General features: G+C 38.8%; 3 protein-coding genes across 19 annotated transcripts in view; all 3 read right to left on the bottom strand.

Moving 5' to 3' along the window:
- Positions 1-108,250, bottom strand: part of NPAS3 (neuronal PAS domain protein 3) — a gene marked incomplete at its 5' end in the record, with an annotated part of 875,991 nt that extends 767,741 nt beyond the window's left edge. For 6 of the 12 annotated variants that reach the window (XM_082619883.1, XM_082619879.1, XM_082619884.1 and 3 more), the window contains one exon: positions 108,093-108,250. In XM_082619883.1, coding sequence (XP_082476009.1) covers positions 108,093-108,250 — 158 coding nt within the window. Of the gene's footprint in view, positions 1-103,549; positions 103,616-108,092 lie in introns of those variants that run through there. The other 6 variants (XM_082619889.1, XM_082619890.1, XM_082619880.1 and 3 more) reach the window with 2 other exon arrangements.
- Positions 108,251-242,271: 134,021 nt separating this feature from the next.
- Positions 242,272-849,972, bottom strand: AKAP6 (A-kinase anchoring protein 6). Of its 4 annotated transcripts, XM_082617945.1 has the most exons (17): positions 849,677-849,972; positions 788,464-788,564; positions 746,809-746,928; positions 744,858-745,069; positions 631,132-631,489; positions 532,467-532,718; positions 521,190-522,953; positions 492,008-492,130; positions 470,329-470,425; positions 469,048-469,214; positions 384,215-384,363; positions 369,519-369,639; positions 335,002-335,148; positions 331,726-331,950; positions 299,132-299,347; positions 248,491-251,981; positions 242,272-243,559 (listed from the first exon to the last, which is right to left on the bottom strand). In XM_082617945.1, exons 5-16 carry the CDS (start codon positions 631,453-631,455, stop codon positions 248,532-248,534), a joined length of 7,035 nt encoding a protein of 2,344 aa, XP_082474071.1. In that variant the 5' UTR covers positions 631,456-631,489; positions 744,858-745,069; positions 746,809-746,928; positions 788,464-788,564; positions 849,677-849,972; the 3' UTR covers positions 242,272-243,559; positions 248,491-248,531. The 4 variants fall into 4 exon arrangements, with proteins under 4 accessions (XP_082474071.1, XP_082474070.1, XP_082474073.1 ...); XM_082617944.1 differs by lacking the exon at positions 746,809-746,928; XM_082617947.1 differs by lacking the exon at positions 746,809-746,928 and having other exon boundaries at positions 469,048-469,211.
- A 28,525-nt stretch (positions 849,973-878,497) lies between these two features.
- On the bottom strand, positions 878,498-949,193 carry ARHGAP5 (Rho GTPase activating protein 5). Of its 3 annotated transcripts, none has more exons than XM_082617616.1 (7): positions 949,106-949,193; positions 932,206-936,093; positions 914,839-914,986; positions 891,126-891,203; positions 888,148-888,279; positions 886,245-886,350; positions 878,498-881,171 (listed from the first exon to the last, which is right to left on the bottom strand). In XM_082617616.1, exons 2-7 carry the CDS (start codon positions 935,923-935,925, stop codon positions 880,844-880,846), a joined length of 4,512 nt encoding a protein of 1,503 aa, XP_082473742.1. In that variant the 5' UTR covers positions 935,926-936,093; positions 949,106-949,193; the 3' UTR covers positions 878,498-880,843. The 3 variants fall into 3 exon arrangements, with proteins under 3 accessions (XP_082473742.1, XP_082473741.1, XP_082473743.1); XM_082617615.1 differs by lacking the exon at positions 949,106-949,193 and adding an exon at positions 948,732-948,897; XM_082617617.1 differs by lacking the exon at positions 949,106-949,193 and adding an exon at positions 948,732-948,897 and having other exon boundaries at positions 914,839-914,983.
- Between the last annotated feature and the right edge of the window lie 112,953 nt (positions 949,194-1,062,146).

Below are 1,062,146 nucleotides of genomic sequence, written 5' to 3'. Positions count from 1 at the left end.
TGCTTAATAAATGAATTTTTTATCATTAGCAGTAATATGTTAAATTCTAGGCCTTCCCTTTCAGAAGGTGTGTAGATAAGTCAGAGCAGAATTAGAGGAGAGGACGCACATGGTGGGAGAGCAGGAGCCTGGGAAGATGGTAAGCCACTGAGGGGACCAGATCCGCCAGAGAGAAGACCCAGGGGAAGAGCACTTCCAACATTTGAAATGTTAGACTGGAATGTTAAGAGCCCACAGAGAGGGCTCGGGTCCAACGGACTGAAGACATAAGGAGACAAATTCCAGTGTAATATAAGAAAAAATTCATGATGGCCAAATCTAGTCAGGGACGAAATCAGCTGTGTTCAGACTGGTCAGCTCCCTGTCACAGGCAGTGTTCTGAACCAGGGAAGATACCCACTCGGCCAAGTTCTGGCCCAAAGGGCTCAAACACCAAACTGAAGATTGGAATACCTGACTTTTAACAAAACCTGAGAGTCTGTGTCTCCAATTAGACTTTTCCCCCTAGATCATAACATATCACAGAACTCTCTCAGTGCTAACTAACTCAGCGCTAATACAGAAGTATTCCTGTAGTTCCTATTAATTCTGGAAATCTAACAAGCTTTTACCTCAGTGTAAAAACAAACAAAAAACCTAAGAGGATAACTTGGAAAGTATTGAACATCCAGTGCAATTATACTCCAGTGGATCAGACACAAGGGAAGTAATTAGATGGGCCCCTCTCTCTATTCCTCTGTCCTCTTACCTCCCTGATGTTTGAGGATTCCTGCATTCGTCCATATGTTGGGAGACATGTCTAAACATGCTTAGCAGCCCAAGCTTTGAAACCAGGCAGACCTGAATGCAAATTTCAGCTCTGCCACATACTAGCTATGTGACATTGAAAAAGGAGTGTTGTCTCTCTGAGCCTCACTTTCCTCACCCATAATTAATATACATTTTATTTCATGCAAATTAGAGATGATGATATAAAGCATTTAACACAATGCCTGGAATAAAATACAGTAACCATCATAATTATGACTTCACTCATTCAACATTTACTGAGAGTTATCCATGTCAGGCATTGTACATCAAGAGGTGCTATCAACACTCTACAGGAGTTTGACACCCATGAAGCCCACAGACAACACTGCTGATTGGGACCATAAACGGTAACTTCAGTGGACCTGGGAGATGTGTAATCACAAAAAGGTAAACTCTAGAACAGCTCTGATCTACATTTTGTAGGTCAGTGCCTTGAAAGGAGCTGAAATCCTTCTTCCATCAAAAGCCTTCCTCCCCAGATATGTATAACACATCATCTTCTTTCACACTGAATGCTATATACCCTCTTGGCAAATAAAAGCAAGGGTACCAGCTGTATTTGGAACTCTCATTCAGTAAGTGTTAGAATGCCACACTGCAGAACCTCTCAGCCAGCAGCATTCTCAGTCCCATGCAGAGAGGAGTAGGCTCCGCAGAATGGGCTATTTACCACTATGACCTCTCCTTCTCCATTAGTTTTCAGATCTGGGAAATAGTTTTGAACTACAATGGCTGAAAACATTATGCCAGTGCTATACCTGGAACTAGACAAAGAAACAAAAGACATTAAAATGCAAGTTCTACATGGCTTGAGGCACTGTCATGTTAATGGTGGTGAAAGGGTAGGTAGAGATCTGAAGGCACAGTGAGATTGGTGGGAATCCTCCCAAGGTCAAGGCAGCTCAGGAGGCTGGACCAACAACTTCAGAAGCAATGACTGTGGAAAGAAGCTATGCCTGAAGGCATGGCCCAACATCAGGGATGTGAAGAGAAGGGAAGAGCAATTTCCAATATAAAATGCTTGTCATTTGTCCTCAAGGGCTATGCCATCCACGGTGGGCCCCTACAGTGCTGATCCCGCTAGGAGCCCATTTCCAAGAACCAGTCTCCAGCACTAAAGGAATCACGTGTATACATATTAGGTTAGGATAACTGTCTTCTTTGAGTGAGAATAACTTACATTTATGTGCCTTACAGCCTTCAAAATGATCTGTACAGTAGCCAGGTGTTTTTATTAGTATTTTAATTTTAAAATAAGGAAACTGAGACAAAGCTTTTAAGTCATACAACTAATGAAGAGTACAGCCTGTCTCAGAGCAGCTCTTTTGACCCCAAGCCCAATACTTCTTTCAACAGACAACAGCCAATTTTCTAAAATGTACTATCCCACCAGCAAATTCTGTTATAAATAGGACAATCCAACAGCAATGCAAATAATAATCTCTAAATTATTATGATTCCATAAACCCCTTTTTTTCCCCATTAACAAAGAGTACCCTATGCACTGAATCCCAGGTGGATAGCTTTCAGACCTAGAAGAAACACCTAGCAGAAACCTGAATGTTCATTGAGGAAACTGAGACTCAGAAAGGTCAAGGGGCATGCCAGAGAGAAGTACTAACAGAGTAACAGAGCTGGAGACTCAGATACTCTATGAGTTCCAGAGCAATATTCTTTACTTTTTTTTTTTTTGCGGTACGCGGGCCTCTCACTGTTGTGGCCTCTCCCGTTGCGGAGCACAGGCTCTGGACGCACAGGCTCAGCGGCCATGGCTCACGGGCCCAGCCGCTCTGCGGCATGTGGGATCTTCCCGGACCGGGACACGAACCCGTGTCCCCTGCATCGGCAGGCAGACTCTCAACCACTGCGCCACCAGGGAAGCCCAATATTCTTTACTTTTGATGACAGTGCCAAAAAGCCTTCAACAAACATTTATTTATTTATTTATTTATTTATTTAGGGGGCTGTGTTGGGTCTTCATTGTTGTGCTCGGGCTTTCTCTAGTTGCGGCGAGCGGGGGATACTCTTCGTTGTGGTGCACAGGCTTCTCATTGCGGTGGCTTCTTTTGTTGTGGAGCACGGGCTCGAGGCGTGCAGGCTTCAGTAGCTGTGCCACGTGGGCTCAGTAGTTGTGGCTTGCGGGCTCTAGAGTGCAGGCTCAATAGTTGTGGTGCACGGGCTTCATGGCTCTGGGGCAAGTGGGATCCTCCCAGTCCAGGGCTCGAACCCGTGTTCCCTGCACTGGCAGGCAGATTCTTAACCACTGCGCCAACAGGGAAGTCCAACAAACATTTAAAAAAATTTTTTGTGCTTGGGCTTCCCTGGTGGCGCAGTGGTTGAGAGTCTGCCTGCCGATGCAGGGGACACGGGTTCGTGCCCCCGTCTGGGAAGATCCCACATGCCGTGGAGCGGCTGGGCCCATGAGCCATGGCTGCTGAGCCTGCGCGAACGGAGCCTGTGCTCCACAATGGGAGAGGCCAGAACAGTGAGAGGTCCGTGTACCGCAAAAAAAAAAAAAAAAAAAAAAAAAAAATTTGTGCTTAAGAAACCTCAGCATTCATGTTGCAAGGTTTTTCTGATCACCCTCTATTGGACCTGTTTACATTCTTCAGGATCTGTCTTGAAGCGGTTGGAGGCTTATATTGTCACCTACCAGCATTGTACTTTCCACTTTTCACCTTGTTTTCAGAACAGTCATGTGTCCAAGACTCACTAGAAATAGGTGCACATTGTTAAACAGTTCCAAATGCATTAGTTAAGGTTCACCTAAATTCTATTCCCTGTTATGAGAGCCTCTGGTTTCCACCTGATTTCTTTACGGCTCTTGGCTTGGGTGGGAGAGGACAGCAGCATGCACAGTGGGGATATGGGTTTCATGAGAGTGGTTGCCACATTTCAATTCTCTTATTGATTACCAAGCAACTTCACCATTGCTGATTAACCTTACACATGCTTTAAGAAATATTTTAGTCAATGAAATTGTTTGGCTTTGGGGAATTACTGAAGTATCGATGGAAAGACAGTATGTTATAAGAGTTCTTTAAGAGTTGTTTTAACTAATAACCACTATACTTGTTCTCAGGCTGATTTTAACCACATACAACATTTGGCTTTGACTTTTACCTATATGCTAATGACTCCCAGTTCTCTATCCTCAGTTCTCTTCTTAATCCCAAACCTAAGGCCTGTATATGCATCTATCTGTTGGACAATTCTACTTAGAGTTTCCACTCATCTTTTTAAAACAGAACCATCATCTTCCCTAACTGGCTCTTTTATCCCCTGTTGGAATTACCTCAGGGATCAGCCCCGCACGGTCGCCCAGGTGCCACATACTGGCCCTTTACTCTTTCCTCCTCTCACCCTCCATTTGCAGGAGTCACCAAGCCCTTTCTCATTTTTCTCCTACATTTCTCTGCAAAGTCACTTCTCCATTCACAGTGCTCTATTCTTAGCTCAGGTAGGTCACCTCATCTGGATAAATATCCTCCTCCAAGATCTGCTGGCTTAGACTCACCATCCTTCACTCCATCCACCACACAGAAACAGGCTTTCTAAATGCAAGTCTGATTGGGTCACTGCCCTGTAGTGTCTCTCCAGCATCACAGCTTGGCAAACAAGGCTCATGTTGGTCTGACCCCAGCCCTACCTCTGCAGCTTCACCTATCACCATCCCCCCACATCTCTCCTCTGCTTATGACTAGCCCATACCACTTCCACTTTCTACATGTGGCTACATGCCTCTGCAGGTGCCCTTTTCTCTTCTCCAGTGACCTTACCTCTTACTTCTCTGGCTGACTTCCATGTATCTTTCAGGACTTACCTACTTCATGACTTTAACTTGACCAGCATCAGAAAGCAGGGCACATCTTTCAAAATCTCCTCTATGGAAGCTTTCGTTGTTCTGTTTTGTTTTGTTAAAATAGGTACTCTAGTTGAGAACATGCTTTACATTTTAGAATTCCAATTCTAAAAACTGTTGTAAAACCAAAGAGCCCAGTGAATATGTACAGGGCAGTAGTTCTATATCCTCCATATCTAAAACCACCTCAGGAAAGACTCACAAGAGGATTAAGACAAAACATGTCTATAGTCTATGAATATCCACCCCCAACTCAGCCCAGATTCCCTCTTGTGTAGTCTAAAGGCTCTAGAAATAAATGTTGCTTCTTTATAAGGCAATTACTCTAATCTTTTCCCACAAAGCCTTAAGACCTAATTAGAGGCTCTTTGTTAAGCCTTACCCTAAAATATTTTTAGCTCCACCCAGAAAAGAAGGCTCTCTGCAGCCTTCTTGCCCAACTGAACTAAGCTTAACAATGATCTTGACTAAAACAAAAATGAAAACCTTAGAATAGAATGGATCAGTCTCATCTCTACAAGATGTGAACACAACCTGGGGTAAAGGTATATAGCCTACCATTAGCAGGATTATTTGCTAACTAGCATGGTTAAGAGAGAGATAGTATCTAGAATTTCAGTCACCTGCAAAATGAATTAAATCAATTTGTCCTACTGACCAAAAATAAAATCAGAAATGTAAAGTCCTCTGAGATTAACATAAAGGAAAACACTTCGTGGCAAATTACAATTTAGAGGTTAAGATTTTAAAGGTGAAAAGGGGGCTGCAAAATACTAACATTTCTCCAGAAAATCTCAGAAATAAAGACTCACATGGAAAAAAAGCAACTTAAGTCTTTTTCCTAGTTCAGGATGACATATGGGGCCCCTGGTGATCTGGCCTCTGTCCACTGAAGGTCACTGTAATAGCACTGTAACTAGGTACTCAGCCTCCCTTGTGGCTGGGTATGGCCCTATGACTATATTCTCACCAGCAGAACAGAAGAGGAAGCGATGAGGACCACTCCCAGGTCTGGGCCGTAAGATACTAGGTATGTGCTCCTCCATACCTTTTTCTTCCCTTGAACTGTATCAAAGTAACAAAAATCCAGCTTTGACCATGCAGACAAGAATAAGGCTGATGGCAGAGCAACAAAAGAGAAGGACCCTGGGGCCCGGAATGGCCCTGTGGAGCAGAGCCACCTCTTCAACTGGGTCCCTCACCTTGAACTATTAAATGAAAGAGAGGCATGGACATATATACAGTACCAAACGTAAGGTAGATAGATAGTGGGAAGCAGCCGCAGAGCACAGGGAGATCAGCTCGGTGCTTTGTGACTGCCTGGAGGGGTGGGATGGGGAGGGTGGGAGGGAGGGAGATGCATGAGGGAAGGGATGTGGGAACAGATGTATATGTATGACTGATTCACTTTGTTATAAAGCAGAAACTAATAAAAAAAATTGTCAAAAAAATAAATAAATAAAAGAGAAATAAACCTCAACGTTCTTTCAGCTTCTGTATTTTACAGTCTGTTTGTTACACCCTCTTAGCTTTTACCTAACTAATAACACCTATCCAAGTTTTTCCATTCCTCTTCAAAAAAGTCTCTCCTGTGGAATCTTTCTGAGACAACTATGGCATATATATCCCTCTTCCCAGTCACCACAGTCCTCTGTGCTCATCTCTGCTACAGCTGTCATCACAGTTTTTTGCAATGGTTTGTCTACCCTTCTGCCTCCCCTAAAGAACTAACTCTTAGAATTCTGGAGGCAAGAAGTTATCATATGCTATGTTTTGCACAATGCTTGGCACAAGTTTGTGGCTTAATGAATCCTAAATGAATAAATCAAGTTGGAAACCATACAGACTCTCCTGTATCGATTGAAAGTAAATAATAGTTGTTGATATACACATTTGTCAGCTCACACAACAGTAATCATGCTGCTAAGCATTAGAAGAAATGTTCAAGTCTTCCGAGGGGCACAGTTTTTCTCTCTAATAGAAATATTAGTAAAATGTAGTGGTTGCCTCATCTAAAAACCACAGTTCAAATATATGAGTAATAACGATTTTAAAATAACTACAATTAAACAAAGGAAAGAAATGGCAAAAAAAGAACCTTTGATAAATTACTCTACATTAGCAACATATACTTAATGTTGATTATTTTTGTTATTAAAATTAATATGATTAACCATGGTAATGAGGTATAGATGCTTTGGCCTTCTCCCCAATCAATTACCTTTCCAGTTTTTAAAATACGTTGCAAAAAGAAGTAACATGAACTTTACCTCTGTATGACTTCTGGCATGAATGCCAGCAATACTAATACTGGTTTGATTCAAGTGTAACACTGGATTTCATTGTGTATGAAAAAATATTGCACAAAAGTCAAATATAAGAAATATATCATGTTTGCAGGCATATGAAAGAAAAGAAATTGAAGATGAGGCAATGTGACTAACTACTATGAAGTGGAGTAGTAGAAGATGCTCTTTGCATATGCAAATATTTTTATCTGAATATTTTGTGCCTTACAGACAAATATTTGTGGAAGGTTTTTAACTTCCATCAATCTATTTTACTGTGGCATAACAATAGATTTTTAAATTTAACTGTTCTTAAATTAACTGGAATTGAACCTTTAAAATTAGTTTAAGTTTAATGATCATGTGCTATATTAAGTACTTTTTAAAATTAATTAATTTATTTATCTATTTAATTTTTGGCTACGTTGGATCTTCATTGCTACGTGTGAGTTTTCTCTAGTTGCGGCGAGCGGGGGCTATTCTTTGTTGCGGTGCACGGGCTTCTCATTGCAGTGGCTTCTCTTGTGTCAGATCACCGGCTCTAGGCATGCAGCCTTCAGTAGTTGCAGCGCATGGGCTCAGTAGTTGTGGCTCACAGGCTCTAGAGTGCAGGCTCAGTAGTTGTGGTGCACAGGCTTAGTTGCTCCGCATCATGTGGGATCTTCCTGGACCAGGGCTCCAACCCATGTCCCCTGCACTGGCAGTCAGATTCTTAACCACTGCCCCACCAGGGAGGTCCCAGTACTTTTTTTTTTTTTAACTTCAGTAAGAGTTAACAGCCTTTGCCATGTTGCTCTTTCTGTTTTAGGAAGAGAAGTAAACAGGTAATATCACAAGTAATCTTGACACATGTATTCTAGTCATTATAACAATTAAATTTACAGAGTTAGGGAAATACTCTGGAGAATCTGCTTCCTCGAGTTTGATTTGGGTTGAAGCCAAAACATTTCAGCTTTAGTACTCAGGAGTATTATTTAGAAGATAAATTGCCTGATATCAGATTTTGGAAAAGGTAGAATTACCATCAAGTCTTGTTACACAACAATTCATTGGAGAGAACATACCCTGCATTATTCAGTTTTGCTTATCATAAAAAAGGATTACTACTAAGGAGAATTTAATTGGAATAAAATATCACTGAATTATGGTTTAGTGTAGCATTTCAATAATAAATAGACCACCTCTTTCTCCTGAAAAAAAACAAAAAAGAGTTTTACTGTACCACTGGTATGTAATATATATTTAGAAATGTTTTCTTATCATAAATCTTTGAACACTAAAGTAGACTATACCAACTAATAGGAGAGCTTCAGTATTGATCTTCCACTTCTTTTGAATGACAAAAATGGTTTCAACTTTCAGTGTGGCAATTTCTCAAAAAGAAATTTGAGTGGAAGAGATTACATTCAACTAAAACTACATTATGAAGCAGCAGCAGCAAGGTTATATAAAGTACTTTTCGTGGGTATATCTGAGATCTGTACATATTTTTCAGTTTCTTTCAAGGTCTTGATTCAATAAGATTTATTAGCACTGTCTTCTTTAAATGAAAAAAAAAAGGCTCTGCATAAAAGTTTGTACTTTTGTCTCTAGAACCCACATTTCTGTACTCAGCTGTCTCAAAATAACTACTGTGAAAAAAAGGCTTTTCCTAACTTGGTTAAGCTTAATTACCACTGAATTTTAGCTAAGATTAACTCTTTTCATGGAAGAACTCTTAATAGGGATAGCAGACCTTCAAATGGGGACTTTAAAATTGAAATGCTAAAGTGTGATCAAGGATAATATCAATGCTTAGAGCAGGTTCACAATGGCTGAGTGAAGTGGCATGTTAAAGAATAGCGATAATAATGCATATAGTTAAACAGAATGGGGCGGAAAACAAGAAAAATGTCTCAATTCTTCCAATATTTTGGCAAATGATGGTTTTATTTTGGCAGGGATTTTCTACATCACTTTGAGTAGACAGCTTTATGTTAGTAAGATTTTCACAAAATGACCTGAAAACTCCTTATATGCCTGGTGTGTGGGGAGGTTCTTGTTGAATACATTTGTCCTTCTCATCATGGAACATATTCACGCATGGTCAGCAAAGGTGCTTCTAAGTAGAGAATTCTACACCCAGGGTACAAACATCCATTTCATCACACTCTCTTTTCCTCACCGTGTGTGATTTCTAATTACTTAGGCAATCCATCTAGTCGTAATAGCCCCACAGGTGCCATGAAGAAGTCTCACTACAACAGGAACTGTCTTGCATGGAGGAATAATGGGAAGTTCCCATAGTCAAATGTTTCCTAGGACATAGGACCCACACTTCTCCCTTCAAAGATGGGGAAATATATGATAGTACATGTTCTAATTTTGGTATTTCCTTCTTTTTGGCTTAGATATATAGCCTCAGGTATCCCACCATTTTTATTTATACTTTAAAAAGCACTTTTTAATGTGCCCACAAGGAGAAAATATGACACATTTGGAAAGAGAACATAACACTTTGTCGGGAACTTTCCATTTGCTAACTCAAATGATTCAAGTTACATCCCATTGTGAAGAAATCATCATCATCACAAGACCACTGGGTCTTAGAAGAATCTTAGTCATGCTTCGGCTGTATGTCACTACATTCATAAATATCTCCCTGTGTTCAGTACCAGTGCATTGAAGTATATATTCTCATGTGTTTATACACATAATTTGTCTTGTAAGTAACTGACCTGGAGCTGGTCCCAAGACAGCACATTATTGTCATTAGACATTTAGTTAGAACAATGAACACCACTGGAGATTGTTTTGTTAGTATGTACTATGTTTTAAAGGAATTACTTCATTTGAGCAGAAAATAGGGAGAGTTTATAAGTCTCTACCTTTCAAGCTCTGATATTAATAATGCATCCTCACCCTCTCTCTTCCATCCCAATAAGCTCTGGACTAGCTGTCAGCTAATTCAGTTATTGATTGATTGATTGATTGATTGATTGGCTGTGTTGGGTCTTCATTTCTGTGCTAGAGCTTTCTCCAGTTGTGGCAAGCGGGGGCCACTCTTCATCGCGGTGAGCAGGCCTCTCACTATCGCAGCCTCTCCTGTTGCGGAGCACAGGCTCCAGACGCCCAGGCTCAGCAGTTGTGGCTCCCAGACCAGGGCTCGAACCCATGTCCCCTGCATTAGTAGGCAGATTCTCAACCACTGCGTCACCAGGGAAGCCCCAGCTCTACTTTAAGTTCTACCACTTACTACCAGGGTAGCCTTGACAAACTCAAACTGTTTTGTGTCTTGGATTCCTGTTCAAGAAATTAGGAAAAATAACAAGCTCTGGCTGCCTAACAGGGTGCTGGAGAAGGGCAGATGCATGGGAAAATCACTGGAAAGTTCTGTGCAAATGTTATTGTGTTATGATTACCTAAATCTGCAACTGAGAAAAATGTTAAAGATAACTTCATTCACTAACCACATTTTACAAGTGAGAAAATCAAGTTAGAATAAAAGGCAGATTGTCTTAAGAACAGCACCCTAGGACTCTAATGTTCTTTCCATGATTCCACTCAACTCATGGAATGAAGTAATAAACAAAATCATATATGGATTAATGCCTCCTCGTATATAGGGGTGTGTGTATGTATGTGTGCTGTTAAAGTATCATTGATTATGCAATTGCCATTATATGGAATATTTTATGGAGATTAAGTCCCCTTCATTATTAAACAAATTTCATTTCATTAGCACTAACCAAATAAAAATAAGAATTATTCATTTTATATATGATTGTTTTACAAGGTACCCCCAAAGTCTCCTGTTATCCTTATCTCGCACCAAGTTATTTGGAAAAACTCCACTCCTACCCACCACTTCACTCATCCCTTTGATTTCTAGTCTGGCAAAGCCAAGTAAAGCAACTCAGTTAATTGCATAGTCATTTTCTTAGTACAAGTAAAAGTTCCTGTTGTTTCCTTGATACAATAAATTCCTCCATTCAATAGCATCCTGAAAATGGCTAAAAGACCATCATAAGATACTTCTACTTCCCCCAATTCAGTTACAAGGTGATCAAAAGGAGGAATATCCTTGCAGGTGACTGTCACTCCTGCCAGTAAGTCAGAATCCTAACAACCTAACTCTGGAATTTCTTTAGTAAAATCCACTTTATCAAAAAACACATATTTGTCAATTAGGCCTTTCTTGTGTAAGATCTTATTACGTAGTATTCAAAAATGTTTCCTTAAGTATAAAATAGAGCTTCACATGGAAAAAAATTAATGTATCACCAAACAGAACTCTATGAAGGAAATGACTGAAAGGTATAACTATACCTTATGTCTCTTCCTCCTTCTCTATCAATCCAAATATAGCCAACGAAATGTAAAGGCCTGATTCCCAGGCCCCAGGCCCTTGTGTGTAGCCTGCACATGTACTGTGCCTGCTATTGAAAATGTTTAATAATAGAGGAGCTTGCACTTTATGTAATTCATAATTAGAAGACTACTACAACCGCACTATTTAAAATCAAGCCTTTGTTATCAGCACCAGTTTTAGACAGAAGCTGAGAATCATTTGTGAGCTGTGGCAGACCCAGACTGTTCAAAGCAATTGCTGTGCAGCATGAAAGCTGCAATGGAGGTCATGGAACAGGTCAGGAGGAAAGATAGTGTATCGATTTCACACCAGGAACAGAGGCAAAGCAAGGGCCCACTGTTGCTGCATGTGATGTATTTCACTTCAGTTTAAGGCACATTTCATTCCAGTCTGAGAGGGGGTGGGGAGCAAAGGGCAGTGGATTTCACACTGAATCATGATGAATTCTGGACTCATAGATTCCAGTAAATATCTCCTTCCTGGCATTAAGTATTTCTGTAGCAGAGTGAATATAATGGAAATTAGGCTTCTGACGGTAGCAAGAAGGTACCTTAAAAAAAGGTACCCATGTTGTGGGAAGTTCATTTCCTCCACTTATTAAAATGCAACAAAAGCAGACATGAATGTAAAAGCATAAAACGTATACAAGTGATGAGCTCTGCAGAATGACCTCGCAATGAGCATCATTTATGTGGTAAGAATGACGCTACAGATTACTCGATGAAAGAAGTCGATTAATAGAAATAAACCTCTCAAAAAAAGAATTTTTGGTCATGGCCTCAAGGGTAAATATTTGAAGTCACACATGGGATACTGACGGCATCCAAAAATGTCATTTTGTGTTCCCACGTTGCACGTGGACTTTTTCTTCCTCATCATCTCTGAAAAGTCATTCATACTGAATAAGATCTAGGAATCAATTTATGTATACCAAATTTAATCCTGCTTCAAGTTGGCCTAAGATAACTGGTAAACTCTAATGTTTGTTTCCAATAAATGTCATTAATTTACAACAACAACTTTGTATTCTGCCTTGACTGTGACCGTCAGCATTTTTCCACCTTCAACATTTAGATCAGTTGGGTGAGCTTAGGAAAATAAAATAGCTGCTAGATGTTTATGATTATAAACAAATGGAAACAGGGCAGCCTGGTTATCCGTCTTCCCATTGGAAAAAATGGATTTTTCCAAGTATGCACTCACCACATTAGTCCAGCTAACCCCCAATGCCACCCAGCTAGTGTGGAAAATAATTTACAGCATTATCCCTTTAAAAAAATACTAATTTCACTATACATAGTATATATAGTTTAAATATTATTTTTGGAATGTTTGTCTTTCCTGTTTAGAAACATAAATATTTTCTCTTTTCAGAGAACCAAGATTATATTAGAAAGAACATAGAAACATCCTCCTAAATTATTTATATCATTTCTCCACCTAATCATTATTTCTCTTAAACTAATCCCAGGCATCCATGTAGGCCTTTGCATTGCCCCTTCTTCCTGCATGCCTCTTGTTTGTTATTTTATAAGTGGGGAGTATCAATTTTCTATCTGCCACAGAAATAAAAATATGGCAATTAAGGCATATATATTGATAGATTTTTTTAATCATTTCATTAGTTCCCAAGCCTCCTTTCCTAAGGAGTTTAAAAACTGAGAGGGAAATAGCACATTTCCATTTTATCCTACAAAAGAAAGCTAAAAAGCTCAGATAGGTAGAAACATTAAAATAGAGAAGAGGGAGAAAGAAATAGATTTTTCCCACAAAGAAAGCTGACAAATAAGAAGAAACTACACAGAGGTAGGGAAAAGTTAGATGGAAATCAAGTGACATGATACTTTTCTAGACCAAATTTCCTCTAATTTGACTCCAAAGTAACAACAAAGTCCAAACATCCACAGGAAGCTATAAGGCTAATCAATCCAATCAGTCATCTAGGAGGACAATCAATTTAATAGAGAAAACAACCAAAGTAGAGAGCAGTATAGAAACTTCCTGTTAAACTATTTATGAAATTTGGCTGACATGTCACCATTCCTTCAATTGGTTTCAAGGCATCAATCCAACTTCTCTAGGCAGTTCACTGAGTCTTTTGTTATTGGCCATATATCTTTAGAGAATTCTGAATATATACCATAGGTGTCATTACTTCAAGAAATATTTTGGCTAGCAGAGTAATTTTGATAAGTCTGACAAATCTCAACCACCTATCTTAATACACAATATGAATTCAGAAAGAATTAATGGTACTCCAATACACACTCAAACTCACGAATGTATTGCTAATATTCTTTAACCATTTTCTTAATTGATGCTAACACTTTTTAAACCTAATTAAGGTAGCTAGTTCTCAAATTCATTCCTGAGATGATCATTCTTGGCTTCTGTTTAGATATTATCCCCACTCCATATACACTTTCAATCCAGAGCCATGGTATCGAAGTGCATTCTAAGCAAAAGCTCAGCAGTTCAATCTCCAAACCAAAAAACTCCAAGGCTAAAAAGATGATGCTTAGTCAGAGGTACAGCTTTAAACTGCATCACCAGTTCAAAAGATGGCTATGGCTTTTCTGCAGCATAATAACTATGATCACTTGAATAAGATGCCTAGATTTGTGTGCACGTAGCCCCTTATCGGTCTAAAACAGAGCAAGTCAGTAGTATATTTCCATATAGTTTGTTCAGTTCAGGTACCTGAAAACATTTATTCTTTCTGCATCCTTCAAAGAGTCTCTTCTGGTTTCTTGATAAAGATTGATTTTGGTTTTTTTACTGTTTTTAAGCTGGAAGTAGACAAAAAGATTTCCTTCATTGCTGTATGTCCAACATTTCTTTTTTTTAATGTTAAATATTTAAACCCCTAAATGGGAAAATCTGAGAGAAAATGCAGAACTTTTAAAATAAGTTGTGACTTTTTTCTGTTTTTTAAATTTTTTTTGAAGTATAGTTGCTTTACAAATACACCCATTAGCTTTTTTTCCTTATAACTCCTAACTCCTTTAGGCGTCCAGACCCTCTTTTTGGCTGAAGGGTGTTATAGTATCAACCCTGTCATGTCTCAAGCAGTGATATTGTGATATTCCTCCTTCCTGGTGGACCTCCTCCATCACCTTGATCACAATTCTCTGTGAGCACCTTGTTCTTATCAAGCTGCTACCATTACCATATACTTTTTTTTTTTTTTTGCGGTACGTGGGCCCCTCACTGTTGTGGCCTTTCCCGTTGCGGAGGGACGCGCAGGCTCAGCGGCCATGGCTCACGGGCCCAGCTGCTCTGCGGCATGTGGGATCTTCCCGGACCGGGGCACGAACCCACGTCCCCTGCATCAGCAGGCGGACTCTCAACCACTGCGCCACCAGGGAAGCCCCATATACTTTAATAATATAACTCTCACTCTTCAGAGAACTGGCCCAGAACTTGTGGTCCTTGGGTTCCCTATCATTACTGAAGCCATTGCTAGAAACTTAAGAATGACAGCACCTTACCCTCTCCCATCCCCACCCTCATGCCCAGAATTCTGACTCCTCTGCTTTCCAGAGATCTTTGCCTTAGAAGCAGACTCCGGGAAACATGATGAATATGGCTGTGGAAGAGCACGGGGATCCTTCCTCCCAAATGCCAGGAAAGGCCAACGGAAGGACTATAGGTCTTGTATAAACTTCACAGATTAAAAAGGAAGTGGCTTCCAGGGCAGATTCAAAACAAATTAGGAAAGCATAAGGTGCTTTGACTCTTGTTATCCTATTCTCTATTCCTCCTTCAGACCAAGAAACTAGCCTCCTATATGGCAATTTTATGAAAACCGCATATACACTAAGAAGCGACCAAACAGCACTGGGGAACTTCCATAGAAGCAAAAGTGTCCCCCTTACCTGAAGCCCAGGAGTGTAGGGATGATGTTAAGGAGGCAAACACACAAATGGTGCAAAGAAAAGAGCTCATGTCAATGAAAAGTCTGTTTATCCTTAAAGCCATATTGGTAGCCCAGACAACTCTAAAACATCCCTCGGAAGTCTTTTTTGCAAAGTAATTGAAAAATGCTGCACCGACTGATTAAAAAGCATTTCAAGTTTCTGCCTAATGTCTGTTATATATATTTTCAAAGCCCTGAATGACAACAAAGATTAAAACCAGTTCTGAAATAAACAACAAATATTTATTGAGCAGCAACTAGGAAGCACTTTGCTGGGACTTCAGGGGATTTAAAGATGTATAAGACTGCGCTTACAATTTAGTTGGGGAGATCAGACATGTATACAGTAGAGGTTAAGCTCTAATACAACATGAAAATACTTGAAATGTCAAAAAATACCAGCAAGTGTTTCCATCTCGGGGTGTAAGGCTGTTATTCTCCCAAGACAAGTCCTAGCCCCATCAAAACAGACAAAAATCTGCCTTCAAGTAATAATAACACAGATAAAAATAAGTCAAAGAGATCACTGCCAATTTAGAAAATGTCCTCTAAAAGGCCCTTGATTTTTGCTTGCCCGTTTAGTGAATATTATGTATGTATTAAATAGATAGTTTGCTAGGCTTAATTTACATGCAAAATTCACTAAATACATTCAGAAAATAAGACTAACTTTTTAAATGATGCCCTTTCATTAGGTGTCTGCAAAATATCAAAATAACTGATCAGTTCAGTCATTAAGTAAAAGAAATTCATCCGATCAATGTGATTGGCATTGGTTAAACACAGTGAGCCTGACTGAATTTTTTTTTTAATTTTCTATGAAATTGGCTCCTTATAAACTGACAGATGATCTTAAAAGAAAATAATAACTTTGTCTTAGCAAAACCATTCCAAGGAATCAGAATTGTTGAGCTAGGTTCAGAAGACAAGGAGAGAAGTGTCCCAAGGTGTAGCCTATCACAAGTTGCGTGGTCTCCTTACTCAAGTCATTATCCTCTCCTCACCTTAGTTTTTTCATTTATGAAATGAGGTCAGAGTAAGATGCTTTCTGAGGGCCCCATGTGCAATTGCTCCCGGAAAGGACTACCTGGGATTACCAAATTAAATATAATTACTTTAATATTTATAGTCAAAAACTTTCTTTGAAAATATACATACCATGCCCAACACTGCTTTTAACTGTCTTTAAAAATTGTATATATATACAATTTACATAATGCATGTGTGTGTGTGCTCTGTAGGCAAATACATTTACATTTTCAATACCTAAAGCAACAGCTATACATTAACAACTCTACTAATATATAGTTTTACATATTAAAATGCCATCTTTAGTCTTATTTTCCAGCTGAGAATATACCAAGTATACCACCAAGTATAGATGAAGTTAATCATATTTAATAGAATGAGCATAAAAGACTCAAGGTTTTATTTACAATGTTATATAACCTTTTTTGCAATATTTTAAGATAAAATATTTTTAAAATTTCAAGCTGTTGATCCTACTTTAGAAACACTATTGTAATTTGACTCCTGATTTCATACAATAATGCATATTTTATAGCCTAATTCTATGATAATATCTTTAAAGTGAAGAAAAAACTCAGAAATAAACCTGAACTATTCATTCAAAATAGAAAAAAATAGCCCTTCATTCAAAATAGAAAATTCCATAAGCCTAGCACAAAAAGTACAGTGCTTAAAAAGCATTTTATTTACTTATCCTCAGAGTGACTGATTATCTGATTTATATAATCATCATTACTTCAATACATCATAAACTATCTTTGATATTTTGTTTTCAAATAAGGTCTCTAAACCTCATTAAACAAATGTAGTTGTACAGTATGCATGAAGTTTAAAGGCTAAGGGCCAGTGGACTAGTATACCTACAATGACAATTTTGTTTTTAATTTAACAATTTACTAAATGTTCTCTACACATTAAAAGTATGTCAATATACCAACTATGGGAACAAAGAAGTAAATATAAGCAAGGCTTGACATCTGGCCAATGTTAGAATGTGATTGAGAGGTAACTGCTATAGCAGTGGACTGTAAATATGGAAGACATCTTTATTCTATGATGTATGATAGCTCTTAATGGGAGAGAGTGGTCATCAGTTAAGCAAACGAACCATTGGGCAGAGAATAGATGTGACACCATGGGCACGATCTACTAATTTTCTGACAGGCGATGGACATTAACTGGTTCACAGATTTTAATGAAGATATATACAATAGGTAGTGCATATGCATGTACAAATAGCTCTATGTATTTAAGTAAAATGAAGATATCAATATACCACAACCTAAGGCTTAATTGCATTTCTATTTTCCATTAACACATTTTCAAATCTACATTCATCTGTATACACAAAGATATTGGGCCAAATCATTGCTCAGAGTTTCTATTTGATGTGATAATCTAACGTGGGTATCATGAGAAAATTATAGATACCCTGAAACTATTTTTGGATTACAAATTAAACAAATTATAATTTGTAGTCTGAACCAAAGTTTGAACTTGTGAAAGTTTCTGACTCAAAACCTCATATATTGTATTATAAAATATAAGCTCACAAGGTCAAATTGGAACTTGAGTTTGTCTTTATTTGAGATCTCCCAAAAGCAGACCATGAGATAAAGGTCTGAGTGCAAATAACTTTTTGGAGGTGAAGGAAGTACTGGCAGGGTGTTGGGGAAGTGAAACAGGGAAAAGGAAGTAGTCAATAAGAATACGAGGGCTTCCCTGTTGGCGCAGTGGTTGAGAGTCCGCCTGCCGATGCAGGGGACACGGGTTCGTGCCCCGGTCCGGGAAGATCCCACATGCCGCGGAGCGGCTGGGCCCGCGAGCCATGGCCACTGAGCCTGTGCATCCGGAGCCTGTGCTCCGCAACGGGAGAGGCCACAACAGTGAGAAGCCCGCGTACCGCCAAAAAAAAAAAAAAAAAAAAAAAAATATATATATATATATATATATATATATATATATATGAAATCAAAACTACCACTATGAGCCACTGAAGCCTATCCCACCAAGAAACTCTGGGAGTCAATGTAAACTACACCTCAGGAATTCCATCCAAGGGGCGAAGGAGCTGGTGTACTTAGACACTATTTCCATCGGTCACTGGGGACTGTGTCAATTCCCTGGCAAGGGCTTCAGCAGCCAGAGAAAGCCCTGGAGCAAAAATGCTGCCAGTTAGAAGTCAAGGTGTGGGCATTAATCATGTGTACTATGGTGTTCTAACGCGGGGCCCCCACCCCTCCCCACCCCGGGCCACACAGCAGGAGGTGAGCGGCAGGTGAGTGAGCGAAGCTTCATCTGCCGCTCCCCATCGCTCCCCATCACTTGCATTACTACCTGAAGCATCCCTCCCACCCCCCCACACCGCCACACCCCCGTCCGTGGAAAAACTGTCTTCCATGAAACCAGTCCCTGGTGCCAAAAAGTTGGGGACCGCTGTTCTAATGCATTCAGAAGCTCCATATAGAAACCCATAAACAAGCTGCCACCTTAGCTGGGGCCTTCATTTCCTTTTGCCTTGAATGTTGTAAACACCTTCTAACTGGTCTTCTCATGTACCTACTCTCTCCATTTCAGTCTCTCCTGTACTTATCTTATTCTGGTCAATAGGAGAAGTCACTATTCACCCAAATACACATTTGTTCTTGCTCACATCTTACTCTTCACCTGAGAAAATCTAGACTTTATCACAGTCTATTTCAAAGGATGCCTATAGTTGTCTAAGGAGATGAGTCTCCTTCATGTGGGCTTTCCTTACATGTGCTCCTTTCTGTACTTTCACAGCAACTGATTCCCTTCTCTATCCTGGCATTTATCAGGCTTGGATAAGGTCTGTTTATATGCAATAGTTGTCTTCACTCTCCTTCTACATTATCAGCTCTTTGAGATCAAGATCTTTATTCTACTCACTTTATTTTACCTACAGTATCTAGAACAATACTTGCCATGCAATAGATGCTCACAAAACACATGTGAATTGAAACTACGACTGTAGAAAGGTGCCATTGTGTCATAAAAAGGGAATTAAACTTGGAGTCTGACACCTAAGCTGCAGTTATAACTAGGTGTGTGACATTGGCATTCACTTAGCCATTCTGCATCTCAGTTGCCTCACCCATAAAAGTGGAAAATAAACTGCCCTCTGCTACACATTTCACATAGCTAACCCAAGAATTAAATAAATTAATATCTGTGAAGTTGCTTTTAAATGTTTAGTGACCGAACATCACAAGTTATTGGTGTTATCATAGTGAGGCACTGTCCTTCAGGTAATGATGGAGATGACACGAACCCACTGCTGCGATGCTGTGAGTAGTTTTACCAGTATCTGTTCTGACTGTGCCGTCCTCAGTTTCAGTTCTCCTTAAAATCAATGCCTGTACTGTACGTATAAGTTGACTAGCTGGGGAGAGGGATCAGCATTTGAATTTAGTTCAGAACAGGGTTAACTAGCCTCATATGGTGACTGAATGAAGGACACTGACCTCATTAACACCATGCATCAACCAACAGTCAAGCAGGCATTTGTGTGTGTGTGTTTGTACATATTTAATAAACAAAAAGGTCTATTAAAAGAAAGAAGAAATTGTGTAAGGCTCTCCTGCTTGTCCATAGTGCATACACAGATTTTCATAGGATGCACTTAAGTGTATGGATAAAACAGATGCATGTCCTCATCCTCCTCTTTTATAAATGGCACACCCCAACTTCACAGTACATTCATATACTGGCATTGGCACACCTTTTAAATATTACTAAAAGTCTGCCTTTCTACAGTATATTAAGCAGCTGCTTGCATATGAGTATCTTGTTGTCCAGAGTGACAGCTGTATTTTCGCCTGTTTTGACATTGAGTCTGATCTGGGTGAATAGCTCATATCCATTAAAGTGCTATTACAACACTGAATGACTGCCAGAATACTTCCTGATCAATTTTAAAAGCCAGCTAGCTGTCATCATCTAATCGCAACAGCAAAAAACAAATCTTTGGGGAATAAAATGAGATTTTTAAACATTTTTAAGCCAGTGTATTAAATATAATCCCTAAAAACTATTTGAATAAGAAATATAAGCTACAGAAATGGGAAGGTAGAAATAATATTTTCTGCACTTTGAAACCTCTTACACTTGCATATTGGCAGGCAATCTCAAATACTCCTTAAATTTACCATTTCAACAATCACTGAGTTTGAACTTCTGCCATTACATAACTTAATAAAGCAGCACTGAAAACAATCACCAGAGTGCGATTGTGCTCACCATTAAATTTAGTTCTATGAAATTTAAGACTGAATTCAATCATCTTTCTGTCTTTGCTTCAATGGTTGAAATCCAAGTATTCAGGTTTACTTTCTACTTTTCTCAACAGCCTATTTTAAAAGCTATAATACCAGCATTTTAGATTTGCATTTATTACGCACTGCCAAAGGGAGGTAGAACTCACTGAGACAGTTAAGACCACTTCAATCATCAGTTTAATTGGGAAAGTCTGATTCAAAGTTGTAACTCCACCACCACTACCCTGACACTATCAACAAATACATAACGTATAAACTGGCACAATCCATTTGGAGGGCAAAGAGGATGTAGGGGGGTTTGGGTAATTTAATCATCTGGGATGGTTTCTTAGTGGGCAGCATTCAGGTCTTCTCATTTTGGTTTTGGCAGTCCGTATTTTCACACCATGATTATATCAGGAACATTCAGCAGTGGAGTGGGCTTCCCCAACTACAGAAATGAAATGACCCAACTTCATCTCATCAGGAGGTTCGGTGGTCCTCACTTCCTTCCAGGACCGTAAAGTCAAGAGAGTCTGAACAAAAGGCTAGAAATGCTACCTTTCTGACTCATATTCTAGAGAGTATGATAAAGAGTGAATGATATATAATATTTTTTAAATCCTTAAATACAACTCTCCTTAATAAAAGAGAAACATTAGTGGAAATACTTGGCTGATAAACATTATTCATTTTTGGAGATTCAAGAGCTCTCCTAAGAATCTGGAACCTATGCAACAAATAGTTTTCTCTACCGTATTAGAGGATCTCCTTCACTTTCATGAAGGTCACCCTTCAGTTTTACTTCAAAAGACTCTCTTCACCTTCCAATTCATTTTTAAATATTAAAATCGATGTTATTCTAAGAAACTGACTCTAAATCATTAGAAAGTCAGTGTCCCCCACTGCATATCAGAGACAGTCCTAGTCACATACCTGCCTTTCAAGTGCTGCTGTGCAAAACTCACGGCTGCCCATCGGTCCTGGGGACCCTCTGTCTAGCCGCACGAATCAGTTCCATGTCGTCCTATCACTACAGGCCCTTCCTCAATTCTGCCTTTGCACATTTGTGCTATTTGGCTAAATGACTTGCTGATCACTTATACCTAGTCAAACTCTTATTTTTTCAAAATATCTCTTCCATCAGCTCCTCTGTGAAGTCTTCTTTGACCTTCCCACATAAATGTATTTACCCCTTCCTTGGTGTTCCCATAGTACCTGCACACAACAATTCCAGGCCAGAACATATAAAAGACTATCTTCGTTATTTCTCTACCTGTCTGCCTGTTAACTGCCATAGATACTAGGTTCTTATGGGAACAAAATAAATAAAATTCCACAGAGTCCAAAATACCCCAAATGATGAAAATTATCTCAAATTGAGATCCCAGCATGAAAAGAAGAAAAAAGCAGTAGCTTCCATTATCAAGTTCCCTTTTGTGTTTGCTTTGTGGTGACCTTCACTAACTTGTTCTTTTTCATTTCATCATTCCCAACATTGTTCAAGCTTTTCCCTGTAAAGCAGAACTATCGAGATCCATCTGTCACAATATACTTTGGATATAGTACTATATGGTATAGCAAAGAAGGTATAGGAAAAGGTTGAAACTGAGGTCAGCTATTTGTGCCAATCCCCATTTCCTTCATATCTAGTCCATTACTCTCAGCACAACTTGGTTCAGCCTCCCCATGTACTGTTAAAAATATGTATATTGCTTCTGGGAGATCTACTGCCCCTTGTAAATTCACATATTAAAGGGTAGCATAGAAGGGAAAGGAATCTGTAATAGAGTCATTTATAGCCAAGCACTAAATCATATAATACAGAAAACAAATGTATATGGCTTAGAGGTTGGGGGCATATATATTACCTCTTTTCTATGAACAATCATAAAATAAAATGCGATCTCCAAGCTGCCAAAATTAAGTGGAAGCTGGGCTACTAGAACATCAAAGACAAAGAAATAAAAAGAGAGAATGAGAGAGAGAGAAAGAGAGAGACCAACTTAACCTAATCTGAATATGTAGTCAACCAGGTGTTAAGTATTTGAGTGTTTAAAATAAGTTTTTAATATAAATTTATTTATTTATTTATTTTTGGCTGCGTTGGGTCTTCGTTGTTGCACATGGGCTTTCTCTAGTTGCAGCGAGCGGGGGCTACTCTTCATTGTGGTGTGTGGGCTTCTCCTTGCAGTGGCTTCTCTTGTTGCGGAGCACAGGCTCTAGGTGCAAGGGCTTCAGTAGTTGCAGCACGTGAGCTCAGTAGCTGTGGCTCACGGGCTCTAGAGAGCAGGCTCAGTAGTTGTGGTGCATGGACTTAGTCACTGCGCAGCATGTGGGATCTTCCCGGACCAGGGCTCGAACCTGTGTCCCCTGCATTGGCAGGTGGATTCTTAACCACTGCACCACCAGGGAAGCCCTTGAGAGTTTCTTAAATTAAAAAAATTTTAAACAATCTTGAAACTCACTGTGTACCAACAGATATTTCCAGAGAAGCAGGGTGGGGGCAGTGTGGCGGGGGCAGTGGAAAGGAACTTAAAAAAAAAAAAAAGAAAAGCCTGGAAAATCAGGGAAAAAAATGAATAGACTACAGATTTACCATCTTTTCCAATGATTCCTATTCCTCCTGACTCAGTGCCCAAACACATCTTTCTCTGAACTGCCTTGCTATTTCGCCAAAAGAGAAAACTTATTTTCCATCTATGTAAACTCCTAGAAAAGGAGGGAGCAGGAAGACTACTCAATTCAGCCCAAGAAAAATAGAGCCCTTGTGCATACCTCCAAGTGTCTGGCAGTGACCCAATCCCCTGCCAACGTTGGTGGTCCAGCCTGGAGGCTTTGATCTGACCTAGGAATTAGAAGCGTTTTGCTAACCTTCCTTCACTGGGTCAACTGGAGAAAATGATACACTCAACCGCAGGAAGGAAGGGCATGAAGCACATCATATTTAACACCACCCTTTCCCCTGAGCTGGCAGGTCCTAAAGAGTCCCTGGAATTTAGCTGCAAAGGATTAAGGCTTGCTAGACTCTGTAATGAGAGAAGCAGCTTCAGTGGTTGAGAGGAAAAAAAGAGGAAGAGAGTCCCAGGGAAAGGAGGGGGAACTCTGAGTTCTGGATTCAAGCAGCCAAATCTCTTTTTATTTACCCGAAATGTTAATTAACAGAATCAATCGAAAAGGTATAAGAGAGGACTTCCCTGGTGGTGCAGTGGTTAAGAATCTGCCTGCCAATGCAGGGGACACGGGTTCGAGCCCTGGTCCGGGAAGATCCCACATGCCTGCGGAGCAATTAAGCCCATGCGCCGCAACTATTGAGCCTGTGCTCTAGAGCCCACGAGCTACAACTACTGAAGCCCGCGCGCCTAGAAGCCTGTGCTCAGCAACAAGAGAAGCCACCACAATGAGAAGCCCGCGCACCGCCACGAAGAGTAGCCCCCGCTCACCGCAACTACAGAAAGCCCGCGTGCAGCAGCGAAGACCCAATGCAGCCAAAAAGTAAATAAGTAAATTAATTAATCAAAAAAAAAAGGCGTAAGAGAGACTGCAAATATATTTAAACTAGCTGACTGATGAACTAGTACACTACAGCTCAGAGGAAGATTGTAAAGTAGAAGAGAGACCTGGAAGCAACAGTAACAAGAGTGACAAATCCTTTGGGAGGAAGAGCTAAAACGGGGACAGGTAAGATTAGAGATTTAGATTCCTCCCCAGCTCTTCAGGAAAATGTGAAAAACCAGCAAGAAGAACAAGGTGAGCAGAGAAGAACCAAAAAAATGGGGAAAACATTCAGACCATTGCTGGTACATAGGCTCTGTTAACATATAAAAGTAATACATGTTCATTATAAAGAGTTTGAAACTACAGGTAAATATAAGCAAAGATCATCCATAATCCCAATATTCAGAGTTAGTCCATGTGAAAATTTTAGTATATTTCTATATACCTATGTGTGAATCAATATATGTGTGTATAATTTTTAACTAAGATCAAAATTGTGAATAATGTTTTGTAACCACTTTTATTCGTTTAACATTATATGGTAAGTACTTCCTTACAACCCCATAGTATTTAAGAACAAGGTTTTCAATGAATGAAAGGTATTCTTATCCTATAGACTTGTGCTATGCAATATGGTAGTCACTAAACACACGTGACTATTTAAGTATAAGGACTCGAATGTATATTACCATATTGTACTGTCCAAAAGACATACCAAGTGACTCTCCTTTTAAAACCATTTGAAAATATCTGTTTTCCCTGTGATTTATCCATATTATGAACATCTAAGAACAAAACCAGTGTCTTATTCATCTTTTTACCCCACTTTAGTGTCTTACATATAGTAAATGTTCAATAAATGTTTGCTGATTGATCTGAACGTATGCCTATCTGAGACTTACTGGACAATAAAGGCAAGGTTACATATGTCCATAAATATATGCACAATAAACAAACAAGTCTAACCTCTCAACTCTAATAGAAATATTGTAAATAAACAGAAAATAGTATTCAAGACAAAAGCCCATATTTGTCAATACTTTATATCAAGACCAGGAAAAAATGTTTTCCTAAAACTCCAAAACTACTGAAAAATTTAAATGTCTAATGTGAAAAGGATATTTTCTGAATACTCTTCCCATCCACTTTACCAGTGCCACATTCAGGTTATTACAAAACTACAGAATCAATCCACCTTTATAATGCATTTTTAGAATGTATTAGGGACAACAATAATTGTTAACAGCCTACAGATCTATTTCCAGCAGCAGAAAGCATCAACACATGTATGAAAAAAGGTGATTCTGACTCAAAGTCAAATTAGGAAATAAAATACATAGAAGAAATATGGAGATTAGGTCACACCTTCCAATGAAAAGAAATATTCATTCTAAAAGTGATGTCATGGGTCAGCTTTGAATCCAAGTGTAAGGTTAACATTTTGTCTCACTGGAAAAAAATGAATTTGACCTTGTAATATTTATATCACACAGAAACTACCACAGACAGATTTCTTTCTGAAAGCCTTCTGATTGCTTCTTGTCAAACCGTCTGTGTCAGAGATGTGAAATGTGATCTTAACTGGTAGCCATATTTGATAGTGACAACCAGAAGACAGGGCTGAAAAGGGTTTTAGTGTAGCTCTTTTTATTTTAAACTCGTGTTTGCCACTATTTTTGTTATGTCTGCCTGGAAGAGTACAGATGTTATTGAGGGCGGCCCTCAGACAGAACTGCTTCCTTTTCCAAAACTGTTAACAGTCTTGGATTAAAAACTTAAAGGCGGGCTTCCCTGGTGGCACAGTGGTTGAGAGTCCGCCTGCTGATGCAGGGGACACGGGTTCGCGCCCCGGTCCAGGAAGATCCCACATGCTGCGTAGCAGCTGGGCCCGTGAGCCATGGCCACTGAGCCTGCGCTCCGCAACGGGAGAGGCCACAACAGTGAGAGGCCCGCGTACCGCAAAAAAAAAAAAAAAACCTTAAAGGCAATGGATTCTGTCAGCACTCAGAAAGGCAACTTCTGACTAAAACATGGTAACTCACTGCAAACCAACTACAGAACAAAACAGTCTGAACAAATCTGTCAAATAAAATAAACTATCATAATCCTATTTTGATGAATATCAATAACAGTAAAATATATTATTTATCCCTTTAAAAAGTTACAAGGAATTAGGGGAAGGAACCATTACAAAGTTTATAGTTAGGCACTGATTAAACCGTGACTAGGGTTTTCTATACAAAAGTAATATTTTTTAAATCTCTGAAAACGTGTAATTTCTAACTTTAGTGGAAATGCCTTGCTGGGTGATACTTAAGTGGCTTGTATACACTTTTGTTTCATCTTCAAAACATATGCTCCAGTGGGTTCTTCAAATTATTTTGTATTGATTCAGAATCTCTGTCTTCAACATTTTCCTATGGACATTAGAAGGCTTATAGCTTGTATTATGTGAGCTAATGTAAATATACCTATTAAAGGCCAAAGACATGAGTCCTGTAACATGCTTTAAAATTTGGTAAGTGAGCAGGAAGGAGGCTACAGAAAAGAGGCAGCCTGGTGAACGTGGTGGAAGACGTATGGATTTGGGGTCTGGAAGACATATGGATTTGGGATCTGAAAGACCCCTGGTTTGAATGTCAGTCCAGCCTTCTGTGACTTTGGGTTTACTACCTAACCTCTGTGAGGCTCCATGTAGTACCCCCCCAACAGGGCACTGGGGACTATGATATCTACCCTGATGTGTGGTTTCATGGGTGGTCTTTATATGTGTAAAATATGTGCTTTTCACACGTCATAACAATTACGGTGCAATACCACTCCTACTACTATTGTTATATTGTCCCTTGCCACATGACACAATATATACCATTGATACTATGTATAAAATAGACAACTGATGGGAGCCTACGGTATAGCACAGGGAACTCTACTTAATGCACTGTGGTGTCCTAAATGGGAGGGAAAACCAAAAGGGAGGGGATATATGTATGTGTATGGCTGATTCATTTTGCTGTGCACTAGAAGCTAACACAGCATTGTAAAGCAGCTATACTACAATAAAAATTAATTTTAAAAAACAAGTAATAGTAAAGATAAAAAAGAACCTAAGTGAATAAAGCACGTCACACAGTCTATAGAACAAAGTATTACATATTCTATTTATTACATAATTTAATATTACATGTGTGTAAATACTAAAAGTACTGGAGGAGCTCAGGAAGGAAAAGATAACACTGGGTACAAATAATTAGGGATGACTTCAGTAAGGGATTTGACCTTTGCTTTAAAAAGAAAAAAGGTAGGATTTGGGAGGATCAGAGGGTGAGAGGGTGGGAGCACATGTGTGAAAGGCATTTTTGTGTGAAAATTCCTGGTTACTAAAATCTTGTACCTGTGTCTGTAAGCTGGTTTTGACCCTTGGGCTATCATTTGTGACTCCTGACACTCAAGAAATGTACTATTTGGAGAAAACTACTCAGACATATGTGAGGTTAAGGGTAAAAATAATCACCAAATTCTGAGCAACTGCTATGTGCCAATTACCCTCCATGTCTCAACTGCCTCTTCTGTAAAATGGGGATAATAGGGCTTCCCTAGTGGCTCAGTGGTTGAGAGTCCGCCTGCCGATGCAGGGGACACAGGTTCATGCCCCGGTCTGGGAAGATCCCACATGCCGCGGAGCGGCTGGGCCCGTGAGCCATGGCCGCTGAGCCTGCGCGTCTGGAGCCTGTGCTCCGCAACGGGAGAGGACACAACAGTGAGAGGCCCGCGTACCGCAAAAAAAAAAAAAAAAAAAAATGGGGATAATAGTCCTTAATTCAGGGAGAGCACTTGGAACATTGCTTAAAAGTAGTAAACACTCAAACCTTGGCTTCGATTTTGGTGATGACGATGATAATGATAATGACAATGACGATGATGTAGCAACAGGTCCTATGTGATGTACTTTCATAGCATCATCTATTCTTCACAATCACCCTGCAACCCGCAGGGCCACATATTGGAGATGGTAGGTGGCATAGGGGTTGAATAGGAAAATGTTGGACTTGTTATAGTAAAAGTAATCACTATGAACTGTTTTGGGTAGACCACCATTTAAAACGGATTGGTCTGGCAGAAACAGGCCAGCCAGGAAGCAAAATGGGCACTGAGATTCTTATGCAGGCAGTGACGGGCTAGGGGCACTTTCAAGGTGGTAGAAATGGTGGAATGGAGAGAAAGGAACTCGGATCCAAAAGGAAGAGAAGGGCATGATTCATTGTCCTTATAGTTCACTAACATTTATCAAGTGCTTAAAATGTGCCAAGCAATGTGTTTTTATGCTAATTACTTTATTTAATTATCCCAGTGTTACTGAGGGGTAGTTACTGTTCTCATTTGCATTTTGCAGATTAGTAAACCCGGGCTAAGGTTTAGGTCACTTGCCCAAGGTCATACAGCTGGTCAGAAGTAGGGCCAGGATTTGAACTCAAATTTATCTGACCTCTGAACCAGCACTTTTGGCCTCCAAACTATGGTAACTCTCTCATGGCTATATTTAAAATGATAAATATCCTATCTGATTGTAAGAATTCATTGATATTGATTTATTTATTCAGGATGCATCTCTTTGGTATCTGAAGTTTTAGTCTGTACTAGCTACTGTCAAGGCATATCCATTTTTAACAAAGAATGCAAATCCAATTGCCAAGCATTAATATTTTGAAAGGGGTAACACTAAAGACAAGACATTTTAAAAATCTGACAAGGTATATAAATAATATCCCTGGTGATATTCATGAAAATCAACTTATTTATGAAATAATTATTATTCATTCTTTCCATTGGGTCTAGGTTTGTAATCGCACAGAAGAAAGACTCATATAAAGGAAAAGCAAAAAGAGTTTCTATACAACAAAATCAAAAAGTTAATTTCATGAAACCAGCTGTTTTAAACAGGGTTGTTTTGAAGACATTGTTCATATCTATTCAGAAAGACCCCAGCCCAACCGAAATGTTAATGTGTCACTCCTAACTGATCCTTTACAAAGCCTTAGACCACTGCTTACAAAAGGAATGTAGTTTATTACAGCTGTTGCACTCCAAATGAATATTGATTTCAATCTCAGATACTATGAAAGGACTTGCATCAATTACACAGTACATCAGAGTCATAATGCAAGTTACCTAGTTCCAATGATGCACACAGCAAATCAATCATTCACTTTCACACACCTTTGAAGAGACATGAGCCACCATGAGCTTCCTTTATCTAAACCTCAAAATAAGCCATGCAGTGCAAAGTGGTGATAGAAAAGGAAACCATCCCCAGTTTTTAAAAAGCACAGGCTACCGTCAGAAAGCCATTATAATTACTCTTTTTCAAGTGGGCTGTGTGTTAACACAAATACAAATGAGGGGGTAAAAAAATGAAGCCTTAATGACAGCATTATGAGGGGAGGTTTCTCCTTTACATTACTTATTTATTCAATGGAAAATTATTTGGCAATTATGATAAAGCAACTAGACGACAATGACTTTCCTTTGAATCACTAATTAAAATGCTGATTGCCTGTGGAGTGAGATGTGCAGTTATGGTCAAACAAGAACTTTCATTGTGCTAAACAGCTTGGGCTGGCCTGACACCTGGGTGGGGAGGGGAGGGTATGAATCAAGCACATTTCACTACTAAAATCAGATTCATTTTTATTCAGTAAAATTCTAACAAGGTTATAAATCTGGGCAAGATAATACTGCACTCAATAATCTTAAGAGATTTAAAAAAAAAAAAGAAAGAAAATCCAGGTTCTAAAATGAATAACCTTATGAAGTCTAGTGTATATTTAATACATATCAAATGGCTTTGCATGTGAAAGTTATTTTTTACAAGTTTGCACTTCTTGTGTTCTTACATTTCTCTACAAGCTACCTTTATGTACACACAAACGTCAAAGAAATGTCACCTTCTTAACATAAATGCTCTTCAAACACAGATGATTTCTCTTCAATAATGGAAGAAATGTCTTACAATTAATAGTGAAGAGGAAATTGTCTTTCTTGTAATGAATTCAGTGCTTTGAATTTTACTAACTAAAATTATGGTTTTCCCAATAACACTGAAATAGTCATCATTTTCCAGAATGAAAAATACACTTCTTATATTTGTAATGTGTTTATGTTCTCAAAAATCAATTAAATTCATAAAGTTAAAGGAAAGTAGGTGCCTTAAACCAGTAACATGTATTTTTTTTTTTTTTTTGAGGTATGCGGGCCTCTCACTGTTGTGGCCTCCCCCGTTGCGGAGCACAGGCTCCGGATGCGCAGGCCCAGCGGCCATGGCTCACGGGCCCAGCCGCTCCGCGGCATATGGGATCCTCCCAGACCGGGGCACGAACCCGTGTCCCCTGCATCGGCAGGCGGACTCTCAACCACTGCGCCACCAGGGAGGCCCAGTAACATGTATTTTTAAGAAATGCATTATTTTGAAAGATTCAATCTCTCAGAGAACAATAAATTCTTAGATTTTGAAGAGAATAGAGAGGTCATCTACCCTCATCCAATTCGAAAATTCCCTCCACAGTATCTCTCAGAGAATCCTGCCTTTGCCACAACTTGGAGAAGATGATGTTTCCTACCTTGAAAGGCAGACCATCCCACTTCTGAATGGTTCCAAAGGTCAGCAGATATCAAAAGGTCTAACTGGCTTTCCCACAACTTCTACCGCTGGAACCCACACTGGAGTATCACAGAATAAATTGATCCCTCTTTCAAATGATCCCTTCCAAATATTTTAAGACAGCTATCATGCTTCCATCAAAGGTTCCTCTTTTCCAAACTTACTAACTCTGGTTCTTCCAGCTAGTTCCCAGGATTGCGTCCATCCTCCACAATCTGTCCCTCTTAACAAATGCTTGGAGGGGGAAATAAAACAAACATATTCCAGATGTGGTCAAATTATCCAAGTGCAATTGGACCAGTTTTTTCCCTGCTCCTAATTTTTAAGCCATGATATAACAATGGATCATATTCATCTCATAGTCAATTAAACCTCTAGGTCAATTTTACATAAGTGATTTTTTAACAAAAGTACAAATTTTATGAATTTTGATTTACTGCTCTTAGATTACATTTTCTTAGTCCATTATTAACCCTGAGGAAATTCATTCCTGTCTATTTGATGCTATTTAATCTTTCTAAGCCTTAGTTTCCTTGTGTATAAAATGCTTATTAGCACAGTAAATTCTAAACAAGCACTAGATACCATTTATGAAGTATTTGTCAAGTGCCAGGCACAGTGCTAAGGGCCCTATGTGCACCACACACAAGTAAGGTAAGTACCATTATTTCCATTTCACAAATGAAAATACTAAGGCTCAGAAAGTTTCCATAATTTGCTCAAGGTCACTCAGCTAGTCACAGGGCCTAGGTCTGAGTTCAGGCCACCCTTAGCCAATATACTATCAATGACCATTCTTCTTAATTTCCTACCTTGTAAAACATTAATAAATAGGCTTATGATAAAATTACTGAACAGAATCAGATTAAAGCAGTGTCTCTTTAAAGATCAGCCTTCCGTTTGATTAGTTTACCTTTGGGGGACCATTTACTCAAAAATCCTGAATCCCTCACCACATAATGCATATATCCACAAAAAGCCCACAACTATAACAAGATACTTTCTCAATGACCCGCACAAACTAAGACAGGCTATGTCTTAGGAGTTTCCCTAATCTACAGATTCAGTAATCATATTTTTTAAAAGGAAGTGAGGTTACCTTGGCACCCTCACTGTTATCTAATGACTATTGCTTTTTCCCAAGTGCTGTCAATTCATCCATTTACTTAATAGTTCCTATCCTAGAACAAGTCTAAATTTAGGCATTCACTTTTTTCAGAATATCAGGATGTTGGCTCATGTCTCCTCTTTCCTGGTTTCTCCAAAGATTTCCAAAAGTAGTTCCCCAACCCCACGTAATAATTTCTTTAGCTCAATGGATGAATCTGTACCAGTTTAAAGCAACTAGGAGCTGAAACTTAAGTTTTCAGGTTCTTGTAGTTATGGTTGTGCTGCCCTTTACAGTTTGAAAAATCATTATCCTTTACAGAGAAAACAGAAGTTAAATAGGATTTAGTAGTGTTTCTTTCTCTTTAGTCATCTTTTTACATTATACCATCTGTTCCAAACAATGCAAATCGGCAAATATTTATGGAGCACCTAGAATGTGCAAGTATTTTTGATGAGAACGAAGGGAACACAACAATGAGACACTGTGCTTAAAAACTGGGCAACACATTCACAGAGACAGAAAGGGTCAAGTTAACACAAAAGAAAATTGAAACGTAAGAGAACAAACAAGCTACCACCAGATGCCATAGGGGAGCAGCCAATTAAACGAGCTAGATCTCTTATTTCCCATCTTTTATGTTTCCAAACATAACTTTAAGTCTTTTCTCATAGTTCTATGGAAAACTTGTGTGTGATACGTTGGGGGCAATCACTCTTTTCTCTGTTGGGGTCATCTATTATTGTCAGATTGTTATTATCAGAGCCTCCCCACCAATGACCCATCTTTACTCAATCACCCATTTATTCATTCACTGATTCATTCATTCGTGACACAAATATTACTGTGTCTACTAAATACCAGGCAGTCTTTTAAAGTCTTAAGTCATTGAATCATACCTATAATATTTTTAGATTATCCACTCCAGACCAATTACAAGGCCACTGGGGCCCTGAATTTAAGAAACTAAAATCTTTTTTTTTCCTTGGATTTTTAGAAATCTGCTTCCTAAAGTCTCAGGCTACAGTTCTAACTATGTACAGCCTTCACTTGACCAAAAAATTCTCCCTTAATTTAGATTTCAATCAAGAGTGGCCAATTACTCCAGTGTTTCCTCAATTATTTGAGAATTTTTTTTAAGTTCATCATAAATTTTTCAGAATCTTGGCAGACCACTTGTAGAAATGAAACTCCCCAACATTTACTATGCCTACCTCATTAACAGTTTTACAATCTCAATAATTAGAGCATCATCCCTATTGTCCATTTCAAAAGGCAGCCAACAACTACTTCTAATTATTTAATCCACACCCAAATGCTTTCTACTCAAATATGTGTTATGGTATTCAAAAATATTACTTAAATACTATTTTCATTATCAAAGTAATAGATGCTTACTGCTGAAGCATTTGAAAATATAGAAAAGAAGAAGAACAACATAATTATTCAAAATCTTCCTGCCTGAAGGTAATTTCTTTAAAATTTTGGGGGCATTTCCTTCCTGAATATATGTAGATAATTGTGTGAATATGCACATATGTGTCTATGTATGCATATATATCCTGTGTGTGTATATATGTGTGTGCGCTATATGTTTTACCTATGTAATATACAGCATGTCAGTCTCTGCATGATTTTTTTAACCTGCTTCTTGCAAGGGAAAGCCCTTCCACTGCAGTCCTTCCATTGTTAGTCCTTCCCCTTAGTCCTTGAGCTAAGGCTTGCTTAGACCCCTTAAGCCATAATCAAGTTCTCTCCTTAAATCTACTTTATACCCAGCATAAACATATCTGGTCATATTCACCCCATCCCCATTATTATGCCCTGCTATGGTTTCTAGAGAACCTCCAGGGTCTTCATTCACCCTGCTTCTTCATTAGTTAAATTAAATTAAATCTACATTGTGCTCATTTTGTTCCATTTTCTTCTCTTTACTAGCTCCAAATTTCAATTGAAAGCCTTCTTGGCCCTAATAATAAGACCCCTGTCAAGCCCATTCTTCCCAGTCCTGAAAAGAGGAAAAACAGATGAAGATGCTACCTTATTTCAGGCATGTAAGTTCACATTCAGAACTCTGAAGATACCTTCTCAGCCCCTTCTAACCACCCCCCTTTATGCATTATGCATCCATCGGCCCTTAGGTTCAATGAGATTTAAAAACAGACCACCCATCAATTCTAATGTTCTCACTCCAGAAATGCGGTGTATTTCTCATTAAGCCATTTCAGGTCTACATCCAGCCCCCTTCCACTTCTCAAGAGAGACCACTGAAGCATCTGGAGTCCCTGTATGAGACTCCTCTGTAAACACTGATCATTGTCAAGCACAGAACGGAACAGTGGTTCCTCAGAAGGCTCAGCCTCATCCTCCAGGGGAATAGATCACATCTGCTGCACAGCTCTGGGGTGGCAGAACTGCCTCTTCTCTTTCCATGTGGAATCAAGTTCCTACACTCACCAACATCTTGATGTTGGTTTAAAATTGCCCTCTGATGTTTTTTTCTTGTCTGAATATTTGTTCCATTGTTTGCCCTGATCAAAAAATAATCTAAGAACGAGTATTATCACTCAGATATCTAAAACATGCAAATCTCTCTATAGTCCAATAAGTTTACTTGCTAAAAGAACGAATATGATTTTTTACTTAACACACTAAGTTTTGACTACATGTCATTTGGTCATTTGGATACATAATAGATCACATTACAGAGACTACATTAATAATGATTTTCTTATCAGTATGTGATCACCATTTTAAGAGTAGTTCAGGGCTTCCCTGGTGGCGCAGTGGTTGAGAGTCTGCCTGCTGATGCAGGGGACACGGGTTTGTGCCCTGGTCCGGAAAGATCCCACATGCCGCGGAGCGGCTGGGCCTGTGAGCCATGGCCGCTGAGCCTGAGTGTCCGGAGCCTATGCTCCTCAATGGGAGAGGCCACAACAGTGAGAGGCCCGCGTACCGCAAAAAAAAAAAAAAAAAAAAAGATTAGTTCAAAAGAATGATATATAACATTTGGTTACTATTTTGGTATTTGAGTAGTTTATTTTAAATTTAGGATATTAATTCCAAACATATGAACTTAAACAGGAACAAAAAGCAAACATATATTTCTCCACAACTATTATTTCTATCTTTTTTTAGTATTAAAATCATGATGTTATGAAATATAGTCCTTAAATGAATAATCTACTCTGGAAACAAGCAGTACAATTTCCTCTGTCCCTTATCTGTGTCTCTGCCAAAAAATGCATATTCACATCCTCCCCAAAATTACATGACACTGTATATTTTTAAATTATCCAAAAATTAACATTTTATCTCTTTGCCTATCGTAAACAAAATTATGGGGGTTATTTTTTTTTAATATTTGCTTTTTTGATTTGAGTAATGGTGTATTGGAAGTAAGCAGTAAGATCAACTCTACTGATCCTGCACTGAAGACATTTCAGATGATTTCTTTGCGTCTTCATTACTTGAATGTATGTAGAAAAGTGAAAGTGGTCTTATTTCATATTTTGGCTTATTTGTGACATCTCCATGTTATTACTAACATGAAAAAAATGACAAAAATTCTGGAGCATACTTTGACAATACTTATCAAAATTTAAATGCATATTCTATTTCTTTAAATTTATCCCAAGCAAATTTAGTAACTGAACAAATACACACACAAATGCAAAAAGATATCCACAGAATTTTTATAAAAACAAAACACTAAAATCAGTTTAAACACCCATTAATAAGGAACTGCTTACATGAAATATTATGCAATTAAATACTGTGCAACTATAGAGAGAGTTATATTATCTTGTGGAGATTTCCACAATATATTAATTTAAAAAGCCGATTATGGTCAATATGTGACAATAAGATACAATTTTTAAAAATATATACATACAGAGGGACTTCCCTGGTGGTCCAGTGGTAAAGAATCCACCTTCCAAAGCAGGGGACACGGGTCCGATCCCTGGTCGGGGAACTAAGATCCCACATGCCGCAGGACAACTTAAGTCCACGTGCCACAAACTACAGAGCCCACGTGTTCTGGACCCCGTGCGCCACAACTACAGAACCCACACGCCCTGGAGCCCGCACGCCACAACTAGAGAAGAGAAAACCCACACGCCACAACTAGAGAGAAGCCTGGCGTCATGAGAGAGCCCATGCCCCCGCAACGAAAGACCCCGCATGCTGCAACTAAGACCCAAATACAATATATAGGCAGTTAGATTTCAACAAAGTTAAGAAGGTCTCGAACAAGTTCTCTCCCCTGGTTATGACCCACATCTTTAGGGTAAATAGAAAGGTTCATGCTAACCCTGCTAAGTCTCTTTCATCCAAAGTTTAGGATGAATCTAGTAGAACAAATGCTGAAGCAATTATCTAGACTGACTGATGATTAGATGATGACAGCAATGTTCTACTTATTGGACTCTAAAATTTTATTGAGTGTGTATTATTTGCCTGACACTGTTCCATGTATCCTCTCATTGTTTTATCTGCACAGTACAATTATAGCCCCGCTTTCTGATAAGGCAACTAAATCACAGGGTGAGTGTATTGAGTCTTAGAGATTGTGTTGTCCAGTGCCTTTACTTCAGGTTGGAGGAAAATGAGTCAGGGGGTACTTAAGTGTCAGAACCAGCAGTAGAATGGTTGTCCTCTGGGTCAGCTTGGCCTTGGGTGGTCCAGGGCTTTATAGTCAGGCAGCCAAAAACTTATTGGCTTCGGCACTCACCAGCTAAATGTTCTTTGTGAAGTTATTTTACCTCTAAAAACCTTGATTCCTCACCTGTAGGATGGGGGGAAGAGTTGTACCATGGCCTTGGGCTTAGTGAGAATTGAAAAAGTTATGTGAAACAGTACCTTGCCTGGCATAAAACTCTTGGTCAAAAAAAAATGGGACCCTATTTTGTTATATTTGTTCATTTGTTTTATCTTTAGATTCCACGTATAAGTGAAATCAGACTCACAGACACAGAGAACAAATGGGTGGTTGCCAGAGGGGAGGAAGATGAGGGGATGGGTGAAATAGGTCAAGGGGATTAAGAGGTACAAATTTCCAGTTATAAAATAAGTCACAGGGAGGGCTTCCCTGGTGGCACAGTGGTTGAGAGTCCGCCTGCCGATGCAGGGGACACGGGTTCGTGCCCCGGTCCGGGAGGATCCCACATGCCGCGGAGCGGCTGGGCCCGTGAGCCATGGCCGCTGAGCCTGCGCATCCGGAGCCTGTGCTCCACAACGGGAGAGGCCGCAACAGTGAGAGGCCCGCATACCGCAAAAAATAAACATAAAAAAAAATAAGTCACAGGGATATAATGTACACATAGGGAATATAGTCAATGGTATTATAATAACTTTGTATGGTGACAGATGGTGACTTGACTTACCGTGGTGAACATTTCATGATGTGTAAAAATATTGAATCACTGTGTTGTATACCTGAAACTAATATAATATTCTAAGTCAATTATACTTCAGCTAAAAAGGTGACCCTAGTATTATACTGGTTATACTATAAATCCTACTACTGATGCTTCCATTACCAGCAGCCGCAGCGGGTCATTACTGCCACCATCATCGTCGTTACTACACCATGCTCCTCTTCAGAACAGACGCCTAAACTCGCTCTCTGACTCACCATAGTTGCCCACAAGCTCCCTCCTTCTTAAAATCTGCCTTTTCGTCTCCCCTATCTATCCAAACTTTACTTTGAGACCCAAAAGAAGACACAACTATCTTAAGAAGCTGACACTCAACAGTTCCAGCCCACGTTGGTCCCCTCATCTGCTGTATATATTCCTGGATTCTCAAGATGGCATTTTAAAATACAATATCTTTTGATGTTATCTAATTTCTCCTTATTCCCCAATGAGATGGTTTTCAGAAAAGAGGCTATTCACATTTTTTATAGACTTTTCCAAAACAGTGAGGAGTTCATAGTAGGTCTGCAACAAGTACCTGCGAAAATACAGTCTCTTCTCAGCCATAAACAAGCATGTTTTTGCTTTACATCATCCATCTTACATCTAGACTCACATACTACATTCGTTTTGGGGCTGTGCTAACTTGAGGTATACTGGCATCAAATCCGCACAGATTTCACTGGAGAAGGTAGCATGTTACTGAGTAAGTTTCCCTGTCAAAGTGTGGCACTAGCACAGGTGTCAATTCCTAAGGCCAGACTGAACATGACATTGACATACAGCTCGTAAATTGCTGACCACTGTGGTCAGTCTACTACCTTTGCAAAGTTACTGAGTTTCTCAAACTTCCTAATGTTCAAAGTATTTCTGTAGACCAAGGCCTACGCAATAAATAAATCACATGCCCTTTTCATTGGAAGTAGATTCTTACCTAACATTCATTTCCTATAGAATCCTCAAAATTATAAAGACTATAAATTTCTTGTACTATAAATTCATGTACTATAATTTTAAGCTTAAACATTAAAAGTCCTCATTTCTTATACTGTTTCAGAACGTAAATGTCTGTCTAGCAGTTTTGTGCATGTCATTCTCTAATGTCTTTTTAAAATGTGTGGTTTCACATTCTCTTTGACTAACACCCCTAAACTCAGTCCCTCCCCAGAGGTAATCACTGCTGTCAGGTTGGTATGCATTCCCCTAGAGCTTTTTTCCATAAATTTACAGTCATCTGTATCCACAGAGAATATGCAGTAGTCTTTTGTGACTTGTTCACTTGGCATAAATGGTGTCATACTGTATACATCTATAACTCTCTTTTTTATCCATCAAAATAATGGTGTTGGAGAGAAATTTCCTTGTCAGTTAAAATACTTGTATTCATTCTTTTTAACTGTGCAGATTTCCACAGTTTACTTAACCAGTTCTTTATCAATGAACATTGAGGTTGTTTCCCTTCATTGCTATTACAAATATTGTTGTAGTGATTACCCTTGCTAGTGCTCCTCTATTGTTCTCTATGCTATCTTATTAGAAATCATTTTAATTAAGCATGCATCCTAATCATATATAATCCCTCAATAAATGATATGATAAAGATTTTTTCTTTAAATAAATTTAAAATATAGCTTTAATCTATGTGAACATTAAATTGAGACCTATCATCACAAAAGGACAGGAGTCAGCAAACTATGGCCCACAGTGCCTGCTTTTATCCCATCCACTGTCTGTCTTGAAATAAAGTTTTAATGGAACACAGCCATGCTCGTTCTTTACACACTGTCTAAGACTGCTCTTGCACTCCAACAGCAGAGCTAAGTAGTTGTGACAAAGACCATATGGCCCACAAAGCCAGAAATATTTACTATCAGTCCCTTTACCAAAAACTTTGGTGAATATGAAATAGTCTTTCTCTGGCAAGCTTCTTCTATTTCTACAAAGTGCAAGTTAAAGGATCAGTATCTTTATGTTTTAATCATAAGACATTTGTAGTGGCATTTGCTACTAAAAAGCAAAGAGAAAGTCCATATCTGCTGAACACAATGATATCACTTTTGGTTGAAATCCAAAATTGAAAATATGCAATATAAAGCCATAACTTCTTCAAGTCCTTCATAACTTTTGAAGACATTGAGTGAATTAATTAAATTAGGGAGTCCACTTAAAAACAGCAGGTTGTCCTTAAGCCTTACTGGTGATTTAGGTTGCTATTTTGAAGCAAAATACAAAATTTTTAGGTGATTTACCTACTACAGCCTAGTAGTATTTACTTATATTTGAAACAAGGAACAAGATCATGGAGTGAGGCAACTAGTGATTTAAGCCAAGTGACCCCTGCACCCTTTGGCATCTCGGGTGGTTGCACTAGGTGATATCTAAGATCTGTCCTAGCTCACACATTCTCTGGCACCTACTATTCACACTTAGAAGGAGGAACTTATAACAGGAACTTCATTTATTTAAATTAATACTTAAAATTATCACAACGTTCACTGACATGCTCTATTATTTTATGTTGTTGCTGACTGTAAAATTTAGGTTTAAGTTGGAAAGTAGGTCCTAACGGATTAAAAAAAAGGTACAATTTGAATTTATTTACTCTATGCTCATGCACAATGAACTGGTATTTACAGAGTTAATTACTAATAGAACCTACCACTCATTTAAACAATATTACGAGACCCAAAGCATGTACAAATACATTTGCTTTTATTAGAAATATAAATGTTTTCATTATTTTCAACTAAATTTCCAGGTCTTGCCACATTTGTAGAAAGAGGGAACTGTGCTTCCAACCCTTATCCTGTGTTGTAAACGTTAAAGGCTTTTTCAGCATTCCTCACCATGAAACTTTATAGAGACTATAAAAAGGGTCCCAACAATTGTACAAAGGACTGAATTCCCATTGTGTTCTCCCACACAGAGAGAAAAAGAATGGAGAAATAAGTCTTATGGTTCTATTTGATCAAAAATAATAGTAATGATAATTACTTCTCAATTATTTGTAGATTGACATTTGGCAGACTTTTTAGAGACCGCTTTTGCTGGCATGATTGCTCAGTCTCTTAAATGAGCTCTGTGGTAACCCACGACTGCCCCTCCCCACAGCAACTACGTAACAACGACAACAAAAAAATCGGTGCATTCACGTGTTGGTGGTGCTGTTGTTGAATGGAAAGAATGGGGAAATAACTGCTTTCCCCACAGTCTTAGGCCCAGGGTGGGCCAAGGATCCAGTTTGCCCAGGACAACAAGGTTTATGTCAGGTTGTCCTAGTGTAATTATTAATAGTCCCCGCTTTCCCCTCAAAATATCCCAGGTTGAACCATAAATTATGTGGTTGCCCTCTTTAGGCCCAGCCCTTCCCCCTCATCTTTGCCTCCTCTGGGGTCTCTTCTCCCCCTCTTCTTCGAGAGTCCTGATTAGGCAAGTGCTGAAGGAAGAAAGGGGAAACACAGGGCTGGAAAAAGCAATGTCCAGAGTCAGAGACAAGCAGGGCTCCTGAAATCCAGAGGGCAAGAGGAAGTAAGAGAAGTGGTAAATGACAGAGTCAGAGGTCAATGTCAATGGCTTCCTGCTTTCTGGTCAGTCAACCAGGTCACAGGGAGGGAACTGCATGCTTCCAAGGTTGGCTGTCTAGGCTGGAAGGTTAAGTGTCAGGGGCAGGGTTCCTGTGGGAAGACTGTGGTCAGGGTCATAGGTCAGTATCATGAGGACAGGTCACAGGAGAAAATTGAAAGGACTTGTCCAAAGAACTGAAGTGACTGTGAAGATGCTTCAGGGCTATCATGGAAACTGATGTTTGAAAAAATGGGGGAAGCTCTATGAATCCTGAAGACTCAACAGCCAAGTAATGTCCAAGGAGCAGTTACTTTAACAATTTTGAGATGTCCACTGTCTTTAAAGCTAGGACGACTCCCTCCTTCAACTCTAGTCTGCTGATCCTCTTCTCTAGAGTAAAAGGTTCTATTTTGTGATACAGATGATTTCAGAGTGAGTTTCCTCTATAAGTTGGGAAACCTCATCTGGTGCAGGTTCCAACACTCTCAGGGGCTGGGGATCCAACTCACAAACCTATGTCTTATATAGATTGTCATAAGCTGAGCACTGGGAAGCTGAAGGACTGTGACACGACATGACTCATGCTCCTGAGAAACTGCACTAGGTGTCCTGATTGATCACAGGATAATCATACTAAAAATTATTATTATAGCCATTGCTATATAGCTAACACTTACTGAGTGCTATGTGTCAAGCTCTATTCTAAATGCTTCACTTTTTTTTTTTTTTTTTTTTGCGGTACGCGGGCCTCTCACTGTTGTGGCCTCTCCCGTTGCGGAGCATAGCCTCCGGACCCGCAAGCTCAGCGGCCATGGCTCACAGGCCCAGCTGCTCCGCGGCATGTGGGATCTTCCTGGACCGGGGCACGAACCCGTGTCCCCTGCATCAGCAGGCGGACTCTCAACCACTGCGCCACCAGGGAAGCCCCACTTTTATTAATTCACTTAATCTTCACACAACCCTAAGATTGATGGTATTATTTCCATTTTAAAGATTAGAAAACTGAGGTTAACTAATTTGCCCTAAGTCACACATTAATAGGTGGTATAACTGGGATTTGAATCAAGGTCATCAGGCTCCAGGCCCTTTCCAGTCAATGACGTCACGATAGTAACTCTCTTATACTAAATTCTTCTGAAATTCTGAGGTGGGTGGGTCAATTTTAAGAGATCACAAAATCACATGCCATAGCCCAAAGTAATTCCAGTAAATCACATATACTATTCTTGAATTTTCTTCTTAAAAATTCAAAGTTAAGGGGAAATGCTTTGTATTTCCCCATATCCCTATGAAGCAAATCACAATCTTAAATCTTTCAACTGTTACAAAGCCTACCCTGCATAAATCTTACTTGGATTTCTTCTAAAGCAAAATAACCCAGCAAAATATTCAGGAAAGAGAGCTCATGATGGTGTCATATTCCTTTCTGAAAGCTACATTTAGACATCTACCAGAGATCCCTTCATGGACACAGAAAAATCTTAAACCGTCTCTTATTTGATTGTGCTTGCCTAAGGCATTAAGTCCAATCCACCATGTCACACCTCAGTAACTCGACACAGACTAGAAAATTTTTACAGTCAGCTTCCCCAAGGGATTTGTTAAGTTTCACATGCATTTAGTTGTGCAGTTGGCCTGCTCAAATTGATAAACTTGTAGCTAAATTCTTTCTGCAGCAGTGGGCTGTTGGGCTTAGTTTTTTTCTTTTATCACCAAGAGAATAAATATTGCAAAAGAAGCTGTTACTATGTGTTAGTGTTACCCATTAGTTTTTAACATAACTGAGCTTACATTCCAATTTCTCAGTAACTGATAAGTATTTATTTTGTGGATGTGGTTAAAAGGTGAAAGGGATTTAAAAGGGCTAATACTAAAATATATTTATAGCAAAAAAAGAAAGGAAAGAAATTCTCATGTCTTAAATTGAGCAAAAAATGAAACAAATATTATGAATAAAATTATTATTTTTATTAGAATTCCCAAGTTGCTATGATACATGCCTATACAGGGGAATCCTTGCATCTATGCTCAATAAAGTCAATACCGGAATGCAAAATGGCTTGGCTTAACAAAAATATACTAAGGCTAGCTGGAACTCAAATTGTCAATTACTGACTTAGAAAAATATGGGGGGTTTCTCCCAGATTTTAATCCTCCTCTTACTGTGCTTCTCAATTCCTAGACTTGAGCATCAACTCACTTCATATCAACTTTTACCAGCATGTGATTTTCTATCACTCTTGACCAAGGCTTGCCCCACACCATCTTCTTCCTCACAGATGAATGCAGATGGGAAAAAGCCAGGGACAACTTCAGTAAAATTCACTCTCATGTCATACCTGGGACTCTGCTATTTTAGATGACATCAGTATGTGTTATAAACTCAGCAAGTTTACTTGTATTAATTTCGAAAGCCACCACATCAGTGCAGGGTCTATGTTTTTTATCTTCTATGTCCTCTAGGTCTATGTCATTTATCTTCAGTTCATTTACATATTCAACAAGTATGTGTTAAGTATTTACTATGGGCCAATTATTATTCTATACCCCTGGAATAGATAGTGATCGTATCTGTCCTCATGGAGAGAAAAAAATGAACAAATAAATATACATGCCATGAAGAAAAGAAAAATAAGACGAGAAAATGGAGAGTGAAAAAAAAATATATATATATATATTAGATAGGTTGATCAAGAAAGCCCTCATGATAAGGAGACATTAGAGCAGAAACCTAAAGGAGTTTAGTATGGGAATCATAACTTATCTAGGTAAAGAGGATTCCAGGCAAGTGCAAAGGCCCTGAGGTAGGAACATGTGGACACAGTCGAATAAGCAAGAGAAAGGGTGGTAGAAAATGTCATCAAAGTATGAGCCAGGGAGCAAACCATACAGGGCCTACTGGGCCACACTAATGTGACTGGAAGATTTTGAGCAATAGAGTGACTTGTTTTGATTTTTATTTTGAAAGAATAATTCTTATTTCTCTGCAAGGAAGAAACTGTAGATAAGCAAAAGTGAAAACAGGGAACTAGGTATCCAATGGGGGAAAACAGTAGCTTGGCACAGGGCAGTAGTGACGATGGCAAGAAATAAATGGATTTGGGATGTATTTTGAAAGTAGAATCAAAGAGATGAACAGAATGTAGAGTACAGAACAGATGATTCAAGAATGAAGATGATGGACTGGATATAGGATATAAGAAAATGTTCAAAGATGACTCCAAGGATTCAGATGTAAGCAAACTAAATTCTTTACAAGTAATAAACTCATCTATAACTTTATAGTTCATTACTACTACGCATTCCCTTTTTGACCAGCATTATACATAGTAACAATAAGAGGAGGACAGGGAGAAGGGAGAGGGAGAGGAGGAGGAAGAAGAGATGAAAACAATGATGAATGGATAAATTAATAGACAGATGGACAGATATATAACAAGCACAGTAAAATGTTCATTGTCAAATCTAAGTGACAGGTATGTAGATGCCTACTGTAAAAGTATTTTAACTATTCTGTATGCTTGAAATGTTCACTAAAATGTTGAAAAATATACAGCATTTCCAAAATGTATTGACTACAGAATCTTTTTTCAATTGCTCCACCCCATGAAAATGCCTACCCCACATTACACAGAAAGCTTGAATGACTTGCACAAGATTACAAACCCCAGTGACAATAAAGTCAGGACTAGATGATTGGTCTCCTAACTCTGCAATCAGAGTTCTTTCAAACATATCATCCTGCCGATGTCTGTAGAACACCTATCTGCATCTGAAAGCCCTTTGCAACCTGAAACTAAACTCATATTAAATCAACATATTACGTTCATTCAAACCATCACTCATTCCCAGTTTGTTACCATCAGTAGTATACTGCGGTCAGGTTTTATGGGAGCCATTTCTCTCCTTTGCTTTCTGGGTATCAATAAGTCCTATCATTTACCTTTTTTTTTCTATCATTTACTTTTATGTCTTATGTTTCAAACCAAGAAAGCCTAGCAGGAATCTTCTGTGGCTTCAGACTTACACCTTCTCCAATCCTACAGGGAACAGGGCTCCTACACTGTTTCTATGAACAAACCAGGCTCTTTGTTTTAACTCCGTCTTTAACATTTTGTATTTATCTATTTTCAACTTGAGAGGATCCTACATACAACCATAAGAATCCTCTTCCCTGAGTAACTTTTGATTCCTATTTTCAGAAGCCAAAAATGGCTCCCAAATGCCTCTTGAATCAAATGAAAACCCCCATCCAAATGATTACCTTCACACCTAAGTGCCTTTATCTCCATTCAGTACATTTATTCAGCAAGTAGCTGTTGAGTAATTACTTTGTGCCTAGTTGTATATTAGGCCCTGTGGGAAATTATAAGATATATGACATCATCCCTGCCCTTATGGATCTGAACAATCAATGTGGAAAGACAAAATGTGCACACACTAAACATTTTTACAGCAAAACGAGGCTGTATATGATTAAGCACCCACAGGAGTGAGTGGAACAGGCAAGTCAAAAATTACTAGGAGCCAATGTGTTTATGCAAGGCTTCATGAGTTATACATAACACGAGCTGGGGCTTGCTCCAAAAGGTACAGAATAGCTCGCTCTCCAGGGAAAGCTCTTGTCTCCAGGGTAAGAATTAGCATCCTCTAGATTCAGAGGCTAATATGCCCAGCCTGCCTGGAGTACAGCCTTCTTGTGCTCAGTGGTCAGCAATGAGGCTGGAAAGGAGGTAGAGGAAGGATAACAGTGATTCCTAAGTATAACTTAGGAATTTGGAATTCATCTTCACACACACAGGAGGCAAAAGGATTACTAAGAAGGATATAACAAGATGAAAGTGATTATTTATGTAGTAGCAATATTCAGGGTGGAACACTAGGTAGGAAATTATTATACCAGTGCAACTGTTAGGACATGAGGTCACTGCCAAGAGTGTACGGAAGATGGAAAAAGAAAAAAAAAAAGAATACACTGAGCAGGCATTCTGAAGGAACACTGTTAAATACATAAAGAAGAGAAAGGTTAACAGTGACCCTGAGGTATCATGCTAAAGCAATAAAAGAATGAAGAACTGTTGATTAAAAAATAATGAATAATGAAGCTAGGAAAGGAAGGACTGGCGGGTTTGAGGTGATGGCAGGGCCTCTAAGCTCAACAGGCAAATTGGAAAGAACAAAGTAAACTTCAGGTGAAAAATAAGGATGTGATCTAGATTCAGAGGATACTAGCATAAAAATGATAGAGAGACCACTACGTATCTCCCCAAACTCACGCCTTTTTCTTCCTGGGCACCCAGCTAGATTATCCTTACTAGCCTGTTGCATAGAGGTACGGCCACATGGCTGAGTGCTGGCCAGTGGGGTGTGTGCAGGGCTACTGCCAAGCTGGGCCCACATATACGTCCCACCGGCTCTCCTCCATTTCCCATCCCCTTCACCAACTGAATGAAATACTCTCAAACCCTAGAAGACTCCTTGAACTTAAAATTTAGCCAGAAGGAGCCGGGAACCCTGAATAACTGCGCAGAATAGAGACCCCCCCACACACAGATTCCCGTTGGATCTGATGTAAGAAATAGCCTTTAAGTCACTGATATTTTGGATTCTTTGTTACAGCAGTGAGCCTGCTGTAAGGTTTTCCAAACTAAATCTCTATCCTACAAAACCCCCGATGTTCAAGCAAACCTTATTGCCATCTATAAAGAACCTGCCCGCTCCCTCTGTTTTCATTCATTTTATTCATTTTCATTCATACTTCCTAGAATGATTTCCCCCACACTAATCCTTGTCCTTCCTGTCCTTAGTATTTCTGCCTAAGTTTTACGTCCTGTACTAAAACAATTCCTGACTTAACGCCAGCTGACAATAGTCGCTGCAACCATTTCCCCAGCCCCACAGCACTTGTGCAAACATCTCTATCCATCTGTAACTGGTTATAACTATGTTTTTATGTTTATTTTATCTGCTATCATGTATCCCCATTTATATTTGTCCCATTAGATTATAAACTCAATATGAACAAAGATTGCGTTTCCTGTTCCCTTTGTAATTTCCTACATGCCTCATATATTGCCCTACACTGTCAGTGCTTCATAAACTCAACTACTGAAGTTTGAACTTCTACTCGCGTACTTGCACCAGATGCATTAACAACTCACAAAATCTGCATCAATAACATAAACACACACAGTCTTGCAGTGGCACCCTCGTTTATCCAGCATCACTGGGGAAGAAGCTGGCCCACGGAGGTAATCTGAGCAATCAAATATAATGCAGCATGGAGGAAAACAGAGGCTGGACAACACAGCACATCTACCTGGCGTCTGAGCCTGAAATGCTCTCTAGTAAATCTCATTTTGGCAATGGTCATTAAAATAGGTCACTACGAGACATTTGGTAGCAAACAAGTTCAAATTGATCCAAATTGGTTTACACCTGTCTGATCTGGCAACAGCTGGTAAAAGTATTTTAAGTTAGAGGCTGTCGACACTCTCCAGGCCCCATTAGACCCTGCTGCCGCCAACTCATTCTGTAAGATTCAACTGCATAACATGGCACCTGTGCCACCTCCTCTGTTCCCCTAGCAGAGTGAGGGGCTCCCTCCTTTGTGATACTGGGTCATTTTGTATAAATGTCAATTGTACACAAGGTAGTGACTGTGGGCTTTCCTATCTACTTCACCCGAACCCACTGCAAACACCTTAGGACAAGGACTGAATCTGTTCAAAGCCCCAGAGCCAGTGTAGCATTTGTAACACACTAAGTTACATTATTCAGGGTATTTTTTTAATCACAAGCAAGAGAAACCCAATCTAAACAAGTATAAGGGGAGGAACAAAAGGAACCAAGTAACAGTAAAGATAATTGGGCCTAGGAAAATACATGATTAACAGATTTTTCCCCAAATATGCAATTTTTAGATCATCTTTACCAAAAGTAAGAAACTTAAGTTTAAGTTGTTTATTATCCAAAATATCAAAGGAAATAATTTTTAAAATGTACCTGTAATAGGTGAGTGAGATTACAAGGTACACACTTCCAATTACAAAATAAATGAGTCACAGGTATGATATGTACAGTGTGGGGAATATAGTCAATAATTATGTAATATCTTTGTATGGTGACAGATAGTAACTAGACTTATTGTGGTGATCATTTTGAAATATATAGAAATATTGAATCACTATGTTACATACCCAGAGCTAACAGAGTGTTGTGTGTCAATTATACTTCAAAAACAAACTCATAGAAAATGAGATCATATTTGTGGTTACTAGAAGTGGGGTGTGGAGGGAGGAGGCAGTGGATGAAGACAGTCAAAAGATACAAACTTCGGGGCCTCCCTGGTGGCGCAGTGGTTGAGAGTCCGCCTGCCGATGCAGGGGATACGGGTTCGTGCCCCGGTCTGGGAGGATCCCATATGCCGCGGAGCGGCTGGGCCCGTGAGCCACGGCCGCTGGGCCTGCGCATCCAGAGCCTGTGCTCCGCAACGGGAGAGGCCACAACAGTGAGAGGCCCGCATACCGCAAAAAGAATAGAAAAAAAAAAAAAAAAAAAAAAAAGATACAAACTTCGGGCTTCCCTGGTGGCACAGTGGTTGAGAGTCTACCTGCCGATGCAGGGGACACGGGTTCGTGCCCCGGTCCAGGAAGATCCCACATGCCACGGAGCGGCTGGGCCAGTGAGCCATGGCCACTGAGCCTGCGCGTCCAGAGCCTGTGCTCTGCAGCGGGAGAGGCCACAACAGTGAGAGGCCCGCGTACCGAAAAAAAAAAAAAAAAAAGGTACAAACTTCCAGTTACAATATAAATAAGTCTAGGTATATAACACAGAATATGACAAATATAATTAACATAACTGCTGTATGTTATATATGAAAGTTGTTAAGAGTAAATGCTAAGAGTTCTCATTACAAGGAAAAATTTTTTTTTCTATTTCTTTAATGTTGGATATATACGAGAGGATGGGTGTCCACTAAATGTATTGTGATAATTATTTCATGATGTATGTAAGTTAAATCATTATTCTGTACATCTTAAACTTACAGAGTGCTGTATGTCAATTATATCTCAATAAAACTGGAAGAAAAACACATTTATTAAAATAAAGTAAAAAATATATATACCTGTAATTATTAGAAATAAAAACATGCCAGGATGGAGACATACACTGGATAACCATTTACAAAATGCAACTGTGTTTGACAGAAGTAAAATATTTATAATAAGCCTCATCTAATTCCTCACGGTACTCCTATTATAAATCAAGGGATAGAAAAGAAGTTCAACTGGATTTTTTTTTTTTTTACCACAGTCAATAACTGAAATTAAAGAAGCAAAAATTACTCTTTAAAAATAAGACTTAAGGCTTCCCTGGTGGCGCAGTGGTTGAGAGTCCGCCTGCCAATGCAGGGGACACGGGTTCGTGCCCCGGTCCGGGAAGATACCACATGCCACGGAGCGGCTAAGCCCGTGAGCCACGGCCGCTAAGCCTGCGCGTCCGGAGCCTGTGCTCCGCAACGGGAGAGGCCACAACAGTGAGAGGCCTGCGTACCGCAATAAAAATAAAAAAATAAATAAGACTTAAAAGCCAACTTTGAGTACCCACTGTGGTCCTCACACTGTATGGGGCACAATGGGTACAAATATAAATCATATGAAGCGCCAGCCCTGAAGGAGCATACAGTCTAACGAAGGAAAGAGAGGACACCGCTATCCTCGATGCAGCATGACACAGGCTGTTTTCAGGGCCTAGGAAAACAAGGAAGGGGAAGGAGAATAGCTATCTCCTGGGTAAGTCACTTGAGAAGGGGATATTTTACAGAGGAGCTGGAATTTCTGCTCTTCCTCAAAGGATGCAGCTGGGCTTTACCAAGAAAGGAGACAGAGGAAACAGCATAAACCAAAGCAGAGAATGGTGAAAAAATACTAAGTGTTTAGGGAAAAGCAACCCTTCCCATGTGGGAAGGAGAGAGACTTGGAGGAAGGAATAGCAGGACAGGAATGGGAAATTTAGGTGGCAGCCAGGTTGTGTAGGGTCATATAGAGAAAGCTGGAGATCCTAGAGCTTCATTCTGTACACAAGGGGGAGCCAGTGAAAGTTTGCTGGGTTTTTTAAAGTTGAAGTAAAATGCACATAGTATAAAATTAATCATTTTACAGTGAACAATTCAATATCATTTAGTAAATGAGGCATGTAAACACCACCCTTACTAGTTCAAAAATATTTTCATCATCCCGGTAGGGAAACCTATACCTATTAAGCTGTTGCTCCTTCCCCTACAGCCTAGCAACTATCAATCTGTGTTCTGTCTCCCTGGGTGTACCTCTTTACATAAGTGTAATCATACAGTATGTGAGCTTTTGTGTCTGGCTTTTTTCACTTAGTCCAACATTTTTGAGGTTCATCCACTTTGGTACATGTATCCCTACTTCATTCATTTTAATGACTGAGTAATATTCCATTTTATGTATACCAAATTTTCCAAAATTTCCTTATTCATTTATGCGTTGATGGGCATTTGGGTTGTTTCCACCTTCTGGCTACTGTGAATAGTGCTGCTATGAACATGCGTGTACTTGGAAATGTTTGTGTACCTGTTTTCAAACCTTTCAGGTAGATACTTAGCAGTGGAATTGCTGGGTAACTTTGTGACGAACCACCAAAGTGTTTTCCATACTGGCTGATACATTCTCATCAGTGAAAGTTTTTAAACAGGCTGTGACATGGAAATAACAAAGGCAGTTAAGAGGCTATTTAGTTATCTAGGTGAAAGATGGCAATATCTAAGCTAGAACCACAGTGATTATAGAAGGTAGAAATACCACGTAAGGAAGGGTCCATTGTGACTCCTGCTTCTAGCTTGAGTAACTAGATAGATGCTTCAACCAATAACTAGGTGGTTAACTGATCATTAACAGAAGAAGGAGAAAGCCCTCAGTGAAAGGGAAGAGTTAGAAGGGCTGATTTGGAGAAACTGAGCATCCACCAAAAATGTCCAATGGATCATGAGGCGTTCTGGTCATAGGATGAGACTGAGTTTTACTGTACGTTTATCAGTGATTAACACAAAGAGGATAGCTGAAGGAGATACGCAGAACATGGAAGCTCTAGGAGAGATTTAGAACAAGAAGAGAAGAGGGCCAAGGAAAACAGTTTGGAAAATGCTCGCTTTTTTTTTTTTTTTTTTTTTTGCAGTACGCGGGTCTCTCACTGTTGTGGCCTCTCCCGTTGCGGAGCACAGGCTCCGGAAACGTAGGCTCAGCGGCCATGGCTCACGGGCCCAGCCGCTCCGCGGCATGTGGGATCCTCCCAGACCGGGGCACTAACCCGTGTCCCCTGCATCGGCAGGCGGACTCTCAACCGCTGCGCCACCAGGGAAGCCCAATGCTCACATTTGAATGCAAGGGGACCTAAGACCATGAGTGTGAAAAGGAAGCAGAGGAAGAAAAGAAACTTGAACTGTGACTGAGATTACAAGAACCAAAACTGAGATTTAAAAGTCCTTATGAGTATTTCCTCCAGAAAGATTGGTTCTTAATTCATGGTTGGTTTCTCCATAAGTAAGTACTCAGCAGGATTCCTCTTATTCAGAATCACCATATACTGACTGCCTTCTGTGTCTGCCATATTTGCACATAGCATCTTCTTTTACTTTACCAAAGCCTTGTATGGGTATTACTTCCAATTTGCAAATGATAACCTGAGGCTTAGAAGGGTTAAATAATTTTGCCCAAACCACACAACTAGTGTCTGAAACAGGGTTTGAACCTATACACCTCGTACTGTGCTGAGCTGCCCCTTGCTTCAGTTTGCTATTAAAACAGTCATTTTTCTTTCCTATAACATTTTCCCAAGGGTTATTTGCTTCTTTAGTAAAACAATGATTGGGCCAAGCAGAGAACCTTGATTTAAGGAACTCAAAGTGTTTAGATACTTAAAACATAAATATTAGAATAACTATCAATTTTTTTAAAAATTTAAGGTCCCAATAACAAAGAGTTATCTTGTAAACTTCATCAAAGATTAGTTTACTTTTATGTGAAATCATTGTTATCCATTTAAATTTAAATTTTTCATGGAGGAAAACTATTTTGTGCTCTAATTGTTCATTTGTAAGAGCTTAGTATATTTAGTTATTGTAGTTTTGGGGGGTTTTTTTTGTTTGTTTGTTTTGCGGTACAAGGGCCTCTCACTGTTGTGGCCTCTCCCGTTGCGGAGCACGGGCTCCGGACGCACAGGCTCAGCAGCCATGGCTCACGGGCCCAGCCACTCCGCGGCATGTGGGATCTTCCCGGCCCGGGGCACGAGCCCATGTCCCCTGCATCAGCAGGTGGACTCTCAACCACTGCGTCATCAGGAAAGCCCTAGTTATTGTGGTTTTGATGTACTACGTCTGTCTTTTGCTGAAGGAGAGATATGAGTAGTATTAACCACTCTTAACTCTTTGTTAACAGGATATTAATTTAATATCCTGCGAGTCAGCCTGCACGTATCTGTTTGAACAAAATATTGAAGTACGATGGCATCCTAACAGTATTTACATTTAAGCACAAATACAAGTACTTGCATATTTGTGGTATTCATAACATTGTATTTCAAACAAAATAATAACTATCCCAGTCCATCATCCATACCTCCTTCTCCTCCCTCCCCCAGAGAGCACCCAGCCTCTCTATCAGCTCTTAAGAACTCACTTGGAAAACTCAAAGGAGGCTATCTCTGAAAACTTGCTGGTTCCCTTTCCCTGGGGCAGAAGGTAATTAATTTGACTTAAAAATCTTCCTCTTCAAATTCCTTCTGGGATATGATAAGCTAAGATCCTGTTTATGTAAACAAAAGTGCTTAATTAAAAGCATATCTGATAATATCAGAAAGACTGGAAAGATTATCATGCCACCATTTTATTAATCAAAATTTTACTGGGCCTCCCTGGTGGCGCAGTGGTTGAGAGTCCGCCTGCCGATGCAGGGGATACGGGTTCGTGCCCCGGTCTGGGAGGATCCCATATGCCGCGGAGCGGCTGGGCCCGTGAGCCATGGCCGCTGGGCCTGCGCATCCGGAGCCTGTGCTCCGCAACGGGAGAGGCCACAACAGTGAGAGGCCCGCATACCACAAAAAGAAAAAAAAAAAAAAAAAAAATTTTACTATATCTATGAAGCCATGAAGATACCTCAGTCTTCAAAAAGGTAACAATATTTTAAGTTTCTAATGCTTTTATTTCTTTTTGTAATACTAACCTCATCTTCATTCAAAATTTAAATCAAGTTCTTTGAAAATTAACTGGAGAGAATGATTAATTTACAGGAGGAAATAAAGGCCACAATCTGTCAGTGAAGTCCAGCACTTCTGCCTATCAAATGGAAAATAACCCATAGTTGAATAAAAAGTACAAAATGGCTAATAAATGGATCTTTTGTCATATATGATATTATTATCAAATTCAGTGGCCATTTTCAGGTTCAGAATCTTCTTTCCCCTTTGTGTATTGGCCTATGATTTTCTCTTCCACTTCTCGCCTCCTCCATCTCCCGACCCTACACAAAGCAGGGAATTTGATTGTATTTGATTACATTTTTCTTTTAGAATTTCTTACCTCTTGCATTTCCTGACCTATTCTTTAGCCACTTCCATGAACATTTATTTTTTTAGAGTCCCTCTGTTCTTCCTACTCTCAAAGCTCTAAAACTGGTCACTCACAAACCTATATCTGCACCCCTGCCCTCTCACACAATTCATACTCAGAATAGTCCCAAGAGAATCATCAGTTTCTTTGCCAAACTAGCTCCATTTCTCAGGCCACCTATTTTGATTAATTGATATCACCATTCTTCTGGTTATGCAAAACTTTTCAGTCATCTTTGACTAATTCCTCTTGTTCATTCTGAATTAATCAGGATATTATATATATTTCATATAATTTTTTCAATAAAGATAATTCATTAATGTTTAATGCCTTCATGTAAATGTATACAATAGCTTGTGCCTTTGGGCTCAGAAAATATGTTCACTGCATTCCCTGGCTCCCTGCTTACTCCTAAAACAATAATAACCACAGCAACTTACCTGCTGACAGCGTCATGTCAGGTTCTCAGACAGGTGTGGTCCCAAGGCCAGAGACAGCCAGTGAGTTGGCCTTTGCTGGTCATCTCCCACTACCTCAGTTCTAGACACTACTTGTACCTGCAGGCTAACCAGTATCATCCTCTATATAGAAATTAAACTGACCTATGAAATGTCTACCATAACAATAAACCATAGAGCAAAAAAAGGGCAAAGTCATAATAAAGAAGCAGAATGAATTCTAAGCCACATCAAGATTTGGTTATTACCTGATGACTTAAAAAAAGAATTTGAAACTCAGAAAGGGATTACTTAACCACAGATACTACTTAGGAAATGAGAGCCACAGAGACAAATGCTGGGTGTGCCCTTCCATGTACTGTACATGGAGGAGCAGTCTCGGTTAACAGACTTTGAGGAGTCCTGCCCTATTGACCAATCTACAGCCTCTAAGCAGCACAGGGTTTTTACTGTGATTCATCTTATTCTGCTATTCTGACTCCATGCTCAACTAGGGGCTTCTGCGTGTCTGCTTTCCATGCAGGAAAAGAATGTTAGGGTCTTGCTAAGATAAGCATTCCATCTGTGTGATTGTATTTCTCATTGTAAATGAATAATTTGGCATTCTGGTTTTACTGGCCGCATGACTGTGGTTAATGTGAATCCACCTGAGAGAGATGGATCTGCCCTCTAAGTGCTGCCACCAGACTTCCAAGTTGGCTGAGTTGAGTGGCAGACCCTGTGCCAGACACAGTCAAATAACCAGGGCAATAAATGCCTTACTGTGAGGCCTAAAGGGGAATGCAATAGTAAGTATTTTGTAACCAACCCTGAATGATATTTTTTAATGTTGAATACAGGGGATAGCATTTACAGTCCAATAAAATTGTTTTGAATTAGTCATGGGATATGATCTGAATGATGCAAATTAAGAGATGGAAAGTATCACTGAAATTTTTGTCATCTAGTCATTAAATGAATAATGTGTTCTTTTAAATTAATTTTTGTTGGAGTATAGTTGCTTTACAATGTTGTGTTAGTTTCTGCTGTACAGCAAAGTGAATCAGCTATACATATACATATATCCACTCTTTTTCGGATCTCCTTCCCATTTAGGTCACCACAGAGCACTGAGTAGAGTTCCCTGTGCTATACGGTAGGTTCTCATTAGTTATCTATGTTATACATAGTACTGTGTATATGTCAATCCCAATCTCCCAATTTGTCCCACCTCCCCTTCCCCTCTTGGTATCCATAAATTTGTTCTCTACATCTGTGTCTCTATTTCTGCTTTGTAAATAAGTTCATCTGTACCATTTTTCTAGATTCCACATATAAGTGATATTATACGGTATTTGTTTTTCTCTTTCTGACTTACTTCATTCTGTATGACAGTCTCTAGGTCTATCCACGTCTCAGGCTGGAGAGGATGTTGAGAAAAGGGAACCCTCCTACACTGTTGGTGGGAATGTAAATTGGTACAGCTACTATGGAGAACAGTATGGAGGTTCCTCAAAAAACTAAAAATAGAGCTACCATATGACCCAGCAATCTCACTCCTGGTGTATACCCAGAGGAAACCATAATTCAAAAAGATACATGCACCCCAATGCTCACTGCAGCACTCTTTACAATAGCCAGGACATGGAAGCAACCTAAATGTCCATCAACAGACGAATGGATAAAGAAGATGTGGGGAGGGAAGGGATGTGGGAACAGATGTATATGTATGACTGATTCACTTTGTTATAAAGCAGAAACTAATAAAAAAAAAGAAAAAAAAAAAGAAGATGTGGAATATTACTCAGCCATAAAAGAGAACGAAATAGTGCCATTTGCTGAGACGTGGATAATGTGTGTTATTTTAATAGTTTTGGAGGGCCAGGGGGAAGAATTCTACCTACATTCAGTCTCCACTGCCCTCGCAAGGATACAAGCCAGTACCTTATACAGTCTCAAAGGAAGATGCTACTAATGCTGTTGGGGAAACTATGGCAGACAGACAGAAAGCTAGAAACCAAAGGGCCAGGTATCCCTCAACCTGAGACTCTTGATTCTTTAGAATCAAGCACTGTTTACAATAGCCAGAGGGGATATCAATAATATCATTCCTGGGCTTCCCTGGTGGCGCAGTGGTTGAGAGTCCGCCTGCCAATGCAGGGGACATGGATTCGTGCCCCGGTCCGGGAAGATCCCACATGCCACGGAGCGGCTGGGCCCGTGAGCCATGGTCACTGAGCCTGCGCGTCCAGAGCCTGTGCTCCGCAACGGGAGAGGCCACAACAGTGAGAGGCCCGTGTACCGCAAAAAAAAAAAAAAAGAGTATCATTCTTTTTCACAAAATGATCACAAATATACCTCTACAGGGCCATTTAAAACTATCCTGTACTTATCTCATTGATCCTGACAAGCCTCCAGTAATCAATCTCACCAAGAACAAACCTTGAATCCAAATGTATTAATCCCCCATTAGCTTTTAAGAAACTATACTCACTCCTAGTTTTCAAGTTTTTAATTGGTTACTTCTCTTCAAGTTTATTCCTCTATCTACTGAATTCGCCCACTAGTAGCCTTCCATTGTTATGAAGATGTTCCAAAAACTGGCCATCAGGGAAGGGGAAAATGGTAGCACTCAGACTTAATCAATTTTAAGCGCAGGGTTATGTATAGTCACATTAACCCATCTGGAAATTTTTATGCAACAGAAAGAATTGTTTCTGCTACTTATTCTTCTTTTTTTTTTTGCAGTGTTCTTAAATCTTACACTGATAGCATTGTGTACTTTACAAAATGGTCTCATATAGTTTTTCTCATCCAAGCCTCATCACAGACTTGTAAAACTAGATGGGCAGCCATTTCATTCCTGTGTTACTGATGAGAATTACACCCAGCTTCATATGATGCCCAGAGGGTTTAATTCATGTCGTATGAACGGCTTTTGTCCCCTTCCTACTACTTCATACTTTCCTAGGTGGGGGTATTGCCAGACTCATTCTATAAAAATTCCATTATTTCTTGATATTAAAGTGAATGCCCAGTATATTTCTTTTTCATTGGCATTTATTCTGTTCTCACCTATTTCTCAAAACAAGGTAAATGATGGTAGTTTTTCTCATTTTAAATCAAATCTCCTTTCCCTCGATAGGAGATTCACTTTTGAAAATAAGTGATTTTCCTAGAGCCGAAAGTCCTATAAGTAAATCAGGTACATTTTGGAAGTCAATTTATAAGCATTCATTACTTTGTAGTGTACTGAAGGAAGCTTGCTCACAAAAAATATTCCGTATTAAAGTGCTTCACAGCAACATAGTAGCTTTCTTTTTTTTATGTGCCAGGAATTATTCTGAATCCTGGAGATACAAAAATAAATAAGACATAGGATCTTCACGAAAGGAGTCCTGGTCTAATGCAGGTGGGAAGATGGATCATTATAATGCATATGATAATTGCTATTGTATATGTATGCCCAGGACCTTAAGAAAAACTTACAAGGAGTTCCTAAAGTAGAGGGTTGAGTCAGAAGCAGACACAAAGTTTTGGAAATGTGGGTGTAGCTGCTCAAGAAATTAACAGTAATTCAGAACAAGTAAGTATAGAGGGGACTGAGGAACGAAAGAGGAATGAGATTACAGATGGATGGCTTTGCATGTCAGGCTAAGGATCATAGGCTTTATTCTGAAAATGAGGAGCCACAGAAGGATTTTAAGCAAGCAAGATGTAACAAGAGATATAATACTAAAAATATGAAGATCACTCTAGCTGCTGTGGAGAGAATATAGGAACAGAGGAAAAGCGGAGTCAGAAATAAGTGAGAACATGACAATATCTACTACTTATTCTTTTGCTTTTATGGTAATTAGAATGCTTCCTATTGTGCTGTATGGTTTTAAAATAGTTACAGCAAGTCAATAATAGTCACTTAAAATGTAATGAAAAAACATAACGAAACAGAAACAGTCACAGATACTGAGGACAAACAGGTGGTTGCCAGAGGGGTGGAGGGTGGAGGAAGGAAAGAAATAGGTGAGAGAGATTAAGAGATACGAACTTCCAGTTGCAAAATAAATAAGTCACAGGTATGAGAATGTACAGTCTGGGGAATGTAGTCAATAACTATGTAATATCTTTGTACGGTGACAAATGGTAACTAGACTTATCGTAGTGAACATTTTGAAATGTATAGAAATACTGAGTCACTATGTTGTGTAACAGAAACTAACATAGTGTTGTTGGTCAGTTATACTTCAAAAACAAGCAAACAAACAAACTCATAGAAAAAGAGATCAAATTGTGGTTATCAGAGGTCGGGGATGGGGAAAGAGGGAACTGGATGAAGGTAGTTGAAAGGTACAAACTTCCAGTTATAAGATGAAGTGCTAAGGATGTAATGTGCAATATGATAAATATAGTTAACACTGCTGTATGTTATACATGCAAGTTGTAAAGAGAGTTCTAAGTTCTAAGAGTTCTCATCACAAGGAAAATATTTTTTCTGGTTTTTTTTTAGTTTTTTATCTATATGAGATGATGGATGTTCACTAAACTTATTGTTATAATCATTTCATGATGTTTGTAAGTCAAATCATTATGTTGTACACCTTAAACTTATACAGTGCTGTATTTCAATTGTATCTCAATAAAACTGGAAGAAAATTAAAATAGAATGTAATGAATTGATGGCTACTCTACACATCCATTCAATCGTTCAACAAGCATACACTTATCAAATACATTCAATTGTTTTCACATGCTGGATTAGTATGCAAATATTTGCATTTCTGCCATCTCACTTTTTAGGACGTCCTCAGCCTCAAAACATCCAAAACGGGACTCATTATCCTCTGGCACAAATCTGCTCATTTTCCTACATACCCCATTTCAGGGAATAAAAACACAATCCACTGAGTAAGAAATCTTTGCTTATCATGACTCTCTCCTTCTCCCTCACCCCTCACACCCACTCAGTTACTAATTTCTGTAGATTCTGCCTCCTACAATTTTTCAAGCCCATCCTTACTCATACTGCCTTTGACCAGCATGCCATCTCTTGCCTGGAGGACTGCACAGCCTCACTGGCATCTCCTTCCTCTAATCTCACCTCCCTCCTCTCTCCTCCACATCACCAGTGGAGTTAGCCTTCTAAAATTCAAATCTAATCGGCTCACTCCCAAGCTGATCCTTTGTAGCTCTTTCAGTTTAATTCAATTCACAGGCACTATGATAGGAAGTATAAAATAAAAGTTCAAAACCCACTGCACAAAATACAAGTTCTAATGATTTCCCAAACTATAGCTTTCCAGCCTTGTTTCCTGTCATATGACTACATGTGTCCAATAACAACAGCCTATATAGATTTCCCTATGGCTTTTCTGCCTCTGTGTATAGAACATCCTTTTCCACTTTATCTACCTGCCTAGTTCCTTCTCATCCTTCAAGATTTAAAGGGCTCCCATGCTCCTGACATTCATTCCTGAGCCTCTACAATGGGTCTGGTGTCCCAATTCTATGGCACCAGAACATTCTGCACCTGCCTCTTCCACAGCATACATCATGCTAGTTGCAATTATTGCTTTGCACATCTGTCTGTCTCCACTCCTGCCCCTCCCCACACTCGGACTGAGAGGTCCTAGATGGCAGGTACCACAGGCAGTTCATCTGTGATTTCTAGCACCCTGCTCAGTAGCAGCTATATAGTAGACAATCAATAAATACATGCTGAATGACTATAGTATGGGAAAGATTTCTATAGGATTTGGGCCATGGGTTTCACAACTGGATATATAGAAAAAATAAACTAGAGGAAAATATAAATTGAAAGATCTTCTTGAACAGTACAAATGAGGTTTGAGAGATTAAGTAAACCCTAGAAAAGTTTCAGAGAACACAAGTCAAGTGACATCAGTGGTATAACAGTGAAGACAACAAAAGTGACAGGTGTCCAATCTACTTAGTTATTGGTGGTGCTACTGTGGTTGGTGATACCCCCGAAGATGACATACCCCATTAGTGGTGTAAAACAAAATTCAACCTTCAGGGTCCTAATAAGAAAGACGTTATATAAGTATAAGATTTGTTCATTCTTTTCATGCAATAACAGACTGGTCAAAAGCTTGAATCCTAAACATGTTTCTAAAGTAGTCAGATTGTTATTCATTACTATATCTTAATCAATCACTGTCAACATATGGGATGTGTTTGTTTCTATACTATTGACATAAAACAAAAGGAATTACCTTTAGATTTTTTAAAACTGAGAATATGAAAGATTACAGAAAACTGTCCTATTGCGTCTTTTCTTTGACAGAGGTCTGCTATGGGCATGGAGAAAAACACAGTCTTACAGAATAAAAAGAAACATTTTTTCAGTTAAATGATCACCAGATTAACTATGCCAAATGCTCAACTAGGAATTTTTCCTGTTATTCCCAAAGTATTTTTGAGTGCTATAAACAGCTGTAAAACCCCCAAATGCTTTACAATGTACCTAGAAAAATGCAAGCACATACTCATTGTAGAGATATTAATTCGTAGAAAAATCTATTAGAAGAAGGAAAGTCAGAGAGGCAGCGACTGTTGAGAAGTAAATGTCTTCAACTCACAGTTCAATCGGAAAACTTATCCAGAAGTACATCAGAGTTATTTGCTTTATCTTCTGTACTTATAAACTTCTCCCTATTCCGTTCTAAATTAAGGTAGCAATGGTCTTGCCCCAAGGAAAAGCCATTAGCAAGCGTGAAGCTATGGCCAAGATACAAAGTGTACGGTGAAGGGTCATTCCAGTCCCATCACTTTCTTGTCATTTCTAAAAGCTCTATTTCCAGAAAGAACATACAAAAAGTAGACAGAAGCTGCCTTTTGCTGGCCTCTGTCAACTCTGAGACTCAAGGCCTAGTGAAGTAAGCAAACTTCTCCTCCCACAAACTCCCCTTTACTGCTCAAGAGGCATACACACTTTGAACTGCCATAGGGCACTCACTGGCCTCTCCCTGTTCAGCCTGCATGCCTCAGTTGTCGCCTTCTTCAGTTTTTCCTTCCAACTAATTAAACAAGGAGGCCATTAGACTGGGGTGGCTCTAATGCCTTGGTAGCTACATAAGCAAACAAAACCTAAGTCAGAGTCATGCGCTGGAATCCAAGAAAGTGAAACGTGAGAAGGACCAATCACAAACAGCCCACTGGCCTTTCCCAAATAAGGCAACTGCTTAAGCTACAACCATCAAACCATTTTTTGCTTTGTTTCAGTGTCTAATCTACAAAAATACTGCTCCTAGTTCCCCTCAGTGGAGCCCTCCTAACCACCTTCAGTTGGGGCTGCGAGATTCAAATCGATTCACGCTCACATTAACTCTTTAAAATTTTTAATGTGACTCAGTTTACCTTTTAACATGATTAATACTTTATGCTATCACTTAACAGAGAACTGCAACATTTAGAGATTTATAACTCTTAAATATAGAGGCAATAAACCACCAAAACAATGACTTCTCCAATCTGATTTGAATATTTTACATTTTGATACATTTTATTGAAACTGCAGTTGTTAAAATTTTTCCGGAACTTCCATTTTCTTCTATTGAACTAAGAATGGAAATTAGTAAGAATAATTAATTTTATAAGGATACTGATAGTTTTTTTTAAAAAGAAATATGCTTCTTTTGTATGCTGAACTGTGACAAAATTTTTAGTTGTTATATTAATTAATATGCAGTTTACCCAAGTATTGGGAATTTCATGAAAAATGCTCAAAATTAAGTCATGGTAATACCTAAGAAAAACAAAAAGAAATTAAAAAAAAAACTTTTTGGTGCCGAAACCCGAGTCAAACCAGAAATTAAAATTATTTTGACATACAATTATTTAGTAACTAGTCTTCTAAATTCATAAAACTATATAGTCTAAAACCAAAGTAAAAATTCAGTACTTAAAATTTACAATTTTAAGTCTGTATAATTTTTACAAAATTGACAACCTTTGCTCTCCTATTGTTATTATTGTCACTTGTTTTATAAAGAACACAGAACATCTTCTGTTTGAGAAAAAACACTATACGACTAACATTCAAAATCTAATTCCAATTTTAGTATGTCTCTGATCACTGGAAATAATAACAAAAAACTTCTGTAAAAGTCTGTGCCTAACTCCCCCCTCTCAGGGATCATCTTAATTTTTTTTAATCCATCCTGAAAAATGTAACATTTTTCAAGCAGCTGATGCTTTTAAACATGCTGGACCAGGCTGAGCATTCCTTCGTCCTGATGTCATGCACCAGCATTTGTCTCAGAAGACATCTTTTGTAGTTGTAACCAAAAGGCAAAAGAAATCAGAGCTGTGAACAAGGAGAGAGGGAGAGAGGAGGAAAACTGCTTAGACCAATTCACTGAAAAGAATTCCGACACAAACCTGTATATTTTTAGTCACTCAACATGCATACTTTAAAATAAAGCCTTCTGACTTTTATAAGGTATTTGCTTATTTTCACACTATTGGTTTTAAAAATACTCTCTGCTTTATGGTAATGTGTCACAGGGAAGTTAGCTATAGTTTCATGAAAGACGTTTTCATCCCTGACTGGCATCTTCTCAATAGCTGGGGCCCAGGCACACCGCTCTCTTCCCGGCAAGGCCCTCTGCGCTGAAACAGTGCAGCATTCATAACTTATTCTCAGCACCGCGGGGCAGCTCCACAGAAAAGCTTCTCCAACCTAATGGGTTACATCACTGCAAAGTCTTCCACTTGGCCTAGGTGAAAAACATGAATGCATGCCCCATTCATCTCTCCACCTTAAAAAAAATAAAGTAAAATCATAACCACCCTAAGCTAAAGACCTGCATTCCCACAGCCCAGCTCCATCAAAGCTACAACACTGCTCTGACTGAAGCTTAGGCAGTGTTGCTGCTAACTTTCTAAATTGCCACTAACCTTCAAACTAATGTTCACAACTTTTGCCACTATTTAAAAAGCCCAATAAGATACCAAAAATAACTTAAAATTTTAATGGAAAAGTCTTTGATTGGTGCTAACACTGCCTTTAGGTTTAGGTCACATTTTTAAAATATACTTGACATACAGTCATGGAACCTAAAACCTCACCCTCCCCACTGACATCAACACACATAAATCAAGGCACACAGAGGGCTCCCTTTCTCCTTTCTCCATACTTTCCCTGATGGCCAAAGGAAATCATATGCACCCAAATCTTCCCAGAGTGTGCAAATATCCATGATGCTTTGGAAAGTAGACACTCAGTAGTCCATCCAAAACATTTTAAGTTGAAGAAAATACACTTTTTTCCTGTCTCCTCATTAGAATATGCCTTTTAAACCTGAACCATAATGCATGGCATGAGAACATTTCCATCTTAGTCTCAAAACACAGATATATATACATATATTCACACTTGGAAAAAAAAAAACCCATTGGTCACATTCTCTTCTCTAAATCATACAAATGAGTAAGGGCAGGGTATAGCTAATGCTCCAGCCAAAATTTTTAAAATGCTGAAAAACATTCAAAACCACAGAGGCATACAGACTGCCTGGGAGGCAGGCAGTGTTCTCCTGCACACGGTTCAGAATCCTCACGGCGGTATCCACGTGGGCTCCTAGGGCTCCTGTGACAACGGCAGCAGCTCCACATCCTTACTGCCTTACTGCTGTCTGTCTGACTGACAAGGGAAAGCCATGTCAATTATGAAGAATCGCAGACCTTATAACTAAGGACTCACTCAAAGCCATTTATATCCTTGATCGTGTAAATCCATCCTCGCTCACCAACCCATGACGTGATAGAACTTTACAGCTTCTTCTAAGCTATTTCTGTGCATTATGGAGAATCAAGTTTCCATCCATGTTCAGAATCTGAATCCTAAACATCCTTGTGAAGTGCTCACAGAAATCAACTGTTTGCATTCCTATAAACCCAAGAGCTTTTCTTACACCTTCTCTTCCCCTCAATGATGTGTTCTTTCTTAGGAGTTGGCTGATTTTTTGTTTTGTTTTGTTTGCTTTTCAAACTTAATCCCTAACTTACATACATGAAAAAAAGATATCTTCCCTAGAAAGTCAACATGGAAATTTCTAAAAGAGGCTCAATTCTTTAACAAAACATAATATACATTTTAAGCATTAGATAAACACTTTACAAAAAAACAAAAAAAGCATAAACATTAATTCTTGAAATAGTAAAAGTCCCCATTTGCGCAGGAACAGCAGAACATCAACACAGTAGACTTTTTAATAACCAAAGATCCTCTCCCTGTGTTATTTGTGTGATGTATATTTTTTATGTACTGTATATTTCTGGCTTTTCAAAAATGTTCAGTAGCCTCTGGACTGTGTAGCTGTACCTCTCTCCTACAAGACAGATCACTGAAGCCCTCCATAAACTAAGTAAAAAGGAGACACTGGCATATAAAAAAACCACTGTTACCAAGCCCATCTATAGGATTCCTTTCTTTGTTTCCCATTTTCTATATCAGTATATATTATCTGCTTGTTTATCTAAGTCTTATTATAAGCATATCTTGCTGAGACAGTATTCTGGCATGTCATGCCCAGATGGCCCTAATAAATATCAAGTAATAATCATTATCATAATGTAAAGGACTCTCTTTATGAGAAAATAGATATAATTTGGCCCTCAAATTCTTTACATCTTTATGCAAATTACATCCAGAACTTAATTGGTTGGCAAGGTAGATGTTAAATCAGAAAACCTCCCCTAATGCAATCGGCCTTAACAATTAAGTCAGATACTGCATTTTTAGAACATAGGAATGACTACACTGGAACCACAGACTTGGTGGCCATTCCTCCAGAAACTCTTTTAGAAGACAGGGCAAAAATTCACAAAATATTCACATGACTAAGGATAATTAACGTCAACCATTTCCACCCTACAAAAGAAAATAGAGCTTCTGTTAAGAATGAACAATAAAGACATTATTTTGGTTCCATTGTTGTTGCTTTTTTTGAAGCAGTTCCCATCTCTAAAAAATATATGCAAACACAACAGTATTCCAGCTATCCCAATGTTACCCAATTTGCTGATAATGTTGTTGGAATAAATTTTGTAAATACTAGAAGAAAATTAAAAACTGCTTCAAATTATTTCCATTCGAAATACAGCACAAGAAAGGCTTAAAGAGAACTGAAACATAGTATTTAGGTAGTTATTCAACTTATATGCCACATCTCCAAAAACTGATGAAGACAAAATGTTGTTAAAAGAGCGCCAGATCGCTGTTATACTTCATCTCTTTCCTTTTTTATATTTACTTAACCCTTTTTAAGCATTTTCACCTTATATAATCACTAAAAAAATGGCAAGATTTACATGGATATCACCCACTCAATCCAAGTGGAAGATCTCTGAAGAGCAGAATGAGGAAGATCCTCACTTGGCTTCTAACTCCATATAAAATTCTAAAATATAGCAGGGATTAAAACCAAACGAAACTAAGACTGAGCCATTATAATCCAGGTCAGGGTTACCTCTAAACAATATTCAACTCACTTTCAGAACATGGGACAACATATATATACTGAATCTAGTCAGTCAGGCTGCATTTTAAACCACTGTGTATTAAAGTTTTTCTTCTAAATGAGTTTTCCTGTACTACACTTGATAATTCTATCTCATTCAATAAGCTTTGATGAATTACATAAATATAGCACAACATCGCTAATTTATAGCCATTATTGGAGAAGGAAACCCAAAACATACCATACCGTTTCAGCCAAAGATTTGAATTTATAGTGTTTGGCAAGGACTTTTGGAAGGAATACGGGTGTATATTATTTTTTCATTTATAAAGGGAAATATTCCATTCAAGATTATTGTTGTAAGAGTTAAGTAAAAAACCTACAATGCCAGATAAAAGTGTTCATCTCAAAAATGAATGCTTTAATATAAGTCAGTGCCCTGTTCTCTGAATATTGGGAATGTAAACAGGTTATTCTAGCAAATCATTCCACCATTATAAAGTATACACACACGCACAGTATTTGGTGGAGTAAGGAATGGGAGAAGTTCTACAGTCTAAAGACAAATACAAAATTTTGCAAAGAAAAAATTTTCAAGTTTGTAAACTCTACAAAATAAGAAAGGCAGAACTTAAGGAATTTCTTTGTCTTTGATGGAGAATAGATTCAATATAATTACTAGTTGAGGACAATGAAAATCTTCCTTCATATCTTTGTGTAATAGCAAAATGCTATTCAAACATCTATGGTTCTGTATGTTGAAAATTGTTTTTCTTTTCTAATTACACCTAAAAAACAAATTGTCCTTTCATCTTCACTTAGGAAAACTTATAATTACATACCATGCTGCAAACTACTACAAATGGCCAAACCAGACACATATCATTTCTGGTACAGCCTCAAACTTTCAAATCATTCCCGCCACCACGGGACAATAAATGAAAGCTGCAAGTTACCCAAAGCTTTAGTTTAGCCAGTAGTTTCAGCTGTGCCTCCACCATCTGAGTGATACTAGCAGGTGGGAAATTGAGTGATTTTGGTTTCACTTTCTTTTTCCCTTTATCCTACCGCTAGCAGTAAAATGCCTATTGAAGGATGCATATAACGTAGTGGACAGATGCAAGGGACCATGCAGAAGATAAGCATATAGAATTTAGGAACTAATCGGATTTGAGAAGGAGGAGTTTGTCTTAAATACTGTCAAGTATTGAGCATACATAACAGAAGTAAAAACCTGAGATGAGATGTTAATTACTTAACGAGTACATACAGAGAGAGGCGTTATTTTAAGGGGTATCTTATTTTGGAATTTGAAATGCTGGGTTGACACCTGAGGGAGGAGAAAGTTAGAAAAATAACATAGACATTGGGGAACAAAGATGCAATGTGATGGGCCATGGGCATAGAGCTGCTATTTGACACCCTAAGAATGGATGAGATCAGCTAGGGAGAAAGTACAAACAGAAGAGAAACTGGCCTGGGATTATCTGCATTTGTGCAATTAAGAGTTGAGTATGCTTTCGTTGTGCCCATCAAGACAGTATGCTGCTGAAGCTCTTACTACCGCCCTAAAGAAAATAGTGAAATAAGGTATGTGCTTCTGTAAGTATGCCTGAGAAACATCTGTGTGATACCTTAAGGGAATCCTTTATGGCTCGAAAAAAAGCTCAGCAGGATTTATTTTTAAATAGTCAATGTTCTGAGTACTTTTCTAATCAACAGAACGTACTATTTTTCAGTAAGAATAAAAATGCATGAAAATTTTAATGTAACATATAATTCATATAGTTTCTCAGCAAAACATTTACTGAATAGAGACACAACTGTGCTTAAGATGGATCCCATTAAAAATAATTAAATGGCTGCCACATTTCACCTAAGAGGTGGATTCATTTCCATACTGGACTCAAAGATCACTTTCTATAAAGTACTCTCAAGATGCATGTTCCGTTTACAAAAGCTCTTCAGATGAAAGATGTTTTTGCAAATGCAAAATATGAATTATTGTCATCATCATCATTTTTATTGTGCTAGGCATGTGAATGGATTTTGCATCTGGTGGCTCTAAGGTTTTACCACAGCAGGGGTGGCTGGGATAAAATCTAAATTCCTAAAGCAATACTGTAATACTTTGAACCAGAGTGACATCCAAGAGGGATAATGACTTTCTGATGAAGCGAGCAGCTCTTCTGTGGTAAGAAAAACGCCAAACCTGGAACCTGGTACAAACTCACTGCTAACTCCTGGCTGAAAGTGGATAGTAAATGGCTGCAGGCATTTCTTAGTTCTCCTGTGTGAACCTCTAACAGCAAGAACCACTACAGGCCACAGTGCCGAAGAGGTGAACAATTTGAAAAATATGTGTGTGTTTATGTATGTGTGTGTATATATATATATATATATATTGCTAAAAAATTAAATTGAAATACTATTTTCTAAATACCTTCCACAACATAAGTGGCCTGTATCTTCTTTCAAGACAGAGTATCAGTTTATTTCAAATTTAGAGATACTGGCCTTGATTCAAATTCATGGCAGTTATAGAAACCAATGTTCCGTGCCTTGATTCAGGTGGCAAGCATTAAATCTTTTTCCGGCTGTCATGCAACAACAACTTTAATACAAATTAGCACTGCCAAACTCAGTTTTTCTGGGCTCAGAGGTCCTTGATGCTACTCTGTGAATTTTATTCAGACTTTCACATGAACTGTGCTCTTTTGAAATGGTAGCATCTGAGAAGAAAAAGCTAAACAAAAAAAAAATACAATTTAATTATTCCCAATGTATTCTAATTTACAGCTCATTACAAAAAAAATTAATATCCCCCTTTTTATTTTGACTAATGTGAAACAATCATTGTGTCATATAGGAGAGTGTTCTTAAATGCAAATTCCGATTCTTATCACTGCAGTTCTCCCTTCAAGCTGTTTACATTGAATAGAGACCTGTCAATCAATACTAATTCAAAAATACAGTGCTTGTGTTAGTATCTCATGGTTTCTGAGTCAAACCTTTCCAAAGCTCACAACCATGGGAACAACAGACCAAAATAAAAGAGCCACCTCTTCTCACTAGATAGGAAAACCCAATTAACTCTGAACCTGACACTCCAAACAACTTTGGGATTACTTCCAGCAAGGAAAGATCTGTCCGAGAAACAATATTTCAAGCTAGGAATGGATTCTTCTTGTTTCTCAAATTGTCTTTTAATTAAGACACCCCAGGGAAAAACATAGTGATAAAGTACTTAGTCTTAGCGTCCAGGTCTCTGGATATGTGATATGTTCAAAACCATGATCCTCTGGCAAAACTTGAACACTCACAGAAACTCTATTTAGCTGCTTTAGAACGGACATAATGTCATTTCTTTTCTTAAAAAATAAGTTTCTGACAAGTCAATTGGTATGATACTAAACCTAAACTCACCTCCTGGTTTAGTAGCAGCTTTCACTTAATAACCATCTCAAAGCCCACAAATTGGGCAATGTAACACAAAAAGAACCTCATTCGAACTTTGATTATGTAGTTTTACTCTTTCTTGACCTGAGAAATTCAGGAACCGGTATTTTTAGGCTGGTGGAAAAAAAGTTTAAAAAATGAGAATTTGGGGGAAAATGTGATTCCCTCAAATGTTATATTTAAATACCTAAAACAGAGCAAATTATGTTAGGGTGCCTTTAAAACCATGATGTATTTAAATACCTAAATAGAGCAAATTATGCTAGGGTGCCTTGATATATTGCAGCCCTCAGACCCAAGGAAGGAGATGTCACAAATAATGGCCCATAGACATGTATGGTCTTTTTAAATGGCCTTAAATACTGTGAAGATGTGAAGTACAGGAGATTGTGCAGTACAGGAGAGTGGTATCAGAGAGACACTGACTCCTTACTACTCATCTGACTTTCGGCTGAAACCTTTACTCTCTGAGCCCTAGTGTTCTAAATTGTAAAATGAAAACAATAGTACCTACCTCAAGAAATTTTTGCAAGGTAATCGTTGAGAAAACGTGTCTAATTCAGTGATGCACATAATATTCACTAAATAACTGTTAGTTCTGAATCTTAACTACACAGCAAACAGTGAAGTGGGCATTAGCATCCCCATTTTACAGAATAAGAAACTGGGACTTGGACAGCGCAACTAGTTTGCTGGAGGGCACACAGGTTTTAAGTGGCAGAGCCAGATGTTTTAGAGACAAACAGCAGTAAGCAGAATAATAACTAATATTGTTATTAGCAAACATTTATTGTGTTCCTACACACTATACTAAGCTCTTTAAGATGTTATCCAGTGTAATCTCCTAAGGACCCTATGAAATTCACACTATAATCCCCAATGTTATAGATAAGGAAAAAACTGAGGCTCAGAAATATTTGAGTGACTTTAAATCACTCAGCAATTATTTATTAAGTCCTTATGATATTTCAGGCATGGGGGATACAAACACGAGAGGACAGACAGGATTCTTGACCTCTCAGCTTTCCAAAATCACACCTAAACAATTCTGAAAGGTTGTCACCTTAGAGACTGAGGAAGACATCAATCTAAAACTGAACGCTGTCATTACCTGACACTTAGGGAAAAAAAATAACCAACCATTTACAGACCTCTTCTCCTTAATCCATCCAACATTTCTCTAGTACACAAAATTATTATCATTTCCACTTTACAGTAAAGTGAAATACAGAAATATTAACAATATTGGATCGAAGGATTAAAAACAGGTTTCAAGAGTGAAAATAGAACATTTCTGAGGGATTGGAACCTAGACATCTAGTGAACCCATCCAATGCCAGAGACCCAGTTCCCTCCATGAAGAGTCTGGGGGGGCCCTCCTTCTACCCCGCATTCTATTGCCCAGATCTATACATAGCTAAGATTTATATACACAAACTCCATGACCCCTTCCAACTTCCTATATATGAGACAGAAGCTCCTGGCAGGATCACCACTTTGCACAACTCTGGGGGGGCATCATTTGCTTCAATTACAAGGGAAATCATGCTCTGTGAGCTGTACAAGGCATGGCCCTGGCCCCAGCTATGTATTTGTGCTTTTCCTTTGGAGTAGGGTAAGACATGTTTGTTTTCCCCAAAGTGGTCTGTGCCCACCTCAACTTCTAACTCCCCATCTTACAAGAGTCAAAGCAGAATATACGCACCCTGCTCAAGAACAGAGCCTTGCACAGAGCCTCTTCTTCAATGTACGAGCTGAGTGACTCTTAGCAAGTCTTATCACCTCCCCAATTCTCCATTTCCTCATCTGTAAATGCGATAATAACAATAGCACCCAACTCAAATGGTTATTGTAAAGATTAACTGATATAACAAAGTACCTAGCACAGTGCCTGGCACATGTGGCCTCAATAAATATTATTAGTGTCTAATTGTATTTATTAATACAATATTATAACTATTTTACCATTCCTCTCCAATTCACCCAGACCCGTACAATAATACTTTCGAGAAATACCAGGAAAAACAGCACTAAAAGAAGAGATACATTTTTTAAATGAGACCCCAAAATAGATTTCAGATCTCCAGACACTGCCTGTGCTGTGTGGCTACTAAAAGAATGACAATATTGACACAAACTGTTGAAGTTTTTCAAGCCAGCAATTTTGTGTGTTTTTTTCTCCTCTATTGACAATTCAGTTGACTAAATAGATTCGGGGTGTGTGTGTGTGTGTGTGTGTGTGTGTGTGTGTGTGTGTGTGTGTGTGAGAGAGAGAGAGAGAGAGAGTGTGTGTGTGTGTGTGTGTGTGTGAGAGAGAGAGAGAGAGAGAGAGAGAGTGTGTGTGTGTGTGTATCAGAGACAAAACTTATAAAAAAGTAATCATGGTCTTAAATCTAGAAATACCAACTAGAGGAACCTGAGTTAGAAAATCATGTCCATCTTTGGAGCCTACAGTCTGTTGTAAAGCACAGAAAATATGAGGAGGCAAAATCTTGATGCCTGCCCCAAATAAGGGAAATGAAAAGTTGACCTAACAGGCTATATATATAATTATGGTGATAATCGGTGTTTTTAGCTGTTGTAATCTAAAAATATCTTTAAAATAAATTTTATGCTGTGAAAACAGTGACTTTTTTTTTAAACTTGGAGAGATGTACTTGATAGAAAAGAGTCTTCTGAGAACAGAAGAGAAGGAGCTAACTCAAGGATCAAGGACAAAGAATGAGTCGTGTCTCTAGAAAATCCACATTTACACTCATCCACTCTTGAGTCTCTGAGTGTGCTGTGACTAGACAGAACTATAAATGCTTGAAGTGATGGTCATAACCTGATAGATGGAAGTTACCTTGATTCTTCTCTTTTCACTCTTCGGTGGGGGCTGTTTAAATAAAGGTGTCAGATCAGATAATTAACCATAGTACACAGATATTTCTCCCTGACATAGATTGCAAAGCCCTTTCCTCCTCTCAGTCTTCAGGTATGGTCTGTGTATATGTATATACTAACAAAAGAAGCATTGACTAATGTTGATATCTAAATGAAAAATGATTAAGGAACAATAAACTCTTGGAAAGAACAGGAAAGAGGTATGGATTTGGGCGTGGTAAATCATTTAAAGCAGCAATCTCCAAACTTCTTTGATTATGCACCACTATCAGTAAAACATTTTCTAGAATCGGCCTTTAGCATGCATGTACCATTTATAAATATGTACAACTGTACTAATATTGCATGTATATTACAAACCAGAGACAAGAAGTAAAATTTTAAAGGCAAAGTTTAAAAAGGAATATAAATCAAAGTTTCATTATTTTCTTCCTGAACCAAAATAGGTCTTTCTGCAAACCACCTGGAGTGAGCACATCCCACTGGAGACCCTGATTTCAGAGACAAGGAACAAGTGAGACACACAAAGACCTAGTGTGGGAGCTGTCTTCTCACTTGCCCCCTACCACCTCACTTACTGCCTACATGAATGTTTCTTAAAGTGGAGTCCAGGGGCCACCTACATCAGAACTGTCCGAAGTACCTGGAGATTCCCAGTCTCCATTCCTGCCTGATTTAATCAGTAGGCCTGTAAGCCTTCATGTTTATCAAGCTCTCCAAAGAAGTTTTACGCACGCTAATGTTTGAAAGCCCTGATGTGCATCAATCCCCAGGAGCTGACTGCCTTTGCTCCTTCCTGTTTGTGGTCCCCAAGGAGGTCAGAAGAAGGAAAAGCCTAAGGTTAGAGTGATTCTGGCAAAACACACACAAACAGAACCGCCACCACTACCATCACAGCCACCATAACAGCAAGAAAAAACTCCAAGAAAGAAAATCACTTTTAAGAGGTAGAAATGCTGTCAAAACTGCAGAGCTAATTTGTTGGTATCAACCCTCCATGATCTGTTGAATTTTTAGTCTTCCTTTCCTATAAAGTACTTTGCATTCCTCCACTAAAAATATTACCAAAGTTTAAAAATTAAAACTGACATGATATGAATATACTGAGATATGGTGTATATATTTTTGCTCCATCACACTGGTTCAGTGATTTAAAGACAGCAAAGATGCTCCTTTGTAAATCTCCGCTGTTGACAACAACAACAAAGGTGACCATGACCATTTGAAAGAAATAATGGAAATAAGACCCTTCTAGAAACTGAAAGAAAAAGAAACAACCATATTTTCTCAAAAGACAAGGAATCACCCAGCTGTTGATACAAGCTCTCTAGGCTGGTGATATTAAAAGACTTGGTCTGGAGGCAAAAGGTTCTTTATTTAAATACCCCCATCTGTTAGAAGTCTTTAATTTTTCAAGTGCTTGTTACAGACTTCTATGTCAAATTTTGCTAGTATGGTACAGTGGAAAACTATTCTACCAGTATCATCCTCTAACTATAGACAAATATAGAGATCATGATTGATTACCTACTAAATTCTGACATTATTTTATTGATCAAACATCCTTCTCTATTTACTCTCATTAGAAATACTTTTTAAAACTTCTTTAGTTTGTTCTTTTGTGTTATATCTGGGTTTTGTTTGGTTTTAACTTTTTAAAATACCTTCCTTCCTGTATAATTTGGATGATATTGTGATAAATAAGGGTGGCCATGTGGCACTGATCTGATCACTGAGATGGAAGCTTGGCGCTTCTGGGAAAACCTTTCTTTGCTTTTCTGATAAAAAGCATGAAGGTGGCTGTCCCTCCACAAGCCCTCACCCTTTCTGTCTTGAGTGCAGCCATGGTGGAGCTGCAGTAGCTACCTTCTAATCATGGAAAAGAAACCAAGAGGAGCAAAGGTGAAACCAGCTCTGCCTTCGTTAGGCTGTTAAACCAACACCAATAGTCACCTACCTCTGTACTTGTCATTATCTTTAAAAAAAAAATTAATCTTTGTTTAAGTCATCATTAGTCAATTTTTCTGTTGTCTTCAGTAGAAAATATCCCTTGCTCATATGTACCTTCTTTTTCTTCATTAATTTCCAAAATCGAGTACAAACATCACCAAATATCTGAATTCTTCTTACTCTTCTGAACTAGTAAAGCACTTTATCTGTATAAAGTCTCATCATGTTTTTATGTGTTATTATTATGATTTTTTTCCCACTGGAAGGTGAAGTTCTTGAGGGTGGAGGTCCTGTTTCATTCATCTTGGCTCCCCACAAAGCACTCAGCAGAGTGACTAGCAATCATATGTATTTAGTTTAATATTTATTGAATGAATTTATTGATAATGAATGATAACCTCCTTTGTCACTTAGACAACAATAATCAGACTCACAAATCTCCTTATGGAAATGGCTCCTATGTAGATTCTATTTATATACTCTATCTGTATATAACCATTCACTCATTCATTCCTCAACATTAATCTATTAATCTATGTGCAAGGCAACATATTATATTCCAAAGGAGCAGAAATCCATTTGATATAGTTTGTGACTTCAAATAAAGTAATTTATTGTAGAAAATACATGTTCACTTAAATTATGCCCTATGGCCTATTTCAGATGTCAGCACTTGAAAGGGTTACTTAATCTGGGTATCCCTGCTATAGAAATGACGTTCAAAATTCAAGATATACTTGTAGAACTAAAACAGATTTTCATTTGTAAGCAATTTCAAACTCACAAACAAATGAAATTCTAAAAGTATATTTTTATAGGAAACCTGGAATACTTTTTCAAACAGATCACTTTTTAGATTATGGTTAGATGTCTGATCAGCCTCAGATGCCTGTGTAACCTTAATGTGGCAGAATTATGGATCAAATATTCCCAGCATGAACACTAAGTCAGTGAAAAATGAAATTAAAAAAAAATTTAAATCAACCCCACGCTACCCCACTCCTCGTTTGGGTTTGGAGTTAGCTCAAGGCAAAAACTCCAAATAGATGAACGTGTTCTTAGAATCTTTCCTTCCTTTAGAGTCTTCTCTTACCTACATACCAAGCTGAAAGTGCCTTTATTCAAATCTTAATAACCACTCCCCTTCTTGTATCACAGAAGGGTCCCTAACCATCATCAAAACCAATACCTTTCCCGCTCTAACTCCCCAAGCAAAACTCTCTTTACTTCAGGTAGAATAAAGAAGGCAATGTGATCACACTAATTTGCAAGTGTGCTTTCTGGAAGTATCTGCCTTGTAAAAAGAGAGTGTGTGCTACCCTATCCCATCACCATCCCATAACCCATCAACATGAGGTGAGCATTTCAGGTAAATCAGGGCAGCAGTTTTCCATCATGTGGGGGAGGCTTTCTTGAAACAAGTCTGGAATGAGCCGACTTTGGGGGTGAGCTTCTCTATCCTAATCCTTCTATCACTTCTCTTTCCCATTCCTGGACTCACAGTTCTCAAGGCCCTTCTAAAAATGTATTTTATTCAACAAAGAAATATGAAGGATCTACTATGTGGCAAAGTGTTGCTTTTTACCCTTTTTCCTACAGTAGACACAGCAGGGAGTTTAACAAGGAAGAGAGCAATGGGTGAACAGGGGCAACCTGTTGGATTTATTATGAGTCATTTGAAATTTGGGAACCATCCATACTTAAGGGGTTTAAGACTAATTAAAACAAAAATGTGATTGTAAGGAGTTTAACTGTTCTTTCCTGCTGCAGACTTCAGCAAAGTCTATGCACGCATGCGTGTGTACGTGTGTGTGTGTGTGTGTGTGTGTTTCACTGAGTAACCATGATCTTTAGGAATCTTCTAAGGCAGTAATGGACATAAACTATTTTCAATATTTTTTTTAAATCTGAGGAAAGTCTTACATTTGTTCTTAAATACGGCTGAACAACATAACTAAAACATCAAGTTTCTTTGATTTTAACTAGTATTACACGGTCAGTGTTTACTACACAGCATATCTCAGGCTGACCAAGGGTCCCACTGGTAGACATCTATCAGTAACTAATAAAGAATGGCAAGACCTGAATACATCCTAATAAGTGCTGTTTACAAGATTAAAATATTTCTAAACGGGTCTGGAATGAACATAATACTTTGGATCCTTGGTAATGAAAAGTTTGGAAAACACGATCATAAATTTCATTACAATAGGAACAAATTGAGGAAATAAATTACATTCCAGAAAAGTTTACATGGATATTCGTCATCAATTGATGAGGCAATCTACACAAAAAAATTAAAATGTGATCCGAAATGGACCTCATTTTAATGGAGAAGTAACAGATATTATTTCTTCTATTTTTCCTGCTGAAAGTTATAACTATTATTTTTAAGTTATTTTCACCTGTAAAAGTAGGCATTTTTAACAAATATTATTTATTAAATATTTAATAAATATTGCCCCTAGGAATTGAAGATAACATTATACCTGGAAAATAATTTTCAGTCCTATTTTTTAAAACTGATCCATTTCATGAAAGATGTCTTAAAAGCCATATATTTTGTTAAAGATGTTGCACAAATGATAAGCCTATAAAGAAAAACAGAAATCATTTTCACAGAAGTCCAAATCATAATTACCACAGGGAGGAGGGGGAGTGCACACTTCTGGGTGGCCATTTCTGTGATGGTAATAGTATCTGTCTTACCCTGGGTAGGTGTTATATTCAAGTCCTAACTCCCAGTACCTCAGAATGTGACCTTATTTGGAAACAGGGTCTTTACAAATATAGCTATGGTCATTAGGATGGGCCCCAATTCAATATGACTAGTATAATTATAAAAAGGAAAAACTGGGGAGAACACCATGTGAAGATGAAGGCAGAGATGGGGGTGATACATCAACAAGCCAAGGAATGCCTAAGATTTCCAGCAAACCACCAGAAGAGGAGAGAGGTGGGAAATGCATTCTCCCGCACTATCCTCAGAAGGAACCAACCCTGCCTTCACCTTGATCTTGGACTTCTATCCTCTAGAAGGGTGAGACAATAAAGCTCTGTTGTTTAAGCCACCCAGTGTGTGGTGCTTTGTTACAACAGCCCTAGAAAACGAATACAGTAAGGTAATTATTTTTTATAATTATTTTTAAACTGTATATACATATGTTGTATGGACTATTCTGAAGGAAATTAATTTTATTTTTTTATTTTTTATTATTAATTTTAATTAACAATAAAAAGTCAAAATAAATCCCATTCCTTTTGCAAAGGTAAGAAAAAAACCATGAAACTCTACACAAGAATCAAGACAGACATATTAGGTTAGGTCTCTGGGCTGGATAATTAAAGAAGTCATGGAGCTTGAGGGTAAGAGAAGCAGCCGAAGGCAGCAACAAAACTGTGAGGACGCATATTTTGCCTTTCCTCAAAAACTGAGAACGTTTAGATGTTAATCTATTTCTAACCTAGGACAAATTGATAGAAGAGAATCAAAATCAAGTTCTGCTGTTATACCACTGATGACTTTTGATTCCTTTTAACCTGTGTTTTAAAATGTCTTTCCCAGGTTTATAAAATCATTTTTATTAATAGCCAGATATCTAAACGTCTTTCAAAATTTTAGTTCCCACTATTGCAAATGCCCTCTAAAAACAGTTTTAATTTCATGTCTCATTCAACCTACGTGCCTGTGTCTCTTTGCTCTTCTCAATTAGCCTCATTATATTAAGTTATTAGTAACATGAATTTCCTTTTACATATTTAGTTATAAGAGGCAATCCCACCTGATATTCTTTTTGAAATTATGGCAGGGCACAAGAATTAATTAATTTCTAATGCATCTTTTCTTTATAAATGTTTCTGAAAATAAACACTTTTTTGTCTACACATCTACTAATTCCACTATCTACCATTTATTTTTCATTACCAGAATATGATTTTTGCAACTAGGATCTGCAAGTTTACAAGGCTAATATTAATCTTATTTTACAGATAAGAAAGCTGCGATTCAGAAGTGGCACAGTGGGAAATGAGAAAGCAGACATCAAAATCCAACACCTATAGTTCTTCCATTATAAAAATGGTTTTTTTAGTCTGATATAACAAATTCCATCTAAACCTACACATTCAATTCAACAAAATCACCAAGGTAGGAAGAAAATTTGGTTCAGACTTTTTTGGGGACACAACATGGGCAATACCATCTCATAAAAGCTTTAAGACAAATACTATACGATATCACTTATATGTGGAACCTAAAAAATACAACAAACTAATGCACACAACAAAAAAGAAGCAGACTCACAGATATAGAGAACAAACTAGTGGTTACCAGTGGGGAGAGGGAAGTGGGACGGGCAATATAGGGGTAGGAGATTAGAGGTACAAACTATTAGGTATAAAATAAGCTACAAGGATATATTATACAACATGAGAAATTCAGCCAGTATTTTATAATAACTATAACCTTTAAAAACTGTGAATCACTATATTGTATACCTGTAACATATAATATTGTACATCAACTACACTTCAATTTAAAAAAATCTTTAGGACCTTATTGGTACTTTTTTTTCCTAATGAAATAGTTGTTGTGGAATCAGCCTCCAGGATGGTTCCCAGTAATCCCTCACCTCCTTGCATTTCACTTTGTGTAGTTAATTCCACACTGTAGCAGGGTTGGTCTCTGTGACCAAGAGAATGTGATATGACACTTCAAAGTTTAGGGTCTAAAAGACTGCAGCTTCCATTTAGGGTCTCTCCTCAGACCCTCTCTCTCTCATCACTCAATCTCATGTAAGCCAGTTGCCACTGTAAGGACACTGAGGCAGCCTAGGGAGAGGTCTAGGTGAGGAAATGAGACTTCCAGCAATATCCAGCAAGGAACTGAGATTTGCCAACAACCATGTGAGCTGAGCCACCTTGGAAGTGAGACTCTAGCCAGCATTTGACTGCAATCTCATGAGAGACCCTGAGTCAGAACCATCCAGGTAAACACTCCAAGATTCCTGTCCCTCAGAAACTGCGTTAGATAATAAACGTTGTTATATAAGTGTACTGGTTATGAAAAATAATCTGATTTAAAACTTGAAAATGTACCATTTTTATACTTTATTATTGGATTTAGGAACCGTGTAATCCATAATTATATTCCAAGTATAAAACTGGTAAATTCATTGACATAATATAGTTTAATACATATATAGGACTCCAACCTGGATCATCCTAAGAATTTTAACACCAATGATTCAAATCAAAACATTTTATATACATTTACATTATATGGCACATATATTAAAATTTTTTAAAATAGTTCGATTTTCACAACTGCCATTTCTTTATGCTTCTCTAATTACACTTTTTTTAATATAAATTTATTTATTTATTTTGGTTTTGGTTGCGTTGGGTCTTCGTTGCTGAGTGCGGGTTTTCTCTAGTTGCGGCGAGCGGGGGCTACTCTTCGTTGTGGTCCGCAGAATTCTCATTGCGGTGGCTTCTCTTGTTGTGGAGCATGAGCTCTAGGCGCGCAGGCTTCAGTAGTTTTGGCTCGTGGGCTCTAGAGTGCAGGCTCAGTAATTATGGCACACGGGCTTAGTTGCTCCACGGCATGTGGGATCTTCCCAGACCAGGGATAGAACCCGTGTCCCCTACATTGGCAGATGGATTCTTAACCGCTGTGCCACCAGGGAAGCCCTAATTACACCTTTTTAAATGTACAAATTCCTTCTCTGGCAGAATAAATAGGCTACCTGATTTACAACAGATGCTCCCATGAAATCTTCAGGATTTCCTCTACTCATATGGAATTTTAAATGTCTTCATTGAGATATTTCCTTCTCTTCTATTTACAACACAATATACATACATATGTAACAACTGCATTTTTTTTTTTTTTTTTTTTTTTTTTTTTTGCGGTACGCGGGCCTCTCACTGTTGTGGCCTCTCCCGTTGCGGAGCACAGGCTCCGGACGTGCAGGCTCAGCGGCCATGGCTCACGGGCCTAGCCGCTCCGCGGCATGTGGGATCTTCCCAGACCGGGGCACGAACCCATGTCCCCTGCATCGGCAGGTGGATTCTCAACCACTGCGCCACCAGGGAAGCCCCAACTGCATTTTTTAACTTAAATAAATGGTCAGAATAATGGGGTGCAGGGAGAAGTTCAGCACATTTACTATAAAATATCTGGTATATCAGACAGGAACCTGGGATCTGGAATCCAGGGGACCTGGGCTGGAATCCTGACTATAAAATTTACTAGCTGTGTGACCTTAGGCAATTTACTTAACCTCTCTGTACTGCTGCATCCTCATTTATAAAATGGCAACAATACACCTGTCTCATAGGGTTGAATATGAAATGAATAATGCACAGAGTCTAGAATAAATCAATGAGTGTTTGTCATTTTTTAGTGTTGAAAAAAAAGTAAAACGAAAAGCTGAAAAAAATTTTCCAGTTGGGGACAATATTGTTTTGTCCATATTCCATCATTATTTTTATAAGTGTGATCACTTTGGAACTCACATTTTAGTGAAGGCAAAATAACTATTGTTTGAACACAATTTTCAGGTATATCGAGGAAGAATATACAGTGAAAAACTGCATCTTCCATTAATGAATGGCATCTCAGACCCCCCAAACCATAGCTCCTCCCCAGTCTATTTTTCTTTTTTCTGTAACAATAACAAAAGTCCTAAATACTAGGATTTTTTATGCCATGCAATTTTCATATTACTTGGTATTTATTATACAGAACTTTATAATCTACAAAGCATTTTCCATGCATTATCTCACTGAATCATGTACTAAGTTCTAGCTACACACTGAATATTAATTTCAAACATAAAATTAATTTAAACATCAAAATGGGGAGCTCTCTTCTAACTTCAGAGTTGATCACAGCACTAATGACTGCTTCTGTCTCTTAAAAGGTTCTTCCCAGGGAAGGAGATGGGCTGGCTGGAAGCTGCGGGCCACCACATCCTTAAGTGTGCTTAGGGATTCAGTACACCCTCCTCAGTGTCAGCTATACAAGTCATACCCACTCGATGCCCTCTCCCTGCAGTCAGCACTTGAGGTAAAAGGAGACCATTCTTCAAAAAAGCTGAAGAACCCAGTTTCAAAGTTTCTCTCTTCTTTTCTTCCCCCACAAGTTGCTTTGGAACAGCCTGAACCATTATCCTTTTTAGCAGCTCATTATTTCAGTTTAACGTCCTTATCTGTTGTCTTCTCTCCGTTTGGCAAAGCTCCTCTTATCAAATGTTACTCTGTATTTAAAATCTAAAAGATAGCTAACATGGGGTTTATTACAGAAAATACAGAAAAGACCTGTTTTGCCATTATTTATTTGCATTCAGAACTGCCTGCATTTTTAAAGCAACTTCTTTAGCCCCAGAAAGTGTCATCTTTTTGTTGTTGTTGTTGTTTTGCGGTACGCGGGCCTCTCACTGTTGTGGCCTCTCCCGTTGCGGAGCACAGGCTCTGGACGCGCAGGCTCAGCGGCCATGGCTCACGGGCCCAGCCACTCCACAGCATGTGGGATCTTCCCGGACCGGGGCACGAACCCGTGTCCCCTGCATCGGCAGGCAGACTCTCAACCACTGCACCACCAGGGAAGCCCGAAAGTGTCGTTTTTATCATTAAATTCTATCTAGACTTTCTTCAGGATCATCACCTATCATCACTAACAATGAGAAAATTCACTGGATGGTACCCATTTAAACAATAAATAGTTTTCAGAAGGGAAGGAGATGAAGAAATCTTGAACTAGAAGGATATATGTACTTTAAAATTGTGATATAAATTCCTAAACTTTAGTATACTTTTAGATGTCATATAATGCTGGTAATCTATCTCTTGTTAATGCTTGCATTTAAAACAGTTCCATTTATAAATACAAACTCTTCTTAAGATAACATTTTTCATCATTTATTAATCATTTATTAAATGCTCTGTCTAGTTCTAACTTTATGCTGATGTTATTACTTGCAGTTTGAAATAAATCAGTAGCGCTTAATAATTTCAAAATTCATTTTTAACAACTTCAATAATAAACATCAGTCTTTATATGTTTCAATTCAAACCAACATTAATTAACCAACTCATTTTGGGGGACATCTTCCTTTACAGGTAGGAAGACCTTCAAAATATTTCATTACCATCCTGTCCTCTCCCTCCCTTTAACACAGTAAGGCCCTAATCTCAAATAGAGTCACACAGATTCTCAATGACATCAGGAAGCAACACACCACTGTACCAAAATATTTGTTTAAAAAAAAGCTTTCTTTTTTCTTCTAATTGCTTCTTTTGACTCCATAACTGCAAATGAAAATTATGTGAGGGGTTTCATATTTGTGTTTGATTATTTACTTAAGAGGATTTTAACTTATGTTACACTTTGATAACTGAATATCATATGCTGTTCTGTATTTGAACTTCTGAACCATTCTCTTTATTCTTTTACTTTTTATTTACCACTAAAATGTAGCTTTCTAAAAGAATTTAAATAAGACCACAGCTGATTAGCAGAGGAGACATAGTTCCTCACCCATAAAATGGGGGTATGATCTCTTCCTTAGAGGGTTTCTGTGGAAATTAAAGGAGATAATGTGTTTAATGCTCTTAACACATGGCCTGAGACACAGAAAGAGTTCAACACATGTTGCTTTCATCACGATGATGCTGAAGATGGAGGGTGTGGCCATATAAGGTATCAGACAATCCTCACACTATGAATAACCCAGGGGCATCCTCAATTTGAGACACGGAGCAATTTATCACAACATGTTATACAGATTAAGTGTGAAAGAGAGCAGAACCAACATAAAATGGCATCACTACAATCAGATATGAATTCACATTTTTCAGAGAAATGTTATTAGGTTTCAAATTACTGGTAAAATATTACTTTGGGTTTTAAGTATTTGTTTCTGTAATGGAAATAGTAACAAACAATTTCAAGTTTAAAAATGTTTATTTCAAGAACTGCCATGAAATTACCATTTATGTGGGGAATTAAGCAGCACAAACTTTCTCTAAATACTTCCAGAGTTTGGTGAGTATGTTTAAACACACTCACTAAAAACATGCTGGGGGAAACACAACAAACTGACACAAAATATACTGCTGTCGGGGTTCTTAGGATTAAATGAAACCCTCTTACTACAGGTTTTCCTCTCCTACTATTTCTTAAAGGATCGCTATTACATTTTACATAAGTCCTCTGCTTTTTCCTAATTCTACATTAAACACATAAGTATACATTTTGTATGAATAAAATTCATGGATAAGCAAAGATTATATTCTATAGTAAAGGACCAAAATAATGTTTAAAAACTCAAACAAATGTATGGCTGCTTTGACTAGCTGACAGGGTAATGAGGAAAATCATTTTATTATTTTTGAATTAATAAAAGCTATAATAGTGCATAGAATAGCTGCTTCCCCCACCCCACCCCCCAAAAAAGAAAAAGTCTATAGTTTGACATTCCACTGTGGTGTTCTTGGTGATTTGTCTGAGAAGCTGTCTCAGCCAACTACATCTGGGGCAAAGGAAGAGATATCCCTTTAGTTTCCATTTGTATTTGAACAGATTCTTTACATGTTAATGCAGGATTTTACTTTTACTTTTCTCCTGTTCCAGGAAATATTCAAGGATATAACCATATAATAAGTTATGTCTTCTCCATGGCTACTGTAATAAACATTGTCTTTCCTGCTTCTCTCCAAACTCATTACATGAGTTTGTTAATGACTGTAAAGGATATTTAAGTCAATGAAAAAAAAAAACCCTATTTAAATATAAAGAAAACATAAAAGTAAGGAAATCTTCTTGGATGATTTCCATTTTAAAGTTCTTCCATGTGTTTGATTATTATCTTATAACCAGTATCCCCTTCCCTTCCAAAGCCCCCGATACATAATTGGAAGGATAGAAAGAGCTACAGATTCTACCTAATTCAACAATTAATCATTACTCACACAAAATGCAAGTGAAAACTGACATAAAACATTAGACATGGGGTATCCCTTATGTACACGGGGTATCCTTTTCACAAGCTACCTGGCTTCAGTCAGCATATCCCCTTTTTGTGGAGTATACTTCATCCAAGAAAGACTATAGATAATAGTACTACATTCATACTTACTACTTGGTGAAGTCAGAAAATAGGGTTTTCACCTCTGTACACCTGAAGATAATCAGGGATTTCAACAAAAAGTGGTGATGCTGTTATTGAGGAAATGAAGCCTGCCCAAGGCTTCTAAACCGAGCACCATGTGCATATTCCTGGGGCTCTCACTGAACGGGTTGTCTCCTCTACTATCACAGTCATAATTAAGTCTGTGTCTGCCAGAGACTTGAACACAATTCATGCAAACTGCAGTTTTCACAAAAGAAAAGAAGTCTAAAAATGGCAAAATGACAATACAATCATGGTACATGAAGTATTTACTCCTGTAAATGAAAATATAGTTCTTCTGAAGGGTTAGCTTATTTCAATTGTCCAAACTTAACATTACTAGACTTAAGGTCATTACTCATCTTTGGAGTCTTTATTTGATTTACTGTTAAAGCAGGCAAATACATACACATACACATACACACACACACACACACACACACACACACCCTAGTAAATACCTGGCATCTCCTATCAAAAGTTGAGCCAGATCTAGAAATAAAGGATTTGTGGTTTCTGGGGAATAAGAAGTAAAGCAAAAGTTTAGGAACAGAAACATCAAGGCATAAGTAAACAAGTTTAAGAGTTGATCAAAATAAGTAGAGTGTTCAGAAACCAGGAGGTCAAAAGAAAGATCAGAAAGATAGGCCAGATTTCAATGGTCAAAGCAGACAGCAGTACATTTGCCAGTAGTGTGACAGAACAAGACAGCAGTATCACCAACAACACACTGCTGTGAGCCTGTTCTAGGACTACATTTCCTGCCCATGTATTTACTTATCACTCACTCATTTGGCATACAACTGAGCACATACTGTGTGCAAGTACTGTATAGTTAAATGTGGGGTCCCTTTGATTTTGAAGTGCCCAAGGGACATCTGAATGGCTATGGCCAATAGACAGCTGTGTATGTGGGTTTAGAGATCAGGAGAGATACTGGTCGAAAATGAACAGGTGCGGTGTTGTCAGCTTCTTTATTTGCTTTTATGAGCCATGGAAATAAGTGGTAGGCTCCTGTAGGGAGAAGAGAATGAGGTGTGTAGAAATCAGGCCAGAACCCTGAACAACAGAGAGCTGGGGGGAATACCAGAAAAGCATGGCATCATGCAAGACAAGGGAACAGAGTGTCACTGAAAGGAAGGAGTGATCAGAAGTGTCAGATGCTGCCAAGAGATTATGGAGATAAAGACTGAAAGTGTCTATAGGTAATAGGTCACCTCCAGTGTGGAGATATACAAGGAAGCTGACTATAGTTGGCTAAGAAAAACTGAAGGTCACGGTAAGTTCATGGGGTGAGAAAGAGGGTATTAACACTTCTGGAAGCATTCAGTTATTTGGGGAGAGGAGAGCTTTCATTTTAAAGAATTCATAAGAAAACAAGAAAAAAATCAAAGTAGAGAATAGGGGTCACAGGTTTTTTCAAAAAGAAAAACAAACCTTTAGGTGGCACTTGGAAAGGTCCGACTTTAAGGGAATTGATGAAGTATATTTAAGGAAACGCTGAGTGAGCTTAGAAAGAGTGGTCAAATGTGAAAGCTACACTGAAGCTTTCCTGTACTGAGTTGGGGTGGGGAGCAGGGAGTATAACAGCAACAATTCAAAAGCAAGAGTTTCTACATTTAGGCTACAAAATGTCCTAACCTATAAAACTAAGAGAAAATGAGAACTTCCACAAGCTTATAATGCTTCCTTTGATTTTACCACCAAATTCGAGATTAAGCAGCATACATTCTCCAAAGTGAGAGCCGGAAGGATAAAAGAGTGACTCAGTCAACCAAACCGAAACTTTTGCGGCTTTCATAATTTCTAAGACATGATGCACATGTAAAATAAATGCCTGGAATAGAAAATAAATGCTTATAATGATCAACACTTAAAGATATCAAAAATGAGTTACAGATTAACAAATTCAAATGCTGAGAAAGTTAATGTGCTAAAGAGCTTATCACTGTGACACAAAATAATAATGCAATAAGCAGTAATTGTTAACATATTATTATTAAAACTGTAAGACGTAGGTGTAGTTGCTCAAATTTTCCAGGTGGAAAAGCACAGTCCAGAGATGGTCCGTGTTTTTCAGAAAGAGAGCAATCTTTCTAAATAGATATTGGATATAGAAGACCACTTTTATCTGGAGTTGGGAAGCCAGAGTAGATCTGGACAAAATAAATCAAATCATCATCACACTGGGGCACCAGACCAAATAGCCATGCATGGTTATATTCGTTTCTGGAACTCAGTGCTCTCATCGGGCAAATAGAAAGCTTTTGCCCATTAGATTGAGTTTTCATTATTAACACTGAATAGAATTTCTAACTGTGTCATAGGGCAGAGCTCTGTCGCCATGTGTATCATATGTGTGTGTGTGTGTGTGTGTGTATGTGTGTGTATGGACATATTTAGGTGTAGACATCAAGTTATCAGATGTTATTTTGGTTCCAGGGAATTAGATGTGATTCTTTATGCATACATTAATAAATTTCTAGCTAAATTTTATTCCTAAAATTATTCAAGATATACATCAATATATCTGAATATGCCTGATAAGCACTGAAGACAAAATTTAGTGACTACAGATAATAAACTTTGGAGAAAGTGAGCAATGTTCAGAGTAAAGAGAGAAAGGAATAAGTATATTTGAACTACTGATCCATTCTTTCCCTAGAGTCATTAATTATTTCATTTCTTTATATATATTAAGTTCAAGCAAGTTTATCAAATTTTATCGCTCTACTGGTTTGAATGAAAGTAACAACCTTCACCACTATTAATCAATCATGGTAAAAAGCTAAATTAATCATGGTTTTTTTCACTGTATCCTTATATGTGATTTTCTGTGCAAAGATTTTTGTTATAGGTACTATGTACACATGGCCATGCGATGGATGAACTGTGCTACTAGAGAAGAGATGCCTGGAAAAATGTCAGCTCTCTTTGTAATCTGTTCTATTTTACATGATTGAATTTTTTAATTTTAGTCTAATCAACTTAAATTATTATAGGTACAATTTTGTGAAATATAGAATTAATGAAATTCAAATTTTATAGAACTATAATTGACTATGAAATAGGTTTAATATGATTCTAATTGGAAATATTCCATTGCTTCAGAATTCATCCATTTGGTGCTATCATTTGGAGGTAAAGAAACTATCAACGGCATATTTGTTTCTAATTGATTTTCTTGGTCCTCTGCTTAATAGAGAGTCCTGACACATCTTGAACCTAAGACTATTCTCTATAGAGTTACAGGGGTATACTCTTCAGGGAATCTAGAACAGATAATGTAGTAATTCAGCTCTGAAACCCAGAATGCACTAGAAATTTCTAAGCATTGGTAAAAATTGTATAATTATAGAATGTTTAATTTTCCCTAATAATTTCTTTTTTACATCAGTGGTCATGCAGTATGCAAAGGGTGTTTATAGATTTCTGACAGATAAGGAGGATTTTTGGAATGAAACACAAATACAAAATAGGCATAATTAGAACTGAAATTCATTCATTACTTCATTCCCTAGCTCTGTTCCAGGAACGTGTTTCACCACTGGGCATGCAAAATGAAGGAGAGTAATTTCTTCCCTTCCAAAGAGGTCACAATCTACATAGAAAGACAAGTACAGAAGAAACTATAACTTATTTCTTTACCATCCATTATTTTGGTTAACAGTACTCTATTCTGGTTATGAATACTTAGAATTTTAAAAATAGATTCTGATGATGAATTATGATTTGCTTGCCAACAGGTAGACAATCTCTATGTCCCACCGTCACGTCCTCAAGAGCACCTTCCAGTTTGATGTTTTAGCATGATCTCCAGATATTTGATTGGCATTTATATGGATAAAGAAGATGTGGCACATATATACAATGGAATATTACTCAGCCATAAAAAAAACGAAACTGAGTTATTTGTAGTGAGGTGGATGGACCTAGAGTCTGTCATACAGAGTGAAGTAAGTCAAAGAGAAAAACAAATACTGTATGCTAACACATATATATGGAATCTAGAAAAAAAATGGTTCTGAAGAACCTAGGGGCAGGACAGGAATAAAGACATAGATGTAGAGAATGGACTTGAGGATAGGGGGACGGGGAAGGGTAAGCTGGGACGAAGTGAGAGAGTGGCATGGACTTATATATACTACCAAATGTAAAATAGATAGCTAGTGGGAAACAGCCGCATAGCACAGGGAGATCAGCTCGGTGCTTTGTGACCACCTAGAGGGGTGGGATAGGGAGGGTGGGAGGGAGACACAAGAGGGAGGACATATGGGGATATATGTATATGTATAGCTGATTCACTTTGTTATAAAGCAGAAACTAACACACCAGTGTAAAGTAATTATATTTCAATAAAGATGTTTTAAAAAAATCCCCATTGCAGAGAATAACTAGGGAATGTATCCAATAGAGAATATTTGGATCTGAGTGGTCTCATTAGTTAGACCATGTACTGATAATGAATTTGCATTAAATTATATTAGAATGGTATTGTTAAATCCTATTGGGATAAAAACTGGGTTAAAACACTAGAAAGGGAGAAAGCAGAGCGCCAAGTCATTGGGCACTGATCGGAGCTAAACTCCTAATTTATAGCTGGATCTGAATTAACTAGAAGCCACAGGTTATTTTAAGCAAGGCTTTTAAGTGAGATACATCAACAAATTATGGTATATAGAAAAGTGCCATGCTATGCAAAGGACAGGAATATATTATGACCCATGCCACCATAACTCACAAAATGTAAATCTATTCACATTTGAATGTTACAAAAACCATGCAGGAAATAGAACTACAGATTATAACTTGCTAAACAAGATCATAATCTTCTCATAACAGTCTTTAATGTAATACCTTAGCATAATGCTAGGTATGATCTGCAAACTTTTGACTGATCTGTTTATGTTGCAATTGTAATCATTAGCTTTACAGAGATAGTTACCATGAAATCAGAAGATGAGAAAGGTTATATCTAGTATAATTTGGGGATGCAAAAAGACTCAATACCTACAAGTCAATGGAATGTATTAAAGGCGATATATAAGATGGGACCTATATCATCAGTTGGATCCATGTGGGGTGGTATAGAAAAGGGAAAAACATTATGATGAAGGAAGGTGATGTGAGAAAATGGAGAAGCCCCAGAATAAAGATTGAAAACAGAAAATAAATCCACAAGAGTCAGAAGGAAGCTAGTATGGTAAAAGGATGTCATCTCTACCATATACTAAGTCAACAGAAACTAAGGTTTGAGCCCAGTTTCAAATCCTCACTAACTGTGACCTTATCTATAAACTGGAGATATTGGCAAAGCCTATCTTATTGTGTGACAGAGAAACTTAAACGATATAATGCAAAGGCATGATGTGAACTCTCAGCAAGTTAAAATTTATGGATAAATAGAGCAAACCAGGAAGAGAGCATGCTTACAAAACAGGAGAGATATCTACTGTGATATAATATGTCATGAGAATGTGAATGTATTAACATCATAAGGATGCATCCACTACCGAATCAACTAAACCTACATAAGCTTCAGATACTGCATCATATGCAATTTTGGAAAGATTACATATTTGGAACCTCGGTCATTTTCTCTCCAAATCATTGACTTTGTTTTGCATTAAGCTCAAAGAATCTCTAAACTATAGGACTATTTCAGCACTAGATCCTCTCATCCCTTCTATAAAAATCCCCATAACAGTGATTCATATTGTTGAGAGACAAGTCTCCATGAGTTTTCTTGCATTTTCTGCACATGTTGCAGGCAAGGTACTAACCGTCCCTTGCTCCAAACTATCTATTAATGTTTGTTTGTATGGAGAACAGCCTTGGAGGATAGAGCTAGCATTCCTCCCTTCATAGGAAAGGGAAGACAGCTCTAAAAGGTTTAGGTTCCCTAAGATCGGAGCTCTTCTTATAACCCAAGCTGCTGCATGTGCAGGTATTATCTAGTCTTCTTTGTATCATCCTGTAGGAACTGGGGCTCACGGAACTAAATGCTGATACCCTGGCTATTGCTAATGCTGTATTAAACTTTTCTTCATCTCTGAATCAGGGGTTTTGCATCTTCTACCAGCATCCATTAAACTGTAGTAGGCCATTAGCTTGCAAGTAGGGTAAAGTCTCAGCATCTTCAAAATTCTTGAGACAGGTTTTCAGGGAAAATATACTCCTGTGTGTAACTGATGAAAACGTATGAATATGCCATTTCGGGAGATTCTTGGATCCTCTGAAGCCCATTCACCTACTGCTATAACGTGGACCATGGGTTAAAGATTCCTGCTTAAGTTAGGAGAGGCCACACTCAATCAGGGCCTATCAAAAGTCTTTTTGACCATGTATAGAGCAAATGCTGCTAACAAGCGAGTAACAGCAAAATATAGCTAGATGGTAATGTTTGCCCTTGGAAGAAGACTTGGTAAATGAACTTCAGAAGAAGTGGGAATGGGATGGATCTTGCTAAGTCTATTGTTGTTTGGTTCAACCCAAATCTAAACATCTGCTGCAGACTCCTTTCTACAAAGAACACTATAGCCATCTATAAATTCCACATTTAAATTCTATTTCAGCACTGAGTGGACACTTCCAACCTTGGTGTCACAAGATACCACCCAATTCTAAATCTCTTCTCTTGGCGCTAGCTCTTTATCACAGTGAGAGACTTTTAACTAGACAGAAGAAGAAAATGGTTACCAAGGAAAAATGTACAATACATGTATTTAACCCAGCTCATGACATTTATCCATGTTTACAGTCAATAATGTGAGAAAATTAACACATTATTTCTAAAACAACATCACGATGAGATGTTAAATTTTCGGAAGAGGTATTTCAAAGTGTTGACTAATATATCTCTTGGGAAGGGGTATATACGTGTGATATGGAGAGACAGGCAAGAACACACTAAAGATTCTCTGTGTTCTATTAATTAAAAATTTGTTTATTATTATTGGTTCATTTTAAAAATGAAAATAGGCTTTATTCCTAACTATAAATTGTTCTATTCAGATTATCTCCTAACAGCTAGCCAAAATCAGCTTTGAAAAAAGGGTTTTGATGAGTGAAAGGGAGAGACAGGAGTTACAGAAGTCCAGTCTACACCATACCATGCTTTTTTCTTTTCCTAAGTGTTTTCACAGTAAAAAATGGAAAATTACCTTTTGAGGAATAGAGTGTTTTCAGAGAAAATATTTTGATCAGTGGTGTTAAATTATCACTAACAAGTATAAAATAGGTTTGGGGATAAAATACTCTTAATCTACAGATAATATATAGAATACAGATTTAGATAATCTGCATATATATAGAAATTAGGAAAAAAAGTTAATTACCTCCTTGCAGTATCTATTAATATCATTAATCAAAGAAAACAATAAATAAGTGACGACACATCTATTTTAAAAGTCATTAGCCTATTAGAAGCAAGAAATCTTATCCAATCATAAATATTTAAATCTGTCTACACTACAAACACTAAATCAGTTCGACTTCACAAGTGAGGGAGAGGAATTAGAAGAAAGCTCCTTTGAAAAACAAGGTTAAAAAGAAATAAATAATTGTTGTAGTTTGGGCATATATCTCACTACAGAAATTTATTCTTTTATAAATGTTTTAGGAACACACAAAATTTTCAGAGATTAGTTATTCCCCTAAGCATTCACCTGTCCATCAAATATTACATTAACTTCCTCCTTTATGGTATATCATCTGGTTTTAAAATATTTCCCGAGTTGTTCTACTGTCTTGATTGAATTTAACCAACAAATGTATTTATCACCGAACACTTTTTGTGTTTTTCTTCAGTGTTACATTGAGTCATGTGCATAATATGTCACTTTAAAATATAACTTAATACAGCCTATTGCTTCCTCTGCAATGTCCCTCTGGACATTCCTGCAATAAGAAGTTTCCTGTCAAAGATGTTTTCATAGAAGAAAAATACTTAGGTATCCTATATTTTATTGATTGAAACCTGCTTGAAAAGCATCACATTTGATCTGAAAACTTTAATAGTTTTATAAATAAAGAATATATGTAAATGTTAATACCATCAGAAAAAAAATCCACAAATACTTCAACTCATTACTTTGTATCATATAGTCATGCAATTCAAATCATGTAGTCACATAATTTTGTAGCTGGAAGGAAATGTTAGCAACTCAATATACAAATAAAGAAACTGAGGCTGTAAACGGTTTAAGGACCTATGTAAAGTACAACTTCCTACAAAGACAATGAAAGACTGACACTGGTGACCAGGACTTATGCTATTACCTGCTGTTCTACTAGAACCCAACAGGCAAGTAGCCAATGGTAATTCATAATGTATTGCCATGACAATCTCGATATATCCACGGGCTCCTGTCTTAAGAACACATTTATTATGGAGTAATGAAACTCTTCCTGCTTTTTGCCTGCCCTTTATTGTACACAGAAACTGACAGCCCTTTGCACAGCTTGACTTTTAGGGCTCTCTACTGACTTACGTCCTAGCATATTTGAACAGCAGTTTAAATATCCTGATCCAGGGATGCTATAGCATTCTTATCACAGTTATCTTTTACAACATACAAAACCACATTAACTAGGGGACGGTGCTACTGTCATAAAAAGTGCTATGCCCCAAATCATTGAAGTTGCTCTGTAGCCATATCAATACTATGCAGAAATGGGCCTTGGGAAGTTCTTAACCTTCTGAAGATAAACACAAAGGTGTAAGACAGTTCTTTCTTTTTGCTAAGAATGTTCTATCTTGTTAGTAGTTGTTTGTATCAAATATGAAGTGACTGCTAAAAGATATATTTAACTTTTTATAGCTATAGGCTTCCCTACATTAATGGGGAAAAAAAAACATTTTATTTTTTTATTTTGGCCATCCACGTGGCTTGTGAGATCGTAGTTCCCTGACCAGGGATGGAACCCGGGCCCTCGGCAGAGAAATTGCAGAGTCCCAACCATTGGACCGCCAGGGAATTCCCCCATTTTATTTTTTAAATGATCCCAATTCCTTGTCCTAAAAACAAAATAATAATGTATGAGATTAAACCCTCGGATGAAACCATGTGCAAGAGCAGTACAGGTTATAGAAAAATATGCCTTCATAATACCTTCTGCTATCTCTGTTGCTAACTATAACTCTTGCATATATAATTCCATTATACTTTTATAATTCAGGGTCTTGAAAATGCTTTTGAACCATTAATATATTTTCCTGGTTAAAATTCTTTGAGATGTTCTTAACAAGAGTCTTAGATAATGAATTTGGGCAAACTCTGGAACAGTCTTTACAGTATTATCATTCTCATTAATTTTCAGAACTACCCACTGTGTTGAGATGATTGTCATGGGCCTAAGACTTCAATTTGGCTAAATATTTTTGCATATATTTCAACATATAAGTAACCAACAGATGTTTAAATGTTAAGTTCATATGGAAGAAATGGTTAAATGTGTTTACTCTTATCTCATGATTTCTTGGCAACACTAATTCTTATTTTACTATTTCTTTATGTATTTCACAACTTCCTCTATGCTTTGGTCTATAATGACTGGATAATTCCAAAAGATAAAACAATCCTTTTTAGAATTTAAGCCATTTATACATGTATAATACTTAACAAATGTAACATATGTAGCATCACTAATTTTTAAAAACAGAAAACCTTAAATAGTAATTCAAACATTATTTTTATAAAATATACGGAATTCATACAAAGCATAGAACTATACTTTCTTTTTTCTTTCTTTTTTTTTTTTTTTTTTACACAAAGAGAGTTTTCCATTTATATTCTTATTTGGCTTTAGCAACCTGATATATGATACTGCCCTAACCTGCCAGAAAAAAAGATGGGTAGGAGGCTAAAAACAATATTACTTTTAAGAGAGTTAATGCAGTACACAGTTCTATACTTTCATCCAGTTTATTCTTTTTTCTTTGCTTTTTTGGTTATCTCCGAAGACTGCTTCTGTTTCCATTGTCTCATCCTTTAGCATTCACATATCAGAGCAATAAGTATTTCATTACTGGTTTATCTGTCCAGAGGCTTGAGAAGCGGTAACAATTAACCCTCCCTTCACAGTGATTGATACAGGCTTTGCTTTCAATTTGTTCCACTACACAGATCATGAAATTCTGAATGCAATCATCCTCATTGACCTACACTTTCAAACACACAGCTACAATGAGACGAAAGTAATTATTAAAAGGAACACAGGACTACTAAGATCTGAAACAAAGTCTTTTAAAAATCTGTTAGATGACCTTCTGGTAAAATTGGCAAATTTTGATGTTAAGGAAAATGATAGCTTTGTGCCCCTGCCTGAAAATGCAAGCTGATCAATGTATATTGTGGTGACTGCGGTATGTACTTCCAAAATACAGAAAGCCATTTTAGAACTGTTACAAACTAGAGATAAACTGTCAGCATTGTAGCTTAATCTGCCTAAAATTTTTTTCAAGGAAACTCAACTTCCTGATTTGTGTATAAAGAGCAAACATTGACCAAAGCAGAGAATGAAGATTGGTAAAAGCAATAGCTTTACTCTATAAGAAGAGTTGCATACCTGAGTCCTACATCTTCCCTCTCCATTTTCCCTTTAGGTGAAGATTCACAGTAAGAAATGAATACATTTTTCACAAAGTCTGAAAAATAGCTTCAAATAAATATTAATCTACTGCAATCGATATATATGAGGAATGGAGAGGGGAGAGTAGGAGAGTGGTGACTGCAGAACTATATTAAAACAAGGGTTGCAGTTAAAGAAAATCAGGGCAGAAAGCAAGGCAGCAGGCCTGAGGCTCTAATCACAGAACAGAGTGATGGAGATGAACCAATACTGCATGGATTAGCAATGAATTATTTTGAACTGTAATCATATGCCTGCACAGAAGAGAGGCAAAACTAGCCATTACTCATAAACTGATCTGCTGATTTCTTGAGAGAGGTGGGGTGGGGAGTGGGGGTGGGGGTTGATGAGAATAAATTCATATGTTAAACTAATTCAGAATAATGAAAACCTAAAGATGTGGTTACACTTCAAGTTACATTCTATTTTTAATGTCTGCTACATACTACATAATATGGGATGTTTACAGTATGAACTGTAAAGTGCTTGGATTCAAGTAGGGTTAATCCAACCATTTCTTCTAAGATTAGGATGTGAGATATTTACTCCACTCTCCATTTTTTCTTGTCCAATAAAACCATTTCTGAATAACTTTAATACCCCCAAATATAAAACATCTAAGTATTTAGTTATAAAGAAGAAACAGCATTCAAGGAATTAACTTCCTTTGGATAATCTGAAAAATTCATACCAAATGAAGATTCAATTGTTAGAACTAATTTTGTTAGGAAGAAAAAAAATCAAAACTGCTGGTAGCAAGAGATTCCTGAGATTCTTATGAACAGACTGTTTAAATGAAGAGCACTTTAATCAGTAGAGGAATCCTCACGTTTCTAATGTCTTGCTGTGCATTCTGCAGGTTATAGTAGCAGCTGGTAGAGGTCATATATCTTTTGTGAGCATCCCAAAAAGGCTCACTGCCAGACTGTTAAATTATGAATAAGCAATGAACAAAAGAATGCAGATACGGTGGTGACAAGATAATCCAAGCAAATTTATCTATGACAAATTTCACAGGATTAACAAATTACATTTACACAGAACAATAAAAATCTGCAAAAAAAAAATGATGAGCCTACTTTTCCTTAAAGCATTAGGAAAACAAAAAAGTCACCAATCCACTGCATATATTTAAATTTAACTTGATCTAAAGTAAGACATTTATAATATGTTCAAGATACCTTTGTAACATTTTCCCATTTCAGGTAGATCTATACAAACATGGTATATCTGGTTTATATTTTATATATGTTACATTGTAAAGACTATATATAAATATATGTTTGGCTTATATATAAATCATGTATACAACATAAAGAAATCTCCTACAATAAATAAAAATCATCCCATTCATATATACGAATAGAATGGATATGTTTTTAAGAAATAGATTTTGAGGAATGAATTATTTTTGTAGGGAAAAATGCTCCCTCAATCAGTGCAATACATATTAGCTACTAAAAAAATCCTTATTCATTGATATCTCCTTTTTCTAGGACCAGAGAGAGAGGTTCTGCAAACAGTTTCAATCATTCCACTTGCTCCTACCAAAATACTGCAGTCTTTATGAGTAAAGTGCTTCTGAAAGAAGTTTAGAACTAGTACCCTTTTCTGCAGTGTTACAATAGCAGAAAGGAAGTCATAGTTGGGTTGGGGGGAGGATAACTGATTTCAGCTATATTCACTAAAGATGATCCTTAACCCACTATTGCACTTTTCTTTGTAATAAAATTTTTAAAATAAATCTTACAAATGAAGAAAGCCCCAGTCTATCAGAAGTAATCAGATATTAGTGAAATGACCTGTGATTCCATAAAGTGGTCTTAAAATGCTATGTGGCACTACTTTCCAAAATATGTGATAAATATTTAAGTTTTAATGTTATATACAACCTCGGTACCCAAGTCAGAGCTCTTTAATTCTGCATTAGCATACTGATGATAATAAAATACTGTAATCAGATATAATTTCTTTTAAGATGATCTGAATGCTGTTTGAAATTTTGTAGCCTATTTTTCACTTATACTTCCTATTGACTGTAGCTTTTTATCTTCCATATTTTAGCAAAACATCTCTCTAAATGAGCCCTTTCCAACATTTCACAAGGCAACCTATTCTTTATGTAAACAAGAAATTTTCTGAATGTAAAAGTGAATATTTAATTAAGTTACACAAACAAAATACTCAGCTTTCAACCACAAATACTCAAGCGCTGCTTATCTAGTCCTTTCAAGCCCTGAAATTCCTACTATACATTTTTTTTTTTAAGGAAGCTATTTGGTTGACAGTATTAGATCTAAAAACAGGAAGATAAATGCGGCATGCTTGTCTATTACCTCAAATCTAGCATATATTCTACAATGAGCAGTGATAGAGTCAGATGCTACAAAGTTTCCTGAAGTATAGCTTTTGTCAAAGAACTGTTACACACCAGACCAACCCCTGTGATCCCTGGCATTAGAGGAATTAAAATGTTACCAAGACTTTCCCTTCTTGAGGATGCGGCAAGTGTGTGAGCGTCTGGGAGGAGGGTGGGGGGAACTCAGTAACGATAACTTATCACTTGTGTACTTATTGTGGTCCATTTTTAACATGTTTTTAATTAAATGAGTTAATTAATATACGTAAAGCCCTTAGAACAGTACCTGGTACACAGTGCTATATAAACGCTTGCTGTCATTATTATAATGCCAGATAATTTGGCAAGAAGCCAACTTTTGAGATATACAAGAGTCCTTATATATCTCAGAAGACAACATCCAGAAATATGGGAACTAGAGTGTGTTATTCAGAAAGCCTATGAGGTTGTTTCTACCCATTCAGTGGCAAAACTATCCCAAAATAAAAACATCTCAACTGTAATCTTTAGATTAAACTGTGGCACACTCTGAGGCAAGAATAACACGAGCGGAAGAGGTCACTGAATACTTCACAGTCTAAGACCAAAGAGGCCTATGTACATGGCAAACTGATTCTTCTGAAACCATTCAGTAAAAAATCTGCCCCAAAGTATAGAGAGCTGTGGAGCTTGCCCACAAAACTACCGGAATGTTAAAAGGTAGAGTGAGAATAATTTCTTGATTCTTCCTCTAACTTTATAAACACGGTATTTCTGAACTTCTCCAAACATCTGAGGAAGGACTAAGAAGCAGAGATCTAGTGCACTAGTCACAGCGCACACAGTCTTTCTGCCGTAGGAACTTTCTGGCATCGGCTCAGAAATCCTCGACTCTAGAAAATTCAAAAATGTAGGGCCCTCCACACTGCAGTTAAGGTACATTTCTAGAGACAAACCTGATTTCAATCTCTAACTCTACCACGTTCTTTGGGAACAATAAGTCTCTGTTTTCTCATCCATAAATGGGGATATTAGCACTTCCCTTGTAGGGCAGTGGGGAAACCAATGAGAAAATTACTACGAAGTATTTAACACAGGGCCTGAAACATGTAATGTCCAATAAATCTTTATTATGATCATATGTGATCTATTTTCATTTTAAAATCCCACCAAAGATCTTTAAAACTTTTTGCTATAATTTCATTTACATTATATAGCATCTTTTCTTTCTTTCTCCCAAGAACCTCTAATCATTTTATAGTCATTACTTGCAATATTTTACAGGCTGAATACCTGTCCCCGCAGAACACTAAGCTAACAGAAGTCAAAGCAGATAAGGAGCCTTATTTATAGGTCTATGAATTCTGTACTTCCTACTCTTCCAGAAAAGGGTGTTTTCTGGCCCTTGATAATACTTCATATATCCAATATAAAGACAAGTCTATAACTAGAGCAACTGCTCTTACAGGGTGTATTATGCACCACTATCCCCCGCACAAGTCATGATGGTCCATTGCAGAGGTTGGATAAATAAAGCTGAATGAACAAACCAATCAATAATTATTGTCGGGGCCCACAATTTGGACAGCAGTTTGGACAACAGTAATGTGCGATTTTCATCTTGCCTCTCATGATTTTGTACACGAGATCACTAGTATTCCAATTAATTCACCAAAACATTACGCTTTAGACATGTATACAGACAACTTCAAGTGTTGCTTAATCTTGTCACTGCCCTAGTAATTTCAGATATAGTAGCAGTCACCTTCCTCTTACTAAGCCATGTCCTGCTTATGCACTGTTCTATTACTAATATTACTACAAATTATTCTATGTACAGTTCTATCAAACTTACTAGTGCAAACATCCTATTCACACTAATGGGGCTCAGTGCAGTAAAAAATACCATTCAGTTACAGTTGGTTTATTACACTGCCCAATGAGGGGAAAAAAAAAAAAAGGCACTATTTACTGTGAAAATACTAACATTAAATGCAAAGCAAACATAACTGAATTTTCCCATAAATTCAGGAAGTCCTTAGCTAATCATAGTATAGATTTAAATTTTTAAAGTTTCACATATTCCATTATGAGCAACTTTGGAAGCATTTAAAATTTTAAATTAATATTTAATCAAATGAACTAAAATTTTCAACATACTAACCCTTACACTAGGTTTCAGCCTTACCCATTGTATGCAGTTAAGAAATGTTGATAAAGCACTTGAAGTTAGATTCTAAGCCAACAGCAATGCAGAATTTTTTTAAAGTTAATTCAAGAGATGAAACGCTATAATATAGAAAAAGTAGCCATGTAAACATAACAGAGGAGGGGCTAGTTCTGCTCTCACATGTGCTTAATTTTCTTTAAATTTAGTGAGTGGCATTCTGCATAGGAAAGAGGATCACTAGAATTGCAGGAAAAAAATAGGAAAAGAAAAATAGACTATCTAAGAGTCATTAGTAATAATAATAAAGCACTTAAGGAAGTTTACAGAGAAAAACATTACCAGGAATGATTCAGAAATCTCTGTGACATATCCCCTGCAAATACCCCACAAAATTTAAAGCTCAACAGCTTAAAAAATAACTAAATAAAAGCTAAACTGCCTAAATCCTCCCCCAAAAGTTCTGCTTTACAAAAGCATATACAGTACAGATACACCATCATAGAAAACCTCACCACAGAGCAGGGGACCCTGGACATCAGGTCTAGTTTCAAACAGATGCAATTTTAACATGCCAGTGGGCCAGAGTAAAAGAGTTGAGGGGTTCATGGAAATTCTGGCATTCCCATAAAATAGATCTATTGTAGGTAGGGGCAACCATTGTGTAGAATAATTTTGGGGAAAACTCAAACTTCATATTGCCAAAAATATCAAGCTGTTACAATCTGTAGATTATATTTAAATTGCAATATAATTCTTACCAATTCATTGCTGAACAAGACATTAATTTCCCATAACTTTTAGTCAAAAAAAGTCATATTTTTAAGAATATTTTAAAGACACAGGGACTAAAACTTTACTCATAATACCACTAGGTGCTAAAAAAATAACTCAGTAACTTTTTTTTTTTAAACCAAAAGCATCAAATAATGTTGGATTCGAGTTTGCTCATTGTAACAAATCAAATCTAGTAATTGGCATATTACAGATTTGAAGTAGCTTTGTGTCTCTCAATTTATAAATCAGAAATTGGAAATACGAAAGGATGTTGTAATGTGGGAGGGTCCTACGTAACGAAGGTCATTATAACTCCTGGCTCCCGAGCTATACAATCTAATATCCTCTCTGGTGGTTCTATGATATGCCCATGCATTACAGTTCTTGTTGACAGTCTGTTGCCTTGGAAATATTTCATTATTTCAGTTTTTCCATTTGTAGACCCTTGGCCTTGTGATATGAAGGCCATCCTATTTCATATTTTCGATTATCATTTAAGCAATCTTGTGGAGCTATTTATATATAAGCAAGTGTTAGACAACGCACATCATCATTTATCACTCTGTGTTTAAGCTTACACTGTAGGAAGAAATACCTCCAAAAAAGTCTCCACCACCACCTTTACTTTTTAAACCAAAAGCCCTGTGCAAATGGAATATGCTTTGCAAACCAGCATGGGCATATCGCATGCCTGACACTTCTGTCTGTCTAATTTTCTTGGTTATACATCCACATAGTGGAAACACTCTGTGGTAGTGCTATATAATTTGCAGCCTATTGGAGTTTTGTTTTGTTGTTTTGTTTAAATGCACAAGGTTTTCAACTTGTTCTTTCAGGCTCCAAAGAGACACTTTCTGTGTGTATGAGTCAGAGAAATTTAAGGAATACTAAATAATAACGTAAGACATTATCAAGAAAAAGCTTCTCTTTCCAAAACTTACTCTGTAAACATTATTAGAAGGAAATGACTTTTGTACTGTATTATTAAACTCAGGTCAGATATGTCATAAATAAACAACAGGACAATTCAAAAGATGTATTTTTTCAAGTTTTTGATCACTGGTATATTTGAAAAGCAGTCAAGAATAGTGTCCGTAAATGCCTTTATGAAATCAATGATTTGGAAACCATTTTTTAAGTAAAAGGGAGGAGATCACTTGAAGCATGCCCACAGAAAGCCATCTTTTATAAACATATTTGTGTTCAACTGTTACAGAGAAATCATACTACTAACCAGCAAGTTCAGGCACAAAGTGCACACAAAGGTAAAATGACTACTTAGCTGAAGCAAGTAACTATGAAAAACACCCCTCCTGAACCAACCATCTGACTTCCCATTTCTCATTACAAAACCAAATCAACTAACATGTGTAATGTTTACACTTAAAGTGTTAAGAACATTTAAAACCCTGATAACAAAGTGAACCCTCGGGGCATAAAACAACTGTCTGGATAATGGGCCAAGTCTGTGGTTATTCCTGTTTGAAAACATTTAGCTTTATAAGTCCTTCCTTCCTTTCCTCTGTATGGCTCCTTCTGGCCCACCTCCTTAGTACTACTCCCTCTCCCTACAGGTTAAACCTTCTCAGATCCAACCTTTAAAATGACAGCATCCGAGCTGAACAAGAAGATGCTATTAAAGGGCATTAAATTAAATACAGTATATCCTCCTACAACTTCAATCAGAATTTCAGACCAAGTGTTATTTAGTTCAGCTCTCAAGTGGAGCAGAATAACAAATCGCGCACTTTGATTTACCTTCTTCGAATGCCAAATGGAGACAGGTGATAAAGAACGCGCTCATGCACAGGCTATGAAGTTTCCTCTAGAAATTAATTCTATCTTCAAGATTCCCATCTCAGAGAAATTCCCAAAATGGCACACAAATAGGCCTCTGCTAGAGAGATTACTGGGGCCATCCCAGTAAATACACTTACTACCAGCAGAACTGGGGATGAAGGAGGCAAAGAGGAAGGAAAGAATGGAGGAAATCAATTACAAACTTCTGATTTCAAAAAGTATTCATCCATGTTAAATAAGAAGTAATTATTAAAAGCCTTGCACGATGCTCTGAGACATAATTTTTCTACCTACAAGAGTGAAGTACTTAATATGTGAATTCTCATAAAACACTAAGACTAAATGTTCGTTTTAGCTTTGCGTTGTCAGATAGTTAATGCTACCCACTTTTAACATCTTTAAAAACTGGACTGTGTATGATTTACTCTCAGGTACATGATTTATATAGAAATTAGCTAGAGTTTAGAATGAATCACTTAAGTACCTACTTAAAATTATTTCCTTAATCCTGACAATTCTGCGGTCCCTACTGTATGGAGGAAACGAGCAACAGTGCAACTGAAGCTTTTTAAAGGAATAGCTTGTTTAATAATATCTCCCTACCGCCTCTTGATGTAAACTATAGGTTAAATGCTATGTTGTACCAAAAATAAAACTGCCCACGTAATAATAATTAAGTCTTGCTACTGCGGACTGCCCTCATCTTCTTTTCAAGTTCACTTAAGCCTGTGAGGAAAGTAAACATCGCTGCTTGGGGGCGTGGGGTGGGGGGACAGGGGGTGCACATATCTAACCGCATTTGTTTTCCTCACGATTCAATGGGTAACATTTCATACTTCCTACTGAGCATTTTCTCCTCGGAGAGAGAGAGATTCACTTTGCTCAAACCAATATGCTATATGCAATTAATGTCATTAACGCTGCCAATTAATAGCAAATAGGATTCCAAACAAAGTAGGCTGGGTGGACAGCAGGAGGGAAAACCACGTGGGGCGGAGGGGTGCTTAGTTACTCCGAAATCTAACAATGCCATCCACGTAGGACGGTTAAGGAAATTTTGAATACCAACTCCCTTTCCCTTTGGCTTTGGTTTAACTAACTTCAAACAGACATGCTCGGCTGAGCTCCTTGCCTGGCTAGGCAATTCTCACCAGGAACTTTTTTAAACACAGATCCCCAAACAGTAACTAACGGGGAAGAGATGCTCCAACTGTTGGCACATTTTGGATCTCGATGTTGGCTTGCTGATTTGGATTGGAGGGTTTTCTTCTTTCTTTTCCTTATTTTCTCTGGGGGGCAAGGGAGTGGAGAGGAGGACAGGAGAGGAGAACAGAAGGCAAAGCAGGAGACCCACAAGTTGCCGAGGATGGGGGCGCAGCCTGTGCGGCAGGGAGGCGGCGGCCGCGCTCCTCTCTCCGCCCGGCCCGGCCTAGCTGCTCCGCGCGGAGACAGCCCCTCGGCGACACCGTCCGGGCCTGGCGCGAGCTCCGCGCTCCCCGCCCCCGGCCTCCTCCTCCTCTCCTCTCCTCCTCCCCCTTCTCGCCTGCCTTCCCTCCCCCTCCCCAGCCTCATTCCTTCCTAGAGAGCAGCTGCCAAGGGACCTGCGGCGGCCCCGGGGATCCCCCGGCCCCCCCACCCGCTCCGCTGCTCCCACTCACACAGCAGCCCCTTCTTTTCTGTTTGTTTCTCTTTCTTTTTCTTTTCTTTTTTGCTTTTTCATTCTTTCTTTTTTTTTTTTTTCCTTTTTTTTTTTTTTCTGTCAGCGAGTCACTCCATTCGCCGAGCCGAGGAGGTGCGACCGCTCGGAGAGCCTGGCGCCGCCGCCGCTGCCGCAGCCGCCGCCGGCGGACAATGCGCGCGGGGACCGCGAGCGAGCGCGGAGCCGCCAGCCCGCCGACCAGGTCCCCGCGGGCTCGCGGCCCAGGAGGCGGGCTGCGGAGCGGGCCCCGCCACCTTGGCGGCGGCGGCGGAGGCGGCGGCGGCGGCGGCAGCAGCCGCCCCGGCGGCAGGTTCAATAAACAGAAAAGTGTTACCGTTCTCGCCTGGAAGGATCCTGCTGAAAGCTGGGCTTGGTGGGCGCCATCTTCCTGCTATTTTTTTTCCTCTCTTACTTTTTGCCTCTCTCCCCCCCTCCTGGGGCGGGGGGCGTGGGGAGGGCGGGGGGGTGTGCGTGTGCGTGGGGTGGCGGGAGTGAGTGCGGGCGTGCGCGGCGCTCAGCGGCGGCCAGGCGGGCGGCGGCCGTGGCCTTGGCCGTGGCGGCGGCGGCGGCGGCGGCGGCGGCGGCGGCGGCCGTGCTGCTGAGGCGGGGAGGCTACGGAAAAGTAGTGGGGCCGGAGCCTCGCCGGCGGCCGGCCGTCCCCTCGCGCCGCCGGTGCCTCTCGCCGCAGGTCGCCGCCTCCTCCGCCGCTTGCGCCTTCTCCTCCCCCTGCTCTCCGGGCGCCGCCGCCGTCCATGCGCCGCAGAGCCCCCGCGGCCCGGGCCGCTCCGGCTCCCGAGACATGCCCAGCGCGGAGACAGGCGACCGGCGGCGGCGGAGGAGGCGGGGGAGGCGGCGGCGCGGGGGGGGAGGCGGCCGCGCGGCCCCGCGGGCAGCCAGGCCCAGGGCCCCGCCGCCTCCGGGTTCTCGCCTCGCGCGCCGCCACACCCCCCGCAGTCACCCCACCACCGCCACCCAGAGCTGGCCCGGTGGCAGGTGGGGTACACACCCTCCCGGCGGGGGGCGGGGGGGACCTAGGTCGGGAGGGGCGGGGACAGGGAGGACGCGCAGGGGGTTTCCAGCTTGACCGCTGTGAAAGTATTTCTGGGCATTTTCCAGCTGCTTTGCTCCAGAGCGCTCTCTCGCACACAGACACCCCCCCTTTCTCTCTCCCTCTCTCTCTCTCTCCCCCTCTCTCCCTCCGTCTCTCTCTCTCTCTCTCTCCCTCTCCCCCCTCTCCCCCCTTTTTCCCTCTCTCTCTCTCTCTCCCCCCTCTCTCTCTCTCTCTCCCTCCGTGTCTCCCCCTCTCTCCCTCCGTCTCTCTCTCTCTGTCTCTCTCCCTCCGTCTCTCTCTCTCTCTGTTTCTCTCCCTCCGTCTCTCTCTCTCTCTCTCTGTCTCTCTCCCTCCGTCTCTCTCTCTCTCTCCCCCCCCCCTCTTTCTCGCGTTCGGGGACTGGGAAGCTCCTCTGCCGGCGCAACAACGCCACTCAGTTGCAGTTTCGAACACTTCCCTTCTCTGGAGTATCGCGGCCAGGAGGAAAGAAACAGAGAGAGGAGCTGGGAGGCCACGGGAGCGGGCTTCACAGGACGGCGTCCGGACGCGCCTCCGGGGACAGCGCGTGGGGGTGTGCGGGCGGAGCGGCCCCGAGGGCCCCGTGAGCGGATGCAGCGGCGGCACAGGCACCTTGTGGCTCGGGCGCTCTCAGCAGCGTTGCAAAGCCGGAGCAGCTGCATTATTCACGCACTTGCAAGTCTGCAGACCCCGGGGTTCACAAGTGAATCCCCAGGAGTTTAAACGCAGTTAGATGAAACGCTTCTCTCGACTTGGATCTTAGAACCTGGGACCCAACCAGACTGCGGGCCTCGGGGATCCAGCCCAGTCGCCTCCTTATTTTACAGCTCAGCGAGGCTTAGGGAAAGGGCCACTCAGTGCAGGGCCAGTGCTGGAATCCTATTGCCTGGGGAGCCCCTGATCAGAGCGTTTTCTCCACTAAACCGCTCTGCTGGGTGTGGGCAGTTTTGTAGGCAGAGACTTGGGTCAGTCATGTGTCACCCAGGAAAGTAGAAAGGACTCTTAAAGCATTCCCACTTTGAATAAATGAAAGAGCCAGACGGAAAACATCAATCCTATGAGAGGCGCTGCATTTTACTTTAAACTTAAGAAAAAAATAGACCTGCAAAGGGGTCCCATTCAGTTCTACCATTCCAGTACAGTGGGGCTGAGAGTTAGAAACTTGGAAAACATGAGTGTTTTTCGTGACAGACGTGTTTAATCTGCATGATGGTGTTTGAGTTCTCTTTGGAGTACACTCTACAGGTAGGAGAAGATGAGAGTGATTGAAAAATGAAGTGGAGAGTGTTGAGTACAAGATAGACAGGGGCTGGAAGGGAGGGGAAAAAGTTGCCTGCTGGAAGTTTTGGCTCCAGGACGGCCAGCTTAGGGCATTTCTACCCAAAGATGACAAATGAGAGAAGCTTGTGTTCTTCCAACAGGCCACTCTTTGCTTGAAAACCCCCCACCCCGTCACTCCCTCATCAGACTCCCCAAAATAAGTTAATGCAAAAACAAATTTTGGGGGGGGGAAATGATGTCGCCATTCTCTCTAATAGATCCAGGTCTTGAGGTGGAAACTAAGTCTGCCCTTCACAGCCCCTTCAGCCTAACAAGTAGGTGGCCCACATTCCCAATAAAATTCCAGAGGACAGGGGACTTGTGACTCAGACCCTGCCAATAATCTTCTTGCCCCACATGACTCGCTCCCCTGTCCCCAAATTAACTAAAATTAAAGGCAGTAACAGGTGTCATCATATCTGAGTAACGAAACCAAGAGCTACATTTTTCACAGCTAGCACCTTCTCTTCTGTCAATATGACAGAACATAAAAAGAGAAGAAGGGAACCATACATCCCAAAGACTAGAGTTTAGAGTTGATTATTTTTAAAGCTTTAGTCTTTAGAACTGCAGTGGGATTCAGACTTGATAAAGTGGCCCAAATTCAAAGATGAAGTTGGAAGCATCGGTACAGCTTTCGGCGTTTGAGTGCGGGACCATGGAGAATTACCCCTGCGTGCTCCTGACTTGCAGGGAAATTGGCCCTGGGAAGATCTTTATGATGAAAGACACCAACACTCAGAGAGTAAACATAAAGGCTGAAATTTCATGACCACCTCTTATGCCCAATTCGTATCTTAAGGGTTAGTTGAAGTTCCCTGGAGGTCCCTGAAATCATCCAAAGGCCATCTGACATTTCTGACCCTTGACTCCCTACTTCAGAGACCACACTATTGTGACTATTGCCTGCACTTCCTAGTTAAAGTGATCACTGGATTCTATTGTCATTTAAATGTTTTATAAGTGACAAAAAAAAAACCAACAACCACAAAACCATACCTGAACCATGAAAAGGAAAAATCTAATTCTTTCCTGGTCCTTTATGTTGGAAAGATTCCCAGATCTTTTGTATTAAAGGTTCTTGTAATCACTGAAGTAAAACAAGACTAGAATAATTTAAATAAAAAATCTCTTTGACAAGGAATAGCTTCTTTTTGACTTATTTTCAAGACTCTTTTTTCTAAACTTCTGACAATACTCAGAACATATAATGAAGTCTTCTACAGAATATCTGCAATACTGGCCATCAACTTGGAAAACATTCAGTGTGTTATGCAAAACCTGCTCTGGTTGCTGAGCCACTGGTTAGAAGGCACAAAATATGGCAGTGATAGATTATCTTAACCTTTTCAGTTTAAACACTGTTGGTTCAAATCAAAGGTTCTCAAATCAATGAAGTTTGAAATACAAGGTAAGAATAGGAGCTGTTATTTGAATTATGCATTGTGTATATTTTAAGTTAAATGCCATTGGCAAAGCTCTCAGATGTTTAATCATATGCAATCTGGGAAACACAAATATTTAATTTCACACTTTCATGTGTTCTTTTTCCCTCCCATCTTCTATAAAACTGAGCCCCACAAATGGGAAGCTTACCTTTCATACTACATTGTATTTCTCAGCACATTTTTGTGGATTACATTTTTGATAAAATCTTGCAACATCTCAAGTTGTCCTTAAGGAAAAACTTCAGGGTTCTAGGGCTGTTGGTGGTGGTGGTAATTTTTTTCCCCTTTCTTTCCTAACTGAATCAAAGAATGTTTACTATTTCAATGTCACAACCATATTTTTTTAATCCATAAATGTTTGGAGGAAATGCAAACAATAAATACTTTAAAACTTCCTTCTTCCCACCTAACCTAACTTTGTAAAATTTGCTTCCTAACTTGCATCTCTGAATCTTACGCATTTGCATTATAATACGTTTAAGATGAATACTTAACAGCGCCGAGGAGACTCGGATTTCATGCTGTATTTCCCTGTAGTAACAGGTGACATGATAACACTATTATGTAGAATTGCAAGTGTACGGCTACACGTGAAAACTGTTCCCATTCTGTTTGGAAACAAATGATCAATCAGGCTCAGGTGATCAATTGCCCCCCTGGCCGCCCGTCAGCGCGGGTCCGCACCCGGCAGAAGCATTGAGAAAATTCCGCTGTAAAGGGACGAGGATCCCAAACTTTGCAAAAGCACCTTGTTCTGTGCCTCAGACTTCGCTGTAACTCCTTGGCTACGCGGGGCTGAGACTCTAGATTTGGGGCCAGGCAGAAGGCAAAGGTTGATTTGACTTCGCCAGCACACTGGAGTGCCTCTCAATCCGAATTGTGAATTATTTTTTCCTGTCTTATCTGTAGAACGAGGGGCAAGCAAAGTGAGCCCTGGCGATGTGCATGTGTGTTGTAACGCATAAAACAGGAGGCAAAGTGAGTCCCACCCCAGCACCCCGGAGCGGGGGCACTATCCCAGCCCAGGCGGGACTACTCACCGCTGCTGGTAGGAGGTGATGCCCTGGACGTTCTGCGGGGTGCCGTTGGCCGCGGCGCCGGCCCTCCCCATGCCCGCGCCGGCCGGCACCCCCGCGGCCGCCCCGCCGGCTGCCGCGGCCGTCACCTGCACGCTGAAATCCGGAAAGATTCGGATCATCGCCGCGGCTTCGGCCCCCGGGCGCGGCGGCTCTGGGCTCGGGCTGGCGGGGGCTCGGGCTGGGGCTCGGGCAGCGGCGGCAGCAGCAGCAGCAGCGCGAGCAGCGGCGGCGGCAGCAGCGGAGCCAGGCACTAGCCTGCAATCCCATTAGTGAGCCGCGGCCACTGTGCGCGGCGGAGAGGCGCTTTGATGTGCGCGCAGCGGGCTGGGGGGGCCGCAAGCGCAAGGAGGAGGTGCGGGGGGGCGTGCGAGGGACTTGCAAACAGCAAAACGTGTCAGGGTGGGTCCTTTTTTCCCTTTTGGGGGGCGGTGGTGCTCCCCCCTCTTTCCAGGATGTTGCTCTCACTGGCTGCTCCGACTGCGCTGCGCGAGCCCAGCTGAGGGAAGAAGGGGAGGGGGTGGCGGAGGAAGGATGCACCGGGAGGCTTAGAGAGGACTTGGCTGGTGCAAGGGGATGACGGGCAGCGGAGGGTGCCTTTCTTTCCCGCCCCCTCAACACAAACACGCACACACACACCGCGCACTTCCGACTCCAAGTGTAAGACAGGCGCGCGCTCTTCCCTCTTTTCTCTAGAGAAATAACCACCATCCAAGCAGGCCCGCACCTCCCGCGGCTCCCTGTAACCTGGACTCCAGCCCGCGTGTGCAGGAATGGGGGCGCAGAGCCTCCCCTCCGGGCCAGGACCCCTCTCTGCCCGTGTTCTGTACACTAGGCAGCGCGAGGGTTGCCAACTGCAAGTTGGACTACTGGAGAACTTGATGCTTATCGAGGAGGGATGGTGTGCAAAGGAGAAGGGGGGGGAGGCGCTTTTGTGCAATGGAGAGTTTGTTCCCTTTATAAGAAGGGACTCTCCTAGCTTCTGGTGGGCTGGCATGTTGGTCTTGGACAAACTTGTGAGGTGGGGACTGCAGGTCCAGCTGGAGGGATTCGGGTGTGCCCCTGATGACCCATCTCTATACGCCCCTTTCGAACGATGAAACGAATAAATTAGCAGCCACAACTGGGGCGAACTCTGCAAATTCCAACCACCAGGGAAACAAAAAGAGAAAACACGTGCATTTATTTCCTCGTGTCTTCCAGTTACTTCTCCACATTGTTACATCGGTGTTTCTTTAGGGGATGAGGAGGGATGCTGTGGTTTGGGCGCGCCCTTTTACTGACAACTTGCACTCCTTCTAGCCTGCATAATGGGTGGGGCCAATGGGAGTGAATGATTACCCCTACCCCCTGCCCAGGACCCCCAGTGGCCCCACTTCCTCCCTCTTTCTTCCGGGTGGCGACACTGGACCTGAGTTGCCGGGAGGACGGCGCAGCCCTTACGCGACGCGGGGCTCGGGCTCCCCTCCTCTTGCGCGCCACCGCCCCCAACAAGCTTGGCTGGTGCTCCTGTTGGTTTCCCCATCTCGTTCTCTCGTCTCTTCCTCTCCCCGCGCGCAGAGGCCCGGGCCTGGCAGCTGGGGGACAACTGGCCGCCGCGCCCGCCGCGCGAAACCAACTTGGGTTCGGCGGAGCGTGGTGGCCGCAGCCGCGCCGCCCGACCCTCTGCCAATAGCGCCTCGCCGGGCGAGGCACCTGCTTAACCCTTTGAGCCTGGGGCGCAGCCGGCCGCTGGGACCCAGAGGGGCAGGGCCGATTGGCCAGAAGTTGCCGAGGACGAGAGCGGTAGAGACTGACCAGCCCGGCGTCCCGGCACAAGGTCTGGGGGCCAGACGCCTACCCTCGCCACAGAACTGGGTGTCCCCTTCCACCCTCGTGGCTCCCGGAAAACAGCCAAGCCGCACAAAGGCCGGTCCGCGCCCCGGCGGCGTCCCGCTCTGGCTGAGCAACCTCTGCGCTCCCCTAACCCGAGTCAGTTTCCGGAGAAGCCGCCCGCGCCCGGCAGCCGCAGGGAGCCAGAGGGAGGGAGCCCCAGCTCTGGCTGGCCGGGCCCACGGCGCAGCTGCGTTTCCATTTTCCTCTCAAAGAAAATGCTTTGGACGGCAGATAATACCAGGAGATATGAAACTGCTTCGTCCCCCACATGTTGCACGTAAAAAGAATCGTAATGAGCATCTGTGGCATGTGCTAGGGATCCCACGAGTTAGTTGAAGATCTAACTGAGGTCCTGACTGCCTCCTTCCTAGGAAGGGGTCTTTTTCTAGTTCAAAGGCATTTCATTAAGAGATATTAATACTTGTTCAGTGGCCAAACGCAAAGTCACTGAACCGGCGAGGGTAGGGGGTGTTGAGAGGGTAGGGGCACATGGGTAGGTGGAAAGCCACCGTGGAGGGGTCAGGTCACAGATGTGGCCAGGCCAGGCCTTCCGGTTTGACTCGGGTCTCAGAGCTCTCCCCTCCCCACCTCTCATCCTCAGGGCTGAGTCTGAAGAGATCTCAAATACCAACTCTTGGCTCTGCGCAAGCTTTCCTGTAGAAAGAAATGGGAGTTTGTGCTAATTATAGCCAGGTCAGGAATGCTCTAGGGGTTGGGAAAAGTTCTCCTTCTCTGACCGCATAGGTCAAGGCCAGCAGTACTGTAGGCCAAAGGAAGCCCAGTTAACGGCTGACCAATGAGGCTTAAAATGAACCTATATGCAGAGTGGATTTCTATAAAATAGCATGTCTGAATTATTGGCCCGTTGTGGGCTGGTGCCTGTGCCTGGCATTTGATATCTAGGTCAACCAGTTGGTGGAGGTTTCCAGCAAGTGGCTGCTTCTTCCATGTGTACTTTGACTCCAATATGTAATGCCATGTTTCAGGTTAGATCTGGTGGATCCAGAGGCAGTCCCTCGTGTGCTAAATGATGCCAGAGGCGGATAAAATGCTCTTTTGCCCAAAAAAGCAGGATTTTTTGAAAATTATTTTTTCCTTTTAGAGTATTTTCTGCACAATCCACCAGTTACATTTATAGACAGTATCACCCTTCTTCTTTAACTGTTTTAATATTGATTCTATGAATAGAAAAGACCAGCTATTATATTTTATTGACTACTTATTTTACAGACTAGTTGGTCTGGAAATATGTGATCCTGCTTCTCTTCTTTTTTGGAGGGCAAGTTTTTCTTGGAAGCCCAAAGGGCAAACCTAGCCCACTCGAAAGAAGATGTGAGACCTGCTGTTAGACATTTGAAACTAGATATGCTTAAGCTACTTCAATTATACTTGATACTATTAAAATAGAGTTTAATGAGCACATCCAACTTCAAAGTTCCAAGCTTTCAACTGTCCATATTTAAGAGAATTAATATGGCTCCTGCCCTCCAGAAACTTTCTTTTCTAAAATAGAAATAAACGGACTACTCAAAGAAGACTTGCACAGTAGGTTACCTTAGAATGTATGTGATAAGTCTGTTTCAGTATTTTGTCTTTACATGTAAAACTTTGGAAGTTTGGTTTGCATGCATGACAGACAAATTCCTTATTGCATCTTCTTATCTCCATGTTCATTAAGGACCTTAAGCAAAATATAAGTTTATTCCCTCATTAGTAATTCAGATTTCATTACTCTACTCTTTCAGTTAAAATCTTTACATGCTGGCAGCCGTTTTGAAATATTTTGAAAGTTGCTTTGGCACTCATCCAACCAAAAGGGCTCCAGTTAACATTAAACTGTATACTTTCTTATTGTATATCCTTCTCCCCCCACCTAAAATCTACATATTAGGTTATGTAGAGATATGGAAAAGGTTTTTATGATGTCTTAACTCTGAAAACATACATACAATACACACACAGCCACCACGATTATATATTTACATCTTTATCCTTGCTGTCATTGTACAACTGTGCCTTTTGCTCATATGATATAAATATCTATTCTCCGGAAATTCATTTCCATTGACTTAGAGTTAAATGGTTTGACTTTGAATTTTCATGATTGGCTGTCAGAAGCTGCCGATGACAGGAGAGAGGAGCTACAAAGCTTTATTGTACCTAATTTTTGCTTTACTTTGGTCAGGTGTTTAAGAGGAAAATAAATAGTACACAGAGATCAGAATAAGATAAAGCAAAACAAAATAAACAGAATGAAAATACTGTATGTAATGAATAAGGTAAGAAATGCTTTACTCTGAAAAGTTGAGTGTTTTATTGAAGGGATCATGCTTTAATGAGAGGGTTTTTTTTTTTCCATTAAGAAAAGCCCATGTGAGGACTTTCCTGGTGGCACAGTGGTTAAGAATCTGCCTGCCAATGCAGGGGACACGGGTTCGAGCACTGGTCCGGGAAGATCCCACATGCCACGGAGCAACTAAGCCTGTGCGCCACAACTACTGAGCCTGTGCTCTAGAGCCCACGAGGCACAACTACTGAGCCTGTCCTCTAGAGCCGGCGAGCCACAACTACTGAGCCCACGTGCCACAGCTACTGAAGCCCACACACTCTAGAGCCCGTGCTGCTCAACGAGAAGCCACCGCAATGAGAAGCCCGTGCACCGCAACGAAGAGTAGCCCCAGTTCGCTGCAACTAGAGAAAGCCCACGCGCAGCAACGAAAACCCAACACGGCACCCCCCCCAAAAAAAAACATGTGAGATCATTTACAATAATCTCAGAGATGAGTCTTCATTGTAGGAAAAGCCATGAGCTAAAATTAAGGTCTCTGCATATCATGGGAAGGAGATTTTACATTCTGTAGAGGGGTTTAATATTTGATTTAAACAATTTTCCATCTTTGCTCCTCAATCCAAATTGAATTCAAGCTCTTACTGCTAACTTTGCCATGCGATTAATATGTCCCCTAGTCCATTCAAAAGCAAAGCTACAATGTCAGGGGAGAAAAAAATGATGTGAACTTCACAATAATGTCTTTCTCAATATTCCAGAAGAGAAACTAAGGAATTAAGAGAGAATACCTAATAAATCATTATTTATAATATATGTATGTCCATTTATAATATATAAGGAGAGTACTGAGGATTTTTTCATATTACTACTACCTATGTCAAATACTGAATATCTCAAGCTATTATGCTAAACTAATTCTCAGAAGACTTTATAAATATATAGCTAGAAACAGAAGAGGTTTAGTTAAAAGAGAAGAAAATCCTTTAGCTATTTTCTAAAGTCAGCAGCAGGCAGCAGGAGAGGAGGAATTGTTTTTAAAAAAAATTAGTGAGTGGGGAAGGGTCTCAGATCCATACGGTTTTATTTTTTTTGATAAAATATTCACACATCGTGTAATATTATTCCAAAGCATGTGCAAATCAATAGAATCTAACTAAAGCCAAACTTAGAGTTACATGCAAAAAACCTAAATTGTCTCAACATATTTAAAAGACTAATTTGTCTTTAAACAACAATCTCAAAAATTGCTCTTGCCTATTTTTTCATGGTAGAGAATTTGATTTGGGGGTTGAAATATCTTTAATTTTTAGGAGACAATTTTAAATCTACCTGTGATGATAAAGGAGTCCCAAAATGTTGGTTCCAGTTTGCTTCTTCTATGACTGTCAGCATAATTAGAACTTGAAAAGACCCACTAAGATGTGAGTTGTGACTTGCATCTCAGATCCAGCAGCCCATGCTACTTTTTATTTCAGTGAAAATGATACCTAGTGCTAACTGGAAATTTTATTTCTGTTTGTCTGGATTCCTCCAAGTAGGCATACTTAAATAGCCAATGGAATCTTTTCTTCACTTAATTTTCTTATTAATTGCAAAGTTATTAATTCAGTGCATGCTTGATTGAAGGAGTGACATTGCTTTGGACTGATTTTTTTCAAAATGAAAACAACCATACTAGATGAGTTTTTACTTGAATTTTTCAGTTTCAATAGGATGGGATATTTTATAAACCTAATCACATAGCAAATCAAACAGTTTTATTACACTCCATGCTGTGTCAAACATTCTGTTTTTATTAAACTGTTTTGTCTTTTCACCTAGAGGAGTGATTCTCAAACTTTAGCATGCATCAGATCACAAGAAGGGCTTATTAAAGCACAAATTTCTGAGTCTTACCTTTACAAGATTTTATTCAGTAGGTCTGGGGTGGGGCTAATAATCTGCATTTCTAACAAATTGCTAGATGATACTGATGCCATTTGTCCAGGCACCATATTTGAGAACCACTGACCTGCAGTGTTTAAGATAGAGGGTTGAGTTGGGAGGTCTAGATTCAGATCCCAACTTTGCTACACACTGATTGAGTGGTCAAGGGCAAGTTCTTTAAGCTCTCTCAGCTTCCACAACCTAACCTGGTGTTAATTCAGGTCAGCAAAAATGGATTTGCCCTGCCTGATGGGGATTCAGGCACAGTTCCTTCCTTCAGGGAGTCAAGGGTTTATAAGAAGAAGTAAATATATAAAGAAATTGCAGTTGCAATTATTGCAATTGCAATAAAGTGTCCTAAGGGCAACAACAGATTTACATAAAAAGTACAAAAGTGGCATGGGAGGTTGGGGTTTGAACCAGATGAGAAGAGAAATAAACTGTGGTCGGAGCTTGGGGTAAGAATCATGTACTCTGGGTTTGACTACAGTTCTACCATTTACAAGATGGGTGACTTCAAGCAATTTGTTTATTTTCACCAAGCCTCTGTTCCTTTCTTTGTAAAACTAGTAATATATGTAGTTCTCAAAGGATTGTTGTAGGGTTTAAGTGATATGAAGTGTGTAAAGTACTTAGTACAGTGCCTGACTCATGTTAATTACTCAATGAAAGGTAGTCATCACCATGAGGACGGTCTCTTAAGTTCTCTCCCAAGTTCTCTTCCTTGGAGATGGGAAAGGTCTTGATGGTTACCCAGATAAGTCATGAAATATTTACATGCTCTATTTATGAATGTTGACAAGTCTAAAGTTATTTATTTTAAATTCTACAACAATACATTTGCAGTTCTAAGTGACTAACTTTGTTGATCAAAGTCAAGAAAGACACCAGATAAAATTACTGCAAGTGTTTCCTAAAGTCCTGTGCACTTTTCTAGAGGCTTGAAGTTCAGCTTTACACAAAGGGCAGTAAACTTCTGACATTAATCATATGCAAGATGTATATGACCTAGAGATTATCATACTAAGTGAAGTAAGTCAGACAGACAAAGACAAATATCATATGATATCACATATGTGGATTCTAAAAAATGATACAAATGAACTTAATTACAAAACAGAAACAGACTCACAGCCTTAGAAAACAAACTTATGGTTACCAAAGGGGAAAGGTGTTGGGGGAGGGAAAAATTAGGAGGTTGGTATTAATATAAACACACTGCTATATATAAAATAGATAAGCAGCAAGGACCTACTGTATAGGACAGAGAACTCTACTCAATACTCTATAATAACATATAGGAAAAGAATATGAAAAAGGAGAGGGGTATGTATATGTATAACTGAATAACTTTACTGTACACCTGAAACTAACACAACATTGTAAACCAACTATACCCCATTATAAAATTTTAAAAAAAATTTATAAAGAAAACTGAAAAAAAAGGTGTGCAATGCAGTATCCTACCCATCTTCCTTGTTACAAGAAATATATCTGGTTGGTATTGTTATCAACCTTCATATTATAAATAAACAATCTTTGATTAAAGAAAATTAAATATAGTAAAGATTTTTAAATAGACATGTAGAGGCATAAAATAAAATAGTAGATAACAGATCGACTATTGTATTGGTTATTATTGGAAACAAATATATGGGTTTTATTTCCAATCTTTTGAAGTTAATGAGGGTAAGGATAGAATCTTTTACCAGAGTATTCCTTGGCACAACGATTCACAAACATTTTTGTCTCAGGTCTCCTTTAACTCTTAAATATTTGGAGGCCATTCAAAGAGCTTTGGGTTATGTACATCACATCTATCAATATTTAATGTAGTCAAAATTAACATATATATGCAAAAATTTCTTATTAGTTCATTTAAAAAATAACAAACTCATTACATGTTAACATAATAACACTTTTTATTTTAAACACTATTTTCTAAACTATTTTAACACTATTTTTTCCAAACAAATAAGAAATAGTGATATTGTTTTATATTTTTTTGTTTTCTTTAATATCTGGCTTAATAGAAGACAACAAGATTCCCATATCTTTTCTGCATTCAGTCTGTTACAGTAAGTTGTTTTGGTGAAGAAAATCTAGGCTCACATAGATACAAGGCTAGAAAAGAGTTAAGTTAAATTTTAATAGCCTTTACATATAATTGTAGGTATTCTTCTTTGCTGTTATTATACCAACACTCGTAAGTAGTAATTTCTTAAAAGTTAGCTGTAATGTGGAATCTGGAATCAATTAAGAAAGTTTTCACACTCTAATCACTGAAATCCATTGGCCTGTAGATTTTTTTGTCCATACATGGCTTTATATCATATGCAGTGATAATTTTTAAAACATTAACTAACTGGATTACGCAGCTCTTCCAAAGGTTAACACATTTTATTATACAATATCAGTAAAAATCACAATTGCTAGTATCTCTACCACTCTGTTCAGTAAAGTCTCTACATACTGGGAAGTTGTCAAGCTCACAATGGCAGGTACAAGTTTCCTAAAATTCTAATTATCGCTTGGAATCTCAAATATTATTATTGGTAGCTAAATACCGTCAGTTGGATCTTCAAAGTGACAGACACACTTCATTCATTTTCAAGAAAATGTCTGTCAAATACTCACATCTGAATACCCATAGTTTGTCAGTTATTCTTTCAAATAGTGTTCCATGAAAAAAGTGGCTAGTTCAGCTTGCAACGAAAACAATGGCAAGAGTATTTTTTTGAGATACTTACAGATATGTAGCAAAAGTGTTTTATGAGTACTTCCCATTTCACCACAAAGGATATTTAAAGATATGTGTTCAAGGGTCCAGATGTAATAAAGTTAATCAATCTCCCTGCTTCATCAAGGCTGTTCTCAAATGAACCTGGCAGCTTTTTACTGTGAATGTGTGGCAGGGGAGAATACAGTGACTACTAGTGTAGTTTGGTGCTACTGTCTTGATTCATGCTGATGCCCGAGCAGTTTTACTCACCATTGCTTTTGTACCATCAGCATCCACAGTGAAACATCCCCAATGAAAAAGGCAAATAATGTTTTAGTATTATTATATTATTAGCATTACTATAGTATATTAAAATAGTTTTGACTTCATGGACACCCTTAAAACATCCTCAACCCACACTTTAAGAACTGCTGTCTTAAGAGTATGTGTCTGGGCTTCCCTGGTGGTGCAGTGGTTGAGAGTCCACCTGCTGATGCAGGGGACCCGGGTTCGTGCCCCGGTCCGGGAGGATCCCACGTGCCACGGAGCGGCTGGGCCCCTGAGCCATGGCCGCTGAGCCTGCACATCCGGAGCCTGTGCTCCTCAACGGGAGAGGCCACAACAGTGAGAGGCCCGCGTACCGCAACAACAACAACAGAGTATGTGTCTAAGTTATTATTATGACCAATAAGTAAGAGGAAAAGTTTAAACTTCCTTTTTGCTGTATTTTTTTAAAGAGTGAAAATACACTTTGCAATTATGTGTTGGTTTGCTATCAAATCATGAATAGATTATTACGAACGTTGTACCTGGAATTTTGATTTCATGCAGAACTCAGAAATAGATACTTTGTTTTCTTATATTGTTATCCAGGAAGTGGGTATAGCTTCTAACAAAGCAATTCCAGCACTTAATGTTGAAGACCTGGGCCCAGGAACTTAATTTTCCCTCTGTTCTCCAAGTAAAAGATGGGAATACAGAAATCAGAATGATACTTCAGAAGGATGGAAAGATGAAACTCAGAAGGAGCTAGATTAAGTTCCATAGCAGAAAGAGGTTTTCCATTGTTCAGAACCTGAAGAGGGCCACCTCTGGAGGTGCTGAGCCTCCCTAACTTGGAACAAAATGACTACCTTCTAAGAATTCAGATAAAGAGCTGTAGTCAGTGACCTTTAAGTTCATATTCTATGTAGACATAATATTTAATCATATTATCTCTATTCCATGAGCAAAATACCATAACATCATTTTCAAAGAAGTGTTGTACAATCTTTCTAACACAGCTTCACAGGCAACCACAAATATTTTCTATATCATTTATCATTATTCTTAGGCTGCAGGATTTTAAAATCTTGTTCAAAATGGAAAAACAAACTGAGTTATTGTGCAAAGCCTCTTCAGTGTCTCAAAACCCACAAACCACAAGAAAAAGGGAAAGATCTGTAATTTAACTATTTACACTAATTAATTTTGTTTAAGTACCCTGGACAGCTGCTCAAGACGCAGACCAAATAGGAGGAGAGTAACAATCTTTTGAAGTTAAATCACTACTTGTTATTAGTATTCATAATCAAAGGCATATCTCAAAGAGATGATAAACTACTGAAGAATTAATCATTTATTATGGAATTTAAAATAATCTGGCTCAAGAATTATATCTCAACTGTGAGATACATATTTGATGGAAGTTGTAGAAGAAGAAGCTTCTTGGCTGACTTATTTACAGAGACAGCTTTTCAGTGTTTTTGTCTCAGGGGAATCAAGAAAGGATTTGTATCAGAGAAATGTCATCCATGTATCTTTGCACAAAGGTAAGATACCAACATAACTCTGTTTTAATTTTACTTATTTTGACCGAGAAATGATCCCTCTTAAAAAGTGATTTGTGTAGTCATAGTCAAAGAAAACTATAAACTTGAGGAAGATTCATTGAGAATTATAAGTTATTATATATGAGGGGAAATCTAAACCAAATTTCAAAGTTTTGCCAATCTTATTTTGTTTTATTTTGGAGAATGATAAGAAGCATTTTCACTTGGAAAGTGCCTTGATGTCAAAGATCTTGGTTTATTATGACTTTTTAAATTTTATTTATTTTTATTTTTGGCTACATTGGGTCTTTGTTGCTGCACGTGGGCTTTCTCTAGTTGCCACCAGTGAGGACTTCTCTTTGTTGCGGCATGCAGGTTCAGTAGCACAGGCTCAGTAGTTGTGGTGCACGGGCTTAGTTGCTCCGCGGGATCTTCATGGACCAGGGCTCGAACCCGTGTCCCCTGCATTGGCAGGCAGATTCTTAACCACTGAGCCACCAGGGAAGTCCCTATTATGACTTTTTGTTTTTAACTTTTTCTAAAAAGAAATATTGAACTTACCAAAGTAAAGCATACCGTATATGAAATCACTTCAGCTTTGTGTAACAACAACCCAAATTAATAACTGCTGACATAAAATAGGGGTTTATTTCTCTCTTGTGTAAATGTTTGGGATATACGAGTAAAATGTGATTGCATTTTTTCTTTTTTTTTTTAAAGGAAGAAGACAAATTTTTTGGAACTTCAGTGCAATAAGAAATCTTGTATTGTGAGGTATAATTTTAAACGTATTTATAACATAGAACTAAACCCAGCGAAACCTGCAGATATTACTTACTCAATACTAATGTGGTCAACTATTGTTCCTTTGACCCATATTCAGAATATGAGGGAGAAGTATCAATAATCAAGATTGCTCATAGTGGGAACATGGACTCTAGAAAACCTCAACCACCCCTTTCACTGAAGGAATGGCTGCAGGCATTCAGCAGTTTGAGAATGAGACATTCTTCTATTGGTGATCTTGGGTGACTTAACATTTTCCATCTGGTTCTGCAGAGACAAGTTATATCCATAGAATAACTTGCTCCCTCAACCATTCTCTACCAAAGACTCTCTTACCTTCAACTTGAGCTTCTTTTAAACTTGTAACTCCAGGTTTCTTTTCAAGCACATTTCAATATTACATGCACTGTTGTTACCATTTGAAAATTATAGAGAAGCTCAGATATTTTAATAACAGTTTAGGAAACTCCTATTCTACATTGTATGTTAGGGGTCAGGAAAGGGAAAACTTGAAATCCAGTGCCTGGATTTTAACCTGGCCAGGGACTTGAGGCAAATTACTTAGCCTCTCAGGGAAGAGTTCCTTTCATTCATTTCCTTTTAATGATGCATGGATTTATTTCAACAAATACTCCTTGAACACCTATTATATGCCAAGTACTCTTTTAAGCAGCAGGGCTACAGCAGGACCTAAAACAAAGCCACTGCTCATGTGGAGGTTTCACTATAGGTAAGAGGAGATAACAATGAACTAACATCTGTAAAAGTCAGAAATGACAACTTAATAGGGTTGTTATAAGGATGAAATAAAGTAAGCAATATAAAGTGTTTAGCCTAGTACTGACATGCAAACACAATTCTAGGTGGAAGCTATTATTGATGGTGTTACATGGGTTTAGGGATAGTATGAATCAAAAAAATTGAGTTTGCATTAATACTCTAAAATAACATACCTAGTCTGCATGGGAGGAGTTATTCCTATTTTGATAACAAACAAACAAAAAAAGCCTGTAATATCTAACGGAAAATAATCCCACATTAAAATAATTTGTACCTCTCTTCTCTTATTTCTCTGATTTTTCAGGGTAGAATACATGTATTTTAAAGTACCCACAAATAATTAGTGGTGTTAAAATGGGTAAAGAAGTGAAAATTAAAAATTGATGTTTCTTGGTCATCTGTTAGTAGTCAGGTACTACGTTAGGCATTTTATACACACTCTCTTCTTTAAACCTCATAACAACCCTAAAAAGTACATATTATTAGCCCCACATTAATAGATGGGAAAAATCCATTAATTGCAACAGACTCCAGTAAATACTTGGAACAACTAAAGAAAAATAAAAATAAAGACAATGAGGGCTGCCCTGAGGGCTTCCCTGGTGGCGCAGTGGTTGAGAGTCCGCCTGCCGATGCAGGGGACATGGGTTCGTGCCCCGGTCCGGGAAGATCCCACATGCCGTGGAGGGGCTGGGCCCGTGAGCCATGGCCGCTGAGTCTGCGCGTCCGAAGCCTGTGCTCCGCAACGGGAGAGCCCACAACAGTGAGAGGCCCGCGTACCGCAAAAAAAAATAATAATAAAGACAACGAAAATAGCTTATATTTTTTAGCGGCATTATTGTTTTACAAGTATATATTATTGGCTGTATATATTTTTCACGTAAGAAACAAAGGAATGAAATACCACCAATCAGAGAAGATAACTGACAGTTTTTATATTTTAATAATTAATTGTCCTAAAATAAATCAGAATTTTTTAAACTTCCCCTTCTAAGTTCATTCAGTAATGATATAAAATGGTCACAATACTCTAGTTCAATTAGGAATGCTCACAGAAATTTTAGGGATTTTTTTTTCCTACTGGGTAATGATAGCAATGGTATAGATCAACGGTTCTCAATGTATGGTCCCCAGACCAGCATCATCATCATGGGAACGTGTTAGAAATGCAAATTTTTGATTCTCACCTATTGAATAAAAAATTCTGAGAGTGGGGCCTATGCCCCCCAGGTGACTATGATGTCCTAAAAGTTTGAGGACCACTGGCATGGATAATTATTGGTAACCAATAAACAATATTACAGATCATTATAAAGCTATCTTTTTCTGAGGCAAAAGTCTCTCTCCTTAGCATAAAAAATTTATGTCATTTGTTTCTTTATGTAAAAATAGAAAACAAAGCATTCCTTTAAAGACTCAGCAATTCCAAACATTTCCCCAAATCACCACTTTGGGGGCTGTGCAGATAGTGAAACTTGAGTAAATATTTCAAAGACAAACCAAAGTCTCATTTCCTTTCTAAGTTCTTCTACTTCTAAAAGACTAGGGAATATGTTGCAAAGACTCAAGCTCCCGAAAGTACGGAAGAGAAAACCAAAAGAAAGAGTGAATACAGAGCCCTCACAAACGCGCTTTAGAGGCTTACTATCCTACCTGGAGGGCTGGAAGGAACAGGTCCTATTCAAAATGTAGGAGGTCGGCGAGCGGGATTGGTTTGTTAAAGCTGTCATAGAGATTAGAGCTTCCCAAAGCTCCTGTCCTAACATCAAGTCAATTTCTTGCTAAACTCTTTCTCATTTTAAATGGGAAAAAGATTAGACTGTTGAGTGCTTGGGGAAAAATATAAAACTGGCTGGTAGGCAAGCTTTCCTTTTTAAAAGAAAAATTCTTGCAGCCTTCTGAACTCAAAGATAGCTTAATAAAAGTTACGGAGAAGACTAAAACCCATGGGGGAAAAATAAGAGGGTAAGAAAAAGGAAACCAGAGCCTTTCTAAGATCAGTATTCCTTAAATATCAGTGAAATAAAACATCTTCAAAGTTCTTCCAGAGGTACTGCTGAGACGGAAAAGACCAACAAATAATTCCAAATAAGTTTGGAGACTTTAACTTGAGAATAGCATGGAAAACACATGATATAAGAGTGGAAAACTATGCTTGGCATTCAAAGTATTCATATTTCTCACATGTACACATGCCCTCCTGTGGTATGGATGCCCTCCTCACCATCTAATCAAAAACTCCTTTGACAGAGACCTGTTGCAGGATATAACAGGAATGTAGCGAAGACCTAAATTTTATTTTCATTCAAATGTAAAAAGTAGTAAAGAAAGGACTCCTGAAGTTTAAATCATTACCCCAGTCTGTTGATCACAAAGCTATGGCTTGCACTATAGTTTTGAGAAATGAGGCTAAAGTGACAGTGATTGTAGCAAAATTTCTGGTGTAACAGGGCACAGGTGAACAGTTTCCATGAAATAAGTTGAAAGAAAGTTCAAGTGCTCCTGAAGCAGGTGGGCAATGTAGACTTTAGCCAAAATCAGAATCAAGTTATTTAGATATTGCAACTAGGAATGAAATGCAGAGATGAAGATACGAGTGCAAGAGGTTTTAGAAGTTGTGTGTTGGGTGGCGATGGGTCATAATGCCCAGGAAAGATAAAGAAAGAGGAAGCAGGATTTGGCAAAGTCTTCAGACTAGGATATAAATCTGAGATTTGTGAAAAGAAAGTGGGAGGAAGAATTGGGGAGGGAGTGTCTCAGATTGTGAAACCCTGGGGAGTCAGTTGTGTGTCAGAGGAATTCCACATTGGGCAGAAGAGGTCAGGTCCTGGCAGGCCTACCATGCTCAGTCACTCTGAGGACCACCAGGGAAGAGTGTGGTCTTGGCTCAAAAGCTGTGACATTCTATGTAAGCATTGCCCCTGGAGGCTGTCGGCCATCTCACAGCTGAATGGCAAGTTCTTTCCTGAAGGGAGGTCCAAGCGGCACACTTCTGTGGTGCCCACAGGCCACTCCTGTGCCATAGAGATCCATGTCTGCAATCAGGAGCAGCCCTCCAGGCCTCCAGTGGGTCTTTCTTCCTGAGAAGAACTACAGCCCTTCTTGCAGCTGGTGTGCCTCACTGCCCCTCTTCCCACTCTCCCTCTAAATTTCCCTTGCCCTCAGTCATCACCCCAACTGCTCCTCATGGTTTTTCAAAAGCGTGTTTCTCTTTGCCACAGAGAGCTTGGCCTTCTTTCGGAACCCCAGGGGCGTGCATTGAGATTCTCCAACTGGGGTATTCCATAAATTCCACTGTATCTTTTCCACACTGACATCTTCAAAATCATAAAATATGCCTGATCACATAGTCCAAGCAGCAGGGCTTGTTCATGCAGCCTGGAGCTGCCACAGAGCCCTGCCCCTGGTATTTGGGCTGAAGCAGTATTCCTAAGTGTGGAATGTGTTGCTTCCAGAACCCCAAGAAACTTACCAGGCATTGTGCTTCTTTCTTTGTTGTAAGATTTAAAAGATGCAGCAATTTGGGTTTTGGGGGGTTTTGGGGTTTTTTTCTTTTTTACTTTGGAGGGGATGTCCCAGCATGTCTATGATTCTATGATTGCTGAGTCCCTAAAATTTTACTGATATAACAGGCCCCTGAATCTTCATATGGTTTATTTCCTGTCCTCTGGAGGACATGTATCTTACCAAGGCTTTAAGTATGCTAGCCACCTCTAACTCAACCTGCCAGATTTACATAATATGATCAATGCAATGGACAAATGTGTTATTCTGAAGGATATTGAATGGTCCAGATCTCTTAGGACAATATTATGACAGTTTACATAGCCCTGGGGCAAAATCGTGAATGTATACTGTTAGCTATACCATGTGGACCAAAGAGAACTATTTCTGTTCACTTTTCTTGATTAGGATAGAAAGTAACAAACACATTTGCCAAATCAAAGGCTGCATATCATGTACTGAGGTCCTTGCCAAGGCGAAATCCTATATTCCAGAGTACCTCTAAGTCAATAAAGTCTCCTTTATCCAGTATTATGTTCTGGCCCCCTTTGTCAAGCACCTTCAAAATCTAATCCCCAGGGGCACTTCCCCAGCTTCTGCTGGAATATGCTGGCTAATTTAGGATATGATTGATTTCTCAATTCTCAGGCTCAGCACATCCCTAGCTGGGTTACACTGAGACTTGATCCTAGTTACCAACATGGCAGCCAGAAGTGGTAGAGGCAGATCTTGAGGGGAAGCCCCCATTGCCTTCCTGGGAAGAAGCCCAGGCAGTGTCTTCCCACGTAGGGATGACCAGGCGCCCTACACAGGCTCTGAACGTTCAGAGGAATCTGGGGAGCCAAAATCTTTAGGGTTATCTACTCTGATGCTTCCCTATCCCATATGTCAAACTTCCTGATTCTCCCAGTTAGTGCCCTGCTCATTAGGTCTGTCTCCACTGAGCATTCAATCATCTGAAGCTCAAGGATTCTAAGTCTGAAGTTGGTTATTGGCTTTTTCTGCTTACCTCCTGCAGAAGATAAAGACTGCTTTTGAAGCTGCTAAAGAGGTCCCCAGGACTTCTCACTTGATTTTTGATCTGTTAATTGCCATTAGCTTTTCATTGTTTTTCTCTAGTGTTTCAAGTCAATCTAATAACAGCAGCCAAATACATTGTCCTTATATACATTATTCTCCACCCATCTCCCACGCAGCACTTTTCAAAGTCCTCAATCATTGTTGCAATCAGGGTGTCCTCCTCCACAGCAACACCTGTGAAGTTTTTAGCAATGGAATCACCACCTTGTGCCAGGGACTATGTGTGCTCTGCTTACCACTAAGATGGGGGTCCTCATTGCCAGAGGAGTGCTGAATAATCTAGGCCCAAAGCCTATCTCCTCATCAGTTTGGGTCCCCCAGAAGACAGCTGCTGAGGTAGAGTTAGGAAAGCAAAAGGCCTACTGGGAGAGGTAATACCTGTGAAAGGTAAAGGGGAAGGAAGCAAGATTGGACAGAGAAAACCTTTAGACGAGTTGCAGGTCTGAAAGTATGAAAGGAAAGTGGGAGGAAGCAAACTGGAAGAACCTCAGACTGCCATACAGACCTAACAAAGCATTGGCCAACCCAGTGGGGAGCTCCAAACAAAAAACCACCCATAGAGGAGTATAGCATCGGGCAGAAATGGCCAGGCCCTAGACCCCTGCCATGTTTGGTCATTGCAAAGGGTCACCCAGTCCCAGCCTGGCCTAGGCGCAAATGCTGTGGTGGATCCTCAAGTCACTGCAACTGGAGGCTGGCTGTCAGCTCACCGCACTCTGAGTCCCACTTCTATAGCTGCCACAGTTATTTTATTAACAAACACTTCTCATTTCAAAGAACAGTGGTAGGTTTGATAGGAAATACAGAGTGAATAAATATGGTTCTTGCTATCTGAAGAGTTGGCAGTGTAGAAAAAGGGAAAGCCACGCACATCACAAAGAAGTGGGCCAAGTTGCAAAGTTGCCAGGGGACACCTGTTATTTTTGTCTGTTCAGCATCCCTTTCCTTTTTTATGCAAACTTTACACCAGTTTTCCTCTGAGGAACCACCCCTCTCTGTTGATGTGAAAATACCCCACCATCCCCATCTTCACCGACCCCCATCACTTCCAAGAGAGGGCACGACTCAGACTTGGCCACTTGGGACCTTTGTTAAAAATATGCTTTTTTTTCCCCACTGGTGTTGCTTGCTGTAAAGATGTGGTAAGTCTGGAGTTGCCAGAGAATACCTCATGAAGACAGCCTAACCAAGAGGGAAGCCAAGGCAAAGGAAAGCAGAGCTGAGAAGAAGAATTTAAGAAACTGGATTTTGACGACACATTTGGAGCCCTTGAAGCCCTCCCAGACTTTGAGACCTAGATCCACTCCTAGACTTTTCAGTTTTATGAACCAATAAATTGTCTCTTTGGCTTGAGGCTGTTTGAGATGGATTTAGTCACTTTCAACTAGATGAGTCTTAATACAAAAATGGTAGAGAAAGGACTGAACTGTGATATGTTTTAAGGCATAATCCTCTTTAATATGGGCCCAAGAAGGATCATTTAATATAAGAATTAGAAACAACCTCACACAGAGTCTGGTTCCAATCCAATCCAATGTCAGCAAAAGTTGAGTGACTCATCAGAGGTCACAGAACCACTTGGTGGCAAATCACATGTTGACTCTAAGTCTTCAGTTTCTAGGCCACAATTATTTACACTGTGACACCCTATGTCCCTTCAGAAAAGGGAGGCTACACAGTGTAATTCATAGAACTCAGAGAAAGAGAAAAAATTAATTTATAAATAATAACAGCTACTGCTAATTTAGTATTTGACGCCAGTAATCCTGGATAATGTGGCTACTGAAGAGTAGTTACTAGCGTGGGCTTCATATTATAATTTAGCACTACTTAAGTGAGAACAAAATCAAAATACACACTTTTGAACAAAGTGTGAGAAAAGTTTAATCCTTATTAATTTTTCCTTTTGTGATTGGCCTGAAAATTCTCCTTTCAGCACATTCCTGTCTTTTAAAACTTATTTACAACTTGTGAAAAATCTAGAATGTTGTAAGAGGAAAACCATTTTGGAAAATTCAAATGAACTTTTTCTACTGCATTGTTATTTACCTAATTATTGTAAATTATTATTGTAAAGAACATCATGGAGACTCTTTTGTCTTGACAGTGCCACTTCCTCGTTATCATAATGTATTCTTATAGCAGCATTTTAAAAAATCAGCATTCTTAAGTTTTAAAGGTTAAATTAAAAGCTAAATTTTTGAGTGATGATCATGTCTACATAAAATACCTTAAGGAAAAGGTGAAGCATTTCGACATTTATGAGTAACTGATTCTTTTATAATTTTTTATTTTCTAGAAAAGGGCTTATAAACAATCTGGGGCTTTCTATTTCAGAGATTTATTTGTAGGTTTTTATTTGTTTTACCTAGGCATTATATTATTTTAATTTTAAAATGTGTTTGGATTTTTTTTCATATGTTCCAGATTTTTCTAAAAGCAACATTATGCTTGATCACATGCTCACCATCATATAATTAGCTTAGTGGATCAGTTTTACACACCGCAAAATGGAAACAGAGAGGAGCAGACCACATTTGAAGAGAGTGCACTCCATTATACACACTCCACTTGGCAACTCTCTGGGCTTCTATTTTTTAAGATAAATTTGATTTCAGAAATTTCATATATAATATTCAATTTAAAGCCTCAAGGAGCCCCATGCAAATCTTCAGATTCAAGATGCCATAATTGCAAATAGATGCACTTAAAGTGTATGTAAAAGTGCCATCCTTGCAAACACCTAGTTAACAAAATATTGATGAAGAGAAAAGCAAAGAAATGAAACTCGAGCATATTAATGAGAAAGGAGGAAAGTTGTATCTTGGTATTTTGCTACTAAGGAAAGTCTGTTGTTTTGCCTCCTCAGATTCAGTAAATTCATTAGTACACTCCAGTCATATTCACTGAGCATCTATGTTCAATCAGCACTGGAGGTACAGAGATGGATGGACCCAACCCTGATGCTTGAAGATCTCCAAAAAGTAGTGAAGTTAGAGACAGAAACATGGGTACCATGTGAGAAGGGTACCATGTGAGAAGTGCTGCAGTAGAGCTTTATGATGACTGAGGTGAAAGCAGAGATGAGAAGGGCAAAGGAAAGGTAAGATAAAAGAAGCCTCACAGGCAAGAATATACAGTGGAGAAAAGACAGCCTCTTCAATAAGTGGTGCTGGGAAAACTGGGCAGGTACATGTAAAAGTATGAAATTAGAACACTCCCTAACACCATACACAATAATAAACTCAAAATGGATTAAAAACCTAAATGTAAGGCCAGACACTATCAAATTCTTAGAGGAAAACATAGGAAGAACACTCTGACATAAATCACAGCAAGATCCTTTTTGACCCACCTCCTAGAGAAATGGAAATAAAAAGAAAAATAAACAAATGGGACCTAATGAAACTTAAAAGCTTTTGCACAGCAAAGGAAACCATAAACAAGACCAAAAGACAACCCTCAGAATGGGAGAAATTATTTGCAAATGAAGCAGCTGACAAAGGATTAATCTCCAAAATTTACAAGCAGCTCATGCAGCTCAATAACAAAAAAACAAACAAACCAATCCAAAAATGGGCAGAAGACCTAAATAGACATTTCTCCAAAGAACATATACAGACTGCCAACAAACACATGAAAGGATGCTCAACATCACTAATCATTACAGAAATGCAAATCAAAACTACAATGAGGTATCACCTTACACCAGTCAGAATGGTCATCATCAAAAAATCTGCAAACAATAAATGCTGGAGAGGGTGTGGAGAAAAGGGTACCCTCTTGCACTGTTGGTGAGAATGTAAATTGATACAGCCACTATGGAGAACAGTATGGAGGTTCCTTAAAAAACTAAAAATAGAACTACCATACGACCCAGCAATTCCACTACTGGGCATATACCCTGAGAAAACCATAATTCAAAGAGTCACGTACCAAAATGTTCATTGCAGCTTTATTTACGATAGCCAGGACATGGAAGCAACCTAAGTGTCCATCAACAGATGAATGGATAAAGAAGATGTGGCACATATATACAATGGAATATTACTCAGCCATAAAAAGAAATGAAATTGAGTTATTTGTAGTGAGGTGGTTGGACCTAGAGTCTGTCATACAGAGTGAAGTAAGTCAGAAAGAGAAAAACAAATACCATATGCTAACACATATATAAGGAATCTAAGAAAAAAAAAAAGGTCATGAAGAACCTAGGGGCAAGACGGGAATAAAGACACAGACCTACTAGAGAACGGACTTGAGGATATGGGGAGGGGGAAGGGTAAGCTGTGACAAGGTGAGAGAGTGGCATGGACATATATACACTACCAAACGTAAAATAGTGGGAAGTAGTGGGAAGCAGCCACATAGCACAGGGAGATCAGCTCAGTGCTTTGTAACCACCTAGAGGGGTGGGATAGAGAGGGTGGGAGGGAGGGAGACGCAAGAGGGAAGAGATATGGGGACATATGTATATGTATAACTGATTCACTTTGTTATAAGGCAGAAACTAACACACCATTGTAAAGCAATTATACTCCAATAAAGATGTTAAAAAAAAAAAAGAAGACTTACAGATGAGGAAATCAGTAGAAATTTAACAGGTGTAGAAGGAAAGGGCACTCCAGGTCAGCAGTTTCTAGTAGATGAAGTGGAACATGCATGTTTCAGGCCAGGAATGGAGCGTGGTTAGAGAGCAGACAGGGTCTGCAGTGGGGCATGTAAGTGAAACAGCAAAGCAAAATGAGCAACAAGAAATTACATTCAGGTGTACAAAGTAGGCAGGTGCCAGATTTTAAAGACCTTGAAGGCCAAGCCATGGAATTTAGATTTTACTTCATTGTTCATAGAGAGTCACTAAAGACATTTTTATTTTATTTTAGCAAGATTATAGCATGACCATATCATAATACAGAAAGATAAAGTCTGCAAGATTGTGGAGGGTGCATTAGTGGAAAAAGATACTAACGCTATGGACCCTTTTGGAAAAACTGTTCCAATAGAAAGAGGCATGGTGATGAGCTCTTGAACTGGGGATAATGCAGTGGAGTAAAGGAGACAGGAATGTAGCTTAGATGAAAGGTGGAGGTCAGTGACATTAATTTCAAATAAAGGAGGAAACAGGGAAAAGAAACAGGTTTACAAATAGGACTGGAGACATGAGTTGGTGGAGCAGAGGCGGGGACATGTTTGGGTTGGGACATGTTAAGTTGAGGTGCCTGTAGGTATCCAGGTGGAGCTACCCAGTAAACCACTGGAATATCGATCAAAAACTGAGGGCAGCTGAGCCCAGCTGAGGAAAAGCAATCATGGCACAGAGGGAGGACAGGCTGCTTGAGGACCATTCAAGGCCATGCCAGCTGTAACCACAGAAAACTGAGGTTTTTATCATAATTGTCTTCTGGGTGGCTATAAACACACAAGAAAACATTTCTGAACATATACACACTACTATATATGAAATAGATTAACCAACAAGGACCTACTGTGTAGCACAGGAAACTCTACTCAGTATTCTGCATATGGGGCTTCCCTGGTTGTGCAGTGGTTAAGAACCCGCCTGCCAATGCAGGGAACATGGGTTCAAGCCCTGGTCCGGGAAGATCTCACATGCCACGGAGCAACTAAACCCATGCACCACAACTACTGAGCCTGTGCTCTAGAGCCTGCAAGCCACAACTACTGAGCCCACGTGTCACAGCTACTGAAGCCTGCTCGCCTAGAGCCCATGCTCCTCAACAAGAGAAGCTACCGCAATGAGAAGCCCACACACCGCAAAAAGAGCAGCCCCCACTTGCCACAATGAGAGAAAGCCCACACACAGCAACAAAGACCCAACGCAGTCAAAAATAAATAAATAAATAAAAATTTTTAAAAAGATTATTCACTAAGAAAATTTTTTTTTAATATTCTGCATATAGTTGGGAAAAGAATTTGAAAAAGAATAGATATATGTATATGTATAACTGAATCACTCTGCTGTACACCTGAAACTAACACAACATTGGAAATCAACTATAAGATAAAAATTAAATTAAAAAAAACATTTTTGAGCCCATAGAGCCCTCATTAAAGAACAGATGGAGGGGAATCAAGATGGCAGAGGAGTAGGAGGATGTGGAGCTGTTCATTTGTGGGTGTGCTCTGTTGTGTCCCCTTTTGCCCAGTGTGCGGGCTCACAAATTACACTGTTGTTGGCACTGCCCTCAGCTCCACCTTAACTGTGGGTATGCCAGCAGTTGGCCCAGGTGACTCTCAGGCGTTGTTTACACCATGCCACTAGTGTAGATCCACTGAGGTCAGGTTCCAGGATTGCAGTAATCATGGAACTGGACCCATTGTGGGCACTATGGAGGCAGCTCAGACTCTGGCCTGGCCCAGCCTCCATATGTACATGCCCACAAAGACCACAGCTGCTAAAACTAGATCCATCTCAGCTGCAGGAGCATGCACTGTCCATTCAGATGTTCTGCATGTGCTGAGTTTACAATGTTGGTCACAAGGGTGTAAATCCATGGTTTGCACAGCTGTGAGGAGAGATTTCTGCTCTTCTTCCTTAGTTGCATGGCCCCTGGGGCTCAGCTGTGGTTTCAGACCCACCTCTGCATGTGGGCCACCCACAGGTGTCTGCTCTCGAGGCTCCCCCAGAGCATATGAGCTCACCCCAGCAGGGAGGGGGCGTGGAGGAGGTGGCAGTGGCCAGGGAAGGGAGAGCCCACCCTGACGGGGATGGGGCAGGAGACATTCCTATTGCCCAGGGAGGTAGGGGCCAGTGCATGGGGAGAGAGGCTGGTGAAAACAATGCCTGAGAGACACCTGGGCCAATTGCTGGCATACCCACAGTTAAGGTGGGGCCAAGGGCAGTGCCAAAAACAGTGTAATTTGTGAGCCCACATAATGGGTGAAAGGGGACACAACAGAGCAACCCACAGATGAACAGCTCCACAGGAGGAATACTCAGTGGCTTCTCTCACAGTGGGAGTGCTCCAATCCCACATACTTCGCACGACAGATCAGAAACACAGCTAAAAACCAGAGCTGGGGGCCTCTACTCCAACAACTAGGGAACAGACACTGTCCCTGACAGGGCAGTGACAACCATGGAACAAATATCTTGCTTGGTATCCAGTGCAGGCTCTTGTCACCATAATATCAGTCACACATCCTATCAAGAGGATATCGGTCAGCATACACTGAGGAAAGAGGTGGCAGACATCTGTACTAAAAACAGCACTTGCACCAAAAGATATTAAACCCACACAGGCTACAGAGGGAAATTCCCACATAAAAATAGTCCTCCAAGACAGTCTAAGTGTCTGGCATCAGTAGGAAGAACTCCCAGAGCATTTAGCCTTGAATACCAGTGGGGCCTGAGTGCAGGAGCTCCACAGGGCTGGGAGAAACAGAGACTCCACTCTTGGAGAATGCACACAAGCTCTCATGTGCACTGGAACCCAGAAAAAAGCTGTACTTCCATAGGAACATGGGCTAGACCTACCTAGGGTTCTTGGAGGGTCTTCTGAAGAGGCAAATGTTGGGTATAGCTCACTGTGGGGGAAAAGACACCAGTAGTGGAGGCCTCAGGGAATACTGCTTAGCATGAGCTCTCCCAGAGGTCCCCATTTCAGCACCAAGACCCCGCCCCACCCAACAACCTGCAGGCTCCAGTGCTGGAAAGCCTCAGGACAAACAACCAAAAAGAAAGGAACACAGCCACACCCATCAGAAGACAGGCTGCCTAAAGTCATACAGAGCTCAGAACCACATCAATACACACCCCTTGACATGGCCCTGCCCACCAGAGGGACAAGACCCAGCTCCACCCAACAGAGGCACCAGTCCCTAATAACCAGGAAGCCTATACAAGCCCCTGTTCCAACCTCACCCACCAGGGGGCAGACACCAGAATCAAGAGGAACTATGATCCTGCAGCCTGCATAAAGGAGACCACAATACAGAAAGTTAGACAAAGTGAGATGACAGAGAAATATGTTGTAGACTAAGGAACAAGATAAAAACCCACAAGAACAACTAAATGATGAGGAAATAGGCAATCTGTTCAGAAAAGAATTCAGAGTAATGATAGTAAGGATGATTCAAAATCTCAGAAAAAGAATGGAGGCACAGACCAAGAAGATACGAGAAATGTTTAACAAAGAGGTAGAATATTTAAAGAACAAAGATGAACAACACAATAACTAAAATGAAAAATAAACTAGAAAGAATCAATAGCAGAATAACAGAGGCAGAAGAATGCAGAAGTGAGCCGAAAGACACAGTGGTGGAAATCACTGTCACATGACAGAATAAAGAAAAAGAAAAGAAATGAGGACAGTCCCAGATATCTCTGGGACAACATTAAATCCACCATCATTTGCATTATAGAGGTCCCAGAAGAAGAAGAGGAAGAGAAAGGGCCTGAGAAAATACTTCAAGAAATTATAGCTGAAAACTTCCCTAACATGGGGAAGGAAACAGTCACTCAAGTCAAGGAAGTGCAGAGTTCCAGTCATGATAAACCCAAGGAGGAACATGATGAGACATATATTAATCAAACTGACAAAAATTGAAGACAAAGAAAAAATATGAAAAGCAACAAATAACATACAAGGGAATCCCCATAAGCTTATCAGCTGATTTTTCAGCAGAAAATCTGCAGGCCAGAAGAGAGTGGCACTATATATTTAAAGTGATGAAAGGGAAAAACCTACAACCAAGAATACTCTACCCAGCAAGGCTTTCATTCAGATTTGATGGAGAAATCAAAAGCTTTACAGACAAGCAAAACCTAAGAGAATTCAGAACCAAAAAAACCACATTTACAACAAATGCTAAAGAAACTTCTCTAGACAGAGGGGGAAAAGGGCCACAACTGGAAACAAGAAAATCCCAAGTGGGAAAGCTCACTAGTAAATGCAAATATAAAGTAATAGTAGGGAGCTGGAGGAATCAGGCTCCCTGATTTCAGACTATACTACAAAGCTACAGTAAACAAGACAGTATGGTACTGACACAAAAACAGAATTATAGATCAATGGAACAGGATAGAAAGTCCAGAGATAAACCCACGCACATATGGTCACCTTATTTTTGATAAAGGAGGCAAGAATATACAATGGAGAAAAGACAGCCTCTTCAATAAGTGGTGCTGGGAAAACTGGACAGCTACATGTAAAAGAATGAAATTAGAACACTCCCTAACACCATACACAAAGATAAACTCAAAGTGGATTAAAGACCTAAATGTAAGGCCAGACACTATAAAAGTCTTAGAGGAAAACATAGGTAGAACACTCTATGACATAAATCACAGCAAGATCCTTTTTGACCCACCTCCTAGAGAAATGGAAATAAAAACAAAAATAAACAAATGGGACCTAATGAAACTTAAAAGCTTTTGCACAGCAGAGGAAACCATAAACAAGATGAAAAGACAACTCTCAGAATGGGAGAAAATATTTGCAAACAAAACAGCTGACAAAGATTAATCTCAAAAATACACAAGCAGCTCATGAAGCTCAATCTCAAAAAAACAAGCAACCCAATCCAAAAATGGGCAGAAGACCTAAATAGACATTTCTCCAAAGAAGATATACAGATTGTCAACAAACACATGAAAGGATATTCAACATCACTAATCATTAGAGAAATGCAAATCAAAACTACAATGAGGTATCACCTCACACCAGTCAGAATGCCCATAATCAAAAAATCTACAAACAATAAATGCTGGAGAGGCTATGGAGAAAAGGGAACCCTCTTGCACTGTTGGTGGGAATGAAAATTGGTACAGCCACTATGGAGAACAGTATGGAGGTTCCTTAAAAAACTAAAAATAGAACTACCATCTACCATACGACCCAGCAATCCCACTACTGGGCATATACCTAGAGAAAACCGTAATTCAAAGAGAGTCATGTACCACAATGTTCATTGCAGCTCTATTTACAATAACCAAGACATGGAATCAACGTAAGTGTCCATCGACAGATGAATGGATAAAGAAGATGTGGCACATATATACAATGGAATATTACTCAGCCATAAAAAGAAATGAAACTGAGTTATCTGTAGTGAGGTGGATGACCTAGAGTCTGTCATACAGAGTGAAGTAAGTCAGAAAGAGAAAAACAAATACCATATGCTAACACATATATATATGGAATCTAAGAAAAAAGAAAAAGGTTCTGAAGAACCTAGGGACAGGACAGGAATAAAGACACAGATGTAGAGAATGGACATGAGGACATGGGAAAGGGAAAGGGTAAGCTAAGGCAAAGTGAGAGAGTGGCATGGACATATATACACTACCAAATGTAAAATAGATAGCTAGTAGGAAGCAGCCACATAGCACAGGGAGATCAGCTTGGTACTTTGTAACCACCTAGAGGGGTGGGATAGGGAGGGTGGGAGGGAGACACAAGAGGAAGGAAATATGGGGATATATGTATATGTATAGCGGATTCACTTTGTTATAAAGCAGAAACTAACACACCATTGTAAAGCAGTTATACTCCAATAAAGATGTTTTTTTTTTATAGCTTTTTTTTTTTTTTTTTTTTTGGCTGTATGTGGGCCTCTCACTGTTGTGGCCTCTCCCGTTGTGGAGCACAGGCTCTGGACGCGCAGGCTCAGCGGCCATGGCTCACGGGCCCAGCCGCTCCGAGGCATGTGGGATCTTCCCGGACTGGGGCACGAACCCATGTCCCCTGCATCGGCAGGCGGACTGTCAACCACTGCGCCACCAGGGAAGCCCCAATAAAGATGTTTTAAAAAATTAAAAAATAAAATAATAGTAGGAAATCATCTACACATAAATATTATATCAACACCACAAACATGAAGGGAAGACAATTGCAGGAAATGTAAACTGCATTTGAAATTAAGAGACCAGCAACTTAAAACAACTTGGTACATAATACAGACCGCTATGTCAAAACATCATGGGAACTTCAAACCAAAAAATTACAATAGATACATACACATAAAAGAAAATCAACCCAAACACAACCCTAAATATAAGCAACAAATCACAAGAAAAGAGAACAAAAGAAGAATGGAAGAAATAAGCCTGACCAAAACAAATCCAAAACAATTTAAAAAATGGCAATAGGAATATACCTATCAGTAATTACCTTAAATGTAAATGGACTAAATACTCCAACCAATAGACAAAGACTGGTTGAATGGATACAAAAACAAGACCCACATAACATGCTGTCTACAAGATACCCACGTCAGACCTAGGGACATGTACAGAGTGAAAGTGAGGGGATGGAAAAAGATATTCCATGAAAATGGAAATTAAAAGAAAGCTGGAGTAGCAATACTCATATCAGAAAAAATAGACTTTAAAATAAAAACTATTATAAGTGACAAGGAAGGACAAAACATAATGATCAAGGGATCAATCCAAGAAGATATAAAAATAAATATATATAAATATAATATAACTATAATATAAATATATATGCACCTAAAATAGGAGAACCTCAATATATAAGGCAAAAGCTAACAGCCATAAAAGGGGAAATATTAACACAATAATAGTGGGGGATTTTAACTCCCCACTTACACCAATGAACAGATCATCCAGACACAAAATTAATAAGGAAACACAAGCCTTAAATGACACATTAGACCAGATGAACTTAACTGATATTTATAGGGCATCCAAAAGCATCAGAATACACTTTCTTCTCAAATGTACATGGAACATTCTCCAGGATAGATAACATCTTGGACCACAAAGCAAACCTCGGTAAATTTAAGAAAATTGAAATCAATCAAGCATCTTTTCCAACCACAACACAATGAGATTAGAAATAAATTACAGGAAAAACACTGTAAAAAAAAAAACCCACAGAGACATGGAGGCTAAACAGTAATCAAATTACCAATGGCATTTTTCACAAAATTAGAACAAAAAATTTTACAATTTGTATGGAAACACAAAGGACTCCAAATAGCCAAAGCAATCGTGAGAAAGAAAAACGAAGCTGGAGGAATAAGACTCCCTGACTTCAGACTATACTACAAAGCTAAAGTAATCAAAACAGTTTGGTACTGGCACAAAAACAGAAATATAGACCAATGGAACAGGGTAGAAAGTCTAGAGATGAGCCCACACACCCATGGTCAACTAATCTATGGCAAAGCAGGTAAGAATATACAATGGAGAAAAGACAGTCTCTTCAATAAGTGGTGCTGGGAAAACTGGACAGCTACATGTAAAAGGATGAAATTAGAACACTCTAACACCATACACAAAAATAAATTCAAACTGGATTAAAGACCTAAATGTAAGGTCGGATGCAATAAAACTCTTAGAGGAAAACATGAGCAGAACACTCTCTGACATAAATCACAGCAATACCTTTTCTGATCCACCTCCTAGAGTAATGAAAATAAACAAGTGCAACCTAATTAAACTTAAAAGCTTTTGCCCAGCAAAGGAAACCATAAACAAAATGAAAATACAAGCCACAATATGGGAGAAAATATTTGCAAATGAAGCAGCCGACAAGGGATTAATCTCCAAATTATACAAACAGCCCATTCAGTTCAATATCAAAAAAAACAAACAACCCAATCAAAAATTGGGCAGAAGTCCTAAATAGACATTTCTCCAAAGACATACAGATGGCCAAAAAGCACATGAGAAGATGCTCAACATCACTAATTATTATTAGAGAAATGCAAATCAAATCTACAATGAGGTATCACCTCACACTGGTCAGAATGGCCATCATGAAAAAACCTACAAACAATATATGTTGGTGAGGGTGTGGAGAAAGGGAACCCTCCTACAGTGTTGGTGGGAACGTAAATTGGTACAACCATTATGGAGAACAGTATGGGAGTTCCTTAAAAAACTAAAAATAGAGTTACCATATGATCTAGCAATACCACTCCTGGGCATATATCTGGAGAAAACCATAATTCAAAAGGATGCATGCACACCAGTGCTCATTGCAGCACTATTCACAATAGCCAGGACATGGAAGCAACCAAAACGTCCATCGACAGAGGAGTGAATAAAGAAGATGTGGTACATATAGACAATAGAGTATTACTCAGCTATAAAAAAGAATGAAATAATGCCATTTGCAGCAACATAGATGGACCTAGAGATTGTCATACTGAGTGACGTAAGTCAGAGAAAGAAAAATATCATATGTCTTTGCTGATATGAGGAATCTAAAAAAATGGTACAAATGAACATGTTTACAAAACAGAAATAGAGTCACATATGTAGAAAACAAACTTATGGTTACCAGGGGAGAAGTGGGGGGGGGGCGGGTAAACTGGGAGATTGGGACTGACATATACATACTAAGATATATAAAATAAATAGCTAATAAGAACCTACTGCATAGCACAGGGAACTCTACTTAATACTCTGTAATGACCTATATGAGAAAAGATTCTAAAAAAGAGTGGATATATGTATATGTATAACTGACTCTCTACTGTATACCTGAAACTAATACAACATTGTAAATCAACTTCACTCCAATAAAAATTTGAAAAAATATAGATGCCTAGAGAAAGCAGGTGACTTGTCTCAGCCACACAGCTGGTAGGTAGTGAATTGAATTCAGACCTCTAGGCCATTGTACCCCACCAGACAAAACCCCCAAATGTAATATGATCTCTGAAGTAATGAACACAGTCAACCCTCTGGACCACAATTACTTCATCTGTGAAAAACTTTTGGATAGGCTAATCTCAAAACTCCCTTCTGACTCTAAAAGTCTATTATTATGTGCTTCACTAATGAGCAAAACCTAGTGTTTTAATCCTGGTTCACCACATCCAAGCTGAGTGAACTTGAGTAAATCACAAATCTGCTGAAGCCCAGTTTCCTCATCAGTACAAATTGTTATGAGGATTTGATTATGCTGGCAAGGTACTTTTACATTTATCACAGTGGTCATCAGGAAAATGCAAATTAAAACAGTGTGATGTTACTACATATTCTCTGGAACGGTTAAAATGTAAAGGACAGGTAAGATCAGCAGCTCTGTGCAACAGCTCTCAACTGCTGCCAGTGAGATTGTAGACTGCTCAACCATGTTGGAAGACCAGCACTGTCCAAAGAACATGCGCACCCTGTGACCAAGCATCTCTTCCTCAAGCAAGTACCCGATAGAAACACATCTATTAACCAAAAGTCATGCACAAGCATGTTTATGCAGCATTATTCATATGAACCTGTGAGATAATAGAAAATATATTTATTGATCTTTGTCCCTGGTTCTTGTCACAGAGCTCCTAAAACCCTTGTAATTTCTCAAGTGATAAGAGCACTAGGTACACCTTGTGTTTTAGTGAGGCACTCAGGGTGAGCTCCTTGACGGCTTCTGGATGGGAGCTGGTCACCAGGAAGACCAAGCCATGATTAGAAGCTTGGAGTTTTCAGCCCTGTCCTCCTCTTCTCTAAAGAGGGCAGAGGGGCTGGAAATGGAGTTGATGATTGAACATTAACTGTGTGATGAAGCCTCCATAAAAATCCCAATAGTACAGGTTTTGGAGAGCTTTCAGGTGGGTGAACTTGTCTACTAACAGGGAGAGTGACGTACCCCAACTCCCTTGGGACAGAAGCTCCTGTTCTTGGGACCTTCCTAGATCTCGTCCTATATATATCTCTTCATTTGGCTTTTTATCTGTATCTTTTGTCATATCTTTTAATAAACTGGTAAGTGTTTTCCTGAGTTCTGTGAGCTATTCTAGCAAATAATCAAATCCCAGGGGAAGGAAGTGATGAGAACCTCCGATTTGCAGCCAAGTTGGACAAAAGCTATGGGTAACCTGGGGACCTAGTACTTGTGATTGGCATCTGAAGTGAGAGGCAGCATTATGGGACAGAGCCCTTCACCTGTGGGATCTCTCACTATCTCCAGGGAGATAGTGCCAGAATTGAGTTTAATTGCAGGATATCCAGCTGGTGTCATAGGGAGTTGCTTGGTGTGGAGAAAAATCCCACACATCTGGTGACCGCACGTGTCAGAAGTGAAAGAAAAAGATACAGCAGGAGAACCATAGGTTTCTCCAAAACAGAACCCTAAACTAGAAATTTCCCCAAAACCCATCAACAACAGAATGGATAAATAAATCAAGGCATATGCAAAGACAGAATGAGAATGAAAGAATTACGACTACATACAATGTGGCTAAATCTCACCAACAAAAGGCTGAGCAAAAGAAGTCAGACACAAAATAGTACATACAGAGTGTTTCCATTTATATAAAATTCCAAAGCAGGCAAAACTACTCCATGCTGTTAGAAAATAGGAAGGGGTTACCCTCAAGGTGGAAGGTGAATAGTTTAAGGAATGCTGATAATATTCTGTCCCTTGATCTGGATGTGGATTATACAAGTATCATTTGTAAAAAGTTGTAGGGGTTCTACGCCTACAGTTTTTGCATGCACACTGTACTTCAATAAGAGTTTTAAAACTCTTCCACTACCCAGCAGTTATTAACATACTCTATATGCAAATATTTATTTCTCGATATACCTATGTATTTATTTACCTTCTAAATAAATATCTGTCTACATTTCTACAACAGCATGTCTTTCTGACTAGGTCACTCTTTTCTCTACAATAAATGGTTTGCTGTGATGTGGAAGAGCATCGGGTTTTCCCCCACTGGTTGTGACCAGCAGTGTTTCCTAGTGCACAAGTGCTCAGCTCCATACAGCATTTCCAGTGAACAGTTTGAGAACACTCTGCTCAGGGCCCCGCATATGAAACTTTCTGAATAAATACCATCTAAGGGGACATGAAATATTTGTCCCTGAAAATAAAAGCATAAAAACCATAACCAACTAGGTTCTTGAATGAATTGGCAAGTAAATCATTTTTATAAAAGAGTTGATTTGAAAACACCATATAAAAATATCCCATGGTCTGATCTCCTTGTATACTTTATTCTACTTTCACCATGATGTATTACATTATAGAAAATTAATGATGATTCTTCTCTAAATGATGCTTTCTAATTATTGTAATCTGGTAAAAGTATGTCCTATTAATTAGATAGCCATGCTAAAAATAACACAGTTTTATTAATTGAAACATTGGGGCAGGAAAACCAATACTAAAAATTAGGTAATTAAAAAATGTAACAGTGTCAGAAGTTTAAATCCATGGAAAGTGTGGGGGGGGAATGTTGGAAAACTTGCGACAGTTTCAAATACTGGATATTTGTGGTGATGCAAAAAAATGTAAGCCTTTTAATTGAAATTTTCAGAGATATTTAGTATGTTTTTTTTCAACTGTGGTTTGTGTAAAATTAGAGAACTAAGATTGGAACTGTTGTTTGTCAAGCTTGAAAGAATGCTTAAAATATGTTAAGTAAATTAAACTTTGTGGATTGAATATAATAGTACCTAAATCTTCTAATTCTCTAGCCCATTTTCTTTGTCCAAATTAAAATAAAAAGAACTTAGGTTTTAAATCCCATATAATTTCTTTCCTTATACTGCTTTATATTTACAAACCATCTCTAGGTAAGGGAACCCTCCTTCAAAGCATCATTTTAAGTTTCTTTCAGGAGATAATTTAACTACAATGCATTCAAGATGATCCAGCAATCCCCCTCTTGGGCATGTATCCAGAAAAGACAAAAACTCTAATTCAAAAAGATACATGGACCCCAGTGTTCATAGCAGCACTATTTACATAGCCAAGACATGGAGGCAATCTAAACGTCCATCAACAGGTAGAGCAATAAAGAAGACATGGTATATATACAATGGAATATTACTCAGCCATCAAAAAGAATGAAATAATGCATTTGCAGCAACATGGATGGACCTAGAGATTATCATATTAAGTGAAGTAAATCAGACAAAGACAAATATCATATGATATCACTTATATGTGGAATCTAAAATATACAAATAAACTTATTTGCAAAACAGAAACAGACTCACAGACATAGAAAACAAATTTACAGTTACCAAAGGGGAAAGCGGGGACGGATAAATTAGGAGTTGGGGATTAACAGATACAAACTACTATACATAAAATAGATAAACAACAAGGGCGTACTGTATAGCACAGGGAACTATAGTCAATATCTTGTAATAACCTATAATGTAAAATAATCTGAAAAAGAATATATATGTGTGTGTGTGTTTATATGTATATATATAGCTGAATCACTTTGCTGTACACCTGAAGTATAGTTGTAAATCAATTATACTTCAATTTTTAAAATTATAACAATAAAAAAAGAACACAATTAATGATGACAGAGGTGGCTACATATTAGCCCACTGAGAGGAAAACCAGAAAAGGGTAAGAAATGTGAACACTTACTTGTTTGTCTGAAAGGGGTTTCAACATGATCACTTTATCTTAGCTGTAGGTTTTCCTCTTGAATGTGCATCATACACCTGTTGAAGGAAACATTCTGTTATTTAGCTGGGCTGGTGGTGGGGGAGGGGGGGTGGAATTTTTTAGCAACTTGGATCTCTATGCACCTGAACATGGCTTTATATTTAAACTTGAAGAAACCCTTTGGTCACCTGCTTCTGACTGGCTTCTAATTTCTGACTTGATGAGGACATTCCAGTGCTATCCCCGCTCCCTCCCATGTTTCTTCCTCTTCTTCTTCCTTCTCCGTCTCCTTTCTTCTTACTCACCCCTGTCAGAGGCCTTCAGGAGTGTTTTCATTTCAAGCTTTTACTTCACAACAACTTCACTGAAGCAGGATTCTCAAAATAAATAACACCCATCACCAGCCCTCCACCATTGTCCAATTAAAAGCAGAACACCAATTAAAAGAAGAAACAAGGTTCATGTAAAAATTATAGCTTTTATTTTAAAAGACCACTAATTTTTGGTTTTAGAAAAAACATGGAGGGAATGCAAATCTTGGTGAATAGAAAACTGCGGTGTTAAACAAGAAAATGAATAGCAGTTTAAAGCTGCAAGTCCAATAATGACCAGCACCAGAAAGCAATGGCAAAATAAAGGTTAAAAAGGAAGGTGACAGATACTCTGACTAAAAGTGATCTTAAAAATGAGCTTCCTTTGAACACTAAGTGGAAAAATCCAGAGTTTGGATTGCCAAATGTTTACAAAGGAAAGATTATTCAGAAGAACTACGTGACTTAAACAATAAAATCTTTCAGATTCTTCTGGGAAGATTGGTAGATAATATGAAATTTAAACTAACATTTGGACTTTGTCCATTTTGTGCACAGGGAAGACATTTTTGGCATGCTATTTAAAATATTTTCATATCAGTTTATCATTCCAAAATATAGTGGAAACGCACATCTGCAGTTGCACTCTGTGGTGTAAAGAAAAAAATGGAAAAGGCTGAGGCCATTTTACCTTATATAGAAATAAATCACAATTCCCTATATACATTTTGTACTTATTTCCACCCTTGAACGTATGTAAGATACAATTTTAAGAATTTCTTTGTAAGAGCAAAATCACCTTGAAAACTTGGGCAAGTTACTTAACCCCTGCTATGCTTTGATTTCCCAATCTAAACCACGGAGACAATAGTAAAGCCTATTTCCGTGGGTTATTGTAAGGATCTAAAAACTACTAAATAGCTAAAACTTCTTAGGGCAGTGTATGGAGATAGTACCAAAAATAAACAGAAGAAAAAAAGCCAAAATAAAGCAGTGAGGCAATACTTACTATTTATTAAATTACCAGCTATTAAAACATTTGTAACTGCTAGAAAAAGAATACGTGACAGAGACTGTACGTGCCCTGCACTGCCTAAAGTATTTACTATCTGGCCCTTTACAAAAGTATTCATCTATCTCTGCTTTAATAGGTAATCTTGACTACAATAGATATGTTTTATAAGTGTAAGTGAATAATATATATGGAATGCCAGAGATATTTAGATTTTCTCTGGCTTACATAGCATTTACTAAGATTAAAAATTGATTATGTGACCAAATTATAATTTCTTGTATAAGTTCAAATGTTACCAAAATATTTATCAAAGGAAAGTATACTGAAGTATGTCTGATGCCAGCAAATTGTTAATCAGGGTTTTGTAATCCTTGTTTCTGTTATTGTTTAAAGCCTGGGCCATGAACATGATTACCAAGAGCTATCATATATGCACTGATGCCACAAGGGATTTATTACCAAATTAACCTCACTAAGGGCTATGGTGGATGCACAACTCCAGGGGGCACAAGCCACATTGTGTTCTATGAGTTACGCTTAGAGTTGTCTTTTTTTTTAAATTTTATATTGGAGTATAGTTGATTAACAATGTTGTGCTAGTTTCAGGTGTACAGCAAAGTGATTTAATTATACATATACATATATCTATTCTTTTTCAGATTCTTTTCTGATATAGGTTACTACAGAATATTGAGTAGAGTTCCTTGTGTTATACAGTAGGTCCTTGTTATCTTTTTTATATATAATAGTGTGTATAGGTTAATCTCCAAACTCCTAATTTATCCCTCCCCCCAACCTTTCCCCTTTGGTAAACCATAAATTTGTTTCCTATGTCTGTGAATCTGTTTCTGTTTTGTAAATAAGTTCATTAGTATCTTTTTTTTTTATGAACAAAATCCCCTGAGTTGTGCGACACAATGGTACTGATCTAGGCTCCTTTTTAAGTGGAATTTGAGTTGGCAAATAAGGAAGATAATGTACGCAATGTATTTTAAAATTTTAACAGAATATTTGATAAACTCCACCTTGACATCTTGAAAAGGGTGGTTATATTTCCCAGAGATTTAGAGATTATTGAGTGATGTATGCCAGCTGGTTGGGGTCAGGGCAGTGGGACTAGTGGCCTATCATGGGACAGTTATCTTGGTCCAGGAAAGCTAAACTTAGTTTTAATCAATGCTCTAAATGAGGACAGAGAAGCTATGCTTATCTAATTTGCTTATGACATAAAGCTGGGAGATCTAGAGGATACCAGGCCTGGTTTACAAAGGAAATTTACCAATGGACCGAAACTAAGGAAAATAATCATAATAGAAATCAATATTTTGCATTAAGGAACCCTCTAAATCATGACTCTCTCGATAAAGATACATGTAATTTATTTTACATACCTAAATGTATTTTGGGTTCAAAAGACTCAAAGAATTTTAAAAAGACTGGGGTAAGTATAGAGAACAATAGTTGGTCTTAAATATCTGATTTACTTTTTTCTTTTTTAAAGCAAAAGAGTAGAAATTTAATACATTTTTTCCAGAGGTGAAAATGTAAGACAGGACTTAGAAGTTAAAAAACTGAAAGGCTTCAAGCCAGGTTTAGCCCACAAATATATTTTTTTAATTTACCACCCTCCTCCAGAGTATTTTATCTAACATTTTTACTTAGTTACTTGTGTTGAAAAGCCACAAGACTTCATATATATATATCTGGATTTTCAGCATCTTTTGAGTCACAGGAAGATCTGGCAGCATCGGCCCCTCACTCCTCTAGCAGCATCCAGCAAGAGCAGGGCAGTGCATTCCACTCACCACAGTCCCCACCGCTCCCTATTGACACACCTGGTCTGCCATACACATTTATGCATGTGCCTGGCCCCTAGATATCTGAACTTGTGTGACTCCTATAAAATAAAGTGATGAAGAAATTCTGAAAAAATGAAGTCTGTCTCCAAATGTAGTGGGTTGCCTTAAGAGCTGTTGAGCTTCCTATCAACCTGCACCTCCTATCATTGAAGCGTAGGTTGACATGGTTGTTAGAGAGAATTCTGGCATGGGGCTGGAGGCTGGGCTAGATCAATGTTTATCAAATGTGTTTTTAAGAGAGACTTGCAGTGTTATTTGCTTAAATTATTTTTTATTCTAATGACTCCTCAACATTCACAAACAAAACTTGTGAGTTAAATTCTTATGTTTTAGCTCTGATTTGTATAAATTCCAAACAAATATTTAAATTCCAAAATTATTGCTGTCAACATCTCTTCAAAAACATTTAAAAAGCAGTCAAACCTTTATGTTTCCAGATTTTTATATTTTCATATTTTAATGTAAGTGTTTATGATGTGTAGACACAAGCTACATTTATATTTCATCATCCACATAGTTTTAGATCAACACTTTGGCATTGTGCTTAGTTGGAACTGTAAACTGAGGGATGATTCCCACGGTCCAATATACCCATGAAGCTAGGTCATTCACAACCAGTATTCAGAGAAAAATAAAAAGATGATGCTAATTATGCCAATTCATTTTGATTATGAATTTTGAAGAGCTAGTTTATACTATTTGAGATTCAAGTGAGCACGTGTAGGTTCCTTTTTCCAGTGAAAAGCTCTGACTCACTGAAATGAAGTCCATGGGTATTTGTAGTAAGTGCTTAATGGGTGGTCACCATTGTTGGGACAATATATGTATCAGATAAAGTCCTTGCTCCTAAGGAGCATACTCCCTCGTTAAAGTCCCAAACAGAAGAGAAATAATTAAAAATAATAAAAAGAGTGTATAACCAAATATACTGCAGATAACATATACAATAGGTATCTAGAGAAAGGAAAGGGTAAGACACACCAATGTAATGTGTAGAGAATGAGTAGAATGTGGACAGTCCAAAGGAGGCAGAAAGATATTCTAAGTAACAGACTCATCCTACGTTAGGGAAACGACCGAGGCATGTGTGGGCATGTGAGAAGCTTGATTATAGAGGCCCTGAACACTTCCCAAGGTTGAAACCTCGAGCATAAGATTGCTATTTAAGCAGAGATGAAATAGTGTGAATTTGTAGCTGAGTCTGTTATCATGGCCCTGAGAATTTCCTCCAGCAAACTTTGATAAGAACCAAGGATGCAGAACCAAGAAAGGTGACAGTACGTAAAAGAGGCATAGGATTTTAAGGTGACATCTCATGTGTTATTGACAGGATTGTTCTTTTCAAGAAGTCCACCCTGGGTAAGAAAGCAAATAAAACCAGAATCGCCTGGATATGGGCTGGGAAGAAGGGAAGAATTTGAGGACACAGTGAGAACAAAGAGAAGAGCAGAAGGAATGAGGAAGTGAATAGGTTTCATATTTTTTTTAATTCCTGTATTCAATTCAAGGTGTACAAGTGTGGAGGGTCTGGGTGATAGTGTAGCCACAGATGAGGCTGTGCCGGGACCAACTGAAGTTGAGTGATGCCTGAAGATGAGGGTTTGTGAGGCCAGGGAGTTATTGGGTCATCACCATCTACACTGAAGCCAAGAAAAATGGTGACAGACACAGGTTGTAGAGGATGGTGGAGGCTTCGGTGCCACTATCATTGGGGAGATTGGGCAGCATCTGGGTGACCAGAAGCTGAGGTGAGGGAGAGAGAGGTTTGGGGAGAGGTCATGGATTCCGGAAGAGGACTGTTGACTGGGTAAAGTTAGGAGGATAATGAACTAGATGCAGCAGTGATTAAGGAATTGGTTGCCTCTTGCATAGAAAATGTCATGTGTATCTTTTCATGTCCCCTTTGGTCACTGGTTACTGCACACACAGGTGACCTGACAGCACCTCAGCTCTAGAATACACTCAGCTCTTACCTTCTATCCCAGGGCCTGACAATAAAATGTAGCCTTCACATACGTGCAATCTAAAACAGAAGGAGTTAACACCGATTCGGACAGTACTTGTCCAACACTTCGCTGGTAGATACATGCTCCCCTCTTCCATCTGTCACGCAAATAATTCTGAGGTGATTTCCAGAAGGCTCCTCAGAGCATCCCAGATGGATGGGCCTCCTGTTGTCCACAGCAGTGACAGGTCTGATAACACATCTTTGGACTGACTTTCTCTCCTTCCTGGATTCACTCCTCCAGGTTCCCCATCCTGTTTCCTGGGGTTGCTTCTTCAAATATACTAACTGAATGCAAGCCCTTGCTGCAGACCTGCTTTCCTAGGTTAACCTAAGACCCTTATCTATTAAGTGGACAGTAAGAAAGTAGAAGCCATTAAGTGGACAGTAAGAAAGGTTTCATGGTCACGTAAAGGTCAAGTTTCAGTTAGGTGAGGAGGAAGGAGCCCTGAAAGATGCAGAAGGAGTTTATTACAGGACACAAGTTTCCAAAGGATCCTCTTGGAATGGGTGGCAGATCAGAGCTAGAGCAGAGTTGATAGAGACGAAAGCATGTAAAGAAAAAAGGGAGGTGATATATGAATCATATATGTTAATTTCCTCTTTACTAGAAAATAAATATACTAATAACCACAAGGGGCATATTTTAGACAGCTGTATTTATTTCTGTAGCTTTGCATTTGTCTTCCTCTTCATTTGTTCCACTCTGGATAGAACATCAGACAGTCTAGCCTTGCTGTGTATCTCTGTTTCTTGCCAACATGCTGATGTCATCCTATATCTAGCCCTTAAAGTCACTTCAACTCACATTCATGTCTTTTGTCTCCTTCATGGTGGCTAAGTCACTATAGCTTCATTGAACTTGCTTTTCTCTAAGTAGGATACATGGTCAATTCATCTCAGAGAAAATGTCAAGAAACAAACAATTTCCATACACAATAATATCATGTACTGTCCATTAGGGAAAGTTAAAAAATCTATATGTATATATAATTGTGTAATTTTTAAAAATTACACACACAATTCTGATAGACTGCTAGATTCTTGGAGAAATTTTTTGCCATATTACCACCAAATTTTGCCATATTCCTTGAACTTTTGAAATTTGAACAAATAAATCATAAAATATTTTGTCTATTCTGAGCTGAGGTTCGTCATTTTTAGACATTTTGGGTTAAAATTCTAGGTTATAAGAGACATTGGTCATGAGTTATAACAAACAGAGAAAAGACATCTGTTGTTACTTCCTGAACCTGCTGAGTCACAAGCCATAAGGATTCACCAGCCCCATATCAGACGGCAGGCCCAGGAGAGCGGCCGACATGTTTGACTTTCAACTGAACCTCAAATTGTTATTGCTTAGAAAGAATTCACAAAGGAGACACATTTGTTTTGGAATCATAGAAAAGTGAGATCAAAAGAGACCTTTCAGGTCATGGGCTCCCCATTTCCTGCCGCTCTTTTATGTCACTGTTTTGTTTTGTTTTTTCTTTTGTGTACTGCTCACCCTAGCCTTAAATTTCTTCACAGATGACCCTTTGTGGAATTATTTCACAATGTAACATTACTGATAAAAGTGCTTACATTTGTAGGCCTCTTGCCCATAGCTATTCTAGGTCTGGTCTTTCTAATGCAGAGCCAAGTTGTGATTACCCAACTGGACCATACCTCTCCTCTTCCCTGCCCACATTTTTGCACACGAGAATCATCTCACTCTTACAGTCATGGCTACATTCGTATACACAGCTTTTAAAATTCCTCTTCTTTATCCAAGTTTTGTCAATTATTTCTGCTATTTGTTTTTTAATTCCTCCTACTTTACGTCTCACCTCTCAATGGTGAGGTAGTTTTAACAGATTTTTTCCTCAAATATAATTCTTCACCCCATCATCATAGTTAGTAATGGCAGTTTAAGTGATGGATTTCAAAGCACATTTCAAAAAACGTCATCCTAACCATCCAAGAAAGTCTAATCCACAGAAACAGTCTTGTTGGGTACCCTCCCTCCTTTCCTGAATAGTAGGCTCTTCCAAAGCTAATTGGTTATAACAATGCTGATATTAGACATGAAAATGTATCTGTTAAGCATGTATTGGCATGTGCTTACTAAGCCCCATATCAAAGAAGCTGGTTTTTGTACTCTGTCCCTAGGAGTTTAAATCTAAGATTATCTATATACACAGCTAGTCAGATAAAAATATAGTATTTTACTGGCATCTGTTTATGTGAAATGTGTAATATAGCAGACTTGGGCTGCTTTCTATAGCTGACACATTGATTTTTTGGTTGGTGAAGGAGGGAATCACCCCTACCCTACAGTCAGTTCATGGGATTTAATTGCAGCTGATCCATGCCCTCCATCTCCTAACACACAAACACGTACTTACACACACACATACACTCACTCACTTGGGAAGGTGAGGGGAGCACCTGACTCTGGCCTGGCCATTTAGAACATTCTGAATGTTTTGGAGATGGGAATGTGATAAAACTTTCCAGTGAGACTCAGTCATGGGACTTTTGTCTTTCCAATGAAGTTACTGAGATGGCGTATAAGCACAGAACTATGGGTGGCCATCTCGCCAACTTTTACAAAGGTTCTTTCTGAAGGAAGCAACAAAAGGAAAACAAATCCAAAAGATGAAGAAAGAACTCAAATTCTGATGACATCCTTTGAAAGCCAGAAGAGAGACAGATCTTTACTGAAGCCTGTTCTACTCCCACACTTTCCAATTATATGAGTCAATATACATCTGCTTTGTTTAAGTCAGTTTGATTTAGGTTCCTGTCACTTGCAACTGAAAGAGTCCTTACTAACATGTGTAGTTTGCCAAATAACCAGTCTGACCAGCCTTTTATGTCAGCCTTTTGCATTCTAGCACATGTCAAAGGAGATCTACATACCATTTGCTTCAGAATCATCTGGAATGCTTAGAAAACGCAGATTGTTAAACTGTGTACCCCAAGCTTCTTAATCAGAATCCAGAAAGGTGAGGCTTAGGAACCTCGTGTTTGTCAAGTTACCTCTGGTGATTTTATGCACATTAAATTTTGAAAAACACTACAGAAGTCATAACTTTTGATTATATCAACTCAGATCAACCAGTTTTTATCAGATTGACTTGTGAGCTCAGTCAAATTGCAATTCTTTTCAAATAATTTTTCATCAGATTTTTAAATGTCAACACTGATGTAGATAGAAAAAAGAGTAAATACTAAGGCCACATGTGAAAGAACTGTCATGGGACTTAACATGCTTAAATAACTGTGGAAGTTCCTTATCAATAGTGTTTTACCTGTAATCTAAGTGGCCATTAGAAGAAACAGATAAGTCAGGAGGGGAAAATTAAGTAACTTTATCTCAAACAGATGTGGGAATCAGGACAGACAGCAGGAGAGACATGACTATTCAGTGTTTTTGTTCTTTCAGATGTTGAAGGAACTTTCCACCTTTCCAATATGGCATTAATCTCCCACACTGGAATAATTCCTTATTTCCCACAGACTGTTGGTACAATGAAATATTCTTCCCTCTGCTTCTTTGGACCTTTTCTATTATATTTAAATGCATATATGTTTAAGTAAAGTTTTTGAAGCAGACACCTTGAAACTCAAGAAATTCACTTCCAAATCAGTTTCAGGAGAGATGGAAGATGTGAAGCAAAATCTATATGAATCTCTCAACTGGTCAATAGATAAATATAGGGACTTCCCTGGTGGCGCAGTGGTTGAGAGTCCGCCTGTCAATGCAGGGGACATGGGTTCGAGCCCTGGTCCGGGAAGATCCCACATGCCACGAAGCAACTAAGCCCATGCACCACAACTACTGAGCCTGCACTCTAGAGCCTGTGAGCCACAACTACTGAGCCCATGCACCACAACTACTGAAGCCCACGTGCCCTGGAGCCCGTGCTCTGCAACAAGAGAAGCCACTGCAATGAGACGCACATGCACCGCAACGAAGAGTAGCCCCCACTTGCTGCAACTAGAGAAAGCCCGCGCACAGCAACGAAGACCCAGTGCAGCCAAAAATAAATAAATTTATTTTTTAAAAATAGATAAATATATTGTGGTAGATACTTAGTGAAAAATTGGAAAGAAATATTAACAACATTTAGCTATACGGATCAATCTAAAAAGCATTAGGCTAAGTGAAATATTCAAACACAATAGAGTGCATACTGTGTAATTCCTATATGAAATTCTAGAAAAGACAAAACTATAATGACAGAAAGTAGTCAGTAGTTGCCTAGGGCTGGGCATAAGAAGGCCTCTCCTACAAAGAGGCACAAGAGAACTTTTTAGAGTGATGGAATTGTTCTATATCTTGGTGGAGGTTACATGACTGCATATATACCAATGCTTATCAAGCTGTACACCTCACATGAGTGAATTGTATTGTATGTAAACTATGTCTCAATAAAACTATTATTAAAAAGTGAACTTTACACGGCACAGATTTTATCAGAACAGGGGAGGTAGAACCCAAAGAACAGTTCTAAGGAGTCATGGACTGAAGTCTTGGGGAAACTGTCCACGGCCTGGAGATGCAGGCAGGTCCCAGCAAGGGAAGGACCCGGGAGTTCTAATCGGGGGGAGAGGGAATCTCATTGTAGAGTGGTAGCTTCCTCACTCGCCCTCATTTATGGTGCTTGCTGGCTTCAGTGCCACAAGTGATCAGAGCCAGATGAGGCTCAAAGCTCTACCTAAAGGTGACTAGGGGAGGAATGAGGTCTTCTGAATTATCTCACTGATAGGAACGTATCGACATAGGAGGTAGGGACCAGGAAGGGCTGTGACAGATGAGAGTTAACACACAGAGAAGCATCCCCGTGTGGGCATCTGTGGTGTGCAGCTAAGAGATGTACAGGGAAGGAAGAATACACTTCCTAGTCTAGGGAATATTTAGCTAGAGACCAATGGCCTTTTGTTGTAGGCTAGTCCTGTTGGAATTATTTTAAAGATGTCACCAGGTTATTTGCCTGAGAAACAAGTTCTAAACAGTTTTACAAATGAAAAACTAAAGGATACTAAACATCTATTGAATTAGAAAGTTATCCTCTGGGGAGGTGGGGGGGAAAGGCTTTGTAAAAGATAGGGGAAATTGCTCCTGAAAAATTGAGGGCATTTAGCAAGCAAGCTTGATTACAACTGTTTTACCCCAGACCTTCCCAGTGAGAAGATTTGTTTGTTTTTTAGGGGGAGGATGGGGTTTTGTTTGTTTGTTTTTTGTTTGTTTGTTTTGAGAGTGCTTTCCCATAAATATCCTGTCTGTATGCTGAGAGAACAAATGAGAACAATTGAATTCTGTCCACTTCACGAACCCTTAAAAATAATAGGGTGTCCCCATCAGTAGTGTTTTATGAGCCGAAGGATGGGTTTGGACTGCCAAGTGGGATAACTTTTTATTTAAACCCTAATTTTCTTTTTCACTCATTTGCTGTCATAAAGAAAATGAAATTTGGCTTTTAAAAAAGTAGTAACTCATGTAAAGAAACTATTAGGGGGATTATTAAAAATCCATAAATTATATTAAATTTATAAAAAGCTCTTAGTGTCAATAAATAAGTCATGTCCTTATCTAGACACATTTAAACTGGGCATCCATAAAAAACCACAAGGAAATGAAAAGTTCAGATGGAAGAAGAATGACTAGATGAATTACTTCATCCTAAATGTTGCAGTTGGCTTCTTTTACAGGAACAATTTTTTTTCCAGAGGTGATAAATGCAGAACCTCATCAATCTAGCTCTTTACCCTTGGCAGATACTTGTCTTTCTATATGCATTTTATTTTCCTCTTTGGCTCCAGACACAAAATAGAGTATTCTTTGTGATCCAGGATTTGTTTGAAGCAATTTCATCTGGAAAGAAGTCAAGCAGGGCACTAGCAGGGGAGCTTTTACAGATTATGACCTGTAATCTGGTTAATACTCTGAAACACAAAGATCGGAAGGCTGGGATAAGACCACTTCATATGTGGCCATGTGTGCTCTCCCTCCCCCACCTCCTCCGAAGTCATCCCAGAGACTGAGAAGAGCCCAGCCTGCCCTTGCTAGCAAGCTAAGAGGGCAGATAACAGAGATGTAATGGCATATATTCCAAGTCTAGCATGGGTTAATCACCTAATAATAGGATTCGCTCATTCTGCTATTACTGCCATACACATCAATTTCCTTCTTAGTTTAGGATATCATATCCATGGTCTTTGATCAAAAGAAGGTGTTAGGGTTGAATGTAAGGCTTTACTTTCACTCAGATATTTGGGCTGGTCCTTAAAGTTTTAGTTTTTTACTAAAAGGTTACATGAAACCAATGTTTAACTTTACATATCCATTTGGAGACCAGCAAATTTTAATTTGTCCTCTCTTAGGAACCACCTGCTGAATGTAAATCTTCATAACATCTAAGTTAAATTGTGACTATGTTTACCTTTCTTTAAATACAAAGAAGTTTCTAGAAGATACTACATGGTATAATTTTTGTATCTAAAATGAAAGAGGAAAGTTTATTTCCCAACTCAAATTTGATGCTTTTTTGATTGTATAGCTTACAAATAGCTTTTTAATGGCCATTTTAAAGTCCTAAGACATTATTTCTGTTTTGGAAATAATAACTTGATGAGGGACAAAATCACCGAGACAGGTTTTGTGCAGATGAGTCTTCAACACGTTCACTTGCACACACATGCCCTGTGTGCAAGGGGATTAGTCATCCCAGCAGTGATTCCTCAAGTAATAAATTCTAGACTTAAGAAATCTATTATACATGCAGATTGGGAGTTTGGGGTTAGCAGATTCAAACTACTATATACAGGGTGGATAAACAACAAGGTCCTACTGTAGAGCACAGGAAGCTATATTCAATATCCTATGACAAGCCATAATGGAAAAGAACATGAAAAACATATATGCAGGTATAATTGAGTCACTTTGCTATACAGTAGATATTAAACACAACATTGTAAATCAACTATACTTCAATAATTTTTTAAAGGAAATATACACGCAGGAAAAGTTTTGGAGGAAGCACAACCCAAACCCATAGTTCTTAAGGGCACCACCCCTTCGTTCCCCTGTCTGGGGAGCAATTTATTTAGAGGAATACTTTGTCCGACAAACATAGCCAAGAGAGAAGTCTCTAGACCTCAGAAATCTCCATTCACCTGTTCTGTGAAGCAGTCATCGTCCTTTGAATCTGTTTCCTCTGATTCTGATGCCACCAGGACAGGGAGATGTGTGAGAGGTGAGAGTGATTTTTGCTCCTGGAATGACACTAGAGTTCCCTGATTCACTATGGGTGAAGTTTTTGCAGACTAGCTGGGGAACCAAATTGTGTTTCAAAGAAATACTGCCAGGAAAAAAGTAAATTTCAAATTTCAAGCAATTGACTTGTGTACTAACTCTTAGTCCTAACCCACTCGTAAATTGGGAGCTTCTGGGATTATTCTTCCGTGGTCAATTTTTGCCATATTGGTTGAGAAACTGAAGTTAGGCTAAGTAATTTCCTCAAAAGGTTCAGAGACCAAAATGCCTAGAAATTTCCAGACATATCCACTTTACAGATTATTCATTTCATCCTGCACACTGTTATTTTGTTCATACATAAACTTACTTGTCAAAGAATGAGCCAAAGCATTGATCCAAGTGCATTTTTAAATATGAACATTAAAAAAAAAATCCTCCTGGGTAAGCAAGACAGTAGATTTTAACTCTCCATTCTTCCATGACTCAACGGAAAGGATCAGTTCTAACACCACCTTCACCATTCCACAGTGTTCAAATAAACCTCTATGTGTTTTGCACATTTTATGCTTGTAGAGAAGAAAAAGAAAATGGAAAGAGGGAGCTTTCAGCACGAAAATATGTGGCTGACTTAGGCACTTAGGAAGTTTCTCTGCCCTATTTTCTCTATTTATTAACCATGCTTCTCAGTGCATTTTTGCAATGAGATATTTAAAAACAGATTTATATTATTAGGGAAATGCAGAATAAAATGTAAGATACAGTTAATATAGTTCTGGGATGGAGCAAAGTGTTAATGCGAAATGAACATACATTAGAGAACATGTAACCTTTCTGAGGATGAACTTCCCACATAAATCTTCTCCTTTCTCTGGAGGCTGTGAGACAAATATCTAGGCTGTCAAAATCAGAAAGCTTTTGATTCCGAGTAAGAAGGGGCCTGGGGCAAGTGACATAACTTTTCTGTACCAGTGTCCTCATTTGTAAAATGAGGATAACAATACCTTATGACTCTACAAAACTGTGAAAACCAAAAAAAAAAAAAAAAAAAGAAAGAAAGAAAGAAAGAAAATTGAAGTTCCAGTTTTGTAGAGGTACACTCTAAAATATCAGTCTTTAAATTCAAAAACTGATGGGCCATTTGACTGTGAATTTTAAATGCCTGAGCAGGTGAATTCTAGTTCTTTTGCACATCCAAACCTTTCTTTCCCTTTCTTTTTTTTTTTTTTTTTTTTTTTTTTTGCAGTATGCGGGCCTCTCGCTGTTGTGGCCTCTCCCGTTGCGGGGCACAGGCTCCGGACGCGCAGGCTCAGCGGCCATGGCTCACGGGCCCAGCCGCTCCGCGGCATGTGGGATCTTCCCAGACCGGGGCACGAACCCGTGTCCCCTGCATCCGCAGGCGGACTCTCAACCACTGCGCCACCAGGGAAGCCCCATCTTTCCCTTTCTTTTAATCAATAAGTTTATAAGCTTGAGTATTTATGATATGATCACAAGTTTATAATACCCATCCACATACATCATTTCATTTGATCCTCACAGCAGCTCTGTGGGGCAGATGTGATGTTTCCATGGAGGAAACTGAATGCCAAAGAAGCTAATACTTTGCCTGAACCTCCCGGCCTGGAAGCAGTCGAGTTCAGCAGAGTTCAGCCTTGAACTGACATGTGGCCCTAGCAGGATCATGGCTGGACACAGACAGTTCCTCATTAAGGTGAAGAAGGCCATATTTTTCTTCATCCCTCTTGTTCTCAGAGCTCCCTTAAAACCCACCAGAAAGGGTATATGCCCAGTAGTGGGATTGCTGGGTCGAATGGTAGTTCTAATTTTAGTTTTTAAGGAACCTCCATACTGTTCTCCATAATGGCTGTATCAATTTACATTCCCACCAACAGTGCAAGAGGGTTTCCTTTTCTCCACACCCTCTCCAGCATTTATTGTTTGTAGATTCTTTGATGATGGCCATTCTGACTGGTGTGAGGTGATACCTCACCATAGTTTTGATTTGCATACCCTGAGAAAACCATAATTCAAAAAGAGGCATGTACCACAATGTTCATTGCAGCTCTATTTACAATAGCCAGGACATGGCAGCAAACTAAGCGTCCATCGACAGATGAACGGATAAAGATGTGGCACATATATACAATGGAATATTACTCAGCCATAAAAAGAAATGAAATTGAGTTATTTGTAGTGAGGTGGATGGACCTAGAGTCTGTCATACAGAGTGAAGTAAGTCAGAAAGAGGAAAACAAATACCGTATGCTAACACATATATATGGAATCTAAAAAAAAAAAAAAAAAAGGTTCTGAAGAACAGAGGGGCAGGACAGGAATAAAGATGCAGATGTAGAGAATGGACTTGAGGACAAGGGCGGGGGGAAGGGTAAGCTGGGACGAAGTGAGAGAGTGGCATGGACACATATACACTACCAAACGTAAAATAGATAGCTAGTGGGAAGCAGCCACATAGCACATGGATATCAGCTCCGTGCTTTGTGACCACTTAAAGGGGTGGGATAGGGAGGGTGGGAGGGAGACGCAAGAGGGAGGAGATATGGGGATATATGTATATGTAGAGCTGACTCACTTTGCTATAAAGCAGAAACTAACACACCATTGTAAAGCAATTAAACTCCAATAAAGATGTTAAAATAAATAAATAAATAAATAAATAAATCAGCAACATAAAAAAAAAAATCCATCAGAAAAATGGGCTGAGTTCTCAGGAAGGTATATGTATATACAACAAACAGATACAAGTTCTCTCTAGGCAACCACAGAGTTTTATACAGCTCGACTAAGAATTGCTATTTATTAGTCCTTTACCTTATTTGTTCCAAATACCTTTTTCCAAACAATCAAGCGGGGGATGGGAGCAGGAGGGAATGAGCAAGAAAGAAATGCCAGTAATCACGGTGAGTAACAGTCGTAGGGGTAAAGTGACAGCTCAAGGCTTTACTGTGGTCATAAAAGTGGTGCAGTTTTAAAGCTTTAAGATGAGCCAATCTCTGGGGTCTCTGTCCACTGTGGTTCTAATAGCATTAGAAAGGGTGAGTTGGTATAAACAATAACAAGATTTATGTGAGCGAGAACTGCTGACTATTGACTCTGATTCTGAAGAGAGAAGAAAAGAGAAAGCGAAACTAGACTGGATTCCTGTTATGTCCCTATTTATGGGAAAGCGAGGAACTTGACCAATTCTAGTGGACATTAACAATGGAAAGGCAAGCAGCTGATTCTGATGCCGTTGATAGAAATTAAATGGAAAAGAGACAATAAAAAAAAAAAAGCTGTCGTGTGGCTATTTTGTACCGCAGGTTTCTAACCAGCAAAAGAGACTGACAGAGTGAGCTGGATGGGACAACTGTATACTCAGAGGAACAAAGATTTTGAAATCCTACTTTGTGGGACAAAACATCTAACCTAAAGGGGCTGCCAGTAGAAAATAAAACTCAAACACTTTCATTCATGACTCACCTTTCAGTTGGTAAAATTTATCTGAAAAAAAAAAAAATCCAGAATTTGTTCTTCCTCTTGGACTTGACTTTTATACCATACTAGTGTATGAGGGATTCTACCTCCCCTACCTTCTTCCCTTGTTTGTCAGTAAAATACTGAATGAGCTTCTTTTCTTTTCAGTTTCTTATGAGTTAGAAGAGGTATTTTTCTACCCTGCAGAAACTTCCCATTGGCTTTATGATTATTTTTGAGCTATCACAAACATTTTGGCCTCATCTGTTTCTGTTAACAATGTCATTAACTCAGCTAGATCTTTTCAGCAACAAAAGAATGCCTCTTAGTACAGTCTCTTAGATGGCAAGTCCATCTTCTTAAAAACCACATGATTCTAAAAACAAATATGTAGGGAAGGAGTCTTTGGCCACAGGAGGGAACTTAACCAAAGTACCATTGACAGATCTTAATAAAAGAAAAATCAAGCTTAAAATAGAGAATTGCATACTTGAGCACAAGATCTGCTCCCATAATCTGGGAATTTTATGGCCTCCCTAAAGGAAAGAACATGTGGTCTGTTCAATCTGATCATGAAATATCTCCCTGAGACCTTAAAATGTAATGTGTCAGATGTTCAATCCATTCAGTTTGGACCAATTGTATAGCTAAGATGTCAGCTCCCCAGTTTCAAGACAGGCCTCTGGTGTTTTAGCCACAGTCTACAGCCTTCAGGAAAGGGTTGGAAACTATAAAGCTGAGGACATATTACAAATATTAGGATAGAAATATAGCTTTGTTATATATTTATTAAATATATTTGAATATCATATCTATACATCTACTTTTCTATAAAAGACTTGGAAGGACACAAATCAAACCCTAAGAAGCAGCCTTTACTTTTCATTTTGTACATTACTATATTTGATTTTTTTGCAATGAGAATTTAGTAATTTAGCAATTAACATAAAGTCAACACTGTTTTTTTCTAAAGTATGTTTGAGGTGATTGATACATTAAAATATATATATATATCTGGTAGTCTCAGACAAGTTCAGTGCACAGTTAAAACCAAGTGTTTTGGGGTGATCTTGGGGCTAAGACAGAAATCATGATGTGAGAAGGGTTATGTTTATATTGACTAGAGCAGCACTGTAAATTCACCAATTCACCCTAATTTTTTGTTACCCTTCAGATGCATTTAGATCAAGTAGTCAGCGATCATTTCTGCTTCAGGAGAATAAATGATTACCCCAGATAAGCAACTGATCCATTACTAAGAGTTCATCCCAACAAAAGAATATTTTAGAGTACTAATTCTAGGGATATATGTTGTACATATTCTGATGGTCTGGCATGGGGAGCTCAGGCTCAAGACGTAGAATAACAGCAAGATTTTAGCTTTGGAGCAAGATCATTGATTGACAAGCCCCTGCTACTTAGAAAGTTGAACGCTCTGGGCTTAGAACTCTGTGTCCTGACACGCGCAGCCTCACACTAACTAAAGCATGTGTTTAGACATTTTTCTGAGCGAACGGAAACTAATAACAGACTGCAGTTACGTTTGTCTACACATATTTGTAAAATATGCAATAGAAACAAAGGAACCAGTGCTGAGCTGCTCAGATGAGGAAGGAGGGGAGGGGGAGGGGACAGCACAGGGAAGGGGAGTGTGGGTCGGGGTCGGATGCTCAGAGTTGTTGCCACCAATTTCATAAATCAAGTCACTTATGAAGATATAAAAAGTAGAAGACCAAGTTCACGAAAGCCCAGACCCTGCGGATTGCAGAAGAGACATCCTCTCTAAAGCAACCGAACAAGGAGAAAAAGGGCAAGAAAGAGACACTTCATAAAGCCAGGCCTAAACTAATGCTTCCCGTCCTACACCTTCACATTTACACTTACCCCAAAAAGATTAAATATCATAATAATTCTGAGATTTCTGGCTCTCAAGATTTCTATTATGACACATCAATAAAGCAAGGCAAGGTGACTGAGAAAGAACGGCTGGCTTTCATTTCCTGCTCATTTGAAGGTCACTTTTGGAGATAAAGATTATATTTTTGCAGAACCAGAGTATACACGAACATTTCTAGAAACTTGTAACATCAGATGTTCTGAACGAGCGAAGGAAAATGAATGATCCTATTAAGATACTTCTGACCATAAATCAGAGGTGTTAAGCTCTGACTGGCTAACTTCAGCTTCCCATTTGACTCACTTGAAAATGGAACTGATGTGAATATAGATTGGGGAAACATGCTCGGTACCATTAAAGGTACCTCATAAGCTACTACCCTCGGGTGGTAGATTGAAATACAGTGTGCCTAGCACCTGGATACAAATATTTGCATCGCTTCATTGTTAAGTGACTCTGTACAAAGAGCAGAAGAATGGGTGTCATGCTTTTAATACAAAAGAACTGCTGGCGTTAAAGCTCACAGACTCACAGGGGAGGGTGGAGAGCAATTCGCTAATGTGTAGCACCTGAGAAGGGTGGTCTCATTTTCAAGCTTACCCCACTGCCATTTGCATAAGCATCTATTTCTCCCCTTGTGCTGCTGTTCCCACCTCCCTCCTATATTCTTAGTGACATCTTGCTTTGATCCTCTAATGAGCAACCCTTCAGCAAGAGAGATGTAGACCCATCTTCTGCCATTTCCACTGAGTTCTTAGTTTCCAGAGACTTTTCCCCAGTTAGCATGGTAACGTTCTGCCACTCATTCACAGGCAAGTGATTAAAACCTTGAGCCTCTGTTTTTCCATCTGAAAAATGAAGCTAAAATAACTCTTATCCCAGAGACTTGTTCTGAGGCATAGAATTGAATTGGTTAATGTATATGAAATACCTGACACTTAATGGGTGGCCAACAAACGTAATTATCTTCCTTCTATTAAAAATGGGCCATGTAGGTAAAGACAAACTCCTTGACAACAAAAATCCCAACAGTTAAATGATGCAAATAACTATTCTTTGCTGAAAACAGGATTTGTTGGATACATTTATTTACCTTTGTTTTTCCAGGGCTCCACGTGGTGTCCGGCATACAGCAGATACTCAATGACATTTGCTTCATAAATATTGCTTTTAAAGCCCTCTATAGGGGCTTCCCTGGTGGTGCAGTGGTTGAGAGTCCGCCTGCCGATGCAGGGGACACGGGTTCGTGCCCCGGTCTGGGAAGATCCCACATGCCTCGGAGTGGCTGGGCCCGTGAGCCATGGCCGCTGAGCCTGCGCCTCCGGAGCCTGTGCTCCGCAACGGGAGAGGCCACAACAGTGAGAGGACTGCATACCGCAAAAAAAAAAAAAAAAAGTCCTCTATAAATGCAAACAGGTCAACCACTTCCACAGTCAGCTGAAGGGGGAAATCGGTCATGACAGTTTAAGAAATGTTATCAAGAGCCTGCGTGATGGAGGCAAGTGTTTTGAGCTCCGTGAGAGCCTTTGCCTCCCTTCTGAACTGGGTGCCGCTAATCTACACAACTCACAGAGCAGAACATTAGAAACAGCTGCTTAAGGACTTTGTGACTATTACTTATCCTTGAATGTGAAATAGTGACATATATACTTACATCTGCACAGGATAGAGCAGAGATACCCAGACATAATCTTTAAAAGAAACCGAAGTAGTATCTTATATATTCTAATATAACCACCACAGGCATTACAATTAGGGAAGTCACATATGAAGGCAATTGTATGGCTAAAGATAAAAAAACATCCTAAGAACTAAATACTGACTCAACCTATAAATTATGATTTTATCATCTAAGCAGTTTCTTAAACTTTGAGAAGTAAAACTAAATATATTTCATACTTCGAGTTTAAATGATAAACTATAGTCCCTTAATACTAACACATTTTAAAGAAAGATGAAAAAAGTTATTGGTGTAAAATTCTATAGTTTTTTTAATCAAGAATTTTCTGGGACAACTCTATAAAATTTTAAAAGAAATGCCTCAAATTAAGCAGGACTTCACTGAAAACCCACAGTGCATCTGAACTGAGGGTTTGTTTGTTTGCTTGTTTTTGAGTAAATAAATGATCAAAACAAGATGTTATAGAAACCAGAATCTGTTTCTATCTCCTAAAAAATTCCTGGAGAGGATACTCTAATTTTGTTTTGACATGTTTTTGGTGTTGTAGAGATGACTTTTGCACCTAGCTTCAAATACTGTAGTCTGTAAGGCTTTGGAAGTTATTTGTTTCTTCATTCAGTGCCATGCCAAGATATTCTGTTTTTTTTCCACAAGACTCAGTTTTCTTTATTCAAGTTGGAAAATTAAATTAAAATAATTAAAATATCAACTATTTCTCATTAATTCTGAAACTATTCACTAATGCTGTTTGGTGTAGATGTTAAAAATCACAAACAAACTATTTTAAAACTAGGCTTGTTAACTTATCATCTCTGGAAGTATTTTCAAGATCTTCCAAACTTTATCAGAAAAAAAGAAAGAAAAAAAGGAAAAGAAAAAAGACTGTCATTTCTTGTCTTTATTATATACTATATACTTGATCATATACTCCAAGTATAATGTTCACAGATTTCTATATTAATTCATTCATTCAAGTGCTCATTCCACAAATTTTTACTTCCCTAAAATGCCCTAAGCTCTGGATAGAATTATGAAGAAATTCCACAGTATTCTCTGCCCTCATGAGTCTTACAATCTAACATGGGAGACAGACATTAATTTTTTGAAAGTCACACAAAAGAATAATTACAAACCATGATAAGTGCTCTAAAGCAAATGCATTGGGTTCAATGAGAGCATAGAACAGGAGGTCTGACCTCATTTGGTGGCTCAAGGAAGACTTCCCTGAGGAAAATAGCTGGATTGAGGTATGAAGATTACTGGCAGTCATCCATGATGGAAAAAGCTAGACATGAATGCCATTTTGCCAACCTAGTTTGAAAAATTGGGAAGAATCATTTTATTTTGCAGTAAGTAGAAAAAAGGCCACTGTAGCTAGAGAACATAGGAATGGTTCCCAGCCCTGAGTACCAACCCTGACTTGGGGAGCTTTAAAAATATACCAGAGCTTGGACACTACCTCAGAGATTTAGATACAGTCATTCTGGGATGAGAGTGACCTATGGTATATATTTTTTAAAGTTCCCCAGGTGATTCTAATGCACAGCTGGAATTCAGAACTATTGCCTTAGAGTTAGGGGGGAGTGCAGCTGGAGAAAAATCTCGGGATTAGATCATGGAGTACATTGCATGCCTTGTTAAGGTTTTTGGTCTTTACACTAAGAGCAAGAGGAAGTCTTTGAAAGATCATGGGAAAAGTAGATATGTAAATGTAATGGTGGTGGAGACAACCAACGGCTGCAATAATAGTAAACTATTAGCTTTAGCAATGATGTCACACTCATTCATTTATTTAGTCATTTCTTTTTCCCCATGGAAAAACAGTTCACTGAGATATTAATTTATGTCTTTCCCTCTTACATTTATTTCTCTCTTATCACCTTCATTATGTAACTACCCTTGCCTCAGGGAAGAATTTGAAGTGAACTCTCTTACTGTCTTTTGCAAAAGTTTCTTATCACTAAAGAAATTATTTTAGGTGTCCTAGAGTGGAAGGGAAGAGATGGCAGTGCCTGCAAACATGAGCATTGTTTGGGGCCAAAGGATGTAGAAGACCTTACATGAGAGTGGAGTGGGGCCGCAAGTGGTGACTTGGGGGTCCCAAAGCAGAGAATGCTGGTAAGCATACCCTCCCCCCATCCAACCGTCTATGTTGATTAATGTTGCATTTCCCACCATCCATGCAGGGTTTGGCCTTAAGGTTGAGTTTAATTTGATTTAAAGAGAATGAAGATATGTGACATATCTAAGACACTAAAGTTATGGTTACAGATTCACAATCTTTATATTACACTGGACCATATCCAGTGAGCACATGTATATGACAGTCATCATGCTAGAGGCTAGGAACAGAGTACTGTGCAAACTAGTTCCCGGCTAGAGCTTACAGCACAGTGAGGAAGACAGACAAGAAATGGAATGAGAACGATTCTGTAACAAAAAGAGAAGAAATGTGCAGGGATGGTGGATATGCAGAAATGGCCGCATTAAGATGACATTTAAGCTGAATGAGACAGAAGTGCCCAGAAAAGAGGGAGGCTGAGGAATCCTGAGTTGAAAAAGTATGGCCAGCCAGGCTGGCTCTGCTTTAACAAGCAAAGAGGAGAACAGCATGAGGCAGGGTGTTAGAGGTAAGAGTCTGATCATGGAAGACCTGAGATAGAGAGTCTGAATTGTATTAAGTGGCATGGGAAGCCACTGAAAAGTCTTAAGCAAGGGACTAATATGATCCAATTTTTAAATTAATTATAAAATATGTCTAATATACATAATGACACAGAGAATAAGATAATTTTACTTTATCTACCATCTTTATTTAATAAATGTTAAAAGCATCTTTTTAAAGGTCTAAACTACAGATATATTTGAATCTCCTATTCCTCCCCTTCCTTCCACAGAGGAAACCAGTATCCTGAAGATTTTAAGACTTTTACTATAAATATTATCAATAAAGTTTTTTAAATAGTTGTGTGGTTTTGAATTTAACATTGATAGCATAGTATTTGTGAATCATTATTCACTTTGCTTTTTTGATTAATATTTGGTTTGGCAATACTAAAAAGAGAGAAGAGTCAAATTACTAAATATAAGAATGAAAGAGGATACATCACTATCAAACTTATAAAAATAAAAAGAATTATAGGGAATAATATGAACAATTGTATGCCAACAAATTATGTAATACAGATGAAATGAACAAATTCCTAGAAAGATACAAACTACCAAAACTGACTCAAGAAGAAATAGAAATTTTCAATAGAACTATAGCAAGTAAAGAGATCAAATTAGTAATAATAATAAAACTTCCCACAGAGAAGGTTCAGATAGCTTCACTGTGAATTCCTCCAAATGTAGGGAAGAATTAAGACAAACCCTTCACAAAGTCTTCCAAAAAATTGAGTAGGAGGGAACACTTCCTCACTCATTCTGAGACCAGCATTACCCTGATACCAAAACTAGACAAAGACATCATAAGAAATGAAAACTGTAGACCAATATTCTTTATGGATATAAATGCAAAAATCTTCAGGAAAATACTAGCAAACTGAACTCAGCAGTGTATAAAAGGATTATACACCATAGTCAAGTGGCATTTATCCCAGAAATGCAAGGTTGCTTTAACATATAAATATCAATCAATATAATGCATCATATTAATAGAGTCATGGGCAAAAATCATAAGATCATCTCAATAAATTCAGTATCAGCATTTGACAAAATCCAACTCCCTTTCATGATAAAAAAGTCAACAAACTAAGAATAGAAGGGAGGGCCTCCCTGGTGGCGCAGTGGTTGAGAGTCCGCCTGCCGATGCAGGGGATACGGGTTCGTGCCCCGGTCTGGGAGGATCCCATATGCCGCGGAGCGGCTGGGCCCGTGAGCCATGGCCGCTGAGCCTGCGCGTCCGGAGCCTGTGCTCCGCAACGGGAGAGGCCACAACAGTGAGAGGCCCGTGTACAGAAAAAAAAAAAAAAAAAAAAAAAAAAAAAAAAAAGAATAGAAGGGAACTTCCTCAGCCTGACAAAGGCCAGCTGTTAAAAATCCACATGGGGGCTTCCCTGGTGGTGCAGTGGTTGAGAGTTCACCTGCCAATGCAGGGGACACAGGTTTGTGCCCTGGTCCAGGAAGATCCCACATGCCGCGGAACGGCTGGGCCCATGAGCTATGGCCGCTTGAGCCTGAGCGTCTGGAGCCTGTGCTCCGCAACGGGAGAGGCCACAACACTGAGAGGTCTAAGTACCGCAAAAAAAAAAAAAAAAAAAAAAATCCACATGGGACTTCCCTGGTGGCACAGTGGATAAGACTCTGCACTCCCGATGCAGGGGGACCAGGTTCGATCCCTGGTGAGGGAACTAGATCCAACATGCCTGCCACAACTAAGAGCTCTCATGCCACAACTAAGGAGCCTGTGTGCTGCAACTAAGAAGCTCACGAGTCACAACTAAGGAGCCCTGGAGCTGCAACTAAGGAGCCCTCCTGCTGCAACTAAGACCTGGCGCAACCAAATTAATTAATTAATTAAAAAAAAAAAAGAAAGTAAATGGGGACTTCCCTGGTGGTCCAGTGGTTAAGACTTCACCTTCCAGTGCAAGGGGTACAGGTTCGATCCCTGGTCAGGGAGCTGAGATTTCACATGCCTCACAGCCAAAAAACCAAAACATAAAAAGCAGAAGGAATATTGTAACAAATTTAATAAAGACTTAAAAAATGGTCCACATCAAAAAAAAAAAAATCCACAGATAACATCATACTTAATGGTGAAAGATTGAATGTTTTCCCCCAAAATCAAAAACAAGACAAGAATGTCTGCTCTTGTTACTTCTATTCAACATTTTACTGGAAGTCCTAGCCAGGAAAATTAGTCAAGAAAGAAAGGAAAGAAGGAAGGAGGGGAGGAAGGAAGGAAGGAAGGGAGGGAAGGAGAAAGGAAGAACATCCAGATTAAAAAGGAAGAAGTAAAACAAGCTCTATTCAAAGATGTCATGACCTTGCATATAGAAAATCCCAAAGAATACACACACACACAAACTGTTAGAACTAATAAAAGAATTCAGCAAAGTTGTAAAATATGAGATAAATATATAAAAATCAATATTTCTATATATTGGCAATAAAATTTGAAAACTAAATTAAGAAAACAATTCAATTTACAATAACATCAAGAAGAATAAGATATTTAGAAATTAATTTAACAGAAAAAAATGCAAGATGTATACATTGAAAACTATGAAATATTGAAAGAAAACCTAAATAAATGGAAAGACATCCATGTTCACTGATTGGAAGACAATACTCTTAAGATAGCAATATCCCCCAAATTTACCTATGGATTCAATGTAATCTCAGTCAAAATCTCAGCCACATATTACTTTTTGAGAAATTGGCAATGACATTAAAATTTGTATAAAATGCAAGACACTAATCACCAAAAACAATCTTGAAAGAGAAGAAAAATATTGGAAGTCTCACAGTGGTTTCAAACCTTACTACAAAACTACCATAATCAAAACAATACAACAATGGCATAAGGATAGATACATTGATAAATGGAATAGAATTGAGAGTACAGAAATGAACTCTTAAGTGTATGTTTAATTGATTTTTGACAAAGGTATCAAGACAATTCAATGGGGACAGAATAGTCTTTTTCAAAAATAATGCAACCATGCCATACTGTTTTTCTTCTGCAAAGCAGGCCCAATAGCCTCAGCCCACCCTATGGGGAGCTGTGAAGCTGGGATGGCCCAACGGACTTGTTTCATGTTAGACCACAGGGCCAGACATTTAATTTCTGTTTTGATTAATCATTGGTTGTGGATCATCCCCAGAAGGGAATGACCTGTGATGAGTGGGTCTCTACAGCTGAGGCAATCCTATAAAGGGCTGACAGCTGAACAATCTTCATTGACAACACTCCCAGCTGCTGAGGCAACAAGGTCAATCTTAAAGGGGCAGCATATCTCCATGTCCATCAGAAGAAAACTTCCATCATCTTGAAAAGGTTCCCTATCCCTCTTAGTACTCAATTCTGAACCTACCAGGAGCAATGGCTGTTTTAGATATTTATCACCATAAACCAGTTTTGGTTCATCTTGAACTTCACATAAATGGAATCATAAAATCAGTTCTCTTTTATATCGGATTTATTTCACTAAACATGTGTTTGAGTTTCATCATGTTGTGTGTGTGAATATTTCACTTCTTTTTAATATATACTATTTTATTGTATTACTATACAATTTGTTTTTCCATTTTCCTGTTGAATATTTAGGTTGTTTTCAGACTTGTTTATTATAAGTAAAGCTGCTAAAAACAAGTCATTTTGTGGAAAAAATATTTTCATTTATCTTGGGCAGATAATTAGAAATAGAAATATTTGGCTATAAGGTGGATGTCTATTTAAGAAATTGCCAAACATTTTATATTTTCACCAGTACTATGTGAGAGTTCCAGTTATTCTACACCTTTGCCAGTATTTGGTATTGTCAGATCTTTCAATTTTAGCAATTATAGTGATTGTGAAGTGGTATCTCACGGTCGTTTTAATTTGTATTTTCCTGATGCCTAACAAACCTTTACATGTACTTATTTGCATCTGTATATCTTCTCTTGTGAAGTATCTATTTAAGTCTTTTGCACCTTCACAACCCTCTCCTCTTTAAATTAGGTTTTCTTGTTTCTTAGTTGTCAGAAGTTCTTTATATATTCTGAATACAACTTTTTACATCAGATATATATTGCAAATATTTTCTCTTAGTCTATGACTTACCTTAATTTTATTAACTATCTTTCAAAGAGCAAAGGCTTTTAAATTTGATGAAGTTCATTTTATCAATGTTTTCTTTTATATTTCTTACTCTTTATGTCTTATTTAAGAAACCTTTGCATAAGTCAAAGCCACTAATATTTTTCTTCTGTTTTTATATAGAATTTGTGTAGTTAGTGCTTATATTTTGTTCTATGATTCATTTCAAAGTTGAAACTAGTTATGGGACCCCCCAGGCCCATCACAGGCCAGCTTGGAACCTGGCTCCACCTACCAGTGGGCTATCACAAGCCCTGGGACCCTGCAAGGCACTGAAGTCAGCCAACTTGTGACTCAGGCCTGGCCACCAGCAGCCAGCAGCCTCAATACTAGGCAGGGCCTGGCAACCAACCAGGCTAGGAACAAGCCACAATTACCAGTGTGCCCACAGTAGTCAGCCCACCACAACAGAAGGGCCCATGCAGCCCAGATAGAGGGCATGCCTAGAGCATATATAGCTCTGGTGACCAGAGGGAAGTGCACTGCTGGGCTCCATAGGATGTCCCCTACAAAAGGCCAATTCTCCAAGATCAAAAAACATAACTAACTTACCAAATATGTGGAAATAAAACCAGAAAATTGGGCAAAACAGCAGAATAAGTTCCAAACAAAAAAACAAGATAAAACTCCAGAAGAACAACTAAGTGAAGTGGAGATAAGCGATCGACCTGCTAAAGAGTTCAAGGTAACAATCATAAAGAAGCTCAACAAAGTTGGGAGAAGAATGAATGAACACAATGAGAAGCTAGAAGTTTCAAACAGAGTTAGAATATAAAGAACCAAACAGAGCTAAAAGAATATATTAACAAATGAAAAACACACTAGAAGGAATCAACAGTAAATTAGATGATAAAGAGGAAGAGATCAGCAAACTGGAAGACAGTGTAGAAGAAATCACTGAAGCTGAACAGAATAAAGAACAGGAAGAAATGAGAACAATTTAAAAGGCCTCTGGGACATCAAGTTTGCATTAGAAGTGACACAGAAGGAGAGGGAGTGGGGAGAGATCATATTTGAAGACATAATTGCTGAAAACTTCCTTAACCTGGGAAAGTAAACAGATATCCAGGTCCAGGAGGCACAAAGAGTCCCAAACAGGATCAAACCAAGGAGGTCCACACCAAGACATGTTTTAATTAAAATGGCAAAAATTAATGATAAAGAGAGAATATTAAAAGCAGCAAGGGAAAAGTAACTAGTTACATAAAAGGGAACCCCCGTAAGAGTCTCCACTGACTTTTCAGCAGAAACTCTGCAGGCCAGAAGAGAGTGGGATGATATACTTAAAGTTATGGAAGGAAACAACTTACAACTCTACGTGGCAAGGCTATAATTTAGACCTGAAGGAGATATCAAGAGTTTTACAGACAAGCAAAAGCTAAAACAATTCAGTATCATAAAATCAGCTGTACAAAGAATGTTCAAGGGACTTTTCTAAATGGAAAAGAAAAGGCCACAACTAGAAATATGAAAATTACAAAAGAAAAAGAATCTCAGTGGAGGGCTTCCCTGGTGGCGCAGTGGTTGAGAGTCTGCCTGCCTATGCAGGGGACACGGGTTTGTGCCCCGGTCCGAGAAGGTCCCACGTGCCGCAGTGCCGCTGGGCCCATGAGCCATGGCCGCTGAGCCTGCGCGTCTGGAGCCTGTGCTCCATAATGGGAGAAGCCACAGCAGTGAAAGGCCTGCATACCGCCAAAAAAAAAAAAAAAAAAGAATCTCAGTGGAAATATAAAGCAAAGGTAGTAGATCAACTACTTATAAAGCTACTAGGAATGTGAAAACACAAAAGTAGTAAAATCATCTATATAAATAGTAGTTAAGGAATACACAAAACAAAAAGATGTAAAATATGATGTCAAAAACATTAAGTGTGGGGGAAGGGAGTAAAAATGTAGAGTTGTTAAAATGCATTTGAACTTAAGAGATCAGCAACTTAAAATAATTGTGTGTGTGTCTGTGTGTGTCTGTGTGTGTATGTATGTATGTATGTATGTATCATGGTAACCACAAACCAAAAATCTATAGTAAATACACACACACAAAAGAGAAATGAATCCAAATATAACATTAAAGATAGTCATCAAATCAAAGGGAAGAGAGCAAAAGAAGAAGAAATGAACAAGAGATCTGCAAACCATTAACAAAATGGCAATAAATACACGCCTATCAACAATTACTTTAAATGTAAATGGACTAAATGCTCCCATCAAAAGACAAAGAGTGTCTGTAATGGATACTAAAACAAGACCCATATATGTGCTGCCTATATGAGATTCACTTCAGATATAAAGACACACCTAGACTGAAAGTGAGGGCCTGGAAAAAAGTATTCATTGCAAATGGAAATCAAAAGAAAGCCAAGGTAGCAATAATTATATCAGAAAAATAGACATTAAAACAAAGACTGTAATAAGAGAGAAAAAAGGACATTACAGAATTAACAAGGGATTAATCCAAGAAGAAGATATAACAATTGTAATATATATGTACACAACATAGTAGCACCTAAACATAAAGCAAATATTAACAGACATAAAGGAAGAAACTGACAGTAAAGTCTCCAATAATAGTAGGGGACTTTACCCACTTACATCAATGGGCAGACCATCCAGACAAAAATTGATGGGGAAGGACATCCCTAGTGGTGCAATGGTTAAGAATCTGCCTGCCAATGCAGGGGATATGGGTTCGAGCCTTGGTCCAGGAAGGTCCCACATGCCGCAGAGCAACTAAGCCCGTGCACCACAACTACTGAGCCTGAACTCTACAGCCTGTGAGCCACAACTACTGAGCCCAAGTGCCAGAACTATGGAAGCCTGTGCACCAAGAGCCTGTGCTCCTCAACAAGAGAAACCACCACAGTGAGAAGCCTGTGCACTGCAGTGAAGAGGAACCCCGCTTGCCACAACTAGAGAAAGCCCACACGCAGCAACAAAGACCCAACACAGCAAAAAACAAATAAATAAATAATAAATAAATTTATTTTTAAAAAATCGACAGGGGGGCCTCCCTGGTGGCGCAGTGGTTGAGAGTCCGCCTGCCGATGCAGGGGATACGGGTTCGTGCCCCGGTCTGGGAGGATCCCATATGCCGCGGAGCGGCTGGGCCCGTGAGCCATGGCCGCTGGGCCTGCGCGTCCGGAGCCTGTGCTCCGCAACGGGAGAGGCCACAACAGTGAGAGGCCCGCATACCGCAAAAAGAAAAAAAAAAAAAAAAAAAAATCGACAGGGAAACACTGGCCTTAAATGACACATTGGATCAGATTTACTTAATAGATATATATAGAACATTCCATCCAAAAAGAGCAGAACAGGGGAGACCTTCAAGATGGCAGAAGAGCAAGACGTGGAGATCAGCTTCCTCCCCATAAATACATCAGAAATACATCTACATGTGGAACAACTCCTACAGAACACCTACTGAACACTGGCAGAAGACCTCAGACCTCCCAAAAGGCGAGAAACTCCCCATGTACCTGGGTATTGCAAAAGAAAAAAGAAAAAACAGAGACAAAAGAATAGAGACGGGACCTGCACCAGTGAGAGGGAGCTGTGAAGGAGGAAAAGTTTCTACACACTAGGAAGCCCCTTCACTGGCGGAGACAGTGGGTGGCAGGGGGAAGCTTCGGAGTCATGGAGGAGAGTGCAGCAAAAGGGGTACAGAGGGCAAAGCGGAGAGATTCCTGCACAGAGGATTGGTGCCGACCAGCACTCACCAGCTTGAGAGGCTTGCCTGCTCACCTGCCGGGATGAGTGGGGGCTGGGAGCTGAGGCTCCGGCTTCAGTGGTCAGATCCCAGGGAGAGGACTGGGGTTGTCTGCGTGAACACAGCCTGAAGGGGCTAGTGCGCCACAGCTAGCTGGGAGGGAGTCCGGGAAAAAGTCTGGAACTGCCTAAGAGACAAGAGACCATTGTTTTGGGGTGCACAAGGAGAGGGGATTCAGAGCACTGCCTATTTGAGCTCCAGAGTGGGGGGGGACACCGCCATCAGCATGGACCAGAGACAGGCATGAAACGCTAATGCTGCTGCTGAAGCCACCAAGAAGTCTGTGTGCAAGCACAGGTCACTATCCACACCTCCCCTCCCAGGAGCCTGTGCAGCCCGTCACTGCCAGGGCCCCGTGATCCAGCGACGACTTCCCCGGGAGAACACACGGTGAGTCTCAGGTGGTTGCAACATCACGCCAGCCTCTGCAGCCACAGTCTCGCCCCGCATTCCATACTCCTCCATCCCCCTGGCCTGAGTGAGCCAGAGCCCCTTAATCAGCTGCTCCTTTAACCCTGTCCTGTGTGAGCGAAGAACAGATGCCCTCAGGCGACCTACATGAAGAGGCGGGGCCAAATCCAAAGCTGAACCCCAGGAGCTGTGTGAACAAAGAAGAGAAAGGGAAATCTCTCCCAGCAACCTCAAGAGCAGTGGATTAAATCTACACAATCAACTTGATGTACCCTGCATCTGTGGAATACCTAAAGAGACAACAAATCATCCCAAAATTGAGGTGGTGGACTTTGGGAGCAGTGATTTTTTTTTTTTTCCTTTTTTTCTTTTTGTGAGTGTGTGTGTGTATGCTTCTTTGTGTGATTTTCTCTGTAGAGCTTTGCTTTTACCATTTGTCCTAGAGTTCTGTCTGTCCATTTTTTGTTTTTGTTTTTTTTAGTATAGTTTTTAGAGCTTGTTATCATTGGTGGATTTGTTTTTTGGTTTGGGTGCTCTCTTCTTCCTTTCTTTCTTTTTTTAATTACTTTGTAATTTTTAATAATTATTTTTTATTTTACTTTCTTTTCTTTCTTTCTTCCTTCCTTCCTTCCTTCTTTCTTTCTTTCTTTCTTTCTTTCTTTCCTTCTTTCTTTCTTTCTTTCTTTCTTTCTTCTTTCTTTCTTTCTCCCTTTTCTTCTGAGCCATGTGGCTGACAGGGTCTTGGTGCTCTAGCTGGGTGTCAGGCCTTTGCCTCTGAGGTGGGAGAGCTAAGTTCATGACATTGGTCCAACAGAGACCTCCCAGCTCCATGTAATATCAAACAAGCAAAAGCTCTCCCAGAGAGCTCCATCTCAATGTTAAGACCCAGCTCCACTCAACGAACAGCAAGATACAGTGTTGGACACCCTATGTCAAAAAACTAGCAAGACAGGAAAACAACTGCACCCATTAGCAGAGAGGCTGCCTAAAATCATAACAAGGTCACAAACACCCCCAAACACACCACCAGACATAGACCTGCCCACCAGAAAGACAACATCCAGCCTCATCCACCAGAAAACAGGCACAAGTCCCATCCACCAGGAAGCCTACACAACCCACTAAACCATCCTTAGCGACTGGGGGCAGACACCAAAAACAAATGGAACTACAAACCTTCAGCCTGCAAAAAGGAGACCCCAAACACAGTAAGTTAAGCAAAATGCAAAGACAGAGAAACACAGCAGATGAAGGAAAAAGGTAAAAACCCAGACCAAAACAAATGAAGATGAAATAGTCAATCTACCTGAAAAAGAATTCAGAGTAATGATATTAAGGATCCAAAATCTTGGAAAGAGAATGGAGAAAATACAAGAAACGTTTAACAATGACCTTGAAGAACTAAAGAGCAAACAAACAATGATAAACAACACAATACATGAAATTAAAAATTCTCTAGAAGGAGTCAATAGCAGAATAACTGAGGCAGAAGAACTGATAAGTGACCTGGAAGATAAAATAGTGGAACTAACTACTGCAGAGAAGAATGAAGATAAAAGAATGAAAAGAATTGAGGACAGTCTCAGAGACCTCTGGGACAACATTAAACACACCAACATTCGAATTATACGGTTCCCAGAAGAAGAAGAGAAAAAGAAAGGGACTGAGAAAATATTTGAAGAGATAATAGTTGAAAACTTACCTAATATGGGAAATGAAATAATCAGTCAAGCCCTGGAAGTGCAGAGAGTCACATACAGGATAAATCCAAGGAGAAACACGCAAAGACACATATTAATCAAACTATCAAAAATTAAATACAAAGAAAAAATATTAAAAGCAGTAAGGGAAAAACAACAAATAACATACAAGGGAATCCCCATAAGGTTAACAGCTGATCTTTCAGTAGAAACTCTGCGAGCCAGAAAGGAATGGCAGGACATATTTAAAGTGAGGAAAGGGAAAAACCTACAACCAAGATTGCTCTACCCAGCAAGGATCTCATTCAGATTTGACGGAGAAATTAAAACCTTTACAGAGAAGCAAAAGCTAAGATAATTCAGCACCACTAAACCATCTTTACAACAAATGCTAAAGGAAATTCTCTAGGTAGGAAACACAGGAGAAGGAAAAGACTACAATAACAAACCAAAAACAATTAAGAAAATGGTAATAGGAACATACATATCAACAATTAACTTAAATGTAAATGGATTAAATGCTCCAACCAAAAGACATAGACTGGCTGAATGGATACAAAAACAAGACCTGTATATATGCTGTCTACAAGAGACCCACTTCAGACCTAGGGGCACATACAGACTGAAAGTGATGGAAAAAGATATTCAGTGGATACTGGTGATATGAAGAGTACACAAGCGATGTGCTTAAGTAAGTAATGACACAGATTTGCTCGATTGCCTTTGCCAACCAAGTTACCATGATGAGTTGCTAGCCAGGTTGCTCGCTTTCACATGGGATCATGTGAGGTGAAAAAAAACTCCATATGCAGAGGCTGTTGGACTTTGGGAGCTTTGTGTGAAATATGTAACCAAATATGTGAGGTTTTAATAAGTGTAAGGTTTGCAGTCCTAATTCAATGTAACTTACACAAATTTTGTTTAAACAACACATTTTTATGGCATTTATATTTTCAAAATGTTTTCTAAAATAGCTGACCCATAATAGAAAAGAAGTATTCGTAAGTATGAAAGGCAAAACAGTACAGCTGAGAAGGAAGTGTTGGCCTAGCATTTAAAACTCTAGTCCATTATCATTGCAGGGCTCTGAGAAAGGACCTCAGTTTCCCCATCTGCCAATTGAAGATGAGGAACCGGATGATTTTCAATGTCCTTACTAACTCCAGCATTTGATAATTCCATGAAATTACCAATGTTTTCCCATGTTTCCAGATGGAGATGACTTTGAGTGGCATTCTCACTTGAGCCAGCCCTGCTGTCATCTCTGGTAGCACTGGTTCTCCTGTTATCGATGGAATGTGACAAGTAAAGAAGAGATGGAGAAATGTGCTTTGAAAACCATACATGATATACATTTATATCTCAAAATATCTGCTTAAGGTTTGCATGTAATTTGTAGGATGTAAATGTCAAAGCAAAAACTTGATAAAGTTAGCACACAAGTAGTTGGGTTTAACAGAGAACTAGACATGAACCTGGACACCACTAATGAATGGGCTACCATACACAGGCTGGACCAGAGCCCTCCAGATCACAAGTGGCAGAAGACAATCTATAAGATGGGGGAGTACTGGAAATCAAGACACATTGCTGAAGACCAACCAAATGTCCGTAATGATCTGGGCTTTCTGCAGTGCAGTTTCCTGAACCGAGTGCATCCTGTTTCTAAAAGTTGCAAGAATAGCATGTTAGAATTTACTGTAAGTAGTTTAGATGCTTTAGGGTTATTAAATAATCTTAGTCCATTATGCCACAATCATCATCTTGATATTAAAGCACCCCTATATAAGATCCCACAGTGTTTGCACCATTTTGCAATTGCATCCCATGCAGTGTCCTTCCCCTTCATTAATCTTTCCCAACTCCTTTTAGTCAGTTTTGGAAACAAAGAGAAATCCCAGAGATGAAAGAACTCTTTATTAGTTTCCTTACTTTCTACACCACATCTTTCAGAGAAGGAAATCTCTTAATCTTCTCCTACAACTTCCTCTAAGGTCTAATCATTTTTGTATCAGGAAGCACTTGATATATAAGCTGATTCTGTCTTGCCATGAAAGAAAAACTTTACAAAGACCCCAAAAAGGTGCTACTGACTAAGGCATTTGGCTGGCAGTTCTTGATTTCCATGTCTCCACCATATCTCCCAGCACAATGTGCACCATGTACTCCATAAGTGTCCCTTTTACGAATCTGAGCTTTTGTATATATCCTTACTTCCAACAGGAATGCTCACCTATCTACCCACTCACCCATTCCTCTGATACATCCTTACTTACCCTATAATACCTAATTCAAATATCCCCTTCTCCTGGAAACTTTCTTTGACCAACACCACCATTCATAAATGCATATACACACATGCACACACATGCATACAGAGTTAGATGCTCTTTAACTCAGCTCCCATAGCAAACTTTACTTAATTCCTACTTATTGCCACAGCACACTGTAATTGTTGGCTTATTTCCCCCTCCAAATTTAGATAATAACTCTCTTGTGGTCAGGGACTGTCTTATTCATGTCCATATCTCTGCCACCTAGCACAGTACTTGGACTACAGAAAGTAGTCAAGAAATGTTCAGTAAATGAATAAATGCATCCATCTCAAGTACTGGTCCCTCCCACTACTTCTCTAAAGCAATCTTTTTTGCTTCCACATTAAAATTATGAAAATTTAACAAGTTCTTGATGACAATTTGGAAGCCTCACTAGGACCTCTCAGACGGTATTTCTCTTGTGCTTCAAAATGTATCTGCTTTGCATGACAGTCCAGATGTCAGGCTTTCCACATTTTCCCAGAATTACCTTGAGCTGAATATGTGCCTCCCGTGTAGCTCCAAACCTTCTATCTGGGCAGGCAGCTCTGTTGTTAGCTAACTGTCCGCGTTACACTGCTGTATTCATAAAGGATTGTCAGCATGGTGCGGTATTACTATGCGAGATCATTTGCTCATGTAAAGACACATTAAACCTAGCAGTTGCTTTGTCTCTTGTCAAGGGAATTGTGTGCTGTTACATTGAGATGAGAGTTTGCAGTGTCAACCTGCTACTGCTTTTTTGCTACCCACTTTGGAAGAATCAACAATTTGTGCATTTCCTTGTTTTTCTTCTCTGTTAACAACTTAGCCACTATCCAAACAGGAATCTTATCAGTGCCAAGAAAATAAAATCCCTTGGGGCAAGGGTCGTTTCATGCAAGTTTCTCTACCATGGGCTTGAGTCATGTTCTTTATCCTCAGGCCAGTGTCTGGGGCCCTGCCACTCCCTCCTAAAAGGCTTCCCACCATCTACCGTATGAGTTTTCCAAACTGGCATTCAGGATTTCCCATTGTCTCATTTTTACCAGGCTTCCAACAGGCTTCATACTGAATGCCCCCTCCAACACCAACTTCTTACTGGAAGTACCACCTATTTGTTGCCTAAACTTTTGGAAACCTGCTCTACTGGCCAGGCTAACTCGTTACCTACACATGCAGCAGAGTTCCCCTCCAGAACCGCACATCCCCAACGGGCAGTCTAATTCCAAAGTGTTTTTCCTCCTAGTCTGCCCCATTCTACAGACATTAACTGTGCCATATCTGCCCTATCCTGAACCATGACACATGATAGGATATGATGTACAGGATATTTCCAGTTTAAAGAAGAAGGAGAAATGATTACTGAAAGAAAAGAATCCAACTTCCTGCCTCTGTTTCCCCCAAGATTTTCTTCCCTCCTTCATCCTTGTTCCCAAAATCCCTAGCAGAAAATGAAATATCCAAACCAAGAAAAAAAAACAAGAAGAAAAAGATTAAAGAACCAGAGCCTCTTGGGGAAAATTGGAGTCTTTGCAAGTAGGAAAAGGTGTTAATGTTAGCTTAATCACTGGCCAGGACTACTTTTTTTAAACCTCACTTTGGTAACCTCTCTAACAGCACATTTTCAACACTACATCTTGCCTCAGCAGGCCCCTTTCAACACTACATTATGGCTCTGTTATAGACTCACCAAATTGCATTAATCACTTTCTTCAAGATGCAGGTTGTACTGGATAATACATTTTTAAGTTTCCTTTGCTGCAAGAGCTTTCTAGCAATGGAGTAGCCTGTAAAAAGCCAGCCCTTTCCATTCTGAGCCCAACAATGCAGTATATTCTCTTTTCCTTTAACTGTCTCCTGCTCTCTGGTGTATACCTCCCTAGTGCTTTCTGGTCATGTTCTTAATCTCAGGTTCCTTAAGGATTCAGCCAGTATAATAATCTGTCTGACTAGGCATCTTTCTGGCTATCCATATTTTTAATGAATCATATAAACAATATGATATAATTACTTTATTCCTTTTTGGTTAAACTCATGGAAAGCCTGAATTTTACAAATAAGAAACTTTTGCCTACACAAGGGTATGGCTGACAGCAGGTAGCTTTCAAAAGAAAGATATGAAGTAGGAGTCTGTTTTTCTTAATGAAGTAAAATGGAGCCTAACTTTGTCATTCCTCAAGAGTATGGTTCAACTAGAAAAATCTTAGGTAATATGTGTTCATTTCTAGAAATTAAAGTGTTTATAAGTGACTCTATGCATCTCAATCTAACACAAGCACAAATTCACTTCAAATGTCTATAGTCTATTAGTGTTATGGTTTTAATGAAATTCTAGGTACAAGTTTATATTTTCTGAAGGATTTTTTAACTGTTTATATAACAAAATAAACAAATATTTTGAACATCTATTCTTTTAAAGTTATTTTTCTTAGTTTTTCCCTTGAGCCCTCTGCTCTCTTTTAAAGATACCATGTTATTTTTTTATAAGTCATTTCTTCACTTCTCAGAACTACCATGATTTTTATGAAAAAAGTCAACTTTAAATGATCTATTCCCATTTTTCTCTTGTCAGTTTCCTTGCCAAATCCTGTGACCTTAACTGATAATTAAATTGAATAACTGGAGCTTGCAGGTAGCAGCCTGCAAAAGAATTCTGGGGAGAAACCTTCAAGATGGCAGAGGAGTAAGACGTGGAGATCACCTTCCTCCCCACAAATACATCAAAAATACATCTACATGGGCTTCCCTGGTGGCGCAGTGGTTGAGAGTCCGCCTGCCGATGCAGGGGACATGGGTTCGTGCCCCAGTCCGGGAGGATCCCACATGCCGCGGAGTGGCTAGGCCCATGAGCCATGGCCGCTGAGCCTGTGCTCCACAATGGGAGAGGCCACAATGGTGAGACCTGCGTACTGCAAAAAAAAAAAAAAAAAAAAAAAATACATCCACATGTGGAACAACTCCTACAGAACACCTACTGAATCCTGGCAGAAGACCTCAGACTTCCCAAAAGGCAAGAAAATTCCCATGTACCTATGTAGGGCAAAAGAAAAAAGGAAAAACAGAGAAAAAAGAATAGGGACAGGACCTGCATCTCTGGGAGGAAGCTGTGAAGGAGGAAAAGTCTCCACACACTAGGAAGCCCCTTCACTGGCAGAGACAGGGGGGAATCTTTGGAGCCATGGAGGAGAGTTCAGCAACAGGGGTGCAGAGGGCAAAGCGCAGAGATTTCCGGACAGAGGATTGGTGCCAACCAGCACTCACCAGCCTGAGAGGCTTGTCTGCTCACCCGCCGGGGCGGGCAGGGGCGGAGAGATGAGGCTCGGGCTTCGGAGGTCAGATCCCAGGGAGAGGACTGGGGTTGGGTGCGTGAACACAGCCTGAAGGAGGCTAGTGAGCCACAGCTAGCCGGGAGGGAGTCCAGGAAAAAGTCTGCACCTGCCTAAGAGACAAGAGACCATTGTTTTGGGGTGCTCGAGGAGAGGGGATTCCTTCCCTGCCTGCCCACAGAAGGCAGAACACCACCTAAATGAGCCCCAGAGATAGGTGTGAGCCACAGCTGCCAGCACAGACCCCAGAGATGGGCATGAAACACTAAGGCTGCTGCTGCAGACACCAAGAGTCCTGTGTGCAAGCACAGGTCGTTATCCACAACCCCCCAGGAGCCTGTGCAGCCCGCCACTGCCAGGGTCCCGTGATGCAGGGACAAGTTCCCCAGGAGAACACAGGGCACGCCTCAGGCTGTTGTAATGTCACCCCAGCCTCCACAGCCACAGGCTCACCCCACATTCCAATTATAACTACCTTATCCCCTCCGTCCCCCAAGCCTGAATGAGCAAGAGCCCACTAATCAGCCACTACTTTAACCCCCTCCTGTCTGGGCGGGAACAGATATCTGAGGGCTACCTACATGAAAAGGCAGGGCCAAAAGCAAAGCTGAACTCCAGGAGTTGTGTGAACAAACAAGAGAAAGGGAAATTTCTCTGTGCAGCCTCAGGAGCAACGGATTAAATCCCCACCATCAACTTGATGTACCCTGCATCTGTGGAATACCTGAATAGACAACGAATCATCCCAAAATTGAGGTGGTAAACTTTGGGCGCAACTGTAGTCTTGGAGTTTGCTCTCTGAGACTGATTTGTTTCTGATTTTTACGTTTATCTTAGTTTAGTTTTTAGCACTTGGTATCATTGGTGGATTTGTTTATTGCTTTGGTTGCTCTCTCTTCTTTTTTTTCTTTTAATTTTTTTACTTTAATAATTTATTTATTTATTATTACTTTTTCTTTCTTTTTTTCTCCCTTTTCTTCTGAGCCGTGTGGCTGACAGGGCCTTGGTGCTCCAGGTGGGTGTTGGGCCTGAGCCTCTAAGGTGGGAGAGTCGAGTTCAGGACATTGGACCACCAGAGACCTCCTGGTCCCACAGAATATCAATCGGAGAAAGCTCTCCCAGAGATCTCCACCTCAATGCTAAGACCCAGCTCCACCCAATGGCCAGCAAGCTCCAGTGCTGGACGCCCCATGCCAAACAACTAGCAAGACAGGAACACAACCAAACCCATTAGCAGAGTGGCTGTCTAAAATCATACTAAGTTCACAGACACCCCAAAACACACCACTGGATGCGGCCCTGCCCACCAGAAAGACAAGATCCAGTCCCACCCACCAGAACACAGGTACGAGTCACCTCCAGCAGGAAGCCTACACAAGCCAATGAACAATCCTCACCCACTGGGGGAAGACACCAAAAACAATGGGAACTACGAACCTGCAGCCTGCAAAAAGGAGACCCCAAACACAGTAAGGTAAACAAAATGAGAGGATAGAGAAGTATGCAGCAGATGAAGGAGCAAGGTAATAACCCACCAGACCAAACAAATGAAGAGGAAATAGGCAGTCTACCTGAAAATGAATTCAGAGTAATGATGGTAAAGATGATCCAAAATCTTGGAAATAGAATGGAGAAAATAACAGAAATATTTAACAAGGAACTAGAAGAACTAAAGAGCAAACAAACAATGATGAACAGCACAATAAATGAAATTTTAAAATCTCTAGAAGGAATCAAAGGCAGATTAACAGAAGCAGAAGAACAGATAAGTGACCTGGGGAATAAAATAGTGGAAATAACTGCTGCAGAGCAGAATAGAGAAAATAGAATGAAAAGAACTGAGGACAGTCTCAGAGACCTCTGGGACATTAAATGCAACAACATTCGAATTATAGGGGTTCCAGAAGAAGAAGACAAAAAGAAAGAGTCTGAGAAGACATTTAAAGAAATTACAGTTGAAAACTTCCCCAACATGAGAAGGGAAACAGTCAAGCAAGTCCAGGAAGTGCAGAGAGTCCCATACAGGATAAATCTAGGGAGAAACACACCAAGACACATATTAATCAAACTATCAAAAATTAACTACAAAAAAAATATTAAGAGCAGAAAGGGAAAAACAACAAATAACATAAAAGAGAATCCCCATAAGGTTAACAGCTGATCTTTCAGCAGAAACTCTGCAAGCCAGAAGGGAGTGGCAAGACATATTTAAAATGATGAAAGGGAAAAACAACAACCAAGATTACTCTACCCAGCAAGGATCTCATTCAGATTCGACAGAGAAATTAAAACCTTTACAGAGAAGCAAAAGCTAAGAGAATTCAGCACCACAAAACCAGCTTTACAACAAACACTAAAGGAACTTCTCTAGGCAGGAAACACAAGAGAAGGAAAACACCTACAATAACAAACCCAAAACAATTAAGAAAATGGGAATAGGAACATACATATTGATAATTACCTTAAATGTAAATGGATTAAATGCTCCAACCAAAAGACATAGACTGGCTGAATGGGTAAAAAAACAAGACCCATATATATGCTGTCTACAAGAGACCCGCTTCAGACTTAGGGACACATACAGACTGAAAGTGAGGGGATGAAAAAAGATATTCCATGCAAATGGAAATCAAAAGAAAGCTGAAGTAGCAATTCTTGTATCAGACAAAATAGACTTAAAAATAAAGACTATTACAAGAAACAAAGAAGTACACTACATTATAATCAAGAGATCAATCCAAGAAGAAGATATAACAATTGTAAATATTTATGCACCCAACATAGGAGCACCTCAATACATAAGGCAAATGCTAACAGCCATAAAAGGGGAAATCAACAGTAACACAATCATAGTAGGGAACTTTAACACCCCACTTTCACCAATGGACAGGTCATCCAAAATGAAAATTAATAAGGGAGCACAAGCTTTAAATGATACCTTAAACAAGATGGACTTAATTGATACTTATAGGACATTCCATCCAAAAACAACAGAATACACTTTCTTCTCAAGTGCTCATAGAACATTCTCCAGGATAGATCACATCTTGGGTCACAAATCAAGCCTTGGTAAATGTAAGAAAATGAAATTGTATCAAGTATCTTTTCCGACTACAATACTATGAGCCTAGATATCAATTACAGGAAGAAAACTATAAAACATACAAACACATGGAGGCTAAACTATACACTACTTAATAACCAAGAGATCGCTGAAGAAATCAAAGAGGAAATCTAAAAATATCTAGAAACAAATGACAATGAAAACACAAAACCGATGGAATTCACCAAAAGCAGTTCTAAGAGAGAAATTTATAGCAATACAATCCTACCTCAAGAAACATCTCAAAATAACAACCTAACCTTACACGTAAAGCAATTAGAGAAAGAGGAACAAAACTCCCCCAAAGTTAGCAGAAGGAATGAAATCACAAAGATCAGATCAGAAATAAATGAAAAAAATGAAGGAAACAATAGCAAAGATCAATAAAACTAAAAGCTGGTTCTTTGAGAGGATAAAAAAAATTGATAAACCAGTAGCCAGACTCATCAAGAAAGAAAGGGAGAAGACTCAAATCAATAGAATTAGAAATGAAAAAGGAGAAGTAACAACTGACACTGCAGAAATACAAAGATCATGAGAGACTACTACAATCAACTATATGCCAGTAAAATGGACAACCTGGAAGAAATGGACAAAAATCTTAGAAAAGCACAACCTTACAAGACTGAACCAGGAAGAAATAGAAAATATAAACAGACAATTCACAAACACTGAAATTGAGACTGTGATTAAAAATCTTCCAACAAACAAAAGCCCAGGACCAGATGGCTTCACAGGCGAATTCTATCACACATTTAGAGAAGAGCTAACACTTATCCTTCTCAAACTCTTCCAAAATATAGCAGAGGGAGGAGCACCCCCAAACTCATTCTACGAGGCCACCATCACCCTGATACGAAAAACAGAAAAAGATGTCACAAAGAAAGAAAACTACAGGCCAATATCACTGATGAACATAGATACAAAAATCCTTAACAAAATACTAGCAAACAGAATCCAACAGCACATTAAAAAGATCATACACCATCATCAAGTGCAGTTTATCCCAGGAATGCAAGGACTCTTCAATATACACAAATCAATCAATGTGATAACCATATTAACAAATTGAAGGATAAAAACCATATGATCATCTCAGTAGATGCAGAAAAACTTTTGACAAAATTCAACATCAATTTATGATAAAAACCCTCCAGAAAGCAGGCATAGAGGGAACTTACCTCAACATAATAAAGACCATATATGACAAACCCACAGCAAACAATGTTCTCAATGGTGAAAACTGAAACCGTTTCCACTAAGATCAGGAACAAGACAAGGTCACCCACTCTCATCACTATTATTCCACATAGTTTTGGTTGTTTTAGCCACAGCAATCAGAGAAGAAAAAAATAAAAGGAATCCAAATGGGAAAAGAAGAAGTAAAGCTGTCACTGTTTGCAGGTGACATGATACTGTATATAGAGAATCCTAAAGATGCTACCAGAAAACTACTAGAGCTAATCAATGAATTTGGTAAAGTAGCAGGATACAAATAATGCACAGAAATTTCTTGCATTCCTATACACTAATGATGAAAAATCTGAAAGAGAAATTAAGGAAACACTGACATTTAATGTTGCAAAAAAAGAATAAAATACCTGGGAGTAAACCTACCTAAGGAGACAAAAGACCTGTATGCAGAAAACTATAAGAAACTGATGAAAGAAATTAAAGATGATACACACAGATGGAGAGATATACCATGTTCTTGGATTGGAAGAATCAACATTGTGAAAAAGACTATACTATTCAAAGCGATATACAGATTCAGTGCAATCCCTATCAAACTACCAATGGCATTTTTCATAGAACTAGAACAAAAAATTTCACAATTTGTATGGAAAAACAAAAGACCCTGAATAGCCAGAGCAATCTTGTGAAAGAAAAACGGAGCTAGAGGAATCAGGCTTCCGGACTTCAGACTGTACTACAAAGCTATAGTAATCAAGACAGTATGGTATTGGCACAAAAACAGAAATATAGATCAATGGAACAGGATTGAAAGCCCAGAGATAAACCCATTCACATATGGTCACCTTAATGTGATAAAGGAGGCAAGAATATACAATGGAGAAGACAGCCTCTTCAATAAGTGGTGCTGGGAAAACTGGACAGCTACATGTAAAAGAATGATATTAGAACACTCTCTAACACCATACACAAAAGTAAACTCAAAATGGATTAAAGACCTAAATGTAAGGCCAGACACTATAAAACTCTTAGAGGAAAACATAGGCAGAATACTCCATGACATGAATCACAACAAGATCCTTTTGACCCACCTCCTAGAGAAATGGAAATAAAAACAAAAATAAACAAATGGGACCTAATGAAATGTAAATGCTTTTGCACAGCAAAAGCTTTTGCCCAGTAAAGGAAACCATAAACAAGAGGAAATGACAACCCTTAGAATGGGAGAAAATATTTGCAAATGAAGCAACTGACAAAGGATTAATCTCCAAAATATACAAGCTGCTCATGCAGCTCAATATCAAAAAAAACAAACAGAAATGGGTGGAAGACCTAAATAGACATTTCTCCAAAGAACATACAAGATGGCCAACAAATACATGAAAAGATACTCAACATCACTAATCATTAGAGAAATGCAAATCAAAACCACAGTGAGGTTTCACCTCCCACCAGTCAGAATGGACATCATCAAAAAATCTACAAACTATAAATGCTGGAGAGGGTGCGTCAAAAAGGAAACCCTCCTGCACTATGGTGGGAATGTAAATTGATACAACTACTATGGAGAACTACCATAAGACAAAAAGATCCCACTACTGGCCATATACCCTGAGAAAACCATAATTCAAAAAGTCATGTACCATAATGTTCATTGCAGCTCTATTTACAGTAGCCAGGACATGGAAGCAACCTAAGTGTCTATCAACAGATGAATGGATAAAGAAGAGGTGGCACATATATACAGTGGAACATTACTCAGCCATAAAAAGAAACGAAACTGAGTAATTTGTAGTGAGGTGGATGGACCTAGAGTCTGTCATACAGAGTGAAGTACATCAGAAAGAGAAAAATAAATACCGTATGCTAACACATATACATGGAATCTAAGAAAAAAAGAAAGTTCTGAAGAACCTAGGGGCTGGACAGGAATAAAGATGCAGACATAGGGAGCAGACTTGAGGATACGGGGAGGTGGAAGGGTAAGCTGGGATGAACTGAGAGAGTGGCATGGACTTATATATACTACCAAATGTAAAATAGATAGCTAGTGGGAAGCAGTTGCATAGCACAGGGAGATCAGCTTGGTGCTTTGTGACCACCTAGAGGGGTGGGATAGGGAGGGTGGGTGGGAGGGAGATACAAAAGGGAGGAGATATGGGGGTACATGTATATATGTATAGCTGATTCAGTTTGTTATAAAGCAGAAACTAACACACCATTGTAAAGCAATTATACTGCAATAAAGTTGTTAAAAGATAAATAAAAAATCAGAAGACAAATCATATCAATCATCTTTTCCAACTATAGTGTGATGAGAGTAGAAACAAACTAAAAGGAAAAAAAAATACAGCAAGGAAACACATGGAGGGTAAACAATATGCTACTAAACAATCAGTGGGTTACTGAAGAAATATAAAAATAATCAAGAAATACCTGGAGAAAAATGAAAATGAAACACAACTATCTAAAATCTATGGGACACAGCAAAAGGAGTTCTAATAGGAAAGTTCATAGTAATACAAGTCTACTTAAGGAAACAAGAAAAACTTAAACTAAAAACCCAACCTCGCACCTAAAAGAACTAGAAACAGAATAACAAATAAAACCTAAAATTAGTAGAAGGAAAGAAATAATAAAGATCAGAGCACATAAATAAATAAATAAATAAATAAATGAGAAACTAAAAGAAAAAAACACCTAAAAAAGAGCAATGAAACTAAGAGCTGGTTCTTTGAAAAGATATACAAAATTCATAAAATTTTAGCCAGACTCATCAAGGAAAAAATAAAAAGATAAATAAAACCAGAAATGAAAAAGTAGTTAAGAATTGACACCACAGAAATATAAAGGATTTTAAGCTATTACTATGAACAGTTATACGTCAATAAAACAGATATCCTTGAAGAAATGGACAAATAGTTAAATAGTTAGAAATGTACAATCTCCCAAGACTGAATCAGGAAGAAATAGAAAGTATGAACAGACCAATTACTAGTAATGAAATTGATCAGTTAAAAAAACAACAGGGGGCTTCCCTGGTGGCGCAGTGGTTGGGAGTCCACCTGCTGATGCGGGGGAGGCGGGTTCGTGCCCCGGTCTGGGAGGATCCCGCGTGCCGCGGAGCGGCTGGGCCCGTGGGCCATGGCCACTGGGCCTGCGCGTCCGGAGCCTGTGCTCTGCAACGGGAGAGGCCACGGCAGTGAGAGGCCCGCGTACCGCAAAAAAAAAAAACAACAACAGGGCTTCCCTGGTGGCGCAGTGGTTGAGAGTCCACCTGCCAATGTAGGGGACGTGGGTTCGTGCCCCGGTCCGGGAGGATCCCACATGCCGCAGAGCAGCTGGGCCCATGAGCCATGGCCGCTGAGCCTGCACGTCCGGAGACTGTGCTCCACAATGGGAGAGGCCACAACAGTGAGAGGCCCGCATACCGCAAAAAAAAAAAAAAAAAAAACACCACCACCACCGCCAACAACAAAAACCAAACCAACTCCCAAGAGACAAAAGCCCAGGAGCAGATGGCTTCACAGGTAAATTCTATCAAACATTTAGAGAAGAGTTAACACCTATCATTCTGAAACTATTCCAAAAAATTGCAGTGGAAAGAATACTTCCAATCTCAGTTTATGTGGCAAGCATGACTCTGATACCAAAATCAGACAAAGATATCATAAAAAAAGAAAATTATAGGCCAATATCACTAATGAATTTAGATGCAATAATCCTCAACAAAATATTAGCAAATTAAATTCAACAATACATTAACAGGATCATACACCATGATCAAGTGGGATTTATCCTGGAGAAGCAAGGATGGTTCAACATCTACAAGTTGAGCAATGTGATACTCCACATTAACACATTGAAGATAAAAGTCATATGATCATCTCAGTAGAGGCACAAAAAGCTTTTGACAGAATTCAACATCCACTTATGTTTAAAATTGTCCAAAGTGGGTATAGAGGGAACATATCTCAACATAATAAAGGTTATATATGACAAGCCCACAGCTAACATCATTCTCAACAGTGAAAATTTTAAAGCATTTCCCCTAAGATCAGGAACAAGACAGGGATGCCCACTCGTACCACTTTTATTTAACATATTATTGGAAGTCCTAGCCACAGCAATCAGACAAGGAAAAGAAATAAAAGGAAATCAAATTGGAAAGGAAGAAGTAAAACTGTCACTGTTTGCAAATGACATGATACTGTACGTAGAAAATCCTTAAGACCCCACCAAAAGTAATAGTAGAATTCATCAATGAATTTGGTAAAGTTGCTGGATACAAAATTAATATACAGAAATCTGTTGAATTTCTATACACTAACAACATACTATCAGAAAGAGAAATTCAGAAAAGAATCCCATTTATAATTGTATCAAAAAGAGTAAATATCTAGGAATAAATCTAAGGAGGGAAAACCTGTACTTAGAAAACTGTAAGACATAGGTGAAAGAAGTTGAAGATGACATAAACAAATGGAGAGACATACCATGCTCATAGATTAGAAGAATTAATATTGTTAAAATGAGCATACTACCCAAGGCAATCTATAGATTCAGTGCAATCCCTATCAAAATTCCAATGGCATTTTTCATAGGACTAGAACAAATAATTTTAAATTTTGCATGGAAAACCAAAAGACCCAGAATAGCAAAAACAACTTTGAGAAAGAGGAACACAGCTGGAGGAATCATGCTCCCTGACTTCAGACAATACTACAAAGCTACAGTAATGAAAACAGTGTGTATGGTACTGGCACAAAAACAGACACATAGATCAATGGAATAGAATAGAGCCCAGAAATGAATCCACACTTATATGGGCAAATAATCTAGGACAAAGGAGGCAAAAAACAGCCTCTTCGATAAATGGTATTGGACAGTTGGACAGCTACATGCAAAAGAATCAAATTGGATTACTTTCTCACACTATATACAAAAGTAAACTCAAAATGGCTTAGACTTAAATGCAAGACCTTAAACCATAAAACTTATAGAAGAAAACATAGTCAGTATGTTCTTTGATACTGGTCTTACCAACATTTTTTATAAGTCTCCTTGGGTACAAGGGAAACAAAGCAAAATAAAGAAAGGGTCTATGTCAAACTTAAAAGTTTTGCACCATGAAGGAAACCATAAACAAAATGGAAAGCCTGCTTACTGAATGGGACAAGATATTTGTCAACAATAAATGCAATGAAGCATCAATATCCAAAATATTTAAAGAACTCATACAACTCAACATCAAAAAAAGAAAAAAACAACCTGATTAAAACATTTTAAAATGGGCAGAGATCCTGAATAGATATTTTTCCAAAGAAGACATACAGATGACCAACAGGCACATGAAAAGATGTTCAGCATCACTAATCATCAGGGAAATGCAAACCAAATCACAATGAGGTATTACCTCACACCTGTCAGAATGGCTATCATCAAAAAGACAACAAATAACAAATGTTGGTGAGGATGTATAGAAAAGGGAACACCTGTACCTTGTTGGTGGGAATATAAATTGGTACAGCCTCTATGGAAAACAGTATGGAGCTTCGTCAAAAAACTAAAAATAGAACTACAATATGATCCAGCAGTTCCAGTCTTGGGTATTTATCTGAAGAAAATGAAAACATTAATTAGAAAACATATATGCACCCCTGTGTTCATTGCAGCATTATTTACAATAGCCAAGGTATGGAACGACATAAGTGCTCATCAACAAATGAATGGATAAAGATGTGGTACACATACACAATGGAATACTACTCAGTCATATAAAAGAATGAAATTTTGCCATTTGCAATGACATGGATCGACATAGAGGGTATTATGCTAAGTGACATAAATCAGAGGGAGATAGACAAATACCATATGATTTCACTTATATGTGTAATCTAGAAAAAAAACAAATGAATAAACATAACAAAACAAAAACAGAGTTATAGATACAGAGAACAAACAAGTGGTTGCCAGAGGGGAGGGGGTTTACAGGGAGAAGAAAAGTAGGCGAGGGAGATTTTCAGTTTTAAACTTCCAGTTACAAAATAAATGACTCAGAGGTGAAATGTTCAGTGTGGGAAATTTTGTCAATAATTATGTAATATCTTTATATGCTGACAGATGGTAACTAGACTTACTGTGGTGATCATTTTGAAATGTATAAAAATTTAAAATCACTCTGTTCTACACCAGGAACTAACATAATGCTGTCGATTATACTACAAAACCAAATAAACAAACTCATCGAAAAAGAGATCAGCTTTCTGGTTACCAGAGGAAGGGGGTGGGGAGATGCGGAATTTGATGAAAGTAGTCAAAAGTTATAAACTTCCAGTTATAAGATAAATAAATACTAGGAATATAATATACAACATGATAAATGTAATTAACACTGCTGTATGTTATATATGAAAATTGTTAAGAGGTTAAATCCTAAGAGTTCTCAACACAAGGAAAATAATTTTTCTATTTCTTTAATTTTGTATCTATATGAGATTATGGACATTCAGTAAACTTACTGTGGTAATTATTTCATGATATATGTAAGTCAAATTATTATTCTGTACACCTTAAACTTATATAGAGTGCTGATTGTCAATTATATCTCAATAAAACTGGAAGAAAGAAAAAAAACAATATATGAAGAAACTCATAAAATTCCAAAATATGGTCTTTTTTCTTGAACAGAGGTAACCTAATAAAGCACACTTGGAGAATATAAAATGTGTCTATTTATTTCTTCATCCAGTGGTATTGATTACATGCTACCTGTTGTGCTGAGTTGAGCTTGGGCACTCAAAATTCTCTGCTGACAATTCCTGCCCTCAGTGATCTTTCAGTCTTGTGGGGAAGACCATGAAAACAAAGAAAACCCCAAAAGATAATTGCTGTCTTGGAGACATATGCTAAGTGGTGTGCAAATGTATAAACCACTCAAGGGAGATACCATCTAGTTTGACAGGACCAGCAGTGGCTAACCATGGAAACCAGCAGAGCCTCTCTGTTCTAGGCAAGGGAAGAGTTATATGTGCAAAGGAAAAGATGAGAAAATTGAGAGATAGGGTGGCACGTTTGGAAAAGTACAGGGGTTCTTTCTGTGATTTAGACATCATAAGTCTGATTCAGGTATCTTTTACAGTCTACAGAGATAAGAGAGCAAATTGTTTCTGACAGATTCTGTTGCTCTTTGTTTCGAAACTTTATCCTGAGTACATCAAGGAAACTACGCCCATTCTTTTGTCCTAATAGTCAAGGACTAGAAGGAATCAGGCATCCTGCAATTACCCAATTACAAAATTCCAAAACTTTGGAATAAGGATTTACCTTATTCCAAAGAAGTTTTTTAAAACCAATTTACAGTATGCTGGTGGCTAAATGTTGGGGTAAAAAAAAAAACTTTCAAGGGAGGGTATCAAATTTACATTTACTATTGTCTACCCTGCCATTTTCCAAATATACTCCTAAAGAAATTGCTGAAATTATACAATGGTAATAGTTAAACAGTTAAACATTGCTATAGTCCTGTTTGTCAAGGGAATGTAAATCTTAATTTTTAGTTTCAGGAGGAACCTAATATCTTAAAATTTGATTTCCTTTACCATCTGCTAAATACATTTTCAAGAGCATATAAATAAAATTTACATATATTTACATATGAACAACACTAGGAAATTCTAAAGAAATATTTATGTGAATTCTATGCAATTAGAAATGACCAGAAAAGTAAATCGTGCTGGAGGTAAGCACTAAAGAAAAGACCCTGTAGCTTTCAGGAAGCATCATTTTTATACTTGAAGGAAAGGTTATGATGGAGACATTATTCTTAGCAAATAATCCTAAACTCAAAAGGGAAACCTAAATATTTTGGCTCAGTGTTTTCTTTGAAGCTACAAAAACTTTAATTTGATCCAGATTTGATAAATATTTTTCTTCTTATCAGCAAAAAAAAAAAAATGACAATCTGAGTTTCTCTTTAGGCGGTTTCCATTTTCTGAAGTTCAGGCAGAGAGGCCTCTGAGAGAAGCATCCCTTTCTGCACTACACATTCATCACTGTCACGTTGTGTGGTCACCACTTATAGTTTCAGAAATATTCCCTTTTTTCTACCCAAGCAATATAAATAACACCGAGAGTATTTTCCACTGTGAAAATGGTATTAGGGCAACGATAATAAGTTGCCACCACCAAGTGTCTGAAAGACTCAGGAGATGCCACCCACAGACATTCATGTCCATATCCATGTCCAGAAAGGGGCAGAAAAGGCAATCTCCCGAAGGCCTCAGTGGCCTGCCTGGCAGCTAAGCCTGTCAAGTTTGATGTCATAGTGGTTTCTCCTGTTGTGCATGTTTTGTTTATGGATTACTCTTTTGTTTACACAGAGTTATGCTTTCATAGCTTCAATTTACTGAATTCTGGGAAACATTATCTTGCTAAGGTGGATCAATTGGTGGAAAGAGAATAAAATTCTTCCTGCTTCATTAATTTATCCAGGTACCACTGGTTTTAAACCACCTCCCCATATGTAGGTCCAGAGATAAAAAACGTTTCAGTGCATCCAGAGATTCAGAAAGTTCAGGTTATCAGTTACAAATTAGCATTTTGAGATGCATAAAGTTTATTTTTGTTCTTGGCAGACTGTTTTTGAGCTTGCTTGTGACTGGATATATCCTATATGGTACTAGATTGAGTTACTGTCACTGGGCACCATGCCAATGTTGGATCTTATTTATTCCTAGTTAATCACTCTACATGCAAGGGGTATAACCAACACTAAACACAACAAAGCCATATTGTTAGGAAATCCAGCACCTGACCACAGTCAGGGTAAACCAGCTTCTCAGGTGTCAGTTTTCCTCTTAGAAAGTCCAGATTTTTCATAATAAAAACTCCAGGGAGAAAACAGAAAGACAAGACTTGCTCTCTATTTCCTTTATTTCTTAGTTTAAGTTCTTAATGATGTATGGGGATTACAGGAGAAAGAATCCTGGGAATTACAAATATGAGGCTTCCAGGTTAAAATCTAAGAAGTATATTTCTGGGTAAGTGGTTAGGGACACGTAGGAGAGCTATGATGGTGTAGTAAGTTCATTGGAGAGTGAGAATGAGAACTTAAAACAGAGAGCAAGGAAACCTTTCCTGATGCTTACTTCAAAAACTGTTACGTGATTTGTTTCAGGTGTCAAGTGATTGATACCAAAGAAATGTGAATATACAGGCTATGAATCAGATTAACTTAGTCTGCTTTTAGTGTGTGCAGCTAATATATACAGTTCATCAGTGAGGTGCTAATTAATGGATAGGATAGTTGACTGTAGATTATTTCAAGTTGATTTTTGCCAGCCTCCAAGATTGCCCCCTAAGATCTTTGCCTCCCAATATTCGTGCCTTTATGCATATCCTCCCATATTGAATCATGAGTGGTCTGTGTGACCAAAAGAATATGACAGAGGTGACTTCCTAGGCTAGGTCATCAAAGGCCATGTTCTTTTAGCTCATTCTTTCTAGAGGAAGCCTGTAATGATATCATGAAGACAATCAATGGGCCCTATGGAGAGGCTCCTGTGAAGAGGAACTGAATCCTCCCACCAACAGCCAGCACCAACTTGGCAGCCATGCGGGTGAGCCACCTTGGAAGTGGATCCTCCAATCCCAGCTGAGCCTGCAGATGACTATGGCCCCAATCAATTTCTGAATGAACCTCATGGGAGACCCTAAGCCAGAACTGCCTAGCCAAGTGGGGCCAGAATTCCTGATCCACAGAAACAATAAACAAATTTTACGATTATTTTAAGGCTTTGCGTTTTGTAGTAATGTGTTACAGAATAATAGATAGCTAATATTCAACTTCCACACTTGCCATCCAATTTCCCCAGGTTACTCTAGTTGCCTCAAAAACACCTAACCCTGGAAACCAATCCCCACTCAGGCCCGTCTCCTTGTAGGTTGTTAACTGTTCACCAAAACGTCCTGAGCGCTCGGCTAGACCACAGTGTCCAGCCTCCCTGAGGTTGGGTGGAGCCATGTGATTAGCTTCTGCCCAGTGAGGGTAGGAAGTAGTATAACTTAAAACCTGGATCATGACCCTCCCAAGTGTGCTTCCCTCTGCTATTTTCCTTTTCTGCCCAATTGGGATGCAACCCTCAGGGTTAGCCTTTGAAGCCACATGGTAAAGATGGCATTGCCTCTGTCAGCCCAGGACCCTGGAAGACTGTAAAACAATGTGGACTATTTTGTAAGCAAGGAATGCTCTTTGTTCTGATGCTGCTAAGCTTTGGGGGTCTATTTGTTACACCAATCTAGCCTATTCTAATCTACTCACTGCCATCTCACTTTCCAGATTTTCTGAAATTTTTATCAAATCTTTTTCCAGAAAATTTTCTTTTCCTGTATGCTATTTCTTTAGAGTTAAGTTCTCTCATAAACTGGTAAACAAATCTATTCTAATATGATCAACAAGTGGGTTTGGATTAAGGTTTGAGCACTACAATATAACACATTGCAATTTTAACAAGGTCTTCCTGCAGATCCGTATTAAACTAAAGAAGCAACCCCAGAGAATTTCAAGAAACTTAGCAAGTCAGTGAAATAGAGTTTAGAGGACAAACAGATTTTGATGACTCCAGTCACAGCATGCAGGAAGCTTCCAATATTTTTAGGGTGTTGGTACTGAACTGTAATCTATTCTCAGAGTTTTAGTTTGGCTGATTCTAATGAAGATCGAGGTTTGTCTCTAATCTTTGTGACACCACACCATTATGTTTGCTGCTTCTGGAGACTGGCACTTGGGCTCATTTGTCATATGTAGTTGGCTGAGTATTTTTAATCCTCAAATATTTTCCATGTCCTTTAGGCATCAGCAAGAAAAGAAGCCAAATATAGTGACCTGAGGATCTGTGGTTTTGTGATATCCTAAGACATTGAGAAAGATGTTACTATGTCTTAACAAAAACATTCTAGTTTTAGCTTATTTTTTGTTTGTTTTGTGAAAACAAGATAAGAAAGAAAAAAGGATTGAAGAAAATATACACACAGTGGTGGCTACACCTGAAAGGTGATGCCAACTAGGGAAAGATTATGCCAGCATCAGATTTTACCTTGATATTTTTTCTCATGCTCCCTTCTACATATTTCCCACCATTCTCCAAGTAGCCAGAGAGGGGTGACTGGAGACTATGTCAACTTCTAGCTTATTAAGATCTGCAAGTAGTAACAGAGCAGTTTAAGAATGTCTTTATATGGATAATAATAGTATGAAGACATTCTCTTTGTAATTGTGTCTTAACCTGGGTACCCCAGAAAGTAAAACCCCAGGCAGAATGCCTATGTACAAATCCTTTATTAAAAAGTACAATTCTGACTCTTGGAAAGATGGTGGAGTAGGAAGACACTGGGGTCACCTCCTCTCATGGGCCCACCAAAATTACAACTACTTCAAGAGTAATTGTTGGTGAGAAAGACTGGAATCTATTAGAAAAGCTCTTCTACAACTAAAGCTATAAAGAAGGAACCAAACGAGATGGGTAAGAGGGGCAGAATCACATGGTATAGTCAAGATATATAACTTCAGGTTGGTGACCCACAAATGGAAGAATAATTACAATTTTGGAGGTTCTCCCTGAGGAATAAGGGGTCTGAGCCCCACATTGAGCTCCTAAGCCCAGGGGACCTACACCAGGAAGACAAGCCCCCAGGGTATTTGGCTTTGAAGGCCAGCAGGGTTTACTTTCTGGAGAGCCTAAGGACTGTGTGTAATAAGGACTCCACTCTTAAAGGAAGTACACAAAATCTCACATGCTCTGGGACTCAGGGAAGAAGCAGTAATTTGAAAGGAGCCTGGGTCAGACCCACCTGCTGATCTTGGAGAGTTTCCAGTGAAGCAGGAAGCAACTGGATGTCATCCTGGGGACACAGACACTGCTGCCATTTTGGAATCCTCCCTGTACCTTACTAGCCTTGGGACCCAGCCTTGGCCCATCCCACCAGCCTGTAGACACTAGTACTGGGATCCCTTTGGCCAAGCAATTAGCCAGGCAGGGACACAACTACACTCACCAGCAGGCAGGCTGGCTTCAGACCCCTAGAGCCTGAAGTCACCCCTGGACATGGCTCCATCCACCAGAGGGCCAAGGACCCAGCCCCAAACATCAGTGCATGGGTGCCAGACCCTAGTATCCCAATGCACTACATACAGAGACCCTGGGCCCCAGACCTGCCCACCAGTGAGCAGACACCAGCCCCAGGACCACTGCAGCCCTGTAGCCTGCTGTGGCAGGACCCAGCCAACACCAGAAGCCTGGCACCAGCCATAGGACCCTCCAGGCTCTGGCCCTGACCACCAGTGGCCAATTTCATCTCTGGGAGACTTTGGGCCTGTCAGAGAGTGGACCTAGGATGCAGCCTCACCCACCAGCAGGCTGACATGAGCTTCAGAAAGAACCCCTAAGGCCATACAACCAGAGACCCCAGACCTAGCTCCATCACCAGTGAGCTGGCGCTAACCCTGGGACACACTGGGCCCTGGCCCTGCCCACTATCATACCAACACCAGCTCTAAAATATCTTGAACTCCTCAGCCAGCTGCCCTGGGATCCAACCCCCTTACCAATGGGTCAGTACCAGCTTTGGGACATCCTGGAACCCCAGCCAGCTGAGTAAGGAACCAGCTTCAACCATCAGGCCAACCTGGGAAACTGCAACCCCACAACACACCCCAGAACTTGGCTTGCCCACCAGTGAGCCAGCACAAGCCATAGGACCCTATGTGGTTCACCAGTCAGGCACACTGTGACCTGGTCCCACCAACCAGTGGCTAGCAAGATCCACACAAGGCAGGATCTGGCAATCAACTGGACCAGGGGCCAGCCACACCTACCAGACCACCCAGAGTAGTCAGCCTGCCACAACTGAAGAATCTATGCAGACCACATAGAGGGCAAGTAGCTCTAGTGATCAGAGGGAAGCATGGTGCTGGGATGCATAGGATGTCTCCTACATAAGAACACACTCCAAGGAAACATAACCAACTGACCAGCCACATAGAAATAAAAACAGAAAATTAGGAAAAATGAGGAGACAGTGGAACATTTTCCAAACAAAAGAACCAAATAAAACCCCAGAAGAACTAAGTGTAGAGATGATAGGCAACCTACCTGATAAAGAGTGCAAGGTAATGATCACAAAGATGATCAAAAAACTTGGGAAAAGAATGGATGAACAGTATGAGAAGTTAGAAGTTTTAACAAAGAGTTAGAAAATATAAAGAAGAACCAAACAGAGCTAAAGAATACAATTAGTGAAATTGAAAATACAGTAGAGGGCTTCCTTGGTGGCGCAGTGGTTGAGAGTCTGCCTGCCGATGCAGGGGACATGGGTTCGTGCCCCGGTCTGGGAAGATCCCACATGCCGCAGAGCGGCTGGGCCCGTGAGCCATGGCCACTGAGCCTGCGCGTCCGGAGCCTGTGCTCTGCAACGGGAGAGGCCACAACAGTGAGAGGCCCACATAGCACCAAAAAAAAAAAAAAAAAAAAAAAAAAAATACAGTAGAAGGAATCAACAGTAGATAAAATGATCCAGAGGAACGAATCAGTGAGCCAGAGGACAGAGTAGTGGAAACTACTGAAGATGAACAGAAAAAAGAAAACAAGAATAAAAAGAAATGAGGGCAGTTTAAGAGACCTCTGGGAAAATATTAAGTGTACTAACATTCACATTATAGGGGCCCCCGAAGGAAAAGAGGGGTCAGAAAACATATTTAAGATATAATAGCTGAAAACTTCCCTAACCTAGGAAAGGAAACAGACATCCAGGTCCAGGAAGCACAAAGAGTCCCAACTAGGATCAACCTAAAGAGGTCCACACCAAAGACACATAGTAAATAAAATGGAAAAAATTAAATATACAGAGAGAATATCAAAAGCAGAGAGGAAAAGCAACTAGTTACATACAAGGGAACCCACATAAGACTCTCAGATGAATTTTTAGCAAAAATTCTGCAGGCCAGAAGGGAGTGGCATGATATAATTAAAATTGAAAGGGAAAACCTACAACCAAGAATACTCTACCCAGCAAGGTTACCATTCAGATTTAAAGGAGAGATTAAGAGTTTTACAGACAAGCAAAAGCAAAAATAGTTCAGCACCATGAAACTGGCTTTACAAGAAATGTGAGAGGGACTTTCCTAAGTGGTAAAGAAAAGGTTACACCTATAAACATGAAAATTACAAAAAGAAAAATCTCATTGGTAAAGGCAAATATACAGTAAATGTAGTAGGTCAACCACGTATAAAGTTACTAAGAAGGTGAAAATGCAAAAGTAGTAAAATCATCCTTATCAACAATAAGTAGTTAAGGAATACACAAAACAAAAAAAGGAAAAATATGATGTCAAAAACATTAAACGTTTTTGGGATGGGGAGTAAATATGCAGTGTTGTTAAATTATATTCAGACTTAAGGGATAAACAAGGTATAATAATTATATATATATATTTATATTGCTATATATAAACCTCATGGTAACCACAAACCAAAAATCTATAATATATACATACACACAAAAAAGAAAGAAATCCAAACATAACACTAAAGATAGCAACCAAATCAAAGGGAAGAGAGCAAAAGAAGAAATGAACACAAATGAACTACAAAAACAACTGCAAAACCATTAGCAAAATGGCAATAAATACCTACCTATCAATAATTACTTTAAATGTAAATGGACTGAATGCTCCAATCAAAAGACATAGAATGGCTGAACAGACACAAAAAAAGACACATATACATGCTGCCTACAAAAGACTCACTTCAAATTTAAAGGCATACACAACTGAAAATGAGAGTATAGAAAAAAAATGTATTCCATGTGAATGGAAAAAAAAAAAAACAACAAAAAAGCCAGAGTAGTAATACTTATTATCAGACAAAAGAGACTTTAAAACAAAGACTGTTACAAGAGACAAACAAGGACACTACATAATGATCAAGGGATTAATCCAAGAAGATATAACAATTGTAAATATATATGCACTCAACACAGGAGCATCTAAATACATGAAGCAAATACTAACAGTATAAAGGGAGAAATTGACAGTACCACATAATAGTAGGGAACATTAACACTGACATACATCAATAGACAGATCATCCAGACAGAAAATAAATAAGGAAACACTGGCTATAAATGACACAGTAGACAAAATGGCCTTAATAGATATATATAGACCATCCAATCCAAAAGCAGCAGAATACACATTATTTTCAAGTGCACATGGAACAGTCTCCAAGAGAGATCACATGCTAGGCCACAAAACAAGTCTCAATAAATTTAAGAAAAATGAAATCATATCAAGCATCTTTTCTAACCACAATACTATGAGACTAGAAATCAACTACAAGGAAAAAAACTGCAGAAAACACAAACACATGGAGCCTAAACAATATATTACTAAACAACAAATGGGTCACTGAAGAAATCAAAGAAGAAACCAAGAAACACCTGGAGACAAATGAAAATGAAAACACAATGATCCAAAATCTATGGGACATAGCCAAAGCAGTTCTAAAAGGAAAATTTCTAGCAATTCAAGTCTACCTCAGGAAACAAGAAAAGTTTCAAGTAAACAATCTAATCTTATATCTAAAGTAACTAGAAAAAAGAACATACACTTTTCCTTTAGTAGAAGGAAAGAAGTAAAAAAAGATCAGAGCAGAAATAAATGAAATATAGACTAGAGAGACAATAGAAAAGATCAATGAAATTAAGAGCTGGTTCTTTGAAAAGAAAACAAAATTGAAAAACCCTTAGCCAGAATCAGCAGGATAAAAAGAGAGAGGACCCAAATCAATAAAATCAGAAATGAAAAAAGGAGAAGTTACAACCAACACCACAGAAATATAAAGTAAAGGATCATGAGAAATTACTACAAACAACTATATGCCAATAAAAGAGACAACATAGTAGAAATGTACAAATTCCTAGAAATGTACAATCTCCCAAAACTGAACAAGGAAGAAATAAAAAATATGAACAGACCAATTACCAGTAGTGAAATTGAATCAGTAATTTCAAAACATCCCAACAAACAAAAGTCCAGGACAGGATGGCTTCACAGGTGAATTCTACCAAACATTTAGAGAACAGTTAAAACCTATCCTTCTCAAACTACTCCAAAAAAATTGAAAAGGAAGTAATGCTTCTGAACTCATTCTACAAGGCCACCATCACTCTGATAACCAAACCAGACAAAGACATCACAAAAACAGAAAATTACCAGCCAATATCACTGATAAGGTAGATGTAATCATCCTCAACAAAATATTAGCAAATCAAATTCAACAATGCATTAAAAGGACCATACACCATGATCAGGTCGGATTTATCCCAGGGATGCAAAGATAGTTCAATATCCACAAATCAATCAATGTGATACTCAAGATTAACAAATTGAAAATTTTAAAAATGATATAATCATTTCAATAGATGCAGAAAAAGCTTTTGACAAAATTCAACATTCATTTATTATAAAATTATATGTTATATTATTATATTTATAATATTTATATTATTATAAAATTTGTTACAAAATTATAAAATTTATTATAAAATTTATTATAAAAGAAGATATAACAATTGTAAATATTTATGCAACCAACATAGGAGCACCTCAATATATAAGGCAAATACTAACAGCCATAAAAGGGGAAATCGACAGTAACACTATCATAGCAGGGGACTTTAACACCCCACTTTCACCAATGGACAGATCATTCAAAATGAAAATAAATAAGGAAACACAAACTTTAAATGATACATTAAACAAGGTGGACTTAATTGATATATATAGGACATTCCATCCAAAAACAACAGAATACACTTTCTTCTCAAGTCTCATGGAACATTCTCCAGGATAGATCATATCTTAGGTCACAAATCAAGACTTAGTAAATTTAAAAAAATTGAAATTGTAACAAGTATCTTTTCTGACCACAATGCTATGAGATTAGATATCAATTACAGGAAAAAATCTGTAAAAAATAGAAACACATGGAGGCTAAACAATACACTACTAGATAACCAAGAGATCACTGAAGAAATCAAAGAGGAAATCAAAATATACCTAGAAAAAAATGACAATGAAAACACGATGACCCAAAACCTATGGGATGCAGCAAAAGCAGCTCTAAGAGGGAAGTTTATAACAATACAATCCTACCTCAAGAAACATCTCAAATAAACAACCTAACCTTACATTTAAAGCAATTAGAGAAAGAAGAACAAAACCCGCCCAAAGTTAGTAGAAGGAAAGAAATCATAAAGATCAGATCAGAAATAAATGAAAAAGAAATGAAGTAAACAATAGCAAAGATCAATAAAAGTAAAAGCTGGTTCTTTGAGAAGATAAAAAAAATTGATAAACCATTAGCCAGACTCATCAAGAAATAAAGGGGTAGACTCAAGTCTAGAATTAGAAATGAAAAAGGAGGAGTAAAAACTGACACTGCAGACAGACAAAGGATCATGAGAGATTACTACAAGCAACTCTATGCCAATAAAATGGACAACCTGGAAGAAATGGACAAATTTGTAAAAAAGCAGAACCTTCTGAGACTGAACCAGGAAGAAATAGAAAATATGAACAGACCAATCACAAGCACTGAAATTGAAACTGTGATTAAAAATCTTCCAACAAACAAAAGCCCAGAAAATCAATGGAACAGAAGAGAGCCCAGAAACAAACCCAAACTCTTATGGTCAACTAATCTATGACAAAGGAGACCAGACTGTGCAATGGGGAAAACACATTCTCTTCAACAAGTGGTGCTGGGACAACTGGACAGCTACATGTAAAAGAATGAGATTAGAACATTCCCTCACACCATGTATAAAAATAAACTCAAAACGGACTAAAGGTCTAAATGTAAGACCGAGAACCATAAAAATCCTAGAAGAAAATATAGGCAGAACACTCTTTGACATAAACTGTAGTAATATTGTTTTGGGTCTATCTCCTAAGACAAAGGAAACAAAACAAAAATAAACAAATGGGAGTTAATTAAACTTAAAAGCTTTTGCACAGCAAAGGAAACCATTGACAAAATGAAAAGACAACCTACTGAATTGAAGAAAATATTTGCAAATGATATGGCTGATAAAGGGTTAATATCCAAAACATGTAAACAACTCATACAACTCAATAAAAAAAAATACAACCCAATTAAAAAATGGTCTGAAGACCCAAAAAGACATTTTTTCCATGGAAGTCATGTAGAAGGCCAACAGGAACAAGAAAAAGGTACTCAACATTGCTAATTATCAGAGAAATGCAACTCAAAACCACAATGAGATATCACCTCACACTTGTCAGAATGGCTATCATGAAAAAAAAGCACAAATAACAAATGGTGGCAAGAATATGAAGAAAAGGGAACCCTCATACACTGTTGGTCGGAATGTAAATTTGTGCAGTCACTGTGGAAAACAGTATGGAAGTTCCTGAAAAAGCTAAAAATAGAACTACCATATGACCTAGCAATTCCACTCCTGGGCATATATACAACGAAAAAAAAACACTAATGCAAAAATATACATGCACCCCAATGTTCATAGCAGCATTATTTACAACACCCAAGATATGGAAGCAACATAAGTGTACAGCAACAGAGGAATGGATAAAGAAGATATGGTACATATATATAATGGAATACTACTCAGTCATTTAAAAGAATGAAATTTTGCCATTTGTAACAACATGGATGGACCTGGAGGGTATTATGCTTAGTGAAACAAGTCAGACAAAGAAAAATACTATATATTATCACTTTTGTGTGGAAGCTAAAAATAAAACAAGTGAATGAATACAACAAAACAGAAACAGACTCACAGACAGCAAACAAACTAGTGGTTTCCAGTGGGGAGAGGGAAGTGGGTAGGGGCAAGATAGGAATAGGGGATTAAGAGGTAGAAACTACTATGTATAAAATAAATAAACTACAAGGATATATTTTACAGCACAGAGAATATAGCCATTATTTTATAATAACTTTAAATGGAGTATAATCTATAAAAATTTGAATCACTATGTTGTATGCCTGAAACTAATATAATATTATAAATCAACTATACCTCAGTAAAAAAAAGATACAATCCTTGGGAGCAGAGGTGAGGTTCGAGTGGAGTGATGCAAGATAAAAAGGAGTTGCATTTATCCAATGATTCCATCACCTGTTGGCCAAAGATTCTTTCCACAAGGTGTAAACTCCCCTGAATTTCTGTGTTGTATTACTTGGGGAGGAACATATCACTATAGGTTAGTTTGCATATTCTGTAATTTTGTAAATATAATCAAAGGATGTGCTCTCTTTTTGTCTGTTTTTTTTTCACTCGTTCACTCAGCATAATGATTTTGAGATTCATTCTTTTTTAACATGTATGAATAGTGGTGGTGGACATGCCCTAATTTGATCCCTGCACTGAGCCACACCCTTTTTGGCCCCCAGTGTGGCTGAGACCTGTGACATGCTTCTAGCCAATAGAATGTGGCAAAGGTGATGGATGCTATGTTCCTGCTTATCTCACTTTTGCCCCATTGTTAAAATTAGATCTTTACTTCACCTAGAATTTATTTTGAATTATGATGTGATATGAATTTCTAAATTTTAAAGTACAAGTAGTCCCCAAATAACTTATTGATTTCTTTTCCCCAATCATAATGTGGTGCCAGTTGTACCATATATTACATTTTTGTATCCAGAATGTATTCTGGATGATGAAGAACTTTTCAGATCTGAAAACCTGTGGGGGAAAAAAATCGCAGAAGAAATGCAATGAGAAAAATTAAAAAGATGAAAAGGTACTATGTGGGAAAAAATTTGGCAATGAAAATGGAAAAAGAAGGTTGTTCCCTGATTATAAAGTTCTTAAAATTTTGTGTGCAAAGGAATTTATAAGAGAAGAAAGGCAAGTTTCTGGTAAACACAATGATAATAAAAACTAACATGTATGAACAATAACATGCAGAGTCACTGGACTAATTGCTTTATGTGGATCTCATTTATCCCCACACAGCCTTATGAAGTAATAGAGTTTAAGTATATCTTAATCTCAGGAAAATAGCAACATATTATTTATTTTCATTTAGTAAGTTAGCAAAGTTTATTGAAAAGCTGTTTGTAAGAAAATTTCCCAAGGAATTTCCCAAGAAATTTCCCGACACAAAAAGCACGAGTCATAAAAGAAAAAAACCATAAATTAAATTTAAGTAATTAAAATACTTTTGATATTCAAAATACACTATTAAAAATGTAAGGACACAAAATGGAAGAAAATATTTGTATTAAATATATCTGATAAAAGGACTTTTATTTGGGATTTATATATAAAGTTTCAAATCTCAATGAGAAGACAACGAACAACACATTTAAAAATTAGACAAAAGATTGGAAGAGACACTTCACCAAAGAAGATATACAGATGGCAAATAAGCATATGAAAAAGCTCAATATCATGAGTCAGTAGGACGATGCAAACTAAAACCACAGTGTGATGCCACTACATACACATTAGTATGGCTAATATTAAAAAGATTGGCCATACCAAGTGTTGGCAAGGATTTGAATCAAGTGGAACACTGCTACACTGTTGGTGGGAATGTTCAGTGGGGTACCATTTTGGAAAAAGAGTTTGCATTAAAAGTTAAAAGTTAACTTTAAAAGTTTCTTTAAAAGTTAAGCATTCACTTATCATGTAACCCAGAAATCCCACACTTAGGTATTTGGTCAAGAGAAATGAAAGCATCTTCACAGGAAAACTTGAACGCAAGTGTTCATAGCAGTTTTCTTCAAAATAGGCATAATCTAAAGCAAGCCAAACATCTCAGTGGAAGAAAGAAAAACAAATTGTAGTTAATCCATACAATAGAATACTCCTCAGCAATAAAAAGCAAAGAACTTCTGTCACACAAGCAACATGGATAGATATCAAAAACATTACGCTGAGTGAAAAAAGCCAGATCTAAAAGTATACTTACTGTGTGATTCTATTTATCTGAAACTCTAGAATAGGCACAACTTATCTATAGTGACAGATCAAAGGTTGCTCAGGCCAGGGAAGTGGGGGACACAAAGGGACATTCTCTTTGAAGTATTCTATACCTTAATTGTAATACTAGTTGCACACATACATTTTTCAAAACTCCTTGACATATAAACTTTAAATGGATTATTTTATTTTAAGTACATTATACCTTAATAAAGCTAATTATCAAAAAAAGATTTTCATCCTAGTGAGTTATTTTTTTACATTCTGAAGCTGAGATACTAAAAAAAAAATCTTCAAAAAAGTTTTGCTACAAAAAAGTTTTGCTAAAGAAATAATGACATAACTTTTTGTTGAAGAATTATAAATTATACAAAATGTGAACAATATTTAATGACATATGAAAATAACCAAGTGGATTTTTAAGGGAAAAAAGTCATATAACTATATTTGAATTGTACCTTTCTTTAAAATTTTCAAATCAGCACTTACAGCATGAAATTTAATTTTTTTGTGTGCTTGCGTGCTCGCTTATTATTTTTAACTCTTGGAAAAATGCTTGTTTCATGGTGTAGCCTTTTGCAAATTACTGTGTTGCCCAAGGATACATTTTTTTTGTCCCTGACTTTCTATTCATAGTTTCGAAGAAAGAAGAACATAAGTACATAATCTGTTTCTTCAAGACCTGGGAATATACCTAGCCACATGGAAAAATAAATTTTGCATGGTTTTTGTTTTGTTTAACAGGATTGACCCAAACCAGGCACAGTGAAAATATTTCATATAAAAAAGTTGGTATAAATAATAATGTATTTAAAAACACATTTAGGTAGGGCTTATTGTGATTGTGCTATTTTCTTTCTTGAAAGTTAGAATTCATGAATTTTTGCACAGTACATGATTTTATGTCTAAAAATAATTATAAGCACTCAGAAGAAATGTTTCACTTTATTTCACATTTGGCCTAAGATTTTATCATTTTAATTGTCCTTGTGGTTATTTGTGTGTCAGAGGAGCATTTCCCATTCTAAAAGTTACCCCAATTCTCTTTAATTGAAGGAGTGGAATCAGAAATTGAGTCCTCAGGCAAAGCCTGGGAGCTAAATGGAACACCGTCTCCCTTTAGCTTTCAGAGTATTAAAAGTACGATGGTCTAGTATAATTCAGGGAATGAATACTCCTACTAATAAAATATTTTAAGATTTATTTTACTTTGCTCACAACACTTTCAGTGCCTCCCAGATGCCAATTAAATAGTCTTCTTTCTGAGAATGGAATTCAAGTCCTTCCATGACTGGCCTTTGTTCCACAATTTACCAGCTATGACTTTGGGCAAGGAAATACACAGGGAGAGTAATGTCTTGCTCATAAATTTGCTGTGGGTAATAAATGAAAAAAAAATCATTGAGCACACTATATGTGTGGCATATAGTGAATAGTTAATAGTGAGAGATATTCATTTCATGTGTTACTGTTATGTTTGTTTGTTTTTGTGTTTTTAAAATTCCCCTACTGTGTTGTAACTTAAAGGATCACTGTTATTTTTATTTTTATTTTGTCTATTTAATGGACATTAATTGAAGGCCTACCATTGCCAGGCATCATGGTGGGTGCTGTTGCTACAACGGCAAAGAAAATGAACATGGCACCAACCCTCATGTAGCTTTCAGTCCCATGCAGAAGAGAGTCAATAAACAAGAAAAGAAATTTAAGGGGGAAAATAGCTAATGGGAGATATCAGCATGAGATGGGGAGAAGGAGACCCAATTTTGGTGGTTGTTGTTAGAGAAGGCCTGAGAAAGGAGTTGCACATCATGCAAAGAGCTGAAGAAAAGGGCATCCTGGTAAGTGGAATAGCATGGGCAACAGGCCACATTTAACATAGATTGGTAGGTGGATGAGCAGAGAGAAGGGGTTTGGAAATTAATGAGCAAAGGGAATACAGTCCTGAGATCTGCCTAGAAAACTCTGCAGGGGCCAGGTCTTGGAGGCTTGGCAAGGAGTTTGGGCAGCATTCCGAATGCTGTGGAAAACCATGGCAGGATGCTAAGCAGAGTGATAGCACACAACTACATTGCAAAAAGACCATTCTGCAGGATGCTGAGGGTGGAATGAATGGGGCCTGGGAGTCGAGACAGTGGAGGAGGGAACAAAAGTGGAAGAGAACCACCAGCATCTGGCTCCTGCCTGCCTCTCTCAGTCCTCAGCTGTGCTCCTTTCCCTACTGCCTCCTGGTCTTTTTTTTTTTTTTTTTTTCTTAATTTTTATTGGAGTATAAAATGTTGTGTTTTCCCTCCTGTTCTTCAGCCACTTCTTTCTTCCTCTCTGTGTGATAAGCTGGGCTTTTGCACCATTTATTTTCTCTGCCTGGAATGCTCCTCACTCAGATCACTGTCTGAATGGCTCAGTCTTGTACTTTGGGTCACAGTGCATAGTCCCTTTCTTGGAGACGCCTTTCTTACTTCTTGCTGGATGCACACCTAATAAACTTTATGGATCAATGCTGAATTGTTAAGTGTCAAATTCAATATTTAGTTCATTATAAAAAGGATGCCTCTCCAGGATAGATCAAACCTTGGGTCACAAATCAAGCCTTGGTAAATTTAAGAAAATTGAAATTGTATCAAGTATCTTTTCCGACCATAACGCTATGAGATTAGATATCAATTACAGGAAAAGATCTGTAAAAAATACAAACACATGGAGGCTAAACAATACACTACACTACTTAATTACCAAGTGATCACTGAAGAAATCAAAGAGGAAATCAAAAAATACCTAAAAACTAATGACAATGGAGACACGACGACCCAAAACCTATGGGATGCAGCAAAAGCAGTTCTAAGAGGGAAGTTTATAGCAATACAATCCTATGTTAAGAAACAGGAAACATCTCAAATAAACAACCTAACGTTACACCTAAAGCAATTAGAGAAAGAAGAACAAAAAACCCCCAAAGTTAGCAGAAGGAAAAAAAATCATAAAGATCAGATCAGAAATAAATGAAAAAGAAATGAAGGAAACAATAGCAAAGATCAATAAAACTAAAAGCTGGTTCTTTGAGAAGTTAAACAAAACTGATAAACCATTAGCCAGACTCAACAAGAAAAAAAGGGAGAAGACTCAAATCAATAGAACTAGAAATGAAAAAGGAGAAGTAACAACTGACACTGCAGAAATACAAAGGATCATGAGAGATAACTACAAGCAACTCTATGCCAATAAAATGGACAACCTGGAAGAAATGGACAAATTCTTAGAAATGCACAACCTGCCAAGACTGAATCAGGAAGAAATAGAAAATATGAACAGACCAATCACAAGCACTGAAATTGAAACTGTGATAAAAAAAATCTTCCAACAAACAAAAGCCCAGGACCAGATGGCTTCACAGGCGAATTCTATCACACATTTAGAGAAGAGCTAACACCTATCCTTCTCAAACTCTTCCAAAATATAGCAGAGGGAGGAACACTCCCAAACTCATTCTACAAGGCCATCACCCTGATACCAAAACCAGACAAAGACGTCACAAAGAAAGAAAACTACAGGCCAATATCACTGAGGAACATAAATGCAAAAATGCTCAACAAAATACTAGCAAACAGAATCCAACAGCACATTAAAAGGATCATACACCATGATCAAGTGGGGTTTATTCCAGGAATGCAAGGGTTCTTCAATATACACAAATCAATCAATGTGATACACCATATTAACAAATTGAAGGAGAAAAACCATATGATCATCTCAATCGATGCAGAGAAATCTTTCAACAAAATTCAACACCCATTTATGATAAAAAACCCTCCAGAAAGTAGGCAAAGAGGGAACTTTGCTCAACATAATAAAGGCCATATATGACAAACCCACAGCCAACATCGTCCTTAATGGTGAAAAACTGAAAGCATTTCCACTAAGATCAGGAACAAGACAAGTTTGCCCACTCTCACCACTCTTATTCAACATAGTTTTGGAAGTTTTAGTCACAGCAATCAAAGAAGAAAAGGAAATAAAAGGAATCCAAATTGGAAAAGAAGAAGTAAAGATGTCACTGTTTGCAGATGACATGATACTATACATAGAGAATCCTAAAGATGCTACCAGAAAACTACTAGAGCTAATCAATGAATTTGGTAAAGTAGCAGGATATAAAATTAATGCACAGAAATCTCTTGCATTCCTATACAGTAATGGTGAAAAATCTGAAAGTGAAATTAACAAAACACTCCCATTTACCATTGTCACAAAATTAATAAAATATCTAGGAATAAACCTACCTAAGGAGACAAAAGACCTGTATGCAGAAAATTATTATAAGACACTGATGAAAGAAATTAAAGACGATACAAATAGATGGAGAGATATACCATTTTCTTGGATTGGAAGAATCAACATTGTGAAAATGACTCTACTACCCACAGCAATCTACAGATTCAATGCAATCCCTATCAAACTACCACTGGCATTTTTCACAGAACTAGAACAAAAATTTTCACAATTTGTATGGAAACACAGAAGACCCCGAATAGCCAAAGCAATCTTGAGAATGAAAAACAGAGCTGGAGGAATCAGGCTCCCTGACTTCAGACTATACTAGAAAGCTACAGTAATCAAGACAGTATGGTACTGGCACAAAAACAGAAATATAGATCAATGGAACAGGATAGAAAGCCCAGAGATAAACCCACGCACATCTGGTCACCTTATCTTTGATAAAGGAGGCAGGAATATACAGTGGAGAAAGGACAGCCTCTTCAATAAGTGGTGCTGGGAAAACTGGACAGGTACATGTAAAAGTATGAGATTAGAACACTCCCTAACACCATACACAAAAATAAGCTCAAAATGGATTAAAGACCTAAATGTAAGGCCAGAAACTATCAAACTCTTAGAGGAAAACATTGGCAGAACACTCTATGACATAAATCACAGTAAGATCCTTTTTGGCCCACCTCCTAGAGAAATGGAAATAAAAACAAAAATAAACAAATGGGACCTAATGAAACTTCAAAGCTTTTGCACAGCAAAGGAAACCATAAACAAGACCAAAAGACAACCCTCAGAATGGGAGAAAATATTTGCAAATGAAGCAACTGACAAAGGATTAATCTCCAAAATTTACAAGCAGCCCATGCAGCTCAATAACAAAAAAACAAATAACCCAATCCAAAAATGGGCAGAAGACCTAAACAGACATTTCTCCAAAGAAGATATACAGATTGCCAACAAACACATGAAAGAATGCTCAACATCATTAATCATTAGAGAAATGCAATTCAAAACTACAGTGAGATATCATCTCACACCGGTCAGAATGGCCATCATCAAAAAATCTAGAAACAATAAATGCTGGAGAGGGTGTGGAGAAAAGGGAACCCTCTTGCACTGCTGGTGGGAATGTGAATTGGTACAGCCACTATGGAGAACAGTATGGAGGTTCCTTAGAAAACTAAAAATAGAACTACCATACGACCCAGCAATCCCACTACTGGGCATATACCTGGAGAAAGCCATAATTCAAAAAGAGTCATGTACTAAAATGTTCATTGCAGCTCTATTTACAATAGCCAGGAGATGGAAGCAACTTTAGTGTCTATCTTCGGATGAATGGATAAAGAAGATGTGGCACATATATACAGTGGAATATTACTCAGCCATAGAAAGAAACGAAATTGAGTTATTTGCAGTGAGGTGGATGGACCTAGAGTCTGTCATACGGAGTGAAGTAAGTCAGAAAGAGAAAAACAAATACCGTATGCTAACACATATATATGGAATCTAAGAAAAAAAATTGTTATGAAGAACCTAGGGGCAAGACGGGAATAAAGACACAGACCTACTAGATAATGGACTTGAGGATATGGGGAGGGGGAAGGGTAAGCTGTGACAAAGTGAGAGTGTGGCATGGACACATATACACTACCAAACGTAAAATAGATAGCTAGTGGGAAGCAGCCACATAGCACAGGAAGATCAGGAAGATCAGTTCGGTGCTTTGTGACCACTTAGAGGGGTGGGATAGGGAGGGTGAGAGGGAGGGAGACGCAAGAGGGAAGAGATATGGGAACATATGTATATGTATAACTGATTCACTTTGTTATAAAGCAGAAACTAATATACCATTGTAAAGCAATTATACTCCAATAAAGATGTTAAGAAAAAAAATGATGCCTGATTTAAAAAATAAGTCTAATATTTGAATAAATAGATGTAATTATTTCTACAATCTTGTCATGGAAAGTTTTAGTAGTGGATTTTGAAACTTTCAAACTGAAGGACAGAAACTATTTCTCAGCACCGTCAACCACTTGACAGCTCGTGCAGTCACTGTAACCCTACTGCCTATTAACTTCAGTAGAGGAGAAGATAGTTCGGGGTTTCCTGCTTTTTCTCTGGCAGCGTCGTCTTGTTTTCATGCCCTCTGTAGTCTGCAGTATGAACAGACGCAGTGGTTTACCATGGGTGTTGTAAAACATGCTTTTTAAAGTTGCGCCTCATTAGGAAATGTTGAGGTATAAAGTTTGGCATTCTGCTTTTAATTCATCTTAACAAGATGCAAGTGATTCCCAAGGAGGATATTTTCTCAAAATTATAGCCTAAATGGAGTTTGATAACTGAAAGTTAAATATACATCTTAAAGGGTTTTGTTTGTTTATCTGCCAATCTATTTCTTTATTTATTTAACTGGTTAAAAGTTCCTCACAACTGCATTTGTACATAAGTAAAATTATCAGCTTTTGTAATCATCATATAGCGTAGCAGCTACTCTACAGTTATAGTGATAATAAATATAAATTTTTATTTCAACTGAGTCTTTGTAGAATTTAAAGCATAAAGTAGATTTCATTCCAAATTATGTCTATAATGCTTATCTATAGTTGAAAATAAATACTGAGGTATTAACAATGAATCTTAATGATATATTTTGTTTTTATTACTAATGTCACTTTCATTAGTAATGCTGGAAACCTACATGATTACCCAATCATTAATTATTGACAAGTTTAGGGATGCCAAAAATGACCTTGAAATAGGCATTTGGGTATTTTGCCATCCAAAGGCTGAGGTCAAAGACAAATAGCAGATTTTGACTGAATATGAAGACCCAAACCAAAATTGAATGCATCTCTGCTTACCACCATTGCCTCCAAAAGAGAACCCTGTTTTATTATTAGTAGTATATTAATCACTAACTGGTTTTTCCTTCTTTTTAAAAATTATCTGTATCCCTTCTTTGGAATGCTGCTCCATGAGAATAGGGACTCTGTCTTGTCCAATGGTATGTTCCCTGCACCCAAAAGTGCCTGGTGCATAGCAGGAGTCCAATGAATGCTTGTGGGGTGGATGGATGGATAATATACAGTAGTAGAGGCAAGGGATGATGGTGGCTTGACCCTTGCAAAAGAAATTTGGAAAGTAATAGATTTTTTGTACACAGAATAAATAGCACCAGCCAAAGGGTTGAATAGTAGTAGATGGGGGCAAATTATTAAGCAGGGTTGACTTCCAGGGTTCTGAATTGAGAAATTTTTGTATCTTCAGTGTTTAGCATCCAGCCTAACACATAGCAGGTGCCTGCAGAATGTTTGCTATATTAGTGAATTGACTTGAGCTTGGACTTCGATAGATTCAATGAGCAGTTATAAAATTGACAAGCACCTGTGAGCATTCTGGACATGATTTTTCCCAAATTCGTGCCCACTGCTGACACCTGATGGTCACATCACTTCCCAGTGGCTGAACTCCACAAGCAGAGGCTGATGAGGGGCAGCGTGTTGAACTTTACTGGCCCGGAGAGAGACACAGAAAAGTATGATTACCATTGCTATCATTTAACTTGTGGTTTCAGCCAGGTTGCTCTAAGGCTTTGCAGTTCCTCATCTTCTTCCCTGGAGGAAAATGCAGAACACTAATTCTGAAAAATATGGCAAATTTTCAAATTAATTATTGGAACAGTATCTGAACCATGAAAAATTCCGCTTCCAAAAGAGGATTAAAAAAGAGCATATGGCACTAATTGTCATAGAGCCCTTGCTGCATTTTATAGATTTTTCATTTTGTAAAGCAGTGATTCATTCCAAAGAAAAAAGCTGAACAGCAATTCCAGCGAAAAGTAAAATTAATACAGACATTAGCCCAGACCCTATGCGGGTGACATTGGCAGACTACATGAGGCTCTTTCTCCTGTGGACACAGAGCATGAGAAGACAACCTCCTGATTTCTTCACTGCCATAGTCATTTACTAGATTGTGAGCCCAGATGTGTCCTTCCCCCTGGAATTCATTATGTGGACTTCATGGACTTGCTGGCCCTCCAGTTAGCCAGTTTTCCTGCCTGATTTCTTAAGAAAGGGACAAAGCTATTTGAATGCAGCAGTATCCTGCACAATATGGAGTCTATCATTTTTCCCCTCTCAATGATTTCACGAATAATGATGTGTAGGGCTTCCCTGGCGGCGCAGTGGTTGAGAGTCTGCCTGCCGATGCAAGGGACACAGGTTCGTGCCCTGGTCTGGGAAGATCCCACATGCCGCGGAGCGGCTGGGCCCGTGAGCCATGGCCGCTGAGCCTGTGCTCCACAACGGGAGAGGCCACAACAGTGCGAGGCCCGCGTACAGCAAAAAAAACCCAAAAAAACAAACAAAAAATAATGATGTGTAGAGCAGAGAGAAGATAACCATTTCAGCATGTGGCCACCAATCACCTCTTATTGTTTTCAAAGAATGAGCAAATGTTCTTCTACACTTTGGGTCAAAATAATTTTTTTTTAAATGGCTAGAGTCATATATGTGCCTACGTAGAAAAGTTTCATTTTTAGAATCAACAGAATCGTAGTATCCTCTCCTCACTGACCTCACTACATCAAATCTCCATCCCCTGTAATGAGCCTGAAAGGCTGTAAGCTTGATATCCTTTCTCCACCCGCCCTGCCCCCACTCTCACTGGTTCTGTGGACTTCAGGTGACAACAGGACAGCACAGGGGACTGGGAAAACAATAGGTCTCAGAAGGGACTGGCCTGCCTTCAAATCTTGGCTCAACCCCATCGTGGCTGTTTGACCTCAGGAAAGTTGCTGATCATCTTCTGTGCAATGGGTTTCATAATAAACATCTTGCAAAGCATTAGAGACAGTGTATGCATTAGAGATATATATGAAGTTCCTGTCATGACTCATCATAGCTGTCATTGTTGCTGCCTAAACCCTCAGAGCACCCCGATTTGTTCATTTATCAATAGGATCATCTTCCCTTGAGTTCTATATTGTGAGACTGTCTCATATTCCATATATTAAACATCCCCTTGTCATTCCTCACTTATTCATTTAACAAATATGAGCTGTGAAATTATTATGTGCTGGGTCTGGCGTGAGGCCAGCTGCCTTAGAAATCTCCCTGCCTTTTGGTATTAAAAAAAAATCCAGGGTATCCTTTATTTAAATATCTATATTCATTTCAATATTAACCAACTTGTTGGGTGCTGCTATTTTGGAAAGCATGATGCTAGCATTAGAACAAGACACAGACCATTGGGAGTTTGCAATCTAATAATTGGTGCAGCTTTAGACAAAGTATTTCAAACAAGTAACCTAATAAACACATTTATAATTTAGGTAATTTAGGTCTGGAGTCTTAGAGTTCATTGTCTCTATCATGGGAAGCCATATAAAATCTGAGGGATCGTAGAGAAAAAAGATGTATATAACATATTTATATGTTAACGTATTCATATGTTAACATTTATGTAAGATTAAAACTTCCTAGACATATAAAATATACAATTTATATGTTCAGTAGAGGACCTAAAACAGTTGTGTCTAGAAATAAAAGTCCCATTTTTGTACATGTGATTTAGTTTTTTTGTTTCTCTTAATCTTTAAACTGTTGGGTCATAAATAGAGTTTCTAATCACAAATATTCTGAGAAAAGATTACAGCCTGTGCCTGATTCTCTGGGGAGTTTCCGAGACCGATAGAACATGGATAACTGGTATCTGCAAACAGTATATTAAATCTCACTTTAGTCCAAAGTTTTAGTATTTTTCCTACTGAACCTTTGGCCAGAGCTACTGACAAATAGCAAAGTAGATGGAGTCTGCTAGTGAGCATGCTAGTGAGGCTTTGAATCCAACTGCAATGAGAATTTAGGAATGTACGAGAGGATCCAATGCTTCCCTCCCCAGAGGGAAGAGAGGCGTTTGCCCAGGAGCTGGTGCGGAAGTCCGTTCACCAAGCAGGGTCATAGGGCAGCAGAGGGAGCCAGGAGAAGTCTGTAAGGCTCTGCGCTCCCAGACCCGGCCTGCTCTGTGAGGGTAATTAAAACCTCACCCTTAGAGGAATGACCCAGTCTCCTGAGCGCTCAGAATATTACATGAAAATTTTCCAGAAATGGTTATTCATTTAATCGTAATTAAGTGTCTACTGTGTGCAAAAGCTCCACGTATGCAGCTGCAATCTGGTGTTTTGCATGACCTTGCTTCTGCTTTTATTCTCCTCAAGAAAGTCCACCAGCAAAATCTTGTTGTTAGGGAGAGGAAAGTGCTCTATTTGTCATTTCTGAACTGAAATGCTTCCATCAACCTTGAATTACAGGAAGAGTCTCCTATACTTAGCTATTGTTTGCATCATCATCATCATCATTATTCCAGGCTCCTGAAGGAGAGCTGAGAGTGCTTCTTTTAATGCCAACTGTGATTTGCATGTTCATAGAAGGTTTGAAGTTTCAGAAATTAAATGTCGGGGTGTAAAATTTTCTTGAAGGAAGAAAGTATGATTGCATCAAACTTTCAGAGTACAATCAAAGTCTAAAGGAAATATAATTATTATTGTCGGTTTATCACCTCAAACATGTTGTTGTAAATGTCATTATATCAGATGAGTTTGGTAACAGGTTTTTCATTTTGCACTTTATTTGACAAGATGATTCATTGTTTAGTGCAGTTTAAGATGTCAGTCCTTCTGGAAGGAACTGAGCTGAGCTGATGTGCATAAGAATATTCTTCCATCAAAGTATATGATTAAAGAAGGGTTAGACTCCTGAAATATTGTTTCCAAACTTGCTTTGAATAAGACTAGTTTCTTTGTCGAGATATAATTTATCACAGTTTGCCGCATCTGGGAAAGTGTATGTAGACTATACATGCTGCCTGTGGCACTTTGTAGAGCTCTAAGTCTGTGCAAAATGGTCCTACTTTGAGTAAGTTTGTCTGCATCATGGAAACCTAGTTAGTAATTGAAGCTGTGTTTTTTTGTTTTTGTTTCAAATAAAGTATCTCACAATAAACCAGGGTGATAGAGCAAACATTTGGTCCAGCATCACTGCATGCAGTATGTTGGATTAGTATGTGTTGGTCACCCAATATTAGACAATTCACAACAGAGCGTCCAGGTTTTGAGCCCCCAAAAGGGAGGCAAAACCTTCTTTTTGCCATTTTTGATGATGCCAAAAGCATTTCTTTCTTCTCTTTGTTAAATTCTCATGTCAAAATTTTAAATGAGTATAGATCTTTGTAATAAAGAACATCATTTATATATATATACACATATATATATATATACATATACATATATATATATATATATATATATATATATATATATATATATATATATATATATACCTACAAAGAGCCAAGATCCAGGAACTGGGCTAATTAATACATTATCTCTCATATTCAAAGCAACCTTGCCAATTATTTACATCCTCATTATACAGTTGAGGGATCTGAAGCTCTGAAAGGATTAGTAATTTGCCTAAAGACATATAGATAGTGGGTGACAGAGTGGGGATTCGAACTGAGGCCCTGTGACTCCAAAGCCCAAAGTTCTTCCTCTACTGTGGTTGGTGTGCATCCAAAGCACATCAAACTTATCTCCTTTCTAGCAGTGTTGCCTATAGGTTTTACTGCTTGCTTATGCAATACCTATACTTGTATACAGTACCTTTTAAAATTCTAGTTGGTATCTGTTAGTGTCTTATTTCAGGTGCAATTGTACACATCAAACATAAACTATAAGAAGGGACATTCTTTCTTTTCTTTCCCCAAATTGAAATATATGCTGATTTCAACAAAGGTCAAAATGGCCCAAGTCTCTTATAGGGAAATTAGATAAAAAAGAACTCCCAAATATCTTCCAAATTACATTATTTAAAATTAACCAGGTAGAGGGTATCAGGTGATAAAATTCCTCATTTAAATCGAATTGAACAGCCTTTATGAGATATGCAATGACCAACATCTGATGATGTAAAATAATTGTGACGTATTTATGCGATGTATTTATGTCATTAAAAATTGACAGATATGTCATAGTTGAATAATATCCTCTCCAATTATAAAAGAAGAGTCAGACTTGAGGCTCACATGGGTACAAGGTACAAGGTTGAAATATTTTCGAGACTCCTCAGTTTGTCTTGAGGATGGGGACGTCCAGGATAACTGGCAGGGCTCTCAGCCCTGTCTGGGCTCTGGATCCACTGGAAACCTCGGGCATACCAAACTCGGGGAGGAATTTTGGTGACTTCTCGTTTATGTCACAGCATCAGAAGCTTTGAAACTTGAGCTTTGTGTGTGTATTTGACCATAGGTTTCTTGGACTATGTTACCAAAAATAAAGCTATCTCGAGATAAGAGGGCTTGTTTTCATTTCCATTTAGATTTTTTTAACATCTTTATTGGACTATAATTGCTTTACAATGGTGTGTTAGTTTCTGCTTTATAACAAAGTGAATCAGTTATACATATACATATGTTCCCATATCTCTTCCCTCTTGCGTCTCCCTTCCTAAAGGCATATCAGTATGCATATGATCACCTACACACACCTACCAACAAACACACACTTGATGGTTTTAAATTCAGTAATAGAGTTAAAACAGTCATCATACATCCTATAAATAACACATTGCTCAGCAAACAATAGAGAACTTAGAGTGATTCAGTGCTTGGTGCTGTGGTTCAGATCCCAGTTCTACTTCCATACTATTTCTCGGACTTTGGGCAATTATTTAACTTCTCTGTTTTCAGCTTCTCCATATTTAAAGTAGTATCTACTTCATAGACTTATATGTGTTATATTTGTAAAGCACCTAGATGAGTATTTGGACACATAGTGAGTGCTATATAACTATCTGCTTAATAAATAAGATGTTTTTTTCTTGAAGCAACATGATTATCTATTACCTCATACCTCCTAGAATGTCTATTATCAAAAAGACAAGAAATAGCAATGGGCAAGAATGTGAGGAAAGGGGAACACCTGTGCGCTGTTGATGGGAATGTAAATTGATGCAGTCACCATGGAAAATAGTATGGAGGTTCCTCAAAAAAAAAAAATTGAACTATCATTTGATCTAGCAAATCCACTTCTGCATATTTATCTGAAGAAAAACAAAAACACTAACTTGGAAAGATATCTGTACCCTCATGCTCACTGCAGCATTATTTACAATAGCCATGATATGGAAATAACCTAAGTGTCTACTGATAGATGAATAGATAAATGTGATACACACACACACTGGAATATTATTCAGCCATAAAAAAGAATGAAAGTGAAATGAAAGAGAAATAAGTCAGAGAAAGACAAATATTGTCTGATGTCACTTATATGTGGTTGTGTAATCTAAAACCAAACAAAAACAAAAACAAAAACTAGCTCATAGATACAGAAAACAGATTGGTGGTTACCAGGGGAAGCAGCAAGGGATGGGCGTGGGCAGAAAGAATAAAGGGGGTCAAAAGGTACAAAGTTTCAGTTATAAAATAAATAAGTCATGGGGATGTAATGTACAGCATAGTGACTATAGCTAATATTGTATTGCACATGTGAAAGTTGCTAAGAAAGTAGATCTTAAACATTTCATAAAGAAAAAAAATTGTACACAACTTGTATGGTATGCACAGTGACAGATTGTGGTGATCATTTCACAATATATACAAATGTTGAATCATTATTTTGCACACCTGAAACTAGTATAATGTTATATGTCAGGTGTACCTTAATAAAAAATTATCATAATGGATTAGGAAAAATATATTTAGAAGCATATTTTGAGGAGCATTAAGTCTTTTAAAGTTGTGCTTGCTCCTCCTAAGTAGGGAATTGATAAAATTTGAAGGTACAATAGAAGTCACCTTTTAGTGTGAATTGGCTTCTGCATCAGGGTAACTACAAAAGAACCAAAATAATGTACATAGGTAAAATTGGTTTGCTCATTATTATTCTAAACTACTGTTCTTAAGTGGCAGTAGTCAGACAACTAAACTGCTTGAATCCAAGACCAACCCTGGACAAGATACCTAATGTTCCTGAACCTCAGTTTTCTTCATCTATAAAATAGGAATGCTAATATATCTACTAGTTAGGTTATTGTGAGAACCAAATAAGTTAACATTTGTCAGGCACTACTAACTACAGTGCTTAACTCAATAATAGTTATGATTAATATTAATATTTAGAGTTTTATTATTTGAGTCCCTTGTCCACATTCTCTCATCTGTTTGTTAAGAACAAGTGTAAATGCTATCAGTGGACTAACTGGAATAATGCAGGAGAATGCCAGTGGACCAGAGTAAGAGGTGAGTAAGTCCATAGGCACACAGGCAGGGATGGCCAGACTTTTATAGAATAATTTGCCAAGTTTTGACTTTTGTATTTTTAAAAATATGTGGAGAAATCACAGTGAATTTAGAGAATAAAGAATAAAATAAAACATTGAGTGAGGAAATAGGAAACCAACCCTGGGATAAAAGATAGAAAGGATTGGCCTTATTTACCTGAAAAGAGACTGATAAGTTATTTGGTCAAGGTTTTGAAGGATAGCTTTTATGAGAGTGTTATTTTCATATATGAGAAGGGAGCTGACTGTAGAGAGTAGACAGCAAAGTGGACAACATAAGGACTTCTGTCCACAAACGACAGACGTTCCCACCTCAGGACAGTCTGTCAACAACCTCTAGATATCTTCAAACATAAGATAAATAATCACTATCTTGGATGTTTAGAGTAATTAAATCTAATTCCTAGGAATGAAAAGTCGGACCTGATAACCATATTCTACTCCAAGATTTAATTTTGTATACTGAAGACCAGAGCTTTCCAAACTTAGTTCTGTCCGACACCAGCCTGTGGTGTCACTGTTGTCTGAGGTTGGGCCCCCTCAGCCCCCATGGTGGCCCATCACCATGGACAACCTCCTCTATTTACTCCAGAGTAGGATGTCATCACTTCGTATGTGCCATGAGGTGAAAAATATAGGAAATAATGACTTGGTTGTGTGATGGTCTGAAAAAGAGCTGGCATCTACACACAAACGTTATCAATCAACTGAAAACCTTTTGGAGGCTAAATACAAGCTTGTGAACACATAGGAGGAGCCAGGACAGAAATGAGAAAATTAAGGAATTTACAGTCTTCATTATTCAGACTGTTTAGGTGTTCCTTGGATTTTCCTTAGGAAAAGAACATTAGAGGAATCCAACTGGAACATTACAATGACTTGGCCAATGTGACAAGATCTGTCACTTCATGACAAGTGCTGATGGAGCCCATCCATTTCCAATAATCTGTACTTTGAAAATCTGGAGTGATACAATTCCAAATTTCCTTGGCAGAAAGCCAAAACAACCTCTTGAGCTAAAGGACACAGATCACATTCATTGTGTTCTTTGATTTTTTGTCTCTTACTTCTGTGTCACCAAATTTTATGCTTGGGAACTTTGATCATAACCAGAGTAGGAAATATGACCCATTTAGTCATTCACACACCAGTCATTCATTCTTTTATTTAGCAAAGACATAGAGCATTTATAAATTTAGAGAATGACAGTTCAAAGCTTTAGATGACCCAATAAAACAGAAGGCTAATTGGGGCTATGAGACAAATGTTAAAATAACTATTATATAAGGGAGTGTATAAGAAGAGTCATGAGGGTAAGTTGGGAAAATAGTTTAGGACAACGGAAAGGGAGAGGAGAAATCAGCATGCAGCATATATTTCTGAAGGTAAAATGCAGTCTTTCAATTAGGAGTATTTTAAGACTTTTCATGGAACTTATTGATTTATCACTGGTCACTGAATCCATAAAGAGGCCTAAGTGTATGATCTCAACATAGATTCAAGGCTTATAATTCTCTCTCAGGGCCATTACTGCTGGACAGTATGGCACAAATTAACGTGGCTAGGATGAGCCTTCTTTTTGACAGATGAAATGTCCATTTTAAATGGCATAAAACAGGGCTGGATCCCAAGTGTCCTCCTTTTAATTTTATAACTGAACAAATTGGTTGTCTTTAGATGACCCGGCCACAGCAAGACAAGTACTTCTCATGTGTTGATGACATGCCTTCCTCTATGGTTACAGAAGTGGCTTTGACAAGCAATTCAGCCTACTGGCCAACTTATGTCAGGAGAAGCTTCTAAATATTAATTCTCCTAAAACCAAAATGATCAATTATGGCAGGCATGCTTTGACATCTAAATGGATAATATTAAACTAGTCTGCTCAACCGACTGCTGTACATAATTCCTAAGGATCAAATTTGTGATTTACCTGGTTAACCCTTGGTATGCAGTTGGTCTCAAAATTAAACCTTTTACAGGGGTCATGTTAAGGATCTTCTGTGGTCAAGACAGATCTTTGGTACTTCTTATGCTCAAAACCTTCTAAGACAGGCCATCTCCTTTGTGCCTTATGGTACAGAGTTCTGACGTTTCTATCAATTTGTGCAGACACTGAATTGCTTTGTGAGAATTGCCCTTGATCTGTTTGAAAGTGCTCATTTGGCTCTCTGTTGTACAGAGGTGAAGTGACTCTCCATTAAGATAAAAAAATCAGACAAGCCTTTTTACTTTCACAGGCAACAACATCTTTGTCATCTACACATCTGATCTTTTTTTCAGTCAGAAATGTGGACTATCTGTGAGTAGAACAAGATAGTAATCTCAAATTTGAATTGCGTATTATTCATCCCTGTCAAAAGCCTGGCTGAGACTATTGATACTTAGAAGGTATTGCCAAAGGGATCCACCAATCAGTCATTTTCAAGATTCTCCAAAATATAGCCATGTTGTGCCCTCAGTTTTCATCTAAGCTTATTGTAAGAAGTAACTCTTGGCAGACTTTTTTTAAAAAATAGACTTAAATTATAGTATCTATTATGTTATTCAATGGTCCCCAAATAAAGACTCATTGGGAAAATTCCTCCTCCCAAAGCTCAGGTGCAGGAAAAAAGTTACTTCCTTTTATTAGATAAGGAACACTCTCATTGGTCACATTTTCTTGTTTACTTTGATTGCTGAAAAGCTCAGAGTAAATTTTTATGCTTAGATTCAGTACTTTCCCTTAATCTGGACTTTCAAATAATTATTCCCTCACTATTTTTATTTCTTGGCTCATGTCTTTTATTATATTAATGATTTTCCACTTAATTGTGATTTTATTATAAACTGTCTCATATCACATATCACTTTTGAAAGTAGGCAGTGTATAAATACATATGAAACAGAGATTGGGTAGTGAGTTAGGGATTGTTTGGAGGAATGACTAAGAAAGTGTGGTCAATGTAATACCTGCAGAAGAATAACCTGATGCCTGTTTTATACAGACACTTAGGCTTTACCCCAGGTCTACTGGATCAGAATAAATGTGGGGACTGGGAATTTTCATTTTCACAAGCTTCTCCAGTGAGTCTTCTACAGACTAAGAATTGAGAATTACAAAGTTACTAACTTTCCTTCAGAAGAAGGATACATCTTATATTTCACAAGCATTGTCTACAGCTCTAGTAAGACACAAATTTAGATATTCATAAAAGACTTGATTAAATGAAATGTGTGAGGCAAAGTGATAAGCCCTATGCCTGAACCAAGAATGAAAAAGGAATTGAAAAATTATTGCTATGAACCATGTGTGAGTCATGGGGAGTCTTGGCAACAGGGTGGCAGTGGGAATGGAAAGTATTTAAACAAAATTTCAAAATGTGGGGGCGTTAAAGATAGATAGAGAGAGAGAGAGAGAGAGAGAGAGAGAGATCAGAGATATTCCAGAATCTGAATGTTGAACAAGTGGGAAAAGTTAATGTCATTATGTGAGATAGACAATCATATAAAAGAGTAAAAAATTACAAGTTTGGGTTTTAAAGTATGAAGTCCTAAGAAAACTATTAGGTGAAAAGACAGTTGGATAAATGGACCTAGATCTAGAATTCTTGAGAAAAGCCAAGCTCAGTGATGAAATGCTGGAATGTTACACCTAGAGGTGAGTTGAAATCATAGAAGTAGAAAATAACACAGGAACTATAGAGTGAAAAGAAAGGTAGGCTAAGAAGGACACCTGGAGAAAGACCTCCAGTGAGAAGGGAGGAAAGAGACACGTGTCAAAATGTAGGAGGTAAAAGAGAGAATTGCGGGCTTCAGAAGTCAAAAGAAAAATGGCTTTCAAGAAAGGTTTCAACTGCCAGATGCTCCTTTGCTGTCTGGTAGGATTATAATTTCCCGAGGAATTGTAGTTGAGCCACTTCAGTAGAGTGGAGGGGGCAGAAATAAGACTGCAGAGGGAGAACAAATGGGAGGGGCAGACTAGCATAAAACTAGAATTCAGATAGTGTAGGATGGAGAGATATGATGGTCACATGATCAGGAAGAAGGATGGAGGAGGAAGCTGCTGTTAGACTCTATGGTGCTTTTTGAAAAATTAGGACAATTTGACACTTGCTTTGGGTAGACATATTCCCACGTGTGTGCTGGTGTGACTTGGCCAGCAGAATACTGGATGATTTCATCCTGACTGACCCCTTTTTGTGCAGTGTACAAACAGAGGTGACACTCTTGAGAGAAAGTTTTTGATAACAGCACATATTTAAGAATGTTTCTAGGCCTTGATAAAGCCGCCATTTGCTGGTGGGGGAAAGGATGGCATGGAGTGTAACTAAGAGACAGGAGGATAAAGATAACTGCTAGAGGAAAATCAAGGGAAGCGTGAGAACATGGACTCAAACCACAGTTGCTCTTAGAAAACAATATGCCAACACCTTATTTAAAAACAATTTCTCATCATTAATCCTTTCACACAATATGGACATGGAATGGACTCCAAATCTCCTTTTGCATTTACAAAAGAGCTTCAAAAAAGTTGTGACTTCAGTGAGTGCCATATAGTTAAAAAAAAGAATGAGAAAGATCTCAAGAATTGATATGGAGTGACCTCCAAAGGATATTATTAAATGAAAAAAATCAAAGGCAAAAGACACAGGTGGTATGCCACATTTTGTGCTAGAAAGAAAGGAAAATAAAAACATATTCATATATCTGCTTATTACTACAGAAAGAAGCAGAGGAAAAATAAGCCAGAAGACACTGGAACTTTGGACTTACAAGGCCTGAGGGGAATAGAGGTTGATGAGCTAGAGGAAGTAGTGACAGTGTTTGAATACATCTTTTGTGTAGTTTTGACTTTGGAAAGCATGTTAATATTCTACATATACAAAAATACAATTAAGTTAATAAGAATTGGAGGGAAGAAGAAAATAACCTAAAACAAAGGAAATGGAAACAATGAACTTAATTTTGTTCTAAAGGAATGTCATAATGGAAGGGAAATAATAAAGAAAAAGGGAAAGAAAGAAGGAAGAAATGAAGGGAGGGAGGAAGGGAGGATGAGAAAGGAACCAATAACTTAGTAACAACATAACTTTAGAATACAGTATTTGACCATACACCCTGTCTTGAGCAGAGTTGGGGGTGTGGGAAAGAGAATGTGGGGATGGGGAAACTGCAAATGAATTCTGAACTCTTTTTAGCAGATTTATTATAATAGTTCTGATGCAATTCTGAAACCATTTTAAATGTATTATATTATTCAGCAAATGAGTAAATGTATTAATGTTGTGGGTATCCAGGGTTGTCATGGTGGAAGAAGGGAAATACGAATATGGAATGGGAGAAGTCAAGAAAGAATCTGTGGGATGGATTGAAATTGGAGGAACTGGTACAAACTCCTGATTTCTAAAATAAGTCTATGTATATGCATATGCATGTTTGTATGTGCATGTATACATCTGTACATATGAATATGCCTTTGCACATATACGTGTACATATATGTATATACACACTTGTGTATTTCCTATCTTTGTTGGCTGAAGAGTCAAAAAAGCAAAAACACCTCAGTAGCCCTAAGCACACCTAGCACTCTAGATCTTGGTCTCTAATGCCAACCCCTACTAAAAAGAACCAAGGCTCTGCAGAGAAATGGCTGATAAAGAATTTGGGCAGGTAGGTACAAGGTAAGACTGGAACACCTTGTTATACCAGAAAGTAAGGGATTGTTTAAAAGATGTCATAAGAATTGAAGAGCTAGATTGAAGAGGTTCCCACTAGCCAAACCTGGGATAATTTCTATACCAAAATAATCTGAGTATAGTAATGAATTAGAAATAATTGGGAAAAAAGAAATTCATGAATTCATACTTATGATAAATAGATAAGTAGGGGAGAAGGGAGAGATTTTATTGTGGTGAAATACCAAGGGCCACCTGGTAAGTGTGAAGAGAGTGGTAGAGTTGGAAAATCACAATTTTGCAACCATCTTGGTAAGGATTGGACCAGACAAAAATTATCAATGCATGCTAAATAAAGGGAAGTTTTTGAGGAGATGCAGGATATTTGCATGGTTTTAAAGTGTTTCTCCATAAAATGACCAAAATTAACATCACTAATGGGGGCAGATGAACACTGTGTGTCTCTACATATGATACCCTGAGAAGGACAGAAAATCACCTATGCAATATTCTTGTTGAGAATGCGTAATTTTAATCCAATCACAAGGAAAGATCAAACACAAAATGAGGAATAATCTATTTTATTTTTTTTTTAAGATTTTTTTGATGTGGACCATTTTTTAAAAAGTCTTTATTGAATTTGTTACAACATTGCTTCTGCTTTATGTTTTGGTTTTTTGGCCATGAGGCATGTGGGATCTTAGCTCCCTGACCAGGGATCAAACCTGCACCCCCTGCATTAGAAGGTGAAGTCCTAACCATTGGACTGCCAGAGAGGTCCCAGAATAATCTATTTTAAAAAGGGGGAATTTATTCTTCAAAATCTCCAATGTCATAAAAAGACAAAGAAAGGCTGGGGAAATGTTTCCAGATTGAAGGAGATTAAAGAGACATGACAACTAAATTCAAGACTTAAATTATGTACTGAAGAGGGGAAAAGTGCGATAAGGGGTATTATTAAGGAAATTTACAAAATTGGAATGTGAAAGGTAGATCAAATAGACTTCATATAGTTTATATTTATATCCATAAATATATCAATGTAAATTTATCAGGTTGACAAATGCATTATGGTTATTTAAGAGAACACACCAATATCCTTGTAAAGAAATATATAATAAAATATTTAGGGATAAAAGGCCGTGATGCATATAATTTATCTTCAAATGGCTCAGAAAAAAATCCATATGGTTGGGTAGGTAGAAAGATAAAGCAAATGGGCTGAGATATTAACCATAGATACACTATTAACAATGTAGTGTACCTATATTAACAATAGGTACACTATTGCACTATTTTTATTTTTGTAATAATTTGTAAATCTGAACTTATTTTGTAATAAAACTTTAAAAGTTGTGATTTGTTGTTATTTTAAATGTGTATAGGGGCGGAGTCAAGATGGCGGACTAGGAGACACTGAATTCGTGTCTCCGCACAACTAGGGCACCTACCAAGCATGGGTGGGGGACTGTGGGCACCTAAGGGGATGGGAGGAACCCCCAGCGACGGGGTAGGACGTGTGGGGGAGTGAAGGGGGAGGAAAAGTGGAGGTGGGACAGGACTGGCACCCCTGATGGGTGGCTGGGGGAGGGGAAGGGGTCCCACGCCATGCAGGGGGAAAGGGGGAGCCATTGGGAGGGCAGAGGATCAAAAGGGAGCATGGTCAGCATTTCCCCTGCCTACTTGGGCCACAGGGAGCCTGCTGAGATCCCGTGCCTGATCCTCTACCAATGAGGCCCCCTCCAGCTGCGTGGGTCCTGATGGAATGGGAGGGAGGGAAGGGGGAGCAAAAGTAAAGGCTGGACCTACAGGACTGGCACCCCTGAGGGGCAGCTGGGGGAGGGCAGGAGTTCCTACACCCAGCAGGACCCACCCATGGTTAGGGGTCCAGCAGTGATGAGGGAGACCCTGGGTGGGGGGGGGGTGCAGAGAAATGGAAGGGAGCATGGCCAGCACTTTCCCTGCCTTCTTGGGCACCATGAAGCCTGTTGGGATCCCCAGCCTAATCCTCTGCCCTTAGAGCCTCCCTCCTGCTGTGCAGAACCCAAGCCCCACCCCTACACCCTCACCCAGGGCCCCACCTCTACACGCGGCATTGGGAGAAGCCCTCCAACCATGCTGGGCCTAAACCCCACCCACACACCCTCATCCAGGGCCTTACCTTTAAACTCTGAACTCCACACTCTGGAGGTCCCACTCTGGACATGCTGCCTCTCCCCTTCCATGCAGATCCTAAGCCTAGGCCCCATCCCACACTAAAGCCCACCCCAGCCTAAGTTCCACCCCATGTCTAAGCTCTACCCCCCATAGCTAAGGCTTTTCTGGCCTTTTTTTTGTCTTCTTTTAGGTTGGGGTTCTGTTTTACCATGTTGTTGTTGATTCATTTATATTTTTATTTTTTCTAATAAATCTTTAATTTTTCTAATTTTATTTTATTCTTTATACTTTGTTATTGTTCTGTTCCTTTTGGCTTGTTCTCTTTTTGTTTTTCTTCTTTCTTTTTTCTGTTGTGGTTTTGTTTTACCTTGTTGCAGTTGTTTCAATTATATATATTTTTTCCTAATATATTATTTATCATTCTAATTTTATTTTTTATGCTTTGTTATTGTACTGCTACATTTTTTATTTTCTTTTGCCACATTGCACAGCTTGTGGGATCTTGGTTTCCATGCTGGGGGTCAGGCCTGAGCTCCTGTGCTGGGAGCACCAAGTCCAAACCACTGGGCTAACAGAGAACCTCAGGGAATATTCATTGGAGTGAGGCCTCTCGGAGGTCCTCATCTTGGCACCAAGACCTGGCTCTACCTAACTGCCTGCAAATTCCAGTGCTGGATGCCTCAGGCCAAACAACAAGTAAGACAGGAATACAGCCTCACCCATCAAAAAAAAAATGAAATGACAAAAAATGTTACAGACGAAGGAGCAAGGTAAAAACCTTCAAGACCAAATAAATGAAGATGAAATAGGCAACCTACCTGAAAAAGAATTCAGAGTAATGATAGTAAAGATGATCCAAAACCTCAGAAACGGAATGGAGAAAATACAAGAAACATTTAACAAGGACTAAAAGAACTAAAGAGCAAACAAACAGTGATGAACCACCAATAACTGAAATTTAAAATACTCTAGAAGGAATCAATATCAGGATAACTGAGGCAGAAGAATGGATAAGTTAGCTGGAAGATAAAATGGTGGAAATAACTACCATGGAGCAGTATAAAGAGAAAAGAATGAAAAGATTTGAGGACAGTCTCAGAGACCTCTGGGACAACATTAAATGTACCAACATTCGAAGTATAGGGCTATCAGAAGAGGAAGAGAAAAAGAAAGTGTCTGAGAAAATATTTGAAGAGATTATGGTTGAAAACTTCCCTAACACGGGAAAGGAAAGAGCCACTTAAGTCCAGGAACTGCAGAGTCCCATACAGGATAAACCCTAGAAGAGACACACCAAGACACATATTAATCAAACGAACAAAAAATAAATTCAAAGAAAAAATATTAAAAGCAGCAAGGGAAAAGCAAAAAATAACATACAAGGGAATCCCCATAAAGTTATCAGCTGATTTCTCAGCAGAAACTTTACAGGCCAGAAGGGAGTGGCAAGATATACTTAAAGTGATGAAAGGGAAGAACCTACAACCAAGATTACTCTACCCAGAAAGGATCTCATTTAGATTCCACAGAGAAATCAAAAGCTTTACAGACAAGCAAAAGCTAATAGAATTCAGTACCACCAAACCAGCTTTACAACAAATGCTAAAGGAACGTCTCTAAGCGTGAAACACAAGAGAAGAAAAAGACTCAGAAAAACAAACCCAAAACAATGAAGAAAATGGTAATAGGAACATACATATCAATAATCACCTTGAATGTGAATGGATTAAATGCTCCAACCAAAAGACACAGACTGGCTGAATGGATACAAAAACAAGACACTTATATACGCTGTCTACAGGAAGCCCACTTCAGACCTACGGACACATACAGACTGAAAGTGAGGGGATGGAAAAAGATATTCCATGCAAATGGAAATCAAAAGAAAGCTGGAGTAGCAATTCTCGTATCAGACAAAATAGACTTGAAAATAAAGACTATTACAAGAAGCAAAGAAGGACACTACATAATGATCAATGGATAAATCCAAGAAGAAAACATAACAATTATAAATATTTGTGCACTCAACATAGGAGCATCTCAATACATAAGGCAACTGCTAACAGCCATAAAGGAGAAATTTACAGTAACACAATAATAGTGGAGGACTTTAACACCCTACTTATACCAACAGACAGATCATCCAGACAGAAAATAAATAAACACAAGCTTTAAATGACACAATAGACCAGATAGACCTAATTGATATTTAGGATATTCCACCCGAAAGCGGAAGAATACACTTTCTTCTCAAGTGCACATGGAACGTTCTCCAGAATAGATCATATCTTGGGTCCCAAATCAAGCCATGTAAAATTTAAGAAAATTGAAATCTTTTCAAGCATCTTTTCCAACGAAAGCTCTATGAGATTAGAAATCAATCACAGGAAAAAAACAGTAAAAAAAGCAAATACATGGAGGCTAAAGAGTGTGCTTCTAAATAACCAAGAGATCACTGAAGAAATCAAAGAAGAAATTTTTAAAAATACCTAGAAACAATTGACAACAAAAACAAGATGATCCAAAACATATGGGATGCAGCAAAAGCAGTTCTAAGAGGGACGTTTATAGCAATTCAAACTCATATCAAGAAGCAAGAAAAATCTCAAATAAACAATCTAACCTTACACCTAAAGCAACTAGAAAAAAAACAAAACCCCAAAGTTAGTAGAAGGAAAGAAATTGTAAAGATCAGAGCAGAAATAAATGAAATAGAAACAAAGAAAACAATAGCAAAGATCAATAAAACTAAAAGCTAGTTCTGTGAGAAGATAAACAAAATCGATAAACCCTCAGACAGACACATCAAGAAAAAAAGGGAGAGGACACAAATCACTAAAATTAGAAATGAAAAAGGAGAAATCACAACTGACACTGCAGAAACACAAAGGATCATAAGAGACTACAACAAGCAACTATATGCCAATAAAATGGACAACCTGGAAGAAAGAAATGGACAAATTCTTGGAAAAGTACAACTTTCCAAGATTGAACCAGGAAGAATTAGAAAATATAAGCAGATGAATCACAGGTAATGCAATTGAAATTGTAATTAAAAATCTTCCAACAAACAAAAGTCCAGGACCAGAAGGCTTCACAGGTGAATTCTGTCAAACAATTAGAGAAGAGTTAATACCTATCATTCTCAAACTGTTCCAAAAAATTGCAGAGGGAGGAACACTCCCAAACTCATTCTATGAGGTCACCATCATCCTGATACCAAAACCAGTTAAAGGATATCACAAAGAAAGAAAATTACAGAACAATATCACTGATGAATGTAGCTGCAAAAATCCTCAACAAAATACTAGCAAGCAGAATCCAACGACACATTAAAAAGATCATACACCATGATCAACTGGTATTTATCCCAGGGATGTAAAGATTCTTCAATATATGCAAAACAATCAATGTAATATAGCATATTAACAAATTAAAGAATAGAAACCATATGATCATCTCAATAGATGCAGAAAAAGCTTTTGACAAAATTCAACACCAATTTATGATAAAAACTCTTAAGAAAATGGGCACAGAGGGAACCTACTTCAACATAATAAAAGTCATATATGACACACCCATAGCAATCATTCTCAGTGGTGAAAAACTGAAAGCATTTCCTAAAATCAGAAATAAGACAATGAGGTCCACCCTTGCCACTATTATTCAACATAGTATTGGAAGTTGTAGCCACGGCAATCAGAGAAGAAAAATAAATAAAAGGAAAACAAATTGGAAAAGAATAAGTAAAACTGTCACTGTTTGCAGATGACATGATCCTATACATAGAAAATCCTAAAGATGCCACCAGAAAACTACTAGAACTAATCAATGAATTTGGTAAGTTTGCAGGATACAAAAATCTCTTTGCACAGAAATCTCTTGCATTCCTATACACTAACAACAAAAGATCAGAAAGAGAAATTAAGGAAACAATCCCATTTACCATCGCAACAAAAAGAATAAAATACCAAGGATTAAACCTACCTAAGGAGACAAAAGACCTGTACTCAGAAAACCATAAAACACTGATGAAAGAAATCAAAGATGACATAAACAGATGGAGAGATATACCATGCTCCTGGATTAGAAGAATCAATATTATGAAAATGACTATACTACCCAAAGCAATCTACAGGTTCAATACAATCCCTATCAAACTACCAATGGCATTTTTCACAGAACTAGAACAAGAAATTTTACAATTTGTATGGAAACACAAAAGACCCCGAATAGCCAAAGCAATCTTGAGAAAGAAAAATGGAGCTGGAAGAATCAGACTCCCTGACTTCAGACTATACTAGAAAGCTACAGTAATCAAGAAAGTATGGTACTGGCACAAAAACAGAAATATAGATCAATGGAACAGGATAGAAAGCCCAGAGATAAACCCATGCACATATGGTCACCTTATCTTTGACAAAGGAGGCAAGAATATACAATGGAGAAAAGACAGCTTCTTCAATAAGTGGTGCTGGGAAAACTGGACAGCTACATGTAAAAGAATGAAATTAGAACACTCCCTAACACCATACACAGAAGTAAACTCAAAATGGATTAAAGACCTAAATGTAAGGCCAGACACTATAAAACTCTTAGGGGAAAACATAGGCAGAATACCCTATGACATAAGTCACAGCAAATCCTTTCTGACCCACCTCCTAGAGGAATGGAAATAAAAACAAAAATAAACAAATGGGACCTAATGAAACTTAAAAGCTTTGGCACAGTAAAGGAAACCATAAACAAGACCAAAAGACAACCCTCAGAATGGGAGAAAATATTTGCAAATGAAGCAACTGACAAAGAATTAATCTCCAAAACATACAAGCAACTCATGCAGCTCAATATCAAAAAAACAAACAAAAATGCATAGAAGACCTAAATAGACATTTCTCCAAAGAAGACATACAAGATGGCCAACAAATAAATGAAAGGATACTCAACATCACTAATCATTAGAAAAATGAAAATCAAAACTACAATGAGGTATCACCTCCCACCAGTTAGAATGGCCAAAATCAAAAAATCTAGAAACGATAAATGCTGGAGAGGGTGTGTAGAAAAGGGAACCCTCCTGCACTATGGTGGGAATGTAAATTGTACAGCCACTATGAAGAACAGTATGGAAGTTACTTAAAAAACTAAAAATAGAACTCCCAGTCAAGCCAGCAATCCCACTACTGGGCATATGCCCTGAGAAAACCATAATTCAAAAAGAGTCATGTAGGGCTTCCCTGGTGGCACGGTGGTTGAGAGTCCACCTGCTGATGCAGGGGACACGGGTTCATGCCCCGGTCTGGGAGGATCCCATGTGCCACGGAGCGGCTGGGCCCGTGAGCCATGGTTGCTGGGCCTGCGCGTCCGGAGCCTGTGCTCCGCAACGGGAGAGGCCACAACAGTGAGAGGCCCACGTACCGCAAAAAAAAAAAAAAAAAGAGTCATGTACCACAATGTTCATTGCAGCACTATTTACAATAGCTAGGACATGGAAGCAACCTAAGTGTCCATCAACAGATGAATGGATAAAGAAGATGTGGCACATATATACAATGGAATATTACTCAGCCATAAAAAGGAATGAAATTGAGTTATTTGTAGTGAGGTGGATGGACCTAGAGTCTGTCATACAGAGTCAAGTAAGTCAGAAAGAGAAAAACAAATACCGTATGCTAACGCATATATATAGAATCTGAAAGAGCGGTACTGATGAACCTAGTGGCAGGATAGGAATAAAGATGCAGATGTAGAGAACAGACTTGAGGACACAGTGCGGGAAGGGGAAACTGGAATGAAGTGAGAGAATAGCATTGACATATATACACCACCGAATGTAAAATGGATGGCTTGTGGGAAGCTGCTGCATAGCACAGGGAGATCAATTTGATGTTTTGTGATGACCTGGAGGGATGGGATAGGGAGGATGGGAGGGAGGCTCAAGATGGAGGGGATATCGGGATATATGTATACATATAGCTGATTCACTTTGTTGTACAGCAGAAACTAACACAATATTGTAAAGCAATTATACTCCAATAAACATGTGGGGGGAAAATGTGTATAGTTAGGTGTGTTGCCAGTGTGAAACTCAGCAAATATGATCCAAGAATTCTGCCATCTTAGAAAATATCTTTTGAAGATAATGAGAAATTTTGAGATAAATTTTTTACAAACTGAGACCTCAGTATTTACTCTTAAAACTACTACCTTTAGGGGCAAAAAGACCTAAGTGAAGAAAAATCAGATAAAAAGCCCACATTTTCATTTCATTAAATTAAAATTTAATTTATACTTATACTTTGAATTTTCTCTCTCCATCACCTCTTTCAGATATGAAACAAAATACATGAAAAGGAAATTCCATATTTTAAGTATTCTCAAGCAAAAATGTACGTTCCTACTAGAACATTAATCTCATCCTTCATAATTAACTATTGCATTTTTCTTTCATCAGGCTCTGACCTTTAAGGTGTTCCTGTTGTGTCTGTTTTTCATGCCTAACTTTTCCAAAAAATGTGCAGAGGTCATAATGAGGCATAATTATATACAGTATATAATTTTCTTTTGCCTTTTTCAAGTGCTAATTTAGCTATCATTTCTTCATATAGAATTTTTATAAGAAATACTTTTAAAAATGAAAAGTCCTTTCTTCAGTTTTGGCATGAGTCATATGTTCAATATATAATATAGACAGGAAATTTAGTAATATACGTATGGATGTTAAGTGAACTCTGTAAAATAAATCCTTATTTATCTAGATGGGAAATGAGTTTCTGAAACAGCTTTTTTCCTCCACACACTCTCTGCTTTTATGAAAAGGAAACAAGTAATAACTAGCCTGCTGTATGGTCAGGACACCCAAGTTGGCCATTCTCTTTGCTCTCTGTACATCCCCTGCTCCACCAGTCCCTGCCTCACCTATACCTTACTCACCTGACTGACCTTCCTTCTCAATCATAGAGCCTAATCAGGAAATGCCTGTGTACTTGCCATTGGCCCCAGCTAGCAATTATTCTAATTTTTAGATAAGGACTATCTCCACTATGTTGGTTTATCAAAGGGGCTGTGAGGGGTGCGCCCCTCTGGGGTTTCCCTGGCAACCGATGACCCAACTTGATGTCATTTCCCCCTATAACTGGTACTCTCCCTCTTCCCCTGGTAGCGAAGATTACTGCCATACCCTGCCCACCACCTGCTGCACGCAGTGGGATGTTGCTACAGGATTTTGCTTTAGATGTGTAAGCTCCCCCACCCATTAAACCATTTATGTCTCTCTCAATGACACCGGGCTCTTCCCTTGGTGTTGAGGCTGGGCAAGTACAGGGCTTGCAGGTCTGCGGGGTACAGCCCCTCACTTACCTCTCCAGTCCTCAATTTTCTTATTGTAAAACAGGCATAAAATTAGCACAGTGCCTGGCACATAGTGGGCACTCAAGTGATAATGATTTATTTTGTTATTATTTAGATTGATTTAAAAAATAATATCCAGAGTGTGTTTACTGACTTAGCCTGACTTCCTATAATTTATGCATTTACCATACTGGACAATAATTGGTAATCATTATGATGCTGAATCATCAAAGATCACATTTTTTAAAAAAATGTTTAAGTTGCCAGGAAGTCATACATAACTTAAGTAATCAGACCCTTTGGTTAAGAAGAAGAATATTCTGATGTTCAATCGTTCTGAACCAATCAGAATCTGTAATCTTTTATTTTTTAAATATAGCAATTAAATATTTCATTCACTTTGAAAAATGCCTCTTAGCCTTTAAATAATTAGTAATTTTACATTCTATAAAATATTTTTCCATATAGTTTGTATCATTAGTATATTATAAGAGAATAATCCTAGACTTAGAACACTGAACAAAGTACTAGAAAGAGGGGCAAATGGTATACATGTTAAAAAGGACCTGTTTCTGAAAAGTTAAGGAGTTTGCATTTTACAAAACCTTGCTGTAAGCATCATCAGTCATTTGAGATTGGCAAGGATGAGAGAACCTATATGAAGACTGATTTGATTTTCACACCATTTTAATGACAAGATAAAATTCAGCAACTTGGATTTCTATATAAAAAGACACTTTAAAATAAATAAAACATACTTGCAAGCAAGCAAACATGCACACACAGAGGGAATTATTTGTTTTGAATTGCTGACAGTATAAGTAACTTGATCAACAAATAGAACCAGACTAATTCTATAAACCTTAGAGTATTTTTTTATAAACCAGTGGTTAGGGAATATAGGGATTTAAAGAGGATCTTATGCATTTTTATGTTCCTAATGCCTTAAATCATTTTAGTCCTTGGATAAATTTTGCTGAATAATATTTGTTTTATGCCAGTAATGGCCCATTTTTTTATAGGGAGGTGGGATTTTTTTAATGGAAGGCTAAGTGCAAGGACAAATAAATTGTTTTAATAACTTTAGTATAGTTCTTATTAAATCATGGAATTAATAATACTTTTTATTAAATGAATAAAATCCATTATTATGTGTCTTGATGGTGTGGAAAAAATACCAAATTTTACATCTGGTGATACTAGTCCAAATTTCCCACATAAAATAGGTCAAGAAGGAGAAAGAACAACGCTACAGTCTATAAAGTTGATGAACACGGCAGCTTATGTGGTAGAGGCACAAAATGTTTTGTGAGCATCTGGAAAATCTTGATGTTCCATATCTTATGCCTCTGTAGTTAACAAGGAGTGAAGTTACTTAGGCTAAATCATCAAAATGAGCCATTTCACCAATGTAAGTTTGAGGCCAAGTTTTTTTGCATTTTACATCTGCTTCTCTTATATTCACATTTTTTGAAAAGCGTACTCACCAGAAAGCACAAGTTCTTTGTGGCTGCAGAGCATCTGGGGCTGTACATCCACACACAGGGGTGTTGATTCTCTGGTTCTTTGGAACTCCTTTCCCAGGTTTGGGGGCACTTCCTTTCAAGCAAGAGAGTGCAAGCCTCCGTATCAGTGGTTCTTAAACATGACGTCACAAGGGATTTGTAACCAATAATAAAGTACCAATATTTAGGAATCACTTTTTGTTTAAGTATGAATTAGATTGTCTTCAAAGAATTAGCTATACATAGATTAATGTCACCCCACTCAGCTGATTAAGATCCCCTTCATGAGTTGGGGAGAAGGGGGCACAGCCTTTCCTGACTAGAAATTGCTAATCAATGCTTGGCAAAAGTTGGAAGTGTCTCACACATGGGAACACCTTCCATGTTGTGTGTGTTGCAACAGAAAAGAGACTGAGAAAAGTTGCTTTGAAGTTGCATGCCCTGGTTTACTTCAAAACACAAGTACAAACAGTCCTCATATTTTCTGCTTTGGTGAGGGCCCATTAGTCAAGGATTAGAATGGTCTCAAGGCATTGGCCAAAAGGCCTTTGCCGCAGAAACCTTAATATTGTGGGCCTGACTTGCATCTGTCACTTGTTATTTTTACTCTGGAAATGCAAATACATGACAAGTCTCAAATTAAGAGGCTGTTGCTATATGCAAGGCAGTGGTTGCTTTTTAAGGAGGAGAAAGTGGCTAAAAGACCACTGTCTTTGAGTGTCCCCTCTCTAGGTACATGGCAGTGGGAGATGGCAGTGCTGTCAAAAGTGAATTAAGAAAAAAAGTAAAGGGACTTCCCAGGTTGCACAGTGGTTAAGAATCCACCTGCCAATGTAGGGGACACGGGTTCGAGCCCTGTTCCAGGAAGATCCCACATGCCGTGGAGCAACTAAGCCTATGCACCACAACTACCGAGCCTGTGCTCTAGGGCCCGTGAGCCACAACTACTGAGCCCATGTGCCACAACTACTGAAGCCCACGTGCCTAGAGCCTGTGCTCCACAACGAGAAGCCACTGCAATGAGAAGCCCACACAGTGCAAGAGTAGCCCTCGCTTGCCACAACTAGAGAAAGCCCGTGCGCAGCAATGAAGACCCCATGCATCCAAAAATAAATAAATAACTTTATAAAAAAATAAAAATAAAAAATGGATGTTCTTTAAAAAAAAAAAAAGTAAAGAAAGACTGTTACCTTTGAACATCTATTCAATAAGAGTGTCTACGTATGACCACAGCAGGGTCTGTGGTGAGTAATTATTTCTTTGGTAAATTCAGATTGTTATTTATGACCAGCCCTTAGGAAATGCAAGTGTATCTTAAACAGTCTTTGATCATGGTTTCACCTTTGTTTGGGTTGAAAAATAAATTTGAAAATCCTGACTCTGAAATGGATTGGTTTTAAATTTCTTCGGACGACTTCAGAAAAACATTCAGAAAAGGGATTCCAGTTTACTGGTGAATCGAAGTGAGTTTATGTTGTGTCAATTTTCCTGATGGTTTTGATTGAACTTAATGACTTAGTCTGTAATTGAGTGACCCTTTAAATCAAACCCAGCCTGTAATAAGTGAACCAAATTTAAATCCTTAAACCAACTATGGATGTAGAACAATCTTTAAGTTTATGAAGCAAAGCACACTTCATTTTACTAAGGACATATGAAACTGAAATCGAGAACTCAATAAAATCTAGAAAGCAAAAAATAACTATTGCAGGTGCTAATAACTTACATTGATTTTGCAAATGAAAATCTATCTACCTCTAAGAAAATGGTGTCAGAATTTAGGGTACTGTAGACCAGGGATGAGAAAATGTTTTCTGTTAACAGGCCAAATAGTAAATACCTTAGGCTTTGCAGGCCATATGGTCTCCATCACAACTACTTAATTCTTCAATTATAGTGCAAAAGCAGCCATAGACAATATGTAAACAAATGTGTGTGGCTGTGTTCCAATAAAACTTTATTCATGGACACTAAAATTTGAATTTCATGTAATTTTCACATTATGAAACACTTTTGATTTTTTTCAACCATTTAAAAATTTAAAAACCATTCTTAGCTCATAGGCCAAACAGGCAGTGGGCCTGATTTAGCTCACAAACTGTAGTTTGCTGACCCCTGCCTTAGTCTAATGAAGCATGAGCTGTAAGAGTAGGCAGGGAACTTCCAGACACATGAAGAATGTCAGTGGATCATTCGCCCTTCATTAAAGAGTAGCTATTGAACATAACATCACCTATGTACTCTCTTTGACAAAAAAGTTTACCCTGAGTTGAATAATGAGAAAACTGAACACATCCAGACTGTGGGTCATTCTGTAAAACTGGACTGGGCTCTTCAGAAATGTCAGTTATGAACGACCAAAGAAAGAAAGAATAAAAGCACAGGGAAACTGTTCAAGATTAAAAAGATAGGAAAACTAAAAGCAATGTGTGACCTTTGCTTGGATCCTGATTAAAGCAAAAAACAACTGTAAAAGGACACTATTAGGGCATTTGGAGAAATTCATTTGAGTATTTGTTATCAGGTATTATTGTATCAATGTTAAGTTTCTTGGGTGTGAGAATGGTGCTGTGGACTTGTAGAACAGTGCCCTGCTCTTAGGTGATACATGCTGAAGCATTTACAGATCTGCAATTTAATTTCAAATGGTTTGATCACACAAAAGTGTGTGTGTGTGGGGGGGGAAGATGAAACAAATGTGGTAAAATATCAGGAATAAATAAATCTGAGTGATGAGTATGCAAATATTACTGTACTACTCATTCAACTTTATAGGCCTGAAAATATTCAAAATAAAAATTGGACAAAGAATATATAGAAAAAAAGAGACAGTTGTAAATTTAGTTGGTTCAAGTTAGAAAAATTTGAAAGATAAGAATTATATGGTACTTGAAAAATTAAGTATTTGTTAAAATTCTAAAAATAATACTAATTCCATTTAGAAATTAAAACAATCTGACTTGTAAGAAATAGCTGGATCATTTCAGTGTGTTTTGATATTTACATCTAATTTGTTCTCAGGAAAATTACAGCATTGGTAAAACCTGAGTTGGGCTAATCAAACACAACAAAGTTATTAAACTAAGCTTCTCAAAAACCCTGAAATTAGATTGTTCTGTTGTTGCATAAGATGCATATTTATTCAGTGACCAGAAATCTGAAATATATTTTTTCTGCAATTAAAACTTACAAATACAAAAACCACTTCTAGTAGTCAAATGCAGGTAATTCTGCATATTGTTTGCTCACTAGATTTTTGAAAACGTAGGGAAACAAGATAGGAAACAAAATAAATGAGTCATCTTTTAATTTGGAGAAATTAACCTATTCAAGGACATGAAAGGTACTTTCACAAAAAAACTGTAAACCCTTTGTAGGCAGAAACCGTGTTTTAGTTGCCTTTGTATCTCTAATGCCAAACACATTGCCTCACACGAGTAGCCAGTCAATGAATAAATGTTGAATGACTGGATGAATAAATGGAGCGGGGGGACCCTGCTTTATATGGAAACAGGTTAGGTTCAGATCTGACGTAAGGAAAGGATTCAACATGACTCCAGCACTGGACTGGGCCACTGAAGGAAGTAATGAATTCTTATTTATTTACTTATTTATTTATTTATTGAAATTTACAATAATAGAATAAACATATATCTTGGATATATTTTGAGAGAAAACTTACCACTTAAATGTTCGGATATTTTTCTACACGTATGATGAGCAAGACAGTTCCTCAGTTTCAAGGATACTGCCTCTTAACATTCAGTCAGGTTTAAATGGATCTGAAAATCATGACAAATGAAGGGTGGTGGAGGGAACTGAAGAACAGAAATCACAGCAGCTGGGAGAGGATGACTGACTGGTCTCTTCAGGGTTGCCAGGAGAAAGGAGCAGAAATACTCTGAGCGGCTCATCAGGACAGGACTAGGACCACTGAGCAAAATTAAAGGCGAGGGGAAGGCAGAACTGTGCAGATTTTAGCAGCCTAAGAAATAACTTTCTAACAAAGAGACGCATCCAGCGGTGGGACAGCTTGCCTTGACGGACAATGAACCACTGTCACAAAGTGTGTAGGCAGAGTTGGTGGGACCGTTTTCAAGGCTGCCTGGAGGGGGGCAGGGGGGTCGTGCCTACCTAGAGTGAAGGATTGAGGCTATGCCATCACTTCCAGCCTGAAAAAGCACTGTTCAATAAACCGGAAAGTCATGCTACAAATTTGGTGTTAATACTAAGCAGATAATTAAAAAACACATATTTTCAATACCTCAAATGAGCACACAACAGGTAAATAGAACATCTCGGTCAGTTTGCTCTTCAAATGTTTTACCAATAGACTTAGACTTGGCATTGTTAATTACTACCCAAGGAAAATTTAGGTTGTCTCAGTATATAAAGTAATACCGTACCTCAGCGGAGATCCAGACTGCTCTTAGGTATTTCAGAGACCCCAGGATTTGTTCCTTCTCTGTGGTCTGGGCTGCTAACCCTGTGTACTCTTGTGATCATCTCGAGCTTAGCTTATTTTCTACAGCTGCCCCCTAACGAGGCATTTACCTCTAATCTCTTTCCCCTGTAATCGTTTTGAATACTGCAGCTAGATGTCTGCCTAAAACCCCTTTTGAACAAATTGCTACCCATGAAAAAGCCTAGAATGATTCATCAATTTAGAAATATGTATGGAAAAGATTAGAAGAGGCATAACAATACAAATAGTTATTAAGTGGCAGAACTATAGGCTATTATTTTTTAAATGTTCTTGGTGTGGTACTAATAAAGTTCTAATAATAAATAAAATCAGGTGCAAAACAAAGACGATACAAAGTTTCCTTACTACTTAGCATATTACATACAAAAGCTCCAACCTAACATTTTAAAAGAGCTTTCATTAAGTCTCACAATTTACTGTTTCTCCTACTATCCCTGCAATAAAGCTGCACTATCTACTGTCTAATTTCCGGCTCTCTTTTAACCCTTTTTTTCCTCCTTGTCCTTCATTGCTGTTTCTGTCTTTGCGCCTCTTTCACTGCTTTGTTCTCTTCCTCATGTACAGGACAACTACTGAATCTCACTGTGTGTTCACCTCGTCCATAATGTAGGTAAGCCTCCGGAGGGCAGGGTTTTTGTTTGTTCATCATTGCATCCCCTGCATCTAGAACAATGCCTTGCAGGTAAAAGATGTTAATGAATTATCAGTTGAATGAATGATTGTCATTACTGTGACTATCTGAATCTACAACGTTTCTTTTTGAAATTTGATATAAACTGATTATATATTGTATGGTTTTATATTGCATTGCATCATTTTTCTATTCTTAAGTGTTTTAGTGTAGGTTTCTCAAAATGAATAGATAAATGTCATCCATATTACCTACTTCAATACTTCAATTCAGCAAATTTTTATTCAGTACCTACTATGTGTCAGGCACTTTAGTAGGTATTAGGATATAAATTCAAAACTACATTTAACAAGAGCAGTAAAGACTAAATGGAATATTTCTTAGCTAATTTCTTTTACACAAAATAAATACACCTGAAATCTATAGTCTAAATCAAAAAATAGTCAACTTTTTTATACTTCTCTACCATCTTTCCATCAAACCCATTCAAAATAATTATATAAAATAAATACAAGATATACTAGGTATCCTGAAACCCAACACTAAACTATTAATGATAAGTAGAAATGAAATATCTAGGATAAATTTTTATTGGTTTAGGGGAACTGGCATTTAATCGTTTGTGTTCCAAGATCTTTAGAGTTACCAGAAATATTTTGGAACTTGTGACAGCGTCATGTGTAGTTTATGTAATTTTAAGTCTCTCATACAATATGGGTGTTTTGGAAGCTGCTACATGTCACATTTTTCCAGAACCAGATGCAATAATTCGGTAAAGAACACAGGTAGAAGAGATCACTAATTTTCCTTTTCCCCCAATAAACTATGTTTATTATGCCAATTTTAATTACCATGCAATCTAATGGATTTAAGGCTTATATTTTCCACATCACTAGACATCACAAAAATGAAAGCATTTTATACTGTCATTATACATCAGTGTTTGTACTTGGTTATACATATATACAGAAATTATTCACACATCTTAACCTTGCTATTTCCTCCTTTCAAACCAACGTAATTTTACCGTGAAAGCAGCTTTTTAATAAATGGTATAAGAAATACAGCAAGGCACACTTTTTTAAAAAACTTTTTTCTCATTGCCACCTCAAGAAGCATAAAAAACAAAAATGTTGTACATAATTTAATAGTAGAATGTCACCAGTTTATAATATACAACACCATATAGTTGTTTCCTGAAGTGCTGCATAGATTATTGTTTTTAAAAGGAAATAAATAAAATGGCGCTTTTAAAAGTTGCTTAATTTTGAAAGAAGGGCCAGTGTTTCTTCTCTATGCTGCAATCAAATCAAATGTTGGCCTTTTACGTAAACCTCTTTCCATGAACACAGGCATCATACCATAAAAAAAAATTGAGACTGAAACGTGAAATTGGTCAAGTACCAGCGGGGGGGGGGGTCATTCCAGACAGGTGAATTTAATGGACCATCAATTTGGTGAACTCCAGAATTTTAGAGAGTAGATGGGGAGGGGAGAAGGCAAACTGAAAAGTCTCTCTGGAGAGGTGGGGTCGGTAGAGGTAGCTTGGGACAGGAATCCATGGGAGAACAAGCAGCTTTGCTGAACTTCAAAGACAACCACCTAAAGAGAACCAGTGCACACATCCAGATCACAAGGCTCATGTGGACAACCGCATTCGGAAGAAAGATTCATCTTGGGAGAGGTCAATGTAACAAATGGCAGTGACACGATGGAACCAGAGACCAGCCCAGGGCGGAAATATGAGGCCACCCCTGAGTTGCAGCCAGGCTTACCTACAAGAAACACAAAAGTGACAAGAAAAGATTTCAGAAGTGTCTGTTTCATTTGCAAAACTGAGCCCCTTTGAAGAACAATGAGGGCTGCCATTTAGAACTACTTGCTAATGTTCTGGAATAAAAGGATACATAAAATATAGTGATTTTAATAGCCCAAAAGTTTCAGAATCAATGTGAAAAATATATATATATTTTAAAAAGACATGGTTTTAAAGAAAAGAAAAATCATCAAGTTTGATCTTTTCTCTGGATCTCACCTACTCTTTTGCTTGTGAACTCAGTTTTGAACACTCAAGAAGCCTCAAATCAATATGAAAACGTGAGGCTGCCAATGCCAAGTGATGCAGCAAAGTATCAACAGTGATTCACAAACTGGGAGCCTTGACCCTCGGGTTTAACCTTTCCTTCAATCACTGTATGTGTGACAGTGGAATTGAACAATTCCATTATTTTATAATGGGGAAATATTCATAACTGTGATAATCCCAAATGCTTCAGTCCCTTGCCTATAAAAGGATACAACTGGGGCTTCTAGCTCAAATAGGAATGCATTTCATTTAAAGCACAGACAGCATTGTGCAAATGAGAATGATTCAATTATTTCTGTACATCTGATGGCTCAGATAGAAATTTGTTACAAACTCAATTGGTTCTTCATATTTCTGAGTAGCTAAAAGCAACCTGTCGAGTGTGAGGAACAATTAAATTCCAGGTTTAGGCAATGCAGGGTACAATTACGTTAGGTCCTCTGACCAGCTCTCAAATATAGCAGGCTTTTGCTTGTATGGGTTTAAACTGAGTTCTGAAGTCTGATGTCTGATGTGTCAGGTTGCTTTACTGTCCTTCTAGAAGTAAATGTTCTCATTCTTTCTGTCTTGCTCTCTCTTTCTCTATAATCTTGCAACCTGTTTAGGAGCCAGAAAAACTTGAGCAAATGTGGTTTGGCTGGAGCCACAGGATGCTGGGGAGAGAAGGCAAATTATCAAGAACAGGGAGAGACAGACAGGAACAGATGGGATGAAATTTGGTACAGTAAAATAACACAGTAACTCAAGAAAGCATGGTGCATTGTTCAAATGCTGAGGACACGACTCATTTGAAATCTGGCCACTGAGTAGGGAATCCTTAGGTGAGGCAAAAACAGTCTCACTAAATGATGGTATTTAAATTCCTCTGCATAATCAAGACTTTCAACTTGGCCCACGTGGAAAGGGGCAGGACAAACTGGTTGAGACAAAGATCTGGGCTGTGTGTGTGCCTGTGTGTGTGCCTGTGTGTGTGTGTGTGTGAGAGAGAGAGAGAGATGGGTGATGCCCAACAAAATATTTGTTATTTGGCATGGCAGGGCTCGTTATTCAGAAGTGCTAGATAATTAAAAAACACTTCACATCCACCAAGACCTTGATTTATTAAAGTGATTTTAAAGGTAAATATGATAAGATTACACCTATGTTGTTTAGTGAAAAATTAATACTCTATCACCAAGAGTAGTTTCTTAAACTTGCTTGGTCAGCTTTGGGTCACATTAAACACTGAATGTCAATCAAATTAATAGAATAAGAATGTGTTGTGTACATGAGAAACGTTTGCTTTTACAGCTTTCCCAGTTTGTAAAAACTGAGCAGCAGCGCTTTTTACTGTATATGTGTATACCTGAGCATGTACGAATACAAGTGATTGCCTCAAATCTAAAATCTATAGGCCAACTCTTTGCAGACCAATAAAGTAGGAAAGGCAATACAGCTAAAAAGTTCTGAAGGAAATATATACATCCTAAGTAAATACAGTCCCCCCACACACTAAAACAAGCCCGAAGGGCAGAGCAAACCAAAAGGAAAGAAGTGTACACACTGGCTGAATGTGAGGAGTTCAATTTTTGTACCACAGGATTTATCCAGCCTGAAGTTTAGGGTTAAATCATTCACCAAAGACCAGAGGCTTATCATGAGGATTATGAAGAAATAACTATCAGAATACAGCAAAAAGATGAGTGCGAAGTACATCTCTTAGGCAGGTCCTAGGAGGCTCCCCAGAAAAACATTATATGCTTCCTCCAAATTAGGCACAAATATCTGGATCTATCCAGTTACCTTTCCTTTGATGTGATTTGCTGTAACTGACCTCTCTATTTTTGTAGAAACATGACACATATATGAAAGTGGTGAAAAGCACAGCAGTGTACCCGGAAATCAGTGCAAATGCATACTGTGTTAGATCATGTTAAAGTTTCTCAGTTTCAGTGGGTTTTTAATTAGAACACAGTAAATGAAAAACGTGTTTCAAAAATTTTGAAAAAAAAAAGTTTGTTACTGTTGCAGACTGTAACTGCTATTCTAAGTTATAGCTCTTCTAGAAGGCATTACAATAATTTCATCATCTGAGAACTTATTTCTGGGGAAAAAAAGCAAACTGAATTTGGTGAACTTTATTTTCCTGATAAAAAGAGCACCCCAACTGATGGTTTTCAAATGGCTTAAAAAAGTAAAGCTTTTTCTTATAGGAAGAACAATGACCACAGTTAAGCTTTTATAGACATGAAACCTCTTATTTACCAAATAATTTTACTATGTATTCCTGACATTTAACACAGAAGGCATGTCAACATTTTGGGATAAAATAACTTGTCCTGGTTGGTAGTATTTTAACAATATGTAAATATTTACACCAGGTGCCCAGTGTTAATGACTGGTGAAAAGTTTAGGCATCCAGATGTTTGTCTACATGATACTGAAAAAACTGAATAGGCCCAGTACATATGGCTACCTAAATGGCCTTAGGCTGATAACAAGTCACTGGGGGGCGATGTGAGTTCTGCAGAAGTAAAATCAGGCTGCTTCTCCCACTGCCTGAGATCAGCCAGGCATCGAACCACAGGGTTCCACAAAATATTGCTAACTGGAAAGTGGGCTGGCTGATAGTTTTACACTGTCCATGCCTGTAAAATGTGAGGATTACACAGATCCATCAGCATATTCCCATCCCTGAGTCTAAAGATGGAGCTGTGAGTCATTACATTTCATTCCAATTCTATATCTGTGTAGGAGAGAGAAGAAATCCCCGGAGCACCAAAAAGGGAGGAGTGCACCCCATAGGCTTCTCCAGTGCCAGAGCTTCTTGAGACCGGATCTCAGCATGACCGGTGACTAGAGGGTCACAGTCACATGATGTCGTGCTCAGAGTGGTGTTGCTTTCAAGCCTTGATCCCCTTTCAGAAAACAAAAATCAGCCAGGCTCTACCAGCCCTTTTGCGGAGGTTAGCAGAGCCGGCGGTACAATTGGTTTTAATAGAACTTGTTTTGAAGCAGCTTATGGAATCGCAGTTGCTCTTCCTTAATGGTCAGTTTTATAGCATACTGATAGAGAATGTGGACATGTTTCACAGAAAATACATTTCTCTCTCTCCTACTTTTGTTCTCCCTTGCAACCAATTGTAAATAGAGTCTGAGACACAGAAGATTAGTTGAGCTATATTAGTAAGTAGGATGCTTTTCTTCAATTTTGCATACTGAGTTTATTTTTAGGGTATATATATGGTATAGATTCCCCCCCACTCCCCATTTCTAGCAGCTCTACACAGAATCACACATTTTAATGAGCTGAGGGCACAGGTGTTGCAGGAAAAAAAGTAATGATGTTTGCCATTCATCTTTCAAATTAAATAATGTGTTTTTAAATAGTAACTTTTTTCATAATACATTATGGGAACAACATTTATCTGTCACATTTTAAAAGATGTATTTGTAATAAATGTAAATTACTTTTAGAAAATCAGTAATTAGGCTCATCAAAAAATAAACAATCTGCCACAAAAAAAGATAATCTTTAGCATAGTTAAGTGTAATAACTGTTATTTGAATAAGTTAACAAATTAGGGTAGATTGCTTCTGTAATTCATTTCCTATAGCACGAGTTTAGGTTACTGCATTAAGCTTCTGGAGTACGGGTGGAGATGGCATTCAGTACCTCACACTTCGGTGAAATACCACTCTCACATTCAGAAACTGAAATTTTCTTCTTTAAACTTGATTGAGAAAGTATATTCATCATTGGGGCTTAGAAACGGGAAATAACAGAATTTTTATGTCACTTTAAGAGCTGTATCATCATATCAGAATTATCAATCAATAGCTGTCTTATTAAACATGAAGAATAGAATGACTTTCTTAAAAAAATTGGATGGAAATCAGCCTGTCACCTTCAGGCAAAATTCAAAAATTCTGTTCTTATCAAAACACCATTAACTTGTCACGTATTCTCTCTGCATTTGCTTTCTGAGCCTGTTCTCAGTCTCTGTGTGGATAAATAAAAGCCTCTTCTTTAACATCAACTTTCCCCTCCTATTTGAATCCTCAGACTTGGTCATGATTAGGAGCTGTGACAGCACAGCCTTCCACCGGGGAAGCAAATGTGATGATAGTTACATTAGACAGAAGCGTAAAAGGAAGGCTCAGATCAGGAGATGCAGCCTTTAACCTAATCATTGTTCATCTCCAGGCACTGAAGGAAGCGGACATCTCTGTGCACAGAAGCTGAAGCGGGGAGCACTGTCACTGTGCATGCATTCTGATCAGAGGGTATAATTGCAATTTTCAGAACCTCTTTTCCTCCCTTAATGGAAGAATCTGAGACCCTACATTATTTGACTACTTCCTCAAATTTTTTATTCTTCTTGCCATAACGATGTAATAAAGGTAATGTTACTAAAAATGTCCCCCTTTTGCTTCATAGTTACTTGCATTGTTGGGAGTATTTCTTTCATCTAAATGTCTTATTCAGGTAAATATCTGCCATGACCAGCTATCCTGACTAGTCTTTTCTCCTATCATAGCTTTGTTGACTAAAATTCATATTTTAAGTATGTATATATTAAATATATGTTAAAATATATCAAATATATATATATATTAAAACATGAGGACTATACGTACCTTTCAATGAGATGATTTTCATGCTTGGAGAGGGTTACATTCTACCTATGCATATTTCTATGTCGTTCTTCATGAAGGTTCAGAAGATTTTCTTCACAGGTTAAAGTTTTGGGGTTGGGATGCAATGCAGCCATGTCTTTTGGCTGCTTTGCCTTCGAGGAGAATCCCGGAACTCTAGATTGGGCTGAAGAAGCATCATGTTCTTCTGGTCTTCCAGACTCACCTGGGTTTTCTGAACTCTCCTTTTCACCGTTCAGCCTTGAAGGAGTAGTTAACTCTGAGCTTTCTCCATAGACATTACAAGCTTGGGGTAAACCATCCACTTCCTTTCCTACATCACCTCTTTTTGGAGGGGGAGGACCTGAAAGAGCCATCATGTCTGCATCATCGACGAGGAGAGAAGCATCACTGAACTTGGAAGAGCCTGCTGCTGATTGCAGTAGCACTGGAGCTTCACTGGGAACTGCAGGTTCATTTGGAAGAGCGCTGGAGAAACAGGACTGGTATTCATCAGGGTCCTCCTCAACACAGGCCTCGAAGAAGCATTCAGTGTCTTCCTTGTCTTCTGAGCCAGAGTCAGTCATGTCTGGTGGCAGTGGAGTGCTGCTCTTCTCTTCTATGTAATTGGTGACCTCCCCGCAATCACTGTCATGAGATGAGAGAGATAAGTATGAATAAAAGTCCCCCTTTCTCAGCTGGATGGGCCGGTGAGAATGTTCCAACACCTTCTCCTTGATTTGAGTTAATGAAGTAGGAGCAGCTGCCTCATTTTCAGGTTGAGATTTACATTTTAGGGCTGTTGAAGCCATGTCAATGATTTCCTTAACAAAGTCGTGCACTGAACAATCTTCGGCATCTTTTTGATGGAAAACATCTGGGTCACAGCTGCAACAGGAAACGTTGTCACTGATAGAAACATTTTCCTCTGTTTCATTTTGTTCAAGTGCTAGGCAGCAACCAGCAGATTTTCCAGCCATATTTGGTGCATCATTGGATGAAGATTTCAGTACCTCAGAGTCCTGTCTATTGATAACACTGGTTTCTGAAGGCAGTTCTGGACAAGACTTCTCAGTGGGAGTAGAAGCAGTGCTTTGATTTTCAACATGGTGGTGATTTTGACATTTCTTTGGAACATGTCTAACCATCTGGGGAACAAATTCCTTTCCAGCAATATTTGAATCATCTGAGCTATCCATAAATGCTTTGCACTTACAATGCTCACTCTCTGAAATCCTTTTCCCAGTTGAACCAAGATTTTCTGATTCCTTTGAAATCTCATTCAGTTTGTCCTTCTGCCTTTCTGGAATACTTTCAATATTGCCATTTTCCATGTCTGCCACATATGGATCTTTATTAACTTTGAAAATATTTTTCTTATTTTCACCCTTCGTCCCTAACTCACAGGTGTGGGGTAAATTCTTACTATTTCCATTATTTTCGGAGAGATGTTTTATGGAGCCATTTAGAAGGGCCTCAATGTTCAGGGTGTCAGAGGAATTGTTCATCTCACTACTACTTACATCCTTACTGCCCTTTATTTCATCACTGAGATTACACCTTCTCTTATCTCTTGTCAAGGAAAACTTCGGTCTAATCCAGGTCTGCAGCTCATTCTTTATATAGTCCAGCCCTGACATCAAGTTGCACTCTTCATAAATTTCATCATCTGTTGCAATACTGGAGTCGTCATCCTCATCTTTGATGCATAGTTCTTCTTCTGTCAAGGTGAGCGTCGAGCTGGAGAGGAGGTCACTGTCATCTTCATCATCAGTGCAGGCAGAGGTGCAAGAGACATTCACGATCATGCTGACATTGACATCACTTTCATCGGCCACCGAACGAGGCAGGCGCTTCCTGAATGATGCATTTGATTCCGGGATCTTGTTCTTGTGTAACACAATATCCTCTGAGCAAAGAGAGAGCTCATCACTGCTGCTAAGTTCTGTAAGAGATGCTGGCGAGTCTTCATTGATAGAAGATGCTATGTCCAATGACAGCTGGCCAGGAAAAGACATCTTTTGGGAACAGCTTTGAAGAGTGATATCGGAAACACTTCGCTTTATCTTTTGCTCCGAAGGGCTCTGGATATTCTCCAAACGATTCAGGAGATCTAATGTTCTTTTACTCAGTTCACCAACTGAGCCACTGCTCACGCTTATGTCCCCAGAGCTGTGACAGCTAAAAAGATCTTCATTGCTTTTATAGGATGTCAACCAACTTTCTAAAGAAGTGCTTCGCTGGAGGTTGTCACTGCCATTTTTAAAGATGCCCAATGCAAATAAATCACCCCCTGGAGAAAGAGACTCAATAGAGGAACTATGAGATAAAAGGGAGAGCTGTTTGGCATTCTGCATGCCACTGAATGTCTTCTCTACATCACCACTTTTATATGAATTGCGATCCATTTCATGAGATGCACTTGCCAAAATCCTTTCATGGGGAGGTGCATCTGGTTGTAACTCTGTAGCCTGATGTTTAGATTTGCAGGATTTTTTATCAAAATAAAAACCATGAAGCAGGGGATCCTCCACATGTGCTTTTTCACTCTGTGACTGTTTCATTATCATTGGTAATTTGAGTTTTGAGCCTTGGAGGTATGAGTAATCATAAAATGTAAACACATCATGTTTTCCTTGTAATTCTTCTCCCAAACAATCAGGGGTGTGTTTGGTAACACTGTTTAAATCTCCAACTTTTCCATTTACACAACCGACTGGTGAAATGGATAACTGAGAGCTATTTGGAAGCTTAATTTGTTCCTCCTCATCTTTAAACTTTTGCTTTAGTGAAATGGATAACTGAGAGCTATTTGGAAGCTTAATTTGTTCCTCCTCATCTTTAAACTTTTGCTTTAACACGTTAACTGCATCTCCCATTTGTGGGTCCAGATGTTCAGTTTCAGGGTTACTTGGGGACCCATCCACCACATTGTGCAAGCACATTTCAGAGTTGGTAGTGGTTTCAGTGTCTCCTTCACTGACAATTCCACTCTCACTGCCTGAATTTTGACTCATGTCTCCTCCGTGGCATGGGCAGGGCTTCACCAAATTGGAACCCCCTAGAAGATCTGGCAAAGATTTGGCAGATGAAAATGACGAGTCTTTACTGAGACTCTTAGTTAAAACACTAGACTGTGTTGTGCTAGTGAAGTTCGGATTGTTTTTCAAGAATGGGATGTGGTTGTCTTCATAGAGCTCAACATTGTGGAGGCTGTATACTTGGTAAATGTGTGGACTGGACGGGGCAGTGATACTCGATGCACACTGAGATGCCCCGTGGTCACCTGCCTCTTCTTCATAACCAGGGTCCTCACTACCTGTCTCTTCAAGCTTTAAGGAAGGCAAGACAGGTTGGGATTCTTGATCAAGGTCATTCGATTCTTCATTCAAACTAATTAACTTGTTACTTATGTCAGTTTCATCCCATTCCAGGGCATCCTCACTTGTCCCATTTAGGTCCATCAAGCCAGGATCAATCACATTCAAAGTCTCCTGTGTAGGAGAAGGGGAAAAAAAGAAGAAGAATTAGGGAACACAAGCATGAAAATTTTATCCATTCAAGATCTCTTGGAAGAGTCAGAAAAGAAATTTGCCCCAAGCATGAATTTGAAAGGTAGCATAATTATCAGCTCTATTCCTCTCTGGAATAACATCCAAAATTATTGAAAAATGCTTTTCTATCAATAGTAATTTGTCACTGAGGGCAATAGCATAGATTAAAATGTAAGATTATTACAGTCAAATTGTAATATATGGAATTAGCCATTTCCTATTGATTCTTCTATCAATACATTTTTAACCTTGGATTGGGTGAAGATAAAACTGTCAGGTAAATAAAGGTAAAAAGAGTATTGCTTATGACATCTTTTAGGGAATATTCACTCTGATATTATCTCAGTTCTGGAGTTCATAATGGAGTACTATCTGCAGCCACATATGGTGAACCCCCTCCTGCTTCTATTTCTGGGTTCTCCACTTGAAGCAGCTTCTGCCTGGGAAAAGAGAATAGAGCTGTATCTACCTGTAGAGCCATTCACAGGCCAGAGGCTCTCACATGTCTATCTTTTCCACTGTCTTCCCTTTCAGGGTTCTTCTTCTTCAGAATTTGGCTCTGTTCCCAATCAGACCCAAGGTGAGCAACCTCCGACTGGTTTCCTTACCTAAATCTTTCTGGACCTTGCATCTCGGGCCCCAGTGCTGCAGGGCAGCTTCTTAATCACAGTTCTCTCAGTCCCTCTCTTCCCCAGTCCCTCTCTATGACAGAGATTCCACTTTGATCCTTGTTAACTTCTCTCACTATTGCCTCCTTATTTCTAACAGGCACTAACCTCCCCCTCCAGCCCACCTGCAGCCCTACAATAACAGCTATCTGAGGACTTCCTGACTCCAAGGATGAAGTAGCCCAGATTCTCTTATGCTGCTCTCTGCCTGCACAGTTGGGACCTTGATCTTTCCTTGGACTTCTTGATTTTAATCCTGCTTGGTGGAGCTTGACACATTCTGGGACATAGAAGCTGAATGGGCTCCTGGACTCTGTATTCCTCCACCATCCTCACTTGCTGGCCAGCTGTCTGGATTCATGCTAGAGCCAAGAGAGGTGATATAGGTACTGCAGGCCCTGACAGGCTCACCTACAAACAGAAACTCAAACAGGACCCTGCGGTTCAGCTTATGCTTATGCAGGGTAACCAGGTGTTTGAACGGGACCCTAGAACGATGCAGGGCGGCTGAAGTGCTGACCTGCTGCTAACTAGCTGCATGGCCTCAGGCAAGTTGCTTAACCTTTCCAAGCAGCAGTCTCCTCATGTCACTTTTTCAAGGGGGTGAGCACTATCTATCTTTGGAGATAATTCTGAGTACTAAATGGGCCATGCTTGTGAAGGGCTGAGGAAGCAGTCAGAATAAAGCAGCCATAATTCTCAGTGTACATGGAGAATTGCTCTAGAGTGGCCTTGAGTTAATTCATGAAGGGAGAACCCTTCTCATCATTCCTTTCAATTTGCTCTTAAAATCACAAGGGAGGGCTTCCCTCATGGCTCAGTGGTTCAGAATCTGCCTGCCGGTGTGGGGAACACGGGTTCGAGCCCTGGTCCAGGAAGATCCCACATGATGCGGAGCAACTAAGCCCATGCGCCACAACTATTGAGCCTGTGCTCTAGAGCCCGCAAGCCACAACTACTGAGCCCATGTGCCACAACTACTGAAGCCCACGCACCTAGAGCCTGTGCTCCGCAACAAGAGAAGCCACTGCAATGAGAAGCCCACGCACCACAACAAAGGGTAGTCCCCGCTCACCACAATTAGAGAAAGCCTGCGTAAAGCAACGAAGACCCAATGCAGCCAAAAATAAATAAATTAAATAAATAAATTTTTTTAAAATTATAAAAACCACAAGGGATTCATGACATGGTAGGTAGAGAGAGGTGTCCCACAGTATTAACAGGTGAGCATATTTGCATTACAATTCAGAATTATTTTAACAGTCTGGTTGAAAAACAGGCCATGATGCTTTTCTTCCTCAGAAGTGGGAAAAAGGCTTTACCAGCAACACATTCACAGAACTTTCCTAAGAAGTCCTCAGTCCTTCCTGAAACTAATAGTTGAAGGATACCACACAAACACATTAAGTATAAAATAACCATTAGCACTTTATTATACTGGATATGTAAGAGATTATCTGTATAGCCTACTTAAGTTTAAAAGAGTCCAGATACAAAGTAAACATTAATTAAGGGATATTCTTAAATGTTATAACAGAATCTTCCCTGCCAACGTTACAGCAGTTAATCGAGTACACTGGCCGTCACCACGCTCGCTTAGGTATGGAGTATGTTCACCGTGATGAATTTTTATTAGAATTTCTGTTTATTCTTTGCTTGCTGATAAAGGAAGTACTAATGACCAGTTAGTACGGCTAATGAATGTTAAAATCTTCAGCTGTAGAAACAATCAATCAGTCTAATCAAATAGTATATTAATTTCAAATACTATCTTGGAGACACTGTACTCTGAGAATGCTAATAACTAATTGAACTCGTCTTTCAAAGGAGTTCTCTCTGTAACTTTCTGGTTGACTTTAACATTTAGAAGCACAGATTTCCCCTGAGAGTCCCAAACCGGGGGCCTCACACTAGCTGCAGGAACCTTGCCATCTGGATGTGCGCTGGGAGCTTAGCCCAAGTGATGCCTGTAATTCGGACTTGCCTTCCACGACACAGTCATTTTCTGACGCAATGCTGCCTTTATGGCTTTACAAATGCAAGCCTACAAAAGTATAAAACTTGCAGCAACATCTAAAAGGACAAATCTTTTGCTCAATAAAGTAGTTAGAGTGGAAAATTTCCATAGGAGAAGATTAAACTTTGTATGTAATATTGTCCTTTATCCTTCTTAATTCTTTCTTCCTATAAATCTCTTAAATTTATTATAACTTCCAAAAAATTTTTATGTCAACTGCAGGGAATATCTGACAAGATCAATTAGAAAATCCTTCAATTTAGACTTCAAAGTTTACATATTAAAGAAGTGCTACTCACTCTGCTCTCATTCACTTTTTTTCTGTTGTGAATTAAATTCTGTCAATATTTTCAATAAAATCTCCATTTCTCCAAGATTTAACTTCAAACATAAAACATACCTTGGGGGCAAAAAATAGGAAAAGTTTCCAAGAGGAAGGACATTACAATATTTATATAACAAAAAAAGTTGTCTTTGGAAAAAAAAAAAAGACATATGTACAGAGTGATGTTAACTGGCTGGAAAATTATTTGGTCAAATGCTCTCTTTGATGATAGCCCAAAATAGCCAATAATCCTCAAGCCAGTTAAGCATTTTTTGTTGTTGTTTTTTCTCTAGAGGAATTGTCTGGTACTTTTTAAAAAGTCACAAATGTTCCTGTCTTTGATAAAGTGATAAATCAAGCATGGATTTAGAAAAAAATCTAAGAATATTTGCGAAGCCAAAAGGATGGTGAGTAGTACACGAGGTTTCAATAGAGAGTCTGACTTTTCAGAGATAATTCTGAATTAAATTCATTTTTGCAAAGTCCTTTCATTTACAAACTTGTTTCACTGGTGCAGAATTTTGGCCTAAACCAAGGGCTCTATATAAAGAATTAGAAACACACACACACACACACACACACACACACACACACACATCTTTACAGATCTGCTCAAGACCAAGTGGAATTAATTGGTGTTACTTTATTTTTTATTCTTGGAGGCAGGTTATTTATATTAGTGTAATATATATAGAGAAAGTAACTAAAAAGTGGCTAGAGAAATATGATGATGATGATGATGATGAAAGAACCAATATTCCAGTTGCAGCAAGTAATACATATCTAAATTAATTTCCTTCTGTACTTGTACTTGACTTTGAGTTAGGTATCCCAGGATTGCATTTCTAGTATTTTCATAATATTTTAGGTTATGGTGCGGGGTAGATTTTTATAAGCAACGAGAAACACATTATCAGCTAAAGAGTGGAGACGAAGGAACCTGACATTTTATAAAACAAAAACCCAACAGAGTTCTGATATAGCTACCTCTGAATTCCTTTAATTTCCTTTAAAAAGTTGCAACTTTTGAAAAACTAAAGTATCTCAAAAAGGCTAGGATGAACTGAATGTTCCAGTCAAACTTCTGGTACTCAGAATGGCCAAAACCATTAGGAGGTCTTGCAACTTGTGTTCCCCTGTTTATTCTAGATCCAGGAATTTATTAAGCAACGCCACTTGCAAAGCCCTGGGAGGAAAGTTTTATCTGTGGAAAAGTAGAATACAACAAAAACATACAATAAATAAAAATAACAAAAACATAAACAGCATTAACCATAATTGAATAAAGATATTTACCCTAGGGCAAAAAGCAGAACACAGGGAAGCCTGAGGCAGTGATGGAAACAGGGAGAAAATAATATATAGATCAGGGTGGGGGAATCCATTTAAATGAGGGGATATTCCACCCCTTCATATACTCACTCTGCTTTTTTGATGCAATATTTTCCCACCCCTCCAAATGCAAAAGCCAAAGTGTCTGATCATTAGATGCATAATTATTTTCCTAAGTTAGACTGAGGTAGAAACTTTTTAAAAACAACATCAACAACCATAAGAAAGAGCTAGCCCTTAATAAATAGAAAGACAGCTTTTATGAGAATTCAGAGTTTGTAGTACTTTGTCGCTTGTTGGGCAGAGAATAGATTCAGAGTTAGCAAGAAAAAAATATAGATGAAAAGCAAAATAGGATAAAAAGCAAAAATGTTCACTGTTTATCAACCATTTTGGGATTTGGGGCAAACAGATCTGGGTTTGAATCCTGGATATCCCCCCCTTCACAGGTTAGCGGTATGATCCTGGATGAGTTATTTAACATCTGTGTGCCTCAGTTCCACCATTTATCTATTCAAGATAATCAGAGCACATTGTGTCTATCTTAGAGACTGTTGGGAGCTTTAAATGATAAGATGTCTGTAAAGTCCTATGGGAAGGGCCTGACACACAGTAGTGGTACAAGGACTGCAGCTATCAGCATATACTGCCTGTAAAGAGAGAGGAAGATAGTGCAGCTGACTGTTAAATAACCTTATCAAGGTTTGCATTAAGACTGGTGGTTTGTTGCCTAAGCTCTTTAGTGCAACCACATGCATGGAATCCAATGAAATCAACATCAGTTAGGCCCCTAACTCACTCCCATTGCACTGCAAATGGGGTGTGGGTTTGTCTTTGCATGTCCTCACTGTCCTTATCCCTTAGGAATAATAGCCAGATGAGGAAAGAAGCCTGTCCAGCCCTCAGCAGGGCCCATAGCTCAAGCACTTTCTATTTCCTGAAAATAATCTTTTTTTTCAAAAGGCAGGTCCATTGTCTGTGAAATTCTATCACAACTGACACATTAGAGCAATCAAATCCTGCTCACTATCTATCAGATTGACAATAATGTTAAAGTAACTTGTCTCAGCTCAGAAAAAGCTTTGAAATTCTATCTCACACTAATGATCAAAAACTGTTCTAGTGAATGCTCTTTTTCAATAACAAAGCTGATCAGAAACTCAAAACAGACAAGTAAAACCCAAAGTCATCTCACAAATCTCACTAAAATGAGTACTGACGTGGACATATTTCCTAGTCTTGGCTACACAGATATTTCTGAATTAGCTGAAAATGAAAAATCCATTAGATGTTGTTTTAAAGTAAGTTTTACAATAGCAAAAATTGCCTTAGCTTTCAACAGTAACCAGGGACGAAAGAGAGCTCAGTGTTGAGAATCAGGGGTTTTCCTCCCAGCTGTAAACTTTATGAGGGCAAGGGCTCCTCTGTCCTGTTTCCACTAGTGCCCTGGCAACTAAAACCGTGCCTGGCAGGGAGCAGGTTCTCAAAAAATTATTTAATGAGCAAAGAAAGACTTGTCTGTGGTCTCATAAATTGTTGAAGAACTCTGGGGAAAGGTCCTGAGGTTTTTTTGCCATGACAAAACCACATGGAGAATTTTTGACTGTATAACTGGTGCTACTGCTCAGTTATAAGAGCTAGTAGCCTCAAAAACATTATGCTAGGTGAAAGAAGTCAGACACCAAAAGCCATAAATTGTATAATTCCATTTATACAAAATAGCCAGACTAGGTAAATCCATAGAGACAGAATCAAAATTGGTGGTTGCTAGGGCTTCCCTGGTGGTGCAGTGGTTGAGAGTCCCGCCTGCCGATGCAGGGGACACGGGTTCGTGCCCTGGTCTGGGAAGATCCCACATGCCGCGGAGCGGCTGGGCCCGTGAGCCATGGCCGCTTAACCTGCGCATCCGGAGCCTGTGCTCCGCAACGGGAGAGGCCACAACAGTGAGAGGCCCGCGTACCACAAAAAAAAAAAAAAAAAAAAAAAAAAATTGGTGGTTGCCAGAGACTTGTAGCGGGGGAGAATGGGGAGCGATTCCTTAATGGGTGCGGGGTTTCCTTTTGGGGCAATGAAAATGCTTTGGAATTAGAAAATGTTTTGGAATTAGATAGAGGTGACGGTTATGTAACATTGTGAATGTACTAAATGCCACTGAATTGCTCACTTTAAACGATTAATTTTGTTATGTTAATTTCACCTCAAAAAATAAAAAAAAAGCCAAAAAACAAAAAACCCAAAAAAACCCAAGCAAATAGTAGTCCTCCATCCTACTGAGTTTCTGAACCTGTAACATCATCAAACATAACAGGACATCCTCGCTCTGTTGAGGAACTTGCTTACAAAAATATTACAACAGATATTTCTGAACTCATTTACATCACTGTACATATATTATCAATAAAGATAATTTTTTATTACAGGCTTCTTTGTTTGGTCTGAATGCATGCTCATCATTCCCAGAAATGTTGAAGGAAAGACCATCCTGTGTATAATACTTCTCTTAGTTCAACTTCACTCATTTCAATGCAACAGTCTCTTGAAGAGAGAGAAAGAGTGTGATTACCAGAGCCCTTATTTGCTGAACCCTCTGGCAGGGTCAACAGTGACCTTCTGACAGCCCAGTCCAACTGATTCTCCTTTGCCCTTATTTTACTTGATTCCTCCACAGCATTTGACTCCATTTTTCTTGATATTTTCTCCTCCTTTGATTACCTTGATGCTAAGCCTCCTTGTAAAATCCACTCAAGCCGACTGTTAAATGACACTGTGTCCCACAGTTCTGTGTTGCTTCTTTTCACCCTACAGACTCTCCTACTATAGGTTTAGCCACATGAGGCCTGATTGTCTATTATTTTGAGGGTTGTATAGGCTACATTGAGGAGAAAGGCATTCAGAGAAAGGGTTGGAGGAGGGGGACACTGCAAGAAGAGGGAAGAGTAAGAAGCAAAGGCAGATGGGGCAGAGCCTTGGGGGTACCTTCAAGGGAAGGAGGAGCAACCAGCAAAAGAAACACAGGAAGAATATCCAAGTAGGACTGGTATGCAATTCTGGGAACTGAGAGAAGAATCCTTTTAAAGTAGCAGGTGGTTAAGGGTGTTATAGAAGCAGAGAAGATAAGAAGAATGGGAGGTGAGGGAAAGCCAGTGAATTAGCAAGAAGAAAGTCATTCGTTGCTTTGGAAAGGGCAGGTCCTAGAGGCTGGTGGGTGAGGAAAGGAGCACAGGATGTGCTTGAGAGTAACCTGAAGGAATCCAGGTTCCACAGTAAAGCTGCGGTTGAAATTGAGAGCCTGGTCCTACCAGGTGCTATTCACCACCTTTCTTGTCTTCTAGCACCAGTCGTGGAAGGAGAGTGCAAGTGGAGAAACCGTGGAGGCCATAGAATGTACAGGAAACTCTTCAATTGTTCTAACATCTCTTCCCTCAACTTCAGACACAGTAACCCATCCTGACTCTGTATCCATTTGAAAACAAAAAACCAAAAAAATCCTATTTAATACTTTTTAAGTTTGATTTTTTTGTGTGAAGAACAGGTTGCCAAGAAATTTAAGGTTCTATAAACAGGGTGATTGTGAGGCTGTAAGGAGGAATTCCATAGAAGAAAGAAGGAAACACAAATTATAAGCACTTCTTTCTGCCCTTTCTGTAACTTCAGTGTCACAGTACTATTTTGACTAAGAGGCAACATGTTTGTGCCAATAAATTAAAGAAATTTAATTACTGTCAAAATGTCTAAATAACTCTTAGGTGTAGTAACCTCGGTGTTGGTATATTAAAGCTAGGTGGCAAAAGATGAGTGCCTTGCATCAAGCTATTTTTTAAACAAATTAATTATTGTATAAATCATTATTCGTTAAGCATCCACTGTAGGAAAAAGTTGTTTTCCCACCCAACTCTGAATGTTTCATTAAAAGTATTATAACTAGAAAAATAATCTACTTCCACTGGAAAATAAATTATTTTATCTTAAATATTGCTTTATGTGTAAACATTGAAATTTTGTTGTATTCAGAACAGACTGAATAGGAAAATTGGCTTATTTTTCTGTTTTTAGTCAATATTCTGTTTTCCAGAAAATCTTCCCCAGAGTTGCAAGAAAGTATCTACATTTAGGATTATTTAAAAATGAATTTAAAAAAACAACAACTTGGGAAGAGATTTTTAAATAAAAGGAATTTCTTTATCTGACCTCTTCAGTACTGTGTAGAACTGAAACCAATAAAATGAAGTACAAAAGAAAAATAAACTCAATAAAGTTGTAAAAAACCCAACCGCAGTAAAATGGTGGCATTTTCTACATTCTACCACATGGTAAAACTATTTGAATGACAACAGACCCACATGCTAAGTTGCATAAACGATTTTTTCCCCTAATGATAACATCTGGCCCCATTCTTCTGTCATTATTCTGTTTGGTGTTTGCCTTTTGACTGTCAAAAGTTGACATAACATTTGAGTTTTGTGCCTTGGGATGTAATTTTTGCCTCACCTTTGCCTTAGCGAAAAGTATACTCTTGTTCCTCCCTTTATGATAAGGAGCTCCCATTAATAAAACCTACAATTTTTTAAAACCTACAAAGCATATTTGTAGTAAAGAGGAGGTGAACAGTCTTGTAAACAAGTGAAGTTTTACTGACATAGACTTAGTTTCCCAACTTTCAGACTGAATTTTAAGAACACAGATTTGTGGCATAATTCTGAGGTAGCTTCATGTACAAGGAGAGCTTTGCCAACACGCTGAAGTCTGCCTGCAAAACCAAATATCAGCTGACAAAGTTCACTCACATCCAGGATCAGTGTCCTTTGTGAAGTACATATCATTGGGTTGGCCAAAAAGTTCGTTCAGATTTTTGGTAACATTTTGTGGAAAAACCCGAACGAACTTTATGGCCAACCCAGTAGTTGAGAGAATTGTTGTGTCTTTTCACTCTCTAAAGGTCCACATTAAGAACCAACATTGTGCTATTGCTGTTTTCTTTTTTTAAATTTATTATTTATTTATTTAATTTATTTTTTTGGCTGTGTTGGGTCTTCGTTGTTGTGCGCAGGCTTTCTCTAGTTGCAGCGAGTGGGGGCTACTCTTCGTTGCAATGCGCAGTCTTACTGTGGTGGCTTCTCTTGTTGTGGAGCACGGGCTCTGAGCAGGCAGGCTTCAGTAGCTGTGGCGCGCGGGCTCAGTAGTTGTGGCTCGCAGGCTCTGGTGCGCAGGCTCAGTAGTTGTGGTGCACAGTCTTAGCTGCTCTGCAGCATGTGGGATCTTCCCAGACCAGGGCTCGAACCCATGTTCCCTGCATTGGCAGGCAGATTCTTAATCACTGTGCCACCAGAGAAGTCCCAGCTACTGCTGTTTTTAATGGTTTGCTCCTCTCAGATAAATAGGGGTATGGGATTAGTTTTGTTTGTTTCCATTCAATTCTAATAGTGTGATTACAACTCACCATTCACAGAAAATAACAAGAAAAATGTTGGAATGACCAAAAATGGTACATATTTTAATCTCTTTTCCATCTTACTTGTGCCAGTCAACCAAACTTGTTTCTTGCTTTTCTCAGTTTATTATCTGATTGGCCCAATGTTTAACATGATTAACAAGGAAGTCAGTTATGATTCGTTTTCTTAAATGGCTTAACCTTTGTTTATACATCTGACTTGATTTGATTTACATTTTTGTTTTAATAGCCTCCTTTAAAGACAACTGCTTTTAGACTTAAGGAGAACTGAAAAACCTCAGAATTGCTAGAATAGCTCCCTAGAGCTATACCGTTCCTTCCATAAAAATGACTGAAGAATATACAAGTTACACTTTAGGCTAGAAAATTTGCTTGAAATTTCAGGATGAATTTTCCTAGAAGGCAGTAAATGTATTTGAAGCAAGTTTCCAAGAGATTTTATACTTCTGATTCCTAGAGTCCTTAGACATGTTAAAAATGTAGAATCCCTGGGCTTCCCTGGTGGCACAGTGGTTGGGAGTCTGCCTGCCGGTGTGGGGGGACACGAGTTTGAGCCCTGGTCCTGGAGGATCCCACATGCCGCGGAGCAACTAAGCCTGTGCGCCACAACTACTGAGCCTGTGCTCTAGAGCCCACAAGCCACAACTACTGAGCCCGCATGCCACAACTACTGAAGCCCAAGCACCTAGAGCCCATGCTCCGCAACAAGAGCAGCCACTGCAATAAGAAGCCCATGCACCGCAAAGAAGAGTAGCCCCACTCGCCGCAACTAGAGAAAGCCCGTGCACAGCAATTAAGACACAATATAGCCAAAAATAAAAATAAATGAAATAAATAAATTTTTTTTAAAAATGTAGAATCCTTGGGGGATTTTCTTTTTTTGAGATCTCAAGGGAAAAACAGTAATGATTCTGAGCTCCGATTAGATTTTAAAACTCAGTCTTCATTGGAATAGAAGCTCTGGTCCTGGGCTGTCATGAAGGAGGCTCTTGAGAGTTTTAAATGTTGGGACCTTAATTCAAACTGTAACCCAAATCAAATGTTCCCAAATCAAAGAAATGTAAATTTCATTCTATGGGAGAAAATATTTGCAAATAAAGCAACTGATAAAGGATTAATCTCCACGATATACAAGCAGCTCATGCAGCTCAATATCAAAAAAGCAAACACTCCAATCCAAAAATGGGCAGAAGACCTAAAAAGACATTTCTCCAAAGAAGATATACAGATTACCAACAAACACATGAAAGGATGCTCAACATCATTAATCATTAGAGAAATGCAAATCAAAACCACAATGAGATAGCATCTCACACCGGTCAGAATGGCCATCATCAAAAAACCTACAAACAATAAATGCTGGAGAGGGTATGGAGAAAAAAGAACCCTCTTGCACTGTTGGTGGTAATGTAAATTGATACAGCCACTATGGAGAACAGTATGGAGGTTCCTCAAAAAACTAAAAATAGAACTACCATACCACCCAGCAATCCCACGACTGGGCATATACCCTGAGAAAACCATAATTCAAAAAGAGTCATGTACCACAATGTTCACCGCAGCTCTATTTATAATAGCCAGGAGATGGAAGCAACCTAAGTGTCCATCGACAGATGAATGGATAAAGAAGATGTGGCACATATATACAATGGAATATTACTAAGCCATAAAAAGAAATGAAATTGAGTTATTTGTAGTGAGGTGGATGGACCTAGAGTCTGTCATACAGAGTGAAGTAAGTCAGAAAGAGAAAAACAAATACTGTATGCTAACACATATATATGAATCTAAAAGTGAGAGAGTAGCATTGACATATATACACTACCAAATGTAAAACAGACAGCTAGTGGGAAGCAGCTGCATAGCACAGGGAGATCAGCTCAGTGCTTTGTGTCTACCTACAGTGGTGGGATAGGGAGGGTGGGAGGGAGACCCAAGAGGATATGGGGATATATGTATACATACAGCTGATTCACTTTGTTATACAGCAGCAACTAACACAGCAATGTAAAGGAATTATACTCCAATAAAGACGTTAAAAAAATTTCATTCTAGAGGAAAAACGATCTCAAAATGTGAATTCATTTTGTAAATTAAAAAATAAAAAAAATAATATTAGAGGCTTAGGGTCACCTTAATCCCTTGAAATCCTTTTTCAATGTAACAAATAACCAAAAATAATTTCAAACCCTGAACTCTTCAGATATGGGCCCTTGAGCTGGCAACTAAGAGAATATACTGAGCTTACAGTCCAGAGAGGCAAGACACTGATGGCCAGTGGAGCTAATGACCTGGGCCAGACCTGCTCAATTTACTACTCCAGGCACGCGACCACGGTAGCATTTGTGACATCTCTGCTTTGCTTGCAGTCAGTGCAGACTGAGGCATACTTTGACTACAGAAAGCTAGGCTACTTTTTTTTTTTTCTTAATAAATGGCAAGTAATCAGGAAAATATAAAGCCAGGTGACCTCCACCTCCTACCAAATCAACAATGTTTTTCAAAGGCCTACTCCACACAAGACATTCTCCTGGCAGGTATCATTGCTGTGATTAGGAAGAATGGGGAACACTTAGATAAACAGAGATCCCTCATGTTTATCTACGGATAGGTTCTATACTAAGGTAACAAAGAATTTGGTTTTTTTCTCCAAAATTAAAGTCCCCCCTCCCACAAAATTAACCATTTTCCCTCATTATTCAGTAAAACCACTGGATGAGCTCTGGCTCCATAAACTTTAGGAAGTCATTTATTATGTTGTCTGATCAGACCTTGCATTTATTTACACAGTGTACCCATAAAACCCAGCTTTCATTAATCCTGGGGAGGCATAGCCCTGCTTCCTTTGCTGGGGAAGGTGAAGCTGGAGAAGATAATTAACCATGAAACAATAAGGAGGCTTGCTGGGTAAGCAGTAGTGTGAAAACAGTTACTCCTCACAAAAGAGGGGAAATTAGCTTGCTGGATAAAAAAGGAAGTGTCAGATTGAAGACTGAAAGGCCTGCCAACAGAAGTAGATAGCTCTATGCATCATTAATGAAATTTTTTAACACTTAAAACGCCACAGCTGTCCACATTTAAATGCATGTAAATGCCATGTGTTTCCAGAGATTAATATGCATGTTAAAATATTTCTTTCCCCTTAAACTTCTAGATGTTGTCTCTGTCTATTTCATTTCACCTACTTCCTTTCCAAGAATAAAAATACACTAGCTTTCTCAGCATTGTGTCCTCATTCCAAAGCCCACGTACACCAGGCGTCCTGGAGATAGGCAGCGTGCTCATTATATTTTAACAAACACATTATTTTATATTCATAATACCGATATTTTAGTAAACAGAAAGTTTGTTTTGATTTTGCTTCTTCACAGAGTGAAGACTTATGATGTGCGTTTCCTTTCAAAACTTCCTCCTGGAGCATTAGTGCTCCCTGAAGCAGCCCCATTTTGGCAGGAATTCAGTTCTGTGCAGTGCCAAAAGAAATAGAATAAACAAACACTGCTCCATGCAGCTGGCGAGATAATTTACATATTACTGCACACCAAACATGAAGACCTGAATATGGATTAGAGCTACGGTGATGACACAAATGTCATATAGATAAAGAGAAACAAAATCCAACACATTGTTGTTTATTTTACCACTGCTACTGTATGAGTGTCACTCAGAAAGAAAAAAAGAAAAAAAAAAAGGAAGAATTGCTTTTTGAAAATTGGACTCCCTTCCTTATTTGAAGTGGGTTCTTTCAGACTGTAAAACAAGAAAAGAGCAGAAGGGAGTGGGTTATTTTGGATCCCCTAATATTCTGTCCTTTTGTTTTGTAACAAACCCATTTTAATGTGCATCAATTTGGATGAGGTGGGTTAGTGATCTCACAAGAACAACCTTTAATATACAAAGACACCTGAATTCCTATCTAGCCTTTTCTCCACCCTTGACAATTTCAGTTGAGCACTGTGCTCCTTAACTGACAGTTTAAGTTCCATGAATGGAACTTCAGCAGGCCATTTGGGCCCATTAAAGTTCCATCAGGAAACACTATCCAGTGGACAGGACTTGCCTAGAGTTCTCAGCTAACTTGTCTTTCTTCTTGCATGTCAGTTGACCCTTCTCATCCATATCGAGATGTACAGGTGTCCTAAGGAAGAAGGGACATCTCTCTGGATGTTTATTGCTGTAAGTCTTTTTCTAGTCCTTGGGGATGACAAGAGCTATATAAAGAGCTAAGAAAGTAACATAACAAATGATGATGGTGATACGGTGAGGAATAAAGAATAAAGAGAATGTAAAATATTTGAGCTTCCACCAAATAAAAAATGCTTTATCCTGCATTGGACAGGGTTGACTTTTCTTTACCTGCAAAAACTGCTCTTGAAATGGGATTATTTTAGGAGCGTCTAGCTCTTTAATCTTTAGAAGTAATTGTCACTACCTCTACTCTTGCCTAAGTGTAAAAACAAAGGGAGAAATCAGGGCCATGTGAGAGAATCTAGTTAGATATCATTAGAGTTTAACAGTCAAGGAATGTGTTTTAACGCTGAAGAAACAAACCACTTCAGAACAGTCAAGGGAGCTGGAGTTATTTTACCAGGTGAGGAAAAGGCTATATTGGGACTTATTTTCTATAGCATTTTGGAAGTTACTATGACTAGAACAATGAAAAAGTTCTCTATTTCCAGAACTCCAAACTCAAGAAATGGAATTACATTGCAACAGGAAAAAGTAGGTAAGATATACCAAAAGGATTTTTTATTAAAAGGGCAACAGAACATTCTCATAGACCCCCATGACAGTTTGCAAAAACTCTATCCCTAGACTTTTTTAAAAACAGAAGAAACAACAACATGTTCAGGATAATCCTACATACCACTTTCAAACCAAGCTTCCTAAAATAAATCCTTTCATTGCATTACTCCTCTCACTAAAACAAAACAAAACAAATAAACAAACAAACAACTTGCAATGGTCATTTTCTCTTCAAATTATTCTGACCCTTTTTTTTTTGGCTGCTCTGCATGGCATGCAGGATCTTAAGTCCCCAACCAGGGATCGAACCCGTGCCCCCTGCCTTGGAAACGCAGTCTTAACCACTGCACTTCCAGGGAAGTCCCCTGACTGACTTCTAACGCATTCCTTAATCTGGTCATATAAAAATGACTGAAATTTAATTTAATGTTCCTCCAAAGCTGACCTTCACTATAGTAACTGCCTCAAGAATATTCCCTGCTCATGTATGTTACCATGCCTATGTTCACAGTAGGTATTCAATAAATATTTTTTGATTGAATGAAAGAATGTGGTTTCTATTGCCCTCACCAAATATCTCAAAATTCAGTCTGAAACTCCTCTATAAAGATTCCTCTGAATACTCAGCCCTCAGTGATTTCCCTCTCATTTGATTCTTACACTAGTAATAGAACCACACGATTTAGTATTAACATTTGTTTATTTGTTCAACAAATGTTCATTAAATACTTACTACATAGTACTGCCCTAGCACTGAGCAGATATAAAAGTGAACTGAGCACAGACTCACCTCTCAAGTATCTTGTAGCTTTGCATTTAGTTTTCTAACTGGTACTGTCATTTTCAGCCCAAACACATCTTGGAATAATTATTGTCTCATCTATGTCAATATTATCTTACTATATCATTCCATATAGCTTGCAAACTCCTTGAGACTGAAGGTCATGTCCTGAACTACTTCTGTATAGACAAATCTCAGAACAATGCTGAGCACAGAGCAGGTACTCAAGGGGCACTTGATGATTATCTGCTAATAGGTTCAGTTCCCCCCAATACTATGACCCAATAGAATCAGACAACAAACCATCTTGGCAAATAGGTTAAATATTCAGAATCCAAAACTTGCATAATCAGGAGTGATACACTGATGGTATTATGGCTTGGGAAAATATTTAATCTATATTAAAACAGCTTTAGTTACTCTGACTTTAGGCCTATGGGCCTGCTCGTACTATTTTGCACTACTACACTCCTCTATGCAAAAATTAGCTTTTTCAATATTGGTGTTTCAATTTTAACCCACTGGATAACTAAACATAGAATCTTTTCTTTGATATTCAGCAAACTTAGTCATTTATACGTAAAAAAAAATCATAAGCATAATTCAAGTGAAACAACAGACCTAAACTATTAGCCCTGTATAAAAAAGAAAATTAGAGTAAATCTGATCTTTCTATAGTGGGATAAGACAATTATTTCACCCCAGTGTCATTTCCACTTAGATGTTTTCTCTTCAATCATAATTTAAATGTGACTATTGCTTCGTGATCAGCGGGTTGGTATTGAGGCTTAATACCTATTATTTCTAGACCTGGCTTCCCAATCTTTTTCAAGATATGACATAAAGAAAATGCTAATATAGACTTACATACTGGGAAGGAAGGAGAGGTTGCTCACTGCAAAAGGCAAATAAATGGCTTGGACTCCTCCCACGCCCCACCCTGCCCTCCTCCCCACACCAGGAGGGATAAGGATTTCAATATTTTAATTCATCTCTAACTGATTCAGCATACATGGGAGGGCAGTTATACATGAGGATAAATATAATTAGAGGTTTTTCTGGTTAAGAAAGCCATAAACATATGAGAAGGCAGAGTGGTAGGTAAACGAAGACTGAATTAATGGCTGACTAGTGTAGAAAGAAAAAAAATAAGCATACTAAAGCAAGTTATTATGAACTTATTCAACAACTTCATTCATTCATCCAATAAATATGTATTCAGCAAATTTAGTCAACACATATTTACTGAATGCTCAGTACTGAATCAGACAGACAAGATTTAGTTTTCAGACCTAGTGAGTGAGATCACAATCTGTGCTAAAATAGAAGAGGTGGTCTTGATCTACTCTAGGAGGTCAAGAAAAAGTTGCCTGAAGAAGTGGTTCTTGAGCTGTTTTCTGAAGGATAATACAAATTTTCTGGGAGGGAACTCCTGGTATGGGTGGTGAAGGCAGAAGGAACAAGGCACTTAGGCAGCGGGGAGCATGCTGCATTTGAGGGCCTGACGGCAGAAGGTGGGTCTGATCTACAGGGAGAGGATATGTGACTGTTCTGGAGAAGCAGGCAAGGTGGCATCAGATTAGCATTTTTAAAAGATTACACAGGCTACAGTGTAGAGAACGAACTGGAAAGGGGGCAAAAGTTGGTATGTGGAAACCAATGGTTGAGGCTACTGCAGTGATACAGGTAGAATAAGAATAATAACAACAAACACTTATTGAAAACTTTCTCTGTGCCAGGTAATAGTATCCTAAACACTTTATGAGAGAGGCTAGTAGCTTGGACTAAGGTGGTATACAGTTAGGGAAAACTGGATGGACTTCAGAGCCATTTAGAAAGAAAGACCAAGAAGCCATGAAAAAATTTCTGAAAAATCATTATTTTTTAATGGTTTTAAATATTCCATCAATTTACTAAAATGTTTACTTAAAATATATATTATTCAAAATCCCTATTGTTTCCCATTCTGTTTGGTTTTGTAAATAAAACATGATAGGCATGTTCTGATAAAGAGCTCAGATTATCTTCTGAAAGCAAATTCGAGAAGGATAAAAACTAGGCCAAAGGGCATGAACACTTTTTAGGCTATTGATAAATAGCTAAAGATTATGCCAGTTGGCAACCCATTCTCACCCCTCTACCAGTGGAATTTGTCATAAATCTTCCCTCTTTCTGACAGTGAAAAAATAACAACTGACAAACTGTGTTACTCTGCATTTCTTTCATTACTACTTAGATTGGTTATCTATTCAATGGTTTAGTAACCATTTGTATTTATTACTTTGTGAATCACTTAATCATGTCCTTTGCCCACCTTTTTTCTTTTTTGATATTTAAAACTAACTGGATGGACAATTATTGGGGCAAAGGTTTACGTAGTGTGAAAGGACTTCAATCTAAAATGGAACTGGAGGATATAAAATGGAAAATCTCATGCACAGTTCTTCAGAAGAACAGAACTTAATAACGGAGAGATTAACTTCCCTGTAAATGCCCAATTTACAGAGGATCGAGACTTACCTCCTGACCAATGAATATCCACCAAGAATTTCTCCCCGTCCTCAAGCCAATGGACTTACTGCTTGGACTCTGGCTCCCTGCACATAAATAGAGCCTGCCCCAAACCCTCAATGGACCTGCCTGTAGCTTGCTACAGCATGCCTTTCCTGAATTGCAATTTCTCTGCTATTCACAAATAAACTCAATTTCTAGTAATTCAAGCTTGCCTCAGTTTACCTCCTTATTTAGGTTGGCAGTAGTCAGAGTGGGACCAGCCTATGTAGTCTTGGAAGATTATGAACTTTGACTTACAAGCAAAATGGAGCTACAACATATCCTTATTCAGTGGAATAACATCATTATAACAGCATTTCAGTCACCAAAGCCCGACAGTGGTACATTGTGTAGAATGGAGGGGCTACTTGGAAGTAAGCACACCAGCAAGGGAGTCTACTCTAGCCCCTAGGCTGTGGCAATAGGAGTAGATTAGCATTAGGGCAGTGAGAACAGAAAAAGGAGAGTGTGTCCTTTCATCAATTTTGTCACACAAAAATTACTAAGGTAAATGGGAGTTTACATTCTAGCTCAAACCCACTTCCACCATTAACAGTTCTGTTTCTTCAGATTCTCAATTGAAAAGGTCTTCACTCCTTTGGGAATCATTCTCATTGCCCTTGGGCCCTCTCTGCTTGCAGCCCCTCTGCTTCAATCTGAGTTTCAACCTCTTGCCCAGGCCCTTTTGGATTGATGCTTTCTAAGAACTGGATTCTTAGCCCTGCTTGATCCTGATCCTGTATCTTAGATTTCTCCTGGATTTACATCCTGCAGCCTTGGATCAGGCTTTAGAGTCCTAGCTTGGACTAGAACCCTTCATTTCCACCAGTGCTGAGGACTTCTATTTTAGCTCCTACAGGTAAAGAGCTTTGGAAGTTGTCACTCCTGTCTTCAAAAGAAGGAAAAGCTGAGCAAATTGAAACTCAATGACTTTTCTTGGACCCATCAGAGAACTGAGGTTGCAGGGCAAACTGTTACCCTGAAATCTGTAGACACAGGTGAATCCAGAGAATCATAGATAAGATCTGATCATCTGGAGCTGAAGTCACTGGAGCCATAAATTGGTAGCAACTATTAAATAGTAATTTCAGTGACTTGTTGAAGGCTGCATGTGGTCAGCTTGAGAGTGAAAGACTCCTAGGGACCATAGTCTTAGGGGGTGGGGGTGGTGGGACACATTTTCATGGGTTTTACCTCCAGGAACCCCAACAGGTTCTCACAGTAATGAGCCAAGAATGATTCCCTTGTGATTCTGACAGGGGGAGCGGAAGAGTAACCATTGTGAAATATATCCAAAACATTCTCCATAACAAAGGCCTACTTTGCTGGGAAAAAGATCTTTACCAGAGCCTTATCCCAACTGAGGGAAGGGCATCTCTCTGACTTCACTCCTTGTAGCCTTCCTGTCTCACCTAAGAAGGTGAGGAAGCTAAGAAACATTTACGAAGGTCACAGCCCAAGGGCATAGGCCCACTAAAACTGAGAGATAATCTTAAAATTATAGAACACTTCTCCTCCCCCAATCATTATCACTATACAAGGGTTCCAGTACAATAATAGTAGATCAGAGCTAAAAGAGCTGCAAGATGTCTGAGGAAGAATTCATAGGAAAACTCAAAGGCAATACAGGAGACAAAAACAAGGACACCAAAGGAAGTTGAAGCTCAGCATAAAAGAATTACAGCTATGGGAAACATGAAATACACCTCAACTCCTAACGAGATTAACATAAAACCTCAACCTTACTAACTTCAATTTCTATCACCTGATATGTAATGTCTAGCTTTAACAACAACAACAAAATTACAAGGCATGCTAAAAGGAAAGAAATAGAACCAATATGAAGAGACAAAACAAGCATCAGAATCAGAAAGATATGACACATATTTGGGGGCTAATGGACAGAAAATTTTTAATAACTATGCTTAAAATATTAAGGGCTCTAATGGAAAAAGCAAACAACATGTAAGAATACATGGGTAATGTAAGCGGAGAGATAGAAGCTCTAAGAATGAATAAAAATGTAATGTTAGATATTTTAAAAAACTGTAAAAGACAAGTGAAGAATGCCTTTGATAGATTTGAAGATAAGTCAACAAAAAATTTCAAACTGAAATGCAAAGAGAAAAAGTGATAAGAATCAGACATTTAAGAATTTTGGGACAATTTCAAAGGGTACAATATATGCATAATTGGAATACCAGAAAGAGAAGACAGAGAGAATGGAGGCCAAGAATATTTGAAGTAGGCTGAGAATACTCTCAAATTAATGAGACACTAAAACAATGAGCCAGGAAGCAGGATAAACACTAAAAAATATACACCTAGGCATATCATATTCAAACTGCAGAAAAACCAAATAGAAAGAAAATCTTGAAAGAAGTCAGAGTGGGTAAAAATCTCACTTATAGGGGAACAATGACAAGAATTACAGCAGACTTCTCATCAGAAACCACGCAAGCAAGAAGAAATTTTAGTGAAATATATAAATTATCAAAAGACAAAAATCACTAACCTATAATTCTATATCCCAAAACTTCTTCAAAAGTGAAGGAGAAATAAAGACTTTCTCAGATAAACAAAAACTGAGGGATTCGCTGTCAGCAGACCTGCCCTGCAAGAAATATTGAAAGAAGTTCTTCAGGAAGAAGGACAAATATATTGGTAAGAAACTTGGATCTGTATAAAGGAAAAAGCATTGAAGAAGGAAAAATTAAAGGTAAAATAAAATCTTACATTTTTCTTACTCTTAATTGATCTAAAATATACTGTTTATTTAAAGTAGTAATAGTAACAATGTTTTGAGAAATGATTCACAGTAATGTAATAGGGATGAAAAGGAAGAATTAAGAATATCCTATTGTAAGTTATCTGTACTATATATGTAAAATGATATAGTATTATTTGAAGGCAGGCTTATATTGCAAGCTCTAGGACAATGACTAAAAATTTTTCAGGAAGAAGTATAATTGATATGCTAAAAGAGAAGACAAAGTGGAATCATAGAAAATGCTGCATTAAAATCAAAGAAAGCAGAAAAAGAGGAGGGAAAAGAAACAAAAAAACAAATGTAATGAACAGAAAATCATTACAAACATGATAGATATAGGAGGAACCAAGATGGCGGAGTAGAAGGACATGCTCTCACTCCCTCTTGTGAGAACACTAGAATCACAACTATCCGCTGGACAATCATCGACAGGAATACCCTGGAACTCACCAAAAAAGATACCCCACATCAAAAGACAAAGGAGAAGCCACAGGGCATCCCTGGTGGCGCAGTGGTGGGGAGTCCACCTGCTGATGCAGGGGACGCGGGTTCGTGCCCCGGTCCAGAAGGATCCCGTGTGCCGTGGAGCGGCTGGGCCTGTGGGTCATGGCTGCTGGGCCTGCGCATCCGGAGCCTGTGCTCCGCAGCAGGAGAGGCAACGGCAGTGAGAGGCCCGCGTACCACAAAAAAAAAAAAAAAAGAAAAGGAGAAGCCACAATGAGACGGTAGGAGGGTCGCAATCACAGTAAGATCAAATCCCATAACTGCTGGGTGGGTGACTCACAGACTGGAGAACACTTATACTACAGAAGTCCACCCACTGGAGTGAAGGTTCTGAGCCCCACATCAGGCTTCCCAACCTGGGGGTCCGGCAATGGGAGGAGGAATTCCTAGAGAATCAGACTTTGAAGCCTAGTGGGATTTGATTGCAGGACTTCAACAGGACTGGTGGAAACAGAGAATCCACTCTTGGAGGGCACACACAAAGTAGTGTGCACATCAGGACCCAGAGGAAGGAGCAGTGACCCCAGGGGAGACTGAACCAGACCTACCTGCTAGTGTTGGAGGGTCTCCTGCAGAGGCGGGGGGTAGCTGTGGCTCACCGTGGGGACAAGGACACTGGCAGCAGAAGTTCTGGGAAGTACCCCTTGGTGTGAGCCCTCCCAGAGTCTGTCAGTAGCCCCACCAAAGAGCCCAGGTAGGCTCCAGTGTTGGGTTGCCTCATGCCAAACAACCAACAGGGAGGGAACCCAGCCTCAACCATCAGCAGTCAAGCAGATTAAAGTTTTACTGAGCTCTGCCCACCAGAGCAACACTCAGCTCTACCCACCACCAGTCCCTCCCATCAGGAAACTTACACAAGCCTCATAGATAGCCTCATCCACCAGAGGGGCAGAGAGCAGAAGCAAGAAGAACTACAATATGCAGCCTGTGGAACAAAAACCACATTCACAGAAAGATAGACAAGATAAAAATGCAGAGGGCTACGTACCAGATGAAGGAACAAGATAAAACCCAAGACAAACAACTAAATGAAGTGGAGATAGGCAACCTTCCAGAAAATGAATTCAGAATAATGATAGTGAAGATGATCCAGGACCTAGGAAAAAGAATGGAGGCAAAGATCGAGAAGATGCAAGAAATGTTTAACAAAGACCTAGAAGAATTAAAGAACAAACAAACAGAGATGAACAATACAATAACTGAAATGAAAAATACACTAGAAGGAATCAATAGCAGAATAACTGAGGCAGAAGAATGGATAAGTGACCTGGAAGACAGAATGGTGGAATTCACTGCTGCGGAACAGAATAAAGAAAAAAGAATGAAAAGAAATGAAGACAGCCTAAGAGACCTCTGGGACAATATTAAACACAACATTCACATTATAGGGGGTCCCAGAAGGAGAAGAGAGAGAGAAAGGACCTGAGAAAATATCTGAAGAGATTATAGTCAAAAACTTCCCTAACATGGGGGCTTCCCTGGTGGCGCAGTGGTTGAGAGTCCGCCTGCCGATGCAGGGGACGTGGGTTCGTTCCCCTGTCCGGGAGGATCCCACATGCCACGGAGCGGCTGGGCATGTGGGTCATGGCCACTGAGCCTGCGCGTCTGGAGCCTGTGGTCTGCAGTGGGAGAGGCCACAGCAGTGAGGGGCCCACATACTGCAAAAAACCAAAACAACAACAAAAAAACTTCCCTAACATGGGAAAGGAAATAGCCACCCAAGTCCAGGAAGCGTGGCAAGTCCCATACAGGATAAAAACAAGGAGAAACATGCTGAGACACGTAATAACCAAATTGGCAAAAATTAAAGACAAATAAAAATTATTGAAAGCAGCAAGGGAAATACGACGAATTACATACAAGGGAACTCCCATAAGGTAACAGCTGATTTCTCGGCAGAAACTCTACACGCCAAAAGGGAGTGGCATGATATACTTAAAGTGATGAAAGGGAAGAACCTACAACCAAGATTACTCTACCCGGCAAGGATCTCATTCAGATTCGATGGAGAAATCAGAAGCTTTACAGACAAGCAAAAGCTAAGAGAATTCAGCAGCACCACCCAGCTCTACAACAAATGCTAAAGGAACTTCTCTAAGTGGGAAACACAAGAGAAGAAAAGGACCTACAAAAACAAACCCAAAACAATTAAGAAAATGGTAATAGGAACATACCTATCGATAATTACCTTATGGTAATTGGATTAAATGCTCCAACCAAAAGATACAAGCTTGCTGAATAGATACAAAAACAAGACCCATATATATGCTGTCTACAGGAGATCCACTTCAGACCTAGGGACACATACAGACTGAAAGAAGGGATGGAAAAAGATATTCCACACAAATGGAAATCAAAAGAAAGCTGGAGTAGCAATAGTCATATCACATAAAATAAACTTTAAAATAAATAATGTTATAAGAGACAAGGAAGGACACTACATAATGATCAAGGGATCAATCCAAGAAGTAGATATAACAATTATAAATATATATGCACCCAACATAGGAGCACCTCAATACATAAGGCAACTGCTAACAGTTATAAGAGAGGAAATCGACAGTAACACAATAATAGTGGGGGACTTTAACACCTCAGTTACACCAATGGACAGATCATTCAAAATGAAAATAACTAAGGAAACGGAAGCTTTAAATGACACAATAGACCAGATAGATTTAATTGATATTTATAGGACATTCCATCCAAAAACAGCAGATTACACTTTCTTCTCAAGTGTGCACGGAACATTCTTCAGGATACATCACATCTTGGGTCACAAATAAAGACTCAGTAAATTTAAGAAAACTGAAATCATATCATGCATCATTTCTGACCACAAGGCTAAGAGATTAGAAATGAATTACAGGGGAAAAATGCAAAAAACCCAAACATATGGAGGCTAAACAATACATTACTAAATAACCAAGAGATCACTGAAGAAATCAAAGAGGAAATCAAAAAATACCTAGAGACAAATGACAATGAAAACATGATGATCCAAAACCTATGGGATGCAGCAAAAGCAGTTCTAAGAGGGAAGTTTATAGCTATACAAGCTTACCTCAGGAAACAAGAAAAATCTCAAATAAACGATCTAACCTTACACCTAAAGGAACTAGAGAAAGAAGAACAAACAAAACCCAAAGTTAGTAGAAGGAAAGAAATCATAAAGATCAGAGCAGAAATAAATGAAATAGAAACAAAACAATAGCAAAAAACAAAAGATCAATAACAAAAAACAAAACAACAAAAAAACAAAACAAAACAAAAGATCAATAAAACTAAAAGCTGGTTCTTTGAGAAGATAAACAAAATTGATAAACCATTAGCCAGAGTCATCAAGAAAAAGAGGGAGAGGACTCAAATCAATAAAATTAGGAATGAAAAAGAAGAAGTTACAACAGACACCACAGAAATACAAAGCATCCTAAGAGAGTATTACAAGCAACTCTATGCCAATAAAATGGACAACCTGGAAGAAATGGACAAATTCTTAGAAAGGTATAACCTTTGAAGGCTGAACCAGGAAGAAACAGAAAATATGAACAGACCAAGCACAAGTAATGAAATTGAAACTGTGATTTAAAATGTTCCAACAAACAAAAGTCCAGGACCAGATGGCTTCACAGGTGAATTCTATCAAATATTTAGAGAAGAGCTAACACCCATCCTTCTCAAACTCTTCCAAAAATTGCAGAGGAAGGAACACTCCCAAACTCATTCTATGAGGCCACCATCACCCTGATACCAAAACCAGACAAAGATACTACAAAACAATAAAATTACAGACCAAAATCACTGATGAATATAGATGCAAAAATCCTCAACATAATAGTAGCAAACAGAATCCAACAACATATTAAAAGGATCATACACCATGATCACGTGGGATTTATCCCAGGGATGCAAGGATTCTTCAATATACACAAATCAATCAGTGTCATATACCATATAAACAAATTGAAGAATAAAAACCATATGATCATTTCAGTAGATGCAGAAAAAGCTTTTGACAAAATTCAACATCAATTTATGATAAAAACTCTCCAGAAAGTGGGCATAGAGGGAACCTACCTCAACATAATAAAGGCCATATACAAGAAACCCACAGCAAACAACATTCTCAACGGTGACAACCTGAAAGCATTTCCTCTAAGATCAGGAACAAGACAAGGATGTCCACTCTCACAACCATTATTCAACATAGTTTTGGAAGTCCTAGCCACAGCAATCAGAAAAGAAAAAGAAATAAAAGGAATACAAATTGGAAAAGAGCAAGTAAAATTTTCACTGTTTGCAGATGGCATGATACTATAGAGAATCCTAAAAATGCCACCAGAAAACTACTAAAGCTAATCAATGAATTAGGTAAAGTTGCAGGGTACAAAATTAATGCCCAGAAATCTCTTGCATTCCTATACGCTAATGATGAAAAATCTGAAAGAAAAATTAAGGAAACACTCCCATTTACCATTGTAACAAAAAGAATAAAATACCTAGGAATAAACCTACCTAGGGAGACAAAAGACCTGTATGCAGAAAAGTATAAGACACTGATGAAAGAAATTAAAGATGATACCAACAGATGGAGAGATATACCATGTTCTTGGATTGGAACAATCAATATTGTGAAAATGACTATACTATCCAAAGCACTCTACAGATTCAATGCAATCCCTATCAAATTACCAATGGCATTTTTTATGGAACTAGAACAAAAAATCTTAAAATTTGTATGGAGACACAAAAGACCCCGAATAGCCAAAGCAGTCTTGAGGGAAAAAAATCGAGTGGAGGGAATCAGACTCCCTGACTTCAGACTATACTACAAAGCTACAGTAATAAAGACAATATGGTACTGGTACAAAACAGAATCACAGATCAATGGAACAAGATAGGAAGCCAAGAGATAAAACCACACACCTATGGTCAACTAATCTATGACAAAGGAGGCAAGGATATACAATGGAGAAAAGACAGTCTCTTCAATAAGTGATGCTGGGAAACCTGGACAGCTACATGTAAAAGAATGAAATTAGAACACTCCCTAACACCATGCACAAAAATAAACTCAAAATGGATTCGAGACCTAAATGTAAGACCGCACAGTATAAAACTCTTAGAGGAAAACATAGGAAGAACACTCTTTGACAGAAATCACAGCAAGATCTTTTTTGATCCACCTCCTAGAGTAATGGAAATAAAAACAAAAATAAACAAATGGGACCTAATGAAACTTCAAAGCTTTTCCACAGCAAAGGAAACCATAAACAAGACGAAAAGACAATGCTCAGAATGGGAGAAAATATTTGCAAACAAATCAATAGACAAAGGATTAATCTCCAAAATATATAAACAGCTCATGCAGCTCAATATTAAAGAAACAAACTACCCAATCCAAAAATGGGCAGAAGACCTAAATAGACATTTCTCTAAAGAAGACATACAGATGGCCGAGAAGCACATGAAAAGCTGCTCAACATCACTAATTTTTAGAGAAATGCAAAACAAAACTACAATGAGGTATCACCTAACACCAGTTAGAATGGGCATCATCAGAAAATCTACAAACAACAAATGCTGAAGAGGGTGTGGAGAAAAGGGAACCCTCTTACACTGTTGGTGGGAATGTAAATTGATACAGCCACTATTGAGAACAGTATGGAAATTCCTTACAAAACTAAAAATAGAATTACCACAGGATCCAGCAATCCCACTACTGGGCATATACCCAGAGAAAACCATACTTCAAAAAGATGCATGCACCCCAGTGTTCATTGCAGCACTATTTACAATAGCCAGGTCGTGGAAGCAACCTAAATGCCCATCGACTGATGAATGGATAAAGAAGATGTGGTACATATATACAATGAAATATTACTCAGCCATAAAAAGGAATGAAATTGGGTCATTTGTAGAGACGTGGATGGATCTAGAGACTGTCATACAGAGTGAAGTAAGTCAGCAAGAGAAAAACAAATATCGTATATTAACACATATACGTGGAACCTAGAAAAATGGTACAGATGAACCGACTTGCAGGGCAGAAATAGAGACACAGGTGTAGAGAACAAACGTATGGACACCAAGGGGGGAAGTGGAGGGGGGGTGGTAGGATGAATTGGGAGATTGGGATTGACATATATACCCTAATATTTATAAAATAGATAACTAATAAGAACTTGCTGTATAAAAAAATAAATAAAAGTAAAAAAGTAAAAAAAAATCATAAAAACAACCAATACTAAACGTTCTGTGGGATATTTGTATGGAAATATGTTAATATAAATGTTTCAGACATTACATGAAATTCCTAAAAATATTATATGTTCTTGTACAATGTTATAAGTCATAATTCTAGTTGTTATTTTAAAATGTTCATCTCAGAAATAACTAAATTTCCTTGTCAATTGCATTACTATGAACGGTCATCAAATCTTTAACCGTGGTCATTTTTAAGTCTTTTGTCATTTACAGACAGTTCTGGGTGTACTCTGATGCTTTTGCAAAAATGTTCCTATAAAAAGGTTTCATCTTGGGCCTCCCTGGTGGCGCAGTGGTTGAGAGTCCGCCTGCCGATGCAGGGGATACGGGTTCGTGCCCCGGTCTGGGAGGATCCCATATGCCGCGGAGCGGCTGGGCCCGTGAGCCATGGCCGCTGAGCCTGTGCGTCCGGAGCCTGTGCTCCGCAATGGGAGAGGCCACAACAGTGAGAGGCCCGCGTACAGCAAAAAAAAAAAAAAAAAAAAGGTTTCATCTTCAAGGAATTCATGGAAAAGACTCAAGCACAGGTTTCTGGTAACTGACTTTACCTCTGAACTGAATGAATAAGCATTTTGAGAACTCTAATGGAAAACTGATGAATTCATAAAAGTGCTAACAAAAGATCAAGATGAAAAAAATATTAATTACATGGGACTGAGTGAACTGATGAGGATGATTATAATTTTTGTGACTTTCTGTTTGAATAAAAAAATATTATGACTTCTGTTAACAAATGAATTACTTCTATACTTCAACAAAATTCTTTTAGAGGGCTTCCCTGGTGGCGCAGTGGTTGAGAGTCCGCCTGCTGATGCAGGGGACACGGGTTCGTGCCCCGGTCTGGGAAGATCCCACATGCCGCGGAGCGGCTGGGCCCGTGAGCCATGGCCGCTGAGCCTGCGCGTCCGGAGCCTGTGCTCCGCAACGGGAGAGGCCACAACAGTGAGAAGCCCGCGTACCGCAAAAAAAAAAAATTCTTTTAGAATCTTTATGTTTAGCATGATACACATTTTAATTTTGTGTTCTATATTGTGTTCTATCTTTATATATGGGATACAAATAATTTATAAGCATTATTTCATTCCCATTTTTGGATAATTTACTATTCCTTAAAAGAAATGATATAAATTTATGCTGTTCTCAACCAGTCATTACCTGTAGTATTTAAGAGGACAGAAGAAAAGAAAGCCGTACAGACTTGGAAGGAGATTTTTAACAAAAGTTAGCTTATGGCTATCTTGTAAATATTTGTTGGAAATTCGAATTTTAAACACTTGTTGAATATTATCATTAATTACAGCAAAATAATATAACATATATTTGTTATATACACTATAGCATATATAACATTACACTATATAATATGTATATAACATGTAATTATATATACAATGAAATCAATACCAATAACAATTTCAATTATAGAGTTCAGGCATTTCTAGGAAAACAAAAGGAAAAAACCAAACATGATAGATATTAATCCAACTATATTAATAATCACTTTAAATGTGGATGATCTAAATAATGCAATTAAAAGCTAGAGATTTTCAGCATAGATAAAAGAATAAGCTCCAACTATATGTTGTCTATAGAACCTCACTTTAAATGCAAAGACTCAGAACAGTTAAAAGAATGGATAAAGATATACCATACTAACATTAATCAAAAGAAAGCTGGAATAAAAATTTTAAAATAAAATTTTAAAAAATTGAAATGACTTCCAACACAACAACAACAACAAAAAAGAAAGCTGGAGTAGCTATATATATTTCAGACAAAGCAGACTCAAAAAACAAGGAAAATTATCAGGGATAAAAAGGGGCAGTATAATAATAAAGGGATCAATTCTTCAAGAAGACAATAATCCCAAACATGTATGTATCCAACAAGAGGGATATCAAAATACATGAGGCAAAAACTGACAGAACTGCAAGGAGAAACAGAAAATCCATTATTATGGCTGGATTTCAACTAGTGCTGAGGACTTCTGATCTTAGCTCTTTTGGTAACTGATAGATTAATCAACATTCTTTCAGTAAGTGATATATCAATCAGGCAGAAAACTAGTAAGGAAACAGTTGACTTGAATAACACTATCAATCAACTTGATCTTTTTTTTTTAACATCTTTATTGGAGTATAATTGCTTTACAATGGTGTGTTAGTTTCTGCTTTATAACAAAGTGAATCAGCTATACATATACATATATCCCCATACCTCTTCCCTCTTGTGTCTCCCTCGCTCCCACCCTCCCTATCCCACCCCTCTAGGTGGTCACAAAGCACCGAGCTGATCTCCCTGTGCCATGCGGCTGCTTCCCACTAACTAAAGATTTTACATTTGGTAGTGTATATATGTCCATGTCACTCTCTCACTTTAATCAACTTGATCTTAACGGACATTTATAGAATATTTTATTCAACAACGGCAGAATACATATTCTTCTCAAACTCACATGGAACATTTACCAAGACAGACCACATTCTGAGCCACAAAACACACCTTAACAAATTTAAAAGAACAGAAATCACACAATGTATGTTCTCAGACCACAATGGAATTAAACTAGATCAATAACAGCTGAAAAATTCCCAAATATTTGGAGATTAAACAACAAACGTCTAAATAACACACAGTTAAAGAAGTATCAAGAGAAAGTTTAAAATATTTTTTTAATTTATTTTTTTAAAGATTTTATTTTTGATGTGGACCATTTTTTAAAGTCTTTACTGAATTTGTTACAATATTGCTTCTGTTTTATGTTTTGGCTTTTTGGCCACAAGGCATGTGGGATCTTAGCTCCACGACCAGGGGTTGAACCCACACCCCTGCATTGGAAGGTGAAGTCTTAACCACTGCACCACCAGGGAAGTCCCTTAAAATATTTTAAACTAAATAAAAATGAAAATATAATTTATCAAGATTTCTGAGATACAGCAAAAGTAGTGCTTAGAGGGAAATTTATAGCATTAAATGCCTATATTAGAAAAGAAGAAAGATCTAAAAATCAGTAACCTAAGCTCCTACTTTAGGAAACTGAGAAAAAAAGAGCAATTTAACTCTAAAACAAGCAGGAAAAAAGAGATAGTAAAAATTAGAACAAAAATCAATGAAACTGAAAACAGAATAATAGAGAAAATCAACTAAATCAACCAGTGCTAAGAGGAGTGTGGCTAATTAATTCAACTGGTTTAGCTTTGGCCAATTCTTTTTCTTTTAATTTTTATTGGAGTACAGTTGATTACATGTTGTGTTAGTTTCTGCTGTACAGCAAAGTGAATCAGTTATACACATACATATACCCACTCTTTTTTAGATTCTTTTTCCATATAGGTCATTACAGAATATTCAGTAGAGTTCCCTGTGCTATACAGTAGGTTCTTATTAGTTATCTATTTTATGTATAGTAGTGTGGATATGTCAATCCCAATCTCCCAATTTATCCCTCCCACCATTTTTCCCCTTGGTAACCATAGTTTGTTTTCTACATCTGTGACCCTATTTCTGTTTTGTAAATAGGTTCATCTGTACCATTTTTTTAGATTCCACAGATAAGTGATATCATATGATATCTGTCTTTCTGACTTACTTCACTCCGTATGACAGTCTCTAGGCCCATCCGTGTTGCTGCAAATGGCAGCATTATTTACAGTCGCCAGACATGGGAGCAACCTAAATGTCCATTGAGGGAGGAATGGATAAAGAGGATGTGGTATATATACACAATGGAATATTACTTAGCCATAAAAAGAACAAAATAATGCTTTGGCCAATTCTGAATGAAAAGGAGGAAGATAAGCATGAGTGGTTATGCCAACCATGGAATCTATCACTTAATTCAGGATTTCCTCAACTACTCACTTCTCTGTCATTTGTTCATGTGTTTATTAAGCAAAAATATATTAATTGCCTAGTATGCCACACAATGTATTAATTTCTAGATAATTAAAAGATAAATAAGACTTGGTTCCTACAATAACATAAACAATAATAGCAGCTAACATTTATTGACCCTGTGGCAGCAGTTGTTCAAAGAACTTTTCACCTATTAATTAATTTAAACCTTATCAAACCCAAGGTAGGTATTACTGTTATCTCCATCTCACGTATGAAGAAGCTGAGGCATAGAAAAGTTAAATAATTTGCCACAATCACAGAGAAACTAAGTGGCAAAGTCTGGCCCAAGCTCTTAGTCACCACATTCTATTGTAATACTCAAGGAAAGAAAATTCCTCAACTTCTCTTGAAAATTTACTCTGTCTACTGGAAATGCTCACATTAAGGACATGTTTCTTTTTTTTTTTTTTTTTGCGGTACGTGGGCCTCTCACCATTGTGGCCTCTCCCGTCGCGGAGCACAGGCTCCAGACGCGCAGGCTCAGCGGCCATGGCTCAAGGGCCCAGCCGCTCTGCAGCATATGGGATCCTCCCGGACCGGGGCATGAACCCGTGTCCCCCGCATCAGCAGGTGGACTCTCAACCACTGCGCCACCAGGGAAGCCCTAAGGACACGTTTCTTATATTTAACCTCAAGACCTTCAACTGTAATTTAAAATTGTTTCTTTCCTTCTTTCTTCCTTTCCTCCTTTCCCTTTCCACCCTCCCTCTGCCCCTCTTTCCCTGTCTTTCTTCCTTTTTTTTGGCTATTATGAGTGGAAACAGGAGAGAGGACATGTAGAGCTGTATATAATGCACTTTGATACATTGAAGAAAAATGGTATGGGATATATGAAAGAAAAATAAATCTATTGGAAACTACTTTTAAAAGAGATTTGGTATTTGAAGCTTGGCTAGAAATACTCTAAAGGAAGAAAGTTGTTTTTGACATGTATAAAGATTTTTTAACAACCATCTCTCTTGTAAGTAATTAAGTATAAGTAATTACATAATTACTTGATTATGTAGCAGCACTAAAATTTTACAGGAGGTTTTTCACTTAAACTCTACCGTTATAAAAATAATTGCCACAAGTCAAAATTATTTTCTAAATGCTGTAATTCTTTCTGCTTTTAATTTTGAGGGGGTGGAATCTAGGTCTATTTTTGTTTAGCAACCAGAGCCAGAGAAATATGTAATTTAATAATGTGTCACTGTGTTCAGACACTGACTTAAAACTTAGAATAAATCCCTAAATCATGATGGTGAGAAACACTTAGATGGGAAATGAAATTATAAGCCAAGGCATATTCTAGAGAATTTCTTTGGTCATAAATTTCTAAAATCATTAGTCATAATAGGGTGAGAATGCTATTACTTTAGTCACAAAATGGCATTTTAAAATACTTGGTATCTCAAAATGCATCACCAAATAATAAGATTGAGAGATAGAAAAAGCTTTAGAAATAAAGAAGACTCACAAAACATCATGTTATGTAACCTCTTCTTGAAAGAAACAAGCTTGGGTAACAAAATATGTGGGATTCCCCCCCCACCCCAATTTTCTTTCATTCTTTCTTTCTTTGCTTTTTTTCTTTTTAAAGTGAGCTGTCTCATCATTGCAAATTTTCTCAAGTTCTTAGAACTCTAATTAAAATGTGGTAATTGGTTATGTTACCTCAATTACCATGATGCATGGACATTGATGCAAAGCGACACCAATTGAATCCCTTGGGTGTTTTACCCTGGGGCCATCCCATTTATCGTGGCCTTATTATTTTCAATTATGTGGCTAGATGTGTTGCATACTTTCAAGGCCAATAAATATGCAGGGGTTTTCTGAACACAAGGTTCTGTTTTCAATGCTAGAGCTCTGGAGTGACATGGCAAAAGGAAAAAAATATTTTTGTGAAGAATAAAAACTTAAAACTCTAAATACACTAAGAATTCAAAGGCACCCTTGCTGAAATAAAGGTATTTCAAAGGAATCCAGGTTACTTCTTTTTAAAACACTTGTATGGAAAGCAAGAATGATTTATTTGCTATTGATAACTACTTCTTCTAGGTAAGAAAATACTGATGGGACCATTCAGAGGCCTTATATGATGAGTTAGACAGGAGATGAAACTGAGATAGAAAAGACAAAAGTTTTCTTCCTCTTTAGATAAAGGTTTGGGTTTTGAAAAGAGCTAAGCATAGCTATACTGAATACTTTACAGACATACCATATAAGCATAATAGTATTTTACAGAGAACTGTCCCCAGCATGAAGGTGATGGTAAGAGCACCCTGAAATGGTTACAGCGTATAGTGTTTCCTAATGGGACACTACTGGTGTTTGTGCGAGACAAGCCATAGATTGCTCTATGCCTAGCTGTTGTCATCCCACATCCACCCATTCAATGCTAGTGGTGTCCTCAGGTATTATGAATGACTCCTGGATATTTCTCCACAATAAATCTAGGAGTGAATTAGGACATTATTTGGGGACATCATCAATAAATACACTTTGACACTTTGTCAAACGAGTTTCATTTACTGAGAATGATCCCTATGTCTTCACCAGGTTTTCTTTTTTAAAAAAAATAATCACACTCTCAGATTTCTGAAAACCAAAGAACATCTTCTGTCCTTTCACTTATTAATTTGTCTTGATTTATTTTGAGTATTTTCAAATAGGTACAGCATCCATCCATATGCTGCAGATGATAGAAGAAACTGAGTTGGTAAAAGGAGGAGCTGTACTGTACAAAGTTTTTTTTTTTTGTGGTACGCAGGCCTCTCACTGCTGTGGCCTCTCCCGTTGCGGAGCGCAGGCTCCGGATGCGCAGGTTAAGCGGCCATGGCTCACGGGCCCAGCCGCTCCGCGGCATGTGGGATTCTCCCGGACCGGGGCACGAACCCATGTCCCCTGCATCGGCAGGCGGACTCTCAACCACTGCACCACCAGGGAAGCCCATGTACAAAGATCTTTTAAAGACTGGCAGAACAGATATATTTATGACAGAATCCCAAACTTTACTGCCAAATCAACACCCAAAGAGCCTTATATTTGCAACACTTTGAAAATACTTTTCCATCTAAGCCTCATACATGTACTAAATGTCAGACAATTTTTCCCTTCATTTTTATCTTTGGATTCAACAGCAAACTCAAAAGAGTTTTACATAAAATCATTCTAATACTTTTAGAAGTATTTTTGGAGTAAAAAGTGTTGACTATAACAAATTTATGGTTACCAAAGGGAAAGGTGGGGGGGGTGATAAATTAGGAAGTTGGGATTAACATGTACACACTACTATATATAAAACAGATAACCAACGAGCACCTACTGTATAGCACAGGGAACTCAGGGAACTGTACTCAACATTTTGTAATAACCTAACAGGGAAAAGAATCTGAAAAGGAATATAGCTGAATCACTTTGATGTACACCTGGAACTAACACAATATTGTAAATGAACTATACTTCAATAAAAAATTATATCGATAGACCCTTTAAGAGCTGAAAGGCCTAGAATCAGGTATGCATGGATCCAGATCTTCTTCCTCCACTTACTAGCTCTATGACCTTGCACAATTTACTTAATCTTTCAAAAATTTAGTTTCTTCAAGTTGTTATGAATATTAAATGAGATAATGTATGAAAAATGGTAACCCAGTGACCAGGACATGGTACACGTTCAATACAGCTAGCAAATAACAAACAGTCCTGTCCTCATAGTGAGTAATCCTTATACTACTTTGCTTTTTAGAGGGATCTTTGCCAGACAATCAAACAAACAAAATTAACACGAGAAAATAAACTGAGAAATACATTTCCTTAAGATATATAAAACTTTCTTGTGTTAGCAACTTTGTGAATTCCCCTGAGGGAACGGATCTATATTAGACTGAACCTGTCTGGTAGAGAGAAGTTTATTGAGACAGCACTTGAAAAAAGAAATTTGATTTGTGATACATACAAATCACTTCTGGAAAACTGGCTTTCTTGAGACAAATTCCATGAATGTCAGGAGTTTCTGTGAAGAATGTGTAAATTTAATAAGAAGCTCAAATACCTAGAGGAAATGCTTAAATAAGTGTTAATGAGCTATCAGTGGTCAACCAACACACATGGCAGCCCCAATTCTCTTTTCTAGTTTTTCTAGTACTTTGAATGGGAAAATGCTTATTTACTCCTCTTTTAAAGGTTCGTATTTTTAAAAAGTATCGCTTTTCTTAGCCCACTTAGATATGGTTGATTTTGCACAATGAAAACTTCTTTAGATATCACCTATGATAATGAAGAAATTTGATCCATGATTTCCTAAACTGTATTGGAAAAATGGGATTACTTAATTTCAAAATCTACTAGGCTCAATTTGTATTTATAAAAGTCCTATTACTATACTTGATTTGAAAAGAAAAGTGGTGGCATACACACCACCCTTATCATTAAAGGAGGCTTCATCTTAGAGAGAAAATTTAGGATGTTGATTCAGCACACTGACCCTGGAGTGAAAATGCCAAAATGCCTATATTTGAATGCCAGATCAGTTACAAACTAGCTGGGTTACTTTGGACAAGTTGCTGAAATCTTCTTTGCCTCAATGTGTACAATTAAGAGAATACTACTACATATATCATATGGTTATCAAAAGTTTTAAATGACTTAAAATGTAAATCACTTAGAGAAGTGCCTGACACATATTAAGTGCTGTGTTAGCTATTATAATTACTACTATTATTATTATTTTGGTTCTTCAGAAAATGATTGCTTATTTTTATTTACTTACTCCCAGGCAAGGATTCTCACTGTCAGGCTTCAAGGTAATCTATCCACCCATTTGTAATTACATGTAAAATTCTGTATCTGCCCATGTGTTTGTTTGTTTGCTTTTTTGCAGTACGTGGGCCTCTCACTGTTGTGGCCTCTCCCGTTGCAGAGCACAGGCTCCGGACGCGCAGGCTCAGCGGCCATGGCTCACGGGCCTAGCCACTCTGCAGCATGTGGGATCTTCCCGGACTGAGGCACGAACCTGTGTCCCCTGCATCAGCAGGCAGACTCTCAACCACTGCGCCACCACGGAAGCCCCGCCCATGTGTTTTTTAAACCATTTTATTGAGAAATAAGTGGCATAAAATAAACTGCATGACTTAAAATGTACAATTTTATATGTTTTGACATATGAATACACACACAAAACCATCATACTATCAAGATCATGGATATATCTATCACTCCAAAAAGCTTCCTCTTTACGTTTTATGATTCTTCCAGTGGTCAGAAAGATTTTACCCTATAATATTTTTTTCTAAATTTTTACATCTTACATTTAGGTTTATGACCCATTTGGACTCATTTTTGTATATGGTGCAATATATTGTTCAATTTCATATTTGTGCATATGGATATTCAGTTAGTCCAGGATTATTTGTTGAAAGACTATCCTTGGAATTGCCTTTGCACCTTTGTCAAAAACCAATTAACCATTTATGTGGAGCTCTAGTTCTGAAATATCTATCCTGATCTATTTCTTGGCTTTGACACTAATGCCATATTCTCTTGACTACTATAGCTTTATTGCAAGTCTTGAAATTAGGAGATGTAAGTCCTCCAACTTTATTTATCTTAAAAAAAATTTTTTTGGACTACATTTAAAATAGATAACCAACGAGGACCAAGTGTATAGCACAGGGAACTCTGCTCAGTATTCTGTAATAACCTAAATGGGAGAAGAATTTGAAAAAGAATAGATACAAGTATATGTATAACTGAATCACTTTGCTGTATACCTGAAACTAACACAACATTGTTAATCAACTATGCTCCAAAATAAAATAAAAATTTAAAATAAATTTAAATAAATTTAAATTTAAAATAAAATAAAATAAAATAAAACTGTTTTGGCTATTCCAGTTTCTTTGCATTTCCATGTGAATTTTAGAATCAGCTTATAAATTTCTACCAAAAACATAACTGGGATTTTCATTTGTATTACATTGACTTTATAGATAAATCTGGGGAGAATTGATATCTGAATAGTATTGTGCTTAAGGAAACAATTCTATTTACCATCATATCATAAAGAATAAAATACCTAGGACTAAACCTACATAAGGAGACAAAAGACCTATACTCTTATACACTGATGAAAGAAATTGAAGATGACACATACAGATGGAAAGATATACTATGTTCGTGGAGTGGAAGAATCAATATTGTCAAAATGACTATACTACCCAAGGCAATCTACAGATTCAATGCAATCCCTATCAAATTACCAGTGGCATTTTTCACAGAACTAGAGCAAAAAAAAAAAAAATTAAATCTATTTATAAATACAAAAGACCCCAAATAGCCAAAGCAATTCTGAGAAAGAAAAATGTTGCTGGAGGAATCAGATTCCCTAACTTCAGACTATACTACAAAACTACAGTAATCAGAACAGTATGGTACTGGCACAAACACAGAAACACTGATCAATGGAACAGGATAGAAAGCCCAGAAATAAACCCATGCACCTATGGTCAATTAATCTATGACAAAGAAGGCAAGCATATACAATGGAGAAAAGACAGTCTCTTCAATAAGTGGTGCTGGGAAAATGGGACAGCTACATGTAAAAAAATGAGATTAGAACATTCTCTAAAACCATACACAAAAATAAACTCAAAATGGATTAAAGACCTAAATGTAAGGCCAGACACTATAAAACTCTTAGAGGAAAACATAGGCAGAACATTCTTTGACATAAATTGCAGCAATATCTTTTTTGATCCACCTACCAGAGTAATGAAAATAAAAACAAAAATAAATAAATGGGACCTAATTAAACTTAAAAGCTTCTGCACAGCAAAGGAAACCACAAGCAAAACGAAAAGACAACCCACAGAATGGGAGAAAGTGCAAATGAAGTGACCGATAAGGGATTAATCTCCAAAATATACAAACAGCTCATGCAGTTCTATGTCAAAAAAAAAAAAAAAGCCAATCAAAAAATGGGCAGAAGACCTAAATAGACATTTCTCCAAAGAAGACATACAGATGGCCAAAGAGCACATGAAAAGATGCCCAACCTCACTAATTATCAGAGAAATGCAATCAAAACTACAATGAGGTATCATCTCAAACTGGTCAGAATGGCCATCATCAAAAAGTCTACAAACAATAAATGCTGGAGAGGGTGTGGCAAAAAGGGAACCCTCCTACACTGTTGGTGTGAATGTAAATTGGTACAACCATTATGGAGAACAGTATGGAGGCTCCTTAAAAAACTAAAAATAGAACTACCATATGATCCAGCAATCCCACTCCTGGGCATGTATCTGGAGAAAAACATAATCCAAAAAGATAATGCACCCCAGTGTTCACTGTAGCACTATTTATGATAGCAAAGACATGGAAGCAAGCTAAATGTCCACTGACAGAGGAATGGATAAAGAAGATGTGGTACATATATACAGTGGAATATTAGCCATAAAAAAGAATGAAATAATGTCATTTGCAGCAACATGGAGAGACCTAGAGATTATCATACTAAGTGAAGTAAGTCAGACAAAGATAAATATCATTATGTTATCACTCATATGTGGAATCTAATTTTAAAAATGATACAAATGAACTTATTTACAAAACAGAAACAGACTTACAGATATCGAAAACAAAGTTATGGTTACCAGAGGGGAAACGTGGTGGAGGAGGGATAAATCAGGAGGTGGGATGAACGTACATACACTACTATATATAAGATAGATAACCAAAAAGGACCTACTGTATAGCACAGGAAACTCTACTCAATATTCTGTGATAAACTGTATGAGAAAAGAATCTAAAAAAGAATGAATATATGTGTACATATAACTGAATCACTTTGCTGTACAACTGAAACTAACACAGCACTGTAAATCAACAATACTCTAGTAAAATTGAAATAAATAATAATAATAATATTGTGCTTTCTGATCTATGAACACAGTATAGCATATAGTGTATAGTATAGTGTTCATCACTCACTTATATAATTTCAGTAATATTTTGTAGCAATGTTTTGTTTTCAGCATATAGGTCTTCCATATTTTTATTAGATATATCCCTAAACATTTCATATTTTTGCTGCTATTGTAAATGATATTGTTTTTAATTTCAATTTCTGATTGTTAATTGATAGTACATAAAAATACAACTGATATTTATATATTGATCTTGTATCCTACAGCCTTGTTAAATCCTTTATTAGCTCTAGGATCTTTTTTGGAGATTCCATAGCATTTTCTATATAGATGACCATAGAGTTTATGAGTAAGATAACTGTGCTTCTTAATTTCCAAGCAGCATGTCTTTAATTCCTTTTTCTTGCTTTATTTCACTCACTAAAACTTCCAGTGCAATGCTGAATAGAAATGGTGAAAATGGACATCCTTCTTACCATGTTCCTCTTATGTTAGAAGAAAAGCGTTCAGTGTTTTACCACTAAGTATGATGTTACCTGTAGATTATTTGTATATGTCCTTTATTAAGTTGAGGAAGTTCCTACTTTATTCTTAGGTTTCTGAGCTTTTATCAGGAAGGATGTAGGATTTTGGCAAATGCTTTTTCTGCATACCCTGGAACGTAGTTTTCCTTTCTCTTTGTGGTGAATCACACTGATTTCTTTTCAAACTAATTTTGCATTTCTAGACCTCACATGGTCATAATGTGTTATCTATTTTATATACCGTTGATTATTTGATAAAATTTGGTTAAGAATCTGTTTATCTATATTCATGAGGGATACTGGTCAGTAGTTTTCTTGTAATGTCTTTGAGTAATGCTGAGTTGGGAAGAATTTCTTCCTTTTCAATTTTCTGGAAGATTTTGCATAAAATTAGTATAATTTCTTCCTTAACTATTTGGGAGACTTTACCCACAAAGCTGTCTAGGCCTGGAGTTTTCTTTGTAGGGAAATTTTAAGCTAATGATTTAATTTATTTAGCAGATATGGAGCTATTCAGGTTGTGTATTTCCTTTTGAGTAAATGTCTACTGTTTACAACTTTTAAGGAATTTGTATATTTTATTTAAATAATTGAATTTAATGGCATAAAATTATTCATAGTATTTCCTTTACATTCTTTTATATTAGTAGAATCTGTAGTGATGTCTATCTCTTACTCCTGATAATCATTATTTGTTTCTTTTCTCCTTTTTCCCTGATCGGTCTTGCTAGAGCTTTATTAGTTTCATTGATCTCAAAACAAAAAACACCCAGCTTTCTTCCTCATTAACTTTTTTCTATTGTTTTTTCTGTTTTTAATTTCAATGACTTCTGCTCTAAACTTTATTATTTACTTTCTTCTACTTACTTTGTGTTTAATTTGTCTTTCTCTAGTTGCATAAATGTGAAAACCAAGATTATTATTTTGGTGGCAAATTTGTGTTGGTACAAATTTTAATATTTTTTCTATTTCTATTCAGTTCAAAATAATCTCTAATTTCCCTTCTTCATTTCTTCTTGGTCCCAGGAGTTGTAGATAAGTGTGTTATTTAGTTTCCTTATATTTGAGGACTTTTCCAATATATTTCTAATATTTATTTCTAAACTAATTCCATTATAGTCAGAGAACAGGGTGTAATAAGAATGTTTTTTAAGTTTGAGACTTGCTCTGTGGCTCAGAAGAGAGTCAATTTTGGTAGATGTTCTGTCAACACTTGAAAAGGATGTATATTCTCCTGTTGTTGGGTGGAGTGTTTTAAATGTCAATTAGGTCAAGTTGATTTATGGTGTGATTCAAGTTTTTTATATCCTTACTGATTTTCTGTCTACTTGTACTATCGATTATTGAGAAAAGTATTGGAATCTCTGCCCCAAATTGTATATTCTTATCTTCTTGTAATTGTATCAGTATTTGATTTATGAATTTGTAAGTTTTGTTACTACAGCACAAACATTTAGTAATGGTGTGTCCTCTTGATTAATTAGCACTTTATCACTGAGAAATATTTTTCTTTATACCTTGTAATATTCTTTGCTCTGAACTCTAATTTGTTGAATATTAATATGGACACTCCAACTCTCTTTTGATTGCATTAGCTTAATATATATTTTTCCATCCTTTTACGTTTAACTTAATTTTTCTTTATAATTAAAATGGCAACGTATAGTTCAGTCTTGCTTTTTTAATGCAATCTGTTAATTACTGCCTTTTAATTGGGGTTTTTAGTCCATTTATGCTTAACAGAATTATTGATGCATGTGGTTCAGTTTCCTATCTATTACATCTGTTCTTTATTCTTATTTTTCCTCTTTTTCTGCATTGTGTGTGATATTTTAAAATGATTTCCTTTCCTTTGTTGGCCTATTTGTTATAGCTTCTTGTGTTTTTAAAGAATCATAGTATGTATTTTATCTTATTTATCTTTAAGTGATTCTATACCACTTATCCATCTTTAAGTGATTCTATATATCTTTAAGTGATACTATACTTAATATACGAACCATACAATAGTATAGTTCCATTTCCTGGCCTTTGTGATATTTTTGTCATATGTTCTACTTCTACATATGTTATAAATCCCATAATACATTGTTATTATCTTGCTTTAAACAACCTATTATCATTTACAGAGATGTAAATAAGATGAAAAAAGACAGTTCATATTGACCCACACAGTAAGTATTTCTAGTGCTTTTCATTTCTCTGTGCAGACTCAGGCTTCCACTAATAACATTTTCTTTTTTCCTATAAGGGTTTCCCTTAACATTTCTTGCAGTTCTGCTGCTGATGGTTTCTTTTAAGTTTTGATATCTGAAAACCATTTATTTTTGTTTTCCTTTTTGAATAGTATTTTCTCTGTGTATAGAATTCTGGGTTATTTTCTTCCAATACTTTAAAGATGTTGTTCCACTATATTCTGACTTGTATTATTTCTGAAAAAAAGTATGCTATAACTCTTCCTTCTTATTCTTCTGTATATAATGTATCTTTTTCCTCTAGATACTCTAAAGATACTCTTACTACTGGTTTTAATCAATTTGAACAGAATACCCCTTGGTGTAGTTTTTTCATGTTTCTTGTGCTTAAGGTTTGTTGACATTCTGGATCTGTGGGTTTATACTTTTCATCAAATTTGGAAAATTTGGGCCATTATTTCTTCAAAAATTGTTTCTCCCTCTGCCCTTTTCTCAGGGATTCCAATTACATATACATTAGGCTGCTTGAAGTTATCTCAGAGCTCACTAATGCTATGCTTTTGTTTTTGTCTTTTTTTTTTCCTCTTTGTTTCATTTTTGACAGTTTCTATCACTATGTTTTCAGGTTTATGAATTGTTGCTTCCACACTGTCTGCTTGGTTGTTAATACCATCCAGGGTATTTTTTATCTCAGTCATTATAGTTTTCATCTGTAGAAGTTTGATTTTAGACAGATATCTTCAATGTCTCTACTAAATAAGCTCAATGTACTTTCTAGTTTCTTGAACATATGCAATGCAAGAAAAAAAACTTTTAATGTTCTTGTCTATTAAATCTATAATATGTCATTTCTGGATTTGTTTCTATTAATTGAATTTTCTCCTCATTTTCAAAGATATTTTACTTCTTCTTTGCACACTGGAAGCTTTTGACTGGATGCCAGACACTATAAATTTTACCTTGCTGGATGCTGGATACTTAGATGCTTATAAGCATTCTTGAGTTTTGTCCTGGGATATAGTTAAATAACTTTGAAAGGGTTTGATCCTTTCAGGTCTTGCTTTTAAGCTTTTTGGGCAAGACTAGGGTAGCATTTAATCTAATTTTGTCCCATTACTAAGGCAACACTGTTCTTGATACTGTGTCACATGCCCTGTGAATAATAAGGATTCTACTGTGACTGATGGGAAAAGGAGCTATTCCCAGCTGTGTATGAGCTCCAGGGATTGTTCCCTCTACTTTTTCAGGTGGTTTCTTCTGCTGAAGATTTAAAAGGATCCCTCTGCATAGCTCTAGAGTCATCTCTCTGTGCAGCTCTCTCCTCTCTGGTACTAAGCCTTATAGCAACTTTAGCTGCCTTGTCCTCCTCAGACTCCCAGACCTGTCCCCTCAACCCAGGGATAATGCTAGGCTCTGCATGGATTTCCTCTTTGCACACTGTGACCTGAAAACTCTGTCTAGGCAGAAATTTGAGTAATCATAGTATCACTTCAGTCATTTCACATCTCTTCATTGCCTGGTATCCAAGGTCTTAAAATTGTGATTTTACCCAGCTTTTAAATTGTTTCAGGTAGAATGGTCCTGGTTCTTTACTCAATCCTGGCTGGAAGTGGAAGTCTGCCCATGTATTTTTAGAGGAAGAAGGTCTATAGCCTTCATCAATAAGTTACCTTCTCCTTGCTAATGATTAATCTGAGTAGATGTATAAATTATTGGTATGGATTCTTGGTGTTTCCATGGTTGTCTCATATATTTTAATTTGCATCTATTGTAGGAAGTGAGATTGAAACTTTTAATAGAAAAAATCCTGGTTCTCTATAATTAACACATCACAAATTCAGAACGCTATTTTGGCAAGTGGGACGATCTAAGGTAATTCAGGCACATGGTATTGCCAGCCAAAATGTGGAGCCTGAATCATAGAAAGAAGGCAGGAGACTAGAAATAAAAATATATGATTCACACGAAAATTAGAATTAAAGTGTAAAAAGTATAGACAGAGATCATTTTTTACAGGTAACACAAAAATAAACCAAATAAGTCTGGGAAAGGAGCTTGAATGTAGAAAGAACAAGGTGTAGTGTCAAATAATTATGCAATTTCAAATCTTGATGATAAGGGAGAAAGACGCTTTTGGGTTTTGTCTGTTTTAACCCCCAGAATTTAATATAAGATCTCTTGCTTTCTTCCAGTTAAAAAAGAGAGAGAGAGATTCATTATTTACCTAGTTAGGAGAAATAGAGAAGCTTGCTTAATTGATATTTGTACATTTATCTGAATTCCCCTGAATACTATGGAAAGAGTTTCCATATTTTTGTCAGTATTAACTGTAAGCTTGAAGCCCATAATTACCTCAATAGACCTAGCATCATAGTTATTTGCATGTTTGTATTAACTATACTTTTTGAGGAGAAGGAGGATATCTTGTTTACCTTTAAATCTCTAACACTGATTACTATAGAGCATCACTTAGAGAAAATTCACTTATTTAACAAATACTATGGAGTACCTGTTAAGTCCTGCATACTATGTAGGGCTTTTAGGAATGTAAAGGTGAGCAGAAACTGGCGTGTGGCTGCCTTCTTCAGACTAGTGAAGAAGACCAACAGTAATTAAATCATCACACAAACAGATGTAACATGAAAAATGAGGAGCACTGGATAGATGATTAGGTGACATCTCTTATACAAGCTATTTCCAAAGTGACTAAGAAAATTCTACAACACGGAGATAGAATTAGAGCTTCTAATTCTAAGTGCCAGAACCTAGCTCACACTTTCAGAATGACTTTATTCAATACCTCATAGAGAATTTCCTTCAGAAATAATTTGAAGAAAAGAGAGTATACCATGGAGGACTTCATATCATACTTTAAAACTTGGAAAAACTGACCCTACTAGGCAAGAAGAAAGGTTAAAAGGCATCTCCTTGGTGATCTCATGAAGGTGAAATATTCAAATAGGAACATAACACTCAAAGCCATTTTGTGAGAATATGAACATTGAGAATTAATATAGAAATAGTAATTCCAAATCAAATGCCAGAAAAAAAAATTTATCAATTGAAAGCTTGTATTCATTTATTTAGCAAATGTCTATTAAACATCTACTATATGCAGGAATGTCTCAGGCCCTGGAAATATAGCAGTGAGAGTCCCTGTACACAAGAAGGGGATGGCATGGGGGTGGGGACATAGGATAAAAAAGCAAACAGACCACTTAGAGGCTTCTGAGTCTCTACAAAGGCAGCTTCCCACATTGGTAAAATACTTGTTTGCCCATCAAAGCAACTTGGACTCTTTACCCAACCAACAGAGATCAGAGCAAGAAATATCTCCAACGTAATGAGGTACATGGTGTTCATTGTATTGCTGGCATTAGTGCCACTCGCTACTCTTCTATCCCTTTCTCGAGTGATTTTCAATCTTGATTAGCCCAGAGGACCTTATTTGCTACCTCCATCCCAGAAAACCTAACATTCAGCAGCCAACCTAAAGAAAAGGGGGTGCTCTGTTCATCTTCAATTTTTATCTACCTCTCTGTAGTAGCTTGAGCCTCTAAGAAGCAGCCAGGGTTTCAAAGCTAAAGCTTACCCCTTTACCACAGAAGTAGGATAAAAATGTCTACAGCTAGTCTGCAGAGATCCAGTTCTGCATCCCTCATCATATGATTTCAAATAAATCTCCGAAGAAACCCAGTTTTGTTTCCTCCAAAACAGCTTGAATGCTTCCAAAATGTTAAGAGCTTCTCCAGGTGCAGTTGGTTTTTGTGTAAATTTTATTATCACCACTACTATGCTTAGATGTTTCAAACTATAGAATAAAAAATAACCTCTTCTATGCTTTCAAACACTCAGAGAAAAAGAAAGAAAGAAAGAAAGAAAGAAAGAAAGAAAGAAAGAAAGAAAGAAAGAAAGGAAGAGAGAAAAAGAAAGAAAAGAAAGGACTCTAGCTAAATAGCTTCACAACAAATAGGTCATTTCAAGAAAAGACATCCAATTATATAGAATCTGATTACTGGTAATAACTTGGAAGTCTTAAGAAATTTAATGACTTCAGCGCAAAACAATTAAAGTGAACTACTGAGGATAAAATCACCCCCTAGACTCAACATAACTACAGATGCAAAAAGAGTGAGAAGGCTTACTGCTTCATTGTCCCTTCTGTTCCCAGTCCCCAATGCCAAACACATCAGATAACCTAAATATTTAGGTTTTGTTAAAATTAGAATTCATAGGAGAAGGCTGTTTTTCAGTGGCAGGATTATTATACTTGATTTTACAATTTTGAATCTTGAACTTTCCAAAGACATAGAACTGATAATATAAATATACAAGAAAAAATTTCCATTGTATGTATGTATGTATGTGTGTGTGTATTTCATTTATGTAAGTCAAACATGAGAATTAGGCCTTCAACTAACAGACACTAACTTCAAGGTCATTTGGGGAATGTAATCTTTTTATCAATAAATCCTCTCCCTTAAGGTTTTCTGGACAAGTGTGTATTCTACATTATAATAAAACAACTCTAGTTATATATATATATATTTCCTTCATCTAGCAACAGCTTGAATTTACAGTCAATTTGGAAAATTCTTAAACGGGGTCCCAACCTCTACCTCGAGCACTGCATTAAAACTCTCTCACTGCATTAAGGAAACTTGCTAGTTCTCAGCAATGCAACTGTATTGGAAGGAGCTCTAAGCAGGAGCAACGGAGATTGTTTTACACGTGGATGGTGTTAATTCATATCATGTAAAGAAAAGGTAAACTGTATACTTTGTTGCCTTGTCTGTAAAGCATACACATTGCTCCATATGCTCCGAGAGTGGTAAACCACCTCCTAGCAAAATCTTCATGGGGTTTTGTATGATTAATGATATTGTTGGTGATGTTTACCAAACCTTAGTTTGGTAAGGTTAAGCAAAGTCTCCATATGAATTTTTTAAAAGACAATGAGACTAAAATGCATCTTATCGGTAGGCAAATGAATCTCTGTTGTATGATAAAAGCAGTTTCTTTTAGCAGTTAGAGATTTAGTTAGCAAAACCACTTGTAAGATGAACACATTTTCCAAGCCCTGAAAGAATTTCTTTTTTCTAAGAAAAATGAGAGAGCATTATGCTTTAAAAAAGAAATCATCACTCACAGGTTCCTTTCCCATCTTCTTTTGTAGCCGAGTTTGCCACTGGACGGCTTGCATGACAATGGCTTCCCACCTTCTTTCAAGATTTACAATGATCAGCTGCATGGGCTGGTGGTCCGCGTTCAGATTGCAGGTCTCCCGGTCATCCAGAAGATGTTGGCATAATCGCAGGATGGAGGCCACTCCACGACGTCGCTGCTTTATTTCACAACAGAGGGACTGTGACAGAAAGAGGGACCAATCCATTAGTGTTTCTAGGGCAGATTTCCCTAAAACATAAAACACCTTCTTCCACCATAATTTTAAATTGTAGTGATACGCTCAGCTGCGAACAATAGGACAAGAAGGACTCTGGAGTTGCCTTTGGATTAGAGATCTCCTACAGACACCCAACTGATGCCAATGAATTTAGCTGTATCTCATTCCTCTTCCTTTTTTTTAAAAAAAAACTGATTTCTACATCTAAAATGTTGGGTCCCACTTTGATATCTAGGTGATTAACTTAATGAAATAAAGCATTTATGCCAAACAGGTTGACATGCTTTGATTCAAGGTCACAGGAAACACAAAAGACAGAAAAGTCCTCCAAAAGGAAATGGAGTATTTCCAAATTTACTCCTAGATTCTTTGGAGCCAAAAGTTTACTTTTCTAGGCTGTAAATAAGTTAAATAAGATTGCAAAAAAATTGATATATAACAGCTATTGTTTGAAAAAAACAATAAGCAACATTTCTCTTCCGAAACTTGATTAACAAAGCAATAATGTTCTGAAAACAGAAATTAGGATAATGGATTATTAATGCATTATTTGTTAGTTGCTGTGTTTCTTTTAATAGACCTTCACACTATTTAAGAAGGATATGCATGCATCAAAATAAGATTTTGCCCCCAGAAGCATCTGTATTGCTGCAGTGACCCTAAGCTGAACAATTCAAGCAAAATAGTGGGTACACATGTCTAAAAATATTATATCTCTTCTTTGCCTACGGACAGTGTGTAAGTGATACTCTAATTCAAAGCCTTTGGGAGAAACGATGATTATATCCACAAACATCACTGAATTACTAATCTCCTTCTACTGCCACAATTGGACTGTTCTAACAGTCAACAGATTGCTTATTAATCAACAAGGATAAACAAGACAATGCAATTTCATTTAGTGCTAGAGTTTTAATGCCTAAAAGTATTTGTGCTTAAAATGTTAATCTAGATAAGTCTTCATTAGAAGAAGTCTTAAAATGATTAAGTGCAGTTCATTGAAATGTGCAGAGTGGTAGTAGATCAGCAGGTGGATGTCTCATACAGATGTTCCACTTATTGATATAATACATGCTATAGCCATTTAAACAAGCCTAACTCAGTAATAGCTGGAATTCTATTATTTCTGTAATGAGAGAACCCCGTACTTTTAATTTTTTTTTTTTTTTTTTTTTTTTTGTGGTACGCGGGCTTCTCACTGCTGTGGCCTCTCCCGTTGCGGAACACAGGCTCCGGATGCGCAGGCTCAGCGGCCATGGCGCACGGACCCAGCTGCTCCGCGGCATGTGGGATCTTCCCAAACCGGGGCACGAACCCGTGTCCCCTGCATCGGCAGGCGGACTCTCAACCACTGCGCCACCAGGGAAGCCCTAATATTTTTGAATTTTAAATAAGGTGAATGACAAATTCCCATACCTCTATTTACAGCAAAATATGACTAGGAATTTTATTATTCAGTTTATACCAGTATAGCATTTTTTGTTATATTTCTTGAACCTACCCTTATTTACTTTCCTAGGGATCATTACTATTTTCCTATATAACTCCTGATAGAACCACCAGGTCTGACAAATTTCTTTACTGATGCTATTCATTAGTTCAATGCTGAATGAGAAACCCCTACACATTCAAAGATAAAACTTGAGGGTCTACCAAAGCAATAGGCATTGTTTCCATTACCTCTCCCAATCTTGCTAACTGACCCTCCCCACATGCATTCTCTCTCTCCTTCTCTCTTTCTCTCTCTCTCTCACACTCACACACACACACACACCCTTCAATAATTTGCTCTCTTGCGCTAGAACAACTGTTGAGCAAGTAAAACTATCAAGCCCACTTAATAATCTGTCATTTTTTGGCCCAATATTAAACATTTCAAGATAATAATACAGCCAACTGGGATTGATTCAAATGAGTTCTATGAATATACATGTTGAAGATTTTGGGTTTTTTGTCTGTGTTTTGTCATTAAATTGTTAAAAATAAAGGGCTAGAAAAATCAAGAGATGTTTCCATGCCACAAAACTGGATCTTGCAAAACTCCATTTTAAGTTGACTAAAATAATGACTGCATTTCTCCAGCCAACAAAAAGTCCCTATGTTTCTTAGCTAAATGAGAATTTGCCATGGATGACACTAAAGGTATGTGTGGACTTAGCACAGCCACATTAGGTGATATTCACAAAGCAGCCCAAATGGGCTTCATTCACCTCACAGGCATTTTCAAAGTTCTGAAACAGGACATGTGAGGTTGCTAGGGGAAATTTTCATAAAGGTGATTGGCCATAACTTTTTATTAGTATCTAGAATGTATCCAGTATTTAAGTATCCAAATGATCCCCACCCCACATCTTAATGACAGTCTATGGGTTTTAAAACTGTGTTAGCTGTTTTTAAAAACTGTTGACACTGTTGACACTCAATATCTGATTTTCAGATCTCCACAATTCTGCAGTTTAAAAAGTTTTAGATATTCAAAGAACTTAGTGTACACTCTAGATCAATTTATTCTATATGCACACTTCGGAAATAACACTACTTTTAAAAGGAGAGGAACATTGAGAATTTTACATGGCCAACATATTTTTCAGTACTTTTTTACATCTAAGTGATATAATTGATAACATTCTTTTACATAAATGTGTTTCCATGACAACCATTAAAATGTACATGCTTATTTATAATCACAAGCACATACTAAATAAAATCAGTGCATTTGCTGGTAATGTTTCTTAGAATCAGTAGAGTTCACATTATTTCCATGATACACTATGCATAGAGAAATGTTAAATATAACTACATAGGAACAAAATGATTATTATAACTATTTTTGGCTTACATTTTCAGAGAACAGAACAGAAACCCAAGCTAAGCAATCTAAGTAAGGCACAGAAATAAGACAGACTCATCCCTGCCTCCCAGACCTCCTCAATGTGTATTGCACCTTGCATCTGCCAGGCACTGTTTCAGGCATGGAGGCTTCAAAAAGGAGCAAGTTACTGCTCCCTCTCTCAAGAAGCTGAGAGTCTATTGTTGGTGGACTATACAGTACCAAGAATAATACAGAGAGGTAGGTGCTAACAGAAGTTTGTGCAGGTTGCTATCGGAGGAGTCGTGAAATCTTCAGGGAAACAATGTGAGCCAGATGGTCCAAGTTCAGTAGCAAGTAGCCTGGGACCCTGGGAGTACCCAGTGTGTTGGAGAAAAGAGAGAGTAAAGCAGATGGAAAAGTAAGGAACAGAAAAGTTTATAAGGTTTTTCATTTTTGCCAGTTTTGAAGCATTGTCCTTGATAGCCAATGAGATCATGTTGGTTCCCAAGCACAGTCATGTTGCCTTCCCAGAAAAGTAGAAAGAAAAGAAGTGGGAAAGAAAGTGTAAAAAGAAAGGAGAACTAATTATCAATATATCTAAGAGAAAGATATTCCAAATGCTTTTGTATTTAGTTATGTATTTATTTATCATTATTTTTGTATTTTGTTATACATTTAGTATCATTATTATTTGGTAATCTTTAGGAATTTTTTCCTACAAAGCTACCTCTGTTAGTATGTAGGTCATTGTCTTAGTATCACTTCAGAATCCAATTGTTAGAATATAGTTTGGTGTTCTACTTTTAAGTCTCTAATGACCTATATAATTTGGTTATTTTATACCTCTACTCAACTTCCTCATGTTACTAAAAAAGCATATTTGCTATAAAAGTTGAGAAGTATATAAAAGTGAAAATCAAAATTTCTAATTTGTTTTTTCCTTTACAAATCTCCAACCCTTTAAACATATCTTTTTGGACATGTTGTAAGAGAGCTGCCAACAGATGGAAGATTTTTGCTTTATACTTATAAATGATCAATCTGATTTTCAATTCACCAGTGGTGATACAAAGGGGCGTTTTTGGTTTATGTGGGGTTTTTCTCCTCTCCTGACTTGCTTTATGAACTTCTCTGACTGTTGAAACCACTCATATTATGGAGCCAAATGTGATGTAACATCATTCCTGCCACTGGCTTCAGTTTAACACCACTGAACGTAAGGCTTCCAATATTGGTAATTTATTCTTCATTATACATTAAATTTATGTATTTATGCACACATATTGCATAGAATGATTATATTTACTTGTACAGTTGACCCTTAAACAATGGCGGGGTTAGGGGTACCAACCCCCAGCACAATCAAAAATCTGATTACAATTTATGTCCAGCCCAGGGTTCCTCTGTATCCAGGGTTCCACATCTGCAAATTCAACCAACCCACTCATCACAGAGTATAGTAGTATTTACTGTTGAAAAAAACTCCGAGTATAAGTGGACCTGTACAGTTCAAACACATGTTGTTCAAGAGTCAAATGTACACCCATATTCTTGACATTAAATAATACTGTCATCTCCTATTACAAAAGGATATAAATAAGCCTACAATTAAAGAACTACAATTAGACCAAGAACCAAAATGCACAATAAATAAAATGTAAGAACTAAATAGAGAAAAAACACATGAGGAGGAAAATGAAATTCAAAAAATACCCAAACCAAGTATATGGTAAACCCAGAGAGAAAAAAATTAAATCTAGCTGAGAAACTCCAAAGAAATTTGTCTCCATATCTCTTACATAATTTTATTTAGCAGTTAATGTAACATCATTAGGTCGGTCAATAGAAACAAAGTCGTGGGACTTTAGGTAATATGTCAAAATAAAAAATTATTTATGAAGCAATTCCATTTATAAGGTCAAACATGACTTTACCTTCTAGATGAATCAATTGTTTAAACACTATCTACTGAATATGCCTTCTATGTGGCAAGCACAACAAAGAAACTTCAATCTGTATATGTATGTGATATGTACCTGCCTTCAATGTAGTTGGCGTGAGGAAATATACAGAGAGAAAAGAGAGAAGTGAAAAGATAGGCACATTCTTCTAGTTTAAATAGGATCATATAAAAGCAGACAGCTCCATCTCTTTGTTGCAAGGGTTTTCTACACTTTTTCATGTGCTTTTCTTCTTTTTTGCATTTTCTGTATTTTACCATTCTAATTTTACCATTTTACCATTCTAATTACATGAGGTGAGCAATTGTCTTCTCTTAGTCTGCTACCTGTGACCAAATTTTCTAGAGCAAAATTTCTCAGTGTGTTCCCTGGGCCAAGCAGTATTAGCATTATCTGGAAACTTGTTAGAAACAAGAATTCCCTGGTGCCACTCCATATCTTGTGAATCAGCAACTCTGGGGTGGGCCCCAATGAGTCATGGTTCAACCAGCCCTACAGGTGATTACAATGCATGTTAAAGTTTGAGAACATTGCTCTACAGAAAACAGAGAAACTTAGTTTTTCAGATAAGAAAATTAATCTAGTTGAGTAGTTTTTTAGAAGTATAAAAGTAGAAGTTGTAAGTTCTGATTCTGGAGTCACACTTGTAGCCAAGGGCCTAAAGACCACACCCATTGGTGATCAATTATTTTTTTAATTAATTTTTATTGGAATATAGTTGCTTTACAATGTTATGTTAGTTTCTACTGTACAGCAAAATGAATCAGCTATACATATACATATATCCCCTCTTTTTTGGATTTCCTTCCCAGTTAGGTCACCACAGTGCATTAAGTAGAGTTCCCTGTGCTATACAGTATGTTCTCATTAGTTACCTATTTTATACATAGTATCGATAGTGTATATGTATCAATCCCAATCTCCCAACTCCTCCCACCCCCAATTATTTTTTAATTGTTATTGAATGGCTAAAAAAATTAATGAATCAATCAATGAATAGGTCTTTTCAGCCAGTGATAACTTTATATTATTAGTATTTGTTTGATGATCTCCAGAATGTTAATATAATTAAGAATGCTGAGCTCATGCAGCTCAATATCAAAAACAAACAACCCAATAAAAAAATGGGCAGAAGACCTAAATAGACATTACTCCAAAGAAGACATACAGATGGCCGAGAAGTACATGAAAAGCTGCTCAACATCACTAATTATTAGAGAAATGCAAATCAAAACTACAATGAGGTATCACCTCACACCAGTTAGAATGGGCATCATCAGAAAATCTACAAACAACAAATGCTGGAGAGGGTGTGGAGAAAAGGGAACCCTCTTGCACTGTTGGTGGGAATGTAAATTGATACAGCCACTATGGAGAACAGTCTGGAGGTTCCTTCAAAAACTAAAAATAGAACTACCATTCGACACAGCAATCGCACTACTGGGCATATATCCAGAGAAAAACCATAATTCAAAAAGACACATGCACCCCAATGTTCCTTGCAGCACTATTTACAATAGCCAGGTCATGGAAGCAACCTAAATGCCCATTGACCGACGAATGGATAAAGAAGATGTGGTACATATATACAATGGAATATTACTCAGCCATAAAAAGGAATGAAATTGGGTCATTTGTAGAGACGTGGATGGATCTAGAGACTGTCATACAGAGTGAAGTAAGTCAGCAAGAGAAAAACAAATATTGTATATTAACGCATATATGTGGAACCTAGAAAAATGGTACAGATGAACCGACTTGCAGGGCAGAAATAGAGACACAGATGTAGAGAACAAATGTATGGACACCAAGGGGGGAAAGTGGAGGGGGGTTGGTGGTGGGATGAATTGGGAGATTGGGATTGACATATATACCCTAATATGTATAAAATAGGTAACTAATAAGAATCTGCTGTATAAAATAAATTAAATTAAATTAAAAAAAAGAATGCTGATTGAGTACTGTATTTGGGGATTTTACTCCTTTTGGTTATTTTTATCAAGTAAGTCATTTACTAATTAATGACTCTAACATATTTGGCATTGTGCTAAATTAAATAGAAGCTTTGCTCTCAGGGAGTTTACATAGTAATCAAAACCTTGATGACTGTTTGGAAGGTACAAGGCATCAGGTAATGCTACTGCCTACAGCCATGGTCTGAGAAGAATGTATAGCAGGTGGGAAAAATGAGAGGCTATACTGGTACCTCTATGATTCTCCAGAAGATGCTTTTGACTGGTTGGTTCGGAATCATAATTTGGGGGCAAGGTTGGCAAAGATCACATGAATGATATTTCTTATAGCAATAAACATTTATTGGGTATCAATTATGTGCCAAACACCATAATTTTCATTACAGGAATGGCATTGGTGGATAAGAGGCATATAATATGATGTGGTACCTGATCTTAAGGGCTTGTAATCTGGCTGTAAAGAGAAGCCTCTGGCTACTCAAAATGAGAGCTATCAATGCAAGGCAAAGGTTTTTTTTTTTTTTTTTTTTTTTTTTTTTTTTTTTTTTTGTGGTACGTGGGCCTCTCACTGTTGTGGCCCCTCCCGTTGCGGAGCGCAGGCTCCGGACGCACAGGCTCAGCGGCCATGGCTCACGGGCCCAGCCGCTCCGCGGCATGTGGGATCTTCCCAGACCGGGGCACGAACCCGCGTCCCCTGCATCGGCAGGCGGATTCTCAACCACTGCGCCACCAGGGAAGCCCAAGGCAAAGGTTTTTGATAAGACCTAACCCATCAGGTTGTTGTAGGTTTTAAATGAGGTAAGTGAGGTGAATGTGCCATGTGAATAGTGAGGCTGTGACCCAAAAGTAATGTGCAATTGATATACATGCTAAATTATGGGCATTGACATTACTAGCTGGAGTAGATAAAGATTCATAGGACTAGAATTAGGCCATAAAAGTTGCTGAAGTTTGAAAAAGTGGAGGGGAAGAAGGACAGGCATTACAGTTGGGAGATTCACATTAGAAAAGGTCAAGAAACCACAGATTTCTTTTTTTTTGGCCACGCCACTCGGCTTGCAGGATCAAACCCGTGCCCTCAGCAGTGAAAGCACACGGTCCTAACCACTGGACCACCAGGGAATGCCCAAGAAACCATAACTTTTGCAACATTTTAAAAAGCAAGGAATTTCAAGTGGAATATTATGTTAATAATAATTCAATTATCCACCTATCCATCTAAATGTACTTGAAAGTGCCTCCTATGTTCCAGGCACTGTTCTCACTGGTAGGGATATAACGGTGGGCAACAAGATTTCTGCTCTCATGGAACTTATATGCAAATTTATCTCTGTGTTGGGGGGTGGCAGTGGTGTGAGGCTGGAAATAAAACATAAATAAATATACCAGAAAATATCAATATATGTTGGCGAGGAGACAGAGAAACTGGAACCCTCATCTGTTGCTGGTGGGATTTCAAAATGATGTACTCACTTTGGAAAACAGTACATTTCCTCAAAAAGTTAAACAGAATTACCATATGGTCCAGGAGTTTCTCTCCTAGGTATATACCCAAAAGAACTGAAAACATATGACCACACAAAAACCTGTAGACAAATTCATAACCACATGATTCATGATAGCCAAAAGGTGCAAATGACCCAAACATCCATTAATAGAGAAATAGATTTAAAAAAACCAGTATATCCACACAATGGGATATTTTTTGGCAATAAAAAGGAATGAAGTACTGATACATACCACAGCGTGGATGAAAACATTATGCTAAGTGAAATAAGCTGGACACAAAGGCCACGTGTTGTATGAGTTCATTTATATGAAATGGCCAGAATAGGCAAATGCATAGAAACAGAAAGTATATTAGTAGGTGCCAGGGGTTGCAGTCGGGGGATATAGGGAGTGACTGCTGAGAGGTAAACGGTTTCTTTTCAGGGTAGTAAAAACATTTTGAAATTAGATTTTAGGGTATGTGAATTATACCTCAATAAAGTTGTTATTTTTTTAAATCTCTCAGTTAAGGGCAGGTATATATTGTCAACCACAAAACTGATGATATAATCAGATAATTTTCCATTCCTTTAGAGTGTGTTATGACAACAGACTCGATATTACCAATACCATCCAGTCAGTCACCATGGTTCTGCAACCATGGATCAATACACTGATTAATACACTTACAAATGCAAATGTAGAACTTTTATTTATTTCTTTTTAAAGTAATGGCTATAAAATTTCCTGGGATACAGTTACAACTACAGACCTATAAATCTCAGTCAACGGATAAAACATTCTGCTATATGATAAAAAAATACAGTTCCTTTTTAAATATAGCTGTCCTAACTTCTAGAGACATCATAAAACATAACAGAAAAGTATATATATAAGAGCATGCCTGGAAAAGGAGTTGAAGAAAATGTGGGAGTTGAAGAATGTTAGTTAAGTGTAATTATTGCAGTGATGAGTTTCATATATATTTAGACATAGCTTATGAAATTGTAATCTATTGTGTTGTTAGTATCTGTGCAAGAATGAGAGACCTGACATGTCAGATAGACTTCACAGACTTTACCAAAGATGATTCTGAGTTGACTATATGTATCTGAACCAAAACAAAATAAAAATAATGCTATGTTTGCTTCAAATAATCAAGATTTACTTGAATGCAAAATAATAACCAACAATCATTGAGCCATAACTTGCTAGAGCTCTTTTCTTAGTAGTATTTTCTTAGTTATTTTTCACTAATCTCCTACACTAATGACAAATGTTTTTTGTGTATTCCTGTGTGCTATGCATTTTTTAGGTACTTTATATGTATGGACTCATTTAATCCTCACAACAGCACTCTGAGACATACATTGCTGTCATCTACCTATTTTACAAATGAGATAATGGAGACACAGAGAGGTTAAGTAACAGCAAATAAGCAGCAAAGGATTTTAACCCATGCAACCTGAACCCAGAGTCAATTCATGAAAACACTATGGTACATTGCCTTTCATAAGAGAGCTGAAGAAGCTTGGAAAATTTTGACATTTTCAGACCACCTCTGCCCCTGAGTTCTAACCAGAAGTGGTCACAGCCATAAAGTTACTGTTGATCAGAGAGCCAACAACTTCTTCCATATACCTGTCAGGGGTCTATCTTATACCCATTCCTAAGCCTGCAAAAATGATAAGAATTTATAACCTATGCAATTCTTAAGCCCAGGGTAGTTAATGATAGCAGAGGTGGAAAAAATACTAATTAATTAATTGAACAAATATTTATTAAACATCTTTATAATGGGCACTGTTCTCAGTGTTGGAGATACATCAGTGAACAAAACAAAACTTTCTGCCCTCAAGGACCTCATATTCTAGCAGACAGTGGGAGATAATCTCTTTTCTGAGAAAGATGTAAATCATATAAATAATGATGAAGAGATTTAACAAAAGTAAGAAACATTCATTAGGCAAATGATTATCAAAGCTTCCAGCAAGGGATCAGCAGATTTGGTCCTGACATCTCCATTCTTGAGCCAATTATGTGTTTAACTTAACTATACCTAGTGTATAGTGTATGTTACAAATAAGAAAAAATTTTAAAAAATAAATAAATAAAAAATAAAATGACCTACCAAGATTAAAAGTTTTGATAGGAAGAGAAAAAAAAAGGAAACAGGGAAATGAAATTGGAAGTATTAAAGCAAGATACCCTTTTTCTAAATATGCACACACATATCTATATTTTCCTGAAAACCCCACTGAAAAGAATGGTGAACAACCTGTTGTGTATTGACCTGTGTGAGCCATCTTGTTCTGGTAGAGGAGGTGGTGGCCATCACAGATAAGGAATGGGCTGAGCAGGCAACTTTGGCTCTTTTGGCAAACATGAATTTAACAGACATGATGTCAGAAATAAATCTAGTCAAAAAAAAGAAAAAGAAATAAATCTAGCCCCAAACCAAAATGGAAGTGAATATCAGAAAAATGATTCTATTAAAAGTGAACTTTAGGGAATTCCCTGGTGGTCCAGTGGTTAGGACTCCATGCGTCCACTGCTGAGGGTGTGGTTCAATCTCCGGTCAGGGAACTAAGACCCCACAAGCCACACGGCATGGCCAAAAAATAAATAAATAAAATAAAAATAAAACTTTAAAAAATATGAAAAAAAAAAAGGAAAAAGAGTTTCCAACCTGGAATTGTGAAGGAGTAATTCAAAACAGCCAAAAAAATTAAAACACCTCAAGTGAGGTAGGAATGACAACTTGCATATTTTAAAGAAAATATGGACAAAAGACATCTTCATATTTTACCTGATTCCAAACTTAAAAGATGTCAGCCAATATAGGAACTCAGCTCAGTTGCAAACTCTGGGACTTAATCTATATTGGAGCTAAATATTCTATAAGCATGCAGTGAAGTGCAAAAAATAGCAATTGAAAAACGACATGATTAAATGGCACGACATGCAATCATTTGCTCTCAATTATATCAATGTATCTTCTTCATTTCTAGGAGTCAGGCAGAAATATTGTTTTTTAAATGCCTCTATCAAATTGGTCACCAATAATAAAATAGATGAGAGTCCTAATAAGCTCATTTACATACCATACATCATACAGTACAAAACTATTCTCTCCAAACAGTTTTGCTCACAGATTTGTCTCCTGGTTGTCATGAGTCTTTGCTACATTAGCAGATTTTAAAAGCGTAATACTGCCTTCAGGACCATTTGTAGAAAAACATTTATGAAACTTTTCTAGTTAACCCTTGGCAGGATCCTTATTGCTAATTATGGAAAAGGTACTGATATAATATCTTGGCTGTCACATTGTATTATGGTGACGGTAGAAGCAGAATCTAGGTCTGACATTTTGGAAATACCATCTAACTGCAAGTCAGAAACAGAGAATGACAGTTCTAAGTAGATTATAACTACTTGCAAAATAACAAACTGGTTTATTTAATGTAAAAGCTGGATTTTAAAAATAGCAGTAAAGGCCCCTGAATTGATTCACCAAGCACATCTCTATCAGCTCCTTGAAGAGGGTCTGGGATGTGTGCCAAAATACTTTTTAAATTGTACATGACAGTATAAATCTAGATTCTAACACTAAATGATTTATTTTAACCATTTAAAATCAAAATAGTTTCAGCGAACACTTTCATTTTTTAAGAAAAATCATCTACCCTCTGTTCACCTAGGCAGCAGATAAGTGAGGTGTCATCTTTACCTCCAGGCCTAATTAGCCTGACCTTTGACCTAGAAAAAGATCTTACTTGTTCTTGCAATCTAGTATCCTCACCAATCAAGTTGAATCATTAAGGGCCACCAGGACTACTAATACTACAAATTCTTGGACACTCTTCAATGAATGGTGTCATCAAGGGAAAAACTAAACATTCTTTTAATACACTCATATTTATGTTTTAATTCTTTTGTACCTTCATCTGTTCAAAAAACATTAATTATATTTGGAAAGGAGTATTTCTATTCCTCTTAGCTACTTTTTAGCTGTAGACCAAAATTAATAACCATTCTAAAAATGAAGACCCTCACTGTGTTATTCCATGAAAGCTGCTGTTAGCCCTGTGTGGCATTCTTTAATTTCTTTGTGACTTACCCTACACTAGGTTAAGTACTTTTAAACATGTTTGTTTTTAAGAATCAAGCTCAGTGGTCATGTGCTTAGTTCATATTCACATGTAATTAGTAATATGTTATATACTTCCTTTTCTAAATTAAAAACACGATTAAAATTCCAGACATACAAAACAATATGAAGACTACGATACTCTAAAGAAAACTGTAATAGCTTACAGATTGCTTGTATCATTACTAAAATGCTGGTATCTATTACAGAGTCTCCCTGGAATAAAGAATGCACTTTAAAAACATGTCCATTATTGTTAAGATGCTAAACTAGTCTGCAATTACAGAAAGGTAACTTTTAGCAATAAGGGGGAAAGGGTGCTGGATATAAATGCAACTTAGCCATTATACTATACCTTTTCTTAAAATCGCACAATCACTCTTTTCATAAGCAGATGAGGCATTAATTGCCATTTATTTTTACATTATTATATTTTGAAATCTTTTTACAATACCCACTGTGCTTTTTAACTCTTACTGATTCCATTCAAAGTAATTCTGGAGGGGACTTCCCTGGTGGTCCAGTGGTTAAGAATCAGCTTCCAGTGCAGGGGACACAGGTTCAATCCCTGCTTGGGAAACTAAGATCCCACATGCCACTGCGGGGCAACTAAGCCCACACACGGCAACTACTGAGCCCACACGCCACAACTAGAGAGAGAAGCCTGCGTGCCACAACGAAGACCACCGCACGCCACAATGAAAGATCCCACATGCCGCAGCTAAAACCCAATGCAGCCAAAAATAAATAAATATTTTTTAAAAACAAGTAATTCTGGAGAACGAATGAAGGTGATTTTCTTCTCTGGATTATTTGTGGATCCCAACTACCTGAACTCATCTGTGAGTTCAGATGAAAGAAGAACCATCATAAAGACAACACCTGGGAGATGAAATAGCATTAAGAAGAAAAGCAAGAGAACACGGGAGCCAGGATGACACAAAAGGAATTCCCAGGGATAATGTGGAACACAGAGGAGAGGACAGATTGTTGGACTAATTTGTTTCATGAATCACTCAACTCTGCTGCGTGGTGTTTTCTAACTCTCTCATCCATACACAGTTGACTATTCTTCACCCGCCTCCTCCATCAAATCGTATTTTTCCAGACTTATCTCTGGCTAACTTACTTGTTATTTCCTATGAAGCCACTCCTGGAACTCATCACAAAGCTCAGAGCGTTACTTGAAGTATAACAGCTAGGAATTGGTATTTTAGGGAAGTATTACTGTTATTCAAGAATCCTACAGATGGGAAGTAAATGAATTCAAGAACTCTAGGGACACAGCAAGAATGCAGGAAGAAAGTTAGGCTGTGGGGAATAACACCACTAAAAAAGAGGAAAATGATACTAAGGACAGAAAGTCAATATTAGAAAGACGCTTCTGTTTTTTTCATTTATTCTTCCCTGACCTGGAAGAGGCTGAGGTATAGCCAGCTCTATAAACTTCATATTTCTGATTTTATTTTCATAGCACCTAAAATAAACAGGACATTTTCCTGTGGGTCTGGACCATTGGGAATTTGCTTCTTAGCTCTTTCCTTTGCTTTTGGGGTGGAAGCCCAGGGCAATTCAACTCCTTTTTTGCTAGTTTTCAGTATTCCCAGATGTGCAGTAATACTAACCACACTCTCAGGTTAGTAAACTTCTCTTAGAAGTTTAACTAATATATAACGGCAGAACACTCTTTAACTGTTATATCAGGTAGTAGAGAGATGCTGACTAAATATTAGCCAACTGGTAAATTGCTCTGATGATTACTTAGCTCAAAGCAATATTCCACAACCTTGTGAAAAGGAAATGTAATAAGAACTTCATTCTTTAAACACTCCCATAGCTTAAACAAAGTAGAGGTCCAGGAGAAATTTTTGAGAGCAGTTTCTTGAAAAAGCTAATTTTCCTTTTAGAAGAACATGTTTTCTTTTCTTTTGAGAAAAGACGCCGCACCCCTCTCCTGCCTGTTCCCCAAAACAAGATTCAATACACTGGGGGGAAGTCCTCTCGTTAAACTCCTTCATCTGGCAGCAAGGTAGAACATAAGTCATCTAAGCATAAAGGTGTTTTAATTGAACATCTGAGAAGCAACTTGGATTGAGGAAGGGAAAGAAACACAACTTAGGGCCTTTACCTAGTTTGGCAATAATTAGTTACATGATCTCAAGTAAATGATGTAACTTTTATGTGCCCTCAATACCCCTTCTCTAAAATGCAATGATTCTTTAGCCTTTACCATCTTCTGGCATCAGATTATTACATAACTTTATTTTGTTATGAGACAGGAAAAATATCATATGGCGGTCTGAGATGGTCTTTTAAAAAATAATAAAACATGGAATATCTCTCAAATCAGTTGCAAGATGATTCTTACCCTCTCTGATAAACTTTGAGGAGTGATAGGGTACTAGTTTCACTTTATCTTTATCATTCTTATTCATTTTCCTTTTCACTGGCCTGAACTGTGGGCAACTGCTCTAACTGGACAAGTGTGTTGTTGCAATCGTTTACATGAAACAACCTTGCTTGGCCTCAGATTCTTCTCATGTCTTGGTCATGTTCTAACATCCTCAAAGTCTAACTCCAAATATCTTTATAGTGAGAACCACATGCCTAAGCAAAGCACACAAGACTGAAAATTTAACTTCTATTGCTGCTTTTGTAAAGCTTTGAAGTCTGTTGCACCAGTGTTTTATAGAGAGTTAGTATGGCATGGTTGAATGGATCCATTGGTTCTCTTGCTGGTGGTCTTGGCTTACAGATAAAGGAGTGAATTGGTCTCGAAACGTCCCTCCAAATCCTAAAAGTCACTTCTCCTGTCATGACTGAGGGGCAATAAAGGATATTTTTTAGAAAATGAGGAGAGCATATGGGGAAGGAGGAACCTATCGCCTGTCCTGTGCTTCGCAAATGAGCTTCTAACACCAGACCTGTTATTCTGGTTTCACACTTATCTTCATGACATTACATTGAAAAAGAAAGAAAAATATCCTTGGGGAAGAAAATATTATATTTTAAGTGTACAGGGTATAAGTTAGGATTTAATCAATGGTTTAGAGTATCAGTAAAATTAAGAGAGATAAGTTAGGCCATTTTTTTTCCAGATAGGAATAATAATTTATGCCTCTGCCCTACCTTAGAGAGGTTTTTGGGAGGATTAATGAGCTAATGTCTGTAAAGCTCCTTAAGCTCCTCATATGGAGGTACAACATAAACACAAGGTGAAAAATGATAGCAAATTCCATACTGAGTTGAACTCCTGAGAGTAAGACCCCTGAAATGAGAAGATGCAGGGTCAGCATGGTTAGGCTCTGAGTTCCAATGCCAAAAGAGCCTTGGTTTATTGTCATATCTATTTTTAACACTGTTTAAAATAGTACTTCATAGTATTAGTAAGCATTTCTACATTTCCTATCAATCACAATGTCCCTTGTGATGATCATTTTTAATTTCTATTCATCAAATGATAGGCTTATTATCTCTATTTTATAGAGGAAAAATCAAGATGTGAAAATTGCAAAGGCATCAGTGATGACTCACATAAAATCATCGGTTTGGTATTATTGGACTATAGCCTGGGTTAGGATTCAGGAGATATGGGCTGCCATCTGGCTCTGGTTGTATGGTCCTGGGTGAGTCACTTAATTTATCAGAGACTTGGTTTTCTCTTCTTTGGAATAAGGAGGTTGAGCTAGCCAAATGACCTCAAATACCATCTTGTGATGAAATTCTACAATCTGCTAAGTACTTCTTTAGTATCTAGCAACTCTAAGGCATTGTCCTTGTTACTGTGAAGGGCGTGCAAAAAATGACAACTTCAAGATAGTTCCTACTCCTGGATGGACCTAGAGATTATCATACTAAGTGAAGTAAGCCAGACAAAGACAAATATCATATGATATCGCTTATATGTGGAATCTAAAAAAATGATACAAATGAACTTATTTACAAAACAGAAACAGACTCACAAACATAGAAAACAATCTTATGGTTACCAAAGGGGAAATGGGGGGAGGGATAAATTAGGAGTTTGGGATTAACAGATACATACTACTATATATAAAATAGATAACCAACAAGGACCCACTGTATGGCACAGGGAACTATACTCAATATTTTGTAATAACCTATAAGGGAAAAGAATCTGAAAAAGAATATATATATACTATATATATTTTATATATTTATATATATATATATATATACATGTAACTGAATCACTTTGCTGTACACCTGAAATTAGAACAGCATTGTAAATCAACTATACTTCAATAAAAATTTTAAAAAATATATAGTTCCTAGTCTTAACAAGTTTATATACTTAAAATAACAATGAAATATCACCATGCACCTATTAGAATGGCCAAAATTTGGAACACACAACACCAAATGCTGGCAAGGTTAGGGAGAAACAGGAGGTCTCATTCATTGCTGGTAGGAATGCAAAATGGTACCAACACTTTGGGAGACAGTTTGGGAATTTCACAAAACTGAACACACTCTTACCATATAATCCAGCAATCGCACTCCTTGGTATTTACCCAAAGGAGTTGAAAAGTTATGTTCACACAAGAACCTGCATATGGATATTTATAGCAGCTTAATTCATAATTACCGAAACTTGGAGGCAACCAAGATGTCTTTTAGTAGGTGAATGAATTAGTAAACTGTGGTACCTCCAGACAGTGGAATATTACTCAGTGCTAAAAAGAAATGACTTATTAAGCCATGAAAAGATGTGGAGGAATCTTAAATGCATATTACTAAGTGATAGAAGCCAATCTGAAAGGGCTACATACTATAATTCCAGACGCATGACATTCTGGAAAAGGCAAAACTATGGGGAGTAAAAAGACCAGAAGTTGCCAGGGGTTGGGGTGGTGAGTGCGGGATGATGAATGAATAGGCAGAGTACAGAGGATTTTTAGGTCAGTGAAATACTAGGCATGATGATGGACACGTCATTATACATTTGTCCAAACCCACAGAATGTACAAACCAAGAGTGAAGGGTAACATAAACTATGGATGCTGGGTGTATGATGTGTCAATATAGGCTCATCAATACGTATTGAATAGGACTTTCAAAAGGAGGGAACTAAACATATAAAGAACTTATGATAATCAAATAGTACGAAAAACTTTCCTGATCTAAAGCAGGGTTTAAGTTCTCAAAATCAATTAGGACTCACCAAGTTCCCAGCAAAAGAAATAAAGAGACTAACACCCAGTCACACACAAATGAAAAACAAAGTTCTATGTGGCAACAAAAATTAGACTTCTTTTTTGGCATCTCCAAATGCCAAAAGAATCATTAGCAGTTTTGATGGCAAAAGGTTATACTCCCCATAACAAAGTTTTCTGTTCAGCAAGCTATTGTTTGTATGTGAGGTCAAGAAAAATACATTTTCAGACATGCAATGATTTGGAGAATATACCAGGAAAGTACTTTTTCTATAAAAATTATTAGAAGACAATCCAATAGTCAGTACTAAGAATAATTTTTTTAAATGGAAAACCATGGTATAAAAAATTATGTTGAGGAATAAAAAATATATAAAGAATTAATTCTGAATTATTTTTCATATTCTTATAAAATAAATGCAAATGTCAAAAGAAACTATTGAAAGTATGAGAAAGAATGGGATTATATTAATAAAATAATAATAATATTAGCTGCACCAATAATTAACTGGCATATTTCTTTCTACTTCTAAATCAACCAAGTCCTGATGAAACAAAACATGTTACCTGTGCCACCATCCTGACTGAAATTCATAACTAGGAAGACCTTTTCATTTACATTTTATACAACATCTCTATTCAAATTATAAAGACACTATAATGTTAGAAAGGAAATGGGTATGAAGAGAAAGCTATCATGGTGCCAAAGGCAACAACATTGCAACTTTGGTTCAAAAGATGCCTTTGTCCTTCTGAAGCATCATTTTCAATGAAGTAAACATGAATCCTGGCATATAAAGTTGATTATATACCAGAAATTTTGTGCCAAACCAAAAGTTTGTTTAGAGGAATTAAATAGCATCTACAATTGAATACATTTACTGATAGAAAAAGATGGCTAGTACAGAATCACAGAATGCTAGAGTTGAATTCTGTCAATCCAAGAGTCTAAATTTACAAATAAAAAATATCAGGCAAAGAGAAGAGAAATTATTTGCTGAGATTACACAGCTGAAAATCCTAGATCATAATGTTGCCAACTAACAGAACCTAGTGAGAGATATTCAATAAATACCATTAATTAGTTAAATATAAAAGAATGATGTGGTAAAATTACAGAAAAATGACAGACAATTCAATATGAACACTGAAAAAAAGATTTGTTTGTTTCCTTAATTTATGGTCTAATTTTGTGTGTGTGTGCATGTGTGTGTGTGTGTGTGGTATACATGTATCTGTATAGAGCAATAATCTGTGAGAAATATGATGAAGCTATAAAGGGGTGTTTACAAAAGAGAGTCAGGGAGACAGAAAGTAGGGAAGAAAATGTCCTCCAAGTGTTACCACCTTGCTCAAAAGCTGTAAAGCAGCCTAATGTGGAGACCCACTTTGATAATCTGGTACCTAGTTTTCTGCACCCCAGAAAAGCTGTCCAATCCACAGGTCAAAGGGCAAACTTAGGAGGTCTACTATCTCCTTTTTTTCTAGTCTTGAGAGGAAAACAATTCTCTTGTGGTCTGACCTAGGTAGTAATAGGCCAATGATCCAACTAACAGATAGTTCAGTTCTTAAAGATCCTACAACTAATCCTGAAGTAATTGAAACCCATGGAATTTTCCCTGATTACTATTTACCATTTACTTTATCCATTTGCCCTACTGTATTACAAATAAATGCTTTTTAAAAAGGACAAGCTTATGCTATAGTAATTATAATGCTGATAGCATTATAATGCTGAGTTCTCACTAGGTAGGCTCCATTTTAAGGAGCTGTCATATATATTATCTCATTTAATACTCATAGCCACTCTATGAGGTGTTATTACTATGCCTATTTTTATGATGAGAAACCTGGGGCTTTAAGAAAAATCATGGATTAGAAATAGGTAGAGACAGGATAAACTCAAGCGTCTTGAACCCACAGGCTTAAGCTTCTGCATTATGGTGGATCAGATTCACTGCTTCAATCTACATGAAGAGCATGGAGACATCTTTGCAATTCCGTACTCCCAGTTTCTTCCTAATTTGAGCTTATTATCAATTAAAATAACATTTAAATAACGTTAAGAAATCAAGTAAGAATAGAAATATTCATCACTGTGGTTTCAGAGCCTAAATGCAGTTCTGTCTGGTTTTTGAGGCAGCAGTGAAGTAAGGATGGGTGACCTCTCTCTGTCATCTTTCTAGATTAGCAGTGCAGCCTTTAACTTCCATGAATCTGGTTTACCTGAGAGCAGTAATACAAACGACACATATGACATGAGCATATGGCTACCTCTATGAATCCTCAATTCAGGGGCAGATTGCCCCACTTCAGGAATCATTCAGCATCTTCTAGAAAAAGGTGTACTCAGAAAGAATTAGGCCTTTGTTACTCCATTTTCTTTTACTTTAGAAGGCTTACAATGGGACTGCCTATAAAAATTTCCTGTGGGTCTTCCCACTACCCCCAGATGGTACTGTGAATAACATTTATTTAAATCTATCTTTGAATTTCAACCTTAACCCAGCCAGTTTTTTTCTTTACAAGGCAGCTCTAGATTGTATCCAATTACTCAAAATTACTTCCAAAGAAGTGTTAGGCAATGGATTTTTTTATATACAGTGGGGAAAATATCTAATAAAAGCTGATTTCAGTACTTACTTTTTGATGAACATACATGGTTAATATAATAGCTTTTTAAAAAAATGTATTTAAGACACATTGAAAGGATTAAATCCTGTCTGATATCTGTTGATTTTGAAAGCATTTTACACGCTTTTGTTACAGCCAGATTAAATTACTGTAATTCTTTGTTTGCAGCTTTGCCAACAGCATCATTACCAAGTTTGTATGGCTCCAGGACACAGCAGCAGAGATGATCCTGGACCTGTAGGAACCATGGCCTCCTCTCTCATATCTCAAAACTTCCAACATATTCTCTTCTGTCTTTCAACCTTATCTCCTTAAAAATGCGGGTTTTGAAGGACATAGGACATGTGATTATTTATGGTGCCATTTGAAATTGATTATAGTGGACATGGGAAATTCCCTCTAAATGTCTTGGCTAGATTGGTTCTATTTTTATTTCTGGAAATCACACAGTGAGACTTGGGAAAATACTTCTTAAAGCATGTGAACTGTGTTTAGCTCTTTTATTTATCTATTTTGTAAAAGTATATCAGTGATATTCCCTTTCAGAGTAATTACTTAGTAATGCTGCATACCTCATAGTTAATTTGAAATCCTGTTAAAGACCCTACTCTAAAATTTTTAATGTCCAAGGTTTAAAACATTGACTTGCTGACTTCCTCTATTGAGGGGGGTGGTGGTCATCAAGAAGACATGACTATCAGTTTGACCTTCAAGCTGAACCCGGGCAACTGGACTCCTCTTCTCCTCCCCTGTCCTTGGAATGTGTGTTCTGCTTGCCTTCCCTGCCATCAGAAGCTGCCCCAAGGATACAGCCTTGAGATAACAGTGTGGTGGTGAGACTATCTGGACTGTGTACATGACTGAACCCAGTTCAGGCCTCTATATAAACCTTTAAGATTCTGGAGGTGGGGAAATTTCTTGTCTTGTGTCTGCCCATGACAAGCCTCCTAAGTTCCCTCTCCTATTAAACCTGCCACCTACCAATCTGGAGTGGTCTGCCTCTTTCTTCAGTCTCTTCCTGCCCTCTGTTTGTGACGGTTGGTTTCAGGTTATACCTGGGAAGCTCCTGAGGAGGTTACAACCCAACATCCTCTAGATGGCTATCCAAGGAATCAGAAAAGGGATGAGGAACAATAGAGTAAGTTATGAGTTAACATCTTTTTCTCTTTCCAGAAAATAGATCTTTGACCCAAGGACTACTGAGTCTACAAAGTAGTGGCAGATTCTGAAAGACTTTCTAGACCTGACTATTGGCTCTATCACTTACTAACTGTATGAACTTCAGTAACTTCAATTTTCCCTGCCTCAGTTTTCTCATCCATAAGTAGGGGATAATAAACCAGCTGCCTCAAGATGGTGATGAGGATTAAATAAGTGAATAGAGAAACTTAGAAACTGTGACTCACATCTAATGAGCACTCAATAAACACTGGTTGTCACTATTACAATTATTAAAAGAATGTTTTCTTCCTCCTAATGCAATTCTTGCATGGCCTCCTTTCCTTAAAGGAGATGTAGATGGTACCCATTCCCATGTTTATGATAATTTTTGTAATCTAGAGCAGGGTCAGAAAACTAAGGTCTGCTAGCCACTGCCGGCTCTTGTAAATAGTTCTGTAAATTAGTTTTATTAAACACACAATATTTATTCATTTACATAGTCTCTGTGGCTGCTTTTACACTATAACAGCAGAGCTGAATAACTGCGACAGAGATTGTATTACCTGCTTTTTATAGAAAATGTTGCCAACCATTGATTTAGAGTAAAACAAGGTTTCAATGTTTACCAAAGGGTCAGCAAATGACAGAATGGGAGAATACTAAAATTTCAACCCAAAGACCATGGTTTCGCTCTGTCTCTGCTGCTGGTTGCTGTGTGAATTCAAACAAGTCACATTAACTTTCCATATCTCAAGTTCTTCATTCATGAAAATAAATAAAAACACACATAAGAAGGTGACCACAATTTTCAACTTATATAATTAGGGTAAGGTTTAAATATAATAACATGCAAAAAGTGCTTGGTCAAATTTCTTTTTTTTTTTAATTTAATTTTTTTAATACAGCAGGTACTTATTAGTTATCTATTTTATACATATTAATGTATATATGTCAACCCCAATCTCCCAATTCATCCCCACGCCCCACCCCCCGCTTTCCTCCCTTGGTGTCCATAGTTTGTCCATAGCCACATCTGTGACTCTATTTCTGCCTTGCTAAGTGGTTCATCTGTACCATTTTTCTAGATTTCACATATATGTGTTAATATATGATATTTGTTTTTCTTTTTCTGGTTTACTTCACTCTGTATAACTGTCTCTAGGTCCATCCATGTGTCTACAAATGACCCAATATCATTCCTTTTAATGGCTGAGTAATGTTCCATTGTATATATATACCACATCTTCTTTATCCATTCATCTGTCAATGGGCATTTAGGTTGTTTCCATGACCTGGCTATTGTAAATACTGCTGCAGTGAACATTGGGGTGCATGTGTCTTTTTGAATTATGGTTTTCTCTGGGTATATGCCCAGTAGTGGGATTGCTGGGTCGTATGGTAATTCTATTTTTAGTTTTTGAAGGAACCTCCATACTGTTCTCCATAGTGGCTGTATGAATTTACATTCCCACCAACAGTACAGGAGGGTTCCCTTTTCTCCACACCCTCTCTGGTATTTGTTTTTTGTAGATTTTCTGATGATGCCGATTCTGACCGGTGTGAGGTGATAACCCATTGGAGTTTTGATTTGCATTTCTCTACTAATTAGTGATGTTGAGCAGCTTTTCATGTGCCTCTTGGCCATCTGTATGTCTTCTTTGGATAAATGTCTATTTAGGTCTTCTGCCCAATTTTTGATTGGATTGTTTGTTTTTTTAATATTGAGCTGCAAGGGCTGTTTATATATTTTGGAGATGAATCCTTCGTCTATTGAATTCATTTGCAAATATTTTCTCCCATTCTGAGTGTTGTCTTTTCATCTTGTTTATGGTTTCCTTTGATGTGCAAAAGCTTTTAGTTTCATTAGGTCCCATTTGTTTATTTTTGTTTTTATTTCCATTACTCTAGGAGGTGGGTCAAAAAAGATCTTGCTGTGATTTATGTCAAAGAGTGTTTGTTCTTCCTATGTTTTCCTCTAAGAGTTTTATAGTGTTCGGTTTATATTTATGTCTTTAATCCATTTTGAGTTTATTTTTGTGTATGGTGTTAGGAAGTGTTCTAATTTCATCCTTTTACATGTAGCTGTCCAGTTTTCCCAGCACCACTTATTGAAGAGACTGTCTTCTCCATTGTCCATCCTTGCCTCCTTTGTCATCGATTAGTTGACCACAGGTGCATGGGTTTATCTCTGGGCTCTCTATCTTGTTCCACTAACGTATATTTCTGTTTTTGTGTCAGTACCATATTGTCTTGATTACTGTAGCTTTGTAGTACAGTCTGAAGTCAAGAAGTCTGATTCCTCCATCTGTTTTTTTCCCTCAAGATTGCTTTTGCTATTCAGGGTCTTTTGTGTCTCCATACAAATTTTAAGATTTCTTGTCCCAGTTCTGTAAAAAAATTTGATAGGGATTGCAATGAATCTGTAAATTGCTTTGGGTAGTATAGTCAGTTTCACAATATTGATACTTTCAATGCAAGAACATGGTGTATTTCTCCATCTGTTTCTGTCACCTTTGATTCCTTTCATCAATGTCTCATAGTTTTCTGGGCACAGGTCCTTTACCTCCTTAGGTAGGTTTATACCTAGGTATTTTATTCTTTTTGTTGTAATGGTGAGTGGGATTGTTTCCTTAATTTCTCTTTCTGATCTTTCATTGTTAGTGTATAGGAATGCAAGAGATTTCTGTGCATTAATTTTGTATCCAGCTAATTCACCGAATTCATTGATTAGCTCTAGTAGTTTTCTGGTGGCATCTTTAGCATTCTCTTTGTATAGTATCATGTCATCTGCAAACAGTGACATTTTCACTTCTTCTTTTCCAATTTGTATTCCTTTTATTTCTTTTTCTACTCTGATTGCCATGGCTAGGACTTCCAAAACTATGTTGAATCATCATGGCGAGAGTGGACACCCTTGTCTTGTTCATAGAGGAAATGTTTTCAGTTTTTCACCATTGAGAATGATGTTGACTGTGGGTGTGTCGTATATGGCCTTTATTATGCTGAGGTAGGTTCCCTCTATGCCCACTTTCTGGAGAGTTTTTCTCATAAATCGGTGTTGAATTTTGCCAAAAGCTTTTTCTGCATCTATTGAGATGATCACATGGTTTTTATTCTTCAATTTGTTAATATGGTGGATCACATTGATTGATTTGTGTATATTGAAAAATCCTTGCATCCCTGGGATAAATCTCACTTGATCATGGCGTATGATCCTTTTAATGTGTTGTTGGATTCTGTTTGCTAGTATTTTGTTGAGGACTTTTGCATCTATATTCATCAGTGATATTGGTCTGTAATTTTCTTTTTTTGTAGTATCTTTGTCTGGTTTTGGTATCAGGGTGATGGTGGCCTCATAGAATGAGTTTGGGAGTGTTCCTTCCTCTGCAATTTTTGGAAGAGTTTGAGAAGGATGGGTGTTAGCTCTTCTCTAAATGTTTGATAGAATTCACCTGTGAAGCCATCTGGTCCTGGACTTTTGTTTGTTGGAACATTTTAAATCACAGTTTCCATTTCATTACTTGTGAATGGTCTGTTCATATTTTCTATTTCTTCCTGGTTCAGTCTTGGAAAGTTATACCTTTCTAAGAATTTGTCCATTTCTTCCAGGTTGTCCATTTTATTGGCATGGAGCTGCTTGTAGTAGTCTCTTATGATGCTTTGTATTTCTGTGGTGTCCATTGTTACTTCTTCTTTTTCATTTCTAATATTATTGATTTGAGTCCTCTCCCTCCTTTTCTTGATGAGTCGGGCTAAAGGTTTATCAATTTTGTTTATCTTCTCAAAGAATCAACTTTTACTTTTATTGATCTTTGCTATCATTTTCTTTGTTTCTATTTCATTTATTTCTGCTCTGATCTTTATGATTTCTTTCCTTCTGCTAACTTTGGGTTTTGTTTGTTTTTCTTTCTCTAGTTCCTTTAGGTGTAAGGTTAGATTGTTTATTTGACAGTTTTCTTGTTTCTTGAGGTAGGACTGTATTGCTATAAACTTCCCTCTTAGAACTGCTTTTGCTGCATCCCATAGGCTTTGGATCGTCATCTTTTCATTGTTATTGGTCTCTAGGTATTTTCTGATTTCCTCTTTGTTTTCTTCAGTGATCCCTTGGTTATTTAGTAACGTATTGTTTAGCCTCCATGCATTTGTGTTTTTTATGTATTTTGCCCTGTAATTGATATCTAATCTCATAGCGTTGGGGTCAGAAAAGATGCTTGATATGACTTCAATTTTCTAAATTTACTGAGCCTTGATTTGTGACCCAAGATGTGATCTATCCTGGAGAATGTTCTGTGTGCATATGAGAAGAAAGTGTAATCTGCTGTTTTCGGATGGAATGTCCTATAAATATCAATTAAATCTATCTGGTCTATCGTGCCATTTAAAGCTTGTGTTTCCTTATTAATTTTCTGTCTGGATGATCTGTCCATTGGTGTAAGTGAGGTGTTAAAGTCCCCCACTATTATTGTGTTACTGTCGATTTCCTCTCTTATAGCTGTTAGCAGTTGCCTTATGTATTGAGGTGCTCCTATGTTGGGTGCTCCTATGTTATATATACTTATAATTGTTGTCTTCTTCTTGGATTTATCCCTTGTTAATTATGTACTGTCCTTCCTTGTCTCTTGTAACCTTCTTTATTTTAAAGTCTATTTTATCTGATATGAGTATTGCCATTCCAGCTTTCTTTTGATTTCCATTTGCATGGAATATCTTTTTCCATCCCCTCATTTTCAGTCTATATGTGTCCCTAGGTCTGAAGTGAGTCTCTTGTAGACAGCATATATATGGATCTTGTGTCTGTATCCATTTAGCGAGCCTGTGTCTTTTGGTTGGAGCATTTAATCCATTCACATTTAAGGTTAATTATCGATACGTATATTCCCATTACTGTTTTTTTAATTGTTTTGGGTTTGTTTTTGTAGGTCCTTTTCTTCTCTTGTGTTTCCCACTTAGAGAAGTTTCTTTAGCATTTGTTGTAGAGCTGGTTTGGTGGTGCTGAATTCTCTTAGCTTTTGCTTGTCTGTAAAGCTTTTGATTTCTCCGTCGAATCTGAATAAGATCCTGGCTGGGTAGAATAATCTTGGTTGTAGGTTCTTCCTTTGCATCACTTTAAATATATCATGCCACTCCTTTCTGGCTTGTAGAGTTTCTGCTGAGAAATTAGCTGTTAACCTTATGGGAGTTCCGTTGTATGCTCTTTGTCATTTTTCCCTTGTTGCTTTTAATAATTTTTCTTTGTCTTTTTTTTTCTTTGTCAATTTGATTACTATGTGTCTTGGCATGTTTGTCCTTGCGTTTATCCTGCCTGGGACTCTCTGAGTTTCCTGGACTTGGGTGGCTATTTCCTTTCACATGTTAGGGAAGTTTTTGATTATAATCTCTTCAAATATTTTCTTGGGTCCTTTTGCTCTCTTTTCTCCTTCTGGGACCCCTATAATGCGAATGTTGGTGCGTTTAATGTTGTTCCAGAGGTCTCTTAGGCTGTCTTCATTTTTTTTCATTCTTTTTTCTTTATTCTGTTCCATGGCAGTGAATTGCACCATTCTGTCTTCCAGGTCACTTATCTGTTCTTCTGCCTCAGTTATTCTGCTATTGATTCCTTCTAGTGTATTTTTCATTTCAGTTATTGTATTGTTCATCTCTGTTTGTTTTTTAATTCTTCCAGGTCTTTGTTAAACATTTCTTGCATCTTCTCAATCTTTGCCTCCATTCTTTTTCAGAGGTCCTGGATCATCTTCACTATCATTATTCTGAATTCTTTTTCTGGAAGGTTGCCTATCTCCACTTCATTTAGTTGTTTTTCTTGGGTTTTGTCTTGTTCCTTCATCTGGTACATAGTCCTCTGCCTTTTCATTTTGTCTGTCTTTCTGCAAATGTGGTTTTCATTACACAGGCTGCAGGAGTGTAGTTCTTCTTGCGTTTGCTGTCTTCTCTCTGGTGGATGAAGCTATCTAAAAAGCTTGTGCAAACTTCCTGATGGGAGGGACAATTGGTGGGTAGAGCTGGGTGTTGCTCTGGTGGGCAGAGCTCAGTAAAACTTTAATCTGCTTGTCTGCTGATGGGTGGCACTGAGTTCCCTCCCTGTTGGTTATTTGGCCTGAGGCGACCCAGCACTGGAGGCTACAGGCTCTTTGGTGAGGCTAATGGTGGACTCCAGGAGGGCTCACGCCACGGAGTACTTCCCAGAACTCCCATTGCCAGTGTCCTTGCCCCCATGGTGAGCCACAGCCTCTCCCCACCTCTGCAGGAGACCCTCCAACAGTAGCAGGTAGGTCTGGTCCCGTCTCCTGTGGGGTCGCTGCTCCTTCCCCTGGGTCCCAATGCGCATACTACTTTGTGTGTGCCCTTCAAGAGTGGAGTCTCTATTTCCCCCAGTCCTGCCGAAGCCCTGCAATCAAATTCCACTAGCCTTCAAAGTCTGATTCTCTGGGAATTCCCCCTCCTGTTGCCGGGCCCCCAAGTTGGGAAGCCTGACATGGGGCTCAGAAGCTTCACTCCTGTGGGTGGACTTCTGTGGTATAATTGTTCTCCAGTTTGTGAGTCGCCCACCTAGCGGTTACGGGATTTGATTTTATCGTGATTGCGCCACTCCTACCATCTCATTGTGACTTCTCCTTTGTCTTCAGATGTGGGGTATCTTTTTTGGTGAGTTGCAGTGTCTTCCTGTCAATGATTGTTCAACACTTAGCTGGGATTCCAGTGCTCTCACAAGAGGGAGTGAGTGCATGTCCTTCTACTCCATCATTTTGAACCAATCAGTGTTTGGTCAAATTTAAATTGGTAAGCAGATTTGGTACATTAGTCATTGTGAAGGTTACCAAATCTATCCCATTCATTCTTCTTATGATAGAGCCTCTTGGCTAGTCTAAACTTGTCCTTCCCAGGCTGGTTCTGGGCCCAGTCCAGTGTCGCAGTCTCCTTTAGCTGGTAACCGATAATTTCTCCCCAATTTGAGTCTTCAGAATAATGAATTTTGTTATGGGATACAAGGAACATATGATTAAGTAATTATTTTCTTTTCTCTCTGAAGGATCATCATTAAAAAGTAATGCTTTCCAGCCAATTGCATTGAAGCTGCCCGTACACAGCTCTAAGGGGCCCTTTGCCAGCTGGCCTCATTAAATCTCTGATGTGCTCTCTGAGTTTTGTTGTCATGGTGTGTTCACTCTTGGACACTTTTGCATTTCTGTCCCAGGGCTCTTAGGTTCACACCTTCGTGTTTCTCCCATCCTGGGCTTTAACTCTTCCTTAGGTAGAATTTTGCCTCGTCTAATCCCACATTTATCACATTACTGTCTTAGAGAAAAAGAATATTTTCCACAATTGCTTTTTCTCTTTTTCTGAAAACTTAAGATCCTGGTCCTTTCTCTCATCCCAGACCAAACTCTGAGAAGGAAACAGTTGTGTCTATAAAGTGACAGATTTTCCTTTTTATATGCAGCACCCTCCCTCCCTGTTCTCCTGGGTAGTGCACTGTGGCTTATCTATCATTACTCTGGGTGTCATCTAAAGAAATTCATTCTATGAAAAGCCTGAGATTTTAGAGAATGGAGAATCATAAAGCTAAACCCTGTGGATAAAGCCTGTCTTCTGTGTTCTGTGTGACCAATGACAGCAGAAGACATTTGGGAACCCACAAGAGGCAGAACATGGCATAGAGTTTCTGACACATAAAGGTTCTTTAATAACTCTCTTATTTCAGTGGTTTTATCACTTAGAAAGGCAGATGTTATCTGTTTTCTGGATTTGTGGCGAGTAAAAAGTTTTTATTCTGCATATGCCTATTACCAGTTATGATTTTTGACATGTTATAAACATTATATTACAATATTATTGTGTTACAAACATTTGGTTTCATTCTTCCAATGAATGTGGTAATATACAGAACACTTAACTAATCATATACTAAGCACTAAAGAGTAAACAGCTCAGAAATATTCATAATTCTGGCTAGGAAAGACGTTTACTTCAACTGACACACAGAAAGCTTTCTTTAAAAAAAAAAAAAAAAGTGCTGTCATGCTAGATCCACTTAGCTTATCCGATCAAACTCCTCAAGGCCAAAACTTTAGAAGGGACTACAGTTTCAGGTCATTCAGAAAAATCATCAGGGCTCCATATTCTCAAAAAGTTTAAAAAGTTTCAATTTAAAAAGTGACACATAACACACCACTGTAAAGCAATTATACTCCAATAAAGATGTTAAAAAAATAAAATAATAAAATAAAAAGTGACACATGGCAAAGAAATTTACACTGATATTGTACAAAAATGTAAAATGAAAAGACAAATATTTTCACCTCCCCAGATCTTTAATAGCTACAGCCATTTGCTATTCTGGCCAAATTGCTGAAGATTGTGACTAATAAACCTTCCACAAAGAAACAATGATATTTAGCTCTGTCCTGCTCTTCCCTCTGAGTCACCTGGCATGTAAGGGCATCCAGTAAATACCAATAAATACCAATTTTGCATAGTAGTTCAGAGAATGGGCTTTAGAGTCAGACAGTTCTGGATTTAAAACCTAATTCTACCACTCATTATATGTGGCCTTGGACACACAAAACTTAACCTCCATGTGCCTGTTTCCATATCTGCAAAATTGGGATCCTAATACCAACCTCATAAGTTGCTATTAGCATTATATGTATATACTCACAAAGGAATATTACACAATGTCAAAGTAAGTGAATTACAGCCATACGCAATGAGATGAATGAATCTTGGCATTATAATGTTAAATGAAAAAGAAGTCCTAAAGATAACATACAGCATGATTACCTTTTAATAAGGTTAAAAACAACTAAAATTAAAAATATTCCTTCTTCCTAGAGGAATGCAAGGAAATAAAGAACATGGGATTCAGGATCATGATTATCTTAGGTAAGGATTGCAGGGGATGGAATAGGGCTGGGAAAAACACATGATGAGGTGTACATCACCATCAAGATCCTGCCTGTTGTTTGGAGTAGGAAAGTCTCTATTTATTATCTTACTTTAAAAATAGCTAAATAAATAAGAGTCAGGCATAAATGTAGTGAGTTTAATGAATGGTGATACTGAAAACATAAACATGCTCTAAGGAAAAAATGTCTTTGAAGAAATAAAAGAGCAAAGAGCATGTGATAATCTCTGGTACTTTTGAAAGAAAAATTCTATGATTATTTTCAGGCACTAAGATGTACATGGTAAGTAATGAATTAGGGGTAGTGAATATTCCCTAGTGGCTACAAAGTATTTGTTAGCAAATGACTAGAACTCTTAGGAATTATTCAATGATTTGGAAGCCTAGAGATTTCTCTCTGTCTCTCTCTGTGTCTCTTAATCTCTTTTAAATTTGTTACAAGGACCTAGCTGAAGATAATGTTGATGACACTGTATAAGCCTAAAGCATAAAGCTAATGTCATTTGGCAGCACCCAATTATTATGTAACATCTTTGGGCTTATAATGTTGAGATTTCTATCCTTTATGAATGCACCATTACAAAAAGTAGAAATAATGATTTACATGTATGAACTCATAACTGCATAAGATAAATATTACTAGCATCCCATTTTATAGATGAAGAAACTGAGGCACCAGGGATCATACAAGAAATATGACCAAGGTCACACAACTGACTGGGGCCATTAACCAGTTCACTAGAGCTGCAATATAGATACTATAGAGAGAAAATAAATTTCACAACATCTAGCCTACTGATGACCGGGATGTTTTATATAGTACCTGTTAAGTTCAAACAACACAGAGGGAAATATCTGAAGACTCCATCTCCCTGCAATGGGGGGTTAGAGTGAAACAAGAGGAGGTCAAGTAACAAATCATCTGGATGTTAGATTTTAGATAGTGAAACCCATTTGCCTTGGCAAGAGACTTTTTAACTTCTGGTTTTAACTTCAACTCAGTGGTAGACAAGGAGTTCAAGTAAAACAATGTGTAGATGTGTAATGCAGACAGTTTACTGAGAAGTACTGTGGTCTTACCTTGGAGGGGGCCTCCTCTTGGGTTATGCAGGTGAGCAAGGGGGGCCTGTCTTGTCTGGCAGAGGGAAGGTGAACTACATGTGACTACATTCTCTGATATGTAGATTGCTGGAAGACTGCAGAGCAGAATGTGAGATGAATAAAACCTGGTCCTAGAAGGCTTTGGGAAGGAATAGTTGCTTGGTCTCAAGAAGTTCTTTCCTTCTTGATTTTCCCCTTTCTCCTCTTTCAGACCTGTTAAGCCAGCAAATTCATGTTTGCAACCCCTTAGGCTGACACCAGCCAGAGTTCAAATAATCACTGCATTTACAGGAGGGTTCAAGCAGTACAGGCTAGTGTGGCCAATGAGAACAAAGATTTCAATTTTAAACTGCTTTTGAAAAGATATTGAGTAAACCATGGGAACAAATGAGGGGAACACTTCTTCTTCATGGACATACAATGAACATGTACACAGCCATGTTGCTAAGTTTGACATTTTTCTATAGTGGAAAATACCTCTAATGTAGGAAACACTTTTATTTTATTTCTTCCTTCCATAAATAGTTGGTTCTCTCATATGTAAAAATTATGTTTCTTTTTGTTAGCATTAATGGTCTTATATTAAATCATGTGTTTTTATCATATCAATTTATGGAAGTATTTTTAGCCACATTATTTATAGAACATTTAGGTCTGCCTTTCAAAGTCCTCAGTAATCTTTAGTGTTTGCTGGTCTGCTTTTAATTTATCAAAGCCCCCTCCTTCAACAGGCATTGCACAAAACACACAAGCAGCAGAGATTTCCCCTATACAATGTGTATTTGATATGCTTAATGTTCATCTTTATACACACACAGTGGTTGGCATATAAGAAATGTGGAGGGTGCCTATAAATTCAAGGAAACATTTAAGTGCACAGTGATACATAGATACATGGGTATAATACTTTACGTACTTGATAAATATTTTATCCCTACCATAAAGAAAGCTTTTTATAAACTTTGACTGTTTTTTATTACCTTAAAGTATTGCAGTTGTTTCTCAGCATTCATTGTTCCTTCCTTTTCTTGTCTCAGACAGGAATTGAAGATGAAAAGCTCTGTATCTCTTAGCCACCCTTTCAGTTCTTTGATCCTGACCTCCAGCTGCCTTACCAGGCTTCCGCTTTCAGGAGAGAGCAGGTCACGTGCACCCGACCCACTGTGCCCTGCCATTGTGTCCTGGATCTTCTCTCCTAGGGTTTTCTAATGCATCAGATTAAAAACAAAAACAAAAACACCAACAGCAAAAAACAAAAACATTGATTAGTGTAGGTACCAAATACGTATCACAGTTTGGCTGGTGACAAGAGCCACCTGGAAGGTGTCTGCTGCACCTCCCACCTCACAACTGACATTCAGTTCAGATTAGCTCAACGTTCCATTTAGGATTCGATTCTCGAGCCATGGGTGTTGTTCTGACTACCACTGGAGGCTTACGAAGACGTCATTCACTTCTAATTTCCTCTAACAGAAAGGAGCTTTGACCCAAAAGTTCACCATGGTTACTGATAAAAACTCATTTCAATTCTCATGACAGGAGTTTACAGTAAAAATTCTCTGCATAAAATTTTCAGGAGGTAGAAGTTTGAGTTTAATCAATATACTAAGGAAGCCAAGAGTAGACTGTGCATGGAGAATTAAATTCCTTTTTTTTGTTGTTTTTTTTTTGTTTTGTGAAGTACAATTCCCTAAACCTTATGACACAGGACTGTTAAGAAGGGGTAGCCTCCTTGGTGCTGTTGATTTTACCTGACCTAGAAATTGTTCAACCCTTCAATTCTTCCCACTTTGCATTTGTGGATGCTAGACTTTCTAAAATATGTGTTAAAATAAGCCCCAATCCACTATGCTAGAAGCCTGCTTAGATGAACCACTATGGCATGAAGGTATAGTCAGGAAAGGCTTTTTTTTTTTTTGGTGGAAAACACTCTCTTTGGAGAATCAGGACGAGTTAATCTATAATGATGAATTAAAGCTACAAAAATAGGCTTTAAAACACAAATAAAATTAAGTCAACAAACATTCATCTGCTGTGTAGTGTTCTGTAAATAGTTATCTTTAGGAGAAAAATCGCCTTTCTTGGCAACACCCTTGTATTTTCATGGTGCAAATATTGATAATTTGAAGACCCTCAGTGGAATCCAGATTTAGCTATTGTTTTTATGCTGTAACAAAAGTAGCAGCAGGAGGTGAAATCAATGCCCTTGGAGGGTAGGGTCACAAAAAAGAATTTATTGCCACTTTTTTGTTCTGGAACAGTTTGCAATCATAAATTCTTCATAAACAGAATACTTCAGAGAATGGTCCATCTTCATAAATATACGACAGAGGACATCAATTTCATTTAATTCACAATTTGTGTCAGCACAGCAGATGCCAATGCCTGCCTTGATAGGGTTGTTTAATATGCAATTGAGACAGAGTAATATGCAGCACAGGGGACAAAATTTCACAGATTAAACTGTACGCACCACTGACATTTCATTCTAATGTATTTCCATTCCACACTGTTCACCTTAGATGAAAGTAATATTAAAAACCATATCCTTCTATTTTACTATTGTTAGAAGTTAAAATCCTTGTCTTTAAATTTTTTTCATGCCAATTAAAATGTAATCATGCCAATTAAAGCAGTATGCCTGGTGGTGGTAGTGTAGCACAGGTTTTGTTAAAATCTTCCCAGCAGCCTTCTCTTCCCAGAAATCATTACAAAACTCTGCATACTGCATTCGAATGATATTTTTGTTAAAATGACAACCATTTTTAAGGTATCTGGCTCATAAAGGATAGCTAAATATTCTGTTTCTTTTTTTACTGTTATCTTGATTTAAAATTTTTGTTTAGGGAGCTATATACATGACATACTTCAAACAATTTTCCAAAAAGATTATTGTTAATTATTTACCTAATTAGAAATAGATATGTGAAAATACAGCATAGGCAGACTATCGCTTTATCTATCAAGCATATAAAGTTGCTGCTCTCATCTATATAGTAAACAGTCTTTTAAAATGTCAGACACTAACCACATTTCTCCTGTATGAGATCAATGAATTCTGTAGACTTTAGTAGGTTCTGATTTAGATCACCATATTATAAAATGAAAGCCATTAATTACTATTGAAAAGTAATGTAACAATAGGTCAGAGTAAAAACTTTTAACGTTTTAAGTTACTTTGCACGATTGCAGAGTGTGGTGAATTTAAATGAGAAAGCAAGGATTTAAACTTGCAGTTTTTTAATCACCTAGATTAAGCATGGCATAAACTGAACACTGGCATTCCTCCAAGTCATCAAGGTACATGGAGAGCTTTTTATTCAAAATATTTTTGGAGTATTATTTCTTTAAAAATTAAAAGGCAGGAAAGGGAAGGCATGCAAAATCATGCTCCATAACTGACACCACCCATACTTAGCTGTTATAATTAATCATTTAAGTAATTGACAAATTTAGCTTACCCTTGATTTGAAGTGAAGGCAATTTAGGAGAGAAGTTGATGAAAAAATACAGTTTAACCTCTCTCTCTCAGCTGTCTTCCAACAAAAGGACAGTACTGTCTCCTGCACAGTGCCATCCTGGTCTCTGGGTAACAGAATCTCTATATTGCCTTTTTGCCAGATTCTTGCATCTCAGTCTTTGGCTGAGACCCAGCCCATCATTGCGTGAAATGAATTACATGAAACTTTTTTTTTTTTTTTTTGGCTTTTGTTAAAAGTGAGCTGGAAATTGAGGCACAAAACAGAGGCCGATTTAATTCTGCAATTCAGATTTGGGTCAAGTTTGCCTCCTTGTTTTTGTGGCTTTAGTGTGACTTGAAAGCTACAGTGACAACTCCACTTTTCATCTGAAGGGTACAGTAAATAGTTAAACAGTGGATGTCTCTAACATGTACCTTCAGAATAAATTCTATTAACATTCATTCAAGCATGACAGTCAGTGTATATCAGATATACTGTATTATAGTTGACTTGGTGCATACCCATAATACATGGCATATTTTACTTACTTTTTTACGTATTAAAGAACCAAAATTATTAAAAATCTGAGAGAAGACAAGTTCAGAGTAAAAAAAAAAAAAAAAAAACAGAAGAGGAAAAGCTGTGTTCTTCCCCCATAATAGCATGAATAGCTTGTTTGAAATGTAGGTAGTGAATTGAAAGAGAGAGATATTTGTGCCTCAAATTAGAAATCAGACAGGGTGCTTCACAAAAAATGTACACATAACCTACAAACAGTAATAAAAATGCAAATACCCCAAGCAGTTCCCATTTTTCATTAATTGAATCCACTTTTTCAAGGAGATCATTTGGTAGTAAAACGCCACCTTTCTTCAAAGCTTCAACCTTACTAAGCAGCTCCGTCTTTTTCAGGTCCCTGATGGACATTTCCACACTGTATCGCTAAATCGGGAAGAGAAAAAAAGATACCATTAGGGAAAGAGGTGTTCTTAGAAAATCTTTGAGCACAGAGTTAGTGAGGCTCATGGGTGTTAAAAGTTTGTGTTTACAATAAAATTAATGGGGAGGCTAAACTAAGAAATTTGAGTTGTTGAGAAAAATTGCTGAAAACAGTTAAAAATATACAAATTTCTCACATATACACAAACATCCAAGGTATTCCATTTAGTTGACTACGATTTATGTCTTTCCAAATGAAAGTTTGTACACACATTTGATCTTTATCTTAAAATACTCCAAATAGGAACATACCTGGTCTAGAGGGATTTAATATCAAAATTAGTTTTGGTCAACATTTGGCTCCAGAGTACTGCCCATCACTCATCTCTGCCTCCCAGAGGACTGGTCTCAGAGTGGTACAAATAAAATGATCCCTAAAAAGTGTGTAACTTCCTCCTTATCCTATAAGTCCCCTAAATTCTGTTAACTTTTTTTTTTCATTTTTCTTTTACTTAAAAATTCTGTGTGGGCTTGGAGAAGAGGTACATATAGAGAGGAAAAAACAAAAAAACAAAAAAACACTGTTTTGAGAATGGTTACAAATCTACGCTTCCTTATTGATTGTTGTAAAATGTCCCAAACATCACAATCGATTACAGAGCTCTCTTCCCGCAACATACATTGTATTCTAACAAACTGCCAAGTGGGTGTCTCCTAAAGGATGTTTTGCTGGTGATAATAAGTGCTATTTAATGTGACAGTTAACTAGGGTGATTCTCTTCAAATAACTCTATTTGGATAACTTCATAGTTAGAAAGTCCTATATTATGGACAACTATATATGACTATGGATGTATTTTTAAAATGTGCACCTAAAAACAACTCTGAATAGAAAAACTAGATTCTGGTTAGAGTATTAAACATATTTTACAACTTTAGCACATTTCCAAATGTATACTGGCAATCCCTAAACTTCTTTCTTCAATGCATAAAAGTTAGGTTACTGGGGTCCTTGGTAATAATACACCATTGTCCTAACTGAGCTAAGATGAGCACCTTACCAGATCTAATAAGAAATGCTTTTGTCTGGGCAAAGTAGGAAATCAGCACGTTCAAAACATGCGCAAGCACTTGGGTGATTTTATTCACCTTGAAAACATGATACTATGTAAGATCCCAAACTAAAATACAATTGGAAGCAGCTTAAAGGAAAAGAAGGTGTAAAATCCGTGTTTCGGTTAATAGGCCCTCAGCATTTTCCTGCATATGTTTGCATACTTTTAGTTTCATATTTTAATCTTTCATTTACACTAAACATGCACATCATTTGTATTATGTAAACTTCTCCAAATGTTCCTTATTTGTGGATCACAGAACAAAATGTTTTAAATGAGGTGATTTAAAGCATTTCATAGTATTAATGAATGTTGATCAGGGTGTCAGAGTATCCAAAATTACATGAATATGCATAATGAAAAGAATCAAGGGTTGCTTTAGAGCTCTTTCAGAATTTGGCCTGTGATACATGGGAATTCTGATTGTATTTTCTAATGGCAGGCAATTACCAAGACCACATTACTCCAACACTTATAAAACACACTGTCCACTCGAGTTTTCTGGACTTAACACTCAAACACGTATTCTAGAAACCTAAATAGTGTCTTATTTATCAGAGTAATGATTGGAGGAGAGGGCAATCTGCTTTATGTAATCAGAGTCCCATCTAAAGATGATATGGCTGACAAAGATTTACATAATTAATTTGGTAAGACTTCTTTGACATAATATTGGGGGAACTAGCATTTCAAGCAAGCAGAAGAATCCTATTCAAATCTTTTGCTTATGTCATGTGCGTTAATTGACAGAGTGGGTCCTCCAGCTGTGCCACCTGGGATCAGCCTCGACCAGTTACCACTTTCACTTGTAACAAGCTCACCCCCCTCGTTACCCCAACTTTGAACAGCTCCTACACAGCAGATCAGTCAAGAAAGACAACAGTTTAGATGTGTCCCATAAACATCATAGTCTTGTAATAATAAAAATATAAAAAACAATTAATTTAATTTTAGACATAATAAAATAATTTTCTCTGTGAAATCTAGTACCGGTAGTCACTGCAACAGCTATTATAAAAGGTTATTACATTAAAAAACTTGTCTTTAAGTATGCTCTCTGTCTTTGTCACCATGTAACCTACTGTATAAACAGACCGATGAAAGATGTGATTGATGGACAATGCCTTCAAACTATAAAAGCTAAGAGAATACAGCTAATTGTTAGATATATTGGTATGTGCATGAGAGGTAATAGAATGTCATGTAATTTAAGATGAAAATATTTATTTTAATTTTTGAAGCTCTCTGAAGGTTGAATCTGATATAATTTAGGGCCTCAAGCTGTATATGTCATCATGCCAGAGGGATATATTTTTGTTGATGTTAGTATGTTTTTGCTTTTCTCTCTCCAACATTTTCAGAAGCATTAGAGAGGGACAATCAACTGCCAGCTCTATTAGTTCTCGGTCATTCTATCAAGTAGGGCTACTTTAGCCTGTGGTGAGAAAATAATTTAGCCTTCATATTCATTCCGTCCACAGCAGTAAGTGAGCAGAGGTTGCCCCATTGTGCCCTGTAGTCTAGGGATGTTATGATATAGACTACTCTTCAATAGTCAAAAACGAGATTAACAAAGTTAAAGTCAGATGGCTTTTCTTGAGTGCTAAGGTAAATAAACATCCAGTATTTAATTTCCCCACAGCACCTGCTGTGGGCCTGTCTAGTCAAAAATAAAATATATTCTATTGAAAGGGCGTATTTACATTATTAAGTGTATTTGCTTGGCCAATTCAATTTTGACTAATGAAGCCTCCTAATAGATATGTGAATGATCTAAATTAAAGACACAGGCCACTCCTATTCTAAATGCCACTCCTGTGTGTATATAGAGATATATAAAGAAACCTTTAAAAACCGAATTAAAAATAACCACAAACATTAGCTCATTTTTAAAGCTAAGAATTAAAGAAGTTTTTAGAAAATTCTCATTCAGTGCTTCCTTTTTAAAAGCACAAATACTAAAATTGAATTATAAAACAAAGTTGGCCAAAACAGGACTTCTGAAGTAAATAAAATTAGAAATGCATGAAGACTTGATTGAGATAACTTTTTTGACAGTTATGCTAAAGGGATTTTTCCCCCCAAACCTTTTTTTTTCCTTTTTTTTTTTTTTTTTTTTGTTAAAAATCACACCGAAAATTCTGCCCAAATGGAGACTGGAACAATGCCTTGAAACAGTGTTAATTGTCACCATGGAAACCAGAAGAATAAGCCATTTTGAAACTGGTATAGAAGGCACACATTGAGCAACTCAAGCATTTTTCTGCCTCCCTCAATGTTAAAGAACGAGATGCCTTGTCACTGTGAGGTCAGAGAAAGAAAGCGTCATGAAAGGGATGTCGATGCTCACCGTCTAGTAAGTAAAAAAATAAAAAATAAACTACATACAGCTAATGCTACAAGACTCTACCCAGTGAATCTTTTTGAAATACAAAGATCATCAAAAGATGGCCAGGATTGGGGGATGGATTCCACCTAAGCAAAACTTCAGGGCTATATTATGTGAACCTTGCCCCCAAAGCTCCCTGGGAATTCTGCTGTTGTAATAAAACTTCAGAAGAGGAAAGAAAAAAGGCAGCATGATGGAATTCAAAATAATGCTCTAAAAAGCACACAGAGAGATTAAGACATCCATTGTAAGACTTTTGTATGGTGCTTCTGTTGGTTATGCTGAAAAGAGACCAGACATTGCTGAGCGGAGAGTGAAGTTTTGGCTATGAAAAACACAAGAATTAAACCAAAGAATTTTCTTGATTATTAGAATAGGGCTGTCAGATGCTGTATCTTCAGGGTTTGAGTATTTACATCTTACACTGTTTTTTAACTGGGCTTCATGTGATTTTATATGAGGAAGAGTAAAAGCAAGGAAAATGATCTAGTTATTATAATTACAGTTTGATTATCTTTCCCAGTGCAAAGTAATACCATAAACACCTGTATATCCAGCATAATCCCCTTTCCCATAAACACACAACAGGTAGAGAAAATACACTGAGAAAATAAAATGTATTATAGTCTATCAACAAGAAAGCTTATGCTAGGAACACACCAAAACACCAAACCACTGGTAAAATTATGCGTGAAAATATGCATTTTTGCACAAAAATGCAGGGATGTATCCGTCTATGACTCCCGTATTGTGTTTTCGGGCTAGTGTTTGCCCTCCTCATGCGAGGCTTCATGGTGGCCCCTCAGCAAGTCCATGCCTAATGCCATTCAGTGGTGAACAAAGAGTCTTTTTATATGAAAGTCCAGGGTCCACAGCTCAGCTGTACATGCTGAGTGCAGGAATCTGCTAGAGGCCAGTGTCCCCTTTGCAGCAGTTCTTGCACTGCCCCCTTTTTCAGAGCACCAGCGTCCAGCATCTCACAGTGCATGTGATGTTTCACATGGAGCCAATATCACCAACACTTAGGGAAGATGTTCAAGATTGAAGAAGAGGGTTCGAGCCCAAGACAAACAATAAGTTTGTCTTATTGTTTTGTCAAAAGTCTTTATTTCTTGCAAACTCCTTGTATTTTACCATTAGCAATTTATGGCAAATAACTGCACAGAGAAATTATAAAGACTCCTACAATTGTCCTTGTAAATTGATAATAGGCTTTCTTGATTGGGATAAATCTGCTGCTGAGCCTTCGGAAAAATTAAAAAGTGCAATGTCATCTAAAATTGCCAGAATTCACACAGCAAATTACATCTGAGGTTAAGAATTGAGTTTTCCCCCCTCTTCTAGCTTATTTCATTTGCATGATCTGGAAATCACATTACATTGGCCATGTATTGTTAATTGGATATAGATTGCATTACCTTTAATATAAATCAAACTACACATATTAAAATGAATTGCAAATTCCCTAATAGAGGATCATAAAACAATCTTTTTTAAAGTATCTCCCATTAATAATTTAATTCCAATTATATCACTCAGAAAACTTAAGTAGGAAACCTGGCAACTTATTTCTCCAATCATTCCTTTTACAAAACAAATACCTAAGGCTTTTTAAATAAATACCCAGAGCAAAATTCACTGTTATAGAACAAAAATAAAAAACAACCATGACTTAAAACTTTTCAATGCCAATTTTAAGTAAAATACTGCATAAGAACACCAAATCTGCCCGTCTTGTCCCTTCCCTACCCAGGTCTAGGGTGAGAAAAAAGTCTCCTATAGAAAAGATTTACTAAGTTTAAGAACTACTGTAATCATACTCTGAAATTATAAAATTGATTATTATTCTTCTATTTATTTCTTAAAAGGTCCTCTAGCCCCTTAGATTTTTCTATAAATTTGATGTCTTTCTGAAGTCTTTGCATGGCCTTTAATGAGTTTATATTAAATATTTAATACTGTTTAGGGCATATCCACTACTACCAAAAACAGTTATATTCCCAGCAGTCCCACTGTTTCAGGCAGAGGACTTGATTGATCCTCCTAGCCTGAATTGAGTAGAATGAAAAGAAGCAGTTGGAAAATAGCTGCAATCATTTAATGCAGATGACCTCTGACAGCCTCGCAGCTCTTCTATCTGAACAGAAATTTGCATGGGGTCTCTGTGCAGAGGAACAATGTAACCTAAATGGTAGACAATCTTTATTCTAATGAAGTGGGTGTCAAGGTCAATGTAAAACTGCAATGATAAATGGTACACCACTAGGCAAGAGAAGTTGCATAGGCATTGTAGTGCTTTCACATTAATTGAAGACTGAAATGCGCTGCGTGAAAAGCACAAGCCTCTCTTTTCACCATAATGTGTTAATGCGCCAATGCCGAAATGATTTCAAGATGTTTGCCTGTTGACATGTATCTTATTGCAAAAATAACGTAAATATGAAATTATGGCACAAAATGGATATTTTTAGAATTTAGCTTTTTCCCTGAATATAATTACAAAAATCTAAATGAAATATCTCCAAACAACGTCCTGACACCTAATGTAATTCCTTTGATCCCCCTTTCTTTTCTTTTTCTATTTAGACCTGTCTTTAATTAGTTTCAACCAGCCACCTTTTATAGACCCTTCGATGGGTACTTTCATACTGAGCTAAGTGTAAAAGAGGACCGCGTAGAGGAGAATCATTCAAATATACATATTTTCCCTCTTACTTCTAAGTTTTCTACTTGGTCTGCAGTTAAGATCTTCAGGTGTTGTCTGTCCTGAATAAAAGTGTAATGAAAAGCCCATGGTTTGCAAAAGAAAATAACTATTTTCTAGCATGAGAACTAGAAAACTATAATCTGGTTGTTTGACATTGCCAAAATGACTACACAGCAATAATTACACCACTTCTTCAGTTGATCTAGCAATTTTGTGGCAGTCAATATTTTTCTTTATATGAAAATAAGGACAGTAAGCTGCTTTTAAAAAATCCTGATCTATTTAAGCCTGTGAAGGGAACATTGTTTGCTAATACACTCATTAGCAACCAAGCATTTTAAGTTCATCAATTAAACAGGAAATGGAGTTGCACCGTTAGTCACAATTTGCTAAAATACTGATAAGAGCATATTGCTGATCATTTGAGAAACATTTCCAGGCTCAACCCATAATATGTTATAAACTGGATGCATTTTTATGGATGACATTTTTTTCTGATTCCCGTAGACTCTGTGATACAGCCACCTTTCACAACACTAAGCTTCCTGCTACAAATAGATTTTAATAATGGAATTAGAGTTATACTAGTCAAGAATGGTCTGCAGGTCTTTCGGTCTGCGGTCTCGGTGAATAGAAGGTTATTGGTATGATTTACTATAAAATAACTGATATTGCTTGTTTGAAAGTCTGATGTAAAAACAAACTGTCTCAAATAGAAATCGACATTCCTGAAATGGTAATTCAGAGAAAAAAAATCTCAACATGAATAAGGATAGTGAAAAAGGAAAAAAAGTTACTGATGAAACTGTTTAAAAAACTGTACAGCTTCATCTGCGTGTGATTTGTCAGGTCTGAAGCTTTGACGTGCCCAAGGGGCAGACCCCAGCGGGGAGTGGGCTGCCGAGCTAAATAGCTGTGAAAGAAGTCTTAATGTAGGATGGAATTCAAACTAACCTTGACATGACCTCGGGAAAAATATGCAAAAAGTAAAATGAATGCACTCTGCAAGATACATCCTAATTTTGTGGTGGAGCTGGTTAGTTTTACAAACATAACTGAGACCTTAAAAGAAAAATAGAGAGCTAGTAAAAGGGGAAAACTTTGGAATTCAGGCAAAAAAAAAAAAAGATGTAAGCAGGCATGATGTGTTACGGTGAAGGCATGTGAACCATTTGGAAAGAATCCAAATAAAAACCCACACCGAACAATATTGTTGTCAGCCTGTCTATTCAGGAAAATTGGTTTTTTTAGGTTGAATATAAATGACACAAAGCCAAGATTACATCATTGCATTACAAAGTCTGTTGTGGCTTTTAGCTGAACAAGCCCCATGGATCTATTGGTTTAGGACAGTAATTCAGTAAGGAGGTTTTAATGTGTTATTTTTCCTCCAGTGTCAATAAAAAATAGAAGAATTTAAGAAAGAAATATCGTGAATGCTCTCTAGTCTCTTCCTTGCTTTTGGTCCATATTTGATAAGCCAAACTCAAATTTTAGTTGATGCACTAAATCTTGATTTGACTTTATTGTAAATTTTGCGTGTTTTGAAGTGATCGGCTTAAGGAGGAAGGCATTTGTTCTAGCTCCCCAGCCAAGGACTGGCTAACTCATTGGATATACGGAAATTTTAATTGAGTGTCAACTTGTGCAGAAATTCAATCCTATTACCTTCTCAATGCAATTTTGGAGCAATACCAGTTATTTAGTACACTACTAACCAGACTTTAAACATAATTAAATTACTAAGAACATACACCCCAAATCTAATGACTTAAATCCCTACAGCAAGGATGTGAATTCCTGGATCAGGTATATATGCTTCTATTAGATTTTCATAAACATAAAGTGAGCAGAAGGATGCAATCACTTAGAAGTACAGAAGTACAAGGAATTTTGCTAAGAACCTGTTGAACAGCCATTTGTAAAGATCACTGCTTAATAGATATGTCATGCCATAGGGCCCTTTTTTTGGTTTAGTCTTATTCAGTATTTTTATTAGTGAACATATTTGTATATGGCATGTTGATTAGATTGCCAGATTATACTAATCTCATTTATCAATAAAGAAGAATAAATATTTTAGCTCAGATATCATAAACTCAAGCACCTACAGGTAGTGGTATACTAGTAAACTGGCTCCCTGGGGGAGTGATTTCCCTGGTGAAAATATTCCCATCATGGTGGTTTCCAAGCTACCAATGGTTGCTACTGATGGCAAAATTCCTGAATATTTGACAATCAGCTCTCAAAAGCTAGAACTAACCAGGTCCAGCACCCCACTACCTGGCATCTAATGTACAGGAGTTGAGTATAGATAAGTCATCTTCTATCTTTCATACTCTAACTATTGCTAGGGTCATAGAAAAAGAGAACTATTGATATTTTTCTCTACTAAAAGAAAATGCATAAATGTGATGATAACTAACATTTGATTCCAGTCAAGGGGAAATAAGAGGAAGTAGTGTGGATTACGGAGGATAGGAGAGCACAAGTTTCTCTACTCAGCTCTGCCAACTGTTCCTGTGTGGAAATATGGCTTCGATATGGCTTCTGTATGGCCAGGTACACATCTGAAGAGAAGACAGAATGTATATTTTTATGTGAAATCTTATAATTTTTATATGTTGAATTAAAACTTTTTAACACTGTACACGTTAACCTATGTCTCTGAGTTAGATCTGAATTTGCAGGCAACTATTTTGCAGTGTCTATTTTAGACGATGATACTAGACTCCAAAGAGAACACAACATGCTGGCATAGTAGATGAAACCGAAGAAGGAGATAGGACAAATATCAAGCCAGACAGAGTTAATAACCATCCCCTCCCCTCATACAAAAAAAACAGAAATACAGAAACTGCACAAAGAATGGAGGTGACTAGGTTTCAACTGTCTTTGGGTTCAATGAGTCAACAGACAGTGGAAGGAATGTTAAAAAAAAAAAAAGAAATATGATTCGGGACTGAACTGAGACAAATCCAGGGTCAAAAAAAAGAAAGGTAGCAGATAGGTCAGCTTGACTGTGGTTTACTAGGCCCAAACCTGTAGTTCTGGTTCTCACTGGGTTCCATGTTCCAATAGGGACCTAAGCAATGTATTAAATATCCAAAGGAGAGCACTTAAGGAAGAGAGAAGATTAAACACTTATCCAGGGAGCAAGCTGTTGAAGAAGCCGGAGATAGATATTCAGCCGAGAGGTAAATAAGAGTTGAAGATGACAGAAGAGAGGGAAGAACATGTTAGTAGATTTGGAATATTTAGAGGACTAAATAGAAAACATTAATTTGTTTCATCTGACCTCAGAGGTCAAGCCTGGGATCAAAGACTGAAGCACAAGAAGAAAGAAAGCTTGGGCGATAGTGAGTTCTCACTCACCAGAGTTATTCAGGCAGAGACCAGAAGTCTACCCATTTGGGATATTTTATGGGATAATGAGGCACTGAATGAGGATTGGTCTAGAAGATAGTCTAGAATTCCTCTCTATTTTAGAAAGTTGAGCTTCTTTGGGCCCACATTCACCAGATCAGCCATAACAATCATGTTATTATGTGCAGAAGAAATGCCAAGACTGAAAAACAGCAAGTTAAGGAGAAGCTGTCACTTGCTGGAAAGAGACTCAGATATAAGATACTCATGCAGAGAAACCCAGGAGAGCAACAGTGGAGCAAAGACACAACCACATAAAATGTAAGCTATACAATCTAAGCTCAAATACAGAGAACAAAAAGAAAAGGCAAGGTTGACTGAAAAATTCTCAAATCATCTTCAATCTGTCCTACTTTAGAGGCATATTTGATGAATTCCTTAACTTAAGGAAACCTTTTGGGTCCTTTTTTTGACTAAATATTTTTAGGATATAGGAAACTTCCACTATACAATTTATGAAGTTAGGCCCATATTTCAAGAAGTCCTTCCTGTAGATATTTTAAAGACAAACTTCACAAATACCACTCTCAAAAATTTTCTTCCATTGATATATATCAGAAATTTCTCTAGCAGATATCTAGGAAATGTGTTATAACTCTTGCTGCCAGTAGTGTGGGCATAATGGCAATTTCTCCTACATGCTATGAAACTTCATGGTTCTGCTGTATTAGGTCGAAAATCTGCACATCTCAATGGGTTTTCTTTTTTTTTTTTTTTTTCTTTTTGCGGTATGCGGGCCTCTCACTGTTGTGGCCTCTCCCGTTGCGGAGCACAGGCTCCGGATGCGCAGGCCCAGCGGCCATGGCTCACGGGCCCAGCCGCTCCGCGGCATATGGGATCCTCCCAGACCGGGGCACGAACCCGTATCCCCTGCATCGGCAGGCGGACTCTCAACCACTGCGCCACCAGGGAGGCCCCTCAATGGGTTTTCTGTTCATTCCAATGCACTTCAGTGACGATGTGGATCATTGCCATAATACATCATGACTGTTCTAATTACAGTTTCATTATGATATACCCTATCAGGGCTGTTGTAATGTCATGTCAGCACATAGTAAGAATAGTTATGCAATTATGTAATATCTGTTAGAGTATGCACTGTAGAATGGAAAAAAAAAGAAAAAAGACATGAGGAACAGCAGTTAATGTAATGAAACTCAGTTTTCTCCTTTAAAAAAGTTTCTAATTTAAAAGTACCATTTCTTTTGTTTCCCATCTCCCAACCTAAACAAACGCCTTCAAACACATTTATTTTTGTTTAATTGGATACTACTATATAATTGAATGGACTAATTTTTTTAATAAAGCAAAATAAGAAGAGAAAAGGGAAGTCCTTGACTGTAAGCTGTTCTCTGTATGTCACAAAAGAATAAGATTCACCTAATATATGCGACAAGAAATCCAGTAAAAATTTAAGTGTAATAAATTAAAGCCCACTGAGGCTTACTGTTATGCAAACTTCAAATACAACGTCACATTCTTCTGTTGCCCTTGATCTCTTGTTGCACATAGAATTTCTTGCCTCATCTCCTAAAACTCAATTGACCAGCTCTGTCTTAAAAAAAACTATGATAATGAAATGAGATAAAGCATTAGCATCCATATTTACTTCTCTAAATTATGACCATAAGTATTCACTTGCCTTTAGTCCAGCTGCCAAAATATACCCAAATATTTATAAAAATAGAAATCTTGTCATTTGTCATAAATTTGAAGAATAAACTCTCAAAGGATGAGGGCATGCCTTTTTGGTCAACCATGGAGTATCTTGAACATTTGAGGCCTTCAGAAAACACGGAGTCAATGAATAGTTTCTCAAACTAAGTGATACATGAACTGCTTTTTGTTGTTTTAATATACAATCATGGGAGAATTTATATATCAAAGCTTACCCCATATCTTTATAGCTGAATTACAGGCCCGTTCAATGCATTTATAATAGAAATGCTGACGAAGCCTAAAGCATGGATGTGTACAGTTGTGCAGCAGCAGCCATTTCAAATATAGATATATTTTTAGCATTAGGAGGGACTAAGTTTGTTTAAATCTGGACTTTTTTTTTTACAATTGCAAGTAATGTTAATAACACACTGTAAATGTTAAGGTTAAGTGTGCAATGTCAAAATAGATTGAATCTCTCTGAAAATTGGAAATTCAGGCTTTTCAAACGTAATCCAGATGTTTGGCTTTTATTCAGATTTCAAGAAAGAGGGAACTAATATGATATAAAATTCATACATGCATATTTCATTAGTGCCTTTTGTATCACTGAATTAAACATTCTGAAACGTGCTTTTCCCAAATCACATAGAGTTTTAAACCAAAGCAGTTGCCAAGATGTTGCTCACCTCAAAAATAATGCCAAATTAATCTCATAAGGAAGAAACTATATATTTCTTAGGTTAACTCTGTTGATAATGTTTCTCCAAAGAGAGTATCCTGCTTTCTCTTTGAGGATGACAAGAAAAATGAGAAGTAGAACACTGTAGGCATTGTAGTGTATCAAAAAGATATTACTGCCGAACATGGTAACTGAAAATCTGCGAAAATCAGTGGCCTAAATGGAGGCTGAAAGCACTGTCCCCCATAGTGTCATCATCAAAAACAATCTTTTCAAGTTTAGTGCAAATGGGCATTCCCTAGGGACCATGGACTCCAGCACTGAGAAGCATGTCCAGAACTCACCATGAAGGTGCTGAGACAGAGCCAATCAAAGCATTTCCAGGGTTGTCTGCTCTGAAAACACAAGAGAAACGTCATCGTACCTTTATGTATTCACATCATGACTTTTCTTTGGTTGGGCGTTTTTAACCTTTCAAAGGGTTTTAACATCTATAATCTTAATAGATCCATAATGCTGTGAGGTTTTTCTTGGTGACTGCCTGAGTCCATGTATAATAAAATATTTGATCTCTTAGGCCACTTTTTGAGAGTACTCTGGGTGCCTTCACATCAGATGAGGATGAATGTTGTTTCAGAATTAGGATATAAGCTCCTGCAATGGAGTATATAAGGTCAGGGACCATGTTTTGTTGACCCTTTATCTGCTATAACTCTAAGCATTATGGTTTAGATATAGAAGGTAGTGGGAAAATATTTATTCATTTGAATTTCTCCTAAAAGACCAGGTGAGCCTGTATCAGGCTGTTGAAATATATGCCAGGTAAAATTATATAGTACACAGAAATGGGTAGCAGGTGATTGCCTTATTTCTCTTTGACTTTAATGCTCAGTAAAACTTATTTGGTTAAAGCATCCTGTATAGAATTTTTAGAAACAGTGAACAAATTTAACTGTTTCCCATGGCCAGGAATGGTTAATATAAGAAAAGCTCCTATAAAATGTATCAAAGAAAAGAGGAAGGTGACAGCAGCTCTTTAAATATTTAAGGACACCCTTTATGAGTTCAGTGTTTTCTCACAGCAATAATATTTGATCAGAATGCAAGAGGCTGGCTCCAATTTCTAGTTCTAACACGAGACTGCTATAGACTTAAAAACCTTTCTGTTCTAGCCTCTCTTTTATGTTTCTTTGGGGTACATGTCCATATTTACCAGAGAGAGCTTTTAAGAAAATAAACTTTAAAGATTTTAGGCTTTAAGCTTTAAGTACTGTGTCTTGCTTCAGCCTCAAAAAGCTTGACTGTCATTTCAATGGATTTTTCTCTTTTTTGTTCTCCTACGTGGCAAACCCATGGGGAAAGTTAGTAATATCACTTCTGTCTTACGGGTTAAAAATTGATACACAGACGTTGAGTGACTTGCCCAAGGTCAATAAGACCATGCTAAAAGCCAGAAACAGATTTTTTTCTGGAATAATTTCAGCTTAGTTTGCTAGGCCGTTCTATTATTCTTGAAAATGCGTCTTTAGATATCAGTCCAGAAGTCTGAAGAAATTGGTGGGCCCTGGGAGTATAATGTAAATAAAGCCAAGAATGCCATCCAAAGTGACTTTAGAGTAGTCAAAACACAGTTAAGAACCCCACCCGTATAGCTTCTACAGCCAGATTCACTTTGGTGTAGGCTCGTCTTCCAAACCTCCATACATCTTCAACAGCATGAGGCTGAGGCTAAAAGGGCAGATAGGAGAGTTCTTACTGTTAGTCATACCTGTCATCCAGGAGCTCTGGGGTACAGGTAAAAATTTATTAGTATAAACTGAGACTATAAAGAGCAAACCTTGGTTGTGACAACTGCTTTTAACCATTTTTCCAACTGCTTTTAACCATTTTTCCAGTTATGTAAGGGAGTCTACCATAAACATTCAAGTAAGTTTACTAAAACAGCACATCAAAGAGAAACATACTGTGTTTGTGTGTATGTGTATGTATGTGTATCCAATCACACAAGTGATAAAAGTAAGGAAGAGGATGGAGAGAAGATTTAGAGAACAAAATGAAGGAAATGCATAGATGGATGGAGAGAAAGTAATAAGCAAATAGGGAAAATTATAAAGGTTTAAACAGATAGGGGAAACAATAACTAGTCTGCAGAGAATAAACCACAACAACTACCTAAAAATAAAAGTACTGCAGAAGAGGAAGGAAATCACAACTGGAGAGAAGGTCTTCAGTGAATGACTTCCCTGAAATAATCAGATGAAAGAATATGATAATGATGGCTTAAAAAAATTGTGTAAGGGCTGCAAAAATTCACTAAGAGGAGATGAGAACAAAAAGAGGCAGAAGTACCAGGATGTGGCCATTTAGTACAGCTTACATCCATAATAAAGGATAACTTTTCAAGAATAAATAGGTACTAAAATTTGTGATTTCGAGGATTTTATCTAAGCACCATAGATAGGGAGCCCCTTCACTGGGCACCATCTTCCCCGTGACTGTTACTTCTGCCTTTGCTATGTTGGTGGCTTGCTACATGGTCCAAGGGATGCCATTTCATATTTCTGTGTAAAATCTGTTCCATTTAAGACAGGGACAATGATATACTTGCCACTTACCCACCACAGATATATTTTAAGAAGTAAATAGGTCATGTTTCTACAAAATTTCAAATCTCTGTGGAAAATGCATCATTAAAAAAAAAGTCTCTACTTTTATTTTTATTATTATTATTATTATTATTATTTTTTTTTTTTTTTTTTGCGGTATGTGGGCCTCTCACTGTTGTGGCCTCTCCCGCTGCGGAGCACAGGCTCCGGACACGCAGGCTCAACGGCCATGGCTCATGGGCCAAGCCGCTCCGTGGCATGTGGGATCCTCCCAGACCGGGGCACGAACCCGTGTCCCCTGCATCGGCAGGCGGACTCCCAACCACTGCGCCACCAGGGAAGCCCTCTACTTTTAATAACATGACTTTTGTAATAAGATTTTTTTGGCATGTTACCCATTTGCAAGTAAGAATGCAAATTTCCCATTCATTTTTCTTATATGTCTTAGAAATAAGGTACTATAACTATTGTCTACATTAGAGAGTAAAACAAGTCACATTGGAGGGGAGTCATTGAAAAGGTACTATATATATATTTTTTCCCTGATCTTTTAGAAAATATATCAACAAAGCATTACTATTTTTCTCTACCCTTAATGAAGGGAGGAGGGAACATGTTGATATTACCCAGTAATACTACTTCTCAAAATCTGTACACACATGACCATTTAATTACCGAGTTCTATAAACATGGAAACAGAAAAGGACCCACGCCAAACATTTTAATTTGTGGACTAATGAGTTTCAAAGAGTTAGGCCAAAAAAAAAAGAAAATATATGCCTGGAATCAGATTGCCCATTTTTAAACTCTGCTTGCATTGCTTACTAGCTGTGTGACTCCCTACGCCTTAGTTGCTCATCGGGGGATAATATTAATACTTCTTTCATAAGGTTGCTCTGAGGACTGAATGTGCTAATATATGCAATGTCCTAGACAATTCCTATTAATAATAAGCACTATATTCAAGTGTTTGTTCACACTTGATCCAAATGCTGCATGCTAAAAAAAATAACCTTTGGCATAACTTTTCTCATCTCTTTTATGCCCCTAGTTTGTATAATTATGTAAAACTTCCCTTCACTAAATAAAACACTGAATCTAGGAATCAAAATTCAGTAGGAAAAAAACTTTGCCTTTTATTGACTTCCACTGGACACATGGCTGAGAGCTATTGTGATTTGCCATTGGTTTGTTACTCTTCCCCAGTGTGTCTTCCTGATTTTGGTAAAGGCCTAGGAGCATGTCAAACTAATTCCCAAATCTGAGGGGTTTTCCCATATTTCATTCTTCTGCAATGCACCTATCTCCATTCGACTTATTAAAATTCTATCTAGCAAGGTCCAGTTCAAATTTCATTTCTTCTACAAAGGTGTTCTAAGACCAGCACTTTTTTTATACCACACAAATGTGCTATCTTGGCTGTAATTTCATGTTTTTTGGTTTTATTTTTCTAAATGGATTATAAATTACTATGGAAAAGGATAACCTTCCTTTTAGTTTGTTCTCCATAGAATATAGTAATACCTAACAAATGCTTATTACCTCAACTTCATAGTTAGCATCATTCCTTACTCTTCCCTACTTTTTAAAGTAAGGGTGGAATTATTCAACCATTAATTCCTAATACATGTATTAGAACATATGGACATATGTAATTTTTAAAATATATGTGAGAACATGCCGCGGAGCGGCTGGGCCCGCGAGCCATGGCCGCGGAGCCTGTGTGTCCGGAGCCTGTGCTCCGCAACGGGAGAGGCCACAGCAGTGAGAGGCCCGCGTACAGCAAAAAAAAAATAAAAATAAAAAATAAAATATATGTGAGAAAAGAGAATTAAGGTAGGAAATATCATTGTGCGTAGGCACACAGAAAGTGATGCAAATTTCATAAATTATTAGTGGGGCTTGATACTAATTAGTACAGTTTGGAAAGTAGAAAAAACTTGAAATCAATTTTTCCCCAAGTAAATATGAATCTGCCTTTAACCAGATAGCTCTCCAGAGAAGTAGCCCCAGTAGGGAATTTGGAATTAGAGTGATCATCTGTCACTAGGTCTCTCAGGGTTGACTTTGAATTCAAATGTGAGCCTATTCTCTACCAAAATACCCTAGAGACCATTCTGGTCTTTTCGTCATAGACAGCTAAATGCCTTTAGCCATATTTGCCATGACATCCAATGTGACGAATGAAATACAAACCAGGGGTGTACATACCGTAACACAAGCAGAAGGTAAGAACAGGTTGTTCATATGATGTGAAGTGACCCATTTTCAATGGAAATATAAGTAAATATAACTATTCTACGCTGTCAAGAAATCTGAGGAACGTTTGGTAACTCTGCCTAAAGAAAACGGTAGGGAAATTAAAATATGTGGAAAATAAGATGTCAAAGAGAAAGCTGAACTTCCATGACAGATTTAGCAAAGGACACTGTTGAGAACCTGATTGAATAGTTATGTAAAAAAGAGTGGATATATGTATATGTGTAACTGATTCAATTTGCTGTAAGCAGAAACTAATGCAACATTGTAAATCAACTCTACTCCAATAAAAATTCATTTAAAAACAAATGAGGGCCTCCCTGGTGGCGCAGTGGTTGAGAGTCCGCCTGCCGATGCAGGGGATACGGGTTCGTGCCCCGGTCTGGGAGGATCCCATATGCCACGGAGCGGCTGGGCCCGTGAGCCATGGCCGCTGGGCCTGCGCGTCCGGAGCCTGTGCTCCGCAGCAGGGGAGGCCACAACAGTGAGAGGCCCGCATACCGCAAAAAGAAGAAAAAAAAAAACAAACAAAAAAAAACAAATGAAATTTTATATAAATCTGAAAAAAAGAATAGTTATCTACTACTGAATAAAAGTAAAATGGAAAGGAAAGGGTCCAAGAAGGCTCATAAAATATGTATTTATGACTACTATCTGAGATGAACTAAAAATAACATGGCATTTAGAAATTACCACTGTTGGGATACCCTAGTGGCGCAGTGGTTAAGAACCCGCCTGCTGATGCAGGGGACATAGGTTCAAGCCCTGGTTTGGGAAGATCCCACATGCCATGGAGCAACTAGGCCCGTGCACCACAACTACTGAGCCTGTGCTCTAGAGCCCGCGAGCCACAACTACTGAGCCCGTGTGCCACAACTACTGAAGCCCACGTGCCCGAGCTCCGCAACAAGAGAAGCCACCACAATGAGAAGACTGTGCACCACAACGAAGAGTAACCCCACTCACTGCAACTAGAGAAAGCCCACTCACAGCAATGAAGACCCAGTGCAGCCAAAACTAAATAAATAAAATAAATAAATTTATCTTAAAAAAATTAGAAATTACCGCTGTTATGGTAGTTTTCCAAAAAAAATTATATTAATTCAAATATGTATTGTTTCCTTAGCTTTGAAATTGTTCCTAAAATCCTGATTTTTGCCAGATTGCCTATAAGCAAAATCAATTACTAATTAGAACAATCTTTGCTTTTTAACCAAAGAGAGAATATTGAAGTTGGAATGGACCTTGGAGCTACCTAGTCCATTCCCCTCACTTTACAGATGAAGAAAATGAAACCTGAGAGCATGAGTGTCAGAGCCTAGGGAGAATCCGGCCTCCTTGTGCTTTATCACAGGATTTTCCAATCTTTTTTTCTTATCACTGGTCTTTAGTGAAGCTTAAAAATAAGATCAAAGAACACTCAAAAGAGGATCTAGATTATAAAATAACATAAAGAAACTGAGGCACTGAAATGAAGTCCATTCACATCCTCAAGAGAATTTAATACGTGGAGATCTGGGTGACAGTGGCCTTTTCCTTTTCCTGAGGAAGCCTCAAGATCAGTTAATCCTGATAGTATGCATATGAGAGTGTGACTGAGTTGTGGTAAAGCTCTTGGAGTAATAGCCAAACTTTTTAAAAAATTCCACTTTGTTGTATGTGTGTATGTGAGAGTGTGCAGCTAAATACTTTTATTTTGTTTTTACTGTTTCTAAGTCTGATTGATAATTCATTTTCTAAAAAGGTCAGTGTAAATTTCTGTTTCAGGGTCAGACACGAAATTTAGGGTTCATAGAATGATTTCAGAGCAGTCCAGCCGCCAGAGAAATACTAATAAAAGCAGAATAACAGCCAAAGTTGAAAGAAGTGTGTTAGAGCCACTCTCTGCTTTCCTTTGGGTCCCACAAGCACGCTAGAGTATAGGAGGCCACCTGGCGGTGAAATGAACCAATTAACCATTTAATATTACATTGAAAAGCAAGCAAAATAGGCAGATTTTGGGTTGTTAAAAAAGAAAAAGTAGAACCTTGGGCAAAAAGCTGATAGTCAACATGTATTATTGCAATACAACAGAGAGAAAATTGAATTGGAAAATCATTCAAGTCTGTAGAATAACGTATATTCCTAAAATGTTGCCATAATAGTTATTATTTATATCAGGGACTGGCAAACTTTTTCTGTGAAGAGCCAGATAGTAGAGGTGACCCTTGAACAACTCGGGGGTTAGGGGCACCGACCCACACACAGTCAAAATTCCAAGTTTAACTTTACAGTGGACCCTCTCACCTGAGATTCAGCAACGATGAATTCAAACAACTGTGGATCATGTAGTACTGTAGTACTTATTTACTGAAAAACATCCGCGTATAAGTAGACCCATGCAGTTCAAACCCACACTGTCCAAGGGTCAACTGTAAATAGTTTAGGCATGTGAGCATGTAAATAGTTTAGGCCTGTGAGCCATATTGTCACTGCTGAAACTACTCAATTCTGCTATTTTAGTGTAAAAACAGCCACAAACAATTCATAATGAATGTGCCTGGCTGTGTTCCAATAAAACTTTATTTGAAAAAAAACAGGCTATAGTCTGGATTTGACCTTCAGGCTGTAGTTTGTAAACCCCTGATTCTGTACTATGTATTGAGCGCATACTATTTACTATAAGCACAGGGCTGAACCCCTTACATACCTCAATGAGTCCTAACAACCTTTCAGGGTAGGTGCTATCCCCATTTCACAGGTTTAAAAACTGCAGCTTAAAAAGTTTAAATAATTTGGTGTAAAATGTACTCTGCTCCCTCTAACTTAGAAATGCTTTATGTAGCCTCCTGACCATTTTTCTCTGTGATTGCTGACACCTGTTCTGACCCTCCCTCTCATTCATCCTGCAGAGGCTGCTTTTGGTTTCCCTCCATGGTGACTTTGCTCCTGTTTCTCTACCTCACGTTCCCTTGAAATGTTGTCTCTTACCATCTCTTTCTCCATCACTTCTTTTATGTTTAAAAGCTTTATGTCAGTTTTCATAACAACAGATGCAAGCAAGCACAGAAAAAAGACAAAAGCAATGTATTAAAAATAGATAGCCACATATACAACAATAAGCCAAAGAAACTGTCATACCATATATGTTCCAAATGGAATGTGAGCCAAAAACATGATGCTCACTCTTACATAAATAATATATTACACATCCACTGGGAGAAGAAGCAGCTCTGTCCCTAAATGGCAAGAGGATTTTTGGGGTCCATTTTTATCTTATTTTCTTTTTCTTTTTAAACTCTTTTTCCCCCAGGTATACACTGTTAAGTCATACCATCTCAGACAGACCACATTCCTCTTCCAAACTAACCATGAACTATTTTATTAACTGTTAATAAGAGAAAGTTGAAAAACCTGATGCAGAAATCCACAGAGCTCATTAAAACCCCTCAAATACATGAATTTACCAGCAGTCTCTCAATATTAGCATATTTTCTCCTACAAAAGAGGACTGAAGTGGTTTCAGTTAGATGGAGTGTAGACAAAACTGAAATAAAGGATATTTAAAAGATTTTTTCACTTGAAAAGAAAACTGCAAAAGATTCAGATATGTGACGATATTAGAAAATAGAAGAGATTTAATTATGGAGCATGAATTCTGGCTGATTTGACAATTAAACCTAACAACAGAAGGGATTTACACTAGATATAAGAAGACTTTCAGGGCAGTGAGAATTGTTAAACATTTTAATGGAAGGTTGTGAATTCCCTCTGGAAAGGTCTTTAATGGAGGACAAATTCCCTCCTATCTGGAATGGATAAAAAACAATCTCTGAAAGAGAGGAAATGAAATGAAGGTCGTTTGGAGGTCACTTGCAGTCCTGAAACTCCAGGTAAAATTCTCACTTCCCATGGGTAAATAACTGTACAAAACCTCTAAGGGATTCACTTTGGAAGATTCAGGAGAAAACACTTGTTAAGTAGGTGATTCAATTCAGAAAGTATTTATTGAGTGGCAAATATTACCTAACTCTGGGGAGATGTCCACCCCAGGAGGGCACATGTCTGAGCAGCAGTGTGGACAATGGACAGGGAACACAATTATTTACTTCAGTTAATTTTTAAAAAAATCTTTGAGCTCCAGGCAGCTTTCTGTAACTATTTCCTGAACTTGGTGAGCTCAAAAATCCTGCAAGAGCTGGCTGTCACATGAAATTTCTGGCATTATTCATGGTATCCTTGGATCTTTTTGTAAACAGAAAAGGCTCTGACAGTGTTTCTATACTTTATTTCCTTTTCTAACCCAAACTTGGATGGATGGAGCCTCTTAAACTATCATCAAAACACTGGTTATAAAATACTAGCTAAATCTGAGCTCTTGTGCTATACTCCCTTGTTGTAGAGAAAAAATTCAATTAGCTCAACTCTAGAGATTCATTTATATTTGAGTCTTCAGGAACGTGAGGATTTTTGTTCGTGGCTTATAAGAAAACCAGAGATTCAAGGAATGGGTCTTTAGTATCACCAGGCTGAAGAGAGTGAAGAAGAGGAGAGAACAACCATACAGAGAGACGTGTTCCTCATGCTTATTTCAAATCTCAGCATGTCCCAGCTGAGGAAAGCTGAGGAGGAAGGACAAAGTTCAATGGGAAGACAGTAAACCCAAAAGGATGCCAAAGTAGACACAAAGAGGGGCAAGAAGTGAATTTATCACAAATCTTTATCAAATTCTAATTTTAAATGGCACATCTTTTAACCTTTTCTTTATTGCTTAAAATCATTAAAGCTTACAATTAATCACTAAAAGTATAAATGACCATATGTGAGGATTATTTTTTTAAATAATGAAGAGTATAAAATTTTTAAATCCAAGAGTGGGAGTAAGTTTCAAAATTACATTTCAGCTTTTTCTTGACATTATAGAAGTGAAATTTAGTTTTTTAAATTTCATATTCTGAATTGGCTTGCTATCGCTTTGGAAAGATGAGTCAGTCTTTTAGACTCTCTCCCCTCTTCACCCTCATCATGACAGACTTGGATTAAAGAGCCAGCCCAAGTCCAAATCTCCTATTATTTTTCTCACCCCTTCATGATTAAATTTTTAGACACACACTCATCTGAAGTCAAACCAGATTTTCTACAATGAAAGTGTCAGTAAAATCTCCTGGTAACTATGGTACAAGAACAAATTGTGCTGATATACTTCACATTTCAAATGACTGTTCATGTTTACCTATACTTATTATTCTATTATTAGGCTTCGCATTTGCACGGTTCATGTTATCCTCACATGTATAAACAATCCTACTGAGATTGTCTACATAATCAAGAATACATCAGTGAATACTACGGTTTGAAAGGTTGGAAACTAGCCATAGAATTATGGTGATTAGTTGTACATTTTTGTACCATTTGTCTCAGACATGGATGTCACTGTCCTTCCCTTCCTCCCTCCCTCTTTTTTTCCCTATCACCTTGTTTTTTCCCCTGATATCAACCTGGCCAAATCTGAGTACTCTGAGTATTAAGAACTATCCTTAATGCACATTGGTTTTTCAAGGAGAGAAATTTTTGTTTTTCTTTTTATATATAATGTAAGAGGAAGCCATGAAGTTTTAGACTCAATTACCACAGCATGAAAATAGGATTGTTTTCTTGAAAAAGTAATGAGTTGATAGCATAGCTCTGATTAATAGGATCTAATTAATAGATTATTAAATAAGCCTTATTGGAAAAATGTTTCTCACCATATAATTATTGAGTTTCTATACTGTGCCAGGTACTGTGCTAAGCACTGGAGCTATATCAATAAACAACACAGACATGAATCCTGCCCTTGGAATGTGAAATCTAACAAAAATTATAATCATTCATTCTCAAATTTAGTCCACAAAGTTTAAATCTATCATATTATTTAAAAATATGCATTTTATTAATAACAAAGTACTCATGGCTAAATTATTCTCAAGGAGGGTTCTCTCAGGGAGGCACCTGTGAGTATTGAAAGGGATAATTCTATTGTAATGAAGGTAGCAAAATCTAGTATGCCAAAATTTATAACATAGAAATGAGCTCCAGACTGAAACTTGGCAGATATGAAAGAAGTTTGTAGAGTTACTTATATATGCATGATTTAAATGTCTTGGGACAGCCAGCATGTCTGGTCCAAGGAATCTGACTTCATCCAGATTCAATCTTGATGAAAGATTCTTTTAATTCAACATGTTAATACTTTGTATATGTGTGCATATGTGTAAACACACATACATGTATGCATAAATATGTGTGTGTGTACCTCTTCCACAGACTTCCTAGTTTTCAATGGCTAAAATGAGGTGACAAGGGGAATATCACAAATCACAAAGCTTTATGCAAATGTCTATGAGCATATGGAATCAACCACTTAAGAAGCAGCTGAAGTAGTAAATTCAGACGAGTTTCAGGGGTATATAGATATCCTATTGGAGAAAGTTGTGGTCTGAGAAAGTTTGAAAGAAAAATTGAAATCAACCCCAAAAGCAATAAGGATTTTAGTCTGGTTGACTCTTTCCTAGCTTTAGAAAAAGAAAATGTGTGTGTGTGTGTATGTGTGTGTGTGTTGTGTCTTAGGTAAATGAATCAAGGTTCAGCAGCAAGACCACTCTTCCCTCTTAGCTTCCCAGTGCGCCTCATTAGGGACAGAGTGTCACAGAAGTGTCTATTTTAAGAATGTATGAGCTTCACAAATGCCCACTTTATTAAAAATATGCTTGGAATGCCCTTGTTTCTGAGAAATGCATTTGCTTCCTTGACAGGACTGGAAGGTGGTTTTTCTGTAAATGATATTCCTCTAGAGCATCTCTCCATGGGGACACTTCTTCAATGACTCCCTTTGGCAATAACAGAATCCATGAGGTTGAATCTTCCTCAGGCAATGCTGCCTTTAGTGCATCTCCCAAAATGACATAAATATTTTCAGCTTTGGCTTTTCTGAATCTGACAGAATATAACAGGAGGCTCCTGTTATGGCAACACTTCCCCAGGATGCTGAGGTGCTTAAGAAAGGCTGATGAGTGGCTAAAGAACCAGCCCAAACCCATCATGTTTTCTCTGCAGATGTACCATCTAAATATTTAGGACTTTCTTCTTTCTATCTTAGCACAAAAAGTTCATGAAGAGGGCGGAAATAATGTTCTTGCAAGAATTTTACCTGTTGTAGAGAAGAGGATATGGGGCAACACTGAGCAGGCAAGGATCAAACCCTGACTTATTTACTTATTTCTTGTGGTAGTTATTGGTGCAGCTCAACAAATATTTCTAGTTTTCTGCCTTCCAGCATATAGTAGGAATGCATTTCCCCATTCAGTTTGGAGTAAGGTGGAGCCATGTGATTCATTTGGGCCAATTATTGAGAGGAAGTGACATGTGTTTCTTCCAAGTAGAAGATTTAGTGACTAGAGTGAGACCCTCCAGAAGTCTCTTCTCTTTGCCACATTGAGGGAATCTTTAAGAGGGTGGCTGGTCCATGAGCATGATTCCTGGAGTAATAGCAATGTGAAGGATAGCTCACAGCCAACTTGTGATGGACATGTAGTATAAGTACATGAGAAATAAATCTTTGCAGGTTTAAACCTTTGAGATTTGGCGGTTGTTTGTTATCTCAGCAAACCCTAGCCTAATCTGACTGAGAAACTAGTTCTGTGTCTTTCAGGCTAGCCACTTAACTGTATTTCAGGCTCAGAGTACATGAAGTGGGGAAAATAATCCATGATCATTAAATACAATAATGTACATAGGGCACTGGCATAGTCAAATAGTAAGATTTGACCAATATTAGTTTTTTGTCCCTCTATCCTACTCCTATCTCATAACACACACACACACACACACACACACACACACACACACACACACACACTTCCCTTCTTATCAAATGGTGAAGTAGGTAACATCTGCGTCCTTGGTCCCTTTTCTGGATTTCTTCCCTCTCCCCACTCCCCACTCCATCTTCTCTTCTCAGTGTCTTTCCATTTAAACTAGATGTTAAAATTGGCATTTAATTCAATATTATTCTCCCCCTGCCTATAGATTATCTGCATCCGGTAGAGTACACTCTTTTTTTACCACAAAGAAATGAATCTTAAGGATAGGATTTAAAGTTAGACATAGTAGTAAAACAAGGACAGAAAGGAAGGAGGTTAGTGAGTTTACCTGTAAAAGCGCTATGGTTGAGCTTTGCCTGCCCCCTGCCCCACCCCCAGCCAGGGCTCACCAGCCTATTCTGAACAGGTACCTGGACTCCCTTTGAAATAACTAAAACATTATTTATGCACCCTTCTAGCCCCACCTCCCTGCTTTAGGAATATATGCATGAAATCCTAACAAACTGTAAAAACTAGAATGATAATAAAGGTGAAATATTTGGATTCAATAGCATATATATCTTATACACTTCCTTGTAGTTACAGTTATGATAACAAATGCCTTCCTGATGTAATTACATGAAATATTAAACCTAACATTTATCCTTTTATATTAAGACCCCTTTGTCAATGACAATACTTGGTTTTCATCTTTAAACTCTGGTACTTATTTTTGACAAAATAAATAACCCCCAGTTCTTATCATGGTTGTCTGTAAAGTTTAATCACACATAACTTTTTTTCTAGCTTCAAACCAGATTAGCTTACATATGAATATAACCACTACAAATAAGTAATTTAAAAATAGGAAATGCTGGGCTTCCCTGGTGGCGCAGTGGTTGAGAATCTGCCTGCTAATGCAAGGGGCACGAGTTCGAGCCCTGGTCTGGGAAGATCCCACATGCCGCGGAGCGGCTGGGCCCGTGAGCCACAACTACTGAGCCTGCGCGTCTGGAGCCTGTGCTCCGCAACAAGAGAGGCCACGGCAGTGAGAGGCCCACACACCACGATGAAGAGTGGCCCCCACTTGCCACAACTAGAGAAAGCCCTTGCACAGAAACGAAGACCCAACACAGCCAAAAAATAAAAATAAATAAATTAAAAGAAGGCTCAACATTAAAAAAAAAAAAAAAAAAGGAAATGCTAAAAAGTAGGTGAGGGACATTTCCATTAAGTCACTGATCTGAAACATATCTATATAGTGTTGAGCAGTTCAGGAGCCAAAGGTGGCAGTGAACCAAATGCCCTTTCTTGTAAAGAACTTAAATGTTCCTCTAATTTATTTTATAAAAACCAGAAAGAAATTTACAAATATGTAGAGTTAAAGCCAAATATCTCAGCTTAACACGGGGAGGAAACACTGCACATTCACATCTAATTAAGTAAAAGTCATTTTTCAAAAGCTAAAGGCTGAAATTTTCACAATTTAATCCAAATTTTTATTAGCAAACTCTAATGATTATCCTGATTGCAATTAATAAAATCTCCCAAACAGGTCAACTCATTTAAGTGCTATCTGTAATCATTTGGATTTTAACATGATGGTTATTACTTATTACCATGAAACCAAGTAGCACAATGAGATATTGATTACTTTTAACCTTTAGATCCAAGGACTCAAGAAAGGTTAGAATAGGGGAACATTCTTTCTTTCTTGGCTGGCAAATGTATAGCCTTCAGGAGAATTCAAATGATTCCCATTGGCCAAGCAGATCCAAGATTAGTTCATTCTCTGGGCTGACAAGAAATGATGATGCTTTTAAAAATAACACCCAGCACGTATCTAGTGAAGTGTTACATTTATATAACCAGTGGCCTCAAGATGTGCTTCACATCACAGCAAATCTCAGGCTGTTAACCCTTTACCAAGTTTTGTTTGTGAAAGTATCTTTGTTGGAATGAGATATTAAATGTAATAGCTTTAATTGGAATAAACTCATCTCATTAAACCAAGTTCTCTGGTAGGTTCCAAAAGGCTGAACACAATCACTGGCCACTGTTGGCCACTAGCGCTTCTTTTGGTTTTCTTTTTTCCATGACAACATTTAGAAATAATTTTCACACTTGTGCCACTGAAAAGCAGTGAGTTCTAGGTAGAGTCCAGCAAAATTATGGGCAAGGGAAACATAACAGTTATGTGTTAGATTAATTTGCAGAACACTTGGCATTATTATTGCCAAGTTGTCAAATTGCTCCAAGTTGTTCCGGAAGGTTGTTATTAATAGTATGTTTTCTGAGGAAAGTTCTGTCTACTTTTGGAACTGCATTTCTGTTGCCAAGGAAACTCCTTTAAGCACAGTTTTCTAGGAGCACACTGCTGCTTTTGTTTGCCAGTGTCCTATTCATATCATCTAAGTAAGCGTTTTACATGCTCCAGCCTTCAGTCCCAAATGTTGAAGTTTTAGCCCATTTAAGTTGCTTTTTCAAACATAGCTAATGCCTGCTATGATTTCCCTTTCCCTTTATCCCCTCTTCCCTCTCCACTCTCCACCCAAAGCCCCTCTCTCCCCCGCCTTCTTCCCACTCTCCCTCCAACATGCCCAAATCTTACTATTCAAGGTTTATTTTTTTAAAACAGTTGCATTAGGGAAGACAGTTTTCACAAGTTTTTGATGAATTAACTTCAATTTGAATAATAATTCCATAGGTTGTAGCATTAGTCCTTCAAGTGTTAATTATCTTTTCTCTCTAAAATTAATGTAGTCATTTCCTACTGACTCCTCTACCCCATTTACTGAAGTGCTGAGGAAAACATGTCATTGAGTCCTGAGCCAGCCCTGTTGTTGTGATTAAGCGTGGTCACATGGCCCATCTCTGCCAAAAGGAGGGCCCTGAGAAAAGGTGACAAAGACAGTGATTTCCTGTCAGCAAAGAGTAAGACAGGGCTGTCTAGAAGTGATGCAAATGAGGGGAACTTTCCCCACGGCTTGTTTGATCCACTCTAGGCCAGAGCAGGCCAGGCCAGGGAGAGAGGGAGCAGCACAATACAGCAGAGGCTGCCCAGAGAGCCAACGCACCTTCCGGCCAGTGGCTCACCCGCCAGAGACAAAAACTGCTGGCGGGGCTTCCCTTCCTTGCCCCTCTGCACACAGAGCCAGCTATTTCTTGGCATACTATTCTCTTAACATCCTTCTTTTTTTTTTCCTTTTAAAAAAGCAATGAAAATAGGTATTATAAGCTCCAGCATAAATAGTGTTTCATATATTGTTCAGAAACCACATCCATCTACTTTTTCTTCTAATCATTTTCAGGATAAGTTTTGCCCTTTCTCAAAAAAGAAAAGAAAAGGAAAGAAAAAAAACATACACATATATTCAAGTATTCAAAGAAAACACTGATTAATCAAAGCTCAAATTAATATGACAGCTAATCTAAGTACTTTTTGAACTTTAATAAAAATGGAACAACAAATTCACTTCTAGATAGCAGTGGAGGTGGCCTAGGTTTTTCCATTCTGATCACTTTAAAAAAGATTAGATAATGTTTTTTGAAATATTATAATGATTTTAAGCATATTCTTCTTATCTTAATGGAGTTTTAATCTGACATACAATTAAGCTCTACAAATAATCTACTGGGAAAGAGGTAAAAAATTATCATTAGGTTCTTGTGCCTGATATATCTGGTACATTTTTACCTTGACTGCTTCAATAACTAGTAATTTGCTTCATTTTGAACAATCAAGGAAGAAAATTTTGATACTGAAACTCCAATATAAGGCCTAATTAACAGAATTTAATTTTTTGACATGTACTTCTATTCTTGTAAAATTTTTTTTAAAGTTCATGGATTTTCTTCTATTTTAATCCTAGCTACTATGACCTGGACTATGGACCAGCCTAACATTACATTTTTAAGAGCTCAAGTTCAGTCATAAAGGTATCAAGTCACATTTGAAATTATTTAGATCAATGTAGTCCAGAACAAAATGAAAGAGAACTATTGTAGAGGGTTGAATTTATAAAACATAGGAATAGCATGATTAATCTGTTTTCTATGATTGGTTCATAGCTATGGCATCATTTGGCATCATTTTGGCATCAATAGTTATAAAATAACAAGTCAACTATGTCCCATTTTTCTTCTTTTACACTGTATTTCTTATTCCCCAGAATTTCTTATCCCATTCCATATACGTTTCTTTTAAAAGTCATAATGCTTGTCTTATAATACATACCCAAATTCTCTAAAGTAACATTTTCTCCTTTAAAATTTAGCCCTTTCTTGTATATGGCTTTTCTTCCTGAAACAATTCTTCTTTCAATGTTTTGGTTTTAAAAATTTGTTTGTATTTGATTTTTTAGCATTTTCTTATTTATTCATTCATCTACCCATGATTTTAATTTAATCCTTTATTCTTGTTTTCTTTGGTTAACTTTGAATTAACTAATTTCAACTGCTTTTCCATCTCTTCAATGTTTATGTTTCTTTCTCATTTTACTAATAACCTCTTCTTTTCCAATATATAATAACGATGTCCTTTCATTAATTCCATCTGGTCACACTATCATTGAAAAGAGCTACCTATGGGCGAGAGCTATGCTCAAAATCTCTAAACATTACCTGGCAATAGAATCAGAGAAAAAATAACTAACTCATTTGTCAGAAGTATTAAGTTCAGAAATCTACTTGTAAGAAATATTGTGGTTAGGCATTTCTCTACTATACCATTCTAACCCCTTATATAAAAAAATCCTAAAAGAAAATATCTTCATTTCTAAGTATCAAAATAAACAATTTCTCCAAAGGAAGTATAATGTTTTTTCTCGTGGAAAATGTAAATTTAGCATTTGACCACATTTCCCTCTTTGCTTTCACTACCAGGAAACCCAGAATAAACTTTTAGTAATTGTACAGGACCTTATAGTCTATGTGCCTACATATTAACTCTTCTCACAGAAATAGAATCCAGCTTACATATATTTGCCCAGTTCTGATCTGTACTTACATATTAAAAATATTTTTATTATTCCCCTGTGAATTCTTATAAGTTCTTACAACCTCAAACCAATAACAAAATAAAAATGCAATTAATATGTTGAGTGAGCATTGTATCATATAGAATGAATGGTTCTTTTCCTTTTTCACACAGGATATATTTTTACAGATATGCCAATGGAGAAAGATAGAGGACACTTGCATTTTACCCATAAAAGCAGAAAACATGAGTAACCAACCCTCTAAATTAAGTATAGCATCTTCAGTGTAAATTCCCTGAAAGGATACAGGTCTTGGTTGAAGTGAGTGTTAATACTGTTATTTTTTTTTTAAGCTGGAAGGGTTATTTTTAACCTCTGAGAAGTAATATAATCTAATATTTTATTGATGAGGAGGAGCTAAGCCATTCACTCGAGGAACAAATCTATAAATGTGGTGTTTTAGTGAGCCTCACACGACCTGAAAACAGCTCTTGTTTAATTATAACAATAATCACCAGCCTACAACTTCTGAATTTGGCCCTTGAACTTAACCCTTGAAACCCCACACCAATCCAGGACGGCTAGGGGCTCTGTCACCTGTGCTCTGCAGGTGGCAGAGAACAGCAGTTCCCTGTGGCAAGGAAAGAAGCCCATGACAGGGCACAGCCTCACGGCACTCCAGAACCAGCTGCGCCTGCTGCAGAGGGCAAGGCGGCAGCAACAGCCGCTGCCTGGCCTCCAGCTCTCCCATCATGGAGCTGCTTCCAGGTCACTTAGTCTATAAAATATATAGGATGGAGGAGGAGGTGTCTTGAGCTTCCCTGAACCCAAGAAAAATGCCACCTTTGATCTGCAGATGTGAAAATATGAAGCTTTTCCTTTGTAAGTGGGTTTTAAATATTTCTCCATTAATAGTTAATGCACATGCAGACAGCTCCCTGTGATTATGAATTCTGGCTTCGTAACGCTAGTCCAAATAGGAGCTGAACTTTCAAAAATCATGGTGTTACTTCTGACAAATTAAATTGTCCTACTTAGGAAGGTAGCAGGAATGAAGAGAAAGAAAATGAGAGAGTGGGAGTAAATTCTCCTTGGAGCTGATTCTCAGATTGAGGAAGAAAAAAATGAGAAAAGACTACATTTGTGTTTTCTAAGCTGATGATACTGCCAATGTTTATTAGAAAATAGCTTCAGAAGGTCCCCATTCTGAGGCTGATCCAGACCTAGAAGGGGGAAGGAAAGACACTGGCAGTATGTCTCACTGTCTCCAAACAAAGAAGAAAACATATTTAAGGGAGTGGTTACTTTTTAATAAGAATCATGTTGTTCTAATGGCCCTGCAGTTTAAAACTAATCAGAAAACGAATCTTAAATTCCTAACAATCTGAAAATAACAAGAAATGTTTTAAACAGATAATCCACTTTACAGCCCACTGTAATATTAAGGTTCTAAATTATGTGAGGTTGTATCTATGTATTCTTTGCCTGTTAAACCTAATTCTCTTCCTTTAAAAGTTCCTTGAATATTTTGTTGGTTTGGGGTAACCAAGATATCATAACAGGTGCTCCACTCAGGAGGTCTGCTGAATGAATAGTCTGGGGTCTTTATCAGAAGTTCCATATCTAGGAGTTAAGGTCACATGATTTTCTAGCAGAGACAAGAATATAAAATAAACAGGTAAGGTCAGGAAAGGTGGTGTCTAACGTTGAAAATGCTAAAAAATCTTCACACTCACTGACGACCCTCTTACTATCTTTTCTCTAACCTAACATTTCCAAAGGTGATTTTCAGGCATCAACCTAGGACTGAGTAATGCAGAATTGGGGTCGGGGCATGCCTATCCATGCCAGGAAATCAGCTGAATGACGAAACAGAGAGAGCCCCACCCCAGGGAAAGGAGAACAAAAGTTTCAGATTCTGTGATAACAGGAATAATGATTCTGTCCTGATCTACAGTTCCTGGAATTTTACCATCACTCAGTTGAAGGTCTCTCTTAAAAGTTTTTCACCCTCATTGTTTACATTAATAGCACGGATCATGAGCTTCAACCCCATCCTTAATTGTTTTAACTCAACAGCTATTAGTTCAATATCAACCATGTAAGGTGCTTTGCTTAATAACAAAGAATACAAGGGCAAAGCATTTTTCTTGCTGTTATACAAGCATTTTAAGAAATGAAGATGATGTAGATAAGTTGATATAGATTGAAAATGCTGTGAAATGAGTTGGGTGTCCAACTGAGTTGTCACAATGACTAGAGGAACATGAATAACAAATGTCCTGTAGTGGAAGGAAAGGTTGCACAAACTAATAAAAAATTGTTTTTTCCCAAATGTCAATGGTGCCCTTGGTGAAAAATGCTGATGAAGCATTGGTAATTTTTAGGGCCAACAAATTTTAAGATTAAAGATGATTAAGGTAGACTCAAATGGTATCGAAAGCCTAGAAAGGCCAGGGACCAACTGAAAAGCTTTAGTCCTTTAGGGGTCTCTGTGATCAACCGGCTCCAAACCTCCCTCTCCCAAGGCGTTAGTTTTGTTGATTCCTAGAAAAGCAGATTAGAACAGAGAAATGGGACTCTGAAAATGTTGACCTAACCTAAGAATCCCTGGGGATTCTTGGCAAAGAAGACCTGAAATTAATTTTCTTCCCTCAGGTTTTCTAATTCAGGAGCCACCCCAAGTTCTAAATGACTCCTTCATCAATATCCTCAGGATTGCTTTGGAGGTTTCTAAACCTCTGGAATAATTTGGGAGCTTATATAAAGAGAGACACTCTACAAACCTATAGCACTGTCCTTGGTTTCTAACATAATCTTCAATTTGTTTACAAGCCTAATGCAAAATCAGTGCTAGTCTAGTGAGCTTAGATATGCTGAGCATCTGAAAGAAGAAACAGAGGACATGAGTCACAAATGAAGAGCCCCAGTATAAAAATGTTTGGAAAAATACTATAATCCAGAAGTACTGACTGGGTGGAATAATGGGCTGCAATATGCCAGAATGGGAATTCTCAGGCAGAGCACTTACAAGGAAACCACAAGTAAAGGAAGACTGCACTTTTTGTTCAATGTTTTCCTATTAATTGTGATGTAAATTATATGAATGTGATTTTGACAAAGAATAGCACTGTTTCTAAAAAAAAATAGTGGTTTATGTGCAAAATACAAAATGCATCAAGAAGAAAAGAAATGTTATTTGGCATCATGGATGAAATAAAATCTAAGATAATGGCTTATGATTAGATAACTTTAGTATTTTTTTTTTCTTTTTTGGCTGGACTTTTAATGCTTAAGTCTTAGGAATGAAACAAATATTTTTGTACCATTAAATTAATATAGATTTATAGGCACTTTTCACACATAATTCTTGATCCCGGCATGAAATGCGAAATCACCTGGCTTTGGTTACATTAGGTTGAAATTGTTATTCTAACAATATGTGAGGCCAGAAGATGGTAGCTTTGTGGGTAATGTGGACAGCTATCCATATAGGAAACAGCTAGTAGTCAACAAACTTGATTAATGTTGGACAGAATTCTTTAGGGAGTAAAATATCACCATTTGCTGAGTCCCTAGGGAGCTTATATCTTCTCTTAACTAAGATGATCCCCGAGAGACACTAATTAAAGTCTACCAGACCCTTGAAAATAAATCTCTCTCTTTAGAGGAGGTAAAATTTAAAATAATATATTAAAGAAAGGTAACTTAAAATGATAAAAATTGGAGAAGAAAGAAGACAACTTTTATTTGACCTTGAATGTACTTCTTATTCTATAAGAAATTTTAAAAAGCTAGAGGGTAGTTGTTTCTTGTCATTATACTATTGCTGATTCTGTGGTTAGTTATTAATTTTATTTTTTATGATTCACAATCTGCTCTTTGAAATATGCCATATGCTCAAAGCAATTCAAGGATGACAACTGTCAGAATTACTCCAATAAAAATTGCCTAAATGAGGAAGATTTACTGCAGTCTGATATTTCAGTGGAAAGTCCCTCTACCCTCCCCAACTGCTTTTTCAGACACTGAATCTTACAACCATTTTTTTCAGTCAAAATCACATGGTTGTTTTGTAAGAACTTCTAAGACTATTTAAATAGAATTGGTAAAACACATTAAGCTAGGGGTGAATTAACAGACATGGAAAACAATATAGATAGTTATTAGATGGACTGCCTACAATCAATATGTGAGTACAAAGCCAGTTTTCTTAAATCACATGCAAATATATTGACTTAATTTGACAACGTCTGCACTACGTAACACCAATAAACATTAAATTGGACAAGGCCTGTACCCCGGAAGCAGCAAGCCAAACAGAAGGCAAATTTCTTTTATCTCTGGAAAGATCTGAGGGGTGGATAGAATCCACCTGAGTGCTCCAATCAAAACACATTTTGTTAAATGTTACCAATCCATTTATCCTTCATTTTGTTTTAGTCTACTTATTAATGCAGTTTCATTTATTGCTATTCATCTTAAAGATAAATCTTTGTCCTTCTATAGAATTACACCAAATAGAATGTGATAAAGGGGACTTTCTTGCAATTATGATGTCCATGCAGCCTGTCAGCACACAAGGGATGGAAATGAGTTTGGGGACAGGGAAGGGAATTCTAATAGACACCATGATACATACAATGAAAGCAAAAGATATCCTGAGAGAAAGACTTGTCAGGCTAATCAGATCTTCCACAGCAAGGTAAAGACAAGAAGGGTAGCTCTAACCTTGTAAAGATGCTGCTGCTGCTCCTCTGACATCATCAGGTCGTGACTGTCCATCACGAGGGACTCCATGTCAATCAGCCAATCCCAGAGCTCCTGATATTCTGAATCAAAGTCCAGAAGCCTGAAGATAAGGCACAAAATGTATTATGCATAAATACAGTGTAGTTGTTAAAATCTCATATTACAATAATATATTCTTGAAAACCTATGATGTTCCTAGGTGATACCTGTAAAAAGAGAAGGAAAAATTCTCTGTGTGGTTAAACAGAGGGCAAAACAGGAACTCAAGCTTGTGACATAGCCATTTCTTAGATTTTGAAAACGTAACATGTAATTCTGATGCTCATACCTGAGACATACCATGGCTATTTCCATTTGTTCACCCTTTCTGAGGATTTGCAGCATTTGAACAAAATGATTACTACTATGTCCTTGAAAAAGAGCATTGCCATATTTAACAGAATGAGAAATGGAGGGTCAGTGCCTTGTGAAGGTTACACAGTCAAGAACTTGGGGTAAAAACAGCACTCTCAACATTCAAACCCCTTTCTCTATGACTAGATTTTCCACAGATATTGCATCCCAATACATTCATGATTAAGAATACTAATTCAACTAATTTCTCTAAAATGATCACAATGTACTATCATATCCAAAATATTATTTTCACTGGGAAATGACTCAATCATTTATCTGTCCCTCTGCTGTCTACCTGCCTATCTCTGCAAACATATATCCTACATATATTGTCATGGATGAGTAGCCAGCATTTCAGCTTAACACTCAGGGATAGGCTTGAGTGACTCTGGTAAGCCAGTGAGAACCAGGGGCAGATACAGTATGAGACAGGTGTTCCCCACAGACATGTAGGAAACAAAGGTAAGGACAGGAAGTCAAAACAATGAATCTCTGAATAGCCAGCAATCATTAAAATTCAAAGGAGGATCACTGTGGTTTTCAACAAAATAAATCATTAGAATAAGGAGCTTAAAAGGATTAATGTGATTCTCTCTTGAAAGCTTGGTGAATAAGTAAAGCTCAGATTCTTCTAAAACACTGTGATCAGAAAATGAAAGCACAGAATGAAAAACTATGACTGTGTCCTTCCCCCCAAAATCATCCCCCTAAAAGAAATCCTAGAGTCTTGTCAAACTCTAACTGAGCAAAACCCTATCAGCACTAATGAAGCAGCAGCCTCAGGTATGAATCTGAATTTATCAAGTGAGCATTTTATTACCACCCTGTTCCTGTCTCTATACATGAAATGACTGCTTTCCAAGAAAATGAACATCCACTTTTCATAACTTACAATTTAATATTAATAGATTTGTCAAAAAAAATTAAGGTGTGTCTGGTGATGAAGGAGACGAGATCTAGAATTGTCTAGTTTATTTTAATTACTTTACCATAATTATAAAGCTTCTTGATTAGAACCATAAGTGCCCAGGACAAGGATTATCACTGGCTAACACATAGAATTAATTAATAAATGCTTACTGAATGCCAATGATGGGTATAGGTGATGTAGCCAAAACCTTTAGTAAGGCTAAGGTGGTCTAGAGCAGTGCTTTTCAAACTCTAATGTGCACACGGCATAGCTGAGGAGCTTGTTGAAATGCAGATACTGACTCAGTACTTCTAGGGTGGGGCTGAGATTCTGTGTTTCTAATGAGTGCTGGCAACTAGCAACGCTGCTGGTCCTGGGTCTCACTTGGAGTAGCAAGGACTTACAGCATACGTGTGAAATCTGAAATAGTATCCCATTTCAAAATACTAACAAACAAGCCAAAACCACTGCAACAGGGACACATAAACCATCAGGCTTTCTTTATTCACTCTATGAGTGACTAATAAGGAATGACTAATAAGCATTTGCTCACACGACGGGCACAGTCATTTAGAAATACCTCCTGAATTATGTTCATTGTTTTTCTCTCCTCGCACCCTCCCACATTTTGACCGTAAAGACAGGGGAAAGGTGGAATGCCATCCCCCAAATTAGGAGAGTATGATCCTAATACTTGCATACAGGAGATAATATCCAGGGGAATAATAAAAGCAAAGGGTAAAGGAAGGAAAAAACTCACCCCTTCCATCTCAGCGGATTTGGAGTCTAAGAACAAAATAAAGGTAAGAGGAGCAGGTGCTCAAATGTGTGTCCGCCCCTCTCTTGGCCTAAGACCTGAAGGGAAAGCCAAAAGCACCAGGATGTCAGCTCTGTTTCCTGCTAGGAAGTCTGGGAGATTGCCTTAAACAATGTCCTCACAATAACCTGAAGTGGGGATGTTGTAGTCAGAGGGCTGTGGTCAGGACTCCCTTTGCTACCCTGTTCTCTCATCCCCCATGAGGAGACTCTTCTCTCATCCTTCCATGAGGTTTCTTGGAGTTCAGCTGGTGAACTTGACAGAGGTGTTGCCATGGCAACAGAGACACAATGACCACCCCACCCCCACTGCAAGGAGAGCCAGGGGGGCCTCTGAAGCCAGACCTCAGGGAGTTGGCTGGGCCAGTGAAGGCTGAGATGAGGCTTAGTCAGCAGGAAATACCTCCTGACCAAGCCAAGAGATAACAGCACAGCCACAGCCCTCTGTGGGGAGCAACCTCATAATGTCAGGGGCAAGACCCATTTCACTGAACCCAACCAGCCTGCACCCGGGGGCCACATTAAGCCTGGGGGCCTCACCGTACCCCAGGATCACAAGGTCATGTAAGCCCACTATATGCTCAGATGTCATCCTGCACAAAAGAAGGGAGAGGGATAGGAAATCTGAAAAACAGCATTTATCCCAAGAAGTTGTTCCCTAAAGAGAAGGTTAATTTGTTAGGAGAGGCTACAAGCATTTTGTGTAAGAGCCTGAACTCTGATCTTAAAACCAGGTTTTTTTCCCTTGCTGTACCAGGGAAGTTTGTATTTAGGAAGTCTCATAAATTATCAATCAGTAAGAGATAATAAGGAAGCCTGTTTTCTTTTCTATACGTGTATGATTTAAAAAGAAACTTTGATTATGACTAAACAATTCAAGGGCAAGGTATGAATTGATCTTTGTATCCCTAATGCCCAGGATAGTACCTGGGAAATGATGATGAATGAATGTAGATAATGAAACCAAAAACTTTTAGTAGGACCAGAATGACTTCAGAAGAGCAGTATGTAATAGAGATAACATCTCATCCCCAAATGCCAATACCAACCAGTGCAATATAGACAGACTTCATTCATTCTGAAGGTGAGATTTTGCCTTCAGTGTACAATGGTACATTTGCTTACTTGAAATGATTATATGCAGTATATTCTCAATTAATGTGAGTTGCCTTCCCATTACTCTCACATCCTGCTTCTATATTAAAAATTAAAGGAGATTTATGAGTAGATTTTAAATAGATGAAAACTGCATATGGGATGATAAAATGTTCACAATCATGGAATTTTTTTACTAGCTCTTTAACATGTCTTTATATCCATTGAGCTGTTCTCTCCTATTATTCTCCCTATCAAAGAACTTAGAACAAAAGCCATTTCTTCTAGTTAAATGTACCTCAGGCTCGTTCTCGGATGGTCTACACTGGAGACCAGCGAGTGGTGAATGAACCTAACACAGATACACTTCCTCCAGTCTAGTCTATTTTCATCCTAGCTGAGAATATTTAGGCTTGAGTTTGTTAAATATGGCAAACGCTTTGGTTCTATAGTTTGTTTCATTAAGTGCAGAATCGGCGCTAGTGTTTTCTAAACAACAAATTCTCATAAGGTCCTAATACGGAAGACAAAAACATTTTTTAAGCATTTGTGCCTGATTTCAGATTCTTTGCCATGTGTTAATTCACAGCTTAGAAAAAAACCTGACAGTTTTCCAAAATTAGTGAAATCAAATACATAACTTTGTAGCAAATCAGAAATAAATTACTAGAATTTCTTTGTTGATTTTTTTGAAACCTTCTGAAATGACTATAATTTAATGTGCTCATTATATTAGGAAAATCCTTGGGTAAAGGAAGTAGCTTACTTTCTTATGTTTATTACCTGCAAAGGTGTGCTGTATACTAGTAATTTTATAAAAGATGTTTTCCAGGGAAAATGCCAGCTACTATACAGGAAAACAAAAAAGATCATAGATGAGTAAATTTATCAGGGGTAGCATAGAACTAGTTAACAGTTCTACATCCCTTTGAAGAATATGCTGATTCAATCAACTGAATTCAGAACCAGGTACTTTTTTTTGAAGTCCTGGTGACAAACGCCCTCTTTTTAAAAGGGAGAGAGAGGTGACAAATTGTGGCAAGTAGTTCAGAATCTTATAAAGGCTACAAGTACAGGAATTACTCTTTTGGAGGGATATTCCTTATAAAATTTTCTTTGTAAATGTGCTTGGGTTCATGTCAACTCATTCACTCAAATATATAATCTCCTAGATGTTAAAAGGTCTCAAAGCACACCTTTTCAGTACTCTATGAATATGTTATACTCTCTATGAAAATGTTACGAGGCAGACTTGTATAATACTCTAAGAAGATGTTATAAATCAAACACATGACCAAACTGCTATTCTTCCGGATATTTTTCCTTTAAATTGCCATATACCTGAAGGGTTCACAACTAAAGAGTTGGACATTCTATTGTAGGTATGATATAACCAGTTTCGGAGCTTTAAAAGTTTCATCATGGTATGAGGAGAAAGTCTTCTAAATCAAAGTCAGATTTTGTTAGACAAATACAGAATTATGTGTTTATTTCATGGTCAGAAATTCTAATAGAGACAGAGAAAAGGCTATGGAAAAATAAATGTACAATTTTTTCTTTAGAGTTTATTTCTAAATTTGGGCTAACTACTATGGTAATTGCTAAAAGTATTTCCCAACATCTTGTCCACCATTTTCTCTCTTTTTAAGGTTAAAAAAAGATTCCAGGGCCTTTCACCATAGAAATAAAATACTAACAAGCCTGTTCAGTATCATTTTTTTCTGCAGATTGGATAGCAATGTATTATTTGTGAGGCTGGCACAGTCTAAGAAATGATCCTTCCTCTAAACCCTGGTGGGAGTTACGTTTGACCAGCTAAGTGTTTGAATACATAAATGCATTCAGCCTTTGGTATTTAAAGTGAGCATCATTAACTCAACATTTCAACTTAAACTTTGCTTAAAAGATAAAGTTTCACCCAAGTGAAATCAATGGGAGGTGTGTGTGAATATATGAGGTTCCAGCTTGGTCCACTAAGGAATTTTGATTAAACCAGACACCAAATGAAGAAATCATCAAAATAGAGCAACTATTAGTTGAAGAAAAAATAATACTAAAAAGCCCTGGAAGTTTTCCTACCTAAGGCTGAGTAATACATATTTTGGAGCATTTAAGAATCCATCTTTTGTAAACTTAATGGTTCATTTCACACCAACACATCCAAAAACACAAGACAGGTTCCTGAGATACCAGCTTGTCTATGTTGGAACTTCTGTTAAATGATCCAATTTTCCTAGCTTCTTTAGCATATTGATTCTTTCCCCAAATATTCATTATGTGTTCACTGTTCACTTTATTTGCTCAAGGAAGTTTGCCTCTGGTTTTCAAAAATGACACTAAAGGTAATGGTAACAAAATCTTGTAAAAAAATAGTTTAAGAATATTACTGAAGTAAAATACTAATAATAGATTAGAATTTCCCATCATCCTCTATTCCATGTGTCACATAAGCACAGAAGGGAGATACAAGAGTGGCACCTAGCCCAATCATAATATCATTAAAGAATAAAATTTAGCTTTCCAGACATGAAATCTGATATGCACAGTTGCATGTAGAATCCCTTTCCACTCTAAACATATTAAAGTGTGGACACTAATTTACTATTTTGAATGAAAATTCATGAGCCACTTCCTCATGAGAAAAGCAGCCTGCCTTTGCCATTAATAAATAAAAAGGAATATGGAGTTCTTTCCAGCAGTAATTTTCTCAATTCTCATATATACCCATGTACATATGAAAATGTCTAAGAAAAATAAGATCAACCCTACAGATTTGTTAATGACTGGCCCCACTTTCTCATGGTCTCATGGACAGTCTGTCCATAAACACTTGCTATTAAAATAAAAGCCATAAAGCAAAAAAATTCTAACCTCCAGGATTAGCCATAAAATTAGAAATACTAATGTAAATTTCTAGACGTATTTAGAGGATTCTGTTAGGCTGTCAGGAAGTCAAATCTTTCTCTAAATTTTCAGATAATACACTGGACTAAGTTCTAGCCAAAAAGCTTGAAAACATTCTGAAGAATTTAGAATCAGTAGTGATTCTAACACAAATGGGAGAACCCATACATCCAAAGACAAAGCAAGAGATGATGCTGTTTAAAAAAAAAAAAAAAAAAAAAAAAAAAGATATAAACCTTCCTATGTCATTGTCTGTGTGTTAGAGGGGGCTGGATCCAGACTTGCTACTGGCACACTGGTGAGCATTGGGCAGCTCAGCCTTTGGTAAAAGGTCTACTCCACCCTAGGCCTCCCTGTTTTTCAAAGATTTAACAAGCAACAGAGAATATTTACCCTCAGGGTTAGGGTAGGAGGTAAATAACCTAGAAATAACTCTCGGCCACCCAATCCCTAACAAAAACCTGGTGGCAGACTTAATATGGAGACCTCTCCCAAAGTGACTTTGTCTATCTCCTCCATCAAGGCTGGCCCTGGCCACAGAGTGCTATGCTCAGACTAAAGGGTTCTGGTTACTTGTAGAACGGCTCTTAGTGAATTGTGCTTTGCCATCACTTCTGCAGCCTACATCAAAAAACTGCCTTGGGAATTTGTTTTCTCTTATAGGGATGTAGTCTCACAGATGCCTATCTTCTCCTTGAAGAACTACAGGAGAAATTCCTCTCAGGACTCAATGGCATAAGCAGCTGTGTTTCCCCAGCTTTATATATTATTTTTAATCTTAGGACACTATGAATTTTCTGATGGATGAGATTTCACTCTTTTCTTTGGATGTGGAAAGCTTAGAGCCAAATCATTGCCCTTCTTGAGGACATGCATAGAATATGCATTTGTTGTTTTCTTACACATATTTTACTTTTGCTTAACTTACTTCAGTCAAATATTTATTCTATTTTATTGTAAATATTTTTGTAAGTTGACTTAAATCCTTTGTGAAAGACGTGGGGGAATGCATAAAGGAATAAATTTTGAAGAAAATAATTAAGCTCTGCACATTAAAATGAGGTAGATTAGATTTGTCTTAGGTTCCCTCATACCTCTCTCCTTCTTCAACAGACCCCATAAACTCTCCAAAGCAGTACAGAAATTGTTTGAACATTATTAAGATGGAAAGGATATATATATATAATTGTTGACTTTACCATTAACTTTGTTAACTTTGAAATACTACTTCCCCAGAAATTATGCCACTACCTCTCTGGTTTACCCTTTGTTGGCTCCTGGCATGGATGGCATTAGATTACTGAAGTGGAAGACTGTCTAGGTCTAAAATTAGTTTAATATATTTGCACATTAGAAGGATATAATATCATGATCCCAAATGAATACATTTATACTGGTGAGATTTTTTTTTTCAGCCCAGAAAGACCTATTTTAATAATCACATAGTACCTAGAATATCAGTTTTTCAGAAGGTAGTCAGGCCCTTTTGGCTCCTTTGACTACAGGCTGTGTTGAGATCTTACTGTTCAATAACACCACAGCACAAGAGAAGGTGCAAAAAGAACCGGAACTGAACACTGAGCAGCTGTTCATTAGTTTAAGACAGGGGAAGAATCAGGGGAAGAAAATAGAAATGCAGGGTGGACATAAGGTCTCTTTGGGCTGTCTAGTGATATATCTGCAAAAGTGTTCTCAACATTGGCACACGTAAGAGATAGTACTTCATTTTATGGCTGGTGTGTACCAAAAAGAAAACATTTTATGTAGCAATGTTCCAAAAACACCCATTGAGCAGAAATTCCAAATTGTCATTTTGTGTGTGTGTGTGTCTTTGTGTGTGCGTGTGTGAGAGAGAGAGAATATGAGTGAGCATGAATGTTCATCCCACTGCACAGAGATATTTTTGGCCTTTTGCTTAACAGAAAACTAGAAAGTTCACCCTGCTGCAGTGAAATCCAGGGGTGATTATATCGCTTCTCAGGTAGTTACAGTCATTCAGTGTATCTTATTGCATAACTAATTTAGAGTCAAATTTGATCTTTAATCAAGCAATGTTTTAAATAGTGATATATTTGTTTTCATCTGTCAATATCATTCCTCTTTGGGAGTGTTTTTTATATATGGTGTATGTATATATATATATATATATCTGTGTATGTTTTCACACTGATCCAGGGATACTTCTCTTTCTAAAGGAAAATGGACTCATCTTTCCTGCTGAACGTTTAGCCTTTTGTCTAATTAAAGTTCACTGAGTTCAGCCTGTTGTGCTTGGAAATAACCTATATATATTGTTTGTATTTGGAAGTAAAATTTATGCTAAAACCTTACAGGGTGAATACTCCTGTATTCTTACACACAGAGCATAAACCTTAACTACATATCCATCTGTAGACATTGCCCAAATTCCCCTACAACCAGGGGAAGCCTGGCATATGACTGAGACTGAGGTATCTTCTAGAACTTTACCACAAGAACAGAAGTCTCTAAGAGCTCCCTTGGGATTCCCTCCTGTTCCCAGTAAGCAGAGTCAGGAAACATCTCCATGCCCTTCTGCTTCAAATTATTATTTATGGTAACCCTTAATATGTGCGTGCATGCACACTCACACATGCATGCACACAAACACACACACACACACACACACACACACCCCTACATACACACCTGAAATCCTCACCCTCATTCTACCCAACCTTTTCCTAATGGCTAGTATCTATGCATCTTTTAAGACAGCTCAGATGTTCCCTCCTCCCATAAACCTCCCTGACTCCTTCTAGCCAGGCTGGATTAGGCAAGCTTCCTAAGTCTCCCCATAATACTGTCTATCTGGAATTTTGACCATCATTTCATAAGGTTGTATCTGAGTGTCTCTGTCTTTCTCCCTCACTAGACAGTAGAGATTAAGTCATATGTATTTTTTCCATTCCTAGCACCTCATACAACTCCCTGCAACATAGTAGTTGCTCTGATGCATATTTCATTAACTAATTTTTCACATAGCTATTACATTCCAGGTATTTTAGACATTTTCTTATTGATTATTGTAGTTCTATGCTGCAAAAAGCATGGGAAGTAGACTGGGATAATAATCAGCCTACTTAATAATAGGAATAATAAAATAACAATAATAATAGGAATAATAAAATATTACTATTTTACAGACTGAGATATTGCATATTGAGGAGGTTAAGTGTCCCAATCAAGGTCACACAGCTAAAAAGTAGCAGAGTGCCAACTTGAATTCCAATCTTTAATTTTTAATCATGTATGCTCTCTCTCCTCCATTAAGAAATTAGACTAGAGTGAATGTATGACTATCCCTAAAAATAAATTTTATTGTGCATTTGGAAGCAATCAGAGCAGACCTAATGCATTCTAATATCTAGGATCAGGACATGTTGCCTGCAGCTTTAAGACAGAAAATAATAGTCAACTGTAGTCCTCAATTCCTGCTAATCAAGATATCACATGGAATTTTCAACGGTGTAGTTTTTATTTTAGAAGGCTTCTATAATAGAGCCTGAAAGAGTCTAACTGAAAGAAAAACGTTCCTATTAGCCATATCTTTTAAAACGAGCATTCTTAGAGATACTGTTATGTCTACCTGGGGTAGATTTTATGGGATAGACTACCACAAGGTAAGCTCCTAGCTCTTTCAGCCTCTACCACCTCACAGTTACCATACTGTCCGTGTTGATGGTTGAGGAGCCCAAGACATTCCTGAGCTCCAGACCTGCTTCCTGGGCATTTCTACTTAGATGTTACGCAGATCATAAAAAGGACTATGTCCCAAACACTCAGCTTCTCCCCGCCCCCCGGCTCCTCCCCTGCAGGGGAGGAGCTGTCTTAAATGCCCCCCATCAACTCAGTGACCAGGGCCTGTCTTCAACTTCCTTCTTTCAGTTTCCATTCCTGCTGTCTTATTAGCTCAGGCCCTAACTATTTCTCACGTGGATAACTGGAATAGCCTCTTAACAGATCGCTGTCTAGTATTGCCCATGGCAACGTGTTCTCCCAACTGCTGACAGAATACTGTTTGAAAATTGCCAGTCTGGTCTTGCTGGGATCCTTGGCTGGTTCCAGCTGTGTGTACACACTGTCTCCTTTGTGGGAGACACTCTGGCTGTCACTTCTGACCCGGGCCATCCCCCATGACACTTCTCCTAGCAGGCGTTCCTGACTGACATGCCCCTGCCACCCTTTGGGTCCCACTGTCTCTACATCCCCGGTGCCTAGTAGAGTCTGCACTTCCTAGTTGCTCAAGAGTTATTAACTGTTGAATGACACGAAAATCATTTGAATCCAAATCCTCCTAGTTTCCTTCTCCCCCTTGAGCCAGCAACTGGAGCATCAGAGTGGTTCTTTTTTCTCCCTCATTCCCCTCATCCAAGGTTTATCGACTCTTTCTGGCTTTAGCCTCCAATCCAGTCTCCACTTTTTCCATTACTGGTCTCCACCCCCAGACTTTCCAATTTTGTACATGTGGAGTGGGACCCAGAATGTGCATGTCTAACAAATTCCCAGGAGACACTAATGCTGTTGGTCCAGAGACCACACTTTGAAAACCACTAGGGCAATGGTTCTCAACTGGAAGAGGGCATCAAATACATCTTGGGCCACTCCTGCCTACTGAGTCAGAATTTTTAGGGAGGTGAGACAGGCAGGCATTTTTTGGCTTAAAAGCTGCATAGGTAATCCTGATGGACTATCCTGGTTAAGAACCATAAACTCAGTGATTAACTCTAGGATCTGGACTTCACTTTCTTCCTAAGCCTTATTTTTCACCACCCCCCTCCAACTTTCTACCCTCCTCTCCAGTCATATGGAACAGTAGGTAGTCTAATGATTCCAGACCTTTGCTCCCTCTCTCAGACCCCCAGATCTGTTTTAGTCATTCATTTATGCATCAATGCGTTCACCGAGCACCTAGCACATTCCAGGGTGCAGGGCTGAGTGTGGTGAACATGACAGGCACAACCCTGCCTCATGGAGTCCACATTGTTTGCTCTGAGCTTCCCTGGCACCCTCTGCTTCCCCTTCTTCCTCATTGCACAGGCAAATACTGGCTTAATGCTGCACTCTCTTGCTAGACTGTTTCATGAAGGTAGGGACTATGGTCTATCTTTGTAAGTGCTCAATAAATGTTTGTTCAGATTAAATTGGAAAACTCTTCCTCTGACCTAGGCGTCTTTCGAAAATCATCTCCAGAGTCCTCTCTTTCTGCTGTCTTTCCTGATCTGCTCCAGCTCCCCCTACCGCAGTCAGCACTGAGCTTCGCCTTCCTTGAGCCCTGGTCCTGACTCCAAGCAAATTTCTAACTCAGCACTTGTGATCCTTTACTACATGTTGTTTACAGATCTGGCTCCTCCTACCAAACTGTGAGTCCCTCAAGGGCAGGGACCATTTCATCTCTGCACTTCATATAGGAGGTATTTAATAATATTCATCAAATTAATGAATGAAGTCAATTTTGTTTTCACTTACCGCCTGCTTTGCAATGTTTTTGCCCAAACTTCCTTGTGGCTTTAATGAAATTGCCTTAAGACTCTTCCATTTTTCCATAGTAGGAAGATATCATAATTTAAATTTTATACAGTATGGAATATGCATAACATGTGTTTTAGGGGGAAAAATGTTTATCAAGAGTCTGAATGAAATTCTCAGAGGGAGGGCAAAGTGTGACTTTACGGGTTGTCCACTGCATCGTGACCCAGGACTCTGAGTTGAGGTGCTGGACAAGCCAGTCACCCCGCCTTTCTGCCTCCCAGTGCTATCATTTATAAGCTGAACAAAAGACATGGTTTTTAATCTACACTAAGTCTTGACACGGATGCTACTTAATGAATTAAACAAGATTTTGAAATTCATTTACAAAATTGAAATCAGATAACTCCTTGATAGAAAGAGGTGTTACAAAAAGAGATGGTTATACTTTACAAAGTACACAAATTGTAAGTGTTCTTGACAGACTCTCCTCAGAACATCATGCCATGCACTTAGTAGGTCTTCAGTGGATATTGACTGGATGAAAGAAACAAAACAATCTATAAGCTTTCATTTAAATCAGCCGGAATCAAAAGTAACAACCTGCTCCCACTGAGAATCACCAGTGATTCACGCATTTGTTATGTCCCTACAGGAAGCCATGGTTTCCCACTTTGTGATGCAGGAGCCAGTGCCCAGAGTCTCCCACAGAGGGGCACACTCTGTTACTACAGCTCACACAGGTTCACATACTTTTGGGGAAATCTTCCCACCACACATATTCAAGACTGCTAAACACACATTTCACAGCTGTATATAAGCTGTGTTAAATCACCTTGACACACACCTTTTCATCAAGCCAGAAAGGTTATAAACTCATTTCTAAACAATACTTTGGTTATGCAAAATTCTTAGAAATTTAAGATCTCCATTCAGTCTAGCAGCTGAGTCTTCCCTGGAGTAATCTTATACATTTTTCAACTACATACTCTTCTTCACATGCATGTAGGCACGGGGAGGAAATGAAAATATACAAATTGTATCACTAACTTAATGTTCTCTTTAGTAGATTGGATATCTATCTGCATATGGAATGAAGACCCTAGAAAGCCCACACTATTCCCACAATTGCTTATCAGAAACAATGCTCATTCTATGTAACAAAGTGAACGGTTAATGAAGTTTATGTATCATTGGAGCAGATAATTTTACAAGGCTGTGTTCTTAAGGCTTCAGAATTAAGGATTCAACTGTGGGAGCAAAGAGTCTTAGGGGCAGGACACCCCAGATAACCTCACCCACATACATTTCTCAAACAATGGTTTTCTGTATATATACAGAAAATAGAAAGGAGGATATGCTTTTTGTCCTTAGTATTAAATAGCTGCCTTTTCTTTAGCACACTGTTAAATTTCTGCACAATGCACAGCCTTCAGCACCCTAAGGAGCATAAACAAAGGATATCAGGCAAGTTCACGTACTCCCACTTTACAGAACAATGCTTGTTGTTAACTAAGCAATTTCCAGGGCAGATTTATGATTTGTGGAGCCCAGAGTAAGTACTCAGGTTGGGCCCTTGGAATCCGAGGTCAGAAGCACATGGTGCCTGCTCAACCCCCAGCGCTTTTAGAAAACATGAAAATGTGACCTAAAGTTTGTGGTTGTGGGTACACCAGAGACTATTTAGGCATTTAGAAAAATTAAAGCACGTTAAGGCCTCAAAACAGCTTATTGTTCATGCTCCAAGATTTAACCTTTTCTTTCTTATTTGCTGCTATGCTTGTCCTCTTGTGAATAAATGTCTTCTGAATCGTATAAGACGAATCAAATATATGTATAACATGTCTATGTATAAAAAATATCTTAATAGAGCAACAAATTATATAGATAGGTAAATTTTAAAATTTCAAAAGTCCTCTCCCATTTCCTAAAAAAGAATTATGACTCTGATTCTTTTCTTGCATTCTTAGACCTTGGGTTATATCACAAGACAGAATTTGTAACCTGTGTTCTTAATTTATCCCCCAAATTTGAATTTGGATTTTAAGTCACGTCAGAACCATAAGCACTTACTTCTTTCCTCCTGCCTTTTCAAGGAATATTTTGGTTAGAGTTACACCCCATAGATTTATACTGTGCTATTAACATCTAATAGAACTTGGGGGAACAGTTTCTCTGCCGTGTTGTCTGGCTCAAGTATAAAAGCGAAATAGGTTACTGTTTCCATTTTTATGAGTATAATTATTATCAAGTCATTAAAACTATGAAATAATTAAATTTCATTATACTCTTTTACTCTTTAATAATCACCTACTAAATATTTAAATTGAGCCAGAAAAAAATTTTTTAAATATACGTTTTTAAAAAATTCTATACGTGTATTATATATACATACATATTTATATATACACACACACAATGTTCGCATAACTTTAAAGTAATTTGGAAATATTTGAATGCATGACTTAACTATTCAATAGCATGGGTAGTTAGTACAATATAAAGACAGCCATTAGTCCATTAGTCTCAGGCTGAATGAAATTGTTGGTGGGTCATTGAAGTTGCTGGGTCTTTTCACATACCACAGACAATAAGCGCTAGTCCATTATTCCAGTTGACTTTATGTGACAAACTGGTTAGCTCATAGTCCCTAAACAATTATTAAATATCTATATTTTTCAGAAAAATTATGTTCTACCAAGTTTCCAGTGAGGTTCTGGTATTTAAAAGTTGCTTCTATAGACTTTAAAATAAACGGTGAAGTTTAAAGAGGGGGAAATACACTGAAAAAACTTACAGGCACAGTGTAGTGACAGAAATACTCATAAAATCACAAGGCTGTTTTGAAAACAATAATAACAAAGTTAGGAAGTTCTGGTTGAGATGACACACTGATAAAATCCACAGTCTTCAATTCTGAAATGAATGGAAAAGAACATAAATGCCTCGTCTATTGCGCTTCTCTTCTTAGCTAGGGACGAAATGCCTGCCTAACACCTACCAGTGGAACATCACTGAAAAAGTAGAGATTAGTGAGAATAAGACAACAAAAAGAATAGTTCCCTACCCATTGCCTCCTACTGAATGAACTTTTGACATATCAGCAAACTCTTCTTTCCTCTTGCTGCTGCTGGTATACTGCTCGCTGTACAGCTTGAGGGACATCTGCTCAACAGCATCTCTTTGTGCTTCCAGGTAGCATAGTTGAACCTCAGCCTGGAGAGAGAAAAAAAAGAGGAATTGCTGTTTTAATCCAGAAGGAATGCATTTCAAGTGAGGTGTAACAACTCAAAGAATGGGAATTGTTCACATCATTATACTGCTCCTTTTCAGGTTGGATTTAATGGGATCAGCTGGGCATATTACAGAATTATATTTTAGATTTGAATCTTATAAGTTCCTCCTTAAAATATGACCTGAATAAATGAATTCTCAGAAGACTCAGTAAATATCACAAAATATCCCTGAGATCATAATACTGTATGATGAGACTTTACATAAAAATTCTGTGAAATTCCTTAATAATATTCTTCCTCGTATTGCCACATATGTAACATTTATTTTTTTAAAGATTCCCCCTCCGACCCATACATTTGCATGGACACATACTCTGAATGCTTCTCATTATCTTCCCCGAGGAGGATAAAAAAGCCTAGTATTAATTCAATACCTTTCCAATAGTGACAACGGACTTCCTGTATTACATTTTTTTTTTGGTTCTCTGTATTTTGTCTTAATAATGTTAAAATAGAGAGAACAGTGATTTTGCTTACATGCAGGCTTGAATTGTTAAATCTTTCATAGATACTTGGGGCTCACTGTAGTACAGGGAGAGGTAGTAAGTTCACCATGCTGTTTTCTGTCAAACCAAGGCCAAAAGAATGCTGAATAATATTTGGCATGGAATGTATTGAATAGATGCTTTATTTATTGCAGCTGTTGTGATCCCTGTGGCTTTAGAGTTCCCTAGAACACCAGATGAGACGGGGAATGAAGTCTTCTTGGTGGCATGCTTGCCTATGGTGAAGGGAAAGGGCAATGATGAGTTATGTGCACTGTGGACCAAAGGAGCTCTTATTTTCTTTTGGCACGCTTCACTAAATCCAACACGTCCGTTAACATTTCTCAATAGCCTTAACACTTCTACTTCTTTATAATTTAATTATATATTCTCCTACAAAAAAACAGATCTGGGTGAGCTGTTGGGTAGTTGCCAGAATTCTACAACATGTGGGAAAAGCAAAGTCAGGCATGACCTCCTACTCTTTGTGTCCAGTGCCAACCAAGGCCTTTTGCCTGGTCTCTGGTTTTATAGACTCAACCATGGAGAAAAAGAGAGAGTGTTGCAAAGTAGCAGCTGCTTAAAAGGGCAAATCAGGACTCTGTAAAGGAAACGGATAGCTTATGAAATGTAAGATCTCAAACCACTCTAGAGTTCGTATTTTGTTGTTTTCCACAAGCAGTTAATTATGAATGTTCTAGATACTGAGGAAGAACTTTAAAAATGCTAAAATTACTATACTCATATAACTGAAGTTTCAGAAATCAATGAAGAACTGCAATCTATGTATTGGTTCATGTAAACTCTTCTTGCCCAAACTAATTGGCTTGAATAAGAATAGACTCAACTGGATTCAGAATTACGCCAAACAGTATAAACAAAGGATAATGTTACATGGAGTACATTCAGTATGGGAAGAGGGGTATGGCTGATGGAAAAGCACAAAGGAAATACTAGATTTAGTGTTATTCGGCATATTTATTAATAGATAGTGAAAGAGAAGGTATGGAGCATATTAATGGCAACACAGAAGAGTGCCAACTCAGAGGTTTGCAGATATCATAGAATTTGGAGAAATGATACCTACAGACCTAAGAATATTTTTTAACAGTTGGGGGGAGGTACATGAAACTGAATAGAGGGAGTCAATGATTAGAAAAAACCAACAGAATATATCTTTCAAAAGAGCATACAATATTCTTAGGTAACTAAATAGGAGATAACTGAGAGATACTGAACAATAGTCAAAGAATTTAATGCAACTAGAGATTATCATACTAAGTGAAGTAAGTCAGAAAGAGAAATAGAAATACCATATGATATCACTAAAATATGGCACAATGAACCTATCTACAAAACGGAAACAGACTCATAGACATAGAGAACAGACTTGTGGTTGCCGGGGGGGGGGGGGAGGGAGAGGGATGGACTGGGAGTTTGGAGTTAGTAGATGCAAACTATTACATTTAGAACTGATAAACAACAAGGTCCTACTGTATAGCACAGGGAACTATATTCAATATCCTGAACCATAATAGAAAAGAATATAAAAAAAGAACGTCTGTGTGTGCATAACTGAGTCACTTTGCTGTACAGCAGAGATTGCCACAACATGGTAAATCAACTCTACTTAAGTAAAATAACAGTAATAATAATTTTAAAAAAGAACCTAAAAACAATCTTTCCAAATGCTACCCCCCCACACCCCTCCCCTCCTCAACGCTATAGGGATACTGAGGAGGACATCCCACACAAAGTATTCTATTGGTAACCCCATTAAAATATTGAATCTACACCATCAGATGCCAAGGGGCATGTCTGATCCCTACAGGTTCCCATTAATTTTTAACCACCCTAAGGTAGCAAATTAGACCACTGCTTGTTCTGGGTAAAGATTTCACAAATGTGTGCCACTGGTCACAAAAAGCATCATCAAGAGGGAGGCCAACTTAATACAGACTCATCACTACTATAGAAGAATAATTGAAGTTCATCCCTTTGAGATCCTAGGCCATTTCTGTGCACAGAGGGAAACACCTCTCATGACAGGGATACATGGAAAGGAGCTCAGAGAACAATGCTGAGAGCAACTTGAAAAATAATTAGCCACCTTACAAAAGTGATTGAAATGTTGTTAATCTAAGACTTTTATTGCACAATATCTCAAAGGCATTTGACATAGGAAACTTCCCTGTACTAACAAGGAGATGAATTAGATGGCCCAGGTCTTTTCTTATCCATCTCTATTTCTATCTCTGCTTTCAGTGATTCATTCCTAAACGTGATGATAAAAATAGAACCAAAGTTGCTTCTTCTGCTAAGGTTGAATGACTTTGCCAGTCTAAATATCTCTGCAAACTGTCTTAACTTTTTCTCATACTGTATCTTAGTCCAAAGGTAAATTTTTAAGAAAAAGATTTGAAGAAACTATAGTTCTTAAAAAAATAGTAACACTGAATCTTTGATTAAAAGAATTTCATTTCTTAGCATCTATGACAATTGTGGATACTTTTAAAAGTGACTACATTTTACAAATGGAAACTAAGACATTAAATAATATTACTGATCCTACTAATCAATCAATGGGATTGATTGTAATCAATGGGATTTAGCAACCTATTAAGGAAAATAAAAAGGAACAAGAGGGAACAGACTCAGTGACAGATCCACCTCTCACTTTCTGGTAGGTGCCGTCAATGGGAGTAGGAATATAAAAACAGCAGTACAGGTGAATGGAACAAATGAGCTGGAATTGAGTCTTTTGGTTTGACGTACTGGTGTGATTCCCCAAATGAGATGTTCAGCAAGCAAGTGGAAATATTAAGACTGAAATATAAACCCAGAGGCTATGGTTGACATTAGGAGAGGAAATGAGAATGCCATGGGAGATGGTGTATGATGAGAAGAGAAAAAGAATCAGTTCTCACTTATTCTAATCTAGGCCTGTATTACACCTTAGCTGACCTAATGCAATGGATTCTCAAACACTCTCCCTCCCTCTTTCTCTGCCATCCCCAAATCTATTTTATAGATAGTTCATTGATCTTTTTGAATTGCATCTGGGATCACTGGTTGTTGTTATTTCAGGGCTTAATTCTGGATCTCTTTTCTTTTATACTCTCTTCCATGGTTTTCAATGCCATCTACGTAGTAATGGCCTCCTATTCTCTCCTCTGAGTGCCATAACTACCTACCCAATCAATCACCTGACATTGCTAATTGAATTTACTTTAAAACACTGTTTAAACACTGTTTAAAACACTCTCCATTCTCATCCTTATCGTGTGCCCCGAAACTTTGTTCTTAGGACTTTCCCGTTAAATAAATGGCACCATCTGTTGCTTAGGTCAGAAACTTGAGAGTCTTCCATGACTCCTCTTCTTCATTTTCCACAGCCAGTTACTCCCTAAATTCTGTTGATTCCTCTTTCAAAATGTCTCTCCAGTCTGTCTTCACAGTCTGCACTGCTGCCAGACTGGTCCAAGCCTTCATCATCTCTCCCCTGTAGTACAGCAATTATCTTCTAATATGTATCTCCCCTCACCTATTCTTGTCCCTCTAATCTCTTCCCTTACAGTACCAGAGTGGTCTCTATAAAACTGAGCTGGTTTCATACTGCAATCAGATCTAAAACACAAACTTCTTCCATGGCTCATTAGATTTGGTTCCTGCCTGTCTCAGACCTCCTTTCCTACTTGTCTCCCTCTTGATCACTATGCACCGTCATGCTTGCCTTCTCCCAGTTCTTTAAACAGCTCTTTCCTGTCTCAGGACCTTTGCATATACTGTTCCCTTTCTCTGGAACATTCTCTTGCTAACATCTTCTCATCCTTTAGCTCTCAGCTGACATGTTACTTCTCAGAGAGGCCTTCCCTCACCACCCTATCAAAGGTAGATCCACTCTATCTTTCTCCATTTCGGAAGTGTTCATTTCCTTCACAGCACATATCACAACTTAAAATTCTTACATTTGCTGGCTTACACTTTTTCTGTCTCTGCCTCCAGACTCTAAGCTCCATACAGGGACACTGTCTGTCTCTCTCCTCAGCCATTTTGTATTCCCAGCACCTTGGCAGTATCTGGAACATGATAGGGGCTCAGTAAATAATTTATTACTCATAAACTGCACCAGGGACTGTGGGTACAAAGAATAACAAAACATAGCCCCTTTTCTCAAGGGATTGCAGTGTAGTGGAGGAAAGAGCCATGCCAACAGATACCTACAAGTGTGCCAAGTGAAATGATTGTGGGGGAAGATGGGAAATAAAACAACTAATTGCCTGAAGGTGAGAAGTAGGCAGTAAAGGCTTGATAGAGGTGGCATTTGAGCCAGATCTGGGAGTATGGCTATGACTTTGTCAGGTAAAGAAGCAGATGGGTATCTTTATAGGCATAGGCAGAGCACCTCATTTTGTTCAGAGGCCCAGAGTTATGAAAGGATGTGGCATGTTCAGAGAATGGTGGCTGGAGTTTTGGGGGCATTTGGATGAAGAGGCTGAAGTAGAAGGGGATATGCTATGGAGGATGTCAGGTTAGGGAATCGGAACCCTATCCAATGACCTGCCAACAAAAGATGACATTGTTTCTGTGATGGCATTATCTTCCTCCATCTCCCTTTTTCTGTCATGGGAACATAGCTGTCTGATGGATTAGTCCAAATATGCTCATAAAGTTCCTACCTCCTGGTGTACTTTGAGAACATTGCATTGAGAAGGGAATCAACAGCTTCCAAGAGGCCAGAAGCCCAGCATCCCAAACAGGGGGAATGCCTATGAGATTCTATTAACTCATATCTCTCTAGTAAACGTTTAACATAATGTTATAGACTCAGGACACATAATGTCATAACTTTTCAATTTGTATGTTGAAGCCTTAAACCCCAGTGTGACTGTATTTGGAGACAGGGTCTTTAAATAGGTTAAATAGATCACAAGGGTGTGGCCCTAATCCAACAGGACTGGTGTCCTTATAAGAAGATGCAGAGCCATCCCACAGAGAAAAGGCCATGTGAGGACACAATGAGAAGGTAGCCAGTCATCTGCAAGCAAGGAGAGAGGCCTCACCAGAAATCCAACCTGCCAAACCTGCCAACATGTTGATCTGGGACTTCCAGCCTCCAGAACTGTAAGAAATAAATTAATTAATCTGTTGTTTAAGCCACCTAGTCTGTGGTAGTTTGTTATTGCCACCCTAGCAGACTAATACACATAATAAAGTTAGAAACAGTGCCTTCTCATCTGAGGTTTAATACAATTGCTTTGCTGCTTATCATTGTTAGTATGTTTTCCCCTTTTATTTTGTATGCACCTATAGCTTAAATCACTACAGATACTCCTTCAAATTTAGACTACAAATTAATAATTTAATCAGAACACAAGACAGTGTTCTAAAATATTTTATTTAAATTTGGCTTGGTATGTGGTGATCCAAATTCAACGGTCTTCTCCAGGGCCTGAATAATTACTCAACCATCTACCTTCCTCTGATATTGTGTCTAACGACAAAATAGTTAGCCCATGAAAAATTTGGTGGTGGGGAGGTAAGTTCCAGTTATTCTAACAGTCTTTAAGGATTAAACACATACTTACTTTTATAATCACATATAGACATATGCCTTATCCTTGCCCTAAAAAGCACTGATTTAGTTAAGAAATATGAATTATTTCATATCACTGCATGTCACAGCATCCTTTGTTGGGTTAAGTATCCTGAGAATATTAAATAATTAATTTTACTCTTTCTTAACTCATGCCATTGCAGGTCTGCCTGCTCATTCATATTGTACTTCATAGCTTCCCACCACATCTACCCACCCACTTGCATCTGGGTCCACATCCTCTGCTTTCTCTCCTGTTTCTGTGGAAACAGTCCGTATTTCTATCCAAGACCAATCCCCTCTACTTAGGCACTAGACCCCCTCTTATCTACGCAAAGATTATCACCCCAGCAGCAAACCACCCTTCTCCCCTTCATTAAGTTTTTCCTCTCTACTATAATTATTCTCATTAGCACATTACTACCCCACCCCCAGATGCTGTTTCTCCCATGGTAAAAAAAAAAAAAAAGGAAAAATAATCTCTAGAGATCAGTTGATACCAATCTATCCTCTGGCTAAAGCCCCATTTCTCTGTTCTCCATTACAGCAAAGTCACTTTTACGTGTATTATCTATACTCACTATGTCCAATCCCTCTCCTATTTTCTCTTGAATACACTCCAACTAGGCTGTTGTCCAAATTCCCCAGTTGAGTCCTCAGTCTTCAACCTATCCGGACATGCTCCAGCATGGCTTGTGGGCATGCTCTAGGGACATTTGGTCTTGTTTGCATGCTAGCTTGGTCCCTAACCTCCCTCAGGTCTTGTCTGAAAATGTCATCTTCTTATTCAGGTCTTATTTGATCTTCTACTTAATACTTCAACCGACCCCCACCCCCATCAATCCTTATCATCCTTTATACATATTCACCATGTGTAGCTAAAATATGTAACTTATTTTGTATTGTCCACCTTCCCCCAGTGGACTGGAACCCACATGAGGACAGGGACTTTCATCTATGTATTCATTGCTGCATCTCCAGCGCCCAGCACAGCACACAGTATGTGATAGGCACTCTATACAAATTAGCTGAATAGATTTTACTGAGTTTGAAAATCTAAAATCGTTTAAAGTCTACAAAGAAATAAAACATAGTTTGAAGGCTGTAGCCTCAGCTTGATTTTTAAAATAGTTGGCTTCATTTTCTCTTAGAAAGGAGACTAGTTTTTTCTTTGACAGAAAATTATTGTAATATACAACTTGTTTACTTTTATCTAGGAAAAAAAGGAAGAAGAAAAGAAAAGCTCATTTCGAGTCATTTGGTAATATTTTATTCAGCTAATAGAGTGATCCTATATGTCACATATTATATTAGAAACTAACCACGATGGTCTCACACTTATAGAATGAAAATTTCAGCTATTGTCATCATGCAGTAAGTTGTACAATCCATTTCAAAATGAAGTTTTAAGTCTTCTGGGTAAGAACTTGTTTTAGTTTAATAAAATCTGATTTCCCATTAAAAAAGAGTCATTTGAGCTTTTGGAAGAAACATTAGCAATGTCACAGTTTGGAAGAATCCACACCAATTCAGGAAGACCATGGGGATCCATCAATACAATGGAGGGGAACTGTACTTTTTCTGACAATAATTTTGTCATTTGGGAGTATCTTCCTACTTTTACTAGTTTTGTTTTGTTTTGTTTTTTTACCCTTTGATGCACTGTCTCTAATCACATGCCTTTTTCTCTTATTCCTTAGACAAATATTTACTATGCCTCCCCTCTCGCCTCCCCATAGTATCCTTCTCATGCAACTAGCCCAACTGGCTTCATCCTTCTGGAAACACCTTCAGTCTCTAGACCCCCACAGGCTCTGACAAGGACTTTCAGGGTTGATTAGAATCTACACTTGGAAATCTCCATGCTTTTGTTTGGCAGAATTCCTCATACTCACTCCAGGATTTAGCGTTGTCACCTCTACAGTGTTTTCTTCCCCCAAGATCCCAGTTATTTTGTGCGTTGTTGCTTTTGCCATCACTGTTGGAGGTTCATAGTTTCCTGAAATAACTCATCTTTGGAACTGAATTCAAAGTGCCTTTCCTTTGTCTAGAAATGAACTCTCTGAAGACATTTATCACACATCCATGATTAGCTACATTCTAACTAAGTACAAAGAATATTTGGCATTATAAAGGATGAGAGTCTCTCTTCAGCCCTGTGTGCACAACTGAATGGAGTAACAAAGCCTCCTTCTCCTACAGAGTTGGAGCAGGGAGTCATAGGACTAAGGAGCAATGTGTCTCTTTGGAGTAAAGCTGATTAAAGGTCTTCATTTCTTCATTTGACAAACATATTTTGGAAGTCTCTTATATGTAAGACATTGTACAAGATACAAATCTGGGGCCTCCCTGGTGGCGCAGTGGTTGAGAGTCCGCCTGCCGATGCAGGGGATACGGGTTCGTGCCCCGGTCTGGGAGGATCCCATGTGCCGCGGAGCGGCTGGGCCCGTGAGCCATGGCTGCTAAGCCTGTGCGTCCGGAGCCTGTGCTCCGCAACGGGAGAGGCCACAACAGTGAGAGGCCCGCGTACAGCAAAAAAAAAAAAAAAAAAAAAAAAAAAAAAAAAAAAAAAAAAAAAAAAAAGATACAAATCTGGGTCAGACATGGTGCCTGTCCTTAGGGAACCTAAACCTAGAATTACAGAAAATTATGTTGCATAATAGGAGCTACAATATTTATTCAAGGATATGACCAATATCACACTTTGAAAATGTTGTCAAAGAAACAGTAAGTTCGTTAGAATATTCTTTTTATCAATGGATAAGAAAGTTATAAAAGTATTTAAATATATAAATATTTTCCCATTTAAAGTTAAATATACATTAAAAATTTAACAAGAATCTCAAAGCTATTTCAATATTATACTTAGCAAAGATTACTGTATATACTGATCTGTACATTAGGATATAAAACTTCTCTGACCATATTGGCAGCCCCAGAAAAACTAGCCTTAGGTTCCCAAGGTTTACTTATATTTATATTCATGGATAATTAACTCAGGACAACTGCAAAAGATAACTAATTTAAGTAAAAAATATATCTTTAAAAGGTCATCTTTATTTCTATTGACTTGGTGCTATTTGCAAACCATTAAAACCATTCACTGTAATGTTTAAGAAATTCAATTTTAAAGCTATGTCCTTAATGATATTTGTTAAATGGTAAGCATTTAAACAAAGCAGAAAAATTAACATGAATGCTATTTTCATTATTTCTTCTGCATTTGTGTGTAAAGAAAAATGTTTCCTTCCTCCATGTTAATGATAGATGAGATGTTTATTAAAAACAACGACAATAACGCCTCCACCTAACAAACATAAAGAACAAATATATCACACAATCGCATTTGTGGATAGCCTTATCCACCACCACCCTCCTCCTCTTTGCAATGGAAGTAGTTAAAGTGATTAAAAATTCAGCATCTTATGTCATGAACTAGGGTGGGAAGGGAGTGTGATTACACTGTGTGGACTGGAGGGGATGATTAGAATTTCGATGTTTCTCCATTACTGTTTCCTTAGCAAATCTCTGCACGATGACACAGGCATCAAGTCTGTGTTTATATTCTTCAGCTGTATCCTTATTCCCATCTTCCAAATTCCACTACAGCAAATCCTTATGTACTTTCTGGCAGAAACTAAAAATTAAAGATGTATAATGTGAAGATACAATCTTAGTTTCTCTTGCCCTGCAGGACTGGCAGTTCCTTCCCAAGTACAATTATGTTGGCAAATGCTGCTATTAACTCTATGACTACAATGAGCACTCCAGTTCCTTTGAAATTCTATAAAATAGTTGTCCTTAGATGGTGATAGAAAGGAAGGAATGAAGCAGGAACAACAAGAATTACTTTACATACTAATAATAACAATTTAGCTATCAAAACAGAACTGAACAAGTCTGCCTTTATACTGTTCTTTTAAAAATTTAGCCTCCTAGGGTTCTAATAATCAGGGCCTATGGTTCAGGAATGCACGGTAGCACTCAGCTCAGTGCCTGTATCCTCATTTCAAAGAGAATCATTCAAACCGACATCCACCCTGTCAAGAGTCTTGACTTTGAGCTGCTAATGTAGAATAAAAATCAATATAAATTTTGATCATTTGATGCATATTTACTTCTTTCTTTAGTGTTTGGGGATTTAGAATTGAAAAGTGCTGAATCAAGTCATTTTATTTTTTTGTGTTTGTGCCAACACCAATTTACTACCCTCCAGAAAGTTCCTGAACAAGATGTCTCAGGTGGCATGCATGTTGGTTTTTCCTGTCAATCATAACAGTATGTCAGTAGGGAACCATAATCATTTCCCTTTCATACTCTTAGTGTTCCAAAAAGGAATATTTTGATTACATCCCTGGAAAAGGTAAACTTTCTCATTTAGACACACTATTGTGAGCCTGGGTGTCTGTTGATTTTGGCATTTGGTTGAGCCTCAATTGATACAATCTATTAAAAGTTAAACACTTTATCTTAGGCTATAAGGATCTTGCACAATAAATAGAGTCTCCAATTGGTTCCTCTACAAGTAATATTCAGTATCACCCCCAAGACAAAGAGCTTTTATAGAAGCTGTCATCTTTCTCGTGCATTTTCTGAAAAATAACAAGAACACATCGACTAATTGCTCTAATCAGCAGACCAACTTCACAATAAAAAAACTTTACATTTTCATTATAAATAAAAAGAAAATGCACTACAAATAAGTCTAAAAAAACGTGACAATTAAAATGTGATTCCAGGGACTTCCGCGGTGGTCCAGGGGTTAAGACTTCACCTTCCAAAGCAGGGGGTGCGGGTTCGATCCCTGGTTGGGGAGCTAAGATCCCACATGCCTCGTGGCCGAAAAACCAAAACATAAAACAGAAGCAATACTGTAACAAATTCAATAAAGACTTTAAAAATGGTCCACATAAAAAAAAATCCTAAAAATAAATAAATAATAAATAAAATGTGATTCCAATGTAAGTCTAGTTATATGAGTAGACTAGCATGTCACCATTTTTATTATGATACCTTGATATATGTAACAAAAGCTTACTATTCTTGCAGAATGTTTCCATAGTGATTTTTAAAAGAATAGTCTTTCCTAATTTGAAAAAAACTAACTGCAAACACCAAAAAGGTAAGCTATTCTCATTTTTAAAAAAATCTCACATATGACATAGTGGCAGAAGATTCAATATTAAGGAGACATTTTTGGTGGTGCCTTATAAATTAAATAAAAATGGCAGCAGCTGCTTTTCCCAAGGATGATCTAGCCCTGGACAATCACTAGATATTATGTAGACAGATGTTTTAAATAAAATAAGTATTTAGATTGCTAGATACCTTGCTAGATATGAAGGCAATTATAGGATGTCTTTGTTAAATTACATTTTTCATTTTTGCGAGGGAAAAAAAGAATTGTCCTGGAAACAGTACCGACAGGAAATGATCCTATATCTAAAACAGCTGGAGACTGTAACTAATATAAATTTACTTGAAAATAAAAATGCTGTGTGCCTCTGGAGACATGCAGTAACATGCCATAAAAACAGATGAGAATATAAAAGTATTTAAAAGGAGAGAAAACACATTTTATCTAGATATTATACTGAGATGTGATTCACTGATAAATGAGAAATATTTGAAGATGAAGAAAGGAAAGAAAACCAGAAGTCATTTAAAAACTTAGATATTTTATTTAAAACCATATTTGTAGGAAATATAAAAATAATTTTCTAGGGAAAACGCTTTGCTTTTCAATATATTGGTTATTAATCAATTTACTAAAGTCATAATAAAAATGTAAAGGCAGATAATAGTGTTTAATTAGGAAATTCTAATAAAAGCAGAGGATGCTTATCATGAGTAAGGCAAGGACCCCAAATGCTGAATAAGAACATTGGAGTAAATCTCAAAGCCATATGTAAGAGCCTCCATAAACGGAAGGGAGGAAGATGGTGGAAGAGTAAGATGTGGAGATCACCTTCCTCCTCACAAATACATCAGAAATACATCTACATGTGGAACAACTCCTACAGAACACCTACTGAACGCTGGCAGAAGACCTCAGACCCCCCAAAAGGCAAGAAACTCCCCACGTACCTGGGTAGGGCAAAAAAGGAAAAACAGAGACAAAAGAATAGGGACGGGACCTGCACCAGTGGGAGGGAGCTGTGAAGGAGGAAAGGTTTCCACACACTAGGAAGCCCCTTTGCGGGCGGAGACTGCGGGTGGCAGAGGGGGAAGCTTCAGAGCCTCGGCGGGGGAGCTTTGGAGCCTCGGAGGAGAGCGCAGCAACAGGGGTGTGGAGGGCAAGGCAGAGAGATTCCCGCACAGAGGATCGGTGCCGACCAGCACTCACCAGCCAGAGAGGCTTGTCTGCTTATCCGCCGGGGTGGGTGGGGGCTGGGAGCTGAGGCTTGGGCTTCGGTCGGATCGCAGGGAGAGGACTGGGATTGGCTGCGTGAACATGTCCTGAAGGGGGCTAGTGCGTCTCGGCTAGGCGGGAGGGAGTCCGGGAAAAAGTCAGGACCTGCTGAAGAGGCAAGAGACTTTTTCTTGCCTCTTTGTTTCCTGGTGCACGAGGAGAGGGGATTAAGAGCACTGCTTAAAGGAGCTCCAGAGACGGGCGCGAGCCGCGGCTAACAGCGCATACCCGAGACGGACATGAGATGCTAAGGCTGCTGCTGCAGCCACCAAAAAGCCTGTGTGCGAGTACAGGTCACTATCCACACCTCCCCTCCCGGGAAGCTGTGCAGCCGGCCACTGCCAGGGTCCCGTGATCCAGGGACAACTTCCCCGGGAGAACGCACAGGGTGCATCAGGCTGGTGCAACGTCATGCAGGCCTCTGCCGCTGCAGGCTCGCCCCGCACTCCATGCCCCTTCCTCCCCCGAGCCTGAGTGAGCCACAGCCCCAGAATCAGCTGCTCCTTTAAGCCCATCCTGTTTGAGCGAGGAACAGACAACCTCCGGCGACCTACACGCAGAGACGGGTCTAAATCCAAAGCTGAACCCCGGGAGCTGTGCGATCAAAGAAGAGAAAGGGAAAATTCTCCCAGCAGCCTCAGAAGCAGTGGATTAAAGCTCCACAATCAACTTGATGTACCCTGCAACTGTGGAATAACTGAATAGACAACGAATCATCCCAAATTGAGGAGGTGGACTTTGGGAGCAAGATATATTTTTTCCCCTTTTCCTCTTTTTGTGAGTGTGTATATGTATGCTTCTGTGTGAGATTTTGTCTGTATAGCTTTGCTTTCACCATTTGTCCTAGGGTTCTGTCCGTCTGTTTTTTTTTTTAACTTTAAAAAATTTTTCTTAATAATTATTTTTCATTTTAATAATGTTATTTTATTTTATCTTACTTTATTTTATTTTATCCTCTTTTTTCTTTCTTTCTATTTTTTCTCCCTTTTATTCTGAGCCATGTGGATGAAAGGCTCTTGGTGCTCCAGCCAGGAGTCAGTGCTGTGCCTCTGAGGTGGGAGAGCCAAGTTCAGGACATTGGTCCACAAGAGACCTCCCAGCTCCATGAAATACCAAATGGCGAAAATCTCCCAGAGATCTCCGTCTCAACACCAACACCCAGCTTCACTCAACGACCAGCAAGCTACAGTGCTGGACACCCTATGCCAAACAACTAGCAAGACAGGAACACAGCCCCATCCATTAGCAGAGAGGCTGCCTAAAATAACAATAAGGCCACAGACACCCCAAAACACACCACCAGACGTGGACCTGCCTACCAGAGAGAGAAGATCCAGCCTCATCCACCAAAACACAGGCACTAGTCTCCTCCACCAGGAAGCCTACACAACCCACTGAACCAACCTTAGCCACTGGGGACAGACACCAAAAACAACGGGAACTACGAACCTGCAGACTGTGAAAAGGAGACCCCAAACACAGTAAGATAAGCAAAATGAGAAGACAGAATAACACACAGCAGATGAAGGAGAGAGGTAAAAACACACCAGACCTAACAAATGAAGAGGAAATAGGCAGTCTACCTAAAAAAGAATTCAGAATAATGATAGTAAAGATGATCCAAAATCTTGGAAATAGAATAGAGAAAATACAAGAAATATTTAACAAGGACCTAGAAGAACTAAAGAGGAAACCAGCAAAGATGAACAACACAATAAATGAAATTAAAAATACTCTAGAAGGATCAATAGCAGGATAACAGAGGGAGAAGAATGGATAAGTGACCTGGAAGATAAAACAGTGGAAGTAACTACTGCAGAGCAGAATAAAGAAAAAAGAATGAAAAGAACTGAGGACAGTCTCAGAGATCGCTGGGACAACATTAAACACACCAACATTAAAATTATAGAGGCCCCAGAAGAAGAAGTGAAAAAGGGACTGAGAAAATACTTGAAGAGATTATAGTTGAAAACTTCCCTAATATGGGAAAGGAAATAGTTAATCAAGTCCTGGAAGCACAGTGAGTACCATACAGGATAAATCCAAGGAGAAACATGCCAAGACACATATTAATCAAACTATCAAAAATTAAATATAAAGAAAACATATTAAAAGCAGCAAGGGAAAAACAACAAATAATACACAAGGGAATCCCCATAAGGTTAACAGCTGATCTTTCAGCAGAAACTCTGCAAGCCAGAAGGGAGTGGCAGGACATATTTAAAGTGATGAAGGAGAAAAACCTACAACCAAGATTAATCTACCCAGCAAGGATCTCATTCAGATTTGATGGAGAAATTAAAACCTTTACAGACAAGCAAAAGCTGAGAGAGTTCAGCACCACCAAACCACCTTTACAAAAAATGCTAAAGGAACTTCTCTAGGCAAGAAACACAAGAGAAGGAAAACGCCTGCAATAACAAACCCAAAACATTTAAGAAAATGGGAATAGGAACATACATATTGATAATTACCTTAAATATAAATGGATTAAATGCTCCCACCAAAAGACATAGACTGGCTGAATGGATACAAAAACAAGACCTGTATATATGCTGTCTACAAGAGACCCACTTCAGACCTAGGGACACATACAGACTGAAAGTGAGGGGACGGAAAAAGATATTACATGCAAATGGAAATCAAAAGAAAGCTGGAGTAGCAATTCTCATATCAGACAAAATAGACTTTAAAATAAAGACTATTAGAAGAGACAAAGAAGGACACTACATAATGATCAAGGGATCGATCCAAGAAAATATAACAATTGTAAATATTTATGCACCCAACATAGGAGCACCTCAATACATAAGTCAATACTAACAGCCATAAAAGGGGAAATCAAAAGTAACAAAATCATAGTAGGGGACTTTAACACCCCACTTTCACCAATGGACAGATCATCCAAAATGAAAATAAATAAGGAAACACAAGCTTTAAATGATACATTAGGGCCTCCCTGGTGGCGCAGTGGTTGAGAGTCCGCCTGCCGATGCAGGGGATACGGGTTCGTGCCCCGGTCTGGGAGGATCCCATATGCCGCGGAGCGGCTGGGCCCGTGAGCCATGGCCGCTGGGCCTGCGCATCCGGAGCCTGTGCTCCGCAACGGGAGAGGCCACAACAGTGAGAGGCCCGCATACCGCAAAAAGAAAAAAAAAAAAAAAAAAATGATACATTAAACAAGATGGACTTAGTTGATATTTATAGGACATTCCATCCAAAAACAACAGAATACACATTTTTCTCAAGTGCTCATGGAACATTCTCCAGGCTAGATCATATCTTGGGTCACAAATCAAGCCTTGGTGAATTTAAGAAAATTGAAATCACATCAAGTATCTTTTCCAACCACAACGCTATGAGACTAGATATCAATTACAGGAAAAGATCTGTAAACAATACAAACACATGGAGGCTAAACAATACACTACTTAATAACCAAGTGATCACTGAAGAATTCAAAGAGGAAATCAAAAATACCTAGAAACAAATGACAATGGAGACACAACGACCCAAAACCTATGGGATGCAGCAAAAGCAGTTCTAAGAAGGAAGTTTATAGCAATACAATCGTACCTTAAGAAACAGGAAACATCTCGAATAAACAACCTAACCTTGCACCTAAAGCAATTAGAGAATGAAGAAGAATAAAACCCCAAAGTTAGCAGAAGGAAAGAAATCATAAAGGTCAGATCAGAAATAAGTGAAAAAGAAATGAAGGAAATGATAGCAAAGATCAGTAAAACTAAAAGCTAGTTCTTTGAGAAGATAAACAAAATTGATAAACCATTAGCCAGACTCATCAAGAAAAAAAGGGAGAAGACTCAAATCAATAGAATTAGAAATGTAAAAGGAGAAGTAACAAGTGACACTGCAGAAATACAAAACGATCATGAGAGATTACTACAAGCAACTCTATGACATAAAATGGACAACCTGGAAGAAATGGACAAATTCTTAGAAATGCACAACCTGCCGAGACTGAACCAGGAAGAAATAGAAAATATGAACAGACCAATCACAAGCACTGAAATTGAAACTGTGGTTAAAAATCTTCCAACAAACAACAGCCCAGGACCAGATGGCTTCACAGGCGAATTCTATCAAACATTTAGAGAAGAGCTAACACTTACCCTTCTCAAACTCTTCCAAAATATAGCAGAGGGAGGAACACTCCCCAACTCATTCTACGAGGCCACCATCACCCTGATACCAAAACCAGACAAAGATGTCACAAAGAAAGAAAACTACAGCCCAATATCACTGATGAACATAGATGCAAAAATCCTCAACAAAATACTAGCAAACAGAATACAACAGCACATTAAAAGAATCATACATCACGTTCAAGTGGGGTTTATTCCAGGAATGCAAGGATTCTTCAATATATGCAAATCAATCAACATGATACACCATATTAACAAATTGAAGGAGAAAAACCATATGATCATCTCAATAGATGGAGAGAAAGCTTTCAACAAAATTCAACACCCATTTATGATAAAAACCCTGCAGAAAGTAGGCATAGAGGGAACTTTCCTCAACATAATAAAGACCATATATGATAAATCCACAGCCAACATCATCCTCAATGGTGAAAAACTGAAAGCATTTCCACTAAGATCAGGAACAAGACAAGGTTGCCCACTCTCACCACTCTTATTCAACACAGTTTTCGAAGTTTTAGCCACAGCAATCAGAGAAGAAAAAAATAAAAGGAATCCAAATGGGAAAAGAAGAAGTAAAGCTGTCACTGTTTGCAGATGACATGATACTATACACAGAGAATCCTAAAGATGCTACCAGAAAACTACTAGAGCTAATCAATGAATTTGGTAAAGTAGCAGGATACAACATTAATGCACAGAAATCTCTTGCATTCCTATACACTAATGATGAAAAATCTGAAAGTTAAATTAAGAAAACACTCCCATTTACCATTGCAACAAAAAGAATAAAATATCTAGGAATAAATGTACCTAAGGAGACAAAAGACCTGTATGCAGAAAATTATAAGACAGTGATGAAAGAAATTAAAGATGATACAAATACATGGAGAGATATACCATGTTCTTGGATTTGAAGAATCAACATTGTGAAAATGACTCTACCACCCAAAGCAATCTACAGATTCAATGCAATCCCTATCAAACTACCACTGGCATTTTTCACAGAACTAGAACAAAAAATTTCACAATATGTATGGAAACACAAAAGACCCCGAATAGCCAAAGCAATCTTGAGAATGAAAAATGGAGCTGGAGGAATCAGGCTCCCTGACTTCAGACTATACTACAAAGCTACAGTAATCAAGACAGTATGGTACTGGCACGAAGTCAGAAATATAGATCAATGGAACAGGATAGAAAGCCCAGAGATAAACCCACGCACATATGGTCACCTTATCTTTGATAAAGGAGGCAAGAATGTACAGTGGAGAAAAGACAGCCTCTTCAATATGTGGTGCTGGGAAAACTGGACAGGTACATGTAAAGGTATGAAATTCGATCACTCCCTAACACCATACACAAAAATAAACTCAAAATGGATTAAAGACGTAAATGTAAGGCCAGAGACTATTAAACTCTTTGAGGAAAACATAGGCAGAACACTCTATGACATAAATCACAGCCAGATCCTTTATGATCCACCTCCTAGAGAAATGGAAATAAAAACAAAAATAAACAAATGGGACCTAATGAAACTTAAAAGCTTTTGCACAGCAAAGGAAACCATAAACAAGACCAAAAGACAACCCCCAGAATGGGAGAAAATATTTGCAAATGAAGCAACTGACAAAGGATTAATCTCCAAAATTTATAAGCAGCTCATGCAGCTCAATAACAAAAAAACAAGCAACCCAATCCAAAAATGGACAGAAAACCTAAATAGACATTTCTCCAAAGAAGATATACAGATTGCCAACAAACACATGAAAGAATGCTCAACATCATTAATCATTAGAGAAATGCAAATCAAAACCACAATGAGATAGCATCTCACACCGGTCAGAATGGCCATCATCAAAAAATCTAGAAACAATAAATGCTGGAGAGGGTGTGGAGAAAAGGGAACACTCTTGCACTGTTGGTGGGAATGTAAATTGATACAGCCACTATGGAGAGCAGTATGGAGGTTCCTTAAAAAAGTAAAAATAGAACTACCATACGACCCAGCAATCCCACTACTGGGCATATACCCTGAGAAAACCATAATTCAAAAAGAGTCATGTACCACAATGTTCACCGCAGCTCTATTTATAATAGCCAGGACATGGAAGCAACCTAGGTGTCCATCGACAGATGAATGGATAAAGAAGATGTGGCACATATATACAATGGAATATTACTCAGCCATAAAAGGAAATGAAATTGAGTTATTTGTAGTGAGGTAGATGGACCTAGAGTCTGTCATACAGAGTGAACTAAGTCAGAAAGAGAAAAAGAAATACTGTATGCTAACACATGTATATGGAATGTAAGAAAAAAAAAAAAGGTCATGAAGAACCTAGGGGTAAGATGGGAATAAAGACACAGACCCACTAGAGAATGGACTTGAGGATATGGGGAGGGGGAAGGGTAAGCTGTGACAAAGTGAGAGAGTGGCATGGAGATATATACACTACCAAACGTAAAATAGGCAGCTAGTGGGAAGCAGCCACATTGCACTGGGAGATCAGCTTGGTGGTTTTTGACCACCTAGAGGGGTGGTATAGGGAGGGTGGGAGGGAGGGAGACGCAAGAGGGAAGAGATATGGGAACATATGTATATGTATAACTGATTCACTTTGCTATAAAGCAGAAAGTAACACACCATTGTAAAACAATTATATTCCAATAAAGATGTTAAAAAAAAAAGCCTCCATAAAAAAACTCTCACTACTTTTGTCCATGATCCCCATCCCTACTCTTGTTAGCTATTGAATTAGAAAGGTATCTAATGTACTAGTACATATCAAATATTCACAGCCATTAACATGAACATAGTACGCAACTCTAAGTTCATGAATTTCAATATTCTTCACTTAAAGATTGAAATACATTGATCTACAAGATAATTTTAAGAAAGGCTACTGGATAGAAATCTATTTTCGCAGCAGCGGTGAGGAGAGCCTGCAAAAGACTCCCAAGTCTTGAGTGTCCACCTCCGTCATCTCGACCTAAGAATCATCCTGGCCCTGCTCCCAGGGGTCTGGGTATCAGGCAGGAGGAAATCACGTGAAGCTGGGTTTCCTTTGGTGCCCCAATTTGCGCAGCCAGAAAAGACCTCAGAGCCTCAGAAATTAGCTTATCTTGTCAACAGGGAAGGAGACCCAACAGGAGGAAAGTAGTATGAGGAGAATAAAGGCAAGTGGAAGAGCAAGGGAAAAAAGCAAGTGTGTATGATGAGTGTGAAGAATGGTTATTACAAACCCAAAATGGAATGTTCTTAAATAAAATCTTGACTTAAACAAAATTCTTTCATAGGCTGAAGTTGTAATATGCTTAAAAATGAAACTCTAGAATCCAAATTAAACTCAATTTGTTATAGACTAAAGTATTTGTGTCCACCCCCCAAATTCATATGTTGAAACCTAACCCTCAATGTGCTGGTGTTAGGAGGTGGGGCCTTTGGTAGGTGATTAAGTCATGAGGGTGGAGTCCTCATGAATTGGATTAGTGTCCTTATAAAAGAAACCCCAGAGAGCTCTCTCGCCCTTCTGACATGTGAGCCACGGTGAAACAGGAAGTGGGCCCTCACCAGACCCTGAATCTACCAGCACCTTGATCTTGGACTTTCCAGCCTCCAAAACTGTGAGAAATAAATTTCTGATGTTTAGAAGCCACCCAGTCTATGGCATTCTGTTACAGAAGTCCAAACAGACTAAGACAATATCCAATAATTCTTCCCTCCTTTCTACAAGTTTTAAAAAGAGCTACTGGGGCTATTTTCTGGTAAATCTGTGACAGAGCCACACACTCACATGCACACACACACACACTTGCACAAAACTTTGCAACAGTAGCTCCCATGCATTTATATCATCTTTATTACTACATAGATTGATCACCACTGCTGCTTACAGCTTATAAAGGTGGGCTTGCTGCTTAGATGTTTCTGAAAATACTCACTAGCTTATTGCTATTTTATCTGGAAGAGACTGAAAAAAATACAAATACACATCTTTATTTCCTCTTCAAAGGCTTGATTCCTACCCATCAGGCATACCGCTGTTCTAAGTAAGGGATAAATTAAGCAAAATTTTATCCTCCTTCTTTCTCCTCACTTTTGCTTAACTCTTTTTCTGATTATTAGGACCAGAGTGAAAAAAATGAACTATTGTTATCTCCTAAGCCAAAAGACTAGTTATAAAAAGGATTTCTAAACATAGCTCTGTCCACGGCTGACAAATTACAACAGACTGCTCTATTATTATTTTATATTTCCATTATTCTGCATCTCCCCCTTATCGATAACACAATAGTAGATATTAGATATTATGTTCAAAATCTATTTAAAGGAAAGATCTGACCTAGCCTCAACCAGTGTGGTGTAGACATATTTTCCCTTGGGTATCAGAGTCTTCAAGGGCCTGCTGTTTCTGGCCTTTGCTGTCCTGTCATTCCTTCCAAGCTGCTCTCACGCTCGCCCACACATTCCCGCTATACTAAGCTTCTTTCAATTCCTTGAATGAACACTAGCTCCTTCCCATGCTGTCCCCTCTCCCTAGAACTTCCCTCCTTCCTTCTTCATATGGCTATCATCTTCATATCCTTTAATTCTATTTAAATATTACTTCCTTCCCTGATCATCTCACTGCAGGTAGGTATCTCCTATTACTCTCTTTCTCAGGTCGTATTTATTTTCTTCCTAAATTTACTATATCTTACAATTATAGTTATTGGACTAAATGATTTTTTTTTTGCTTATTTACACACTTGCTTTTTCTGATCCATATCCCAGTGAAATGTAAATTCCACAAGGGCAGAGACCTTATCTTTCCTCTTCAAAATTGTATCCTCAATGTCAGAAAATTGTGTGTTGATTGAATGAATGAATGAATAAATGAATGGGTTGTTGAGTGAAGGCTCATGAACAATCCTTCAAGGAAGCTTGAAGGAGAGGCAATGTCCTGGTAGAAAGCAGAGATCCTTGGCCAGTGCTGCAAACACCTCAGGTTGCCAATCTGAGTGGTAAGATATAAGTGGTGGCATTTAAAGACTTCCTGAGCTGTGGCAGGATGAATATCCTTAAAAGTGATGCTTTGACGAAAGTCTCCTGAGATTCCTTCAGTTTAAAATAGATTGGGATTGTCCAAGAATTGCAAACAAGAAAACTTGTGGGAGCAATGAAGCCTCTGTGTTACACATTTTAATTTAAAGTGATGATGCTTAATTTTAGCAGGTCTTATGATACTTTAACCCTGAGATAAAATACTTAGTTGAACTAAGAGAAAAAAAAAAGTGTCACTACTTAAGATGACTATTACCACAAAATTGGTAAGTAAAAAGCATTTCACTTGCTTTTTAGAACAGAAACTGTAGTTCATCTGAGGTTGATATGAGGAAGCTCTACAGAAAAGAAATGCCAGTTAAAAATATGGAAGGAGGGCTTCCCTGGTGGCGCAGTGGTTGAGAGTCTGCCTGCCAATGCAGGGGACACGGGTTTGTGCCCCGGTCCAGGAAGATCTCACATGCCGTGGAGCGGCTGGGCCTGTGAGCCATGGCCACTGAGCCTGCGCGTCCGGGGCCTGTGCTCCACAATGGGAGAGGCCGCAACAGTGAGAGGCCCGCGTACCGCAAAAGAAAAAAAAAAAAAAAAAAGGAAGGAAATAACAGAATTAGAAAGCCAGCTTTTCACAATCCCCAAAGAAATCATTGATTCCAACAAGAATCATCAATGGATTCTAAAACCATTAAGCAAAGCTTTGATGGAGAACTAAATATTCACATGATGTCAAAACACTGTCCTACAGATTACCTGCTAATTATAAGGACAATTTGATGTCTATGAAGAAGGTATTTGGCTGTCACCACTTTAGCATCACAGAGAGTGGATAACACAACTTGATGAGATGCCATATGAAGTATACATGCCAAAACCATTTAACCTGAATCCAAGGAAGCCTCTGGACCAAATTTATAGGTTATAGGAAATAGGGGCTAGGGGGAAAGGTTACAAGACACCATGAGGAAGTAATCAGACAAATCTAGAACATAAAACATTTCACATAATGATTCACCTGTTCCTTCAAATTGGTATTTAAAGGCTTCTGGGACTTCAATTTGACTGGAGTTGTTTTTCCAGTTTTATTGAGAAATAATTGACTTCCATCACAGTATAAGTTTAAGGAGTATAACATGATGGTTTGATTTACATACATACTGTGAAACGATTATTGCAATAGGTTCAGCCAACATCCATCATCTCCTATAGATACAATAAAAATAAAAGAAAAGGGCTTCCCTGGTGGCACAGTGGTTGAGAGTCCGCCTGCTGATGCAGGGAACACGGGTTCGTGCCCCGGTCTGGGAAGATCCCACATGCAGCGGAGCGGTTGGGCCTGTGAGCCATGGCCGCTGAGCCTGCGCGTTCAGAGCCTGTGCTCCGCAAACGGGAGAGGCCACAACAGTGAGAGGCCCGCGTACCACAAAAAAAAAAAAAAAAAAAAGAAAAGAAAAGAAAAAAAACTTTCCTTGTGATGAGACTCTCAGGAGTCATTCTCATAACTTCTCTATATATCATACAGCTGTATTAACTACAGTCATCATGTTGTACATTATGTCTCTAGTTCTTATTTATCTTATAACTGAAAACTTGTACCTTTTTGACCACCTTCCTCCAATTCCCCCTCCCCCCACCCTGTGCCTCTGGAACCACATGTCTGATCTCTTTATGAGTTTTTTTTTTATTACATGTATAAGTAAGATAGTACAGTATTTGTCTTTCTCTCTCTGACTTATTTCCCTTAGCATAATGCCTTTAATGTCCATCCATTTTGTCACAAATGGTAGAATTTCCTCCTTTTTATGGCTGAATAATATTCTATTTTGTAGAACTTCTTTATCCATTCATCCACTGATGGACACTTAGGTTGTTTCCATGTCTTGACTATTGTAAATAATGCTGCTATGAACATGGGTGTGCAGGTACCTTTTCAGGTTGGTGTTTTCACTTCCTCTGGATATATTCCCAGAAGTGGGATTGCTAGATCATATGATAGCTATATATTTAACTTTTTGAGGCTCCTCCATACTGTTCTCCATAGTGGCTGTACCAATTTACAATCCCACCAACAGTGCACAGGGGTTCCCTTTTCTCCACATCCATGCCAGCATTTGTTATCTTGTCTTTTTTTTTTTTTTGCGGTATGCGGGCCTCTCACTGTTGTGGCCTCTCCCGTTGCGGAGCACAGGCTCTGGACGCGCAGGCTCAGTGGCCATGGCTCACGGGCCCAGCCGCTCCACGGCATGTGGGATCTTCCCAGACCGGGGCACAAACCTGTGTCCCCTGCATCGGCAGGCGGACTCTCAACCACTGCGTCACCAGGGAAGCCCTGTTATCTTGTCTTTTTGATGGCAATTCTAACAAGTGTAAGATGATATCTCATCGTTGTTTTAATTTGCATTTCTCTAATAAATGACTAGTGATGTTGACCATCTTTTCATGTACCTGCTTGCCTTTCATATATCATCTTTGGAAAAATGTCTGTCAGGTCTTTGCCCAGTTTTTAATTAGGTTATTTGTGGTTGGTCTTTCTTTTCGTTTTTGCTGTTGAGTTGTATAAGTTCCTTATATATTTTAGATATTAACCCTTTATCATATATATGGTTTTCAAATATTTTTGTGGAGTTCTGAAATAGAAAGAAACATGTTGAAATAAAAGATGACAGTGAGGAGCAAAGTCATTTTACATTAGCATTAAATGCACTGCTGTCTTTAATGTGTTACTTTGAAGCTTGAGAACCATCCCTAAGAGAGAACTGTATTTTTCTAATGATAAACATCTTGCTTTTAGTCAGAATCCTATATACATAATGAAACTTTCCACTATTTTATTGGATATTTAAAAAGAAATAGGGGGCTTCCCTGGTGGCGCGGTGGTTGGGAGTCCACCTGCTGATGCAGGGGACACGGGTTCGTGCCTCGGTCCGGGAAGATCCCACATGCCACGGAGCGGCTGGGCCCATGAGCCATGGCCGCTGAGCCTGCGCGTCCGGAGCCTGTGCTCCGCAACGGGAAAGGCCACAACAGTGAGAGGCCCGTGTACCGCAAAAAAAAAAAAAAAAAAAAAAAAAAAAAAAAAAGAAATATAAAATTTTATATTTTATATAATTAGATTATTTTAACAGTTCCATCCCAAATAATCTATTCTTCTATGAAACAAATATTGATTTTGTCCTGTTACTTGAACCAGTATGCAAATTAACAGGTTTATTACATGTGGTAAACCTGGGTTTACTATCTCTCACCTATATCAGTTCACTATTCACTGGCTATCTGGATAAATGCTTAAACCGTCATTGAGAATAATGTTGTGCTCAATCAGGAATCACTTGCTAACAGGATACTGATACACTGATAATACATTTATACTTTCATGGTTATGTGATTTCACATATATTTCTTCATTTGGCAATTATAACAATCTTGCACCATGCTCAGGTAGCTCAGGTATTATTATCCCCACTGAACAGATGCAGACGCCAGAGATCAAATAAATTAGATTGTCCAAAATCACATAGCTAACGAGAGGAAGAGCCAGGGGTTTCTGGCTCTAAGTCTAGTGTTTCTTCTACTAACCATCCCAGGTATCCTCTCTAGCCAGCAGTCCTGCAACCATGATTTCCAATCCCTAACCAGTCTCTGACTAAGGCAACTAAAACAGCTGGGGTGTGGCACAAAGGTACCTTGCGTAAGGTATGCACATCAGTAAATTTCTGCAAGGCTCAATGTAATTGAGCCTTGTAATTGAGCCTGTGATTCTTGGACTCAGTCAAAACTCTCTGCTCCTTTACCTCCAGAAATGATACTGATTATGCAACTTTAGTGGCTGTGCACCACTGCAGTGCCTACACACTCTGATTACCTGGCCCTGGTACAGCTCCCCTCTTGACCACCTTGTCACTCCTTCCCTTCACACACCCTGCATATTGTGAGCAATGCAGCCTCACTGCAAGGAATTTTTCTTGCCAATTTTGATGACTGATCCCCAACTAGTAACAACCTGTTATCATTATCATGATGTATTGATATGAAGGGTTCAGAGGGGTCCTGTGATAACTTAGAAATTTTGGGCCAGGGTTGCAGCACATGTTGAGCTCTTGACTTTCCTACATTCATTTTGTCCCCCTGCTATTCCTTTTTGGAGACATTATCCCTGTTCCCTTCTGACCTCTTGCTCCCTGCTGGTCACGGATCCCTTGGCACCTACTCAGACTTCTCTTTCTTTCCCAACACATGGAGGCTTGCACATACCAACACTGGCTTCATGGAGCAATTAAGGACTTATCTGGTAACCTATGAGATAATCTGTCCTAGTCTTGCAGCATCAGTGGCCTTTGCCTCCCCCAATTCTAGTTATCGGTCCCCTAGGGCATGTTGTCCTCACTGTTCTATTCTGTAGAAAATAATAAGTTCTCCGGATGAAACGTCAGTCTCTCTATAGTGACTTTTTTTTTAACATCTTTATTGGAGTATAATTGCTTTACAATGGTGTGTTAGTTTCTGCTTTATAACAAAGTGAATCAGCTATACTTATACATACATCGCCATATTCCCTCCCTCTTGAGCCTCCCTCCCACCTTCCCTATTCCACCCCTCTAGGTGGTCACAAAGCACCGAGCTGATCTCCCTGTGCTATGTGGCAGCTTCCCACTAGCTATCTATTTTACATTTGGTAGTGTATATATGTCCATGCCACTCTCTCCCTTCATCCTAGCTTACCCTTACCCTCCCCATGTCCTCAAGTCCATTCTCTACGTTTGTGTCTTTATTCCTGTCCTGCCCCTAGGTTCTTCAGAACCTTTTTTTTTTTTTTTTTTTTTTTTTTTAGATTCTATATATACGTGTTAGCGTACGGTATTTATTTTTCTCTTTCTGACTTACTTCACTCTGTATGACAGTCTCTAGGTCCATCCACCTCACTATAAATAACTCAATTTCATTTCTTTTTATGGCCGAGTAATATTCCATTGCATATATGTGCCACATCTTCTTTATCCATTCATCTGTTGATGGACACTTAGGTTGCTTCCATGTCCTGGCTATTATAAATAGAGTTGCAATGAACATTGTGGTACGTGACTCTTTTTGAATTATGGTTTTCTCAGGGTATATGCCCAGTAGTGGGATTGCTGGGTCGTATGGTAGTTCTATTTTTAGTTTTTTAAGGAACCTCCATACTGTTCTCCATAGTGGCTGTATCAATTTACATTCCCATCAACAGTACAATAGGGTTACCTTTTCTCCACACCCTCTTGAGCATTTATTGTTTTATGGTGAGTCTTGAAAGCTAGCAATTATGAAAAGTTAGGTGATCTTTGTGAGAAAGTGGGAGAGTGAGCATTGAGACATAGACAGTCAGGACAAATGGCTAGAGTGAAAAAAAAAAAAAGAAGAAGAAATACAGCGACAGAAATAGCCCAAATGCCTTTTTATATTTCATGTAGGTTCTAGAAAAATCGTGAGATAGTAAATTAAGAAAGATGTATGGTGAATTAGGTCATTAAATAGTTCACCTTCCTCACTACAGTTTAATTAGTGTTTCCACATTCTCTGCGAACACATAACCTTTCCATATACCCTCAAAATCGTATGTTTTAAATATTATTCACAAGGTGGTGATGAATCAACTATCTTCCTAAAGTGGATTCCAGGTTCATGTAAGCCTCACTGACACCTCTAAAAAGTATGTTCTTATTTAGTGCTTGAGGAAAAGCAGGTTTATTTTCTATAATCTTTTTTTCCCTGTAAGCTTTTTACCAGGCGCTAAAATCACTTATTTTCAGAATTCCCTCAAACCCCTGGGCTGGAAGCTAGTCTTCCAGCCAACTCTTTCTCCCACCACCAAAACATTGACATTTCTTTCCAGGCTTTTTGAGTGATCGCCTCACAATTAGGAAAAGCCCAGTATACCCTTCAGGTCGTCACTTCCTACCAGATGTTTCCCAGCTGTTCCCAATGTCTTTCTGCTAATGCTCTGCCATCTGCCACCTTAATGGTGCCACAATGGAGATTAGATGCTTTGGTGACTTTACTCTTAGACTTGTAAAGACCTGGCCCATTGCCTCATCATGAGAAATCTGATCTGCATAGTTGTCACATTTCTCCAAATAGTTGTTGTATTTATCTCAGCTGCAACTGAGCCAATTGTGACATGAAGTATGTAAGCACTCACTATCACCTCTAAGCCTGTATCACTCTTCATTAATGGACACATTCACTTCTCATTTCCAGCAATCATATGTCCTGCCATCAAGATGACACCTGACATCTTCTTGCCCAAAAAGTACTATTACTTTTCCCTTAAAAATTTTTCTTAAATCAGCAGGACGGTAAGCAGTTATGTGCCTTTTTTTCACCTTTCCGGTTATACCTTACACATGGAAATCTTATGCTCATTTGATATTCTCCACAGCTGAATGAAGACAAATCCTGGTCCTCTGAGATCGACAGTCAGTTAGAGTCAAAGTCTGCCAAGGAACAGCAGTAACTGGTGCTTATTTCCAGAGCCTGTAAATCAGTGTGGGATCTATTTGTGTATACTTCTTGAGGAGACTACTGCTCCCTTCAATTATGTAGAGTAATGGAAACTATTTTTCTGAAACCATGATTATACTAGATGTCAAAAAGGTTAGCACCATTAGCTCATAATCCTTTCCCAAGACCCAGTGGGAATGGTTGTTACTGGGACTCCAGCAAACATAACACTAAGTTTCGGATAAATGACATGCATACTAATTACAATGTACCTGTCTACAGGCATCTATCTATATCTTTAATTCATTAATTTAAAATTTCGGCCCACTACATGATAACATGTTATCTTCCAAGATAAAACAAGCCTTCTATGGCTCTCTTAAATTTATAGTTTATTTAAAGTATTCAATATTTGTGCTTATGGGGTCACAAGCCAGATCTGCATGCAAAATGGTCAGATTATAACCCTGGGACTAAAAGAGGGTGTTCACATCATCCCTGCCAGCATAAACACAAGTCCTCTGATCTCAAAACACTGACTATTTTATATTGAACAAGAAGCCTCTTCCCCATTTCAGCTCATATTTAACTGAAATTAACAAAGCCATGGATCTTTTATTTGACAAAGCAATAAGATCCCAAACAGCAACTTCATGCTTTACCTGAAGCAGTCATAAATGTAGCAACAGTGCAATTGTCTGGCTGAAAGTTAAAAATTCACTCATTTCCACTTCAGTCAATAAAGGTATTTAGTTGTTTTGCAAACACTTAAAGAGTATCTTCAACTTAGAAAACATCCTAGCATCTTATCAGGTGTGCTGAGCCTTGTAAGGGATGGAGATAAGGCCTTTAAGGAGCTTCTAGTTAGCAAAAGACACAGATTGTCACAGGTAATTATAATGCAAGGCAGGATGGCATAAAAGAAATAAGAGCAACAAAAAGGAGCTAAGAGTACATTGGAAATACATGGAAGAGATGGTATTTCCACTGGGTCTTAGTGGTTGAACAGAGTTTTGACCAGCAGACAAGAAATAAATACCGTTAGGCTAAAAAGAGCCTTCAGAAATGAACCTACCAAACTCCACTGTACTTCATATAATCACTGATATTTTGCACCCCTAAGAGTGTTATTTAAGTTTTCAATGCAGTTAATTGAAACCCTACTAGATGCAAATCAAAAGTTTCAGCCTTAATTGAGATATTTTGAAAACTGAACCCATTGCTTCAGGCAGGTGCTACATGAGATTCCATTAATATAGGTAATTAACATTAGCCTCTGCTTTAATTAACATGCACACTTTAATTAGCAAAGCATTAACTAACATGAAAAAAATCTGATCTTGGTGCATCACAAAAAACTGCAGTTATGACTACTATGTTATTTTTCTCCAAGGCTGTAAATCACAAAACAGCAATCACTTTTGAAGTACACACCAAATTTAAAATATTAAACAGGGAGATATATATAATATGAGTGAAAACTCTATCAAAATGAAAAAGAATGTTCTTTAGAAAATATAGAGCCAACAGCATTCACATTTTAAACATGAATTACATTATAATCTTTCAATGATCATTTGGAGGGCAGAAGACTTTGACTTAAAAGAATCCCCATAGACTGTTATCTGTCTTATATTAAATAAACAAATGACTATAATAGAGTTAACAATGTGACTACGTCCTAACCTCTTCTTATCCTTTCCAGGGACCAAAGAAAGCATCAGGTGCAATGTCGTCTAATACCTAAGGTTTCAAACTAGCAAAAATTTCATTTTTAAAACAACCTATCTTGCCTTGTTTTATCTTAAAGAGCCACATGCATTGGAATAGTTCTTTATTGTCAACCTACCATGTACTAAACCACCAATAATTACTTACTAAGAACATATTTTTGTAAAACACAAAATTGACGTTCGTGTTATTTCTTTACTATGATCAAGTAGATGTGCCAATTTTCAAGTACTATTAATATTCCGTTAATATTCTACATTACCTATTTTTTTATTTTAATGAAAACAGCTTCATCTTTATATGGAATAAATGGTACCCACGTGACACACCATTGTATTCTTTTGTCCCAAGACATACTAAAATTATAGTAAAAACATTACAAGCCTTTTAAAACCCACATTTACAGAAAAGGCAATCATATCCTGATTAAGCATTAAGAAAAACATGAATAATATTGCACAAAATTAAAATAACTAAGTCCCTACTGATCTCCTACTGTGTGTAAGGCAGTATTTTAGACAGAAAAGCCCAAGTGACCATGACAAAAGTGTCCCTCATGAGCTTACATTCAAATCTGAAACTGAAAATACCAGAAAGCACAGCCATTGTGGTAAAAGTTGGTGCAATGAGAAAAAAAGCAGCGGCCTCCACTATTAGATTTGTAGGCTCATCTGCTGTCTTAAGCAGTTACTAACGTTGAAATTGCTTGTTCCCAGTGACTTCAGAGAGAGTTGGGTCTGTTCCCACCATCGGCCACTTCACCACAGCCTACCACACAGTGTCAGCAGAAGTCAGTATTTTTACCCTTCACTCTCTGAGCTCCTTTTCAGCTGACAAATTGGGCAATGAATGTTTCTTGGGTTCTCCAAGCTGTTCTCCAAGCTGTTACAGTGAATTCCTTGCCCCCTTCTCCTATGGTAAATCAGGGTCTGGGCTCCCGGGAGACCATGCAGGAGCCGGGTGTCCTCCCTGGATTGGTGCTGAGGGCAGTGCCTGGAAACAGGTGCAAGGGCACCTCTCAATTCTGTTTAAGTGAATTTGAAAAGCCTTTATCAAATTCTTCCTCTGTTCTGGAGATTATGACAAAATTCCTTATACAGGGTGGCCATATATCAGTAGTACCTATGCTCTTCCCATTAAATTCACTTGGGCTTTCACGCGGGAAAGGTACAAGCAGGAGAGACATAAGCACAGAACCCTGATTTAGAAATGTGTGACAGATCTTCACAGACATCCTTCCTGGTTTTAAGTTCCGAGGTCTTTCCTAGAGAAGTCCTCCAGTGTTCCAAGAGTGGACCCATTGCATCCAGCACTGAGCCATTTGTTAACTGCATATCAACATTTAAGACAAAGGCCTAACAGTGAAAATTCACTCTCCACTGAATCGATTCTTTCTCCTCACTCTGAAGTAACGTTTCTTAGACCACCAGCTTCAAAATCAGCCTGTGGGCTCACTAAAATGCAGATTCTGAGGCCCAGTTAGGAGGAAATGAATCCTATTTTCTGGGGGTGGGTCATTTTTAACCAGCACATCCAGGTAATGCTTACTCAGAGTAAATCTGGAGAACCACTGAGAGAGAGAAACCACAGTCCCCTACTTATCATATTACAGGAGCTGGTCCTGAAAATAAGCAAAATAGTCCCATACCTAGCTGTGTAACTTCCAAATAGATTAATGTGGAAGAAAAAAATAAGTTTTTAGGGGAAAGATTTGTTAAAATTGAGTCACTTTTGACAATTTACAAAATTTGATGGGCAGATAATAAAAGTCACATAAAAATAGAAATATTTGTGTTCACTTTGAATATATTTTTATAGTCATCTCTGCTGTAGATATAGATATTGCTTCATAAACACATTTTAAGCATGGAGTTTTCAAATACATTTCTTAAAAAAAAAAAAATCAAAGTTAGCTCCACTCTACTTTTATTACGTTTACTTCACCAGTAGATGGCTGAATCTTTATCATGTTTCATATCAACCAACTCCTCATGATTTTCACAGAAATAATTAAAAGAGGTTTATCTTGAGAGAAACAGACTAATCTTAAAAGAGATAGATTTAACATACATTGACTTTCTTTAGATTTCTGATTATACTCCGTAAGACATGATCACCACAAATCTGGGAAAATAGGTTCAACTCACCCTCCTAGACAAAAAGGTTAGGAGGGCAGAAAAGGTTTTCCCCATTTTGACCCTAATCTCCTTTTTCACTCTTATCTCCCATTACCTTCTACACAATCTTCTTCCCCAGGCCATTTGTCTATTCATCATGGCTCCTAACTAGAAGCTTTCTACTCCTGAGTCTTTGCAAGCAACATTTCTCCTCCATGAAACACTTTCTTTAGTCTTCTCTCTCACTTAGATAAAACCAAAAAGTCCTCTGGGACTTCCCTGGAGGTCCCGTGGTTAAGACTTCACGTTCCAATGCAGGGGGTGCGGGTTTGATCCCTGGTCAGGGAGCTAAGATCCCACATACCTTGTGGCCAGAAAACCAAAACATAAAGCAGAAGCAGCATTGTAACAAATTTAATAAAGACTTTAAAAATGGTCCACATCAACACTAACACCTCCCCAATTCCAAATCTTGTGCCTCTATTCTTCCATTATGTATCACTGGCCACCCTGCACTGGTAAAGATCTATTTGCTCAGGTGTGTAAGTCTTCTTTTCCCAATTAAATCACAATCTTCTTATAGTCAAGGAATCTCCCAAAGCTTTTAGAACCTTGCCTCACACATCAGAGTTACCTGAAAGCTTGATATCAACATTTTAAAAGATTGAGTCCTGGAAATGTAATGTACAACATGATGGCTATGGTTAACAATACTGTACTGTATATTTGAAAGTTGCTAAAGGAGTAGATCTTTAACAATCTTATCACAAAGAAAAAAACCTTTGTAACCATGTAAGGTGATGGATGTTAACTAATATTATTGTGGTAATCATTTTGCAATATGTACATATATGAAAACATTATGTTGTACACCTTAAACTTATACAATTTTGTATGTCAATTATATCTGAATAAATCTAGAAAAATAAAGAATACCTTAAAATCAAATAAATGAATAATAAAAAGATTTACTAAAAGATACAATAATAAATTATTCAAATATGGTATAGGGTTTATCCTTCAGTTTGAGTTATAGTTAACATTTTTCACCCACAATCCACATGAGAACCAGATATAGATTCACATAGGTCACAGATGTCCCCAAGGTAGAAGAAGAAGAATAGAATGTTAGTGACTAGGTAAGTACTGAGGTGAAAGAAGTTAAATTAGCAGCATCATAGGCTGGTACAGTTGGAGTTGACTTCAACTTTTTTATAATACTCAATTTCTGAAAAATAGTTTCAGAATAATAGCTACTATTGAGGAAAACTACACAAAAGTAAAAGTGCTTTACTATCTACCCCTAACTCTGAACAGTAATGATGTGTTTATTGTGTTGGGGAGGAAAATTTTTCCCTTTTCTCTTTCTAGGTTCTTTGGTTGGCCTAATAATTAAATTGACATAAGACAGATTAACAGGAGGAAAACAAATTTAATTATGTACATACAGGAGCCCCACAAAGACGTGAGACTCAAAGGCAGTCAGGCATTGACTGCCATCCTGAGGTAAGGAGAAGGGGGTAGGGTCTTGGGGCTTCAAAGGGGAGGAAGACAATTCACAGGAAGATGAGTTCAAATGTTTGGTAAACAAATGTTTACCATGCCATGCAGACAAGTCTTTCTGATATAAAAAGTTATCTCTGGTAAGAGCTGGCTTCCTGGTACTGGCCTCCTTCTAAATTCTTTCAGGCAGATAAGGGAGAAGAAGTTTTTCTGAGTCTGTTGGGTCTTAATGGCCTTCTGCTCAAAACAATCCACATGCCAAAGTGGCACACTGGGGTGGCATATTCTGCTCTCCCACAGTTGCAATCTGTAGTATCGTACTGAGTAGAAGGTATACAGATATACAGTTGTATACAATCCTCAAAGTGTCAACTCTATCTACCATTCCTTAAAAGTAACCATGAAATATCAATATTGTCTAAACTAGAGATAAGTGAAAGACAAACAGTAAAGACACTGAAAATACAAAGTATGATTACTTCTGACATCCATCCATCCACACGGTATAAATTAACATAGCAGCATCACTCTGGCTTTTAAAACTAAATATTACTTTGTATTTATCCCCCACATATTTCTGAATGATAGACAATTACTTTAGGGAACAATTTTTAGTTTTACTGACTATTTTTCTTTTTTTCCTTTCCTTTCTGTTTCTTCTTCTCTCCCATCTTTTCCCTTTCCTCTCAAAAATGAAAATATATGAATGAATAGGCATTACCATTGAATTGAATAGTATCATCAGGGTAGAAGGTAATTGATGAGAAAAGAAAGGGTGATAATAAAGGATCTCACCCAATTATAACTGAAACAGGAGGGAAGGGAGCAGGGTACAACATTTAAAAGAATGACATAGACATAGGACATGACAAAAACTGGTTAGAACCACCTAGGTCCAAGATGGTGGAAGATTTGACTTCCAGTGGACACTGAGCCTCATTATATGCTCATTGTAATACATTAGCATGCTAAGTGACATACCCACCAGCGCCATGACAGTTCCAAGGCCAGCCATCAAAGATCAAAAAGTAGGTGGTGGCCCAATTCCTGGAAATCTCCACCCCTTCCCCAAAATAGTTGGAATAATCCTCCCACTCATTAGCCTATGAAATTACCCAGTCCATAAAAACTAACCATCCCATATTTCAGGGCCTCTCGCCTTCTGAGATGGCCCACACTGTCTGTGGAGTGTGTTTCCCTCTAAATAAATCTACTTCTTACTCAGCACTTTGTCTCTCACTGAATTCTTTCTGCCCCTAGGCATCAAGAACCTGAGCTTTATTAAGTCCTAAGACCAGCTGTGTGATCTCAAAAGACCGTGGGTTCAAGTCCCAATCTGAGTAGCTTGGTTTCATAACCACTAACTCTCTCTCTCTCCCTTTCTCTCTCCTCAGAGAACGAATAACATCATTCAGATAAAGAGTATGTGTTTCTGTGGCAAAACATGGCAGAATCAGTGAGATACTCTGTCCCTTCAAGGAATTTGTAGGGATCTCCTAAAAATCAAGAAGAATCATAGGTGAATATTTTACAGTATATAAAATGAATTAAAACTTGAATTCTGTTCTTAATTGAACATTAAAATTAAGCTTTATGGTAAAACCATAGTGGTTTTTATGCTTACCAATTTATAAAATATTTTATTACAAAAATGGACTTTATATCTTAATTCAAATTAAAGTATTCCAATAAAACTCATTTTCTGATGAGATAGAAATCTCTAACAGTTAACTGTTTCTTAATCTGCTGCATATTCATGCTTTTCCTGATAGTTATTTCTATTTCAATAATCAATTTTACCCATTGATACAGTATTTGTGTTGATGAATTTTTCTGAATTCAACTCTTTTTTTAAAATAAATAAATAAATTTATTTATTTATTTTTGGCTGAGTTGGGTCTTTGTTGCTGAACACTGGCTTTCTCTAGCTGCAGTGAGCAGGGCTACTCTTCATTGCAGTGCACAGACTTCTCATTGTGGTGGCTTCTCTTGTTGCAGAGCATGGGCTCCAGGCATGTGCAGGCTTCAGTAGTTGTGGCTCATGGGCTCTAGAGCACAGGCTCAGTAGTTGTGGCGCATGGGCTTAGTTGCTTTGTGGCACGTGGGATCTTCCTGGACCAGGGCGCGAAACTGTGTCCCCTGCATTGGCAGGTGGATTCTTAACCACTGCGCCACCAGGGAAGCCCTGAATTCAACTCTCAGTTTGCATTTTCATCATCAAAATATTTTACAACCAAAATTTAAGTAATAAATAAGATTGAGACTACAAGTCCTACATATGTTATTTTGTTAATTTATAGAAGTCCTTAGAATATGATTCTTTTGTATCCTTTTTTATTGTATAAAAATAGCTACTTAGGGCCTCCCTGGTGGCGCAGTCGTTGAGAGTCCGCCTGCCGATGCAGGGGATACGGGTTCGTGCCCCGGTCTGGGAGGATCCCATATGCCGCGGAGCGGCTGGGCCCGTGAGCCATGGCCGCTGGGCCTGCGCATCCGGAGCCTGTGCTCCGCAACGGGAGAGGCCACAACAGTGAGAGGCCCGCATACCGCAAAAAAAAAAAAAAAAAAAAAAAAAAAAAAAAAAAATAGCTACTTAATAATATTTCTAACTGTGTACAAGGCAGCTTCCTAAAATACTATAGTGTGATATGTCTCACTCTTAAGTAATAAGCCCACAAAATTGTGTGTTTTGTTTTGATTTAATTGGTTTGTTGCATTTGTGATTGGGTTCTTCCTAATTCACTTTCTCATAGAGGAGAAAATTCTCATTTTAGTCAAAGCCATTTCATTCCATAACAGAACATCCCCTAGGGGAGCCTTTAGGGTATGAAAAATATGTTGTAGGACAGTGTCAGGAAAACAGACCCAGAATGTCAGTGGTGCAGGCTTCAGAGTCCAACTTTTGTGAAACCAGAGTTTGTAATGGCCTCTCAAAGTCCCCCAGCCACTTGCAAATGACATACCAATATTAAATTGAGCATGACATTATTTAAAAGAGGAAATTACACAGCAGATATATAGCTGCTAAAAATTATGGGCATTTTATAGGGAAAAATCTGATTTTTAATAATGGTCTGAAATAATGACTTTAAGTTTGAGCAATTAGTAAGAGTTTAAGGTACAATGGTTTCCAATTAGACTTGTGCACATGGCAGAAGAACCCAAATGGCCCAAGACATGAGTCTTCTAATTTGTTACTATGAGTCTGCACAGGTTTTTAATGGTCAGAAACCTATATGTTGGCACTCATTCAACTTGCATGAACATGAAATGATAGAAATCAATTCTTGCATTTTTCTCTTGAACATATCATGACCATAAACAAAAAAATGAGGCAATCTTTCATTTGCTCTAGTTTTGCTAACACAGAGACCAGAAAGAGCAAATGAACAAATACACACCTGTTACTGACTACTCAACAATTTCATTATGTTCTTAAAGATAAATATCATCATTCCTATTACATAGATGAGGAAATTGATACACAAGCCATATTTATAGATTAACAACAGAAAGAGGAGGGGAACAAAATGGCCAAACATGGTAATTACATTTTCAATGGTAGAATACCTAAATTGAGGCCAAACATGTAACATATAGCATTTAGAAGTTAGAATAGGTCACCAGTATGTCCTTAAAAGGCAAACTACTCTAAATTGTGTTGGGCTTCTTGCACAGTACACAGCTAAGCTGCCTCAGGATGAACTACCGCAGAGTAAACTGCTTATACTTGTTTGTATTGCACACGACTTTAACATTTAGGGAGTTTCATTTGAGAAAAGAAGAATGAGACACCAATAATAAGTTATCTTTTTAAACTCTAACTCTGAAATTTATGGCTATGAGACAAACTCAGATCTACAAAATTCAAATAAAATCCCAAACCCTACATAATTAGTTCAGCATCTATGTTAAAGTAAGAGAGAACAAGAGCCCCTCTTAAGGCCTATTTTTAAAAGTGATCTATATACAATGTGAGCACTGTGTGCTGCTTAGAGAAACCCTGTGTCTCCATTAAAGACCAGGAAGTTTTCTCTACAACACATTTTCTGCCTTCTCTTCATTTGTTAAACCAGCTGAAAATCATTTACCAAACCATTCTGCAAAACTAGCTTAGTGACCAACCAGCTCTTACCTTTTTATATCATTCTTATGAAATCCAGGTCACTTCAGAAAGGTGTTGTGGGCTTCCCTGGTGGCGCAGTGGTTAAGAATCCGCCTGCCAATGCAGGGGACATGGGTTTGATGCCTGGTCCAGGAAGATCCCACAGGCCGTGGAGCAACTAAGCCTGTGCGCCACAACTACTGAGCCTGCGCTCTAGAGCCCCCAAGCCACAACTACTGAGCCCGCATGCCACAACTGCTGAAGCCCGTGTGCCTAGAGCCCATGCTCCGCAACAAGAGAAGCCACTGCAATGAGAAGCCCGCGCACCGCAATGCAGTCAAAAATAAATAAATAACTCCCTTTAAAAAGGTGTTGTATAAAATTTACCATAACTTATTTAAAGTGATTTCTTTACTATTGCATATTTGTTCTGTATTTGCATCCTAAATTTTCAGACTGCTAAAACTTATATTTAATTATTTCATATTTATAAAAAAGCAGAAATAATGCCTGACTTGCAGTAAGAAAAAAACAAATGTCTCTTTAACTGTATAAGTAGTAAGCACAAAATAAAAATAAAATTACACTGGAATCTATTGTCGCCTTTCAGTTAATGTCTTAGAAATATAAAGATATTTGTAGAAATTTAATGAAAACTTTTCAGCACAATTAAATGCAAAATAAGTTTTAACATGCATTTCTCCTGCCAATTGGCATATGTAATAGAAAAATGGTACAGAATAGGTTAAACAGTCTAAAAGGATTTTAACCTTAAATTTGGCAGAAGTTAAATGGCTGTGACATTGGGTTCTTCTGCTTTATTCCAGCTAGTAATCCACCCTCAAAGTTCCTGTCAGGTAAATGACCTTGTATTTCATTAACTGATAATTAAATGGATTTATTCCACTAACGGTTTTAATTAAAATGCTAGAAATATTGATTACCCCTCTCATCCTTATTCCCCCAGATGAAAAAAAGGTTTTAGGAATGTTTATTTAGAGAAGACAGAGAATTAAATTAGATTGAATCTCTATGAGACCCAAAGACTGGTTCTTTCATTTCTGCTGCTCAAGCAGAAAAAGGTTTCAATTTTTTGATGTTTGATTAATTATTTTGAAATCCATTTATGCTTACCTTGGTGTTTAATTAAAAATGTCATTTTTAGCATAATTAAATTGGCTATCTGTGGAAGACTAACTTCAAACTTATATTTTAAAAATGCAATGCCTTTTTTTTTGGTAAAAGAAACTTTTTAGTTATTTGCTTTTTTTTTGGTAGAGATACTGCCTCATGAATGAAAAACTAAGGAGAGCTGGAGCTTAATTGGATTTCCTACATTTGAATATTAGGCCACATATGCTTATGACTAGTCTAGGTTTATTTGGCTGTGCTCTTTAATCTATTAGTGATTCATTCATTCTAACAAATACAGAGTATGCTCTTCCAAATGTGCTGGATTTCACAGTGTTTACACTGACAAAATGTACCTCATAAAAGCTGTCTTCAGCATGCTTGGGTGCTTTTCTACAGCACTGATTCAAGTACGTTAAGATACAGTTTCTACTGTCAGTTCTGTCAAAGCACATCCAGGCAACTGGAAACCGTTTTTGCTAAACATCAGACCTGATAATGACAAAGTGGGAAGCGTAATAAACAGGAAAGGAAGGCCCAATCCTTCTTGCTTAAGGCACTTGACCAAAAGGAAATGTACTCCTATCTGTTCCTCAAAAAGGCAATTCTAAAAATGATCACCATTATTATTTATGAAACAGTGCTAAAAAACTAATTTCTACATAGGTGAATAGTAATTCATAAGAAAACCACAACCAAAGAAGTAACTAATGGAAACCAAATCTTACTCAAGACTGAGATATTTTGTTGTAGCTTTCAAACCAAAACCAGCTCAAATCAACGTATTTTCTAAAATGTCTGCCTTTTAAACAACTCTTCCTAAATTCTCCTCTAGCTAAGTTTGGGCCTTAATGCATAGTCCTAGCTTGCTGAAGTCACAGAAATGAGAACACATGAAATTCTCATGTTCATGACTGCTGAAGCTTCAAGAACTGAAGTAGCCATTTGCATTATTTTAAATGGAAAGGCAGTAAACGGAGAAATAGTGATCTAAAGACTCTAGACTAATTCCCATTTTGGCACACTTTCATATATCACTATTTTGGTGTTTTTTTAAACTTATTTTATAGCTTACAGGTATATCTTCTCAGGGCATACTGGCATAGTTTCTCTTTTGATGGAAAAAGGCAAGTATAGTCATACTGATAATATAATTCTTTGAATTCTTCAGTTAATTCCAGAAGGGCTTTTGAATATGTTTGTGCTCTGAATAAAAAGGTATATTTCATAGAGCTGGGCAGAGTAGATGGTGGTGGCTAATGCTCCACTGACATGAAGTTCAGAGCTTCAATTGCTAAAAAGAATAGTAACTTTTAGCACTCAAATACCTAAATTATACTAGTGGTGCCAACATCTATTAGCTAGACTTTAGCAGCCTAATTTAAACTGTGTGGATTTTCTCAAAGATTGTTACAAGTCATTGATATATCTTCATTCTGTCTTATTATCAGAACAAAATCTTGGCTAAAGCTTTTACCAGACAGCTTCATTCAACTTACTGAATGCGAGAAAATATTTGCAAATGATATGACAGGTAAGGGGTTAATATCCAAAATATATAAATAGCTCATACAACTCAACATAAAAAAAACAAACAACCTGATTAAAAAATGGGCAGAAGAACTGAATAGACATTTTTCCAAAGAGGAAACGCAGATGGACAACAAGCACATGAAAATATGCTCAACATTGCTAATCATCAGGGAAATGCAAATCAAAACCACAAAGAGATACCACCCCACACCTGTGAGAATGGCTATCATCAAAAAGAACACAAATAGGGCTTCCCTGGTGGCGCAGCGGTTGGGAGTCCGCCTGCCAATGCAGGGGACACGGGTTCGTGCCCTGGTCCGGGAAGATCCCACATGCCGCGGAGCGGCTGGGCCCGTGAGCCATGGCCACTGAGCCTGCGTGTCCAGAGCCTGTGCTCCGCAACGGGAGAGGCCACAACAGTGAGAGGCCCGCATACCGCAAAAAAAAAAAAAAAAAAAAAAAAAAGAAGAACACAAATAACAAGTGTTGGCGTAGATTTGGAGAAAAGGGAATCCTCATACACTATTGGTAGGAATGTAAATTGGTGCAGCCACTGTGGAAAACAGTAGGAGGTTTCTGAAAAAACTAAAAATAGAACTACCATATGGCCCAGCAATTCCACTCCTGGCTATTTATCTGAAAAACACAAAAACATTAATTCAAAAAGATACATGCACCCCAATGTTCATAGCAGCATTATTTACAATAGACAAGACATGGAAGCAACCTAAGTGTCCATCAACAGATGAATGGATAAAGAAGATATGGTATATATACAATGGAACAGTACTCAGCCATAAAAAAGAATGCCATCTGCAGCAACATGGATGGACTTGGAGCGCATTATGTGAGGTGAAATAAATCAGATAGAGAAAGATAAATACTGTATGATATCATTTACATGTGGAATCTAAAAAATAGAACTAGTGAATATAACAAAAAAGAAGCAGACTCACAGATATAGAGAACAAACTAGTGGTTACCAGTGGGGAGAGGGAAGTGGGGAGGGGCAATATAGGGGTAGGAGAGTAAGAGGTACAAGCTATTAGATATAAAATAAGCTAAAGGTATATATTGTATAACATGGGGAATATAGCAAATATTTTATAATAACTATAAATAGAGTATAACCTTTAAAAATTGTGAACCACTCTACTGCACACCTGTAACATAATATTGTACAGCAACTATACTTCAGTAAAATAATAATAATTTTTAAAAACTAAGGATGATATTTAAAGTCTGCTCAGGCTTCCTAAGCAAAAGATAAGGAAAAAGGAAAAAGGTTTATACATTTTCATTAAAAAAGAGGACTAGAAAAAGTGAAAGTAAGCAGGATTCCATGAGCCTATTTTCCTTACCAGTAAAAGGAAACATATTTGGTCTTATACCTCAGTTTTCTCTTCTAGCAAATGGGAATAATGCCTAAGGAAAAGGATTATGCCTTCATGAAAGCCCTGGCATCTGTAGATGTAAAAACCAATGAATACCACTTGTAAAATGATAACTGTATCAGTGGTTCAATTTGCATAGAAGAACAAAGACAGAGAGATAAGAGATGTTGGCCTGAGCTACTATACTTGAAAAGTGTCCTGTTTCATTTTCATAATAATAGGAGCAGGGTTTTTCATAACACCTACCACTTCCGGTATTTAAACAACAACCACTTGTCAAGATTACTGATAATCCTAGCACGTACACCTACTTTTTTGACTACTGTTTTGGGAGAGGGTGACTTGGTATGCCCTCAGACACATACAGAAATATTTTCAAGTTGCCAATATAGTTTTAGTGCCTTTCCCGTGAACTTTAAGAACTGGCCAAGATGAATAACTTTATTTGTATCACTAATATGACATATTTTAATCTGTCTACATACAAAAGTAGTGCTGTTAACAATTGCAACTTTCTTCAAGTATGCTATGAATCACTGTATTCCTTTTCCCTCTTTTCATGCACCATTGCCACTATCTTACCTTCAGCGGTTTTGCTAGATTTCAGTGAAGATGGAACTAGGGGGCACACATTAGAATTTTATATCAGTTCAAGAAGGGGAGAGAAGAAAGACATATGAAGCCAGAATGACATTCACTGAAGGTTCCCTAGGGAAGATAACACATGTTTTTGTCTCTCATCTGCTAGGCATGCTAAATCAGTGCAATGATAAGCTAATTTATGAAATGTATTTCATTGATACCTGGACATCTTTACTGTTGCTAGTTCAGCCATTAGAATTTCAGAAATAATGGTAGCCTAACTTTTAAAAAGTAGAAGACTTGAATTTTCTGAAATAATGCTTCTAGTAGATTTTGTATGCAGCTTCAGATTTCTAACAAAAATAAGTGCTACCATGCAGTTGCTTAGCCTAAACCCAGAATCTCTATCTGAATTTCTCTGGAACTTGTCATACCAGCAGTGGATGCCATCATTGACACATTACAGTGTCAAAGTGATTGGGTTTTGGGAAATCCCAATACATGTAAGTATATCTATTATATGTGTTCTCACATGTACAACTGCCACTTAGCTCTTTATGATCCTTTACAATGATTTATAACTCAAATGTCCAATCTTGGCTTTTTTTCTGCTTTTTCAAGACACATCTTGACCCATTTTTCTTTAGAACTGTGACTTTAACAAAGCTTTTAGGCCATCACAACCAGAAGAGTGTGCCTAGGGTTGATAGAGTGATTCCAAAGATGTGTGCATCAACGTTTCCAAGTGGGCACAATTAAAATACAATGCCATCGTGGTAGCCCCTGAAACCAATCCTCTTTTGTTAGCAGTAGAGCAGATAGCTTCTTGTATAATCAATGCCTTCTCCAAGGAATGAAAAATTAAATGTGGATCAAATTAAAAGCATCTAAGCATAAAATTAGAACCAAAACAGGAATTTCCCATTAAAAAAGTGTTATTGAGCCTTGTGTGATATTTTTGAAGACTCCTTTTCCCTGCCATGCTCTGATCCTCCTGCCAGGTTCCCAAGAATTATACATAAACAGTGTCTGCTTCCCTTACCATCCTCCTGCATCTCTTGCTAGATTAACTTGAATTCAGCACAGCCCTGTTTGAGGCTTGGGAGCTCATCAACACAGGAGTGAGCTTCTTTGTCACCCACACTAGACTGCCATCAAGAAGCATACAAGGTAGGAGGAGACCAGTTATAAAAAAGATTGTCTGCTTACCCACGAATATATTAGCAATCTGCAATGATGGGAAAGGAAATGCAGCAAACATTCCTGATAGCTTAATGGAATTTAAATAAAATATTCAAGGTTGAAAAATTCCTCAGTGCTACCTTGTTCTTTTAAGTATGCACCTATTAGAATGAAATAGTTTTCTCTGATACTATACATAAAAATAACTAAGTGGGATTTTATTTAATGACAATTTTTCTATGCACAGAGTCAGAATTTGAGTAGAGCCTAACCTTTTGAGATTAGGCCACTATCAAATATAAATACTATTTGTCTTTAGCTGGATAATAGCACCATCCTAAACAACATACTGAAGCATGTTTCACAGCAAAGATGATAACAAAAGATTTAGGTTTGTCACAGAAATAAACCTGTAACTGAGAGGTGGCTGGTTTGTAACTCTTGTGCATGAATGATCCACTGATTACAGTAGACTCACCTGTTAGTCAAAGACCAGAAGAATCATGACATGGCAGTTTTTCCTTTAAAAAAAGTAGCCCTCTCTTGACAAAAACAAAAGGGAATTTTATTGAGTAATTGTATGAAGAACTCCTGCACTCTTTGTGGAAGAAATTGGAGAGATTAAGTGAGGAGGCTAAAAAAGAATTTATATGTGTGGAGAAATATGAATGTTTCAGTATGTGAGAGTTGGTGAGTATAAAGAATGGAGCAAAGGAAACAGAGGCAGAGAGAAGCTATGGGATTAAAAAAATCTTGGTTCCCAAAATACTATACGGAACTTAAAAGCAATCCAAGGCTTTGTTATATAGACTTTGTGTCACTTTATAGAAAAGTAGAAAAATAGTTCAAGTATTTAAAACCCTTTTTAGCTCCTAGGCCAGTAGAACTCTTGGGAACATCCTGGAAACAAAACCCCTTGGGCAGTATTTACAGAGAGATCAAATGAATGTCTCCAGAAACCAGCCCCTTACAGTTTCTTTGCTCCAAGGTCACCAGATAAAACCCTGCCAGGTTACAAGTTACTGACAGCTTTCCTCTCTGATGTTGGCTTGGAAACACTTGATAGGAGGAAGAAATGACCCTCACAGAGAAAGCCACTTCTCTGGACATTATTTGACAGGCTTTGGAGGGTAGCAACTTCCCATCCCTACCACCTCTTCAAATTGCTGAAGTGCAATCCCAACTCCATCTGCACTAAGATCTCTGTAGATGTTGGGCTTACAATGCCTCTGTATCCTTCTGTGGCAAATAGATCACCAAACTAAATCAGACCATTTAACATCAAATGATCTGTTGGAAATGATCTACTCTAGCAAATGTCACATCCTCAAGGGTCTGCAACTGAGTACCTTTCATAAGTCAAAATTGTGTGCTCTCTCTATATGTGTACATATATGAGCATCTATTAATGTAGGGTTCATTAATATTTCAATATGTCAGGTGAGTATATCTATGAGAAATAGAGGAAAGAGGCAAATAACCAAAGTCAGCATTATGAGTATATTTAAGCCTACGTATTGAATCCTAACTGAAGATGGAGAAACATGCATTTTTCATTTCTACTTCAGATGGCTTTAGTCTGGGCAGAGAATCAAGACTAGGTACCAAGTCCATTACAGCTCAAATGTCCATTTACTTAAAGGACATGTCTCTTGCCTTTATGTTTCCCCCCCATGACACATAGTTGGCAAAAGGCAGCACTGTAACCTTTCTTCAACAGCAAAAATGTTTTAAAAAAAGGAAACATTCTCATGCTCATAAATCAGGAGGAGAAAAAGAAGCGGGGGCGGGGGGAGAAGAAAAGCAGATCAAAAGAGAATGTAGAAAGAAAATGAAGAACGAAAGAAAAACAAAAGAGTGGAGGGAGGCAAACAGGACACACCTTTCTTTACATAATATGCATCCTTGTAGGTGGGTTTCACCATTGGTTCCTACTTTCTCCTTTCAGGGTTAGAAGATTACGAACAGTCATTAGGGTAACACATTGATAAGATAGTCCCTTTCAAGAGATTCAGAGCATTAATCTTCCTTATTCTATGTGTTTCAGAGTTATACTGAAATGTACACATTGGTTCTAGTTGTACTAGCAAGTCTCGATTTATCCTCTTATATTGTCATAAAAACTTTTTTATCCTAGTGAAAAAATTCTAATACTATGTGAACTTTAATTGTATTTCCAATTTCCTCGTCATACTGTATTCCCATGGTACAGTATTAACACTGATATACTTTAACTGTGCTTCATGTATAAATTTATACACACAGAGGCATATGAATTTTTTAATGGGATTTACCTGAGTAATGCTAATAGGGAGCCACACATGTAAATCCTTGTGCATTGAAATGAAAATACATCTCTACATATTCTCAAATAAGGTTTCTTGGGGGTTCATTTAATGTTTGTGGGGAATTCATTTATATTTGTAACCAGTTCTAATCATTTGAAGGTCACAGCATTTGGAGTAATTCTTAAATGCTTCTTTCTGTGGTGAATGAATAGAATAAACTACGTTAAAGTTTGTTGCTTTCCTCAAAGCCCATTGAAAACTGAGATGCCTAATTTTAAGGACATTTTCCCCCGATTTAAAAAAATAAATCAACTTTGTGAAAGAAAACATGTATAGCTGCCAAGTATATATAAGTTCAAAAGTTTTTCTATTGCCTGAAATAGATATGCAAGAAATTACATTAAAGTTTTAAACTGAAACAGAAGTTTTCAGTCAATGCAGATAAAAATCTATTAGAGATAAAATTGTTTTGACAAAAACTGTGTAACTACAATGCCACTGGCTGCAAGCGTATTATTGAATGCAAGTGGAAAATAAGAATAGCACTCCTGAAGGGGGCATTGCTAAAGTGACACAAAATAAACACAGCCACTTCAGTATAATTTTTCACATTAATTATGTTCTCTTATCGGAGATGTATAACTAGCCAAGTATAACAGCAATAACAAGATAGCACCGAAGTTATTTTGCAAACAGGAAAAAGCAAATAAAATAATACTGATATGCTAGTTATTAGATTACTAGCTTTTTATCTTGTGGAATAGCTTCCATGAACAAAAAGACTACATTAATCATTTCTGTTCCTCTCAGTAAATGATATTTCATTTCTGGAAAAACAATGTTAACAGTCTTTCTCCTTAAAGATACCTTCATTCATTTGCTGATTTGCCATTTCCAAATCTTCAGCTACTAAGAACATTTTCAAAAACAACTTTCAGCGTAAGAACACTGGCTTTTTCTCTCTCTCTCTCTCTTGCCAGGTTAAAATGCAATACCCTAAAAACAAAATGTTCCTCGCTTTCTTTAATGGAACGCTTGCACCCTGTTATTTACAATTTTATCGAGCATGAACCTATGGATTACACCATTTTTAGTCTCCTTAAATAAATTCCCCTTTACTCAAGTTCTAATTGTAGCTCTCCGTTATTTCTCACAGAGTGAAATGTAGGGACCACACTGAATTTCACCAATCTCCATCAGGAGTCTTTGAGGTTTGTCCTGTGGAGGTCATTGTTTTTGTCCATTAATCTTAGAAATAACCCCAAAGGTAAAGTCGAGCAGGCTTGGTTAATATAAGTCCTTTAGTTTTTCACCCAGAAGACAGAAGTTCTCTTTCTCTTTGCCTGAACATCCTAGCTTTCAGATTTTCTTTATTGTAGAGTATATTATTACACCTTCCACTTCTTCCATTTATATAATTTGTATTCTTCTTTTTGCACTCAGATCTACCCTTCTATACACGGAGCATGCCAGATTTAATCAAATTATATTACCTGATTACTCATTACCGTCACAGAGAGGAGATGGGCATATTTTTCTTTATTAGTCTCAAAACATTATTTTTAGTGAAGGACAAATTCAAAAGAACCCCCCAGGGAGTGGAAGAGCAGTCATCTATTTCTCCTGCGTCCCCACTAAACATGGTATCCGCGACATGCCTTCAAAGAAAGCTGGAGATTCTCTGGGTGGAACATCCAGTGGCAATAGTTTATGGAAACATGCCACCAAAAAGTCATCAAAGGAAAATGGCAGCAGCTAATGATTCCTCGCTATTTCACATCTTTAGATTTCTGTTTGTACACTTCTGTTTGTTTCTACGTTTTTGTTTGTACATTTTTTTGTTTGTATTTTTCTGTAACAAAGAGTCCTATGCCATTACTACACAGATTCTCTGAGGTAGTGTTTCTGTGTTGTTTCTAAATCACATTCTTTGAAGCTTAGCATTCATGTTTTAGAACTCTGATCTCTTTGGGGAATGATAGGATATTAAAATATACCACTAGATGTGTTTAAGACTCTGAATCAATCAAAGGTTACCTGTGAGGGCTAATGTGAGCATAGGTAAGAGATAGTTGGTCTCTATTCACAATGTGAAGCATACAGAAAAACTCATTAATTTTAAGGATTGATTAGAACATATGCTTATGTTTGCATTTTATTTATGTAGACAATTATGAATTGTTAAAAATAAAATTATTTCTTTTCATCTCCCTAGATTAGACATGAGGATAATAAAGAAGGTATGTTGAGGAGAAAACTGGAAGGTCATGGACCCCCAAAAAGAAATAAGAGGGTTCATTCCTCCCTAAGGCCTAAATCAAAGCTCTGGAGTGATTTTAAAATGTTTTTTAAGAAATGATTTAATATAGTGAGTTGAGATACATTACATTAGATATAATTAGACCTAGACAGGAAAGGTGGTTCTGAGAAGCTAATGAAATATCATTAAGGTTGAATATAAGATTGTTGATTAGGATAAAGCTAATCCTGATTAGGATAAACAAGATAGGAGCTAGAGATCTTATTTTTCCTCTTATTTATACATTAATTTTGAGTGAAGAAAAGGTAAGCTATCTTGTCTTTACTGGAAAGAAAAAATAGACTATTACTGCCTTTACATTTTATTAAAATATTCTCTCATGACAATAATGTCTTCTCCACTTTATTCTTAGAAAAGACATTTGCCTTGAGATATATCTACATTAAGGTAAATGACATGAATAAAATTAAGTTTACTTGCTGTATCTTTTGCCTTCATAGCAAAGAAGAACTACAAGGCCTGAGCAGTCTGGCTGCTCCTTCCCTCCCAAATCCCACCCCCAGTCCCCCACCCTCACCAACATACACACACCATGGCCCTCTTTGCACTCTCTGCTCCAGCCACTATGGAGCATAATCACCAATACTCTCTCAGCCATAAAAGATTTTCAGTTTCTCACTCCACCGCACCTTTACCTATTTAGTATCTAATCATTATTTAGATCTCCATTCCATTTTGCTACCTTGGTGAACACGTGTCCGACCTCCCTGACTAGATCAAAACAACTGCAAGTTCTCCTAACACTCTAGACTTCTCCCTTGTGCTATTTTTTTCACAGGTGCAATTTTATTTTTATCTCTGCAAATATTTGACTACATCCCATCTTCCTCAAGCCTCATGAGGGGACAAATCCTATCTGGTTTTGCTATCATTTTCCCCAAAACTTAGTGTGATTTCTAGCACATGGAAGACACTCAATGAACATTTGACAAGTGAATGAATGAGTGATTTTCACTTTTCATTGGAATGATTATTGTTGTATAGAAATTAGTTCTACTCTTGAGATAAATGAAGATGGATGCAGCATCCTCTCTGTAAAAATCTGATATATACTTGAAACCTTTTCTCCAAGAGTAAATATCTCTGTTCTATGAGCACAAAAATGATTAGCCACAAGTCATAAGATCATGTATGCATATGCAAAAACAACTTAGATATTTCTGGGTCACCAACAGTCCCTTTAATCATCTTCAGGGCTTATTGGTAAGCCTCAGTGGATCATAACATTAATTTATTTTGAACCGTTCAATGGCAATAGCATTTAAATACTATTATATATTGCACGTATGTCAGTTATCCATGCTGACGGCAGAGAACCAAAGTAAATCCTATATATATGAAACCATCTAGACTGAAATTTAGACAGTGTTATTGCTGTATCAGGACCAAAATTCCCACTGAGGCACATAAATTCATAAAGCATTTCATATTCTTTATTGCTCCTTCCTCTATATTTCCATAAGGTATCATGTATTCTCTGATTTTAGTCCCTGTTTTTTGCTGGTATTATAGTTATAATTTTGTATATTATCAGTCCCTTTCCTCACCTATAATGACCTTAGGAGTAGAAACCAAGTTTTGTTCATGGTATGCCACCTCCAACACTTTATCCAACCAACAACCAAGCACAGTGCTTTCCTAGTTAAAACACAATACATATGTTTTAAATGGAGGGAGCAGAAAAACAATTAAAGAGAGAGAGAAGAGGAAAAGAGAGGGGGGAAAAGGAGATGGATACAAATGGTGGTCTTTCCATTGATGATACCATTTTGCTTGGCTCAGGCCATTAGATATAATATCAACTATTTGCAGCAGTTATTTCACAAAAAACTCAGCAATTGTTAAGGTTTCATCACAATATGCCATCATCTATGATTAGATTTTCATTCCTTCTCACTATCTCTCTCCCTCAATTATCTGGCTAAAACATTAATACACAGTGAAACAGTCAAAACGTTGGATGCAGAAGAGAAAAGGAAACAAAGCGAAGGCTATAAAACAGAGTTGAACACACTGGAGGCCACCCTCCAGTGCCTCTGCTTGTGTCAGAATGGAAGTTTGGGACAAGTGGATCCTACCATGCTTCTTATCCTTGCCATTCTTTACTCAAAGGAGAGACTCCTTTTCTGTCTCTTCACTTACTCTTACCCCAATTCTGCTCCCAACTCATTTTCCTCTTGACGTCCCCACCAGCCTTTTCCTCAGTGGGGGCTGCTCAGCTTCTCCGTTCCACTAACCACAATGTGCACAAGACAGTCTTCCTATTCCCCACAACCTTTTCCAGATCACTGCTCCTTTACCCTAATTTAAAAATGTCCCTGGAGACTCATGCTGAATCTCTCCGGGTGGCTCATTACTCCTGGATTTTTCCCACCCTTTGGGTGAGGATTGTGGCACCAGGCTCAGGATCTTTATTTCCCCACCATCTCCAGCTGCTTCGGACAATTCCAGTGTCTGTGAGGGTAGCTCTTCCCATAGTCCAGTTCCTTTGCTTTTTTGATTCTGATAACCTAACCATTATGCAATCCACTCCCATAATCATATTCTTGCCATATCTAGGATGTGAATGTAAACTGCCATGTTCCACTCTCTGACCACAATCTCTCTGATTCCCCTAGTGCTTTCTCTCTCCCCTCCCCTCTCATCCTCAACTGTTAATGCATTTACTTTTTCCAGACATGTCTTAAATAATTGTAATCCATGCCCATATATCAGCTCTCTTTCATCTTCCTGGGTTTTTTTTCCAACCTAATCATTATATCAGTCATCCCCTTACCACTATTTCCTGACTCTTGACTCAAATGGACATATTTGTACATATGTTACAAATAACTCCCCCAAAACATAAAACAACAAAAGAAATCTTTATGTAACATCTCCCTTTGGCTATGATCTTGTTTTTTTCTTTCCCCTCCCAAATATCTTGTTAGAGTAGTCTCCTCTACATTTCTTCACCTTGAATTTGTTCTTGAACCCAGTGTAATCTGGCTTCTGTCCTTCAGAATCGGTGCCTCTTCCACAATTATCTATCTCAGAATACACTGCTCTTCACACATTGCCTCATCAAAAGCCAGCAGTTGCTTATGCTCCCCCTTCTCTCCCATCAGTTACCAAATTATGCTGATGTATTATGATGTGTCATAAGCTAACATTCACTGAACTTATGCTATGTGCCAGGGCCTGTGCTAAGTGCTTTACATTTACTCCTCACAAGAATGCTATGGAGTACATAGTACTACCATTATTCCCATTTTATAGAGATGGAAACTATAACTAGAGATGATAGGCTAAGCCAACATCCTTCCACCTCCTTAACATCTCTTGGATCCATCCTTTCCTCTCTTTCCCCACTGATACTGCCTTGCTCCAGCTCATCAAGAGGCTCCCCTCCTCAGTACTTTCCCTGGCTCCATTTTGTGTCTTCCATCCATGCTCTCCATTGCTGCTAGAGACCCCTCTAAATTTTGCAGCTGATCATGTCACCCCCTGGCTTTTTTTGCTTTTAAAAAAAATCTTTATTTTATATTGGAGTATAATTGATTAACAATGTTGTGTCTTGTTGTGTACAGCAAAGTGATTCAGTTATAAATATACATGTATCTATTCTTTTTCAAATTCTTTTCCCATTTAGGTTATTACACAGTATTGAACAGAGTTCCCTGTGCTATACAGGAGGTCCTTGTTGGTTATCTGTTTTAAATATAGCAGTGATGCCCCCTTGCTTAAATACCTCCACAGCTGCCCCTTAACTGTCAGACTAAAGCTCAGGGGGCACACTTATCCCACAAGTCTGCTCACAGTCTGCCCCTGGCCGGCCTCCCTGGCACTCTACTCATGCCATTCCTCGTCCTCCCATACCCAGGTGGAATCACTTATTTTTCCCTGACAGTGTCACACTGCGGCCACTCCCTGAAGTACACTTCCATCAGATTCATTTTTATTCATTCTTTAAAACTCAGCACAGTCCACCCAAAAAGTCTTTGTGATGCCTAGTGTAGGTGCCCTGCTCCATTACCATGACTTATCGTATTGCACTCACAGCACAGTTACGTGTCACTCCCACACTCAACTATGGTCTCCTGCTGGGCTAGCAGGACTGTGATTTTCTCAACTTTGAACCACCAGTGCCACTCACAGTGCCTATCAATATAGAGGAACTCAAACATTTACTTCTCAATATCTTCTTTCTAATTTAGCCGTCCTGATCTGAACTCGCACACCGGAAGAATGTTTTTCAAAATCTGTCATACACCTAAGGAAATATTTTTTATCATTTTCCAAGTGCAACAAATGATGTTTTGATAAATTCACACTCCTAATGAAGACAGTGTCCATGAATTTAGAGTAAAACAGGTATCATTTGCTTGTTTTGATGGGCAAGTCATTTGATTGCCAGCAATTATGTTATATGTGTATAGATATTTCAGCACATGCACCATTTACTACATTTCAAAGTCCGTTATTTTTAAAGGTATATAGATTTTTGGGTTAAAATGTCTAACAGATACCAGGACACCTTTATTTTAAATAATTTTTAAAGTAAGTGCAAAGTCCTTACAAACACTAGTTATACATATATAACTGAGCTAGAAGAACACTATTTGCATGTAAATCAGTAAGCTTAGTAGTAGATTCCAGATCTCTTGAGAACTATCTAACATAAAGCAATGAATAAATTGAATGGTACCACATTGTTCTCACAAAAGCTAATAAACATGGCTTCATAACACCCTGTTTTTTGAAGTAATCTCCTCTTCTACCTTTATTTGGCTTAACATATATTTTCCTACAACCTTCACGTATGTATCCACACTTTAAAAAAATTAACTACTATAATTAATCACTAACTTTCAACATTCTTTATGTGCTTAGTAAAATATGACCAGTGAAACAAAATCATTTTCCCATAAAAACGCTTGACATTCTTTCCCCCCACTATAATTATCAATACCGTGAATGTAACCCTTGTCTATTTCTACCGGTGTCCTTCAATCCTATTCTGTTTTAATTCATTCATCTAGCTTAGCTATAACACTAGCTCCCAGCTTCAAGACAGCTTCTTAGCCAAAGCTAAATTAATAATAGAGTTGAGGGTAGTACTTTCTAAAATTACTTTCAATTTAATAATTAGAGATGGACTGAGGATGTACTTGCTTTATGTGATTTTTTTGTAGTGAATGATACAAATTAAAGTGGACAATAAAACATCCAAACACAGAGCCCCGGTTACTTATTTTTGTATATAACTTTATACATACTTTAAGCCTTACAGCAAAGACTTTTACTCTGATCACGACTCATACAGCAAGCTTTCTATAATTCCTTGTTCTTCACAGTTGTATAGAATTGGCAAGCTAGTTTTCCATGCCCCTATTCCCCCACTAAAATAAATCGACTCCTAGAGTTTCCTGGAAAGGCTGTAACTTGATTTTCCAACCTGAAAACAATTAATAAAGCACTCGGCAGTGAGTCCCAAATAATACAAGACAACTTAACCTTGGCAGACATACACTTCATTGAGCTAGAAATGATCTTCCCTTTCAAAACTCCTCTGATTAAATTCAGTAGTGTTGAGGTCACTCTTGAGCTCTGTATTGAAAACTAACCCTAGTGCCTGGGTCTCACTTCTTTTAGCTCTGAATTCTTGACATGTTTTTTTTTTTTTTTTTTTTTTTTTGCGGTACGCGGGTCTCTCACTGTTGTGGCCTCTCTCGTTGCGGAGCACAGGCTCCGGACACGCAGGCTCAGTGGCCATGGCTCACGGGCCTAGCCGCTCTGCAGCATGTGGGATCTTCCCAGACTGGGGCACGAACCTGTGTCCCCTGCATCGGCAGGCAGACTCTCAACCACTGCGCCACCAGGGAAGCCCTTGACATGTTTTTATCTCAACACCAAACCTATTGCTATGGCTACATGACTCTTTCAAGTTTGGGTGTATTTAGGAAGAGAACTGGATGATATGCCAGATGTCAACTATTTTCAGAATGGTCTGAAAGTAGTAATGCATTAAAGCTATGGCCATTGCTATACTAACTCTACCCCCCACCTCACCCCCAAATAACTAGCTGTCAAGATGAATAACCTCAAGGGAATTACTATCAATCAATTAAGTTGGACAGCCACGATGTCCTCAGCCTATAGAAGGATTCAAAGCAGGTTTAACTCATCACTATTTTCAAAAAGCTTAAAACCAGGAAGAAACAATAGTGAGCAAGTAAAAGACAGTACCAAAAAAAATCTGTCAGGGAAGACTTCATAGAGAAAGTAGGCTTTGAACTCAAACCTGAAGTTTGGTTAGAAGTGATTGAGGTAAATGAGAAGTCAGAAAAGCATTCCAGGTGAAGGAAACTACATAAAGCCAGTTAACATTTATTGGGCATTTACTATGTGACAGGGACCCCAGTGATCACTTTACAAGCTTAACATTGCTATTTCTACAGACCCATGAGTTGGGTACTTTGATTGTCCCCACTTTGTAGATAAGGAAGTTGAAACTTAAGATAGCCTGAGTATCTTGTTTAAGGTCACCCTGTCAGTTGATGGTGGGTGCCCTAAACATATGTGTGGAGGTTGGGGGACAATGAAGAAACTGACCCAACTAGTGATGGAGGCTATGTGGAGTAAATGCAGAAAATGTTGGATATATGAATTAGATTGTAGGCTGCCTTAGAAATAGAAAAGTTTGAATTTGAAACAAGGAGCCATGGAAGGTCTGTGAGCAAGACAGCAGTGCTGGCGGAAGACTTAGAGTTGCAGAGACCTGCGGACTGGTTTGATGAGGATGGAGAAACACTTGGTCAGGCCTTTGGTAATTGTACTTGGTAAGCTTTGCTTTAGTAACAACCACCAAATGTTTTGGCTTACAAAAACCAATGTTTACTTCTCACTTAAGTTACATGTCTGCTAAGGATGGCTGTGAGCGAGTTGTGAGTTTTCCCCATCTGTCTTCTTCATTCCTGGATCCAGGCTGAAAGAGCAGCCCCTACTTGGACATGCTATTCTTGTGGCAGAGGAAAAAAGCCAGAGAGCTGACGAAGATATGCAATGGCTCTTAAAACATCTGCTCACTTACCTTTGTCAAAGGCAAGTCACACAGCCAAGCTCAAGCTCAGTGTCGATGGGACAGGGGTGCATCCTCCTCCACAGGAGGCCTGCAAGTCACATGGTAGAAGGCAGGGTGTATAAGCCTCTTACAGGAAAGGGGAGTGAATCGTGGGAACAATAATGCAATCTACCAGAGGAAGCCTGTGCTCTTTACAGATGCTGTCGCTGTAAATTAAAGCAACAGACTGAAATGAGTAAACTTCGCAGAAGCGGGTGAAATCTCTTGTTCTCCCCAGATAGGGGGCTCTGTCCTAAAGAGAACAACTGCTGTTCTATTTCCATATTTGCAGATGTAAAAGTCTTATGCTGTATGATTTTATCAGCCTGTGCCTAAAATCTGTCAAAGACTGAAAAATGAATCAAAGACAGTTTATATGAATTGATGGGGTGGATATGAATCCTTTATACTCTGTCTCATTACAATTACAATTAAATTAAATTAGAAAGGTTAACAGAGAAAGGACCCAGTTAACATGTGTCTATACTGTCTTGATTCTCTATCCTAGATGGCATTATAATTAAGACGATTCTACCTACTGATTCTGAGGCTGCTGACCTAATAAACGACTCCAGTTGTGTACAAAATATATGTGATGCAAATGAGTGATAGTTAAAAATGAACTAACCTAAATACATTTTGGTGCTGTTAAAAAGGAGACAGCAGGCCCAAAATGGAGTCACTTGTGCTAAACCCCACGTCAGCAAACCAAGACTTAATACCTAACCTAGCTGCGTTTTTAACTCCCCCCAGGAACGTAACCTTTAACCAGTCAGGCAGGAATTATCCGGTCAGCACTAGTGAGGTAATTCACCCAATAGGCCTTGCTGTACCACTTAGGAGGGCAACCTTCCCTGAAGCAATGCATTCTTTGCTAATATTTTCTTTTTTTGCCCCCTTTCCACTCTTAAAGACCTTTTCTTTTCTATACCTTGGTGGAGCTCCTTTCTGTTTGCTAGATAGGATGCTGCCCAATTTATTAAATGAATCATTTAATAAACCAATTTGACCTTTAAATTTACTCAGTTGAATTTCTATTTAACAGCGCTAAACAAGTCACCCCAAATATGCAGATCATTAAATCAAATAAAAATGATGTCATGATATTCTTAGAATGAGTCATTTCCAAGCCTTTCTTTGGAATTTTTTAAACCTATAAAACTTAAGTCTGAACCTTAGCTTTACACTATTTGGTTTTCTCAGTCAAGTCTCTTGTCCCCACTGATCATTTATAGCTTCCAAGGTCATTCCAAAAGGTCACTGTTTACCTGGTTCAAAGCCTGGTTCTTTGATTCCCCTTCCTCTTACACATCAAGCTTTCCTGTTTGAATTCTTAAACAGAGATGCATGTCTCTGCAAATTCATCACTTCACCTGAGCATAAAGTTTGCTGATACCAGAACATTCCCATTAAAAATCAATTTTGCCTGACATTCCATTAGAAAATGGTCTGTCTCTCTCCTTTCTTGCAAATCCTACCAAATCTTTTAAGGGGAGCCCAAGTTTTCCCAGAACATGCAATTTGAAAGTCTAGGGAAGACAACATATTGGGATGTGCAGTAGATATTAAGTACTTAATAAATATTTGTAAATGGAAAAATAAATTGATTGATCATTCTAGCAGTTAAGCTTCTCTTATATAGCAAAATCTCCTAAACTTTTATTTAAAGGGATTTAAAGAGAATTCAATATATTTTTTGCATAAGATGCTCAATAATTATTTATCGTTGTTTACCAGGACAAGGAGGAAAAAGTATAGTCCATAGTTCATAGCAAAACAGATGTCCCATCACGTCAATTCCCATCCTCCCCCTCTTTTTTTTTTTTTTTTTTTTTTTTTGCGGTACACGGGCCTCTCACTGCTGTGGCCTCCCCCACCGCGGAGCACAGGCTCCGGACGCGCAGGCCCAGCGGCCATGGCCCACGGGCCCAGCCGCTCCGCGGCATGTGGGATCCTCCCGGACTGGGGCACGAACCCGCGTCTCCTGCATCAGCAGACGGACTCTCAACCACTGCACCACCAGGGAAGCCCATCCCCCTCTTTTTTTATTTTTTATTTTTATTTATTTTTATTTTTTATTTTTTTTGCGGTATGTGGGCCTCGCGCTGTCGTGGCCTCTCCCGTTGCGGAGCACAGGCTCCGGATGCACAGGCTCAACGGCCATGGCTCACGGGCCCAGCCGCTCTGCGGCATGTGGGATCTTCCCGGACCGGGGCACAAACCCGTGTCTCCTGCATCGGCAGGCGGGCTCTCAACCACTGTGCCACCAGGGAAGCCCCCCCCCCTCTTTTTTTAAACAAACCTTTTTAGGCCCTGGGCACGCAGGTTGGGGGGAGGGGAGGAATGAATATAACGCTGAAAATTCTAACGTTAGGAAGAGAAAGTTGTCTCACTCCCCATCGTCTAAAATGCCATTTCCTAAATACTACAGAATGTTATTAGAGTGTCATCAAGGTCTAAGAAGGCTTCTTTTGTATTATAATGATCTATTACATGTAACCATGTTTATAAAAGAACATTGACAACTCACAGCATAACCACATCTAGAGTATACTATATTTGCTTTCTAAAGACCTTTACCTAAATTGACAATCAAAATGCTGCTGTAAATTTTTAAATCATTTGAAACATCTCATTTATGTGGCAACTTCAACTGCTTATTCTAAGGTTACTTTCTATACAGTAGCTCAAATAGTCTTGAGTTGCATCTTATTGTGAAATGCTGGAGGGCTGGCTTCAATCATAGCTACAAACTTTGAAGCACTGGAAAAATATGAACAAGATCCCATCTCTTCTTGCTGCAATTACTGCTCTCAGGAGATCAATAAATGTATTTCTCCTAGTTTTGTACAACTGTACAACTGTAATATATAGTGTTTACTAACTCTGTTTTGCTACATTTGTAAAACCTATTTAAAATCTAACCAATCTCCATCTTAAAAAATCATAAACTAATCAATCATGAAATCCAATCATGAAATCATAACTATCCAAGAAGGCATTCTGAAAAGTGGAAAATTGGTAAATATAAAACCTGTCATTAAAACATCATGAGTTCATTTGCATAAGCACGGAAGTGGTGCTAATCCTAATCTTACACACAAACATAGGGTGCACAAAGAATAATTTTCTTAAAATAACATGGTAAACAATAGATGGGGTATTTCACACACAATGTGAGATTTTAGTAAAATAGATATGAGAACAAACCTCTCAAACAAAATGAAGTGCCATTTGTGGAAAATGAGTCATGGAAACCGTGTTTAAAATATCTTGATCTAATTTATTTTATTTTTAAAAATTTTTATTTATTTTATTTATTTATTTTTGGCTGTGTTGGGTCTTCATTGCTGTGTGCAGGCTTCCTCTAGTTGCAGTGAGCAGGGGTTACTCTTTGTTGTGGTGAGCAGGCTTCTCATTGCGGTGGCTTCTCTTGTTGTGGAGCATGGGCTCTAGGCACGCAGGCTTCAGTAGTTGTGGCACGAGGGCTCAGTAGTTGTGGCTCACGGGCTCTAGAGCACAGGCTCAGGAGTTGTGGTGCACAGGCTTAGTTGCTCCGTGGCATGTGGGATCTTCCCGGACCAGGGCTCGAACCCATGTCCCCTGCCTTGGCAGGCGGATTCCTAACCACTGAGCCACCAGGGAAGCCCCTCTTGATCTAATTTAAATCTCTATATAATCTGAGAATTTTAAAAAATTCACCAAAATTTCTGGAAATAGAAAAAAGACTAGAAGGAAATATTATATGTAAAAATGTTAGCCATCCTTACAATTCAGTGGTAAGGTAGTTATCACTTTATATCTTTTTTATTGTTTATTGTAGTTTCCATGTTTTCTTCAATGAACATCTATTACTATTAATATCAGAAGGAATAATAAATTGTCTAGAACATTTAAAGAAATAGCCCCTTTGAATCAAGAAAGGGTTATACTGTTAAGCAGACGTTATGCGTTCTACATAGAAGGGCTTACCTTTTACTTTAAATTTCAAAGAATATTTGAGGCGTACATTATCAGGTTATAATTTCACTTCTGTTGGTGTTATTGCTTGCATCTGAGTCCTAGCAGGTAACACATTCACTTTGATAGGAATATTTTCTCTCTGGTCCAAAACCATCTAGCCTTTTTCCCTGAACTAAATTATTACAAATATGTCTTGGAAAATAAAATCAATGCTGATACCCAACTCCATTGCATTTACAGGTTTTTCATCAAATTCTACAAGTAATGCATTATATTGCTTTTGTTTTCCATAGTAGCAACATGAGGTAATTTCCATTATATTCTTTTTAGAGTTGAAAAAAAATCTTTCATTTCCTAAATGTTGAGCAATACAATAATCTGCTTGCTTATATTCTCATCTGGAATCTTATTTCTAATTTCAGTTTAAAGATGGTTTGAAGTAAATTAAATGGGTCTATGAAACAAGATCTTCTCAAAACCCAAGCTTAAAATGAGGTGAGATCTTCAAGTAAAAAATTTACTTGTTATATTTTGACAACTTTATTTAATGGAGACATAAGGAGGCAGATGAGAACTATAGCCTTGGTTTACAGACAGGAGAAGAAAAATCCACATATTAGAATAATAAATCTCCAGGAATCACAACGAAATGGTCATAATCACCTAGCTATTGGGAAGCAGTTTTCTTTCCCTCTCACGCAGAGGTCATTCCAAACTAATACTGTGGTTGTTCAGTGTAATATGGCACAGTATTACCATTCTTAAAAAGACAATTTCAAGTCACTGAAGAAGTTTGGTTGTGTTTAAAAATCTGGGATCTAGCCCTTCCAGCTTCCTGGTAAATGAATGCTCACAGGCAACTAGCTACACTGGAACATGTCATAACCTTACATGAATGTTCTCTGATTAGAAAAAAAGCTTAAGATTGTCTTCTCATATTTACAAAAGAAGCCCACTTACACCTGGGCATCCAGAGACATGGGACTAGTTTCAGAGTTTACTTCTAGTAAGTCAGACAGAGAAAGACAAATATCACATGATACCGTTTATATGTGGAATCTAAAAAAAAATTGTACAAATAAACTTATTTACAAAACAGAAATAGAGTCACAGATGTAGAAAACAAATTTATGGTTACCAGGGGGTAAGTGGGGCTGGGGATAAACTGGGAGATTGGGATTGACATACACACACTACTATATATAAAATAGATAACTAATAAGAACCTACTGTATAGGTAGGCAAGGATTTGGTATTAAGTTCCTTGGCTGCCATTTTACAGCAAAGAAATTTGCTAAAGGAATTGATAATAGCCTTATCTTCCTTCGGAAAGGATTTAAATTACTTTACATTTTTAGTACTCTATTCAGTACTCTACTCAATACTCTGTAATGACCTATATGGGAAAAGAATCTAAAAAAGAAGGGATATATGTATATGTATAACTGATTCACTTTGCTGTACAGCAGAAACTAACACAACATTGTAAATCAACTATACTTCAATAAAAATTAATTTAAAAAATAAAAATAAAAATTTTTAAAAAGAGCTTACTTCTACTGGCTCCTGGGGAAAAATTATGCTGTATGGCTTTCACAATGAAAAAAAAATTATATATATATATATAAAATATAAAATATTACATTTATATATTATATAAACTATATAAATATATATATGCCTGCCTTTTTTCATTTCTTTCTCTCTTTTTTCTTTTTTTTTTCAAGAAACTAGCACTTCAGCAAATCACATAGTTATGCTGTGTTATGATGCATGATGCTTTCATAGTAATGTGACATGTCTAAATGACAAAACACTGGCTATCTACCAAAAATGTAAAGTAGTTTAAATCCTTTCCAAAGGAAGAAAAGGCTATTATCAATTCCTTTAGCAAATTTCTTTGCTGTAAAATGGCAGCCAACCAACTTAATACCAAATCTTCACAAAGTTTATGATAACAACGAAACAAAAGGTTTTAGGTATGGATGATTTTGTTTATGAAATTGTTCACTACCCATAGCTCTTTCCTTCTTGGCTCAAAGAGGTAAAATTATGAACCTTGAAATTGCCATCTCTCTCTTTTGTTCCTAGAGAAGGAGTAATAGCAGATTTCCTCCTCAAACTGCACATCCCTCCCATTTCTCCATGAGATCTGAACTGCAGGTAGTTGAAGTTTTTATTTAGAAGACAGCTTATTTATAAATCACGGATGGCAAAGTTCTGGTATTAATTTTCACTTTTGTTTGGCTCAACTTAAATATTTTAATAAAGTGTTTATTTTATTCTGACTTCTCACAGGTACTGCTACCCTGATAGAACCAGTGACACACAGATGTATGGAATTCTCAAGAGAGATGAGCTTTCCTTAAAATTTGCAGGAAGAAAAAACTCCGTTGGGGGCGGGTTTCTATTCCCATGTAGTTGGAGATAAAGGGAGAAATAGAAGGAATAAATAAAGAGAGGAAAGAAGGGAGATGTGTATTGTGTTTTAAAGGCTTGGCAAATACATCCAAACCTAGCCATATAAATAGACCCTTTCAATTTAAAAAAAAAAAAAGGCAAAAACAAACAAAACACTTCTTTCCTTATATCATTCCTTCCCTCCACCTTTTTTTCTTTTCAGTGGTCCAGGTCGAAATTATTTCCTGGAATCAATCAGCCAGCCCTAATTCTCACAGAAGACTTTAGAGCAGTTTGTGTCTAATAACAGCTCTGTGGAGGTCCTTGAAATTCTAATAAAGACCCATCAACCTATCAGAAGAACATGTAATTTTATGTTCATTACTTTGTGGAGCCTGGCTGTAGAATCTGGATGGTTGCACCTCAGTTAAAACTTGAAGTTAATATCATTTAACTAAAAACTTCAATAAAAAGTTAGAGTTCTATTCTTAGTAGCATTAATGTCCTCTTAATACCCACCAGATAACTGACTGCCTGATCCTTTCCTCACTGAGAAACCTCTGGTAACACAGTCAGTGACTTAGCAGTGATGAGCTCTCTTTGGGGGATTATTGGGTAACCAAGCACCTTGACTTAGCATATCTCCATTCTTTGACAAATGTTGTGTTTTTCCATTATAGATGTTTCTGTTTCTAAAAGAGAAAGCTGCTCAGGCTCCACACCAATCCGTCCACCTCCCTTTGCCCTGCAGAGGTTCACCATATAATTGGTAAAAACTTCAAATGTAATTAAAATGGTGTAAGTTAGAGGAGGTCTACTATTCGTGAGGAGTGATGGCTGCCTGTTAAGAACCTTAATCTCTACGATTTGAGATCATTCTAAAGAAGAAAAAAAATGAAGACTTAAAAAACAGTTAAATGTGGCTTTCTAAGTCTCTTTCCAACTGGGCTTTGCGAATGGTGTTAAACTGGAAAATGTGGGAGATAAAAAAGAAGAAAAGTCCAAAAGGGTGATTTAACAAGAGAGACTTCCACAAATCCTTGAAGAACTTCATTTCCTGTTTTCCTTCTTCCAGAGACTGCCATTAACCAGGGGGTAGTGCCAGAGAAGAAAGAGAAGGGACACTAACCCAATTTTCTGTTAAAATAACGTCCTAGTAGGTTCAGCTCCTGAGAACGTTGAGAAATTCTCATTCCATAATGTAGGTTATTTTAGGGGCACTGTTTAAGGAAAAATAATAAGCTCCTTATAATGCTCTGAAACTTTATACTTTAAATAAGAATGGATCAAGTTGGCAGAAAACAAATCCAATTTTTGTGGCAACTCAAACTCACAAACTAGAAAACTAAAATAGTACCAAATACAGAGTACTAAATAACTAATTTTATTCCAAGTCAAACTGGACTTCAAATTGAAGTCAAGTAGTGCTGATATATATGATACTCTTCGTTCAAAATTCAGGTATTGTGTTTCTCTGACTTTTGCATTGAGTTTTTTACTGCAGCAGGAGATTATTCAAAGAATGATGGCCGGTAATCTTTGATTCCTCAGAGGACAGAAGATGAACTAAGCATCTGATGGTACTTTCAGATGTAAGCAAAAGAATTTATCAACAAGGATTTTTCTGCTAATGTAGTGTGTCGCTCTGAGGAGATATATAATCCCTTTGTCTATAAGTCTGTCAGACTTTAGGTCTATATTCATGTCCATAAAGCCTGAACAAAGGCAGGGAAATTGAATAAAACTTCAGTTAATATCAGCCTAATAGTTCAGCGATTTCCAATTAGTTCAGGGTAAAAAAAAAAGAAAAGAAAAAAGAAATATTGTTCCTCCATTCACCAACAAAGCAGTACCTATTATATACTGTGCAAGGTATTGGTAAGAAAACAAAGATGAAAGAGGTATAGTTCCTGCCCTCAAGGAGTTTATAATCTAGTGAACAATAAGACAGAATGGAATATATGAGAAATCACACAGAAGCAACATGCTGAAGAAATGTAGCAGATGTGATTAATTTTGACTGGGGGAAAATTAGGAAGAGCCTAACAGATGAAGCAGTATTTTAGCTGAACTTTGGAGAAATAGAGTCTGAATGGACAGAAAGCAAAGAAGAACACTCCAAGGAAACAGTCTTGCACCTATGGTTGAGTGTGGTGCTGGAAAAGCAGGGCTGAGGTATGGGCTATGCAACAGAACTAAGGGCCAATGAGCCTGGAGAAGTGATTTGGTGCTGGATCAAGGACAATTCTGAATGCCTTGTTAAGGAGTTCAGATTTACACGTGGCAAGGCTTTTGAGCTGAAGTTTTATGTGATCCAACATGTATTTTCGGAAGATGACAATGGAAGTACAATGACTGGTTCACAGACATAAAATTGAGCCTCAGAGTTAATTAAAAGTCAGTGACATTACTCATCCCCAGCACTGGGCGGGGAGACTTGGGGTGGGTTGGGCACCACCAAGTTAATACCATAGAATTACAGGCAAACAAGTCAGGATATCCTTAGAACCTCATCTGTAAAATACAAATTACTTGCAATTCACTGATTCTGTCTGTGGGAAATTAGATTTCAAGATCAGTTTGGCTGGAAAACGAGGCCTAGACCAAGTATAGTGATTGGGGATAGAAAGGAGATGAGACATTAACAGAAAAGCATCTCTATGGCTCAACCGAATGTGAGTGTCTCCACTGATTTGTAAATAAAATGCTCCTTGATCCATGCTGGTGAAACAAACCAAGTTAGACACATACCTGGCATTATAACGGACTTCTCATTTCGTCCCTATTGGTCTCTGTACATATTAGACCAAAGCCAGGCCCAAGTGGAAGCAGGCCCAACTAAATAACACCTGGAATGACCCCTGAAGGGCTGGTGAAATGTCCCTTTGGTTGAAACAGTGCTTAACTCATGTCTTTCCAGCAGATACCAGGGGCAGGACAAGCAATGGTCTATGTTCTGCACACAGCTGGGGCTCAGGTATGATCACAGGTGAGGTTTCCATAGACCAAAAATAAAACCTGTCAACCAAACATTTTTATTACACTGAAAGAAAATGGAACAAGAAGGTTTTTGTTTTTTTGGGTTTTTTTGTAAAATATATTGTTCTTCCAGGCTGCAGTGAAATAGTTTCTATTTAATTGCACAGAAATCCTAAGAAGGTTACAGCAGTGAAACATTAACATTCTAAGGGCAACTAATAACATTAAAACTTTATAGCCCCAGATAGAATAATTTAGACAAAAACAACATGAACATATGTTTTGTGTAATAATAACAAACATTTATAGCTGTCAAGAGAGAAAAACACAGGTTTATGCACACCTTAATGGTGTGCATGGGTGAGCATGAGTATATTTAAAACATAATATATTACAAAAATGACAGCAGGCATGGCTCTTCTGGGTACTATGTTAAATCAATGAATAAATTACCAAAAGTGAGCTGTGGCTGTTTGGATGTGTAATTGAGCTTAACGTATGTAGTGTTATTTCAAAAGAAACTGTTCAAGGAGTTTCAAGCCCAATCCACTCTGCATCTATCCTAGGCAGTTTACAAATAGCAATAAATGAAACTGTTTCACAGTAGGAAGGAAGTTTACTTAAATGGAGGAAAAGTTAATTTTAATAAGCTTTGCAGGAATTGAAAACAAACTTATAAATAATTTGCTTATGTTCACCAAATTGGAAATTGAAATGTTAATATTTGAATTTAAATTTATTTTAATTATTCACTGTATGACTCACAAAATCACTAGAAATTACCTGTTCAACTTAAAACAAATACATATACAACCCTTCATAAATATGTTTATTATTCTACTTGTTTTAATTACACCATTTGAATGCCACCCTTTTTCAAAAAAATTATTAGGACTACAGAATATGAAATAAATTTTAAGCTTGTTTGTGCCAACAAGTTGATGGCAATTGGTAATAACTGCTGCAGATAAAGCCATTAATGTGAATTTTAGAATAAAAATAACTTCTTATAATTTTCTTTCTAATTATAAGGTTGTTTGTCTTACTTAGTACTCTACCACAGTTTTATGAAACAGAGAAAGAGGTATGTTTTCTTATTTTTCCCTGCCTATTTGTTCTGGCCTTACTCATCTCATATTTTCTGTAATATATAAAATGCTGTGACCCTTTTACATAGGAAAAGTGAACAAAATTCCCTAAGAATTAAGTCCTGAACCATTTGAATTACAGATCTTGCCAAGTAGCCAAAACGGCCACTCAATGGCTGTAATTTCTTTTTAGGAAAGACAATTTAAGCATTTTTAAATGTTAAGATGGGTTTAGGTAACAAGCATGCTGACTCCTTATTTTTCATTTCTTTTCTGTTAATGGGGTCCTTATATTATGGTAGATGCAGGATGCAGGAATGTCATGTGTTTTATGAAAAGGAGCCTATTTTTCTTGAACAGCATATTTTCATCTGTCCCATTAGTCCTGTGCTTCGTCGTCATTTATGGCCACTAACACAAGTATCTTCCAATACTCTCTGCAGTTGTATGGGGCCCTGGACTCATAAACCCAAAGACTTGCTTTTCATTCACACTAGATGAAATAGCTTCCTACTAGCCCTGAAAAGAACTAAAATAGCTTGTGCTTAAAGATCCTTTTATTCAAAATCACAAAACAATTATGTACATCAACTATACCTCAATTTCTTTTTTAAAAAAGCACAATACAATTAGGTAGGAGGCTGTCCCTCTGCACTTTCAGCACCACTTCTACTCATATTTCCAAAGTCAGCTCACTTTGCCGCTCCACTCTCTTCTCCCAAAATTTTGCACAAACTGACCAATTTACTGACTCTGCCAAGCACTAATCTCCCAGGGTTTCCATGCTTCTACGAGCAGATGATGATTAACACAGTCGGGGCAGTCAGATGCAGACAGACAGTGAAGCCCACTTACTGCTCCATGCTTGTTAGCAGACCAAGATATGAAAATGATTAGGACAGGAAATACTGCTTTATGGGCTGGAGTTTAAAGACCAGGCCACATATGCTGAAACAGGTGAAGCTACTTGGAAATAACTTCCTGATCTAACCCTCTTTTGAGTCTTCTCTGTCTGCAACTGTGGTCATAGTTCTCTCATCTCCAGGGGCTAACCCCGCTGAGGCATCACTGGTAGTTAAGCCGCAAGAGTCAAATACTTTGCAGAAAGGAATTTACTGAGGCTCCTAAGGGCAAAGCCATAAGAACCAGAGCCTCTCCCTGACTACACTCATTTAATGTAACACTTTTTCCTTTCCTGATTTAAACTGAGTCCCACAGAATTAATGGACAAAGAGTCAGGGGATGTGGGAAGCAGAAAGGGATCAGCAGCTAAATTAGTGCTCAATGCCAGTTGGCATGTTTTTTGTTTTTTGGGTTTTTTTGTACGGTACGCGGGCCTCTCACTGTTGTGGCCTCTCCTGTTGCGGGGCACAGGCTCCGGACGCGCAGGCTCAGCGGCCATGGCTCACGGGCCCAGCCACTCCACGGCATGTGGGATCTTCCCGGACCGGGGCACGAACCCGTGTCCCCTGCATCGGCAGGTGGACTCTCAACCACTGCGCCACCAGGGAAGCCCTGGTTGGCATGTTTTAAATGTTACCCTATGAATACTAGACCTACCAAGAGTAAATAATGAATATAAGTCATAGAAGCAATTTACTGTAGAGCTCTAGATACATATTAATATAATCTTAACATCAAAGACACTTGACAAGATATCATACTAATTATTTCCAATAACAAACATAAAATCATAACTCAAGAGTTCAGATCCTGTATCACTAAATCTCAGGATTTAGTCACCTAAGGGTATTATGCTAGAGTTCAAAAGTATGAAGATGTCACACACTGAATCTGTGGGGTCTATAGGGCCGGTATTTCTGCACTGAAGAGAAATTCCAGGAACCACGGGATGGTGTGTGGAAGGCATGGCCTGTGCTAGGACTGATTTTTCTGGCACCTTAACGGCTCCCACCACCACTGCCTCTGGTACCACCCAGGGTCCCTATTGTGAAGCATCTGGCTCTGAGTATTGGTGCCTCAAAGTGGCTATTTTCAGGTATGACTTCCTGTTTTCCTTTTCACATCCATTCCTTCTGACTCCACTTGTGGATTTAGTCCTTGCTTACGACTGTCTGGTTTACTTGTTCACCTCCTCCCTGATTGAGGTGACTCTCCTCCATTCCATGTCCCACTCAAAGCTCCTCACTGTAACCCAGTGAGGCCCCAGCCCCACGCACCCACCATTGCAAGAGAACAGGGAGTCAGACTCCTACCCTGGCTGCAACTATAAGAGTCTAGAAGGGTACAAAATGTCTCTGGTCTTCTTAGCTAATAGGTATGAATTAGTCAACCATCCAACTCTGACAGTACTTCCATATATGTCATCTGATCTCATCAACAAGCCTGTGAGGGAGGGAGGTAGCGTTATCACTCCTCCTTTGCAGATGATCACACAGGTGCAGAGAAGGGATTCTCTGAATTAATGATCCCTGGGGAAAGTACCTTCCATTTGTCTGTGGTTTATGGATATATGGACTTATATCAAGCCCTCAGATTTCTAATTCTGAAATATATCTATTTGTCTCCATTAGTATTTCTAGTCTCAATGTCAGTTCTTCCCCAGTTATGAAAATAATTGATAATATTAGTCTTGGGGAAAAAAACCTACTAAATTTATTTGGGCTTTTTCCTCCAAAGCATATTAATCACTATACTATCACTACTATATCATAGGACATATTCTTATTACAGTTTGTTTGAAATATCAATATAAACTTTACCAAATCAGCATACCTTTCCTTATCCCAAAACTATTAATAAAATTATGAAGCACTAAGTAACTAAAATGAAGTAATAGAAACTAAATAGTTGTACAGTGGTACATTCTCTCCTTTACCAGCTTTTGTAACTTTCATTAAACTTAATTGAATTCTCAGACATATTCTATTAAGGGATGATAATCTTATAGAACTTACAGGAAACAGAAAAGTAAATACAAAAAGATATACTTTATTGAAGTTACACATTTCATTGTCCTCCCTGGGAGCTCAATAACAATTATTTAAATGAAAATTAAAAATTATAGTGTTAGTACAGATGCCACACTTATTAATATATAACTGGTATGTCTAGGATGTCAGTGAGCTAACTAACTCATAAATAACCCTATTTAAAATGTCAAGAAAAAAAACATGTCAAGAAAAGGCAAATTTCCAAACACATAGTAGGTTGCTTTGTTTTTCCTTTTTCTTTTTATTATGAAATGAAAAGCTATAAAACATTTTGCATTAAAAAGATACTTCACTTTAGTTTTTATATAACTGGCCTAGATTCCATCATATCGATTAAATTTAATCAATTTAATCTACATAACCTCAGAGAATATAGATCAGTTTACAAAACTGGGACTAACAGACTAACAGAATAAGGGACTAACAGAAATAAATAATCTAAAGAATACCCACATAATTGAAGGACTTTGATTTCTGTTGTAAATGTTTTGTTCACTGACAAGCATTTTTGAAAGTAGACTTTAAAGGACATATGTTGAGCACTGCAGTGTACAGAACGATTAACAAGAAATAGTTCCCTACCTTCTGACAGCAAACAGCCTGAGGGACACCTTTAATAGAAAATTCAAAGACAGAATGTGATATGTGCTATAATTGAGGTACAAATGCTATAGGAACGTTGAGAAAATTGAGAGTCATTTGACTTAGATGGTATTGGGTGAGAGTGAAAAGGACTGAACAGTTAGAGATGGGCAAAGATATAAGGAGCAGAATGAGAAGAGCATAGAAAGAAGGACAAGTTGAGCAGTTCTGGAGGCTAGAAGTAGGCCCATGTTGCAAAGGAAGACAAGAGACTCAAAGGAACAACGCTCAAAGGAAGGAACTTTATAGGCAGGCAATGGAAAACCACTGAAGCATCCTGTGTAGGACAGTCACGGTGCAAATGGAAAAGAGGCACCAACAAGAAGGTCAAATTGGGAGGCTAGTTTCAGAACTTCGTCCTATGGAACCTGCGAGCTCTGCAGAGGTTGGGGACAGGGAGGGCTATAGAAGGTCCAGGTGGTAGCAAGCAGGGGACAAAGCCTCCAGGTTCTGAGTCAAGCAAGAAATTTCACTTTGGTTTGTTTTCTATATTGGGATTATGAATAACATTTATTTTGAAAAAAATTATTGGCTAATAATTTATCAATTAAAACCACTAATCAGGATCAAATGTTTTGTTTATAAATTAGGGAGCTGAGGCTCAGGGACTGTTTTATGTGATAACCAAGAAGTCATGAGTGAACACCAATGAGGATAATTTCAATAAAGTGACTGTGGCTAAAGTCATCATGTAGTCGTTGTTTGATGACTTTAATAACCATTGTTTGATGCTGCTGCTGATGATTGTATCATTAGTGTAACATCCCCAACCCACTTCCCTTTTAGGAGGAGAAGTGTGCCTATACTTCCTAATATCCAGTTTTCCCATTTACAGGAAGAGAGAGAACTATTGATTGCCCAGGAAAAGTACACACAACAGGAGTTTCCATTTCCAGGTATTCACTGAAAGAAGCTGTTGTAAGACAGCGACTGCTTAAAACGCAAGATTTCCAAAGAAATTCTATCTTCAAGCTCTTTTACCTGATTTCCTTTTTGTGCGTTAGCCAAAGGAGAATAGTCATTAAGCTTTTTGTGTACAACTGAGACCAAAAGAAATCTGCAGATAACAACAGAAGATGATATTTGTCAAAGGTCTGAAGCAGGAATACAACTGAAAACTACTTCACAATTGGATAAAATACAAAAGTAATTACAAGGGAAGAAAAAACACTCAGAACATCAAGTTTACCTTTATCCAGTGATATCTTTGTTCACATCACTGTTCTCTTTGTTCTGTATTACACAGTTAATAATTCTTAGCCTTCAACCCCCCCAAAAAAGGGGGGAAATTTTCAATTACTGATTTACAGTAACAGTTATAAAATTCTCAATTATTCGGAAATGAGATGATTTAATTTCATTCTAAAATGCAACATTATTATTAGCACTATTTAATGATAATTTGAAAAAATACATTTTGTTTTCTGTTGTCATGTTAATCTAATTTACTTGAAAGAAAAAACTCGTGACACAAGAACTTCATTAATGAGAACAGGCAGTGGGGTCCAGAAAGCTGCTATTTTATAAATATGTAATTCTCAGAAGAGTTTGCAAAGAGGAGAAACAGTGTGTGATCAGAAAAGTGGGTCAGTATAAAGTATAAAGCACTTGTTAAGTATACAACAGGCCAGGTTCTGGAACCTCTGAAGTCTTAAGTAATGGGAAAAATTCCAACACATTAAACTGGTAGGCATTGTCCTACAAGAGTCAATTTCACTGATACTATTGAGCCTGCTCAGCATTAGAATCGCAAGTTTACATCATGTGGTTATTAGTTACTTTCAGAGAGGAAATAAATAAAAGCTTTGGGGATGAGGGACTGAAAAGGAGAAAAAATCTGAGACAGAGAGAGTTTTTCAAAATTCTACATAATTCAAAAAGCATAGCCCTCAAATTATGGATGAATCTGAGAAGGTTCAGATAAGTACTGAAGGTCAAATATGCTGATGAAACTTTACTAATTTCTTTCTGGTTTCACAACTGGACCAAAAATTCCCATCAGAAAGTATTGGTTTTACCGGTTTTAGCCAGACGGAACTATCCAGTGAAATTCAATATTTCCCCCTATCTATCTAATGGCAGCCAGACAAGGCATCAAATGAATGACAGTAGGGAAATACATTTGACCAAGCTGTTTTGGAAAAACGCATGCATGTGTGTTCTATAGAGACTCTGTTCCAGAGAAGTGATCTGGGACATTTTACAAAGCAGACCTCCCCAACCTTAAAATTTCTACAAAGGTCTAGAAGAGTATAAAAGAATGTAATAAACTACATTATGTTAGCTAAACCTCATTCATCATTTACTAGAAGGATGTGTACGTACACAGATTATACTGTACCAAATATAATATGTCAAAGATTAGACTTTGTTAGAGATTCAAATATTAGTATGATTTAGTTCTGTCTTTTGAGTTTATGTCAATTTAGAAACCTTTACCTTCTCAGGTTCAATCTCACCTAATCTTGTTAGAGAGCTTTCGAGCAAAGACTATATATTTCATCAACCAGTGTGCTGGTCAGCTGCTAAGTCACATTAGATGCTTTTAATCTTTTTCAAAGCAACTCAGAATGTATTTTTTCAGCAAGTCTGTTCAAATAGAAACCAAAAAAAAAAAAAAACCCCCAAAAACTAACAGCCTATTAAAACAATTAACTAAGTGATTCAAGGAAATACAAAAAAAAAAAAAAAAAAAGTAAATAAAATCACACTTTTTTCTTCTTTATCATATAAATTACTAGTTATTTGGGGAGAAATAGGTGAAACAGCTCTTTTAAAGACTTTTATTTACAGTAAAAAGCAAGAGGCAAAGGAAATGGGAGAGAACTGTAGAGAGGAAGATCAGATGGTAAGATAGGGTTGTGCCATTATTTACACAGCTAAGATAAAAAGATGAGAAGATAAAGTGGAGTGCTGTCTTTAACTTTAATAATAATATTATATCAACCAATTAAAAATTTTAAAATATATACTTTTAGCTCAAATAAAGTTTAAAGTGAGCAAAACAAAGAAGTTTAGGATGTAGTTGCTGCCCTGAGGACTTTTTAGTCACGCAGTGTAATCACCTTAAAAGTTAACTTACAAAAGGTATAAATGAGAGCTCAAGACAAAAATGGAAATGAGTCACAAGGCTGTGTGTGATTAATCACCAAATGTATGGTACAAATAGTAAATACAATATAGTTTAGAAGGGATAGCAATCACCTAGGACTGGAAAGTTGCAGGAAATCTCTATTGAGAAGGTGGGATTTGTATCCCACTCTTGTTCTCCAGTCCCTCCTCACTCTCAACCCTCTCTCTATTCATATAATTGCCTCACTGACTAAGCACATTGACTTTGCCTTTGTTCTAAATCCTTTGGCTTCCTTCCCTCTTTACCATTGCTTACCACTCAATATTCTTTCTTTCTCTCCTATCTCATAAGACATACCCTCCCTTCCTGAAATTCACAGCTCCACCTGACTCACTTCCTCTCCAACATCTGAATCATTGTGCCAATTCATCTTCCTTCTCATCCTTCTTGCAACTATCTTCTTCAACCATCCGTTTTTAACTAGTCCTATTTTCTAACCTATAAACATGCTAAGGTCACCCCTACCCCATGAAAATTTCCTTTTAACTACACCCCTACTATCCCCTGGTTAACAGCATTCTGGGAGGCAAGAGCTGGGAGTTTCACTATTGAGCATGTATATTCTCACTTAATCCCCAGTTGTAATATGACGTCCTTGCTCTCAGTTACCCCAGACATCCCTCAAGGTTCTATCATACTTCTCCTTCATTCTCACACAATAGGCTTTTCTTGTCAATATCAACTTCCAGGGCTACAGCTATTAAATCTATGTGGACTTCCCTATCAAATTACCAGTGGCATTTTTCACAGAACATTAGAACAAAAAAAATCTTACAATATGTATGGAAACACAAAAGACCCGAAATAGCTAAAGCAATACTGAGAAAGAAAAACAGAGCTGGAGGAATCAGGCTCCCTGACTTCAGATTATACTACAAAGCTATAGTAATCAAGACAATATGGTACTGGCACAAAAACAGAAATATAGATCAATGGAACAGGATAGAAAGCCCAGAGATAAACCCACGCACCTATGGTCACCTAATCTATGACAAAGGTGGAAAGAATATACAATGGAGAAAAGACAGTCTCTTTAATAAGTGGTGCTGAGAAACCTGGACAGCTACATGTAAAAGAATGAAATTAGAACACTCCCTAATACCATACACAAAAATAAACAAAGTGGATTAAAGACCTAAATGTAAGGCTGGATACTATAAAACTCTTAGAGGAAAACATAGGCAGAACACTCTTTGACATAAATCACAGCAAGATCTTTTTTGATCCACCTCCTAGAGTAATGAAAATAAAAACAAAAATGAACAAATGGGATCTAATGAAACTTAAAAGCTTTTGCACAGCAAATGAAACCACAAACAAAATGAAAAGACAACCCTCAGAATGGGAAAATATTTGCAAATGAAGCAATTGACAAGGGATTAATCTCCAAAATATACAAACAGCTTATGCAGCTCAATATCAAAAAAACAAAAAACCCAATCAAAAAATGGGCAGAAGACCTAAATAGACATTTCTCCAAGGAAGACATAGATGGCCAAAAAGCACATGAAAAGACGGTCAACATCACTAATTATTAGAGAAATACAAATCAAAACTACAGCGAGGTATGACCTCACACCAGTCAGAATGGCCATCATCAAAAAATCTACAAACAACAAATGCTGGAGAGGATGTGGAGAAAAGGGATCCCTCTTACACTGTTGGTGGAAATGGAAATTGGTACAGCCACTACGGAGAACACTATAGAGGTTCCTTAAAAAACTAAAAATAGAACTACCATATGACCCAGCAATCCCACTCCTGGGCATATAGCCAGAGAAAACCATAATTTGAAAAGATACATGCAACCCAGTGTTCATTGCAGCACTATTTACAATAGCCAGGACATGGAAGCAACCTAAATGTCCATCAATAGAGGAATGGATAAAGAAGATGTGGTACATATATACAATGGAATATTACTCAGCCATAAAAAAGAATGAAATAATGTCATTTGCAGCAATATGGATGGACCTAGAGATTGTCATACTGAGTGAAGTCAGACAAGGAAAGACAAAAAGTCAGACAAAGAAAGACATCTATATCACCTATAGATGGAATCTAAAAAACTGGTACAAGTGAACCTATTTACAAAACAGAAATAGAGTCACAGATATGGAAAACAAACTTAAGGGGGTAAAGGCCGGGGAGGGATAAATTGGGAAATTGGGATTGGCATATACACACTACTATATATAAAATAGATAACTAATAAGAACCTACTGTGCAGCACAGGGAACTCTACTCAATACTCTGTAATGACCTACATGGGAATAGAATCTAAAAAAGAGTGGATATATGTATATGTATAACTGACTCACTTTGCTGTACACCTGAAACTAACACAACATTGTAAATCAGCTATACTCCAATAAAATTTTTTTTAAAAATCTATGTGTACTGTCAAACCTGTAACCTCAGCATTGATCCCCGCTCCAAGCTTCGGGCTTACATTTTCAACTGAGTGTTGCACATAACTATACAGATAATTTTTTGGCTTCTCCCATCTCTAAATCATTGTTCTCAAACTTGCCTGCACTTTGGAATCACCTGCAGAGGTTACAAAAATATCTCTGCCCAGGTTATACATCCAGATATCCTTATTAATTAGACATCTGTCCTACCTCAGTTAATAGTAACACCATTCTCCTAACTGTTCATGCTCAATTCCTTTGAGTCATCATTAACTATTCCCTCAGACCTCCATTCCCTCGATGCCAAATCCTAATATTTCTTCTTCTATAATATCGCTTCTATTTTTTTCTTTCTATTATCACGGCCACTGCTTGACTTTAGCTGCCTTTAGTTATTATACTAGTTTCCTAATTCATTGTCAGTCCTTCCGCTCTCATCCTACTTTTGCCATCTGTTTTCTGTGGCTAAATCCAATCATTAAAACAGGGGTCCCCAACCCCTGGGCCACAGACCGGTACCAGTCCATGGACTGTTAGGAGCCGGGCCACACAGAAGCTTCATCTGCTGCTCCCCATCACTCTCATTACCACCTGAACCCTTGCTCACATTACTGCCTGAACCATCCCCCTCCTCCCCCTGTCTGTGGAAAAATTGTCTTCCATGAAACCGGTCCCTGGTGCCAAAATGTTGGGGACCACTGATTAAAAACGCTAAAGGCATACTAAGAAAACACAAACTCTTCAGCTGATATTCAGACCTCTCCAGTACATAGCTCAAAGCTTTTCAGGCTTTATTTTCCACTAGGTCCTCATCCCTTCCCATAAACACATGGACATTCTATGTTCAAAAGATCCAAACTATTCGCTGTTCACCATTCTCTAGATGTCCCTCATATTTTCCTTTTTCCATGCTTTTTACCATGTTATTTCCTCTACCTGGAATGCTCTCCCTTCAATATCTTCCTACTAACAATTTGTCAGAATATTAGAGACCTCCACAAAAATCCATCTTTTCTTAGAGCAAAGAGCTTTCCCAGGCACCATCAGATTGAAATAATGTCCCTTCCAATTTCCCTATTTCTTACGTTCCAATCTCTTATTATAGTATTCATCACACAGTCTGCCTTAATTTAGAATTATATATATGTGTGTCTTTCTCTACTGCTGGGCAGTGAGCATGGAGGGGAACAGTGTCCTGTCCAGAGCTATGACATCACAATGTAGTTACATACTCAATATCTATTGATTTTAAGGATGGATAAGAGCAGTGTAAGTAGAGAGAATGGGAAAAAACCCTGGGCAAAAGCAAAGAGAAAAGAAAGGGAAAAGGCATTTGGAAGATGGTGAATTAACTAGAACATTAACGAAATGAAACAGTGACATGAATCTTGACTAAGCAGGTGGAGTCAAATGACAGGGTAAGGAATCTGGCCTTTACGCTGTCACATACGGATTTTAAAAAGACTTTGAATAAGCCTGAATACCTAATATGTGTTTGGAGCCTACGTTTTCTATCAGTAAAGTAAAAATGACAACAGAAGCTACAACTGCTATACTGTTGGGAAGAATGAATGAGACGATCCAGGTAAAAGGCTTGATACAAACCTAGACCATAGTAAGCCTGCTAACTATGCTAACCCCATTAATAGAATATGTTAAACACACACACACACAATGGTTAGACAATAATGTTTAAGATGTTAAAAATAAAGACAGTTTTTCTGGCTTTGAGTTCCAGAGCTAGAGAAAGGAAAGAATAAGATAGAAAGAGCAAGAGACATGAAAGCATTAATGTTCATCAAGCAACTTAGGCAGATGAGCTTCACTGGATACATACTTACTTCTTTTATCTTTCTCTTTCTGTTCCTTCTCTCTCTTTTCCTTCCCTCTCTCTTTTCCTTTGTCTTAGCCTCTTGCTTTAGGCTTCCTTTTTCCCTCTCCCCTTTCTCACACAGAAAGATCCATGGCCTTGCTTAGCCCTGCAGGGGGCAATGCTAAACCAGTGTTGGCCTCTGCAGGCCAGATAAGTACAAAGATGAGAAGTCACCACTCCCATCCAACGCAAAATGGCCTGGAAGCTGCAGTGAGATGGATCCCTGGACTCTGGCCCAGCAGGACCTCTAATCTAGTTAATGTTTCCTGAGAAACGTTAACCTTCATTTTGGCACACTGGGAGGTAAGACTGGTGATGTTCTGTGAGGCCTGGTGGCAAAGAGCACTACAGTACACTGAAAAAATATCTCTGTCTCTGTTAGCGTCAGAACCACATAAATGGCTATATTCCAAGTAATTTCCGAGGAGAAGGAAAAACCAGAATGTGGACATCTCAATGCTTTTTGACCTCACCGGATGGGAGAGATACTCTGGGTGTGAGAACAGTTAAACAAACTTTTGGAGTATTCAGGGTGTCGAGTGCAGGTGTGTGTACATTTGAAAACTGCTGTTTTATAAGAAGTCCTAGGTGACTCAATAAACACAAGAGCCAGAGCAAAGTAATCCCTTTAGCAGGCTCTCCCAGCTCAGACGCTCCCCTGCCAGAAACAACACATTCCGGGGAAAAAGTGTAAATCACACACTGAGGCAATTGTTCCACACTTCCAAATAATTTACTTATTAATTTTAAAGTGGTTTTTAGAAGCAATTCTGTATCTTGCCTTCTGTTTTGTGCTTAAATACTTATAGATTTTAAAAAAAATGTTGACCTCCACTATAGACCAAAAAGTACCCCTAATGTGTTTAACTATATTTTATCTTCAAAATAGATCAGGCTGAGTTATAAAATGTGAGTTCTGCCAATAAAAGAGTGTTGCTTTCTGTAGAATGTAACTTTGTATCTAATACCATGCATCTCTGCAACTCTAGTTGTTATGGATTCAGAGATTAGGCACTATTTGACTAAATAGGGAAAAAAAAATAGGCTACCTACTCTTGCCAATGACATTTCCCTGTGTTGATTAGAGACACCAAAGAATTTCACTCCCAGAATCATCCAGCAATGGAAACACAGTACGAAAAATCAAGATAAGCCATGGTTTTATACATCATATAGACCATAATAGGGCTGACCATTAGCTGTCCTTTGACCTAATATATGTTATATCATCTCAATCATTTTTTCAGTCACCTAGTTACAGTGGCAGACTACTAAAAAAATTCCTCATCTTGGGCCCACCCACACATCTGATAATATGCAAATTTAAGTGCCTCAAGGAGATTAGAAGAACTATCTTTTATTCGATTCCATCACAAATTTAGTAACCACAACTGATCTTCAAAAAAATAACTCACTTTTGTTTCTGTCTTTCACAAATACTTTTGAAGAAAAATTGCCCTTCTATTAAAAAAAGGACTACTGAAGAATCCACAGTAGAAGAAAGAGCTCTCCTTAGGTACTGCATTTCAGTACTGTTTATATAGTTTAGCAGGAAAGGAACTGGATACTGGCTTTTAGGAAGAATTCTGCAAGGAAGAGGTGGAATTGGTAATGCATTTACTACTCATTTGCTTGCATCAAGAACTCCATTCCATTTCAATCTGCCAACATTCTAATTAAGATAATCTAAATCTTAGGTGATCTATTATTCTAGATCTAAGATAGCCCAATCTACATTAGACAAGATGTTACACTGTGTGCTTACACTGAGATGATAAGCCCACTGAGCAGAAAAGCGTGTCTTCCCTCATGTCTGACCCGACACTGGGCAGAGCTCTCTGTCAGCACTCAATAAATAATGGCCAGGCCTTTGCCTGTTGTCTTTGTTTCTACTACTTTAGGCCCAGTTTAACCTTATGATATCATTTCTGGTTCCTTTGACAACATATACCTGTGCTCCTTTTTTTTTTGCATGAGGAAAAGAGAAAAGTATCTTAAGTAATTCTTTATATATGTCAGTGCCAAGTGTATGTGGGACTAACCATATATAAATGCAATTCCCATTCAATATCTTAAAGCTGTTTCTGAAGATCCTATATTAAACAACATGCAACTACAAAAGCATTTGAGCCAGAAAAGAAAAGAATGCAGAGACAATGCTTTGTCTCACCAATGCTTTGGAAGAATCAGGATCAAATTCCGTTCCAGGATAATAATATCCAGCTGCACTATTACCCAAGAGATACTATATAACACAGAGAAAATTATCATATAAAGTCCTCCCTAAATCAGCCTCTTTCTCCCCCTTCAGTTAAAGAAAGTTACCCATAACTCATTAGCATAAATACTAGGTTAAGACTTGGGTGTCTGGTAAACAAACAGAAAATATGTGTTAGTATTAGACTTGCCCACTCTTGACATTCAGTGAAAGGCTAGGTGGTCAGTGACATACTCAAGTTAGAGTACCCACAAACGTCCCTTCTCAGCCAATATCTGAAACTGTCATTCGTAGGCCTGAGCAAACATATTTAAGAAATGTCCTTAAGCTTGTTCTTTTTTTTTTTTTACATCTTTATTGGAGTATAATTGCTTTACAATGGTGTGTTAGTTTCTGTTTTATAACAAAGTGCATCAGTTGTTCTTGTGCTATTGTTGAATAGATAACATTGATGACCTTCACAGTCTGATATCCATTTCCAAAGGGATGATGACTTCAATCTAAGAACCTCAAAGAAGCCAGATAAAATAAGCACAACCCTAGAGTTCAAAGCAGCTAAACCCTCTATCTCCTTTCACTCAGGAAGTGAAGATCTTGGTTGGAACCCAGGCTAGGTCACCCTTCTAGTAGCTATAAAGTTCTCTGAATTTACAATCAAGTCTTCAAATATTCTTTATTTTGGAAATGTATAGATTTCCTTAAAGAGGACAAAAGAACCATTGTTGTGTGCTTTCTATGATGCAAAGTTTGAGATGTCATGTGGGGAAATCCTGGCCTTGATTCTAAGACATCTGTAATGATGGCAAGCTCTACAGGTAAAAAGTAAAAACAGAGGATAAGAACATTTTAAAGGAGGCAATGTGCAAAATTTAAGAATGCTTTTTTCCTTTCAGGATTTTTATTTTTTGCATTGAGAGGTCAAAAAAAGAATGCACCCTTTGTTAGGAGTTAGATATTCACTGTGTTTTGAAATCTGTCCAGCTATACACCATTCAGAAGTTTAACATACTGAAAAAGCCTAGTTTAAGGTGATAAACTTTCACCAATCTATCTTAAAATAAAATATATAATTACAAGCATACTTTCAATTCTTGGATATGCATACCGAAGCTCTATTTCTAGAATTGGTGAATTTTGTTTTCTATTTCCATGTATAAAAGATCTCACAATCCTGGGAAAACACTTTTTTTTTAAAATGAAATACAACAAATAAGGCATGCTGCCGAGTCCTGGGGGAGAAGTTTCCCAGAGTCTTTGAATTCCCTCCTATCCTCCTTCTTTATAAGATTTCTAAGACCAAGTCCTTTTCTGCAGTCTCTCAAACAAGGTAAAAAAGAAAAATACCCCCTAGATATATTCCTTAGATTTTCTATTATGCTTCTCAAGTTCCCAGTAGCTTCTGAAGTAAACCTAAGATGAATTCTGGAGTTATTTTTTTATTATGTTTTAATTTTAGTTCCTCTTTTAGGACTAAGATGAAATAGATGATCATAACTGCTGTGCTAGGAGATGCATTTCATGGCACAATTTGTACATGACCTGCGCAAGGTCACGTCACAGAAAAAGGGTCGACATGATAGATAAAACGTTGAATCCAGCTTTCAGTCTTGGTGAACTCCAGGGTTTACGCTTGCTCTATTTGGTGCAATATGGAAAGAAAAAATTCTGTTTAAACAGGACAGATTAGATACATTCTGTTTAGGGACCTCACTCGGCTTGGATAGTGTCAGTTAGAGACATACGAGGAATTACTGCTCACATCACTGATCATTAAGGGTCATTTTTTGTCACATCGTGAGCCTTGGGTAGATTGCAGCAAACTGGCCTAATCATGGTCCAGAAGATCCCAGATCTGTTCTCTGTGCCCATCAACTTCACCCAGGCAGAAATTCTTCCCTCCACCCTCCATTTAGAACATCAACTCCTCTGCAAGTCTCTCCTTGACACTCCCACTTGGGGGTAGTTATTTCCTTCTCCTTGTACTCATAGAACTTTGCACCTACCTCTACTAGAGTATTTGTCAGATTCTATTAGAATTATTTGTCTGTTGTCTCCACCACTAGAGTATGAAGTCTTGCATGTTTACCCTCATCTCAGACTTACTATGTGCCAAGCACTCCTTATTCTGCATCACAGTTCCTTGAGGTGGATGTTAGCATTGCCTCTGTCATACAAATGAGGGAGCTGAGGCACAGAGAAGTTAAGTCATTGCTAGGTAAGTGTCAGGAGTTGAGCTCAGACAGTCTGACTTCATAGTCTGAGCCCCTCCTGTTATTCCTCGTGCTTGCCCAAGGGACTAAGGAAGGCAGTTCATAAACATTAAGCAAATAGAAGGAATGACCATTCTGATTTCTCCTCAGTTTCCTAAGCTTAAATTTAGAAATATATTTTCTTTGTCTTAAGTTGATTTTACCTTCACCCTTGACTATGGATGAGTTCATCTGTCCTAAGAAAATTCAACCCAAACTGGGGAAGAGAGAACTAGCTGGGAGGCGAAGGCCTGGGTGTGGCCAGCTCTGTCACATCCAAGCCTTAGACTCTCACACCTCCCTCAGGTTCTACATCTGTAGACGCCCACAGAAGCCTCTCCTCGTAGCTGCTTTTAGATGCACCACACTGCACATAGTGTGACATGAAATGCTTTGGAACAGTAATACTATTAACCAGAAAAACTACTTATGCTATTCTTTGTAGACAGATGTGACTCAAGAAAGACATTTTCACTTTGGAGATGATTCAAATAGAGAGGGTTTTTGTTGCTGATGTTGTGTTGTTTTGTTTAGAACCGAGACACCCAAATCATTAAGAATCAGATGTATCTATTTTTCCTCCTAATATCTAAATTCACATCTCAAGTCCCTTCAGATCAATGGCATATATTCTACCTTTTAAATCACTTTGTAATTCTTGCATTTTATATATATTCTTTATTTTTCTGGTTAAAATAATTCTTACTCATTGTAGAGACTTAGAAAATTCAAAGATATCTTAAAATATATAATTGCATCTTATAGGTCTCTTCCAATGTTTAAAAATTCTCTTCTAAAACATTATTTTTAATGGTTATGTAACCTTTCATTACGATAAGATGTAGCATAATTTAATTAAACAGGCCCTGTTTTAAACATTTTGGTTGATACCAATTGCTTGGTATTATAAGAAACAACAAGACAGACATTCTTTCACATTGTGTGAGGATCCCCATTATGTGAGGATCGTATAGCACTGTAGGAAAAGGGCCTTCTTAGAGCCTATGACGGTGGTTTTCTGGGAGCCTGTGGAATGCAGATTCTGGGGCCCTTCCCAGGAGACTCTGATTCATTTGAGGCGGGGCCTGGGGAAGGTGGTCCTCTTTTTGAGAAATGTTGACATTGTCTCTCATTTAATAATACTTTCTCCCCATTTGGCTCAGTTATCCTCTTTACTTCATCTCAGTATCTCCCCACAAAATGAGCTCATTTAAAAGTGTCCAGTTCAAACTGGCCCTGGTGAATAGAGCCACTCGTTTTCAACACAGGCCTTCTATTAATGCAGGTGACTGCACCATCTCTGCAGCTCCACTTTGGTGCCTCCCCACCCTCACCCAGGCTCACTGCACTCACCCACCCACGCTCCACACCAAAGACAAGGACAAGTTTTTAGGCTGCAAATCAATGATGTCATTTCCCTGCTCACTCCCAAACCTTCCCCTTTGTGCCCACAGCCACTCAGGCTCCCTTGCACACTCCCCACCTCCCCTCTAGCTGCACAGCCTGCTCACAGAATGCCACTTCCTCAAAGAAGCACTCCCTGATGCCCTGATCTAAATCGCTTCTCCCAGTCCAACCTCTGGTTGCTTCCTTTTCTTTTCTTTCACAGCCCATCATGGTTTATAAAAGCATGGTTGTTAGATTTAAGTCTGTTACCCCACTTCACCACAAGCTCCGTGAGACAGGTACTGAGGCTGACTGTTCACCACCATGCCCCACCTTGAGCAGTGCCAGTAACAGGCAGTGCTCTAGGTGGTGTTGAAAATGGCCTCGGGGGCCAAAGGGCTCAGATTCAAATCCTAGCTCTGCTACCTACTACCTGTGTGACCGTAAGCCAGTTACTTAACTTCTCTGTGCCTTCATTTTTTCCATTGGAAATTAGAATAGCACTGCCTTATTTATAAGGTTTAAATAGACTGTTGTGAGAATTAAATGAGAGAATACACGGAAGTACTGTAGAACCGTGTCTGGCATGTGGAATGCATCCAATACAGGATAGCTTTTAAAAAGTAAGCACTCAGTTCATTTTTGTTAAATAAATAAAACACAATAAAGTTTTTAGTTGTGTCCTTTCTCATCATCACTGCCCACTACCCCAGCCAAAGTATTAGCCCAATCAACTTCTTCCTGCAGTCTGCTCCTTGAAAGGGCTCCACTTCTGCCCTGAGAAGTCTGCTGAAGACACTCTCCATTCCCTATGATTAGTTCCAGCTTTGATCCTTTCATCACGTCACTTCCTAAAATATGTGTGCATGTGCCAAGCCACCTCTCTTCCTTCCTTCAAGTATTTCCTGAAATGTGACCTCCTCCATGGAACCTTCTTTAAAGGGAACTGAGCTCATCATTCCACCCTCTGTTTCCAACAAATAAGTTCAAGGTTGTTGTTCGAGATTCCAAAGCTATAAACCACCTAAGTTTTTCACTGGCTGCATGGCCTCACCACTGCAGGGCAGATTGGGTTTCTCCTTGCCTGCACTTGAGAATGTGAGGCTCAGAGGGCAGAGAGTTTGTTTAACTTGCTCTGTATCCATTTAGCCCAATGCCAATCCACATGGGGACTGAATAAATGTGACTTGATGATGATTTAATTACTTTGTCCATGCCAGGAATAGAAGCCATGAACTCTTAAATCTGTTCCCCCCATGTTACAGTATGTTTCCATGCTTAGTCTATTATGAGACTGGTTTTCTGCATCAACTTTCACAAAAGAACAAATACAAAAGAAAAGAGAGATTGCAAGAAAATATCAAATTAATAAAATTATCTTCTACTTCATGAGTCCATTATCTTCCACCTCATGAGTCCAAAGATACCTTTAGAACAGTGGTGCACTGTATCAGAAGGTGCCTCATTTAAAATTTAACTGCATATGCTTTACGGATTATTTTGTAAAACTAAAGTAGATAACCAAAACATGTCAATATTCATTCTTAAAGTACATGCATTCGGTGCATGCACCATTATGGAGAACTTACACTCAGAGCAAAAAGATTTGTAGCAAAGCATATGACCTTCTTCCCACTACAATGACCATCCCCTAATTAGGCAATGCATCTGATAGTCATTAACAGGAATGAGATAATGAATCACTTTCTCTCTTCTTTGTTAATTTGCTGTAACCAAGCGGCTAATGGATGTCAGAGCTGAGTGATTGCACTGATTATAGTGATTTATAGTTGCAACAAAACAATTTAAAACCATTCTGATTATTCATGTTAAAGATGCTTTATGTTTTGTTTACTAAATGTTTTATGTCCCCCTTTCTCCTACCGCTAAAGTACTTTCCCCCTCCTACTCTGCCACTTTTCACAAAAAGACCCCTTCCTGGAAAACTTGAAAGTTGTAGGCTTTTTTATTGTTTTAAACTTAACCATTTCATTTTGTTTATACATACCTATAGAGAGAGAGATTATATAAAGTTTACACAGTAAAAACGAAAAGCCTTAGGGGTAGAAAGAAAACTTCAGTGGTGCCTAGTTCAAAAGAAGACAGAAATAAGAGGAAATAAGACAAACTTCAAGCCACTTACCTTGGGGCTTCCCGTCCCTTCCTCACCCTCCACAGACACATCAGTAGCCAGAATCGCAGCTTTGATGGTATCCAGAGCCCTGAGAATCCAGCTGTGTTGCCGTTTGATTTGCCTCTGCAGCTCCTTCCATTGACTTGCTATCATCCGCAGCATGTCCTTAAGTCCTTCTCCAAAAGGAGGAGAAAGCACAAGTTACGAACTCAACTGCATTTTTACCCATTATTGTTTTTCATTTAGCAAATTAGATGGAGATTTCTAACAATAAACATAATTTTAAGCAACCATTACCACCACCTGCCACTCAAAACAGAGGTTGGGGATTTTTGACTTGACAGAAGGCATAAGTACACAAAAATGGGATAACCACATAGATGCACGGTTTGGAATCGACTTAGATTTAATATATTGACTAAAAAAATGTATATGGAACAAAAAATCACGATACATAAAAATTATTAACACTATAGCTTCACATTCCAAATAAAAGGCCCTGTGTGTATCTGTGTGGAGACTTTATAATGATCAGAAAATGTATGGAAATAGGTAAAGTTAATTCAACCCGAACTATAGTAAATGGGCCAGATTTAAGACAGCAGTCTTTAGTATTAGCACATCAGATTAATGATGCTCTTTTCTTATTTAGCTGTGGTAAGCTCAAAACAAGTGCCAAACTGTAATTCATCCTGTCTTACGGTCTTTTACTACCAGAATAAGTATAACCAAATGACAAAACTATTTTTTATTTATAATCTGTTCCTCATAAATACATTAATACTGGAGTAAGAATTGGTCTAAGGCCAAAACTCTGCTAATGCAATGACCAGCAAAGAACATGCAAAACGTTCATGTGTGTGAACGGGCAGGGAAATAAGCAGGTATCTCTAGATTGCCTGCCTTATATCTGTAATGATATCTATAAGTACCTGAATGCATATGCATTATAACTATATGCACAATTCTCATTCATTATCTTAATGTTATTTCCAGAGCACCTCCATCAAAAAGCATGTCAGTGAAGTTTTCAGGAATGTGATTTCAATTGAAACTCAGGCGAACAGCAAGCCCCAAATGAACAGACCATTTGGAGGCAGTATTTCATCTTACAAGTATCACAGCATTGTATGCAGTATATGAAACATTTATAAATCTTGAAGGTCAATCTGATAATGTAAATATTAATAATACATAAGGAAGTGAATATATGCAGTAATTTACAGCAATGCTTCTTCATTCTTAATAGTCTGGAGACATAAAGACTTGCAATATTTCAGGAGGATTTACCTGCTTTGTGAGATGCAATAAGCTCGAGAAGTTGGAGTCCTTCCTCCTCCACAGCTTCCTTGAGAGCACAATGACTGTCTACATTCAACTTAAAACTCTGCAAGGAAAAATACGAGCATCAAAGCCTGGCAAGACAGTTAAAACATCCGTACAAAATTACTTGCTACTTTTTATCAAGAGCCACACAGTCCAATTTACCCAATAGACAAACTAATTTGCAATACTAAAAGCTATTGATATTTGCGATCTGGGCTCAGAATGTTTCCATTAGATTAGCAGAGTGCATCTGTTTGGAAACAGCTGACAAATCTAGAAATTCATTAGGTTTTTATGAAAAGTCACATCCCGTAGGCTATATCAAGAGTAGCAGTGTTCTATTGAATTCCTACCAGCACATATGAGCTCATTTCGTCACTTTTTAGAAATGTTACTGATAGCACTATTTATGAAACCATAAAAAGATTGGCAACATAAATTATATTAGCCTTATATGCACATATGTAAATCCATTAATATAGTGGGGTTTGATTCAGCTGTTTCTTAGATATCACACAAACCACAGGATATTGAGGTGGATTCAGGTGCTGTAGTGAGGAGTCCAATGTTTTTCAAATGTTTGAATTTTAAGTTTATTCCTTACAATATGACATTGAGTTATAAATGAATACATCAAGTACATGAGGGGCATTTTTCACTCATGATAGTCATCCAAAAGACAAAGACTGTTATGGATGAATTCCAGCTCAGAGCCATTTCTTTCAGGAAGCCTTCCCTAATGCCTTACACAGAATTAATTACTCCCCTCTCTCGGCTTCCTCTGCTCCTTATACCTGCTTCTATTGTAGAATTTATCATACTGAATTCTGCTTTATTCCTACACTTGCCTACCAAACTATAAGCAAGAAAGAACTACAATCGAAAGAATTGCCAGTTTCACATTTATTTCCAACTCATGTCACATACAAGGTGTTCAATAAATGTTTGCAGGAATAGTGGATATCTGCTGAACTGGATCAATAGGACTCTCTCAAGGGGAAGGTTTCCATTTAAATATTTCAAGAAACACAGATGGTTTTCCAAAGATTTTTCCGTCTCTGGAATGTTATAAGGTGTTCCAAACACAGGAGGTCCAATGGAGAGTAATCATAGTGACCAATCTGTTGAATCAATGGTTAGTCTTCAGGGTGAAAATCCATTCCTTGGCTTGACTAATTTGAAAAAGTATGGATTTTGAAAGACTGTGTGCCACATTTCAGCTTCTCCATAATAGGGCTCCAAAGTATATAATATACTTTGCTCTCGCTAAACACTCACTGAGCAATGGCTGCATGTGCTATACACTGAACTTAGTAATAAGAATATTTGACAGAAATTCAAGCTGATAGTCTCAGCTGGAATGTAATTTGGATGAAAGAGGTTAAACAACCATAAATTATGAAATTAGATATTAATTTTTCCATTCTTTCACCCATTCATTCATTCAGAAACCATGTATTATGCCTATTCTGTACACTGGACAGGGTAATAGCAATTTAAGGGGTATAAGGCATGGCCCCTGAACATCAAAGGGCATCCTCAATCACCTTGGATGTTCATTGGTGAGTCTTTTTCTTAGTGGAAAAAAGGGGTCTTTTAAAGCTCAAAAGAAAAAGCACAACAGTCAAAATAAGCTGAAAATGAAGGAGATAGGGACAGGCAGATCAGAACTTGAAGTATAAAGATAAGAATTTTGACTAAAAAAAATACTCCAAAATGATGAATCATTTTATCTTACTAGAAGCATAAGAAACAGTAAAGTTTCAGCATAATATGGCAGAAAGAGACTTACTGGTTTCCCCAAGGGTTGTTCACTATTTCTTGTATTGCCCTCTTTCAGCTACAGGTATTTGGTTAAATAAAATAAAGTATGGCAATGTATCAGAAGCCTGATGCCTTTGGTCAATTCAAACGATATAATAGCTATTAAAAATTAAATAATTATTATTTATAGCCAAAACACGACTGTTATTTACTTTTTGCCACTGCAGTGGAAATCATCAACTCTGAAGTAATGCCATGCTAATTGAGGTACATGTTTGTGTTTCAGGGAGAAGGGACATGGAAAAGAAAAATACTTGAGATCAACCCGAGAATGCCAACATTTAGGAAGAAATCTATTCTAGAGATTTCCTCATAACTGTAAAATTAGCCTAGTGTTCTCTTTGATTCTCTGTTTACTTACAACAGACTAGTGCTGAATGGTTGGTAATCATGAGCTTCCGAAGATGTGCATCAGGCCTATGTCTCAGCAAAAGAGAACCTTAGGACCTGTGGGTAGGTTGGACAATTTTACATAATTGAAGCCAATCGCATAGAATAGATGCAGCTGGATCTGGTTCTGCCTCAGGATGATGTGGAAGCATTTGATTAGGACATTGGAAAAGATGAAGTATTCATTATTACAAAAAAGATAAGCTTTATGCTATAGGAAAGAACCATTTAATATAACTATTACCCAAATGGTACAATATTGCTTAATTTTCAGGTGCATCCATTAACCATTAATAATATCAAGTAAGGAATTCACAATGGGCCTCGTGAGAAGGCAGGCAAGCAGGCACATTAACAGAATTGTCAATGAAATTTCTGGCTGCTAAAGGATTCTATAATAAACTCTCCCCATTCTGCTCCCACTTCTTCCCTAGGGAAGGAAGCTTAGGTGAAAGAGTTTTTTCTTTTCTTTTCTTTTTTTTTTTTTTTGAACTTGATACCTGGACACATTTCCATTCTTGTGCTACTAACATGTTTCCTCAGCAATGTCTTATGGCATATAGTCCCTCTGCAACATCCATAGCAGTCCCTGAAAATGCAGGGCATTCTCTGGAGATTTAATTTATGGCAACAACATGGCCATAGACAGGTACCACAGATCTACATCATTGATGATTATGTGAAATTCCATAAATATGAGTAATCTGGGACCTGTGAGACACCCCATCTTTTTTTAGTGTCTTTACAGCTGCATGAAACTGAACATCTAGATGAGAATAACTAAGGAAATGAAAAATACAGTGGCTGAGACAAAGGACTAGATTATCAAAAAGATGATACTTCACAGGTTGACCAATGGGTATTCCTAGCCTCACCAGCATCTATAGATATGGGTGCATTACTCCTTGTCAGGTAAGCACACTGATTGTACTTTAATCATGATCACACCTTACTAAGTAGATAAAAAACTACATCTTATCCTATTCCATTCAAATTTTTGAAGATCCCAGTTTGATGGAAGTATGGAGATCATGTGGATATGAAATGAAACCAAGGAAATGTACACCTTGATGCACAAAACTATGACAAACATGAAGATAGTTACTCATGAGGGATCATAAGAATTGATATGAATCTCCTGGTACAGGAAATAGTGGGAAAGACCATAATCACATTCAGAGGCTTAAAGATCCAAAATGTCTAGGTTTTAGCAGAATCACATCATGAACATAGACTTTCTGCCATCCCCATGGAATACTGTTAGTGTCTGCCAGGTCCATGGAGGTCCATGAATTTTATAATGTTTGTGAACAGAGAGGCCAAAAAGAGTTACTGCATCTTTCCCGACATAATTTATGCTTTTATAAAAAGCATAAATTAATACAACAGATATTTATTGAGCAGTCTCTGCCAGGCCTATAGATACAAAAATTAACAATACCCAATTCCAGCACACACTGCTTATAGTCTGTTGGGTAAAAGAGATCAAAAGCAAGTAGCCTTATATGACCCAGCACAGAATAAATATGTAATTGGGGTTTGATGTATAACAGAGAGTGGCAGGGCCTTAAACTGAACAGTGATATGCATGCCCAATGAGATTTAATTTTTTTAAATTAAAGTATCATGCAGGCCAAGTAAAAATAAGATTGTAGGCTATATTCCGTATGAGCGTGATAGTGCTAGATAGATGCTGTGGGAGCTCAAACTGGGAACCAGGTTCTGCAGAGGCTGGCAGGGAGCTTGTGAAGAAAGGACTGACTTGCATGTGGGGCTGGAGACACGCTTTACTGCAGCAGGAATAGAGGAGCCAGAAGCAGCTTGGTATGGCTGGGACAAGGTGGAAGCAGGGGATGTGGGAGCTGAAGCTACACATGGTATTTAACTCCAAGAGACATAAGAGTCATGGAAGAAGAGGTCAACAACATGGGAGGGTGACCGGTACAGTTCTAGAAACATCTTTCTGGCTTTTATACAGAGTTGACTTTAGAAGGGCAGACAAGGAGGCCATTTAGGAGGCTGCTATGGTAATGGAGGCCAGATGTTTCTGTATGCTCATATTTTTTTTTAATTAAAAAAAGGTATGTTTTTTCTTCTAAATGAATGGAAGAAGGAAAAATGGAGAAAATCTTCTGTCTTTTTAAGTTTTTCTCAGTGCGTGAGAACAGCATGTGCCAGATTTTAGTTCTTTGGCTGTTCTGATGATAAATACCAGAGGTTTATTAGTCAGGAGTCTCCAAATGTGAAAGACATATTGAACTGATGAACTTTTACTCCCACTGTCATTTTAAAGAGATGCTATATATGCTGATGAATAAGACACTTGATGACACTTTTTCTTCCCACAAAAGATTTTTACTACCCTAAGAAAATGAAAACTTGCTTTTTCACAAGGGCAGGAGGAGGCATATGTGTTCAGTCAGAAAAGCAGAGGCTTGAAAAGTCACCTGCTATCTGCCTTAGGCCATCTCCAGCCGGGCTCCATCTGAGCTGTGCCCAGCACCATCCTGCATTCCCAGAGGGGCTCTTGGTGGGGAAGAAAGCCACGATCGTCTGTGCACAGCCTGGCAGTTTCTCTCCTGCTCTGCCCAATGCCATCCATAGAGGATGGTCAAATGGTCCTCAAAGTATAAAATATACTTTCCAAATGCCACATGTGCCAAAAATGGAAAGATTCTCATGAGGAAACATTTTTGTTTAAGGACCTCCGAAAAACTTGATAAGACATTATACAGCCATTAAAATGAAGACTATGAAATCACATGAAAAATAGATAGAACACATTACAAGCCAAAAAATGAAAGTTCAAATTGTATCCATGATTAAACTGTAACTATGTAAATGGATAGTCCCAGTGTGTAGAAGAAGAAGACTATAGGGAAATGCAACAAAAGGTTAACACCACTTGTGCAGGGTAGGACTTAGCCTGTTCTTATGGAATGAATTCTCAGGGCTTTAGCTTTCTGAAACATAAAATGAAAAGTAATACTATCTAACTTCCAAGTTGTAAGAATTAGAGATAATGATTGTAAAGCATTGAAGCAGTGCTTGGCAATGAGTGGGGCTAAAGAAAAATCATTATAGACTTTTAAATTCATTTTCTCTATTTTCCAAATGTTCTGTGTAGCAAGTGGTACTTTATGGCATTTTTAGGTGACAAGTGGCACTTACTGTTGAGGCTCTCTGAACTCCTCAAGTACAGATACCAGGTTCTCTTTGCTTTTGGGCCACCACCCAGCCCAGGGGGGCACCCAAACACAGATGCTGCTCTCTAAGAGTCCAGGGAACAGGGGACTGAGAGACCAGTGATCTGAGTCTTCCTTTTGTGTGCCCTTGGACAAGTCATCTAACCCTTCTGGGCTTGTTTCCTTATCTACAATCCAGGCATTTGGACTCAATATTTTCCATTTCTTGGACACTTCGATTTTATCGTTAAGCCACACAGTTAAGGACAGGTGGCTCAGGAGAATTTTTATTCTAAAGCAGAAAATTTTCAAAGCGGGAAGAATCCCAAAGGCCATCTAACTATTCATCTACCCTAGGGCAGCTCTGTCCCTCCACATCCCAGGCAGATGTGTTCATTCTATTTTTAACTATCTCCAGGGAAGTTTCTTCTAACTTCTCATCCTGAGTCCGCAACGTTTCTTCTCAGGAATTTGAGAGCTTTGTGAATAGGAGCACAAGCTTCCTTCAGCTTCGGATTCTTTTGCCAAGTCATCTCTCCAGCGTAGGAGTTGGAGATCAGAAACACTGTGAGAATATGCCAACAAAATCCACACGTCCAGTCAATCACCAAGCCCTGACAATTTATTTCTCTATCCTCACCTCTCTGTATCAACTAACACTGCCTTAGATTCAGGCCCTCATCATCATCCCTTGCCAGGCTGACTTCAACAGCCTCCAGTCATGACCCCCTCAAAACTACATTTTTTTCTTTATTTGTGGCATGCCTATGAAGGTGCAGGCATCATCCTAAACTTGAGGGATGTGGCTGTGAGCAAGATAAATATAGTTCCTGGCCTCATAGAGCTCACAGTCTAGCGGCAGGGACAGGAGGTGGGGAATGTGTATCTTAAAAACAGGGGGTTGCAGTTGATTATATCAAGGGGACTAATGACATGGTGTGGGTGCTGGGGACAAGCATGGGCTCTGGAGCTGGACAAGCTGGGTTCAAATCCTGGCTCCTCCATCACCCCCTGTGTAGCTCAGGGCAATCTCTTTGTGCTCAGTTTCTTCATAGGTAAAAAGAGGGATATGTTAGTGCCTATCTCATGGGGTTGCTGTGAGGATGAAATGCCTTGATACCTGTAGAACAGAGCCTGGCATATTGCAATAGCTCAATAAAAACATTTTATTACACAGAATGTTCTGTCTACAAAACAACTCTTGTTAAATGCCTCCGATGGCTTCCCCAGGTTGCAGGATAAGGTCCAGCCTCCAGCATGACCTACAGAGCCTCTGGGATCCCACTCAAGTCTGCCTCTTGGGTCCCAGGTCTGCCTTGAAATGTACCAGCTCACACCAGTCATCTTGCTCATCTAAGATTCTGCTCTTGCTTGCACCTCTGCCTGAAACGTCCTCTTTCCCCTCCCCTGGCTCAGCCCTACTCATCCTTTAAAATTCATCTCAGGTGTCACCCTTGCTAGCAAGTTTTCCCTGACCATCTTCCAGCCTCCTGGTTTCCCCTCCTCAGCATCCACAGTAACTGCAGAGCTCGAACCTCTACTTACTACACTGTTGTGTAACTATTGATGATGGTCTGCTTCCCACCCATGAGTTGAAAGTAGAACTTCACTTTTCATCTGTGCTTGTATCTTCAATGCCTAGCACAGTGCCTGGCACACAGCACACACCTAATAAATGTTCAAGAAGCAAATGAATGAAGATTCGTACCAAAAACCTTCCACGAAGCTTTCAAAATGCTGCCTATAGTATTTTGGGCTATATTGGTGCAATCACTCTTCACTTGGAAGTGGTTGATAAATGTCCCCAAATTTTACTCATTGAACACCATGTAAATGAGCTGTCATGTTCCTTCGCTTACAAAATTACTTGCCAATTACACTTAGATGATCCCGGTGTAATTGCCATGTAAACTGTACCCTGGCTGAGATAGCCCAAATCATCAATTTAACTTTACCCTCTCATCATATGGTGCTTACCACATAATTAAATAAATGGTCAGCCACCACCACAATTATATATCTCCCCAACAAAATGAAGTGGCTACATTTGTCATTGATTTATTAGTTACGACAATATGCAACACACCACACCACCACGTATAATATCAGAAGCTTTAAAAAATGAAAAGCACTATGTACTCTTGAGAAAGATGTTCCAAGTTCATGAACAAAAAGCAAAGCATTATAAAAACATTATTTTCCTTTTTTTAAAAAAGGCACTAAGATATAAAGACAAAAATCCTTGCTCTTCCTGAGGAAACTTTTTTTTCCTGAAACCGCAGATAATAAAAACATTTCCAAGCATTCGAAAGTGAATCTAGCTCCTCAACCAAATCACAATTTCTTTCAAACAAGCAGTTGCATTTTTTTGTGGAAGGTAAATATATTTTACTAAGGCTGGCATTCTTTTTTTGATAGACATGCTACTATCTTATTCAAGGATTAGATAGATGGGAGAGAGCCTGAACGTTGATGGTGCCTCTTAGTGACCAAATTTTCATTTGCTTTTCTGGATGCTACCTCCACACCTGGCACAGGTAATCACATTGACTTCCCAGCATGGCCACATTAGGCCAAATGGATTTGCAGAGGTTCTGTCTAAAGGGACCATGTGACTTCCAGAACACACTGCTCTGAGGCCCTAATTGAAAAAGAGGTCAATGCTGGCCCAAATATCTCTCTACCCCCTGTGGTGGAATAATTGATGTGCAGCAGCCCCTACAGATGTGGAGTCACCAAGGTGATGGATGGATATAAGTATATTATTCACACGTACATCTGTTAATATACAGGTCCCAGTGCAAACACCAAGACCTAAGAATATTATGTGGATTTAGGACAATCCCTGAAGGACTCCAGTTTCATTAAAAATTTGTTTGGCAGCCTGGGGAAGATCTGTTCCAACTCCCAGATGCTTCATACATTTGAGAGGGGGAACCAAACTGCTTTAAAAATAAGTTTAATAAATTTCGTAATGTCAAGTCATTAACATCCTGTGTAGTCATACAGTCTTCATCTTTTGAAATAGTAATGTTAACCTGTGGAATTTTCTCAGCCTTTCTAATATCTGAGTTAACATTTTATTTTCTATGTGTTTTTTGCCAAAGGGGATGAATTACACCCTGAAAGCAGAAGAAACTATCCTATTTTTTCCCTCTATAGGTGTTTTTCTTTTCACAAATATACCAGACAATACCCCGAAAGCTCTGTGACCAGAGTTCATTTTGATTTGGAAACTGTAGAGGAAATAATTTACCTTGCAGACATTCTCAGTTATTGTTTGATGATTTATAATATTAGCTATAATTTGCTGCTGTAATGGTCATAACACTGCTTTTACAAGTGCTCATTTATTCATTTAACAGATTTGTTTAGTACTTATTATGCATGTGCAGGGCAGGGGTCAGAGCAGACACCAAAAAGACACAAGCAGTCCCTCAAGGAGGTGACAGTCACAGGTGAATCATTAGGGCAGGGTAGGTGGGGAGAGATTCAACCTCTCTAGGAACACCCGAGATTCTCACACCACCTGTTCTCAGGGTCTCCGAGGGGTGCACAAAACTCCTCCAAAATGAACAAAGCATCCTCACTTACAACAGGTTTATGTGATCTTCACAACAACCTTCAGTAGATACGACAGGCATTTTTCTGGCTAGAGTAAAGATCTGTTTCAGGCCTGAAACTTTTATCTTAATATCATTTATGCCAGGTGAATTGCTTCAAGATTCCAAAGTTCCATGTAACACAGTAGATAAGTAAGATCTGCACATGGGTCTACACAGGGAGACAGATAGTGGGTGACAGCATCCTGGCTCAAGTGAGTTAGGTCACACACTGGCTCTTGTCCATACATGGTGTCCTTCCATAATGCATAAACCCTCATAGGACAAGGCAGTCTGCAAACTGTCTCTTCAGTGCTTAGCATACCACCACCCTAAATAGCAAGTGCTCAATAAATCCAGTATTTCTCTGTCATTCTACTTTGAAACAGTCATCACATTCTAAAGAAAAAGAATAAAGTAATAAATCAGTAAAATGTCTGGATGACAGCAATTTTTATCTTTTTTATTTTTTTTATACAGCAGGTTCTTATTAGTTATCCATTTTATGCATATTAGTGTATACATGTCAATCCCAATCTCCCAATTCATCACACCACCACCACTTTCCCCCCTTGGTGTCCATACGTTTGTTCTCTACATCAGTGTCTATTTCTGCCCTGCAAACTGGTTCATCTGTACCATTTTTCTACGCTCCACATATGTGCATTAATATACGATATTTGTTTTTCTCTTTCTGACTTCACTCCATACAGCAGTCCCTAGATCTATCCACGTCTCTACAGATGACCCAATTTCGTTCCTTTTTATGGCTAAGTAATATTCAATTGTATGTATGTACCACATCTTCTTTATCCATTCGTCTGTTGATGGGCATTTAGGTTGCTTCCATGACCTGGCTGTTGTAAATAGTGCTGCAATGAATACTGTGGTACATGTGTCTTTTTGAATTATGGTTTTCTCAGGGTATATACCCAGGAGTGGGATTGCTGGGTCATAAGGTAAATCTACTTTTAGTTTTTTAAGGAACCTCCACACTGTTCTCTATGGTGGCTGTATCAATTTATGTTCCCACCAACAGTGCAAGAGGGTTCCCTTTTCTCCACACCCTCTCCAGCATTTGTTGTTTGTAGATTTTCTGATGATGCCCATCCTAACTGGTGTGAGCTGATATCTCACTGTAGTTTTGATTAGCATTTCTCTAATAATTAGTGATGTTGAACACGTTTTCATGTGCTTCTTGGCTACCTGTATGTCTTCTTTGAAGAAATGTCTACTTATGTCTTCTGCCCATTTTTTCATTGGGTTATTTGTTTTTTTAATATTGAGCTGCATGGACTGTTTATATATTTTGGAGATTAAACCTCTGTCAGTTGATACATTTGCAAATATTTTCTCCCATTCTGAGGGTTGTCTTTTTGTCTTGTTTGTAGTTTCCTTTGCTTTGCAAAAGCTTTTAAGTTTCATTAGGTCTCATTTGTTTATTTTTGTTTTTATTCCCATTACTCTAGGAGGTGGATTGAAAAAGATCTTGCTGTGATTTATGTCAAAGAGTGTTCTTACTGTGTTTTCCTCTAAGTATTTTATAGTGTCCAGTCTTACATTTTGTTCTCAAATCCATTTTGAGCTTACTTTTGTGTATGGTGTTAGGGAGTGTTCTAATTTCATTCTTTTATATGTAGCTGTCCAGTTTTCCAAGCACCACTTATTGAAGAGACTGTCTTTTCTCCATTGTATTTCCTTGCCTCTTTTGTCATAGATTAGGTGACGAGATACGTGGGTTTATATCTGGACTTTTTATCCTCTTCCATTGACCCATATTTCTGTTTTTGTGCCAGTACCATATTGTCTGGATTACTGTAGCTTTGTAGTATAGTCTTAAGTCAGGGAGTCTGATTCCTCCAGCTCCGTTTTTTTCCCTAAAGACAGCTTTGGCTATTCGGGGTATTTTGTGTCTCCATACAAATTTTAAGATTTTTTTCTTCTAGTTCTGTGAAAAATGCCATTGGTAATTTGATAGGGATTGCATTGAATCTGTAGATTGCTGTGGGTAATATAGTCATTTTCACAATATTGATTCTTCCAATCCAAGAACATGGTATACCTCTCAATCTGTTTCTATCATCTTTAATTTCTTTCACCAGTGTCTTATAGTTTTCTGCATACAGGTCTTTTGTCTCCTTAGGTAGGTTTATTCCTAGGTATTTTATTCTTTTTGTTGAAACAGTAAATGGCAGTGTTTCCTTAATTTCTCTTTCATATTTTTCATCATTAGTGTATAGGAATGCAAGAGATTTCTGTGCATTAATTTTGTATCCTGCTAGTTCACCAAATTCATTGATTAGCTCTAGTAGTTTTCTGGTAGCATCTTTAGGATTCTCTATGTATAGTATCATGTCATCTGCAAACAGTGACAGTTTTACTTCTTCTTTTCCAATTTGTATACTTTTATTTCTTTTTCTTCTCTGATTGCCGTGGCTAGGAATTCCAAAATTATGTTGCATAACAGTGGTGAGAGTAGACATCCTTGTCTTGTTCCTGATCTTAGAGAAAATGGTTTCAGTTTTTCACCATTGAGAATGATATTTGCTGTGAGTTTGTCATATATGGCCTTTATTACATAGAGGTAGGTCCCCTCTATGCCCACTTTCTGGAGAGTTTTAATCATAAATGGGTGTTGAATTTTGTCAGCAGTTCTTTCTGCATCGATTGAGATGATCAAATTGTTAATATGGTGTATCACATTAATTGATTTGTGTATATTGAAGAATCCTCGCATCCCTGGGATAAATCCCACTTGATCATGGTGTATGATCCTTTTAATGTGTTATTGGATTCTGTTTGCTACTATTTTGTTGAGGATTTTTGCATCTACGTTCATCAGTGATATTGGTCTTTAATTTTCTTTTTTTGTAGTATCTTTGTCTGGTTTTGGTATCAGGGTGATGGTGGCCTCATAGAATGAGTTTGGGAGTGTTCCTTCCTCTACAATTTTTTGGAAGAGTTTGAGAAGGATGGGTGTTAGCTCTTCTCTAATGTTTGATAGAATTCACCTGTGAAGCCATCTGGTCCTGGGCTTTTGTTTGTTGGAAGATTTTTAATCACAGTCTCAATTTCATTACTTGTGATTGGTCTGTTCATATTTTCTATTTCTTCCTGGTTCAGTCTTGGAAGGTTACCCATTTCTAAGAATTTGTCCATTTCACCCAGGTTGTCCATTTTATTGGCATAGAGTTGCCTGTAGTAGTCTCTTAGGATGCTTTGTATTTCTGCTGTGTCTGTTGTAACGTCTCCTTTTTCATTCCTAATTTTATTGATTTGAGTCCTCTCCCTCTTTTTCTTGATGAGTCTGGCTAATGGTTTATCGATTTTGTTTATCTTCTCAAAGAACCAGCTTTTTGTTTTATTGTTCTTTGCTATTGTTTTCTTTGTTTATATTTCATTTATTTCCCCTCTGATCTTTATGATTTCATTCCTTCTACTAACTTTGGGTTTTCTTTGTTCTTCTTTCTCTAGTTCCTTTAGGTGTAAGTTTAGATTGTTTATTTTAGATTTTTCTTTTTTCCTGAGGTAGGCTTGTATAGCTATAAACTTCCCTCTTAGAACTGCTTTTGCTGCATCCTGTAGGTTTTGGATCGTCATGTTTTCATTGTCATTTGTCTCTAGACATTTTTTAATTTACTCTTTGATTTCTTCAGCTATCTCTTGGTTATGTGGTAACACATTGTTTAGCCTCCATGTGTTTGTGCTTTTTACGTTTTTTTCCTTGTAATTGATTTCTAATCTCATAGTGTTGTGGTCAGAAAAGATGCTTGATATGATTTCAATGTTCTTAAATTTACTAGGGCTTGCTTTGTGACCCAAGATGTGATCTATCCTGGAGAATGTTCCGTTTGCACTTGAGAAGAAAGATTAATCTGCTGTTTTTAGATGGAATGTCCTATAAATATCAATAAAGTCCATCTTGTTTAATGTGCCATTTAAAGCTTCTGTTTCCTTATTTTCTTTCTGGATGATCTGTCTATTGGTGTAAGTGAGGTGTTAAAGTCCTCCACTATTACTGTGCTACTGTCGATTTCCTCTTTTATAGCTGTTAGCAGTTGCCTTATGTATTGAGGTGTTCCTATGTTGGGTGCATATATATTTATAATTGTTATATCTTCTTCTTGGATTGATTCTTTGATCATTATGTAGTGTCCTTCCTTGTCTCTTGTAACATTTTTTATTTTAAAGTCTATTTTATCTGATATGAGTATTGCTACTCCAGCTTTCCTTTGATTTCCATTTGCATGGAATAACTTTTTCCATCCCCTCACTTTCAGTCTGTATGTGTCCCTAGGTCTGAAGTGCGTCTCTTGTAGACAGCACATATATGGGTCTTGTTTTTGTATCCATTCAGCGACCCTGTGTCTTTTGGTTGGAGCATTTAATCCATTCATGTTTAAGGTAATTATCAATATGTATGTTCCTATTACCATTTTCTTAATTGTTTTGGGTTTGTTTTTGTAGGTCCTTTTCTTCTCTTGAGTTTCCCACTCAGAGAAGTTCCTTCAGCATTTGTTGTAGAGCTGGTTTGGTGTTGCTGAAATCTCTTAGCTTTTGCTTGTCTGTAAAGCTTTTGATTTCTCCATCAAATCTGAATGAGATCCTTACTGGGTAGAGTAATCTTGGTTGTAGGTTCTTCCCTTTCATCACTTCAAATATATCATGCCACTCCCTTCTGGCTTGTAGAGTTTCTGCTGAGAAATCAGCTGTTAACCTTATGGGAGTTCCCTTGTATGTTGTCATTTTTCCCTTGTTGCTTTCAATAATTTTTCTTTGTCTTTAATTTTTGTCAATTTGATTATTATGTGCCTCGGCATGTTTCTCCTTGGATTTATCCTGCCTGGGACTCTCTGCGCTTCCTGGACTTGGGTGGCTATTTCCTTTCCCTTGTTTGGGAAGTTTTCGACTAAAATCTCTTCAAATATTTTCTCGGTTCCTTTCTCTCTCTCTTCTCCTTCTGGGACCCCCTATAATGTGGATGTTGTGTTTAATATTGTCCCAGAGGTCTCTTAGGCTGTCGTCATTTATTTTCATTCTTTTTTCTTTATTCTGTTCTGTGGCAGAAATTCCACCATTCTGTCTTCCAGGTCACTTATCCGTTCTTCTGCCTCAGTTATTCTGCTATTAATTCTTTCTAGTGTATTTTTCATTTCAGTTACTGTACTGTTCACCTCTGTTTGTTTGTTCTTTAATTCTTCTAGTGTTTCTTTTTTAATTCTTCTAGGTCTGTGTTAAACATTTCTTGCATCTTCTCAATCTTTGCCTCCATTCTTTTTCCGAGGTCCTGGATCATTTTCACTATCATTATTCTGAAGTCTTTTTCTGGAAGGTTGCCTATCTCCACTTCATTTAGTTGTTTTTCTGGGGTTTTATCTTGTTCCTTCATCTGGTACGTAGCCCTCTGCCTTTTCATCTTGTCTATCTTTCTGTGAATGTGTTTTTTGTTCCACAGGTTGCAGGATTGTAGTTCTTCTTGCTTCTGCTGTCTGCCCTCTGGTGGATGAGGCTATCTAAGAGGCTTGTGTAAGTTTCCTGATGGAAGGGACTGGTGGTGGGCAGAGCTGGGTGTTGCTCTGGTGGGCAGAGCTCAGTAAAACTTTAATCTGCTTCTCTGCTGATGGGTGGGGCTGGGTTCCCTCCATGTTAGTTGTTTGGACTGAGGCGACCCAATGCTGGAGGCTACCCAGCTCTTTGGTGGGGCTAATGGCAGACTCTGGGAGGGCTCATGCCAAGGAGTACTTCCCAGAACTTCGGTTGCCAGTGTCCTTGTCCTCACAGTGAGCCACAGCCGCCCTCGCCTCTGCAGGAGACCCTCCAGCACTAGCAGGTAGGGCTGGTTCAGTCTCCCCTGGGGTCACTGCTCCTTCCCCTGGATCCTGATGCACACACCACTTGGTGTGTGCCCTCCAAGAGTGGAGTCTCTGTTTCCCCCGGTCCTGTAGAAGTCCTGCAATCAAATCCCACTATCCTTCAAAGTCTGATTCTCTAGGAATTCTTCCTCCCGTTGCCAGACCCCCAGGTTGGGAAGTCTGATGTGGGGCTCAGAATCTTCACTCCAGTGGGTGGACTTCTGTGGTATAAGTGTTCTCCAGTTTGTGAGTCACTCATCCAGCAGTTATGGGATTTTATTTTATTGTGATTGCGCCCCTTCTACCGTCTCATTGTGGCTTCTCCTTTGTCTCTGGATGTGGGGTATCTTTTTTGGTGAGTTCCAGTGTCTTCCTGTCGATGATTGTTCAGCTGTTAGTTGTGATTCCAGTGCTCTCGCAAGAGGGAGTTAGCGCACATCCTTCTACTCCGCCACCTTGAACCAATCTCCGACAGCAATTTTTAAAATGATGGGAACAAGAGTCCCTAAACTGAGTCAGGCAAAAAGTACGTTCCCAGGTGCTTGGAACAGTTCAGGGATCCTTTTTAACTGAAAAGGAAGACAACACTATTTGTCTCCTCGATGCATAGAATAAGTTATATGAGCAAAAGAATGTGGTCCAGGACTTTCACATGTCCAAAATGAGTCTCCTGTCCCCAGGCATCAACCTCAAAATGCTTAAGTGCTATAAATTTCCAGCAGATCTTTCCATCCACAAGATCCACAAGCTACCAAAGTAAGTAACTCAAGGCTGGGAGTCGAGTATCTCAAATCCCTCAAACAGAAGTAATGCTTCTGCCTGCTAAACTCTCAGCTACTCACTTTAAACTGACAGGAATCAAGGGGGACAAGCAAATGGAACTTCAAAGCTTCTATGAGGTCACCAGCCCTACTCAGCAAGGCTGAGGGGAGGTGGCAGCCAAACTGAGACAGCTCAGGCTTTTGAAGCGTAATCAAGTGTCTGTTGTTAACTGAAGAGTACAGGCATGTGGTAGCTGCTCGTGTTGTGAAGCTCAGCTTTCTTGGACCAGAGCTGCCTGTCCTCTCAGCAGAGGAGGGTAGGCAGGGAGAGCTGGGCACCAGGAAGTGGGAAAACAGAGAGCCTGTCATCTCTTCACTTCAATCAATGAGAAATGGAACACAGGTAGACACAGAAGGGCAAGCAAAAGAAACACAGCTGAATGTATTTTGGGAAATTTTCTGGTATGACTAAAAACTTTGTGAGAAGTATATTGTTTTTCTTATGATACAAATGAAAGCTATTTTTAAAAAATGATACAAATACCTAAATATAGATGGTAAAGGCAGGAAAACATCTGTACTGAGCTTTTGTTAGCCAGTCATATTATTAGTTTAGTTCAGTCTGTTTTTATAAGTACTTAGAGTAATGACACAATAAGGAATGAGGAAAAAATTTCAGACCCTTCAAGGGCAGATTGTTTTACTCATATCCATTTTCCATTATGCCCATTGTTATTCTCTCATGTAAGCCATGGACTTATCCAGTTAATCTATGGCAAGCTGACCCTTCCCCCATGGGATTTAGTTGATTCTTGTCACTCTCCCGTTTTAAAATAAAATCAAACCTTCAATGAGTCCCCATTGCCCCCAGAGAAAAGTTCAATCCATTAAAAGGACATTCAATCTCTTTTACCACCCAGCCCTAACCTGCAGGACACAACTTAGCCTCAGCCACACCAGATGGCTCACCCCACCTCCCTTACTTGCCCATAAAATGTCCTCCCATCTCCTCTCCTTCCCTCTTTATCCAACAAATCATATATGGCTTGTGAGGTCTACGTCAAATTACCTCTCTGAGCCTTCCCTACTCTGAGGAAGAACCAATAAAACTTTGCTCTGTGCTCCAAACAGTACTTTGCTTCTCCTACAAGAAATTTACTGCTCAAAATTTTATTACATTCATCATTTATGGGTCCACAGATGACTACATTTAATCTATGGTCATCTCCCTTAGATTGCAAATCCCTAGAAGAAAGAAGCGAAACTCATTCATCATGTATTCCTAACACATAAACAACTGCCTGGCACTCGCAGGTGCTTAACATATATGAATTCATCATCACCATTACCCCCATTTTCTCATTTATCAAATTGAATTAAGAATATTGTTTTTCCAAGGCTATTTCTATGTGGTTGGTTAATGTTTGCCCAACATGACATGGTGCTACCTATGCAAATTTATCTCCCAAGTTTAAGCCAGGCCTTTATGCTTGACTCTTTTTCCTAATTATTGCACAGATGTCTGGTGTCAATTTAACTTTGCTTTCTCCTACTAGATACTCTGATTGGCTACAGATTTTAAAAAAAACTTCTGCTTTGTTTTCCTGCAATTGATTGCATATGATGTGGTACCACTTTGTGAATTAGGCATGTATAAAAACTATTTGGGAGATGACAGTTATCTTTTCAGAAGCAAACGGACATGAAATGTAATCTCTTGAGGGAGAAGTTGCTGTCATGCTCTGCTGCTTTACTCTTCAGCAGTCTAACTCTGAAGATAATATAAATTCTTTCAAAGGAAAAAAATCTAAATAGCCCACAAAGAACTATTTATGATGCTTCTACTTACATGTATCTTTTGGTGACTTTTGCTTCTTTAGCCAATAAAAATGGTGGTGAGAGAAACAACCTTAGTGTCCACCATCGGTTGAATGGGTAAACAAATTGTGTTATAACTATGCAATGGAATACTATTCAGCAATAAAAATGAATGAACAATTGGAACATACAACATCAAAATAAGTATGCTGGGTGAAAGAAACCAGACCAAAAAAGAAAAAAAAAAGAGAGAGAAAGAGAACATGTTGTTTGATTCCATTTATGCAAAATTCTAGAAAGTACAATCTAACAGTGACAGAAAGTAGACCCTTGATTACTTAGGGATGAAGGAAAGGCTGAGAGGGAAGGGAGGGAGCAATTACAAAGGGTCATGAAGAGGCTTTTGGAGGTGATGGATATGTTCACCACCTTGACTGTGGTGACTATTTCATGGGTGTATACATTTGTCATTTGTCAAAACTTGCAAAATTGTTTATATTAAGTATATACAATTTAGTATGCCAATTATACCTCAATGAAGCTGTTAAAAAAGTGGACAGAAGTGAAGAAGAAGGGAATCCATTCAAGAAGATATGTATACAATGCTATTTTAAAAGTGGTTTTCAAAGAGCAATGTCCAATATGCTCAATACTTGCAAAATTCAAACATTTTCCTGCAAATGTCATTTTCTAAAAAGATAGGAATTGTATTTTTGAAGGAGCAGCCAGGTTGCAAGCAGATGATTAATTATCATGGAAAATCATTGATGTATCATTGCAATTTCACAGTATTTCTTACAGTTAGAATAAAGCTCCTTCATATCTCTCATAAAGGTATTGTGAAGGTTTAATTGATTTGTGTTGGTGAAAACCCTTGGTTACTGTTATGGAAAAGAATTGAATTAAGTATCAAAATATAAATGTACAACTTTTGTTATTGTTTATTTGCTTTTGTTTATAATAAATATTGCAGGGTGCCAACTATTCTAACACATTATTAACTCAGGGGAGACACTGGACTCAGAGGCTTGTACATCTGTTGGTTTAATGTTTAAATTATAGACTCTATAGAGATGTTTAATGAAACTCATGTAGCTAAGTCTACATACTAGATAATCTTGCAAATAAATACCTCTTGCCCACTCATTAAGGAGCAGTAATGACTTATACAGTGTGAACTAAGAAATATAAATCTCTAGACTTAGTTGTATACTTTCTTTATGGAAAGGTAGATATTTTTTGCCTTCCTTTTTTTTTTTTTTTTTTTTTTTTTTTTGCTGTACGCTGGCCTCTCACTGTTGTGTCCTCTCCCGTTGTGGAGCACAGGCTCCGGACGCGCAGGCTCAGTGGCCATGGCTCACGCACCCAGCCGCTCTGCGGCATGTGGGATCCTCCTGGACCGGGGCACGAACCCGTGTCCCCTGCATCGGCAGGCGGACTCTCAACCACTGCGCCACCAGGGAAGCCCTTTATGCCTTCTTTTGAGAAGAATAACCTAATATTAACTCAGCACCACAGTAAGGCAATACAATAAAAAATATAAATGACAATATTGCTCAGGAGATATGTAGATAGACATTGTGCTCATATAGACAGTAACTCAGAGTTTGAAAGATGTTTAAACAACAGGCTGTATCTAGACTAGCAGACACAGCATGCAGTAAAAGAGTGACTCAATAATTGTCTTTAAGTATCATTCAATGGTAATCCACACCCAGTAGGTCTTCAGTAACTGTTAAACAGTATTATTCATAATTTCAGCCCCTGAAATTATCTGGAGATTACAGGGCTTCCCTGGTGGCACAGTGGTTGAGAGCCCGCCTGCCGATGCAGAGGACACGGGTTCATGCCCCGGTCTGGGAAGATCCCACATGCCACGGAGCGGCTGGGCCCGTGAGCCATGGCCGCTGAGCCTGTGCATCCAGAGCCTGTGCTCCGCAACGGGAGAGGCCACAACAGTGAGAGGCCCACGTACCGCAAAAAAAAAAAAAAAAAATCTGGAGATTACAGTCCCTCACTATTCGCAAAGCAGGGGTAAAGATGTTCCCATGTTATCTCTAGCCCAACTAATACAGACATGATGGTGGAGAAAATTCATTCAAGAAAGTGTTGACCATTAGGCGGGAATAAGGTTATTCTTTAAGAGATAAACATTTCAAGAAGGGCTGTTTGTTGTGGATCTGAGGTAGAGATCCACAGCAAAGGGGATAATGATTTTCACATTTTGAATGAGAATGTCATTATGAGGCAGGTACTGGATACTTGCCATTCATTACTTCTGTAAAGAGTTCCACAATTTACAGGACTAGAATACAGTCGTCACAAGCCACATGTGGCAATTTAAATGCAAACATAAGTTAATCAGAGTTAGAAATTCATTTCCTCAGTTACTCTAGCCACATTTCAAGTGCTCAGTAGATAGGTGTGGTTAGTTATTGCACATTGGATGTGCAATATAGAATATTCCATCATCACAGAAAGCTCTAGTGGATAGTGTTGGGCTAGAATGAGACAGAGGCCAACACAGGGATGCTAAGTAAAGAATTCTGTAGTACGGATTTGAGACCAGGAGTGCACGTTGGTTACAAAGAGGTTGTGTCACTCAACTCCCAAAGAGAGGAGAGACCTTGGTTCATATTCTCCTAGCTGGCTTTCATTTCAATAAATAGTCTAGCGTTAAAGTGCCCTTTGTGTCCCCATGCCCTCTGGGACCTCAAAAACTAAATGTGTGTTTTCCATAAAATATTAAACCAAGAGAAATTAAGACAGCACACTTAATGTGAAATAAAGTTCATATACTCCTGTTTAAACACAGATTAGAATTTCTGTCAGAACAATGCCAGTGAAAAGTTGACATTCTAATTAATACAATTTACATTATAAAGCACTGAATATCTTTATCTTGCTATTATGAAATGCCCTCTTTAAAAAAAAAATCAAGGCTCTACTCAACAGGGAATTGAATACTAAGGGCAGTATTTAAAAACCCACGTACAAGAGAGGTGGTTAGGGTCACTGGCATATTTACACACCATCAACCCAGGTCTCTAAAAACAGAAGCATCCTCTACCAGTTTTGTGATTTTCTTTTTTAATCTTTCACAAGACTATTTGCATTCAGCAATAGGATTTTGAGGCTGTTTTTCTTGCAATGATATAAAATACACTGCAAAATGCAAACAGCAAAAAACTAAAACATCCTCTCTGTCTTCCCCCTCTTCTCTCCTTCTCTCTTCTCCCTCTCTCTCCTTCTCTCACTTAATATCACAGGGAACAGTTCTGGAACCCTGTGAACTAACATACATGCAGGACTCCCACACACTGTTTACTCAATCCAAATTCTGAGTATGTAAGAGGGGCAGAAAATCAGCCCCACAGTCGGGTACCCAAGGATTCGTGTTCATTGCCTTTGTCGATTTTATGCTATCAGTGAAAGGAATAAAGATGAGATCCTTAAAGCTTGAATTTTCATTTCCTATGACAACGTGCTTTTTCTTCACGCTTTATCACACTCCACTACTTGGTTTCCACCCCTTCATAATTGATATCGGCCATTTGAAGCATTCAGTAAAAACCTCATGAGGTTCATCAAATGTCCCCCAGTCTATAATTCTTGCTTCTAACATATTCAGAAGCATATTCATCCAAGTGTTTTCTACTTCCTCTCCATGGATTTCCCTGTGCACAGGGACCAGTGTAATGACAGTTGTATTAATTATATGCTGAAAAACCCACATAGCAGCAAAAATGATGGAGATCATCGTTTTAAATATTTTATTAAAATAACCCAATGTAGAACAGATAAAGTAGACTCTCTTGATAATGAGAGGTTCATTAATTTTACAAGAATTCTAGAAAACTTAGAATGGTCATCAAAATTACCTCTTTTTTTTTTTTAAGAAGAGGAAAACCTTCAATTGTCACTTTAGAGAGCAAAGGTCTAGTAAAATTTTCTAAGGTATTTTTAAAAATAATTACTTACCTTTCTGGAAAAAGTTTTGAAAAAATAGCTTGAAATATGGAGGATTTAGATTTCATAGTATTACTTGAAATGCCTGTTAATTTTCAGCTTCTGCAGTTTACCCCATTAAAACTTGGTTTATTAGCATATAATGACTTCTGATAAGTAAAACTGATATTCTCCATAAACAAACAAGTAGCACATTAAAATCCTTCCCTAACTAACAGCAAGAGCAGCACAATCTTGCCTACCAAGTGCGTCTCCAGGTACAATTTAAGGCCATCCGTCTCTGCTTTGGGAGGTGTCCAATTCTCAGTGGTTTCCATGGCTTCGTTTAACCATTGAATAAATTCATCCAGCTTGTTTACAAACCCCTTGTGACAGAAAAGAGGAAAAAAGGACAAGAAAAGCATGTTAACTGGTTATTTTTTTAAAGCCAATCTTAAAAATTCCAAACCTTGTCGATGGTAAAATTGATACCATTGCACTCCCATCCTATGTCCACGTTGTACAACAAAATTCCCACCATTCTTGCCACTGAAATCTATTAAAATGGAAAGAAACTGTCCATGACTCCCTCTTAGTTCTTTCCTAGGAACACTTTTTTTGAGGAACTTGGATTGGACTGCAGGGTGTCATTGGAAAGGTGACCTCAAATCATCAAAACATTTCTGGGTGTCTGGCAAGCGCCCCCTCACCAAAAAATCAGGTCAGGTCTGCTAGGAACACTCATTGGCTTTGGGGGATAAAAGTACTCCTATAAAGATGGTGTTCTTTACTCAGAAGCCCATGGAGTTGAGGTGCCTTAACTGAACTAGAAATCTATTTTTAAATTACAAAAGTGTTTAAAGGGACTTGGATGAGTGATGAGTTCTACTAACAGCCCAAATGTCTGTGACTGAATCTGGGTTCTAAGAAGCAAGGAAAGGTAGAGGACCAATGAACAAATGTAAACGCCTAACTCTGGGTGTGTCCTGGACATAAAAAAAAATATTCTTGGCTAAGAAGCACAATTCACAAAAATCTTGCAAGTTTTCAAATAGTGGTTATAAAAATTTATTGACCATTTAAGAGAACACATCTGTGGAAACTGAAAATATTTTGAAAAAATGAAAGCCCAGCTGTGAACCTTAGGGGAAGGAAACGGGGCTGGGCACCTGCTTGCCATGGCTGGGTAAACAGCACCACCTGGAGGTCGAAAGGAGAAAGGACAGGCTTCTACATTTGAACTCATTGAGATGGCTTGAGAGCTATTTCCCTATTGAACTTAACCCATTTTTCAGATTTACCTTTTGATTAATTTTGGTTAATATTTTAATGCTCAACTTGTGAGTCAACTTGTAATAAAAAGCTAAACACTCCTCCCTATCAGGGGGAATCTTAGCTTTCCACCTCCCCTCCTGCTTACATGTGTAGCCACAAAAATATAAACAGAAATCATGAAAGCAAGTGAAACGGTAGTCCATCTGATTCTTGATACCTTTGTCACCTGCTATTTCTCCACCTCTCCCAGCCCCCTTCTGTGTGTACTGTCACCAGTGTTCTGTGTAGTGGACAGTGTACTGACTACTATCCCCATATCATGAGACAGCTATTCCTAGAGAAACCAAGTAGTCTCCACTCTATATACCGAACCATGCAATGTGCAGAATTCACATTTGGATGCAGACAATGAATATTTGATGCTCATTTTCAGAAGCTCTGCTAGAGGCTTTGTGGTGTGAATGAAGGAAAATGAGGCTGACATAAGGAACAACATAGGAAAATGAGAAAAAAATACAAAATTTTACTTATTTTGTAATATAAATCAAATCCTACCTAGTACAAGAGATATACTGGTCACTCATTCATTCTTTTAACAAATATTTATTAAGCACTTACTCTGTGTAAAGCACACTGTTGGACATAACTGGGAATAAAATGATAAATATCACTGAAGTAAAAATTTCAGCTGAACATAAAGCATGTCTAAGCACTGGTCTACTGAATTCAGGTAATTTTAATCATTAGAAAAAGTTTTATAAGCAATAAAGAGTTGGGACACGCTCCCGGATTTTCCTGTGAAATGTACTCTGTCCGTATCAGAATTCTGTCTATACCCAAATTTGTTTCTGTTTTTAGTATTTGACCTGTCTGTTTGTTTCTCTAATATTTTGAGTTCACACGTACTTACCTGAAGAGTCAAAGACAACTATAAAAATCACATTTTCTTCACGGCACAATTCAATGCTGTACTACATAAAAAGCACATTTTACACACGTTCGACTCACTGCTACAGGCTGAATTACAAACCTTTGAAAGGCCACATTTTAGCCTTCGTCATTCAGACTCCCGTATCTCATCTGTTCAGTCTCTCTCCTGTCACTTTCTACCACTGGTGTCCTTCTCGTCGCTTTTTGCACCTCTTCCATTACCTTTCTCTGACTCCCTGCCGAGCTCTCCAGGGGCACACTGAGGGTGACCAGTCCACAGGTCCCAGTCCTCTTGGGCTACCCCCTTAATTGTTTCCTCCTCGGTGGGCCCCTTGCCATACTCATATTTGATACATGTTCTGAGAGCCTGATGATTGGAGCCAAGCCAGGATTCAACCCCTGGAAGAAACCTTGGTCATCCAACTTGGGAGAAAATGGAACAGCCGTTAGCCTGTTACTACCATCAGTTGACAGCACACTTCCCACTTCTAAATCATTTGCTGGAGGAATCAAATCATTTGCATTTTGAAAGTTCCTTAATGAGGTGCTTTTAAAGAATCTTACTCTTAAACTTTCTAAAGCATCAGTCTCTTTAAAGACTAAGAAGCACAGTGCAAGCGTATGTAAAGGTACACTTTCAGGTTTGTGAAAAATAATTTGCTAGAGCCCTCAGCTGGTTAACATACATTTGAAGATTATATTTGCAAGGAAAATATAAAGTTAGTCTTGCAAACAGCTACACTCTCATAACAGGTTAAGTACCCATTATTGAACCCTCCTGCACTATCAGTGGGAATGTAAACTGGCACAGCCATTATGGAAAACAGTAGGGAGGTTCCTTTAAAAACTAAAAAAAGAGCTAAAAAATACCAATATGATCCAGCAATTCCACTCCTGGGCATATATCCAAAAAAGAAAAAAAAAGAGAGAACTCTAATTCGAAAAGATGTATGCACCCCAATGTTCATAGCAGCACTATTTACAAAGACATGGAAGCAACCTAAGCGTCCAACAACAGATGAATGGATAAGGAAGTGGTACACACACACACACACACACACACACACACACACACACACACACACACACACACACAATGGAATACTACTCAGCCATGAAAAAGAATGAAATATTGCCATTTGCAGCAACATGGGTAGACCTAGAGATAATCATAGTAAGTGAAGTAAACCAGACAAGGACAAATATTATATCACTTATATATGGAATCTAAAAAATAGCACAAATGAATCTATGTACAAAACAGAAACAGATTCACAGACAAAGGAAACAAACTTATAGTTACCAAAGGGGAAAGGGGGGGAGGCATAAATTGGGGGGCAGGGATAACTTAGGAGTACAGGATTAACAGATGCACACTACCATATATAAAATAAACAATAAGGATTTACTGTATAGCACAGGGAACTATATTCAATATCCTGTAATATCCTATAATGGAAAATAATCTGAAAAAATATATATATATGTATCTGAATCACTTTGTTGTACACCTGAAACTAACACAATGTTGTAAATCAACTATGCTTCAATTTAAAGAAGAATACTCATTATTTCTTTTATTTTCCTAACTATTTCTCTTCTATGACAAACCTAGTCTGATTAACTAGAAACTGTGTGGGTGATTACTGTTGCCCTTTGCAAAGCTGTCATGTGCAGCTGGGACAAAAAGGAGGGCCTTCCTTGTATCAGACATGGGACCAGGAAACAGTGACATAGTAGGAAACAAGACATGGTCCCTGCCTTATGGAGTTAAAAGCCCAGGGGTAATTTTTTATAGAATTACATGATTTTTAGAACAAATTGAAATAGAAAACTATTCCTCTAAAAGGGGAAGTATACAACAGGAAGTAGACACTTGTCAACACAATTCTGTGAAGTGGTGCTGATTATGGTCATTTTACAGATGAGAAAACTGAGGGTCAAAGAAGGTGACTAGCTCACTGGCAGCGTTGGGATCTGAACCCATATCTCATTCCAAAGTCTATTCCTCTCATGGTACCACGGTGTCCTCTAGAAACAGCTCTCCTAGAGACACATTATCTGACCCAGATGAGGGCGAAGAAACATTTCTTGCCACTCCCACATTCTTACCGCTGAGATAAAACTCTCTATGTTCTAAGTCCTTCCCCCTTCACATTCACTATTTTCTGTTAATTTTTCTGAAAGGGGATGGGTGATGAGGTTAGACACAACAAAAACTTTTTTTTTAAAGCAAGCAAAAATCTCTGTAAATTTCATTTCTAATTTATAGAAAATTTAAACCAAAACTTTAAGGCAGTTACATGCTTAAGCAAGCCCATTCTAACAGTGCCTTAATTACAGATGAGTTTGACTCAGTTTAATCACAGAGGAGATGGCCCCTGGTTCTCAGGAGATAGTTTAGCCAATGGGCTCAACTGCTAATGTCCTCTCAGTATTTGTTGTTTGGCTGTGTGTGTGAACATGTGTGTGTTCAGCCCCAGAAGGATGTACATTTCTCAGTGGACAGAGAAATCAAATGTGAAATCTGACCTAGTCCAGATCAAGTCAGCTGCCTTCAGAGAGGGACCTGCTGAATATCATCAAGAAGTGAACTATTTTCACTGTATTTTTGAAAATAAAAAAGGGCAGCCTCTGCTGTTGAACTTTTTAAACCATTCAAAAAAAGTATTTACCCCTTTCTTAGTATTCCAAGATTAAAGGATTCAGTGAATGACCTCATCTGAACAATGCTAGATGAAACAATAAGTAATCCTCATACAACATTCACTATGTGCCAGGTATTGGGCACATGGCACTGGGCATGTCTCCTTACTTCTCAGGGCCTCAGTCTTCTCATCTGTAAAATGGGGTGACAGTAGTACCCACCTCACAGGGTCTTTATGAGACTCAAATGATCTAGTTGGGCCAGCTGATCTAACAATTTGTCTAAGTCCCTGGCAGAAATTAGAACTTGAAAAACATTTAAATGAGGAATAACTGTGGCAGCAGGAGAGGGTATAGTAAAAGAGAAAAAAACATGCTTATCATCAACCAGTGTGGATAATGATAAGAGAATAGCTGCTACAACCAGATGAAACTGAATTTGATTCCAGGCTCCATCCACCTCTTACTAACAGTATAAACTAAATGAGCTACTTGATGTCTCTGAACTTCAGTTTCTTCATCTATAAGACAGGGACAGGGATATCCATTTGGGGTTTATGTGAGGATTTCAAGAGAAATTATATTTTAAAGACCGGCTTGATAAATGATTTTTAAAAACCATTCCTAATTAACAGGTTCCAATTTGATCTTTTATGTCATTCACTCAAAACTTTTGGTTACTCACTAAGCATACAGCACTCTGCTAGGTGTCCAGGGAAAATGGAGAGAAAAGTCTTCTCACAGCCACAATATGAGAGGTGGCACCAACCACTCTGGGGGTGCAGAGGAGGGAGTCATGACTTCTGTCTCAGATCATCACATGAGGCGGTGTGGCAGGGGCAGCATCTGAACCTGCAGGTTAGCAAAGATTTCCCTACCTCCTTATTCCACCAGCAAGTCCGAAGGGGATCACATTTCTCTATTAAACAGCTACAAGTTTAAGAATAATCTGGCTTAATTTTTCGAAACAGGACACATGCTTTGGAGCCAGCCTTTACATTAGTAATGGTTACCAATGAGTAATTGCAATCCTCTTACCCTACCCACAAGGAAGCTTAATTTAGGCTCTGACAGCTGGTAAAATTAGAACTCCCCTTAGAAGCAAACTTATGCATTGAGATTTTATGTACATCTACCAACATATATATTTAATCTTCCATTTTTGCTTAATTCTTATACACCTAATTCCTATATGAAACGACTAATTAAGCTTTTTACACAATAGCACTCAAATGTAATTTACCTTTCCTAACCACACATCAGTGTACTTAATGTGCCACCAAGACAGAGGCTCAAGATAAAATCAAAGCGAGTTAAAAGTGGTACTTTGGACTCAACCAACTCACACATTTACCCACATCCTTACCTATAAAATGCAACGCAGTACAAGTAATTGACAGAAGGGAGGGTATGGCGTGTACTCTTAGAAGAAAGACTGAAGAGAAAATGAAATGGTTTAAGGCAGTTTTAACTCTGTTGCCACAAGAAAACTCAAATACTGAAATGTCTTATGAAATATTTAGCTTCTCTTCTAAAGGTTGAATGGAATGTCTTTAGAATTTTAAAATATTTCTGATAAAATTATCCCAGAATACAGGCTGTCAGTTGGAAAGAGAGAATAAAAAGGGCATCGAATGGTATTATCTAAAACTGACCAGGCAGGAAGTTCTATTCTGAACTCAGTATCATGTGGAAGGGATAAATTGAGCTGAATCCCCAATTTCTTCAAACACTAATGATAGTGGTTTCAACTGGGAAAAGAAGAGCCCAGAAAGATCCCTGACTCTCATAATGGGAAAGGATTTCCTCCAACAAATCCAGAGGCTTTGACTTCAGTTGCTCCCTATTGATTTCTAAGAAGAAATAATCGACAATTTTAAGGGAAAAACAAGTTTGGAATGCATATCATCAAAGTCTAATAAAAATAGGAATGAATAAAAGAATTGGGAATAAACTGGAACTAATAATAATATTAACTGAGTACCAATGATATGTCAGGCACTTATTTAATACTTACAACTACTCTATGCTGTAAGATTCCCACACTCTCCATTTTACAGAGGAGAAAACTGAAGCACAGACAAGCTCAAATACTCAACGGCTGTCAGCAGTGAAGCTGGGGATTCTCCCACATAGCTTTGCTCACTGGCTCTGTGTAAGACCTTGTTTCAAGCACCCCCAATGCTCCAGAGGCACTGGATGAGCATATCAGATCATCTTCATCTCCCTCTAAATCCCAAACAAGGACCTAAGATGCTCACACTTTAGAATTTAGGATGATGATCATTTAATAGTTTACTTATAGGTATTTTATATCCAGTATTGTAAATAACAGTACTAAACATTTGGGTGCTGACTATCTACCAACTATTCTTCTGATAATTTATGTAGTCCTTTAATCTTCACAAATTTCTCTACTGTACAGAGGAAGAGGCTGAAGCATAGAAGAGTTATACAATTTATTCAAGGTCATAAAGCCATTAAATAGCTATTAAGTAGTTTTGTTCCAGGGCTCAAGCTCTGAACTGCTACACCACACCGTCTTTCTAAGCAGACTCACCCTGAGGTTCACAGAGAAAAACAAAGGACAGAAACATGCACTGTTGTCCATTCTTACTTCCCAAGCCTCTGTGAGAAGCCCAGCCTGTGCCACACGACTTCCACGTTCCCATCACAGCCGCCTGTGTTCTAGGTAATTCTCCCTACTCTGCGCTCTTTTCCGTCTTCCTTTTCTCCTTTCTTTCTTGACTACTGTTCTGTTTTGCCTTTTCCTTCTCTTTCGTCTCCCCCTAGTCCCTTCACTCCCTTGTTCTTCACTCCTCTCTTTCTTTCACTCCCCTCCCTTCCTCTCCTCTCCTCTTCCTTCTCTCTTTTTTCTATAGCTCAAAATCTCCCCCAACAATTGATTGTTGGAGCTAATCAATCACTTTTTAACAAATAACATTTCCTCACATGTCCATACAGTTTTAATGAAAAGGGCTGTCTCCTTGACACTGAAGTACAGAGCTGAAATGTTGTTATAATCTTGTGTTTAGATATAAATACTTTCCTGATTAGTAAAACCTCCTTGTAAATCTAATAACTGGAACAAGAATGCATGTAGCAAGATGGGAGTGTTTGTAGATACTGAAAGTATTAAAAACATTACTTGTGATTGTTGAGTCTTATTTATCTAAATATTCTAAATTTTTTTCTAGGGGACATACAGTTCTTCAGTAATAACAAAGTTATACTTTTAGGAAAAAAATGGAATTCAATGCGGAGAGTTTATCACATTGAATGAGCAAGAAAATAACCAACTTTCTACCAGAGAAGTTCAGGGCCGTGAGTCAGTAAAGGGTAACAGCTCAGCCACTGCACTATCATTGGAGCCAAGAAGATAGAAAACAGCATTTACTAAATACATCTGCTTTAAAAGGAGAAGCATTCCCATGCAGATTAGAAGCACAGACCTGATTTTCAAAAGGCCCTTACATCCCATCTAGTTCAATGCCCCCATCTTACAGGTGAGGAAACCGAGGCTCAGAAAGGTTAACTACTTGATTGGTAACAGGCAGCCAGTTGGTAGCTAAGGCAGAAGAACTCAGGTGCTGTGTCCTTAAGTATAGAACTCTAATTGTTCACTTTAAAGTTTTCGTGGACATCTTTTTTTTTTTTTTTTTTTTTTTTTTGCGGTATGCGGGCCTCTCACTGCTGTGGCCTCTCCCATTGCGGAGCACAGGCTCCGGACGCGCAGGCTCAGCGGCCATGGCTCATGGGCCTAGCCACTCCGCGGCATGTGGGATCTTCCCAGACCGGGGCACAAACCCGTGTCCCCTGCATCGGCAGGTGGACTCTCAACCACTGCGCCACCAGGGAAGCCCCATGGACATCTTTTGAACAAAATTTCTAGAGTTCAAAAAAAAGGACAGAATTAGAGTTTTAAAGAATAATGTAAAATTCCTGAGTACTGTTGGTTTACCTAATTGGGTATAGTATCTAGATTGGGTGGCATTGGACCAGCTGAAAAAGAATAGAGGGCACTGAAAGGAACAGAGAACATTCTTGGCAGATAAAATCCAGTAGAGAACAGTTCATTCTGAGAAATCTAAGTAGCCGATGGCTAACACTCTGGAGGCAAATAGGGAAACTGAGAAATGAGGTTGGAGAGTCTGGCCAAGAGCCAGGCACATACACCTCGCTCCAGAGTTAGGACTTTATCCTAAGAACGAGGGGGGTGGTCACTGAAGGTCTGAAGCAGAAGAGAAGGAGAATCTGATTAGCATCTAAGAAGACTTGCTCTGACTGCAGTGTGGAGAGTGGATTGCCAGGTGTCAGGCTGAGATCAGAAAAGCCAGTAAAGAGGCTGCTACACTACTCCATGAAAAAGTCGATGAGGGCTAGACTGAGTAGCAGCAGTGGACATGGAGGGAACATGCAAGACTGCAGAGAGAGACAGAAGTTAAAATGGACAGGACCAGTTGAATGTGATGCATTAAAAAATTTGAGAAATCTGTTACAATCTGAGATGACTGCCAGCTTTCAATTTTCATTGGAGGTACTATTCTCTGAAAGAAGCAATAAGATATTCAGAAGGAAGAAGTAATTTGCAGGTGTATAATAAACATGGTATTAGATAGCATGAGTTTGGCTTCTGAGGTGTGGAGCAAGATCTAGGTTGGAGAAAGCAACATACAGGTGGTACTGGAGACCATGGGCATGGAGAGAACCTAGGAACAGTGTGTAGGGGCATATCCACTGGGTCTTCTACAGATTGAGGCCCCACAGTGCAAAGCACTCAATTTTATTCACCTCAGTCCCTCATCCTGTGTCTGTCTCAGTGGTTCTCGACACCGGCTGTGTCCCTAAATTAAACTGTGAAACATACACCAAATTCAGAGAAGGGAAATCTGCTTCAAAGTCCATCAGGGCAACAAAGATAAAAAGCCAACAGCTGAGGGGCACTAGGAACATATTCATGTTGATCTTGAAAAAAAAAAAAAAAAAAGTACTTGCTGCCCCTTTGTGACAAGCTCGCAAAATCTGGTATAACCAGAAAATAGGATGTGCTAATAGGAAGCACTCCTGAGAGAGGCATGTTCTAGTTGTAAACTGAGGGAATTAAGTTGGACAATTTCTCATGCCTTTCTTACTGTTACCATCTGTGGTTCTTGCATATAGAGCCTCCTTCAAAGCCAGAGATGTTCAGATGATTTACCTGTTGTCTCTTAGTTACACAGGGAACTGATCTTTGGTGACTTCCATATACCTTCCCAATGTCTTCTATCCTCTCACCATATCTATCCTTCAGAACCCAGCTTCAGGGCTCCTCTCCCAGCAAATGATCGCAACCTAGTGCTACCTTTTCAACACACTTGCTTAATTTTTCCATCTTTAGCAGTCAGGGGTCTCAGGGGCAATTGTAAACTTATTGTAGTCCCTTCCTTTTTCTTCCCATAATACGTTGTAATGAGATTCCTCTGGTTAGAGTGCTGTGGGAACTACTATTTATAAGTACATAATTATAAATATGTATTATAAATATGTATAAATACAAATTATACACAAATAAGTACATATTATTTATAAGTTGTTGTGTGACAATATTATAAACTAGAAGGTTGTTTGTGTTTATCTGAACACACATTCATAGCATAAATTCCCCTACATAAACTTTCTAAGACGTCAGAGAAGTGCATTAACTAAAATTATTGGGCCAGTTAGAGAAGAATTACCTCTAACACAACATAAGAATCATCTGTCAAGGCAGAAGGCCCAGAGTCTCACAGGGAAGAGGGGTGCAGGAGTCTAGGGCGACTATCACAGGTCCCAGGAAGGAGGACAGGCGGCCTTAACCATTGTGGGTTGGGGGTGAGTAGGAGGTTGAAGCTTCATAATGACCAAGATGCCTGAAGGTAGGAGGAGAAAATAGGGTGGTAGCATTTGATCCCAAAAGGCCAGAGCCATCTACATACAAAGAGCTGCGGAGGCCTCACCCCTCCCCTCCCATAATAGTAATAATAATAACAACCACAAGAGCTAACATTTATTGAACGCTTACTACATGCCAGGTACTATTATGAGCTCTTTACACATTTTAACACATTTAATGGTCCAAAAACAAACAAACAAAAAAAAATAAAACTCTATGTGGAAGATACACTTTTAACCCTATTTTGCAAGGGAGGAAACTGGGGCAAGAGAGATCAAGTCACTTGCTCAAGATAACATAGGGGATAATACACAGAACCTCATCTACCTGAAAGATGGAAAGCACCTGGGCCTCAGCATACAGGCAGCACCTTTCCTGGGTAAAGTTGCTTATTCACCATGCAAATCTCACGCCAATCATCTTTATAGAATGAGATCAAGAGCCTCGGACATGATCTGACATCATGAGTGAGCCGGACACAGAATCCACGCTCTTGGAATGATCTGCCCCCATATTGTCAGAACAGAGCACAAACAGCAGTGCCGGCAGTTAATTTTAAGACATCACAACGGCAAATCTGCCAAGATGAATGTTTCCAATCTGCTCCATTTAGCTGACCTTAATCCATATCTAATTCTTACTGGGTTACTCACTTGTTTGCCGTTCACCATTGTCCATGGTCTCTTGGCATCTAGCAAACACTAGCCAGGCCCCAAATTCCTCTAGGATGTCTGGTTCTTCTCACATTACAGTGCTGGGAATGCAGCATGAATAGCTGCATACCTCCAGGCTCACTAATGCCATAGCCTCACACTCACTTACCAGTGCAGTCTTCTAAGGGAGATTCACCCAGAATTCCATGCAACAGAAAGAAATTCCATGTTGAAGTGACATATTCCAGTGAATAATTTTTTTTTCCTTTTTTTTTTAATTTTTTGCTTTATAACAAATTTAATCAGTTATACATATACATATGTTTCCATATCCCCTCCCTTTTGCGTCTCCCTCCCACCCTCCCTATCCCACCCCTCCAGGCGGTCACAAAGCATCGAGCTGATCTCCCTGTGCTATGCGGCTGCTTCCCACTAGCTATCTACCTTACGTTTGGTAGTGTATATATGTCCATGCCGCTCTTTCACTTTGTCACAGCTTACCCTTCCCCCTCCCCATATCCTCAAGTCCATTCTCTAGTAGGTCTGTGTCTTTATTCCTGTCTTACCCCTATGTTCTTCATGACATTTTTTTTCTTAAATTCCATATATATGTGTTAGCATACAGTATTTGTCTTTCTCTTTCTGACTTACTTCACTCTGTATGACAGACTCTAGGTCTATCCACCTCATTACAAATAGCTCAATTTCATTTCTTTTTATGGCTGAGTAATATTCCATTGTATATATGTGCCACATCTTCTTTATCCATTCATCCGATGATGGACACTTAGGTTGTTTCCATCTCCGGGCTATTGTAAATAGGGCTGCTATGAACATTTTGGTACATGTCTCTTTTTGAATTATGGTTTTCTCAGGGTATATGCCTAGTAGTGGGATTGCTGGGTCATATGGTAGTTCTATTTGTAGTTTTTTAAGGAACCTCCATAGCGTTCTCCATAGTGGCTGTACCAATTCACATTCCCACCAACAGTGCAAGAGTGTTCCCTTTTCTCCACACCCTCTCCAGCATTTATTGTTTCTAGATTTTTTGATGATGGCCATTCTGACTGGTGTGAGATGATATCTCATTGTAGTTTTGATTTGCATTTCTCTAATGAGTAAAGATGTTGAGCATCCTTTCATGTGTTTGTTGGCAGTCTGTATATCTTCTTTGGAGAAATGTCTATTTAGGTCTTCTGCCCATTTTTGGATTGGGTTGTTTGTTTTTTTGCTATTGAGCTGCATGAGCTGCTTATAAATTTTGGAGATTAATCCTTTGTCAGTTGCTTCATTTGCAAATATTTTCTCCCATTCTGAGGGTTGTCTTTTGGTCTTGTTTATGGTTTCCTTTGCTGTGCAAAAGCTTTGAAGTTTCATTAGGTCCCATGTGTTTATTTTTGTCTTTATTTCCATTTCTCTAGGAGGTGGGTCAAAAAGGATCTTGCTGTGATTTATGTCATAGAGTGTTCTGCCTATGTTTTCCTCTAAGAGTTTGATAGTGTCTGGCCTTACATTTAGGTCTTTAATCCATTTTGAGCTTATTTTTGTGTATGGTGTTAGGGAGTGATCTAATCTCATACTTTTACATGTCCCTATCCAGTTTTCCCAGCACCACTTATTGAAGAGACTGTCCTTTCTCCACTGTACATTCCTGCCTCCTTTATCAAAGATAAGGTGACCATATGTCCATGGGTTTATCTCTGGGCTTTCTATCCTGTTCCATTGATCTATCTTTCTGTTTTTGTGCCAGTACCATACTGTCTTGATGACTGTAGCTTTGTAGTATAGCCTGAAGTCAGGGAGCCTGATTCCTCCAGCTCCATTTTTCGTTCTCAAGATTGCTTTGGCTATTCGGGGTCTTTTGTGTTTCCATACAAATTGTGAAATTTTTTGTTCTAGTTCTGTGAAAAATGCCAGTGGTAGTTTGATAGGGATTGCATTGAATCTGTAGATTGCTTTGGGTAGTAGAGTCATTTTCACAATGTTGATTCTTCCAATCCAAGAACATGGTACATCTCTCCATCTATTTGTATCATCTTTAATTTCTTTCATCAGTGTCTTATAATTTTCTGCATACAGGTCTTTTGTCTCCTTAGGTAGGTTTATTCCTAGATATTTTATTCTCTTTGTTGCAATGGTAAATGGGAGTGTTTCCTTGATTTCACTTTCAGATTTTTCATCATTAGTATATAGGAATGCCAGAGATTTCTGTGCATTAATTTTGTATCCTGCAACTTTACTAAATTCATTGATTAGCTCTAGTAGTTTTCTGGTAGCATCTTTAGGATTCTCTATGTATAGTATCATGTCATCTGCAAACAGTGACAGCTTTACTTCTTCTTTTCCAATTTGGATTCCTTTTATTTCCTTTTCTTCTCTGATTGCTGTGGCTAAAACTTCCAAAACTAGGTTGAATAAGAGTGGTGAGAGTGGGCAACCTTGTCTTGTTCCTGATCTTAGTGGAAATGGTTTCAGTTTTTCACCATTGAGGACGATGCTGGCTGTGGGTTTGTCATATATGGCCTTTATTATGTTGAGGAAAGTTCCCTCTATGCCTACTTTCTGCAGGGTTTTTATCATAAATGGGTGTTGAATTTTGTCAAAAGCTTTCTCTGCATCTATTGAGATGATCATATGGTTTTTCTCCTTCAACTTGTTAATATGGTGTATCACATTGATTGATTTGCGTATATTGAAGAATCCTTGCATTCCTGGAATAAACCCCACTTGATCATGGTGTATGATCCTTTTAATGTGCTCTTGGATTCTGTTTGCTAGTATTTTGTTGAGGATTTTTGCATCTATGTTCATCAGTGATATTGGCCTGTAGTTTTCTTTCTTTGTGACATCCTTGTCTGGTTTTGGTATCAAGGTGATGGTGGCCTCGTAGAATGAGTTTGGGAGTGTTCCTCCCTCTGCTATATTTTGGAAGAGTTTCAGAAGGATAGGTGTTAGCTCTTCTCTAAATGCTTGATAGAATTCGCCTGTGAAGCCATCTGGTCCTGGGCTTTTGTTTGTTGGAAGATTTTTTATCACAGTTTCAATTTCAGTGCTTGTGATTGGTCTGTTCATATTTTCTATTTCTTCCTGGTTCAGTCTCGGCAGGTTGTGCATTTCTAAGAATTTGTCCATTTCTTCCAGGTTGTCCATTTTATTGGCATAGAGTTGCTTATAGTAATCTCTCATGATCTTTTGTATTTCTGCAGTGTCAGTTGTTACTTCTCCTTTTTCATTTCTAATTCTATTGATTTGAGTCTTCTCCCTTTTTTTCTTGATGAGTCTGGCTAATGGTTTATCAATTTTGTTTATCTTCTCAAAGAACCAGCTTTTAGTTTTATTGATCTTTGCTATCGTTTCCTTCATTTCTTTTTCATTTATTTCTGATCTGATTTTTATGATTTCTTTCCTTCTGCTAACTTTGGGATGTTTTTGTTCTTCTTTCTCTAATTGCTTTAGGTGCAAGGTTAGGTTGTTTATTCGAGATGTTTCCTGTTTCTTAAGGTGGGATTGTATTGCTATAAACTTCCCTCTTAGAACTGCTTTTGCTGCATCCCATAGGTTTTGGGTCGTCGTGTCTCCATTGTCATTTGTTTCTAGGTATTTTTTAATTTCCTCTTTGATTTCTTCAGTGATCACTTCGTTATTAAGTAGTGTATTGTTTAGCCTCCATGTGTTTGTATTTTTTACAGCTCTTTTCCTGTAATTGATATCTAGTCTCATAGCATTGTGGTCGGAAAAGATACTTGATACAATTTCAATTTTCTTAAATTTACCAAGGCTTGATTTGTGACCCAAGATATGATCTATCCTGGAGAATGTTCCATGAGCACTTGAGAAAAATGTGTATTCTGTTGTTTTTGGATGGAATGTCCTATAAATATCAATTAAGTCCATCTTGTTTAATGTATCATTTAAAGCTTGTGTTTCCTTATTTATTTTCATTTTGGATGATCTGTCCATTGGTGAAAGTGGGGTGTTAAAGTCCCCTACTATGATTGTGTTACTGTCGATTTCTCCTTTTATGGCTGTTAGTATTTGCCTTATGTATTGAGGTGCTCTTATGTTGGGTGCATAAATATTTACAATTGTTATATCTTCTTCTTGGATCGATCCCTTGATCATTATGTAGTGTCCTTCTTTGTCTCTTCTAGTAGTCTTTATTTTAAAGTCTATTTTGTCTGATATGAGAATTGCTACTCCAGCTTTCTTTTGATTTCCATTTGCATGGAATATCTTTTTCCATCCCCTTACTTTCAGTCTGTATGTGTCTCTAGGTCTGAAGTGGGTCTCTTGTAGACAGCATATATATGGGTCTTGTTTTTGTATCCATTCAGTCAATCTGTATCTTTTGGTGGGAGCATTTAGTCCATTTACATTTAAGGTAATTATCGATATGTATGTTCCTATTCCCATTTTCTTAATTGTTTTGGGTTCGTTATTGTAGGTCTTTTACTTCTGTTGTGTTTCTTGCCTAGAGAAGTTCCTTTAGCATTTGTTGTAAAGCTGGTTTGGTGGTGCTGAACTCTCTCAGCTTTTGCTTGTCTGTAAACGTTTTAATTTCTCCATCAAATCTGAATGAGATCCTTGCTGGGTAGAGTAATCTTGGTTGCAGGTTTTTCTCCTTCATCACTTTAATTATGTCCTGCCACTCCCTTCTGGCTTGTAGAGTTTCTGCTGAGAGATCAGCTGTTATCCTGATGGGGATTCCCTTGTGTGTTATTTGTTGTTTTTGCCTTGCTGCTTTTAATATGATTTCTTTGTGTTTAATTTTTGACAGTTTGATTAATATGTGTCTTGGCGTATTTCTCCTTGGATTTATTCTGTATGGGACTCTCTGTGCCTCCTGGACTTGATTAACTATTTCCTTTCCCATATTAGGGAAGTTTTCAACTATAATCTCTTCAAATATTTTCTCAGTCCCTTTCTTTTTCTCTTCTTCTTCTGGAACCCCTATAATTCGAATGTTGGTGCGTTTAATGTTGTCCCAGAGGTCTCTGAGACTGTCCTCTGTTCTTTTCATTCTTTTTTCTTTATTTTGCTCTGCAGCAGTTATTTCCACTATTTTATCTTCCACCTCACTTATCCGTTCTTCTGCCTCAGTTATTCTGCTATTGATCCCATCTAGAGTATTTTTTATTTCATGTATTGTGTTTTTAATCGATGCTTGATTCATCTTTAGTTCTTCTAGGTCCTTGTTAACTGTTTCTTGCATTTTGTCTATTCTATTTCCAAGATTTTGGATCTGGGAAATAGAATCTTGGATCATCTTTACCATCATTATTCTGAATTCTTTTTCAGGTAGACTGCCTATTACCTCTTCATTTGTTAGGTCTGGTGGGTTTTTATCTTGCTCCTTCTCCTGCTGTGTGTTTTTCTGTCTTCTCATTTTGCTTATGTTACTGTGTTTGGGGTCTCCTTTTTGCAGGCTGCCGGTTCGTAGTTCCCGTTGTTTTTGGTGTCTGTCCCCAGTGGCTAAGGTTGGTCTAGTGGGTTGTGTAGGCTTCCTGGTGGAGGGGACTAGTGCCTGTGTTCTGGTGGATGAGGCTGGATCTTGTCTTTCTGGTGGGCAGGTCCACGTCTGGTGGTGTGTTTTGGGGTGTCTGCGGACTTTTTATGATTTTAGGCCACCTCTCTGCTAATGGGTGGCGTTGTGTTCCTGTCTTGCTAGTTGTTTGGCATAGGGTGTCCAGCACTGTAGCTTGCTGGTCGTTGAGTGAAGCTGGGTGCTGCTGTTGAGATGGAGATCTCTGGAAGATTTTTGCCGTTTGATATTATGTGGAGCTGGGAGGTCTCTTGTGGACCAGTGTCCTGAAGTTGGCTCTCCCACCTCAGAGGCACAGCACTGACTCCAGGCTCCTCAATTTGGGATGATGTGTTGTCTATTCATGTATTCCACAGATGCAGGGTACATCAAGTTGATTGTGGAGCTTTAATCCGCTGCTTCTGAGGCTGCTGGGAGAGGTTTCCCTTTCTCTTCTTTGTTCTCACAGCTCCTGGGTCTCAGCTTTGGATTTGGCCCCGCCTCTGCGTGTAGGTCGCCGGAGGGCGTCTGTTCTTCGCTCAGACAGGACAGGGTTAAAGGAGCAGCCGCTTCGGGGACTCTTGCTCACTCAGGCCAGGCGGGAGGGAGGGGCATGGAGTGCGGGGCGAGCCTGCAGCGGCAGAGGTCGGCGTGACGTTGCACCAGCCCGAGGCGCGCCGTGCGTTCTCCCAGGGAAGCCGCCCCTGGATCCCGGGACCCCGGCAGTGGCGGGCTGCACAGGCTCCCGGAAGGGCGGTGTGGGCAGTGACCTGCGCTCGCACACAGGCTTGTTGGCGGCGGCAGCAGCAGCAGCCCCAGCGTCCCACGCCCGTCACTGGGCTCCGCGCTTTCAGTCGCGACTCGCGCCCGTCTGTGGAGCCCCTTTAAGCAGCGCTCTTAATCCCCTCTCCTCGCGCACCAGGAAACCAAGAGGGAAGAAAAAGTCTCTTGCCTCTTCGGCAGCTCCAGAGTTTTCCCGGACTCCCTGCCGGCTAGCTGTGGCACATTAGCCCCCTTCACGCTGAGTTCTCGCCGCCAGCCCCAGTCCTCTCCCTGCGCTCTGACCGAAGCCCGAGCCTCAGCTTCCAGCGCTGCGCGCCCCGGCGGGCGAGCAGACAAGCCTCTCGGGCTGGTGAGTGCCGCTCGGCACCGATCCTCTGTGTGGGGATCTCTCCGCTTTGCCCTACCCAGGTATGTGGGGAGTTTCTTGCCTTTTGGGAGGTCTGGGGTCTTCTGCCAGCGTTCAGTAGGTGTTCTGTAGGAGTTGTTCCACGTGTAGCTGTATTTCTGGTGTATCCGTGGGGAGGAAGGTGATCTCCGCGTCTTACTCTTCCGCCATCTTACCCGGAAGTCTCCAGTGAATATTTTGCAGAGAACTGGCTGCATCTCTTAGTTATGCCTCTTAGTCTCTTATAAAATTTCAGAACTGAGATGTATCTTAAGAGGTCAGCCAATTCAATTTCTTTACTAATGTTTATTTTTCGAAACTGAGGCTTGGGGGTTAAGTTTCCAAGGTCACAATGCTACACAGGGGCAGGATTAAGATTCTTATTCTAGTTCTTTCTATTATTGTTGATGCTATTCCCTGAATTCATAGGAAAAGTCACAATAGTGATAAGACTAGTATGTATGTAGCCTTTAGAGTTTACAATGAACTGCTGCTCTTTGTAATTTCATACAATAATCTGTGTAATGGCGTAACAAACATAATTAATATCCCATTTTAAAGACTAGGAGATTTAAACAGTAAACTTTCAGCAACTTATTCTAGTTTTCATAATTAAACAGTAGGGGGCTGTGAATTGAGCCCAAAGTTCCTGCTTTTAAGTCTTGTACCTTTAAGTAAATAACTAACTTCTCTATGTATAATATCTCTGTCCTCATTGGTAAAATGAGGATATAATAAAAGTGTCTTCATCAAAGAAGGATTTTTTTTCTTGAGAATTAAATGTGTTAAGTGAATAAAACTCTTTTAGCATCTTTTGCCTGACATGTTATAAGTAGGCAATATATGTCAAGGTTTTGTTTGTTTTTTTAATTGCTACCTTTCTAAAACATCCTACAGCTAATACAGAGTCATTACTCTAGGCTTAAGGATAAAGAAGAATTCACTAATATCCTAATAATAATTTTAGTTGAATTTAAAAATACAACACTAAGTTTATTCCTCTTTTGATTTTCATCATCATAGAAATATTTGCTGTCAAATGCAGTTAGAAACTTTCATCATCTTGACACAGCAAAATGTAATTTAATCATAGCTTTTTCACACCAAGAAAATAACAAAGAACTATTTTCATCTTAATGTTTAAAACTGCAAACAAAAAACTGCACCTTCCGCATACATTTCAGAAGGTAAAAACGAGACGCACTGACTGGATGCAGCCTCACGGTGGTGCTAAATCACCATTGATAAAGGCTCGAGACCCAGCTAAAGCTCTGCAGAAACCAAACTGACGCAGGATTGAAACATTCCTACTGGGTTAACCAGGAAGGTATTTGCTTTGGATCCCTATGGTTCTTCTCCAGCAACCTTGAGCAATGACCTTGACAACTGTCCCAACAAATCCATTAGTAATGTTAATTCAGTTTTCTTCCTGGCATTGCAACAAATAAATTATACACAAATATATATAATATTACCCTTAAAAAGAACTGTGTAGCTTTATTTTTTAATGTTATTGAGAATTCTCAACTTGGATTTGGCCACAGCATTTGCATATAAGATAACATTTACCTTTGCCCTGTTCATCAACTGTGTATCTTAATTTCTTATGTCCCTTGGAACCATTTATTAAAGTCCTTACATCTCCCTGCCCCAAACCTCAGCTTGAAATCTCAACTCTTTTGACCCCCTTCCTCCACTATCTCATTTTTTTAAAGCCACAAAATTGTACTGATTTGTCTTTTATAACATCTCCCACCTCTGTTTCTTTTTTTTTTTCTTTTTTTTCTTTTTTTTTTTTTTGCAGTACGCGGGCCTCTCACTGTTGTGGCCTCTCCCGTTGCGGAGCACAGGCTCCCGACGCGCAGGCTCAACGGCCATGGCTCACGGGCCCAGCGACTCCGTGGCATGTGGGATCTTCCCAGACCGGGACACGAACCCGAATCCCCTGCATCGGCAGGCGGACTCTCAACCACTGTGCCACCAGGGAAGCCCACCTCTGTTTCTTTATTTTCCTTAGTTGGCTTCCAAAACCACAGTTCAGACCCTTTTAGCAATAACCTTCAAAATTAGTCTTAGAGCATTAGCTACCAACCTTGACTGTACATCAGAAATGCATGAAGGAGCTTTAAAAAATACCTATCCCTCAAGAGTCTGATTTAATAGCTCTGGGTGGAGGCTGAAGTTGGATTTTTTTTTCAAAGTACCCCAGTGATTATACTGTGCAGCCACAATCAAGAACCACTTCGCTAGAGCTGTATCCAGCACACCATGGCCAGATTAACCTTAAACTACCAACCACCTGAGCCAAAAATTTTAAGTAATGTCTCCTCTTCAGAAAGATTGCAAATTAGTGACTTGAAGGCTAAACCTATCCTATGGATGTGTTTTATTTGGCCCGTTTTTAAATGTTCAGACCAAAAATTAACAAATTGGGAGATGTCACATACAACCCAGATTTGCTATTTCTTTTTTTTTTTTTTTTTTGCGGTACGCGGGCCTCTCACTGTTGTGGCCTCTCCCGTTGCGGAGCACAGGCTCTGGACGCGCAGGCCCAGCCGCTCCGCGGCATGCAGGATCCTCCCGGACCGGGGCACAAACCCGTGTCCCCTGCATCGGCAGGCGGACTCCCAACCACTGCGCCACCAGGGAAGCCCCAGATTTGCTATTTCTTTTTAAAAATTGCAAGATCTTGCCACACAGCACCCACACTCCCGTGCAACAATCACTTGGAACTGAGCAGTTGGCTGCCCTCTAGACCTGGCACTTACCCTCCGTTACTCAGTCTCTTTCACTCCCCACTTCCACCCGACTGTATGACTCATTTATATTATCTGTCTGCCCCTCTTAGAGTCATTTTAGTTTGTAACTCCTGGTCTAAAGGAAAAAGTTCAATCTGAATAATACATTCACTCACTCACTTATTCATTTATTCATGCATTCATTAGACAGGTATTTATTTTGTGTCTGTGCTATGTAAACACTTGGAATTCAAAGTTCATATTTTGGTCCTTTCTTTCTAACTTTATATTCCCCTTCCCTTCAACTAACTCTATTCTAACCAGCAACTGGTTTAAGAGAACATCTCCCTCCTAAAGTTCATAGCCTAGAGGCTAATTTCCCAGACTCCTTTGCAGTTAGGTGATGCCATATGACAAAGTCTGGACCAATGGGATGTGAACAGAAGAAATGTGTACAACTTCCAAGTCCTGTCTGTGAGAAGAAAGCTGGGTGCTCTCCACGTTCCCCTTCTGGTGAGATGGAACACAGATACAGCATTGGTGCACCATAGTACAAGAGCAACAGGGAGAAAGCACCTGAATCCCTAGATGGCCTCTACCTTCCCTGGATTGTCTGCCTACCTCTTGTTATGTGAGAGAGAAAAAGCCTTCTATCTTATTGTATTTGGGGATCTCTTTGTTTTTGTTTTTGTTTTTGGCGATATGTGGGCCTCTCACTGTTGTGGCCTCTCCCATTGCGGAGCACAGGCTCCGGACGCACAGGCTAAGCAGCCATGGCTCACGGGCCCAGCCGCTCCGCGGCATGTGGGATCCTCCCGGACCGGGGCACGAACCCATGTCCCCTGCATCGGCAGGCGGACTTCCAACCACTGCGCCACCAGGGAAGCCCGATCTCTTTGTTTATAGCAGTTTAGCCTACACCCTTTACTATTTCCCAAATATACCTTAAACATTCTTGCCCTCAACCTTAGCTTATACCAAAGCTTCTGTCACTAACATTCTGCCTTCTCATCTCTTCTAAATTCTACTCATTATTCAAGGTCCAGCTCAAGTAGTCCACCTTCTGTGATGCTTGGTCTAGGTACACTTGTTATCTTCCTTCCTCGCTCTCCCATTGTGTAACTTTCCACTTGAGACTTATCAAATATTATCTTCTTTAATAAACAGAGCCTAGAATTATGTTGTCCTACCTCTTTCAAATTCTAAGTCCAGAATTTAAAACAAAATTTTAGATTGTTCATAGCATAAAGAAGAATATTCAGATTCCTACAGCATTCTGCTACTAACACCACTTGTTGAATAATGATCTGTACTATCAATTCATGTTCAATTTGTGATCTTTTAGGACTCCTGAATCTTCCAATTTTAATTACAAAGCTGAGCCTTCCCAACTCTTTAAAAATGTGGCTTCTTCCTTGATATTTAAACTGAATTGTTTATTCTTGCATCTAAACAGTTCCTCAACCCTCTGGATACATATTTCTAAGACTAAGAAATGTACTGAGAAGATCAAGGGTTCAAGCTCAAATGGTGATGAAGAGCCAACTCATAGTCCTCTCATATTTGGAATCTGAGAATCTCTAGGACAACATCAGGGGAAGAAAGTAGAAGATACTCTTGGGGAAGGAAATTAAAAGGGAAAATAGGTGCCAGAGAGTGAAAACTATATATTCCAGAAGAATAGTAAAGAAAAAGAATAGGAGAGAAGATATAAGGAAGAGAGAGAATTCAGATATAGGAGGAAGACTAGCAACTGTGAGGGAAAAGGTTAGCATAAGGGAAAGGCGCATACAAAACGAAATGCCAGTGAAGAACAGTAGAATCCAATAACCTTAAAATGCTTCCTATCTGATAGGATGCTCTTAAGAGATCATTATAAACACCAAAGTGCAGACTACCACTCCACCAACTCTAGGAAAACTGCTATGTGGTTGGTATAAAAGAAACATCAAAGGCAGGTGAAAATTAAATTTACAGCAGATCTTGATTATAAGTTACTCTGGGGACAAATAAAGAAAAATACAGCTGTGTTTCAAATCAAGTAAAGAATGGCAGACAGGACTTTTTAAAAAGAGTGACTCCCAAGTGTCTTCCTAAAGACGAATCTTGTCTCTTGAAGTTGTGTCCTACCACACGAAAAAGCTAGGGGTGAGATCTTTAAAGCACAAGAGGTAATCACACTGAGATAAAATAAAAAATAACTCAAAGACTTAAACCTAAGACTTGAACTGTAAAACTCCTAAAAGAAAACATAAAATAAAAGCCTCATGACATGGGTCTTGGCAATGATTTCTTGGATATGACACCAAAAGCACAGCCAACAAAAGCAAAAATAGACAAATGGGGCCACATCATCCTTTAAAAATTTTGTGCATCAAAGGGCCCAATCAACAGAGTGAAAAGGAATGGGAGAAAACGTTTGCAAATCAAATATATAATAAAAGGTTAAGATCCAGAATATAAAGAACTCCTACAACTCAACAACAAAAAATCAAATAACCCAATTTAAAAAGTGGACAACATACTTGAATAGACATTCTTCCAAAGAGGATCTACAAATGGCCAACAAGCATATGTAAAGATGTTCAACATCACTAATCATCAGAGAAACGCAAATCAAAATCATAATGAGATAATTCAAAAGAGTGATGTGCCACAATGTTCACTGCAGCTCTATTGACAATAGCCAGGACATGGAAGCAACCTAAGTGTCCCTCGACAGATGAATGGTTAAAGAAGATATGGCAAATATATACAATGGAATAGTACTCAGCCATAAAAAGAAACGAAATTGAGTTATTTGTAGTGAGGTGGATGGACCTAGAGACTGTCATACAGAGTGAAGTAAGTCAGAAAGAGAAAAACAAATACCGTATGCTAACACATATATATGGAATCTAAAAAAGAAAGTGGTTCTGAAGAACCTAGGAGCAGGACAGGAATAAAGACGCAGACGTAGAGAATGTACTTGAGGACATGGAGAGGGGAAAGGGTAAGCTGGGACAAAGTGAGAGAGTAGCATTGACATATGTACACTACCAAATCCAAATGTAAAATAGATAGCTAGTGGGAAGCAGCCGCATATCACAGGGAAATCAGCTCCGTGCTCTGTGACCCCCTAGAGGGGTGGGATAGGGAGGGTGGGAGGGAAATGCAAGAGGGAGGGGATATGGGTATATATGTATACGTATAGCTGATTCACTTTGTTATACAGCAGAAACTAACACACCATTGTAAAGCAATTATACTCCAATAAAGCATAATGAGATATTACCTCACACCCATTAGGATGGTTACTATCTTAAAAAAAAAAAAAAACCCAGAAAATAACAATTGCTGATGAGGATATGGAGAAACTGAAACTCTTGTGCACTGTTGTTGGGATTGTAAAATGGAGCAACCATGACGGAAAATGGTATGGTGATTTCTCAAAAAATTAAAAGTACAACTACCATATGGTCCAGCAGCAATCCTATCCAATTTCTGGGTATATACCCACAGAATTGAAAGCAGGGTCTTGAAGAGGTATTTGCACACCTATGTTCATAACAGCATTATTCACAATAGCCAAGAAGTGGAAGCAAGTCAAATATCCCTCCACAGATGAATGGGTAAACAAAATGTGGTATATACATACAGTGGAATTATTCACCCTTAAAAAGGAAGGAAATCCTGTCATATGTTACAACATGGATGAATCTTGAGGACATTATGCTAAGTGAAACAAACCAATCACAAAAAGACAAATACTATATGATTCCAATTATATGATGCATCTAAAGTAGTCAAATTCATAGAAACAAAAAGTAGAATTGTGCCTAACAGGGGCTGGAGGAGAGGGGAAAAGGGCAGTTGTTTAATTGGTATGGAGTTTCAGATTTGCAAGATGAAAAAGTTCTGGAGATCTGTTTCACAACAATATGAATACACTTACTACTGAACTGTACACTTAAAAATGGTTAGGAGGCAAATTTTATGTTATGTTTTTTTACCACAATGGAAGAAGAAGGAAAAGAGAACACAGGACAACATGATATTTCTTTAATGACTGCCATCATCAGTGTGGTATCATTGATGTGTCAACATATGGTCGAAATGAGGGTGAAAGATAGGATGGATCCTATCTGGACCATTTTACCTCTTGGAAAAAGAAATGCAGAAATCAGTGCCAAGCTAATCCCAGGACCAAACCTCTTCTACATTCCCATTAACCTGGTATTACTGACCACATCCCAGCTCTACCTCTAGGCAGCAGCAAGGGTGACTGTATTTGTGCTGCTACCACAGACTGGACTGCAATTTTACATAGCCTAGTTACAAAGATCAAGCACTCAGACAAATATTTGCTGCAATGAATCTGAAATAATTTATGTGCAAGGACATTCTTAGCTGGCACCAAAGAAGTTTTTAAATTGGGTTATAGATGTCTCTGAGATAAAATGCTAACAAACAGCTGAGTCACTGAACTATAGCTGGGACACCATAATCTAGCATTTGAAGACATTTATATCTCTGGGGAGAAAAGGAATCAGCTACGTCATGCATCCATTAACTTGGTACCAATGAGTCCAACCTAATGGAGCCATGTCTTCCAGGATGAGTTCTAAGGTCCTCACTGACTCTTTAAAACAAATCTAAAGGTTATTTTTTTTCTTTATCCTTATTCTTCTTGATCTCCATTTTGCAAAGAATGAAGCTAGTGTTCATCATACTAAACATCTCTTCTCCCTTCATTTACTTAATACCTGAGAATCCTGTTCTTTCCTGGTCCCCACAACTAGGCCTCTTCCTTACTCCTGCCTCGTAACTGGGCTAAAACTTGAAAGTCAGTTGTCCTCCTCTTCTCTTCTCCATCTATCCTCAGTCTCTCAGGGAATTCTTCTATTCCCAAGACTTTATCTAGTGGGAAGAGCAAAGCAGATAGGGCTTGAAGCATGGCTCTATGACTTATTAGCTGTGCAGCTTAGGAGAGGTGATTTCATCTCCCTGAACTCCTCTCCTCCACTCCAAAATGGGGACTCATTCATTCTTTCATTCAACAACCTTTACTGAGCACCTACTACGTAGCTGGCAATGTTCTAGGTACATGAGATTCATTAGCAAGCTAAACAGATAAAAATGTCTGCCTTCACAGATCTCCCAGTCTAGCAAGGGGAGACAAAAATTAATAATAATACACATGCTAAATAAGAGAATTATATAAAATTACAGAATATGGTGAAAGCCATAGAAGAAAAGAAAAAGAAGTTAGGTCACACTTTTTAAAAGGTGGTCAAGGTAACCTTCTCTAAGAAATTATTATTTGACCAAGTCTCAGAAGAGGTGGAGGAATTAGAAAAAAAATGCATCTGACAGAGAATGTGCAGCCAGAGGGAGCTGACAAAGGTCTGAAAGGCAGGGGTGTACCCAGCTTGTTCCAGGAACGGCAAAGGGTCCAGGGGGAATGGAGTGAAGTGAGCATGGGGAAGAGCAGTTGGAAATGAGTCAGAGAGGAAATCAGGGGACCAGTCCATGTAGGACCTCTGAATGCCATGGGAGCTGTTGCAGAGTTTTGAGCAGAGGGGTGACATGATCTGATTTATGTTTTTGTTTTTTTTGGCTGTGTTGGGTCTTAGTTGTGGCGCACGGGCTCCAGAATGTGTGGGCTCTGTAGTTTGCAGCTCGCGGGCCCTCTAATCGAAGCACGCGGGCTCAGTAGTTGTGGCGTGCAGGCTTAGCTGCCCCGCGGCATGTGGGATCTTAGTCGCCCCCCACAGCCGAACAGAGATCGAACCTGCATTCCCTGCATTGGAAGGTGGATTCTTAACCACTGGACCACCAGGGAAATCCCTGATTTATGTTTTAAAAGGATCACTCTGGCTGCTTTGTTGGGAATAGACTGTAAGGAGAGCAGAACGGAAGCAGGGAAACCAGTTAGGAGACTACCTCAGTAATCCAGGCAGGAAGTGATGGTGGCTAGGACCAGAGCGGGAGCACTGGAGAGGGAGAGAAGTGGTCAATGTAAGATAATAAAACCTACCTTGTAGGGTTGTTTTGAGAATCTTATGAGAGCACTACTTCAGGTAAAGTGCCAAGTATTTGCCTGATACAAGGAAGATGTTAAATAATACCCTCTCTTATTATGTTATATTTTCCTGGTTGAATACGTTTTCTGGGTCACTATATGGAGGAGGTCAAAGCTAGAATGTGATACCCAAGGTCAACTGACATGGGGATTTGTATTCACCCCTGCCTGAAGCATTGAAAGGAAGTTGGGCTGAGGAAGGGGCTTAATCCCTTTTTAGGTTTCATTTCATATCCCAACTCTAAGACAGTATTTCCAATGGCCTACATTTCCTCTTAAAAGTTTCATCGTATACTCAATATCAGTGCACGCATTTTTAAAAATTACCTGCCTCACCTCCACCTCAAGCAGCTACCCATCCAAATGTTTCCTTCTATTAAAACTACAGGGCTTCCCCGGTGGCGCAGTGGTTGAGAGTCCACCTGCCGATGCAGGGGACACAGGTTCGTGCCCCGGTCTGGGAAGATCCCACATGCCGTGGAGCAGCTGGGCCTGTGAGCCATGGCCACTGAGCCTGCGCATCCGGAGCCTGTGCTCTGCAACGGGAGAGGCCACAGCAGTGTGAGGCCCGTGTACCACAAAAAAAAAAAAAAAAAAAAAAAAAAAACTACACCAGTCCCTAGAGACTGAAAACTTAGCTTCATCTTTGTACAACTGTGGAATAAAAGGATGCTTCCATTGGAAGTTGGTATAATAGCCATCATCTGCTTAAAACATCTCTATTTACAAAAAAGAAACAAAGCCCAGAATGGAGCAGCATTAGCTGTGGGCCACTCCTGGCTTTAATGACTGAGCAAGGGCTGGAACCAGTTTCCTGGATCCCATTCACTTTATCAACAGCGCCCCCCATTCGCCCATCCCCCATCACAGCAGCCCCTAACACTGGCTGCCACAGGCATCTCTGCACTGGTCACCGCCATGGCTGCCATGACCGTCTTTCCTGTTATTGCCAATTAGGGCTTCCAGAAAGGCTATTGGAGGCCATGGCACACACTGCTTTAAGTGTGCCGGCTCTGGGTTCAAATTCTGGCTCTGCACTCACTAGCTGTGAGGCCTTGAGCATGTTTCCTAACCACAGTCTGCCTTAGCATCTTCATCTGAAAAGTTCTTACCTCCCAGGACTTAAGTAGAATAAGGCATGTAAAGCCCTTAGCACAGAACCAGCACAAAATAAGAGCCCAAGGAACATGAGTTATTGTTAGTTGTATAACTATTCTCAGTCCCTTTCAGAGAAGTTACCATGGATGCCTGGTAAACAAATCCTAACTGCCTTGGTCTGGCCATCAGGGCCTTGCAGCTACCAGGTCTATTAAATTTATGGAAACCTTTATTGCTCTCTGCTCACTGACCTTCCAGTCAAGACAGCTGTGGACCCCAATACCATGCTCATTCCCAATACCCACCTCTGCGTTTTGGTTTTTGCTCCTTCTACCTGAAAGGCCCACCTTCCTTCTCTCTACATCCTGGCACATCCTTCAAAGCCCCAGTGAAGGTTTATTATTTCACAAGAACTTCCCAGGCAAATCCTAGCTCTACTGATATTATTTCTTCTCTACAATACTACAGTATTTACATGTAGTACGTACTAGTCACTTCCTAATGGAGAGGCATGGGAGCATTTAGTTAATAGTATGGGTTGTAGAGCAGACTGCCTGGTCTCTCTCAGCCTCAGTCTCCTCTACGTAAAATGGGGTTAATATTAGGGTTGTTGTGAGGGTTGGACACATAAATACTTAGTAAACAATTATTAATATATGTTACGATTATTATATATTGCTGTTAGCTTTACCCTCTTTGTTTTATGTACCTTCATTTTCTTCCTCCAGGTCATTCTGTCCATATGTACTATACTTTTATCCAGTATCTTAAATCACAGCTTACATTAAGGAGCTGAATTCTGAGAATTTTGATGTCTGTCCTTAAAGATTTCATCACATAACAATTTGTTCTAAAAGTACAGATTTACCTAAAATATCAACTCCCCAATCTCAGAGCCCATAGATGGTACACAGTATAGGTAGCATGGTTATTAGCCAGAGGAGGAAGACTGAAGAAAAAAATTCCTGATAAATTAGAAATATCTGGTCTTTTTCTACAAGAAGTTAATATTGGAGATGTGAGAGCTATTCTGGGGTTAGAACCAACAAATCAAAAAAGCACTGAGGGTAACTGGAACTTTCCATCCATGTATTCCTGAGGTACTGGCGTGTGCACAGCTACTGTTCTACCTTATTTTGTATTCTGTTCAAGGGGGTCCACCACTCATCAGGAGCCATGTTAGGTTTGAGCAATATCAACAGAGAGATGTATACCAGCAGGGACACATCAAGCTAATGCACGGACAAGGGCAGTTCCTAGTGATGCCACTGTTACAACTCAGTGATCATCGTGTGTTTTTTCTTCTTTCTTTAGGGAATCGGTTATGTTTATCAAAAATAGCAACACATTTTATCATGGGGTGGGGAAGAGTTCACCTTTTCCCAGCAATACTTCCAAAAATCAGGTAAGAAATCATTCAGATTAAGAAGACCACCCTTACCTCTATTTTTTCCCATATGGCTTCATAGTTGTCTTGGTGTTGAATATCTTGCATCAGTTTCTGAATTAAAGCAGACTTTGTAGTGGAATGGCTCTCATTTTTCTCAGAGGATGAAGCTCTCTCTGACTTCTCATCAATGTATTTTTTCATGCCAGAGAGAGGCACGCACAACTCCTCGTCGGAAGGAAGGTCACTGAGGGGGCCAGATTCAATGCTCTCCCCGAGCGAAGAGGCTATATCACTGGATGAGCTTGGAGACACCCTGCCTAGCCTTGTATGCTTCTTCTTGACATGGTATGTTGGATAGATCTCAGAATCTGAATTCATTTCAGACAGTTCCCAGTCATCAATATTCTGAATGGTTTCCCCCCTGGGTTTCTGAGGCAGAAGCTTTGTTAGGTTTTCCAACTTCAAAGCTAATACTTCTGTCTGCTTAAGGTGAGAGGGCAGTGCTAGGTACTCATCAGAGCCATACCAGGCCTCCACAACCTGACCGTTCCTGGTGACGTGACTTGGGGAGGAGGTGTAGCTTTTTTTGCTTTTGTGTTCTGAAAGAAGGGGTACCGGAGACGTGACGTTGTCTGAGCCAGCAGAGGACTCACTGCTTTGACTAAAAGGTGGTGAACTGGATGTTTCTGACTGCACTGGCAATTTGGCATTCCAACTACTCTGGTTATATGGCTCAAGTGAGGACATGGAAGCAGAATCTGTTTCTGGCCCCTCTATGGCCTTGGAAGTGCTAGAAGGAATTCCATTCGGCACTGCTGAGCCCTTAGTGGTTTTGGCTTGCTTGCCTGAACTGGGGTCCCGTTTAGGTGTCTGGCATGAAGGCACCTCTTCTACGGTCTTGTGAGGCTTTTTAAGTCGAAGTTTCTCTTTATGGTCATTCAGCCTCCCCAGGCTGGAGGAGATCTCCTTAATGTGACTTGTGACTGTGTTTTCAAGATTCCCATCCCCCACCTTGTGCAAACACTCATATGAGCAGCTGGCAGTAGAAGGTCCGTTGGGGTAAGAAGACTGTAACACCAGGCAAAGTTTAGCTCTGTCACGAGGGTCTGCCAGGGAAGGGGTGCTCCTGCTCATCTCAGGCTTGAGATCAACCACCTGCTTCTTTCCACTAGTGCCTTTCAGATTATTCTTAAAAGTCTCCTCTTTAAGGAAAAGCCCTCTTTTGGGCAACGTGGGCTGTGTGGGAGAGTCCTCGTTATAATTAAAGCAATCTCTGATGGATCGCTTGGGGGTTGCATTTTCACAAGGAAGAGGCTGTTGATTCTTTGCCCCAAGTTGGGAAGAGGAATCAGATGCTTGCTTCACAGTCTCCAGAGAGGGTTGTCCAGCATTTGTCAGAGCTTCCCCTGAAGATGACGGCCCCTGCGTTAAGCCTGGCTGCTCCTCCGCTGTGGCCGCACTGTTTTCCTCACATCCACCTCTGTCATCTGCTGAAAGAGACACCTGAGACACCTCCTCACTAACTGCTTTGCTGCAGTTGGAAGGGACCGCATCAGGAGCCACCGTAAGTAACCCAACACTTCGGATAAGCTCAGGGAACTCCTTTTCCATTTCACTGTAGCTCCAAGAGTCAAAGGGTTTGGTTTTGACCTGGCTAGAGGTCATATCACCCAGGCCACTGAGCAAATCCTCACTTGGACTGTAGTCAGACAGTTCGAAAGCAGTAATGCCACAATCCAGAGACAAGTAATTCTGAGAGCATTTGATAGTTAACTGTCCTGAGTCATCCACTTCTGTTAGAGCATCAAGCCGGTCCTGAAACAGACAACGGAAATGGTTTCAGTAAATGCAACATTATATTCAACTGCTGCTCACATGAAATCTCAGCAGAGGCCACTATAAAGGTCAAAAATGCATCAATCTCAATTGCTTCTGGTTTGAGATACAGAAAGGCATATTCAATTAATTATCATATTGCTTTATATAGTATCCTGTTCTTAAATATTTAAGGATTTTTCTTTAATCTGGAGAACAGAGCCTTGATAGAAATGGTCAAGGCCAAGCCAAAAATAACCATTCTTACCCTAACTTTCTATTTTAAAATGGTATATTTTTCATTTAGTAAGCATTTCTTAAGTGATGCCTTAAGTAATAACATTTCTGAAAACAAAATAATATGAGAGTAAAATCTCCATGGATGTCTCTTTTGCTTATCACTCCATCACCTACCACAGTGGTGGGCTCATAGTAGATGCTCAGTAAATATTTTAAAGTAGAATAATTAATTATAGTAAGTCTGTTGTGTTAAATATATATTCACAAATCACAAGAAGATGAACTATTGAATTTGCATACATAACAAAAATAGTTCAAGGCCAACTTCTGTTTGTCGCCACCTTTTAAAGGTAAACAGAGGAAATCCTGGAGAAAATTAATGAGTCAAAAGTGTATCATCTTAGCCCCCATCCCCGCCCTCTGTGTGCACTCTCCCCTACCCTCCACCCCCACCCCCATTTCCATTTGTGTGTGCTAGATGCCAAGTGCCCACCTTCCTTCAAGGTAGGCTGATTTGAAATTCCCCTATGCTAAAAAATAGTATTATAAGTAAGTGTTTTTAATTTTTTAATCTTTAGTTGTATAATTCAGGTTCTTTTCTCATTACTAATGCAGGTGCTGGTATCACACAACAAATGGGGAGACTTTTACTTGATGATCTGTTCGGGGCAGAAGGGCCCCTGGAATCCTTCATGCCTACCAGGCTGAAGGATAGCTGGTCTAATTGAGGCCCTCAGGAGATGAAGGAAGAAAACTGAAATGTAAAGGGTGGCTATATCCCCTGATCTCTGCTCTCCTGGAGGAGGAATGGGGTGAGCAGGACACTGTATCATTTCAACCAGGTTATCCCAAGATCTGGCCTTTCCAGGACCTTACATCAAGTTTTGGGGGTCAATTGTTTGTTTTGCTTTGTTCTCTCCCTTCAGACCTTTACCTTGCCTTTACCTCCTACTCTCTTCACTCTTATTCCACAACATCCAGATAAATAATAATGATGAAAAACCTCATTTTACCTTTCTAGGCCTCAATGTCCTCATCTTATAAATGGGGGTGGTTGATTACCACTACTACTTTTTCATTTAATCCTCAAAACAATTTTCTTCTGGGGTCTGTATGATTGTCCCTGTTTTACGTAAGTGGAGCCTGAGCCAAAAGAAGGTGCATAACTAGGACATAGCCTCGGGACTAAGGCTGAGCTAAGCCTTAAACAAAGGCTGTCTGACCCATAATTTGACCCCTGTGCCATAATTTTCTCTGATTCACTGGATGTTATTTTAAACGGACATACCCTCTCCTCCAGTTTGTCCTGCACATTGCCACCAGAGTAACCTTTACAAATTTCAAGTCTTGATGCTATTACTTCTCTGCTTAAAATCCTTTATTAACTTCCTGCTGCTAGGTTAAAACCCAAACCCTTTAAGAACAGATATGAAGAGGCCTCTCTCAAGCCACTCTCCCCTCCCTGGCTGCACCCGGCTACGGTATCATCCTTCCAGTTTTTGAATGTGTTCCTCCTGCCCCAGAGCCTTTGCACATGCTATTTCCACTGCCAAGAAAGCTTCCCACCTGTAAAACCCTTAACTAGTTAATTTTTACTCACCCCTCAGACCTCAGATCAAGCTTCACTTCTGCAAGATTCCAAACACCCACCTAAGTCAGAATCTTTTCTTATAAGTGCTCATAAAACTATGCTGTTTTGGGCTTCCCTGGTGGCACAGTGGTTGAGAGTCCGCCTGCCAATGCAGGCGACACAGGTTTGTGCCCCGGTCCGGGAAGATCCCACATGCCGTGGAGCGGCTGGGCCCGTGAGCCATGGTCGCTGAGCCTGCGCGTCTGGAGCTTGTGCTCCGCAACGGGAGAGGCCACAACAGGGAGAGACCCGTGTATAGCAAAAAAAAACCAAAACTATGTTTTTTTCCTTTAAATATTTATCTAAAGCTTTAAATATATATTATTGTGATTATTTGATTAATCTGTTTATCCCAATAGTTTGTAAGCACCACAAGAGTATAAATCACATAGAAAATGGCTGACTTTCCAGGATACCTGCAACACTTAGCATAGTGAGCTACACAGAATTCAAAAATACATCTGTTGAATGAATGAATGAATGAATGAAGACATTTTGGAATGTATCTCTATGCCTTCATGAAGTTTATTCCTCTGATTATGTAGTTTTCATTGATTCCAGTAATTAAAAGCCCAAACCTCAGAGTTAAATTCTAGCTCAAGCACTAATTATTCATGTGATCAGGAACCAGTAGCTTGATATCACTAAGCCTCATTTCCCTCATCTGTAAAAATGAAACAATAAGCCATGCCATAGGGCTGTTGTGAGGCTTAAAGAAGACAGAATATGTAAGACACAAGTCTGGCACATGGATGGGTACTCAATGAATGCTTACTCTTATGACTTATTATGTATTTTTTTACTAATCAAATATATCAAGGGGGGAAGTTTCATCAAAATGAGAGGTGTCCCTATGCTAAATTATACTGCACAAAGTAAGAAACCAATATTAACTGCCAATATCAACAAAAAATGGTCTAACTAGAATTGTTTGGCTTTTATGCTTCATATCTGGAACAGGATCTTTAAAGAAAACAGTCAGAAGCCCAAAACACCAAGGAATGAGCCAGTCAAACAAAAGTCACAGTTCATGCAATTTTCAAGAGGATAATAGAGGAAATTCCAATTTAAAAGCAGGTTGTATTTACTAAAATTTTTTTTATTTGGTTGTTCAATGTTCAGAACTTATTCCTTTACAAAAATAGTACTATAAATAGCGATTAAGCTCCAAAGCTATCCCATAAGTTAGTATTTAAGTTATTAACTATTTGAAATTTACATTATTTTTAATCATTTTTATCACAAATTTACAGCACTGTACCTACTTAAGTGAGGTCAAAGAGGCATTAAGGAAAAATGTTCCTATGATGAATAGAAAAAAAGAGATGTGAGAGTTCAGGTAAAAATTAGACCCATGAAAATGTCAGCTACCTGCTTCTGGACAGGCAAGGAATACCATAACCGTGGGAAAGTATTTGATCCCAATTTTGGTGGTCACAGAACGTTAAGACCAGGGGATACTGTCTTGTTCAAAAATAACAGGTACTCAATAAATGATGTTAGCTGAACATATGGCATAAGACATCTAGATAATAGGGTATGGATGCCTTTTCCTAATTAAGTCTTCCCCTGAAGATCCCTTCCCTAGCCAGTCCTTCGTTTGGAAAAGAAAATACCATACTCAAAAACACTTAATGCTCCAAAGGGAGCCCTCTCCCGTTCTGTTCCCAATAAGGCCAACTACTGCTGTGCATGGCTGACTGTCATTCAAGGGTAACTAGTTTTAATTCATACTGCATTTTTTAATGTGAAAAAAAAATCCCTCCCTGAAAAACAAAAAACAGCACATAGCATATGCATTTCATATCCTAAAGACCAAGTGGCAAGCATCTACCCATATATTTTAACACAGTTGGCTATTATTTAAGAGCACTCCTCAAAAGTATTTTTCTACATTTCACAGTGCAGAGGCAATTTAAAAAAAATAAAGTTCTCTGAAGTTTCTCAGAGCCGATAAATAATGAGTTTCATTTCTTAAAATATTGCTTAGTAATACTAATATTTTAGTCCCACTGCTTTCTACTGGACCACCTTCCCAGATAGTTTTCTAATGCATGTAAGTAATAAAGTCACAGGTGGATATGGAGGTGGGGGAAGAGTGCATGTTGTTTTTACTGGCCTTTTTATTTTAGAAATACCACATTTTATTTTGTAGTGCTTTTAGCTGTGTCATGGCAGCCTAGCAATGTCCAAACTCAGACAGGCCCCCATTTAATATGTTATGAAGCAGTTTCTCAGATGAAGGTTATGTTTTATGGAGATGGTAACTTATTCACTTTATTGGTGAGCAATTTATTCACTTTACTGCTGGCTTCAATATTGTCTCAGACATCAAGGAAACCCTTTTTCCTCCCTAATTTGAAACAAGAAATTTTGCTTTGCTCCTTGCCCATAAATAAGTTAAGTTCTAATTCCAAATGCCTTCTCAGATCTTTCTTTGTTTAACAGTGAATTCTGTCACCAGCTGAACATGAGATTTGATACTTCTAATTTAGAGATTTGAAGATCTCCCTACTGAAATGCCCCCAAGGTTTATATTAGTGTCCACTGCCATTTCAGAGTTGACTTTATGCCCTGATTTAGTGACCTCACTCAGAAGAGTTGAAAACAGAATTTCACTGTTTTAATTATGGTTACGGCAAAAAATTTTGTATGCCCCTCTCTTCCCTTCCTCCCCTAATTTCACTACATGGTGTTTGTTATGCTTCAATTACTAACATATAAATTCATAGACCTTGTACAAGAAGGCTACAGCCCCCCAGAGTCCTCAGACCACAAGGTCGAGGCCCTTGCTCAGATTCCTTTCAGCACTCCCATGTTGGTGCTCTGATTCTGACTGCCTTCCAGACAGCAGCAGTGGACTAAGAGGAACAAGCAATGATAGGGAAGTGGGAAGCAAGGCAAAGTTTAGTTTCTCATGGGAAAAGGGAAAATAGACAAAGTCTTTCAATATTTTTATTTATACTATAGTAATAATTCTTGACAATTTCCATTTTCTACAGGCTGAAATTATGAGTCAAATAACTAAACTCCATGATCAATCCCAGTCAACCAACCTACAGTGATATCTCCCTCTTCCACACTTAAAGCAGTTATTATCTGCATTATTTACTTCAGTTCAAGTCATCGACTTTTATACACAGCGATACGAACTAGGTGCTGTGGGAGATACAGAGATGATTATAATCTGGTGTCAACAATCACGAAGTTCAAATCTAGCACACACTTTGTCGTAATATAAATTGCCCTGTGATAAGTGCTCATGGAAGAACACACAAAGTGCAATGATGTGAGTACTCTGGAAGGACCAATGTGCTCCCACTGAGAGGGTGAGTATCATTTAGGTAAAGTGCTTACCACACCATCTGGCATATGGTAAGTTCTTAATCAATGTTCGCTATTGTGTTACTACTATTAACAGTTATCACTACCTGTGTGACTACCTCTCTCAGCCTCAGTCTTCTTATCTGTAAGATAGATACAATAATATCATCTGTAAAATAAGGATAACAGCACTTGCCCTGCCAACCTCCCAGAACTGTTTGAGGATCTAACAAAATTATGACAGTGATTCCTAACATTTAATAGCATGTGTTATTCATCTTTGAATGCCTAGTGCCTTATAAAGAGTAAGAAATCAATAAATATTTAGGGGAGGTAGAAAGGAAAGTAGGAAGGAAAGGAAGAAGGAAATAATTATTATTATTTTTACCAAAGAGATCAGTTAAGGGCTGGTTTTGCTTGTTTTATTTAATTATTCTTAGGTTTATGCCCTTAAGCATTCGCTTGGCCTCTCTTAAATTCAGTTTTTCTATCTATAAAATTGAACTTTTAAAAATTTATTTATTTTATTTATTTTTGGCTAAGTTGGGTCTTCGTTGCTGCGCTCGGGCTTTCTCTGGTTGTGGCGAGCAGGGGCTACTATTCATGGCGGTGCACGGGCTTCTCATTGCGGTGGCTTCTCTTGCTGCGGAGCACAGGCTCTAGGCGCGTGGACTCAGGAGCTGTGGCTCACGGGCTCTAGAGAGCAGGCTCAGTAGTTGTGGTGCACGGGCTTAGCTGCTCCGCGGCATGTGGGATCTTCCTGGACCAGGGCTCGAACCCGTGTCCCCTACATTGGCAGGCGGATTCTTAACCATTGCACCACCAGGGAAGCCCGGAACTATTTTTTTTAAATTGACGTATAGCTGATTTACAATATTGTGTTATTTTCAGGTGTACAGCAAAGTGATTCAGTTACATATATATTTTTTCAGTCTCTTTTCCATTATAGATTATTACAAGATACTGAATATACTTCCCCGTGCTATATAGTAAATCCTTATTTTATCTAATTTATATACAGTGGTTTGTATCTGTTAATCCCATACTCCTAATTCATCCCTCCTCCCTCCCTTTCCCCTTTGGTAACCATAAGTTTGTTTTCTATGTCTCTGAGTCTGTTTCTGTTTTGTGAATAAATTCATTTATATTATTTTTTATATTCCACATATAAGTGATAATCATATAGTATTTGTCCTTCTCTGTCTGACTTACTTTTCATTAGTATGATAATCTCTAGGTCCATCCATGTTGCTGCAAATGGCAATCTTTCATTCTTTTTTATGGATGAGTAATATCGAAATGGAACTACTTTTAATACCCATTACTCTCCTTACTAAATAAAACAATAAATATAAATTGCTTATCACAGTATCTGAAATATAGAAAATTTCAGTATAACACATTTTTTACACAATGTGGAGCTTTGCCCTAAAGTATTTTTTGTTTGTTCAGCTGGTTTTGTTTCAGTAAGGCATTTGCCAATTTGTTTACAAGATATGGTCTGTTCCATATTTAAGTAAAGGAATAAAACTCACTTTGTTTTTGTACAGACAGAAAGAGAACTTGACACTTTCTTGACTTCCAAACCTATTATCTAATGGACTATGAAACTCAACTGACTTCCAAGAAGAGAAAAATGAATTTACCTTCACTGGAAGGACATTTACTATTCTAGTTTATCAGCATGTTTTACGCCATCTCCCTCTTCATTCTATAAATCTTTCACAGCTGAATTTATTCTGATAAAGCTGAGAATTTTATCCTAATTCTCTTCCTACTTTCCCCAGTTCCAGTGTGCTGACAGAAACAAATAACACTAACAAATAGGATCAGGAATCCATTGCTTCAGGAAAGATGGTAATGGAGACAGTGCTTCAATTCACAGAGAAATGTCCACAAAGCAGATGGTTGAGAATCCACTGTTCCTTTACCCGTCATACAACGCATTCCTGCATCTCTACAACAGGACTAAAGACTGACTTCAAACATGAAAATGCACTAAATTGCTTTCAATCTAATCTGTAAGTAATTGTTGAGCTCACATTGTGAGACCCATGATGGGTACTACTTAATATAAACTCGCTACATAGCTGTGAAAATAGTGGCCAGTAACAATTAGTTAGTCTCAATGGCTTTTCATCTTTCTTGGGCTACCACTTTGTGAATAATACAAGTTCAAATAAACACATGATGAACATATTTCACAAAGCAGCAATAACAACAATAACAATAAACCCTAGAGCACTTTCTTATCCCCAGCTCTAATCAGAGTTGTGATCAGTAAATGTTTATTGAATGAATAAATAAATATGTAATATGAGTTGGTTTGACTCAATGATTTCTAATGCCCCCGCTAAGTGGTTGGAAGTGGGCAGATCTGATGACTGATCAATACTGGATTTTGGACAGAGCCAGGAGAACACATGGGTAGAAACAAAAAAAGAATGTACAGATTGGAGATACCAGGTAGATATCTAAAGTACTGTCTCTTCAGAGTTTAGACAAACCTTCCCCATCTCTGATCTCCCACCTCATTAGCATACACCTCCTCCTAAACACCAGATCTAGGGCAGAGTTGACTAGTTTGGGATTCTGTGTAGTTTTCCATAACCACAAGGGTCCCAATCAGGGACCTTCTAGGGATCCCACTTGGGATGGATGGCATCTGAGGACTATCTCACACACCTACATATTCATTCTACGATTTTAAAAGGAACTCTACCAAAGTCTGTATCACCTCCCTCATTGCCACAATATTAGGAAAAGCTAAATGAAAACAAAGACTGTGACCTAAAGTTAGAAGTGAGCCCAGTAGATTTTCATTCCCAGAAACTTCCAGGGCCTGCAGGGAATTTGCCACAGCAAGAGCATCATTATTACAAAAACAATAATCAACAAATATAAATCATTTATGAGAAGAAGCCCAGATTTGTTTTGTGTTGTTGATAATGTTGGAGCCACTGAAACATTAATAACTTAATGAGATGCAACACTCTTTATAAGGCCTTTTAATCCACATTTATATAAATGCCTTCTAAACTTGTATAATACATATTTTCCACAAAATCAACAGTAGAGCACTAAACTGGGTTTCAAGAGCCAAGGGACTATATACATACACACACACTCTATGTATCTATACACGGTATCTATCTATCTATCTATCTATCTACCTACCTACCTACCTATCCATCCATCCATCTATCCATCCATCTATTTATCTATCCATCCAGCCATCCACACACACGTATATATAGCCCCTACTAAGCTAGCACAATGCCTCTCCCTCTCTCTCTTTCTCTCTCGCTCTGACATATATGTCAGTTTTATTTGGGAATAGGAAAGTTCACTTGGACTTAACTTTACAGTGTTCATTCTTAAGCTATGAATCAAGATTAACAGCAACAAACTCTTTAAACTATGCTTACTATGAGTACAAAAAAATCTAAATATACTGGTTGTGCAAAATTCTAAAGTCCATATGACTCACTGCAACCAGAATGATTTTTCTAAACCATGAATTGAATTGCATCAATTCCCTGAACAAACTCTTCTGTTATCCTCAAAATAAAGTCCACTTCTCTTAATATGACTTTTTAATACGGCTTTTCATCTTCATGATCTAACCTCTGCTTACATATTACTTCAAATCCTGCTTCCTGGTCCCTTGAACTTTTTCCTCTCTGAGGCTGTCATTCTCTCTCTTACCTCTGGATCTTTGATCATGCCATTCCTTCTGTCTAGGACAGTTTCTACCTCTGTTCATCAGTCTAATCCTGCTTCTCCTTCAGGTCTCAGGTTAGACTCACTCCTCCTGTAAAGGCTTCCCTGTCTGAATTAGGTGCCCCTTCTCTGTCCTCCAGTGGCATCATGTAGACCATTGTATCTGCATGTAGATCACGCAGATCACAGTCTGGTCTTAATGTCTGTCCACTTGCCTCCACTCCCCACTAGTCTCAGCTCTTTGAAGGCAAAGGCCATGCTTTGATCACTATTACACTCTTAGCACCTAGTGCCTGGCCCATATAAGCACTCAATGAATATTTATCAAATAATTGAACGAGGAACAGGAAGCCAGGTTAGCACCAACAGCTACGGGTGGTATCTGTGCAAACTACCGGGAGTGAATGAACTCTGGTTTTTAGCTTCATTCACATTAGAAGTGCCCAAGCCTCTAGTCACTATACCTAGATTCAACACCCGGCTTAGGACCTGCTTATTTACCTATGAAGAATTCCTATCCCACACCTCTGAACTGAAAACATCCTCAAATAATCACACCTGACAATGCACTATTTGGCTTCAAGGAAAACACCCACCTCCTTTGTCTCTTCAGAGAAAGCTTGCAGAATGTCCGTTTGTCTGGTGTAGTTGCCATTGGCGTCCTGCAGACCTTGCAGAATGCGCTCCCGCAGAACCAGCACTGAGACGCGGAGCTGGTGCCAGAGGAGCTGCACCGCGTGGATGTCCACAATCACGTTGACGGAGTAGGATAGCAGCTTCAGGGAGAACTCCGTTTCAAGGAGGGCATGGATTTGCTCAACATGATCAGAAATGTCTTCACAAATGTCCTGCAATAAAGAAAAGCAAATATACGATGACTCCTTTGCCTTAACCTGGGAAAAGGATGATAGAAAGGTCACTCCTTCACCTGACACCAATGATCAGGGCCAACAGGTCAGGTGAGCACATGTTGGATAGCTGGCCTTTGTTTCAGTTCAGATAGAGTCACAGGCCATATTCCTGGGCACTGGGCCTTCAGTGCACACAGGTAAGTTGATCTCTTTCTAAGCCACGAAAATCCTACTATTTTTCAGATACTCACATTGAAAGTTCATCCAAGGTGAGAGGTTACCTCACAAATCTGCTCTCTGTTCTCTTTATTTACTGTTAGTTTGGGATTTAGGTAAGGGAGTCAACGGCTCTTCTTTTTGCTACTGGTGAGCTCCACTGAACACATAATATCTTAGGATAGAAGCATCCTCCAGACATGTAGCATGAAGAAAAATGGGCTAGAATGTGTGCTGCACTGGAACTCCTAGCCATTCTCAGTGAGCCATGGGATCTTCAAGGTAAGGGATAATTGTCACTTTCCCACAGGGACACAATTTAATATTTAAATTCTTAATGGATATCCACGCTTTGCAAACAAAATCACTCTTAAGAAGGAAAACCAGAGAAACCCCAAGAGTGAACAAAAACAAAGTACAGTTTGGTTTGGTTTTTAAGACTCAGACATTTAAAATAAAACCATTACTATATCAAAGTTTCAATGTCCTCCTCACATACTATTAGGTAGGCAGATTTTATCTGATGTGTCACTTGTCCTCACAAGTTCCCACATTTTCATTGTGCTGTCAGAGGCCAGCAGCATGAAATGGGCAGCATCACTGGTAATACTTACTTGAGCAATTGGAATCCATTAAGCATCAAAATGATGCAGATGTCAGCAAAAAGTGCTCAGTTACTCACTTTTAGTTATGTATCAGTGATTTCTTTTAAGTGCAGCTTTTATTTATGATTTTTGTTAAAGCTAAAATTTTAAGACAGCCTTTGAGTTCTGAGTCCTATCTTGAGTATCAAAACAGTCATTCTATGCTGGAAACATAACCTTCTGATTTCATACAATTCAATTACTTGTTTTCAAAGAAAAACTAAAATGTAACCTGTATTTGACAATGTGTAATAATAAGCCAAAAAAACTATTGAATAATGATAGAAAGTTGTGCTGAATTCTGAACAAAAATTATCGTACAATTCCAATACATGCTCCAACATTAGTTCTTGAAATCCAAGACCTAACTGGTAATAAATTGGTGATAATAACTTGAACCAGATTAAAAGTTTAAACTAAATAGACTTTGGAGTTCTGATTAGGTAAATTTCTTAGAGAAAAATATGGCCCATGGGCTTATGCAGTCCAATAGAGACTTGGGGCAAAACTTATAATACCCTATTAACCAGTACATAAGAACCAATCACAGCCAGATTAGCTAGTCTCTGCTGACCTTAGGCAGAAAAAAGCAGGCCTCTAACTACCATCAGATATTCCATGTAGCCTGGGGTCTTAGCTGATGCTTGTTTGGACATCTACTCCATTTACCCCACGCATTTTATTCCTGATGCCTCAACCACCACCCCAAAGCAAATGCCCTCCATGCTTTGTCCTATTAGGATGCTCATTTCTATGTAGTACTGTGTTGCCTTGGAAAATGCCCTTCCTCCCACTGCTGACCTCTTCCAAATTCTCAGTACTCTCCTGGCTAATATCCCCAATCCATTGTAAAAACGTGCCCTAACCTCTTCACGAATGCTACCTCTACCTCCTGTTCCTACCCAAACTTGACTTTGCCCAAGGCTTCTACTTCCTCCACTGCTCTCCCAGGGGAAGCTGCTCATTCTCCCAGGCCTCAGCTGAGAGATGGGGAAGGGTGGAGGAAGGAGGGGAGCTGATGGGGGAAGGGCAGACCTCAGTGCTTTTTTGTCACTTTCTGATCATTACTCTTTTGCCTTCTTTCTTCGGAGGTGCCTACTGTCTGCTAAGCCTTCCTGTCATCCTCCCTTACTACTGTTATCTACATTCTTCTCTCTCACTCCTCTGCACTGAAGAATGCATCTGGTTCATGGTTTTCTTCTCCATGCTGAGCACACCATTATCTTAGGTAATTTCAGCAGTCACACTGAGGAGCCAGCCAACATTCTAGCCTCGGATTTCCTTTACTTCACTACTCCTAAGACCTTCATGCCATTCTACTGGGATGACCCTCTGCCATCGCTCCACTCTGGACCTGGTCGTCACTTCACCTGGGGAACAATAACAGAAAGTCCCTTGTGCCCCCAACCTCTCTTTGACAGACTTTTTTACTCCCATTCCCCCACTACAGGTGCTTTTCAGCCCCCTCCAGGCCACCATCCCCTCCAGCCGCTTTCCTCATACACCCCCTGTCTCCTAGCACAGCTTCCACAGTGGTTACTTCAACCACTCTCTCGGCAGTGTGCTCAACTGCCTCACACTCTTGATTCCATGACTCAGAATTTGTGAGTCTCTGTCTCTTAGGCCCCACTGCAATCTAGCGATGCAGAAAAATGACATACCTAAGAGAGAAAAAGGTTTGAGTAACCCTCTGCCACCTGCTCAGAAGAGCTAAATAGGCATTTCTACACCACCCTATGCTCATCCCCCAATACAGAAAGTTATATGTATAGCCTTGGTACCATGAAAACTTCATGCCAAAGCACATGTCATCCACTCTATTTACACACATTTGGCTCCTTCATAATAGATGCAGGAATCTAGTCAGAGCCAGTTCATGGGTCAAGATGTCAGGCAACCATCCAGGGGAAACTATGTGTAAGGGGCACTAAAGCATCAATGGTGCCAGTTAACTTAGGTTTTTATACCCTCCTCCTTAGTAACTGTGAAATGTGAATTAGCCCTGTTCCCACAGAAGCAGATGGGCCCTGAGGAGAAAGAAACACCCTCCCCACAAGCGCTGACCTCACTCTGCTGAGTATTTTGGCAATATGCACACGAAGGATCTGCTGAAATTCTGAAACTAAATGCATAGCATGGTACAATTTTCTGGAGTCTATTAATTTATTTAATTACTTTTATGCCCTCTACTTTGCCACTGGTTGTCTGGCTTGACAAAATTACATGCACGCACAAATTATAGAACAAGAACTACAGATAAATGTGTAGGTTGTATGTTCAAGTGTGTGAGTGTATATACTCCCTCTCCCTCTAAACGGGGACTGTGCTTTGAACACTTGATGAGATGTTTGTTTAGAGAAAGGTAACTAATTCTGAATCTATATCTAGGTTTTAATCACAGAAGATCTGCTTTTCCCTGTCCCTCTATATAAATGTCAAACAAATATTTTTTAAAATATTCAGTCTGAAGCTTCTGGTGCTTTGGCCCTTAACTACTGCCAGTTTGTTGGATGTTATATGAAACAAGCTGAAGATTACGGACATTCAGTCAGATAACCAGGTATCAGAAACTTTAAAAAATGATTTGCTGAATGGCTTCCTCCCAGCAGAGATTGTTTGGAATTAAAAGGCACTGAGAGATCTGACTTGTTGGAGGCCCTGTGGGCACTAGATTAATAAGATGAAGTAGAAGCTTGGGTGTGGAGTTGGATTGGAGCCCAACTGATGCATGTAAGGAATCGCTGGCGTTTCAGCTTCTACCGGATGTTTAATTTGAGCAGATAGCAACTGCAAACTGGACTCAACTCACATGGCTGAACTGCTCAGTGTATAACAAACTTTGGAGCACTTCAGTGCTACTTGGTGGAAACAAAGTGGTAACTTTAGAATAAATTCACAGTTTTTTAGGAATATGAAAAGAAACAATCCCTTTGGGACTGGAGATACATAATATATATCTGAAGAACCTATAAGCAAAAATATTTCTCCCTATCTGTTTACTAAGAGTATTAACAGGAAATAAAATCTTTCATTCATAGTTGGAGGTTTAAAACACTTAACATGGTAATGACTAGTTATGCTGATACAGTGACTAAGATTCATAGTGAAGTGTAATTGCCCCAAAAATGTTAATGTTTGATTTCAGATTCTTTCCTATTTTGATAGAGGGTGTTAGTAGGCAGAAAATTGAATGTCTACAGAAGAGGTAAGGTCAAGAAAGGGATGAGGATGCTAAAGATTCTATGAGTGACAGCCAAGGAGCCCTTTCCAGCATCCATGAGAAAAATGGTTAGGTCCACTGGTCCATCTTCTATAAAGCAATGTATTCCAGGCTCTGATTTCATAGTCGTAGCCTGAAATTATCCCATTTCTCCTGTTCACACCTAATTCTGGTCACTATTTCCAACAGTTCCAGTCCCTCTCCCCAATGTTGTCTGTGTTAGACCTTTCTTCTCTGACTTCTAGACTCCTCTCCTGATTCCCAAGTATGCATCATCTGGAATGATGCAACCATGGACAGATCCACCAGCCCAGACTTCTCACACTCTTAGCACTCTAGATTCAGTCTATTGCCCTTAAAGGCAGCTCGCACTCCTTGTAAACCAAGTCCACAGAGAGCTGGAGGACTCTGAGAATGTAGAGGTGGAGGAAAGGCAGATCCAGAGAGAGGGGCCAAGGATACCAAGACAAACTGTTTACCTTCAGAAGCTCACCTGGAGTTGGTCCCATTATCTTGTTCTGTTACAGACAAAGGAAAGCTAAAAATCTAACTTCCTATGAATATTATTATTTGGCAACAGGAGGCTGTTTCGCATAATTAATGAAGATTTTATATCATCAGAAGGTAGCTTCATTCCCAGAGGATTTATTTCAGCATGTGAATGTTTTCCCCAAGTAGAGGACTGGTTCCTCAGGACCTCTTTGTATAATAAGTGGCTACCATTAAATTGGACAGTCAAGAATTTTGATGATATGGATCTTACTTTAACAGACTAATAATGAACAAAAACTTAATTTCAGTAGATAAAATTTCTTAGTTTATTTTTCAATATCATCAATTGGTATCAACTGCTTTAGCTACTTAAAATCTCCCATAATTCTAACATGAATTTCATTCATTCTCCTATATCCTTTCCTCTGAGAAAAGATGTTCTCCAGCAAGCTCATTTAAATGACTAAATCAACAGATGTCTCAAAGAATAACAAACTTTAATTTTAAATTGAAGATAGTTTTTAAATGTCCTTAAAGCAATAACATTTTTTATAGCTACTCAAATTGTCCCCAGCACAATTAAGGATAGAAGGATAATGTCTTTAGGAATTAATTACTTCTGTTTTTTTCAGTGAATGTATTGAGTACCTACTATGTACTAACCCATGTGCTGGGGAAACAAAGGTGAATAATGCCAGGGTTTGGTCCCCTGGAGTTCCCTGCCTGGTGGGAGGGGGCATATAATTAGAAATTATAGTCAGGAAAGTTAAGTGTTCACAAAGGGTTCACAGATGAGGAGGAAATTATTGTGTCCACAGGGGCAAAGAGGAAAGGGGCACAAGCGCTTTTCAAAGGAAGTAAAGTTTGGGTCTTGAAGAAGACAACCAGGAGGATGAGACAGAGAAGAACATTCCAGGAAGTAGCAGGTGTCAATGTTGTCTCCATAACGGTGGACCTGGGGTTTAGCACCAATTTCTTAGGCACGGCATATTACACACCGTCCATAAAAGAACAAATTTTGACTTCATCAAAATTTAAAACTTTGGCTCATGAAAGATATTTTTAAGAAAAGGAAAAGATAAACTACAGATTGAGAAAAATATTTGCAAATTACTTACCCAACAAAGGATTTATATCCCGAACATACAGAGAATTCTCAAAACTCAACAGTAGAAAACAACCAACCCAATTCTAAAATAGGCAAAAGACTTGAACAAACACTTTACCTAAGTGGATATAATGTTGGTAAATAAGCACATGAAACAATCTTCAGCCTCATTAGCCATTAGGGAAATGCAAACTAAAACCATAGTGAGATACCAGTTTATACTTACTAGACTGATTAGAATAAAAAATTGCTGACAATACCAAGTGCTGAGGAGTTCCAGAGCAGTTGGAACTCTCCTACACTGATGATGAGAATGCAAAATGGTACAGTCATACTTGAAAACAGTTTAGCAGTTTCTTATGAAGTTAGACATACACTTACAATCTGACCCAGCAATCCCACTCCTGGGTGTTTATCCTAGAGAAATGATAACTCAGGTACACACAAAAATGAAAAGACGCTCTATTCATAAAAACCAAAACCTAAATGTCCTTCAGTGGATAAATGGATAAACAAACTACAGTACATCTATACAATACACATCAATCAGGGAAAAGAAGAACTATTGATACATGCAACAATTTGGATAAACCTCAAAAGCAGTAGGCTAAGTGAAAGAAGCTAGTCTCAAAAGGGTATACACTGTATAATTCCATTTATACAACATTCTCAAAAGACAAAATTACAGCAATGAAGAATATATCAGTGGTTGCCAGGGATTGGGGGTGGAGAGGGAATGACTATCGACTGATAGCATGAGGGAGTTTTTTGGGCTGATGGAACTGTTCTGAATTCTGATTTTTTTATGGAGAAGGTAATAGAAATCTACACATGGGTTAAAACTTGTAGAACAGTACATCAACCCCCCCCCACAATTTTGCTGTATGATAATTTTAAAACTAATGAAACAAAAGGAAGCCAGTTTATAGTCTCTTAGTAAAATGCATGTAAAAATTAATTTGGGGTCACACATTCCCTTCATATTCTTGGAAATGACAAATAGCACAGCCCTTAAGGTCATGGCACTACTATCATCATCTCTGATTCTGTAGCTTCCACATTAGTTTCTGGCAAGTATAAAGGAAAATGAGGCTCATCTGGAGCCCATCTCAAAGTGAATTAAAGCAAAAGACAGTGGAAACAATGTATATTCAAAAGTTGCATGAAAAGTTTTCCCATAGGTATTACTGCATTAATGTGGGAAAGTGATGTTATTTTCTTGTTTAATTCACATACAGCACAGTAGCCCCTGTGGCATTCAGTATTACTCACAGCACAAAATGCACTGAATACATTATGTTGCCAACTGCCCACTTCACTCAACCTTCATGACACCTTGTGGTCTCAAAATTGCAGCTGCTGCTGCCTGTCACTGAAACAGGACTCTTCTCTGGTTACCTAGCAGCTGATACAAACACTGAGGACCTGAGACTGTTTACAAATAAACTCCAGCTGGTTGGGTCAGTATTTTTCCTTTAATTTAGTTGTATGTTTATGTGAGAGAGGTGTCTTTTTTTGGTAAGATTGTTGTATATGTATTTTCCAGTTGTATCTTATTTCTTCTAGACAGATATAGGGCTTTTAAGATACCTGTTATATGGTCTTCCCTGGTGGCGCAGTGGTTGAGAGTCCACCTGCCGATGCAGGGGACACGGGTTCGTGCCCCGGTCCGGGAAGATCCCACATGCCGCGGAGTGCTAGGCCCGTGAGCCTGCGCATACAGAGCCTGTGCTCCGCAATGGGAGAGGCCACAGCTGTGAGAGGCCCACGTACCGCAAAAAAAAAAAAAAAAAAAAGATACCTGTTATGTATTTAACCAGTATGTCCAGTTTTCACCAGAGTGAGATAGAAGTGAGGGTGTCCTTCCTGTGAGCGCTCTGACTGCTTACTCTAATAACTCTAAGTATGACTGTCCCAGCTCCTGCTAACTGTCCCTGGGAGGGGATCTGTTTGCTGCCTCATCATTAGGCCACCATGCCCATTTCCAACCATTCTCAAAACATCTTGAAGGTTTCCTCATGAAATTACAAGTATCTGTGGATCAACATTCTGCCAAAGTGCCCCAAAATACCAGTCTCCAAGGGCTCCATGAGAATGTGGAGGGAAACCTGCCCTTCCAGCAACTTTCTCGCCCAGGTCCTAAAGCAACACTGGGCACCTCAGTTTCACTAAGTCCCACAAATGCAGCCGCTCCCACTTCTCTCTTGTTTCTTGCTTCCCTACGTGCAACCCCCAAGTGAGAAGACATAGCAAATCACTCCAGTACCTACAAACTGCCTCTCCATGGGACAAACAGACATCAACAGTCATTTCTGCATTCTTCTACTACCCAAATAATGTTTCTTTCTCTTCCCCCAAATAATTTCACTGTTTCTCTCGAAACACTCTTTTTTTCCCCCAAGTCTCAAGAGATTTTATTTATTTATTTATTTATTTTATTAGTTTCTGCTTTATAACAAAGTGAATCAGTCATACATATACATCTGTTCCCACATCCCTTCCCTCTTGCGTCTCCCTCCCTCCCACCCTCCCTATCCCACCCCTCCAGGCGGTCACAAAGCACCAAGCTGATCTCCCTGTGCTATGCAGCTGCTTCCCACTATCTATTTACCTTATGTTTGGTACTGTATATATGTCCATGCCTCTCTTTCGCTTTGTCACAGCTTACCCTTCCCCCTCCCCATATCCTCAAGTCCATTCTCAAGTAGGTCTGTGTCTTTATTCCTGTTGTACCCCTAGGTTCTTCATGACATTTTTTTTCCCTTAAATTCCATATATATGTGTTAGCATACGGTATTTGTCTTTCTCTTTCTGACTTACTTCACTCTGTATGACAGACTCTAGGTCTATCCACCTCGTTACAAATAGCTCAGTTTCGTTTCTTTTTATGGCTGAGTAATATTCCATTGTATATATGTGCCACATCTTCTTTATCCATTCATCCGATGATGGACACTTAGGTTGTTTCCAGCTCCGGGCTATTGTGAATAGAGCTGCAATGAACATTTTGGTACATGTCTCTTTGAATTATGGTTTTCTCAGGGTATATGACTAGTAGTGGGATTGCTGGGTCATATGGTAGTTCTATTTGTAGTTTTTTAAGGAACCTCCATACTGTTCTCCATAGTTGCTGTACCAATTCACATTCCCACCAGCAATGCAAGAGTGTTCCCTTTTCTCCACACCCTCTCCAGCATTTATTGTTTCTAGATTTCTTGATGATGGCCATTCTGACTGGTGTGAGATGATATCTCATTGTAGTTTTGATTTGCATTTCTCTAATGATTAATGATGTTGAGCATTCTTTCATGTGTTTGGTGGCAGTCTGTATATCTTCTTTGGAGAAATGCCTATTTAAGTCTTCTGCCCATTTTTGGATTGGGTTGTTTGTTTTTTTGCTATTGAGCTGCATGAGCTGCTTATAAATTTTGGAGATTAATCCTTTGTCAGTTGCTTCATTTGCAAATATTTTCTCCCATTCTGAGGGTTGTCTTTTGGTCTTGTTTATGGTTTCCTTTGCTGTGCAAAAGCTTTGAAGTTTCATTAGGTCCCATTTGTTTATCTTTGTTTTTATTTCCATTTCTCTAGGAGGTGGGTCCAAAAGGATCTTGCTGTGATTTATGTCATAGAGTGTTCTGCCTATGTTTTCCTCTAAGAGTTTGATAGTGTCTGGCCTTACATTTAGGTCTTTAATCCATTTTGAGCTTATTTTTGTGTATGGTGTTAGGGAATGATCTAATCTCATACTTTTACATGTCCCTGTCCAGTTTTCCCAGCACCACTTATTGAAGAGACTGTCCTTTCTCCACTGTACATTCCTGCCTCCTTTATCAAAGATAAGTTGACCTATGTGCGTGGGTTTCTCTCTGGGCTTTCTATCCTGTTCCATTGATCTATCTTTCTGTTTTTGTGCCAGTACCACACTGTCTTGATTACTGTTGCTTTGTAGTTTAGTCTGAAGTCAGGGAGCCTGATTCCTCCAGCTCCGTTTTTCGTTCTCAAGATTGCTTTGGCTATTCGGGGTCTTTTGTTTTTCAAAAAAATTTTTGAAATTTTTTGTTCTAGTTCTGTGAAAAATGCCAGTGGTAGTTTGATAGGGATTGCATTGAATCTGTAGATTGCTTTCGGTAGTAGATTCATTTTCACAGTATTGATTCTTCCAATCCAGGAACATGGTATATCTCTCCACGTATTTGTATCATCTTTAATTTCTTTCATCAGTATCTTATAATTTTCTGCATACAGGTCTTTTGTCTCCTTAGGTAGGTTTATTCCTAGATATTTTATTCTTTTTGTTGCAATGGTAAATGGGAGTGTTTTCTTGATTTCACTTTCAGATTTTTCATCATTAGTGTACAGGAATGCCAGAGGTTTCTGTGCATTAATTTTGTATCCTGCTACTTTACCAAATTCATTGATTAGCTCTAGTAGTTTTCTGGTAGCATCTTTAGGATTCTCTATGTATAGTATCATGTCATCTGCAAACAGTGACAGCTTTACTTCTTCTTTTCCAATTTGGATTCCTTTTATTTCCTTTTCTTCTCTGATTGCTGTGGCTAAAATTTCCAAAACTAAGTTGAATAAGAGTGGTGAAAGTGGGCAGCCTTGTCTTGTTCCTGATCTTAGTGGAAATGGTTTCAGTTTTTCACCAGTGAGAATGATGTCAGCTGTGGGTTTGTCATATATGGCCTTTATTATGTTGAGGAAAGTTCCCTCTATGCCTACTTTCTGGAGGGTTTTTATCATAAATGGGTGTTGAATTTTGTCGAAAGCTTTCTCTGCATCTATTGAGATGATCATATGGTTTTTTTTTTTTTTTTTTTTTTTTTTTTTTTTGCGGCACGCGGGCCTCCCGCTGTTGTGGCCTCTCCCGTTGCGGGGCACAGGCTCCGGACGCGTAGGCTCAGCGGCCATGGCTCACGGGCCCAGCCGCTCCGCGGCATGTGGGATCCTCCCAGACCGGGGCACGAACCCGTGTCCCCTGCATCCGCAGGCGGACTCTCAACCACTGCGCCACCAGGGAAGCCCCGATCATATGGTTTTTCTTCTTCAATTTGTTAATATGGTTTATCACATTGATTGATTTGCGTATATTGAAGAATCCTTGCATTCCTGGAATAAACCCCACTTGATCATGGTGTATGATCCTTTTAATGTGCTATTGGATTCTGTTTGCTAGTATTTTGTTGAGGATTTTTGCATCTATGTTCATCAGTGATATTGGCCTGTAGTTTTCTTTCTTTGTGACATCCTTGCCTGGTTTTGGTATCAAGGTGATGGTGGCCTCGTAGAATTGAAACACTCTTGAGTTACATTTGTATAACTGCAGGACACATTCAGATGGTTTTTCTAAAACAAACATGAATTAAAGTCTACTTTTAAAGGATAGGTCTCCTCACTCCCGCTTCCATCTTTTTCCCTATCAGAGTTTCAAAAACCTTGAGCCCTCATCTTATCCAGAGGATACCATTACATTTAAAATAAAGGGTTTTTATGTTCTAAAGTCAGTAAGCAAGAGATAAGTAAATATAAGATGTATTTTGTGTACATAATTTAGTCTTACTGCAAAATACCACGTCATCATGACTGCTCATTTTGTTTACTAGCAATTGTAGAAATGAATGATTAAAGTGTCTTTTACCCATTTGCTCACCATATGTGTGTGTTCATTAGAAAAAGCTGAAAAGAGATTCTTACCTAATACATGTACTTTGTACTTTAAAATACAGATCAAGGGAATAGCAGTTACTTGTTTAAAAAAACTTGCAAGTGAACCATGTGAACTAAAACTTGCAACATCATATAAAAAATATTGCAGAGTATTGATGTCACCTTCAGTTGACTTTCAAAACTGTACTTTCTCCAAAAGACAGATTAATAGATGTTCCTATGACAAGGTATTTTTATTTCCCCAAAAGTAGACTACCCCCTCTTTTTTCCCTTCCTCTACACTTTTCTTTTTTTCTTTTAATTATAGCTGTATTTTTAAAATATTTATTTTATTTACTTATTTTTATTTTTGGTTGCAACAGGTCTTTATTGTGGCATGCGGGATCTTCATTGCAGCATGCAAGATCTTTTTGTTGTGGCACGTGGTCTCTTCGTTGCAGCGCATGGACTTCTCTCTAGTTGCAGCATGCAGGTTTTCTCTTTCTAGTTGTGGCACGCAGGCTCCAGATCGCGTGGGCTCTGTAGTTTGCCATACGTGGGCTCTCTAGTTGAGGCACATGGGCTCAGTAGTTGTGGCGCATGGGCTTAGTTGCCCCGTGGCATGTGGGATCTTAGTTCCCTGATCAGGGATCAAACCCACGTCCCCTGCATTGGAAGGCGGACTCTTTACCACTGGACCACCAGGGAAGTCCTATTCCTCTTCACTTTCTAATGGTCCTAGTTTCTTCTTTGTCATATTGAGAATGACTGTGATGAAGACTGGTGGGAGGGATGCTGAGACTTTTATGATCATCATAGTACTTCTCTCCAAAGTTTGAAGAACTTTATGATTATAAAGAGTGGTTATCCTTTTAATTACTAAAATTCTGCAAGTATGAGGACTGAAATGAGATTATTTATGCAGAAGTGATTTTTCTGTTATTGTTAGCTGGTACTCATCTACCTCCCTCACTAGATTGCACCTTTCTGGAAGCAGGAAATGTATCTTACTCGTCTGCACTGCTAGGACACCACCATACATGTGGGCAGTGTCCAAAAGATGCCTGTAGAATTGGATTCAATTGGATAAAATACTGTATTTCACAAATCAATGTAAAATCCTTAAAAAGCAAGTACTAGTTTAGCTTCCTCTTCCAAGTATATCCACACTAATCAGTATGCAATCTGCAAATGTAAGTAACTGACATCATCTCCTGTTTTGATTAGGAGAGGTGATGAAGAAAGCACATGGATTTGGGAGAGTGAAAGAGATTGCAGAAAGAGGAGGATGAAGATGCTTAATACAGACTTGGAAGCCTGCACACTTCTGCTTCCATGATCTGAAAGCCTCCTTTGCCTTAAATTGAGAAAGAACCAATTAAAAGTTCTGCTTGGCCATACCTGGCCATATCCAAATCAGGATTCTTCTGCTTTCCATTACTGAAATTTTTTTGGTTTAAAATTGTTATTTTAAAAGCGTCAGAGAGTTCACTGATGAAGATTCCACTTTAAATTCTTAATCCCAGGCTCTGACTTATTCAAGAGGGAAAAAATCCTGAGCAAAAAGACAAGAGGAAAATTGATAATTGCTATTGCACACTGGAAAAACCATTTTTTCTAACTGAGCTATGCTTAGTCACATTCATATTCAGTGTTCTAGATAAAGGTTCAAAATATAAGTTCATTCACTAGTGAAAATCACAGCTATGGCCTCAACACTCAATAGCTCATCTGGAAATTGCTCGGAAGGTCTGTACTTTCCCCAGGACATCTTTATAGAACTGATTTCAGGTAGAAATTGACAGAGAAGTCAGTGGCGGTTTTTATACTGAAGTGTGCAGTATAATCATGTGTTAATCATGCAGATTCCAGGACTGCTCCTTTTGAAGAGAGATGGGATGAAGAAATCTGCATTTTCTTAAGCATGCAGTGGTCATTATGCCTGTGTTCTAAGCACCAACCACAGTTGAAAAACACTGAGCCAGAGATGGGTCATCTGTCTAGAAACAGGAGCTACATGCAAGCCTGTTGCTACACAACCCTAAGAACAAAACCCAGCGACTTGAAAGGCAGTCTGCCACTGACATTACACAGATGTCTCTACCAGAGAATTTACATTCTCTGTGTTCCAGAACACAATTTTCCACAACCTTATTTATCTACTGCTTACAGTGTTGTGATAATCTCTAGGGTAGCATCAGGTTTGCAGGTTTCTTTAACATGCTTTTTTTTCTGATTTTTTACACTTTTTAAATATAATAAAACAGATACAAAATATCACACATGAAAATGTATAGCTTAATGAATTATGATAAGGCAAACAACTATCCAGGTCAAAAATTAGAACTTTGCCAGCCACCCCAGAAGTGCCTCCATATGCCCCCTCCCCATCACAGACCCTCCAAGCCTCAAAAAAGTGATCACTATCCTGACTTGAAGAGCAATCACTTTCCTGCATCTCTTTACAGTTTTATCACCCAAGTATGCACGCCTGGTACTATAATTTACTGTTGCCCATATTTTCACTTGCTATGTCTGTAAGTCTTTTTAAGTCTACAGAGTCCATCTCTATTCCTTTTGGTTTTTTTCATACAATTCACCTGTTGAAAGTCCTAGGGCATTAGACTTGCAGAGTTTCCCATAACTTGGATTTGTTGGTTGCAGCCATGTGAAAACAGTCAGTGTGTTGGTCCTCTTCCTACAAACTGGCAGCTGGATCCTAAGGCCTGATTAGTTTAAGGTACAATGTCCTTGACTAAACCATCAGTAGTATTGTGTTCTTTCATCAAGAGGAACTTAACTTTGGTTTTTGCTCTTTTTTGATTGTTGATGCTATCAACTATTTTGACAGTTGATGCTCTGTACCTAAAACTGTTAATGTATTGGGGATTGTAAAATGATGATATCTATCAATTTGTTTTCATTTACTAGCTGGAATAGAAGATGCTTCTCTTTATGGAAAATTTGGTTACAGTGATATAATTCATAAAGGAAAGTCAAGATATATGCTTGATTCTTTCCTTTTCTTTACCAGTTTTCAAGATAATGAATTGGTTTTCAAGACAATGTACTGGTTCTCTGTTACATTCAGAAGGTAACCAACCAGTCGGTTTTTAATATCATGTTGTACTCATGGATTTAAACATATTCGATGGATTTTGATCCATAGCAATTCTCAACCTTATTGAAGGGCAAACTGCCCATCTTTGGCCAGTAGTATCCCCTTCAATTTGACTTCAGGTTGGCTATTCTAAGTAGACTTTGATAGCTTCCTTGCTCATCTTGTATATTTCCAGACTTGAAATCAGCTATTTTTCTAATAAGCCTTGGTTTCCTTTAATGAGAAAAGTTTTTTCAGACTACCATCTGGACAGTAGGGATGCTCATTACTTCTAGGTTAGTGATTGTTTCTAGGCTTTTTTTTTTTAAATTAACAGAGCTAGTAGATATGTATATTTTAAAAAAAACACTTTATGAGTTCATAACTGATATTTCCAATTCAAATTCATGACCACAGGGTTTTAACCTAATATCTTCTATATGACATCTCTATCTCCTTTCTTCCACGCCAAGAATTCTGATTCTCAAGAACACAGGGCGTGATGCAATTAGAGAATCCCATAATTACTCATTTGTTTTATCTCACATTATACATATGACAGTTTCAGAATACTAATGCTAATACTACTATTAATACTGGCCCTGAAGCAAATGACTAAGATAGGCATGTAAAAGATCTGGTCAAGTGTCCAAACCAACAAAATTAAAACTAATAGGAACAAAAAAAAAAAGAAAAAAAAATCTGGTCAAGGTGGCTTTTGTTACCACAGAAGAGAGCTGGGTCACCTTTGGTTTGTCTTTAACTGGTCTTTGAGAGAACAGAACTTATACCCCAGTCTCACATTCATGATTGTTCATATTATACAGTTTAAATAAACATTTGTGGGTTTTGTAGGTTCCCACATTAATCAAGGTCCTTTTCGAAGGGAAAAAAAGCCTCAATAAAAATATAACCACATGACCATTAGTTTTCCTACAAGGAGGGAAAAGACTTTGCTTTTAGAAGGCATGCCTTAAGAGACTTCCTGCCTCAGCAGACCCTTCTAATCTTTGCAGATCATCACAGAATATGTAAAAGGACAAAAATCAATGAAAGTAGTAATCAACAATATTCCAAAGAGACTGCACCATTACATGAACTTGAGTGCTGGGTTTGCCAGATAAAGCACTATTTCTTTTCCTTTCCAGTACAACACCTACAGAGCATAGGGTGATTCTTATTACTTATTAGTTTAGGGCTGACCAGAGATGAAGATGGATCTTCTCTTTAAGCCATGGACTGTGAAGATCTCTTCATTTTCCATCTCACATGGCCAAAGTTGTGCACTTCACATATTTGCTTTGTTTGTTCAGTGATCTATAGGTTATTTCTGTCTATTTCTATGAGGTCTGTCTGCCTTAGAAAATTCTTGTGTGGCAAGCACTGCATTTGTCTATTTTGCTTTACAGAGTATAGTACCACAAGCAAATAGATTCTTAATACATGCTGATGTTAGTGATACTTAATTCACGAACCATGAAATAGGAGCTTGTAAGATGATCATGAGAAAGAAAAAATGAATCATAATATGTATCTAGATTACTCTGCACCAGGATGAATATTAGAAGGTCTTAGTTCTTGGTCTTGCTGTGTCCAAGTTATCCTTGTCCCAGTAGATCACTGAGTCTCAGTTTCCTCATCTGCAATAAAGTGGTAGATGGAATACCATCCACCAAGCTGGATGGTGTTCCATCCGCCACCATCAAGCTCTAAAATTTTCTTTTGTTTTCTTTTTCTTTTATTTTGTGTAGCCCTCCCATAATACATAGCCTGAATTTTCATTACCCAGAAGTTTTTGTGTATCTCTGAAAATCCTTGCAACATGACTGCTACTTCCTTCTAGTAGTAGAACAAGCACTAGACTACGAATCAGGAGACCTGAGTTCCAGTCCTGGGGACATTGAAAAGTATCTCTCTGGGTTCTGCAGGTGACCCTCCCATAAGATTTGAAATAACAGCACTGATCCATACCAGCAGGCTGAGGAGGAAAGATCTATGATTCATTCAAAATGAGAGCTAAGACCCCTACACTTCCACCCCAGGGTTAATGTCCTGAGGAGCCCCTTTGGTTGTGTTTTCCTTAGTCACCATGATAGACTCAGGCCATTATTCTTCCACTTTCCTATTCCCCCATTCCTGCAAACACACACACACACACACACACACACACACACACACACGCCTGTGCGTGTACACATATTCCTTTGAGGCTCATTTCCATCTGCCTATACCACCCACTACTACCTCTTCATTCCAGTCACTTAAGATTTTTTTTTCTAAAAATTTATCAAAATTTTTAGCAACTTAGATTTATTTACCTGAGATGGAAATTTTCTAGTAACTCTCTTGAAATTTTGGAGCATTTCAAGTTATAAATGTCTTATAAGTTCATCTGCAAATGCTTTCTCTTGACCTATTCATAAATGCTCTTCATACTGGGAGAAAGAAGTTAAGAGGATGAAAGTCCTATTTGGGATTTCATTGCTGACTCATGATGTGACCTTGGAAAGGTCAACCTCTTTCTTAGATGCACTCTTTATATATTTAGATCACTAAGAACATGGCACAGCTTCTAAGGATGTGTTTCTATGTCTTCCTCCCCCACATAAATATATCCACAGCAACTAGCTTGGCTGTTGATTTGTATTTAAACACCTACAGCATGCCTGTTGGAAGCTAACATTATAGACACAAGTTTTTAGATCTCACATCTGAGAGTCTGGAACAGGAAATGAAACCTCATAGGATTAGAGTCCTGTGAAGAACTAATTTTAGGGGCCATGGTTAACACCCTGTGAATGAGATAACAACAAATCCATATTCTGAAGCCAATACTACCCTTTTATGTAAGGTAGATGGGAACGCAGGTCATCAATTAACCTGAAAAACTCCCACTGCCTCCCACGGACCCAATAATTTCATTTCCAGGAAACTCTCCTAAGGCAGTAATGCATTTACCTACTGAAATGCTATCACAGAGTTGTTTTTTTAATTGTGAAGAAAATCTAACAACCAAAAGATCAAAAGAGAGGAGATTGGTTTAACATGATGTGGTGTTCCATACAATGAAAAAATAGACAGATACTACAATATGCGTGCCGGATGTTCGAGATATATTGTTAACTGAGAAAAACTAAGTTATATAAGAGTTCTATTAAAAATTATAGTTATGTATACTCATAGGGAAAGAACTGAAAAATATGTTAAAGCTGTTCATAGTATACTCTCTAGGTGGCAGCATTGCAAATGATTTTTAATGTACTGTTTTTCTCCACTAGAGATTCATTTCTTTTGTGAAAAAAAAGAAGTAAAAAGTAAACAACAATGAAGAAGTTAGTTTCTATGGCAACATGTCAAGGAATGCACAGTTATGCAGAGTAAGTAATATGTAGAGTACAATATCAATAGAGTCAAAATCATTTACTGAAGATCAATGTCAGAGCAACAGGATCCCAGACTCCTGGCATTCTTTTTGTGTAGGCATAGACCTGTCACTTCATTCACAGATATCCTATCAGCATTCTCTTAGGGCTCTATGTCAGATGGCCAGGTGTTACTAGCCAAGTACTAACAGATAAATAACATATCATTAATCAGTGGTTATTAAGACTTTCAGCTCTGTTTTCATTTTGATTGCCTTTTTTAAAGTTTAACAGAATTGATATAAAGATACAGGTGAGGGAAAGACATTAATCACCTGAAATGAGTGAGAATGTATGTATTACTCATCCTCTCTCCTAATTTGATTGATTGATTTGTCCCAGAGCATGACTGCATAGATCATTAACCCTCTTCTATATTTTCATATAAACCCATAAAGGAGGGATGTTTCTGGGGAAAGATTCCATTACTTGACAAAGTAAGACCTTGTTTATCTCCAGGAGTGACCTCAATATCCTAGGATTCAGAATCTTCCACTTTTTCAAGCTACTACAGCCTTTGAGTAATTACTGGAGAAGTGAAGACATCTAAAGAGAACTCAGCGCTCCCTTGGGGGTATACTTTACATAACTAAAGTAACAGTTCTTCACAATTGCTTAGGAATTATTGAAATACACAATTTTTGCTGATCGATTTATATAAACTTTTATTTATTTCCATAAATGTAAATAACTTGTACTGGTGGATTTGTTTTGTTCCTATGCTCATCCCTTCATCCACAGAACCACAAAGAGCAAAAAGCATACATCTAGCACATTTTCTGAAAAATTTAATGCTGAGCATCAAAGCCTAAATGAAAACATAGAATTCAGCTTATATCTTAGTTAAGAAAATCCATTTTGGTATTTTGCCTGCTCTGTCATGCTTGACTGACTCTGTATTGGAACTACTCTTCAGCAAGAACTAGACATACGAAGCAAGATGAAAGTTACTGAATTCCAATAATGTGGTTTTAAATCTACCCTCATTGCCCTTTTCCAGAGGCCCCTTTGGGAAATAAAAATGGATCAAAATAACATATCTGACCACCAAGTACAGAAACCATCCATTATTAATGTCCCAATGACACACCAAAATGAAAGACGAAGGATCCATTCAAATAGTCTTATAACACTGATTCAGGCTCCTCAAAGGACATTGTACTTTACTTTTGAAATCAGCAACCAATTGAGAAATAAATTCAATTTCAATTGCACTTTCCAAACTTCCAGATTAATTTTACCTATAAAATCATTTTAACCTCACTGCTTACTTAGTTTGACTGTAAACTTAGTGAGGAAGAACTTTCTTTTTTCTGACTACACACACACAGAATTCTATTCATATCTCACAAGGAGCAGAAAGCACACAAAAGGAAAAGCAGGACCAGTAAATGAGCTCTGAGCAAGCACAAAGACCAACCAAACCTCAGGGTACTCCTTTCAACATTTAATCCATGATTAAAAAGCTCCTCCCTCTAGTATCCTAACTCTTAAGCCCCTCTACCCCTACCAAATTGCAGACAGAAACCGTCTTGTGAATGTCTAGTGAAAATTCTGGTGTGTACAAGTAAATTAATAATGAGTAATAAAATTAAAGAAATAAAATAAAAGGGGCAAATGACTTGGAGATCAGAAAATAAGAGTAAGGAAAGACTATAAGAGAGATTTACAAGGATAAGGTAACTTAGATTGTTTCTCCATGATTTAGGTCTTACCTTTGCCCAAAAAAGGGGGAGAGAGGAAGGTGGCTTACAAATAGTAAAGTTTACTGTTAAAGTTTGAAAAAGGACAGGAGGGAGAAAGATAAATAAGACACTTAAAATGATATAGTTGCTGCATTCAAGCACTCAGTTCAGCTCTATGGAAGGAGGAGAAGATGTGTGACCAGAAGTGGATGGCTGAAGAAAAAGACCTGGTGTGGGAAATTTGAGACATAAAGGAATTATCAATAGTTAACACAAGAGGGTGGCAGTAGATGGTTTCTGTGAGTAGAGTGAACTAAGGACCTGGAACAACCTAACATGGAAGATCCTGCTTCTTTGGAATTGCACGACATCTTCTTGGCAATAATTCAGACTTTGAGTGCAAAGCAGAACCAAAGTTTAACTGAGAAAGTCAGGTGCAGAGAGGCCTACCTAGACTGGAAATGGCTGAATTGAAATCAGAGGGAGAACATTGACAACAAGGAAATTCCTAAGGAAAATTTATCTCTGCAACTAGTGAAAAGTGGATTCTGTAATTAAACTTTGTCCATGGTGTTTGTCTACTTATACTCTATAGAGGATTTGTTCTCCAGGTTTGCTCACACAAACATCAAGAAGGTTCTCACACTCCAAGCAGAGGGTAGAAGGTATGTGCAGGAAGATGTGATCCAGAGGGACCTCTTTTCCTCCTTTCTCCCGCAGGTTGGTACAAAGGTCAAGATCACCAGTGACCCCGAGGAGCCCTCTATATCAAAATGCCCCTGGGGTTTCATCACAGAGCAACAAAGAATGAGGATTTGACAGGTCAGCTTGACTCCAGTGATTTCCTTCATCCGGGGCTGACACGAGAAAATAAACAGATGCTTCCCTGAAATTGACAAACATTCTGTCATCATATGATGAGAGCAAAAAGGCCAGCTTGATGTTGGAAAAAGCAGCTAAGCACCTAATTATAATAGCATTCGTTCTCTATAGAACAGGTCAGTCTTAGGTGGAAATATTAGCATGGATACAGCTTAAGGTCTATAAATAGGCTATGAAAGGGGCAGAACAAAAGCTGACAACAACTATGTGAGCAGAATGTAAAATAAGTATCAAAATATCTCTGGGAAACAGGATTGTAGGTAATTTTTTCTTTATATGTATCCATATGTTTATTTATATATTACAATTTAGCATAAGGAACATGGAATATTTTTCAAAAAATAATCATTTGGTGGTCTTTTTGCCTGCTTGTTTGTTCTTCAGCATATACACAAAGACCCTGTCTTTTAAAAATAGGAGGCAATAAGTGCATTGCAGCAGAAAGACATGGTTAGCAGTAGTCATGGGAGAAGAGCTGGGCAGAAGGAGGGAAAAACTAACACAAAGCCTTTTGTGTGAGGGCCCCGGAACCGAGGTGATGACCAGTGCCAGATCCCCCTCAGGGTGTTCTGCCCACAAAGATATTACAGCCAAGTCCTGACCCATGAACTCACCCTAAAACTTCCTTTAAATGTAGCCAGAATACATCTTGTTTTTCAAACTGTGGGAGGTCAGCTGCTAGGGCTTATGGAATGACAAAGATTTCCGGGAGAGGCAACCTCAGTGAGAATAAAAGAGTGTCAAGTAACATACAGCAAGTGTAAACTGACACCAAGGCTGGAATGACCAGCCCTCAGATGGACTATAAAAAGCCAGCAGAGTTGCACATCTCATCAGCAGGACTCTAGTTGCCTTGGAGCCAGACTGAGTCTGGGAGTTGTGACCACTCCAGCCACCGACGAGCAGGCAGTGCCCTGATCCAGCCCAAGCAAGAGGCTGGTGTCCTGGAGCCACCTCCCCTCTTGTGTAAGCGCCTCGATGAGACACAGGCCAGGACAGTGTCATTTGTAACAGCGCAACCTGCACTTCACTTATACAGCCAAGGAGTCATAAAATACACTTATAAACCACACAAATGGCCAATTAAAGGATTTTTTAAAACTTAAAAAAAAATTATTGTTCAACAGAAGTTTACTGCAAAAAAGTTAGAAAAGCTAAGACAAAATAATTAATCAGGGACCATGTCTGTCTCATTTACCATTTATCCCTAGGTCCCAAAACAACGCCTGGCACATAGTAGGCTCTCAATAAGTAAATAATCTCTGAATGAAGATTAAATAAATCTCCAATAACCTACTCTTCATACAAAGTAGTGCATAACTTTCTAGATTGTATTCTATTTTTGTGCTGTTTTTCACTCAGTGGCATAACATGAATATTCTTTCATGTCAATAAATATGTTTCATAATTCTTTATGGCTGCACAGCATTCCCTTTTATGAAAACAGAGTATTGTTTGAATCAATCCTTTGTAGCTGGATGTTGGCCTTGGAGTGTCATTCTCTTAACAGCACAAATATCCTATTGGTCAATCACTAAATTCTGATTTTTCCTTTTGGTAGAATATTAAGTTCCATGAGAATAGGAACCTTTCCTGTCTTACTTGTCACTGGATCTCCAGAACCTAGTACAGTTTCTAAAGATCAATAAAGAATGAATAAGCAATGACACTTGTCTGTCCTCTTCCTTTGATTCCTATTTCAATGGCCCTGCTCCTGTCTGAACCATTGGCAAAGCCCTCAAGCTGGTTTCCTTCTTCTAATATGTCTAACCACCTTTCCTAAGGCACGTTCCCTAATTCCTTTACTGAGTTAAATACCAATACATGCCCCTTTAATTATGTGATGAATTCCCCCTTTCATCATGTGATTCCCTTGCTCAGAACAACCTTAAAGTCTCTGCAATGCAAGGATAAATTCATAAGTCTTTATTCTAGTTTATCAAGGACCGCCATAAAATAATCACAGAATACATTAAAAATGGGAAGCTACCGTAGAGATTTTTCAGTCTGAAACCATCATTTCACATATGAGGTAACTGAAGGTTACAAGTTTCAATGACCTGCCAAGGACACATGGCTGGCCAGTGGTAGAACCCAGGTCTTTGGCAGGCCACGGCTTGTTCCTTCAGGCCATGTCAGCTGTGTCCCAGGCTACCTTGCCAGCTTCATCTCCTACCCAGATCCTCACTTCAGAGGAGACAGTTTTCAGACTGTTCTGAAATAAGCCTGACTCGCCTGGCTCTTGCCTTTTGCTCAGAGCATTACTATTGCCTAAACTGTCCTCCTGTCTGGCTTCTGTGCCTGATCTAATCTTTTTCAAGGCCCAGTTCAAGCCCTGCCTCCTCCACAATTCTTTTCCCAGGCCAAGCTCAATTCTTAGTCCTCTGATCTCGAATAGCACGTGCCTGCTCCACTCATTCCAGCACTTAATTATACATTGCCTCGCAATGGGAAATATTTCACAGCTGAGTGAAGTAGCTTACTGCATGTGTAAGAAGGAAAAGAATGGTGGAAATGGAAAAAACACCATACAATGTGCTGAGCCAGCCAAATACATTCTGATGCTGGAAGCAGGCCACTTAATAAGCACAGCCACCCAGGCATTACATCTTGATGCTTCCTTTCACCCTTCCTTATTTTAAATGTGGAACTTAATTTAAGGCCAGTGTTTCTGGTTTGCTAATTTCTGCAAAAGCCTTCCACCTTCAAGGCAAGATTATTTTTTATACTTTGAGGCACTGGATGGTAAGACCTTCGAGGGGAACAACTGTGCCTTACTTATTTTAGTATTCACAATAGTGCCTTGTGCAAAGCATTATACTACAAATTTTGGAACAAATCTGATTACTTTTCTTTAAGTAATTCTACAAATGCCCAAATTGAGATTTGCTATGGTATGATCCCCTGATTAATATTTTTGACAAGTAATGAGCAATTACTGGATAGATAATCACAATACCGACCAAGATGGTCAAAAAATTTTACTATAGTTACTATTATGCCAAAGAACAAACAAAACCCTGTAATACAGTTAATTTACCTTATTTGAGTCACCACTGTCTATTCTTATACCAATATCATAACTCAGGGGAAGTACTGCTTTTTAGGCACCATGCATAGACAATTTTTTTCTTTTCCTTAAGGTCTTCCTAAGAAGTATGTGGGGGGGGGGCTATGTGTATAATGATATATGCACACAGGAAAAGAGATAGGGAACTTCCTTTAGACTGAAGAATTAAAATGAGATATACATATATGGCCGTTACATATGCCATAAAACTGTTATTTGTTATCGAAATATTGATACACAAGTTTGGGATCTAATGTCTCTTTATGTATTTCTGAATCAGGGAATGGATAATTGATCCATTCACAGATTTATTGATGCGTGAATGGACCATCCCCCACTATTGGCCAACAAATCTACATATGTCTAGATACCCACATATGCACACAAAATCAAGGCCAGATCTTACAGCCATGGCATGACTGAAATTCTGGAGGGGTTGGGGGAGGAAGTGCAGGTTATGTGGATGTGGTAGGAGCTGGTATCTTCATAGTAGAGCATTTACCATAATCTTTGCAGTCTATTTTTATTTTCACTTTCTACACCATGGCAGAACAAATAGAACTATGACTTTTGTTTTACACTCTATCTACAAAGCTGATTCAATGTTCTTAGGATAATTCTATTAAGTTTCCGACAATTATATTCCCTTCCATTCGTCAGGACTTTAGGACATTCCTTCAAGTCATTGATATGGAGGAGGATTAATGCTAGAGTTTATACATCCAAAAGTAATGTTTTCTCTCAAAGTCGTCACTCTGTGGAGCTGTCTGCCTTTTTCAACAGTACAGTTAAAATAGAAATTTCTAGAATTCCACTTTCAGAACAGCCTTCAGGACAAGTTCACAAATTGCACAGTAAAATGAATGTCATGTCTTCACATTCATTTCTTATTTTGACCAATAATACCCAGCTTAGTAACCCAGCTTACTCACCCTACACTTGGCCCTAAATAACTTTTGCCTGTTTCCAAAAATCAAATTTACTATAAAAAGTTTGAGAATTAGACACCACTAAGGACTTTCAAAGAAGTATGCAGATGTCTCTAAAGGAGATTCCAAAAAATGGATTCTCAAACAACTGTGCATATTATTGGACTATGATTGTGAAAATGAGTACATTTGATACAAATTCCTTATGACTGAGCAACTAAATGGAATCATTCATATTTACATATAACTCATAAATAAGATATGCATATACATTATGCATGTATTAGAATGCCTTGTACATAATACTCAATTAATATACTTTTTCAATAATTGTTCCTAAGTACAGGATCAGTGTTATTGACACAGCAGTGTTATTGATCACATCTTTATTTAAAATTTTGATATTCTGTTCATCATGATTTGTCTACATTGATTTTGGTTATTTAAAATATTTCATTAAAATATTATTTATCTTGATTACTAAGTTTCTTTGTCACCCTCTGAAATTTTGTGCCTGAGGCAATTCCCTCACTTGCCTCACACTAATCTCAGCTCTGCTTTGGCTAACCTACTGGCTAAGGAAGATGACAGAACCTCCCATGCTAAGCCAGGCCTACATTGGTCACCACCAGCCAACCAACAGACACATGAGCTAGATAAATGCTTGCTGCCATACGGCACTGAATTGTGGAGTGGCTTCTCATGCAGCAAGAGCTAACTGATACAGCAATGACAATTATAGGTCTATACAGATTAAGTATTTGGGGCTAGTAGACTCTAAGAGTTACGATTATATTATTCAAAATTCACTGCTTATCTGGAAAAATAAATGAGAAGTTATAGTAGATTGTATTACTGATTTCTAATAGTTAATGCTCTTCTCTGTGAAAGGATTATACTTCCTCACCCCATTGATAACAGGCTTGGTCATATGACTTTTGTTTTGGCCAATGAAATGTGAGCAAAAATGAAGTAGTTAGAATTTTAATAACCACTCTCATCACTCTTTCCTTTCTGATTTCAGGAGACCTGAATATCACCAAAAGAGCCACTCCTTCAGCCTGATCTCAGATGATAAAGACATGAAGCAGAGCTGAAGCCCAGTCTGTGATGGACATGTAATGATGGACATGTAATATGAGTTCACACATTGTTGTAAACCATGAAGATCTGGGAGTTGATTTATGATAGCCAAGATATGGAAGCAACCCAAATGCCCATCAATGGACGAATGAATAAAGTAGATGTGGTATATATATACAGTGGTTTATTACTCAACCATAAAAAAAAGAATGAAAGTCTGCCATTTGCAGCAACATGGATGGACCTAGAGAATATTATGCTTAGTAAAATGAGTCAGACAGAGAAAGGCAAATGTTGTATGATATTACTTATGTGTAGAATCTAATAAGTAATACAAATTAGTATATATGTAAAACAGAAACAGACTGACATATGTAGAAAACAAACTAGTGGTTACCAAAAGGGAAAGGGAAGTGGGGAGGGGCAAATCAGGGGTATAGGATTAAGAGATACAACTACTATGTAAAAATAGATAAGCAACAAGGATATACTGTATAGCATAGGGAATTATAGCAATTATCTTGTAATAACTTTTAATGGAGCATAATCTGTAAAAATACTGAATCACTATGCTGTACACCTGAAACTAATATAATATTGTAAATCAACTATACTTATAAAAAAAGATCTGAGAGTTGTTTCTTGCCACAAAATAACTTGGAGAAAGCCAACAGAACCAGGGAAGTGACTATTGGGAAGGAGAAGGTAAGCCTACTACTATTCAAAGATGATATGATTACATACTTGGAAAGTTGCAACAAACAAGAAAATTCAATCAGTGAGTAGAGTAAAAAACTAATACCTAGAAGTCAATAGCTATCATATTTGCAAACAGTAAGCTCTTGGAAGCTATAACTGAAGATTTCATTAACAATATAGAAACAATGAAGATACAGTGCCTTGTAATGAACTTAAGAAAAATGTAGAAGACCTAAATGAAGAAAACTTTAAAACACTAATGACGATTTTTTTTAAAAAAGATAAACAAGTGGAGCAACAAAATATGTCCTTGGATTCCACATCATTAAATAGCAGCCCTCTCTAATTTATTTTATAAATGTGATACAAGTCCCAATACAAATAACAACAGATTGCCCTTTTTATTGTGGGGGAGGAGTTAAAGGTTGGGGTTGAAAACAGGCAGTCTGATTCTCACATAAAACTGGATAAACAGGAATAACCAGAGAAAACCTAAAAAAACCACAATAAGGGCAGACTAGTCTAATAAATATCAAAATATGTTATAAAGTCTCAGTAATTAAAACTGTGTAATACTGTCACATAGAAATGGACAAAACAAGTCCAGGAGTAGACCCAAATACACATGAGTATTTGAGCATGTGATAAATGGGGCATCTCAAAAAAGTGAGGAAAAAAGTAACAACTAGATAAATATCTAAAAAGTTTAAGCTGGATCCACCATATGCCTGAATAAATCCCAAATGTATCAAAGATTTAAATGTAAAGAAAAAAAAATGTAAAAATTACTAGGAAAAAATAGCTAAATTACTTATAACCTTGGAATGAGTAAGCCCTTCTGGATTCAAAATCCAGAGCTATTAAAAGAAAGATAAACTTGTCTAAAATGAAAAAAGAAAGGTTCTGCATAATGGTGAAAAAGTATACCTGAAGCATAGTCAATGACAAATGACAAACCAGAAAAAAAATATTGTGGCTCATAACCCAGGGCTTATACCCCTAATAAACACAGAGTCCCTACAAATCAATAAAGAAAAGACCAACAACACAGCTGAAAAATAAGCAAAGGAAATGAGCACAGTTCATAGAAAAAGTAATACAAATGGTCCTAAACATATGAAAAGTTGCTCAACCTTTTACAGAGTAAGAGAAATATAAATTTAAACTACACCAAAATATCATTTCTCAGCTACAAGGCAAAAATTCAAAAATTTGATAACACAAACTATTAGCAAAGGTGTAGGAAATAGACACTCATATATTCCTGGTTAGAGGGTAAATTACTGCAACCACTGTAGAGAGCTCTTTGGCTATTTCTATCAAATTCCAAATGCATACACACATTGACTTAGAATCCTACTTCTAAGAATTTACGTCTCTAATATATTTACACTATTTGTGAAATGACTCATGTTCAAGCCTATTTATTATAATACAATTTATAATATCAAAATATCGGAAACAGACTAAATGTTCATTAATAGGTGACTAGTTAAGTAAATTATGGTACATTCATCCAGTAGAATACTACACAGCTATACAAAAAGAATGGTGATGATAAAAAGGATCTCTATATTCTGACACAGAAAGACCTCCATTAAGTTTAAAAAGCAAGGTTTGGGGGCTTCCCTGGTGGCGCAGTGGTTGAGAGTCCGCCTGCCGATGCAGGGGTCACAGGTTCGTGCCCCGGTCCGGGAAGATCCCACATGCCATGGAGTGGCTGGGCCCGTGAGCCATGGCTGCTGAGCCTGCGCGTCCGGAGCCTGTGCCCCGCAACGGGAGAGGCCACAACAGTGAGAGGCCCGCGTACCACAAAAAAAATAATAATAATAAAATAAAATAAAATAAAAAGCAAGGTTTGGAATAGTGTGTATAGAATAAAACAGAAGAAAGAATATATATTCATATTTGCTTATAAATGCATATACAAACTCAGGAAGGATCTATAAGAAACAGATAAGCATGAGTACCTACCTGGTTGGGGTAGGGAAGGGAGAAGCTTGGCAGAAGGGCCAACCCTCTGCACTGGAGGATGCAAGGGGCACCTTGCAATATATATATTTTAATATTTAAAAAATTTTGAAGCCTGTGAATGTATTTCATATTCAAAAATTTAAGGCAACACCAAAAACTCCAAACGAGTTTGCTATAGGTAATTTAAAGCTAAAGGGCAGTCAGTGGTCTAATTATATTATCTTCAATAAAACCTTACCTAAGGGACTCGTGCTATAATCAGCAGTCCATGGAGAGCCATCACTCTTTACTACTAGTCTGTTTCGAGGAATATTATCTCTTTTCTTCATCTAAAATATCCCCTTCCATCTAAGAAATAAAGCGACTTATTCAAGCACTTCAATTCAACAGTTTCACCATTAAGAGCACTTCTGTTACTATACTTCTAAGCACTTCTAAAAAGCTGAAAACTTCAATTGAACAGACTGCTCATTATAACATAAAATGCAATTTATACATTGATTGAAACAGCTTGATGAGGACCTTAATAATCCTCTGCTTTGAATGAGGAACTTCAGTATGCTGAAGGAAAAGGCCCACTCAAAATGATAATGCAGTGCTCAGAATAGTACGATTAGTTGAACCATTCAGTAATAAGGCATATTTGCTTCATATACTGGGGTGCCTGTCATCTTCCAAAACAGCAGTAATAGGATACTGTCATTAAGTCATAGAGCAGCCTAGGAGAACTGATGAGACAAAATATTGAAGACATCAGGTTTTCTGTAAGAACTGTATCTACATGGACAGAATTAAAGGGTAGGTTGAGGGATAAATAAACGAAGGTTGGGCGGTCTGATTGAAGAAACATCACTCTAGGGACCTGCATTCTACTTATATTTCCTCATTAACTAGCCCATCATTCAGTCTGCTTGGACATCAGTTTCCTGATTGGTAAAATGTGGATAACAACACCCTATTTGCTATGGTAGAGACTGCTATATGCTCACTAAACCCATTTCCTTTTCCTCTTGGGCACAGGGCTAATTTCCCAGGTGCCCCAGGGAGTTAGGTGGGGTCATATGACTGAGTACTGGCCAATGGAATGTGGGTGGAAGTGATACTTTGTTGCCAGGCCTAATCCCCAAAACTTCCTTTGGGATACTCTAGGAACTCTCTTCCTTGTCTTCTGGCTGGATTCAAAAGATCCAGAAATCTGAGGTCATAGAAAAATGGCAAAGTCTCAAGAACTGCACTGTCCAATATGGTAGCACTTGAAATGTGGCTACTCCAAACTGAGACGTACTGTAAATATAAAATACATGCCAGATTTTGAAGACTTAGTATAAAAAAGTTTTAAATAGCTTATTAATAATTTTTATAATGATTGCATGTTAGAATCATATTTTGGACAAACTGGGTTAAATAAAATAATATTAAAATTTATTTTGCCTATTTTTTAAATGTGGCTACTAGAAAATTTAAAATCACATACATGATTCACATTTGTGGCCCACATTATATTTTTACTGGACAACACTGCTCCAGATGTTAGGAGCCTTGATCCCTGAATGACTGCAAAGAGCAGAACTGCTCCACTACAGTGCTGTGCCATCACCAGTCCAGAATGCTTTTGCAAGAAGAAACTGCAGGGCTCAACCCTTGTTCCTTTGGGAGTTCAACCTATGTCCCCTGTATGCATACCTGCTCCAGCTGAGCTAAAGGAAAGATATTTGTTCACACCAAGGGTAAAAGGGATGGGGGAAGAGTATCTTATGAGATGACATGGTTATGACCATTATACATTCAGACTCTGGAAAACATTTGGCAAAGCTGGTAGAGGAAGGGATAAAAGTTGGGGGATATAGAGACTTCTCCACATAGGTGGTGATCAGCACTAAAGTACAGAACTGCTCAGTTCTATTTGCCCATCCAAAGCTTCACCATTCTAACTAGTACAGACACCCCACAGTGACACCACCATACCAATCCTGAGTAGATTCATTACAGGAATGCAATTTTAACCATCGGCACCTGTGCACCCTGGACGCTGAGCATGCTCTCCTTCCTACCAGAGGCTTGAGAGAAGTATGTTCAGTGTCACAAGTGCAGGAAACAGCCACTGGTTGAGTATGATATTTTTCTTCTTTCCTTCAGACATATTGCAATATTCATTTTCACATAATAACAACAAAAAATCTTACCAAGTAAATGCTTTGTAGCAATCTGCCAAATGGTCAGGTCACGGGATGTATGTGGGCGACTACTTCTTCACAAAGCCCACACAAGTCTTTTGTAAGCAAGATCATTGCTAAGAATAATCTGTTTATATTTCCTGTTGACAATTCCACAGATCAAGCTGATAAACCATGTTAGTGATTTTTTCCCTCCCTCTTTTTGTCTCTTTTTCTTTGAACATAAAGATCTTTTATAAGAGAACCAAGCACAAAGGTACTAAAGAAAAGGAGCAAAATCAGAGCCTCAGGTACTTCTTGGACATGTCAATTACAGTTAAACTGTTATAAATAATACCTATATATAGATACACTGTTCCAGTTCATACAAATTCTTACTGAAAAGCTTTAATTTTTTATCATGTACATATAAATTTATTCAATAAGTTCTACTTTTAATAATAGGTATTTGGTATGAGTGAGGATTAATTAACTGCAATTGTGAGATTTTTCAGATTAAAAACCATGTAACAAAGACTGTGTCTAGTCTCTCTTTTTGATTAATGCTTGAAAAACTTTAACATTTGAAATATGTAAAACTCAATGTCATTTTTAGTTTGATAATAAATGTGATAATATCAAATATATAATTAAAAATGATAATAAACATATAGTAATATCTCAAGCTTCATGTAATATATTAATAGTGATATTTATTTAATTACTACTACTGTATCAAAAAATGTTATCCAAGTTCTATTCTAAGCATCAATATCAAGGCTTTGCATTATCTACCACATTCATCTTCTGAACAGGTCACATTATAATATACACAGACCTGAGTGTGTAAGATCAAAATCAAACATCATCTAAAAGCTGAGCAAGGGGCAGCTTCCTAATTGTATAAAGAATGAGAGGCCTAAATGAGTGATTAAGAATGAAAATTCCTTCTCTCTCTCTCCTTTTGTTGCACTAAGTTTTATTTTTCTCAAGTGTTTTAAACTTTTGTGTTGTGAATACAGCTTGCAAAGATAAAATTTATAAATCATAAATTTAAATTTTAACTAATAATCACAAAGTGAATACGTGTAACCATCACTGTGCTGAAGAAACTGAACATTGCTAACAGTCAAGATGCTCCTCATATACCCTTTGTCTAGAGGTGATTAAGCCTATTACTTTATTTTAACCACTTCTTCCTTCTTTTTTTATCATTTTACCTAGTTAGTATGGGCACCTAAATAAACAGTTTAGTTTATCCTGTTTCTGATTTTTATATAAATGTAATCATAGTGTGTATTCTCATCTTGCTTTTCTCATATGACATTAAGTTTAAAAGATTTTTTCCTATCCTGTGTGTTTTCTATCACAAGAAATGTTCTAAAAATAGAAGAATATATAATTTATATGTAAAGTATAAAGAATAATAATAAAATGAACACTCATGTGTCCATCACCCAGCTTTAGAAATTTCTGTCATTTATAAACTGGGTTTGCTTAACAGTTTCCAAAATGTTTTCACAAAAAAAGAAAAGGAGGGAAGATATGTAGAACTATTTAACCACCAACTATTATAAAGTTGGTAGTTCAGAGCCTCTAAACATCTTTGCCGGTAATACAACCAAACCAGGCTGACCTCCTGACCCCAGGGCCTTGGAGCTGCCCTGGCCTAGATGGTGACTGAAGCTAATTTATTCCCATGGCCAAATTGCAGATGCTATATATACTGTATGGAAGGGAACAGAGGTAAATCCCACCTGGGGTCTGAGCTTCTGTAAGCTGCTTTTCTCTGAACTCTGTCCTCAGTATGCTAACAGCTCTACACACAAAATCATTTTGTTGCTCTGATTTCAGTCCCATAGGCATATCATGATAGCTCATTCCTGGTCCCTGAAGACACCTTTCTCACCAAGTGCTGCTATGGAGTGCCTTCTGGTGATAATCACTTCCTTTAGGTAACACCCAGCTCATGACAGCGCTGAACAAAAGTTCCAATTTCTTCCTATATCTTCCATACACAGAGGTAAATACTCATTCATTCAACAAATATTCATTGAGCTCCAAGACTGTGTAAGGCACTCCATTAGGTAATATATGCGACATGGAGTATAGTAAGCAGAGTAAGAGCTCTAGTAAAAACCTGGACATGGACAAAAAAAGTAATCATTGAAGATACACTGATTACAAGGTAAATGGTAAAAATCTCTGGAAGAAGGAAGTAGGATATATATTATAAAATAGTTGCTACCTCTTTGGAAATAGGTGAATTAATTTATTTTGGGCTCTTCTATCCTAAGAGATCCTATGAGGCCAGAGGGTGCCCTCTTACACTCCAATGGCCACACGCTGCTGCACCACAGCCTAGGTGTGCTAGAACATGCAATAGGCCTCTCTTCCTGACTGCACTAGCTTCTTAAGGGCAGGGACCACATAGTGTCATTCATCCTCCAATTCCCATTGGCTGACATATGGGAGGGCCTCAATAAATAAGTGGTAAATTAATGAACAAGTATTTGCTACCTGAAACTTAAGCTAAAATCTAAAATAAAAGTTAAAAAAAAGTTCCCTTATGGAATTTTCCCTTATATAAAGAAGTTATGCCTTAATATGTTGATATACATGTTAACTTGATTACTGAATAGCTCTAGGGATTCTAAACAGAAAAAGATTCTTTTTTAATAAAAAGTATCTACAGGGAATTCCCTGGCAGTGGTTACGACTCCATGTTTTCACTGCCGAGAGCATGGGTTCAATCCCTGGTTGGGGAACTAAGATCCTACAAGCCACGCAGCAAGGTCAAAAAAACAAAACCAAACAAACAAAAAGTATCAACAGAAGGTAGAATATTTCTATTTCTCTAAGAGGTGGGTCAAAAAGGATCTTGCTGTGATTTATGTCATAGAGTGTTCTGCCTACGTTTTCCTCTAAGACTTTTATAGTGTGTGGCCTTACATTTAGGTCTTTAATCCATTTTGAGTTTATTTTTGTGTATGGTGTTAGGGAGTGTTCTAATTTCATTCTTTTACATGTAGCTGTCTAGTTTTTCCAGCACCACTTATTGAAGAGGCTGTCTTTTCTCCATTGTATATCCTTGCCTCCTTTATCAAAAATAAGGTGACCGTATGTGCTGCATTTATCTCTGGTCTTTCTATCCTGTTCCACTGATCTATATTTCTGTTTTTGTGCCAGTACCATACTGTCTTGATTGTTGTAGCTTTGTAGTATAGTCTGAAGTCAGGGAGCCTGATACTTCCAGCTCCATTTTTCTTCCTCAAGATTGCTTTGGCTATTCGGGGTCTTTTGTGTTTCCATCCAAATTGTGAAACTTTTTGTTCTAGTTCTGTGAAAAATGCCAGTGGTAGTTTGATAGAGATTGCATTGAATCTGTAGATTGCTTTGGGTAGTATAGCTATTTTCACAATGTTGATTCTTCCAATCCAAGAACATGGTATATCTCTCCATCTATTTGTATCATCTTTAATTTCTTTCATCAGTGTCTTATAGTTTTCTGCATACAGGTCTTTTGTCTCTTTAGGTAGGTTTATTCCTAGGTATTTTATTCTTTTTGTTGCAATGGTAAATGGGAGTGTTTCCTTCATTTCACTTTCAGATTTTTCATCATTAATGTACAGGAATGCAAGAGATTTCTGTGCATTAATTTTGTATCCTGCTACTTTACCGAATTCATTGATTAGCTCTAGTAGTTTTCTGGTAGTTTCTAGTAGTTTTCTAGCATCTTTAGGATTCTCTATGTATAGTATCATGTCATCTGCAAACAGTGACAGCTTTACTTCTTCTTTTCCTATTTGGATTCTTTTATTTCTTTTTCGTCTCTGACTGCTGTGGCTAAAACTTCCAAAACTATGTTGAATAAGAGTGGTGAGAGTGGGCAACCTTGTCTTGTTCCTGATCTTAGTGGAAATGGTTTCAGTTTTTCACCATTGAGGATGATGTTGGCTGTGGGTTTGTCATATATGGCCTTTATTATGTTGAGGTAAGTTTCCTCTATGCCTACTTTCTGGAGGGTTTTTATCATAAATGGGTGTTGAATTCTGTCAACAGCTTTTTCTGCATCTATTGAGATGATCATATGGTTTTTCTTCTTCAATTTGTTAATATGGTGTATCACGTTGATTGATTTGTGTATACTGAAGAATCCTTGAATTCCTGGGATAAACCCCACTTGATCATGGTGTATGATCCCTTTAATGTGCTATTGGATTCTGTTTGCTAGTATTTTGTTGAGGATTTTTGCATCTATGTTCATCAGTGGTAATTGGCCTGTAGTTTTCTTTCTTTGTGACATCTTTTTCTCAGCTCTATTTACAATAGCCAGGGCATGCAAGTACCTACATTGTCTATCAACAGATGAATGGATAAAGAAGATGTGGCACATATATACAATGGAATATTACTCAGCCATAAAAAGATATGAAATTGAGTTATTCATAGTGAGGTGGATGGACCTAGAGGCTGTCATACAGAGTGAAGTAAGTCAGAAAGAGAAAAACAAATACCGTATGGTAACACATATATATGGAACCTAAAAAAAAAACAAAAAATGGTCTTGAAGAACCTAGGGGCAGGATGGGAATAAAGACACAGACCTGCAAGAGAATGGACTTGAGGACATGGGGAGGGGGAAGGGTAAGCTGGGACAAAGTGAGAGAGTGGCATGGACATATATACACTACCAAATGTAAAACCGATAGCTAGTGGGAAGCAGCCACATAGCACTGGGGGATCAGCTCGGTGCTTTGTGACCACCTAGAGGGGTGGTATAGGCAGGGTGGGAGGGAGGGAGATGCAAGAAGGAAGAGATATGGGATATATGTATATGTATAGCTGATTCACTTTGCTATAAAGCAGAAACTAACACACCATTGTAAAGCAATTATACTCCAATAAAGATGTTAAAAAAAAAAGAAGGTAGAATATTATAGGCATGACTGGAAAAATGATTCCAGCACCTAATTCAAGGGTCATCAGTTGTTATATATTCAGGACTGATATTCAGGCAGCATCCAGCACTAAGGCCACACCTTAGTTTGCTTATAGCTTATAGCTGACATCAGTTATGATTGGCCAGTGCTCATTTTATGGTACATGTTAAACATATTAATATCATGCATTATATAGAAAGAAGGCTACTTACTGTAAAATGACAGTCACATAACAGTGGAGGAGGGATGGCTATAGAAACCCTGCTACTGTGAAAACGGAATTGTAGAAGGACATCTGAAAGCTGTTAGTGAATTCTACTTGTACCGTAATTAATAAAATAAATATATTAATAAATAAAATAGTTATACTGTTTATTTTTGCATAAATACCTTAGACAGCAAGTCCCTAAAAGAGAAAAGCCTTTAAAACAAAGCTGGGGTCACTATATTAATATCAGAAAAAGTAAATTTCAGAGCAAAGAATATTACCGGAGATAAAGAATCATAATGATAAAGGGATAAGTTCATCAAGGGGACATAACAATCCTAAATGTCAATGCATCTAATGAGAGTACCTCAAAATACATAAAGCAAAAATTGATAAAACTGCAAAGAGCAATAGATCACAATTATAACTGGATATTTCAACACCCCTCTCTCAATAATTGATAGAACCAATAGATATAAAATCAGTAAGGATACATACACAGAGAAGATTTGAACAACACTAGCAACCAACTTGACAGAATTGACATTTTACAAATCTTTCTCAAACAAGAGCAGGATACACATTCTTTTCAAGTGCCCATAGAATGTTTACCAAGATAGATCATAATTAGAAAACAAGTCTCAATAAGTTTTAAAAGATTTAAGCCATAAAAATTATGCTCTTTGGCTACAATGAAGTTAAATTAGAATACTAAAAACAATAACAAAAAGACCTCTGGAAAATCCCCATATATTTGAGAAATAAATAATACACTTCTAAATAATTCATGAGTCAAAGAAGAAATCAAAAAGTAAATTAGAAAGCATTTTTAAATGGATAAAAATAAATATACAACCTATAAAAATTCTTATGCTGCTGCTAAAGTAGTACTTAGGAAAAAATTTATAGCACTAAACACCTATATGAAAACTGAAGAAAAGACTCAAATCAATGACCTCAGATTCCACCATAGGAAGTCAGAAAAAGAAGAGCACTGAGATAGTATATGTAGAGAAACCCTAAAACTATAATATACATTTGGTCATTGATAAGCTACCAAGGATGAACCTTCTCAAAGATATCCCTGCTAAATATCAACTCTCAGCCACTGAGGATGTATGCCCACAGTCACCAGGCTTGACAAACACTGCAGGGAGCACTTAGCAGAAACAGTAAGTTCTTTTTAGAAGACCAAACAAAGAAGTTAAGAATTGAAAGAAGGATATAACACAGACATACTGGATGTATTCACAGGAAGTAACCTTGATGAGCATGTTTTTAACGAGATAGCTCTCATACTTTAGGAGAATATTTCACTCTTGCTACTATTGTTGGGGATTTAAGGCTAAACTTTCATTAAAATGAGTTAATTTTCATAAATCACTTAGAATAAGCCACACAAAAGTGCCATTTTTACAGGTCCAAAATTATCAAATACTGGCACTTACATATTGTTCAAGGTAATAATTCCTGAGACTACAATAGATATAAATGTTAGAAAAGCAATAATATTGCAGCTTCTCAAGGTTATTAAATAGACATAATGCACAAAAAGCAGGATAATACTCTTTTCGACTATTATTTTTTTAATTTCTTAAGTCTCAGACCATGACCCTTGTCTCTAGAAAATCTTTACCCACCAAGGTTACAATTTAATATCCAATATATCCAATAGGCCACCCCCAAATCCAACCCCACAGACATCCTTCTAGGGATACCCAAAAGGCTTCATGTGATCATATATATACACCTATATGTTCCTTGATAATGAAAGGACAGTTTTTGCTCCTGAGAAATTTATCCAAGTTCATGTAATATCAGTGTATCTCAGTTTATGAACCTGATGCACAAAAAGAACCATCTAAACATAGTTTTTTATAACTTCTTATTCATTTTATACATAGATTCCTTAAAAATGATCAGCTTTTGAAGTATGTGTTAAATTATTCCAATTACAGAACCTGTTTGCACATATCTTTCAGAAATACGTCTGTCATATGGTATGAGGTATACGTTTAAATCTGAATAACTGCTGGATTAAATAACCCACCCAGGCAGAAGTTCCAAAGCATCACTTACAGCATTTACATACTTATTTTATGTGCCAGATATCTGGAAGCCAAAACTAAATTCGATACTTTATAATATAGGTCAACATTGGAGCAAGAAGAGCAAAATACTGCAGCATTTTATGTTAGTTACACTGATACAGAGCACAGACAGAAGGCTAAGTGAGGTTATTTGGATAAGAGTAGTGTTGATTTTCATCTTAGTCTAAAGATAAAAACCTAGACCCTCTTAAGTGGTTTTTAAAATACATGAAAATTACACTAAGAGGCTTAACATTTTCTCCCATTGTTTCTCACAAATATAAAGCCTGTCTTTTGGAGCTAGGATAAGAGAAATAAAACAGAAAAGAGGAAGGTAAATTTTAAAGAGGCATTTCACCACATGCCAGATAAATTGTACCTTGTCTGAACTCCATCAATCTCCCTTATGTCCTAGAATTTTCATGCACCTGAGTAAGAAAATGAAGACTTTCATTTGCAAAATGTCAAGGAAGGGAGTGAAATAATGTGCCCACCAATACAGACACACCTTGTGCAGAAGAGGCATTTGAGATCCCATGTCCAACTCTGGAACTCAACAGTTTTATGATCTCTGTCCAACTGATAAAAAAAATTCCACGTAAACAACAGCCTACCTGAACTGCACTGCAAGAAGAGATCCAAAGCACCGTGGGGTCCTACACAGGCTGCGGAAGTTTCATGTCCCTCAGCCAAGGCATCCGCTTCTGTCAGTTACTCCACCACCGACCAACAGATTGAAAGCAGGGCACCGAAAGCCCAGATCTTATAACTCTAGACTTGGTCTTTAACCAGCTGTCACTGGCAACCAGCTTTACAAACTGAGAGTATAAAACACATCATATAACTTTCTTTCCATACCTGAACACTTACATGCTTTGGGCCTAACTGCCTAGAGGCGTGTTTTGAACTGTTAACTATAGTAAGCTTTCAGATCCTCAGTCCCCAGCTCCCAGACTGCTAACTGGAATTTCAGTCCACATGTGCCCCTCACAATTAGCAGGGTTATTTTAGGCACTGACCTAAGTTCTCAGAGAATGTAAGCTGATGGCGAAGGGGAGTCTAATGTGTCAAGCTGCTTGGTTACAATAGAAAGCTCATTCGAGAAGCTCACAATCTGTGTGTCGCACTTCCTCAACACCCCACTACATGTATTTTGACTTTAGCTGAGGAGAAACACCGAAATTATACACCTATATTTAATACCCCCAGAGAGCTTAGACCCATCATGAATAATAAGAATTCAACAGAGGCATGCAAGCGACTTGGACAGCTTTTTTATGAAATAGTTTTAAGTTCTGACCGGCAGTATTTAGTCACATGGTGTGTCATTCCACAGGAAGTCCCAGTAAAAGTAAACTACCCAGAATCTATCTAATCAAGATTATTGATTCCCTTCCAGGCTCTCATAGAGAAAGCTAGAAATACAAAATACTCTATAAACATTTCTCATAATTATGAAAGTTAGTTCCCCTCTACAAACTAATACGTACCTACTAGGTCCTCCTATTTCTAATAAAGTACTCCACCTACTGGCTAATATGACTGTTTTGCAGACACTGTCTCATGGGAGAAATAACCAAAAGAAGAAAACAGTAGCAGGAAACTGCACTGTGCACCTTACCAGTGAGCCCCTCCATGTAGCACTGAACATTCTGACTCCCAGGGGAACATGGGATAAATTCACAAACCTTTCAACTTCCTCATCAACACCCTTCTCATGGTTTCCACAGAAGTCAGAACTCAAAGAGAGAACTTGAACTCCCGGGAAGGGGTGGCTATAAATTAGACATAAGGAAGAACTTCCTCAGTTGGAGATTTGCTGAGAACTACTTGTAGAAAGAATGAGTCAAACCTCATTCTAAGAGATGTTTAAATAAAAGAGTTGATAAATCTGTTAGGAATGGTTAGCCATGGCCTCCCTAAAGAGAGAACAACAAAATGGGTAAAGTCTAAAGGTCTCATCTCTTTCCTTGGTTACTGCTCTCTCAAACTCCTTGCTAGTCAGCTCAGTGGTCACCTCCTCTGGAAGCTACATGATTCCCCTTAGCTAGCTTAATGCCCCCTCCTCAGTGCTTTCTTTAATGGTCCTGTTACCTCTTCCTAGCACCCCAAACAGGGAACTCTACTTGGCACTCGATGTGCCATGTTCATCTTTGCAGAGCAGGCTTAAATCAGCACTGGGCCCTTAGCAGATGTCAATGAATGTCTGCTGAATGAACAAATTGGGGGATGTTCTAGAATCACTGGAGCACACATGGCCTGCTTCTGGGTTCAACAGGCCATTCCCACTGTATTCCCACTCTCCTGAGATATTGTTAGTTCAGGGTGACCAGCAGCTCTGAGGTAGCACAATAGATGTATCATAGACTTCGCGATAAAACCGGATGACTGTCTGATGAAGGAGCAAACAAATGAATAACCACACGTCACATCTTTAGTAAAAGTGTTCTTAGAGCCCGTTCCCAGTTCCAGTCTTAAGCCAGGCCTGCTCTAGTCAGTTAGCGCCAATGATAAATAAGAATCCACCTTCCCAAAGCCAAAGGGCTTTCACACAGTTCCCTCTCTGACATGGAATTACCCTTTTTTCTCTAACACCCCAGCTCAAACTTCCCACAATCTGAAGTTCTTCCATTTGTGATGATGATACAAAAAGGGAAGACACATCCGGCAGTCAAAGCCAACTCACGACGTGGATGAATCACAGACTATAATGGCTATAAACTGGTGGCACTTTAATCTTCAAATTCTTTGAATATCTTTCAAGAATGAGGAAAAAAACATATTTTCTATTAGGAGTAATGAAAAGTATTTGTACCACTGGAATATCTCTTAGGAGTTATTTTTTCATCGCTGATTTTTTTCTAGAACTTGATAGCACAGCCTGTGGCATTTTTTTTTTAAGAGAGAGAGATATATAACCCCAGTTCTGTGGTCAGTTATATCCTGGCAGCAAAAAAAGAACATGTACTTCACAGGGTCCTATTTTTAATTCTCATTTAAATAGCTGTCAGCTCTTGCCCACACAAAAGAAGAAAGATGACAAAATCAAGAGATTTTCTGACCAGAACCAAGTTTTAATGTTGGTCTGGAAATCTATACTTATCTGAGAATTTACATACTTCTCAGTGAGTTTAAGAAGCATCCATACATAACTTTCCATAAGTCTAGCACACACCACAAGTTATAGATAGATAGATAGATCAGCCAATAGAGACATTCAACAAAGCTATAAAAAAAGAGATTCTTCTAAAATGAGATAAGGGAAATGTATTTCTTTAATGGCTCTCATTGAGAAATATATTCATTCATTTAAAAATAAATTTGTTCAATATACATTATATATTAAGTTCTGTGCTCAGCTCTCAGAAATTTAAAAACGAAAAGAACATAGCCTCTATCCTCATTGAACTTAGAATTTAGAGAAATAGATAAGTAGATAATCACAATGTTGTTTGAGAAGCACAGAGATGGTACCTGCAGAGGGTGTCATGAGAACAGGAAGGTGAGGAGGGGCACCATAGTCAGAATAAGACAGAGAAGCCAGTTAAAAGAGGTGAGGGGCTGAACCAAGATGGTGGAGTAGAAGGACATGCTCTCACTCCCTCTTGCAAAAACACCAGAATCACAACTAGCTGCTGGACAATCATCGACAGGAAGATACTGGAACTCACCAAAAAAGATACTCCACGTTGAAAGACAAAGGAGAAGCCACAATGAGACGGTAGGAGGGGCACAATCACAGTAAAATCAAATCCCATAACTGCTGGGTGGGTGACTCACAGACTGGAAAACACTTATACCACAGAAGTCCACCCACTGGGGTGAAGGTTCTGAGCCCCACATCAGGCTTTCCAACCTGGGGTTCCGGCAACGGGAGGAGGAATTCCTAGAGAATCAGACTTTGAAGGATAGTGGGATTTGATTGCAGGATTTTGACAGGACTGGGGGAAACAGAAACTCCACTCTTGGAGGGCCCACACAAAGTAGTATGTGCATTGGGACCCAGGGGAAGGAGCAGTGACCCGAGGGGAGACTGAACCAGACTTACCTGCTAGTGTTGGAGGGTCTCCTGCAGAGGCGGGGGGTGGCCGTGGCTCACCGTGGGGACAAGGACACTGGCAGCATAAGTTCTGGGAAGTACTTGGCATGAGTCCTCCAAGAGTCTGCCATCAGCCCCATCAAAGAGCCCAGGTAGGCTCCAGTGTTGGGTTGCCTCAGGCCAAACGAGCAACAGGGAGGGATCCCAGCCCCACCCCTCAGCAGTCAAATGGATAAAAGTTTCACTGACCTCTGCCCACCAGAGCAACAGTCAGTTCTACCCACCACCAGTCCCTCCCATCAGGAAACGTACACAAGCCTCTTAGATAGCCTCATCCACCAGAGGGCAGACAGCAGAAGCAAGAAGAACTACAATCCTACAGCCTGTGGAACAAAAACCACATTCACAAAAAGATAGACAAGATGAAAAGGCAGAGGGCTATGTACTAGATGAAGGAACAAGATAAAACCCCGGAAAAACAACTAAATGAAGTAGAGGTAGGCAACCTTCCAGAAAAAGAATTCAGAATAATGATAGTGAAAATGATCCAGGACCACAGAAAAAGAATGGAGGCAAAGATCAAGAAGATGCAAGAAATGTTTAACAAAGACCTAGAAGAATTAAAGAACAAACAAACAGAGATGAACAATACAATAACTGAAATGAAAACTACACTAGAAGGAAACAAAAGCAGAATAACTGAGGCAGAAGAACGGATAAGTGACCTGGAAGGCAGAATGGTGGAATTCACTGCTGCGGAACAGAAAAAAGAAAAAAGAATGAAAAGAAATGAAGACAGCCTAAGAGACCTCTGGGACAACATTAAACACAATAACATTCACATTATAGGGGGTCCCAGAAGGAGAAGAGAGAGAGAAAGGACCACAGAAAATATTTGAAGAGATAATAATCGAAAACTTCCCTAACATGGGAAAGGAAATAGTCACCCAAGTCCAGGAAGCACAGAGAGCCTCATACAGGATAAATCCAAGGAGAAACATGCCAGGACACATAGTAATCAAATTGGCAAAAATTAAAGACAAAGAAAAATTACTGAAAGCAGCAAGGGAAAAATGACAAATTACATACAAGGGAACTCCCATAAGGTTAACAGCTGATTTCTCAGCAGAAACTCTACAAGCCAAAGGGAGTAGCATGATATACTTAAAGTGATGAAAGGGAAGAACCTACAACAAAGATTCCTCTACCTGGCAAGGATCTCATTCAGATACGATGGAGAAATCAAATGCTTTACAGAGAAGCAAAAGCTAAGAGAACTCAGTACCACCAAACCAGCTTTACAACAAACGCTAAAGGAACTTCTCTAAGTGGGAAACAGAAGGGAAGACAAGGACCTACAAAGACAAACCCAAAACAATTAAGAAAATGGTCATAGGAACATACATATCGATAATTACCTTAAAAGTGAATGGATTAAATGCTCCAACCAAAAGACACAGGCATGCTGAATGGATACAAAAACAAGATCCATATATATGCTGTCTACAAGAGACCCACGTCAGACCTAGGGACACATACAGACTGAAAGTGAGGGGATGGAAAAAGATATTCCATGCAAATGGAAATCAAAAGAAAGCTGGAGTAGCAATACTCATATCAGATAAAATAGACTTTAAAATAAAGAATGTTACAAGAGACAAGGAAGGACACTATATAATGATCAAGGGATCAATCCAAGAAAATATAACAATTATGAATATATATGCACCCAACATAGGAGCACCTCAATACATAAGGCAACTGCTAAGAGCTATAAAAGAGGAAAGTGACAGTAACACAATAATAGTGGGGGACTTTAACACCTCACTTACACCAATGGACAGATCATCCAAAGTGAAAATAAATAAGGAAACAGAAGCTTTAAATGACACAACAGACAAGATAGATTTAATTGATATTTATAGGACATTCCATGCAAAAACAGCAGATTACACTTTCTTCTCAAGTGCACACGGAACATTTGCCAGGATAGATCACATCTTGGGTCAAAAATCAAGCCTCAGTAAATTTAAGAAAATTGAAATCATACCAAACATATTTTCTGACCACAAGGCTAAGAGATTAGAAATGAATTACAGGGGAAAAAACGTAAAAAACCCAAACACATGGAGGCTAAACAATACGTTACTAAATAACCAAGAGATTACTGAAGAAATCAAAGAGGAAAATAAAAAATACCCAGAGACAAATGACAATGAAAACACGACGATCCAAAACCTACGGGATGCAGCAAAAGCAGTTATAAGAGGGAAGTTTATAGCTATACAAGCCTACCTCAAGAAAAAAGAAAAATCTCAAGTAAACAATCTAACCTTACACCTAAAGGAACTAGAGGAAGAAGAACAAACAAAGACCAAAGTTATCAGAAGAAAAGAAATCAAAAAGAACAAAGCAGAAATAAATGAAATAGAAACAAAGAACACAATAGCAAAGATCAATAAAACTAAAGGCTGGTTCTTTGAAAAGATAAATACAATTGATAAACCATTAGCCAGACTAATCAAGAAAAAGAGGGAGAGGGCTCAAATCAATAAAATTAGAAATGAAAAAGAAGTTGCAACAGACACCGCAGAAATACAAAGTATCCTAAGAGACTACTACAAGCAACTCTATGCCAATAAAATGGACAACCTGGAAGAAATGGACAAATTCTTAGAAAGGGGTAACCTTCCAAGACTGAACCAGGAAGAAATAGAAAATATGAACAGACCAATCACAAGTAATGAAATTGAAACTGTGATTAAAAAGCTTCCAACAAACAAAAGCCCAGGACCAGATGGCTTCACAGGTGAATTCTATCAAACATTTAGAGAAGAGCTAACACCCATCCTTCTCAAACTCTTCCAAAAAATTGCAGAGGAAGGAATACTCCCAAACTCATTCAATGAGGCCACCATCACCCTGATACCAAAACCAGACAAAGATACTACAAAAAAAGAAAATTACAGACCAATATCACTGATGAATATAGATGCAAAAATCCTCAACAAAATACTAGCAAACAGAATCCAACAACACATTAAAAGGATCATACACCATGATCAAGTGGGATTTATCCCAGGGATGCAAGGATTCTTCAATATATGCAAATCAATCAATGTGATACACCATATTAACAAACTAAAGAAGAAAAACCATATGATCATCTCAATAGATGCAGAAAAGGCTTTTGACAAAATTCAACACCCATTTATGATAAAAACTCTCCAGAAAGTGGGCAGAGAGGGAACCTACCTCAACATTAATAAAGGCCATATATGACAAACCCACAGCAAACATCATTCTCACTGGTGAAAAACTGAAAGCATTTCCTCTAAGATCAGGAACAAGACAAGGATGTCCACTCTCACCACTCTTATTCAACTTAGTTTTGGAAGTCTTAGCCACAGCAATCAGTGAAGAAAAAGAAATAAAAGGAATAAAAATTGGAAAAGAAGAAGTAAAACTGTCACTGTTTGCAGATGACATAATACTATACATAGAGAATCCTAAAGATGCCACCAGAAAACTACTAGAGCTAATCAATGAATTTGGTGAACTAGCAGGATACAAAATTAAAGCACAGAAATCTCTTGCATTCTTATGCACTAATGATGAAAAACATGAAAGAGTAATTAAGGAAACACTGCCATTTACTGTTGCAACAAAAAGAATAAAATACCTAGGAATAAACCTACCTAAGGAGACAAAAGACCTGTATGCAGAAAACTATAAGACACTGGTGAAAGAAATTAAAGATGACAGAAACAGATGGAGAGGTATACCATGTTCTTGGTTTGGAAGAATCAGTGTTGTGAAAATGACTGTACTACCCAAGCAATCTACAGATTCAATGCAATCCCTATCAAATTACCAATGGTATTTTTTATGGAACTAGAACAAAAAATCTTAAAATTTGTATGGAGACACAAAAGACTCCGAATAGCCAAAGCAGTCTTGAGGGAAAAAAACGGAGTTGGAGGAATCAGACTCCCTGACTTCAGACTATGTTACAAAGCTACAGTAATCAAGACAATATGGTACTCGCACAAAAACAGAAACATAGATCAATGGAACAAGATAGAAAGCCCAGAGATAAGCCCACGCACCTATGGTCAACTAATCTATGACAAAGGAGGCAAGGATATACAATGGAGAAAAGACAGTCTCTTCAATAAGTGGTGCTGGGAAAACTGGACAGCTACATGTAAAAGAATAACATTAGAACACTCCCTAACACCATACACAAAAATAAACTCAAAATGGATTAGAGACCTAAATGTAAGATCAGACACTATAAAACTCTTAGAGGAAAACAGAGGAAGAACACTCTTTGGCATAAATCACAGAAAGATCTTTTTTGATCCACCTCCTAGAGTAATGGAAATAAAAACAAAAGTAAACAAATGGGACCTAATGAAACTTCAAAGCTTTTGCACAGCAAAGGAAACCATAAACAAGACGAAAAGACAACCCTCAGAATGGGAGGAAATATTTGCAAATGGATCAACAGACAAAGGATTAATCTCAAAAATATATAAACAGCTCATGCAGCTGAATATTAAAAAAACAAACAACCCAATCCAAAAATGGGCAGAAGACCTAAATAGACATTTCTCCAAAGAAGACATACAGATGGTCAAGAAGCACATGAAAAGCTGCTCAACATCATTAATTATTAGAGAAATGCAAATCAAAACTACGAGGTATCACCGCACACCAGTTAGAATGGGCATCATCAGAAAATCTACAAACAACAAATGCTGGAGAGGGTGTGGAGAAAAAGGAACCCTCTTGCACTGTTGGTGGGAATGTAAATTGATACAGCCACTATGGAGAACAGTATGGAGGTTCCTTAAAAAACTAAAAATAGAATTACCATACGACCCAGCAGTCCCACTACTGGGCATATACCCAGAGAAAACCATAATTCAAAAAGACACATGCATCCCAGTGTTCATTGCAGCACTATTTACAATAGCCAGGTCATGGAAGCAACTTAAATGCCCATTGACAGATGAATGGATAAACAAGATGTGGTACATTTATACAATGGAATATTACTCAGCCATAAAAAGGAACAAAATTGGGTCATTTGTTGAGACGTGGATGGACCTAGAGAGTATCATACAGAGTGAAGTAAGTCAGAAAGAGAAAAACAAATATCGTAAATTAACGTGTATATGTGCAACCTGGAAAAATGGTACAGATGAACCGGTTTGCAGGACAGAAATTGAGACACAGATGTAGAGAACAAACATATGGACACCAAGGGGGGAAAGGGGCGGGGGTTTGGGGGTGGTGGTTTGATGAATTGGGTAATTAGGATTGACATGTATACACTAATATGTATAAAATTGATGACTAATAAGAAACTGATGTATAAAAAAATAAATAAAATACAATTCAAAAATTAAAATTAATTAATTAACAAACCAAAAAAAAAAAAGAAAAAGCACTTAAGGAAATGAAATACTGCTTCAAATTATAAAAAGTGACAATTGGAAATATATGAAGAAAAGATGGGCAGAAACAGTATAGTAGTGAAAACTTTAACAGGCTACTTTTTAGTTACTGATTAGAAAACCAAAATAAAGACAGAGTATTTTAAAAATGTATCTCATGAAGTTAACTTAAAATATTGAACCTTTAAAGTTGCAGGATACAAAATAAATACAAAGAAGTCTGTTGTGTTTCTATACACTAACAACAAAAGTTCAGAAAGAGAAATTAAAATAACAATTCCATTTATCATCACATCAAAAAGAATAAAATACCTAGGAATAAACCTCCCTAAGAGGGGAAAAGGCCTGTACTCAGAAAAGTATAAGACACTGGTGAAAGAAATTGAAGATGACACAAACAGATGGAAAGGGATACCATGTTCTTGGATCAGAAGAATCCATATTGTCAAAATGACTATACTACCCAAGGCAATCTACAGATTCAATGCAATCCCTATCAAATTACCAAGGGCATTTTTCACAGAATTAGAACCAAAAAATCTTAAAATTTGTATGGAGACACAAAAGACCCCAAATAGCCAACGCAATCTTGAGAAAGAAAAGCAGAGCTGGAGGAATCAGGCTCCCTGACTTCCTCCTTTGTAGACTATACTACAACTTCCTTTGTAGACTATATTACAAAGCTACAGTAATTAAAACAGTATGGCACTGGCACAAAAACAGAAATAAAGATCAATGGAACAGGATAGAAAACCCAGAAATAAACCCACACACCTAAGGTCAATTAATCTATGACAAAGGAGGCAATAATATACAATGGAGAAAAGACAGTCTCTTCAATAAATGTTGCTGGGAAAACTGGACAGCTACGTGTAAAAAAATGAAATTAGAACATTCTTTAACACCATACACAAAAATAAACTCAAAATGGATTAAAGACCTAAATGTAAGACCAGATACTATAAAAACCATAGAGAAAGATATAGGCAGGATGATCTTTGACATAAGTTGCAGCAATATTTTTTGGATCCATCTCCTAAAGTAATGGAAACAAAAACCAAAGTAAACAAATGGGACTTAATTAAACTCAGAAGTTTTTGCACAGCAAAGGAAACCATAAACAAAATGAAAAGACAACCCATAGAAAGGGAGAAAATATTTGCAAACAATGCAACTGACAAGTGATTAATCTCCAAAATTTACAAACAGGTCATGCAGCTCAATATCAAAAACACAAACAACCCAATCCAAAAATGGGCAGAAGACCTAAATAGACATTTCTCCAAAGAAGACATACAGATGGCCAAGAGGCACATGAAAAAATGCTCAACATTGCTAATTATTAGAGAAATGCAAATAATGCAAATCAAAACTACAATGAGATATCACCTCACAGCAGTCAGAATGGCCATCATCAAAAAGTCTACAAACAATAAATGCTGAAGAAAGTGTGGAGAAAAGGGAACCCTTCTACACTGTTGGTGGGAATGTAAATTGGTACAGTCACTATGGAAAACAGTATGGGGGTTCCTAGAAAAACTAAAAATAGAGCTACCATATGATCCAGCAATCCTACTCCTGGGCATATATCTGGAGAAAACCATAATTCAGAAAGATACATGCACCCCAATGTTCACTGAAGCAGTGTTTACAATAGCCAAGACATGGAAGCCACCTAAATGTCCACTGACGGATGAACGGATAGAGAAGATGTGGTATATATATACAATAGCATACTATTCAGCCATAAAGAATAATAAAATAATGCCATTTGCAGCAAAATGGATGGACCTGGAGATTATCATACTAAGTGAAGTAAGTCAGATAGAGAAAGACAAATATCATATGAGATCACTTATGTGCAGAATCTAAAAAAAAATGATACAAATGAACTTATTTACGAAACAGAAACAGACTTAGAGAACAAACTTATGGTTATGGGGGGCGGGGGAGGGATTGATTGGAAGTTTAGGACTGACATCTACATACCTTTATATTTAAAATAGATAACCAACAAGGACCTACTGTATAGCACAGGGAACTCTGCTCAATACCTTGTAATAACCTAAATGGGAAAAGAACTTGAAAAAGAATAGATACATGTATATGTATAAATGAATCACTCTGCTGTACACCTGAAACTAACACAACATTGTTAATCAGCTATACTCTAATATAAAATAATTTTTTAATGGAAAAACATTTTTAAATAAATGAATAAAATAAAATATTGTACCTTCAAAAAAAGAAAAAGAGGTGAGGGGACTTCCCTTGTGGTCCAGTGGTAAAGAATCCACTTTCCAATTCAGGGGACGCGGGTTCGATCCCTGGTCAGGGAACTAAGATCCCACATGCCGTGGGGCAGCTAAGCCCACGCACCACAACTACCGAGCTCACGTGCCTCAACTAGAGCCAGCGTGCCGCAAACTACAGAGCCCACACACTCTGGAACCCGCACACCACAACTAGAGAGAGAAAACCCGCATGCCACAGCTAGAGAGAAGCCCGCGCACCACAACAAAGAGCTCGCACGCCGCAATGAAAGGTCCCACATGCCGCAACTAAGACCCAACCCAGCCAAAAATAAATAAAATAAATAAAAAATAAATCTTAAAAAAAAAAAGAGGTGAGGTAAAGCTTTTTCCCAAAGAACAAGTAAGAGACAGTCAGACATGGATTCTGTGGGGAAGCATTCAAAGAAAGAAAGCATCCTATGAGAAGACCTGGAAGCAGCAGAGTATGAGGTACTTTTGTTAAGGGAGCAGAAAACATGTCAGTATGAGAAAAGCCCAGCATGCGAGGGTGGGAGTGAGCAGAGAGGCAAGAGATGGAACCAGAGGATAAGATAATTTGTCACACTGCAGGCCAGCCCAGAGGAAGGGATGTCTAGGATAATGGCTTGCAGTGTACCTTGATCCTGAGGGGCTTCTGCGGGCCTTTTGTGGTAGAGGACTTCAATTAAAACAATTCAATTAAGTCATGGTTTAGTTTCCCATTTGAGTCATGAATCCATGTAGATAAAATTAATTGTTGTTGCATAAAAATTGCATGATTGATGTTTGATCTTACTCTTTATGTAGTATTTACAACCTAGATATGGATGTAGCTATAAACATAAGCTTTATTTTTAAAAGCACACATAATAAATTTGTGTGTGTGTTGGGGGGGGGGTACGTGGGCCTCTCACTGCTGTGGCCTCTCCCGTTGCGGAGCACAGGCTCCGGACGTGCAGGCTCAGCGGCCATGGCTCACGGGCCCAGCCGCTCCGTGGCATGTGGGATCTTCCCGGACCGGGGCACGAACCCGTGTCCCCTGCATCGGCAGGCGGACTCTCAACCACTGCGCCACCAGGGAAGCCCTAATACATTTTAAAGCAATGATTCAGAATCACAAAATCATTGGGGTTGGAAATCTTCTGGTTCAATTTCCTCTTTTTGTAGAGGAGGAAACCATGGTCCAGAGAGGTTGTCACTTGTTCCAGTCATATGCTAGAAAGGGGCAGCCCCTATATAAGGACGGAGATCTATGAGTATCCTACAGCACACAGTCCCTGCCTTCAGTATTTGCTGTAGTGGGGAGGGGGGCGGGGAGGATAAGTATAATACATATAATTTTATCTTATGGGTTACAGAGAGCTATTGTTGGATTTTAAACATAGCAGCAAAAGCTTGGGTGAGATTTGTATTTTAGAAGGATCACTCCTTATTTCGAAAGGGGAGTGAGAATAGAGGTCTTTTCAATAACTCAGACAAAGAATTATGATAGTTGGATCTAAGCAAAGACAGTGGGGATGGAAAAGAGTGAACATATTGTAGAAAAATTAGAGAGATATAATAGACATTATTTGGTAACCAGTTGGACATTGTGGGTAAAGAAGCAGAGATGTTGAGCATGGGTAACTCCTTGTTTCCTGGCATTGGTAACTAAGTAAACCAGGAGGAGGTATCTAATGGGATGCACATGAAGTATTTATGCAGAAAGGAGATGTCACCTAGCCTTGAGATGAGCAGAATGAGCCTGAGATCAGTGGAGTGACAGATGTCACAGCCAGATCACCTTCACATCCCATGGGACACTAAATTATATTCTTGGTATTTGAGCTAGTTCATACTACCTTTGTGGCTCCCAGAGGCAAGGACATAAATCATAATTACCATTCCCTGATAATACCATTATACTTTGTATCTTAAACTTCCATTTTTATCATTTCTTGATCTCTACTTCTAGTTATGGCAGACTAGCTTATGTAGACCAACCATCTCACTGAGAATATCTAGATAAGCTGAACAAAAAAGTATCAGTTTGAAGGCATAAGAGAATTACCAAGGCAGCAGGGATTTGAGAAACTAAGATCCCACAGAGAATGGAAATTCAGAGAGAGACGATATCTGGCACCATTTTCCCCTTAAAGCCCTTTGCAGAGTTGTAAGCAGAGCTAAGAGGTTGAGAAGGTGGGCTGAACTTCTAGCAGTTTTCAGTGCTGGAGGGACAAAAACTGGAGCTCAGAACGCAGCAAGGAGAAGGAGCCCTCATTAAAAAAAAAAAAAAAAAAAAAAACAAAAACACCAAAACAAACACAAAAATCAGGCTTTCAGGGGGAACCTCTAAAGGACCACTCCAGAGGAGTACAGTAAATCAGGAATAGGCCAGTCCTCACCAATGAATCCAGCAATACATAAAAAAGAATAATATATCATGACCAAATTTGATTCATTCCAGGAAAGCAATGTTGCTTTAATGTTTGAAAAAGAAATTTTAAAAAATCACATAAAGATCTCAATTCAGGGAAAAAAATTTCACGAAAAAGGCAACATTCATGGATAAATCTCATAGACATATTTTGAGCAAAGGAAGTTAGATACAAAAGAATATATCTAGCATGACTATTTTAAGCTCAAAAGCAGGCAAAACTAAACTATATTATTTAGAGATGCTTACATGGCAGCAAAACTATAAAGCAATGAAATGACTATCATAAAGTCAGAATGTTGGGTACTTCTGAAGGGATGAAGGGGCTGAGATCAGAGGGAGTATGTGGGATGTTTCTAAGTTACTGGCAAAGTTCTACTTTTGTTGTTTAAGCTAGGTAGTAATAAGTCAAATGTTTGCTTTAAAGTTTTTCAAATCAAAAACATACATATATATATATATATATATATATATATATATATATATATATAACTACAGCAATTTTAAAAAGGAAATAGATACTGATAGGAATATAGGATGACTTGAATGGATAAAGAAACTATGAGAAGATACTATGTTACTGGATAAGAAGATTCAAGATTATGAAGATGTCAATTCTTCCTAAATTCATCTCTAATGTAACATAAGCCTAATTTAAAAAAACCAGAAATTTATTTGGTACCAGACAAGTTGATTATAAATTTTAAGTGGAAAAATAAGCTAGAAAGGCAGCAAATTTTTGAAAATATCATTCTTTTCAGAACTTTTCTTTTAGTTGGAGGTAGAGACAAAAACAACCAGATAACTAATGAAACATACAACTATACTATATAAAGCAATGTAGTACTTATACATGAATAAATAGATGAATGGAAATATAAAGCTAGAACCAGAAATGTGATAAAGATGGTGTAAGTGGGGAAAAGATCATTTATTCAACAAATAATCAAAGGTTACCTTAGTGCCCCAAGGTAACCTTTAATCTTTGGTTAAAAAAACTTTTATGCCCCTGTTTTTAAGATGTACGTCAATACAAATTCTCAAAGAATAAAGATTTAAAATTTTAAAAATCAAAATTTAAAAGTATTGAAGGAAAGTACATGGAAAAATTATTTACAGTCTCAAAGTGAGGAAGACTTAAATATGACACAAAACCTATAAGAGAAAAAATTTGATATATTCCACTATAAAAAGAAATTATACTTCTATATGAAAATAAAACACTATAAATAAAGTTAAAAGATAAATGGAAGGGACATCCCTGGTGGTCCAGTAGTAAATTCCAATGCAGGGGATGCAGGTTTGTTCCCTGCTTGGGGAACTAAAATCCCACATGATGGGGGGCAATTAAGCCCGTGTACCACAACTACTGAGATCACGGACCTCAAGGAGAGAGCCCACGTGCTGCAAACTATAGTGCCCATGGGCTCTGGAGTCCATGCACCACAACTAGAGAGAGAAAACCCGCATGGCACAACTAGAGAGAAGCTCATGCGCCGCAATGAAAGATTCTGTATGCCTCAACAAAGATCCCATGTGCCACAACTAAGACCTGACGCACCCAAATAAATAAATAAATATTTTTTTTTAAGATAAATGGAAAACCAAGAAGAGTATTCACAAATATTCACATTATCTATAAATCAACAAATAAAAGATCAACAACCCAACAAAGTTTATAGAAAAGGTATTAGTAGGAAGATTATACGAAAAGAAATACAATTGTCTTTTAAATATATAAAAAGATATTCAACCTCACTCATTATAAGGGAATTGAAAATTAAAGCTCCAGTGAAATACCATTTTCATTTATCAGGTTAGCATAATCAAAGAGTTAGTATGTGTTGAAAGAGGTATGCTCATATCTTGCTGGTGAGAATATAAATTGTATAAGATTTATAGAAAATGACTTGGTACTATCTATCAAAATTACCAATATAAATTTTATACCCTTTGACCAGCAAATTATAATTCTAGAGATTCTTTTCCAGCAGATATACTCACATAATAGAAGATGACATTATGAAGATATTCATTTCAGTACTGCAAATAACATAAATGTCCATTAATAGAGAGGACTGATTAAATAAATTGTTTATACATATAGTGCAAAACTATGCAGGCGTTATTCTGATTTGGAATGTTCTCCAAGATATGTATTGTTCTCATACGTGCAAAACACTTTTGTAAAGGTTGCAACATTTGCATGAAAAAGAAAATGAATAATTCATTCATCCATAAACATTACTTGAACATATTTTCTGTGCCAAGCACTTTTCTAGGCCCTTGGAAAATATCAGAGGACAAACCAGAAAAAGACAGACAATGAGAAAAACTATATAGTGTATGTGTGTTAGTAGTAAGTGCTTTGAAGGAAGAGAAAAACAAAATAGGGGGAATAGAGAGCACTTAGGTGGTAGTGGGGACACTACTTTATATAGAGTGGTCAGGAAAGAATTTCTGATAAAGTGGTATTTGAACAGGGACATCGAGGAAATGAGGGTTGAGACAGGAGGGCATCTGGGGGAAGTGCATCCCAAGAAGTCAGAAGAGCAAGTGCAAAGGTTTAGGAGTGCTAAGTATGCTTAGTGTATCTAGGGGAAAACTAATTAGAACTGAACAAGGGGGAGAGTGTAGGAGGTGTAGCCAGAAAGGTTGGTGGTGTGGAGGGAAGGACACATGTTGCCGTTGTGAGGACTTAAGGCTTTTATTCTGAGATGGAAAACCACTGGAGAGTGTTACAGGATGGTGTCCTGGGAAGCAGACTCCACAACGAAGATTAGTATCCAAGAAGTTTTTTAGGGAGTGCTCTTGGGATGAACTCTTGAGGAAGGGGAAGGAAGGAGGCAGGGGTTGGGCAAGTTGGGCTGTAAAGCAGTCTCAACTAATGCATCAGTCCACCCCAAACTGAGAATGCTCTTCAAATTGTCCCAAGTAGGGAAATGGGGGGGGGGGGCAGGCCGTTATAGCCCTACATAGCTTAAATGTAGCATGAAAATGGAGATTTCAGTGAGTTCATCAAAGGACTGGAGAAGAGGAATTGGAAACAGTAATTGAAGACAATTTTTCAAGGATTACTGCTGTAAGGCGAGCAAAGAAATGAGGTAGTAGCTGAAAGGGAATGTACAAGTCAAGGAAAAGTTCTTCCTGTTTCAGGCTGTGCTATGTTACTGCTTGTTTGTGTACTGAAGGGACTAATGCAGCTTATATTTGTTTTGGAAGAATCTATATTAAATTGATAGCAATGATTGCCCCTGAAGAGCAGAAACTTAAGGCCAGATAATAAGGGTAGGAGGGAGGCATCAGTGTTTACCATTTTGTACCTTTGCATGCATTACCTAATCACAAATCAATCAATAAACAAAGTGGAACAATGAAGTAGATATTTATAATATTGACACAGAAAGAGATCCTAAAATATTTCGCGAGGTAAGAGAGTTGGTTAAATAATAGTAACCAGTAATGTTTTTTTAAATTATATAAGTACAAATATAAATATGGACTAAAAGTCTAGAAAAATATATACCAAGTTGTCAACAGAGGTTATCTCAAATAAATATGAAAGGAGAATTCTCACTTATCTGTTGTTTTATTTTTTTACAACAATCTTGTATATCAGGAAACATATATTTTTCATATTTTAAAAGTATCTTTACCATATATGAATCTATAAATATGAATTAATCCTCTGTGTGCTGAAGCAACAAGAAGACCAACTAGATACTTTTCTGGGTCACTGGGGTCTTCAGGCATGAGTAGATGGGGTAGGGGCTGAGGGGGAATAAGAAGAATTAGACCTGGGCTGATTGAGTAAAAGTGTACTGAACTCTGGCTCCTGAGAGAATGTCTTGCATTGCTTTACATACCAAACCATGCCTACCACAGTGACACTTAAGTTCAAACAAACGATAAATGAAAATAGATTTTTTAAAATATTTGGGCTCCACACTGGTTTATACTAAATCATGAAACCATTTCTTCCTTCCTTCATAATAGATATGTGAGTCACTTCACACAAATATCTACAAATCATGGAAAGAAATCCAATGTCAGAAAGCATGACCAACTATGAATAGGCACCCTGACTATGAACAGGACACAAATGTTTAAGAAGAGAGCCCTTTGGATTCTGCATATTGTGCTATTATTTCAATCACAAGACTTCAGGGCTTAATACAGATCTTTCATTAATGCAAGAGCCCACACAGGAGAATTTACTACCAGGTCAGTTGTGAATTTTGTCCTCTTAGAAGATGACTCCAATGTTCTCTTAGTGGGGGCTATGATCAACTGCTTCTTTCTTTTAAACATCTGATATAATGACCAATATTTCTCTCAACCAACAGCTGCCCATCCCTTGTCTGAATTTGTTGAAATGCGACTATACATTTAGTCAGAATATGCTCCTCAAAGGAAGACTGTTAAGAGACACAAACCCCAACACCAAGGTCCAATTCTCTTACATTTGCAGAAAGATTGTTTTTTCCTCTCACAGCTCAAGACACCCTGCAAATCCCAAATTGGCCTCACAAGGCCTAAACGGCCACAGTGCCAGCATGAGGAAGGTAAAGAACTCTAGAAACCCCTGAGCACAAGAGTTGTGAGAAAAGCTAAACATATGGGCCCATCTATATGATACAGAAAATGTTCAGGATATAATATTAAGTTAAAGAAACAATGTATAAAATTGTGATGGATTCTGAGTCCAATTTTTGAACACATGTAAATAAAAACTGGGAAAGGGAAATACATCAAAATTATAGTGGGTATCTCTAGTGGGCCACAGATGATTTTTATTTTCTTCTCATTTTTATAAGAATATGTATAATTCATATAATCAGGGGGAAATAATAGAAGTAACTTTTTTTTTTTTTTTTGGTACGTGGGCCTCTCACTGTTGTGGCCTCTCCTGTTGCGGAGCACAGGCTCCGGACGCGCACGCCCAGCGGCCATGGCTCACAGGGGCAGCCGCTCCAAGGCATGTGGGATCTTCCCAGACCGGGGCACGAACCTGCGTCCCCTACATCGGCAGGCGGACTCTCGTCCACTGCGCCACCAGGGAAGCCCCAATAGAAGTGATTTTTAAAAGCAATTGTATGTGATGCTAAAAATAAATCAAAGTGGGAAGTGGATGTTTGCCTGATATAAGCTACATGTTCCTAAATCTAAACCCAATGGAATTCTTTCTCAGAAGGCATTTTCCCCATGTCCTTGGGGCATCCTTTAACATGTCAAATTCTCATGGAAATAGGAGTGGGCAGCCCCATCCTCTCCTCTCCTCCCAATATATTTTCTTCAACGCTCTCTAACTTGAGACTAGTTCCTTCTTCCTGTATACTAAGTTTATTCTGAACCAAAGACAACATAGTAGAAATCAGGAATTCTTTTGGTGAATGGTGAACTCCATTAGTACCAAGGAGACTTGTTCACGCTATCTTATTCTCTTTCTTAATCCAACTATTCTCTCTCTAAAAGAGCCATAATCATCTTTTTTCATACACAGTCATCACAATGGAGTTTGTGTGTCCTGGGAGCTCCCCATAAAACCTACCCTGAGATGTTCATTTTCTTTCCCTGACCTGCACCTTGAGCAGACATATACTTCAGGCTAAATCCGGTTTTCCACATGCTAATTATCTCTTTCTGGCATCAAATTACATTTTTGTGTTTTCTGACGGCACAGGTCTCCTCTGATGTGTCTTCTATCTCAGTTGTCTTTCCCTCTGAGGACATTCAGTTCATCTTTAATCCTTGTCGCCATGGTCTATTAGCTGCTGCTGCTTCACGTCTTGACTCCATGTGGGGGCTGGAATTTTCCTCCTTACAATTCACTTACTTAACTGTTCAGCCATCTGTTTAGCAGAAGGACCTTCATCTTCCTGACATCTATCCCTTGGTTTCACAGATCTGAGTGTGATGTCTTCTTGGCACATTTGATAGCAATCACATAGGAACTTGGCTTGCAGGCGCATGGGTGTGTATGTGTGTGTGCTTGTGTGTGTGTGTGTGTGTGAGAGAGAGAGAGAGATGCTTCTTGGCAACAACATTCACTGATGTTGGCTCTTAATCATTAAATATGAAAACTCAAAACTCCATACATGGCAATGCTCAGTAAATGTCTTTGCTCTGAGTCTCATGTTTGCTTCTGGCTTTTAGGGCTGATGCCCACTAGATCTGTCATGCCCAGCTATGTGAAAGATTCACTGTGGATGCTAAACCCCAGCCAGGCATGCCTATTGACTGAAAAATCTAAAACTCTCATCATACTAGCTACATTTATATGGTGCTTATAATGGCCAGGCATCATTCTAAGCATTTCACAGATACTATTTAATTTATGTTCATTACAGTCTTATGAGGTAGACGCTATTGTTATGACCATCAGAAAAGAAAAATGAGGCACTGTGAACTGCCTTTTGTAGCTGTGTAAGAGGTGGGGCTGGAATTTGAACCCAGACAGTTGGGCTCCAAGAATCAACTCTCTTAACCGCCACTCTAAATGGTCTTTCATATGTAGCAAGAGCTCTATAAATAAAAATGCTTCATTACTGAAAAGATCTGGCTAAATTCTGAGTTTGGGAACCAAAATAGTAAATATGCCACAAGGCATTCTTGCAAGTCTGTGATACACACTTGTCTTGAATTGTGGCACTAAATTAGTTTGTCAGGACAGACACTCACACACATATAGAAGCCAAGTTGCCTTGGAGCTGAGCTTCAACCAGCCAGCCTCAGCCACTCCTCGGGAGAACTGTGAACCCCACCCTCAACTTCCTTTTTCAGCTGCTTCTACTTATGGAATATTTTTTCCCTCTCTTTATTATTTTTAACTCTGTGATTCAGAATGATCCTCAACTTGCGGTCCAACATCGAAGGGTTTTAATCTTTATCTGCACAATTAAGATATGGCTAGATTAAGTTCTATGTATAGGAAATAAGGCTAAAATCCAGTAGGAGACTTAGACTGCTATGCAAGTATCTTAATACAATGCATCTTCGAGGTAATTTACACAGGGGGAGCTCAACTGAAACCTCTTCCAGCCCCCATTTTGCTGTTTGCTCTTGTCTGAGTAGAATCTGAGCTGGTTTTAGGGGCTCCTGAATAAGGAGGCGCCATGCATTTTTCCCCAGACCTCTCAACCCTATCTAAGGAGTTGATTCTATAGATCCACCCTCCTTCCCTCGCCTTCCGTTGATAACCCTTTTAAAAACTAATCACTGCAAGAATGTTCAGTGTTCGAGGTCAGAATTTTGGTCAAGTTTTGTTATTGTTATGCCAAGAAAAATGTCTGACATATGGTAGGCTCGCAGTATTTGTTGAATTGATAAATATCATATAAGATACCAGGAAATATAGCATATAAATATGTTTAAGAACAATATATTGAACTTTTGTTTCAGCATAGGAATAGTACAATCTAAAGACACAAAGTAGATAATAATTACAATACCGTGCAGTTAAAAGTGGGCTTAAAACATTTTTATGGCTAGTTGAAAGAGCTAAAAATGATTTCTGGCTGCAGACTCGGCTCACAGATTATGATGTAAGGATTCAGGTGAGCAAGTGGTTGTAAGCGAGTGCTGCAAACAGAAGCTGGTTTTCCTTGAATCTCCCACTGAGGAAATTCATCAAGATGCTTCCTTTAAAGCTTTGCTCCTCAAAGAATAGTCAATATGCACCTGCCATCAGTCCTTCAAGACACCTGGTCCAAATGTCACCTTCAAAATACAAACCAACATCAAAAGTATTCACTAAAAATGATGAACTGGGGGGACGTCTGAGTCAGTGCAGTCAGTGTGAGGGCAGAATGGTATAGTAAATTAAGAGAGTAAGTCTAGAGATAGCCTGAAAGTCAGTCTTAGCATTGCTATTAACAATTTCGATTCCTTGGGAGAGAAACTTAACCTTGGTACCTCAATTCCCTCATTTGTTAAGTTAGGACTAGGACCCATGTCATAGGATGAGGATTAAATGTGATAGTACATGCATAGTATCTGACATATAGTAAGGGCTGAACAAAAGTTCACTATGATGAATTATACATTCATGGACCATTAAAAGTAAAGTATAAAAGAATACTACACTGAGATTTCTATTCCTTTGTATAATGTTCAACAGGCTGTAGCTCTGGCTTCATTTTCCGAGAGAAAATGTAAACAAATATACTTCCTATGTCTCGAATAAAAATATAAAGTTGAGAATGCATGTTCCAGAGCTGTGGAAGTGAACAAATGCACAATTCTTTCCCAAATGAATGGAAAGTTAGTTTTCATCTAAAAGAACCAATATACTTCCTATCTTCCAAATCAAAGAACATATAAACAAATTTATAGAAATGTAACAGAGATCTGGAATCAGAACAAATTTTGGAAAATGAGTGACATGCAAATACCAAGCAGAATTTTTAAGCTAAATGCAAGAACAAGTAAACTGGAAACATATCCCTCATAGAGAACTTCGATCCTCATCTCCCTCAGGGAGAAGCACTAGTTTCCTGCAAGATGCAATTCCTATTTCTTTTCTGTTTGTGAACTAGAAGCCAGCCCCATCTGGAATTTAGTTCTTTACAAGTAAGTTTGTCTGTCAGTTTGTTTACCCTGAAGCCTTTTTTCTCTCCTCAGAGAATTCTAAGGACGATATTCACAGTCAGTATATTTTTAACCAGAGAACTTGTTTGTATATGCAGAAGTTGAAACATGTGAAATTACCTATATTTAACTGGCTTTGACCTACAAAAAAAGCAATTTCATATGGTTCCGCTTCATTTGTTGTAAACTGGATGGATGTGGTTTTGGGGGAGCTGGGAGGTAAGGAAGTGGATGAATAAGAAGAAGGGATGTATTTCTCAACCAATTTTTCACCTTTTCACCTTCACCTTTTCAAAGTTGTCGTATCACAAAACCAAACACTTGTTGAGGAACTGGAACCACTTCACGTGGAAGGAATTAAATTCTTTTAGTGGTGATGGAAAAAGACAAGGCTGCTCATGTTGGCAGCAGCAGTAGACCCATGACCCAACTGTAGAGAAGGTAACAAAGAAGTAAACCACTAACCAAACAAAGAAAACAATGACTTTCTGCCCCCTGCGCTGGGATGAAAGCTGCACATGTGGTGGATAAACAAGTTATTCTGAGAAACAAGACCAGGCAGTTACCTACCATGTAGAGCGCTAGATTTTCAGTCCCCTCACCTATAATACACACCCCTTCAATGAACCTTGTGCAGGCAGGTTTACTAAACAATGGCAAAATGCTTGAATTATGAACCTATAGGAACATAAGCAGAAAGCAGATTGCCCCATTAATTAGGCATTTAAATCTCTTCTTCCCCCATTCCCTTGCTTTCTCTCTTTCTGCTTCGGAATTTTCATTAAGTATGACATTGGACTTATTCTGAGAGCAAACACTGTATATTCTGGCTTTACTAATTTGAAAATCAGATGGTCTCTTTACTGGCCCCAGGGAAGAGGGAAAACAACTTGTTATCAACAATTGCGCTTGGCTTTTCATTTTCTAGTTTTCAAACTCATAATTCCATTATTACCTGTTATGTGTGCGCCCTGGAGACAGTGTGAACAGTCTATAACGCAGGCTTCCAGCACATCACTGCCTCTGAGCACTACCCCTCATTATCTGCCATCTCCACCTGGTCCTCATCCCATTGCCCACCAAAAGCAAAATATAATATAACTCTAAACTGTCATCTATGTTATACTGGAAATATTGTTTCAAAACTTGTGGTAAAAAAAGCAGTAGGTCAACCTTAGAGAAAATAAATGCAGAATTAGAAACTGTTTTTCACATTGCAGTTCCAACATTTCACAGGAATTTATATTTAGGCAAATATAGGTGTTTGGGAGTGCTTCTGGACTCAACTTTAATCATTCTGAGAGAGGAATAGTCCAACCAGTTTAAACTAGATTTTCACTCTTTGTAGCCCATGTGGTATTCCCAACATTTCTATGCATTAGTTACATCATTTTCTCTCTTTTTTTCCCTTTAATACAACAGCCATTATATTCCATGTCACAACCCTTAAGTTTCCAGTATCAAATTACCCAGCTGTTGTTTCAGCCTCTCTCAGTTGCTAAGAGATGAAGATGGTGGCAGACCAGACTAATTTTCTTCAACACAAAATTGCAAGTTGACATAAGAAGGAACTAAATTCAGCCAAAGCACAGTGAGCCCAACAGTTGGCAGCCAGGCTGTGTGTCTTTTCACAGCTGCAGGAGACAGTTGGTTCAGAGAACTTCGTTGCCGTCTCCCTGCCAACATCACTGCCATGTTTTCATGAGTTCTCCACAATGCCTCTCAGCAAAGTGGGGGGGGCGGCGTTTTCATTTGCATTATGGAGATCAGTCTGCTGTTACATTGCCTCTCCTAGAATTAAGTTCCATGGCTAAAAACCATGATCTTTTCTGGGCCAAGCCCTTTAATAATAACAACAACAACAGAGAAAAGCTGTGGGAAGCATTTATACTCCCCTACCACTTCTGATTAAGGCACTTATGCCCCCAGCTGCAAGGAGCGTTGGCTGCTTATTGCTTTCAGCTGAGACCCTCTGGGAATTGCCCTCAGCTGCCTCACCCAAGGTCACACCCTTTCCTGGGAGCTTTCCACATCCAATGTCTGCTCCGTGGGGGGGAGGTATAAAGTGTGGCAGGGAAGGAGTGGGTACAGTTCTATGGAGTTCCCCACAGGGATGACTAAGGCCTCTACTGCAGCTGCACTGAGGTTCACCTCCTCCCTCTGCTTGATTTGATGTCTCTCACCTCCCTCAGGTGTTTTCCCAATGGTTCATTCCAATAAGCCTCCAACATGCAAATCTCAGAGCCTCAGAATCTGCTTCCTAGGAACCCAACCTACTAGGACAAGTACATTCTCAAAACGCTGGTTTCGGGCTTCCCTGGTGGTGCAGTGGTTGAGAGCCCGCCTGCCGATACAGGGGACACAGGTTCGTGCCCCAGTCCGGGAAGATCCCACATGCCGCAGAGCGGCTGGGCCTGTGAGCCATGGCCGCTGGGCCTGCGCATCTGGAGCCTGTGCTCCGCAATGGGAGAGGCCACAACAGTGAGAGGCCTGCTTACCGCAAAAAAAAAAACAACTCTGGTTTCTTTTAAGAAACAACCCCCTTAGCCTCCACATATTGAAGTCTGAAAGAAATCTCATTAGGACTATTTTTCTTGGTTTATTCACAATAATTGTGCCAGCACACGTCATAACCCAGAATGCATGACACACGTGCATGCTCAGTGGAGTCCAGCAAGGCAATGTCCAGTGTTTCATTCTTGGCCAAACTCCAGTCAGCAAGATCAATAGAATGACGGTAAAATGGAGGCAGATGAAACAGATAAGAAACTATAAAGACAGTTTATACCCTGGATGGGGGTGCAGGTTTCAATTAACGTTAATTGTGCAATGAGGGTGTTAGCTGCAGCCCTGGCAGGGGGTACACAATTCTATCTACCCCAACTGGGTGAGAGAATGTTGAAAGAGTTTACAAGAAAAATTGAATAAAGATAGAATATACCTCAGGGACAAGTGATGCACTGGCTTGTGAAACTAAATCCCAGCTGATGGCCATGGACTTGGATTGCCCCACTGGCAGGGAAGATTTAAACTATGTATGAGAAGGTTCAGCATGCTAATCTATGGTTTCCAAAGTAGCCCCCAGGGTTTGCATTCTGGACCAGTGTGTTACTGTACTATACGTGTCCATAACTCGATTGAAAAACTGGTCATGGATCAAATAACTTCTGCTTCCTTTATGTGTGTGACTACGAAACACTAGGAAAATGTAGAAATGAGTATAGGGATGATAACATGTCATGGTACTTTGTGCTAGATTTAGTACTAAGTTTTGTAATTATCAAGATAATATCTATTTATTATTTAAAGTTTTTTCAGCCGCTACATGGCATATGGAATCTTCCCGGACCGAGGCACAAACCCGTGTCCCCTGCAGTGGCAGGCGGACTCTCAACCACTGCGCCACCAGGGAAGCCCTATTTAAAGTGTTTGAAATCTTTTAAAGAATCTGAAATATAATATTGCCTTAAGGTTTTAATTTGAAGTGTTTCATACCTGCTGTGATTTTAATAAAATTTAAAATTTGATTAATTTTTAATATAAAAGGATCTAGTTTATTATGGTTATAAGTTTGGTTTATTATATTTTCTAATTTGCCTAAGTGCATAGAAAGATTGGCTTAGTTAAGCTTCTAAGTCTATACTATTATTCATTTAAGGTGTCAGATTGATAGGTTAAAATGTTTTAGGAAATTTAACTGAATTTGTGAAAGATATAATTTGCTAAACTTAAGAGCTAATTGAACATTAACCAAAAAGTTATCTTATTTTTATACTAAACTTACTAGATAAGTTTCCAGTATAAAATTACTTGATAGTTGGAATTGATACAGGAACTGATGTTGCACTATTTAAACGCTTAAGAAAAATCAAGCTCTAAAATTTTCAACTTTAATAATGCAATTTCTAAGTATTCCTTTCTACCTCAATTGTCAGCAATTATTTAAGCCTCACCTCCTACTGTCTGTTCAAACTATGAATCTTTCTATCACAGCAAACTTAAATATTTTGTTAGCGTTTACATGCCCTCCAATTTCAGAGAGGGCAATTTTCCTCTCAGCTGCTTTAAATGGCTCCCTAATTACGTTTCCCAAGAGATGAAGCTGAAGAATTTGGTAGGAAAGAACTATGCCTTCTTTGTTCAGTTGCTGATGTGAGTCCCAACAACAGCAATGATACAATTTCTATGGAATAAATCATGAGTCAGATAAGAAAATCATGTAACTTTCTCCAAAAACAAAATATTGTAAATCCAAAACTATAATGAAAGTCCTTAGTCTTGGTTTGATTCACAATCTCTCACGGGGGTCGGGGGCGGGCAGGCGGGAGTTAAGTCTCTAAAACAGTGCTTCTCAATTTTTAAAGAGCATACGGGTCACTTGGGGATCTTGCCAAGCTGCAGGCTCTGATTCAGTAGGTCTGGGGCAGGAGGAGAGATTCTGCACGTCTAGCAGGTTCCCAGGCACTGACTAAGCTTCCAGTCCACAGACCACACTTTGGGTAGCAAAGCTCTAAACGTCAGTACTCCAGCTGATGTTTTGTAGCCTTTTTAGTGGTGAAGATTCTGTCAGGAGTAGCAGGAAGGGAGTGGCGGTGCAAAGTACTAACCCTGGACCTAATATGGTATTAATATATTTGCAGGAATTGATGTTGCACTATTCAAAGATTTGTTTGTTGAAAGAGCAACAGAAGTTAAAGCAAATCAATAATTTCCCTTAGAGAAGAGCTAACACCTATCCTTCTCAAACTCTTCCAAACAATATCAGAGGAAGGAACACTCCCAAACTCATTCTACGAGGCCACCATCACCTTGATACCAAAACCAGGCAAGGATGTCACAAAGAAAGAAAACTACAGGCCAATATCACTGATGAACATAGATGCAAAAATCCTCAATAAAATACTAGCAAACAGAATCCAACAGCATATTAAAAGGATCATACACCATGATCAAGTGGGGTTTATTCCAGGAATGCAAGGATTCTTCAATATACGCAAATCAATCAATGTGATACACCATATTAACAAGTTGAAGGAGAAAAACCATATGATCATCTCAATAGATGCAGAGAAAGCTTTCGACAAAATTCAACACCCATTTATGATAAAAACCCTGCAGAAAGTAGGCATAGAGGGATCTTTCCTCAACATAATAAAGGCCATATATGACAAACCCACAGCCAACATTGTCCTCAATGGTGAAAAACTGAAACCATTTCCACTAAGATCAGGAACAAGACAAGGTTGCCCACTCTCACCACTCTTATTCAACATAGTTTTGGAAGTTTTAGCCACAGCAATCAGAGAAGAAAAGGAAATAAAAGGAATCCAAATCGGAAAAGAAGAAGTAAAGCTGTCACTGTTTGCAGATGACATGATACTGTACATAGAGAATCCTAAAGATGCTACCGAAAAACTACTAGAGCTAATCAATGAATTTGGTAAAGTAGCAGGATACAAAATTAATGTACAGAAATCTCTGGCATTCCTGTACACTAATGATGAAAAATCTGAAAATGAAATCAAGAAAACACTCCCATTTACCATTGCAACAAAAAGAATAAAATATCTAGGAATAAACCTACCTAAGGAGACAAAAGACCTGTATGCAGAAAATTATAAGACACTGATGAAAGAAATTAAAGAAGATACAAATAGATGGAGAGATATACCATGCTCCTGGATTGGAAGAATCAATATTGTGAAAATGACTGTACTACCCAAAGCAATCTACAGATTCAATGCAATCCCTATCAAACTACCACTGGCATTTTTCACAGAACTAGAACAAAAAATTTCAAAATTTGTTTGGAAAAACAAAAGACCCCGAATAGCCAAAGCAATCTTGAGAACGAAAAACGGAGCTGGAGGAATCAGGCTCCCTGACTTCAGACTATACTACAAAGCTACAGTAATTAAGACAGTGTGGTACTGGCATAAAAACAGAAAGATAGATCAGTGGATCAGGATAGAAAGCCCAGAGATAAACCCATGCACATATGGCCAACTTATCTTTGATAAAGGAGGCAGGAATGTACAGTGGAGAAAGGACAGCCTCTTCAATAAGTGGTGCTGGGAAAACTGGACAAGGACATGTAAAAGTCTGAGATTAGATCATTCCCTAACACCATACACAAAAATAAGCTCAAAATGGATTAAAGACTTAAATGTAAGGCCAGAAACTATCAAACTCTTAGAGGAAAACATAGGTAGAACACTCTATGACATAAATCACAGCAAGATCCTTTTGGACCCACCTCCTAGAGAAATGGAAATAAAAACAAAGATAAACAAATGGGACCTAATGAAACTTCAAAGCTTTTGCACAGCAAAGGAAACCATAAACAAGACCAAAAGACAACCCTCAGAATGGGAGAAAATATTTGCAAATGAAGCAACTGACAAAGGATTAATCTCCAAAATTTATAAACAGCTCATGCAGCTCAATAGCAAAAAAACAAACAACCCAATCCAAAAATGGGCAGAAGACTTAAATAGGCATTTCTCCAAAGAAGATATACAGACTGCCAACAAACACATGAAAGAATGCTCAACATCATTAATCATCAGAGAAATGCAAATCAAAACTACAATGAGATATCATCTCACACCAGTCAGAATGGCCATCATCAAGAAATCTAGAAACAATAAATGCTGGAGAGGGTGTGGAGAAAAGGGAACACTCTTGCACTGCTGGTGGGAATGTGAATTGGTACAGCCACTATGGAGAACAGTATGGAGGTTCCTTAAAAAACTACAAATAGAACTACCATATGACCCAGCAATCCCACTACTAGGCATATACCCTGAGAAAACCATAATTCAAAAAGAGACATGTACCAAAATGTTCATTGCAGCTCTATTCACAATAGCCCGGAGCTGGAAACAACCTAAGTGTCCATCATCGGATGAATGGATAAAGAAGATGTGGCACATATATACAATGGAATATTACTCAGCCATAAAAAGAAACGAAACTGAGCTATTTGTAATGAGGTGGCTAGACCTAGAGTCTGTCATACAGAGTGAAGTAAGTCAGAAAGAGAAAGACAAATACCGTATGCTAACACACATATACGGAATTTAAAAAAAAAAAATGGCATGAAGAACCTAGGGGTAAAACGGGAATAAAGACACAGACCTACTTGAGAATGGACTTGAGGATATGGGGAGGGGGAAGGGTAAGCTGTGACAAAGCGAAAGAGAGGCATGGACATATATACACTACCAAACGTCGGGTAGATAGATGGTGGGAAGCGGCCGCATGGCACAGGGAGATCAGCTCGGTGCTTTGTGACCGCCTGGAGGGGTGGGATGGGGAGGGTGGGAGGGAGGGAGATGCATGAGGGAAGGGATGTGGGAACAGATGTATGTGTATGACTGATTCACTTTGTTATAAAGCAGAAACTAATAAAAAATTAAAAAAAAAAAAATAATAATAATTTCCCAACATCTACAGGCTATTTTCTTAGGAAATAAAAAGATAGACATTAGGCTTAAAAGAGTTAAAATGTCATATATGCATGTCAGTAAATATGTCCATTCTGATCATTAGGTAACTGAAGGCATAATCCTTCATTTCAGAAACATACAATGCAATCTGTATTTCATAACTCAGAGACATCTTTGAGCAGCATTTCTTTGGCTGACGGACCAAGAGTATGCTTTAGGCATCTGTTTCTGCTAGGCAAGGAAAGCTCAAAAAGCTGCAGAGAACTGGTTTCTCTGTTGACGCTAGGTGGTGCTACAATACAAGTAAACTGTAAATGTACAGCAAGTCCCTTCCCCTGCCAGGATTCAATTCTTAATGATTTATCAGTAAATCTTGCTTACTTTCTTACAGATCGAGTTCAAAATTGATCTTGAGCTTCTTATACAGATTAATGGACATGTTTCAAAAGTTTTCTACTTCTAGGAAACACTATAGCAATCTACTGATAGTTTAATATGTCACATAACCTAATAGTTATTTATGAACATTTGTATGCATATGTTTTTTAATTGTTCTTAAATTACATGAGAGAATCTTCGTGGTCACAAAGTTTGTGATACATTGGCATACAAAGGAAGTTGTGAAAATCTCTTCCCTTAGAGATTTTTAAGGGCAACACAAAACCCTCTATTGATTTCCTGGATTAGTTTCATAGGCCTGCTTCAAAGAAAGTTGATGAACTTTATCAACAATGGCTAAAAATGATTTCCAGGCACTAGGTCTCATGGCAGAACAGGAAAGTACTTCCCCAAAGCTGCATCAGTTCTCATGGTAAACCCCATGAGGCAGGAAGGAGTGACAAAGCAGTCCTTTAGAAGGATCAGCAAATTTTCTAGTAGAGGCTTAACTAATACCTCTTCCAGCAGCAGCACTATAGAGTTTAGGACAATCTGTTTTACACATTCCACTAAACAGAGATTAATTTGTACTAAACCTGCCTATTATTCACATCTTATTACAAGTCACTTTAAACAAATCTCAGATCAGTATCCTAGAAATAATGATGTTGATGAAGGTGGTTTAGGATTCTTAGAGCAGAGGGCAAGTCCAATCAGAATGCAGGGCACTTGGGGATTGGCAAGTCTCTAGAGGTTGTTGTGATTATGGGAGGGCTTTGATCAGGGAAAACAACATGAGGGTGTGGAGTACCATGAAGACAGAATGGAGCAACAAAGATGGGAGATGGGAGGACAACAAAACATACCATAAACAAAAGTCCTGTTCTACAGGTTTTGCCTTAAGTCATGGTAGCACAGGTGTGTGACCTAGCAGAGACCTCCATCTGAACAAGAGAGATGACATCCTGCAACACACCATAATTACAGGATGCCTAAGCACAGAGATGTAAACTTTAATCAACGAAGTCCCTGCCCTCGAGGAATGCCCAATCTAGTGCTTCTGTGCTACACTGATGGGGTAAGCTGACCTTCAGTCCACAAAAGGGCAAGGCATTGTCTGACAAGGCTGTGACGTATTCGTTTCCTAGATATGGAAAGCACAGCAGACAGGGATGAAAACTGAGTCCAACCCCTCAAAAGGCACAGAGTAGGAAATATTTTTGTCATGAAACTAACTCTTCTGAGTATGTCATTTCATTTCCTCTTCATTGACATCATCTGTAAATATTAATGGGGTGCCTACTTTGTTCAAGGCACTAGGGTTCCTCTCATATTAGTGGCTGAATAGAAAAATCATGTCTTCCTAGATTCTAAATGCTATTGTTTGGGTTCCTACCTCATAAGGACTGCCTTTTATTGCTAAAAGACAAGGACCCCTCTTTTTAAACCTAACTACCACACCATTATTTTACCCTGAAAAATTAATTCCTTAATATTATAAAGTATCCAATCAGTGTCCATATTTCCTCAATTGTCTTATATATATCTTGTTTGTATGCCTTGAATTTTGAATCAGGATCCAAGCAAGTTCCAACACTGATTGGTTAATATGGCTCTAATACCTCTATTAATCTATAGGTTTTCTCTCTCCATCTCCCTCCCTGTCTTGGAAATTCTGTTGAAGAAGTAGCGTTATCTGTAGAGCTTCACATTTCACATAGTCTGGGTTTTGCTGATTGCAACCCCATGGTATTATTTAACACATCCCCCTCTCCCCCATGTTTCCTGGAAATTGACAGTCAGATCTAAAGTCTTGATCATATTCAGGTTTTTTTCTTTCTTTCTTTTTTTTGTTCATTTGGCAAGACTAATTTATGTATGGTATTGTACAGTTTTGTAAAGAGTTACATATGGTTGTCTTTCTTTTTGTGATTTTTATCAGCCAGTGAAAATCACTGCCAGCAGTTCTTACATGGACCTTTGTCCAGTCATTCTGATTACCTAACACATATTCTCCAGTAGATTCCTTAGTAACTACTCAGGAAATAACATACCCTGATTTCTTGCAAATTTATCTGTGGTCTTTATACTTGAAGTTCTGTTTGGCTGAATCCTTCTTTCCCCAAGTATCCTAGACATGTTACTCCACTGTCTTCTGGCAAAAAAAAATTTAAAAATCAGCTGACAAAAATCTAGTGACAATCACATTCTTTCCCTTATTAATGACTTGGTTATTTAGCCTGGATGACCATAGGATTTTTTTCCTCCTTCTTATAGTCCAATGGTTTTTCATTTTCTGGGTAGAGTTCTTTCCCCTCATATGTGTAGTTCCTTTCCAATACATAATTTTAAATCATTTTAAAATTTATTTCAAGAAAGTTTTCATGAAATAGAGATGTTAATATTCATTCTATTCAAATGTTTTAATTTTCTTCCTTGGAGATTCTTACTGTGCATGTTTAATCTGCTTGGCAATCTACCTGTATCTATTACTCTTTCTCAAATCCTTTTTAACTCTTTATTTCTTTATTTTTACTGAGTTGTAATTTACATACAATTACATTAATCTTTTTTAAGGACAGTTGACCCTTGAACTACAAGGGGGTTAAAACTTACAGTCAGCCCTCCATAACCACAGTTCCTCTGCATCCTCGGATTCAACCAACCATGGTTGGTGTAGTACTGGAGCATTTACTAGTGAAAAATATCTGCATATAAGTGGACCTGCTCAGTTCAAACCCATATTGTTCAAGGCCAGCTATATATACAGTTCGGCAAGCTTTGGCAAATGTAACTAGGAGCGTTTCCAACATATAGAACATTCCCATCTCCCCAAAAGTTTTCTCATGCCTCTTTGCAGTCAATCACTTCCCCCTTCCCCACATACATAAACTCCCAAACCACTGATCTGTTTTCACTCCCTATATTTTGTCTTTTCTAGAATGTCATTTAAATGGAATTGCACAGCATGTAGCCTTTTTTTGTGTCTGACTTATTCCATGTAGCATAATACTTTTGAGATTTACTCATGTTGATACATGTACAATTAGTTCATTTTTTTATTGGTAAGTACTATTTCTTTCTGGATAAATGAAAATTTCTTTATTCACCAGTTAATGGGTATTTGGGTTATTTCCGTTTGGGGGCTATTAGGAATGTCTTTCCTCCTTTCCATATTCAATATTTCTTAAGGTATTAGCTGTTGTGTTTATTTGCCCTTGTGTTCCTTCTTTAAAGTCTTTATTCCTGAAATTATTTTTCCTTTATTTCTAATTCTTTCCTGAGTTTTTTACCTCTGTTAAAATCTTCCTTCTCTTCAATAGTCAAACTTCTGAGTTTTGTAATTCTGATTCATGTTTTTCTTTCATAGCTTCTATTATTTTCTTAATTGCTCTTGGCTCAGTTGGAAATATTAGGTATCAGTTTCATGTTTTGTGGGCATATCTTTCTGGCATGCTTTCACTGTCAGCAAAGATGTTATTCTGCTCCTTATTCTCCTATCTTTTTTTTTTAATTGAAGTATAGTTGACTTAACAATATTATATTTGTTTCAGATGTACAACATAGTGATTCAATATCTCTACAGATTGCTCACCATACAAAGTTATTATTATATTATTGACTATATTCCCTGTGCTATACATTATACTCCTGTGACTTATTTATTTTATAACTGGTAGTTTGTACCTCCTAATCCCCTTCACCAAATTTGCCCATCCCCACCCCCACTCTCTCCTCTGGCAACCACTAGCTTGTTCTCTGTATCTGTTGCTATTTTGTTATATTTGTTTCTTTGTTTTGTTTTCTGCTCCTTCATCTCTCATTTTTTAATAGTAATTTTGTATGGTAATCAACCTTGTCTGTTGCTCATTTTCTTTATTACTATTGTGGCTATTAATAACACTTTTAAGGGCATTTGCAATTACATATAATATAGGAAAATTTCCTAATCCAAGAGTATACAAAACTAAGTATGTCGTCAGCAACGCAGATAATTATACAGCTTCCATCAGCTGTCGAGAGTAGCTAACTTTACTATTGTCTATGAATTTTATGAAGTCAGTATTTATCCTTACTTTACTGAAGAAGAAAGTGATACACCTGAAATTTATAAGCTTCAAGTTAACAGTAGGGCAATATTACAACTCTAAGCTCCTAATTATCAACCTATATACGAAGATGTACATAACTGAAACAAAGATTCATCATACTAATCTGAAGAACTGTCTTTTCTAAGTAGACTTTTCTCTGCTTTAGATTCCTTTTAGAAAACGAAAACAAATTTGATACACTTTTAACTGTTAATACAGCTTTAGGGTAGTAAAAGAATTGTCATCTTGAACAAGTTAACTTTCTTTTATACACTAACATATATTTGCCACGGGTTTTCATTCACACTAACTTGCTATCAAGGAGGCAGATTGAACAAGATGTGACCTTGATCACTGGTGAATATCTGTAGCAAAATGGATGGAATCCCTACCTCGCAAAGTAAATTATTGTGATTTTCTAAAATAATGACCAGGTCAGCCTTGAAAAGTTGGGAAAGGAAGGTTTCAGGCAACTGAACATAAGGGAAACATTTAAATTTTCTATTTTGTTGTAATTTGGGTCCCATTATATAATTAAGGTTTATGGTCTCTGAACAGAGATGAAAATGTCAACAGGAACAATTCAGAAATGCATGTTTATGATGTAGACAAGAAGCATGTGGTCCAGAGACCGGGCCCTGTCTTTGCAGCTTCACCAGGCATCTGAACTTCATCAGAATGTCAGCCCCTGCAGCACACAGGAAAGAATTTCCAGTATAGTCATCACACAAGTATCTTTCTGTTTGGTTTCACTCTCATCTAGTACTGTGCTGAAGTCCTAAAGTTGATCCTAGATTAATAAGTAGTTTGGGATTTTGGAGTTTTGCCTGCCCTGGCCTAGTGCTAAGAATGAGGGGAAGGGGTATTTTACCATATTTGCAGTATAGACAAGTTTCGAATTTCGAGCTGCCTCCACTCTACACCAAGGCCATTTGAGGGCCAAAATGTGAAGCAGATGAAGTTTGGAATCTTCATGACTTCATCTGATATTGCTAAAAATGCTCACTGGCAGGGAAGTTTCAGGCCCATCCCCTCCCCCACTTGATCAAAACCTGCATATTCTATATTACATTTCCTCAGGTCCTACTCAGTAGATGATAAGGCCCTATTCTGTAGATTAAATCAATGGTCCCTCAACCCTGTCTTCACCAAGAAACCTCTTCTGTGAGCTATCTCACTATAGCCAATCCTTTCCCACCATAAACCCCATGTTCTGAAAGACTGTGCCTGTTGGAAAAATTAAATTTATTTAGAAATTATTTTTCCATTTATTCAATGACAAATACAACTGCTTCTCAGAGCTCCCTAACCAATATGAGATAAGAGATGTTAGTTACCTCATGGGTTGATAGAACTTCAGACAGAAAGCAGTAAAAAAATGTCAGTCTCTGAAACCATATCATGGATAAATGTATAATATCTATTAAGCTTTTTGAAGTTTCCAAAGTAGTTTGAAGACTATCATTTTTTTCAATATCATAGGTTAAAGATTATTGATTTTTTTCATATTAAAATTATTTCTCCTAATATGTATTACTCCCTCCTCTTGGGTAAGACAATATCTTTCTTTGCTTAAAATGCATATAATTATTAGCACTAAAGAAGTAGCAAGTCCATTAAGAGTTATATTTGAGGTCCATGAACATGATCCAATTCTCTAACTCTTGTCATGACCAGCCCTGTCTGCCACCGGCAAATACATGACAATTTAAGGTACCTATTTTGAAATAGATAACTTTTTTCTTTTTTAAATTTATTTAGGCTGCACCGACTCTTAGTTGCGGCACGCAGGATCTTCATTGTGGCCTGTGGGATCTTTAGTTGCGGCATGCAGACTCTCAGTTGCGGCATGCTTTTGGGATCTAGTTCCCGACCAGGGATTGAACCCAGGCCCCTAGCATTGGGAGCGTAGGGACCAGAGAAGTCCCTTGAAATAGATATTTTGACTCAGCCATTTGACAAGCCATTTTTAACTACAATATAATCTTGGTTGATTTAGATTTCACATCTATCAAAATTATTTCTTTCAATTTGAGAACATTATTTTATAAGTACTGCTACCAGCTACTTATTTTTGTTGTTCGATAATGAAACAAAAAAATCTTGAAAGTTTATTTCTGAAAACAGTTGTATTTGGTGATTTGCTTACAGTGTATGATAGTTTTTTACTCTGTATTTTGGGTTTTGGTTTTTGTAAAAAGAATTTTGTTCTCTGCTTTCTGTTCTTTCTAAAGTCAAAACTGAACTACATTTCTGTGAAGACAATACTTCTCTTTTTTCTTCATTTTGAAAGATTTGCTAAATTAAATACTATGTCATTCAAAGACTGCTCAGCATTAAAATGAAACCATTGAATGCTGCTTTTCATATAAGGCATTGTGATAATATCTAGACCAATTTCCATGGATCCTATTGTCCTTAGCACTATTATTGTATCTGCTTTATAATCAAATAGTCTCATGCATTTATCACATCTTAAAAAAATGTTAATCCTTACCCCCTTGTAAATTTTTGAAATACATGTATTTCTGCCCTTTTCTACATATGCTGTTCCACCACTTAAAATAACAAACCAAAACCCCACAAAACTTCAGCCCTTAAAAAATGATGAGGCAAAGGCAACAACAAAATTCCTTCCTCTATCCCTTCCTCTCATCAATGTGGCTGCTCCAGATTGTCCTGCTTTGACCAATCACCTTCCCCCACCAACCCATTTTATATAGGCAGATGGACAGTAACTCAATCTTTGTTTGGGATTTATACTTCATGTACTTCCAAAGTAGGTTTGGGGCAAGTTACAAATGTCATGTAATTTAAAAATAGGACAGCACTGATAAAAACAGACCAGAGTCACTCTAAAGGCAATAAAAGGGACAGGGATTATAAGGCTTACCATTGTTTTTTCCCAGTGTCAATATCACAAAAGAAGATTTTGGAGCGAACAAATTTTGCTTCAATAAAAAGGGGAGGAGAAGGAAATTTATTGTCAAGGAAGTACTTCTTGGGACTTTGAGTAAACCATGTCTGATGACAACTTGGCAAACACACTGAGACCCTCTTCCAATGGATAATTCTCATATTAACATCATTCAGCTGCTACAAGTTCAAGAAAAACACACCATCCAATTGCTGTATATTCAAGAAAAACACACAACCAAATTTTTAAATGAATAAAAGAAAGAAAACAATTTAATACAAGAAAGGATTTATGTTGGGGAAATAACTCTATCATTCCAAATCTATAATTATATGCCTTTTTAACTATATTGTAAAAAAGAAATGTGAAATAAAAAACAACTCCTTAAACATCTAAAAATGTGTATTATCTGCATCTTTTCATCTCATAAAAAGATCAAGTTTTCACTATAATTTATCTTCCTTTTGGTCTGCCCCAGCAAACCATTGGTCCTTACATTGTGTCACCTCATTTTCAACTGCTTTACATCAGCAAGTACAAGACCAAGTATTGCCATGAGTGGAAATCCCTGTGGTATAGGTATCAGAGCTGGCCACATAAGAAGCTGTGCTCTGACCAGAAACCTTGCGAGTCTTTGGTTCCTACAGAAGGAGAAAAGCATTCTCAAAGAGTTGATATCTAGCACATGACTCACTGGAAGGCGTATGCCCTTTCTAAATTTAAGATCTCTTACGTGTCTTAGAAGACCCAGATGAAATAGAAGGAAGTCCAGCAACCTTAATTTCTCCAAGTTATTTTTTGCTAGCAGCCACTGGACGTTCAAAAAATGCCAGTGAAAAGAGAGATCCCGAGGAAGGCAATCACACATAAACACTCAAGAAAATGACTTTGAGGGCATATTCAAACTGCGGGAAGGACGTGGCCATCTGGTTAGTTTTGCAGGCTGATGAAAACCTTATGCATAACTTGAAGCTGTCCGTCCTTACAGTTTCTTATGTAAAGTCATAAAGTAAATTAAGGTATTAAGTTCAAGTTTCAGAGATGAGCTAAAGACAGAGACTGACAGTTTCACCAAACTCAAAGAACCTTCACTTCTAAGAATGTTGCCTAACTTGGACGCCATTCACGAGAAAAAGATTTGATTTGTAATTTGGCTTAGAGTCAGTTTGAAAAATTCTACTATCACTACAAGAATTTGAAATAGTTAATAATTAGCATTTGGCAACCTGACTTTTAAATGGCTTGTCAGCCTATACAAGCATTTACTTCGAAATAAACTCCTAGATAAATACTATTTATCAAACCGGATTGTAACACTGGCTTAAACTTCATCTGACAGACAGTATAAATCCTGCCACCACCTGACTTGTCATTTAGAGCTTAAGGATGTAGAGGAAAGGATGCTGGGTGGAGGATCAGAAGAACAGGGCCTCACCCAGATTCTGCCCCTCGTTAGCTGTGTGAATCTGAGAACTCACTTAACTTCCCTGGACTTCCGCTTTCTCATTTGTAGAATGAGGAGTGGGATTGCATGATCTCTCAGGTTTCATCACATTGTAAGGTTAAAACAAAAATTACTCCACTTCTCTAAATGTCCTTGTATAGAAAATCCGACCTTTGTATTTATGTATTTATGCCTACAAAAAAAAAAAATGTTTCTGAAGCCAGGGGTCCCTTTCCCATGATGAAGTCTTCCAAGTCATGTTCTCTCCACCACTACCACCATCATTAGTCCTTACTTAGGTGTTAAACTAGATTGTAGAGGATTAAGGGTCTCTTGACTTCCATCCTTACAACCAATAGATGTTTTAATAATATGAATATCATACATGACAGTAGCACTTTCCTTTTATTTGTTTAAAGTATTCATAAATATTATTTCATCTCTAAAAACTATCTAGTGAGTTAAGTGGTAAGTATTATTATTCATATCTTGAATAGGAAAATTAAATGAGACTTAAGAGAGGTTCAGTGACTTGCCCCAGCAGATATGAATGCCTCTCTCATAATGAACCAAGGGAATACTTATTAATGCAGTCTCTGGAGGGCAGCTCTGCAATATGGACCAATCTTAAATATTTTTTTACATGAGTACAAAAAGATATATGCTCAAAGATAATAATCACAACACTCTTTATAACAGTGAAAAAATTGAAGCAACCTATATGTACATCAATAGCAGACTAGGCAAATAAGTTAAGGCACATTCAGGCAATGGATTACTACACAACATTAAACAAGATTGCAAAGAACTATATAGTTAATTAAACGGAAATAAGGCCACAACTTACCCATGAATTAAAGAAAAGGAGTGGAGGAAGTAGAGCTTAAAACATCAATCAGCACTGTCCAATAGAACTTCTGCAATTATGGAAATGTTCGTCTGTGCTGTCAAATACAGTTGCCACCAACTACACTTAAAGTGTGGCTAAGGAACTGAATTTTTAAAAGTTTTATTTAATTTTAATTAATTTAAGTTTAAATATCCATATTTGGCTAGTGGCTATTGATTCAGACAGCACAGCAGACACTGATATTTATTTTATGACTGTGTGTTGCTTTATAATCAGAAAAAATATTAAATGTTTTGTTTAAACATCAATAGCAACAACAGATCAACCAACCTGTACTTAAGAAACAACCAGAAGATAGAGGAATAAATTAGTTCACAGCAGGTTTATCAAAAGAGCTGCTCTTCTTGCAGAGTGAGATCCCAATCCATGTTTTATATGCATGGTTTCCAAACCTGGGCATGATTGTGCTAACTTGGCAAGTTTCCTAGATACTTCACATACCAGCAAATAAATAGCTTTATGCCAAGAAAGCTATATCCTTTGTGCTAGCTCTGGTGAATAGACCGGAAAGAAAGAGTGATAAATGGAAGACTGCAGAAAATAAAAGCTGGAGCACTGAAAGCAGGGCCAGATTTTTGAAAGGATGATAAATTATTCGACTCATTGAATAGATCTGTAGTGATTAGGAAGTTCATGCTTTCTACTTACAAGTTTTGATTATATCGAAATGTAATGAAGCAACAAAATACCTTATTTTCTCAAATGCCAACCAGTAAAAAGCTTAGTCTTAGGGAATCATGCAAACTAGCTAAAGGCTAACTTGACTTTTAAGACCTGCATGAAGCAGGAAGGATGTTTGTTCGTTCACAGGTATTTCCAAATTCCAATCTATTTGCAAACTAAAGCAACATTTTCCCTCAAGTCAATTAATTTCTTCCACTACCAGGTTATTAGGTAGATGAAATATAATAATGAAACCACTTTCCTGATTTGTGTTTTTCTTAATATTCTGCTATTATAAATAAGCTATAATAAACATATTCATGTAGAAGGCTTTTTTTTTCTACATCTGGGGTTTTAAAAAGCCTTCTTAAAGAACAAACTGGCCCAAATTGTAGCATTCTTAACAATAAAACTATAACTAATTAAGGTCCTCAATTGATTGGATCTTCCCCTTATTCTACTTTTTTTTTTTTTTTTTTTTTTGCGCGCGGTACGTGGGCCTCTTACGTTGTGGCCTCTCCCGTTGCGGAGCACAGGCTCCGGACGTGCAGGCTCAGAGGCCATGGCTCACAGGGCCAGCCACTCTGCAGCATGTGGGATCTTCCCGGACCGTGGCACGAACCCGTGTCCCCTGCATTGGCAGGCGGACTCTCAACCACTGCGCCACCAGGGAAGCCCTCAAGTATGCATTTTTAATATATCTCTTTCTCTTTCAGAATCTTCCCATTTTGAAATTAGGAAAAAGTGAACTGAAAAAGCAGCATTATATAGTATACTACAGGAATTAACTTGGAGTCCCCATGAATGGGTTTCAAAGGTGTCTTGAAATAGTATGCAAAATATTATGGGCATGTGTGTGCAATGCCTTGTGAAGATGACTTATCGTTTTCAGAACATTCTCAAAGAAATTACTAATCTAAAAAAGGTTAACACAGACTTTAGAATTGGAAAGACCTAGTTTTTATTCCTAGCTCTACCACTTTCTAGCTGTGTGACCTTAGGCAAGTCAATTAACCTCTCTGTACCTCACTTCCCTCACCAGAGGTCCAAGTATTATTGTAAGGATTAACTGAGATAATACATACAAATCATTTTGAGGAAAGCAAAGCATAAATGCTAGGTAGCTGGTTAGTATTATTACTAGCAGAGAAAAGAATTAGAGGAACTTTAAGAGGAAGGAAGTTTCCTTATCCAGATGCAGAAAGAGGAGACTGAGGATCAAAGCCACAAACTTGGCAGAATTTACAGTTTGCTTAGGGTATACCTAGTTATCCTTGCAAAATGTTATGGCTGGAAGGAGCCCTATGGTTCCCTCATTTTATAAATGAAGAAGATGCGACCCAGAAAAGAGAGGTGTTGCCATATCATAAGGTTAGAGACAGAACTTGGACACTGGATTTTGGTCCTACTCCAGGCAGCCAAGAACAAACAGAAGCTGCCACTGACATACTGCTGTTATCCAACTACAAACAAAACCACTCAGCTTCACCTGATTTACAGATGTTTTTCCTCCCTTGCAAGAGGACCTTTGGTCCTGGGCATCATTAATCAAGATGTCAGTGCATTTCGATTCTAGTTCTTCCCCCTCTGCTCTCCTTACTACAGAAAAAGCAGTGTGCTTGGGTAGATTTCTGATAGATTTAAATATGTCATTGTACCCGTTTTAACCTTTGAAACCAAGATTTCCACTAGGAACTGTTAGAGAGAAGGTCACGAGTGAGCACATTTCCATACCAGCTCTCACTTGGACACAGAATGGGTGTAAAGGAACATTAAACTGCCAAGTAGTCAAAGATGAAATTGGTTCATAATTCCACTTCCTTTCAAACATGAATATGTGTTACAATGGAGATTTAGAAGAACTGAACTGGTAAAGGATTTGAGTAGGACTTACAAATTTAATCTGGCCCAAACTTTGGGTTTTATTAACCAGAGTATCTTGTCTTTCAAGGGGATTTAATTAAGGTTACTCATCACCTCATTCTTATTAAGAAAAATGTCAAACTTTGCTCTGAGTTAATTCCAACAAAATTCTGCTTGTTTCTGGCCAAGACCTAACCCCAAAACTACCATGAACAATTATACTAACCTTAAAATGCTTATAAATACATTTTACTATTTCACTGAAATATCCTCAGGAAGTTATGTTTTCCCTGGCATGCTAATGCCACTCAGAGCAGTAGGGAAAGTTTAAAATGATAACATGAGGATTCAGTCAATCAGCTGACCAAAAATGTTTGCAGTTTTATACAAAAAAGTAGGAAAACTTTCCCTTAAAAAGCTTTTTTTTGGGGGGGGGTAGATTGGGAGTTTGGGATTGACATGTATACTGCTATATTTAAAATAGATAACCAACAAGGACCTACTGTAAAAAAAATTTTTTTAATGAAATAAAAAGGGGGAAAAAGCTTTTAAACTTGTTTGAGAATATTAGAGAACAACATATGAAAAAGCAAATAAGAACGCAAGATATCAAACACTGGTGCTAAATCATGGATCAAGAGAGCAGGGAGGGCTGGGATCATCCAGGAAGGCTTTACAGCTGAGAGAGGAGATGTGTGCTAGGCTTTGGGTCACTGGCTTTAAGTTAGTTGTGAATGAGAATAGTTATGAGTCTAGAATTTGTGCTGTAATGTCTAGCTGGGGTCATGATATAAAGAAAACATACTCATCTTCTTAAATAGCTTCAGTTTGGAATAAGATTTTTTTTTTACTATCTTTGACTAATAAATCTATAAAAATCAAAATAAAACAAACAACAGAACCTAAGTTTGATGATAAATAAAAATTACCACATTTGATTTATAACATTAAAACAGAGACCATAAAATTCTATTAAATAAATACATACTCTTTATTAAGCCTTGTGCTTTAAGCTTCAATACATTTCTTCTGGAAACCTGCAACACATTTATGGAATTGCATTTTAAAACATGTATTGAGCCCCTTGCGTACCTCCGCCAAAAGTCTGAAAGTTGCATGAATACTTCAGTCTTTTCTTTTCCTCCCTAGGGAGAAGCCAGGAACTCGGAGTTTTCTCCTGATTATGCCACAGAGCACCAAGGGGAGTACTAGCAAGATATTGCAGAGGATGGAAAATCCCTTCTAATGGCTCATGAAACTTGTCACAGCCATGTGTCTGACAGAGGCTTGGTGCTCCGGCCAGGTGTCAGGCCTCAGCCTCTGAGGTGGGAGAGCCAAGTTCAGGACATTGGACCACCAGAGACCTCCCGGCCCCACGTAATATCAATCGGCAAGAGCTCTCCCAGAGATTTCCGTCTCAACGTTAAGACCTACCTCCACTCAACGACCAGCACTCCAGAGGTGGACACCCCATAACAAACAACTAGCAAGACAGGAACACAACCCCACCCATTAGAAGAAAGGCTGCCTAAAATCATAAAAAATCCACAAATACCACAAAACACACCAGCGGACGCAGTCCTGCCCACCAGAAACACAAGATCCAGCCTCATCCACCAGAACACAGGCACCAGTCCCCTCCACCAGGAAGCCTAAACAACCCAATGAACGAACCTTACCCACTGGGGACAGACACCAAAAACACCGGGAACTATGAACCTACAGCCAGCAAAAAGGAGACCCCAAACACAGTAAGTTAAGCAAAATGAGAAGACACAGAAATACACAGCAAATGAAGGAGCAAGGTAAAAACCCACCAGACCAAACAAATGAAGAGAAAATAGGCAGTCTACCTGAAAAAGAATTCAGAGTAATGACAGTAAAGATGATCCAAAATCTTGGAAATAGAATAGAAAAAATACAAAAAACGTTTAGCAAGGACCTAGAAGAACTAAAGAGCAAACAAACAAGGATGAACAACACAATGAATGAAATTTAAAAATCTCTAAAAGAAATCAATAGCAGATTAACTGAGGCAGAAGAACAGAGAAGTGACCTGGAAGATAAAACAGGGGAAATAACTATCGCAGAGCAGAATAAAGAAAAAAGAAGGAAAAGAATTGAGGACAGTCTCAGAGACCTCTGGGACAACATTAAATGCACCAACATTCAAATTATAGGGGTCCCAGAAGAAGAAGAAAAAAGAAAGGGACTGAGAAAATATTTGAAGACATTATAGTTGAAAACTTCCCTAACATGGGAAAGGAAATATTCAATCAAGCGCAGGAAGCACAGAGAGTACCATACAGGATAAATCCAAGGAAAAACACACCAAGACACATATTAATAAAACTATCAAAAATTAAATACAAAGAAAACATATTAAAAGCAGCAAGGGAAAATAACAAATAACATACAAGGGAATCCCCATAAGGTTAACTGCTGATCTTTCAGCAGAAACTCTGCAAACCAGAAGGGAGTGGCAGGACATATTTAAAGTGATGAAATGGAAGAAACTACAACCAAGATTACTCTTCCCAGCAAGGATCTCATTCAGATTTGATGGAGAAATTAAAACGTTTACAGACAAGCAAAAGCTAAGAGAATTCAGCACCACCAAACCAGCTTTACAACAAGTGCTAAAGGAACTTCTCTAGGCAGGAAGCACAAGAGAAGGAAAAGACCTACAATAACAAAACCAAAACAATTAAGGAAATGGTAATGGCAACACACATATTGATAATTACCTTAAATGTAAATGGATTAAATGCTCCAAACAAAGACACAGACTGGCTGAATGGATACAAAAACAAGACCCATATATGTGCTCTCTACAAGAGACCCACTTCAGACCTAGGGACACATGCAGTCTGAAAGTGAGGGGATGGAAAAACATATTCCGTGTAAAAGGAAACCAAAAGAAAGCTGGAGGAGCAATTCTCATATCAGACAAAATAGACTTTAAAATAAACACTAATACAAGAGACAAAGAAGGACACTACATAATGATCAAGGGATCGATCCAAGAAGAAGATATAACAATTGTAAATATTTATGGCCCCAACATAGGAGCACCTCAATACATAAGGCACATGCTAACATACACGGGGAAATCAACAGTAACACAAGAATAGTAGGGAACTTTAACACCCCACTTTCACCAATGGACAAATCAACCAAAATGAAAATAAATAAGGAAACACAAGCTTTAAATGATACATTAAACAAGATGGACTTAATTGATATTTATAGGACATTCCATCCAAAAACAACAGAATACACTTTCTTCTCAAGTGCTCATGGAAAATTCTCCAGGATACATCATATCTTGGGTCACAAATCAAGCCTTGGTAAACTTAAGAAAATTGAAATCGTATCAAGTGTCTTTTCAACCACAACGCTATAGACTAGATATCAATTACAGGGAATACACTGTAAAAAATACAAACACATGGAGGCTAAACAATATGCTAGTTAATAACCAAGAGATCACTGAAGAAATCAAAGAGGAATTCGAAAAATACCTAGAAACAAATGACAATGAAAACGCAATGGCCCAAAACCTATGGGATGAAGCAAAAGAAGTTCTAAGAGGGAAGTTTATAACAATACAGTCCTACTCAAGAAACAAGAAAAATCTCAAACAAACAACTTAACCTTACACCTAAAGCAATTACAGAAAGAAGAACAAAACAAACCCAAAGTTAGAAGAAGGAAAGAAATCATAAAGATCAGATCAGAAATAAATGAAAAAGAAATGAAGGAAATGATAGGAAAGATCAATAAAACTAAAAGGTGGTTCTTTAAGAAGATAAACAAAATTGATAAACCATTAGCCAGACTCATCAAGAAAATAGGGAGAAGACTCGAATCAACAGAATTAGAAATGAAAAAGGAGAAGTAACAAGTGACACTGCAGAAATACAAGGATCATGAGAGATTACTACAAGCAACTATATGCCAATAAAATGGACAACTTGGAAGAAATGGACAAATTCTCAGAAAAGCACAACCTTCCGAGACTGAACCAGGAAGAAATAGAAAATATAAACAGACCAATCACAAGCACTGAAATTGAAACTGTGATTAAAAATCTTTCAACAAACTAAAGCCCAGGACCAGATGGCTTCACAGGCGAATTCTATCAAACATTTAGAGAAGAGCTAACACCTATCCTTCTCAAACTCTTCCAAAATATAGCAGACGGAGGAACACTCCCTAACTCATTCTACAGGGCCACCATCACCCTGATACAAAAAGCAGACAAAGATGTCACTAAAAAAGAAAACTACAGGCCAATATCACTGATGAACATAGATGCAAAAATCCTCAACAAAATACTAGCAAACAGAATCCAACAGCACATTAAAAGGATCATACACCATGATCAAGTGGGGTTTATCCCAGGAATGCAAGGATTCTTCAATATATGCAAATCAATCAAAGTGATACACCATATTAACAAATTGAAGAAGAAAAACCATATGATCATCTCAATAGATGAAGAAAAAGCTTCTGACAAAATTCAACACCCACTAATGATAAAAACTCTCCAGAGAGCAGGCATAGAGGGAACTTCCTTCAACATAATAAAGGCCATATATGACAAACTCACAGCCAACATCGTTCTCAATGGTGAAAAACTGGAACCATTTCCACAAAGATCAGGAAGAAGACAAAGTTGCCCACTCTCACCACTATTATTCAACATAGTTTTGGAAGTTTTAGCCACAGCAATCAGAGAAGAAAAAGAAATAAAAGGAATCCAAATCAGAAAAGAAGAAATGAAACTGTCACTGTTTACAGATAACTTGGTACTACACATAGAGAATCCTAAAGATGCTACCAGAAAACTACTAGAGGTAATCAATGAATTTAGTAAAGTAGCAGGATACAACATTAATGCACAGAAATCTCTTGCACTCTTACACACTAATGATGAAAAATTTGAAAGAGAAATTAAGGAAACACTGCCATTTACCACTGCAACAAAAAGAATAAATACCTAGGAATAAATCCATGTAAGGAGACAAAAGACCTGTATGCAGAAAACTATAAGACACTGATAAAAGAAATAAAAGATGATACAAACAGATGGAGAGATATACCATGTTCTTGGATTGGAAGAATCAACATTGTGAAAATGACTATACTACCCAAAGCAATCTACAGATTCAATGCAATCCCTATCAAACTGCCGAAGGCATTTTTCACAGACCTAGAACAAAAAATTTCACAATTTGTGTAGAAATACAAAAGACCCCAAACAGCCAAAGCACTCTTGAGAAAGAAAGACAGAGCTGGAAGAATCAGGCTCTCTGACTTCAGACTATACTACAAAGCCACGGTAATCAAGACAGTATGGTACTGGCACAAAATCAGAAATATACATCAATGGAACAGGATAGAAAGCCCAGAGATAAACCCATGCACATATGGTCACCTTATCTTTGATAAAGGAGGCAAGAATATACAATGGAAAAAAGACAGCCTCTTCAATAAGTGGTGCTGGGAAAACTGGACAGCTACATGTAAAAGAATGAAATTAGAACACTCCCTAATACCATGCACAAAAACAAACTCAAAATGGATTAAAGACCTAAATATAAGGCCAGACAGTATAAAACTCTTAGAGGAAAACATAGGTAGAACACTCTTTGACACAAATCACAGTAAGATCCTTTTTGACCCACCTCCTAGAGAAAGGGAAATAAAGACAAAAATAAACAAATGGGACCTAATGAAACTTCAAAGCTTTTGCACAGCAAAGAAAACCATAAACAAGATGAAAAGACAATCCTCAGAATGGGAAAAAGTATTTGCAAATGAAGCAACTGACAAAGGATTAATCTCCAAGTATACAAGCAGCTAATGCAGTTCAATATCAAAAAAACATACAACCCAATCCAAACATGGGCAGAAGACCTAAACAGACATTTTTCCAAAGAAGATATACAGATTGCCAACAAACACATGAAAGGATTTTCAACATCACTAATCATTAGAGAAATGCAAATCAAAACTACAATGAGGTATCACCTCACACCAGTCAGAATGGCCATCATCAAAATATCTACAAACAGTAAATGCTGGAGAGGGTGTGGAGAAAAGGGAACCCTCTTGCACTGCTGGTGGGAATGTGAATTGGTACAGCCACTATGGAGAACAGTATGGACGTTCCTTAAGAAACTAAAAACAGAATTAGCATATGACCCAGCAATCCCACTACTGGGCATATACCCTGAGAAAACCATAATTCAAAAAGAGTTATGTACCACAGTGTTCATTGCAGCACTATTTACAATAGCCAGGACATGGAAGCAACCTAAGTGTCCATAGACAGATGAATGGATAAAGAAGATGTGGCACATATATACAACGGAATATTACTCAGTCATAAAAAGAAATGAAATCGAGTTATTTTTAGTGAGGTGGATGGACCTAGAGTCTGTCATACAGAGTGAAGCAAGTCAGAAAGAGAAAAACAAATACCATATGCTAACACATATATATGGAATCTAAAAAAAAAAAGAAAGTGGTTCTGAAGAACCTAGGAGCAGGACAGGAATAAAGACGCAGACGTAGAGAATGGACTTGAGGACAGAGGGAGGGGGAAAGGTAAGCTGGGACAAAGTGAGAGAGTGGCATGGACATATATACACTACCAAATGTAAAATAGATAGCTAGTGGGAAGCAGCCACCTAGCACAGGGAGATCAGCTTGGTGCTTTGTGACCACCTAGAGAGGTGGGATAGGGAGTGTGGGAGGGAGACGCAAGAGGGAGGGGATATGGGAATATATGTATATGTATAGCTGATTCACTTTGTTATACAGCAGAAACTAACACAACAATGTAAAGCAATTATACTCCAATAAAGATGTTAAAAAAAAAGATGTACTGAATTTTAGGGTAACCACATTAAACAGTTATGAAATATTTATTCTTATTTATGATCTTGTGGCAGACATAGAAACATGCATGCCCTCACATTTCCAGCATAAATGTGAACTAACTTTCCCTGAGGAAGATCGGCTAATTATTCACAAGCCTAAGTTTATCGGGTTGTAATCGATCAACAAAATAATCAAAGGAAATGTATTTTATGCTGATTGTTTTCTTCTGTCCTGATTTCAAAGTCACACAAATGTGTCATCAGAGATACACAGTTATGGAATAGAATAAAACAGGATTCCTCATAACAACTAAAGTAGTAATAACTCAAATTGGATGCTGTGTCTACCACCATGCTACAGTAGGCATCATAGGAAAATATGGGGAGAATCCCCAGAAGGACTGACCGAATTCGAGATAATTTCACCAGGCAGGTAACATTTTAGCTGTGATTTGGGGGATGTATAGCAATTTTCCCAGAAACAGAAGTTTGGGGTAAAGAATGAGGTGATATCCCAGGGATAGAGAAACCATGTTTCCAGGCACGAATTTCTGAAAGGGCCTGGCTTTTTAGAGGTGCAGGAAAGGAAATGTCGAAGGAACAACAGGCCAGCTGGGTCCAGGTTGTGAAGGAGCCTGCAAGCCATGCCCATTTGGACTTTATCTGGGAGGGCAGCTGGAAGCTAAGGGAGGTAAACACTGCAGTTAAAATATTTTTTAAAACAACATTTCGCTCCTGTTATTTCTAGGATGGGGACACAGACATACACATAAAAGAGGTAGTCTCCTATGTGGTGTTATTTGGAGGACTCTCTCCCCATCTTGTCACTAATACCTGACTCCCACAATTACAGAGGTGGATTCCTTCGGCCAATGTGATAATATTAATTCCCTTTGCAGCAGCAAAAGTTTGAGTTGCAGTCATTCTTAACACTATTGTTTGAATTCCTTTATAGGATCTTCTGATAGAAATTAGTCTTCTGGGAAGAGGGAAAACTACAACGCGCACTGAAGACTTTCTTCGTAATTTCATTCAGGCCAGTTCCCTCCTCGTGAACCAGTTCTCCAGTGGATGTTATACCCATTCCCTCCTCCTTGGGAGAAGAGTAGATCACTTTCCATTTTCATTTCACATATTCTTTGTCCATTAAATGATGATTTTGGCAAATTTACCTCATTCAAAAAATGAATAAAATTGGTGGTTCAGGTATCACAGAACAATAGAAGGAGCTTATACTAAAAGCCCACTAATAACAGCCATCCTGCTAAAATGAACATAGGAGAAATCTCTTTTCTGTTCCTTTTTATCCTATTCACATTTACGCAAAGAAATACAGCCCTCAGCCTTAAAACCAAGTGACAATAGCCATATCAGTTCCATTTGAGGCTGAGGAGGGCAAATGAAGCCATAGAGAACCAGTTGCCTCTGAATCCCCAGAGGCCTCTCTGTGTTTGCCTCAACAGCCTTGTCTGATGGCTTTTTCTTGCTTCCCATTTCCATCAGCCAAGCCTAGCCACTCTATGTCATTTACTGAACATCCTCATAACTGTCTCACATCTCCCTCCTTCTCAGATTACCATGCACATACCACAAATTCATGCTAAGACCCAGGCTTTTACCATGTTATTCCTTTGTTTGTAGATGTCTTTATAACTATTGGATCCAGCCCAGACTCCTCTGAGGCATTTAAAGTATCTGTGGTCCTTCAAAATGTGTCTCCTCTAAGCTCAATGATATACATCATTCTTCATTCCTTGACTCCAGGGGAAAAGGTCCTTTCGTCTCTCATATTCAAAGCACCCTTTGCTCAGGCTATTTCCCAGGCCTATACAAGGCAGCCACAGAAAGCCGTGCAGGTAAACTGCACAACCTCAGAAGGTTCCATTCATATATAACCTGCACAACTATAGGTGGGCAGCCCTGAGCCTGGACCTCTCTGTAGAATAATTTCTAGTTCAAAAAGTTGTTGTGAGAATTAAGTGAGAGAAACATTTACTTTTTCTGGATTTGGTTTTTCTTTTGTATGTAAGAATTTTAAAAGAGTAACATAAGATAGAACATCTAAAACATATAGGCTGGTGTCTGGCATGGACTTACTCCCTTCCCACAATTTTTACTTATTTATAAGGTCATTTGGGAAACTGAAAAAGTTCAAAAGAGTCATGTAGCAGCCTTTGCTCCTAAATAAGTGACTTTATATCCCTTGCTGTCATTTTGGAAGGAAAGGAAAAATGCATGGAATAAGCAAGATGTATCCAAAAGCCCTCTGCTCAAAAATGTCTCCTTTCAGTGGCTGTCAGCTCTAGCTGTGCACTGGAATCACCTGTGGAGTTAAAAGTACTGATGCCTAAGTCCAAACCCAGATTCTGATGTAGCTGGTCTACAACATGGCCTGGGAAATGGGCTTTCTAAAGCTTCCCAGGAGATTCTACTGTGTAGTCAAGGATGAGAACCACTATCTCTACACATGGCATACCTGGAAATCAATTGATTTGTTAACATTTTTCACTAAAGGTATTCATCTCTTGCTCCACCCTCTTCCATGTTAGGATTCTAGTAATTCACACCTTAGTACAATTTCACTTTAATTAGATCACGTTTCCCTCTTTTGAGATGTAAAATTTTGATGTGAAGAGAGTGGGCAAAGTAGAGTAATGGAGGGAAACGAAACATCTCTCTACAGCCCTACTCAAAGGGACTTTAGGGTTTCATTTACATCCACACTTCCAAAACCTCACATTCCTATTTGTGATGAATTAAAATACACATAGGTTGGATCTTCTCCTTAATTAAGAAAAAAAAAAAGCACTCCCACCCTCACATCAATTCATCTTAACCATCTAATACAAGAAGAGCAGAACTATTATCTTATACTTTATAGCCAATAAAATTTCTCACACCTGTAGAAGGATGTGAGGACATTGGAACATATCAGGCATTCAGTGAATGCTACTGAACTAAAAACTCTCTAGGCAAGGGAAGAGTTAACTCATATCCTACCTCTGGGGGTTGCCCCTAGAAATATCTAACTCCCTGAGATCATAAAAACTGATGGCTACTGTTGCTCAGTGATAGTTCATGCTGACATTATTTTAAAACCATTTTTAAAGCAATGAATCCCAATAACACTTCTCTAATCAAAATGCTGTTTTCTTCAGACTTTTCTCATTGAACTCATTTTCAAATTCTTTAATAATAATATTATTATTATTTTCTCTAAACCCTGTTTTCATGGTTTCCTTCAAATTGTGATGTCTATGATAATCCTCATTTTCCATGCTATTACTGTTATTTAAAAACTACACAGCTGGACAATCTAGTAGACTTGTTGGGCCACCTTGAAAATTAATGCTCCCATCCTGAGCTCTAAATACATTAGCACATGTGGCTAAGGTTCATGCATACCCAAAGATCTTCCAAAATATGTGTCATAAACTACCAAAGTTATTTTTTCCATGTCACCCTTCCCAAGTCTTAACCAAGTCTTAATCACACGTAAATATTTTTAAACATGTGCCTGATTTGAGATTTTTAGATCATCTCCCAAAATCATAATGAAAATATATTAATCATTCAACAATCAAAAAGTATTTATTTAGCACTTGGAGTGTGTGTGTGGGGAGGGGGAGGGGTGGAGAGATTATTACTCAGTAATTAAGATCGATTTTTTTCACATAATTGTTTCTCTTACATATCTACAATTAGCCTTCCAAACATTAAACATTCTTTTTATTTCATCCATTTTTATTGGTCCATGATACCAAATATTCTTACACAACCTAGGCATTAATAATAGGAAAAACTTTTCCACTGTTAATCACCGTACTGACCCATACTACCAGGACACTTAACAGCTAGTATTCAGATTCCCTGAGAAGATACACCCTGAGGAAGACACAGCAGCTAAAAAAGAGATTCCAGCCACAAATCTGGGCTTTGGGAAAATAAAAAAATTTAACATCCTCATACCCACCAACAGAGAAATCGGCTTCATTTTCCAGTTTTCTGGGATTTGGAATATACTGTGGGGGGTTGTCATGTGATCCCATATAAATACAAAAAAATCATGTTGCAAAAACTGGACCAAGTTACACTTACTTGCATAGTACGTTCCAAAATTAAAATACATATCAAAGATATTGAGGAAAGTTGAGAGTGGTCTAAAGCAGTAACTATCAAAATGTTCTGGCTTGACTCAGAAGAGAAAGACATAAATTTTACATCATGACGAATCATATATATATATATATATATATATATATATATATATATATGTATGTATATAACTAAAACCAAGTTTCACAAAATAGTATTTATCCTTACTTCATGTAATTCTATTTTACTGTTTTAGCTCTTTAGTTCATCAAATTGATTTCACAACAACTAACCACTAACCACGGAGAGCTACTTCTTGAAAAACAGCCATCTAAAGAGCAAAGAGGAAAATATTTACTCTTTCCCAGAAACAAAGATATTTGGTATTTGATCCTAAACTGGTACTTATTTAACCTAAGATACGTTACAAATTGAAAACTACTCAAAGATGTTATAAATTGAACGTTCCAGGCTTTAGCACACAGTTTCTTAACATTAAGATCAGATCCTCCAAGCCCCAAACTGTTGATGTCAGAAGTTTAGTTCCACTCAGAGTCCCCATTACCAAGAATTTCTGAAACTCCTAGGGTGAGTTTTGGATGTACCCAAGGATCAACCCCAGTTCTTGCTCACTGTCACAGCCAGCCAGACCCTGGACTCTACAGTTGCCAGTTTGGTACCTCCTCTGCCACTGCAGGCAGAGCTTGTTACGCTCCAGCAGTGGGAGACAGAGAACATTCTTTCCCTCCTACCTATGGAACAAGGGGAGGGGAGAAGTCCAGGCGGAGAGACAGCTGAGACAGGTCCCCCAAGTTACACCCACAGCCCTTTCCCTTCACTGGGTACCCACACTGCCCAGGTGGCTGCTCAAGATGGGTTCCAGAACTGGGAACACACTTTACCACACACCACTACTCCCCTCCCCTCTGCTCTGAGGCAGACTCCTTGCCCCAGGATGAAGGTGAACCCTCTTTCAAGAGCTCCATCATCCCAGGACTTCCATAGTCCTCAGTCCGTCAGGTACATCTGATGTGACAACTCCAACCATGGAGAGGATTCAAGCCTTTTCCCCAGGAAGCCCTTCAGACCCCATGTGAGTCACTGGGTATCTGGATTTAACTCCAGATGTCAGGCACATCTCAGTCTGGGTACAGCCCAGTCAGAATGTCTTGTAAACAGAGTCTCTGTTCAACGTTCTATCTTTGAGAATCAGGCGCAAATCGAAGATACAGACACAAATTTCACCTGGAGAGTGGAATTTATCTCAAGGGGGTTATTTGGGGAGCTGATTCCAGCAAAGTCACTTCAAGACTTCTATTTGTCATCCAGCCACATCTTTTAGTCTAAGTCTTGCCTCTTTCCTGCTATCATGTTTCCAGGAATACAAATAATATTCTCTCTAAGAAGACTGTTAATCAGGAAGCATGGGTATCTAATTTGCCTATTTAGCACCCAAATACATTCATCCAGACCAGAAGTTGCAGTTAAAGTCAAACCCTTTTAGGTTCTTGGTCTGGTTTTCCTGCACAGCACAGCCTCTGAATCCAAAGGACAAGGGGGAGGAGGAGAAGGAAAGTTTCTAAAAATGGTTCAGCTGGCTTCTCATACTTACTCCTGAAGAATATCTGGAAGCTAAGAAGCAAAATATGTGGATTACATTTTCTATTTAAAAAATAATGGAAAAAACTACACAGTGTAATATATCGCATTGTTTCCATATTTTAATCTTAAACTGAAATGTTTTTATTTATTCACTCTCTAGAACAATCACCAACCCCCATCCCAATTTTGGGAACTTTACAATAGTGGTTTGTAGTTCATCCTGGGGGTTACAATAAAACTTCCCCTAAGAACTTGGAAATAAGGTTGGTAAGAATAGTCTCTGATAAATAAACTTTAAGATCAACACAATGACCAGAAGATAAACAAAGTTACCTTTAAAGAAAAAGAGCAGTCCCAGGCCCTCTAGCTCATTGACCAAAATCCTTGCCAAAGAAGGAGTCAAACAGAAAGTGGGGAGGGAGGAAGACCAGTACAGCTACCTAGGCAGAATAGACTCTCCCAGGCAGACTCCCCAGACAAGATATCCAAGATTCTGAATCACTCGCAGACTCTCCCTAACGGGAGAGTAATGTCCCAAATGCACTTGGGCCTGATTCATCCAACACCATTGTCCTAATTCAATCCTCACCATGAAGACTTCCTCCTGTGAATTCCAGTGCAAGCCTGCCTATGGGGAGATAAGGCACTGACCATACAGATTTGGACTCATCTATCCAACCACAGATATGAACTGGTTTCCACCAAATGCCCAGCCCTTGCCCTAGGCAACAGGGATACAGTGGAAAATCAGACATTTGAGGTCCTTGGAGCTGATACAAATAAATAAATAAGGAAATTAAAGCTAGTGATAAGAACCATTACAGTAAATGAAACTATAAACAAGACAAAAAGACAACCCTCAGAATGGGAGAAAATATTTTCAAACAAATCAACAGACAAAGGAATAATCTCCAAAATATATAAACAGCTCATGCAGCTGAATATTAAAAAAACAAACAAGCCAATCAAAAAATGGGCAGAAGACCTAAATAGACATTTCTCCAAAGAAGACATACAGATGGCCAAGAGGCACATGAAAAGATGCTCAACATCACTAATTATTAGAGAAATGCAAATCAAAACTACAATGAGGTATCACCTCACACCAGTTAGAATGGGCATCATCAGAAAATCTACAAACAACAAATGCTGGAGAGGGTGTGGAGAAAAGGGAACCCTCTTGCACTGTTGATGGGATTGCAAATTGATAACAGCCACTATGGAGAACAGTATGGAGGTTGCTTAGAAAACTAAAAACAGAATTACCATACGACCCAGCAGTCCCACTACTGGGCATATACCCAGAGAAAACCATAATTCAAAAAGACACATGCACCCCAACGTTCACTGAAGCACTATTTACAATAGCCAGGTCATGGAAGCAACCTAAATGCCCATCGACAGACAAATGTATAAAGAAGATGTGGTACATATATACAATGGAATATTACTCAGCCACAAAAAGGAACAAAATTGGGTCATTTGTAGAGACATGGACCTAGAGACTGTCATACAGAGTGAAGTAAGTCAGAAAGAGAAAAACAAATATCGTATATTAACGCATGTATGTGGAATCCAGAAAAATGGTACAGATGAACCAGTTTGCAAGGCAGAAACAAAGACACAGATGTAGAGAACAAACGTATGGACACAAAGGGGGGAAAGTGGGGGATGGGGGGAAGAACTGGGAGATTGGGGTTGACATATATACACTAATATGTATAAAACAGATAATTAATAAGAACCTGCTGTATAAAAAATAAATAGAATTTTAAAAAAATCTATCAAGGCATAAAATATTTCCGTCACCTCCCCCAAATTCTTTTATGTTGCTTTTCCTTGCTCTCATCACATTGTTCTGGTTCTTTTTAGCCTCAGATTAGTTTTCCCTGTTCTAGAACCTGATATAAATGGAATGATACAGGATGTATGTACTCTTTTGCATACATTTTGTTTTGAGTTTCACCCATGTTGTTGCAGATATCTGCAATTTGTGCTGTTTTATTACTAAATAGCAATCCATTTGTACAAATATAACACAACTTTCTTATTTATTTTCCTCTTGATGGATACCTGAGCTTCAGACAGTTTTTTGCTATTATTTATAAAGCTGATATGAAAATTCTTAAACAAGTCTCTATGAACATATGCTTTCTTTTTCTTGGGTAAATACCTAGGAATGGAATTTCTGAGCTTATGGAATATATATGTTTAACTTTTGAGTAACTGACAGACCTTTTTTCAAATATGGTAATAGCATTGAAGAATTTTTGCCATTAACTGAGCTGAATAATGGACTAGATGATTGCTGGCGGAGGAGATGGGTGTTTTAAGAGTAGGGATTAGGAATAGCGTCTTTGAGAAAGTGACATTAAATATAAAACCAGAGGGGGGAGCCCACCCTGAGCATTTTCCAAAAGCATTTCTCAACTAATTTTTTTAAGTTCTACATCAACAGGATGGCAGAGAAAACTGTGATGACAAGATTTAGAACAAGCAATGTGAAAGGGAGTCTGAGGCGTGTAGACGAGTTAGGTAAGGGTAGCTCCTTTTTTTGTGCTTGCCTTTCACGGAGCAGAGCACAGGCCCCTCCTCGCTCCCAACCCCTGCTCAACCTTCTCCCAGGTTTGTGCCTCCAGATATTAGAACTTGGCTGCGCCTCTGGCCGACTGCTTGATGAGGATCCAGAATCTGCGAGGCAAAGCTAGAGCTAGGCAGAGGAAACAGGAAAAGCTGTGAGGCAAGAACTAGACTAACATTCCTTTCGAACTTTCAATCCGCTTGGAGCTTTATAAACAAGGGGAAAGTAACAGGAGACACGGCAAGAGAAGCAGGCAGGGGCAGAACCACAGAAAGAGGTTTGGGTTTTATCGTAAGCCAACAGGAAGCAAGGGAGTTACATGACTGGATTTACATTTTTGAAAGATCCCATTGGCTGCTGTGTAGAGAATAAACTGCAGGGTAGTAGAAGAGGCTCTAAAAGTAGCCCAGGCAAGCAGTGATGTGGCTTGACTAGGGGGGCAGCAGTAGTATAGGGGAGAAGTGAATGGATTTAGGGCATATTTTGGAGATGGATCCCCAGGACTTGTTAACAGACATATATGTGGGGCATGGAATCACACTTAGGCTTGGCAAAAAAGTGGTGCCTTTTACTGAAATTGGGAAGATGGGGTCGGGGAGGCATTCAGGGCTTTTCAATGGGCATATCAGTTTGAGATGCTCACTAGAGATACAAGATGTCTCTTAGGCAGTTGGGGCTCCTGGGAGAACACTGGGATGGATATATAAATTTAGAAATTACGTGCGCCTAGATGGTCCTTAAAACCATGGCATTCCCATCCCTGCGATGGTTATTTTTCATAGTAAATTAATAAACTGAATAATTCACCAAGGCATGGAGCCAAGCAGGGATGCCCCACAGGAGATAGCTGGCCTTTCCCCGGCTGGGCCTGCCCCTCTGCTTTTCCATACACCTAACTTAAGAGCTGCTTCTACAAGGTTGTTTTGTTGTTGTTTTGATTCCACATATAAAATTCTGTGACCCAGTTTCCCTTTATTCTTGTGGATCAGTGTGGAAATCTGAAGAACTGACCTGTATTTAAAATCTTTTTTTTTAATGTTTCAAAGTACTTATTTGGTTAAATTTAAAAATGTTACACAAATAAAGGGAAAACTTAAATAAGCAGATCAGGAGGCCAAAACTAAGCCCTTGTGTTAACAAGGCCATAGCTCACTGACCAGAGTTTGTCGACTTTGGCCTCAATGTGGAAGGGCTCTATTATTATAGAATATTCTAGAACATTCAGAGAATGTTGGTTAAGTCACTTGATGAAATAAGCATCAAAAAAAGGAATGATAGAAATCCTAGAATTAAATTAACATAAGACAATTTCACTTCATCCCTTTAACTGCTATTGATTAACTACTATGTGACTACTATGCTGACTTCCTGTCCTCCTGGGGCTCCTTTCTCAACAGGGGAGAACAGACCACACTGTGGGACAGAGCTGAAAAGAGGCAGTGAGATGCCTTTTGAGTGAGGTGAGAAGGTGATAGGCAGTTCCAATGAGAAAAAGAAGCAAATTGTCCTACAGGGGATTTCTCAACACTAAACATAATCCTGGTTGACTGTACAAAAACTTTTACATTCCTATTTGGAATTAAAATTTAAGTTTTCACTTAAGTACTATTGATGTAATTAAATGAAGTTAGTTGACACACTGTTTTCAGGTGCCCTTAGCATTTTTAGTGGAATCTTCTAAAGATATTTCCATTCCCCCCATTCTCCTTTATCGTTTACCACCTTTTCTGTGTAAATCTGAAAGATTTTAGAGAGCAACAGTCATCTTTCCTTGCAAACCCAATCCTATATTTCCTTTTGGGAGCCACATAAAAGTAAGTGCAACATTAGAGGGAACGGAGGAGGGGGTGGAGTGCTGCGGAGCCCCCTGACTCCCATCTCACTGTGGCCTGGAGGAGCTGGAGAGCTGCTCCTCTGATTAAAGGGACTGTGTTGCAAGAACTGAGAGACACCACTCCCTGCTGCCACGGTGGGGAAACCAGTCGGGCTGGCATTCCGTTAAAGCGGGCTCCTAGCCACCTCTGATACCTTTCATGCTTGCTCCTTCCCAAGAACCCAAAGAAAGGAGGCCACCCAGCCCTGCTCAACCTGGGAGAAGCCCAGCCACCTTGGCATTCTGGCCCTTTTGTTTTTTCTCTCTCTCTCCAACCCCCTCCTTCCCTTTCTTGGACACTCTCTCTCATGGGGCAGCTGGGACCAGGATCTGCTGAACCAGCCTGGGAAGGCTAAGCCAGCTCTGCTCTAGGCTTTGGGGCACATAAAGCTCTCTTAATTGTCCTTTCCTCTCACGCTGATGGCTGCATCTTATAAGTCATTTAAGTATTAAGATGCAAGAATCTGTCTGGTTTCAGATCATTTAAAATGAACCAGCTGAGGCAGAGGAATTCTCCTTAGGATCTCATCTAACTAACCAGAAATTAACATTGGGGTTTGGGGCCAATGTCCTAATTGGTTATAAATCTGCCCTGCTTTACCCACCATTGACCTGAGCATGTATTTCCCTCAGGGACCCGGAAGAGAGGAGTGGCTATGGCAGGGCAAGATTCATGGTATTTTGGGGTCCCTAGGCCAAAATCTCTATTAATAGCCCTCTTTACTAGCATCTCCGTCTCATTATTATCAACGGTCAGGCTTTTTAAGGGCTCTCTAAAAGTCACACACATTTTTTTAATGTCTAAACTTTAGATGAGCTGTTATAAAAGCACCTTTGTTCTGCATGACGCATTGTACACCGCCCTTCTCCATCATGCCAGAACCCACTGTTTGCCACAAAGGCAGCATCAACTTCAACAGAAGTTACTAATCACATACATATACAATCACTGCTCAGTTTGATTTTTTACCTAGGAGAGTCTTTATTAAACCTTTTGTAATATTTTTATTCTTTACTACTGATTTCTATGACATTGCACAAAAATGCCACCCCCCATTTTTCCTCGCTTCTCCGCATTATCCCCTGAGGTCAGTTTTATTCTAGATGTTTAGCCCACAAAGTAAAACCAGGAAAGAATTCCACCCATGTTTATCTACAAAAATAATGGTTTCAAACCTGTTATTCTGTTTTTCTTCTCGGATGCTTTCTCCTTGAGAATTACAGAACTCAGGCTCTAGGCGCCCACAGCCACCTTCAGACTTCTGTCTGGAATGGACCTGAGCCCAGAGACCTTCCTTACCTTTAGTTGAACTAGATGCACATCCACATGCTTGCTGTCCGAGTCCTGCTGGACTGAATAGGTTAGATCTCGGACCCTCTCTGAGGTCATCCGGAGCCAGGTCTCAATTTCAGGTAAGTGGAGGACAATCTTCCAGTCGGCCCCTGTATGCAGTGGGGGTGGCTTTTCATACTGCTGGTCAGAATCCATGTCTTTCATTGCCTCTTCTCCCTCACCCTGCTCCACAGTGGGTGTCAAGTTGATGGCCATGGGTGAAGCATCAGTAGCCATGGGATCCAGGTCCTGTGACCTCAGAGGGGAAAGTGTCACGCTCATGGTTAACATGGAGAAGTCTAAGCCTTACTTCTTTCCAAAACAGCTGAAAGGCAAGAGGAAAAAAGAAAGCAAAAGTCAGACAAGATTCCCAAATAAAGGAATGGTACTTCGCAGAAGAAACAAGATTTCTAAATTAAGCCAAGTTTCTAAATTAAGAAACCATAGCTCGTAACAAAAACAGAAAGAGGTGTTTTGAGTTTCTACCAACTAGACCCAAGACCCAGCATTTATTCAGCGATTTCTAAGCTATTGGAAGCGTCCTACCTATACTGGTTCAATAGGAATACAAAACGGTGTGGTACTGCCTATCCCAACATCCATTCTCACCTCATTCCTTAATAACAAATTCCTGATTTTCAGTTGTGCATATTCCTGCCAAGAATTTAAAACTACATTCCCTATCTCCATCGGAGCTCACTGTGGTCATGTGGCTAAGTTCTGACCAATGAAGTGTACGGTTTCTTTTTAAGATAAAGTTGATTAGTTTACTAATGATCTAGCTATGTAATTTATCTTTCTTCTGTAACCAGTCTGATATAAAATAACAACTTTTAGGATCTTGTACTTTGAACACTTTAAATAGACATTATTTTTAGTTTCAGGAGAAACTTCCTCTACTCAAGGCAATGGGTTTCTTTTCCTTTTCTAAGTCTTTTTCTAGTTCTATACATTCAAGTTAGTTTATAGCCCCATTCCTCCAAAGATGAAAGGCAGCTGATCAAAATATGAAATTAAATGTGATTGTCAGAAAGTAGCTATATTTCTTTATATTTTTAAGATTAACTTAATTAGCAAAACCAAAATTATTTTACCTACAAATGTGGAAGGGAAAAGTCAAGAAAGCTCCCAGTTTGACTAGGAATATGTAACCTTCCATACAGGAATGAGCACAGGGAATAAAAAGACTTGTTGAATTGACAAAAGCCTTAAGAATAAGTTATTCTCATGATATATTATTTCAGAAACCTTCTAATGCTGTAGCATACTGCCTCTCCCCCAATCTCTTGAGCATTTTATCTTTAAATTAAGTGATAAGGGGGTTTACAGATGAATTTTTGAAAACAAAGTTATTTGCAAAGAGCAAAATATTATGTCATAAGGTAAGTTTATCACTTTGGTACCTGCCTTAGAGAATGGTTTTAGGCTTCAACAGCTTTCTACACCTGATTGCAAGAGGGAGAAATCCACGCCCCACATTTTTTTTTTTTTTTTTTTTTTTTTTTTTGCTGTACGCAGGCCTCTCACTGTTGTGGCCTCTCCCGTTGCGGAGCACAGGCTCCGGACGCGCAGGCTCAGCAGCCATGGCTCACGGGCCTAGCCACTCCGCAGCATGCGGGATCTTCCCGGACCGGGGCACGAACCCGTGTTCCCTGCATCAGCAGGCGGACTCTCTACCACTGCGCCACCAGAGAAGCCCACTACACCCCCACATTTTTAACCACCCTTTCATACAGCCTTTAAAATAACAATAATACTAGACTTGACTATTTTGAAACCAATTAGAAGATATCAAAATTTCACTGGGAGGGATGAAACTCCAGGAAAAGTGAGCTACCACACTACTTCTTAATAAACTATACCCTAGTCTCAGTCTCTGATTCTGATTTCCAAAAGCACTTTAAAATTTTTAATCAATTCACTGCCTTCTGGGGTGGTGAATCACTATTTAGAATCACTGTCCCAGAGAAGGAATCTGATACACAAAGATTAATAAAGGTTTTTAGTGCAAGGTCAAAGAACTAGTAATGAAGAAGTCACTGGTGTCACAGTGGTTCCCTCTTCTAAGAAACCAGACTCAATCAAACCAGAAAACTAAGTGCCAGGGCAGTGTAGAATGAAATGTTTCACCTTCACCCATACACTCGCTCACCTCCAAGCCCCTACCTAAGAGCCCTGTACAACTGAAAAACAGTGCTTGGTCATTGTGTTTTCTCTGAAACCCCTAAATCGAGGCAAGGCCTCCTCTGAAATACATATCTTACTGTAAACTAAAGGACATACCAAAGAATTGGCTCAATGTAATTTATATCCCAACATACATTTCTATATATACTATCAGGCTGTGCAGCAGGCAGGCACAGTGCAGTTTTGTGTGGTTTGGAGCAAGATGCTCCACATTTGCGGGTCTCAGTTTCCTCACCTGTAAAATGACAAAATTGTACTAAATGATCAATAAGATTCCATCTGACCATAAGAATCTGTAATTACCTAGGGTTATTTATCCAGAGATTTCTAAGCTCTAGAGTTATTTATACAGAGATTTCTAAGCTATTAGAAGCATCCTACCTATACTGAGAGCTATGTAGATACTAAATGATGGACCTCCATTTCACCAAAGCAGGCAAACAGCATCAATATTTGTCCTACTTAATGGAAAGAAATAAATTATTACCATGCAAACATATTTTGTAAATCATTATTTACACATTATATGTTGCTAATTCTTTCCAGAGGAATAAATATGGGAGATTCTTCCCTCTGGGAGTTTGCACTTAAGACTGATAACACAGATGTGGTTATATATGCAGAGGACAAATAGAATAAAATAAAAACATTAAACAAAAATGTAGCTGGTGTGCATCACACATGAGTAAAGGGCAAGGAAACCTTATATTCAAGCTGCCAAGGCAAAAGTTACCTGCATCTACAAAATTTCAACCTGCATGTGATGTTTCCATATTTAGCTGATCAGACTGTAAACAAGAGAATTTCCATAACCCAAAACAGTGAAGCAAAGCAACGCTTTACTCAAGTTTTATTTCAACTTCTGTCTATTTACTTTTCTTCACATACAGCTTTGTCCCTGGGGAAGGAATACCGTATGTGTCAAAACAGCATAGCAAGCCCAGGAAGTGGCATAAAATTGGTTAATTACCCATTTTCATGGAAACTAATTACTATAAACATTTAATTTTCAATTTCAATAGTTCACATTTAGATGTACCACCCATGGATAACCAACCTGTATTTCTGATTTTCACAAAAGCACATCTGATTTCCAAGATAAATTTATACTTTAAAGGAAAACTGCCTCATATTGTAGAGATCTACAATAACAATCTTTGTGTGTATTTTTCCTGCCCTTATCGTGACTATTCAAGCTTGCTTTCCCATCAAATTAATTACTCCATTTGAATGCAAACAAATAGTAGGAAATTCAACACAACTCTATATATTCTTCTAAATTCTAAGTTTTCTATTTTTTTTTATGCAAGGATCCATGCAATAAGATTCCTTTCTAGTCACAGAGAAATTTGAAAAAAAAATAAATAAAAAGGCCAGCAGACAACAACTTCTGACGATGCAAATGAAGCACTGATTCAAGTATATACAGATACCCATGCAGTTATATCTTTGGCTGCAAAGCTGCATGAGAGGAGTGATCAACTAGCTTTTTGGAACCCAGTGACCTCCTGTTCCCCACTCACCCCTCTGCCCCCATCAAATGCTTATCTGTGGCCACGTCTCCAGCATTAGAGATAATACCACCTTTAACCCAGCTGCTGTTAAAAATAACATAGATCAAATCCTTTCCTTTCCACAAACCCAAAGAAGATTCAACATTTAAAGTGCAAAAGCCAAAAGCAGTAAAGATTTTAAAGGTTTTTTTAAAAAAATTTGTGGTAAGGCTCTTCTCACCACTGTTTATCATCCTACAGAAACAGAAGAAACGCATCATGGCTTTTGCTTATTAACCAAGGGCTGGTGCTGCTACCTCCCTGACAATCCACAAATTTTCAGTCGAAACCTGACGTTAGCAGAATACATTCAATTTGAATAAGACATTTAAATCAGGACCGTGTTCTTCGACCAAACTAGGAAGCAAAAAATGCAGCTACACACCCATCAAAACTGCCCCCTCTTTCTCCCTCTTGTGATTGTCTAAAAGGACAGAAAAGCTGGAAATCAGCTGACTGTACTCACTGTAAATGCTTTTGTCCCTAAAGGTCCTTCAGGATTAAGTGCCTGGCTCCTCCTCCTCTCCCCACCTCGGGTTCTCTTCTTGTAGCCAAACAAGATAAAGGCCGGTATCAGGGCTGCTTCATGCCAGCAGGACACTGGTGAGTCTGTAAGGCACCAGCTTCAAATGCCCTTAGTGGCCTAAATCTCTTGCAAAGAGAGGGCTACTACACTGTCCCTATTTGGAAGCTAATCTATAAGCTCCAGGCTTGTGAGGTTATAGGCTGGGCTTTTGCAGCGGTGATAAGTGAGTTGAGAAAAAGGAGACAGTTGCCAAAACAAGGATCACTATGGAAAAGAGTGTTTGGGTAGACAGAGCACAGTCAGGCACAGTTCAGAAGAACCAAGACTGTATACCCCAAAACTGAGCAAATCCTAAAGCAGGATAAATTTTAAAATGTATAAATAAATTAATAGTACTATAGTAACATAACCAGCTGACAAAGTCAATCTGAGCTAAATGCATTCAAGCCCTCTCTCTTTTCTTAGGAAGAAACTGTTCTTTCCAAACAAGAGCATCTTCATGTGTATAGTTTGAGAGGTAGTCTTATCATCATGTGAATCACCCCCAAACCTAAATACTTACTCTCAATCTTTCTGTGCTCTGCTTACTGCCCCCAAAATGAGAGACTAAAGCATAATTCAGGCCAAATTAACGGATCTGCTTGCTACAAAGGACACATTACAAAACTGGGGTAGAGAAAATTAAGTTAGGCATCACTAAGTGCTTTTTTCTCTTGCTTCTTTTTTTTCTTTCATATTCTCATAATCATTCTTCACAGAACCTGTTCACAGAGACTGAATTTTGAAAGGGAAAGAAAAGTTCCACTGGAATGTTTTGAATTTTGTCTCTGGCTAGCTCTCATGCTTTGACTGCATTAAGGAAAACTAAATGAACTCAAGAGGTGAACCCTATATCCGATTCCAGGACTCTAGAATCGGGCTCTACAAAAAACCCCACAAAAACAAGCTTAATAAATTGCTTAATTAAATGTTGCAGTCTACCCAGATGAATGAGGCTCTAATTCATCACCTAGTTTTAAATCTTGCTGCCTGTCTTACTCTCTGGCCTCTTGTGAGGTCAAGGGTTGGGAAACTTTAAATGGCTTTAAGCTTTTTAAGAAGAGAGCCAAAGAATTCCTACAAAATATTAAATTTGTACTTAAGGGAAAAAAGAGTGAGTGGCTTTTGTAAGATGCTCTAAGGAAGTCTCCATAATCACTGATTCCTCCTTCTCCTTGGCCCTCTTGTCCTCCCAGCCCCACGCCCCCCAGCACTCATCTGGAGTAACACTGATAAGTGAGATCACTGTGGTAACCCCAGATTAGGCTCACTTTCTAATCCTCCTGCCATAACAGAGCAGCCTGCAAGTGGATGTCAGTGAGAAGAAAAATCTCAAGGTTTAAGTGCACAGGCTTGGGGAGCAGAGAAGGGAGTGAAAACAGCATGTAAATACAGGGGCCCAGACAGATTTCTACAATTTAAAAGACCTTGGTGTTATCACTGATGTTCCCCCCAACACTTTTCCCCTTTACTATATCCTTTTGTATGGCTGTCCCCTCGGGCAAATGGCTGATTACATCTGGTTAATCACACAGAGACCATGCACCCTCTCCTGGGTCTCTCCTAAATCACTGCTAACTCCCTTGCCCAGAGCATAGGGTCTTCTGTCACCCATAACACACTTCATCAATCATCTTCCTTGCTCAAGCCGTCCGTCCTCCTACTATGCACTCCCCCACCCTGCATTATTCAGATCCTTCTGTGGAGTGGACACCCAGATTAACTCAGTTAGTCATCACACCTCCCATGTCTTCCTTCCACCACTACAGTGGTCAGCTCCTGTCACTCAGAGACTCATTTGGCTGCATCACCCCACTTGGGGTAGGGGTAAGAAATATGAACACTCATCAGCTGCAAATGGTGCCCGGGGTCATGAATGTGTGGATCTGGACTCAGTGACGCTAATGAGCGTTTACATTTCTTACCCCCACCCCAGGTTGCTAATAATCACCTTTGAGCGTTAGGCAGCCACCTTTCTGTCATTCAAGAAAATGTCTTGGGAAGAACTGGATTTGTAAAACTAATACATAATTTATACAGTTGTTACTCTTTTTTTTTTTTTTTTGCGGTATGCGGGCCTCTCACTGTTGTGGCCTCTCCCGTTGCGGAGCACAAGCTCCGGATGCGCAGGCTCAGCGGCCATGGCCCCACGGGCCCACGGCCCCACGGGCCCAGCCACTCTGCGGCATGTGGGATCCTCCCGGACCGGGGCACGAACCCATGTCCCCTGCATCGGCAGACGGACTCTCAACTACTGCGCCACCAGGGAAGCCCCTATACAGTTGTTACTTTTGTCAATGCTATTGATACAAAGAAAATGGAACAAGATTCATTTCAAATCAACTGACATTACTGAGAATCAACTATATATAAGGCATTATGTATATATATGACTCATCAGATTTACTTTCAAGGAAATTATAATTTAATGGGGACAATTTCCCTCCCTCCACTCTCCCCTAACACACACACACACACACGCATCTACTGATACCTATTACATAGGCAGGATGTGGGCAAACAAAGCCCTGTAAGGCCCCAGCGGAATGGCATTAATCCTGGATGGAGGAAAGATAAGAACCTTTACTGAAGAAGGAAACATTTGAGATGAGCTTGTAAAAATGGCTATAATTTAGATGGGCAGAAAGAGAAGGGAGATGGGGAAAAAAATTCCAGGCTGGGAGAAATACATGGACAAAGATACCAAGAAGTTGGGAGAATCAGCAAATAATTCAGTGTTGAGAGGAATTGGGAGCTTGATGGGAACCAGAAGCAGATAAGGCTATAAGGTAAGTTGCAGCCATGTTATAAGAGGGCTTTGAACACCATTCTATGGAGGTTGGAATGAGTCTCACAGGCATCAGGAACTCTAAAAAGATTGCAAAAGAAGAGAAATAAAATTACAGTTGTTTGCTAGAATGAGACAGAAAAATCAATATACAAACTCTTATTTACCAAGAAAATGAAATGAGAAATCAGCATTATGAGAGAATCAACATCTTCTTTTCCAGGCAGACTTCATCAATATAAAATGTAAGGCTAAAAACTTCTTTATAGCCCATAAAAAAACAGAAAGAAAGCCTGATTCAGATCTAGAAGTCTGACTTTTAGATCAGAGTGATTAAAGGAGTGCTGTGCTCTGTTCTACCTACTCCATTAAATATAAAAAGAGTTCTCCATTTTTAGCTCTCCATTAACCCTAGCATCATAGATTTGAAGTGGAAAAAAAATTTTAGGATCATTTTATGCAATGTTTTCATGTTTTTTCTTGCTCTAAAAAGTTTTAATTAATTAAAAAGTAATATATATTAATTCAAACATTGTAAAAATAGACAACACTGAAGTTAAAAGATCCTCCTCTATCCCAATATTCTCATCCCCAGTCAATAAGCGTTAAGGGGCTATTTATCTTTTGTGCCCTCAATATGTAAAGTAGAAAGGAAATGAGCCCTAAAAGAAAAGTTGTCTTTAAAGATTCTGAAGCCTAAATTAGTTGGTTACCTCTACTAATGAAGCAATATAGAAGTGTTTGCTAATGCAGTGTTTATTTACCAGGTATTAATAGGTATTCTACAAAAAGTTGCCACTGACAAATAAATTGAGAGAGTGCTAGGCAACTTCTGGGAAGAGACAGCCAACTGAATATATGTGTCTAATTTGGCTCCCTTCAGAAACCTCACTAACGCTACTGCAGAGTGGTTATAGTTTGAAGTTTGCTTTTGTTTTTTTTTAAGTATAAACACTCAAGAATGGGAGGAAAAATAGTAATATTTTTGGAAGCTGAAAATCAGATGAACAAGTGATAAATGCCTTAGCCAACCCAAGAAAACAAAATCCTAAACCAAAGGCACAGAGAGCAAAGAACCAACCTGATTTTACTTCAGAATTCTTTAAGTATTTTTGAAATTGCTGGAACCAGATACCTCTGCAACTGGAGATGGAAAAGTATGTAGTGAAAAATTAACTTTACCCAAAAAAAAAGTCTGGCCTTTGTTCCAACTCCTAAGAGGTAACCTCTAAACTTCCAGAATGTCCTGAGTGATAGGATTATTGTTGTTGTTCATGGTGGGCCCCTCAGATGACACCTAATAGTCTGTACTAACAAGGTGATGCATGATGGGGGCTAGCCAGACAGAAAGACCATTCATGTAATTAGAGGGTTGGGGCTTTGAGCAACCACATGGGCAAAGATTCAATCATTCATGTCTAAGTAATGAAGCCCCAATAAGAACTAGGACACTGAAGCTCAAGCAAACTTCCAAAGTTGGCAATACCCCATGAGTATTGTCAAGGGCAAGAGGTAATGCATCCCTAAGGACATGGAAGCTTTGTGTTGGGAAACTTCTCAGTCCCAGATTTCACCCTATGTGTTTCTTCCTTTGGCTGCTTCTGATTTGTACCCTTTTGGTATAATAAAACTACAATTATAAGTATAGCACTTTCCTGAGCTCTGTGAGTTGATCTATCAAATTATCAAATCTGAAGGAATCTGTGAGAACCTCCAAATTTATCATTAGCTAGTCTCATGTGAGGACAGCCCTGGAGACCCCTGAACTTGCAGCTGGTGTCAGAAGTCTTGGGCAAACCAGACAGTCTTGGAGGACTGTACCCTTAACCTCAAGTTTGGCCTAACTCTGGGTAAAGGGGCAATGATACATTGAGAAAGAAGATTAATTCTAATTTTAAAATGTTTAGAAGCAGTTAGAATTCTAGGTCTTTCCTTACTCTGTGTTGCTGGGTAGGTGCACCCACTCCAATTCTAGAGGTTTATTCTCCAGAAAGAATCAAAGGGTCTCTGGACCTAGGGACTCTGGGCAGTTGAGTATAGAGGTACCTTGAAAATAGGTGAATTAAGTTAACATAGGCATTCTGAGTGCTGAGACCACCCCCAGTCCTCTTCCACAACTTGACTCTCCAAAGCCTTTATCCTCTAGTTAGCAGACTAGAAACCAACCCCCCAAGGAGATCTGATCAGTCCAAGAAGACATGATACTGAAAATTGGCACATCCAGATCACCCTACAATGACATTCAGTCAATAGGCCTACCCACACACTCAGAGCATTCAATCAGCTTTCTAGTCTCTTACTCTTAAATATGATCAGGCAGTCAAGGATTAGCAGAGATTAAGGGAAAACTCTAATTTGGATAACAGGCCCAAAGGAAGCAAACAAAAAACCTCAACCTGGAGGAAAGATTATGCAAGGAGATGATTTTGGTGAAAAAGAAAAATTATCAGAGATAAGCTTTTATATCCATGAACAGAATTTTATTTTTTAAAAGAAATATTTATAGAACAAAAAAAAATTTCAGCAAAATAAAAACATGATAGCAAAAAGGGAAATCTCAATACAATGGCTGAAAATAAAGTTGAGGAAATCTCACAGAAAGTAAAGAAAAAGATAAATAGACGAAAATGAGGAGAGAAAGATAATTAGTGACCAATCCAGGAGGTCCAACACCTGAAGAACAGGAGTCCCTGAAGGCAAAAGGGAAGAGAAAGGAAAATATCATTAATAAAATCTTTTGAGAAATGAAGGACGTTGAGTCTCTACTTTAAAAAGACCCATCTAGTGTATGAAAATAGACTCACACTAAGGCACTTTATTGAAATCCCAGAATATTAGGAAAATAAGATTTGGGTTAGAAGCAGAGGTATATACAAAGAATTATAAATTAGATTGCTTTGGATTTCTCAACAGTAACTGTGATACTGTGATTTATAATAAAAATATATATTTGGTCTTTGTCCCCTTTCTGGCACAGAGCTCCTAAAACTCTTGGAAAGTCCAAAGCACAAAAGCAATGAGAGCATCTTTTGTTATAGTATTTGTTCTTTTGTCCTTAGATCCTGAAATAGCTCCAGAGCAATAATGGTGAAAGGAGTCTTGTTATTCTTATAAGCCCCTTTCAACCACACCTGAGTTTATGTTAATGAGGTGACTTCCAGAAAGGACGGGGGCTGATTGCCCGGGAAACCAACCCTGATTAGGAGGTTGGAACTTTTGGTCCCACTCCCCAACCTCTGGGGAGAAGAGTGAGGCTGGAGGTTGAATCAGTCACCAATGCCAATGATTTAATTAATCATGCCTGTGCAATAAAGCCTCCATAAAAACCCAAAAGGACAGGCTGTGGAGAGCCACAAGATTGGTGAACAAGAATGCATCCACATTCTGGGTAGGTGGTATGCCCCAAACTCCACAAACAGAAGCTTCTATGCTCAGGACCCTTCTGGACCCTGCCCTATATATCTCTTTATCTGATTATTCATTCATATCCTTTAATATCCTTTGTAACAAACTGGTAATCTAGTAAGCAACCTGTTTTCCTCAGTTCTGTGAGTAGCTCTAATAAATTAATTGAACCTGAGGAGGGGGTCATGGGAACCTGAGGAGGGGGGTGATTTACAGCCAGTCAGTCATATCCACAGGAAACAATCTGGATTTGCAATTGGTACCTGAAGTGGGTAGGGGGAGGGGGACAGTCCTGTGGGACTGAGCCCTTAACAGGTGGGATCTGACACTATTTTCAGGCAGACAGTTAAATTATAGGACACCAAGCTGGTATCACTGAGTCGCTTGGTGTGGGAAAAACCACCACACATTTGGTGATCAGAAATGCCAAAAGTGAAGAAGAGTACTGAGAGTGGAAGAGACATACAGGAGTGTGATCTTCCATAAGAGCAACATTGGAAGCTAAAAGACAATTGTTTTCCTCAAGAAGGAAAAAGAGGGGACTTCCCTGGCAGTCTTTCCACTGCAGGGGGCATGGGATTGATCTCTGATGAAGGAAGTAAGATCCCTGCATGCCACAAGGCATGGCCAAAACTATTTTTTTTTTAATTTTTAAAAAGTAAGGAAAAAGAACTCTAGCATATAATTGAATACTGAGAATAATATAGTTTGATAAAAAATCAAATGTGAGGATAGAATAAGAGACTATTTTCCAGACATTTTCTCAAGAGATACCAGAGTCTCTTTGGTAGATACTCTACCAAAAAAAAGAGTAAACCAAGAAAGAGGAAGTCAGGAGACACAGCAAACAGGAGATCTAGCACCCCAGGGTGGTGAGGAAGAGAAATCTAAGGATGCCAGCCATATACCTAGGCAAGGAAGGCATCCAGCCCAGATTGGAACAGGTCACAAGGCTCTCAGAAAGACTTCTTGAAACAGATGACACTGAAAGAAAACCTGATGCAAATGAACATACCAAGAAGAGATTTATTGATCTAGTGGAGAACTGGGGTTGAATTAAACACATAGAAAACTAAGCAAATAACAACAATAAACTCTAGAAAAAAGTTAAAAGGTATACAAAAATAGAATAGGAATTATATTATTCTATGTGGTTTAGCTAAAAATTGCATTTACATATTCTTAATATAAACACTAGATGTTGGTATAATCCAAATCACAACATAATTTTACAGGAAGAACTGGGGGGGTAAGAATTGTGTGTGTGCACACATGTGCACGTGTGCCCCTGCGAGAGAAAAGTAAGAGAGAGAGAGAGAGATGGGATCGGGGAACAAGCTAAATAAACTCCCATCTTTCATAGTGAGAAGTCAATAGATTAAAAAAATAGAAAAAATACTCAGGAGGTAGCCATACCATTTTGTTGTTTTAAGATGAAAGTAGTTACCAAAGAATCAGCTAACAGATGAAAAATGGTTGCCTCTGGAGGATGGGAAATGGAAAAGAAGGTCTAAGGGCTGTTGTTTGTCTAAAATCCCAAAACTACTTGACTCTCAACTATTTGTGTATAAACACATAACTAAAATATCTAGATTAAAAAATGAAAGTGTTTCTTAATTGCAGGACAGGGTTTTAATACTCTCAGATGCATTGAGAATCTCCAAATAAGGGGTAGGAATATTTGGTGCCTTAGTTCCCAAACTTATTTGACTATGAAAATGATTATTTTTGTTTTGTTTTGTTTTGGGTAGAGAATGTCACCAGACTGGATGGGGCACTCAGTTAAAATGCTAAATTTAAACTTGTACCTACCCACTTGTTTAAACACTATATTTTTAAATACGAAATGCTTACTATGATTCAGTTCAATAATAAGGTTGTATTTGTGTCAGTCCAATAATTCCTTTAAGAAATAAGTCTTCCTATGAACTAAATCTGATATGATGAAAGCCACAGGTGATTAAGTGACCGAGTTTACAGGTTATTTCATTGTTTGTCCCATGAGTAGATTTGTTCTGGAGTGAATAACTTTTATTTCTGAAGACAACTGAATCAGACTGAAATACAAAATAATGAACTTAAGCCAAATCTTTCAACTAATATTACATTTGTTTGTGCTACTCATGCTGCAACTTGAGAACACATCAAATAACTACCCACACTGCTGTTCTTTCATAAACAGAAAGCATTTTACGGATGATGAACTCTCATAAAGACCAGGATTTTCAAAAGCATTATTTCCTATTCACTATTATTTCCTACTCACCCTAACCTCCCAGACATGCAAAAAAAGATTTTCTTTAGAAGATTCTGATGTCAGATTTAAAAATACTAATGGAGACAGCAAAGGCTCTTAATATCCAAAGGTCTGATGTGATCAGAGATCCTCCCTCTGAATGCTCGTCTACAGAAAGAATAATTAAAGGTGTGGTACTATATTTACTTTTCAAAGAAACAATTTCAGCAAGGTAGAATCTATTTATTTCAAATATTTCACAATCGTTTTGCTTTAAAATTTTTGAATCAAGTTCATTAGATACTGTCAAGCGTTTCTGCCCATCCAGTCATCTAACTTGAAGGTGGGTGTCTGATAAAGTATGACTTGCTCCAACATGAATTGGTGTTTTAAAAAATAATTCCTATAATAAATAAAAATTGTACATCATGGACCTTCAAGGAAAAATAAAATATATATATTTTCTAATGGAAAGTAGATACATAGTACAAGCCCATATTTATTTTTGTTCCGTATATGCTGGTAGACAATAAAAGCATGGGGCATGAACTAGCTTAGCATAAGTTCACATTCATTGAATTTTTGTCTTTTTCTTAATAAATTATTTATTCTCTTGCCTAAGAAAATAAATAGCAATAATAGAAAGTGCTGAGTAAGAGCTAATGACTTAAAAGCCTCTAAAAAGAACCTAGCAGATCCTTCACCAACCCTAAAAATTGTTAGATTGAATATTACCAAATGCTTTGACAGATCTGCCTTTCAGCATACAGAAAAAAATATTTTATTTTTTAAATTTAGGTGGCTCCTCTAAATCATAGGGGTAAAAGGGATAAAATGATGAATACTATAACAGATCAACCCATACTCTCTCCCCTCTGTAAGACAGCTAAAGCTTAAGTTGAAATAAAAAACCCTCCAGCCATTAGATTTTATCACTTACCACCAACCAAGTCTAGCTGTGGTGTGGGAAGGGAGCAGCAGTTTCCCAGAGAGGTCATCATTTCTGAGGCTTTCACTTCTTGCTCTCCTTAGGTAAGTCTTGGATAAGACTTTATCATCAAGCACATGAGCACCTGGCAGTCATCCAAGAGTGATTCAGATGCATTAAAGCTGACTAAGATTTTTATTTTAATTTTTCATATCTTCCTTACCAATAGTTAAAATTGATATGACACTCAGAAACAGTAGTTCCTTCTCCAATAGGCTCAGAAAATCATCCGTTTATAATTTTTCAATTAATGCTTCACAATCATATCATACATCACATGACACAGCTATTCTGGGTCTTACTTAGTCATTTGCAGCCAAATACAAATGAACCTCAGACAACTTCTGCTTGTCATAGCTTCTATTCATTGTGCCCTTTGCCCTGATCCTCTCATTCTTAATAGTTCCATATGATTCCTTGATCTGGATATTTAACGTCTTTTGAATGAATTTCTTCAACAAGAAATGTTACTTCATACGCTTGAAAATGAACAATCAAGAATATTTCTTCAATATGTAGCTGACAATTTTTAAAATAAGAGTATTTGGAATGACCCTTTAATTAAACTGGAGTCTACAAGGTGAGAGTTCTGTTTCATTTTTTAAATAATGTAACACAAGCAGCTGAGAGAATATGGTTTTTCTCTGCTTCCACCATAATGCACAAAATAACATGAAGAAAACAGGTTTAGATGGATTTATAAGGAAGCAGAGGAATATATTGGCCTGACAGTTTTATGTATACCATAGTTTAAGGAAAAAAGGAATTTAACGAGCATCTCACTTTGACACTTTCCTTGTGCTATGGAAAACAAGTGAGTCAACACTTGTTTACCATCCACCTTCCAGGAACTTCAGGTCCAGGAAAGGAAGAACTAGCAGCTTCTGTGTGTACTTACTTCTCAACTGAACTATAAAGAGAAATCGGTTGGAGAAAAACTAATCTTGAACATACTTTAAGTCTGTACTTTTTTCCATTTTTTTCCTTTTTTACCAGCTTTATTGAGATATAATTGATGTATAAAATTGTGTACAATTAAGTGCATGTGATGATTTGATACACACAAATATTGCAAAATGATTACCACATAAGTTTAGTTAACACATCCATCAACTCACATAATTATGATTTTGTGTGTCTGTGGTGAGATCACTTAAGATACAGTATTATTAACTATAGTCACAAGGCTGTCCAATAGATTCCCAGAAACTAATCATCTTATAACTGGAAGATTTTCTCTCTAACAACCACCATTCTACTTTCCATTTCTATGAGCTTGGCTTTATTTTAGATTCCACATAAAAGTAAAATCATACAGTATTTGCCTTTCCCTGTCTGACTTTTATCACTTAGCCCTCAGGTCCATCCATGTCACAAATGGCAGTATTTCTTTTTTCATGGATTTTATATATATATATATGTCACCTTTTATTTATCCATTTGTCTGTTGATAAACACAGATTTTTCTCATATCCTGGCTATTGTGAACAGTGTTTCAATAAACATGGGGGTACAGATATCTCTTCAAGATTGTTATTTCATTTTCTTTAGATATATACACAGAAGTGGGATTGCTGGATCATATGGTAGCTCTATTTTTAATTTTTTGAGGAACCTTCATACTGTTTTCCATAGTAGCTACACCAATTTATATTCCCATCAACAGTGCACAAGAGTTCCCTTTTCTCCACCTCCTCACCAGCACCTGTTGCCACTTGTCTCTTTGAGAATAGTTATTCTAATAAGTGTGAAGTGATACCTCACTGTGGTTCTGATTTGTATTTCCCTAATGATTAGTAACATTGAGCAACTTTTCTTGTACCCGTTGGCCATTTGTTTATCTCTTTGGAAAAATTTCTATTCAGGTCCTCTGCCCATTTTTTAAATTGGACTATTTGCAGGGGGTGGGTTGTTATCAAGTTGTATAAGTTTCTTACATATTTTGGATGTTAACTCCTTATCTAATATATGGTTTGCAAATATTTTCTCCCATTTCATACACTGCAAAAACTCTCTCTTCCCAATTGAGAATTCCTGGCTCCTTTGTCAAATATGAGTTGAGCATACATGCATGGTTTTATTTGTAACTTCTATGCTCTATTCCATTGGTTTATGTGTTTGTTTTTATGCCAGTACCATGCTGTTTTGATTACTATATCTTTGTAGTATAGTTTGAAATGAGGACCTGTGATGCCTCCATCTTTGTTCTTCTTTCTCAAGATTGCTTTGACTGTTCAGAGCCTTTTGTGGTTCCATAAAAATTTTAGGATAGTTTTTTTTCTATTTTTGTGAAAAATACCATTGGAATTTTAATAGAGATCACATTAAATCTATATATGGCTTTGAGTAATATGGACATTTTATTAATATTAGAGGGGTGGCCAAGATGGTAGAGTAGGAAGACCCTGAACTCACCTCCTTCAACAGACACACCAAAATCACAGCTACTTATAAAGCAACTATGAGAACAACCTGAAGACTAGCAGAAAAGATCTTCTACAACCAAAGACATAAAGAAGGAACCATAAGATGGGTAGCAGACACAGTATAGCCAGGACTCAGACACCTGGGTCAGCTACCCACAAACGGGAGGAACATCATAATTGTAGAGACCCCCAGTGAGTCCTCATGTAGAGGTCCAAACCTCACATCAGGCTCCCCAAGCCAGGGCTCCTGCACTGGGAAGACAAAGTCAGGACATCTAGCTTTGAAAACCAGTGGGATTTGTTTGGGAAAGCAAGAGGGCTACAGGAAACAAAGACTCCACTCTTAAAGGGCACACACGATATCTCACACGCTCTGAGTCCCATCACAGAGGCAATAGTCTGAAAAGAGTCTGGGTCAATCCACTTGCTGATCTTGGAGAGCCCTCTGGAGAGGCAGGAGGCAACTGGGACTCCCCCTTAAGACAGAGACTCTTAGAGCAGCCATTCTGGGGAGTCTGTTCTACCACAATAACACAGCACTGGCAAGTGCCATTTTGGAATCCTCTCTCTAGCCTATAGCACCAGGGACACAACTCAACTCACCAGTGGACTAGCACCAGCCCCAGTCTTGGCCCCCCTCCAAGGCTGTGCAGACAGCCACATGGGGACTCAAGTCTGCCCTCCAGTGAGCAAGCAGCAGCCCCTAGCCCCCAAGACCATGAATATAGCTGCAGTGGGACCTAGCCCTACCCTCCAGCAGGCCAACAACGGGCCCTAGTCCCTCTGGGCTGCACAAGGGGACCCAGCCCCACCCACACCCAGGCCACACAGCCCACTGCACAGGAAGCCTACCCTGAAGGCACCACATGAGGCATGACCTTGCAGCCAATCGGCCCAGGGGCCAGCTTGGCCTACCAGTGCACCCACAGTAATCAGCCCCAACACAATAGAAAAGCAAACTCATCCCACATTGAGGGCAACACTAGAGTGTATAGCTCTGGTGACCAGAGGGGAGTGCTTCTGGGCCCCATAGGACATCTCCTACATGAGGCCACTTCTCCAAGATTGAGAAATGTAACCAACTTACCTAACACGTTGAAATAAACACAGAGAATTGAGCAAAATGAAGAGACAGAGGACTATGTTCCAAACAAAGAAATGAGACATAACCTCAGAAAAAAAACTAAATAAAGTGGAGATAAGCAATCTATCCAATAAAGTGTGCAAGGTAATGATCATATAAAGACGCTTACCAAACTTGGGAGAAGAATAGATGAACAAGTGAGAATTTCAACGGAGTTAGAAAATATAAAGAACAGTGCTGAAGAATACAATAACTGAAATAAAAATATACACTAAAAGAAATCAACAATAGATTAGATGATATAGAGGAATAGATCAGCAATCTGGAAGACAGGATAGTGGAAACCACCCAAGCTGAACAGAAAAAAGCAAAAGGAATTTCAAAAAATGAGGATAGTTTAAGAGACCTCTGGGACAGCATCAAACATACTAACATTCATATCATAGGGGTCCCAGAAGGAGAACAGAGAAAGAAAGGGACAGAGAACTTCTTTGAAGAAATAGCTGAAAACTTCCCTAGCCTGGGAAGGAAAACAGACATCCAGGTCCAGGAAGCATACAGAGTCCCAAACAAGATCAACTCAAAGAGGTCCACACCAAGATACATTCAAATTAAAATGGCAAAAATTAAAGATAAAGAAAGAATCTTGAAAGCAGCAAGAGAAATGCAACTAGCTATACACAATGAAACTTCCATAATACTATCAGCTGGCTTTTCAGCAGAAACTTTGCAGGCCAGAAGGGAGTGGTACAATATATTCAAAATGAAAGGAAAACACCTAAAACCTACCTGGAAAGCTTATCATTCAGATTTGAAGAAAATATAAAGAGTTTTACAGAAAAGCAAAAGCTAAAAGAATTTAGCACCACTAACCTGGCTTTACAAGAAATGTTAAAGGGACTTCTCTAAATGGAAATGAAAAGAATATTGTGAAAGGAAAAATCTCACTGGTAAAGGCAAACATACAGTAAAAGTACTAGATCAACCAGTTATAAAGCTAGTAGAAAGGTTAAAACACAAAAATAGTAAAATCACTATATCCACAGTAAGTAGCTAAGGCATACACAAAATAAAAAGACGTAAAATATGATGTCAAAAACATTAAACATGGAGATGGTAGTAAAACTGTAGGGTGGTTAGAATGTGTTCAAACTTGAAAGATCATCAATTTTAAATAATCATATATATGAACCTCATGGTAACCACAAACCAAAAACCTATAATACACACACACACACACACACAACACAAAAGAGAAAGGAATCCAAGCATACCATTAAGACAGTCATCAAATCACAAGGGAAGACAGCAAAAGAAGAAAGGAACAAAAAGAACTACAAAAACAACCAGAAATCAATTAATAAAATAACAGGAAGCACATAATCATCAATAATTACTTTAAATGTAAATGACAGAGTGGCTGAATGGATAAAAAAACAAAACCCATATATATGTTGCCTATAAAAGACTCACTTCAGATCTAAAGAAACACACAGACTGAAAGTGAGGGGATGGAAAAGGTATTCCATGCAAATGGAAAGGAATAGAAAGCTGGGGTAACAATACGTATATAAGACAAAACAGACTTTAAAACAAAATCTAAGACTTTGCAAAAAGAGACAAAGAAAGACATTACATAATAATAAAGGAATCAAACAACAGGAAGATATAGCAATTATAAATATATATGCACCCAACATAGTACTTAAATACATAAAGCAAATATTCACAAACATAAAGGGAGAAATTGACAGTAATACAATGATAGTAGGGGACTTTAACACCCCACTTAAATTGATGGACAAATCATCCAGATAGAAAATCAATAAGGAAACACTAGCCTTAAATGACACATTAGACCGGATGTAATTAATAAATATATACAGAACACTTTATCCAAAACAGCAGAATACACATTCTTTTCAAGTGTACGTGGAACATTTTCCAGGATAGATAACATGCTAGGCCACAAAACAAGTCTCAGTAAATTTAAGAAGATTGAAATCATATTAAGCATCTTTTCCAACCACGATAATATGTGACTAGAAATAAACTGGAAGAAAAGACTGCAAAACCAGAAGCAAGTGGAGGCTAAAGAACATGCTACTAAACAACCAATGGAAATCAAAGAAGAAAATCAAAAAATACTTGGAGAAAAGTGAAAATGGAAACACAACAACCCAAAATCTTGGGACTCAGCAAAAGCTAAGAGGGAAGTTTATAACAACACAAGCTTACAACAGGAAACAAGAAAAATCTCATATAAAAAAATCTAACCTTACACCTAAAGGAATTAGAAAAAGAATAAAGAAAACCCAGAGTTAGTAGATGGAAAGAAATAATAAAGATAGTGGAAATGAATAAAATAGAGACTAAAAAAACAATAGAAAAGACCAATGAAACTAAGATCTGATTCTAAGAAAGGATAAAAAAAAATTGATAAACCTTTAGCCAGACATGCTACTGATGTCACACTTTACATCTTTTTATGTTGTACATCCATTACTAATTATTGTAGCTATAGTTATCTTTAATGTTATTTAACTTTTATACTAGAGACATAAAAGTGCTTCACACACCACCATCACATTAATAGGTATTCTGAATTTGACTATATATTTAACTTCATCAGTGAATTTTATACATTTTCATGTTGTTATTTAGTGCCCTTTCATTTCAGCTTGAAGAACTACCTTTAGCATCTCTTGTAAGCAGGTCTAGTGGTGATGAACTCCCTTAGCTTTTGTTTGTTGAGGAATGTCTTTATTTCTCCTTCATTTCTGAAGGACAGTTTTTGCCTACAAGGCAAAAGGGATATAGTATTCTTGGTTGGTAGGATTTTTTTCTTTTAGCACTTTGAATACATCATCTCACTCCCTCCTGAAATGCACAGTTCTGTAGAGAAATCCACTGATAACCTTATGGGGTTTCCCTTGTATGTGACAAGTCATTTTTCTCTTGCTGCTTTCAAAATCCTCTCCTTTCTTTGACTTTTAACATTCAATTGTAATGTGTCTCAAAGTAATCTTTGGGTTGATCTCACCTGGGATCCTTGGAGCTTCCTGTAACTGAGTGTTCATATCTTTCCTAAGATTTGGAAATTTTTCAGCTGTTATGTCTTTCTTTAATCTTTCTGACCTTTCTCTCTCTTTTTCTTCTGGGACTCCCATGATGCGAATGTTCATTCATTTGATGATGTCCATAATTCAGGTAGATTTTCTTCAGTCTTTTTCATCTTTTCTCCTTTTTGTTCCTCTAACTGGCTAATTTTTTTGAGGTTAATTGTGCCTTTATTTGCTAGTATAACTTAACTACAATGGCCTGAAAACTTTTTTGATCTAAAAAATACATTTTATATCACAACCCAACAAACACACACTTATCTAATATGTATACATATATAAGTGAAACAAAAGTTTTCTAACTGGCTAATTTTAAATGACCTGTCTTCTAGTTCACTGATTCTTTCTTCTGCACGATCAAGTCTGTTGCTGAAGCTCTCACTGAATTTTTCAGTTCTGTCATTGCATTGTTCAGCTCTAGGATTCCCGTTTCATTCTTTTTTATGGTTTCTATTTCTTTATTAAGCTCATTTTGTTCATGCATTGTTTTCCTGAGATTGTTTAGTTGTCTATTTGTGTTCTCCTGCATTTCATTGTTTTTTAAGATGATTATTTTCAATTATTTGTCAGGCAAATTATAGATCTTCATTTCTCTGTGGTTGGAGCTTTTTTGGTTTCCTTTGGTGGTGTCATATTGCCTGACTTCATGATCCATGTAGCTTTGCATTGTTTTTTGTGCATTTAAAGGAGCAAACACCTCTTCCAGGCTTTACAGACTGGTTTCAGCAAGAAAATACCTTCTCCTGTCTGTTCCTCGGGTTGATGGGATTACCTATGGAATCACAGTTATGCTGGGTTGGAGCTGGTTATGAGGTTGTTGCTGGGTATGTGGTGAGATCTATGGTTGGCAGGCTTGTTGTCAGGGTCTCAGATGGATATGGATCATGCCTGGTGCCCAGGTGGCTAGAACTGCCTCTAGTACCTTATTCAGTAAGGTGGTGCTGGGATAAGTGTCCACTTCAGGGTCCACAGTGGGGTCTTCAGACAGTGGATCTATTTCCAGGTGTGTGGCAGGTGTAGTGTCCGGGACGACTGCTGCCTGGTCACTGGATGGGTCCCTGTGTGGGCAACACTGACCCTGGACCATGGCTGAGAGAGGCTGAAAGCAAGCCCCAGGACTGTTTCAGTTTCCACAGCCAAGGCTGAAGTCTGCAGACCTGCCTCTGGAGGCATGGATCAGTGTGTCTCCCACCAGGTCCCTAAGCAGGCTGGACTGGCCCCTGACTGTGACTAGAGGGGCTAAAGCCAAGTGTAGGGCCCTTTCAGGATCTCCTGAAGCACAGACGTGTCTCCCACCTGGTCCCTGTGCCAGCTTAACTGCTCATGGACTGTGGCTGGGAGGGCCTGGAACCAAGTATAGGGCCCTTTCAGGATCTCCAAGAGTTCAGACAGAAGTGTCTGTTGCCTGATCTCTGTGCCAGCAAAACTGCTAGCAGACTGAGGCTGTGAAGGGACTGGAGTAAAGGGCCCTTTCAGGATCTCTGAGGGCACAGATGGGAATGTCTCCTGCTGGGACCCTACAGCCTCAGGACTGTTGGCAGACTGGCAGACTGTGGCTGTGAGGAAGCTAAAGCCACATATAAGGCCCTTTCAGGTTCTCCTAGGATGCAGATGAGAGTTTCTCCTGCCTGGTCCCTATGCCAACAGGCCTGCTCATGGATTGTGGCTGGCAAGGGACTAATGCCTAGTCTAAGGCCCTTTCAGGATCTCCAGGGCACAGATGAGAGTATCTCCTACCTGGTCATGTCTCTGTACTTTTTTTTAAAAACATCTTTATTGGAATATAATTGCTTTACAGTGTTGTGTTAGTTTCTGCTGTATAACAAAGTGAATCAGCTATATGCGTACGTATATCCCCATATCCGCTCCCTCTTGCGCCTCTCCCCTATACTTTTTTTTGTTTTGTTTTGTTTTTTTGCGGTACACGGGCCTCTCACTGTTGTGGCCTCTCCCGTTGCTGAGCACAGGCTCCGGATGCACAGGCTCAGCGGCCATGGCTCACGGGCCCAGCCGCTCCGCGGCATGTGGGATCTTCCCGGACCAGGGCTCGAACCTGCATCCCCTGCATTTGCAGGCAGATCCTTAACCACTGCGCCACCAGGGAAGCCCCTCTCCCCTATACTTTTAAACTAGGTTTCTCAGTCTATAGTACACACACACAAAAAAGGTATCTGACTATCATTACCAGGATTCTTATAACCTTTTACATTTACACTTATATATTTAAACTTCTTTTAATATAACAAGATTTATATATATATTTAAATATAACAAGGTTTATATTATAACATGATCTCTGTGATCATGCATACTTTTACCATGAAATTTAAAATAATTATCTTTATGAGGGCAGAACATTTTAAAATAGCATCTTGGGACCACACTATGAAACAGTCATTTGAATTAAATAACATTGTTTTTTATTATTCTAAAAGTAATCAAAAGTCTTAAAATAACAATGGTAATTCTTAAACACTTGAGTATCTGCTCAGTTAAGGCACTGGGATAAGCACATGTGCAAAAAAATCATCACCCTAAAAACCTTAGGAAAGGCTTGTGTATTGCATACAATAACACTGTAGGATGACATCATCCGATGGCTAACAGAGAGTCTTCTACACCCATATATTGCATTACACCTCCCAAAGAATTCAACATCATGCAGATCGAACCCCTTTGTCTTCTTGTCTTTATTTCTTTTTCCAGTATCACCAGATATTTCTGTGTCCATGAAATATTTACAGAGAAAAATATCTTAAAATCTCATTCTTAGGGTGTAATTGGATCAATTACCTCCATTCAAAATTCAACTGGGGAGAGGGGTTAAAAATACATAAAATAATTACTTCTGCTTCAAACTCAACATAATCCAAATTTAATTATCTGAACAGAGGCAAGTTTAACATAGTGAGTGGATTAGTCTGGTAAGTTATTCAAGGTCATCTGCTCCCTAGAGTAAGATTAATTAGAGATCTAAACTACCAGAAGTTCATTTTGTCACTCTCATTTGTAACTTGGCTATAAAGTAAAAGGGCTTCAAGTTTTTCCTCAATGCTTTGTGTCATCTTCATAAACAATGCCTAGAGAATAAGGATAAAATATATCAATATATTCGTTCAGTGGCAAAATTTGACAAGGTAAGCTCTGACAGCCAGCAGAACAAATGTTCTGAACAGAAGACATAGAGATTCTATATGAACAGAGATAGTGACCAGAACATGATTTCCCAAAACATGGTCTACGTAATACTGGTCCTGTAAAGTCCTTGTAAGAAAGGGTTCAGAGGTTGAATACATCTGGGAAACACTGTTTACACACTTCCCCTAGGGGAGATACACAGCACACATTAGCTCCTGGGAGTCTTCGGAAAGAAACTTAATTTTGTTTAATCCAGTATTTTCCAAACATTTTTCTGCATTAACAGAACTTGTGCTCCTTGGGACACACTTTGGGGAACACTACTCTGGAAAACTTCAAGTATTCTTTGTATACAAAGAGTGTGGATTCCAGACCTCATGTAGCCAAAAGCAAGAAGCCTTTTGTCCTTTGACTTCAGCAGTCCCTTCCTCTGTCTGCCCAGCCTGACCCAACTGCAATCTACCAGTATTAAAAGAAGAAAAGACTACAAGTCCTGCTTAGTTTTCTATTTTATTTACCTTTTAATTTCAACTCTGAATCTCTCATTCTGCATTTGATAGGTGTATGTCCCTTTTGATATTTTCTTAGTTTCAGACCGGGACCCTTAATCTGACATTCTAGATTCTGGTTAGCCAAATCTATGACTAACTTCTGGCGTTTTTTTATGCTCAGTGTCTAGGTTTCCCTCTGATCCTCTGCAGATACCTGTCAATTAGGTTTCTAGTTTGGGCTCATCCTTCTGCCTGTGACAAAATCAATAAAGGTAAACCCCAAACTGTGACAATGAGAATGTGCTCCATAAAGACACAGAAATCCAACAATGTTTTTGTAGCTTGGATTCATCCATCAGTCAATGAGGAAACACTTGAAGAGCTCCTTCTCTCATCAAGAGTTGTGGCGAATTCAGCAGAAAGCACACTGGCAGGGCACTTCACTTTGAGTTATGTTTGGGGATGAGTTGGAGCAGAAAGCAAGGGAGAAATTTGTGGTTCAATAACTATGAAATTTCCCCATCCTGTGGCTGTATAATTACAAGATTTAAGAATGGTTTCCCCTGAAACTTTTATTTTGGGCCCCTATGACTATCCCTTACTTGCTTAATGCTATCCTTACATGATACCTTTGGGTGATCAGGACAAGAAGCTGTTAAAAAGAAAGACAGGCAATTTAAAGCAGTATATCCAATCCTAAGGCCCTCTAGATAGCCTCCACAGTAGAAATCCAGGAGACACTGTGTATAAAATGGCAACCTGCCTTACTTAGTCTGGTCCTGTATTTCTTAACGAATACAAATGCCTTTGATTAAAGAAAAAAGATGGTAGGATGGGCTGAGAGTAGGTGTAGACAATGCACTTTTGTTTGTCTTAATCTTGAATCTGGAGGTTTTCATTGTAAACAAGGCAATCAATCCTATACTTGCCATTTAAGAAGCTGCTAGAACCCCAGATTCCCTCTGTTGGGAGTCTGCCTCTCTCTAGAGAGAGTAAAATGAAGAGTCTCTGGACTAGAGGATAAAACACAATTGAAGGCAGAGGTACCATACCCTACGCTGAAGAATTAGGTCAACATATACTTATTTAATGTTTAGATCTCATCTATTCTTCCACTCAGATCCAAGAATGCTATCAGCATGGCCTTAACCCTCTAGTCAGGAGGTTGGAATCTGATCAGATCCAAAGGAAAGACTGAAAGATACTGTTGAGGGAGGATATTCCATCAGTAAACAGCTCACATAACCCTGTAGCATGATTCTTCAACCTTGATACTCTTGACATTTGGGGCCAGATAATTCTTTATTATAAAGAGCTGACCTGGGACTTCCCAGGTGGCAGTGGTTAAAAATCTGCCGCCAATGCAGGGGACATGGGTTCGATCCCTGGTCCAGGAAGATCCCACATGCCATGGAGCAACTAAGCCCGTGTGCCACAACTACTGAGCCCACGCACCACAACTACTGAAGCCTGTGCACCCTAGAGTCTGTGTGCCACAACTCCTGAGCCCATGCGCCGCTACTGAAGCCCACGCGCTCTAGGGCCCGCGTGCCGCACCTATGGAAAAGCCCGTGCACAGCAACGAAGACTCAACGCAGCCAAAAAAAAAAAAAAAAAAAAGAGCTGAACTGTGCATTGTAGGATGTTCACCACCAGATGCCAATAGCACTCCCACCTCTCCAGTGATGACAATCAAAATGTCTTTAGATAGTGCCAAATGTTTCCTAGGGGCAAAAATCACTCCTAGTGGAGAACCACTGCCTTAATTGAGACTCACAGTTGACATGCCCCTCCCACATACCCAGAGCTTCAAATCACCTTCTTAAATATTTTGAAACTATGTATGGGTGAATATAGATACTCTTGTAATCTGTTTTTGAATTAATTAACCATTTAGGAAGCATAGTGTAGTTTGATTCTTCTCAACCAAAATTATTTTGTTCTTTACAAGACCTAAATGTAAAAAAACTTTCTAAAAAAACACCATCTAAAGTTAAATGTATCCCTCCCCCCAAAATTTAAAAATTAAAAACAAAAACTATTAATATTATCTATGAGAGATGAACTGAGGTTTACTTTATTTTACAAAATTCTAAACAGTTTGTTCTTTCTCACTCAAGGAACATTTATTAGCTTAATCATCATCATCATCATCTAAAAATCTCATCATACATGATCAAGAGAGGTGAGAAAGTCAGGTGAATTCTCTTGAGGATACCTCTGAGGTTCCGGCTGCCTTTAAGAGATGTGCATCTGGGCCTCCCTGGTGGCGCAGTGGTTGAGAGTCCGCCTGCCGATGCAGGGGATACGGGTTCGTGCCCCGGTCTGGGAGGATCCCATATGCCGCGGAGCGGCTGGGCCCGTGAGCCATGGCCGCTGGGCCTGCGCATCCGGAGCCTGTGCTCCGCAACGGGAGAGGCCACAACAGTGAGAGGCCCGCATACCGCAAAAAAAAAAAAAAAAAAAAAAGAGATGTGCATCTAATATCAGTTTAAACATGTGGAATGTTATTACCTTTCACATTGTTAACTACTTTTAATGTCAGTTTCAAATTAACAGAGGAAGAAAACCTTTGCTATTACGCTATATCAGTATGTGAAGTACACTGTGCATGTAAGAAAAATCCTTTTAGAATGTATATATATGGGTACAGTATAACTGAGTCACTTTGCTGTACAGCAGAAATTAACACAACTATTCTTCAATAAAATAAATTTTTTTAAAAAAGAAAGAAAAACACTTTTATGAGAACCATACAATTTCAAAGTAGAAAGGAACCTCAGGAGCCATCTGTCAACCTCTTATCCCAGGAAAGAATCACCACATCAAGATTCCTGGAACATGATCAAGCATAAAGGGCTGCTGTTTTTTTAAGAAGATGGTTCAGTTGTGAATCAATGAGAAAGCTACCCAAATCTACTTTTATAACCTTCTTTTAAAGGTCTAACCTTTAAAGAAAAAAGTATTTTTCTCTCTAATTCATCAGTTTCAGTTCAAAAGTTCTGGGCTCCTCCCTCATCCATGTATTTTGAAGCACCCAAATATCCCTAAGCCTCAGCAGTGTCAGGAAATGAAGTAGAACAAGCTTCCTAAGACATCTGACAGCACACCCATGCCACCAAAACCCTTCCCACCTGTACCTAACTCCTTTCAAACCCACCCAAAGTCACCTAGGTAGTTAGCATTTTCAGAAGGGAAGGACTCGGGCTTCCCTGGTGGCACAGTGGTTGAGAGTCCGCCTGCCGATGCAGGGGACACGGGTTCATGCCCCGGTCCGGGAAGAGCCCACATGCCACGGAGCGGCTGGGCCCGTGAGCCATGGCCGTTGAGTCTGCGCGTCTGGAGCCTGTGCTCCGCAACGGGAGAGGCCGCAACAGTGAGAGGCCCGCATACCGCAAAAAAAAAAAAAAAAGGAAGGACTCTTTGTGTAAGATTGGTTATATCAACTAATCATGCAGCCTTTCACCAGCATCATCCTCTCTCCATGGACACATGGACATGAGCTTCTACCCTTCACCAATATCCATTCACCAAGGAGTGATCCTTATTCCTACTCTAAGGCCATGGGAGTAAAGGCACAAATGTCATCTTCCTCCCCTACATACACCTATCTGGAGATACTTTAAACTATAGCAGAGTATAATTAATATCCCTGATTATGAAAGAGGCTAAAATCGTCACACTCAATTTACTTGTAATCTTAGGAAAAACTGTACAGCAGACACCCAAGTTCTCATTCTTATCTTTAGAGAGACTTCTCATTCACCTAAGTGAAAATCCAATGAGCTCCCAACAGTTAAAACCATCACCAAAATCCATCCTGTCTGTTACCCTGAATGCTGAAAATGTTCTAGTATAAATACTTATGCTAATCTGAGACCATTTCCTTTTTTGTAAATTTTTAAATCTCCAGCCCAATTCAAGTCAATTATTTCAAAGTTAAATTTGCAAATGATGCAATGACTTTTACAAGATAATGCAACAGTGGAAGACTCATTAAAATTTTTATCGTACCTTTCAATAGACTTTTGTTCTTTCCCCCTCCTTCCCTGTTCATATCCACTTGATTAATCCTGGCTCCCAGCCAGCCAGTCTGCTCCCCTACCCCGCAGCTAACCATGGTGTGCCAGATACTACTTTTTACTCATGCTGTGGCAGCTCCTCTCTTCTGAGAAGCTTTACCTCCTCCTCTGTGTTACAGTTTGGGGGAGTTACAAGGCCAATGATCTACGCAGGTAGCAGAGGTTCCTGACACCAGCCAGAAGAAGCCCACTCTTCTAGCACTTTTCTGCACATCATCAGACAGTAGGTATCATCTGCAGTCCAGCAAGGAATTCTTGTTAGGACCTTGGGGTGTTGCTGGTGCCTCAGCTCCTAATAGGCATTAAACCAAATATTTTACCCAGATTCATCCTACCTACCACTATGGAAGCTTTGCTTCCTCCAGGTTGGTATCTCACAACCCAGAATCCTAGATTTTGTTTGTTTGTTTTTTGTGTTTCTGTGGAGGTTGCCATTGCTCTAAAGTTACCTGGTACCATTTATTAGAGGGTCTCTAAATCTAAAACTATGGGCTTCCTGAAAACTACTAGGAAGTAAAATGAGAATGATAGATTATAAAGTAGAATAAAAGAAGAAGTAGAGAAACTGAATCTCAAACCACCTCCCCAACATGCAGTGATTATTTAGTTTTTCTTACTCTACAATGTTGCCCACACCTCTGTGTGGGTCAGCCTCCCCAGGTGCCTCTTCAGGCCTGGCGAGGTGGGCTCAACCTCTGCTCCTACCCTCTGTGCTCTGTGGTGGCTGAGGTTCTTCTCTGTGCCTGTGTGGTGATCTCTTCACACATAGCTAAGCTGGTGAACTGATGCTGCCCAGGCCCGAAAACAGCGGGGGCTGAACGGTTTGTCTAATTCTCTGAACATAAACTTGGCAGGAGGTTCTTTGAGTTACTAAGCAACTGAACATCGGACGTGAAGCCTTTTACAACCTTTCCATAGATTACTAAAAGTTCCCAGGACAAATTCAGGTCTGGTCCAGTGAAGAAAGAAGAAGGAAATAGAGGTAGCCAAGAAGGGGGTGGGGAGAAGAAAGCCAAGAGAGCGAAAGGAAACAGCAATCTGCAGAAGCAGGAAGAAGAGGAAGGCAGATAAATGCGAGGCACTTGGGTGAGGGATGGAGACTCCCAGAGAAGAATATGCAGATATGATCATACAAAGCCCAGAAAAGCATCTTCCAAAAGCTCTTGGAAGCAGTCTTGCAGCAAAAAGAGAAGAGTTTCTAAGGTTTTTACTTGTTATACAGAATAACGGGTCTGAGGCAGGAAGTAGATGGGCGCCCCCAGGGTAAAGCAATTAGAGATTCATTCCCTGTGGACCGATACTCCGAGATGAAAATAGCAGGACAATTGAGAGAGGAGGCTGGGCCCTGCCCAGACAGAAGATAAGAGATCACATGTTTCTCATTCTTGAAGTCAGGAGACCTCCCCGACTACACATGCACAGAAAGACTCCTTGGAGGTCAAAAGGGGAGTGATGCTAAACGACGCTAACCACCATAGGCCTCTTCGGTGGAATCCATCTTGGTTAAGAGATGCGTGCGCACACATGGGAAGATCTGAGATATACCAAATACGGACTTTGAACCAGGCAAATCAAAATGACTGGCCAAAGGAAACCCAGAAGATATGCCCATAAAAGTGATTCAAACTGCCACAAGGTCACAACTCTCTCTGAGCCCGCCCGTGTGTCTATCCACATGTATCGTACTCTTTTTTTCTCCTAATAAATACTTTACTTGTTTTACTACTTTCCATCTTTGTGGGAATTCTTTTTCTGCAAAGCTGTAGGGCCAGAGCCTTGTCACTGACCACTGGTCTAGTGGCTAGGATTCGGTGCTCTCACTGACACGACCCAACCTCAATCACTGGCCAGGAACTGAAACCCTGCTTCAAGCCACTGCAGGCCGAGGCCACCTGAGATCGGGCCCTTCCTCCATTTTGTTATAATCACTCCACTCAGCCACTCACCTCAAATACACAGCTGTCACAAAATCTGTGATAGGAGACTAACACGCCTGACAATCTCATGTAGACACACAAGGAATAGAAAACCAATCGGAGAGAAACAGCATGGATGTAAGGGTTCACTACCTCTGGCTTAGAAAGCTCTCGATTCATACCTTAATGTCCTGGGCAAGATGCCTTCCTGCTGCCACTCTGGATCCACTTCCTATCCTGCTCCCCGGTATAGGCAATAAGGGGGTGAATTGTTGGTGGAGAATTGGAGAATTTGAAAGTAAGAATAAACCAACCAAAAGTCAATCAGCATTTTATTAACACATGGCTAAATATCTAAAACCAAGAATTGCTACAGTTTTAATAATATGTAGATAGGCCTTAAATTTCCTCTCCCTTTCCCCCTCTCTCTCTATTTCTCTCTCTCTCTCTGACTTTACTAAACATAGTACTCGACATGGAAGCTAATTCAATTAGCCTCCAGTCATACTGTCAGCCTCGACATACAGAGACCCAGCTACAGGCACTTCTTTCCAGAGTTAAATTCTAGGGGTCTAGAATCAGTGGTGTGTGCTACAAGAGCATTCTTGCCTCTAGCCCCCGGAGTACTACCTATCTCTTGTTCAAACAGTAGATTAGAAAAAGTGATTGTCGAGAGGAAAACCAAAACTTGAGTTACATCAATTCTACCATTCTGTGTGGTCACATGGAATTTTTAATTCATGTTTAAAATTTAAAGCAGTAGAACAGAGTGCAACTGTAATGTTTTGTTTGATAAATGCAAACTTAAGATCATACATGAACTATTTTACTGAATTTAAATAACTTTAAATTGTAATTTATTCTTTTTAATTGTTAACTGTATGTATCATAAAATGTAAGGGTGAATCAATAAAATGATAATTATGACTGATTATTTGCATGATTATTATTGAAAATAATTTTTGTCCTATATGGGCAAGGGTAAGGGTATTAAAAATTATCTGTTCTGGGTGTCAAAAATGCTAGGTACACCATTACCTCTTTGGAGCACGGAAACAGTCTCCCTTGCTCTCTGGCTTCTGATTGGGTTCTTACAGGACCACTGGTGGGGATTAGGAGAGCAGAAGAATGAGATTGGGGCATTCATCAATTTCCCTCCTTGCAGGCTTGCCCCAGTCTGGCAACATCCTTTAACTTTTTTCCCAAGCTGTATTGAAATGTGATTGACAAACAAGCACTGTATATATTTAAGGTGCACAACATGATGTTTTGAAATATGTATACACTGTGAAATGATTTCTCCAATCGAGCAAATTTATCTACCCATCACCTCACATATTTACTTTGTGTGTGTGTGTGTGTGTGTGTGTGTGTGTGTGTGGTGAGAACACTTAAGATCTATTCTCTTAGCAACTCTCAAGTATATGATACAGTATTAACTATAGTCACCATGCTGTACATCAGATCTCGAGAACTTATTCACCTTGCGTAACTGAAACTTAGTACTATATATTTGACCAACATCTCCCCATTTCCCTACCTCCCTGGCCCTGACAACCACAGTTCTACTCTTTTTCTGAGTTAAGTTTTTTTAGATACCGCTTACAAGTAAGATTATACGGTATTTGTCTTTCTGTGTCTGGCTTACTTCACTTAGTATAATGTCCTCTAGAATCATCCAGGTTGTCACAAATGACAGGATTTTCTTCTTTTACATGGCTGGATAATAATCCGTTGTATAGTATTCCAATATACCACATTTCTTTATCCATTCATCCACAGATGGCCATTTAGTCTGTTTCCATATCTTGGCTATTGTAAATAACACTGCAATGACATAGGGGTACAGCTATAGTGATGTCATTTCCTTCAGATATATATCAGAAGTGGGACTGCTGGATCACATGGAAGTTCTCTCTTTAGTTTTTTTTTTAAGGAACCTCCATACTGTCTTCCATAATGGCTATACCAGTTTACATTCCCACCATCCTTTGGCTTTGGCCAAAGTCATTCTCTCTCCCCACCCACCACTCATTCTCTCCCTCTCCCTCTCCTTCCCTCTGGATTATGATTATTACCTGCTCATTTTATCAATTCAGACCCAGGGGTGGACAGGCACTGCTCTCATCCCTTAGTAGCCTGAGGATGCTATACTATCCCTTGTCATTTCCCTATACCCTGTCCATGCCTTTTAAATTTAGTTTTATTTAAACTCTCTGAAAATTACCCAGTTTGTAGAAATCACCTATTTCCTGCTAAGACCCTAACTAATATGTACTCTTATTCCTTATAACCCCAATTTCCATCACAATTCTTCATTATCTTAGACCTCAAATGGAAATTTTTCTCCTCCTTAACTATGTATATTCTAATTCCATAGGGTCTTAGGATCCTGGGAATGGAATAGTTGATATCAGTTGTTTAATTACAGTTTCACTATTCAGGGAAAAGTAGATGTGCACTTAGCTGAGGAATCGCTGCAGCACAGCCTCTATATATCACCTCCCTTCTCAAATATTTGCCAGTCACCTCATAAAAATAACACTGGACAAACTGCCTCATTTAGCACAACCCCTCCCTCCACAAAAATCACTTTATTATTTTTCTGCTTCTCCTAACATTGGGAACTAAGAGCTCACCAGTCATACCATCTCTAAAAATTAAATTTATACATTCTGGGATTAATCAAAATCTTTCATCATTTTAAAAGGGCTAATCTTAAAGCTATCAGGAAGAATTAATTCCAGGCAGTACTGACTTTAATCTGTCCACATCCTCTGCATTTCATTTCATCCATTTCTAAGTTAACAGCACTTAAAATCATGACTAAAAGACTCTACAGTAAGTTTTTCTTAGAATGAAGAACATTTTTGTTAATAATTTTCAAAAAAAATTTATGGGAGAAAAGGCACATTCATTGAAATTCAAAGGATCTCTATTATCTGCCTTATAATGTTTACCATGACTGAAATACTCTCATAGTGTGAGGACTTGACCTCAGAGTGCCAAGCAAACTCAAGCAGGAAAATAGAATTCTACCTAGTAAAGAGTAAAACATGATTTCTGCAAAGCAATTCATCAATCTGATCTGACTTTAACATGATTACTCAGGAGAGAATCTGGTGGTGGAGAGGGCCACTGAAGACACAATTACCATAACTAATCTGCATTGATGAAAATGAGAGGTAGAGTTGAACAACAGCAACAATAGCAATAAAAACAGCTAATACGTCATGCTTACTACGTGTGCAAGGCACCGTTTTAAATGTTTTACGTGCATTCACTCACTTAATCTTCAAAGCAATCTCAGGAATTAGATCACTATTGCTATTCCCATTTTACAGATGAAGAAACTGAGATTCAGAGAGTTTAAGTGATTTGTCCAAGGTGACACAGCTAGTAACTGACAGAGCTGGGATTCAAGTGTACGCCATCTGGCTTAGCGCCCATACATCTAACCACCAAGACATACCATCTCTACTAGAACTTGGGAAAACAGTCCTTTTATTGGTGTGCAATTAAAAAAAATAAAATCAGCTTATCACAGTACATGAATTCCATTTAATTTCTGCTTCTCTTTCAGGAACAACTAAAAATGGGAACTGAGGTATCCCAAGAGAACTCTTACTACCATAACATTTGTGAAGTCATAGACATGACATTAGGACCTAGTTTTGTCAGGAGAAAGGAAAATGAATAAACTAGTTCAGTAATTCTCATTATTTAGGAGGGAATCAAGAACCCCTTTGTGAATCTGTTGACAGCTATGGTCCCTCTCCCCAGAAAACATTTACTTTGCATTCCATTTCAGGGAGTTTGCAGAAGCCCTGATGCCCATGCATAGACCCTAAGTGAGAAAACTCTCTTCTTAGATGAATTCTATGTCTACATTGCTGTATAATGCATTTTTTTTAAAAAAAGAATCAACCAAAAAACCAATATTTACTAGGTGACTTCTACTTTCAAAGCACTGTGCTGAATCTTGTGTGGAGAATATAAGAAAAGACATTCTATATCCTTGCCTTCAAAGAGCTGCATAGTCAAGTTTGCAAAATAAGACAGGATAAGATAAGATAAGAGTATGGTCATTACTTCTCTAGGGACTCAGAAGAAAGAATATTACTTCTAGCCTGGGTTGTCAGGCAAGGCTTTAAAAGAAGACTTGGAATATGATGTGGTATAGAGAAATGATTATGACTTGAGAGGAAGTGAGAAATGGCATTTGATATCAGAAAATAATAGAATTCTTCCTTTTAACACCTGCTTGAATTTGTAGGCTAAGAAAATTACTTTTATGAGAAATATTATGTTTTAGCTATAATTGTGAAGAACCTTATTTTCCTACCAGATACTGTGCCTCCTGCCACATCAGTACCAATGTGCTCACCTCGGCCCAGCTATCTGCCGGGAGGACAGCACACAACTGGTAGCCCTTGGCCTTTCCTCTCAGAAGCCAACTAGATGGTGCATCACACTGTTCACCAGGATAAGGATACTTGTCAATAGAAATTGGCTTGCAGCTATTAACTCATCCCCTTGTGGCCAGAGAAGCCAACAGATAGCAATTTATTTTGATTCTGAGGTGGCTTTCTAACTCATTAGCAATCCCATGAGCCCCTACTCTTTTCATTCAACTTGAACAGCCCTTGATGTTCTGAATAAAGAAGCTGTCCAAACTAGGATTAAAAAGAAGGGGGGAAAAATTACTGTTCCTTTTCTCAGACGCCATGTGGAGGTGCTGAGCTGACTCAGCTCCCTAGACAGCTCCCTTTTTCTTTTCTTTGCAACCCTGGTCATGATTCAGGATTCAGGAATTTGCATCACATGGCCTTGATTCTTGCTGCAATTCTTTCCAGCAAAAATTCCACACAGAAGGACAGGGTATATTTGAAATTCTGGTAGAGTCAATGTTGACTTGATTGGGGAATTCTAGAAATTAGAAAAAAGTCTGAAAGGAGACAGGTTAAGTTACTAATTACCTAGGCTTGCCAAAAAATAACAATGTATAGAAATAGAATACAAGGAAGAAGACATCCAGTAAGACTGTCATTGTGCATTCAACCACAAATGGATACCGCAGTCCTACATGTGCAAAGGAGATGCAGGTTTGGAGCAGTTGCCTCCTTTCAAGAGATTCATAGTTTTGACAGTGTTACAGTATATCCCCACAGGACTGGGTAAAATTGGAGGGTGGGAGGGTGAGGTAAAGTGGAGAAAAAAGTATCACAGTAAACTAGTAGATCAAAAAAAGAACTGAAAGCATAATTTTAAATGAACTCATACTTTGACACTCTATAGCTGGGGGTAGCAAGAATAAGACCTAACAAACTAACACAGTGGCTTCATCACTTAGAATACTTGGTGTTGTAAACAACCAGAAAACTCTGACTCAAACTGTATTTAAAATTTTTAAGTTTTTTCCATTTATACAATACCACACATAATAAATAACAGAAGCAGGGTAGTACCTAGCCAAGGAGGAGCTATCAGGATTCCAGCTCTGCTGCCCTGGGATTCTCTTGGCTCTGCCCTCTACCCTAGATTGGCTTCATCCTCAGGATGAAAGCAAGATGCCTATAGTAATTCTAGACATCATGTCCTGACACAGTGGCCAGAGGAAAAATAGGACCAGCCTTTCCTGTGTCTTTTTCTCAGGATTGAGGGAATCTTTCCTGGAAGCTTGAAGCAGGCTTCCCCTTACATCTCTTCCAGCAGATTTAGATCACGTGCCCCTTCCTAAACCAAGCACCAGTGGGAAGAACAGGATTACCATGAGTGGTTGTCAAAGTGCAGTCCCCGGACCATCAGTGGTACCTGGAAAGGATGCAACTGTTAGGACTAGCTCCAGACTTACTGAATCAGAATCTCCTGAGTTGGGGCACAGCAATCTGTGTTTTAACAAGAATTCCAGGTAATTCAGATGCACCTAAGTTTGTGAACCACTGGTTTAGACTAGAGTAGAATGGGTGTTTGATTCCCAACCACAATGACCAGGACACTGGTGGAGGAATCAGCAATTGAGGCAGACCACAACCATTAAGATGACCAAAGAGTTATATTCAACTAGTATTTGTGAATGCTTGCTCCACTCCAACTTTTTTTTTTACCTTCACTATACCCTTTACCTCTACACAGCATCTCTGTCAGGTATTACTGTCTCCATTTTACAGATGAAGAAATGGAAGCTCAGGCAATTTAAGTTAACTCATCCAATTTTACATAGCAAAGTCAAGATCTGAACTTAGGTCTTCTGATTCTAAATCTAGTTTTCATTCCATTATGCCAGAGCTGAAAGACACAGGCTGCCCAAGTCCATACCTCTATATTCTAGGGAGGCTCTAAACTCCTTGATATTCACATTTAAATGAAGACTGACCAGAGAAATATCCTCAAATCTACAGTCTTTCTTGGGTCCGGGAATTCTAAGGAATTTCCAGGTTGTGAGGCTTCCCTGAGGAGGGTTCCTAACTGCTTCTTAGAGTCCAGAGTCAACCAAGCCTGAAAAGGTGGCCCAGAAATACAACAGATACTTTTTTCTCTCAGAAATGGAGAGGAAACCCCCAAAGTCCCAAAATAAAGAGAAATCTTAAAAACGGGTACTCAAGTTTGTTACTCTAGATAGAGGTCATTGCCATTCTCAAGAACAAAGGGGCTTGTATGTAAATGATACATGAGGAGGCCACAAGATGGAGTGATAGAACTAAGATTCTTATGTTGAGCCAGGACCCTAGAAGGGCTATACTCTCTGAGAACAGGTGGACTAAAAAACAGATCTATCTACAGAGGGAGGACAAGGAACCTCCTCTACCTCAGGCTGAACTCTAAGGGGAAAAAAAAATATCTCCCCTGATAATTTGTAACAACAGGTCTGCCCTCATGTGGGTTTGAGGTATGGGTTTACACTACCTGCAAGGATGATAAATCCCAGGCAGAGAAAGTAACATAAAAATTGGTTTCCAGATTGTCACTGCCCCTGAGATCCTGGCTGAAGAAAACAGGAAGCCTCTTTGTAAAGACACATCCTCATCTCAGGTCACACGGGGTTCTCACAGACAAGAGCTCACAATCCTAAATCATAAAACCTGAAGGAACATGTCACCATGGCTGAAAGTCAGCAGAAACAACAAATATGAACTTCACATAATAGAATTATCAGGACAGGAGGTTTTAAATTATTTTTAAAAGTCAAAAAAGGGCTTCCCTGGTGGCACAGTGGTTGAGAGTCCGCCTGCCGATGCAGGGGACACGGGTTCGTGCCCCAGTCCGGGAAGATCCCACATGCCGCGGAGCGGCTAGGCCCGTGAGCCATGGCCGCTGAGCCTGTGGGTCCGGAGCCTGTGCTCCGCAACGGGAGAGGCCCGCGAACCGCAAAAAAAAAAAAAAAAAAAAAAGTCAAGAAAGACTTAAAAATATGAGAAAGGAAAAAGATACTATCAAAAAATAAAAGAACCAAGCAGATTTGAAAAAGATATACAATAGGGAAATTTCCAACCTCTTATCATTCTTAATAAGAAATGTATGACCTCGTTCAGAAATCATCCTGGGTTGCAATAGAAGTTGTTAGAGAAGCTAGGGAAGCTTAAGGTTAATCTCATCGCCCCATAAAGCATTTTGTAATTTGAGGATCTAAGCAGGGAATCACCAAAATCACCAAAATGGTATCCAATGCCTATGCCTACCATGACATGGAGAGATTCAGCCTTGTCCCCTGCTGTAACAGGGTGAGAAGCTGAGCAATAGTTAAATGATTGGTAATGATGTTTGTGAGAATATGGAGGGAATGTTTGATGAAAAGCTTTGTGAAATCCTTGCTCTGCAGAATTCTTTATCAGAGTTTAAACTTAGAGCTTAATATTTATTTTTATGGTATTTCACAACAAAGGCAAACATTTCAGAAAGTACCATATTAAACCTCTTTTTATCAGAGTGAGTCTTCTTTATCAAACTTATAGCCTTTTTCTCTGCCTCCCTAAATGAGGAGCATTTCCTTTAAAATTTATTTCTAATAACTTGTAGAAATATAAAAAGGGAAAAATGCAAGTTGCAGAGTACCATCAATCTGTACCAAATACAAATTCAATTCCAGTGTTGGAGAAACACTGTTGTGAAGGCCTGCAGTTTAGTAATCATCATAAACTTACTTATTCACAAAGATTGCCACATCCCTTCTGCTGGCCAGGCCTAGCAGAAGCCTGAAACCATGGGAGAGGCCTGTATATATCAAGTGGATAGCTGGAAAGCACAGGGTTTGCGTCAAACCATGTTCATCAAATATGATGTTTCTGTCTTAATCCATTTCTGGCTAAGGGAAAGGCGGCTCCTTCACATTCCTCCCTGCATCTCCAGAATGTGTGAATCACTTGGCAAAACCTGACGCCAAAAGAACCGCAAAAGGCTACTTAAAGCCAAGAAGCCCTTGCCTGACCCTGCCTCAGGGAGAACAAACACCTGTTTTAAACAGAGGCTTGGAGGAGGGAGCGACTCCCTCCCTGCCAGGGAGAAGGCTTCACACCTGCCCACAGCAGATTTCCTTCCATCACAGGAGAGAGGCAGAGCCTCACTGCATTTTGGACCACTGTATGCTGCTTGGAAAGAAAGCAGAGAAGTACTCCTGGCCCTTGCACAATCACCAATTATGTTCCTTATTTAAGAAACAGTTATTTGAATGCAAGCTATGGAAAGAGCAGGAAGGTTCTCTTAGAAAGTCCGAGTTTGTTATCTGTCTGCAACACAAAGGTCTCCTTTATTATAAACTGGGAGTAGATGTGTCTACAGAGGTAGTAAATATTTGAAGGCACAAGAAACACTGCTAAACTAGTAGAGCAGTATCTGAGATTTATTCTGTGGTTAGTGTGAAAAGTAGAAAGTGACAGGTGATTAGTTTTCCTGTTCAGAAGCCCAAGGCTTCAAAAGAGGAGACCTCAGAGCTGCTGTTTCCCTAAAGGACAAGTTGCTAGTTTCTTAGCAACTAGGTGAGCTCTTATTTACATAATCATTATCCTGGATTAGTTTTAGCTTTGTATTGTACATACTCTCCTCTTAAAACATCCAACCACAAACACTTGGCAGATAGAGCTTTCCTTCCAGTAAGTTAAATCAAGCGTTATTGAGTGCCTACAGCCTGTTCAGAGCTGTGTGTTAAATCCTCTGGGGAACAAACATATTTAAGTCACAAACCCTCTCCACATGAAGTATATGGTTCATTTAGGAAGACAATCATCTCATCACACGGAAAAATATATTTTTCTATTTCTTTAATTTTGTACCTATATGAGATGAACGATGTTAACTAAAGTTATTGTGATAATCATTTCATGATGTATGTAAGTCAAATCATTATGCTGTACCTTAAACTTATACAGTGCTGTATGTCAATTATATCTCAGTAAAACTGGAAGGAAAAAAACAGGTGAAAAGACAACTACAATTGTAAGTTGTCCCATTATGTGGATTTACCTGCTTTGAGGCACTTGGTGGCTCCCCCAGAAACAGCTGGAGCTCATTTCTTGGCACCACGGCCCTGCCCCCGACTCTCGGATATCCTGGCAGAAAAGGCAGAATACTTGGAAGTCTAAGGTAGTGATTCTCTAAGTGTGGTCGCTGAACCAGAAGCATCAGCACCATTGGGGAACTTGTTAGAAACAAAAATCCTCAGTCTTCACCCAGAGCTAAGGAATCAGAAGCTCTGGGACTGAATCGCAGCAGTTTTAACAAGTTCTTCAGGTGATTCTAATGTATGTTCAAGTTTGAGGAGCACTGGTCTAAAGGAACTACTTTTTTAAAGCTCTCCTTCCTACCAAACTGTCTTGCATTGTTTTCACTTTCCACCTTTTCAAAACTAGAGAGTTTTTCTTTTGTTTTGTTAACAAGTTATAACACTTTTGGCTGCAAGTCACAGCAGACACTTATCAAACTAGCTTAAACAATGAGAACATTTATTGGCTCATGTAACTGGAAAACTAACATAGGGCAGGTTCCCTGGTTGATCTAATCCACCAGCCCTGGCCTGGTTTCCCCAGAATTCTATTAATTCTGCCCTCCTCTGAGGTTGTCAGTGAGATGGCGTGGCAGCCCAGTCTCACATCGGTACCCAAAAACCTCTCGTGGAAGAGAGAGGGCTCACCTCTGGCAACTCCCAAAAGAGTGAGGGAAAGCTTTCCCAGAAGTCTCCAACACACCTTTCTTCTCTTTCATCACGGATCCAAACTGCAACATGAAGTCATTCCTGAACCAATTACTGGCAGGAAGGATAGGATTGACCAATCAGGCCCATTACTGCATCTGGGGGTAGGGTCAGCTCCCCCCACCCCCCTGTAGAGGGTGGATGTCAAAAAGAAATCAAGGTTCAGCTAGGGAGGAGAAAGGAGGAATGACTGATAGGTTTCAACTCATTTCCAAGAACATCCTCTTAGTAAGGGAAATTATCTGTTCTCGACGTGGCAGTTAAAGCTAAATATCATGAGGCTGGCAAGCCAAGACCACAAACTCTAGCCCTTAGTATTGAATGGTAATTAGTCTGGAGGGAAATTTATCAAATCTCACAGGCAAACTCAGGAGCTGAGTGAAAAACAGAAACTATTTGCTTTTTGTTTCTTCTCCCAATCCTAATAATACAATTTTCTATAACATAGCTGAGGTCTTCTGGCCATTTCCCCAATGTGATATGAATATACATTGTATAAATAGATAATTAATGACATATTTGACTCACAAATAATGTAACCTGGAGCTATTTCCATAGCTTACTAGACATTACTTAGAGCAGCAACTCTAAGCCAGGCACAGTGTTAAGCAAAGGGGATACAATGAGGGTGGGTCCTCATCTCTAGGACCCACAGTGAAATGGAGAGACAGATATGTGAACAAATGAACACAATGCAGGATGCAGTGGACAGTAATAGACATGTGCCCACACTGTAAATGTACTACACACAAAAGCAATGAAATCCACCTGACGTATGAAGGATGGAAGTGATACTCCAGGAAGGTTCTAAAAGATAAATAAGGGGAAGAAAGCTAAGTTTCTGGCCAACCCTTAGAAGTCAACATAGATAACACAGCATTTCATCTGTATAACAAAGCAGCAGACCTGCCCAGGGCAGAATGCTCCACTTCAGTGTGGAGCCTCAAAACACAACAGCTTTGAGATATTTTGAAAGTAACTTGCTACTAATAATAAAATACTAGAATATGCAAATGATTCACCACTTAATAAATGAGAGCAGGTTCACAGTTATCACTATAAGCCTGTTACTATCATTTTTCATGTGCTTTCAGAAGTGGAGAAGAAAGGGAATGGAGTTATATTTAGCCTAATGGGGACAGAACATATGCCTGGGTTTCCTATGATTGTATATAGTAGGTATGAACTGGATCTGTCTGAGTGCCTGCTTGGAAAAGGTGAGGAGAGCAGCTCTAGGTTAATGCCGTTACTACTTAATTCCTTAAGTCAACTCCTAACTTGTGGTAACCAAGGCCGTGGAAAGGAAACTAAGGTGGCCCTAACTTGTACCAGGGTCCACTCTATAATGAATGATGCTATCCAGCAGACACCTGATTTTTCACATGTGCAATTCGTTCTGCCTCACAACTTTTCAGAGACAGGGGTCTTTTTCCTCCTTTTCCTTTAGTTTCTAAGAATGGCAAATATAGACACTTTAAATAAAAATAAAGCCATATCTACAGGAACTGCTTCTCCAACTAAACAGAAGAAAACTCCATATTTCAGTTGACTAGAACCAAAAGTCACCCCAGCAAAAAGAGACACATGCAACAAATAAATACGGTGCAGCCAAGTTCGGGGTATCTGTGTGTATGTGTATGTGTTTGCATTCAGGTGTAGAGAAGAGAGAAGGAAAGAGAACTACTGTGTGATGTTAATATAAATTCTCCAAGAGTAGGTCACCTTGATTGTTTTTTAGTCTGTTTGCTATCATGTATCAGTGACCCCACATTTCCTGTCCTACAACATTTTTTATTTTATTCTTTTTGAAACTCTGACTCTGATGTTCCATCTCACTCTGTAGAACTATAAGACCACCCCATGGTCCCAGTTTTGGACCCTTATCTCCCTAATGTTATAACATATTTGCCAGACTCCTTTGGACTCCTAAATCTTTGGAAGTTTAGAATATTTGCCTCAAGCAAGCAAAGACTGTATCCTTTGTGGGTGGCACACAACACAACATGAATGCTCAGTAAACTTTCTTGATAATAGTAGAAAATGATCTCAGAAGAAGAGCTTCAGAAACACTCCTGAAATTCCACTATCAAATGGCTTTCAATTTCATCTACTGCTCAAAGATCACTTTAATAAATGTTATACTACCAACTGTCAGTTTCATACTTGAATAAGCAGGATTCATGCACCTGTGTTAAGTATAATCATTTAACATGACTGTAGATGAGAGTGCTTGGTGGTTATTATTGATTTTAAATATGCAGTCATTGAAACCTGAGGAACCTGGTTAAAGGTAGACATTTTCTACAGGATTTCTTTTCTCTTTAAAAAATTTCCTTTCCACTTAATTTCCACACCTCATTCTATTATTTATTCATATATTCCACTCTGGGGCTTCCCTGGTGGCGCAGTGGTTGAGAGTCCGCCTGCCAATGCAGGGGACACGGGTTCGTGCCCCGGTCCAGGAAGATCCCACATGCCGTGGAGCAGCTGGGCCCGTGAGCCAAGGCCGCTGGGCCTGCGCGTCCGGAGCCTGTGCTCCGCAACGGGAGAGGCCACAGCAGTGAGAGGCCTGCATACCACAAAAACAAACAAACAAACAAACAAACATATATTCCACTCTGCCAGTTAAAATTTTAAATACATGACAACTCTCAAGTGTTTATGAATGTACCTTATTTTTAAAGAGCACTTTCTTCCTTTTTATCATTATTAGTCATACCCAGAAATAACAATAGCCAAGAAGAGAACTAGAAACCATATTTGTCCTTAAGTCTCTCCTTGCTACAATTTTCTTTTTAGTTTCTTAAATTTAAATTTAAAAAATTTTAACTTTAACTTTTAATTTACAAAAGAGTTTCAAAATAGTACAAGGAATTCCAGTAAACTCTTCCCTTCATTTCCCCAAATGTTAACATCTTATATAACCACAGTACAATTGTCAAAATCGGAAAATAAACATTGATAAAATTTTATTAACTGATTCAATTAACCTGATTCAAATTTTGCCATTTGCCCCACTGATGTCCTTTTTCCAGTCTAGGTCCATTTCAAAAGCATACAATGCATTTATCTGTCATGTCTCCTGAGTCTCCTCCAACCTGGAGTGGTTCTTAAGTCTTTTTCTTTTATGACCATGACAATATTGGCCTGTTATTCTGCAGAATGCCCCTCAGTTTGGGTTTGTTTGATGTTTGCTCATTATTAAATTCAGGATATGCATTTTTGGCAAGAATACCATAGATTTGATATTGTACCTTTCTCAATGTATGATAGTAGGAGACATGATGTCAATAGGTCAACAATTATTGATGATGTTAACTTTGATCATTTGGTTAAAGGGTGTCTACTGGGTTTCTCCACTATAAAGCTACTATTTTTCTCTTTGAAATTAATAAGTATTTCGTGGAGAGATACTTTGAGATTATGCAAGTACTTCTGTCTACTAGTTTTAGCATCCATTGATGATTTAAAATTGCTAACCTGCACCCCTGTGAAAAAACAAGCTGTTAACAGAGCGCACTATTTGTGTGCAGTCCTTTTAGTCTGTCACCTTACAATGTATAGTCAAAACCGGTTTTCCACAGTTGCTTAGATTAATTCTCTCCTTCTCCATCCCATTCACTCTGGTTATATTATTCATGTGTAACTGTTAGGTTTGTTTGTTATTATTTATATTCTATTTTGAGTTTCCCCATGTACTGGATGATTTTTTGAGTAAATAAAACATTAACATGGTTCTAAGAATCAGAACTATAGAAGAAGGTATATTCAGAGAAGTTACTCCCCACTTCATCTACTCCACTTCCATTCTCCCTATGCCCCCCAAAACACACACACTTTTTCCCTCCCCCCCTCTCTATATAACCAGTTTCATTTGTTTCTGGTTTATCCACCCTGTATTTCTTCTTTCATAAATGAATATTTTCTTTTTTGCCTGTCTTTCTTACATGAAAGGCACCATACTATAGATGGTCATTTATACTTTGCTTTTTTCACTTATTATATAAAGGAAACCATTCTATAGCAGTTCACAGAGATTACGGTTTAAGTCTTTTGTTTGGGGGATGAAATTTTCTCCAGAAGGATGGAGGAAAATTATATGACAGCTTGTTCAAATTCTGGAATATTTGAACTCATATTTCCTAGAGGAAAATGTTTCTAAAAACACCAGTTGCAGAGATAAGCATACCTAAACCTGGCAGAATTCCTCCTTTTACTGCACAGAACTGCTCCTCACTCACCTACAGTAAAGCATCTCACCTAGAAAAATATTCCACATAAATGTTAAATAACGTCATCATTTCTACTATCTCTCTTTTGTGTTATATTTTAACTATCTGGTAAATTAATGAAGTATTATTGAATATTTGTTGAGCACCTTCCAAATGCCAGTTACTATGGACCTAAGACAATACAGCTAGAAAGCTAAGAAATATAGTAATATAGAACTAAGGAAAAGGCTATAAAGCGAGGCCATATGACAGTAAAGTGAGGTAAAAAATGCCCTGGAGATTCAGAATGAGAGAGTCCTGTTCAAAAGAATGGTTAAAGACACACCAGATGGTTACCAATGGTTCTAATTTTTTTTTTTAACTAATGAAATATTATAGGCCTGAGAAATAAGCGAAAAGGAGAAAGCACTCACTCATTTGTGTTGGAATGTAATATAACAGGCGATTCTAAACTCCAAACTTTACCCAACAACTCAATGGATCCCAACTCTGATCTTTTTATATAATTTAATCATCACTGGAAAATAATGAATACTAGGTACAAGAACTAATAGGCTAGAAAGAAAACAAAAACAAAAGAAACATTAACAGGTTAGAAAGCAAAAGGAAAGATGTAAATAATAACCAAACTTACACATGGTCAGCTTTTTCCATGGTGTGATGATCACTAACATAGATAACACAGTGTTAACAGAGGCAGTTTTTCTGAATCCCTCAGTTCATACCACAGTTTTATCTCTTAAAAATTATCTTTTCTGGCTCTAGATCAGTGTTTCTCAACCTGTTTTTCATTATCAACACCCCTCAGGTGCTGTTTTAGACATATTTTTGTAATCACCCCTCATAAAATTTTACTACCACAGATATACTCTACATGTACTCTAGGTATATCTGTGCTTTAAATATCAAAAGAATACGATTTTTTTTTTACCCTTCAAGAACCAATTTTCGCCCCCTGGGGCAGGGGTGTCACAGTGCCTCTATTGAGAATGTAGGCTCTAAGATTCTCCATGATGCCGTTTTCCTGTATATAAAATTCTTCCATCTCCAAAATGAAAATGAAAAGACTTGAGAACCAAATGAGTGTCAAACTACTTTGCAACAAATAAGAGAAAAAGCATAAGGAAAGCAAACAGCTAACCACTGAAAGTAAAAAATAAACTATAATTCAGGTATAAATTAGGAATAAATGAAAATAGATGTTATGCATTAATAAGACCACAGCATTTAGAAACGGCCACCTAGTAAAGTTAGCTATCTTTGACAATGCTGAACCTCATGCTGCACTACTAAAGAAAACTATCTTCACTGATGATAAAACTGCAGCTGCACTTTCCAAGGCAGTAAAACACCAAATGTTCTAGCTTTGAACCATATTTAGCTATGTTACTCATGGCTTACTATCAGAGAAAAGCTAACAAACAAGCTAATTAAGTCACCTTTTTAATATAAGCCCCCCCCCAAAAAAAAACCATTTTGTCAAGAGACTGTAACATTGGACCTAAAGAAAATAATCTGAGAATAAATGACTCACTTTTCAAGAGGAGGCATGTTGGTCTTTTTTTCCAATGATATGGTAAAATTAGGAAACTTTCCCTTGGCATTAACCAGGCTGAGGATAAAAGAAGCTATGGAGAATTCAAATTTACTGGGTCATTTCCCAATAAAGTTGGGGAACAACATCGAGTCCTTCCCTCTCAAATGCCCCAATCTCCCTAGAAACAAATTCTGGGGAAAAACTGGCATGATGGACTTTTGTGAAATGAAATAACAGAATTGGAATAGAGGAAAGTAATGTATATTAAGTGCCAGGCAATTTCATTAAGTTAATATATTTATTTCTTAAAACTACCCTATGAAGTGATAATTCACTTCATTTTCAGAGATGAAGAAAACATGCTTATAAAGGTGATCTAACTTCCCCCTGGATCACACAACTGCTACATGATGGAACATGGATTTAAATCCAGGTATAACTCCAGCATTAATGTCCTGTTCCATCATGCGTCCTTGACTTGCCTACTGCCCTTCCTGACTTTTTGATGCCATTTCTTCCTGCATTTTCCTCATTCTTTCTTGCTTAATGCATTGGCAAAGATACTCAAAACTTACATGTCTCCATATTCCCTTAACCACCTCCTTTTTTCTTTCTCTTGGTTAGTGACACTGGGTTGCTCCTTCACTTTCAGATTCAATGGAATACTTGAAAGGTCAGGCCTTTCTTGCATCTCTTCTGGAGGAGTCTTTAAGGACACCTGCCTGCTGAGTGACCTGTTCCTCACTGTTAAGTGCTAGCCAATACAATAATGCTTTGCTTCACACGGCTTGGCATTTTTCCTTGCTTCATTTCCCTTTTACTCTCAATCCTCACCACCTGGGTTTGCACCTTCACATAAAGCACTTAAATTCTTGTTTTAGGCTCTGCTTTCTAGAGAAACTAAGCAAAGACTCTTACACTTAGCCTTATAATACTTAGAAATGTTATGCAGTGTTACACTGAATTTTTAATAGACTTTATTTTAGGTTTTAGGTTCACAGCAAAATTGAGCTAAAGGTAGAGATTTCCCACATATATACAATCTCCTCAAGTATCAAAATCTTGCACCAGAGGGTTACATTTGTTACAACCAATGAAGCTACACTGTCACATCTTTATCAGCCAAAGTCCGTAGTTTACATTAGGCTTTACTCTTAGTTATGTACATTCTACCGGCTTGACAAATGTATAATGACATGTATCCACAATTATACTATCATACAGTATAGTTTCACTGCCCTAAAAATCCTCTATGTTCCACCTATTCATACCTTCTTCCCCACTAACCCTTGGCAACCACTGAGATCCTTTCAGTTTTGCCTTTTCTAGAATGTCATATAGTTGGAATCATACGATTGGCTTATTTCACTTAGTAATATGCATTTAAGGTTCTTCATATTTTTTCATGGCTTGATAGCTCATTTCTTTTTAGCACTGAATAATCCACTGTCTGTATGTATCATAATTTATTTATCCATTCATCTACTAAAGGACATTTTGGTTGCTTCCAAGTTTTGTCACTTATTAATAAAGCTGCAATATACATCCATATGCCAGTTTTTGTGTGGATATAAGTTGTCAGCTCTTTTTAGTAAGTATCAAGGAGCCAATTGCTAGATCATATGGTAAGAGTAAGTTTAGTTTTCTAACAAACTGCCAAACTGTTTTCCAAAGTGGCTGTACCATTTTGCATTCCCACCAGCAACAAATGAGAGTTCCTGTTGCTCCATATTTTCATCAGTATTTAGCAGTGTTGTCAGCATTCTGGATTTTGGCCATTCTAACAGGTACGTAGTGATATCTTACTATTGTTTTAATTTGCAGTTCCCTGGTTACATATGATGATGTTGGGCATCTTTTCATATGCTTATTTGCCACCTGTATATTTTCTTTTGTGACATGTCTGTTCAAGTCTTTTGTCCATTTTTAAATTGGGTTATTCATTTCTTTTTTTTTAACATCTTTATTGGAGTATAATTGCTTTACAATGTATGTTAGTTTCTGCTTTATAACAAAGTGAATCAGTTATACATACACATATGTTCCCATATCTCTTCCCTCTCGTGTCTCCCTCCCTCCCACCCTCCCTATCCCACCCCTCTAGTTGGTCACAAAGCACCGAGCTGATCTCCCTGTGCTATGTGGCTGCTTCCCACTAGCTATCTATTTTACATTTGGTAGTGTATATATGTCCATGCCACTCTCTCACTTTGTCACTCATTTCTTATTGTTGAGTTTTAAGAGTTCTTTGTATATTTTAGATAACAGTCCTTTATCAGAAATGTCTTTTGTGAATATTTTTCCTAGACTGTAGTTTATCTTCTCATTCTCTTGTAGAGCAGAAGTTTTTAATTATAATAAAGTCCAGCTTATCAATTCTTTCATGAATTGTACCTTCAGTGTTGTATCTAAAAAATAATCCCCATACCCAAGGTCATTTAGGTTTTCTCCTATGCTACCTTTTAGGAGTTTTATAGTTTCACATTTTACTTTTAGGTCTATGATCTTTTTTTTTTTTTTTTTTTTTAAGCTCTGGGCGAAGTTTATTCTGAGTTGCACCAGAAGCCACCTCTCAGGTCTATGATCCATTTTTGAGTTAACCTTTGTGAAAAGTGTAAGTTCTGTGTTTAGATTCATTTTTTTTTGCATGTGGATGTCCAGTTGTTTCAGCACCATTTGTTGAAAAGAATATCTTTGCTCCACTGTATTGCCTTTGCTCCTTTGTCAAAGATCAGTTGACTATATTTGTGTGGGTCTGTTTCTGGACTCTCTATCTGTTCCATTGATCCACTTTTCTGTTCTTTCACCAATACCACACTGTCCTGATTACAGTAGGTCTTTTTAGTAAGTCTTGAAGTCAGGTAGTGTCAGTTCTCTTTTGTTCTTCTCCTTCAATATTGTTTTGGCTATTCTGGGTCTTTTGTCTCTCCATATAAACTTTAGAATCAGTTTATTAATATCTACAAAATAACTTGCTGGGATTCTGATTGGGATTGCACTGTATATACAGATCAAGTTGGGAAGAACTGACATCTTGACAAAATTGGGTCTTCCTATCCATGTACATGGGACCTCTCCATTTATTTAGTTCTTCTTTGTTCTCATACAGATCTTGTACATATTTTGTTAGAGTTATGTGTAATAATTTCATTTTGGGGGTGCTTAATATAAACAATATTGTATTTTCATTTTCAAATTCCACTTGTTCACTGCTGGTATATAAGAAATTTATGGACATTTGTATATTAATCTTGTATTTTGCAACCTTGCTATAATCACTTATTAGCTCCAAGAAATCATTTCAGATTTTCTACATAGACAATCATAGCACCCATGAACAAAGACTACTTTATTTCTTACTTCCCTTTCAGCATGCCTATTCTATCCTTTTCTTGCATTATTGCATTAGCTAGGACTTCTACTACAATGTTGAAAAGGAGTGATAAGAGGAGACATCCTTGTCTTGTTCCTGATCTTAGCAGGAAGGCTTCTAGTCCATCACCATTACAATGTGGGTATAGGTTTTTAGTAGATGTTCTTTATCAAATTGAGGAAGTTCCCCTCTATTCCTAGTTCATCGAGAGTTTTTAATATCATAAATGAGTGTTGCATTTTGTCAAATACTTTTTCTGCATCTATTAGTATGATCATCTATTAAGAAAAATCATATGATATGATTTTTCTTCTTTAGCCTGTTAGTGTGATGGACTACATTAATTGATTTTCAAATGTTCAACCAGCCATGCATACCTGAGATAAATCCCATTTGGTCATTGTGTATAATCCTTCTTATACATTGTTGGATCCGACTTGCTACCATTTTGTTTTGCATTGAATTTTGATATAGAAATGTACTTTTCTACTCTAAAAGTGTGGAAACTACATTAAAAAACAATGAATAAAATAGAAAAGAAAGAAATACCAGCCCAAATGCTACCATCTAAACAAATGAATGTTTTATCATTTCCCCATATAGCCATCTGGTATTTTTTATTGGTTTTACATAATTTCTAATAATTATTATAATGATAATGATAAAATTTCTATGTCTGGTTCAGAAATTAAAAGGCACCATGAAAGCTACAAATGACAGTTAAAAGGAAACTATATTTCTTTTATAGTTGTTAGAACAAACTATGATTTTTGGATACCTAGTTTGTTGTTAATCTGAAAAGAGGATAATATATATCAGACAGTCTAGCCTCCGTTTATATTTGTTTTAAATACTAGATAGACCTTAGTGTTTTTATTTCACCTTTACCTCTGTTAAAATTTTTTTAAATGAGAAAGAAAAACAGCTAAGTGACATCCTAAAGATAGTAATTTTTATATGTCTTATCAATCTCTTAAAACTGTGGTTTTGATTCATCATTAAGGTTACCCCACCCTCCAGAATGTAATGCTGAACATTGCTACAGTGAAAAGTTTTATTCCAGGCCACTACTGTGAATTAACAACACATCCAGGAAACAAATCAAGAGGTGTACAGAAAAACCATCTGTTATTCTTGCTTCTTAGTTAACAGACTCAGTACAAAGCATATTTCTAAATGAAAAAAAACTATGTATACTCACATATTTTATTTTCAGCAATACATTAATGTCACATCTGATATGAGGAGATTTTTTAAGAAATGAGTTTTAATTTCCATAATTTCTCAAATCTATCCACACAATGAAATACAAGGCAATCATTTTAAAGAGCGGTAAATATCTAAATTCTCTGATGTAAAATGATGTCCATGACACATTGTTGAGTTAAATATGCAGATGACAGGAGACTTGCACTTTGGGCAATGAGGGATTGGCAGGGCTCAGAATTACAGCATACATAACAAGAAAACTGGATAAAATACATAAGACAACTGTTCTCATCAGGGCTGGGACTAGAGTGAGGCAGGAAAGATGCTTAGGGTTCAAAATTTTAGGAGGCACTTTCACGGCCCTGAGAGTACCTTCTTAAATTCTGTACCCTTGGTACCTTTCCTCAACCTCATCTCAGCCCTGGTTTATAGCCATTGGCCCGCAAGCATCAACATGACTCTGACTATTGGAAAAAGGGAAATAAATGATAATCAGCCCTATAGTAAGCCCAGATTTCTGCCTGGGGGCAAATTCTAGACCATACTGCAGGGAGAGGGAACCCAAAGAGAGCTGATGGTCTCTCACTGAATTAAGGAGACAGAAATGGGAATTTGGAGAGGACATGGCAGCTTAAATTCGCAGGGCAGAATACAAAAGAAGAGAAAACTACAAGGAGAAAGAGCTCCAGAAATATGAATAGGAACTCCCTGAGTTTTTAGTTGAATGCAATCTGTGTATGCATAGGATGAAACCCCACAAGGTCAGTCAACTTCCTAGGAAACAACAATTAAAGAGAGATGTAAGCTGAACTATTCCCAAAGCTCACATAGAACTGCAAATTATTCTATCTTCCACTAGCCAGAGTACAGAAACTTTCTTGAATATACAGGGCATTCAGGAGATTCCAAAAGAGTCATACCCTGGTAATAGGACTAAACTACCTATTTGGTAAAGGCTGTTCTAGACCAGCACTATAATAGCTCATGAATAAAACTCTAAAATGTTGAAATGATTTGCAAATCCTCTAACTTCTAGAAAAAGTTCAACACTCTTTAAACAATACAAAAAAATCCAGCACACACAACATAAATTTCATAATGACTGGAACACAATAAAAAATAATGACATCATGATAATTTTCTCTCTCTTACAGAAAATATATACCCACAAATCCCAAATACTCGATGAACTCCAAGCAGGATAAACACAAAGGCACATGATAATCAAATTGATGAAAATCCATGTATACATGTATTTTAACAATAATCTTAAAATCAATCAGAGGAAAGAAAGATACTTTATATAATAAGAAACAAATAAAAAATGATCATAGGCTTCTTATAAGAAATCTGCAAGGCAGAAGACAGCTAAATAACACTTTTAGTGTGTAAAAGAATATCGTCAACCCAGAATTCTACAACCAGTGAAAATATCTTTCAAAAATAATAATTTTTTTTAGTGGTATTAAAAAATTTTTTTAAACAACTAAAAGCTGAGAAAATTTATCACCAGCAACCTTGTACTATAAGAAATGTTAAAGGAAGTTCTTTAGGTGAAAGGTAAATAACTCAATAGAAATGTGGATCTATACAAAGAAACAAAGAGTATTAAAAATGGCAAATATGTATGTATATATATGTGTATATATACATATATATGTATATATATATACACACATATATACATATATAGAAGATATTTTTCCCATTTAAAAACGTCTTTAAGAAATAATTGACTGCTTAAAGAAAAATAATAACAATGTATTTGGCGATTTACAACCTATACAGAAGCAACATGTATAAGAACAATAGCATAAAGGTCAGAGGGGAGAAACTGAAGGTTGTTGAATCTTACATTACACGTGAACTACTATAATATTTTCTGAAGATAAACTGTGGTAAGTTGAAGATGTATATTGTAAACTTTAGAGCAATAAAGCAGTATAGCAAACATAGAAGAGATAGAGGTGGTAAATAATAAATATTCACTACTAAATAACATTAAATAATAATATTAAAATAATAAATACTCTACCAAAATGAAGGCAGGAAAATAGGGAAAAAGTAACAAAGGATAAATAGAACACAGACTTATCATGGTGATCATTTCATAATGCACGCAAATGTCAAATCACTACACAGTACACCTGAAACTAACACAATACTGTATGTGAACTATATTTCAATTTAAAAAAAGAATAATTAGAGCAAATAGAAAAATAAATATGGGAGACCTTCAAGATGGGGGGAGGACTGAGACGTGGAGATCACCTTCCTCCTCACAAATACATCAGAAATACATCTACATGTGGAACAACTCCTACAGAACACCTACTGAATGCTGGCAGAAGACCTGACTTCCCAAAAGGTAAGAAACTCCCCATGTACCTGAGTAGGGCAAAAGAAAAAAAAGAAAAAACAGAGACAAAAGAATAGGGACGGGACCTGCACGTATGGGAGGGAGCTGTGAAAGAGGAAAAGTTTCCACATGCGAGGAAGCCCCTTCACTGGTGGAGACAGGGGGATGGCAGGGAGAAGCTTAGGAGCCACAGAGGAGAGCGCAGCAACAGGGGGTACAGAGGGCAAAGCGGAGAGATTCCCACACGGAGGATCGGTGCCGACCAGCACTCACCAGCCCGAGAGGCTTGTCTGCTCAGCTGCCGGGACGGGTGGGGGCTGGGAGCTGAGGCTCAGGCTTCGGAGGTCAGACCCCAGGGAGAGGACTGGGGTTGGGCACGTGAACACAGCCTAAAGGGGGCTAGTGCACCACAGCTAGCCAGGAGGGAGTCTGGGAAAAAGTCTGGACCTGCCTAAGAGGCAAGAGACCGTTGTTTCTGGGTGCCGAGGAGATTCAGAGCACCGCCTAAACGAGCTCCAGAGATGGGAGTGAGCCGCGGCTATCAGCATGGACACCAGAGATGGGTGTGAAATGCTAAGGCTGCTGCTGCAGCCACCAAGAAGCCTGTGTGCAAGCACAGGTCACTATCCACACCTCCCCTCCTGGGAGCCTGTGCAGCACGCCACTGCCAGGGTCCCGTGATCCAGGAACAACTTCCCCAGAAAAACACATGGCGCACCTCAGTTTGTTGCACTGTCATGCCGGCCTCCGCAGGCTCGCCCCGCATCCGTACCCCTCCCTCTCCCGGCCTGAGTGAGCCAGAGCCCCCTAATCAGCTGCTCCTTTAACCCCGTCCTGTCTGTGCGGGAACAGACGCCCTCAGGCGACCTACACGCAGAGGCGGGGCCAAATCCAAAGCTGAACGCCAGGAGCTGTGAGAACAAAGAAGAGAAAGGGAAATCTCTCCCAGCAGCCTCAGGAGCAGCGGATTAAATTCCCACAATCAACTTGATGTACCCTGCATCTGTGGAATACCTGAATAGACAATGAATCAGCCCAAACTGGGATGGTGGACTTTAGGAGAAACGATATATATTTTTTTCCTTTTTCTCTTTTTATGAGTGTGTATGCGTATGCTTCTTTGTGTGATTTTGTCTGTATAGATTTGCTTTTACCATTAGTCCTAGGGTTCTGTCTGTCCATTTGTTTGCTTTTGGGTTTTTTTTTTTAGTATAGTTAGTTTTTAGTGCTAGTTGTCATTGGTGGATTTCTTCGTTTCTCTCTTCTTTCTTTTTCTTTTTTAATTATTTTTAAATTTTTTATTATTAATGATTTTTTTATTTTTTACTTTTTATTTTAATAACTTTATTTTCTTTTATCTTTTACTTTCTTTCTTTCTTTCTTTTTTTCCTCCCTTCTCTTCTGAGCCATGTGGCTGACAGGGTCTTGGTGCTCCAGCCGGGTTTCAGGCCTGTGCCTCTGAGGTGGGAGAGGCAAGTTCAGGACACTGGTCCACCAGAGACCTCCCAGCTCCACGTAATATTAAATGGCGAAAGCTCTCCCAGATATCTCCATCTCAACACTAAGACCCAGTTCCACTCAACAACCAGCAAGCTACAGTGCTGAACAACCTATGCCAAACAACTAGAAAGACAGGAACATAACCCCACCCATTAGCAGAGAGGCTGCCTAAACTCATAATAAGGTCATAGACACCCCCAAAACACACCACCGGATGCGATCCTGCCCACCAGAAAGACAAGATCCAGCCTCCTCCTCCAGAACACAGGCACCAGTCCCCACCACCAGGAAGCCTGCACAACTCACTGAACCAATCTTAGCCACTGGGGTCAAACACTAAAAGCAACGGGAACTATGAACCTGCAGCCTGCAAAAAGGAGACCCCAAACACAGTAAGTTAAGCAAAATGAGAAGACAGAGAAACACACAGCAAGTGAAGGAGCACGGTAAAAACCCACCAGACCAAACAAGTGAAGAGGAAACAGGCAATCTACTTGAAAAAGAATTCAGAGTAATGATAGTACAGATGATCTAAAATCTTAGAAATAGAATGGAGAAAATACAAGAAACGTTTAACAAGGACCTAGACAAACTAAAGAGAAAACAAACAATAATGAACAACACAATACATGAAATTAAAAATTCTCTAGAAGGAATCAAAGCAGAATAACTGAGGCAGAAAAACGGAGAAGTGACCTGGAAGATAAAACAGTGGAAATAACTATCGTAGAGCAGAATAAAGAAAAAAGAATGAAAAGAAATGAGAACAGTCTCAGAGACGTCTGGAACAACATTAAACGCACCGACATTCAAATTATAGGGGTCGCAGAAGAAAAAGAAAGGGTCTGAGAAAATATTTGAAGACAGCATAGTTGAAAACTTCCCTAATATGGGAAAGGAAATAGTTAATCAAGTCCAGGAGGCACAGAGAGTCCCATACAGGATACCAAGGAGAAACACACCAAGATACATATTAAACAAACTATCAAAAATTAAATACAAAGAAAAAATATTAAAAGCAGCAAGGGAAAAACAACAAATAACATACAAGGGAATCCTCATAAGGCTAACAGCTGATGTTTCAGCAGAAACTCTTCAAGCCAGAAGGGATAGGTAAGACATATTTAAAGTGATGAAGAAGAAAAACCTACAACCAAGATTACTCTACGCAGCAAGGATCTCATTCAGATTCGAGGCAGAAATTAAAACCTTTACAGAAAAGCAAAAGCTAAGAGAATTCAGCACCACCAAACCAGCTTTACAACAAATGTTAAAAGAACTTCTCTAGGCAGGAAACACAAGAGAAAGAAAAGACCTAGAGTAACAAACCCAAAACAATTAAGAAAATGGTAATAGGAACATACATATTGATAAATAGCTTAAATGTAAATGGATTTAATGCTCCAACCAAACACAGACTGGCTGAATGGATACAAAAACAAAACCCGTATATATGCTGTCTACAAGAGACCCACTTCAGACCTATGGACACATACAGACTGAAAGTGAGGGGATGGAAAAAGATATTCCATGTAAATGGAAATCAAAAGAAAGCTGGAGTAGCAATTCTCATATCAGACAAAATAGACTTTAAGATAAAGACTATTACAAGTGACAAAGAAGGACACCACATAGTGATCAAGGGATCAATCCAGGAAGAAGATAAAACAATTGTAAATATTTATGCAGCCAACATAGGAGCACCTCAATACATAAGGCACATGCTAACAGCCATAAAAGGGGAAATTGACAGTAACACAATAATAGTAGGGGAATTTAACACCCCACTTTCACCAATGGACAAATCACCCAAAATGAAAATAAATAAGGAAACACAAGCTTTAAATGACACATTAAACAAGATGGACTTTACTGATATTGATAGGACATTCCATCCACGAACAACAGAATACACTTTCTTCTCAAGTGCTCATGGAACATTCTCCAGGAAAGATCATATCTTGGGTCACAAATCAAGCCTTGGTAATTTTAAGAAAATTGAAATCATATCAAGTATCTTTTCTGAGCACAACGCTATAGACTAGATATCAATTACAGGAAAAAAAACTGTAAAAAATACAAATACATGAAGGCTAAACAGTACACTACTTAATAACCAAGAGGTTACTGAAGAAATCAAAAAGGAAATCAAAAAATACCTAGAAACAAATGACAATGAAAACACGATGACCCAAAACCTATGGAATGCAGCAAAAGCAGTTCTAAGAGGGAAGTGTATAGCAATACAATCCTACCTCAAGAAACAAGAAACGTCTCAAATAAATAACCTAACCTTACACCTAAAGCAATTAGAGAAAGAAGAAGAAAAAAACCCCAAAGTTAGCAGAAGGAAAGAAATCATAAAGATCAGATCAGAAATAAATGAAAAAGAAATGAAGGGAACAATAGCAAAGATCAATAAAACTAAAAGCTGGTTCTTTGAGAAGATAAACCAAATTGATAAACCATTAGCCAGAATCATCAAGAAAAAAAGGGAGGAGACTCAGATCAAGAGAATTAGAAATGAAAAAGGAAAAGTAACAACTGACACTACAGAAATACAAAGGATCATGAGAGATTACTACAAGCAACTATATGCCGATAAAATGGACAACTTGGAAGAAATGGACAATTCTTAGAAAAGCACAAGCTTCCAAGACTGAACCAGGAAAAAACTGAAAATATAAACAGACCAATCACAAGCACTGAAACTGAGACTGTGATTAAAAACTTTCCAATGATCAAAAGCCCAGGACCAGATGGCTTCACAGGAGAATTTTATCAAACATTTAGAGAAGAGCTAACACCTATCCTTCTCAAACTCTTCCAAAATATAGTAGAGGGAGGAACACTCCCAAACTCATTCTACGAGGCCACCATCACCCTGATACCAAAACCAAACAAAGATGTCACGAAGAAAGAAAACTACAGGCCAATATCGCTGATGAACATAGATACAAAAATCCTCAACAAAATACTAGCAAACAGAATCCAACAGCACATTAAAAGGATCATACACCATGATCAAGTGGGGTTTATCCCAGGAATGCAAGAATTCTTCAATATACACAAATCCATCAATGTGATACACCATATTAACAAACTGAAGGAGAAGAACCATATGATCATCTCAACAGATGCAGAAAAAGCTTGTAACAATATTCAACACCCATTTATGATAAAAACCCTCCAGAAAGTAGGCATAGAAGGAACTGACCTCAACATAATAAAGGCCATATATGACAAACCCACAGCCAACATCATTCTCAATGGTGAAAAACTGAAATCATTTCCACTAAGATCAGGTACAAGAGAAGGTTGCCCACTCTCACCACTATTATTCAACATAGTTTTGGAAGTTTTAGCCACAGCAATCAGAGAAGAAAAAGCAATAAAAGGAATCCAAATTGGAAAAGAAGAAGTAAAGCTGTCACTGTTTGCAGATAATACGATACTATACATAGAGAATCCTAAAGACACTACCAGAAAACTACTAGAGCTAATCAATGAATTTGGTAATGTAGCAGGATACAAAATTAATGCACAGAAATCTCTTGCATTCCTATACACTAATGATGAAAAATCTGAAAGTGAAATTAAGGAAACACTCCCATTTACCATTACAACAAAAAGAATAAAATAGCTGGGAATAAACCTACCTAAGGAGACAAAAGACCCATATGCAGAAAACTATAAGACACTCATGAAAGAAATTAAAGATGATACAAACAGATGGAGAGATATACCATGTTCTTGGATTGGAAGAATCAACATTGTGAAAATGACTCTACTACCCAAAGCAATCTATAGATTCAATGCAGTTCCTATCAAACTACCACTGGCATTTTTCACAGAACTAGAACAAAAAATTTCACAATTTGTATGGAAACACAGAAGACCCCGAATAGCCAAAGCAATCTTGAGAAAGAAAAATCGAACTGGAGGAATCAGGCTCCCTGACTTCAGACTAAACTACAAAGCTACAATAATCAAGACAGTATGGTACTGGCAAAAAAAAAAACGGAAATATACATCAATGGAACAGGATAGAAAGCCCAGAGATAAACCCACGCACATATGGTCACCTTATTTTTGATAAAGGAGGCAAGAATATACAATGGAGAAAAGACAGCCCCTTCAATAAGTGGTGCTGGGAAAACTGGACAGCTACATGTAAAAGAATGAATTTAGAACACTCCCTGGGCTTCCCTGGTGGTGCAGTGGTTGAGAGTCCGCCTGCTGATGAAGGGGACACGGGTTTGTGCCCCGGTCCGGGAGGGTCCCACATGCCGTTGAGCGGCTGCACCCGTGAGCCATGGCTGCTGAGCCTGTGCGTCCGGAGCCTGTGATCCGCAATGGGAGAGGCCACAACAGTGAGAGGCCTGCGTACTGCAAAAAAAAAAAAAAAAAGAACACTCCCTAACACCATGCACAAAAATAACCTCTAAATGGATTAAAGATGTAAATGTAAGGCCAGACACTATCAAACTCTTAGAGGAAAACATAGGCAGAACACTCTATGACATAAATCAGAGCAAGATCCTTTCTGACCCACCACCTAGAGAAATGGAAACAAAAACAAAAATAAACAAATGGGGCCTAATGACCCTTAAAAACTTTTGCACAGCATAGGAAAAGATAAACAAGACGAAAAGACAACCCTCAGAATGGGAGAAAATATTTGCAAAAGTAGCAACTGACAAAGGATTAATCTCCAAAATTTACAAGCAGCTCATGCAGATCAATATCAAAAAAAAAAAAAAACAAATAACCCAATCCAAAAATGGGCAGAAGACCTAAACAAAAATTTATCCAAAGAAGATATACAGATAGCCAACAAACACATGAAAGAATGCTCAACATCAGAATGCTCAACATCACTAACCATTAGAGAAATGCAAATCAAAACTACAATGAGGTATCACCTCACGCCAGTCAGAATGGCCATCATCAAAAAATCTACAAACAATAAATGCTGGAGAGGGTGTGAAGAACAGGGAACCCTCTTGCACTGTTGGTGGGAATGTAAATTGATACAGCCACTATGGAGAACAGTATGGAGGTTCCTTAAAAAACTAAAAATAGAACTACCATACGACCCAGCAATCCCACTACTGGGCATATACCCTGAGAAAAACATAATTCAAAAAGAGTCAAGTACCACAATGTTCACTGCAGCTCTATTTACAATAGCCAGAACATGGAAGCAACCTAAGTGTCCATCAACAGATAAATGGATAAAGAAGATGTGGCACATATATACAGTGGAATATTTCTCAGCCAGAAAAAGAAATGAAATTGAGTTATTTGTAGTGAGATGGATGGGCCTAGACTCTGTCATACAGAGTGAAGTAAGTCAGAAATAGAAAAACAAATACTGTATGCTAACACATATATGGAAAGTAAAAAAAAGGTTCTGAAGAACCTAGGGACAGGACAGGAATAAAGATGCAGATGTAGAGAATGGACTTGAGGACACGGGGTGGGGGGAAGGGTAAGCTGGGATGAAGTGAGAGAGTGGCATGGACCAATATATACTACCAAATGTAAAACAGATAGCTAGTGGGAAGCAGCTGCATAGCACAGGGAGATCAGCTCGGTGCATTGTGACCACCTAGAGGGGTAGGATAGGGAGGAGGGGAGGGAGAAGCAAGAGAGAGGGCATATGGGGATGTATATATATGTACAGCTGATTCACTTTGTTATAAAGCAGAAACTAACACACCATTGTCAAGCAATTATACTACAATAAAGATGTTTAAAAAGAAAAAAAATTCGGGCTTCCCTGGTGGCACAGTGGTTGAGAGTCTGCCTGCCGATGCGGGGGACACGGGTTCGTGCCCCAGTCCGTGAAGATCCCACATGCCATGGAGCGGCTGGGTCCATGAGCCATGGCCACTGAGCCTGCGTGTCCAGAGCCTGTGCTCCACAACGGGAGAGGCCACAACAGTGAGAGGCCCGCATACAGAAAAAAAAAAATTTTTTTAATAAATAATTAAATAAATAAAATCTTGTTTCAAACTGAAAAATAAAAAAACAAGTATGAAGATAGAAACCTTAAATACAACCATATTAATAATTACAGTGAATATAAATTGGTTAAACAGTCCAATTAAAAGGCAAAGATTAAAAACCAAGACCCAACTACATATTGTCAAAATAAAACATAGAAACAGGCTAAAATCACAAGAATGGAAAAGATATACCACAAGAAATTAATAGAGTCTATTTCAGTATCAAAGTGGACTTCAGAAGAAGGAATAATGCCAAGGAGCAAAAGGGACTATGATAATGAAAAAGGAGTCAATTCATGAAGATGATATAACAATCCTGTATAATTTCAAACTCTTAACAGAGTTTCAATTTATGAGAAGCCAAAATTGATGGAATTAAATGGAGAAATATCTTCTTTTATAAAGTGTCCTTTCTTTGCCCATTTTTATTGGGTTGTTTGTTTTCTTATTATTGAATTGTAAGAGTTCTTTATATTTATCAAAACTCACTGAACTGTATATTTTAAATGAATGTATTTTATTTATGTAAATTATGCTTCAATAAAGTTGATTTAAAAAAATAAAAGTAAAGTTTAAGTTTGAAGAAGGATTTTCACCTGCCTCTTCAATCCGTAAATTCAATAAAAATGATTTAAAACATTATAAAAGCAAACTACAAAACAAGATGTACAGTTTGATTACATTTGTATAAAAATAAATGTGTGTGTTTGTACATGTAAATATGCATAGACAGATGCCAGGAAGAACTTTCCCCAAATATTTACATAGGTTGTTCTTAGGTCTGTAACACGGGTGCATTTTACTTTGTGAATCATACTTTTGTTGGTGTCAATCAATGACAACATCCCCATTAAAGTCTGTGTGGAAGCTGCTGCCCTAAAAATATAACTGCCCTAAAAATCGACATACATCTGGCAAGCAAAGGACTAACACTAGGTAAGACTGGAGAGTCAAAATGATAAATCTCAGGCACCTCCAGCATTTCCTTTCTCTGCAGTTCCTTCAACCACCCTCATCGAGATGCCTGGTGTTCTCCAGCTCTCTCTCTCCCATTAGCCAGACGAGTCAAGATATGAAGGATATCAGCCATGTACACTTACCATTCCTTTGGTCACCACAAAGGTCTCTTCTCTGCGGAAGATAGTATCTCTTCTCACTAGAGTCCTCTGCTTGACTAAGACTCTACCCTGCTCCATCACAGGCTGCCTGAGGGAGCCCCCCTCCCTCAAAATCTTCACCTCAGTCTTGTTCCTACTGCAGAACAGGGCAGCCTCTCCTGCCTTCGCTTCCAACTCAATTCCAACCATTCCTTTTTTTTTTTCTGTAGGCTCTCAGGTATTGTTAGTTTTCTGGCATTTTATGTATGCACACTTGTCCGGGGTGCAGCAGAAAGCCCTCAGAATACCAGTCAGCAGAATTGTGTCTAGTTCCTGCTCTGCCTCTGATCAGCTGGTGAGCTCTGGCAAAGTCTCTTAGCATCATTATACTTCAGTTTCTGATTCTGGGAAATGAAAAGCTAAATTGAGATCTTTTCCAGCTCTGATGCCAGAATTCTAGAGATATTTTCTGCACTTTAATGACATTCTGGAATATAGCCAGATTCCTCCTGTGGTATATCTAAAAGTCTAGCATATATATTTCTGTCTTTAAAAATGCAGTTGAAATGTATCATCTTCATTTTCAGTGACATGGTTGAATTATGGGGCCAACTCCCCAATTATATATGAATGTAATCCAGCAGAAGGTGAAACCTTCAAATAAATATTCTCTCTCAATCTCTCCCCCAGCCCCATCCCCTTGCCCTCATCCTGCCCACCCCAACGCTTCTCCTTTCTACCTCTTTCCTCTCTCTCCCTCTCTTTTGCACACTCACAGATGGCATGAGCAGAGCAACACAGCTGACGATCAGAAAGCTAGTAAACTTGCTGAGCTATATTTGGGCATAAGATTCATGATGAAGTCTTTCATGCATGAATACTAATTTATGCTGATTAAGCTCACCCAGAAATAGGTTAAAAGTAATCTCCACCCCCATCAGGTGATTCCCATCAGCAATATACGGACACTTGCTGCTTGTAGCCCAGAGAGGTGGTGAGTTCTGTGTAGTGAAGGAGGCTTTAGGTCAGAATCCATGCAGAAGTTGCTTCCCTGTTGATACAGCTTCCTTCCCATACAAAACAAAGCTGGTGCACACTCCCACACCCACCACAGACAGTGGACCCCATCAAGCATCTACCAAGGGCCTGCTCTGGATGTTGCCCTGGTAACTGCCACTTGAATCCCACCATGCTTTCCTTCTGAGATGAGATAATGAAGCTGGAGCATTGAGGACATCATGCCATTGGTCACAAGGCACAGTACAATTTTCTACATTGAGGTTACCTATAACATTTAGTAAGCATTTACAATGTGCTGAGTATTACACTGAACACTTTTCATGAAGTAGCTCATTTAATCCTTCCTATAACCCTAGAAACAGAAATAATTATTATCCCCAAATTACAAATGAGGAAACTAGGCCACCAAGAGAATATGCAACCTTCCCAAAGCTCATACAGTAGTACATGGTGGGACAAGGACCTGAATCTGTGATGTCTGACTCTGCAGCTGGTGCAGAGATGTCCATACCTCAGAGCCTCCCTCTGAAACCCTTACTCTCAGACTCAGGCATAGACTTCAGGCAGAATTCCAGAGACAAATTCCCAGCTGACGGCTTAGTTGGTGAGAAGGCTGGAAAGCACTGGTATCAGCAGAGCAGAAGTGAAGCAGCAAAAAGTGGGAAGAGCAGCAAAAAGCAAAGGAGGGAAGGGAAATGAATGTTTGTTGAGGACCTGCTGGGCAACTCACAATCTTGTCAGGTATGTGTTACTAATTCTCTTTTCACAGAAGAGGATACTGAGGCCCAGAGGGCCCTACCTAACTTACCAAAAGGTAAGTTAGGACTCTGCTGAGCTGCAGATGAGCAGGCAGAAATTTCATCCACCTACGGAAAGGAGGGAGGAGATGAGATCCCACAGCAAGCGGGACCATAGACGCTGGGCAGGTAAGGGTCTGGAGGCAGAGGCTGGGGAAAGAGAGTGATTAGAAAGCGAGAGAAGAACTTGAAGTGCCTTGGATAGACATGCCGTTGGAGGATGGTCTGGGCCAGATGAGGTAAGTTAGAAAGGAGGGAGGGACGATGAAGTAGAGACCTCAAAGAGAAGGTTATGGGGGGAACGAGGGGAACAACCTCCTCTTCTCTTGGACTCGCTCCATCCTCCCAGCCTTTCCTCTAATGCAGGCTGTGCTCTGCCCCCAGATCATTCTTACCTATTTTCCTTCTCCTTTAATTGCCCAAACAATGAAACTGAAACAGACTTCTACTTTATATATTTATTTAATAAAGTCAGATGCTCTCACTCAATTGTTAAATTGTTAGACAGTTTTCTATCTCTACCATTGCTCAGAAACATCGCTGAAATAAAAACCAAATTTCTCCAAGTTAGGGGACCTTATTTATATTTTCTATGTTTCTTTAAAAGAAAAAAAGGTTTCTCATTTTTACCATAAGTTAGGTACTTTGGCTGGATGTTTCTCCCACTGTACTATCATTTTTTTTAAATAAGATTTTGAGGATTTGTGTGTTTGATTTATAGGTCTTGCTGAAAACACCAAGAAAAAACTCTCTCACTAGAGGCTCTTAGCTGAAATCTTCTCAGAAATCTTGAGAGTGGAAACTCTGAAGCAGATGACTTCTCTCTATACCTGACTAAAAGTGGTTTTAATGATAGGGGCTTACTTTTCTCATGTAACAAGGACTCCAGCAACAGGTTATTCTGGAGATGGTACAAGGGTTTTAAGGATATCCCTATGGACCCGAACTTTCTGTCCTTCTGCTGGACCATACTCAGTGTATGGGCACTGTCTTCCCTTCTAAGAGATAAAAAATTTTATATATTCTCTAACATATGCCTCTTGAAGGGAGAATCTGTTAAAATGTTTTATTATTTTAATGTCTGAACCAGCATCTTCAATAGCATAAAATAACTTCAAGCCCAAATGTAAGTGAAAAAGACTTCTCAGAATCTTCACTCACCAAGTATTTATTGATTTGTACCTGATCTGAGGTAGGCATTGGGATGAGAATCGACAGAGAAACAAATTATAAACTGCACTCTCCAGGAACTTTCATTCTGGAGCAGGAGACACATAACAACAGATCATCACAGGTCACCTCGAAAGAAGAGAGGGTGGGAACCCAAAGAAGGAGGAAGAGACTGTCTGAAGACACTGGGGAAGGCTTCATAGAAAAGACACTCCACCTACTCTTGAAGGATATGCAGACATTAGCCAAGTGAATCAAGAAGCCTTTTCAGTGGCAGGAGCAATGGGCTTACTACACAAAAAGGAGCTAGAGAGTCAGGACAGATTACAAAAGACTTTACATGCTCAGCTGAGGCAAAGGGGCGGGGGGTGGTTCTTAAGTCTGAGAATGACATGGCCAGCATCCAACTTGAGGAAGAAAAGTTGCAACCATGTGAAGACAAGTTTGCAGAAGGAAGTGACCAGAGAGAAGGCAGTTGTTGTCATTGGCAAGATGTGTTGAGGGACCAGATGAGATAGTGGCAGGGAGGAGTGGAGAAGGAGCAGATCCTGGACTCCCAAGGCAGACATGACAGGATTTGCTAAATGATTAGAGGTGGAGGGATCGGGAGGAGACACTGTCAAGGGCAACTGACAGATTTTCAGGCTAGACGGAGGCTAGCTGGAAGGTGATACCACTCACAGAGACTGAAAATGAAGATCTTGGCAGGAGTTGCTGAGCTCAGCTTTGAAGTATTGAGTTTGAGGCCCCGAGAGGCATCCAGGTCAAGATCCAATCGGAGATGCAAAGCTCAAGCCTGTGACCAAAGTACACAGGCCAGACACTGACAGAGGCCCCCCCCGCCGCCTTGCTCATAGATGGGGCTGACATCATGGGGGTGGATCACAAGGGAAAGGAAAAGAGGCAGGTGGTCCAAGGAGAGGAGGGACAGAAAATGAAGAGCAGGAAAAGACAAGGGGAGAGAAAAAGGAAATGAGAGAAGGGTCCATCTTTATGTTTCACCCTGTAGGAAAGGTATAGAGCTACTTCAGGCCTCCGGGCCCTTCTTCAGGAAACTCCATGTAAAAGTAAGACAGCAGAATAGAAACAGAGAACACATGACCTATATTACAGAGGACAACTGGCAGCAGTAAAGGAAGAGGCAGGAAGAATGAGAAATAAATTACTTTTACGTTGCTCCAAAGTTTTTAACGAGAATTCTTTTTAAAGCCAAGCAGTCTGAAGTAATTGCATAGAGGAGAAAACAATCCTACGTTCTTCAATTGTCCTTGAAGGAATTACTCTATTAGACAATTATTAGTTTCAGTTATCTGGAAAAGTCACTTAGGTGAAACAGTGTTTGTGAGAGTGTCAAGATAAAAGAATTATTTCCATTTAAAATATTCATTTTTCTCCAATCATTTGCAACAAAAACCCTGCCCTAAAAAGAAGTAACTGTTTTCGGTCATCTTATTAGTTTTGTAATATTAGAAATGGATCAGACCAGTTTCAAAGTCACTTTAGTGTGGAGCCTAACAGACCATGCACATGAGGACAATCAATAAATATTATTTTCCAGTGACGATTAGGCTGGTCCCTCTTCCCCAGCAGGCATCCAATCCTCAGCCACTTTCCTCTCTTCCAGGCATGAGCTCCCACTGATTTCAAAGGAAGCTTTAAAAATGGATTAAAGCAAAGATATATTGACTTCAAAGGGAGCACTGAAAACACAGAAGATATTTCATAGGGGAGGGGATGGAGATGGACATTTGTTCCTCTTATTATTTCATGCTTAATGAATACCGTCAGCATTCTCTGTGCATTCAGCCAAAAGTGTGTTTTCTTCCCTTTGCAACACTTTCCATTTTGATGACATCATAATAGTTCATTCTTTAAAAAAATTCTAAAGCTTGACCTAAATATTTCAGTATTATTAACAGTGATGCTAAATGTTAGTTTTCTCCCTCTATGATAATGGTGGTCATGACAATACAATTTTGTCACTCCATGTAAAATATTGCCATTTTAATTGCATATCATAATGTCACTATGGAAAATGATGAGAATTATTCTTGATAGCACAATGTTCTTTTATCATACAGAGCCAGATCTGATTCTTGGGTCTCTCCGCCTCTCCTAAAGTTCAAATCATTTACTATAATAAATTTACAACTTTCTGTAAAGTGGCCCCTGGGCCTGTTGTTTCTCTGAATGATGATTATCAAGGTACCATCACCACATGAACATACGCAAATTCAAAAAACTTGCTCTTTGTGGCATTAAAGAGACTCTGAAAATAAAAATATACTCCAAGTAGGCTTTGTCTTCTCCATAAAAAAAAATCTCAGACTCATTCTAAAACAATAATTATGATTATCAGCAACACTATGATTATGATTACCAACAACAAGAGAAATAATACATCAAACCAGTAAGGAAGTTCAAAGGGTATAGGTACACACTGATTTAACTAAGAACTCCAAGTCTGACAAGACCAGATACTGCTCAAGAAAAGTGATGGTTCCAAAGACCTCACGGTATACTCATTATGCAGTTAGGACTGAAATGAGCAAAATGTTACTTTCCTCAGTTTATTCCTCAACTGAACCCAAGAGCAAACAGTTCAAATGAAAACTGAAACTCAAAACATACATTCTCCTTATTCTCAAAGAAAAGCCTGGTTTGACTCCAAATTTGCATCCATGTTTTGAACAGAAAAGTTCTTTTAAAAGAAAACTTTTATTTTAAGAGAAAAAGTACTAATTTCCTCTGAGTTTTGTGCATTTTATTTATCCACAAATAGACTTTGATGGAACAATGTATGAAAGGCAGTGTGCTAGGTCCCACGTAAGATCCTAAGATGAAATAGACCAGGACGCCATTCTCCTGGGGCACTGGGAGGAGTGCAGGGCACAAATAATGATGTTTCAGGGGAGAATGTGTTCCATGGCCATCAAGAGTGAGAGGCAGATAAAGCTACGTCATGTATCTCACTTAAAACCACTGAGGAAAAGTAAAGTCTTGTTTCACTAGGAGGGTTTCAGAATTCTAGTTCTGAGGGGAGTTTACAGATTTTCTATGAGGAAAAGAGGGATGGGTCCCAAGGTCAAATAAGTTCAAATACGTTTGGGAGACACTGATAGACAAAGTTAGAATAGGTTCTTTACTGCAGGACTTCCCAATACCTTTGATGGGCTAACATAACTCGAAGAATTCCAAGATAATAAAGTTGGCAGCATCTTTCAAACTTATTTGACCACAAGACACTTTTTTTCACAGAGTATCTCATGGAACTAGTGGTCTACAAAACACTTTGGGAAGCTCTAGAAGAGTTTGAGCTTGTGTCAAAGACATGGAGCATTTCAAGTTGACCAGTCTCGAGTAAGTGAAGAGTAATTAGAAGACAAAGTTGGAAATGTAGGTTAGGGTTCAGGTCATGGAGGACCGTGACCCTCTGACTACACTCTCCTGGAAATTCCCCCTTTCCTTGGCCACCATGATAAGACAAATCTGAATGACTTTGGTTCAAAACTGGCTCTGCCGCTTACTAACTGCAAAACCTTCAGCAAATTACTTGACATTTCTGTCCCTGAGTTCCCCTATTTCCTCATCTATAAAATAGGGCTGTTATGAGGATTCAATGAGTCCATGAATATAAACCACTTAGGAACCCTGGAACATAGTGAACACATAATAAACCTTTGTCTGTCTGTCTGTCTATCTACCTGAGGCTTGATTTCCTTCCTAGCCTTTTGACTATTCCTCTCTGCCTCTGGTGTGGGCTCAGCATTTTCCTCTTGTTCCTTAAATATTGGCTTTCCCCAGAGTGGTCACCTTAGCCCCTGTTCTCTACTTATTCTGAATGCTCTCCTTGAGAGATGGCCTCAACTTATCTTTTGTTCTACTTCCAAACCTCTTTTCCCCTCTGTATTACACATCCCATCATCAAACACCCAGTTATCCAGACTAGAAAACCTTGGATCCCTCTTTCACTTTTTATACTTCCCCAACCCAGCCTTTGCCCTCCACTCCTCCCCTCCCTACATTCAGCTGGTCAACTGATCCATTGACGCCACTTCTGGACTGGCCCTTGAATTAACTGGTACCTCTCCATTTCTACTACAGGCTTTCATCACATTCTTAGCATCTCTCATTTAGATTTTTGAAGCAGGTTTCTAATTTGTTTCCCTCTTCCAATTGATTCTTCACATTATATTTCATAAATACAAAATTGATTATCTTATTCTCATACTTTAAAACCTATAAAGAATATAATTTTACATTAAATGCCTTAAACAACAAATTCTAGTTAGTGATATTCATGTTGAAATATTCAGAGAGGAATGTACTGAAATCTGTAATTTGTTTTGAAATGCATAAAAATAAAATGGATTGATGGATTCCAAAGGGATGGATGGTTGGATAGATAGGTGATTAAACAAGTATAGTAAAATGTTTATAGTACCAATCTGAATGATAGTTATACAGGTGCTCATTGTAGAATTCTTTCAACTTTGCTGTATGTCTTAAAACTGTTCATAATAAAATGTTGGTGGCCAGAGGATCATGAAGGCTCCCTGTCATCTGCAGCGGTCCCCAACATTTTTGGCACCAGGAACCGGTTTCATGGAAGACAAGTTTTCCACAGACTTGGTTGGCGGGGTGGGGGAATGGTTCAGGTGGTAATGCGAGCAATGGGGAGCGGTGGGGAGCGGCAGATGAAGCTGCGCTCTCTCACCTGACGCTCACCTCCTGCTGTGCAGCCCAGCTCCTAACAGGCCGCTGACCAGTACCTGTCCGCAGCCTGGGGATTGGGGACCCCTGATGTAGAGGATAGCATCCAAACATCTTAGGTGGGCCCATCGCAACTGGGTTCCTATCTACCACTCCAGCCTCCCATTCTTCCCCCTGATTTGTACCCTATGTTCTAGACAAATGAGTCAAAGGCCCTAATGCCTTAGAGACTCTTCTGTGGCCAAGGTTTTATCATCCTTTTCTCTTTGTCTGGAAGACCCTTCCATTATTTCTCTAACTAGCAAATGTCTAATTGTTCTTAGCACAAGCATCTCCTCTCAGATGACCTCCTGGACAAAATTAACTGGTCCCTGTATCAATAAGTTACTGTTGAGCTGTGGTTGGTGTTTTTCCTACCCATACTAGGAGCTTCTGGATGGACTATGTCTCTCAATCTTTGTATACACGATACCCAGCATAGTCCCAACACATGTCCCAACAGCATAGGCCCTCAAAACATGTCTCTGAGTTAAACTGAGCACCAAACTAAGAAGTGTGTTACTTCTTATACGAAGTTGTAAATTGCTCTCTCCCAGCCTTTCACCTCACGCAGTAGCAATCTCTCTGTCCTCTGTTCCATTAAACAGCTGTTCTCGTCACCCCTCATCTTTAACCAGGAATAACTATGATACCAGGATATATAGCTGTTCGATCTTAATCCAGATGGGTTGCACACATTTCAAGTCTATTTTCTATAATTAAGGAATAAGGTTTTTTTTCCTCCTATAAAGACTTTTACCTCAACATGCAAGAGAGGAGACACACACTTACAACTAGCTGATGCTTGGTCTGTTTCTAGAAGTGCTAACAACAACAACAACTAACCCTTAAGGTTTAAATGAAATTTTGTATTATAAAGAACTAGAACCATCAGACACTGAAACATTGAAAAGTCCCTCAGAGGGAACTTTCCTCAACATAATAAAGGCCATATATGACAAACCCACAGCCAACATCATCCTCAATGGTGAAAAACTGAAACCATTTCCAGTAAGATCAGGAACAAGACAAGGCTGCCCACTCTCACCACTCTTATTCAACTTAGTTTTGGAAGTTTTAGCCACAGCAATCAGAGAAGAAAAGGAAATAAAAGGAATGCAAATTGGAAAAGAAGAAGTAAAGCTGTCACTGTTTGCAAATGACATGATACTATACATAGAGAATCCTAAAAATTCTAAATCCTAAAGATGCTACCAGAAAACTACTAGAGCTAATCAATGAATGTGGTAAAGTAGCAGGATACAAAATTAATGCACAGAAATCTCTGGCATTCCTGTACACTAATGATGAAAAATCTGAAAGTGAAATCAAGAAAACACTCCCATTTACCACTGCAACAAAAAGAATAAAATATCTAGGAATAAACCTACCTAAGGAGACAAAAGACCTGTATGCAGAAAATTATAAGACACTGATGAAAGAAATTAAAGATGATACAAATAGATGGAGAGACATACCATGCTCCTGGATTGGAAGAATCAACATTGTGAAAATGACTCTACTACCCAAAGCAATCTACAGATTCAATGCAATCCCTATCAAACTACCACTGGCATTTTTCACAGAACTAGAACAAAAAATTTCAAAATTTGTTTGGAAAAACAAAAGACCCCAAATAGCCAAAGCAATCTTGAGAACGAAAAACGGAGCCAGAGGAATCAGGCTCCCTGACTTCAGACTATACTACAAAGCTACAGTAATCAAGACAGTGTGGTACTGGCACAAAAACAGAAAGATAGATCAATGGAACAGGATAGAAAGCCCAGAGATAAACCCACGAACATATAGTCAACTTATCTTTGATAAAGGAGGCAGGAATGTACAGTGGAGAAAGGACAGCCTCTTCAATAAGTGGTGCTGGGAAAACTGGACAGGGACATGTAAAAGTATGAGATTAGATCATTCCCTAACACCATACACAAAAATAGGCTCAAAATGGATTAAACACCTAAATGTAAGGCCAGAAACTATCAAACTCTTAGAGGAAAACATAGGCAGACCACTCTATGATGTAAATCACAGCAAGATCCTTTTGGACCCACCTCCTAGAGAAATGGAAATAAAAACAAAGATAAACAAATGGGACCTAATGAAACTTCAAAGCTTTTGCACAGCAAAGGAAACCATAAACAAGACCAAAAGACAACCCTCAGAATGGGAGAAAATATTTGCAAATGAAACAACTGACAAAGGATTAATCTCCAAAATTTATAAGCAGCTCATGCAGCTCAATAGCAAAAAAACAAACAACCCAATCCAAAAATGGGCAGAAGACTTAAATAGGCATTTCTCCAAAGAAGATATACAGACTGCCAACAAACACATGAAAGAATGCTCAACATCATTAATCATTAGAGAAATGCAAATCAAAACTACAATGAGATATCATCTCACACCAGTCAGAATGGCCATCATCAAGAAATCTAGAAACAATAAATGCTGGAGAGGGTGTGGAGAAAAGGGAATACTCTTGCACTGCTGGTGGGAATGTGAATTGGTACAGCCACTATGGAGAACAGTATGGAGGTTCCTTAAAAAACTAAAAATAGAACTACCATATGACCCAGCAATCCCACTACTAGGCATATACCCTGAGAAAACCATAATTCAAAAAGAGACATGTACCAAAATGTTTATTGCAGCTCTATTCACAATAGCCTGGAGATGGAAACAACCTAAGTGTCCATCATCGGATGAATGGATAAAGAAGATGTGGCACATATATACAATGGAATATTACTCAGCCGTAAAAAGAAACGAAACTGAGCTATTTGTAACGAGGTGGATAGACCTAGAGTCTGTCATACAGAGTGAAGTAACTCAGAAAGAGAAAGACAAATACCGTATGCTAACACATATATATGGAATTTAAGAAAAAAAATGTCATGAAGAACCTAGGGGTACAACAGGAATAAAGACACAGACCTACTTGAGAATGGACTTGAGGATATGGGGAGGGGGAAGGGTAAGCTGTGACAAAGCGATAGAGAGGCATGGACATATATACAGTACCAAACGTAAGGTAGATAGATAGTGGGAAGCAGCTGCATAGCACAGGGAGATCAGCTCGGTGCTTTGTGACCGCCTGGAGGGGTGGGATAGGGAGGGTGGGAGGGAGGGAGATGCAAGAGGGAAGGGATGGGGGAACAGATGTGTATGTATGACTGATTCACTTTGTTATAAAGCAGAAACTAATAAAATAAATTAATTAATTAATTTAAAAAAAAAAAAAAAGAAAAGTCCCTCAGAATTTTTACCAAAGTTTGCATCTAACATTCTTATCTTCCCCTAAAACTTAACAGGCAACAATTAGTAATAACACGCCAACCTCTCATTTCACTTCCCTCTAATCATTCTGTGTTCTCATAAGAAACAGCCCCCAAACTACACAAAATCTTGTTTGGGGCATGCCCAACCCCTCCTTCCACTGTGTTCAGGAAAATTCTTGTCAATGTAACAAGTAAATGCTTGATTCCAAAAATCTGAGTCTTGCCATTTCCTCTACTTTGTCTCTAGTGTCCAAAAACCAAAAACATGATTTTTAACAAATGCATTTATTATAAAGAAGTTTTACTCTAGTGAAAAGAATGTGACAGTTTCTGGGTTCACTGTGATGGCATTTGATTTGGATGACTAGTACTGTTTACCCATTTCAAACACTACATCTGATCCACTAAATTTGTACTGTGCAAAGGTTCACTGAATTAAAACGCCCCCTCCTCTGCCTGGCAATGCTGTATTTCTTTACAGAAATCTTCAATAGTGACTCAGAACTCCTCCACCATCACAGAAATCCACAAAGGACCCATCAAAAGTAAAAGAAAAATGTTAATAAACAGCATTTACAAAATGCTGACAATTTTAATTTGCATAACAAGCCTCCCCTGCTTCCCAGGCTGTTAGCCGCTCCCCCAGCATGCTGGCCACCTCAGGCACACATGCATCCTCCCTTAAGGCAATTTGTTTGTTAGTCACCCCCTCAAGGAGAGGCAACAACAAGGGGGGTGGGGGGTGGATTCTCTATTCCCAGGACATACTATAGTGCCAGGAATGAAGTCAGTGCTCAGTAAACACTGTGTTGACAGGAAGGAAGGAGAGGCAGGGATTATGGCTCATGTGTCTTGCTTATGACATCTTTTAGGTCATAGAAAACAAGATGAGCATTTTTTCCTAGGACTTAGTTAATTTTCATGTTTCTGGAGTTCTCGCCATAGTTTAATGTATAATCTACTTTTCAATATTAATATTTAAACTAGCAAATATATCCCCTCAAAAGAAATAAACCAGAGTGAAGTTAAATGAGACGATTTGTTGACTCAGTTTTGCACCTTCAGGAATTCACTGAAACTAAAACCAGGAATCATCATGAGTCCCTCCTCCTCCTCTTGCACAAGGAAAAGGGATGCAGTCACAGAATGGATTGCACGCAGAGGATGAAGCAGGTCCCTCCGGTAATAAAACCTGCCCCAGTCTCTGCATGCCAGTAAACCTAGAAAATACAAACCCCAAACAGACCTTTAACCACTTACTCGTTTGTTTACAATTTGAGAGCCTTTATAAGAGTAATATATTTTAGCTTTAAGAGACTATCTTCCTTTCCCCCCATCATTTAACAGTAAAGTAAAAGATTTCTTTCACGCAAGTTAGACCTTCCATTTCACCAGCACTAATAGGGCCTGTGGTTTCCTCCCTGATCGATCAGTAAGTTATTTATGGCTAAGCCTCAGGACTGTGCAATTAGAGACACTGCAGAACTCTGCTAATGGTCATGCATGGGAGCAGCAGTTCTAGTCTGTAGGAAATCAAACTCAGTCATTATTTGGGTTCACTTCTAGTAATTAAGCATTTAAATAGCATTTTGCATATTTAGCATGTTCAGCAACAATTTTTATAGCCACGAAGTTATGGTGGTCAGGGACCAAGAAAGTCCCTCCCTTCTGCATGAAAGGGATGCTTCTCCCCTGAGGGTAAGTACCAACTTGCTTCTCTAACAGCAGTTTCTGGTTTGTGCTGATTTTTCCACAGTCTTTCAGTCTTTTACTAGTTCCTCTCTTGATGGATAGCAATATTTCAGAACTTCTGACCTTGTCCTGAAAATGCCATGCATCACATTCTCTGTGGCCAAAGTGGAGCAAAACATACTGGCTTAGAAATAATGGTCATGTAATGGCCTGATGTTAAGCTGCTCTAGGGAGTTATGATTTAAAGGGAACTTATACACCTAAAGAAAAAGAAAAAAGGGATTGAGAACAACTAAAAGAATTGTTATTTATATTTGGAGCAAGTCAACCACTAAACAGATAAACTCGGTGCTTAAAATGAATTGTTCTCTCCCTCACCTATCAAGGAAAAGATTCTTTAATTTAATCTTATACATGTATTGTGCATGTGATGGTTAATTTTATGTGTCAACTTGACTGGGCTAAGGAATGCCCAGATAGCTAGTAAAACATTTTTTCCAGGTATATCTGTGACAGTGTATCTGGAAGATATTAGCATTTGAATCAGTAGACCGAGTAAAAAAAATTGTCCTTAGCAATATGGGTGGACATCATCCAATCTGTTGAGGAACTGAATAGAACAAAAAGGTAGAGGGAGGGTGAAACTGCTCTCTCTGCTTGAGCTGGGACATTCATCTTCTCCTGCCCTCAGACATTAGTGCTCCTGTTTCAAGGACATTTGGACTCAGACTGCCACTTACACCACTGACTCCCCAATTCTCAAGCCTTAGGACCTAGACTGAGTCACACCATCAGCTTTCCTATTCCTCCTGCTTGTACACACCAGATCGTGGGACTTCTCAGCTTCTGTAGCTGTGTGAGCCAATTCCTATAAGAATTATCTATATATAGATATGTATATCTATATATGTATATTTATATGTATGTATATATATGTGTGTGTGTGTGTATGTGTATATATATATATATATATATATACACACACACACACACACACACACACACACACACACCTCCTATCAGTTCTGTTTCTTTGGAGAACCCTGATTAACTTAGTGCACTAACTATAAGCCAACACTTGAAACAAAAGGAAGCAACAATCTCAGGATCAAGAGGCCATTCACTATGAACAAGTTCTATGAGGCTAACCATCCCTTAAATTATTTGTTTTTAAACAGTTTTACTGGACAAACAGTTCAGAAAAAAATAATAGATGTGTATACCTATATAGACTCCATCAAGAATTCTGACTCAGTTGGTCAAGATGTAGACAAGATAACAGGACAACAGGAGATCAGTAACAGATCTAATGACCTTATCTAACGGTTACTGGTTTCTGAGTTCTAATCAGTTTGGAAGAAGGCTTTTGGTGCCACCCTGCATTTCCTGTGCTTTGCCTGTTCTGGACAACAGGTCTCTCCCTCTAAGTGCTTCTCACCCATGCACTTCCTTCCACCTCACTGCACATCTTGGTACCAGTCCTGGCTATCTTTCACCTTGGTCCCTGCAATAGCCAATCTCTGCCTTTAGTCTTGCTTCTCTCTGGTCTTTTGCCCATATTTTAAAAGGGTGCCTATCTTTCTTTCTTGCTTTGCCCAGTTTACACCTATTGTTCTATCATAATTATTAATAATTACTTTCATTCTCAAAAGTGCCCCCCAGTGGGTGAAATCATATGCCTAACTTTAAAACAGCATAATTCTAACCACATCACTCCTCCACTTAACCCTTTCAGTGGCTTCCCCTTGCCCTTAAAGTCCAAATTCTTTGGTAAGGCTTTTTAACTTCTTATTACCACTAAACTGTACATATCATGAGGGAAGGGATTTTTTTTTTTGGTCTGTTTTCTCTACTGCCATGACCCCAGGGACCAGAAAAGTGCCTGGCACATAGTATATACTCAAACATGTGCTGACTGATTAGCTTTTAAGGAACCCACAGTGTGGGCACTACCTCTATCTCCTACTTCAGCTCTGCCTTCTCTTCTTTATAGTCTAACCTTCAGTCAGATTTTACTACTTTCAGTTCCTTCTCACCTCTAGGCCTTTGCATACGTTCTTCCTTCTGCCTGGTACATTCCCCTCCTTCCGCCAGCTCTAACCCTCTCTTCCCCCTAATCTCTAGCCCAATTCCTTTAGGGCCCTGCTTTAAAGCCTTTCCTCTAGGAGGCCCTCCCTAACCCTCTGGTTACAAAATGTCCCCCAACTATTTATGCCCACACCTCTCTGTACTTCTCCTAAGCTAATACTCATCATATTTACTTTCCAGTTAAGTATTTTTGCCTGCTCTCTCCCTCTCTCCTTCTTTCCTAATCTGTTTGCTTCCGGATAGCATTTATACATATTCTCGGCACCCAGGCACCTAATACAATATCTACCACATGAGAGGCAGCTAATAAATTACTGTTGAATTAGTGAAAATAAGCTAATGTGACCTTAAACGTACAGTATAAAGATAAAATGGGATGACAGTCTGCCTCACACTGCAGTGGATGAGGTTTAGTCCTGCATACCATTTGTTAATATAAACATAGCCCCTGCCTGCTCAGAGGAAAGCAATCAGGGACGTTAACAGACTACAACACAGAAACTGAGACAGTTCAGCCTAGAAAAGAGAGGGAAAGAGGAAACAAAGAAATGAGAACTGCCTTCACGAAGAAATATTAAACATGTTTCGTATGTCCCTGCTAGGATCAATGAAAGGAATTAGAGGACAAGAGGCTTGGGCTTTTTTAGCAGTCAAAGCTACCTGAAAATAAATGTGTTGTCTGTGAGGCATTCCTTATTGGCAAATTGTGACTTGGCGGGGGGTGTGAGATTGGACTAGATTATTTTTAGTCATAAGTAGCAAAGAAAAAAATAGTAGAGATTGAAGTAGTTAAAGCAGGTTGGTCAGATTAGAAGGGAAGTCCCCAAAAGACTCCTATGCATACCTCACTCAGCTGGCTGGGAATTCATCCCTGTCCCCACTCTACACACCTGTGAAGAAAAACAGGCTTGTTCAAGTAGGATAAGAAGCAAGGTTTAAAGAGCAGGATACTAAAGGTAGTACAGTCATTAAGGAGAAAATTAAATGGTTGATGGTAATCCATTCCTGTTTAAAAATACAACAAAAATATACAGGAAGATATTGGAATCAGTAGTCAACTTTTAATAAACACAAGAAAAAGAAAAAGCTGTTCACTTTAGTTCAAGGGAAAGAGAAAGAAAAATCTGATCTTCATAATAAATAATAACTAATAACACTTGTGTTCATAGCTCCTGAGTAATTAATAATTTAAAAAACAAACAAGCAAGGAGATGGAGTTTTCGACCACTTAATTCCATGAACATAATACTTTTGACCACTTCATATCCTTAACCCAACCTTCAAGTCACTGGTGTAAACATGCATGTCTTATCAGGCTCTGAGATAAGACTCCAGGTGACAAACTGATGACACTGATCTCTGTTTTGGAGGCCCTGTTGATCTGTGGACTTAGTGCGACAGGAAAGAAATTCCCAGCTGCAAGTCAGAAGAAGTAGATAGGCCTTCTCATTTAAAAGAGCCTGTCCCAGGGGAGTGGGACCGCTGTTCCCAGGCGGCCTTCCAAAAGATCTTCTGAATTATTCATGGTTTGAGTTGGAGCAGCCCACTGCAGGGAATTTTAGAATGCCCTTATGTTTGGCTACCATGCAGGCCCATTTCAAGGACCTATTCCGGAACTCAGGGAGGTCAGGCTGGTTTGTAAAGCACCCTGGTGTGTGCCTTGGAACTTCTTTCCCCTGGCCTCCTCTGAGTTGCGCTATGACCTTGCACAAGCCTTTCTTTCTCCTAGGGGACAAATTTGAGAGTTAAACACCTCAATGTTCATAATTAACATTTTGACTAAACAGACTAAACGTAAATAGAAATGCTTGCTACAGTTTTGCCACCACTACTCCCCAGCACACCACCCCCCACACACACACAGCATTTTCTAATCCAAATGTAAAGAGAGAAAGATATCACTCTCTAGTTAGAAAAGAAACAGAGCAAGAGATAAAATATGCGATGCCAGTTAAAGTCAACATTCTAACAATTAAAGGGCTTCATTCTCAGGACAGATTGTCTTGCTCTCACAGTGGTTTTCTAAAGACCTTGGACTGAAGTCAGAGAGTATCTGCCAAGGATCACAGCCATCCCCCTACTCCACCCACAGTCACAATCGGCCACAGACTATCAGCCCACAGTCTGACAATGCATCCAGAGAGGATTCTGACCCCAGAAGGGACTGCCCCACAAAGAATTAACTCCTGGGGACCCCTGGCATCAAGGTTAGTTCAAGTGCTGTGTTCTAACTGAAGAAAGACTTGTTAGCAAATAAAATAACGAAGTCTGGTGATCAGTCATCAGGCCACTGCAAGTGGGCAGGAGCAGGAATGTGGGGTGATGGCATAAAGGCTGAGCAGAGGTAGCTCTTCACGAGGGGGGCAACCAAGGAAGGGTAGGATGGCAGGGGGAGGCCAGGACCAATGGATCGTTGTTTGTTGTGTGTGGTTTTGCTCATGTCTGTTTCTTTTAATGGGAGAGACTTTGAGGGTATTTATATCCTAAGGCAGAGGTCCCCAACCCACCGGTACCAGTCCATGGCCTGTTAGGAACCAGGCTGCACAGCAGGCGGTGAGTGGTGGGTGAGCAAGCGAAGCTTCTTCTGCATTTACAGCCGCTCCCCGTTGCTCACATTACCACCTGAGCTCCGCCTCCTGTCAGATCAGTGGCGGCATTAGATTCTCAGAGGAGCATAAACCCTGCTGTGAACTGCACACGCAAGAGATCTAGGTTGCACGTTCCTTATGAGAATCTAATGCCTGATGATCTGAGGTGGAGCTGAGGCCGTGATGCTAGTGCTGGGGAGCGGCTGCAAATACAGATGATCATTAGCAGAGAGGTTTGACTGCACAGAGACCATAATAAATCAACTGCTTGCAGACTCATATCAAAACCCTACCAGTGAGTGGCAAGTGACAATTAAGCTGCATCTTACGAATTAGACTGGACATAAGCAACCCACTTCAGGTGTCACTGTCTCCCAATACCCCCAGGTGGGACCATCTAGTTGCAGGTAAACAAACTCAGGGCTCCCACTGATCTGCATTATGGTGAGCTGTATAATTATTTCATTATATATTACAATGTAATAATAATAGAAATAAAGTGCACAATAAATGTAATGTGCTTGAATCATCCCGAAACCATTTCCCCCTACCCCCGGTCCATGGAAAAATTGTCTTTCACAAAACTGGTCCCTGGTGCCAAAAAGGTTGGGGACTGTTGTCCTAAGGGGAAGAGTCAACAAAGAAAGAGAGGTTTGAAGATAGAGGAAATAGACAGGGGATGATCAGTGCGCAAGGGCCCCAGGAAGCGGGGGGGGGTAGACTAACTGCAGACAGGGCAGGGACACCTCTCCCCTGAGGAAGGAGGAAACAGTGAGTGCAAATAGTGGTAGGTAAGCCTGGGTGTGGAAGCTGAGGGGTTCTTACCCATTGATCAACCACTTCTTGGCGAAGCTGGGGGGCATGAGGCAAAAGTTTGGACTGGTTCTGAGAAGACAGGGGAAAGGCTGACCAGGAGGATTACTGATGGCCCAGAGGCCCTCCTGACAGTTGGCCTGGGTACAGGCGCCCCAGGAGTAGCCCCCACGGGAGATCACAGAAGAGAGTAGAGTCCATGAGGGCCAGGGCAGCTGGAGGAAGCTGTTCAGAGGAGGTGGGAAAGGATTGGAATCAGTAGTCAAGAGGGTTAAATGACCATAAAAGGTGCACATTACATGGCCGGTTTCAAAAGAAGGCTCAACAGGTCCTGGGGTCATCAGTAAGTCCTGGTGAAACGTTAGACCCTCTTGATGGCAGTGTGCATGTGAGTGCTCTACAAAGGGAAAGACTAGGTCCCAGGAGGAAGAAGCAGCATGGAAATGCCTACTGAGCTGCAGAAGACTAGCACCTAGAGAATCTCTCTCCCTACTGTCCCATGACTTCATCATTGGATAACCCACTCTACCGTCCTGAGATGACTCATTTGACTCAGGTACTGCCACGTTGTAGCTTCCACAATCAAGGGAGAGATCAGAGCAGCTGGAAGCAATCAGGGAAGGGGAATGCAGCGCTGCATCCAGTCACCCGCAGCAGAGCCACATGCCAGGCGGGCAGGGAGTCCAGCCCGGAGACTTGAGGCAAGCCTAGCTGGGCTCCTGTGATAACGGGAGCGCGTGACTTGGACATTTTGAGTGTCTGCATCTGTGAAGTATGGAGTTTCTCCTAGAATCTAGATGATTTCTAAGCTGTTCCCTGGTTCTGTTATTCCTTATAATTCTACCATTAATTCTACTTATAATTTAAACACCTGATGCCAGAGTCCGAGCATCTCTGGCAACCTAAATCTACCACTTAGAAACAAATGAATGGGAAACAATCTGGGACACCAATGTGCCTGTCATAATTTGTTGTTTGTGTCATTGATTATCTAGAAAAGTCATCTTCCCAATTGGGACTTCTGAAATATAAATTGAGGGAAATGATTCAAAAAGCCCCCTTTTCACTTTTTCTTTGAAGTGAAAATCTTATCTCTTTTCCCTTGAAATTTCTATACTTCATTGGGAGGTGGGGGTAAGATAGGAAATGGGAAGTATTGGAATGGAGAGCAGGGGACATGGTCCAAATGAATAAAAAGCTGAAAATACCTCCCGTGTGAAAGATCAGAAGAAATTATGGCTACTTACCTTAGCCAAAGGAGATAAGCAGTTACTTAGACAATCCCACTCCTCCCCACCACCCCCATCACTCACCCTTCAGCAGATGGGGTACACCACTCTGTCCTGCCCACCAGGCAGCATCCATAGCCTACAATCCAATCAGATTTTCCAAGGGCCCTGGTTGTGTTAAGAAGCAAGGGGGACAGAGGGAGCTTACAGTGAAGGCCTCTCTGCATCAATATCTAGAAGAATCCTAGAGAGGACTGAACTAAACTGGTCCAAATCTACTTCATTTCTCCACATCAGTTTATTTCTCTCAAAACTTGCCACCTCCGTTCTCACACCTTCCTTTTCCTCCTCAGCTTTTTTCCCAAAGAACAATCCAGATTCATTACCTCTACATCCTCACCCCATGGTAAAGAGACTTCCTGCTACCACCCTTCCTCCAGTTCCTATTTTCTCTACCACTCAGATTCGAGATATGATGTTGAACAAAAAGGACATGGCCCCTGCCCTCACCCCACTTACAATCTAACGGGCAAGTCAGCTGTCTCCACTACAATCCTCTCTCATTACTTTTTACCTACCAGATGTTCCTCCCTCTTATCATCCTAGCAACCATCTATTCATCCTCTTAGTAGAAGCTCAAATGGTACCTCCCTTGTGAAATCTTTCTCTACTCCCCAAGGTAGCCTTAAATGCTTGCTTTCCTGTGTTCGCACAACACATAGCATATAATCAACCTATTACTTGTAGGGTTTGGTTGGTTGGTTGGTGATTTTTGTGCTTCTGTCTATTCACTAGGATGGTAAATTACTCAAGACAGGGGATGACGTTTTCTCTCGGTAAGTCCAGTGCCCAGAAGAGCATGGCATCTAGCAGTAAACAAGTAAAACTGTTATACAGTCCATACCTCAGATAATATTCCATCCATTCAGCCATCACACTACAAACCTCAGGACCACCTGTGGTTCATCCTTTTCTCTCTTCCCCTACTCCACCGAAGTCCTGACATATACTTCTGAGTCACTGGCTTCCCCTTTTCTGCTCTGCAACCCCATGGTCACAGCCTCATCCCAGCCCTTGTCTTTTCTTACCTGGCCTATGACAGCAACCTGCTCATCACCTTCAGCCCTCCCACCACTGACTGACCTTTCAAGTTGTTGCAAAAGTGATTTTTTAAAACACAGGTCTAACTTCTCTATTCAATAGGATAAAGTCAATTCCTTAGCATGGTTCCAACTCACCTCTCCAGTCCCATTTCCTACCTCTCTGTGATTGACCTGCCACAACCAGCCATCTACTCCCTTTACGCTTGGGTCACATTAAACTGGAACATGCCATGTTTGTTCCTGCTTCCATGTCTTTGCATGTGCTCTCCACCCTACCTGGAACACCACCATCACCTGTCTATTCCCTCTCTTCCCCAAACACACACACACACAAGCATATGCACACACATACCTTTTCCTGGCAAGTTCCTATTTGGGATAGAAGCCCAGCTCAAATATCAACTTCTCCCTGAAGCTTTTCTCAAGTCTGCCAGAATTCATTCGTTTCTCTCACACTGCACCCACACATTACTTTGTTCATACCCTTAGTATAGCACTTAATGTACTGAATTTTAATACTGTCTACACGGCTCTGTCCCCTACAATATTGTAACTTGTTGGTGCCCAAGACATATCTAATTCATCTTTGTAATGCACACAAGCCATATAATACAACATATAGGAGGTTATTAATAAATGTTTTCGCCACTGCTGAAGATGACTGTAGAGTCCACATGTCTAGAAATATTAGAAAAGAAAATACGAAACTTTAACCTGAATGCTGGGGGCACACACTGGTCCCCAGGCAGAGGGATGGACTAGATAATCCCTCAAGGACCCTCTCAATTCTAGTCTGATTCTCAGAGCATTTACTGAGTACAACAGGCCAAGCACTATGCTGGTGATTTTTTTTTTTAAATCAAGCATCTTATCTATCTCTCACAACAAACCTGTAAGGTAAGCAAATTATTTCCTTTTCAGTGCTGAAGAAAGGTAACCTCAGAGAGAAAAGACTTGCCCAAGTTCCTACAGCCAGCCAACAGCAAAGCCCCCTACTGACGTGAAATTCAAAGACAAGTCTGGACAGAAGGAATCGAACTTTTTGAAGCATTGAAGTACAGCAGCGCCCCACTGGCCCTAATGAATGGGAAAGAGCCATCAAAGATAACACATGTACAAGCAGAAATCAAATGGTTTTCCCTGTAGCTTAAGTGAGCCCTGGTCTCTGTTGAGATTGAGCCATATAAAGTGTAAAACTTAATAAAAACCAATAAGAACCCAATCCTTATTACAACAGCAGTTGGAAATATCCCCTACAGGAAGGAGAAAGATTTCAGAAACAATGAAGAAAACTCTAATTAGTCTCTCACATCACACTTTACCCAGCAGAATCCAAAACAAAACTCTAGATGGCGTGCCTTTCAAAGGTCCAGCGATTCATTAGTTACTGTACTTTGAAATAGCTGCCAACTAGTCTGTTTCCTGCCTTCTTTCCAGTGCTGGCCTCACTGGCCTCCTGGCTGGTGTTTCTCACCCCAATTCCCTTCATCCTCTGCCATGTAGAGCAGAGCCTAACCTCCATTCCCTGATCCCACCAGGTTCTTTCCCTACCAGATCATTACTCACACTGTTCTCAGCCTGCGATGACCTTCCCCAGCTTCTCAAAAATATTCAATGGCCAAAGCTGAAACAATTTGAACAATGTAACAAATAACCATAGTATTGAATTATAACCTAAAGTATAAAATAAACATCCATTAGTCTATACTGATATAAATAAATGCTTGAATAATGAAATAAAGGCAAGAGTGACATTCCTTACCAAAAATTCCAATTAATAAATGTAGGGAAATAGAAAATCACCATTATAATACCACAGTAATAATTGCTATAGGCAAGATCCATTGATGAATGCTAAAATCAGTGGGGAAAACGTTCAGGAGAAAAACGATATTAGCACAGCCTCAAAATAGCACCTCCCAAATTTACTAATGACTGTGATGCTTTTAACAGATGCCCACAGATCCTTTGACAGACCTCCCTCCAAGAGATGAAGCTCAAGTCCCTTCACCTTGAGTGTGGCTCAACTTAGAGACTTGTTTCTGAGGCATAGAGCTTGGAAAGAAAAAAACAGTAACTTTACCGGCAACCACGACCTTAACCATGTGATCAAAGTTAAAATCACCAGCAATCAGTTGTGCGGTTATCATGAGATAACCTGATAATCTGATTTACATGATGAGAAGGGGACATCACTTCTGTGGTATTATCCCCAAAATTCATAATCTTAGTTTTATTCAGGTGAAAATACCAGCCAGACTAAAACTGAGGGACATTTTAGAAAATACCTGATGACTAGTCTTCAAAAGTATCAAGGTCACAAAAGACAAGCAAAGACAGAGAAACTGTCACAGACTAGAGGAGACTAAAGAGATGTGATGACTTAATGCAATGTGGGGTCTTGGATCAGATCCTGGAAAAGAAAAGGGGCATTTAAGGAAAAAACAGGAAAATCTGGAGGAAAAGAAGTGTTTGGTTAATAGTAGTGTATCAATGTTAATTTCTTGGTCTTGATAAATATATCATGGTTATGTCAGAGGGTAACACTAGAAGAAGCTGGGTAAAAGTTATATGGGGACATTTGTACTATCTTTGCTACTCTTATAAATCTAGGTTTATTTCAAAATAAAAAGTTTTTTAAAGTACACCTTTTCTTTTTCTTATTCTTGTATGTATTTTATACTTACATTTTTCTAAAACGAGCATGTTTTCCTTGAAAAATCAGAAACAAACAGAAAGATGTTCATTTTTAAAGACCACCTTCTTGGACTTCCCTGGCGGTCCAGTGGTTAACCTTCCATGCTTCCAACGCAGGGGGCATGGGTTTGATCCCTGGCTGGGGAACTGAGATCCCACATGCTGCATGGCGCGGTCCAAAAAAACGGTAAGGCCACCTTCTTGGAGAAAGCTCCTCTCAGGAGGGTAAATTGCTCTTTATGCTGCATTCCTTTAGGATTTTGTCTGTTCAGAGACTCTGTTGCAGCATTCAGTTCATTCTTGCTTTTTTTATAGTTGTTATGTGTCTCTCCTCTTAGGAGCTCTATGGAGGCAAGGGCCCTTTTAATCCCACCCAGCACTTAGAATCCAGTGAGTGTCAGCGGAGCTACTGGCAGGAAGGAAGCCTCCATCCATCCAGGGACAGTCCCTGAGCCAACCCTACCTTCAGGACTGGCCTGCCAGCTGCTGTTTTTCTAGACCTCTGCACCTGGGGCCTCAGCAGGTGTCTGCTCTGATGCAATGTTAAAGCAGAGCTCTGAGACCAATCAGTCCCAGGACACTTCAAATTTCTACCATCCCTGGTCACCACTGAAAATACAGCCTGTATGATCATTGATCCTTACCCAGTGGGCTTTACAAACTGGCCCAGGCATCTCCCCATCTCACTCACATCTCACAGCTTTTCTCCCTTTCCACTGTCCCCTCGGGAACCCCACCCATCACTCCAGCTCCAAAGTAAACAGGCTCTCCTACAGCCTGTACCTATCCTCAAAATGTTCTGTTCACTTCCCAGCTTTATTGGGACCATGGTTGTCCTGTTATGCTGGTCCTCTTGGGAGGTTAAAAGCCAGAATATACCTAAAGTAAACTGCTGTGGCTCACTGCATCCCAGGCCCCTACCCAAAACACATGTCAGAGAACAAACCTAGAGGGAAAAAACACAGGATACAAAGTATATCCAAATTATTTTAGATCCAAAACTTCATTCTTTATGAGAAAAAAAGCAAATGTTCATTTTTATTCAAGGAACAAATAGTTCCCTGGCTTCATATGTTGAGCATTAACTGCAGGATTTGCCTAAGAACAGGAATTCTAAATTCTACAGCAAGGGAGTGTAAGAAGTGGCAAAGATCAAATGGTGGCCATAATTTGTGGTGCTTTACCATAAACCTAAAATTTATACTTGGAAATCTGTCTCAGAGTTCTAGAACAGGAAGTTGGCAAGACTGAAGGTATACCTTTTGTGGAGCCATAGCTAATGCACAGGATGTTTCAGAACCCTTGAGGCTATGATACTTTCCAAGCCAGGTAAGCAACAGTCTAAATATAGCACTCTTCGGTGCTCTGATTCAGTTCTGTAGGAGAAAATGGTCTGAGAGTCACCTGGCTATGCCCAAAGTCAGCTTCTTCTCCCCCTCAGTGAAGTATAGCTGAGACTGTTTGTTTTTCATCTGCAAACTTTCAACATCTTTTGAACAATAAGTAATTGGTAGCAAAACTGCATACAAGGAGAAACTGCTAAATACAATCCCATAGCTAAGGCTGCTATATATACCACAATGCAGGCTGCGCATTAAACAAGGGCACCACTTCTAGGGGGGCCCTTCACATCACAAATATCAAGATTTGCATATTTATTAGTGTGGTTTTCTGGAAGATGGCAGGAAAGCACCCTATTCCATAAAAATCACTATATGATGACAGTTCCCTAAATGTGGAAGTAAAGTGTTTTGAGGAAGGGATATCTTTTTCTAAATTGCATAAAGGTGCCATATGGGCTAGCAGCAGCTATGATTTTATTTCATGCTGTAAGACTGTTCTCCAACCAGTAATTCTGTCTCTAAATTCTTAAAACACCAGTCCACAGTAAGGACTCACAAATATTTCTGACTTTCTGGCTATTTCTCTAAGAGTTTTCACTTGCAGTAAATCTAACCTCAACTCAGATAAACATTTATAGATATGGGGAAAAAGAACAATTTCATACAAAACAATAATATATCTAGCTAAAATAGCATCTTAAAACAGACATGTTGGCTGAGCTTTTATATACAGAAACTCATACCAGCTTTTTAAATGCCTAAAAATTTCACTTTCCCAGCACTACAACTGTACCGTGACCTAGTTTCTCCACTAGAGAGGTCCAATTATGTTACAGAGTGAGGCTAAAGTTTTGTCCTAAATTTATAATGGGAGAGACTCATTAATTTGCTCTCATCCCCTAAAACAAACTTACTCCTTGGGTGAATCACATAGTGGTATTTTTATTTTTTTAGTGACACTACATATGTCAACATATATTTGTTGGGAACAATGACTATATGCTAAGAGCTCTTACAATGCTAGGATCTGGAAATACATAAACGAATAAAATATGGCCCATTTCCTCAAGAACTTCACATTTTGGTGGAAAAGAGAAATATATGGATACATGATTGTAAATCATGTATTCCAAACTAGTAAAGTAATATGAACTTTACTGGGGACATATGCTAGGTTCAAGGACGAAAGGAGGTGGGAGGCATTAACTACATATGAGGTACCAAAGACGCTTCAAAGAACCTGTATCAGTTTGGGTTATTCTGCTGTAAGAAATAGAACCAACTATCTCATGTCAGCAAAAAGAAATGCATTGAAAGAATATGAGGAAGATCACAGACTCCAAGGAAAAATTGAAGAATTTGTCCATAGAAAAGACAGGGAACAAGAATGTCCAGGGGGATCAGGGTAGCAGGCAGGAAATGCCACCATCTACAATTCCCCTGATTTGCTTACCCGTTTGGCCTGGCTTGGGGTCTTGTGTCCACTCCTCGGGCTGGGAGAGAGCAGGGCACCTGAACTGACAGTTACACCAAGGTCCACAGAGGAAGGCAGTTCCCAAGATGGCACACCAGTACCAGAAGGGGAAAGCACGCAAGGTGAGCAAAAGCCAATGTCCACTTCCAAGGGTCTCACTGGTGACCTGAGTGAGAACAGTTTCTGTGTAAGGGGCATGGGATCCAGATTACTTTAGGCCAGGAGCCGAAGTAAAGTGAAGCAGGGTATCCGTCTCTGTTAAAAAGTATGGCAGTGAGAAAAGGGAAATAGAACAGTAGAAACTAAAAGTAGGATCAAAGGAGGGGTTTTTTGGTTCTTGTTTACTTTTAACCTAGAAGCGACTTGACCATATTTATAGATAGAGGAAGGAGTCAGAGCAATAGGGGCAGTTTAAGATCTGGGTGAGCCCTGGAAGATGGATTTCTTCTGAAGAGAAAGAAGTTACTGTTGCCATTTACCACGCCAGGTACTTACTGTGCCAGACACCAGGCTAAAGAGGCTTCTCCTGCATTATCTTCTAATACTACCAAATGAGTACTGTAATTATGCCCATTTCAGAGAATGGGGAATTGAGTGTGGAAAGCTTTAAGTAAAGTGCTCAAGGTCACACAGCTACAGTGGCAGAGCAGAGAACAGGTAGATTTCTTTCTGACTCCAAAATCCATGCTTTTAACAATATTTTGCCCCTTCCTGTAAAAGTAGGAAGAGAAAGTAGGTAAAAGGGGGGGTACCAGCTTATAGATTTGTATTAAGCAGGTAGGACATGGGAGAGATTCCCATCATTAATCTTCTCTTTTCTCTGCAGGATATAGCAGCCATTAGTTAAGAAATGGGAGGTTGGGAATGGCACAGTGAGGCTGACCAGTGAAGGACTGTTACAATGTGGGCTGGAAATGGGACAGACATATGATAGGAGAAAAGGCCTGAGGAGCATGCTGAAGACTCCCCTACACCACACACACACACACACACACACACACACACACACACACACACAGAGTTCCCCAAGGTTGCACAGGAACCACTGCCCATGGCTGTGTAACCCTCTACAGCTTCTACAGCAAGTCTACCCAGTGGGGGTGGAGGCAGAGCAGCAAGATGCTAAGACAGAACCATGCTCAAGTCCCAGCTCTGGCTGTGTTAAGAAGAAGGGTAAAAATAAAGAAAAGCTTATTCGGATCAGTAATTTCTCTGGCTCTGAGCTCAGAGATTATTATTCTTATCCTACCTGAGGCAGCAGTAAAGTAATGCTTTAAAATTACACACACACATACACATATACATACACACACACACACACACACACACACATATATATACAGGAATATATTCAATTTCTATCATTAACAACTTCAGTTAGCATCCGTCTACAGTTATGACATAAATGTGGTCAACTAGCAACATCTTTCCTATTTCTATTTTTTTAAATCATTAATAACTTTATTTTCTTAGTCTTTGTTTCTTCAAAGTCCATGATTACCAAATACTACTTTTAGAGCAGAGCAGGTAATCATCTTGGGTAATATGACTAAAATTTAGAAAGGCCTAAGATATCTACAAGAAGTACATCTAAAAGGCTTTAAAATGAGGTAAGATGTAGACTTGATAGCTAATGCCTCTGTGGAAGCAATACTCTCATGAATATTTAAAAGTCACCCGGAAAATCATTACATTCTGTCTTGAAGCTAATTCCATGGTTTTGTTTAGTAGAGAAAAAATAAATCATGGGACAGAATGAAAAGCAAGATTCCAGTTACACATTTTTAAAGTACACACGTATAGATCACAGCAGACATCTGGAAAAATTTATACCAGATTGTTAAACTATATTTACCTCTGGGATTGCGATGGGGTGGGCTTGGAGTTCCTACTCAGAGAGGAGAGGAATTTTTACTTTTCATTTTCTACAATACTCCGATTTTTAAAAAAAATAAGCCTGTATTTCTTTAAACTTTTGACTATTTATTCACCTATTTATTCATTCATTTATCTATCTTAGTAAACTTTTTATTTTGGAAAAATTTTAGATTTACGGAAAAGCTGCAAAGATAGTACAGAGAGTTCCCACAACAACCACACACTGTTTCCTCCTTTCTTAACATCTTACGTTATCAACGTACGTGTGTAAAAACTACAAAGCTGATCTTGGTACATTACTATTAATGAAAATCCAGACTTTATGTGGATTTCACCAGTTTTTCCGTTAATGTCCTCTTCTGTTCCAGGACCCAATCTAGAGTACCACATTGCATTTAGTTGTCATATCTCCTTGGTCTCCTCTGGTCTGTAACAGTTTCTTAGGCTTTCCTTGTTTTTCATGACCTTGACAGTCTTGAAGAAGACAAGCCAGCTGCTCTATAGAATGTCCCCCAATCTGGGTTGTCTGATGTTTCTCTCATGGTTAGAATGGGGTTATGGGTTTTTGGATAGACTATCATGGAGATAAAGTGCCCTTATCATCACATCAGTATCAGGGGTACATGACTTCGGCATGATATCACTGGCAAAGGTTACTTCATCACTTGCCTATAGTGGTGTTTGCCAGACTTCTCCCCTGTAAATTTACTGCATATTTTTCTTTTTCTGTACTCTGTTCCTTGGAAGTGAGCCATCAAGTCTAGGCCACCCTAAGTGGGGGGTGGGGGGTGGGTTAAGCTCTTACTCCTAGAGATAGTAGTATTAATGTACATTATTTTGAATTCTTCAGTAAGGAAGACATGCCTCTTTTCACGTTTATTTATTCAATCATTTATTTATATTAACATACATTCATGTATATTTATTTTATACTTTGGATTATAACTCAATACTATCTGATTTATTTATTTTATTGCTCAGAGTGTTCCAAATTTGGCTATTAGAAGCTCTTTCGGGAATTCCCTGATGGTTCCGGTGGTTAGAACTCGGTGCTTTCACTGCCAGGGGCCCCGGTTCAACCCCTGATGAGGGAACTAAGATCCTGCAAGCTGTGCGGCTCGACCAAAAAAAAAAGCTCTTGCAGCTTGCCTCCTGTGCCCCTTTAACATGCCCCATCCTTTTGCTTTTGTTTTGTGAGCACTTCCTTACTTCCTCATACTACATGATGTTCACACTCATCTTAAACTTTTCCCTGTCCTAGCCTTAGAAAATTATTCCTTTTATTGAAGAAGCGTGTTTAGAAACCAAGCTCTGGGCACTGAATGTGTCCTTTCAACTACCTTTTAATAAATTTGTTGAAAATTTAATAAGTTAGCATATGTGAAGCACTTCTTAACATAGAGCCTGACACATAATTAGCACCCAATAAACAGAAGAAAGCCATTATTGTCATTGTTATTATTATTATTACTATTACGTACATTTTTAATAAATTTGGAACTTCCAAATCCTAAACTAAAATCATATCCCATTAGTCATTAGATCAAGCACCAATAGGCCTACCAATCTTTCTATATTTCTGAGGCTCAGGAACACGTAAGGCCAAGAAATAGACACTCCTCCACCCCTGGCCCAGGATTCTACATTCTTTGACCATAAGACATTTTTTCTTTCCTATCCTAGCATCTACACAGAGCCATAAAATCGAAAGACTTCTGTGGAAAAAGATGTCCCTTAATTTTTAAGTTTAAATGAAACATTTCAAGGGCAGTTAAAAAAGAATCACTCCCATATACAAGTCAAACTCACTTTGGATCTATAGAGTGCAGTTCTGAATTCCTGCCCCAAATAACTGTTCTTCAGAAATACTGCAATGTCATTGGAATGGAAATGGCTATTGTCCAACAGATCTGTAAAAACCCCTTCAAACAATTCCTGTTGTGTCAAACCACAAATGCCATCATTCTTATTGAGCAACAGGTACTAGAGAGTCCCTTTTATGAATTAAATAACCAATAGCAAGAGTTCTAAGGGGGTGACTTAAAGGGAACCTCTACCTTAAGTACTCTGGCCAGTTAGAGTGGCCACTAGGCATCCTCTGGTCATGAGAATCAGAGAGGCATCCTGGGAGACACAGATCCTGGGAGGATCTGTGGGAGGACCCTGGGACCAATGGGAAGGCTCAGGACACAGGAATAGGAATGATTAAAAAATATAGGGTCGGGGCTTCCCTGGTGGTGCAGTGGTTGAGAGTCTGCCTGCCGATGCAGGGGATGCGGGTTCCTGCCCTGGTCCGGGAAGGTCCCACGTGCCGCGGAGCAGCTGGGCCCGTGAGCCATGGCCGCTGGGCCTGCGCGTCCAGAGCCTGTGCTCCGCAATGGGAGAGGCCACAACAGTGAGAGGCCCGCGTACAGCAAAAAAAAAAAAAAAAAAAAAAAAAAAAAAAAAAAAAAAAAATATATATATATATATATATATATATATATATAGTCACTTGCACCTTTCAGGGCATTACCTGGGCCCTGCAGAGTTGCTGGGTGGGAAGTACTGTGGAAAATTCACCCTGCTTTAGGATATATCAGAAGCCTCATAGAGTGCAGGGTAAAAGCATTGCAGGAGGAATGCTAGGAGATAAAAGGAAGCAGAAGTTTCCCAACAAGACAAAACTCTTCTCAGTTTTTCAGCATCCACAATCTTCTTCCTAAACATTCTGGGTTTCTGTTAGCTTTTGGATAACTGCTTTTTGCTCTTGGTATCTCAGAATGTACAAATTTTTTTTTTTTCTTGGTCTAACCCAGGTCTATATTCTTCTGAGCAAGGCTAATTGATCCCTACCATAGGCTGCAACCTGTAAAATCCCCTGGCTCCTGTCTAGAATATTTCTGGTCTGGCCTACCTTGAACTTCTTGCTTTTGCTCCCAACATGATCCCGCCCAGCTGTCTCTTCCAGGTCCTTAAACTGCTCAGTCCATCTCTATCTCACTGTCCAGAGCAGCCCCTGCCCTTGGGTCATGGCCCTCAGGCACCATGTGGCTTCACACAAATGTCCTCCAGGCCCCGGAAAACATATCCCAATATCCTTGAGGAAAAGAGTTATAAGAACCAAAGCAACCAAAGCCACCTTTTGGGAATGGAAGCAAAGCCTCATAATTCTGGTGGGGATTATCTTTCCCCTCCTCAGGAAGAAGTACAGGAGGGACCAGGTCAGCAGCAGAAGCAATTCCTTACTTTCTAACATTGGGTTATGACTATTAACTAAACTTTAGACTTTACTGAAAAGTAGCCAAGGGTCAGAAGGCTTCAATCCCAGGAGGCCAGCACTGGAAGTACATACAGTCAGATGCATCGGTATTACAAAGAGAGAGCAGGATTGAGAATCATTTACACCTGGGTTCAGTTTCTGACCCATCCCTCACCAGCAAAGAGACTTCAAGCAAATCATAGACTATAAGCTTCAACGTAAGGTGGTAACCCAGTGTTAACAAAATCTATAATTTATTTTAAAATACTTCAGTATAATCTGTGAGATATACATATGACAATTAATTTAAGCTTCATTTCTAGACTTAGTCAGCTAAAGTAATATCTGGTAAATATAGTCGAGGGTGGCGGGTATGTGCCAGCCAGCATTATATCACAAAGGGGGTAGTCTCACTCCTACCTCAATCAATAATCACTGCTTTGTCATTTAGAAATCTGAAAGTTAGAAATGGATTTCCCTTGGAAAAACTAAAGGTATTCAAGACATGTGAGTTAGTTAAAATACTGCAGAAACACTTTTGGGAAGAAAAGAATAAGAATCCTCAGATGTGCCCCTAGTGATGTTGTCTGAGGCTCAATCCCTAATCTGTCTTTGTCTTCAACCACTGGTTCAGAAGAACTTCTGACTGTGTGATGCTTACTAAAGGGCACAGAATCCTACCTCAAGTAAAGCTTTTACTATACAGTTGGAGCACCTAAAAGGAAATAGAGCTGGAACTTCATTAATCCTATCAAACGGATTGTATGAAATATTTTGTGCCTACTTTGCTAATAAATGTTTGTCTAATAAATACCTGTATGCATGGTAAATTTTGGTCTGAGGCTTGCATTCATTACAACTTGGTAAAGGTTGTGGAAGAGTAGTTAATTATCAATTCAAACTTCTTAGGTAGCTACTATGATTTCCAAAAAGAACCTGAGAATTGGGTGTGATCAAATTGGTTTAAGGAAATTCTCAATTTCCATCCTTCATATCCTACAGAGTTGTTGAGGAGTTACGTGTAAAAAAGCTGACTGTAAACTCTAAAATCCAGTACAAACATACTGTCTCAGAAATGTTTTTGATTTGTACAACCCAAGATTCTCCAGGGCTGGCCAGCTCAGGGGTACAGATGGAGTCACATTATTGGTAATGTCTTACATTTACCAGTTTCTTTCTCTTACCTGCCTCACCAGAGTCTAGTTCCCTGAAAAAAGAGCACTGGGTAGAATTTCATGATGTTTCAGCATGAAATGTGTGTGCATACTCGTTACAGCATGGGCACCTTTGCCAGGAAGAGCTGATATTTCCAGGCACTAAGCAGGCCCCTCTCACTGATGCTCTAGGCAATAATCTACAGGTTGGGGGCTCACCCCATGGGAGATGCAAGACAAACCTTTGGGAATATGAAGAAAATTTAAGATTTCTGCTTAATTTTTGTTTCATCCTTTTTAATTTTTATTTTTGTTTATGTTTTATAAAATACATATTAATACAAGTGAGAGCTTAGACATTTTATAACACATAAGGCTGTCAATCAAAAGAATTTGTAAACCTCTGGTTAGAGCATCTGTAGATAGATGGGAACACACCTTTCTCCCTCTTACATAATATACTCTGCCTAAGGCTGCTGAAGCAGTGGTCTTATGCTCAAATCAGATACAGATTCTTTAGTTGAATAGCTCTTATGTACACTACACTTGCGCCTCCCCAGTTTCTACAGGTCGCAGCCCTGAGTCCAGGGAGTGCCCAAGAGAGGATAACTTGTGTCCCACCTCAAACTGGGCTCAGAGTCACTTCACCCTTTGGAAATTAGAGCTTATCATGGCAGACTCCATTTCTCTTAGGATGAGTTCTCTTCAGAAATCTCTTCTGACCCAGAGTGCCAATACACTCTGTCCACTGATGGAACAGACCACTAAATCATCAGCAACATAGGGGAGACATTCAGCAGACATGCCCAGACGTGTCTGGAGCTCAGTGATGGAGGCAACCCAAGCTGAAAGGCTCCAGCCTACACCACATCTGACAGTGTAAGGAATATTAACCCCTCACTGCTAAATCACATAATCATTTCCAAGGCAAAGCTTTACCTGTACTGGGAAAACCTCTCTAGGCAATCGTGTCCCCTGAGAGTGGATGCATAACCTCTGTGTCTGCTTACTTATTCAATGTCTGTGGGAAAAGTGTGAAATCAACATTTAATATTGAGTATTTAGAGTATTTTAATACCTGAGGGTGCAACAGATTGTGTGAACTGAATCTGTATTAGAAAAGTAAATGCACATTTTAAAGTGTGGAATTGCCCTTGACAAGATTATGAGAGTTTAACAGTAAATATTATTCACTGGGCCCAAAACAATTTTCTATGGAAACATTTTCGCCAAATTAGTGTAGAAAGGAAGCATAAGGAAAATAAAATTTGATATACAGACTGTCCCTAAGTTATGATGGTTCAACTTATGATTTTTCAACTTTATAATGGTGCAAAAGCATACGCATTCAGTAGAAACTATACATCAAATTTTGAATTTTGATCTTTTCCTGGGCTAGTGATATGCAGTATGACACTCTCTCTGATGGTGAGCAGCAGCAGCTTTGTCATCCACACTATCAAGAGGATAAACAACTGATAAACTTAAAACCATTCTATACTCAGTCAACATTCCGCTTTTCAGTACAGTATTCTACTGTACTACTTTCAGTACAGTATTCAATAAATTACATGAGATATTCAATACTTGAATATAAAATGGGCTTTGTGTTAGAAGAGTTTGCCCAACTGTAGGCTAATGTAAGTATCCTGAGCACATTTAAGGTGGGCTAGGCCAAGCTATGATGTTCAGTAGGTTATATGTATTAAATGCTTTTTTGATTTACAATATTTTCAACTTACAATGGGTAACCCCATCATAAGTTGAGGAAGATCTGTATAAATATCAGTCATATGATATGGTTGTTCCTGTCCAATTCAGGGAAGAAGCAGGGTAGTTGGATAAGATGCTGATACAAGACTCCTTTGACCACTGAAATCTCATAGGTCTGGGACTGGAACAGAAATTCTCCTAAAACAAGGTCAGGCAGCAAGGCTGGCCACCAGTTAGTCATGCTTTTACATTATGAATAGCTCCAGCCCCCACTAAACACTCCTGAGAGCCTTCAGTATCTCAGGCACTGTGCTAGGTGCTTTGTGCCTAAACTACACATTGTGCCTAAACTATACAATACTTCACAAGGTAGGTACTATGAAGAAAAGCAGAGCCCAGAAGGGCAACTTTCCTTAGGCACAGAGCTAGTATATGACTGGGATCTGAATTCAGAAGATCTAACTGACCCCAAGCACAGCTCACCAACATGCCACCTGCCTTCCTCATGGGAACTAGTTGTCTTCAATGGGAAAAATGGTTGCTGATTTGCTCTCTTGTGAATATTACTGTGAACAATGCCAGTGTTGTGAGCCACAGAGTTAAAACTGGCTCCTGGAGGGGGTGGAGAAAAGGGAACCCTCTTGCACTTTGGTGGGAATGTAAATTGATACAGCCACTATGGAGAACAGTATGGAGGTTCCTTAAAGAACTAATAATAGAATTACCATATGACCCAGCAACCCCACTACTGGGCATATACTCAGAGAAAACCATAATTCAAAAAGACACATGCACCCCAATGTTCATTGCAGCACTATTTACAATAGCCAGGACACAGAAGCAAACTAAATGCCCATCAACGGACAAATGGATAAAGAAGATGTGGTACATATATACAATGGAATATTACTCAGCCATAAAAAGGAACGAAATTGGGTCATTTGTAGAGATGTGGATGCATCTAGAGACTGTCATACAGAGTGAAGTGAAGCAAAAATTGAGACACAGAAGTAGAGAACAAACATATGGACACCAAGGGGGGAAAGCGGCAGGGGGTGGGGGTGGCAGTGTGATGAACTGGGAGATTGGGGTTGACATGTATACACTGATGTGTATAAAATGGATGACTAATAAGAAAAAAATTTTAAAAAAAAACAACTGGCTCCTGTCCATTGGAATTAGTTCAAAAGACAAATGAGAATCACGCCTGCAAAAAAGAAATACATTCTGGTGCTGAAGTCAGCAGTGTGTAATCCTGTTGAGTCAGGATGTAGTAACTTTATGTATCAACTTTTGAAACCCTCTGATCAGATAAATTTTTATTCCAAAGTGAAAAAAAAAATAACACACTTTTTCCATCTACAATAACACATTTCTTATTTGTTAGAGTTCCCATCCAGTGCTCACACTGTGCATTTTCTCCCCCTCTTCACCACAGCACACCAGCCACACTGGATACCTGAGGTTGTCCTGGACATAGGCTTTCACAGAGCTGGAAAAGGTTCAGAGCACAGCTAGAAAGATCATGGGGATGGAAGGGCCTTCCATGAAAGAAAATCTAAAAATATCAGGTCTATAGTTTAGAAAAGGGGAAGCCAGGAGGTGGGGAAGCATGACCTAAGTCTATTAGACAATAAAAACTTATTTGGGGGCTTCCCTGGTGGCGCAGTGGTTGAGAGTCCACCTGCCGATGCAGGGGACACAGGTTCGTGCCCCGGTCCGGGAAGATCCCGCATGCCGCGGAGTGGCTAGGCCCGTGAGCCATGGCCGCTGAGCCTGCATGTCCGAACCCTGTGCTCCGCAACGGGAGAGGTCACAACAGTGAGAGGCCCGCATACCGCAAAAAAAAAAAAAATATATTTGGGGTGACCCTAAGATCATTTTCACCAAATCCCATAGAGTTAGAAACTCTACAGGACTTGGTGACTCAGCAGGATTTGGTGACTCAGCAGAACTTGGGTGAGGGGAGAGGTGAAACAGAAGGCTAAGGATGACACCCAGTCTCTGCCCTGAGGGATGGGATTGAAGAAAAGGCTTTATTCTAGACAGGGAGTTCAGAAAGAGGAACAAGTTTGGAATGGGGAAGAGAATGAGATTTTAGCTGTGCAGAGTGAAGGTACTCAAGGAAGATTTGGGAGAACACAAACAGAAGGCAGGAGAAATATAAGTCTGAATCTCAGGGAAAATAATCAGAGGGTAAAAATCTGAATTCATGAGTCATCAGCACATGGCTACAGGAGAAGCCATCGACAAGCACAGGATCATTCAGAGGAAAGGAGGAGAGTTAAAGATTGTCCCTTCTGCTCTGGGACCAGACTCACCGTCTCATGGGAGTTGTTTTAGGCTAAATAAAACATTAAACTCACTTACCTAGTGGGCATTAAAACATATGTAATACTAGTGAATATTTAAACTCTGTGACTTTTTTTGGCTCAAAGAATTTTACAAATAAAATTTTAAATCTATTTGTTATAAATAAATACAATTTTACAGTCCATAGTTTCCATAAGAGAACTTTGTTACTATTACTCTCAAAAAACAAAATATAAAAAGGAAAACATTTGAAATTTGCAGATGCCACATGAATTATGGCATTATTGCTCCAGAAATAGTTGAGGATGACATGAAAGACAACCTTCTCATTCTCCCCTAAAATGTCCCTTGGAAATCTTGTTAAAAGTCTACATGGCCCTAGAAGATAGGACTCTTCTTCCCAGGAATCTGCTCCTTCTTGTAACCATTTCTTATTTAATCTATTTAGGTCAATTTGTTTGTTTTTCTAGCTAAACATTTAGATATTTATCATTGAGGGAGTACAACATGGTTACTAGTAACAACATCATGACCATTACTGAGTTTGAAGCATGTATCAGGCACCATTCTAGGAGCCATGAGCATTCTGCTCAGCAAGCCCATGAGGTAGGCATCGGCATTTCCATTCTACAAATGAAATGGAAGCTCAGCAAAGTTGAGCAACTTGCCCAAGGCACATCGTTGGTAGCAGAAAAGCAGAATTCAGTCCCTCATCTGTCTTTCATTAAAGCCCCTGCATGCTCTTTGCACTACTTCCCTAACTCATTTAGGGACTGATTTCATCACTGCATTATAAAAATAGTAAAGATATTGTTATGATAATTAACAAAGTATTAGGTTGAACCACATGAAACTGCAAATATTTGGCCATTTTTGACCTACAAAAATGGGAATTCCATATGGTTTGACCTTATAAAAGCACATACACAGGTATTTGGGGGGAATGTCTGGAGCAGCAGTGTGAGTTTCTAAAGAAATTCCACACCCAATAGAAAGGGTAGAGGAGCACCAAATATGTCACTCAACTCATTAACAGAAAATACACGTTATGGCTAAAAGGGAGAAAGAATAAATAGAAAATATTTGAATTCGCAAGATAAGGGAACTGTTTAAAAGTTTGTTGTGAGGGGGGTAAGAAGAGAGGGAATTGGAGGAAGGTGGTCAAAAGGTACAAACATCCAGTTATTAGGCAAATAAGTACCAGGGATGTAATGTACAACATGACAACTATAGCCAACATTGCTGTATGATATATAGGAAAGTTAAGAGAGTAAATCCTAGGCGTTCTCATCACAAGGAGAAAATTTTTTTTCTTTCTTCTTCTTTTTTTATTGTGTCTATATGAGAAGACAGATGTTAGCTGAATCTACTGTAGTGATTATTTCACAATATATACAAATCAAACCATCATGTTCTATGTCTTAAACTAATACAGAGATGTATGTCAATTATTTCTCAATAAAACTGGAAAAACAATTTTTAAGTTTGTTGTGAAAGACAGTAATTTGTTAGTTTAAGTGAAACCTTATGTATCGACTATAGGTTAACCACCAAGAGTACTGTGAAACACAAGCTAATGAAACACACATGTGTGAAATTTAAATGGTGTATAAACTAAAATATGTTTTCATCTATATGAGGGCATTAAGCAAATTTAAAATATTCTAATGGAATATCATTTTGGAAAAATGACAAAGCTGAACAATTGAAAGGGAGAACCCTTTAAGTGAGGCATAAAATATTAGAGATAAAAGGAAACAAAAATCAGTTATTTTAACCCTTTTGTTTTACTGTGGAGGAAACTACAGGTCAGGAAGATTATATTAGCAGGAGTTAAAACTCAGGTTCCTGACTTCCAGTCCAGGGCTCTTTGAAATAGATCAAAATAGCATGCTATATGAACACAATAATGTCCCTGTGTACTGCAACTGGCCATGGCATGTACTGCAGATGTAAGGAAACTTTCATAAGGCATAATTTTTATCCTGTAGCATGATGAGGTTGCTAAAAGTAAATATATTAAATATGTTTCATAACCATAAAATAAAAACACTATATAGGACTTCCCTGGTGGCGCAGTAGCTAAGAAACCACCTGCCAATGCAGGGAACACAGGTTCAAGCCCTGGTCCGGGAAGATCCCACATGCCGCAGAGCAACTAAGCCCATGTGCCACAACTACTGAGCCTGCGCTCTAGAGCCCGCAAGCCACAACTACCGAGCCCGTGTGCCACAGCTACTGAAGTCCACACACCTAGAGCCCATGCTCCACAACAGGAGAAGCCACCGCAATGAGAAGCCCACGCACCGTAACGAAGAGGAGCCCCCACTCACCACAACTAGAGAAAGCCCTTGCACAGCAACAAAGACCCAACGCAGCCAAAAATAAATAAAATTAAAAAAAATAAAATTAATAAAAACACTGTGAACTATAAATTTAACAGCATTACATTTTCTTATTTAGCCCATTATTATTATGGTATAACAAGAACACTGTCTTCTCTCAAGATGTTTTTCTAATTGCTTTTGGATGTTGTTTTGCCTTTTAAAAGAGGAAGGCATTCTAAAAATAGGATGCTGTCAAAATGGTTTGAATTTCAAGAAAAAAAATCTCACACCTGTTGGCTGAGAAACAGTTCAAAAGCATGACATTTAGAATATGTCTTTGGTACAAAATTCAGCTATAGATATCCACTGTTAAAAGATAGTTTGCCTCTAATTCAAAATATATAGCAGAAATCGGCTATCTTAATTATTTCCTTCATTTATGAAGTGGTATGTTCTTCTGGCCAAGCAAATGTATTGTTATGTGCCTGTGCTTTGCTTTATTTCTCATTAGAGCATTTTTATAGCAATAGGAAAGGGTTGACTGCCATGGCTTATCATTCTCCCTATCTGGTACTTTCCTTGAAGATTCCTTTGAAACCCACCAATCCATCAATCAATCTGAGATTTACAGCTCAGAATCCATGATTTCAAGGAGAATAAATAAGTGATCCTGAAGGAGTCTCAAATTCACTAAAGAGACAGAAAGAGACAACCACTGGTAGAAGAATGAATGTATCTTTCAAATGACCAAGGAAACTCCAGCTCCCTCTTAGAAACCCCATGGAGAGGAGAAGCCCATCAGAGCTGCCTGGTCAATATCCCTGCTTTCAGTGGAAGAATTTAGAATACTGGATGGAGTATGATGGCTTAACCATCAGCCAGAAGGGCTTATTGACATGCTATCTGGAATAGCAAGAATCACTCAAAGGTGTTCAGAACCTTGAAAAGCATCACTGAAAAAGAGAATTCATTTTCTACATACTGAATACAATCAAGTTGCCTCTCTCAAAGGGTTATGTGGATTCGTTCATTCGTGCAACAAGAATTTACTGAGCACCACCACATGCCAGGCACTATTCTAGGAGCTAAGGAAACATCAATGAACAAAATAGAAAGGAGGCAAGAATATACAGTGGAGAAAAGACAGCCTCTTCAATAAGTGGTGCTGGGAAAACTGGACAGCTACATGTAAAAGAATGAAATTAGAATACTCCCTAAATACCGTATGCTAACACATATATATGGAATTAAAAAAAAAATGTCATGAAGAACCTAGGGGTAAAACGGGAATAAAGACACAGACCTACTTGTGAATGGACTTGAGGATATGGGGAGGGGGAAGGGTAAGCTGTGACAAAGCGAAAGTGAGGCATGGACATATATACACTACCAAACGTAAGGTAGATAGATAGTGGGAAGCAGCCGCAGAGCACAGGGAGATCAGCTCGGTGCTTTGTGACCGCCTGGAGGGGTGGGATGGGGAGGGTGGGAGGGAGGGAGATGCATGAGGGAAGGGATGTGGGAACAGATGTATATGTATGACTGATTCACTTTGTTATAAAGCAGAAACTAATAAAAAAAATAAAATTAAAAAAAAAAGAACACTCCCTAACACCATACACAAAAATAAACTCAAAATGGATTAAAGACCTAAATGTTAAGGCCAGATACTATCAAACTCTTAGAGGAAAACATAGGCAGAACACTCTATGACATAAATCACAGCAAGATGCTTTTTGACCCACCTCCTAGAGAAATGGAAATAAAAACAAAAATAAACAAATGGGACCTAATGAAACTTAAAAGCTTGTGCACAGCAAAGGAAACCATAAACAAGACCAAAAGACAACCCTCAGAATGGGAGAAAATATTTGCAAATGAAGCAACTGACAAAGGATTAATCTCCAAGATTATAAGCAGCTCATGCAGTTCAATATCAAAAAAACAAACAACCCAATCCAAAAATGGGCAGAAAACCTAAATAGACATTTCTCCAAAGAAGATATACAGATTGCCAACAAACACATGAAAGAATGCTCAACATCATTTATCATTAGAGAAATGCAAGTCAAAACTACAATGAGATATCATCTCACACCGGTCAGAATGGCCATCATCAAAAAATCTAGAAACAATAAATGCTGGAGAGGGTGTGGAGAAAAGGGAACACTCTTGCACTGTTGGTGGGAATGTAAATTGATACAGCCACTATGGAGAACAGTATGGAAGTTCCTTAAAAAACTACAAATAGAACTACCATACGACCCAGCAATCCCACTACTGGGCATATACCCTGAGAAAACCATAATTCAAAAAGAGTCATGTACCAAAATGTTCATTGCAGCTCTTACAATAGCCAGGAGATGGAAGCAACCTAAGTGTCTATCATTGGATGAATGGATAAAGAAGATGTGGCACATATATACAATGGAATATTACTCACCCATAAAAAGAGATGAAATTGAGATATTTGTAGTGAGGTGGATGGACCTAGAGTCTGTCATACAGAGTGAAGTAAGTCAGAAAGAGAAAAACAAATACCGTATGCTAACACATATATATGGAATCTAAGAAAAAAAAAAGGTCATGAAGAAACTAGGGGTAAGACGGGAAGAAAGACACAGACCCACTAGAGAATGGACTTGAGGATATGGGGAGGGGGAAGGGTAAGCTGTGACAAAGTGAGAGAGTGGCATGGACATATATACACTACCAAACATAAAACAGATAGCTAGTGGGAAGCAGCCGCATAGCACAGGGAGATCAGCTTGGTGCTTTGTGACCACCTAGAGGGGTGGGATAGGGAGGGTGGGAGGGAGACGCAAGAGAGAAGACATATGGGAACATATGTATATGTATAACTGATTCACTTTGTTATAAAGCAGAAACTAACACACCATTGTAAAGCAATTATACTCCAATAAAGATGCTAAAAATAAACAGACAATAATCTCTGCCCTCGTGCAACTTGCTTTGTACTAAGGGGAGACAAACAATATGGTAAAATGTGTAGTTTGCAGATGATGATAAATGCCATGGAGAAAAATTAAGCAGGAAAAAGAAATTATGTGAGATAATATATGTGCCTTTAAAATATATTATAGCATTTAAAATATATTAAAGGGGTTTTCTTTCCATTAATAAAAGCTCTGAAAAGTATTTCAGGGGCTTCCCTGGTGGCGCAGTGGTTGAGAATCTGCCTGCTAATGCAGGGGACACGGGTTCGAGCCCTGGTCTGGGAGGATCCCACATGCCGCGGAGCAATTAGGCCCGTGAGCCACAACTACTGAGCCTGTGCGTCTGGAGCTTGTGCTCTGCAACAAGAGAGGCCGCGATAGTGAGAGGCCCGCGCACCGCGATGAAGAGTGACCCCCGCTTGACACAACTAGAGAAAGCCCTCGCACAGAAACGAAGACCCAACACAGCAAAAATATATAAATTAATTAATAAACTCCTACCCCCAACATCTTAAAAAAAAAAAGTATTTCATTGGTTTCAGGGTTGAAGTTGAGAAATTAAATTTCTTCTTGGGGGAGTAATAATCTTACCCCACTACCTGTGGATAGTGAAATAATAATAACTTTTATTTATCAAATGCCTGCTCTGTGCTAGTAACTTTACATAAAAATACTTCATGTCATTCTGTAAAATGGATATTCTCCTCATTTTACATATGGGGAAAATGACACTCTAAGAAACTCAAAATCACAGATCTTATCATCTTATGTTAGAGCTGATTCAAATGTAAATATGCCCGGCTCCAAAACCCACCCTGCCAGGCTCTGTTCTTGTTTACTGTTTAGGTTTAGGGTGTCAGGAGATCAAACGAGTCAAAAGGGAAGCAAGCTATTGCTCCCTTCTTGGGACCACCCACCCCTGCCCAACTCCCCCACCACTAATCTCCTGCACAGAGAATATCAGTCTACATACATATGTGTACATTGTTGGATTTTGGGATTCCAAAATCCAGAATAGAGATCTCTCATTTGGTACCAGCCATTGCAAAAATTCACTTTAAATTGGTAATGTGGCCTTTCCACCACCACTTGAGATTCTAGAGTATCTCTGAAAAGCAGCATTTTGTTTTCCCCTCAAACTGGTTGACAGCACTCATTTTACTACTTCGTATTTGGGTATTAAGCATAAGTAGTAATTACAAAAGGATGGAGTGAAGATTTAGCATCTGAGAACCAGAAAAAAACATCATGCCAGAGACCATGATTTTTGTTATTTTCTTAAAGAAAATATTTTTTTTAATTAAAACAAAATATATGGGTTTATTCACCTTCACAACAAAAAAACCTAATTATACTAACCAGAGCAAGGACCAAAAGGAAAAACCCTCTAAGTAAAAAATAACATGGTGAAACATGTCTCTTCTTAAGCTCGTTACGTTATCTTTTTCTTGGTCCTCTGCCTCTTAGCGTATTCATTTTCAGTTTAGTCAAAATTCAAATGCTTAAAAATCATGTTATCAATTATTTAATAATAAATTAGTGAAAACTAATATTTTAATTCACCACTCTGATTCTTTATTAGTTCTCTGAGCAATCATGCCTGTTTTGTGGTTGTTTTTATTTTTTACCATTATTTTCAGGTCTGTCCTTTCTTTTCAAGCAGCTGCTCTTCTGACAGATATTCTCAGTGTTCTATAAGCTGCGTGCCACTCCTAGCCAAGGCTGAAGAAATGTGTTTCTCTCTGGAGCCTTGCTGTGATGCCTACCTTCTCACCATCCCCTCCCCCCATTTTTATTTATTTTTAATTGAAAATGCAATGTAGTAAGAACACTGAAGAACAAAAATTTTTAACTACATTTGTACACCTGTTTTAATTTTGCATGTATTCTTCTACCACATAAGGCCCTGTTATTTTGGTAATTTCTAGTTGATGCCCCACATAGATTGCCTGGAAGAGTGACTAATATGCGTTTTACACTCCTTCTCTTTTAATTCACAGCAAAACAAAAAAGAGGTTAAATACAGTGCAATATTTGAATTAAATATTTAAAGCTAAATGTAAGCAGATTACTTCACAAGGGGAGCGGAAGTGTCATTTGGTTTTAGATGGGCTATTTTTATGCTAATATAATGGGAATAAACAGTAGCAGGGAAGATGGGGGCCTGGGGGGCTGCTGGTGGGGAGGATTTTGGTGGATTCACAGCTATCCCAGAAGGTTTCAGTGATTGGAGACTGGTGGGATAGAAACAAAGGATGAGCACTAAGAACTGAAAAAGCTGAGAGTGGGTGGGAAACAAAGATTTTGAATTGGCCAGAAAAAGTAATGATTTATTTAAGAAAAAACATTTAAATCAAGGAATTGAATGAAAAAAATAGAAGATGAGATGGCAGCCCCAGATATACCTGGAGCCCCATCTCAGAGTACCTCTAGAGCAAGGGAAGAACTAATCAGAATTGTCTATAAGCAGAGCCCAGACAACACAGTGTTAAATCTATGACAAGCTCTCCAAGTAATATACATGTGCTTGCCTTTGGCTGTCCTAATTTGTAAAGTGTCTCTTCAGCACATGATCTTGCACATGGTAGACATTTGACACATCTGTTGATTGTTGATTGCTGATGAAATTATCTGAAACAGCTGGCTTTACAGCTTGTACAGTGGTGGACATAGTGGGCATTAGGATTGTTACAGGGTACAGAGTAAAGCTGTGAGTCCTTGGGGCTTGATCCTTAGAGAAGACTCCATCTCTAAGATGTGACAAAAGCCCCTCATGGATTTGTCAGGTCTTTGTTTACTGTCACACGGCCAAAAAAAAAAAAAAAAAAAAAATTTACCTTTTTCCAGTGCAGCAAATACCATCATTCATGTTAATTCTCTAACATTTCTCTGCACATCTGTAGATTAATACAGTATCTTTTCACTGTGACATGATGGGTGAGAATGCTTCACCTACTATAAGGTCCAGGAGTCTGTCACCAGCATCTCATTATTATAAATAGTAATGGCAGATCTGGACTTATGAACATTAACATTAGCATGGCTGGAACTCCCTTGCTGGAGAAGGGTTCATTATAAATACTGACTGCAATTCCCTTTTTAACTAAAAAAAAGTGAACTCTTCCTACAGTAATATAATCTCAAATTATAGGCCCCTAGCCTCCTGGAAAGAAAGAATAGAGGGAAAAAAACAGTGCTAAAAAAATACCCAGCCAGCATAAAAATGTTGTGTAATTTAAATAAAGTTAAACAAAGCAGGGGATAAAAGTAATCAAGTAGTAAACAAAGGGTGGGAAAATTAAGACAAACAATGAACCAACAGGATGGTTAATTAGCTTGCTTTGCAAAGAACATTTGATTTCTCCCCTGAAAGCAGTGGTGGTGACAAATAAGCCTGACCTATCAAATATTTTCAGGTACAATGTAATATGTCCCCCCATTGCCTATAAAAGAAATGCCACTGAACTACTGTGCATGGTGGTGAATTACCATGGATGCTTCTAAATTACTATGCATGGCATCTTTTCTCTGGGTTGTTTGACAATGGTCCTTCTGTGTTTTTTAAGCTCTACAATTGCCATTTGAATTATTCCAGAATAGCAGTCTCAAACTCAAATACCCACAGGGTTCAAGCAGCAGCATTGGGGGTAAATGGATGGGAGTAGCGGGGAGACCGTGATGAACTGGAGAATACTGCTCCATCTAAGGCAGTCAACTCTTGCCAAGTGAGCCACATCATCTAATTCTTAAAGAGAAGCTTAAAACTCAGATTTGTGTGTCAATTTTTTATATCAAAAGGGCCATACAGAACTGGCTAGGTAACTTGCAGGGTCCAGTGTAAAATAAAAATGAAGAACCCCTTGCTCAAAAATTACTAAGAATTGCAAGCTGGCAATAGCAGAGCATTAAACCAAGTGTGGACCCCTCTCAGCGCAGGGCCCTATGCTGCAACATAGGTTGCCAGCCCACGAAGCCTGCCCTGCAGCTATACAAAACAAGCTCAGGAATCACCCAGTTTGAGACCTTGCTCTAAAGGTTCTGCATTCTCTTCCCACTTCCCCTTGTGACTCAAAGCAAACAAATGCAAGATGGCTGGAAGAGTTTGGAGCATGCCCTACAGCTAAAGAACAGAGAAAAACATGGCTGGTGGCTTACAAGGGAAAAAGTCTCTCCTTTGTCTTCACCAAGTCTTAAAACCAACTGGAGGATTCAGCTGTTGATAGTTATGTGCTTGTGGAAATGAAATCTTCAGCCCTATTAATTCAAAATACCTAGAAGTCTGTTGCTATAGCCAAAGTCCTATAAAAAGTGATACTCCCCTGAAAAACTTTCCCATTCATGGTCCATCTATAGAGTTGGGTATGTGCAGTTGCCATCAAAGAGGAACAGTCAATCCACAAGTGATTGTCACAAGTCAGACATCCTTCACACACGCGTGTCAAGGATAAAAAATTTCATGAAAATACAGTCATAGTTTTGAGGGGCTTCCCTGGTGGTCCAGTGGTAAAGAATCCATCTTCCAATGCAGGAGATGCAGGTTTGATCCCTGGTCAGGGAACTAAGATCCCACATGCTGCAGGGCAACTAAGCCCACGTGCCACAACTATTGAGCTTATGCACCTCAACGAGAGAGCCCGCATGCCGCAAACTACAAAGCCCACGTGCCCTGGAGCCCACACGCCACAACTACAGAGAGAAAACCCACACGCCACAACTAGAGAGAAGCCCGCGCGCCACCACAACTAGAGAGAAACCCGAGCAGACCACACTCTGTAACAAAAAGATCCAGCACGCCTCAACAAAGATCCCGAGTGCTGCAACTAAGACCCAAGGCAGCCAAAAAACAAAAACAAATAAGGAAAATAAATAAATAACATTTAAAAAAATATAATCATAGTTTTGTTTTTTGTTCATGTTTATTTATTTATTTAATTTTTTGGCTATGTCAGGTCTTCATTGTGGCACATGGGCTTCTCTCTAGATGCGGCGCGTGGGCTCCATAGTTGTGGCGCACAGGCTCCAGAGCACGTGGGCTCGGTAGTTGCAGATCACGGGCTTAGTTGCCCCACAACATGTGGGATCTTAGTTCCCCAACCAGGGATCGAACCCATGTCCCCTGCATTGTAAGACAGACTCTACCACTGGACCACCAGGGAAGTCCCACAATCATAGTTTTGAATACATTAGTTAATATGATTGTTTAGACAAATGCTTCCCATTTAAAGTGATGTTTGTAAGGCATACTAGGGTGAATAAACAGGCTGCTTGTAGCCTGAGGTGACTGGCACATACCTCCACCAGCAGGCTAGCTGGAATGTTCCATTTAGACGGCTTACTGGACAGTTTTTAAAGATTAAAAATATCTTTCAGGGCTTCCCTGGTGGCGCAGTGGTTGAGAGTCCGCCTGCCGATGCAGGGGACACTGGTTCGTGCCCTGGTCCAGGAGGATCCCACATGCCGTGGAGTGGCTGGGCCTGCGCATCCAGAGCCTGTGCTCTGCAACGGGAGGGGCCACAACAGTGAGAGGCACGCATACCGAAAAAAAAAAAAAAATCTTTCATAAAAATGAAAAAAAACTCCTTAAACTGATCTGTCATATACATTTCATATTTCCGTATGTCAGGTTTATGTCAATTGAGACAGACATGTGCCTTTTGTTTAATTACAATTATACTTTTCAGAATAGCTTAATACCAACAAAATGCTAATCACCAAATTGGCTTTGTTCCCACCCAGCAGATTCTAATCCAAACTCAAGAAGAAAAAAACCAAAGCTACTTGACTCCACCAAAGCCAAAGTGATGGAGATGCTCTATGGAAGTCAAGCAAAAATCACAGGGCTTAAGCCTGTCAAGGTAGAAAAATGAAAACAACTCCAGGATCTTTAAAAAGTTTGGACTGAACTATTCTGCTAGTTCACACCGCTCCCCTTTTTTTTCATTTTCATTTAACATTGCATTTCCTCTTTCCTAGTCTGATGTGCCCACAGTTTATTTTTCTTTGCTGACTGGAACAAAATAGTTTTTATTTTTTAATTTGTATTGAAAGTTTGATATAAAAAAATTCTAGATGCTCAACCTCTTTCCCGCACCTATCTCTTGCTTACAGTGAACCTCTTTTCAATGAATATCTAATGAAGGTAGCTGTTAAATAAAAATGAATGTTATATAAAAAAGTAAGGGGCTTCCCCGGTGGCGCAGTGGTTGAGAGTCCGCCTGCCTATGCAGGGGACACGGGTTTGTGCCCCGGTCCGGGAGGATCCCACGTGCCACGGAGCGGCTAGGCCCGTGAGTCATGGCCGCTGAGCCTGCACGTCTGCAACGGGAGAGGCCACAGCAGTGAGAGGCCCACGTACCGCAAAAAAAAGAAAAAAAAAAAAGTAAGAAAAAAACTAAACCTGTTATTCAATGCAGCGATTTTACCTCCACATGTAGACCATATATGCATATGTGCAGAGATAATGGGTGTATCTCTGGAATAGAAGTAAATGGAAATAGTATTACAGTATCAAAGAGAATAAATTATTCCACTGTAAATTTATCTGTTTATTTTTATCTCCACACCACCACCCCTGCCGCTAGAATGCAGTGGGGTAAGAGATCTGCATGTCTTGTTCCACTGCTATGTTCCTGACATTGCCTGGCACATAGTAGATACTCAATAAATAGGTGTTAAACTGAATTCAATACATAGGATCAAAACAAGTTATCATTCCCCGATTCTAGGATTGGAAATAGAAGGAAACCTGAGACATGTAGCAGGACTACCAACTTCCCTAACTTCCACTGGCTTTTTTATCCCCTAAATAGAACCTAACTCCTGTGGTCACTGCACCCAGCAACTCCGTTGCTTTCTGGTCAGCCTCTAATTCCTGTAGCTCATGCAGACACGAGCTTGGGCCTCCTTGAAACAGGCTGGGACAAAGATTAACTTCTTCCCAGAACCTAGTAATGGCTAATGAGCTCTGTGGAATAATATTTCTAAGTATTCATCATACCGGAATCAATATCAATGTGCTGTCAGTGTGTGCATTAGCCCCACAGTCAAACAAAGAACAGCCCTTACGGCCCAATAATGACACTGGGCGTGGATAGCTGGGGATGGGCAAGATGATGCAGAGATGACTATAGCAGCTCTCCTCAAACACAAGGCTTCCAGGATGTTGCACAAGACGGTCATTCTTGTACTTTGTCAGAGGTAGGCAGCATTTAGATTCAGCCACTGATAATACTCAGCAAAATAACTCTCTTTTATCTTCCTAACCCATGAGATGGATTACACCTTCCTGACTGTAAGAGAAGTCTACTCCTCTATTCCTTGCTGGTGTTGGCAAGGAATTCAAACGTCTTCAAGTTAGCAGAGCACTACATATGTAGCTGGTAAGACAGGTACAACAGACTTGAATCATTACTGACTCAGGTAAGACCTGCTTTTATTACAACTCCATCAGGCCCACACTCATTCGTGTAGCATTTCCCATACTCAGATCCCGCTAGAAAGATACGTCAAGCAAGGGTACTGGCAAAAGGTCTGAGCATCAAGTCTGCATTACTTTAATCTCTGGGATCAGAGTAGGATCTGACCAAGATTCATGCTCATCCCTGTAGTAAAATGGATCTTAGTGCTGTAAATGAGATTTCATTCTATGTGTGAAATCTGATTTTCCAATTACAATGAGAAGGGTGGGGTGAGTTTGATAGAGTAAAGATGACTGCTCTTATGGTACACACAGTTAAGATGTTATAAAACTAAGATGACTGTGGGTAAGCAGGTGGGCATCACAGTCAAATCACATTGATTTGGAATCCTGGTCTAATAACTTATTAACTATATGACCTTAGCCAAATTTGTAACCTGGCTAAAACTTAGTTTCTGTAAAATGTAAATAATAATAACTTAATCCTATAAAATGAGATTGTTACTCTCTATCTCATAATGTCATTATAAGGGCTGAATAAGTTACATACAATGTTTAGTCCAGTGCCAATGCATAATAATAATTGAATAAATAAGAGCTGTGGTTGTTACTATGATTTTTCTTTTTATCACACCACCATGGCCTAGTTATCTACAAAGAATTAACTTCTTTGTACCTTTGTAATTCAGTGAAGAAAGCCATAACCAAAAGCATGGAGGAAGTTAGTTTCTTGTCAGGCTTCCATGGTCTAATCTTGGCCACACAATAAATATGATCTTAATGATCTTTCACTAATCACTGTGAAACAAAATTCTCTAAATTCTAGAAAGTTTCAGTGAAACACCACAAAATGCAGCCATAGAGCAATCTCTCCCTTCCCCCAGACACACGCACACCCCATCCACCCCTTGGGGATATATTAAACTAAGACAACTGAAATAGCCTTAGCCAGTAATTAAGACACAGCTAATCAGAGAGCAGCACAGGCTGTGGCTCTCTGCAAAGAAACCGAGCACCCAGGATGACAGCTCCCGTTACTAGGGCTTTGTTCTCCTAGAGCAAAAAGAGCACAAAAGCATAAAGTTGGGGAACTGCAAAAGCATTTTGAACATTTGCAGACGTGAGGAGAGATCACAGGCCCTCTAAACTAGAAGGAGATTCTACCAAATAACTGCGTCAGCCCACACCCTCCAGCGCCTTCCCCACCCTCAAAGCATGACTCCACTTTTCCTATCATTGCCTTTAAGGAATCTGGCTTCTGCGACTTCCAGTAATGGTACAAATCACCCATGATGAAGCAGCTGAGAGCACTGTTAGACAAAAGAAACAAAAATTAAGCAAATAGGAAACTCCTTAAAATGCTGCCTTTGGTTATTTTTATTCCTAGCAATTTATGTTACCAAAGCAAGTCTTTCTTCATTGCTTTTCCTTGCAAGTAATACTTTAAATGAATTCCAATGGCCACTGAGTGATTTTCTCCAGACCCATAATCTAGCCACTAGATGCACTTTCCCCTCCCCCATCACCATCTAGCACTCCTCCCTGTCACCTTAGAGCTTCTGACTTAGCTGTATTCACACCCAGAAGTCCCAGCAGAGCTTTCTGTTCACATTTTACGACATAAAAAAAGCAGGCAATGAAACCATGCTCCTAAGTGCCTGCGATAAAGCCAGGCTGAGTTGACCTCTCCCATCCCAAACAGCTGCATGTCAGGCACATAAACTTAAAGGACCAAGAGCAGCATGTGTGTGATGTGTATAAACAAACTAATTAAATCCAAGGTCTTTCATCCCAGCTAGCACCTAATGGGACCAATAGGCTCGACTGTGCAAAAAAAGCCACAAAACAACAAAAAAAACAAATCACTCCAAGCTAGCAAGAGGTATTGCTTTTCCTGCTTCCTGTGATACATCTCTTTTAGGCTCAATAAACAGCCTCAAAGAAGAGGAACTCAAGGGTTGCCATTCATTCCTGTACGACTTTTCAAATAAAAACTATCAGCTTGGCAGCACTGAGCCAAAGACCACTCCCTGATCCCAAGTGGACACACTGATCAATTGGACTGACATGCGCCTCCTCCTTTCCTTCCCTTAGTAGCAATCAGCAGCACCGGGGAAATCCATTGCCCAAAACAAAAGGCAACTCACTGCTCCTTATCTGATAATGTCAGGTCATATTTTTTAGGAAAAAAAAAAATAATCAAGAGGCCTAAAGACAGAGCTAGGAGTTGAAATAAGCACCATACATGTTTACTTAGAGTTTCAGAATTGAGTTGAGGTTATGACTGAGCCCAGAGATCTGTATTTGCGACAATCACTGAGGACTCTGCTATTTATTCATCTTATCAGATTCTGGTTAAAGTTAAGCAAGAGGTAGCAACACCACTGCCACTTGCAGAGGCTCTCCATAGGGTTACCCTTCACTGCAACTGCCGCAGAGAGGAGACTTGTTACAAGTCAGCCTGCAGATAACTCCAGCTATTTTGAGGACTAGCTAGAGATGAAAAAATATTGTGGCGGTCTTTCAACTAATTATGAAGGACACGGGTCGAAGGACTACCATATAAATCAACAGGCTCAAGTAATTTCATTTTGTTTGGGTCTCTATGTTTTTAAAAAATTCTGTCTTGAACATTCAAGAGATCCCCTTTCACATCAGGGTTATGTCAAATGCTTATTCAGCATTCATTCCTTGCCATGAAGAAACTGAAACCCAACCGAGGTAAATACTGAATTTCATACTGTAAATCACCTAATATTTCATAAATCACAAGAACAAATAGGGGACCAATGAGCTCTCCCCATAAAAAAGAAATAGATATCTTTACAATCTTTAAATACTGTGAACTGCTCAATTTAGAGCCTATTTGGGGTTTTGCAATAGAAAAATATCTTATGTTTATGAAAAATTCCATGAGAACACTAAAAATAACAGGTAGAGATAGAACAAGAATAATTCCACATATTTTGATCCCTCTATGACTCTTATAGGCCTTTGTCTTAACCCAGCAGCCTGAAAACAGATTTAGGTAAAACAGCCCTTCTTTCCCTAGTCCATTTTAAGCAGACAACATCCCCCCATCACCGCCTTAGCAGACACCGACTAACCAAGAAAACAGCCATAAAATTAAGGCCCAGACATTTAACACTCACCATCTCCTGCTCCCACCGCCTTCTTTTGATGTTTACAGCACATCTGTAGGATGCAATACTAGGAGATGCCTTGTTTGACCTGCTGCATGATGCTGTGACATCAGTTCAGATGATGCAGCTCATTATGGGAAAGACTGCTGTTGCTATGGCAACTGGGATGTGCTAGGAATCCTTGCTGCATTTCCAGTGGAGCCTGAGACAATACGGAAGCCCTGTAAGAAACAGACAACATGCAAAATTTAGATCAAAGGAAGAGGATCCCTCATTGGGCTAAAATCCATAGGTTTAAAAGGGATTTCCCTGAAGTCATTTTGGAAAAAATAAAAATTACCTCCTACTTTGTTGTTACACACTTAGAAAAAGTGGGGGGGTGGAATGAGATTTAGTGCTAAAACAAATAAAAACTCAAATGGACAATGTTTCTCTGTTAGGCAATTTGATTACTTTTTCCTCCCTGGACAGCATTTCAATTACTTTTTTTTAAAGTTACTAAAAAGAATTTTTCTCATTTGTCAAAGACCAAAAGAACAGAAAAAAAAATTAAAAATGGAATATAAACAGCTGAGAAAGTGACTCTAATTCTAAAGAAAATAGGCTTTAATTCTCAGAATATGGACAAACTCCTACCAACAAAGTCTATCCTAATCATTTCCACTGATGGACACCAACCCAGACGCATGACACGTGACATAGAACCTTCTCATGCAGACTAGCCCCAGCTCTCACTTGAGCATTGGATAGGCACATGGAAGGAGGTTTAGAATCTAGGGGGCACACCACATCACCTTCAACTTCTCGGGCCCCTTCCCTTGACATGCAGAGAACCCCTACCACTCAGGGACAAAAGGCAAGAGTCTTTTTCTGGGACCAAACCCTGTAGCTGGAACAAATGGCAGAACTGCTAGAAACTTCCTAAATCATTGGCATTCCAAACATTGGGGTTCTGTTTTCCTCTCTATGGGGCAATGAGACACACAGGAGGAAATTACTCACACCCCTCCCCCCACAAAAGCTGAAACTGCGTGAAAAGCCACATTTAGATAAGACATAGTGAGGTATTTCTGTAGTTCCTAAAAGAAAAGCAAATCTAAAGCAATCATTTCTTTCCACTCCTGAGCAGAAACAAACATTATGTGATGCGAACTGGGGAGAAGGAGACATGGACAAAGCAGCCATCTCTTGCATATTTAATACTCTCAGACCATGGATAGAGAGAGAATCAAGCTGACCGACATACATCCACTCTATCTGCACAACTCTGGGGAAGAACAACATTCTAAAACCCCCAAATCTGATGAGACAATTATGTCGTCCCCTCCTACTTGAGATTTTAAATGGCATTGTTAACCAGCAGCATGGGGGATGGGGAGATGAAATAGCAGAAGGAATTCAGGCAGTGGCTTGGTAAATGGGGGCTGATAAAATGCCTGAAAGATGCCAAGATCCTAGCAGGGTGCACCATCAGCTATGCACAGAGCATCCCCTCCCTGATGCAAAGCCAGGATTATTCTTGCTTCACCTAATGAGGAATTGGGAGGCCAAGAGCAAGATGTGAAGCTGCCTGCTCAAGTCATCCATGCTCTCAGTCATGGGCAGAGCCTGACTCCCACCCTTTATCTTAGGCCACATGCCACACCAAGGGAAGTAACAGGCAGCCACTCCAGTGCAAAGAGCACCGATCTGGGATTCAGGAAACCCAAGTGTTAATGCCAGTTCCTCAAGTGAGCATCTGTGTAACATCAGGTCAATCAATTAACCTCTCTGGGCCTCAAGTTTTCCATCTGCAGAGATGATGGATTTAGCTAATAACCATGGTTTTCAAGTTTTTTGTTAGTAGTGGAACCCTATCTTCTAATGATACAGACCAAAGCTGGGCTGCCCTGGTTGAGAAGGTATAAGAAGCCCAGAGCCAAGTTTGACAAGCTCTTCTCAACCCCATCCCCCATCTCACCTGCTATGATCTGACCTCTGAAGGCACTCTGATGAAACCCTCAGCCACTGGGGAAGATGGAGTGAAAGTCATGGCTCTATGACAATATTATCAGCCTTTCCATAACTGAAATCCACGGTTCTATAAAAGGGAGAGAAGAGGGTGGGATCAGGTGTTCCAGACTTGAATATGGCTTCTCAGTATGAGTTTCCTTTGCCAGAAAAAAGTCATTGGTTTGGTGGGAAAAGATGGATGTCTCATCAAATCTGAGGCCAAGTCAGACTTTTAACAACCTGAAGTGGCTGAATTACTGGCCCCCAAAATGGCCTGGATTGGCTTAAAAAGTGGACCCATAAAGCAGAAGCAAGTCATGAAGTATTTTCTTGCTGTGTGAATGGGGCTGTAGTAATTCACCTTGCATTTCCCAATGGCCTTTCTCACTACCCCCAAATCCTCAATTTGTGGTGTTGTTTTGAGGACTGCATGCGCTAATGTTTACAAAAGCATTTGGAAACCAAAAGTGTCAGAAACGTTGAACCTTTGTTAATATTGTCGTTAACAGCCCACTCACCCCAGTCAGGGGAGGCTATTTAGCTCTCGCCTGTAGGTCCAGTAAGATTCTGGACTCTGGAATAAGATGGTTAGGAAATGGCTTACAAAGTCTGCACAGCTACCAATGCGGGCTTACCCCTCACTACTCACTTCAGGGAAGGTAATGGACAAGGGGTCCTCCCAGGGGACAGAGCCAGGGCCATGGGCAGAATGGATAAACAGCTCCTCTTGGAGAACAGAGTCAGGGCCATACCAAGGAAACTCTCCTACTTCCAGGTGGCCATTCTTACTAGCCAAGGGTCATTTCTACCCTAAGCAATGTTACTTGGCTATACTGTTGACATTTTATTATTTTCAGGTTTCCAGGAGAACAGAGCTACAGAATTAACCAAAGGTTGAAATCTTATGCAGAAGGAGAAGGGGTTTAGTTAATCCTTTACCAACAATGTCCACTTCTGGAATTCCGGCTTCAAAATTGACCTTCATTCACAAAATATACAAGTACTCAAGCACTCTAACCACAGGCCTACATGACCATATACCCATGCTGGCTGTAGATGCTGTTTTAATCAGCACACTATATACTTTCTAAGAACATTTGTTGGCCAAAAATATTTGGACACCAAATTACAGTGATCATGTGTGGCTCTTACTGTTGTCAAACGCACACCATCCCTTCTACTTTTTTTAGATAACCACGCAGATATTATTATTAATCATGGGTGATCAGAATAGAATTTGCAACCATAATATTAATAATAAGCTCAGTTATTATTGTAGTTAGCTAATGTTTGGATTTATTATTTCCTCTCAGACATTACCTCTTCCACATTCTAATTTATATGCTTTGGGTAGGAATCCAACCAAGGAATGCAGAATGCCACTCAGTCTTAAGCCAATAAGCTTGTTCCATCCCCAGACATACAGAAATTAGTTCAGAGATGATATGAGACCCCACTGAAGCCAATAAGATACAGTGAGACATTGTAAAGAAATCACTGTTGGCTCCTGGTTTTGAAAGGGTGTCAAATCTGAAGTAGCTCATCCATTTTGTATTCATGAGTGAAGAACCTGTCTAAGCCAACAGAGGGAGGGCTGAGCTGAGTTGAGAGAAAAGAAACTGAGTTCTGATGACACTGCTTGGGCCAGAAATCAGCCCTACTCTGACTCTGTAGGTTATAAGAGCCAAAAAGCCCCTTTTCTGCTTCAGCCAGTATGTTTTGGGGTTTCAGTCACAGTAAACAGAGCCCTAACTGATCCTATCATTGAAGAAACTGTGTAAGGCATAAAGTGGCACCATTAGCATGAAGCGTACTTGGAAGAAAAAAAAAAAAAACTTGGGCTCTGGAATGGTGCATGAGACTGAACAGTGAGACCCCTCAAAGGGTTAGGGTCAGGGCCAGAGCTGGCAAGACCCCCTCACAAGGAAGGTGCAATGCATTATTCATCTTTTCTCCTGGACATTCCCAGACTTGACAGTGACTCCAATCAGCTTAAGCCCCATTCCTCTGTCCTTTCCCAGGCAAAATTCCCATCAGCAAAGGCCAAAAAGCCTCCAAAAGCCCAGGGAGGATGGATTAGTTCCTGAATGAACACCTCGATTTGGAACCTGAAGCAAACCTTGGGGTGATTTTCGCCAAAGAAACTGGCCCCAACCTGTTCAAAGGTCTCCCTGTCATCTTCTGAATTTAAGATTTTCTCTTGCCCAACTTTAGAGTTAATATGGTTTGCTGCTTCACTAGATTTAACGCCAAACAAAAACATTCGACATAAAACCAAGTGGCTTTAATGTGCTGGTGGAAGTCCAGTTGTGCTGAGTTATATAGGTAAAGGAAATACCTATATATGTCAGAACCAACATATGATGAGGGTTTATGTGCTGTTTAAATTTTGCACTGGCATTTCTGGGCTTTCCTGTTGTAGTACTCAATTTTTTCATAGGTCTTAATCTTATCTACTCAAGTAAACAGCTCTTTAGGGTACTACCAAGGTCTTGTGCTACTTTTGATTCCCCCATAACCTTTAGCGCACTCCTAGGCATAAGTAATCCCCTAACAAGTCCTTAATTTCTTTTTTGTTAAAGTAACATCGTTTCCATTCCAGGCAAAGAAAAATTTCCTAACAGCTTTCTCCTTATCACAGCAGAGTTTGAAATGTTATAAGATTTTACTAAGGCTTACATGTGTAAATCTTTTCCCCTTCCTTTTGCTGCCTAAAATAACAAAAAGTAATTTGCTACTAAGAAAATCTGACCAAAAATGATAACATAAGCCAGCAAACATTTAATATGTGTCATCAGAGACAGAAGGAATAGTGATCCTGATACCTGTTTCAAGTTATTTACAACTGAGTCTTTTAATTAACATAGCATTTTCAGCCCACACGGTCTTTTAAAAAACTAGATTCCTCCCCTTACCTGAGAAAAATCATGAATAAAATAACTAAACCTCATTTACATTAAAATAACTAACCCTGCAGAAGCATAATGCATTCTAGAAAGATGGAGTTTCCCGAGATAACTTTAGTTAGAAAAAGTGATTCTTTTCTATGGAAAAGAAACAAATTACGTCATACCTTCATATGTAAAATTCCTACAGTAAATAATACGTTAAAGGGCTCACTAAATCAAAGTTACAAGTAGCTCTGATAAAAGAGATTTGTTTTACAAGGTACAAACATTTTTTTAAGTGAATAATCGAATTTAGCAAATGTACTCTTAAAAATCAGCTCTATATAAAGTACAGAGTTACACACCATTGGTAAAGTTATCTTCATTGGCTAGAGTGCTATGAAACAAACAAGAGAGCTGAAATGTTCAGCCGATTACAAGTATCCATTTTACTTTACATCTAACTGAGTTGTTATATCAGGCTGCCTTATATTCCATTAACTGGATGCATGTCTGTCATGGAAACAACTTCAAGCATCTTCAGGGCAAAGACTAAGTCTTCCAGAGCAGAGTAGTTTGTGTAGCAAACACTTGTTGTGTACATTGCCTAGTAAATGCTTCTTTACAAGAGTTTGTCAAACTCAGAGACTTGATCCTGGCCAGCTAAAGACATGCAATTAGAAACTCCCAAACCACCAGTCAAACACAAATATACATGCATATAAACACATACACATATAGATTTAAAAACATAGGTGAGAATGAGTTTTTGCACATAATACCAATATTTCCCTCTTATTCTAGCCAGTGATAACATTTTACTTTTAAATGTACTAATTTACTGCTGGTTTAAACATTCTATCAAAATGTATTTATTGTAAAAACATTTCACCATAATACAAAATATTATTGCTTCATGGAATTCTTTTGAAAAAGATTACACAGACACAAACATAAAAGTAAATCTAAAATATTCGTAAGTATACATGTCACAAAAAGAACATATACCATAATAAATACACTGAGATAACATACAAAACAATAAAGTCAAGTAATAAAAGCATTGCTTTACCTAGCTCTATGTTTATAGTGTTTACTCGGTGCTATGGACTGAATATGTGTATCCCCCCAGAATTCACATGCTGAAATCCTAACCCCCAAGGTAATGGTATCAGGAAATGGAACTTTTGAGACGTGACCAGGTGATGAAGGTGGATCGCTCATAAATGGGATTAGCGCCCTTACAAAAGAGGCCCCAAAATGCTCCCTTGACCTCTTTTACCATATGAGGACAAAGCAAAGAGCATTGTCTATGAACCAAAAAGTGGGTTCTCACCAAACACAGAATCTTCCAGCCCCTTGATCTTGGACTTCCCAGACTCCACAACTGTGTGAAATTAATATCTGTTTTTTATAAGCTACCCAGTCTATGGTATTTCTGTTATAGCAGCCCAAACAGATTAAGATCCCAGCTCCTCAAAACTAAGTTGTGTTTCTATATACCTACAACAAAAGATAAATTAAGAAAACAATCCTATTTACAATGGAGTCAAAAAGAATAAAATACTTAGTAGTAAATTTAACCCAGGAAGGTGAGAGATCAGTACACTGAAAATTATAAAACACTGATGAAAGAAATTAAAGCAGACACACATAAATGGAAAGGTAGCCCATGTTCATGGATTAGAATAAATAACATTGTTAAAATGTCCGTACTACTCAAAGCAATTTTCAGATTCAATTTAATCCCTATCAAAATGCCAGTGCATTTTTTACAGAAATAGAAAAAACAACCCTAAAATTTGCATGGAACCAAAAAAGATCACAAATAACTAAAGCAATCCTGAGCAAGAAGAACAAAGCTGGAGGCATCACACTTCCTGATTTCAAACTATCATACAAGGCTATAGAAAGCAAAACAATGTGGTACTGGCATAAAAATAAACACATAGATCAATGGAATAGAATAGAGAGCCCCAAAACAAACCCATGGTCAACTAACTTTCAACAAAGGCACCAAGAACACAAAATGGGAAAAGATAGCCTCTTCAGTAAGAGGAGCTGGGAAAACTGGATATCCACATGCAGAAGAATGAAATTGTGCCCTTATCTTACATCATACACAAAAATAAATTCAAAATGGATTGAAGACTTAAGGAAAAGACCTGAAACCATAAAATTCTCAGAAGAAAATATAGGGGAAAATCTCCTTGATATTGGTCTTGGCAGTAATTTTCTGGATACAACATCAAAAGCACAGACAACAAAAGCAAAAATAAATGAGACTACATCAAACTAAAAAGTTTCTGCATAGCAAAGGAAAAGAAGAAAATATTTGCAAACCACATATCCAATAAAGGTTTAATATCCAAAATATAAAAGAATTCTTACAACTCATAGCAAAAAAACAATCCAATTTAAAAATGGGCAAAGGATCTGAATAGACACTTTTCCAAAGAAGATATACAAATGGCCAAAAGGTACATGAAAGATATTCAACCTCACTAATCAGGAAAATGTAAATCAAAACCACAATGAGATATCACTTCACACCTACTAGGATGTCTGTTATCAAAAAGACAATGGATAATAAATATTGTCCAGAATGTGGAGAAAAGGGAGCCCTTATACACTGTTGGTGGGAATGTAAACTGGTACTGACTGCCACTATGGAAAACAGTATGGAGGTTCTTCAAAAAATTAAAAATAGAACTACCGTATGATCCATAAATCCTACTTCTGGGTATATATCCGAAGGAAATGAAATCACTATCTCAAAGAGATATCTGCCCTCCAATGTTCATTTCAGCATTACTCACAATAGCCAAAATATACAAACAACCTAAGTGTCCATCAAAAGATGAAAGGATAAAGAAAATGTGGAAGACATATATAATCTGTGGAAGATATCTATATACGGGATTTATATCTCCCATTCCATATATAAGTGTGTGTGTGTGTGTATATATATAAAATACATTCAGCCATAAAAAAGAAGGAAATACTGCCATTTGTAACAACATGGATGAACCTGGAGGGCATCATGCTAAATGTAATAAGCCTGAGAAAGAGACAAATACTGTATGGTGTAAGTGGAATCTGAAAAAACAAATTTTAACTCATAGAACAGAGAACAGAATGGTGGTTGCCAGGGCCTTGGGGAAGATGTTGATCAAAGCGTACACACTTTCAATTATAAGATGAGTAAGTTCTGAGGATGTAATGTACAGCATGGTGATTATAGTTGATAATTCTGTATTGTATATTTGAAATCTGCTGAGAGTGTATCAATAGACCTTACGCATTCTCACCAAAGAAACCAAAAACCCAGTGACCATGTGAAGTGATAGATGTGTTAATTAAGTTGATTGTGGTAATCATTTCACAATGTATATGTATAGCAAGTCATCATATTGTACAAATTAAATATATTACAATTTTATTTGTCAACTATACCTTGATAAAGCTGGGGGATAGAGGGAGAAAATAACAACAACAAGAAAAAAGACACCCAGATCTTGTATGGAATTTAGCCAACAAGAAAAAAGACAACCATATCTTGTATGTTTCCTAACTAATATAAGATCAAAATACTTCAGGACCTGTTTCAGTTGGTGTGCTGGCCCTTGGCTTAATGTCTTAAAACACCCAAGAAGTGTGGCATAACTGTAGATAGTACCTGCTGTAGTTGGTCAGCACTTTAATAATGTGCCATTCAGGTTTTAAAATGTTAGTGGTGTGCTGTAGAGTATCACAAATAGTACAAGAGATGAGCCAGACTGAACAAAAAGATGATGTGTCACAGTAAAAATGAGCCAGCACCATTTATCTATCTGGGACTTCAAGTGGTGATTTAAAATAAGTAAATACCACCACCCCTCCCCCACCCCCCACCAAAGTGGCACCACTCTGAGGCACTGTTTCTGACGCTGTGTGGGCTCCCATGTATTGGTGGGCTTTGAAATCAGCTTTGGAGTCTCCTTACTAGGAGACAGCCTTATGAGTAACTGTCACGCAGACGGTGGGACCTGAGGAGAGTCTAAGTCCCACCTGCCTCATGGTCTCCCTCACAAACCTGCTTTGGTTCCTAAATTACCTCAGAATCCACTCCACTCAGTTGGAAGCTAATGAGTGTTTTGGAGGAGAGGTGTCACCATCTGCCATCCCAGCCACTGATACCCGCAAGGCAGTGCGTGCTGTGGAACAGGCACTAAGCAGACGAGTGGGAAGACAAATAGGTTGAAGCCCCACCACTAACAGCCACAGGAAATCGGGCAAGGCATTAACCTCTCTCAGAGTCCTCAACTGCAAAATGAGGAGTAACTGCTCTGCTTACCTAACAGTGCTATGAGAATCTAGGAAGCAAATGCCGTATTTGTAAGTGTTATAAGAAAGAAAGAGGGAAAGGAGGAAATGAGTAAAGGGAAAGGGGAAAAAAATGTTGGAAGGGAAAAGAGAAGGAAGAAAAAGAGGAAAAGAAAGAGGGAGAGAGGTAAGTAAAGGGACAGGGGAATGAGGAAGAGAAAAAAGGGCAGGGAAAAGGGGAGGAGGAATGAAAAAACGAGGGGAGGAAAAGAGCAAGGGAAATGGGGGGAAGTGGAGGGGGAGAAGCAACAGGAAGGGAAAGCGGCACAGAGGAAGGGAAAAGGTGCGAAGGAATGTAGGCTTTGGAGCCTGAATTCTTCTAGGCTCTGCTCCCACCTAAGTGTATGTCCTTGGGCAAAGCATTTATCTAAGCTCCACATTTTTCCTCTGGGAAATGGGGATAATAATTCTGCCTTTCAATGTTATTATTAAGATTATCTATTCATTTTTTCAACCAATATTTAGTGAGCACCATTCTAGGTGCTTGGCATGCATCAGTCAACAAACAGACCAGAATCTCTGTCTTTGGGGAGCTGACATTCTAGTGTGAATTGAAGTGTCTAGCATGGTACTTGGCATATACCAGACACTCAGTAGATGTTAATTAACATTTTCATTGATACTAACAATGTATGGTGTTTATAAAATGTAAAATATTATTATTAGCTCAAATTAATCAGATTAGCCAGATTCCATTTCTATGGAGAAACGGAACTTAGAAGAGGTAAACTCTGATGAGGAAGGGAAGAAAGTTCCGGCAAACCAGATGGTACCAGGTAGAGAGACTGAGGTGGAACCCCTGTGTGCCCAGGATGCACCACCCTGCAGCATCAGTTGAAGAAAACTGCTCTTCGACTGAAACATCCACTGTGGACTGTTAAATGAGGAGAAAAATACTACTATAATATTTGAGATGTTACATGTATTTTTCAAAGCCCCCCAGGTTATTCTAATGATCAGTCAGGATTGAGAACTGCTGAACTAAAAAATTCATATGTGAATAATTAAGAGTAACTTTGCTGCACTATGTGAAGTATAAGTATATAATTAATGTACATGAAGGATTGCTATGCACTTCCTGTGGCTAGAACAGGAACTTTTGAGTTTTTCTACTAAGGGTGACATATTCGTTCTGATCCACACTTTACTTGTTCACTTGACTTACAGAAGGTGAGGGGGAGTATGCAAGATGAGAGAAGTAGAATGAAAGGATCTTGAATGTGCCTTAAAGAGGGCTCAGTCTAGGGGGTGAGGGGGATGTGGAGCCACTCAGAATTTTAAACTAGGAAGAGGCATATTCTAAATGCTATCCTTCTAAGAGTTTTATAATACGTCCTCATCTGGAATTCTTAGAAACGGGCTCTTTTATTAATCTCTAAACTGGTATAGTTCTCCCTTTTTTTTTTTTTGTATCTAAAAGCTATCTTTTAAAAATACACTCTCGGACTTCCCTGGTGGTACAGGGGCTAAGACTCCGCGGTCCCAATGCAGGGAGCCTGGGTTTGATCCCTGGTCGAGGAACTAGATCCTACATGCTGCAACTAAGAGTTCACATGCCACAGCTAAAGATCCCGCATGACACAACGAAGATCCTGCACATGGCAACAAAGCTCCCACATGCTACAACTAAGACCTGGTGCAGCTAAATAAATAAATATTTAATAAATAAATAAATAAAAATACACTCTCAGCTTAAATTACTAAGGAAACATATATACAGCAAAGGTATACAGAGTAAGGGATTCAAATATTTTAGACAAATATGAGTTACTTTTTGGGAAATAAGGAAGACTAAATGAGAGAAAAAATTATAATAATTATTCTTATAATAGCTAACTATGTGAGAGGCATGGTTAGGGTATGTATTAATTCATTTAATCATTAAATAATCCTGTGAGAAAGGTACTGAGTCTCATTTTGCAGATAAGGAACAGAGGCGCCAAGAGTTGCTCAAGATCTTGCTGCTGTAAGTGGCAGAACCAGGATTTGAATCCAGGTGGGTGGACTGACTACAGAGCCTGTACTCTTTTTTCTTTTAATTAAAGTATAGTTGATTTACAATGTTGTGTTAGTTTCTGGCATACAGCGAAGTGATTCAGCTATACATATATATATATATTATTTTTCATATTCTTTTCCATTATGGTTTATTACAGGATATTGAATATAGTTCCCTGTGCTACACAGTAAATCCTTATTGTTTACTGATTTTACTTACATAATATGTATCTGTTAATCCCATACTCCCAATTTATCTCTCTCCCTCCCCTTTCCTCTTTGGTAACCATAAGTTTGTTTTCTATATCTGTGAGTCTGTCTCTATTCGTAAATAAGTTCATTTGCATCATATTTTAGATTCCACATATATGTAATATCATATGGTATTTGTCTTTCTCTTTCTGACTTACTTCACTTAGTATATTTATCTCTAGGTCCATCCATGTTGATGCAAATGGCATTATTTCATTCTTTTTTATGGCTGAGTAATATTCCATTGTGTATATATACCACATCTTCTTTATGCATTCATCCGTCAATGGACATTTAGGTTACTTCCATGTCTTGGCTATTGTAAATAGTGCTGCTATGAACACTGGGGTGCATATATCTTTTCAAATTATATGAAAATAATATAATTATTTTTCTCTGGATATATGCCCAGGAGAGGATTGCTGGATCAGATGGCAACTCTATTTTTAGTTTTTTGAGGAACCTCCATACTGTTCTCCATAGTGGCTATACCAATTTACATTGCCATCAACAGTGCAGGAGGGTTCCCTTTTCTCCACACCCTCTCCAGCACTTGTTATTTGTAGATTTTTGATCATGGCCATTCTAACTGGTGTAAGGTGGTACCTCATTGTAGTTATGGTTTGCATTTCTCTAATAATTAGCGATGTTGAGCATCTTTTCATGTGCTTATTGGCCATCTGTATGTCTTCTTTGGAGAAATGTCTATTTAGGTCTTCTGCCCCTTTTCTGATTGGGTTGTTTGCTTTTTTGTTATTGAGTTGTATGAGCTGTTTGTATATTTTGGACAGAGCCTGTACTCTTAACCTCCAAGACACAGCATATTGAATATAATCCCCAAAATGTTTATATTTATCTCTGGAACACAAACATTCCCTCATTAACAGACCTTTCCAGGCATCTTGCCTTGACCACGTGGTTCCCCAGCAGCAACCCAGAATTCAGTCAGCAGTGGAAAAGAGAGACCATGCTCACTCCAATAATCCACAATATAAATTAGCTGTGTATAAATCATGAAGAGGAGACTATGCCTTAAAGAGCTTCCAATTGACCCCTCACATTTTAGAGGCTACCAATTGCAAAAGTCTTGCCTAACAAAACTTTGTTGGTACAATCTGACACTCATGGGCATGTATTAAGTTTTCAATAAATTCTTGTTGATCAAAGCAATACCCAGATCTAAACTATTCAGCCACTAGCTCAGACATTTTTCTATTACAAACTCAGTTTTTATTATTCCTATGCATGTTTCCACAAGTTTACTAGATATTGATGCATCCATATACATTATGCAGTATTGTAAATTTGGTTTTAAAGTTTATGTAATGGTGGCCCTGCATAAAGTTGGGGTTTTTTGCTCAACATTACATTTTTTATATCTATCCAGGTAGACAGAAATAGCTCTAGGACATTCATTTTAACTGTTGTAAAGTATTTCATTTCATGAGAAGCCCAAAATTCATTAATCCATTTTCCTGTTGATGGACATTTATATTGTCACTGATTATTGGTCAAATACCCTATTTGGTATATGGTAAGATACTAATTTTATTTTTTAAGAAAAAAGACCTATAAAAACAAATCCAAAACAATTAACAAAATGGCAATAAGAACATACAGATTGATAATTACCTTAAACATAAACAGATTAAATGCCCCAACCAAAAGACACACGTGGGCTGAATGGATACAAAAACAAGACCCATATATATGCTGTCTACAAGAGACACACTTCAGATCTAGGGACACATACAGACTGAAAGTGAGGGGATGGAAAAAGTTATTCCATGCAAATGGAACTCAAAAGAAAGCTGGAGTAGCAATACTCACATCAGACAAAATAGACTTTAAAATAAATAAAGACTGTTACAAGAGACAAAGAAGAATATTACATAATGATCAAAGGATCAATCCAAGAAGAAGATATAACAATCGTAAATATATATGCACCCAACATAGGAGCACCTCAATACATAAGGCAAATGCTAACAGCCATAAAAGGGGAAATTGACAGTAACACAATAATAGGAGGGGACTTTAACATTCCACTTTCATCAATGGACAGATCACCCAGACAGAAAATCAATAAGGAAACACAGGCCTGAAATGACACATTAGAGCAGATGGACTTAATTGATATTTATAAAGCATTCCATCCAAAAGCAGCAAAATACACATTCTTCTCAAGCGCACATGGAACATTCTCCAGGATAGATCACATGCTGGGCCACAAAGTGAGCATCGGTAAATTTAAGAAAATTGAAATCATATCAAGCGTCTATTCCAACCACAACACTATGAGATTAGAAATCAACAACAAGAAAAAAACCTGTAAAATATACAAACACGTGGAGGCTATAAACAATATGCTATTAAACAACCAATGGACCGCTGAAGAAATCAAGATGAAATCAAAAATTACCTAGAAACAGGGCTTCCCTGGTGGCGCAGTGGTTGAGAGTCCGCCTGCCGATGCAGGGGACACGGGTTCGTGCCCCGATCCCGGAAGATCCCACATGCCGCGGAGCGGCTGGGCCCGCGAGCCATGGCCGCGGAGCCTGTGTGTCCGGAGCCTGTGCTCCGCAACGGGAGAGGCCACAGCAGTGAGAGGCCCGCGTACAGCAAAAAAAAAAAAAAAAAAAAAAAAATTACCTAGAAACAAATGAAAATAAAGCACAACAATCCAAAACCTATGGGATGCAGCAAAAGCAGTTTTAAGAGGGAAGTTTACAGAAATACAATCCTACCTCAGGAAACAAGAAAAATCTCAAATTAGCAACCTAGCCGTACACCTAAAGCAACTAGAGAAAGAAGTACAAACACAACTCAAAGTTAGTACAAGGAAAGAAATCATAAAGATAAGATCAGAAATAAATGAAATAGAGATGAAGAAAACAATAGAAAGGATCAATGAAACTAAAAGCTGGTTCTTTGAAAAGATAAACAAAATTGATAAACCTTTAGCCAGACTCATCATGAAAAAAAGGGAGAGGGTGCAAATGAATAAAATTCGAAATGAAAAGGAGAAGTTACAATGGACACCACAGAAATACAAAGGATCATAAGAGACTACTACAACAAGCATATATATATGCCAACAAAATGGACCCCCTAGAAGAAATGAACAAATTCTTAGAAAGACACAAGCTCCCAAGACTGAAGAAATAGAAAATATGAACAGCCCAGGTGTTTATTTCCACATTATAGTGCCTATGCTGCTCAAGGAACAAAGCTGCTTAAAGACAATGCTACTGATCAAAGAGTGTGGCTGCACAAGGTACATGGCATGGCAAGGCTACAAGGATGTACAAGCTCAATAACTGCTAGAACTCTTGTTTCCCTGGCCTAATTTTCAGGCTTTGGGTCTGTGCTAATTTGAAGGGCTGCTTTATAAAGAGAGTCAGTAAAACACACTGTGGCTCCAGAGAGAAGCAGAACACAGGGCTGGGAATTGGGAGCCTTGAGTTTCAGTCCTGGTAACTAGCTCTGAGGGTCATTCATCTTCTCTGTGTTTCAGTTTTTGTCACGATACATGCCCTGCCATTTCTGGGGACTACTGTGAAATTCCCTGAGATAATAATGGGGAATGGGCTTCCCTGGTGGCACAGTGGTTGAGACTCTGCCTGCCGATGCGGGGGACACGGGTTCGTGCCCCGGTCCAGGAGGATCCCACATGCCGTGGAGCGGCTGGGCCCGTGAGCCATGGCCGCTGAGCCTGTGCGTCCGGAGCCTCTGCTCCGCAGTGGGAGAGACCACAACGGTGAGAGGCCCACGTACCGCAAAAAAAAAAAAAAAAGAAAAAAAGAACGGGGAATGTGCTTTCTGTATTTAAAGTCTACAGGCCAGCCCAGTGAAAATGGCAAAGGTTTTAGAACCCAACAGACCTAGGTTTAAATCCCAGGTCTGTCATTCACTAACTGTGTGATCATGGGCAAGTTACTTGCCCTCTCTAAACATAATGTTCTCATCTGTTGGAAAGAGTTAATAGTAAGACCTATCTGTTAGAATAGTCAAAATAACTAAATGAGCTAATTATAGAAAGCATCTGGCACATATTAATGCTAAATAAATGGTAAATGTTGTGCTTGTTTGCCAGCCATTATTTCTCAGGTTAGTCTTATGTAGACTATAAACATCTTCAAGGCTTTGATAATGAATTTTTAAAAATCCCTACAGCATCTGGCATAGAACTGAATATGTGAATGGTGACTAGTAGCAGCAGCAGAAGAAGCAATACTAGTAGAAGCAAAATCAGCCACAGCAGCATCAGCTAGATCACTGTTAGAGCAGCAGGTAGCAGCAACAGTAACAGAGCAATAGTAGTAAGGGCAGCAATAGTAATCACTGCAATGCTGTCCCAGCCTATGCCTTCTTCTACTGTGGATCATCTAGACCCATACTAAGAAGATAAAGTCTCCCAGGCAAATAAGCACTGATTTTTAGGCATTGAGTCAAAAGAAATTAAGCAAACCCTGCAAGCTGAGGAAGCTCAAATGCTAATGGATGTTAAATACAGGTTTCATCATACTAGTCCTGTAAATTGTCATCTGTTATAAGATGCAGCAACTCTATGCTACTGTTAAGTGGGGAAGATGCTAAAGAAAGAAGCTGGGAGAATTCTGAACAGTGGTGAGCCTGATTCATTCAATATTTCAGGAGAAAGAATCCTAGGCACCTGTGCTCTCAAACTTCAGCCTTGGTTAGAACCTTCTGCTCTGACTCTCAAAACCCCAACATCTTAAGAGGCTCCAGTCCTGCAGATTCGAAGTCAGTTTTTCAGGTATCAGGGAATGAGCAGAAAGGCTTAGATAACTACCTGAAAGAGAGGCCCAAGTCTGTCCCAGGTACTTTGGGGGAAAGGACAAAGAGGTTGGGAGAGCGACCACAGTGAAGCCAAGAAAATAAACTTAAAACACCAGATGGATTCCCCCATCCATCCTCACAATCTAGGTTTTCTTTCTGTGGTGAAGATTTTAATTATTGCTTGATAAAGTAACCAAAAGCATAGATGCATTGGAATTTCCTCCTTTTTGCCCTTGTTTTTAATGCTTGGCTTCCCTTGGGGAACATGGGGGAGGAAGTTTATTTAAGTTTATTTAATAATATATACATGGTACATATTTAAAAAGAAAACAATTACAAAAGAGCCAAAAGCGGGCAAAGCTTGACCAAGAACCACATATAAAGAAACATCCTTCCAATAAGAGCAATTCCAAAGGGGAAAACACATTCTCTGGTTAGCAAATACATGTATGAAGACACAAGCACACCTATCCAAATACATGTATACAGACTCGGTACAGCCAAAGAAACACAGCACATCAAAATGACAACACAACAAGAAATAAACATCCTAATGGAATAACTCAAAGGAATTAAAATAAGATATATCAGGAAGACTCTCACTTACCACTACTAGACAGTATTTTTATTAACGTGGGAATGAAGGACAACAATCTGCCCTTTGAGAACAAACAAGTCAGGAGCCTTTTTCTGTAGAGGCCTAATGAGCTCTCCATAACCCAGCATTTTCCTCTTTCCTCAGTGATAGGAAATCAGAGGTCACAAAGAAGGTTCCATTTGGCTGAATGCCAAGGGGAGAAGCAATTTTGCTCAGAGCTTTCTGAGCAGAGAGCCCCAGGGGTAGAAAGCTTAGGTTCTCTTCTGCTCTGCAGGGGATGCATGTGGGCAGTAATTCCAGGAATGGTACTGGAAGAAAGTGTCCATGGTTTAAAATCCATCACCTATCTCATCACCACATCTCCAAGGCCGGTCTGGGCTTACAGGTCTTGAAATTTCCCTTGGCTCACCCAGGAACGGATTTCCTGACTCTAGATTCCTAACTTGCCAAGCTCAGCATTTGCCAACAGCAGCCCTCAGCTAGGTAGTGGAAAAATACAGAATCTGGTGGCATCAAACGGGTGTGTACTAGCAAACATCCACCAAGTGGCTGATGGTGAGCCAGGATGAATACAGAAGTACAAGGACTGAGCTAATAATTTTGTGTTCAATCAAGTAACATTGTTATCTCACAGTCAGCTGTTTCTTCATTGGTGGCAAAGACTCCCTCATCCTTTTTTGGTCCCAGAGGCAGCAGAAGCTCTAGAAATGCTTGGGGCAGGTAGTCGCAGGGCAGAGAGAATGGAGTGACCTAGCACAAGCAGAGGCAGCGCTGGAGGTGGGAAAAACCAAAACTATGCTCCCACCTCCACCACAAATACCCACTAGTTATTTGAACGATGAGATTCAGAGTTACCAGCTTGGGCTTAAGCAGAGTGCTCAGCCCTAAAACAGACGTAATGGTAACCTAGCAAATGTTTTGTAAACTCTAAAGCACTATATAAATGTTATCTTTACTATTATTACCAAAAAGATAATATCCAGAACTCCACCATTTGAAAATTATATTTTACTCTTATTTCTTGTTTTTAAGCTGTTAATGGTCTAGGTGGTTTCTTTTTTTTTTTTTTAATAGATTTTTTTTTTTTAATTATTATTTTTTTGACTGCATTGGGTCTTCCGTTGCTGCAGGCTTTCTCTAGTTGTCGTGAGCAGGGGGCTACTCTTCATTGCAGTGCGAGGGCTTTTCACTGCAGTGGCTTTTCTTGTTGCGGAGCATGGGCTCCAGGCGCGCGGGCTTCAGTAGTTGTGGCTCATAGGCTCTAGAGCACAGGCTCAGTAGTTGTGGTGCGTGGGCTTAGTTCTACCACGGCATGTGGGATCTTCCCGGACCCGGGCTCAAACCTGTGTTCCCTGCATTAGCAAGCGGATTCTTAACCACTGCGCCACCAGGGAAGCCCCTAGGTGATTTCTTTTTTTTCTTTTTTTTTTTTTTTTGCGGTACGCGGGCCTCTCACTGTTGTGGCCTCTCCCATTGCGGAGCACAGGCTCCGGACGTGCAGGCCCAGCGGCCATGATTCACGGGCCTAGCCGCTCCGCAGCATGTGGGATCTTCCCAGACCGGGGCACGAACCCGTGTCCCCTGCATCAGCAGGCAGACTCTCAACCACTGTGCCACCAGGGAAGCCCCCTAGATGATTTCTTAAATGAACTTTAGAGCACTTATTAGTCATGTCAAGTATTCTCCGCAGAAATTCTAGACAAATCAATCAATGAGGATAGCAGTGAAAAAAAAAAAAGCACTTTCAAAAATTTGTCCTTGGGCCTCCCTGGTGGCGCAGTGGTTGAGAGTCCGCCTGCCGATGCAGGGAATGCGGGTTCGTGCCCCGGTCTGGGAGGATCCCATATGCCGCGGAGCGGCTGGGCCCGTGAGCCATGGCTGCTGAGCCTGCGCGTCCGGAGCCTGTGCTCCGCAACGGGAGAGGCCACAACAGTGAGAGGCCCGCATACCACAAAAAAAAAAAAAAAAAAAAAAAAAAAAAAAAAAATTTGTCCTTTTCTTCAAGAAACATTATTTTCTGTTATTAAAGAAAACATCACTCAGCCTGAAGTACAGTGGACCCCTGAACAACATGGGCTGGAACTAAACAGGCCCACTTACACGCAGATTTTTTCCACTAAATATGTACTTTAGTACTGCATGATCCATAGTTGGTTGAATCCATGGATGTGGAACTGCAGATATGGAGGACCAACTATAGTTATAGTAGATTTTCGAGTGCTGAGGGTCAGTGCCTCTAACCACCTCATTGTTCCAGGGTCAACCTGGTTGACTTTACCAGTAATCAAGGCTATTTCATGCAACCCGGAGTTGGTTTTTTAGTTACAGCTATCTGAACTAGAGGACTTTCAGAAAAAAGAAAAACTATGCTCCATATATTATTCCTGCTTCCACCCATTACATACAGAGAAAACACATTTCTGGAAGTTTTAGAATAGGAGTTTTCCTTTACTCCAGCCATCAAGGTTCAGAGATACAGAGGTCTAGCTTCAAAGACTAAAATATTGCACTGTGTGATTTAGTACCAGACTCAGTGTAAGTATAATGAGAGTTCTGGCCACTCCTGAAATTTTCCAAGCCTTGATGGGTAAAATCTGAAGGGAAGAGGTAGTGGAAGAGAGGCTGCCATCTAAATGCTGGAAACACTTCTATTTGCCCAGATACAGGGACCTGAATTCCCTTCAGAGTGGGCAGAATCTTCGTTTTGAAAAAAACATCTAAATGTACCTTAGTTACATCTCCCAATTTTCCTTGGAGAACAATGTGAAATAACCTAAATGTAGATGTTTCAAATTTACAACATAAGTATTCTTTTTGGTAGAGAAGGTTTTCACTTTAGGTTGAGCTTGAGCAGTCTTTAGAAATTTTTTTTTTCCTTTTTGTCATAAGGGAGCTATGGACTGAAAAAAAGGTTCATCTAAAGGGAGTGGATATTCCCAATACTAGGATGAGACAGAGACTTGGACAAAAAATAGGGACAGAGAAAACCAACCATAGACTGGGAGGGGAGGAACTTTGTTCTCTTTTTGGGCCTTGGGAGTGGTTTGCTTAGATTCTTACAAGTAGAGCACTCCAGTGTATGGTTAGCTGGCCTCTGCCACATAGAAGCGTCCAGAAAACTAGGCAGGTGTACACTGAAAGGTCCCTGAAGGTATCCTGGAGCTATGTACTTTGAAGATAACAACACTGCTCTGAATTGAATTGTGTCCCCCCCCAAAATCCATGTTGAAGCCTGAACCCTCGATGTGACTATATTTGCAGATAGGGCCTATAAGGAGGTAATTATAGTTAAATGAAGTCATAAGGGTGTGATCCTAATCAAACAGGATCAGTGTTCTTATAAGAAGAAAAACCAGAGAGTGCAAGCACATTCTCTCTCTGTCTCTCTCTCTCTCTCTCTCTCTCTCTCTCTCTCTCTGTCTCTCTCTGTCTCTCTCTCTCTCCGCCATGTGAGGACATAGCAAGAAGGCAGCCATCTACAAGTCAGGAAGAGAGCTCTCATCAGGAACTGAATTGGTCAGCACCTTGATCTTGGATTTAGCCTCCAGAGTTATGAGAAAACAAATTTCTGTTGTTTAAGCCACTAAATCTATGATATCTTGTTATGGCAGCCTGAGCCGACCAAGACAGATACCTAGTAACTTTTAGGATACTTTTTGTAATTTTGTTTGTTTGTTTCATTATTCCTTCACCTTAAATAGTCTTATTAAACCTGACAGTCTAGCAGATCTCTCAAGGTATTTGAATGCCTAATATGCTCTGTAAACTGTGCTAGGCAAGGGAAAACAATGACAAATAAGGTAGACACAGACACTACCTTTATAATTAGTCTAGATAGGAAGATATTAAACAAATAAATATATAGATAATTCATGACAATTGTAACAAGTGCCATCCTATACATATGACAGCATTCAGCAGTCTCTCCCATGCTGTGCAGAATTAAGGGGAGATCCTGATCTTTGTACCCAAGAATAGGGCAAGGCTGGTGCAGTAGTGAGGGCAGCCATGGCCTGAGGGAGATAAGAGATGCCTGTACCACATAATGCAATGGACAGGCTTGATGAGGAGACTGGAACACTAGACTGAAAGCCCCATGAGGGCAGCAACCTTCTCTCTCTTGTTCACTGCACATCCCCAGCATTTAGCATCCCTTGGCACACAGTAGACACTCTACAAGTATTTGTTTTTATATGGATGGGCACAAATGACAGTAACATGGGGGAAATCTCAAAAATAAATGGGGGAGGGAGGAGCTTCAAGATGGTGGAAGAGTAAGACATGGAGATCACCTTCCTCCCCACAAATACATCAGAAATACATCTACATGTGGAACAGCTCCGACAGAACACCTACTGAACGCTGGCAGAAGACCTCAGACCTCCCAAAAGGCAAGAAACTCCCCACGTACCTGGGTAGGGCAAAAGAAAAAAGGATAAACAGAGACAAAAGGATAGGGATGGGACCTGCACCTCGCTGAGGGAGCTGTGAAGGAGGAAAGATTTCCACACACTAGGAAGCCCCTTCTCGGGCAGAGACTGAGGGTGGCGGAGGGGGGAAGCTTCGGAGCCGCGGAGGAGAGTGCAGCAACAGGGGCGTAGAGGGCAAAGCGGATAGCTTCCCGCACAGAGGATCGGTGCCGACCAGCACTCACCAGCCCAAGAGGCTTGTCTGCTCACCCGCCGGGACGGGTGGGGGATGGGAGCTGAGGCTCAGGCTTCGGTCGGAGCGCAGGGAAAGGACTGGCGGCGTGAACACAGCCTGCAGGGAGCTAGTACGCCACGACTAGCCGGGAGGGAGACTGGGAAAAGGTCTGGTGCTGCTAAAGAGGCAAGAGACTTTTTCTTGCCTCTTTGTTTCCTGCTGCATGAGGAGAGGGGATTAACAGCACAGCTTAAACAAGCTCCAGAGACTGGCGCGAGCTGCGGCTATCAGCGCGGACCCCAGAGACGGGCATGGGACGGTAAGGCTGCTGCTGCAGCCACCAAGAAGCCTGTGTGCGAGCACAGGTCACTATCCCCACCTCCCCTCCCGGGAGCCTATGCAGCCCGCCACTGGCAGGGTCCCGTGATACAGGGACAACTTCCCCGGGAGAACACACGGCGCGCCTCAGGCTGGTGCAACGTCAAGCTGGCCTCGGACGCCACAGGCTCGCCCCACATCGGTACCCCTCCCTCCCACTGGCCTGAGTGAGCCAGAGTCCCCGAAGCAGCTGCTCCTTTAACCCCGTCCTGTCTGAGCGAAGAACAGATGCCCTCAGGCGACCTACACTCAGAGGCGGGTCCAAATACAAAGCTGAACCCCAGGAGCTGTGCGAACGAAGAAGAGAAAGGGAAATCTCTCCCAGCAGCCTCAACTTGATATACCCTGCATCTGTGGAACACCTAGATAGACAACGAATCATCCCAAATCGAGGAGGTGGACTTTAGGAACAAAGATATATATACTTTTTTCCCTTTTTCTCTTTTTGTGAGTGTGTATGTATATGCTTCTCTGTGGGATTTGGTCTGTATAGCTTGGATTTACCATTTGTCCTAGGGTTCTGTCTGTCCGTTTTTGTTTGTTTGTTTGTTTTTTACTTATGCTGAAGAGGGTGTGGAGAAAAGGGAACCCTCTTGCACTGCTGATGGGAATGTAAATTGATACAGCCACTATGGAAAACCATATGGAGGTTCCTTAAAAAACTAAAAATAGAACTACCATGTGACCCAGCAATCCCACTACTGGGCATATACCCTGAGAAAACCATAATTCAAAAAGAGTCATGTACCACAATGTTCATTGCAACTCTATTTACAATAGCCAGGACATGGAAGCAACCTAAGTGTCCATCGACAGATGAATGGATAAAGAAGATGTGGCACATATATGCAATGGAATATTACTCGGCCATAAAAAGAAACGAAATTGAGTTATTTGTAGTGAGGTGGATGGACCTAGAGTCTGTCATACAGAGTGAAGTAAGTCAGAAAGAGAAAAACAAATACCATAGGCTAACACATATATATGGAATCTAAAAAAAAAAAAAGAAAGTGGTTCTGAAGAACCTAGGAGCAGGACAGGAATAAAGACGCAGACGTAGAGAAAAAGAAAGGGACTGAGAAAATATTTGAAGACATGATAGTTGAAAACTTCCCTAATATGGGAAAGGAAATAGTTAATCAAGTCCAGGAAGCACAGAGAGTCCCATACAGGATAATTTCAAGGAGAAACATGCCAAGACACATATTAATCAAACTAGCAAAACTTAAATACAAAGAAAACATATTAAAAGCAGCAAGGGAAAAACAACAAATAAGACACAAGGGAATCCCCATAAGGTTAACAGCTGATCTTTCAGCAGAAACTCTGCAAGCCAGAAGGGAGTGGCAGGACATATTTAATGTGATGAAGGAGAAAAACCTAAAACCAAGATTACTTTACCCAGCAAGGATCTCATTCAGATTTGATGGAGACATTAAAACCTTTACAGACAAGCAAAAGCTAAGAGAATTCAGCGCCACCAAATCAGCTTGACAACAAATGTTAAAGGAACTTCTCTAGTCAGGAAACATAAGAGAAGGCAAAGACCTACAGTAACAAACCCAAAACAATTAAGAAAATGGTAATAGGAACATACATATCGATAAATAGCTTAAATGTAAATGGATTTAATGCTCCAACCAAACACAGACTGGCTGAATGGATACAAAACCAAAACCCGTATATATGCTGTCTACAAGAGACCCACTTCAGACCTAGGGACACATACAGACTGAAAGTGAGGGGATGGAAAAAGATATTCCATGCAAATGGAAACCAAAAGAAAGCTGGAGTAACAATTCTCATATCAGACAAAATAGACTTTAAAATAAAGACTATTAGAAGAGACAAAGAAGGACACTACATAATGATCAAGGGATCGATCCAAGAAGAAGATATAACAATTGTAAATATTTATGCACCCAACATAGGAGCACCTCAATACATAAGGCAAATACTAACAGCCATAAAAGGGGAAATCAAGAGTAACACAAGAATAGTAGGGGACTTTAACACCCCACTTTCACCAATGGACAAATCAACCAAAATGAAAATAAATAAGGAAACACAAGCTTTAAATGATACATTAAACAAGATGGACTTAATTGATATTTATAGGACATTCCATCCAAAAACAACAGAATACACATTTTTCTCAAGTGCTCATGGAACATTCTCCAGGATAGATCAAATCTTGGGTCACAAATCAAGCCTTGGTAAATTTAAGAAAATTGAAATCGTATCAAGGATCTTTTCTGACCACAACGCTATGAAACTAGATATCAATTACAGGAAAAAAACTGTAAAAAACACAAACACATGGAGGCTAAACAATACACTACTTAATAACCAAGTGATCACTAAAGAAATCAAAAAGGAAATCAAAAAATACCTAGAAAAAAATGACAATGAAAACAGGATGACCCAAAACCTATGGGATGCAGCAAAAGCAGTTCTAAGAGGGAAGTTTATAGCAATACAATCCTTCCTCAAGAAACAAGAAACATCTCAAATAAACAACCTAACCTTACACCTAAAGCAATTAGAGAAAGAAGAACAAAGAAACCCCAAAGTTAGCAGAAGGAAAGAAATCATAAAGATCAGATCAGAAATAAATGAAAAAGAAATGAAGGAAACAATAGCAAAGATCAATAAAACTAAAAGCTGGTTCTTTGAGAAGATAAACAAAATTGATAAACCATTAGCCAGACTCATCAAGAAAAATAGGGAGAAGACTAAAATCAATAGAATTAGAAATGAAAAAGGAGAAGTAACAACTGACACTACAGAAATACAAAGGATCATGAGAGATTACTAGAAGCAACTCTATGACATAAAATGGACAACCTGGAAGAAATGGACAAATTCTTAGAAATGTACAACCTTCCGAGACTGAACCAGGAAGAAATAGAAAATATGAACAGACCAATCACAAGCACTGAAATTGAAACTGTGATAAAAAATCTTCCAACAAACAACAGCCCAGGACCAGATGGCTTCACAGGCGAATTCTATCAAACATTTAGAGAAGAGCTAACACCTATCCTTCTCAAACTCTTCCAAAGTATAGCAGAGGGAGGAACACTCCCAAACTCATTCTACGAGGCCACCATCACCCTGATACCAAAACCTGAAAACGATGTCACAAAGAAAGAAAACTACATGCCAATATCACTGATGAACATAGATACAAAAATCCTCAACAAAATACTAGCAAACAGAATCCAACAGCACATTAAAAGGATCATACACCATCATCAAGTGGGGTTTATCCCAGGAATGCAAGGATTCTTCAATATATGCAAATCAAACAATGTGATACACCATATTAACAAATTGAAGGAGAAAAACCATATGATCATCTCAATAGTTGCAGAGAAAGCTTTTGACAAAATTCAACACCCATTTATGATAAAAACCCTGCAGAAGGTACACATAGAAGGAATTTTCCTCAACATAATAAAGGCCATATATGACAAACCCACAGCCAACATCATCCTCAATGGTGAAAAACAAACCATTTCCACTAAGATCAGGAACCAGACAAGGTTGTCCAGTCTCACCAATATTATTCAACATAGTTTTGGAAGTTTTAGCCACAGCAATCAGAGAAGAAAAGGAATTAAAAGGAATCCAAATCGGAAAAGAAGAAGTAAAGCTGTCACTGTTTGCAGATGACATAATACAATACATAGAGAATCTTAAAGATGCTACCAGAAAACTACTAGAGCTAATCAATGAATATGGTAAAGTAGCAAGATACAAAATTAAGCACAGAAATCTCTAGCATTCCTATACACTAATGATGAAAAATCTGAAAGTAAAATTAAGGAAACACTCCCATTTACCATTGCAACAAAAAGAATAAAATATCTAGGAATAAACGTACCTAAGGAGACAAAAGACCTGTATGCAGAAAACTATAGGACACTGATGAAAGAAATTAAAGATGATACAAATAGATGGAGAGATATACCATGCTCTTGGATTGAAGAATCAACATTGTGAAAATGACACTACTACCCAAAGCAATCTACAGATTCAATGCAATCCCTATGAAACTACCACTGGCTTTTTTCACAGAACTAGAACAAAAAATTTCACAATTTGTATGGAAACACAAAAAACCCCGATTATCCAAAACAATCTTGAGGAAGAAAAACGGAGCTGTAGGAATCAGGCTCCCTGACTTCAGACTATACTACAAAGCTACAGTAATCAAGACAGTATGGTACTGGCACAAAAACAGAAATATAGATCAATGGAACAGGATAGAAAGCCCAGAGATAAACCCACGCACATATGGTCACCTTATCTTTGATAAAGGAGGCAGGAATGTACAGTGGAGAAAGGACAGCCTCTTCAATAAGTGGTGCTGGATAACTGGACAGGTACTGGTAAAAGTATGAAATTAGAACACTCCCTAACACCATACACCAAAGTAAACTCAAAATGGATTAAAGACCTAAATGTAAGGTCAGACACTATGAAACTCTTAGAGGAAAACATAGGCAGAACACTCTATGACACAAATCACAGAAAGATCCTTTTGGACCCACCTCCTAGAGAAATGGAAATAAAAACAAAAATAAATAAATGGGACCTAATGAAACTTAAAACCTTTTGCACAGCAAAGGAAACCATAAACAAGACCAAAAGACAACCCTCAGAATGGGAGAAAATATTTGCAAATGAAGCAACTGACAAAGGATTAATCTCCAAAATTTACAAGCAGCTCATGCAGATCAATATCAAAAAAACAAACAACCCAATCCAAAAATGGGCAGAAGACCTATATAGACGTTTCTCCAAAGAAAATATACAGACTGCCAACAAACACATGAAAGAATGCTCAACATCATTAATCATTAGAGAAATGCAAATCAAAAGTACAATGAGGTATCACCTCACAGCAATGAGAATGGCCATCATCAAAAAATCTACAAAGAATAACTGCTGGAGAAGGTGTGGAGAAAAGGGAACCCTCTTGCACTGTTGGTGGGAATATAAATTGATACAGCCACTATGGAGAACAGTATGGAGGTTCCTTAAAAAACTAAAACTAGAACTACCATGTGACCCAGCAATCCCACTATTGGGCATATACCCTGAGAAAGCCATAATTCATAAAGAGTTATGTACCACAATGTTCACTGCAGCTCTCTTTACAATAGCCAGGACATGAAAGCAACCTAAGTGTCCATCAACAGATGAATGGATAAAGAAGATGTGGCACATATATACAATGGAATATTACTCAGCCATAAAAGAAACGAAATTGAGTTATTTGTAGTGAGGTGGATGGACCTCGAGTCTGTCATACAGAGTGAAGTAAGTCAGAAAGAGAAAAACAAATACCGTATGCTAACACATATATATGGAATCTAAGAAAAAAAAAAGGTCATGAAGAAACTAGGGGTAAGACGGGAAAAAGACACAGACCTACTAGAGAATGGACTTGAGGATACGGGGAGGGGAAGGGTAAGCTGGGAGAAGTGAGAGAGTGGCATGGACATATATACACTACCAAACGTAAAATAGACAGCTAGTGGGAAGCAGCCGCACAGCACAGGGAGATCAGCTCAGTGCTTTGTGACCACCTAGAGGGGTGGGATAGGGTGGGTTGGAGGGAGGTAGACGCAAGAGGGAAGAGATATGGGAACATATGTATATGTATAACTGATTCACTTTGTTACAAAGCAGAAACTAACACACCATTGTAAAGCAATTATACTCCAATAAAGATGTTAAAAATATTAATAAAAATAAAAAATAAATGGGAGAAAATTTGAAAGGACTATAGTCCTAACCTCCAGTATATAAAAACATAAAGTTGCTGTAATAAGAGTATGAAGAAAAGGTGACACTTTATTACAATTCTCCAGGACATTCCAGTAAAACTGAGTGAAGATTTGTTTTGGTGACCATGTCAGAAATGCTCTCTAATTAACAGCTGTTGTTTCTGCCCAACAGCCATTTCCAAAAGTTCTGAGATATCCAAAGTTTTTGTCTCTTAAGCTTCTTTTCCTTCGGGAAAGAGGATCCAAAATTACCTTTGGGAAACCACCCTCCACTATTCTCCAGTCATGTGGTTTCCATGGAATTGAATCCAACCCTAGCTACAGGGGAGTCCCTGACTGGCTTTAAAAAACAACGTATCCCATCCCTGTGGCTACACTGATTACTTCCAGAATGGCACATCAACCAGTCAGAGCCAAGGAAACATGTTTAGTCTTCCTCTGGAATTGGTAGTGAGAGTATATAAAACCACAAAGTGAGCCAGTAAAGCTGACACCCAAACGAAGCAAGCCTAGAGAATGATCATGGTGATAATATGTGAGCACTGGATCAGACCACACTGTAAGCTCAGCCTGCCTGTGTACTTTATGTGAACTAATACATTCTCATCTTACTTAAGGCACTTTAGGTTGGCTTTTCTAGTGCTTGCAATCTAGAGAATCCTAATGGACATGCCCTGCTTGCCCTGTCCTTACTCTCCTCCAGGCTGAAGTAGGCTGGGTCCCAGGAGCAGTGGGTCTCCCTACCTTAAGCCTCTCTATAAGGCTGCTGGAATTTCTCTGGCAGGTCTCCACAGTCATTCTATCAGCAATGAAGGTCCTGAGAGAGTTCCCTTTGACCTATGATTAAGGGCTCCGGCTTACAACCTGCCCTCCCTGCATCTGTCTCCTATGGCAGGAAGGCAAAATGCCCAATATGAGATAGAGGGGGAAATCCCTGGGCTTGAAACTCAGTTATTGATGCAATAACAGATTTCAGCTGTCTCCCTTTCTTTTACCACTTTGTCATATCACAGCTACTCAAAACCAAGAAAAGGAAACCTCAGTGGCTCAGTGGAATTACGGAGACAGAGAGTACAAGCCCTGAAGACAGAAGGGCAGTTTTGACTCTTTCCACACTGCCCTGCAGCCAAGATTAAGTGGCCATGGCCCTTCCCTCAGTTCTCCATCACAGGTCTCCAGCACACAGCTACACCCTGTGGTCATAGGATGCTATGGACTGAACTGTGTCCCCCAAAATCTGTATGTTGAAGCCCTAATCACCCCCCTCCCCAATATGACTGCATTTGGAGTTAGGGCCTATCAGGAGGTAATAAAGGTTAAATGAGGTCATAAGGGTGGGTCCTAAACCGATGGGACTTATAAAAGAGGTAGAGACATAGAGCTCTTGCTCTCTCCCCCCACACACAAGCACCAAGGAAAGGCCATGTGAAGACACAGTGAGAAGGCGTCTGTCTACGAGCCAGGAAAAGAGTTCTCGCCGGAAACCAAATCAGCCAGAACCTTTATCTTGAACTTCTAGCCCCCAGAATCGTAAGAAAATAAATTTCTGTTGTTTAAGCCACCTAGTCTATGATATTTTGCTATAGCAGCCTGAGCAGACTAATAAACAGGAGGTTACAGTTACCTAAAGCCAGTAGGAGCAAACTGTGTGATAAGGTTGTGCAAAAAGCTAATGCAATCTTTACTTAAGAAAATAATAATGTACTGTTGACGGACAGTAACTGTCATGTTTTATTCTACCACACATAAAAAGAAACAGTCAGAGGGCCAACTAGGACGAGTTGGCCAATGAGTCACCACTGAGGGAAACTGAAGTTGCTGGCTTGCAAAAGAGGACATAGTGGTTTTCAAATACCAAAGAGGTGTCATGCTGAAGAGTGAGCTAACCTTGTTCTCGTACTCAAAAACTAGAAGATCAATGGAGAAAGAAAAGGTAAAGCTGGTTTCAGTTTAACGTTACAAAGCGCTCACAAAGAGTTGCCCAGCAAATGAAAGGGTTGCCTCCTTGGGCCGTGGAACACCTTATTACTGAAGATAAACAAGCAGAGGCTGAATAAGCATCTCTCAGAAATATCAAGCAAGTATTTCACACTGTGGGGCATAAGGTTGAACTATAAAACCTCTATCTCTTCCTCCAACTCTATGATCTTATGACGCTATAACTAATAGCATAGTAATTAAGAACCAGACTCCTGGTTTCAAAACCCAACTCTGTCACTTACAAACTGTGTGACTCTGAACAAGTTACTTCCTCATCTGCAAAATTAGGGCACCAAGAGTAACTTCTTCACCTTGTGGTGGTGACATCAGTTAATATATGTAGAGAACCTAGAATAGCACCTAGCCCATGGTAAGCCCCAAGTAAACAAAAGCCTTTGTTATTTATTTTTATTTTTTTTTTTTTTTGCGGTACGCGGGCCTCTCACTGTTGTGGCCTCTCCTGTTGTGGAGCACAGGCTCCAGACGTGCAGGCTCAGCGGCCATGCTCACAGGCCCAGCTGCTCCGCGGCATGTGGGATCTTCCCGGACCGGGGCACGAACCCGTGCCCCCTGCATCGGCAGACGGACTCTCAACCACTGTGCCACCAGGGAAGCCCAAGCCTTTGTTATTGATAGCTGAGTGACAGCTTTGTTCTCAGCCCCATTATAACAAAAGCAGGATGTAAAAATATGTGCATGGTCCTGGTTCTCAAGACTAATATATAAAAGTAGGAGCAAACAATGATAGCTACCAAGTTTTGAGTTCCTACTACAAATTGAACACTTTATATACATCATCTCTAACCTTCCAACAATCAGCAAAATAGTCATTACCATTCCCAATTAAAATGACAGAACCCAAAATTAAGATTAAGTCATTTGCAGCTAGTCACAAGGTGATAAGAGGATTCAAATCCACTTTTACCAGGCTCCAAAGTGTAGGCTTTTTCCATTCTATCAGCCATCTCAAAACTAGTCTGTTCCTTTCAATTACCTAATTTCATCACTGCCAAACCCTATGGGGTAAATAGAGTAGACAGTATGGTGTGTAAGTTGTACGTATAGGCTCTGGAGTCAGGATCAAAATGGTGACTCTGTGTTACTAGCTATGTTCTTTAACTCAGGTCACAGCTCCTTAATGATAAAATGAAGAGGACATTAACAGTACCTATATGTGTTTAGAAAGTACCTGGCTAATCATTATAAGGTATTAACCATTATTATCATTCCCATTGATACATAAAAGAAACTGAAGCAAATCAGCCAAAGAACCTAGACAATAAATCAGGTTTCTTGTTTGTCAACCATTTTTCTACTAGGTCATATAGTTGTACTGATATGACATGTTAGTGTTTTTCTTCTGAAAGACTGCATATCATATTTCCACAAACTTGAATATTCCTAACACTGATCTCTTAGTCAAAATGATTATGTTTCTGCTACCTCTGCAAAGCTCAACTATCCAATACGTTTTTTGCTAATGATTCAATCCTTAACCATAACAAATTAGGCACTGATCATCCCTCTTCTGCCCACGCCCTCCCCACATCACTCAGTAAAAGAAGGCGCCCCTGGGGCTTCCCTGGTGGCGCAGTGGTTGAGAGTCCGCCTGCCGATGCAGGGGACACGGGTTCGTGCCCCGATCCCGGAAGATCCCACATGCCGCGGAGCGGCTGGGCCCGCGAGCCATGGCCGCGGAGCCTGTGTGTCCGGAGCCTGTGCTCCGCAACGGGAGAGGCCACAGCAGTGAGAGGCCCGCGTACAGAAAAAAAAAAAAAAAAAAAAAAAAAGAAGGCGCCCCTGGTCCTATGTGCCAGGCGCCCCTGCTCCTATGTCCCAGCCACAGCTGCCACAAGCAAGAACACTGCCGGACCTCAGCCTTTGAGCTTCCTGCGCTGCTACAAATCCCAGTGTGTAGCTGCTACAGAAATGCTACTTGCCTCACATCTGGCTTCCATTTGCTTTACCAAATGGTCATGTTTTCACTTTGTGATCCTTCCAATGACCCATGCTAGACTTCCGAACAAACCCACCATGGGCAAGCATTTCCTCTTGGAGAAACTCCTTGCCAGCCCAACACTAATTATTGTTTTTTCCTTGTTATAGCCCCTGATGGTGACAAAGGAACACTCATGCCCCTCTCCTATTGTGGGTTGGAGACCAAAACAACAGCCCTGGAATTAAAATTTAAACAAAAAAAAAAAAAAGAGAGAGAGGCAACTAGAGAGTGACAGTGCCTATTCCCCTCTCTCTCCCTCACTCGCAAATTAGGCCTCTGACCCACACTCTCACACGGATAATGGGGTTTCTACCAGCCTGAGGATCCCGATTCCATGCCAAATACGGCTCCCCCATATGGCAAAAAAAGGTTGCATCCATGGGACAGCTGCTGAGCTGAGACTAAATCCTGTTTGGAGCACTTATGGCTGAGAGGGTGTCACCTCCAAGATGTTAAGGGCTCCATCTCTCCCTCCCAGCCTGCCCATTAGGCTTAGAAGCAGGCATACAGCATAATCACCCGTGCCTCTCCTGGGTCCCTGAGGGGAGCCCCCTCCTCAGGGTGGAGCGTCTGTCATATGGCTACCAAGCAGCTGGTTTTAAGCAGATTTTTTTGAGAGGTGAAATGGTGCCAGTGTTGTACTGTTTCCCTTCCCTGTGGGCATTCATCAGAGTAAATGACGAGAGTAGATTAGCCCTTTAAGAATCTGAGTCCCACTTGGCTAAAATAGATTATTTGGATCCAGGGTGTTGAACTTCACATACTAGGAATCCCTTCTAGTGTTAAAGTGAAGGGGAGTTCGAGTTGTTTTTCAGAGTTTATATTGTTGTCTGATTGTCTGATTGCCCCCCTACACATCTATACACACTCACACACACACACAATACATTCACAAACATTTTGCAACAGAAAGTTGGTTTCATTCTTTTCCTTATCATTTCTCCATGTCCTTGTTAGTGATGTGGAAACATTTTGTACTTCGAATTCAGCTTGGTGAGTGTTAAAGCTAAATCGGCAAGAGGCTGGGCAATACTAAGGTCAAAAAGGCCATCTCCTCCCCCAGCACCAGAAAATGCCAGAACTGGAGAATTGGGAAGGCAGTCTGTTTGGGGACAGACACAAAAGCAGAAAACAAACCCAGGAAAAAAGTGACATTATCCAATGATATGAACAAAGAAAGAGGAGAAGGAAGGTTTAGAGAGGGGCAAAAAGATTGATGAGAGATGCAGGAAGAAATGAACATTTATTAAGGATCTACCATGTACTAAAACTTTATGATTCCATTTTTATGCCCACAAGGACCTTGTAAGAAAGAAGGCACCCCATTTTTTTACAGACAAGTAACTTGTCTGACATTGTCTAGTAGCTAGTAAGTGTGATACAGCACCTAAATCCAAGTTAGAATCCAAAACCCCATGTTTTTAAATGCATCAATCTGTCTCTGTTAAGTCTAAATGACTGTGTTCATGTTTAACCACAAATAATGACTGTAACTACGGACACATAAAGTGTTAACATTAGAGGAAGCTAGGTGAAGGATATATGGGAACTCTCTGTACTATCACTGAAACTCTTCTGTAAGTCTAACATTATTTCCAAATAGAATTTTTTAAAATGAGTGTAACTGCATTTCACAGAGCACATGTAACCCAGACAAGGAGCTAGCGATGCCCTGGATTAAGAGCCCAGTGATTCAAGGATCAATAACCAAGCTTCACATGATTTACTCACTGTCCTTTTGACCTCAGATGCTAATGAGCCCAAATGTTGCTTCTTACTAAAATGAAGTAATTACTTTAAAAGTTGCTGTCAATCTGAAGAAACAATATTCAATTTGGCTGTACCCTGTTAATGTTGCTAATTTAAGCACAGTATTAAAAACTGCCATTACCCACAGTTTCACGTGCTTCTAATGATTATACCTCACATTTTCAGAATAGACGCCCAAGAGTCTCATTCATATTATAAGCAACTAAATAAAGTAAAATATTTTAGGCTTTTAGGTGATAATGCCTACTACTATTCTAATGATTGGTAACTCAATCATTTAGTTACAAAAATAATGCCTTTAGTTGTAAAAGTTCTATATGTTGACCTGGCATCATCTTTTCAGATATTTATTAGACAAGAAAGAGGACCCAGATCCTTCAGAGGACACAATCAGGCAAAAGAGAGTGACAGCCATCTAACCTTGCTTCTACTTTTCCTGCTACCACCTTTTGTGTTTCTAAAGGGGTATTTCAGAGTCCTGCCTTTCTTTTGGGTGTGCTCTCCTTTGACCCTCCTTGTGGTACTCCTGGGTCTCTCAGTCTTGACACCCTATCCTGGCTGAGAGGCAGGCATGTAAACAATCTACATCTGACCCTCTCCACCAGGAAACGGAATATTGGGCAAGGGAGGAACAGATAGAAGATGAATGGAGCTGAATCATTCTGATGGCCGCTAAAGAGACTTTCCATGAGCTACTCCGACTGAGATCCCATGGCTTCTATACTTGTGAGATCTAATTTTCTGTTATTGTGTGAGCTAGGCAAATCTATTCAATAAATTTTTTTTATTTTACTAGAAGTTAGTCAGTTTCTGTTACAAGCAAACTTAGAGGATCAGAACATTGTATCTGGAAGGCATCTTAGAAATGACTTAACAACAATGCTCCCTTACCTCCAGCCACTATGTTGCAGTTGAAGAAAGTGAGTATTTTAATTTGTGTTTAGTCTTGCTACATGGAAAGTCAATTTTTTGTCCTTGAAACTAACAGCACTCCAATGTAAACAGTGTCTGAGGGCTTGCCCATAAATATTTCATAGGATATTGCTATTTAAAAAAAAGAAACAAAACTTGCTTTAAAGAGTTACTGATGCCATGAACTAGCTCTGCCTATAAATGGAGACCTAACAACATAGAATATTAATACTTCTACAGTATTTCCTATCATGGAAATAAGTTAAAGTAGACTGAAAGCACCTCTGAACTCTTTTTAAAGTAGCTCATTTAAATAAGATATTAGAAGAGACACTGCTGTAGCAAAAAAAAATAAAATTAAATTAAAAAACTCAGTGGCTTAGAACATAAAAAGTTTACTTTTTGTTCATAGCGCAGTCCAATGTGGGTCATTAGAGGGACTCTGCTCCACAAAGTTATTTAGGACTCAGGTTCTAAATAAACTCAGGAAGAACTCAGGTTCTTCCATCTTGTTATTCTGATCTTCTTTAGTCTTTGAATCTCTCCATTCAGCAGACAAATGGAGAAGAGAATAGGGCTTGGCGATAGGAGACTTTTATAGGTCAGGCCTGAAGGAGGAGCATAAGAGGTTGAGAAATGAGGTCTAGCTTTGTGCCCGGGAAGGAAAGAACACATTTATTAGTGAGTTCCAGTGGGCTCTACCACAAGCAGCAAATTCCTGGACTTGAAAGAAAATTAAAAATCTGACAGTAATTTCTTTAGTGTAATTTATGTCTATCTAAATACAGAGATTGCCCTACCTGAATAATTAGCTACACACAGATATGATGTGAAAATACTTCATTTTACAATGACACAAGAAAAGCACTAAAATTATCTAAGTAATCAAGATATGCAAGATTTCGTATTAAAAAATGAAAGCAAAAAATTTACTAGGATATAAAAAAGTTGAATGATTAGGCCTCAGATGGAAAAAGGGGCTATTTCCATAGAACTAGTTTGGTTTTGCCCGCCCTGTGGTCAATATAATCATATCAGTAAAAGGGGGAAGGAAGAGAAGGCAGAGAACCAAGACTACAGAAACTCTAGTGTAAATGGTCAGGAAATGACCAAACTGCGATTTTCTTTGATGGAACGTGATCTATGGAAACACAGTTCTGGAATTAAGGAGCAGAGAAGGACCCTTCTGGGCAGAACTTTCTGTCTTCTGCTGGACTCTCGCTATCTTCCTACTCCATTTCCATTGTCAGGTGGGCTGCCGCCACAGCAGAACCGGCTCCAGATATTCCTGATGTCATTATCTGCTATGTGACTCATCCTGCCTGCTACCTTCGAATTAATGAGATTCTTGTCCTCAGTCTTGTGTCCTTCCTTGGGTTTCTCCTGGGCCACAGTGAGGGCGAGAGCATCCCCACAAAGGGGGCCTCAGGTTCACAGGGAAGAGCAGCAAAGAACAGTTCTCTTTCCTAAACATCCCTCAGAGTACAGAGTACAGTTGCCAGGGGGCACACAGGGTTCCTCACCCAAATATGGCCACTGGCTCTGGTCATCTCCAAGATCTCAGGTCTGGGGTATCCACAGTAAATCCCCAAGGTCTGAGTGCCTCACTCCTGGCACACCCACCCACCCACCTGGACGAATAAAGCCCCTCAATTCCCTTGTTTCCTAATGATTATCCGTACCACAGTGGCTTAGAGGAAGGAGGGGGTAGGTGGAGGGAGGGCAGGCCTAGCCAGCAGGCCTGCTTCGGAGGCAGCCAGCGGGCTGGGCTGGCAGGCTGCTGAGAGCCTGCTGCTTCCCACAGGGGGTTTTGCTCACCAGATCAGAGTGACACTCGAGAAGGCAGCAGCTGTGGCCAGAGACATCTCCTCTAACTCCTTCTTAGCTAATGAACTGGAAGGATCCAGAGGGAGCCAGGAAAGAATGGCTCCCCTGGGGTGTGCAGGGAGGCCTATCCTTCCATGAATTTTACATTTTTAATTAGGCTTGCTGGTTCGGTCAGGATACGACTTTTGAGACAAAATATCATACTGAGAAGGGAGGCCCAAGTCTTCATACATCAGGTCTCTTAGGATCACAGACTCAATACTTGCCCTGACTGGGCCTCCTGACTTGTTTTGAAGGGGTGAAGAGGAAAGAAACAGGGTATTTTTAAAGTATGTTTTCTATTTCAAAAGGAACACGTGATAATTATTAAAAATTGAAACAGTTTTGAAATACAAAACAAAAAAAGAAAATGTGGCCCATAGACCTATCTCCCCAGAGGATAACAATTTAGTGTTTTTATTTAGCTTTCTTATAGACATACAAAGATACCTGTGTGCTATTTGTACATAAATGTAGATATTTAAGATGAAAATTTGATCGTATTATACACTCTTTGTCTCTTGCTTTTTTACAGTTGCTGTAGTTCCAGTTGCTGAGATAGATCTATCTCATTTGCTTTAACAGCTGAATAGTGTTCCATTTTAAGTTTATGCCTTTATTTCACCAATCTTTTACTGAGTAGTATCACTGCATACTTTTCAGAGTATTTTAGTAGAATAAATTCCTGATATAGTGATTACTAGATATTCTAGTTTACTGTATTTTTTTTATTTTAGTAGCTTTTAATAGACATTGCCAAGTTGTAACTTTTTTGTTGTTGTTGTTCATTATAAATAAGCTTCCAAAACAAATTTAAGGCGAGTTGTTTGAATGATTTGGCCATGAAACAAAGCTACCAGAAAAGTTCCTGCCTAGATAAATTAACTGTTTTCAAAATCTAGGAGTGTGGCTATGGAAATAGTTGGCAAAGAATTCACCGAAGATAGACAAAGCTGTGAACAGACAAGTCATTTGAACAATTTTACATTCAATTTCCAATCCTGGAAATTATACACAATTGTACAACATTAACTTCTTTTAAAGTAAAAATCTTGAATCTCTTCATGTTTCTACAAGAAAGTCAGTCCTGGGTAGTTTGGAAACTAGAAATGAAACAGGGTCTATAAGGAAAGAGTCTAATACCCAGTGCCACAGTCCTCATGGCATGAAGGGGTGGAGTGAGGAAAGTCCCTGGCCTGACACACACTTCTCTTAAGTAGATGCTAGATGTCCCTGCCCTGAACACTGGATTGGGGTATCAATGGTACCTCTGTCCTTGCATGTAACAGATGGAGAAGAGAAACCAAAAGAGTTACCCCCAAACTGCTGCTTTTGGGGTCACAATTCTTCAACTCACATAAAATCCATCTCTTTCTGTCTCCCCAACTTCCCTTGCCCCATAAACAATGAAGCAGGTCTGTATCCTCACTTTCCTAAGTCACTGTTGAACCCCATTCCCCAATACACACTAGCCTGAATTCAATCCCAAATTGGTGTGTGTGACTAACAGAGGTCGGCATGGGAGCTTTTGACGTCACTGGAGACAAATGTCAAAAGGGAAGAAGAAATGGGCATGTCCATTCTTATCTAAACATGCTTCAGTCTTTGTAGAATATAAAAAGTGCTAGCTTGTGTCTGAATAAGAGGGAAACAGAATAAAGTAACACGTTTTATGGACATGTTTGAAAAATAGCAATATGAATTCATATGGCCTTAAAATATTTACTTCTTCTATCTACAAGTTAAATTTTGTTAAGTGTGATTCAAAATTAATGACTACTGATTGTATCAAAGGCCTGTGTAATTGAAGACAACAGAACAAAAAATCAAAGAGGACAAGGAAAGGAAACCTCTAAGAGTGAATAGACTAATTTTGAAAAAGATGATTTGGGTAGTCAGTTCTTTTCTTCATTCTCAAATTCTAAATATGATACAAAGAATTAAGAAGCTCTCTGGAGTTGAAATAAGAATTATACGAGAATGCTGGGACTTGTCTGGTGGTGTAGTGGTTAAGAATCCACCTGCCAATGCTGGGGACACGGGTTCGATCCCTGGTCCGGGAAGATCCCACATGCTGCAGGGCAACTAAGTCCATGTGCTGCAACTACTGAGCTTGCTCTCTAGAGCCTGAGAGCCACAACTACTGAGCCCACGCGCCACAACTACTGAAGCCTTCATGCCTAGAGCCTGTGCTCCGCAACAAGAGAAGCCACTGTAATGAGAAGCCTGTGCACCACTACGAAGAGTAGCTCCCACTCGCCGCAACTACAGAAAACCCACGGGCAGCAATGAAGACCCAACGCAGCCAAAAACAAATAATATATATAAATAAAATAAGTTAATTAAAAAAAAAGAATTATATGAGAATGCTGATAATAATGGTTGCAATAATGCCATCATCAGACAATATCACCATAAAATGCCAATATAATAGTTCATGTATGTAAATACACACCTTATAAGTAATTCCCTTTTAAAAAAGGAAAAAGGAAAAAAGAAAGAAAAGCACCGTTTTTTCACCATGCCCTTTTAACGTAGAATTATTATTCTTAATGTAGAGTCAGATTAGATAATCACTCTACCTAACAGGAAAATGTATAAGCATGAGTCCACATGTGCATATGTGTGTGTATATACACACATACAGACATCCTGCTGTTTCATGTAATTTTAAATCAGTGTGTTCAAGTGTATATCTTACGGTATGTTAATAACAAACTTTATGAAGGAAACCTAAGCTTACTAGATCAGTCTTAATTTTTTAATTAAACAACAACAACAAAAATGGGCTTCAGAATCACATAGAACTGTGTTCAAATCCTGGCTCCACCATTTACAATTCAGAGAACTTGAGATAAATAAATGACCACTCTAAGGCACGGTTTCCTCCACTGTACATGGAGTTACTCCCCCACAGGGCTGTAGTGTGAATTAGTGAGATGAGAACACATACATGCACCAGACAAATTCTGAGGATTCAGTAAATTTGATTATCTTCCCTTTAATTCAAACATGAATAATTTATGCAAAATTCTTCCTAAGCTATACATGGTACTGTTATTAATAAACAACAACAGTTAATAAAGTTACAAAACATAATTTTCCATTTTTTACTAATATTTATCTCATGAGACCATTACTGCTAGTTAAGTATATAGCCACTTAGCCTTAAATACTATAATTGGCATTTACCAAGAGAATTTATACTGAGGATATCAAAACTCCTCTCTAACCTTTCAATCCAGTGACCAAAAAGAAATGCCAAACCTAAAATGAACTGTAACCAGGACTGTTAAAGGATAATATATGGCTCCTGCTTATTGAAGAGAAACAAATGTCTCAGAGAGTTTGTTTTTAAATCACTCATAAGCACAGCAAAGGAAAGGTAAAACAAAGGGAACCACCTGACATAATACCTGAAATATACTACCCTTTTCCCCTTTCTGCTGCCAGAAAACAAAGCCCTTAAAATACAGGCCTCTAATCGATGCACATTACCTATTCTAATGTTTAAATTTGCCAGTGTTCCTAAATGGGAAAAAGTTCAAATGTAGGGAAGAAAAGTCAGTAGTAGCAACAAATCCTGAGTAGATTAAATACTGGAATCCAAGTAAGATTCAGTCCATGTTAAAGAAACAGACAATCAGGGCTTCCCTGGTGGCGCAGTGGTTGAGAGTCCGCCTGCCGATGCAGGGGACACGGGTTCATGCCTCAGTCCGGGAAGATCCCACGTGCCGCGGAGCGGCTGGGCCCGTGAGCCATGACTGCTGAGCCTGCGTGTCCGGAGCCTGTGCTCCGCAACGGAAGAGGCCACAACAGTGAGAGGCCCGCGTACCGCAAAAAAAAAAAAAAAAAAGAGAGACAATCAGAATTCAAATGGGTTCAGTCCATCCTTGTGGGATCCCACTTATGCTTATGGTTCCAGTTTGCTCTTGCTCTCCTGCACTGGCTACTTTACAGCCATCTTCCCTTCCCTGCCTGCTCTGTGTCCACAAGCTCCAACTTCAAATGTGAAGATGACAGCATTATAGAGACTGCTTGACCAGCTCCCACAGTTACATAAGGTCACACCCCTACAATAAATCCCTGTGTGTCTGTATGTGTACGTATATATATACGTACATATATGAAGGGATTTGTTACAGGTATGAGACTTTATATTATTGTGGGAGCTGGGGATATATATATCTGATGAACCCTTACAGATACACACCCATATACTTAATATGTTGATACTTCTCTTGCTTTTCTCTGTGCTCTCTTCAACATAGAAGGGAAAAGGCAAAAATAATTTTAAAACATCCCCCCCACTTCAGTTAACTAGGTCATAACTAAAAGCCATTACATGGTGACATTATAGGATAAAGAACACCCAAAAGCCATTTTCTATCTCTTTCTTGTTAGCAGAAACCCAATTTGATTCAGGCGTCAGAGGCCTGCTTGCCTCCTGGAAGGCTGGGCCTTCCTCGGCCCCAGAGGATGCATCTTGAGTAGCCCAAGCCAATCGTGGTCAGTTATTTTCCTTCCCAGTGATTGGGGTAGGAATGGGCATGTGACATAATTCTGGCCAGTTGATGAGGGAAATATGTTGGGTGCAAAGAGGTTTTAGGAAATTTCCCCCCTCCTTCTTACAAGGGGACATGCAAAAGAGATGACCCTTCTCACATCTTTGGATGTTGTTTTGCTGGAAGATGGTTTCTGGAGCTGCTGTAGCCCTTATGGTAGGCAGGATAATGCCCTCCAAATATGTCCATATCCCAATCCTCAGAACCTGTAAATATGTTAGGTTACATGGCAAAGGGGAATTAAGGTTGCAGATAGAGTTAAAATTGCTAACCCTTAAAATAGATTATCTTGGTTTATCCTGGTGGGCCCAATGTAATTCCAAGAGTTCTTAGAAATGAAAGAGGCAGGCAGAAGAGGCGAGTTGAAGGGAGATGTGACTATGGAATAAAGGCACAGAGATGCAACGTTGCTGACTTTGAAGATGGAGGAAGGCGGCCAGAGTCCAAGGAAAGTGAGCAGTCTAGTTGCTGGAAAGGCAGAGAAATGGATTTTCCACGAGAGCCTCCAGAAGGCAAAGAAGCCCTGCTAACATCTTAATTTTAGCCAAGTGAGACTCAGGTGGCACATGTGACCTACAGAACTGTAAGATAACAAATTTGTGCTAATAAGCAGCAATAAGAAATTAATAGAGCCCTCTTTGACTATAATGCTAATACACTTGAACTCAAGAAATCAATGGCAGGAGTAGGAGAACTCTGGCTTCCCCCTGGAGTTTTAGTTAACTCAAACCCAGTATGTTCAAAATAATTAGTAAAACAAATGCAGAGCATGTTACTAGCCCAGTGTAACACTCCTACTGAACTTGTCACTTATGGATTGCCGTGTCCTGTTCTCAGCATCATGTTTAAAGAGGAACAGTTGCAACTAGAGCATTCACGTGATACAACAGAAACAGCCAAGAACCCTGAGGATGCTCACCTTAGAGGAGACTTGAAGACTACAAACCTTACGAGGCTGGGATGTGTAAGTGGGAATGAGACTGTTCTCTATGGGACAGATTAGAATCCATGGGTAGAAACAGAGGAATCAAGTTTCATCACAATATATGGAAGAGCTTTTTATCATTCAGAGACGATCACTGATGGAGGGTGTTGCCTTTGCATGTACAGCACTTGATGTCACTGGAAGAGAGTCCTAGATAGAGTGGGTCTCATTCTCTTCTAAAGTCCCATCTAAATCTAAGGCTTTATGGGTTTATTTTTTAAGTGAGAGTTTTAGAAAGTAGTACAATGCTTACCATACAGGAGGCACTTAACTCACTTGAGTGAGTTGGGTTTGGAGGCATAGGACACAGACTGCAAAATTCATCTACTTCACAGCTTGCTCATGTTGTTAATGCTTTAATAGGCATATCTGGCCTGTAGAAACAGGCCTGAAAACACTAGCAGTACAATTATCACTCAGAATTATCAGTAAGAATTAGTGTCCAGATAATACAATTGGTTCTTTTCACCCTAGTCTTTCCACAACTCACAGAGAGGAACAGAATTTATTTTGTTACTCCTCAGGTGGTTTCCAAGCAGTGGTCATAACATTTCTAGCTATTCATCATTCCACGCAATCTTTCAGTAAAGACAAAACAATGAACTGCTTAACAAGCAGTATTTGGTGGTGATGAGGGTGAATAGTATCTTTGTATTTGCCTCAATGTTAGGACCCTTTTCAGGACTGCCATCTGGACTAAACCAAATGACAATGCTGATTTCTTGCTGGCCCAGTCTCCATGCCTTATTTTGCCCCTTTGGTTTCTCCAAAATCCAAGGCTTGTCTGACTCAGAATCAAAGTAAGTGGCTGGTTACTAAAAAGGTTTTTGGAGTTTTGTTTGGTTGGTTGGGTTCTGTTGTTGTTGTTGTTTTGGGTCCAGGCATTACCCTTAATTCCCTTAGGTTAAATACTACATTGCCCTTTCCTATTTCTCTAAAAATGCATATAGTTCTAGTTCAGAATGGGAGTGAGGAAGTCACACATTGATTGCTTTCCTAGGCCTAGAGGGACTGGGGTATCAGAGCTCTGAGTGGTGCAAGGGGGAAAAGCGAAAAGACTAGAAAGGAGGAAAACAAAGATGCACAGCACTACCCAGAACCACAGGGAGCTCTAGGCATCTCCTGTGGTATCACACCTTGCTTAGGGACAAATTTTAGAACAAATTTGGCTGATGAGTGAACTCGCCTTAACTGTCTGCTTCCCTCACAGTGGCAGGTCCTGGTCTTGAAGCCACTTTGTATAGTGTGACTCTGTTATCCTGATTGGATCAAGAACAGGCATGAAGTCTAAGCTGGACCAATCAAAGTCCATTTACCAATAACTGAATTGAAATAGTGAAGAAGAAAGAAGGGAAAGACAGAGAAACAGGCTGAATCTCTTGGGATGCCTCATCCAGTTACCATGATGTAGCTTAGAACCTGTAGGCTGACCATATTGTACTTGCCAAAGGTCAAAGGGGCAGAGGAAACAGGCCTATGGCAAGACACACCTGATCCTAGGCCCTCCAGAGGCCTGGCTACATTCTTGCTCGGTGTTACGTGAGTCACTCGTGGTATTTTGCAAGTTATTTTTTCCTTAGCTAATCTTGACTGGAGTCTGTTACTTGCCACCACGGAATCACAATAGTACATATCTGTGGTGTCTTTTTAATGTGTCAACTTAACTAAGCTGAACCACATTTTCCAGAATTCCCTTTCCTATATATTTCTGATGAGGGTCAGCCACAAGAAATACTCTTGTGGGAGATTTGCTGGGCAGAAATGATGCAGCAACCATACTGCAGCTCACACAGGTTGCTGCTTATTTTTGCTCACTCACCTCGTTTGCATGAGGAAGCAGCTGGGCCTGCAACTTGCTCTACTTTCCCCTGGATCTTCCCAAGCTTCTCCAACTCCTGGGCCAGGTGTGTATGTTTAGCTCTGTAATGAAGAATTCGAAATGTACTTTTATCCATATATTACTTTATCCTGTTGATACCTGGCCCATCCTCCCAACCTATCGAGATCATTTTATCTGTCATTCTGTATGTTAGCTAACTAAGCTTCATTACAATCTAACGCCTGGCTGTCCTCCCCATACTCTTTATTTATACTCCTCGGGGCCCTTCCACCTTCTAGAAATCTATTAAACACCCTGAGCAAGAATGGAAGGAGATCTAATATAGTACTGTGCTGCCCCTTCCTTTTACATTTAAACAAAAGTTTCTGAAGATAATGGTAGCCCCAAGGAATGAGTTTTGCAGATATGGAAATTTCGATCAGGCCTGGTAGTGAGGTATTTGAAGGCAAAAGAGGGCCTTAAGGTAGGTGGCTGCCTCATTTGGCTACTCTTATGACAAGCTTTGGCCACCCCACAGGAGATAGGAACCCCCAGCTTCTCCCATCTCTTACACAGGGCAAACATTCCTCACCCTTTGTCTTCCTTTCTCAGAGAACTGTAAGATCCTAAGTCAGAGAAAGTGACTTGTTTCCGGCCTTAACCCCCAGATCTAGAATATGCCTGGCACAAGTAGCTACTCAGTAATAACTGTTGCTCTTTGCTGCATAAGCTTGCACAAGACCCACTTTGACATAGAGGGCTCGGGAAATCCTAGCCAACCCTAAACTGCAGCGCAAATACCACCCTCCAAATCCATAGCAGCAGACACATCACTGGCCCTAACAAAATTTGGGGGTAAAAAAAGGGAGGGAAGAAAGAAAAAAAAGGGTGATTTACTACTTTTTATCAAACCTATAATACAATTCCAATTTAAAACTAGAGACTAGTCAAATATATTATTATCCTTAAGCCCTTTTAATTCTGAGTCCTTGAAATTAATTTAAACTAAAATGCCCCACCTGAGCAAAGTGTGCATATTATGTTAACTGTTTAAGAAGGGAGAGGGAAATATGAGATTGGTAGACAGATAGATATCAAAAAATAAAAAATGGCTATCTAGGGACTTCCCTGGTGGCACAGTGGTTAAGAATCCACCTGCCAGTGCAGGGGACATGGATTCGATCCCTGGTCCAGGAAGATCCCACATACCACGGATCAACTAAGCCCATGAGCCACAACTACTGAGCCTGTGCTCTAGAGCCCGCAAGCCACAACTACTGAGCCCGCGTGCCACAACTACTGAAGCCTGTGCACCTAGAGCCCGTGCTCCACAACAAAGAGAAGCCACCACAATAAGCCCGCACACCACAACTAAGAGTAGCCCCCGCTCGCTGCAACTAGAGAAAGCCCGCATGCAGCAACGAAGACCCAATGATGAAGGCCCAACGATGAAGACCCAACGCAGCCATAAATAAATAAATAAATAAATTTATGTTAAAAAAATGTCTATCTATAGAGGGAGGAAAGGCATAAAGTGAAGAGGACAGGATAAAAGCCAAATTTCTTTACATATACTTTTGTTGATTAGACTGTGGAATCATGTAAATATTTTATATCATTATAAAACAAAATTAAATTTTAAAAAGCAATACTTTTATGCTGAATCCATACTCAAAAAGCTATATACTATATGACTCCATTCATATGACATTCTGAATAAAAGCAAAACTACATGGACAAAAAAACAGATTCAAATTGCTGGGAACTGGAGTGGGGGTTGACCATAACGGAGCTTGGGGCAATTTGGGGGGATGATAAGACTGTTCTGTATCTTGGTTTTAGTGCAGGGTACATGATTTTATGCTTTCATCAAAATATGCAGAACTATACATTAAAGAGGATAAATTTTACAGTATATACATTATACCTTATTAAAAGAAGTATAAAATATCCTTAATAATAAAAAGCAAAAAAAAAAAAAGAACCTAAATGTGTGTCTAGTTGGTGGTATAACTACCAGAAATAAATCATGCCAAGTGACTTGAAATCACAGTAATGTGTCTGGTTATTCATTCTTTTGGCATATACCCTCATTACAAAAAAGAACTTCAAACAATTCTAACATTTTCAACTAATCACATTATTAGAGTAGCATTAATAATGCTACACTTGGACTACTGTGTGTTTAGTGGGGGATAAGGAAAGTGAGTAATTGGTGTTAAGAAGAGATTTTGATGTAGAAGAAAGGTATGGATTAAGATCAATGAAATTAAGTAAAAACCCTCTTTTTTGAATTAGAAGTATCAGTATGAATTCATAATTTATTTTATGTTATATTTCTTGGGCTTCCCTGGTGGCGCAGTGGTTGAGAGTCCACCTGCCGATGCAGGGGACACGGGTTCGTGCCCCGGACCAGGAGGATCCCACATGCTGCGGAGCGGCTGGGCCTGTGAGCCATGGCCGCTGAGCCTGCGCGTCCGGAGCCTGTGCTCCGCAACGGGAGAGGCCACAACAGTGAGGGCCCGTGTACCGCAAGAAAAAATATATATATATATTTCTTGTATCTGTCTACTGAAAAGACCTAGAAATAATGACGAAACCAGAAGCAATAAGCACCCATAGCATCCAGGTAGTGGTCTCTAAAATACCCCAGGGCTTCTTGGAGAAATGGTAGATTCATGTCTGGAACAGAAAATGTAAAAGAGGAGCCAAGAGCAATGTTTTACACCAGAAAATAAAGAAGTCATCAAACATTACTGGAGTTGTATCTAGAAGACCCAGGAGTCAACATGAATGCTCCTACTGGGCAAATATGGGAGAATTTAAGCACCAATAAGGATAATGCCTGCAATGGATTAGAATATATCACATGCATTTAAATCCCTAAGTTCATAATGACCCTAAAAAGCACTGGTCCTTGTTGCACGCTAGGGAACCACTTACTATCTGTAAAGCTGATACACAGAAAGAAAGAATCAAGCACCTGTCCTGCCTTTCCTTTATGAATCATGCCTTAGGGAACCCTAGTGGTTGTTGAGGGCAAAATTTTCTTTAAACTGGAAGTAGTCTGGCTAATAAAGGAAGAAGCAAAAACAATGACAGGATTCTGTCAGATGCAATTATTAGCCAGAGGAATGAGCCTGACTTCTAAGCGAAAGAGAACAAGTTAAGGTGAGAAGACACAAGAACATTTCTCATATGTAAGCATTTCATGAGAAAGTGGTATTGATCACTGAAAAGTAAATAATTTTATTGGGATATAATTCATATACCATACAATACACTCATTTAAAATACACACTTCAATGGTTTTTAACATATTCAGATACACACAACCATCACCACAGTTTGAGAATATTTTCATCATCCCCAAAAGAAGCCTCATACCCATTACACCCTCCCCACCAGCCTGGGTCATCCCCGTGGGTATGAAGTGGAATCTCACTGTGGTTTTCATTTACATTTCTAAAGACAACTTTTTAGTGTGCAGAGAAATTATTTTTTTGAACCTTTATCACTCAAAGTGAGGAGAAAAGATCCTTTTGAAATGAGAACAAGTTGATTCACACTTCAAAAAATAATAAGATGAATCCTTTTTTGTGAGGGACTCTCAAGCCAGTTTTCGGGAATAAAAAGCATACTAAAGGATAAATCCTATAAAGAAGGAAAAAGCTAAGAACATGAGAAGATGGAGCATTATGTTTTTTGGTCACATTTTGACTGATAATTTGACCCCTAAACATTATGGTGAATAAAAACTTTTATTCCCAAGAACTGGTTTTTCAATCAAACGGTGTCAGAATGAGCAGACAACTCCTGAATTTAACAAACAGAAAGGAGAGAGGAAGGGGGGTAGCATTTGTGTTTTGGAACAATTTTTTTTTAATATTTAGTTATTTTATTTATTTATTTTCCTTTTTTTCTTTTTTTTTTTTTCCTTTTGGCTGCAGCGGGTCTTAGTTGCGGCACATGGGATATTAGTTGAGGCATGTGGGATTGTCTTCATCACAGCGTGCAGTCTGCTCGGGTTTCTCTCTAGTTGCAGTGTGCGGGTTTTCTCTCTCTAGTTGTGGCGCACAGGCTCCAGGGCGCGTGGGCTCTGTAGTTTGTGGCATGTGGGCTCTCTTGATGAGGCGTGCAAGCTCAGTAGTTGTGGCGCGTGGGCTTAGTTGCCCCATCTTAGTTCCCTGACCAGGGATCGAACCTGCGTTCCCCGAATTGGAAGGTGGGTTCTTTACCACTGGACCACCAGGGGAGTCCCCTGGAACAATTTTTATTAAAGTTGAAACTGAGGAGTCTGAGACTGGACTAGCCTTTCATGGAAAAGAGACACCACCAAAGCCCTCAACTTAGCTAGAGAAGAGAATTCCAGAAACTTAATTGTAATGTCTTGATGTGCTAAAAGGCTGGAAAAGGACCTGGAGAAAAAATTTTAATTAAACATTCGGGGAAGCCTAAGAGTTTGAGTTTAACTGGAAGGAGGTAAGTTGTCTAATACAGATAAATTAAAATAACAAAAGTAAACAATTCAAGACCACTTGGTTTTGACATTTTGAATATGGTACATAAGTAAGTGAGTCTAACATGAGGATATGGAGTAAGCCATCTGGTGCCCTTAAAAGATGAGGCAGGGCTTCCCTGGTGGCGCAGTGGTTGAGAGTCCGCCTGCCGATGCAGGGGACACGGGTTCGTGCCCCGATCCCGGAGGATCCCACATGCCGCGGAGCGGCTGGGCCCGCGAGCCATGGCCGCGGAGCCTGTGTGTCCGGAGCCTGTGCTCCGCAACGGGAGAGGCCACAGCAGTGAGAGGCCCGCGTACAGCAAAAAAAAAAAAAAAAAAAAAAAAAAAAAGATGAGGCAAACTTTGGAAAATCACAGAATTGACTGTTTATATACTCTTAAAGGAAAACTAGAAAATAGCATTTATGAAAATGAACCTACCAGAGGACCAGAGAGGAAGAGATGTTGGGAGTATCTCCCTAACATGAAAGGAAAAATCTGACATTTTGTCTTGGAATCACTCTACCAATAAACCAATGATAATTCAGTAAGAGGAAGTTTTTGTGTCTTCCAGGAAGAAGACAAAAAAGTGAAGGGAAAACAAGATGGAACTGAAATAAAGGGAACATCCAGAAATGTGAAAGAAGAAAGTTTCTTAGAGTAAAGAATACCTTTCTTAGACTCATAACATGAATGGGACAGCACTCTGAAATCTATTAAAAGACTTCTCAAATCCAGAAAATCAATGAGATCCAGAAAATTTCAAAAAAGAAGTAGGTTAGCTGTATTTCAGAAGAAAGAGAGATAAAAATAGGATGATATCTTTGAAGAAAAAGGCCAAAGAAGAAAAAAAAAAAAAAAAAAAGGCAAGGTACTAGGGCAATAATCTGAGAATAACTTGATTTACTCAAGGGATTTTGAGGTGAGTTTCTAGAGCTTTTTAAAAGCTAGTTAGATCTGTGAAAAATGCCATTGGTAGTTTGAAAGGAACTGCATTGAACCTGTAGATTGCTTTGGGTAGTAGAGTCATATTCACAATGTTGATTCTTCCAATCCAAGAACATGGTATCTCTCTCCATCTGTTTGTATTGTCTTTAATCTCTTTCATCAGTGTCTTATAGTTTTCTGCATACAGGTCTTTTATCTCCTTAGGTAGGTTTATTCCTAGGTATTTTATTCCTTTTGTTGCGATGGTAAATGGCAGTGTTTCCTTAATTTCTCTTTCAGATTTTTTGTCATTATTGTATAGGAATGCAAGAGATTTCTGTGCATTAATTTTGTATCCTGCTACTTTACCAAATTCATTGATTAGCTCTAGTAGTTTTCTGGTAGCATCTTTAGGATTCTCTATGTATAGTATAATGTCATCTACAAACAGTGACAGCTTTTCTTCTTTTCCGATTTGGATTCCTTTTAATTCTTTTTCTTCTCTGACTGCCGTGGCTAAAACTTCCAAAACTATGTTGAATAATAGTGGTGACAGTAGGCACCCTTGTCTTGTTCCTGGTCTTAGAGGAAATGGTTTCAGTGTTTCACCATTGAGAATGACGTTGCCTGTGGGTTTGTCATATATGGCCTTTATTATGTGAGGCCCACTTTCTGGCGAGTTTTTATCATAAATGGGTGTTGAATTTTGTCACAAGCTTTTTCTGCATCTATTAAGATTATCATATGGTTTTTATCCTTCAATTTGTTAATATGGTGTATCACACTGATTGATTTGTGTATATTGAAGAATCCTTGCATTCCTGGGATAAACCCCACTTGATCATGGTATATGATCCTTTTAATGTGCTGTTGGATTCTGTTTGCTAGTATTTTGTTGAGGATTTTAACACAACATTGTAAAGCAATTATACTCCAATAAAGATGTTAAAAAGAAAAAAGCACCACCCTCCACCCTGCACACTGAAAGGCCTAGAATAATAACCCCCATAGCTTGTTCAGCACGCTAACATTTTTACAGTACTTTTGCAGCCATTCTTCATTGAATGTCACTAACTAGTATTCTGCTGGCCAAATCTACTCCACAGACATGCTTTATATTGATCCACAAATTGATACACTGATACCTGTTAGGAACTTCTGTTCATTCCTAAAAAACAGACTGCAAACTGAAAAGCCATTAAGTTTAAAAACTTTTTCCATTCATTTAAATGAAAAAATTGTAATGTATTCCATCCCAAATCAATATACCCAAACTATTTTCTTAAAAAAAAATGGTTAAAAAAAATGGTATAGCAGTTGAAAAATGAAAATAACTATATAGGTAATAAACAATTTAAAAGTGAACAAATACAGTTTGCACATAGAAAAGCTAATTAGAAAATAGAAAACATGGAAATGTCACAAAATAAGAGAAGGAAATATACACGAAGAAAATGCTTTCAGAAATTATCTTGAAGAGAGGGAAAGAACATCAATGAAAATTTTCACATTAAGGAAGAAAGTAACAATTCTTCTTTTGGGAAAAAAACAGAAATGAATACAAATAGAGAAATTGATATTTTAAATCAAATAATAATTGTCATTTAGAGGTGGAAATATAGGTGTTTTTCTTAAACCTTGAACTCTTGACATTGTTTACTCTTTTCCTCATTCAATTATGTACAAGGCTTTTTCCCTCTTGCAGACTAAGAATTTTAAGCCAAAAGAGATACAAAAACTATTTCCTTTAAAGTCACTGCAATTAATATAAAGTAGACAATTCTTTATATTTGTGCCCAGTTCAGGAAAGATCTGAGAACTCTGATCCCCATAAAATTGAGTGAATACTATGTACTGGTCTAGATTATTACAGATTAGTAGTCACTCAAGAAACATTGAATAAAGGAGGAAATGACAAACAGAAAAATATACATACACACAAAAACACTGCTTTTTCCTTGAGGAATCACTCAAGACTTTTAAGTCACATCAAAGACAGGACATCGAGAACTACTAAAAATATTCCTTCAAGAAAAATAATTCAATTAAAATGCAAAGCTTCTCAAAATTTTGCTTCTTAAAAATTCTTTAAAATTTTGAATCACTAGGTTATATACATGAAACTAATATAATACTATAAATCAACTATACCTCAATAAAAAAGTAAATAAATAATAATAAAAAATGAAACACACTTTTAAAATATTTTATCTTTTGACAGATCATAAAAAGACACTTCAGAGAATTAAAGTTTTGAATAGGACTATAAGTGCCTATTTTTTTACCTAAGATTATGAACAGATTATTAATTTATTTTTAATTTTCACTGCGTTAACCAGATTTAAATAAATCATGTTTAAAGGCTTCTTTTTGCGTAACGGTGCCAGCGGCACTTTTTATTTACAAGGTTTCATGAAACTGGCCTGGAAGCAATTAGGATTAGTCAGAAACTTGCATAATGATCATAATTTTTCATTAATAGAAATGTCTCTGCATTTTAAAATAGGTTAATCATTATAGTCCAGATAATGACATCTTTTTTATGTGAAATCTATACTGTTTTGTTAGACACAGGGTGGGAGAGGGAAGATTTTAATGCTACTGTGATACCTGAAATAAGGTTCAAGTTCCCCTCAAAGAAAGCCTGTTTGGACTACATGAAGCAAAATAAATCTACCAGGCTGTCATCATTCACTAGTACCCCTTGCCTTACTTCTACTATATATTTAAAAAAAAAGAAAAAAGAGACGAGAGATGACAAAAAGATAATCTAGGGCACACATTTGCTTGCCTCCAGCCACTAGACTCTTGAGTCCTTGAAGGCACAGACCAAACATTACTCCTTTTTGATCTTGCGCCTGACACAGGATCCTTTTGATACATCTTAGATGGATAGAGATAGGTCAGTTCTCGGTACAAGATGCAAGCCACGTATTAAATTGTGGAGGGATTTGTTGTGCTACCAGTCTATCAGGTTTAATATTTTATTCTGTTTCCTATCCTGGAAAGCCCATTTCCTTATCCAGCAAACATTAAGCATCTTCTAGGAACCAGGCACTGTTATTTTGCTTGGGATACAAACAAAAATTCCTTTCCCTCATAGCCTACATTCTAGTGGAGGGAGACAGGTAATAAATAATTAAAATAATCAATATCCTATGTTAGTTGATAAGTGCTATGGAAAAAGAACAAAATAGAGCAGGTTAAAGGGGATCAGGTGTACAGAGGGAGTGACTGTGATTTTAAGCAACGTGGTCAAGGTAAGCTTCCTAAAGAAGGTGACAACTGAACAAAGACTTGGAAGAAGTGAGAGAATGAGCCTTGTCCTTTGCAGGAAGGGCAGTCTGAGGAAACAGCTTTAGCAAAGGCCGTTATGCGGGAGAGAGCCTGGCCTGCTTGAAAACTAAAGGTAGGTACCTAGAGCAGAGTGGGCAAGGGGAAGCACATGTAATGTGGGCCTGTGTAAAGACTTTGGATTTTACTCTAAAATAGAAATCCTCTGGATGATTTCTGAACTGAGGAGTGACATAATCTGATTTACATTAAGTAAGATCCTTCTTACTACTCTGTTAAAAGAGGCTGAAGCAAACAGATCAACAGGGAGGCTCTTGCAGTAATCCAAATGAGAGATGGTATTTGTATGCGTTTGTTAGGGCTGCCACAAACAAAGTACCACTAACTGGGTGGTTTAACCAACAGAAATTCATTGTCTCATAGTTCTGGAGGCCAGAAGTCTGGGATCAAGGTGTTGGCAGGGCCACGCTCCCTCTGAAGGGCCTAGGCAAGGATCTGTTCCAGGCCTCGCTCTTAGCTTGTGGTAGCTTCAGGTGTTCCTTGGCTTCCGGACAGCTGTCTTCTCCCTGTGTCTCTTCACATCAATGAGAGGTAATGAATGTAATGAGAAGGTAATGAGAGGCGGTCAGATTCTAGTTAAGATATGAAGGTCTGGCCCCAGGTTATCCTGACAGATTGTGGAGAAGGTAAAAGAGAAAAGAATAAAGGATAAGTCCATGATTTTGGCCTAAGAACAGGATATGTTGCCATGAAGATAGGGAAGACTACAGACAGAGAAGTGGAGATGGCAGCCATGAGGTGCACTGTTCAGATCTCCCTGCTGTGCAGCATGTGGTTAGCTGCCAGTCTCTAGCAGATGCACCTCCAGGCTTTGAGGCAGCATTCAAGCCAAGGCCACAGACTGCCTGAATTGCTCTCAGCCAGTGACTGTGCACAGCAGGGCACTAGGGCAGGCCCACTCCAGCCCGGGCAGGATGCCTCTAAGAGCAATCTTTGCTCTGGTTCCTTACCTGCCCCCTAAGGCTTTCCCAGAGCTGTGCTGAGTCTCAGGCTCTTCCTACCCTTTCCTCCTTTCTTCCCTCCCTTCTTTCACTGGTTTCAGATTTACAGTGCCATCCAAAGGCTCTCCCTTCTACTCTGGCTCTTACTCCCCTTTATCCTTCACAGGTGTCTCCCTCTATAAATCCCTTGCACTTCTAATTCCATTTTGGCATCTACATCCAGAGAACATGAACTGACACAATCGGTAGCAGAAATGGGCTGAGAAAGCAGGCAGTAAGGTGAGAGTTTTAGACTGGATCATCCACCCCTCATCTAAAGAAGAGCATAGGGCTTCCCTGGTGGCACAGTGGTTGAGAGTCCACCTGCCAATGCAGGGGACGCGGGTTCGTGCCCCGGTCCGGGAGGGTCCCACATGCCACGGAGCGGCTGGGCCCGTGAGCCATGGCCGCTGAGCCTGCACGTCCGGAGCCTGTGCTCCGCAACGGCAGAGGCCACGGCAGTGAGAGGCCCGCGTACCACAAAAAAAAAAAAAAAAAAAGCAAAGCATACCCCAGGTGGTTTGCAGGGCACGGACAGTCCCTGGCACAAGGTGGTGGGCCAGCTGCTGAAGATGTTACTGGTAGAGATGTGGGAACACATCCCATTGGAGGGGAATGCCCTTGCTGATAAGATGCAGGCATTTGAAAGGTAAGGGGGGAACAATGTATAAAAGGACAGTAGAGTCAGTTGGTTATTACTAAATTGTATTGTCCTGCAGAGGGATAATGAACAACTTGAGAGCACCTTCTAACAAAGTATAAGTACAGTTGAGTATAACAATCAGAAAACCTTTTTGGTAGTTTACAAAGAGACCCTTCTCTCCCATAATGAGAGAACAGACACAACTGAGGAGCAAACACATGGCTGAATAGTCCAAAGCTCCAGAAATATTTAAATGCTTAGCCAAGGCAGGTCTATTATGCAAAAATTCTAATTAGAAAAACCTGAGACCCATATGGGGGAACCTGGGTTAAAGCCCCAGAGGCTTATGGCTCTACATGCTCTCCTAAACCCTCAGAGCCTGCAGAGCCCACCACTCCGTGTTAGAAGCTAGCACATCCCCCATGAAGAAAGACACTGCAGAAGCCTCTCTGCCACAAGAAGTACATGCCACCTTCAGGAGTAGTCGCACTTGTCCCCTGCCTGCCAAACTGATAACTAGAGATAAATTCCGGCATAATCTGTGGTGACGTGCTGAGGCTGATAAGAGAGCAAAGAGCTGCCAGAATTAGCATGTCCCGACAGTCCGGGGAAGGACCTCTGTGGCTGGATTTTACGGGTGCTTAATCAAAGGAGGAGGAATGTAAGACTGTGTAAGCAAGAATAAATTGCCTCGGGGCATTCTCTTGGGACATGGGATTTAACATCCTGGCAAGGACGCCAGCAAAGGAGCAAACTTGCGGTTAGGCGGCTCCTAGAAGCCTGGAGAAAACTATAGCCTATTGTAAAGAAAGTGGAAATGCTTGAGTTGCCACAGCAAGCAGTAGAAGAAGGGATAAAGAGGCTGGGGGAAGCTGGCATACTGGAATGGATGCATTATGTGATGCCACAGACTCACCAGAGGATTATATTTCTTAGGAGAGCCAAGAGGATGCTTCATTTACCAAGACCATCAGGAATTTGTTAGGAAGAGGAGAACCAGCTTCACTAAGAACTTCAGTTGTGGCTCTACTCTGCAAGCCAGAGCCTATGGTAAGAGAGGCAGTCACAAAGCTTGGCTTATTGATAGCGATGGGGTTGATGGGACCCCAAAGCAATTGAGCCCTGGTGGCAGCACAGAAGCCAGGAGAACAAAATTACTGCAGTGACTGGCAAGGCTAGAGGGACAGCTGACTGGTCAGGGACCTGAAAGGAAAAGATACCAGAAGATCAGAGACAAAAATATACAGGTAAAAGGACATATAGTTGTGAGAATGAAGTGTGAAGATTTTTGTATCATGTTAATGCCATTAAGTGCCACCACGGAATAGGCACTGAGCAATTAAATAGGCAAAATGACTTGGCCAGCTGACATGAGTCAGCCTTTGCCATCAACCATGCTGAACTAACAAGATGGCACAGGCCCACAATGGCAGAGTATACCTGGGCCCAACAACATGATCCCCATTTATCAAGGCCAATCTAGCTACTGCCATCTCTGAACTTTCAACCTCAGAGATGAAAGCTGAGCATCCTATATAGCACTATTCCTTGAGGAGAACAACTAGCCACTTGGCAGCAAGCTGACTATACTCCTTCAAGGGCCAATGATTCATTCTTATAGGAGTAGACACCTATTCTGAGTATGGGGTTGCCTTTACTATCTGCAGAGTCTCAAGCAGCACCACTATCAGGGATCACAGTGTGCCTATCCCACAGACATGGAAGGCCACAAAACACAGTATATGACCAGGAACCCATTGCACAATGAAGGACATGTGCAGCAGGCCCATGACCATGGAATATACTGGTCATATCACACACCGCACCATACAGAAGTCACTGGCATGACAGAGCGTTGGAATGCCCTGTTGAAGGTATAGCTGAAATACCACCTTGGAAGCAATTCTCTGCAAGGATGGAGTGCCATCTTCCAAGGATGTAGTGTAAGTATTGAATCTATATGGTGCTGTGTCCCAATAGGAAGAATTCATGAGTCTGCGAACAAAGGCATGGAAGCAGGAGTGGCCCCACTTTTCCATCATTCTCAATGACCCACGGGGGGGTTTTGTGTTTCCCATCCTTATCACTCTCGGCTCTGTAGGGTTAGAGGTCCTGTTCTCCAAAGAAGATGCGCTTTGCCAAGGGGTACAGTTTTCTTTGATAGCATATGTAACCTGTTAAATGCAGAGCCCCTCATTCTCTTCAGTTTAAGACATAAGCAAGGCATCACCAACTACACTTCTACAGCTCATGACTGGACCATGTTTGCAGTGCAGAAACTGCATGTTTGGGATCCCCTGTACATCTGGTTCCACCACTATTTTATAAGATGTTTGGGGCATGAAAGGATTATCCTCTGGTTTACATGCATGTTGCTTACAAAACTGCTAAGTTACTTAACCTGCCTTCCTCAAGGGCTGTTTCCTGTATAAGTCCCTGTTTAGTGAGAGAGCAAAAGAACCACCTGCTGCTTGGGGCCAGGGCTGAACTGGTTGATGAGTCCCTGTTTATTTAACCTTTTCCCATATGCCAGATGTAAGTGACACTACCTCCCTCTCTGAAAACAGAAGAGGAAACACAGCATTATAATGAACATCTGAGACCAGATATTTACAATAATGAGCTTCTGTTGTAATGAATGGAATGTTAGGAATCATGTTCTTAATATGCAGAGGCTAAAATGAAAGGTCAGTTTTTCTGTAGTGAATTAGAAAGTGAGCAGATGCTGTTTGACTGTGTTAGGAAAAAGAAGGCAGCATTCTGACCACACCCTTCCTCCTCTGAAATTCCCAAAGCACTTGTGATATTTTGTTGTGGTGGGTAGATGAGATATTTGAGTTTTTTTTTAAAGAAACTTTAATGCTTGCTTTCTTTTTTTGTTTTTAATTTATTTTATTTATTTTGGCTGCATTGGGTCTTAGTTGCGGCACGCAGGATCTTTGTTGCGGCACGCGGGATCTTTCGTTGTAGCCCACGGGCTCCTCTCTCGTTGTGACGCATGGGCCTCTCTCTAGTTGTGGCACGTGGGCTCCAGAGCACATAGGCTCAGTAGTTGCAGCACGTGGGCTCTCTTCTTGTGGCACGCTGGCTCCAGAGCACGCGGGCTCAGTAGTTGCGGCACACGGGCTCCAGAGCATGCAGGCTCAGTAGTTACAGCACGCAGGCTTAGTTGCCCCATGGCATGTGGGATCTTAGTTTCCCAACCAGGGATCAAACCCGTGTCCCCTGCATTGGAAGGTGGATTCTTAACCACTGGACCACCAGGGAAGTCCCTGAGATTTGAATTTTCGAGGCATGGGAGAAATTGAAGAGTTAAGTCTCACAGGCTCACAGAACTAAGAAAAAAGGAAGAAATGTAGTGCTTAGATGTCTTTTCTCCTTTTAACATAGTGTACAGTCAGGCATTTAAGGTACCTTCCCTTAAAGTGAATTCTGCACAAACAGGGTCCAGAGTATTTGTGTTCTACAAAATTATTCCTTCTAGAAAATTCATAATCAAAAAAGTAACAAAGATGGCCATTAGTATCCAAAATCAGTAGCAGTCCAAAAAGCTAGTTTTAGAATAAACTTTATACCCAAATAGAATTTCATTTCTACAGGCCTGGGTCTGAAAGAGAAGGGCTAGGTTTCTAAAGATAAATGGGTTAAAAGCTGCCGAGTCTGGATAGCATCGTCTGAGTTGCCATTTGTTTGGCATCAGCTACATTCAGTTTTTGAGTCAAAGCCCATTACTACGGTATGAAGGAGACAGTTGTTGGTTTTAAGGTCCTTCAGTGGAGTATGAACTCCCTGGAATGCCAAGTGAGGAAAGTTCAGGCCAACCCAGCCTGTCTTTTCTGAGAGACGGCCAAACCTTAGTGACGATCTGATCTGGACAGCCAAGAAGTCTTAGTTTTGATCTTTTGTAAGGAAAAGTTGGGACTCTGCCCAAGTCAACAGAAAAGGGAAGAGGCCAGGATGGGAATACAGCCTGTGAGAAGATGTCTGCCTACACACTGGGGAGGCATGTCCAGTTTGAGACCTCCTGCTTGCCTGCTTAGGCCTTGGGCAATTACTGAGCTGCTGTTTCATGAGTCTTTGCATAGAACATATATTCATTTACTACGTCTTTAACATGTTGTTTTAAAACATCTTAGAGAGGTCTTATTAGTGACAGCTAACTCTAAGCTAGAGAGCAGGACGTTGTTGCCTCTCCAGACCCCTCTCCCGGGAGGTCTAAATCAACTCCTTGATTCACTGAATGCTGGACATGAAGAAAGGTACCAGGCTGGGAGCCTGGGAATAGACAGCTGGGTTCAATTGGGCTATGGAAGCTGCTTTCTCTGTAGCATATTACTGGAGAGGCAGTATGGTGTAATGGTTTCTGTTCCCCATTCTGCCACATACTCGCTATATAAATTCTAGCAAGTTTTTCAATCTCTATAAGCCACTATTTCCTCATCTGAAGGAAAAAAAAAATAGAAATACACCTACCTCATAGGAAATAATGAGATAATACATGTAAAGTGCTTGGCATATATAACTGGTTGACATCCGTGTTTTCCTCACTACAATAGAACAATGTATCGAGGAAAAGAGAGACAGGAAAGTAATTCCTCATCTGTGACTCTGTTTCCCAAATTATATAATAGGGGCATGATTATTATAGCCATTTGCCTTAGGAGATATGTGAAAGACAAACAGATGTGAATCCCATTGGAAAAGAAATATAAGATGGTATCGTTAACAGAAGGCCATGACCTGAGGAAACTAGAACATGGCCTTGATGTTTGATTGTTCCCTTTTGGGAGTATTATTCCTGAATTCTACATTTCTGCTTTTTAATTCTCCTACTAGATAGGAAAATTCACATTTTCAATTGCTGTTGAGTTACAAACTGAGATTTTAAGGTGCAGGTAATGGTGAAATCTCATAAGCTCTTTCAGGCAAGAACATTTTTAAAAATAAATAAATAAAAATAAAAACAAAAAACTACCAGGTGATAAAAAATAAAGCTATCATATGCCCAGTGTTGCTAAGTTAACAAGCAAATCATAGTAAACATTGATAGTCACCTTCAATGAAAGAGAATTTAAACTGACCTAATTCTATCAGAAATAAGACCTCTTTCCCTCTCCCCCACCCCACCCCCACTCTTGAAAAAAAAATTCTGATTCAAACGCTAACATTCCTGCAGTGTTTTGTTTTTGCTGAAGAAATTTTTTTTCTATAGTTTATTGCCATTCCTTGAAAATAATATACACAAAGTCCTAAATATTTACCAGATGATACAGATCTGCCAGGGTTTTAAGCCAAGTTTCAAAAGTTTTATGAAATCACTTCTTGGACATGTTTCTAACAATCTGGCCCATGAAAATTTAACTGGGGAGAATTTTTCCACCTTCTTCACATGGCCTTTAGGTCACAAGCCTCTGCGTGTGCCCATATGAAACTCATACCCTGCAATCTTGAATGTCCTTGCTCATTCAGAAGCACTTGTTATCATTAGATAAATATACAAAAACATTTATTCTCTGGGAACATCTATTGATATTTCCAATGAAGACACCATGTGCTCTGGCTTCAGTACAAACTTATTTTCCCAGCCTCCACCTACTCAGATCTCAAATATCTGCCCTCTTAGCTAATTATCTTCTCAGAAATAAATTTCAATTCAGTTTTTATACAATAGCAATTTTCAATTCAGGTTCCACAGAGCCAAATACCAAACCTACCTCAATCAGAGTAACTCCAGTTGTATTTTTTTCTTTAATCTTTATAATTTTATTTGAATTAGTCCTTAAAACATTTGGGGAAAAAATCATATGTTTCTGTAAGTATAACCCTTAATAAAGAAGAAAGTCAGTTTCATTACTTCAGTTACTAGAAACTTTTAACTAATCTTAGATATCAAAATGTCATATTACCATTTTAAAATCTTTCAAAAGGATTATAAGCCTCTGAGAAATTTTAAGAAGAAACAAGGATGCTGGCCTTTCACATCCTGTCCCAGTTGCCTTGAGGGTCCGCCTGCCAAAAATCTTAAGTCTTCCCCATGGGAGTCCCACAGACACATCCAGACAGGAAGGTCACATTCCATCAAGAACTCCAGAGGAAGAAAATGATGCAAAGGGGTGCGAAACCAGGCCAAGCATTTACTACAGACCAAAATCCATCTATAAAGCAGTGACCCAGTTAGTAAGGAGACATTATCCTCATTCTACCAGACTATTATTTTTGTGTTTCTATGTGGGTCATAGCACAGAAAAATCCACGGAGGATTTGCCAGGGAAAATATGGAAGCTACAACTGAGGATTGTTGACCCTACTTTTCTACTCGAGTTGTCACATGAAGGAAAAGGTGAGACCACAGGGAGTAGCAAACCCAGACTTAGGGATTTCACAGACAAGAAAATGTTTTTTACAAGAATTAGGAAACTGACTCACAGTTGCTAACTTTTACTTTTGCCATGCAAATATATGCTTAACATGATAATGCTCATCTATTACTATCATTTTGTAAAAGGGCATTTTAACACCAAAAAGGAGGGAGATTATGATCTCAGAGAAAAAGGGCTGATCTTTCCTGAATAGATCAGTTGGCCCTCTTATACTAACATCACTACGAAGGCAGCCACCCTGCCCCGGACTTGGATTGAATGTTTTGTTTTGTTTCCACTTTAAACCAATGAAAACTACTTCAAGGCAATCCCAATCAACATACTGTATACCCAGAAGAATGAGGCCAGATGATACTGTGATGGAGGCTCCCAAAGCAACTTGGACCTGAGCTCAGCAGACTGGTAGGGAATCCCTGTGAGATAACTCTGGTTGTGAGTTAAGGTGATCCAACAGAAAACCAAGTACATCGTGGCATTTTACAAGCTTTGCTGTGTACTCTGCCCAGCCCTGAGAGAGGGATGGAGGGACCAGGAGTGCACACCGTCTTCCACACTGCCGGTCAGCTTTCCAAGATTGATGATCCTTTCCCAGCAGATGGCAGAACACACACATAGAAAACCCCAAAGCCACCCAAGGTTTCTGCCTCTCAATTGGTCCCGGGTATGATTTCTTTAAAAGTCTTGAAAGAAGAAAGTTTGCAAAAAAAGTCCCACCCACACTCCACCCAGAAACCTATTTACACAGTACTTCACAGAGAGGCTGAAACTCTTTCCAAAGGGAAAAGCCACAAGGTAAAGAAAGCCTGACCAATAAACTGCAAAGACCAGGATCAACATCTTCGAGATGTTAGAGAGCCTAGCAAATAACTCGTGCATTTTTTCATTCTAAACCGAAAGCTTTCATTAATCTTCATCACACGAGCCTATAAAGGTATAGTTATGAACAGTCTTTACTAAAGAAGCCCATGGATTTTACATTGCCTCTTTCCAATGAGAGAAGTCATACAGTATCCAAAGTTATTCCTGACACAGTGGGTCAGAACAGCCAAGAAAACTAATCTTGTGCCTCTACTGGTGTGTGTTTTCACAAAAGCAAAACCATGTTCCAAGCTGAAAACGGTTTTCCTAAAATATGCTCTAACTGAATATTTCAGACACAATAGTAAGTAAGTAGGTCACTTGCTCTCTAGGATTCAAAGAATATCAGTTTGTGGTACTCCATCTGCAGTTAAAAGGAAAGCACTCCACACCACAAGAACATCTTCACCACAAAGCTCTTTATAGCAGCAGCTGCAGCTCAGGGGTCAGATCTATGGCCATGAGTTTTGTAGATAATTTTCAAAACTCATTAGCATCCTCAAAAGTACCAGTAATTGAGCTTCCAAAAAATCTGCAACAACCATACCTACACTACCACCCTCCCTTGCAGGCAACTTCTAGTCAGAAATTGGACCCAGGAATATATGCCCTAGAAACATTTTTTAAATAGCCTAAATTTGGTTGTCAAATCATGCTCCTTCTCCATGCTCTCCTCCTTTTTTTTTTTTTTTTTTTACAGTGTCTAATCTGGTCCTGCCCCCAGAACACAATTACCCAGTGTTCCCAGGGATGTACCACACTCTGTGCTTTCCAGGATGCTACCTGCCATGCAAAATAGAATGTTAGATCCAGAAAGGATCTGACACAGGAATTAATACAGCTGCTTCCACTGATGAGGAAACCTTGGCTCTGAAAAATACACTCCCCCAGGCCACAATTTGCTGGTGCCAGAGTTACCCCCAACCCTCCAGTTCTCATCAGATCGTTCATTTTCACCAGACGATAAGCGTGGGGACAAAGTGTCTGACTTCATCGTTACTTCTCTCAGAAAACAGGGGTTTTGGTTTGGAAATTGCAGGAAAGACCAGGTGGAGCAGACGCAATTTTGAGCAGTGGGTACTTTCCATGTCCTCAAATCACATTCTGCCTGTAAACAGACCACACTATAAAAATGTAAGCATGGAGGACTGAGCTATGGAACCCCTTGGCAACTGTAAAGAACATAAGCTCCATGAGGGCAGGGACTCTCTTTTATTTACACCTAGTGTGAATTCACACCCAGTACCTACAATAGAAGCTGTCACTGAATAGCAGCTCAACAATAAATATTTGCTAGATGAACAAAATGAAGGATGGAAGCATCCCTCTTCCATTCTCTCTACACTCAGTCCACCTCTACCCAGTTTTTGCTCCCTGTTATACTTAAGTCTAGTTCCTTTAATCAAAACTCTGTTGTCAGGTAATACCTATCAGTCATTTACATTTTAGTAGCCTTTAAACCACTGCTTGGAGTGTTTGGAATTTCAGTTTTCTAAAAAAAGCTCTGGCCCCTCTGCAGGCCCAGTCTCAGTCAGCAATGGAAGGTCTCTGTGGCCAGGCCCTATCCATCCTCCTCCCCGTGCACATGGCCAAGCTTTGAATTCTTCGGAAGAACAGCAAACTGTTCATAGGAACAGTTCCTTTCCCCAGTGACCTCCGGATTCCCTCCTTTGGCTCTCCTTAGCTTTCACATCTTTGTAAAATAATCTAAAACCCTATCTTCCTGCTGTCTCTAACTTCCTTTCTCAGCTGTCAAAACCTAGAAGACATGCTGCTTTTGCGTATTTAGGCTCAGCTGTACTGTTCAATAAATGCCAAGCCCCTTGTTTCCCACACCTCACTCAGTGAAGCCAAAGCACCTCACCTTATTAAGCAGGAGCCCATCCTCACCCTATCACACACTAGAGGGTGCTGTTGCTACATCCAGGCCCAAGGAACTTGGAGCCATGGAGAAAAAGGAAGTGACAGCTCTCAGACTCCTGGGAGACATTCCTAGCTGGGCCTCTCTGCACAACCACGCTGCAGTTTCTCAGAACCAAAGACCATTACACCTCATCAAACTATGCAATTCCAGGGTGAAGCTTACACATGGTACAATAAAATGGGAGGACTGAAGATTTCCAAACTAAAGATTTTACTGTAAGACTCATTTAGGGACACAGGTTCACATAAGAGTATTTATGATGACGACTGGGTGTGAATAATTAATTCTCACTCACCACTGAAGAAGACAATTCTGTTTGGACAACCAAGCGGCAAACACTGTCAGGCAGAATGAGATGTATCAAAGGCAACCAGAACAGCCAGGAAACACTTGAGTTTGCCCGTGCTTTTCACAATCATCTTTCCTGGTATGTGATGTCTAAGACTTTGGGAATGAAAGCTTCATACGCAAACAAATGAATATCAGTCTCTCTCAGCCCCCAGCTTGGCTATTGCACAAAGCTTGCAGGCTGCCAGAGAAACCTCCCTGGCCTCGGTTAACTCTTTGCTTGAATAACTGGTGGACCTGCATTGCAGGAAAAGCTCTCTCACGCAGCAGAAGGCCTTTTCAAGTTTCTGAACAAGTCATCGTACAGAGAAAGTATACTTTCATTGGGTTTGTGGGTTTTTTAAGATAAGTTGAGAAAAACGGGTATTTTTTTTAAAGTTCTCTGAATGAGACTCTCACCTAACAGTATGAACGTTAAACATTCCCACACAAGGAAGAATGGATCTGCACCGAGGGAAATAACTCTGGTATTAATCCAAGAAGAAACAATCCCGCTCACCCTCCCCCCACCACCAGCTGGGGTTTCACACTTTTGTTGCAGTGATTTGGGTACTCCACACAAATGCTAATGAGCAACAATTCACTAATGCTAATGACTAGAACTCTCCTTGGCTCCAAAAGCAACCCAGCCAAGCTAGAAACTTGAAGGATCCCAAAGTGGTTCAAGAGGGACTCAGCCAGTCAGAGGTGCCTTTTTAGGGCAAGTCTTACACAAAACATTTTCCTTTTGCTCTGAACTCCATCCCTAAAAAAGACACCATCCCAACTACAGCTGCGTCACACTTTCACATTAAATGCAAGGAATTTCCAGTACCAGGTCTTTTGCAATAACTAGCTTGACATTTCCACATAAAGCTCTAAAGACGAGGATAAATATACCATACTTAATAGAGTGCTGGGGTAACTTCTAAGAAAGTAGCCCTTAACCTAACTTCTGCCCTCACATACCCAAAAGATATACTCCCATTAGTTACCAAGGCTGTCTACCGCAGGGAACAGATCAGACTGAGGAGGCTGGGGGATGAGACGTGGGGTATAGTTTGAAAACGCATACTCTGAAAAAGTGACTGGAGAGGCCCCTGAAGGGACTCTGCTTAACCTCATTGGAAATCACTTAGGTTATTTAACACGATCATAAAGCAAAGAGAGAGAACACAGGTGGGTAACACCCACATATTCATGATTTAAGGTACTGATGAACAATGGGTGAGTACCTCCAGTCCTACCCTGAAGTTTTACTCTTTAAAATGAAAAACCCAAGACAGAGCCGTGAATCTATAGTTAACCAAAAACCTTCATATGCAAAATGCTAACTAGTTTGAAAAGTAATAGCAGAAGCAAGTTTTAACTTTACATTGTCAGCTACATTTTAAATTTGTTTCACAGTCATTCCTGTGATTTCCTAATCCAAACAGTGAAAGTCTTGCTTCCTTAGTAAATGCAGCAGAGATCTCAACCACGCTTACCCATCAGATTTACCTGAAAAGATTAAACCACCCTTGCCGCCTCAATGGACTATCATTCTTAATCGGCTTGGGGTGGGTCCAGAGCAGAGTACCTTTTTAAAATCCGCAGGTGTGCGGTCAGGTTGAGTACCACTGAGCTGGGGTATCCAGGCCCACCACCTGAATGTAATTTACCACCTTCTTTGAACTTCCCCATATCTGAATTTTATTCTGCAAAATGAAGTTAATCGAGAGTCCTCCCACCAGAAGAGAGTAAAAACAAGACTCTAATCATAAAGAACTTTGAGGTAATGAAAAAAAAGGAAGTGGGTACTTTTATCTTGATATTTAAAACCAGTTGTTGGCACTGCTAACACTGAAGCCACAAGATGTTGATGAGATGGTGAGATAATATAGCAAATATGTAGCAAATCTGTAATCCTGAGGTATAAATGTGTTACATCTCCTTACCAAAGGATTTATTGCATTGCAGAATTTAGCATTAAATTCAAACAAAGAAGCAATAGAGGGACAGAGAAGAAAGGGATGTGAGAAGCCAGCATCGTGAAAAGTCTAAAGTTATATCCAGATGGTGCTGGAAGAGAGGTTCAAACCCTTAGTCCTATGGTGTGAACACAGCAAAGCCATCTGGGGAAGAAGCCAGCAATGCCGAGGCCTCCCTGCCTGCCTCTTCTTTGCTTTTTTTCCTCTCCCACACCTCCCTTCAAGGCCAGTGAACCTAGTGGGGTTCCTGACTGAAACCACTCAGATCCCTCTGCCCTGAACAGCACAGAACAGTCAGCCTCTCACTTCTGGCAGAAGTTAAGGGGAGATAGACTTCCTAAGGCCCTAAACCATCACTCAGCACACCAAATAAGATCTGGGGAGTGAGAATCAATAGACTAAACTGTAGAAATTAGGACTCTCAGAGTCCCAACTTGGGGTCAGAAGAGGCTAAATGGTACCCCTCAGTTACACAAGCTCTGAACTGGCAAATTTTATCTTCCCGGACAACAAGAATCACAGATCCGCTTGGCCAGCAGAGGATGGCGTGTCCCCACTCACCCACGCCTGTGGCATCACCATGACAGTAACACAGCTGGCTACATGAGGACAAAACACAAGAAACACCTTACATAATCAAAGATATGCAGAAAGGTGACATGCATGGACTTGTATCGGAATTTCACTCAGGCAAAAGACTCTAGCTCCTTCCAAATGTATCTCTAATGGCCTAATTTGGTCAGGATTTTGGTGATACAGCTTAGCAACCAGCACAAAGTGGCTTCCCTATCCCTTCCTACAATGCACCCACAACCCCTGTTTCAACTCTTCTCTCAGTTCTTCCCAGTCAAGGCAAGCCCCAGGTTTTCAGTTTCCTAAATGGGGCCCAGGCCACCGCAATGACTCTTCATGCAGTCACCTCAAACTCTTGCTTCTAGAAGACTGAAGCAGGCTTCTAATAGCCACCAGTTCTCAGGCATATACTGTGTTCTAGGCTCTTAATTTTGTCTTCACAACAACTTCTTAGGCAGGTGTATCATCCCTATTTTACAGATAAGGAAATTGGAGCACAGAGAAACTGAATAACTTCTATCCAAGGTCACATAATTAGTAAGCAGTAGAGCAGCCTTTGAACTCAGGCCTGTCTAATCCTAAACTCATGTTCTTTAAAATAATAATGGTGGAGGCTTCCCTGGTGGCGCAGTGGTTGAGAGTCCGCCTGCCGATGCAGGGGACGCGGGTTCGTGCCCTGGTCCAGGAGGATCCCACATGCCGCGGAGCGGCTGGGCTCGTGAGCCATGGCCGCTGAGCCTGCGCGTCCGGAGCCTGTGCTCCGCAAAGGGAGAGACCACAGCAGTGAGAGGCCCGCATACCGCAATAATAATAATAATAATAATAATAATGGTGGTCCTTATATAGTACCGTGTGCCAGGCGCTGATCTAAACACTCTCCAAATCTAACCTTAATCTTTACAACAACCCTAGGAGAGAAGAACTATATTTGCCACTACCTTTATGCAGGGAGAAAACTGACAGAGAGATGCAACAACTCTTAAATTTGCAAAGCTCATAACTGGCAACACCAGGATTCAAACCCAGGCAGGCTAATTCCAGCATCCAGGCCTTAACCACAGTACACACTGCCCCCCACCACATTCTCCCTGTAACTTAGTTCTTTCTGTATTCATTCATTCAAATATTGCTTATGTCCCCAACATCTTACCAGATATTATAGCAAGATAACTGTTATTTGACAAATTTCTTCCCTCAGGGAGCAGCAGTTTAGATGGGAAAAATCAGCAAAACAGTATCAAGAAAGAAGGCAGTTACCAGAATGTGAAGTCAGGTAATATGTGATTGGGGCAGCAGGAGAACTCGAGCGCTCCGACAGGCAGAAAGATCTTGCTGAGCACTGAAAGTGAGTTAAATTTGGAGAGGTGGAGAGAGTGGTCCAGGTGGGGGAAATAATGTGAGCAAAGGTAAAAGAAGAAGAGGACTGGGGACGGAAGGAGGTAACTGCCCCCCATGCCAGACTCTGTACGGCTGTTTTATGTATGTTATCTCATTTATTCCTCATCCAGGTCTATAAAGTATCCTCATTTAACAGATAAAGAAAATAAGGTGCAGAAAGTCCAACAACTCACGATCATACAATGACTAAGGGACAGAGCTAGGTTCATCTACCTCCGACACCCTTCTCTCAGCCAGGGGCCTCTTCACAGGTGAACACAAAACGAAGAGGCCAGGGAATCAAGCAAAGCACTGGCGGGGCCAGGCAAACTCTAACCATTCTGATTTCTAGACCCCTTAGAGCAACTGGGGTTCTCTGTCTCCCCGCCATCCCACAGGGTGTGTGCATTTTCAACTTAGAAGCCCTTCCCGTGGCGTTCCCACTCCAAACAAGCTCCCTTTCTGCAAACTGACATATTGTGACTTGCCTTGTCCAAATATAGAGCAGTCCTTTCGGGCCAGTTTAGCTCACCAGGAAAGGGCCTCTCTGAGAACAAGCTCTCTGCTGGTGGAGACAGCTGGTGGGGACACAGGCTAGGCCTTGGGGCCCTCTAGGATCCCCTAATGCAGACCCCTCTGTTAGGAGGAAAAAACTGAGGCTCAGAGACGGGAGGGGAGTGAGTCACTGAAGGCATTCCCTCACCCCACAAAAAAAAAAAAAAAAAAAAAAAAATCTGAACTCCATAAAAGTGCTTTGGCAAGCAGAGGTCTGAAATTCCTCCAACAGCCTGGAGAAGAGGGAACTAAGGATCTGCCTTCCCACATAGTCTCTCTTTAGACTCCAGTGCTGCTAAGACTAAAAAGGGCAAATCTGTTTTCTTAGCAAGGTTCAAGCTTGACTCAAATTTTGTATGGTTAGAAAGGGAGTGGAGGTGCAAGGGCATCTAAATGTGAACCATCAGCTCTTAATCAGCAACCTGGGGGGCGGGAAGTTTTGGGAAAGCGCGCCTGCGAGACCTTGGATTGGCGCTCTTCCCTCTGCAGGGGAAGCGAGCCCTGATGTGACAGCACCCACTTACAGCCTCTTATAGCATGCCTTTTACAGCACCCACTGTCTAGAAGAGGTATATAGGTGTCGTGATGCTTCCATTGTACCCTCAGGTGGCCCTCTAAACAGACTTGAAGTCATAGACCCGACTATAGCAGAGGAGAATCTGCTGTCCAAAGAGTAAACGCAGTACCCATTATGTCATCATCAGAATGTTTAAAACGTATATCAGGATCATTACTCATCAAACTTTCCCTCTGGGAACAGATATAGCCCATTGCTCTTTCTAAGGCCGAAAGACTGTGTGCTACCTTCCATTAATATATCCTGTCACTCTTCAGTTCCATTTCCACCAATCATCACATTAGACCATAGCCAAAAGACATACCGTTTTTAAAAATGTACTTACCTTAATGTGCTCAGAGTATTTATAGGTCAATTTCCCTGCTGGCTACTTTTAGTGTGGTTGTACAGTGTACGATGAGGACTTCCTCTCTTTCTCTTTAGCATTAGGTAAAATCCTCAGAGGGAGCAGAACCTAGATATATTTAAATAAAATAGGCCAATGACCTTAGGCTACATCATTCACACAGGAGTGGCTGGATATGCATTTTTTTCTAATCTAGGGCCTACTGGCCAAAAGTAATTTGAAATATTTGGGAACCTAGAGATTGGATGACTTAAAGGTAAGGAAGTTGGACCTTTCCTCTCTCTTTAAATTCTCTCTTCCCCTATGCACACCTCCCTGTGTCTCTCTGACCACTCCTGGTTAGGTTGCTTTATGTATCCCTCTGCCAAGCCCTAAATGTTGGTATTTCCCTGAACAAACTCATCTACTCCCATGGACACGGCATATATTCCCAAACCTGTACTTCAACTGATCTCTCTCTTCAGAACTTCAGCCCCGTTCATGAAACTGCCAACATCTCTGTGATGTCCCACAAGCACCTCAAACTCAATCGGCAGAAAACTGAACTCATCATCTTCTCTCTCTACCACCTCCTCACAGCCATTTCTCTTTCTCTCTTCTCTTGTCAACGGCACCGTCTTCTATCATTGCCCACATAAGAGACCCAGGACTCACCCTTCACTCCTTGCTCCTCCCCACCCCAGGTCCCTCACATCCAATCAGTGTCAAACACTGTCATTATCCTCTCTGGAATCCATCCACTTTTCTCTACTCTCACAACCACCAGCCTAGTTCAGGTAAAAATCATTATTTCCCAAAGTTAAGTCTCCCAACTGGTCTCCTGACCCTACTTGAGCTCTTCCAATCCATTCCTTATGCTGAGCCCAGTGATCTTTCTGATATGTATATCTAAGCATGTCATGCTTTTCACTAAAAATCCTCCTGAAAATTCTGCTTTCAGGATGAAGTTCAAATGCCTTAACCAACCGAAGATATCCTGCATAACTTGGTCTCCACATACCTCTCCAGCCGCATCTCTCACCAGAATTCCTTCACATTTCATGTTCCAGCCCCACAGAATCTCTTTCAGACCTTCAAACCTGCTGTTCTCTTGCCTGCTGGCCTTCCTAGAATCACAGAATTGTACAGAGAAAAGAGACTGAAAAATACCCAAATCGGGGCTATCAATCAATTTCCTCCTTATCTGCAGAAAACTCAATCCAATTAAATAAACATTTATTGAGTGCCCACCAAGGGTAAAATACTACCGTAGCAGCTGCAAAGACACTTAATAAGTAAGACATAACCCATGTCTATGGAACTTGCAATCTCATTGCTTCTCTTAACCCTGAGTTTAAAAGTTCAAGTTCCTGAAATGTAGTTCCTTTCCTCGAACTTAAGTTCAAGGCATGCTAAGAAACTATCTGTTCATGACACAACTGGCTTGTGCCTATATTCACCTTTACCAGAATATTTCACCCCCTTCTCTTCCAATCCAGGGCCCACATACCGTCTCCCAATCTCTGAACTTCAAAGAAGCATTACCCGGCTGTTTATGCCTAGATTAGAAAGCTCGAAGTTTCTGTTGGCTTTTTCAGCTGTGGCTTATGGCACTCTAATTGGCATTGATCACCAGGGATTCCCAGGAGCCTGAAATCCAGCATTTAGTAGCTATGTGTGGTGTTGCATCAGTCAGGACTGGAGTCTTAAGTTTAAAATACTGGAGCTCAGGAAAGGAGTAGAGAGAAGAGCCATCCTGAAGAAATTTAATAGATAGCATTTTGGATTGCCCCTGAGCACACACACAGCAAAATGATGGAGCTAGGCAAAGAACACTATCTAAAATCAAAAGACTATATTCTATGTCTCTGCCGAGCTAGAATGTGATTTTATGATGGAGACACAATCTTAGTGATAGTTTTCCTTCTTCTTGGTAGGTAGATGACTAGAAGGCTTAGTATTACTAAAATTTCAAAAAGGCATCCCCTCTGTGGGCAGACAAATGACCAAAAAGTCGCACCCTCCTCCTGACTGACTGGAGGCAGGCTTTGTGCAGGGCATGCACTGCATGTCCACGTGTGGTTGGCCCTGGATGGCACCTCTCTGCCTTCCAAATTCATGGCTATCACTACATAAATGGGAGATACTCTCTCAGGTTTCTCACCACCCAGCCCTGAACAAGAGGGGGTCCACTTTCAAAACACAGAAAGTTACTATAATACATTTTCCATACTTCTCTACTTGGAAACTCATGTGAAGATTCCTAGTGCCTTAAACTTTTATCATTTGTTCATAATGGCCAGTCCTGACCCACCCCTCCAACCCCCCTCGATGAGGCAGAAATTTGGATTGTTCTCAAATACAACACAAAGAGAATTTCTGGCAACCAGAGTTTTACCCAGGGGTGGTAATGAAGCATAATTATCCTTGGCTGACCAGAAGCCGAATGACTATTAATAGAGAGAAGCAACAAGAAAGTGTCAAATAGGACAGGGAGCATGCTATACCTGGGTTGAAACACTCAATAATTAGGAACAGAATGTAGAGAACCAAGTGGCCGTTTGCCCTGTGTCTTATTCCTTTTGGTTTTTTAGGCTGGATTGATTCCTGTCTAGTTCAAGGTGGGGCGTGTACTAGCCTAATTTGGTTTGGGAACCAACCAAGGATTCTGGATGCTACTTTTAAGGCAGGTCCTGGGCCTTAGTTTACCTGTGTTCCTAGGTCTAAAACACCTTTCCTTCCATCTATTGCAAAGTAAGTTTGAGTGTCTGTCAGACAGCAACAGCAGTAAACAGGAGAGTCGAAAAAGACTGGATGCGGCATCAACCTCATGTTTTATTTGCATCCCTAGAACTCTGAAGATTCTGCATCTGGGGTAGCAAAATCTCCCCCATAGGATTGCACATGGAATGACTTTCATATTTTCCACATCTCTGGTCTGGCATTATTACTCAAAGGACATTAACCCCTGCATTCCATCTAAGAACCTATCAGTAAGCCTTTCAGTCTCAAGAAGTATCAAATAAGGAAATTACTGATTTACAAGCCAGAAATATTTATTGAGTTTGGAAACATTTATCAATTGCCTTCCATATGGAAAACAAGGGATTTAGCACTAGGATGGGGTAGGGTAGGGTGAAGAAGGGCTTGAAAGATGAGAGACAAGAAGCCTCCCCTCAAATGACCTTAAAATTGGGGGAAACACACAGACACAAAAATAAATAATATAAAAGAGAGACAGAGCCCAGGTGTATGGGGCTGTGCTTGCTGAAAGAGAACCAAATTTGGAACTTGCCATACCATCAACACCTTTTAAATATTTTTCATTCTTCCAGAGTAAAACCTTATCATACCTGCCAAGGAGAGAAACTACAATAAACAGATATATGCTCCTTGAGGAAGATTTGTCTATATTCTTTTACTAATCCCAGGACAGAGGCCCTGAGGTCTATTTTCAAGTTGAGCAGGTTTTGATGTATATGAATGATTTGGTCAGTAAGATAGCAAATAACCAAAGAGATCAAAAGGATTAGAAAGGCCCACTGAGACAAGATTATGATCCATCCATCCGCAGATTATCTGGGCTCTGCAGCATGGCTGGAACACAGACCTACTGATCCAACTGGATGCCACCATAACTGGGTGCCCCAAGGGGCTTTTACACCCTGGGGAGACAGTAATGGCAGTCCTAAGAGGAAGATCTGTGAAACCAACTGCAGAGCTCCCCAGTACCCTGCATTAAAAGCCATCAAAGTTGGAGGCTTTGCTGATAAGAGAAGTGCAGCATTAGAGAAGGTAACTCAAGGTACTGAAAATCCTCAGTCAGACCCACTTCAGCTTGATTGTAATTCTTGGCTCCAGGCCTATTTCTGAAAGACATCAAACACGGAAAGAAAATAAGTCTGAGAAAAAATACAGCTTATTCCATTTGGAGGATAGACAATGAGACATGTAACAGATGGAATGGGAAAGGGCAAAGGGCGTAATAAGACTCGCTACAGGATTAAGCGCTCATCTGATTAAAAGCAGCATATGCAGGGCAGAGGCAGAGCAAAACCACACCACTCACTCCAAGCTTCAGGGTGTGCAGCCGTCACCACGCCGGAGACCAGGTGGGAGCCACATACACAAGCCCCGCTGAGAAGCATCATGACTGGTTAACTGGACTGTGAAGGTTCTGCCTTGATCTTTAGTCATGAAGGTCTCAGCCACAGAAAGAACTACTCATCTGTTGCAGAAGCGGAAGAGCTCAACTCTGTACCCTCAGTGCCAAGCACGATGCCGGACACAGCAGGGCTTAATGATTGTGCTTTGAACGAGTGAAAGTCTAACCTCTTAGCTATGTCCATGAGGTCTGGAAGGGGTAGAGATAGAGTCTGTAACCGTATGTCCTGATTTGCCTGATAATCCCAGACTATACCTGTTGTATCCGCATAATCAGTAATGGCCCCTTTTACTTGCAAAAGAGTATCAGTTTGGACAGCAAATTATATTTTACTTTAGGTATATAGTCTGTCACCAAAATGAATGTTTTCCATTGATTAGATGATCACAAATACACCTGGGGTCCTTTATTTTTTCAACCAAGTCACTCCTCAGTCCTTGCAGAGCCTGGCTTTGGTAGACTCTGTGAGACCCTTTTTTTTTTTTTTTTTTTTTTGCGGTACGCGGGCCTCTCACTGTTGTGGCCTCTCCCATTGCGGAGCACAGGCTCCGGACGCGCAGGCTCAGCGGCCATGGCTCACGGGCCCAACCGCTCCGCGGCATGTGGGATCCTCCCGGACCGGGGCACAAACCCGTGTCCCCTGCATCGGCAGGTGGACTCTCAACCGCTGCGCCACCAGGGAAGCCCTGTGAGGCCCTTTTTTCTCTGGTCTCCCGTTTTATCTCTTCGCCCATGTTTCCCTTATTTCTTCCATCCCTGTTTTTCCTTCATGAGTCCTGGCTCTACCCCTGGGGTGGGGAGTATGAGTCAGCCTCTCTGTGTCCTGTGAGTTCTGATTATTTTAAGTCCTTCAGAGTCTCAGAGGAACACCACCTCTAACATATCCTTCCTTGCTAATATTCACAACCTTTCATAGCACGACTTCAATATATTTTTGTGCTGACAAAGTCTCTATTTTTTTTCTGACTTTCCAAAGACCCCTCCCAAGAATGAGTGATAATGGAGACAAGGAAAGAAGGAAGCAAGGGAGGAAGAAAACCCTGTATTGCTACAAATGGATAAATGAACAAAAAGCTTGAGTGAGGGCCTACATATGGACAAGGAGATGGACTTCTAGTCCTGTGGCTTTTTCTTACCTACCAAAAAGAAAGGGCTGAATTACATGCTTGCTTTTTAAGCAAGGAGTCTGATTTATTCCTGAGACTTCTATCTATTTCCATTTATTTAGCTTAGCATTTACACCAGCAGGATTCAAGAACAAATTCTATTTTGTTCAAGATACATCATCATTCACTCCTGGAAGCCCAAAACCATCATAAAAATAAAAAGAAGTAGTAGGGAAAAGGAATGTTAGTAAGAAGGATCCATTAATGAGTTTGGGATTTTGATATTTTTTGTGTAATTTTTTTCAATCTTTCTCTCAGACCATGAGTGGGAGTTTATTATCTGGGGTGTAAACTTCTTATGAGCTTCTGACATTGCTGCTAATAAGGAAATAATAGCAGATCTATAGTCTCTGTCTTCATAAAAAGAAGCAAGAGACTCATTTGGCCATATCAGACTGAATCAGGAACCTTAAAAAATAAATTAACTCTATATAACAGGACGTAAAGTTAGAGTCTGAAGACATGGATTGGAATCCCATTCTATTCGTTCCTAGCTGCGTGGCCTTGGACAAATCTCTTGGGGACTCAGTTTCTCAACTGCATAATGAGAGGCTTATTTGCTTATGCGCCACCTATCACTCAAGCTCTATGAATCTACGGCTTAATCATTTGGTCAGGGAGAATTTCTTTCTCCAATCAGCCCCACATGAAGGGCATCAAATGTTCAACTCCATCTCCTACTCCCACATCCCACAAGTTATCTTCTAACACCCCTAACAGAAGGCCTAGGATCTCTATGCTCCCTTACTGCCCCCATCTTTCCCTGTAATCCATATGCTCTGGATTCCATAACTTCATCAGGGTGATTTCTGGTAAATGAACTGACTCTGCTCACCGTGCCTGGCTGTGCCTTGGCTATGAGCTCTCTGAGCACAGCAAAACATCTCACATCAAAGGGTCCATCTGTCTTTAGCTGGAAAATATATTTTGAATAACCAAGTTTGCTACAAATTGGCCAGCTCAGGTCCACTACTGAGAAATCAATTGCTCAGCCTTTCATGTCTCTCCTGAGCCAGTGTATGTTGTTCAGTGGATTCAATACTACAACAATCTCAACCCCTGCTCCTCCTTGGCAAGGAATGTTATTTCATTACACCTGCCTAGAAAGGTACCAACATTCCCTGACTTGCTATTGACACTCATTGATTCAAACCTGACTCCCAGACATGTTTGCTTACTAAAAGGAGCCTAAATAAAGCATGTGTTACTCATTTTCCCCTAGCGAGAGAAGATTTTGTAAAATCGTCTTGTAGCAACCCTTGTCAATATGGTTTAAAAACAGTGCTCACAATTCACTAATACCCTCTGTGCCTATGGGATGGAAACACCTTTACGTAGTCAGACCCAGGGATCTTAAACCCCACTTGGAGATTTCCAGAAAGTTTTCTCATAACTACTTCATGGATTTGCTGGGACCATGAAATGAGATGATGCATGCGAACTGCACAAACCCCAGCACATTACAGGAACTCTATTTTTTCTAGTGGGTGAGAAAGATGCCTTAGAGAAGGCAGCACTGCCGAAGCTCTCTTGATGATGATAGGAAAGATTACTGTGAATACATGGTAAAATGGTAGGGGTAGGACAGAAGGAATGAATGTATAAGTAGATAGGAAAGGGAAACAAATGTGGAATAAACCATGAGCATAATGTGGGAAAGTTCTCCCAGACTCTGCCTTCTCAGCATCCCAAATGGCCACACTCATGGGAACAAAGTTTTCTAGTGGGTCTCAAGTTCCATCCTCATTACAGTCTATAATCTACCTACAAACTTCCCCTTCCTGCACTCTGAATGCTGCCATCATAAGAACACATTCTCTGCTCCCTAGTTTCTTACGTGTAATTCCTACATCTCTCCCATGGTACCAAAGACATTCATATCTCTACCTTTGATTTCTCTGATCTGAGTGGAAACAGCCACCTGAGATTCTGTCTTACAGATAACTTGATAAATTCCATGATGTTGGAACCCATGCCCATTTAATTCTCTAGGAATTGTACCTACAACTGCTCTGTTGTATTCAAGGGTCCATGGTTGGTATTTTCTTCGTAACAATCACGGACGACATCTGTAGACTTTCAAATGCTCTCAGTGCCTAGCTGAAAACAGTGCCCCACACAAGGGGACACAAGGAAGAACTGTCCTGCTCCAAACAGCAATGCAGCTCTCCTGTCCCCTGCATTGGTAAACTCTGTCTGGCCTAGTAAAATGCTTCCTAGAAGAAAAGTGCATCAAAAGCCTCCATAATTCTAAACATTAGCTTTGCTAGGCTGACTACCATGCTCCTGCACCCTGGTTGTAAGACAGATTCTTCATGGTCCCTGAATCCTGTTCCCCTGTCCCTACTAACTGGGTTCAGGGACAGTGGCTGGCACAAGGCACTCCTGTGAAAGAGACTCCCAACCCAAATCTACCAACCACAACATGAATCCCTCGGATTGGACTTGTTCCCAGTCTCTTTTCCTTGATTTTCTTTCTCTAGCTTCCTCTGTGCTTTTCATAATTACTGCTCTTCCTGCTATTACAAATGAACCTCTCCTTCCTTCTGTCATCTCCTAAACTTCCCTGAAGGAATTCTTTAGTAAGTTCTGGCAAAAGTAGCAAGAATGCTAAAGACCAATCAAAAAAAGCAAACAAAAAAGCAAAACCCAAAAAAGCTAAAGGAAGCACGCTTTTGGCTCTGGAAGACAAATGCTTCTATGCTACCTTGGGCACTAGCGCAGAAGGGTCCCTTGAAATGGAGTCAGGCTATAACATTACTTAATATTGAGTATCTCAGCAGCACTGCAAGGTGATGTTTACCATGGCTTTCCTTGTACCAAGGGCTGGGTTTCAGCGACCCATTTGCTGGTGCCAATTTCTAATAGCTTTATGGCCAGAAACTACTGCCCAACTGGGGCGAGGGAGGGTGGGGTGCAGAGGGAGACAGGATTAGATCCAGGCCCAGGGGGTCAGTGGCAGTGTGCACAAAAAGCTGGCCCCTGGAGGGAACAAAGGCCAGGAACTGCCTTGGCCCCTTGGCAGTCTGAGGGTGTCACTTGTTGGAAAAAATGAGGTCTAACCCAGATAAAAGGGGAAGATGGTACCTCACCTGCCAGGTCTATACTGAAATACGAGAAAAAAGCCCAGCCTCTGGAGTTTCTTCCAGCTGCCAGTCAGGTGACACAACAACTTGGCACCAGGCCCTGGCCCTCCCTTCACCATACCCTAGTAGGAAAGCATCCCCAGGATGGGGTTCAGCAATACTCTTGTCTATAAGGGTGATAAACAAGGAGTTTAGAGCCTGAGCATCTTATCTGAGGCGACGACAAGAAGCCCAGAGAGAGGCTATACAGGAGTCCTTGTATGGCCAACATAGTCTAACTGACATCTTTGTGTAAATGAGAAGGCCCTCCCTCACTCTGAGTAGATAGAGACCTGTGGGTGCACAGCTTGGGTGAAACGTGGGCATGATTTGTGCTCAGGTACAGTGCACAACACATAGCAACACAGAGCCGTCCCATTCCATAGCTCAGGGGTTAGAAATAATTAGGTTCAAGGCAGAGTGTCAGAAAAGATGGCAGGTGTCATGTCTGGGTCAGGCTTCTCACACCCTTCTGCATGTTGGGACATCGATCTATGCCAGGCTAAGGACAGAGATGTTAGGAGGAGCAAGGGTGAAAGAAACATGGTGGCCCTGCCAGGACTTACACTCAAGCCAGCCATGTCCTAACCTCACTCTGACACAGCCACTGAGACCCAACCCACTCCCGTCATCAGGCTCACTAACCACCATCTGTCTCAGAGGAAAATTATCTAGAACAATTCGTGCCTGCTTGCTAAGAGTGCATTTGGGGATCCAACAGTGATGTGAGGTACAGAAAATGGACCAAGCAGTATTATCACAATGAAGGAATCAAAAGGAATAGGGGAAAGGTCTCAAATAGGGGGGATTGATTCCTAAAAGAAGAAGAATTGGACCACAACCCTCTCACCACTACTCCAAACATAAAGCAACAGATAAAATATAAAAAGAATGTTTTAAGGGGTGACCTTCACGACAGTAGAGGAGTAAGACATGGAGATCACCTTCCTCCCCACAAATACATCAGAAATACATTTACATGTGGAACACCTCCTACAGGACACCCACTGAACGCTGGCAGAAGACCTCAGACCTCCCAAAAGGCAAGAAACTCCCCCACACACCTGGGTAGGGCAAAAGAAAAAAGAAAAAACAGAGACAAAGAATAGGGGCGGGACCTGCACCAGTGGGAGGGAGCCGTGAAGGAGGAAAGGTTTCCACACACTAGGAAGCCCCTTCGCGGGCAGAGACACGGATGGCGGAGGGGGAAAAGCTTCGGAGCCGCGGAGGAGAGCACAGCAACAGGGGTGCGGAGGGCAAAGCGGAGAGATTCCCGCACTGAGGATCGGTGCCGACCAGCACTCACCAGCCCGAGAGGCTTGTCTGTGAGGCTGGGAGCTGAGGCTCGGGCTTCGGAGCTTAGATCCCAGGAAGAGGTCTGGGGTTGGCGGCGTGAACACAGACTGAAGGGGCTAGTGCACCACAGCTAGCCAGGAGGGAGTCCGGGAAAAGGCTGGAGCTGCCAGAGAGGCAAGAGAATTTTTCTTGCCTCTTTGTTTCCTGGTGCGCAAGAAGAGGGGAATAAGAACGCTGCTTAAAAGAGCTCCAGAGACGGGCACAAGCCAGGGCTATCAGCACAGACCCCAGAGACGGGCACAAGACGCTAAGGCTGCTGCTGCCGCCACCAAAAAGCCTGTGTGCAAGCACAGGTCACTATCCACACCTCCCCTCCTGGGAGCCTGTGCAGCCCGCCACTGCCAGGGTCCCGGGATCAAGGGACAACTTCCCCGGGAGAATGCACGGCGCGCCTCAGGCTGGTGCAATGTCACGCCAGCCTCTGCCGCCACAGGCTCGCCCCGCATTCTGTACCCCTCCCTCCCCCCGGCCTGAGTGAGCCAGAGCCACCAAATTAGCTGCTCCTTTAACCCCGTCCTGTCTGAGCGAAGACCAGACGCCCTCAGGCGATCTACACGCAGAGACGGGTCCAAATCCAAAGCTGAACCCCAGGAGCTGTGTGAACAAAGAAGAGAAAGGGAAATCTCTCCCAGCAGCCTCAGGAGCAGCGGATTAAAGCTCCACAATCAACTTGATGTACCCTGCATCCGTGGAATACCTGAATAGACAACGAATCATCCCAAAATTGAGGCAGTGGACTTTGGGAGCAACTGTAAACTTGGGGTTTGCTGTATGCGACTGACTGGTTTCGGGTTTTACATTTATCTTAGTTTAGTATTTAGAGTTTATTATTATTGGTAGATTTGTTTATTGATTTGTTTGCTCTCTTCCTTTTTTTTAATATATAGATATATATATTTTTTTCCTTTTTCTCTTTTTGTGAGTACATATGTGTATGCGTCTTTGTGTGATTTTGTCTGGATAGCTTTGCTTTTACCATTTCTCCTAGGGTTCTGTCTGTCCATTTTGTTTTTTTTGTTGTTTTTTTTTTTGTTGTTGTTTTTTCTTTTTGCGGTATGCGGGCCTCTCACTGTTGTGGCCTCTCCCGTTGCGGAGCACAGGCTCCGGATGCGCAGGCCCAGCGGCCGTGGCTCACGGGCCCAGCCGCTCTGCGGCATATGGGATCCTCCCAGACTGGGGCACGAACCCGTATCCCCTGCATCGGCAGGCGGACTCTCAACCACTGCGCCACGAGGGAGGCCCCTGTTTTTTTTTTTTAATATAGTTTCTAGTGCTTGTTATCATTGGTGGATTTGTTTTTTAGTTTGGTTGCTCTCTTCCTTCTTTCTTTTCCTTTTTTGCTATTACCTTTTAATATATTTTTTTTTACTAACTTTATTTCTTTTTATTTCTTTTTTCTTTCTTTCTTTCTTTTTTTTCTCCCTTTTCTTCTGAGCCACGTGGCTGACAGGGTCTAGGTGCTCTGGCCAGGTGTCAGGCCTATACCTCTGAGGTGGGAGAGCTGAGTTCAGGACACTGGTCCACCAGACACCTCCCGGCTCCATGTAATATCAAATAGCGAAGGCTCACACCCAGTTCCACTCAACGACCAGCAAGCTACAGTGCTGGACACCCTATGCCAAACAACTAGCAAGACAGGAACACAACCCCAGCCATTAGCAGAGTGGCTGCCTAAAATCATAATAAGGTCACAGACACCCCAAAACACACCACTGGACATGGTCCTGCCCACCAGAAAGACAAGATCCAGCCTCATCCAACAGAACAAAGGCACTAGTTCCCTCCATAACGAAGCCTACACAACCCACTGAACCAACCTTAGCCACTGGGGGAAGATACCAAAAGCAACGGGAACTACGAACCTGCAGCCTGCGAAAAGGAGAGCCCAAACACAGTAAGTTAAGCAAAATGAGAAGACAGAGAAAGACAGAGAAGTAGAAGGAGCAAGGTAAAAACTCACCAGACCAAACAAACGAAGAAGAAATACACAGTCTACCTGAAAAAGAATTCAGAGTAATGATAGTAAAGATGATCCAAAACCTTGGAAATAGAACAGAGAAAACACAAGAAATGTTTAAAAAGGAACTAGAAGAACTAAATAGCAAACAAACAATGACGAACAACACAATAAATGAAATTTTAAATTCTTTAGAAGAAATCAATAGCAGAATAACTTAGGCAAAAGAATGGATAAGTGACCTGGAAGATAATATAGTGGAAATAACTCCTGCAGAGCAAAATAAAGAAAAAAGAATGAAGAGAAGTGAGGACAGTCTTAGAGACCTCTGGGACAACATTAAACACACAAACATTTGAATTATAGGGGTCCCAGAAGAAGAAGAAAAAGAGAAAAGGACTGAGAAAATATTTGAAGAAATTATGGTAGAAAACTTCCCTAATATGGAAAAGGAAATAGTCAATAAAGTCCAGGAAGCGCAGAGAGTCCCATATAGGATAAATCCAAGGAGAAACATGCCAAGACACATATTAATCAAACTATCAAAAATTAAATACAAAGGAAAAATATTAAGAGCAGCAAGGGAAAAACAACAAATAACATACAAGGGAATCCCCATAAGGTTAAAAGCTGATCTTTCAGAAGAAACTCTGCAAGCCAGAAGGGAGTGGCAAGACATATTTAAAGTGATAAAAGGGAAAAACAACAACCAAGATTACTCTCCCAGGCGAGGATCTCATTCAGATTTGATGGAGAAATTAAAACGTTTACAGACAAGCAAAAGCTAAGAGAATTCAGCACCACCAAAGCAGTTGTACAACAAATGCTAAAGGAACTTCTCTAGGCAGGAAACACAAGAGAAGGAAAAGACCTACAATAACAAACCCAAAACAATTAAGAAAATAGTAATAGAAACACACATATCAATAATTACCTTAAACGTAAATGGATTACATGCTCCCACCAAAAGATATAGACTGGCTGAATGGATAGAAAAACAAGGCCCATATATATGCTGTCTACAAGAGACCCACTTCAGACCTAGGGACACATACAGACTGAAAGTGAGGGGATGCAAAAAGATATTCCATGCAAATGGAAATCAAAAGAAAGCTGGAGGAGCAATTCTCATATCAGACAAAATAGACCTCAAAACAAAGACTATTACAGAGGACAAAGAAGGACACTACATAATGATCAAGGGACAATCCAAGAAGAAGATATAAGAATTGGAAATATTTATGCACCCAACATAGGAGCACCTCAATACATAAGGCAAATGCTAACCACCATTAAAGGGGAAATTGACAGTAATACAATCATAGTAGGGGACTTTAACACCCCACTTTCACCAATGGACAGATCATCCAAAATGAAAATAAATAAGGAAACACAAGCTTTAAATGATACATTAAACAAGATGGACTTAATTGATATTTATAGGACATTCCATCCCCAAACAAGAAATACACTTTCTTCTCAAGTGCTCATGGAACATTCTCCAGGACAGATCATATCTTGGGTCACAAATCAAGCCTTGGTAAATTTAAGAAAATTGAAATCGTATCAAGTATCTTTTCCGACCACAATGCTAGGAGACCAGATATCAATTACAGGAAAAACTTTGTAAAAAATACAAACACACAGAAGCTAAACAATACACTACTTAATAACCAATAATTACTGAAGAACTCAAAGAGGAAATCAAAAAATACCTAGAAACCAATGACAATGAAAACACGACGACCCAAAACCTATGGGATGCAGCAAAAGCAGTTCTAAGAGGGAAGTGTATAGCAATACAATCCTTCCTCAAGAAACAAGAAACATCTCAAATAAACAACCTAACCTTACACCTAAAGCAATCAGAGAAAGAAGAATAAAAAAAACTCACAAAGTTAGCAGAAGGAAAGAAATCATAAAGATCAGATCAGAAATAAATAAAAAAGAAATGAAGGAAATGATAGCAAAGATCAATAAAAAAAAGCACAACCTTCTGAGACTGAACCAGGAAGATATATAAAATATGAACAGACCAATCACAAGCACTGAAATTGAGACTGTGATTAAAAATCTTCCAACAAACCAAAGTCCAGGACCAGATGGCTTCACAGGCGAATTCTATCAAACATTTAGAGAAGAGCTAACACGTATCCTTCTCTAACTCTTCCAAAATATAGCAGAGGGAGGAACACTCCCAAACTCATTCTACGAGGCCACCATCACCTTGATGCAAAAAGCAGACAAAGATGTCGTAAAAAAAACTACAGACCAATATCACTGATGAACATAGATGCAAAAATCCTCAACAAAATACTAGCAAACAGTATCCAACAGCACATTAAAAGGATTATACACTATGATCAAGTGGGGTTTATCCCAGGAATGCAAGGATCCTCCAATATACGCAAATCAATCAATGTGATAAACCATATTAACAGATTGAAGGAGAAAATCTGTATGATCATCTCAATAGATGCAGAAAAAGCTTTTGACAAAATTCAACACCCATTTATGATAAAAAGCCTCCAGAAGGTAGGCATAGAGGGAACTTACCTCAACATAATAAAGGCTATATATGACAAACCCACAGCCAACATCATTCTCAATGGTGAAAAACTGAAACCATTTCCTCTAAAATCAGGAACAAGACAAGGTTATCCAGTCTCACCACTATTATTCAACATAGTTTTGGAAGTTTTAGCCACAGCAGTCAGAGATGAAAAAGAAATAAAAGGAATCCGAATCGGAAAGGGAGAAGTAAAACTGTCACTTTTTGCAGATGACATGGTACTATATACATAGACAATCCTAAAGATGCTACCAGAAAACTACTAGAACTAATCAATGAATTTGGTAAAGTACCAATTAAGGAAACACTGCCATTTACCATTGCAACAAAAAGAATAAAATATCTAGGAATAAACCTACCTAAGGAGACAAAAGACCTGTATGTAGAAAACTATAAGACACTGATGAAAGAAATTAAAGATGATACAAACAGATGGAGAGATATACCATGTTCTTGGATTGGAAGAATCAACATTGTGAAAATGACTCTATTACCCAAAGCAATCTATAGATTCAATGCAATTCCTATCAAACTACCAATGGCATTTTTCACAGAATTAGAACAAAAAATTTCACAATTTGTATGGAAACACAAAAGACCCCGAATAGCCAAAGCAATTTTGAGAAAGAAAAACAGAGCTGGAGGAATCAGGCTCCTGGACTTCAGACTACACCACAAAGCTACAGTAATCAAGACAGTGTGGTACTGGCACAAAAACAGAAATATAGATCAATGGAACAGGATAGAAAGCCCAGAGATAAACCCACACACATACGGTCACCTTATTTTTGATAAAGGAAGCAAGAATATACAATGGAGTAAAGACAGCCTTTCAATAAGTGGTGCTGGGAAAACTGGACAGCTACATGTAAAAGAATCAAATTAGAACACTCCCTAACACCATACACAAAAATAAACTCAAAATGGATCAAAAACCTAAATGTATGGCCAGACACTATACACATCTTAGAGGAAAGCATAGGCAGAATACTCTATGACATATATCACAGCAAGATCCTTTTGGACCCACCTCCTAGAGAAATGGAAATAAAAACAAAAATAAACAAATGGGACCTAATGAAACTTAAAATCTTTTGCACAGCAAAGGAAACCATAAACAAGACCAAAAGACAACCCTTAGAATGGGAGAAAATATTTGCAAATGAAGCAACTGACAAAGGATTAATCTCCAAAATTTACAAGCAGCTCATGCAGCTCAATGTCAAAAAAACAAACAACCCAATCCAAATATGGGCAGAAGACCTAAATAGACATTTCTCCAAAGAAGATATACAGATTGCCAACAAACACATGAAAGGATGCTCAACAACACTAATCATTAGAGAAATGCAAATCAAAACTACAATGAGGTATCACCTCACAGCAGTCAGAATGGCCATCATCAAAAAATCTACACACAATAAATGCTGGAGAGGGTGTGGAGAAAAGGGAACCCTCTTGCACTGTTGGTGGGAATGTAAATTGATGCAGCCACTGTGGAGAACAGTATGGAGGTTCCTTAAAAAACTAATAGACTAGGGGAGCTTACTACCTAGAGACTCACTGAAAAAAACAAACAAAAAACTGAAGAATGTGTATAGAAACTGATAAAAATATAATAACTATATATTTAATCCTTGCCCAGAAAAATAATAACTATTTGGGGGGGTAGGTTTAAATAAAACCCTAGACAGCAATTATGAAGAAAGATATGTGCAGTGTAGGTACAGGGGGAAGAGAGGAACAAAGAAATTATTTTCTTATCCAGAAGAGAAGAGATATACTTAATAAACACAGGCTTTATAGAAATTTTTTAAATTATGTATATATGTTACAACTGTAAGGACAGCCACTAAAATAAAAGTAATGCATCATATATATTGCAAGCAACAAAGGGAATAAAGGAAAATAGAAAAAAAAATCAACCACACAGAAAGCAGAAAAGAAAAAAAAAGCAGCAAAGAAAAAGGGTGGCTGCAGCAGAAGTGTCCAGATGTCTGCCAAAGATTTGTGATCCTCTACCATAGTGAGGAACTGCTGCTGGGAAGTGGCTGTCAGGCCAAGAACTACATTTCCCAGGCCCCTCTTGCTTCTAGGTAGGACCATATGTCTAGTTCTCATCAACAAAACGTGAGTAGTAGTGATATAAATAACTTTCAGGCTGATGTGGTTAAGAAGCAGCCTAACTCTTTCTTTCCCTTTCTAGGGTGATCTTGGAACCTACATGTTGGGAGTGGCAGCACCACAAGATGGAAGAAACCTCGATTCCTGAATGACTGTGTGGGGCAGACCATACCCTCTGTGCCACTGACTGGATTTTTACATAACAAAATATATACTTCTATTATTTTAAGCCACTGAGATTTCCAGGTTCATCTGTAACCTCAGTTGGCACTACCCTAAGTAATAAAGATGGTAAACAGAAAACATAAAATAATTTGACAGAAATAATGTAGGTATATTATCAATCACAAAAATGTAAATGGACTAAGCCCAAGGGTTGACAAACTACACCTGACAGGCCAAATCTGGCCCTGTGCATTGATTTATGTATTGTCAGTGGCTATTTCTGAGTAGTTACGGCAGAGACTATATGGGTCACAGAGCCAAAAATATTTACTGTCTGGTCCTTTATAGGAAAAGATTGCTGACCTCTGAATTAAACCCATTTATTAAAAAATAGGATGAGAGCAAGCCAATCTTTTTTTTTTTTTTTTTGTGGTACGCGGGCCTCTCACTGTTGTGGCCTCTCCCATTGCGGGGCACAGGCTCTGGACGCGCAGGCTCAGCGGCCATGGCTCATGGGCCCAGCCACTCCGCAGCATGTGGGATCTTCCCGGTCCGGGGCACGAAACCGTGTCCCCTGCCTCAGCAGGCGGGCTCTCAACCACTGCGCCACCAGGGAAGCCCGAGAGCAAGTCACTTTTTAAAGATTCAAATAATGCTATTTACCAGAAAACATACTTTTTAAAAATCTCACCAAAGGTTTGCAAATAAGGAAATGGATAAAGATATGTCAAGCAAATACTAACCAAAAGAAAGAATACATAGCAATATTAATATCAGACAATATAAAAGGTAATGCATCGGGCTTCCCTGGTGGCGCAGTGGTTGAAAGTCCGCCTGCCGATGCAGGGGACGCGGGTTCGTGCCCCAGTCCGGGAAGATCCCATATGCCGCGGAGCGGCTGGGCCCGTGAGCCATGGCCGCTGAGCCTGCGCGTCCGGAGCCTGTGCTCCGCAACGGGAGAGGCCACAACAGTGAGAGGCCCGCGTACTGCAAAAAAAAAAAAAAAAAAAAAAAGGTAATGCATCAACATTAACAGGGATAAAGTAGTATACTACATAAGGAGAAAAAGAAAACACCCCAGGAAGATGAAACAATCTTGAACTTGTAAGCACCTAATTATATAAAGCAAATGTGACAGAACTACAATGAAAACTTCTTCACAACTATAAATTCAGAGGCAAATTTCAGCACACATCTTTCAGAAACTGATAAATCAAGCCAATAAATTTTAGTTATATTAAAGAAGGAGCGATTAGGAGATCTGAAAGCTGTGACTCCCAATGCAGAATGGGCGGGGGTTTCAGAACCACCTGCAGAACTTTTTCAAATAATACGTTACCCAGAGAGGAGAAAAGGAGAGATCTTCTAAGAACTAATTCAGTACACCTCTGTTACTGTCAGAAAGAGGGGGATCGCTTAGGGATGTTATGTTGTGGTAAAAAGAGGTTGAGAACTGTTAAGTCTTTCTCAAGGTGTTGGACAGTGGCCAACCTCAATGATAAGCACCCTGAAAAGGAACATTTGTGATTTATCAAGTACTTAAACCGTTTCCAACATAAGCTTCTGCATGGGTACCAGAGACATCAAAGCACTGGAATAAGAACAAAAAAACCTGTTATGAGAGTGACCAGCTACCTCTCCTGATTTTCTGAGTACTTGTTTCTATTTTTCAAAACATGTCAGAGCTTTGTCTTAGTAGATTCAGTTTAACTAAATATACAGCTCCTCAGGACAGAAAATAGTTTTTAAGGTGTACGAAACCATCTATATATTGACTTAAAATCTTGGCTGAACAGCTTTAGGAAAATTTTACCAATAGACAACCTACTAAAAGGTAATCTACTCCCTTTAAAAGTTCAAAGTTCACTGCACTAGAGAATTCATTTAATCTAAGGAAACCACAAAAATGAAATTTAACTCTGCCGTAAAATAGAGGAATGTAACGTTCTCATTCAATCAGTCCACCAGTCCACTTGGTTTCCTCTCTAGACCTCGCCTATGGGAAGGAATTTATAATATGCAGTCAGTATATCAAAATTCCTCTCTAACAAATAAATTCTATGTCCATGGAAGTTTGCAATGAATATATTTTGAGACTACACATTCAAAGGCAAGAGAAAAGAAATTGTGTCTAAATAATGGACTGAGGCACTAGTTCAGAAAATAAAAATACATAATTTTGGAGTAACGAGGAAAACATAAAATACTAGGGAGAGAAGTTCAGTTCTGACATGGCAAACAGGGAATACTACTTAGTCTTGAACAGCTAAGTGACATGGTGAAAACGTGAAAGAAGGATTAGATCAGAAAGAGAGAGGCTAGAAGACCTGGATAGTCCGTGCGTGAGTTGATGAGGGTGGGGATTTACAGGAATGGCCCTAAGAATGAGATTTAATGTGAATGAAGACTGGGGAGGAGGAGCCAACCAGACAGGGAATGACTGGAAGATTGAGGAAAAAAAGGAAGGAGGAGGAGGGAGGAGGAAAGAAGGGAAGATGGAAGAACAAAGATTACACTGATTACATTTACAAAACTGGTGCAGGCATGATGACAGGCAAGAGAAACCTGTATCTATTCGTGGAGGTTAGTTTTAGGCTCATTAAATTTATGATGAAAGATAAAGATCAAAGATAAAAATCAGGCCAGCATTTGAATACAGTGATACTCAAACAGTAGCCCTTAGAGCCCTGCATCAGAATCCCCTGTGTGCCTATTAAAATGCAGATTTCAGGGCTCCCCTCCAGACCTACTGAACCACAATCCCAGGAATCTGGATTAAATGAATTTAGAGGAGGGAGGTACTGAGGGCACTGGAGTGTCCCCCATTGAACCAGAGATAAGATATGTATACTCTGTAGACCAAACTCCAAGTGGCTGAGCTTACCCAAAGTTATTGAAGAGGAAAGCAGGATCCAAGCACTAAAGCATAGGGGGAAGGGGGCAGGGGGGAGGAGGTCTCAACAGTTATGGGTCACAAAGAGTAGCCAACAAAGGATACAGAAAGAAAGGAGTTTGTGAGCTTAGCAGGAACCAGAATTATACATTATCACAAGGATGAGGGAGTTTGTGGAGAAAGTTCTACTGGGTACTTGGATGGGTTTTTTTGTCCTCTGTAGTCCTAGATAATTACATTGGGACTCCTATAGCTGACCAAGAATACAGCTTGAGGGGCTTCCCTGGTGGCGCAGTTGTTGAGAGTCCACCTGCCGATGCAGGGGACACGGGTTCATGCCCCGGTCCAGGAAGATCCCACATGCTGCGGAGCGGCTAGGCCCGTGAGCCATGTCCGCTGAGCCTGTGCGTCTGGAGCCTGTGCTCCGCAACGGGAGAGGCCACAAAAGTGAGAGGCCCGCGTACAAAAAAAAAAAAAAAAAAAAAGAATACAGCTTGAGCCTGCTGATAGCATCCTAGACAGTAAGAAAAACCAATAGGCTAATAGTAGGTACACAGTAGATACAAGTAGTAGGACTTTTAAGTCTTAACTTCCCCAAAGTAAGAAAAGATCTTATGTCTCTCATTTTCATCATGTATTTAACAATAACTTACGGGTTTAAAAAAATGATTAAGAAATGTTTACACAGGTGTCTAATATTTTAAGCTTTGGAAGAAAAAAGGTGATTGGCCCCAAGTGTGCTTCTCCTCCCAGTTATAGTATTTCCTTTCCAGTGTTTTTAAATTGTCCTAGTTTCCAAGGTAACAGCCAATGGATATTGGGTTGTATTCCTCCCAGTTTAAGAGTTGCAGGCAGGTGCAATTCAGGATGTAGTGAAGGCCTCTGATCCAAATACCCAAATGCTCTTCTTGAATTAATGAGCAAAAAATATTCAATCACTGCAAAGCTTAAAGTTAAAAAAGCTTCTCATGGCAACGACAGCAATTTACACACCTGCAGAGCTTTGCAATGCACAAGGCACTTTCCCAAGCATTTCTCATAGATTCTTCCATCAACCCTCAGAGGCGAGCAGAGCAGACGCTATTATTTTCTCCCTTCACAGGTAGGTGTATGTCCAAGGGATGGAGCTGGGATTTGAACTCTGACCATCAGGCTCAGGGATCTTTTCATGATACATGAAACACACAATTAATTTAAAAAGGTTTTTTTTTCTCTTCAGAAGTAAATATGAGAGGAATACTTGATTGATGTTTTATCTGCAGTTTACATTATCAAATACTTCAATCAGGGTAGGCTCAGTTTTCCTGGTGAACTTGAAGCCTAAATTTCCTGGGAAAACAAAACCCTTCAGCTACGTGAAGGAACAGAGTCGGTGGGGGAAGTGAAACCACAGTGTGGCTAAGGAGATGTGAAATGTAAATGCTTTATACAGTTGGGGTCTTGGTATAAGAACCAAACTCCTACTCACCCTACAATCCAGGGATATATAGAGCCACTCCTGGAAGCAGTGAGGTTACCCCAAGAGTCCACCTTACATGAGGGCCTGAATGACCTCCTGAAGGAGTGACTGGAGGCATATAATACAGGTCCAGGGTGTGGGGGGCAGAGTCTGGGTGTCTGTCATTCTGGAATCACCACTCTGGAATGATTCAGGACTACAGATACAAGGAGCAAATTAAAACAAAGAATTACCTTACGAACGCCTCCCTGAGACCCTAAGAACCCAAAGCAACACTGTTTTGTGGCACTAGTTGTGCTGAAGGGCAGTATGAGCACACAGGAGTGCAGAGGTTATTTCTGAAATGGCCCCTGTGTGAGCAGAGGCCTTCTTACCATGGAGTAAAGGGGGTAGAGTCATGGGAATATTATCTGCTCATAGCTGTTGCAGCTTTTTTATACATTAATTCATTCAGAAAGTATTTATTGAGGTCAGACTTTGTGACAGGTAGTTGGGATACAGCAGTGAGCAAAACAAATGAAGTCCTACTCTTTGCAAGTTTTATTCTAGTGGGGGAAGATAGAAAAAAACAAACAAATAAATTGTATAATGGACACAGATGCCATGGAAAAAACTGAAGCAGGATACAGGGGATGTGGCTTTCACAAAACACAAGTTGTGTGTCCATTTTAAATGTTTCTATAAATCAACAAAAATCCACTAGATTAATTTTACTAGTTGTGATCACTGAGGAACATTTCATAATGATAACAGGATCAATTCCTCAGGAAGACATAGCAATCCTAAATGTGTATATAGCTAACAACATTTGCTTCAAAATATATGAAGCAAAAACTGTTGGAACTGAAAGACCAAGTAGAAAACTCCATATTTATAGCTAGAGACCTCAACAGTCCTCACTCAATAATTGATGGAAGAAGTATAAAAAATCAGTAAGGATATACATGATTCTTTTTTTATAAAGCATTTTTTAAATTAATTCATTTATTTATTTATTTTTGGTTGCATTGGGTCTTCGTTGCTGTACGCAGGCTTTCTCTAGTTGTGGTGAGTGGGGGCTACTCTTTGTTGTGGTGGGCGGGCTTCTCATTGCGGTGGCTTCTCTTGTTGCATAGCACGGGCTCTAGATGCATGGGCTTCAGTAGTTGTGGCACATGGGCTCAGTAGTTGTGGCACACAGGCTTAGTTGCCCCTCAGCATGTGGGATCTTCCTGGACCGGGGCTCAAAACCGTGTCCGCTGCATTGGCAGGCAGATTCTTAACCACTGTGCCACCAGGGAAGTCCCAAGGATATACATGATTTGAACAACATTATCAACTAACTTGACCTATTAACATTTATAGAACAATACAGCCAACAACTGCACATTCTTTTTCTGCCCACATGGAACATTCACTAGGCATAGAACCTGGGCTGTAGAACAAGTCTCAATAAATTTAAAATAATTGAAACCATACCTCAAGGGAGTTAAATTAAAAAATAATACAAAGGGGCTTCCCTGGTGGCGCAGTGGTTGAGAGTCCGCCTGCCGATGCAGGGGACATGGGTTCGTGCCCCGGTCCGGGAAGATCCCACATGCCACAGAGCGGCTAGGCCCGTGAGCCATGGCTGCTGAGCCTGCGCGTCCGGAGCCTGTGCTCCGCAACAGGAGAGTCCACAACAGTGAGAGGCCCGCGTACCACAAAAAACAATAATAATAATACAAAGATATCTAGAAAATCCCCCAAATATTTGGAAACTAAAAGTAAGCATCTAAATGATCCATATGACAAAGAAAAAAAAAGATAAAAAGTAAAGTAAATATTTTTAACTAAATGAAAATATAAACACAGCACATTAAAATGTGTGGGGTAAACATACTCTTGGATTGGAGGAATTAATGTTGCTATAATAGCCATACTACCCAAAGCAACCTACAGATTTAATGTGATCCCTATCAAATTACACATGACATTTTTCATAGAACTAGAACAAGTAATCTTAAAATTTATATGGAACCGTAAAAGACCCAGAATTGCCAAAGCGATCCTTGAGGGAAAAGAACAAAGCAGGAGGCAAAACCCTCCTAGACTTTAGACAATACTAGAAAGCTACAGTAATCAAAACAGCGTGGTATCAATGAAACAGAATAGAGAGCCCAGAAATAAATCCACACACCCATGGTCAATTAATCTTCAACAAAGGAGGCAAGAATATACAATGGGGAAAAGACAGTCTCTTCAGCAAGTGCTGTTGGAAAAGTTGGACAGCCACACGTAAATCAATGAAGTTACGACACTCAAATCATACAAAAAAATGAACTCAAAATGGCTTAAAGACTTAAATATGACATGACACCATATGTCTTATATACAGTGTCTATAAGACACTGTATGTGTCTTATAGACACAAAACTATAATTCAGGGCTTCCCTGGTGGCGCAGTGGTCAAGAATCTGCCTGCCAATGCAAGGGACATGGGTTTGAGCCCTGGTCTGGGAAGATCCCACATGCCGCGGAGCAACTAGGCTCGTGAGCCACAATTACTGAGCCTGCGCATCTGGAGCCTGTGCTCCGCAACAAGAGAGGCCACGATAGTGAGAGGCCCGCACACCGCGATGAAGAGTGGCCCCCACTTGCCGCAACTAGAGAAAGCCCTCGCACAGAAACGAAGACCCAACACAGCCATAAATAAATTAATTAATTAAATTAAAAAAACAAAACAAAACTATAATTCAAAAAGATAAATGCACCTAGAAGAAAACATAGGCACAACATTCTCTGACATAAATCGTAGCAATGTCTTCTCAGGTCAGTCTCCCAAAGCAACAGAAATAAAAGTGAAAAAAAACAACTGGGACCTAATCAAACTCACAAGTTCTTGCACAGCAAAGGAAACCATAAACAAAATGAAAAGACAACCTACAGAATGGAAGAAAAGACCTGCAAACAATGCAACTGATAGGGCTTAATTTCCAAAATATACAAACGGCTCAAACAACTCAGTAACAAAAAAACAAACAACCCAATCAAAAAATGGGCAGAAGACCTAAACAGACACTGTTCCAAAGAAGACATACAGATGGCCAAGAGGTGCATGAAAAGATGTTCATCATCACTAATTATTAGAGAAATGCAAATTAAAACTACAGTGAGGGCTTCCCTGGTGGCACAGTGGTTGAGAGTCTGCCTGCCGATGCAAGGGACAGGGGTTCGTGCCCCAGTCCAGGAAGATCCCACATGCCGCAGAGCGGCTGGGCCCTTGAGCCATGGCCGCTGAGCGTGCACACCCGGAGCCTGTGCTCCACAACGGGAGAGGCCACAACAGTGAGAGGCCCGTGTACCGCAAAAAAAAAAAAAAAAAAAAAAAAAAAAAAACTACAGTGAGGTATCACCTCACACCAATCAGAATAGCCATCATCAAAAAGTCTACAAATACTAAATGGTGGAGAGGGTGTGGAGAAAAGGGAACCCTCTTACACTATTAGTGGAATGTAAATTGATGCAGCCATTATGGAAAACAGTATGGAGGTTCCTCAGAAAGCTAAAAATAGAGTTGCCATATGATCCAGCAATCCCACTCCTGGGCATATACCCAGACAAAACTATAACTCAAAAAGATAAATGCACTGCTATGTTCACAGAAACACTATTTACAATAGCCAAGACACAGAAACAACCAAAATGTCCATTGACAGATGAATGGATAAAGATGTGGTGTATATACACAGTGGGCTATTAGCCATAAAAGAGAATAAAATAATGCCATTTTCAGCAACATGGATAGACCTAGAGATTATCACACTAAGCAAAGTAAGTCAGAAAGAGAAAGACAAATAGCATATGATATCACTTATATGTAGAATCTAAAATACAACACAAATGAACAAATCTATGAAACAGACCCACAGACAAAGAGAACAGACTTATGGTTACCAAGGGGGAGGGGGAGGGGGGTGGGGAAGGGAAGGATGGGGAGTTTGGGATTAGCAGATGCAAACTAGTATATATAGGATGGATAAACAATAACTTATATGGATTACAATAACTTGTATGGATTATCCATACACTTGTATAGTGTATGGATATAACTACTGTATAACACAGGGAACTATATACAATACCCTGTGATAAACCATAATGGAAAAGAATATGAAAAAGAATATATATGTGTATAACTGAGTCACTTTGCTGTACGGCAGAAATTAACACAACATTGTAAATCAACTATACTTAAATAAAATTTTTTAAATTAAAAAAAAAATGTGTGGGCTTCCCTGGTGGCGCAGTGGTTGAGAGTCCGCCTGCCGATGCAGGGGACACGGGTTCATGCCCCAGTCCGGGAAGATCCCACATGCCGCGGAGCAGCTGGGCCCGTGAGCCATGGCCGCTGAGCCTGCGCGTCCAGAGCCTGTGCTCCGCAACGGGAGAGGCCACAACAGTGAGAGGCCCACGTACCAAAAAAAAAAAAAAAAAAGAAAAAAGAAAAAAAATGTGTGGGGTACAGCTACAGCAGCTAAAATTGCCTAGAAGTAAATCTAAATGCTTCTATTAGAAAAGAAGGTCTAAAATTAATAATCCAAATTTCCATTATAAGAAACAAGAAAAAGAAGAGTATATTAAAGCTAAAGTAAATATAAGGAAGGAAATAAAGAGTAGAAATTAACATAGAAATGAACAAGCAATAGAAAAAACAATGAAACCAAAACTGGTGTGAGTTTTTGGCAAAATACAACAAAATTAATAAAATTCTAGCCAGACAAATCAAGAAAATAAGGGAGAAAACACAAGTTGCCAACATCAGGAACAAAAGAGGAGACCTCATTACAGATACTAGAGAGATTAAAAGAAAAACAAGGTAATATTACGAAAAACTTCATGCTGCTGCTTTAGGACAAAACTAGCTTTTTCCTGAAAACACAGAAGCATGTACACAGTTATAATTCTCTGAAACTATTGCTTCTCAGTGTAGTCTCAACCATTTATAATAATTATAACTTTTAACCAAAATAACTTCTATTTTGCACAGAAGATTGGGGGCGTGGATAATGTGAACTGTCACACCCCAGCATTTTATCAGACTAGCAGAGCTCATGAATTCACATAACACAACTTTCTACAGTCACTAATATTCCATATACAACTTCTCAAACTGGTAGAAATGAATGTGTTCATTAACATGAACCAAAGATATAGTTTTTCTGTAGTATATAAAAATAAGAAGCTAAGGTATATAAAATTTTAATTTATTATAAATTTATTATGCTTAATAATTAATACTTTAGTGTTCGATCTTACTTGCAAATGATCTAGGTATCCAATGATTTTCCATTAATTAACCCAATCTAATGCCAATCCAAGATTTAACTTACCTAGATCTTGGAAATTTATCTTTAAGCTGATATAATTACTAATTAAACAAAGTACATCAGAATAAGGATTTAATTTGGTCAAACACAAATTTACATTTTTCATAAGCAAAGCATTAAATAATGTAATGCTAGCTTACTTGACCTGTAAACATGTATAAGTTTAGAAAAAACATACCCAAGTATAAAAAAAAGTATACTTGCATTATATATAATACTGATAAATCAGAGAAGACATAGCTATTTTTATTAATCTATCCCTTCTTTTTTTGCAGTTTGCGCAAGAGACTTTAACTGGTTTAGTGGGCAGAAGACTGGAAAATCTGTTTAGGAAGCAAGGCTACTGGTGATAAAGACTCTACCCCTGGCTGATTCTGATTACAGGGAAATGATGCTGACTGGGAGATCCAAGAATCAGGATTATGATGAGTTGCAGAATCTACATTTTGAAATAGTCTCCTGCCACATTCATTCTACCAGGATTAAAAGGTCCTACTGCAGTCTTGGTCTTCTTGAAAAACTGGAAGTGGAGAAATCCACATCATGGGTTCTAGTTTTAGTTTCAGGAGGTCTCCATTCAATAATATTGGAGGAATTTTTCTCTCGCCCTTGATTTGTTTCCATGTCCTCTTCATCACCAATGACAATTGTCTCACACGTCCCTTCTGAGAAGCCAATTCTTCTGAGGAAGGAAGAATTGTGGAATCATTTCATTGCAGCTCCTAATTTTTTGATGATATAAATGTTACAGTTCTTTGATCAGCTATCACTAGTGCAAAAGGTTGGGAGGCTGTACAGGTTCGATAAAAACATCATCATCATCTTCCACTGATGAGTTCTGAAATTTATTAGACATAGAAAGTAAAGGATTAGGTGGACCACTAAATGAATTTCCTACATTCATGAGACTAGACACAGATATTTAATGAATGAATATGTGAATGGTCCTCATTGAGTCAGCCTGTCTGAGAAACCGCTCATTTCCCTCCCTAATTAATCAGTGGCCTCTGCTTTCCCAGGACATCCCCTTAGAACACTCCACAGAGGCAACCACAGGTTCCAGATACTTGGCTGCTCTTATGGAAAGTTCCCTCCTCTATTCTGGACCCACACTCAGTTATTTTTAACCCACAGATTGGGTTAAAAATAAACCCAAGCAATGATAACAGCTTCCTGCCTTAGTCCTCCTAGAAACGGTATCACAGTTTAAAAAGGATGTTTTAGAATTTGAGTAAAAATGCAGTGTTCTAGTGACTAGAAAAACATTCAGCCATCAAGGCTAGGAAGAGTTCATCTGAGTTAGGCCTTTTGGATCATCTCATACACCCTCTACTCATCATGCCCTTCCACACCTCTGAGCTTTCATGGTGTGACTTCCCTTGGCTTGTCATCAACCCTGCCCACCTGGTGAAATGTCACCTCAAAAGTATCTTCTCTAGCTCTCCTGGTTAGCAACTCTCACCTGTTTCCATAGCAAGAGTTTATGACTGTGCTATGACCTATCATAATTATATATATTGTCCTCTCCTCTCCCATATGCATTAAGCCCAACAAGATGGGCAGGAATTTCTGAATACTAGAATCGACTGGGAGAATAAGGAGGCAGGAGAGAATCAGAGAGATGGCAGCAGAAGGACTCAGATGGCATTGCTGGCTTTGAAGATGGAAGGGGCCACAGGCCACAAAATACAGGTGACCTCTAGAAGCTGAAAAGGTGAATCCCCTCATGGGGATTCCCTTGTGTGTTATTTGTTGTTTTTCCCTTGCTGCTTTTAATATGTTTTCTTTGTATTTAGTTTTTGACAGTTTGATTAATATGTGTCTTGGCGAGTTTCTCCTTGGATTTATCCTGTATGGGACTCTCTGTGCTTCCTGGACTTGATTAACTATTTCCTTTCCCATATTAGGGAAGTTTTCAACTATAATCTCTTCAAATATGTTCTCAGTACCTTTTTCACTTCTTCTTCTGGGGCCTCTATATAATTCGAATGTTGGCGCGTTTAATGCTGTCCCAGAGGTCTCTGAGACTGTCCTCAGTTCTTTTCATTCTTTTTTCTTTATTCTGCTCTGAAGTACTTATTTCCACTATTTTATCTTCCAGGTCACTTGTCCGTTCTTCTGTCTCAGTTATTCTGCTTTGATCCCTTCTAGAGTATTTTTAATTTCACTTATTGTGTTGTTCATCGTTGCTTGTTTCCTCTTTAGTTCTTCTAGGTCCTTGTTAAATGTTTCTTGCATTTTCCCTCTTCTATTTCCAAGATTTTGGATCATCTTTACTATCATTATTCTGAATTTTTTTTCAGGTAGACTGCCTATTTCCTCTTCATTTGTTAGGTCTGGTGGGTTTTTTACCTTGCTCCTTCATCTGCTGTGTGCTCTTCTGTCTTCTCATTTTGCTTATCTTACTGTGTTTGGGGTCTCTTTTTTGCAGGCTGCAGGTTCGTAGTTCCCGTTGTTTTTGGTGTCTGTCCCCAGGAGCTAAACTAAAGTTGGTTCAGTGGGTTGTGTAGGCTTCCTGGTGGAGGGTACTGGTGCCTGTGTTATGGTGGATGAGGCTGGATCTTGTCTTTCTGGTGGGCAGGTCCACGTCTGGTGGTGTGTTTTGGGGTGTCTGTGGCCTTATTATGATTTTAGGCAGCCTCTCTGCTAATGGGTGAGGTTGTGCTCCTATCTTGCTAGTTGTTTGGCATAGGGTGTCCAGCACTGTAGCTTGCTGGTCGTTGAGTGAAGCTGGCTGTTGGTGTTGAGACGGAGATCTCTGGGAGATTTTCGCCGTTTGATATTATGTGGAGCTGGGAGGTCTCTTGTGGACCAGTGTCCTGAAGTTGGCTCTCCCACCTCAGAGGCACAGCACTGACTCCTGGCTGCAGCACCAACAGTTTTCATCCACACAGCTCAGAATAAAAGGGAGAAAAAGAAGGAAAGAAGGAAGGAAGGAAGAAAAAGAAAGAAAGATAGAAAGAGGATAAAATAAAGTAAGATAAAATAAAATAAAGTTATTAAAATAAAAAATTATTAAGAAAAAAAAAAATTTTTTGGGCCTCCCTGGTGGCGCAGTGGTTGAGAGTCCGCCTGCCGATGCAGGGGATACGGGTTCGTGCCCCGGTCTGGGAGGATCCCATATGCCGCGGAGCGGCTGGTCCCGTGAGCCATGGCCGCTGGGCCTGCGCGTCCGGAGCCTGTGCTCCGCAACGGGAGAGGCCACAACAGTGAGAGGCCCGCATACAGCAAAAAGAAAAAAAAAAAAAAAAAAAAAAAAAAAAAAAAAAAAGAAAAAAAAATTTTTTTAAGTAAAAAAAGGGCTTCTCTGGTGGCCCAGTGGTTGAGAGTCCACCTGCCGATGCAGGGGACACGGGTTCTTGCCCGGTCTGGGAAGATCCCACATGCCGCGAAGCGGCTGGGCCTGTGAGCCATGGCCGGTGAGCCTGTGCTCAACGGGAGAGGCCACAACAGTGAGAGGCCCACGTACCGCAAAAAAAAAAAAAAAAAAAAGAAGTAAAAAAAAAACGGATGGACAGAACCCTAGGACAAACGGTGAAAGCAAAGCTATACAGACAAAATCTCACACAGAAGCATACACATACACACTCACAAAAAAGGAGAAGGGGAAAAAATAATAAATCTTGCTCTCAAAGTCCACCTCCTCAATTTGGGATGATTCGTTGTCTATTCAGGTACTCCACCGATGCAGGGTACATCAAGTTGATTGTGACGATTTAATCCACTGCTCCTGAGGCTTCTGGGAGAGATTTCCCTTTCTCTTCTTAGTTCACACAGCTCCCGGGGTTCAGCTTTCGATTTGGACCCGCTCCTGCGTGTAGGTCGCCGGAGGGCTTCTGTTCTTCGCTCAGACAGGAAGGGGTTAAAGGAGCTGCTGATTCAGGGGCTCTGGCTCACTCAGGCCGGGGGGAGGGAGGGGCATGGAGTGCGGGGCGAGCCTGCAGCGGCAGAGGCCGGCATGACGTTGCACCAGCCTGAGGCGCGCCGTGCGTTCTCCCGGGGAAGTTGTCCCTTGATCCCGGGACCCTGGCAGTGGCGGGCTGCACAGACTCCCAGGAGGGGAGGTGTGGATAGTGACCTGTGCTCGCACACAGGCTTCTTGGTGGCGGCAGCAGCAGCCTTAGCGTCTCATGCCCGTCTCTGGGGTATGCGCTGTTAGCCACGGCTCGCGCCCATCTCTGGAGCTCCTTTAAGCAGCACTCTTAATCCAAATTTGTTGTTTTAAACCAAAAAGAAAAAAAAAAAGAATGCACTGTTTTACTCTTCAGTTTGTTGCTTACCTTGATTCTGACAAATCCTATTTTTTCAGCGGTTACTGGCAACATCCCCATGAAAGCACGAGGGCTTTTCAGGGAAGAATTATGGCCTGAGCCAGTGCTAAAAGCTGTGATTTCAGGTGGCTAGGGTCTCAGAACGACTCACCAGTCTTTTCATCCACAGTGCTCCTCTTTTCCCAAGTGCCCTATTGGATATCTTATTTATATCAAACTTTCCCAAATTTTTGAGTACCACCTTTGGTATTTTTGCCATATCAAAGTAGCACCTGAGGTAATAGTAACTGAATCCCTTTCTTCAAATTAACTTTTTTTTTTTTTTTTTTTTTTTTTTTCAGTACGCAGGCCTCTCACTGTTGTGGCCTCTCCAGTTGCGGAACACAGGCTCCGGACGCGCAGGCTCAGCGGCCATGGATCACAGGCCCAGCCGCTCTGCGACATGTGGGATCTTCCCGGACCGGGGCACGAACCCGTGTCCCCTGCATCGGCAGGCGGACTCTCAACCACTGCGCCACCAGGGAAGCCCTACCTTAATTTTTAAACAGTACTTTTGCTTTATAAGTAATATCCATAAAATATTAGGTTTGATGTGCTAATTGTTTTTTCCCAATTCACATTTAAAAACAAAACTATTAAAATGAAAAAAAAACCTCTGCATTAAAATAAACTCATAACTATTAAACTTTTAAAAACAACTCTGCCTATGTACCCACGAAAATCGCCTCCAAGTACATCAGTGACTTAGCTCCTCCACTTTGTGAAATACTTTCCTAAGCCTTTGCTACCCTCCCCAGGCCTTCTACCCAAACCTAGCCCTTCATCCTCAGCAGGCTCCCTCACCTCCTAGATTCTTAAAAAGAGAATCCATCAGACTTGAAATCCATCAAGCATCTCCCTGTATCTTTCCACTCCATACACACCCCTGAAAGCACACCTGCATCTGCTCTCATTCTTGTTTCTTCCTGCTCTGCTCTCAGAAGAGGAGCCTGACCTTCTTTCTGTTAAAGAAATGTCTGAAGTCCATCCTGATGCACTGCCTCACGGATCTTACCATTAAAAAAGTCTAGTTTGCCAAGGATTTACCTAAATTATGTGAACTTGAATTCTGTAAATGATTCTGAGCTGATTTCTTTTAAAATAGTTTTTCAATCTGGCACATTTTAAATCTCAGAAATTCTACTTCCTTATTTTCTGAGAATTACAGGAATATTATATTTAAATAAGCACTTATTTATCTCATAAGTCAATCAGAACAGGACTTCTTTAATTTAGGAAATTTTATAATCTAATAATACCATCTGGATTCAGGAAAGCGTTACACATCCATACAATGAGACATAAAGACCTTTCTGAATTACAGACATAGAGACATACAGACACAGAGTTTATAGTTTCCGTTTTAAAATTTCAGTCATGAGTCAAGAGTAAACACAGAAGCACAAAAAATTTACTGGTTCAGATATCAAAGAGCTGTTCTCCTTCTTCGTGGAATACAACATTCTTAACTTATTTGAGCCCAGATAAATGAATAAGCAAACAAACAAGACAAACAAACTAGTTTCTCTGTTGTCTCTCACCCAACAGAGAAAAGATCTCTACAAATCATTAATCCATTCACATGTTCTGGTCAGAACATAACACCAAATTCCTAATCGTTGCTACCAAGAGTGGGCAATGACACTGCTGTAAGCACAACAAAGACAAACCACAAAATTAATAGAGAACAATATTAAAACTAGAAAAACAGAGAGCAAAGTGAAGTTGTTGTCATTTTGAGAGCAAAAAAAAAAAAGATGTGTCTGGGTGTTAAGCAACCCATGAGCTGCATTTCTCTGGTCAGAACTATACCTAGTTTTGTTAGGTGAATCCATTGGGCAACTCAGTAGAAGACCTCCAAACTGTTAAAAGACATTTGGGAAAAAAAAAAAAAAAGGTAAAAACCATGCCTCTCATACAGATATAAAATGAACATGTGTTAAAGATTGTATTGAATGTATTAATCAATGAAGAAACAAGGTAGACATTGTAACCAGCTCAAAGGAGAAATCAAAAACCACAAACTTATATAGAGTAAAGGAATGTTAAAATGAATCTGCAAATGGAAGCAAAACAAGCTTCTTCCACAGTGGTAGAGAGAAGTCAACTGAACCTCTACTGGTAAGGACAGATTTTGCATGTCTATAAACAAGAATTATTTTGTGTTGCTATCAGTTATCTACGATTTACAGAGTTTTAAGATAGTTTCCATAGATTTGGAATCAGATAACCCTAATCAGATAACCCTGGGGGATTGTCTAGATTCTAGATAATGCAGTTGTCCACCTGGGCACAAATTTTTCCCATACAAGAGACACCTCTCCCATGAAAACAGAAGAAACAGGGATGTATGTGAATATAAGTAAATCTGTAATAAGGACAAGAAATTAAGGAAGTCTCTTGTGCGTGCTTTCCCCTCTTCCCCCTTCCCACTCCCCCCATAAAACAAAACATGAGATTATCTGCTACTACAAATTAAAGGAGCTGGTTGCTATGCAAGGGCTCCATGCACAAAAATATCTCACACCAGCCTTACCACAGTGACTTTCTCATTTCAGTAAAAGTAGCCTTTAAGACACAGATAGGTCATCTGGGAGATATGCTGTATCATCCTTTGCCTTGGCACTGGCCAATCCTCTGGGAATCTATCTCTAGGCAAGTTTGGGAAACCCTGCTCTATTACCTTTTAGTTTATGGAGTTCGCCAGAAGAGCCCTGAAAAGATGAAACCCAGGACTAGTAAGTTCTGAAAGGTCCTTGGAGTTCTTTCTAGGTGGGATATTTAGGAGGTGTCCTGGGGAGTCAATGGGTGCAACAGGAGGGAAGGGGGAATGGCCATAAAAGAGAAGGAATAGCAAAGGAAGGGGGCTAGTGGGGAACTCCAACGAGCTTCTTCAGTAGAGAGACTCAGAGAAATGGAGAACAATTAAATCAGAACCTTCACGGAAGGGCTCTGGCACTGATATTTTAAAAAGCTCTCATGGTCACTACAAACTGCAGCCCAGGTTGATAACCTCTGTTCCCCAGCTGAAGTTCACCAATTTCACACCAGGTAAAGCTGGTCACTGATACTGTGGTTCTAAGTGACTCATCTGCTCCCTGCTCAAGAGGATGTGAGCATTTTGGTTGAGCTTCCTCTTCTTTTTAATTAGAGAAAAATTCCTAAAGAGGAAATGACTTGTGGGTTTTGCCTGTTTCAACTGAGTCACATCACTGAGTGTTCCCTTTCTGTGAATAAAAAGAAAAAGAATAAGGTAGATTTTCCGCTTATCAGTGTGTGCTATCCTGTTGTTGCAGTAAAATGAGCAGGACTCAGAAATGTGGCTGTAAAATGACAGGCTTGAAGTCTTTATTCTTTTCTAAGCTATTGCAAAGAGTATGACCTAGTAATACTATACGTGGTACAGTAGAAAGAGAAATGAATTTGGCCTCAGAAGATGGTAGGACCAGTGCCAGTACTGCCCAGGGAAATCACTACACACTTACCTCAGCCTCAGTTTCCTTCTCTGAAAAATGAGATTTTCCATCTCTTTGGATCTATAATGCCACTGATTGTAAGATGCACCATAGTTTTACATACCACTAAGAAAACGTAGATGATTGTTTTATTCCACTGCTAATGTAAATAGTTAGAATTATTATGATGACAGCATTTATTGGTAACAGAGTCCAAATGTTCCAGAATATAAAAATAAAACGCTTTTTTTCTTGTTAAAAAATCGGATAAATTGAGAAAAATCCTTTAAATCAACCTTTTCTAAAGTCTGTTTATTAAAAAATGCCTAGTGAGACTCCTCATGTGAGATCTTAAGATACAAAAGATTATCTAACTAAAAAGCCACCTTCCTCAGAACCTTCCTATATGACTTCCAAAAGATATGTTTAAGGATCACTATCTCCCCGTAAAAAAGCAACTGGAGACTTACACGTACTTAACCGGTGATAAGAACAAGAATTGTTTTCGTCAAAATCTAAATATGGGATCTTAAATATTCTGTAGTTTGGCAGAAGCCAATAGGGTTTCAATGCTGCAAATGCATAGTGTGAAAACATGAGGGTGATTACAAAGGCATAAGGTGAACTGGGTAAATATGCTCAGTTAGTGAGGTATTCGATGTAGCTGGGAGGAGGGACAGGATAGAGAAAGAAGAAACAGGAGGAGAAGAGTAGGCGAACACAAGAGTTTGGGGGGGGGGAAGACAGCTGTGTAACAGAAAGGAGAGAACAGAGTAAGGAAATCTAAGATGTTAATTTGAACACCCCAGCAACTGTCCTCCTGGGTGAGGCCTTCAATAAATGTATAGCCTGACAGAAAACATTCAGAAAATGTCCAGAAAAGAAACAGCCTGCTTTCAAATAGTGATATGGGTGGGTGGGGCTATTTTTCTTACCCAATTGATTCTACACAAGAAAAGTGTAGCTAAAGAAAAGCAGACTGTGTGAGGGAGGTGGTGTCTGGAGACCCGTTGCTGGCTCCATAAGAGCCTCTTAGCAGTGAGGAGACAGAAACTGGGCTCCAATCCAGCCTAAGCAAGAAAGGCAATTTGTTAGCTCATGTAACCAAACCACGGAAAGGACTGAACGACCAATGACACTCTTCCTTCATTTCTTTTCCTGGTCTTTTTCTCTCAGTTTCTTCCTTGGGGTACAGAAGTTGGACACCAAGGGTCTTGGGTTTACATCCTTATAGCTCATGAGCCAAGGGTTAAAAACAAACCAACAAACACACCGCCAGACCCTCTACCTGGGCAACGTTCATCAGTGTATTCTAAAATCATTAAGTGAAAGATGTATGGGAAACTTGATAATGGAGGGATCAGGCTACTGACCTCACCTGAACCCACTGGTGCAGCCGGACATTACCTGCCTTATGTTGAGATGCAATAGGAAGGATAGGCCCTACCAATGGGCCTCTAAAGCTTAAGAAATAAATTAAACCAGGACCTAATTATGGCTTTAGATCTAACTACAAACTTTCAAGAAACATGGAGGATAGAGAAACAAGTTAAACGACATCATCAGTAATACATGAGCCAAATGAAATAAATGTGACGTTTCATGGTGCAAGTATCCGGTTTCCCCAACAAACCAAGAGCGTGAAGAAAAATGGCGGTGGGGGGAGGGTGGGTGTGGAGAGGGGCTTTAGGAGATTAATAGAGACCTAAGAGGCATAGCAACCAAACACCATGTGGGAGGACTGAACCTCGTTTGGATCCTTACGACAAACCACCAATAAAAGGCATCTTTAAAACAATCAAGGAAATTGGAACGTAGAGTGAATATTAGGTGACATTAAGGAATTACCTTAACTCTTCGAGGTGTGATAATGGCTGGGTGATTACTTTTTTTTTTTTTTTCCAAGTACTCGTCAAAGGAAGTTTAAGTGGGAAAGGACGTGCTCTGAAGTGCGGCACCACCCGGGCGGCTCACTCCGCACCACGGCCGCCTCACGCACCGCGCGGGTCCCGCTCGCTCGCCGGGTCCTCGAGGGCGCCGCGCGCAAGGCAGTGCGCCGCGCGCAGGGTAGTCCGCCGCGCTCGCCACTCCCGGCATGCTCCGCGGGCCGAGCGCCCCAGCGGGAGGACCCAACGCCCCGGACCTGGGACCCGCGACGGGGCTAGTTACCCAAGGTGCCCCGGGTGCTCATTTGCATACCGCTCCTACAGATGAACACGACACATCTCGCAGTCTAGCGACTACAGCACCAAATGTGCGAGCCTCATGAGTGGGGCTCGACATCAAATTTCCTAAACGTTCGGAGATCCCCGGGAAGACGCTCAGTTCAGTCACCGTAAGTGTAAGAGGCAAGAGGCGTCGTGCTTTATATAGGCTGTGAGCGAAGTTATTACTGTGCTCGCTTCGGCAGCACATATACTAAAATTGGAACGATACAGAGAAGATTAGCATGGCCCCTGCGCAAGGATGACACGCAAATTCGTGAAGCGTTCCATATTTTGCGCCCTTCCACACCGTTCCGACCCCTTGGCTGATTAACACAAAAAACAGTGGGGTTTTGAGAGGCAGCTCTGGAAGCCTGCTCTCAGGCCGCCTGCATGGCTCTCCCACCGGATACTCTTTCCTCCCAGGGTCGATTCTAGCACGATGGCCTCCCGGCATGCCCGCGGCCGACCTGTCTCGTTTCTATTATTAAATTACCTAGATAACCTTGCTGTCTGCAGTCGAATGCTTGTTACTATTGGTTAAAATCTGCTTTTGGTTTGGGCAATTAACTTTTCTCTTAAATTTCCCATCACAGAATCCACCCGATTTAGGTAAAGCGGCATTTTGAGTGCTCCTTAGAAGTCAGATAAAAATGACTTCTTAGGAAAGCAGATCAGAATGGGCTTGCTGCTTCTAGCCAGTTTTCACCTGGTGCTGGAGCTCTAGGATCCACAGGCACCGGCCAACATTGATCTCATCCGGTACAACCACTCCTTGGTAACAGTCCCTGCTTTTGTGTAGCTCAGTCTGAGAGCGTACGAATTCCGGCCTAAAACGACCAAAGAATGTCACAAAGTAGGCCCAAGATTTGTGCACTGCTGTTGCTTACTTCCTTTAGCAAGGATTCATTAACTTCGCAATAATTCAGTGATTTAATAATTTAGAAATGATTTGGTAAGGACTCATCGAGCGATTCATGTGTCAGTCTTTAGTGAATAAGAGCTAAACCCACCTGGGCCTCTGGAGTTTGTGTTGTTAAGGGAGACAGACCATAAATAAGGCGATTTCAGAACTTTCAAGTTCTATGAAGGAAATGCAAGTTGACATTTTCTCATTTCCAAGATACGTAGAAACGACATATTTGCACATAAATTCCCAGGTGTACAACTTGGCTCCATTCACGTTTCACACATTGCCTTACACGAATATTTTTATAGTGAAAAATCACTATATGATTTTCACTATTTTCACTATAGTGGAAATCACTTAATTTCAGCATTAAGTGCCAGACGTTGTGCTTCTGACCCATAGCTTTTCCTTTGGAGCTGATGAACAAAGGGTGTCCGGATGGTGTGGAAGGGCACAAAATATGGAACGCTTCACGAATTTGCGTGTCATCCTTGCGCAGGGGCTATGCTAATCTTCTCTGTATCGTTCTAATTTTAGTATATGTGCTGCCGAAGCGAGCACGGTGTTGTTTTCGTCCACAGCTTATATAAGGCACGGGAGTTTCTCACTTCTTTCAGTTATGGTGACTGAATTGCGCGTCTTCCCAGCGACAGCCGAACATTTAGGGAAATCTGATGCTTCGCAACCACTGAGCAGGCTCGCACTTTTGGTGCTATGACTGCTAAACCGCGAGGCCTGTTAAGTTCACCTTTCGGAGGGACATGCAAATGAGCGCCCGGGGCACCTTGGGTAAGGGGCCCCATCGCGGGCCCCAGGTCCCGGGCTGTGGGTCCTCCCGCAGGGGCGCTCGGCTCGCGGAGCATGCCGGGAGTGGCGAGTGCGGCGCCTTCGAGGACCCGGCTAGCGAGCTGGACACGCGCTCTCTGAGGCGGCCGCGATGCGGAGTGGGCCACCCGGCTGGCGCGATTGAGGCGACCCTGGCGGCCTGCCTGGAACAAGCGGCGCCTCTCCCAAGTCTCTCTAAGGTTTGCGAATCGGTTGGCTTGCTGGGCCACCAACCAGGACGCTGGGTCACAAGGGTTCTGGATCGAGCTCGGGTCCTCCCAGCAAAATATGGAACGTGTCACCGATATTTCACCCATGACATAGGAGCCTTGTGCCAGTTCCAGAGGCTTTGTTGAAATGGCGGAGCCCAGCGTCCAGCTCTCCGGGGGATTACTCCCAACGACTGACCACTCAGATCTGACCCTCAGCACCACATTCTAGGACGCCCTCGGCTCTTCGAGTATTTGCACCAGTGTCTCGACCTGAGTCCATTCTGCGCAGGCGTCATTGGGATGGGGGAGGAGCCAGCATGGGTGACCACGCCCTTCACAGGTGTCATCCCTTAGGCCGCCTTCGAGCCTGGCCTCCAACCCACTGGAACACTGAAGAACATGCTGAAGCGCACCTGTTCGGCCTGAGAGATGGATTCGAAGAATTAAACTGTTAGAGCTGAACTGGAGAATCATTCTTGTACTTAAGTATACTTCCCCACACCCTAACCCTAGCCCTATTATGCTACAAACATGCAGGACAGATCTACCTGCAAGAAATACTGGAATGTTAGTGTTAAAACATTCTGATATTAACTGCTGCTCAAGTTACAGCCTTACACATAGTGAACTGAGGGCCAAAGGTGAAAGCCTCCATATACTGAAGTAAAGTGAAGGGCATAGGTTTGCCTGCGTTGTGTTAAAATGGCAACCTTAACAAGGAATATGGCATATTTATAGAATAAGTGAAGTTTTGTTTCTTTTTTCTCCTTCCTATGGTCGTCCTATCCTTTCCACAACAGAATAGTTTGAAGTAAAAACCTGTGAAAGATAAGTAATTTTGAGAAGTTTTAAAATTGGTATCCAAGTTTATGATGTACAAAAAGATAGTAGTGTGAAACCATGTAAGAGTTTCTGGTATTGCTGAAACAAAAATAGAGAAAGGAACAGAAAGCCTATAGGGATTATTGCTCAACCTTTCTTTCTCAGTGTTTATAGCTATAATTCTTTACTTTCACAGCTTTTGAAAAGTAATAAAATATACTGCTCTTCCCACCCCCCCAAATTAGGCAAAAAATGACAGCCTGTTGAGTTAAATTGCCCAATTACAAATAAAATATGCTTTGATGTATTTCTTCTAATAACCTGCCTTTCCAATAAGCATTTCTGACTTCAAAGCTATTAAGAAATAGTAAATTGATGTTCAATTTTATGATTTGAAGAAATATATCAAAACCCCTTCATGTTCTTACTCTCTTTAGAAACCCTACAACCATTTTATTAAAGGATACATGATTAGAGGAATCTATAGTTGGAAGGATGGTCAGAGTTCCAGGGACATGAGCTTGATGTCTAACAAGTTGTAAGCTCCTTCAGTCAGCTACACTTCTGGACGACCATGTTTAAGCCAGGAAAAGGAAAAATGTTTATATTCTGAAAAGAGGAAAAATGTTTACCACAGACAGAAAAAAAGATTTGAAAGTTGACTAAAGATCAAATCCTTTGGAGGAAAAATCTTTATATAATGGCTTTAAATTATCAGGTGTGTACAGAAATAGCAAAAACGCATGGTTTTAGAGTTGTGGCACTTTTGAACAATGAGCTGTTAAAGAACTAGAGCAGAATTTCTCACAGGTGATATATGCACGACCCCCTTTAAAACAATAAATTCTCTCTAGGCTCCCAGTATTCCCAAAATTACTTCTATTATATTGTTATTTAAATATGTGTAAACATAAAACTGGGTATAAACTCATGCTTATAGCTGTTACATACTCTAAAACCAAAGCAGATTTACAAATTAAACACACAACTGCAAATCAATACAATTCAAATTTATTGCAGTGATAATGTGTTTGGCTGAAACTGAATAACCACTGTTGGATTTGATAGTGGAAAGATGTAGCCTCAGGTTCAGTTCTATACTTAATTTGTTTCTGTGTTTTGACTAATGCAGAGAATGCCAGTTCACATAAGTATGTTCTGAAAAAACTGAACCTTTGTTTACTACCAAATTATATAGATACTGGAACATACTTTTTTGATATTGTAGCATTTTTGAAATCAGGACACAGCACACAATAGATGGGAGCTGAGACTCTATGAAATAAGGTAGTTTCGGAAAATTAGGCCTCCTAATTAACATTCTGCAGTGAGCAATCCTTGCTTGATGACTCTGTAAAGCTGTATTACTTATTTCAACATGGAGTTGGCATAACAGTATAATTGAAATCAGCACTAAATGCATAATCAAATTTTGCTGAAATTTAGAACAAGATTATGTGAAGTTAGTTTTAAACTCCTAGAAATACTTTTTAAACTTTTTTTTTTCCATTTCAGTCCTGAGCTCATAGACTGTTGAAGGCAAAGAAGGAACTAGGTTTCTCACAGTGTTTTGTTTATATCTGCTTGGGACTCCATTTGGACAATATTTCAACAATTGTTGGCAAGAGAGAAAAGGATTAACAGAGAGGCTGTATAATCAAAATTACCCTCTCACCCCCAAAACAAGGCAGACAGGTTCCTACAGAGAAACAAGTCTGACACAGGCATCACAAGCCTTGTGGGTTTTCAACAGGCTCAGCGCCGTGTTTACCATGAATGAGGCTTGAGAATGCAGAATTTCACAGAGGCAATTAGATACTGAAAATGCCTCATTTACACCATTTCAAAATGGATCATAAATCAGATTTTATCATGATTGCTTCCACTCTGTTTTCAATTTAGAATATTCAAATTACCATTAAATCTTTATCTGTATAGAATGTCCTGAAAGCATTTGGCTTTCTCTTGGTGCAAGTGTATCATTTATATTATTCAGTCTACCTCTGTTCATTTCTCATTAGCCTCTACAAAATAGTAAATACTCAGTGGTGTGTCATTTTCTTGATGAGAAATCAAAGTATTGATTTATTAAAAAGATAAGAAACTAAAGTCTTCATCATTGAAAATGTTATTCATATGTATGTTATTACTAGGAAATAGAAATTTTGCCTTCACAGACAACATGAGTATAATAGCAGACACTGGCCATTGCTGACATTTAGATAGTAGGACATGCCAACCAAACAGCACTGACACATTGATGGTCCCTTAGTTCAGTAAGCTGAAATGGCAAAGGTAAATGCAAATTCATATTGAAATCTTATGGCAATGCTTAGTTATAAGCTAAAGATAACTTATTCAGAAGTTTCAGACTCTGCTTATTTTAATATTTTAGGATAATCATCCAAATATAAACAGTTTCTTTTGAAAATCCTGTAGAAAAGCCTCTGACCCCTGAGAATCTGTCTGAAGTCTCCAAGAGGTTCTAGATCCTAGTTTGAGAAACACTGTATAGGCTGATATAGAAAAATCTACTTTCTGGAGTTTGTGTAGCTTTATATGTGTTCTTTTCTTGAGAGGACAACTCAAGAATTAGAAATAGAAAAGGAGGGGATCACAGTTATTGAGCACCAACTACTTGGAAGGCATTTTACATACAAGATTGCATTTAATGTTTGCAATTATTCTGAGGGGTAGGTATTATCCCATTCTACAGCTGAGGAAATTGATGCTCAAAGGAATTATGTGCCTTGGGTAAATTCATATGGGTAATAATATTGGACTGGGGGAAGCCAGAATTCAAATTCAGTTTCCTCAGAATCCAAATCTACGTTCCTTCTTATTCTGTAATTTTATTTAACATTAGAGGAATCCTAATATAGCTTTAACCAGGAAAATATTTATAAACTATTTTAAAATTCTTGGGCAATCAATACCTAGATCATAATAAGAGGAAAAACTTCAGTCAACTCTAGGTATTCTGTTTCTAGCTTATGAAGGAAAAAAATTGTCTCAACCCAGCTTATTTTTATCTTCCAAAGTGTTCTGGGTTATGTTTTTTAGACCACTGAAGGTAACTTATGAATTAAAGGTAATATAATTGTTGTGGTCAAGAAAAAAAAAACAGAAGAAAAAAAGCCTGTGACCATAAAAAACAATAATAAAATGGCCCAAGCCAGGATTTGTGCCCATGTTGTCCTCCGTTAAAATAAGCGATTCAGAATTGCCTTTAGTGGTCAGTTCTTTAAAAAAAATTAAGCAAAATAAAATAAAATTCAGTTTTTGAAAAATAATTGAATAAAATAAATAATAACTCAATTATTTGAATGCATGTTTTATCAACTAAAATCAGCTTTCTGTTTTAGGTAGTAAGCTTTTGTTTTAATCAAATATTTTTCATTAATGAACCTCAGTAGAGTCACATAGAGTTCTAGCATTTCTGAGAGCTCCTAAAAAGGTAGGTAAAACGCAGGGTTTTTTTGGTTAAACACACAAAAATTAATTAGAGATGGAGATTCTAAAGGAAATAGGAAAATAGTTTTGCAACCTTAAGGTTAGCAAGGCTTTCTAAGATAGGACACAGAAAGCAGAAACCATTAAAAAGTTGATAACTGGGCTTCATCAAAATTAAAAACTTTTGCTCATAAAAAGACACCATTAAAAAAAAAACAGGTAATCTAGAGGCTGGGAGAAAATATTCAGGAAAATTTAACAATGAGATATCAGGAAAAGGACATGTATCTAGAATAAATCAGGAACTCTTACAACTCAACAATAAAAAGAACAACCCAACTAAAATGTGGCCAAAAGACTTAAACAGACACTTCACAAAAATAGATATACAAATGGCTAATTCGCAAATAAAAGATGCTCAACATCATTAATCATCAGCGAACTGTTAGTTAATACACAATGAATACTATTTCATACCTATTAGAATGGCTAAAATGTAAAAGATTGATAATATGAAATATTGGCAATTATGTGGAGCAACTAAGAACTCTCATACATTGTTGGTGGGAGTATAAAATGATACAACTTTCAAAGAACTGCTTGGCAGTTTCATATAAAGATAAACATACACTGACACTGTGAACCATCAATTCCACTTCTATGTATTTGTCCATGAGAAATTAAGACATATGTCCACAAAGATTTGTATAAGAAAGTTTGCAACTGCTTTACTCATAATAGTTCCAAACTGGAAACAGCCCAAATGTTTTCCATCAACAGGAAACTGGATAAATTGTAGTATATTAAATACAATGGAATACTACTCAGCAATAAAAAGGATCATATCACTGATATGCATAGCAGCCTGGATGAATTTTACAGGTAAATTGTACAAAAGAAGCCAAACATAAAAGAATACATTTGTGTGATTTCTTTCATATAAAGTTTAAGAACAAGCAATGCTAACCTAACAGAAATAGAAATCAGAACAGCCATTGCTTAGAGGGGAGAGGGAAATGGGGAATGGACTAAATGTGGTACAGGGGAACTTTCTGAAATGATGTAAAGTTCTATATCTTAATCAGTATGTGGGTTATATGGGTGTATACATTTGTCAAAACATATCAACTATACACATGAAATGTGTGCATCTCACCATTATCAATTATACTGCAATAAAAAAGCATGTTTCCATTAAAAAGAAGAAAGCAGCAAGAACAAAAGAATTGTTGCTGAAATCCAATGCCGAAGGGTTTGCTGTTTTTTTTGTTTTTTTTTGCGGTACGTGGGCCTCTCACTGTTGTGGCCTCTCCCGTTGCGGAGCACAGGCTCCGGACGCGCAGGCTCAGCGGCCATGGCTCACGGGCCTAGCAGCTCCGCGGCATGTGGGATCTTCCCGGACCGGGGCACGAGTCCGTGTCCCCTGCGTCGGCAGACGGACTCTCAACCACTGTGCCACCAGAGAAGCCCGGGTTTGCTGTTTTTAACCAGTGTTCCTGGAACTTTATCTATACTCCCTTACTAGACATATATTGATCCCATCTAATAACAAGGCACTTAGTAAAGCTGGTAGATACTGCCTTTGTGGTGGCCTCATCAAGATGAATTAAGAAATTTATAGGTATACTTTCGGCACTTCCCTGGTGGTGCAGTGGTTAAGAATCCGCTTGCGAATGCAGGACACACAAGTTTGAGCCCTGGTCCAGGAAGATCCCACTTGCCACGGAGCAACTAAACCCATGCGCCACAACTACTGATCCTGCGCTCTGGAGCCCGTGTGCCACAACTACTGAAGCCCGCGCACCTAGAGCCCATGCTCCGCAACAAACGAAACCACCACAATGAGAAGCCCGCGCACCACAACAAAGAGTAGCCCCTGCTTACTGCAACTATTAGAGAAAACCCACATGCAGCAAGGAAGACCCAACACAGCCAAAAATAAATAAATAAATTTTTAAAAAAAAAAGAAATAGATAAATATACTTCTAAAGTAGTGCACTGAATACCTTTCAACTTACATTAATTCCTTTATTTAATAAATAGTTATTGAGCACCTATTGTGTGGCAGGTAATGTTCTAGGCACCAGGGGTAGAGCAGTGACCATGGAGTTTCACTTGAGTGTGGAAGAGACAGAGATTTTAAAAGTATTCAAATAAACAAATGGGGTAATTTCAGATGGTGATAAATGCAATGAGGAAAATGAAATATTTGACCACATTTTACTCATTTCTGAGGCAGGGTGTGTGAATCACATATTTGCCTGTCAAACTGCATGTCACATTTAGTTCTGTTATGATTTCAAATATCAATTCTCAAATACTTTTGCTCTCACTCTATGAAGAAAACACATTTTCAAAACATGAGAACATGAAGGCCTATTTCACTGTTGCATATTTATGTACATTTTCTCACACACTCTTAAAAAAGGACAGACTGACAATTCACCAAATCATTACACACAAATTAAAAGCATATGGACTGTGCATTTAAGTAAAGAATACCACACTGTTAAGATCCACTATCATCCCTCAGTTTCACTGGAAACTCCCACTTTCTCCTCAAGGCTTGAATATTTAAGAAGGTATACTAGTAAGCGACTGGGGATTTCTAAAACCTACTGGTTTGAAATGACCCATGAAAATCATACTACATACCAAGCCCTCATTCATATAACATGTACGGTATAGGGAATTAAAGTTTCAGACTCCAAAGTCTTAGCAACTAGTTCACTGGAATTGTTCTAGAGTCATGCAGTTGAGCCACAGGATTTCACCAGTTTAAGCATCTGTTACCACACCATAGTATTGTTGCTTTTGATGTCTTAAAGTTTATTTTGGTTCTCATCAGTGGAGGAACAGAAAGAGATTCTAGCCATTGGTGTTTTAGCTTTGTTTGACATTGATGAAAAGCTAAAATTGTATTAGTCTCAACTACGGTAGATCAACCCTTGTCATAAAAACAACTTTCCCAAAGTCAGGTAGGCCTGTGCAAGCCAAAATGTGGGTGAAATTATTTCCTATAATTTTAGTTTCTATGATGCTTTGTATCATTTTGAGAAATGGTGTTTTATTTCATTAGTAAACCCTATTAGCACTTCAGGGAAAACAATGGGTGACAAGCATCTTTAATGTCACCTGCTTAGAAACAGAGACTGTGCCAAAGGGCACTGTGGTCTGCCCAGTGGCTCACTGGCAGAACTGAAATTAAACCAGAGAGTGCTGAACTGTCCATTTTGGGCTAATCTTCTAGCATCCCCTCTAAGCTACACAATTCATATGAAAGAAAAACTTTTGCTGATTGTCAGTGGAGTCTACACATGATGAAAATCGACATTTATGTTCATTCACCTTTCAAAATAATGATGATAACGATGATGATAGCTCTTGAGAAACCATGAAGCAAGTATTCAAACGAAAGCAAGCAATTAAAGAGAAGGACAACTGGGGCTGCATAGTCACCTGAACAAAAGACAATTAAGAATCAAAATGATAAATAGTAATAAGAGTGAAAATGGACCCCTACAATTTATATGGTGAGGCTGAGGGTGTTTTTTTTTCTTATTTTATGAAAATATATCCACAGTGTTAGTGTTCACATGAATAAATAATAAAATTCAATTTGTTTTATCTTTTTGAGCAGAGTGAGGTTGATGGCGGAGACAGAAGAATGCCTGCGATCAAATCTCACTCCATGCCTTCTATCCGAAGTGTTTTACATTCTAGGCTAAGAAAACAATGCCAAATCATACAATCATGTATTGGAGGGCATACATAAATGGTGTTTGAAGTCACCCTAATATGTTTTATCCTCCTGGCTCCTTTCTAATTCTGAGAGTCATGGTCAGTAAGGACCTCTTTTCTATCCATCACATGGTTAAGGCCTGTGGGGTTGTTAGGAACACAAGTTTGGGGGCAGGCATATCTGGATTTGAATCTCAGCTGTGCCATTTACTAGTGTGATCCTGGGTTAGTTGTTTGGTTGTACTTTCCCACAGTTCCTCGAATTAGGAATAATACCAACCTCATTACCTTATTGCAAGATTAAAATAAGCTGATGTATGAAACATGCCTGGCCTATGAAAGGTACTCAAATAACTTGGTTCATTTCCCCTCTGCTTCTTTCTCATAAGTCTTATCACACATTGCTCATATAATGTTATCTTGCTGTTTACCCCTCCTTAGATTATAACCTCCTCAATAGTGAGGATGGCAGATCATTCCTTTTTGCGTCCTCTGGCGCCCACCACATAGTGCCTTAAACAGAGGAGGAACTTGGAAACTATATATTGAATTTTACTTCTTGTAACTCAGCTTACACTCAGCAATTTAATGAAATAAAACCACAGTCAAAATGTCTAGTGATATTTCTTTTCTCCTGTAGAGAGGCTGCTTTTATTTTTAGAAGTGTCTTTCTGGAACATTCACTTAGATTGATGGCTGTTTCCTTCAGACAGGCAGTCTTCCCAGTCTTACCTGGGAAGGTGGGTTATCTGTTTTGGATGGGGCTATCTATTTTCACCATTCAGCTGAGGCTTTGCTTTTGTCTTGAAATTAGTTTGTGACATGCATGTTTAGAGGAGTTTTCCAGTGAAACAGGAGGAGCCCAAGGAGTAAATCAGCCAAACTATTCCACCTTTTGTCAACTAAACATTGATTAGCTGCATTTACAGTACAGCTGACTATAGGTACACATGATACATTTTTAATAATTCATAAGAATTTTGGTGAGTCCTAAGTGTGTTCAAAATGCTTTGATCCACGGAAATTTATTTTTTCAAGTTCTCCATAGATAAAGTAAATGGCAATTATGCAAATACTTTAAAGAGGTAAATTCAAATCAGTCACTTGGGGCCATGCCTTGTACATTTTACCTTGGGAAAAAATGTAAATAAAATAATAGTCTTGAATATTTAGGAATTAAGTACAACTTTTCTTTCCTTTATCTTTCTCTTTGGCTCTTTGACCTTAGAGACTACTTCAGTTTTCTCACAAGTCTGTTTCAAGGATGAAATGATGTAAATATATACAATGCCCAAAACAGCACCCACCGCACAGTACAGGCTGGAAGTGGGGCAGCTGGGCAGCTGATATTGCCATTCAAGGCACAGCCTAAGCCTGAGTTTCCCTTTCAGGAGAAAGGAGAGTTCTCAACAACAATCTAGTAAGGAATTTCCCAATCCCCTTCTCTCTGAGCCCACAGACATTCCAAAGACCTTTGAGTCAAAACACTTTAAGAACTCTGGTCACAGTAAATTTCATCAAGAATAATATCTTGAAACAAACAAATAAAAACATTACCTTGAAGGGGAGTTCCCTGGTGGTCCAGTGGTTAGGACTCAGAGCTCTCACTGCTGGTTGGGGAACTGAAATTGCCCCGTGTGGGGCTGCCAAGAAAAAAAAAAAAAGACTAACAATTACCTTGAAAAGGAAGGCAAGGAAGCAATTATCATAGGTGGACGGGTGGGGAGCATTCAGGGGTTTTCTGGGAGCTGCCAGTGTTCTGGATCTGAGTAGTGGCTACATGGTTTGATTTTATGATGATTAAGGTATACATTACTATTTTATGCACTTTTTATGTATGTGTGTTATATTTCACAATGGACAAGGCTTAAAGTGAGGTGTGTGTGTGCGTGTGTGTGTGTCTCAAACAGACAAAAAATATGTACCTTCTTGCATTTTTAGGGTGTTTCATATCACTGTTTTCAAACAGGTGGCACACTGTTCACCAGATAGAACTTCTTCTATTGGACCCAAAGATATGAAAAGACTTGTTTGAGGTCACATTCTTGTCTGAGGCTAGAAGAAATACTCAGTCAAAGCCAAAAGAAGGCAAGAAACAAATAGAAACAAAGGAGGAAGAGAAAGTGGAACAGATGGAAAACACAAAATAAGATGACAAAAAGAAATTCGAGTATATAAATGATTACAAAAAGTATATAGAACTTTCCAACTGAAATACAAAACTGTTGCCCTAAGTTAAAAAGAAGTCCATCTGGGCTTCCCTGGTGGTGCAGTGGCTGAGGGTCCGCCTGCCGATGCAGGGGATGCAGGTTTGTGCCCTGGTCCAGGAGGATCCCACATGCCGTGGAGCAGCTGGGCCTGTGAGCCATGGCCTCTGGGCCTGCGCGTCCAGAGCCTGTGCTCCGCGGCAGGAGAGGCCACAGCAGTGAGAGGCCCTCGTACCGCAAAAAAAAAAAAAAAAAAAAAAAAAAAAAAAGTGTAGTAGAAATTAAGGCTGAAAGTAAAGCCAAGCATGTTAATTAATTTGTTAAAAAAAAAAAAAAAAGAGAAGTCCATCCCTATGCCATTTACAGGAGAAATATTTAAAGTTTGAGATGAAGTTTCAACACAATGATTGAAAGTAAAGGATCAAAAAAAGACACACTCAGTAAATGCTAACACAAAGAAAGCAGCAGAGTTGTATTAATAATGAACAAAATAGATGTTAAGGCAAAAAGCATAAACAGGGATAAAAGAGACATTATACAATGATGATGATATTCACCAAGAAAGTTTAATAATCATGAATATTTATGAACATAAAAAAGAACTTCACATTATCTAAAGCAAGAATTGACAGAACGTAAGGAAAAACTGGCAAATTCTACATCATATGAAAGATTTTAACACACTTATCTTAGTAATTGAGAGCAACAGACCAAAAAAAATCAGTAAAAATATTAAGGGTCGAAAGCATAACAATTTACTAAGCTTAGTGTAATTTAGGGCAGGTATAGAACACGAATTGTACCCAAGAATTAGAGACTTCACCTTTTCTCTCCAAGTGCCTATGGAAAGAAAACTGATCACGTACTCTCCATAAAATAGATCTCAACTAATTTCAAAGTGTTTTTAGAAAGACTATGATTTCTAGGATTCTACCATGTGTGAGCTGCACCAGCTGGGATCCCATTTTTGAACTGCCCCAACTGAAGTTCTTTTCATCAACGGTTTCTCTTAGTTAAAAAAATCAGAGGACAATTTGTTGACTTTCATTATGATGAAATAAAATTCATATTTTATGGCAAGACAAGAAAAATTTTAGAAAGACTATGATCTCTAAAAACTTCAATTAAATTAGAAATCATACAAAAACATAACTATAAATCTTCTGTATATACAATATTAAAAATGCTTCTAATACACAGAAATTAGGAAATATTTCAAAATAAACAATGATAAAAACTCTACACTATATCAAAATTTGTAGAATACAGTTAATGTACTACATATAGGAAAACCTATAGCTTTAAATGTGCATTGAAGGAATGAAAAAACTCCAAAACTAATGATCTAGGTAAGCAATCTGAGAAATTATAAAAACAACACAATAAACCCAGAAGAAAATGATAAAGATAAAAGCAGAATTTAATGAAATAAAAAACAAAGACCCTATTTTTGAAAGAACCAATAAAGCAAAAAGTTGATTTTTTGGGAAAAAAAACTAATAAAATTAACAAACTTCGGCAAGACTAATCAATACAAAAAGAGAAGAGGTACAAATAAGCAATGTTTAAAATGTAGAGGAAGGGATATTACAGATACAGCAGGAATTAAAAGGGTAATAAACATGAACAACTAGTGTCAATAAATTTGAAAGTTTAGATGAACGAGACAAAGTCGTAGAAAAATATTGTCAATCATATTAGATTGATGTGGTTATGGAATGGTGCAAATTGAAAATTCACTAAAAAATTTCAGGCTCACACCAAAGAGAGGTGATCTTTTAGATGATCCTCCCAAGATTGGATTCCTCCTGACCAGAAAAGGAAGGATTGTCTGAACTCTCATATTTCATGCTAAGCCTCTGATGGTATAGTGAAAGACATATTAAATATTACTTGGGGGTGGGAGTGGGGTGGGAAATGCCTAAACATCAGTACCCTATCAACAGTGGAAGAAAATGCAAGGTATGAAATTATGTTAGAGTTCTTATTGAAACCATTGTTAATTTTCTTTCTTTTTTTAAAAATATCTTTTTACAATTCTGACCTTATTTTTATTTATTTTTATTTTTATTTATTTATTTTTTTGGCTGCACCATGCAGCTTACAGGATCTTAGTTCCCCCATCAGGGATCAAACCTGGGCCCACAGAAGTGAAAGCATGCTGGACCGCCAGGGAATTCCTTAACTTTCTTTATATTATTATGTCCAATCTCAGAAATTCAAGTTTCAGGCGATACAGCACTGACTTAGGAGTTCAGTTTTTTCCAACTTGATCAAAACTGGAGCAAAATCAGCTTTTCAGGCTTACCTGACACTTCCTGGTACAGTAAGAACTCATAGCACTATGGACTTCTTCAAAGGACCGACTGTCAAAGGATGGCCACTTCTTCCCAATCAACAAATCAAATGACTAAGAAGCAGATGAGACTGTGCAGAACATGGGCTTTGAAGTCAGAACAACCAGGGTTCAAATCCACCATAAAGCTTGCATGGTCTTGAGAAAATTACATTTAAAATATCTGCATCTCAGTTTCCTCAGCTGCCGAATAAAAATATTGTTCATAGAATTACTAAGCCCAATACAGACAGTGTTGTATAGAAAGTGTTTATTGTAGAGCCTCTAGGTGCTCTATTATGTAGTTCTTGTCCCTGTTCCTACTCAGTGTTAGGGATAACATGTTTCTAAGTGGGTATAACTCATATACAATGAAAATGCTTCTCCCAGAATCTGGCTTAGGAAGTTCTAAACATCACGTACTTAATAATCCTATTGTGTGGACCAAAAAAATCCATTTCAAGAAATTTTGCATTTTGGGTTATCATAATTTCCAAGGGGCTGGTTAGCATTTTTTTTGTCTGTTATATTATAAAAGAGAATGTCCTGTTTTTGAAATGGCTGTAGAAGACATAAGGGCATCAGTGAAGTGGCTGACTGCCCACCCCAAGATGCTGCCCAATTGGTGTCCTATTCCTGTGTATACATTTATGGAAAGAAAGTTTTGTGGACTGGCCTGCTTTATACCTTAAAAGATATATTTCCCAATGAGAAATGTATTTTCCATCCAAACAGCCAACTTCCAATAAGTGTTCATATTTGACAAATTAATCTTTTTTTTAAATTTTATTTTGTTGCACCGGGTCTTAGTTGCAGCATGTGAACTCTTAGTTGGGCATACATGTGGGATCTAGTTCCCTGACCAGTGATCGAACCTGGACCCCTGCATTGGGATTGTGGAATCTTAACCACTGTGCCACCAGGGAAGTCCCCAAAAATTAATCTTTGAGTACATATTATTATCAAGTTATATTTAGAGTCTAGAATTTTTAGGCCTACAACTCTCAACATTGGTGTTTTGTTTTTGTTTTTGTTTTAACTTTGGGACCTAGCTTATTACTGGGCTGTGAAATTACCTGCTCAGTAGGATTGTAGCTATGATTAGCTGGTTATGATCAATACTAAAAAAATAGAGGAAATATTTGAAAGCATTATATATGGTAAGGGCAAGTTCTGTTTGGGAAACTTTCATATCTGTGTTCTATGTGTGAGTGTGTATGTGTGCACATACACACAGTGGGTCATGATGTCAAAAATATTTCTTACTCTGGGTCTTGGTCAAAGTGAGAATTGAAAACTGCTGCTCCATGTAACCTGGCAGAAAGGTTTGTTGCCCAGTATATGGGGCAGGGGCAGGAGTAGGGGGGAAGATTCCCTCTTATTGTTCTAAAACCTGAGAGCCCACAACATACCTCACACACATACCAAGCAGTTCCCAGTGTTCAAGTTTGTTTTGTAAGTCAGTTTTTGGGGACTCAGAATGCATTCTGTAAGAGAAAGACATCAAACTGGCCCACAAAATTCTCTTTAACCTGTAATGCACTGTAGCCACAGTACTAAACAACCCAAGAATTGTGTGTAAGAATATTCCACAGGGAAAATGCAATCATTTTCAATTTATGAAGTGAGATACTCACTTACATGGAGTAGAAGACTCCTAACTTGGTTTCCACTAACCTCGTGATGACTTTAGGCAAAGTTATGTCTCTGGACTCAGCTTCCTCAATGGTGAAATGTTGAGGTTCTTTAAGGTTTCTTCCTCCTTTGTCATATGGTGATCCAGTATCTCCCTTAGTGTCCCACCTTCCTCCCTACAACAGAGTGTGGACACTTGGTGTCCACAGTCAAATATTCCTTTCTCCACCAGAGCCCAGGAATGTGCCAGAAGCTGTGTTTCAAAAGATATAGGAATTTCCACTCTAGATGGCATGGCCTTGCTCCAGAACCCCAAGGGTCTGCACTGTGATTGTCCCTTTAGGACTTTCAACAAACTCTACATTTCCACTATTGTCACCTCCAAGACCAGAGGGTCTACTGGATAGTATAGTATATTTGCTTCTACCAAAGCTTGTACCTTCTGCTGGGCTCTTTTGTATTCTGGACCACCCTGAAATCTGGCAGCTTTCCCTGTCACTTGGTACATGGGACAGCAGAATTCCTAGGTATATAACAATGGTTCTAAATCAGGGATGATTTTGCTCCCCAGGGAACATTTGCTAAGTCTGTAGCCATTTTTTATTTTCATGACTGGAGTAGGGGGAGTGCTATTGGCATCAACTTGGGTAGAGGCCAGGGATACTGCTAAACATCCTGCAATGCACAACATAGCTCCCTACACAAAGAATTAATTGGTCCAAAGTGCTAATAGTGCCAAGGTTGAAAAATCCTGCTGTAGAATGTGTTGCACTCAGAGCCAGAAGAGGCCTACCAGGTGCTGTACTTCCCTATTTGTAGAAGGGGATGCAAGATGCAGCAAATTTCTCTTACTTTGGGGGGAATATACTGGCACGTGCCTGACCGCTGGACCCCTAAAAATTCTACTGAAGTGACAGTTCGCTGATCTTTAAAAGGCTTATCTCCCTCTTCTGGAGTGCATTGTCTCATCAAGGACTCCACCTGCGTAAGCAGTGTGACATCAGTCTAATGGATCATGGGATGCCCAGACACTTTCATCTCTTCACAATGTATTATAACAGACGTTAAGAGAATTGACAGAGTTCTGAGGTAAAACTGTAAATCAATATCATCTGCTCCTCATGAAAGCAAACTGTTTCTGATTCTCTTTCTCAATTGGAATATATTCTTACACTTGCCAAATCAATGGCCACATGACATGTATATTATTAATATACTCTATCAATGATATCATGCCTAACATTACATCTGTTATGTAATGTTACATAACACCCTTTGGTTGAATTTATGATTGTCTACAGTCATTCTCCAGGATCCATCTGGTTTCTTCGGAGGACAGACTAGTGAATTTCTAACAAAAGGGTGGTGATGATGCTTTGGGTCTCTAGGTATCAAACGTCAACTCAGACCCTGTGTCTAATATTCTTTGAAATGCAAGGTTCTCCTCTTTCCCCAGTGTACAATCATCTGAGTAAAGGGCCTCAGTCGTTTTGGGAAAAGACGGGAAATCTTATAATATATACTAGCTGAGATGTTTCCTCCTGGAGACCTGTTTGCCTTTTTAGTCAGTTGGTTCTGGTTGTGAATACAGGTCAGGGAACTAAGCAAGGGATTTCAACTTTTTGGGACTGGCTGCCTTTGGCCACTTGTTTCTCCATACTTGGTTAAAAAAATGTTTTTTAGATGTTAAACAGCATCCTCATTGAATGTCCATCTGTTTTGCCCCTGAAGATGAAATGTTCTATTAGCCTTCTCCACAATTCCCTGGTCAAGCCTCTGAGACTACCCCTCCAACCTTGCAGGTCATTGTAATTATGGCCTTGTGACTTCTTGCAGTTTAGTGTGCCACCTGCTTTGGGATGCCATCATTCCTGTTGCTATTAATTAGCTCAGTTCTGTGACTACCTTTCCTACCATCATCTCCAGCCTGTAGATGAGAGGAGCCACCACTATACTCTTTAGTGATACTTGGTGCTCCTCTCACAAGAACATTCCTGATGGTCTTGATGAATGCAAAGTCACAGGATCTTGGTGAATGCAGGAATATTTAGATACTAATATCTGTCCAACCCCACCAGTACTTGGTCATTGGCTATAGGTACCCAGAGATAGTATGTCTTGAATTTAAATGCTGCAGTGGATTCTGAAAGTGCTGCAGCTTAGGACTGTCAGCTGAGTGCAATCCTAGAGGCAATTCTTGAAAGATTTGAGCAGTGCACTTCCATGGCTGCCATATGCACATGGTTTTGAACTGAGAAACAGGCACTAGGGCAACACAAGTTGATGAGACGGGGATCACAATGACTTGCTTGTGCAACTTAATTGGGTCCTCCAGCCCCACTAAGGCCCAATCACAGATGTACCACTTCCATTTTATGATAGATTCCTGCTGGGTCCATCTGACCTCAGGATGACTTGATGGATTTGACAGAACCTACCTCATCTTAAATAGTTCTGGCCACATGGTCACTTAATAGTCCATGATCATGCTTTCTGTCTTTTCCATGACCCATAAGCATGCCAGGAGCTTTCTGAAAAGTATGCAGTTCTCTGCTGCAGATGACATGGATTGCTTCAAAATCCTAAGAAACTCTGTTGTGATTCTTCTGTTGGGGAATGATACCATAAATGCCACATGTTGTCTTTTCCCATCACATACCTAAAAAAATAGGTAACTCTGCATATTTGTCTTTTCAAAGATATGAGTTGCGATTCACATATACACACTACTGTATATAAAATAGTTAACCAACAAGGACCTACTGTATAGCGTAGGGAACTACACTCAATATTTTGTAATAACCTATAAGAGAAAAGAATCTGAAAAAGAATATATCTATATCTATATATCTATATATCTGAATCACTTTGCTGTATACCTGAAACTAACACAACACTGTAAATCAACTATACTTCAATAAAATAAAATTTAAAAAAATTTCATTGGGGAAAGATTAAAAAAAAGCAAACAAAGATATGAGTTGTGGCTTTACTCTGTGTTTTCTACTTCTTACTCTTCTTCCCTACTGATAATTTAGGTTTCCTAATACATGCATTGAAAGCTATAAATCCTGTTTATAATATACGCATTCAAAGTCATAAATCTCCCTCTAAGCATGGCCCTAAGCAACCTCCCACAATTAACATCCCACGAGATTTGATGTTATTTTTATTATCTTTTAGTTCAAAATATTTGTTGCATTTCAATTTCTTTCTCACCCATGAACTTTTTAGAAGTATATGCTTAATTTCCAAACATTTGGAGATTTTCTTATCTTATTGTTAATGATTTTTACCTTAATTCTAATGTAACTGGAGAACAAACTGTGTGATTTTAATCCTTTGAAATTTATTGAGATTTCCTTTGTGGTTCAGCATATATTCAATTTTGTAACAACTTCATGTAAATATCTACAGTTATTAGGTGCCATGTGTAATATAGGTCCATTATGTCATGTTTGCTTACCATGTTCAAATCTTTGATACCTTCAGATTTTTTTTTATTTGCTTGTTCCATCAGTTATGAAAGAGAGGTGCTAATCTCCTACTTGGATTGTAAACTTTTCTCTCTCTCCTTGTATTTCTTTTTGCTTTACTTATTTTAATGCTAGGTTATTAGGTGCTTCCAAATTTAGAATTGCTCTCTCTTCTTGCTGAATAAACCCTTCATCATTATTAAATGTTCTCTCTCTCTAGTAATGTTTTTTGCCTTATATTTTACTGTCTGATAATAGCGTGGCAATACCAGCTATTAGTATTTGCATGATATATTTTTATAAAATGTTTTGACACAATCATATATTTTTCTTATTCCATAAATGCAAATTAGTCACTGATTTTTGAAAGTTGAACCAACTCTATTTCTTCCTTTTAATATCTTGCTAAATACAAATACTTAAGATTTTTGCATTTATATTCATGAGATTGCCCCATAATTATGTCCTTGTTGAATTTAATTATCAAGATTATGTTGGCTTCATAAAATCAGTTAAAGTATTTCCTCCTTTTCAGTTCTGAAAAAGACTTTATATAAGATTTGTGTTATTTCTCCTTATTTGGTGAAATTCACCAGCAAAGCCATGTAGGCCTATGTGTGTCATGAACTTTGAAGTTACAGATTCATTTTAATAGATATCAGTTGTTTATAATCTTTTTCCTTTTAATATTTCTGATCCTTATGACTTTTGGTGGGGCCCTTGTAAATGCTTGCGATTTTGTCATTTTTTTAATCCAGTCTGATTCTCATATCATTTAGAACATTTTTATTAACTCAATGTACTTATTAATATATTTGGGTCTAAATGTACCATAATACATTTGTGTTCTATTTGTCTCTTTATTCTTTCTTCTTTTTCTCCCTTTTTTATTAAGCATTTTTTATTATTCCATTTTCCCCCTTCTATTGATTTTGATGTTATACTTTTTTACTATTATTGTTAACATTAGACTTACCAAGGTATTTTTCATTGCTTTTCATTCTTTTCACTCTTTCCTACATATCAGCATTCCATTGGAGATTCCTTAAAGGCTAAATTTTTTTGTTACTGAATTTTAGGTAAAGATAATTTCACTGTTGTTTGGCTTCTAATATTTTGATTAAGAAAGCAGATTTTAGTCTAAGCAGTACTTTCAAAGGTGATTCTTTTTCTCTGGTTGCTTTTATAATTTTATAAATTTTATAATTTTATAATTTTTTGTCCAGTTTTCAGCAGCTTTATTATGATATGCTTAAGTATGGATTTTTCTTTCTTGCATGGGATTAATTCACAAACCTTGAATCAGTTGCTTGCTCTCAGATAGCTGTGCAAAGATCTCAGCCATTATCCATTCATATAATGCTTCTACCTTTCTCTTTCTGCCCTCTTTCTGGGAAGTTCATTAAATTTATCACAAAACTCTCTTCTCTGTATTTTTATTCTTTCAGTTCTCGTTTTATCCTATTTTCTTATGACCAGTCTTTCACAAATTCTATTGTCAGCTGTGTCTAATCTGCTATAAGCCCATCCTTTGAGTTCTTAAATTCAATTAATATACTTTTTGGTTCTCTAACTTCCATTTGGTACTTTTCTGTACTTTCCCAGTTATCTGCTGCAATCTCCATCTTGACTTTTATCTCCTTGGGCTCAGTTAGCATATTTTAAATTTTGTGTTTCTGTTACTTTTAATTCATGTTGCCTTATCTCCACACATGCCTTATTTTGTAATGGACACCAAATTTGCAACTGTTTCTGAAATACGTTGAGGTCTTGAACTCCAACTTCTGCCCACCTATGCCTACAGGAGGCCATCAGAAGTATTGCTCAGTTGCTCAGCTACCTCCTACAGAATTCTCAAAAACCACCAAGGGGGAAGTGATTCCAAACACAGGTTTATCTATCTAGGCATCTTTTCCTTCCAGACTCCTGGCTACAAATCTTCACTATCTTGTTTAGGTTTTTTTGATGGCCTTCAAATTGATTTTTTTGAAATAATTTTGTCCATTTTTTTCTTTCTAAGTGTCCTAAGTTGAAGAGTTGGTCCAAATGACCTTACCTGGCATTATTATAAATGGAAATCCCTTCTTGTTACTGAAGCCATTTATATTCTAACTATATAGGAACCTGACTTTTTGTAAGAAAAAAGGTGGCTTGATAAGGGTGAAGATATGTGGGAACTGTGGTAAAACAAAACGAAACAAACTTGTATAACTTTTTTTTTCCCTTTAAATTCCACTTGAGAGTGCTCGCTTCGGCAGCACATATACTAAATTCCACTTGAGTGTTATGTTCACATAAAATGCTTTTCTTTCTCTTGTGGAGGGTGGCAAAATAGCTCTTACATGCAAAATCTATGCTGCAGTAGTCATTTCGATGACAATTAACATTGTTTGAATCAAAAGTAATGTCAAGCTGCTTTATACACTTTCAGTACTATCAGAAGTTAAAACAAGAAGTGAATCCTTCATTTCCAAATTCGCACTGGATGTACTTTCCAAACTTACACTATAATTCCAGCAGGATTTTTCGGACTTTTATGAAATTGCAAGGGAAATTTCTATATCTAAAAATATATTTGTGCAATTGTGGAATTTCCAAACTTCAATTGGAAATGATTTGTGATGCAATGACCTTAATTTTTGTCAGTAGAAATATTGTGGACATTTGTTTTCTCTTAAGTTATCTACATAAGATTTTTGATTTTAGCCTCTTGGCCTACAAAGCTTAAAATATTTACCATCTGGCCCTTTATAAGTTTGCTGGTCCACACCCTAATACTTCAAACTGGTAGGATTTCCCTCATTATGAATTATTACTTAAGTGAAATGAGATGCCCTTTCCTCAATGCATCCTTCATTTTGTTCTCCTCAGAGTTCCTCTCACAAATATATTTACAGTTTCTAGGCTATATAAAATCTGTAATGTGCAATTTCATCTGATTCTGTGAGACTTTCTCACTTTGAAGAAACAGATTTTCTTTCATTTATAAATTCTGATATACACTAGAACTGATTCCAAGGCCCCTCCCACAGTCACTGCATTAACGGTGACTCAAGCATGACTACTCTGGTCATATTCAAACACTGTTTGGAAAAGCCTTCTTACACACACACACACACACACACACACAGTTTCTTTCCCTTGTGAGTCCAGCAGCCACTGGATTCCACTGCTTCTGTGATATTTCCTAGAGGAGCTACCAGTCAGCACACTCATAAAATTTCTGTCTAGTACAGGTTCTCTGACATGTATTTTAAAGATTTCTTTACAAAGGCTCTCTCTTATCTGGTACAAATATAATTTTTCATTACAGGGAGTTTTCTGACATTTACTGAGATTTACTCTAGCACTTAGTGCTTTCTCACTCAGTACACATATATGATTTCACTCTGTGTGAATTTTGTTACACTTGGAATTGTGACTTGGAAGTGAAGGAAATGCACAATCACTGCATTCACAAAGTATACCCCCACTATGAACTTTGATGTGCAATTGTTCTAGTATCTATTGCTGTGTAAATTACCCCCAAACTCAAAACCCACCTATGCCTACAGGAGGCCATCAGAAGTATTGCTCAGCTGCTCAGCTACCCCCTACAGAATTCTCAAAAAAACCCACTTATTACATTTCTTATTACATCTGCAAGGGATTCAGCTCTGTCAGAAATTTTCCGCTTAGCTTTTTTAGCCTTTCTAAGCTACAACATTTAATTAATATCTTGACAGGAAGACTGGCTATTCTTTCAAACCTCCAATTTTGTAACTCCAGCCCTATGCAATCATTAAAAGCATAGCTGGCTTCTTTTTCCCTTAACGTGACCCTCTGCCTGGGCCAAATCCAGATCCCCAGACTATGCCCTGATACTGCAAAGGAAATCAGGGAAATTAAAAAAAAAAAAAAAAGGTTTTTGATCTTCCACTAACCTCTGAATAGTTCTCCCCTCTGTGAGACTGAAGTCTATTTTATAGTTAGTCATTTCCATATCACATTGATGCCTTTAAAAATATGGCCTTCGAAAATTATCTGGCTTTTATATGTTGTTAGATGGTGTAGTTTTACCTGCTGTGACTTACTACATCCCATTGAAAATAGAACCTCTACATCATTTGTAAGGCAAATATTAAAGTGGTATAAAAATGAAAATGATGACTTTGGAAAATTCAGGATATATACAGTTAGAACACTAAAAAACGTTCTACAGTGCAAATTACTTTTTCCTCCAATTCTTTGTCCTATTCCCTTTATTATAATTTTTCCTCTCTATTTCTTTGATAGAACCCTTTTATTCACAAAAAGGGGAAGAAGGAATTGTAAATACTTGAATTTTCTAGGAAATAACATTAAAATTTCCTTACTAACAAGCCCAGATCTCTGCCATTAAAAAGCTTAGGTTTTGTTTTTTTGGTTTTTTTTTTTTTTTTTTTTTTTTTTTGCTGTACGCAGGCCTCTCACTGTTGTGGCCTCTCCCGTTGCGGAGCACAGGCTCAGCGGCCATGGCTCACGGGCCCAGCCGCTCCACAGCATGTGGGATCTTCCCAGACCAGGGCACGAACCCGTGTCCCCTGCATCGGCAGGCGGACTCTCAACCACTGCGCCACCAGGGAAGCCCAAAGCTTAGTTTTGACTAGATTATTACAATGGATGATTATAAAATTGCTCAGTAACTATCAAGCCTACATGATATAGTTATGAGTTTAAATTTGAATACCAAGGCTTTTTCTATGTAATTAACCCTTACCATATGAAATTTTTCTTCTGGAAACTCCATTTTGTCCTCCCTAGATGGAATACAAAAGCACATGACTGGGAATAAATCTCTTACACTTGCACTTCAGAGATTTGTATAGTTGGCTAGCTTCTGGATAGCTTGATTCTTAAAAAGCTCCCACAAGTGATTCTGATGTATGGAAACCATTGCTATAAACAGAAAAACACTCAAAAGCCAGCACATTCTTAAAACTTGAGAAAGGTTATTTTTACCTGAAGGAACTTGTTTGAACTTATGAATCTATTAGGATTTGCCATTATAAGCTTCATATAGCACTTAAATATAGACTAAAAACAACCAAAAAGATTTCAGAAGTAGAGACCTACAGTTTGAAGAGATCATCCATTAAATGATGGTCACATAATTCTAGATCCATTATGGACATGATTTTATTTTAGGGTTAGCACTTTAAAGATATTAACCACTTCATTAACCTATACAACAACTTATTGACATACTTACTATATGATCATGATTAATATATAGTGTGTGGAGATGGCAATTACTGCCCTCAAAAAACATTACTTTGTTATCCTTAAGAAGAGAAATAAAGCTGTGAAAGCAATTCAGTTCTGATGTATAAAATTGTATCACCATTCCTACCTTCTAGATGCAACGTTTTAATAATTTATTATGATCTTTCAAAAAACTATTCCACATAGCTCTCATTACTTAAAACTAAAAAAAAGATGATCCCCTTTAGGAAAAAAGGCAGCATGAACAGCGGGCAACGGTCTTCACCCTTCATAAAATTTTACTTTGTGTTACTCTATCATACATTATTCCACATGGATAAAACTTGGAAGATACTAATTCTACTAACCATCTGAGGCAGGGATCAATCAACTCGGCTCTGTGGACCAAATCCAGCCTGCAGCCTCTTTTTTTATAAACACAGTTTTATTAGAATGCAGTCGTGTTAACTTATTTCTATATTGTTCTGGTTATTTTTGCACCACAGCAGAGTTGAGTAGTGCCAGAGACTGCATGACCTACAAAGTCTAAGACACTGTCTGTCCTTTCACCAAAAAGTTTGTTCACCATGTTCATAATTATCTAAGTGGATTTTAAAGTAACTTACAAGCCATTTTGCAATAAAGAATTGGATAGGGACTTGCCTGGTGACGCAGTGATTAAGAATCCGCCTGCCAATGCAGGGGACACGTTTCACGCCCTGGTCCGGGAAGATACCACATGCCATGGAGCAACTAAGCCTACAAAGACATTTATTTGGATGAAATGAAATACCAAGAATCTAAAGATAAGGGAAACTAAGAGCTCCAAATTTGAAACTGGTAAGGTAGTTTAAAAACTGGTAAGGACCTAAAAAATACTAAATAGTTAGGACAGAACATTTAGTTCAAGGTCATAAGAAAATGATCCGGGGGGGGTGATATATATATATCAGTAATATATACATTATTGACACTATGTATAAAATAGATAACAGAAAAAAAAAGAAAATGATCTGGTGAGTACAGATACATAACTAAAACTAATTTTGATGATTAGTAAAGCAATTAGTAAATATATCAATTGCTAATCCAACATCACTTGTGCTGGAGTAAGATTTAACACAAAATAGAAATTTGAAAAAATAGGTTTTAACACTAAGGGAATCTTAACTATCAGACAAACTATTAGAACAAGAAAGCCATTATTAAATAGTTCATAATAAATTTATGAATAAATTTTATGAGGCAAATAAAGCTGAATAGAAAAACTATACTGTGGGAATAAACAAGTATTTAGGTCGTTTCTAAAGTACAAATTCCTTGACAACTACTTATAGCAGAAGTATGTATACTGCAGGTCTTGGCACTCTTCTAATGATGAGTAAAAAATAACTAAACCAGAACTGCCAGCACTGCATTAATTTCAAGGTTTATAATTTTATACATTAAGCTTAGTTATAACTGAAATCCTACCTTTGACTACCATTGATTAGCTTTTCAAAATCATTCCTACTGCCTGCAAAATTTCTACAGAAGACTAATATTGAACACTTTAAGACTTAAACGATGTGAGAACTGTGGATCCTTCCCACCCAGTGCCAACCCAACACACCCCAAGAGTTAAAACTAATATTGTAAGGGAAAAAAAATGGACTCATGCTTATAGGATGATGATGAGGACCAACTGAATAGTGGATATTCCCAAAGTTCCTTAGTTAGTAGATTTTTAACTGCTTTAAAAAGATCATGGTGGGCTTCCCTGGTGGTGCAGTGGTTCAGAGTCCGCCTGCCGATGCAGGGGACGCGGGTTCGTGCCCCGGTCTGGGAAGATCCCACATGCCGTGGAGCGGCTAGGCCCGTGAGCCATGGCCGCTGAGCCTGTGCGTCCGGAGCCTGTGCTCCGCAACGGGAGAGGCCACAACAGTGAGAGGCCTGCGTACCACAAAAAAAAAAAAAAAAGATCATGGTACTTGGATCACATCTAACGACTGGATATTGGATATGAGATGTCATTAATGCTTGTACAGTCTTCTCAACTACACACAGATCCTACCATAAGAAATCAATTTTGAAGAGTAGTTCCTTCCCTTATTAAACCTTAGAAAATTTTATTTTCAGACATTTGATAAATTGAAAACGCTAAGAACTTTAACAGTTCAGACACAATAAAAAATTTTAAGTGTCCCATAAAGTTCTGAAACAAATCAGAAATTGTTCAGCCTAAGAATTAAGGTACTTAATTAAAAGGATTAAACTCAAGATAAACAAATACAATGATTCAGGTCAAACCGACCTCACCAGATCCATAGAGTCTGACAACATATACCTATAGAAGTTTGACTTAATATTCATAAACCATGAAGAAAATAAAAATATTATGTTGTTCAATGTTAGCACCTCTGTTATAAACTAGAATAGGCTTCAAAATATTTCCAGTGGCTCAAAATATGTCTAGCCACAGCTCGGAATTCCAGGTAACGTTTGAGTCTTAGAAATCTGCGCAATCCTGTTTTCCTAAACATTTTAAAATTAATTTTCATCTGTATGTATACATCCAGAATACATTTTAGATCTCCTCTCATGGTACAGTAAAAGCTCAATAAAACACTTCCCTAATAAAATTTTCATAATTTTAAAAACATTTTCCTATTTTATGAAAAAATATTAGTTGATTTTTACTAATAAAATGGTAAAATTAGAGGCAACTATAACTTAAAATTACACAGCTTCTTAATGTTTTATTCACAGCATTCTTCATACAGAAGAAGCTTCACTGATATTTAATTTACTGCAGCATCCTGTTGGTGAAGCACAAAATTACGTTAATTATAAACGAAGAAACAAAGCACTTTTGACTTTTTAAAATTATATATATATATTTATATCCAGTTGACAAATAGCATCACAATTATTACTGTATAAAAAACTAAAAATCACATGGAAGCTAAGGCCTAAGTTCTTATTCCAATTGTTCCTTTTTGTTCCTATCTAAGAGATATTAGAAATTAAATTGCAGTACCTCAAAAAGAAAAGTCTACATTATTTACATACAGTATGGAAAATAAAAGCTGCTTTTTGGCTAAGTTAGATTGCTGCTACCTACATTATTTACATTGTAAATGTTGGGAAAAATAAGCACTACTAACAAATACCATTTCAAATGAAAATATATTGTGCCTGGAATTTTGTTCTAAAATTAATTGTATATCCTAATAAGTGTCTGTTGAATAGAATTTGACTTCCCATAAATCTACTGAAAATTTGAGAATTCCACTATGCTTCTTTATACTGCTAATCTAGATACTGTTAAGTACAATACTGTAATAACTACAAGCACTGAAGCTTAAATGAAACGATGGCAACATGTGTGTAGATGGAATTTTATTTAAAACTGTAAAATATAATGAATGCCTTAATGTTTACGCATAATTACGAGACTACCTAATATTCTTTTCATCCTTTAAGAAGTTTCATATATGATAGTTCCCTAAACAGTGAAACCTTCCAGTAACTTACCAGAAAAAAGTTTAATCATATTATTTTGTTTTTAGCATTATTTTTCTAATATTTAAAAACATATCTAAACCCTTGGCAAAAACAAACGCAATCAATTCAGTGTAACAGACTGAGCTTTAAACCGTATTTTAATTTTCAATTAACTGTAACCTATCTGTTAAGTGAACCAAAAGTAGAATTTTAAATGACCCACTATGAAGCTTTTCAAATCAATTATAGAATGCATAGAAAAGTGGAGATAAATTTTTGGGAAGGTGTAAGGTAGTAAATGTGGAAAATGGTAAATGCTAGTTTCAATAACAAAAGTTGTACTAAATGCACATGAAAGTTAAATTAACACAGTATAAAAGAGAATAGCTTAAATAAACTGGGATTCACATATTACAATAGCAAAGTTATGACCAAATGAACTGAAGACATGAACAGTTCTGAAAATTCTCTTTTCAGCCTACTTCCAAAAGAAGTAGTCAGGCTTTTTTCCTGTACATAGTTTTGAGCTTTGTCTATACCATATATAGTAGAAAAATAAATTCTTTAGCAACCTAGAAACAGTTTATAAAACTCTTAAAGTTTAATTTTCTTTGCCAGACATGCCGATGTTAAACTGACAGCTATAAATTAAAGCTATATAGACAGTAGGTATAAGTAATATAGAACAAGTTAAGAATACTACATTTACCAGATTTTTCTTTTTAAAAATTACTGTACTTTCTTAATTCCTGTGTGCTTTGCAATAGGAATAATAGGGACTTTGTTTTCTTAGAAAAGATAATAACATGTAAGAGTATAACACAAATAAGATAATTTATAATATACATGTACTTCAACAGCAGCCTGGTTCATGTCAACATCTTGATTCTGAAGTTAAAATTAGAAGTACAATACCTAGGACATAACAGGTGGGAAAGACAATATTTATTTTAGGAAAAAATGGAGCAAATCAAACTCTTAGGAGCCTCAAATCTCAAAATCATCTATTTACTACAGTACACATAAGACAACCTTAAAATTGCAGTATGAAGATTACAATGTGGACCAAATAATTTTTTCTTTACTACACAAAATATAACCTAGCAACAAAAAAAACATTTTTTCCCTTTCTGGGAAAAAACCCGGCATGGTTTGATAATGAACAAATTTTGAATAAAGCCTAACAAAATTTACCTATGCCACTTATTCTGAAAATTTTATCTATAATTTCGTGTTCTGGTTGTAACTTCACTAACGAAATGTTTAACCTCCAAAGCAGCAGTCATTTACAGCAAATCTGGTACCAACATCAAAGGAAAAAATTGGTTTAAAAAATGGTGCAAAAGCCACTTTGGATTTTAGTACAACATATCACAGAAAAGAATATGAATACAAGTATGCAACTTTATATATACATACTCCAAAGAGGCTGTCAGTACCCAAAGTATTCTTATTGCTATATTAGCAATGGATTTTTGGATATGTTTTTAAGGGCCACATAAAAATAGATTCAAGGGACAGATTAAATTGAAGTCCTAGATTAAAATGTTTGGTTTAAAGAATTTTCTACAACAAATTTCATGTTTATGTATGAAAAGTTATATAACCTTATATGAAAATGTCATGAAGTATTTTCTACACTATACTAAATGTATTTCCCAAGAGGGAAAAAATTAAAATATCTAAAATATATTAGATTAAGATTACAAGACCATAATAGATCTTTTGAACATGCATCTGTTTACAGAATTAACAGTATACAAGATGTTTGTTTCATCATGGACTATAAAGAAATGAGTTGGTGACAACTATCCTTTGCACAACATTATCAACTCACTTTAGCCACAAGCATGTCCTTGGTATGTGTGTACAAGAAATATATCCGTTTACCCCCATCAAATCATCCACAGGTTTACTTAGAAAATGAAGGTGCAGAAATATGTTAAGTGTATTTTTCTTTCTTTCAAACAACATCCCAAGCATGGCATAAGTAGCCTGAAATTATAAAATACTTAACTGGGCTTTTAGTTATCTATATAGACTGATAAAAGTAAATTAAGTTGCTCAAATTAGCACATCAAATAACAAAACCAGCCATAAAGCAGGCTGGAAAGCATTAAATGTTTCATATACGTGACTTTTTAAATCATTTAATTTCTATAGAAAAATTTTATTCACAATATAATGTGACAGAAAATGCCACAGGAATGATATACTGATTGCAATAAGGTTGCATGCAACAGCAGCTTTGTATTTTATAGCTATTTTTGTTTATAAAAATTAAACCTCTCCAGTCATGCTTATCACATGGTCTTAGATTTGTAATGTAAATGAATAAGGAATACCATATAGTTCAAAGAGAAAATGTCTCATTATTTTGAATGTGAATTATCTGTAAGAAACATGAAGTATACTACTGAACCCTGAAACATGCATGCCTAGATTTGCTTTTGTCCAATTTCAGGCAGTCTGCAATCACTTCCTACTTATATAATACCAAGAGGATCCGTCTGTAACTGTGGTTGTATCAGCTGAGGTTGCAATGGTGGTGGTAACTGAAGCGGTACCATTGGTTCCACCAACTGTCCTGGGTTTGAAGGTGGTGGGGGAGCCACAGTGTTCGCAGTTTCCACAATTTCTCCATTGTAGAAGAAAAACTGACACTGTTGAATGAATGTTTCAACAACAGATTGATGGATCTTGGTGGTAGACAGAAACTCTCGATTTTCAAAATCAGGTCTCATCAAAGTTGGCCAAAAACAGATGGATAAGTTGTCTGCTGTCATTAGGTTGACTTTATTATGCTGACTGACCCTGAAATTATGATAGGAAAAAAACAATTAGAAACCAGTCAAAACTCATCGCAATTAAAGAATCTGAGAGCTGGATATTATTTCAGATGATTTGGTTTTACCTTTTTTAAAAATTTTAACTTCAAATTTAAAACATTTTCCTGCTTGTGCATTCCATGTTCAACTATATTCTAATAACAGAAAAAAGCAGTAAAATCCATTCCTTATGAGAACCAAAGATGGTTTTTACTTTGGAAAAATTATCATATCCTCCAACCGGGAGACTTTTCAACTTTCGAAAAACTCAAGTTTCTAGTATTCCAAAAAACAATCTTTTTAATCATTAACTACCTTGTATATCGTTACAAATTTAATTTCAATGACAACAGTTCACAGAGCACATTCTACCTTAAAATTCTTTTAATCTGACAATAAATAATTTACAAATGACCATATGTTAACTATTTTGCATCCAGTCTTTTAAATATGAGCAAGCACTACTACCATTGTCTGTAATAAGCAAGAAACATAAGAAGCAAATCTTGAATTTTAACTCAAAATTATTAAATTGGGAGGAAATTTTAGGTATTTTATCCAATCCTCTCATTCACACATGAAGAAACAGCCCAATATGCAAGGTAGCAGGAAAATTTTTTATTTGAATTTGTATATCAAAAAATTTTAAATCTAAACCAAATGACCCACATCCCCAAACACAGGAGTTGCTCATCTGAGGTAAAATAAGTGCTCTAAAAACATGTGTTCTGTGGTAAAAGTTATTACTATTTGTTAAGAGACTAAATTAGAATATTCGGAAAAAAATCAACCTCTGTTAAAATATAGTGTATAGAGGGGCCCAGTCAGGGGTGTCTATGTGGTAGTCAAGTATAGGTTCTGAAAATACCTATAGATTTGAAAGACATGAATATGGGCATCAAGTCTAATTGTTGAGTCAAAAAGTACAAAGGAAAGGTAGTAAATCAGTTAGATGAGGGTGGTCAGGGTCCTTGAAGAGGTAATGTTTGGGTTGAGCCAAGGGTGATGGGTGTTAGTAAAACAGTAGGAAGAAAGAGTAATTTAGTCAAAACAGTGGTTCTCAAATACTACAAAGCTATAGTAATCAAAACAGCGTGGTACTGGCACCAAATCAGACATATGGATCACTGGAACACAACAGACAGCCCAGAAACAAACCCACACACCTATGCTCAATTAATCTTTGACAAAGGAGGCAAGAATATACAATGGAGAAAAGACAGTCTCTTCAGCAAATGATGTTGGAAAAGTTGGACAGCAGTATGTAAATCAATGAAGTTAGAACACTCTCTCACATTGTATACAAAAATGAATTCGAAATGGCTTAAAAATTTAAATATAAGACATGACACCATAAAACTCCTAACGAACATAGGCAAAACATTCTCTGACATAAATCATAGCAATGTTTTCTCAGGTCAGTCTCCCAAGGCAACAGAAATAAAAGCAAAAATAAACAACTGGGACCAAATCAAACTTATAAGTTTTTGCACAGCAAAGGAAACCATAAACAAAATGAAAAGACAACCTACGGAGAAAAAATATTTGCAAACGATGTGACTGACAAGGGGTTAATTTCCGAATACACAAACAGCTCAGTATCAAAAAACAAACAACCTAATCAAAAAATGGGCAGAAGACCTAAACAGACATTTCTCCAAAGAAGACATATAGATGGCCAACAGGCACATAAAAAGATGTTCAACATCACTAATTATTAGAGAAATGCAAATCAAAACTATAACGAGATACCATCACAGACTGCTCAGAATGGCCACCATCAAAAAGTCTACAAATAATAAATGCTGCAGAGGCTGTGGAGAAAAGGGAACCCTCCTACACTGTTGTTGGGAATGTAAATTGGTGCAGCCACTATGGAGAACAGTATGGAGGTTTCTTAAAAAACTAAAAATAGAGTTGCTATATGATCCAGCAATCCCACTCCTGGGCATATATCCAGAAAAGACGAAAGCTCTAATTTGAAATGATATATGCACCCCAATGTTCATGGCAGCACTACTTACAATAGCTAAGACATGGAAAATATGGTATACACACACACACACACACACACACACACACACACACACACAATGGTATATTGCTCAGCCACAAAAAAGTATGAAATAATGCCATCTGCAGCTATATGGATGGACCTAGAGATTATCATATTAAGCAAAGTAAAGCAGAAAGAGAAAGATAAATACCATATGATATCACTTATATGTGGAATCTAAAAAAAAAAAGATACAAATGAACTTATTTACAAAACAGAAACAGATTCACAGACACAGAAAACAAACCTATGGTTACCAAAAGGGAAAGGGTGGGTGAGGGATAAATGAGGAGTTTGGGATTAACAGATACACACTACTATATATAAAATAAATAATACTGTATAGCACAGGAACTATATTCAATAGCTTTTAATAACCTATAATGGAAAAGAATCTAAAAAAAGAATATATATAACTGAATCACTTTGCTGTACACCTGAAAACTAACATGACATTGTAAATCAACCATACTTCGATAAAAAACAAACGAACAAACACCCCCCCCCCAACCCAGTGATTCTCAGTGTGTATCAGAACCTCCTGGAGGGCCTGTTAAAACACAGATTGATAATTATGTCTGGGGTGGGGCCTGATAATTTGCATTCCTAACAAGTTCCCAGGTGATGCTGATGCTGCTGGTTTGAGGACTGAATTTTGAGAAAGACTGAGGCAGTCATGTTAAGATGTGATAAGGGACCAGGCACAAATTGATACTTTCGGTTAAGTCCTATTAGTTTAATACAGTGGCACTTGGTGTTGCACGGTGGAAAAGGAAAGGAGATTTAACAGAGTAAGTTAGAACTAGGCCACTTAATGATAAACAATTTAGATTTTTTTTCCTTTAGGATATAAGTGATCTTTACACAAAGAGCTTTTAGAAAGATCATTCTGGCATCAGGATTAAGGGAGAATCAAGAAGAAAAATAGGCAAAGAGAGAGCTCAATGATAAACTAGAGTTTCCTAAATGAGAAATGATCAAATTTAAACTAAAGCAGTGGCAGAGGAATGAAAAGGAAAAATAATCAGGAGAAAAAACTAATTTGACACAATAACTCACTGAATATGGAAGGTGAGAGAAAATACATCCAAAGAACAGCTCCATGGATTAATTTTTGCAATCTGTCAATCACCCAATATATATTTATCATTTATTTCCTATACTGGAATGTAAAGTTCCATGAAATGTGATTATTTTATTTACTGCTATGTCTGTATAGCGTTTACAAGACTACCTGGCACAAAGAGTACATCCATTATAATCAATAGTTGAGTGTTTGTTCTAAAATTTAAGTCTGATGATACTATTTCTCTGTTCTACTCTCTAGTGGCTCCCCATACCATTCAGAGTAACAATCATGCAATGCTTTTTTCTTTGACAAAGTCTTGCTCCCCACCCCACCCCCCATAAATGTCAGCTGAACTCAACAGTGCACTTAGTGATAGACATGAAAGCAACCTCCTTGTCAGTAAAATATTTTGAGGACTAAAGCTAATCAGTAGGCTACACTCTAAGTAGTACTGCCTTATCCTTCACTCTGCTCAAACCACACAGGCCTCTTTGCTGTTCCTCAACACACCAAATATGCCTGTGTTATTAACTGTTGTATCACTGGAGTCAAACACAGTTAAGTGTCTTAATATAACATTGATGGTGGGCTAGCACTGTGATTCTTTGCATATGCTCTTCCCTTTGTCTCTTTTCCCTATTGTTTTTAATAAAGTCCAATTTTTGTTTCAGCACTTTAATTAGGCAATACAATAATATGTTCATATACCATCCCTACATTCCATATTGGGTAAGGTCTCCTGTAGTACCCTGTACCCATCTGTTAAATCATGAACCACGTTGCATGGTAATTTTCAAAAGAGGAAATTCCACTAATTATACTGCAATACTATGTATGTTGGTATTTTCTCACAGAGGGAGACTCCAGGGAAGAATGACTAGAAGTGCTAATATAATTTTATGCTACATTGACAACAACAAAAAAACTTTAAACACTGCTGAATACTCTCTTTTAAGAGGTACAGATTGAAATGTACTTGTTTTGGACACTGACATTGTTAGTTAAAAAAACCAAACCTCAGTTCGTTAAAATGCTAGTAGAAAATACTGTGAAGAGTAGATTTTTGAAAAAAGTAGTACAAATACTAATAATTCTATTCAGTCTCAATAACAACTTTGTGAGCTGTTATTCTTCTCATTCTTATAGTTGAGAAAAATCAAGACTTAGGCAGGGTGAAGTATTTGTCCAAAGCCACAGAACTAAAAATGTTTCAAAACCAAGCCTATTTAACTCCACAGTCTTGAGCTTTACGCTATTATACAATATTAATATTGCCTTTCATTTAAGAAATGGTATTGGGAAGAGTATCTTTATAGAAAAAAGTATAAACTTGAAGCTTAACATATTTAAGGCTTTTGATATGGGATTAATGTCCTGCATTTCAGTAACAGTCAAGGTGGATAGTAATATGAATTCAAGTTTCTAATACAATTTCACTATGAAGAATATCCAAACAAAACAAGCAAGATACACAAAAGAGACACAGTACAGAAGAAGAGGCAATTAAACCACTTAATAAAACTTGGATTCTAATCATAAGATGTGTCACTTGAGCATATGATTTCTCTCTTTAAACCTCAATCTTTCCAACTTCAAATAGGTTGATCTGGTTAATTATCTAAGTGTCATTTCATAACTAAAATTCTAAGATTCTATAGAAGAGAATTGTTAAAGAATAGCAGTGACAAAAAAAAGTACTCACCACACTTACTATTTATATAATAATGTTAGATACTAAAAGGGTCATATACCTTTCTTTAAACAAGTTGATGAAAAATCTATTTTAAAAATACAGAAAAAATAATTTAGAGAACCAAAATTGAACTGTATGTTTAAATTAGTCTCTCTTTCTCTATTTTATGATTACCCAATTTATAGTTATGTGTTTGAAATCCGTAGTGCATTTTATTTGCAAAAACGAAAAATAAAAATACCTGTTTAGATGTGTTATTACGTATCTGAATACATCATAGTTAACAGGATGAAATTTCTTAACAATTTCTTTCAGTGCATGAAGACGTTCTGTTTTATCCAGGATTTCTGTAAAATTAAAGTAGCGAGGAATTTGTGTGAAACACAAACATTAAAAAATATTGATAAAGCTTCCTGTTATGCTTATTGTGTGAGACAATCAAGAATGTATATAAAGCATATCAGGAGAGGGAAAGAAAAACAAAGAAAATGTTGTAAAGAACCTGCTAATAAACGGACTACCATCTATTTACAATAGCCTTTTCCCAAGTAAAGCTAATAACTGAAGATCAAAGTAACCTGGGGGTGGTAAAATAGGAAATGGTATATTAGTAATTTCTTTAAGCAACTTATATAACTAGATACTGATTTAGAATTAACTAATTACTTAAAAATCTGTTAGGCTCTTAAGAGTCATGCTACAGAGAGTAAGTATTTTAAGCTTTGTGGGTGAAAACTACTCAACTCTGCAGTTGTACAAAAGTGGCCACAGACAATATGTAACAAGAGTGGCTGTGATCCAATAGAACTTTAAAAATCTGAATTCATATAATTTTAATATTTCATAAAATTTTCTTTTAATATTTTTTCAACCATTTAAAAATGTAAAAAAACATTATTAGCTTGCAAGCCTTCTGAAAACTGATGGCACGCTTAATTTGGCCCACAGGCCAGTTTGACAACACCTGATTTAAAGCATTATACTTATTTATAACCCACTTAGCTTATAAAACATTGTTCTTCACAAGTAGCACAAGCAGTACAAGCATTTAGCTCAGTTACTTTCCAAACTTACACAAATTATGAAACAGGATAACTGAAATGTGGCTCTGCTGTAAATGGGAGAGGAGAGCGCGCCTTACTGCTGCTCTTCCTCATTCAGTTCATTCTTCTAAAATAACAATGGATTCCTCTGGAGGAGGCCAGTCTGCCAACCAACTCATGGTAGTACACCAAGTACTAACAAATTTCTCATTTGCCACATATTACTTCTAAATCAGCCCTCAATATTTCCTAAGTAGGAAAGTTCTGAGGCTATTGATCATGGCCAAAAAGTAAGAAAATCTAAGCTATCAATTGGACTATTTTCCCAGTTTTCATAAGAGAGAATGTATAAGGCAACTGTATCTTGTGACAATATACTGAAGTGGATTTCGATGAAAAGAAAATTAACTGAGAACTTTAACAATCAGTATTATAAGTAGTCTCACGCTACAGAGCTTGAAGACTTGTAATCAAAAGGAAATATTAAAGAGAAATATTTAGAAACTACATTAAATTTAGCCACTGAGAACACAATGTGGATTAAGCACTAGGTTACCTAATACTCAAATAGACCTTTGGCCTCATTTTCCAGATAACAAATGAGTATTTGCTTCATAGAAACATCTGGATGAATGATGATGCCAAGTAGGAATCAATACTGAATGAGTACCCATTTTCCTGTCTTACTTTTCCAAAAACTGAATTAAGACATGAGGCCAAAGTTAATTTCTTTGACTTAAAAAAAATTTATTTACACATGTGTACAGACCATACAGAGGTTAGTATGTTACTAAAGTACATTACAGACACATTCATTTGAAGTCTTAATTTCTTTTTCTTACAATGCCTTTGAGTTTGAATTAAAAACACAAATCTCCAACTTCTAATATAATGATCTAACTTCTAGGAGCATCTAGTCATCTGGGAGCCTAGCTAAAACTATTTATTTAAAGGGAAAGAGCTTTAATAAACAGTTCTAGAAGCTGAATTTTTATTAGCTACATATTCTAGTGCATGACTGATTTTAACACAAAGCAATCAATGTACAAACCCCACTATCATCATCCCTCTCAAAAAAAAAAAAAGGAGGCTTTTACTTACTTGCTGCTTCCAATAGCTCTGGATGAAGAGAATATGGAATTAAAGGATCTGGTAGATCTGCAAAGAAAGCTTTAAGAGCTCCAGCTACAGCATTTACTGTAACTTCCATTGATACTAGACTGATATTATGATCTATAAGACAAAAATAAAAATAAAAATTAAAAACTATAATAAATTTAAATTTATTACAGGAGAAGTAAGCTAAATGGGTACTTGTAGATCCAAAGACATTTAAGTCTTCTCATGGACCACCTTTCTTCACAGGCTGATTCATCCCTCCCCCATTGTTTTAATATAAGTTTGCCTGACAAACTATAGAAAAGGAAAGAGAAAACCAAGTAAGAAGCATTTTCTGTGACAATAAAAAATGCTATTAGGCTTGTCAGTATATGAGCAATACTACTGACATCTCTCTTCTTTTGAAACATTTTGTTCACATAAGCTATTTAAAAGAGGCCATAAGGAAGCAGAAAGACAAAAGATAGGAATCATGCATATATATTCAAGTTTTGATGGATGATGGATGTTCACTAAACTTACTGTGGTAATCATTTCATGATATATGTAAGTCAAATCATTAAGTTGTACACCTTATACAGTACTGTATGTCCATTATATCTCAATAAAACTGGAAGAAAAAACAAAATCACTATACCTCATGGAGTATGCTTAACTGGACATAAAAGGGGTAAAAGGCGAACACAATTTTATTGTTTCAAAATACATTATCATTCTCACATCGCAGGACTACTTTTGTGTGTTTTTTCTACAATATTATACTGCAAGCCAATATATATTGTAATCTGTAGTGTAAATCCACTAGTTCCCTGGTGGGGAACTTATAACTTATACTTTAAAAATTTTAATATGAAACACTTCAAACACTTATCAGTGAAGTTCTGACTTAAAAAATAAGAATGTAACATATTAAAGGTATATCATAAGGTTAATTTGCTATTAAAAAAGTCACATTTTCCTTATTATAAATACAATGAATATTTATGATAAATAAAAAAATTACTCCCATAACCAAGAGATAATCACTGTTTATACTTTAGCATGTTTCCTTTCAGCCCTTTTCTGCTCATTAAAAAAATATATATATATATATAGATAGATAGATAGATAGATAGATAGATAGATAGATTTTATATTGGATTTAATTTTTAAGGCATTATCCAAGGTTAATAAAAATTTCACAAGCAACTTTTAAAAACTTTTTTGGGGGGCAGGTAACATTTCATTGTAATTTCAAACTTGCAGAAAATTTGCAAGAATAATAAAAATACAAAGAACTCACATATATCCTTAACCAAGAATCATCAATCCTTACATTTTGCCCTACATAAACAATTCTAATGGCTATAAAACATGCTCCCAGATATAAAACTTTACATAATATTCTATTACTGAACATTTAGATTTATTTCATTTAAAAATATTATAAAGATGTTACGATAACAACTTTTATGTACTAAAGCTTAGGTCCTTAGGCAGGCTATATTCCTTGTAATAACAGCTACCCAGTGAACATTTAACACGGTGCCTGGCACAGAAGACTCGTCATATGCGTTATCTCATTATTCCTCAGTTACTCTTATCACTCCCATTCTAGATATGAAAAAGCTGAGATTTAGAAAGGTTAACCTCCCTAGGCCACAAAGACAGTAAGTGGCAGAACCAGAAAACAAAACCAGAAACTCTAATTCAAGAGGCCCTGGTACTGACGACTACTCTTCCTTCATTACCTGAAGTGAAACTGTACCAATTTGCTAAAGTCTAAACAGTTCTTCTAACAATTTTTTTTTAATGAAATACCATGCAATAGTCTTTCAAAGCAAGGCACACACACAAACACCCCACCACCACTCAACTTTACCATTTACCACTCAACATTTTATCATTTCAACACGTATAATCTTCATTATTTTATACGGCTATCTAGTATTCTACTTGTAAACAGGATTGGTCCCCCTACCTTTAAAACAAAATACAAACAATGCTGCAATAAATATCTTGGTATGCTTACACAAAGACTTTTGTAACATATGTATTTACAAATGGAATTTCTCCAGCAAAGCTACCTGAAGCACCCATAACCAACAGCATACAACATACCTGCCTGCCTACACCCTACCAACAATCGTTACCACTCACATAATAAAATAAATACAACCTTTTTTGTTTTAATTTTTATTTCTTTATAACTGACAGAGGCTGAGCATATTTTCATATATTTGTTGGTTGCTTTCTTCTGATATGAATTGCTTAATCTAGCAAAGAAATTCCACAGCCACACCAAGTTTACAGTTTGTCTCCTGATTCTGTTTGCTTTATACACTATTTCATACAGAAGTTTTACAGTTTTACATTTTTAGGCAGTCTAGTTTATCATCTTTTTCATGCTTTCTAGGTTTCATGTCAAGTTTAGGCCTCTCCCTACTCCAAGATTATAAATATATTCACTCGTTTTTCTCCCTAGAACTTAGTTTTCATTTTTTGCATTTAAACCTTTGATCTCATACAGATTTCCTTTAATATGAGTAGGAAATTCAGCTTTTTAAAAATTCCTAATGGTTAGTTAATTGGCCCAGTATCATGAAGGAAAAAAAAAAGTTTAAATCGCAACTTTAAATAGGTGCACCAATCTGTGATATACAAAGATAATGATGCATCATAACTCAATTTATTGCTTCTCTAATTCTGGTAATGGATTTATAGCTCTCCCATTTGTTGACTGTGGTATCTGTTCCATTAAATACTTCCAATACTACTTCAAAACTTTCTTCCCTAAACATCCATATTCTTAGGAGGTTTTCATATGAAATTTCAATGAGGGAAATAGTAAAACAATGATTTTATTTTATCTTCTATAATTATCTTCTTACCTTGATCAAATATATCTATCTATATATATCTATATATCTTCTTACCTTGATCAAATATATATATAAATATATCTATAATTATCCTCTTACCTTGATCAAACTGCTTTTGAATATTGTCTTGATCAGTTTTGTTCCCACTAACACGGTACAGTCCTTCAGTACATAATCCTAAAAGAATAAAGAAATAAATAGACTTTTACACATGAATATATGGCTACAACAAAGAATATACTTAACCTTATGTACATTTTAGTGACTTAGAAAATATGGTGGTAAAATATTTTTAAGAATAAAATATTCTTGAGCATTTCATTTAAAGTAAGTTCTTAATGGACTACTTTAATTTTAAACCATTTAGGCTACCCAGTTCCATGTAAAATAAGATACATTTCTTCCTAGTCCACTAAATACAGCTAAAATTCCTGAGTGCAATATATTAAAAAACTCAAAAGACTCTGAAAGGTGGAGAGAAAGTGAATTTGAATAGCAACCACAGAATTTGAAGAACAACAAGACAGTGAGTTCCCTGGGTTTTCCTTTTGCTTCTTACATATCTTAGTCCAGGCAACAGAGAAGCCTGCAACCCAGAAATACCAATGAGCCCAGGCAAAAAATAAAAATGAAAACAAAACACCACTCAGAAAACCAACAAGAAAAGCCAGTTCTCTCTAGTGAAAGGATTGGGAAAGGTGCAGACTAAGAAGCAAAAGCATTTTTTACTGTTACTGCCCTACTCCAGCCAAACACCATGGAATCCACTCCTCCTCATCCACAGCAGTGGAACCAAGTAGGGAGACTAGAATTCTACCTCTGCCAGCAGTAACAAAGGTGCCCCTTCCCCTCTCTAGAGTGTCAGCAAGGATTGAATGGCAAGTCTGAACTTCTACTACCACCTTGAGGTAAGAGGTACCCTCCCCCTCTTCACCACGGTAGTCAACAGAGGCTGGTAGAGATCAAGTGGGGAGGGGAGTCCAATCTTCCAGCCCCACTTTGTAGTAATGTGGCAGCTGCACCTCCCCTGCTGGTGCAGTGTCAGAGGAGGCCTGCTAAAATAGATTTAAATAAGATCCAATGTTTCACAGCATACTATCCAAAATGTCTAGAATACAATAATAATAAAACTAAAATCATTCATCATTCCAAGAACCAAGAAAGTCTCAACCTGAATGAGAAAAAACAATTAACAGACACCAATACAAAGATATCAGTTGTGGAATTATCTGACAAGGATTTTAAAGCATCATAAAACACTTCAGTGAACAATTAAAAACACACTTGAAACAAACTTCCCAAGAGAAAGTTTTAGCAAAGAAACAGAAATATAAGGAGGGACTAACTGGAAATTTTAGAACTAGAAATACAGTAACAGAAACAACAAATTCACTGAATGGGATCAATAATAGAAAAGTGATGACAGAGTAATGATAATGAATAAGTGAACTTGAAGACAAATCAGTAGAAATTACCCAATCTAAAGAACATAAAGAAATTAGACTAAAAAAAAAATGATGAGCCTCAGGGATTTGTGGGACAATAACAAAAGATCTAATTTTGTGTCATCAGCCGAAAACCTATCTCTATGTTCAATGGGAAGTTTCTGAAAGCACTTCTGGGAGAGACTCAATTTGATAAGGCACTGTTATTGTTCTGATCCCAAGGAGAAAAAAAGAATCAACAGAAACGTAGAATTTGTCAAATTTATTCCTGGACAAATGTCAAGGCGCTTGTATGGGACAGTATGTTAATTCTAATTTTTTATATTCAGAAATTCATGATCAAAAAGGTAGCAAAAATCCACTGACAAAAGTGTCAAAGTTATTAAATCCTAAGTTTTAACTTCAGTGAAGCATGGCAGACACCATCAAATAACCAAAATTATTATCATCTACAGTGGGACAAAATAACATCCTATCCCAACAGATATGATGCACTTAGAAGGATACAACATTACTTTGGTGGTATTTCTAAAAAAATGCATAATTTGAATCTAATAATGAGGAAACAGCAACCTCAAATTGAAGGAGAAAGAAAAAGTTCATTTGTACAGTAAAATGCCAACCAATAAACATACAAAAAATGAGAGACTAAAAAAAAATCATCAACGGAAGCTAAAACTAGTGGCTGAAAGTCTGATAGTCTCAAAGCCAAGAAAAACAAAAGAAGCTGAGCAACTCTCCCCAGCTAAAGGTGTTAAAAAAGACATGATTACTAAAAGCAGTGCACCTAGATTAGATCCGGAAGTGTCTGCCTAATAATTTAAAATGTCCAAAATGTCAATAACGCTGAGGTTGAGAAACCCTGACATAGTGATAAGCATTTATTTGCTAAATGAAAATTATAAGGTGCTTAATCATCCATGATAAAAATCTTGCCTTCCATTCACTAATAACTAAGTGACTTCAAAAAAAAAAAAAAAAAAGAAGCCAACTCAATTATCTAGATGTGAATTATCCAAGTTTAACTTTGACTTATATCACCCAAAGTATCTATCCTGGGCCTCCAAGTAATATAGGTATTAAAAATCTATCCCAATATTCCAAAACTAAATTTAAAATACGTTTGAACCAAGTATCATCACCCTTTTTTCTTTCATTAGAAAGGTAACTAATCCTTACACTACACAGAACTCTTGATATCTGAAGTTCTAAAATGGTCTAAGTTCTCTTTGAGTTGCTAATAGATACAAAACAAGAGTTTCACTGAAGTCATAAAACAGATTACAAATGGTAAAGGAGAAGTAAGGTGTATAGATAATCCACAAATTAGATTAATATGTCCATGGGAAGTGACATCAGCAAAAGAGATAGAGAAAGGAATTTTGGGGCTTGGTTCCCCCATAAAAGCAACTAATGAGCAGCCAAAAAGTATCAGAATCAACTTCTGCAGAACCTCTGGAATCTAGTAAAAAAATTACAACCACCATTAGAAGGCTTGCTGAAGAAAGAAGCTTTAAGCTGCCGACCTACTATTCCTGTTGCCACTCTAGACTGGCAACAACCATAAGGAAGGCAGCCTGCACTCTGGGTTTAGGTTTCAAGTGCCAGAGGGAGCAACACAGATCTTATTCTCAAAGAACTGTAGTTGCATATTTTGACCTGTCTGGTGGTTACCAGAAGAAAGAGCACAAGGGCTTGCCTATGTTTCACTATGTTAAAATATTCAAAACCTCTTATTTTCAACAAAAAAATTAAGAGGCATGGAAAGAAGCAAAACAGTATGGCCCATTGTAGAAAAAAAAGATATTAATAGAAACTGTCCATGAGGAAACCCAGGCACTGCACTTACTAGACAAAGACTTTAAATCTATCTTTAAAGGTGCACAAAGAGCTACAGGAAACCATGAACAAAGAACTAAAGAAAACCAAGAGAATGATGACTTAACAAATGAAGACTATCAATAAATACAGAGAAATTATTAGAAGAACTAAAGAGAAAATCTGGAGCTGAAAAGTATAATAACTAAAATGAAAAATAAACTATAGAGGTTTAATAGCAGATTTTAGCAGGCAGAAGAAACAATGAACTTAAAGACTGGTTAATTGAGATCATCCAGTCTAGGGAGCAGAAAGAGGAAAGAATGAAGAAAAATGAACAGAAACTTCTGGGACTCCATCAAGCATACCAACACTAGCATAAAAACTTTCCCAGAGGGGAAAAGGAGAAAGAAGAGTATCTGAAAAAATAATGGCTGAAAACTTCCAAATATGAAAAAGAAACCTACAAATCTATACATGAAGTTCAATGAACTGAAAACAGGATAAACTCAAAGAGAGCTACATAGAACAAAGGAAATAATAAAAAGTAAAATGGATATAAACAAAATAAAAAGTAGAAAACAAAAATAAAAAGGTAGAAAAACAGAATCAACAAAGATGTTTGCTTTCATTACTTCTAATAAACACTGTTCTGGAGTTCTAGCTAGATTAGGCAAGAAAAAGAAATAAAAGGAATCCAAAGCATAAAAGAATTAAGTAAAATTAGTCCTAATTGCTGATGACAATACTTACTAAATATAAGAGTTGACACCATAAAACTCTTAGAAAAAAACACAGGAGTACATTTTCAGGTCAGCGGGTTTGGCAATGGATTCTTAGATACAGCACCAACACATGAGAAACAAAATAAAAATAAATTGGATTTCAACAATATTTAAAACTTTGGGGCATCAAAGGACATTATCAAGAAAGACAATCTATAAGATGGGAGAAAATATTTGCAAATCATTTATCTAATAAGGGTCTAGTACCCAAAGAAACTCAAAGCTTTCCCACTACGATCAGGTACAAGGCTAGGATGTCCCCTCTCACCATACCTTTCAACATCTGGTTGAAAGTACTGGAAGTTCTTGTACTTGTTAAAGCAATAAAAAGAAATCAAAGGTATACAAATTAGGAAAGAAGACATAAAACTATCATTTTTCACAGATGACATGATTGTCTATGTAGAAAATCTATCTGCCAAAAAAATCCTTGAACTAGTAAGTGATTATAGCAAGGTTGCAGGATACAAAAATCAACTTCTTCCCTTATATACCAAGGAATAAGTGGACCTTGAAATTAAAAACACAATTCCACTTATATTAGCATGTCCCAAAATGAAACTTTTCTAACAAATATGTACAAGATCTATATAAGAAAAACTACAAAACTGATGAATGAAATCAAAGCACTAAATACAACTGACCCTTGAACAATGCAGTAGTTCATCCATGTATAACTTATAGTTGGCCCTCTGTATCCACTGTTGCTCCATATCCACGGATTCAACCAACCATGGATTGTGTAGTACTATAGTATTTACTTTAGAAAAATATCCAGGTATAAGTGGACCCATGCAGTTCAAACCCACGTTGTTCAAGGGTTAACTAACTGTAAATGGAGAGATATAACATGTTCATGGATAGGAAGACAAAATAGTCAGGTTGTCAGTTCTTCCCAACCTGATCTACAGATTCAATGCAACCCCAATCAAATTCCCAGGAAATAATTCTATGGTTATCAACAAACTAATTCTAGAGTTTATATAGAGAGGATAAGACTTAAAGCCAAGACAATATTTAAAGAGAACAAAGTTGGAGGATTGATGTTACATGACTTTAAGATTTACTATAAAGCTACAGTAATCAAGACAATATGGTATTGAGGAAAAAAGAGGCAAATATTCAATAGATCAATGGAAAAGAGTAGAGAGCCCAGAAATAAACACCCATTAATAGTCAACTAATCTTTGACACAGGAGCAAAGGCAATAAGAACAGAGCAAAAACAGTCTCTTCAACAAATGGTGCTAGAAAAATAGGACATTCATATGCAAAAGAATGAACCTAGACACAGACCTTCACCCCTGACAAAATGAACTCGAAACTGGGGACTTCCCTGGTGGTCTAGTGGTTAAGAATCTGCCTTTCAATGCAGGGGACGCAGGTTTGATCCCTGGTTGGGGAACTAAGATCCCACACACCATGGGGCAACTAAGCCCACACACCTCAACTACTGAGCCCGTTCACTCTGGAGCCTGCATGCTGTAACTACTGAGCCTGTGTACCACAACTAGAGAGAAGCCTGCACGCCGCAACGAAGAGCGAGCATGCGCACCGCAACGAAAAGATCCTGCATGCTGCAGCTAAGACTCGACGCAGCCTAATAAATTATATATATATATATATATATGTATAAAATGAACTCAAAATGGATCACAAACTTAAATGTAAAATGGAGAACTATAAAATTCCTAGAAGACAACATAGTAAAAAACCTAGATGACCTTGGCTATGATGATGCCTTTTTAGATAAAGACACAATCTGTGAAAAAAATATTGATAAGCTGGACTTTGTTAAAATTAAAAACTTCTGCTCTGTGAAAGACAACATCAAGAGAATTAGAAGACTAGTCACAGACTGGGAGTAAATATTTACAAAACACACATCTGATAAAGGACTGTTATCCAAAATATACCAAGAACTCTTAAAACTCAGTAATAAGAAAACAACTCCATTGTAAAATGGGGCAAAAACAGATACCTTATCAAAGAAGATCTACAGATGGCAAATAAACATATAAAAAGATGCTCCACATCACACGTGACTAGGGAATTGCAAGTTAAAACAACAATGAGACACCACTATTAGAATGGCCAAAATCCAGAACACTGACAACACCAATTGCTGACAAGGATGTGGAGAACAGGAACTCTCATTCAATGCTGGTGGGAAAGCAAAATGGTACAGACACTTTGGAAGACAGCTTGGTAGTTTCTTAACAAAACTAAATGTACTCTCCACACTTCTACCGCCAGGGGCCTGGGTTCGATCCTACAAGCTGTGCAGTGTGGACAAAAAAAAAAACAACAACAAAAAAACTAAACTAAATGTACTCTTACCATACCATCCAGCAATCATCCTGTTATTTTACCCAAAGGAAGTAGAAACATATCTACACAAGAATCTGCACACAAATGTTTACAACATTTATTTTATAGCTATAGCTATGTTTATAGCATAACTGTCCAAACTTGGAAGCATACAGGCTGTTCTTCAGGAGGTGAATGGATAATTAAACTGTGGTATACCCAGGCAATGGAATATTTCTCAATGCCAAAAAAGAAATGAGCTATTAAACCATGAAAAGACATGGAGGAAACTTAAATGCGTATTACTAAATGAAAGAAGCCAATCTGAAAAGCGTACATACTGTATGATTACAACTATATGACATTGTGGAAAAGGTAAAACTATGAAAACACTAAAAAGATCAATGGTTGCCAGGAGTGGGGGAGGTGGGGAGAGATGAATAGGCAGAGCACAGAAGATTTTTAGGGCAATGAAAATACTCTGTATGCTATTATAATGATGGATATGTCATTATACATATGTCCAAACCAACAGAATGTACAACATCAAGAGTGAACACTAATGTACACTATGAACTTTGGGTGATTATCATGTGTCAATGCAGGTTCATCCTTAGCAAAAAACGTACTATTCTGGTGAGTGATGTTGGTAATTGGGGGTGAGGAGGGTTTCATGTGTGGGGGGATAGGGGGTATATGGGAAATCTCTAAACCTCCCTCTTGATTTTGTTATAAACCTAAAACTTCTTTTAATAAAAAGATATAGACATATATAGATACATCAAAGCTTATAAGGATGAAGTAACATCAATGGAGCGAGAGTCTTTTAGCAATGATAAGTGACACTTCAGGGACAAGAATGCTACAGAAATAAGAAGGCTAAAGGCAGTATTTTTTTTCCTCAATCAAAAACAGTATTTTTAAATATGGGGGGGAAGTTATATTAAAGAAAGATATATGTATCTCTTTAATATCTAAGAAAAAGCAACAACAGTGTTCCAATCTTTCATTTTGTTACTTTCTTTACATATAATGCTTAAAAATACATAACGTAAACATGACATGCATTGTTTTCATTCCATGTTCAAAATAACGGACAAGAGGCCTTATGTTAATGATAAGGAAACAGACTTAGAAAAGTGAAGTGACTTGCTAAAATCAGAAACTGGGCAAGCCAGGGTCATTAGTGTGTCTCATTCAATATACAAAAGGAAATATTTTTGACATGCTACCTCATTTGTTTTATGCTAGGTGATTTCCTCTCTCTGCATGATTCCTATCACTGGGGTTGGGCATAGCAATTTCATGTCTAGTCATTTTTCCTAGAAAAAAAAAATGCGAGCATAGATGTAAACAAAAGGATAACTGCCATTATTGACTGTATCAAGACATATTCAGAAATAAGGAATTACTGAACCATAATTATCAAGATGTTAGATATGAAATATAGGTCATAAAAAATAATTCCAAAGTATCTTATCAAATGGAATGAAGTTTTGCTCATGTATTAAAAATATTACAAAACCATGTTGAATTTTCCCCCTTTGAAAAAGCTATATGTTTAAATGTGTAAACATTTAGAAGAAGAAAAACTTATCTCTTGCTCATGAAATCACAGGTGATTTTTTTCAGTTCTATTCCTTATGGACTCATCTGTACTTTTTTTTCCTGCTGTAATGAAATAGATAGTTCCTTTCCTTAAAACAAATCAAAACAAACAAACAAAAAAAACCCTGGCTATCAAAAATCACCTGTAAGCGATAATCGTAGTGGAGCCTGGACTAGAATCCAATTGTGTGACCTCAGACAAATTACTTAATTTCCCTGGGCCTCAGTTTCTTGCTCTGTAAAACAGAGATAGTAAATGCACACCCATGCCACAGAGGTGTGAAAATTAAATGAATAAACTACAGGGAATTCCCTGGCATTCCAGTGGTTAGAGCTCCATGCTTCCACTGCAGGGGACAAGGGTTCAATCCCTGGTTGGGGAACTAAGATCCCATAAGCCACACGGCACGGCTAAATAAACAAATAAATACTTTAAAAAAATTAAATGAATAAACAACACACTTATTTTATAGCATACCGAAAGTTTACTACACAAATAGGAAGCATTCAGTAAAAGCTGAATACATTACTAATTATTTCACCTTGGGGATAAAAAGAATAAGGGCTAGAGTGTTTCTTCAGACTTGCACCACATTCATTTTCCTGCCGGAATTTCACCATTAAAAACACAAAAGAGCTACAGGTATAATCACCTGGTTGTCAATAACAAAAAATGACAATTCCATATGTTTCAATCTAACTTAAAAACAAAGTATTTGACATAGCTTTCTCCTGAGAATAGCCTTTCTTTCCCTGTCATAACCACAGAGCATCTTGCATATTGTGTATCACCTTCATCATCCACTATTATCACAATGTAAAACCTGGGTTTTTAATGATATAACAGCTCAGCACAATACAAATTAGTCAATTGATATAAATGTAAATTATAAAAGACACATTGTAGCACAAATGCCTCCATTCTCTCATCTTTTGCAAAGGTCATGCATTTTTGTAGGAAAAAATAATAAAAGTTAATTCTAGTTTGTTAAATAAAGACTTAAAGAGATATCATTCATGTATAACTACTGGCACAAGGACACACACTTAGGATTATTAAAAATAAGTAGGGTTCATTTTTTAAACATTTATTAAAAAAGGATTTATTCACATGTCCTCCTAGTTTTAGGAGCTGGGGGTCCCTCCTCTCTTAGAGATTATGGTCTAATGGCTGTAGTGTTTAAAAAACAAAACAAAACAAAGCATTGGCTGTAACCCAATGACCAACTACTTCAAAGAAGAAAATGTTCTTGCTAACAGATAAAAATTTATTTCAAAACTGGAAAACACAAAAGGTAACATTAACATACTAAAAAATCTTAAGGAATTTCTGCTAGATAAAGGCATACTAAAATTATCTAAAGAGGGCTTCCCTGGTGGCGCAGTGCTTGAGAGTCCACCTGCCGAGGCAGGGGACACGGGTTCGTGCCCCAGTCCGGGAGGATCCCACATGCCGCGGAGCGGCTGGGCCCGTGAGCCATGGCCGCTGAGCCTGCGTGTCCGGAGCCTGTGCTCCGCAATGGGAGAGGCCACAACAGTGAGAGGCCCGCGTACCGCAAAAAAAAAAAAAAAAAAAAAAAAAAAAAAAAAAAAATAAAATAAAATTATCTAAAGAAAGGCTTTAAGGTCTAATTTATATTCCTCTTTGCTAGATCAGGAATAAGCAAGTCACACTTGAATCATTAAATTCAGATGCCAATGATACCAACTTTTAGCATTATCTGACACGGATAAGGTTATTAAAAGCCTAGAATTTCAAAAGCAACATAAAAAGTCCTTTAGGAAATAATATGTCTCCTAGTGTGATGCATTAAGAAAGACACAACAGCCCTGTGTAGAATTCCAGCCAAAAATGTTTACCTTAAATCTGACCAGGAATCAGACAAAATTCAGGAACATTCTGCAAAAAAGTGACTTAAAATTTTCAAAGAATGTGTCAGGAAAACATACGTAAGGGTAAGGAACTATTCTAGATTAAAGAAAACTAAAGAAACATAACAAGAAATGCAATGCACGATCCTTGACTGGACCCTAAAGTGAAAGAACAAAAAAGTTGTAAGAGGGCATTATTGGGACAATGAAGGAAATTTTATTATAAATAAAATACTAAGTAACAGTATTTTATCAATGTTATATTTCCCGAAGGTGGTATTTATACTGTGGTTATGTGGAGAAAACGTCCTTGTTCTTAAGAGACACATGCCAAAAAGATTTAAGAGCAAAGTGCCATGATGTCTGTAACTTTCAAATGGTTTGGGGGGAAAAAAAAAAAAGTTGGGGAGAAATGTGGCAACCCAGCCCCCCATCCAAACTGGTATATCTAGATGAAAGGTATATGGATGCTCAATCATACTATTCTTGCAACATTTCTGAAGGTTCAAAAGTTTTCAAAATGTGAAGAAATAAAGAAAATATGGGATAGTTACTTCAGATTTGTGGTCACATATTTAACATGAAATGCATGGTTTTTGTTTTTCTACAGCTATAATCTACTTTCTGGTCCAACCACAGAGTAGACAGGGAGTTAGTTTAACCAAAGTTGAGGTTTGCCAAGAGAATAACATGGTGGGGGTTGAGAAGGTATGCAAAGGAGTGAATATAAAAATGGATTGAGATATATATAGGTAAGACAAGGAAGTACAGAAGACATTAGGTAATGACATTTAGTGAAAAAGTGTCAGAATAATGAAAATTAGTAGCAGTTCTTCAAAAAAGCAAGTGGGAATGCTTTTAAATAAAATAAATAAAATAAAAAGAAAATTATATATTTAAATAAAAAGAAAGTTATACTGACCTTTATTTTAGCAATAAAACAAAGATTTGTTTTACCCATTTCACCTCATTTATTTCATCCATCATTGGTGTGTTGGAACAACATACTTTTTAGACCAATATTTAAAGAAACTTACTGAGACATTCATCCTTCTAACAGAGTCTTAGCAGAAAAAATAACCTCTAAGCTATACAGATAGTTTATTTCTTTATAATTCATTTGTAATAGTGGGGGCATTCCAGATTAACTACATCTACATGCAAGTATAAATTTTAGGATACATAGGTAAAGAAATTATTCCCCTATCTGGAACTTGGTCATCTGCTCACCTAACCTGTCATAATTGAAAAAAATGGAAACAAAAAGGATTATAAATAGCCAAAAAGATGTACAAAGCCCTTGCACTAAAATATATTATTTCCTTTATAGGAGGAATACCTCCTGTTTTTCCACAGATTCTATTTAACCTAACCAAAAACACAACTAACTCTGTCATATGTTTTCCTGACTCACAGCAGATTAGAAGTTGCAAACTGGAAAAGCAAAATAAGATTATAAGCAGCAGGAGGTACACTGACAACAAAGCAGGAAATTGAAAAACTATAAAATCTAGAAAAAAATTTAGAAAGTCTCTAACATAGGAATGCTTCAAAAGATTCTGAAGATAGCACGTTTTTAATACCAGAGAAAACTTTCATTAAAATATCATTCTAAAGGATAAAAGGATAAAGGAAGAAACACTTCCTAGCTCACAGTATGAGGTATTACCCCATACTAAAGCCAGACAGACACCAAATGAAAGAAAACTATGGACCAATATCCTTTATGAATACAGATGCAAAAAACTTTAACAAAACACTAGTAAACTGAATGCAACAGCATTAAAAAGATTACATACCATGAGCAAGTGGGATTTATCACAGGAATGCAAAAGTGGTTCAACATAAGAAAAAAACAATCAATGCAACTCACCACATCAATAGAATGAAAGAAAAAAACCCCACATGATCATCTCAATTGAGAAAGAAAAACCATTTCACAAAATCCAACACCCTTTTCATGATAAAAAATACTTAACTAGGAATAAAAGGTTTTATGGGTTGACTCTGTCTCCCCAAAAGATATGTTGATGTCACAACCCCCTAAGACCTCAGAAGGGGAACTTATTTGGAAACAGGGTCATCACAGATGTAATCAGCTAAGATAAGATGACATCATACTGGAGTAGGGTGAGTCCTTAATACAATGACTAGTGTCTTTCTTAGAAGACAGAGACACAGGGAGAACCCCAAAGGCTGAGACTGGAGTTAACACTGCTGCAAGCCAAGGAACACCAAGGATTGACAGCCACCACCAGAAGCCAGAAAGAGGCAAGGAAAGATTCTACCCAGAGTCTCAGATGAAGTGTGACCCAGCTGACATCTTGATTTCAGATTTCCAGCCTTTAGACTGTTGGCAAATAAATTTCTGTTGTTTTAAACTACTCAGTCTGTGGGACTTCATTATGGCAACTCCAGGAAACTAATACAGAAGGGAACTTCCACGATGCGATAAAGAGCATTTATGAAAAACTCAGAGCTAACATAATGGTGAAAGAATGAAAGTTTTTCTCTAAAGTAAGGAATACCAGCAATGCCTGCTTTCACCACAGCTTTTCAACATTACACTGGAAGTTCAAGTCAGAGCAAGACAAAGAGATAAAATGCAACCAAATTTCAAAGGAAGAAGTAAAGCTATCCCTATTCACAATGGATATGACCTTATATACAGACAAAATCCCAAATACACCCACACACCAAAAAAACTAATAAGCTAATAAAAAAAACTTCAGCAAAGTTGCAGGATAAAAGATAATCCCACAAAAATCAGTTCTATATAGTAGAAACAAACATTCCGAACATGAAATTTAAGAAAATAATTCCGTTTATAACAGCATCCAAAAGAATAAAATACCTAGGAATAAACTTAGCCAAGGAAATGCAAGACTTGTACAGTGAAAACTATAAAACAGTGTTGAGAGAAATTAAAGAAGACCTAAATAAATGGAAAGACATCTAGTGTTCATGGATTGGAAGACTTAATACTGTTAAGATGGAAATATTACCAAAGTCATCTACAGATCAAAATGCAATCCCTATCAAAAAGGAATAATAGGATGGCTAGAATTAAAACACACACACAGGACAGCTACATGTAAAAGAATGAAATTAGAACACTCCCTAACACCATACACAAAAATAAGTTCAAAATGGACTAAAGACCTAAGTGTAAGACTGGACACTATAAAACTCTTAGAGGAAAACATAGGAAGAAAACTCTTTGACATAAATCACAGCAAGATTCTTTTTGACCCACCTCCTAGAGTAAAGGAAATGAAAACAAAAATAAACAAACGGGACTTAGTGAAACTTAAAAAGATTTTGCACAGCAAAGGAAACTATAAACAAAACAAAAAGACAACCCTCAGAATGGGTGGGAGAAAATATTTGCAAACGAATCAATGGACAAAGGATTAATCTCCAAAATATATAAACAGCTCATGCAGCTCAATATTAAAAAAACAAACAACCCAATCCAAAAATGGGCAGAAGACCTAAATAGACATTTCTCCAAAGAAGACATATAGATGGCCAACAGGCACATGAAAAGCTGCTCAACACCACTAATTATTAGAGAAATGCAAATCAAAACTACAATGAGGTATCACCTCACACCGGTCAGAATGGCCATCATCAAAAAATCTACAAACAATAAATGCTGGAGAGGGTGTGGAGCAAAGGGAACCCTCTTGCATTGTTGGTGGGAATGTAAATTGATACAGCCACTATGGAGAACAGTATGAGGGTTCCTTAAAAAATTAAAAATAGAATTACCACATGAGCCCAGCAATCCCACTACTGGGCATATACCCAGAGAAAACCGTAATTCAAAAAGACACATGCACCCCAATGTTCACTGCAGCACTATTTACAATAGCCACGACATGGAAGCAACTTAAATGCCCATCGACAGATGAATGGATAAAGAAGATGTGGCACATATATACAATGGAATATTACTCAGCCATAAAAAGGAATGAAACTGGGTCATTTGTAGAGATGTGGATGGACCTAGAGACCGTCATACAGAGTGAAGTGAGCCAGAAACAGAAGAACAAATATCATATATTAACACATATATGTGGAATCTAGAAAAATGGTACAGATGAACAAGTTTGCAAGGCAGAAATAGAGACACAGATTTAGAGAACAAATGTATAGACACCAAGGGGGGAAAGTGGGGGAGTGGTGATGGTGGGATGAATTGGGAGATTGGGATTGACATATATACACTAATATGTATAAAATAGATAACTAATAAGAACCTGCTGTATAAAAAAATAAAAATAAATAAAACACACACACACACACACACACACACAGAATATAACATGTGTTGAGGAGGATGTGGACAAATTTGAACCCTTATACATTGCTGATGGAAATGTAAAATGTAGAAAACAGTTTGACATTTCCTCAAAAAGTTAAATATAGAATTACCATACAACCCACCATTTCACTCCTAAGTATGTACCCAAAATAACTGAAAACAGGTATTAAACAAATATTTGTACATGAATGTTCACTTCTGCACTGTTCACAATAGCAAAAGGGTGGAAACAAACCAAATGCCCACCAATTGAACAAATAAACAAAATGTGGTATGTATCCATACAATGACACGTTACAACAGATGAATCTCAAAAACATTATGCGAAATGACAGAAGCCAGACAAAAGGTCACACATTGTGTGATTCCATTTATATGAACTATCCAGAATAAGTAAATCCATAAAGACAAAAGTAAGTTTATAGTTGCAGAGGATGGAGCAAGGGGGGGAAAGGGAAGGGAATAACCACTTAATTGGTATAGTTTTCTTTGGGGTGATGAAAATCTTTGGAACTAGATGAAGCAGTGGTTGTACAACAACATGGTAAATGTACTACATGTCACTGAACTGTATACTTTAAAATGGTTAATTTTATAATATATGAATTTCACCTGAATAAAAATGTAAAAAAAAAAAAGTATTCTCAGTCATCTAACCCCTGTAACTTCAAAGATGATAACTATGCTTCCTTCTTATTAAAAATTTTCTTCTTACTGTTTTAGGGCTCCATTCTTTTGTGTGACCTTTTCTTCTCACTCTCTATGCTCACCCTGAATTTCATCAGCACATAGTTTACATTAATATCTATACAATGACAATTACCAAAGTCACATCTTAAGACCAAATAACTGGGCTTCCCTGGTGGCACAGCAGTTGAGAGTCCATCTGCCGATGCAGGGGACACGGGTTCGTGCCCCGGTCCGGGAAGATCCCACATGCCATGGGGCGGCTAGGCCCGTGAGCCATGGCTGCTGAGCCTGCGCCTCCAGAGCCTGTGCTCTGCAATGGGAGAGGCCCCGTGCCCCTGCCAGTCTGTGGAAAAATTGTCTTCTACAAAACCGATCCCTGGGGCCAAAAAAGTTGGGGACCACTGCCCTACAGGCACCTTAAGATTTAAGATGTACATAATATGAATCTATTATCAAACTGTCAAATCTGCTTTTCATACCATAATTCCTGTTTTCATTAATGGTGTACCACCTATAGTCACCCTAATATAGAATCTGAGAGGCATTTTTGAGACTATTTCAACTCCTTATCTATCCTAAATAGTTTCTGAGACAGGACTATTACTCTTTCTTTTCAATCTCTCTCCACCACACTTTCTGTCTACTTAAAACGTATACTAATATTTCAAGGGTCATTTCCTAACTGGAACTTAGCACAACTTCAACTAAAAACTGTAAAATTTATATGAAACAACAGTTTTCAGACACTGAACTATAGGCAGCTCAAAACTAATCTGTAAGGAAAAAGAAGCAAATAAACTAAAATGTCTGAATGCCCCGATTTAGTGCCTGGAAACAGATTTTAGATAGCAGTGCAGAGAGGTGGAATCATAATGGCCCACCAGAGTTGAGAATATGGAGACAGGAGTTCAGAAAGGATGAGATGTCTAGAATTTGTGAGGTAGAGTACCAAAAAAAGAGGGAGAGATATATAGAGAAAGAGCCTCAGAGATATGCAGAAAAGACACTGGAGTCTTTGGTTGAATACTGCAAGTGTGTGAGAGGAAACTTTCTGAGGACAGGGGCTGAGACTAGTCCAAGTTCCATTCTCAAAAGACTTTTTTTTCTTAAGTATTGTTTTCTTTTTTTAATTGAAGTATAGCTGATTTAAGACCCTCTAATATGCAGGGCACTAAGTGAAGTCTTCACACCTTAAAGTAGGTCCAAATAAATACTAGAATAAAAGCTGCCGTGGCTCTGCCAAAATAAACTTACAAGCAAGCCTAGAAAGGACCAGACTGATACACAAAAGGCTTATTAACACATGAAAAAACAAATCCAACACTCTTTAAAGGAACACTAGAAAATTCACCGCGCAAAATGAAAAATTCAAAATGTCTGATATGAAATCAAAACCACCAGTCAAAGAAGCAGAAAAATACAACCCATAATCAGGAGAAAAGCCAACAGAAACATAAACAGATCGAGAAATAAAATATGACAGAATCCATAAAACAAGGGCCTTAAAACAGCTATTATAAATTTTATAAGTATATTTAAAGATGTAAAAGAAAATATCAACATGATATTGATAAATGAAACAAATAAAAAAGAGACTTAAAATGGAACTTCTAGATTTGACCATACAGGGGAAAAAAAAAAATCAGTGAACTAGAAGATATAGCAATAGATACACAGTCTAGGTGAAATGAAACACTGAAAGAAAAAAAGGTTTAAAAAAATGAAAAGTCTCAGTAAGCTGTGGAACAATTTTAAGATGTCTAACACCATGTAACTGGAGTCCATAACTGGGAAATAGAACAGGAAAAAATATTTCAATAATGGCCGCAAATTTGAAAATTATAAACCATGAGATCTAAGAAGCTCCAGAAACCTCAAGCAGAAGTGTTTTTTTTTTTAAAGCACACACTAAAATACATTTTTAATAAAGTTGCTAAAAACTAGAGAGAATAATGTTAAAAGCAGCTGGGAATCGAGGGAGAAAGGGGAACACATCATATACAGAGGAATACTGCTAAGAATAGCAGCAGATTTCCTTTTAAATATCATGCAGAAGACAAGAAGCAGTCTTTAAAAAGCTGAAAAGAAGAGCTTCCCTGGTGGTGCAGTGGTTACCCGCCTGCCAATGCAGGGGATACGGGTTCACACCCTGGTCCAGGAAGATCCCACATGCCACAGAGCAATTAAGCCCGTGTGCCACAACTACTGAGCCTGCACTCTAGAGCCCGCAAGCCACAACTACTGAGCCCATGTGCCACAATTACTGAAGCCCGCGTGTCTAGAGCCCATGATCCGCAACAAGAGAAGCCACTGCAATGAGAAGCTCGCACACTGCAATGAAGAGTAGCCCCCGCTTGCTGCAACTAGAGAAAGCCCGCGCATAGCAACTTAGACCTAATGCAGCCAAAAATAAATAAAATAAATAAATAAAAAATAAAAAAGCTGAAAAGATAAAAGAAATCCATCAACAGCCTAGAACTATCAGAAGAACAAAGTTGATGGACTACACTTCTCAATTTCAAAACTTACTAGAAAGCTAAAATAATGAAAACAAAGTGGTACTGGCAAAAAAGGATAGGCATAGGGACTTCCCTGGTGGTGCAGTGGTTAAGACTCCATGCTCCCAATGCAGGGGGCCCAGGTTCAATCCCTGGTCAGGGAACTAGATCCCACATGCATGCTGCAACTAAGAGTTCGCATGCCACAACTGAGAAGCCGGCATACTGCAACTGAGGAGCCAATGAGCCACAACTAAGGAGCCCACCTGCCACAACTAAGACCCAGTGCAACCAAATAAATATTTTTAAAAAATGGATAGGCATATAGATCAATGGAATAAATGTGGAAGTGCAGAAATACTCATATTTACAGTCAACTGATTTTCAAAAAGAATGCCAAGGCAATTCAATAAGTGGTGCTTGGACAATGGATACGTAGAAGCGAACGAATCAAGCTGGAATCCTTCTTTGTGCCATATGCAAAAATTAACTCAAAATGGATCACAGACCTCAATGAAAGAGCTAAAACCAAAAAACTCATAGAAGAATATATAGGAATAAATCTTTGTGATCTTGGGTTTGGCAAAACCTTCTTAGATATGATACCATGTGCACAGTAACAAATTTTTTTAAAAAACTGGATTTCATCAAAATTTTCAACTTTTGTGCTTCAAACGATACCAACAAGGAATCTGGGGAAAAAATTTTTGCAAGTCATATTGAAAGCAACTTGTATCCAGGATATATAAAGAGCTCTTAAACTCAACAGTAAGACAAACAACTCAATTTAAAATGGTAAAGTATCTGAATATATACTTCTCCAAAGAAGATATACAAATGGCCAATAAACACCTGAAAATATGTTCAACATCATTTGTCATCAGGGAAATGAAAATCAAAACCATATGAGATACCATTTCATACCCACTAGGATGGCTATAATCAAAAAATCAGAAAATAAGTGCTAGCAAAGATGTGGAGAAACTGGAACTCTTGCATATTGCTGGTGGGAATGTAAAATGGTGCAGCCACTTTGGAAGACAGTCTGGTAAATTCCTCAAAAGGTTAAACATAGAGCTACCATATGATCTAGAAATTCCACTCTTAGGTATATATACTCAAAAGAAGTGAAAAACGTGTCCACACAAAACTTTTACAGGAGGGTTCACAGCAGCAATATTCACAATAGTCAAAAAGTGGCAAACAACACAAATGTTCATCAATGGAAAATTATTCAACAATAAAAATGAATGAAGTACTGATAGATGCTAACACTGATGTTATAAAGCACTATGTTAAATCAAAGAAGCCAGTCATAAAAGACCAGAACAGGTAAATCTAGAGACAGAAAGTTAAGGGGGGGTGGGTGTGGAGAAGAAGGACTGACTGCTTAATGGGTGGGGTTTATTTTGGGAGTGATGAAAATGCTCTAAAACTGAAATTGCCAATGGCTGCACAATTCTATGAATATACAAATATACCACTGGATTGTACAATTTAAATGGGTGAATTGTAGAGTATGTGATATCTTTCAAAAATAAGGATAATTGTCTGTTTAAAGCAAAAATTATGAACATATACTGTGATGTTTAAAACATATTGTAAAATTAAAATGTACAACAAAAGAACAAGGGATAGGAGGGTTAAATGAACTGCTCCAAGGTTCTTAAGCTACATATCATGGTGGTGTAATGCTGCCTGAAGATGAACTGTGATCAAACAGAGTGATAAAAATCACAAATGCACAATTAACTACAGTTCTGTATCTACACTGTTAGCCACATTTAACATGATTCTGAAGGAGCAGGACTGACCTTATGTACAAGTCCCCTTTTCCCGCAAAAATGAATGAAAAAACAGAGTCAGCATCTTTTAAACCAGTGGCCACATAGTGAAAACTGTACATCGTTGTCCATTCATTTAAAAAGCAAAGTCACTAGGGTGGTATAAAAGTGGTAACTGATGCCTTTTTAACTTTCTGAACTTTTTATTATTTCAAATTCTAGAGCACCACTAAAAAATCCTAACAGATAAATATAACTAATAACCCTGACATTAGAGTTAAAATAGAATAAAAAATATTCAGTTAATCCAAAAGAAGGCAGGAAAAGAAGAGAAAAGGAATAATGTTCACATGAGACAAAAAGAAAATAAAAACAAGATGGCAGATTTTAAACCAGTTATATTGATTATTACATGAAAAGCCAATGATCTAATAAACGCTCCGCTTAAAAGAAGTGGATTGTCAGATTCAGATATGCTATCCACAAGAAACTACGTTAAATATAAAGATACAAATGAAAGGATGAAAAACGATATACCACATAGACACTATTCAAAAGAAAATACCATTGGCTATGTTAATTTTAGACGAATGAGGCTTCAGAACAAGGAGAATGCTTCATAATAATAATAGGTCAGTTCACAAAAAAAGACATAATCCTAAATGTATGTGCAACTAAAAGAATTTCAAAACACATGAAGCAAAAACTAACAAAACTGAAAGGAGAAACAGACAAATCTCAATCATGATTTCAGATTTCAATAGTACTCAATTAAAAAAACAAGTCAACAAGAAAACCAGTAAGGATAGACAAGACTTGTCGAATACTCTCAAGAACCTGACCTGACATTTATAGAACCCTTCACCCAATGGCTTAAAAAAAACATTCTGCTGAAGGCTCCATGGAACATTCTTCAGAACAGACACATTCTGGGCTATAAATAACAAGTCTCAATAAACTTACACTGAAATCAAACTGTTTTCCAACTACAACAGAATTAAACTAGAAATGAATAACAGAAAGATATCTGGAAAACATTTAGAAATAAAACACTTTTAATAATCAATGAGTTAAATTAAAAAGTCAAAAGGAAAATTACAAAGTATTTTGAACTGAATGAAAATGGAAACATATCAAGATCAGTGACACACAGCTAAAATAATGTTTACAGGAAATTTTTAAACATTTAACATTATAGTAGAAGACTGGTCAAAATCATTATCTAGCTTCCATTTTAAGAAACCATAAAGAAACAAAATGAAAGCAGAAAGAAGGAAAACAGAAAAAAAGAATTCAATGAATTTAGAAAAGGACGAGAAGAAAATCAATAAAACCAAAAGTTGGTTCTTTGAAAGATCAATAAAATTGATAAACCTCTCTCAAGAGGACAAAAAAAGAAATCAGTAATGCCAAAAACAAAAGAGAAGACAGATGCTACAGACATTAAAAGTATGATAAGGAATTTTATAAACCACTTCTGCCAACTTGAATGAAATGGACAAACTTCTTGAAAGACACAAACAATCAATGCTTACTGAAGAAACTGAAAATCTGTACAGCCCTGTATCTATTAAAGGAATTTAATGTATAGTTAAAAGCCTCCTCACAAACAAGATTCCAGGTCCAAATAGTTTCCCGGGTGAATTCTACAGAAATTTAATAAAGAAATATTACCATTCTATACAAACTTTTCCAGAAAATAGACTTCAGTCTATGATGCCAGGTTTACCCTGATAGCAAAACCAGACAAAGACACTGTAAGAAAAGAAAACTATAGACCAATATTTCTTAGAATGCAGAAATCTTTAACATTTTAGCAAACTGGATCCAGCGATAAAACATTATGACCAAGAGGTGTATGACTAACCCGGGAACGCAAGGTTAGTTTAAAGATCAACATTTAAAAATCAATTAATGGGGTTTCCCTGGTGGCACAGTGGTTAAGATTCCACCCGCCAATACAGGGGACACGGGTTCGTGCCCTGGCCGGGAAGATCCCACATGCCGCGGATCAACTAAGCCCGTGCACCACAACTACTGAGCCTGCGCTCTAGAGCCCATGAGTCACAACTACTGAAGCCTGCGTGCCTAGAGCCTAAGCCCGTGCACAGCAACGAAGACCCAATGAAGACCCCACAGCCAAAAAAAAAACCTCAAAAAAAATCAATTAATATAATTCACCACATAAACAGACTTTAATAAGAACTCTAGGATCATATCAACAGAAGCAGAAAAGCCACATGACAAAATCAACATCCGTTTTGGATAAAAATGCAGCAAACTAAGAATAGAAGGATTGGGACTTTCCTGGTGGTCCAGTGGTAAAGAATCCACCTTCCAATGCAGGGGACGCGGGTTCAATTCCTGGTCAGGGAACTAAGATCCCACATGCCGCAGGGCAACTAAAACCCACATGCCACAACTACGGAGCTCATGTGCCCCAACTAGAGCCAGCATGCTGCAAACTAAAGAGTCCTGGCGCTCTGGAACCCGCACGCCACAACTAGAGAGAAGCCCAAGTACCACAACGAAGAGCCCGAGCACCGCAACGAGAAAGATCCCGCGTGCCTCAATGAAGACCCCACATGCCTCAACTAAGACCCAATGCAGACATAAATAAATAAATAAATAAATATCTTAAAAAATAAAAATAAATAAAAATAAAAGATCCAGTGCTTTCTTTAAAGAAATAGAATAGAAGGATATTTTTCAACCTGATAAAGAATATCTACAAAAAACTAAGAGCTAACATACCTGACAAAAGACTAGATGCTTTCTGAGGTGATAAAAATGTTCTATATCTTGATTGTGGTGGTGTTTATATGACTATAGAGTTATTAAAACTCATACTGTATAATTAAAATTGGTAAATTTTATTGCATGTAAGTTATGACAGTAAAGCTGATTTTTAAAACTTCCACCATATTTTCTTCAGGGTTGTTTAAAAGAAGGTTAGTCCTCTAAACAAGGGTGTTGATTATATTTATGTTACAAGTTAAACCTTAAATATGGAGATGGCTGCTCCAGTCCATAATGAGAATCTGATATTCAATTCTTAGACAACTGAGAATTTCTGCTAAAATGGATTAGCATTAATCAGTAACAAAATAATACATACTACTACATCAAAAGAACTAGCTTTAATCTTTATATAAGTATTCTTATGGTCTTATGGTACCTAAGTATACTTCTAACAAAGCACTTAAATATATAAATTACCTGCCAGTTGACTGAACTAACTCAAATGTTGCTAAGAATTGAACTAGAATTTTCATTTTATCTTACACTTGGAATTTATTTTCCTCAAGCCAAATCACTCAACTACAATGAAAATATTCAAGAAGTGGGACTTTTTAATTATAAAAATAAATGTACAAAATGCAATCCATTATTACTTTATTGCTATTTTCTAATCACTAAAGAAAAGTCTTTTTGAATTGCTCAGTCATATCCACAAGGCCTAATTATATTACTAGAGAAAATGAGATTTCTTTAACCTCAAAGCAGATAGCTAATATTATAAGAACCTCTGCATTTCTACTATGCTAAAGATGGACAGAAATACATAAAGAAATTTGCCTAATACTTCTGTTGAAGGAAAAAACAAATGATTAAAGGCATATCCAAATACAGGCTCTATAAATTAAAATTTATTAACTTAAGGGAGAAGATAGGCTATTTCAACTCTAATACCAGTGGATAACAGGTATTGCCCCATATTCCACTCGTTATTAAAACTGAAAGTTAGCACTTCTCACCAGACAACCTAATATGTATGTACAGAACTTAGCTGACAGTCAAGATTAAATGGTATGGCGTACATACACCTAAGTAAAAATGAGCTTGATTTTTTGGATAGGACATGGGCATCCTAACTTGTTTATTCTTTAAACAATACTTGTTTATCAAAAGAGGTCATTAAGAATAAATAAAGCTAAAATGAAATTAGCTCATGTTTTCAAACCATTAAATTTTGGAGTCCATTCAAATCACTGAAGTTTCATGGTTAACTTGTATTCATTTTAAATGCACATAAACATAATATTCTTCTGCCTTTATAACCCAACTTTGACTAGTCCAACCCTCAGTAATAGTTTCATTACACAAAGTAAACATAAGAGCAGGCTTGTTTTTAAAACAGTGGGATATCTACACACTCCTTACAAATACAACTCAAACCATACAAACCATATTAAGCTAGTGCTGCTGAATAAATAGTAACATCACAAACAAGCTACCTCTTGCACATTCACAAATATTGCTATGAATTTTTAAAAGAAAAATTCACGTGTAAAATGAGTTAAAAAATAGAATTAGACTTAAAATGTTGCAAACATTCAAATTACTGATTTAAATCATATCTATGATTAAACAGTAGCTTAATTTAATAACTGAGTTATTCTAAATTCCAGAATAAGGTAAGTTTAACATTTTAGTATTTGACTTAGCCATTTAATAAAGAGAAGTCCAACCAAAGCATGACTGGCTAACAACAAAACTGCTTTCAAATATCAGATGGTTACATCAAGAATTAATACTCAAGATAATCAATCCTAATGAGAACGATACACCTCTTTCAAATTTTAGCTTGAATCAGGAACATTTGACAAACTATTGGTGTAGCAAAAGTGAAATTTTATATCAAACCTCTTGCAATGATACTTCTATCCTACCTGTATCTTCAATAAATTCCACACATTTTTCAACAAATAGTGGTATGGGCTTCTCAGCTGTAACCAGATCCTGGAGGGGCATCCCAAAGTAATTACTTTCCCAATTTCTACGTGTTGGTGGGTTGAAGTTCTTAGTTTTCTTTTTCTGCTATAAGAAAACATATTCAAGTTAAAACTATTAAAATTAATTTCCTTCAGAAAAACATTAGTATTAAGCAATGTAAATAAACATTTTGTATCAAAAGATACATTTAAAAGCCATATCCAACCTAAATGCCCATCAATACCGGTTCATTAAATAAATTCTGCTAGAAGCAGCAACGTGACCAAGAGAAAGAGACAAAAGTGAACAGACAAAAAAATGGCTGAATAGAAGAAACTTTTCCCTTTGGAAAATAATAGAAAACTGGATAGGTAGGGAAATTAGAAAAGATCATTTTTCAGTGCCAAGTGAAAAGGAGAAACTAGGAGTAAGCAATGCTCAATTCAGTTTCAGTGTGGTCTGTTGATTGGTGCATTTGTTATTTGGTCTTTGGGGAAGTTCCAAGTGAGATTTTTGTGCATAGCTATATTAGTAAGAATATAACATAGCTTTAATTATTGATTATACAATGAAGCTATGCAACTCCAGGAGTTTTAACCCCATCATTTCCCCATTTTCTTCCTATCTATTGACTCTAGTTCTTAAATATTAAGGTAATTTTTATAAAAGAAAATAACATCCTAGTGGGAAAGGAGATGTTAATTTAGTCTATTAAAAATGTTTTATTAAGCACCCCCAAAAAGATGATTTTTATAAGTAATGAACAAAACATTTTCACAATAATAAAAAAACAAAATTATGTAAGAATTTTCAAAGTTTAATTTCAATATTGCATTGGGAGTAAATGGGTTCTTAAGCAGGGAGCGAACATTTCAAAAACCTAAGGAAATACTGCCTGGAATTCAACCCTTAAGGAGATTCTGAGTCAGTCTTCCTTAAAGTAGGGTGTATTTATATTTGTCATAAGTATTGTTACTGACTTACAAATCACATAAAAACATACCATTTCTAATCAGAAAAGTGTGTGTGGGGGCAGGGGAGGGAACACAGGCAGAGCTTTCAATGCTTAAAGCAACAGTCCTCATTTTAATTTCCAGTTCTTCCCAGAGGAGTCTCTTCTTTGGATGGACTGATCTTTCAATGTGTTCTTCCAAGTTCCAAGTTATGCAACCTTGCATAATCAATCAAGTCCTTTCTTCATTTCAATTTCAGGCTGCTCTACCTAGCAAACTTCCAGATCTCATGAAATCCAACTTCTAAGTCTTCATATATTATCACTCTGATGATACAGATTACATAAACTCTGGTAGGTACAGATTACATACAATATAACTAGTTGTCTGAAATGTTACCAACAAAGCATTGGAATACTTGGTCTGGCTCAAGACCTAGCCCACCAAGTCAAGTAGTGTGGATCCTTCCTTACTCCTTAAACAATCCTTCCACTACCACCACCACCAAAACAGAACAATGTGCAAGAAAGTAGAAATGAAGAAATTGTAATTTCAAAGCTGAGGTAGGGATACAGCGACTGGGTCCTCTTCTTTCTCAGGGGCACTAAGGTGCTTTCCAGCCTGCAAACTACTAGCTGCACCATTTGGTTACAAAAGTGAAAACTGAGGCAAAGATGGACGTTTTTGTTTAGAGAGATAATACAGTGGTGAAAAAGATTACACTTAAGCAAATTAATGAAAACAGCAATGCCTAGCCTATGGCAGGAGCAACAGGAATAAAAGATCTTAATCTGCAATGACACCTAAAAAACAAAGTTGTAAGAAAAGTAAGCTAGCTAGTCCTAACTGTTCCAATCAACTCTTAAGAAATTCTCTTTTCATATTACCCTTTAGGAACCAAACTAAGCTCTGAATACTTCACTAAAATTGGGGGTAGATTTCTCTGGCTTATGTTCAGGGAATATCCATCCCCCAAAGTCCATAAAGTTACAAGGGCAAGTTATTTAATTCTGCAGTTACTCCAAGATCAGATTACACCAGTAATCTGAGGCAATGAAATGCTAAGTGGCTTATAGCATGGAATTTCTGGCAAAGTATAAAGGGATAATTTACTAACATATAACTGCCCTGACAGTCAAGTTATAGTTCACATATATGGGGAAAAAAAACATAAAAAGCTTATGTGACTTTACCAATTTTCCTACTAATTTACACTGGTGCAAAAGAAAACTCTATGTAGGAAAATAGTTTTGAATTAGACATTCCTATATTAGCTTTTATGATGAATAAAAACATATATAACTTTTTTTCTATAAGTGATAGTTCTTAAGCATAAGAATCACTTCAGGGAGTTCCTTAAAAATGTGAATTTTGAAAAACTCTACATTATTCTAACATACAACCCTTAGTTAAGAGTTGCTAATCTATAGCTACAAATTTATACCAATTCAAATTAACTTATATAATTTAAAATCTATTTCATAAATTAAACTAAGGCTAGATGATTACAACTGCTATAAAATTCCATCAAGGTTCTCTGAAATGCAAGAAAAAGATGAGGCATATGGTTATTTGGTCATTTATATCTATAGCTTTTGATGAACCAATAGTCAGAAGTGGCAGGTCCCAATAAATAATTATGCCAGCAGGAAAACAGGATCTGATTTATGATAATCCAACTTCTGATTCATTACTACATTCATACAAATCTTAATTTCTGCTTAAATGCAAATACCCATGGTCTTTTCTTCCTGGCCACTTAGGCAAATCTCATGTCTGCAAAAGCATATCCAGTAAAATAAACATTCTACTTCACAAATATATAAACAATGTTATCAGCTAAGTGTCCAGTGGATATTAAAAACTATCATTAGTATAAGTAAACAGGACCAGGAAAAGGCATATAAATAGCTCTTTACAGAATCTGCTCTTCCACTTCCGCAATATCAGCAACACAACAAAGGAGAGCATCTAAGCAACATCCTCAAATATTCAATAAATACTATCGATACAATCAATAACACTGGAAAAACCAATACCTCAATTGCTTCATATGTAACCAACAAACTGCAGAAAACTTAAGTAGCAAAAAACAGCTGAGGAGGCTTTCAAAGAATAAAACCAGGAAACAAGAAATTTTGGATTTCTCTATTAAATTTATTATGGGATTCTTGAAATAAGAGATTAAAGAAGAAATGAGACAACCAGAGGCAAAATGTAAAGTGAAGAAAAAAAACCATTAAAGAAATGAATACCGCTTTAGTAAAAGATTAAATATGATTGAAAACATCAGAATAAAGTGGAAAAGATCATCAGAGTTCTCTTTTCTACTGTATCATTTCTTTGACACACGCCAAAAAATACTTTTGTTCCCATTTTTAAAAGAAGTCTTAATCTTCTTCTCTCTGCTAGCTACTGCTCCAGAACTCTACTCCCTTTTGCAGAACTCTACATAAATCATCTATACTAGCTGTCTCCAATTCCTCTCCTTCCATTCCCTCTTATATGTACTTATATTAGTTTATCACTCTCATGACTCCACTAAATCTGCTCTTATTAAGTTCACGAATGACTGTTTTGCAATAGTCAGTTCTCAGCTCTCATCTTACTTAACTTTTCAGCAGTCACTCTCTTTAGTGGACTTCAGGAGACGACCTCTATTATCTCACTTGTTCTCCCCTTATTAGTCTCCTTAGCTTGTGCCTCCTCGGCAACCTTGTAATACTGTGAATACCCCAGGCCTCAGTCCCTGCCTTTTCTTCTCAATATCTATAATCACCCTCTTGGTAATGTCATCCATATGCTGCTAACCCAAATTAATACCGCCAGCTGAGCTCTTTCTCCTGAACTCCAGACTCATTTGAAACCTTCTACCTGACTCTTCACTTGAATGTCTAAGAGATATTTCTTTCTTAACGTGCAAAACTGAACTCCTGATGATTTCCTTAAAATGAGCTCCATCTTCAGCCTTCTACATCTCAGTTGCTGGCAATTCCATCCTTTCAGCTGCCAGGTTAAAATCTTGGAGTCATTTTTGATCCCTCTTATTTTCTTACACCCTACTTCCAAATCTATAAGATCTTAACCACCTTCACTGCTAATTCCCTGGTCCATACAGCTATCACCATTTCACATATGTAGATTACTGCGTTGACTGCTCAATCAATCCTCCCTGCTTCTACCACCATTCTCTACATACTGTTCTCAATAAAGCACCAAGAATGATAGTGACCCACAAAATAACAGCCTTCAAGGCCGTATATAATCTAGCATGCTTTGAACTCGGCTTCTATATATTCTGACCTCATTTTCCTCTACTTTCTCCATCATTTTACTCCCTTTCCTTCCTTGTGCAAGTAATTTACACAGCTTACTTGCTTTTTTAGCATGTGACACATGCTCCAAACTTAGGACTTTTGCATTGGCTGTTCCCTTTACCTTCTCAATGAGGCCTACATTGACTATTAAAAATTGTAATCTATGGCCTGTCTTTCTCTAACTACTTCCCAGTACTTCTAATCCCCCTTACACTGCTTTTCCTACCCACAACACTATATAAATTTTCTCATATATCATCATCATCATCATTATTATTTGGTGTATGCCTGCTACAATTTAAGCTCCACACAAGGGCACGGATTTTTATCTGCTTTGTTCATTAACATACTCCAATGCTCTGGAATTCTGCTTGTGAGAAAGAGAAAAGTGCAAAGATAGTCGAGGTCTCTTCTGAAATAATGAATTTAATTTGTAGATTGAATGATCTCACCACGCACCAGGAAAGATAAACAAATAGGAGTAAACCATCAAGTTACAGACATATGCTGCTGAACTCAGTAAGCTTCAAAAATCTTAAAAGCATCTAGGCAGAAGAAACCAATGACCAACAAAGGAGGGAAAATATCAGGCTAGCCTCAAAGTTCTCACGAAAACTTGGGAAGTCAGAAAACTCTTCTATGTGAATGTTCATGGGAAAAAGATTTGGCAAAGATTCTTCATTTAGCCAGTATGTCATCCAAATGTGTGTAACAAGCAACTACAGATTTTTTGAAGTTCTCAAATATGTAATAGTTAATATTTAAATTACAGCACTCTCGAACTGCCTTCTTAGAAATCCTAAACACATAATGAAACATCATTGGGTAGAGACGGGGCATGGAGGGATAAATTAGGAGCTTGGGATCAACATATACACACTACTATATATAAAATAGATAACCAACAAGGACCTACTGTATAGCACAGGGAACTATACTCAATGTTTTGTAATAATCTACAAGGGAAAAGGATAACTAGTAGTTCCTTTATTTCTCTCTCTTTTTTTTTTGCTGATGAGGAATAAAAATAGATAACAAGAAAAAAGCAAATTAAAAAATAAATGTCAATGAATTGGGCTTCCCTGGTGGCACAGTGGTTAAGAATCCACCTGTCAATGCAGGGGACATGGGTTCAAGCCCTGGTCTGGGAAGATCCCACATGACGCGGATCAACTAAGCCCGTGCACCACAACTACTGAGCCTGCGCTCTGGAGCCTGCGAGCTACAACTACTGAGCCTGCATGCCATAGCTACTGAAGCCCGTGTGCTTACAGCCTGTGCTCCGCAACAAGAGAAGCCACCACAATGAGAAGCCCACGCACCACAACGAAGAGTAGTCCCCGCTTGCCGCAACTAGAGAAAGCCTGCATGCAGCAATGAAGACCCAACACAGCCAAAAACAGATTAATTTAAAAATTTATGTCTATGATATATAAACTTTAATCCTCTTTTCAAAATGGAAAGAAATAGGAAATCAAATTTCTCCCCAATGGCTTCCAATTTGAGTTTTCTCTGGTCCCTATATACTCTGTCCCACTCAAGAGATTGTCAACATATCACAGCATGCTAAAAAATTCTGAGAAGTTGTGCAATTAAAGAAACTCATGTAACTACAAGCACTACCTACCCTCTCTCTTCCTAATGTCCTCAACTCACATTTCATTGGAAAAAACACATAGGAATTCCCTTTTCTTCATTTATACCTACAACCAACCCACCTATGTATCTCTACCCTGATTCATCTTTTCCTTCCTATGACTGTAGTATCCCCTGTTCATACAAGCCAACATCCCATCACCTCTTCTTTCATAGCATCAATCTGTCCCTTTCCTGGGTCATTCTTATGAACATACAAATATAATATCTCTCATTTTTAAAAACAAACATGAAAACAAAACCCTCTTTTGATCCCATATTGAACTCTAGCTACTGACCCAAATCTTGCTCCCTTTCATAGAAACACTTCTTGAAGATATCATCTACATCTATCTCTACTTTTCACATCCCATTCATTCTTCACCCTGCTTCCATCTGGCTTTCTCTCCCATTCCACTAAACTGCTTGTCAAGATCAGATACTTCCACACTATCAAATCAAAAAGAAACTTTTCATTCCTCTTGAGCTCTCAGCAACATTCTTTCTTGATCACTTCCTCCTTAAACACTTGCTCTCTTGGCTCCCATGTCAGTACTCTACCAATTTTTCCTCTTTTCTCACCAGGGATTCATTTTTCTTTCTTTCTTCTTTTCTTTTCTTCTTTCTTTCTTTTTTATCATCTTCATTGGAGTATAATTGCTTTACAATGGTGTGTTAGTTTCTGCTTTGTAACAAAGTGAATCAGCTATACATATATATATATCCCCCCATATCTCCTCCCTCTTGTGTCTCCCTCCCACCCTCCCTATCTCACCCCTCTAGATGGTCACAAAGCACGGAGCTGATCTCCCTGGGCTATGTGGCTGCTTCCCACTAGCTATCTATTTTACATCTGGTAGTATATATAAGTCCATGCCACTCTCTCACTTTGTCCCATCTTACCCTTCCCCCTCCCCATGTCCTCAAGTCCATTCTCTATGTCTGTGTCTTTATTCCTGTCATCCTGCCCCTAGGTTCTTCATAACCCTTATTTTTTTTTTTTTTTTTTTTTAGATTCCATATATATGTGTTAGCATACGGTATTTGTTTTTCTCTTTCTGGCTTACTTCACTCTGTATGACAGTCTCTAGGTCCATCCACCTCACTACAAATAACCCAATTTCGTTTCTTTTTATGGCTGAGTAATGTTCCATCGTATATATGTGCCACATCTTCTTTATCCATTCATCTGTCAATGGATACTTAGGTTGCTTCCATGTCCTGGCTATTGTAAATAGAGCTGCAACAAACATTGTAGTACATGACTCTTTTTGAAATATGGTTTTCTCAGGGTATATGCCCAGTAGTGGGATCGGTTTCACCTGCCAACAAGTCTTCCTGGTCTACCCAAACTCACTTCTGAGCCCCTCCCTTCTTCTCTAGCTATTCTCTGTCCTTATGTGAATTTATCTAAACTCATAACTTTCAATCCTTTTATAACCTGATAAGTCTTCCTCTGAATACCAGATTCATAATCTAACTTTTATACTTCCACTGGGATGTCAACATAGATATTTTAAACATAATATAAAAAGCACAAAACAGATGTCTTGAGTCTCTCTGGTCTGAAACCTTTCACCCTTAACCTTCTTCACTATCTCAGTAAATCTAAATCTACCCAGTTGCTTAAACCATAAATTTAGGAATCAGCCTTGATTTTCCCTTACTCTCCACAGCGAATGCATAAGAAGCCCTGTTGGTATGACTTCCAAAATACTCTAGAAACTGTCCACTTTTCCTTTTTAGTAACTATAACTTGGCACATGGTAGGTGCTCAGTCAACACTAACAGCAGCAAACAAAATTATAAACAGGAACCAGAGAAAGCCTTTACCATATAAGATTTCTGTTAATAAACATACAAAATACTGTTAGTTTATTTACCAGTTGTGCAAACAGTTTCATTATACCTAATTTTTTTTTCCTACGGGAGTCATTATATAGACATACCTAAGCTTAAGCATCTGAACCTAATAAAATCAGGATTCATACAAAATAATGATTCTTATCATAAAACTACAAGAATTAAATAGCCAACTCTATGTGAATTCATTTGGATATAAGGTAATGTACTTTCAACAGTGTGTAAGAACTGAGCATTTACCATGTGCGTAACATCATGCTAGGTATTGTGCAGGATAGGATACACAAAGCTACACGTGTGAAAAACTGCATAGAGTACACACACACATGCGTGTGTGCACACTCACAAGTACAAGCAAACCTGGGAGAATCTAAAGAATCTGTGGGTCACATTAATGTTAATACCCCGTTTGTGATATTTTACTAGTTTTGCTAGATGTTACCTTTGCGGGAAACTGGGCAAAGGGTGCATGGAATCTCTCTGTATTATTTCTTACAATGGTATGTCCATCTACAATTACCTCAAATTAAAATTGATTTTTTTTAAAAAGGTCATTGCAATAATCCAAGTAAGAAGTTATGATAACCTCGACTAAGACTGTGACAATGAAATGGAAACATGTCTTACAGCAGAATAAAGATCAGACAAGATAAATAGCAAGAGCGTGTAGCTTTGACCCACAGTACCTCCTTCCTGAAAATACATTCTTACCCAATCATGGTGAGGATAGGGAAGAAATATCTATGACCTGTGAGGAAAAACCTGCCTTTCCTAATGAGCAAGTACAAACAAGCCTTGTATGACTGACTTCTAGAATCTCACAGGAATTTCATTAAAGACCACATTTGGCTACACGGGGTTTCTCAACTTTTTTTTTCAGTATTATTGACATTTTGAATTGCAGGGTGTTTAGCAGCATCCTTGGCCTCAATCCAACAGATACCAGTAGCAATTCCCCACCTGAGTTGTGACAGCCAAAAATGTCTCCAGGTATTGCCAGGTGCTCCCTGCAGGTCAAAATTGACCCTGGTTGAGAACCATTACGCTAGGCTAATAAAATCAAGGACTAAGAACTCAAGTTTGGGAGATGGCTACAGATATAGCCCTGGGAAGTCTGAGACTTTAACTTTTTTAAAAAAAGTCAATACATAATTCAAGATAGAGAATCAGGAACTTCCCTGGTGGCGCAGTGGTTGGGAGTCCACCTGTCAATGCGGGGGACGCGGGTTCGAGCCGTGGTCCGGGGGGGGGGTCCCGCGTGCCGCGGAGCGGCTGGGCCCCTGCGCCACAACTCCTGAGCCTGCGCTCTTGAGCCCGGGGGTCACAGCTGCTGAGCCTGCGTGCCATAGCTGCTGGGGCCCGTGGGCCTGGAGCCCATGCTCCGCAGCGGGAGGGGCCGCCGTGGTGAGAGGCCCGCGCACTGCAGTGAAGGGTGGCCCCTGTTCGCGGCGGCCGGCGGGCGGGCGGGGGGGGGGGGGTCCGCGTGCAGCGGCGAAGATCCAACGCAGCCAAAAATAAATAAATAAATTTATATATATATAAAAAAAGATAGAGAATCACTACGGTATGGTACACAAAGATGAATGATAATCATAACTGCCTTCAAAAAGCTTACAATGTAGTAAGAAAAACAAAACTTATTAAACTACAAAGCAGTAAAACTACTATAAAGTGATTACTTTATGTGGGAAGAATAAGTGTTACACCATAGCATAACACATCAACATAAGAAAGAAGTCTTTAGAGTCAGTACTCCATGAAGGTCTACTTAATCCTTTTTTTTTTTTTTTTTTTAAATTCTCTAAAAGCTGTTAGGTGCTGGATGTTGTGAATGCTCTTTCAGACCCTTTAACCTAACACTAGGTGAAAAGAGGGAAGAGAAAATAACTGAGAGCAAATAAATGTGGTCTGGGTTCTTGTATACATGTATCAGACAAACTGGTTCTTGCACTGATTCATCTCTAAGATGATACCTTCCTATAAAGCATTTCAACATATATTATCTACCTGGCAGGTACTTCATTAATGCCATTAACAACTTTACTAACAAAAAATTAAACCTGGAGTCACCTGGAGAGGGTCCTAGCAAAACACCTAGCTATTCAAGTTAAGGATGAGTAGATTTCTTCCCAACTTCCCTAAAAATATTTTTTCAAGTGTATTCAAATCAAAATAAGTTTTATATTATACCCAGCATTTCATTCTTAAAACCATATTTCTCCCTTTGCTTCCCATGTCATCTGTTAGGTTCTTTCTGTCACTCTAAAGATTGCCAATCAGAGCATCAGTAAAGAATGAGACAAATTCAAGTGTGTTCTTCTCTTCTCTTACATCAACAGAGGTTCTAGAGTCCATATATACTTTAGAAAGTATATATGATACCCTTAAAATGCCACTAAAATTTTGTGACCACGCATTTTTCCAGGAAAAACATCCAAACCTTTCCTCAAATTTTCAAAGGCTAAGAACAATTTCCAAAAAGTTCAAAACTACACACACATACACGAACATATGCAAGGTGTACCTTTATATGGACAAAGTTAGATATTAACTCAAGATCACTTTTGTCACACCCTTATATTCTGTTGTAAGAACTGTAAACATCAGATATTACTACTTTTAAAAAGCAGTCCTCCTTCTGTTGAGGTTTCTCTTAACACAGTCATAGATTAAGCCCTATTGAGGACTCTTTCAACCCATCAGCTGAGATGACAAAAAAACATTACAGAGCTGAAAATCATAAAACTATACCTACTGTGGAAATAACTCTTCTAGGTTTGAATGGGATGATTTGTAGTATATAAATTTTTGGAGCACATAAAATTGACAACCCTATAAACTCACTTATAAGTCTTGGAATAGTAACAATTGCCCGTTGATATAAAATTATAGTAAGAACACAGTATTCTATGTTATAGAGGTAAAGTGCCTCCTTGATATATTAACTAAATATAGTCTAACAATTAATATAATGAATGTGCTGCAGAAGAGTAATTTCAATAATTTGTGCTATGCCAGTTTTTGCTAAACATTCAACATGTTGTTATGAAAGCTAAGAAAAAACACAAAGTTTGAATAGAAAGCCACACTGAAGACATTTACATTTGCTTTTAAATTAGTGAAAACAAGCATACCACTGACACAATCATTTAAATTGAGTCTTATTAGAACACATCAGTCAAAATATGCTTTAAAAACTAACCATCTCATTACACTTCATTCTGAATTTGAAGAGTAACAGATCATGGTCAACCCAACAGCACAGAACAAATTCAAAGAAACAGCAAATAGTGAAATGTAGGCAGAAATACTCACATTATATATCCACACTTACATCATACTATAAATTGATGTCGCCAGCACCAGAAATGCTACTAAAGAAACCAATTTTAACTTTATGAGAAATTTCAGAAACACCTTAGAACTAATCAATCAGAGGTAGAACATATTTAGCCAATATGAAAGCAATAAAAATCGTTACTAAGACTCCTAAGTAAATGCTTTCCAAATGAAATGAGAGATATGAAAGAACCAGTTTTACTAACCTTGATGAAAATATAAAATATGTTTAATTTTCACCAAAATCAAATGTACTAGACTGAATTCCTGAGAGCAGAGCCCATGACCAAGTCATCCCTGTATCCTTAGCTTTGGACAGTGTTCAGGCATAGAAGGCATTCAGTAAGATGCTTGTTGAATAAAACAACAGTTTCCTTGAGTCAAAATAAATGTAATTATTTTTAAAAACCCATAAATGGTTCTTTCATCACCACTACAAAAACAAAGCTGACTTCAACTGATCATAGTACAACATACTATGCTAGGCCATGGAGATCAACTATAAACAACATATAAATCTAGCCTGCATTAGACACTGCAGTTTTCATCCCTTAGAAATTACCCTAATTTGGGGGAAGCCAACCTCACCCAGAGCTCTAAAGGCTCAGGCCTACATTCAACAGCATAATTCTCCACCCCTGGCCAGACTTTACTGGTCAGGAATGGATATAAGACCCAACTCATGGCTGGAAAAGATGCTGGTTGAGGAATATGGGAAAACAGTTTTCTCATTCTTCTGATCATACTTCCTTTATAAAAGTGACCCTCACTCTCTCCCCTAAGGAAGTGTCTGCAAGGTAATAACATATATAATGGGCACCCTATTATCAACCGCCCAGAAATCTAACCAAGGTACTCCCCCCAAAATAGGTGAAAAATAGAAAACCTGAAACTATCGAGCAGTTCAAGACTTTGTTAAATGACTTAACTCATTAAACAAAGTGCAAACTACTCTCTGTATCTGATCTGTAAGTATTGCTCTTCCTACAGTAAGCTCTTTAAGCATCCAATTTTTATTTAGCCTTAATTATAACTCTTTCAAGAACCTCAGATGTGAACACTGACAGTTAAGCGACTGTCAAGAGGTTAAGTGATATACACTAAAAATAAAAAGCAAACTTACCCTACAACTTATACATTTTGATACAGAGAAACAGCAGTTCAACACAGACATACTTTCATATATTTCATTAGTTTTGTATCTGGAATGAACAATCTATAAATCAAGAGAAAATTCTGGTCACCACTGTTTGGCTGACAGTGTTTTCAAAAGGCATTTTACTTAATAAAGACTGTAGGTTCTAGAAGTCAGAAGTCAAATAATTCTAAACTTAAGATTTACTATACTCTAAAGGATCTACCCTATTAATAGCTTGGTATCAGTTCACTATCTACTAATACTAAATTAACATATTCGACTCAATATATACACATAGATATCTCTTCAGTTTTTTGAAGAAAACATACCTATTTTGGTATTCTTCCCTAAACAGGCTCCAAACCCTAGTATAATGGCTAAAGCAGCAGAATCTTCTAAGATACTATCTGATAGAGGGGTTTAATAAGAAGGGACCAATAAAAGACAGAGAAAATAATAAGGACTGGATGGAACATTTGAGAGTAAAATAGGAGTTGGTAGTTGCTAATATAAATAAGAGGATGAAAAGATTCATGACCTGGAAATAAGACAGGAAAACAATTTTAAAGAAAAGCTCAAAAAGAAAAATCATTAGAATACCAGCTTATTCTAATGCACCACAAAATTCAAAGTATTCTACTATTTACTATCTGAATCAAGCTGACAGCGCTGAAATGGATACTGAAGAAAAAACAAACTAGCTTAAACACAAGTATACCTCACTTCATTGAATGGATGTTTAAAACTGTCAATTTTATCAATACAACTCAAATTTTCTCATTCAGTTCATTCTCTTAAGCACTATTTTTCAAGCACCTGTTAAGTTATGAAGTCAATTCAGTAGGTCACAACCAGCACCTCTTTTTTCACTGCAATAGACTAGAAAATCAAAATAACTTATAAAGTAGGTATTGTTTTGCAAGATTTCCTTTACTTAGAAATATTTATGTCTATAACGAGTCATGACTTAAGAAAATCCTTGCAAATCAAGAAACGTCTTAGAGGTTTTGTTCCCACAACTAATATTAAACTCATTTTGGGGTATAGAACAAAAGATAATTAAGCATAAAGCCTTCTCTGCTTGGCAGGAATGACAACTAAAGCCCACATTAAGAGAAACAGATCTTTGAGCCTTCCTTAGATGCCACTAATGCCCAAAAGTTATAATTTTCCAATGTCAAGGAACCTGAGAAAATATTCCTAGACTATAGCTCCCATGTTGGAATCAAAGAATGAAGGTAAAGAGAATGAACTTTTCTCTTAGAGAGGAAAACAAACAAAAAAAGAAGTACATAAATTCAGGATCAGAAATCACAGGAGTATTTAATTTAAAAATGAGTCAGGAGACTAATCCAACAAATGGGTCAAAGGACTATTCTGAAATACAGACAGAGTATACTGGGATATTTCAGGCCTGAAGCATACTATAATAGCATTTATTGAGCACTGCTGTATGTCAGACACTTGAGACACACAGTTCCAATTTCTACCACAATTCCAAGGGAAACATTATCATTCCTAATTTACAGGTGAGGGAATGAGCTAAGAAAGGGTAAGTCGTCTATTTTGACTCTCCCTACCTTTAAGGATCCTCTCTGCTCCTTGGCCATTCAACATTGGTCTAGGTTGTGTTAGGCACTCCTCTGTATTCACTCCCTAGGTCATTTCATCTACTGCCATCTCTACTTCATTGTCTCCTAAATACATATCTCCAACTCAGACCTCTTCTCTGAGGACCTATATATCTAACTGCCTATTTGACATCTCCACTTGAACTCTAAAAGTTTTAATTTCCATCCCTCCACTCCAAACCTGGCAAATGTCCAATGCTCTACGTCAGGAACAGCATCATCACTGATTAAGCTGCACAAGCTAGAAACCAAGGAGATATCTTTCCTATCTCTTTCATCATCTTTACTCTTCCCCCACATATGCAATATATTATCAAATCTTATGTATTTTAAGTATTTCTCAAATCCATCCCATTCTATCCATTGCCACCACTCTCCCTCCCCACTCCAACTATTCAAAGCTTTTATCATGATTCGCTTAGACTACTGTAAATGCCTACTGGTCTTCTGTATCACTCAACCCACACTCCATACTGAAACCCAGTGATTTCAGATCCACTAACTCTTGTTAATTTCAATTTACTCTTAGGCTAAATAACAAAAATTCCTAACAGTGCTAAAAAGGTCTGCATCTAGTCCCTAGTCTCAAATCTCTCCTTGTATTATTCTCTCCCATAGATCAGGTATCAGCAAACTATGGCCTAGGGGACCAATTCACCCTGCTGCCTGTGTTTTAAAAATAGCCACACTGGGCTTCCCTGGTGGCGCAGTGGCTAAGAATCTGCCTGCGGATGCAGGGGACACGGGTTCGTGCCCTGGCCTGAGAAGATCCCACATCCCGCGGAGCAACTAAGCCTCTGTGCCACAACCACTGAGCCTGCGCTCTAGAGCCGGCATGCCTAGAGCCCATGCTCCGCAACAAGAAAGGCCCCCGCTCACCACAACTAGAGAAAAGCCCGCACACAGCAACAAAGACCCAACGCAGCCAAAAATAAATAAATAAATAAAAGAAGCCATACTCATTCATTTACATATTGTCCATGCCTGCCTTTTTTTACAGCAGATCTGAGCTTTGACACTTTGAATGAAACACTGAATCTAGAGATAAGTCTGAACAACAATAACTTCTTTATGATAAGCCATATTCATGGATAGGAAGGCAATAGTTACCCCATTTATTTTGATCTTCTTTAATGTCTTACAATAAAGTTTTTTTGTTTGCTTGTTTGTTTGTTTTGCGGTACACGGGCCTCTCCCTGTTGTGGCCTCTCCCGCTGCGGAGCACAGCCTCTGGACGCGCAGGCTCAGCGGCCACGGCTCACAGGCCCAGCCGCTCCGCGGCATGTGGGATCCTCCCGGACCAGGGCACGAACCCGTGTCCCCTGCATCGGCAGGCGGACTCTCAACCACTGCACCACCAGGGAAGCCCACAATAAAGTTTTATACTTTTCCACACGGAGGTTTGCACATGATGTTACAATTACTCCCAGGCACTTGATAATCTGCCATGCTTTTATAAATGGTGTCTTCTCTGATTATTTTTTCTAGTTGTTTACTGCTGACGTATAGAGATGCAACTGACGATTACTGATCTTATATGGAGCTGTTTTGCTCTTTTATTAAGACTAATAATTTATCTGTAGATCCTTTTTGGCTTTTACATAAGCAATCATATCATCAGCCAAGAGTGACAATTTTGTTTCTTCCTTTCCAATACTCATCCTTTTAATTTTTTTTAACTTACCGCTTTAACTAGGATCTCTGTATAATACCAACTGGAAGTGGTGATGGTGTGTACATTCTGTCTTGTTCCTGGTTGAAAAGGGAATCCATTTCCCTAATTAGGATGATGCTTATTGCAGATTTCACTTGTTTGCATATATATAGATATCTTTTCTCAAGTAAGTTCTCATCTGTTCATAATTTAGTAGCTTTCTCATGAATTAAATTTTATCAAGTGCTTTTTATATACATTGTTGGATTTTTTTTTTTTTTTGGTATTATACATTCACAATCCCTTATGTAAAACCCTTAGGGTAAGTAAGATATTTTAGAATTCAGAAAATTTTAGTCATCATCCCTACTGTACAGTACAAAAAACGTGTATTAGGTAACAACCCCAACAAACTGTGGGTCAGTACCTGTATTCAAATACATTAATACACTTGCAGTGAACTATATGGATATTCACTCTAAATAAGACAATGCTTATATGTAGCCTCACACATTAGTTCAAGTCAGGTTTTCCCACCAAGAACAGGGTAAATCAGATTATGCTGCCAAGTTCTAAACAAACTTTTGGTTCTCAGAAGTTATTGGATTTCAAAATTGCAGTTAAGGGTCTGTAGACCTGAACTTTATTTAGAATTTTTGCACGTGCACTCGTAAGTAAAATGGGACTATAATTTTCTTTTCTAATATTACCCTTGACTGGTTCTGGAATTAAGAATAGATAACTTCAGAGAATGAATTAAAGAATGTATTCTCCTATTCTATTTTCTGGATTTGTAGAACACTGGAATGATCTGTTCCTTAAAAAGTTCCCTGTAAAATTACCTGGGCCTGGTATTTTTGTGGCAAGATGTAACCACTACTTCATTATTTATTTAATAGTTACAGGATTATTCTAAGCTTTCTTGTCAAGGAGTTTAACTTTGTTTAAACTTTCAAATTTGTTGACATAAAATTGTTGATAGTATTCTCTACTATCTTATTAATCTGATCTATCTGTAATTATATTCCCATTTTCATTCTCAGGATTTATGCCTTCTCTTTTTATTTGATCCATCTTGCCAGATCTTTGTCTATAATTTTCTAGTCTACAAAACGTTAACCATCATCTGAGCCTACAGTGAGCTGTAATCTTTTTGCAACAGCAACATCAAAGATCACTGATCACCGTAACAAATATATTAATTTAAAAGTTTGGAATATTCTAAGAATTACCAAAATGTAACATGGAAGCAAGTAAGAATTAAGCAAATGCCATTGGAAAAATGGTGCTGATGAAGACTTGCTTGTTGCAGGGTTGCTAAAAACCTTCAATTTGTAAAAAATGCAGTATCTGAGAAGCGCAAAAAGCAAAGCACAATAAAACAAGCTATGTCAATGTATCAAATTAATATTGCAAAACTGGTAGATCAAAAGGGAAAAACAGACAAATGGGATGCTTACAGACAAACAGAAAAAAATGAACAAAATCACTTTATATCTGAGTTTCTGCAGAGAGAATACACATATTCAGCTAGAACTTTTATGCTGAAGAATATGAAATCAAACTTCCACTCTAAATAAGATAAAGCACAATAAAATGTAATAAGTAACAAAAAATAATCTGCCCTCACAAAATACTCAGAAAATTTAAAAGAGCTGTCAATTATATTTACTGAATGACACAGGCAGCCTAAGTTCTCATTGATGTCAAATCCATTCTCTTAAAAAATAATAATTTTTAAAAAGTCAAAAGCAAACATCTTTAGAAACATTATGAACCATAAATTAAACTTACCTTTTTATCTTCTTTTACTTTGTGGGTTTTCTTCTTCATTTTCTTATCATCTAACTCCTGGTCTGAAGTGATAGCAGGATTATCAATACCACCTTTCCAAGTTTCGACAGGAGAAAGAAGTGGATCTTCTTCACTTCCACGATGTCTTCCTTTTCTTTTTGTTTTAGAAGTGGTGAAAGCTTCATCATCACTTGCATCTGAATGCGTTCTTCTGTAGTATGACTTGGCTTTACTGAATAGGGTTTTAGATTTGTATTTGTATTTTGAAGGTCTCCGTTCCCCATGACTTTTTGAGATTCTATCAGAAAATCCATTTTCTTCATCTCCTTGGGTGTTATTCACAAATGAGTTTCGAATTTTAATAATGCGATTCTGACTATCATCTGGGACAACATATATCTCATCAGAATAGCCCTTCTGTTTGAAAATTGTGTCAATGGGTTCTGAATAGTTATCTGAAGGATCCATATCTTCAGGATGTGCCAAAGGCACCCGGGAGGTCTGTTTTCTTGGATTTTTACCAATACCAGCTTCAATTGTTTTTAAAAGGTTTGGATCCAACTTTTTCACATTTGTCTTAGGTACAACTGGTTTAGGTTTAATAGGTGGAGGCACTTTATGGTTGCGTTCATGGTCATGACAGTTTGGTGTGCTGTGAATAGGATATTCATTTCCTTCCAAATCTAATCTATATCTGGAACGGTCACTAGGTGTTGGAAGCAACTGTACATCATCCCCAATTGGACTATAAGGAGGTGGTGCTTCTGTATCATCATCTGAATCAGGGTAGTTGTTATAGGGAAAACAGTCTCTGGGAGATGGCAGGAAAACATCTTCACTTTGATGGGTTGATTCCCTTGTATTATCAGATAAATAGGAATTTTCTATCATATTTTTTTTCTCTAGAACATCACTGAAAAACAGTGTAAAGACCTCAGTTTGCCGATGATACTGAGATAAAGAATACAGTGCTGTAAATTTAGCAGTGATCTCAGTTGCAATGTGTTCTCCTTCAGTCATTAACTCTTTGATGGCTTCATTTTCAAAAAAGTCTGCTTGGCTGTCAGTAACTGCCACCAGCTGTACAGGAATGGTGTCTTGAACTTCTGACAGAAATGCTCGAAGCATTCCCATTGATGCTTTCCGTTTGGCAGAATAAACTAATATATACCCATGAACCAGTTCATCTTTCCTTACTCCAATTGAGGAATGGTATGATAATATTGTGATCTGTATTCGCCTCCTTTTTTCACCAATGATTTTATCAAGCATTAGGGAATTATTCTGTCCAGCTTGAGCAGCACTGCAAGAATGAGAATCAAGGAAGGGTGAAAGAATAAGATCCACACTAAATGGATCACCACACATGGCACACATGACAATTCTCAAGTCAGCTTCTGATACATCCTTATTGGTGGGAACTGGGCTCACCACATCTAAATTATGTTTAACTGATTCTAATACTCCTCTTAGAGCTTGCTTTACTTGGGTTTCATTAAATTTACGAGGATATGTACCAGCAGGTACATCTACAAAAGGACATTGTAACTTGTTTGCCAACTGTTGCCCTTGGTGCCTGAGAATTGGTAGATTCTTACTAATAGAATCTCTCTGATTAGCCAGAATTAATGTAAATGGAAGGTTAGCCATATACTTATCTTTTCTGATCTGAGAAGCTTCCGTTCTTATTTTTCCAATAAACTCCCCAATAAAATTCAGTGACTCAATGGAATTAAATACACAGAAGCACCCATGTGGTTTAAAGGCAGCAGTCCATAACTGACTCAAAAAGTAAGGCGACTTGGCATCAACGGGCCGAAGATCAAGTTCATAAATTTTTCCATCTAAGGCATACTCATCATCAGTGGATTGTGTCCTTATCTCATTTGCTAGTTCTTGGGAAAGGCCATCCTTCCCTAAAATGAAAAGGTTAACTTTATCTATATTGGTACTATCATGATACAACCGTAAGCGGCCATGATCCAACTGCAAAAGACTGCTGGCAAGTAACTGCTCTACTTTAATGTCTGTACAGTTTTGGCCACTAAGACATGTTTCTTTAGTGGGATGATAAACAAATCCTATATGCTTAAGTAGAAGAGACTCCCTATCAGGTGCAAGTTTCTGTAAAGCTTTGTATCTAGGTTCTTCACTCAAAACTGTATGAATTTCACTCATTTTATCTGAACTAGGTGTTGCATTAAGATCTAAATCATAAAAAAGTTCAGAATGTTCAAAAAGCATTTCCTGAAACTCTTCTTTGGCTTTTTCAACTATTTCTCGCTGATGCCTACCATACACCTCTTTGCTATCAGCCTCAGTGATATATTTGAAGGCTTCATCCTCCATAACAAAGCACATAACTTCCTCCCATGGCTGCCCAGGTGAAATAAACTGAATTTTTTCCAAAGTCTTCTTGAATTTTTCCTTCATTTCTACTCTCCTCTTCTCTGATATTAGATGTTGTACGTGGTTCTGATAGACTTTTTCAGCTTCTAAAGTGCTCAGGAGGTCAAATGGGATCCGTCTATCATTAATTTTGTCTATATGGTCAGTTTCATCCCAAGGTGTTTTTTCTAGCACCACAAAACATAACTGAAAATCTGCTCTCTTTTCCATTAACTTCAAAGCTTCTGACCAATTCAAATGTTCAATCTCTTCTAGGTTTGGCAAAAGAGTGTTAAAAGCTCTTGGTAAAGTATTTATATATTCTTCTCTTCTTTTTCTTATATGTTCCTGTTTAAGTTGTTCTATATGTTTTGAGAATGTATTTCTGGCCTTTCTTGTTCCCTCTAAATTGATGTATTCCTCATAATCAGGATGATTTTTCAATTTGTTACTAACAGTTTTCCAAGTTGCATGATAATCTCTCACAGTCTGCACAAGTTTTTCAAACTTATCTGTTGCTGTGACAACAAGTTGTCTCTGCGTTTTATAAGCATCCAGATAGGGAATAATTTTAGGCTTGCCACGAGTTTTATCCAGCATTTGTACCAGTGCAGTGAAACATGTCTCAATGTTGACATTAAATCGTGCAGATGTTTCCACTACAAGAAGGTTCTTTTTGTTTGAAGCAAATGCCTGAACTTCTCTAAGATAATGATCCACACATTCATCACATTTAGTTGCTGCTATTATTACAGGTTTTTTTGATTTTGATAGTTGGACAAAAAGGTTATTTACAAATTTAAGTTGATCATCAAACTTCCTATTGCATCCCTGACTTACGTCAATGCACAATAAAAATCCATCTACATTGAGCTTCCCTTCAGGCATTTGCTTCTGTTCAAAGTCTTGCTCCAAGCCTAGTTGATCAGTGCAAATGTACATTAGTTTTTCTGCTGACTGCAATTTAGAGGCAGCTGCACGTTTTATATATGGTTGCAAATTCGTACTCCGATGAGGCAAGAAAGTCTGGTCATCAATGAACTCAGTTTGTTCAATGACGTGAATTTTGCATTCTACTCCATCTTCACCACTTTGTGTTATGTCACCCCAGTACAAAAAGTGATCATTGTTTACTACTCGTCCTCCAAAGTCAATGGTGCTAAGCACAGAAGTATGCTCTGGATAATATTCATCTGCTTTTGAGCGTACAAATCTATTGCACAAACAAGACTTTCCAACTCCACAGTTACCTTTGTCTTTTTCAGTCCCAGAGAGTCCAACTACACTGATGGTATAGGATGGGGGGCGAGGCTCTTTGTTTTTTGCCATCATAACTCTCTTGTCATGTCTCTACATTCATAAAGATAACCAGATATACTTCTCATTCTGAAAATAAAATCATCTCAAAATACAGATCCCGAATTTCAGAACTATATTTGGTTCTTTGTATTTCCCTCATTTCTGTGCAGAAAGGTCTTCAAGATCATATGGATCATCTTCCTAGAAAGAGAAAAAAGACAAATCTTAATCATGAATTACACATGTCAAATTATATGCATATTAAAGATGTTCATAACAAAGCACCAGACAAGTTAACAATGTTACATGTATTTTAAGAAATCAGCAGACAGTTTATGATTTACTGTTATAAATGCAAGATGACCTCAAAATTTAAGGTAAATCTAACAACTAAAAAAACTAAATACAAATTTTAATGTGATCTTACAAACTTTAAAATAAAACCCTCTTAACCAAATGTGCATTTTGTTTCTACTTCTTCCTATGAGTTTGAGGAAACAACTAGTCCTTTCCCCTCCCTCAATTTTCCTGCCTTTTCTGGCTGGAGGCTGTCTATGTTTGACGATAACTAAAACATACTAGTTGCGTTAACAACTCTCTCACAACTTAAAAAAACTATCTGCTTTCTATAACATGGTTCCTCAAAACTTATTCCCTAAAATGGAATTTCATATAAATTTAGCAAGATTTTAGAATTAAAAAAAATTTTCAAGAAGTTTCAACATACTCCTGTGAAATCTATCAAATTTTATATCTAAAACCAGTTAAGGATATTCATATACTTAAACAAGGAAATAGAAATAAATGAACAGTTAATACAAATAATGACAGCGTTTAACTAGATCAATGCTTCTCAAGCGATCTAAGGACCAACTTTTATTTCCTATCTGTAAGTCAATTTTTAAAAATACAATGAATGAAATGTTTAAAAAATCTAGGTCCCAGTTTCTTATTAGATTCAAGAGACACAAAATTACTGTCAAATTGTTTCTAAATGTTTTTGATTTCTGCATTTATTCCCTCTGAGTATTTACAAAGAGCTCAGAGATCACATTTTGAGTAGCACAAAGCTAAAGAATTTTACTATTATATATTTGAGAAAATCTTTTAGAATTATTTGATATACCAACAACATCAAATAAACTTTAAGAATTGCATGTAATTTAATTTAGGTTATTTGTGTGGAAGCAATGACTCAGTCTCTTATGAAGGTTTTATTTGGAGATTCTTCACATTCTTTTGAGGTTGAAGGAAAAGCAATGCATCATTTCTACCACATCAAAATTTCACAAGGAAAATATCCAGTCATGTACATCAACATATGTGAAAGTTATCTTCAATCCAGACAAAATAAAAGAATAAAAAGACCATGAGGAAAAAAATAAAAGAAAGGTAAGAAAAGAACCACTACCTGCCCCCAATATGTGGCTTCTCCACTACCCTCAAAATTGCAAGTAAACATCTATTTAGGTTGTGTTGCACATCTGCTATACTAACAACTAATGGTAAAGAGAAATTATTCTTGAAATTTAAAATTCTAATATTTCTAGTATAATAATATTTTAAAATAAAATTTCAAATTTATTCTCGTATTCTCTAAGTTTCTCCTATCAGCCTCAACCAAATATTAATTTTAACAATATCAGCCATCTGATATTCAAGCAAAATATTTATTAGCTTCAATTCGGTAATAAATAAAATATTGCCATGTTGAAAGAGCAACATAAGTAGTAGAAAACCATGAGTAAATAGAACTGATTTCAAATTCAACTCCTAGTATTTACTAGTTTATGACAATAGTAAAGCTCTAAACCTCGAGACATGGTTCCCCCATCTATAAAATGGGGCTGCCTATCTATACAAATTTAAGAACTAATTTTTTCTTTAATGTTAAGTGCCTAGCAAAGAAAAAAATGCTTAATAAATACTAAGTTCTGTTCTTAAAATTTGATTCTTAGAACCAAGGAAGCTGTTGAAGATTTATTAAAAATGATGTGATCAGACTGGTGACTTACAAATATTTATCTGGCAACAGTATATACAATAACTAGCAGTATAAGAAATTAGGGCAGTCCCACCCAATGCTCTTAACTCTCTTTCATTAAGTAAAAATTTTTAAAAATCTTAATGTGATCAAACTGAATATTTGCACTTAGCAAGTTTAACATTCTTTACCTAAACTGCATAAAAGAACAATTGGGCTACTTAATGGATATTTACTGAAAAGACAACAGTGAACTAACTGGATAACAAATTTATAAAAGGGAAATTAGTTTGTGAAAATAGCATAGTGATTCATAACTAACAATTAAGAAAAAAAATTGAAAACAGTGGAATATAAGGTCTATCCTTCTTTCTTACTAAGCAAGCAAAAAATTGCAGAAGATATCCTTTTAAATGTACATCAAAAGAAAACATAACCAGTGATTACTCTGGGGAATTTTTACATTAAACAGTACAAACACTGGAACTACATATAGCTCTTTATTAACTCTTTGGTAGACAAACATCTATTCTGAAAACTAAGAGCAATTCAAAGAAGTTTAAGACTGTCCCCTGCTTTCCAGCTTAAGAGACACAAAGCTGTTAATAGAAAGGTAACAATTCAACATCATATGGACCTGAATATTGCAGAAAAATTTCAACTACAAATCTAATCCTTGTCATAATGGTCACATCTTTGTTAATATTTTTTACATATACTTATCGAAACATATGAAAAGAATTATTCATGCTCTCCTAGAGCATAAACCTCAAAAGACTGAGATACTTTTCTATCTAAAGTGATAGAGTATAAGAGTAGAAATAGGGCTTCCCTGGTGGCGCAGTGGTTGAGAGTCCACCTGCCGATGCAGGGGACACGGGTTTGTGCCCCGGTCCGGGAAGATCCCACGTGCTGCGGAGCGGCTGGGCCCGTGAGCCATGGCCGCTGAGCCTGCGCATCCGGAGCCTGTGCTCCACAATGGGAGAGGCCACAACAGTGAGAGGCCCGCGTACCGCAAAAAAAAAAAAAGAAAAAAGAGTAGAAATAAAAACACTATCACAAAATCAATTTTTAAAGTTTCAGAAAGAAAAAGGCCTTAAAAGTAAATGAAGATGAGTGGAGGCATGAAGTCTTCACTCTTTCATCATTGAAAACTGGAAGGCTTTTTATCTGACCAAAAAAAACCGTCTATTATATTGAGGATAATTTTTAATATTAAGGCTTCAACACATCCTAATTAATTTGTTAGTGGCAGTCTCTGAATTACGAATACTGAAGTTTAAATTAAAAATAAGGTAGCTTTGTGTGACATTTATGGTTAACAAACCAAATTCACAGTAAACTACCAATTAGACACAGTGAGGAACATCCATATTCTTTTTTCTAACGATGCTCTCAGGCAGGCTACCTGCTGGTATTCTGCAGTCAGATCCAGAGTTTATGTCATGAGTCACCATATAGTGATTTTCAAATTCTGGTGGGAAAATCCTTTCATCTAAAGGTGGAAAAGAACACTGGGCAAATAAATAGTTGCTCTCTCCAACTCTTCATCAGAGCAGTGTCTTCTTTATTTGATTTACAGGTTTACTTAACTCAGAAACTAAAGTTTATAAAAGTGTTTTCAGATTTTCAAAATGTTTCAGAAATCCTAGACCAGAAAAAAAAAAGTGTTGCCATCCTGCCCTCAAAATTTGCCATTTGTTTGAGTGCGTATGCTATTACCACCTCAAGGGAGAAAGACAGCTCTCATGAGATTGGCTGTAATAGGTTATAAAGAAATTTACTTTCAGACACTTGGATAGTTTATACATACATGAATTATCCACTGGCCCTCACTATCCAAGTCAAAACTGCCCTCATTAACTAACCAACGTAATTTTTCTTCTGTGCTGAGAAAAAAAGAATGCCTTCTGTTTTTTTTTTTGTTTTGAGTTCCCACTAATAAGCTAATGGCCAGTGTCTATAGGCAGGCTGTTTGATTTAATTTGAAAATTCCTTTCAAACATTTTTAATGGTAATATTTGACTATGTCAATCCAGACATATCTTTTCTATTTTTGATACAACTATTTTCATATAACTAAAAATACCTCGTTTTCTCTAATATCTACTATCATGCTGATTTTTGCTCATGAAAAAACAAAGATAAAAACAATGACCTACTCAAAGTTACAGGGTTAAGATGAGTCTCTTGATGACCAATCTTTACTTTCTTAAGCAGTAGCGCTGCTTTTAATAGTTTGCAATGCAGTTTCTCATCCTGCCTTTAAGATTATCCTATAAACTTTCACTTCAAGGAAATATTTAGATTAAGCATTCTTACAGAAATTAATGACAAGGTACAATTTTTGAGTGGAACTGTCCTACAGTTGTCTGCTGCAATGAAGCTATCTCTACAACTAAGTTTTCTGAGCTATTTTAAGCCATTCAAACGTAACATGCTCCTTTTAATGGAGTTTTAATAACATGAAGTAGTTTTCTGCAAAAAAAAAAAGTTTTTAAGTTCTATAAGGGATCTATGAATCTGAAAAGATTCTTAGTAATTCTGGACTTAAACTAAATTTTGTTTTGTACCTTTTCACAAAACTGTTGCACTCATTAATCAATAAAAAGTATATTTTAAAAACTATTTCACACTTTTAAGTTACCATACTGTGTCAGGAAATTCTTGCTGGCCCTATCTTCAAAATACATCCAGAATTTATTGCTTTTCACTACCTTTATTGCTATAATTCTGATCTCATTCCACTGTCATCTCTGGCTCTGGATTATTCCAAAGGCTTCTAAACTAATTTCTCTGCTTCCACTCCTGCTCCCCTTCCCAAGTCTGTTCATAGAGCAGCCAGAGTAATTCTTTTAAAACGTAAGTCAGACCCTTCCTTTCTTTTGCTCAAAACTCTCCAGTGGCTCCTAAAAGTAAAAGCCAAGTCCTTTAAATGGCCTTCTATAAGATCTACCTTCTCCAGCCCTATCTTACTCTCTGACCTACTCTCATACTATTCTCCCCATTCTCATTCTATTCCAGTCACAGTGAGAAACCCTGAACTGCTGCTCAACAAGCTAAACATATGCCTACCTTTGCACTTACTTTTCCTAATACTCCCCAAATTCCCCTTTGCTTACCCTCCTAACTTACTATACAACTTACTTCTTTATTATCTGTCATTAACTCTATCCCTCTCCCTGCCCCACTCCAGGTTTAATAAAGATGCACAAAGGCACAAATCTGTTCATTCCATCATCTGGGCTCCGAAGAGCCCAGAACAGTCCTTCCCACATAGTAGCTATTCAACAAATGCATGAATGCTAATAAATATTAAAATCAAATGTTCTTAAATCTTTGGTTTAAAAAAACAAAGGTAAAGCATGTTAGGTTTACTAAATAGGTGCCATGATTTATTAATCGAAAAGATTTTCTAAAGCTATTTATGGAGAAAATATACATATATTCAAGGTCCCAAAATTTTTTGTCAAAAATTAAGCCATCAGAATAAAGACTAACTATAATCTATAATACTGTACAGGCATACCTTGGAGATATTGCAGGTTTGGTTGCAGACCACCACAAGAAAGCAAGTATCACAATAACGTAAGTCACATGAATTTTCTGGTTTCTCAGTGCATATGAAAGTTATGTTTACACTATACTGTAGTCTGCTAAGTGTGCGATACCATTATGTCTAAAAAAACAAGGTACATATCTCAATTAAAAAATAATGCTGTTGGAAAAATGGCATCTATAGACTTGCTCTACACAGGGTTGCCAAAAACCGTGAATGAGCAAAAACACAGTATCTGCGAAGCACAATAAAATGTATGCCTGTACTCAGCCAGAATAATCATCTAATTTTTATTTTTGACACCTAAAAATTTTTTTAAATCACAACTATTTACTACAGAAAACATTTCAAAGACCTAATTACGCAGAAGCAGCTCTGTAATTATGTGCTCCATCTTCTTTAAGTCAAATAGAGAAAATATCCCTTAAATAAACAAATATTCAAGACAGACGCAGATCCAAGCCCAAAGGTGATCATATATTCCACAATCTTAGGTAAACTTATCTAGAATAGTTTGAGAATAAAAACATCAACTGTATACTAAAAGATGAATATGGCATAATATTGCCTTAAAATATACTTTTCTTAATGTTGCTAATTCTCAATGACAAATATATGCCGTAAAAATTAGAAGAGGAAATGGAAAAGTCATTTTAACATATAAAAGATAGCTAAGTAAACAATGTTAACACCTGTAGGAGAGTCAATCATATTCCATGTTTTCTTTGACCAAGGTTTGTACCACATAAGCACACTATCTTAAGGTTGAAAGGAATGCTAAAGTCATCATTCCTATGAATTAGTCTTTATTGAAGCATATCTTGGTAAGATTCAGGATAAACTGCTAGGATGGAGATTTTGTTTTGTTTTTTACCATATTCCTAGCACTCAGATCAGTGCCTGACACACAGTGGGTGCCCAAGTATTTGATGACTGAATGAATCAATCTCCAGACTCGGATCCCAAACCACTGGACAACCTTGAAGTCATATTCGTAGTCACAATTAACAAAAATCACACACTATTATGGGTCCATAAGGTTTAGCACAGCAGAATATTCTAATATAAAAAGTCCAGTATTTTTTCCAAGATCTTTAGTCTGCCCATTAACAAATTATGGGTTTATAAACATTAAGCCTGAAGGGTACCTTCCAGAAGGATCTCAGTAGGCAGTACTCTGAGATCTCCCCAAAACCTACTCAGCAAAGGTAATTCTGCTTTTATCCATTTTTATCTTTTGATATTTCAAGGATTTATTGTTTGAAAAAGTTTCACTGTAGAAAATATTTGAAAAGCAATGATGTAAACTATTCCCTAGATAGATTAACTGCCTATCCTGTTTTTAATCCACACTTTCCTCTAACAACATGCTGTCTCTGAGGACGTGGTGTCAAAGTTATTCTAAACTCTTCCTAGTCCACTTCCTTATTCTGTGATGAAAACAGAAGAACCAACAGTAACCTCATTTACATCAACCTATGTAAGCAACCCATTAAGTACATACTGTGCTTAGCTACTATTTGCTTAGCTTTATGTCAGAAGTTTTTTTTGTTTGTTTGTTTGTTTTGCGGTACTCGGGCCTCTCACTGTCGTGGCCTCTCCCGTTGCGGAGCACAGGCTCCGGACGCGCAGGCTCAGCGGCCATGGCTCACGGGCCCAGCCGCTCCGCGGCATGTGGGATCTTCCCAGACTGGGCACGAACCCGTGTCCCCTGCATCGGCAGGCGGACTCTCAACCACTGCGCCACCAGGGAAGCCCATATGTCAGAAGTTTTGAGGGTACAAAGGTATGTATAGGGAAGTCCACTAAGCCAGGCTATGAATATGCTCCCTTCCAGGGTCTGAGTCCTTTCTTCTCACTTTGAAGAACTGAAAAGCAGGGGGAGAGGGCATAATTTAACGTTTGTTATTGTAATGCTACACAGGAGGGAAAACAAACTGTATTAAGTTTAACAGCATTCTTAATTATGGGAACATTAGGTGGTCAAATAAGAATCTCAAAAAGGGGTATAGACTAAAAAGGAGGTATGGATTTTTTTTTTTTTTTTTAGAAGACTGAAAAACACTTTCCCCACTATTTTTAAGAAGCTTTATATATAGTACCATAGCTGAGGAGTCATAGGCAGTATGCTATACTACGGAACTGATAAATGTAATAGGAATTCAAAGAAATGAAAAATCAGTACAAAATTGGTATAGGTCAGGGCTTGGAAAACTTTTTCTGTAAAAGGCCAGACAGTAAATATTACAGCCATTGACAATACTTACAAAAATGATCATTGATTATTTATGGACAATGAAATTTGAATTCCATATAATTTTCACATATACCAAAATATTATTCTTTTAACTGTTTCCTCAACCATTTCAAAATGTAAAAAGCCATTAAATGAAAACAGGCAGCAGGCTGGATTTGGTCCAGAGGCTATAATCTGCAGACCCCTGCAACAGATTAAAGGATCTGAGTAAACTCTGAAAACAGACTGAATTTGGATTTTAAAAAGAAGTTCTTCCTGGTGTGTGATTAGGGTGGAGTGGTTGAACACAGCTGCCATGTTGGAAAGTAGAAACTTATTTCTTATTTATTTCTGAAGATATAAGATCTATAGAAGGTCTTCAAGGGCAAACATGAGTTAGACTTTGTAATGAGCAATAAGAAGCCATTCCAGATTAGACGTAGAATACAAAACTGGATTTGGTAGGGCACAATGCCCAAGAGATGGACATATACTAGAGGCTTGAAAGCACCTGAACTATCACAGAACTGAAAACAGCAGTCCAAGACAAAGATCTTGGTGACTGGCTGCTAGATAAAAGAAATAAAGACAAATGAGTCAATGTTTCTTAAAGAAAAACTAATCAGCCTCAGCAACAGATGGTGCTATCACTTGAGTTTCAGGTAACAGTATTACCAAGACAAATGAAAATACAGAAATGAAATGAGGCAAAGTCAAGATCAGTAACATCAATTTCAAGATCATAAACTTTAGAAAATTATTTAAGAGACCATTTGATTTAAAACCCTTTGTAACAAGCATCCAAAGATTTAAAAACTTACAGAGAAGAGTAGAAATCTGGATCTCAGTTTCCCAGATCATAGGAATGTTAATTTTCTACCTTCTCTTTAGTAATCAACCAAAATAAAAATAAAGGAGCAAATAAAAAGAGGTACATTATCCTGACTCTGGAAAGGCAAGTATAGAAAGAAACGCAAAATACTGGATCACAATATTGCATCACTAGGAAGAAAATGAACAAACTATATACCTTAACAGAAGCCAAGGAATGAGTTTTCCAAGGCTGTTTGACAATGCCAAATACAATAACAAGGACAGTAATGCAGATGTAATTTGTTTATTTCCCGATTACTCCTCCTATTAACCTTGTGTTAACACTTTCCCCCAATCCTTCAATTTGGCTCACAACATACAAACTGATGCTCTTACATTTTTACCTTATATTTTCCCCTCACCTGTCAATTCATCCATACTTCCCCTGTGTTTTGGGTCCACAGTGTCATTAACTTAAATGTCTTTTTTTTTCTCACTCATCCCAATCCTAGGCAACTTCCAAATGACATCTCCTTTATCTAAATTCCTTTACACCAATTTTTAAATCAATAGGTACTACCTTGTATATGGCTCTTCTACTTTATTTTTAACTGGCATTTAACTATTCCTAAATTGTCACGCTTACTCCCCACCAAAGCTGTAAGCTCTTTTAAGGGAGCAATATTTTATATTTCCTTGTATCACTCACAGTGCCTAGCTGCTCCATAAAATACTGGTCAGGGATAATAAAATAGACTAAAGCGAATACGAAGCTAGAAAAATAAAAGTTCACCTTTCCATTAACTCTTTATGATGAAAAGCTTGAGAATCTAACCAAATGGAACATACCAGTCATATTTTAACCCTAAAATTACAAAGTTATGCATAATTTTTCCCAAAAGTCTAATTCTAAGGAGTAAAACACAGACATGACCAAATATTAACAACCTATTTTATCTGACTGCAAATCTAAGGAATTGCGGTCAACCTCCAAAATACAGTGAAAACAAAAACAAAAACCTTTTTTGTCTCTCTTACATTCAAACTCCTATTTGCCGTCAAAACATCCAAATTCAAATGCTTCTTCTGTAAAGGTTTCCCAAAGAGGCCCTGACAGAAACAGTGGTTCTCTTTTCCGCATCTCTTAGTACTTGTAACTATTTATTCCTGGTAAAGTTACTACTAACTTATCTTGGTACCCCCAAGGCCAGGCACATAGTAAGTGCCAAAAAAGATAATCTGAATTAATGAATACAAACTGGAGGCTTTCAAAAAAATTCCTAATGCAGATGATTTCTTTTTTCAAAGGAATTTTTTATATTTAAGTATCGATACAATATATTTAATAGACAAAAATAAAGGCTGCCCTGGTTTTGAAGGGTGGGGTATCAGAGGAAGTCTCAAGACATCCAGCAAAAATCCATAAGGGATCCAAGGAACAGAATTTGAAAACCAATTAAAGTTCATACTTAAAATTCTTAGCACTGAACTATTTTTTCTTAATTTTCCGAGTTTGAGAAAATTATCAACAACCTTCATGTAAACAAATAGGAGCTTGATTACTCAAGTCACCAAATAATGGATCACTTTATAAAGTTTCTTCACAGTTCTTTAAAAAGCCGAATTCCCTTGGTGTACTTCAAATGTATTTTACAAACATCCTTTAGGAACATAAGACATTACTAAAACAGAACACTATACAGCGTTTCTTGAGTGAACTTTATTACCTGTATCCTTCCTTGGTGGGCAAAGAAAAAATTAGCCCAAATAAATAGTTTAAAAAATAATATCTATAGAAACTGAAGTTGTGAAAATTAAAACATTCTGTAGCTATCAAGAAAATCTCTATTATGCCATTTCATATTTAAGAAGTGAATACTAAAGGCAACACTTACCTTAAGTCCTGCTAATGATGAAAAAGTAAAAGTTTAGTAAGCTCTTCTTGAGAAATAATTTTTTCAATTTAAAAGTGAGTTACAAAACTATTATTCTAAGCTGTGCCACAACTTCAATTCCAAAAAAAGAATGCAAGTACAGTATTTTATTCCTTAAAAAATCTTAACTTTCAAGGTCAAAACAATTTTCTCCCAAAGAGCAAGTGTGCAGATTTAAATCTGCCTTTCAAACATAAAAAGATGGGGGTGGGGGCATGGTTTGAAAACATTTAGGATAAGTACCATGTGACAGAAGTAAGAGATTAATTTTGAAATACAATTTCTAAATGGCTAAAGTAATTTAAATGTGGGGGAGGGGTGCTAAAAAATTGATAAAAGATATCAGATTCTGTGACAATTCTTTTTCATATCAAAGTGTAACACACCCCATTCCCCAGTGCTCTTACAATTAACATACAAAGAATGGTAAAATAAGACATGCTGAGGTGGGTTAAAAAAAAAATGTAGCCTACACATGACAACCGAATCGATTGTTATCTAGTCACCTGTATTGCTCTAATTTTTGCTTTAAGTCCATCTGATCAATAGTGCTATTTCTTGAAAGTTAAATGCACAGGTATTCCCAGCTTTTCAGTCATGTATGTTTAGTCATATGCTCCAAGGCCTATGCAAGCTTTTGGTGATCTGCATTTACCAGTCTCTTCCTCAGATCTATTGATACTACAGATACAAGAAATGTGAGTCAATTACAAAGAATACATGAAAAAAGCCAAAAATGAGAAAGCAATTTAAAATGGAAGCAAAACCTTAATCTGGAAACTGTCTAGCAGGTTACCTATATGGTCAGTATGTCTATCTAAAAATACTAAGGAAGAGTACAGTTTTATCACATTAAAGTCAAATAAACTGGAATTGACAGCAAAACATTTCCAAACAGATTTTGTTAACATATCTTACTTAACTAAATATTTTTCTTAAGAGTTGAATCTAGATCACATTTTTGTTAAAAGAACCATCTTAAATGGAGACTTAGAGAAATATGCCCTGAAAGGAAGGAGAACATCAATGTAAATAAACACTCCCTAATATACTATCCAAATTGAATACTGGTTTTGGATTTAAGTGGAGTCGACAAACCCCGCCCCCCACCCAACACCTGTAGAAGACAGCATAAGCAAAAATCAGTAAATATAGCGATGTATTTCACTGTTTTATACCTGAACACTTTTTAAAGAATGATGTCGTTTCCTACCAAACACAAAGGCAAAAGCAAATTATCGTTGGGAATTTAAAGTTAAAAACGCGCGTACACACCATCTGCATGCCTATTTTGGCCTAAATTTGAACATTTAAATTCCTATATATTCAGCATGGGCCCAGACTGGATTTCTATCATATTGTAAAAGCATAAGGTTCTCCCCTACAACTTTCTCGAAATTTTACTAAACGTCCTGATAGTTTGCCTTGACTTCCGAGCACCTTTCAGCCTCAGCTGCACCCAGAGCGTCCACCTCACTTGCATTTCTAGTAACGCTGGAGAGGGAGGGTGTGAAGGAGTGAGTGTATTTATGTGTGGATAAGTGCGCGCGCGCTCCCGCGCAGCTCCCCACCCCCACCCCTATACTTTTCTTTAGTGGAAACAGGGAGAATCTAGAGGTTATTCTAGCGAGAACTCAGTATCAAAGGCTCACCCAGTCGCAGTCAACCCTTAGGACTCTTGTGTTTTGGTTGCGCAGCGTAACTTCTCATGTCCTACCCCGAGCTTTAGGAGCAGACGGGAAATTGGTGAACAGAACCCAGGGAGGAGTGGGGGAGCTAGGGGAGAAAAGTGAAAGGGCTGATCCCCCAGAAAGACGCTCAAGTTTGCAACGAGGACTGTGTCTCCGAGAATATGCGCCCACCCCCTCTCCCCCTTCCAGGTGGAACTCGTTAACAGCAGCCACCCGGGCAACAGACACGGCCACCTTCCTCCCCCACGCACCATCCGAGACCAGAGCAAGTGAGGGCGGCGGACGAGAGCGGACACCCGGCGGGGCCCGCGCGATCCCCGGCCGCCACCAGGCCTCCGCCGACCCCTGCCCCGTCACCTGTGGAGAAACCGCCCCCCCCACAGCCTCTCTGCCCTTCACGCCGCCCGTATCCTCCCCGCGGCAGCCACTCCCCGCCCCGGCCTGCGAGGACCGAGCGCGGCGCCAGGCTCCCCTCGGCGGCTGCGGGGCCTCAGCCCCTTGAACTGGTTACAACCGGCGGCGGCGACCGAGCGGGACAGAGGGCAGCAGGCGGCTGGAGGGTTCCCGGCGGGGAGGGGGCGAGCCGGCAGGCCCGGAGGAGCGGGGAGTCGCAAGGTCCTACCTAACACCGTCGGTCTCCTCCATCTCCTCCTCAACGGCAGCGGCCCCGGCGGTGGCGGCGGCAGCGACATTCCTGGGGAGCGCTCCCGCCGCCGCCTCCTCCTCCACTCTCTGCTCGTCTCTCTTTCCCGGCGCGCTCACCGTGCGCCGCGTCCCTTCAGCCACCTCCCCCCGCCCTCCCCAACACACACGCCCCGAAACCTCAAGCCCTACGGCTCCCGCGGCCGGGTAACCCACCCTCCCTCCCTCCCCTCCACCAGCGGCGGCCCCGTCCCTCCCCCCTTCCCCTGCGCCCTCCGCCGCGCCGGGCTCAGTAATGGCGGCCACTCGGGCTCCCTCGCGCTGACGGATCTCTCCCTCTCTCCCGAACTTTACCTCAGCATCCCTCCCGGCGCGCACCGCCGGAACGCGCGCGCGCGCGCGCGCGCGCTGCCACACACCCGGCCGGGGGCGGAGCGGCGGCGCAGCCTCGACGGGGCGCGCGCGCGCGCAGCCAGAGCGCCCTCCCCACAATCCCCCGCCCCCGCCGCCCTCACCTCGCGACGCCTCCCGCGCCGCGAGCCCGGCTGGGCCCCGCCCCTGCCCTCGTCTCCTGGGAGCCTGGGAAGGCGCGAGCGCCCGAGAAGGAGGGAGGGAGCGAGCGCGCGGGGCCGCGTCCTCGCTCGCGTCCCGGCTCCCCCATTGGCTTCTGCCCCTCCCCCCTCTTCCTCCGCCCCTCCCACCCATTGGTTCCCTCTCTTACTCCATTCCTTCTCACCTTTTCCCTTTTACCCATTGGCGTGAGTGTTTTTCCTCTGCTTTCCCCTTTCTCCGTATTCTGCTCCTTCTCCGTCCCATCCTCCACGCTTTAGAAGCTGCAGACCATGCCGCCCTGAGCACGGTCGTCTCCAAACCTTTCCTGCTTTCTCCCTTTCCTTCTGTTCCGGTTTCTGGCCGTAACTGAGAGCAAACCACAATACTGAAAAGGAACCTGATATTGTGTTAGCCGTTGCAGAACATCGCATGGGCACTGAATGATTCTCGATAAATCAGCCTATGGTCCCAGAGCGTTAAAGAATTCAAGAGATGAAAATATGCGCCCAAGCTCGTTCTCAGGGACATACTTGCCTGTATGCTCCTGTGTGTGCAGCCAGTTTTCTGCCTGGGATCGCTGGCGAACTACAGACATCACCCGCCCGGGACCTGGTGCCATACTCACCCAGAAGGCAAAAACTCCATGGGAGCAAGAAGAATCCATTTCGCCGTCGACACCGCACAGGGACGGAGGCAGGCCCTCGGTTTAGTCCGTTCTTATGGAAGTTGAGCGAGATGCCAAGACATGGGGCGGATTTTGGGGTGGCCCAGAAGACCCCTGCTCACACCACTACCAGCCCAACCTTAGGAACCATCGGCCACCCGGCTTTTATTACACTGACTTAAATATATTCAATATTTTTTGAGACTTGTGGAAATCTCACAAGTTTGGGGGTACACTGAGCTTTCGGTGTATCTCTCATCTGGGCATTGGCATTGAATGGTGGAGAAAGGACGGTGGAAGAATGCCTTTTCTTTTACCATTGAAGAAACTGAGGTCTTGTGATTTTCCCAAGGTCATCAGAATCCGTCTTACACAGAGGTCTTAAAATAGCTGCCAGCAGATGAAAGAATGAATGAGCAAAAACATAAATCTACCCCAATTTGTTGTTAAGTTTAAAAGAAAGAAGTAATGTGGGGAAGAATTTCTCTTTGGGGATAGATTTCCTGCATTGAAAACAGTTCATCATCAGTAAAGTTAACATATAAATAAAAAAGTCTTTTAAATTAAAATTATTCTGTATTTCTTATGTTACATAAGGTACTGAAGTTAGCCAAGGTTGCTTTTTAGTGTTATAATGATGCAGCTGCTTCCAACCAGAAGTACGTTTCCGGTCTGTCAGTAAAGAAAAACAAAAACTGCCTTTTGGTAAAAATCTGTTAGAAAATATTTGTCAGTAAATCTGTCACAATATTCCAGCATAAATTCTGTTCATTTCTTCCACACCCCTGCCCCTCTATTCTCCATATTTCTCTAAGGTAAACTTAATAGACAAAAACAGAAGGGATGTTTAATTTCTCTATATGTCTCTTCCTCCCTAAGTTTAAAAGGTGTGACTAAAATTACTCCAGTCACTCCCTCGCATCTGAATGGTACCAGATAAGTAAGGTACATAGGTACTTATTTCTTTCAGTTACAAACTATAGGCAGGGAAAAAGGACACTAAAGAAAACTTGCAATGAAAAAAAATACAGAGAAAAGGAAGAAAAAAGAGGAGAGGAGGAAATTTCGGAGAGTGGATCCATCAAAACATGGTACTAATGCCTTACATAGCCACACCACTTGTATAGGTTGAAAAGTTCATGCATTTAAATGCATTTTTTGACCTTTGTACTAAAAGTCCTTAAAAGTGCAAGAAGCCAATTCAAAGCCATAATTTTGAGGTTGAAATGTTAAGTACTATAGGGTGTCCTAAAGATATTTTAAAAATTATTTCCTAAATAATCAGAAATCTCATAACCATGGACATGTATCAATATAAACCAAAGTCAAATCAGGGCTTTTAAAGGTGTTACTTTCTTTACATAATACTGTTTTCTTTAAAACAGGACATGATACTGAAGAATCAGGACATAATACAGGAGGAAAAAAATGACTTTTAAAATCTCATTTTCTCATAACGAAGACACTAGAAAGTGTAAGGGGAAAAAAGTCATAGTTTTCAAAAGATAATTTTCATAGCTGGCATTGTTTTTACTTCTTAGTCCTCCTGCATCATCCATCTTGATTTAAGGGGTCTGGAACTTTACAACTTTGCTCCTTATTAATACTAATATACTGGTAAACTGCTTAATAACTAACAAATTTGTATCATTTTTATGTTAGTACCTGCCTCCTCTCAAAAAAGAAAGCATACAGTTTTCTGTACACATAAAAATCTGAAAATAGGAATTAGGGGCAAAAGTTCTAGGGTTAAAAATGCTTACAGATATATAAATAAAAGGCAATACACAGCAGAAAATAAAACAAAACCCAAGGACAACATGGCATATTTTAAAACTGATCAGGAACCATGCCTTCAGAGAAATTGCTTTAAACACCAACCCTCCCCACCCAAAACAAAAACTTTGAGAAAATAAGTAATTTATCATTTACACACACATACACACACACACACACAGGAGAGATAGAGTAAATATTACCAACCCCTCTCAAATCAACTACTCTTCTTATCTTAAAAAAAATTTAAGCACTTGTTCTGCTGTACTGGATAATTAAAATCACCCGAAGCTTTGTTCTTCATTTACTTTTTAAAAATTAGCAGAATAAGATTTCAGTCAGGCATTTTAGGTTTTTAGTTTAAATATTCTCCACAAGTTTCTAGTTCTTTAACACATCCTAATAAAGTATTAATATGCATGGTCTTTTTAGGATCAAAAGAGATGACAGCCATAAAAAATGTTATCAAAATTCCACCTTCTACCATCAGTGGTAACATACTATATTGAGATGCTTGATGTCATTTGGCTTCAATGAACTTACCCTATAGAAGCAGGTACACCCCCTGCTGGAAATCTCTGATCATAACTACTTTGGCTTTTGTAGGCTGAACCAAGAGCATAGGAAAAGCCAAATAAAGGGCCTTTCCATTCATGACAAAATTGACCCACACTTTTTGCCTGTCTGACATAAGACAGGCTTTTGGAGAACAAACTATCTCAGAATATCAACCTGATTACGGACAAAATACCCAAAGAAGTTGGAAAATAACAAAGGCAAATAACTAAATAACCAAAGCATGATAATGTTGTTTCTTGCCTAATTTCCTATAGAATGTCACAACTTATTTCCATACCCACCTAATCCCCACCTTCTCCCTAGACTTTTCTCTTTCTCTGTATCTCATACAGTTAGGGCTATTAGAAGGAGGGAAGGCAGAGTAAGATGGAGTGTTTCTTCCACTAGCAGGCAAATACCAATAACCAATGACCACAATATAACCATAGTAGCCATTTACTGAGTTGAGGTGCTGAAAAGCTTTCTCCAAATTTGTTTTATGGCTACCAATGATATTTTCAGCATGAAGAAAAGGTGCTAATTATGTCTTGGCTGTGACCATAGAAAATATTTTGACAAGAGTTAAGGTAATTGTGAGCATGGGACTGGAATAGTAGGAAAGTAATGCATTGACCTTCCTGGCATTTTGTTCCACAGAACCTTGTTCTGTTGATTTTTCAGAATTGTATTTTCAGACTGAAATCCCAAAGACGGTATCAGAGTCTAGTTTCAAAATGTCATGTTCATGCTGCTCTGGTTCTCAGACATAACTGAAAGAGTGAAATCAGAGCTCTAGTTTTGACTAATTAGTATTTTATAAAGATTATTTGTAATGCAGACTCCTTTTAAAGGAATAAGCAGCACAAATACTTTAATTAGACAAAAATTTTCAAGTTATTTCCTCTCACAAAAGGAGGTAATGTTGGACCATCTGGACCCTCCATTGAGTTTTCATGAAAGATCGCAGCTTGAATTTAATCAACCCCAATAAGGTTAACCCCATAAAGATAAAAAATAACTGCAAAGGTTGCTAACTGAATTCTCTCTTTGAGATTGTTGCCACTGTAATTTGTAAATCTTTACAATGGGAAACAGGAACTTGTATTGCTTGACTATTTAACCATACACATAATTTTTGTGAATATCCCTTATTCCCACTCTCTTTAGGCCAAATTTAGATTGTAAGCCCCTCTAGGTAGGGATCACAAATGAATGTTTGGTCCTATACAATAACTAGAATACAATTAGTAGAAAGCTCAATAAATGTTTGATAATAATAATATGAAACACTCTAGGTTTTATGGATTTCTGTGGAGGCTTTGGATTATATTTTGAAATACAGCTGAGATAGTCACTTTGGAAAGTACAAATCATTTAAAGAAATTGCTGAATTAGCCTGTGAAAGTTGAGTTAGATGTCCTTCCCTAAGTACAACCCACATTTCTCCATATTACATCTCTCTGGTAGGTAAATGTGAGTTACTAGTGACAAGTAACCATGGATCTGAAACATCAGAGAACATTCTAAAGAAATGCAGCTAGCAGTTTCTGAAATCAATGATAAGGTGTATAATTATTTCACAATTAAGGCTTTGTCATTTTCCTCTATTATTATAAACTGCAATAGATGGCAAATGTTTGTCTCACCAATCCATGCTTCTACATTTTCTTCAAAAAGCTTCACAAATAACAATGTGATTTTTCTGATGGATGCACAGCTTCTTTCATACACACCTATTACATAGTGAGGAATAACAATACTCATCTTTCCCCAAATAGTCTTCCCATCTCTCTTCAGCACAGCCCAGCACAGGGTTCTAGCATATACTTTATTATTTCTAGCTTTGGTTCTCTTAAAAGTAGATGTTAAGTAACTCTTTTCTATTCTTTCTCCCAAAAGTGTTTACATTAAGAATTCTGAGGGCTTTCCTGGTGGCGCAGTGGTTGAGAATCTGCCTGCTAATGCAGGGGACACAGGTTCGAGCCCTCATCGGGGAAGATCCCACATGCCGCGGAGCAACTAGGCCCGTGAGCCACAACTACTGAGCCTGCGCGTCTGGAGCTTGTACTCCACAGCAAGAGAGGCCACGACAGTGAGAGGCCCACGCACCGTGATGAAGAGTGGCCCCTGCTCGCCACAACTAGAAGAAAGTCCACGCACAGAAGCGAAGACCCAACACAGCCAAAAATTTAAAAAAATTAAAAAAAAAAGAATTCTGAGATTTTACAAACATGATAAAAAAGTAAAAGCAAAAATTAATAAATTTGTAAAAGCTCTATGTGTCCTATAAATCAAATTCTTTAAAATTAAATTTAAATGGAGGCAAATATTTAAAATATTTTTCAACACCCTTTATTTATTTATTTTTCTGGCCACGTTGTGTGGCATGTGGAATCTTTCCCCGACCAAGAATCGAACACGTGCCCCGTGCATTGGGAGTGTGGAATCTTAACCACTGGACTAACAGGGAAGTCCTAAAATACTTTGAAAGTATGTATTTATTGAGGTAGAAAGATATTTATTTATTTTCTGTGAAAAAAATCAGGCTACAAAGCAAGGAAGGAAGCACAGTTCTATTTTTATAAAAAGAAAATGTTTTGAAAACAAGATGGCGATATTATTGACTAACATGTTACTAGAGATTTAATCTACATGGTGATATTACAGCTAATGTTTATTTTATTCTTTTTGCTTTTTCTGCAATTAAAACTTTTTTAAATGAACCTATTATTTCTTGTGCTATAAAAGTTTGGATTATACTTGTGTTGAAAATTGAGAAAAAGGCAATGTATAAAGCAGAATAAGGTAAACTGTCTTGAAGTAATTGAACTGCCTAATATATATACCTACTTATTTTTTTTTTTTTTTTTTTTTTCTTTTTGCGATATGCGGGCCTCTCACTGTCGCGGCCTCTCCCGTTGCGGAGCACAGGCTCCGGACGCGCAGGCCCAGCGGCCATGGCTCACGGGCCCAGCCGCTCCGCGGCATATGGGATCCCCCCAGACCGGGGCACGAACCCGTATCCCCTGCATCGGCAGGCGGACTCTCAACCACTGCGCCACCAGGGAGGCCCTATTTTTTGTTTTATTCTTCCCTTTTCTTTTCTTCACTCTTTTCCCCCTCTTACTCTTACTTTAGATGTTTCCTCCTTCTTCCTTTCTTTTTATTTTTTGATTATCCATCTTCTTTTCCTTCTCCCTTAACTTTCTCTTGGGCTTTTTACAAGCTACCTTGGGCATTGTCTCTTTCTGTCTGCAGCAGTCTCTGATGTAAGGGAATGAAATGGTCTAGGCAAACCTATTATTTCCACCACTAGATTGTATTGTCTTTGATGAATTTTTTTTTAAAGTTCTTACAGACCAAATCAAGCAAAGAACATACATTTTATTATATTTAATGACTTATTTTTTAATTTTATTTTTTAAATTATTTATTTATTTTTGGCTGCATTGGGTCTTCGTTGCTGCACGCAGGCATTCTCTAGTTGAGGCGAGCAGGGGCTACTCTTCGTTGCAGTGCATAAGCTTCTCATTGCGGTGGCTTCTCTTGTTGTAGAACATGGGCTCTGGGTGCTCTGGCTTCAGTAGTTGTGGCACATGGGCTCAGTAGTTGTGGCTCGTGGGCTCTAGAGTGCAGGCTCAGTAGTTGTGGTGCACAGGCTTAGTTGCTCCACGGCATGTGGGATCTTCCTGGACCAGGGCTCAAACCCATGTCCCCTGCATTGGCAGGTGGATTCTTAACCACTGCGCCACCAGAGAAGTCCCTAATGACTTATTTTAAATTATGTAAATCTGCCAATACCATTGCCTCTATTGTTGATGGTCTCATGGCACAGATTCTATTTTTAAGCTCTATTTCTACACTAAGACTCTGCTCAAAAGCTTTCAGGTATAGACAATAGGTAGCTTCTCTAATGCTGATAAAGCTGAACTGATCTTTCCACATGCTCTGGTATTTCCCTTTGGACCACAAGGTTTATGACAAAATGTGTTCCATTTGGATGGTTTCCCATGTGGATTTGCTGACACTTAGGCTACCTTTTCTTCCTATCACCCCTTAGGAAATGAGGGTTGCTTTTCTAAGTCAGACATTTATCTTGCAGAGTTCCTCCTCCACTATATCCTCAGCACAGTACAACCGATTACCAGTTTAAAGGAAAGGTAAAGATGGTCTTAACTATAGTACAAAGGAGTGCTGGGGCACAAATCAGTCTGTAGTGGAAAGGCCACCAAACTGGGGATGAGGAGACTTGAATTTGTTATCTCAGGTTCTGCTTTCTGTGTGACCTTCAGAAGTAATTGAATCTCTCTGAAATTTCCATATCCATAAAATTGTCCCGTTGTCACTTTAACATTATTGAGTTTGAAATTATTTTGCAGGGTTAGCCTATAGACCAGACTTCACTTCTTCCTGTTTCACACTTAATTTACACCCACCATCACACCCAGGACAAAGTTGTTACTCTCAGCTTCCCTGTGGGTTTTGTCTGGGTCCCATACCTCATCCCTCCCCACAAAGAGAAAACAAAAAAAAACTTCATCCTGATGAAACTAAATTAATTACATTCCTCCAAAACCCATCTCTAAAATCTATTTCATTAGGTTTGGACCTCCGGGTTTCCTAGAACAAGCCAGCCACATTCCTGTTATAAGGTCAGCTTCTCTGAACCTTCTTTGACAAAAGGTTGCTTTGTAGTTTCTAAGCTTATAGTTCTTTATACTCCCACAATTTATTCATCATTCTGTCCCCCACCCCCCAATCAGCAGTACCATCCTGGGCATCCAGTAGCCAATCCTGGGTCCTCACAATCCTATTTAGTAATCTATTCAGGTGCTCATGGTCTCACCCATGTTTTTTCTCCCTTGTGCCCATTTACAATCAGTCTTGTTTCCACATTCAGCCCCAGACAACCACTAATCTTGTTTTTACCTCTAAGGATTTGCCTATTCTGGACATTTAATATAAATGGAATCATACAATATGTGGTCTCATGTATCTGGCTTTTTTGACTTATAATATTTTTGAGGTTCATTCATATTTTAGCATGCATCAGTAATCCCTTCCTCTTCATTGCTGAATAGTAGTCTATTGTATGGATATACCACATTTATTTATCTATTCACCAGTTAGTTAGCATTTAGATTGTTTGCACTTTTTTGGCTACCATGGATAATGCTGCTATGAACACACAAATGTTGGCAAGGATATGTTTCCATTCCTCTTTGGTAGATACCTATGGGTAAAATTGATGGGTCATATAATAAATTTATGTTTAATGTTATAAGAAAATGCCAAATATTTTCCAAAGTGGTTGTACCATTTTACATTTCTGTCAGCAGTGTATGAGGGTTCTAGTTTCTCCACAATCTGGCCAATACTTGTTATTGTCTGTCATTTTTATTATAGCCATTCTAATGGGTAAGAAATAGTATCTTATTCTAGTTTGAATTCACATTTCCCTAATGACAAATGATGTTGAGCATCTATTTATGTGCTTTTTAGCCATTGGTATCTCTTCTCTGATAAGATATCTATTAAAATCTTTTGCCTATTTTAAAATCAGGTTGTGAGCCTCATAATTGAGTTGGGCCTCCCTGGATCTTAAATTCTCTGACTGAATTTTCCCCATAAAAATCCTTAAGACTTTTTCTTTTCTTTTTTTTTTTTTTTTTGCGGTATGCTGGCCTCTCACTGTTGTGGCCTCTCCCGTTGCGGAGCACAGGCTCCGGATGTGCAGGCTCAGCAGCCATGGCTCAGGGGCCCAGCCGCTCCGTGGCATGTGGGATCTGCCCGGACCGGGGCACGAACCCGTGTCCCCTGCGTTGGCAGGTGGACTCCCAACCACTGCGCCACCAGGGAAGCCCCAAGACCTCTTCTTAATGCAACAATGACTTTATTAATATTTCCCAATACTTCCTTGCATGTTTGTAATGCTTCTTTCTCCCAGCTTGCAAAATGTTGTAAAAGATACAATATCATTGAGTAAAATATTTTCTCTTCTAGGGTATTCTTACAATCAGTTTGCTTAATTGGCAATACATAGCTGTTGTTTAGACTTTTCTTCCCCTTCCTCATTGTTTATACAGGATGGCTTCATGCCAGTTATCCTATTTGATTTTGTTGTAGAAACAGTACACACATTCTATCAGAAAATCTGGGTGAAGGACTATTAAACTCTGAGCCATATGCTTCCTGATCCATGGCAACTGGGATCTCTGTCTCAATAGCATGAGCCTTGGGCAGAACTTTTGAGGCATTTTGATCAAAAGTGAGTTACTACAGCTAACCTTCTTCTCCTTGGTGCCTAATTCACTTTCAGTTGTAAGTGTTTTTGAAAGTGAGTTAACTCTTTTAAGCCAAGGGAATACAATTTTAAAGCACTTCAAAGTGATCTTTTCATTTGATACCTTGAAATACTGCCATGCCTTTTAATATTTTGCAGTGCAAGGCAACTTCTTGGCCTCAAAGAAATCATGTGCCACAGCAATTTAGGGATTAGAAAGAAAAGAGGCTACTGCAGTTTGGACACTCTCTTTTGATTTACTATGTGTACATCTGCAGTGTGGCCTGTGGGTTCATGCTACTGTAGTAAGCATCCCAAGTGTCACCCTAATTCTAATAAAAGAACTCTGGCTTTGACAGCATTCTGTATGTTCACCTTGTATTGGAAAAGGCTGCTGACAATTCTTTGAATTTACCTGAGGGTAAAGCTCTTCACCCTCCCCAGTCATCCCATCAGTTAACTTGCTGTAATTGGCTACCACAGCCCACCTTTCAGGTAAGTATTTTTAGCTAAATCATCACAATAATAGGTATTTGCCAAGGTGTTTTCAGAAATCAGATGCCACTATGTACACCTGCAGCTTAGAGGGAATGCTTGCCTATCAAACTCTCCTAAGATATTGAGAATAAATACTCTACAAGCTGCTAAAGTAAAATGCCCTCATTTGAAAATGGAAAGTCTTCACACAAAGGGGAAACACTCTAGGAGTGCTGACAACTAGAAATCTCCTTAGTCCCCCTAGTCCTGTTACATTGGTCCAAATCTTATTTAGTTTTTGCTTTTAGTTTAAATTTGTTGAGAACTCATTGTTTGAAAGTGATATATATTAAGTGTAAGCTGGTTATAGGGTAATTATTTTTAGTTTACTCTGGGTTATTTTATATATGAGATATATGTGGAGTTTGACATATTTTGGAAATTCAATATGATTCCAAGTTTGTTCAAATATAAAAAGCATATGAATACTTAAATAGCCTGAAAGGAAATATATAAAAATATGAACAGTGGCTATCTCTGGGTAATTTTCTAAAAAATATACTTATCATTATACTTCTTGCATATTCATTTTATATACTTTCTTATCTATCCATATACTTTATTGGACTTTTTAAAAAGAGAATTCTTTTTTTAATGCCGCACATACTAATCATGTCTTCTCACTCACAACGTTCCTTAAAATTACACTGTCTGGCAGACAGAATACAATCAACAAGAGTTTTGAAACTTAAGTAGACCATCTCTTTGGAATATTATTTTGATATACTCTCTCATTCAACAACTATCAATTTGTACCAACTATGTGCCAAAGACTGTGCTCAAACCAGAAATATAAACATGAAAGGCATGGCCCCTGCCTGCACTGAACTCATTTTCATGTCCTAGGATTGGATCTTTACTGAGAACTAGGTCCATATATTACATCTGTGAAGATCAAATAAGTCTTTCAATTTCTGTTATTCTATAATAACTTCATCATTTACAATTTCTCCTTTTAAACATGACAAGCATAGACAGATAAATAGATAGATTGTTAGATGATAGATAGATAGATAAAACCTTCTATAGAATGACAAGTTTGAATGGACAATAATTTCACCTTAATCTAACTAAACAACTAACTTGTTCAAATTACTTTTGCAATTACAGTATTTTCAGATTCTGATCATTAGAGGTACTCTAACCCATTTTTCTCTTCTACTGTCAAATTTGTAGTCTCATGGGTTTGTTGTTTTTTTTTTTTTTTTGCAGTTTTTAGATTAATGCCATACCACCAAATGACATAGAGGCCATTCCAAGACCAAGTGAAGTCTTGTTTTAACTGGCATATAACTGTTTTTATTGGGGTTTCTATGGAATTTGAGTCTGCAACTCATCCAAAATGAGGGCATTCCGCAAATTCCATTTCATAAAAGCCATCCCTCCTTCGTATACTGTTTCCATTTCCTTCAGTGTAACTAAACTTAGCAGGACATTCCAAGAAAAGTGATAAAGGGAGATGTTTTAAGACAAGCAAAACACAGAATTCTTATTCAGCAAGTCCTCTTGGTAATATTAATAGTAGTAGCAGCAAGAGCAGTAGTAATAGTAGTATAGAAAAATAATAAACATAATTAAACATTAACCCTTTTAAATAAATTTTGAAAATCCAAGAATTAAAAATATCAACGTTTTGTACATGTATTAGTTGATTCAACACAAATAATAGTCACAATTCTTTAGCAATGTGTGTTATTTCTCAAATTGTTTAAACAAAAACTAGGTTTTTCTGGGTTGCCAAACTTTTAACCTAAAAATCTTAGTTTTTCTTTTAAATGCAAAAGTGTATTTAGACTCCGAGCCCTTAAATGCAAAGAGAAACAGAGACAGATTCTGCTATGGAGAGGAGGCCTTAAGGAAGACCTTGGTTATCTTCCCATGTAAGATTACCCCTGTGGCGTCTTGTTTCCTGAGAAATACAGAGAATGGTAACTCCCCACATACAAGGGTCAGTCTCTTGATTGAGGGTAAAACTCATTAAAGTTAATGGGGATGAGGTGCATACATCAAAACAAACATGGAACGCAGAGAATATAATAGAGGAGACTCTGAGAATATTCTGACTACAAATGCACAGTTGGTTTGTGGAATTGTAATAAGGGCTGTGTTCTGGATCCTCCTTTCTCCTGGGAAAGCCTCAGAATGTTTTCCTGAACCCTGCTTGTGTGCAGACTCACGGCAGAGTGTTTTGCTCTAGTGATGTGCTACTCACTGTCTCCTCAACAGAGTGCAATTTAATACAAGTACTTCTGAGTGTGCTAATTTATGGAAAATAAACTCCATAAGAGCTGAAGTAACTTGAATTCCTTTGCTTGAGAAAAGGAAAACTATTTTTAAGCATATAAATGAAGCAGTGAAGAATGAACAAAAGGGAATGAGCTTACACTGCCGTAAGGTTAAAAAGAAGGAAGACCTGACAGTGCTAGATACCTTAGGGGTTTTTGGGCTTCTCCAGAGATGCTTGAAAACCAGAATCAGGAGTATTGCTAGTAAGTCAGGATAAAGGACTAGGTGGATATTATTATGATACTACTTATGTCAAGTGAAAAATGCCATTAAAATCAAATGTTCTGTGTGTCTTAACATGCCTATAAAACAAGGAGGTTGCCTTTCGCTTGGTGTGAGTGCATGGTAAATAATGCTCCAGTGGCACAGGGTACATACCAATATCAGCATGCTTACCTGAGCCCTTGGTTTCAGGCTCATCTTTGCATCAGTATATCTGGGCCTCTGTTCCCCCAGTTCATCATCATCATCATCATCATTATCATCATCATAACAAACGAATAAATCATTATCCTTTCCAGCAATTCAAAATTTTAATAAATAGATAGGAGAAGGGATACTGCGTCATGGTTCCCAAAATTTTCATATTCTCTTCAAAATTTTTCAGTGGCTTCCATGTGATATTTTGTATTTTGAGAATCTATTGATGAGACAAATACAAAATGACAACAGCAAAAAAAAAAAAACTATCATGAATTTTCTTATTATTTAAAAATGAATGTATTTTGTTAATCCCAGTGGGATTTATGTGCATTTGAAAAATTGTACCTGTGGGACACTATATGTTAAGTTTCCAGACACTGGTATGCACCTTCAAAGGTCCCAACAAAAGTCAGCCCTCTGAGGGAAATAACAACTGGAGCAGGGGAGATCTGGATGTGCAGTCACTCCGTGAAAACATCAGCAAATGCGTTTTCCATTCTGAACCTAATTTCCTCATCTATAAAATAAGGAGCTTGGGGCTTCCCTGGTGGCGCAGTGGTTGAGAGTCCGCCTGCCGATGCAGGAGACACGGGTTCGTGCCCCGTACCGGGAGGATCCCGCATGCCGCGGAGCGGCTGGGCCCGTGAGCCATGGCCGCTGAGCCTGCGCGTCTGGAGCCTGTGCTCCGCAACAGGAGAGGCCACGGCAGTGAGAGGCCCGCGTACCGCAAAAAAAATAAAAATAAATAAGGAGCTTGGACTAGCTGCTCTTTAAGAATCCTTTGAGCTTTAAAACTTTGATTATATCAGATCCTTGATTTAGCAACCATATGCAACTGCATTTAAATGTCATATGTGGCTGTAAATGTCAACATGTGGCAATATTAATATGCTTTTCATGCTAGGGAAGTTGCTCTTACCAAAAATTTCTCAATATTCCTGCACTTTTATGTTCAGTAAACCCATTAAAAATATCCAGCATGCTTATTTTCAAACATTGCTTTATTTTTTATATTCCATTTAGTCAGTGGATCTTCAAAATTAGGTTTCAACATATTTATCCATGTATTATAGATGGAAACATTGAAGTCTGTCCAAAGAATCACATAGTATGTCAGTGACATAGTTTAGAACAGAGCTGTCTTTAGAAGATAATTTCTGCAAAGAATGCTAAAAGTATGTGTTAATGCTCTCTTCACAGCAATGAGTAAGTTATGGAAATAATCACTGTAGGAAATCTTCTTCTCTAAAACTATCACTATCCTAATTGCTGATAACTATTAACTCAGTATTTTTCTGGTTTGTGCTATTTGACTGTAATTGATTAATAGACTGTGAAGCTACTCTATCAGGGTTTGTGCATGCTTTTTAAATGTTGAAGTTGAACTATACCTTAAAATGGCTAATATTAATATTATCATTGCTTATGTAAATAGCATTTCAGGAAAATTTTGAGTGAATGAGTTAGTGAAATTGTAAGTGCTGTTCCTAGTAAATTTCAACAAATGATAATACTTTTTAATTTTAAAATATCAAATCACATTTTAATTTTAATGTTTATAGATCTATTTAATGTTCACTTTTCTTCAATAATGTGATTGTAGCATTATCTTTAACATTTATTTTACTTTTCTTTTTTTTTAATTAATTAATTTATTTTTGGGTGCGTTGGGTCTTCCTTGCTGCATGCGGGCTTTCTCTAGTTGTGGTGAGTGTGGGCTACTCTTTGTTGTGGTGCGTGGGCTTCTCATTGCGGTGGCTTTTCTTGTTGTGGAGCACAGGCTCTAGGCACTCCAGCTTCGGTAATTGTGTCTCGCAGCCTCTAGAGCGCAGGCTCAGTAGTTGTGGCTCACAGGCTCAGCTGCTTCACAGCATGTGGGATCTTCCCGGACCAGGGCTCAAACCCATGTCCCCTGCATTGGTAGGCGGATTCTCAACCAGTGTGCCACCGGGGAAGCCCTATTTTACTCTTCTGACCATGTTTTTTCCTAAAGTGAGTATATGTATAAAACTAATATGACTTTATACACAAACATATGATATTTAAATGCCAAGCACACATCTCTTCCTCTTCTTAATCATTTTGAACTCTTAGTGGATGTTTTAGGTAGTCACAGGAATAACTTTTATTCATAACTGTTCCATCATTTTAAAGTCTAATTACAGGAAATATTTTTATTTTAAAATACTGGAAGCCTAGAAATAAAGAGATTTCTACTCCAAGAAACTTGGGATAGCCAATGTTTTAAGAGTAACTAAATACCTAATGTACTGGGAAGAAGAGTAGCTTTTAACTTAGGGCAATAGCACTACTGTCCAGAACAAACCAGTACCAGTTTAAAGAGGATTTAGTATGTTTACATTTCACCCAGGTATAAAGAATTATACTGAGTAAGAATCTAAGAGGTCATGTCAAGATAAGCATGATAAAGTTTCAGCGGTTTAGCTGGCAGTGAAAAATAGAGCCTAAAACAGAAGGACCTTAAACCCAGAAAACTTCTATAGGGCTAAGGAGTATGGCATTAAGACTTTTGTCACCACAACTCTTCCTCTTTTTATCCTTCTCATTCCTGAATAAAGTGGGATGGCTGGTCCACACTGCAGGCCCCTATTAGGGGTTGGCCCCCTTCAGAGTCACTCTGCTGTGTAGGTATAGATGCATTCATGGGAACTAACTCTCCAACCTTAAGCAAGCTTTACACCCTGATTAAGCACTTGCAAATTCTAGGCTGGTGAGCAATCTCTTCATGAAGCTATCCCAGGTTCTTGGCGGGATAAAGATCTTCCTCAGAAACACACTGATTAAGGAATGGTTCAGATACAAACTGAAAAGTGCTACATGAGATAGGTAGGGTCAGAAGCAACTAGTCAGAAATTCACAAGGGTATAGCTAGGCCCTTGATTAGCCACTGCGTGATGGGAGGACACAAAATGGGAATCTAGACACAGACACAAATAAAAAGTTGAGAAATACTAGCATAGTTTCATGGCTAAAGAACTGTTCAGAAATTAATTTCAGCTTTACATAATCACACAGGAAGCAATGAAATGAAACAAGACAACCTGCTTGTTCAGAAATTAATTTCTATGCTAATCTTGAACCCTAAACTTTTGCTAATCCTGATTCACTTTAATCACTTTTACAAAAGCACACACACTTAACCATGTTTCCCAAATGCCACTGTTTAGCAGTTTTCACAGCGTATTTTGTTTTGATACAGGTCTTGTCATTTTGGCCATCATCTGACAAATTTTTAAAAGGCAATCAAATCTAAACACAATCACACACAAATTTTGGAATGTTTCTTGGTACATATGCCCCTGAAAATTTCAGATTTTTATAAATCAGTTTGGCCCAGTCCAGACGATCAGAGGTCTCTACAACAAAGCTCTGGAATCCTTTCCATGGGCTAAGTAAGAATCCAGCAAATTACCAAATGATGGATGAACAACTGCTGTCATGATGCCTTTTGGCACATTAACAAACACCAAATCATGCACTAGTCATTCTCCAAAGTAGGTGATTATCATCCATACACAAATATTTTAAAGCATCTAAGTAAAATGACTATAGCTTTTACGGACTCAGAAAGTAGAGGGGGATCTCTAATCCATCCTTCTTCCTCTAGATTGAAATATATTTATGACATCTAAGAAAGGACTGTTTATCAAATTGGTTTATTCAGTCAGTTGTTCATTCGTCCATTCATTTAACCAACATATACTGAGTGCTGGATGTTGTGCTTGGTGCTGGAGATATGAAGATAAAGACAAATCTATTCTCACTGTTTAATGGGAGAGACAAACAGGAGAAAAATATTGGATTATAGTGATAAGCATGTTAGAAGAATGCTCTCCACTGGGAGTGAGGGTATACAAAGGATGGCTTCCATCACCAAGGAAGTGATAACCAACCAGAGTCTGAATGAGGAGGAGGAACTGCAATGTTGAACGGACTAGGGAAAGGCCAAGGAATGGGCACATGTGCTGAGGCCATGGAGAGGCAGATGTTTGATTTGCTCATTCTGTTCTTATTAGTCATCACTTTTTTTTTTTTAGTTAAAAAAAAAGTGAAAGAAATTCAAGAGGAATCATTTGGAAAGACAGATGACCTGTGATTACACTAGAATGCAGCTCAGTTTTATTGCTTCAGGACAAGAGAAAGAAGTCAGTGGTCTCCAAGGACTCCTTTTCCACTTTAAAATTTTCTGATTTTTGAAGCTGTAGCAGAAGCTTAACAATAAGATGATAAAGAAAATCATTTCACTTGTGACCACAGTAGTCAGGATAGGTGGAGGAGGGTATCAGGAGATTCTAGAAGGGAGTCCAGGAGGCATGACCAAACAGCCCCAAAACACCATCATCCAATAGCTTCCCAAAACTCTATGGCCCTAGTTCCTCAGTCCTCTGTGAGTGTTATTCATAACTTCCCATTTGAGGGGCTGTGATATAACCCCATTCTTAGAAATCTCCATAACGTTTTAAAAAGATAGCTCAAAACACGATCCGTATAGCTGTAGCCTACATTTCTCATTTTCAACACTTAAAATTTCAGAATTCTTAGATTCTTCCCTTTCTGCAATACAAAAGAAATAATGAAAGCCTTTGTTCCCCCAAAACCAAAAAACAGAAAATGTACATTAAATTTGGCAGCAATAATTTTGCAGGGCTTCAGTAGAACTGGATTGCAATTGTATAATCTAATGAGAAGCACTTCACTCCATATTTGCCTGCCCCCCTCAAATCCATGCTGTGGGGAGATAACTTTTTTAAGTGACTACCAATTTAAATGGTTAAACTCCTCTTGGATGTGGCATAAGATAAAACAATAAGGTAAAACAAACTGAACTCAACTTTAAAAGAAACTTTGTTATGGTGAAAACCCAAACATTAAGGCATCATTAAAGCTTCCTGATTAAATTAACATAAGAGGCACAATCTTTCCTTTCCCTCTTCTGTTTAAGAAGCAAAAGCTTCTTTATGCTGACATCTCAATGTATTTGAAGGATCAGTTAAACCAGAGTAGATTTCCAACCTCTATAAAACAGGAAAGAAAAAACAAATAGCAATGGTTACTAAATGTTGCAATAGACTGTTCTAAGTGGCACTCAGAAAAATGGTGTGCCCTTTAACACAGCAATTCTACTTCTAGGACTCTACCCCATGGAAAGATAAATAGACAAGAATGTCAATTGCTATACTATTTATATTGCAAAAGAGGGAAAACAAATGTATTTTGATTAAAAGAAGAATAGATAAATCAATTATGTTAGAACCATGGCATGGAATACCATGCAGCCATTAGAATGAGATGTATTTATATGTACTAACATGAAAAGGTGTCTAAGATATTAAATGAAAAAAGCATGTCACTTAATTTTATATATATATATATATATATATATACACACATACATATATATGGCTGGATCTCATTTGTGTGAAAAATATATGTGTATGTATATGTACACATATCTATACATTTAATATACGGTAAAGGTTTGGAAAGATGCGTACCTGTGGAAGAAAGTGGATGGAGTGCAAGGGAAGGGGGGTAAGGACACGGCAAAGAGGAATTCGTTACTTACACTTTTATGTTGTTTACATTTTATGATTAAAACTTTTTAAAAAACTAAAAAGAAAACAGTATGTATCAACTGTCAACCAAGAGAAAAGAATAGCAACAGCAACAAAAAGTCTAAAATAAAGAAAGTTAGGGGCCATAGCACACACTAGAGAAGGGGTACTAGAAGTCTATTTGAGAAGACTGAAAACTATCTTGGTAGCAGATTCTTGTTCTTTTGTTTTCTTCAGATAAGGTATTTTCAAACAGTGAATTATGTAAGCCCGAAGCATAACATCCCTGATTGGTATGCACTACAACTTTATACTATACAGATTGTATCAGTTCTTAGGATGTGCCAAGCACATCACTAAAAAGGCACAAAACATATGCTTTTTACCTGTGATAAATCAGCTTGACTAGGTCACAGAACAAGTGATGGCAAACTGCAGAGTTTTCTAAGTGCCACATAAGAGCCTTGAAACATGGTGACACTCTTATTTTGCTGGCCTAAGTGACACATGCCATCAAAATCACAGCCCACCTCACATTTGTCACACTTTTGACAATCAATTCATTCAGTAATGATTGTTCATGAACATTGGCATAAAACAAAAGGAGATACATATATATTTTTTTCATTTCAAAGTATGAAGTAGCATTCAAGTATTTTTTATAGTGCTGGTAATTTCTTAGACTTTTTACAATTAGTATGATAAAACAAATATTTAAAACACAATAACTTGAATAATTATATAGGGGTTTTTGTTCCATGGTACTCAACTCTACCTAGTATTGAGTCCCCTCCATCTCTCACCTTCTCCTCCCTTTCTTCTTTCTTTTTTTCCTCCCATCCTTCCTTCCTGCCTTCCATAATTATGTATTCAACACCTCTTATGTGTTAAGTAGTGTGCTGGGTGCTAGGAATCCAAAGATAAGTATGACATAATTCCTGCCACGAATGAGTTTACAGTATAGTGAGGTAAACCATATGTTAAGCAGGTTAGTCTGAATAAAACATGGTGCTGTAAACAAAATCCTGACGAAGAAGAAAATAACATTTATCAGGCATCTACTACATGCAAAGAACCATGTTAGATGTTTTATCTACATTATTCATTTAACCTTCATATCTTCCCATAGGTATTTTTACTTTCTTTTTGCAAACGAGGAACTTGAGTTGCAGAAAAATTAAAAAATATTAAAAATGTCAAAGCATCTAAGAAATAACCAGCAGTGCTGTTAAGATGGTAAATTATAAACTTGGCCAGATTAACTCACTTATTAATACCTGTCCCTGAACTAGAACCCAAAAATCTTGCCACCCACTGCCAAAGCTCACTTTTAGACAGACAGAAAGAAATGGGCTGCTATACCTCATTACAGTGAAACTTGGCTTTTTTTTTTAACATCTTTATTGGAGTATAATTGCTTTACAATGGTGTGTTAGTTTCTGCTTTATAACAAAGTGAATCAGTTATACATGTACATATGTTCCCATATCTCCTCCCTCTTGTGTCTCCCTCCCACCCTCCCTATCCCACCCCTCGAGATGGTCACAAAGCACCGAGCTGATCTCCCTGTGCTATGCAGCTGCTTCCCACTAGCTATCTATTTTACATTTGGTAGTGTATATAAGTCCATGCCACTCTCTCACTTCGTCCCAGCTTACCCTTCCCCCTTCCCGCGTCCTCAATTGGCATTTGTTTTTAAAAATTATGTTTCGAATTTTAAGTAAAGGAAGACAACAGTATCATTTTATTAACAATTAATTTAAAAAGGATTGATAATTGGGAGAGTGAAGTTTTCTGAAAACAAAAGTATTGACACTATATACAGAAAATGGAGGACTCTAGAAATGCTACGAATGGCTTATCTGACCTCCGTTTTACCAAGTTTCCTTAATTTCACAGTTTAAATGCATTCTTAATTTCTCTTCCCTTTTTGGGGAAAGTATTGGAGCAGTTTCTATAGCTAAGACGTACCTAGAAGACTTAATTAAGGCTGTGTAATTTTTACATATTATATTTTGTAAGCTTTCTGGGGGAGGGGAGGAAGCAGGCATTTTATAGCTGGTGAAACTGAAGATCCGAGTATTGGCTGAAGGTTGAAGGAAAGAACAGCTAATGAGCCTTCCTCATAAATACAGTTTAACACTTTCTGTTTTCTGTTAATAGAGATGAAAGGTAGCTTGTTTGCTTCCTCCTTTTCTTCCAACAAACATATATTAAATACCTACTGTGATCCAGACTTTGTGCTAGGTACTAGGGATACAAAAATGAAGTAGCTCACAGCCTAACAAGGATAGCCCTGTAAAGACCATGTTCTAGGCACTGTACTATGTGGTTTACATGGATTATCTCATTTAATACTTACAGTAACTCTGTCTGATAGGTACTAATATTGTCTCCATCGTACAAATGAAAACAACAAGGCTAATAGAGCCCCCAATCACACATCCAGAAAGTGGCATTGCTAAGTGTGTTTGAATTTTAATTACTGCATGACACTGCTAAAATAAAGATATACCTAAAGAACTGTGGGAGTCAGAAAGGCATAAAGGGGAGTGACCGACTTGGCTTCAGGCAGTCCAGAGAGGCTTTACAGAGGAGATAACATTTGAGCTCTACCTTGAAAGAAGACATAGTGGATATTCACTGGGTAGAGAAGAGTGGAAGGGCATTTTAGGCTGGAAAAAAAATATGCAAAGACACAGAGATGTAAAAGGGCATGGAAAGGTTGAAGAAACAGTTCAGGATCTGCAAGAAATGAGTCAACAGACCTACAGCTAGACGAGCAGGGTTTGCATGCTTCAACAAGGAGCTTAGGCTCTATCCTGAAGGCAGCAGAAAACTAAGAAGGAAGTAGAATAAAATTGTGTGTGTGTGTGTGTGTGTGTGTGTCTTTAAGATAATGCTTGTGGCAATGCAGAGGGTGGGCTGGAAGTACAATGTCTAGCTGTAACTGCAACAGTCTATGAGAGAAAGAAGGGGCTGCCCTGAGGCTCCATGTGATACTGTGATTTATAATAAGAAATATATATTTGGACTTCATCCCCAGTCTCTGACACAAAGCTCCTAAAACCTTTATAAATTCTTAAGTGATAAGAGAACTAGGAGCATCTTTTGATCTAATAAGGTGACTCCAGGTGGGCTTCTGGATGGGGGCTGATCACCAGAAAGACCAAGCCATGATTAGAAATGGAATTTTTAGCCCTGCTCCTACCTCCACTTCTCTAGAGACAGGAGAGGGACTGGAAATGGAGTTAGTGATTGATCAGGCCTACATGAGGAAGCCTCCGTAAAATCCCAGTAGTATGAGGTTCAGAGAGCTTTCAGGTTGGCAGACACATCCATGCTAGGAGGGTGATGCACCCAGCTACACAGGGACAGAAGCTCCTGCATCTGGGACACTCCCAGACCTTGCCCTATATATTTCTTCATCTGACTGTTCATCTGTATCCTTTAATAAACTGGTAAATGTAAATAGGTGTTTGCCTGAGTTCTGTGAGCTGCTCTAGCAAATTAATCAAAGCCAAGATGGAAGTAGTGGGAACCTCTGATTCGTAGCCAAGCCCCACAGAAGCTGGGGACCGACTATTTGCGCCTGGCATCTGAAATGAGATGAGAGCTGTCTTGTGGGACTGAGCCCTTAACCTGTGGGATATGACACTATCTCCAGGAAGACAGTGCCAGAATTGAGTGTCACAGCAGAGAATTCCTCGTTGTGGGGGAAAACACTCCATGCATTTGGTGACCATTTTGGTGACCAGAAGTGAAGTGTTCTGTGTGAACATAAAGGAGAAAGACACAGGAGGAAAAACTGGGTTTTTTCTTAATTTACTCTAGTTCTGTGGATGTTTAGGTATCCAAGCAGCCAACACTGTGCAGGATGCTGAGGGGGTTGATAAGAGCAGGTAATAAGGGAAGTAAGCATATATACACCTTATACATACGATGTTATTATGTTAAGCATTTTTTATGTATTATTCACTTGATCCTCACAACAACCCTCAGAGGTTATTTCTTTCTCTATTTTGTGGAGAACTCTGATTATTAAGAAAGTTACCTAACATCATTCAAGTGACCACTGGCAAAGCTGGAATCCAAACCACCCAAGCCTGTCTTCTTGGCCTTTCACAAAGGACACACTGAAGGACACTACAATCTATTTAATGGTTCCATTTATTTCGGTTTGCCTTCACTGAATTTAACTAAAGTACCTTAGAGAGCCAAAGTGTTAAAGCAGCAAACAAAGATGACAAAATAAAGATCACAGAGCAGATCTATAAAATACAGACCAGGTTAGGGGCTCCTTTTAAAAGTACGCTCTGGGGCTTCCCTGGTGGCGCAGTGGTTGAGAGTCTGCCTGCTGATGCAGGGGACACGGGTTCGTGCCCCGGTCCGGGAGAATCCCGCATGCCGCGGGGCGGCTGGGCCGTGAGCCATGGCCACTGGGCCTGCATGTCCGGAGCCTGTGCTCCGCAACGGGAGAGGCCACAACAGTGAGAGGCCCGCGAACTGCAAAAAAAAAAAAAAAAAAGTACACTCGGTGCATCACGTTTGTGGGCATACTGCCATTCACCTAAAAGGGAAATTTCTAGAGATGCTTGTTCATTTGCATTTATGGTTTTGGAAACTTCCCAGAAAACCATCCTCTGAATAAAAGGATGTGGCCTTAAGGTAAAAATTATACTTAGCTTTACCTAGCAACCCAACTTCCAGAATCAAGGTTATTACTAAAATGATTTTGAGCAGGCTTTGTGTATTTAGATGCACATACATGCATGCACCCACCCACACATACATACACATACAAAGTGTCTCTTTAGAGAAACTAGGCTTGCCTGCTGCCCTTAGGACCTGTTGGTATCATTGCATTCCAGTGACTAAATGGACTTGATACCATATTATACTAAGCTCTCACACTGCTGTGGCAAAATGCCATTATACTTTTATTATCATTCACTGCTTACAAATGGATTGGGAAATATAATCCACATGGTGTACGTGCTATATAATGTCAGTTGCCGCTGTTGTTGTTATTCATCATCATTATTATCATTATTTTTTCCAATCCACACAATCACCAGCATTAATACTATCAGGGGTAGACCCTAAAACTTCGGAGGATCTAGCAGTAGCAGGAATCTCATGGGCCTTTGACCAAAGAAGTATCTTCTTTCTTCTGCAAAGGACACTCTTTAGATGATCAGATTGACTCAACCAGGCCAATCATCATCTCACAATTTCCCTCTTCCATTTTTCCACCTTATTCTTCTTTTCTTTTTTTTTTAACATATATTTTATTTTTATTTATTTTTTTAACATCTTTATTAGAGTATAATTGTTTAAAATGTTGTGTTAGTTTCTGCTGTATAACAAAGTGAATCAGCTATACGTATACATATATCCCCATGTCCCCTCCCTCTTATGTATCTCTCCCATCCTCCTTATCCCACCCCTCTAGGTGGTCACAAAGCACCGAGCTGATCTCCCTGTGCTATGCGGCTGCTTCCCACTAGCTATCTATTTTACATTTGGTAGTGTATATATGTCAGTGATACTCTTTCACCTCGTCCCAGCTTACCCTTCCCTGTCCCCATGTCCTCAAGTCCATTCTCTACATCTGAGTCTTTATTCCTGCCCTGCCCCTAAGTTCATCAGAACAATTTTAAAATCCTTTTTTAGATTCCATATATATGTGTTAGCATACGGTATTTGTTTTTCTCTTTCTGACTTGCTTCACTCTGTATGACAGACTCTAGGTCCATCCACCTCACTACAAATAACTCAATTTCGTTTCTTTCTATGGCTGAGTAATATTCCATTGTACATATGTGCCACGATTTCTTTATCCATTCACCTGTTGATGGACACTTAGGTTGCTTCCATGTCCTCGCTATTGTAAATAGTGCTGCAATGAATATTGTGGTACATGACTTTTTTGAATTATGGTTTTCTCAGGGTATATGACCAGTAGTGGGATTGCTGGGTCATATGGTAGTTCTACTTTTAGTTTTTTAAGGAACCTCCATACTGTTCTCCATAGTGGCTGTATCAATTTACATTCCCACTAAGAGTGCAAGAGGGTTCCCTTTTCTCCACACCCTCTCCAGCATTTATTGATTATAGATATTTTGATGATGGCCATTCTGACTGGTGTGAGGTGATACCGCATTGTAGTTTTGATTTGCATTTCTCTAATGATTAGTGATGTTGAACATCTTTTCATGTGTTTGTTGGCAATCTGTATGTCTACTTTGGAGAAATGTCTATTAAGGTCTTCTGCCCATTTTTGGATTGGGTTGCTTTTGTGTGTTTTTTTTAATTTAATTAATTTTTTTATACAGCAGGTTCTTATTAGTTATCAATTTACATATTAGTGTATATATGTCAATCCCAATCTCCCAATTCATCACACCACCACCACCACCACCCTCCCCCCCACGCCACTTTCCTGCCTTGGTGTCCATACACTTGTTCTATACATCTGTGTCTCTATTTCTGCTCTGCAAACTGGTTCATCTGTAGGGGTGTTTGGTTTTTGTCACATTGAGCTGCATGAGCTGCTTGTATATTTTGGAGATTAATCCTTTGGCAGTTGCTTCCTTTGAAAATATTTTCTCCCATTCTGAGGGTTGTCTTTTCATCTTGTTTATGGTTTCCTTTGCTGTGCAAAAGCTTTTAAGTTTCATTAGGTCCCATTTCTTTATTTTTGTTTTTATTTCCATTTCTCTAGGACGTGGGTCAAAAAGGATCTTGCTGTGATTTATGTCATAGAGTGTTCTGCCTATGTTCTCCTCTAAGAGTTTTATAGTGCCGGGCCTTACATTTAGGTCTTTAATCCATTTTAAGTTTATTTTTGTGTATGGTGATAGGGAGTGTTGTAATTTCATTCTTTTACATGTAGCTGTCTACATTTCCCAGTACCACTTATTGAAGAGGCTGTCTTTTCTCCATTGTATATTCTTGTGTCCTTTATCAAAGATAAGGTGACCATATGTGCATAGGTTTATCTCTGGGCTTTCTATCCTGTTCCATTGATCTATATTTCTGATTTTGTGTCAGTACCATACCGTCTTGATTACTGTAGCTTTGTAGTATAGTCTGAAGTCCGGGAGCCTGATTCCTCCAGCTCCATTTTTGTTTCTCAAGATCACTTTGGCTATTTGGGGTCTTTTGTGTTTCCATACAAATTCTGAAATTTTTTGTTCTAGTTCTGGTAAAATGCCGGTGGTAGTTTGATAGGGATTTCATTGAATCTATAGATTGCTTTGGGTAGTATAATCATTATCACAATGTTGATTCTTCCAATCCAAGAACATGGTATATCTCTCCATCTGTTTGTATCACCTTTAATTTCTTACATCAGTGTCCTATAGTTTTCTGCATACAGGTCTTTTGTCTCCTTATGTAAGTTTATTCCTAGGTATTTTATTCTTTTTGTTGCAATGGTAAATGAGAGTGTTTCCTTAATTTCTCTTTCAGAGTTTTCATCATTAATGTATAGGAATGCAAGAGATCTCTGTGCATTAATTTTGTATCCTGCTACTTTACCAAATTCATTGATTAGCTCTAGTAGTTTTCTGGTAGCATCTTTAGGATTCTCTATGTATAGTATCATGTCACCTGCAAACAGTGACAGCTTTACTTCTTCTTTTCTGATTTGGATTCCTTTTATTTCTTTTTCTTCTCTGATTGATGTGGCTAAAACTTCCAAAACTATGTTGAATAATAATATTGTTGAGAGCGGACATCCTTGTCTTGGTCCTGATTTTAGAGGAAATGGTTTCAGTTTTTCACCATTGAGAATGATGTTGGCTGTGGGTTTGTCATATATGGCCTTTATTATGTTGAGGAAAGTTCCCTCTATGCTTACCTTCTGCAGGGTTTTTGTCATAAATTGGTGTTGAATTTTGTCAAAAGCTTTCTCTGCCTCTATTGAGATGATCATATGGTTTTTACTCTTCAGTTTGTTAATATGGTATATCACCCAGATTGATTTGTGCATATTGAAGAATCCTTGCATTCCTGGGATAAACCCCACTTGATCATGGTGTATGATCCTTTTAATGTGCTGTTGGATTCTGTTTGCTAGTATGTTGTTGAAGATTTTTGCATCTATGTTCATCAGTGATACTGGCCTCTAGCTTTCTTTTTTTGTGATATCTTTGTGTGGTTTTGGTATCAGGGTGATGGTGGCTTCGTAGAATGAGTTTGGGAGTGTTCCTCGCTCTGTTATATTTTGGAAGAGTTTGAGAAGGATGAGTGTAGCCCTTCTTTAAATGTTTGATAGAATTCGCCTGTGAAGCCATCTGCTCCTGGGCTTTTGTTTGTTGGAAGATTTTTAATCACAGTCTCAATTTCAGTACTTCTGATTGGTCTGTTTATATTTTCTATTTCTTCCTGGTTCAATCTCTGAAGGTTGTGCTTTTCTACGAATTTGTCCATTTCTTCCAGGTTGTCTATTTTATTGGCATATAGTTGCTTGTAGTAATCTCTCATGATCCTTTGTATTTCTGCAGGGTCAGGTGTTACTTCTTTTTCATTTCTAATTCTGTTGATTTGAGTCTCCTCCCTTTCTTTCTTGATGAGTCTGGCTAATGGTTTATCAATTTTCTTTATCTTCCAAAGAATCAGCTTTTAGTTTTATTGATCTTTGCCATCATTTCCCTCATTCCTTTTTCATTTATTTCTGATCTGATCTTTATGATTTCTTTCCTTCTGCTAACTTTGGGGTTTTTTGTTCTTCTTTCTCTAATTGCTTTAGGTGTAAGGTTAGGTTGTTTATTTGAGCTTTTTCTTGTTTCTTGAGGTAGGATTGTATTGCTATAAACTTCCCTCTTAGAACTGCTTTTGCTGCATCCCATAGGTCTTGGGTCATCGTGTTTTCATTGTCATTTTTTTCTAGGTATTTTTTAATTTCCTCTTTGATTTCTTCAGTGATATCTTGCTTATTTAGTAGCATATTGTTTAGCCTCCACGTGTTTGTATTTTTTTACAGTTTTTTTTACAGGAAAAAATATCTAGTCTCAGTGCATTGTGGTTGGAAAAGATACTTGATATGATTTCAATTTTCTTAAATTTACCAAGGCTTGATTTGTGACCCAAGATATGATCTATCCTGGAGCCTGTTCCATGAGCACTTTCGCAGAAAGTGTATTCTGTTGTTTTGGGATGTCCTATAAACATCAATAAAGTCCATCTTGTTTAATGTGTCATTTAAAGCTTGTGTTTCCTTATTTAATTTTCATTTTGGATGATCTGTCCATTGGTGAAAGTAGGGTGTTAAAGTCCCCTACTATGATTGTCTTACTGTCGATTTCCCCTTTTATGGCTATTAGCATTTGCCTTATGTATTGAGGTGCTCCTATCTTGGGTGCATAAATAATTACAATTGTTATATCTTCTTCTTGGATCGATCCCTTGATCATTATGTAGTGTCCTTCTTTGTCTCTTGTAATAGTCTTTATTTTATTTTATTTATTTATTTATTTTGCAGTACGCAGGCCTCTCACTGTTGTGGCCTCTTCCGTTGCGGAGCACAGGCTCCGGACGTGCAGGCTCAGCGGCCATGGCTCACGGGTCTAGCCGCTCTGCGGCATGTGGGATCTTCCTGGACCGGGGCATGAACCCGTGTCCCCTGCATCGGCAGGCGGACTCTCAACCACTGTGCCACCAGGGAAGCCCCTAGTCTTTATTTTAAAGTCAGTTTTGTCTGATATGAGAATTGCTACTTCATCTTTCTTTTGATTTCCATTTGCATGGAATATCTTTTTGCATCCCTTCACTTTCAGTCTGTATGTATCCCTAGGTCTGAAGTGGGTCTCTTGTAGACAGCACGTATATGGGTCTTGTTTTTGTATCTATTCAGCTGGTTTATGTCTTTTAGTTGGAACATTTAAGCCATTTACATTTAAGGTAATTATTGATATGTATGTTCCTATTAACATTTTCTTAATTGTTTTGGGTTTGTTTTTGTAGGTCTTTTCCTTCTCTTATGTTTCCTGCCTAGAGAAGTTCCTTTAGCATTTCTTGTAAAGCTGGTTTGGTGGTGCTGAATTCTCTTAACTTTTGCTTGTCTGTAAAGGTTTTAATTTCTCTGTCAAATATGAATTAGATCCTTGCTGGGTAGAGCAATCTTGATTGTAGTTTTTTCTCTTTCATCACTTTAAATATGTCCTGCCCCTCCCTTCTGGCTTGCAGAGTTTCTGCTGAAAGATCAGCTGTTAACCTTATGGGGATTCCTGTGTATGTTATTTGTTGCTTTTCTCTTACTGCTTTTAATATTTTTTATTTGTATTTAAGTTTTGATAGTTTGATTAATATGTGTCTTGGCGTGTTTCTCCTTGGATTTATCCTATATGGGACTCTCTGTGCTTCTTGAACTTCATTACTTCTTTTCCCATGTTAGGGAACTTTCTGACTATAATCTCTTCAAATATTTTCTCAGACCCTTTCTTTTTCTCTTCTTCTTCTGGGACCCCTATAATTCGAATGTTGGTGTGTTTAATGTTGTCCCAAAGGTCTCTGAGTCTGTTTTCAATTCTTTTCATTCTTTTTTCTTTATTCTGCTCTGCAGTAGTTATTTCTACTGTTTTATCGTAGTTATTTCTACTGTTTAGGTCACTTATACATTCTGCCTCATTTATTCTGCTATTGATTCCTTCTAGAGTATTTTTAATCACATTTATTGTGTTGTTCATCATTGTTTGTTTGCTCTTTAGTTCTTCTAGGTCCTTGTTAAACGTTTTATGTACTTTCTCCATTCTATTTCCAAGATTTTGGATCATCTTTACTACCATCACTCTGAATTCTTTTTCAGGTAGACTGCCTATTTCCTCTTCGCTTGTTTGGTCTGGTGGGTTTTTACCTTGCTCCTTCATCTGCCGCGTATTTCTGTGTCTTCTCATTTTGCTTAACTTACCGTGTTTGGGGTCTCGTTTTCGCAGACTGCAGGTTTGTAGTTCCCCTTGTTTTTGGTGTCTGCCCCCAGTGGATAAGGTTGATTCAGTGGCTCCTGTAGGCTTCCTGGTGGAGGGGACTGGTGCCTGTGTTCTGGTGGGTGGGACTGGATCTTGTCTTTCTGGTGGGCAGGGCTCCATCTGGTAGTGTGTTTTGGGGTGTCTGTGAACTTATTATGATTTTAGGCAGCATCTCTGCTAATTGGTGGTGTTGTGTTCCTATCTTGCTAGTTGTTTAGCATGGGGCATCCAGCACTGGAGCTAGCTGGCTGTTGGGTGGATCTGGATCTTAGCGTTGAGATGGAGATCTCTGGAAGAGCTCTTGCTGATTGATATTATGTGGGCCCAGGAGGTCTCTGGTGGTCCAATGTCCTGAACTCACCTCTCCCACCTCACAGGCTCAGGCCTGACACCAGGGCAGAGCACCAAGACCCTGTCATCCACATGGCTCAGAAGAAAAGGGAGAAAAAAAATTAAAAAGTAAAATAAAATAAAACAATTAAAATTAAAAAGAAAACAGTATTAAAATAAAAAAGTAATAAAAAAGAAAAAGAAGAGAGCAACTAAACCAATAAACGAATCCACAAATGATAACAAGCACTAAAAACTATACTAAGAAAACAAGAACCAGAAACAAGTCAGCTTCAGACAGCAAACTCCAAGTCTACAGTTGCTCACAAATTCCACAGCCTCAATTATGGGTTGATTCATTGTCTATTCAGGTATTCCACAGATGCAGCATACCTCAAGTTTATCATGGGGATTTAATCTGCTGCTCCTGAGGCTGCACAGAGAAATTTCCCTTTCTCTTCTTCGTTTGCACAGCCCCTTGGGTTCAGCTTTGGTTTTGGCCCCATCTCTGTGTGTAGGTTGCCCTCAGGCTTCTCTTCCTTCCCAGATAGGATGGGGTTAAAGCATCGGTTGATTAGGGGGCTCTGGCTCACTCAGGCCAGGGGGAAGGAGGGGTACGGTAGTTATAATGGGAATGTGGAGCGAGCCTGTGGCAGCAGAGGCCAACGTGACATTGCAAGCTGTGTGTTCTCCTGGGGAAGTTGTCCTTGGGTCACAGGACCCTGGCAGTGGCGGGCTGCATAAATTCCTGGGGCGGGTGTGTGGGTAGTGACCTGCGCTTGCACACAGGCTTCTTGGTGGCTGCAGAAGCAGCCTTAGCACTTCATGCCTGTCTCTGGGGTCCGAGTAGATAGCCGCAGCTTGCACCCATCTCTGGAGCTCGTTTATGGGGTGCTCTGAATCCCCTCTCCTCATGCACCCCAAAACAATGGTCTCTTGCTTCTTAGGCAGGTCCAGAGTTTTTCCTGGACTCCCTCCCTGTGAGCTGTGGTGCATTAGCCCCCTTCAGGCTGTGTTCATGCAGTCAACTCCAGTCCTCTCCCTGGGATCTGATCTCTGAAGCCCTAGCCTCAGCTCCCAGCATCCCCCTGCCCCAATGGGTGAGCAGACAAGCCTCTCAGGCTGGTGAGTGCTGGTTGGCACTGATCCTCTGTGTGGGAATCTCTCCGCTTTGCTCTCTGCACCCCTGTTGCTGTTCTCTCCTCCATGGGTCCGAAGCTTCCCCCCCAACCCCCAGTGAAGGGGCTTCCTAGTCTGTAGAAACTTTCTCTCCTTCACAGCTCACTCCCAGAAGTGCAGGTCCCTGTCCCTATTCTTCTGTCTTTCTTTTTTCTTTTTTCTTTTGCCCTACCCAGGTACATGGGGATTTTCTTGCCTTCTGGGAGGTCTGAGGTCTTCTGCCAGCGTTCATTAGGTGTTCTGTAGGAGTTGTTCCACATGTAGATGTATTTTTGATGTATTTGTGGGGAGGAAGGTGATCTCCATTTCTTACTCTTCTGCCATCTTGAAGGCCCCCACCCCCATTCTTTTCCTTCAACATTTATTAACCCTGATGATTAATTCATGCATTTATTTAATTAATATTTATTAAGTGCCTACTCTATGCCAGACCTGGTTCTAGGTGCTGGGATTAGAGCAGTGAAAAAAGCAGTCAAAGATACCTACCCTCAATAGCCACGACATAGAAACAATCTAAATGTCCATCAATAGACGAGTGGCTAAAGAAAAGCAGTACATATATACAATGGAATACTATTCAGGCATAAAAAAGAATGAAACGAAGTCATTTGCAGCAACATGGATGGACTTAGAGATTATCATACTAACTGAAGTAAGTCAGAAACAGAAAGACAAATACTATATGATATCACTTATATGTGGAATCTAAAATATGATACAAATGAATTTACTTATGAAACAGAAACAGACTCACAGACATAGAAAACAGACTTGTGGTTGCCAAGGGGAAGGGGGAGTGGGGGGGGATGGGTTGAGAATTTGGGATTAGCAGATGCAAACTATTATATATAGGGTGGATAAACAACAAGGTCCTACATATAGCACAAGGAACTATATTCAATATCTTGTGATTAAGCATAATGGAAAAGAATGTATATATTTGTATAAGTGAATCACTTTGCTGTACACCTGAAACTAACACAACACTGTAAATCAACTGTACTCGAATAAAATTAAAATTAAAAAAAGAAACTAATTAAAAACAAGAAACAAAACAAAACAAAAAAATACCTACCCTCAAGAAGATGCTATTGTAGTGGACCACTCATGCCACACATATCAGCCATATCACTGGTCCACCTGAGGGCCAGTATCGGACACCCTGTCAGGACCCAGGACTGGCAATAGGTAAAGAGTGGGAAGAAGAAAAGACCAGGCCTCCAGACAGCCACACCCCACCCCCACCCTCCTGCCAGAGTCTGACTACACACCAGCATGGTTAAGAAAAAAATTCCATATTGCTACACTCACCTTTGTGTGACGCTTTGGGTTTTACCACCTCTGGAGGCTCACAGTTCTTGCAGCTGAGACTGTGGCTCTCCTTTCCAACCAACAGATGCCTATCACCAAGAACTTTTCATGAGGAAAAACCTGAAGATCTGAAGGAACCGAGGGTATTTTACATGAAACTCTAGGTTCCTGGCTGCCTGCCCTGTGCAGGCACCTTCTCATTAGGTATGAGCTATACTGACTGAGCAGCTCTGCGATCTAGGAATCCATCCACATGCAATCCACCTCTGCCATGCTAGAGACTCGTGTCAGCAGTGCCTGAAGGGCATGACTGGGAGATTGAATTTGACCTACTTCATACTCGGTTTCCTTCTCAGTAGGATCTTAATGAGTTTCACTAAACCAAATCTTCTCAGTTTCCCTAAAATGTAAGGAAGGAAACAAGATTCAGATGATTCATTTAGAAATATCCCTTTATCATGCAATGTTGACTAAAATCACTGTTTTCAAATGAGGGCATGTCAAGTAGATGACTACCACTTATCCATTACAAGAGCAGGAACAGAAACTATCTAAAAAATATATAAACTCAAGTCTCAAAAAAACTAAAAAATGTTATTTTGGCCAGTGATTCAGCCTCTTTCACTCAAACCAAACCTTTTAGTAAAAGTAATAACATATAAGGAAAATAGGTGTTTTGAATTGAATTTCTTTTTTTTCCCTTTCCTCCTGGTGGAGGTGACTATGGACAGTGAAATGGCCAAGAGGTAGGCAGGAAGCCACAGAGGACAGGAGGAGGAGTGAAGGACAGAAGTAATCCACAGATGGTAGCTAAGTCTAAAACAATGTCGAATTCAATATATTTCTACTTTGCATGGGAAGGGAAGAGGCATGGAAAAAAACAGCTATATTAGCTTAGGTAATGACAGTAATTAATAGCTGCATGCCTCTACTATGTTAGGCCCAGTGTCTGCCAGGTATTTTCTATCCATTATCTCTCAGCAATCCTGCAAGGATGGCATTATTCTTATTTTAAAGAAGAAAAGTTGGAGACTCAGAGAGTTAAGTGCCCTGCCCAGGCTCACATAGAAACGTGGAAGAGCCTGGACTGAAACCCAAACTCAAGGCCCTTCCCTTTCACTCTGTCTCCTCTGCACCACCCCTTAGAATCCACTGCAAAATTTTACACATTTCTCAAATGGGAATCTTTATGTTATTATGACAATTTAAAACATTTTAAATAACATTCTAGTGAAACAGGTAGGATATCATTAGGGTATGGAAAAATTACCTAGAGAGCTTGTTTAAGTTGCATATTCCTGGGTTCCACCCCTGGAAGATTGAAATTCAGTAGGTCTGGGGTAGGGTCCAGGAATCTACATTTTAAACAGGCATCCAAGTAATTAATACAGGTGATCATCAGATTATACTTTGAGACACAATGTCATAGACCCTACACCAAATTTCTAATTCTCAATTTCTTATTCCCTTGCCTTGTCACTCACTTTATTCTAAAATGTGTGGATATGTGCCAATGAGATAGTAGTCTGGTATATTGGGAAAAAAATAAAATATTGGTGGGAAGGGTCCTAGGTTCTTGGTAGAACTCTGTTGCTAACTAGTTGGGTAAACTCAAACAATTCCTTTGAATGTTGTGGGCCTTTGCTCCTTTACAAATGAGGAGTTTCTAAGATCATGCATCTATGATTTTATTTGGCTGAAGAAAGCCAATTTTTAAAATGATAATGACCTCTAGAGCCTAAACATTTCAATGGTGAAATCTAATAAGCAGAGTCTAGTTTCTCTATAAGTTTTATAATATCAACACAGTGCCTCCAAGTATTATGGATTTGAGGGAAGGGAATGGGAATCCAAAAATGGAAGCAAGTACAAGTTATATTTTTAAGACCATTCAGTTGTTTGCTTAGCAACTGATTTCTTCAATCAACTGGTTATAGCTATACTAAGAATTCTTTAAGCATATATACAGTAGCCCCTTCAACAACATGAGTTAGAACTGTGCCAGTCCACTTATATGTGGATTTTTTCAATAGTAACTACTGTAGTACTAAATGATCCACAGTTGAATCTGTGGGTACAGATCCACAGACACAGAGGGTCAACTGTAAAGTTATAGGAGGATTTTCCACTGAGCAGAGAATGAGGCCCCAAACCCCATGTTGTTTGAGGGTCAACTGTATTTCATATCTTAGAAAACAAGCTGTTGCACAATCATTCATTCTAGTTTTCAGTAGCATCTTGAAGTCCAAAGCTATTTTGAGTTAGCTTTTAAAGAACTAAAGATAACCCTTGATTTATATCAACACATTCTTGGATATTGAAAACACAGGTTGAGAAGTGCTGATTTATATCTTGTTTTTAAATGCCCAAAGTATGGCTTATTGGATGGTTAGTGTCCATGGAGATAAACCTAACAAGTGAAATGAGTCACTCAAATGAAGCCACAAGTTACAAAAGAGAAGGAAGACCACGGTGAAAGAGCTATGGTTCTAAGTCAGTGAGGAAAATCATGAAGCAAACTTGCTCACTTTCAGAAAATTGTTTAATATATTTACCTTGAAATATTCCTCTCAGCTCTGTGACTTATTAACACCTTCCTAAGGCACTAATTTTCTTGTTCAAACAGACTACTCTAGCAGCAGAATTTGGTTACAGAAAGAGACAAGGAAAAGATATATTATTACGTGGGAAATCTGAATCACCAGAAACAAAGGAAACAATTCTCTCAATTATGAACCAAGTTGAGATGCACTACTTATAGCAATGTTAAGGGAGACATTAATTTCACATTTAGATAGTGTGTAATATTTTCTCCAGCATTTTGCAGTATAATTTAACAGCTCTTACTTAAAAAGGAACTTTTCAACTCAGTTGATGCTAGTTTTATCTCTGAAGCTTTCAATTATACCACATTCCCAAAAGCATCATATTAAGTAAACTCAATGCATTCATAATCTTACATAGCCTACATAGCATAGTAGAGGCACTTAGGGAAGTGTACTGAGATTATTTTACATGTACCGTAAGGATAAATATACGTTTTCTATCTATTTTCTAGCTCTTTCCTTAATAAGATCTTGGAGAGTTCATAAATTGACTTTGACTTCTTCAGTTTCTGATTTTGCAGCATCCTAGAAAGTTGAAATGTTTGCTGCTGCAGCTAAGGAGTATAATATTGCTGCAGTCTATTTACTTGTATTGCAAGGTAAGCTCAGAGGTTAAAATGAAAAGGTTACTTTTTTAGGTCAAGAATTCTAAGGAAAACAATTTTTTTATACTCCATACTAATATTTAATAACATTCATGACTGCTATGACCTAAAAAACCAAAGTAACTATTTTTTCTGGCTTAGAAAAAATTCCAGCCAATAACCTCTAATCCACACATAACCCAAAATATGAACTCCAGAACCAAACCCCTGACAAACCATCAAAGACCAGGTGGGCACCAGGCTATGCAGGTGCTCAAGCACCTTCCCCCTTCACATTTTACTGCATCTTCAAAAATGAAGAAATAGTTCTGTGAGCTAAAAAGGGGGTGGTGGAACTACAGAGCTCTCGCTACTGAGACAAATGAGAAGAGTGTGCCCCCAGTGGATCAGAAACTTCTATAATCATGATGTTCAGAATCATTGGAATGCTACTTGGCCTGCAAATTTTGCATTTGCCTAATTTTTTAGAGGTTCTGGGCTCACTTAAATAACTTTGGGTACAACTGTGGTCTAAGGATATTCTATCAGTGTTGAGGAAACCCAGAGAGCAGGGCTTTTTGGAAATGTGTCTATACTGTATCTAAAGAATAAATAACTTTCTCTAGGATTGTTGTTTAGGCATTTAAAATTTTGGTAGGCTAAAGCATTCTCAATAATAATTCTGAATAATCCTGGTGTGTGAAATGCCAGACGAAGGAATATCAAGGTAGAAGAAATGAATTCATAATAATGGCAGCTAAAATTTATAAGTGTTTGACATGAATGATTTTGGTGAATCCTCACAGTAATCCTTTGAGGTAGGTTTAATTATATATTCCATTGCACCAATGAGGAAACTGAGATCCACAGAAGTTAAGCAACTTGCTTGAGGATTCATAGCTGGTAGCGGCAGAGTAAGAATTTAAGCCAGGCAACTGGGTTCCAGATCTGACATGTTTAAACGGTGTGCTATATGGCCTTCCAGAAGGCCTCTTTTGTTTCCAGAAGGTCCAGCTCCACAACGGTCAGCTTGTCTCTGCCTACTTGTCCTTAGTTGCCAAGGAAATGAGACAGTCTCTAAGGTGAGCAGCATAAAACGTTCAAATGAGATTTAAATAAGGAATTTATTTCATTTAGTACTTCAGAAGTCATACCATTAATTTTAGAATGTGATACTAGCATGGAAGATTTACCCTATCCAATCTATTATTCTTTTCAATAGGAATTTTCTGACATTGAGGATACAACATGTGGGGAAATGGCGTTAACAGCCTCTGTGAACATATTCCAAGTTATAAAGCTCTTTGCAAGGGGTTGGGGAAGAAGGGGCAACTCTCTACCTAGAATTTGTGGGAAGTGACCAGAAGACAGATGGAATTCTCAATCCTGTCACTTTGACTGGGAAAACCTCATTGCCTTGAGGTCTGTGGAAAAAACTTGTTGCCCACCCTGAGCCCCTGGGATGTCCCCACAGCGCCTCCTCAGCAGTAGACTTTTACAGTATACCCCTCGCCTCCAGAGACCAGGGGGTTCCTCAGCTCTAGTAGAGATGCTAAGGAATTCCAAGAACCCTGTGCAATTCCTAACATCTTTGGGTGCACAGCTAAATCGTGCACACTATTTTCTTCCCTAGCTTTTCTATTCTCAGCTGTGGCGGTTCTGTGTTATCTGTACTCACACAACTCTCTATGCCTCTGGAAAGTGACAATGACCAAGTTCTCTCATCACCAATTCATTCAAAGTTTGTGGTCAAAATAGACAAAGAAATTACTGGAAAAGGTTGGAAAGGCTGAGAAGGTTTTAATAAATGATGTAATATATTAAGTTGCCCCAAAGTACAAGTGCCTTTTCAAAAGGCAGCCCCCTAATTTATAATCGCACTCTTATTATTTAGACCCAAGTTCATTCCATATTTCATGACATTTTATTATTTTATTATTTCCTTATCTGGCAATGGTTACTCTTGACCCTGTGGTCAGATAATAAGGTTGGGCAGATGGTACTTTCAATTTAAATGGATTTTCATGCCATTAAAAGGAATGTTTGCTCTGTCTAAGAAGAGCATTGACTGTAAAAGTCACAGGCTTCAGACCGTTTCCTGTGGGATTTTTCCTTGTATTGCAATTGCAAAACTATCCTTCCAATTAGTCAGTCAATGTGATGTTTCCCTAAACATAATCATTTATTTTTCTCTAGAGGGTTACCTTCCATCCCATTCAAGAAAGATAATCCTGGAAAATAAGGAAAGCTTTCTACACCCCCAGTACAATATTTATGATTAATTGCAGCCTAACATAATGAATGACAAAAGGAAAAAGTATTAAGTTTCCTTGCTCTTCTCATATAAAAAAGCATTTGTTGCAGTTTGAGTCCCAGCCAACTTCCATTGTTTAGACAATAATTAGTTGAATCATACCAATCACCAGCAATCATAACAGAAATTGTATAATTGTAGTTTAGACCAATGACCTTGGACTTAAGAAAATAGAACATCGGGTATTTAATTGCATAATGTGGCACTAAAATTCTATATCTATAAACTCGAGGTTTTTATATTAATTAATTTACAATACCCTGTACCTAAACTTTTCTGAAAGTGACAAAATTATGTAAGTTTCACAAGATAACCAAATAGCATTTATTTCAAACAAACTGATCCGTATTGAAAACAAGACTTCCACTCTCATATAAATAATGATTTCATATATTTCAGAAATTTGAAGGGACTTTGCCGCAAACATGTTTAAACTGAACTGTTTCAGAGAATTGGACTAGTTTAAATTATTGAAGGATGAAAACAAAGCAACATCTTTTGTAATCAGAGAAACGTTGAATCTGTTCAATACTCACTGTCAGTAGAGTTCACCTTAAGAAACAGAATGGGCTGTGCATACAAAAACAAACCTGAAGTTGGAAGCTTCACATCAACAGAACGATGAATAAAGGACTCTTCCAACACAGTAGGCAAATTTCCCCTTTAATAAGCAGCCAGGAAAAAGCAATATTTCAACGTTTGCTTTCCTTCCTCTGAGGGAGAGGGTTTCACTATGACTTATTTTACTTCCTTTTTATTCTGTCCTATTTTCTTGGCTCTCACAGACAGCTCCAGTAGCAACATGACAATCCCACTTTGCACTTGCCGAAAGCGCCTTTTCTCTAAAACTCTCAGCTGTGGTCTATGCGAGGAGAGTGTAAAACAGGGGAAACGATGCAAACATTGAAGTTCATCCTCTCGTGCAAACATTTTGAAAGACACAGACTCATCTGAACCCCAGACTGGGAAAGAAGGACACCAACAAAAACCAAATTCCTCCCAAACTTCATGCTTAGTATCCCTGAGGCCTCCGGGCAAGATTTACCATTATCTTGAGCTCTGACTCACATATAAAATAAAGCAATGAATGACATTTTTTTAATGAGCATCTGAAGAGTAACTAGATTGCATTTTCCAAAATAAAACTTAGAAGAAAAGCAGATGCTTGGAATTCTAAAAATAAGACTAAAGTGGGTACTTAGTGTGTATTACTCTTGAATGCATGTTTCTAGGGTCGAAAACACTCACATTTCTATTTTTTTAAATAAAAAACTTACTTATCCAGGGAAAAAAAAATCTCAAAATAAAAAATGCTTCAGAATAAAATTTATCAAAAGGTTGTTGACTCTCTCTTCTCAAACCTATGTATATGCATGTGTAAATCTGCATCTATAGCTATCTATACAAGTATTTTTTAATTGAAGAAAGAGAACTTTTCTTTACAAACATCAGAGAACTCTATTGTATGTTAAAGTTATTTATAGTTACTATCATAAGATAGAGATTTTCGATTCCCCAGATTCCTGAGGAGTAGCTTGACTTCAGGAGTCTATGACCATTCCTTTGCCTCAGCATTTATAATGGCTTTCAAAACTTACAGGAGTTTTCTCTTCATATTTCATCAAAGATGCAAATAGTCCTTTTCAAAGGTTATCAGCTAATTAGAAGAGTTAATTTGTGTGGATTGGAAATTTCTCATCCCCAGTCTGGAAAACAGTTTGGTATTTTCTTATAAAGTTAAACTTTTACCTAACATATGATCTAGCAATCCCATTCTTAGGTATTCATGCAAGAGAAATGAAAACTTATTTCCAATTGGCTTTATTCAAATTGCTGAAAACTGGAGACAACTCAAATGTACCTCTGGTGAATGTAAACAAACTGTGGTACATCTATCTATACAATAAAATCTTACTCAATAATAAAAAGAAATGAACTGTTCATGCACACAACATGGATGAATCTCAAATGCCTTATGCTAAGTGAAAGAAGCCAGACTCAGAAGACTACATCCTGTACAAGCCTGCTTATATGACATTCCAGAAAAGGCAAAATTATAGGAAGAGAAAACAGATCAGTGGTCACCAGGGGCTGGGGACGGGAGTAAGAGGAGAGGTTGACTATAAGGGCAACAAAAGGAATTTTTTTGAGGTTGTTAGAACTGTTTTGTAATTTAATTGTGCTGGTGGTAACAGGACAGTGTGTGTCTGTCAAAACTCCACATTACACCAAAAGTGTGAATTTTACTGTAGGTGAATACGGTAAACTTAAAAAATGAATTAACACATACAAGCACAAACATAAAAACCTGGAAGTATATATGCCAAAATACTGATGGTGATTATCTCTTAGATGTGGTATTATGGGTGATTTTAATTTTCTTTCTTGTCCTCTAAAATTTTTAAATTATCCCCAATAAATATATATTATTTTTGTTTCTAGGGGAAGAATAAAATTGCATTCCTTTCATCTGTTGAATGTGAGCCTCCAGATCTAGTTGACTGCAACTGCCTCTTGGAGGCCTCCTTCATTCCAGGCCTCCTTCCCTTCTGTCCTTTGTCCTTTATAATAGTTTCAACATGTCAACACTCAGTTCAAGAAGATGCAGTGGTTGCCTAATGCCTACTCAAGCAAACCCTAATTTCTTTGCTGCCTTTCGAGTCAATTGCTGACATAATAAGATTGGGCAAAGGTTTACTGAGCCCTTATTATATGCCAGGAACTGCTAGGTGCTCTACATGAAATATCTTATGTAATCCTAGCACAACAGTCTTAAATGATATGCTTTTTCTGTCCTCAATTTATAGATGCCCATTGTCACATGCTAATAGAGAAAGAAGTGTGATGATCCCAGAGCTCAAATTCTCAATCACTGCAGTGGAGTGAGGCGGTTAAAAAGTATGGCATCTGGAGGAAACCTGCCTGGGTTCTGAAGCCTGGCTCACTACTGTAGCTGGTGATCTTGGGGGAAATTGTTTAACTTCCCTGAGTCTTTTCCCTGACATTAAATAAGGATAATAGCAGCAACTATTCATCAGTTGGTTGTGTGGATTAAATTATATTACACATGTAAAGGTGCCCAGTACAGAATAGGTGTTCCCTCTGTGCCCTCTCTCCCACCCCTTCCAGTGTGCTTTCCCCTTCAGCTCTAGCAGGAACCTTCAGCTCCCATCAAGGTGATCTCCTAACTATTCAGTAACAGCGTCAGGCTCTTCTTGTTTCTAGGTCACTGGTTTATTATCCCTTTAGTCCAGAACATCCACTCTTCTCTTTTCCATCTCTGTCTTACCCTAGCCAACAAGGCTCAGCTCAAGTTTCCCTCCGTCCAAGACAACATTTCTTTATAAACCTCCTTATGTGTGGTCACTGATGATTTTATGGGCATTAATTTTGTCTTTGATTAAAATGCCCATCCAAAAAGGTAGAGAGCATTTCCATCATCATGGAAAGTTCTATTAAAGAGTGCAGGTCTGAAATCTAAACCTTTGGAGGGTAAGGACTATAGCTAAGGTTCTGGAAACCCAGCAGTGCATAACACAGTGATTACATAGGAAAAATTCAGTTGAGCACTTATGTTTTGCTTTATTGATTTACCAAGGGTATGCACATTTGATGGGAATACTAATGTAGGCATGATCTTTTGACCTCGGCTACAAAATAATGGTTGATTCAGTTATTTATACAACTTATACAATTTCAACTTTTGTTTCAAAAGACCAAATTTCCAAAGAGCCTGCTCATCTCTCCCTTTTGAGGGAAATCAAATAGCTATTCTGCCAATGACCCCTTTGGTTATGAGGTGATGTCCTCTGTGACACATGCAATTTTCACAGAATCTTAGATTAAAGCTGACTGTTTTAAGTAATATTTTGCAAATCATTACCTAAAATAATTGTCTTAAAGTGAAAAGACTTCCTTGTGCTTGACAAATACTGCCCTGATAACTTGCAGCATTTCAATAAAAGGAAAAATGCATGTATTCACCTTATTTTAAAGGTAAAGAATTAAGGTCAAGTGATATAACCAGGGTCACACTTCAGCACTACTACTGGATCCAGTTCCCTCAGACACCTGAGCCCCTAGCCTACTTTCTCTCCACTGAATCCTAGAGTTCTAAATCACTCCCATACCCTTAGGGCATTTTGTGCCCACTAATGATGCCACCTATTCTGAGTGCCTACAATTTGTAAGCTCTCTGCAAAAGCGGCAAAAGCTGAAGCCGATGCACACACCTCAATCATGTAAACATCTTGGCTCTAACCCAGCTGAATCACTGTCACAGAGTAAATGACTCTCAAAAAAGTCAGACTGAGCTTAAACCATTCTACTAAAGCTGCTGCAGAGAAGTAGGCTATTAAGAAATAAAACATAAAATTAACAAAACAGCATTTTTTCCACCATATGCGAAGAGGTTTCTCCAAATGATCACACACACACACACACACACACACACACACACACAAATCCACACATCAGACAGGAGAGCAAACTGAGAAAGTGGTTTCAGGGATGTGTTCATTGAAATACTTAAGCAAGATGAATTGCTTTTTGATAATTAGATTTGAGGAAGTCTTTTTTTTTTTTTGGTCTTCTACGACAGGGGTCTCCAACCTCTGGGCTGCGGACTGGTACCAGTCCATGGCCTGTTACAAACCGGGCCGCAAAGCAAGGCTTCATCTGCCACTCCCCATCACTCCCCACGGCTCGCATTACCGCCTGAACTCCACACCACCCCCGGCCCTGGAAAAGTTGTCTTCCGCGAAACTGGTCCCTGGTGCCAAAAAGGTTGGGGACTGCTATTATGTGACTGCTTTGTGTATTACAGAAAGACTTAAAATTCCAAGGAGGTAAAGGTCTTTCTCCACATGCTTCATCTCTTTGTGCTTATATCCAGGATACAATGAGAACTTTTATAAAAATTTCTCTTGTCAGGCTTATTTGCCAAATATTTTCAATGTTAAAACGGTTCACTATTTCACTCAAACTGTAATTAAGACTTGAAGAAGAAAGTTATTCCTGGGTGCATCGTTATTAACATTCAAAAAGAATAAAAGGGGGATAGATATGAGTTTCAACAAATGAATTAGCAAAATGAAACTGATTTTATATTTTTGTCATTCCCTGATAGCATAGCTCCTGGAATCATAGCATAAATAATGGCCCCTATTATTAAAACTGAGAAATTTAACAAGGCACAAGATCAAAGTGCGCACACACTGGGTTAACCTCACATTCATTCAGTCACAATTATTAAAAAATGCTTTCAGCTAGACTTGCACTTTGAATTTGAGAGGATTTCTTAACTGACAGCAAATTTACAGCCTCTCCTTACTGCAGCAAATTTGCTTGACTTTTGGTCTTTATGCTGACATTTTGATAAACTAGTACTCTAGTCCCATGGAGAAATGGCATGATAATAATCTATAGCAAACACTTGCAAATTAAAAAAAAAAAAAGGAGCAGAGATATCAGGATAACATGCAGCTCTCCAACATCAGAAAAAATAATCAACAGTATCAACAAAAACCTATTGGCAGCCTCTTTGCTTTTGCTCATATTGAAATTCCCTCCCGCTCCCACAATCCCCTGGGAGGTGTGCTCCATCTTTTCATTAAAGAGATTGAGATGGGAAGGTAGCGAGAGTCAGAGACAGAAAGAAAGAGAGTGTGATGAAGAGATACAGATAGAGGAAGAGACCCAGAGACATGGAGAGAGACAGAGAGACAGAGAGAGAGCCCAAGACAGATGACATAGAGCTAGAAGCTGAGAGAGAAACAAAAGCCTCTAATTCAGAGCTAGTTGATATTAGGTTAGGCATTGAGTATACCTGTTGGAAAGTCCAAACAAGAGTGAAAGGAAGGTGGATGTATTCAGCTTAAATTGACTTGCTCTGTGGTCCAATCATATTATCCCTGACCTTTCCTCCACATCATGCCCCCACGTCACGTTCAGGGTCTCTATTTTGAGCATCATTTAACCTTGGTATTTTTACTCAGGTTGTTCCAGTTGAGTCAGTCACCAGAAAGTGGAGAATACTAATTTGTAATCCCCAGGGTATTTGGATCAGGGAGTAATTTTTTATTTGAAACTCAAAGGGTCTGAGCCACTCATCCCCTGATACCATTATACTGCTTAGCTGCCCAGGGTACTTGCAGATCCCGGCATTTCACTTATTACTACAGGAGATGATCGCCTCCAACACTTGCGTTAGTTGAAGCATCCTCTTCACAAGTGAAGCAGGAGGTAGGAGACACTGCAGGATTGACTGATTCTGGGGTATTGACAATGCAAAGCAAAAGTCTGTGAGATGGGGGCTTCCCTGGTGGCGCAGTGGTTGAGAGTCCGCCTGCCGATGCAGGGGACACGGGTTCGTGCCCCGGTCTGGGAAGATCCCACATGCCGCGGAGCGGCTGGGTCCGTGAGCCATGGCCACTGAGCCTGCGCGTCTGGAGCCTGTGCTCCGCAACGGGAGAGGCCACAACAGTGAGAGGCCCGCGTACCGCAAAAAAAAAAAAAAAAAAAAAAAGTCTGTGAGATGTGCTCTACCTCAGGTGACACGGGCCTATTTGTTATACACGGCTGAAGACACTGTGTATTCCAGTGAACTTCATTTTAAAATGTAGACCAATAACATCAACTATGCCAGTGGTTCTCGAAATTTGGCATGCATCAAAATCACCTGGACCTCGACCAGAGGGCTTGCTAGAACACACACTGCTGGGCCCTCCCTGCAGAGTTTCTGACTCAGTAGGTCTGGGGATCCACCCTGAGAACCCAGCAATCCCAGGTAATTTAGGAGAGGAAGACTCAGTAAAACAAATAGGTTCATACATACAAAGAAGGAAGAAGATGCCTCCTCTAGACCAATGCTTTTTAAACTTAACTGTGCCTATGAATCACCTTGGGATCTTGTTGAAATGCAGATTCTGACTGAGTAGGCCTGGACTGGGTCCAGAGATTCTTCATTTCTAATGAACTCCCAGGTGATGTTGACACTACTGGCCCAGGAGCTACTTAGTTTCAAGGCTCTACGTTACCCAGGGCAGTGTTTATCAAAGTATGTCCTGAGGACCATCTACATCAAAATCACAGGGCTGGTTGAGGAGGGAGGGTATTGTTATTATTGCAGATTTCTAGGCCCACCCTCTAGATATACTGTATCAAAAACTCTGAAAGTGGGGTCCCAGGAATCTGCAGGTCAAACAAGAGTTTCTATGATTCCTATACAGACTAAGAACAATGCACTGGGTGTTGGGGGATGGCATGGGGGAGAGGAAGTCAGGGAGAGGGGGACATTAATAGGTAGTTATTCAGGGCTTAATATTTCCAAGTACTGGCTAGCAGGGCACCTGGGTATTTTCTCTCTCTATTCTATTGCCCACCTTATGTTGGCTGTTGATGACATCAGAAAAACTAACTAGGATCCTAAAAGAAGGGGTGAAATGTCTAATGGCCTATTTTACTCTGTACTAGCCAAAACGTAGTAAGGGGAAAAAAATGGAAACTATAGGCCATATTTTAAATTTTTTTCATAAATTTAAGTTATTTCTGCTTTACCTATCTTCTGTTTCCATAGACAACCACAAATTGTCTAGACTTCTTTTGTTAGTAGTAAGTGAAAAAATGTTTCTGTAATGATTACTTAATATGTTGCTAAATCCAGGAGACAGCAACTGTCTGCCAGCAAGTGCCATATTGAAGTTTCCTAAACACTACAAAAAATAGAAATTATTTACAGTTAGCATTCAACATTGGCAAACAACTCATGCTATTAAAGTTGTATTTGCATATGTTATATTAGGAGGCATGCTAATGTATGTGCAAAACTGGGCATAATTAATCATTTCCACCAGTGATAAATATCCCATTTCCAACCTTGCAGTCCAATCCCTCCTTTCTTGGGAGCAGAGATGTGTGTTTCTATCCTCCTGGGAACACAGCATTATGTGCAATACCCCTCCCCCAACCCCCTGCTCCTACACCTACCTTTAAAGGACTGAACCATGAAAGATAATTCCATGTTCTTATCTGAGACTAAGAAAATAAAGCAGTATTTGAACAGCAGTAAATATGGACAATTGTTTCTAATCCTAGTCTTATTGTCAGAAACATTTAGGGAGCTTTTCAAAAGCTCAGGTTCCCCAACCATCTCAAGATTCATATTCAGTAGGCTTGGGGTAGGCCAGAAAATTTATAACTGTCTAAAACACCCCAGGTGATTAAGATGATCAGCCAGCATTGGGCCCTACTGGCCAATGAGCATTGGACAGAATCAGGGAACTTTGATAATATTGTAGTTATTATTTTTGTTGTTCATAATAATTTCTGTTAATATTGAGTTCTTCCTACATATCAGGCATGTTACTAAGCACTTTACATATATTATCACTGAATAATCACAACAACCATGCATTTATGGGTGAGGAAACTAAGACTTGGAAAGGTTAAGTAATTTGCCTAAAGCCAGAGATAGTGAGGGCAAAGCAGAAATTTGATTTTATCACTAAGTAGTAAATCAGTCATTTGAGTAGTTACGTGAGTCATTTAAGTCACTGGGTTTTCTCATTTGGAGATGAGGGCTGGTGGACTAGATGCTAGAGCTCTTCTAATCTTCCTTTTTTTGATTCATTATTTTATTTTATTGTATTATTTTTTTAACATATTTATTGGAGTATAATTGCTTTACAATAGTGTGTTAGTTTCTGCTTTATAACAAAATGAGTCAGCTATACATATACATATATCCCCATATCTCCTCCCTCTTGTGTCTCCCTCCCACCCTCCCTATCCCACCCCTCTAGGTGGTCACAGAGCATGGAGCTGATCTCCCTGTGCTATGCGGCTGCTTCCCACTAGCTATCTATTTTACATTTGGTAGTGTATATAAGTCCATGCCACTCTCTCACTTCGTCCCAGTTTACCCTTCCCTCTCCCTGTATCCTCAAGTCCATTCTCTACATCTGTGTCTTTATTCCTGTCCTGCCCCTATGTTCTTCAGAACCTTTTTTTTTTTAGATTCCATATATATGTGTTAGCATATGGTATTTATTTTTCTCTTTCTGACTTACTTCACTCTGTATGACAGTCTCTAGGTCAATCCACCTCACTACAAATAATTCAGTTTCATTTCTTTTTATGACTGAGTAATATTCAATTGTATGTATGTGCCACATCTTCTTTATCCATTCATCTGTCGATGGACACTTCTAATCTTCCTTTAAGCTCTAATGTTTACTGGTGGAATTCTTTTGAACTAGGTAGGAGACATGGTTTTTGGCCTTCTGGAGCTCAAGATGTGTGGTCAGACTCCCTTGCCCTCCTTCCCATTTTAGGTTTAAAGTGTCACTTCATCTCTGTCTCCTCATTTCCTATGGAGCAAAAAACCCCTTCACCAGCAACCCTAGTTCCTCTCTCAGGCTCCATCTCCCAGCACCTCAGGGCAGAACCCCAACCATCCGGGCACACTGGATAACAGCTTACCCAGCCCTGTGCCCTTTGCACAGTGTTCTTTTTGCCTCAGTACTTTGCCCTTCTTGGTTACCTGATGGAATAACCCTGCTCGCCCCTCAGAGCCAACCCATATATCAACTCCTTTGTGTAAACATCCCTCTTTTCCTGGTCAGAATTGATTTGTTCTTTTAAGATTCTATTTTTGTCTTATGTTATACGTAGAGTGAACTTAAGTTCTAGCTCTCTGGCAATCTCAGTTTCAAATATTCTGTCAGTTTATCTACACAAGGATGCCAGCACTTGGCAGTCTTGGTTTAGACAGCATGGCAACTGTAATTATGGCATATATCCCACTAGGAGTGTGAACTGTTTTCCTTTTGGTGATATTCTAGGGGACAGAGGCACCTGCCTTATCAGTTTGACTGTTCTTCCAACCATATCCATCCATCCATCCATCCATCCACTAATTTATTTGCATATATGTCAAGTTATATACCCCAAATTTAAGTTGCCTGTACTTGGCACATAATAGACACAATTTTTTATTGAACTGATAGTAACTGATTTTATGTGACTCTCTACTTAAATCTTTTGCAATCAGCTTCTTCTCCAGCATACCCCTGTCACATTGGACAAAAACTATTTCCTCTGAAAAAGTAAGTAATGAAGTATCAAAGGAATGATAGCTATAGAAAATGAATAGAAGGGCAAAATGTTAAATTTGATTAGTGCAGGCTATCAACATAATAAAAGAGACAAAGCTGACACTGTGCTTTGGTTAAAATACAATGATGAAGGCCAAGCTCTTCATCTGGACCTGTGCCCAGCACTGCCTTTGTACCAAGCCTGGAAAAGGATTCAGACAGCATGTGACCAACGTGACCTGTAAGACTAAATGAAGGTAAGCAAGGGGTCATGTCATATTCAGCTCAAGCTGCTATAACAAAATACCAGAGACTGGGGGGCTTATACACAACAGAAATTTATTTCTCACTGTTCTGGAAGCTGCAAGTCCAGGATCAGGGTGTGGGCATGGTCAGATTCTCGTGAGAAATCTCTTCCATGTTGCAGACAGCTACCTTCTCGCGGTATCCTCCCATGGCTGAGAGTAGACGAAGCCGTCTCTCTTATGACTCTTCTAAGGGCACTAATCCCATTCATGAAAGCTCCATCCTTAGGACCTCATCTAATCCCAATAGCCTTCCAAAGGCCCCACCTCCTAGTACCATCACAATGTGGGGTGCAGCTTCAACATATAAATTTTGAGGGAACACAAACATTCATTCTATTAACAGGGCACCAATAGGTGCTCAGAGCTGTTCAACCCACCACAGCACAAGGTGACAGCATTCAGGGAAAAGAAATATGGTAGACTTCTGAAAGTGGTTTCATCTCCCAAGGCAATAGGAATAAAAGCAAAAATAAACAAATGGGACCTAATCAACTTATAAGCTTTTGCATAGCAAAGGAAAGCATAAACAAAACGAAAAGAGAAGCTATGGACTGGGAGAAAATATTTGCAAATGATGCAACCAACAAGGACTTAATTTCTAAAATATACAAATAGCTCCTACAATTCGATAACAAAAAACAAACAATCCAATCAAAAAATGGGCAGAAGACCTAAATAGACATTTCTCCAAAGAAGACATACAGATGGCCAGTAGGTACATGAAAAAATGCTCATCATGGCTAATTATTAGAGAAATGCAAATCAAAACAGCAATGAGGTACCACCTCACACCGGTCAGAATGGCCATCATTAAAAAGTACAAATAATAAATGCTGGAGAGGGTGTGGAGAAAAGGGAACCCTCTTACACTGTTGCTGGGAATGTAAACTGGTGCAACCACTATGGAAAACAGTATGGAGGTTCCTCAAAAAACTAAAAATAGAGCTGTCATATGATCCAGCAATCCCACTCCTGGGCATATACCCAGACAAAACTATAATTTGAAAAGATACATTCACCCCTATGTTCATAACAGCACTATTTACAATAGCTAAGACAAGGAATCAACCTAAATGTCCATTGACAGATGAATGCATAAAGAAGATGTGGTATATATACACAATGGAATATTACTCAGCCATAAAAAAGAAGGAAATAATGCCATTTGCAGCAACATGGATGGACCTAGAGCTTATAATACTAAGTGAAGTTAAGTCAGAAAGACAAATACTATATGTTATCACTTATATGCGGAAAAATATGACACAAATGAACACACTTTCCAAACAAAAACAGACTCACAGGGCTTCCCTGGTGGCGCAGTGGTTAAGAATCTGCCTGCCAATGCAGGGGACATGGATTTAAGCCCTGGTCCAGGAAGACCTCACATGCCAAGGAGCAGCTAAGCCCAAGCACCACAACTACTGAGCCTGCGCACCAGAGCCCATGAGCCACAACTGCTGAAGCCTGCGCGTCTAGAGCCTGTGCTCCGCAACAAGAGAAGCCACCACAATGAGAAGCCTGCGCACTGCCCCGAAGAGTAGCCCCCGCTTGCCGCAACTAGAGTAAGCCCATGCACAGCAACAAAGACCCAACACAGCCAAAGATAAATAAATAAAATAAATAAATTTATTAAAAAGAAAAACAGACTCACAAACATAGAGAACAGACTTGTGGTTGCCAAGGGATGATCGACTAGGGGAAGGAAGGATTGGGAGTTTGGGATTAGCAGATGCAAACTACCATATATAGGATGGATAAACAAGGTCCTACTGTATGGCACAGGGAACTATATTCAATATCCTATGATAAACCATAATGGAAAAGAATATGAAAAAGAATATACATATGTATAACTGAGTCATTTTTCTGTACAGCAGAAATTAAACACAACATTGTAAATCAACTATACTTCAATAAAATTTAAAAAAATAAAAGGGGTTTCTGTGTGCTTGGATACCAAGAGAAGAGCACGCATATGGGAAAGTTTTACTCAATTTTCATAATCCCCTTTTAATGATTATTGTTTGCCAACTTGTAGAAGGTGTCACTAACTTCCCAAGGTTTTCTTAAGCATCTCTTCTCTGTGCTCCTAGACCATGTATCTCCCCCATAAACTACCATACTGTAGTTTCCTGTGACTGATCTATCCTATCTATCACACACACACACACACACACACACACACACACACTAAACTGAAAGCTCTCAAAAAACAAGGTGTAATTCGCTTTGGTGCTCCCAAGGCCTAGTACAGACATGGAAATTGCTCAGCATAGGTTTGATGAATTAATGAAGGGAAAAAATTAGCCACCCATACCTATCATGAGTAGTTCCTTCTAATGACCACCTTTGGACTTTCAGAGTAGGTCGTGTTCTGTTTGTGTCATCCTCATAAAAATGTAGGCTGTGTCAGACCAGAGGTAGGTTTCTGACCCTGGGGTTATCTAAGCTTGGTGATGATGAGGTAGAAAGGATCAAAGCGCAGGGGGACTAGTTGGGCTAAATCCCCTCTAAAAGAGAGAACACCAGAACTTTACTATCCCAGTCATTGCTAGAAAGCAGTTCTAATTCTGATTTTATTCTAGTAAGATAGGCAAGTGTTTCCTTTGCAAAGGTTTGTCCTCTTCTTTCTGACTTTGCATGAGTATCCAAAGAATTCTTATAGAGGTGGCAAATGGACTCCTTCTGTGCTAGATGAGAATTACAGCTTTAACACTTACTTCCTCTTAACGAGGACTCAGGAATCCTGAATCAAATTTCAAGGACCAGATGAGATGGACTTTGCTTTGTAATGTGTTTTTCTGTCTCATTATCCACACACCCTGCCCTTTTCTTTTTTCAATCATCTGTAATTAGTTTTCTGCTATGACCTGTTTAGAACAGTGGATGCATTTCCCTTGAGCATCTACTTGAATATTATATAATTACTTCACATTTGATGAAACCTTGGTTATTCTAGGAAGGTTGGACACAGATGACCATATTTTCTTATAGGGAAGTGGAGAACTAGGTTTTGAGGCTTGCCCCAACATAAAAATGTTGGGGCTTTTGACATTCTCCCAGCACAGCCTCTAACCCATTCTAAGTCACCTTCACTGTGTCTCTGTCAGAAGTCAAAGATCTGTGATCCCTGCCTCAACCCTGTTAAATAAGATGATATACTTTTTTTTTTTTTTTTTTTTTTTGTGGTACGCGGGCCTCTCACTGCTGTGGCCTCTCCCGTTGCGGAGCACAGGCTCCGGATGCGCAGGCTCAGCAGCCATGGCTCACGGGCCCAGCCGCTCCGCGGCATGTGGGATCTTCCCAGACCAGGGCACGAACCCGTGTGCCCTGCATCAGCAGGCGGACTCCCAACCACTGCACCACCAGGGAAGCCCAAGATGATATACTTTTAAAACCACATGCTGTATGGTGAATGATCACTGCATTGACTCTCTTGTACCTTTTCCTGTTCCCGTTCTTTTCCCTAATGCACATCCAAAGAAAATGGCCCAGCTGAATGTCAACCAGTGGAAGCAGAGGAAACTATTTTGCTACAGTTTTCAGATCCAGTGGGGATGTGGCCTAAAGGCCTCAGATGACTGAGGTCTCATCATTCTAAGATTATCCTGTGTTGTTTTTATGTTTGTAACTCTTTACTGTGCAAATCTCCAGGAAGAACAATGTTTCCTTTTTTTCATTTTTCAAATCTGGTCACTTAATTGTTTAAACATAATGCTGTGTATAAGTGATGTTTCCATCTACTGAGGGGATTTTATATAAATTATAACTCTCTGAAGCTCTTTTCATATGGGAAGTTTTAAAGTCAGATTAGATCTAGATTGAGCTTTAAGAGGGGTCTTTCAATGGTAAAAATAGCAAAGCATTTAAGGAAATGTTATCTACATATGAACAGTTCATATCTTCAAAGGATATTTCGTTGTATCTAACATTCAACAATCCTGACCATTTCACTAGGCCATGCACAGAAAATACAATCCTCCTTTCCCTATTTTATTTTTTCTGTTAGTGATATCAGAGACCAAAGGATCATTAATCAGGCCCTGGATTTTTTATTTTCTTCAGAGGAAAGTGTCAAGAGAAAGTATATGCTTTTTAAATCAGCTTATCACCGACAAGTCACTCCTTAGATTTTTAAAGACGCAAGAACTTCCACAAACATCATTTACTTCTTATAGAGAAAAGATTTGTTATGGTAAGAAGAGAATAATAACGTAAGTCTATTCAGAACTGTTGAAAGGCATAACTCACAAGACACTATGCAGTATTTTGCAAAACTGTCACTTCTCATTCACTTGAGTTCCAAATCTCTACTTGGGTATATGAGCAAAATCTTTTGCTGCTTCTCATCTCTTTAGGGCCAGAGGTTCTCCTTCCAGACTATCTGGTGCATTGTTTCTCAAAATGGTGTTTTGCAGAACACTGACCTTCAGGATGGTGGACAAGACCACACAGCACAGTGGTGGCAACCTCGGTGGGTATATGGGCATGATCTATATGTGCATTATGACAAGGAGTGTATTGGACTCAGAATACTGATTGATCCAGTGCTGCTCACCTGATGCCAACAACATTTTTAAAGCAGACTTTAATGCAGATATAGTCCTAGTTCTGGTATCTCCACCCCTATGATTTTAAATGTGACCTTCTCTAATCCTTGGTCTCATTATTTATAAAATGGACACGATAAGAATAGTCCCTGTTGTACTAGTTGAGAATATGTGAAGAGGCATGCCGCTTTTTTTGTTCACGTATTTGGTTACCTGTTCTCTGTCTTCTCTTTACCTTACTCCCAAGTAAAAATCAGGGACTTTAGCTTGTTCATGGAGGTATCTCCAGTGCCAGGAACAATGTGGTCACATAGCAGGAGCTCGCCAACGTTGTTCTGAAGAAATGAATGGCTGAAAGAACACAAGAGAAGTTCTTGGCATGATTCCTGGCAAATAGTAAGTACTCAATAAATATCAGCATAAAAACCAACCTAGTTCTCTGAAATGTTTCTCAAATAAAGAAGCTTGTGTAATATATATTGTAAAGACTCTGAAATAGCCTTCGGGGAAGAAATTTGCATAACTTTGTTTGGCTCCATTTACCAATCTTATTTGGCCGCAAAACCCCTCTTCTCAACTATACCTGTTAATTAATATTCTGCAACATTATTGTAACATTGAACACACTTTGGGAAATAATGAATTAGTTTAGTATCCCCTTTTTTTTTTTTTAATTTTTTTTTGTGGTACACAGGCCTCTCGCTGTTGTGGCCTCTCCTGTTGCAGAGCACAGGCTCCGGACACGCAGGCTCAGCGGCCATGGCTCACGGGCCCAGCCGCTCCGCGGCATGTGGGATCTTCCTGGACCGGGGCACGAACCCATGTCCCCTGCATCGGCAGGCGGACTCTCAACCACTGCGCCACCAGGGAAGCCCCAGTATCCCTATTGTAGACGTAAAGAAACTGAGGTCTAGATATTAAAGGGTTTGCCTAAGTGAAGTAGCCAGGAGCAGCAATTCCAAAACTAGAAGCAAATGTTACAAGTTCCAGGCCTGCATCCTCTCCCCTAGGCCAGTGTGTGGGCAGTGACCTTGTACTCTGGAATTAGAAGGTATTAGATTCAAATCCCACCTGCATTGTCTAACACTGAGGTCTGTATCAGACACTGCTGGTGCCCCACCTCATAGCCTCTCTTCGCTCAGTGAGGCTGCTTTTGACACCTGAGGTGGTATACCTATTGGAACTGGCCCCAGGAATGTGTAACCTGGAAGTTCTCAGGGATTAACACCCCACTGAGCAACCCTTGACCAATGGGGGATGGTCACTCATGGGTAAGTGTTTTCCCTTTCCACCCGCCCAGGCAGATAACTCTGAGGTGTGGTCTGTATGTCTCCCTTGAGTGTCCCTGTGGGGTGGATCCCAGGCGCCCATATCAGTGGCATAGTCCACAACTGGATAGGAGTACAGGCGAACCCTCCACATTCCTAGCTTTCCTCCTTTCCAGTCATGCTGCCTCTTCCCAGGTGTGTTACTTTTTTTCTTTAATTAATTAATTAGCTTATTTATTTATTTTTGGCTGCGTTGGGTCTTCATTGCTGCACGCGGGCTTTCTCTAGTTGCGGCGAGTGGGGGCTAGTCTTCGTTGCAGTGTGCGGGCTTCTCATTGCAGTGGCTTCTCTTGTTGCGGAGCACGGGCTGTAGGTGCGTGGGCTTCAGTACTGTGGCTCGTGGGCTCTAGAGCGCTGGCTCAGTAGTTGTGGTGCATGGCCTTAGTTTCTCTGCAGCATGTGGGATCTTCCCGGACCAGGGCTCGAACCTGTGTCTCCTGCATTGGCAGGCGGATTCTTAACCACCGCTCCACCAGCGAACTCCCCCAGGTCTGGTACGCTTTTGCTTACTATTGAAAACAGCTGTGTCGTCTCTTGTGAGCTCATCAAACAGGTGCCAGGTTTCACATCAAAGGTGGCTGCGATCTAGCAGGCGGAAGTGTAAAAGAGGGAGTGACATCTAAATGTAAGTTGGACTAGAATGGAGGCCTCTAGCAGATGAGAGGTGCTCCAAGGCTCAAAGCCCTGTTGTTTTTTCCTTCCTGAGTTTTCAAGGATTTTGAGAAGTCATAAGAACAATGTGTTTACAAACATACTCCGTGTTTTTGACACCTTCTGGTTTTCCTGTTATGCTGAATAAAAAGAGGGAGCTTCTCTTGGTGTGGGAAAGCAGTGCAATCTGAGGTTGTTACCACGCTCCTTTAGCAACACTGGTTAACCTACCAGGGCACGAGAGGTTCAAGCTTTAAGCTTACCGCCCCGCTCTTGACCCCTAAGGCAAGAAGGCGAGGCAGCACGGCTGTTAGACTGGGGAAACCAACAGATCCCAAAGTCTCAGTTTATTTCCTGCTTATGCAATAATACAATACAAGGGTTTCGGTTCAGCAATTTTCTTCCATGTTATGACTTAGGGACCTGGGCTCTTCCACACTGTGGCTCTGTTGTTCCCTGGAGCCCCGTCTGTCATCTGCATTCAGCTGGCAGAAGAGGAGAGTGTGCAGAAGGCTCTCTCTGCCCACAGGTGACACTCAGAACCAAAGTTCATACTCCACTGGCAAGAACGAGTCACATGGCTCCGCCCCCCCGGACAAGGAGGTTAGGAAATGTGGAATATAAATTGGCGGGGGCAGCCAGCCATCTCTGCCACAGAGGTACAGTTGTCAAGAATGCCAGTTCTAGAGCCCAACAGACCTGAATCCAGACCCCAGTTCTACCACTCACTAGCCATGTACACAGGGGCACATTATGTCACCTTTTTTTTTTTTTAATGTGAGAAAGTTGATAGCATTTATTTATTTATTTATTTATTTATTCATTTATTTTTACATCTTTATTGGAGTATAATTGCTTTACAATGGTGTGTTAGTTTCTGCTTTATAACAAAGTGAATCAGTTATACATATACATATGTTCCCATATCTCTTCCCTCTTGCGTCTCCCTCCCTCCCACCCTCCCTATCCCACCCCTCTAGGTGGTCACAAAGCACCGAGCTGATCTCCCTGTGCTATGCGGCTGCTTCTGGACAGGTACATGTAAAAGTATGAGATTAGATCACTCCCTAACACCATACACAAAAATAAGCTCAAAATGGATTAAAGACCTAAATGTAAGGTCAGAAACTATCAAACTCTTAGAGGAAAACAAAGGCAGAACACTCTACGTCACCTTTGAGACGCTTTCCTCCGCTGTAAAATGGGGATAATGGAAGAATCTGTCTCACAGGTTTGTCATGGGGTTCAAGCAAGGTCATGCACGCACAACTCCTGTCACAGTGCCCAGCACTTAGTGAGCCATCAGCAAACGGTGTTTTCATTGTTAACTGTGGAAAAAATGCCACCATCTCACTCAGTGAGATGTGAAAGTTTCCTTCGGTTTGAAAGAAACAGAGACATATACAAGTTATTTCAGTTCATTTGAATTTTTTAAAGAGATACAAGGAAACAAGAAAGAGCAGGAAAAAACCTGAGCTAGAACATCACATGGGTGATGAAAAGGACTCGAATTGGGGGCAGTATTCCTGGAAGCTCAGGAGTACCTCTCAGGAGGGACTTTGGCTGCCCCACCCACAAGGCTCACCTCCTCACTGGTCCCGCATCTTTCTTTCCTGCTGCTTCTGATGGTCTCTCTGTTCTTCTCAGCACCTCCTGGTTTCTTCTTCCTCACTACTTGTGTGAGCTGTTCTCTATGTATCTTGGCTTCTTTACCATTGTGTTTTCTGCAAGTCTCTGTCTATGTCTGTGTTCAGACAGCCTGAGAGGATCTGTTAGGTACCCCTTACCCAATAAAGGGCACCCATCACTGGTCAGAACCCAGAGCCAGTCCACCTAGGCTACCAATGGCTTTTTATGGTGCCTACAGTGAATCTCTGACTCAGTCATCTATGTCTTTGGCAGTGGGAATATATCATACAAACATGGTGGCCTGGTGTAAGAAAATGTTTCATGCTTCCTTGTTTAGAAAGGAAGAAACTGTGGTTGGAGCCAGCACTCAGAGTATGAAAATAGGACAAATCATGAACATTTTCCCTGGTGAAAATCTTCAAATTTATTATTTGCCTTCAATTTGCTGTGGATTAACTTGGTTTCTCAAATCTTATGAATGAATGCTTAATAGTGAAGTATTCAGACAATTCACTTAACTGGTATCCCTGGTTGAAATTTGTCTACATTTATCCATCTTCTATACTGCCATTAGAGTTCTGTCCCCATATAAATCTGATTATTTTACTTTCCTGCTTAAAAATCTAAATTGCTTTCTTTCTACCTATGAGTTAAGCTCCAACTTCTTAGCCTGGTATATCAGGCCTTCTAGATGCTGATACCGTCCCCTCCACCATCCTTCCACTAAGGCCTCAACACGCTGGATTTTCTCCATTCTCTTTCACACTTTTGTGACCACGTATATGCTGTTCTCTGCTAGCAATTCTGTTCCCTACCTCATCACCACCTGGCAAATGCCCATTTCTCCTTCAAGGCCCACTCACCTGACCCCTTTTCTCTGAAGCTTTCCCTGGAGCTGCCAGTCTCCGCCTTCTCTCACCACCACCACACCCCTATGCCTGGGTGAAATCAGCGACTCCTTTTCCTGATTCCGATAGCATGTAAACACACTTCTATGGTGGTGTTTATTATTTTACATCCTGGTTTTCCAAGAGTCAGTCTCCCAGGCACAGCTGTGAGCCTCAAAAGCAGAGAACATGTCTGATTCATCTTTTACATTCCCAGGGCCCAAGAGAGAATCCTTCTCATTTAGCACGCAATACCCAGAAATGTTGAATTTTGTTGGAATTCAAAATGCTGACACCACAGAGGAATCTGGAATATGGAAACAAAATCCACTTATTCTCTTGTTGTGTTTCTCATTATGCAAGATCTTTACTTCTCATTTTACGGTGGACCACATGCAGTCTACTTCATAGAGTATGAAAGAGAAATAAGTCTACATCTTCTATAAAGTTACATGTTGCCAGCTTCGATTCTTATTTAAGATCGAGGAAAAGTGTACGATGTTTTATAAGTCATATGATTCTCAAACATCCTCTCTTATGCTTTTTCTCTTAATATATGTGTCATCATCTGGGGAGCAATGAAGTCACCAAGGTACGTCAACTGGAGACAAGGACTGAAATGATGAAATGTCACATTCTCCACATGTGGATACAGACCCTCTCTGGGCTTTTGGAAACTAACCTCTTATTACCAGACCTCCTTTCTGCAGAGGGACACTTCTACTTTGGACTGTTTCAGAGGAGTTGGCATTAGGTAATGTGTGGGGAGCAAGTATGGTTGTCGAAATGGTAGGAGGGTGCTTCTGGTATTTAGTGGGTGGGAGACAGGAATGCCAGATACCTTGCAATGCATGGTCAGTCATGAAAATCGAATATTGTTCCACCAACAATAATAACCCCGCAGCTGAGAACCACTGACTTAAAGGATATGTTAAGCCCTTAGTCGGGAACCATTGAGTTAACCATTCATATGTTTCTTATTTTCATTTATTTATTTATTTTTGGTTGCATTGGGTCTTCATTGCTGCATGCAGGCTTTCTCTAGCTGTGGCGAGCGGGGGTTACTCATCGCTGTGGTGCGTGGGCTTCTCACTGCAGTGGCTTCTCCTGTTGCAGATCACGGGCTCCAGGGTGCGCAGGCTTCAGTAGTTGTGGCACGCGGACTCAGCAGTTGTGGCTCGTGGGCTCCAGAGCACAGGCTCAGCAGCTGTGGCACACGGGCCCAGTTGCTCCACAGCATGTGGGATCTTCCCGGACCAGGGAGCAAACCCGTGTCCCCTGCATTGGCAGGCGGATTCTTTTTTTTTTTTTTTTTTTTTAATAAAGGTGTCACATTTTATTTATTTATTTATTTATCTTTGGCTGTGTTGGGTCTCCGTTTCTGCACGAGGGCTCTCTCCAGCCGTGGCGAGCGGGGTCCACTCCCCATCGTGGTGCGCAGGCCTCCCACCGCCGCGGCCCCTCCCATTGCGGAGCACAGGCTCCAGACGCGCAGGCTCAGCAGTTGTGGCCCACGGGTCCAGCCGCTCCGTGGCATGTGGGATCCTCCCAGACCAGGGCTCGAACCCACGTCCCCTGCACCAGCAGGCAGACCCCCAACCACTGCGCCACCAGGGAAGCCCCTGGCAGGCGGATTCTTAACCACTGCACCACCAGGGAAGTCCCAATGATTCCTATGTTTAAGTCTTCTTTTTTTTAGGTGAGATGAGAACAAATCATAAAAATCCAAAAGGACACTCCTGACTCAGTTTAAAGACCTTTGATTTAAAGAAATTAATATTACTTTTCTTCTATGTGCTAAATATGGGCTTATATCACATTCACTGGAAACAGGAGACTCCTAAAAGAACCAACAGAGAAAGCATTTAGCATGCCCTCTTGCTTGTGAATATATAAGACAGAATAGCAGAATAAAATGGCCCTTCCTTTGAAATGCATTTAATTTAATAAAACACCAGATTAAAGGTAAGACAGTCTCATCCTTATTACAAAATAACCTGCAGAGTGAAAACTGAAACATGCACAATTTCATTAACCTTCCATTCATAAAGCAAAATGTAAGGAGAATGCCATTTTAACATCCAACTGAACAAGGCTATTTCCATGCCTTAAGTGTGCTTTGTGTATTAGCATTATTTGTCAGTGTGCCTACAGGGAATGGTGTGGAGGAAAAACCCCCAGTGCAACAAAGCATTTAGAAATATGTATCCTCTTAATCATCTATTTTTTGAATGAAGATATTTCCTTTTCATATAGTGTTTTGTTTGCATTGTTAAACATTCTTTTTATTGAAGTATAGTTAATATACAATATTATGTTAGTTTCAGGTGTACAACATAGCCATCTGACAATCAAATATATTATGAAATGATCATCACAACAAGTCTGGTAACCATCTGTCACCATATAAAATTATTACAGTGTGATTGACTGTATCCCTTATTACTCGGTTAAATATTCTTAGCAGCATATGAAAAAGCATGTCAGTTGTGGCTTAGTGACATTTATCAAATTTGGCGTCTCTGTTAAATCTTGACCCAGGGTGTGCAGAATCATAGAACTTTACAACCTCAGCACTTCAAAAATCCAAGAGATCATTGAGTTCAGTTCCCTATTTTGCAGATGAGAAAACTAAGGCTCAGGGAGATGAGGGACAGTGGAGGTGATGGTTCTCTGCAGGGCCAGGGAGAAAAAAGAGGGGAGGTTTGCTTTGTGAGCTCTCAGCATCTTCTAGTTACAGACTGTATTTAGTGAACCTCTAATTATTTTCTGAATAGATAACAGCACTTTAAAACCTTGCTCATTTTACATCCTTTTTTAGCTGTTAGTACCAATACAATGAGCTCATGACCAAAAAAGAGAAAGAAAAATTGAGGCAAAACCGAACAACCACAATTTATAAAACTGTGAAACATAACCACCTAACATTTGAAACACATGTCATATTTCATTAAGATGTGCTGCATTCAACCTCAGTCATTGCAGAAAGATGTAGCATCATTTACCTTCTCTGGCTCTAACGGGTTGGCACAAGGCACGCAAGTCCTTTGGCACCCATCTCTTCCCCTCCACCCACATGTCATTTGCAAATGAACTGTATACCTAACATTTGCTTTGTGCAAGTGAATTTTAAATCCAGGAAACAATAGAGTGTATTTTAGTATATTATAACAATAGGGTTCAAGTTTAATGAGATTTGGATCTAACATAGCAATTTGGAAGTCTCTTCAAGCTTATTAAAATGAGATTCTACTCAAGTTTACAAGCAGGTACAATAACACTTGGCATGTGACTACATCTTGCATTTGAGAGGCTTTTTTAAAGTACATGTAAAGCATATTGCTTATGTAATATTCTCTTTTTCTTTCCAGATTTTTATTTTATGACCACTGACACCGGAACAAATGTCCTTCTTTGACAGGTACTAGTGTAGCACTTTGGTAATTAGCTTAAAATACAGTTGATTTGTCCTCCTGCTGCTTTCCCCCAAGGCGACCAATATCTGGAAGTTTGTTTTAAAGCCATTTAACAAGCAGGAAGAGCCATACCTGTTGCATCTGATTTCCTCCCCATTAAATCAGGATGAATAATTTAATAAGAACTGCTCATGCACAGACACTCCAGTGATTGGTTGAAAGATAAGACTACCAGGCTGCTGGCATTTTTGTTATTTCTGGCTGGTCTTGACCAGAAGCTTGTTTTTCTTCCCCAGCGGCAGTAAACCAAATGACCCTGTGACCTCAGGCTTTCACCTACACCCTTAGGGCACTAGGACCTTTCCCCTATGACAAAGGCCATTGTTCCTTTTGCAACCATGGCAGACACTTTTGGTTGGCTATGTAACTGACCTTCACAGCCCCCATCTTGCTATGGGTTGAAGTAGGCAGATACTTGTATTCCCAGCCTCCCTTGCAGCCAGGGTGGTCATGTGACCCAGGTCTAAACCATGGCGCATAAGGTAAGGTTGCTGAGGGGATTCTGGAAAATCTCTTCTTCCCTTATTGGGAGCTAGTTTGACACTGTAAGGGCTCTGGAGACAAACTGTCAGAGGGTGAGTCCCAGCTCTACTACGTCTTATCTGTGTGACCCTGATAAAGTTAATTGTACTCTCTTTGGTTTTTCTTGTGCTTTGGTTTGGTTTGTTTTGGTTTTTCTTAACTGCTGTAGAATTAAAGGAGTTAACACATAGAAATTACTTAGGATAGTCCCTGAAATATAGTAAATGTTTAAAAATGTTGGTTATGATTATAATTAATAAATGACAGAAGGCACACGAAGAACATTTCTGCTAGCTGCCTTTGGAAATTGCTTTGTGAGGTCACAATGCCTGGAGTTACGGCAACCATTTTGTGATCCTGAGGGGGAGGTCAAAAGAATTGCAAAGACTCTGACTCAGAACCCTTGAGTTCTGAAGATGCTGACACAAACCTGGAAAGCTTAGCTCAAGGTTTTCTTACGTAAACAATAGACATTCTCATAGTGGATTTTCTGTGACTATCTACTGAACAATTCCATCTAATACTGTCACTATTTAATCCAGGGTTTAAGCCCTACCATCTCTGCTTCCAGCTGTTCTTCTGGCTTTGTTCACCATGTACTGCTTCCTCCTCTGGTGGAAATCTTTTAGGATAGTCCTTCCTGACAGTCTGAGACTGACTCTCTTGAATCCTCTCTGGGAGCTCTCTTAAATTGACTGTGGGCTTGATAACAGCCTCCTGTGAGGGAATTAGGGTTTAAATGGGGAGGGGGAGTTATTAACCCATTACTCTACTTCATCTGAGCAAGATCAGAGCTGTAAAATACACAGGCACTCCTGGCTCCTGCAGGGCTGGCCACTGCATGCAAACATCTTAATAAGTTGCAGGGGTCCCAATCTGGCAACTCACAGGCTGTGTCTGAGGTGGCCTACGGGTCTCTTCAATCTTTAGGCACCATGGCGTGTAGGCTCTGATGGGAATTCAAGACCACCCCATGTGTGGACATGGTGGGGAGAACTGAGCGGCCTCTGAATATCACATGGTGCTTCTTTGCCAAGATCACTATAAAGCTGCCCCACCTTTTCTCCCTCAGTGTGGTTATGTTTCTTCTGGCAAAGTTTGTTCTCCATGCTTCCTTGTTTTCCAGACCACTCCTGGGAAGACTATTATGAAAAACACTGAAGGCAATGATATTGTAGAATGACAGAGGAAGGAAGAAATACAGAAGTAGAAGCTCTGGGACTCACTCTTCTCTAGATAATCAGTTTCTTGCTGGGTGCCTTACATCTCTGTTTCTATATCCAACTTTGATGATAAGCCCCTAAGGATTTCTTTCAGCTTGTACATCGCTGAAACTACTGCAAAATCACAGTAAAAGCAAGGATAATGAAAAGTGGGTCACTTTGTAGCCCACCTGTGTTCTGGAATTAAATCCAGCTCAGGTCAGGAACAAGCCGTAAGACTCAGTTTCTGTCACCTATCATGGGGCCTCAGTGAAATTATTTTCAATATTTCCAGTGCATTTATAGATGATTTTTCTATCACATAAAAGTCAGAATGAGAAGGAAGTTTCTCTGGGGAAATTTAGAAGAAAGAAAAGCACATTCATCTATTGCTGGAATCTGTTTTCATTTTTTAAGCATATGAGGGTATTTGTTTTTTAGCTAAACCCACAAGGTGTTATGTGTAAGGATCAACACATTGCCATGGGCTACATTATTAGAAGATACTGGACCCTCCAGAAGCCAACAGAAATGATTTAGGTTGTTAAGGTATGAGTTGATGAATTGCCCCAGTGCTTCAGCACCCTGTGTCCTGCTAACTCCCAGGATGTGCTTACTTGAGGGAATAGTTTGATGCAATGTACACGTAACAGACGTACTGCCATGCACATCTTGGGATGACCCAGCGTTGGACAGGGACCTGGGTTTGTAGAACTGCCAGACATAGAGGAAGCTCCTTCATGGCTTTTCCACTCCACACTGTCAGAATTGCCTAAGCCCCCTCTCCAGCTAAACAAGCCATTTCCCCCCCACCCCCAGTGCTTCCTGAGTCCTTAATCCTTTTACTGAGAAGCCAGAAAAAGAGGTCAGTGCAAGTCGGCGTTGAAAAGAAAAACCCTGGGTCTCTTTTAAACAAGAAAAGCAGAGCATTTCTGAATTCTGGCTCCGACACAGAAAAACCCTGTCTCTAAGTCCCTGCTCATGATGACTGCCTGCGGACTTGTTGGAAAGTATTCTGGCTGATATTAATTGCCGTGATCATGTATCCCGGGGAAGCACTTTGAAAGTACTCAGAGCCAGTTTTTTGGAAGCAAGTAGGCCAAGCAGTCTACTATGCATTGAGTTTAATGAGATGAAAAAAGAAAATCTATATCTATATATCTATCTGAAGGCTTTAAGATCTATAGTCCTAGGTGTGTGCCTAGCACTATGCCAACCCCCTAGGAATGTAGAAGATTCAGAAGACAGGTTTCTTATCTTCCAAGAACTTAGACACAGGAAGTGAGACACGATCATCCCATAGTTAAACAACTGATAGTTAAACAGTTAAGTGCTCAACTGTGTGGTAATAAGTAGAGCTGTGCCAGGTGGCCATGGGAGAGCCCTGGGCCTGAAGCTGTAAAGGAACACTTTGTGGAGAAGCCACCAACCCAGTGGCTGGTGCCTTTTCAGGAAGATGAATTTAGAAAGGATTGTGATGGGGCAACTTGTTTTTATCCACAAAGAGTATCTGTGTGGGTCAGGAATGCAATCAGACAACTTATGTTGGTCTGACTCAAACTTTGTACTTAGTTCAAGGTCTGATTTATAGCTTCAAACACTTTTACCTATAAACACAAAGACACTGCAAAATGATTTGAGTCTTTAAAATAAACAGTTGAGAGCTGGTTTTACTATGGCATGTGGCTATGTAAGAACTGTTTGATGGCTCTTTCTTACTACAAAGATGACAAGTCAGGACTTTAAGTTTCCAGGAAACGCACATTCACGGCTTTAGTCATCTCCTTGCTAGAAACACAATAGGAGGAGGAACTGAATTCATTCCATTCATGTATATCACTTTGCCTTGATTCCCAAAGTAATGAATGAGTTTTTAAGCAGCAGTTGCTGAATTCTTTGCTTTGTCCTGACCTGCAGACAATTTAAGAAGGTAATCAAGCCAGGGAAGTATTTAGAGGGAAGAGTGCCTGCAATTTACTTTGAAATGCATCAAAAAAATAAAATGGATTATTGGGTTGGGTAGAGGGATGGATAGATATGTAGACATGTCATAAGGCAAGTATAGTGAAATATTAATGGAAGAAATCTAGGTGGTAGGTATAAGCACGTTCATGTAAAATTTTTTTAACTTTCAACTTTATTATTAAACAGTTTATAATAGTATTGTGGTAAAAAACTGAGTCAAGGTTTTGCTTTGCTTTTTTAATTTTCTTGCCCTTTCTTCTAATAGTTAAAGATCATTATCTGAAAGGACACAGAAAGAAAATAGCTTGGACTAAGTCCTAGACAAAATGAAAAGTAAGAATTGTATATGTGATTTTTTTTAAGGAACCCTCAAATCTATCTATAGCAGCCAAGTATTGATGCCAGAAATTCTACCATTACAAACGTGGTCTTCTGAGTTTAGGGATTGTTCTATATAAACCTCCTGGGGTGCTAGGAGGACTACCAGATTAAACTCTATTAGTTATTAACATTCAACTGCAAATCTTAAGTGACCACTTCCAAATAATATGTAGCTAAAAATGTTCGGATAAGGGAGAGAGAAAAGAAAACATAAGCACTGAAGGTTTTAGGACATGAGTGCAAGATGCTGAAAATATATCTGCAGAGGCATTGAAGATCAATTTCACCTTCTTACAAGGTTACCCTGGGCCAACCCAAATCTGATATTAGTGTTTGCTGCTCTTTAATTCTATATAAAAATATCCCGAAACTCCAATGGAAGTACCCCATGGCAATTTAAAAAGGCTTATAAACTGCTCTTCTATAGCTCTTGCTACCTGACACCAAGGACTCAAGTCTAAATCTCAGCCCCACTGGGGACACTTGGTACAGTGGACTGTTCATCTATGGTTGGGCTTAAATTTTGACTTATCTTTCCTCCATGGAGGAGGATGATTTCTTTTGTATATTTATGTATTTTTCTATCATCAGATACACTTTCTTAGCCTGGTTTCTTTAGAAAGCAGAGCCTGAGGCAAGGGTTCATGTGCTACTATATTATTAGGGAGGGTACATGAAGGATCAGGAGTGAAGGACAAGGGAAGTGAGGCAGAAAAGGAGATAGAACCCATACAACGAAGTACACAGTATACAAGTACACAGACCAGCTGTGTACTGAGCTGACGACCACTGAGCACACAACTGATTGTTTGATATCACAGGACCATCTTCCATGGAGCCATGTAAACAATGTCTCAGCAATGTACCTCTAGGGAAGAGTAGGGGAAGAATTTATCCCCTGCTCTCACAGTCCATTGGTCAAAAGTTTCACTCCATAGAGTTAATTCTCCTGCACACTCAGGTGTACAGGTGTGAAGGCTGCTGTGAATTTCTATGTCTATGTCTTGGTATCAAAGAAGTCCCAGAGTAACAGGCAAATGGTGTACAGCTTGCACGTGAGGCAAAGTGTTGTCAGGTTGTGCCTTTGTGACACTGCTTGACAGCTGGAGCTGAGAAATCTAAAGTGGTGGATAAGAATGGTCTAGTACAGCCCACCCCTGTACCAAGCAGCCCGCTGTGCCCTCTGTCATCTGGCTCACTTAGTTTACTCTGGAACCTCTGTTTTCCTAAGAGCAAGATGCTCTCATTTTTTTTCCCTGAAGGGGAGGTCTAAATCTAATCAGTCACAGAATTTCCCTCGAGGTGGTGGCAGGTGAAATTTTCAAAAAGCTCTAAAGCAAGAGGGTTAATGATATAAGATGTAGTACTACAGTTGCAGCTGGTCCTGAGGCTATAATTGACATTCACCATCCCCCTCTTCCACCTCCCGTTTTAGATTTCTATCACATTGGCCAGCACTTTGCCACGGATCTGCATTGCTTGCCTAGTAGCATAATCAAGATCTACACTCCCAAGGGATCTGAGGTCTTTATTGCTTTGCCCTTGGGCTGTGATTGCTGTCATTACCCATTTTCTATGGATGCAACCAAATACATCTTCATGAATCCTGTGGGTTTCAGAAGGACTCTTCCCTGCTCACACTGCGCAGGACAACCACAGCTCCTCTTCCTTTGCTTGCTGATCCACCAGCATAAGGGGCCCAAAGGGAGCCAGTTGTAGCTGCCGTTCAAGTTCAAGGGAAACCTCTGAATACCAGGGCCTCTAAACTTGGACAATTCTGTTTGTGGGAACATAAAATAGATTCACTAAGGTTTCTGGAACTGATAAGACAGGCCATGCCTCCTTTGCAGACCCATGTGTTCTAACTACTGGGAACATAACACCATATATTGGCTGCTGGTTCAACACATATATTGTGTGCCCAGAGGAAAGGACTCCAACTTTGCAGGGTGTTTTCCCCAAGGTGACAACTTCGCTGAGATTTTACTAGCCTATTCCACCATTCTATGAGACTGGCTGCCTCTGGATGACAGGGTACATGGTAGACCCTGTAGTTAGGTGCCTATTGTCACACCTCTTTTGCTGTTGCTGTAAAATGGGTCTCTTGGTCTTATGCAATGTTGTAAGGGCTACTACATCAATATATCAGGCATTCTGAAAGGCCTCAGATGGTTATATTGGTGGAGGCACGACGGGAAGGGAAAACAAACCCATATGCAGAGTAGGTATCAGCCCTGAAGTGCCTCCCATCAGGGTAGAAGGGACCAATATGATTACCCTGCCATGACGTAGCCAGCTGCCTCACTGAAGAATGGGGTCATAGCAAGGAATCAACACTGGTCTCTGCTTCTGCCAAGAAGCCTTGAGCAGCCTTGGTAAGGGGGAGCCCATACTTTGGGCCCATGCATAGGCTCCCTCCTACCTTGGCCACACTGTCTATGGGATCACTGCTCAAGCACTGGGTAGCTGATGAGAGACACTGGCTTATATCCACAGGATAAATCAGCGGTCCTCCTGGTTATTGAAATCCTCCTCTGTGGTGGATACTCTTTGGTGATCATTAATATGAGACACAAAGATCTGCACACTTTGTGCCCAGTCACATAGCTCCAGCTATGTGTCTCTTCTCCACACCTCCTTGCTCCATCTGATGGGAGCATCCTCCAAGAATATGCATAAACTTTACCTCAAAGATTGTATGTTGTGTTGGGATGGGAGAGAAAGACGGAAGAATTTCTCCACCGTTGGTGGAGAACTCCCATTTCCCACTGGTCAAAGGTATGACCCATGGGATTGTTAACTCTCTTGCACTTCTAGGTTGTTGCTCATGCTTGGGCACCTGGGGGGTGGGGGTCCCATACCTTTGTGTCAATAGGGAAGCACCAGGAATGTGAAGAGCTTACAGTGCAGTCATGAGGGTAGACAGTGTCAGGTGGCAGCTGTGTGAAGCCCATTGGAGTCCATGCAGAGATGGCTACTTCTGAAGCAGCTGCAACAAGCAGGTGAGGCTGAGAATAACTGAAGTAGAACATGATGTGTTTGATACACTCCTCAAAAGCACATTTCCAAAGAAGTGTGACCCGACTGTTTCCAGGCTACAGGAATCAATGAACCAATTTTGTCCTTAATATGGAATTTTACTAGCTTGTGTAGGGCTCCATTTGCATTATTCCCTCTCCAGAGCCCCTCACCCTGTAGGTGTTCTTGGGAATCTGGGGAATGTCTCAGATGTGTTTGAGACTCCATCGGGCAGTGCTCACTGTGACGACCACGCCTCTGCATTGCGTCCCAACTTTGGCAGCCACTGCCGCTGCAGTCTAACAGCCCTGCCAATGCCGATGTTCTGCTTGGGGGGCAGAGCATTGCCAGGTGCCCTGGCCACACAGAAAGGAGATGGTGTTCTTCCTTGTGTTAAGCTCTGTTGGGGGAGAGGCCTCACTCTGCAGTGGAGTTGTCTGGGCTCTGTAGTGTTACACTTTGGTGACACTGCTTTTCCAGTTTTATTTATTCTTCTCTCTAGGGCTAGCATACAACACTGAGATAATTGGGCCAGGGTGGCTTCAAACAATGGCCTCTGTGCTCAACCAAGAGTCATTACTCTTTGATCCTTAAGTTCTCTTGCTAAGTCCAGCTTGCTGTGCCAGAATTTTTCTTCCCCTAAGGAGAAGTTTTCTCCCAGGGACTGTACAGCTCTTGCACTTTAGTATTTGATACATCTTTCTCTTCCAAATCCCTTTCCTCCAGTTTGCTAAAGGACTCACTTCAAATTCTTTGCCTAGGAGGTTCCTGAAGATTCTTGTAAACCAGGACTACTGAGGGCTGGGAGATACTGTTTGTCCAATTCCTCTCACTAGTCATATCTGACCCTTAGCTCTTGCCCATCCCTTAGGGCTCCCTAATCCTTAGGAAAGGAGAAAGAGCAAACATCTCCTATGCACACACTATCAGGTTAGTGATTTAAAGGTTTAAGTTGGAAGCCGTTAAAAAAAAAACTCCTATTAAATATTTACAAAGCTTGTACCTGCATAGCATCCTCTGCCATCATGCTCCCTTTGCTGATCACTTCCTTGTTGGTTTTTGGTACCCCTTGAGTTAAAATATTTGAGCTCTTCTGCAATACACAGAGACCATGAAGCCTGATAAACGCCTCAGGGAAGCAGAGAAGTGTTTACAGGAAAACGTGCAGTGGACATCCTCCATGCCAGGGCTCCAGTCATCACCCACTATCGCCACCTGTCAGGAGCTGGAACTCTGGATGATCCCAGATCAAGGGAAAGTCCATCATCCCCTGTAAAGCTATCAGGATTCCAGACCCTGTCTTCTCAGACTTTGGGTGGGAACTTCCTCTTTAAGCTTCCATTTGTTCCTTGGACAGAGGAAGTGGCATTGTATGCCAGCCACGATTCAAGTTAGTCAATTCAAACCTGGCTGACACAGTATTGATGCTGCAGGTAGGCACACCCTGGACTAGCTGTCTTCAGCTGAAATACTCATGTAAATAATCACTTCAAAATTTGTGGGCAGGTCAGGTCCTGAGACATATTCCAAGATGCTGCTAATGTTTTACTGGGCTGTCATTTTGTGGTGGCTTCTTAAGTGCAGGAATCTTGTTGTCCTCTTCCTTTGGACAGCATCAGGCACACAGTTGGTGTTAAAAATGCTTATTAAATAACTGGATGAAAGAATTAAATGTAGAAATAATTACTTGAAATAATGCCATGAGCTGGGGAACTGTACTTTTTTTTGATGATAGAGCAATTTTCATTGTAAGAAACTTTGAAAGAGAATCAATATATAACCCATTTGAATATTTGTCTAGACATTGATAAACATGGACTAACGCAGCATCAGAATTCCAATGTGCAAGAATATATAAAGAGTAGAGCTCTGTCTTATTTGCTACTTCACATGTACATACTCATGCTTTAATAAGTTAGAATGTTAGGGCTGGAAGAGACCCACCAAATTTAAAAACTAAAGTCTGAAGAAATAAAGTGACTTGCCCAAGGTCACACATTAGTTAGTAGCAGATTCTGGACTAGGACCCAGATGTCCTAACTCCCATTAGGCGTTTTTCCCCTCTATTCCCTGCTCAGTTACCATGCCCTCTCCTTAGCTGTACTTTTGTCACCGTGTCACATGAACATCTCCCCCTTTAATTTTGAAGTCCCCTGTTCCAGAGGTGAGCCAGTCCCTCTCTTCGAAAAAGGCTGCTGAAAGCAGTAATTATACCACCAGACTCTAGTCATTCTGTTTCTTTTCTTTCTTTTTTTTTGCGGTACACGGGCCTCTCACTGCCGTGGCCTCTCCCATTGTGGAGCACAGGCTCCGGATGCGCAGGCTCAGTGGCCATGGCTCACGCACGGGCCCAGCCACTCTGCGGCATGTGGGATCTTCCTGGACCGGGGCACGAACCCGTGTCCCCTGCATCGGCAGGCGGACTCTCAACCACTGCGCCACTAGGGAAGCCCCATTCTCTTTCTTAATGACATTTCTGATCAATTGGTGGAAACACTGCTGTCTGAAATATCTCCAAGTCAGCAGCACCTCCTCATTTCACTAGCTATGCTAATTTAAGGGAGAAAATATTGTAGAAACAATTTGGTTACAAATGCCATGATTTTCTCTTTTTTGCCTCTTACCCGCTTGTCTCTCTATCTCTCTGTGTCTCTGTCTTTTTCTGTCTCTCTCTCCCTCACACACACACACACACATGCACGCACGCACATACACACAGATTATTTCCTGTACCCAAAGGGCTGCAAAAGAGCCTGAGGAGTTATCTAGTTTGTTCACCTTAGACATGATCACACCTGTACATCCCAGATGTAAGGAAATCTGACTGTTTATACAGAGGACTCCTCCCTTGGGAGTGCCCTTCAGTAATTCTTGCTAAGTGTGAACGCTGTAGGAGTACACGCCACACACAGGCACACTGTGGGCAGCACAGGGGACCAGAGGACCCCCACTGCCCTTGGAGGCCGATGCAGGGGACACGGGTTTGTGCCCCGGTCCGGGAAGATCCCACATGCTGCAGAGCGGCTGGGCCCGTGAGCCATGGCCACTGAACCTGCGCGTCCAGAGCCTGTGCTCCGCAATGGGAGAGGCCACAACAGTGAGAGGCCCGCATACCAAAAAAAAAAAAAAAAAAAAAAGGCAGTACAGATGGAGAAGGGTACAAAGTTACTCACAGCTCCATTTCCTACATGCATGATGCTGGGCTCTTTATTAAGGACATTTTTCCTGGGACACATGCTCCAATAGTCACTCCCTTCTAAATGGACACACCTGAAGTGTGGCAGAGAGCTTGTACCTGGTGCAAGATTCTCTGGATTTAGCATACCACCTCCTCAGCAGGAAGTCCTTCCTATCCTAACCCTCATTGCAAAGGCCATTCCTATCACTTCTCGTTGACCACTGCAAAGATATAGAACAGCAAGTGACCCCCTCTGTGTCAGTGTTGACTCTTAGTTCTCTCCAGGCTTAATCACCATCCCATGAGAGGCACATCTAGCCTCTTACTAGATGCTGGCAGATTGCTGTGAAATCCATCAAACAGATTTTTACTGAGAGTGTCCTATGTGCTGAGCTCTTAGTATACAAACCCTGAACATGAAACTTCTGATAAAGTGAGAAAGATGATATTATTAATGATAACGATGATAATGATTAGTATATGCCAGGTCCTTTACTAACTTACTACATCTTCCCTATGAAGTGTTATTACCTCTAATCTTTATGCATGAGGAAGCCAAGCATCAGGTAGGTTAAGTGACTTGCCCAACGTCACACAGCTAATTGGTGAAAGAGCCAAACAGCCTTTCTCCAAAGTCCATGGCGCAACCACTGTGAAAATGTAGACAATTTCAGTAGAAGGTAGTAAGAACTATAAAGGAGTTTGTATACGATACCTGGGGAGCACAGAGAAGTCACCTAACTTGGCCTGAGGAATTACAGAAGACTTCCTGGAGGAGATGTTCTCTGAGCGACCTCTGACCCCCAATCCCTAGTCCAGAGGCAGGGTCACTAATACAGTCACAAAGGGTGGTCACCTCCTCCACCTCTATGGAGGCCTGTCCAGCCTCCAGTCCCTTTTCTTCCTCCATATCTTGGCCGGATGTGATTGGCCCAAACTGTTGTTCCTAGTCCCACACTCTTATTCAGAGGGAATTTACCCTTCTTATGCTTCTGCACCTCCCCCCAGCTCCAACTCTGTTGCTCAATGACTTACAGCCTAAAGCAGGTAAGAGAATTGGATGCTGCCTCCCTTTCACCATTAGCTGAACCCTGGTGGCAGACGAGGAGAATTAATGCATTGAATCCGAATATATCTGGGATGGAGTGGCTCCATAACAAACTCATTGTGTCATACTTGAACAATATAAGGATTCTTTCCTTCTCTCCGAGATCCCACAGCTGCAAGATTTCTGTGCTGCTTTGCAGACTCTTATCAGAGCTTTAATGAAGTATAGTTGGTTTGAAGTAAAGTCTGTCGGTTCTCATGAAAAGAATTATATTTTGTTCTTGCACTGCATATTCAGCTTTAAACCAGGACTCAGGGCTCATTACTCAGAAAACAGTAATCGATTTTTATCCCCCAATATTAATTGTGCTGCTGTATTTTCCCCTGATAGGAGGATGAGCTCATTATTGAGAAGGGTTTGCCCATAGGAAACAATTGATTACAATGATCTAGAAACCGGTTGCTCAAAGAGTTTGAAAGGGCCAGACACTGCTATGCTGAAGGGGTCTTTGGCTGGGAAAAAGGAAACTAATTACCACACATAATCCTAGTGACATTCCAAGGCAAATCAGTATGGCCATTGGGATGTTTGCAACATTTGTAAAAGGCTCTGGTTGCACTTTTTTTGTAGCAATAATCACTGATTATGAACACAGAGCTGGGGAATAACACAAGGGCTTTTTATCTTCTAATCTTCGATTAAGCCTATGTGTCAGATGAGCAAGACTATCTCTCAGTTTAAAGATTGCCGAGAGCTTTAATCTCAGGGATGTGGCACATAGTAGCTGCTCAGTAAGTATCTGTTGAATGAATAAACAAATCTGAATGCCTGTTCTGGCTTTCCTGGACCTCACAGGAGTGATTTTCAGCCAAGCTTCCTATTGTAGATTCCAGAACCAATCTAGTTATTCCAATCATGACTCTGGAAGGTACAGTAAGCATGTTTTAGAAGGGGAAAGGAAGAAAGGAAGAAGGGAAGAAAGGGAGGAAAAGAAAGAAAGAAAGAAAAGCGAGAAAGAAGGAAAGAAGGAAGGAAAGAAAGAAAGAAAGAAAGGAAGAAAGAAAGAAAGGAAGAAAGAAAGAAAGAAGCTCGCTTGCTCTCAGGAGAAGAGAGAAAGGGTAAAAAAAAGGAAGATGTAGCGAAGCAGGCAGGACAGTGGAGCATATAGGAGGAAGGAAGTGCAGTGAAGTAGCCAGACTGGAGGGAAGAGGAGGAAGACTTCGGAGTTGGCATCTAGTAAAGCAGTTAATGGCGTAATAGCAGCTTCTGAGAGCTCTGAGTTAATGGAAAACAAGTGATATGACCTGGTAGTCTCCATAAGTGGGAGGCAGAAATAGCCCCCTGGGAAGAGTCTGTGTCTGTGGTGGTATAACGGACTGAATACAACATTTAAGATAGCAAGAAAGAAAGAGAGAGGGAGGGAGGAAGAAAAAACCCTCCCAGTTAAAAAATCTATAGTTTTCCTGAAACTGTAAGTTCACTTTCACAGTGATGAGAAAGGCTCTCATTTCCAAAAAGGGAGAGACCCTAAAATTGCCAAGCCCACAGGTTAGAGTGCTGTTTGTGAGGAAAGGAAGCCTGCTTATGCCAGAAAGCAGACTTAACTTGTTCAGAAGATATGAACTCTTTCCTTGTGGGAAATCTGGCCCACTTCATTGCCTTTTTTCAGCAGTGAAAGCACAGAGTCCTAACCACTGGGCTGTCAGGAAGTCCCTTCATTGTTTTCTATATTGGCCAAGGCCAAGATTATGGTTTTATTTGCCCTGCTCAGCAACTTAAAATACTCATTAACAGCAAGTTCTTCATTATGTCTAACCTGTATCTCTCTTGCTTTAATACAAGTTTCCTTTTCCCTCTCTCTGCAGCTTCAGCGGAGGAGATTAATTAGCACCCATCTTCTGGACAGTACATTCCTTGATACTCTTTACTCTTAGGTTATTCATTAGCCGTCTCCTCCCCCTCCTCTCCAGGAAGGCTTTGAACAAGAACTAAATAGACAATGAGACCTGCTTCTGCTGCCTTTTCCTAACACATCCTCGTGCGCAGCATCATGAACCAGGCACAGGGAAGAGAATCACAATAAAACAATTACAGATTGGGAATTAACTGCATATTTCTTTAGCGTTTAGCCTAGATTATCACCCCCAAATTGACCACATACTCTTCCAAACAGTTTTATAAGACTCATATAGGGCACGAATGATCACCTCCACATGAGGGAAGAAACCGGAATGTGCCTTTCCCCAGCAAGTTATCAGCACAGCCAGGAAAAACCTCCCGTGTCTGAACTTGAACTTTCTTGCCCCGCCCACCGTCCAAAGTATCCTTCATGTCTTCAAGGTAAAAGTCCAGAAAAATCTCAAGGAATTTCCGAGAACCACAGCCACAAAGGGGAGCTTGTTGTTGGTCCCCCTGTGGTTCTAACACTTCCCTGGACCTCCTGATTCATCCTCCAACACCAGGTGTCTCACCCTGAAATTCTCTTTCTTCCCCCCCAAAAAAAGCCTTGCAGGAAATTCTCTGGCCATTTAATTGCTTCATAGTGACAACTTTCTCAAAATTTTCCATTAGGTATCAGTTGCTCTTTAATTTAGAGTGAAGAGAAAGGTCATCATCTTTCTTGCTGCTTAAACTAGAGCATGACTCAGAAGAACAAACAGAGAAGAGACGGCACAAATCCCCACATTATTTTTTAATACCCCATGTGGTATTGCAGGCTCCACTCAATAAGATCTAGGACTAAAGTAAGTCTATCTTTCCTTACGTAACTGTTTACCTTTGCAAAGACTCACAGGATTCTTTCATACAGGACAGACACTCAGCAGGCAAGACTGGCATTCCCTGGGGTCAGGGAAACAGACGGCCAACCCCAAGTCAGAACAGAAGGTTGGAGCTGAGAGTGTGGGCTGACCCCATACTCAGAGAAGGTGGTGGGGACCAAGGGGAGAGGAAAAGGCCCCATCCCCAGCCAACATGCCCTCCCAGCTCAACAGCATCTGTGGAATTCCATCATTAGAGATTCCTTGCCCTTGTCTCCTGGGAGAAGACAACAAACCACACACTGAATCATTAACAAGCCGGTGGGAATTTGTTCATCATATGACTCCCTCTGGAAGCGGGGCTGGGGGCAGCGGGAGCTCTTCCATTCACAATGCTGCCCAAGCCCCGTCTAAGGGGATGCGAGCTGGAGCAGGCAGCCCAGTCTTCTCTCCTTGGTCCAGCCAGTGGGTTTTTTTAATTCGTTTTAATTGAAGTATAGGTGATTTACAATGTTGTGTTAGTTTCAGGTGTACAGCAAAGTGATTCAGTTATACATATATTCTTTTTCACATTCTTTTCCCTTATAAGTTATTATAAAATATTGAGTAGAGTTCCCTGTGCTATACAGTAAGTCCTTGTTGGTTATCTATTTTATATATGTAGTGTGCATATGTTAATCCCAAACTCTTAATTTATCCCTCCTTCCTTCCCCCCTTGGTAACCATAACTTTTTTTCCCCCTATGTCTGTAGATCTATTTCTGTTTTGTATACAAGTTCATTTGTATCCGTTTTTTTTTTTTTTAGATTCTACATATAAGCAATATCATAAAATATTTGCCAGTGGTTTTTAAGACCCCATAACTTGTTTTGACTCACTGGCCTGCTGGGCTGGCATATCTCTTGCACACACACTTAGAACAGTGCTGCTCTCAGAACAGACCCCTCACAATCTTGATCAGCAGCTCTAGGTTTTCAGCCCAGAGTTTTCCTGGGTATAATGTCAAATTAGGTGAGTAGAATCTATTTGGTTACCTTGGAAATTCTCTCTGAAAGTAAAAGCTTGGTTTCAAAAGGGAAAAAGGAAAGTTGATACCTGCCCAGCTACCTTTTGGGTGAGGGTTGGTAGAGCTACCTTTACAGTGTTAAATGTTACTAGCCCCCTACCCACTCTGTCCTGAAGAGGCTGCATGGGCTGGGAGCCTCCTTTATACCTCCAAGTCCTGATAATACAGTGTCCCATTGGCAACTTCCAAAACACAGGGTATGAAGTCTCTCTTCTCAGTTTTAAGGCTGGAATTTCAGAAGTGATTTCAAGTTTGATTGCCCGGTTCTCATTTTCTGTGGATTTTGGCAAGTCAGCTATTCATGACACCATTTTCATCTGCTAGCCCCACCCCTGGTGGGACACATTTCAAACTGAAATAATCCCATCCTGAGCCATGAGATCTCTCGCTTCATTTAAAAAAGTGAGAGAGCCTAGCACTCAGCTGCAGACAAATCTCTAGGTTAAAGAACAGCCATTTTTCGTCAGCTTTAGCAGATACTGTGATTTCCTTGGGATGTTTACCACATGCAAATGTAGTCTCTCTTTCTTGGTGGAATGTCTCCCACATTTTGCTGGGTGGGTCAAGTGGCATTGCCAACTAGAGAGGAGAAAAGTAATGGAATGAGGAACACGGTCATGATTCCTTTCTTCTGCCACCAAGTTTTTCAAGGAATTGGTCAATTATTCTTCTGGCCTTGGTATGTCTCAAACAGTTGTATTCACATTCTTGTTTTGGGGCAACCTCTCACAATCTCAATTGCCATGGGCAGTTCAGGCAAAATCTCACTTGCGTCTGAATCTAGATTAATTCAGGAACAGGCTAGAATTTTACCTGGATACTTACCTCCACATTCTGTTTTGCTCTGGAGACCTGTATTTTTAGGTAGAACTGCAATCTCTCAATTCTCTCTCACATGGATTACCTGTGCCAAAGTGGCCATATTATGAAGTTGAGAAGGGATTAGATTTTCCTTTACTTTCATCTCAGTTTCTATCCTATTTTAGGAAAGATGGAAATTACACATCTTCTTTTATGCCCATTATTTCCACTCCAAATGAAAAAGGAAGAAGTTAATGACCCAACATTGTTGATCATCTCTGTTCTCAGAACATTTCTTGCAGGTTTACCCAGAGAGGACAGAGGCTGTGTTGATTCTGTCTGTGAAAGACCGAGACAAGCGGGTTTAAATAATGCACAGCTTTTCAGTCTCTTAAGGACGTGGCTATTTGGCTGTTTATCATACTTAAATGACTGAGAATTGGCAGGAACTGACTTTCAAATGACACCAACATGAGGACATAGGATGGAAAGGAGGAGCAGGGGTGGTGGTGGCAGTGCAGAGGGATGACCTTTAAGCAGTGTCATCCCTCTCTCAGCATATGCAGCATTGCTACTCATTTCCACTCTGCTCTATTTCTCAAACCAGAATATACACCTTCCTTCTTCCGGGAAATAGGTAGCCATGTGCCTGCTACTGGTAGCCAAGGGATAAACAAATCCATCTTCCCAGAATACAAATGTTTTCCCCAAAGATTTGGGGGTTGGGACATGTAAAGCAACTTAACTAGTAATTTAAATAGTTTTATATTTCAAGAAAGCAAGATATGAGTAGAGTATAATATTCTAATATAATTTTAACATAAAAGGAGAGAGTGAAACAAATTCTTCCAACGTCCGTGAGTATTTTGCTCAATGCCAGGCTTCCAGGGAGTAGCATGCCTGTGCTCTGGCAGGTAGGATGCCTGAGCAGAAACATTCGAGAAGCACAAGCTGCTGTATTTAACAAAACTACCTACCACATCTGTGTCCTGAGGCTGGCCAGCAGCTGGGTTCTTTTGGGCGGGGCTGACCCAGGCATGCTGCTGTATGGGCTGGTTGTGTGATGCCTGGCCCCAAAGGAGCCATTCCACCCCTCTTGCTCTAAATAAATCCCGACCGTCTGCCCGTTGCTATTGCTTCTCACTTGATGGTAGTTATGAGGCCATTGGTAGAAAACAAGAATCTGCTCTTTCACCATCTGCATATTGGACAAGTCTTGCACTATTTAGCTTCTGAGGCCTGATAAGAAGGCAGCACAATCTGCCCATTGACTGCTGCCTTTCTTTCCAGCCCCAAGGACCAGCGTCTCCTGGCTTAGACTCTGATTTTGCATGTCTTTAGCTGTCCCCAGTTGGATGCTTTCAGTTGCACCTGCATGGCACTTGTAAGAGAAGAAAAAGGGCTCCCTTGAGCTAATTCAAACTCTTGGCCCTCACACTTGTTTGCACTCTCATACGTCCCAGGGATCTCTAATTTGAGGACTAAACATGTTTAAAGAATGCTGTTTTCATGCATCCACAATCCATTGTTTATTTTGACCCACACTCTTAGGAACATCCTGGGTACTTCCCTTGTATCTATTTTTCCAAAGAAGAAGGCAGGCAGTGATGACAGGGCTCTTTCTCCTGCTCCATCTTCATGATGGCTCTGAGGTCAGCTATGGCTGTGTCCAGGCCATTAGGGAGGGTTCATAATAATCTCCTCTGGATCTAGCATCTTTTATTTTTTTAAACTTATTTAAAAAATATCTTTATTGGAGTATAATTGCTTTACAATGTTGTATTAGTTTCTGCTGTACAACAAAGTGAATCAGCTATATGTATACATATATCCCCATAATCCCTCCCTCTTGAGCCTCCTTCCCACCTTCCCTATTCCACCCCTCTAGGTGGTCACAAAGCACCGAGCTGATCTCCCTATGCTATGCAGCAGCTTCCCACTAGCTCTCTATTTTACATTTGGTAATGTATATATGTCAGTGCTACTCTCTCACTTCGTCCCAGCTTCCCCTTCCTCCACCATGTCCTCAAGTCCGTTCTCTACGTCTGTGTCTTTTTTCCTGCCTTGCCACTAGGTGCATCAGTACCGTTTTTTTAGATTCCATATATGTGCGTTAGCATCCGGTATTGGTTTTTCTCTTTCTGACTTACTTCACTCTGTATGACCGACTCTAGGTCCATCCACCTCATTACAAATAACTCAATTTCATTCCTTTTTACAGCTGGGTAATATTCCATTGTGTATATGGGTCACATCTTTATCCACTCATCTGTCAATGGACATTTAGTTTGCTTCCATGTCCTGGTTACTGTAAACAGTGCAGCAGTGAACATTGTGGTACTTGACTCTTTTTGAATTATGGTTTGCTCAGGGTATATGCCCAGTAGTGGGATTGCTGGGTCGTATGGTAGTCCTATTTTTAGTTTTTTAAGGAACCTCCATACTGTTCTCCATAGTGGCTGTATCAATTTACATTCCCACCAACAGTGCAAGAGGGTCCCCTTTTCTCCACACCCTCTCCAGCATTTATTGTTTGTAAATTTTTTGATGATGGCCATTCTGACTGGTGTGAGGTGATACCTCATTGTGGTTTTGATTTGCATTTCTGTAATAATTAGTGATGTTGAGCATCTTTTCATGTGTTTGTTGGCAATCTGTATGTCTACTTTAGAGAAATGTCTATTTAGGTCTTCCACCCATTTTTGGATTGGGTTGTTTGATATTTGATATTGAGCTGCATGAGCTGCTTGTATATTTTGGATATTAACCCTTTGTCAGTTGCTTCATTTGCAAATATTTTCTCCCATTCTGAGGGTTGTCTTTTTGTCTTATTTATGGTTTCCTTTGTTGTGCAAAAGCTTTTAAGTTTCATTAGGTCCCATTTGTTTATTTTTGTTTTTATTTCCATTTCTATAGGAGGCGGGTCAAAAAGGATCTTGCTGTGATTTATGTCATAGAGTGTTCTGCCTACGTTTTCCTCTAAGAGTTTGATAGTGTCTGGCCTTACATTAAGGTCTTTAATCCATTTTGAGTTTATTTTCTGTATGGTGTTAGGGAGTGTTCTAATTTCACTCTTTTACATGTAGCTGTCCAGTTTTCCCAGCACCGCTTATTGAAGAGGCTGTTTTTTTTCCATTGTATATTCTTGCATCCTTTATCAAAGATAAGGTAACCATAGGTGCATGGGTTTATCTCTGGGCTTTCTATCCTGTTCCACTGATCTATATTTCTGACTTCGTGCCAGTACCATACTGTCTTGATTACTGTAGCTTTGTAGTGTAGTCTGAGATCAGGGAGCCTGATTCCTCCAGCTCCATTTTTCCTTCTCAAGATTGCTTTGGCTATTCGGGGTCTTTTGTGTTTCCATACAAATTCTGAAATTTTTTGTTCTAGTTCTGTGAAAAATGCCATTGGTAATTTGATAGGGATTGCATTGAATCCGTAGATTGCTTTGGGTAGTATAGTCATTATCACAATGTTGATTCCTCCAATTCAAGAACATGGTATATCTCTCCAGCTGTTTGCATTATCTTTAATTTCTTTCATCAATGTCTTACAGTTTTCTGCATACAGGTCTTTTGACTCCTTATGTAGGTTTATTCCTAGGTATTTTATTCTTTTTGTTTCAGTGGTAAGTGGGAGTGTTTCCTTAATTTCTGTTTCAGATTTTTCATCATTAGTGTATAGGAAGTCAAGAGATTTCTGTGCATTAATTTTGTATCCTGCTACTTTAACAAATTCACTGATTAGCTCTAGTAGTTTTCTGGTAGCATCTTTAGGATTCTCTATGTATAGTATCATGTCATCTGTAAACAGTGACAGCTTTACTTCTTCTTTTCCAATTTGGATTCCTTTTATTTCTTTTTCATCTCTGACTTCTGTGGCTAAAACTTCCAAAACTATGTTGAATAATACGGTGAGAGTAGGCAACCTTGTCTTGTTCCTGATCTTAGTGGAAATGGTTTTAGTTTTTCCATTGAGAATGATGTTGGCTGTGGGTGTGTCATATATGGCCTTTATTATGTTGAGGTTAATTCCCTCTATGCCTACTTTCTTCAGGGTTTTTATCATAAATGGGTGTTGAATTTTGTCGAAAGCTTTTTCTGCATCTATTGAGATGATCATATAGTTTTTATCCTTCGGTGTGTTAATATGGTATATTACATTGATTGATTTGTGTATGCTGAAGAATCCTTGCATTCCTGGGATAAACCTCATGTGATCCTTTTAATGTGCTGCTGGATTCTGTTTGCTAGTATTTTTGCATCTATGTTCATCAGTGATATTGGCCTGTAGTTTTCTTTCTTTATGACATCTTTGTCTGGTCTTGGTATCAGGGTGATGGTGGCCTCATAGAATGAGTTTGGGAGTGTTCCTCCCTCTCTTATATTTTGAAAGAGTTTGAGAAGGATACGTGTTAGCTCTTCTCTAAATGTTTGATAGAATGTGCCTGTGAATCCATCTGGTCCTGGGCTTTTTTATGTTGGAAAATTTTAAATCACAGTTGCAATTTCAATGCTTGTGATTAGTCTGTTTATATTTTCTCTTTCTTCCTGCTTCAGTGTTGGAAGGTTGTGCTTTTCTAAGAATTTGTCCATTTCTTCCAGGTTGTCCATTGTATTGGCATATAGTTGCTTGTAGTAATCTCTCATGATCCTTTGTATTTCTGCAGTGTCAGTTGTTACTTCTCCTTTTTCATTTCTAATTCTGTTGATTTGAGTCTTCTCTCTTCTTGATGATTCTGGCTGATGGTTTATCAATTTTGTTTATCTTCTCAAAGTAACAGCTTTTAGTTTTATTGATCTTTGCCATCATTTCTTTCTCATTTACATCTGATCTTTATGATTTCTTTCCTTCTGCTAACTTTGGGGTTGTTTTGTTCTTCTTGCTCTAATTGCTTTAGGTGTAAGGTTAGGTTGATTATTTGAGATTTTTCTTGTTTCTTGAGGTAGGATTGTATTGCTATAGACTTCCCTCTTAGAACTGATTTTGCTGCATCCCATATGTTTTGGGTCATCGTGTTTTCATTGTCATTTTTTTCTAGGTATTGTTTGATTTCCTCTTTGATTTCTTAGCGATCTCTTGGTTATTTAGTAGCGTATTGTTTAGCCTCCATGTATTTGTATTTTTCACAGTTTTTTTCCTGTAATTGATATCTAGTCTCATAGCATTGTGGTCAGAAAAGATACTTGATACAATTTCAATTTTCTTAAATTTACCAAGGCTTGATTTGTGACCCAATATATGATCTATCCTGGAGAATGTTTTTCCATTGCTCCTTCATCTGCTGCATATTTCTCTGTCTTCTCATTTTGCTTAACTTACTGTGTTTGGAGTCTCCTTTTTGCAGGCTGCAGGTTCGTAGTTCCCGTTGTTTTGGTATCTGTCCCCAGTGGGTAAGTTTGGTTCAGTGGGTTGTGTAGGCTTCCTGGTGGACAGGACTGGTGTCTGTGTTGTGTTCGATGAGGCTGGATCATGTCTTTCTGGTGGGCAGGACCGTGTCCAGTGGTGTGTTTTGGGGTGTCTGTGACCTTATTATGTTTTTAGGCAGCCAGTCTGCTAATGGGTGGGGTTGTGTTCCTGTCTTGCTAGTTGTTTGGCATGGGGTGTCCAGCAATGGAGCTCGCTGCTCATTGAGTGGAGCTGGATCTTAGCGTTGAGACGGAGATCTCTGGTAGAGCTCTTGCCAATGATATTATGTGGGGCCTGGAGGTCTCTGGTGGTCCAATGTCTTGAACTTGGATCTCCCACCTCAGAGGCTCAAGCCTGACACCCGGCCGTAGCACCAAGACCCTGTCAGCCACATGGTTGTGGCAGGCATCTGACACTTGAGAGAGCAGAAGCGTTTAAAGTTAGAAGAACTGGATGAAGTGATGCCTCAGGCACTTGCTGGTTGTGAACCCAGGCACAGCCCCAAACTCCCTGAGCCTGTTGTTCACCTCCACTCAGTCCCAGGGCTGTTCCAACGTCGTTGGGGCTCCGCCTGTCACTCAGGGCTGGTGCACCTCCTCTCTGGTGTCCGGCCCTCAGCTGACCTGGAAGCAGACGTTGGCTTTTTACATTTTGTCTTCCTCCTGTCTGAGGATGAAGCTTGTCAGAGTGGTGCTGCTATCGGATTTTTTCAACCTGCTCCTCTGGGTCGTGGTGCTTCGAGCCACCACATCCATTAAGAAAGACTCTCAGGGTGCGGGGTCCGAGTCCCTGGCATGGTCTGGGGAAGGCTGTGGGTTCCGGAGTGGGAGCGCAGAGACTGGACGAGGTGAGAAGGAGGAGGAAGAGAAGGAGGAGAAAGAGGAGTGGCAGAGGAGTGGATTTAGCATCTTAAATATCTCTCTGGACCTGTTCGCCTTTTGTTGACTTTAAAGTACTAAAACTTACTTGGGACATGAATAGCCCACTGCCATGTTCCCACGAGGGTTTAACACATTTCCAAATTATAATCACGATTACAGAATATTGGATGACATGATGAATTAGGAAGTTCAGATGCCAATTTATAATGTAGTGAGATTTAAAAAGAATTACTATCAGAACGTTTGCTACCAGAATTCCTTTTGTGTAGAGAACTGACTGCTAAGTTCCATGAGGATAGGAACTATATCTCTTTTACTTCTCTTTGGATACCCAGGGCCTAAGCTCAGTGGTGGGCACATAATAGGTGCTCAATAAATATTTGTTGGAAAAAAATGAATGCATAAAAAACATTGATGGACCATTTACACAGACTAAATACAGCATCTGGAAGGGCAAGGCAGAACAAAGGAAAAGCTAAATGGTTATACATAGCAAATGGAAGAAATTAGCTTTTAAGAGGGGAGAGAGGGAAGAGGAGAGGGTTAAACATTTCAGGAGGCAGGAGCAGAGATGTTTAAGCTCAGGGGTGTATTAAATTCAATTTGAAGTTATGTTTCAGGGTTATAAAATCCCTTCATCTCCCCATATTTATATAAAGTCTGCTGTACACACAAGGGTCACAAGTGAGGCCTTTTTGTTGTTTTACTTGCTTTGTGCCAAGCAGTGAAAGGTGCTGAGTTTCATGTGTGGGAAAGTACCAAGTGAGTAAGAAATACACACGTAGGTGCTCAGATGACCCATAAACTACTCCACTGGAAACAGGAATCAAGAGCAGGGGTGTCACCTCCCACCTCCTCCTCTACCCAAACTCTAGGAAAGTTTGGATAGTGTGGGGTGCACCGTGCACATGAGGAATGGGTTTCATTTTGATCTCCCATGACATCTAATCATAGTAAGAAACAACCATCGGGCTACATACTTCATTGGTATCTGATACCACTCAAGTCTTGATTTCGCATTCAACCCTTCCAATTATCCTCCTCTCCCATTCTTTATAATGCCTTGAATAATTTTCATTATCATGAAATATGAGAGAAAGTTTCTGCTGAGAACAAAATGAGAAATATGTCTATTCCCATAATACTCAGAGACATTTAGGCCCAGATTTACCACCTATGAAATCTATTCTTGCCCTCCTATAAGACCCAGCTTAGTATAGGTAGAATAGCTTTTGAAAAATGCTTGAATCTGAAGTAATAATTAATTGGTCTGAATCTAAAGTAATAATAATTAAATATAAGAAATTATGATGAAATCTAAAATTCCAAATGAGATTTGTTGAAGAAAAGAAAAATCTTTCAGGTCACTGAAGAAATGTGCTTTTCCCAGCTTCAACTATCTCAACTATCATGATGGATTAGTGAGATTAAAACAACTCTTTCTTTACCACCGACTATGATAATAGGTGTTCTTTATCATATCTTTTTATTTAAATTTTTTAAAATGAGTTTGATTAAATCTGAACTTGTAAGAAACTTGCATACCAAGAGACAGTTTAAAGCTAATGTTCTTTGAAACTATTTCAGGCTTTTCTCCAAATTCTCCAAAGATTTTTCCTAAAACAAGATCTTGGGAAATGAATGGGGAGGGTAGACCCTTGGCATTTGAGGATTTCACACTGGCGTGTTTACAATCTGCCATTTCTGCTATTTGTAAGTGACTCTGGATTTCTATGATACATAGGAATTTGTCATTTTGAATCTCATCTTAGCCTGACTTTGTTGTTCTCTACTGTTCTCCAGAAGTGATAAACTCTTTCTCTATGAAAAATGGCCATTGAATTTATTAAAAATTAAAAAGCTGATTAATTCATAATATGAAAGATGGGACAAGAGACTTTTGTTTGAAATGTGGTTCTAGAAAAACGTGGATTCCTCAAAGTAAAGAGAAACAACATTTTCAAATATTAAGAAGCTGTCTACTGGTGCTAAGGTGACAGAAATTAAGGTTCAGGAAGAATTATATTCATTACCAGTTCTTAGCTCACATTTTAAAAATTATTTATTTATTTATTTATTTATTTAGCTGCACCAGGTCTTAGTTGCGGCACGTGGGATCTTCGTTGTGGCATGTGGACTCTTAGTTGTGTCATGTGGACTCTTAGTTGTGGCATGTGAACTCTTAGTTGTGTCATGTGGGATCTAGTTCCCTGACCAGGGATCGAACTTGGGTCCCCTGCATTGGGAATATGGAGCCTTAGCCACTGGACCACCAGGGAAGTCCCCTTAGCTCACATTTTAATATAGAGGCATAGTGCATAACTGACACTGCACTCAGATTCTATTTCCCACTCACCCACTAACCAACTATGTAAATTTGAGATAGTCACTTCACCTCTCTGGTCATTGTCATCATTATCACTATTATGGAGGCCTCCATTTATTGAGACCTTACTATGAATTAGGCACTGTGCTAAGCTCTTTACCTGGATTATCTCATTTAATGCTTGCAACAGCCTGATGCAGTAGGCACTATCATTATTATCTGTAGACACAAATAATACTGATAACAACAGCTAACGGCTCCTGAATGCTGATTGTGGGGGACAGTATGCCAAGTGTATTACATGCATCTCATATAATCCTGTTAATAATGAGCCGGCTACTATTTAACCTCTATTTAACAGATAGTAAATTGAGGCTTAGAGAGGTTCATTAATTTGTCCAAGATGACACAGCTAGTAAAAGGTGAAGGAGGATTTTGAATTAAAAATGCCATTTGCAGCAACATGGATGGACCTAGAGATTATCATACTAAGTGAAGTAAGTCAGAGAAAGACAAAAATCATATATCACTTATATGTGGAATCTAAAAAGAATGGTACAAATGAACTTATTTATAAAACAGAAACAGACTTACAGACTTCAGAAACAAACTTATGGTTACCAAAAAGGAAAGGCTGGGGAAGGGATAAACTAAGAGTTTGAGATTAACATAGACACACTACTATATATAAAATGAGATTAACATAGACACACTACTATATATAGAATACATAATCAACAAGGACCTACCGTATGGCACAGGGAACTCTATTCAATTTTCTGTAATAACCTATATGGGAAAAGACTCTGAAAAAGAATGGATACATGTATATGCATAACTGAGTCACTTTGCTGTATACCTGAAACTAACACAACATTGTAAATCAACTATACCCCAACATAAAATAAAAACTAAATTTTAAAAAAATGCAAAAAAAAAATTCTTTGACTCTGGAGCTCAAGATCTTAATCATTAGGCTCTACTGGTTTTATAAAGAAATTAATCATACTGAAAAAACAGACATCAGTGTACAGATGTTGAGCTCTTAACATTTACATAAGCACCAAGTGTTGGCAATATTCTGTCATTTAGTCATTATGTCATATAGATGGTATTTCCCATTGGCAGGGCCAGCTCTTTGAGCTATTTCCTCTGTAGTAATTTTCATGGAGCTCTACTCACTGCATGTGGTTTCCTATTTGTGGGCAACAGTGAACACTGAAAGGACAACTGGTCAAGGTTCAGGAGGAAGAAACACTGTGAAGCCAGGTCTCATCTGTGTGTGACTCGAGGTGGTCCATAAGGGATTGAACCTGTGCCCTGGTCACATTAGCACTGCACTTCATCCAAAGAAACCAATTGCCCTCATCAATTCCTAATTGTTATCTTGAGCAATTCCATTTTTTGTACCCTAGTAAACAGATGGCAAGAATCTGTGTTTCTGACAATTGAGCAAACTTTCTTTTTTGCCTTTCTTGGCTTGCAAGAAGAAAGGAATAGAAAATGGAAATTCACTGGGACAAACAGAAGGCAGATTTCTAATGTGGATTGTCCAAACCCTACACACATACACCATCACACACACACACACACACACACACACACACCAACACACACACACACACCAACACACACATACACAACTGCACACACAAATATATACATACACACACATGCACACACACACAGAGCCACCCACAGCAGTACAGCAAACACAAGAGTAATAGTGATTTGTCTATAATGAGAGCAGGATGGGAGATTTAGTAATACTTCATTTTCATGTATTTTCTTTAAGGAAGCACAGGTCAACATTTAGACTTTTCATAGAAGACACAGAAACAAATATACAATCTTTTAGATTGATTGTAAATCTGAGGAGCAGATGCATCCAAATGATAGTTATTAATGTTATTTCTGTCTCTGGGAAATGGTAAATTATATTCAAGTCTGTTACTTAGCAGAGTTATTATGCATTTAGGAACTTAAATGGGGGACAGTTTTGATTTTCTTTGGAAGAGAAAAGGCAGACTCATCTTTCGGCTGAAGCATGACTACTTTGGGATCTGGTCAGATATCATCTTGAGAGAGAGAGAGACTGGCCAGGTGTCACTCTTATCCTCCATGGGTGGTACAGATGAAAAGAGGAGGCATGTGCAGGGGATTTGTTCTCGGCTTCATAATGATACTCTTCCTTTATCTGACATTCACTAAAAATAACATTTGAATGAAGGAATTGGGTCACCTGGTAACATTTTTGGTAGCAGCAGTACCTTGTGGGGAAAGGCTTTATGTTTTCATGCAGCACTGCACAAGTTCAGTGTTGGGTTTGCAGAAGGCATTTCCAAAGACAGCTTTGGAAAGTCCTCATTGGAATCTCTCCAAAGCTCAGGAGAGGGGGCTGCATTTCTGGGGCAGCTTGGGAGCACACCCCCCCCCCACGCCGTGGAGGCAGGGGCAGAAGTAGATGAATAAAACTTTAAAGCCTTGTTTCAACCCTGCAGTTCGGTATCTTTTCCCACGCGTTATACTCGTCCGAGGAAGTAAGCAAATTACTTGACCGCTTTATCTCTCCTAATATATTTGTTTCATTTTTGAGTATGGAAAATACAAGCTGCAGATTATTTTAGTGTCAGATGGCTGGAGTGAAACTGGGAGCCTTTGAAGACAAAAGACATTTGTGCCCTAATTCCTAATTCTAGAACTTTCAGGAGACCTAGCACATAGTAGAGTTCAGCAAAGATTATTGAATGAATAATAATAATCGGAAACTCTGATCCATCTTCTGCAGCTCTCACCCTCACTCACTCAGCCCAGCCACTCGAGTCCCATGGCTGATACTCAGACACACCAAACGTGTGCTTCCTTTGCATTCACTGTACTCTGGGCCTGGAATGCTCCCCCTAGATATTTGTGGGACTGGCTCTCCCACCTCCTAAGGTCTCCACTCAGATGTTACCTTATCAGTGAGGACTTCTGTCATTTCCTCCACATTCTTCCATTGTAATTACCAGCATCTGATATAGTATATATCCACTTGTTTATCTGTTTAGCCTCTTTATCCCTCCCCGACCCCAACTAGAACATGAGCCCACAGGAGCAGCAGCTTCGTCTTGCTCATTGCTGGATCCCCAGAACTTAAAAATAAATATTGATTGAGTGAATGAGCAAATAGATGAACATGTGTTTTAGGTATCACTCCTCTGGTTGATAGGAACAGACACTCACTCAAGCAATCTCAAGTAAAGGGGATTTGCCTTAATAAGAAGGAGTCTTACAGAAACCCAACAATAGGAATGTTGGTAGGTTACTTGTTGGGGCTGGGCGTCCTGGAGGCAAGAACTGGAGCAGGTGGCCAGGACCTCAATGGCAGGGCTGGGAAGACCTTGACTCCAGCACTCCATCACGACCACGCTTCACTTCTCCCCTCCTCACAGATTCCTGATTTCCTCATCACTTCAGCTTGTACTGGGCCACGTGACAGCTCTGGGTCTGAGTTTACTGCCTTACCTCCATCAACTCTCTCGGTCACAGTTTACCCATAGAGGAGTCCGATGATCTCAGATCATCTTTTCAAGCCAGGTCAATAGTTCCTAAGTCTCTGGCTTTTCTACTGGTTGAGCCAATGCCCTCCCCAGCTCCACTCACGTACGATGTAATGCAGGTATTGTCTGATCTACTCCCCATTCAGCAGAAATCACTCGAGGGACAGCTTCTAGAAGGATCAGGCCATTGGCCTCCCAAATACTATCCTCCTCCTTCTCCAAGAATGCTCTTTTACCTCCTACATTCCCCTTTAAAGGCAGTAGGAGGTTCATTTCAATTTTTTATTTGATTGATTTTTAATCAGTTAGTTTTACCCAAAAATGTCTTAAAAATCATGACACGTGTTAAAGACGTTACAGTTCATGTGGAATCAAAAGTCACACAAGCTTTTTTTTTTTTTTCTTTGTCTTGGGCAGATTCTAGATCTGACAAGGGCATCCTGTGTGGCAGGTCCTGGGCAGAGACCAGAAATGCTGTATTAGGGAGTTTGCTTCTCTTACCAGTAGGGAGGACTGCTTGAACTTGGAGAGGGAACAAACTGAGACAACTAAATTCACAGCAAAGGGACTGGCAGGTGACAATCATTCTGTTTGGCTCAGATGCTGGAGGCTAAGCTCTTGAAAGGTGTGTAATTAATCTCTCTCATGTCCTTTTTAAGTCTCTTGTCAAGCCCAGGATTTGTTTTCCTTTCTGATCTCAAGATTTTTTTTTTTTTTTTTTTTTTTTTCTTTTTGCGATATGCGGGCCTCTCACTGTTGTGGCCTCTCCCGTTGCGGAGCACAGGCTCCGGATGCGCAGGCCCAGCGACCATGGCTCACGGGCCCAGCCGCTCCGCGGCATATGGGATCCTCCCAGACCGGGGCACGAACCCGTATCCCCTGCATCGGCAGGCGGACTCTCAACCACTGCGCCACCAGGGAGGCCCTGATCTCAAGATTTTACTACTGAGAACCCTAAGCTAAGTAGACTGAGGCCTGCATGGACCCTGATGATGTTCCTGGGAGACTGCTACCCTCAGCATTCTATGGAAAGCAGGCAGCCATAAGCAATGGGACAGTGACCCTTCTAGAAGCCCATGAATGCATTCAGCAGACCCAGGGCCAGTCACCACTGCTCTGTGGCCCTCAGCAAGTAATAGCCCCTGTGGGCCTCAGTTTCCCCTGCTCTGAATCTCAGAATTATGAGGATCAAAATCTAATGGACACATTGTGTGTGGAAAATTCCACAATTTTAGGAGACTTTCTCTTTCAGAGTATGAGTTGACAACTATGGTCCATGGGCCAAATCCAGCTTGCTGCCTGTTTTTTAATGACCTGTGAGCTAAGAATGGGGTTTACATTTTCAAACGGTCGGAAAAAATCAACAGAAAAATAATATTTCATGACATGAAAACAATATGAAATTCAGATTTCAGTGTCCATAAGTAAAGTTTTATCTAACACAGCCATGCTCGATCATTTACATCAGGGCCGAGGAAGTACCCGTCTGGCCTGTTAGGAGCCGGGCCGCACAGCACGAGTGAAGCTTCATCTGCTGCTCCCCATCTCTCCCCATCGCTCACGTTACTGCCTGAACCATCCCCCTGCAGCCCCCATGGAAAAACTGTCTTCCACAATACCAGTCCCTGGTTTCAAAAGTTTGGGGACCGCTGGTTTACATACTGTCTATGGCTGCTTTCTCACTACAATGGCAGAGTAGTTGTGACAAAGACAACATGATCCACAAAGCCTAAAATATTTATTTTCTGGCCCTTTACAGAAAAAGTTTGCCAGCTTCTGCTTTAGAACATAGAGGCTAAAAGTAACCATCTAAGTCAGACACACCTAGGTCAAATAATAGCTCACCCCTAACTAAGGGTGAGCTTAACCTTTCTAAGCTCCACTTTCCTTATCTGTAAAACAGAGACAAAAACAGTCCTTATCCCAAAGGATCTTTGGGAGGAATTGGATGAGCAGGCACTGAGCTGAGATCCCAGTCTGGCTGAGTAAACTAAGGCATGACTGTGAGTCTCTTATCCTCAGCATCTGGCACAGTAATTGGCACAGAACAGGTGCTAAATATGTATTTGCAGGATAAATACTTGAATAAACTGCAGAGTGTACATTTAATATTATTTTGGCCTATCACCCTGAAGGTGTCTGGGGTGGAGTAGCCAATGAAAGAAAGGGAAAAGACAGGCCAGAAGTCCAAGAGGGGTCAGGGCCAAGCAGAGCCAGACCAGCCACGAGCTGTTGCTGTTACTACTACTGCTGCTCCCAGGGCCAACCAAGTCTTGGGGGACTCTCACTGGGCACTGAGATTTTTCTTCTGCTCATGTTTATCATAATACCTATTCCGAGAACTAGAAGCCACTCACTCACTCTCCTACCCATTAGGAGGTCTTTTTGGCTTTACCTTTATAGCCAAATATATCCAGAATCCTCCCTTTCTCTCTCTCTCTTCACTCTGCCATTCCTAGCGCTCTGGGCTGAACCACCATCATCTCTCACCTTGATGACTGCAACAGTCTCTGCTTCCTCCTTCGTTCTCCTACAGCCTGTTCTTAGTACAGTAACCAGCGTTATCCTTGCACAAGGTCAGATTATATCACTCCTCTGTCCAGTGGCTGCCCACCTTATGCAGAGTAAAAGCCCAAGTCCTTCCAATGGCCTGCAAGTCGCTACTTGCTCTGCCCCACCCCACTGCTTTTGACCTTTTCTCCTACTCCTCTCCCCCTTGCTCACTCTGCTCCAGCTACAAGGCCTTTTGCTGTCCTCAAATGCACCAACAGGCTCCTGCCTAAGGGCCTTCCTCTGATCTGTCCCTTCCGTCTGGATGCTCTTCCTTCCAATAGCCCCATGGAGAACTCCCTCCCCGCCTTCAACTCTCCTCAAAACTTCACTTCTTGGGGCGCAGTGGTTGAGAGTCCACCTGCTGATTCAGGGGACATGGGTTTGTGCCCCGGTCCGGGAAGATCCCACATGCCGCGGAGCGGCTGGGCCCGTGAGCCATGGCCGCTGAACCTGCGCGTCCGGAGCCTGTGCTCCGCAACGGGAGAGGCCACAACAGTGAGAGGCCCGCGTGCTGCAAAAAAACAAAAAAAACCCACTTCACTTCTCAATGAGATCTATCCTGGTCACTCTAACTAACTAATACTGTTTAAAATCAGAACTGCACCCTTCAATGCTTCCAGTCCGCCTTATCTTTATCATTAAAGATGATTGATTCTGCCTATTTTTATTGGTTTTATTTCCACTGGAATGTAAGCTCCATGGGGGCAGGAATTTTTGTCTTTTTTGTTCAGCAATGTATTCTAAGCATCTGGAACAGTGGCCAGCCCATAGTAGGTACTCAATAAAAGTTTTTGATTGAACCAATTAATAATCTAATATGTCATAATCCAACAGTCTTTCCACCCATCTCAGAATCTACCTCTCATTGAATCTGCCAGGAAGCTGACCACCTTCTTGAAGTCTCTGTGCCAGTATCTTAGATTCTATAAAGGGAACTGCGGGAGAAACTCTCCCCAGGGGAATCTGAGGGAGCCCAAACCACACCCCAACTTCAGCTATACCCTCTGGGCCAGGAACGACCTCACCGAGGGCAGATAATCCAGCATTGGACTGTTCAAACTCCTGCTTTTTTTTTTCCTTTCCCTCGCTTTGTTTGTGCACCAGTATTATTGATAAGATCGCAGAACCTGAGCAAAAGGGTAGGGGAAACATAAACCTCAATAGCACTGAATTTCCAGCCTGTATAAAAGATCTGGCAGGAAAAAGAGCTTGAAATATTGGCAAGAATTAGGGGTAGACTCTGTGCATTGAGTTATCCCATTTACCTCAGATAATGGTGTGATTATATTATCAGCTCTGAGGACGAGGAAAGGAGAATATGAAATGGCTCTGACCTCCTCAGGTTCTGTACCCTGCCCGGCACAGCATGGGCTCATCCCGCATCTCACATCCCAAGAAGGAGACTGTTACTCACAGATACTCGGTTCCTGATTGTCACATTGTGAGGAATCCTGTTAGTGTTCACATGAAACATTCCCATGGCTCTCGCCCTCTGGCCCATGTTCCAGGAGAGATGACTGTGGTCAGGGTTGTCATAAAGTTCAAGTGTATATGAATCATAAATAATGACGAATAACCACATTATAAATTTTGCAAGCCTTGTTGCACAGAGGTGAGATTTATACCTAAAGATACTGAAAGTAAAGCCTCCCTCCACCCTTTTAAGGCCTCAGGACACTCAGCAATAGACAGGGAAAGGAAATAGCCTGAAGAATTTATTGAGGAAAGTCCTTGACCAGCCACAGCTGGGGCACTCCTGGTGTTGGCTTCCAGTGTGTTCTTTCCCTTCTCAGGTGATACCCAGAGAAAGGGGGTGGGAAGAAGAAGATTCTCCTGAGAGAGCAGAATATAGACTACATTTCTGGGCTCCTTTTTAGAACCTGGAAGTTTAAGGTAAAGTTTCAACTCTTTTTCTTACATATAGAGATAATTATTGATATAAAGTAGGTATCTACAATTTTTTTCCAGCTATCAATTATGTAGGTGTGCTTTAAAAAAAAAAAAAAGAAGCCAAGCCCTTGCTTCTCTCTGCTCCTGCCCAGTCAGAACATAAGGAATAAAATAAGTGAAAGCTGCATGCTTTTTTACAATGACCCTTTGGGCAGCGCTGCCCGTCTCTCACCCTGGGCCAGTGAGTCTATTTGCAAAGCTGATTTAAGATGAAAAGCAAAGTGTAATGAACAAGCTGTACCCCTCTGCCCTGATGAATATTTTCTGAGTGAAGTTTTACCAGCCTCAAAATTTTTCACAAATTCAAGAGGAAAAGGCATTAGGCTTCTAAATGGCCTGGATCAGGTTTCCATAGTAGCTTGGTTAGACAACAGACCTTTTCCCAAGAGTTATGCAGATCTTGTCAATAATGCTGGTCCAAAAACAAGAAAGCCAACAATGGGGTCTTGTTCATTTTAAGCTGAGTCATGAAAATCATGCACTAAAACCATCCTTGGAGAAAGACCTGATTGGTAAAGCAACAGGCAGTAAACTTGGAAGGAATTTTTGAAAGGAAATGTTACCCTCTGTCTTCTGAAAGGCATTCAAAGCAATGAGATATGGAGGAAAAATAATTTGACGTTTCACTTCTTAACCTCATAAAACATTTAAAAAACTAACTCATTATCATAATTTATAGCAGGAACTAGTTTCCTGTGTCTCAGTGGACAGCCTGTGTGACATCATGGTCCCATTTGTATGATTCATTTTTCTTTTTTTTTTTTTGCCGTACGCGGGCCTCTCACTGTTGTGGCCTCTCCTGTTGCGGAGCACAGGCTCTGGACGCGCAGGCTCAGCGGCCATGGCTCACGGGCCCAGTCGCTCCGCACCATGTGGGATCTTCCCGGACCAGGGCACGAACCCGTGTCCCTTGCATCGGCAGGTGGACTCTCAACCACTGTGCCACCAGGGAAGCCCTGATTCATTTTTTTTAAAGGCAACCTTGCCAGACCATTATAAAGTAAAACAATTAATTACTTTTATGATAGTTGGTTGCCTTCTGGCCCCTACTTTTTCCTTCATGGGGAACATTATCACCTCATGCAGGCTTGCCTGATACTTCTGCCAATGTATGTCGGAACGCTGCCTGTCCATTAACACGAATCATCCAAAACATGCAAAATGAGCCCTAATTTCATTGGTCATTGCAAATTTAATACTGTTCCTGTCTTGTGTTTCTTACAGCTCTGCCTTCTACTGCAGGATCCCTTTACAGCAAAGCAATTATTCAACCTGACCTGCGCTACCATTACACCAAATGTCACCATTCATCCCAACAAATAGGAAAGCTTTAGTTAAGGACAGAGATGTTTTCAGCTCTCTCAAAGAGGACAGTGAGAAGGCTGTGGGGATGCAGAGTAAAGGATTAGGAAATTACTCCTTCTGAGACTCTTCTTATCTCCATATACCTCCAAGGGGGAGTCAGATGCCATCTAAGTCAAAGTGAGGCTAGCTTTTATTTCTCTACCCCCTCCTTCTCACTTCCCAACCTTCCTCACAATTACAGCAAAAGTAGAAAACCATTTCTCTCTTCAGATTCTCTATTGCTTACTATAATTATTACGGCAACAATTGCTGGGTGGATTTACAATCTGATATTTTACCACAATGCAGATATTAAATCCTCTTATGAACAGGATCTCATTAATTCTTATAACGATAGTCTGATATGAAACAAGGACTAAGACCTTCAATATTCATTCTCTATACAGACAGGGAGAGCGAGGCAAGGTGCTGGGAGGCCACAAGGGAATTAGCTAAGCTGGAATTAAAACCTAGTATTCTGATTTTCATTTAGTGCTGGTGCTACCCTAAATGATTCTACATCTTAGAGGCGTAAAATACCCACTTGGGGATCAGCCAGGATGGAGTGAAAGTAAACATAATTCCATAGAGTTTCATAGAGCACCATTTGACTGCAATCGCTGAGTCTCTTAATTCAGATCCTCAGAGGGAAATCTCACTGGCGAAGCACTATCTGTAGATTGATACCCTTAGGTTAGTTGTGGGGGAGGAAGCATGTGTGATGCTGAGGTGCTCCTGCAACTAGAAGGGGAAGTTAAATCAGACTTGTCTCACCTATTTGTTCCAACAAGTCTTAGTATGTAATTGTATTCAGCCTTGTCTTCATATTTAACTTGTCTTTCCTAGTACAGTAAAAGTTTCTTGACATTAGGGCTCTGTTTTTTTTTTTTGTCTTCCGCCTCTCAGGGCCCTCCCTATATGTGGGTTAGCAAAAATATTGGTTGAACTGATTTTATCTTTTTTTTTTTTTTTTTTTTTTTGCGGTACGCAGGCCTCTCACTGTTGTGGCCTCTCCCATCATGGAGCACAGGCTCCGGACACACAGGCTCAGCGGCCATGGCTCACGGGCCCAGCCGCTCTGCGGCATGTGGGATCCTCCCGGACGAGGGCACGAACCCGTGTCCCCTGCATCGGCAGGTGGACTCTCAACCACTGCACCACCAGGGAAGCCCGATTTTATCTTTTATTTGGTACACACCAAGTAAAAAGTGTAAATACTTCTAAGCCATTGGATGGATGAATATTCATTTAAAAGAGATAGAAAATAGCCATATTTTTCTTTACCAAAGCTTGGTCTTCTCATTGGCAAACATCACATACAAGCATTCCATATTTCAAAATGGTTTTAAGATGATGTGTTCAGAGACTTCAGCATCGAACAATGACAGAGTAACTGATACCTGGCTTGTCTTCCTACTGCAATAAACTATAACAATGAACAAGACATATGAGACAACTGTTTTCAGGCAAAGAACAATAGGGAGCATAGGACTATAATTCTTGTAATTCTGCAATTCTTTTTTTTTTTTTTTCTCTATTTTTTTTTTTTTTTTTTTTTGCGGTATGAGGGCCTCTCACTGTTGTGGCCTCTCCCATTGCAGAGCACAGTCTCCGGATGCGCAGGCTCAGCGGCCACGGCTCACGGACCCAGCCACTCCGCGGCATGTGGGATCTTCCCGGACCGGGGCACAAACCCGCGTCCCCTGCATCGGCAGGCGGACTCTCAACCACTGCGCCACCAGGGAAGCCCAATTCTGCAATTCTTGAGAGAAGGGAAGCATGAAATGAACCCCAGAATTGCCCCAGTTTTCTGCCCTGGGCATACTTCTGCCATAATATGAGGAGATGGAGACAAAGCAGAATGAGCAGATAAGGCAGAGATTACAATTCCAGGCTGCTGAAACAGTTACAGTGTGTGAGATCAGATGCTAGAGAAAAACCTGTGCAAAGGGAGGTCCCAAAAGTCTGTGTGGGGATTCACCATGGGTCCTTGGTATGGGTGGGGCTGTAGTAGAATTCAGTTGAGACCTGAGAAAGACTGTGCTTTAGGATTACAGTTCCTACTTGAGAAATAAGAACTTTAAGAGTAAGAATCATATCATAGAGTAAGGACTAACTTCAAAACCAAAACAGTCCTCCCCTAACAAAAAACAAAACTGAGTCTGACAGAACCAAAAAGTATCTACCAGTGACTTAACTACCCATAAGAACAAAACTCAACACTCTTTACACCCAGCACTCAGCACATAATCCAGAGTCTCTATAATGTATCATCCATAATGTCCAGGCTACAACAAAAATTTACCAGGCATGCAAAGAAAAAGATAAATATGACCTAAACTAAAGAAATAGAGAGAAAAAAAGGAAAAAAAACCCAAGATATTCTAGATGTTGGAATTATTAGACAAGTACTTTAAAAGAGCTACTACAAATATGTTAAAGGACTTAAAAGATGGTTAAAATGAGTGCACAGATGGGAAATCTCTGCAGAGATGAAAAATACAGAAAAGAATAAAATGGAAATTCTAAAACTGACAAGTACAAATATATGAAATGAAAATTATTAGTAAACTTGAAGAAAGACAAATAGAAATTATCCATTCTGGAGATAAAAGATAGGTTAAAAAATGAACAAAACTCAGTGATCTATGAGACAATCATGTGGTCTAACATACTAAAAAAAGTATTTCTTTAATCCAAAAGAAGTCAGGAAAGGGGGAACAAAAAACAGATTTGGCAACTAGAAAAAAAAATGAGATGATATACTTGAAACTAATAATCATATTAATGTAAATGAACTAATATTCCAATTAAAAAGGAGAGATTAAAAAGTGAGACCCAACTAAATATTGTCAAGAAGACATCCACTTGATACATATAAACACAGAGATAACTTAAAGTGAAATGTTGGAAAAAGATATACTATGGAAACAGTAAGCAAAAGAAAACTGCTGTCATTTATTAATATCAGACAAAGTAAAGAGTATTATCACAGATTTTTTTTTTTTTTTTTTTTTGTGGTATGCGGGCCTCTCACTGTTGTGGCCTCCCCCGTTGCGGAGCACAGGCTCCGGACGCGCAGGCCCAGCGGCCATGGCTCACGGGCCCAGCCGCTCCGCGGCATATGGGATCCTCCCAGACCGGGGCACGAACCCGTATCCCCTGCATCGGCAGGCGGACTCTCAACCACTGTGCCACCAGGGAGGCCCTATCACAGATTTTTTAAAAGGATATTTCTTAAGGAGAAATCAGGAAGACATAAAAATTCTAAATGTATACTTACCTAATTACAGAACTTCAAAATTTATGAAATAACAACTGGCAGAACTAAAGGGAGAAATAGACAGTCATAGTTGGGGATTTTGATACCCTTCTCTCAGCAATTGATAAAACAATTTAAAAAATCAGAGTGGACAAGGAAGATTTAAACAAGATTATCAACTCACTGATGCAGTTGCCATTTAGAAAACACCACACTCAACAACTGAGAATACACATTCTCTTCAAGAGCATATGGAGTATTGGAGGTCCTAGCTATAGCAATCAGAAAAGAAAAAGAAATAAAAGGTATCCAAATTGGAAGAGAAGAGCTAAAATTGTCATTACATACAGATGACATGATACTATACATAGAACACCCTAAAGACTCAACACAAAAACTACTAGAACTGATAAACGAATTCAGCAAAGTAGCAGGATACAAGATTAACATACAGAAATGAGTTGCATTTCTTTACACTAACAATGAAATATCAGAAAGGGAAAGTAACAAAACAATCCCTTTTAAAATCACATAAAAAATACTTAGGAATAAACCTGACCAAGGAAGTCAAAGACTTATATGTTGAGAACTATAAAACATTGATAAAGGAATTTGAAAATGATTCAAAGAAATGGAAAGATATTCTATGCTCTTGGATTGGAAGAATTAATATTGTTAAAATGGCCATACTACCTAAAGCAATCTACAGATTTAATGCAATCCCTATCAAACTACCCATGAGATTTTTCACAGAACTAGAACAAATAATCCCAAAATTCATATGGTATCATAAAAGGCCCAGAATTGCCAAGGCAATCCTGTGGAAAAAGAACAGAGCAGGAAGTATAACCCCCAAATGGATCTTAGAGAATGACAACTGATTATTGTAAAGTTAACCAAGTGCTGACTCCAATTGCATCTGCTGTTCCAGATGTAGTTTCATTGTTTGAGCAAATGTAACACTCCCCCTGGCACCTGATAGGCAGCCATTGATCTGGCAAATGCCTGTTTCTCAAACCCTGTTAAGTAAAGAACACCAGAAACAGTTTGCTTTCAGGGGCAAAGCCAACAATACACCTTCACTGTCCTACCTCAGTGGTATAGCAACTCTCCAGTCCTGTGTCATAATTTAGTCCACAGTACCTTGATCACCTTTCCCTTCCAGAAGACATCACACTGGTCTTACTATGGGCCACCAAGTTACTATGCAATCTGAGCTTCCCATCGTGAACTGGGTGTTGTCTGACCTACCAAGGTTGGGTTTGCACAGAAGCACTACATTATCAAATGGAAGTGGTATATACAAGATTGGGTTTGAGTAGATCCTGAAGGCACAAGTAATTTATATGAAGAAGTGGCACAAATACTCATGGTCCCCACTCCTGCCACATTACCTTCTCTCCCCTAGCCCATACCTATGACTTCATGGGGAGTTCCCTACAATAAGTTGGCTGAGAAAGAGAAGACTCATGCCTAGTTTACAGTTAGTTCTGCACTATATGCAGGTGTCACTCAAAAGTGGATAGTTGCAACACTACAGCCTCTTTTTGGGATATCCCTGAGGGACAGTGGTGAAGGGAAATCCTTCCAGTGGGCAGAACTTCAAGCAGTGCACTTTGTTGCTCATTTTGTTTGGAAGGAAAAATGGTCAGAGGTACAAGTCTATGGTAATTCATGTTCTGTGGCCAATGGTTTGGCTGCATGGGTAAGGACTTGAAAGTAACATGAATGGAAAATTGGTGACAATAAAGTCTGAGAAAGAGGTATGTAGATAGATTTCTCTGAATGGGCAAATAAAGTGAATATATTTGTGTTCCATGTGAATGCTCACCAAAGGGTGACCTAAGCAAGGAGGATTTTTTAATAATCAAGTGGATAGAATAACCCTTTCTGCAATACATGTCATCCTCTTTTTCCAGCCACTCCTGCCATTTTCCAAAGAGCTCATGAATAAAGTGGCTATGGTAGCAATGAAGGAGATTATGCACGGGATCAGCAACATGAACTTCCATTCACCAAGGCCCACCTGAATACAATTACTGTTGAAGACCCAATCGGCCAGCAGCAGTGCTGAGTTCTTGATATGGCACCATTCCCCAGGCTAATTAGCTGGCTATCTGATGGCAAGTTGATTACAATGAACCACCTCCATCATGGAAGGGGCAGTTCTTTGTTCTTACTGGAATAGGTACTTACTCTGGAAATGGATTTGCTTTACCTCTGTGCAATGCTTCTGCCAAAACTACCATCCATGGACTTATGGGATGTCTTATCCATCATCATGGTATTCCACACCGCATTGCTTCTGATCAAGCGACTCACTTCCCAGTGATGGGCTATGTGGCAATGGGCCCATGCTCATGGATTTCACTGGTCAAACTATGTCATCATCCTGAAGCAGCTGCCTTGACAGAGTGGTGGAATGGCCTTTTGAAAACTTAGTCACAGTGACGGCTAGGTGGCAATACCTTGCAGGACTATGGCAATATCCTCCAAGAGGCTATGTATGCTTTAAATCAGCATAGAGTATGTGGTGCCGTTTCTCCCATAGTCAGAATTCATGAGTCTAAGAACCAAGGGGTGGAAATGGGAGTAGCACCACTCACTATTACCTCTAGTGATCCACCAGTGTAAAATGTTTGCTTCCCATCCCTGTGATTTAATGCTTTGTTGGTCTGTTGATCTTTGTTCCAAAAGGAGAAATGCTTTTACCAGGAGACACAACAATGATTCTATTGAACTGGAAGGTATAACTGCCATTCAGCCACTTTGGACTCCTCATGCCTCTGAGTCAAAAGGCAAAGAAGAGGGTTACTATATTGGCTAGAGTTATTGATCCTGATTATCAAGGGGAAACTGGGCTGGTACTACACAATGGATATAAGGAAGATAATTTCTGGAATATAAGAATCCCTCAGGGTGTCTCTTAGTACTACCATGCTGTATGATTGAAGTCAGTGGAAAACTAGAACAATCCAATTCAAGCAGGACTGCTAATGGTCCAGACAGACCCTTCAGGAATGAAGATTTGGATCACACTATGAGGTAAGGAACCACAATCAGCTAAGGTGCTTGCTGCAAACAAAAGGAATATGGAAATGTAGTGTAAGAAGCTAATTATAAATACCAGCTATAACCACGTGACCAGTTACAGAAATGAGGACTATAATTGTTATGAGTATTTCTTGCTTATTTTATTAAACATGTTTATGTATATGTGTGTATATATTTTTGTTTGTTTTCTTCCCTCTCTTATCCCCATATCATCTAACATAGATATATTAATAGTGAACTTTACATAACAGTATTTAAATTATAGGATATCAGGGAGAAGAGTGAACATCACCCAAGACCTTTTCATCCTCTTTTGGAGAAAGGATCAGTGCATTTTTGGTTATATACAGGATAGTTGTATCACGTTAGGCAAAAGTAGGGCTTTGTTATTGTCTTTATTTGGAAATTAAGTATAGTTTAAGGAGATATATATGAGCATCACATTGATAAGGGATAGACTGTGATGATCTGTTTTATGTGAACTCTACTAGGCAATAGTCCCCAGTTATTCAATCAAACACTAATCTAGGTGTTACTCTGAAGGTATTTTGTAGATGTGATCAACAGCTATGATCAGCTGATTTTAAGGAGATTATCTTCACTAATTTGGATAGGCCTGACCCAATCAGCTACAAAGACCTTAAGAGCAGAACTAAGGTTTCCCTGAAGAAGAAAAAATTCTACCTGTGGGCTGAAACTTCAACTCCTGCCCAGATGTTTCCAACCTGCCCTTCTTTATGGCCTGTCTTACAAATTTTGGACTTGACTACCCAGCACCCAATAAGTATAAGCCAATACTTGCAATATAGCCATCTTTCTTTCTTCCTTCTTTTCTCTTTTTTCTTTCTTTCTTTCTTTCTTTCTTTCTTTCTTTCTTTCTTTCTTTCTTTCTTTCTTTCCTCACACACACACACTCACACATACATATGTATATACACATATATTTACCCTACTAGATTCTTTTCTGCTGGAACCCTAATGCATATACTCCTCAACTCCTTTTTGAGGCCAGAAGAACCTTGATACTAATACTTGACAATAACATGCAGGAAAAGAAAATTACAGACCAATATAGCTCATGAATTATAGACACAAAAATTCATAATAAAATGCTAGCAAATCAAACGCAGCAATACAAAAAGGATAATACATCATGACCAAGTGGGGTTTATTCCAGATTGAAAGTTAGCATAATATTTGAAAATCAATCATTGAAATTCATCATTTTAACAGAATAAAAGAGAAAAGCCATATCACCATCTTAATAGAGGAACAAAAGCATTTGACATTCCACATTCATTTGTGGTAAAAATCCTCAAAAAATGAGAACTAGAAGGGAATTTTCCAGAGTGGAATAAACAGCATCTATAAAAACCTACAGCAAATATACTTAGCAGTGAAATACTGGCTGCTTTCCCCCTAAGATGGGAACAAGGTAAAGTGTCCACTCTTACAATTTCTAGTCATCATTGAACAAAGAAGTCATAACCAGTGCAATAAAGCAAGAAAAAGAAATGGAAAGCATAAAGATCTGAAAAGAAAAAACAACACTGTCTTTATTTACAGATGGCATGATGGCTTATGTTGAATGCTGACTACAACACATACTAGCTTTGTGATCTTGGACTAATTACTTAGTATAACAGGCTTATTGTCCTCATCTGTAAGGTGGTCATACCAAGTTATGAGGATGTGATGAAATAATACACATAAAGTGTTTGGCACAATGTCAGGCTCATGAGATGTTAGTGTTGACAGCAATGGTCATAACTGGTTACCAATGGTGGTAACTTAAATAATCTAGGACTTTATCCAGAATTTAACTTCTCTGTGCCTCGATTTCCTCATCAATTAAACAGATAATACTATTGCCTACCACATAGTGTTCTGTGAGGATTGCAAGCAAATGCATATACCATGCTTTGAACAATGCCTAACACAAAATTAGTGTCAATAGTGTTAGCCACTTTTATTATTATCCAATTATGTGTTCCATTTTTAGAATAATCTCATATCTCAAAATTGTTCTCTGAGAAGCCACCTTAATAGAAAGGATTTAGGATTCAATCTTTTTGGTGAGAAACATAGTGGAGCTCCTCTGGAACCCTAAAGTGATTTGTAGCCAAAGAAATTTAATTAGATTCAATAAGCTGTCATTGAAAACCTACTCTATACCAGTTGCTGCTAGGCACATTTATACATTTTAACCTCTTTTAATCCTCAAACCAGCTTTTGGGTGGGCACTTCCCTCAGGTCCATTTTATGGGAGATTGGGACACAGGGTAAATAATCTGCCTAAAGTCCCACTGCTAATAACTGACCAGGTTAAAATACCATTTCAAGGCCTCCAAGTCCAAGCATTCTCATTGCTTCTTCATCATGTACAACATAAGTAGCCCCCAACTAACCTCACCAGACTGTGTTTATTCTTTATGTACAGATAAAATTAGTCAGTCACGAGCATTTATGCTAAATGTCCAAATTAACACTGCGAGTGTGTGTCAAAGGAATCCAAACGGCTGGTGGGGGCGGGGAAGGAGGGAGGGAGAAGGTTTCTCTCCAGTCCAAGTGATTTGGATCCACACCAGCGTATCTGCCCCCGCTTTCTAGACTCTGTGCTGTGAGAAAGAGATATCAGGGCGTATAGCAAATGGAGTCTCACCAAACTCCATACCTAATTCTTGCCGGAAAAAAACAGAAGCAGCTAAAAATGTAACCTGTGTTGGATCCCTGCACAAAGTCGGCCTTCACTAGCTATTGCTACATGTTGATCTAGAAGGAATATTTCATTAAGTACACTCTTGCTGTAGATTTTATCTAGTTGCCATAGAAACTTTGGAGGAAAAGCTTGTTTTTAACCCTTGGACTAGGTTTGCCACCCAGTTTTATGGCTCTATTTAAGAGCCCCCTTATTTTAAACTCTTCGCCTTCTGCTCTCCTGTTTTCTTCTCCTATGAGACAGCTGGACGGGACCTGTTCATGACCTTCAAACTGCCCCTTAGTGTGTTTTGAAGGCACAGTTCCTGAGGGTAGATGGCAATAGCCAACGGTGCTTTTCTGTGTTTATCTGTGAGAAGGGCTCTGGTCACGACAGAATTTTTTTAAGCTGAAGTTTCACTTCATCAAAAATAAAAATGAACTTTCGTATTTCTATCTCCTCTGCCAAGTAAGCTTTCCCACCTAGCCCAAGTCCTTAAAAAAGAAGTAATGAGCCCCACCCAACTCCCCAGACAGCCCCAGACTGGAAGTGTCTAGTTTCTAGATGCCCTGAGTCCTTCTGTCCTCCCCCAGGCCCCCTCCTCTCTGTTCCTAGAGTTTCCAAGTACACCACTAGGGCTGTGCTTGTCTGCATAGCTTTCCCATCCCTGAGGGACGTACGCATGTATCTCAGAGCAGGAGTCTAGGCTCAGTTTACAGCCAGTTGGCTCCCAGAATGTGAACTCGTAACTGTCTCCATACTAGGTGACATCTTTCTAAAGTTGTCCCTTTCTTCTCCTGTCTGGGAGCTCACTGGCACAAATGGAAATTCTCATCTGGTTATAATTGGTTTTGCTCCACAGGAAAGAGGTGGGTGTTGGACAGTGGGTTGTATTTGGTATGGGGAGGGCAGAGGCGGGGTCAGTCAAGGCCTGGCCTTGCTCTGGTTTGGAGGGAAGGCTGAGGGCCAGATGTTGGACATTTCTGGAAGTTAGAAAATGTAAGCTGTGGAGGACAGGAAGATTGCTTCCAAGCTCTTTTAATTTTGGTCGTGGATGGAGGTGTGGTTGGGTACCATGGCTGAGAATGATCTCACATAAATAACATTATGTCCCTGCCAAGGCAGACGTGGTCTCCCAGAGAGGAAGTGGAGGTAGGGCCTCATCTTTGTCCAGGAGCATGACTGCCACTCCACGGACTTAGCCTCTCAAGGTGAGGATGAAAATTGGGTACAGTGGCCTACTAAGGACTTGGAACTGCCAGGCAATCCCACCTTGCAGGAGTGCACCCACTTGGGAGGACGTCTTGTATTAGCATTCTCCTTCTGGTATTAGCTCTGGGGCTCTGATTATGGAGCCCTAGAAAAAGGCCTGGATGACTCCCACAAGCATAGGGAAAGATAAAAATTCATTACAAACTGTTCTGTTCCTGTGATTACTAACAAATGAGTGAGATAAGCCAGCTCATCAGTGCAACACTCCCTGGAGATGAAAGGGCTTCAGGGTTGCCAAGACAGGCAGTCTTTCCTTGGTAGAAAGTCCAAAGGTGACCACTGTGGCTGGACGGGTATCTACACCTGACTCTAGGCTACCAATATCCAGGTGAGCCCTAGATGTGGGCAAGGAGGAGTTTCAATCGCATCTATGGGTTGCTTGTAGCTACAAACTCCTTGTTTGTCTAATTTCTGAATGCTTCTCATGCTTCAGACAAAGCTTGATGCATATAGTAGATGCTGAGCAAGTGTTTGTTAAATGTATACCAGGTTATTGGTTGTTGTCTTTGCTACACATCATAGATTTCTTTTTTTAAATAACAACTTTATTGAGATATACTTCACAAACCATGAAATTCACCCTTTTAAAGTATACAATTCAGTGGGTTTTAGTGTATTCACAGAATTGTGCAATTATTACCACTATCTAATTTGAGAACATTTTTACCACCTCTCCCCAAAACTCTGTAACCGTTAGCCATTCTTCCCTATCCTCTATCCCTCAACCCCTGGCAACCACTAACTCAGTTTCTGTCTCTGACAAGAGTTTTCTGATAATTGCGTTCCACAGTTTTATGTATTTCTGCATAAGCACACAAAGCAAAATGTCTACCCGGTCATGCTCTTCAGAAAGCATTCCCTGTGTTATCCTGGTTTTAACTAATTCAGTCTCATCCTTTCTATCACTTAAAAGAACAGATGGCTTCAGCCTTCTCCAGGCCAAGGCTGAGTCTCTGGATTGCCAAACATGTTGATGAGCTCTGAAATTCAGCCCAGAATCACAATGAAAGCAAATGTGAAATACCTGGATATCGCCAAACTAATTCAGGCCTATCCCATGCTCTAGCACCATTTAGCAGCTACATGGGTGACCCATTCTGGTGCAATGACTCTTAGCGGAAATGGAATTTGGGGCATGCCAGGTCAGTGACAGGAGGTCAGGCTTGGCCTGAAAAGGCAGCACTGAAGATGGGCAGTGGCATCAGCCACGGGACTTCACATGAGGAAACATCAAGTGCTGTTCTAGGAAGAGGCCTGAAATCTGAAGCCCCGGGTTGTGAGGTTACACTAGGAGTAGGAGGCACAGCCTGAAGATCTCAAGCCCAGGGCGGAGCTGATTCAGGATGCAGGATGGGCAGCCAACTCCTGAGCACCGGAATCTGTACAGGCTGAACAGGGTGGTTCTGAGGACTACTGCCAAATAGCTGGTTGCTACCTCAGTCAGATTTATTAGCCTAGTTCGGCAGTTTTTGCCTAAGACTGTTTTAAAGGCACCACGGGAACTTTGACACTGGGAACTGACTCACTGATAGATAACAACGTGGAGGAGGTTAGTTCTTCCTTCTGAACTTCCTTCTTCAACAGCTTAACCCATTTAGAAAATGAAAGATGGTGAGAACAATTCTCCAGTTCCAGGAACATCATGGCGGCTTCCCTTAGAAGAGGTGGCAAGGCTTTGTGATCTGTTCATAGTCAGTTGTTAACATGTGGCTTTTCCAGGCCAGAATGTGAGCTTCTTGCAGAGAGAGTCGGTGTCATTTTCCTTTTTGTATCCTAGTGCCTAGAAGTTCTGGCCCATAATTACCACTCAATAAAGACTTATTTAGTGAGTGAATAAATTTCTAGTACCTGTCTCCATAAAATATATGTTCCCATTATTTTTTCTAACTTCTCAAGGAAATAGGAGGGAACTACTATTAGCAAAATTTTCTACAGAACTCAATGGCAAAAAGAGTACCCTTTCTCCAAGAATCACTGCATTGAGGAGGGCAATTATGATAAAATGTAAATGTGTGCTTTTAAATATGCTACTCTTATCAGGGGAAAAAAATGGTACTGCACATCCAAGGGGAAAATATGTGAGCTGAATAAAGAATAAAACAAAGCAAAGCAAAAACACTTGATGTGAGGCCAGGGAAACAAGCTCTTAAAATGCTGGTGCAAAGACAGCAAGTACCTCACATGCATGTTGACCCCCTTCCTCCTGTGCCCGTGACAGACACCGCTAATCAAGTCTAGGCTATTCTGCTCTCACCAAACTGAGGCTTAACTTCAGAATCTTTGTCAACACTGTATTTCATGCGGTCATTACTGGGTGGTTGGTGTTGACAGACATAATATAAGCCATTAGTTATGGCTGAGCTGGAGCATAGGAAGGACAGGGCGGTGAAAGAGTGTGAGGTCATTTAAGGAAGATGAGAACAGGGCCCGGGAGGAGCCCCAACAGATGGCTGAGATCTGTGGTGTGGCTCAAGCCTTCTATGTAGGTTGTTGGGTGCGTGTAGAACAGTCTCAGCCTAACTCAAGGAATGTCCTGGGGCTGGATCCGAGACCCAGACAGAAAAAGGTCCTGTTTTCCAAGAGGCCCAAGAGGCTAAGCTAAGAAGTCAAATCACCTGGCAAAGTCTGTTATCCCAAAGCATGAGTCCGGAAGAGCAGCCAGTTTATTGAAGGAGGAAGGAAACAGCATTAATTCTGCACCAGGCCCCATGAATAACTGAGTCTGCCCAGAAGACATGCCTGTGCTATAAGCTGCTTGTACCCCAAGATCGCCTGCCCATGTGGAAAATGCTAGTGTTATACAATTTGATGGAGCAAACTGCTTCTGCTCCTGGGTTAGGGGTGACACGGGGACAAGGAAGGAAGGATTTGTTTCAGAAGTAAAGGGAAGCTGGTAAAGGAAAAATTTCTCTTTTCCTGTCTTCCCGGGAGGGGACAACAGAAAATTACCTGGGTATAGCTTTTTGTTTGTCAGTGGCACCTTTGTAAACCTGAAATGTTTGCATCTATCTTCACAGCAAAGCTCTGTAGGGCATGGGTTTCAGTTTCTCCTTTGAGGTGGAGGAACTGGAACCCAGACAAGGCTGCATGATGAGTTCTCTGACACACGGGAGACAGCTAGGATCAGCCTTCAGGCTCCTCTGGTTCAAGACTTGACTGAGCTGACAGTAGAAAACATGATGCCCATGGTTCATAGCATAAGGTTATCAAAATAGCCCTGAAGAGAGGTGGACAAGAACCACTATGAACCTAAGTTGAGTTTTCTATGGCATTTTCCCTCTGAGAAGCTAGAAGCATTTTCTTGCTTTACATTGAAGGGACTCAAAAGGTATATATATATTTTTATGTCAATAACAGCCTTCTAATATGGATGCTTGAGTACGGATCAGAAAGAGCCAGTGTACAGGCTGGCCCACCCATTCTCAGAGGCAGTGAGGAATAAGAGAAGTTAGGAAGACCTCGATTCCAGCTTTAGCACTTAATAGCTGTACAGCCTTAGGTAGTTATTTTCACTCTCTGAGCAACCATAAATTTAGGATACAACTATTTACTTCTTAAGGGCTGTCCTGAGGATTAACAGGGTATGTAAATAGCTTGACACATAATACATGATCAGTAAAGCTAAATCCATCCCTCCTAGGTCAAGACAGAGGCTGGTGGTTTTGTTCTTATAAAGTAGGCAGCACAGGAGAAGGTGATTAGAGATGGTTCTGGACTCCGGGATGTCCAGACGTCCAGGCCAAAGCTCTTTCCTCTTCTCCATCTCTCTGCTGCCTCGCCAGCCCGTAGGCTCAGGCCAGGGGTGAAGGGGGCGGCGGGGAGGAGATCGAGTGGACTCTGGCTCCCAGGGCCCTGGCTCCTAAATGGAAGCAGGCAGCTGTGTTCTGCCCTCAGGGCTGCTTTTGAGTTTATTTCAAACGAAGCACCATTTGGAGAGAATTATAATCATCTTTTGGGGAAGTGACAAAAGCATGGAAGTCTGAAGGGGGAGATGGAATTAAGGAGAGATGAAGCAGGGAGCCACACCACAGAGGACCCTGGTCACCGGAGAATGCTCCAGAAGAGCACCAAAGCTGGTTGCTCAATGAATCCCCTTCTTGGCTCAGAAAACACACACCTGTGTCTCTGTCTCCTCCCACCCTCAGGAGCTTGGGCTCAGCCTCTGCCAGCTCCCTCAGCCAAGCCCACGGCTTGCCAGGAGGTCAGGTCCAAAACACAATTGCAATAGCAATAGTGAAGGCTGAGCAAACAGCCCCGAAATGATGATGAAAAGCTGAACTGGGGGAGCAGGGAGGCTCTCCGGGAAAGACACCAGGATGATAAATCATGGCAACCAGGCCCTGAGTTCTCTCCAGACCAAGAGCTTCGCTGCGAGTGGGGACACAAGGGAAACGGCTACTCCTCCTGAGCACATTCCGGAAAAGTGGCACCTTTTCTTTTCACGTAATACGTTCATGTGACGGTTGTCAAGACCACGATGAAAAGCCATTAGAGGGAAGTGTGAAAGCAGAGCCCTGAGGCCTTAGAGAAGGCAGTCAAAGGCTGGCATATTTTTAAAAACGAATTCTTCCCCAGCGACCCCTGGTACAGTCCTGCCCTCAGCTAAGCCTCCAGCACAGCCTGGGTTCTTTGTCCTGGAGGCACTCGAAGCTCTGCAAGGTAGCTGTCCTTGAACTCCCGCCTGGAAGACAGAAGCGTGGTGCCGAGAGAAGAAGGTTACCCTCCTGTGCTTGCCGGGGCAGTGAGTAAGAGCTGCACAGGAGCACAGCCCTGGGGAAGGGAAGGTTGGCCGGCAACCTCCATGAGGGGCGCCAGCACAGCAGGATGACCCCCAAAGCCATCTCCTTCCTCCTCATCGGCCATCCAGTCCCTGGCCACTGGTTCCCAGGGTGCAGCCACTTGTACCTCCAGAAGAATCAGACCTGTGGCTTTTGAAAAGCATAAGATGCCTCTAGCTGAGGCCAGCCTGCCATTCCTTTCTCCAAAATGTTTTCCTTTTCCCCTCTTCCCATATTCCTGCATCACCCTAGCCCAGGTCATGTCATCTCATTCTTGGGTAATTGCAATGGCTACAGTGTGGCCTTCTCAGCACAGTTCTCTCCTCTTCAGGTTTTCCTTGCCATGACCAGAAGACTTTCTTCCTTCACGACTTTTTCTATCACGAAATTCCCACTCCAAGTTTTACATCAATATCCTGTCATGCAGTATCTAGAGCTCAGACCCCCCTGCCTGGCTTTCCAAATCCTCCATAATCCAGCTCCAGCTTCTACAGCTCGTGGAGAATCTGGACCTTCTGTTCCAGCTAAGCCAGCCTCCTCCCTGTTTCCTGTTCATGCCAGACTCATCCCCACCTCCATTTCTTACTCCTCCTTTCCGCAGTGCCTGCCTCACCCTCTCTGCCTAATCAAAGTCCCCCCCTCCTTCCAGCCCAGCTGCAGTCCCCTTCACTCCTTGCCTTACAGGACTTCCTAGGCCCCCATGCTCTCTCGCTCCTCTGAATTTCAGCTGAAATCAGCAGCTCAAAGAGGCTCTTGATGAGCTTCTGATTGTCTCATTTGTCTGGCTCATCTGCAAGGGATTTGAGAGCAGGGCCACTGCTCATATCCTTCAATGACCTCAGGAGAACCAGGACAGAGCATGGAGTTCACACATAAAAGGGGCACAATTCATACTTGTTGGCTCTACAAAGTAGGGTGACCCTGAATTACAGTGAGATCATTCATTCAACAAATGCCTATTGAATACCTACTGTGTGTCACGATCTGCGCTGGAGATCAAAGTGTGAGAAAGATGGGGAACTAATAGGCCAGTGGGAAACATAGTTAAACAAGCAGTTACAACACAGACTGGCAGTGAAGACCCTCTGACGGGGAGAGAATAGCATGCTACAGGGTACAGAACGAGGGCAACTCTTCTCCTAGGCTTGGGAGATCATGGAATGCGTCACATCGTTGGTGTTTCTTAAAATAAGACCTTGAGTTAGCTGGTTATGGGTGCTAGGGAGAATGAAAGAAGAGTATTTTCAAAGAACTGAAAGATTTAACATAGCTTGATCATTTCTAGGATTGTCACCTTGGCTTTCCTCTATTTACTTAAACAGCCCCTATGCCATAAATAGTTATTAAATGATAACGTAATTATCTGTCTGTATCTACTGATCTATCGATTCTATCCATCCATCTATATATTCCTAGCCAAGAACACACAAGTCCTTTGTACTTGCTAGACATGGTCTGGGGAGGAGCACAAGCATACATACTTTATAGCATCTCTGTAGCTTTTCATTCTTAGCTGCCTGAGATGTTTGGGATAGTGTTTCTTACAAGTGGAAGGTGGGGAGGGAGGGGGATGGGAGAGGGATGGATTGAGCTCTCTCTTACAGAACACTCCAGCCCATCGGTTTCACGCAGTTTATTGCTATTCATAGCATTCCATTTTCATCCAAAATGTGGGAATGATCTGACTGCCAAGCTATTATGGATAAAATGAAGAGACTGCCTATGTACAAATCTGTATTCTCTTTCTATTACCAAGAGCCAAAGGTCTAAGGCCCATCCCAGCTAGATTCTCACATGTTCAGACTAGCAGGGTAGTTCCTTGAATAGAAAGAAAACAAGATTTACACATCACCCATCTCTCAGAACAGCGTCACAGCCTGGATGTACTGGCATTTTATTATGCTACTTCTGGATTATTTATTTAATATTGTTTCATTAAATTTTCAAAGAACACAGGTGGTTTTTACCAATAAAACATGGAATGCCAGGGTATGAAAATGGACGGGTAAATTCAACTAATATTTTTGTTCCTGAAAGAAGTATAATGTTTGTGTACTTATGTGGGAAAATAGATACTATTTTGTGACCAAATATCCTTTCAGTCACATTGAGACCACCCTCTCTGTGGACCTGTGAGTACAGCGCGTGGTGCTGCCTAGCAAACTGAGCTCTACCCCGATCTGTCCAAGCACCACAGCCTTCCACTGCCGTGCAGAGGGATGGCTGGACCTCAGCATCTTGTGCTAAGTATTCAGGGCACAGACATCAAACTCCTCTTTGTTTTCCACGGGATGGCAAAAGGCTGGGAAACACACTCAGGGCCCCGCACCTCTATTGACTGGTTTGGAAACAGGAAGGCCCTGGCTGCAATATTCAACCGCATTAAATGCCCGGCATTATCCAGAGCCCTGAACATGGGTTCATTGTCTGGCTGGTCTTTGCCGCTGAATGCGCTGGAGAAAGGCCGTACGTAATTAGGGACCGCCTGGTGAAAAGGGCTTTGCTCACACCACATGCCCAGTTTTTGTCCTTAGAGGAGGGTGTCAATCTGAGAAAGGGTGAGCCCCTAGGGAGAGACATTTATAAACGATTTTGAGGAGGGGTGGCTATCTTGTTACGGTGACTTTGGGGTGTGGAGAAGATTCCTGGTCAGAGTTTAGATGTAAGCCAGGACAGCTGCCAGTGAGAGAACCTAACAGAACTCTGCTGTTGACAACTGTGCATGGTGAGCTGTGGGCTCCTGTGCTGGGGGACTGGGATGTGTTTTTCTAATAAATTCTTCCCAGTCGGATGTGAATCGTTTCCAGGTACTTAGATGACTCAATGACTTAATATTTCATTTTAAACCATGCTCTGCACAGGAAACAAGGCTGACATTACTAGGATTTTTAGACTTCAGATGTGGCTCATCCAGCCAGATTGGTTTCAAACCCTGAGGTAGCATTACAGAAATATTTCTTATGAACATTAATAAATAACCCACACTGTTCTTTCGAAAAGCAGAATCAGTCTTCTCAGTGGCATGAAAAAGCTTTGAAATGAGGAGAATGTGGAGGTTTTCTGCACTCTTTAGCATAAATTCAACCTCTCTGAGTGGAGGGTTTCCCCCTGCTATTGCCAGCTTTCGTTTGCTAGACCACAAGCCTCCTTAAATTCCCGGACCCTTTAGCTTATAATTTTATTTATTTATTTATTTTTTTGCGGTACGCGGGCCTCTCACTGTTGTGGCCTCTCCCGTTGCGGAGCACAGGCTCCGGACGTGCAGGCTCAGCCGCCATGGCTCACGGGCTCAGCTGCTCTGCGGCATGTGGGATCTTCCCGGACCAGGGCACGAACCCGTGTCCCCTGCATTGGCAGGCGGACTCTCAACCACTGCGCCACCAGGGAAGCCCTAGCTTGTAATTTTTTAAATAGACAAATATGTTCCCTTTCAGGAGGATCCCGATAATCTGAACAAGCTAACAAGCTTTCTTTCCCTGTCCTTTGCTCCTAGCATAAATGTGGT

This window comes from Mesoplodon mirus (assembly GCF_964341445.2).
Source record: "Mesoplodon mirus genome assembly, chromosome: 4".
Classification (NCBI taxonomy): domain Eukaryota; kingdom Metazoa; phylum Chordata; class Mammalia; order Artiodactyla; family Ziphiidae; genus Mesoplodon; species Mesoplodon mirus.
This window is presented reverse-complemented; position numbering and strand designations above follow the sequence as displayed.

Excerpts from the sequence above, each read along its gene's own strand:
- AKAP6 (XM_082617945.1), bottom strand. The coding sequence starts at position 631,455 with ATGTTAACCATGAGCGTGACACTTTCCCCTCTGAGGTCACAGGACCTG. Across the intron at positions 469,215-470,328 it reads TATTGCATCTCACAAAGCAG|AAGGACTTAAGGACATGCTG; the intron begins GTAAATCCTCCT and ends CTCCTTTTGGAG. Across the intron at positions 251,982-299,131 it reads AGAAGATGGGAAAGGAACCT|GAGACTTTGAATGTGATTGA; the intron begins GTGAGTGATGAT and ends TCTCCTACACAG.
- ARHGAP5 (XM_082617616.1), bottom strand. The coding sequence starts at position 935,925 with ATGATGGCAAAAAACAAAGAGCCTCGCCCCCCATCCTATACCATCAGT. Across the intron at positions 914,987-932,205 it reads AAGTAAAAGAAGATAAAAAG|CAGAAAAAGAAAACTAAGAA; the intron begins GTAAGTTTAATT and ends GTTTTCTTATAG. Across the intron at positions 886,351-888,147 it reads AGAGCTATTGGAAGCAGCAA|AAATCCTGGATAAAACAGAA; the intron begins GTAAGTAAAAGC and ends TTAATTTTACAG.